The 1153433-nt window shown below is 37.9% G+C and overlaps 8 protein-coding genes and 2 long non-coding RNA genes across 26 annotated transcripts in view; 5 read left to right on the forward strand and 5 right to left on the reverse strand.

Moving 5' to 3' along the window:
- The first annotated feature begins 135820 nt into the window (after window positions 1–135820).
- LOC134541623 (inositol oxygenase) lies at window positions 135821–161998 on the forward strand. 5 transcript variants are annotated; one of them, XM_063385185.1, is made up of 8 exons: window positions 135821–135962; window positions 140809–141042; window positions 144315–144498; window positions 149244–149452; window positions 152771–152907; window positions 154592–154726; window positions 157964–158059; window positions 160533–161998. In XM_063385185.1, the coding sequence occupies exons 2-8, from the start codon at window positions 141031–141033 to the stop codon at window positions 160639–160641; spliced, it is 882 nt and encodes a 293-aa protein (XP_063241255.1). In that variant the 5' UTR covers window positions 135821–135962; window positions 140809–141030; the 3' UTR covers window positions 160642–161998. The 5 variants fall into 5 exon arrangements, with proteins under 5 accessions (XP_063241255.1, XP_063241256.1, XP_063241257.1 ...); XM_063385186.1 differs by having other exon boundaries at window positions 140835–141042; XM_063385182.1 differs by lacking the exon at window positions 135821–135962 and adding an exon at window positions 138296–138897 and having other exon boundaries at window positions 140835–141042.
- Window positions 161999–180442: 18444 nt separating this feature from the next.
- On the forward strand, window positions 180443–899720 carry LOC134541618 (somatostatin receptor type 5-like). 12 transcript variants are annotated; one of them, XM_063385165.1, is made up of 7 exons: window positions 180443–180528; window positions 416757–416901; window positions 520599–520635; window positions 650049–650086; window positions 814879–815005; window positions 833456–833569; window positions 895130–899720. In XM_063385165.1, exon 7 carries the CDS (start codon window positions 895883–895885, stop codon window positions 897185–897187), a length of 1305 nt encoding a protein of 434 aa, XP_063241235.1. In that variant the 5' UTR covers window positions 180443–180528; window positions 416757–416901; window positions 520599–520635; window positions 650049–650086; window positions 814879–815005; window positions 833456–833569; window positions 895130–895882; the 3' UTR covers window positions 897188–899720. The 12 variants fall into 12 exon arrangements, with proteins under 12 accessions (XP_063241235.1, XP_063241243.1, XP_063241236.1 ...); XM_063385173.1 differs by lacking the exon at window positions 833456–833569; XM_063385166.1 differs by lacking the exon at window positions 814879–815005.
- LOC134541565 (uncharacterized) lies at window positions 230646–246289 on the forward strand. Its single transcript, XR_010076657.1, has 3 exons — window positions 230646–231135; window positions 241549–241620; window positions 243936–246289. It is a non-coding gene; the product is annotated as an uncharacterized LOC134541565 (long non-coding RNA).
- Window positions 499415–501410, reverse strand: LOC134541710 (sperm acrosomal protein FSA-ACR.1-like). Its single transcript, XM_063385356.1, has 2 exons — window positions 501401–501410; window positions 499415–499926 (listed from the first exon to the last, which is right to left on the reverse strand). Exons 1-2 carry the CDS (start codon window positions 501408–501410, stop codon window positions 499415–499417), a joined length of 522 nt encoding a protein of 173 aa, XP_063241426.1.
- Window positions 899721–900660: 940 nt separating the features above from the next.
- LOC134541619 (protein G12-like) lies at window positions 900661–915252 on the reverse strand. The gene is made up of 5 exons (XM_063385178.1): window positions 915195–915252; window positions 912477–912537; window positions 910804–910994; window positions 907097–907342; window positions 900661–900920 (listed from the first exon to the last, which is right to left on the reverse strand). Exons 2-5 carry the CDS (start codon window positions 912535–912537, stop codon window positions 900792–900794), a joined length of 627 nt encoding a protein of 208 aa, XP_063241248.1. The 5' UTR covers window positions 915195–915252; the 3' UTR covers window positions 900661–900791.
- Window positions 915253–952897: 37645 nt separating this feature from the next.
- Window positions 952898–964605, reverse strand: LOC134541620 (protein G12-like). Its single transcript, XM_063385179.1, has 5 exons — window positions 964482–964605; window positions 961028–961088; window positions 960004–960194; window positions 955836–956081; window positions 952898–953059 (listed from the first exon to the last, which is right to left on the reverse strand). The coding sequence occupies exons 2-5, from the start codon at window positions 961086–961088 to the stop codon at window positions 952931–952933; spliced, it is 627 nt and encodes a 208-aa protein (XP_063241249.1). The 5' UTR covers window positions 964482–964605; the 3' UTR covers window positions 952898–952930.
- Window positions 964606–1014333: 49728 nt separating this feature from the next.
- LOC134541622 (protein G12-like) lies at window positions 1014334–1029019 on the forward strand. The gene is made up of 5 exons (XM_063385181.1): window positions 1014334–1014513; window positions 1017169–1017229; window positions 1018713–1018903; window positions 1022343–1022588; window positions 1028760–1029019. Exons 2-5 carry the CDS (start codon window positions 1017169–1017171, stop codon window positions 1028886–1028888), a joined length of 627 nt encoding a protein of 208 aa, XP_063241251.1. The 5' UTR covers window positions 1014334–1014513; the 3' UTR covers window positions 1028889–1029019.
- Window positions 1029020–1029968: 949 nt separating this feature from the next.
- Window positions 1029969–1114724, reverse strand: LOC134541621 (somatostatin receptor type 5-like). The gene is made up of 3 exons (XM_063385180.1): window positions 1114692–1114724; window positions 1096119–1096232; window positions 1029969–1034547 (listed from the first exon to the last, which is right to left on the reverse strand). Exon 3 carries the CDS (start codon window positions 1033793–1033795, stop codon window positions 1032491–1032493), a length of 1305 nt encoding a protein of 434 aa, XP_063241250.1. The 5' UTR covers window positions 1033796–1034547; window positions 1096119–1096232; window positions 1114692–1114724; the 3' UTR covers window positions 1029969–1032490.
- A 25003-nt stretch (window positions 1114725–1139727) lies between these two features.
- Window positions 1139728–1143323, reverse strand: LOC134541544 (uncharacterized). The gene is made up of 2 exons (XR_010076655.1): window positions 1142952–1143323; window positions 1139728–1142806 (listed from the first exon to the last, which is right to left on the reverse strand). It is a non-coding gene; the product is annotated as an uncharacterized LOC134541544 (long non-coding RNA).
- Window positions 1143324–1144573: 1250 nt separating this feature from the next.
- LOC134541632 (uncharacterized) overlaps window positions 1144574–1153433 on the forward strand; it is a 10634-nt gene continuing 1774 nt past the window's right edge. The window contains exons 1-5 of one of the 2 annotated variants that reach the window (XM_063385204.1): window positions 1144574–1144661; window positions 1144770–1144929; window positions 1148039–1148117; window positions 1148413–1148513; window positions 1150873–1153433. The exon at window positions 1150873–1153433 is cut by the window's right edge and continues 310 nt beyond it. In XM_063385204.1, the coding sequence (XP_063241274.1) occupies window positions 1144812–1144929; window positions 1148039–1148117; window positions 1148413–1148513; window positions 1150873–1153433 (2859 nt within the window). In that variant the 5' untranslated portion in view covers window positions 1144574–1144661; window positions 1144770–1144811. Of the gene's footprint in view, window positions 1144930–1148038; window positions 1148118–1148412; window positions 1148514–1150872 lie in introns of both variants that reach the window. The other variant, XM_063385203.1, reaches the window with a different exon arrangement.

The following is a 1153433-nucleotide window of genomic DNA, read 5'->3' on the forward strand; positions in this document are numbered from 1 at the left end:
GCGAAGTCCGGAGTTGAGCTCGTTCAGGATGTGGCCAACACTATCGCAGTTTGCCTCGCGAGTCAAGTTGGCCGAGCCGCACTCGCACACGTGAGGGGCCTGCCTCATGAGGCTGCTCGGTGCTGCTGGTTGGTGGAGAGGCACCCTCACCTCCCCAGTCCTCCAAGACCACAAGGATCGTGAAGAGGCCCGCATATACCTCTGCACACATACGATGTACAGTGCTTAAAAAAAATTCTTTATGAAATAATTGGTTGTCAGTAAAGTCGGTTTACGGACGATAGTTTAACGTGACGTCATAACAAAACATTGATGAAATGATTGCACACTTTTATGAATAAAATTGAATCATTTTTATTGAATTATCACTATTTTGTTTGGATACAAAGAAGGAGTAAAATGAAATCTACAATTAAATTGATAAATATAAATTTATTTTTACTCATTAATTCAAATATGTTTATTTCTTTAACGAAGAGATTATTTTAACTATAACTTTTATACATGTTTGCTATTTAACTTCTTCCAATCTGTGTTATTCTGTTAATAATAGGACGATGATAGGAAAAGTAGGAAACGAATGGGAGTGTTTCAAGGATGATGTGAAGGAAAATGGCTTACCCAACACCAAGATGCAGTCAAAAATAATATATTTGCGCCACGGACTCTGCAGCAATGCTAGGAGGAACGGGTTAGCAAAGAGCAATGAAAATGTTATATTGAAATGCATGAAAACAGAATTACGCCACGGACTCGGTCGCAATGCTAGGAGGTTCAGGTTAGCAAAGAGAAATATAAAATGAGCGTAACGAGACACAGAGAAACGGGACAATGTGCGTAACGGGACACTTTTCGCGCGTGCAGCCGGCGTTCATCGATTTATTAGACGTCACGTCAAAAACACGCGATTTTAAAACTTCTAAATGTACATTATTTATCTGTTTACGGAAGTCATTTATATACATACTCCGAGGTGGGATTAGTAGTTATATGTTCGTATTTAGTTTTTAAACTGTATTTTCGTGAGAGTTGCAATAGCCAAAACGTTTCTTTTCATAAAAATATTTATTTATGAATATTTCAGTTCGATTTCTTGAAAGTACTCAAAGGATTTGCAATATAGATATTTCTTCATTTATACACAGCAATAATTTATGGTTACAAATTAAATCTCACAGTTGTCCTATGCACAACGAGAAGACTGCGCGCCAGTTCAGATGCGACACCGCTTTGATGCACCATAGAGCGTTGCACTTTGGGAAGTGCCCCCCATTTTAGATGATGATTTTATATTTGCAGTAATCACAGATCAACTTATAGACTTTTAGCATGGTTTTACTTTCACGAAATTAAAAATATATACCACACATACGCAAAAGATGCCAAAGTTACATTTGTAACGGTTTTGGGTCGTAAAAATAAGAAGATGCAACTGGAAAACAGGACTAAAACTTTTAAGTTTTGGCTGCAACGCTACTGGCTATTTCATTATAAAAAAACTCATTTATGTTGCTTGACTCTCAAAATGCTCACAAATTCGAGAATTATAAAATGCCTCGTAAAGTTTTATGATATTTTCTGAAAGAAAATCTAACCGTTCCTTGAAGCAACCAGTAGTATTGCAGTTAAACCTAAAAAAAAAGTTTTATTCTTGTTTTCCAATTCGGTTATTCTTATTTGTACAGCTCAAAAATACGTTAAAAATATATATATATATATCAATTTTGCAGCTAATTATGAAAAAAAAGGTATGCGAGATATGTATTATTTATTTCGTGAAAGTTGAACCTTTTAAAAAGCGTACGATATAATGATATGCCACTCAAAAAGTCTTAAAAATGTATAGTATTTAACGTAGATATAAAATAACAACCTGAACCGAGACAAACACACATAAGCTTTTCAGCTTTTAAACAGATAAAATATGATTTTATTTGTTTTAATCGTAAGTTAAATTACTGCATTTCACATAGAGGGCTTTAATAAATTCAAATTTTACAACAAGATTTTATTAAAAATAATACACTAACTACTAATCTCTCATTTGAGGGTGAAATACAATAGTGATTTTTATCCACTTTTTAAGTTCCTCCGAAACATAATTTTGCCGACGTAAAAGGAAAAGAAACGATTGATTTCAGTTCAAAAAAATGTATAACATGATCTGTGATGACTGCAAATATGAAGATGACGAGCTGGAGTGGGAGGCACCGCATCCCGCCTCACTGACGCAGACACACCCCTAGTTACCGGAGATCAAAGAGCTCCCCCCCCCCCCCCCCCCCCCACCAAGGACTCGTGGTAGAAGCCGGCGCCGTGTCACGCGGCCGACAGTAGACGCCCCTTGCTGCGACGGGCGTCGATACGCGCGCTCGCAGCCGGCGTGCAGGGTGTTTACGACACGTGAGCCAACACAACAACCACTTTCATTAACCTGAATTATTAGTTCACTCATGCCACGCACGATGGCAACTGTGATGTCACTTCCCTCTTCACCCCAATCTATTAAAATATTCACATGGCACTACTGCCTATGATTATAGTTAAGAGGAATGAAAAAAAAAAGTTTAGTTGGGGGGGGGGGGGTGGAGGAGGTATGTTAAAAATTGTGGTCGGGAGTGGGGTGCTGGATGGCGATGATCGTAACAGAATGCCCAACGTTCAAGGGTGCTTGGACGAGTTGACCGAGAGACGTCATCCAAGATGGCCACCGAGGTCAAAATAATCTAAGATGGCGCCCGCAGCCGGTTTCACCATGCGAGACAAAACACAACCACTTCAGGGGACATTGTGTTTCGTTGCAGGAACATTTTTCCGTCCCACAGGAAAATGTGTGTCGACGGTAAAGGCAGCCAACCAAACAGAAGGGAATTTACCTCTCTCGCTATTGAATTCGAGTCGACATTGCGGGGTGCTCGGCGTATCACGATGTCCCGTCCCTCCTGGAAAACCACTATCTAAAACGACAGCACACTTCTATTGCGAGGTATTTGTTTGGCCGGGTCGGGGACCGACACAGGAGTGACAGGCGGGGGTTCCCTACACTGCATGAGGAAGGGAGGGGGGCTGTCTAGCTGTCAACTAGACGTCACTCGCGTGCGGTACAGGGTGTTTGTTGCATCAGCGATAACGGGCGGCAGGAAACTCACGAATTATGTGACGTCCCATTCTAGGAAGCGCACCTTCACAAATCTTGATGTGTTTAGTTAAATTATGACTTTGTTAAAAATGATAACACTTTTCGCAACATTGTATTTCCTGCAAAAATAAAATTTATTCCTCATGACATCGAGCATGGATGATGTATGATAGATGATGACTGATGGATGATGGATGAAAGGATGATTGGATAATATACATTTTTATAGTTGGTACAAACCAACTGTTTGCGTATGCCCCAGTGTTTCTTTTTTTCTTTCCGATATCGACATGGGATGAATTTTTCTCTTAAGTAACTGAGTGTGCGGGCGCAACGCATTATTGTTCCCAGTGTCGTAACTGCTTAAAAATTCACTGAGCCACACCCAGTTGGCCGGTAACGTCAACACTAAATTCTTATTGCACAGAAGAAACTTACATTTTAGTATTTTTTTTTTTGTTTCTCCTGCTATTTATCTGATTTTGTTTTGAGTCTGCATTTCTGGGTTATAAATGTATTTTCTTATACTGCTCATCTACTAATAAGTAATACAGGGATGACAAGAATAATTAATACCGTTTTTTACAGCAAGGGAAAAATTATCACTCATTTCAGCACATAAACTGTGGTTATTTAATTCGTGACAAATTATGTCAAACCCTTAGTGAGAGTGCCTTTTACGGAGAAAATCAATCCAATATTGCGTCAGCAGCCGTAGATGTCTAAGAACGACGTCTTCACAATGTGGAGCCAAATATACTCAATTATGAATTTTCAAGGTATAAAGTCGGTACATAGTCCATTTTGTTAAATATATTGTACACATATAAAATACTATACATATTTTGAACTGAAACCATTCGTTTCTTTTGCTTTTACGTCGGTAAAATTGTGTTTCGGAGGAACTTAAAAAGTGGATAAAAATCACTATTGAATTTCACCCTCAAAAGAGAGATTGGTAGTTAGTGTATTATTTTTAGTAAAATCTTGTAAAATTTGAATTTATTAAAGCTCTCTATGTGAAATGCAGTAATTTAACCTACGATTAAAATAAATAAAATCATATTTTATCTATTTAAAAGCTGAAAAGCTTATGGGTGTTCGTCTCGGTTCAGGTTATTATTTTATATCTACGTTAAATATTATACACATTTTAGACTTTTTGAGTGGCATATCATTAAATAATATATTTATTGCATACTTTTTACATAATTATCTGCGAAAGGTAGCCTTATTTGTTTACTTGATTTTTGCAGTAGGTCTATCGATACAGAACTATAACTTTTTATATTTAAAGGCAAAGCTCCTTGCTAATTAATGATAAGGTTCGAATGTATTATCAGGAAAATGTATAACAAATACCTTTTATTTTCTAAATTATGATTATTATGACAATTTAAAGGCCGCCAATTTTAGTTTTACCCCTAAAAGTTTGACCGGCATGCCAATTCGTAGTATAGTCATCACTGCCACGACAATAACAAACCCTGTCGCTCAAAATAGTTTATCACTGATTCTGAAAGAACGTATATTCTCTGAAGGCTTGGCTGTTAACATTTCAATATTTATAATGTGGTGTTAAAGAAAAATAAAAATATTTTTAAGCTCATGAGATTAACTAGACCAGTATATCTTCAATGCACCAATGAAAGATTCTTTTACCTTTAATTAACAAAGATGGGTAATTTAAGATCATTAAACATAAATAAAGGCTCTAATGTGCTATCTAAGATTAATAAATGATAGGGATAATACCATTGCGTCATCTGCAGTCAAGTGTTAATGAAGAAAAGGGGGGGGGGAAGTTGGGGGAGAAATCCTCCCATTGGAAATCCTAAGAAATTCTAAAAAAATCTCTATAAATCCCAGGACATTTCGAAAGCAAACAGTAGGCTAATTAGTTTCCCCACCCCCTAAATAAAGTCTATGTACGTTCCTGCCTGTAGTCGTCCAGTTAAATAATTAGAGGTTCCATGACAAAAACCGGTCACGTCAAATACTTGGGTAGCAATTAAGTATATTTTGAAATGTTAATAATTTCAAGAAATAATTAGAAATGTCAATTACAGCAAAAACATTATGTCAAGTGTGATAAAAATACGAAAACTATTTTTTTTTGCAACTAAATTTCTGGACGCGAATCACACGTAGTTTCCGCACCCGCCGCTAGAATTCGCTGCCGGAGCGGCTACGTCGCGTCTATCAAACCATTACATTTACAGAGCGAAATTGTTAAACTATAGGGCCTATAATAGAACGGCTCCGAAAAAGACTTGAAAAAACTAAAATCCAGTTTAGGACTGCCCATATCTTTAAAAAGTTCATCTAACAATCAATACTATGTTTCCAATTGGCTTTGCGATCTTCGGTTCGCACCAACCGCCGCAGATGGCAGCAGCGTGGTTACACATTTCCGTTCCATTAAACTTCCGTTCCATTCACGAAATGGCTCCTACCAAATGCAGATGTCAAACATAAAAAAAAAATACATTCAATATGACAGAAATCAGTCGTGTATCACTAAACTGAAAATTTGCCTTCATTTTCCCTCTTTTCTCGCAGTTAGAAAAGTGAAAGGTGTTAAAAAAAAGGATATGTTTGTGTATCTATATAAATGATTGTTCCAGGCAAAATACTCTGTTGTCCTTCTAAGACAGCCGGCGGCCAAATGGAGCTTGGCATGATGCGTGGCAGAGGCCCCGCAATACACTTCACGTCCCTCTCCCCTCTGTAACTGGGGAGTGTCTCGGTCTTCGCACCCCCCCCCCCTTCCCACTTCTCCAGCATCACTCGCTCCTTACTATCGGCCGTCGCAGGACGACGTCCCCGTCGTAAAATGGGGCCCCGAGATGTCGTAAAACCCCACCGAGTGCGCAAAGTGGCAGTTCAGCCAGCGTCTTGCAGCCGAGCTGTTTGCGTGACCCACCGCACCGCCTTCCGTCTTCCAACCGGCAATCGTTGTATTCTCTGCTCGCGTACGTTCCGGTGTTTCTCTATTTGACGTGACAACGTCTAATAAATCGATGAACGCCGGCTGCACGCACGAAAAAAAGTGTCCCGTTACGCACATTGTCCCGTTACGCTGCGTCCCGTCACGCTCATTGTACGCTTGCGCCGCATCTATCTCTCTTCCACTCGATTGGAACAACCATCGTTTTGACTTTTCCGAGGCACATTAAACTTGAAACACTCCCATTCGTTTCCTACTTTTCTTATCATCGTCCTATCCTTAACAGAATAACACAGATTGGAAGAAGTTAAATAGCGAACATGTATAAAAGTTATAGTTATAATAATCTGTTCGTTAAAGTAATAAACATATTTGAATTAATGAGTGCAAATAAAAGTAAATTTATCAATTAAATTGTAGATTTCATTTCACTCCTTCTTTGTATCCATACAAAATAGTGGTAATTCAATAAAAAAATTGGTTGTCTGTGAAGTCGGTTTACGGACGATAGTTTAACGTGACAATGTCATAACAAAACATTGATGAAATGATTGATCCAGAAGAAAAGGAAATATCATATTCGGCCTGAGACTGAGCCGTAATATGTTTTTGCAACCAAACCATTTAGGCATTAAAAATATTATTTTCTTTGGGGAAGAATTTTTTTTTTTTAATTTTTCAATCTTTTGCATGATAAAATCTACCTCTGCATAGTTTTATGAATAAAATTGAATCATTTTTATTGAATTATCACTATTTTGTATGGATGCAAAGGAGTGAAATGAAATGTGCAATTGAATTAATAAATTTACTTTTATTTGCATTCATTAATTCAAATATATTTATTACTTTTGAAATGTTGCGTGCGCCATATTTATTTTTACAAGTACAAAAAAAATTTCGCAGCTGCCGGCTTTAGAACCGACAACCTTTAGTTTAAAAGTTAGGTACGCTAACCACACGCCCACGAGGCCATACTAAGTTAATGTAGTTTCAAATGTTATATATATATTTATAAAAACTTTGTTCATGGTAGGGGTATAATATTAACACGATTTTATAACAAATACGCATCCCAAATACACCAAACTTATTTATAATGTGTTACAATATTTTTTAAAACATTGTGCAAAAGATCCCGGGTGTAATTTGTATTATTATGTGTAACTGTAAAATACCATTGTTGGTTCAAAACGTATTTGAATTTTCAACATTACTTTTAAATAACCATACCGATTGTGCTGAAAATCGGTGGACGATCGTTAAATTACATAATATTAATCATTCAAACGACGAAAATATGATTGAAAAGTCAAATCGATGGTTGTTCCAATCGAGTGGAAGAGAGATGCCACGCATGCGTACAATGAGCATGAAGAGAGATGCCACGCATGCGTACAATGAGCAAACAGAACACATCCGTAGTGGGACACTTTTTCGTGCGTGCAGCCGGCGTTCATCGATTTATTAGACGTTTTCACCTCAAAAATGATTCAATTGTATTCATAAAAGTATGCAATCATTTCTTCAATGTTTTGTTATGACGTTGTCACGTTAAACTATCGTCCGTAAACTGACTTTACAGAAAACCAATTTTTTTTCTTTCCGGTATTGAAATTACCTAGGCGTTCAGTGTTCGATCCCCAGCGGGGTCAAAACTAAGATTTTTGTAAGTGGGAAACGCGGCGGATGTTTTCGTCGGTCCGTGAGGTTTCCCCGAGATGCTCCCGTTCCACCTGTCAGTCCATTCCGCCAACGCTCCATCTTCATGAATGGTCTAGAATCGCCGGTCCTGTTTAAGAGTTAAGGGTGTGGAGCCATGAGCTGATGTCCTCCATCTTGGATTTTGATGTCACGGCGGCCTTCTTGGATGACCTTGACCTCAGTGGCCCTATTGGATGATGAAATGGCAGCTAACTTGGATTTCGCCATTTTTAATTATGACATCACATCCGCCATTTTGTTTTCTAGAACTTCCCACTGTTTTTAATTATGATGTTACATCGGCTATACTAGATTCTGACGTCACGTTTTCCATATTTCCATCTTTTTTGTCAACTGGAAGTCACCATTTGGGATTATGATATCACATCTGCCATCTTGTTTTTTTTTCTGCTGGAGGTTTTAATACTTTATAAATAAATTATGGGAAGCGAGGTGTGATTTAAACTATTACAGCTACCATTACGTAATATATATACATATATATATAGCTGACATACTTATATAGCTATACTACTCTCATGTCATTCCCGCTCTTCATTTCTAACGAGCCTGATGTTAATGACACATTATCGTGTACTTCTCATTAAAATATTTCCAGACATTCCTGCGTGTTAAATCTTTTAAGCCAGTGGTCTGTGTTTTGTGGGCAGCTGGGATGATCTGCGGTCCATGTCTACTGTCAACTCACCAATAGCAGCTATCGGGTGCGGGATCCAAATAGGGCAATGGCTCTTCTTAAACACGGCCGCCAACTACAAGGAAACAATCGCTGGCACGGGCATAAAATATTTTAGTCTAAAGAACTATCAAATTATTTTGCGAATATGTATTTTTATCATCACTTACGTCTCAGAAAGCGTCTAACGTGACACCGCCAGATATATAACAGAAATAAACTTTGGGGGGGTAGGCGAGTGATTTGATTTTCATGTTCAACCATCGTAGCCCTGTTTCAGTTGAATTTTAGAAATTTGAGCATTTTTTTTCCGATACGAACATTTTTGTATATGATTCCAAAGCCTTCAGATCGGATGGACTCCCAGAGGGCGGCCATGTCGGCATGATTACATCGTGTGTGAAGCCTTTTTTTCCTTCGGCATAATTTTAAGCCCTATCCGACTTGCATAGTATAGGAATCTCAGCTAATTGCTGAAAAATTACTTTATTTTGCACCCCATTTACCAAATTTTTTCCATACTCAAAGACCACACTTACACTGCTTCCTCTTTCCTAATTATCAGATATATTAATTAAGCTTTAAATTTTTGAAAAAAATCTTACCTGAAGTATCTATACTCTATTTATACTTGAAATCCACATGCGCTTCCCTTGAATTGGCAGCTGAATCCTTATTGTTCAAGCTGTAAAACCAGCTCACACAACTGAAGTGCAATATTAAGATTAACTGAAATTTTATCCAATGCCATTGTACTCCTAGCAAAGTGGCGCAGGTTTGTGACACCCCTGTCGGTCTATTAACCCTAGCAGCAAAGGTGTACAGCATTATCGCTCCCTGGTTGGAGTTACACGGGAAATAGATTCACTTTAAAATTACGCGAATCTATCAAATTAAACAATCTAACTCCTGAGAACGATGGTATATAGTAACTAAATCCAAAGGTAGAATACGAGTTAAACTTATGGGAGCTTGGAGTTGCAATAATAAATAAAAAACCATTGATAACAACTAAAGCTAAAATTTAGGAAAATGCTTGGAAATTTATTAGAACCATAAGTGGCAATAAAATATAATATTTAACATAATTTTTTCTTCACGCCTGTGAATTGGTTACCTATAGTTGATTTATTCATATTAAACGACATTGCTAAAAAATATACAAACATATAAGTTAAAATAATATTGTATTAAAACACAAGAAGTGCATTGCCTAAATATTAAAAAAGCCATCCAACTTTACGAGGAACTAAATTTATTTATAAAATTTGTTGTAACCCAGCACAAATACAAATATAAAACTTTAAAAAACATATGGCAAAAACCAAATACAATTTAAGTTAAAAATTCCTATCCAAATGGTCCGTTTCCTTTATTAACATCATCCCAGTTTATTTAACATAGGCCTAAAACTATCACAATAATGACAATAACGATGTAATACTATTGCGATATTATCCTAGTACTTGCAGAACTTAATGTATTATGAGCTCATTAACGTAATGTTTAAAGAGTTCCTAAATTTTTCAGTACACGATATCAAAATTAATAATTCTATTGAACGAAGAAATTTCATAACCACTTTCAATTAAAAATATGTTCCTTGACTTTCTTCACGTAACCTCATAGTACCGTAAGTAGTTGGTGTAAAGTTGCAAAAATAATGCGCCGCATGTAAAAAAAAATGCGTAATATAAAGTCTATATATTGCACTGACGATTTTACTCAAGTTTCCGTGCACTGGTACCAATTCTCAACTTTTTCACTCTAAAGACCAGTAACTTACTATTATGTCAGGGTTGTGTAACTTACAGTTTTCAGACACATTTTCAATGATATCTTACAAGCCAAATCACACCGTGGCTTAAGCACGAAACAACTTGTACAATAGATTTAATCATGGGGGAGAAATTCTAAATACCGAGACTGAGACCTAGTTTTTTGAAGTAGTTATGGGCCCGTCCGCTAGATAGTAGTTTTCATAATATATTGCTGACATAACTACATTAATTTATTAGGAGGAGTAATGTATAAGCTATTATCAGACAAACAAACCAGTGAAAATTCACTCTACTTAGGTAGCCACTAATTTTGTTGTGTGTAATACAATGAGTTTTTGCACCTCCTACTCATTTATTCATTACATGACGGTTTATTACAAAACAGCATGAAGTATTTTCGCATAGATTAAATTAGTTTTGCGCCACCAAGGAGATAACTTAATATAACAAAAATAACGTACTAATAAGTGTTGATGAGATGTCTCTGCGCTCGCCTCACGCGGGCTCGGCCGAGGTCAGCGCCTGACCTCGACATCGCCGCACGTCGGGGCGCACACAGGACGGCAGGACCTCCCCCCCCCCTCTGGGAGCCAATGGTCTGCTCGTCGAACCCTACTGCGCAATCAGTCGAGGCTCGATGGACGCCTCCGGAGATGGCATTCCGTCAGGCGGTCCCTGCGGTCAGATGAACCCCCAAATACCTCCGCGTCTCTCTGGCGGTTCCTGGCACTCAGACGAAACCTCACCTCTGCCGATTCAATCTTATTGCCTTGGCATCATGACTGTAAAGACAGGAAAAACTCGCGAATTCATTTCGCGAAAGGCTAAAATACAAATAGTTAAACTCTGAAGGTTGTGCAGACGAATAGTCACCGATTTTACGCCCTTCTTAAGAAAATTTGAATTCGTATAACGACCATGACTTTTATCCTAAATGATTCGGTTTCCCTTGTAAAAGCAAGATTTTTTTATTAACTGTGTTGCAGAAGGAAAAAATGGGTGCGTGGAGTTATACACGGCGTCAAAGTTATACTTACTTGGCGTGATAAAAAACTTCTTTTAATTTTGAATGAATATATTTAATTTAAATAAAATAATAAATAACTGGAATTATAAAATAAATGTGGTTGGTAAAGCATAAAATAAAACAAATTAAAATATAATTTTTTAAATTTATAATGAAGATCAATAAATACGCTCAATTTTTATTAATATTTATTAATTTTAATTTTATATAAAATTATAATTTAATTATTTCCATTACAAGTAAATTATATATATGGAAACACAAATTCACTTATATAAAACACTTTAAAATGTTAATAATCACAATTTATATATTTAACATTGAGCGTAAATAAATGGTTTTAATTATATTGACCAGTATTCCATATCAATCACTCAAGTATAAGCACACATATAATTATTATTTTCATCCTCTGAAAATTTAGTTGCATGGCGCGAAGCACATCGTACAAATCCACTCTTATAATTTTTTTTTCAAAACGCGCATAAAAAAGTATAATATCAAAATAAAAAAAAGCTCATATCAAACACAGCTTTTGTCACCCATAAAGGCGATATAGCCTATGCCCCGCGCGAGATCTTTTAATTTTCAATTTCCTGGTTTTTATAGTTTTCTGTAAATAATATGAAATAAAGAACTACATTGTTAATAGCATTTAACTCAAATTTAATTTTCATGATTTCGTATGAAAAAAAATGCGAGCGAGTCTTTCAGAATTCGCCAGAGATGTGTAAAATCTAACCCCTGTAGTAAGCAAATCCATGTATTGTCATGTTGAGAATACACTTATAATTAGAGACCGGAAAATTTCGCGATTTCAATGACCTGTAGGATAGACTCCATGATCCTCTATGCACGCGGGAAAATTATTTTTGCTCATTGGCTACTGACTCGCGACACATGTTAACTGGAACGCTCGTGATTCGATACTTCTTTTGCGGAAAGTTTTTCATTGGCCGAGTGTCATTCAGATAAACTTTGGCCCAATCACTGATGCAGTAAAAAGGCAAACGTATTTTGATTCTAGCCTATCACGAAAAGAATCCGCGAATTTTTCAGGTCTTTACTTATAATACGAAACTAGCACACGAAATTTAACATAGAAATTTTTGAAGTGAAACTTATTTGCTGAGGGGGCTCCAATTTTGGAGCGTTACGAAAATTCCGATCGTACAAGTGGAATAGTTAGGTACGTGGTGGGGGAACCGGTAGAGCAGGGGAATAGTTAGGTACTATAGGGATGAGATGGCAGGGTGGCAGCATACGTGCACACTTACAGGACTGCACACTTGCATACTCGCACTCTTTCATACTTCACTTTTGCATACTTGCACAATAGCATAATTTAACGCTCGCATACTTCCATATACATATTATTTGATATGCTACCTCCATCAGAAAGAAATTATGCTCCCTGCGCATAACATTATAATACCCAAGACGTCTCACTTCTGTTGCGAAAGGGTTCCACATTTTTTTTTGCTAATTTCCTCTCTGTTTTGCGGAAGTACATTTGGTCCGCTTCTCGGTTATATTTTCATCACTCTCCCGCCTGTGTTCCGAGAGCAAACAAGATGTATGAGATTCATAGTACTCTGGAAGGATCTTTTACAGCCCGCGCCAGACCACTCGGGGTACGGACTGTGCAGCAGCCATCCAAGAACCACTTACCCCCCCCCCCCCATGCGGGGGGCAGCCGATGATTCTCCTGTTTGTCGTTCCATTTCACTGCTCCCGTTTGCTCTTTTTTTTCCTTCTTTCGTTTTGTTTAAAGGAACCCGCTCAACGAGTTCGCGAATGTTTTCCATGCGACGGTAGAAAGGCTTAAACCAATTTCATTTCCCGCTGTTTGACTATCCATTAACTGGTCTTTTGGCTTTGAAAATTTTCGTTCCTTGCGCAGCGAGAACTTGTTGTTCGGAAAGAAATAATTTCAATTTGCTTTTTTTTTTTTTTTTTTTTTTTGCAGTGACGCGTTTGTTTGACTGAAAGCTTTTCACGTGTTTCCAATTATTTCAGATTTTATTTTGTTGGTATTTTTGAACAGAAAGGTTATTTCGATGATTGGACTTGAATGTATGCGTATGCGTGCGTTAAACGTGCTAGATCCAAATTGATGTTTTGAGCTTTCATTATAACCACATTATGTCGAGAGTGTTGTCATGTGTTCTCTTAATCAAGTATGCCACGATATTTGGGAACATCTTTAGTCATCAAATTGTTTTTTTTTTTGCTAAACAAATGCACAAATGTAAAACCGAACAGGTTAAAAGTTTGGGATCAAGAAAAGTGGGTTCCGTACTATGCCGAGGCGTGTGTACGTACATACGCGATCTGTTCGCTCGTAAAATTGTGGCCGTGAATATATATAAATAATATAACATATAAATATTAAATATATAAAATACTGAAAGCCAACTGTCGGAGAAAATGATATTGTAATTTTATCTCCACAGGAAAATCTTTGCCTCTTTATGTCAATGCTTCACTTTTCATTTACATAAATGAGACACAACACTGTCCCAAGAATATTGTACTGTGAAACTTCTATATTTATGTCCAGAGATATTAATATTTTATTATTTACATTTACTCTCCGCGACCTGCCATCAAAGTAACTTTGAATAATTGTATTTTAAATGGCACATATATTAAAAATTCACGCTCATTTTATAGGTTTGTTACAATAATTTGATATATTTGAGATAGTTCGTAGAGAAGCAGTTATACATTCTTACACGCTTTATACGTGAAATTTAGAGACCTGCCCCAAGAGATTCGGCAACTGTTCTGTACATTCACTGCTGGCCATCCCCAAATACTCTGGCACGGTCGATAAAGCCCGCAATTCCTGGAATTCAAGTAAGTTGGCCAGGGGAAAAAAGGTACCGGGGATATCTACGTCCCACGGGCCCTCGTGGTGGAGATAAAGTGTAACTTCAGTTCCCGGTCCTGATGTACGGTCAAACGGGCCAGCCAGAGTTTCGTCGGTATTTACACCTCGTACCTACACCCCCTTCCCCCTTGTAAGAGATTTATACGTCTGGCTCTCTCTCTCAGTTTCCTTGTAGCCCGTTTCTCGAGTTTCTAACGCTCCTCTTTCAATTCCCCCTTCCCCCGCTTTCCCAAGCTTCCTTCTCTCGCAGTTACCTGCCTGTTCCGGAAGACATCTAACAAACCATTTCTCCCGTTTTTCCATCCGGGGTGTCGCGCCACATACCCCCTCCCCCCGCCACAACTCAGGCCACTTCTTTCCGCGGCTGCGACGCCTTCGCCGTCGTGAGTCGAGGAAGGGTAGTAAACACGCGCGCAACCAGGTCAACCCGAACCGCGCGCCTGCGCAACACGCGGTCCGGGGACCTCTGCTCCTCGACCAGGGGGGGATGGCGAGGCACTGCGCCACCCACGTGAGTCAGGAACAGTCGGGGGACTGCACGCTCCGGCACTTTCTGACCTCGGCGTCGCCACGTTGTTCCGTCCAACACATTGATGAGACGGTGCTCGACAAGGTCTGGTGATGGTTGGTAAGCATGAACCAGAATCCTCATCGTTAAAAAAAAAATAAGTTACTCTCATGGAAAAAAAGGGTCACTAATACAGTTTCCTCAATGCATACCCAATGGTGCTTGACAAGGTCTGGTGATGGCGGGTAAGCATGAACTAGAATCCTCATCGTTAAAAAAAAAAAGTCACTGTCATGGGAAAAAAAGGGTCATTAAAACTGTTTCCTCAATGCATTCACAACACTTCAGAGACTAATCGAAATGGCGCAAAAATTAGTTGAAGAGAAATTAAAAAAAAAATGGCTTCACACACTAACCATGTGGCCACTCTGTGGTACCAACTGAGTTCCCCTGCATACCCAGTTCGCACAAGTCTTCCCGGTTGTGAGTAGACTCCTTGCAGTTATTCGAATTATTATTTGGGCTTAGCGTCACATCGACAGCGAGGTGATTATAAACGGTAAAACACAACGATGCACACCAGGGTTACTGAAGGAATGAATCGACCATCACCTGCAATTTGGTACCGTAGAGTGTTTCCTGGAGTGTCTTCAGGAAACCATAGAACACACAATTTAGGAAGCCTGGACCAACATTAAACCGAAATATCTCGAACACGATCACAGTGTCTTACCACTTGCTGTTGTTTTTAAAGCTTGTAACTTCCCCAAAAATTTTCTTTCCAATAACTGCTGGCCTTACGCCTTCCTCAAAGAACTATGGAACAGATGGTAATGTTTGGGTGATCCATTTGTATGTTTTTTTTTTTGGATCCCCAGCCATTTTACCCCTTGTCCTGGTCAGACCAAGCGAGGAGATTGAGAAGTGGTTTGCTGTTGCCTCCACGTAGTCCGGATGTAAAGTAAAAAACACGAGACCCAGTACTGAAACCGGGAAGTGAACTTTCAAAATGTGAAAAATCACTGACCCCGCCCGAAATCAAAACGGGGGACGTTTGGCTCAACATCCAAAAACCTCTAGTTGTTGAGCCGTCGGATCGTAACTAAGGTACTGAATATTATTGCTGTACAGCTAATTCTCTTATTCTGCCCTTGTTCAAAAGTAGTTCCATTGGTCACCAAGTTTTCAGATATTCTGCGCGAAGTATATTTCCAAAGTGCCTGTTAAATACAAGACGCCCGGGCAAGTCAATCCCTCGCCTTATTCCTCTTACATGGAACAAAATCCAAGAGACCACACAGTAGTAAAAGTCAGTCTGTCTAACACGTCTGAGGTAGGAAGCCTGTTTGTTATTTTCTGGCATGACGTGCTGGAGATCAGACAAATTCGTGTTAGCAAAAAAGGTTCACCAGTATGATTAAGCCATACGTTGAAATTTTTTTTTAACTTCTGTCGAATAATGATGAATAAATGCGTAATAAATGAAAAAAAACTAAATGCGGTTATTCAATAAATTATACAGTAATTGGGCAGAGCTGTAGTGTGACAAATCACAAGGCACGATATAATTTAATTATCTTCTCTAGGTATAAAATATAATACTGGTTTTTAAAGAATATAAATTACAATACATAATTTCGGACTACTTTCAAAAACAGGCCATGAATATTTATAGTAAAATGTTTTTTTTTTCTGGCAATGCTATACACAAAAAAAATTCAGCTGTGTAAGGCAGGCAAAGGTTTTATTTTATGTGCTTTATAGGCACAAACCAAAATGATGGCTAAAATTAATCACATTGCTTTTTGATTTTTTTTAATAGTTGCCTAAACTTTGCAGTAATGATTTTGATTAGTTCTGTATTGCTTGAAATGACTTAGTTCGTAAAGTAAACGAAGGCGATTCAATGTAAATAAGACTTACTGCTGTGTCACATATGTGTAGACACTTAGAACATTTTGTTTTATTAGCGCTAATTTAAAAGTACGCTGGTTAATCAAAACTAATTTTACGAGGTATCATTGAAATTTCTTGATTTATTTGGATTCTAAGTTGTTACAGATCTTCTTTGAAGTGAAGTTATACACTGCAGGTAGGTTTATTATTCTAAAGGAATGAAATACTGAAATAGTAACATCCAGAGCGCTGATTTTTGAATGATTCAAAACATTTATGAAGTGAGATTTGTATGAAAATAACGGGAGTGGCGATAGTATACAAAATTAATTGCCTCCACGAGCAAGCTGTAATGTGTCCATTCAGGAGATCACAGAACCTGTCATTTCAGCTAAATTTGCAAGCCAGCAAAGACGACATGAAAAGAATTCTTCCATCAAGAAAATTCAAAACGCAGCCGGTTGCGAAAGCATATGAGAAAATTACATGAAATTAGCCCACGTAAACAGACAAATATGCTTCGATGATACGCCAGGTACCGTATTAATGGTCATATTGTTTCCAGTGGGTTACCTTAAATCTAGGGAAGCCTTTGTTTCACAGACGAGAGAGCCAAACGTACGATCGTGCATCTTCGGTTTTTTTTGTTTGGTTCATTGTAACTCATGATAACTAATGGTCAATTAGGTTAGGTTAGCAACATTATAAATACTTTAAAACATTGTGGACGGTTGATTTGGTTAGGATAGCTTCATTAAAGATACTGTGAAATCATGCAAACGGTTTCCTAGCCCTGGATAGCTACATATTAAAAAGTTATTTGCTAAGCAACCATAAAATGATTTTACAGTATTTTTAATTCAGCTATTTTTGCCTAATATAACCAACCATCAACAATGTTTTAAAGTATTTATAATGTAGTTAACCTATCCTAATCGACCGGAAAATTAAATTCCACACCGGTTTATACAATGAGTTAGAACGGAAAAAAAAGCGAGCATGAACTTCGGGGAACTTCGGGTGTGGCTCTCTCGTCTGTGAAAAGTATGCTTCCCTTAAATCGAAGCCAGCCTCTTGCTGAGAGAGCTGTACATGTAGCTGAACAAAAACTACGTAGAAAACAAAGATTCCATGTTTGCCCGAGCTCTTGAAGCGGGCCTTACAAGAGTGGCGCTGAGTCTGCTTGTGACTCGCTGCCACCTCTCGGCGGAGTTCTTCATTGCCATCCCGGCCACTTGCGGATATACTTAAAATATTTTCAAGAAGAAGCATTTCTTAATACGTGGGCGCCTGTAGTAAGACTACCTAGAAAACATTGGATGTTCCCACAGCATTCCTTAATAGAGCTCTGGTCACTGATGTCTGCATAAATAATCCCAAAAAAAAGTTACAAAAGAGCCAGGAAACTGTTTAGTCTTGTAAAAAGCCTCTAAAGATTACAGCGTTCTCCGCTGAAAGATTTCACAGTTTCATGAATAGTAAGAATTGGCACAACATGATCCAACAGCAAATTTTGCTTTTTTATTGGCGAGAATGTTTGGCATATAATTTGGGTGTATTATATTTTGATTACAGGGAAACCAATAAGTGCAACATTTTTATTAAATCATTAAAAAATCACTATATTGCCAAAGAAATCGGTGAGCTGAAGAACGTTTTCGGAATAATTGTAACATAAAATTAATTAAATGTAAATTTTACAAAAAAAATTCATTCAAAAATAAATCAATACAATTTAAAACTACAAGATTGAAAATGTGATAAAATTTCAGTGGTGAACATTGTTCAAGTAAATATGAATGATCCAGAGATTTAAAAAAATGCCCTTCAGAGATCTCATAGGCTCACTCAACATGAATGTAGACATTGTTAGAAGACCAGCTATAGCCTTTGCAAATACATCCTTGAGCAAGATATTAAAAAATACAACCTACCAACTTTGGACTACTGGAAAAATAATTCTTATTTGTTTTAAAAAGACTCAAGACGAGAGTTTAACTTTCATAAAATGATTGAAGTCAAAATAGCGATTCGCTTCAAAGTTAAGGTTTAGCTTGGAAAGGCGTTCGCTTACGAAAACAAAACTCTGTATTGTAGCTTGGTGAGCGCTGGCACTAGTTTAGTTTTCCTTATTCGCAGGAACCTTTATAACTTTGCCACGAAAACGATGGTAAGCGCAAATCATAACATCCGCAGTTCCTCTTTATTATCAAGCCACTGATATACCCTGATTCACTACCGAAGTCTACAGATAGGACAATTTCCCACTGCTCATTACACACGTCCCTCCTCGTAAGTAAGTTAATGCCCTCTTATTTAATACGTATTGGATACATAATATGTTATTAATATAGGTGAAAAAGCCCAGGGGCGCAACAACTAAATTTCCAAAGTAGGGTAAATATATATTTTTATAAAGAATCATCGATCCCCACTATTGAATCGGGGGGGTCCGGGAAAATTTGTATTTCAAGGTGGAAAATGGTGCTATTTAAACAGATTTATTATCTAAAAATTGATTACAAAGCACTTTCTTTGCCCCCGTTTGCCCTCACTTCAAGGTTTCAAAATACCCTTGCCCCCCCCCCCCCCCCTGTTGTTGCGCCCCTAACCAAGCCTAAAGTATTCAACCGATAACACGTTGTTTACACTATCTTAAACGTAGCTTATCTAAACTGACCAAACATTTACATAAATCTCACTATTTTAAATGGCAATAACCTAACCAAATAATTAAACTTTTAATTATTGGTAAACTGCTTAAAATATTGCAATGCCATTATACACATTGATTATAAACAAGATTACACAGCGCGGGGGTTTTTGTATTTCAATTATTTTTCAAGTATTTAAGAAACCTAAACTTTTTTTATTAGAATTTTGATTAAAATAAATATAAATTAATAAACATAAATTAGCCATATTATTACTGACTTCAAAATATTACTTACTTTAAAGAACACTATTTTCTTGCGAAGATGGCCATTGGCGCGGTGCACAATAACCTCAAACTACTGGCAAAGTCAACGAAAATATTTTTAAGCATTAAACTCTATTATTAACATAGACAAAATGGATTTTCGATATAAATTTTGTTACAATTCTTAGTTGCACAGTTCTGAGTAATAAAGAAAATGCCCCATTGTTGTAACAAGCGAGAGTCATTACATCGTATTTCTTAAAATTACGTAGTTTCTAGCTTTGTAAGAGGTGAATGCACGTGGCTCAGTGTAACCATGACTCTTGAAGTTTTCCCCCGGAAATTAATCATGTATAACCTTCCGAAATTTAAAAAAAAAAAACTGTGCATTTCAGGACTCATTTATACGAGACTAACACCGCTTCAAAGCTTGAAGATTTTATTTGTACCAAGTCATGTTATTAATTGTGGATCGATCATATTGGACAGACATCGTACCATAAACAATTATTTACTCAAGAAGACATAGAACAATATTTTTAAAGACATTTATGTGTTTGTTCTCGTAGTGCAACGGTATCTGAGGTTACAAAATTTTTTTAAAAATTCTAGGTTTTTTAGAGGTAGGTTTTCATGAACAAAGTATGATTTGACTGGCCTTAAATGCCATAACATAAAAAAAGGTACCTCTTAAAGGATTTAAACATATATGCCTAATTTCTAACAATGTGGTACCAAGACTTTTCTAAATTTTAAGTTCAAAAAAATGTGCCATACTGTTTATATTGCCACATACTGTACATTAACAATGCTATTAGTGGACTCCTATTTACTCAGATCTTCAAAATATGTCATGTAAGTTAACTGTAAGCAAAAAACAATCAAAAGTTTGGATTTAATTCTTACTGAGCTACCTGACAACAATTCGTAATTAATATCCCACCCCTCAAAACAAATACTTTGTATCACTCTCTTTATATCTCATATTGTCTGTTTTTGGATATTTTTAATGCATACCCAAGCCTGGGGAGAGAGTATGCGAATCTGTCCGACTTTTCGGGGTTGCTACTATCCTCACTACACGCAAAGGTGATGGTAGTACAAATGAGAAAGAAATTCATACAAATTTTCAGTAAAGGAAAAATTTAATTCATTATTTGTCCCCGACACGTTCAACAGCAGTCTATTCATATTGTATCGCAGCGGCAAAAATATGTATACAGAACTGAGGATGAAACATTATCGCGATTCCAGCAGCAAAACGGTAGGTACTGTTGGCAGATATTTTTAAAACTAGTTTTATCTTAGTTTATATTAATTATTTTCTTTGGCAAAAAATAGTGTATTTTTCGTCTCACTAGGTTTAGTAGCAAATTTTATTTAATCGTATGACTATAATGGATGCCTGGATAAAAAGAAAATCTATATTTTTTTTGGAGCTTGGATTTTGCCGTCGTGGCTATGAAAAGACCCTGAACAGAAATACACGCAATCATTTATAGCTAGCAAAGTTCTGTACGGCGCCGCCGTCTGCAGGAAACTTTACCACTCGGTTAAACAAGACAAATCAGTGTAAGGGAAGTTGTGTTTGGGAAGCCCTCGAAATGCGAGCGATCGCGAGTTCTCCATATGATTGCTTGGCAACCGATAGCCAAAGGGAAATAACTGCCCCAGTCAGACAACTATTGATTCTCTACCGAGTTCCTTATGAGCAGATATAATATGTAATGAAAAAAAAAATGGTTGTCTGTAAAGTCGGTTTACGGACGATAGTTTAACGTGATAACGTCATAACAAATCATTGATGAAATGATTGCATACTTATATGAATAAAATTGAATCATTTTTATTGAATTATCATTATTTTGTATGGATACAAAGAAGGAGTGAAATGAAATCTACAATTTAATTGATAAATTTACTTTTATTTGCACTCATTAATTCAAATATGTTAATTTCTTTAACGAATAGATTATGTTAACTATAACTTTTATACATATTTGCTATTTAACTTCTTCCAATCTGTGTTATTCTGTTAAGGATATGACGATGATAGGAAAAGTTGGAAACGAATGGGCGTGTTTCAAGTTTAATGTGCATCGAAAAAGTAAAATCGATGGTTGTTCCAATCGAGTGAGAGAGAGATAGATGCGGCGCAAGCGTACAATGAGCGTAACGGGACACAGCGTAACGGGACACTTTTTCATGCGTGCAGCCGGCGTTCATCGATTTATTAGACGTTGTCACGTCAAAAAAAAACCCTAAATCACCCATTCCTTAAAATAATACAAACAGTTGTTTAACATCGTTCAAGCAGGCGCTCTTAGTGCTAGAGCTGCAGCAGGGCCAATGACCGACCGCTCTGACGCTACGGTGGCCATATTGGATGACCTTGACCTTTTAACTTGACATTGACCCTGGCGGCCATCTTGGATTCCATCAAATTGTCATCGAGCGCCCCGATCCCCGAACGATGCAATTTTCAACTGTCACGTGCAACTAGTCTGAAAAGACATCTCAAGATATATAAAGGACTTGTTTTGTTCTCCAAGAAGACTGTATAAATCGAGAAATGCTAGTGCTTTGTTTATTTTTATACTTGAATTAGAGTAGATATTCTGCAATAATTTTTTTTTTGTATTTTATTTTTCGAAACAGATTCTTTTTAGTAATTTTTACATAAATAATAATTTGTTTTACCTACAATTAACTTTTTTGAATCAGTCAAGAATCGAAACGAGGACGGATATAGAATGAATTAATTAATATTTTAACGAGTATTTTTTTTGATGATTTGTGGATTTATTTTCGAATATCTAGCTTATTTATTAAATAATTTCAAGATGGCGCCTATTATTCAAGATGGCGGACGCCACAGTAATAAAATATTCCTGCCCTCTAGCAGGTAAAAATTAAACTAATATGGTGGCAGTGCCTTCTAGCAGATGACATGTGTACTACGTTACACTACCGCACCTGGTCTCGACTACTGAGAACAAGATGGCGGGAGCACTCTCAAGCAGGTGATGTGTGTTAAATAGCGCTCCTGTTAGCAAGTATTGAAAATAAATAAGGCGGCTCTGTCTCGAACTGGTGATTCTATTAATCCTTTAGATTAAAAAAAATTACAAGTCCGAATACCTATAGTGCCATAAGAATGAATTAAATATTTAACACGAGGATGTTTTCTTACACTTCTGAAGAATTTGTTTTGAAGTTTTGTATACAAAAATTTGGGTGATTTATATAAATACTCGTTTCTTTTGCCAAACCTTTCGCAATGTTCGCTAGGCAAAGACTATTGCCACATTCTAAAAAAAGTTAGATCACGTTCTTAAACATCCAATGGAAGTTTTCAAACTTAGTCTGTAATATTTTTTAGGATATTTAATAAAGAAGGGATAATATTTCTCCTAAATTTAATTAGTAAATGTTAAATGCATAGTAAATGTACCGCATTGTTTTGTAAAGTACATTTTGCATAAAGCTTTACACTACAAAAACTTTAAAAGATTTGATACACTATAGTTTGTTTTTTTCCCAATATAATTATGATGCCTTGGCAAGTCCTGCATAGTGATAGCTTTTTAAGTCACAGCATAATTTCTTTGACGGGATACTGGAGGTACGAGTTTATTTTCCTGCCAATAAGTCCTGTTTCATTGGTTGCCTTAAACAAATTGAGGTTGTATTTTTTTTTTATCTCCCTTCCCCTCCAGTTAATAACAAGGTGAAAGAGCACTCACATATTATCTCACTCGTGTCGTAGATGTTTGCTACTTCGAACATTTAGGAAAACAAAATGAAACTTTGTGTCCTAACTTTTAATCAAAGAAAGCCTTTCCGAGCGAGTAAAATTAACTATTTATGTATCCAGATTATTCCTTCTACTAATAATTTTATTGCATGACAAATGATTAACTTGTTACTTACTTGATTCATTTTCATATAGGCAATAACAAAGGACGATTAATACATGTAACAAACTTTTTTTTTTTTTTTTTTACAAAGAACATGGTTGCTCGGTGATGAGTAAAATATGTATTCGTTTAACTACGGAAGCAAGCTATTCTTAAAACCTGCTTCCTGAGGGTAAAGTATAGACGTTGGTAAGTAAACTGCCTACCTTTATACCTGCATACAATTTGAATACATAAAAAAGTCCGAGAACATTCCAACCATAAATATGGTCAGAAGTCACATAGTTTGCATACAGCATAAGTGTAAGCAAATGAAGTGTATCACGCTATTTATGAACATCCTATATTTTATAAAGTAGTGCCAACACTATAAAACAAAATGAAGTCCGTATATTAATCAAAAATTTCCATTAAAATATTACATGTCTATACTAGCAATTGTTTATCCAACTTGGTACCTGTTTGCTGTTTATTGTGAAGCAGTGCACGGTAACTTGTTTCAAATACTGTGTTAAACGTGCACTATCGCATAAGTCCGTTTCTTCATTCCAAAAATGGCTTGCCTGGTAATTAAACGGTCTTGTAAAGAAAGTGCATGGTGCATTTATTGCGTGTTTCATGTACCAGTTTTTAATTATCTTCTCAGACATCTTAATATACACGTAGTGATTATTTTAATCAGTGAAGATATACGTGAGTGGTGAACCGATTGCAACTTTCACCTTAATCTGGTCGCGATGCCTCCACATAGTTATTTTTTTAGCTCTCCGAATCGACACAGCGAGTACTCACGCCCCGATTAGCGAGATTCACAGCGAAACAGTCCCCCTAGCGGGCGGGGCGCCGAAATGTACTCTAGCTCGGCGAACATAAACAAAGCCGTCAGCAAGAGCGCTCCCCACTGCTTTATTGGTCCGGGCCGGCGGGCGAGTCAACACCCCCTCCATTTCCCCCCCTCCCCCTCCCCCAGCGGACACTACCATTACGTATCCCGTCCAGCCTGATTGGCTGATTTATCCCCCGCCGGCATTTGTAACCGGGACCGCGTCACCCGAGCGATGAGTTAGTAGGGGGAGCAAGGGTGTTCTGGTGCACGCCGTAATGTTACCTAATGTGACGCGTGGCGTCTGCCGCAACACAATGCGGCGGGCTCCGCGGCTGCTGCGGGCGCGCAGGGCTGCCATTCGTCCTTTGAGGCGCAGGCTCTCGCCTCAGCGGTGCCGCAAACAACAACATTCCAGCCAATCCGAGCTGAGTTCTAACCCTCGCAAAGTGTACAGATGTTTTAAATATGCAACTGTATACTTATTATAGTATGGATCATGCGAGGACATGCGTAGGACCGGTTATATTTTTATATGAAATTTGTGCACCAGGTCGCATTGAGTGACTATCAGAAGTCAATTCAAAAATGTTAGAGTTTGTGGATTAAACAAAACACTGAACTCGGTTTTAATTTTACACTACATTATTGAAAATCGATTAGACAAGAATCAAATGAATTCTTATAAGTTAGTTAATTATGTATACGGGAAAAAGCACTGATATACTGCATAGTACATCAGATGAGAACGATCTTGAGCGTAACACACGTGTGTTAGAACGAAGTATTATAAAATATATGAAAATGAAAAGTATTGAAGGAATTAAAATAAAACTTGCTATGGCATGTTATTAAAATGTATTTACGTGTGAATTTGTAAAGTAACTGGGACGCATAATCCTAGCAACAACGTCTGACATTTAAATTTGACGTTGAATCTCTTGAGGATTATCAAAAAAAAATAATTATTTTGCAAACAATTTTGTTTTCTGGTGGAGAAACATTCAGCCTTTCTGGTAAAATTAATCGCAAAAAACAAGCCACTAATAAATATCTAAATATGTAAGAGAATAATAAACTTTCATTCTGTTTGTCAAACTCTGAATTTAACAAGTAATCTACAAAGTTAACAAGTAAATAAACAAATTTACAGTTCATGTAATGTGTCTCATTTATAGATTGTGGTACAGAATATGCTGTTGCCATATTTATAATGCAAAATGACATCAGGGAGTGGTGGTTATTTACTGAATGACAGAGCACATAAATACTATCCATACAAAATATAGGTTACAAATTTGTATGCTGGTTGAAGAAATAAGTTATACCAAAAGCCTACCCTTAATCACTAACCTGCTATCGCTGGCAATGTTATGGAGGTAGTATCCCGAATTGGGTTTATTATTTTTGTGCTGTCATAATTTGTGGTTTTTTTTCGTTCTGTTAGTCCATTTTCTTTGTTTTTCTTTGTTTGTTGACCATATTCCTGTTATGGAATATTATGTGTTGTTTATATCCTGTTGAAAACAGCAAATTTTTGCTTAATTTGTATTTTTGTCTTTTGTGTTCTCTGTAATTTTCTTCTACAGACATAAATGTGCTTTAGCAATGGCGTATGTCCAAAAGCTTACATCAATTCATGTACTCCCATTGCACAAATCTTTCAAATATAATATTTTCTTCTAAATATTTCGTGCTTTTGCGCATGATATAAAATAAGTTCGTAATATAACCAAATTTAATCGTTTACAAAATGAATTTTTTTTCAAAAAAGTTTTAAATTAATGGTTTTTATCAACTTCAATGCAAATTGAAGCATGTACTGAAAGCTGGAAATCATGTGGTATACAGTTTTGGGTTGACCGATTGTATGAAGCCTTCGTATTGAAACTCTTTATTTTTTAGAAGATAATTCATTAATGAATTTAAAAAAAAATTGTTTTAACCAAAACCATAGAAACCTGAGTTTTTAATTCTTTAAAAAGCTAGTTTTATTAATTTATTATTGTTATGCTAGTACTCAAAAGGGGGGGGGGGGAGGGAAGCCGCCCCCCTGGAATTAAGTAGCCCCTCACCGAGGAGTCCCTCTTGCGTTTGCAAAAGAATGACTAAAAAACGAGGTTGCTAAACATAAATGTAAAAAATATGTTTTATAGAAAACTTAATGTTAAGTAGTATAGGAATGGGGCTCCTGGGTGCATGATGATTGTCGGCTCCATCTTGGATTCTGTGGAGGAAGGATCCGTCGCCATTTTTAACCGATTGCCCTCAATGGGTTTGAACCGATGACTCCATGACATAAGAACTTTTTTTTCGAAATTGTACTTAAATGAATTTTAAACATTTTCCCGATTTTCTAACTTAAAAAATTACGAATTTTCAATATGGCGGACAAAATTTTCAAAATGGTGGAAGGTTCTAGATTCATAGAGGGCGGATGTTAGGTAAGCAAAATTTTTATTAAAATGTTATTTAAATTGTAATTAAGAATTTTTAAAATGTTTCTAATTAATAAATTACATGTTTTCTTTCGTCGGAAATCAAACTCAGGACTGAAATGGATAAGGTAATTAAAATTTTAAAGTAAGCTTTTTTTTTAATGTTTGGAATTTTTTTTGAATTTTTTTGGTCAAAAATGAAAGAAATTCGAATTTATGGTCAAGGTCATGACCCGGAGGCTTGGTTTTTTTTTTTTTTTTTTTTTTTTGCATTTTCAGGAATATTTAGCCTCCATGAGAAAAATTTAGACTCCAAATTTTTTTGAAGGAAAAAATGGGAAATTTTTCCTCAAAACGGGAATTTTTTCATTGAAATAGGAAACTTTTATAGAAATTTTGAGGAATTTTGAGGAATACTCAGAAAATTTGACACCAAAAATTGCCGCCGTGTTGTCAGAGTCCAAGATGGCGTCGACAATCATCAACCCGCACCCGGAACTCAGTTCCAAGAGCCCCATCTCTATACTACGAAACAGGAAGTTTTCTATAAAAGCATGTTTACCAATGTTATTTATATTTTGCATGGAAATGGAAGTTTACAATAGTTACATATTTAGTGTAAGCACATTTTGTACTTTTTTTAGTTACTTGTAATAAAAAAATTATCTTCTAATTCAGCTGTACATGTTTGTATGCACATACTAACGTAATAGTAGCACTTTCGAATAGAGATTTAATGTTTTTACTCATTGGAAGTTTCTTTTTTAGGGTGCAAATTCAGACTTATTTTTGAAATTTTCGAATAGTATATTAAGTAACTACACTACGCCTGAAAGTGCATTTATAATTTAAAATTTGGAATAAATTAAATAAATAAATATATCACAGTTCCCAAAAGGAAAAGGAGTTTAACTTACAACAAATTGTTGTTAAGATTTTTTGACTATGTTTTACCGAATTGTCAACGATTAAAAGAGCTTCAGGCAGATATACTTTTATTCATAACCCATCAGATATAAGTATAAAGTTAGAAAGTTATAAAATTTAAACATATAATTATTGTAATATTTTACATTATTAAAAATTCTTTTAAGTTAAGTGGCTAAATTGTCCCACTTATTTGAGACAGGGGAGACGGACAGATCATACACAAGTGCATGTGTGGAGATGAGCCTAGTCTTAACCCAACATGATATTTTTGTTATAAAAACAGGTTTTATTTGCAGGAATTTTTTAGCTGTAGAACTGTAAGAAATTGGTTTTAGTGAGTGACCATAATAATTTCAGCTGGGGAAAACCTTTAATTTTGAATATAATTACCTCAACGTTAAAAAAAAACAACAAATGACGTGCAGTATATATTGAGAATTCCTGCAAAATTGGTTATCGCATTTTCACGTCATTGTTTTTGTGTAGTAGAATTTCTTACGATGGTTTGAATTCATAAAAAGCGTTAATTTGTTTTGTAAATGTTTACGTTATATACGATCTTTCGGACGTCGGGCAAGACAAAAATGTATAACTAAAAGGTTTGACTACTAACAGTTCTTTATCTGTGTTTCTACAACTGGGTAACAAACAAAAATGTATTTAATTTATAGTACAATTTGTCGAAACGTTTTATAATAAAGCGAGGACACCTCTCACATTAGAAGTAAAACTTCACAAACAGAGTTATAAGAGTATACGCAGGTATGCGAGCGAGCAAATATGCGAGTGTGCAAGATGCAAGATGCAATACAGTTGTAATTCAAACATGCCATCGAGCGCCTCATTCCCAAGCCCCTTCCCCTGAAACTCGGAAATGAAATTTAACGTAGGATTCTTTAAAATAATGCCGACAGTGATAAATATATACGCAAATTGTGTTTTCAGCCATATTTCTTGAAGTTTACACACTAGCCGCTAGAATTCGCTGCCGGACTATTAAGTCATTCTATTTGTAGAGCGAAATTGTAAACTATATAATGATACGGCTCCCATAAAAGCGAAATTTTTTTTTAAAAGATACTAAACCCCTGATTTGCACCTGATTTGAGACAAGGAATTTTATTAAAATAATGCTCATTTTGTTAAAATGCAATAAACTGTTAATAATTGAAAGTTTACCTTTGGCTTTGTGATCTATGATTCGCGAAATCCCCCACAGAAGGCAGCACGACTTCCGTTCCTTTCACGAAATAACTCGTACCAAATGGCGTATAGAATAGTATTGTGCAACTAACATTATAAACCAATACATTTCAGATTATATGTCAGCTTTGCGTCATTTACTATTGGTAAAAATTAAATTTGATTTGATTGGCATCTTGGATACCAAAAAAATTGGTTGTCTGTAAAGTCGGTTAACGGACGATAGTTTAACGTGACAACGTCATAACAAATTATAGATGAAATGATTCCATACTTTTATGAATAGAATTGAATCATTTTTATTTTATTAATAAAAGAATAAATACTTGAAATTATACTAGTAATCAGATTTTTTAAATGCAAGAATAATTAACCTTTATTGCCGAAATTGTTATTGTAATAAGCAATGAAAACCACATTAACTTTTCACTTCACTTTATAAACAGTCGACGAAACAGTTCACGTGTAGATGACTTGTAATTAATTTTAAAAACTGGCGTTTAGCTATAAAGTTTAAATATAATTATGAACAAGTTTTCATATAAATAAACTGTAATCAAATATCTATCATCAATTATATAAATCACCACAATTTTTTAGTCAATTATAACATAACCTATTATTACTGCACTCGCCGACAGCGTAACGGAACACAGCGTAACGGAACAATGAGCGTAACGGGACACCGCGTAACGGAATAATGTGCGCAACGGGACACTTTTTCGTGCGTGTAGCTGGCGTTCATCGATTTATTAGACGTTGTCACGCCAAAAAAAAAGGTTTGTTACACTTCAAAATCAAAATTCACACGGTGGTTGAAGCAGGGCCTTAATAGCCGAGCTGCCGGGCGAAAGCGGGGAAAGTAGGCCAAACATATTCCCGGCCAGCGAGTCTCTCGCATCGCGGGCGTGGGGAAGGTCCGGGACCCCGCCCAGTGCTGGAGGGGGGGTGGGGGTGATGTGGGCGTGGCCGAGCTCATTTGTCGCGCCGGCACAGGTCGATGGGGACAGCTGGAATGCCCGGAGGGGGTGACGGGGGGTGTTCATCCCGTGAATAATTAGCCCTGGTAATGGACTCTCCTCGAAGCCCAGGTCCCCCCCTGCCGCGCGCGGATAGGCAACCCGGCGTCGCACCCGCGCTGCGCGGGTTGCCGCCCACGCGGCGAACAATCCCTCGCCCGTTGTTCCGCGAAACCAAGGGGGAAAAAACTCATCACGTCCCAGCTGTAATTACCGCCATGCAAGGTTCATTGCTGGTTGCATCTGGAATGTTATTGCGAAAGTATAAGCTCTGGCTGGTTTTATAAATTCAGAAACCATTGTTCTCCGCGCTTGCTAGGAACGTACGCAGGAATTTCAACTTTCCTATGCATGAGGAGTGGAAGAAGTTGGGATTGTGTTGTGCTCCAGACTTGATACTGAGCGTAGGGAATTTAAAATGGATTATAAAGGAACGCTAATTAATATCAAAGCAAATCAACATTTAGAAATACAGCAAAAAAAGCTCCGTAAATAATCAGACAAATTGGCCTGGAATAAGAAACAATAAATTAATAAATTAACTTTTTTCCTTATGAAAGAAAGTTGTCTGCACACCAAAAGCGAACGCTAGTACAATATCGACTAAAAATAATTTCTTAAATATTTGGCCTTGAATTAACTTGTTTAAGTTATCACGTATGGTTTACAAATGATTCCAGTTTATAAACCCGTATCAACGTGAAATTAAACGTAGTGAAATGAAATTTAGAGCAGAGACTAGGCAGGGTACTCTGAAATACTTTTGTAAACTTCAATCATTCTTATAACTGACTATCAGCCAGGAAGACGGTGAAATGCCAAATTTCAAACACATGCCTCGTTAGATCAAAACATAGGCATATGACATAATATGACATAACACGAAATAACATAAAATTATGACGGAACTGCCATGTATTGTGGCTTTCCAGTTATTGTTAATGACGTGAACATACAAATACGGAACTTCGAAGTGTTTCGTACTTGTTACGAAAACAGATAAATTTAGGGAAATTCAAAATCAGCGGTTTTTTTTCTCGATAAATATCGTTTAGGTCGTTATTTCGACCTGGTTGATATTACCCTGTATTCCTATTGTGGTATTGAAGGGGAATAAAAAAAGTGTTAAATAAAGGCTCGACATTAACTTTTACTGTCGGTTTTTTTCTTACATTTATCACACGAGCTGAAGTTGTCACCCGTCTGTTAACTGCCCGGCGCACGCACTCGTAAGAACATAAGCGCCTCGCTATCACACGTTACGTTCGCTGGTCTTCCGTCGCGGTCGCGGCTGTCTCTCGGCGAGGCAGCGTGCCCCAGCTCCATTGGGCGTGGCTGCCGCGGCAGTGTTGCCAACCCTCTCTGCTGCCCCGCCCCTCCCCGCTGACCCCTGAACTGAGGCCTGCTCTCCAGTGCGCTGCGAGCGCGCCGCGACTATTTAGTACAGTTCTTAACTTCAATATGAATTCCTGAAATTAATTTCGATTATTATTTTTAAGTGGTTTGTAAAACTGTGCAATTTTTAAATTTTTTTTATTGATTGATTATACCGCTTGTTGAATGTTATGCCTATGTGATTACCGATGGGTGTACTGATGGCAGATTTGTATTAATGACTCCTAAGGTTGGAAATAAAAATATTCAAAAAATTTATCTTCGGCTGTAACAATAAAGAAACGTGTCCTAACGATACATTTTTTTTTGTGGCGCCCCGCGAAATGGAGATATAAAAATCGGACGCACCCATTCAAGCTCTGGGCGAAATTTACATTTACGTTTATTGTGTTGGTGATCTAAAGCAAGAAAATAAGAGATTTCACTCAGCAATGTTGTTTGCAAAGACATTTCGGAAAGGTGAACACTGACTCTGAAAGAAAGGCTTATGGAGTATGTACTACGCTATTCCCAAGAACCATGTAAGGTTCGAAACAGCACTTCCAGACCAACCGATCAAATTCTACGGCTGCACACCTATACCTTTATCTGTTATCGTTTCAGCCCGTTACGGGGTGGCAGTGGAGGTCAAAGTTTCGGGGCAAGTATCAGAGTTTTCCAAAGGATGAAGGGGGGAGGAAGGGAATATAATTCAATTTTGCTTCCGAGCGCGGAAACTCTGGCGATTCAATTTTCACGGCGCGTTGAAATGTTCTCCAGGCGATTGTTACACTCGGGTGAAATAGTATTGGGCGCGTTAAGTCACAAACCCAAGCGAAAAACCTCATGGCGCTGGAAAGAAAGAGTAGGAGATACTTTATTTGGACTGGAAGACATCGGAATTTAGTTCAGCTAAGTTGACTAGTACCTATACAGCTAAATAATTTATGAATCATGGTCAAAAATTTCTTCGAACAACCAAATAAAACAGAAAAACCGAAACCTTTCTTAGTCATTGCGTTTTATTTTCACAGTTGCATTCCTGTAAGTTTTGCCAGTGCCATCAAAATGTTCACATTTTGAAGAGGAAAATTTTTTCCATTACTTTCAAATGGCTTCAATGTGGATTCAAAATGTGAGCGCGTTTTTTCAGTACTGTCCAGAGATGTGTAACATCTAACCTCGGTAACGCGCCAATTCTTGTGTTCTCATGTTGCAAAAAATACACGTATAATAGAGCGTGGAATTCTTTAAAATAATGCAGAGCGTGATAAATATACCCAAACTACATTTCTGGACGCGAATAACACGCAGTTTTTAAGCACGCGTCGCTAAAATTCTCTGCTGGAGCAGCTACGCCACATATCGAAAAAGTCGATTTGCACAGAAAATTTTTAAACGGCTTTGATTTAATCTAGAAAAACGTGACAAATATTTTAAAAACCTGCGTTGAGCCTATTTTTTAAATGAATTTTATTAAAATACTACCCATATTGATTAAACGGTTAGTACTATAAAATTTCTTTTTGACTTGTGAGCTTTGTTCGCCACATCCGCCACATATGGTAGCACTGGGGTTACACATTACCGTTGCATTCACGATGTTAGACCCACAATAAATATAGTTTAAAAAACTAAAGAAACATGCTTTTAAAGATTATCAAACTTAAAAGTAAACAATAATTTTAAAATTTAATTTATGACAATAGTATATAAGCAATACTAGTATAAATGAGAAAAAAGCTTGAGGTGCTTTGTTCCATATTTTTTGTATATTAAGCGCCCCATGCTTTTTTCTCATTTATACTAGTATTGCTTATATACTATTGTCATAAATTAAATTTTAAAATTATTTTTTACTTTTTAGTTTGATAATCTTTAAAAGCATGTTTCTTTAGTTTTTTAAACTATATTTATTTTTAACTTTTTAGTTTGGTATTCTTTAAAAGCATGTTTTTTTTTTAGTTTTTTAAACTATATTTATGTTTAATTATCATAGGGAAATGAGTTACCTACACTACCTATTACCATCTGAGATAACTATTTGGAGTTGCAACGTCACAAAGAAATGGTAAAGTCTCTCCGAATCATTTACAGTTAGATGTATGGATATAACCTTAGAATTTACCGGGGAAAAAAAAAAAAAATTTCGGCGTGGCCGGGAGTAGAAACCAGGATCGCTGAATCCGAAAGCTGACGTCACAGAAATGAAATTGGTGGGACAGTTTACAGTGATGAGTCACTCACTCTTAGTCGAAAGAGTTACAGACGGACAGACAGAGTTACAGACGGACAGACAAACATACAGGTGAAGCTAATATAAAGCATGTAAAATGCCGTATTCCGAGAGCTAATATGTTATTAATCAACTAGGGATAGTTTCCAGTGATGAAGGATCAGCTCAGAAGGTATACTTGGTCACAGGTGTAGTTTCAGAACGATCGTGAATGACAAAGTTTGATTAATTCTGCTTTAGTATTTGGAATTATTTTGATTGCAGCATTTAGAATTGAGCGGAGTTTTATTATTTACCTAGTTTTGTGTAGGTGTAGCAAACCAAGCGAAATTCACCTACTTGAATGATTTTAAGCACTTTGAACTAATTGGTCAAAATTCCTTATTCATGTTATAACCATACTGTGCTCGCGTGGGCAGTCTAAGACATTTGGACGATTCAAAATATTTTTTTGCAAGTGAAACAGAAATATTCATGTAAAATTACAGACACTTGTAAATTTGTACAATTACATGAAAAATACTGTACCACTACAACATAGTGTTAGCAATTATACTGCGTTCGGATTCTTACACGGGCATTTATGCTTTGTGTTGTTTCAGTACCTCCAATAGTTAAAGATAACTGCAAAACGTTCCCCGACTAGCTTTCCAGTACTAACTGCGCGCATTATTAAGCACAAATAAACAAATTAAAGTCAATTTATTGAATATTCAATAATTTTTTCCATGGTTTAAAATAAATATGTTTGAATGAAACAATAATTAAAAATAATTTTATATGCCAGTTTTCGTAAGAAATAGTATTATCTCGAAATAGTTTTTCATATATGTCATATGTTGTAGAACGATACAAAATCTTTCTTGTAGTATTACAAACTATTTTTTGACAACTGGTTTTCAAAGAATATTTTGTAAAAGTACATAAAATGTTTTTCTGTGCAACCTGCAGATGGTGTGATTTATTTGATTAACTAAGAAAGGTAAGGATGTTACCTGGCGTCACTGAAAGACTAATAAATGTAAATTATTTATATTTTTATCATTAGGGATTATTTTATTAAGTGGTTTATGATTATCGCTACTTAAATAATGTTTTATTGCCAATACTGGATGACTCCCGGGTAAATCATTTATAAATAAATTTTCTTGTGGGGTGATTAGAACACACAGTTTAAATTTTTTTTATATCAAAAGTAATCATTTTCGTTTTACTTACAACGCTAACACATGCCAAGAATATATTATATTAAATGAGAACGTTTGTCTGTCCATAGAAGAGTTAGAAAATAAGAAAAATAAATTTTTACATTTGTTTGAATTTGTTTATTAATCACCGCCTTTAAATTTATACATACACTCAACATAATAATTTATAGTAAGAAATTAAAAATCTTCCCGAAAATTATGTGTACATCAAATTGTTTTACGGAGTTAATTGTCTTATAAATATTTCGTATGCCAGCTTTAGGATGGTTTTACGACTTTCCAACATCATGATCATTAGTGAGGATGAGGACTGATGAGTTTATAATGGACCGTTGATGGAATGAATGGGCGGAGGGAAGTGGCAGACCACCAGAAACCCTTCGGGCGCATAGCAACGTTTGCCATGTTTCTCACATGCAAAAATTCCACCGGGAATTGGTGGGAGACAATTGATCTGACCACTCAATCATCGTGGTGCATCATACTATCTATAATTGGAATATTTGGTGACTCTTTTGATCTAATTTCATGTTACATTTTCCCTTAAGAAATACGATTTTGTTTACAAGAAGTTAAACAATTGTAAACATTCTATTGACTAATTTTTCTAGCCCTTCGTTGGGAAATAAAATTACATTTCCTACAAGTATAAACATAAAGACGAGTTCGTAAGTGGCGTGCATTTAATGACTTTAGATACCGCCATCACAATACAAAATTATAGTTATTAACGAACGCGTTTTTATGCCTTCTGTTTTTCGCCACATATAAACCTTCACGCGAATACGTGACATGTCAGTAAACTGCGTGATACAGTCGTCAGTGGGTTAAACAATTTTGGAGTGATTATTGTACGTCACTCTTTCATATTCTGAAAGTAAATGAGATAATGTGTTTATTAAGGTTCCCAATGATATGATTTTTGAAATCATTTGTAACATTAGTTATGCTTAACAATTAAAAAATAATTTTTGATCTTGTTACTGTTTTAATATAATTATGGAATTGGTATTAATAATAAAGTATATAACTCTGTCTACCATCATCATGGAAAATTCTCAGTAAAATGTTGAATGTGATGCTCGTGTTAATGGCATATTGTAGGTGGACTTATAACCTTTAAGTGCATGATCAGAAGTGGTTTACAAATTGTAATCGCAATATTATGTATGGTTATGGATCTTAAGTGTCGATTTCACTGGTACAGTTTGCTAGTTACACGTTGAAGTATCTACTCGTTGCAAAAAAAAAAGAAATAGCAAAATATAATCACATTCACTCACTTGCCTCTCGCCTTATTTAAAGGAGTTAAGTTGAAGACGAGTAAACTTTTATGGCAGCTCGCCATTCATTGCTGTGGTTTGATTGGTCGTTGAAATTTCAGTAAGGAGTCGACATACAAACTTATATAAAAATATTAAATTGATATCTTAAAATGAATTTTTAAATCATAAAATAAATTAAAACCGTCAACGTGTGATCGAAGAATAAAAATATAAACTCACGGTGAACTTTTCATGAGTGACAACACTTTGTAACAACACTTGCTGAGCATATCATATATCTCAAACGCGCTCGAAGCGGCAGTCCGTCCACCATTCTGCCATCCGAAGTAGGTACGTATCTAGTGAGCAAGGGCCAGAAATCATAGTTTATATAACTCGCTCTGTGCGTGTTATTTCAGATGCAACCCACAATTTTGTCAAAGTTCTTGGATCGAAGTGTGGCATGCCTGTTCCGTGGAATTATTGGGCACACAGGCTAAGTGTGCGCTTTAGTGTACAGTGTGTTGAAAGCCAAGCTTAAAATATTTATGTGATAGGCGGGGGAGAGAAGGCCCCCAACAGTATAACTGGCTAACTAACGTGATGTATATCGTGTTGGTAAGCATACATGCTTGTGAAAGTGCTGTAGAGCTAGCGCACTCTATTTATTTTTGTAAATGGAACAGATATATACATTAAAATTACAGATATTTGTACATTTGTACATTTAAATTAAAACAACTGCATCACTACAAAATATTGTTCAAATTAATACTGGGTCCATATTCATATTCGGGTATTTATGATTTGTGTTGTCCCATTACCTCCAATAGTTAGTTATTTCTAAACGGTTCCCTAAATAGATTTTATGGTATTAACTACGTACAGCAATTAATAAGCGTGATATAACAAAATAAATTCCAATCATCTATTATTCTATTAAAATTATGGTTAAATGAAACATCAATTGCAATATAAAATAATGTGGCATATTTCGTAAGAAATACTCAGAATTATCTTTAGAAACTTATTTCAAATATGCAAAAATAACCATAGCCATGTGCTGTACAAAGTTACAATGTCTCTCTTGTATATTTTATTGGCAACTGGTTTCCAAAGGAATCTTTTGTAAAAGTACAGAATTTTTTTTTGACGTGACGACTAATAAATCGATGAACGCCGGCTGCACGCACGAAAAAGAGTCACGTTACGCACATTGTCCCGTTACGCTCATTGTACGCTTGCGCCGCATCTATATCTCTTCCACTCGATTGGAACAACCATCGATTTGACTTTTTGAGGCACATTAAGCTTGAAACACTCCCATTTGTTTCCTACTTTTCCTATCATCGTCCTATCATTAACAGAATAACACAGATTGGAAGAAGTTAAATAGCAAACATGTATAAAAGTTATAGTTAAAATAATCTCTTCGTTAAAGTAATAAACATATTTGAATAAATAAGTGCAAATAAAAGTAAATTTATGAATTAAATTGTAGATTTCATTTCACTCCTTCTTTGTATCCATACAAAATAGTGATAATTCAATAAAAATGATTAAATTTTATTCATAAAAGTATGCAATCATTTCATCAATGTTTTTTTTATGACGTTGTCACGTTAAACTATCGTCCGTAAACTGAATTTAAAGACAACCAACTTTTTCCCTATGTGGATAGTTTATTTCGGACGAGCTGAATGACGAAGTGCCTGCGTCACTCCAGCAGAACACTGAAGTCCCGTGCCTGAGCAGTTGGGCCCGGCGCTCAGCGCACACATTTTTATTCGTGTGCGGTAATTTCTTCTGCCGTTAGATAGCGAGAGAGGGAGAGAGAGCGAGAGAGGGAGAGAGAGAGCGAGAGAGAGCGAGAGAGGGAGAGAGAGAGGCGAGGAACAGCAGTCGAGCGCGGCGCTGTCGGAGCCACCCGCGGCCAGTGCTGCCCTCCGGAGGCAGCGGGACGAACCTCCGCCCTTACCGTCGCTTCGTGGTGGTGCGCGGTGCAGAAACCTAACATGTCCATCAAGTTCTGTCCCTCCATGAACACGCCCGAATATCCACCTTCGGCCAACCTCGGGATTTGTTTCATTTTTGCGCAGGAAAAATGAATTCAAATATTAAAATTGGTCGGTTAGGTTAGCTGCATTAAAAACACTTTAAAACACCATGGATGGTTAGTTAGGTTAGTATAGCTACATTAAAATAAACAGAGACATATAAATATATATATATAAATAAACCCGAGGTTGGCCGAAGGTGAATATTCGGGCGTGTTCGGACAGGGACAGAACTTGATGTACATCTTAGGCTTCCCGTGCGCGGTGGTGCACTGGTGGTGCGCGGCACCAGATGCCTGTGCGCAGCTCGTGTCACACCTCTTAGGCTGGTGCTCCGCTCGAATCAGGCACTCTCTTCTGTCGTCGTCTTCGTTCACAGTGCGAGGGTCATGCTGAGTTGTGATAACATCCCTCTAGATTCTTCAGGATGCAACAGCCTTCGACTACCTGCAGAGTCTGAACACAGGATCCACTTTTTGTCCTAGTTCACACGTAGCGGTTTTAAACGCGTGTTATTTCTCAACGCTGGTACCAACGCACTTGTCGGGGTACCTGGTTTCCAACAGGACTGCGCAGTTTAACAGCTGGAAACTTGTCGTGCTGGCGTGGATTCAACGCGAGTTATGAACGCTTTCAACGCGAGTTGTGTGTCCAACTTCGACGCGCGCTCCAATGTCCTCACGAGCAGTCTCTCGCCATGACTCTCCGGAACCGGCGAACCGCATTGTGGCGCCTTCCGCCAGATGGCCAAAGAGCTGGTGGTGTGCATTCCCAGCACATTCTGTCGCTCTTCGCAGCCTGGACCATTGCCGTCGCTTGCACGAGGCCTCTGTGCACAAAGCCTTCCGCCCGACATCCGCGCCGTCAGAAAGCAGGCAGAGGGATTCCTAGCGGGGCGCACACCACGAGAAAGACAGAGACACAAAGCGATGCACAGCTGGTTAAACCCGCCCAATGCAGCGACACTTTAGATGCCTGTGCGTTGTCTGTAGTCCTCACTGTTGAAGGAGGGGGGGGGGGGGGGAGCATTCGCGCCATCGAGTTGAGGTCTGATTCAGCTGCTATACGGTCGCTTGACGATTGGTCCATCATATACTGTTTTAATTATGCCACAACTATGATAATTCTAGTAGGTTATTCTCTACGCTTATTGTTTGCTCATAAATTTTGTCATTAGATGTATTAAAACTTCATTTACGGGTTCTAAAGTGTCACCAAAGTGATCAAGAACCAATTCTATAAATCTGAATATTTCACAATAGTTTCCGTCACTATAGTAAAGTCAACGTTCTTGTAAATAATCAGGACATTGCCAATTATTAAAAGATTGGTGAAAATTGTACTATCTTGGTTGGTCGTGAATGGGTTACACTATTTTTGTACGTTTGATGCTAGCTTGTAATTCAAAAATATTACACGATCCATATATGAAGAACATTTAAATGCCCATCTGTTTGCAGTCTAGTCCGTTGATAAAATAACAACTCGAGTTTCGCAAGTCGCTGACAATTGTGTGACATTTTACTGGTTTAAGATAACTGGTGCGAAAATTTGTGATGAAACATAAACAGAAAAGAAGATTTTGCAATCAGTCAACCTTAAATACATTTAAATAACGTTAGGTCAGTAATTTGATTTGAGTCCGAGCTTCACCTGCCATATTAGACGTTTTGTTTTTTGTCTGATTGTGGGTGTTTATTGAAAAAATATTTCGAATCAGACTATAGAAGTAGTGTTAGCCTATATGAATAACCCAGCCACTGAGAAACAGAAAAACAATTCCAAGTTAATGGCCATGACAAAATTTAGTCTGGCAAAATTTATGAATTATCTCTTGTGCAAAAATTAACAAAATTAACATTATGTCTAAACTTGCGTAAAATTTTATAAAATAACATTTAATATTTAAAAGTGCAACAGACTAATATGGCGCATGAGAAAGATTATCAAGCCATTTAAATGGTCTCTGAAGGCGTGAAGGAATTGGCGGAGGAAGAAATACAGTATGCCAATAAAAGAATGCCCCAGTTATAATTTTTAATAATATCAACTGTAAGGAGTGTATGGTTTTAGTTCAAAGTCACAGTTAAAGAATAACTCAAAACAGTTTTATATATTGTTTTCTCGCTTGCAGCGCCACCTACGCTAAATGGCGACTCCTAAACACAAGGATATTGTATTCTTCAATTTGATGCTAGTAGTCTGTGAATGGGCATCCTGCGCCAGGATTCAGGATGTGGATTATGATTGTCTGTCCGCCATCTTGGATTGTGACGTCACGGCGGCCATCTTGGACTCAAAATTCCTCAAAATTCCTCAAAAATTGACTCAAAATGACTCAAAATTTCCCGTTTTAAGAAAAAAAATTCCGTTTTCGAGGGAAAAATTCCCATTTCGAGGGAAAATTAGGATTTCGAAAAACCACAAAAGTCGTTTTGCATTAAAAACCACGAAATTCCTGATATAGGCTTAAACATCCTTAACTACAGCCTCCGATAAGCCTCTTTTAGGATTATGACGTCACCGTTGCAATTTTCGTTACGCCCGCCATCTTGAAAATCTGCAATTTTATTGTTAGAAAATCGGGAAATTTTTTAAAAATCATTAAAAAATTAAATAATTGAATTAAATAAAAATCTTAAAAACCACTGTTGGACTTATCGTTACGGTCGCCATCTTGGATTATATAAATGTTGCATATTTCGTTAGACCCGCCATCTTGTTTGAGTACCATGTCATACTTACACTTTATGTTGCGTCCATCATATTGGATCCTATTAATGTTGCAATTACCGTTATGGTCGCCATCTTGAAATTTAGACGCCATCTTGGAAATCCGTATTTTTTATGTTAGAATAATCGGTAAAAATTCCAAAATTCATCAAAAAATTAACTTAATATAATTCTGATTATTCATATCGATTCCCGTCCTTGGTTCGAAACCGGTGAGGGCAAAAAAAAAATAAAAAAATAAAAACATCAGATCCTTCCTCCACAGAAGCCGCCTACAGACTGACCTACCACCAATATCAAGGTATATATCGTAAGCTGGTATGAAATCATGTCCGCCATCTTGTCTTTGTCTGCTGGAGACCGTCATCTTGTTTTCGTCTGCTAGAGTGTGCTAGCGACATGTTAGTATAATTTTCTGTTCACCATACCTTAAACCTCTACTGTTGGCATTAAACTTTGATGTTGACCTTGAACCATGACCTTGACCTTGAAAATTGACCTTGACCTTGATCTTTGACTTTGAACTTGATGTCCATCATGGATCCGTCATTTTTTGTTCAGTACATGCTACCAGGAGCTACCGCCTGCTAGTGGTCATTGCCACCATCATGTTTTCGTCTGCTGGAGGACACCATATTGTGTGTACTTGTCTTACCATCATGCTAGTTCTATTCTAACATGCTACAGTGCAGTAATCATTTATTATTACTGAAGTGACCACCGTCTTGAAATTTGGCCGCCATCTTGAAATCATGTAATTATTTAGCTAGAAATGCGGGAAAAATTCCAATAGTCTCCGAAAAAATCAATTATTAATTTGCAAATTGAATCGATGGATCCCTGTCCACGGTTAGATTCTTGACCAGTGACAGTTGTAACTATAAATTAAACAAATTTTAGATTCTGTTTTCTATTACCTTTCGCGGAGTTTATTAATCATTCACTCTACGAAAAACAACTCATGTCAATGTACCTGACCATCGAATTAATACAGTGCCGATTAGCCTATTATGAAAGTCTAATTTTTCAATAATCTGAATAACATATAAACCGTTCATGTACAAAGCTACACAAATAGATCAATTGTCTTCAGTCCATGAGACCGAGTCATGTCATTATCAGACGTATAGGCTAGTCAATTCAGGACCACATGACCTTCGTCGTTAGCTAATTATATTCAATTAATCCATCGTGACATTTTTTATACATACTAAAGGACCAAGTGACCTTGAAAAATATTTTAGTAACACCAAGAGATGATAAACTAGTAAATATTCAGTTACTACATTTTGTACTACGCGCAATCAACAAAAAGGAAGCACCAACAACGAAAAGACAACACCACCAACGAAAAGGCAGCTCCGCCAACGATAAGGCAGCACATTTGGAAGCATTGACAACGAAAAGGCAGCACCGCCAACGAAAATACAGCACATTTGGAAGCACCGACAACGAAAAGGCACCACATTTGGAAACACCGACATCGAAAAGTCAGCACCGCCAACGAAAAGGCAGCTCATTTGGAAGCACCGCCATCGAAAAGGCAGCACATTTGGAAGCACCTTCAACGAAAAGGTACGGACCGTAAGACCGGGTCATGTCAATATCAGACATATAGACCATGAACTCAGTACACACAGGAAAACGGAAGGTACACGCAGGAAAACGGAACGTACACGCAGGAAAACGAAACGTACACGCAGGAAAACGGAACGTACACGCAGGAAAACGTAACTTACACGCAGGAAAACGGAATGTTCACGCAGGAAAACGGAAAGTACACGCAGGAAAACGGAATGTACACGCAGGAAACGGAACGTACACGCAGGAAACGGAATATTGATAAGAATAATCAGAAGCACACGGAGAAAAACGACACATGTTTTCTTTAATATCATATAATTACAGGGGGAAAAAATATTTAAAAATAAAAATAAATTTATAAAAAAATAAAAAAAATAAAAATACATAAACTGTTTCTGCTAGCTTGTAAACTTATCATTGTTGAGCAAAGATAGAGATTTAGTACAAGCCAGAATTTTATGTATTTTTTAATTTTTTAATTTTTTTTAAATTTATTTTTATTTTTACATATTTTTTCCCCCTGTAATTATATGATATCAAAGAAAACATGTGTCGTTTTTCTCCGTGTGCTTCTGATTATTCTTATCAATATTGTGATGGTTTTATCCGTGTGCTCCTGATTATTCTTATCAATATTTTGATGATTAATCCGTGTGCTTGCGATCATTCCTGCGGTTTCGGTCAAAGGTCAAGGTCACACCCATCAAAGATGGTCGCCGTAACGTCGCAATCCAAGATGGCGGACCGTGAGAAATCTGAGAAGCACTAGCAGGAAAGACGAACTTCCTTCTCCTTGGAGACTAACGAAGCCATCCTTCTTATGCGATCGATAGTGAGCATCCCGCATATAAGAAATAAATATTATTTACCTGCAAGCAACACGTGACGTCATCTGATGTTGAAAAGCGGAACTACTTGTAGCAAGTACCTTTGCATGAGATAAATTAACTCTCACCACTGAATAGTGCTATTGAAGTCAGTTAGAGACATGAAGTTTCGTAGCCGCGCCGCCAATTAGTCATGCAGTCTCGTAACCATGCGTTCTGGAAGCTTGGTAGTCCTATAGCCTCGCGATCACGTAACCTTGAAGACATGTAATCGCATAGTCTCGTAACCTCATGGCACGTAGTCTCGTAGTCAAGATGCATTGGAGCCTCGTAGACTTGAAGCTACGTAAGCAAGTAGCCTTGTAATCTTATAACATAATGCTGATGGTGCAGATGTAGCAAAAGAGAAAATTCCGTCGAAGACAAATGTAGTAATTGGAGCCTTGTAGACGAGTAGCTTCGTAGTCAAGAACTCATGCAGACTTGTATTCCTGTATCCATGCAGACACATAAACTCGTTTTCTATAGGCTTCGTAGCTCTGTAGCCTCGTAGTCACGTAATCTCGTAACCTCATTGCTCGAAGTCGCGTATCCATAATGTATTAGAGCCTCGTAGACTTGAAGCTACGTAAGCAAGTAGCCATGTAATCTTATAACATAATGCTGGTGGTGCAGTTGGAGCAAAAGAGAAAATTCTGACGAAGACAGATGCTGCAATTGGAGCCTTGTAGATGAGTAGCTTCGTAGTCAAGTACTCATGTAGACTTGATGACCTCTATCCTCTCAGTCACGTAAACTCGTTTTCAAGAGGCTTCGTAGCTCTGTAGCCTCGCAGTCTCGTCAACTTGAAGATTCGTAGTCACGTAGTCTCGTAACCTCATGGCTCGTAGTCGCGTAGACATGATGTAATGGAGCCTCGTAGACTTGAAGCTACGTAAGCAAGTAGCCTTGTAATCTTATAACATAATGCTGATGAAGCAGTTGGAACAAAAGAGAAAATTCCGTCGAAGACAGATACGGCAACTGGAGCCTTGTAGACGAGTAGCTTCGTAGTCAAGTACTCATGCAGACTTGTAGTCCTGTATCCTCGCAGTCACGTAAACTTGTGAACTAGAAGCTTCGTAGCTCTAGCCTCGCAAGCCGTGTATAACTCTTAATCAGCTAGATCATTTTAGACTCGTAGCCATGTGGCCTCAAAGTCTCTTAGACTCGAAGAATTCTAGCCAAATATATTTAGAGCCAAAAGACATTTGGAACCAAAAGACTGTTGGTGTCAATGACTGATGGAGCCAATGAATATTGAAGCCAATGAATATTGGAGTAAATGAATATTGGAGTCAATGAATATTGGAGCCAATGAATATTGGAGCCAATGAATATTGGAGCCTGTGATCATTTCGTTTCCTGCGTGTACGTTCCGTTTCCTGTGTGTACGTTACGTTTTCCTGCGTGTACGTTCCGTTTTCCTGCGTGTAAATTCCGTTTTCCTGTGTGTATATTCCGTTGTCCTGCGTGTACATTCCGTTTTCCTGAGTGCACATTCCGTTTTCCTGCGTGTACGTTCCGTTTTCCTGCGTGTACATTTCGTTTTCCTGCGTGTACGTTCCGTTTTCCTGCGTGTACATTCCGTTTTCCTGCGTGTACGTTCCGTTTTCCTGCGTGTACATTCCGTTTTCCTGCGTGTCATTTCCGTTTTCCTGCGTGTACGTTCCGTTTTCCTGCGTGTACGTTTCGTTTTCCTGAGTGTAAATTCCGTTTTCCTGTGTGTATATTCCGTTGTCCTGCGTGTACATTCCGTTTTCCTGCGTGTACGTTCCGTTTTCCTGCGTGTACATTCCTTTTACCTGTGTGTACTGAGTTCATGGTCTATATGTCTGATATTGACATGACCCGGTCTTGCGGTCCGTACCTTTTCGTTGACGGTGCTTCCAAATGTGCTGCCTTTTCGATGGCGCTGCTTCCAAATGAGCTGCCTTTTCGTTGGCAGTGCTGACTTTTCGTTGTCGGTGCTTCCAAATGTAATGCCTTTTCGTTGTCAGTGCTTCCAAATATTCTGTTTTTTCGTTATCACTGCTGTCTTTTCGTTGTCGGTGCTTCCAAATGTGCTGTATTTTCGTTGGCGGTGCTGCCTTTTCGTTGTCGGTGCTTTCAAATGTGCTGCCTTTTCGTTGGCGGAGCTGCCTTTTCGTTGGTGGTGTTGTCTTTTCGTTGTTGGTGCTTCCTTTTTGTTGATTGCGCGTAGTACAAAATGTAGTAACTGAATATTTACTAGTTTATCATCTCTTGGTGTTACTAAAATATTTTTCAAGGTTACTTGGTCCTTTAGTATAAAAATGTCATGATGGATTAATTCAATATAAATAGCTAACGAAGAAGGTCATGTGGTCCTGAAATGACTAGCCTATACGTCTGATAATGACATGACTCGGTCTCATGGACTGAAGACAATTGATCTATATGTGTAGCTTTGTACATGAACGGTTTATATGTTATTCAGATTATTGAAAAATTAGACTTTCATAATAGGCTAATCAGCACTGTATTAATTTGATGGTCAGGTACATTGACATGAGTTGTTTTTCGTAGAGTGAATGATTAATAAACTCCGCGAAAGGTAATAGAAAACAGAATCTAAAATTTATTTAATAATTAATTACAACTGTCACTAGTCAAGAATCTAACCGTAGACAGGGATCAATCGATTCAATTTGCAAATTAATAATTGATTTTTTCGGAGACTATTGGAATTTTTCCCGCATTTCTAGCTAAATAATTACATGATTTCAAGATGGCGGCCAAATTTTAAGACGGTGGTCACTTCAGTAATAATAAATGATTACTGCACTGTAGCATGTTAGAATAGAACTAGCATGATGGTAAGACAAGTACACACAATATGGTGTCCTCCAGCAGACGAAAACATGATGGTGGCAATGACCACTAGCAGGCGGTAGCTCCTGGTAGCATGTACTGAACAAAAAATGACGGATCCATGATGGACATCAAGGTCAAAGACAAAGTTCAAGGTCAAGGTCAATTTTCAAGGTCAAGGTCTAATTTCAAGGTCAAGGTCCAAGGTCAAGATCAAGGGTTTAGGTCAAAGTACAAGGTCAAGGTCAAAGTTCAAGTTCAAGGTCAAAGTTAAAGGTCAAGGTCAAAGTTCAAGGTCAAGGTCAAAGTTCAAGGTCAACACCAAAGTTTAATGCCAACAGTAGAGGTTAAAGGTATGGTGAACAGAAAATTATACTAACATGTCGCTAACACACTCTAGCAGACGAAAACAAGATGACGGTCTCCAGCAGACAAAGACAAGATGGCGGACAAGACGTCATACCAGCTTACGATATATACCTTGATATTGGTGGTAGGTCAGTCTGTGGACGGCTTCTGTGGAGGAAGCATCTGATGTTTTTATTTTTTATTTTTTGCCCTCACCGGTTTAGAACCAAGGACGGGAATCGATATAATCAATCAGAATAATATTAAGTTAATTTTTTGATAAATTTTGGAATTTTTACCGATTATTCTAACATAAAAAATACTGATTTCCAAGAATGCGTCTAAATTTCAAGATGGCGACCATAACGGTAATTGCAACATTAATAGTATCCAATATGACGGACGCAACATAAAGTGTAAGTATGACATGGTACTCAAACAAGATGGCGGGTGTAACGAAATGTGCAACATTTATATAATCCAAGATGGCGACCGTAACGATAAGTCCAACAGTGGTTTTTAAAATTTTTATTTAATTCATTTATATAATTTTTTAATGATTTTTAAAAATTTTCCCGATTTTCTAACATAAAAATTGCAGATTTTCAAGATGGCGGGCGTAACGAAAATTGCAACGGTGACGTCATAATACTAAAAGAGGCTTATCGGAGGCTGTAGTTAAGGATGCTTAAGCCTATATCAGGAATTTCGTGGTTTTTAATGCAAAACGACTTTTGTGGTTTTTCGAAATCCTAATTTTCTCTCGATACTGGAATTTTTCCCTCGAAAACGGAAATTTTTTTCTTAAAACGGGAAATTTTGAGTCATTTTGAGTCAATTTTGAGGAATTTTGAGGAATTGAGTCCAAGATGGCCGCCGTGACGTCACAATCCAAGATGGCGGACAGACAATCACAATCCACATCCTGAATCCTGGCGCAGGATGCCCATTCACATACTACTGATGCTAAGAGTGAATCTGTAATTTCAAACGATTCCCATTGGAACATCTTTATACAAGCGAGGTCGAACGTCGAAGTCCCTGGCCGTCGGATTGGTCGTGATGGTCCAGAAGACAGAGCTCTTTTTATCCGGCCTCCACTTTCATCTGAAATAAAGCCACCTTGTCTACGTTCCGCTCAGAGTCAAGACACAGGCTTGAAGGCTATTACTTCCATTACTCCGGACGTGTTTAACCAAAGCGTGAGAATGAATTGAAAATTTTGTTTGGGTTTGTGCTGTATAACTAAACGTGTACATATTATACATTAGTAATAAAAAAAAATTGGTTGTCGCTAAAGTCGGTTTACGGACGATAGTTTAACGTGACGTCACAACAAAACATTGATGAAATGATTGCATACTTTTATGAAAAAAATTGAATCATTTTTATTGAATTATCACTATTTTGTATGGATACAAAGAAGGGGTGAAATGTAATCTACAATTTAATTGATAAATTTACTTTTATTTGCGCTCATTAATTAAAATATGTTTATTACTTTAACGAACAGATTATTATAACTATAACTTTTATACATGTTTGCTATTTAACATCTTCCAATCTGTGTTATTCTGTTAAGGATAGGACGATGATAGGAAAAGTATGAAACGAATGGGAGTGTTTCAAGTTGAATCTGCCTCGATAAAGTCAAATCGATGGTTGTTCCAATCGAGTGGAAGAGAGATAGATGCGGCGCAAGCGTACAATGAGCGTAACGGGACACAGCGTAACGGGACAACGTGCGTAACGGGACAATTTTTCGTGCGTGCAGCTGGCGTTCATCGTTTTTTTAGACGTTGTCACGTCAAAAAATAGGTTGAAAATTTGTTGTAAATAATCTAAATTAAACTGTTATAATATACCATTGAAACTGGGAAATTCTCTTATGCACAGCCTGTACTTCGCCTCGACTCCTCGCAGTCCGACGCCGCCGCCGCCGCAATATTCTCGGTGATCGGGGGGGGGGGGGGGGGGAGGGGTCAATATTGACGCGGACTGATTGACGTCGCCGGTCAGGCGTCGTCCCTCGTCCTTGGACGCGCGCGTCAGCCGTCGCATTCCAAATGACGCGCGCGTCCCTTCGCGGAAAATAAACGCAAACAGAAGTATTATTTATCTCTGACGGGTTCATATTGCCGAGCCGTCGCCTCGCGCGCACCTAGCCTCGGACCCATTGCGGTCACTTGCGTTGCGTCAACAGTGGAGTCGGCAACTGTCGTGGCATGGCGTGCTGCCACGTAGTGGAAGTTATTTTTTCTTACTTCACTGTCGCCAACTGCAAAACAAACAAAAATTCGTAAAATGTGCTCGACCATGCCTGATACTTAATGAAAAAAAAAAAAATGTTTTTTTTTGTAAAGTCGGTTTACGGACGATAGCTTAACGTGACAACGTCATAACAAAACATTGATGAAAAGATTGCATACTTTATGAATAAAATTGAATAATTTTTATTTTAATAATAAAAGAATAAATACTTGAAATTACACTAGTAATCAGATTTTTAAAATGAAAGAATAATTAACCTATATTTTCCGAAATAGTTGTTTTAATAAGCAATGAAAACCACATTATCTTTTCACTTCATTTTATAAACAGTCGAGTGGAAGAGAGATAAATGCGGCGCAAGCGTACAATGAGCGTAACGGGACACAGCGTAACGGGACACTTTTTAGTGCGTGCAGCCGGCGTTCATAAATTAATTAGACGTTGTCACGTCAAAAAATATTAGAATTATCGTCTTTAGACACAGTCACTTCCGTATTATAAACACCGCACTTCAGATAATGTTTAGGTTGTCTGGCAAACATGGGGACAGACATGGGAGAGAAAAAAAGCGGCTTCATAAAATATACATGTATTGATGAGCGAACGGCATGAATTCAGACTAACATATCATATATTACGATTATTAAAGCATAATGTCCTTATCCGAGATCAGGAAGTGCTTTCATCTTATTTGCGGCGTGTCAAGATAATGTCTATCTTAATAACTGGAAGACTTAAATGCAACGTAACTGATACAAATACCATATTGCCTATGGTCATGGATTAGTCAGCCTGGATTACCATTATGTAGTCACGGTGCGGCTGAAACGTAACAGGCAAGATGATACTACTATGGTTCAGCATTGCCATCCGCGGTATGCAGATTAAGGGTCAATGCAACACCTTGTTCTAAATCCACGAATAATATATTCAAATAGTGAAAATTCCCCAACCCAGCTGGGAATCAAACTCTTAATCCTTATGTCATTAGGCAGGATCTCTCACCACTGAGCAGGTAGGTCGGACAATTAACGTATTATTTACCGTTTCATAACATGAACTTCACAAAAGAAGGTGATGTTTATTCAATTGAATTTTTGTGTGTGAGTATCTTCTAATGGCAGGCACTTCAGGTACTAGTATGTGTCTATGTGTGCACGGTTGGAATATACATTTTATGTGATAGGGTTAAAAAATGAATAATATTTAGATTTTAATGTAATAATGCGTAGTTTACATACATTTTATTTTTATTGTTGATTTCAGTTTTTGTTCTCGTTTATCTATATATATTTTAAATTTATTGTTTTACTATGTACTATTTGTTCTGCAAGAAATATGACTACAATTTAAAATAACACTTTCAAGAAAGTAATTAATCATACAAATTTTGTTTCCGTAGTTTGAGTGTGAGCCATTTTATAAGCTTAGTAATTATTTTCAAGCAATCAATTTCTTCTTTCCTATTTAATGTTTATTTTTATTTGTCAAAGGTATATTTTTATTTTTTTTAAACTGTGGTTAACTTTAAGACATGACGGTTTCAAATGGTAAGCATAATAAATGGTAGGTACAACAGTTTGCAATAAATATTTTAATCCTCGTTCATATTGATCGTGGTCTGAGTGATGATGCTGATGAGGTGATATAGTGCGATGGAGTCCCAAAGCCATCTTCAAGGTGACGCGCCTGCAAGAAGGGGATATCTACTGAGATGCGGGAGCTTCAACCCGGGAGGTTAGACCACCCGCAGCATTAACATGTACTGTTGGTTGCAGCCGTCCTTGCCCAGGCTTTGTTAAGGCACGCGAGCTGGAACACACATGCCTTCAGATTTGACAGTATTTTAAAAACAATTCGTGCGTATAATTTTATTAATAAAATGGTAGTATAAAAATTCCTAGGCTGTAAACAGTTTATTTTTTGTCAGTCCTTCCTAAATTCACATCGAATAATATGAAAAGTACAGCTGACAATATTGATCAGCATGTGGCCACTGAAAGCAGTTAAAAGACAGCTTGTCGTTTCGCACGTTTCTGTGACGTTATACTGATAACACTAAGACCACTCTTTCACTTTAAATTGAATTGATATTGCGCAACTTCTGTCATGTTATAGGCCCAAGGCTGCATTAAAAATTCAACAAACCAATGAGTGGAAATCGGTTAATTTCAGAGTTTAAATATTTGAAGCGGTTGCACGTTTACGCAGTGCTTTGTGAAAAATTAGTCCACGTAAGGCCTTGAGATGTTTTTATTGTGAAGCAAAATTAATGGGGAGAAATGGGTATAAAATAGTATTATTTACGCTAATTTTGGTTAAAATGTTTGTAAAATATGTCATAGGAAATGTTTTTTCAAGGTAGATGTTGTTGCAGCTTACTAAATAAAACCCTGGAAGAAGAGATATTTTTAGAACTACCAGAATATACTCAGGAAGCGTTAAAAGAAATAAGGAAGATGGTACAGATAGTAAAACAGGTCAAGAAGCTTGCAAGATGTTCCAAGTGCTGACACATGGAAACAAGATTTTTTTATTTGATAAAGGTGTTATATGGTCCACGACAGGCAGGCTAACAGTGACACAAGAGAGTAAGTGAAGTGTTGCAAAGCCGTGGGCTTACTCCAGCTACAAATGTTACTTGTCTTTACTACAACATGAGTGAAGATAAGTACACAAAGATATTTTGTACATACCAAAAGACGAGCAGACGTTAAACAACATTAAGTCTTGTGTTGTAAAAGCATTGAATTCAAGGATCTAGGATCAGCACAGTATTGTTTAAGATTTGAAATACCGTAAGTCAAAAGGATGGTAAAATTTTACTGAATCAACTGATACATAAATTAACTCATGGAGAAATGCGACATTGAAGAATATAATCCAGTAAAAGCCCATTGTGCTTCCCAAGCAAAAGAACCAGAAGTAAGTTCAATACGAAGAGAAGGCGAAGAAAAACCACTCAGAAATTAATTGGGTCACTAATGTATTTAAAAAATTGCAACTATACCAGGTATCTCATTCACTGTAAACAGATTGTCACAGTTTAATTAAACTTATCAAGAAATTCATTGGTCAGCAGCAAAACGGGTATCATGCTACTTGCAAGGCACGCAACATTACAATATAGATTTCAGAAAGGACTCATTTGGGTTTCAAGGCTATTCTGATGCATACCATGCGTATGATGGATGCTGTTGACATACACAAGATAAATACTTATACTAAGTGGAGCTGCAATTCCATGGCGTTAAAATAAATAACAGTAGGTAGAAGTTTTATTTACCGAGGCAGAATATATAGCTCTGTCAGAAATATCTCGAGAAGCTATTTATTTTCAAAATTTGATGTTAGAATTGGATTTAATAATTTTATCAATTAAAAATGTTGGAAAATCCAATCAAGGAGCAAAATACATTGCAGAAAATGTTGGTTGTCATTCGCGCACGAAACTCATCGCAACTGGATACTACTTCTTACCCAAATTGGCAAAAAAATAAGAGACAAAGTTAAAATATGTCCCGACGGAAATAATGATTGCTGATATCCTTATGAAGCAAGATCTTCAAATCATTGACACTCAGAAAAAATGTGATTAAAAATCTGCCAAAGCACGAACTTGAGAAGGGTGTGTTGAACGAATGAAATAAACCTTGCGCTTATTTGCACCATATTTTCTTTGTTCTCTATGAATGTTCTAGTAATGATTAGTATTTTGTTTTTATTATTACACTTGTTAATGTGTTAAATAAAACTAGTCTCTTATTTGTTGTTTCTTAAACTTTTACTTCAAACTGAATTGCAATTACGTAACTTAATTCGGTTATATATATATATTCAGTTTTGAGAAAACCGAGGAAAGTAATAAAAAACAACACACAGCTAAGTTTATTTGCACACTGTTCACACTCGCCTTTAAAATGACACAGTTGGTCCAGGGGTTATGTTTTCAGAATCTATGTTCATTAGGAAGCCACTTAAAAGTTATACAATTTTTCAATGTATGTTATTGTACGATAACTGAATTGGCACATGCGAAAAGGGCCTCAGTAAAAAAAATGGCAAGGTGAGTTAAGCATGGAAATCGCATGTTATAGGATAGCTTCAACCATCTATGCTAAAAGTTATTAGTCACGCGCGCGGGTTAGCTAATATCAGCTAGGGAAATTCTTAACGTCCGTTAAAAGGGTTGCTTAGAGAGTTTTTCTCAAAAATGGGTTGCTTGGACTGAGACCCTTTTAGCCTGTGCCGATTCAACTAAGGCAAGGGTAAAAAAAATTTAATTCAAATAATGTATTCTCTGAAATGATTCAGCTATCGATACTTCTTACACAGTATTACAGTTGTTTTGGGAAAAATGTATATTTATAAATATAAATGTCCTCGAAGTATTTTAAGAAATCTCCTAGCGTTTTTTCAAGAGCGTAAACACAGCGATACATTCATAGCATACGCAGGAATCAACGGAAACTCATGGAAATAATTCACTACGTGCAAGCTATTTTTTTTAGGACAGAGCTATAATTTACCTATGCATTTTGTTTGGTTTGCAAGTCTCAAAAGGAACTTTACTTTCGGCTATGAATAAGTCATGAGATAAGAACATCGCATGGGGCGTTACCTCGTATTCGCGACAGTCACAAATCATGGCGCGAGCGATGGAGGCTGTCAAGCGTAATGGTTTCTGACTTAGCCGGTTAGGTTCATGGTTAGTTTATTGATAATTGAGAACATTCTACATTTATGCTGTTTTTAAGAAAAATCTGTAAATAACTATAAATAGATTACAAATAATTATAAAAATTAACTGCAATGCATATGTCAAGTTAAACTTTCCTTCAAAAAGGAATATCCTCATTAAAACCATAGCAGCACATGACTATATATATATGTCACCCTGTTTGGCATATTATTGCATGCAGTTTATGATCATATATGCTGTCGTAAACTTAATTTAATTTAAATTTAAAGTAAATTTTATTTTATTTTATTTGAAAACTTTCTCAAACAGTCAGCCGAATAAAATTACATTAAATAATTTTTATTACTTTATAGTTTATCCTTTTATACCTTTAAGACGAATCGAAATAAATCTCATTTTATAATAAACGAATTAATGAATTATTTGATAAAATAAATTTATAATAAAATCCAGAGTTTCATTATAGGCTACATAACTTTAATTGAAAAAAAAATTAACAACGTGAAAAAGTTGTAGGTACGTTTAACAAAATATATATTTTTTACTTGAAACTCTAAAAAAAAATGTGTATTGCGTCATACACATGATAATCTCAACTTAAGGTTTAAATTAGAAGAAAACGTGCCTATACATGTTTTACAAACTCCTAGAGTATATACTTTAACCACATCGAGAAACATAGGTGAATAATATTCGTGGAAGAATGTCAATAATTAGTAAATCATTTTTCCTGTTGACAGAATAAATAAGTGTATTTAATTTACAGCCTTAGTAAAAACAATATTAAACCATTTTTTAAAGTATTTAATGCATCCATTTGCTACAGTATTACAAAACCAATGACTTTGGCCTGTTATAAGTATGTCAATATTTTACATTTATTCTTTTCCTTCTTTTCCGTGAGGCAATTTTCAAACAACTTGAAATGTTTTATATTTTCCTTTATCACTTTAAATTTCACCATATAAGATAAAACGTTTTACGCAAAAAAAATTATCAGAAATTAAATGAGTGGTTTTAAATATACTTAATCATTTAAAACACAATATTGAGGACTTTTACGCACCGCTTTACGGCATGTTTATGGTCTGTTAATATGTGTGGTGTTTATTATGTTAGAACACTAAACATTATTATTCAGTCATTGTTTTGCCTTAATAACCCACCCCCTCACGTTTTGTATCACGTGCTACTCGAGGGTAACTTAAATTTAAAATATGATGTGTGTTAAATATTAAAGTAAATTATTTCCACGGTGTGACCCCTGTCTTCGCTAGCAGTACTAATCTGTTTTTGAATCTAGTACGAAAAATAAGACGACTCAAGTTGGACAGCTTAAACAGTCAATTACTCACGAAACGCAGTTTGATTTCAAGTTTTGTTTGAACTAAATTTGGGTGAATATTTTTACGGTTCAAACTGTATATAGGCTTTCAGGTAACTTGGGGAGTTAGTCAATGACATGCTTTCTACCTAAAACTTTGCCTATTGGAAAAAGTCAAGAAAAAACGTGTGCACAAAAAATTAAAATTTATTTGCTAATTCCTAGGCGAAACCCGTCAAAATCCTATAAAATACATTGGCAAGTTATGATTTCAAAAGTCAAAACACTGTTGTATTCAACTTTACCGCCTATCCACATACACAGTCATGCACCTATATAAAATATTCGCCTATACTTTCAAAACTGTGTTTAGATCATAGATTATATAGACCTTTTTACTTTCCATGGACCGTTTTTCACCCTTTTCGCCGCTTTTTCGCATAGAAACGTTACGTTCGTTTAATCAAATTAGAACTTTGATAGAAATTCTTTTTGTGAAATTATTAAATGCAAAGTTTTATTTTCCGCAGTACATACGTTATTACACTAGACACGAAAAACATTTTTTATATATCACTTATACATCACTTAAATTCGGAATTTCGAAGTACTAAAACATTTTATAAACGCAATAACATGCCAACTAAGCTCATTCGTACGAATGAAAATATACTGCGCTGTTGAAAATTTGTTATAGTTGATTGTACAGGGGCGGAAGAAAATGTTTGTCAGCAGATGATCAAGGTTCAAGATTAAAGAAAAAAAGGGGATTGTCTGTAAAGTCGTCTTACGGACGATAATTTTACGTAATAACGTTATAAGAAAACATTGATTAAACATTGCATACTTTTATGAATTGAATTGAATTATCACTGAATTATCATTATTTCGTATAATACAATGAAGGAGTTAATTGAAAAATACAATTTTTTTTTCATTGAATACTAAATAAAAGCATTTGACTTTTTATACCATCGTTTATATGAGATAATAATTTTTTAGTCAAAATTGTAACATAACATTTTATTACTGCACTCGCCGACCGATGCTAATTTTTTTAAAATAATCAAAGAAGAAATATATGAGATTATATCACTATTCAAATTCTTCAAATGCAAGAATTAATTACCTTTCTTGCCTCAATTGTTGTTGTAATAAACAACGGAAACCACATTAACTTTTCACTTCATTTTATAAACAGTTCACAAAACAGTTCACGTGTAGGTCGTGTGCTGCCGCAGTCTCTCTTCTACTCAGACGCATCGGCCGATGGAGTGGAAGAGAGACAGATGCGTCACAAGCCGATCGTGCTTCTCTATCGCTTGTTCCGCGCTCTCGCTTGCACGCTCGGCTCAGGCGGAACGTGACAATGAGTCATGCTTTTTCGTGCGTGCAGCCGGCGTTCATCGATTTATAAGACGTTATCACGTCAAAACGTTTTTATCTCGATTTATTCAGTACTTGTTCAGGTGTTTAGTAGCATACATTGCAGACAGACCAGCAAGAAAATACTTTTTTTTACAAACCTTGAATTTTAAAATTTGTTTTATCACAAAAACTACGCGTAGAATATTACGAGAAACATTGAAAATCACAGAATAAATTCCCATTATAAGTTCATTATTAAAAGTGAAACAGGAGGTAAGGTAAAGATAATGTAATTTTTGGTAGTGCCTCTCAAATTCTCTTTCTCGTTCTCTCTCTCTCTCTCTCTCTCTCTCTCTCTCTCTCTATGAGTGTGTGTGAGTATGCACGCGCCTATGTGTACTATTGTGTCCCCACCTATCTCACTCGCTCTCTGTCAATATTTGAAGGGTCAGCGAACAGATAATAGAGGCTAATGTTTTGTCATACTGTGCGATCGATCCATCTGTGATTAAACCTGTCCACTGAGAGGATATGGGTGCTGACGTATGATTAATTACGTGCTGCAGGAGCGACATGATATCAGTCGATGGTACTCGTGGAGATCCTAAAAAAAAAGTGCAGAAAGAAGAAAATGATTTGATCATGATCATGAGTTATAATATAGCGAAAATCAAATCTGTGTTCGATTCAAGCGATGCCCTAAATTAGTACACCTTCGGTTAAACATTTATCTAGATTTTGTGCTAAGATGTTAAAAATTAATTATTTTCTGCTTTTTAGCGCATTTAAGGCTTGAACTGAACCAGTACACAATATATTACACGAAAAAAAAAACCTTCATAATAATAATAATAATCAAACATAAAATTACATTCTTAAAACAATAATGAAATACTGCCAAATTAATAACGTATATTTAATAAAATACAGTTTCAACATTCACAGAAATCATAAGATATAATACAAATTATTTTAAAATAATATAATCAAAAAATATTATTTATGGTATTTTAATTCACACTATCACTAACAAAAACACGTTATTAGTCTCCTAAATTAGTCCTATATTTTCAATAGGTGCTTTTTAATTACTTGGGTAAACCATCGGTGTTCAGCATTTTGGTAGAGACTGTTCTAGACGAGAAATACATCGACGGTAAAGGATTTTGAAATGGTTTGGATTTTATGTGTGTGTATCAAAAGTTGACGAATTGATTTTGATCGTAGTTGTCAACATTTACTTTTTTTAATAAACAAATAGAAAGTTTAGCAAGTTTATTTCAATTTAGTAACAGTATTAATGCAACATAATACAATAACTAAAAGCTATTATCATAAAGAGGTAAAACATCACTGTTTAATGCGCGTTGTATTTAAATATTATAATAAAATTTAAGTATTCATTTTATAAGTTTTATGTCAAACATTTTTGTATAGAGGATTAAGTATACTGAACACCCACATGATTATAGTGGAGTTCACCCATACGTATTTAAAAAATACTTCTGCTAACAAACTTAACGAGACGTGGGAAAAATTAAAATGTGTCTTAAATTTTAATTTAACGAATATTTTGAAATAATTTAGCAACAAAACAAGTTAAAAACTTTATAAAATATTTCCATACTTAAACCGAGACGTATTCTTCACCGCTTGAACTTCAAATGAAAAGCTGTGAATGACTCCAGAACCGTAGTAATTAAGAGAAAATAAGTAAAAACGACACGATTTTTCACTGAAAATCAACAGAAGTCACGGTAAAATTTATCTATTTGGCTTACTAATTCAACAATTAGTATTTCATTGTCTCTAAAAGAGCTATATCCAATAGTTCAGCCAAATATATGATGCTTCATTTATTCTTAGCCATTCTTTATATCCTATTGGTAGATCTTCATTTCATTCTTAATTTCTTCTTGGCCATTCTTCATTTCATTTTTCATCTCCTCTTGGCCACTCTTCAGCTCGGCCAAGAAAGCCATTATGTTCTTAAGCTCGTAGGCAGCCATCTTCCTTGTTCACATACACTATGAATATGCCACTATCACTACTGTCCTGTTACTACACAATCATTTCACAAACGAGCTAACATAAAACTTCTACCCAGATCTAACACTCGCTTTACTACAACTACACTAAAAAGTAGCTTCAGTACCTAACAATAATTTTAATCTTGAAAATCTATATTCTATTTTTCTTTCTTTCATTTTTTTTAAATAGCTGTTAATTATTTGTAAATCATTTAATTAGAGCTATCCCACTGATGACAGCAAACTTTTCGAGTGAAGAAAATTGAGATCGTAAGGATAGCCCAATTATCTTTGTATAGTTGCTCCTAATATTTACATTAATAATTAAATAACCACACGGTTGTGATGTGTCGCGTCGTCCCGGGCCGACCCGACGCTCGAAGCATCCAGAATAGTGGCGCTTATTCACGCCACTCCACGCGGCGGCATCTGTAGACCCGCGGGATTGCCAGGCCACTCAGGAATATATGACAGCGACAAGGAAGGATCGTGTGTGGGCAAGGGGTGGTGAGGCCCGGCCATCCTAACTCCCCCCCCCCCCTCATGACGTCAGTGGCCAGACCACCCGCCCCTGGAAGGCCCGCTCAAGCACCGGGCAAGCGTATTGGCCCTGCTTCCCTGTTCGTGAAAATATGAAACTCTCGGAACGATATTTAACAAAAAAAAACTTTAAAATAATGCCGACGTGATAATTACAGGCAACCAAACTGTGTTTTCAACCACATTTCGGAACGCGAATCAAACCCACCGGTAGAATTCGCTGCCGGAACAACTGCGTCGACGATCTAGTCATTCAATTTGCAGAGCGAAAATTTAATGTTTTTAATAAAATTGCTCCGATAAAAGGGGAAAAAAAAAAAGAATTGATAAACAAATACTAAAACCTGGCTTTGGGTCTGATTTTAGACGATGAATTTTGTTAAAATACTGCCGATCTTGTTAAAATCAATTAAATAGTTTATACTTTAACGATTCCTTTTTTTTTTTTTTTATGTTTGGTTCACGTGATCCGCCTCTGCACTGGCGCGCAGTCTCACAGTCGTGCATAGGGCAGCTATGACTTCTGAGCGGCAACTGTGACGGGAAGCCTTCTTTTCACAGACGAGAGAGCCGAACTCCCGATCGTGCATCTTCGGGTTTTTGACGTGACGACATCTAATAAATCGATGAACGCCGGCTGCACGCACGAAAAAGTGTCCTGTTGCGCACATTGTCCCGTTACGCTGTGTCCCGTTACGCTCATTTTATATTGCTCTTTGCTAACCAGAACCTCCTAGCATTGCGACCGAGTCCGTGGCGTAATTCTGTTTTTTTTTGCATTTCAATGTAACATTTTCATTTCTCTTTGCTAACCCGTTCCTCCTAGCATTGCTGCAGAGTCCGTGGCGCAAATATATTATTTTTGACTGCATCTTGGTGTTGGGTTAGCCATTTTCCTTAACATCATCCTAGAAACACTCCAATTCGTTTCCTACTTTTCCTATCATCGTCCTATCCTAAACCGAATAACACAGATTGGAAGAAGTTAAATACCAAACATGTATAAAAGTTATAGTTAAAATAATCACTTCGTTAAAGTAATAAACAAATTTGAATTAATGAGTGCAAATAAAAGTAAATTTATCAATTAAAATGTAAATGTCATTTCAATCCTTCTTTGTATCCATACAAAATAGTGATAATTAAATTAAAATGATTCAATTTTATTCATAAAAGTATGCAATCATTTCATCAATGTTTTGTTATGACGTTGTCACGTTAAACTATCGTCCGTAAACCGACTTTACAGACAACAATTTTTTTAAAAAATAACTAAATTAATGAATTTTCTCATTTTCTCTGTTTAGTATATGATTACAATTAAAGTTATTTAATTTTTAATTTTAATTTAATTTTTTTTTTTAATTTGGACAACTCATGATAACTATGGTCAATAAGGTTAGGTTAGCTACATTATAAATACTTTAAAACATTGTGGATGGTTGATTTTGTTAGGATAGCTACATTAAAGATACTGTGAAATCATGTAAACGGTTTCCTAGCGCTGGATAGCTACATATTAAAAAGTTATTTGCTAAGCAGTCTTCGGGGAACTTCGGGTGTGGCTCTCTCGTCTGTGAAAAGAAGGCTTCCCCAACTGTGACATGATATGGCGCAGAGATGAAAAGCGTAAAAATTATCTGGAAAACAAGTGATTTAGCCATTTCTTCTTAAAAATAAAATCGTTTTAAAAGGAAACATGGAGGCAGGACAACTCATTTGCTCTCAGCGTATTATTAAATTCGTCTCGTAAACAGACACAACACGGATATCTTGGGCAGTTTTAAATTCGCTTGGTTTATTCTGAAGCTCTGCGCACCGCCCAGGTAGGGTCGGTGTCACACGCCATTTTGTTTTTTATTGCTTTTCTTTAAAGGTAATTTCTACAATTCTAACTCAATACCTCTCTTGCATTTTTTTGTTCTGCCAAATAATTTTTCAACAGATATTCATTTGGTGTAAAACAGTTCGTGTAAAAGTCGTCCAAAGATATGATGACACGCGCGCATTTTTACACTCGTGGTATTACCCTGAGTGAATGTCTGTTGAAAATATAAGTGGCATAACAAGGACTGCAAAGGAGGAACCGAGTAACGATTGTGTTAATGAAGCTCAAATAAAGGTAATGAGAAAATAAAAAAAAAGTGAACATGGCGGACGCGGGGGACGCACCACAACGCCGAAATACCACAACGCCGAACGTACAATAACGCCGAAAATCATAACGCCGAATGCCAAATTGACTACAACGCCGACAGCTAGAAAACTGCTGTGTACGACAACGCCTAATTACCACAACGCCGAAATACATTAACGCCGAAAAATGTCATTGCAGGACAACCACAAAGGTTATATTAGGTTAGGCTAGATTAGGCTAGCCTAGGTTAGGTTAGGTTGTGGTATTTCGGCGTTAAGATACATTTAAGAAACACACACATTCATTCAGTTGTTTTCCATTTTGCTCCTGTGGCCCCCCCACCCTCCCCGCAGCAACATTTTTCGGCGTTACTGTATTTCGGCGTTGTGGTACACAGCAGTTTTCTAGCTGTCGGCGTTGCGGTCAATTTGGCATTCGGCGTTATGGTATTCGGCGATATTGTACGTTCGGCGTTGTGGTATTTCGGCGTTGCGGTATCGACCCGCGGACGCGCACGGCGGCTGGCCGCATTCACCTGTTGTCTCTCGGCCCGCACAGGCAGAGGCCGCATGTCTGCAGGCGCCTCATGAATAACAAATGCCGCGGAAGCTACCGGAGGTTCATGCTCCTCCCTCGAGGGATAAGGGGATCGGAGAGAGAGAGAGAGAGAGAGAGAGAGAGAGAGAGAGAGAGAGAGAGAAGACGAGCCTGCGATTATCCCGACGACAAAAGCGAGCGGCTCTCGGACCGGAAACACTTGGGGAAGGATCCACGGCGCGTGTTTTCCGGCGGTAACGCTAGAATCGGAAACGACAGCTAAACATCACCTTATTATGAACACGTGATTTTTTTTTTTAACAGCGAGAAACTACCGAAACATACAACGAGATAACTGTAAAAAGTTTTTTACATTTAATTAATTAATCAATTTACCCACCTACCAGCTCGTACAAAGGACTGGTTTTTTTTTTAAAAAGATTGGTACGTCACTTTCAAACACTTACTTAACATTTCAAATAGCGTAAATTTTTTTTTGATATTGTTAGTGTTATTGAAAAACCAAAACAGAATATTTAAAATAACTATAATTACATTACAATGATTTACCTAGAATTAATTTAAATTGCAGTTCTTTAACAATACTATCAATGAAAGTTTTGGTTTAAATTAAATTTCAGGTACGTCATTCCACATTCCACGTCAGCTAGGTTTTTATTGTGAAATCTTTTTTTATATTAGAATGTATTGACGTTTGTTTAAGTGTTACGCTGCTTTCAAAATTATTTTTTAAACTTGCGTTGGAACCCTTTTCAAAAACTTCATTTGAATATATCCAATCAAAGTCACAGAATTGTATTAATTACGCATCGTATCTCTGAAAATGTGAAAATAAATACCAGAGTCAAAAAAAAATCTTATTGAGTTATAAGTCTTAGTTTACATTATGATTTAAGTAATATAATTACATAAGAGTATTTTTTTCCCCAAAAAATACAGTTTTCTCACCAGCCGTCAGCAATGAAATGTAAAAATATTATTACGGATGAACGGAGTGTGTTAAATCTCTCGGTGTTTGTGGGACGCACAGTACTCAATCTGTTGGCCAAAGTTGAAACCACTTGTTCCTGTCTGTATGCTTTCTTTCGCGACCTGTGCGCCATCTCTCGGACATTTCATCAAGTAAATCCGGGCCCCTATGCCTCCATCATGCACTGCACGCGCCATCGTCCGGATTTCTGGCCAAATCCTACCTACCCTTTCTCCTCAGAAATACTTTCTTCCACCCCTGCGGGGGACTTCGACCTCATGTTTTTACCACCCCTCCGAAACAACATTGAGTCGGCGGGCGTGCGTAACGGTATTACTGTATCTTCCCGTTGTTCTACAGCCGGTTATACATTTGCACGTGATTACAAGATGTCATCAATATCAGTTGGGAGTTCCATGCCATTCTTATATTTCAATTCTCTCACTTTTGGTCAATGATGTCGTAACGTAATGTTTTCTTCTGGAGTGTCCCCACCTTAATGGATTTCCGGACCACTTTCACAATGTTGCAGTCAACAGGAACCTTATTAAGACAACTGTAGTGCTGCAATGTTGTCCGACTACTGCTGGACCATAATAAGAGACATTCATGCGGCAATATCGCAGGATATGTGTAAGAATTTTTTTTTTAATTATTATGTTGTGTTTTTTGGTGTTCAGATTTGGAATTCTTGTTGCGAGAGCATGTCGTTATGCCAGATACATAAGCATTTACGTAAGCATTTACGAAAACGGTTATCACGTGAAAACTGAAGTCGATACGGAAGTTAAGAAAATAGATGTGGATTCAAGGACGAATCATCTACCAGAAAATTGTGTTTTGTTCTTGTGACAGAAGATATTTTTTTTTGTAGACCACTCTTATGAAGCGTTTTTCTTAATGGCGCTTAAGGCATTTACATTTCTGTGCAATATAAAAATTATAAAATGGTTTACTTTAATATTTACAGTGGGTTTTGGTAAAAAAACCTAATAATCATTAATTAATTAATGGGATAGGCCAATCATGTCCTCAAATACCATAACATTTTTAGTATTAGAAATATTTGGAATTCGAAAAAATAATATTTCAAGAAAATATTTGAGGAAGAGGAAACACTAGCACCTTCTTATCACTTATCTCTACAGAAGCTAGCAGATAAATGTTTTGTTTCAGATACAGTGTTCTGGTAATATTTTTTAAGCACATCTGGGAAAATTGTTATACCAAAATAAATATGATGTATCTTAAACATATAAGTATATAATTTTAATTTAATAATGAGTTGTGGTTTAAATTTATCTTTATTCATACATCTATTCCTGATTTTTCAGATCTAGACTCGAATTCGATACACTCAATTAGCCTCGAATTCGAGATGTAGGCCTACATTCGAGAAAAAAAACTGGATCACTAATTAAAACATATTCAGTGTCTTTCCTAATTATATGACTTGTTTTTGACGTGACGACGTCTAATAAATCGATGAACGCCGGCTGCACGCACGAAAAAGTGTCCCGTTACGCACATTGTTCCGTTACGCTGTGTCCCGTTTCGCTCATTGTTCCGTTACGCTGTGCGCCATTACGCTTATTGTTCCGTTACGCTGTCGTCGTGTGCAGTAATAATAGGTTATGTTACAATTGACTAAAAAATTATGGTGATTCATATAATTGATGATAGATATTTGATTACAGTTTATTTATATGAAATCTTGTTCATAATTTTATTTAAAATTTTTAGCTAAACGCCAGTTTTTAAAATTAATTACAAGTCATCTACACGTGAACTGTTTCGTCGACTGTTTATTAAGTGAAGTGAAAAGTTAATGTGGTTTTCATTGCTTATTACAACAACAATTTCGGTAATAAATTTTAATTATTCTTGAATTGAAAAATCTGATTACTGGTTTAATTTAAAGTATTTATTCTTTTATTGTTAAAATAAAAATGATTAAATTTTATTCATAAAAGTATGTAATAATTTCATCAATGTTTTGTTATGACGTTGTCACGTTAAACTATCGTCCGTAAACCGACTTTACAGACAACCAATTTTTTTTAACGACGATGTAAGTGACGTACGAGTTAGTTCAAGATGATACACCAACAAGAACTACAGAAGCAGACACGCAAGAGGGTGATGACTTGATCGAGTGTGACGCTGTCGGGAGCAGGAGATTGGACGTTGGTTCCGGGGATGTCCTGGGATCAGGGCGGTCGCAACCAATCAGAGAGGCGGGAGGATTAACTTCTGATGACTTCACCGCTGCTGTCCCGATAGCTCGGCGGTGCTATCCCCCATGGAGGCCGTGGAAGAGATGTTTCTGCGACCGCTGAAAAAAATAAAAAATATCCTCTGGCTGGTATTCACAATACTTTTACAGTTTCCTAACGGTACGTATGTGACTTTTATCGACACAGACCTAACCAAAGGGCCGTTCAACTTCAAAGCGGGTTTAAGTGAGAAAGTAGAGAAAGTAGACGTGAAACTACGTCCAGGCAAGCGTATCTGGTGCACTAACAATTAAACACTTATTGGCAATCATTTACTTGTGTCTACCAAATTTTTCACCTCAATTATCAGATATTTTAAATTTTTTACGTGTTAAATTTAGTCACGTGATAATAATACGTAAGCATAAAAGAGTAGACATAACAGTTCCCTGGTTAACTAACAGACACGTGTAAGAGTTTTACTAAAAATAGAGCGCTACAAAACCCTCAAAGGCCACAAGTATGCACAAATAAAGAATATACACGATTCAAAAAATACTCAACAAATCCTAGTGGTGTTTGTTAAAAAGGCATTTAAGAATGTGATGAGGATGGATCGGTAGTTCTGTTTCCGTATTTCGTTTTTAAACTATCATACTATTATTATAAATGCGGAAGTTTGTAAGTATGGATGGATGTTTCACGTAAAAACTACTGAATGGATTTGAATGAAATTTGGCCTACAGCTAGCTTATAACCTGGATTTACACATAGACTCCATATTAATATGAAATTCCATCCCTAAGGGAGTGAAAAAGTGATAATTTCATTTTATAACAGAAAAAATCATAGGTCATAGACATACATAAAGTGAGTGTCATTTTTCTATGTCTGACACACGATCATACACATAGTAAGGTCTGGAAAATTAATATTTTTCTCCTTGGTGACACCAGTCGGCTTTGTGGAGCTCGCAGCGGCTAGCAAAATAAAGGCGCTAATAAAATTTTTGTTCTTAACTTCGTCAATAGATAGAGTTGCCTTGAATTTTAAACGCACCATCGCTTGATGCGTTTGTCATGTCTTTAATTTTCGTTTGTTTGTGCCGTATGCGGTCCTATACCATTCATCCGATTGCGATGAAATATTGGTGATTTATTATGCGCATGCCCATGAAGGTTACTGAGACAGTATAACTATTTTTCAATAGTTGGAGCACGAATCGTATCAAAAATGTGTTTATTTCATTTTATATAGCGGCACTTCGTCTGTTTTTGTTGTATAAGTGCGCACGCATGACACAATTTATTTAAATATAAAAGAGAGACAGAGAAAGAGTGATATATATATATATATATATATATATATATATATATATAGTGAGATAGAGACGGAGAGATAAGTTGAGATAGAGCGAGGTATAGAGAATGAAATGGGTTAGATAAAGAGATATACCTATAGATGTATAGAGCTATATAATGACTTATATATAATATATAGAGATAAAGGGAAGTATATATGTAGATATAAAGAGATAAATAGATATAGAGAGATACATAGATGTATATATATGTAGATAGAGATAAATATATATAGAGAGATGGATAGATGATTTGTATATGTGGAACTACTTCAAACATATTACAAAACAAAACTTAATGAGGCATTGCAATGCAGGCCGAGCATTAGCTGGATAATGGAATCTTTTCAATATTAGTAATATCTTATTTTTTAGCTTTTTTCTATATTGCTTTATAAAGTCTAAATTACATACAGACCAGGTAAATAACTATAAACTGGCAGAACAACGTCTGTCGGGATCTGAAAGTGATATAAATTAATTTTCACACTTGACATTCAAATTAAGAGGAACATTACTAACTACACCCTGTGTTCAGCCCGCTACGCCGGGTATTGCAGCTAGTATATTTATAACGGTGAAAAGGGCTAAGAAGCGTGTTCTCAGAATAATCTTTAGGCATGAAATACCCGGTAAAGATTCTTGGAAGCACTCAAGGTCCTTGCGATACACCATTATTTTCACTTCTGAGCCATCTTATGTCACTTTTACTCCACAAATTTCATAGTTGCCTTGTGCACGAAGAGAAGACAGCGCGCTAGTTCAGAGTCTTCTGCTTAGAGGCGATACTGCTCCATAAACACCAGTGAGCGTCGCACTTATCATCCCGCCTCACCAAAACAGATACGTTAATGACTAGGCGGGCCCTTTTATGCAAAGTTTGCTATTTCCACATTAAACTCTGCACACAAAACTCAACGATAAAATTAGATACAACATTATCAGCAGCAGCTGTAACTCTGCGTCGTACGATTGCTAAAAAAAATAAGCATATAATCTCGTTCGATGTAAGTTCTGCCCTGAAAGAGAATGTAAAATTCCACTCAGCGATGACCTTCTCTTACGTAATGCTTGGACGGTTATAAATGTTTCACTGTAAAATTCCACACAAACATTTGTTGATCTCTCTCTACGAAAACTTCCATTTTAAAACATGAAGGAAAAAAATTTGGTTTTTGTACTAAAGAAACATTTGTTTAAAAATATCCACTTCTATTGTTGTATTATTTAACAAAAAATAACTATTAAGGTTTGATGGTAATATTTCATGAAACTAAATTTATTGGACTTGCTTATCGTCTGCGAAGGCCAGCATTAATGCTACAGGTAAATTAGAGAAATATTTATCTGTGCTCTACGTATTTGCGAAAAGTTTCATATTTGGGTTAATTTTTTTAGTTAGTGTTTTCATGTTACGTGTCACTGAATGTTAGCTCATATAATTTATTTATCATTTCTCTCGAATTAAACAGTTTACTTTGTATTATAAATGCCTCAAATATCCTAGTGGAATTTCTCTCTCTTTCGATCGCTTAAAGTGGTCGCAGGTGCGTGGTTTTCTGTTTAACCTCGGCAAACTTGAACAGTTTTGAAGTTTCCGCGCTCGCTCTTAGCGTGATGCCCGCGCTACGAACACCATCAGTAAATGAGCTCCCTCGACGCAGGATTTTTCTGGTGCCGCGCGGAAGTGACTGAGTCAGGACCGATGATGGATTGCGGGCAACGAGCGGCGCGGCTCACCTCGGATCGTTCTCCCCCTCTACCCCCTCTCCCAGAGCCCTTAGTTTTCCTAACGAAATCATCCCCCAACGCGACAACCCCTCGGTGGAGCCCCGGACGACTATGCGACGGGACCTTAGACGCGGGGAGTTTACAAAGTAAACTCCGGGAAAATTAAAGTTCAGTGGAAGCACTTCAAGCCTAAGTTGATGGGAGCGAACTTCTAAAATAAAATAAAGGGGGGGGGGATTAACTTGAACCGTCTGAAAGAATCCATTAACCCACCGACCTTTCCTCAGTATTTCTTTTTATCTTTTTATCGCAACCCACGCCAGCCTCAAGAAGAAAGATTGCGTCTTTAAGTTTGACTGCTTTGAGATTGCCTTTTATTTATGAAAGTCGAAAACAAAATTGGAAAATCTTTGAGCAGAACCTCTAGAATTTCTGTTTCTATAAGATAAATCAAATGATAAATTGCAAGTGATTTCAGAAAATACCCATAAATTGCTAACTTAATTTTGAATATTATAGTCAGTATTTTGAACTTACACTTTTCTCTATCTTGAACACGTTGGCATCGGTCCAATTTTTTTTGCTTTAAAAATAATTTCTTCAAACTCTGTATTAAAATGTAGTATATCCTTTTTGTCTATTATAAAAAACTGTTTTACGCCATATGCTATTATTTGTCCAGCTTCCAAAATAACCTTCAAAGCCTAGGGTAACAGCTCGAACAAATTTATGAACAAAACTCCAACATTTTATAACCTTAAGCTTCTTTAAATGAAGTAAAGAAGAAAAAAAATGTAATGCAATTAAATAGTCCAGTTCAAAATTATAGAGACAGCAGTTCATTAAAGTGCCGGAAAACTTTACGAAACACAACTTATAATGAATGATCTGATTTGATTTCTATTGTCAATGTATACAATAAACATTTTAATCGGCTTTATATTAAGTAGAATCTTGACAAATGTATTTTAAAATATTATTTCCGTGCCATGCTATCGAAATATAAACTAAAATCAAGAAACAACTGCGAATTAAAAAAATTCCAAAAAAGATATTAAAGCATTTTGGAAGTATCTGTAAGATATATTTATTTAAAAAAAAAAAAATTAATATTTTAACAACCCGGGAATACGTGCATATAATAAGGGAAGATAAATCGCCAAAAACATTTTTGCAGTAGTAACCAACAAAGAGAAATAAAAATAATAAGACCAATAATAAATCCCTTTCGAAGAACCTATTTTTCTTCTGGAATTGTTTTATAACTTCTATCAATTCGTGGAACAATTTAAGAAATTAATGTACATATGAACCTATATATTTGCCAATATTCAAATAAGATCGATTTAACATTTTCTCATATTCCAAGCAGAGAAAATACTTTGAATAATTTTAACTTAATGCATCCAGCATTGGATGTCTTAACGAATTTAATATTTTGCCTACTAAGGTAGTTATGCAATTATTTTTGTCATTAAAAAACTAGTACATGGTCGTATTAATTTTGTTTGGAATGAGGTTGAAGGGAATATCAAGATGGTAATTAATATATTCTGAAGAATTTGATACTAAGTAATTTACATACATATATATTTTTTTTATTTCAACCTTGGTTTTTACAGTAATAGTTCATCAAAAATTGTTTGAGACAAAAGATTCAGATAAAGTATAGGAGTTTTGCAACAAATTATAATTGATTTGATAGTACCTATATATATTAAAAAAGTTATGGCGTTTTTTATCTTTACATGCTTGTTATTTACACACCTTGCAATAATGGTTTTTTACATAAAATTTACTAAACATAAAAGTTTTCAACAACATTAAAAAAGTTAAACCAAAATAAAAATTAATTCGATAAAAGAACATGGTAGGGAAGTTTTATTTATTTTCTTCTTTCAAGTCCAGGTTTTTCAACCCCTTGCAGTAATGGTTCTTATATCTTAAGTTGTTTTAGACAAAATATTTTGAAAAAAATAATAAAATTTAATGAAAATTTTGAACGGATTTGATATTGTACCTACTGAGGGAGTTATTTTTTTTTTTTTAAACTCTACCCATTATATTTTCAACCCCTTGCAACCATGTCTCGTATATTCAAAACTTGTTTGTGACTAAAGCTTTAGATAAAAATTATAATATTGATACAAAATTTGTACGAATTCGATGTTGTGCCTACGGAGAGAGTTGCATTTTTTTTGTCCTCCAACCCCTTGCAGTTATGTTCGGTCGTATCAAAAAAATTTTCTGACAAAATATTTTGGTATTACTCCTACGAGTTAGAATACGTTCAAATGGATGTGAAATTTTCCATATTATAGGAGATACAGCGATTTTTCTGTTTTTCAAAAATCTTCCCCATGTGTACCACTTTGTCGAATATTGCCCATTAACGAAATTGACCGAAAATTTCCACTACTAGATAATATGTAACAGTTTGGAAGTGATTTGTGAAAAATTGTGACAGTTATTGGGTCCACATAAAACTGATATATATATATATTTATATCAAATTCTGAGTTGATGATGGTTTTGAGGTCTATGTACCATGAAACGAAAAACTGTATTACAATTTTCTAAAAGTCACAACATGGTCATGGCTACAATAGGTAGTATTTATTTGAAATATACCTTAAATAAATATGTGTGTGGGAAAAAGCGGAAATTAATAATCTAATAATAAAATAGTGCTAGAAAGGGATCAGTGGTATAAAAGGAAATACATTTATTTAGAATTGGATTACGACGTTATATATTTATGATCAATATTTAATATGTTCTGGCGTTATAAGGCGTACGAGGATTGATGGTAAAGTTATTTCCCAACACTCAATTGGGTATAAAATAATTTACTACGGGTATCAGAAAGTAAAGCTCCAAGATCAACTGTTTTTCAAATCTTAACACTCAAATTTCCCGTCCCATACAAAACCGTTTGTAAATTAACAGAACAGAAAAAATATTTATTTTTGATTTATGCTTGAAAAACATAAGATTTTGGCAGTTTCAGATATTTATTAAGTTTAACAAAAATCTTCTTGATTTCTAATTCTGTTCTGTCAACATTTACATATTAAATTATTTGGTAAGATTAGTATAATTTGGTATTTACTGGCCCTGGTTCCTGGTTTGAGGTGTGAAGTGTCTGCGGTTATCTTGAATTTAGACGCCACCGTTGCACTTTCTGTTACGTTTGCCATCTTATATTATGACATCGTGTAGTGTCACATTATCCAACTGCATGTACTGTGACAGCTTCAAAAACTTGAATATTCGTGATTATGTAATACGTAATTGTAATAATAACTCTGAACGCATTATATAGCAGTGAAACATTTATAAGCTATGGAAGATTAAAAAGATACAAGGAATGTGACGGACTGGTTGAACATTAATCGAGACCAAAATATTTTTTTGACGTGACAACGTCTAATAAATCGATGAACGTCGGCTGCACGCACGAATAAAGTGTCCCGTAACGCACATTGTCCCGTTACGCTGTGTCCCGTTACGCTCATTGTACGCTTGCGCCGAATATATCTCTCTTCCAGTCGATTGGAACAACCATCGATTTGACTTTTTCGAGGCACATTAAATTTGAAACACTCCCATTCGTTTCCTACTTTTCCTATCATCGTCCTATCCTTAACAGAATAACACAGATTGGAAGAAGTTAAATAGCAAACATGTATAAAAGTTATAGTTAAAATAATCTGTTCGTTAAAGTAATAAACATATTTGAATTAATGAGCGCAAATAAAAGTAAATTTATCAATTAAATTGTAGATTTAATTTCACTCCTTCTTTGTATCCATACAAAATAGTGATAATTCAATAAAAATGATTCAATTTTATTCATAAATGTATGCAATCATTTCATCAATGTTTTGTTATGACGTTGTCACGTTAAACTAACGTCCGTAAACCGACTTTACAGACAACCAATTTTTTTATTTAAATTCTAACTTATTGATTTTATCATACTTTAAAAGAAAAAACCAATTGGGATATATAAAGATATTTTTGTTTGTAGCAAGACATTTGCGCACATGTTCAGTGCAAAGCATCATGAAATACATCACCGTCCTTGTAACGAAACCGAAAACTGTGTGCTGTGTAAAAAAAGTAGAAATCAACTGTCATGTGGAGATGCCCTGCAATTACATGCCAAGGTATGCAAATGAATTGCTCCATACTCTAAGAAGGCTGCAGAAATCGGAAACGCTATTGATTTGTTTGTTCTTGTAGTAGAGTAGCAATTATTAATGAATCTTTTGTATGTAATTTTGTTGTTTGATTTCTCGAACCAATCTTTTTTGTAATTTTAATTAAATTATTATTTTTTACATCAAGGTTCGAACCGAGTACAGGAATCGACTGAATCAATAATTATTTTACGAAGTATTTATTTTATTTATTTTTTGTTTTTTTCCGAATTTAAAAGTTAATAATTACAAAATTTTAATATGGTGGCCAAGATTGCCGACAATATGGCGGAAGCCAAAGATGTAAATTATTTATGCACTCAAGCGGGTAAATATTAAACTAATATGGCATCAGTAGAGACCGGAAAAATTCGCGTGTTCAATGACCTCCAGGATAGACTCCAATATCCTCTTCACACTCGGGCAAATGCCAACTGTTCATTCGCTGCTGACTTATGAGTCGTCTCGACTGGGTGGCCTGTGATTCGACACTTCTATAAGTGAGGGTCTCTAACTGGCCCTCATTACTCCAGATTAACAGTGAACCAATGACAGAAGCAACACTAAGGTATAATTATTTGAATTTTAGCATAACACGAAATGAACCCGCGAATTTTTCAGGTCTCTAAGCATCAGTGACCTCTATCAGACAAAAAGAAAATGGCGAATCCAAGATGGTCGCCATATTATATTGGATGACGTAAAATATTTCTTAACATTAATGTTGGGATGTCAGTCTACCGGAGACTTCCGTATAGGAAGGATCTGTCGCCATTTTTAATATTATGAGCTCGCCGGGTTCGAACCCAATACTTTTATATATATATACTAGATAATGCCCGGCATGCGTTGCAATGCCTCAATCAATTTTTTTTTTGTAATTTTTAAACGTATACTAAGCATCTCTCTTTATCTCTCTAATTCTCTACCTCTCTATGTATATCTCTATAACTCTCTCTATCTTTCTATTTATATCTCTATCTCTCTATATATCTTTCTAGCGGACCCGACAGACATTGTCCTGCCCAAATGTACTTTTTGTGAGATATGGATATGGCGGTAAGTATTTCTACGCTGGACATTTTGTATCTTCTCATTATACATACCCCTCCTCTTGGGCACGCCACTGCCGTTACCAAAAACCTTTCCCATGGTTGCGCAGAAGGCAACAACAATGCAAAAGCCCGTTGCCATGGAGGCTAATTATCAACAATGCTTAGTTTTTTTGCTTTTAAAGCGTGTATTTTTAGTTTTTCTTAACTCAGAATCGAGATAAAATATCCAATTGTGAATCTAAACCATCCTCGAATCCCCTTGAACTCACACACAAAATTTCATCAAAATCGCGTACAAACAGACAGACAGAAAAAGTACTGTTTTATTATAGTAAGATAGATAGATTATTCTTACATGTTCGCATCCATGCAGTATATGAAAAATCAGCATGCATAGCCCCACACCTATAACTATACGTATCTGCTGCCCACGACTTTTTCCGCATGGAATTTTGTATTATCTTGCACCATTTAGAAATTTAAACATTATAACATAACAGTTGATACAGTTGTAGTAGTTTTCTTATGTTCACAAATGATAATTTTTCTCACCTCTATTTCAGTCTTTGCAATAAAAATATGTTACTACCTAAATTTTGAGTAAATATGTTTCTACTTTCAAATGTAATGACGGGAAGACACTTCATAAAATGTCTTTGTAAACCACATTTACTGTTTTTTCCGTCTCGAGCTAGAATGTAAAGATTGTCTGCATTACTGACCCACGAGCAAACTACATACATTTCAGAGTGAGAGAGAGAGAGAGAGAGAGAGAGAGAGAGAGAGTGAGAGAAAGACACCTATTGAATGTCTATCTAACTAATTTTTTTATGAGAGCATATTTTCATTAAATAAATCATGAAATCATTCAACGATAAAAGCTGTTTATTTAATTAAGCGGACGGGTTCGCTCCAAGGAGAAAATTGACGCGGCGAGACCTCGTGGACATAGAGAAATGACACACACTCACTATTTGTGTGGCTATGAAACATGATTTTTTTCTGCAATTTAAATTGTAATATACAAAAAGTGTATTGAAAATTGAAACAAATATGGCGACACTATAAACTGTCAGGATCTTTATTTTTTTCTTACTCTCTACTTAGTTCCTTACAATAGCAAAACTTAATGGCTTCTAATAATGCGTTGTAATTTTTGCTTTTAAAGCGTGTTTTTTTTAGTTTTTATTAACTCAGAATTGAGATAAAATATCCAATTGTGAATCTAAACCATCCTCACTATTTGTGTGGCTATGAAACATGATTTTTTTTTCTGCAATTTAAATTGTAATATACAAAAAGGGTATTGAAAATTGAAACAAATATGGCGACGCTATAAACTGTCAGGAGCTTAATTTTTTTCTTACTCTCTACTTAGTTCCTTACAATAGCAAAACTTAATGGCTTCTAATAATGCGTTGCAATTTTTGCTTTTAAAGCGTGTTTTTTTTTTAGTTTTTCTTAACTCAGAATCGAGATAAAATATCCAATTGTGAATCTAAACCATCCTCGAATCCCCGTGAACTCACACACAAAATTTCATCAAAATCGGTCCAGCCGTCTAGGAGGAGTTCAGTGACATACACACGCACACAAGAAATATATATATAAAGATTTTTTAAATTCGATGAAGAAATGTTTTTATGAATTAAAATTTTTGTCAAATTTTTCCGATGATAATTACGGATTTCCAAGATGATGGACAAATTTCAAATTGGCGGAAAGATATTTTAATAAAAATTGTATGAAATGTTTTTTATAAATATATAATTCCCCACATTTTTTAACTTAAAAATTTTGAAATTTCAATATACTTGAGTTTTCACACTACGTATATCTTTCAGTTGTGTAAGTAAATCCATATGCCGGAGAAAATTTTCCCACAACGCGTTGACAGCCTCGTGAAGGCATTATATTTGGTTGTAGATTTCTCTCTTTTTTTTCCTGTTCCGAGCATCACTAGAAGGGCCTGAGAAATCCGCGAGCTGTCCTCCTGTGCAGCTGCTGTACGATCGCTGCCGTCCTATTTTCGGGCGGGTTCCGGAGAGTAGTGCACGACCTGTGTGTACGGCCGGCGTGTTTTACAACGAGCCGCGAGTGGGCGGCAACAAGCGAGTGGGAGATATACGGCCGGCGCTAGTCTCCTCACCTGGACCCTCGGTGCGTGAAGGGTTGGCGAGAGGGGGGAAGTCGGAGGACCTCGTCGGCTTCCGTCCAAACTCCCGTCAACACAGCATCTATCTCTCTCTCTCGCACTTATTTACTCGGCCATCACGCCTGACACCGCCAAGTACAAACACGATGGGGGAGTGCTCCGAGCAAGTATGCGGCTCGGTCCGAAAACACGCGGGAAACTGCGCCAAACAGAATTGCTGAGTTCATGCCACCTTTGATTTCCTGCAAAAATAAATGTTCCAAAAATATATATATTTTTTCTCGCACTTAGAATGCCAAAAATATTGACATTCGCGAAGACGAAGTCATTAAATTGTTTTATTTTCGGATTGATTTACTTATACTTAATTTACCACGGCAGAAAGTACTAAGTCATATAAGCTTTGTAGTACAGCTGGACAGGAGACGGTATCTAGCATGAGACACTTAAGAAATAAATTTTATACTGCAGCCAAGAGTAAGCTAAAGAGGTTAAGAAAATAATATATTTACCAAATCAACCCAGAAATACATGTAAATGGTTCAAAATTAAACTTCAGAAATAAATTGAAGAAATCTAAGATGGCAAAAAAGGTCCCACTCCCAAAATAACTTAAATGAATGTCCGTATACGAACAGTTATACATATTGTTTCTACATTCGCGGTTAATATGTTACAGTATGAAAGCTTTAGTGCTTGGTTAAAAGAGCACAAGTCAACCTGATTGCTATAAGACTTGAGCCCTTTTAACCATGCGCTAAAGAACAACAGAACCAGATAAGAACAAGGCAGCATACTATGTATGCTAGGAATTTTAACGTTTAAGCTCTAAAAGATACTTTCCAAAGTACTTAACAATTATCTCATGTTTCAACTTTATCATCTGTGGAAATATGACGAGCCTCATCTACTATGGAAGTCTCGTCGATCAAGATGAAGAACTTTTTGCTCGTATTTACTGTACTGCCGACACCATACGAAGCATATTACCTGGTGTTTTAGGCATTTTACATCGACGGTAAGAAGCCTGGCTCATTTTTGCGGATGTATTTTTGAGCAGTTGTTGTGATGTGGGAATTGTGTAATAAGACGTTTTTGAATACAAATATATCTAAAACACAACAGTTACCAGTTATACCGTCTCTTTCTTTCATATTTATCATCGCTGCGTAATGCAGCACATATCGCCTTCTAGCGCTTCACCGGGCGAGTTACAATCATAAAGTGTATGGTGATTTGTGCTTGACTAATTGTGTTATATCATCCATAATGTATGTACTCAGAATTTTGAAACATACTTTATATAATACTCATTTGCAAATTTATATTCACAATACAAAGTATAAATTGATTTACTACACGAATTTTGGCTTAGTGATGAGGAACGAGAAAACATAATCTTATTTCGCGAATGCACTGACGCGTTTGCGATTCTGATGGTGGTTGTTTACTTCCACTGTATAAATCTTATCGCTTGGCTTGTTTTAGTAGGGATACACACCTATATTATCTCTCACATAATTGCTCGTGTTCAAGGGAAGTGCCCTTTGTTTGCTTATCCGAAACGCTCTTCTATTCGCTTACTTCAATATTAAACATATGTGGTCCACGTTTGAAAAGCTGACTCTTGCAAAGAGAGAACTTAATAATGAAAGTCAACTAATTTGGTCTAGCAGTGGCCTGGAGTGCAAACATTTTTTCGAACAAGCAGTGAGAAAGATAATTAGCTTTATGAACAAAGAGTCTGCTGGTATAGGGACAAAGTGAAGTCAAGTTGGAAGTATCGTACTTCAACTATTCCTGCATTACATGGAATTGCTATAAATATTGACCTGCCAAATTTACATTATTTCTGGTATCAGGATGATATCCACATGTTGGTTAACAAATGAGTCGGTGTCTTTCTGTTGTACATTTGCTGTTGTTATATTTTACAGTCCAGGTGGATTGCATATAATTGGGTCATTTAAATTTGTAATATTTTTTTTATCTTTCAAAGTGTTCAAAACTACCCATGGTTCGATAAGAACACAGAACACGTGTTTAGTGGTATGTATTCCGTTCTTTATCCAAATAGTACTGCGAAATTTGTAGGTCTTGTGTTACAAGTTCTGTATATAACAGTCTGTAAACGGATCATTCTTTAGCTGGTACCAACATCCATTTACTGTCTTATTGTAGATCTATTACATTAATGTTCTATTTACATTTATTTGCGCGTTTTTATCAGTGATAACATAAATTTAAGTAAATTTTTATAAGCGGTGGGTCCTTTGAGGGCCATAATCGCTAAATTAATGCTCATGCCGAGGGATACCTCCATGTGGTAAGTTATGGAAAAACTTAGTTTTTTTAGTGGCTGACAGGGCGAGAACGAAATTAAGTATAAGGGCCTATCTGTACATTTGCGAGGTCACATAGATGGTCAAGATGGCATCTAAGTCCATAGATATTGTTGTTGCTTGTAAGCATCTACTCCTTCCCAATCTGTAGTTGGTTGGATATGATATATATGGCTGGCAAAACTGCTTGGATGAAGGCTATTTGGTCTGAGCTGTGAAATAGAGATGGGTAGAGTCACCAGAAACTCAGGTGATCGGCACATATTTGGCCATCGCCGATGGTTGTGGTTGGTTTCGAGGGCGTAGATGGCATTTAATATGTTTGGGGCAAGCCTAGGAGGATCTCGGAACTGTTAAAACTGGACATAGTTCCTGCAAAACAAGGTTGTTGTTCGGTCTACAGGACATCGTTACAGTTGGGGGTGGACTATGGGCATACTCAATTGGCATCCACAGGTTGAACTATGTGGTTTAAAGCAGGAAGGTGAATAGGTTCTACGCAGAACACTGCGATCAGAAAGAGCGAAATGTTCTTCTGGTTAATTTATAGTGAAAAAACGTTAGGTCAATTAAAACGAATGTACTGGAAAGAGAAATCTAAATTTTAAAATGCTAATAACAAGAGAAATAAAGCGAACAATACTGTATTTAATCGGCTGTATGATATTCAGAAAAGTTTTGATTATATTTTTTTCACGTGATATGTACTTAATTTGTTTAAAATTTTATTTGATCATCCTGAAAAAAAAATTATTTGTAGTACCACTACACACAGATAATTCAACTTATAGACACTTTGTAGAAACTTTTCTTTTTTGTTCCGGGGAGGAATGTTTCCTTGTCGTCGGGGGGCGCTGAAGTCACCGGCTGATGGAGCGGCGAGATCTCGAGGGGACTCCCCCAGCTGTGATGGAGGTCGTGCCGGGACCCATCAGCCGCCTCGTCATCGCCAGCATCTCGCGTCTAGCTCGACCCTCCTCCTCCAGGAGTCGGCCGGGAGACGTTATCGCCGGCCGTAACGAGAACGATGGTAGGCGGCGTTGAGAGTTCCTCCCGCACTTCCCACCACGGCTCTCGTGAAGACGGTAATCTGGCGCCTTCCCGCGATGGGGTAACCGACGTCGACTGTATCCTCGGAGATCCACGGGAGACGTACATCCCCTGTCCTCCTCCGCCGCCCGGAGCCTTCCACCACACTGCGTCTTCCTTAACTCGGAACATCCCCGAAACTCACCGCCAAGTGAGAAGGCGGAGAGTGGGGGGGGGGGGGGAACGACGCGTCATCGTAAAGCACAATCTCCTGGTCGTTGTGGGAGTACACTCCCGCCTCCTCACCACCTTCCCCCCTGCCTTGCTCTGCGAGACGAGCAGATTGGTCACTGAGGTGGCTGACACTGCAGGACCAGACCTCTAGCGCGCCTCGACGGTACCTACCGCCTCGCCCCTTGACCACAATCAGCCCGTGACAGCAGTCAGGTCAGTGATGCTGGAGTGGTAGTATCGGCTGCCTGCTAGGCATACACCTAGAGAGCTCTTCTTCACTAGGGAAATGATTAGCTAGGTGTTAATTCTCACAACTGCGTGAGCAACATTCGATGAAAAGGAGTTAGACACTTTTCATAGCCTCTAATAGAGTTTAAAACTCTCCATCTCAATGTCGCAAGGAACCGAAACAATTGAAGTCAAGTATAAAACGGGGCTCTGTCTAACTGGCGTATGGGCCCTCAGTCTGCAGTCTAAATAACTGTGCTTCGAGGACGCAGGCTGTAGGTTATGGCCCCTTTGAGACGAGGCGTTTGAGGTTGATTCAACTAAGTTGCCCGGTTGACTCTCAACCATGATTATTTTCAAGATTCTTTTTTGGGATGGTTTCACACCAGATAACTAATAGAATAAACTTCTCTTTACAACGAGAGTTCAGTAATATGTTAGAACACTAGGAAGCAGGAGCACTTCTTGTGCTTGCAAAAAAGGATGCAACCCAGTCGAAGAAAAACGTGTGAGTTCTTCCATTGTTACAAAATTTGGAAGCGTGTGCTTTCCTTCTCCAAGCTCCACTCCTCTTGATTTTATCTCTGTATTCCTCGCGCATATCCCTTATCGCGGGATGAATAAGAATTTCTTCTATTCTGCCGCCCTCTTTACCTCAACCTGGCCAAACATCAAGGAGGTACAGAGGCCAACAGTGAAAGCATGGGGAATGGGCTCAATGGTGATTTGTAGGTGTGTAGTAAAATCATGAGACCTTGAGCCAACTGGGGAGGCCATATTACAGGATAAAATAGTTATATTAACTAGTCAAAATTAATACAGACAGTGGTTTTAGTTAAATGAATACAACAATATCGTTTCTCTGTTCCTTATATTTTCTTTTCTTTAAATTCTTTTACTTTAAATAATAACAATAACAAGGTTAATATCAAATGATGAGTATCCATTCATACTGATAGCAAAAGTAAATGTTAAGATAAGGGGCCCCTTTAGATACTTAAGTTAAACACATTGATTTTGATGTTAAGAATTACATAGGTTGAGTCAAAAAAATTAATTAATTATTAATCCAAAACAATGCCGAAAATGCTCGGTTAAAATTTTCTCTTTAGATATGTGGTGGCTCATGGTTGCTTTTCTGCATGCAGAACGTAACAAAGAAGACAATCTTTCCTGATTAGACGAGCTGCATCAGGCACTGAGGAGCACCATGACTCAGGTGACGAAGAAGTTGTGTGTCACGAAGTAATCGCGCCCATGGCCACCCACGCCTTCCGCACACACACACTTGCGGTGTACGGAGAATTAATTAAGACATTGATGTCAACAGATTAAGATACGGCCGAAGCTAGGAACAGTTACATCATGGCCGACATGCTTCAAAAAGAAAGACGTATTATTTTGTGCAACTGAAGAAGACCATAGAGTTGAGACATGAAAGACTGCACAAGTAAAACAAATAGAGTTACACTATAGTGCAGTTTCCCAAATCAACATTCATTATGGACAAAAGTAAAATAATTTTGTTGTAAAACTAATATAAGAATTTTAACACACAAACTTATCCTTTTATAAATATAAATTATGCTGAAATTGTTGGTTACAAAATGATTTACAAATTCAAGAATAAAAACAAATTATGGCTCCCAGTTTGCTATGCAAAATAAAGTGAAAACAATAACTATAAAATAGATAAAGTGAGCATGCGCATTACTAAAAATGTGCAATGGCACACTATGAACTGATCCACATTGAAACCGATAAGTGGAACGCCTTCAATTACGACCTCTGTAGTCTTAACTGGGCGACTGGTATGAAGGACGATTGCCAAGCAGTGTCTTTTGTGTTGTCTACTTGTAGAGCGGTGTCGAGGAGTAAACTAAAATAGCAGAGATTAATGTTAGGCTGCACTGTGTAAAGGAAATAATAATAAATATAGTTTAAAAAACTAAAGAAACATGCTTTTAAAGATTATCAAACTAAAAAGTTAAAAATAATTTTAAAATTTAATTTATGACAATAGTATATAAGCAATACTAGTATAAATGAGAAAAAAGCTTGAGGCGCTTTGTGTCATATTTTTTGTATATTAAGCGCCCCATGCTTTTTTCTCATTTATACTAGTATTGCTTATATACTATTGTCATAAATTAAATTTTAAAATTATTTTTAACTTTTTAGTTTGATAATCTTTAAAAGCATGTTTCTTTAGTTTTTTAAACTATATTTATTTTTAACTTTTTAGTTTGATATTCTTTAAAAGCATGTTTTTTTAGTTTTTTAAACTATATTTATGTATAATTATCATAGGGAAATGAGTTACCGACACTACCTATTACCATCTGAGATAACTATTTGGAGTTGCAACGTCACAAAGAAATGGTGAAGTCTCTCCGAATCATTTACAGTTAGATGTATGGATATAATCTTAGAATTTACCGGAAAAAAAAATTTATTGGGCGTGGCCGGGACAAGAACCCATGATCGCTGAATCCGAAAGTTGCCATCAGAGAAGTCGCGCGCCTTAGACCGCTCGGCTAACGAACATAATTAAATTGGTGGGACATTTTACAGTGATAAGCCACTCACTCTTAGTCCAAAAAGAGTTACAGACGGACAGACAAACAAACATACAAGTGAAGCTAATAAAAAGCATGTAAAAATCATAGGGTTATTACTTTTTTTTGTGTCCACAACATTTGAGCCCGTATAATAAATCTTCCTATAGCATAATAATACTTGATATTAGTGGTTTATATAATGTACAAGTAACCTTAATACAGCGGGTATTAAAACATTATATCTAAACTAGCTTCAGTACCCGGCTTTTCCCGGGTTGAACACCGGGTGATATATTGTCCGCGAGTTACGGCAAAATGGATAGCGATATGTCCAGTGTGGTGGACATTAAGAAATGACACACAATTACTGTTTGTGTATCTGTGACCTATGATTTTCTGTTTACCCATGGCGATCGGTTGAAAGGTTTAGAAGTTGATGCGCTACAGCGCCATCTAGCAGCGAGTTACAAAAAAAAATGGATAGCATAAAAACCTTCTTCATGATAAAAACACTTCGATGTGCCAACTTTCATGGCGATCGGTCAAACGGTGTAAGAGTTTATCGACGTCATACATGCCAACATCCAATTATATATATTCTTATATTTCGAAATTTTGGGGCTTTCACTTTTGTGGAAAGTGGATGTTCAGGACCTCGAATGGTTTGGAACAACTCCATCTCGAAAGAAATGATATTTGAAATACCAGAAATTTTTGAGATTTTGGAACTTTGTCCCCAGAGGGGGAGGGGTGATTTTGAGGACCCTGAATGGCAGGGAAACACTAAAAATCGAAAGAGAATGATTTCTGAAATTCTCAAAATTTTGGGGCTTTGACCCCTGAGAAGGGGGGGGGGGGTAATGTTGAGTACCCCGAATGGCACGTAAACAAAACACTCCAAATCGAAAGAGAATAGGTTTTCGAAATTTTGGGAAATTTTATTATTATTGGGTCTTTGACTCCTTGTGGGGGGAGGGTAGTTTGAGGACTCTAATGGCTCGGAAACACTCCAAATAGTAAAAAAGTATACTTAAATTTAAGAAATTTTTTGCAATTTTGGGGTTTTGCACCCTCAAAATTGGGTGGGAAGTCGACTTTGGGTAAAAGTTCCACCATGCCCCGGACACTTTAGTTCGTAATGACTTAATTTTAATACAATTTCCTCCAATTTTTCGAATTTTGTGGCTTTCACGTTGGGGGGGGGGGGGGGGGGTTGGGTGGAGGTAAAGGACCTGGAATGTTTCGGAACACTCCATCTCGAAACAAATGATATTTGAAATTCCTAAAATTATCGAAATTTTGGGGCTTTTTCCCAGAGGGTTGCGGGGGATTCGAGGACCCTGAATGGCTCGAAAACACTTAAAATCGAAAGAGAAAGATTTTTAAAAATTTTTAAACTTTCGAAATTTTGAAGCTTAAACACCTGGAGGGGGGGGGGGGTGATTTTGAGGACCCCGAATGGCACGGAAACACTCCAAATCGAAAGAGATATAAAGGAATATAAGAATGTAGGCATTTACTGTACTCCTATCTACCATAATAACAATATTGACAAATAGAAAAACTTATTACCTACCTAAGAATAATTTTCTAAATAAATTAATAAATCACTCTATGTTTAAGAATTTACGTACATACATAATATTAAACTTCAAACTATACACACCAAAAAAATTAAGGATGTTTGTGAAACTATTTTTTGTCATAATGTTTAAAACATTTGTAGGATTTGTTTATATGTAAAACTGTGGTGGCCATATTCCGCTTATCCAAAGGAGTATAGAAATTAATAGAGATATCACTCCCTGTACACACCACATATCTTTGAATTAATTAAAAAAAAAAAAACACAGTCCAAATTAAACAAAAAGTATAAATAACAACTAATTTGACAAAAAAAAATTTTTCAACTGGAATGACAATGTTAACATCCACCTGAAATTTAATAGAAGTAGGTAGGTAAGAATACATATTTATATAAAAAATTAATGAAATTAAAACATTCATAAATAAAATTTTCTGACACTCAACCAAACATAATGTTTAATATGAAATAAAGAAAGATGGCAATTACACGTAACTATTCTAATTAATAAAAAAATCAACCTACGTGAAATAGTAAAATTCAAATTTTTCAACAATATATTACATAATTGATAAATATTTCTGGTCTTCGGTCTCAGTAGCCCTAAGACTCTTGACGCTCAGCAGATAAATTATAAACCCTAAACCAAACTCCTTGCAAATAAGTAGGTACTGTAAAAAAAAAATAACAATATTGACAATAGAAAAAATAAGTATTCCATACCAACCTATGAATAAATTTCGAAGAAATTTATGTTTAATAATTTATATACCTACAATATATTAAACTTGAAACTATCCACACAATAAAACCTATGAATGTTAGTGAAACTAATTTTTTTATTTGTTATAATACCTAAAATACGTATGTTTCCAAAATAAAACAAAGTATAAATAACGACCAATTTGACAAAAAAAATTGTACAACTCGAATGACATTAAAAACATACACGTGAAATTTAAAAGAATTATGAGTGCCCTAGGTAGGGAGAAAAAAAATATATATAGAAGAAATTAAATTAAAAAATGGGTGCGTGTACTTAGGTACGCGCATGAGAAGTTATACTTATTTGGCATCATTAAAAAATAGTTTTTAATTGCATGCAAAAATATTGCGTGGAGTCCCTCCCTCTCTTTTCTATGGTGGAGTCCCTCCGCGCGGAAGAAGTGAAACTTCGTAATGTGAAAATGAAAATAGGAAGGGGTAGAAATTTGATTTTTAGTGAAATCATATTGTATCAAATCAAACTAAAAAATAAAGGAAATAAATTTGTAACGATTCATAGATTGATCTTCAGAGAGAGAGAGAGAGAGAGACCTATTGAATGTCTATAAAACTAACTTTTTTATGAGATCAGATTTTCATGAAATAAATCATGAAATCATTCAACAATAAAAGCTGTTTATTTAATCAAGCGGACGGGTTCGCCCCAAGGAGAAAATTGACGAGGCGAGACCTCGTGGACATAGAGAAATGACACACACTCACTATTTATGTGTTTATGAAACATGATATTTTTCTGCAATTTAAATTGTAATATACAAATACGGTATTGAAAATTGAAACAAATATGGCGACACTACAAACTGTCAAGATCTTTTTTTTTCTTACTCTCTACTTAGTTCCTTACAATAGCAAAACGTAACGTAATGGCTTGAAAGCTATTGCTCGACAGACATAGAGGAATGACACTAACAGTTTGTATATCTAAGACACATATTACATAAAATTAAGATATATATTTTTAACCCGTTTAAAATTTATTTTTTTAGACAAAGATAGCCTATGTCCATCCCCAGGATATAATCTATCTCCTTGCCAAATTTCATTACGATCCGTTCAGCCGTTTAGCCGGGAAAAGGTAACAAACAGACAGACAGACAGACAGACAGAGTTACTTTCGCATTTATAATATTAGTAAGGATAACAACAAACAATATTTTATAAAAAATTAACGGCCTTTCCTGACTATATAAAATCTTTGAAAAAAATGCTTAACCAACACTAAAATAACATAATAACAAAATAATAAATATTTAAAATAAATACTATAAATCATTTTGGATATGCCGTGTATTACTTAAATATCAGCGTGCAAAACCATTAATCAAATTCGGTGTCAGTGATGACGTCATTCAATTTTGGTACCTTAAACTGTGTGACGGTAATAAAAGCGTTATTTAAAATAAAAAAGGATCATGTTACGATTGCTATGTACCAAAAGAAGGTTCCACAAGCTGACGAAAACGCTCCTCAGCGCATGGTCTTGTAAATAGATAATTAAAAGTGCCTGGCATTGCGTGACGTAAGAAGACGGTTAAAATTGACACCACAGTTGCTTGTACAATGTTACTTGCATCCTACTAGAAGATTTTAAAAAAGGGTTGCAATTATTAAAACTTTTACTAAGCCAGTTCACACGTGGTAAATAAAATTTTAAAGAAACGTCTCGGTTCGTGGATAGTATAAATAGCACCGAAAGCAATCCCGTATTTTCTTCACTTTTTATACACTTGGCGGGACTTGTAGGCACAGCTATTAAATATTCAAACATCCAGTTCAAATTATTAAATAGTTCAACGATGCCTTCTGCAAACATGTTCTCCGCCGAGCAGGGGGGTGGGGGAGGGGGAGCCTTCATTTCACAGACGAGAGAGCCAAACTCCCGATCGTGCATCTTCGGTTTTTTTTTTTTTGTTCATTGTAAACAAATATACCACTCATGATAACTAATGGTCAATTAGGTTAGGTTAGCTACATTATAAATACTTTAAAACATTGTGGACGGTTGATTTGGTTAGGATAGCTACATTAAAGATACTGTGAAATCATGTAAACGGTTTTCCCACAAATGAATACACCTGTTATGGTACGAAAAAAAAAGCGAGCATGAACTTCGGGGAACTTCGGGTGTGGCTCTCTCGTCTGTGAAATGAAGGGTTCCCCGGTTGGGGGGGGAGGGAGGGAAACTAAGCTCTAAGGGCTGAAATTCACCTCGTGAAACGTAGCTTCTGCGAGGACCACCAATGCGTGGCTCCTCCAAAATTTGTAAGCATGACGGGCTTAAAACCCGCCCCGGGCGCCGATCCACACACGGTCCTAATCCCGGCAGCTATTTTAAAGCACCCCCTCCCTTCCCGGCACCACATATATTTTTCTCAGCACTCCCAGAGCACTCTGCTGTGCGTGACGTCACCCTCTTCACCCGCTCATTCACACTCTTAGGAATTTACAGTACATTCACGGACTTTCCAACCAAGTATTCACCTCAAATATACGAAAATTTCTTCGTAATTTTATATAACTGAATCTTCGTAGAAACTACACCGTATTTTAATTTCCGAGATCTGTTTTTTTTTAAGTAAAATAAACTCGTAGAAGAAATAATTCTTAACAAGTTTTTGATTGTTTTTGCTAGTATACTACGATTATCTGATTATTTTAGTGTATTCATGTTCAAAGCAAACAATTTTAGTAGTCGTAGACAAAATCTACGAATATCCCTGGATAATTTTTAACCAGCGTTCTTGGAAACTTTAGGTTGAAAATTTTTAACAGTGCAGCGGACATCCAATGCAACAACAGCATATTCACAACGGTAAAATAAAAATTTATACAAACCCTATAAAGGTTAAAAATAAAAGTATTTAGAGTAAAATGGAATAAAAGAACTATAGGAAACAAAACTATCACATAAAATACATTAAAAAAACTTGTCAGGTCAAAAATCGAAACCTTAAATATTTTATGTAGAATTGTAAACGCCCTCTCAAACTCTGAATTTGTAGAAATTGTTTTTTTTTTTCAATGCGCATCCAAGCTTTTAGATTCAATAGTAAAACAATTAATTATTCAAAGAGGGGCTGTTACAGGAGGTAAACTATGACGTATTGACATAAATAATTATGTGAAACTGTTCCTTTAACTAAGAAGGTAAATAGAACACGGTAGTAAGAACGTAACTGTTATGCACACCGACATCCATCAGCTATAATTACCTTGCCTTGGAAACTAGTTACACCTCAAAGCAGCTACCGCGTTGTGTAATCTCCTGGTAAATCATCGCATATGAAACTTCTACCCGTGCCCTCGGGGTAGGTTGTAGCGCTACTGAGATATGAGCTCTAGAAGCTACCATTTTCGTGATTATTTCGTCGTTACGTGTCATATACGTTTCGTCAATTATTTCTCCTTCAAATCCGCTGTATTTATCAGAACGCTTCCTCCAGAATCAGTATCAACTCGTCACTAACTACCTCTCTCTTTAAAAGTGTATAGCAAAAACTGAACAGTTGCAACCTGTTTTGAACAATCAAGTCATGATCAATTTATTTTCGTTTCACTAATATTAAGTTTAAATAATTTATAAGTAATCATAGTCTGAATTTTTCCACGGGACAAGTACAGGATTGAGATAATTTGACAAAATAAATATGTTTATGCATATGTTTTAACCTAAAAAAAAAATAAAATAAAAGATGTTCTAAAAACTATTGAGAGGGATACGACAAGAATTCTAGTCACTGTATTTGATAACATGGAAAAGTCAATATAAAATATAAAAACGTAAATAAGTTATATATTTGAGCGAGAAAAATCTAATTTTGTTTTGATATTTATAAGTATATTTATTTTTAATTTCAATTTTATTGACATTATAAATATCAATTTTTATTTAAAAGGTAGATGATTAAAATAAGTAAAACTATTTCATACTAAATTATGGTAAGTTATGAGATTTTAGGACTAATTAAGAATGACTTTTGAATTTTACTACTCACAAAATATTTTAAAACACTAATTTTTTTTTCTTATAATCTTATTTTCGTGAAAGGATTATGATTTTTTTTTTGTTTTGGAATGAAATTATTTAATTTTTCAAAAATAAAATTCTCAAAACTGTTTATGTATACTTTTCCTTAATCACCTATCGTCGTTTAAAGAGCGTAAAACGTAGTTTAGTTTTATGGAATCTTTCGATTCAGTACAAGGGCAACAGACATAAAGTAAAGATATCTGGTAAAACCCTGGACAGCTCGTGAGTGTTTGTCAGACGCACCACTATTCGGTGTTAGCAATACATATATACATGCTTCTTTGTTGACGTAACAGCCATTCTGTATTGACCACACACCGCGCGTGAACTGTTGGCTCGCCGCTTGATCGTGATTGGTCCAGTATCCCCCTGACTCTGCTGTGGTGACTGGCTCCTGGTGTGTGCTGAAAGTGTGTGCAGTCGTGGGCAAGACTAGCTCGCTTTAGTAACTCTTTACCATCTGCCACAACTTGGTTATGTTCCTACAGCATGAATTAACCATCCTCCATCCGTCCGTCATCATTCCGCCGGTCACGTGAATTGCAGCCAATAAGATGGCCAGAAAATATTCATTCGTCCGTTTTTTACTCTTACGGGAAATTCCCTTTCAAGGTTCAGTGCTGGTTGGTGTGTGTGTGTGTGTGTCTGTGTGTAGGTTTGTAGTCCCTTCCCCACGAACACTGCGGAATTCAATGACAAACCATCGTGGAATCACCCCTCAATTAGAACCCCCTCCCCCTAACGACGGCTTTGTCCGGGGTCACTACACACGGAAGTCAGCCAACATGGCCTCTCCAAAAAGGGAGAAAAAAGGGGCTGCTCTGATTTTCAAGCTGAGTCATAATCTATTTTACATAGCTGATAGTAATTTTAAATTTTTTATTACACTTTTAGTGACATAAATTCAAAATATATACAGACTGTATCTTAGAAAAATACTACGAATGTAAATTTAACAGTGTATTACTTGCGCTTTTTCCTTTATATATTTAAATTTTAACTCTAATAATTGTATTATGTGTCATGGCTAATAGCTTCAATATCCGTTTATGGCCTTCACACATGTTTTCTTTCTCTTTCTTTCTCATTTTCCGTCTATATTTATTTTGATTGTCTAAGTATCGGTTTTTATATTTTGTATAATACGTCTATTTTAGATTATGTCTATTGGCTGGCGATTAATAAATAAAACATCATTGAATAGAAATTTTATCGGTTTAACGGAAGAAAAATATTATAATTATGATCTCAACCCACCCTCCCAAACTGTCCGAATATTTTTTTGATAGGAGCGAAATTTTGTTTTTGTTTTTCAGCAGAGATTTTTTTTTGTAGATATTTTCAGCTCTATACAAAGCACAGTGACTTGTAAAGTAAATGCTTCGCCCAGGACTCTACCAGCACGGTGATCGTGGCAGTCCGTACCCTGACAGGCGCGAAACACGGTATTCGTGCTAATAAGTGGGAGCGTATTCAACCCCCTCCCCCCCTCCGCAAACAAACACACACCACCCGCACCCCTTGTGGGTCCGGCGGGCGGCTGTCCAAAGGCTTGAAGCATCGGCGGGTGACAGGCTTGATTGATGGCGGTAACGCGAGGCTGGGATCTATGGCGCTTGGCAGGGGATCCTGGAGTTCAAGGGGGTTGAACACGTGTTCAGTGAGCCCTTAAGGAGGATTAGGCACTGCAATTGGGATATTTTCCCCATATTTTTGATGAAATTTTAATTGTGAACTCTTTATCCCAATTTTTTTGCATGTCAAGGCATACATAATATTTCCCATGACTAGAGACCTGCAAAGTTCGTGGATTCATTCGGTGATAGGCTAGAATTCAAACACATATACCTCTTAGATAATTTTGCTATTGGCTTACTGTTCATCTGGACGAATCTCAACCAGTTATAAACCCTCAACCAAAGAAGGATCGAATCACAGACAAACCAGCTGAGACGACTTACAAATCGGCAACCAATGAACTGGCGTTTTTTCCCGAGTGTACAGGGGTATGTGCAGTCTATCCTGAAGGCCATCGAAACCACGAATTTTGCAGGTCTCTACTTGACTTCTATAGCTTGTTGCAACCACACGTGTACAAACAGGCTCTAGTCGGTCAGCGCCGCGAGGAAATGAGTTATTATTTAAAGCGGGCGACAACAAATATCATAATCATACCAATTTACAAGTATTAACTTCAACAAGTAGCCAAATGTAAGCTCTATGCCATGTTGAAATAAATACAAATACAACCTGGAAAGCAGTATAGCCTAGCCGGTTCTGGTACTGGTGTACTGGTGCCAGTGCGTGGTGCCAACAACACTGACGTCACAGGGGCCATCTTGGATGACCCTGACCTTTAAAATTCCTCAAAAATGACTCGAAATTCCTAAATCAACGAAACAAATTATAAAAAATAATTTTAAGTTGCTCTATAGGAAACAGAGTATTAAGTTAGCATACATTTAATAAACATAAACTCAGTGAAGTTACAATGATTTATCAGGCAGAAATAGCAAATAAACAGAATATTATGTTATTATAATTTAAATTATTCATATTTAAAGTGTAAAACCTAAAATAATAGGTAGTTACTTTTTTCATATTTGTGAAATTCTGTTAAGTATAATGGCGAGCTTCTTTAAAAAGTTGTGTTAATACGTGCTTTACTATTGGTTAACTGAGTTGGGTCGAAATTATTTCCCATTAAAATGCACATTGTTCATGTTTACGTTGAATGTTAAATAAGCTTTTCCACTCGCATAATGACGCATACTCATGATTATAATACATGACTGCGTTTTTATATCAACTGCAATATAACTATATCATAACGTAACCTTAATTTTTTGCTGCTTTAAATGTTTATTTTATAATGTATTTACATACATAAAAATTGTATAGGAAATTTTAAGCAATTCTGAAAATATATTTTACGTGTATTTCTTAAAAAGAATCCAAGTAAGAATATAGAAAATTTTGGGATAATTTGTACTTATATATCTATAACTTTTATCATAAAGGATCTTACCATCTGAAGTGATGGTACATAAGTTATCTGAGAGAATATTATACGGTCCAAACTTTGCTTTTATATATTCTCAATCCGTTATTTTTAAAGATATATATTTTTTAAATAAAGTAATGCACAAGGAAAATAAATGCAACATAAAACTTTGATTTTATAGTCATCCTATTGCAGTAGCATTGTGTTGTAATTATAAAGAAAGGTTGTTTGGAAACTCGCCCAAAACATACGTGGTCATATTGAAATGCTTCCTGTTTTCCAACTGACAATTCTTTTAAACAAATTTGTGGGTTAAAGTTGCGAGTTATCTTGAAAATCAATTATTAACCCAATGGAGAAATTTTTAAATTTTATCTAACCGGGAATTCGATCATGAATTCAGTATTTAACAACTTTCAAAATTTAATTTATCTTACATAAAATATACACTTATTGTATTATTTAACATCTTATTTGATTTTGTTCAAGATTAGCCATTGAAGTATTCTTTAAAATTTGTTGGGTTGATTGTTTTATTGATAGGATGATGTCATACTTTACATTAAAATTCATACTTTGTTTTAAAACAAGTTGCAACGTACACTATATCATAACATCACCGTGGGAGAACTATTTTCCCATGCCACAGTTCTTCAATAACTTGTCATCCTGACCACACGCTATTGATGAGAATTGTTTATGGTGAACGACTGTCACGTTGTGATAACAACCCGTGGAGTGAAGTCTGCAAGGATACTACTGAGAATCATATAAAGGCACTGTCGAAGATTCATTGACCCAGCCCGGCAAATAACACACAGGGACAGAGCTCGAGGTAAAATGAAACCCACTTCCAACGCAATAAAAGTAAGTTCAGGAACCAAGTTAAATTTTTTTTTTCACCCGCGTTGTGTATCAAGACAAGTTGTGTCATTATCTGAGAGAAAAGTTTCGGTTTGTTTTGCGGAGCGGGTCGGTCGAAGCTTCGAGGAATAAGTACTCCACGGAGGATGCACATGTGGGCTTTTCGAAGGGTTGGAAGAGAGAGAGAAGCGCCGGCGGAGGAACTGCGGAAGAGAATGAAGGAAATGAAGAAGAAGATACGATACGAAGAGAACGAGGAGGAAAAAAAAATATGTTCCTCTCCTGCTTCTCATTTCGTGCACCAAAGAAGTGATTTCTGGACTTCTTTTCTCTTTCTCTATCCCCCGCCCTTCAACTCCTCCTCCAAGCAACAAAGACCCACGCACAGTCTGGGCCCTCTTCTGGCAAGATTTAAGAAATAAACAGGAAGGAAATTATTTTTTTTGTTCTTCTTCTGCGTTACGTACAGCTGAGACGGGTCCAAAGTGAGATTCTGCGAGCTGTCCAAGAGCGTATTCCTTGTGGAAGGGTCAGTCACCACTCCCAGCAAAGACGACATTTGGCAGCGGTGGATGTTCAGTGTTTTGCGGATGCGTCGCATTCGGAAAGGATCCGGTTCCGGATTCCAGCCCATCCGTCTCGATTTAAGTGTTTCGTGATTTTCTTGTAATCCCTTATTCATTCTCGCTTTTATTTCTGACATACACATTGATGTGCACTTTCCGTTCGTCATTATAATTACACTCGAACACAGGTTCAGTCTGAACACGCCTCACATTTTGGTAAGACGTATCAGTTTTCACCACAAGATTTAATAGTTTTAACGGGTCACTGGGCATGAGTTGTTTCCAAGTGTGTTTTTATAAATAACATGTTAACTACCCACAATCCTTTTTAAAATTATTTGCAAAATAATCAATATTTAAATTTTCTTCTGAATAATTTAACTGATGAAGAGACTTCTGTAGTTTTTAAATAAGGTTTTATATCCCATATTAATTTTCATTAATTAATTTTAACTGTATTATTTTTCCTTTTTGTCTTTTATGTTTAGAATTTTTCGAAACAATAATATACTTTATTTTATTTTATTTTATTACTATTTTTACAATAAATTTTATATAAACTTATGTAAGATTTCTTAAGAAGTTTTTATATATTTATTTATTTTTAAATGGTTTCGGTTTTTCAAAATGTTTAAATTAGTTAAAATACCGCTAATAGCTCTGTCAAGTTAGACATGCAAGGTTACAAAAATTCGCATATACCTGAAAATTTGTACGAATGTTCGGAACACCATTATAAATGAAACGTAAAAAAAACCATATTTGCAAACTTTGACCTTGAATAATTTTTTTTTTCAAATTTCTGATCGATGGGGACTTTTCACATTTAATTTATAATGGTGTTACGAATATTCGTAAAATTTTCAGCTCTATGCGAATGTTTGTAACCTTACCCCTATTTTTTGGGCTAACTTGACCGGGCTGTAATTGTTTAAAGTGACTAGAGGCACTATTTCAAGCTTATTTTGTGAGTGCTACATTTCTCTGTTTAATTTATTGAATTGTAATCAATGGGCAAATAAAAGAGGAAAATATATCCTTCTCTCTCTCTCTCTCTCTCTCTCTCTCTATATATATATATATATATATATATATATATATATATATATATATATATCGTAAATTCGAAGGATTCCACAGCATTCATTACTTATTAAATATAACCTTTCAAAGCTTAGGCCATTATTATTAAGCAACGTTGTGAGTAGTTATATAAAAAACCTTTGTGTTGTATGAATCCAATTTAGTTTACTTTATAACCATAATTTTAAATATTCTTCAATAAAAATAAAATCTACACATAAACGCTTACTTCTGCATTATTAAGGTTTAGGTGGTTCTGTTTCATAACGAAGCATGAGACATAAAGATTATTGCAATTAAAACCAAGGAGTAGGTAATTAAAATTTTAGATGCAGGTGAATACTTCTAATTAAAATAAAATAAAACGTATTTTAGTTCTTTACATCACACACAAAATTGTTTATTTAATTTTTTTGTCCATAAAATTAATTGTGGCGTTTTCTGTAAATTAATTTTGATATCTATATTGCTTTGTTTTTTTCCTTCAAATAAAATTTTTTAGGAAATTATTTATTAATAAAATCTTAATGCGGTAAATCGTCACGCAAAGTGTTCTTGTTTAAGATAACTATCATGACCTTTTACAGTCAGACGTTTCTTTAATATGTTGAGGAAAAATTTGTAGCTCAACATCAAATGCAAGAGAACTAATGCAATTTATTTTTTGTTTAGCAGAGAAGGCACAGGAATTTTTTTAATAACTAACGGCAACAACACGAAAAATAAATAAACAAAATGGTGCTTGAGAACGAGCCTTAAGAATGAAGTCTCGATGGTAGTTTTTTTTTTCATTTTTTTTCTGGCTTCCCTTAACTTTCCATTTCATCCAGGCTTCAGGTGATTTTTGATTGGTCGGCAATACAATTTTCTTTCGCTCGCATCAGCCCTTGTTTCGTCGCAACTGCGTCGCCTCGCCGTCTTCCCGGCATCTCGTCCCATCGACTCCGGTTTAATTGAATCGCTCAGCTCTCGCCAATTAAAATCTCGATCGGTGCCTTGTGACGCAGTGAGGATGGTAGAGGGGAGGTGGGAGTGTTGGTTCCTAGAGGTGTTGGCGGGGGGAGGGGGGCCTTGAATGAAGGTAATTAAGACGGGGAGTCCCGGCGCCCAGGGACGCTGCGAAGGATTGCCAACACAAAAGGGTTCCTTCGGGGCGGGACTACGTGAGAAAGAAAGTAGACCGGAGAATAAGGGAGGAAAAAATATGACATCAGGAAGAGACCTACAGACACCGAAGACGGATTCTCACTGCTGTTTTTATTTGTCGTAACTTCCGGTACTTTCTAAAAGCTGGAAAATAAATGTTATTTTGACTGCAAATAAAAATCTGTACCATTTATTAATCACAGTGATAAAATAAAATAATATTTCTTGAAATATTTATAGTTAATAGTTTTTGTATTTTTTTGGCAGTATCTTTTATTCCCGATAAATAAATGTTTTTATTTTATTTTTAGATTTAGCGATAAACAATAACGCGTGACAAAGGAAAATAGCAGGACTACACATTATCGGTCTCAGATAACTCCAGGATATCTTGAGATTATGCGTACTGCGTTCTAGCTGAGGGAAATATTTTGTACCAGATATATTTTCATGAATAAAAAATCAGGAAACCTTGAAATTTATTTTATTTCACGCATTAAAATACACAGGTAATTAAATGCTGAAAATATTATATCTCCATATGCCGCACATACACTACGATAGGTGTGACCCTATAGCAGAACGGGAACAGTCTGCTCAATAATTAGTTTAAACTTTACGCTAAATACGTACTAATCGAACAAATGTACCTAATTGTGACTATGTGGTGTGTAACCTACGATAAAGCGTACAGGGTTGCAACACAGAGAGTGCAACTCATTATAATGTATAGTCTCTCTTAACTATGGTACATGCCACAGTTGACTCCTATGCTACGTGTAACAAGGGCACTCATCCGATAATACATAGGGTTGTTTTGGTTTGTATGCCATTATGTATTTTCCAGGTCAGTTAATTGTGAAATTTTTAAAATGATAATTCTGAATTATGAGAAAGAAGTAGTAGGCCTTGTTTACTTTAAACAAGGACCCAGAATTTTGTCTAGGGAAAACAATTTTTCAACGTTCATTGTCTGAAGACAAGGTTTGTGAACCATGCAGTGTGTTCTACTGAAAGAATTCTACGACAGAAAAGTCAAAGATTTCCAAAAACTGCGACAACTTTAAGTGATTTGTCAGATGAGGAATGTGCAAAAATAGATATGTTGTACACAAAATATTGTCAAATAGTAAACATTATTCTTAAAAAAAAGGCTGAAAACATGAACTGTAAGCGAATGTGGAAGAACTTAGCGGGCGTGGACCTCCCGGCTTACGCAGTTTTACGCAGATTGGATTAAGGCCCGAAAAAATTTCAGCTAGCGATATATATAAACATATATATATATATATAAATATATATTAATATATGGTATATAAGATAGCATTTTACGAACGCACGTGTGCTCCACGTGACGGTGCGACATGCTTATTTTGTTTTTTATATAACAGTTTAGTTCGTGAAGCCAAGAAAGCAGTCACTACATCATTTTTAAAAAAAAAAAAAATATTCCCTTATCTTACGGAAACATGATTTAAAAACAAAACACATTTTATGTCTTCAAGATTATTTTTAATTTATGACAGCAAAATATTTTTTAATCTGTCTAGTAGTCACTGAGTTTACTTTTTGAAAACGAACATACTTACATTCTATATTCATATTATTAGTAGGAGTAGTATACAAATGTTCCTCCTGCGGCTGGCGCTGGCGCGTGGTGTGTGTGTCCGATCCACCATCTTGGATTGTGACGTCACGGCGGCCATCTTGGACTCAAAAATTCCTCAAAATTCCTCAAAATTGACTCAAAATGACTCAAAAAATCCCTTTTTAAGAAAAAATTTCCCGTTTTCGAGGGAAAAATTCCCGTTTCGAGGGAAAATTAGGATTTCGAAAAACCACAAAAGTCGTTTTGCATTAAAAACCACGAAATTCCTGATAGAGGCTTAAGCATCCTTAACTCAAGCCTCAGTTAAGCCTCTATCAGGATGTGACATTGAACTTTGACCTTGACCCCGACGGCCATTTTGGATCCGCCATCTTGGATGACGTCATTTCGTTTTCTCGAACATTCCGGCATTGTGTTATCCGCCATTTTGAATTATGACGTCACCGTTGCAGTTTCCGTTACGCCCGCCATCTTGAAAATCCGCAATTTTTATGTTAGAAAATCGGGAACAATTTTAAAAATCATTAAAAAAATTATTTAATCGAATAAATAATAAAAATCATAAAAAACACTGTTGCAGTTATCGTTACGGTCGCCATCTTGGATTATATAAATGTTTCATATTTCGTTACACCCGCCATCTTGGTTGAGTACCATGTCATTCTTACACTTTACGTTACGACCACCAAATTGGATCCTATTAATGTTGCAATTATCGTTATGGTCGCCAACTTAAAATTTAGACGCCATCTTGGAAATCCGTAATTTTTATGTTATAAAATCGGGAAAAATTCCAAAATTCATCAAAAAATTAACTTAATAGAATTCTGGTTGATTATATCGATTCCCGTCCTTGGTTCAAAACCGGTGAGGGCAAAAAATCAAAAAAAAAATCAAATCCTTCCTCCACAGAAGCCACCTACAGACTGACCTACCACCACCAATAACAAGGTATTTACCATCAGCTGGTATGACGTCATGTACGCCATCTTGTCTTTGTCCGCTGGAGGCAACCATCTTGTTTTCGTCTGCCAGAGTGTGCTGGAGACATGTTAGTATAATGTTATGTTCACCATAACTTTGAACTTGACCTTGACCTTGTACTTTGACCTTGACCTTGAAATTTGACCTTGACCTTGAACTTTGACACTGACCTTGAAATTTGACCATGAACTTTGACCTTAAACTTTGACCTTGACCGTGAACTTTGACCTTGACCGTGAACTTTGACCTTGACCTTGAAATTTGACCTTGACCTCGATGTCCATCACGGATCCGTCATTTTATGTTCAGTTCATGCTAGTGGTCATTGCCACCATCATGTTTTCGTCTGCTGGAGAACACCATATTGTGTGTACTCGTCTTACCATCATGCTAGTTTTATTCTAACATGCTACAGTGCAGTAATCATTTATTATTACTGAGGTTCCCACCATCTTGAAATTTGACCGCCATCTTGAAAATCCGTAATTTTAATGCTAGAGATTCGGGAAAAATTCCAATAGTCTCCGAAAAAATAAATTATTAATTTACAAATTGAATCGATGGATCCCTGTCCACGGTTCGATTCTTGACCAGAGACAGTTGTAGCTAATTATTAAATAAATGTTAGGTTCTGTTTTCCATTACCTTTCGCGGAGTTTATTAATCATTCACTCTACGAAAATCAACTCAAGTCAATATACCGGACCAACGAATTAATACAGTGTCGAATAGCCTATTATGAAAGTCTAATTTTTCAATAATCTGAATAACATATAAGCCGTTCATGTACAAAGCCACACATATAGATCAATTGTCTTCAGTCCATGAGACCGAGTCATGTCATTATCAGACGTATAGGCTAGTCATTTCAGGACCACATGACCTTCGTAATCGATCGTGACATTTTTATACATTCTAAAGGACCAAGTAACCTTGTAAAATATTTTAGTAACACCAAGAGGTGATAAACTAGTAAATATTCAATCACTACATTTTGTACTACGCGCAATCAACAAAAAAGGAAGCACCAACAACGAAAAGACAGCACCACCAACCAAAAGACAGCTCATTTGGAAGCACCGACAACGAAAAGACAGCACCGCCAACGTAAATACAGCACATTTGGAAGCACCGACAACGAAAAGACAGCAGCGACAACGAAAAGACAGAACATTTGGAAGCACCGACAACGAAACGGCACCACATTTGGAAGCACCGACATCTAAAAGACAGCACCGCCATCGAAAAGGCAGCACATTTTGGAAGCACCGACAACGAAAAGGCAGCACCATCATCGTAAAGGCACGGACCGCAAGACCGGGTCATGTCAATATCAGACATATAGACCATGAACTCAGTACACACAGGAAAAAAGGAATGTATACGCCGCAGGAAAACGGAACGTACACGCAGGAAAACGGAACGTACACGCTGGAAAACGGAATTTACACTCAGGAAAACGGAATATACACGCAGGAAAACGGAACGTACACACAGGAAAACGGAATTTACACTCAGGAAAACGGAACGTACACGCAGGAAAAACGGAATGTACACGCAGGAAAACGGAAGGTAAACGCAGGAAAACGGAACGTACACGCAGGAAAAACGGAATGTACACGCAGGAAAACGGAATGTACACGAGGAAAACGGAAGGTATACGCAGGAAAACGGAACGTACACGCAGGAAAACGGAACGTACACGCAGGAAAACGGAATGTTCACGCAGGAAAACGGAATGTACATGCAGGAAAACGGAATTTACAAGCAGGAAAAACGGAACGTACACGCAGGAAAAACGGAACGTACACGCATGAAAACGGAAGGTACACGCAGGAAAACCGAACGTACACGCAGGAAAACGGAACGTACATGCAGGAAAACGGAATGTACACGCAGGAAAACGGAACATTCACGCAGGAAAACGGATCGTACACGCAGGAAAACGGAACGTACACGCAGGAAAACGGAATGTTCACGCAGGAAAACGGAACGTACACGCAGGAAAACGGAATTTACACACAGGAAAACAGAAAGTACACGCAGGAAAACGGAAATACACGCAGGAAAACGAAACGTACACGCAGGAAAACGGAACGTACACGCAGGAAAACGGAACGTACACACAGGAAACGGAATGATCACAGGCTCCAAAATTCATTGGCTCCAATATTAATTGACTCCAATATTCATTGGCTCCAATATTCATTTACTCCAATATACATTGACTCCAATATTCATTGGCTTCAATATTCATTGGCTTCATCAGTCATTGTCACCAACAGTCTTTTGGTTCCAAAAGTCTTTTGGCTCTAAATATATTTGGCTAGAATTCTTCGAGTCTAAGAGACTATGAGGCCACATGGCTACGAGTCTAAAATGATCTAGCTATTTACGAGTTATACACGGCTTGCGAGGCTAGAGCTACGAAGCTTCTAGTTCTCAAGTTTACGTGACTGCGAGGATACAGGACTACAAGTATACATGACTACTTGACTACGAAGCTACTCGTCTACAAGGCTCCAATTGCAGCATCTGTCTTCGTCAGAATTTTCTCTCTTGCTCCAACTGCACCACCAGCATTATGTTATAAGATTACATGGATACTTGCTTACGTAGCTTCAAGTCTACGAGGCTCCATTACATCATGTCTACGGAACTACGAGCCATGAGGTTACGAGACTTCGTGACTACGAATCTTCAAGTTGACGAGACTGCGAGGCTACAGAGCTACAAAGCCTCTAGAAAACGAGTTTACGTGTCTGCATGGATACAGGAATACAAGTCTGCATGAGTTCTTGACTACGAAGCTACTCGTCTACAAGGCTCCAATTACTACATTTGTCTTCGACGGAATTTTCTCTTTTGCTACATCTGCACCATCAGCATTATGTTATAAGATTACAAGGCTACTTGCTTACGTAGCTTCAAGTCTACGAGGCTCCAATGCATCATGACTACTAGACTACGTGCCATGAGGTTACGAGACTATGCGATTGCAAGTCTTCAAGGTTACGTGATCGCGAGGCTATAGGACTACCAAGCTTCCAGAACGTATGGTTCCGAGACTGCATGACTAATTGGCGGCGCGGCTACGAAACTTCATGTCTCTAACTGACTACATTCAGTGGTGAGAGTTAATTTATATCATGCAAAGGTACATGCTGCAAGTAGTCCGCTTTTCAACATCAGATGACGTCACGTGTTGCTTGCAGGTAAATAATATTTATTTCTTATATGCGGGATGCTCAGTATCGATCGCATAAGAAGGATGGCTTCGTTAGTCTCCAAGGAGAAGGAAGTTCGTCAAGGTCAAATTTCAAGGTCAAGGTCAAAGTTCACGGTCAAGGTCAAAGTTCACGGTCAAGGTCAAAGTTCAAGGTCAAAGTTCAAGGTCAAATTTCAAGGTCAGTGTCAAAGTTCAAGGTCAAGGTCAAATTTCAAGGTCAAGGTCAAAGTACAAGGTCAAGGTCAAGTTCAAAGTTATGGTGAACATAACATTATACTAACATGTCTCCAGCACACTCTAGCAGACGAAAACAAGATGGTTGCCTCCAGCGGACAAAGACAAGATGGCGTACATGACGTCATACCAGCTGATGGTAAATACCTTGTTATTGGTGGTGGTAGGTCAGTCTGTAGGTGGCTTCTGTGGAGGAAGGATTTGATTTTTTTTTGATTTTTTGCCCTCACCGGTTTCGAACCAAGGACGGGAATCGATATAATCAACCAGAATTCTATTAAGTTAATTTTTTGAAGAATTTTGGAATTTTTCCCGATTTTCTAACATAAAAATTACGGATTTCCAAGATGGCGTCTAAATTTTAAGATGGCGACCATAACGATAATTGCAACATTAATAGGATCCAATATGGTGGTCGTAACGTAAAGTGTAAGAATGACATGGTACTCAACCAAGATGGCGGGTGTAACGAAATATGCAACATTTATATAATCCAAGATGGCGACCGTAACGATAACTGCAACAGTGTTTTTTAAGATTTTTATTATTTATTCGATTAAATAATTTTTTTAATGATTTTTAAAATTTTTCCCGATTTTCTAACATAAAAATTGCGGATTTTCAAGATGGCGGGCGTAACGGAAACTGCAACGGTGACGTCATAATTCAAAATGGCGGATAACACAATGCCGGAATGTTTGAGAAAACGAAATGACGTCATCCAAGATGGCGGATCCAAAATGGCCGTCGGGGTCAAGGTCAAAGTTCAATGTCACATCCTGATAGAGGCTTAACTGAGGCTTGAGTTAAGGATGCTTAAGCCTCTATCAGGAATTTCGTGGTTTTTAATGCAAAACGACTTTTGTGGTTTTTCGAAATCCTAATTTTCCCTCGAAACGGGAATTTTTCCCTCGAAAACGGGAAATTTTTTCTTAAAAAGGGATTTTTTGAGTCATTTTGAGTCAATTTTGAGGAATTTTGAGGAATTTTTGAGTCCAAGATGGCCGCCGTGACGTCACAATCCAAGATGGTGGATCGGACACACACACCACGCGCCAGCGCCAGCCGCAGGAGGAACATTTTTATACTACTAGTAGGGTATAGACTATAGGTTAATACAAATTATATATCTTTATTAATTCTAGTATTTTTGTTAATAACATATATTTATAATATCACCAGCCAGTAATATATCTAGAACGTTAAGGCAAAAGAGTAAATCAAAAAGTGTGTTTTTCAGGAAAAAAAGTTTTTTTTTTTTTTAATTTCTAGCATTACACTGTAAACTTTTTTTTGTATACAGTCTAGTTCGAAACAAAATTTTTAAAAATATATTAATCAGGTGAACTTTAAGTTAATATGTATTAATATAAATTGAGGAGTTGCTTGGCTTCTGGGTTGAAGCCGCGTCAAAGGCGATGATATCAGAGACGTTTCGGTCATCGTTCCAGTCACCATAATCAGGGAGCAGAGTAAGTAACAGCTATACCCTGATGATGGCGACTGCAACGTCTGCCGAAACCGACGTCTTCGACGCGGCTACAACCCAGAAGCCGAAGGAACTCCAGACAATGGCCGCGAAAACCTGCTCTCTTTATTTAAAAAAAATTGGTTTTCTGTAAAGTCGGTCTACGGACGATAGTTTAACGTGACAACGTCATAACAAAACATTGATGAAATGATTGCATACTTTTATGAATAAAAATGAATCATTTTTATTGAATTATCACTATATTGTATGGATACAAAGAAGGAGTAAAATGAAATCTACAATTAAATTGATAAATTTACTTTTATTTGCATTCATTAATTCAAATATTTTTATTACTTTAACGAAGATATTATTTTGACAAACTTTGGTACATGTTTGCTATTTAACTTCTTCCAATCTGTGTTATTCTGTTAAGGATAGAACGATGATAGGAAAAGTAGGAAAAGAATGGGAGTGTTTCAAGTTTGATGTGCCTCGAAAAAGTCAAATCGATGGTTGTTCCAATCGAGTGGAAGAGAGATAGATGCGGCGCAAGCGTACAATGAGCGTAACGGGACACCGAGTAACGGGACAATGTGCGTTACGGGACATTTTTTCGTGCGTGCAGCCGGCGTTCATCGATTTAATAGACTTTGTCACGTCCAAAATAGAAAATATAATAAATTATGACATTATTGTGAATAGCTTTAGCAAAAGCAGTCTAAATGTACCTATGTTATTCCATGTTCATGTTGTTGCGTAACACACGGGGGAGTAGCGAGTGGCAGTTGACAGTTCCGTGCGTCGTCCCGATGAAGAAGCTGTGTATACTCGCCGTGAGGACTCGGGCTTTGCAGAAGCATCAGGAAACAAATATCCTGCTTTTCGCTGACGCGGGAATCTGCTCTCTTTACATGTTATTTTTTTTTCCTGCACCGAAGCTGTCAGGCCGGGTGCTGTCGACTCTCCCCCACCACCACCACCAACAACAACAACAACAACTCTTGCAGTCGCGAGGGGAAGCTGACAGGCGCGAAGTGACTGTACCCATTATCCCCCCCCCCCCTTCTCCCGTGCTGACGTGACGCTTCGGAGAAGTGGGAGCTCTATCGCGCCGAAGCGACGCGACGACTGCCCCTGACAGTCAGCCGGCACGAACTAGCTAAAAGCTTCAAGGCTTTGCACACTCTTATTATCTTTGAAAGATTTGTGCAATGGGAGTGTATGACTTGATGTAAGCTTTTGGACATACGCCATTGATATGCACATGTATGTACGCAGAAGAAAACTACAAAAAACACAAATGAAAAAACACAAATTAAGCAAAAAATTGCTGTTGTCAGGATATAAACACCACACAATACTCTACAGCAGGAATATGGTCAACAAACAAAGAAAAGCAAAGAAAAATGGACTAAATAAACGGGGAAAAAACCCACAAATGATGACAGCACAAAAATACCGAACCCAAAAAATTCAGCACAACATTTGAAACGAGACAAAAACACAACAAAACGAAAAGATGAAACAAACACAATTGTTTTACAAAAACAGAAGTGAACGAAAAAAAAAAAAAAACCACAAATGATGACAGCACAAAAATATTGAACGCAATAAAATTCAGCACAACAGTCATAACGAGACAAAAACACGACAAAACGAAAAGACGAAACAAACACAACAGTTTTCTAAAACAGAAATAAGCGACGTTTCGGGAACTGCTATCTGCTCCTGTCCTCAGGCAGAGACGCACATGGTACGAAAACCAGGTAATTTGTGTTTTTGTCATTTTTTTTTTTTTTTTTTTTTTTAGTTTTCTTCTACAGACATACATGTGCATAGCAATGGCGTATGTCCAAAAGCTAACATCAAGTTTTGCACACTCTGTTTGAAATTACAGTAAATTATTTTTTCGGATTTTTTCAACGAAGAATTTAACTCAAACGAAGAGTTCTTAGTAATTTAAAATAACTATCTTCATAGAAACTACGCCGTATTTAGACTTCCGAGTTGTATGTTTCTTTCTGAACAAAGGTAAACAAGACACACGTGAACAAAGAAAAAACGAGTGTCCTTGCTGTAGACTTAACAATTTTTCGAATGTTTTATTAATAAAACCAGAATATTGTTTTGCATTCATTTTAAAAGTAAGTGGACCCAGTGTACGTAAACTGACGAAGATCTCTGGATAATACAGTACCTAACAAAAGCTTAATACCACAGGTTTATTAAAAAAATTACGATTGTCATGAATTCATGAAATTATAACTAAAAAAAATTAAAAAAAATATATTTGTGAATAGTGCAGATCATGAGACAACTACTTACCTAAAAAAAAATTGAATCAACATTTCGTTTTCAAGATACATTTAAAAAAAATGTTTAATATTTATATAAAAACCCACAGTTTTAAGTATCAAAAATGTTGTAAATTCTAAGCCATTATATTTATTTCAATATCAATATTTATTCAGTATTTTAAGATGTGTAAAATCGTTTTAGAAAAATAAAAATGTTAAAAAAATTACATAATAATTCATTTTACACTTTGAAAACTATAAGGAAACACAATTAAGTGTATTAGCAGGTTTAAATATAAATATAAGTGTTGTATAGAAGCTATTGAGAGTTTGTGGACACCATTTCATAGCTTTTTGTAGAAGCTATAGATTGGTGCCTATACGTTCTCGCTAGCTCTACTGACAAAATTTATATTTCTATTTAAATACAATTTAATGTATAAACAATTTATATTTAAATTTAAATACTTTTAAATGTATAAATACCTAAACAAACACACTTAAATGGGTTTCCCTGTATTTTTCAAAATGTAAAGATAATTGTTATCTAAACAAATTTTTTGTAAGTTTTTATTTTCTCAAAATGATTTTACACATCTTAAAATACTGGGAAAAAAATGATACTCAAATAAACCAAATGGTTTAGTATTTGGCACATTTTTGATACTTGAAAATATAGGTTTTTAAAATAAGTATCGAAAATTAAAAAATGGTATCTTGGAAACTTAATGTCGTATCACAGTGTTTATTTTTTTTAATTGATATATATACATGTCACATTATCTGCACTAATCACAAAATATTCATGAAATATTAAGTTAAAATTAACAAACTAGGATAATTTTATTTTAAATAAGCCTGTTGTCTTAAACTTTTGCTACGCACTGTATGTGACCAGCGTTAGTGTAAATTGAAGATCAATAATAATTTAAGGTTTGATGCAGTAGCATGGTGTTTAGAACGTTTTTGTAAATACAACAAACAATATTACGTTTAGAAGAACAATTGCTAGTTTCATAGTCATTACTCTGGCTATTGCGATAGTAATGACAATCAAAGTGACACAATAACCAGAAGCAATTATTAAATAGATTAAATTAAAATGGAGGAGTCCACAGCAAAATTCCCCACACACGCGTGTCAGAGTCTGATCAAGCAGTGGCGTACGCAGGGCTGACATTGGAAAGGGGGTATATACATCCTACCCCCATTAAATCCTAAATAAATATATCATACCACCAACAATCGGAAATAATTTGAAAGCAAACAAAGAGTGGGAAAATATGACTCTACCTTCCCCTCCCCCCCCCCCTCCTTGTAACAAAAATTAAATTCTACGTACGTTCCTGCGAGCCAGATCTTATCGCAAAGCAGATGTGGCTATGGCGAAACTCAGCGCTGAGTTGCGATGGGGAGAGACTTTATCGCAGAAGAACGTCCTAAGGAGTCTGGTCCGTGACCCGGGGAGGGGGGGGTGGGGGTGGGGGGAAGGTTAATTACAAGACACCACACGACCTCACAAACAACGCCACATGTATTTTCTAGAATACATTTTACTCGTCTTGTCTACCAATACTTTAATTACAGCGTATAAACAAGAGCAATTTAAAAATATTGCACTGTAAAAATAAAATTAAAACGTTGAAAATGCTTGACAATATAGTTCACATATGAGTAAAATTGAAACTTTGATATAATATTTTTGGGGAGCGAAAGAAACCGTAAGACGCCATAATAATTTTAAAAAGATTTTTGACATAACTACATTTAACGTTTAATATTAAATATTTTCCTTTGATAAGGACAATACCACATTATTAATTGACACTATTATAACAGTTGTAATCATTCCCCAAAATTAATTAATTTCTTAAAGCAAATTATTTCACAGGGGAAAATATTCGTAGCAGACACTCGCTATAAACATAAGGCTTTTCACTAAATCGTATACCTACTCTTATTTAGCATCCAAGAAGCCAAATTTAAAAAATAAAAATTAAATGTAGAAAAATTTTATGTACTAAATTCTGTTGAAACTAAGATGGCTTCTTTTAGCTCCTATCTATTCCCCATTAAGTTATTATTCTCGAGATGAGAAAATGCTTGTGAACAATTGTTTGGGAGTTGTACTTCTGGTGGTAGCATTGTTCCTGTCGACAAACTAATTTCATTTCTACTGCTCTCACTGCGTGCATTTTGGTTTTGAAATCAGTATTATAGAGTATGTATGTGATGAACGTCAGTAGTATGTTTTAGGGGCTCCTGCGCCAGGAGTAGGAGTGTGGTGTGTGGCCGGCGGTGTCGTCCGCCATCTCGGATTGTGACGTCACGGCGGCCATCTTGGATGGTCGTTACCTTGACCTTTGATCTTGACCTTGACCCCGACGGCCATTTTGTATCCGCCATCTTGGATCAGCCATTTTGGATGACATCATTTCTTTTTCTCGAACATTCCGGCGTTGTGTTTTCCGCCATTTTGAATTATGAAGTCACCGTTGCAATTTACGTTACGGCCGCCATCTTTAACTTTTTATTTATTATCCGATTTTAATGAAAATTTTTTTAAAATTTATAAAAAATTTAATAATAAAATTTTAATAAAAATATTTTAAAAACAAACTTTTACGGCACGGAGCTCGGAGTCCTCGGTTCGAACCCGGTGAGGGCAAAAAAAAATTAAAAATGGCGACCGATCTTTCCCCCCGTGGTGGGTGCTGGCAGACTGACCTCCACCACTTATGTCATAACATATATATCGCCAGTTATTATTATTCATTACGAAACCATATAAATGTGTATTGTTCTAACAGTGGTAGAAATAATACAAAAGTTTAAACATCTAATTTTCCTAGTTGAATAGTGGAAATTAAATACAATTTTAACCGTTGAAATCTGCATTGCAATGAACACCATATCATATCAAACAGATAATGATTGGCTTTGTTTCAGAGTTAAAACCAAGTTGATCTCAAAAACTTTCTGTTTGGGACCGTAGACCTATGATGAAACAGACCTAGTCATTTCATCTCAGCAGGAGGTAAGCGTTGAACTTGTTAAAATATATCTCAAATTCAGCTGATATCAAGCACACACTGTATTGAGTCTCAGACATACTAAGTATTATGTATCATATTTATTATGAATTTCTAAATAACTTAACTCGTTGTTTTGAGTCGGAATAAGGACATTTTTCCTCCAGATTTAGGAACACTGAAAATTAAATTTTGTGTACACCGTTCCACATGTGGCAAATTATTACACACGTGACACTAACTCAAAATCTATAACTATTAAAAACTCCAGTCACTTTGACACTCTTATACAGGTCAATAAATAGCAAAATGATAGGATACTTCAAAAGAATTTCAAAATATTCCCATCTTAATTTTTTGTTTTGCTGACTTCACCCATTGAGTTGTGAGTGTGAATTAATTGTAGTCAAAAGATCACGTGACATCTATTATTTGATTTTGCCTTTTATTGTACGTAAGAAAATAATATTTACCTTGGATTAAATTAATCATGTTGTAATATGTTTTCATGGGAATTTATAAAATATTCTCATCGATATTCAATTCATCAGATAAAGTTTTACTGGAGAATGAGTTCAACTGTCCCAAAAATTATTATGTAATTTTTTTAACATTTTTATTTTTCTAAAATGATTTTACACATCTTAAAATACTGAATAAATATTGATATTGAATAAATATAATGGCTTAGAATTTACAACATTTTTGATACTTAAAACTGTGGGTTTTTATATAAATATTAAACATTTTTTTTAATGTATCTTGAAAACGAAATGTTGATTCAAATTTTTTTTAGGTAAGTAGTTGTCTCATGATCTGCACTATTCACAAATATATTTTTTTAAAGTTTTTTTAGTTATAATTTCATGAATTCATGACTATCGTAATTTTTTTTTAATAAACCTGTGGTATTAAGCTTTTGTTAGGTACTGTATTATCCAGAGATCTTCGGCAGAATCACCTTAATATACCGTTCAATGTTTGAGCCACATTTGTTTTACTGTGCAGCTTGCGTGCGCGGTGTACTTGCGTCATCAGTCCACGTCGGTTAAGGCCCGTCTAACACTGCAATGTCCCAAGTTGTGTCCGACGGACACCAATTGCTGATTGGTCCACGAGAACATCTGACGTCATGGGTGGTGTGGGTGATCGTCCGAATCCCTTCGACTGTAATGCATGGGCCAACTTTTAATTTTTTTTCTTTTTTTTCGCAATCTGTGCTACATTTTCCCCTTTGGTAGCCTTGACGAAGAAGAACACTCGTGATATTTGCTGTTTCCGGTTCACGTTTCAAAACTGCAAACAGAAAATAACGGACGGTGTGGTAGGAAGCTAAAATGTTGAACCGGACAGTCTATTTTTCCATCAGCGTTTTTCAAAGGACGAACACAAGGATTAATTTTTGTAGTGTGCTTGGAATATATTTGATTTCATTTACTTTTGCCTTACAGAATAAATATTATTAATCTCACAAAAATCTCACTAGTTAAATGGATATTCAATAACTTAGCTGCGTACTCATTTACAATGCATGGAAACAATATAAAAAAAATAATCGAAAAACATTTATTTCAGCTTTCTATATTTACTGGACACTGGTGACTACTTTATAAATCAGTAGATCCGGACAACGGATATTGCAATTGTAGACGTATGTAGACGCAAATTTTGACGTCATTCACATGAGGATAAGGACGTGGACTGCCCACATGTTAAGACTGACTATTGTAGCCCGGGAGAACATTGCTGGCTACAGGAACATCTCAACAAGACGTGACGGTTCGTGTACACATTCCTTGGGCGTGGACGAGTGTTGTTACGTTGTGCTGTACGAGGGCACTGCCATTTGTTTGGGGTAACAGGCGAGGTAGCACGATGTTACCGTTGATGTAGCACTCTGCTGCCGGTGAGCTTCGAATGACCACCAGAGGAGAACCTAAGTCGTAATATAAGGCTGTATAGCCATTGTATTTCTCCAAAACAATTACAGAAAGACCAATCTCCCCTCGGCACAGCAATTTTCTACCTGAGTGGCGACGTCATAAATCAAATTAAAGCACGCTTTTATTTATTATTAATGTCAACTGCAGATATTAAATGCCATAGTAAATAGATGCCAAAACTAAATATTTAACAATTAACACATCAAAATATTTACTTTTACGTAACCTTACGTTGTAGTTTTATAATTTCATGGCAAAAGTTACATTAAACACGCATTTTAGTATCCAAATATCAAGTTGCATTACTGATCCTGCGTTGTACATACTTTTTATGGAATCAGCCATTTATCTATACCACAAAAAACTCTTCTATGACTCTTCTATCAAGAAGTTGAAACTGCCAAACGGTTCAGACATTCATTAAATGACATTTGGAACAAAAAAAGTAGGCTCTACATTTAATGCTTATAGTATTTGGATAAAATTTTGCATAAGAACACTTTCAATTATTTTTAGGTCAAACCAGAATTTTTTTTTAAACCACAACAACTGGTACCATGAAAAAATGGCACGACGAAGAACATACGCGAAATAATTTCCAAAGTAAATAATCTTGTGGCACACTCCCAAAATAAAAAATAAATAAATTCGTTTCCAGAAAACTAGCATATGTGATGTGTACCACAATTTTTGTTAAGCCTGTGCATATATAGAAAGTTTTCTGCGCTGCTTCTCGTTAAAAAGTTAGGCCGGCGTTGTGGGACCGTTGGTTGCTCAGGAATAAATTTCCCACAGCGATTAAGCAGCAGTTTGCTGAGCCATGCAACGCTGCCTGCGAAGAGCGTCAAGTGGCTGTCTGTGCAATATTTCACCCCACACGTCTGTTGCGTGGGAATTGAATAAAAAGTACTTACAACCGGCGCATGCAAAACCTACTCCTACGAATAAAGTACTAGTGTTTTTCGATTCGGATTTTTGGGTATGGTCTACAAAAGCTCTTCGTGGGTGAAAACAAAAATTGAAACTTTAAAAGCCAAAAGTCAACGAAACTTAATATGGTGATCAGTCATTGACCCGAACAACAGCCAGAAGCCTGTACTCGGAGCACTTGTTTTATACTACTAACGACTATCAATGGCAATGGCCTTGAATTGCTTCAAACCTCAGAGGTTTTCATCTGGCGGCAGGAACAGCTAAGTGTCCAGGTGGGCAGACACAGTTAAGTCTCCTATGTGCGCTTACGTGACACCTTTTGTCTGAAGCGTGGCCCATTTGTGTAAACAAAAAAAATTCTGTACACAGAAAAAAATCTGTACTTTTAATAAAATATTCCTTTGGCAACCAGCTGTCAAGAAACAGTTTGTAATACTATATATATATCCTTACTAATATTATAAATGCGAAAGTAATTCTGTCCGTCTGTCTGTCTGTCTGTTTGTCTGTTAACTTTTCCCAGCTGAACGGCTGAACGGATCGTAATGAAATTTGGCAAGGAGATAGATTATATCCTGGGGATGGACATAGGCTATCTTTTGTCTAAAAAAATAAATTTTAAGTGTACAAAAAAAATATATCTTAATTTTATGTAATGTGTGTCATAGATATACAAACTGTTAGTGTCATTCCTCTATGTCTGCCGAGCAATAGCTTTCAAGCCATTACGTTACGTTTTGCTATTGTAAGGAACTAAGTAGAGAGTAAGAAAAAAATAAAGATCTTGTCAGTTTGTAGTGTCGCCATATTTGTTTCAATACGGTTTTTTAAATTGCAGAAAAAAATCATGTTTCATAGCCACACAAATAGTGAGTGTGTGTCATTTCTCTATGTCCACGAGGTCTCGCCACGTCAATTATCACCTTGGGGTGAACCCGTCCGCTTGATTAAATAAACAGCTTTTATCGTTGAATGATTTCATGATTTATTTCATGAAAATCTGCTCTCATAAGAAAGTTAGTTTTATAGACATTCAATAGGTCTCTCTCTCTCTCTCTCTCTGAAGATCAATCTATGAATCGTTACAAATTTATTTCATTTATTTTTTTAGTTTGATTTTATACAATATGATTTCACTAAAAATCAATTTCTACCCCTTCCTATTTTCATTTCCACATTACGAAGTTTCACTTCTTCCGCGCGGAGGGACTCCACGAAACATTTTTGCATGCAATTAAAAACTATTTTTTAATGATGCCAAAGAAGTATAACTTCTCATGCGCGTACCTAAGTACACGCACCCATTTTTTTATTTAATTTCTTCTATATATAATTTTTCTCCCTACCTAGGGCACTCATAATTCTTTTAAATTTCACGTGTATGTTTTCAATGTCATTCGAGTTGTAAAATTTTTTTTTGTCAAATTGGTCATTATTTATACTTTGTTTCATTTTGGAAACATACGTATTTTAGGCATTATGACAAATAAAAAAATTAGTTTCACTAACATTCTTAGGTTTTTATTGTGTGAATAGTTTCAAGTTTAATATTATGTAGGTACATAAATTCTTAAACTTATAAATTTCTTCGAAATTTATTCATAGGTAGGTAGGGCCTACTATTTTTTTCTATTTGTCAATATTGTTATTTTTTTTACATTACCTACTTATTTGCAAGGAGTTTGGTTTAGTGTTTATAATTTATCTGCTGAGCGTCAAGAGTCTTAGGGCTGCTGAGACCGAAGACCAGAAATATTTATCAATTATGTAATATATTGTTGAAAAATTTGAATTTAACTATTTCAGGAAAGTTGATTTTTTTTATTAATTAGAATAGTTACGTGTAATTGCCATCTTCCTTTATTTCATATTAAACATTATGTTTTGTTGAGTGTGAGATAATTTTATTTATGTATGTTTTAATTTCATTTAATTTCTTATATATATATTCTTACCTACCTACTTCTATTAAATTTCAGGCGGATGTTAACATTGTCATTCCAGTTGAATAAATTTTTTTGACAAATTAGTTGTTATTTATACTTTTTGTTTCATTTTGGACTTTTTTTTTTACTTAATTCAAATATTTGTAGTGTGTACAGGGAGTGATATCTATATTAATTTATATACTCCTTTGGATAAGTGGAATATTGCCACCACAGTTTTACATATAAACAAATCCTACAAATGTTTTAAACATTATGACAAATAAAAAATAGTTTCACAAACATTCTTAGTTTTTTTTGGTGTGTATAGTTTGAAGTTTAATATTATGTATGTACGTAAATTCTTAAACATACAATTATTTATTAATTTATTTATATAATTATTCATAGGTAGGTAATAAGCTTTCTATTTGTCAATATTGTTATTATGGTAGATATGAGTATACAGTAAATTCCTACATTCTTAAATTACTTTATATCTCTTTCGATTTGGAGTGTTTCCGAGCCATTCGGGGTCCTCAACATCACCCCCCCCTCCCCGCAGGTGCTTAAAGCCCCAAAATTTCGAAAGTTTAAAAAAATTTTAAAATCTATCTCTTTCGATTTTAAGTGTTTTCGAGCCATTCAGGGTCCTCGAACCCCCCGCTCTCCTCAGGAAACAAAGCCCCAAAATTTCGACAATTTCAGGAATTTAAAATATCTATTCTTTCGAGATGGAGTGTTCCAAACCATTCGAGGTCCTGAACATCCACTTTACGCAAAAGTGAAAGCCCTAAAATTTCGAAATATAAGAATATATATAATTGGATGTTGGCATGTATGACGTCGATACACTCTTACACCGTTTTACCGATCGCCATGAAAGTTGGCACATCGAAGTGTTTTTATCATGGAGAAGGTTTTTATGCTAACCATTTTTTTGTAACTCGCCGCTAGATGGCGCTGTAGCGCATCAACTTCTAAACCTTTCAACCGATCGCCATGGGTAAACAGAAAACCATAGGTTACAGATAGACAAACAGTAATTATGTGTCATTTCTTAATGTCCACCACACTTGACATATCGCTATCCATTGTGCTGTAACTCGCGGACAATATATCATCCGGTGTTCAGCCCGGGCAAAGCCGGGTACTGCAGCTAGTCTAATATATAAAATTCTCGTGTCACAGTTTTCGTTGCCATACTCCTCCGAAACGGCTTGACCGATTTTGATGAAATTTTTTGTGCTTATCCGGTATCTATGAGAATCGGCCAACATCTATTTTTCATCCCCCTAAATGTTAGGGGTAGTCCACCCCTAAATTTTTTTTTTAATTTTTGGAGAAAAATTTTTATTTTATTTTTTTTATAATGTGGCATTAAAAAATACACACAACCCTAAATTTTCACCCTTCTACCCCCAACCCCTAATTTTTAATAGAATTTTATATTTTTCAACCCCGGTCGATAGCTGATCAATTAACACTTGATCAACCTTCCCCGCCTACAGCGAGCTCATTACCTGGATTAACACATAGACCACATATTAATATGAAATTCCATCCCTAAGGGAGTGAAAAAGTGATAATTTCATTTTATAACAGAAAAAATCATAGGTCATAGACATACAAATAGTGAGGGAGTGTCATTTCTTTATGTCTGCCACACGATCATACACATAGTAAGGTCTGGCAAATTCATATTTTTCTCCTTGGTGAGACCAGCCCGCTTAGTGGAGCTCGCAGCGGCTAGCAAAATAAAGGCGCTCATAACCGTTTTGTTCTTAACTTCGTCAATAGATATAGTTAGTTGCCTTGAATTTTAAACACACCATCGTTTGATGCGTTTGTCATGTCTTTAATTTTCGTTTGTTTGTGCCGTATGCGTTACTATACCATTCATCCAATTGCGATGCAATTTTGGTGAGTTGTAATGCGCATGCCCGTGAAGGTTTCTGAGACGGTATAACTATTTTGCAATAGTTGGAGCACAAATCGTTTCAAAAATGTGTTTATTTCATATTATATAGCGGTAATTCGTCTGTTTTTGTTGTATAAGTGCACACTAATGACATAATTTATTTAAATATAAAAGAGAGTCAGAGATAGAGTGATATATATAGAGTGAGATAGAGAGAGACAGAGAGATAAGTTGAGATAGAGCGAGGTATAGAGAATGAAATGGGTTAGATAAAGAGATATATAGATGTATATAGCTATATAGAGATTTATATATAGAAGAGATAGAGATAGTGTGAGGTATATATGTAAATATGTAGATATAATGAGATAAATAGCGATAGAGAGATGCATAGATATATAAAGATGTAGATAGAGATAAATATATGTTTAGAGAGATGGATAGATGATTTGTATATGTGTAACTACTTCAAACATATTACAAAACATAGCTGAATGAGGCATTGCAATGCATGTCGAGCATTAGTTAGATAATTGAATTTTTTCTATATTTGTAATCTCTTATTTTTAAGCTTTTTTCTATATTACTTTATAGAGTGTAGATTACATACAGACCAGGTAAATAACTATAAACTGGCAGAGCAACGTCTGTCGGGATCTGAAAGTGATATAAATTATTTTGCACACTTGACATTCAAATTAAGAAGACAATTACTAACTACATCTGATTTCGAAAAAGGTACCCTTCATCATGTATTCAGCCCGGGCAACGCCGGGTACTGCAGCTATAAATTCCCTAGAAATAATTTATATGGCAAAACAACGTTTGCCGGGTCAGCTAGTATATATATATATATATTATTATATATTAGTATTATAGATGCGAAAGTTTGGATGGATGTATGTTTGTTACTCAATCAGGCCAGAACCACTGAACGGATCTGGATTAAATTTGGCACAGAGATAGATTAGTCTGGAATAGCACATAGGCTACTTGTTTATCCCGGAAAAATACGTACGGTTCCCGTGGGATGGATTTGTTTTTGTTTTTCACAGAGCAAGGGATAGACATGATTTTTTTAACATAGTGGTAGTTTAGGGATCAGATAATGACATAGGCTACTTTTTATCCTGGAAAAATGAACGGTTCCTATGGGTTAGCATGAAAATTGTATCCTACAGGGACCGTGTATTCAAAATAGTTTTTTAAAGTTCGTGAAATAGAGTTTTAAAACATTTTCGTCAAGAAGGCTTGACCAATTTACACAGTTACAAAAATATTCTCTAAACATTTTAAAATTAAAAAAATTAAAATTTTTGGAAAATCCACAACGTAATTGAAAAAGGATTAAATACATTTTTTTTTGAAAATCCCTCGACTTAAAGTAGACCTTATTTTCAGGATTCTTACAACGTTTGCCGTTCCTTCTGGTTAAGCAGTAAGGATTTGGTTCTCACGCTATGCCTTTAGATGGAACTTTATGGTGAGCATTAAGTTTTCGAAATCGCGCTATTAAGATTTTCTTGCGAAGAATGACCTTCCAAGCAATTTTTGTATGAAGTTTTCTCATTTTAGCTGCTACGGGAAACGGAAGACAAGCAATAAGGAAGTCTCTTTTTTTTTTTTAATTGAAGTGTTTGTTATTATTATTTTTTACCAGTTGAGTGCTTACGGCGTGAGATCGACAGCTCTTCTGCTTTCTAGTCGGTGTTCAAGGTGGAAATCAAAGCCACAGGCTGCTTGTTGTTCGCCTTTGAAGCGTCCCGTGTCACGTGCAGCACAAAGCGACAAAACAATGGAGGAACTTTCCTGGAAGCAAAAACCTGTAAATATGGCTTAGTTCCTTTGTTCTCGCCGACTTCGAGAGTAAACACGGGGGTAAAAAAAAGCAGTGTCGTTGCAGTAACGCACAAATATCGGCGAGAAATTAATTCGCGTCTTAGACGCTAGTAATTGTGTTTGGCCTAAACGTGTCATCGTAAACTCTAGCGACGAGCGTGCATGCTGCAGTTGAACCATCACTTGGAGATAAGGTTTGCACCTTACCTCAGGAATTAGAACCGAATATGTTAAATATAAATAAATAAATAAATAAATAAACCCCTGTCGATCATCATCTATCGTGGTCTGATTAAATTTAACATATGTTATACATTTGTTTTCATGTATTTTACTATGACAATCTATTGTATCCATGAAGCGTTGAGGTTTTTTTAGTTTTTAAAACATTCAAAAATACACAGGGTTTTGGCATTGATTTTTCTATAACAGATACACACCATTTTGATACACACGACTCTGTTATTACTCTCATTAAAAATATTCTATTTGATGTGGTTGAATAATGTAAACATGTACATATACATACACTGGTATATAGGTAATGCTAGCCAGTTTGCACATAAATAATATAATCTGTGCAATGTTAATCTCATCAGACAAGTATTAAAAACGTCATTGAAGTATGTCTCGGTGAGGGGAAGGACCTACGTGAATATTAACAAGAAATCCAATTCATAAAAATCATTGTTTGTTTGTTATTATTCTGTGCACTCACGCATCGTTTATCCGTTTGAGTTGAAATTTTGCACTTGACCAAGAAACAAGGGGAATGTCAGTGCTTAGCTGAGATTTCGATAAAACTTACCCTCATAGAAGAATTTAATTATTTTTGATGAGATTTAATAATTTTATTGGTGACGCTTTATTCTTCTACATGGCAATGGGCTTTTTCATTGTTGATGCCTTCTGCGTATACATGGAAATTTAATATGACACGTCAGTAGTGTTGGATAATTACCAGTGAGTATTTTATGACAGTTCCTCTTTTATATGATTCGAATACTCATGGTAACACGCGATTCATTCAAGAGAGAGATAAATATAGATAGAGTGGCATATAGTAAGATAGAGAAAAGTTGAGAGAGACAGAAAAACATACACAAATAGAGGTAGAGACGGAGAGATATAGAGGATAGATATAAAGGGGAGATGGAGAGATACAGGGGAGAGATGGATATAAGGGGAGATGGATAGATAGAGAATAGATATATAGTGATGTGGAGAGATATATAAATACATAGATAATGTTAGAGATATGGAGAGATATAAACAGAGTTAGAGTGATATAGGAAGATATATAAAGGCAGGTAAAAGAGAGATATATAGAGATGCGTTGTGTATGTGTACCTACTTAAAACTAATTACAAAAAAATTATGAATGAGACATTGCAACGCATGCCGGACATTAGCATGTCTTATATATAAAAATTAATGTTTGTGTGTTCGTCTTCTATGCGTTCACGCATCGTTTATCTGATCTCGATGAAAATTTGAACACTTGACCTTTGACACACCGATATATATCTATATGTAATATATAAATATAATATATATAGTATAAATCTTTAATACTGTAGTAAGTTTGCTTTAGTAGGGTATATATATATATATATATATATATATATATATATATATATATATATATATATATATATACACACATCAGTTGTGATCTGAAGTTGAACAATATTTCACCAGTGCCGAAAGAATTTTACACTTTATATACACTTCAATCGTGTGGTTTAAGGAGCTGCACTCAGTGAAGGTTTCAGGTTCGAACCCACTCTACTTCCACGAAATTGTTAAATTATTCAAATGTTTAAATGAACCTTCATTAGGACCACCTTAGACATATTTTTACAATAGTAGTTGCCACAACCAACACCGAAAAAAAAAATTACACGAAATATGACGACCGGCTACAGCAGAGTACCTCGCAGGCGACATTAGTACGTTATAGTTTACAACCTATGAAATATCGGGCAGGATTGTGGATGTGAAAGACGAAAGTGGCCGATCATGGTCGACGAACTCCCGATCAAAGGCATCGAGAATCGGACATGGCCGAATCATCACGATTGGCAAGTCGACAAGCCTTAAAGCCGTAGTCCCATAAGAAGTACATCGTGCCAGGATCGGCATTTACACTCTTCTTGCGCGACATTTTACAGAAGAACGATAATAATTATGTAGAATGTAGCTACCACAAAAACAACAACATTTATAAAATTTCAAATTTCGCTACTTATATAGTGTAAAATTAGTAAAAGTTTCCTTAACATAAAAATAGATACTAGAAAATATGATACATAACCTTTACACGAAGTTGAGATTCAAGATGGGTAAAGAGAAAACGATAGACGGTATCATGGATTCATCTGTTTTTAAGTAATTATACTTTTCTTACACTTCCTTATTTCTTAAATTACTTCTTTCTTAGTGCAAAACATGTAATTTAAATTAGTATCTAGCCTCGAAAGCGACCAGCTTCATCATATATACGCGTACTTATCTGCCTGTGAAATATGTGCCGTAAATTTTTTGTATTGTTTTGAATAATAACTACATGTCTAGATATACTATAAATAGTCAATATGTTTTACAGTAATATAAAGTATATTTAAATTTACTGTGTAAATGGAACAGGGTATAAAACTTCATAAATATTTAACAGTTTTCATTAAAAATATAATATTCTACAAAATATAAATGTTTTAGTTTATTTCCGAAAAGAAATGTTTTAGGGAACTTAATTTTAACACAGCTAGAGCAGCATTCAGACTGTGGAATCTATAGCGTCTGGAGACATCTGAACGCTCTTAAAATAGCTACTTATTTTCAATATCCCGGATTCGCATCATTCGGCCAAATGCACGAGCAATTTTTAATATCGCGTTTCTTCCCGGTCGAAAATATATAACCTTCCTTTCTTTGAAGAATTTTCATATCCTGGGACAGGAAAACAGCTTTCTTTTTCGTTGCATTTCACCCAGTTGGCGAGTTATTTTCCGTAAGAGTATTTCAAACACGAACGACAGTTGTTCGGTTGCTACTATATTTTACGTGTACACACTGCGCAAAGGCTTTACGCGAAATACATTAAGTAATTATATATATTTTTAATGGAACCAATTATTTCGAATAACATACTTGAGTTGATTTACAGAGTCACGTTCATAATATATTAGAAAACTTAGATATCACTTCTGTAACACACGTTCATAAGCGCATATGGAAAATTGCTTTACACTATCGTCAAACCGCACTTACGAGAAACGTTTCACGTCCACAAAATATTACTTATAATTTTTTTTTTGAAACATTTAGTTGCCTTCTGTTTTACAAATCAGTTTCTACTGAAAATAAGAATTATTAATGGAGTAGTATCAAAACGTACATTTTTGTATCTTGTTTGACGGGTATTCACAGCGAACATTTTTTTTGAGGATAAGTGTTGATATGTAGTTGCTATTTTAAAAATAAAACTGTTGAAAAAATAAAATATCTCAAGATTTTTTTTAACTATTTGGCTGACGAGTACCAAGCAGGAGAAATGTGAACTAAAGTAGTTGCAGACATAGTAGTGCAAAAAAGCCAGTTTAATAACAATTATTACTTATATAGAAAACAATACTTCCGCAGTTCTTAAATAAATGAATATTTTGAATTTATTCTGAGAGTAAATGTTATATGGTGTGCACCATTCTAGAGTAAAATACTAAAGTAGTAAGTGTGGGAGAAAACCAAGCTAAAATATACTCCTATCCACTACAAGGAGTATGTAAAGGAGTATTTAAAAAAAACTTTAGTGTCATGTATGTTCGCGCCTTCTTTACGGTTAAGTTGTTGGTTTAACATTTTCCAGCATTTAAAACTATTTATTTTAGAGATAAAAAATGATTAAAATATGGATTGTTTAAACTTAGTGGATTATATTGCAAATGAAGAAGATGATCCTGAACCTATTGGTCAAACTGTTTGAGATAAAAGAGATCCCTTTCAGCAGGCTTCCGAGAGCGGTTTGTTTTTAGTAAAGTCTTTGTATCTACTTTACTTGACATGGTATGACCATATAAAGAGATTGATAAAAACAGGAATTACGCTTTGTAGCCTTGGCTGTAGCTCGCGTGCGCACTACGAATGTTCCGTACAGGAAATTACCAAAAAGTAGCAGGAGATTTGATTAATGTTCACAGAACAACTGCAGGAATACCTTTTATTTAAGGTTGTAAATGCTTTAATAGTTATAATAGCATGTTTTATAAAAATTGCAACCACTTTAGAACAGTGTATAGCTAAGAAGAGAGCATTTTATATGCTTGGGGGAACCCCAAATGTAATAGGGGCTATTTGACTGTTCTAAAATAAATAATTCTCTGCCAACCAGGCCCTACCAATGATCTATTAAGAAACAGAAAAGTTTGGTTTTCAATAAAAACTGCGACGCAGACATGAAAAAAATAAATTTGGTGAGTAGTTATCCAGGCTCTAATCATGATGCTAGAGTTTGGGATAACAGCAATGTGAGTGCCAAGTTCGAAGCCGTAGCCTATGAAGGTCTCCTTATTGAAAATAGCGGCCATGCACATTCTACAAACTTAATGACTCCAGTATTAGCACCAAGAACTACGGGAGAGAGTGTTACAACCATGCTCATATTTCCACTAGAAAATTAGTGGATCGTTCCTTCGGTGTCTTAAAAAAATGATTCCAAAAACTCACCAAAGATATGAGATCTGTTCCAACTAAATGCTGAAATGTTATAATTTTATCTGCAATTTTCAAAAATTTTGGATTAGAAGTAGGAGATGTGTTTCTAGCTAATGAAGTGGATGTTGAGAATGAACCGTATCACGAAGAAGTAGCAGATGTTCTGGAGCTCAAGTGAAGAGAGCTAACTATTCGGGACTACTTCTCTAATTAAGGTAGCCTTAGTGGTGGTAATGTGTTTTTATTTCCCGTTCAAATTATTTGATTGTACCTTAAATTAAGTTAAATTTAAACAATTCACTTATTCGGTATTATTATATTAAATAATGTTATATAAAACTTGTTTAGCACAATTAATTAATTTAAACAAAAGACATAAAATATACAGATTAAACATATTAGACATATTAAAATAAAAGATAGAAATGTGTTTAGTATAGAGAATAGCTACTTATACTTATTATATTAGGAGTAAGATAACAAAGGATTTAAATTAAATATATTATCTTTACCTGTTACTAGTTGCCCTAAATTATGTAAATTACTTATGTTAAAAACTTTCTCCCCAGAACTATCAACAACAGTTTCCTCAACAGTTTGATTGAAATTATCACGTTGTTATAAAATTTACGAAGAATATTCATCTTTAAGATGTGTTCTTTTTCTGCCATTTCTCTTTGTCTTTCAATCAACATAATTTTAGCATGGTGTTCTTCTTTAAACAACCTAATTTTTAATGCATAGAATTCAGCAGCATTTTCAGATACAGTGAAGTTTGATGTTTTTTTTTTCCTCGGCTTTCTGTTTAGCCATTATGATTTTGCACCCATTCAACTAAAAAAAGTTCATTATTTGAGTGCTTAGTTTAACAATTCTTAGGCCTATAAATAAACCTAAATATAACAGATTTTAGTTATCTCTCGAAAGAAAAACATTGATTTTATGCTGAACAATTATTTTGCTGCAAAAAATCAACAAAAACCGTTGGCCTAGGTATTAGTATTACTTTAGCCCTCAGTGCATTCCATTACTTAGCTAGTGTGTACCCTGTAAAACATTAACAAAAAATATTGCATGTAAGACGATTTACCTTTATAAAATTTTAATGTGTTTTTCCTAGCTGTTTCAGTGACCCATGGGCTGACTTCTTAAGTTATTAAATCAAAGTTTTTATAGTTTATTTAATTACTTTCAGTTGGTTTGCTCGGTTCATCAGATCTCCGGACCGAATCATCATTAGTTTCATCTTATTGATCTTCTTCATTATCATCGTCCCCCACATTAGAAAGGCTTTCAAATATTTAAAGGAATCAAATCTGCTACTATTTTTGTATTTTCAGGTAGGTCAGGCTCTTTCTCCTCCGCCAGTGTTTATCATTACTCGTCTCTGCTTGGAAACAGATTTCTCAGCTTTTGCTTTTAAATCCTTCCAACAGGATTTTTAACTGGGCTTGAGATTTTTGTCCAGAAGTCTCGGCATTATATTCTGCCAAAGTTATATCCCAAGCCAGCCGCTTCTTCTTTACAGCATTATTGTCATGTTTTCACAATCCAATTTGTTGACATGTGTTTTCATTAATTACAAAAATCTTGTTTTATCACTTTCCTAAATGTACTTCTCTTTTTTTTTAAAAAATTTACTCATCCACAATGCCTATACACTCTTAAATTTAAACACTTTGTAATACCTCATAACTCACTTTTACCACCATTTTACATTATACTAAAGTTACTGTTCACTGAAAAGTTATATTAGCGTTTACATTAACAATTGAAGGCAGAAAAACTAAGTTTGTATTGACAGAAAACTATATTAGTTGAAACTACTGCACTCTACGAGGAAAACTAATGTAGTAAACTACTATATGAATGTAAAACATCTTTAGTTGTAACTAAAGTACTGGTAGTTTCAAAACTAAAGTAGTAAATTTATCTGATGATGCTCGTTTCCCTTAGAGTTAAATTATTTTAGAGTGTTTGGTCTGTTTTGTTTCAACAGAAACTGTCACGAGAAAGTGTATAATTTTTTCCAACCAAAGGAAGTTTTTTCGCTTTTAACAATAAGTTTTGTAATGCCAGCTCATATGTCTAAATATTTTATTAAAAATTACCTAACTCTTTATGGTTGATTTGATTGGTTTTGTTGAAAATACTTAAAGTCTATAGAAAATATGAAACATATCTATAAATTCGAATAAAAAACTTTTTTATTTTGACTTATGTGTTTCTACAATTTTAACCTAAGTTAAAAAAATGTGAAAAAAGTATTGTAATATTAGGCCTAAAACAAATATTTTAGACATAGTTATGTTTCTTTTTATATTAAACCAGGAAATATAACTTTAACGGAAATGCAAGCGTAGTTATACATAGTTTAATAAAGTTGTAAATTTAATTTGGTCGTTTTTACAAAAATCTCTCTTAAATACTTCAGAATAATATTTTATGACACAAACCAGTAGGAAACTATATTAATTAATTTGAAATATCTTTATTTTATTTTAATTATTATCGTAAATCTTCAGAAAAGTTTTTTCTCTATTAGATGGTGGAAAATAATATAAACTTGAAAATCGAAGATTATTATTAAAATATCACGCTGAGTTACAGTAAATGGTTGTATTGCAGGTATTAATCACTTCTCAAAGCAAAATCAATACTGAAAATTATTGCACACCTGTATATGTGCAACTTACCGCTTTTAAACGAAAGGGAAATTTATCCTGTACTAGCTGCAATACCCGGCGTTGCCCGGGCTGAACATAGGGTGTAGTTAGTAATTGTCTTCTTAATTTGAATGTCAATTGTGAAAATTAATTTATATCACTTTCAGATCCCGACAGACGTTGTTCTGCCAGTTTATAGTTATTTACCTGGTCTGTATGTAATTTAGACTTTATAAAGCAATATAGAAAAAAGCTGAAAAATAAGAGATTACTAATATTGAAAAGATTCCATTATCTAGCTAATGCTCGGCCTGCATTGCAATGCCTCATTCAGTTTTGTTTTGTAATATGTTTGAAGTAGTTCCACATATACAAATCATCTATCCATCTCTCTCTATATATAAAGGTATTTATCTCTATCTACATCTATATACATCTATGTATATCTCAATCTCTATTTATCTTTTTATATATACATATATACTCCCCAATATCTCTATATCTTCTATATATAAGTCTATATAGCTCTATACATCTATAGGTATAACTCTTTATCTAACCCATTTGATTCTCTATACCTCGCTCTATCTTAACTTATCTATCCGTCTCTTTCTCACACACACACACTCTCTCTCTCTCTCTATATATATATATATATATATCACTCTTTCTCTGTCTCTCTTTTATATTTAAATAAATTGTGTCATGCGTGCGCACTTATACAACAAAAACAGACGAAGTGCCGCTATATAAAATGTAATAAACACATTTTTTGACACGATTCGTGCTCCAACTATTGAAAAATAGTTATACCGTCTCAGTAACCTTCATGGGCATGCGTATAACAAATCAACAAAATTTCATCGCAATCGGATGAATGGTATAGGAACGTATACGGCACAAACAAACGAAAATTAAAGACATGACAAACGCATCAAACGATGGTGAGTTTAAAATTCAAGGCAACTCTATCTATTGACGAAGTTAAGAACAAAACTGTTATTAGTGCCTTTATTTTGCTAGCCGCTGCGAGCTCCACAAAGCGGGCTGGTCTTATCAAGGAGAAAAATATTAATTTGCCAGACCTTACTATGTGTATGATCGTGTGTCAGACATGGAGAAATGACACTCACTCACTATTTGTATGTCTATGACATATGATTTTTTCTGATATAAAATTAAATTATCACTTTTTTCACTCCATTAAAGATGGAATTTCATATTAATATTGGGTCTATGTGTTAATACAGGTTATAAGCTAGCTGCAGGCCAAATTTCATTCAAATCCATTCAGTAGTTTTAACGTGAAAGAGTAACAAACATCCATCCATCCATACTTACAAACTTTCACGTTTATAATATTAGTAGGATAGTTAAAGTACAGCTGCCAAAGCTGAATCATAATGACTTGTTGTCTAGAAAAATTCAATATCACCGATAATTATAAAAAAATATAGCTATATAATACGAACGGTCTTCAAAAGCATATTTGTTGCAAAAAAATAACTTTCTTATACCTCAGTGAAAAATTCCAATAATCTCACTATATATAGTGAAATAAATATCAAAAGTTCGCATGCACCGAATGATAGACTGTCGGGTTATCAACAAACAGTTAACTAAAGAGAATGATACAACATTCCTACTGCGCAAACAGTTCAGTGTCCTGAAAACATGCTTCTTATCAGTCTTGCAATCTGTTTATGTAATGAAACTATTTAACCTTACCCACGAGGATTATTGGCCAATTTTATTGCGCATATATCAAATAAGTATGGCATACTTGTTTCTCAATGATTTTTTTGGTGTGTTTGATGATATGTATTTTTAGCTTTTTTAAGGAAACATTTTTCACAACCGGAAGGGTAATGTCCAGGCGCTGTCTCGTCAGAGCGTAACGAAGAGTGCAACGCCAAGGAATGGAGCACTCGTTAACGTAGGGGGGGGGGGGGGGGGGTTGTGGTTATTGGAGAATAAATAATACAGTAGAGGGACAACAAACTGTAGACATATTTCCAGGTTTTTCTTAGCCATGTCTTTTAAAAATTACTGTGAACCTCCATTTAGTATTTTATTGTTTAGTTTCATTATTTAAGTGGATAACTGAACTATTAAACATTTTGTTTTATTGTTTGTGGGGGTTTCCCTTCTTACGCCGTCAGCCAACAATTTTTTTCAGCGCTAGCGTTATCTCGTTAGAAAATAAAAGTCCCACTTGCAGGAAAGATAATTACGTTGAAGCTATTTTTGAAGCGAGTGTGTTTCTGAGAGCTGTCACGGTCATTTGAAAAATGTGACGCTAGCATAAGTTTACCTGTTCACGGAGTATGTTTTCCTGCTACACGCTTCCGGGAAGTCTATGGTCTGTGAGGGGAGTTAGTCATGGCGCCAATCGCTGCCATGGTTGGCCAATCCCCCTCCTAGCACATGATGCATGCTACCCCTCCTGCATGGCTAATCCCCTGCATGATTAGAGCGTATGGGCTTCGGACTGAGACGCACTTAGTCTCCCTCCCTAACCCGGAACCTTCCCCAACACACTTAGTTTTTAGTTAGGTTAGGAAAAAAAATAATCGCTCGTGCGACTCTACTTCACGATTTAAAAAAAGGAGAGAGATAATGACCATTCCTAATGCTAATAATGTTTTAAGTAACGCTGACCTTACCACACACAACTTTAATATTAGTTATGATCAACTAAACTTAATAAAACGTACCCACACGGGAAATTATGTTAGAAATAGTTACTGCGAGGATTTGGCTATGCAGCAGACCTAACATGATTATGAGTTATTTAACATATTACTGGGTGGCACAGACAATATCACGGTGCTGACAGCAGTGACGTCCCTGTGCTTGCCGTGACAGGATGATTCTGCGATGGATTACCACTGCCTTCCGTGACATGAAGTAGAAACACCCAGTCCTGAACCCAGGTAAAAGTTTTTAAATATCCTCTCCCCAGCCGGGACTTGAACCCGGGCTCCTTGACCCACCTTCCAGATTCGCTAGCCACTAGACCGAGTGGGCGGACAGACCTGAACTATGTATTCTAACTTGCCATTTTCCTTACAGAAGCAAAATCAAAATAATGTGGTGCTTGGCCAGTACGCACGTTGGAAGTCAAAACTTCACACTTCAATAATTCAAATTATTAGTAAAATAAAAGATTAATTAATCCGTTTGAATCATAAAAATTGGTTGTCTGTAAAGTCGGTTTACGGACGATAGTTTAACGTGACAACGTCATATCAAAACATTGATGAAATGATTACATACTTTTATGAATAAAATTGTATCATTTTTATTGAATTATCTGCTGGCTCACACAGTAAGACGTTTTGCAGGTGTTTCTTCGAAATTTTTGTTACAATTGTTAACCTCCAGTGTGTACAATTATTTGTCGTGACAAAGTCTAATAAATCGATGAACGCCGGCTGCACGCACGAAAAAGTGTCCCGTTGCGCAAATTGTCCCGTTGCGCTGTGTCCCGTTACGCTCATTGTACGCTTGCGCCGCATCTATCTCTCTTCCACTCGATTGGAACAACCATCGATTTGACTTTTTCGAGGCACATTAAAATTGAAACACTCCCATTCGTTTCCTACTTTTCCTATCATCGACCCAATCTTAACAGAATAACACAGATTGGAAGAAGTTAAATAGCAAACATGTATAAAAGTTTGTCAAAATAATATCTTCGTTAAAGCAATAAACATATTTGAATTAATGAGTGCAAATAAAAGTAAATTTATCAATTCAATTTTAGATTCATTTCACTCCTTATTTGTATCCGTTGTCACGTTAAACTATCGTTCGTAAACCGACTTTACAGACAACTAATTTTTTTTTTCGGTGCAAATCCTTGACGCTGTTCGGACAATGAAACATGTCAAGTGTTTGTAGGCGCTCTACCTCTAATTCATTCGCTCTACGTGCCTAAAAAGCACTTTGCATAGCACGCACGTGACGAGTGGACACCTGTGGTCGCTGTTGAACTTGGCGAGTGTGTGTGTGTTCACGTACTTTGTTTATTGACGGGCGGTCGGGGGAGGTTGGTTTGCCAATGGCAGCGGCATGGCGTGACCTTCGCCCGCGCGATAGTCTTGCACGCGACTGGGCGAGTTTCCTGTCCAAGACTCATCCACATCGAAGAATTCACGTTCAGTGGCGTACAAAGGGAGGAGTGATGAGGGAGATATTTCTCCTCCTACCAAATTATATATATATATATATATATATATATATATATATATATATAGGGGCATGCAGATTTCGCGAAAAGATTTCTGGACTAGATGAAAGTTAAAACACTGTAGCATCGTCTGTGTTTCGTGAATGGGTGAGATTCTACCAGGTACATATCGATTGTAACAACACCAATCACAGTGATTCAGTGCGGTAGCAAACGCGTCCTGAGTGGCTCGGTCAAATAAGGCAACGACTTCTCTCGCTGAAGGCCGCCAATCAAAAGGAAGAAACCACAGGTATGCGGGTATACCTTTTTGCAGTCTAATAAGTGTTCAGATCTTTTCGCGAAAAATGCCTGCCCCTGTATATAAATAATTAATTCCCACCACCATCTAAAGGAAAGGATTTAAAAGCAAACATTGAAATTTTGACTCTATCGTTCCCCCACCCCAAATAAAATCCTGTGTCACTGTTTTCCACGTTTGGGCAATTTCGAATGGTTAGGTTATGTTCGGTTATGTCTATTGGATACATAATTCTTTTGCAATATTTCGTCTAGTATGAGTTTCTATATTGAAAGTTTCTTTAGTATAGGTAATTTACAATAATATATCGTGAATTAGTTGGTAAGTTATTATAGTCTCACAAAAATTTTCGTTTATGGTACTTACTTTTTTTTGGAAGGGTAGGTTTATACACGTCTAAATTGACTTAGTTGAAAGGGTGTCTGTCTGGGTTGGGTTAGTGACCTTTGAAATACTCCATAATCGGGAAGAGATATTAATCCTAGAACTATTTTTTTTTTCTCACTCCGATCGCAAAGTTTCACGAGCGAGAGGCGAACATCGGATATGCTGAGGTCTGATCAGGGATCAATGAATCTTAAGGCTTACCGGTCTCGGGACGGCACGTACAAGCCTCGCGTGCGGGACTTCCGCCTGACGAACCTCCTGAGCAACCGAAACTATTATTCACACACAGTGAGTCTGAATTTGACCGACAAACTCCAACTCAAGGTTCATTACAACAAAATAAGTAGAGACCTGAAAAATCCGCGGGTTCATTTCGTGTTATGCTAAAATTCAAATAATTATACCTTAGTGCTGCTTCTGCCATTGGTCCACTGTTAATCTGGAGGACTGAGGGCCAATTAGAGACCCTCACTCATAGAAGTGTCGAATCACAGGCCACCCAGTCGAGACGACTCACAAGTCAGCAGCCAATGAACAGTTGGCATTTGCCCGAGTGTGTAGAGGATATTGGAGTCTATCCTGGAGGTCATTGAAACCGCGAATTTTTCCGGTCTCTTAAAATAAGTTCAAAACCTCTGTACGAATTATGGTTAGGGGCCTGCAGATTCCGCGAAAAGATTTCGAGACTAGATGGACGTTAAAACACTATATCATCGTCTGTATTTTATGATTGGGTGAGTTTCTCCCAGGTACATATCGATTGTAACAACACCAATCACAGTGATTCAGTGAGGTAGCAAACGCGTCCTGAGTGGCTCGGTCAAATAAGGCAACGATTTCTCTTGTAGAAGGCCACCAATCACAATGAAGAAACCACAGGTGCGGGTATACCTTGTTGCAGTCTAATAAGTGTTGAGATATTTTCGCGAAAAATGCCTGTCTCTACTTATGGCTAGAGAACTGAAAAATTCGCGGATTATTTTCGTGATAGGCTAGAATCAAAATACGTTTGCCTTTTTACTGCATCAGTGATTGGGCCACAGTTTATCTGAATGACACTCAGCCAATGAAAAACTTTCAACAAAAGAAGTATCGAATCAGGAGCGTTCCAGTTAACATGTGTCGCGAGTCAGTAGCCAATGAGCAAAAATAATTTTCCCGCGTGCATAGAGGATCATGGAGTCTATCCTACAGGTCATTAAAATCGCGAATTTTTCCGGTCTTTACTTATGGCCTAAAGAGCTTCCCAAGGCTGATACATAGAGACCCGTGAATTTCGCGAATTCATTTCGTGTTATGCTAAAATTCAAATAAATAAACCTTAGTGCTGCTTCTGTCATTGGTTCTCTGTTAATCTGAAGGACTGAGGGGCAATTAGAGACCCTCACTCATAGAAATTTCGAATCACAGGCCACCCAGTCGAGATGACTCACAAGTCAACAGCCAATGAACAGTTGGCATTTGCCCCAGTTTGTAGAGGATATTGGAGTCTATCCTGGAGGTCATTGAATCCGCGAAATTCACGGGTCTCTACTGATATACATCTTTGAAGTTGGGTCTGGACAGCAGTTTTATTGTTAATAATAGATATCGTATTTCAAAAAGAACACTGGGCCACTGTGTTATGTTTAATTGGATGAATTTCTACAACCGCTATGAATTTCATCGCTGTAACAAAATAACTAGAGACCCGTGAATTTCGCGGATTCAATGACCTCCAGGATAGACTCCAATATCCTCTACACGCTCAGGCAAATGCCAACTGTTCATTGGCTGTTGACTTGTGAGTCGTCTCGACTGGGTGGCCTGTGATTCGACATTTCTATGGGTGAGGGTCTCTAATTGGCCCTCAGTCCTCCAGATTAACAGAGAACCAATGACAGAAGCAGCATTAAGGTATAATTATTTGAATTTTAGCATAACACGAAATGAATGCGCGAAATTCACGGGTCTCTAAAAATAACTTAATGGAAACAATTGGGGGTAGTAACTCGTCACTTTGTTACAGTGACAAAATTCGCTGTGATTGTAGAATTTCAATCAATTAATAGAGACCTGCAAAATTCGCGGTTTCGGTGGTCTTCAGGATAGACTGCACATACCCCTGTACACTCGAGAAAATAACGCGAGTTCATTGGCTGCCGACTTGTAAGTCGTCTCAGCTGGTTTGTCTGTGATTCGATCCTTCTTTGGTTGAGGGTTGTAGTGCAGTGGTCATCTTTTAATAGTGAGTGCATATTTAAACAAAATTCAGTTAACAAATTCGCAACTTGTGCGATTTTTACAGAGTCAACAAAACGCAAATTTATAAATCTTGTTTAATGATTTTTTTTGTAATGATAATAATTAATACCCTTTAGTTTTAATTTTATAATTTGTAGGACAACGAATACTCCACGGATTGCTTTCAATCCACTTCGACACAGCCACACTATATAAAAACGCGCTATTTTAGAGTGTTCATCGGTCAATTAGGCATGTTATGACGGACATTCAAATATAAAAAGGATTTTTTAATACAGATTTGTTGGTGATTTATGAAAGAACAAAAGTACTGCCTTATTTTTCAACATAGTTTCCTTTAACAGAAATACACTTTCTTCATCGGAGAGGAAGCTTTTTGATCCCTTCATGAAATAAAAATATGTTTGCCCCTATAGCCAATTGCCAGGGGACTGCATATTTCGCGAAAAATATTCCGAGAATAGCTGAAAGTTAAAACACGTAACATTATCTGTGTTTCGTGATTGAGTGAGTTTATTTCAGGAACATGTCGATTGTTTCAACACGAATCACAATAATTAAACGCTAAAGCAAACGCATCCTGGGTGGCTTGTTCAAATAAGGCAACGACTTCTCTCGCAGACGACTTCCAATCACAAGGAAGAAACCGCTGTTGCGGGTATACCTTGTTACAGTCTAATAGGCGTTCAAATCCTTTCGCAGAAATACAGCGCCCCCCTACGCAATCGCACACGGGCTGTTTGATCGCAGCGTCGAATTCAAATATGTCCACTCCTAATGCCGAGAGACATGCAAAATTCGCGGTTTCATTTCGTGATATGCTACAATTCAAATAATTATACCTTAGCGCTGCTTCTACCACTGGTTCACTGTTAATCTGGAGTTATGAGGGCCAGTTAGAGACCCTCGCTCAAACAAGTGTCGAATCACAGACGACTCACAAGTCAGCAGCCAATGAACAGGTGGCATTTGCCCGAGTGTGTAGAGTGTAGTAGAGTCTATCCTGGAAATCACTGAACCCGCGAATTTTTCCGGTCTCTACAATGCCTCTTTGAGTGGACCTTACAACAATCTCACGAACTGCCTGAATATTGCCTTCATTGACGCTGTCTATGGCTTTAATTTTCCACTTTATCGCGACCATTTAGAAATATCTGGGCCCAATCCAACACTTGGCATTTTGATCAGATGTTCTTCACTCGATTTCACGCCTTCGTCGGCGATAAAAGGAACAATAACTAGAGACCGGAATAATTCGCGGATTCTTTTCGAGACAGGCTGGATTCCAAACTCGTTTAGCTTAATGCTGCGTCAGTGATTGGACCGCAATTTACCTGAAGTACTCTGAGCCAATGGCAAACACTCAACAAAAGAAGTATCGAATCATAAGAATCGCAGTAAACAGGTGTCCCGAGTCGGTAGCCAATGACCAGGTGATAGTTGCCCGAGTACATAGAGAATCGTGGAGTCTATCCTAGTGGTCATTGAAACCGCGAATTTTTCCAGTCCCTAACAATAACTAGGGACAAAGTAAACTCTCACAGGGGTTTCCCCCCTTTTCTTTGGTGACCCAGTGCTCTAGCTGATTAGGCCTTACCGCCCTGGGGCCCCCATGCGCTTGGATGCGGAAACGCCGCATACGCAACCAGGAAGAGCGTTAGAGCTTTTGGCTATGCAAAGAGGCTGAGGCTACCCATCCCAGCTTATGCACCACCTCCGGCCCCCTACCCCACTCAGCTCACCAGCGAGTTGGATGCTCCCTAAGCCCTCTGGAGTCATCACTTCTGGCGCCTACCCCAGTCTCCCGCATCACACTGGGACTCCTCAATCACCCAGTGAACCCGCGGTCCGGTGGAGGCCTACCCAACCTCTCCCAGCTGACCAGGCTGGTAACCAGAGCAGTTCTCGCCGCTCAACACGCCGGCACATCAGCGGGTTGGGGAACCCTGATACCTGCCCCTAGAGCACTCGGGGCACCACTCCCAAGTACGAGTCCTTCCCAACAAGAATCCTGGGCCTATAAGGAAACCTCAGCGGGGCACCATTCAAACATGGTGGATTCTCCCCGTACTACGACCAACTTTTGGTCTCGTCGGCAGACTGTTCGCCGGTAGTTTGACCAGACCATCACGCTTCAGAGTGCAGCCACGAGGTGTCCTCGTCGCCTCGGAAAACCCTCCGACCTGCCGTACCTCGGCCCGGCGGGTTTACAGCCGGTTAAGGCCCGGATGCGACTGCACTCGTCGGGCGACGACCGCCGTCAGCCCCAGTTGAAAAATGGCAACTACGGTTCCTGGGCTGGATGCACCTGGTGGTTACCTCAGTACCTACACCGACTACAAGGCTAAAGAGGAAACCTCGCCGTGCAGTTTACAGCCCGTTTTTTGGCCCGGTCGCCCGACACCATACCCAGTCGATTCCTTTACCATAGCGCCTAATCCATTCACTATGGGGCCCTTTGGGACCAATGCACCGAGGCTCAGCCGTCGAACCCCCCAGAAAGGTTTCTATCGCATCTGCAGAAAAATTCGCGGGTTCAAAATGACCTGAAGGATGAACTCCATTGTTCTACGTACACTCGGTCAAATTCCACCCACTCATTGGCTGCTGTCTTGTGAGACGTCCCAACGTAGCAGCTTGTGATTCGATAAAGCTTTGGTCGGGTGTTTCCCATTGACCCAGAGTCATCCAGGTGAGTTGTCAGCCAATAGCAGAGGCAGCACTGAGGTGTAACTATTTGTATTTTAGCCTTTCGCGAAATGAATTCGCGAATTTTTCCGGTCTCTAACAATGACGCGTGGCGCAACTGACGCTGGTTCTGTCACAGCGACACCGACTTGACTGACGTGTGAGGGCCGTGCGCTTGCGTATCCCCTCCCCGTTCCCCCTGCGACCACTGCCAACCTCGCGTCACTACTTCAGTCGGACGAACGAAGTTCCGGTTAATTTTTGAATGATCCTCGTACATGCGAATCGGTAACCATTTTATTTTTAAAACGGGCTTAGAATTGTCGAATGAACTGTACAGTCCAATCATCACCGTGAAGCTGATTCAAGCGTGCTTCAAGTATACTTCACTACCCAATGAAAACGCGAAATAATTTTATAGGTTATCATAAATTTTATATATAAAAAACCAGTATAATGACATTAAGATTTTTAATACCCCCAAGCCACGCTGCTAGAAATTTCCGTAAATTTAAAGACTTTTTAACGAAAAGTTCAACCCAATAAACGAAGAGTGCTTCGTAACCTATTCTAATAATAAAACTGTTTGAGGCAAAAAGTCTATACATTGGATAAAATGATGAAAAAGCTATAGAAAATGACTAATTACATTATTGAGGACGCAAAAATATAGTTTTTAAATTTTTTGTCCGTTTGTATGTTTGTCTATTTGTTCCAGCATCAATCGAAAACTACTGGACGGATATTTATGAAGTATTTTTTTTAATGTAAAGCTCTTTTTCTAACTTATAAACTAGGCTATGTCTAAATGCAGAATTCTACCCATAAGGGGTGAAAAATAGGTACATATTTTTTAAGATGATTAATTATATCGCTGAAACTAATCAAAATAAAAACACGATAATAAGTACCAATAATGAACATTCGGTAACTACCTACAAAAATTTTTTATACTTTGTGAAATTCAACCCCTAAGGGGCAAGAAAGGGGTAAGTATGTTATAAAAACTAAGGATTATATTTCAGAACTTAACTAAGCGTAATTAATGATTTTGGGTACCAAAACTAAACATACGTAAACTTACCACAACCATTTTATGTTTTGCGAAATTCAACCACTAAGGGGTGAATATATATGACATACAGTTTAAACCAGCATGAGCGTATGTAAATAAAGTTTTAAGTCATGATTTATCCTTTGACTCTGAAGAAAATTTGCAGTGTAGTGTTTAGTTTATGTCATTAGGCTTACATTCTAAAAATAAAAATGAATTTTTTTTTTCGCTAATTAAATTGCTGACCATTTTGGTTTATATGACTTTTAGGACGCTTGCAAGTGTCATCGAAATAAAATAATTTAACGTATAATTAGAGTTAAGTGAGTCTTTTGAATTGCTCACACACAACCAAAAGGAAAAACTTTTTTCTAGCTGTCTGGTATGATATAAGACCTATATTGTATCATAATATCATTCATGCCATTATTATTTTGGAACGTTTGACTCTAGAATTTTTCTTCTTTTAAGCAGAGGTAGCAAATTAATTTTTTTTTACAAATAACGCAACAAGTATATATTAACAGGTTTATTGCAGTTGTAGCCATTTCGAAAAATAAATTCAATCCTAAATACCAATAACTTCACAAGAGAAGATTTTTGAGGCAGCCAGTCACTATTAACTTAAGGTATTTCACTGTATTATATACAATGCTTATACGATTTAAAATTAAAAAAAAAATGTGAGCTAGTATATGAGTACTCTTCAGAGAATTAAAGTAGAATTCTTTAAAATAATGCTGAGCGTGTTAAATATATTCGTAATTGGTAGGGACTGGAAAAATTCGCGGTTTCAATGACCACTAGGATAGACTCCACAATTCTCTATGTACTCGGGCAACTATCACCTGGTCATTGGCTACCGACTCGAGATACCTGTTTACTGCGATTCTTATGATTCGATAGTTCTTTTGTTGAGTTTTTGCCATTGGCTCAGAGTCCTTCAGGTAAATTGCGGTCCAATCACTGACGCATCATTAAGCTAAACGAGTTTGCATTCCAGCCTGTCTCGAAAGGAATCCACGAATTTTTCCGGTCTCTAGTAATTGGCCTTTTCAACTACATTTACGGACGCGAATCGCACGTAGTTTCCACACCCGCCGTTAGAATTCGCTGCCAGAGCAGCTGTGTCGACTATTTATTCACTTGATTAGCAGAACAAACTTTTAAACTTTACAATTAACGGCTCTGATAAAAGCGAATAAACTTGAAAAAAAAAATTACTAAACTCAGGCTTTGGACCTGATTTTCGTCTAGGAATTTTATTAAAATACTGCCTGTCTTGTTGGAAATTCATGAAACAGTTGACGTTATAAATTTTCCGTTTTTTTTTTTTTTTTTTAGTGAACTTTGGACTGCGCCATCTGCCACACTTCCGTCGCATTCACGGAATCACTACTATCAAATGCTGTGATATGAAGTTACACGTCAAAAAGTATAAACTATGGAAAATTTTGATGCCCGTAAAACTTTTTGAATCAAGATGGCGTATTCCGATTCATATATATGTGTATAAACACTAGTCGGAAATCGGAGACGCGATAGTTATAAAACTGCGACAGTAGCCTACGTGAAACTCGGAGAAATTCCTACCCCTTCCCCTTTCCTCTAAAAAAAAATAATAATAACCATAGAGAGTTGGAACGGAGGTCGCTGGTAAGACGAGTAAAGATAACCCTACAGCCACCGGAAAGGCAATGTTTCACGAAGTCGGCACTAGTACTCGCCGGGACACCGTACTGACCAGTCCTGGAGACACTGTATGGTCCCTCGAGACACGTCTTATTCATCGCTAGTTTCGTGCTGTCGTACTTGGGGGGCACGGAAGCTTCAAAACTAGTAGACTCGGTTCGGGATAAGGTGAGAATTTTGTTTTACGACACGTACAGCAAGAAACACGGACACTTCGACAGCTGCGTATTATTATGAAACTAAGCAAATAAATATTTATACACGATAAGACATGTCATGGGCTACATGACTCTGTGCTTGTTTTTCATTGTTACGTCATAAATTCTGGTCAAAAATTTTGTCTACTATAGAGAAACTGTCCCATTCCGACCTATAGATAACACGATAAATTAAAAGAAAGAAAAATTTAAAGAACAACTTCTGTGTATGTTATCTAGGCTTTCGGTTTTTGGCTGGATGATTGTGGTTATTATTCTTAAATTTAAAATACCGGTAGCTTCGTATCTTATTGACTGTTGCTTTATAATAAAAATAAGACCTTCTTTTTTACCTCGCGTTACTTCAAATTATTATAGTGTTTAGAAACATGTTGCCCTTTAAAATACTTTTACAGTTTTATTATGTTCTTTCGTTTAGTGACTAAAATTATATTAAATCTTTCTTTTATATTATTTTCATTTAAATTATCAGTAAAGAGCTTGAAGTTAATATTGACAAGTATTAGAAATTAAGATAGAAATTTCTATTCTAAACAACCACCGTATCTTTTGCCAGAATAGATGATGTAAGACCACTCAAGAAAAATAAACATACCTAGCTATGATACAGGGATCGAATCCACATATCTATCACGCCATATCTATTTAGCTTTTCATAGAAAACTGTAAAACAATTCACAGTAAATCCAAGTCTGCGATTCAGTCTACGTAAATACTTTTCTGAGTAATTTTTGAAGCTATGCACACTAGTAAGAATAACGTGTAAACTTCGGAATGAGTTTCTTACCATAAATATTTTTATCAGAACTGAATAAGCTAAAGCCATTGTTACGATACAGCCTTCAGTGGTTTAAATGTAACTTCATGATTACGACAGCAATAGGTCTTTGATTAGTGAGCAGTCAGTTAAAATAATGTTACGAATTTTTTTATTGTAGTGCTAAACTCCACCAATAATGTAGTCTATTTTTAGGTATTGCAGGAAACAAAATAATATTATGTTGTTGCATAAAATGAATAAAAAATGAAAAGGTATAAAGCAAAATTTAATTTATGAAGTTCATCTTTTAATGTATGATTTTATTATAAATTTATCACCTTAGCCTATTTCGACAGGATGTTGTCTATTTATATTATTCTCTTAAAAATATTTTTCATAAAATACATTTTTTAAATACAGGAAATGTAATGGTTTCTGACTCCTAGTGGGGTAATACACGTAATGGATTTTGGATTTTTCAGAAACTACATTTTTCTAAAAACATTTGACGGTAGGTCTAATTCAGTTTTTGTTCATTTAAAGAAACTGCCTAAAACATACGCATTTTCGACTTCATTCATCAATAAAACTCACCTCGTATAATTAACGAATTTCGTCTAGACCTATTCTGGGAAGCATTATTTTTATGAATAAATAATAGCGTTTCAACTAAAATAAGTAGATGTTAAAGGAATCTCGGTAGGTTGTCATTATAATAGCTTAATCATCACTATCCAGACAAAAAATAAAATCGTTTTACGTAGAATAACTTTAGATTTTCATTTAGTACTTCTGTCAGCATTTAGCTATTTCCACGAGAAAACATATAACTCTCAATATAAAAATATAGAATAAAATATTAATAGTTTATTTGTTTTATTTTTAAAAATTGTTATTTCAGAAATGTTTCTAGCGATAGTAAAATAGGTACAAGATATAAAATACAATTAATTATATTAAAGATTTATACCTTGACAACCAATATTTTGAACGGGAAACGAATACAAATTTTTGACGCGGTCAAGTTGGTCATCATTTGATATTTTATGACGGGTTAAAATTCAAAACGCAATACTAATAAACCATCAAAGAGAGAAAATTTGTAAGTTGTTCGTCATATGAATAAACTGTAAACATCCAACAAACGTAATTTCTTATCTGTTCACGTAACTGCCTTTTGCGTAACGTTTAATCAGCGTTCTTTCAATATTACAAGCTGGACGAAGCACATGATGAACTTCAAAACGTGACTTAATGATAGCAATGAAAATTTTTTCTAAGCCAAATTTTTCCTATCGTAACACAACAACCACGACCTTTGACAGATTTATCTTGGTACAAGAAAAACAGTGAGTTGTTCGGGCTGTATTGATAACTACTCTGATTTCCTGAGCTCGGAAGAAACCAGCCAGCACTGGATTCCCTGGTAGCAACAGTCGGATGATACAGACGTCACCGCACCTTGACCTAAGATAACGTGAAGTCAGATCTTGAAGATGGTCTCTGACCGATTTGCGCAGAGAGTACAGAGGCGGGAGCGCATTGCAGTCACGCAACCACCTTGTCTTCTTTTTAAACTCCTGAAATTATTGTCACGCGTCCACCCTGTCTTCTTTTTAAACTCCTGATATTCTTGTCACGCGACCACCCTGTCTTCTTTTTAAACTCCTGATATTCTTGTCACGCGACCACCCTGTCTTCTTTTTAAACTCCTGACATTCTTATCACGCGTCCACCCTGTCTTCTTTTTAAACTCCTGACATTCTTGTCACGCGACCACCCTGTCTTCTTTTTAAACTCCTGACATTCTTATCACGCGTCCACCCTGTCTTCTTTTTAAACTCCTGACATTCTTGTCACGCGACCATTCTGTCTTCTTTTTAAACTCGTGGCATTCTTGTCATGCGACCACTCTGTCTTCTTTTTAAACTCCTGACATTTTTTTCACGCGACCATTCTGTCTTCGCTTTGAACTCCTGACATTCAAAACGCCCCAAACTAAAACTAAAATTCATATGTCGATATTATGATTGCTACAATTTTTTAGTTTTAAATTTTGTTTTTATTAACTGAACACATGCTACTCTCACACAAACAAAAATTTCTTTAGCGTGCCATTATAAGCGTAAGTAGTAGTTAAATGACCACAATTTATGAGATCAGAGATTTTTTTATGGGATGGTATGCACCAGTAGAAATTTATTATTTTTTTTATTATAATCTTTCCTGTTAACCTTCTAGCGCTATAGCAACGCTTATCCAGGGGGCAAGAGTGCTATTATGTAATATAGTTAGGGAACTGAAAAAATCCCAAATTTATCTCTTGAGAGGATAGAATTTTAAAAAACACATGCCTTTGTGCTGTTTAAGCTAGTGGCTGATAGTTTGTATGGAGTATTCGGAGCCAATGAGAAACGTTTAACTGAGGAAGTGTTAAATTAGGGCTGCCCGGTTGAGACACCATAATTCGGCAACCATTGAACAGGTGACATTTGCCCGGATATGTAGAGAACTGTGAAGTATATCCTAGAGGTCATTCTAGTCCCTAAATAAATCACTGTTTTGTGTAACCAGTCATTAGCCTTATGTAAGACAATGTTCTTTTCGCGAAAAGAATTCCAGACTATCTATGGTTTAAACATTGTAACATTGTCTGTGTTTCGTGGTTGGATAGGTTAATTGTGCAAAAAAAAGTGAGTCTTTCAGTATTGGGCAGTGACATGTAACATCTAACCTCCGTAACGAGCAAATTCATGTGTTCTCATGTTACAAATACACTTATAATTTGAAACTCGGGCCTCGTACACGAAATTAAATGTAGAATTCTTTAAAATAACGCCGAGCGTGATAAATGTTCGCAAATTGTGTTTTAAATTACATTTATGGGTGCGAATCACACGTATTTTCTGCACATGACGCTAGAATTCACTGCCGGAGCAGCTACGTCGACTATTTAATCATTTGAATAGTGGACCGAAATGTTAAACTGTATAATGAAACGGCTCCGATAAAAGTGAAATGTCTTGAAAAAAAATACTAAACCCCGGCTTTGGATCAAATTTTTAACACGTAATTATATTTAAATAGTGCCAATCTTGCTAAAACTCATTAAACAGTTAATACCAAAAAGTTTTCCCTTGTCTTTGTCAACTTTCCTTTGCGTCATCCGTCCCAGATGGCAGCACCGTGTTTGTTAAATATTTCCGTTCCTGGAATTTTGTCGCATTTACGAAATTACTCGCAAGTGCCGTATACCGAGAGCTAAGATTTTACACATAAGAAAAAAAGAATACTATTTACATAGCATACATTTTGAAAGTTTAGCTGTGAGCATCGCATTTTGAGTACTAATTCGTGACGTAGAAACTATTCCCGAAAATGGATACATGCCATAAGTGGTGGCAAACTTGAACTATTTAATGAAAGAAAAAAATATGTTCTGTACGTTTAAAATAAGATTTCAGGTAGGAGAATTTTAAGTTTGAAATTTCAATGTGTGATGGCCAACACGACGGGGCATTCCCGAGAATCAGGAATTTAACGTTTTCCTACTCATCCTGAATTCCGCTTTCCTGTCTCGGCGCGTTGTCGCCTCGAAGCTTCATCTACGAAGGGTATAGATACGTGTGTCAAGTTGGCGACCACACATTGGAGTGGTCGCCAACTTGACACATGTACAAAACTAATTAAGGGCTATAACTTTTAGGTTTACTTTGCACAAATCTCGAAATTTTGGCGTCTGCCAGCACAAATTGAGCACTAATTCGTGACAAGAAATTCAAATCAAAAAATTGATGTTTTCCTTGGTTGGTAGCCAACTTGACGTCCAGTTAGCGACCAACTTACTATACACTATAACTTTTTACGTAATGCCGCACAAATTATGATTTCTAAGGCACAAATTAGCACAAATTGAGCACTAATTTTTGACAATTTTTGACCTTGAAATTCCAATGTGTGGTCGCCAACTTGACACACGTGAAGGGATATGGCTCGTGGCATGTTGTTGTGTTTCCCCCTCCCCTCCTCCGGCCAGCCTGTTCGCAAGGTCACGTGCGGCAGTGACGGTCGGCGGACACTCCGGCACCGTCGCCATCGGCGCGATAGCAACCCCCCTGCCCCCGCTCCCGCCCGCTGGTGACGCCCGCGACACCCGGAGGTCATCGGGCGCGGCGATATAACCCCGCGCGAGGGGCCCGCGCCTCAGCACTCCGCCGTCGCCAGCTCGTGTCGTCGCTGTCCGGTGCCAGCCCCCGCGATGCGTCTTCTGGTGAGTGGTCCTCCAGTCCGTCAGGACTCTCCCGGGACTTGGTCTGCGTGCAGAGACCCTGACGTGAACACGTCCTTAACCCTTTGAGGCACACAGAAATATATTAAAAATAAATTAGAATCTATTGTGTAACTTTTTAAGGAAAAATTAAAGCCATCAATGTTGCTTGTTCTTGTTAGGATCACCAGATAGCAGTACAAGGCTTACTCACGCGAGGTATTTCGGCAATAACACTGGAACATTGCAAATAGTAACATATTTATAAAGTGGTATCATGGAAATACCAGTATGAAACAAAGGGTTAAAACTGCTTCCATAGTGGGAGGCAATTAAAAAACGAACAACCAAATCGGGGATGATAAAGTTTGGTGTGACAGCTATGTACATATCTATCATCTCCATCCAAAATTTAATTACACCACTGGATAGCTAAACTATCAAATAATTCGTTATGCTAAGTGAATACGTCTTTAAAATTGCTTCCATAGTGGGAGGCAATTAAAAAAAACGAACAACCAAATCGGGGGGATAAAGTTTGGTGTGGCAGCTATGTACATATCTATCATCTCCATCCAAAATTTAATTACGCCACTGGATAGCTAAACTATCAAATAATTCGTTACGCTAAGTGAATACGTCATTAAAATTGCTTCCATAGTGGGAGGCAATTCAAAAAACCGAACAACAAAATCGGGGGATAAAGTTTGGTGTTGCGGCTATGTACATATCTATCATCTCCGTCCAAAATTTATTACACCACTGGATAGCTAAACTATCAAATAATTCGTTACGCTAAGTGAATACGTCTTTAAAATTGCTTCAATAGTGGGAGGCAATTCAAAAAACCGAACAACAAAATCGGGGGGATAAAGTTTGGTGTTGCAGCTATGTACATATCTATCATCTCCATCCAAAATTTAATTACGCCACTGGATAGCTAAACTATCAAATAATTCGTTACGCTAAGTGAATACGTCATTAAAATTGCTTCCATAGTGGGAGGCAATTCAAAAAACCGAACAACAAAATCGGGGGATAAAGTTTGGTGTTGCAGCTATGTACATATCTATCATCTCCGTCCAAAATTTATTACACCACTGGATAGCTAAACTATCAAATAATTCGTTACGCTAAGTGAATACGTCTTTAAAATTGCTTCAATAGTGGGAGGCAATTCAAAAAACCGAACAACAAAATCGGGGGGATAAAGTTTGGTGTTGCAGCTATGTACATATCTATCATCTCCATCCAAAATTTCATTACACCATTGGATATCTAAACTATCAAATAATTCGTTACGCTAAGTGAATACGTCTTTAAAATTGCTTCAATAGTGGGAGGCAATTCAAAAAACCGAACAACAAAATCGGGGGGATAAAGTTTGGTGTTGCAGCTATGTACATATCTATCATCTCCATCCAAAATTTAATTACACCACTGGATATCTAAACTATCAAATGATTCGTTACGCTAAGTGAATACGTCTTTAAAATTGCTTCAATAGTGGGAGGCAATTAAAAAACCGAACAACAAAATCGGGGGGATAAAGTTTGGTGTTGCAGCTATGTACATATCTATCATCTACATCCAAAATTAAATTACGCCACTGGATAGCTAAAGGATCAAAGAATTCGTTACGCTAAGTGAAAACTGTGACACATCGCGCGCGGTGGATGGGGAAGCGCACGCCATTTTGAGGTAATTTTACTGCGTTTCGATATTTCCATTTAGTATAACTTTTGACTCTGAGAAGCTACGACGTTCGTTTGGGTTTAAATCGTTAGCTTTCGTCAAAATCTATCGATTTAATGTACAATACATTCGTATAAAATAGTTACAGTGAATATATATGGTGTTAAAATAAATATATATATATATATTCAAAAATATATAATGGCCTATACGCGTCAAAAAGCGTATTCACGTACACCACACGGCCGTGTCCATGACACAGCCACGTACCATTTTTTTTTTTTTTGGAAATGAAGCAGTAAAACTGGGTTCAGATTCTTACTCGGATATTTATGTTCTAAGTTATTTCTAAAGCGTTCCCTGAATAGCTTTCCAGCGTTAAGGGCTCCGCCTATCAGGGCACACACACGGTGTGCAGAGCTTCAGGAAAAACAACCGATTTCAAAAACTATTCATTTTATCCGAGTGGGGTCTGTTAACGAAAGGTATTTAAGAGTTCGCTGAGGGCCAAAAAGTACGTTTGAATTCGTATTAAAATTTTAAACTGTAATTTGATAAGAGTTAAAATGGCTAAAATGCATTTTCCAGTGTAATTTTTAGGCGTAAAACAACCAGTGCAGATTCTTGAAAGCACTTAAGAGACTTGCATTACAACTTTATGTTCATTTCTAGGCCATATAATGTTACGGTCGCCGCTGAAATTTCACAGTTGTCCTGTGACAACGATAAGACTGCGCGCCAGTCCAGAGGCGACACCGCGCTAGAAGCACCAGCGAGCGTCGCGCTTATCATCCCGCCTCGCTGACACACATACACCCCTGTCGAGGCGGGCCCCTGTAACTGCGCACATTTGAATAAGCATAATAAAATTATATAAAGTCTAAATTAGTGAATATTCTATTATCTTTTAAGTGTTTTAAAATAATTATGCTTGAATAAAACATCAATTAGAATATAAAATTGTGCGCTAATTTTCGTAAGAAATGATCAGTATTATCTCGAAAAAAAACTTATTTCATATATGCATAAATAAAAAGTTGCAATGTCCTTCTTGTAGTAACGAACGGGTCGTTACCACAAAGCCGAAATACCACAACGCCGAACGTACAAGAAAGCCGAATACCATAACGCCGAATGCCAAATTGACCGCAACGCCGACAGCTAGAAAAAACTGCTGTGCACCACAACGCCGAAATACAGTAACGCCGAAAAATGTTGCAGTGGGGAGGGGAAGGGGGGGGGGGGTGCCACAGGAGCTTAATGAAAAAACAACTGAATGAATTTGTGTGCTAACCTTACCCAACCTAACCTTTGTGGCAGTCCTGCAATGACATTTTTTCGGGGTTAATTTTTTTTTTTGGCGTTGTGGTAATTCAGCGTTGTGGTGCACAGCAGTTTTCCAGCTGTCGGCGTTGTAGTCAATTTGGCATTTGGCGTTATTGTACGTTCGGCGTTGTGGTGCGTCACCGTAACGAACTATTTCTTGGCAAATGGTTTCCAAAGGAGTCTTGTACAGAAACAGTTAATTGTTCTGCGTGTACCGAACGGTGCAGTATCACGACCTGTGGCTCGGCTTGCAGGAGAAGGGAACGAAGGTGGGGGTGATCGACCCCTCGGAGCTGCTGCGGCCGGAGCCCGCCTTCGCGGCCAAGCCCGTCGGCGACTTCCGCGACTTCTCCATCGACGAGAACGATCCCATCAAGGAGCGCGTGCGCAAGCTGTACATCAAGATGCACACCGGCCAGACCGTCGACTTCGTCAAGAGTGAGCACACCTTCCGGTCCAAACTAGTACCGATTACAGTGATTGGTTGTCTGTAAAGTCGGTTTACGGACGATAGTTTAACGTGACAACGCCATAACAAAACATTGATGGAATGATTGCATACTTTTATGAATAAAATTGAATCATTTTTATTTTAATAATAAAATAATAAATACTTCAAATTATACTAGTAATCCGATTTTTAAAATGCAAGAATAATTAAACTTCATTGCCGAAATTGTTGTTGTAATAAGTAGGGACAGGAAAAATTCGCGGGTTCAATGATCTCCAGGAAGAACGCCATAGTTCTACGTACACTCGGTCAAATGCCACCCACTCGTTGGCTGCCGTCTTGTGAGGCGTCCCAACGTAGCAGCCTGTGATTCGATAAAGCTTTGGTCGGGTGTTTCCCATTGGCCCAGAGTCATCCAGGTGAGTTGTGAGCCAATAGCAGAGGCAGCACTGAGGTATAACTATTTGTATTTTAGCTTTTCGCAAAATGAATTAGCGAACTTTTCCTGTCTTTAGTAATAAGCAATGAAAACCACATTAACTTTTTACTTCACTTTAGAAACTGTCGACGAAACAGTTGACGTGTAGATCACTTGTAATTAATTTTAAAAACTGGCGTTTGGCTATAAAGTTTAAATATAATTATGAACAAGTTTTCATATAAGTAAACTGTAAAGAAATATCTATCATCAATTATATGAATCACCATAATTTTTTAGTCTATTGTAACAAACATATCATTACTGCACTCGCCGACAGCGTAACGGAACACAGCGTAACGGAACAATGAACGTAACGGGACTCAGCGTAACGGAACTATGAGCGTAACGGGACACTACGTAACGGAACAATTGGCGTAACGGGACACTTTTTCGTGCTTGCAGTCGGGGTTCATCGATTTATTAGACGTTGTCACGTCAAAAAAAAAATTTAAATGTTCGTTCGTTCAAGTCTTAAATCTCAGAAACTTCTTCACCGGTTGCTTTGAAATTTTGTCACATCGATGCATTCAAATACGCTCGTGTTTTTATGTACCTATGTCACACCCGTGACAAGTTTTTTATTTTTTTCATTGCTATATAAAGATATAAAGATAAAGAGAAGAAATTTAGAGGATATATAGATAGAGAGATTAAGAGAGATAGAGGGGTAGATAAATATATTTGTAGGTAGAGATATAGAGAGATAGAGAGAGGTATAGAGTTATACATAGATAGATGGATAGAAAGATAGAATTAGAGAGAAATAGAGATATACTTTGTATATGCGTTATTACTGCAAACAAATTTAAAAATAAATATTGAGGCATTGCAACTCATGCTGGGCATTAGCTAGTTTTGAATAAAAGTCTCGCTTGTGTTTGGTCGATTTGTAAGCTATATCCTGGTTATGGTGCCAAATGGGAAACAAAGAACTAATGGTTTTCATAGAGCTAGTGTGGCTTCATGCCACAATTAGGAAACATAAGGGTACATGCTACAACTCGGGAACATAATCTAGCTGTTATTGGTATTTTAGTGTTATGGAAAAAAATTTACACTTGTTTTTGCATCTGTTTAAAATACTTCATTAAAAAAATTTCCCAGTATTTCGAATTATTAATTAAGGACGATATAGCGCGTTAGTTAACATATCAGCTTTGGTAACAATAGGCAGTCTTAAGGTCTCCTGTGCAACATACAATGTAGCCTAATTCTCGTTTCTTTCTGAAATACAAATATAAGGCATCAACAATTCAAATAAAAATGAGTTTTTATGTTGTATACAATATGTATATTATGGAGAGATACATTTTTGAAGTTTTAATGTTTTTTGAGGTGAATGAAGTTGGTTATTGATAGGCATTCGTAGCCAATCTCATTTCCATGGAAACAAGGTAGTGCCACTGGGTTTCCTCACTGGGTTCCCCACTGGGTTCTTAGGGATGAAGGGTTGACGCGTGGGCAGAGTCACCGCGCGGTGCTGTTGATGGGAGAAGCGGCAGCTATGAGGACATTATTCCAGCCAGACCAGGCATGTTGTCTGAGTGCAGGGTTTCAGACGAAGGGATACACACATAACTTAGAAACACACATAAGAGCTGTCATAACTTAGACTTCTCAAAAAAAAATCCACGTAACTCAGAACTGTTATAAGTTAGAATGATCATACCTCATTTACACAAAACGCAGAAAACTTAGAAACACCTTAACTTAGAACTATCACAAATTATAAACACACAACTCATAACTGTAATAATTTAGAAACACGTCACACAATGCCAAACCACACAACTTAAAAGGGTAGGAACTTAGAAAATCATAACTTAGTAACACACGACTTAGAATTGCTATAACTTAGAAAAACGTAACTTAGAAACACACGACTTAGAATTGCAATAACTTAGAAACACGTAACTTAGAAACACACAAATTATAATCGTCATAATTTAGAACAGGTATAACTTAGAAAATTCTATATTGAGTGTTTCAAAGTTGTGTATTTATAAGTTATGACAGCAACACTCAGGCGGGTGTGAGTGCCAGGGTCACTTCAGTCCTGGTGCCGTAACATTAAGGCGTTAATCCAATCGGAGCTGGACAGGCTGTATCCTTCCTCCGTGCCTCATGGGAGGTCGCGCTAGGTGTACCCTCCAAATGGTACCGGGTAACGGCGCGTTTCAAGTATTCCTGCAGTTGGATGCTGGACACTGGTTTGGAAAATGACATGATATATCTTGGGTGATTAGCTCAACTTATAACGGCGAAATTCACCTGGTTCCTGGGCCTAACTCTGCCACTTGGTGACATCGAAATCTATTATATATATTAATATCACCTTATTTTTACTTTAATTTCTATCTAAGGAACAAGGTTCCTTCAGCAGAGTGGCGAATAAAATATGTAAAACTTTCTAAATTGAATAAATTTAATATCGGTGATCTAGTATTAAGACGAACCAATTCCAAGATAATTTGCGACGTAACGTTACAAAAATAATTTTTTCCACTGTTAATAAAATCATCAAAAATATCTGTAATCATCTGGTGTTTTTAGACACGGCGGAAGTAGTGGGCAACTACGAAATTACGCAGACGAGATATTATCGACCACATATTTATTTGAGTGAAGTCCTCAGAATGTTGGCCGGTGATAGCTTTCAGTGTGCTCATTCCCGCATGCAGGAAATGTTTTTTTTTTCTGCAAATGTAACATTTATGTCATAATTACAGGCATCTGTAAATTTGTACATTTACATGAAAATAACTGTATCACTACGAAATAGTGTTCGCAGTATTACTGGGTTTGGATTCTATGAGTTGGTTAAAAAAATAATGTTTGTATGAAAAATCAATTAAAATATACAATTATGCACTAACTAGCTGCAATACCCGGCGTTGCCCGGGCTGAACACAGGGTGAAGGGGACCTTTTTCGAAATCAGATGTAGTTAGTAATTGTCTTCTTAATTTGAAAATTTATTTATATCATTTTCAGATCCCGAAAGACGTTGTTCTGCCAGTTTATGGTTATTTACCTGGTCTGTATGTAATTTAGACTTTATAAAGCAATATAGAAAAAAAGCTGAAAAATAAGAGATTACTAATATTGAAAATTTAGCATTATCTAGCTAATGCTCGGCCTGCATAGCAATGCCTCATTCAGTTTTGTTTTGTAATATGTTTCAAGTAGTTCCACATATACAAATCCTCTATCCATCTCTCTATATATATTTATCTCTATCTACATCTATATAGATCTATGTATCTCTCTATCTCTATTTATCTCTTTATATCTACATATATACTTCCCACTATCTCTATTTATTATATATAAGTCTCTATATAGCTCTATACATCTATAGATATATCTCTTTATCTAACCCATTTCATTCTCTATACCTCGCTCTATCTCAACTTATCTCTCCGTCTCTATCTCACTATATATATATATATATATATATCACTCTATCTTTGTCTCTCTTTTATATTTAAATAAATTGTGTCATGCGTGCGCACTTATACAACAAAAACAGACGAAGTGCCGCTATATAAACTGAAATAAACACATTTTTTGACACGATTCGTGCTCCAACAATTGAAAAATAGTTATTCCGTCTCAGTAACCTTCATGGGCATGCGCATAACAAATCACCAAAAATTCATCGCAATCGTATAAATGGTATAGGAACGCATACGGCACAAACAAATGAAAATTAAAGACATGACAAACGCATCAAACGATGGTGCGTTTAAAATTCAAGGCAACCCTATTTATTGACGAAGTTAAGAACAAAACTGTTATTAGCGCCTTTATTTTGCTAGCCGCTGCGAGCTCCACTAAGCAGACTGGTCTCACCAAGGAGAAAAATATTAATTTGCCAGACCTTACTATGTGTATGATCGTGTGTCAGACATAGAGAAATTACACTAACTCACTATTTGTATGTCTATGACCTATGATTTTTTCCGTTATAAAATGAAATTATCACTTTTTCACTCCCTTAGGGATGGAATTTCATATTAATATGAGGCCTATGTGTTAATCCAGGTTATAAGCTAGCTGTAGGCCAAATTTCATTCAAATCCATTCAGTAGTTTTTACGTGAAAGAGTAACAAACATCCATCTATCCATACTCCTACAAACTTTCGCGTTTATAATATTAGTAGGATTTTCGTAAGGAATACTTGGTATGTTCTCAAGCAAGGTAATTGACGTGTGCGAGATGAGACTGGTGGCGGATGCTGCGCGCAGGCCGGCACGACAAGTGGCTCAAGTTCGACAAGTTCGAGGCGGGCGTGCTGGAGGTGCTGGAGAAGCTCAACGACCTGGTGGACGAGAGCGACCCGGACGTGGACCTGCCCAACATCTACCACGGCTTCCAGACGGCAGAGCGCATCCGCGCCGACCACCCGGACCTCGAGTGGTTCCAGCTCACCGGGCTCATCCACGACATCGGCAAGGTGGGTGGCTCCTGTCTCCGTTCTCTCTGCCTTGCGTGTTTATAAGCCATGATCATTCTAACTTATAACTAGAGACACGGAAATTTCGTGGATTCCTCTGGCCTCAGGATAGAATTAAAAGTTTTAGGTGTGCTCAACCCATGTTTACTTTCCCGTTGGTTAATTTCTTAGTGAGAACATTTTTATCCTTGTTATTTGGCACCACCTGATTCGCTTAATTTTCTCCTAGCTGGACATCGTTGGCTCAGGGTCGTAGACGGGCGTGTCCAAACAACTGCGTGTCAATCATGAACACAGTGCGAGAGTGTGAAGGTTTGCATCCTAGCTTGAGCCTAAATGAATCCGCGAAATTTCCGGGTGTCTACTTATAACCGTTCTAAGTTACGTGGATTTTTTTTTAGAAATCTTCAGTTATGACAGCCCTGATGTGTGTTTCTAAGTCATGTGTGTATATCATCGTCTGAAACCATGCATTCAGACAATATGCCTGGTCTGGCTGGAATGATGTCCTCATACCTGCCGCTTCTCCCAGCAACAGATGTTGCCATGTATCCGGAGGCTCCTCGGGAAACTGGCTCATGCCCAACTCTGGTCCGTCTGCAGCAGCAGTCGTGCTCTAGTCCGTGCACTGGGAGCAACTCAGCATGTCAGTTCCGATCGCTTGGAGCAGGCTCCGAGGGTTCTCTAGCCCGATGCGGAGTCGACGTGGTGAGCGACGACACAGCTCCGGTACTAGCCTGGACAGCTAGCAGGACTCCACCGGACCACGGGTTCACTGGGTGATTGAGGGGGTCCCAGTATGATGTAGGCGCCAGCAATGCTGAATTCGTCTAAGAGCTCAGGACACAGCCAAATGTCTGGTTAGTTGAGTGGTGCAGGGGGTGACGGTGGTGTCTATGCTGGGATGGGTAGCCTCAGCCTCTGGACATAGCCGGATCTCTAACACCTCACTTATATGGCGTATCCGTATACACGCCCGCGGGGGCCCCAGGCCGGCAGGGCATAACGGCTAAGAGGGCTGGGTCAACAAACAAAAGGGGGAGCAATCCTTCAGACAGTCATGTCTCGATGATGAACGAGTGAATGCGCTCGCTTCGGCCGGATCAAAGGTTCTCTGGGTGGCCCGAGGAGTCCCAGAAATAAGATAAACTTGGTAAAGTGCATTGTGATTGATTCTCGTAGGACGGCGATTCCTCTGACTCAACCACAGACTATCCGAATGGTCATGGAGGAATGAGGGATGGCAATGATGCTTGGGGAGGAGTTTCCCTAGCCACTCTCTGTAGCTCATTCTCAAACACCAGTTTGCGATGAAATGGCGTATCCATTTCCCTGCGGCTCTGGGGAGCTCCTGCCCTCGCCATATCCAGCAAGTTAAACACATTACGTAGCTTTAGCTGAACTATCTGTTTTCAGATTAACGGGCATACATACATACAGGGCGAGTCTCTATTCGTCAAACAAACTTCGGCTTCAGGTTCATCACGACAAAATTAGTTGAAAACATGTACGAATAATGGTCTAAAGTGCTCTTCCCATGGCTGGTATTCGTCTCTGAAGTTGGAGATTAACAACATTTATTATTGCAAATAACATAAAGAGTATTTACAATTGAACACTGACGGTATAGATTATGTTTCATTTCATGTAGTCCTAGTTCTATAAAAACCGCGAATCTTGAGGGTAACACTTTTCTTTGTGCTCACATACATTTTTGATGTGTTACTGCCCCCAATTATTTCAATGAAATGATTTTGCGACAGCAACAAAATATGATTTATAGTAAAAGTGTTGTTCAGCTCCATCTCCAAAGACATATTATACCAGCAATTTAGACCATTAGTCGTATGTATGGTTAAACAAAACTATACATTTTATTAAAAGAAATGTTTTGTTGTATAAAATATTGGTTTCGTCAACTCAGTTGTATATTTTATTAGGCCTTCGAAATCATTTTTGTTTCACGTAAAATTGGTTCGAGCAACAAAATATTTTATTAAAAGAAGTAAATATTTTGTCATACACGAGTACAAATAATAATAATATTGTGTTATAAAATAATTTTTCTCGGAGAAGTTGGAAGAGTCTTGGACTTGGGGTATTGCCGCGTCAAAAGTGAATAGCTAACCAACGTTTCGGTCGACATTTGAGTGTCCATCATCGAAATAGCAGTCTCCGTGTGAAGGTCTTTGATGACTTCTTGCCTTTAAATACCGTCGTCTGAGATGCGGGAGTTTCCCGTTTGGCTCATCTCTCAGGAGACAAGATGACTGCCAATACTGTCAGTAGAACACAGTATTTTAGATAATTTAAATTTGATGAACCATAATTTAATACTTACTGTGTTTTCTGTAAGAATTATTATTGAAAAGCGTATTCTAAACTGTGAATATGAAACTATTAAATAAATACAAAAACATGTTAAACTTATTGTATTTTTTCTAACCAGTAATACAGATTATTAGTAAAATTTTTTATCCTATGAGCATAATGAACAAGAACTAATCGCAGAAACCCAAAACATGATATGCTTTCAATTACGCTGAAAGAGCATTTTAAAAAAAGAAGGAAGTATTTCAATGTCGGTTTCTCATGCAGAATTATGAGGAATAGCGCAAAAACCTAGAAATGTGCAGGAAATGATTGCAACTTGGCGCAGCGGATCAGAGAATTCCAGTCGGTTGCGCTCGAAGATGTCTCACCGTGAGTCAGAAATAACACGCTAACGCCCTATTGATTCTTTATCTGCCAACGAGTGGAGGTCGAGAGTTTCCCCGGTGTGTTCTGCGGCAGGTCATGTTCTTCTACGACAGGTCGTGTTCTTTTACGGCAGGTCATGTTCTTCTACGGCGGGTCATTTTCTTCTACGACAGGTCATGTTCTTCTACTGCAAGTCTTGTTCTTCTACTGCAAGTCATGTTCTTCTGCGGTAGGTCATGTTCTTCTACGGTTGGTCATGTTCTTCTGCGGCAGGTCATGTTCTTCTACGGCAGGTCATGTTCTACGGTGGGTCATGTTCTTCTACGACAGGTCATGTTTTTCTACTGCAAGTCTTGTTCTTCTACTGCAAGTCATGTTCTTCTGCGGCAGGTCATGTTCTTCTACGGTGGGTCATGTTCTTCTACGACAGGTCATGTTTTTCTACTGCAAGTCTTGTTCTTATGCGGCAGGTCATGTTCTACGGTGGGTCTTGTTCTACGGTGGGTCATTTTCTACAGCAGGTCATGTTCTTCTACGGCAGGCCATGTTCTAATGCGGCAGGTCATGTTCTACGGCAGGCCATGTTCTTCTACGGCGGGTCATGTTCTTCTGCGGCAGGTCATGTTCTTCTACGGCGAGCCCCAGTGGGCCGTGCTGGGAGACACCTTCCCGGTCGGCTGCGAGTGGGGTCCGTCGATCGTGTACCGCGACACCAGCTTCCACGACAACCCTGACGGCAAGAACCCGCTCTACAAGTGAGTGCCCGTCTCCACGCTCACAGAACTGGACTACCCGTGCCGCGTTACTGTCTCTCCAACTCATCAAGTCTGTAAACTGGCACAACATTGAAAACAACAAATCAATTTTTTTTTGAAAATGGAACCAAAATATATTCATGCAAAATTGCAATTATTTGTTAATTTGCACATTTATAATATGACACATCGTGTTCGCAGTAATAATGGGTTCGGATTCTTACCCCGGGAATTTATGATTTGTTTTGTCCCAATACCTCCAAAAGTCAACATTATTTGTAAACCATTCCCTGAATAGCTTTCCAGTATTAACTGCGCACATTAATAAGCATTTACAGAAAAATAAAAGTAAAATCATTAAATGTTCGACAATGTTTTCCATGGTTTATAAAAATTTGGTGCTTGAATGAAATATAAATTTAAATATAAATTTATGCGCTAATATTCGTAAGAAATACTCTATATTATCTAAAAAAACATATTTCGTACATGCAAAGTACAAAGTTTTAAAATCTTTCTTGTAGTATAACAAATAATTTTTTGGCAATTGGATTACAAAGGAATCTTTTGTAAAAGTAAAGTGAGTGAATCCGTTAATTATATGTATTTGGCACTTGATTATATTAGTCAATTTGTAGACTTTTTAAGTAATGTAATTTTTATTAAATAAAAAATATCTGGTTAATTTTTGTGTAAGTGGCTGCCGAAGTCACATTATTTATAGTTGCTAGCCTATAAAAAAAATAACAATTTAGGTTGTTAAAATCAATATTTATAAGCTAAAAGTAAAACCTACAGGATACTTCATGATAATTATGGTTTATCCCGAAATAATTATAAAACTTTATTGAAGTTAGAAAATAAATAAAATATTTGAAGGCGGAATAAATCAACTATGGCCCAAATTTCACAATCTTTATTCATTGGCAGTGTGCCCGTCTCTTCCAACATTGCTGTGAAGGCGGCTTAAGGGTATTTCTGATAAGAATGTCATAAACTCCAGGTGCTGCACGGTTACTTTTTTGCGACAGTGTATTTCGTTCTTAATTGTGTGAATCCCATCTCGTGGAAGATAATTTTTCATACAATTGTTTGAAAAGTATTGTAGATATAACAAAATTGTTTACACACTTGTAAAACTAGTATTTATTTAACTAGAAATTAGTTGAAATAATGTAGTGAAACTATTTTTTTTTAACAACAGAACATAATTTTTAGTTAACTGGGAAAAAATTCATTAAAAAAAAACGGATACGGTCACAGCAGTGAACTTTGTTCAGTTTACAGAAAACTATTGCGGCTCAACCCTCCTTGAGCTTGAACCTTATATTGGCCTTCCGTCGTAAACGTTTTCTAGTTCGAACCAATATCCACGGTTTTTAATTTGTATTGCCTTTGTGTAAGGACTCCTGTATTTCGCGAATACATCTCGTGTCAGGCTATTTCACACATAACTGTAGCTTTTTTCTTAGAGGTTTGGCGAATTTCGGGCGTGCAGCTACGTCCTCATTGGCCCCGCCAAGTGTGGGAAAACAACCTTTACCGACCACGGCCAATAATTACAAGAAAAATCTACAGTGTTTTGTGAAATACCTTGACACGAAATGTATTCGCGAAATACAGGTGTCCCTACCCATGTGCATGTATGCTGACTGTGTGAGTGGTCGTTATGCCGTGTTTGCAGCACCAAGTACGGCATGTACTCGCCCAACTGCGGGCTGGACAACTTGATGATGTCGTGGGGCCACGACGAGTACCTGTACCAGGTGCTGAAGCACAACAAGACCACCCTCCCTGACGAGGCGCTCAGCATGATCAGGTGAGACACGCAGTCCATCAGGGTCGCGACCCCGGGGGACCTTCCTCGTCACGTCAACCCCCAGCAAGCGTGACATACCAACTGCAATTACAATTTATTCTTGATAGTTTGAAAGTTTACGCACATAACAAAAAAAAATCGGTTGTCTGTAAAGTCGGTTTACGGACGATAGTTTAACGTGACAACGTCATAACAAAACATTGATGAAATTATTGCGTACTTTTATGAATAAAATTTAATCATTTTTATTTTTATAATAAAATAATAAATACTTGAAATTATCCTAGTAATCAGATTTTTAAATTGCAAGAATAATTAACCTTTATTGCCGAAATTGTTGTTGTAATAAGCAATGAAAACCACATTAACTTTTCACTTCACTTTATAAACAGTCGACGAAACAGTTCACGTGTAGATGACTTTTAATTAATTTTAAAAACTGGCGTTTAGCTATAAAGTTTAAATATAATTATAAACAAGTTTTGAATCACCATAATTTTTTAGTCAATTGTAACATAACCTATTATTACTGCACTCTCCGACAGCGTAACGGAACACAGCGTAACGGAACAATGAGCGTAACGGGACACAGCGTAACGGAACAATGTGTGTAATGGGACACTTTTTCGTGCGTGCAGCCGGCGTTCATCGATTTATTGGACGTTGTCACGTCAAAAAAAAAGGGAAAAAATGACCAAAATAAGTAAATGTTGCAGGTGTGTAATTACATTTTATCCAAAAATTTGTATAATTTAAGTTAATATATTTTCGTGATATATGCAAGGGTCATTATAAAAGAAAATAACTTTTTGATCTCACGAGTACTACCAACCACCACCACAACCCCCCCCCCCCCCCCCACAGCACCGTGGACCATCCCATTAATTTTTTGCCAGTGCTAACAGTGATCCACAACGGTCGTTTACTGTTTTTAGCTTGACTTTTAAATGTGTGACAAGATTAAAGATCCCGCCAAGTTTGGGGATTGTAGTGTAATGCGCTTTTTGAATGTGATAAAAATTCCCCCCTATCGAAACCTACAGACGTAAAACCGAGGTTTATGATAATGTGAGGAATGAACTTCAGTTCAAATATTATGGTGCATCATGTTTAATGGTGGGCGAACGAATATTCACGAAGAAGATCGCTTGGGTGGACCTTCAGTTTCGACTGGCGAACTCAAATCAAGGATTGTGAGGAAAAAATTCAACAAGTAGACGTTCCGATATAGATGGACTCAGTTCTTTCTTTATTGAAATTTCAAAAATACATCATTTTGAAATTGCAAGTGGTGATTTGGGCTGCAAAAACGTGTGTGTCAAGTAGGCTCTTGGAGTTTTGACAGGTGGGCTCCTGAAGTTTTGACAGGTGAGCTCCTATGGTTTACACTGATGAACACAAACAATAACGGATGGGAGATGCTGCGACTTTTCTGTTGGTACAACAAGGATAGCGAGTAGTATTTAAACACTGAAAAATGGCGTTAATAACTGGTTCAACAACTTTGTGGTAACTAAGTGTGATGAGGGCATACAAAAGCTGGTGATACACTATAATTTTTTTTAAATTTTTTGGGGATGACCTAGTAAAATATCTAATTTATCAAGTGAGTCATAAAGTATGAATTGTTTCATTATCTTAAATAATAAATCTATAGAAACAAATATTTTTACTTCTAGAAATACCCTGGTATAAGAAGGAAAAATTTACTTTAAATAGATTAATTAAAATAACAACAAATGTATGAATACAATGCAAACACATATCCATCGATCGTGTTTTAAATACCCCAGTGGTGTTAATCATGATAGCAGAGATATCACCAGTGAGACGAGAGATATCGTCAGAGAGAGGAGATAACCCAATTCACACGCTATGTAAAGTCTTCTGCTATGGATCGATTAGCTACTTAATATCTGAGCAGGAAAAAATCGATACAAGAGCGAGTGATCTCCATCCAGCCTCACAAACCAGCACCAGATTGTGTGATGGTAAGGTCATCTAACATTCCTTGATTTATATTGTGACAAGCTCAGCTTGAAAAAACCCTAAGGCAGCCTACGTGTCTTAAGTTTATGTAAAACTCCTGTATCAGTTGATGAATGATTGCTGGTAAAGGTATCTGCCTTTTACGTAGCTTACTATGCTGTTAGTAGTCTAATTAAGTTCTAAATTTGAAATGGGGGGACAAATCATTTCCATTATGAACGTATACATTTATTTTACTAAAAATTATAAATTATTTTGAATGCATTATTTTTAGGGTTTTTCTCTCAAGTTACTCACCGTTTCGTTAAATCGAAATATAAATTTTATCCCAAAATATGAACATCAAATTTGTTTGTTTTAAAGATCAACTTACGATTTTTTTTAAAAAAATTTTACAGAAATTCTCACCGAAAAATACAGATATTTTTAGATTTTTACATTTTAATGTAGTATTCGCAGTAATAATGGGTTCAGATAGAATTAGTATGTACCTCAAATAGTTAAAGTTAATTGTAAGCCTTTCTCTGAATATCTTTCCAGTATTTAGTGCGCACATTAATAATAATAAATCAAAATGAAGTCCAGTAATTGATAATTCGATATCTTTTCCATGGTTAAAAAATTATACTTGAACAAGAAAAAGGTTGTCTGTGAAGTCGATTTACGGACGATAGTTTAACGTGACGTCATAACAAAACATTGATGAAATGATTGCATACTTTTATGAATAAAATTGAATAATTTTAATTGAATTATCACTATTTTGTATGGATACAAAGAACGAGTGAAATAAAATCTAAAATTTAATTGATAAATTTACTTTTATTTGCACTCATTAATTCAAATATGTTTATTACTTTAACGAACAGATTATTTTAACTATAACTTTTATAGATGTTTGCTATTTAACTTCTTCCAATCTGTGTTATCCTGCTAAGTATAGGACGATGATAGGAAGAGTAGGAAACGAATGGGAGTGTTTGAAGTTTAATGTGCCTCGAAAAAGTCAAATCGAAGAGAGATAGATGCGGCGCAAGCGTACAATGAGCGTAACGGAACAATATGCGTAACGGGACAATGAATCATCCTTTTTCGTGCGTGCAGCCGACGTTCATCGATTTATTAGAAGTTTGTAACGACAAAATAACCATGTCCATTTGTTTCACGAAGTTACAGTATCTTTCTTGTAGTGTTCTGTGTGGCAGATTTGCCAAACATTTGAGTATTGAAACGTCTCCTGTGCCGCAGGTTCCACTCGTTCTACCCGTGGCACGCGAGCGGCGACTACACGCACCTCTGCAACGAGTCGGACAACGAGAAGCTCAAGTGGGTGCTGGAGTTCAAGTGAGTAGCCGAGCAGCGCCGCGCACTTCCACTTCTGTGCACTTCCAGTCCAGCCGCATTCTCCTCCAACATCAAGCTTTGCTCTTGAATCGAAACTTTTTTACTGAGAGGGATACAATTTTTTTGGCGTTACAAAAATTCCGATCACTAGGGGCCTGCAGATTTCGCGAATTCGAGACTATATGAATGTTAAAACAGTATAGCTAGAGACCGGAAAAATTCGCGAATTAATTCCGCGATAGGCTAAAATACAAATAGTTATACCTCTGTGCTGCCTCTGTGATTGGCTCACAACTCACCTGGATGACTCTGGGCCAATGAGAAACACCCAACCGAAGCTTTATCGAATCACAGGCTGCTACGTTGAGACGTTTCACAAGACAGCAGCCAATGAGTGGGTGGCATTTGACCGAGTGTACGTAGAACTATGGCGTTCATCCTGGAAGTCATGGAACCCGTGAATTGTTCCGTTCCCTAACTATGGCATCGTCTGTATTTCGTGATTGGGAAAGTTCCTCTCAGGTACATATCGATTGTAACAACACCAATCGCAGTGAATCAGTGCGGAAGCAAACGCGTCCTGAGTGCCTCGGTCAAATAAGGCAACGACTTCTCTCACAGACGGCCGCCAATCACAAGGGAGATACCACAAGTGCGGGTATAACTTGTTGCAGTCTAATAAGTGTTCAGATCTTTTCGCGAAAAATCCCTGCCCCTAGCGATCACACGAGGGGAATAGTTATGTACGTGGTGGGGGTACCGGTAGAGGAGATTGCGTCTGCGTCTAAGCCACTCCAACGCATGCGGTCGAATAGGAAGATGGTAAAAGGGAGGGTTAGGTACGTAGCGGAGTATGCTATATGCTAGTTGTAAGGGCCGGAAGTGGAGACGGCAGGGGAGAGGTAGAAATGACGCAGCAGTGATGCTACGAAATTCTCGTAACGCTACTTGTGTTTGTCTGCTCCTCAGTTTTCATAACGTCTAAAGATTGACGCTACCATATTCCTTTCATTTAATTACAAGTATCAGCCATTTATTTATTCGTGTGAAAAATAACGAACTGATTTGTACAGTTACCTTTTTTGGTATCATTAATATTTACGCGAATACTGTGATTGAAAATGTCAATCATTTATCTCTATCCGTACATAATAAGCAAGAAGTTTTACTTCTGACACGCGTGGATTTCATACCACACACATTTTTACAATAGCACGGCCACCATTTTATGCAACGATACCATCGTTGATTTCTTTTTATTATCTGTTTACTAAGAGTTAGGTGTTTTTACGATGTATTAAAAAAATTTTTATAATCACGTTGTTAATCTTTGTTGTGAATCATAAATACACTGTAAAAACATTTTGTACATTTACAAGTAAAATCCTTGGAAACTCAGTTGCCAAAGGTATCAATTGTAATACTGCAAGGCAGAGCTTCGAAAAATTTAATAAAGTACCAAACTCTGCAATTTTACAAGTGATATCGTTTGAAACTCAGTTTCCAACGCTGTTTCAAACCATGGTTTAAGTATGATAAAGTTTAAAATCAGCACCAGTGCTGTCTATTTCCCGACTGTCACTGGCAGAGCAACACTCGATGTCAGTTCCGAACACTGAACAACACTGACACTGTCGGCAGATAAAAAGCAACATAAGGATATGTAGACCATCGGTACTACTTTTGTGACCTGTTAAACTTGAGCCAAGTTACATGCCATATACTTCTAACCTTACCTTTATTCTTGTATGTGCTACATCAGTGCTTTTTTAAACCAAAACTAAAAAAAAATCGCAATAATAGTTCGAGAATATTTTTGTATTTATTAATAGGGGCAAGTATTTTCGCGAAAAGATTTCTAGACCAGTTGGATGTTATAGTACTGTACGTGTTTCGTGATTGGTAAAGTTTCTTTCAGATACATGTATTCTGTCAGCACACCGATAACGATAATTCAGTTTCGAAGCAAACGCGCCCTGAATGGCCGTTTGGCTTGCAGACGGCCGCCGATTGCAAGAAAGAAACAGTTAAGCGTAAATATACCATCTAACGAGTGATTAGATTTCCTTCGCGGAAAATTCCTGCCCCTATTAATATGACATACGTAGAGACCTGCAAAATTCGCGGATTCATTATGTGATAGGCTAGAATTCAAACACATATACCTCTTAGATAATTTTGCTATTGGCTTACTGTTCATCTGGACGAATCTCAACCTGTTATAAACCCTCAACCAAAGAAGGATCGAATCACAGACAAACCAGCTGAGACAACTTACAAGTCGGCAGCCAATGAACTTGCGTTATTTGCCCGAGTGTACAGGGGTATGTGCAGTCTATCCTGAAGGCCGTCGAAACCACGAATTTTGCAGGTCTCTAGACATACGTTGTACTGTGTGATATTTGAATGACACATATGAAACACAAAAAATTAATAAATAATCCTACAATGCGTATGTGTCTTCACATTACAGCAAGTACGACCTGTACTCCAAGTCGGAGAAGGTACCAGACATCGAAGAACTGACGCCCTACTACCAGTCACTCATCGACAAGTACCTGCCCGGCAAGCTGAAGTGGTAGCGCTGCTCCCCAGCTGGCGTCGAAATTCCATCTCCGTCCCTGCCCATTCACCTGACGACTGAGATGGTGTTCTTTTGTTCGATTACGTTTTCTAATGAAAATATTATCTAATTTTGTATTTAATTATTCTTTCAACATAAATATTTTCAAAAGTGTGTATGGAATTTTTTTTTATGTGTAAACAACTCAGCTCTCGGTATACGGCATTCCGTAACAGTCATTTCCGAAAATGGAACGGAAATCGCATGGAACGGAAATGTGTAACCACGGTGCTGCCACCTGTGACAAATGGCGCAATCCAAAGTTCATAGAGACGGCAGGGAAACGTTGTATTATTAATTGTTTCATGAATTTTAACTATATGGGCATTATTTTATATAAAATTCCTCGTCGAAAGTCAGGTCAATAGAGGGGGTTTAATATATATATTTTTAAGTGTTTTTCGCCTTTATCGAAGTCGTTTCTTTATAAAGTTTAACAATTTATTTTTGGAAATTTAAATTTTGGTAGTTGGCGTAGCTGCTCTGGCAACGAAACCTAGCGGCGGGTGCAGAAACTGCATGTGATTCACGTCCAGAAATGTATTTGTTGAAAACACACGTTCCGCATTATGTTAGAGAATTCTGCGTTGAATTTTATGTTTGATTCGTAACATAAGAACACATAAATTTGCTCGTTACCGAGGTTAGATATTTACACATCACTGCCGAATACTGCTGAAATATTCGCTCGCATTTTTTTAAATTACTGTACATTATAAGTATGGACCTGCGGAATTTAGCATTATATTTGACGACAGTTAAGACTGAAAATGTTCGAACAGTTGAATGACACCTATGATAGGATCACTGGTTATTCGACACGCACTGAAGATTTAGTTACCAAAGATTGAAGATACTCTTAACGTAACATGACCGACCTCCAAAGAAGGTGTACCCAATGATCATGTGAATTTCCAGTTAACCACGACTTCAGAAAATGATGTGAATTTCGCAAGTCTGTCATCAATGACAGAATAGTATGGCGCCTATAAAAACTATGTTTTTATAGTCGAAATTGACAGTAGAATGATCTTGTAAATGTTTTCAGCTGCTGTTCTGATACGGATGGCAATGTTGATGTATTGTTTGGTGCAGATATTTTTGGTCTGCAGCAGAAATTATAAAATGTTGACAAATGAAATCTGGTGTGTAAGTACGCTGATCCGAAAATAAAATTAAAATATCTGTAACTTAACTACAGAAAAATAATTGTTTGTTAAATATAAATTTTATATAGGCCTACTTAATGTTAAACTTATATATTTTAAAGGTAACAAGATGAAAGTGTATAGTAAGTCAATAAAAGAATAATTTAGTTTCGTTTTTAATTTTTAGTTACATAGAAAATTACCTTTAGTTAACCCGATTTTTAATCCAACAAGGAGACGTGTTTCAAAGTAACAAATTTTATAATTTTATGTTGAATAGTTAATCACCAAATAAGTTTTTTGACAGCTATTAAGCACTGTGATGTGTGCAAGTCAAACTTTAAAACAATTAATTTCCTTTCAAATATATTACCTATTGGCGTTTGAATTCAGATGAAATTCATGTTAGACACTGTTTCCTCCGACTACAAATTTGGACTAAGAAAGTTTATTCAATAATTTATTATTTGACGCTGAAAACTAAAAATCTTCAGCGTCAGCAGAATATATCATTACACTTACTCGTACTGAAGGCAAAAAATTTTTATTGTAATAGTTTTAATTATTTAAGTTCCTATAATATTTTGAAAATAACTTTGCTACGTATACATAGTCGATCAGATATTCCACAGTTCAATAACGAAATCAAAAGAAGCTTCATGTATTTTTTTTATCTCTACGTGACGCTTCTAAAAATGTACAGCTTAAGTGGGAAACGAATTTGTGTTCGTGAAACGTTCAGATTTGTTATTTTTTATAGCAAATAATATATATGTTACGTAAGCGAGCTTCCGTTATTTGTGTTGCACATAGAAGAAAAAAAGGCTGGGTTAACAAATGCACACACATCTGAAGGCAAAGTCAGTTTTTCATGTAAAATTAAACTGTGATTTTCGTTGATAAATAAAATATATATTTTTTTTGTACAAATCATAGTGATATTTTAACAGAATGATTTCCTTTAAAGGTAATATTTGCACCGTACATAAATACCTTATACTTGTGAACTGAAATAAATATGTTGGGGTTTCATATATAACTTAAAAGAAAATATAAATATTGATTTTTTTAAAAGTAACAGTATATCATACCTAACAATTGCGACATTATGTTAACCCGTTGTAAATATTATTGGTTAATGTTGATTATACTCCACACTAAGCATTAAATTATTTCATAAACGCCTCTTTTATATCCGTTAATGCAGTCTTCTATAGTAAATAGTTTTAATATATGTATTCCACCTTCTCTTCTATTTAAGAAAAGATATAACTTATATGATAAAAACATGGTTTATGAAACCTTTGAAAGTTAACTTCAAAAGATAAATAATAAAATAAGTTACGGGAACTAGAAGTCACTGATTTAAAGATGTTACTGAAATTCTTAGCTTGTGTGTTTCGCCAACTCAGTACCCATTGCACTTGACAACGATTTGTGACTTTGTCTCACGGATATTCATACAGAGCTAAATAATTAAGTATTTTTGGCATTTCAAGTGTATTAGATTTTCGGGTGGGTAATGAAGTTTATTGCAGCTTCTGAACAGTTATACTTAGTGGGGTTGTGAAAATGACTGTTTCGAAGCCATCACTCAGACATGTGGAATAAAGAGCTTCAGTAGAAAACATTTTGCTATAAAAGACCAACAACTTTAAATCACTTCGTTTTCAAATATTTTTATTCTTGGTTTTTTTTAGGTAAATACGTTTCAGTAAAAACTGATACATTACAGAAAAAAAACATGAAACAAAATGTTATTTGGAATAGGGCGTGAAGGCCAGGTATAACAGTGTTTTTTTTTATGAAGCCCAATAATGATGGTATAATTTTTTACTGGAACACAACGGAAAATAAGATAAAAAAACTAAACAATTGCTTGCAAAATAAAATATGTGTAAACTACAGTGCACTGGCCACTAGTTTTAATTGAACTGTTAGTCCTAAACTGTTGAAAATCGACATGAAAATGTAGATAAAATAATTTCAGCAATTCGTTTTACGTCTAGAGACGACGTAGAAGCAAACGGTGATGGTGGTGGAGGAAGAATCAAAAGTTCATGGCCGAGGTGTACGACGACCATTCCGAAGATAGGCCCGGGGGGTAGGGGGGGGTTGAGGGGGTGGAATTGAATGCACAGGAACTCGGCACCATCACCGGAGTGTGGGCGTGTCCCTCACCTTGCTCCGAGCTGGGCAAACTTCACCCCCGACCCCCGCGTAATCGATGTCGACAACTTCGCTAATCACCGGAGTGTCGGCCGGAGAAGTGGAGGAGGAGGGAAATGTGCAAGTTGGAGGAACTGGAGCAGAGGGGCGCAGGCTACGGTCGCACGGGCGGCTAAGCACATTCACGCGAACATCAGGACTGAAGCAGTGGGAAGGAGTTCGGGGCAGTGGAGCCGACCCCCGTAATGCAGTCTGGAAGCACACCGGCCTCCAGCCCTGGGCGTTCTGGGCCCGATCCCCAGGCAAGGTACGCATGCCTGTGTGAGTTTTTGACGTGACAACGTCTAATAAATCGATGAACGCCGGTTGCACGCACGAAAAAGTGTCCCGTTACGAACATTGTTCCGTTACGACGTGTCCCGTTACGCTCATTGTTCCGTTACGCTCATTGTTCCGTTACGCTTGTCCTGTTACGCTGTGTCCCGATACGCTGTCAGATAGTGCAGTAATAATAGGTTATGTTACAATTGACAAAACAATTATGGTGATTCATATAATTGATGATAGATATTTAATTACAGTTTATTTATATGAAAACTTGTTCATAATTATATTTAAACTTTATAGCTAAACGCCAGTTTTTAAAATTAATTACAAGTCATCTACACGTGAACTGTTTCGTCGACTGTTTATAAAGTGAAGTGAAAAGTTAATGTGGTTTTCATTGCTTATTACAACAAAAATTTCGGCAATAAAGTTTAGTTATTCTTGCATTTTAAAAATCTGATTACTAGTACAATTTAAAATAAAATAAATTTATTAAAATAAAAATGATTCAATTTTGTTTATAAAAGTAAGCAATCATTTCATCAGTGTTTTGTTATGACGTTGTCACGTTAAACTATCGTCCGTAAACCGACTTTACAGACAACCAATTTTTTTTTGCGTTCGAATCGGTCACAAATTCACAGATATCAACGAAAATTTCAATATTTCACAATGTATTTTTTTTTTGTAAATGGAACAAAAATATACCCGTTAACTTACATATATTTGCAAATTTGTATACTTACATGAAAACAACTTGTGTCGCTACAAAATAGTGCTAGCAGTAAATACTGGTCTCGCATTATTACCCGGAAATTGAATTTCGTGTTTTCTCCAATAGTTAAAGTTACTTGTTAACAGTTCCCTAGATAGCCTTTCAATATTAACTGCACACATAATAATAATTAAAAACACAATTGTTGAATATTCTTTTATCTTTTAGGTAGTTAAAAAGAATATTTTTGAATGAAATCGCAGTTAAAATATAAATTATGTGCCAATTTTCGTAAGAATATATTATATTTCATAAAAGCAAAAATCACGATAGGCTTGTGTTGTACAAAGTTACAATATGTTTCTTGTAATATTACATTATATTTCTTGGCAACTGGTTTCCAAAAGAATCTTTTTTATAAGTACAGAAAATCCTTTAATAAGGTATAATGTAATGTAATGTAAAAGGTGTAATACTTAATAGAAATGGGATGGAGATATAAAATTATGAATAAAGGAGATTGGAATCGATTAAGGTTGAGAACAGAATTAGAATGGGAACTAAGAATATAAAAAGACGGCAAAGCATATAAAAATGGAACATATGACAATAACTTTATATGGAAGAAAGAATCAAGAAAGAAAAATGAACTAGACTAAGAAAGAGTAGAATCAATTGGAAAGAAAAAGGATTACTATTTAACTAGTTGGAGTAAAATATATCCAATGAGAATAAATGTAAAAAAATAATCATGCCGACATTGGTATGGACATGGACCTGATTAGGAAAGTAATATCTTAATATAGACATTGTGGAAAGTAACAATGAATGAAATTGAATGGAACTTCTGTGTGATAAGCATGAACTAACATCAAGAAGCAGAAACAAGGATATAAACTGTGATTAAAAAGGGAAAAGAGCCCATATGGAAATCCGGCCATCAAGGATGAATAAGTAAACAATAGAATCAGAAAATTTGAAGACTAGAACACATAACCTCTAGAATACTCTAAAAAGGATAGAGCTAGATGATGTATCAGGATATATATATATATATATTAAATATGGACTAATCTGTCAACATTAATTTAAATAAAAAAGGTAGGGGTGGCTTGTTAGTGATGGAAAATCACATAGTAAATCCTTAAAAAATGAAATTGATAAAAGTAGTAATACAGAGAATTTTAAATGCCAGAGAATCCATATTACAATCTTGGTCAAGCCAAACTAATTTTAGCAGAGCCCCATAGCTTCTCCGAAAATTCTCCAGACGAATTTTAGCATGGTCCCGTAATCATGGGCCATACTGATTCTTTCCCCAGTATATGAGCTTTTCGTCGTTTATTCCACATTTAAAGACATTGGTAACGAAACAAAAAGCCCAAATTAAAATATTTTTATAAAAGTACAGGTAAACAGCATGTACGCATAGCGGCGTACATGGCTTCCATCACATGTCATTTATTTGTGAATTAACCTGTTTATTTAAAACTTCATTATCCTGTGAAGAATAGTATTACTTTTTCGACTGCAATGTTTTGAACTCTTAATGATATCCCTGATGTTATATTCTCTATGCAAATTCAGATTTTTGTTTGAATCAGTAATGTTATGAATACTTTTGTATTGTAAGTAATTATTATATTTTTTATCATGAAATTTGACATTTTCAGTTTTAGGTTTTGACATGTGAATTGCTATCTAAACCTCCAGATGGCTATAGTCAGCTTTGTCTACAAGCCGTAATAAATAGTCTTACACGCCCAGAGAATATATTAGATTGTATGCATTTGCGTTTATGGCTCGGATGCAAGAATAAAAGATTTTCCTTTAAAAATGTCAAAACCTGTTTTGCATGACGTTCTATACTCAATTTAAAACGAGGATCTTGGCTGTTTTAATAGCAATTTTATATTTATACTCTTGAGTTTTGATATTAAATTATGTCTCCTACCATCATCGCTCCCATTATCTCTCAGTAAAAATAAAAAAACCATTTCCACTTCTTGATTAGGGGCGATAAAAAAAACTCTTTTGCACGAAAAAAATAAAAGGATGAGAGAATTGAGACAATGGCGAAAGAGCGTTCTGCATATTTCCCGTAGTGAAAAGATGTGTCACTAAACAGCAAGAAAGTATTCCGGGTGTTGTTTGGGAGCCGTAAATGACCTTGCTTAACCTAAAGGGCGTTCGCTCTGGTAAGGCACACTCCCCTCCCATTCCCAGCTGTTTAAAATTCTACTTTAGCAGGATCTCCTTCCTCTTTTTATTTTATCCGCAGAGACTATATTTTACCCGCTTTTTATTATCCCAGAGCGATGCTCTGCCATCATGAGGAAGGGATGAGGGGAGGGGAAGCTGAAAAAAAGGATAAGGGAAGGAACTGGAGGAAATGGGCACACGAGTTGCCTTACTGACGTCTGCAAGTTATTATAGTGACTTGGGACGATAACTATAAGATTATTCGTGGTCTTAAAGCCAAGTTTAAAATTTAATATATATATAACTTTTCTATTGAGTCTAGTATTTATAAATTAAGGTACGTATTTGTTCATCCCCAAATGTGTTTCATTTTAATTCACTCAATTCTATACACTAATAACTTAGATAACAAGTATATTTATGTTATAAGAAGAAACTGTAAGTTTTTTTGTACAAAGTAAAATCAAAAGCTACTAGAACGATTTCCATAGTCTTCCTCTGTTATGAAGCTACATTATTCCAGATGGACATGTGCTGACTAAAAGTATATATATATATATATATATATATATATATTCGCAATTTATAACAGTTATAACTAAATCGGGAAAAAAAATAAACAAAATTGACAGGTTTATTCGCTTAAGACGAGTAAATACCGTTACAAATATATAATGAACAATGTTTTTATGTCGTTAGAATATACGGTGAGTCTTGCCGTAAAGCTTTATGTGTTCCATATTTCACACGTAATATTATTTAGTTTAACTCAATAATAAAAAAGTAAATATAATGTATTTTATTTTGTGATAATTCTATGTGGTGATGATACCTACTGCGTATATAATTAAATGTACTTAGTATTGTGCGTTGGCAATGGTAAATGTGCGTCCATGATGAATGTGCATCCAAATGTGCAATTACTATGATAAATGTTCATGCAAAATGTGCGTCCATCATTATGAATGTGCGTCCAAATGTGCGTCAAATTGAGTGTCATTAATGGAGAATGAACGTCATATTGTGCGTCAAAATGTGCGTTGATTATAATGATAATTGTGAATTGTAGCCCCCTCAGCTAAAATGTTTCACTTCGAAAAAAAAAAAACAACTATACATAAAATGTTTCTGGCTATGACATATGCACTACGATGTTTACAAGTTCTGTATTAGTAATTTTTTTTTAGAGAAATTTGTTTAAACATAATTTATCTTTCATTAGGAAAAAATCACAGATCGATTGAGTAAAATATCACTTTCAATAAATTCAAAACTAAATATAATATTACCAATGCATCAGTATAAACTTCATTCGAAAACAAAATCCGGATACTGGTTTCAGTAACGTTGCCACTGCTACGCCATGCAATTTGAAAATCCTTCTAATCGGAAAATCCGTCGCTTCCACGAATTCTGTCACACTGTCGCTTGTCGTCACGAATGTATCGAAAATGATTGGCTAGAGAATTATTTTATTCTATTTCAGCCGTCAATCACGCTTTTCCAGCAGACATTTCACGAGAACTTGAAAGAGATCCGGCGGGGACGTGGCAGTAGGCCGAAAATCACTAGACCGAAAGGAACTTTAGCGAAAGCCATTTAGTCGAAAATCACTAGACCGAAAGGAACTTGAACGAAAGCCATTAAGCCGAAAATCACTATACCGAAAGGAATTTGACCTAAAGTCATTTAGTCGAAGGCACTAGACCAAGAGGCATTAGACCGAAAGTCATTTGACCCAAATTTCGGCCAAATGACTTTCGGTCTAGTGACTGCTACACGATCCGGCTTGTTTGCGTTTAGAAGTCACGCACGCACAACCTCCATGTGCTCTAGGGTTGAGGGTACGAGACCAAATGACCGAAGCTCTTTAGCAATATTTTCGCTCCCGGCAGTTGTAAAGGGATTATCCGGAAACGCAGGGGGGGTAGAGAAAGGGGTAAATTGGTAGCCCTGCCTCTGGTTTGTTGGATGGAGGGGAGGAATGGAAATGGATTGAAAAGGAGGGGGGGGGGGTGTAAATCTTTCCACCGACCAGCCATTGTGATTACACGCGTTATACGGTTCCGTGGAAAGGCTGCAAATGGGTCTTGTTCGGCGCGCCGCTGAAATCATTACAACAATGGCTCGGCGCACGAGTACACCACTTTGTTCAGGAGTGTCACCACGTCAATGTTTGCGAACCTTTTTTTTTTTTTTTTTAACGTTGCATAGCAATTTATTTATTTGTGATTGCAAACAAACTCACCGGGTAAACATTTTCCAAAAAAATAATCCTCTGCACCACTATAAGTTGAGCTGTGTAATGTTTTCTATACATTTTGCGTAATGTTCAGAATGTCCACAAAAGAATGTCCCAGTGTCGATGGTATATTACAACAATGTGATTTAGACTATTTAAAACAAAAAAATCATACATGAAATTGAAGGTAACCTTACCTAGTTTTTACCCGACTACGGCGAAGCAAAAAGGAAGAGTTATGATTTTAGCAGTCTATGTATGTATGAATGTATGTATGTATGTATGCATGCATGTGTGTTTGTATTTACGTATGTTTCTCCGTAGCGCCTTAACTATTCATCCGATTTTGATGAATACGGTGTCAATAGATTCGTTATTATGGCCCGGGTAACACAAGCTACATTTGAACCGACTTCAACAATAGGAAGAGTTGATTTAACCTTGTAAACCCCGATTATAACCGATTTCATTCCTTTCTTTTTTGACGTTGGAAAACGTATTTTTGCAAAGGGCCCAGTTTACGTTGCATAAAGTAGGGTAAGGACATTGGAGGGTTTATTTATCAGCGATCTGGACCCGCGGAAACTTTTATGCAACCCTCATGATTATGCGTCTTTGATGGAATTCGAAGGGCTGAGAAATATTGACTCGGCTCAATAATAAGTAAATACCCAGTTATCTTCTTGTATTTATTTTTGTTAATTATACTCATCTGTTAAAGTTTAAATGATTTGTTTTCTTTTTATTATTCCTACCCATTAGATGCTTTTCTATAATTTTTGGTGATGATAACGTGTTGGGTAATCTCACATTGCATGCTCAATGGGGCGGGGACTCAGGTTCCGAGGAAGCGAATGTATAGCCGACAGCTTGTTTCGGGCAGCTGTGTGATTGTTCCTCTTGGTAGCGTGCGTGTGTCGGCCTTGACCGTGGAAGTAGGTCAAGGACGTGGCAAATTGTAACAGGGTAATACGGTAAACTGGCAAGAAATACGCGAGAATAGTGATGCCAGTGAACCTGGCGGTGTGGAGTTTACCTACGTTTTTTGAGTTTTTGGGTAAAACTAGTTTAATTTAGTGGCACATAGCGGAGTGGCGTATAAAATCGTTTGAAAGCAATGCAGTAAATTATCCCGCGCTTCATCAATCATAACTGGTCAATATTTCTCGTATCGTTCTATTACGATATTAAAAAATAATAAACTCAGCGCATTCACTGTCAAGCTCCCGAATGGCCTTCCACACATGCGCACGCACCTCTGAGTGCAAGGCGCAACACACGTAATAAACGGGCATTAATATCACAAATGTGGTACACCTGCCCATAGTTATCGCACACAAAATTACTGTACCTGAAGCGATATAATGTTACACCTAACCACTATTAATACTATTAAAATGAGCATAAAATAAACTACTATGCTAAAAACTTTAACACCTTAAAATGTAATAAGTTTAAAAAAGAGGCAAAAATTAATTTAAGTTCTAAATTAGAATCGTTCAAAAATAAATTGTATTGAGTGCACTAATAATAAACCAAACTCAGTGCAAAAATAAATCATTTATTCAAAAACGCAAAGAGGCATGCCAGACACCTTAACATTACGCCAGCGGTGAAAGTATATGGGCCTTATTTAAACAAAACAAAGCTTATGCCTTAAAGCAGTTGCCATTAGCATTATTAATTGGTATTTTGTAAAGAATTATACATTAAAAATAGTGTAAACAGTTTGAACTTGTATTGTAATCAGCTAAAACCTTCTCATTATAACAAAAATATTAATTTCAAATATTAATTAGTCATCTCAAATGATTATTTTTTTAACTTTGCACTTAGTATCACCAGCAACTAATCATCAGTGAAGTTTCGAGTATTTTTTTGCCAGTCAGCTGAAAAAGCAAATAAACCAGCTGGAAACACACATATTTTCTATTTAAGAGTGTGTGATCCAACACTTTTACTACTAAAGTTTGATAACATTCTAATAATATTTTACTCATACGTGTTTGTAACGTATCATTAAAGAAAAAGAAAACTTTCTAGAAGGGAAGAACAATCAACGTTAGGAAATTACTAATGTATTAACAGTGTTACAATAGTGAAATAAAACATGGTTCAGTAATAAATTTAAAAAATAAATGTTATTCATATCAAGTTTCTGAAACTTTAATACCAACACCGCTGTGTCACTACAGAACTGTCAACTGTTTTTTTGCCCCTCTGTCATTTGAATTCGTAATCGTGAAAACCGCAAGCTTATAACAAATACACCCCGCACCGCGCCACTCGCTTCCTGGCGAGTTTCAGTCCCGTCTGCCCGCGGCGCGAGATAGTGTCCGCCCTTGTGGGTGCGGGGAGGGTTGAGGGGGGAGGGGAGTCTTTATTCTGCGCGAACCGCCGTGTTTCTGTGAGCGAGAGCGCAGCAAGAAGCCGAGTCCTCTCCTCGCTAGTTACGAGCGCCTGCAAATGTGTGATTTATGCAACCCGCAACGCATTACTCCTAGTCCCTTCCTTTTGTTCCTTCGCCGTAGGGTATGCTGCCCGCAGTACATCTACCGGCGCTTTTATTTCTACGAGAAAACGAGACAACGGCCACACCTCTTTTATTCCTAGAAGAAAAGCGTTAAAAATAAAATAGCTGCGGCAATACTCTCTATCAAGTGGCAAACGATAAAGTGGCTGTGATGTACTAAAGTAACGTTTCCTTAAAATGTAGATGAACTATATAACAATTCTCTAAATTAAACGTAAGACTTTACTATCTATGCTGGGTTATTGTATTTTCACGCCATAATTTAGTTTTACTGCAAATTCCTCCGGTTGTCTTCCTATATAATCATCACTAACTACCTTTGTTGTTAATTTTGGTACCATGATATATACTTCTCGTTATTTGCTTTTTGTTAAAAGAAACTAAAAATTCAAAAATTGTTGCCTGACCTATAGATTTAAATACATAGAAGATCTTTTTAAGTGTTTGCGCAGATTACAGTTAGTCCATAAAAGAATACCCCAGTTATAAATATAATAGGATCAACTGTAAGCGTCGTAGAATGTTGGTTCAAGGTCACAATTTAAAAGTAACTCAAAACTTTTTAGCTAAGTGAATGCGCGAGTACTATTTTGTGGTTTTCTCGCTTGCAGCGCCGCCTACGCGAAATGAGCGTAAAGCGTTTTGTGTTAGGCAATTTATCGTCACTATTACGTCACATACGTCGCTTACAGAGTAGCTTCTTCAAAATATAAAGTCTTGCAACAACCACACTTGTAAATATTTCTATCAAACAGTGTCTGTGAAATATTCTATCACCCGCACCTGGGGTTAGTGAAATAATTCTATCTCCAAAATATTAACAAGTGACGATTTCATACCATGTCCAGTCTTCATTAAGTGGTGCCTGGAGCTGCGTAACAGCGTGGATTGGCAACTGGCTGGAGCTTCGGCGTGGCTAGTAGTCTTCATCGAAAATAGAGCTCGACAGACAAGAGAGCTCGACAGACAAGAGAACTCGACAAACAAGAGAGCTCGACAGACAAGAGAACTCGACAGACAAGAGAACTCGACAGGCAAGCGAACTCGACAGGCAAGAGAGCTCGACAGACAAGAGAGCTCGACAGACAATAGAGATCGACAGACAACAGAGCTTGAATGACAGATATACTAACAGCTAGGAGGGGGGAGGAAACCATACAAAGTCATTCCCAGGGATTAATGGCAATATTTACACTTTAAGCAACAAAAATGTTTAAGATTGCCCTGATTTGAAGGCTGAGTAAAGCATGGATGTACGTTAAATTAAAAGGAAAGAACAGAGTTTCATAACAGACCGGACGTTTAAAATCAATATCATCGTAAAATATTACACCGACTCGTCAGACCATGCAGTAGAATTAAAAAACCAACGGAAGTCGGGAAATGTAGGAATAATTCAGTTTATCTTCGCTATAGGCAATTGTATGTAATAATGAATGCTGCATTAAAATTTATTCCAAACATTCCTTTTTTCAAATAATGCAGCGGGCTACTTAAACTAAAAAAAATAACTCTAAGCATTCTTATCTCTTTCTCACTCTTTGCAAGCCATATTCAATAATAACCCAGTTCGTTTTCGCCTCGTGCTGCGATGGTTTGATACACCCAAATTTACAGGGTTGAATAGTGCAGTAGGATAGTCAATTCGCTTCGCACAGTTTGTATTAAAAGATAATTAAGTACATATTAAGTTTTGACTACAGCTACACAGTAATGACAAAATGAGTATTGAGGAAAAGATTAAGGTTCGTCACGAATTATTTTTTAAAACGAAGCTCCCACCTGTAGAGGTGTGCAGCTGACCGCATTACTACCCTCCTGGTTATAGCCATATTTATACACTTGATTCCTTTCTGTAAATTTCGTCGTACTGTGTCCCACAGCATATGTATAAGGTTGTCCGTTAAGGGGCTAGAACCTTAAATTATTTTGTTTATCATATTTAACGTTTAGGCGCATTAAAAAAAAATTTTTTAAATATAACCATATTTAAATGTTTATAAGCCAAACAAAAAAAAGTCACAAATACGAAGAGAAACATTATAGTATTAACGGTTTAATTAATTTTTGCAAGATAACCTGTATTTCAAATAATATTATTTGTTGAAAATCAGGTCCAAAGCCGGGGTTTAATATTATTCTAATTTTTTTCCCCACTTTTATCGGATACGTTTTACTAAACAGTCAAAAAAATTTGGTATGCTAAAAAAATTATTCGATTGTTGAAGTAGCTGCTCCGGGAACGAACTCTAGCGGCAGGTGTGGAAACTACGTATGCTTCGCATACAATGTAGTTTAGAAAAACAGTTTGCTTATGTTTCTCACGCTCGGCATTGTTTTAAAGTATTCCACGTTAAATTTCCTATCTGAGTTTCGTTTTGTAAGTATATTTGCAAAAAAAAAATCACGTGAATTTGCTCGTTACAGAGGTTAGATGTTACACATTTCTGGCGAGTACTGGAAGATTTGCTCACTTTTTCTTTTACTAAATATTCTTTTGGCCGCTTTTCTTAGATAGAGTGCACAACGCAAGTCGCTAAAATATGTGCTAAGTAAATTTATCAAAACAAAAAAAAATTATCTAGGAGAAACCACCGAGCAACCACGCTCTGGTTTTGGTGGTCCGTCACCGACGATTAGAAAAAAAAAAATCAATTTCACGCAAGCAGCATCGAGACATGCGCTGCACAATCGAAGTCATAGATTCCACACCGTGAAGAAGATATCAACTAAGTAACTACGATAATTTACAGAACAGACACTCAACTTGTCGCTGGATTTATTATCATTACATAAATCTAGGCCTAGGGAGGCACCAGTCTTGCCTGACACGGATCGGTGATTCGATATTAACTCTGTTAATGAGCACAGTATTTGTTCTCGTGTAGTTAGGAGCATATATTCCCCCCCCCCCCCCCCGTTGCCCAAAATTTAATTTTATGTAAAAGAAATATCTATTTAATTAAATGTGGTGAAAAATCCAAAAAGAGGCTTAAATTTCTCATCTACCAGCCACCAGTAGGCCGATGATGACATACTGACCACCAACTTGAAATTCTGTAACTATTGACCTAAGAATTGTATTCCAAAATTCATAATAATATAAAATAACGTTTATTGATTGATTTGTTCGATTCCCGTTCTCGTTTCAATTTTTGCCGAGTGATAAGAGTAATTGAAGCTTTAAAACAAGTTTATTTAATTAATCGCCCTTATTCTACGAAAATAGACACTATAAAAAATTCCTGTCATGATGAACAAATATGTTTCTCCCTAGCATTATGCTTCTCTGCACACTACGAGGCGCCAAGCATCAATGCCCGCGAACTTTTACACGCCTGCGTATCCTCTTCAAGTCGATGATAGTTACTTTTTTTTAATCCAAGGTCAAAATCAAGATCAAAAGTCTTGCTAAAATGTTGTAGCCAAGTGTAAATAAATAACTGCTCCAGACTCCAGCTCCTGAAGCGTGTGCCAAGATTAACACGAGATTGTTTTTTCTCGTTGGCCCAGCACTTCACCAGCCTACCCAGGTACTGCTGTTAGCAGCACTTCGCGCCACATTGCAGTGTTGCCACTTTTGCTCTCCATCTACCGTTTAGATTCGTTCCGATATAAGCTTAATGTTTCCACGAATTAAAGATTAATGAGTACTGCATGTACAATAAAATTATCCCCATTATTTACAATTAAAAATTTAAGTCCCTCGTTGTATTGTAAAATTTTATTTGTAAATGGAAGTGAAATAATCACGCGAAATTACAGATATTTACAAATTTGTAAATTTAAGTGAATTACCTGTATTGCTTCACAGCATCCTTCGGTTTAACATGATTTAGATGCTTACCCGGTCATTTGTGGATTAGTTTAGTACCGGTACTTACATTAGTTAAATGAATTTGTAAACCGTTCCATGAATAGCTTTTCAGTATTAACTTTGCACATAAATAAGCATAATTAAAGAAAGTCTAAAATTAAAGATTCGATTATCTCTTCCACGGTTCAAAAAAATTTCTGTCCGTAAAACATCAATTCAAATTTAAAATAATGTGTCAATTTTCGTAAGCAGGACATGACATATTCATTATCGTTTCATAAATGCAAAAAAAAAAAATCCATAGCAATGTGTTGCACGAATTCAAAATATTTTTCTTGTAGTATTCTAAACTAATTCGAGGCAACTGGGTTTCTAACAACCCTGTTGGTACGGTACTAAAAATATTTTCGTGTGTACTTTATAGACCATAATGTCTTTTTAGAATAGCTGGTAAAAATACTTAAATACCAGAATTATTTTGGAAGGGCTAATTGAGTACTTTGAGAAATTATTTTAATTTATTAGAAGTAATGTATAAAAATGGCCAGTTAAAAATTATTCTAGGTTTTATAACACGTATCTAAGCATAATAGTCTAAAATTGTAAACTTTTCATAAAATACTTTTACAATATAACTTCATATATTTAGAACACTTGGAATCGGAGACGATACGATATGACGAAAAAGAGACATATTATTTATGGAAAACGAACTTATATAGGGAAATTTGTGAATCTACTGCCGACTTCATGCAGTCTGACTAGCTGTGTCATCGTGTACAGAGTCCCGGCAAACACTCGACACTGGCAGTGCTGTGTCTGATCCGAGGGTACCGTGGTCTCTAAAGGGTCGCTGTCGCGGGACGAGGATCGTGTGTTCGATCACAACACGACGGCATGACACGATTTATCGAGCCACCTAGTCGTATCTGAGAGTTTCCAAGTCCACATTAACCTTGCACTTGGCCTCAGCTCATACCAGAGTTGACGTAAAACTCGAATTGTAATCTGTATTGTTACGACTGTAAAAACAGGTTTTAGAAAGGATAGTCCGTTTATGAAGTACAGTTTTATTTACTAACTACTATCTACAATGCTAATTAAGTTATAACATTTAAAATATATGTCCGCGAGTTAGTCCAGAGTTAACTCCCCACTGGAGCTCGACTCGATAGTGGCTCTACCTGTCGCTAGTCTCTTACCTCGCACCTCTGACTCGACACACTGCCTCGCACGCACCACTCACTCGTCCGCCGCACACACAACACAGCCCCGATGCACCAGTCTCCGCACACGGATGCCTGTCGCTCGTCGTCCGATTTCGACCATCAAGGGGCCACACGCCCTCTTCACTTCCCTGCCGTCACCGTTTTTATACTCCTCAGCTACCTTCTGGAATGATCTCTCGCACAACACCCGAATCTCCCAGAACAATGGCATCCTATTTGCGCCACTTCACGCAGGTGGGTCTCTGGGAACCTACCGCACCCCTCCAGATCGCTGAGCATTCAATGAGTGAGCGCTGTGCAATGGTGTCTCTCGGTATGGGGGTTGTGGTAGCAGGACCGTAGATAATTGAATTCAGCGTGTAACGGTAATAGACCGCACCCCACACACAGGCAAGCAGGTCGGTTGACACAGTCTCTTCACATTATCGTGCACAGTAGAATTGCGGTTGTTTGCACCAATTAGTGTAATTAATGAGAGAATTTTTATATTTATTTATTTTACTTTCTGAAATGGTTCTTTGTACGTTTTAGTTACCTAGGATAGTCTTGCAGAGGATTAAAAGTGAAATTATTTTTTTATGTAAAAACTCTTTAACATACCGGGCTGTCCACTTATCCGAGTTTAAAAGTGTGCGACCTTTTTCAGGTACTAATTGTGTATTTATGTTAAACGCTGAGGTATGTAGACTCTTTGATTGTCCTCATTTTCACAAAGTTAAAATGTGTTTAGCACATATTTTACATAATAATTTGTTAAATAAATCATTTTTGATATATTTGGGGACGTGTAATTAAGAAGATTTAAAGGATCACAGAATTTGAACTTTTAGGCTACTTCATGACATGTTTTGAAATTATATCAGAAAAATTTTCAAAATCCTATGAATAATTGATATATAAAACTATCTGCCCCACCCGGCTTCGCACGGCTATACTAATGGGAAAAAAAATAACCCACATCTCCCATTTACAGTAATGGCAAATAAAAAAAAATTTAGTGAAAATTTATTACAATGCTGTATAATGTGCCGGAGAGAAAATTAATAGCACCGATGGTTTCCCGACTCGTGCACGCAACGTACAACTGATGTACCCGTACTTCGCTACGGCAGTCTACAGGCAGATCACTCTTGCGCCGCTCATTATACATGCCCCTCCTTGTGGGTACGCCACTGCCGCGCGATGCCCGTTGCCATGGAGACGCAGAAGGCATGAACAATGCAAAATCCTGTTCTCATGCAGACAAAGTACCCACTGTTGCCTGGTTTTAACCACCCATGGGATCTAATTTTCGGAAAATGTCATTTTACGTATCATAAGGAACATTACTGTGATGTTTCAAGTCTGTAAAATATATATACTTGAAAAAAAGGGCAATAAAAAACAAATTAAACACAGAGAGAGGAAAAAAAACAATAGTTTAGGTTTGCGATTTAAAGTGATAAAAAGTATTTAAATACTAATTGAACTCTTATGAGGGTACTGATTGCTTCGTTGTTAATATCACACGGGTGTTTTTTACTTGTATGGGAAAATTAAGAATGACAAGGCATCAAGTGCGTGGCAACAATGTAAATAGGCAATAGGAAATAAACTTCTAGCGCCTGCGGCATTGTCAACACACACTTCGTATGTGTACTGCATGTTGTATCTAACCCCCTCCAACGCATTTGATTCTAAATTGGACTTTTAGTAAGGATCCCTAATGTGATTGATAATATAATATAGCCTATAGCCTTCCTCGATAAATTTACTATCCAACATTGAAAGAATTTTTCAAATCGGACGAGTGGTTCCTGAGATTAGCACGTTCGAACAAACAAACAAACAAACTCTTCAGATTTATAATATTAGTATTCATAGGAAATTGTTTTATATTCATATATGACGTCGTTAAACTCCGACATCGTTTGACCGATCGCCATGAAAGTTAGCACATTTTTTTTTCATGGGGAAGATTTTTATGCTAGCCATTTTTTTTTTTTGAAAATTTCAGCTAGATGGCGCGGCAGCACATAGTGTTCAAAACCGTTTAACCGATTTCATGTGTAAACAGAAAATCATAGGTCATCGACATACAAACAGCAATTGTGTGTCATTTCTCTATGTCCAACACACTGTCATAGTGCTATCCATTGTTCTTTAACTTGTGGACAATATTTATCACTCTCTGTTCAGCCCAAGTAACGCTGGGTAATTCAGTTAAATTATTATAAAACATGTTAAACAATTCATTAAGGATAGTAAATAATAATTATATATACATATGTGTACTAAAGTATACATGTAGTTTTCATCTGCAAATTAGATCAAAATATTATTTTTATGTTAATTATTGAGTAAAATTTTCTCTCCCTTTGAACTAAAAACCAAATGAGACATATACCACCGATCCGCAAACTGATTGATTTGAACGATAAATTTTGGCTACCACCAACTAAATTTGTTATTTTATGGCAAATGTTGTTACGGGTTTCGTGACCTCTAAAATTTTTCAGTCAATGCGTGTGATTTAACGTCTTGTTGAATGTGTATGTCTAACGTTAGTGATCAATAAAATGGATTTTTTTTTGTTTTTTTGTTCAAGCTCTTTATGTCATACTTAGTCGATAACAGAATGCTGCATGGGGGAGAAACTATAAATTTACGAGAATGAGACCTGGTTTTTGAAGAGGTTTTGGACCCCCAGGCTAGATGGCATCATTAATAACATTAATAATATTAATAAAATAGCTATTTTGATAGTTAGAAGTAAAGCAACAGCTATTATCACGTAAAAAAACCCAGAAAAATGTTTTTTGATTTTATTTTTGTAGCCACTTATTTTGTGGTGTGGCATATCAGAAATACTTCTTCTCCTACTCATTTATGTAACACATAAAATTTTTATAATGAAACAATATTAAGTGGTTTTATTTTTCACTATAATTGTCTTCTACTAAGCAATTAGTCATCAAGTAGTTGAATTATCATTATGAACTTTGGACTGGAACCTCCGCCCAAGTTTTTTTTATTTTTTTCGTTGGTAGTTACGGGCCCACCCAAGAGATAGCGTCACGTGTCGCCCAGACGTGGTTGCAGTTTCCACTGTTAGAGTCTCCCTCCTTTGTTCTATGGCCTCTCCTCTTCGCGGGCTTGTTGACCGCGCGACCAGACCCACTCGGCGGCGCGTTGTCGCAGGTTGCCGCCAGGTGCGCTGGCGTCCTCACCTGTCTTCTTTGTTTTTTTTTTTTTTTTTGTGCGCGGGAAGTTGGTAGAGGGTTGCGGCCGTCAGGGGCGCCGCGGAGGGGAGGAAGCGCCGGCTGCGCACGCACCTCCCTCCCGGTGGAGGGGGAGGGGGAGAAAGGGTCGTCGCGACGCCTCGCACCGCGCAGTCCGCCCCCAGCAGCAGCGCGCGGCCCGCGACGCTAGTCGTCCCGACGCCACCGCCCGGCCGCCCCCACGTGCGCCGCCTCCCCTCCAAGGTAGGGAGCCTGTCGCCACCGCCGCCGCCTGCCTTCTGCCTGAGGGCGTAGTTGAAACATCACTCTGAACTACTTCAGGTGAACACGTTCAACTATCGCGTGCGTGCGCACGTAGTCTGAACATGTTTCATTCGATGCCGTTTCTCATTTAACCTGAACAGGTTGGTAAAGTAGTTCAGAACGGCATGTCTCCTACGTAAGCCTCGGATTTCCCATTCATTGAGCGTTAAGAGTATAATCAAACCTTTGAAAAAAAAAAACAACCTCTTTTTGTAGAATGTTCCTGGCACAAGTTCGTTGTAGTATTTTACTGACTGCAACAAAAAATAAATATTTTGCAAAGACCATAAACTCTATGCTTTACGAATAAATTTCCACAGAACTGTAACTAGAAAAGTTACAACCAACCTTTTCTGTTGTTGCTAATTATATCTGACACGAATCATTTTGTTTCAAAGCCTATTTTGCTTCCTTTTTTTAAATGTTTTGTCGGCTGTTTCTGCCTTGTAAATTGAATCATATAATTTAAAATTAAATGAGGATTCATTTTTACCTCTCTGCTTACATTACCGTAAAACCAATTGATGAAATCCCACGTTTTTCTAGATAAAAATAAATCGTTTCAACAACACATTCATTCGATGACAGTAGACAAACGGTTTTGAAGTTGAACACACTTTATACCAACTGCCGTGTAACTGTATACTTTTGCTATTGTAAACATGTTCGCATTAAACCTGTTCACCTGAAGTAGTTCAGCGTTCCGTGTATACGCGCCCAAAGACTAATTCTATACATCGTGTTGTAATTATCTTTAAAACAGCTCTATTGTTATAAAAGTGCATACATATGTCTAAAAGTAATCGCCTCTTTCGAAACTTGGACCAGTTTCCCGCCAACACATGACGCTCGCGTCTCCCTAGTTACGAGAAATTTAACTTAAAACGTCTCGGCACACAATCAGTTACACTCTAATAAATAATGGTACGGCTGCAATAAAGTGTCATTACGATAGAGGTAAGTAGAATTATTATCATGGCTATAACATTTACCCGCAAGTTGTTTGGTTTGATCGATACATTTTTGGCATTCACCAACAACAGTATTTGTTGTTTTATGTCAACAGTCAATTAACAAATTTAACATATGATACGTTTTTCGTGACCAATTCCTATGATTTATCGTATTATTAAATGATTGAAATGTGTGTATAACGTTAGTGATATTGAAAGACGAATGGGCTTAAAAATTTGGCAAACATTAACTTATATTTTTTTTTTAAAATTAGAGTTGAGTCTTGCTTAAAATATTTTCAGAGCTGTATTACAGGAAATTTAACTACAACGCGGCCGAATAAAAAAATATATATGTATTTGCTTTCGCTGTATACGACTAGTCGTCGAAGCTGTCGTTTATTTCAATAACGAAAAATTAAAGCTTAACTTAACGCATTAGCGTAAAGTGACATTTTACATACAGATCACCTTATTTTAAATTTACAAAAATACATGAACCCAATTCTTGCGTAAGTAATTTAAAAATAATAGAATGGCAAAAATACCGAAAAAAATATTCGGTCGAAGCCATCCTTCCATTCAACAGGAAACTATTTTTGTTAAAAATTAACCTGTATCTTGTTCAAATGTCTTAAAGCATTTAGCTGTTACATAGACTGGCGAATTAAATTTAATAGGTCTCAATTTATAGGTAAACAAAATACTTTAAAGACAAAAGTAAGTAATTGTTTTTACAATACTCATTTTTACAGTAATTCCAAAGAAATCAAAATGAAAAATGTCAAAACACAATTTTATTAGACGTCTAAATAAATTCTACATAATATGGATACCAAATAAAAATACTATTAACTGATAAAATTCCCAACTTTTATGTTCCGATGGTGTTGAGCATTAATTGTCTTTTGAGAGAACTAATATTTCGAAATATTACTAGCCAGAATAAAATACACATATACTTTGAAAACAAGTAGAGTAAATGAAACTGTACAATGCGAAATGCATGTCAGATCATGAAAGTCAAACTGTTATGCGCTAAGCGTTGTAGGGTGGAAGTTTAAAAACCGTCCTCTAACTTAAAATATTTGACGGAATACTATTTTTTTTTTTTAAATGTTTATACTTTTAAATTTCATGATGAATTTTTTAAACCGTTGTACTTTTTGTATCATTTAAAGACGTGCATTTAACTTATGTGATGTTAGTAACTGTTTTAAACTTAGTATGTGTCTTGTATGTATTCTAAATTATAGGGGATTTTCGTTTTAAATTTATGGGTTAAATTTTGCTTACTAAAAATGTTCATAGCGAAAAGTAGGAATTGATATTTGACACTATTATTCTTCGTGCTAAGGCCACCCAGTAATTATTCTGCTGGGCACTTGAAACCAGTTAAAATGCAATTTTAATACATCGATTTAAAGAAAACCTTCCAATAATTAGTTAATGCAAAAAATTATTTCACAGCTTTTATATTTATATATTTTAAGTATATTTCATCAAGTATTTAGATCATTTTCTTACCTACACTCTTAAATATTTAAAGTATATCTTGTACATAGTAATTTAAATACAATGTTATCCCTGGGATTACTAACAAAATTTGAATTTGAATTAACTAGGTTACAAACTTCAAGCGTCTTAGAGGCAATAATGTAGATCATTCATAGATTCTGCGTTTGAACGTATTTATGTTGTTTTTATCCCAGCCGGTTTAATAAAGATTTGCGATAACAGCAAAAATTTAAATTATTCGACGATAAAATTTGAATGGTTTAGTTTAATATAAGGTAGATTACGTCTACAGATTAGTCTATGTATACGTACCTATTTAGGAAAAGTTAAGAAGTGATTTATTGGATTCTGAATACAAATGGTTTTAATTTGTCATCAATTAAAAAACGTACCTATAGTTTATCATAGAAAGATTATTACTTCACACGTAAGGGTTTGCATCTCTATTTAACACCTCCAGGCGTATATTAAGATAATGATTGAAGCTGGTGGTAGTTATAATATCTTTATTACAGTTGTAACATGTTATAATAAATAATGTTTTTTCCGTATTAGTAACTACCTTTTAAAATAATACGCCTAACAAAACTGTAATAATGATGTAATTAAATTTTTGTGTTCTTGTTCTGAAATGCTATTTATACAGACTAGGTACACACACCATTGTTTGCTAATACCCCATAAAAAAATTGTACTTAATTCTATGAAACATCTATTTTTAGAATCATATTCGGATTTCCATGTTTTCGAGTCAAGCTTATAATAATTAATCCCTAACAAAAACTGATCACTACAATAAGCAATTTGTTAAAAGGTCTTAAGATGATGGAATAAATATGATTATAATTTGTTTTGAACATCTTGGATCCCCACTTTATCCTCAGCTGCTAGACCATTTAGTCTAACAAGGTAAATATTAATTTGTGGATCTTTATACACATTTCAAATAGAATATTTAATATAATTCTCTTTGTGTATAGGAAGTAGGAATATTGTCATGATAAGATTTTGCTGTTCTAGCAACTATGTTGAAAAGTTACATTTCACCAGTTAATCACGAGGCCAGATTGCAAGCTCGCCACTTGATGTTCCAAACGGCTGCTCTTACAGAATCAAGCGAAATAGCAACGGCGCGTGAATTCAGCTCGTTATAAACTTCGTCTCAGCGTGATGAATGTGGAACTTCAACAGCACACTTTTACGCTTCGATGAAAAGAGAAACTTTTTTTGAACGAGCGTCGTTTGGATACGCGGAACGATAACGACACTTTATGAAAGTGCAATTGTGTCCTCTCAAATACCAAACCAGATAACAAAATTTTGCTTTCTAAGGAATAAAAGTTATTTCTTATAAATCTAACAATTTGTAATCTTACTTACAACGTACTATTGTAGTATTAAAAAAATGTACTTTTTGTCATTTTTACTTTTGCAAAGATATAAAGAGCATTTACGAAATATGGCTCGCATTTGAATGTTAAACAGCTTACGGTAGTGATCTGGAACATGAAAAGTTTTGAAACAGTCAAATGTGTGAAATATGTAAAAATAATAAATCACGTCGTGATTACATATTTTTTGGTTACAAAGTTGGTTTTAAAACGTCAAACTGACTGTTCATAGATTCACAAGCACAGTTACTCAATAAAATCGTATATTTGGCAAGAACTTAAATGCAACGCAAGTAATGGGAAAAATAATTACCCATTACAATCGTAATTTGTGGGAATTTTTTTTCTGTCAACAGCTGTTTTACTTCAGACAAAAAAAATTGATATAGACTTGAAGAAGAACAACTCATCTACAGTTCATGTAATGTATCTTTCTTTACGTAATTCATTACCATACGTTTGAATCAGTCTTAGAAATGTGGTGGTGTTTTAAGTCAGTAGTGTGTAAACAAAAGACGTTAACATACGACACTTGGAACACGAATATGTAGCTTCATTTTTTCTCTGAATTCTCCATGCAAATACTTTAATACAATACTGAGGGTATGATAACTTACAAATAACATCATAATTCGTAAACGTAAACCAGTTACGTCAAATTTAAAGAGCAAGCTGAAATGACACGACGCGAACAGATAAGAAAATTAGCACAATCTAGTCATAATGAAGAATACACAACACTCGAATCCCCTCTTCAGTGCCGTAACACAGTACAAATAAAACAGAAGTGAATTGATTGTTCGGTTTACAGCGGGGCACACTTGGATGCTTGGATCCAAAGCGCAGTGATTAACGATCAACTCGCACCAAAAAAAGTTACAAGTGACTGAGTGAAACACACGCACACACCTACACACACACACACACACACATATTGTTACGAACGCGAGAGACCAGACCGCGATGCCAGGTTCGGAGCTGGCTGGCAGTCCTGCACAGCCACTGGCGTCACGCGCCGTATCTCGTGGCGTCCACTGACGTAAGGCATGCCACGCGCGCCTGGCTGTATTACAAGGGTCTTCGCTACCCCCCTCGCCCCAAGCAAGCTCCCGAGAATCGTCCTCCCTCTGCGCTGTTATCTATCGCAATCGCTAACGTTATCTAGCGGCCTTAGGAATTCTGCGAAGCTACCGCGCGAAGTGGCGTGAACACGCGACGTTGTTCTTGATGTTTCGGACGTCGGGTCGGCCCGGGATGACGCGACTCGTCACAGCCGCTCTCGTCGGTTCTAGAAAGACGACCCACTGGTACTCGAGCAGCGACGCCAGCCTCCGTGCCAGTGCCGCGTGAGTGCCGAGTTCCGAGCGAGTTCCGCGAGTGAAGGGATGTGCGACATCGGCGAAGAGGGTGAGAGACCCCCTCGAGAGTGGCGCGACGCGGAGCGACGGGACCTGAGAGTGCGACTGAGTGGCGCGAGACTGTGTGTGTGGACAGGCGCGAGTAATCACTGTTGATACTGGCTCCAGTGAGGAGTGCGAACTGTGGAACTGGACAGACATTGAGTGGCTTACGAATAAACATGTTTAAGTGTCAATGATTTGTGATCGGAAATTTTTTAAGTACAATTATTATTAAAGTAAATTTTAATCATTTATAAAACTGTAATAAAACTTTATTGGGCTATCCCTTACGAACTCACTTCTCTCCACATTATTCGTTCGTAACAATATTATGTTAAGTTTAAAGAAAATTATTAACTGCTCTATTTTCAAGAGAGTACAGGAGATTTTTAATTCCTTATTGGTAACGAATTGTATGTAAGCCTAATGCATAGATATCTGGTTCGTAATATTTACCACTACCTTTGGGTGGGTATTTTATATCGTTCTAGGTGTGTGTTTGCACGTAAACTGTAAACAGGTGTTGAGGTGTTGGATGAATCTATAGCTGTGCATTAACATTTATCCTCAACGAACAACTGTGCGTTAGTATCGCTAATAATACAGCTCTGTTTGTGCTGCACAAACACCACAGCACACAAGGTAGCAATAAAGCGATGCCTTGACTCAAGTACGAACGTTATCTTTAAAGTACTGTAATTGCAAGTACGTTCACACAAAGTCAACATGAGGGAAATAGCGCGGCGTTGCTGAATTCGTAAGTAAACCGAAGCTCGTACAAGCAGAAGCACTGAATGTGAGAGAACAATTAATATTTGATTTAAGTACTTAGTTATAATAAACTTACGGGTTATTTAAATTTGCATATTTCCTTCAAGAATACTCTTGAATTCAGTGGAATGTTTTATACAACCGAATAATTGCTGCGAGCTATAAGAAAAGACAAAAACAGGTTCTGTCTAAATTTTTATTTTGCAAATGTAGGCTTTATGTTTATTATATTAGGAATTTCATATATGAAAATGTGTTTTCTTTGCAAAAAACATTCGACAAGAGAAACAGAAGAAATTCCATTTAACTAATTGCCATTGTATGGACGCATCATTCAATATCTTGTAAAACTTAAATCACACTTATTTATGAATTTTTACGATTCGATATCGTGTTGCAGAAATGTTACAAACTTTTGAGCAAATTTAATACTAATCATGTATGATAAGAATTTTTTTTGTAATCTCCCCATTCTCAAAAAAAAAAAAAAATATTGCGGGTAGATCGAATTTGCCAAGAACCAGCCTAGCTTTGGAAATCTCTAACAAGCTTGTGTCATTTATAGTTGGCTTTAAAACTGTACGATGCTGACGTCCACCGCAGACAAAAAAATTTTCTTTGTAACTTTTAATACAGTGACTACTGATTTTTGTTATTAAAAATGTTTCATTGCAGTTAAAGTGGGGTTTGTATTTAAAATATTTTCTCCCGTACTTGATCGTAATAATTAGGAGCTGGAATATTTCGGGAGATGATCTTCACCCTGTAAAGTTGGCACTAGTTCCAAGACTTAACGGTCCTGTCTATCATCATTGTATATTTTTTTTTGTAAAGGCAACATAAATATTCATATATAATTTCTGAAATTTGTACATTTGTACATTTTCATAAAAACAACTGCAGCCTATCACTACAAATTAATATTCGAAGTAATACGGGGTTTTTCCCTGTACCTCAGATAGTTAAAGTTATTTGTAAACCGTTCCCTAAATAGCTTTCCATCATTAACTGCGCTCATAATAAGCATGATACAAACCGCACTTAACATTGAAATAATAATGACGTGGTTACAAAACTAAACAAATACGAAAAATTACGTTCATTTTACTAGTGAACAAATTATATTTCTGTTTATTTATGAACATCACTCTAATACTGGAGTAAAATGTTTTTCTCACATTTGTGATAACTATGTCCGTGACGATGTGTACTTGCAATCTGTCGAAGGAAAATTTAAAGTTTATTTTCAATCAAGTCTTCTTCAAATGTTTAATTAGAGGTAAACTAATTGTTTGAATGATTATTGGCGAACCAAATAGATAATAGTGACATATGTTAAAATCCTCTATAGGTGTTATAAAAATGTATAAACAGTAGCTACGAACGTTATGTTTTTGCAGATTGCGACTGGTACTCAGAGATAGTGCCTAGGAATGCGTATATGACTCTATATTGGACAAATTAACGACATCCGCTTGCCAACGGGCTAATCAGGAGGCAGCTTACAAACTTATCCTACATAAGTGATATCAACACAAGCTAACTACGCACACATCCAGGGCTCAACTGGGGTTCATTTGCGGAATGTTGTTTATCAATGCTGACGTCAGCACTAGGAAGACAATGTTATGGTTTGTTACAACTGGAGCCACGAATGCTTCGAATGTTCTTTTTTATACCTACAGCAAAGAATCAGCTGTTATTTGTGTGATTGAGCCTTTGATTTAATACTAGCTGTAGTACCCGGCGTTGCACTGGCTAAACACATCATAACATAAGGAACATCACTACCGAGTTTCAAGTCTGTAAGACATAACTTGAAAACGAGAAATTTTGATTTTAAAGTCCGATTGATGCACAATATCGGTGCATCAGGGCTACGCATCAGCAAAACTAAGACATCAATTCTCAGTTTCATTTTGTGAGAAGGCAGGTTACCCCTGTGCAAGACGTGACGGACGCACCAAACCAAAGCGCGTTACAAATTCTAGGCAACGCAATATACTGACGACGATTTAACTAAACTGTTATTAGCACTTTTAGTTAGCTAGCAGCCACGAGCTTCACTAAGCGAGTGAGTTTCGCCTAAGAGAAGGATAGGAAGTTTCCAGACCTTACTATATGACCGTGTGGCCAACATAGAGATATATTTTTTGTGTGTCTATGACTACCTACTATAATAGGTATTCTATTTTAAAACTTAATTTACCCCTTTTTCACTCCATTAGGGATGGAATTTTATAATTATTATATGTAGTCTATGTGACTCTCTGGCCCATAGACTAACTAAGAAGGCTGTTTTTTCAACCTATAGGCTATAAAAAACATATTTACATAAAAAATAGTAATTTTATTACCAAAAGTTCATCTGGATCTTACTTATTTTTTCTAAATAATCCAAATGAGTGGTGCATTTGTCATATCGTAACACAGACTTCTCGATGCATTCTTCGAAGAAGTTAGCCGCTAGTGAATATGGATACAGGGCCAGCGCCTAAATCTCCCTCTCCCTCACGACGCCGCTGTAAGGCGAGTAGACAAATTGTGTTGCGCGCTGTGCCTGACTATTCGCATCTCTTGCGTTAAGTCTTGACGCGGGAGACAGTGCGCCGCGCTATTAGTCTATCAGCCTTAACAGAAGCTTCGTGATGGAGAGGAATATCCAGGCCCCCTGTTATCTCTATTCTCTAACGGCTAACTTCTTCGAAGAAGGCATCGAGAAGCTTGTTTTACGATATGACAAATGCATCGATCGTTTTGGCGATTATGTAAAAAAATAAGCAAGACCCTGCTGAACTTTTGGTGGTAAAATTATGTTATATATATTTGTCTTTTTAATAGCCCATAGGAGGTTTAAAAAAATCCATCGTATATGCAAAATATCGTGTTGATCTGTTGCTTTGTTGCTGCTTGAAAGAATGACAAACACTCTTTCGCATTGATAATATTAAGTAGGGATGTTCATTGGCCGGTTTCATGGTCAGTGATTTTTCATCTTTTGAACTGGTTCGAGCGGTTGGTTCTCATTTATTTATTTTTTTGTTCCTTACTGTTTCAAAGTCGTCCTGGGCGCATCAGAAAAACTGCACACCGATATAATAGCCTGTGTCATACAACTTGTCTAAGATTTGACATTTCCCAAAAGTATTGCCAAGTTATGTCAACTGTGTTTGTAACAACAAAATGGGGTTGTAAGTGTTTGTAAACAAACACCATGCTTTGCTTTTCAAGTGACGTTTAGGAAATGGGTTGCACTTGGACTACTATCGATAGCCATCCATTTGAAACAATTACCTGACATGGACTATGAAGCATTACAGCTCCTCGTGTCTCAAGCTATGACAAATCATATGTGCTTTGTGTACCTGAGATGTTGTGACTTATTGGTTGGATGTAAATAAAGTTTCTGAGACGTGATCTTACCAAATTTTAGTTCAGTAGCAATGTCGGCGTCATTTTGTTTGTAAGGTTGCAAGTGTATTAAAATACTGTCCATCATCTTAAATAAACTGTTAGCCCTTTACAACGACTTCTAAGCATGCGTGCAGTGGTTTAAATTTTTTAAGCAAATTTCTCAATATTATCTGACCTTATTTACGGTTATATATGTTAGTAGCAATAAAATAAACAGAAAAATGATTGTGTGTGCTACAAAATAATTCTATCAATATACGTCATATCAGAAATATTTTTTGTGCCAAGAAACTAATCTAACAGTCTCAACAAAACCATATTTGAGACGTCATTTAGTTGTCACTCATAAGCCAGTTTTTTAAAACTACAAAATAATTTTTCTATGAGCACAAAATATATGGTGGGGGTCTATGTAGACATATTATTTCGTCGTAGCCAAAAACTCTGCCCCCCCCCCCCCTCTTTGTAGTGATATTCTGCGTCTATGTTTTCGCACACAACTAACTCTAAAATAAGGTCGTATTTAAGGCTCTAAATCTTTTATAATTTGACTTTGTGCCCATGAACAGAGCAGTGCTGAGAATTGCGTTTCGCCGAATGAGTGCGTGACGTTACCACCGCCCGCAGTAAACGTGCAAGCAACGATTTCACAATTTGTAACCACCGTCTGATACTTGCCCTCAATAATATAAATTGGTTGCATGCAAAATTTAAGTTATATTATATTACGTCAAGTAAGTATAACTTTTAATGAGCGTACATAAGTACACGCACCCTTAATTTTTCTCTCACTTTTCTTCTTAAAACTAATTGTGTGTGAAGTACACGTTAGTTGTTTATTTCTCGCTAAATCTACAACATGCACAAATCATATGTTTATTATGAACATTTTTTCATTAAAATTGAGGTGCGTCCCTTTCAAAAACGGATTATTCCGAAAGGAAAACAAGACGAGAATGTCAAGTTTACATTCAAACGAATGCAATTGTAGGAATAAAACAGAACTGGGAACTAAATTATTGCATGATGTGATTTTTTTGTAGTTTTAAACAAAAAGACAAAAGAGTATCATTATAAATGAAGGAATGAATAATTAGGTATCACATTTTCATTGATATTGCGGTCATTACAGATGAAGTAGCCATATGATTGAATTAAATAATTTCCTATGAATAATATCAGTTGAGGCTCTCATACATATACTAATTGATCTAAAATACTACCATAAATAGAGTAATTAAAATAGTAAGTTTGGGATTATTTTAAATAACTACTGCATCATTTTCCTGTCATGATTTCTGAAAACAATGGAATGTTGGATTCGCGTTCTCGCACAGAATATACTTCAGCGTTGAGTCCACGGACAGGTGAACCAAAACAGTGTCGACACTTTCACAAGAGCAAATTGATCGCTTCGCTGCTATTATGCACCCTCGCAAATAGGTCAACAGGAAATTAAGTTACGTCTTTCAACTCCCGTCACTGCTCGTTCTTTGCAAAACAGCGGGCCCTCGCGTCATCAATCTTAGTTCTGATGGGATTTGCTAAACCCTGCACGTGCTGCAGCAATTACAGGAGAGGAAACATTAATATAGTTGTAATGTAAAGAAGCAATACTCTTGAAACGTTTTTTAATTGTTACGTAAACTATTGGTATTAATATAATTTTATAATCATTACACCCAAGTGTGTGACAGCAAACCACATTTAATATTCTCAACAATACAATATATGCGACGTCATTTAGTAGTTAATCATAAACAAGTCTTTCGACAATATAAAATAATTTTTCTATCAACACAAAATATTTGGTGGGGTACTATATAGACATATTTCGTTGCATTCAAAAACTCTGGCTTTATATTTCACTGTAATATTATTTTGCATAATTGTTTTTTGCTCATAACGCAACACCAAGGTACGGTAGTAATTAAGGTTATGAATCTTTTGAGACTTGACTCTGTGCCCCTGCGCAAAACAGTTTCGAGAATTTTGAAATTTCTCCGAATGAGCGTGACGTCACTACCACCCTTGGGAATAGTGTGAGTAACGATTTAACAATACGGACAACCACCGTAAGGAACTTGCCTGCGATAAGCAAAGTCAGATATTGGATTTTCCTCCTTCAAATGATCACAGTGACGTTGCAAACAGGCGAGGGGATGTTCTTCAAGAATTTACACGGTATTGAAAGATGACTCGCCGACTTCATCAAGTTGGGGTCGGACTCCTAGTATCTGACCAGTGCCAAATGTGGCGCGCGTTGCCGTGAACATGCGAGTCTTCTCTGAGTGTTCCCTTTCCCACTTCAGCGTTCCTCACCAGTTCGGCTACGCACACTGAAATACTGGAAATTTTGCAAATCTATAAATATATATATAAAAACGGCTCGAACCCATGATATTATATTGCTTAATGTCTGATAGTATTCCACTGATTTATCGGTAGGGCCATGCATATTTCGCGAAACGATTCCGAGATTAGTTATAAGTCAAAACACTGTAGCATCGTCTGTGTTTCGTGATTGGGCAAGTTTCTTTCAAGCGCATGTCGATTGTTTCAACAACCAATCACAGTAATTCAGTGCGGAAGCAAACAAGTCCTGAGTGGCTCGTTCAAAAAAAAGGCAACTACTCTCGCAGAGGGCCGCCAATCACAAGGAAGAAACCTCTGGTGCGGGTATACCTTGTTGCAGTCTAATAGGCGTTAAGATTTATTCGCGAAAAATGCCTGCCCCTATTTATCGGTAATTTATATAATTTTCCCAGCGACTGCAAGTGATCTGCATCCCAAAACATCCTGGTTAACATTTTTTATATGATCTCTCATTTAATTGTTGATGAGTCCTGATGTTTTCATAGACGAACGTATTGGCCCCAGGCAACGCCGTGACGCATCCGCAGCAGGGTGCATATTGTATATGTATAGGTGTATTTGCAACATTATAACACACGAATTTTCTCGTTACCTAGGTTAAATGTTTACACAGCACTGGTGAAAGACTAGCTTACTTGATTTTTTTTTTTTTAATTTGTAAGAAAAACTTGCGGCTTAAAAGCACGACATGAATGTACCACGCGAAGTGACAATGATACTAAAGCCATTAAATATTAGAGAAAAAAACGTTGATTTAAAAATTGAAGCAATTGTCTTTTCTTTCGGCACTTGATACCTGTCTCTATGCGACAACATTTGCAAGCACAGTAGAGATAGCGCATGGCGACGCCCACCTTGCTACACAAGTGAACGCTAGAACTATTAATTACAAGCGAAGTTAAAAAAAATTGGTTGTCTGTAAAGTCGGTTTACGGACGATAGTTTAACGTGACAACGTCATAACAAAACATTCATGAAATTATTGCATACTTTTATGAATAAAATTGAATCATTTTTATTGAATTATCACTTTTTTGTATGGATACAAATAAGGAGTGAAATGAAATCTACAATTTAATTGATAAATTTACTTTTATTTGCACTCATTAATTCAAATATGTTTATTACTTTAACGAAGATATTATTTTAACTATAAATTTTATACATGTTTGCTATTTAACTTCTTCCAATCTGTGTTATTCTGTTTAGGATAGGACGATGATAGGAAAAGTAGGAAACGAATGGGAGTGTTTCAAGTTTAATGTGCCTCGAAAAAGTAAAATCGATGGTTGTTCCAATGGAGTGGAAGAGAGATAGATGCGGCGCCAGCGTACAATGAGCGTAACGGGACAAAGCGTAACGGGAAAATGTGCGTAACGGGACAATTAGTCTTCCTTTTTCGTGTATGCAGCCGGCGTTCATCGATTTATTAGACGTTGTTACGTCAAAAAATTAATAATAACCAGCGCGTAGTAGTCTCCTGTGTCGAAGAACAAGCTGAAAGGATGGGGCGTGTGCCAATTGGTTGTCGACACAACCGCGGGAACACGCTCCTCTCGCGAACCACGCTGCGCGAACGTCACGCTCGCCAGCAGATGCGAGCGTGGAACTACAGTATGTCCCCAAAAGAACGGCCCAGTTACCAGTTTTAATTGTATAACCTGCAAGCGTTGTAGAGTGTTGGTTCAAGGTCACAATTAAAGAGTAACTAACTCACGACAGTTTTGAGGTTTTTCTTACTTGCATCGCCACCTCCGCAAAATGGCGACCCCTGAGCGCAATTTCCCCAATTAGCAGAGGGTGAACCTGTAAACTATATTATGCAACAGGATGGAGTCCCTCTTCCATTGAAATTTCTTTGTACGAGAGTGATTGAACGTCCAAGTCCCTGACCGTTGGATTGGTCGTAATGGTCGAGAAGACAGAGCTCTTTTTTGCTGGCCTCCACGTTAATTTGACATAACGCCATTTTTTACTATGATGCTTTATAAACGATCATGTCTACGATCGGCCGTTACCTTATTATTTGCCAGAGTTGTGTCACATAATTCCTGAGGTTATTGCTTCCATTACTCCGGACTTTTTAACCAAAGTGTGGGAAGAAATTTACTTTAGGTTTGACGTGTGCCGTATAACTAAATGTACACATATTGAACTTTTGAAAGAAAACTATATTATTTCACCTTCATTTTGATGATATGTTTACTTTGTTGTAAATAGTTTAAATTAAACTGGTATAATGTACCTTTGAAACTGGAACATACTTGTATGGACATCCCATATTAGTAGAATTCCGCAAGAACATTTGCATTTTACCATTATCCTTCACCGGAAATTTACTAAAAGTACAAGATGCCATCCATCAAGAGATTTCGTAAATTTAAGAGTACTGCATATGTGACTCTTAGAATATTAATTCACAAAAATCCATATCGGTGTTTTGACAAAACCCCTTTAAAAATCTTATTAAGTACTCGTGAAACAAAATGTTCCTACGTTATTGTCTACCCTTTTTATAACAAGCATAACATGGAAACACAGAAGTGAGAATCTGAGGTATTTTATAAGTTAGTGAAACTACAAATAAATAGACAAATCAGTCTTCGTTTATTTAGGGCGTATTCTTAGTTGAAAACCCTGTTTATTAATTGTAGTTTCTGAAATTTTTTTTTTAGGATTTTATATTAAAATTGCATTTGTGTTACGGGGTACTAGACATGGAATAAAGTTATAGACTTGAAGCTAATGTCGAGGCCCTTTAAACACTCTGTATTTAACTAGGTTTGAAAAACATTTTGAAAATTAAGATTTCATTGACGTGTGTTACACTCATCACATATAAATTTTTTAGCGACTTGTAACTTAGTAATAAAGTGTAAATTATTAATAAAGTGTGTCATTGATAAATTTTGTTATTTTTCTTTATTTCAAATTAAAAAACTAAGGTGCAACAGCAAAGTTACGTAAAACTTTCATTAACTAGATGGTGTTGCAGTTTGACATTTTTTTTTGTATTCAGATCAAATAATAACATATAAAGTTGGCCTAATATTTTCCTACGTAGAAAATATACCCGTTACACTTAGGTGGTAAAAAATATAAAATAACAGAAATTATATGAAGGTCACCTATATTATTTTGTAGACAAGAGAGTACAATTGCGTGTAATTCCTACAAAAAATCAGATATACATAATTTGATAAAAAATTCATACAAAAATAACTTTCACCGTTTTTAAGTACCATGTTATATTTTTCAAAAATTAGTTCAAAGATAATATTTGGCAATCACTTGTTATTTCGGTTTACTTAGTCTTAAAATCTGAAATTTTTTAAACCATTTTGCTAAATTTCTGAGCGTCTGTTTCCTAAAATATAAAGGGTTCAAAAATTAAAAGATAACCAGGAAAGCTGGTAAATTAATTAAGCTGTATTAAAAAAATTTAAATGTCAGAAAAATAACATTTATTGATATAAAAACCCATTACATTTAGTTTGCAGTCTTGTGTTAAAACAATATGGTAAAATAAGTTACTTGGTAAAATAAATGATAAGCATTCGGAGAAATTACTTACGTGTGAAAGTCACGGCTTTTTTAAAAGTCATGTAAGTTAAAACAAGCGATAGCAAAACTTTGCTCCGCTTGTTCGGAAACTAAATTCATTAAAATCCACCCGTCCTTGTAAACATGGAAAAGTTAACCGGAATGTTTACTCGACTAACTTGCCGTATGCCCTGCCTAAACGCAAGGCGAGTTGGGCTGAATTTATTACACCGCACATGCATAATACTGGCTAACAGGACATTACATTCTTACTCAGAGTGTTTTGAAAGTTTTGGTGATATTAAGTGGAATGCGTGTACACCCTATTACCAGGTGTGCACTTATTTATTATTTTAAAGTTATGTAAAAATAAAACGTTTAAAAGGTGAGAGATAGGAACAAACAGTTTTTATTCAATAACAATTTAAATCGTTTTATTTTTAAAACTCGGCTTCATTAAATCATCGTTTTGCATTTAAAGAAATGCTGTAGTTAATAGTGAAGGCTGCTACAAACATTTTCCTCGTTAAGTCACTAGCATTTAATACCGAATATAAGATCATTTATTACCTCGGCTTTAATGAAGGCCTTTTATAGTAACAAACGGAAAGAATATATAAATGTTATGGCATAAAAACGTTTTCTAGTGCAAGTACCCTGAAACATTTTGATTCGTCTTCAGTGCTATTTTGTCGAACAAATTTCTGTTAACAATTATTGATTTATGTAACGGAAAAATTAGTAAGCTAAGTGATAAACAAGATAGACTCTAACTACGTATTGTATACAAAATTTATATTGGTACCATTTAGAATATTTTTAATAAAGCGTAATTAATTAATTGTTATTTAAATATTTTAAAAATCAGCCATTAAAAAAATATTGTTGATAAATTGTGCATGAGTGGACGTGTTCTTTGACTGCTTTACACTCATTTACTTTGGCAAGATTTTAGAAACTGTGGGTCTATGACCTGAGGTCTCATAAAATGTGATATATTATAAATTTATGCTCATCCAAATCAGTTTTGGCATTTAAAATAAGGACTGATGTGTGATAGCAACGTAATTCCTGTATTCTGCACAGCACAACAGTTTCACCTGCCCCATGCACCATGCTTGTCACTAGGTAGCTACTCACTTCCTGGCATTTAGTGGCTTGAAGTAGACCATAAGTAGGGCTTCAAATATTTGTACAACTCCAAACAACTACAGCACAATATATAACCTTAACTTTTCCGTAGTGTTCGTTTCTAAGCATAATACAGAACGTATAAAAAATTGGTCAAATTACTTAACCAAACGACTCGTGTTTCTGCATTGTATTTGTTCTTGTAAATGAAATAGAAATATTCATTTCAATTACAGATATTTGTTTATTTGCACATTTATATGAAAACAACTGTATCAATATAAAATAGCGTTAAAAATAATTCTGGGTTCAGCTTTTTACCGGAGCATTTATGCTTTGTGTTGATCCAGTATCTCCAATAGTTATAGTTATTTGTAAACCGTTTCTTGAACAGCTTTACATTGTTAACTGCACACATTAATTAGCTTAAAAAAACAAAATAAAGTTTAATGATTGAATATTAGATTATTTTTCCATATTGTAAAAATACATGCTTGATTGAAAAAACAATAAAATATTAAATTATGCGCCAATTTTCGTAAGAAATATTTAGTATTATCTCGAAAAATATATTTCATATATGCAATAATGAACATAGCCATGTGTTGTATAAAGTTAAAATATATTTCTTGTAAATTACAAACTATTTCTTGGCAACTGGTATCCAAAGGAAAATCTTGTAAAAGTGCAGAAATTTTTTTGCAGAGTTCTATTCCTGGCCAGTATGTGAATTATAAATAAAAAATAAAACAAAAAATTATTTCATTGATTTAGAGCTGGGTGAAGTTCAACTTTCAATCATGCATCTTTAAAGGCATTCGCTGCTGGAATTAGCACTAAAGATCTTATCCAAGTTTTAAAGTTTTAAAGTGGTACCATTACGTGAAATGCGCTGGCTTATGCTACGCTAACGTCATTCATACTGCATTCTTAAACCGGTATAATAAAATATCTGGTGACGAAATTTGGGCACGAAACTTAAAATGCAAGATAGCTTTAGTGATAAATTTACAGAATTAGCATTCAAATAGCGCTCTGGCGAATTTCTTTTTAATTTTACAATGTTTTTCACTTGCGTGGCTGACTTATTCATATAAATTACGCCTATAATTATTACAGAAACTTGGTTTACTGGCTATGTTTCAGCGTTGCACAGTGTGTCACACATAAAATTTATTTGGTATATCCTTTCCTTCGATTATGTACACTAGTTTCAGTTTTAGTTTTACAAGCTACGTATGTACACAAATATTAAATATACATGACAGCTATTATCTGGTTATAACGTATTTTCAAAGCAATTAATGCTCAGATTATGGAAATATTACTTATGTTCCTGGTACTGTTAATATAATTGCCGCAGAAACATTTCCGGTGTGACATAAGCAGTTGCAATTAGAGAAGCAGTTTTATTCACTATTGATACTTCCCAAACATACGAAATCAGATGTTCATTCTACTATCGAAAGGCACAAATGTAGCAAGAAGGTAAAGAATTCCATTAAAGGTTTGTGTATTATATTACGAATAATGCCGTAGCCAATATATATATATATATATATATATATATATATATATATAGTAAAACAGATAAATTTTTGAAATATTTTTCGATACTATGCACAAAAACATTTTATAAACCTAAGGTCGAAGTATGACTATCAATTTTAAGAACTAGGCGTGATTTTCTTCATTATTTAAAATATGAAGTAAAATATTTGCATCCGCCATATTTGATAAATGTTAACGAAATCATAGACTACCAATATATAAATATATGTGTGTGTGTGTGTGCGTGTATAAACAGTAACTGTTCCAAACGGGAATTATGTTTAAAAAAATTACTCTCCGCTGAAATGTATTTCAATTTAATTATTTTAAATTTATGTAATTCTTATTTTATTCGCTTCATACCACCAAATGTTGGCATGCAGGTGGGCCATAACGCAGCAACCATAAAATTAATATACTTTGTACTGAAAGGTCACCGTCATCACTAGTAAGAATTTATCCAAAAAATATTTACGTAGCCATTTTATTTGCGGTGATGATATTCACAGATTTCTGTGTTTATTCGTGTCGTATGTCGCAAAATTTAGTGTTCGTAATAAGACCGCAATCGACGGATACCGACACGGGTATAATTTTTCAACTTATCGCACTATACATATCATAATTTCCCACTGGTGCACTACTGCGTACGATATCTAAACGCCTTGCGTGTCATAAATAAGGTACGGCGTATCATAATCATGGCAAATACTACATGCGATAATTCCACCCCTTTCGTGCCGTAAGTACGATGTACCGTTATTATGGCACATACTATGTACGATAATTCCACCCCTATCGTGCAATAAGTACGGTGTACCGTTATTATGGCACATACTATGTACGATAATTCCACTCATGTCGTTCCTTAAGTACGGTGTACCGTTATTATGGCACATACTATGTAAGACAATTCAACCCCCGGGTGCCATAAATATAGTACGGTGTACCTTAATTATGGGGAGTACCGGAAGGTTAATTAGGAAGCTTCAGCTTACCCTTCAAAAGTTGGAGGGGGAGGAAGAACCAGAACAGTGATGAAGTAGTGTTCGCGCCGCTTGGAAGCCACGGTCGCTCTGTTGGGGGGGGGGGGGAACCCTCGGTGGGACGTCCCAAGACGCCAGGCGCGTCGCGGCGTGGTCACATTATCGCGGTTCGCGCTCCGCTTCACAGCGACCGGCTGGCGTGTCGTCGCCACTCAGTTGACACGACCTGTGGGGTGGTCCCGTGGGAGGGATACATAGCTGTACATCTATATATACACATATATAGATATCTGTAGCTCGGAGGCATGAGGCACAATGTCCCGAAAACAATATTTTTCACGAGAGCAGTTTAAAGATTTTTAAAGAGAACTTCACTTATCTACTAAACTATTTTCTACCAAAATACGTGAATTTTTTGTACATGTATATCTTAGTGTTGCATGCCACTAGAAAGAATGTAAAACGGTGGTCAAGTTTATGTTTAAAAAAAAATCAGTTTGCCCAAAAGTGTAAATACCGACTTCTGTCTCCAGGTGTGTTTGTGTTGTATGTATGTATATTTACATACATTTTAAGACGTCATAAATGAAGTTGTTAGCTTCAGGGGGGTAATTAATACGTTTCCAAAATTTCTGAGTACCCGCTAAACTGGGAAGTATTTAATACGTACCCCCATCCACACCCTCTTAAAAAAACACTTTGGTTGAATCAATCCCCCCCCCCCTTCTCTTATTCACACCGCCCCACAGAAATTCTGAATCTGGGTACACTCATGGAGACGAGCAATCACTGTGTGGATGGGGGTACGTATTAAATACTTCCCAGTTTAGCGGGTACTCAGAAATTTTGGAAACGTATTAATTACCCCCCTGAAGCTAACAACTTCATTTATGACGTCTTAAAATGTATGTAAATATACATACATACAACACAAACACACACCTGGAGACAGAAGTCGGTATTTACACTTTTGGGCAAACTGATTTTTTTTAAACATAAACTTGACCACCGTTTTACATTCTTTCTAGTGGCATGCAACACTAAGATATACATGTACAAAAAATTTACGTATTTACAAAGAAATTTGTTTGTCCGAGAAAATATAGGAAGATATTTTTATTGTTGTATCTTATTATTATCAAAATCTTTTTTGAAGTGAAACTTCTTTACAACTGGTAGGTGAATTCGAGGAGATGGCTTATCAGAGCGTAACTAAAAGTGCAACGCTCCGTGCTAGAGACAAGTTGGAGAAGGGAAATAACGAATTAAGTAGAGGGAACTGTAAGATATTTTGCAAGGATTTCATTGCCAAATCGTTAAAACTGCTAACCTCCTTTGTGTATGTAATTTTGGTTTTGTCGTTAAAATGAATGACTTAATATTTTGTTTTATCTTGAAATATATTATTAAAGTTAGGAGTTTCATTTCTAGTGCAGATGGCAGCCACGCATATTAATCTACACAAATTGCAACATTTTACAGGAAATAAATACTCTTATAAAACTCACTTAAGCTAGCTTGTGTGTGATATAAAATTTTGACTATATGTCTATGTGGTAGTATTCTTACAATATATAACATTATATAAAATTGAAACTACAATATAGCGATTTGTTTAAAAATATTACTTAACTATAAAATATGATAACTTTGGCAATACAAAGATAAAAATACGTACAAAAAATAATAATATTCGATTAAAAGAAGAAAACAAATTATCATAAAATACCAAAGGAAAGATTATATGTATGATGTATTTATTTATGGCGAAGGTTACGTATGTACACTTTACTTTTAACTAAACACTAGTACAAAAACCTTAGGAAAAAAGGCCATGTGTTACTTTAATCTATCAAAAGTAATAACGAAAAATGGGAAATACTAAAACTATAAAACTCTAAGTAGCACAAACGCGCTAAGATAATAGGCAACATTAGAAAATTGAAGAAGTAATTGGGGTAAAACAATAGAATATAAATGTACACTTATAATATAAATAAGCAATAATGCTGAGAAAAGATAACGCATGCTTAGGAAAGGTTAGGTAGACACAATACATGTATAAATTTCATTCTTGTACACATAAATGAAAATATATTCATCACAATTATGAACACACTAGCTTCAGTACTCTGCGTTACCCAGGCTGAACCAAGGGAGAAAAAAATAAAGAGCCAAAATATTAAAAAATATATATATATACACACACAAATATTTTTCTTCAAATGTTAAGTTACATTATCCATCTCGGTCCGCGGTTCGATTCCCAGCAAAAGTAAACATATAATTTATTAATCAAATTATTTTAAATAATTATTAATTACCATTTAATTAAAATTTTAATAAAATATTTACTTATTTCCCACCCGCCATCTCAGATGATGTAACGATCGCCATCTTGAAAATCCGTAATTATTATCAGAAATCGGGCAAAATTTTAAAATTATTAAAACAAAATAATTTAATTAAAATTTGATACAAATTTATACAAATGTACTGGGTTCGAACCTAGCGAGGTCAAAAGGTCAGGATAGATCCTTCCTCCACGGAAGCCTCCTGCAGACTGATCTCCCACCACTAACTCCTAGGACTGCATTACATCGGACAGTGTGACGTTGTGGTGACCATCTTGTTTTCGTTTGCTGGAGGCCACCATATTGTATCCGACATATTGTTTTCTTCTGTTAGAGTGCTCCACCACCATATTAGTTAATTTTTTTTCCCACTAGAGTGCTGTAATTGTTTATAAACAGGCAGTATACCTACGCGATATCCGCCATAAGTCAGCCATCTTAGTCACCTTGAAAATCTATAACGATTTAGCTAGAAATTCGGGAAAAATTTCTAAAAATCATTAAAAAAATTTATTGTTAAAATAATTATTGATTTAATGTATTTCTTTCCTTGGTTAGATTCTTGACTGATGCAGAAATGATAATTTAAGGTAAAAAACATTTATTTAATAAAACATTGTGAAAAATCTTAAAAGAGGAATACATTCATCATCTACCAGCCTCCAGTACGCTAATGATGACAATGGCCACCATTTTTAAATTCGTAGTTATTGAGCCTTTCAGATACTGTAAGTGACGTCAAGCCATTTGAGAGATTTTCGAAACAACAGACTTTCTTGCAGTGGTAGTGCCAGCGGGCCACAGTGTAAACAAGCAACACCCACAGGTACCTGATGTTGGAATTTCACCTAGCACATATTGTAGTCTACAATTACATGTCACTAGTTTTAAAACACTTAGTTTCACAGTCATACAAGAAAATATAACATATTATTTGCAGGTTAAGCACAGGCATAGTACCTGGATGATGTTGGTAAATTGTGCTTTTTAGAAATTATATTTAAACACGAATAACATACTGATGAAATGATGAAATATGAATAATATATTTTTCAGCGGCCACACGTTGTGACGCACGCTCTCATGAAACATCTAAATCACAAGACCTTTCTGCTCGTATGATGTTAGTCAAGTTTTGCAAGCATCTACTTTAGCAGCACGTGTGGGACGAGCGGAAACCTGATTATTTTCATGAAGGTTTTCTTGAAATGAGTCCTCACTGAGTGAAGTTTGAGAAACCTGACCAGTTTGATGACGATGTTTTTCAAGGTGTTCTTGAGACGAGTTGCGGCTTCGTGAAGTTAGATTGTTTATAAGCGTTTTTTTCAAAGATTGTTTAGGCATTTTTAAGTGAACACATGAGTTAAAAAGACACAAATAATATAAGTAAACAATTGATTTTCTTGGTCTAACCTCAAACCAAACACTCATTGGCTTAGTGTTGCATAACAACGCCATCTACTGGAGTAGCTTTAGTGTTGTTGTGTCGTTAAAGCAGTTAGTTGCTCCCAATAAAAAAAAATGGTATCATTACCCGCCAATAGATGTCAGGAAGAGTTATTTATGTTTAAGTTGATTATCGATAAAGTTGATTATTGAAAACACAGATAAAACGACACTTTCTAAAAATGAATCCTAGTTAGATCGATTTATCGCCCCCGAAACCCCCTGCATACTAAATTTCATGAAAATCGTTGGAGCCGTTTCCGAGATTCATATTATTTATATAAATTATATATATATATAAATATATAATAATTGTTCATTTAAAGATATAAGATACTTTTTTTGCATCAAGCCATGCCAATACAAGCAGGACTCAACATTTGTTTATGATCACTTACCGAGGTTTCCGGTAATTCATCTGAAAGGTGACGTAACAAAATAAAATAATTGCTGGGACAAGGTTTTCCTGTGAAATTAATAGTGTATGTACTTCATCAATAACAGCTATCAGGAAAAATTATTTTTATTTTCCAAGCAGTTATTTGCTCGAGCTGTAACAACAGTTGAGCTCACCTGCAAGCCACTTAACATGCGGATCAAACCATCAGATTGCATCGGTCCATAATTATTCAAATCGCGCACGTGACAAATGAGCGCGGTTTGTTGTGGGATGGAATGAGGTTTTGTTTGCGAGCGCGTTTTAATCCTGTTGCTGAGGAGGTTGAACCGGGGGGAGGGGGTTATCAATGAACGGGGTCGGATCAGTAGCAAATTGAGGACCTGTTTGTTTTGTAAACACACACTCGTCCCAGATAAAACAAATGACACGGCGATTTTACAAACATTTTTTATTGTTATTTTCGTATTTCATGACAGGGACGATATGCGGAAATGAAGCGGGCTTGTGAGATGAATCACCAGAGTAATATTGTAATTTTTGTAACAATGAAATTAAACGTTTTTTAATGTCCATTGCTGTTTTGGTTGAACGATTCTCTACAAAATAGCTTCCTAAATAGCGAGAAAAAAATGTTGTGCCTTATATTTATTCCTGCACACATTATTTGAGGCAACATAAATCAAATAAATTGAAAATCTGACAGTTTTACAATGATTCTACAATCGGGTTATATATAAATTTCTTAACGTTACACATAAAATAATTACATCAGTCCAAAATTTATGTTTCAGGTAAAAAAAAACATAGCGGAAGCATGTAAAAAACCCAGTTAAATGTAAAACTCACTTTACATGGATGAAACGTATCTCAACTGCTGGGAGGATAGAAATTATAATCTATTTCCTACGGGACTCCAATGAACACGCGAATGCATACTATTATTATTGACGTTTAAATAATTAATGGCTAATAATGATGAAAAGGAATTCAGATTCCAGTAAATTTACACACAAATACATTTTGGTTCAATTGTATTTATTTAATGAAGCGAAATAAATAGAGTACATACTTAAGTGGTGCATGAGTGTATGTCTATAAACTGAATCTGGGGTGTGAGGTCGGTCCGGCCGTGGTCAACTCGTGATTGGTTGAAATGCTGTTGCCATGCGTCAGTATTGGCTGATATTTTTCTGTGATTTTTTTTGTGATTGGTCAGAAATTACGTCTAATGAGCGTCATTTTTCCTCTTGGAGGACAAAGAGCTATCGTTCTGTACGAGGTACCAAGGTTGGGTGTCGAGTGATGGCTCACAGTTAATATATTAATGTAATATTGTATGATGTCACGGTCACTATCTTAATCAACGATTTATAACTTTGAGTTACAATTTTAGAACCATTTTTAAAAGTATTTATTTAAAAGTATTTAGTTAAAAGTATCATTTAAGTTACTAAAACATAAGTTCCCATTTAGAATCCTGCTGGATTCACTCGAAAACATTTTACACATTAAATTTCTAAACAAAATTAAATATTTTTTACTTATATTTTAAACCTACACCTCAAAGAATAAATTACTTGAAACGTTTATATACTCATAAATGAACATGAAGGGTTATTTTCAAAAATCTTTACCTTTTTTCAGTTCTAAATTGGTTGTTTAGTGCCTTTTACTGCATTAAAAAAAGTTTCTTGCGAAGGATATAATATATTATTTTGTCGTGCAAATGTAGATGTTAGACTCCACCGGGAAATCTTCTTTATCCTGACTTTCTCTCAACCTAAAATTAAAAGTACACGAATAAAGGAAAGGTTGTTCGTTTAATGAATACTAGGACTGCAATCCTACAGTAATAATGGTATAAAACAGCAACACATTTATATAGCCCTATTTTATTTTCACCAGTTTTATTGAAACATTTCACAAACTTGCACTGAAATGAAGCGAGAGCGATTAAAACCATTTACAGCTGTGATTGCAAAGACGTCATCGTTCTATGTAATTTGAATACCGTAGCTAAATCCAATTCAATGAGTTGAAATTTTCTATTACAATATTTTATACACAGACTCCTATGATCATATCGTTACTTTAAGTTCATGCCATCTTTTGTGCTAAAAAGAGTGACAAAAACGTAAAATTAATTTTCTTTTGAAAATAAAACTATCTAAAAAAACACTATAGAGAAACAGTTTTTATGACAGAGACTTTTGAACAAAATATATGTGTCATATTGTGTGAGGAGCACAATACGTTAGTATGTTATGTAGTATCAAATGTAACCTAAAACATTTAAAGTAACTGAATAATAATGCGATCCCTGCACTTTCCTTTTAACGAAACTGGACATTAGCGGGATCAGGCAAGTATGCAGAAAATAAGTTGTTGGGAGTTACATAGAACATTTTTCTTAGTCTTCTAGGATGTCTGATAGAACATTTAGAAAAAAATACTCAGTGGCCAAAAATTAACTTGATAGTACTTGCATACATATTTAAGAATATTCAGTAGCTGTAAATTAAGTTTTACGTAGAAACAGTATAGTATATTCTTGACGACAAATTTTCAGTTCCAAATGTAAATAATTGTGTAACTATTACAGGTTTTTTTTTAAATTTGAAGTAGTAACAATAATTTTTCCAGTTTAGTAATAACGTTAGGTGCCTCAAAAATAAAATAGTCCCCTACCTCTTTCCTTTTCAGTTTGGTGTAGAATGCACTGATGTTGTTATGCCTTCCCTAACGAGTATTTTAAAACTAAGATTAGTTAACGATTAATTACTTCTGATATAAAAGTAAGAGTTAGTGCTCTTCTTAAAATCTGTCTCTGTTTACACAACTGTGGTGGTTTACGATTATCAATCATAAATTTTACAGTCTTATACAGTCATATTTTTAAGGCTGTACTTATTATTACTGTTAATTCTTAAGTACTCAAAAGTATGCAAATATTTAGAGAATGGTGACACGCAGTTTTCCTCTATCACGAAAACGGTAAACGTGCAAGTACTTCTTAAGGGTTAGCCAATCTTAAAAAAATGAGTATCAGTTACAAAATATAAAAAAACGGGCGCCAACTACATACTATTTTAGTTTGTGACAGAACGAAATATCAAGCAACTGGCATTATTTCAGTCCAATCGCAGGTCTAATCAAAACAATTTTTAAAAATTTAAAAATTAAAACTTTTTATTTTTTTTTTTTGTGAACTTAGTTATCTGTTGAATTCTGATTTCCTATTTGTGTAATTGTCCGCTGTCCAAGCCTTGGTGGGCTAAAAGTGGCTAGCGGACCACATGTAGGACTCTTTATACACCCGAATTTGGTTAATGACAATTATTTGGACATACGACATTGCGGTTTTGCACTGATGGTCATGGGGAAAAAATTAAATAATAAAAAAATAAGAAATTAAAATCAAAAAATAAACTCACAAAGAACATGACTAAATCAGCTTATGTAGATCAGATGGACCAAACGATGAAACAAAATACGTATTTCGGCCAATACAATGACAAAAGCACATACGAACACGTTTAAATTAAACTTCCTTGGAAGGAATTTAGTTATTAAAAAAAAATAACAGCAAGAACGAAAACATTGTGCAAACAACGACCAGACAGTTTCGGCAAGAACAGTAAATGCAGACAGACAACAAACCTGAACAACGCAGCAAACATACAAACACAACGATGAAATAAACAGGTGTTATGTACAACACAATTACGACATCACCGACGAACTCATAAGGTTTCCTGTGACAAACTGATGCGACGTTTTGGGAACTGGCATCTGTTTCCCTCGTCAGGCCCAAACCGGCTGATGAATTTTTGATGTGACAATGTCTAATAAATCGATGAACGCCGACTGCACGCACGAAAAAGTGTCCCGTTACGCACATTGTCCCGTTACTCTGTGTCCCGGTACGCACATTGTACGCTTGCGCCGCATATATCTCTCTTCCACTCGATTGGAACAACCATCCATTGACTTTTTCGAGGCTCATTAAACTTGAAACACTCCCATTCGTTTCCTACTTTTTACATGCTTTATATTAGCTTCACCTGTATGTTTGTTTGTCTGTCCGTCTGTAACTCTTTCGACTAAGAGTGAGTAGCTCATCACTGTAAAATGTCCCACCAATTTCATTACGTTCGTTAGCCGAGCGGTCTAAGGCGCGCGACAGTGAGTTGTCTTCTGCGACGTCAGCTGTCGGATTCAGTGAACGTGGGTTCTACTCCCGGCCACGCCGAAAAAAAAAAAAAGTTTTTTTTTTCCCGGTAAATTCTAAGATTATATCCATACATTAACTGTAAATGATTCGGAGAGACTTTACCATTTCTTTGTGACGTTGCAACTCCAAATAGTTATCTCAGATGGTAATAGGTAGTGTCGGTAACTCATTTCCCTATGATAATTATACATAAATATAGTTTAAAAAACTAAAAAAAAACATGCTTTTAAAGAATATCAAACTAAAAAGTTAAAAATAAATATAGTTTAAAAAACTAAAAAAACATGCTTTTAAAGATTATCAAACTAAAAAGTTAAAAATAATTTTAAAATTTAATTTATGACAATAGTATATAAGCAATACTAGTATAAATGAGAAAAAAAAGCATGGGGCGCTTAATATACAAAAAATATGGCACAAAGTGCCTCAAGCTTTTTCTCATTTATACTAGTATTGCTTATATAGCCTACTATTGTCATAAATTAAATTTTAAAATTATTTTTAACTTTTTAGTTTGATAATCTTTAAAAGCATGTTTCTTTAGTTTTTTAAACTATATTTATTCTATCATCGTCCTATCCTTAATAGAATAACACAGGTTGGAATAAGTTAAATAGGAAACATGTATGAAAGTTATAGTTAAAATAATCTCTTCGTTAAAGTAATAAAAATATTTGAATTAACTAGTGCAAATAAAAGTAAATTTATCTATTAAATTGTAGATTTCATTTCATTCCATCTTTGTATCCATATAAAATAGTGATAATTCAATAAAAATGATTCAATTTTATTCATAAAAGTATGCAATCATTTCATCAATGTTTTGTTATGACGTTTTCACGTTAAAATATCGTCCGTAAACCGACTTTGCAGACAACCTATTTTTTTTTCAATATTAAACAGTGGAAAAATTCAACGGCTTATGTCTGTAAAATTGTGTTGGATGAAAGTTCCCCATTGCATGGATATTTCAAAGAACGTACCAGCACTTGGGCCCTGGGAGCTGGGAAGTATAATTCCTGAAGGGCGGGCATCTCTTGCCGGCGGTTTGACTCCGTAGCTGGAAGACACCCATCTATGGAACTTCACGGCTCACAGCTTGTTGTGAATGAAGCTAAGTTGTATTTCGAGTCATGTAGTGTCTCGTGGGGAAATCTTGCTAGCGTATTAAAACGACGCTGATGCTACAAAAAAGCTCGGGTAGGCCTACCTTTATTTGATCTGACTGGACCGCATCTTCCAGAGACTGTTTCCATAAGCGAGCAGGAGAATTATAAATTTCAACTTGATAACGCCCTTGATTTTTTTGTTCTGTCATAAATATTTTCAACATATATTCACTTAGTGTGATAAAGTAAGTCTAAACGTTCGTGCAAGTGATAATAATTACGAAGCCTTGCGCTCCATTTTACACCCACGATACAGAATGTCCATAAAAGAATGTTCCACATTTAATGGTATATTATAACAGTTTAATTTAGGCTATTGCCAACAATTCATAAATAAAATGTAAGGTAAACGATCCTGGTTTTTCTTACAAATGTTCTATATGTGCACATTTAACATCTAACTTAAAGTCCAATTCTTCCCACATTTTGGTTAACACGTTAGGAGTAATGGAAGCAAAAGCCTCTTCAATTCTGCGTCTCAACTCTGGAAAATCATTAGTAAGTGAAGGAACGTAGACACAATCATTTATAAAGTTCTACAGAAAAAAAAATCGTCTGTCGTTATGTCAGGTAAACGTCGAGGCCAGTCCAACGGTACGGGACTTCAACGTTCAAACACTCTTGTACAAGATTGATATTCCAATGGGGAGGAGCTCATTCCTGTTGTTAAATAAAGTTTACAGGTTCACCTTCCACTGATTGTGGAAAGAGCCGTTCTTTCAACATAGCTGGTGCTGCAAGCGAGTAAAGAACAAAGCAGTTCTAGCTTATGCGTTTATCTCAAAAATTTTTGAGATACTGTTTAATGGTGAACTTGAATCAAATCTCTACAATGCTTACAGTTGATACTATTAGAATTCATAACTGGGAAATTATTTTATGGACATACTGTATTACAATAGGTTTTTATCTGGGGAAGAATAACTAATGCAAGGAAGCCATCTAGTTACAATATAAACAAAGTTCTTAAAAAAAAAGTAATGCCAAAAAAATAAAAAACATAATATGGTATGAAAGGTCCAGCCATAAGAGAGTTATAATGGTCATCTAGGATGATATAAGCACAATGGAATGTTCCATGTAATTGCTTGAATACTATTGTAAATATAACGACCAAGATTATTTTCGAACAAGTAAACCATGCATATTTTTAACTTACAATATTTTATTTTACTACAGTGATGCCGAGTATTTAATTTTATAAATATTACACCAAATATTTTCCATGATTTACATTAAACTCTAAAATAAGAATTTTAAAATAAAGTACAGTTTTCCAAACCAAACCCGTAAAAACTTAATATGGTCAAAGTATTTAATTTTGTTCACATAAGAGAAAGCTGTTGGTTAGTTTTGAGTGTGATTCTGGCAAGCAGAGGTGTTATTTCGTCCATTTGGCTCTGAAACACGCTATCTTGCACCTTATAAAATACTCGCAACGCTAGCTCTCACACGCCACGTAAATTTTTTTATTTTCTGATCATTATATTATTTGAGGCCTTTTCCTGTAATTTCAGTACGTTAAACCTCTTGCATTTAGTTGTTTTATTTTAAATATAGACTTGTAGCGTTAAATCCTCAGGCAATAAATATAATCAATTCCAAAAACTTTTATGGCTTTAAAATAACTTATAAAAATTATTATTGTGTGGAAATGTTTGTAAAGCAACAACAAAGGTTTACAGAAAAATCCCTTAACTTATAGTATTGACATGAAAATGAAATAGCCACTCGTGTTGTGAGCTTGAGTCTTGGCAGGCTATTTTTATTCAAAGAACTGTATTTTCATCATCCTGTAATTTTTTTTGGTAAATGGAACATAAATTTTTATGTAAAATAAGAGATACAAGTAAACTTGTACATTTACATGAAAACAACTGTATCACTACAAAATTGTGTTCGCAGTAATACTGGCTTAGGGGCATTTATGCTTTCTGTTGTCCCAGTACACCCAATAGTTAGTTATTTTGTAAACCGTTTCCTGAATAGCTTTCCACTATTAATTGTGCCCTTTAATAAGCATAATAAAACTAAATAATGTCTAATCATTCAATATTCGATTATTTATTTTCCGTTGTTTAGAAATTATAGCTACATTAATGTAAAATCAATTTAAATGTAAAACTATGCACCAATTTTCGTAGGAAATATTCTGTATCATCTCAAATAACGTATTTAAAATATGCAAAAATAACGATAGGCTTGTGTTGTACAACGTTACAATATCATTCTTGTAGTATTACAAACAATTTCTTGAAAATATTTTTTTCTGTGCATGGAGCCTGTTAGTTCCAAGAGGTCCAATGGGCTACACGGTTTCGGTGAAGCGGTAGGTGGGTTTGGAAGGGGTTAATAGTTAAGTAACACAGCACATGCGCTTTGCCCCTCTACTTCAACAACCGCAAATCTTCCTCGGGCCTAAATCCGGTGCGCTCGCTGGCCCACCGGTGTTTACGAACTGCGCGGCCGTAATTCTTCCTCGGAGGTTGAGCGAGCCGCCAGCACCGGCATATGGTTCTTTGAACAATCCTCTCCCCCTCCCTGCCCCCCTTTTTCACCACAACTCCCCGTTACAGCTGATCTCTATGACGTTCCCAGTTTTATTTTTGGATCTCGGCTCACTACACGGCAAGTTTCAGAAAACACAATGTGAAACATGAAACTGTGTTTTATGGGGGTTGTAACATTAATTTTTTTTCTTCTAATATTTAATGCTTTGGCACATAATGTTTAATAATTTCATAATTTAACCCCTTTTTACTATAAAATGATTTTACTACAAAACAAGTCCTAATTAAATTTAATTTATGAAATTAAGACAAGTGTTCAAGTCAGTCTTAGCGTGTACGCTTGAATTGTGGAATACAACTCACAAATAAAAAGACAAGTCTTCCCGAAACCCTGAAATACTCAGGTTTTGTATGAATTAGGCGAAAACTAATTTTTACTGATTTAAAGAATGATACGCGGGACAGCCACTAAAAATATATATTTTTTGTTTTATTTTTATAATTTCCCAGAAATATAAATATTTATTGTTCCATGTTCAAAACGTTGAGTGTAAAATTTAACATAGTTTATTTATTTTTTTGTTCCTCAGAAGTAGTTCCTTGCTATGCCTATCAGATGGCGCTCCCAAATACGACTAGAAATCTTCATCCGCGGCAAAGGTGCGAGTTTCCTTATTGTCCTGCAAGGCAGTCTTCTAGAGTGGCTTGAATAATGGACCAAGTTTCGACGCCATATCTATCAACATATGTCAAATATGTTCCCTCTCTTTCTTCCCCGCAAGAAATAAAAGACCCATTTTTCATCCAGAGCTTTAAATCATGCAAGTTATTCACAAAACTATAAAACGCAATGCATCACCTTTCACGACGTGTGTTGTGAATGAAAAAAAAATAGACCAGCGAGCTTGTCCGAAATTAATTTATGAATATTCATTTTTAGTGAAATGCAGCTATTTTTTTTTTCATCACCCATTTACATTAGAAAAATTACGACCTGTAGTTTGGAAGGCAAAATATCTAAACCCCTTGCAACTAAATTCCAGTAGTGTGGTTTGAATTATATTGGTACGAAGTTCCTTTGAGCTAAGATATAATAATAAAGGATAAAATAAAGACTATTTTTTATGTTTAAGTGATTTAATGCTGATACCTTGAATCGCAAACGCTTAATACTGAAATAAATGCAAAGAAAGTTATTATGCCATTACTTATTTAGCCTTTAAATTGCATAATACTTCATGAACATTCTTGGATCATTATTTTATAAACATGCGTAAACATTTAAATCACACACAAAGTTACAAAGGTTAAAACATGTTTAAACATGTACATATATTTTGAGTAAGCTATTTACAATGAGCAAGCATGATGTAGTTTCCTATTTTCGCATGTGAAATAAAAATGAGAAGATTTGAAAATCACAAACGGTAAAATGCAGCCTTGATCTTTTGGCAAGTTAAAATAGATTTAATTTCATAAAGTGTCAAGTTAGTAACTGCCGTAAATAAACAAAACGAGACAGTGAATAATGGTTCAAAAACTGCTTGTTACAGAAACAGTACAAATGCATATAAATCTAAAACAGAAAATATGCTTGAGAAATTCAGTTTTTAAATATCATGTCAGGCTTACTGCAATTTTGTTTAGTTTTTATTGCAATATTATAAAAATATTTGTGTTATTTACAGTCCAGTGGCCGCATGATAAACGTACAGCTTTTATTCACAATAATCATTCCTAATACAAAATCTGTGTAAATTTAACATAGTAAAATTTAAAACAATCAAAATTTTAGTTTATTTTAAAGCTTACGAAGATTTCTATATAGTAAATAGTACCTCTAGAGTTTACCAAATGAATTTATCATTTTTATGATGTATTTTTTCTATAAATGTAATATTATAAATAACATCAATTATAGTTTTAAAAAATTGTATGCATGTATATTTATTATTTATATTTTCACTCTTTGAAAACTTTGGGTTATTACTTCAGACGAATGCTATATAATGCCGTTATAAATGTTTCCCTGATGTACACAGTTGTAGACTGCACTGCATTATAGTCCGGTCAATTTAGACATCCAAGGGTACACAAATTCGCACCCAGCTGAAAATTAGTTAGCTTGTTCCAAACACCATAATAAATGAAATCTAAAAAGTCCTCATCGATCCAGAACCCGGAAAAAATTTCCTCAGGGTCAAAGGTCACAAAAACGGGTTTTTCGCGATTTTCAGCAAAACGGTATGTTTTATCATAAAATTATCTCTGAAAAAAATCGTAGATCAGATAACTATCTATAAAAAATGTTCCTAAGAGCCACAGTTTTTGAGATATAACGATTCAAAAAGTTGAAAGAGTTGTAATCGTCATAATATGTAGGGTAGGGCGGGGCTAGTTGAGCACATTTTCACTTGAGCGGTTATAGCTCCTCAACGATAAGTATTAATGGCTTGTTATGCTTACTGAAGGATTACGAATTCATCCGTTTGCAAAAGTTTCCATAGTAATTTATTTCTTACAAGTGGAATTTAAGAGCTACAGCTGTTTAAATGCAGAAAGTCAAGTATGCCCAACGTACCCCATAGGTGAGGTAAGTTGAGCGAGGGTATGGGGCAAATTGAGCACTTAGAATGTCGAGCCAAATGATGGGTTGAATGTTAAATAGACATGAAATAAAATTTATGTTTGATAATCAACTTTTTATTTATAGTCTTTTAGTGACAAAACAACTAAATTAAAAGTAATTTTCTTTGAATAATAAACTGAAAATAGAATCAACAAAACATTAACGTATATTAAGCTTAACTTTGGAATTAGTTTCAGTCTTTCTGATCAAATTCAGACTTGAATATTTATATAATTATCAATAAAGCTTATCTTAATAAGAAAATATTAATATATAAAAGAAAATATTAATGAGATATCGGAAACTTAATCGTCATTGTTACTGTTGTAATTGTAACAAGTATTTCTTCAAAGAGCCCTCTTGCGTAGGAGAAAATACTTGTCTCGGTGTTGCATAACCCATGGATGAATTACACCACCTTCGTTTAATTTCTTCATAAATCTGGTCAAAGTCATCCGTTTGATACTGAATTCTTTTGCGGTGGCATTCACGCTTTTTCCCTCATCGTTGACCGCCTTTGCAGCATAATTTAAGTTTTGAGTAGAGTAAGAACATCTCGTAGTCTTTCTTTTATAAGTCCGCATCCTAAAAAAATAAAAAGCATATATTTCTTTAGTTCTAATCGTGGGGTTAGTTGAGACACTATAGCTCAACTAACCCCAATCCGAAATTTTAAAACAAAAGTGAGGTTATGAAAAACCGGTTAGAATTATATCCAAAATATTTATAGGTACATATCAAAAGTACTATAAATTTATGGAAGTTTAACACTTACCTGATTAAAATCGAATAACATTTAACTATTACAGATGAAATATTCCACTTTATAATTATTTTACTTTTTGGTTAGAAAATAAAGAATGCGCGCGTGTACTTCACTCGATAGACTAGTCGCTACTGGCGGTCTTGTGATGAGTTCCCCTCCCGCGACCCCTTCCTCCACGCTAATTGATGCCTTCGCGTGCGGTGAATAGTTTTAGAGATATTTCGATTTCCCAACTTGCCCCTATGCTCAACTAGCCCCGCCCTACCCTACACCACGTATATACATCACTGAAGCTGTAACAAAAGTAAAAATATCATTCTATCGGTCAGTGTAACTTACACATATAAAATATTATATATATGAGAATGTCAGGTAAAAAGAAACCCAGTTCCTCATTTTATACGCCAGTGTAACCTTGAGCAACATCTGTCTCATATTCAATTGTCTGCGTGGCTAGGGTCGTATACCTGCTTTATCTTAGAATGCCCAATACATTCAATACTATTAGTCTTGAGCACCACTCCGGAGTGAAAACACGTGTTTATTATAACATATGTTTTAACCTTTTTCGTGCTGTTTGGAGCTTTATAACAAAAATGTCAGAAGTAGTATAGGAAAGTATGTCCGGGCGCACGGGTTCTGGGTGTGGTGCCGGTGCCGGTGTCCGCCATATTGGATTGTGACGTCACGGCGGCCATCTTGGATGGTTGTGACCTTGACCTTTGACCTTGACCTTGACCCCGGCGGCCATTTTGGATCCGCCATTTTGGATGACGTCATTGTGTGTTCTCGAAAATTCCGGTGATGTGTTTTCCGCCATATTGGATGATGACGTCACCGTTGCATTTTCCGTTACGGCCGCCATCTTTAACTTTTTTATTTATTATCCGATTTTAATGAAATTTTTTTTAAAAAATATAAAAAAAATAATTTAATAAAATTTTAATAAAATATTTATAAAAATTATACTTTTACGACACGGAGTTTGGAGTCCTCGGTTCGAACCCGGTGAGGGCAAAAAAAAATTAAAAATGGCGACAGGCTCCTTCCTCAATGGTGGGTGCTAGCAGACTGACTCCCACCACTTTTTTTAAAGCATATATATCGTCACCTAGTATGACGTCATGTCCGCCATCTTGTCTTCGATGCTGGAGACCACCATCTTGTTTTCGGCCGCTAGAGTACGCTGAAGCCATGTTAGTTTAACTCTTACCCGCTAGAGTGCAGTAATCATTTATTACTAAGGTGCCCGCCATCTTGAAATTTGGCCGCCATCTTGAAAATCCGTAATTATTTAGCTAGAAATTCGGGAAAAGTTCCAAAATTCATTAAATAAATCACTCATTAACTTACATATTGATTCGATGGATTACTGTCCTCGGTTCGATACCCGATCGATGCAATAATGTTTAATTTTATGTAAAAAATAATAATTTCAATAAACCATGTTCAAAATTCATTAAATAAATTTGTAATCTATATACTGATTGATTAGATCGACTAAGGTCCTTGGTTTGATCCCAGGATGATACCAAACAACTTTAATACTTTAAAAAAGTACCACTAAAGTGACAGGTTTGAGAAAATAAAAACACCGCAAGTTCTATTAAAAAAAATTTTATTACATACATACTACACTACTACAAGTACAAAAAAAATACACAGACAAATTACTAAAGCCTTGTGGATTTCTCGACTGAAACAGTCTTCTTACTATACGGACTAAGTCCTTTACATGACTTTAAATGTCTATTCAGTTTATCAGGTCGACATATTGGTACACCACAATTTTCACACAAAGCAGTATTATCGACTTCATTAAAAGGACAGTGATATATTTCGTGTCGTTGTGCACTCTGAATATTTACCAATGTTTTGTTACATAATATACAGCTTGATTCCGATGAACGTACAGCCAGTCTATCACAATTCCTGAGGTGTCGTTTTAATCTTCCATATTGTACAAACTTGCTTAAACATCTGTTGCACTGATATTTAATGCGTTCAGAGTTATTACTACAATTGTGTATTACATAATCACGTAATTTCAAGTTTTTGATCTTCTCGCAGTACGTGCAGCCGGATGATGGAACACCGTTGGATGCACCTTTCTTCATCAATGCCACTGGAACTGTTGACAACCATTGTAACACTGCTGACATGTTAACTTCTGAAGCCGTTGAGGTCTGCTCTGCAGAAGATGTTGCACGCGTCGAAATCTCCCGCTGTGCTGAGAGAGCAGGTGTAGCTGTAGACATCGTTGTCATCGGGCTCTGCACTGATGATGGTAGACCTTCGATCCAGGTTGGTGTTGATACTGGTAATGATGCCATCGAGTTCTCAAGAATAGATAGATACTGGTCCATTATGTTATACAAGTCTAACTATCCGAGCCGTTCATCACCGCAGCCAGAGACGGACTGAAGTCCATATCACCTGGGGTCTCACTTATATAGTCTCATTAGCCGGTACAACACATGAGTCAAATCAATAACCATGTTCATTATACGTCTCGGAACATTTTTTATAATGACGATGTAAGCTATCGAGACGTGAAATTAGTTTATTGCACTTTTTGCACTGAAACAGTATTCTTTGAGCATTATTCTGACAGCTGCTTCTTTCATGTCTGCGCACATTTGAAGTTCTAGTAAATGATGCGTCACAGTATTTGCACTGACGCAATGTACGCTCTTCATGAATTGAAGTCTGTAATGCAGATGGTGAAACTTCAGCTGATGATGGAACAGCACGTATCGTTGTCTCCTCTGCAGCAGGTATCGGGATCTCCACCGCCGCCGTGGTCTCCTCTGCAGTCGGTATCGGGATCTCCGACTCCATCATCGATGCTGTCATCGAGGTCCCAGCTGCTGTCGGTAAACATTCTATTCCGGTCGACATAACTAAATCTCACGAAACTTAATGGAGAGAGCACGTCCGTACTGCACCGCGACCAGAGGTGAACTGCGGGTCCAGTCGTCTGAACCTCGCTTATATACCCGTGGTCTACTGGTATACCTCATGAGTCAAAATAATGTCTGTATTTAAAAATTTTTTATTAGGTACCTAAAAATTGTAGAAATAAAAAGCATACGAGTTCAAGTTTTACACATTTATTTATAAAAATTACACAAATACATATTAGGTTAAGGAATCAAGCATTTTCACAAGCAAAGTCTTTAATGCCGCACGAACTGACACGTCGACTCCGGTCCCAACTGGTTCGTTGACTCCGGTTCCAACTGGTTCGTTGACTCCGGTTCCAACTGGTTCGCAGGCCACAGGATCAGGAACACAGGTTTCCAGCTGGTCATCTTCTGTGACGTTGACAACTCCGACAAGACATGGTCGATGACGTCTGTGACCACGTCTACGCCTGGGCTTTGGCTCAGTGCTAGTTGGGACAGATTCACTGCATGAACTGCGACGACGAGACACACACCGTTTGGACGTCTGCGTAGAAGCATCACAGGTCGCAACAGGTTGCAACACACTCATGTTTGGTGTTGCACATGCAGACGAGGCGACTACCTCAGTGATGCTAGCAGGAAGGATTGTGTGTGGTCTCATGTGATAGACGGCACAGTTTCCAGGTTCGCAACAAGCTACCAGCTGCTGAGTCGGTTCGTAGGACACAGGAAAGTGCGCAAACCGCCAATGCTGAGCACCTCCATCACAGGTTTCTGTATATGTACGTAGATATCCGGAATCCCAGTAGCTGTACTCGACACTGCTGAAGCTAGGTCTTGCGCTCACGTACACGTTAGCAGGATGAAATGTAAACATCTTCTTGCAGGTCGAACGTCAACTGAAGGCACGTACGTATTTACGCCATTTATATATGAAGGCTCCTACTAACATTGTGTGTGCCATTTCTGCATTAGCTGCGAGTTTGTACAGGCAGAGACACGTTCAAACTTGTCACATGGCTGCATGTCGTATATTGCACTAAGCTTGCGCAGGGAAGGACAGCCGTAGTCGGTCTGTATATCTACGATTTCAGCTGCTCCGTCGTCACACATCCCTCGTAGCCATTTCTTCTGTTCAGGTCCGGCAACGTAGATTATTTCGTTTTGAACTAGTAAATCTTGAAGTGTGTTTTTCACTTGGTGGTACGTAATTTTTCCTTCGTCCCACTCTAGTCCGTGATAATATTTACATAGCCATTCGTTCGACCGTTTGCTTTTTTCGTCTAGTAGTTTCCACGGATACGGAGGTCGGAAGCTGCGGGTTCGAGTCTTGTCTCCAGAGTTGACGCTAATTTCCTTGAGCACGAATCCATTTTGACTCTGGAAACCTTGCAGGTTGCAGTACATCTTGTCGCTAGCAATGCTCGGTCGTAACTAAATTAACATCGAAAACGAAACAGTATTTATGTCAGAATTTTCACAAGTTTGTCTCGACAATTGTACGAAGCAAGCCGATCGTGAAGTATCAGACAAAAAGCATAGGTGTTTGGTGGAATATTTCCGCTAGTCGTTATCTCGATCCTACAGTCGATGATGTTTGAATTTATTCGATCATCCTGTTTGGAAACGTCAAACACCATTAACGGAGCCTTGTTCTTGAAACTGTCGGGACTCAGTATCGGTGACTGTCTCTGCCCATAGTAAGCTTGCTGAAACTTGGCATACATTTGATATGCTAGAAGGAATCTTCCACTTTCAAAGTCCATGTTCATGTCAACGTACGGATAACTTTCGCTGTTTAAAAATATTTTTACATTGCGTATTTTACAGTTATCGAATACGGAGCGACTTACTCCTGCATTGAGCTGTCTTCCGGTCTGAAGCCCGACGATGATGTATCTTGGTTTTTCCGTAGCGAAGCTGGACTTTACTATCCAATTGATACGCTGACTATGAGGCAAGCCAGGATAAGTTTCCAGGCTCCAGGATCGGAATGGCACATCGAAATTCTTGCCATTTTCTATGTTCTTCAACATCTTGACTCGTTCAACGGTGCTCACTTGGATGTGGGGCAGCATCCACTCGATAGACTGTAGTGTTAGCGAGACATCTTGAGGGTTTTCTGCAGCGGCGACAATTGCATTAATGTGCGTGTTGGCTAGAAGCAGTACGAGCTCTTGTTTCGAATTAATGATTATATGCTTGTAGTCCTCAGCGAATCCAAGAAGCATGGATAGAGGAACACAAACTTCGAACTTTCCTTCGGCATAAACCGGAAGCTTATATTCATCCTCGAGAGCCCAACCGGCCATCTTTGCAGCAGACAGTTCATTTGGCGTGAGCGAAAGGTAATTTTTCATAGCAGATGTTATGCCTACATCTCTCGTCTGGTCTACCACGACACCATTGAGTACATAAGTAATGCGCTCGATTAGGTGAAGAATACCATTGCAGGATATTGACGTCGTTGTCGGATGCGTACCATCCGCTTTTGTAAGCGTGCCTCTTATACGTAGAAATGACTGCGAAGGTAAAGTACAAATATCTTGGTGCTGTACTGCAATGCGTACTTCCGATGGTAGTGCGTACGGTCCGAGCAGGAAAGGCTGGTACTCGTGCAATTCCATTTTCGTAATGCTATCATCAAAAATGACCGGATCTTCCACGTTGAGGATTTCGTCTTCCATATTTATTCGGCACTTGTCCAATACTGAGAAGATACTTTATGTTGTCAGGTGTTAATGCACCGATGTCTGGTAGAGAATTGTTCTTGTTCACGCCAATACGATTTCTTTTATAACTGTTCGGTGTTACGAACTTTATGCCCATCGCTTCAAGTGCAGACGTAATGTAATTTCTTCGTCTTGAAAATTCACCAATCGTCCTCGCTGGTCAACGATTCGGACAACGACTTCGTGTGCGCACTTCACGACGACTGGAACGTAAATGATACTTTGCGGTACTTCGACCAGTTTATATCCTGGCGGGACCATCGGCGAAAACTCGTGCAGCATGTTGCTTAGTCTTCCGTTGAGATACGTTCCACTTGCCAAATTACAGTTTATTCTTATGACATTCACAGGTAAAATGTTTACTGCGCGCGTAGATTCGTACGTTCTTCCCGTATCATAAACCTTTGATTCGAATCCGAGCATCGTACCTATGGTGCCAGGTTTCGTAAAGTCGACATTTTCACTGCATGTTAGAATGCTTTTTTGAGTGTTTGGATTTCCACGCAGTTGAAAGTCTACATCCTGTGGTAACATATCCCTGATGTAATTTGCAATGTCGTCAATTTCGTAAGAGCCAACAGGTAACCGTATTTCATGAGCGGTCCCATCGCTTTTCAGGAAGCAGATCTTGCAGTTTTCCTCGTCAATGTTCGGTATGGCATTATACGTTTGAAAATCTACGAGTCCGATACACCATTCTCCGTCTAAATCCAGAGGCGGGAAATGAACCGCCCGCAGCTCAGATGCGTGACCTGTCAGGGTAAGTGTTATCGACATGACTAATAAATTATCGTCACTGCACAACCTTTAAGTAGCAATTTTTTTTATTTGTCAGCTAATTTTTGTTTGTTAAAAAGCGAAGACACAAGTGTCTGCAGTTTGTTTGATTAGGCTTCTGTTCCGTTTCGTAATTGTAAAACAACGTAGTGGACCGGCCCAGGTACCGCCTAAGTTCGGGCGGAGGGCGTAGATTACCGAAACTGTCGTAGTAAGTAGCTTTTTTTCCAGACTTTATGTACGCCACCCAGTGCGTGCCGCGACCTGCCGACGTGTCTAAATTAATTATGGCGCACTCACGTGTCTTTGGCTTGCTGGGCAAAGTGTCTCGCATAAACACGCCGCGGAAATTTGGTATTTTAAGTTTTCGAGCGTACTTTATTAAATCTACGTTGGTGAGCGGTCGTTTCGGTAGGGAACTTAGGATTTTCTCTTTACACGTTTCTTTCTCATGCCTCGTCCTGTCTTGTGAGGATGCAAGTACAGTCCTGCGCCGTTTTTTTTACCGATGGCAATGGCTTCCATGCTGGCATTGTGTCGCTGTGCTTCTTTTAACTGCTTGCGCTCATTCTTAGAAGTGTTGACTGCCCGCACTATACCGCTCGTTGCACCGATAAGGCCTCCGAGAGCACCCAATGCAGGCAAAAGCAAAGGAAGAAATCCTCCTATAATCTTCTTGTCGAGAGTCTGTAGTTTTTGCTTGGCTTTTTGCACGCCTGCACCGATCTTGCGCTTCTTGGTCTTGCGTGAGTTAGTCTTTGACTTGATGTAGCTGGTTCGACGAGCACCCATTCCTAATTTCGTCTTTGCCTTCATGATTTTAGATACGCCCCACGCTGCGATTTTCTCTCCTAGTCCCGCGTCCCGCGATTTGCTTATTACCTCGGCTTCCTGTGCCAATATCTGATCTGCTCTGTGCCTAGATTCCAGATCCTTGCTTAATGAATATGCGATATCGTGCTGCTTGCACTTTTCGTCGAGAGAATTAATGCCCACGTCACCTCGAGCTAACCTTTTCGCTAGTTTCGTGCCGGGGCCGCAGAATCTGTAGCCGGGAATGTGTAGCTCGAATGGCAGATTGTTTATCAGCGAGTTCACGAGTCCTGCACCGCTGTGTTTTTTGTTCTTACCTCTTCGAGTCATTACGCACAACTGACCAGAAAGTATAAATGTGTTTGATTTTATACAATTACTTTAGTACAATGCAGGTCGTCAAGCAAGACGTGTGTTTGCCCGTGCGCATTACGCAAGACGATGTATTTAGTGCGCGTGAATCACGACATGGCTTACTGTTGCCTTCTGCCGTACGTTGCATCATAGCGGGTCCGTCCAACTGTGGTAAAACGTGTGTTTTACTGAGTTTACTGGAGGAACCAAATGGTCTTCGGTTCGAGAACGTTTACTTGTATTCCAAGTCGTTGCAACAGCCAAAGTACCAGCGCCTAGCAACTGTTCTACGATCTGTGGATGGTCTGGAGTATTTTCCGTTTAGCGATAATACCGATGTTGTACCTCCAAGCGAAGCAAAAGCCAATTCCGTGTTTGTTTTCGACGATGTAATGTGCGAGAAACAAGGCATAATACAAGAGTACTTTTCCATGGGCAGACACGCCAAGGTAGACTGCGTTTACCTGTGTCAGACGTACAGTCGTATTCCAAAACATCTCCTACGAGACAACGCAAATGTCATAGTTTTGTTTCGCATGGACGAACTTAATTTACGCCACGCTTATGATGATCACGTAAACACCGACATGACATTCCAGGAATTCAAAGACATGTGCTCCTTGTGTTGGAAAGAAGAACACGGATTCCTAGTTATAGTCAAAGACTGGCCTCTATATAAGGGCAGGTACAGACGAGGTTTCGATCAGTTTATCACCAAACATGAGTCATAGCATTTCGAAATTCGGTCGTAGCAGTCGAGACTTACGTACTGCTCTCAAGTCTCATGACGACGTTATCCGCAAATACATTTCGCTACTAACTCAAAAAATAGACGGGGTGAAAAAGGAATTACTTGAGTACCTCGTAGCCATAGACCAGCGCGTGGAAGCTTCGGATTCTCGCATTTGCGACATGATCGAAGTTTCGAATGCACAAAGACGGGACGATCTGAGGACTTTTCAAAGTAGTCTGAAAGCATCACTATCTCATCCGTCAACAAATTCAGATTTGGCCAAACACAAGAAAGAAGTTTCTGCGAACGAATAAAAAAGTATAAAAGGAGGTCTTGCAATAAGTTTTCAGCCAGTACAATGTCGGACCTGGCCAGTGACCTTCATCGAGCTATTCAGTCTGTTCGTGAAAAATATTTACTTGCTAGACGAACCAGACTTGCACGTGAGATGGAAAATGAGGAGATATTTAAACCAATCACTAGTCGCCTCGACGAACATAAAAACAAGGAAGAACCAGCCTTCATTGTGAAGACAGAAGTTGAAGATGAAATGCCGACTGTAAAGAAGAGAAAGTATGAACCAGATAGAGAAGAAGAGGACTTAACAAGTACAGAGTCCATGCACAAGAAAAAAATACCGAAAAAGGGACATCAAGTTAATGCAATGGTCCGACCATACCTGATATCGTTTACGAGCCGGAATAATGACACGACCTACGGAGTGTACAGAAAACATAATAAATGGTTCCTTGGTGCTAAAGAAATAGACTTTCTACCAGGAAATATCGTGCGCGTAGCAGAGTTCAAAACGCGCGGGACTCCGGGTCTGTACGAATTGCTGTTTCGCAGGGAGCCTAAAGGATATTCTCACAACGACTTACAAGAGTACAAAAAACTGCTAGAGCTAACCAATGCACATTTTCGCGATAACGATCCAGATAGTGGTGTATATAAAGACGTAGATCATGAAAAAATCGACATTCTCGCTAATCTCTTCAGTGAACTAACAATACATGGCGAAGGTTTAAAAAAGCTAGAAAGTGGTCAGACATTTGACTATGTATATTGGGACGACCCTAATGAATTAGTTGATCGCCTTAGAATTCTACATGCATCGCTTAGTGTAGGAAACTATTCGCACATCAACGAGATAGTCTCCATACTTGAAGAACTGAAGGAAGCCGGCTACATACAATGAGTCGAACCGGAATCGCTCGCGAACTTCATGCTCCTGCTAGACGGAAATACCTTCGTCGCAAAGTCATAGTTCGTGGAATTGATGATTTATTCCAGGCGGACCTTGTTGAGATGATACCGTATTCCCGATTGAATAAAGGTTTCAAGTACATGTTGACAGTCATCGATGTTTATAGCAAGTTCGCTTGGGCTAGACCTGTCAAATCAAAGACTGCAACTGACGTAGCCAAGGCCATGAACAATATTTTGCGTGATGGACGTGTACCGTCGCACCTGCAAACGGACCTCGGGAAAGAATTCTACAATGCGACCTTCAAGGCTTTGATGAAGAAGTATGGCATCAAACACTACTCTACATTTAGTAACGTCAAAGCCTCCGTTGTCGAAAGGTTTAACAGAACTTTGCGTTCCAAGATGTGGCGGCAGTTCACGGCTAACGGAAATTACAAGTGGCTTGACATCTTGCCGAAACTAATAAGCGAGTATAATTCCACTGTGCATTCTACCACGAAAATGAAGCCAAAGGACGTAAAGGATAATCGCCTGCTTCAAACAGTTTTTCCCAACACGAAGAAGAAAGATCCACGAAAGCGTAAAGCTAACGTCGGCGACATTGTGCGAATCTCCAAGCAGAAAGGTATCTTCGAGAAAGGTTTCACTGCGAACTGGAGTCCCGAACTTTTCCGTGTGACACATGTTCGTGAATCAGAGCCTAGGACCTACTACCTCGAAGATTTGGACCACAAACCTATCCATGGCAGCTTCTATGCCGAAGAGATTCAGCCTACGTTGTATCCCGATACGTACTTGGTGGAGAAGATTATAAAACGAAGAAATGGACTGTCCTACGTCAAGTGGTGGGGCTTTCCACCTCGCTTCAATTCGTGGGTGGCAGATGCAGACGTCGAGAAATCCACAAGGCTTTAGTAATTTGTCTGTGTATTTTTTTTGTACTTGTAGTAGTGTAGTATGTATGTAATAAAATTTTTTTTAATAGAACTTGCGGTGTTTTTATTTTCTCAAACCTGTCACTTTAGTGGTACTTTTTTAAAGTATTAAAGTTGTTTGGTATCATCCTGGGATCAAACCAAGGACCTTAGTCGATCTAATCAATCAGTATATAGATTACAAATTTATTTAATGAATTTTGAACATGGTTTATTGAAATTATTATTTTTTACATAAAATTAAACATTATTGCATCGATCGGGTATCGAACCGAGGACAGGAATCCATCGAATCAATATGTAAGTTAATGAGTGATTTATTTAATGAATTTTGGAACTTTTCCCGAATTTCTAGCTAAATAATTACGGATTTTCAAGATGGCGGCCAAATTTCAAGATGGCGGGCACCTTAGTAATAAATGATTACTGCACTCTAGCGGGTAAGAGTTAAACTAACATGGCTTCAGCGTACTCTAGCGGCCGAAAACAAGATGGTGGTCTCCAGCATCGAAGACAAGATGGCGGACATGACGTCATACTAGGTGACGATATATATGCTTTAAAAAAAGTGGTGGGAGTCAGTCTGCTAGCACCCACCATTGAGGAAGGAGCCTGTCGCCATTTTTAATTTTTTTTTGCCCTCACCGGGTTCGAACCGAGGACTCCAAACTCCGTGTCGTAAAAGTATAATTTTTATAAATATTTTATTAAAATTTTATTAAATTATTTTTTTTATATTTTTTAAAAAAAATTTCATTAAAATCGGATAATAAATAAAAAAGTTAAAGATGGCGGCCGTAACGGAAAATGCAACGGTGACGTCATCATCCAATATGGCGGAAAACACATCACCGGAATTTTCGAGAACACACAATGACGTCATCCAAAATGGCGGATCCAAGATGGCGGATCCAAAATGGCCGCCGGGGTCAAGGTCAAGGTCAAAGGTCAAGGTCACAACCATCCAAGATGGCCGCCGTGACGTCACAATCCAATATGGCGGACACCGGCACCGGCACCACACCCAGAACCCGTGCGCCCGGACATACTTTCCTATACTACTGTCAGAATATTGTTTTATTTGTGCTAAACGTTTTGTTACAGTTGAACGTGGTATGAAGACATTAATCAATGCATGTACTGCACTAGTGTAATGCATTATTCGTTCAATATAAATATGGCATACAAATTTCTCTAGTACCAATATCAATAGTTCAAATTGATTGAACAATTTATTTAAGGATCATAACATGTAGCAAATGATATTTTTGAATTCGTCCTTTCGTCATAGTAATAGAGAATGGTGCAACTGAAATTTCGAGGTAACATAATGATGAAATTTTTATTAAGCGTTTGCATTTTTACTATCTTACCATGAAAAAATGTTCATTAAAACGGTATAATTTTGTTAGGTAACGTTTTTGCTTTCCAGTAAGTAAAAAAATAATTGAGGAATACCTACAAATGTTTGTCAAAATATATAATTTAGGTTTTAGATAAGTTATTAACAGTGCCGTTGTACTATCCACGGATAAATGGCTAACATTCATATGTATCTAAAATTAGACTTTCGAGCAAAGGATTTCAGGAACTACAGATTCTTCACTTCGTAATAATCATATAAAAGTTAAAAACTTGAGTTAGTTTAAATACTTTCAAAAGTTTATATGATTTCAGCTGTATGCTGTAGCAGCAATGAAAATTATTTAAGTATGTTTAAAATAAATAACAAAAACAATTTTTCAGCAAGTTTAGTATTTGATTTGCATCACCAAAAACGTTATGGATTTCTTTAAAATAAAATTAACAATTTAATATTACATTACTGAAAATCAACGGTGTCAAAATTTTTATCCCGCTGAGTTTATTTAATGTATTAAGAATTTTTTTTTATTAAATTAAGGCATTACGACTTTTCTCGAGAAAATAATGAACAATCTCACTTAAGTATTATTCATTACACATGTATTTATTTGTTAATTTTATATGATTACTTACAAATACTGCTTAACATTTGATTAAGGAATTAAATTCAAATAAATTTTAGGTTATTGAAAGCAATTTTATATAGTGAATATCACTTTAAAATATTTATTTAATTTACAATTTCTTACGTACATTACTTGTAGACATGCACAGATGTGAAAACTTAAGAAGATATGAAAAGTACATACATTATTATACTACTGACACAGTTGTTTTATCAACCCTGAAGATGTCTGCTGCAGTGCAGAGCGAAACGTCGTTGCACTCTACGACTGCCACACGGCTCAGCCTCTAAAGCCAAAACAGTTTCCTAGATGGGTTTATTATCTTTTGAGAAATCCCATTTTGAAAGCTTCGAAAGGCTTCTGAGTCTCGCATTTGTAAGTCACGAAGCAACAGTTCATGTTTGCGAAGGAGCTGCAAAGTTACGTAAGTGGGAAAGCTTTTCCTTCCTCCTACCACTGGTAGTCATATTGCCTGTTATGAAACTCTGCTTGTTATTCTGTGCGTGATCCGCACTAAGCTGTATTATGTCTCTCGCAGTGACTGACAATCTGTCATGTCGTAAGCCTTCCTGATGCGCGACAGCTCATTATTGACGACTTATTAGTTATTACATAATATACTGCCGAAAATCAGTATCAGTTTCATTGTCACGTTCGGTAGTCAGCTCTGGTGATGAATTGTCTTGTTTGTTTTTATTATTCTTATGATATGATTGGTACAGATATAACGCAAACTCTACATGGTTAAGTTCGCATTCAAATTATTCCAGGCTCTTATTATCTCTTTTAATTTTTCAGAAGTTTGGTCTATTTTAACTTTTTGTGTACATTGCTTTAAATAAATTTTATTTCCATTGCTATTTATAAGGAAAAACTGTGACACGAAACCATTAAATTTTAAGATTAGATATTGGAATTATTATTTGGTTTACCCTTGGTGTATTAAAATAAGCATTTTTTAGGATGTAACTTTTGAAGTTATACTTTCATTATTTTTTTTTGTCTTTCATTCACGATAATCATCAGGAGCACACAATCATCCTACCAGATCCTCGTGAAATACGTGACTTTCGAAATCAGTAACAGTCAGACTACATAATACTTTTTATATTTGTATGCATTTATATGTGACAGTAAATTTTGAATTTAGAAAGCATTTAATTTTATAGGTGGAATTGCTTTAAAATACTCCAGTGCGTTACAGTAATGTCATTTAAAATTAATCATAATAATTATTTTCGCAATGTTTGAAAAATATTGAAAATTTAAGTTACTAAATTTTTTTTTTGTAAATTAATCTTTAATTTTTCCATTTTAGATTTCGCTAACGCATCGCGTTCCTGAGCCAAGCCTGACACGTTAAACCATATACACAAATAAACAATTATAATGCGTCCATAAGGCTGATTTTAAACAGCAGATAGTCTTTCTGGTAGCGAACTCCAGTCCTTTCATACGTAACAGGAAAAGAAAGTTTTCAGGAAATTATGTAATCAAGGTTCGGTCCCAAATGCCATGTTGGTTACATTATTTTTTCGCAATGAAGGGGTTTTTTTTTTTTTTAGAAATATTCCTGTAAATTTGCTCTTTTAGTATTTATTCTTTTTTCATAAAACTTTATGCCAGATATTTTCTGGATTTTAATTTTTTTGTTAGTTTTAAAATGTCAAGAAAATGATCATGATTGTGAATACACGCGTGAATTTTTGTTGTGTTACATCTGAGCACTTGGGATACGGCATATGGTGGGAGTAATTTTGTGAACGGAACTGAAGTTAAGGAACGGAAATATGTAACAACCACGGCGCTGCCATCTGTGGTGGATGGCGTTAACCAAAGTTCACAAAGACAAAAAGGGAAACTTTATATTATTAATAAGATGGGCATTATTTTAATAAACTTACTTGTGAGAAATCAGGCCCAAAGTCTGGGTACGGTATTTTTTCAAGTTTTTATTCGCTTTTATCGAAGCTGTTTCATTATATGGCTTAAAATTTCGGTCTGCTATTCAATTGATTCAATAGTCGATGTAGATACTCCGGCAACCAAATATAATGCAGAACCTACTTGTGATTCGCATCAAGAAATGTAGCTGAAAACATAATTTGCCTATATATCGACACTATTTTTAAAGAATTCTAAGTTAAATTTGTTTCAGATTTTCGTATCATAATTATTACATGATTTGCTCGTTACTTTTATTTTATAATAATTATTAAATATATATGTCGATTAATAAGTGGAGCGATTCATGCGACGCAAGAGAGCTCTCGTGTTAGTTACACAGCAACGAGAAGAAAATAAACAAACAACGCGGTACGTGATCACGAGCCTTGTATTCGTGTTCCTTCTCTCACATTATTTCTCCCAGCTCGAGAATTATATTTTTGTCTCGTTATTTCGAGGTGTAGCCAATGAGCCGTGCGGTACATACCTATCTTGCGTTTTCGGCTTAAGGTACGAGGGGCAGATGCACGGATTCCCTAATGAATTTCCTCTGCCTCTCGTGACCGCTGGCCATTCGCTACCGCCCCCCCCCCCCCCCCAGCCAGGGGGATGTGCATATTTCGTCCGCGCGCTAAGGCCGAACGCATGTCTCCTCCTCGGCGGGGGCCAGAATAGACCGCGAGAGGTGACGCCCTTCGCAGCACACACACGGAACACGCGAGATTTACTAATGGCTCTCCCGCAGGTGCGAGGTACGTCACGTTCAATTAGAGCTAAAAGTGTTTGACGCAAAGAGCAAAAAAAAAAAAAAAAAAAAAATTGGTTTTAGCTGTAAAGTCGGTATACTGACTATAGTTTAACGTGACAACGTCATAACACAACATTGATGAAATGATTGCATACTTTTATGAATAAAATTGAATCATTTTTATTTTAATAATAAAAGAATATATACTTGAAATTATACTAGTAATCAGATTTTTAAAATGCAAGAATAATTAACCTTTATTGCCGAAATTGTTGTTGTAATAAGCAATGAAAACCACATTAACTTTTCACTTCACTTTATAAACAGTCGACGAAACAGTTCACGTGTACACTGTTAGAAATTACAGTAAATTTACGGACATTCCAACGAAGAAACACCCGTAAATAAACTGAACGCTCTTCGTATTTCTGTAAAACGGAATCTCCGTAAAATTACGGTGGTATTAGAGAGAGAGAGATAGCTGTGCTATCGCCCCCCTCTCTCATTCACCGTTTAGTACCCTCTACGCATGCGCGTAATTTACTTCGGCGTACTTCGGCCTACTTCGTGAACTATCATTTGTTTTTTTCCCCATGCATTCCGTGTTACCGTGTTTTGTTGCTGTTTCTTAATTCGCATATATATGGAATTGTTCAAGAGATATTCCTAGTGATTTTATATTAATTATTGTTGAAATTAAGTTTACTGCTTTTAAGATTGATAAAATACCTGCTACATGTAATGAAAAAATAGCTTAGTCTGGAAGTTGACCGTGGTCAGCCATGTGTGGAAGAAGAAAGCAAGCAATTTTTCGAAGTTTTATACAATCGGAAGAATTTTGTGAGTCCATGCGCAAGGTAAGTTCAATTAGAGTATCTGTTTTTATTTAAATAAATTATATTATATATATAAGTTTTTTATCCCACCAATAATATAACCAGGTTAAGACACGCAAGTTTCGGTAAATATGTAGTTTAGAAAAAAAATGTTAAAAATCCGAAAATACTTTTATTATTATGCATATTATGCTCTTTCACTTCCTCTTTTCATTAAACCCGGTGGATATAAATTATAAATACTTAAGGAGATATCGAATTTTTTAATTTTCATAGTTGGGCGATATTTGTTAAAAAAAATTAAAAATTCCGAAAATACTTTTATTCTATGCTCTTTAACCAAAAATGCAACTTTTATTCAACTTACAATCTTTATTTATTGTTCTACCTGAAGTTCAGGATCTAATGATGTACTTAATTGAAACAGTAAGCATTGTGTACCACAGGGTCAAAATGTACAGTTTAATGCCATCAAGATCAAGGGCTCAACTTAGATACGCGATACGGAACTTTTACCATTAAAATTGAACAACTTGAAGTATCAAATGTCAGCTTAGAAAATTATTTGAAAATAAGTCAGGAAGTAAAAAAAATAGCCATTTGAAAGTTTTTTATCTTAGGAAAGTATCCTTCAGTATTATCTTTGAATATATATATTCAAAGGTATTATCTAAGCATGTATTCTTTGCTTTAATTTATTATGCCTACACATATTCAAAACATAGTATGTAATGAACATTAACAACGTACTTTCTGATGAACAAAATTTGTTTCTAGATTTATTAATGTAATTTTTATGTACTAATGGATTTTATTTTGGGACTATGAATTTTTTTTATGCATGCACTTAAAAGCTTTTGTTTCGTACTAATTTACCCAAACAAAATTGACCAATGGGGTTAAAATAATGTTTATTGTTTCCTGGCCACCCGCTGTACTCGGTTGGCAATGTGCTAAAGCAGGAGCTCTTCAGAAAGTATAAAACTATAATTTTGAGATTTCTACTTTTGTATTCCTCTCATTATGTTTAGCATTATTAAAAATTTCAATTTAAAAAATGCTGTTGTAATTGGTATAGTGCATTCATAAGGAAAAAAGTTCATCATTCACTCATAAGAAAAATGTTCATCGTTCCATAATTCTGAAGGAGAGATGCTTTAATTCCTGAAAACAAAAGTTTTAGAACTGTTTTTTTTTTTAAATTATCTCGTGTTTTCGAAACAATTTCTACGAGGGTGAGGAATAGGTTATGTAATCTACAATAAAAATGGCTGCAAATTGGTGTGAATAGGGGTCACATTAGTTTGTGAAAAACATTAAAAATAATTAACTGTGTTTTTCTGCACCTTATTTCTGGTAACCCTGCTGAGATCTGATTGTAAGAGGAAAATGTTAATAATTCTCTTTAATAGATTTTTTTCTTTTAGGTCAGCTACATTATAAATGTAACCGAATGATTATAACCAACTTTTCATCTAAGTTAATTTTTGCCTGGTTTCCCAAAATTCACTACTCTCCATAATTACCTTGTTGTAAGAATTAATGTACAGCAATTTAAATATCTCAATCAATATTTGTTTCATGGTAATATATCAGAACTAGCCATTTCCCTCGACTTCAAAGGTCTTAAAATTTAACAAGTTTTCAGAAATCAGGGGATAAAAAGGAAGCTATTTTATGATAATGTTAATATTGACAATTTTACAGATTTAAAGTATGGCTGATTACATAAGAAACCTTTCACTTTTGATTTTGATTCCAAGACCTGTACACTGAGCATCTGTGCATCTAGTCCTCTCAAAAACACTTTACTTCCTCCAGAAAAACCTTACTTTTACTGGAAAAACCTTTACAATATTAAAACCACAACCAAATAGGACAGGGGTGCCAAACACCCGAAGAAAATTAAAATTAGGGGTAGACTGAAGGTCAAATTAATCTCACCGTGCCCCTGGGGCCGGTTCCCTACCTCAAAATGTGGGAGGTTAAAACTAAGTTTAAAGGGGACCTAGTCCCCACAAGTCACTAACTTAATACAGCTAAGTGAATTTAAGTGAGAAGTCAGATCTAGTCTGCCTGTACATAAAATTAATACAAAAAACTTGGATAGACTATGTTTTCAGGGAGCCTAGCTCCCTGCGGTCCTTAAATAAATTCAAACTTAACCTATGCACTTAAACTATAATTCGGTGAACCTGGGAAGTAGCCCCTTCCTAACTTTACTTAGATAGGTACATAATAATAATTTTTATAGGCAGGCTGCCTGTTCCGAAGATAACCCAGTCATAGCTGCTCTCCACCTGCTACTTTAAGTGCCTCAGAACTGCATTCCTAACAAAGCTATTATTATTAACTAGTAGTTAAGAACATGTTATTCTTATAAATTTAATACTTCACCATCTTCATAAAGTAACAGCTAATAACAATTAAACCAATTTTGAAATTGTAATATTGAAACAAGCATTATAAAAATTGTGGTCTAGGTGTATAGTAACTGTGTAAATTTCGCTGTGGGTATTTCAAGTAAAATAAGACCACACAATACAAAATTCTGCTTTCATAACACCAAAATTCTTCTTAAAATATCACCATGAAATCTTGATACAATTTGGGACGTGCCCCATTGCTGGTCATAAGAAACCTTAAATTTGGACAAAAACATTCATTTACAAAAAAAGATGAACATGCAAACACAGAAAACAAGCTAAAATGAGCCAATGTAAAAAAAAAAACAGAATTCTACTGTATTTTTTATGCTGTTGAAGTTTTAATTATTGGCACTACCTGCTTTTATTTTGTTTTCTGTGTGTTTGCACATGCATTTATTTTAATTTTTCTCAAATATTTTCAGGTTTCTTAAGACATACAGTCATACAGCTATGGTTTATGTCCATAAAACAATTTTTTTAATCAATCTTACCCAATGCAGTAACCATTCAAAGACTGAACCATGAAATCTTGTCTTCATGTATGCAGGGGCGTAGCCGGGGGGGGGGGGGGGGTTTAGGGGTTCAAACCCCCCCCCCTTATCACCAAATATTTAATTAATTTCTTATTCATCACTCAAACAAATGTCATATTAAAATTAATAAAAAAATTTACCATTACAATATTTAAATTTAAGTACCGAAAACTGCTAAAATAGCACTATTTTACACCTTCAAATCCAAATTTTCCCGGGGGAGGACCCCCGGACCCCCCGCTTTAATACAGGGGGGGAGGGGGCCATACTTCTTAACACCCCCCATACACAAATCCTGGCTACGCCACTGCATGTATGAGGTATATATAAATACATTAATTAGTGGTGAGTTGTGTATGTATGTAGGCTACTCACAAAAAAAACTACAAATGAAAAGATACATTGAAATTTTGGCATTACTTTATAAAAATGTAACTTACCTCCACAAACATTCTGATCCGTAAACATCATCTACTCAAAGTAACTTTATGTAACTATAATACATAACACTATACTTGGCATAACAACCAAGTTTAATTATATATAATAACACTGATTTACCTATCCCATTATTTGTTTATTTATTTTATAATTATAAAAAAAAATTTTTTTCTCTTCTTTTTACATTTTGTTGTATTTTTATTTCTTTTGTATTACTTATATTTATTCAAGCCCTTCCCATTTACTTTATTTTATAATAAATTTGCATCTAAACAACACTGCCCATGTTATTAAAAAAAATTGCCAGTTTCACCCATTGTAGCCATAACTTTACATCCCCCACCCATGATCCAGTTCTACCAACATAAAATACCTACCCCCTGGCTTAGAATAACTTTCCACTGATAGCCTTACTTTAAACTAAATTAACTTTACTGATTACTTGCCGCTTTATTAATTTCTGCCAACTAAAGAGGCCTGAACAACCTACATTTTTTTTTTTTTTTCCCAATATTTTATTTTCCCAATTATGTTGAATTTGCTTCTTGTTTCTGCTAAATTCTGTTTTTGCCTTCCCTGCTGCTCCCACTTATTATAATCTTCATAACCATAACAACCGAGTTAAATAATATACATCCCATAACTTTTTAATTTATTTTTAATTGTTTTCAACCTTATCATTGCTTTTTTTTTACAAGCAGACTTTTTTCACATACTTTATTTTATAGTAAATTTAATCTTTAACAACCCTGTCAATGTTATTAGAAAAAATTGCCAGTTTCATCCGTCGTAGCCATTACTTTACCTCTCCCCCACCCATGATTCAGTTCCACGTACATAAATATATATGATAAATGCTGTTCTGCTAAAGTCTGCCAACTAAACAGTCTGACCAATCAGCATTAATATTATTATTTACCTCAATTTGCTTTACTTTTGTTTTAACTCTTGTGCTGCTCTTATATTTTGTTTCTGTTAAATTCTAAAGTTTTTACACCCCATGCTACCTTCTGCTCATAAAAACTAGACAATAACTACATAAACATCAAAATTTTTATCCAACCACACTCCACCAAGTTAAAATAAAACCTACACAATTCCAACCAAACCTTTGTCGTGCCCCCCCCCCTCCCCCCACACATCTTAAAAATAATAATAATTGCAATCAACTTCACCTTTTTCATTGTTTTATTTTCTTTATTATTAAGTAGCTTGCCCCGCCATCTGAGGGTGAGCACATTTGACCAGCCTCGGAGAGACCAACCAAGCTTGGACACCAGGATGTATTGAAGTTCCTACAAGCCCCAGCCAGGGTACAGTCATGTACGCCGCGACCCCCTTCTCCCCAGCCAACTCCAGGAAGTGGTACGACAGGGGCGGGAGCCTATTAGTTAACCTGACTGTTAAATCTTTCTGAATGCTTGCCTACAGTTAATGCACAAGCCCTGTTGTATGCAGGGCTGAACTGGGTAGGGGTGTCTTTCCCACTCCTCATTAGGTTTTTAAATAATTAGGGGAGTGAGGTTAATTATTATGTTCAATTTTCCATTTTGGCCAGGCATTATTTCAAAAAGAAAACACTAGATAAAATTAAGATAAAAAAGGTGGCAGCCTTTGAGGGCACTAAAAGTCTGCTCATGGCAGACCCTACCACCCAGACACCTCAGGTCAGTCCTGTACACAAACCAAGTGATGCTAGATGTTAATTTGGCAGAGTAAACATGCCAAAGCAAGGAAAAATCTTGTGTGCAAGCATTCAGTTATTGCAATGGAGAAATTGGAGTTAAAAGTTGAGAGCAGACATTGGCACTGGCCTAATCTTTTTGCAAATATAAGCATGCCTTAAGTATCTCATGTTATACTTTGGAAAGAAAAATAAATACTAGTACATATAACACTTGCCAATATACATAAGGTCTAACCCTCACAAACTTAAGAAAATTCAGACCTGCAAAAGGAAAAACAAACAAAAACTGAGCAAATAAAAACTTTGAAAAAAGAAAAGTATTGGTTTGCTTGAAGAGCTTGCATGATGCTTAAAGAATGGTGTCTAATACCCTCAAAGCTTAAGATATTTCAAGTACAGATAGAAAATTTGGCCAATAGCTGATGGTTAAAAATATGAACAGCTAAACATTGTAAAACTAATTGATGGTAAACAAAGTGTCTAACACCCACAAGACTTTACCTCAGATGGTGGGGCAAGCTACTTAATAATAAAGAAAATAAAACAATGAAAAAGGTGAAGTTGATTGCAATATTATTTTTTTTTAAAAAAGATGTGGGGGGGGGGGGGGGGGGGAAACACAAGTTTGGTTGGAATTGTGTAGGTTTTATTTTAACTGGGTGGAGTGTGGTTGGATTAAAATTTTGTGGTCATGTAGTTATTGTCTAGTTTTTATGAGCAGAAGGTAGCATGGGGTGTAAAAACTTTAGAATTTAACAGAAACAAAACATTAGGGAAGCACAAGAGTGAAAACAAAAGTAAAGCAAATTTAGATAAATAATAATAATGCTGATTGGTCAGACTGTTTAGTTGGCAGACTTTAGCAGAACAGCATTTATCATATATATTTATGTACGTGGAACTGAATCATGGGTGGGGGAGAGGTAAAGTAATGGCTACGACGGGTGAAACTGGCAATGTTTTCTAATAACATTGACAGGGTTGTTAAGGATTAAATTTACTATAAAATAAAGTATGTGAAAAAAGTCTGCTTGTAAAAAAAAGCAATGATAAGGTTGAAAACTAAAATAAATTAAAAAGTTATGGGATGAACAAATCAGGTTGTTGTATATTATTTAACTTGGTTGTTATGGTTATGAAGATTATAATAAGTGGGAGGCAGCAGGGAAGGAAAAAACATTAGAATTTAGCAGAAACAAGAAGCAAATTCAACATAATTGGGAAAACAAAATATAGGAAAACAAAAAAAAAAATGTAAGTTGTTCAGGCCTCTTTAGTTGGCAGAAATTAACAAAGCGGCAGGTAATCAGTAAAGTTAATTTAGTTTAAAGTAAGGCTATCAGTGGAAAGTTATTCTAAGCCAGGGGTAGGTATTTTATGTTGGTAGAACTGGATCATGGGTGGGGGATGTTAAGTTATGGCTACAATGGGTGAAACTGGCAATTTTTTTAATAACATGGGCAGTGTTGTTCAGATGCAAATTTATTATAAAATAAAGTAAATGGGAAGGGCTCGAATGAATATAAGTAAAAAAAAAGAAATAAAAATACAACAAAATGTAAGAAGAAGAGAAAAAATATTTGTTTATAATTATAAAATAAATAAACAAATAATGGGATAGGTAAATCAGTGATATTATATATAATTAAACTTGGTTGGTATGGTCAATTATAGTGTTATTTAGGCCTATTATAGTTAAAGTTACTTTGAGTAGATGATGTTTAGGGATCAGAATGGTTGTGGAGGTAAGTTACATTTTTTTATAAAGTAATGCCAAAATTTTAATTTATCTTTTCATTTGTAGGTTTTTTTTTGTGTGTGTAGCCTACATACATACACAACTCACCACTTATTCATGTATTAATATATACCTCATGGCTGAAGACAAGATTTCATGGTTCAGTCTTTGAATGGTTACTGCATTGGGTAAGATTGACTAAAGATTTTTTTTGGACATAAACCATAGCTGTATGACTGTATGTCTTAATAAACCTGAAAATAACCGAGAAAAATTAAAATACAAAAAATTTGAATGTGCAAACACACAGAAAACAAAATAAAAGCAGGTAGTGCCAAGAAATATCAACAGCACAAATATACAGTAGAATTCTGTGCTTTTTTTTTATATTGGTTGATTTTAGCTTGTTTTCTGTGTTTGCATGTTTAGCTTTTATTGTAAATGAAGGTTTTTGTACAAATTTAAGGTTTCTTATGTACAGCAATGGGGCATGTCCCAAATTGTATCAAGATTTCATGGTGATATTTTAAAAAAAATTATAGTGTTAAGAAAGCAGAATTTTGTGGCCATATTTTACTTGAAATACCCATAGCGAAATTTGCACAGTTACTGTACACCTAGACAACATTTTTTATAATTTTTGTTTCAATATTACAATTTCAAAATTGGTTTAATTTTTATTAGCTGTTACTTTATGAAGATGGTGAAGTATTAAATTTATAAGAATAACATGTTCTTAACTACTAGTTACACTAAACTTGATATATGTAGTTAAAAATATATGTTGGTACAAATGAGACACACCATTTGACCGATCATCATGAAAGTTGGCATATCAGTGTTTTTTCATGGAGAGTGTTTTTTATGCTATTCATTTTAGTAACTCTTCACCAGACAGCGCTGTAGCACATAAACTTCTAGACTTTTCAACCATCACCATGGGTGAATTCCTTTTATAACAGAAAATCATAGATAATAGACATACAAACAGTAATTGTATGTCATTTCTCAGTGTCCACCACACTTGTCATATAGCGCTATCCATTTTCATGTAACTCATGGATACCTAGATAGTGCAGCTAATTAATTATATTATGGAAGTTGTATTTGTTTATTCAAAATAATAATATAGGTATATTGTGTGGAACAAATTTTAAAAATGGGGGTAACCATTGATCGTAGTATGTACCAGGATCAGTAATTTAACAATTTGATGATAAAAGCATGATCAATCAAATTAGGTAAATAATTTTTATAATCAAATTAGTACATTATTTGTTACCAACTACTCACAAAATCTCTGACCTACATTGTATAAAAATTAAGGAATTAAATTTCAATGTTATTGGTAAAGGGTTTTTAAAATATTATTTTATTTAAGTAATTGACTTGTATTATTAAATCAAATGATGTAATGGCTCCACGTGTTATGTTTTATTGCAATTCATCATATAACTTGTTCCTTTGCGTGCATTCTTTTTGTATTCTATTATTTCTATTTTGTTTCAATAGTACAGCTTGTGTTCGGTTTTAGTATATTTTGGGACATGAGGCGAAATGCTTATTTCTCAGGAATGTGTGCTTAGTTTATACTTATTGCTACTAATTCTCAGTAAAATATTAAACTAGGTTTACTTTTCATCTTATTCCAAGTCTCCTGCACAGATTTAGATAATAAATAGTCAGCTTTTGGGGGTTTTGACATTGCTAAAAAATTTTAAGACTGGCTGAAGTAAGATGGCTTGCAAAGTTACATAAAAACTAAGCACTAAGAATTTTTTAATTCTGCGTTTACCCATGTACACCTAGGTCAACCCAATGTTGACTGGGTTAGGGATCTTCCATTAATCACGTGAGGCTCGAAAGGAGGGGGGGGGGGGGTTCGGAAAAATCACGAAATATCACAAGGGGGGAGGAGGGGTGTAGAGAGATATCACGTGTATTAATTTTTTCACGCGATTTCTACTAAACCGAAAAGCGACGCGTGACCTTGACTCTCCGTAGCCAGGCAACAATATCCCCGCCTGGCTCGGCTTGCCAGTCGCCAGTAAGACTGTGATTTTGGTGCCGAATATACATGCTGTGCTTAATTTTCCAGAATTAAATTAGATTATACCTATATTTAAAGATAATATTCTGAAAATTTTAAAAATATTTTGTACCGAAAAAATACACGTGATTTTTTTTTTTTGGGGGGGGGGGGGGGTAGTCTAAAACCTCACCACAAATCACTAGGGGGGGGGGTTAAAAATTTGCTAAGAAAAACATCACGTGATTAATGGACGACCCCTTATGTAAAAAAAAATATTTGATATATCAGTTCATGATACCTTGACGAACTTAATCCATCCAACTAACCTAATTTAACCTAACGTAACAATACCTGACATAGGTACTCAAAATAATGATGCAGCATCTAACAAGTATATGTGCAGTATGCTTACACAGTTCTATAGGAATTCTGAGCCCACTGTTACAGTTAGAGGCAAACTGCAATGTTTTTTTTTACAAGTGATTGGTTTTTGTTCTATTAGTATTACCACTTAAAATTGAGGGTGAGATATACCTAACAATTTTTTTTTGTTGTGAGAAATGCTAAGCACAATATTTTAGATATTGCAGCCTGTTGCTTGTTGGCGTCTACCACATGGATACCTAGTGTAACTCATATAGCATTCACTGTGTATACGAAAAGGAAATTTAACAAACCATAAAATCATTTCAAGCCATTTAATTGTGGGAAAAGGCTTATTCATAAAATTGTTTTGTAGCAAACTTACATTTTTATTTTAAATCCAAGTTATTCATAAATTTTGGTTATTTATGTCAGCAGTTAAACTGAAATATTTACATATAATTTACAGCATATTCTTACAGAATATGGTTCTTTTATAAACTTTTTTTTCTTGTGGTCAAATTGTCTAAATTGGTGTAGATTAAAGTATGGTGGTAAATCAGTCATATCTATCAACTAATTTATCATTATTGTGTTCACACTATTTTATCTAGGTACATAAAGTTAGGAATGGGATTCAACAGTTATATGACAGTAAATATATTATGATACAAAATACTTTACACATTACTGGTATTAATTAATTATAAATTTACTTTTTATTTTTCTGAATGTTAAATGATTCATTGTGTCTGAATTTCAATATAGTTCTTTTGTCTTCCGGTTATCAAACTTACTTTCCTGTATGCGATGTCATTATGTTCATTTGTGATGGAATCCATGGTGACTGGTCATCACTGAGAAAATGTACTTATGTGGCGAGGGTTGGGACAGAAGTGGTACCTAGTAGTTTGACTTTCTTGATTGTTGTAGCTTCCCATCGGAGCCAAGTTTATTGTTACTGCTAGCCTTTTGAATTTTTGCTCCTAAATATATTTACAGTATTTATGTTCTTGTTTTCCTTGTGTGCCTTTAAGATTGCATAAATTTATAGTTGAAATAAGTTGCAATTTTTTTTTTAATTGAGAGTTAAAACATTTACAAGGATTGGTGGAAAACATGCATTAACTATTTGCTTAAAATGTGAACTTGCAGGGTTTTTTATAAGTTTTGTGGCTTTTAATGAGTTATATGGTATTATTGTTTTCCAGGGCCATCTCGCTAATTCTCGGAAGTTTATCTTGTTTGTGGACAAGAAAATGTCCCTAGAAACATCAGACGTAGTAAGTGCTGTCTGTAGTATTTGCATTTTTAATATTTAATGTCCTATTTCAGTGGCAAAAGCATTGGAATTCATTCAAAGGTAGCCTAGATTATAAAATCAGATTAGTATTATATTCAGGAGTTGTGTGTTAATGTGAAATATTATCACTGAAAATTTAAGAAATGATGTTACTGAGCATTAGGAAAACCAGGTGTAAATTATTTATAGTTCTTTAAATTTCAATTTGATTGTAGAAAGTATTGCAGATATTTCAATGAATTCATATTAAACCGTTTCATTTTATTATTATCATCATTATTATTATTCTTTACACTTGCAGTTGGGCTTTCACCCGGTGGCAAGGAACTCCCCTCGCTATCTCACTCTCCCAATTCCTGAAGTCTTCTGAAGTCCTTTCCTCCTCTCCCATCCAGTACCCCTCCCTCAAGCCCATTCCACTCTCGCCCCGTCCTCACCAGAAACACCTGCCTTCCTCGTTCAGTTTGTCTCCACTCCCTTGGAATCTTCCATTGGTGATCCCTTCTCCCTCTTTGTACTCCCCTCATTTCTGACATTAATTATTTCTTAACAACTTTTCCTAAAACTACAATAAATTTTTATTGAATTTAATCCCTTGAATTATATATCTTTGCTAGATACAATATTTTATGGTTTTATTTTTAAAGACGATTTAGATTATGAAACAGGAGACTTTGATGTCATTGTTAATTAATTTTATACATAGAGGTGGTATGTTTTACAACAATTAATACATAATAAATACATACTTCAATATTTATTAATCCTATTTTGACTAATATTGGATGCACTTTTACATTAAAATAATTATTTAATATTTATGCCTTAAACAGAACTATTCTGAATAAAAATAAATTTACAAGGGAATGTGTGACTTGGAAATGTACAAACATCAGGAGTTTAAAAATGAGTTACTAATAAGAGATGATAGCACAAATAAGGTAAAATTAAATTTTTGCGATGTATTTTGATGCTATATTTTGCAACAAGCTTTATGCTGACAAAATGATATTAATTGAATGAATATATTTACATTTTTGTGATTTACTAAAGTTTTGCTAACAAATTGATTGATTTCTAAATGAAATTTGGAGATTAATGACATTTCATGTTTTGATGTTTCATGGTGAATTGATATGCTTTCCGGTTTCATCCAAATTTACCATATACGTAATCTTGTCCGTAATCATTGCTAAAACACTAATTGTTAACAGTTTTGATTTTCAAGATTTTGAATACTTAATTTCCTTCAAAAAAGCTTGTTGAAACATATATATATATTTCTATTTTGAATTTATCTACCTCTTAAAATAGTATGAATATTTTTGTATCATCAAACTCATCCTGCGAGCAATGAATTGATTTTAAGCTTTCTTATCATAATAAAATAAATGGCAACCTAAATGAGTGTACCCCAAAAAAAATTGAAAGAAAGAAATGTTCTTGTATTTGTAACATTATCAAAAAGTGCTTGAGCATTATGCGAGATTGCATGTGATTTTGATTGAAATCATGAGCATTTAAGTCTGAAACATACTTTCTAACAGGTGTTATTTGCCTTACTTTATTAATTAGCAAAACTAATTATGAAGTGGGCTGTTATTTGTAATATTTACATAGGTACGTGCAGTCAGAAAACTTATTTGACTAAATTATATGTTTTTTGATAGAAATCTGACATTTAGAGGATGAGTCTGAATGTGACTGAAAACTTGGGCTTTATTTTCCACATACTTTTGTGATTTGTTGCTACCCCTAATTATTTCAGGAAATATTTACAACAGTGACACAATTCATGGTTGTTGTTTAACTCATACCCAGTGTTTCATCTTAAATACTTTCACTATTATTTACAATAAAAATATTGTTCAGCCCCAACCACAATGACGTATATACAAGCCTTGAAGCAAGTCAGAACATAAGTCGTACAAAGGTTATTTTGTCGTGATGAACCTGCAGCTGATATTTGTTGGTCAGATACAGACACATCCTGTACAAAAACTTGTTTTTATTTATGTATAATCATAGTACGTTATATGACAATCTGCCTTGTACATAAATACATATGACACTTTTAATCGCGTGCCAATGTGGTGAATAAACAGGTGTGTGCTTGCTCTGTCAGCTATGAAAACACATTTTTTGTCTTTCAGTATCATTAATTGCAAGTCTTATTTGACAAACACTTTTCTGTACAACCCACATTTTATTTGGATAGATAATTTTATATTTATTTTTATCAGTTTATACAACCTTCCACTGATAGTTATAAATTATGCTTTTATTATTTTTCAGGTCCATTATGAAGATTAATCCTACTGTATAAAAAAAGCATCAAGGAAACCCCAGAGTTGGAACTTTGAAGAAAGTGACAGATACAATTACTAAAATTGTTGAATTGTCAAAGCTGTTGGATGATTTGTACATGCAGATTTGTGTGGTGTTTCAAGATTTTTTTTTTTTAATTATTGTGATTAAACAATTCTAATATGAATATTTTACATTTATATTTATTTAAAATGTTGGCTTATATTAACAATGCATTTTGTAAATAAATATTTATAAAGGTATAGCTCATTTATTTATTTTAATTTTTGAAAATTTACCAGCACATAAACAAAGGAACTATGTGCTACGATTATGGTTCTTATGTCTTACAATGGCATATTCTGTACGTTAATCAACTAGCAGTGCTGCTAAATATTATGTTTTTTTGTTGTTTAATGTTTCAATTTTGTAACAGAAACTATGTCTCCTAAGCAAAACTTATTGTGGGAATTTTTAGCAAAAATTTTCGGGATTTACATATCATTATAAGCTCTATTGGTGTGTTTTTGCACTAAAATAATAATAAATACAGTAAATGGATATTTATTCAAAACTAGATGATTTAAGTACAATGTATCTATACTTTTTATTACTTCACAAGTTAACATACTTTTTCATTGTAGTATAAACACTGGTCCTACTTCCTACAAATATATAAACTTAAAAATTTTAAGGTTCATATGCTTTTCAATTGTGCTTTTTACACTTAACCAATTTGGTTACAGTTTGATACATAGGTAGCCCATATACTGGATTAACACAAATGCTATAGAGTAACTTATCATTAAAAGTATCCAAAAAACCCATACTTTGGTACTTTTTAATACTGTATGCCTCAAAGTGTGTTGCTTTGTAATGATTTTTCACTAATAAAAAATTCCACCCCTCAGGGAGGGGTGATAAGTATCATAAAAATACCTCACAATTAGGCTAAATGAAGCATAAGGCAAGGTTGAGTATCCTACTAATCTTTAAATTATGTAATTTTTTGAGTTTAAAAGTTTATAACGTAATGAAGTCTTTGCTACTTACCTGATTTTGATAAAATTTAAAACAGGATTCGTATCTTCTAGATTATAGTCTAACAAATAATGGAGTTAATGTAAGAATGTGAGTAAATATAATATTTTTAACTATGACATTTTATCATATTTAGATAAAGAATACCATTTTTTAATTGGGAAGAAGTCAGGGCTTAGTATATTCTAAATGGCTCCTTCTGACTTCTTATACATTCGACAAAATAAAGAGATTTTATGTAACTGGATTTTCCACACAAAACCCTCAATATACACTGTACATGATTAAAATTCCACCTCTAAATTGGGTTTATAATAGAAAATGGTAGAAAGTAATTTATTTGGTGTGAATTGTAAAATGGCCATTAAGTAAAACATGTAGAGGCTTAGAGTTATGTTTTTGCTCCAAAAGTAAGCTATATAGTTATTATAAGCACAAAAATTAAGAGTGCTATGTATTTAATTGCATTCTAAAATAGCATGACTTTACTGTAATTATACTGGTTACAAATTACCCAGAGAATTTCATAAATTAACATGTACTACACCATGGAAAATAACTTTATCTTTGTAAATTTTACAAGTGCTGTAAACATAATGGTAAAACAATATTTTTATGCTACGGAGTTTCAGTAATTTTTACAGAACTTTTGTAAATTTGAGGAACAATCTGTATTTGAATATTACGAAGTTATCGTATATTTACTGCATTGGTTTTGAAATTTACAAATAATCTTTATTTGAATTTCACAATGTACTTGTATATTTACAGTATTAATTGTAAAATTTACTAAGAATACATTTTTTAGTATTACGAAGTACCGGTATATTTACGGCATTGGTCGTGAAATTTACGAAGAATCCATATCTGAGAATTACAAAGTACTAGTATATCTACGGCATTGGTAGTGAAATTTACGAAGAATCCGTATCTGGGTTTTACGAAGTACTAATATATTTACGGCATTGGTCGTGAAATTTACGAAGAATCCGTATCTGGGTTTTACGAAGTACTAGTATATTTACGGCATTGGTCGTGAAATTTACGAAGAATCCGTATCTGAGTTTTACGAAGTACTGGTATATTTACGGCATTGGTCGTGAAATTTACGAAGAATCCGTAACTGAGTTTTACGAAGTACTAGTATATTTACGGCATTGGTTGTGAAATTTACGGAGATTTAGTTTTTTTCCCTAATGAAGTAACCGTAAATTTACGAAGACCACCGGAGAATTTTTTTCCGGTACTTTTCGTAAATTTACGGTAAAATTTTTTAACAGTGTAGATGACTTGTAATTAATTTTAAAAACTGGCATTTAGCTATAAAGTTTAAATGTAATTATGAACAAGTTTTCATAAAAATAAACTGTAATAAAATATATATCATCAATTATATGAATCACCATAATTTTTAGTCAATTGTAACATTACCTTTACTACTGCACTCGCCGACAGCTTAATGGAACACAGCGTAACGGAACAATAAACGTAACGGTACATAGCGTAACGGAACAATAAGCGTAACGGGACACAGCGTAACGGAACCATGTGCGTAATGGGACACTATTTCGTGCGTGCAGCCGGCGTTCATCGATTTATTAGACGTCACGTCAAAAAATGTCGTCTGTCCTGTAACAAAAAGCCACCCCAGACATTTCTTTCCTTGTCTATTGTTGATCGCTTTTATCATTTAATTTCACCTGCCCATTTCATGAATATTTAAATTATAAAGAATAGCTAAATGAATAATTCGTTTGATTTACCCAGAAGACACCCAGTGCGTTAAGAGTAATATTCTAAGAGCTAGTTGGTTAATTAATTGGTTTTAACTAAAAAAAATTGATATGATTTTTTTGTAATTGCTTTTTCTGGTTCAAAACTTAACGTAGAATTATAACATAGTTAATTTCAAACCCGTATTATTCCGTTTTAAAAGTGAAACTTCTTTGGGCACATTGGAAGTAAAATTTCAAGGCCGAATTTTAAGACAACGTTATCGTGAAACATTTTGTGAAACGTTTTTTTTTTTTTTTTTTCCTAACCTAACTAATAACTACGTGTATTTGGGAGGGGTCTGGGTAGGGAAGACTCTAAGTGCGTCTCAGGCCGAAGCCTATACGCTCTAAGCATGCAGGTTATGAACCATGCAGGAGAGGAAGCATGCATCATGTGCTAGGAGGGGATTGGCCAGCCATGGCAACGTTTTAGCCATGACTAACTCCCCTCACTGACTATTCTAAGTTAAAAACTAGATAAGTTGGGCCCAGGTAAAACCTGCATAGACACAGGGAAAACCCTGGGCACTGACATGCGGGATGCAAAATTTCATGCATTAATTACAAGCAGGTTGGTTACAGGAAACAGAAGGATGGTTCTGGAAGAAGAGTTGGACAGAGTAGAAAGACTACTAAGCAAATGGGCGGGAGCTTGGACATTTTGTCCGCATTTAGTTTGGTGGCACTGGTTGTTTCGGGGGCGACTTTAGTCGTTTCCCCCAGGCTGCCAGCCAGCCTGGTGTTTGAGAAGGGAAAAAAATTTGTGTTATGTATATATATATATATACACGCTCAGGCATATATACATATATATACACACGCATACATATCGTTTGGTATGCATGTTGTGTGTGTGCAATGTCACACTAGTTGCAATGGTAGCTGGTATTCAAAATCTCATGCCATCAGAAACACGACCGGCACTGGAGGTGAGGCCTGCCAGGCGAGCCATGCCCATCAGGCATAAAGAGTCAGCCCTAACAACACAGGCAGTGAACCCTGAGGCAGGTTAGAACATACACCTGCGTGCTTCGGACCATTTTGAATAAGCATCATGTTTGGTTATCACATGTATTACAGCCATCTGTGTGTTTATTTAGGTGTAATTCAAAATCTCATGCCATCAGAAACACGACCGGCGCTGGAGGTGAGGCCTGCCAGGCGGGCCATGCCCATCAGGCATAAAGAGTCAGCCCTAACAACACAGGCAGTGAACCCTGAGGCAGGTTAGTACATACACCTGCGTGCTTCGGACCATTTTGAATTATTATAATCATGTTTGGTTATTACATAATCACATAATTAATTGTCATGTATGATAATTAGGGCGCTTATGTTCTTAATTTATTAACTTATACTAAGGGGGTGAAACATTAAATTTATATGAAATAACATTTACCTATTATTTAATTATATAAGAGCTGCCAGCACACATGTGTATTGTGCGCGAGCTTTGTTTCATTTATCATGCACACACTGCCCTTAATTATGCGGAAGCATAGGCAGATTTGTTTTGCCGGCCTGCCACGAGTCCGTGGAAGGCCGGCGCGGGAGGTACTGAGCTGCTCCGAGCGCCGGCAACTAGTTTTGTTTGGAGGGGGTCGTGCGCTGATTGGCTGTCAGGCTCGGCCAATCAGAGGGCGCCTCGCCCTCAGCTACGGCGGGCGGTGCGCCAGGATTGATTTCGGAAGCTTATACTTCTGTGTATTATTTGGGTCGTAGTTTCCAAGGGAGGAAATATGTGGATTTAAATTATTCACGCATTTATCGTAAAAATTTTGGGTTGTACGGATATAAAAATCTTGCAAAGTTTCAGTGTTAGTTTCGCTGTGCAAGTTCTCTACTGGACAGTATATCGGGGCGTCTGCAGCGATTCGAATGCACCTATTCTGTACTCGCTGCAGTTTTATTAGATGGCAGTATGCAGCAGTAGCCCAGACTGGGGCTGCATACGTGATTATCGGGCGTATGAGAGCTTTGTAGAGCAGTAATCCGTTTTTGACTGTGCTGCCACATCGCCTGCTCATTACAGGATATAATGCGCGCATTCTAACCTGAGCTTGGGTTTGTTTAATGTCAATGTGCTGTCTCCACAGGAGTTTCCTATCCATGTGGACACCTAGGTATTTAACTACGTCCTTGTGAGGGATTGGCTCATCAAATAGGCGTAGTTGCGGCCTGTTGTCGGCTGGCGGGAGGTTTTTGCGTGTAAACACAATCGCCTCAGACTTGGTCGTGTTTACTTTTATGCGCCAGGCTGTACACCACTGTTCAACTTCAGTGAGCGCAGTCTGGAGCCTGGTAGTGGCCAGCTGTAGGTTATGAGATCTGCTATACAGTACAGTGTCGTCTGCATAGCAGCCTAGCTTGACTAGTCTATGTGCGGGGCGAGGCATGTCGCGTACATATATATTAAATAGTACTGGGCCTAGGATGCTGCCCTGCGGCACTCCGGCTTTAATTAATTTTAGGTCAGACGTTGCCCCTTCAGATGACACTCTAAAGGTTCTGCCTGCTAGGTAGGATGCAATGAGTTTAGTGTAGCAATCCGGGAAGTTTGCTTCATACATTTTATATATTAGCCCTGCATGAAAAACTCTATCAAAGGCCTTTTCTACATCGAGAAACGTAGCAACTACGTAGTCTTGGACGTTGAATGCGCTGGTTATCTCTTCGGTAAGACGGACCAGTTGATGGGTAGTCGAATGAGCACTGCGAAAGCCAAATTGCTCATTTGGCAGCAAGTTATGTTCGTGTATGTGTACTTTAAGTCTGTGTAAAATTATGCGCTCCGCAACTTTAGACACAGTACTTAATAGGCTTATTGGCCTGTAATTTTGGGGCAGTGTTTTGTCCTTGCCCGGCTTGTGGAAGACTATTACTTTTGCTTCCTTCCACTGGGAGGGAAAAATATTCAGTCTGAGCATTGCATTAATGCATTCAGCCAGATATTCAAAGGCTTCGTCTGGAAGCTGTTTGAGAACAACTGCTTGTATGCCGTCGTTCCCAGGGGCTTTTCGCGGCTTCATATTCTTGATAGCACGCTTAATTTCTTGGGCCTGGGTGGGGAGAGGCTCAGAGATAGTGGGCTGGTGCAGTTTAGCGCGGAGTTCGCGGTAAATTTGTGCAGTGAATGGCCTGTCACAAGGCTGCAAATTGGGCTGGAATGCTGTTTCTAAGGTGCTTGCGAAAGCTTGCGCCTTGTCCTGGGGAAGAAATGCGAGTCCATTATTTGTTTGGAGGGGTGGAATTTTATCAAATTTATTCAAAATTCGCTTAGTCATTGCCCAGGTACTCCCGTCCTGTACATTGAGCTTCGCGATTTTGGCTTCCCACTGGCTGCTACGCCACAACGAGAGTTCATCTGATATAGCAGTTTGAAGCTCGTTGATTCTGCGTTTAATAATGTGCGTGCGTCGCCGTGTGTATTCGCGGCGCAGTCTGTTCTTTTGCGATATCATATCGCAAATGTATGCTGGCAGCTCGTCATGCACTAACTTAACCTCCTTTTCTGGGATGCACTGGCTAATTCCGTCTTGAATTTTCGCGGTAAAAGTGGTTATAGCGTTTTCTAGATTATCACTATTATTTATTTCGTCGAGTTCTGAAAGATGTAATGACAAAAAATTTTTAAAGCTAACCCAATCTGCATTTTTGTAGTCCCTGACTTTACGAGGTGGGTTCGAGTCGACATTTGCGTCGTCAAAAATTAAGTGAACAGGGAAGTGGTCAGACGTTAAGTCGTGTACAACTTCGAGTTCGAATCCCGAGTTCACACGTTTATTAATAACGATGTCTAGAACATCTGGGAGAACCCCCACACGCCCAGTGTCGTGTGTGGGCTCCATGGGAGCATGAATTTGGTAGTTGTGATTTAATTGGTGGTTATAAAGAATTGTACCATTCTGTGTGGCTCGCCTGCTGTTCCACTCTCTATGTTTAGCATTTATGTCTCCTAGAGCGAGGAAGGTCGGGGCCGCCCCATACAGGGCGTCCAGATCAGCCACGCTCAGGGACCTACCTGGTCGCGCATACATAGAAATAATTTTTATGTTTTGCCTGTTAATAGTTAAGTTAATTGCTACTGCTTCGAGATTCTGAAAATCGGGGAGCTGCCATTCAGTGTTTTTTATGCTTTTATGGACAATAAGGGCTACTCCCCCTCCTCTTTGATTAACTCTGTCGCGCCTATAGATTGCATAATTTAGTATAGTAATTCTATCAGTCGGAATTAAGTGGGTTTCATTAATCGCAGCTATTTTTATTTTGTATTTTTCTAAGTGGTGAATTAATTCCGGTATTTTATTTTTAATGCCGCGTGCATTCCAGAATAGGAGGGACTTAAGACTATGGGCCGCGGTTGGTATGCAACACTGGGCCGGATTACGAGCTGCCATTGAGCTTGGCAGCCAGTGTCTGGACGAAGCCCATCATCGCATGGACTTTTTCTGTTAGGGAAACAGATGGGTCGCACCATATAACCATAAGCTGGCACATGGGGACGATTGTGGCCGCCAGATTTTCATCCGTGTTGAAAGTGCGCGACTGCTCGAGCACTTTCTGGAAGTCAGCCAGGCCCGGTTTCGAGGCTGGCTGCTGTTGGGGCGCGGGCGGTGCAGTTGGCAGCACTGGAGCTGCGTCTACCGCCATGCTCGTCTCAGGTGCCGGGGCTACCTGCGGCCGGGAGAGCGCGGTCGTGCGCCTCGCCGGGGCTGGCGCAGCCTTGGCTGCCACGAGCTTCTCCTGGGCAGGCTGCGGGGGCCTTTCCTGAGTGGGTCGCGGGGGTTTGCCTTGGCCATTTTTGTGGCCCGTCGGGTGTTTTTTGAACCCCTTCCGCTGCCAGGGGTTGTTCGCCAGCACTGGGTAGTCCAGCTCGTTGTAGCTGGGCTCGCAGTGCTGCTCCAGGGGCGCGAATCGGTTGCCACCTGCCTGCTGCAGGTAGTCGCCGAAGCTCTGGGGAGGAGGGTATCTCGGTGGACCCCAGGGGTTTTGCCTCGGGGGGCCAGAGAAGCCCGGAGGGGGCCGTGGCATCGGTTGCGGCTGGGGCTGCATTGCAGCGCGCCTGTTTTCGCGCAAGTCGCGGCGAGACTGTTGCTCGCGCTGCTTGCGTACCTGGGGCGGAAGGTGCCTGCGGGTCTCTTTTTTATAGACCTGGCAGCCCTTGTAGTTTGCGCAGTGTGCCTCCTTACAATGCGCGCACTTTTTGTGCTCCTGGTTGCCCCCATTGGGGCAGTCGGGAGCGCGGTGTGGCCCGCTGCACCACCGGCACACAGGGGCCGCGTGGCAGGCCTTGCCAACGTGGTTGTAGCGCTGGCAGACGCTACATTGGGAGGGGCCTGAGGGGCGACGGTAGTCGTCGACACGCACGAGCATGCCGGCGAACTCCTTGAGGCCGTAGATGCGCTCAGAGTCGCAGCTCTGAGGCACCTCTATCACTAGCGCATCGCACTTTTCGCGTCGCTGCCGGTTCTCCAGGAACCAGTGGTTCTGGACCGGCAGATTGAGTGAACTGAATTCCTCCTGGAGGAACTCAGATGGGGTGTGGCGGTGCACTCCGCGCAATACAAATTTCTTCGGCACTTCGTCCCGCTGAAGAAGGACGGAGTGCTGGGCGCCGATAGCCTGCAGTGCTTTGACTGCCCTGTGATAGTCGGGGACTGAGGCCACGTTGACCTGTATCTCGTCTCGGCCGCGGTTCTGGCAGGTGAATTTTTCCTGCACTGACTGTTTAAGGGCGGTGTACACCCTTGGGTACTGGTGCCCCTGGTCGAGGAAAACGAACAGGGGCTTGATTCGCGGCGCCCTCTTGGGGCTCTCGGTCGCGGTCGCGATTGGTTGCTGAGAGCGGGGGGTGGGGCCCGCCTCGTCGTCGCTGCTGCCCGCACCGGACACCTCCGTGTGCAGGCGCTTGTTGCGCTTACCAGTGGCAACACTCCAGCCACTGGATTGATCGGTGCTAGGCCCTGAGGGGGCCTCGCTTTCTGTCATCTCGACAGCGTCGCTCATGTCGTCGTGGTAGCCTACTCTCAGGTCCACCCACTGACCGTCCCCCGGGGCTAAGTTAGCCGGGTTCAGGCTAGGCTATAGGGGAGCTAGCTCCCCGGGTGTTGCCGAGTTGTTGGTTGCCAATAACTTACTTCACCGCAGCTCACTCTTACCGCCTGTGCGCATGTAGTACACAGGCACCTTTCAGTACACCGCTGGGTAGCACTAAGAAGTGCTAACCACAGCTTGGGCGTCGACGATCTATAAATTCACGGCGAGCAGCTCCGGGACACGTCCGTCCTCTACCGAAGCGCCATTTTTTTCTTGTGAAACGTTTATGACGTGAAACGGACGAATAATGGGTTGCGGACGGTGCAGAGAACTGGCGGGCCGCGGGCTCCACGTGGCTTAGTGCGGCTCAGGTTGAACCCCGCCATGCTGCAGGGATAGGCGGCTACCCGCCTGCGCCTGACTTGCTGGCATCTGGTAAGGGAGTATTTGGGCAGAGGGCAACACGACGGGGTTTAACCATATTGTTGTGCACCACGCCAAGGACTATATTCGCTAGAAAATGGTGTTTTTTTTAAAATACGTATTAGTTTAATTACTTGTGTGAATCAGTATTATTAATCAGTGTTATATGAGTATGGTTTTAGCTGCGTACCTAAATATTTATTTTCTGATGGTATAATGCTTTTCAAGTTTTAATTTGCCAGGGTTTTTATTTCTCACGAATTATTATTTGATTAAAAATATCAGACATCGTATTATAATTTTGAGGTCCTACGAACGTGTAAAAATGTTGTCTAACTAAGAATATGCTGGTTTAAACAATTTATAAGAAATCCCATGCATAGAATATTAATTGTTAAATTTTTTTTATTTTAGTCAAATTTCTAATTAGTAGAAAAAATAAGGATTCTTAAATAATTGAAAAAGAATTGAAAGCCGAGAAACCCCGCACTGCGTTATTTATCACTCTCTCTCTCTCCTTCTCTGCCGTGTGAAAATGCCAGCCATGTCTGATGACGCAGTGTCGATCTGCGACCATTGCTATGAACTGAACAAAGAGTCGGTTCACACTGAAGTTGCCAGTGATGTTCGTTGAGCGCTCACAACGCAATGGCGCAACAGTAAATGTGGTCGAACCGATGATAAAACCAGCTGAAGACCCGAGATTACGCCTGAACTCTGATGGAGCAAATGGCTACCACATGGCTACTACATTAAATGCTACCACATGGAGCTTGTTGCATGCACTCCACAACGCATCTGGATGTACGCCGACTAACATTTACGAGGTTTTCTGGGGGGCGAGTACAAGTTAAGTCGTGGGTGTAAATTTACACCACATAAATCACAAACACGTCAAAATTTCAAAATTCAAACAAATTAATGTCAAATAATATGTCTCAGACTTTCTATTTGGAGTCTCGTCGAAGTGTTTGATTTTACCGAGGTTTCGCTCTGCACTACAGCAAGCGTAATTGAGTTGATTTTGAAACTAATTCAAATGAAATTTCGTTGGTGATGAAAACCACCAACACACCAATCATTAAAGACAATTTACAGCATCGACATTTCATTAGACGCTTTTTCGATTCCCTGTCAGGCCAACCCAATTTTGGATTTTCCGTGGTTCCACAAAATAATTGTAGGAAAATGCTGCAATGATATAAAAGAGTATAACCAAATTTTAAAAAAATCAGGCTACAAAAGATTTTTAAAAAAATTTTGTGCTTAATAACTGATGAATTTGTCTAAATAAGTTTGTAAGTTAGGCTACTTGGATTAATAATTTATCTTTTTGTAAAACAGTTAAATAAGTATTTCAAAAAAGTTTCATTCAGACACAAATATCTCAAAATTATTTGAAGTGCATTATAAAAGTTGTAACATTCAAAAATTAATCATTTTTAGCCAATTTTATTATTTTCGAAACCGCTCAGATATTAATTTAAACTTTGTACTAGAAGCATTAATATAATTAATGGAATTTATTTAAAGTGCTAATATACGCAAATAACTAATTAAAAATATGTTTCAGTAGTCAAATTTATTAAATACAGAATAAATAGCTAAAATTATTGTAGAATTTTGTGGCCATTTTATTGGTTTTTTTTTTAGCTTACGAGTTCTGACAGCGTCAAAAAAGAAGTGTTCATCAACGTTTCGGTCACCACTGCAATCGTTATCTTCAGTCTGAGAGTCCGATACCGACAAGATGGCAGATTGAATGATAACCAAAAGTTCGGTGAACTACTCGCCTAAGACGCAGCTAGAACTCACAAGCCGAGCAAATCGAGTCCCACATTTTCTTCTGCTTGGAGGCAGACAGATTCACAAAGTACTAACTGGTGAGGATTAGCAAACCTAGAGGCCAAATAACTTTCTCTCTCTCGCTGTGTATCACTCTAAAGATTACGGATGTAAATGATTTCAGTGAAAATGTTCCCCTTTGATGCCGCCAGAACTCACGAGAAAGCTTGGAGGCAGGCAGGTAAGAACGATCCTGCTGGCCAAATATACTTTTCTCTCTCGTTGTGCGTGTAAAATCTCTCTGAAGATGGGGGGATGTAAAGCTAACCGAAACTTCAGCGAACTGTTCGCCCATGAGTGCAGCTGGAACCCGCGAGCCAAGCAAAACGTGCCGCACATTCCCTGCTGTCTGGAGACAGGCAGATGCACAAGGTAACTGGTGGGAGTTAACGATCCTGCCGACCAAGTATCTCTCTCTCTCTCTCTCTCTCTATGGGTGTGTGTGTGTGTCTCTCCAACTCTGCCGCGTGCAAAAAAAGAAAGAAAACTGAGCAACTCTCGAGCCGGCTGGAAACAAAGGACTGGCGGTATTTTTCACGGTGGCTGACTCTCGACGCGGGGGTGATAAGGGGATGAGGGATGCGACTACTGGTGTGCGCCTTCTCCCCGGACTAAGGCGCGTGACGTCATGTCGTATTAATCACGAGAATGCTTCCTTACCCCCCTTCCTTCTCCATCCAGAACCAGCTCCACACTGTTGAAATTGTTCACCTTAAATTTACGAAAAAAATTGGTTGTCTGTAAAGTCGGTTTACGGACGATAGTTTAACGTGACAACGTCATAAAAAACATTGATGAAATGATTGCATAGTTTTATGAATAAAATTGAATCATTTTTATTGAATTATCACTATTTAGTATGGATACAAAGAAGGAGTGAAATGAAATCTACAATTTAATTGATAAATTTTCTTTTATTTGCACTCATTAATTCAAATATGTTTATTAATTTAACGAAGAGATTATTTTAACTTAAACTTTTATACATGTTTGCTATTTAACTTCTTCCAATCTGTGTTTTTCTGTTAAGGATAGGATGATGATAGGAAAAGTAGGAAACGAATGGGAGTGTTTCAAGTTTAATGTGCCTCGAAAAAGTCAAACCGATGGTTGTTCCAATCGATTGGAAGATATATAGATGCGGCGCAAGCGTACAATGAGCGTAACGGCACAAAGCGCAACGGGACAATGTGCGCAACGGGACACTTTTTCGTGCGTGCAACCGGCTTTCATCGATTTATTAGACGTTGTCTCGTCAAAAAAAAAGCTGGTTACACATTATCCAGAGATCTTCGTAAGTTCACTGTTATCTCAGTGAATTTCCGGGTTCTTTATCTGAGCATGTATTCACAAGGATCATCTTGATGTATCAGCAAAACTTCAAAACTTGTAAAGACTACTTGCAAGAACGCTATATTGTATCTTCCCGTGTGCGTATTTACCCGGTTTACAACGAGAAACAGAGCTCTGAAGTTTAAGTACGGTGCAGTTCATGCGAATATCCTGTGTTCTGACATTTCGAAGAACTCTTCGTTTATTTTAGGACAATTATTCGTTGAAATGTCCGTAAATACACTGTCACTTCTAACAGTATATTGTGGCGTGTCTAACAGTGTTACGTGGGCGGTATGGTACCTCCAAACTGCCGGTCAACCTGCACAGAAACCTGCTCTTTTACAAAAGATTCCTTTGGAAACCAGTCCCCACGAAATAGTTGGTAAAACTACAAGGGAAATATTGTATTATTTATAAAACACGTGGATGTGCTTATTTAGGCATTTACATATTAACGTTTTTTTTTTTTTAGAAAATATTGATAATTTGGCGCATAATTTCTATAATTAAAATTAATTTACATTGAAGCACATATATTTTAAACCATAAATACGATTATCAAATATTCTAAAATTGGCCTTAATTTTGTTTTATCATACTTATTGTGTGCGCGGTTAATACTGGAAATGTTTACATTCACATGAAAACAACTGTTTCAATAAGTAATAGTGTTCGCAGTTATACTGGGTTTGAATTAATACCCGAACATTTATTCTTTGTGTTGTCTCAGTACAAATACTCTGTACGAACGGTTAATCGAAAACTACGATTGGCATTAAATTTTACTTTCATATTCATAATAAACATCACTACGGATTTTATTAGTAGAAAACACCTTTAATAAACAATTACTATGGTTATATAATGAATTTATTTGAAATCGCGTGTAACAACACAGAGGGTTCGAAAGTTTGGTTGCATTGTGATGCTTCCAATGCCTGGACATATTTTTAAAACTTTATACAGACTGTGTTTCACTGCGCAAAAACGACTACTTGCTTAGAAAAACATTGCAGTAGTATTCGCTGATATTTCCTGTAAGGCCCTTGAAATAATGCCAAATATGAATATCTTAAGAAAACTAGAAAGCTGCATGACGCCAAAGTATAGATAAAGTTGAGGAAAGATGGTGTCAGAAAGGACAAAGGAGATGTATTACGAAACCATGGACTGCATACGAAGTGACAAGAGGAAGATAGGAAAAGCAAGCGTCAACGAAAAATAGAAAAAAAAAATGTTTTACAAGGGAATATGAAAGTATTTGAATAACGCGAAACGTAGTGGTGGACTGTGAAAAGGGAATAAAAGAGTTACAAAATAAAATTTAGGATATAAAAGGCGTCCTTTAAAGCGAGGAGACTTACGATTTTGGGGTTTCCTATCACATTTTTGTATGGCCCGAAAATGTTTTGTTTTAATATTATTTTAATATAGGGCTGTAGTAAAAGAAACAAAACCTCGTGCATATATAGCATCAAGCGATAAAAGAACTTCGTAACTTACAGACATGTGACTGATTATCAAAAATGCACATGATATAAAATCCACCAACAGAAATTTAATATTAAAATATTTGAATGCCAAAATTCGTACGATATAAAAATTATAGTGCAACGCTAAAATGTTGGTTAAAAAATATATTTTATCATCGTTACAACAGGACTGTTTGTTGGTAGTTTGAAACACAATATTATTTCTAATTAAATACACACTAGTGAAATAGTTACTTGGATGGTAATATTAAATAATGACACAGAGGCAATATTTAATTGCGAGTTTCAATCGCTTTTAAGTACAAATGAATGTTTTCGATAGTAATAATATAAACACACGAATGAGTCTTTTCAAGGTTAAGCGAGATACGATTACGTTTAGTATAATACGTAGTTAAATAGCAAATAATTTGAAACATCATTGTTTTTAACGAAAATTATACCAGACATGTTTCAAGGGTCATGAGTTATTTTGTAATTTTCATGGTTTTAGAAGACTGGTAGCGATAAAGGTAACACAGTTGTCGCGTGATATGCCCAATCGATTCTACATGCGAATATTGAAATAAAACTTAAAAATATTTGTTTTAATATTCTTAAACATGAATTCGAGCTACTAACACATATATTTACCATACCAATATTTCCCATGCATTTGAAATTTTCTAAACAAGTCTCGTAGGGATGCAAATTTTTTATGGTTTGTTAAATTTTGTTTATTAATTCCAATGACAAGTTTATAAAAGTACCAAAACAATAGAGCGTAACAGGCAGTGTTTTCGTTGTCGCCTCTATTTGGATACGAGACGTCAGGAAATGATTTAATGACTTAGTGCATTTATAAATTTAATTTTAATTTTTCGACTTTAACATTCTGTCAAAGGCGAGGTTGTAAGATGCTAAAACCCAGATTACAAATTAGGGTTATTGTGAGAGGTATGATCTACGTCTTTGACAATAAACCAAGCAAACACCTGCAATGATTTAGAGGAGCAATTGAAAACTGAAATCAGGAAAACCTAACCGGGATAGAAACCCTAGTCCTCCTAAATGTGGGTTACCTTCATCTGTGATGCCTTATTCTTCAATAAGATTAAAATAGGTTGCATTTACTTATGCTGCTTCGGAAGCTCTATACAAAATATTAATTCCTACAAATTATTATGTAAATATTATTGCTTTTAACCTTTACATTGCAGGTATGCTACCCTAATGTAATGCAGTTGTGGACGAAACACTAGAAAATTACTACAATTTTGTTACAAAGTGTTTGCTAAATTTTACATGAAGCATATAATATTCCTGCAAATACATTAAAGGCTGTTATAGCTAGAATATTACAACCGCGTTGCAAAATAATCTGACCGAATTTTTTTAAGTGAAAATAGTTCTTCACAAATATTAAATATCAAAATATTAGGTTTCACTTAGTATAATTTTTTTTTAAAAAATGTGCACATGATATCGAATTACCTTTATTTTTAATAACACTATTATTTCACTAACAATTGTGGTTGATATGCAAGTGGCAAGAAAAAGTTTATATATTCAAGACATATGTTACAGAATTTTCTTGCCAATCATCGGAAATCCATCTGTTCCAAAAGTTTCCTGAAAGATAAGTTAATAGGTATTCACAACCCGTTAAGCGCAATTAAACTAGCTATTAAATATTTCTCGTTATTTAATATTATAAAATATTTTATTAAATTACATAAAAGATATACTACCCAAATGTAATGCAGTTGTAGACGGAACACTATAATATTACTACAATTTTGCAAAACGTTGTTTACTAAATTCTGTGTAAAACATATAACATTCTTGCAAAGAATATATAGTATTTTCAAGATATTGAGATATTAAGGCTCTAAGTTTGATGTATTTTGGACGCGTTAGTAAAATATTTAACTGTTTATTCATTCCAGCTTACTATAAACTCGTTTTCCAAGTTTTTACAGCTCATTTGCGCATAAAAATTATCTCGTTTTGCTAAATTTTGGTAATGTTTGTTCACAAAACAATTAGAATTATAAAAAATATATATATATATAATCAACATTGCGGATGATGTCAAACCAATGACTAGGGACAGGAAAAATTAGCGGGTTCAATGACCTCCAGGATGAACTCCATAGTTCTACGTACACTCGGTCAAATGCCACCCACTCATTGGCTGCTGTCTTGTGAAGGCGTCCCAACGTAGCAGCCTGTGATTCGATAAAAGCTTTGGTCGGGTGTTTCTCATTGGCCCAGAGTCATCCAGGTGAGTTGTGAGCCAACAGCAGAGGCAGCACTGAGGTATAACTATTTTGTATTTTAGCCTTTCGCGAAATGGATTCGCGAATTTTTCCTGTCTCTACCAATGACGTCTTTGCAAGCAGAAACGACGGTACGTCCAACGTCTGGAGCATTAAAGGAAGAGAATTTAAATGATTACTTTCGTGGAGGGAGAGTCGAGACAGAGCACAGGGTCGTTCCCTTTTGTGCCGGCGCTCCGCGGCTGTGCGCGCGAGCAGATAATAGGACGTCCTTCGGGAGGCGAAGAAAGGACGAGAGTCCTCGACAGGAGGGGGTCAGCGGGACAAGAGACGCCCCGCGCGATAGGCGCGTCGTTCGCAGGCGACAGCCGCCGGACCAACCAAAGAGAGGCAAGCTGTCCTGGTCGAGACAGCCTTGTAATGCGGCGTTTTTTCCGACAAGCCAACCGGCGACGAGGCTTGAGCAATGGCCCGTCACACCAAGAGCAAAACTACACCGTATTTTTTTTTGTAAATGGAACAAAAATATTCATGTAATAAAAAAATATTGTAAATTTGTACGTTTATATGGGATACAACTGTATTACTATAAAATCGTGTTATGAGAAATGCTAGGTTCCGATTCTTACCCGGGCATTATGTTAATTGTTAACCGTTCCCTGAATAGCTTTCCAATATTACCTGCGCACATTAGACAGCATAATAAAACAATATAAAGTCATATTATTGAAATTTCGAATATCATCCACATGTTTTTTTTTAAATTATGCTTTAATAAAAGATAAATTACAATTTAAAAAAAAAACAATATGTGCCAATTTTCGTAGGAAATAGTCAGTATTATCTCGAGAAACCTTTTCCATATATGTAATAATAACAATAGCCATGAGTTTTACAAAGGCACAATATATTTTTGTGGCATTACAAACTATTTCTCGGCAACTGGTTTCCAAAGGAATCTTTTTTGAAAGTACAGAAATAATTTTCTGTGTATGTTTTTTAAGGAGAGAGTTTGTTTTTCTGTCTGTTTTCAGCTCGTGTGACTCGGATACTGAAAGCCGTGAAATGGGGGGGGGGGGGGGGTGGTTCAGCCAGGCGGTGTTCGTTTGCACCTCGAACAGAAACAGATAACAGATTACTTCAAAATCATTCTTAGTTTTTTTATTTAAAATTTCTTAAGCGATTTTTGACCAAGATTTCCCGATGATCCCCATGGCAACGACCGTACATTGCGAATGATGCTCTCGACTCTGGGAGCTGCTACTGTGTCGTCAAAGTCTCTAGAACAGACTACAGTTTCCAGGGATGAAAGCCACAATCTCAACACGATCAGTTCCGAACTTTACGAAAGTAAACGGTTATGTTTTGTTAGGTCCGGTCAGTGTTAATACATTAAAATTAATTTTTTTTTCCGGGAGGGTAGTTATAGTTAGGTTAGGTTATCGTAATTGGAATCAAATGTTTGTTTAGTCTCTGTTATTTAAAATACTCTATGACCGTAAAATATATTAATCCTTTCAATTTGGTAATTTTTCATGAACGATCATTGAACTTCATAGAGCATACCTGTGAACTGTAGGCTTCCCATTCCTCATTCACTTTCGTATCTTAATCCAGTATTAGTGTTATTATTATCTTTGACATCATGCTTACAAAGTATTGCTTTTTAAATAAATAAGTATTTGAAAGCCTGTAAAAAACGGTAGAGTCCAAGATGGCGTCTTTGTGTCTATGTTATTTCTGAAGGTTGTTTTTTTTTCATTAGTCGATTTAGTTGTTTTATCGAGGCGTGGAAGTGGCGTACCATCCAGGAGGGGCATGTATGTATAAAGAATGAGCAGTGTGACAGTGTTCTGTCTGTCGACTGCCAACGAAACGCAGGTGTATCACTAGTGACTAATAAACTGCTAAATAAACTGAAAATGTAAAGGTGAAAAATTAAAAAAAAAAATGTGCACTCTTTTTCCTGCCGTTTTATGGTGAACTATTTGGTTTTACGAGGTCGAGTCTCGCCGAAGTGGTAGACTGTACCGAAGTTTCGCTCTGCACTTCAGCAGACATCATCAGTGAAGATTGAGAAACAAACTCCTTAAATCAGTTGATTTCTTAACCATGAAAATTCTTGCTGCATTATGAAGCGAAATGTTGGTACAGTGTACAAATTCGACGCGGATTAACTCCGAAAGCCAAGAAAGTGCATGAAAAAAAATACATTATTCAACATTTATAATTTTTAAATTTAACTTTAAAATTCATAATATATGAAAGTTAAAATTTTGCTGAAAAAAATTCTCAGTTGTACGATTTATTTTGGCAGTCAAGATTTATTTTTACTTATGCGACTGGCACTCATTGTTTAGTTGTTTGCTTCTCCTGCATGCATTGAATTAGTTTTCTCCATCTCAATGGATTCTGAGTGGACCAAATCATTTATTCTTTTGTTTAACCAATGTTTTTGAAAACTACGGCAGCAGCATATTATCATTTCGCAGAGTTGCAGTTTTCAAAATTAAGAATATATATTTTTATTAATAAGGAATTTTCATGAGAAGTGCGTGTTTACATCGAGCCCCCAGTTGGCATAATGTATGTAGCAATATAAAAATTCATCTTAACCAAAATGTTATGTACCTCGTATACTATTTAACAAGCACGTACGTTATGTATGAAATTTATACACTTATGTAAAAATGTTACGTACGTTATATATCATATATTATTCATACATATATCAGTGGCGGTTCTATAGAAGGAGCTTCGAAACAAAACAAACACTGGAGGGATATAAAAATATTTACTCCAGGCTGAACCAAATCTTTTAAATCAGTTTTTTTTTTCAATTTATTGATACTCCACGTGTTCATATTTTTGAAATTAAATACCGTATTATTGTAAAACCATAGTTTTGATAATACTTTTGAAGAAGTCAGAAATGCGTTAAAATAGAGGCTACTTTTCACCCACAATATCAGACTCAATTAACTGAGAGTTTTTTCTTTTTCATATAACCTTAAACCCGTGAGACGGTACGCTCTTGACGCGGCAAAAGCAGTAGAGTGCAGTATGTTTCCGCTGGTCTTGGCTGCTGATGTCTTAGTGCACCCGCAGGTTTCGTTCTCGCTTCCGTCTGGTGGACGTACATCCCTAGGATTTCCGGGATCGCATGTCCATTATTCCATAAGGTCAATCTTTTTCTTATCTAATGTAATGGTTTTGAAAATGCTTCCTTTCTTTTAACGACAGACCCCCCCGAGAAGTCTGGTCGGAGTCGCCCTTGAAAGTATCAGACAAGTTCTGCTAACGTATGGCAGGAATGACCGGGCCATATCCAGCCGTAGTGTAGACTTTCTTCGGTCCGTTTCCCAGGATGGACAATCTTGGAGGTGGTGGAGAGCACCAGGAGGAAAATCACCGGCTCACTTCCAACAAAGAGAAATGCGTGTGGTTCCAGCCAGTAGTCTAACCCGTGTCGCACTGTTGAAGATCTCCTCCGAGTATTTGCAAACAATACTGCTTACAAATTATGTAACTCTCCCGACTTTCCACAGACCGTCACAGAGTTCAATCTGCGAGTGCCTATCGCGCAGGGGCTCATTTGCAGCTCACCTTTCGCCCGTTACACAACGACCCGCAAACGGTGACGGATCACGTAAACGGAGGCGTATCTCATGGAACAGAGTTTCAACAATGGCACGCATACGGGTACGGACCCGTACGGATTATATCGTCAATGCTCATCCCTTCCCTTTACGTTGCTCCGTGCGACCAATAGAAGCAGAGGTACTTGCTTCGGTCGGATTCATCATGTGTTTTTAAGTTCTAAATACGTTCAAAATTATTTCAACTACGAGAACATCTAGTTTTATTTTATTACTTGGGCGTTTATTTTTTATTATGTATGTAAATTCAGCCAATTTTATGATCTCGGGCATAATTATTTTTATGTGTAATCATCTTAGCTCTTGGTATACGGCATTTGGTAGAAGTAATTTCGTAAAAATAGAACGGAAATGAAAAAAAAAAAAATAATAGTACTGCGTCTGCGCAGAAGTCTTGGAATCCTCGAAAATATGGTGGACTCACGTATGGCAACATAAACCCGTATATCGTCATTTTGGTAAATATTAGAGTACATACCAAACGTATTGGTGGGCCAAATGAAACTTTATGATAGTAAAAATTTCCTGGATTATAATTGGTAAACTATAATAGTTATAATAAAAAGTAATCCCAATTTTTAAATTATCTTAATATAACAGGCTTTACAATGATAACAGTATATACATTATTCTTATTGTTTACCAAAGGTTTTGGTAGCATGGTGCCAAGGGCTTCGTAAGCCCATCAATCTACCTTTTTTCGAGTTTTGCAAACACAAATATACAGTGGCTGAATTTATATATACATTTGGGTACTAGTAACTAGACCGAATGTCATTTGACCGATATTTCGGAGAAACTATTTTCGGTCTAGTGCCTTTCGGACTAGTACCTTTCGGTATAGTGCCTGTATGGTCGAGTGTATTTCGGTCTAGTGCCTTTCGGACTAGTACCTTTCGGTATAGTGCCTTTATGGTTGAGTGTATTTCGGTCTAGTGCCTTTCGGACTAGTACCTTTCGGTATAGTGCCTTTATGGTTGAGTGTATTTCGGTCTAGTGCCTTTCGGACTAGTACCTTTCGGTATAGTGCCTGTATGGTCCAGTGTCTTTCGGTCTAGTGCCTTTCAGCTAAATGACTTATGGTCTAGTGATTGTCGACCTACTACCGCGTCCCCATTTTTTTGCCGAATTCCCTCCGGAAAAAATTAAAATAAAACCAATTACCGGCAGCGACTCTCCGGTGCCACGCTGCGGCTGTGAGGAACGGCCTGCGGTTGCGCGGCTGTCAGGCGGCGACAGAGGCTCGCGCACACTTGGCGACCCGCCCGACACCAAGAGGCAGGAGCTCACCGAGTGGCGGCGAGGACGCAGCCAACTGCTGATTGGGGGAACCGCCACTTAGCTTCCAGCGATGCCCTGCGATGCTCGCTGGGTGGTGTCGCCTGTTGTAGGCGCGAGTGTGGCAGACCGGGGCGGGCGCCAGCAGGGCTGAGGACACAGCCAACTGTGAGGCAGGGGGCCGTGCTGCCTATGCTATTGGCTCACAACTCACCTGGATGACTCTGGGCCAATGGGAAACACCCGACCAAAGCTTTATCGAATCACAGGCTGCTACGTTGGGACGCCTCACAAGACAGCAACCAATGAGTGGGTGGCATTTGATCGAGTGTACGTAGAACTATGGAGTTCATCCTGGAGGTCATTGTACCTGCGAAGTTTTCCTGTCTTTACCTATTGTCATAGCTGAAGCTCTAACACCTTACCCGATCCGCGTACACGGCGTATTCCGTATCCACGCCCGCGGGGACCCAGGTCGGCAGGGCTGACGCTGAGAGGGCTGGGTTAACAAAACAAAAGAAAAAGGGGGAGCAATCCCTTGAAGGAACTTCACTTGTAGGTGCAAATAATTCTATTTAGGTACTATCTGATGACAGTACATGAAATCGAATACTTACTGAATAAATATAGATAGTATGTTTTTCTACAATAACTAAATACCTTAACAGTAAACTTATTCGTTTTAAGAAAGTGTAATATGATAGCTTCTCCTTGCTGTATAATTTCATGTGATATCCAGAAAATTATAAGCCGAAAAAAGGTTTTCCTGAATAAAAGCTTTGTTTAATTATTGTTCTCTTATTTTTTTCTTCTTTTCTGCCCTAAAGCGAGTCTTTGCACTCAAGAGAGAAAAAAAATGTTAGATATGAAAAACACAATTTTAAATTATTCCGAAACAATAACAAATGTTTAATTTCAACAAGTATGTTTGATTGCAGACATTTTACTTCAGAAATGATGTTTAATGCCTGTAAAAATATTAAGTTTTTAGATCAAATTAGGTTTAATTTTTCTTTAGATTTCATTCGGCAATCAATACATATTTGTTTGGCAACGTTTTTACGTTTTGTTTTGCCGATTTTAACTTGTGCCTTTATGTAGAGTTGAAATTTTTGTGCGCAAACACATTCACATTCCGAAATAACGCAATTGGGAACGTAACATACTCTCAATAACAAAGTTGGGTGTATTTTAAATGACGTCACTTGTAGAGGAACATGCACAGCTCTGGAGTATTCCGAATCTAGTGATCTGCTATGGCTGGTTTTCTATGTGGATCCCGCCTAACTGGCGTGCAGACCTCCAGAAAAAAAATCGGCATGATTTTATGAAAACTGCTACAGTTATGAGATTGGCATCTGTTTAAGAAAAAAAAAATTAGAATACGCGGAGGGCGGATTTTTAGAAGATGTGAAAATTTCTAAAAACGCTCGTTTTGAAATAATATTTAGTCGTAATAAACCCAGTACAGATTCTTGAAAGCGCTCAATGGACTTGGTTCACCCATTTATCTTCATTTCTTCGACATACAATGTTACGGTTACTGCTAAAATACCATGCACGACGAAAAAGACTGCGTGCCAGCCCGCAACCTTGCGCTTAGAGACCATACAGCGTTTGAAGCACAAGCGAGTGTCGCCTTTATCATCCCGTCTCACTAACACAAATACACCCCTGAAAAGACGCGCCCATTAGCCACCTCTTGCAAGAGGCGAGGAAAACATTCTGCACAGAAGCAGAGGTCTATTAACTCAGACAGCGCAGAAGTCCTTCATGCACTCCACAAAATTTCTCGTTATAAACGGCCGTGGCCATATGCTGCTGACCTTATGACATGACGACGTGACCCATTTTATTTCCTGGAAGGTACTTGTATATTATTTGGAACTTTTATATCCTGCTTGTATTAATATTGACGGATCTCAGTAAAAAAAAGGTATTTTGTATTTATACCAGATGTTTAAAAAAATCGTGGCGAATACTTTAGTACACACCTAGTCAAGCACAAGTTACCCTACAATGAACGCTCGAAAATACACCGGGAAAGCGCTAGATGAGGTACGTGCTGTGTTATTGAATGATGAAAAAAGACACAAATAGACGAACGACTATACATACTGTTTGCACGACCTACATTCCGCCTAAAAGCCAGCACAAATTATGCATGATTCGTGTACGCATACATCTCGTTGGAGATCTACAGCACAAATGAAGACGATTGCTGAGAATTGCGTGTTTATTTAGATTGCTGGGAAGCCTCCTTTAGAATTTAACCAGTTGATTTCCAAACATAAGTTATATATGGTGACTTGTGATTACCTATTTCGTTTTATAACCCCCTGATGTATGTGCCACGTCTCTTAATATTTTCAAACAAAATCGCTATCCGCGTCTGTTTGTTGGTTCACTTACTTCTCCTAAACCACACAATAAATTTGTATGCGGTTTTCACTTCATTGAAAGAATTTCTTCAGGAATATTTATGCCTACAATAAATTCATATAAAAATTAGTAAAAAATATCAATATTTTGTTATAATATCTTTTAAAGACTAATATAGGGAGCTTATATTACTTACGCTAACTTATACATGACTGATACATCAACTTAATGAACTTCAGAATTGTAGGTCTTAAAATGGCCTACAGAAAAGTCCACGATAACTTATTCCTATCGTCTAAGAATTATCCACAGCAAAGATTTTTACCTTCTAAAATTAGTTAAAAAATAATTATTAATTTGAAAAAAAATTTTTGGCCAACGTAGTATAAATCCTTATACAATTAAATATGCTAGTTATCTGAGTTATTTAATCTAGATAAAAATTAAATGTTACAACATTTGATTTCAATAAATATCTTAGAAGGTATCACATAAGTAGATAGTATCCGTACGAAGCAAGGGTGGGTCGCTATATATATATATATATATATATATATATATATATATATATATATATATATATATACGGGTATATGTATAAGACTAGCCGTTGAAATTTACTGAACAATTTCATGTCCATATCGCCGTAGTATTGTCTTTGATGAAGATTACTTATTATTGCAGGTAGTATCTGAATGATCAGAATAAAATAAGCCAGTTTGCAAAAAAATAATAATAATAGGGGCGTACAGCTCAGTCACTTGATAGAAGTGAAACTTCTTTGGCAATTAAAACCTCGACTCGTCAGTGATCTCTTTGTATCTGGTGGCAGGAAACAAAACAATGTTTTACGAAAATGTTACAATAAAATTCGGTCTTTACTCCGAACGCACCCTAAGAAGTTTCACTTCAAAAATTATGTTGTAGCAATCAAATAAATTACGATGTGTATGTACACCATATAATACGTAATAATGCCGAATTTCATTAGTAACTATTTAAAGGAAATGCTTAACAAATATTTATTTGTGTATTACTTTTCTTATGAGTGAGGATGCAAGGGCGTAGTCAGGGAAGGGGCAGGAAGGGGCCACTGCCCACACTAAAGTTTTCCTTTTTTCAAAAACAGTGCAACTCATTAACCAAATTAAAAAAAACTGATGTATGGTTCAGTATATGGCCAATGAATATGCAACATTAGAAAGAAGTCTTTTATTTAAACATGCATTATGTTACTCCATATTTATACTTAATATTCCTCAGATAGCTTGAAACCTGTTATAAAGCATATTTTAAAAAACATTTGCGGAGGACTTTCCTCTTATACATACCACCCCTTATAACCCCCCCCCCCCCTCCTTTTTTTCCCAAGACTCATGAAAATAGACCTATCAAAAATATATTCTTATGAATTCTTTCAGCCTATCTCTTCCACAAATCCTGGCTACGCCCATGTATGAATGTGGCTATCCACTTCGCCAAAAGCATCGATCCAGGCGAGCAGGGAAAGTGTATGTTTGGCCTCGATGAAATGAACGCCGGCTCTAATTACGGGGGTGAATGAAAGTGACACCCACGCAGTTGGTGACAAAGACGTGAGCAAATCAAATCAATCAGCGGCATTGCCACCGCGACGACGCTGATTGGCGGGGAATATGCTGACGCAATATCACTTTGATGGTTGGGGGGGTAGAGGAAGGTGGGCGATCGCTGCCGAATAAATGCGATGTAATGAAACGAATTACAGATGGGGTAATTTCATGCCTGACAGGAGGAACCACTCTTCCCAACCTCTCTCTGTTTTTTTAGTGAAGATTCATTTCTGGGCTTCACAACATCAAACTCGCGTTATTGTTTCTACCTGCCTTGATTAATGATTAAATAAATATAATTTAAAGGGATGATGAAGGATAATTTTCTAGATTTCACTTAAAAATAAAATGTGAAATTAAAAAACAAAAGTTTATTTCAAAAACATTTACCTTGATTCACAATATACTGAGCATGAGTTGGTTTTTGGTTCTAACACATCCCATAAAAAGTGGTCATAAAGTTTTGTGCATTATTTATTTTTTTCTGATTCTTTTTTTATAATTATTTTTTGTGGTATAATGCACAGAGTGGAAATCCATTTTTATGTATCAGCATTGGTGAAGGTTTCAAATTTTTTGACAATTTATCTATCCTTGCATTTTTATGATTATTTTTCTTCAGCAAGGTGACTAGGTAGTGATGTTGATATATGCTTCCTAAAAAAATCCATCATAATATGATAATATATAAATGTGATGGTAAAAAATGGGCAACATTTTCAAGAGAAATTATTGCTAAATAAAAACCCTAGCCTGATTTCAGCTTGCAAAGGATACAAAGGCTCAGTCATGCGTGGAAAAAGCCAGGGAGGAAAACAATCTGGTAAATCAGGTGACGTTACCAAAAAATAATTGGAAAACTACCTTCGTCCCAAAGAAACAACAGACAGCTTGATAGGCAAAATAAAACTTAAGGGGTCTGCATTGATTGAAGTTAGTGGAAAAGAAATTTTTCAACAACTTTGAACTATAATCATGTTTGATACCTCAAAATTAGTTTACACACACACATCCAGTAGCTGAGATATTGCCTTGTTCTTACATCCAAACAGAAGTACGTCTAACTATACAATTCGAGGCTTACGCGATAAACTACTCTTGTGAGTAAACATTGAATGTGATTTGCCATATTAGCTACTACATACACATAGTTCGCCGGCTGGCATGGCACGACATAATCGTGCTTTTCAGCAGCATTGAAATACATTTACAGTTTGCTCTCTTTTTCAGCGTGGAAACTACTGATCTTCAATAGCTTCAAGAAAATATGCAAAGTTTTCTCTCTTGCCCAAAAAAAAAACCTGCTTATGTTCATCAGCATCACGAAGTTATGCACAGATTGCTTTATTACATGCTTTATATTAGCTTCACCTGTATGTTTGTCTGTCCGTCTGTAACTCTTTCGACTAAGAGTGAGTGGCTCATCACAGTAAAATGTCCCACCAATTTATTGTGTTCGTTAGCCGAGCGGTCTAAGGCGCGCGACTTCTATGACGTTAGCTTTCGGATTCAGCGATCGTGAGTTCTACTCCCGGCCACGCCGAAAAAAAAAATATAGTTTCTATAATTATCATAGGGAAATGAGTTACCGACACTACCTATTACCATCTGAGATAACTATTTGGAGTTGCAACGTCACAAAGAAATGGTAAAGTCTTTCCGAATCTTTTACAGTTAGATGTAAGGATATAATCTTAAAATTTACCGGAAATTATTTTTTTTCCGGTAAATTCTAAGATTATACCCATACATCTAACTGTAAATGATTCGGAGAGACTTTACCATTTCTTTGTGACGTTGCAACTCCAAATATTTATCTCAGATGGTAATAGGTAGTGTCGGTAACTCATTTCCCTATGATAATTATACATAAATATAGTTTAAAAAACTAAAAAAACATGCTTTTAAAGAATATCAAACTAAAAAGTTAAAAATAAATATAGTTTAAAAAACTAAAAAAACATGCTTTTAAAGAATATCAAACTAAAAAGTTAAAAATAAATATAGTTTAAAACTAAAGAAACATGCTTTTAAAGATTATCACACTAAAAAGTAAAAAATAATTTTAAAATTTAATTTATGACAATAGTATATAAGCAATACTAGTATAAATGAGAAAAAAGCATGGGGCGCTTAATATACAAAAAATATGGCACAAAGCGCCTCAAGCATTTTTCTCATTTATACTAGTATTGCTTATATACTATTGTCATAAATTAAATTTTAAAATTATTTTTTACTTTTTAGTGTGATAATCTTTAAAAGCATGTTTCTTTAGTTTTTTAAACTATATTTATTTTCAAATAAGGACATTTCTTCTGTTCAGCAGTATCATGAAGTTATGCACTGTTTTATTTATTGTCAAACAAGGACACTGCTTCTATTAAATAGTTTCAAGCAGCATGTGCAGTTGTGGGAGAGCATTCGATCTGCGTTTGCGCATTTACCGACAAGCGATGTCCCCCCCCCCCCTGTAAGGAAGTCATTGTCCGACTCAGACATCTAAGTCGATGATTGCTACCTCGCCATCCCCGTAATGGCAATGCCGCGCTTCGCGCTTAGCCACTGCACCGGCGGTATTGTCGAAAGCACTCTCGCAGATTGGACGACTCTCTGTGGAAGAATAAACGCATGTAGCCTGCGTTGTTTCCGGTTATGACGACGTCACAAGATATGTCTCTCTCTCTCACTCTGTGTGTGCCAGGTAAAACTCAGAGCTGATTTCATTCATTTGAATGTAGGTACTTCTTGTTGAAATTTAGATGATGAGGGACCATAGGTTTAGAATTTACTATTGTAAATAGTACACACATTTAGTGAGAAAATGTCCTTCTAAGATACAGTAGTCGGTAGGCAAAGTTTAGTTTAATCTTGTGGAGCAGTGGGCATGTGCTGTAGTGTGTGTTCAGATATCTGGATGACTGGTCCCACAAATAATGTGCTTAAACAGGCCTGCGGTATGTTAATGAACACCCCAATGCCTAAGAAGGTAACTTTCCCAGTGATACACGAATTAATTCCTCACAGGGAGGAGTAGTCACTTTACTATTCTACAAACTAGCCTCATTCTAAAGCAACTCGACTACTTAGATGCTTGGTGTACCTCAAAAGGACATCAGGATGAATTCACTTTTGTTAGCCCCACATGTCCTTATCATGCTGTTATAGTGATAATGTTTAATGAAACAAATTTATTTCCCTATTGCTTCTGAATAAAAATTAAAACAATTTTTTCTGCGTCCAAGAATGAGGATAGGTAAAATAAGCATTGATGGTATTGTCATGACTGTAAATCATACAAAATGTTTCATATACCTAATGAATTTAATATTATTAAGATCCAAAGATTAGAGAATCCAGCTTCACATATTTGGCTTCCGTATGGTCCCGACATCGCTTGAAATATCTGAAACTATTCATTGCAGTTTATAAACGTATTTACTGGTTCACACCAATTGTATGTAAATCTAAACAAACAGAGTTCCACACCTTGCCTGACGACACGATTAACAAATACTGCTCTAGGCATTAAAATTTATTTTCACAGTGAAGATAGTTAAATTTTCAAAGAGGAATTGTTGACATTAATGGCTCAATTTCTGTTGACTGAGTAGAAACTAAAATGAGAAGTGGTTTGTGATAGCTGGCTGGTACGAGTGGACGATTTTCATACCGTTATAAATAAATGCATCAATATCACTCCGTGTGTTCAAATATTCTGGGTTATTGCAACAATACAAATGCAAATTTATTTAATAAAATAATAAAAATATTCCTTTTAAAGGACTAAACAAACTTTTAATAGGTGTTATTCGATACTGAAGTAACATACACTCACAAAGAAGTTAGATATTATTGATTATTGCTTTACTAATATTTAAATTCTATAATTAGATAAATGATTTTATGAATTTATATAATTATATATGTCTTATATGAACAACCCCAGGTATTACGAAAAATGTCACCTGAAGAACGGTTTTGTTGTGAAATAGATGGAATGTTTGTCGTCAGTTTAACAACACACTGAGAAGTAATTCGGTAGCTCAGAAACACCGTACAGATGAAATTCGGATGTTCGGACAACTTAGTCGTCCAGGAAAGTGGGACCACAGCCAAACAGGAAGCTACAACTGCAACTGGAGACCAAGAAACAGGAACTTGGCGGCTGTAACTCCTCCGGGTGGAAAGAGCTCACCATCGTCGCCAGTCTGGAACGGAGTAGCTGAACGACATCGGCGACTTCGCCGAACTCTTCACACGCTACAAATCGACATCACCCTGACGCGGTAGAATAAAGGCCCGTCTACAATAGCAATGTCCTAAACTGTGTCCGAAGGACGCTCATCGCTGATTGGTCCACGTGACCCTCTGACGTCATGCGTCAAGTGGGCGAAGGTCCGAACCTACCTGGTCCGAAGACATTCGTCAATTTGAACTTTTCGTCTCAACCTGTGTACTTTGGACACAGAAAAAGAACAGAACACTCGCGATATTTGAATTTCCGGTTCCCGTTTGAAAACGTGGTTTTTGTTTTTGTTATTGAAGGAAATGGAAGGTGTTGTAAGTCAAAAAGAGCCACTTTGCCTTATACTGAATAAATATATAATTTTGAACTCCCACAACTTTCATAAGTTCAATCTCAAACTACAAAGCATCAGAACAATAAACAAAAACATTTGGTTTGGCACATTTACTGCACTCTGGTGATAACTTTAGAAATCAATACATTCGGACATCGGACATCGCAATTGTGGAAGGGGCAGTTTTCGGTGAGACAATGTGACGTCACTCACATTCGGATAAGGACACGAACCACGCACAGATTCGGACTATTGTAGGCGGGCTCTAACACTCATTCGTCGTTACGCCCTGCATCCGAAGATAAATAAAACAGACTTCCTGGATCAGAAACTCTGTAGAAAATGCAACTAATGTCGCGCCTGTCGCGAAAGCTTCTTTGTCCCCAGTGCGGGGTCCTGTAGGAATCGGACCGGTCCACACACGGGAGACGTCTTGTCCGATGAATCGTCGGAACTCAACTCTTTTTCGTTATTGCGAGAAAAAAATTTTCTATTTTGGCTGCCCCACCAAGGAGCAACGGTGCTAAGAGAAAGATCTAATGATACTATAGTTACCTGTATAGCTTTGTAAAGGTGTACTTTTTAGAAGAACGTGTGTTAATGCAGATATATATATATATATCTATATCTATATCTATATATATATATATATATATATATAGATATATATCTATCTTCAGTACGTAACATATGCTAATGTTATAATATTTCCTGGTGATATATATATATATCACCAGGAAATATTATAACATTAACATATGTTACGTACTGAAGACAAACCTAAATTAAAAACAATGGAAAACAATGATGAAATTATATTGCTAGTGCTCTGTACCAATATTGCAATTTAAAATTACAATTGTTATAATTTAAACTTTAAATACATATTTTCAAAATAACAATACGATACATAATGTAAATATGCTGAATATTTACAACATATTCTGCATTAGATGAAGCTAGAAATACAAATATAGAATTAATTTTTATTTGAGTATTTTTATTAACTTGTATACACCAGATCAATATAAAAATTTAATTTAACACATTATTTCGTAAGCATTACAAAATTTATCGAGATATAATTTATTTCAGCACTCTAACATGCCACAACTGTTTCTTTATTTTTAAGTATTTTATAAATAACTAGCAGCAGTACCCGGTGTTGCTCGGGCTGAACTCAGGGTGATATATTGTCCGCGAGATAAAGCAAAATCGATAGCGCTATAGAACTGTGTGGTGGACATAGAGAAATGAAACACAATTAATCTTTGTATGTCTATGACCTATGATATTTTTGTTTACCCACGACGATCGGTTGAACAGTTTAGAAGTTGATGACCTGCAATATTATTTATGCAATTATTTATTATGATGCAATTATTGAATTAGAATGTTGTTAAAATTTTCATCAGTAAGAGTTATTTATCTCATACAAGAAACTCGCCACTCACAAAACGGTTTGATCACTTTTTTTTTGTTATGATGTGTTCGAACCAGAAACCTACAGCTCATGCTCAGTACATTGTGAATCGACGTGGATGTTTAGGAAATAAACTTTTGTTCTTTAATTTCACATTTTATTTTTTAGTGAAACCTATTATTCTCGCCATTCGAATATCATGTAGTTGGCTTGCATTGCGCGTACGCCGACCGATATTTCGATGCCTCATTGGTGGAATTTATATGAATTAACTTCGAACTGAAATCAACTGAATGTTCCAATTTGATACTTTTAACAGTTTTGTTATGTTATGAAAGTATTTTACGGTTTATAATATACAAATATATGATAACCATTGATTAAACAATAAAATATTTAATGCTGAATTAGTTGTTGTTATGACAACTTGTGGCAGCAGAACTCTCAAACTGAACGATTTTTTTTTTTTAAATTTTCCGGTGGATATTCCAAAAATTCTCTTTCATACATACTTTGAATTGACAGTTACGAACACAAAAAAAATTATAACCGTATCAGTCGAAGAGTTCTCAATTGATGATCATTCATACATGCAGAAATTGATTAGGTATGTATGGATATGATATAACTTTATTGATATTTTAAGATACCAATAAGTGAGCCTTTAAGAGGCCAATTTGGTGTTTATTGTAGAGTATTCAAAATTATTTTATTTATTATAGGTATATTTGAATGATTTTTTTTGTGGTGTTAATGACTGAATGTTATGTTTCTGTAAGATTTACTTAATCTTGTGTTTAGCAGCTAAAATATATATATTTTTTTCACTAGCTTTTAAAGTTGCAAGCATTTTCAGACATTGGCGATTTTCGCTTGAAAAACGAGGACGTGCTTATTGGCAAAGATAACATAATTGAAAATATGGTCAGATTTATAAAAAATGATACCGATTTTGATATGCATATTGAAAATAATTCCAGTAGGAATTCCAATTGGACATGACAGTAGACATTTGTTTATATTTTTGTGAATAGCCTATTCAGGATTCAATATCATATGTAACTATTATAAGTATTTTTTAGTTAGAGAATCACGAAGTAGGCCTACGACATAACTGTAAGTGATGTTGAGTTTGATATCAGCTGAACTATGAACCAAGGAAAAAAAACATTTATTTTATTTACATTGATTGAGTAAGGCAAATTATATTTTATTGGATTTAAAACTTATAGAATTGACTTGGAAAATTGACGTTAATGTTAAAAACCAAACTTATAAATAACGTTTATAACCAGAAACATGCTCCCGTCTGAGCAACTGATTATTTTACAAACCAAATTTATTGACTTTCTTGTACATAAAAATATGTAGTTATTTTTAACATTTTGATAACCATTTATCATCTTGGCCGAAAGTTAAAAACGGAAGTGCATAGCGCTTTTGTAGCATAATAGCGATGTATGTTTTAAACTGCATTTTTTTCTCGATTGCATGCACTTTATTAAAAATTTGTAAAAGTTGTGTATTTTTTATGTAACCGTTATTTATAAATCTAACTTAAAACTGAAATAATGAAACTTGTGAGAGATTTCATGATTCCGAATTACAGTAACCCCTCTACATCTGATGATTTTCATTCCAGCTCACAAATATATGAACGGTCTTCATTTAATATCACCAACTCATTCTTTCGGGATGTATGTCTGAGCGGGTAACACATATTTCACACAATTTCATACACTCAAATACTGGTATGTAAGATAAGGGAGCTGATGAATGAAGATATTTTTAAGTGGCTACCAGCCTTTACATTAGATGAAGTAGCTTGGATTCTGGGTAGTAGCCGTGTCCTTGGCGAATAATTCACCGACGTTTCGGTCGACATCGCAGTCGCCATCACCAGGAGCAGTTACCCTGATGATGGCGACTGCAATGTCGGCCGAAACGTCGGTGAATAATTCGCCAAGGACACGGATACAACCCAGAAGCCAAGCTACTTCATACAATGGTCGTGAAAGCCTGCAAACATCACTTTACATCAGATGTTGAAACAACTACTTTCGGTCGGCGACGCATGGGGCCGCACGCATGTGAACGGCGCGCGTCGCTCATCGCAGCATCTGGATCGTGGCGAGCCGCAAGTGAAAACCAATCGATCGTTGCGTGTATCGCCCGCACGTGCTCTGCGGCGATCATCGCCGGCAGATGCTGCGAGCGCGCGCGCTTCACATGGGTGCGTTTTCCACGCCATCATAGCGCCAACTGTGTTGAAGAATGATATTATTTCTTAACAACGCCAGTCATCAGCTCCTTCGTTTAGTCCACTTGATCAATAAAACAGTTTTGTATATACTAGTTTACAGCCCACAATGACAACGGAACTTTAAAAATCTACACGCGGATAATTCATTATACTGTGTTTAAAAGTTAGATGAAAATTTTGATACTATATTTTTAGTGTTGATTCTTTGTTGAATTTACATCCGGCTATAAATTTTGCCAAAATTACGATCAAAATTATTTTCGTCAATATGTATGCAGAAACCATCTGTGATCGTAGGCTGAAATACGTAGGCCTATCATTAATAGGATTAAATTATGCTAACAGAGAATCTACGTTATCTAGATGCACTTTAAGAGCTATTCTTTGGCAAACATATATGACATGTTTACTTCAGTTAAGAGTCATTTATGATTGACGTGATTAACAATCCATCAAGATTATCGGCTCGTCGATGGCTGTGGTTGCAAATGTGCCATCTCAAGTCGCGAGACCTGAGTCGATATTTCGATCCCTACCGCCAGCTTGACACATTTTCACGTTAAAGACATACTCGTGAGACAATTATTGCTACGCTCAAATTTTATTCATTTCCTCTGTCCCGGTTTTTATCTCAATAAGCATTACTAGGGACAAGAAAAAATTAGTGGTGTCAGTGAATTATAACATGTGCTCGGGAAAATTACACCTGCTCATTGGCTACTGACTCGTGACACCTATTCTACTGGGATGCTCGTGATTCGATAGATTTTTTTTGTTGAAGGTTTTTAATTGGCTCAGAGCCCTTCAGATAAACTGTAACCCAATCACTGAAGCAGCGAAAAGTCAAACGTATTTTGATTCCAGCCTATCGCGAAACGAATCCGCGAATTTATCAGGTGTCTAAGCAATACCAACCTTTAAGTTTAGACAAGGCTACAAAGTGCGACGAGCGTGTATTGCTTAACATATTTCTTGATTGAATAAAATATGTAAATTATTAATACCATTGAAGTTTATTTTGCACCTTAATTATCAGTTAGGAATAAAAACATAAACCAATTTATATTGAAATAGGATGGAATTAAATATATATTAATATTTACGTGCAATTAAACGAGCTTGGATGACCTGTTGAACCAGAAGGTAACAGCTTCTGGCTGGAAAGTTGGGTTCGATTCCCGGCCGAGTCAAGGATTTATTACTTGTGGAAAACTTCCGTACTGGATTCAGGAACGGATATCGCGTTACCCTTTTCACCTGCACTCTGATGAAGGTAAAGTCATGCCACTGCAGAATATCCATTCCACGACACATCTCGTCTTCGCCTGAGCTCGGTACGCTCAGAAACGGGCATATTTTGGAGGTTATTGGGAAAATAAATATTAAGTCCATTTTCTGAAATCTGGCGTTTTGTGAAAACCAAGACAAAGAGAAAAAACGGTTTCTGTGTTCAGAATAAGTTCGATTTCTTATGGATGATTCAGGTATTAAAAAAATCTGGAAAGTGACAGTGAAGCAACATTGGTTTGATGGATACAAACAAATGACTGTTAGAAAATAACGAAAAAATAATATATTTATTGCCGTATGAAAATATTTTGTTGGCCGAACCAAATTTTAAGTGTAGAAAATTTTATTTCGTTCACCTAAAAAAAATTACTCAGTTAATTTGACGAAAACATATTGTTAGTTCAAGTAATTTTTTTTACTAAACTCATTTTATTTGAATAAAATTTATATATTTGTTTGGTCATTAATAAAATATTTATTTTATGCGCAAACGAATATTTCCCTCGATGTAAAAAATAATCTTATCGTTGACAGAAAATGTTTCCAGTAACCTCACAATGTATTTGCAAAGATCACTGTCCTCTTAGAAACTATAGTTACTCAATGGATAGAGACACGGAGATTTCGCGCATTCAGTGAGTCGCAAGTTAGAATGCAAACCTTCACACCCTCGCACTCTGTTCATGATTGGACCGCAGTTATCTGGACACGCTCCTATAAGAATGAGAGCCAACAATATCCAGCTAGCAGAGAAGTAAGCGAATCAGGTGGACTGCCTAATGCCAGTTAAAAATTGGTTGTCTGTAAAGTCGGTTTACGGACGATAGTTTAACGTGACAACGTCATAACAAAACATTGATGAAATGATTGCATACTTTTATGAATAAAATTTAATCATTTTCATTGAATTATCACTATTTTGTATGGATACAAAGAAGGAGTGAAATTAAATCTACAATTTAATTGATAAATTTACTTTTATTTGCACTCATTAATTCAAATATGTTTATTACTTTAACGAAGAGATTATTTTTACTATAACTTTTATACATGTTTGCTATTTAACTTCTTCCAATCTGTGTTATTCTGTTAAGGATAGGACGATGATAGGAAAAATATGAAACGAATTGGAGTGTTTCAAGTTTAATGTGCCTCGAAAAAGTCAAATCGATGGTTGTTCCAATCGAGTGGAAGAGAGATAGATGCGGCGCAAGAGTACAATGAGCGTAACGGGACAAAGCGTAACGGGACAAAGAGCGTAACGGAACAATGAGTTATCCTTTTTCGTGCGTGCAGCCGGCGTTCATCGATTTATTAGACGTTGTCACGCCAAAAGGATAAAAAATTTCTCGCTACGAAATAAACCAATGGGAAAGCAAAGATAGGTTAAGCACACCTATAACTTTAAGGCCAGACGAATCCGCGAAATTTCCGGGTCTGCAGACTTTTCAATAAACAATGCACCTCAAGTAAACGAATTATTAAGATATCTGGAGCTTCGTAGAAACTTCGCCATACTTTTACTTCCGAGATTTGCTTTAAGGTTAAACAAATGTTACCAGAAAGAGAGTTTTTACAGGGGGTCTTAACACGTTTTTTGAATGTCTTGCCAATACGCCAATATCATGGTCGCGGATCCACGTTGAAAATAAGTAAACTCACAAAGTTAGCGGTCAATTCACAAAGATCCACGGCTAATTTGTAACCAGCGTTATTCGTAAGTTTAAGGTGAAAATGCTGAAGAGGAGTGGTCGGTGAACTTGCTCTGCCGTAGCGGGGCGTGGAGGCGGGTTTGTTTCGTCGCACGAGTGGCACTCCTGGAGATTAGACCTGTCGGAGCAGCACACCAGCACACCAGCACACCAGCACACTGCATGTGCAATATGGCTAAGTGTGCGTTATGACGGCACCCCATAAATCACCCGAGGAAGTGTGTATCCCCTTTTTTTCTCATCCTCTCTCTCTCTCTCTACCCCCACCTTCCTTCGCAGTCCCCCATGTAGATTGGGGGGGGGGGGGGGGATGGCAAAAAAAGGGTGGGTGGTTGAGTGGGCTTGTCGGAGAGCTACTTGCTTGGACCAAGGGTGTAGGGTACTCGGGTACCGGGAATTTCGGCACTAATCTGCAGCGGAACCGAGAATTCTCGGTACTTTCGGTATAGGAGTTTTTTTTTTAAATAACGGGGTAGCAGTCGGTGATTTCAGTAGTGATAGTATAGTTTTGAACGGTTAAACAAGTTTTAGTGACCAAATTTCAAGAGATAAACATTTTTGTTACAATATTTTACGGTAAAAATATCGACGGACGTGAACAAACCACTTTAATTCTCTGTCTTATACTCAATCTTTAACTTTGGGGGGGGGGGGAGGGACCCTTTAAAAAATAATCTTTTTAACGTATGCAAAATCACAGATTAATTAACTTAAAATTTACATGTATTCTTTTCATAACTAAATTAAAAGAAAAATAACTATCGTTATTTAAAAACACTGGCGCAAAACGAACACAGCAGTCCGCACACCGACTGAAGACTGGCGGTACGGCGCGACACCCCGCCAGCAAGGATCGCCACGCCAGAGAACAGCATCGAGTGAAAGTAACTTTTCCGCACAGTAGTATATAATAGCCGGTCCTGAAACTGGCTTCTGGCTGTGGATTGATGATTGTTTACATTGTGACGTCACGGCGGCCATCTTGGAGGAGTGTAACGGGACACATCGTAACGGGACAAGTTTGACCTGGAATTTGATCCTCAAAAATCGCCAAAAATGACCAAAATTGGGCAAAAATTGCCCAAAATTCCTCAAAAATCGTCCAAATTTCAATTTTTTTGAAAAAAATTTCCGCCAAAAAATCTCAAATAATTCCACAATTCAAAAATTCGGATTTCGAAAATCCTCAAAAGTCGTTTTGCCCTAGAAAGAACCCAAATTCCTAAAAGAGGCTTAAGCATCCTTGTCTACAGCCTCCGATAAGCCTCTGACGTCATCTAGGATTATGACCGCCATCTTGGATGGTTGTGACCTTGACCTTTGACCTTGACCTTGACCCCGACGACCATTTTGGATCAGCCATCTTGGATCCGCCATCTTGGATGACGTCATTGTGTTCTCGAAAATTCCGGCATTGTGTTTTCCGCCATATTGGACGATGACGTCACCGTTGCAATTTACGTTACGGCCGCCATCTTTAACTTTTTTATTTATTATCCGAATTTAATGAAATTTTTTTTTAAATTATAAAAAAATTTAAATAATAAAATTTAAAAAAAAAATTAAAAAATCATACATTAACGACACGGAGCTCGGAGTCCTCGGTTCGAACCCGTCGAGTACAAAAAAAAATTAAAAATGGCGACCGATCCTTCCCCCTAGGTGGGTGCTAGCAGACTGACTCCCACCACTTTTCTTAAAGCATATATATCGTCACCTAGTATGATGTCATGTCCGCCATCTTGTCTTCGTTGCTGGAGACCACCATCTTGTGTGAGAGTGCGCTGACGCCATGTTAGTTTAGTTCTTATCCGCTAGAGTGCAGTAATCATTTAGTACTGTGACACCCACCATCTTGAAATTTGGCCGCCATCTTAAAAATCCGTAATTATTTAGCTAGAAATTCGGGAAAAGTTCCAAAATTCATTAAATAAATCACTCATTAACTTACATATTGATTCGATCGATTCCTGTCCTCGGTACGATACCCGATCGATGCAATAATGTTTAATTTTATGTAAAAAATAATAATTTCAATAAACCATGTTCAACATTCGTAAAGAGACTTTAAATCATCTACTACCATCATCCTATCAGACAACAAGACCACCATATTGGAAATTCGTAATTGTAATGCTAGAGATTCGGGAAAAAATTCAAAATTCATTAAATAAATTTGTAATCCATATAATGATTGATTGGATCGACTTAGGTCCTTGGTTCAATCCCTGGCCGATACAAAACAACTTTAATTTAAAAAAAATACTAAAAAAGTGTTAGGTTTGAGAAAATAAAAACACCACAAGTTCTTTTAAAAAAATTTTATTACATAAATTCAATACACTACTACAAGTACAAAATAAATCACTGACAAATTACTAAAGCCTTTTGGATTCCTCGATTCAAACAGTCTTCTTATTGTACGGACTAAGCCTTTTACATGACTTTAAATGTCTATCCGATCCGGTCATCACCGCAGCCAGAGACGGACTGAAGTTCATATCACTTATATAGTCTCATTAGCCGGTACAACACATGAGTCAAATCAATAACCATGTTCATTATACGTCTCGGAGCATTTTTTATAATGACGATGTAAGCTATCGAGACGTGAAATTAGTTTATTGCACTTATTGCACTGAAATTGTATTCTTTGAACATTATAAGAACAACCGCTTCTTTCATGTCTGCGAGCATTTGAGGTGATAGTAAATGATACACCACAGTATTTGCACTGATGCGAAGTACGCTCTTCATTAATTGAAGTATTCAATGCTGATGAAACTTCAGCTAATGGTGGAACAGCACATATCGAAGTCTCCTCCAGTGTTGTCAGAGGCGTTGCCAACGGGATCTGCTCCAACATCGTCGGCGCCGACGTCATGGTTCCCGTAGTCGATGGTACATCCTCCATCGAGTACGACGTTAAAGTCGGCAAAGATGCCATCGAAGTCTCAAGAACAAGCAATTACACGTCTTATGCACCAGAAGAAACAAACTAGGTGATCCGTACACCGTCGACGTCAGTAACAAAACTGAGCGTCCTGCTGTCTAGGACTCGCTTATATACATGCACCGTATGGAATAATACGCTAGTCAAACCAAGAACATTTTACTAAAATACTAGAGTCAAAACAACATTAAAAAAATAGAAGCACCATCAAAAAAAAAGGAAGCACACTTGGAAGCACCTTCAAAAAAGGAAAAAAAAAATTGGAAGCACCATCAAAAAAAGGAAGCACACTTGGAAGCACCTTCAAAAAAGGAAAAAAAAATTGGAAGCACCGACTACGAAAAGGCAGCACATTTGGAAGCACCGACTACTTAAAGGCAGCACATTTGGCAGCACCGACAATGAAAAGACAGCACATTTGGCAGCACCGACAACGAAAAGGCAGCACATTTGGAAGCACCGACAACGCAAAGGCAGCACATTTGGAAGCACCGACTACGAAAAGGCAGCACATTTGGAAGCACCGCTCACGAAAAGGCAGCACATTTGGAAGCACCGACAACGAAAAGGCAGCACATTTGGAAGCACCGACAACGAAAAGGCAGCACATTTGGAAGCACCGACTACGAAAAGGCAGCACATTTGGAAGCACCGACAACGAAAAGGCAGCACATTTGGCAGCACCGACAACGAAAAGGCAGCACATTTGGCAGCACCGACAACGAAAAGGCAGCACATTTGGAAGCACCGACAACGCAAAGGCAGCACATTTGGAAGCACCGACTACGAAAAGGCAGCACATTTGGAAGCACCGCCTACGAAAAGGCAGCACATTTGGAAGCACCGACAACGAAAAGGCAGCACATTTGGAAGCACCGACAACGAAAAGGCAGCACATTTGGAAGCACCGACTACGAAAAGGCAGCACATTTGGAAGCACCGACAACGAAAAGGCAGCACATTTGGAAGCACCGACAACGAAAAGGCAGCACATTTGGAAGCACCATCATCGAAAAGGCAGCACATTTGGAAGCACCGACTACGAAAAGGCAGCACATTTGGAAGCACCGACTACGAAAAGACAGCAGATTTGGAAGCACCGACAACGAAAAGGCAGCACATTTGGAAGCACCGACAACGAAAAGGCAGCACATTTGGAAGCACCATCATCGAAAAGGCAGCACATTTGGAAGCTCCATCAACAAAAAAAAAAAAAAGGCAACAAGGAAGCACAAGTTACGAGATCTAAGTCTTAGAAATCAGAATACAAGAAATAAAAACATTAAATTCTTATAATTTAAATTGTTTATTTTATTGCTTTACATTATACAAATGCAAGTAAAACAAGCCATTATTGTATGTAGCCAGCATTCCTCAGTTCCTTGAGTATGAAGGATATTTCTTTGATGCACGAATAGTTTCCTGCACAAAGCGAACCATGTAGAAGTCTTAACCGGTCAACCAATATGTTTGGATCTTTCCATGATGTGTAATCAATCTCTTCTACCACCATCTTCCTTGCACCTTTATAAATATTATGATCTCTGGTGTCTTCCGTTTTACCACCAACCTCAGGGTAACTTTCATGTTTGAGACGGTGATCATCACATGCTTGATCAGATTTATTTAATATATCACGTCGTTTCCACCGTTTCGGTCTCAGGACACCGCCACATTCTTCGATCTTGGCAGCTTTAGGTGCTTCATCATAGTCTATGTCTTTGTCAACAGCCTCAGAGTCACTGTAACAATCACCGTAGAAGGAATCGTCTTCACCCAATTTTCCGTAATATTTCGATGTTGATGATGTTGAAGCGTCTTCATCGTCTTCATGCTTCCTTTTTAGGAGTCCATCATTTTTACAAAGTAGGAAAGATCTACTTGAATTCGGCTGGAATATATTCTCACTTTTCACGTTAAGGATTCTTCCATTGTCTTCATTCTTCCGTAAATCATCAACCTCCTTCAATTTAAGTTCTTTGTCGAGATCGGAAGAGCCAAGAAAATTATTGTGGTAATGCAGATCACTCTTCCTTAGGATGGTAGATTCATCGTTGTCCTCTAACTTGTACGCAGGCTTGGCGCTACAAGTTCTTCCATGTCTTTTTAGGCTCTCTCTCCGCGTAAACGACTTGCTACATCGAACACAACTTATCATATTGCGCAGTGGATTTTTAACACAGTCATTCTTCTCGTGTTGTCTTTTATTCTTTCTCAAGATAAAATCTTTACTGCAAAACTTACACCTATGTTCTTTCGATACAGCGTCAGATCCCAAATCAGAATTCATATTAGTTACTGAGACTAATACCAGATACCAATTGAGTGTTTTAAATTAGATTCAATACTTAAATAGAAATTTTTTCATATTTCATCAGCGAGAATTAATATATCTCCTGCAAAAGTACTTTATGCATGTAGTTCTGCTTTTCAACAACAGATGTCGCCACATGTTGCTTGCAGGTAAATAATATTTAGTTATTTTATGCGGGATGCGGGATGCTCACTAACGATCGCAAAAGAAGGATGGCTTCGCTAGACTCCAAGGAAAAGGAAGTTCGTCTTACATGTTGGTGCTCCACAGATGTCTCATGGCATAATATTAATTTGACTGAGTAATGATATGTGTTAATTCCACCTTATAAAAATTTGCAAGTTTTGATTTAGTAGCAGAAATTATCGAATTAAATGTAACTCCAAATAAAATGACATGTCTCATTAGACAAAAAACATCCATGCAGAGAGCGGTTTCTCAGAATAGTCAGAAACACTTGAAGAAACCACAGGAATGATTGCAAGAACACGAGAAAACCATCAAAATATTGACAAGAATATTCAGGAGCACACGGAGAAAACCACCATAATATTGACAAGAATAATCGGAAGCACACGGAGAAAACCGCCACAAGTTTTCTTTGTTATCATAAAATTACAGAAAAAAATCAAAAATAAAAAAACACAACAAATTCAAAAACTGATTCTGGCTTGGACTAGAACTCTATCTTTGCTCAACAATGAGAAGTTCACAAGCTAGCATAATCAGTTTTTGAATTTTTTGTGTTTTTTTATTTTTGATTTTTTCTGTAATTTTATGATAACAAAGAAAACTTGTGGCGGTTTTCTCCGTGTGCTTCCGATTATTCTTGTCAATATTATGGTGGTTTTCTCCGTGTGCTCCTGAATATTCTTGTCAATATTTTGATGGTTTTCTCGTGTTCTTGCAATCATTCCTGTGGTTTCTTCAAGTGTTTCTGACTATTCTGAGAAACCGCTCTCTGCATGGATGTTTTTTGTCTAATGAGACATGTCATTTTATTTGGAGTTACATTTCATTCGATAATTTCTGCTACTAAATCAAAACTTGCAAATTTTTATAAGGTGGAATTAACACATATCATTACTCAGTCAAATTAATATTATGCCATGAGACATCTGTGGAGCACCAACATGTAAGACGAACTTCCTTTTCCTTGGAGTCTAGCGAAGCCATCCTTCTTTTGCGATCGTTAGTGAGCATCCCGCATCCCGCATAAAATAACTAAATATTATTTACCTGCAAGCAACATGTGGCGACATCTGTTGTTGAAAAGCAGAACTACATGCATAAAGTACTTTTGCAGGAGATATATTAATTCTCGCTGATGAAATATGAAAAAATTTCTATTTAAGTATTGAATCTAATTTAAAACACTCAATTGGTATCTGGTATTAGTCTCAGTAACTAATATGAATTCTGATTTGGGATCTGACGCTGTATCGAAAGAACATAGGTGTAAGTTTTGCAGTAAAGATTTTATCTTGAGAAAGAATAAAAGACAACACGAGAAGAATGACTGTGTTAAAAATCCACTGCGCAATATGATAAGTTGTGTTCGATGTAGCAAGTCGTTTACGCGGAGAGAGAGCCTAAAAAGACATGGAAGAACTTGTAGCGCCAAGCCTGCGTACAAGCTAGAGGACAACGATGAATCTACCATCCTAAGGAAGAGTGATCTGCATTACCACAATAATTTTCTTGGCTCTTCCGATCTCGACAAAGAACTTAAATTGAAGGAGGTTGATGATTTACGGAAGAATGAAGACAATGGAAGAATCCTTAACGTGAAAAGTGAGAATATATTCCAGCCGAATTCAAGTAGATCTTTCCTACTTTGTAAAAATGATGGACTCCTAAAAAGGAAGCATGAAGACGATGAAGACGCTTCAACATCATCAACATCGAAATATTACGGAAAATTGGGTGAAGACGATTCCTTCTACGGTGATTGTTACAGTGACTCTGAGGCTGTTGACAAAGACATAGACTATGATGAAGCACCTAAAGCTGCCAAGATCGAAGAATGTGGCGGTGTCCTGAGACCGAAACGGTGGAAACGACGTGATATATTAAATAAATCTGATCAAGCATGTGATGATCACCGTCTCAAACATGAAAGTTACCCTGAGGTTGGTGGTAAAACGGAAGACACCAGAGATCATAATATTTATAAAGGTGCAAGGAAGATGGTGGTAGAAGAGATTGATTACACATCATGGAAAGATCCAAACATATTGGTTGACCGGTTAAGACTTCTACATGGTTCGCTTTGTGCAGGAAACTATTCGTGCATCAAAGAAATATCCTTCATACTCAAGGAACTGAGGAATGCTGGCTACATACAATAATGGCTTGTTTTACTTGCATTTGTATAATGTAAAGCAATAAAATAAACAATTTAAATTATAAGAATTTAATGTTTTTATTTCTTGTATTCTGATTTCTAAGACTTAGATCTCGTAACTTGTGCTTCCTTGTTGCCTTTTTTTTTTTTTGTTGATGGAGCTTCCAAATGTGCTGCCTTTTCGATGATGGTGCTTCCAAATGTGCTGCCTTTTCGTTGTCGGTGCTTCCAAATGTGCTGCCTTTTCGTTGTCGGTGCTTCCAAATCTGCTGTCTTTTCGTAGTCGGTGCTTCCAAATGTGCTGCCTTTTCGTAGTCGGTGCTTCCAAATGTGCTGCCTTTTCGATGATGGTGCTTCCAAATGTGCTGCCTTTTCGTTGTCGGTGCTTCCAAATGTGCTGCCTTTTCGTTGTCGGTGCTTCCAAATGTGCTGCCTTTTCGTGAGCGGTGCTTCCAAATGTGCTGCCTTTTCGTAGTCGGTGCTTCCAAATGTGCTGCCTTTGCGTTGTCGGTGCTTCCAAATGTGCTGCCTTTTCGTAGTCGGTGCTTCCAAATGTGCTGCCTTTGCGTTGTCGGTGCTTCCAAATGTGCTGCCTTTTCGTTGTCGGTGCTGCCAAATGTGCTGTCTTTTCGTTGTCGGTGCTGCCAAATGTGCTGCCTTTAAGTAGTCGGTGCTTCCAAATGTGCTGCCTTTTCGTAGTCGGTGCTTCCAATTTTTTTTTTTCCTTTTTTGAAGGTGCTTCCAAGTGTGCTTCCTTTTTTTGATGGTGCTTCCAATTTTTTTTTTCCTTTTTTGAAGGTGCTTCCAAGTGTGCTTCCTTTTTTTTTGATGGTGCTTCTATTTTTTTAATGTTGTTTTGACTCTAGTATTTTAGTAAAATGTTCTTGGTTTGACTAGCGTATTATTCCATACGGTGCATGTATATAAGCGAGTCCTAGACAGCAGGACGCTCAGTTTTGTTACTGACGTCGACGGTGTACGGATCACCTAGTTTGTTTCTTCTGGTGCATAAGACGTGTAATTGCTTGTTCTTGAGACTTCGATGGCATCTTTGCCGACTTTAACGTAGTACTCGATGGAGGATGTACCATCGACTACGGGAACCATGACGTCGGCGCCGACGATGTTGGAGCAGATCCCGTTGGCAACGCCTCTGACAACACTGGAGGAGACTTCGATATGTGCTGTTCCACCATTAGCTGAAGTTTCATCAGCATTGAATACTTCAATTAATGAAGAGCGTACTTCGCATCAGTGCAAATACTGTGGTGTATCATTTACTATCACCTCAAATGCTCGCAGACATGAAAGAAGCGGTTGTTCTTATAATGTTCAAAGAATACAATTTCAGTGCAATAAGTGCAATAAACTAATTTCACGTCTCGATAGCTTACATCGTCATTATAAAAAATGCTCCGAGACGTATAATGAACATGGTTATTGATTTGACTCATGTGTTGTACCGGCTAATGAGACTATATAAGTGATATGAACTTCAGTCCGTCTCTGGCTGCGGTGATGACCGGATCGGATAGACATTTAAAGTCATGTAAAAGGCTTAGTCCGTACAATAAGAAGACTGTTTGAATCGAGGAATCCAAAAGGCTTTAGTAATTTGTCAGTGATTTTTTTTTGTACTTGTAGTAGTGTATTGAATTTATGTAATACAATTTTTTTAAAAGAACTTGTGGTGTTTATATTTTCTCAAACCTAACACTTTTTTAGTATTTTTTTTAAATTAAAGTTGTTTTGTATCGGCCAGGGATTGAACCAAGGACCTAAGTCGATCCAATCAATCATTATATGGATTACAAATTTATTTAATGAATTTTGAATTTTTTCCCGAATCTCTAGCATTACAATTACGAATTTCCAATATGGTGGTCTTGTTGTCTGATAGGATGATGGTAGTAGATGATTTAAAGTCTCTTTACGAATGTTGAACATGGTTTATTGAAATTATTATTTTTACATAAAATTAAACATTATTGCATCGATCGGATATCGTACCGAGGACAGGAATCGATCGAATCAATATGTAAGTTAATGAGTGATTTATTTAATGAATTTTGGAACTTTTCCCGAATTTCTAGCTAAATAATTACGGATTTTTAAGATGGCGGCCAAATTTCAAGATGGTGGGTGTCACAGTACTAAATGATTACTGCACTCTAGCGGATAAGAACTAAACTAACATGGCGTCAGCGCACTCTCACACAAGATGGTGGTCTCCAGCAACGAAGACAAGATGGCGGACATGACGTCATACTAGGTGACGATATATATGCTTTAAGAAAAGTGGTGGGAGTCAGTCTGCTAGCACCCACCCAGGGGGAAGGATCGGTCGCCATTTTTAATTTTTTTTTGTACTCGACGGGTTCGAACCGAGGACTCCGAGCTCCGTGTCGTTAATGTATGATTTTTTAATTTTTTTATTAAAATTTTATTATTTAAATTTTTTTATAATTTAAAAAAAATTTCATTAAATTCGGATAATAAATAAAAAAGTTAAAGATGGCGGCCGTAACGTAAATTGCAACGGTGACGTCATCGTCCAATATGGCGGAAAACACAATGCCGGAATTTTCGAGAACACAATGACGTCATCCAAGATGGCGGATCCAAGATGGCTGATCCAAAATGGTCGTCGGGGTCAAGGTCAAGGTCAAAGGTCAAGGTCACAACCATCCAAGATTGCGGTCATAATCCTAGATGACGTCAGAGGCTTATCGGAGGCTGTAGACAAGGATGCTTAAGCCTCTTTTAGGAATTTGGGTTCTTTCTAGGGCAAAACGACTTTTGAGGATTTTCGAAATCCGAATTTTTGAATTGTGGAATTATTTGAGATTTTTTGGCGGAAATTTTTTTCAAAAAAATTGAAATTTGGACGATTTTTGAGGAATTTTGGGCAATTTTTGCCCAATTTTGGTCATTTTTGGCGATTTTTGAGGATCAAATTCCAGGTCAAACTTGTCCCGTTACGATGTGTCCCGTTACACTCCTCCAAGATGGCCGCCGTGACGTCACAATGTAAACAATCATCAATCCACAGCCAGAAGCCAGTTTCAGGACCGGCTATTATATACTACTCCGCACAATAAAAATAACTAAGTTTCATGCTGTCGATGTCGAGTCCTGAAAATACCGATAGAACCGGGAATCAATTTTCCTTTCCCCGGTTGTTTTACTATACCAAGAGTACCGAGAACTCCCGGTACTTTCGTGGCCGAGATTTCCCGGTTCTGAATCCTGCAAGGGCGCGAGGAGGGGAGGGAGATTGAACCAAGGAAGGGGAGGGAGCTTTGATAAAGGGAAGGGGAAGGAGCTGTGAGCAATGAAGGGGAGGGAGTTGGAATCAAGGAAAGGGGAAGTATCTGAGATATAGGGAAGGGGAAGGAGCTGGGATCAAGGAAAGGGAGGGAGCTAGGATCAAGGAAAGGGGAAGTATCTGAGATATAGGGAAGGGGAAGGAGCTGGGATCAAGGAAAGGGAGGGAGCTAGGATCAAGGAAAGGGGAAGTATCTGAGATACAGGGAAGGGGAAGGAGCTGGGATCAAGGAACGGGAGGGAGCTGGGATCAAGGAAAGGAGTAGTATCTGAGATATAGGGAAGGGGAAGGAGCTGGGATCAAGGAAAGGGAGGGAGCTAGGATCAAGGAAAGGGGAAGTATCTGAGATATAGGGAAGGGGAAGGAGCTGGGATCAAGGAAAGGGAGGGAGCTAGGATCAAGGAAAGGGGAAGTATCTGAGATACAGGGAAGGGGAAGGAGCTGGGATCAAGGAAAGGGGAAGTATCTGAGAAACAGGGAAGGGGAAGGACCTGGGATCAAGGAACGGGAGGGAGCCGGGATCAAGGAAAGGAGTAGTATCTGAGATGTAGGGAAGGGGAAGGAGCTGGGATGCCCGTGTTCTTAATTAAAACGGGCCGTCTCTCCCGGGAAACATCGAGCAGTGCTGGCGCCCGAGTGGAGAGGCGTTAGGCCGCTTTCTGCCCAGCTGATGGCCTGCATTACTTTGTACGTGTACTTATGTACGTGCCTTAAAATTTATACTTACTTCGTGTAGTAAAAATCTAACTTAATTTTGCATTCAAATAATTATCTGAAATAAAATATTTAAAGGTTCTTTGCGATGTTATGAATATGGTCGCTAAAGTATGAATTTAATCAAATCACAAAATTTGGATAATACTTAAAGTTGATACCACTGAAATTTATAACTGGAACATTCTTTTTATGGACACGCTGTATTTGCCTTACGAAATCAGTCACGGGAGTCGCCACTGCACGACGAATCAGCTAGGGACCGGAAAGATTCGCGGGTTCAATGACCTCCAGGGTGAACTCCATAGTTCTACGTACACTCGGTCAAATGCCACCCACTCATTGGCTGCTGTCTTGTGAGACGTCCCAGCGTAGCAGACCGTGATTCGATAAAGCTTTGGTCGGGCGTTTCCCATTGGCCCAGAGTCATCCAGGTGAGTTGTGAGCCAATAACAGAGGCAGCACTGAGGTATAACTTTTTGTATTTTAGCCTTTCGCGAAATGAATTCGCGAATTTTTCCGGTCTCTGCGAATCACCGCCACCCACCTCGGCGCGACGTGTCGACTGGCCTTAATCCGGCGGCAGGCGGCACCCGCGAAGAAGGAGAAGTGTAGTTGAGGCCAGGACGGGCGGGAACGAGGTGCGAATTCCGTCACAGCTCCGGCGCGGCTCCGAGTTTCATCTGGCGGGCCGACAGTCGCACGGGAACTGGGGGGATGGTAGGGGAGGGGGAATGTGTTCGTTCTCCAGACCAGACTCCCTCTTCCACGGACGAGACATCAGGTACAAGGAATATTATCCCCCCCTCCCCGGCTGAGGCCCGGAAACAGTATAATATTCCGCGGCGCCGGCGGGAACGACTTCTCCCGTGACTTCGACAGTTGGTGCAGATGGAGGATGTAGCGTCGTAAAAACAGCGATGCCGGCAGCCGGGAGTCTGTCGGGTAGGGGAGTTCCCTGTGGCATCCAGAGTAGGAAGGGGAAGCTCACGACATTCGTGCTCGAAATATCACGTTTCAGTGGCAGCTCCCTCCCACTTTACCCGACACAGCTGAAGTTCACGCAGACGAATTCGCGGGCAGATGCTAGTACTAAACCAGCGTGATACTTTTAACCTGCTGATGAGATGAATTACACAACATTTACAATAATAAGCTTCTTTATATTGTGTACTGGACGTTAACGCAATGAAATACTTCCCATTATAGAGTAAATGTTTTCAGCTAGGCAAATTGCCTTGTTTGACATAAAATAAAATTACATAAATATATGTAATGTTATGTAATGTCAACCTATGGGACAGACATAAGGTGTTCAGAAGAAACCATGCTGTTGTGTTTGGTTACAAAAGAATTTAAGGATACGCTGAGGGAGGATTTGTAGTTATGTTTGCATATTCCGTTTTTAGACTGTATTTTAATTTTTGGAGAGTGAAAATAACCAAAAAGCGTTCTTTCGGCATGACTTTTAGACTTTGAAAACGCCCGGCAAAGATTCTTGCAAGCACTCAGAAGTACTTGCTTTTTCATTTTGTATCCATTTCTTAGTCATCAGAGTTGTGGTTACCACTCATATCCCACAGTTGTCCTGTGACGACGAGAAGACTGCGCGCCAGTCCAGAGGAGACACCGCGCTAGAAGCACTAGCGAGCGTCGCGCTTATCATCCCGCCTCGCTGACACACACACACACACCCGCCTGACGAGGCGGGCCCCTTGATATGTTTACGCAAATGGCGAGTCTGAACACCAAAAAACATATTTAACCCACCGTCAAAAAAAAAAAAAGAGGGGGGGGGGGGTTATTCCTACATAGACTGCAGGAATCCCCGGAGCCACACGAAATCGTAAATTCTGAATCGTTCCTCATTCCCTTCTTCCTCTCTCTTCCCCCCTCTCCCACTTCCCGGGCGGTCAGGAAAGCCGAAGGCACTCGAATTCGCTCTCTTATTTACATCGCTGAATATTTATGGTGGGCTGCGAGGACGACTACTTGCCGTCTGATGGAGCGTGAGCGGTAAATGGAGATGAGCGCCGTTTTAGCATACTTCCCCCTCCAAGAGCCTCCACCACCCCAGTGAGTGCTGATGCACTGTCGAGGGCGGAGTCATAGGGCTGGCCGTGCAAGCCACTGTCGATCATCCAGGCAACCCTGAACACGCTTCCAACCCTCCGAGCGGGAGACTGGTTTGTTTCCGCTTTCCAGAAGTAATAACTAGAGACCGGAAAAATTCGCGGGTTCAATGACCTCTAGGATAGCCTCCACTATCCTCTGCATTTCTCAAGCAGACACGAATGTTAATTGGATGCTAACTTGTGAGGCGTCTCCACTTGGTAGCTTGTGATTCGATGCTTCTTTGGTCTATAGTCTCTCATTGGCCCAGAGAGCTTCAGTTAAACTGCGAGCCAATAGCAGGACCAGCAGAATTGTACACATGTTTGAATTTCAACTAGAGACCTGCAAAATTCGCGGATTCATTCCGTGATAGGCTAGAATTCATACACATATACCTCTTAGATATTTTTCTATTGGCTTACTGTTCATCTGGACGAATCTCAACCAGTTATAAACCATCAATCAAAGAAGGATCGAATCACAGACAAACCAGCTGAGACGACCTACAAGTCGGCAGCCAATGAACTTGCGTTATTTGCCCGAGTGTACAGGGGTGTGTGCAGTCTGTCCTGAAGGCCATAGAAACTGCGAATTTTGCAGGTCTCTAGTAATAAACTTCTGACTCAGACAAGTAATCCTGCAATATAATAGTTCCAAACACCAAGGCGTGCGAATACTTAAAACTTCCAGAAAAAATTGGCCGTCACGCACGTTACCCGTAAGTTAATTTCGCAGTTACAGATTTAAAAGTGTGGAAAAAAACTACAAAAATTTTTTTTTGTCTGATTCTCTACTTTATTTGTTATTCCTACCTTCCCATTCACCCACTTCTCCATTTTATCACACCCTTCTGCACCATATAGCAATTCATAGGGGCATGCATATTTCGCGAAAAGATTTCGATACTAACTGGAAATTAAAACAATGGACTATCTTCTGTGGGGGAGTTTTTTTCAGGTACATGTCTTTCGTTACACCGTCAAAAATAGTAAGTCAGTGTGGAAGTAAGCGCGTCCTAAGTGGCTCGGTCAAATAAGGCAAAGGATTTTCTCGAAGACGGCAATCACAAAGAATAAACCGTTGGTGCGGGTATAACTTAATGCAGTCTAATAGGCGTTCAGATTTCTTTTTGTTGCGAAAAATGCCTACCCCTAGAAATTCCCGTTCTCTGAACTTTTTATTTTATCTTGTTACTTCCCTCATTAATAATAATTAAGTTAACCCTGTTCGTCTCTGTTTGGCCGGGGGAATACAATAATAAAAAATATTTCAGGTTCCAAAATCAAATGTTACTTTCCTGTAGAACTGTCGAAAAGCAATTAATGTTTTTGGTGAACGGAGCTGGCGTATTTTTAACTTAATAAAATTTCGTAATACTAGGTTATCCCAGGTGTTCCAGTTTTAGCGCATTTAATACACAATATGTCCCGGAATTCCACGTCGAATCGAAAGCTGTGGATAGGCCAATTAAATACGGATCCGAATAAAAAAAGTCAGGTTGATTTAGTGTTATTGGGAATTTTTTTTCATAAGTTTTCAAATTTCCACACAGCACCAAATTATTACTACTGTGACTAAACTTTTTGGTTATGCATTCCTGAATGTTCTTACTAATGATAAAAATTAAAAATAGTCAAATTACTATACATTTGGGGAGGGGAAATATTACTCCCTATGTTTATGTAACATTTTTACACCAAATAACACCCGTCACCAGTTTCTTTGTTTATTCCAGTTCGTCACACCTCATAAGGGACTCGAAAAATTAGTGTATTCAATGACCTTAAGGATATACTCCATGATCCTCTGCACATCGGGCAAACGTCGCCTGTTCATTGGCTGCTTTATAGAGAGGCGTCTCGACTGGGTGACTTGTGATTCGATTCATCTTTGACTGGTTGTCTCTATTTGGCCTCAGTGCCCTTCAGAATAACAGGGAACCAATTGAATTGCTGAAGTAACACGAAGGTATAGTGATTTGCATTTTAGCATAATAATAAATGTATACCTAGGCGAGTTTTTTCGGTCTCTACCTTAAGGGGAAGAGAACTCGTATCTGGTTTAATTCAATTTCGTGGACATACACCGTTGCAGTTTTTGCACTGTTTGTCATGGGAAAAAATTCATGAATTCAAAATAAGAATTACAAAAAAAACTAGATAAATCCAATGATGAACCTAACCAGGTGTTATGGGCACCGACGAAAAATTTCAATCTCAGATAACAAACAGCCATGGAAGGAATTTAGTCATGAAAAAATAATAATAATAACAGCACAGACGAAAACAGTGGGCTAACAACGCCGAAACAATTATTTCAACAACAGTAAATGCAGGTAAACGACTAAAAACTGGACTACGCAGCAAATGTACGAACTTCACTGGCGTGCGTCCAAGAAATTGTGTTGAAACAGAATTCCCCGTCGCACGAATCCTTCGAAGAACGTAAAACGTGTCCGTCGGATATGCTCGGTGTGAACACCGAGTGGAAGAGGCGGTCACGGGTCAGTGGCGAGCACAGGAGTCTGTGAGACCGCTGGCCCGAGGTCGGGAGACGAGCACAGGAGTCTGTCTGTGAGACAGAGGTCGGGAGGCGAGCACAGGAGTCTGTCTGTGAGACAGAGGTCGGGAGGCGAGCACAGGAGTCTGCCTGTGAGACAGAGGTCGGGAGGCGAGCACAGGAGTCTGTCTGTGAGACAGAGGTCGGGAGGCGAGCACAGGAGTCTGTCTGTGAGACAGAGGTCGGGAGGCGAGCACAGGAGTCTGTCTGTGAGACAGAGGTCGGGAGGCGAGCACAGGAGTCTGCCTGTGAGACAGAGGTCGGGAGGCGAGCACAGGAGTCTGTCTGTGAGACAGAGGTCGGGAGGCGAGCACAGGAGTCTGTCTGTGAGACAGAGGTCGGGAGGCGAGCACAGGAGTCTGTCAGTGAGACAGAGGTCGGGAGGCGAGCACAGGAGTCTGTCTGTGAGACAGAGGTCGGGAGGCGAGCACAGGAGTCTGTCTGTGAGACAGAGGTCGGGAGGCGAGCACAGGAGTCTGTCTGTGAGACAGAGGTCGGGAGGCGAGCACAGGAGTCTGTCTGTGAGACAGAGGTCGGGAGGCGAGCACAGGAGTCTGTCTGTGAGACAGAGGTCGGGAGACGAGCACAGGAGTCTGTCTGTGAGACAGAGGTCGGGAGGCGAGCACAGGAGTCTGTCAGTGAGACAGAGGTCGGTAGACGAGCACAGGAGTCTGTCTGTGAGACAGAGGTCGGTAGACGAGCACAGTAGTCTGTCTGTGAGACAGAGGTCGGGAGGCGAGCACAGGAGTCTGTCAGTGAGACAGAGGTCGGGAGGCGAGCACAGGAGTCTGTCTGTGAGACAGAGGTCGGGAGGCGAGCACAGGAGTCTGTCTGTGAGACAGAGGTCGGGAGGCGAGCACAGGAGTCTGTCTGTGAGACAGAGGTCGGGAGGCGAGCACAGGAGTCTGTCAGTGAGACAGAGGTCGGGAGGCGAGCACAGGAGTCGGTCTGTGAGACAGAGGTCGGGAGGCGAGCACAGGAGTCTGTCTGTGAGACAGAGGTCGGGAGGCGAGCACAGGAGTCTGTCAGTGAGACAGAGGTCGGGAGGCGAGCACAGGAGTGTGTCTGTGAGACAGAGGTCGGGAGGCGAGCACAGGAGTCTGTCTGTGAGACAGAGGTCGGGAGGCGAGCACAGGAGTCTGTCAGTGAGACAGAGGTCGGGAGGCGAGCACAGGAGTCTGTCTGTGAGACAGAGGTCGGGAGGCGAGCACAGGAGTCTGTCAGTGAGACAGAGGTCGGGAGGCGAGCACAGGAGTCTGTCAGTGAGACAGAGGTCGGGAGGCGAGCACATGAGTCTGTCAGTGAGACAGAGGTCGGGAGGCGAAAACAGGAGTCTGTCAGTGAGACAGAGGTCGGGAGGCGAGCACAGGAGTCTGTCAGTGAGACAGAGGTCGGGAGGCGAGCACAGGAGTCTGTCAGTGAGACAGAGGTCGGGAGGCGAGCACAGGAGTCTGTCAGTGAGACAGAGGTCGGGAGGCGAGCACAGGAGTCTGTCAGTGAGACAGAGGTCGGGAGGCGAGCACAGGAGTCTGTCAGTGAGACAGAGGTCGGGAGGCGAGCACAGGAGTCTGTCTGTGAGACAGAGGTCGGGAGGCGAGCACAGGAGTCTGTCAGTGAGACAGAGGTCGGGAGGCGAGCACAGGAGTCTGTCAGTGAGACAGAGGTCGGGAGGCGAGCACAGGAGTCTGTCAGTGAGACAGAGGTCGGGAGGCGAGCACAGGAGTCTGTCAGTGAGACAGAGGTCGGGAGGCGAGCACAGGAGTCTGTCTGTGAGACAGAGGTCGGGAGACGAGCACAGTAGTCTGTCTGTGAGACAGAGGTCGGGAGGCGAGCACAGGAGTCTGTCTGTGAGACAGAGGTCGGGAGGCGAGCACAGGAGTCTGTCTGTGAGACAGAGGTCGGGAGGCGAGCACAGGAGTCTGTCTGTGAGACAGAGGTCGGGAGGCGAGCACAGGAGTTTGTCTGTGAGACAGAGGTCGGGAGGCGAGCACAGGAGTCTGTCTGTGAGACAGAGGTCGGGAGACGAGCACAGGAGTCTGTCTGTGAGACAGAGGTCGGGAGACGAGCACAGGAGTCTGTCTGTGAGACAGAGGTCGGGAGGCGAGCACAGGAGTTTGTCTGTGAGACAGAGGTCGGGAGACGAGCACAGGAGTCTGTCTGTGAGACAGAGGTCGGGAGGCGAGCACAGGAGTTTGTCTGTGAGACAGAGGTCGGGAGGCGAGCACAGGAGTTTGTCTGTGAGACAGAGGTCGGGAGGCGAGCACAGGAGTCTGTCTGTGAGACAGAGGTCGGGAGGCGAGCACAGGAGTCTGTCTGTGAGACAGAGGTCGGGAGACGAGCACAGGAGTCTGTCTGTGAGACAGAGGTCGGGAGACGAGCACAGGAGTCTGTAAGTTAGACAGAGGTCGGGAGGCGAGCACAGGAGTCTGTCTGTGAGACAGAGGTCGGGAGGCGAGCACAGGAGTCTGTCTGTGAGACAGAGGTCGGGAGGCGAGCACAGGAGTCTGTCTGTGAGACAGAGGTCGGGAGGCGAGCACAGGAGTCTGTCTGTGAGACAGAGGTCGGGAGGCGAGCACAGGAGTCTGTCTGTGAGACAGAGGTCGGGAGGCGAGCACAGGAGTCTGTCTGTGAGACAGAGGTCGGGAGACGAGCACAGGAGTCTGTCTGTGAGACAGAGGTCAAGAGGCGAGCACAGGAGTCTGTCAGTGAGACAGAGGTCGGGAGACGAGCACAGGAGTCTGTCAGTGAGACAGAGGTCGGGAGGCGAGCACAGGAGTCTTTCTGTGAGACAGAGGTCGGGAGGCGAGCACAGGAGTCTGTCTGTGAGAAAGAGGTCGGGAGGCGAGCACGGGAGTCTGTCTGTGATACAGAGGTCGGGAGGCGAGCACGGGAGTCTGTCTGTGAGACAGAGGTCGGGAGGCGAGCACGGGAGTCTGTCTGTGAGACAGAGGTCGGGAGGCGAGCACAGGAGTCTGTCAGTGAGACAGAGGTCGGGAGGCGAGCACAGGAGTCTGTCTGTGAGACAGAGGTCGGGAGGCGAGCACAGGAATCTGTCTGTGAGACAGAGGTCGGGAGGCGAGCACAGGAGTCTGTCTGTGAGACAGAGGTCGGGAGGCGAGCACAGGAATTTTTCTGTGAGACAGAGGTCGGGAGGCGAGCACAGGAGTCTGTCTGTGAGACAGAGGTCGGGAGGCGAGCACAGGAGTCTGACTGTGAGACAGTGGTCGGGAGTCGAGCACCGGAGTCTGTCTGTGAGACAGTGGTCGGGAGTCGAGCACCGGAGTCTGTCTGTGAGACAGAGGTCGGGAGACGAGCACAGGAGTCTGTCAGTGAGACAGAGGTCGGGAGGCGAGCACAGGTGTCTGTCAGTGAGACAGAGTTCGGGAGGCGAGCACAGGAGTCTGTCTGTGAGACAGAGGTCGGGAGACGAGCACAGGAGTCTGTCTGTGAGACAGAGGTCGGGAGACGAGCACAGGAGTCTGTCAGTGAGACAGAGGTCGGGAGGCGAGCACAGGAGTCTGTCTGTGAGACAGAGGTCGGGAGGCGAGCACAGGAGTCTGTCTGTGAGACAGAGGTCGGGAGGCGAGCACAGGAGTCTGTCAGTGAGACAGAGGTCGGGAGGCGAGCACAGGAGTCTGTCTGTGAGACAGAGGTCGGGAGACGAGCACAGGAGTCTGTCTGTGAGACAGAGGTCGGGAGACGAGCACAGGAGTCTGTCTGTGAGACAGAGGTCGGGAGACGAGCACAGGAGTCTGTCTGTGAGACAGAGGTCGGGAGGCGAGCACAGGAGTCTGTCTGTGAGACAGAGGTCGGGAGGCGAGCACAGGAGTCTGTCTGTTAGACAGAGGTCGGGAGGCGAGCACAGGAGTCTGTCTGTGAGACAGAGGTCGGGAGGCGAGCACAGGAGTCTGTCTGTGAGACAGAGGTCGGGAGGCGAGCACAGGAGTATGTCTGTGAGACAGAGGTCGGGAGGCGAGCACAGGAGTTTGTCTGTGAGACAGAGGTCGGGAGGCGAGCACAGGAGTCTGTCTGTGAGACAGAGGTCGGGAGGCGAGCACAGGAGTCTGTCTGTGAGACAGAGGTCGGGAGGCGAGCACCGGAGTCTGTCTGTGAGACAGAGGTCGGGAGACGAGCACCGGAGTCTGTCTGTGAGACAGAGGTCAGGAGGCGAGCACCGGAGTCTGTCAGTGAGACAGAGTTCGGGAGGCGAGCACAGGAGTCTGTCTGTGAGACAGAGGTCGGGAGGCGAGCACAGGAGTCTGTCTGTGAGACAGAGGTCGGGAGACGAGCACAGGAGTCTGTCTGTGAGACAGTGGTCGGGAGGCGAGCACAGGAGTCTGTCTGTGAGACAGAGGTCGGGAGGCGAGCACAGGAGTCTGTCTGTGAGACAGAGGTCGGGAGGCGAGCACAGGAGTCTGTCTGTGAGACAGAGGTCGGGAGGCGAGCACAGGAGTCTGTCTGTGAGACAGAGGTCGGGAGGCGAGCACAGGAGTCTGTCTGTGAGACAGAGGTCGGGAGGCGAGCACAGGAGTCTGTCTGTGAGACAGAGGTCGGGAGGCGAGCGCAGGAGTTTGTCTGTGAGACAGAGGTCGGGAGGCGAGCGCAGGAGTTTGTCTGTGAGACAGAGGTCGGGAGGCGAGCGCAGGAGTCTGTCTGTGAGACAGAGGTCGGGAGGCGAGCACAGGAGTTTGTCTGTGAGACAGAGGTCGGGAGGCGAGCACAGGAGTTTGTCTGTGAGACAGAGGTCGGGAGGCGAGCACAGGATTCTCTCTTTGAGACAGAGGTCGGGAGGCGAGCACAGGAGTCTGTCTGTGAGACAGAGGTCGGGAGGCGAGCACAGGAGTCTGTCTGTGAGACAGAGGTCGGGAGGCGAGCACAGGAGTCTGTCTGTGAGACAGAGGTCGGGAATCGAGCACAGGAGTCTGTCAGTGAGACAGAGGTCGGGTGGTGAGCACAGGAGTCTGTCTGTGAGACAGAGGTCGGGAGGCGAGCACAGGAGTCTGTCTGTGAGACAGAGGTCGGGAGGCGAGCACAGGAGTCTGTCTGTGAGACAGAGGTCGGGAGACGAGCACAGGAGTCTGTCAGTGAGACAGAGGTCGGGAGGCGAGCACAGGAGTCTGTCTGTGAGACAGAGGTCGGGAGGCGAGCACAGGAGTCTGTCTGTGAGACAGAGGTCGGGAGGCGAGCACAGGAGTCTGTCTGTGAGACAGAGGTCGGGAGGCGAGCACAGGAGTCTGTCTGTGAGACAGAGGTCGGGAGGCGAGCACAGGAGTCTGTCTGTGAGACAGAGGTCGGGAGGCGAGCACAGGAGTCTGTCTGTGAGACAGAGGTCGGGAGGCGAGCACAGGAGTCTGTCTGTGAGACAGAGGTCGGGATGCGAGCACAGGAGTCTGTCTGTGAGACAGAGGTCGGGAGGCGAGCACAGGAGTCTGTCTGTGAGACAGAGGTCGGGAGGCGAGCACAGGTGTCTGTCTGTGAGACAGAGGTCGGGAGGCGAGCACAGGAGTCTGTCTGTGAGACAGAGGTCGGGAGGCGAGCACAGGAGTCTGTCTGTGAGACAGAGGTCGGGAGGCGAGCACAGGAGTCTGTCTGTGAGACAGAGGTCGGGAGGCGAGCACCGGAGTCTGTCTGTGAGACAGAGGTCGGGAGGCGAGCACAGGAGTCTGTCAGTGAGACAGAGGTCGGGAGGCGAGCACAGGAGTCTGTCTGTGAGACAGAGGTCGGGAGGCGAGCACAGGAGTCTGTCTGTGAGACAGAGGTCGGGAGGCGAGCACAGGAGTCTGTCTGTGAGACAGAGGTCGGGAGGCGAGCACAGGAGTCTGTCTGTGAGACAGAGGTCGGGAGGCGAGCACAGGAGTCTGTCTGTGAGACAGAGGTCGGGAGGCGAGCACTCACGATCCGGGTCAGCAGGAGGGCGTGGCCTTCCAGCGTCGCGGGTCACGCCCCTCGCGTCGCGGCGCTGGCGCTGGTTGGTTCGCCGGCCGAGACGGCTTAACTAATCAGTAGGGGCATGCACATTTCGCGAAATGATTCCGAGACTAGTTTAAAGTTAAAACGCTATAGCAACGTCTGGGTTTCGTGACTGGTTGAGATTCTGTCGGGTACATATACCCTGTCAGAACACCAATCACAGTAATTCAGTGCGAAAGCAAAGGTGTCCTGAGTGGCTCCGTGAAATAAGGCGCCGACTTTTCTCGCAGACGACCGCCTATCAAAAGGAAGAAACCGCTGGTACGGGTATACCTTTTTGCAGTTCATTATGCGTTCAGATTTTCTTCTCGAAAAATGCCTGGCCTTACTAATCAGTAGAGACTGGAAAAAATTGCGGTTAAAATGACCGCCAGGATAAACTACACAATCCTCTACACACACGGGCAAATGCCACCTGTTCATTTGCTGCCGACTTGTGAGTCGTCTCGACTGAGTATCTGTGATTCGACACTTCTATGAGTGAGGGTTTATAAATGGCCCTCATTACTCCAGATTAACAGTGGACCAGTGGTAGAAGCAGCACTAAGGTATACTCATTTGAACTATAGCATATCACGAAATGAATCCGCGAATTTATCAGGTCTCTACTAATCAGTAGAGACCGGAAAAAATTCGCGAATTCATTTCTCGATAGGTTAAAATATAAATAGTTATACCTCAGTGCTACCTCTGCTATTGGCTCACAACTCACCTGGATGACTCTGGGCCAATGAGAAACACCCAACCAAAGCTTTATACGAATCACAGGCTACTACTTTGGGAACGTCTCACAAGACAGCAGCCAATGAGTGGGTGACATTTGACCGACTGTACGTAGAACTATGGAGTTCATCCTACAGGTCATTGAACCCACGAATTTGTTCGGTCCCTACCAATCAGAGGGAACCACTGGGTCCATCTGCCTGGACCGGGCGAAGGACGAAGCTCCGGGAGCGACTCTGGCGTGGCCTCAAGTGGGCAGAAATATATTTTCTCTACTTTTTCAAAAAAAAATCATTTGGAGACCATTTGCCTAAAATATAGTTTGTAATACTACAAGAAAGATATTGTAATTTTGTACAATACATGGATAGCTATGGTGATTTCCTCCCCCCCCCCCCCCGCACATATGGAAGGTAGTGGAGTCCATCCTGGAGGTTGAAACTGCGAATTTTTTTTTTCCATTCCTTGATTGTAACTGAAACTTGTCTCTTAACTATGACCAGGCGTGTCCAAAACAGCATTTCCGCAATGTTTTTTTGGGCGTTGCGATCTGTCGATGGTGGTTTAGAAAGTGCCTTCAAGTACGTATTATGAGTATTCATAACTCTATGCGTGGGACTGCCGTATTCGTAATGAAAACAGTTATGTTGTTTGGGGGCGGGGGGGGAGGGGATACATAGCGATGTCGCGCACGCGGTCCCGGAGCGAGCATGTTTGCGGGCGTGGTGTGCGTACGAAGACGGACCGCGGTCGAAGTGTGTATGGAATGGGAGGGGGAGGGTAGGTAGTGTTCGAGGCGATAGTGCGGCTCACGGGGAGGGGAGTGGGGGGAAGGGTGGGGGGAGCGGCTGAAATTTCCCACGCGCCCCGCCACCCGTAAATCACGCGGAAAGTAGGTTAAGAGATGTCCGGCCCGCAGCACGCCAAACAAAGAGCGCCTGTAATAAATGTTTCACCGCAACTGTAGTGGACATGTTCCAAAATAAACCAGCCCGTGGAGGGTTGGGAGAGGGGGGAAGAGCAGGGCGGAAGGGGGTTATCTGATATGTTTCCGGGACGCCCAGCCACACATGTCGAGCACACACTCCGGGGAGTGCTACCAGGCAGCACTATGCTGCTCGTGAACTTGAATCCGATATGGCGTCGTGGCGCAGTTTGTAAGACACTTGGACTCGCCGTTCCAGAAGGCGCTGGTTCGAATCCTCATCCGGCGATCCTTACAACGGTTTCCCCGTTTTTTTTCAAATCACTGAAAACAAATGTTGGGACGATTCTTTTTCTACACGATAACTGATTCCTTCTCCAATAGTGAGTTGCCGTTTCTAATGACATAATGGATCTACGGTACGTATAACATCTCGTTGACACCAATACCATAACCAACGTATGTTAAAAAGATTATAAGACGAAGCAAAGGTGGTATGAGTTGACTGAGAAAAAAAAACCGAAGCAACCTGAGAAAACCCTACAAAGTCAAAAATGTTTCCCACGTGTGAGGAAAAAAAAAATACTTGGATTCGAGCAAGCCGGTAATCGAACTCGGATCTAGTAAACAACCACTGTGCTTCCTCCTTCCATTTTACGTGCGAAATTATAAAAGCGTGTTTTGAAAACGCCAGGAACCTCCGTAACCGACATCGCTGGGGCGTGACGTTCATGGGTCGTTGCTTCGAGCCCACGCGGGTCGGTGCCGACTGGGATCGACCTGGACATTGTGGCGCAACACTCGTCTCTTACTTGCACAGGTAAGTGTTAACAGATTGTGTTCGTCTTGAACTAATAAGTCCTCGGGTCATTACCACAACGCCGAAATACCACAACGCCGAACGTACAATAACGCCGAATACCATAACGCCGAATGCCAAATTAACCGAAACACCAACATCTAGAAAACTGCTATGTACCACAACGCCGAAATACAGTAACTCCGAAAATGTTGCTGCGGGGAGGGGAGGCCACAGGAGAAAATGAAAATAATTGAAGGAATTTGTGTGCTAACCTTACCTAACCTAACCATTGTGGCAGTCCTGCAATGACATTTTTCGGCGTTAATGTATTTCGGCGTTGTGGTGCGTCCCCGAAGTCCTCTAGTAGGTGGTGTAGCAACTTAGTAACCAAGCATTCGTGTAAAGTAGCCTCTGCAATTCAACTCAAACATTGTCACTTGGTGGACACTTGACAGCAATGCAGGACTATAGCAATGGGCTCGGTTTTAATTACAGGATCTTTTTTTGGAGAAAGTAGAAACATTAAGTTATAAATGAAAACAAAACTAGAAAATATGTTTTGTAAAAAAAACATTCGTTAGGTTAGTTAGCATTTTTCAAACGAGAATTTGTAGGAAATGATAATGCCACATCTATGGAAAACTAACTGATCATGAGATAATACTTCACCACACTTACAGTTGAATAAATTCTACAATTTTCAGTTTGCGAATTTAATTTTTCACTTTCTAAAAATAACTGTGATTAAGTAACATGATGTTCAGTTTCTTGTTTTAATGCTGTGTCACAATCTCAAATGAAATTAAACCATGGCAAAAGTAAATAGATGTGTTTATTTACATTGTGTAAGGCATATTTAAGGTCTATTAAAATACAAAAAGATATTAAAATGTATGCAGCTTTGCACAAATATATGTAAAATGTTTATGCTGCAAGGTTTGTTTATGTATAGATGATCATGCCAGATACAGATTGTCCCATTATTCTCTTTAATTTGACTCTCGCTGTTTGAATGCTGGTCATAATAACACGGAAGAAGCAAGTGAAATGTGCTAAGGAGTACACTCCACTTGCCCTGAAGTCATTCGACCTAAAATGAATTTCGGCTGAATGTCTGTTAGATCGAATGACTTTTAGGGCAACTGACATTTAGGCCAATTGACTTTTAGGCAAAGTGACGTTTAGGAGATATGACTTTTAGGGAAACAGACGTTTAGGCGAAATGACTTTAATGGCAACTGACTTTTAGGCCAAGTGACTTTTAGGCCAAGTGACGTTTAGGAGATAAGTATGACTTTTAGGTCAAATGACTGAAGGATTATTTTAAATTTTAGGTCGAGTGACGTTTAGGAGATATGACTTTTAGGAGATATGACTTTTAGGTCAAATGACTGAAGGATTATTTTAAATTTTAGGTCGAGTGACGTTTAGGAGATATGACTTTTAGGTGAAATGACGCGCACCGGTGCTAAGTCCTCGGGCGAGGACCCTGAAGCTGCCGACGCGCGTGACGTCAGGAGGGTCGCAAATAACAGCTCGCCGGCTCTGCGGGAAGGTCCGGGCTGACAGACGCGCCCCATTCCGCGAGGAACACTCTGCATTTCTTCCCTGTGCTTGTGTACGTCAGTGCCTCCTTGGCTGCCCCGACCACTCATCTTGCGGGCACAACGTGACTGGAACCCACCGTCCAGACATTATTTTAGTGCCGTCCTTCAAGAATCGTCTGTTTGTCTCATTTATAGAGACCTGCAAAATTCGCGGATTCATTCGGTGATAAGCTAGAATTCAAACACATATACCTCTTAGATAATTTTTTTGATTGGTTTACTGTTCATCTGGACGAATCTCAACCAGTTATAAACTCTCAACCAAAGAAGGATTTTTCAAGGGATCCTCAACTTTGATTGTCTGACTTGTTGGTTCAGTGATAAGATCTTTTGGCCAGCTGTACCGGGGGACATTTCAGAAGTGTCCAGGTATGGTTGTCTTGTCGTCCTTTCGCCATACCGAGGAAAGCAACGACGGTCATCGCAGAAACACCTCGCCTTTTCTGCCAAAATAACGCCATGAGCAACTCCCCATGGCGAGGATCGCAAACCACGATCAACCTGTCGTAAACCTCCAAGAGAGAGGTGTGTGTTGACACGTTTGCAACACCGAGCTCCCTGTTGCACGCACATCAAGTGTTCAGTCGCATCTTCATCGTGCCGCGCGCGACTATGGTGACATCAAGAAGGGACCATAAAACGTCATCCTTTGGAAGTGTGTAAAAACTTTCAACGCATACTTCTCAGGTTGTTTTCACAGACATTAAGGGAGTGCCTACCATTTCAGGTCAAGATTTTATATTTACAGTAATTACAGGTAAACTTGTAGACTTTTTCAATTGTTTAACTTAACCCGAGATGAAATATATATACTTACAGCGCATACTTTTTGCATATTTAGCTGCCAAAGTTACATTTTTAACGTTTTTAGGTTGTACGAATAAGGAGAAATTAATTTATTGCAGAACTGAAACTTTTTAGGTTTAACTGAAATGCCACTGGCTACTTCAAGAAATGGTTTGAATTTCTTTTAGAAAATATTAATTAACTTTACCTGGCATTTCAAAATTCTCAAATTTGTTACCATTTTGACAGCCAAGTAACATGAAATGATTTTTTGTGACAAAAATAAAGCAATAAAGATAATTATTACGATGACCCTTCTATTGGCGTGGACATGATTCAAGTATTTTAAATTGCATATATATTTTTAGTATAATGTATAATTATAAATTGGAAAACGAAACTTAAATTTCAAGTGAATAGTCTGAGACACGAAAGAGAAATAATAATGCACGAGGACAGAGGCCCTGAGAAAAAAATAAAATAGAGAATAAATAAAGGGATGATATTTTTGAAGAACAATACATTTAGAAGATAATTTCAAAACTAAAACACCTTGTATATCCAATTAGGCTTTGGATATAGGTAGTGTATATATATTTATATATCTTAATTTGAATAGTATTACATATATACACACAAACCGAACACCCCTCCCACCGCCCATCCAGTGCAGTAAGTCATAGCAACCAACATAATCTGACGCGCGCCCTGGTATATAACTACCCCACGGGCTAGCCAGTGTTGCCTTGAAGAGGGGGGGGGGGGGAGAACGGAGGGAGAAAGTGGAAGGCGGTTTACTACCCCACGTCACGTAAGCCCGAGGGCTTAAGCGGCGGAGCCGGCGCCGGCCAATGGGAGATCCGGAAATGGGAACACCGCGGCGTCTGCATTGCAACCTTCCTGCCCCTTCCTTCCTCCGTCGGGGAAGTGTTTTCGCTCTCCGCGTTTCCCCCCAACAACTGGACCAGGCGCCATCCTTCGGGCCGCAGGCTTGCAACGAGCGTGCATCGAGCAGTATACTCGTGCTGGCGCGTCGCACGGTGGTTCGTTATTCTCCAGATGAACTACGTGAAATATGCTGGAATTATTTCAGGATTTTGTAGATATAGTACATATTGTACACATCGAAAATAAAACCCACGTGAGATATTATTTCATTACTCGCCAGTGATGTGAATCATTTAACATCGTAAGGAGCAAATTCTTTTGTTCTCATGTTGTAAATACACTCATATTTCTAAACTCGGACACGAAATTTAACGTAGAATTCTTTATAAATAATGCCGATCGTGATAAATGTATGAAATTTCTATCTTGAACTGAATGTCTGGACGTAAATCACACGTAGTTTCCACACCCGTCGCTAGAATTCGCTGCCGGAACAGCTACGTCGACTATCGAATCTGAACTATATATTGAAACTGCTCCGATAAAAGCGAAAAAACCCATTGACAAAAAAAAAACAACTAAAACTCTGCTTTGAACCTGTTTCTGAAACAGAATTAGCCTTTCTTAACAAGACGAGTCACTCGCATAGTTATACTGAAATTAATCTTGTATTCGATCTTGTTTTAAGCAAGCTGTCACATATTTCCTTACATTTTCTTGAAAGTATTATTATTTTTTTTCAAAATGCTTTTCCGGGCCACAAAAAGGCATTGTGGGTTGTCAGTAGGACACCCCTGGCTTAGATAGCTGCAGCAGAGGGAGAAAACAGGATTACTCCGGGAAAACTCACCGAATCACGGAAATTTTACCACATGCGAATCGAACCCAGATCTTATTAGCAGGAGGCAAATGATATATCCACATAATTAATGTGAATGAAGATTTACTTCTTTTGTAAATATACACTTAGTTATTTTACAGGAATATCATTAAATTTATTTCAAAAGTATGCTAACGTGTCATGGAACTTAAAAAAAAATTGACAGGTCTCGAAAGTAGTAGACTATTGGTACGAAATTAAATTAAAGGTCAAATTCGAGACAAGTTATGTGGCACAGGATTGTGACCCTCGATTTTCGCGGATTAATAGGGTGCTAAATTCTACTTGGAGCACATTGATGATTTTACTATAGTGATCTTTACATGCCCTTAAATAACCCTAGCCAGCTATAAGCAAGGATAAGTTGTTAAAGTGAATTTTATTGTTGTAAATGAAATATAAATATTCATGTTCAATTTTCAAATATTTGTACATTTGTACAATTACATGAAAAAAACCGTATCCCTACCAAATAGTGTCAGCAGTAACACTGGGTTCGGAATTCTTACCCGAGCATTTAGCTGTATGTTGTCCCAGTACCTACAATATTTAAAGTTGTTTGTAATCCGTTCTCTGGATTTTTTTTCCCAGTAATAACTGTTTAAACTAATTAAGAAAAACGAAACAAAATATAATTTCCGTGATTTAAAAAACAAATATGTTAGAATGATATATTAAATAAAATAAAAAATTTGTAACAAATTTCATTAAGAAAAACTTAGTACTATATCGAAAAACTTATTTCACCTATACGCAAATATAACCATAGCCGTGTGTCGTTTTAATACAAACTATTTCTTGGCAACTTGATTCCAAAGAAATCTTTTGTAAAGTACAAAAAACCTTTATTTTTAATGCGCACGCAATTACTTGTAACCTGCCAAAAATATGTGATATTGCTATTGATGAAATGATCATTTCAATAGGCTTGTCATTGTTGAGGCAAATAATTGAGCCTGGCCTGGAATGAAATAATTCCGTGAAATAATCGTGTCTCTAGCTACGGGACGCTTTGTTTTTTTTCGAAACTTCACTTCCCTAGTATTATCTTTGAAAGATTTGTGCAATGGGAGTGTATGACTTGATGTAAGCTTTTGCTTTATTTGTGTTTTTGTCTTTTGGGATTTTTTTTTTAGTTTTCTTCTACAGACATACATGTGCTTAGCAATGGCGTATGTCTAGGGGCAGGCATTTTTCGCGAAAAGATCTGAACACTTATTAGACTGCAACAAGGTATACCCGCACCTGTGGTTTCTTCCTTGTGATTGGCGGCCTTCTACGAGAGAAATCGTTGCCTTATTTGACCGAGCCACTCGGGACGCGTTTGCTACCGCACGGAATCACTGTGATCGGTGTTGTTACAATCGGTATGTACCTGGGAGAAACTCACCCAATCACGAAATACAGACGATGCTATAGTGTTTTAACTTTCATCTAGTCTCGAAATCTTTTCGCGAAATCTGCAGGCCCCTACGTATGTCCATAAGCTTACATAAAGTTTCACCTCCTGGTGATGTACATCTGGCGGAGGCTGGCGCGAGAACCCGCGAGCAGAAAGTTTGCGCTCGGACGTGGAGAGGCGACGCACGCCAGGCCAGGCGGTGTCTCGAGTGGCTGAGACAGGGAAGTTTCCGCCGTATTGACAGCTGGGCAGCGGCGCTGGAGAGACCGGAGGGAACTTCTCCTTTGAAGCCGGAGCTGGAGTTTCGGAACTTACTTCTGATCGAGTGTATGACGGGCCGGAACTTTTTATTCCACCCTCTCACCCACCCCCCCATCCCACCCCCCCTGATATCGAATCCAATCTCAACTCAAGTGACTCTCCTTCCGAGCTGCTCTTTTTTTGTTTTTGAAATCATCGTACAATACTACGAGCGACTGTTTTGTCGAACTATTTTCAATCAAATTTTTACCCCGTGAGAGAAAAAAAAAATACGATTTTAAATATTATGGTTTGTTTGATTAGAGAACCTGAAGCTCTCTTTTAAATTAAGTTAGTTTTCATACGCGCACACGTTTAACGTAATTTCCTCCCATAGTTTAAGTAAAATTTTCCTTTAAAAAAACTTGGTTATTTAGGCTTTATTTATAACCCAAAAATAAAACCACAGTACAACACTGAATGCAGCTGTATAACTGAAATAAGAATACGTTATTTGAAAAATGTTTTGCAATTGGAAAGATAGATTTAAATACTTATACGTCATTGATAATTTTCACTGTATATCGAAGAAGAAAATCCGAACGTGAATACATTAACATACAGAAAAAAAGCCAAATTCAGCTTATGCCAAATTTTAAATGTAAAGTTAGCACAACGAATTCCACGTAAGAAATTAGGACAATACCACAGCACATAAGAGCCATTTAGGCTGGAAACGACGAAATAGTTACAACAAAATCTGTAAATACAGACAAACGACAAACTTGTATAACACAGTGACAGGTAGAGGAAATCAACGATGATACTAAAAGATAATCTGACAAACACGATGACAATATGGCGACGCACAGAGAACTCAGCGATGAAATTAAACAAATATTTTGACAACACAACGACGACAGTATGCTTCTCAAGACAAAACAGTTTAATTTCATCACTGGTCGGTGAGTGTTATTATATCTTCAGTATCATTGCTGGGTTCCTCTTTCTGTCGTTGTGTTATCATAGGTTGTTTTGTCTATATATACTGCTTTTGTTTCAACTGTCTCACCGTTGTCAGCCTACTGTGGTCTCATCTATGCTGTGATAATGTTTGAATTCCTTCCAAGGAATTCACTGTACTGTCTATACATCTAACATTTAACATAGGCTGATATCGTCTGGTTTTCTGTGCGTGTTTGTATTCATTTTTTTGATCCTTTTTTTTTAGGGTTTTCTCTTAGATATGAAGTGAAAACAAGCAATGGCATGTGTTCAAAATTATGATTTAAATTACGAATATATTTTGCAATACCGATTCCTGAACAATAAAATTAGAAAAATATCTCAAGATACGTGGGAAGTAACTGAATAAATAAATAAATGACTGTGAAACCTATACAAAATATTTCTTTTTGTTGATATAAAATATAATAAAAATATAATTCAGGGTTTGCTAGCTTTTTCCTAACTTTTACAGAGATTTCAAGAATTTATCACTTGCATTATAAATTTTTATTTTCACTACAAAGAATTTTGAATGTTGGTTTAATCAGTCACGCTACAAACACTTAAAGTTTTCCTCGTATCCACCAATTAGAAGATTATAAAAATGTGATTGAATGTTATAGCATTTTAAATAATATGTTTAGAAATGTACGGCACTTTAATGCGTGCTCTGTAAAAGTGGTATGATTTATATCGAAAGATAATGTTGCTTTGATAAATTTAACTGTTATTTACTGATATTAGTAATGTATTGTTAATAAATCCATTAACAATACATATTTGCATTAGTCTTGTAAAACTATCTGCGTTGCTAAATTGGAGAAGAACGTTTTCATCGCGAAGATCCTTACTTAGAAAGTTTTGTCCGCACGGCTGGTATAATGCAAAACCTATTTCAAGCAGGTCTAGCATGCAATGTTCCGTTTAAAACATTTAAAGGATGCAATTCGACAACCGCACTCTGATAGCCGAGGCAATATCTGCAAATACCTATCTGCACACTTCTGCTTCAGCACTACTGCTGCGCGGGTTGCCATCTTTCCCGGCGCAGCGGCAGCTACAGGAAAATTCTGGTTGTATGCCCAAGCAACCGGATACTTAATAAGTTCCTATGATGAATTATTCAAACTATCCCGTTGGGTTTTTCTTCTATGCATTAAAGCTTTCAGTTCTGCCGAACCTGCTGCTAAAACTATTTGTTTTTTTAGTAAATCCACTTAAATGAGTTACGTATCTACATCATAGCATATAAATTCATCGTCCATAAAGTAAAAAAAAAAAAACCTAATTATCAAGTCTACGAGTTTTGTTAGAATAAATATTTTATCTAAATAACTTTTTATCAAGTTATTGGTGAAGCCTATTATATTAGTCACTGAAATATATGTGTATATATAAAACGATAGAATTAAAACTGAATAATTACGTTTATATAAGTACCCAACATTTTTATGCCGTGTTGAACATTTTAAAGCTAATTGCATGAGGTAAGCAATAAACACATACTACTTTTTCATTATTACACTGCTTGAATTGTCTGTATATAATTAGAAAATAATTTAGTCGTCGTATTTTTTTAAGACGTATCATTATTTTTTCTTGGACGTGCAGGTTTGCGCAATTGTTAACAATTTTTCTGAATACACGTAAATAAAACACTAAAAATTTAAACTTGAAAAACATTTGTAATATATCATATGATAATCCGTAAACTATTATCAAACATTGAAACAAAATCGGCAATGTTGTTGTACTGCCATGTATATCTTTATGCGGAACACGGAATGATTACTGAAATAATTTTTGATTTATTTTCCCCTTTCTTCTGTCCCGTATAAATAGCGTCAAATGTTCTCTTGTCGCGAAAATAACTTTGAAGGATATTAATATTTGGATAGAGACATTCGTATAAGTAAGCAACAATCATCAGATTTTTGCAGCGGCTCTGAAATGTGGTTGGTGCTCAAAGAAGTATTTTTTTTTTTTTGGTGTTGTGTTGACCGTTCCAAAGCGCTCATCTGTTCCTCGCACACACACACACACACGCACGGCGCTAGTCTCAGCGGAGAGAGAGACACCCAGTTTTCCGCAAAGCCGCGCGGCTTCAAAAGCCCTTCTGGTCGACCGGCCCGGGAGACCTCGCGGGTAGAAGACGGGGAAGCGAGAGAAGTAGAGGGAAAGGGGTGTTCCTGGTACACGCGGCACACAGACCAACCAGCACGGCAGGGAGGGGAGGAGGTGGTGAACTCCTCTCCCTTGTGGTTCATTTTTCAGTTCACGGGTTTCATTACCTTCATCAGCTGCAGGCAGCGCGACTCTTTATTGTAGCCCGCTCTCCCCCTCCCAAAAAAATATCGCTTCCATTATACCTCTACCAGTTCCCTCAATCAAACGATTCCCCACAAACACTCACGAACACGACCGCAAACAAACTCCTGGCCTTCCTTCCTTCCTATTTTTCTCTTTATATTCGATTCGCGATTTCGTCTCATATTCAGTTTTACGCAGTTCACGTAAAGAAAATGAGCTCTTGTTCTACTTTTACAGATATTTTCATGCAGTTGCTTGAAGTAAACGATGAACCTGAACTACAAAAAGGAAAAAATTATATATATTCCGTGGAAAAGTTGGACAGTCTCATTAAACTTGTTTTGGTCAAATACTATAAAATATGTAATAAAATTATTGGAAGACAATGTGACATTAAAAATAATTACTTACAAGGTGAATTTGTATTTCATTATATTATTGAGGCTAACAAATCTTGCCAGTAAACTGAAAATGACAGATTCAAATTAACTTTCAAATAATAATTGAGAAACAACAGTCTAAATTTGAATTGAAATCAAGTAGGTAAAACACCAATATTATAAATGGTGTGAAATAAGTGCATTAGGTGGAATAAAATTTAGGTATCGCGGGACGTTACTGCGTTCAAATAACAGTAAATTCGTGTTTATTTATCTTGGCACCCATGTAAATATTTATACATTTTGCGTAAATAATGAATTAAAATCATTACTCAACATAACGATTTTCAAGCAAGTTTAAGTTAAAAAATTTTTTCAGATATATTATTTATATTAATAAATGTGAGATTATAATTAAGAAGTACTTATTCTTCGTAATTGTGATACAATGTGCACCATAAATTGTAATATATTTTGCATATAGTAAAAACGATACTAATATATACTTATGACTGAAATGACCATTCTTAATACTTGATTGGTCACCGAAAAAAATAGTACATCATAATTCATTTTATAGTAAATTTAAGTAGAAAATTATTTTTTTAATACGGTGTAACTACATTTTAATTTATTTTACTTAAGGGTTATCGGTTATGCACTTGGCTAAGAGGGGTTCCTGTCAATTAAATATGTTAGTGAGACGAAAATTAAATTTCGTTCCGTTTTAACATTACTCTACTTTTACCATTTACAAGATACATGAAGGAAGCCAACAACGTGGAAAGTCTTATATGTTATTTGCATTGCCATCAACCAGCAAGATTCCTGTTAGCTTTCACAATACATCTATGATTTTTTTTCTCGCCATTCCAACGGGTAAATTGCACAGAAAGTGATAATCTTACAGAAACTCCAAGTATACAGCTTGGATAAAATTGACACCGAAAGTTAATATATGGCACCCAATAGCAATGTAATAAACATATCCACCAAAGAGACTAGAGTTTTCATAGATAAGTGCTTAAAGAAAACTGTAGAAAAAAATAATAATTTAACTGTCACCGAAATAACTTAGGTCAGTGTTGCAAACACGGGAGAAATCTGAAAGGGCTCTAAATATTAAAGTCATCTGCATTTTTTGAGGAAGATAGTGGGAATGCTGTGACAGAAACTGCCACGTCGCACACTGCCAGAGTAAGCATGAACATCGCGAATGCGTTATTGCCCGATCACGTTATTTCCCGAAATGGGAATATTGCATGTTCCCCCACGTTCACTGGCCTGTGGCTTCTTCCTGTGGGTCTGTTTGCAAAGCAAGGTGTATCCAGATAACCGACCAATGACTGCTGAAGAGTTGGAAGCTCGTATACGTCATGAAGTGGGTCGCATCACACCGACACTTCAGGACCCGACTTGAAAAATGCGTGCGGTTGGACGGATATCATCTTCTCGACGTTATTTTTAGGACATAACCAATGCGCAATTACGTTTCGTAAATGCTTTTGACGTGACAACGTCTAATATATCGATGAACGCCGGCTGCACGCACGAAAAAATGTCCCGTAACGCCCATTGTCCCGTTGCGCTGTGTCCCGTTACGCTCATTCTACGCTTGCGCCGCATCTATATCTCTTCCACTCGATTGGAACAACCATCGATTTGACTTTTTCGAGGCACATCAAACTTCAAACATTCCCATTTGTTTCCTACTTTTCCTATCATCGTCCTATCCTTAACAGAATAACACAGATTGGAAGAAGTTAAACAGCAAACATGTATAAAAGTTATAGTTAAAATAATATCTTCGTTAAAGTAATAAACATATTTGAATTAATGAGTGCAAATAAAAGTAAATTTATCAATTAAATTGTAGATTTCATTTCACTCCTTCTTTGTATCCATTGCAAAATAGTGATAATTCAATTAAAATTATTCAATTTTATTCATAAAAGTATGCAATCAATTAATCAATGTATTGTTATGACGTTGTCACGTTAAACTATAGTCCGTAAACCGACTTTACAGACAACCAATTTTTTAATTTACTTTATGATAGTGAAAATAAAATTTGGCAACTGTGATTAAGTTTTATTTTGCAGCCCTTTGTAAATCGCCCGTTCTTCTGCCGCACCTGTTAGAAATAAACCTGCAGGAATGTGAGTGAGTGTCCAAATCAAGCAGTTAGAAGATAAAGGGATCAGTGGTTCTTACTTGATTGGTTAAATGAATAGCTTGGTATAAATACAGGTTTATTCAACTCCAGGGTTGTTTGAGCTTGCCCCTGCACGGTCGACTGCTCTCACAGTTCGCTTCACCCTCGCCCGCGAGTTGGAGCGACAGACAGGGTGGGACGCCTCGACCCAAGCGCCGTCTCAAGGTCGCCCGCGAGTTGCGGTGCTAATCAACTTGGATCCCCGACTGCGCGCGAACTCCCTCTAGGTTAGCTGAGGGGGGCTCAGCTCAGTAAATAAGTTAGCTGTCCTTGTGTACACTCGGCCTTGCGTTTCAACGAAGTTAACGAACAGGAAAAGACCCCTCACCCTTCCCAAACAGTCCGTAAAAGCAGTGACCATTTCAAACTTTAAAATAAACTAAATCACCACAGTTCAATCTAGATTTCGCCTTCGTATTTATTCGACTGTAACAAACATAAGCGAGAAGACTTCGGTTCCCTTTTTTTTGTGTTTTTTGATTAAACCTCTTAAGTAGCTCGTGTGCAGCAAGTCAGAACGTACGAGAAGGTTTAACTCGTGTTGGTAAACTTAAAATATGAGCGTCGACGCTGGACCATCGCGTTTCAGAGTTTGTTACAAACACAATCACTCGGTAAAATTATTCTAGAGTATGTTTTATAGTTGTTAGCTGACTTTCTCATGAAATACATTCAACTGTGGAGAACTTGTCCTTACATTGTTGGCTCATGATAATTTGAACATGCCTCGCAAAGCTGCCCGAATTTAGAGAACATATTAGAGACTCTTAAATGATAAAATGTTACTAATTGAATACGATCTTATCTCACTTTATAACCGTAGCCATGTTTCCTCGTCTTGCACGTCTGTAGTGACACCGAGAAATTGGGTATGGCGAGGCTTTGTGGCTGCGGATACGTCAATTGCACATGGCACACATTATTTTGAAACCACTCAACTTTCAGGAAATTTAATTTTAAGGTTTTATAAATTTCGTTAACACTATAATTTTCATATAACCAGTAAACGGACTGCACTATCGTTTAAAATAAAGCCTCGTGAATTGCGATTACATGTAACGTATTGTGACGAGTGAGGAAAAATGGTTCGTTAGGATAGCCCAATTTATTTCATAAAGTTATATTTATTAATAATATTTGCATTTCTAATTAAATCGCAATACTTAATGTCTGTTCACATAACACTAAATATCTATCCAGTCGAAAGTTTATACTCCTCACTGGAGCCAGGCTCAACAGTGGTTCGCCCCTTACCACGCGCCAGTCCACACACACAGTCTCGCGCCACTCAGTCGCACTCTCTCGATCCCGTCACTCCGCGTCTGCACCTCTCACCGAACTCGCACTTCACTCAACTCGCCTGTTGGAACCCCGACGGAGGCCGGCGTCGCCGCTTTTATACTCTCAGGCCGTCTTTATGGAACCGACTGGAGTGGTTGTGACGTGTCGCGTCATCCCGGGCCTAACCGACGCTCGAAGCATCCAGAACAGAGGCGGATTGTTTCCGCCACTCCAAGTCGTGGAAATCCCGCGAAATTCCCGAGGCAGCTGAGGAATAGATGAGAGAACCGTGGAATGAGGGGTCAGGGGCAAGGGGGGATGGCGCAACGGTATGCTCGTGTGACGTCATTGGTTTAGCTGGCCCGCCAGGCCACCCGGGAGCTACTGGGTCGGTTGGCTGACCAGCTTGCGCCTGGCTAGCACCGCGGCATGCTTCGTAACTATGTATATACTATATATATATAATATATATCAAGTTACATGCCGAAAACACAGATGGAAAGCAGCAACAGGGGAAGCCTTAATTTCACAGACGAGAGAGCCACACCCGAAGTTTCCCGAAGTTCATGCTCGCTTTATTTTTACGTTCTATCTCATTGTATGAACCGGTGTGGCATTAAATTCTGCGGTCGATTAGGATAGGTTAGCTACATTATAAATACTTTAAAACATTGTGGATGGTTGGTTATATTAGGTAAGTATAGCTGCATTACAAATACTGTAAAATAATTTTATGGTTGCTTAGCAAATAACTTTTTAATATGTAGCTATCCAGGGCTAGGAAACCGTTTACATGATTTCACAGTATCTTTAATGTAGCTATCCTAACCAAATCAACCGTCCACAATGTTTTAAAGTATTTATAATTTAGCTAACTAACATAATTGACCAATAGTTATCATGAGTTACAATGAACAAAAAAAAAAAAAAACTGAAGATGCATGATCGGGCGTTTGGCTCTCTCGTCTGTGAAAAGTATATTCCCCACCAAGAGTGGCCTATAACACCGTTAGTGAGCTGACGTGGAACTACAACCAGTCTGTGACTTCTCACTGCTTGCGCACGTAAACATCTTAGCTCTCGTTATAGGGACGGTATTTGGTGAAAGTAATATCGTGAAAAATGGAACAGAAGTCGATAAAAGGAAATGGGACACACAAATGATGGACACACATGTAGCAACATAAACCCGTATATAGTCACTTTCGTAAACATTATGATATATTACAAACGCGTCGTTGTGCTAAATGAAACTTTATGGTAGTTAAAACTTCCCTGGAATATAGTTCGGAAACTAAAATAGTTATAATACTAATTAATTCCAAGTTTTTAAATATATATAAAAAACACTGTTGATAATACATAATCTCCTTCCCTAACACCAATTGTCCCAACAGCTTAGTAGTGGAACGCGCAGGTGATAAGCTCAATGCATATTTTTTTGCCGTAATTGAATCCTCGTCACTGGAACAACCTTTTAAAAAACATTTTTTAAATGTATACTTCTTTAGGTGCGTTATGAAAAAAATTATTAGGGTGAAAATTTACAATTCGCGCGCATCTTGCAACGAAATTTTCACAGGATGGTAAAAAGGCTACATGCAAATAAAAATTATATAGGTAGGTATATGTGATTTAAAACTTATGCTGGTGTGACTGATATTATAAGCTGGTCCATATAATTAAAAACATTTATTTACTGTGAACATAAGTGATAGAAATTGTGTTTATAAACTTTTTAAAGTGTATTTTCAAGTGTATTTATGTAATTGAGGTTATATTCTCGTATGTACAATTTATTTGCAATATAAATATAATTATTATTTAATTATTTAATAAATAACTAAAATTAATAAATTCGAATAAACTTTCAGAAGTTGATTGATTTTTATTATTAATTAAAAGTAATCTCGAAAATTTTACTAAATGAAATAATTAATTTTATACCTACACGTATTTATTTTAGTATTTAGTAACATTTATTTATCTTTCATATTTTACTTAATTTTTTACTTTACCAACCACATCTATTATATCACAAGTGTCCTCCTGTATTTTATTTTTATTAATAAATTGCATGAAAAATTAAGTTTAGTATTTTTTACTACGCCAAGAGAGTATAACTTGAAACGAATGTACATAAGTACACGCACCCATTTTTTTTAAAATCACCGATTACTGGATTGTACAATATGTGCTTGAAGAAAAATATACATACATAAATACATATTATTTGTTAATAATTGTGCTATAATATATGATAGTATTATCATGTGCGTGTTTTCCGGGAGGGACGAAGCCCGCTCGCCTCTTGGGTCGACCAGCGGAAAGCGTCATGGCGAGGCGAATGAGATGTTTACGGTGGAAGTGCGCTGGGGGAGGGGGCGGGGGGGTGGAACAACGATCGCGTGTTCGGGAAGCGGCCCGGCCTGCGATAGCGTTTATCTGCTGCGCTAAACGCGGCTGGGCCCGTATCCGAAGGGGCGGGGGATTGGAAGTAGTGATATCTGGCCTTCTTCCCCTCCCCTCTGTCACCCTCCCAAAACCCCCTCCCCCCTCCCAACATAGCCCGGACACACCCAACTCCCACTCCCGAAACTTATTCATGGCTTCCCCCCCTACAGGTATCTATACCGTCCCGGCAGTTCCGCAGGTACGAGTCCTCTGGGAACGTTGTCAACCATGGGGTTTGGAAAGCCCGTGGAGTAGTCCGTCTGCTTTAAAGTTGAAGTGTCTCTGGTTAGCGATTGGTTATCAAAACCAACCGCATCTGCATAAACACTATTTTAATAGTCTAGAAGTAAATCGCTCAGAAAAATCGCAAAGAATTGTTATCGTGTAGTGAGTATTTTTAAACAATGAGCGCATAGCTGAGCTTCAGAAGAAGTCACGGGGTTTAAAAACAGCTCAACATATCCGAGTGGCGTGTGTTTACAAAAAAAGCATTTAAAAAATACGTCAAGGACGGATGAGTAATTTTTTGTGTGTGTTTCCAAACTGTGTTTTTATAAGAGTTAGAATTCCTAAAATGCGTGTTTTCAAAATATTTTTTAGGTACGAAATATCCTGTAAATATTCTTGGAAAACACTCAAGGAACTTGCATTTTATCTTAATTTCTCCGCCATCTAAAGTAATGGTTACCGCTCAGATCCGTCAGTTGCCCTATGTACGACGGGAACCTTGCACTTAGAGGCGACATCGCGCTAGAAGCCCCAGCAAGCGTCGCACTTATCATCCCGGCTCACCGACACAAATGCATCCTGAAGGCACTGGCGCGCGCACCGGCCAGGCGTAGCCGCTAGTCTGGTTCCAGCGTCCTCGGTAGAGACCACGTTTCTGCCCCGCGATAAGGCACAACAAGCCTTTGTAAACACACAGGAAACTACATTACAGCAGACCAACCAGTCCCGTGATAGGCAATTAACTGCGCACGTTTACAGCTAATTGCGGTTTAAATTACACCAACCAGTCGTATCAGAGTCGTGCTGAAACCGAGGGAGGAAATTAAAAGAGTAATCAAACGCACGAAGCCCAGAAAGTTCCCAGGTAACAACGGTATTCAGTCTGTCGTTCTAAAAAAAAAACTTATAGACAAAGCAATGGAATGTTTAGCGACATGTATGAATGCCATAATAACATTACAATGCTTCTCGTCCCAATGGAAAGAAGCCAATGTCATCGTATTCCACAAACCAGTAAAAGATAAAACACTGCCGCAAAACACTAATTAAGTCTATCTGCCTTCTAAAAACACTTTTAAAAGTAGCCGAGGGTTCACTACTACACCGACACAACAGACTCATACGGGAACACAATATTCTGCCTAACGAGCAGTTCGGTTTCCATTGTGCACCCTTAACTGTACAACAGCTAGTTTTCCTCACTGAGGAAATAACGAGCGCGTTAAATCTCTTGGATTGTGTGGTCGCTACATTCCTAGACGTTGAAAATAACCTTTGACAGACTTTTTCATGCGGAGTTAAAATATAAAGTTTACAAAACAGGACGTCCTGACTGTTGAAGAAATCTTATTACCTCATATACTTAATTCACGGAACATTTAGTAACCATATATGGTTATAAATCCGACATAAAACCAATACATAAAAGCGTAATAATGTAGTATTTCTTTCTAATGTTCTATTTTGTAAGGGTGTAAACAATCTAATTTTTTTTTTCATTTGATTGCGGATGCAATTTGCTCTAAAACCAGGAGTTAAAAGGTCTTATTTGTCATTACTGCGAAGAACATAGCGCAAATTATGATTTTTTTGTTGCGGTATACTTTTAAGAAAAGTAATCCCTGTGTTATTGGGGGGAAAAAACATATTTGGTAACCCTGCAGTGTGCGACAGAGGCGCGTGACCCTGCATATACAGTACGTTCTCCACTGCAAGGTTGATGGACTGGAATTGCAATTTTATTTCCAGGCCCTGGATATCATGCTAAAAAAAATTTCTAAGCCTTGTGGTGAACTTCGTAAGTTGGTAACACTGCAGTTTCTTCCCGTAAAGTCAGGGGCGCGTGACCACGCATACTTATTGCACCCTTCCACGCACATGCGATCAATTGCAATTTGCCGTTTACAGAGCCTGGTGTCTGGTAGGGTGCAGAACCAAGAGTGAAATTATGAGGAGAAAAAAGGGGCAAAGCTAAAGGGCCCCACACACGCTCAGTTAACGCATACCAATTTTTCGTGTGTAACATCATGTGTGAACGATTAGCTGTATTCACTACGCAGTTATATCGGGCGAAACCTCCACGCTTTTTGTTGAGCCTCGGCTCCCTACGGCAACTGACAGTTCGTTCAGGTGATTTGTCAGTCCCGTCAGTTTATTTATTTATTTACTAGCTAATGCCTGGCATGTTGCTATACCTCTTTCAATTTTTTATTGTAATATACTTGAATTAGGGACACATATACAAAGCACCTATCTCACTTTATCTCTCCATCTCTCTATGTATGACCCTCTATAAATCTCACTATATTTCTCTACATATAAATCTCTATATCTATATACATCTATCCATATCACACCATATCACTCCATCTTCCTCCATATATTTCTATGCATCTGTGTATCTATATATATCTATATACCTACATCTATATATCTCTCGATCTATCTTTTTATATATGTATATCTCCCCATCTCTATCTCGCTATACATCTCTATACCTCTCGAACACACAAACATTAATTTATATTTATTTTTATTTATATATATTTTTATCTATCTTTTTACCTCTCAAAGCGTAACATGGGCATATAAAAACACGCGCGTATTCGAATGCAACGTTGTAACAAAATTTCAAAGCAATTGGTGAAGAACCTTTGGAGATTTGAGGTTTTGAACGAACGAACATTTGCATTTTTATTAATATAGATTATCGTCTTTATTATTGGCGAATTTAAGGCAATAACGCATTTTTCTTACACTCAACCACATTTTAACCTATTACATAAGACATTGAAATTAAATAAAATAATAAGCATAACATAACATAAAAGGTGATAAAAAGGTATTAAGATAGAAAGTAGAACTAAGCTTTGACTAAATGTTGAAATACACGAGAGTAAAAGTAGAATATTTAACCAAATAGATTATTTACAGATAACTAAAAACTAAGCATAGGCATACACATGTTGGAAATTAATTAACATTTAAAAAATCCCGCGTTGCCAAAACAAGATGATGATAATAATAAGCAGAATTACAGTAACACCAGTCACTCACACATTCAAACACGGATTCAAGAAGAAGCCGCGAGGTGATCATTGTAAGTGGGTGTCCAAAGATGTTTTTTTTACTCTGTGTTTGAAATTAGATAGAGTTTTTTATTGCCTTGCCGCCTGGTCTAGTTCGTTGAAGAGCCTGCTACTCGTGGCTGCAAAAGGTCCTGACAAACATTTGACTGAATGTACGGTGATTGCCAGCATATAGTTGCGTGAGGATCGTGTGCCATGGCTAATTGGCTATGGTAATTATGTAGTTAATTAATATTAGCTGACAGATAATGAGGTGATCCAGGCTGCACTGCTTTGTAAACAAGGATAAGTGTGTGCATATTACAACTTTGAGTGAGCTAGACCCATTTTAGCTGCTGATAGTACTGGGTTAGATGACCTCGGAATTTAAGGTTAAAAATATATCTTACACAGCAGTTTTTGAAGCTTCTGGTGTCACTTTGTCACCCATGCCACACACTTTCCCCGACACCAACAACAACAGTAGTAGTACTGTATAAGGGATTGCTCCCCTTTTTGGTTTTTTTAACCCAGCCCTCTGAGCATAATACCTACCAGCCTGGGGCCCCCGCGGTCGAGGATAAGGAATACAACGTATACGCTGATCGGGAAAGGTGTTAGAGCTTCAGCTATGATCAGTGGCTAGGACTATCCATCCCAGCATAGTCACCGCCTCGGCCCCCTGCGTCACTTAGCTAACCAGACAGTTGGCTGTGTCCTTAGCCATTAGACGTTATCAGTAGAGACCGAAAAAATTCGCGGGTTCATTTCACGATATGCTATAATCCGAACCACTGAACCTTTATATTGCTTCTGTGATTGACTCACAGTTTATCTGAAGGACTTTCAGCCAATGAAAAACCTTCAACCAAAAAAAAATATCGAATCGCAAGCGTCCCAGTTGACAGGTGTCACGATTCAATAGCCAATGAGCAGGTGGCATTTGCCCGAGTGTGAAGGGGATTGTGGATTCTATCCTAGAGGTCATCGAAATCGCGAATTTTTTCAGTATCTAGTTATCAGCACTGCTGGCGCTTACCTCGATCTACGACATCACACTGGAACCCCTCAAAACACCCAGTGAACCTGTGGTCCGGTGGAGGCCTATCCAACCTCTGATAGCTGTCCAGGCTAGCACCGCCGCTGTGTCGTCGCTCACCCCGTCGACTCTTCAAAAGGCTAGGAACCCTCAGAGCCTGCTCCAAGCTATCGGAGCACCACCACCAAGTACGAGTCCTGCCCAGTCAGATCCAGGGCCTCGGAGGAAACCTCAATGGGGATCCTTTCACATTCACGGATCGTTCCCGTACTACTACAAATTTCGGTGGTAGTACCGACACAACTGAAGGCGAAACTGAAGAAAGTGGACGAAAAACTTGATTCGCGGCCACAGACGCACAGTTCAGTTTGTCACTCAGTTTATTCTCCCAACCAGGAATCAGATAAACTGAAGGTGTGTGGCGCCCTTCACTGTCGCAATCTCTCCATGTAACATAGTCCAACGATCCATGCAGCTCGAACAAACACAAAATCGCTGTGAGTATAGTGCAATCCAGATAATCTGAACAATTTTATATCCTTGTGCAATGTTTATTTTTTTTAATTTGTAAAAACATTTATTTTCTTTTTATAACGAGTTTAATTTAAAAGTAATGTGAGAGCGAAATCTTAGATAATAATGCCTTGGCTGGAAGAAGTTTTGCCACAAACTTATGGATAGTTCTTTGTGAACTAAAAGAAAACTAAATGTAGTAAAACAAAAATTTTTGTTTAAAATAAAGGCCAAATTTGTGTTATTTTTTCAAATAATTATTTTCTAGTCAACTGAACTTCACGAGTTAAAGTTATGTGTTTTTATCAAACAAATTTTAAGCATCTACATATTTCATACGAAACCAAACGATAGTTCAAAAATTACTAGCTTTTATTTCCGATGAAAAAATTTCGTAAGTTACCATATCACAAGACAAAATAAAAGTTTTTTTTGGACTGGAAAATTCTCAAAAAAAAAAAAAAAGTAATATGATGTGGTGTCTGTTCGAACGTATTTTAGACAGGCTTTTCTTCCAGTTAAATTTTGTGGAGTTTTTGAAAGCAAATGATCGTCAGATGTTCAAATTAGCGAAAATGAGAAAAATAAAGTCCAATTCATCAATCCCAGCACAAACTAAGGACATGTAATCTGTAGTTTATCGATTTAAGTAAAACATTCGGATGTACTTTATGTCGTAAAATTCTTTATGTTCAAGACTTTTTCATAACAGTTTCATATTTTTTTCCTTCAGAATCCTTTAGTATAATTTTTTCCAGAGATTTCATAAAACCAAATTTTAATTTACTTTTAAATGAAACCCTTAAAATAAGATATTTTTACAACGCTTACGTACAGGCATACGGTTAATTCAAACTGCATACCTCAAGATTTTAAACTAAAATTTTATACTTGGCCTGAAAAAAATGTTTTTTAAGGTTAAAAAATATTTTTATTTATATTTACATTTACAAATTGACTGTACCGAAATAATTAGTTAATTTTAAATCACCTTCACACAACATTAATGATGCAGGAAACTAACTTCCCGATAGTAACAAACCATTCGTCGGCGGGAATTTTCTCTCTTCGTTAGTTCTCTCGGCACGCCTCCAGGCCGAGAATGTTGGTGCGCCTGTTTACACGACGCGCGATGCAGCCACACGCGACAGAGAAGAAGGAAAAGGGTTACCGTGTAGTGTGAAGTAGGAAAACGGGAGGTGGAGGAATTCTCAGTTTCTCTTTAGCCGAGATTATCCACCGCATCGCGCCAGCGAACAAACGTGCGGCTGTACGAAAAAAAAAAAAAAAAAAAAATTTTCCTCCTCCCCACTGTATTCTTGCAACTTGCCGAGAGTGTGTCAAAGAGACACACACACACACACACACACACACACACACACACGGAGAGAAAGAGAGACCACCAACATCACCATCCCACAACTTTTAGCACACGAAGATGGATTATCCAACTTCTTCTCCGCCTCCCTCTTGACCTTCATTCGTCGGCGAAGAGGTGAAAAAGGAGAGCGGAGGAAAAAAAAAAAAGGAGAGTTTCTCATAACTGAAAGTTCCGGACATAAACCGACAGGAATCGGAGTGTGTAACTTGTCCCGTATGATTTTGCTCTCCGTTGTACAAATATATATATCTTTTTTTTTGGTCCGTCCGTCCCTTCCCCAACGGAAAAGATACATGGGCCTTCGGCCACCAGCGCGAGGGATTCGGCGAGTTATTGGAAGAGACCTCACCTTGGAACTTCCTGCGGGGTCACGGCGACGGGAAGTTCAAGGCCATGTCCTTGAGGAGCCCAAGGGACTTCGGCCATGTTTCATCTTCTTCGTCCGAACTGGCAGCACTGGCAGCGGGGTAGCCAATTCACCGCCCGAAAGTTCACCGTTCGAGATGATTAGAGACACTTTATTTCCCTGGTCGATTTGACTGTCGAACGCCATACAGGAGTGATGGTTTTTTTTTTTTTAAGTTCGAGCCCTTTTTTTGTTGTTGATTATTTACCATTTTATTTCAGTCTTCGTATCGTTTTGGGAACACACATTGAATGTTTAATTTTTATTCTGTTAAATAATGACTATTGAATACGACTTTTTTTTTTCACTTTCGTCGATCAAGTAAATTATTAAAATTCTCAAACCCATGGAATTTACAGGGGATGTTATGTGTTTGAATTAAACTACTGTCAAATTCAGACAAGCTCCTAATTTATGTAGTATGGCTTAAAAAGGCCAAGCTTTTGAAATAACAAGCAATAGTTATTGGTTATGGCCAAGAAGTGGCGTCTTTCTTTTGGCTCTGATCGGGCGGGACGTGCTTTCCCAAAACTTAGCTAAGTAGTATATAAAAGTATGTTCCTGATTATTCTTCATTTCTTCCCTGTTACTCTTCATTTCATTCTTCATTTCTTCTGGTTCTGGAGCATGGAGAGGGTCAGTTACCGATTGAACTCTGACGTCAAGGAGCTAACATTTCATCAACATTTCTCCAAAATCCTCAAAATTCCTTAACATCTCTAAAAACTATATATTTCGAGGGGGAAAAATTTTCGTTTTGAAAGAAAATTTCCCGTTTTTACTCCAGAAATATTTGAAAATCCGAAAAAAAAAAAAAACTTAAAAATAAATTAAAAATTAAACAAAAAAATTAGTTGAGCTAGAACCATGAACTTGCTGAACAAAGGAGAAGTTCACAATCTGGCAGAATCTGTTTTGTAAATTTTTTTATTTCTATTTTTTTTTACTTTTTTATATATAGGTATTTTTTGTGATTCACTAATCTTGATTTAGGAAAACGAGCGTCAGTTTTTATCCGTGTGCTGCTGATTATTCCTGCTAATATTTTGATGTTTTCCTCCGTGTGCTCCTAATTATTCCTGTCAATATTTGGATGGTCTCTCCAAGTTCTTCTGGCCTTTAATTGGGACTCTTCCGTTGGTTTTCTCTGTGTGCTCTCGGTTATTCCTGGAGAGACGTCTGCTGATGTTCTCCGAGTGCTTCTGGTTATTTCTGAGAAATCAATCTCTGCATGAATTTTTTTTTTTTACTTAATGAGACATGAAATCTTATTGAGAGTTACATTTAATTAATTAATTTATGTTACTTAATCAGCACTTAAAATATTTTTATCAGGTGGAACTCAAACAAAAAATCTTTTCTTAGTCAAATAATATGCATCAGGACGGCAGAGAATCACTATAATGCAAGACAAACTTTCTTATGTTTGGTGTGTAGCGAAGCCCTCCGTAGTAGTTTACAATAGGGCATACTGGGACAGGCTTCAAGCTGGTGGTGCCAGTGCTGAGATTCAGTCTGTGGATCCCGACGTCACGGTGGCTATCTTGGATGACCTTGACCTTGACTTTTTACCTTGTCCTTTACCTCCAAAATTTGCCAATATTTGCCAAAAATGACCCAAAATGTGCCAAAAATTTCCATTTTTTTGAAGAAAAATGTCCTGCATAAATTTGAAAAATTTGAATAATGAATATTTCTCTATTTCGAGGGAAAAATACCCATTTCGAAAGAAAAATTCCCGTTTCATTAATCGAAAATTAAAAAATTCGGAATTCGAAAAACCTCAAAACACTTTTGCCTTAGAACATAAATTCCTAAAAATGGCTTAAGACTCCTAAAAGCAGCCCGCCATAAGCAGTTCATACAAGGACCTATACTTTGACCTTAACTATAAATTCTAATTTCTTTAATTTCCGACCAAAAAATTCCGAAAATTTCCGAAAAAAAAAAATTTTAAAAAATTGCTTACTTCAATCGCTTAGTTACTTAATATATTTAGTCCTTGGTTCGATTCCCTGCAAGAGTAAAGATGCAATTAATTAATAATAGGCGAAAAAAATTCTTAATAAAATTAAAAATAATAACATTTATTATGTCACACCCACCATCTTCAATTTTGACCTAAACCTGCAATCATCGTTACGGCCACCATCTTGAAAAAACATAATTTTTATCCAATAAATTGGTAAACAAATTTTAAATTTATAAAAAATAAAAATTTAAATAAAAACACTCCACCATCTTGTATTATGATTTCATTGTCGCCAGCTTGTTAATCCGTAATTGATTTAAAATTATAATGGGAACAAATTTAAAATTTATACAAAATTAATGGACAAAAATTCAATAAAATATAAACTAAAACACGTACTTATGTACGTCCTTGTTTCGAACCCGGTAAGGGGAAAAAAACAAAACAATTACGACAAATCCTGCTTCCACGGAAGCCGCCGGCAGACTGACCTCCTACCACTCATGCCAAGGAATATATCATCAGCTAGCATGACGTCCTGTCTGCCATATTGTTTTCAGTAATCGATACAAGGAGCGCTAGTGTCATGTATTACACATGCCATCTGCTAGAGTGCGTTACCATCTACCTAGTTTAATTTTTACCCAATAGAGTGCGGTAGTCATTTATTATTACTGTGGCACCCGCCATATTGACATTCGCAACCGGGCACCAGAAAACACAAGGACAATTGGAAACGTTAAAGTATTGACTGTTTAATGAACTTTAACAAGCTGGGCAGTGTTTTAATAAAATTACGTCAAAATTCAGGTCCTAACCAGGGTTTCAACCTTTTTCGGTTTTATCGGAATCGTTTTGTTATACAGTACAAAATTTCATTTTGAAAATCGTATTATTCGGTAGTCGACGTAGCTGCTTTGGCAGCGAATTCCAGTTTTGAATCGCGTGGAGATATGCATTTGAAAACACAATTAGCTTATATATTTATCTCGCTCGACATTATTTTTGACGTGACAACGTCTAATAAGTCATGAACGCCGGCTGCACGCACGAAAAAGTGTCCCGTAACGCACATTGTCCCGTTGCGATGTGTCCCGTTACGCTCATTGTAGGCTTTCACCGCATCTATCTCTCTTCCACTCGATTGGAACGACCATCGATTTGACTTTCTCAAGCCACATTAAGCTTAAAACACTCCCATTCGATTCCTTCTTTTCCTATCATCGTCCTATCCTTAGCAGATCAACACAGATTGGAAGAAGTTAAATAGCAAACATGTATAAAAGTTATAGTTAAAATAATCTCTTCGTTAAAGTAATTAACATATTTGAATTAATGAGTGCATATAAAAGTAAATTTATGAATTAAATTGTGGATTTCATTTCACTCCTTCTTTGTATCCATACAAAAAAAAGATAATTGAATAAAAATTATTCAATTTTATTAATAGCATTATGCAATCATTTCATCAATGTTTTGTTATGACGTTGTCACGTTAAACTATCGTCCGTAAACTGACTTTACAGACAACTTTTTTTTTTTTTTTTAATAATTTTAGGTTAAATTTCGTGTCAGAGTTTGGTGAGACGTGAGTTTGCTCGTTTCCTCGGTTATATGTAACACCTCACTGTCGAGTGCTGAAAGACTCGCTCACGTATTATTCCCCCCCCCCCCCCAAGTGTTCCACCTGCTTCTCGAACTCCCCGTCTGCACGGGAGCATTGTCCCGCCTGGAGGCAACACCGGCCACCTTCCTCCGTCAGGATTTCCTCTCAGCCGCCTGCACGAGCGGGCATTGTCGTGGGCGGGCTGGACGATGATGGATGGTCCACTCGTCTCCGGAGGCTGGAGTGCCCGGGTAGGGGGGGGGGAGGGTCTCTCTCTCGTCAGCGGTGCTCCCCCTTCGCTCTGCGCACCGCACGTGTTGTGCCGCAGATTGATTTTTAAAAGGCAAGCTTTCCATCTCGTCAAACAGCGACGTAATTATTGACCGCGAAACACAGGACAACGTGAGTCGTTTCAGAATTATCGGGAAAGGAAACAGTCCACAGAATCAGTATAATTTTTTGGACTTTAAAATAACCAGTTGCCAATAAACAGTTTGTAATGCCACAAGTAACATATTGTAACTTTGTACAACATGTCGCTATTATTATTTTCGCATATATGAAATACGTTTCTAAAAAAAAAAACTGGGAATATCTTACGAAAATTTGCGCATGATATTATATTTCAACTTAAGTAGTATGTAAATGGGGCTACTAGATCTGGGTTCTGGCTGCGGATTGTGATTGTCGGTCCGCCATCTTGGATTTGTGACGTCACGGCGGCAAAAATTCCTCAAAATTCCGCAAAAATGACTCAAAATGACTCAAAAATTCCCGTTTTGAGGAAAAATTTCCCGTTTTAGTCCGTAAAAATCCCAGCAGCTAGAAATGTCCTTAAAGAGGCTTAAGCATCCTTAACTCAAGCCTCAGTTAAGCCTCTATCAGGACTTGACCTTGACCTCGACGGCCATCTTTATCCGGGGACAGGCTTCAGGCTGTGGAGCCGAGAGCCGAGCCACATCTCTGACGTCACGCCCATCTGTAACGTCACGTCGGCCATCTGGGATAAGCGTAACGGGACACAGCGTAACGGGACATAACGTAACGGGAAAAGTAGATCACGGCGGCCATCTTGGATCCGCCATCTTTAAATCGAGCGCCCCACTCATTATGATGAAATTTTCGTCTCTGTCGTCATATTGATTTTTTTCTGTTCCGATGGAGGCTGCCATATTGGATACCGTCGACTTTGTTTCAGCTGTTTGTTCCTAGATAGAGCCAGCGTCGCTCTTGACTTTTTTCTGTTCCACTGGAGGCCACCATCTTGGATACCGTCGACTTTGTTTTCTCGAACATTCCGGCATTGTTTTATCCGCCATTTTGAATTATGACGTCACCGTTGCAATTTCCGTTACGGCCGCCATCTTTAAATTTATTATCCGATTTTAATGAAAAAAAATTAAAAATTATAAAAAAATTAAATAATAAAATTTTTAATAAAATATTTAAAAAACAAACATTTACGACACGGAGCTCGGAGTCCGCGGTTCGAACCCAATGAGTGCAAAAAAAATTAAAAATGGCGACCGATACTTCCCCCGCGGTGGCTGCAGGCATACTGACTCCCACCACTTTTTTTTCAAAGCATATATATCGTCAGGTAGTATGACGTCATATCCGCCATCTTGTCTTCGTCTGCTGGAAGCCATCATCAGTGTATCGTCGGCGAGAGTGCGCTGACGCCATGTTAGTTTAATTCTTATCCGCTAGAGTGCAGTAATCATTTATTATTGCTGTGACACCCACCATCTTGTCATTTGGCCGCCATCTTGAAAATCCGTAATTATTTAGCTAGAAATTCGGGAAAAATTCCAAAGTTCATTAAATAAATTTGTAATCTATATACTGATTGATTACGTCGACTAAGGTCCTTGGTACGATCTAGGACGATGCAAAAAAATTAAATATAACATCAATTTAACTTAATAGTAACAGGTTCGAGGAATTAAACACCACAAGTTCTTTTACAAACATAATATTTATTACATAATTTCTATTCTACTACAGGATCATTTGCGAAAGCCAGCAATCTTATAATCATTTAGTTCCGCAGCGGTGTGAAATGACTAATTCTTAGCTCCAATCGGTTTATACTAGACAGAGTCCAGCCAGAACCTTTACAGACATAGTCCACCTCTTCTTGACAGAGTTTCTGGATACCGTTTTTAACAGTTTGCTTCACATCGTTAGAACTGTAAATTACTGCAGCCGATGTCTTGAATGCACACTTCTTCACTTTGTCATCGAACGGATATGGCTTTCCATATATACAGTCCAACCACAAGTTATATTTCAAAGGTCCGTTTGTTGCTACCTCATCAGTAAGCTGATTGATTATGTCCTCTCTGATATCATCAAGAAAATTACAAATGTCTTTCGACTCACCTAACGTATTTAAATAATAGTAGTCCTTCAATGTTCCACGAAATGCAGACTGCGCTAAGTAGAAGCCATTATCGTTCACTTGTAATGCGCCGAACACAGTCATAGGTTTATTTTCCTGTTCAGACGTCATACCAATCGGTTGCTGCACATCGGTTTTCTTGCTTGTACGCTCACGAGCCTTCAACCTAAACCGAGGAGTCGAAATTTCTGCAGGTAGTTCAGCAGTAGGCACACGGACTTCACCTTTACAGTTTTTCGCATGCCGTCGCAAATTATCAATTCGAGTAAACCATTCATGACACTCATCACATCGAAACTTCATGCGAGATGGATTCTTCGTGCATTTGCTCCGCTCATGTCTTCGTGCATCATGAGCAAATGCGAACGACGTATCACAGTAGCTGCAAGGATACCGTAGTGATGAAGACGAACCTTTCAGACCCGATCCAGATACAGGCGTTGCAACAGTAGTACCATTTCCAGGCATTCTCTTATGCACATCGATGCATCGTTGTTGCGCCGAAACCTTTACTTTCTGCCGCACAGCAGGACCTTTGCATGCCTTCATGTGCGTTTTCATATTATCTTTTCTGACATACTGCTTATGACATTTCTCACAAACAAACATTTTACGATATAGGTTCTTGGCACATTCGCTCCTCTCGTGTCGCCGAGCATTGCTGTTGTTTGAGAAAATCTTGTCGCAGTAACAGCACCGATGTTCGCTAGTTGTCAAATCAGCATCCATTGAAGTCTCCATCGAGGTCGTATCATCGATCGTCGTGGTTTCCTGCACATCAAGCTCAGTAGTCATTAAGCTATCTTCTGCTGGTGGTATCACATCTGTTGAAATCTCCTCCAATGTTGACGTCGTCGTCGTTGCCAACGAGATCTGCTCCACCATTGTCGTCGCTGACGTCAAGGTTCCCGTAGACGATGGTACAACGTCCATCGAGTTCGGCGTTAAAGTCGGTAAAGATGCCATCGAGTTCTCAAGAACAGGTAATTACGCGACTTATGCACCAGATGAAATAATCTAGGTGATCCTTACACCGCCGACGTCAGTAACAAACTGAGCGACCTGCTGTCTAGGACTCGCTTATATACATGCACCGGATGGAATAATACGCTAGTCAAATCAAGAATCATTTACAATAATACTAGAGTCAAAACAACATTAAAAATAGAAGGACCATCAACGAAAAGGCAGCACATTTGGAAGCACCGACAACGAAAAGGCAGCACATTTGGAAGCACCGACAAAGAACAGGCAGCACCGCCAACGAAAATGAAGCACATTTGGAAGCACCGACAAAGAAAAGGCAGCACCGCCAACGAAAAGGAAGCACATTTGGAAGCACCGACAAAGAAAAGGCAGCACCGCCAAAGAAATGACAGCACATTTGGAAGCACCGACAACGAAAAGGAAGCACCATCAACGAAAAGGCCGCACCGCCAACGAAAAGGAAGCACATTTGGAAGCACCGACAACGAAAAGGCAGCACCGCCAACGAAAAGGAAGCACATTTAAAAACACCGACAAAGAAAAGGAAGCACCGCCAACGAAAATGAAGCACATTTGGAAGCACCGACAACGAAAAGGCAGCACCATCGACGAAAAGGAAGCACATTAATTTGTCATTGACTCCAATATTCATTGGCTCCAATATTCATTGGCTCCAAAATTCATTGGCTCCAATATTCATTGACTCCAATATCCATGAGCTCCAATATCAATTGGTTCGAATTGCTCCAAAAGGTTCCATCAGCCTTTTGGCTCCAACAGTCTTTTGGCTCCGATAGTCATTGGCTCCAATAATCATTGGCTACAATATTCATTGGCTCCAATAATCATTGACTGCAATATTCATTGGTTCCAATATTCATTGGCTCCAATATTCAATGGCTCCAATATTCATTGACTCCAATATTCATTGGCTCCATCAGTCATTGACAACTATAGTCTTTTGGTCCCAAAAGTCTTTTGGCTCCATATATATTAGGCTTCAATTCTACGAGGTCCTAAGACTTCATGACTACGCGACTTCGAGCCATGAGGTTACGAGATTACGTGACTACGAATCTTCATGTTTACGAGACTGCGAGGCTACAGAGCTACGAAGCCTCTAGAAAACAAGTTTACGTGACTGCGTGGATACAGGAATACAAGTCTGCATGAGTTCTTGACTACGAAGCTACTCGTCTACAAGACTCCAATTGACACATCTGTCTTCGATGGAATTTTCTCTTTTGCTACATCTACACCATCAGCATTATGTTATAAGATTACAAAGCTACTTGCTTACGTAGCTTCAAGTCTACGAGGCTCCAATATATCATGACTACGAGACTACGAGCCATGAGGTTACGAGACTATGCGATTGCAAGTCTTCAAGGTTACGTCATCGCGAGGCTATAGGACTACGAAGCTTCCAGAACGCATGGTTACGAGAATGCATGACTAATTGGCCGCATGGCTACGAAACTTTATGTCTCTAACTGACTACAATAGCACTATTCAGTGGTGAGAGTTAATTTATTTCATGCAAAGGTACTTGCTGCAAGCAGTTCTGCTTTTCAACATCAGATGACGTCACGTTTTGCTTGCAGGTAAAATAATATTCATTTATTTTATGCAGGATGCGGGTTGTTCACTATCGATCGCATAAGAAGAATGGCATCGATAGTCTTCAAGGAGTAGGAAGTTCGTCCTTCCTGCTAGTGCTTCTCAGATTTCTCACGGTCCGCCATCTTGGATTGCGACGTCACGGCTGCCATCTTGGATAGGTGTGACTTTGACCTTTGACCGAAACCGCAGGAATGATCGCAAGCACACGGATTAACCATCATAATATTGATAAGAATAATCAGGAGCACACGGAGAAAACCATCATAATATTGGCAAGAATAATCTGGAGCACACGGAGAAAAACGACACATGTTTTCTTTGATATCATAAAATTACAGAAAAAAATATTTAAAAATAAAAATAAATTAATAAAAAAATTTAAAATAAAAACAAAAAATACATAAACAGATTCTGCTAGCTTGTAAACTTATCATTGTTGAGCAAAGATAGAGTTCTAGTACAAGCCAGAATTTTATGTATTTTTTGTTTTTATTTTAAATTTTTTTATTAATTTATTTTTATTTTTAAATATTTTTTTCTGTAATTTTATGATATCAAAGAAAACATGTGTCGTTTTTCTCCGTGTGCTCCTGATTATTCTTGCCAATATTATGATGGTTTTCTCCGTGTGCTCCTGATTATTCTTATCAATATCATGATGGTTAATCCGTGTGCTTGCGATCATTCCTGCGGTTTCGGTCAAAGGTCAAAGTCACACCTATCCAAGATGGCAGCCGTGACGTCGCAATCCAAGATGGCGGACCGTGAGAAATCTGAGAAGTACTAGCAGGAAGGACGAACTTCCTACTCCTTGAAGACTATCGATGCCATTCTTCTTATGCGATCGATAGTGAACAACCCGCATCCTGCATAAAATAAATGAATATTATTTTACCTGCAAGCAAAACGTGACGTCATCTGATGTTGAAAAGCAGAACTGCTTGCAGCAAGTACCTTTGCATGAAATAAATTAACTCTCACCACTGAATAGTGCTATTGTAGTCAGTTAGAGACATAAAGTTTCGTAGCCATGCGGCCAATTAGTCATGCATTCTCGTAACCATGCGTTCTGGAAGCTTCGTAGTCCTATAGCCTCGCGATGACGTAACCTTGAAGACTTGCAATCGCATAGTCTCGTAACCTCATGGCTCGTAGTCTCTTAGTCATGATGTATTGGAGCCTTGTAGACTTGAAGCTACGTAAGCAAGTAGCTTTGTAATCTTATAACATAATGCTGATGGTGTAGATGTAGCAAAAGAGAAAATTCCATCGAAGACAGATGTGTCAATTGGAGTCTTGTAGACGAGTAGCTTCGTAGTCAAGAACTCATGCAGACTTGTATTCCTGTATCCACGCAGTCACGTAAACTTGTTTTCTAGAGGCTTCGTAGCTCTGTAGCCTCGCAAACACGTAAACATGAAGATTCGTAGTCACGTAATCTTGTAACCTCATGGCTCGAAGTCGCGTAATCATGAAGTCTTAGGACCTCGTAGAATTGAAGCCTAATATATTTGGAGCCAAAAGACTTTTGTGACCAAAAGACTGTAGTTGTCAATGACTGATGGAGCCAATGAATATTGGAGTCAATAAATATTGGAGCCATTGAATATTGGAGCCAATGATTATTGGAGCCAATGAATATTGTAGCCAATGACTATTGGAGCCAATGACTATCGGAGCCAAAAGACTGTTGGAGCCAAAAGGCTGATGGAACCTTTTGGAGCAATTCGAACCAATTGATATTGGAGCTCATGGATATTGGAGTCAATGAATATTGGAGCCAATGAATATTGGAGCCAATGAATATTGGAGTCAATGACAAATTAATGTGCTTCCTTTTCGTCGATGGTGCTGCCTTTTCGTTGTCGGTGCTTCCAAATGTGCTTCATTTTCGTTGGCGGTGCTTCCTTTTCTTTGTCGGTGCTTCCAAATGTGCTTCCTTTTCGTTGGCGGTGCGGCCTTTTCGTTGATGGTGCTTCCTTTTCGTTGTCGGTGTTCCAAATGTGCTGTCTTTTCTTTGGCGGTGCTGCCTTTTCTTTGTCGGTGCTTCCAAATGTGCTTTCTTTTCGTTGGCGGTGCTGCCTTTTCTTTGTCGGTGCTTCCAAATGTGCTTCATTTTTGTTGGCGGTGCTGCCTGTTCTTTGTCGGTGCTTCCAAATGTGCTGCCTTTTCGTTGTCGGTGCTTCCAAATGTGCTGCCTTTTCGTTGATGGTCCTTCTATTTTTAATGTTGTTTTGACTCTAGTATTATTGTAAATGATTCTTGATTTGACTAGCGTATTATTCCATCCGGTGCATGTTGTTATGACTCGCTCTGAGCACTCTGGCAAGCGGCTTCGAGGCTCGCCCTGAGTCAAACACGAGGTGTCAGCAGTTTCAACACCGCCAGCGAAACAGCGACGCGAGTCGCCGAAGGCCGACCGCCGCTGCGAGAGAAAAGAGGACAACACGGAACATCAACACGGACGCGGACGGAAGAATAAAAACGACAGCTACCGTCGAGAAGGGGCTTCTTCTGGTCACCGGCGACTGGACGGCTGAAGTCGTGACGCCGGAACCACGGAGCGCCGTGTCCTCGGCCGCCGCAGTCCGTCGTCGAATTCCTGCCGCGAGCGCGACCCAGCACAGCGTGGGTAAGGAACCTGCCGAGGTGTGGTAGCGAGGCTCCCCGATAATTGTCTAAATTGGTGACCGCTAACTCTATAATAGTACGTGACATTAAATCAAGTCTCTATATTGAACTGTCTTTCATTGTTAGTCTTGAGCCCCCTATCACCCTGTCTTAGAATAGTAAATAATTGAGATCATCTTAAGGTTGAATCATAACAATGGTGGAGGCGCCTTAAGTTTCCCACCTCTTGCTGCGAGCTACGAGTTTATCACCCCACCACCCACCCTTTTCTGTCATATTTTGTTTTTCGGGTGTAGCCAGACCTATCACACCTATTAAATAGACATAGTGCTTATATAAAATTTGCATGCAAACTAACCTCTTTTATGCTGCTTTGCTTATACTAACTCTAGTATTAAGAGTGTAATTTGTTAGTAATGTTAATATATGGCGAATGACGAGGGACCACGACCTATTAAAAGTGCAGCCAAGCGATTGTTTGAAACACTGTCAGCAAGCCCCGGCTCCAAGGCTAGCGCCTCGCAAGTACGGCTGAGTCAGGATACAAACACAAATGCCACACAGGATTTTAACTCGTTAGTCGCACGAGCACAGCAGCTTGTTACCACTAATCCAGAGGTGGTACAACAGTTGGATCACACAGGGAGACGTATTACTCGAGCATTCCTCAGTAAACTTGTTTCACAAGGAGTAGAACCAACACAAAACACTGACATAGAGTATGACGACGTTCTTAACCAGATAGATTCAGGAAAGTCAACTGGGGAAGACAACGGTAGGATCACTGTAGACATAAAGGACAAACACATGGAAACACACACATACGATAATAACATGGCACAGCAACCAATTAAAGTTTTCCTAGAGTCACAAATACCTATAGGTACATTCGAAGGCAAAGCGTTCGAAGATATAGAAGAGTTCCTACACAATTACAATACAATTGGAGAAATCAACGGATGGACAGACCAGGACCGACTACAGCGGTTAGGACTATATCTACGAGGTACAGCCAAGAGGGCGTATGAGAACTTACAGACAGTACAGGACTCAAACAGGACGTGGCAACAGACGGTCGAAAGATTAAAAGACTTGTTTACGCCGCCAGACAAAATTAATAGACGCAGACAAGAATTGCTCTCTCGAAGACAACAGACAGACGAAAGCAGTCTCTTGCATGTAGAAAATATAGTGTACCTAGCAAAACGCTATAAGGCAGATATGAAGGATGAAGAGATTTTGGACATTTTGTGGAAGTCACTTTTACCATCTGTTGTGGACAAGTTGCTTTTGCAAAACATTCATACGTTAGATGACATGAAATCATGCTTGAGAAAAATAGAAATAGGAAATAGTAGGTACAAAGCCAACATTGAAAACACAACACTTAATACAGAATCATTAGAAAAGGAAATAAGTTATTTAAAAGAAGAAATACGTAGTCTAACAGTCAACAACGCTAGCACGAAACACAACATACAGCAACAAGACACCCACGAAAAAACAAGAAAACCACAGTACGGGCCAAGGGAAGTAAGATACAGGGACAGAACATTTATAAACAATAGATCGGGATATAGAAGCAAACCTCCACAGTATGCTCTTAGTAATAGTTGCGCACAGTGTCAGCATGCTCAAAACTTTATGCGACAGACACATTACAGGCAGTCGCCGAGCCAAAATAACAGTCATAGAAGAGAGCAGCGTGCGAATTATGACAAAGCTGAGAATATACGAAGAACTGAAAAGAGACATGAAGGTTTGAATGGGAGAACGTTCAATGAACGAAGACAGTACGAAGACAGACAATGTAGGAATAACAATGAAGATGATAGGAGCAAGAGCAGAGACATAAACAGGGATAACTGGCAATACAGAAATAAGAACAGGTCGTATGAGCAACATTCAAAAAACGAATATTGCAGGGAGTGAAAACAGTGATTCCCGCGCTCCCAAAGCAGAAAAAAATAAACGGAAATCAATCAAGAATAAAAAGTAGTTACGCCGAAGTTAGCAAGCGAAATGCTATGCCTGATAATACATGCATTTCGCTGTATAGAAACCAATATAGAGCAATTATTAAAAAGATGCCTAAAAGAAAAGAACACGAAGAGCCAAGGTGTGAAATAAAAATTTCAAGAACGTCAATAGCACAAGAGAAACAACACTGTGAACGTGCAACAAGGAGAAAGTCAAAGGATAAGGAAGGTCAAGAAATTAATGGTCAAGCGCAAATAGGATCTTATAACCGAGACACAGAACAAGAAGTCGGAATAAATGTAACAGAGAACGACAGATTTAAGAAAGTAGCACAGGTAAGAGGACCAAACAAATTCCAGGATACATGCGCAATGTGTTTTTACACAGGACATCATTTAGATAAATGCCCATTATTTACCAATCAAGATTTTGAGTGGCACACAAATGTGTCAGAAAGGTTCAAGGAATTTCAACGTAAGTTTGGTTTGCAAAATAAACAACCCAACTTGCCGTGGAGAGAGAACAATACACACAGGAAGTATCGCAGCAAACTTGATGACGCGGCGACAGCAGGCGCGCGTGCACCGCTACAAATGCAGAGTAAGCAGGGTGGTGGCGTCGCTGACAAACAAGGTCGTGACGAGGAAGGAAGAGAATCAGCTGACCACATGCGGGAAAAAAATAACAAGACACGAAGAACGCCCAAGGTCGCTGTCAAGATAGGAGAGGCCACTAGAATTGCATTAATAGACACAGGAAGTACGCGCAGTTGCATTGCGTCTACTATCGTCACCAACCAACCACTAGAACCATTGAAGGAAAAAATCACACTTGTGGGAGCCACAGAATCACTCCCGACTCCGACACACCAGGTGAAATTAAAATTTAGTATACAAGGATATTCATACACACATACATTCCTGGTAATCGAACATTTAAGTTTAGATATAATACTTGGGTGTGACTTTCTACAAAATTACAACGTGGTCCCATTTATGAAAGAAGGTATAATTGTCATGGAAACAGCAAAATCCCAGAAAATGATTCAAATAGAAATGATAAATGAAAACTTCCAAACATATGCAGGTTCGATTCAAGAATGTACTCGTAAAGTAGAGGAAATGCAGGACGAACAAGCGAAGTCACCATATGAAGGAATAAATAAAAACTTATCTCAGCAGGAACAAGCAAAGTTACGACGACTTATTAAAGAAAACGAAGATCGCTTTGCATTTAAAATACAAGATATCACAGAAACTAAAAATTATCACATAAAAATCGAACTGACAACAGACAAACCGATCCACACAAGACCATACAGAATCGCGCCAAAAGTTAGAGAAGCTTTGATGGCACAGGTGCAGCAAATGGAGGCAGCCGGAATTATCGAGAGGTCGGACAGTGCGTACGCAGCACCATCACTGGTGATACAGAAGAAGAACGGAGGAATACGCTTCTTAACAGACTTTCGTCTCTTAAATAACTACGTCAAGAGAATTTCATATCCTTCACAACGAACGGACGATATATTACAGACGTTACAGAACTCGCGATACATAACATCACTGGACCTATTTTCAGGATTTTACGCTATACCCGTAAGGAAGGAAGACAGACATAAGTTAGCTTTCACTATTGACAAAATAGGGTTATACCACTACAATAGAATGCCAATGGGACTTTCAAACTCACCAGGTTATTTTCAAGAGTTTATTGATATTTTATTAGGACCACTGAGGTGGCACTCTGTGATAGCATACGCGGACGACATTTTTGTTATGGGAGACTCATTCGAGGAACATCTACAAAATTTACAGGATGTATTTAACAGGTTACGGCAGTTTCACGTAAAAGTCAACCCTGCAAAGTGCAAATTTGCACAGGATGAAATAAAAATATTGGGACATTGTATAACACCGAATGGAATAAAACCAGATACAGACAAGGTGGAAGCCATAAACCGTATGACACAACCAAAAAACATTAAGCAGTTACGGTCATTTCTGGGCATGACTTCATACTTAAGGAGATACATAAAAAACTACGCAACAGTGGCAGAACCATTAATAGAGCTTACAAAAAAACAAACGAACCTCCATTGGGGGGTAAAACAGCAAACTGCTTTCCAACAGTTAAAACAGGCAGTCTCGGAAGTACCACTACTAGAAAAATTTGTTGAAAACCGAGAAACAATTTTAGCATGTGACGCATCACAAACGGCAATAGGTGCAACCTTAATGCAAAAGGATGAACGCGGAAACCGTCACATTATAGCTTACGCATCAAGGAAACTGACATCCAATGAAACTCGTTGGTCAACAACAGAACGAGAATTAGGCGCCATAAAATATTTCTGCCATCTGTTTAAGCAATATTTATATGGCAGACATTTTATTATTGAGACAGACCATGCTAGCTTGAGATACTTAAGAAGCATGGCGGAACACAATACGCGAATACAAAAATTTGCCACATCAGTTGCTGAGTTCGACTTCGAAGCAAAAATAGTGAAAGGTGCGAACAATAAAATTCCAGACGCTCTATCACGTGTGCCGACGACAGATGAGCAATACATAAATAAGCGCGTAGGAAACAAGGAATATATAGTAAGAGCATGTCACGCTCGAGGTAATTCAATTTTTCACTCTCTTGCTGACGCAATATTTCCGGAAGAGAATAAGGAAAGTGAGATACAAACAACCATTGCTAAACATATCCACAAAAACTGGGGTGATTACAAAACATTTTATGAAAACCTGGGTAGCCCTATATTGAACAAAGAAAAAATTATACTAATAAACATGAGTAAGGACGAGGTATTAAGTGAGCCTATATTACACGCAGCCGTGGAAATTTATCAGATAAATATTAAGATAATTGATATAGAAACAGGTCAAGAAAAAACATTCGAAACTAAAATGCCTACTCACACAATAGTGCTGCTCAAACATAACAAACATAATAAACAAGTATTCGAAACAGTAGTGTTGAACTCCAGGTACGATATAGGTATTGAACGAGATGAAGATTTACTATTTTCAGTGAACGACATTGTAAACACATCACCCTTCCAAGGAGAATATAGTGAAGACCCTCATATTCAAAAATTAAAAGTAGCCCTTACAGACCCGGAACATGCGGAGGGAAAATACATCAAATTAGCTCGGCGTTATGGAATGAAAAATAATGGGGAAATATATTATAAATTAAATACACCGGGAGGAGAAATTCAACTGACATTAGTCCCTAAAAATTTTCAACGGGAAATTATACAAGCCCACCATGATGCACTTTTAGGAGGCAGCCATTTCGGCATATTTAAGACAATTGCAAAAATACGCCAGGCATATTATTGGGATACAATGAGTAAGGACGTACAAAATTATGTCAAATCATGTGAAATTTGTCAAAGAGCTAAACAAGGGCGTGAAAAACCATCGGGTCAATTGCAACCAATTGAACCGCTACCAATATTTAAACAGTGGGCACTGGATGCCAAAGGTCCACTTACTTGTACCAGGAATGGGAACAAGTATATTCTTGTTATGACAGAATATGCGTCAAGATTTGTAGTTGCTAAGGTAGTACCAAGAATCGACGCCGAGACTTGTGCAGAATTTATCAAGGACGTTATTCTACGTTTTGGATGTCCAGACAGGCTGCTGACGGACAGAGGAACGTCATTTAATAACGAGTTAGTAACAAAACTTTTACAAAAACTGCAGATCAAGAAGCTCCAGACAACAAGTTTCAATCCCTGTTGTAATGGATTGGTGGAATCTATTAACCGTGTAATTGGAGAACAGCTGACAATATGGGCAGCTGAAGACCCCCGCGGATGGGATGAATATCTCCAATACATAATTTTTAATTATAACACGACAGTAAATTCCAGCAGTAAATACACACCCTTTTTCCTTGTACACGGGGTTGAGGCCATGCAACCATCACACGCTGTGCTTGGGAAATTTCCACGTCGGCCGGTAGATTGGGAAAAACACTTGCGTAGTGATAGAGAGCAGGCAAAAATAAATATCATGCACAGTCAAAAAACACAGGAAACCAATTTTAATAAGAAATTTAAAGTCAATACATACAAGGAAGGTGATTCCGTTTGGCTTCGACGTAAAGCTCGGCATAAGTCGCTATCATTTAAATACATAGGTCCTTTCCAGGTTGTCAAGGTGTTGGGGCCAGCGACAGTAGTGTTGAGAATGAAGAAAGGTAATAAAATGATCAACGACACAGTGTCAACACGTCATTTAAAGCGAGCATACATAAACCGACAATTCGTACTGTTATCAGAGTGATAATGCTCGGCCTAGTATGAACCTTATGGCATGTGTTTTATTACAGGGGGAGGAGCCAATCATGGAGTTCTTTCAGGGAATTTGGCACCTATTCATACTCAGCATGTTTGCAGTCAGTGTCGTCAGTAACAATATGCCTAGCTTTTGTACTTAAGCGTGTGTGTATTCGGAAAAATATATATATATATAAGAGTAGGTAAGTATAATAATACAACAAGACGGCCGCAAACCCGTTCCAACCAGCAGCCAAGGTACAAGTATATATGAAGAAAAAAGCACCTATATAGGTGCAGGTAAAATAGTAAAATAGTTAATAAATCCTTATCCTATAAAATTCCCTCGCCATGGTACCAATTTTCACTCCCGGGAGTTCACGTTATGTAGCGCTACAGTGGACAAGAGTTAAGGGTCGACCCGTTTTTGTAAAATAAAATAATGGTATAAATATTGTAGATAAGTGTCCATGTCAATAACTTACTGAGATTTCGGATATGAGGAGTATTTTAATAAAATAAATTATGATATTAGTAATAGTTAATACAATAAATTATAACTTACAGCTTATAATATAGGAGGATGACATATGCTATAGATAGTAGGGTAATGTTATTAATTAGATATACGAAAGAAAAGGATATGTATGTATATATATAAAATAAGAACATAATTATATGGAAATTGTTTTTATGTCTCCATACAAAACTTAATTTTATATTCCATTTGTGTCAAAGATATGTTCCTTTTAGATGATATAATTATTATCATTCCTTTATCAATGTGTCTGTATATTTTGTTGTCCAAAGCGGTTTGTATTGTAATTTGTATATTTTGTTATAAGTTTGTCTTAATTTTGTTTTTGTATTTATAATTTATTTCACCTTATTTTATATATTTTGTATGTAGTAGTTGTCTTGTATGTCGTGCACAACGTTTAGACTCACTTTGAGTGTTGCTGTGAATGTAACATTGGATAAATAAATAAATCAATGATAGAGTAAAATTACGAAAAAAAAAAAAAAAAGAAAACAAAAATCTGGTTACCACACATATAGTCAGAGTATGTTCATATAAATTGTATTGATATATTTATAATACAACTCACATGTATCAAGTTGTTAACACGTTGATTATATTAATTTGTGTCTTGTTATGTTATATCGGTTGTATAAAAAAAAAATTCAATGTAATCACAAATCGGTACCCTCAGAATACTAAATAGAAATGTTATAACAACTATAGAAAGTCTCGCTGTCACACCACGTCAGGAAAGCGAATCGATCCGCGTAACCGACCGCGAGAGAAGAAAGGACACGCGGCGCTCCGAGCATGAAGGCACCTACAGGAAGATCGGGTCCGCGGCCGATGCATCAAGACACCTACGTTCCCGCTCCAAGATGCAGTTCCAGTGTCCTCTTGAACTAGGCTGAGGACAGCCTCTTAATCCAACCAGGGGGAGAGTGTTATGACTCGCTCTGAGCACTCTGGCAAGCGGCTTCGAGGCTCGCCCTGAGTCAAACACGAGGTGTCAGCAGTTTCAACACCGCCAGCGAAACAGCGACGCGAGTCGCCGAAGGCCGACCGCCGCTGCGAGAGAAAAGAGGACAACACGGAACATCAACACGGACGCGGACGGAAGAATAAAAACGACAGCCACCGTCGAGAAGGGGCTTCTTCTGGTCACCGGCGACTGGACGGCTGAAGTCGTGACGCCGGAACCACGGAGCGCCGTGTCCTCGGCCGCCGCAGTCCGTCGTCGAATTCCTGCCGCGAGCGCGACCCAGCACAGCGTGGGTAAGGAACCTGCCGAGGTGTGGTAGCGAGGCTCCCCGATAATTGTCTAAATTGGTGACCGCTAACTCTATAATAGTACGTGACATTAAATCAAGTCTCTATATTGAACTGTCTTTCATTGTTAGTCTTGAGCCCCCTATCACCCTGTCTTAGAATAGTAAATAATTGAGATCATCTTAAGGTTGAATCATAACAATGTATATAAGCGAGTCCTAGACAGCAGGTCGCTCAGTTTGTTACTGACGTCGGCGGTGTAAGGATCACCTAGATTATTTCATCTGGTGCATAAGTCGCGTAATTACCTGTTCTTGAGAACTCGATGGCATCTTTACCGACTTTAACGCCGAACTCGATGGACGTTGTACCATCGTCTACGGGAACCTTGACGACAGCGACGACAATGGTGGAGCAGATCTCGTTGGCAACGACGACGACGTCAACATTGGAGGAGATTTCAACAGATGTGATACCACCAGCAGAAGATAGCTTAATGACTACTGAGCTGGATGTGCAGGAAACCACGACGATCGATGATACGACCTCGATGGAGACTTCAATGGATGCTGATTTGACAACTAGCGAACATCGGTGCTGTTACTGCGACAAGATTTTCTCAAACAACAGCAATGCTCGGCGACACGAGAGGAGCGAATGTGCCAAGAACCTATATCGTAAAATGTTTGTTTGTGAGAAATGTCATAAGCAGTTTGCCAGAAAAGATAATATGAAAACGCACATGAAGGCATGCAAAGGTTCTGCTGTGCGGCAGAAAGTAAAGGTTTCGGCGCAACAACGATGCATCGATGTGCATAAGAGAATGCCTGGAAATGGTACTACTGTTGCAACGCCTGTATCTGGATCGGGTCTGAAAGGTTCGTCTTCATCACCACGGTATCCTTGCAGCTACTGTGATACGTCGTTCGCATTTGTTCATGATGCACGAAGACATGAGCGGAGCAAATGCACGAAGAATCCATCTCGCATGAAGTTTCGATGTGATGAGTGTCATGAATGGTTTACTCGAATTGATAATTTGCGACGGCATGCGAAAAACTGTAAAGGTGAAGTCCGTGTGCCTACTGCTGAACTACCTGCAGAAATTTCGACTCCTCGGTTTAGGTTGAAGGCTCGTGAGCGTACAAGCAAGAAAACCGATGTGCAGCAACCGATTGGTATGACGTCTGAACAGGAAAATAAACCTAAGACTGTGTTCGGCGCATTAAAAGTGAACGATAATGGCTTCTACTTAGCGCAGTCTGCATTTCGTGGAACATTGAAGGACTACTATTATTTAAATACGTTAGGTGAGTCGAAAGACATTTGTAATTTTCTTGATGATATCAGAGAGGACATAATCAATCAGCTTACTGATGAGGTAGCAACAAACGGACCTTTGAAATATAACTTGTGGTTGGACTGTATATATGGAAAGCCATATCCGTTCGATGACAAAGTGAAGAAGTGTGCATTCAAGACATCGGCTGCAGTAATTTACAGTTCTAACGATGTGAAGCAAACTGTTAAAAACGGTATCCAGAAACTCTGTCAAGAAGAGGTGGACTATGTCTGTAAAGGTTCTGGCTGGACTCTGTCTAGTATAAACCGATTGGAGCTAAGAATTAGTCATTTCACACCGCTGCGGAACTAAATGATTATAAGATTGCTGGCTTTCGCAAATGATCCTGTAGTAGAATAGAAATTATGTAATAAATATTATGTTTGTAAAAGAACTTGTGGTGTTTAATTCCTCGAACCTGTTACTATTATGTTAAATTGATGTTATATTTAATTTTTTTGCATCGTCCTAGATCGTACCAAGGACCTTAGTCGACGTAATCAATCAGTATATAGATTACAAATTTATTTAATGAACTTTGGAATTTTTCCCGAATTTCTAGCTAAATAATTACGGATTTTCAAGATGGCGGCCAAATGACAAGATGGCGGGTGTCACAGCAATAATAAATGATTACTGCACTCTAGCGGATAAGAATTAAACTAACATGGCGTCAGCGCACTCTCGCCGACGATACACTGATGATGGCTTCCAGCAGACGAAGACAAGATGGCGGACATGACGTCATACTACCTGACGATATATATGCTTTGAAAAAAAAGTGGTGGGAGTCAGTATGCCTACAGCCACCGCGGGGGAAGGATCGGTCGCCATTTTTAATTTTTTTTGCACTCATCGGGTTCGAACCGCGGACTCCGAGCTCCGTGTCGTAAATGTTTGTTTTTTAAATATTTTATTAAAAATTTTATTATTTATTTTTTTATAATTTTTAATTTTTTTTCATTAAAATCGGATAATAAATTTAAAGATGGCGGCCAAAACGGAAATTGCAACGGTGACGTCATAATTCAAAATGGCGGATAACACAATGCCGGAATGTTCGAGAAAACAAAGTCGACGGTATCCAAGATGGTGGCCTCCAGTGGAACAGAAAAAAGTCAAGAGCGACGCTGGCTCTATCTAGGAACAAACAGCTGAAACAAAGTCGACGGTATCCAATATGGCAGCCTCCATCGGAACAGAAAAAAATCAATATGACGACAGAGACGAAAATTTCATCATAATGAGTGGGGCGCTCGATTTAAAGATGGCGGATCCAAGATGGCCGCCGTGATCTACTTGTCCCGTTACGCTGTGTCCCGTTACGCTTATCCTAGATGGCCGACGTGACGTTACAGATGGGCGTGACGTCAGAGATGTGGCTCGGCTCTCGGCTCCACAGCCTGAAGCCTGTCCCCGGATAAAGATGGCCGTCGAGGTCAAGGTCAAGTCCTGATAGAGGCTTAACTGAGGCTTGAGTTAAGGATGCTTAAGCCTCTTTAAGGACATTTCTAGCTGCTGGGATTTTTACGGACTAAAACGGGAAATTTTTCCTCAAAACGGGAATTTTTGAGTCATTTTGAGTCATTTTTGAGGAATTTTGAGGAATTTTTGCCGCCGTGACGTCACAAATCCAAGATGGCGGACCGACAATCACAATCCGCACCCAGAACCCAGATCTAGTAGCCCCATTTACATACTACTAACTTATGTTACATTAAAGCTTCAGTTATTTTTTCAAAACATTACTTCAATGTGTTTGCAGTTGATAATTAATTAAAAGCTATTTAGGATAAGGAGGTACTGGGACCGCACAAAGCATAAAAATGCCCGGGTAATAATCCGAAACCAGTATTACTGCGAACACTATTTTTGTAGTGATAGAGTTGTTTTCATGACAATGGACAAATTTACAAATTTCTGTAATTTTAAGAGAATTTTCTGTTCCGTTCACAAAAAAAAAAAATGAAATTGTAAGTAAACATCTCGGCTTTTGGCAGTGAGTTGTTTCAGCAGTCCGAAGTCAGGATGCTCGGACCGAGACTCGAACCCTGGATATTCCAGGACGCGAGTCCAGTGTCTAGCCACTGCGGCGCCTCGCTCCGCCCATTCGGAGTAGACTAGACCGAGCGCAGTAGGTGTGGCTTCTACGAGAGGTGGCTTCGAGTTCTACCCGCCCAACTGGCCAGCACCGCGAGTAGCAGGGGGGACGCACCACAACGCCGAAATACCACAACGCCGAACGTACAATAACGCCGAATGCCAAATTGACTACAACGCCGAGAGCTAGAAAACTGCTGTGTACCACAACGCTGAAATACATTAACCCCGAAAAATGTCATTGCAGGACTGCCACAAAGGTTAGGTTAGGTGAGGTTAGCACACAAATTCATTCAGTTTTTTTTTCATTTTGCTCCTGTGCCCCCCCCCTCCCCCCAAACCCGCAGCAACATTTTTCGGCGTTACTTTATTTCGGCGTTGTGGTACACAGCAGTTTTCTAGCTGTCGGCGTTGCGGTCAATTTGGTATTCGACCTTATGGTAATCGGCGTTATTGTACGTTCGGCGTTGTGGTATTCGGCGTTATTGTACGTTCGGCGTTGTGGTATTCGGCGTTATTGTACGTTCGGCGTTGTGGTATTCGGCGTTATTGTACGTTCGGCGTTGTGGTATTTCGGCGTTATTTTACGTTCAGCGATGTGGTATTTCGGCGTTATTGTACGTTCGGCGATGTGGTATTCGGCGTCATTTTACGTTCGGCGTTGTGGTATTTCGGCGTTATGGTAACGACCCGTAGCAGGGGATGGTGAAGGGGTGCATTACGTATTTACTCCAGGATTCACAGACCGCATGAGTTGTGTTTAGTGGTCGACATAAAGGTCGAAAGTGACGGAAAGTGCTGTCGAGAAAGGAGTATTGACGGAGTTACTGGCTGTGTAAGAAAAAGAGGGGAGAAAGAGAGAGGATTTCGGAATTACTCCCAGTAAAAAAAATTCACCCTAGTTTCCCACTGGAGATAAAACCATCCCGAAGGGCAGACTTTCTGAGCCGAACGCACGCCCCCCTTAAAGCTGGTACGGTATGCAACCGTATAATCAAACTTTTTGGCTTAACGTTGAATTACTTATTCTAAGTAGATGTAAAAGTGGGGTTGTATTTATTATCACTCACTACACCAGAATAACAGTATTTCCTTATGATAAGAAACATACACATTCATTGCCCTTCTGTGAACTATTTTTGTTTGGTTTTATAGTTAACCACGTAGCCTGGACAGATAACAAATTGACTAAGTTACTAAAGTGAGTGAGTAAAGTAACTTTCAGATTAGACCTCTTTGTTTTCTATTAATTTAAGAAGTTAAAACGTTCTAAAAATGTAATAAACAAAATATATTTTTCCCCCGTCTATCAACATAATATTTTGATATCAACTATATTTGATCACTTAATTCCGTGAATGTTTTAGTTTTGAGAACATATTAAATATAAGTTCTGAAATTTGCGTTGAGTAGGTGTGTGTTTAAAGGCATATATTTTTATGTTGTTGATGCGGATACGAATAAAAACATTTCCTGTTGAAAAATATTTTTTTTATCCTTTAAATATATATGATGAATGTTTGTGCATTGTGATTTTTTTTATACTTTGTTATTTTAACTGATTTCCAGTTCAAGTAATGAGAGTATAAAATTTAGCTGGTTCGCAACTTTAACGCTTATAAACCATTTGAGACGATGATGATGAAGCATCGACAGAACGAATTGTGATGGAAGTAGGGGAGGGGGGATGGGTGAGGTGATAACGGGAGAACTCGAAGGAACTCCACCTGCTAACGGCGATGCTCGCCTCGTCTGCCAGGATTATCGACATGTATTCTATCCACGTAAATATTTATGTTCGCTTATTTGTCAGCTGTCCGCCCTCTCGGTACAGCGACTAGCGTGACAGGCTGGTGGGGCGAAGGCACCCGGGTTCGATTCCCAGCCGGGGAGGGGATATTGTCGAAACCTTCTCCCTGCGTCCAGGACTGGGTTCTTGTGAACCCGCCTTTACCTTCATCCCGCGGAAGGCAAGGACAAACCATGACAGAATCATCCTTCCTCGGCAAGCGGTCATCACCGTGACGTTGCCTGTGCTCACGACACACTGTCATGGGTGAAAAAAACTCATCACCATTTGTAAACTACTCTCATTTCGTGCATATTCACGGCTGATCCATCAGAATGAATCATACCGACTGCATTGCAGAGGAAGTGAATCTTTTGATCCGTACTGTTAAAAGCATGACGTAAAGAATGATGTTTTCTCAGTTCTGAACGTGGTGACTACAGAGTAAGCCACGGGCTTGCCCGAGATTCTCTTGGCGAAGGTGCCACTGCAATGGCTTGCCATTGCCATTCGCACCGTCACTGTGAAACAGCTCAATAAAACCCAGGCCTTCATGAGCCCAGGAGAAAACGTTTTTATTCAAACAATTCCGTGAAAAACCATCGAGACAAGCCTGGGATTTTTTTTTCCCTCGTCCACCAATTTTACTGACATTGAATCAACAAAGAGCCAACAAAAAGTTAGGTCTTTTAAATTGAAACCATTATTCAAAGTGTGAAATGATTGACGTACTTAAATTATAACGTTCTTAACCCTGTAGTTTATTTTTGTTTGAAATATAATACAAATGATATAACATGTATTTTACTTTAAAATGTCGTATGAATTAATTGTAAATCCCACACACGATTGTAAAAGTTAACGACTTTAATTTTTACGTTTAGGAATGTTAAACCAATTTTTTTTTACAGTGTAAGTACGTTGGAGTGGTTCTACACAGGTCTGTAAATGATTACTAAGGGGAATAGTGGCAGTTAAAGAAATTATTTTGGGAGTAAGGGATTTTCGAGGTAAAAAATTATATAATATAAACACATGTATACTATTTAAAAAAAACATACATTACTGCTTACACTAACAGAATACAGTGAACCGTCATAAGCCGCAGGTACACGGGATCCTAAACTACTTAAAATTAACAAGTTAAAAATCTCCGTGCGCTTACACACAGTCTTAACATGTTTCGTGCGAGGCTATTTCTCATTCAACATAAAAAGGTTGGTAAAGTAGTTTAGAACGACATCTGATTGGCTGTTGAGTATTGAGAGTATAAAAAGTCCTCTGCGGAAAAAAACGCATGATGGAGAATGTTCCTGGCACAAGTTCGTTTACCGACTCCAAACAAAAAAAAATTAACAGGTAAATATATTATTGTTTCAAAATTGAGGCTTACGGTTAGTCTCTTACAGAAGTTACATTTACTTGAACAAATATGATCTACAAAACATTCATTGATGAGGTTAGACCAGTGATTCCCAAACTTTTTCAGCTGGCCACCCACATTTCCTTATAGGAATACCTCTACGGTCTATCGGTCCATGGTGGAATAAAAAACCTTATGTGTATCGTATCCCTTCTTATGTATATATAATTTACCACGAAATATTGAAAAAATATATATATTTTTAAAGATACCCAGTGATTATTGATAAACAATTTGTGTTCTGATTTGAAAATGGTTGACAAAATATAAGTAATATGTAGCAAAAGAGTTATTTATTTAACAATAGATATGTGTTTACACACAGTTCGATTTGTTTCGATTTTCATTTTTTTTGATAGTTTATTCGATGGTTTCTGATAGTTTTGGGATCGAGTCGCGACCCACATGTAACCCTTCCGCGACCCACCGTTTGGGAACCGCTGGGTCAGACGATCGGTTTTTTTGAGTTGAACATATTTTGTACCATCCGTCGTGTTACCGTACGCTTTCGCGTTTTGCTAACATGCTCGCTTGGACCTGCTCGCGGGAAGCAGTTCGGGCGATCCCGCGTGGCCGCGCCGACGGACGTGGTTCGCCAGGGAGTGTTCGGAGAAGAGAGAAGGACCAGGGACTCGAGGAAGAACAGGCTCCTGAGTGATGATCCCCTCCCCTCCCCCAAGCGTCCCCCCGAGTGACAAACGACCGCAGGGGCAGAGAAGGTCACGGCGCCGGATAGATAATGGACCTTCCTGAGGTCGATTGTGATGCGCTTTGCGGATTACCTTGGCCGCTCACGGTCCAACCTCCAGCTTCTTCACGACCGGACAAGGTCCTGGGCAAGAAGCAGGGGCGACATTATCCTCACCTCCTTCTGTCGCACCCACGTGCACAGAGATGGTTTTTTTTTTTTGATGTGACAACGTCTAATAAATCGATGAACGCCGGTTGCACGCACGAAAAAGGATTATTCATTTTCCCGTTACGCACGTTGTCCCGTTTACGCTCATTGTACGCTTGCGCCACATCTATCTCTCTTCCACTCGATTGGAACAACCATCGATTTGACTTTTTTGAGGCACATTAAACTTGAAACACTCCCATTCGTTTCCTACTTTTCCTATCATCGACCTATCCTTAACAGAATAACACAGATTGGAAGAAGTTAAATAGCAAACATGTATACAAGTTATAGTTAAAATAATCTTTTCGTTAAAGTAATAAACATATTTGAATGTGCAAATAAAAGTAAGTTTATCAATTAAATATTAGATTTAATTTCACTCTTTTTATCCATACAAAATAGTGATAATTCAATAAAAATGATTCAATTTTATTCATAAAAGTATGCAATCATTTCATCAATGTTTTGTTATGACATTGTCACGTTAAACTATCGCCCGTAAACAGACTTTACAGACAACCAATTTTTTTTGTACTTTTACGAAAGATCTCTTTGGAAAACCATCTGCCAAGAAACAGTTTGTGACGCTGCAAGAAACATACGGTAAATTTGTACAAAACATTTTCATGGTCATATCTGTTTACATGAAATACGGTTTGGGAAAAAAATGTTCAATATTTATTTCTGCGCTTAAAAATTATGTATTTTTTAATTTGATTTTTTATACTAGATAATGAAATACTAAACAATTTACTTTATTTTGTATTCTCACGCTTGTTAATATGCACAGTTTATACTGGGCAGTTAATAAGGAAGCGTTTTCAAGCAACTTTAAATAATGGAGGAACTGAGACAATGCAAAGCATAAATCAATGCCCAGGCAAGAATCCAAACCCAGAATTACTGCAATTTTTTTTGTAGAAATACAAGTGACTTCGTATAAATGTACATTATGCATAAAAATACCCACAGAGGATATTAAACCTATAACATATTATTTTCTTTGATATTTCTGAATTTTCAGTGATTTTAAAGATATTTTTGCATTGGATTTATGTTGACTCTAGTTATAACATAGTCTTTCGCTTGACTAGTGTCCCACTCATAAATGAATTAAGGTAATCCATCTAAGGATTATTGATTAATTTGACGTTAGCGTTATCTAATGTGTTATTGAAAGTTTTAATAATTTCAATAATTTTGATTTTTCGCGCATGCGCGAAAGCATCGTTAAATGGGTATAAAAAAGGGTCGTAAAGAATGCTTTTGCCTGGCATTGCCAACATGAGCTGCATTTGAGTCATGGCAACCTGTAAATTGTATTTCTTCAAATAATGTGAGGTGACCTCGCTCTTAATGTAAAGTTATTTTAGCACGTTACGTGTCAGAATTACTGCTTCGTCATTCACCGCCTTTATTTGTTGTTTAACTTTCTGTTTGGCTGTGAGCCTTTCCTAGTTACTGCCATGACGATCTTCGAGGTTCGTACGGGACAGATTGTCTTGCAATTGTCGTTAGGTCTACTGACCTTGTTCGATTACAATTGGGTTGCCATCATAAATTAAGGCCTTTCTCGCTTCAGCTTAGCCCGAGCTAAATTATCCCTGAGTGGCGAGCAGCACTTTATAGCCTGTTAATTATTTACTGCGGTCGTTTGTAAAGTAAAGTTATGTTTTCCTATGATGATCAAGCTTGCAACCAATGCGTGTAGTGCGATAGCGCTTGTACTTGAGAACTTGTTTAGGGCTAAATTATTGTTTTTCACTTTTCAAATTGTATTTGATTACCGCTGTTGTGTACGTAGGCAGCTTCACGCGGTATGATTTTATTTTGCTTACGGCAGTGGGTACCTGAAGAACTACAGTCTTTCAACTGTAAAGTTTTTTCCGATAAGAATAAACTGCAATTTGGGATACTCTGGACAGAATCATAGCACAACAAGCCTTCAAAACCATGTGCCATTCCACAGATCGACACTGCAAAAAAGGTTGTCTGAGCTTCACAAAAAAAAGGCCACCTGTTTTGGACAAAAACCGAGTTGTTATCAACCTCTCAAACAAACAACTGGATGAAGCTTGTGTTACTCTCTTAGCTAAAGGCACGAACTTCGCAGTTGCACCAAAGATATTTTCCTACATAAGATATTGTCTGTGGAGTATAAGATGCCATCAGTCGCCTGCCTCCAACCACAGCAGACGAAATACCCTCGGAGACAACAAGAGTTCTTTGCAAGACTAAGCTTCCCCCACACATCAGCAGGGAAGAAGGAAGGGCGCTAAAAGAACTCCTCAGTGACAGAGATGTTTGATTCTGAAGGCAGCCAAAAAAAATGCGACAGTGGTCATGTATACTTCTGATTATGAAACTAATATCTACAAACTTCTTACCGAGCATAATATTCAGTCAAGAAAAATCCACTGAAACAAATAGAATCAGCCACAAAGAAATTGATCGCCAAGTCAGCCTTAGAGGAAGAGACAAAAAACCTCTAATTGTCAAAGTTTTCAGAACACCTACATTCTATGGGCTAACAGAGATACATAAGGAGGACATTCCTCTTCGTCTCATTATTAGTGCAATCAGCTCTCCTACCCACTAGCCAGATACTTGAATATAATAACCAAACCTTTAGTATCCACTCCAGCCTCTCCTGTCGGAAATGATGTACTTTTCATTTAAATCCTCAAGCAACTATCTCATTAACCAACAGATCTCCTGTTCAGCTTTGATGTGGTTTCGCTCTTCACCAAAGTGCCTGTCCCAGAAGCACTTCCAATTCTCTTCACACACTTCGGAGAAGACCAACTGAGTAGAGACATAGTGAAGTTCACAGAACACTGTGTTTATTCCACTTTATTCTCGTCCAAGAGGAAGATCTATAAGCAACAGGAAGGCACCGCCATGGGCTCACTTCTCTCTTCCCTCTTAGCCAACATTTTCATGGCAGAATTCGAAGAAAAGGCATTAAATACCATTCAGCTCAAATCCAAGTGATGGTACACATACATAGATGACACCTTGGTGATATGGGGAAATGGCAAAGAGAAGCTGCAAGACTTCTTAAACACCCAAACAGCGTCCATCCGAACAAACAATTAACCATAAAGATATAATAGAAGGAAAATTGCATTTTCTGAATGTATTGGTCGCAAGAGGAGAGGATAACCACATCGGCCACAGTGTTTACAAAAAATAAACCCACACAGACCGGTATGTACAGGCGAGTTCACACCATCCATCATCTGAAAAGAAAACTGTTTTTTCCACCTGGGTCAACAGAGCTAGCGCTATTTTCGAAGTAAACAATATTGAGGAAGAGCTGAAACATCTAACAACTGCTCTTCAAGCATATGGCTACTCAAAATCTGAAATTATGGAAGCCATTAAGTCACCTCAAAAAAAAAAAGAATGAGCATCTTCGTAACAAAGTTTTCATTTCTTACATCAAAGGAATTTCAAACCAAGTGGCCAGAATTCTCAGGAAGCACGAAGTACATGCAGTTCTCTAAACCTATAAACAATATTGAGCGGTCCTTGACATTAGTGAAAGATAAAACTCCAGCTGAAAATCTAGCCAGTGTACAATATTCAGTGTTCATGTGGAAAAGTATACATAGGACTGACTGGCAGGCGAATAATCACAAGAGTTTAAACACCGAAGTTATCTCCACCAAAATGTTTATACGCGATTTATAAGATTTAATTTAAATCTGTCCAACTGGAGCAACAAAACTAGTAGAACGTTGTCGATTATATAGGTACACAAATTCACTGGCAGAATGTTACGGATACTTCATATACTTTACCTTTTAAATGGGGAAAAAATAAAATGTATTTACCTTTATATATTTAATTATTTATCACAAAATCCCCCCCCCCCCCCCATATTCCCTTCTCAGTTTAGCTTCAGCAGTTTGTGATTGTTCTCCACTAAATATATTCCGATAAATTCACACAATTCACACTGACGTTTTTACCTCAAAAGTCTTTCTTATTAAATAGAATGTTCAGACGTTTTTCGAAGCAGTACTTATATATGAAAGTTAATAATATCATCAGCAGTGACCCGAAAATTTTTTTGAACTGGAAGCACTTTTCTGAGTTTTTGCAACGTCTTCAAATGAGTCAACTGCTTTAAAACATGCTCTAAATTATCCCCAAACCAATAACAAAACCAATAGTTATTCTGCGGTCAAATTACATTCAGTTCATTCAAGAGTACAATGTCTTGACAATTTTTATTAGGACCATATATTTTTAATGAAACGTTTCAAGACTAATTGTTTGTTTAAACAGTATAACCTGGATAGTATTTCGTGATTGGGTGAATTTCTTTTGGAAACGTGTTCTACTGTCAGCTCACGAATTACAGAAATTCAGTGCCGGAGAAAACGCGTCCTGAATGGCTTGGTCAAACAAGGCAAAGCCTCTTATAAGACATGAACCGCTAGCGCGCGTATGCCTTATAGCAGCGCCATCATGTCTAGCCTGAAGGTCAATGAACCCGCGAAATAATCTAGTCTCTAACCACCAGTTTAATATCCATGCCGCTAAAACTTCATCTCAGAGTTAATGTTACCAACAATTTATAATATTTTTTTTGAAAAATAAAACGAAAATTTCACAATAACTTTCACTAATGTTATGTTAATATTTAATTTGCAGATTCAAATAAATTAAGTGTATGACTTTAAGTCGTCCTTCATCATTTGAAAAACGTAATGTTTAATCAATTATAATTTTAAGTTGGTTTACGTTCACAAGTTTCCTCAATTACAATCAAATCAATGATACCGTTTAAAGGTCACCCTGAAAAAAATATGGCAGCGTAAGAGGCGTTACCCACGGTATTTATAGGTTACCGTACCGACGTAACCCCCCCCCCCTCCTTTATTAAATGAAGTATGGTCCAATAAAAGGAAGTAATATCACGCAGGTCTTTTAATACGTCTTCGCCTCGTCTACCTCCTCCTGTGCGAGATTGAAGGAATTAAAAGACCCGGGCTCTTTGGTCTTTTCCCACCATGGTTTCCTCCTGTGAAGAATTTCAGATAATTCGGAAAACGCAAGCCCTAAACTATAACTCTTGACATGTTAACGTAAGATGTGGGCATTAATACCCGACCAACTACTTGATCGCTTCTAAGAAAACATTAAAGGAACTGGAACCTTGAAGTTTTCTTGGAAGCGAGTGAAGAAAGGAAATTTTTTTTAGAGATTCCATCAAATAATGATTTAGAATTCGGTGCACTGCAGAATAACATTATTGCACACAATTCATTTTCATGTAATGGCATCAGAGAATACGTTCAAACATCAGTTTTGCTTTACGAAATATAGATTTTACGTCGCGCCCACAGTTAACAGCAAGCATGGAATAGATTATAGCGGAATTCTTACTACGTACTTGTCTGCAGATTTGCTGTTGAAGATTTTAGTCATCCCAAGGATGAGTGTGGCTTCATCATCGGATTATTTCTATTAGCACATCTCAAATGTAATGATCGGGTAGCATGCTACCTTGAAATTCTTTACATTAGATATCATTTAAATGTATATAGTGTTCACCTCCTGATTAATATTAGTTTTCATACACATAGCATTGAGGTTCAGTAAACCATTTCAGCTACACTTGTCAATTCCTAAGATACACATTTTATTTTAAAATTCAAACGGAACTATTTCTTGGAATTTTGTGTGGTAATAATCTCTTACGCTATAATTATAATATAATGAATAATAAATGTATAGTAAATAATAAAAGTAAATTAAAATTTACCCAAAATGTAGGTACACCTTAACCCACACAGTAAGGGTTCGGATAAACTCCATGTTATCACTTCCACTTTAGTGGACGAGTAGACTGAAAATATTAATAATTGGCTTTCATGTTCAGGCTGAAGTAACTAGTGTGTTACAAAATGTTCTTTCCAAATTTGATTGTGTATACGTCAGAAATGGGGATCGATAGAAAGTGAGGTTTGCGGTGATTACGTCAAATGATACCTCCATGAAAATTTCAATTCGTAGATATATTTTTAATTATCAAACCATAAAAGGTCATCTAAGCCATTTCAAGACTACATTATTTTAAAGATCGTAATAAAAGATTTTATATTAATGATAATGAATCCTTGAGACTTGTGTTTATTATATTCAAGATGTTGGCCTCCACTTGCAAATATAAATCTACCAACCACATTTGTGTCAATTTTCCAGAGATAGGGATAGGATTAAATATATCGCGAATAGATGTTGAGGCACATTTGAATTGCAGCATGCTAATGATGTTGTGAGCTAAATTCAATTGAGCACCTTCATACGAATCGCACTACAAAGATGGTTGTCATCCTTGTGTATATTGAATTGAATCCAACAGCAAGGTAGATTATTGAATTACCAGAGACAATGAACACGCAAGAGATTCTTCATTAAAAAAATTGTGAAATATTTTTATTTTATTTTATATTTGCACAATATTAAAATAAATTGATTTTTAAATATTAAATTGGTGTTTTATTATATTCATAAATTTTCAACGGGCGTCTTAGACAACTTACAACTAATTAGTAGAGACCGGAAAAATTCGCGGATTCATTTCGTGATAGGCTGAAATTCAAAAATGTGTACAATTCTGCTGGTTCTGCTATTGGCTCTGCAGTTTAACTGGAGCTCTCTGGGCCAATGAGAGACTACCGACCAAAGAAGCGTCGAATCACAAGCTACCCAGTGGAGACGCCTCACAACTTAGTACCCAATGAACACGCGTGTTTACTTGAGAAATGCAAAGGATAATGGAGGCTATCCTAGAGGTCAATGAATCCGCGAATTTTTCCGGTCCCTACTAATTAGTTTACTATAGCTAGAGACCCGGAAATTTCGCGGATTCTTCTGGCCTCAGGATAGAATTCAAAGTTATAGGTGTGCTCGATCCATGTTTACTTTCCCATTGGTTGATTTCTTAGCAAGAACATTTTTATCCTTGTTATTTGGCACTACCTGATTCGCTTACTTCTCTCCTAACTGGGCATCATTGGCTGACGGTCGTAGACGGGCGTGTCCAAACAACTGCGTGCCAATCATGAACACAGTGCGAGAGTGTGAAGGTTTGCATTCGCGAAATTTCCGGGTCTCTAACTATATCTTTTTTATTTCTCGGCAACTGGTTTCCAAAGGAATCTTTTGTACAAGTACAAGAAAAGTTTTGTTCTGTGCACAAGTTCAGTGGGAATGAGCCAGTTGCCGCAAGGAAGACATAAGAAGTTAAGGTCGCGATGCACCTCCCTCGTCCCAAACCCGAGCAGCGAATATTCCTCTTCCTTCCGGCACCGTCACGCGAGGCTGAACCTGGATGCCTGGCTCCAATCTCCTGACGGGGCCGCGGGGGGCGCAGCGCCGGGGAAGTTTGTCGCGCCCCCGGGGCACACGGTAATGAGAGGCAGGCTGGGGCGTCCCTGCAGTAGCTTTGACTGTCGCCGGACCACCCGCGGCGCAGACTGATCGTGTGCGCCGGGTCGCGCCGTCAGCTGTCGCCGCCACGCGCCTGTCTCCGCGGAACACGTGGAGCGCAGACAATGCATTACCGAGCGCCCCGTACTTGAAATGCACGATATCCACTACTCACGCTGTCTTTGTTTCAGCACGGTTTCTTTACAGATGTACTCAAAAGCATAAAAATTTTTATAAAAAAAAATAATAAATTAAGTAATGATTATAGACCGGAAAAATTCGCGAATTCCTTTCGCGATAGGCTAAAATACAAATCGTTATACCTCATTGATGCCTCTGCTATTGGTTCACATCTCACCTGGATGACTTTGGGCCAATGAGAAACACCCAACCAAAGTTTTTTAGAATCACAGGCTGCTACGCTGGAACTTCTCACAAGACAGCAGCCAATGAGTGGGTGGCATTTGACCGAGTGTACGTAGAACTATGGAGTTCATCCTACAGGCCATTGAACTCGCGAATTTTTCCGTTCCCTAGTAATGATATATATTTTTTAATCTACTAAACGTTATTTCATTTTTAAAATTACAATTTGGAACGAGAACCAAGATCAACATCTGATAATATTAAATGCCTACAGTAAACGCAACTGAAAGAAAGTGGGTTGGACAGCTTTTTGTCATAATTTATTTATATGTATAAAAAATTAAAAAAACATCAAGCTCTGTGTGGCCATATGACATAATAATGGAAAACCTTGTTATTAATAGTGACCAAACGCTGCCAACAGTAGCAAAATTGTGAAAAATAAATTGATAATTAGAAACGATATTATTTTCTTTCACAGTGTATACAACTGTACTAAAACTTATTAGAATAATCGACAGTAACAATTTTAATTGATTTTAAAAATAATTAGACGGCTGATATAAATCTGACAACAGTGGGCGCCATTTTTTCGGTACTGAAATCTAAGCGTAAGGTCGACTAAGGCAGCGCCCCTAGAGGGACTATAAGCAAAATATATTGACCGTATAAGAAATTCTTTCATCATTCATTCGCATAAGCATGACACAAAGTAGATAATTAGAATATTAATTGATTTCAAAGAAACCACTGCCCTCTAAATTAAAGATACAGTGTTAGGTGAAAGCTCTAAACAGTTGCATGCCGGATTACCTATTTTCCTGGAATATAGGTAGTCAATATAGTTTCAACGGGAAAAAATAAAAATGTATATACACACGCGTGAAATGTGAAGTGATAAAACAGAAAACACTGCACTGAAATGAAAGCTTAATGCATCGATAACCTCTGAGCAGTACCTAAAACTATGTACTTAGTAGAGCGAACATCTGCAAGATGGTGTTTGGCAATATACACTGAACTAATATTTATCACTAGAGACCTGAAAAATTCGCGGATTCATTTCGTGTTATGCTACAATTCAAATAATTTTACCTAAGTGCTGCTTCTGCCATTTGTTCACTTTTAATCTGGAAGACTGAGGGCCAATTAGAGACCCTCACTCAAAGAAGTGTCGAATCACAGACCACCCAGTCGAGACGACTCACAAGTCAGCAGCCAATGAACATTTGGCATTTGCCAGAGTGTGCAGAGGATATTGGAGTCCATCCTGAAGGTCAATGAACCCGCGAATTTTTCCGGTCTCTATTTATCACACATTTACGATCGATCATGAATTACGTCCATTACTCCCGACTAATTTTGGACACCGTCGAATGCTTCCGATTACAACTGTGCGTACTGTAAAAGAGTTTTGACATAACCTAAAGACTATAAGTTTTTTTTTAGCGTTAAGTACGTACGTTTCTCGCCGGTGCCGTTCCATCGGGGATTCCGGATCATTCAATGCCGAACTATCGGAAGTCTTTGTCACTGGAATACGCCGAATTAGACTTCTTAGTCTTGTATTACTTTGTAAACAGGTTGAACACGAAAGCGGAAGTGATAAAGAGTGCACATGCTGTAGACTTAACATATTAAAGAACTGAAATATTGGGTTTCCAAGTCCTGAGGTTTTGATATGAAGTTACGCCTCTCTGACTGAACTATGTTAGACAAATAAAATCACAATTTTTTCTCGTTTTTCCTGAAACTAAAGGAATATTTTAAACAGGTTTAAACAGGACCCTGAACACTCGTTGGGTTAGTGTTCAACGTATTGGCAAAGCTTTATTTAAAACAATATTTCGGAAGATCATTTTACTAAAGGATTATATTGGAAATTTTAAGGATAAAATATAATTATTTTGAACGTGTTAGTTATATTTCATTTTTGTTTATATTTTTGTGTAATTAATGTGTTTAGTGTATTTATGTTTTGATTACAATTAATTTAGAATAGTTGTATTATTGCTAGTCAAACATGTTTGGTTATTTCTTTGAACCAATTTCATCTAGTTAATTGCAGTGTGCAGGGATAACCAAGATACACAGCAGAAATATTACAAGTCAAATACATTTAATTTTTGATTGTGCAGTATTAATTGTAATGAATTTAAGTAAATATTGTGAATTTTACTATAAATACAAAGGTTTTACAAATACTGATAGTTGTCCATGTAACTGGTTAAATTTTAATAATTTTCACCACAACTTGGTGCTAGAATTTAACCATTACGCAATTCGAGAGAAGGGAAAATTTACATAGTTGATAATTTTACACCTATTCCTTGAAGATTAAGTGTGGAAATTTTCAACAGAGTAATCTAGTAAATTATTTATTTTTACAACATTTATATTACAACGTAAAAAGTGCGTAAACTTGATGAATTTCATGTAGACAATAGTGTTACCACGATTTAAATTGTACTAATAATTTCATTTTTCATAATAAAGAATATCATTTTCTGGGAAACTTATAATACGCTTGGAGTAATCTCATGCTATGATAATCTACCGGTAGGAATTGCACAGTCTAATCGTAACAACGGACGGGATCCATTAAAAGTCCTCAAATTGAAGAGGGATTGAAGAAAGGAAAAAACAACGTCTGAGAAGTGCCACTTTGTTACGAGATATCACAGCTAATGGATAATAAACACGAGCATATTAAGCAGATTCTTCAAGAAAAATAACGGAATATCGGATTATTCGAGAGAAAAGAAGGGATACTAAATAAGTGGTCTTTCTAAGAAACATTTACTTCTAGCATTCATTTTCATTGCAATTGCTGGTAATTATGTATTGTAAATTTAAGACCTTTTTGCTTTGCTTTAGAAATAACATGAGTCCAAAACACCACGAATAATTTCATTTTTGTTTTTAAAAATAATAAAGGGTTGAGGGTGGGTTAAATTATAACAAATCTTGTAATTTTTCAATTAAAAGTTATTTATTTCTAGCTTAAACAAAAATATTGTATCGCATAGGCCTATATACCTAAAAGTATGTCAGGTAGTTGCACTACTACTATGGGCTGCTATATCTCTTATGAGTAGGGGCATGCAGTTTTCGCGAAAATATTTCTGGACTAGCTGGAAGTTAAAACACTGTAGCATCGTCTGTGTTTCGTGATTGGGAGAGTTTCTCTCAGGTACATAGGTATCGATTGTAACAACACCAATCACAGTGATTCAGTGCGGAAGTAAACGCGTCCTGAGTGGCTCGGTCAAATAAGGCAACGACTTCTCTCACAGAAGGCCGCCAATCACAAGGAAGACACCACAGGTGCGGGTATACCTTTTTGCAGTCTAATAAGTGTTCAGATCTTTTTGCGAAAAATGCCTGCCCCTACTTATGAGTGTATGTTTCTATGGTACGGCAATTCCTATGCAGATTATATATAACAAGCTTAGCACAACGACATAACACGTGATATAATTCACTGTGCGTCAGTAGCTGATAAATAAAATTAGTAATCTACTCAATGGTAGGTTTTAAAAGAAATGATACCACAGTGCATTGAAATTAATTCTAAAATATTGTTATATGTTGTTTGTAAAAACTTTGTAAGAAACCAAATAAAACAACTTAGGTATTTATCCCCATTGATCCCCAGCGTGAGAACATATACTAAAACGAATATTACATAGGCAGTAACACATAAAGAATTACTTTAAACATTAGTTAACCTTTGCAGAACCCCAAGTAACATTTAATCTACAAAGTACTAGTTGGGATATGACTAATTTGCTGGAGTTAAGTTGGGCAAGGTACATACGAAAATATGTTTAATATTACGTAAAACACACAAATTTTATAGTTTCAGTCGGGATGCATAAAGAATTCGCACAAAATTTATAAAATTTATTGAGTTATTTACGTCCGGCTAGTTAGTTCAGTCCAGAGAAACTCATATTCTTAAAATTAGGACCTCCGAGGTCAAGAGTGATTTAACTTGCTATATTTCCGGCTGAATTATTGCAAAAAATAGACACGAAGCAGTATTACTTTACAGAGTTTGCAGGCACCAATTCAGTATCTTTAATATGACTTTCTAGTCTTTGAAGTCAGTTAAGTTCAAAACAATAAGACGTATAACATAGGAGCTGTTCCATTCTTACTGCGTACTTTCATTACTTAAGTAACACTCCTAACTTCAATTCTGTAAGAACTTGGTCATATTAAACAATGTAATTTTTTTTGTCATTGGTGAGACAGATGTTTAAAAATCGCTAGCTAACACCAGTGATTATCTGTAGACGAAACTTTTACATTGCTTCACGATGACATCTAGTCACAGAAGAAAGATACTTAACTTAAGAAATTCAAAATTTCAATTCTTTCAATAACTGTTCTCTAGTTGGTTTGTAACATTTGAACTTGGATTGTATTTAAGGTGTTTATTTGGCATGAACTCTTACTCAGGACTACTGGCTTTCCACGAACCGCAGGGACTGGTTACTTATCTCCGTGTAAAATTTTTATTTACATGCGAGTCTCAAAATATTTAAAGTAAATCAATGGATTACTGTTAACAGATTTTGATTTACAACATTTTATGTTCATTTTATTGCGTATTAACGTATAATACACTTGGAATTACTATGCCATAGGAGTTTTGCAGGGTTATCTTAATAGCTGCATTAACACACACAAATAAATTATACCTAGTTGAGATATCGTTTGATACCTTTATATCTATTTAATAATTATGCTTCCAGGCCGGTCATAATCCGTTTTAAATTATCTAAGTCCTAGTTATAAATATTTATAAGCTGGATTATTCCGTAGCGTCGCTTTGTAATTCCTAGTTATAAATATTTATGAGCCCTATTATTCCGTAGCGTCGCTTTGAATCACATAATAAGGACGCTGGCCTGGAAGGAACTTTTTGATTAACTACCGTTACATTCAAATTACAGGTAACAATACCAACACCAGTGACGTCATTATTGAATTATGGTTGTGACCATACCCATGACTGCATCTAAGCAAAACAACTGTAGCTCTGTCTATTGTTTATGAAGTAAATTGAAATTGATATAATTAAAAACTTTATGTATTCTGAATAAAAACATAAACGTAACAGTTGAGCCCTTTTTCCAGACGAAAAGCCCTTTGCTATACACATCGGAAATTAATTAAATAAATATATTTATTTATTTTATGATTTTTTTTTCTTATGAGTTATTTTCCTGAATATTACATCTCGTAACGAAAAGTAATATGTTAAAAATACTGACGTGGTATAAGGCATTTACTTTATACACAAAATATAAAAAAATACACACGGCTCGTCATAGCATAGAAAATTATTCAAACTACTAATTGATACTGGCGAATGTTGAGTAAAAATGATTTCGTGTGTGATTAAAAAAAATATATATTTTATGTAATAATATCATGACAACTGGTTGGATAAAACTTTTCTCAGGTAAATAAAATGAATACTAAAATAACATTTGCAATATCGTTGGAGTAGTAATAAATTTAGTAATATATATATATAAAAGGATAGAGTTTAGAGGTTAAGTTAAAGTGCAATGGTTTAGAGCCTAATTTAAGGACTAAGTTTCAAAGCTAAAGTTTAAGAGTTAAAGTTTAGAGTTAAAGTGAAAAATTAGAGCAAAAGTTTAAGCACAAATGTTTAGACCTCAGATTGAGGAGATTTGAAGTTACGCTATGAAAAAAAATATGTATATGAAAATTCAAGATTGAGGGAACCGACCCAGCTTGGGAAAAAAATATATGGGGCAAAGCTTTAAAGTTATTGGGCTTCTTCTCGCAACCCCCGAGAGGTTTCAAAGCGATGCCAATCCCGCTCAGAGGGTGTCCCCCCCTCTTCACTCCCCGCATCACCCGCCAGCCTGCTCGCGGGCGCCCGAGGACATCATTTGCATGATTAGTTGGAAGGAATTCCCCCCTCCTCCGCCACACAGACTACCGGCCTCGCTGTGCCGTTTCGCGCCCAGGCGTTAAGCCCGCCTCGTTGGCCGGTAATCAGGGCTGGCGCTCCTCCGTGCCTCTTGGAACAATCCGTCTCCGGCACACCCCCCCCCCCTCCCCCCCGGAAGAGATACGCCTTTTCTCAAGATTCCTTACACCTCAAATATGTGATGAAGGAATAAAGTACCAACGATGGGCATTTTCTTCGCGTGGAGGCAAGTAGTTGGAGTGCAATTTTTTTTTTACGTGACGTCTAATAAATCGATGAACGCCGGCTGCACGCACGAAAAAGTGTCCCGTTACGCTGTGTTCCGTTACGCTCATTGTTCCGTTACGCTGTGTCCCGTTACGCTGTCGGCTAGTGCAGTAATAATAGGATATGTTACAATTGACTAAAACGTTATGGTGATTCATATAATTGATAATAGATATTTGATTACACTTTATTTATATGAAAACTTGTTCATAATTATTAGATTTAAACTTTATAGCTAAACGCCAGTTTTTAAAATTAATTACAAGTCATCTACACGTGAACTGTTTCGTCGACTGTTTATATTATAGTGAAGTGAAAAGTTAATGTGGTTTTCATTGCTTATTACAACAACAATTTCGGCAATAAAGGTTAATTATTCTTGCATTTTAAAAATCTTATTACTAGTATAATTTCCAGTATTTATTCTTTTATTATTAAAATAAAAATGATTCAATTTTATTCATAAAAGTATGCAATCATTTCATCAATGTTTTGGTATGACGTTGTCAAGTTAAACTATCGTCTGTAAACCAACTTTACAGACAACCAATTTTTTTTGTACATGGGACACAATTATTCACGTAAAATCACAGATATTTGTAAATTTGTACATTCAATAAACTTTTATCAGTAAAAAAATAGCATTCGCGGTATTACTGGATTTGTGATTCTTAACCGGGCATTTGTGCTTTGTATATTCAAAAGTACCTACTTTCAATAGTTAAAGTTACTTGTAAACCGTTCCCTGTGAATGGCTTTCCATTATCAGCTGCGCACGAACTAAAAAAAGGAGGAACTAATTATTGAATATGCGATTATCTTTTCCATGCTCTAAAATTTATGCTTAATTGATACATCAATTAAAATATAAATTATGCGCTATTTTTTGTAAGAAATATCCAGTATTATCTTGAAAAACGTATTTCGTATACGCAACAAAAAAACCTAGCCACGAGTTCTACAAAGTTACAGCAAATTTCCTGGCAACTGGTTTCCAAAGGAATTTTTGTGGAAAAGTACAGAAAATGGATTTATTTTTTCTTTGAAGAAGCGGAGTGTGAAATATTTGACATGTTTATAAAATAATTAGTAATGACAACTCTTGATAAAAAAACATGTTTTGTAATAACAAATTGAATCTCTTAGTCTTTGCTGATGTGTTGTTACAATCTTTTGTTTAACAATACTCACTTCGTGATGATATTTCAACAGTATTTTTCTTTGAGCAGCTACGGATTGTTTTGCTTGCCACAGCGAAATCGCCATTTTTATCAGATTCTCAATCATTTAACTAATCGTCATTAATTTTTACGCCCACTTTAATTATTTTGTAAATAATGACGAGTTGAATTTGCGGTTTAAATAATTTAAATACCAGCTGTTGACATCAATAAACTATACACAAATGCGTTAACCCTTATTATACATATAAGATAGCATAAATAACCACAGGGCAATGCGTAAGGAAAATGCTTAAATAAATAAATTTTATGATTTTAGAGGTCATGCAAGTCTCCAATGCAAAATCATTAGATTTGAGATATTTTATTTGACTTATATAAATTAAAATATTCAAAGCTGTAATGAGTGTCAGTTAAATTCTGAAACAACATGTAATATTAAGTATTTGCATAGGCATGGTTACAGACCAATTTTTGACTCTTGATACCACAAAATTAATGACTAGTTCTCTACAATGGAAATTTTTTTCAGACTTTTCTTCCTTTAGCTTAAAAGTAGCCTCCCTCATTACTAAACAGATAAGTGTTTTTCATAAATTTCACTTACTTAAATCACAATCGCTTAATAATTTAAATAGCCATTGGATTTGTTTGGAAACACTATAATGCTTTTACATTAAAATTATAACTCTTTTTAAAATACTTGTGATATCACTATGAAACGGTCGTGCCACAATTTATTTTATTTTATAGGTTCATTTATAAGAGTGTATATGAATGAATGTGATGCTCATTTGGATTTCACAATTTTTTTTTTACTGGGGAGTCTGAACGTAAAAAAAATTGTAGTGGGATGCACTAAATTTGTGCTCCTGAAAACAAACCTCTTTTTAGGGAAACACCAATAGAATCGAAGTTCTTGGGAAATCAAATTGCAGTAAAACTATCAAACGTTTGCGTACGTATGCTAGATTAACCACCCTAAATTTTTCACGATTTTATTTTCACTTTTATATGTTAGCAAACTTTTGAGAAACTGCAGAACTTATATACTTAAAGATGCATCGACATCGCTTCTCATAAGGCAAACCTCAAACAAATTCTGGTGGCATTTCCCCCCTTTCCTGTTTTTCATGTTCCGAATGATAGAAAATATTTAGTGTCCACCAATTGTTTGTTACGTGACTGTCCATGACTTCGCCTCAAAACAAGAACATCAGAACTCACCTAGTATCTTGTTGTTTCAGAGATATTCCCAAGTTCCGCCCCAGTTCCGACCTTCAAGCTAGTCGAGGAAAGGGCAGCAGAAGAATGAGAGAACTCGTAAAGAGTTTTTGGAGCAGGAATCTCCAGACGATTACGTTTCAGTGTTTGTTGTCACAGCTCTTTCAAGAATTTTCACAGGATATCGGCGAATAAATTCGCCGATTGCAGCTGCCAAAGGAAAGGCGAATTGGTCAATTCACATAAAATAAAGTACCGTTGAATCGTGTAACCTCTAGACTTTGTTGTTATAGCTCCTGACAGGTGGGCCAGAAATCCCAGGATTGATTTCCGTTTTGGATCAGGGATTTTACCTTCCCGCATACAAGACTTCGGGTTGTGTGCGGAATGCAATGGAAAATTGTGCAGTAGTTAGTGGCCATTTTGGAAGGTCAAGGCCAAGAGACCTATTGGTAGGACCACTTATTTTTCGCGAAAAGATTGGGAGAATATTTACGTGTTAACATACTGTAGCATCATCTGTGTTTCGTGATTGGTTGATAATCTCTCAAACACATGTCTGCTGTCGGCTCACGAATCACAGGTCAGTTTGTGCGGAAGCAAAAGCGTTTTGATTGGCCCGCTCTCTTGCCATTACAAGGGAGGAACCACTGGCGCAGGCATTTCGTGTTGATTATTATGGGGGTTCAGATATTTTCGCAAAAATTACCAGCCCCTTCCTATTGCACAGCCGTACAGGCAGTCTTTGTACAGGTTTGACAGTGGATGCTACGTGAAAAGGAACTGATAGCTAGGGTTGTGTATTTTTCGCGAAATAATCTAATTGCTCACTAGACTGCAATAAGGTATATGCTCGTGGTAACGATTGCTTTCTTGTGCGTAGTAATTACGGAATAATTAACTATGTGATTACCAACACAAAATTTGTCGTTAAGGTGAAAAAATAGGAACTGAAATACGCCATCTTGGTTCCAACAGTTTTTTGGCCATAAATAGTGACCAGAAAGATTTGCGGGTACATTGACCGCTAGGATAGACTCCGCAGTCTTTTACATACTCGGGAAAATGACACATGTTCATAGGCTGCTGTCTCGCGAGACTTCTCAACTAGTTTGTCCCTAATTCGGCACTTTAAAAGTTTAGAGTTTCATATAGGCCCACAGTTACCCAGATAAAATGTAGGCCAATCGCAGAAGTGGTGCGAAGTATACCCTATCGCGAAAAATTCGCGAAATGTTCCGGTTTCCGGAATAACTAATTTTTATATTTTGATTTTTAAATTATGACTACGTTAGTAATAAAGGGCTGCTACGAATAATTTGTTCACTGTGTGAAGGCATTGACGATTAGTATTTAAATTATTTTCAGCAATGATTATATCTGTAATAATACTCCTAAAATAAAATATGTAATAATCATCTTAAATCTCTGAATGTGTAATGTATGCTTTTAAATATAAATTTTTATTATAAAAGTATAAAAACTAATTGTTATGTCAATAAACTGTTTAAAAAACATGATGACATTCGGATTCTCTCTCTCCCTCTTAAAATGCTTAATATTGATAACATGGTCGGAATTTACCGCAATTTCGATGACAAACACACACTAAGATGGTATTTATCGCACTAGTACATTGTGTGGAATGTGGGAATTCTAGCTTTAAACAAAACTCAACATTTTTATTTGATTAAAAGATTTTTGAAAACGTGTTTCTGAATGGACAGTGAACTTCGTAGTTCGGCAGAGAGTTTCTTGTGGGGCAGGACTGATAAGAAGCCAACACCACGCACAGCGTTAGTATGTAAAGATCTCTGGATAACATCTATCTAGTGTTTTTGTGGATTGAATGTATTTTTTTTTGTGACTGGAACAAAAGTATTTACCTATGTAATATTACAAATATTTGTAAATCTGTACACTTATATGAAAACAACTATATCACTACAATATAGTGTTCGCAGTAATACTGGGTTCGGATTCTTACCCGGGAATATAGCCTATGCTTTTGGTTGTCCCAGTACATCCAAAAGGTAAAGTTATTTGGAAACCGTTACCTGAATAGCTTTCCAGTATTTACTGCGCACGTTAATGAACATTCGATTATCCTTTCCATTGTTTAGAAAAAAAATTACTCTTGAATCTAACATCAAATAAAATATGAAAATAATCTGCCAATTTTTCTGTAAGATATACTCAGTATTATCTTGAAAAATTGGTTGTCTGTAAAGTCGGTTTACGGACGAAAGTTTAACGTGACAACGTCATAACAAAACATTGATGAAATGATTGCATACTTTTATGAATAAAATTGAATCATTTTTATTGAATTATCACAATTTTTATGGATACAAAGAAGGAGTGAAATGAAATCTACAATTTAATTGATAAATTTACTTTTATTTGCACTCATTAATTCAAATATGTTTATAACTGTAACGAACAGATTATTTCAACTATAACGTTTATACATGTTTGCTATTTAACTTCTTCCTATCTGTGTTATTCTGTTAAGGATAGGACGATGATATGAAAAGAAGGAAACGAATGGGAGTGTTTCAAGTTTAATGTGCCTCGAAAAAGTCAAATCGATGGTTGTTCCAATCGAGTGGAAGAGAGATAGATGCGGCGCAAGCGTACAATGAGCGTAACGGTACAATGTGAGTAACGGGACAATGAGTCATCCTTTTTCGTGCGTGCAGCCGGCGTTCATCTATTTATTAGACGTTGTAACGTCAAAACGTATTTCATTAATGCAAAAATAATAATATCCACATGTTGTGTAAAGATACGATGTGTTACTTGTAGTATTACAAGCTGTTCTTGGCATCTGGTTTCCACAGGAGTCTGTAGTCGCGTCTCTGTGCCACGGGAACAGGAATGCAGTGGATGGAGCGCGCGGGCGAGGTGGCGACCAGCGAACGGGCAGTTTCCGAAACAAGCGACTGCCGACGTGGCCTTTGGCAAAGGATCGGTAGCCGTGAAGAGGGGGGGGAGGGTTTAAAGCGAACATCGCCCGCGGCAAATGGGCGAGAAACGGCGAGATTAATAAGCGGAATTACGGGCGAATTGCTCCAGCGGCTTCCGCCGTCAAGTTCCAAACGGAGCAGGGGGAAGGGAAGCCAACGCGGGGTTGAAAAGCGGAAAGGAATGTCCAGGCGCACCTCGCTAGGCGCACCAGAACACGACGGCATCGTTCGCTTTCCTCCGCCTCCCTTCCTTTCCCTCCTTGACAGTCTAAAACAGCCCTTCTCCCCACGGAGCGCTTTGTACAGATTTATCACGTCGCGCGCAACCCCTAACACCATCCGCGCCACCCGCATAGGTACTTGGAGCGAGCTACCCTTAATGCAGGGACGTACAGTCGGGCGAAAGTACGTGTGGCCTGGACAATACCTGAAGTTTTATGCGATCAAAAATAAAAAAAAATCAATTGAATTTGTCATTTTTGAAATAAAATTTTTTTTTTCTTAATTTTAACTAAACGTTTTTATATATTTTATTTAGTTATAATCTCAATCTATATATATATATATACTTTCAAATTATGACATATACCTAAGTATAACATTTTATTTTTTTCTTAGCCCTAAATAATTATATCGACTAGACTCAAGCATTTTGCAAATCTGTGTAATAAGATGTATATTCATAACTATTTGGACACATACTAATATTTTAGGTAGTATTTTAGTCCATTTTAGTGGCTGGAAAATTTCTAATTTCATTTATGGAGCAGTATTTCTTTACGTACAAAAGAACGCTGGAGATTTTAAATTTTGAAATATTTGCTTTACGTGTGAAATTCGTTCCAAAATTATTAAAATAATAATTATCTTCTCAAAGATCTTGTACGAAAACTAGTGTTATTTCTCAATAAATTTATAAAATGAAAAATGGTGAGATAAAAATTTTGAAGTTATATAAAAAATAAACACAAACACACTGGACTAGCTGTCTAAAGGACTCGGGTTTAAATCCTGGCCAGGACATACAGATTTATGTTCTGTGTGGTGTTCCGAAATTACCCCTGCCAAATTATTTGGTGTTTCTTTGCCATAGGCCGTAGCTCTTCTTGTGGTCAATATTATTAAAAAAAAAAAGTTTGAAAGTGTCACACGTTAATGTACCGATGCGATGGTACGACACGCTACTTAAAGAATGATGCATAATTCAAAGTACGAAAAGATGATATTGTGGTGGTTCTTAGACGTCTGCATACACTTTTAATATTTTAGTGCATTTGAAATGAAACCTTACTTTTTTTTTTAGAGCGCAGAATCATTCTGACATGGGAATCGCGTCAGTAAAATAAAATGTTTTTTTTTTCTTCCTTGCCTTTGTTTTGCTTTCATCTTTATTTTACTTTCAGATAAATTTATCTGCCAACTTCGTCTGCAAGGAAATTTCTGGCGGATTAGTTTCCAAAATATACACATTTTAAAAAGGAAAGCCCTTATAATTTTCCTCAAGATGATAAACTACCAGAATGAGAACTCTTGTGTAAAATAAACCACTCTTTTTTAACAACAGCCTTTCTGCTAAGAAATTATAATCTGCATCAACCTAATACTACGTTCTTTGAATGTTCATCTTTTTGTTTATTTCTAAGTTTTTTTTCTTTCAACCAGTGTTTACCAGTAACAGCGTTTGTCTATGAAATTAATTTTAATCAACATCATATTGTTATGGCCGGTGCGAAAATTTGCATAACAAAATTAAACTGGGGCTAGTTTGCGACGTTGTTTATACCTTATATATTTATATTGGTATGTATGTATGCATGACGGCGATAAACCCCGACACCGTTTCACTGATCGCCATGAAAGTGGGTACAACGAAGTGTTTTATTTTCATGGCGAAGGTATTTATGGTATCCATTTTATTGTAACTCGCTGCTAGATGGCGCTGCAACGCATCAACTCTTAAACCGTTAAACCAATCACCATGGGTCATAGACATATTAACAGAAATTGTGTGTCATTCCTCTATGCCCACCAAACTCATATGGCGCTATTCATTTTGCAACATGCGGACAATATATCACCCTGTGTTCAACCTGGGCAACGCCGGGTACTGCAGCTAGTAGTATATATAATTATACAGGTAGTGATTTCTTGATATTAAAGTTAAATGGAATTCATATGTATCTTCAATACGGGAGGAATAAAGATTTCAAACTTTTAAAGAGAATTAATTTATTTTTGGTATTGTACATAAAAAACCTTTAAAAGTGATTTAAATGAATTTTTTACTTCCCTCGAGAAGTGGACTTGTAGCGGACTGTAAAATATGTTTTTTTTTGTAATGAAACAATCCACACAATTCTGTATGAAAATTTTTCCATAGATTATGGTCATTTAATTTTTAAATCTTTCCATTATGCAGTTCAACTACAGAAAATTTCCGAATTGTACAGCCTAAACAAGATCGTTTGCATGGGGACACGTTTTAGAATTAAAATATATATATATTTAAACAAATATTTTAACTTATATGTGAAATAAGTCCGTACGTTTGTGGATATCACAAATTCTACATTATTGTGTTTTTTAAAATCTTGACACCAGATAAACGTGACTGAGAGTTGAAGAAACACAAAACATCAACAATACGTGTCATAAATATAGGGCATCAACAAGAACGATAAAATGAAGCTTCAATAATGTTTGAGAAGAGTCACAATAAAAATCCAAGTTTCAATAATTTTTTTGACAGGAAAACGTCTATTCGCTCGTCACAGTGACAGTCAGTTGAACTTTCTTGTGACAAAATACCGTTAATTTTCAATCGCTCTATATTTCCGAGCAAAATAATGCGTCAGGAATGGTTGAGCTCACGACGGACAGATAATGTCTGAACGTGTTTGTCGCGCAGTTATTTGTTGCCTGTGACGTCATCGTACCAGCCAGGGGGGGGGGGGGGGGTGGCATGCGCGGGATTTTTACAAAATAATTAATTATGTCATGTCAAAAGACTCGTAAATATGCTCGGAATGATAAGAAAATGCAAGTTGAACTTAAGAGATTGATAACTAAATTACATTTCAGTACGAAACACTTGTAATTATTTTATTCCGAAGTTATCACGGAAAATCGACGGCGCGGATCTGAATTGCGCCTTTCTCTATCTTTTAAAAAAAAATAAAACCTTAAAGAAAATGGTTGCAGAAATTGTATAGGTAGTAGATCTGGAAAAGAGAAACTTAATTGATAGGGGCATGCAGATTTCGCGAAAAGATTTTGAGACTAGATGAAAGTTAAAACACTACAGCATCGTCTGTGTTTCGTGATTGGGTGAGTTTCTGTCAGGTACATGTCGATTATAATAACACCAATCACAATGATTCAGTGCGGTAGTAAACGCGTCCTGAGTGGCTCGGTCAAATAAGGACACGACGGCTCTCACAGACGGACGGCAATCACAAGGAAGAAACCACAGGTGCGGGCAAACCTTGTTGCAGTCTAATACGCATTCAAATCTTTTCGCGAAAAATGCCTGCCCCTATTAATTGATGTTCAGTGTTGTTGTGCAATGGGTGCAGAAAGGTTGCAAACCTATGTTTTGTCAGTTGGAAGGCATTAGGCCGTGTTCTATTCGCCCTCGGTCGGACAACGGGAACCGCACGTTAGTTACAGTGTTATCTGTCGGCCGCGGTTACCCGCAAGGGGGGGGGGGGGTCACTCGTGGCCGCAACTGTCTGTCTCACGCTTGGATTGCAGCACAAAGTAGATGGCGAACACTGTTGCCAGATTCATAATGCTCGGCTTGTTAAAATTATTAAAATCTTATTTTGTATACCATCGTCAATCAAAACGAGTTTTAATATGTTTCTAAATTATTCTGTTTCTCTATTTAAGACTATAAAACAGTGTCTGCTGACATTGTTATTTAAACGGTAGTCATTCTGACAGGAAAATAAAATAAAATGCTTAACACCATCTAATATACAACAGGAGAAACTATTTGTGACACTCGGTCACTAATTATACAAGGCATTACCACGAAAGTATGTTCCTTGCTGAAAAAAGCCAAACTTCTTAAAATTAAATTATGTAAACAAAAATGTTGACAAAAACCGTTGAAACACAAATGACGTCTTTCAATTAAATCTTCTCAGAAATTACAAACGGAAATTTAAAGTTGATTGTTCTTGATGAAATAGACGAAGAAAATGTTTCCCCAATTCTCATTCCAAATTTTAATCTTCAACAAAATTCCGTTTTTCCGATTCATTAAAAAATATTTCATTGCATTACAAAGTTATGTCTGAAAACTGTTGTGCTCTATTGGCGTGAATCTGGCAACAGAGCACACCGATACGAGGACAGCGCTAACAGCAGAAATCGTGCATTGGAAAGAGGAAGTAAATGCCCATTCATATGCACACTGCAATCTAATGATGAGATGCGCTATAGATAAGGACATTCCTGCCAGCGACCAGGATTCATTTACTTGTTTGGTGGGGGAGGGGGGGGGAGGAGATTCATCGTCCTACTCTCTCATCTCCCCCGAACGTATGGTATGGAGAGAAAAAGAACGGAGTCGAAATAGGATTTGGTGATGTTATTCCAGCGTGTCTGCCTCCAAAACAGGGAAATGCAGCGAGAAAAAAAAGAGCAGATAAAGGACAAACACCCAGTTCACCTCAAAGAAGCACCTCCCTTCCCACAAAACTTTATAACCAGCAACAGAATGATAAGTGTGCAGAACATGAAACTATATGGTAACAACTACACTTGTCTTACTAGGGGCATCTTGTTGCCGCCCTGACCTCCATGCCCAAGGTCAAGGAAGGCAATTCACACCCGATACTGAGAGGGAGAAAAACCAATAAAAAATTTAATAAAGAAAACTTGAATCTGCAAAAGTTATCTCTCAAGAAAATCCCTTCTTGATAGTGGTGTTTCAAACAGATGTTAAATACAAATGATGCAGAGTGAACCAAAATTAAGGAGACGAAAGGGAATAGTCGTAATAAAGATATTTAAATAATTAAATTTTTTTCAAAATGATGGGATGTATATTTACCCTTAAAAAAATTACTAACAAACGATGGCATTAGGCTGAAATGTAAATACAAAGCCGCTACTTAAAATTAAATGATATAAAATGCTTCCACGAAATTCTACCAAAATATATTGATACATCTAATAAAAATTAAAAGGTACACCAACGTACTAAAATAAAAATTAATGATTAAACCTGCAAACTAGCTAAAATAATTCACAATACTAAAACTAATTAAATAAAGTAAAATATTAAAAAAAGATCACGCACAATTTAGTACATGTCATAGAAGTAAAACCTCTTTGAAAATTCAAACCTCGTCTCTTATGTATATCGTAAGGAGCAAAACGGCAGAGAGAGACAAAGAGCGAAAGACGACAATTTTATAAATACCAGGATATGAATAATTATTGCTCAATCAATAATGATTAATTAAAATTAATATTATTCGCAATTGAAATACTCACATTATAATGAAAAAAATGTGCTTTACTGTTTCTTCAACAATTCCGCCAAATATCAGAACGAAATATGAACTTCATAACAGGTAGCGCTATCTATGTGGCAAATGCAGGAACTGTCTTAACAGCGCTCTCTATGCTGCTGGTTGAACAAGGATGAACGCGAGCGCGCTGGTAACAAATATAAAATTCAAGGCATTCCCATTTACTGAAAAAAGCACATGCGTACACTCTCTGTCTTATTCTTTCGTTTATCTATATCTCTCAGTTATTTTTTTGTGGGGAACGGGGAACGAATAACCGCACAAAGAGGAGAATGAATATGAGCCCAGCAACGTTTATATATCTTTGGACAAATACTATTCTCTGTCCTTTTGTGTCAAAGACGTTTCACAACAATGCTTCACGAAAACATTGTATTAAAATTTGCCTTTGAAATTTTACTCTCACTGCGCCCGAATAAGTTTCACTTCGAAAAGTTAAATCAAATGTTAAAAATTATTTGCACATATATTTCACCAAAAATTAAATATTACTAAGATAATTATTCATACCAATTAATGAGTATTTGTACAGTTTCTAAAATTTCACTTAGTATCCGAAACATGTTTCAAAATATTTCACTACTTTTTCAGAATCTTCCACAAGTTTACTTAAATTTATGATTCGCTCGCCTAACACTATAATTAGGGACACCTGTATTTCGCTAATACATTTCGTGTCTAGGTACATCACAAAACACCGTAGTTTTTTTTTCTTGTAGTTATTGGCTGTGGTCGGCGAGAGGTGTTTTCCCGCACTTGACGGGGCCAATGGGAATGTGGATACCGTTCTGCTGCACGCACACGATTCGCCATTACTAGGGACTGGAAAAATTCGCGGGTTCAATGACCTTTAGGATGGACTCCAATATCCTTTACACACTCGGGCAAATGCCAACTGTTCATTGGCTGCTGACTTGTGAGTCGTCACGACTGGGTGGCCTGTGATTCGACACTTCTATGGGTGAGGGTCTCTAATTGGCACTCAGTCCTCCAGATTAACAGTGGACCAATGGCAGAAGCAGCACTAATGTATAATTATTTGAATTTTAGCATAACACGAAATGAACCCGCGAATTTTTCAGGTCTCTAGCCAAAATCTAAGAAAAAGCTACAGTGTTTTGTGACATACCTTGACACGAAATGTATTCACGAAATACAGATGTCCCTAACTATAATTCTTCAAAAAATACGTTAGAGGCGCTAGGTTTATAGATTTCACAAACGTTGTCATATCGTCGACCAAGTTTATAACGTCTCATGACGTAGGCATAGGTACACAAGCATAAATCGTAGGGCTCTGCTTCGGTGTTAGCATTAAACTCGCATAACTGTAACGGGACGCTGACACCTATTCATTGGCTGCTGATTCGTGAGAAGTCTTAACCAATTTGTCCATGATTCGGCAGTTTCTTGGTTAAGGTTTTTCCATTGGCCCGAAGTACCGCAGATAACATGTGGGCCAATCGCAGAAGCTGTACGAAGGTAAACGTTTTTGGATGTCAGTCTATCGTGAAATGAACTCGCGAATTTTTCAGGTCTCTAGTTATCGGAACGGGGACCTCGTTGCAGGAAATGCCTTGCCCCGGAGGCAGCCATGTCGTCTTCAGGGCACAGAGGAGCGGCGCCCCGCGCATGCGCCCTGCAAGTCCGCGCGCGCCATTTTGTCCACACGCCTCGCTCCTCAGCTGTTCGTCTGACGTCACCGACAGCGCTCGTCATGCCTCGTTCCCGCTCAGAGCCCACATGTTGGCAAGCGTCCCAAATTAACCTTTTACCAATATTTACCTCATCAAAACAAATGATAAATTAAAAAAAAAATTGGTTGTCTGCAAAGTCGGTTTACGGATCCATAGTTCAACGTGACAACGTCAAAACAAAACATTGATCAAATAATTGCATACTTTTATGAATAAAATCGAATCATTTTTATTGAATTATCACTATTTCGTATGGATACAAAGAAGGAGTGAAATTAAATCTACAATTTAATTGATAAATTTACTTTTATTTCCACTCATTAATTCAAATATGTTTATTACTTTAACGAACAGATTATTTCAACTATAAAGTTTATACATGTTTGCTATTTAAATTCTTCCAATCTGTGTTATTCTCTTAAGGATAGGACGATGATAAGAAAAGTAGGAAACGAATGGGAGTGTTTCAATTTAAATGTGCCTCGAAAAAGTAAAATCGATGGTTGTTCCAGTAGAGTGGAAGAGAGATAGATGCGGCGCAAGCGTACAATGAGCGTAACGGGACACAGCGTAACGGGACAATGTGCGTTACGGGACACTTTTTCGTGCGTGCAGCCGGCGTTCATCGATTTATTAGATTTGTCACGTGAAAATATAAAATAATAAAATTTCAAATTCAAATCAGCTTATAAATTAATGGTATTTTTTTAGCTTAAGCAATTGTTACCAGCTTAGTTAGAAAAACTAAAGCTGGACTCCCAATCATCCGTTTCATCCGTCCGTCACCCGTCCGTCCGTCAATCACGTGACCTGTAGCCAATCAGATGGCCCGAAAAATTCCATCCGTCCGTCCGTCAAAACCTTGCCAAGCTTTAGCTTTTGACGGACCAACGGATGGTCCACCGCCTTGTTAAGTCGATCGTCTTCAATACGACTTTCCGAAAACAGTGTTCGATTTTTTTAATTTGCAATATATAGAAGGCTGTGTCGTATTGACCGATTGTTATTGTTATAATAACGGTAAAGATTGCTTATGAGAATGAGCTTTTCGGAAGAAATGCTGATAAATTACGTCCGGGAAAGGGAGCATTTGTATAATATATATAGCAAAGACTATCTGGATAAGCAACTGAGGGAAAAAGCCTGGATAGAAATAGCTTCTTTCTGTTTCCTTTGACGCAGTAATAAAATAAGCATAATTTTATTTATTGCTGGCATGACTAATATTATTTTTAAGACGGCACCCGTTTAATCCACTTTTCAAAGCACGGTTCCCGTCTGTCAACTTGTTATCACATTAATAAAAACAAAAGTTAATTATCCCAAGTAAATTATTTTCACCAAAAGTTTACTTACAATTGAGAAAGTATGTGGCGGAAAGTTGTAGCACTGATATTTTAGAATAGTGACGGACGGACGGATGGCGGATGGTTGAGAGTCGGTTATAATTGCCGAGAGAAATAACGGATCGAAATTGACGGACGGACGGGTGACGGACGGATGAAACGGATGATTGGGAGTCCAGCTTAACTCTAAAAATGGTTGCCAGGGAGGCTGGTAACAATGTAGGTTTTTGTTTTGTTTCGTAAAATAATCTGATCGCTCACCAGACTGCAATAAGGTATGCCCACGCTAACGATTATTGGGTCGTCAGTAGGAGTAGTCATCGCCCTGTTTGGCCGGGCCATTTAGGCACCAGATATGCCGTGATTGGTGCGTTGACAGAAGACATGTACCTGAAATAAACTTAGCACTCCACAAAAAAGAAGACAATGCTACAAGGTTTCAGCACACTGCTGGTCTGGAAATAAATTCGCGAATAGTGCATGGCCTTCATGGACAGTCTGAGATTTGTGGGTACCTGCTTCAGTTTACTAAATAAAATTTTACCAGTGTGACTCTGTCTGCCTGTCGGGTACGCAGCCTGGGAATTAAAAAAAAAAATTACATTCTTTTGGTTACAACTTTGCACTCATGTGCCTTTTTAAATTGCTGCAATTTTTTAAATCTAGAGCCACCTATAGTAAAGTCGATGGTTTTTATTATTGAAATAATAAGTTAACATGTGTTCCACTACCTCGGTTGCTAACAATAACTAATGGTGTACCATTTACACACACACAAATTCAGTAAAAGTAATTTACAAATTTACAACATGATATACATATTGGTAACACTGCTAGAAGCACAGATCAAGGATAAGGTCAAAATCATTCTGAGAACTTTTAATACCCAAAAGTAGAAGGAAAATATACAATATGTAATAATACATTTCAGAATAAAATATCAATACTTTCAATAAAATTAAATGGTTATATTGAAGAAAAAACTTTTTTTAAATATATAAAATATCAACATAGCGAGGCATAATCTCCCTTAACCACCACTTTAAATAGAGTGCAGTCTTACGTGAATGTTTTACATGTGCCACATGTGAACCTGGTATTCATAGCGGAAATATGTGGTAACAAGTAGACTGGTCCGTTATTTTCACTCCTTTTGTTTTATTTTGGGTCTGTTGTTTCTAATTTGGTTTATTGTGAAACGTATTTAATCCTTTCCTTTGTTATTTTAGTTCTTCGTGCATTCATGTGTACTCCGTGGAAGTTCTTTTTAACAATTTTTTGTACTCATAGTGTTTACGATACTTCCTTGTCATCTGTACACTTTATTATCTGTTTTGTTACTGATTCACTGGCCGTTATAATTCTTTGGTAGTGTTAGTTACTGATACCTATATCTTACTACCTACGTAAACTACGTTTTTTGGTTTGTCACTGAATTGAAGCCATATATAAACTATAATCAAATTTAGAATTTTTATAATTGCTAACTCATATAAAGTTTAAAACTACTCAATAGAATATATATATATTTTTTAAGTTTTGTCCTGCACTTTTCCTTGTACGTACGTTATACGAAAGCCACTGTAAAGACGTCGAAAACTAAATAGAAACTTGAGACGCCAGGACAGACGCAGTTATGCGAGAGAACAGAAGACGTATATCCAATATCTGCACGGCACGGCCTCCAGGGGAGATATCGGGGAGAAAAAAGTTGCAAACAGTTTCGGAACAGTAGGGCAGTTGCCTGGCTCGCTGTGTTGACAAGGGACTGGCGAATGAGGAGGGTATTCCTCCCTCCTCTTCCCCTCCTTCGAAACACCACCCCCCTACAAAGGTCTTGGCACGGGGTCGCAGCTGGAGGCAAACGAGCAAACAGTCGAGTTGCGATCAAGTTTTTTGTTGACCTTCGTTCACAAAGAAAAAAAACTTTTATATAAAACCAGTTGTCAAGAAAATTTTTGTAATACTTCAAGTAAACTATTATATATTTATATATATCAAATTACTTTGGTTTTACTATTTTTAAAATCAATACTACATATTTCTCGTTACGCTTACGAAAACAGCCGGATAGTTCTAAAAATTGGTTGGTGTTTTATATAAGCATAATATTTTTAAACCATAGAAACGATAATCGAGTATTCCGCAAATTGAATTTATTTTGTCAGATTAGACTGAATAATGCGCGTAGTTAGTACTGGAAGCTGTTCAGGGAATGGTTTTACATATATCATTTAACTGATGTAGGTGTTGGGACAACATAAAACAAAAATGCCCCGGTAAGAATCAGAACATAGTGTTACTACGAACATTTTTTTGAGACGATACAGTTTATTTTATGTAAGTGTACAAATTTAAAATATATCTGTATGTTTATATAATTATTTAATTTCCATTTACAAAAAGAAATGGTAGAGACAAACCCCCCCCCCCCCTTCTTTTGCATAGGAAAGGCGGAGAATCAGTAGTCGTCTTCTATCCAACTTTCAGGTTTCTGAATGTCCCGCACAGATATAACGTGTTTCCATGACGGTTGTTGCTTTTATTCTTTAACTACCTATTGGTGATTCCACATACTCAAAATTATTTAGGCTCCTCGTATATTTACAAATAAATAACTAACAAGTGGATCAAAACTAATAATAATAGAAAATACAATTTAATTTTTTTAAAACGGACTAAAAATATAAAATAATTTTTCCTAGACCCGTAAATATTTTTAACCCAATACAGATTTTCCTAAATATTTGTGTTTGTTGATTTATAGCACCTATGAATTAACTTGTAAGTTTCCAAATAAAAAAACGTGGAGCGGTATGCGATCGAGAACAGTCAGGATCGCAGGGAGCAGCTGTCGTTGAGAAAAACCACACAACAATCCGTATCATTTACAGTGAAACATAATACTGCTGCTGAACTGTTCGTGCATCATTTGTCAATTGCTTGCGACCCACTGCTTTTATTTTGTTTAACTTACAATTTAATATACAGGTGTTAAAATAAAAAAAAAACATCACAATTTTTATATGACGATCTGTATAGGTTTAGGAATCTGTACGGGATTATAAATCTCTACGGAACTCCAATAAATTATTTTTACTGTTTATTCCTTTTAAAAAGTTTTGAAAATATTTTTTTATTTATTATTTTCTGCTTTTTAGAATTGTTGTGTGAAATTTTTCAATTAATATGCTTAAATTTTAAGTACAGATTAATTATCTGATTTTTTTCCTAACGCCATATAAATTGTAAAAAATTTATGATTGTGAATTTTAAATTCTTATAAAATTACTTGTAAGGTATTAAACTAAAAGTAAGGGGCACTTGCTTTAGATAATAGTAAGGGGACAAGCACTGACGAACACACCAAACGACAGTGCGTGTCAAATACAATACAACGCCATGTATGGACGAAGTTCTAAACTAAACTTTTATCAGAGCCATTAGTCCGCTAGTCACCAGGAGCTTTGCTAACGGGTCTCTTTAAGGAGAAGGATAGGAAGTTGCCTGACCTTACTATACGACAGTGCGGTGGACATTTCTCCTAGCCCTGTATGCCTGATGTAGGCACCGCCTGCGAGCACTGCGTTATGCATCCTGCAATACTGTACTGTTCTGCGCGTAGGCTAATGCCATGAATCCGGGGGCTTTGCTAAACAAAATCAATTTTTTGTAATGAACAGACAAACCAATAAACTGAAAAGAAAGCGAGAATATTGCATTGTTATCCAGTCCTGAGTTATTATGTTCAAGGTTTCAAGAATCTAGCTCATCCGGAAGTTATTGTAAAATCGATTGCAAAATTTGTACCGAACAGAGAAACCGATAAACTAGAAAGCGAGATAATAAAACTTTTTATTTAATATTGACTTTAGTGCTATACTATTAATCGGGTATTTTATTTTATGCAATCCCTTTATATATTGTAGGAAATTACAGTAAATGTACGAATTTTTAAGTGTGGAGTTTACCTAAAATAAACGAACTTCGTAACTATACATAACTGAATGTTCGTAGAATATTATCCGTATTCTGAAATCCGAGTTATTTGTTTCGTTTTAAAAACAGACGCGGAAGTAAGATGAGTGTATTTATTGTAGATTTAAAAAAAAATAATTTTGATGGTTTTGTTGAAATACCTAAATAATTCTTGTGGATTCATGATCAAAATAATAGAACTCAATAACAGAAAATTTACGTACACAATAAATTTACAAAGATACATGAACAATTTTTAAACCGTGTTATTAGTAAATTTAAGTTGAAATTTTCAAATTTTAAACATTGTAGTTCTAAATTTATTTGAACAATATGTAACTAAGGTATGGATTGTATGTTCCGAATGCAGGCAGTGGGTAGGAAACCAGTGACCATTGGGAATTGGTGGACGGATGTGACCTCACATGCATTTTAAAATAAAGTTGTAGCGTCTCTGCCACAGTTTCTTTCCCTGGTGGTTTTTGTCTTTCAAACGTTCGTATTATATTTTTTTATTTATTAATTTGTTTGCTTATTTGTATAAGTTTTTTTAATAATTTTAAATCAATTATAAGTTTTCTAGTTTTTTGATCTTTTTTTAAAAAAAAAACTGTTGGCCGCTAGATGCAGGCAGAAGGCCATGGCTTCCAGAATGTTATATTTATTCCAAATATATGAGTCAAGTGTAAATCTGTTTTTGTATAAAATGTTGGGAACAATTTTTATAAAGTTTTTTTTATATATATTTAAGTCTAATTGTTGCTGGGTGTGTTTTAAATGGACTTTAAATGTCATTCTTCGTTTATTGGGAAGTTTGAGGAAAGAATTTTAGTTGAGGGCATGACGTATGCATGTTTCACGGCCTGCGCCAGTCGCGACGTTATTGGGGGAAACGGACGACATCGGAGCGCGCAACTCAGCACCGGGACGTATAATTTTGGTGTTTTAAACGAAAAAAAAATATTTACCCTACTTTGCGCCGAGATGCATAATCTTTACTCGTGAAAAAAAAAACTGTGATGCGTCGAGTGACTGCAAACTCCTACGCTCCACACAGTGGGAGTACTGTGCAGCTATGGGTACAATACGTTGTTGCGTTGATCAGCCTTACGACGGAGCACGTAAGAGTAAGAAAGCCGTAGACGTGCTCAGTTAAGATGCGGAACGATGATTTACAAGTAAGTGGTCGCGAACGTTCTTTATGTACGTCCCACAGTATCCTGGTGTCGGTTGGTATGTAGGAGACAGATAACCAGACAAATTGTAGTGTTGAGTTTTGCGTCCCGAATTACCTTTATAAACGTTGACGATTTTTAATACCGGCTCACACGTAAGAAGTTTAGCTGCCTATCGTAAAGACGCGTCATTAAAAATTACATGAGAATTACTTTTACATTGGAACTACTGCATTAAAGTGCCTTGAAAGCCACGTCACGCACTTTTAGATTTGTTGGTAGCGCGCAAAACGGACTTTTATATATTGCCCGGGCAAAGGACTCTGATGCATTTTTGTCTGATACTTATGTAATTTTTATTTTTAGAAATGTTTTACATGTAGTTTGTAACAAGATGTCTTGCCGTAGAATATACGGTAGCTCCCAGCTTTGTTTGATAAATTGTAATCATAACCGTTTCTTACGTATATAAATGACAATTGTATTTTATAGTGATTTATTGTATTTTATAATATTATATCTGAGCGTGTTAAAGAGTACAGTAGGAAGAAACGTTCTATTTTTTTTAGTTCGACATGGCACAGGACATAGATTTGCTACTTATTTAAGTAAAAAATTGTAACTGGTGTGATTACTATAGTTGTGGTCTCCTACGTGGAATGATATGTTATTTCCTCGCGGCGTTACATACTAGAGCCTGTTAGTAAATATGTGATTGCAGCAAGGTGCAGAAGGTCTGTGAGATATCATTTATACCTAACTTTCCAAAACAAATGGGATAAATAGTTGAAAATTATAATTATAGCAAAATCTGGAAAAATCCAAGATGGAGGAGGTTATCACACTTAAGCACGCTTTCGTAACGGTCCCAGAAACACATGGACACGCATTCCAATACAAGGAAACGGGATCGTGGAAGATTAGTGGAGCTTCAAGAGTGGCGGATGATAACTCTCTGCGGTGTGAATAACTGCGCAGTCATTGCTGTTTCATGTGCCGCGTGTGCAGTTATGTTCCCAGAGCTTGTGAACCGAGAGTGGAAAAAAATAAACACCCAGCAGCTCTGCGCACTGGCCGAACATGCGAAGAGTGGAAGGTAAGAAGATATTACGTCAGTCCAAAACCGAACATTCTAGCAATAAATCGATATGGACCCTGTAAATTCAATAAGGTACATTTTCTTTTTTTCTGTTCGCCTACTTCAATTGTATAAGTTAGATATGCAAAAGAACCTGCTTTTCAACTTTTCGTAAATTTTAATATTCTCTTAAGTTAAATGTTGAACTTTGCTATGAATAATTAGTTTGTTATTACTCGGCACAATGGTAAATGAAATCTTCCGAATAACATTAAAATTCTCTTTGAAGTACTACTCTTCCTATAAAACATTTGCTCGTAGTTTTAATCCCTACGACCCACGCTCGATCTCTCAAACGACTTTCTAAGTTGTTGGAACGGACATTCGAAACTTCACAGGGAAGAATTTGATCATTTCATTTCAGTTCCAAAACTGAGAGAAAGAGAGAGGAAAAAAAAACTTTACTCTTCCGCCAAGTCGCAATTTGTGTTTCTCTCTTTGCTCTTTGCGTTGTACATGACCGAGTTAGAAGTTAATTTCGTTGGGGAAGGTCCCCGGGGAAGTGTAACCTTTCTGAAAGAGATCTTCATTTAGCGGAGATCCTAGGCAGTAACAATCCGGGCGCCATCAGTCTTCGGCGCCGGAAGGAGAAAAATGACTAGAAAATCTCTCGAAAGTGAGGAGAGTGATTCAGGCCCACCCACGCGTCAGAAACTGCAGTAGATTACGACTTGCAGCGTTGCCAAATCAGATCTTTTTTCTTGCGTTTGTATACCAGTGAATTGTCAACTTCTCCAGCTACTCTCTTATAGCTGTACGTTTCTTTCTACGTTAGCTTTATTTTGTACACTTTACGAAATTGAAATCAATGACTTTATTAGAAATATTAAAAAAAATATATATATTCATAACAGTGTCAGTATATAACGTTTAAACTGATTCGAATGTTAAATGATCAGACGGAATAAAAACATTTTAATGCTAAGTACCAATTTCAGAACAGAAGATTTATTAAAGTGTTTTCGAAGAGTGACAAAAATAAGCTTATTCGTATTCAGTTAGATTTTAGTTATTGACGTGGTACGTGATTCACGTAATAATTAAACTAAACTACTAAGTATCCAGTAACATAATTGACACGCAGAACACATAAAATAAAGCTGTTATTTTCTCTGATATTTAAAAAAAATGTTTTGTATATTGAAACTTTGAATTAAAATCGAAATAAAAACATTGTTGGTATCACTATGCTATGCTTGCGTAGTGATAACTAAGATTTTTGTTCTTATTACGACAACAGGGCAGTCATTACCGTGTGTCATTCTGAAAATTATTTCAGTTTGGGCTTCGAACAAAATAAATACTTAACAGTAAGTATTCTTTGAATTTTTACAACTCTATTTAATGGCTTTCGACGTGGTGAGCGACGACACAGCTCCGGTACTAGCCTGGACAGCTATCAGGCCTCCACCGGACCACGGGTTCACTGGGTCCCAGTGTTATGTAGGCGCCAGCAGTGCTGATCAAGTCTCAGGGCTCAGGACACAGCCAACTGCCTGGTCAGCTGAGTGCGGTAGAGGGGCTGAGGCGGTGACTATGCTGGTTTGTGGCCCCAGCCTATGGTCGCCTCCGAAGCACTAATACCTTCCCGATAAAAAAGAGGGAGTTATCCCTAGCAGTTCTGTTTAAATGTATTGCTCTGGAATGTATAAACGAACTGGAAATTTCTTCCACCCTACCCTGTGAGGGCGCATATGTAAGAGGGGACAGTGAGAATGCCGGCCGTAGGTCGGAAAAATCTGTTTTTAATTAAATCAGAATGTTTTACGTTTGATGCAAAAAGCGTGATATGAACGGAATTAACATCGGTCAGTAGTATATAATAGTTCCTCCGGGCAATGGGTTCTGGGTGTGGTGTTGTGGTGTTGTCCGCCATCTTGGATTGTGACGTCACGGCGGCCATTTTGGATGACCTTGAACTTTGACCCTGACCTTTGACCTTAAAATTAGTCAACATTATTCAAAATTTAGCCAAAAATCACAAAAATTAGCCAAAAATCGACAAAATTAGCCCAAATTACCATTTTTTGGAAAACAAATTCCGCCAAAAATTCTAAAAAAAATTCCACAATGCAAAACTTAGGATTTCGAAAACCTCAAAAAATGTTTTGCCTTAGAACCCAAATTCCTAAAAACGGCTTAAGCATCCATGTCTAAAGCCTCCGATAAGCCATTCCTAGGAATTGTGATACCATGACCGCCATTTTGAATTATTTTGTCACCGTTTCAATTTTCATTACGGTCGCCATCTTGAAAATCCGTAGTTTTTATGTTAGAAAATCGGGAAAAAATTTAAAAATCATAAAAATATTTTGTCAATCGATTTGAATAATAGAAATTTAATAAAAAAATATATTAAAAAATTTATAAAAACTGTATACTTACGCCATGGAGCTCGGAGTCCTCGGTTAAAACCCGGTGAGGTCAAAAATAAAAAAAATGACGACCGATCCTTCCTCCACGGAAGCCGCCAGCAGACTGACCTCCCACCACTTATGTCAAGGTATATATATCGTCAGCAAGTATGACATCATGTCCGCCATCTCTGAAATCTTTAATTATTATCCGATTTAAATGAAAAAAATTTAAAATTTATAAAATAAATAATGTTTTAATAAAATTTCTTTTAAACAACCGTTGCATGTTTCGTTACTACCGACATCTTGAAAATCCGTAATTTCAATGCTAGGAATTCCAAAAAATTCCAAAAATTATTTTAAAAAATGTCTACTCCAAGTGTTTAGTTATTTAAACGATTTCGGTCCTTGGTTCGATTTACAGCGAGAGTAAACCAGTAATTAATTAATGTATTTAAAAAATTCTCAATAAATAGTAATAAAAAGTCTTACGGCACACCCGACATCTTGAATTATGTCACCACTGTATCATTATCGTTACGGACGCCAAATTGAAAATCTTTAATTATTATCCGATTTAAATGAAAAATGTTCAAAATTCATCAAAAATTAACTTATTAGAATACTGATTGATTAGATCGATTCCCGTCCTTGGTTCGAAACCGGAAAGAGCAAAAATTAAAAATAAACGACAGATCCATCCTTCACGGAAGCAACCTACAGACTGACCTACCACTACCTATAACAAGGTAGGGGAGGACGGGGCAAGTTGACGAGCGGGGCAAGATGACGAATTACTTATTTCCACGTCATGGCACTAGATAGCACCACCTAACAGACACTACTAGCGCTCCACACTGGTGGGCACTAAAGAATCGCACAGTGAAGCCGCTGCCACCATTTAGTTGTTTGTTAGATGATGTTCGTACATTTGGTCTGACGTATTGTAATTTTCAAGAACTTCGAAGTAATATCTCATGGACAAACAGGTAAGATATTTGGATATTCAATGCCACACATTATTACCTTAGACTATATACTTTTCTTAACCACTATATATTGTTAACCTTTAATTTTTTTTCCTAGCGAAAAAATCCAATACTAATAACATTGCTGATCGGGGCAAGTTGACTGGGGCAAGATGACGACTCGTCATCTTGCCCCAAGTGCTTTATACGGTTTTTGTGGTATCCACATACAACTCTTTTATAACTTTTGTTTGATTTTCTGAGCTTTATAATCTCATAAGCAAAATGCAAGTGTCATCACAAGCTCACCCATGAAAGCGATTCTGGTTCAGAGGAGAGCTCAGAGGATAGAACAAGAACGTTTGAAGCAACAAAGACAAGAGTCTAGAGAAGCCAAAAAAGGAACTGTTACTAAGAAACTGAAGCTCGATTCTCGAGAAAAATCCAAGAAGCTCCAACTTTCGACAGGCATGACTTCAGCTCAAATATCCGAAGTGCAGTGTCCAGTGTGTGATGAGATTTATGTCAATCCTCCATCAGAAGACTGGATCGAGTGTTGCAAATGCCACACATGGTGGCATGAGGACTGCTCGAACTTTGAAGGAGGAAAATTTGTGTGCGATTATTGTTTATAAAACACCAACTCTGAATTAGTTATGTAAGTTAACTATTAATTGTAATTTTCAACAAACCAAGCCTTTAATAACATGCCTTATATGTAAAAACGCATGTAACAATGTTAAATTAGTTAGTTTACAGTAGTTTGCATTCTAAGAATAAATATGTTTAAACTTGTGTCAAAAATGTCATCTTACCCCGTAGTCAAAATCATCTTGCCCCGGTAACGGGGCAAGATGGCACATTTGCATTATATTTTTAAAAGGGCAGAATTTTTGAGATAATATAGAAATATAGATTTTTTTCATGTAGTTACACCACGACAAAAGACTATTCTAATAGTGTCTGGAAAGAAGGAAATCGTATTTCCAAAATTAAAATTATAAAAAATGGTGAACTCTTAACATCGCCAACTTGCCCCGTCCTCCCCTATATATCATCAGCTGGTTTGTCATGTCCGCCATCTTGCCTTCGTCTGCTGGAGGCCACCATCTTGTTTTCGTGTCCTAGAGTGTGCTGATGCCATGTTAGTATGATTTTCTGTTCACCCTACCTTTGACTTCGAATGTTGGCATATAACTTTGACCTTGAACTTGGACCTTGACCTTGACCTTGAAATTCGAACTTGACTTTGAAATTTGACATTGACCTTGAAATTTTACCAAGGATCGAAATCGTTTAAATAACTAAACATTTGAAATAGACAATTTTTAAAATAACTTTTGGAAATTTTTCGGAATTCCTAGCATTGAAATTACGGATTTTCAAGATGTCGGTAGTAACGAAACATGCAACGGTTTTTAAAAAGAATTTTTATTAAAAAATTATTTATTTATTTTATAAATTTTAGTTTTTTTTCATTAAAATCGGATAATAATTAAAGATTTCAGAGATGGCGGACATGATGTCATACTCGCTGACGATATATATACGAGGGCTGTTTTTTTTTCAACCTCCGAAAGGCTATATAAAAAAAGGAAATTTACATAACATAGTAATTCTACCACCAAAAGTACAGTAGTATCTTACTTATTTTAATACATAAAAACCAAAACTATCGAGGCATTTTTCATATCGTAACACAAGCTTATCTATGCATGTTTCGAAGAAGTTAGCCGCCAGTGAATAGAGATAACAGGACAAGTGCCTTGATCTCCCGCTCCCTCACGACAACGCTGTAAGGCGGGTGGACTAATTGTGCGGAGTATTGTGCCTCATTATTGATATTCTTGCGATAATTCTTGACGCGGGAGCCAGTGCGCCACGTGATTAGTCCACCTGCCTCACAGTGGTGTCGTGAGGGAGCGGGAGATCAAGGCACTTGTCCTGTTATCTCTATTCACTGGCGGCTAACTTCTTCGAAACATGCATAGATAAGCTTGTTTTACGATATGACAAATGCCTGGATAGATTTGGCTTTTATGTATTAAAATAAGTAAGACCCAACTGTACTTTTGGTGGTAGAATTACTATGTTACGTAAATTTCTTTTTTTTATATAGCCTTTCGGAGGTTGAAAAAAAAAAACAGCCCTCGTATACCTTGACATAAGTGGTGGGAGTTCAGTCTGCTGGCGGCTTCCATGGAGGAAGGATCGGTCGTCATTTTTTTTATTTTTGACCTCACCGGGTTTTAACCGAGGACTCCGAGCTCCATGGCGTAAGTGTACATTTTTTATAAATTTTTTAAAATATTTTTTTATTAAATTTTTATTATTCAAATCGATGGACACCATTTTCGTACTGAAGCTCCATTCATCCCATAAGCTCGATTTAAATTTAGATAGGGCAGACTTTTATCGCATTCGAAAAGCGCAAAACACTAAAAACCGCACACTTGTCGGGATATTTAATTTTGTCACAAATTTCAAAGTCACACTTTAAACAGTAAACGGCCGTTGCGTCTCGCTGTTAGCGTCAGACTGGCACGAAGGAATTCGAAGTTTCATGACGTTTGTTTGGGGGGAGGAGGAAGTGAACTGCGCGGCTCGTCACATGACAGCGTAGTTTACTTTTAGAACGACCCTTGTAATTGCTTGGTGTTGTGCTGTTAACATCTTTTTTAAAAATACTCATATCACAACATCAGTTTCAAAATTCTTGAAATTGCTGTAAATTTACGGACATCCTAACCCAAATAAACGAAGATTTCATCATAATTTCAAATAACTGAATCTTCTTTTTAAAAAGCTACGCCGTTTATTGACTTCTCTGTAGTATATATTTTTTCTAAACAAAGGTTAACACACAAGTGGACAAAAGAAGAATGTCCTTGTTGTAGACTTAACCAGTTATTGAATGTTTTGCTAATTTACCAAGTATAATCTTTTGGATTCAAGTTCCATGTAAGTGAAGTCAGTGTCTCTGCTTTAACGACGATAACCCATGATTAATTTTAACCATAGTTCTTCGTAAATTGAAGGGGAAAATTGTCAACAATGTAGCAAATTATCTCCAAGCTATTTAGCAAACGTCTAGCATTGGACTTGATAGAGCTAAGTTTGTTTTGCTAGCCGGGGTGACTCAAGGCTCACGGACTTATGTGGGGTTCACAATCAAAAACAAAACAAAACAAAAAAAGTGAGTGCACAGCAGGCACGCGTCTTGTGCGAAGTCGGTTCACAATTGAAATCTTACTGTTAATTTCATTCAACGAAATTTCGCGATGTTTCCGACATCTGTTGGCAGTGTTAGTAAGTAACTATATCAACCACCAAATGATTATCCCGTGACATCTTGACCAGCAGTTTGCGAGCACAGTTTTTCAACGTATAAATAAATAAGGGTTTATTACAATTTTTAGTTAACCGTTCTAACCACGACACTGTTTTTGTTTAAAATTTTTGCTCGTGACTTATTATTAATAAATTTTTCAATGCAGGAATTACACCTGAGCATTGTTTTATATCGAAAATTTCTTGCCACAGTGTGATAGATGAATATAAACATTTCTCTAGTCCCGCCAAAATGGCTTCCTGCTGTACTCTCATTGGTTGTTGCGCCATGCGTCCGTTACAAAATAAGAATGTAGTAATTTACCTTCCATGCGCACGACATGTCTTCCCAATGGCGGCTTCAGGATGACTTTTCGGGAGGGGCTATCGCATAAAGAAAGGTCGTAGTTGCAAAAAATGAAAGTGGTCAAATATTGGCCTTGGAATATTATTTACAAATTACAGGTTTCAAATACAGAACCTTAGTAGCTCCATGCAACTTTTGATGAGATAAGAGTTTAACATATGAAATTAAATATTTAAGTAAACATAAATATACAGTAGTCAATAAAATTGGTCTCGGGAGGGGCTATCGCCCCCACCGCCCCCCTTCTGGAGCCGCGCTTGTAGTCTTCCATGCTCACGACCGTCCCGTCCGCTATTTTGGATCAGTAATGTTCGAAAACATGACGGCGGAATCTTGAGTGCACAACCCAATTACGCGGTTGCTGTTATTTTTTCCCGAATGTGCGCCCGGCTTGAATGCCGCCGCGCCGATAGTTCAGCGACCTCCCGCGCGGCGCGCCCCTGTCGCGGGAACGAAGACGAACGGCGAGTCCTCGAGTCGCTTATCATTGAGCGCGGCGCGGGAGTGGGTGAGCTGTGTCTGCCGAGAGGTGGCACTAATTGTGACGTCGTGGGATGGTGGCGTGGGATGAGGGTGTAGAGGAAGTTTCTTCGTTTCACCCCTCTTGTTATCCAGCCATCGGCTTCCCCCCCCTCCCGCGGGCGAAAACGGCTTTGCTTCCCTGGTTCGAACTACGACCCACGCTTCCAGCTCTTGCCTCGCTAAGTCCTTCGCATCGAAATTTATCGCTGAAATCTATGCGTGATTCATCCCTATCAGCCGTGACACGTGAATGAATCTCTTGAGGAGGGCCACACCCACCATTCTGAAGTCGGCAATATATATATATATATATTTTTTTTTCCTTCAAATGAATTCTCTTTACAGCCGGTAGGGCACGAACAGGCGATGACGTCATCAGAGCGTGAGGGAAGTGTAACGCTCGGAGCATAACGAAAAGTGCAACGATCGAGAGTGGGGGGCTCGATGGCGGAGATGGGGCGTATGCTCGGGATTAGGTTGCGCAACTTTTATACTTGCCCGCTATCACTCACTCACATACTCACTCACTGACATAGTTGTGAAGTTTTACTTCTTACACGCGTGGCGGTCACTAACCCGTGTGTATTTGCTATAAGTACTATTATAAGATATCTATCTTAAGTTAATAGCTAGATAATTAATGAATATTGAATCAATCAATCTTTTTTTTCACGTTGTAATAGTATTGAGCCTGTAACAGCCGGGAGAAAATCTAATGGTTTCACGTGATCGACTTCATTTAACATAATAGTTTCACTGTGCCATGAACGTCGACTTAAACATGGGCCTGTAGCTAATTTTTCTAGTTTCAATAGCATATAATTGAAAAAAGGCACTTTACTGATAAATTAAATATATTTATATATCAAAGGTTGTGAAAGGCACATGACCCTGGACAATATTTTTCTCGTTTTTATTCAAACACGAGCATTCTATTTGCGTTTCAGTCGATGACCCGATCGAGATTACTGTAGCTGTAGAATTACTGAATGTAAGTGACGGTAACCCTACTCATAATAAGCCAAAAACATAAACAGGAAAATATATGTTTGGGGAAAACTTGCGCAGGTTGGCTAAGTGGCAAGGCTGATGTCTAAGGTTCAATCTTAGACGTTGGCGTAGAGGTTTCTTGAGATTTCCAGCGCCATTTCTAACGCCAGGAAAAAAATATATATACTTGGAGTTAGTAAAATTCTGCGTTTTTTTTTTCCAACATGTTTAGGGCACATAGGATATTTTGCAGCAGCCAGCATACATTACCTTAAGCCTGTGTTCCAAGGCACAAAAATAATATGCTACTACTGTAGGTACCCTAACCTTATTGCACATAGTGCACCATAGGACACTGCCTTATTTTTAGGGAACGTATTGTAGTGTCTTATCTGTTGTGTTAACTGTTGTCCAAATTCCGCGCATGCGCAGAGCTCACTTTTTCGTTGATTTCGTCCAGAGGGTGGACCCTGTCTGGCGCCATTAGCTCGTATATAGTCATTTGTATGAACATCTGAAAAGGGGGGGGGGGGAGTTTGAACCAAGCTTAGTGGTTTGCAATATGAAACTTTACGATAGCGAAACTACCCTGGAATACATTTTGTACACTTTATTTCTCATCAAAAGAAAATATTCGCAACTTAAAAAGTACTTAAGAATATAATAAAAACGGTTCTATTTTTGTGCGATGGTGCTGCTATCTCTAGTATTTTAACCCCAACAATCGTATCGACGGTTGCTATAATAAGGTTTTAACATCACACAGGGCACTGTTCATTAAAGGCGTTGCCGATTAGTTTCCTTACTGGGATTCGGTTTGGATACGGCCAGCGAGCTAGGGTACGGTTATCACTAGGGACAGGAAAAATTCGCGGGTTCAGTGACCTCCAGGATGAACTCCATAGTTCTACGTACACTCGGTCAAATGCCACCCACTCATTGGCTGCTGTCTTGTGAGGCGTCCCAACGTAGCAGCCTGTGATCCGATAAAGCTTTGGTCGGGTGTTTCCCATTGGCCCAGAGTCATCCAGGTGAGTTGTGAGCCAATAGCAGAGGTAGCACTGAGGTATAACTGTTTGTATTTTAGCCTTTCGCGAAATGAATTCGCGAATTTTTCCTGTCTCTAGTTATCACCAACAAGGCAGTGCTTATTCGCTACCTTACCCGAACGTCTTGGAAAACTACCTTTACCAGCGTTATGTTTTCTGTGCCATTGTGTAATAATCATATTTGAATGCTCTTTCAATTTTTTCTAGACTTGATTTATTTTCTTGAAACTTAACTGATAAAATTTCAGTTATGTGCTTGAAGGTACTTCAAATATGCTTATTTCTTTAGTAAACTGACAATGTTAACAATACGTTAAAATATCTCTTTACCTCTTAGTTTAACTTCGTGTTTATGGTAAACAGCTTGAAATTTCGCGAAAAGACATACAATCAACAGAATATAATCAATTTATATTATTTATATTATATTTTTTTATGTGCCTTATATTTGGCAAAAACTGTTTATTCTTTTGAAATTTGGCGCAACGACAAAAACATTCCAGAAATCAGACTTTACCCGGTAGTCCCTGACAACCTTCATTTATTCTCGGTTTTCATAGTTTTTCACACTCACATCAACCCTGACGAGCAGAGACCTGACCAATTCGCGTGATTATCTGATGCCAGGATAAACGTTACGTGTTTGTGTGTGAATGAGTGGGTGTCGGTTTGTTGTCCTTGGCTGCTGACACAAATTTACCTTCCATCCGGACTGCATGTGATTGTGTCATTTGAAATTTACAATGCTGTAACTGGTTGGTTTCTTGGCCATCTGGGCGTGTCAAAACTGGTCGTTTTCCAAGAATATACCCCACGATCCTCTATGTACTCGAAAACATTTTACCTGCTCATCGGCTACTAACTCGTGATATCTGTTATGTTGAATGCTTGGGATTAACATTTTTTTTTGTTGAGGGTTTTTCACTGTCTCAGAGTCCTTCAGAGATAAATTGTAGCCCAATCAATGAAGCAGAAAAAAGGTAAACGCATTTTGATTCTAGCCTATCGTAAAATTAACCAGCGAACATGTACGTCTGATAATCGTATTTCACCCGTGCGCGTATCAGACCCCTCTCAGACGAGGCGACTAGTTGATTCCTCCAGTTGAAGTGATGGGCTTGAAGCAGTGTAGCGGTGTAGCCAATTAAGGGGGACCGCTATAAACCCTTCACACGCAGTCAACTCGTCCTATCTGGCGGCCGGTCAATAGGCACCTGTGTCGCTCTCGTTCTCACCCCCCAGCACAAGAAACACTGCTCGGCATTCGTCCTTCACGCCAGTCACCTGGTTGAGACTACTGAGAACGCGATGGAGGCCGTTCCACCTTTCGGTTTCAATGCGGAGAAGATTATAGAAGAAATTCGTAGCCGTCCCACCATATGGAATGTGAGGTGTGATGAATACAGCGATAAAAGCCAAATATGTGAAGCTTCGAGGTAAGTGGCCGAAAATGCCATGCTGATTTGGTTATGACGATCCTTTTTCGCTTCTCTTCTTGCAGGAAAGCAAGCATAAGAGAAATCTCTTGCTTTCTCGGGTTCTAACATCGGTCTGACCCATGGCGGTGAAACTCTAATTGCCAAGACTGAGACCTAGTTTTTTCAAGTAGTTTTGGGCACATCCGCTAGATTGTAGTTTTCATAATATATTGATTGTGAGAAGCACTGCTCTTAAGCTATTATAAGACAAACAAACCGTTGTAATTTTTACTTACTATATTTTGGTAGCCACATATATGTATGTATGGCGTGGCATTCCAGAAATGTATCTTCTCCTACCAATTTATATGGAACATGCTTTTTCTAATAAAAAAAAAACATTAAGTGCTTCTCGCGCAGTTTAACAACTGTTACTAAGCAATAAGTCGTCAAATAGTTAAATTAACATAAAATTAACACTTTGTATTTGAACCTCCCGTCCTAGTCTTTTTGGCTAGTAGTTACGGGCCCACCCAACAGATTGTGCTACATGACACGCAAAACGTGGTTTCAGTTTCTACTGCAAGAGTCTAACTTCTATATCACCCTCCTTTTTCTATGTTTGGACCTCCCGTTGCTACCACACGTTTCCTGTTTGAAAACCGCCCAGAAACAGTCTTCACACTGCAGTCAACCAATTGGGAGTCAACCAGGCCAGTTACCGTCGGACAAACGTCGATCTCTCTATTTGTGAAGAAGACCTCTCTTCGCTTGGTGGTAGAAAAGATCCAACTGTACGGCTAAAGCAGTGTGAGGCTACGCTCTATTTCGTTGCTGGATAAGTTACTCACACAGATCGGAGAGTCGAGCGAGTGATTGTGAAATACGAGAAATCCTGCGGCGCCCTTTGCTACTTTGAGAACCCCTGCGAGCTGATCAAGAACACGACATTCTTCCTTAATGTCCGACTATTGACGACGATGTGATGGTATGTGCCATGATCTTTGGGCATGGGCACACATTTCGGATGGTATTCATCGCACCGCTGCCACGTCAAGACCACGTGCTTATCATTTGATGGTGCGGAACGGAGAAGAGGTTACCGATGAAATTGAACTATAAGTAGGGGCAGGCATTTTTCGCGGAAATATCTGAACACTTATTAGACTGCAACAAGGTATACCCGCACATGTGGTGTCTTCCTTGTGATTAGCAGCCTTCTGCGAGAGAAGTCGTTGCCTTATTTGACCGAGCCACTCAGGACGCGTTTACTTCTTCACTGAATCACTGTGATTGGTGTTGTTACAATCGATATGTACCTGAGAGAAACTCTCCCAATCACGAAACACAGACGATGCTACAGTGTTTTAACTTCCATATAGTCCCGAAATCTTTTCGCGAAATCTGCATGCCCCTAACTATAAGAAGTTATTTTTAATAACGTGACATTTGAATGGCGCTGTTTTCGTTCAACGTAGCTGGGTGTGTTTGTAGCTGAACCTATTTGGAAGTTGCATCAGCGACCGAAGACCTCGTCCGAAACGGGCTTCAGCGTTCGAGCGGATCCTCCCAGGAATTTCCAAACGCTCTTCTCGCGGAGATGCGTCCCGACTCGACGTCACGTTTTTTTCTCCTGCCAGCGGTGACGTCACATGTCGAGGCCCGAGGGAGGGTTGTCGGCGCAGAGCCTCTCTCGGAATGACACGTCGGCCCGCCTCTCAGACGGAGCTGAAAGGGACCGTGATTAGAAAGCTGCGTGTCCACATTCCCGCTGGGGGGATCTGCCGCCGCTCTCTCGAGCATTCCCCGAGCCCATTTACAAATTATTACTATACGTGCAGGGGATAAAAATTCTGTACTTACACAAATGATTCCTTTGGAAAAAAGTGTTGCCAAGACATAGTTTGCAATACTACAAGAAAGATAATTTTAACTTCTTACGGTTATTTTTGCATGAAAAATATTTTTTTTTGAGGAATACGAAAGTTGGCCATAATTTTTATTTTTATTGATTTTTGGTTCAAGCATAATTTTTTTAAACTTTGAAAAATATAATTGAATATTCAATAATTGGACCTTATTTTTAGTGTGCTGATTAATGTGCGCACTTAATTTTTGGAAAAATATTCCGGGAACTGTTCCCAAATAAATTTAACTATTGGAGGTATTGTGACTACCCAAATCATAAATTCCGGGGTAAGTATCCCAAAAAAGTATTGATGTGAACACTATTTTGTAATGGTACAGAGTGTTTTCATGTTAATGTTTACAAATATCTGTAATTTAACATTAATATTTATGGTCCATTTACAAAAAAAAATTACAGTGTCGAGGGTTATAAAAAATTGATAAAGAAGAAAGGATGAGACAGAATGACCGTACACCAAGGAATTTAAATAATTTTTTCCCTTCAAAAACTTCCAATCACACAAATCCCACACCGCAACAACTGCATCAGTGAGGCCCGCTTTGACCACCGCGCATTGGGGGAAACACCTTGCGTGTCTCGTATTGTGTCAGCAGCAACGGGAATATAGGAAACGGGGACTTCATCTGAATCCACGGGAAATTCCATCGTATTGAAACTCTTCATGTGAGATAATGCCTAAGCGCTCTGGAAAGTATCTTCTTAAGCACTACTGGTTGAATTACGAGCACACATTGTATGAACATAACGTGCCACGAATCTTTAAACATCCTGAATTAAATGACGTTTTCAAAATCGATCTCTGATGTTCATACTGTGAAACAACTAAGTGAAATTCAATTTAAAAATAGCAATTATTACACATTCTCCAGCTGACGCCATATTAGGACAAGTAGAAAATATTTTAAATTGCTTTTAAATTACCATAAAAAATTAAAAATAATTTTAGTGTGTTAATATAATTTGAAATATACCACTAAAACAATTATAAATATTGTGATAAGTTGATGAATTGAAGCCAGCCTAAAAAATTTTGAAAACGTTTGCAGATTTTTCGTATTGTGCAGGGCTTATAGCGAATGTTTAGAATTGAAGGTAGAAAAATATTGGCATAAAGTATTTGATATAAGAATTTAAGAATTTGATTATTTTGTCAATAAATTAGTTTCAAATCATATACTTATAACATGAGAGATGTCACTTAAGAGGAAAATTGGCAATTATAGTATTGTAGTAAATGAGTATATTAGATTAGTAACAGCCAAGGTAATCTGCAAAAACCTATTTTACTCATTAATTATCTTTTGAAAAATAAATGTTTAATATGTTTTTATATAATTGCATATTGTACCTTGATTTAATAGATAAACTTTGAAATATGAACTAATTTATTTTTAAATATTAAAACTATATACTGGATGGGAATTCCTAAATTAAATTTAAAAAAGTGCAAGTAATCACTAGCCCGAGAACAACCTGGTTGTGATTATAAAGAAATATTGAAGCAACCCTGATGATAAACTATTTTGTGTTTACCTTCCCCAATCATTTTCATACATGTTTGGCGCATTTGAATTTTCTCGAACAATCGGTTAGTGACATGTCTTCGACCAGGGTTTATGCCCAGCAAACATATATTTTCCGATTGTTGATGTGTAACAACTTAGATCTCGGTAGTATTATATACGGCATTTGGTAGGAGTAATTTCTTGAATGAAATATAAGTCTAATGGAACGGAAATGTGTCAACACAGTGGAATGTGTCAACACAATGGAAGGCTCACAAATCTTGAAAAGATGGCGGACCCACGTGTTTAATCCGATTATATCTTCCGTGAGCATCGCAGAATTTACACTGCGCATAGGTATCAAAAATAAAACTTTACATAGAACAATGATATTTTAATAGAAACAGTAATTTATAATTTACAGTCATTAAAAGAAATAATTACAACTGAAAAAATACGCTTTACAATTTTCACAATCCTTTGTGACGAAACGGACACAGCGGTCAATTCAAAACTATTTATTTACATTTTAATAATCTTATGTTTGTCAACATTTTATTCTTTGTTATATAAGGACTTTGAAAGAGTACATATCTATGAACGCATTACTCTAACAAGCTAGTGATGCCGTTTGACAATAATAGACCATGCCCATCTAGTGATATTGAGATTGTTAATATTAACATAATAATTTATTTATATATTGTATGAAGTCCATAAGTTTAGGTTTTATTTAGAGGTTTGCTTAGGTTTTGTTGGCATTAATTTATGTATGTTCGAATGAACTCTAACGTTTGGCATCTGTTGGCTTGGGCCACAGACGGCCAAACAAAACATTTCTTTTAATGCAGCAGAAATTTTAAAACATTCGTAATAAAACGTTGTTTTGGAACTAAACTCCATAACCACAGACAAAGCAAAATATACCAGTGTAAATAAGCGTGTGTATCCGGTTCTAGTTAGCATTCCATACTTAAATTGTTGGATTTTAGTCATTTAAACTCAGTAAAGGGGATATAACTATGTCAACTCCACAAGGCGCTGGAAAATAGAAGTGTTAAATATTCGCAGATTCACAGTAAGTGTTCTTAAAACTTTCTGACATCGTTGACTGTGAAGTCTTAATATTTCAATACACCGAATGCAACAGAATGTAAACCTCCTGATTTTCATGATTGTTTTCGTGTTGACTGTGTAGAAAAATACTAAATCATATTGATTTAGCCACGTCGTTATATGTCACTGAAAAGACGTTATGTTACTAAAGCCCTATAATTTCAAGTCAATTTTATTTTCCTACCCCAGAATCCAGAGATTTTAAAAGTCGTGTCACGCTGAGACTATACTGGCCGGACAATAACAAGTAAATAACACATACTTGTCATTTAAATTAAGAGTTTGAAATACATATTGATACCATTTAAAAGACACGTACATTGTTAACATTTAGGGTATTTTCGTATGTGTGAAAGTGCAGAATTTGAAAACATAACTCTTGTGTTATATATGTGCCCTACCTACGTATAACTCCAGAACAGTAGCAAGAAAGGCCACTACAGTTATACCTACGAGGCTGTGTTTGTTTTTAAAAATTAAATATATTCTTTATTTTAACCAGTTATTATTTTAATATTTTACTGTACAATTTCTCCTTTTTAAAATTGATATATTAACTTGCCACAATTTCCTGTTGTTAAAGATTTATAATTCACATATTTTTGTTTGGTTATATTTGGTTATCAATACACGTGCTGAAGTATGTGTACACTTTAGTTAACATTTAAATATACAGATAGTGCAGCGTTCGTCATACTGTAGGAACATAACAAATTATTAGCCTACATATATTCGAAACCATGAAAAATAAATGAATTTCGTAATGATATTTTTATTGTTAACTCTTAAATGTTGAATAAATTCAATAAGGTTAAGGTTTGTTTGCAATATGTATATAGCCTACACTTATTTATGTCGTTCAAGCGAAAAAAAAATACACACACCTATATTTTAAGTTATGACATATGTTTTCAAATAATTCGGGTAAAAATTTTCATTTTTAAAAATTCTATGTTAAATTTCGTGTCCGAGTATTGTCTTATTAGTGTATTTGCAACACGCGAACTCATATATTTGCTCGTTATCGAGGTTAGATGTTACAAATATTTAGTGAGTACCAAAATACTAATTTTTTTAAATAACCATTCTTTAGTTGGCTTATCTAACGCAGACTCTGTATATTAATTCCAGTTATTTAGTGTTTAATTATATGGTAGTCTCTTAATATGAAACATACTACTTTATTATTTGATTTAGACTTTTAAAAGGATTTATTTTTAGCGGCAGTTAAGTTTAGACATGACTAATTTCTTGAAATCCGTCTCATTTGTATTTTTTACAAATCCAATCTTTGTCATAAAACTTTTCAAGGAGAGTAATTCAAATTGCAAAGTTTATTGAAGTACGCAGTTTAAAAAAAATTGTTAAGTTATAGTGCTGAAATAAAAAAAATGCTTCCTCTAAATTAAATACTCTTCCATAATGACACAAAAAGATATATAATTGTAATTTAAGGTTTAGAATGTAGGTGCTTAACTTAAGCCAACACCTTTACAATGGCTATGAAGGAGACACTTCTAGATAAGCGGGATTACCCAACAAATAACATAGCCCACTTGAGGAACCAATTCTGGAGGGACGTTAAAAGAATTTAAGAAGCACTAACCCTCGTCATACGATGTCTTTGAAAGAGTAAAGCCCTGAAGTGATTACCTCAGGTTCGTAGCCACTTTTATGACGAAGAAGATTTCTGGGAAGATTGTGTCTTAAGTTTTATTTGGGTTTCTTGTGCCACACTTGCGAAATCCCTTTTGGCTTATAGTTAAATCAAAATGAATTAGCCTTTTTTAAAAAAAATAACGGTATGAGAAATTTAATTTAAATGTGCTGCAAAAAGAAAAAGGATTTAATTTTTAAGTAACTTTTATCAGTTTATTTACGACCGACAATTAATTGGTTAAATTTTTAACTGAAAAATAATGCCACAACTAACCTAATTAATAGTCACATAACTAAGGAAACAATCAATTAAGATATCAAATCAGTCACATAAAATGGTAATTTTGGCCACTCAACGTTAAATGTGCATACAGTGAGTAATAATCATTTTAATTGCTAAAGCAAATTATTAACACTAATGAAATTCAAAATATACTTATTTAAAAACTTTACTACAAAGATTTACGTTTAAATGTTAATTTTCTCCTAGTTTTACATGTCAATGTCTGAATTAAAAATATTGCTAATTTCAAAATCTGGAAATAATTGCATATTTTCTTTGAAATGAATTGTGTTTATTAATGAAACATTTCTAAGACAAAAATGATAATTGGCGAGAAGTACGCATGCAATAAAATATATCCAACTTCTACTTCATAATCTACGTTTAAACGTGCACAAAAAGTAATTAACTACTTGATTTCCTTGTGGAATATTTATTTACATAAATTCTCGTTTAGATGAGAAAATAATAAACCATTTTTAGCGAGTCTTCCAGTACTCGCCAGTGATTTGTAAACACGTCACCTCGGTAACGAGCAAATTCCTGTTCTCGGTTGCAAATAAATTTATAATACTATAAAGGACACCAAATTTAACGGTTAATTCTTTAAAATAATGCAGAACTTGAAAAATACATGAAAAGCATTCATTTTTATGGAAAAACTGTAAAGTTTATATCCTTTTTAAAAACCTAACTAAAATTCTATTTAACAAGATGGTAATATAGTTTATGAGGTTGTACGTATTTTGCCTCGGTGAAATTTTAGTATGCACCAGAAATGCAATGAAATAAGAGCGCATTTCATAACGGGAATCTGACAGGTTGAAAATCTAACAGCCTGCATGCATGCAGAAACTGCTATAGCCACGAGCCGAAGTCGTCAAGATGGTGGATCCACGGGGGATGTACTAAGTATATAAGCGTATCTTATGGTTAGAGATACGAAAATTTTGCGCATTCAAGAATTTGCAAGCTATAATGCAAACCTTCACACTATCGCACTGTGTTCCTGATTGGACCGCAGTTATTTGTACAAGCCCCTCTATACGAACGTGAACCAACACTGTCCAGCTAGGATAGAAGTGAGCAAATCAGGTAGAACCAAACACATGTTAATAAACATTTTTATTGCTAAGAAATCAACCAATGAGAAAGCAAACTTGGGTTTAGCACACATATTACTTTTAATTCCACCCTGAGGCCAGAAGAATACGCGACATTTCCGGGTCTCTACTTATGGTAGTGAAACTATCCTGAAACACATCTTGTAAACTTGAACAGTCGTAACAAAAGTACGTAGCAATTTTAAAATCAACTATAATTTATTAGCCAGTAAAATATTTATGGGGCGTAATTGGTGTCAAAGAAATTTTATATTTTTTTGGTTCTCTAAATCATTACGAACGTGATGTTACCTTCGGAGTATTTTTCTAACTAAAAGTAGATACCAATATATCCCGGCAAGTACTTAATTTTCAAAAAGGAATTATATTAAAATACTGCCCAATTTTTTAAAAATAATTAAACAGCTAGTACTATAAAATTTTCAACCTAAAATATTAACCTGAAACATTTTAAAACAAATAACACCAACTAAGCCTATATGTTTTGGTATTATTTTCTTAGAGGACTGAAATCATTCTTTTAGTTCGGTAAATACTTCCTACAAACCAACTTTGACGTCATTGTGTTGATTTAACATTATTATAGAATGTTATTATAATATAATGTTATTAAAAAGTAAAAATCTAATATTTTTCCATTGGCGTGTATTGAACCTCGTACCTCGAGCTTTTGAAGAGCTCAATGACGTTGTGGCCACAGTAAGGATAATGTGTATTATAATCAATGTAAAGCCGGATTATTTTAGATAATTTAAAACCAGGGATTATTTTTTAATATGACTATTTAGTTTACCAAATGTATTCCAGGTTAGTTTTACTGTCATAAAGTTTCATTTGGCTCCCCAATACGTTTGGTATCAAACCTAACATTTACCAAAGTGACGATACACGAGTTTATGTTGCTACACATGCATCCGCCACATTTTCGAGATTTATGAGACTTCCGCGCAGACGTGAAATTACTCCCACCAAATGCGGTATATCGAGATTTAAGATGCTTTCACATAAAATAACCCATTACTTTAGCGATAGAATGACCATATTGTACATCAGAGGAAAAGTATTAAGAAATGAAGCGAGTCCATAAGAGTTATACAACTAAAGGCTTTTCGTATGGTTATTTGCACAGTTTATGGCTCAAAGAGTTTTCCCTTAAACATGAATGAAAAACAACACCATCATAAATTCCTTAGACAGTAATCGTAAAAAAAAACCTTCTGCATTGAAAAATTGTGTCTAGTAATTGACTCACACATATTTTCTTCTATAATTTGGCTTGGTTCGAGGGTAGTGATACACCCAATGTTTAACGTAAGTGTAGTGAATTCAAAGTTGGCATTCTGAAATAGTTTTTTTTGTTAATTTACTTTTTTACTGGTTTCAACAATTGACGCTTTTTAATTCGGTAATCTTTAGTTTGACAAATTCTGTAATCCGGCACTGATCAAGCCATTCGCGTTAAAAAAAAATTTTTGGGGAGGGGGGATTTATACGATTATTTGATCTTAGCAAAGTATGACATCATCGACTTTTCAAACAATAAAAATCACGTGTAATTTTTTTTCTTGGCATTGAGCAATTTATAAGTGCTTGTCGAGAATATAATTGTATGTATATGTATATTTAGTAATTAATTTATAACAGCAAACCGGATAAAACTTAATTGGCGTTTAACATATCCAGCACGGTCGTGGTCCTGAAATTGATGCATTAAATTTCTTGGCAATTAGTTTCCAAAGAAATATTTTGAAACGTACAAAAAATGTTTCTCTGTGGTCACGCACCTGTAGTCGGGGACGTGTGTTTTAATGGTTGTGTGTGTGTAGAGAGAGAGGTCTGACGCAGTAACGGACTCTCTCCCGACAGTGTATGTGAGGAGAGAGGTCTGACGCAGTAACGTGCTCTCTCCCGACATTGTGTGTGTAGAGAGAGAGGTCTGACGCAGTAACGTGCTCTCTCCCGACAGTGTGTGTGTAGAGAGAGAGGTCTGACGCAGTAACGTGCTCTCTCCCGACATTGTGTGTGTAGAGAGAGAGGTCTGACGCAGTAACGTGCTCTCTCCCGACAGTGTGTGTGTAGAGAGAGAGGTCTCACGCAGTAACAGGCTCTCTCCCGACATTGTGTAAGTAGAGATAGAGGTCTGACGCAGTAACGTGCTCTCTCCCGACAGTGTGTGTGTAGAGAGAGAGGTCTGACGCAGTAACGTGCTCTCTCCCGACAGTGTGTGTGTAGAGAGAGAGGTCTCACGCAGTAACAGGCTCTCTCCCGACATTGTGTAAGTAGAGATAGAGGTCTGACGCAGTAACATGCACTCTCCCGACATTGTGTAAGTAGAGAGAGAGGTCTGACGCAGTAACATGCACTCTCCCGACATTGTGTAAGTTGAGAGAGTGGTCTGACGTAGTAACGTGCTCTCTCCCGACAGTGTGTGTAGAGAGAGAGGTCTCACGCAGTAACGTGCTCTCTCCCGACATTGTGTAAGTAGAGAGAGAGGTCTGACGCAGTAACATGCACTCTCCCGACATTGTGTAAGTTGAGAGAGAGGTCTGACGCAGTAACGAGCTCTCTACCGACAGTGTGTGTAGAGATAGAGGTCTGACGCAGTAACATGCACTCTCCCGACATTGTGTAAGTAGAGAGAGAGGTCTGACGCAGTAACATGCACTCTCCCGACATTGTGTAAGTTGAGAGAGAGGTCTGACGCAGTAACGAGCTCTCTACCGACAGTGTGTGTGTAGAGAGAGAGGTCTAACGCAGTAAAAAAATATCTCCCGACAGTGTGTGTAGAGAGAGATGTCTGACGCAGTAAAGATCTCTCTCCCGACAGTGTGTGTAGAGAGAGATGTCTGACGCAGTAACGTGCTCTCTACCGACAGTGTGTGTGTAGAGAGAGATGTCTGACGCAGTAACATGCTCTCTACCGACAGTGTGTGTGTAGAGAGAGAGGTCTGACGCAGTAACGTGCTCTCTCCCGACAGTGTGTGTGTAGAGAGAGAGGTCTGACGCAGTAACGTGCTCTCTCCCGACAGTGTGTGTGTAGAGAGAGAGGTCTGACGCAGTAACGTGCTCTCTCCCGACAGTGTGTGTGTAGAGAGAGAGGTCTGACGCAGTAAAGAGCTCTCTCCCGACAGTGTGTGTAGAGAGAGATGTCTGACGCAGTAACGTGCTCTCTACCGACAGTGTGTGTGTAGAGAGAGATGTCTGACGCAGTAACATGCTCTCTACCGACAGTGTGTGTGTAGAGAGAGAGGTCTGACGCAGTAAAGAGCTCTCTCCCGACAGTGTGTGTAGAGAGAGATGTCTGACGCAGTAACGTGCTCTCTACCGACAGTGTGTGTGTAGAGAGAGAGGTCTGACGTAGTAACGTGCTCTCTCCCGACAGTGTGTGTGTAGAGAGAGAGGTCTCACGCAGTAACAGGCTCTCTCCCGACATTGTGTGTGTAGAGAGAGAGGTCTGACGCAGTAAAGAGCTCTCTCCCGACAGTGTGTGTAGAGAGAGATGTCTGACGCAGTAACGTGCTCTCTACCGACAGTGTGTGTATAGAAAGAGATGTCTGACGCAGTAACATGCTCTCTACCGACAGTGTGTGTGTAGAGAGAGAGGTCTGACGCAGTAACATGCTCTCTACCGACAGTGTGTGTGTAGAGAGAGAGGTCTGACGCAGTAACATGCTCTCTACCGACAGTGTGAGTGTAGAGAGAGAGGTCTGACGCAGTAACATGCTCTCTACCGACTGTGTGTGTGTAGAGAGAGAGGTCTGACGCAGTAAAGAGCTCTCTCCCGACAGTGTGTGTAGAGAGAGATGTCTGACGCAGTAACGTGTTCTCTACCGACAGTGTGTGTGTAGAGAGAGATGTCTGACGCAGTAACATGCTCTCTACCGACAGTGTGTGTGTAGAGAGAGAGGTCTGACGCAGTAAAGAGCTCTCTCCCGACAGTGTGTGTAGAGAGAGATGTCTGACGAAGTAACGTGCTCTCTACCGACAGTGTGTGTGTAGAGAGAGATGTCTGACGCAGTAACATGCTCTCTACCGACAGTGTGTGTGTAGAGAGAGAGGTCTGACGCAGTAACGTGCTCTCTCCCGACAGTGTGTGTAGAGAGAGAGGTCTGACGTAGTAATGTGCTCTCTCCCGACAGTGTGTGTGTAGAGAGAGAGGTCTCACGCAGTAACGTGCTCTCTCCCGACAGTGTGTGTAGAGAGAGAGGTCTGACGCAGTAAAGAGCTCTCTCCCGACAGTGTGTGTGTAGAGAGAGAGGTCTGACGCAGTAACGTGCTCTCTCCCGACAGTGTGTGTAGAGAGAGAGGTCTGACGCAATAAAGAGCTCTCTCCCGACAGTGTGTGTGTAGAGAGAGAGGTCTCACGCAGTAACGTGCTCTCTCCCGACAGTGTGTGTAGAGAGAGAGGTCTGACGCAGTAAAGAGCTCTCTCCCGACAGTGTGTGTGTAGAGAGAGAGGTCTCACGCAGTAACGTGCTCTCTCCCGACAGTGTGTGTAGAGAGAGAGGTCTGACGCAGTAAAGAGCTCTCTCCCGACAGTGTGTGTGTAGAGAGAGAGGTCTCACGCAGTAACGTGCTCTCTCCCGACAGTGTGTGTAGAGAGAGAGGTCTGACGCAGTAAAGAGCTCTCTCCCGACAGTGTGTGTGTAGAGAGAGAGGTCTCACGCAGTAACAGGCTCTCTCCCGACATTGTGTGTTTAGAGAGAGAGGTCTGACGCAGTAAAGAGCTCTCTCCCGACAGTGTGTGTAGAGAGAGATTTCTGACGCAGTAACGTGCTCTCTACCGACAGTGTGTGTGTAGAGAGAGATGTCTGACGCAGTAACGTGCTCTCTCCCGACAGTGTGTGTAGAGAGAGAGGTCTGACGCAGTAAAGAGCTCTCTCCCGACAGTGTGTGTGTAGAGAGAGAGGTCTCACGCAGTAACGTGCTCTCTCCCGACAGTGTGTGTAGAGAGAGAGGTCTGACGCAGTAAAGAGCTCTCTCCCGACAGTGTGTGTGTAGAGAGAGAGGTCTCACGCAGTAACAGGCTCTCTCCCGACATTGTGTGTTTAGAGAGAGAGGTCTGACGCAGTAAAGAGCTCTCTCCCGACAGTGTGTGTAGAGAGAGATTTCTGACGCAGTAACGTGCTCTCTACCGACAGTGTGTGTGTAGAGAGAGATGTCTGACGCAGTAACATGCTCTCTACCGACAGTGTGAGTGTAGAGAGAGATGTCTGACGCAGTAACGTGCTCTCTACCGACAGTGTGTGTAGAGAGAGATGTCTGACGCAGTAACATGCTCTCTACCGACAGTGTGTGTAGAGAGAGAGGTCTGACGCAGTAACGTGCTCTCTCCCGACAGTGTGTGTGTAGAGAGAGAGGTCTCACGCAGTAACGTGCTCTCTCCCGACAGTGTGTGTAGAGAGAGATGTCTGACGCAGTAACATGCTCTCTACCGACAGTGTGTGTGTAGAGAGAGAGGTCTGACGCAGTAAAGAGCTCTCTCCCGACAGTGTGTGTGTAGAGAGAGAGGTCTCACGCAGTAACAGGCTCTCTCCCGACATTGTGTGTTTAGAGAGAGAGGTCTGACGCAGTAAAGAGCTCTCTCCCGACAGTGTGTGTAGAGAGAGATTTCTGACGCAGTAACATGCTCTCAACCGACAGTGTGAGTGTAGAGAGAGATGTCTGACGCAGTAACGTGCTCTCTACCGACAGTGTGTGTAGAGAGAGATGTCTGACGCAGTAACATGCTCTCTACCGACAGTGTGTGTGTAGAAAGAGAGGTCTGACGCAGTAAAGTGCTCTCTACCGACAGTGTGTGTGTAGAGAGAGATGTCTGACGCAGTAACATGCTCTATACCGAGAGTGTGTGTGTAGAGAGAGAGGTCTGACTCATTTACGTGCTCTCTCCCGACAGTGTGTGTAGAGAGAGAGGTCTGACGTAGTAACGTGCTCTCTTCCGACAGTGTGTGTGTAGAGAGAGAGGTCTGACGCAGTAAAGAGCTCTCTCCCGACAGTGTGTGTAGAGAGAGAGGTCTGACGCAGTAACATGCTCTCTACCGACAGTGTGTGTGTATAGAGAGATGTCTGACGCAGTAACATGCTCTCTACCGACAGTGTGTGTGTAGAGAGAGAGGTCTGACGCAGAAAAGAGCTCTCTCCCGACAGTGTGTGTAGAGAGAGATGTCTGACGCAGTAACGTTTTCTCTACCGACAGTGTGTGTGTAGAGAGAGAGGTCTGACGCAGTAAAGAGCTCTCTCCCGACAGTGTGTGTAGAGAGAGATTTCTGACGCAGTAACGTGCTCTCTACCGTCAGTGTGTGTGTAGAGAGAGATGTCTGACGCAGTAACATGCTCTCTACCGACAGTGTGTGTGTAGAGAGAGAGGTCTGACGCAGTAAAGAGCTCTCTCCCGACAGTGTGTGTAGAGAGAGATGTCTGACGCAGTAACGTGCTCTCTACCGACAGTGTGTGTGTAGAGAGAGAGGTCTGACGCAGTAAAGAGCTATCTCCAGACAGTGTGTGTAGAGAGAGAGGTCTGACTCAGTTACGTGCTCTCTCCCGACAGTGTGTGTAGAGAGAGAGGTCTGACGTAGTAACGTGCTCTCTCCCGACAGTGTGTGTGTAGAGAGAGAGGTCTGACGCACTAAAGAGCTCTCTCTCGACAGTGTGTGTAGAGAGAGATGTCTGACGCAGTATTGTGCTCTCTACCGACAGTGTGTGTGTAGAGAGAGAGGTCTGACGCAGTAAAGAGCTCTCTCCCGACAGTGTGTGTAGAGAGAGATGTCTGACGCAGTAACGTGCTCTCTACCGACAGTGTGTGTGTAGAGAGAGAGGTCTGACGCAGTAAAGAGCTCTCTCCCGACAGTGTGTGTAGAGAGAGAGGTCTGACGCAGTAACGTGCTCTCTACCGACAGTGTGTGTGTAGAGAGAGATGTCTGACGCAGTAACATGCTCTCTACCGACAGTGTGTGTGTAGAGAGAGAGGTCTGACTCAGTTACGTGCTCTCTCCCGACAGTGTGTGTAGAGAGAGAGGTCTGACGTAGTAACGTGCTCTCTGTTATCTTTAAAAGATTTGTGCAATGGGAGTGCATGACTTGATGTAAGTTTTTGGACATACGCCATTGCTAAGAACTTTTTCTGTTAAAGAAAAACTAATAAATAAAATAAATAAATAAAAATAAAAATAAAAATACTCAAAAAAAAAAAGATACAAAAAACACACAAAATTAAGCAAACAATTGCTGTTGTCAACAAGGATATGAACACCACAAAATATTCCGAAACAGGAATATGGTCAGCAAACAAAGAAAAAACAAAGAAAAATGTACTAAGAGAACGAAAAAATCCCCACAAATGATGACAACACAAAAATATTGAAACCCAAAATAATTCAGCACAACAGTTGAAGCGAGACAAAAAACATGACAAAACGAAAAAACAAACAAATACAATAGTTTTACCTAAACAGAAACAAGCGACGTTTCGGGAACTGCTATCTGCTCCCGTCCTCAGGCAGAGACGCACATGGTACGGAAACACAGGTGCGACTGAGAAGGGGCTGGAAAATGAGGGTATTTATCAGAGAAAGGGCTACATCTTGCTCAGCCAATGACAGACGAGCTGTCTCCCCATTGGCTGTGCACCATGTAGTTAAAGCGGATTGGTTATGGTGGGTTGAGTATTGGCCAATCCGCTTTAACTACATGGTGCACAGCCAATGGGGAGACAGCTCGTCTGTCATTGGCTGAGCAAGATGTAGCCCTTTCTCTGATAAATACCCTCATTTTCCAGCCCCTTGGTTATGGTGGGTTGAGTATTGGCCAATCCGCTTTAACTACATGGTGCACAGCCAATGGGGAGACAGCTCGTCTGTCATTGGCTGAGCAAGATGTAGCCCTTTCTCTGATAAATACCCTCATTTTCCAGCCCCTTCTCAGTCGCACCTGTGTTTCCGTACCATGTGCGTCTCTGCCTGAGGACGGGAGCAGATAGCAGTTCCCGAAACGTCGCTTGTTTCTGTTTAGGTAAAACTATTGTATTTGTTTGTTTTTTCGTTTTGTCATGTTTTTTGTCTCGCTTCAACTGTTGTGCTGAATTATTTTGGGTTTCAATATGTTTGTGTTGTCATCATTTGTGGGGATTTTTTCGTTCTCTTAGTACAATTTTCTTTGTTTTTTCTTTGTTTGCTGACCATATTCCTGTTTCGGAATATTTTGTGGTGTTCATATCCTTGTTGACAACAGCAATTGTTTGCTTAATTTTGTGTGTTTTTTGTATCTTTTTTTTTTTTGAGTATTTTTATTTTTATTTTTATTAATTTATTTTATTTATTAGTTTTTCTTTAACAGAAAAAGTTCTTAGCAATGGCGTATGTCCAAAAACTTACATCAACTCAACGTGCTCTCTCCCGACAGTGTGTGTGTAGAGAGAGAGGTCTGACTCAGTTATGTGCTCTCTCCCGACAGTGTGTGTAGAGAGAGAGGTCTGACGTAGTAACGTGCTCTCTCCCGACAGTGTGTGTGTAGAGAGAGAGGTCTGACGCAGTAGAGAGCTCTCTCCCGACAGTGTGTGTAGAGAGAGAGGTCTGACGCAGTAACATGCTCTCTACCGACAGTGTGTGTGTAGAGAGAGAGGTCTGACTCAGTTACGTGCTCTCTCCCGACAGTGTGTGTAGAGAGAGAGGTCTGACGTAGTGACGTGCTCTCTCCCGACAGTGTGTGTGTAGAGAGAGAGGTCTGACGCAGTAAAGAGCTCTCTCCCGACAGTGTGTGTAGAGAGAGAGGTCTGACGCAGTAACATGCTCTCTACCGACAGTGTGTGTGTAGAGAGAGAGGTCTGACTCAGTTACGTGCTCTCTCCCGACAGTGTGTGTAGAGAGAGAGGTCTGACGTAGTGACGTGCTCTCTCCCGACAGTGTGTGTGTAGAGAGAGAGGTCTGACGCAGTAAAGAGCTCTCTCCCGACAGTGTGTGTAGAGAGAGAGGTCTGACGCAGTAACATGCTCTCTACCGACAGTGTGTGTGTAGAGAGAGAGGTCTGACTCAGTTACGTGCTCTCTCCCGACAGTGTGTGTAGAGAGAGAGGTCTGACGTAGTGACGTGCTCTCTCCCGACAGTGTGTGTGTAGAGAGAGAGGTCTGACGCAGTAAAGAGCTCTCTCCCGACAGTGTGTGTAGAGAGAGAGGTCTGACGCAGTAACATGCTCTCTACCGACAGTGTGTGTGTAGAGAGAGAGGTCTGACTCAGTTACGTGCTCTCTCCCGACAGTGTGTGTAGAGAGAGAGGTCTGACGCAGTAACATGCTCTCTACCGACAGTGTGTGTGTAGAGAGAGATGTCTGACGCAGTAACATGCTCTCTACCGACAGTGTGTGTGTAGAGAGAGAGGTCTGACGCAGTAAAGAGCTCTCTCCCGACAGTGTGTGTAGAGAGAGAGGTCTGACGCAGTAACATGCTCTCTACCGACAGTGTGTGTGTAGAGAGAGAGGTCTGACTCAGTTACGTGCTCTCTCCCGACAGTGTGTGTAGAGAGAGAGGTCTGACGTAGTGACGTGCTCTCTCCCGACAGTGTGTGTGTAGAGAGAGAGGTCTGACGCAGTAGAGAGCTCTCTCCCGACAGTGTGTGTAGAGAGAGATGTCTGACGAAGTAACGTGCTCTCTACCGACAGTGTGTGTGTAGAGAGAGAGGTCTGACGCAGTAACATGCTCTCTACCGACAGTGTGTGTGTAGAGAGAGAGGTCTGACGCAGAAAAAGCTCTCTCCCGACAGTGTGTGTAGAGAGAGATGTCTGACGCAGTAACGTGCTCTCTCCCGACAGGTCTCGACCTGGGAAGTCTCGCGGCGGACGCACGGCTGTGCGGGCTCCTCATTTGACCGCGCGGATCTCGGCGCTTGTGGGACGACGGGATGACGTTCCCCGCCCGTTGATGGCGGTCGTTCACCGCCTGCCGCCCCGTTAGCAAGTAAGTCGCTGTTCCTCCCCGCTCCCCCCTCTGGCAAACCCCCCTGTTTCTCGGGAGAACATCACCGCACCTCCTTACCCGACGACCACTGCGGGTTATTAGCCGGAGGTTACGGCGCGCCACCACCGCCTGTGGCTAGCCAGCTGCGGTGTTTTCTTCCGGATGTTTCATTCGCAACTCAAGACGTCCAACCGACTAGGAAGCATACGTTCTTACATGATGATTTATGCAACGAGGAATATTGTTTAATACAATTTTTTGGACATACGCCATCTTAGTTTTGAACGGTTCGTCACTGAGTTAATTCAAGTCAGCAAAATAAGAATTAAAAATTATAACATACACCCACAGAGAACAAGGCTTAATTATTCCCACGAATTTATTGTGCTTTCTAGTATTTACAGTTTTGATTTATTCGTCTGTGCTGTCCATAATACCAGTTTAGGGTCCATCTGTTTGACATCAGTTTTTTTTCAGGACTGTTATCTGTGGGTTTATATTTTCATGATTTATTTATTATTTTACATTCTTGAATTTTTTCCATGACAAACAGAAAAAACTGACATGGCATATTCCCGCAAAATTGTATCAACTCAATACATATTACAGTTGATATCATGGGCGGCTCTAGGAAGCTCCACATTCACAACAAGACATTGAATACGTCAGAGATTGGAATATTTATAAATTCGTGTATAAAATACTGAATATTCGATTTTTCATACATCTTTGATTAAATAATTGTTTAACGCATGATTTTAAGTATTCAAGAAAACCTTCTGAATTTAAGTTTAAAATAAATAAATACTCTTTAGCTAAAATATATATATCAACACAATTAACTGAGATTCTCTATAGAAATAATTTTTCAATCAAATCAAGATACAAGCTCAAACTTGCAAGATGCATATTCCGTAACTCTTTTTTAAAATTCATTTGTGATTAATTCTCACATGATCTTTGTAGTCTCCGAGTCACAAGGGAGTATTTAATGTACGTAGTTGGCACTTTTCCAATGTGACGTAGTTTTGAGCTTCTAAAACAGAGCGGTACAAAATTATAATCTAAGCGGCACGAATTTTATTCATGGCAGAATTCTAGTTTGAATATTTAAGAAAATATATGTTTAGTAAATAGTGATTCACGAAGATTAGCAAAACTGTAATATATACACCTGTCTTTACATCGTTATACAATACTTAAATAATTATTCGCCTTAAAATTAACTTGAATAAAATATTGTATAGTTTTGTGGGGAGTCGACTGAGTGCCTTGCAAGAAAATTCTTGCGTTGAGTTAATAATGCAAACTGTGAGCATGAATTGGTGTCGCGTGTGCTTTACTTGATATCAAAGAGTATTAAATAATACAACGTGTGTCGTATGAAATCAAAACGACTACATTTGTTACCTGCGCATGTGGTGGTAGACATACGCGAATGCAGCTCTGAGTAAAACTTGTACGGAGTAGCAACTACTTTGTTCGTTGCGTTTCCTGTAGGAATCACAATGGGGTACTTTCCGGTTGAACTTTCCGCAGTCGCGTGCCACCCTGAAGTTTCTAGGGACTACACTGTATATTTATTTTTTGTAAATGAACCCGAAATAGTCATGTAAAATTACAAAAAAAAATCCATCACTACAAAATAATGTTCGCAGTAATACTGGGTCTCCAATAGTTAAAGTTATTTATAAACCGTTCCTTGAATAGCTTTCCAGTATTAAGTGTGAACTTTAATATGCATAATGAAACAATATAAAATCTATTTACTGAATAAACTATTGTGTTTTAAATGGTTTTAAAACAGATTATGCTTGAAAGAAACATCAATTAAAATATAAAATTATACTCCAATTTTCGTAAGAAATATTCAGTATTATGTCGTAAAACGTATTTCATTTATGCAAAAAATAACCAAAGCCATGTGTTTTACACAGTTACAATATCTTTCTTGTGGTATTACAAACTATTTCTTAGCAACTGGTTGGTTTCCAAAGGAATCTTTTGTAAATGTACAGAAATTATTTTTCTTTGTGTGACAGGGTTTGTCCGTGACAAATTAGTGTTTGATGACCAGCTCCTCCCATTTTGCATAAAAAGTTTTGTTCCAAATTTACTTTAAGTTTTTGATTATTTCTCGAAAGTTATAATTTAAAGAGAAAAATTAGAACTATTATTGAAAAAAATCGAATATGGAATATTATCAAACCATTTAAAATACATCATACTATTATTTAAGTTTTTAAAATATACATTTTAGTTTATTTCGTGGGGTTAATTTCTCGTAATAAAGTTAAGTCCTTTAAGAGAGTAACAAACAATTAAGAAGAAAGGAATTCACGGAAAGGAATCTGTCATGGACTTTAGCTAAGAAACACTCCAGCATTTGCTTGAATTTATTTCGGGAAACTTGAAAAAAAAAAACGGTATCGGGTTGGCTGTACTGGTATTTTAATCCAGGTCCTTTGTAATAAGAGCACAGTGATATCGCCAATACTCAGCCTCGCTCCATCATAACCTTAAGGCCTGTGTTCCAAGACAAAGAAATAAGGGTTTAGGTGCTGAATATGCTACACCTGTACCCTGACCCTATTGCACGATAGGACAAGACTAAACCCTTAGTTTTACGGTACGGATTTTGGTGTCTTATCCGTTGTCAACCTGTTGACCAAATTCCGCGCATGCGCAGAGCTCACCTTTTTCTTGATTTCTTCAAGATGGCGGACCCGCGTCTGGCGCCATTTACTCGTATATATTCACTTTCGTGATCATCGGGGGACGAACCAAGCATGTAAGTGAGCCAGTACATCGGAAACACGATTATTCGATTTCTCCCGCCTCTCCTTCCAACAAGTCCTTACCAGTAATTACGGACGCAGGACGCAGTTAAAATTTTATAGGGATTAGGATTTCAAGCCGTGGCCAGAATATTTGACGAAGTTTGCCTGCGTCGACAGTAGGTTGGTTTGGTTTGTATGGAGACAGGTTTGTGTGTGTGGGGGGGGGAAGGGTATTCCAGGATTCGTAGCGACCATCTTGTATTACGTAATTTCTGGCGGCCATCTTGTATTTCGTATTTTCCGCGAATCCCGGATTCCCCTGTATTCCCATACACACCAAACCATCTTACTGTGGATCTTTGAGTTTCCCCCCCCCCCCCTCCAGGGTGCAATATTGTGAGAAAATATAGACTTTCGCTCGATTCACTGGCTATTAAAAGGTTATTGATATATAATTGCTCAATTTTGCGTTATTTCACTGCTCCACTAACTCGTGCACAATCAACTAGATGCCTCATTTCACCTTCTGTCCGGGTCGCACATTTATCCGTTTACATTTTTTTGAGGTGTTTGTAATTGGCATAAAGTAGTTCTCCACGGAGTATCAATGACAAGGGTAATGTAAGCAACTACATTAGATACTAAAATCGGACATCCCTATACTAACAACACAGGCAACAGAGTGAAAAAATAACATAGCGGTAAGACGTGTGACCACAGAAATATTTTGTACATAATTTGTAAACTTATGTATCATATTTTCTGGTGTCAACGATTAATTTCAGTTTAATAAATATGAAGCACTGGAGGGTTATTTCCGACCATTAATCTGTATAATTTTTAAATAAGTTTTCCCAAAAGGTAATAATGTTATTGACGTGACAAGGTCTAATAAATCGATGAACGCCGGCCACGAAAAAATGTCCCGTAACGCACATTGTCCCGTTATGCTGTGTCCCATTACGCTCATTGTACGCTTGCGCCGCATTTATCTCTCTTCCACTCGATAGGAACAACCATCGATTTGACTTTTTCGAGGCACATTAAACTTGAAACACTCCCATTCGTTTCCTACTTTTCCTATCATCGTTCTATCCTCAACAGAATAACACAGATTGGGAGAAGTTAAATAGCAAACTTGTATAAAAGTTATAGTTAAAATAATCTCTTCGTTAAAGTAATAAACATATTTGAATTAATGAGTGCAAATAAAAATAAATTTATCAATTAAATTGTAGATTTAATTTCACTCCTTCTTTGTATCCATACAAAATAGGGATAACTCAATAAAAATGATTCGATTTTATTCATAAAAGTATGCAATCATTTCATCAATGTTTTGTAATGACGTTGTCACGTTAAACTATCGTCCGTAAACCGACTTTACCGACAACCAATTTTTTTTTTTAGTTGTCGTAATGTTGGTACCATATGTACATGCCGAGCATACCGTCTGCCATATATCGGACTGACGTGAAAACAACTGCAGGTTTTCAGACAGAAATCTTAGAGCTGTCCGGTATTAGTCTCTAGTGTATGTTATGTGATTGAACCAAACTTAGCTGTGTATATTCTCACCGGAAAAAAAAAACATCGCAAAACTTGCAGGTCTCTGGTTGACGCGACACCGGGAAAGACGACCCGGTAGATCCCGGAAGGGAGCAGAGGGCTTCGCCTCCTGTATTCCTATCAGAAAGAAGAGCTGTAGACGTCCCGGCACGGCAGCTATCCCTGGGCGCACACCGCATGCATATATGCATGTCTGTGGGAGGGGACAGATGGGTAATACAAGGGGGGGAGGGAGTCCCTGTTCGCGCCGTGGCTTCGCGTCGCATCTGGGATTCACGGAGAGGAGGCTGCTAGGTTCCAGACGAAGAGGAGGGCGTGCCAGGTAGGGGAAGGGGGTTTACGGTCACCCCCCCCCCCCCACGGCTGTTTGCGAGTGTTCTCGCGAACTCGCGCCTCCCTCCCCTCTACAGAGAGCCGCAGACATCACCACTGAATGTACCCGTGCGAGTTTCATGCGCCTCCCCCTCCCCGCCTCCAACCACCCTGGCACACACACGGTGTGCGGAGCGTCAGAAGAAACCACTTTTTTTTTTTTTTTTTAAACTGCTCGAGGTATCCGAGTGGTGTCTTTTTACGAATATATATATATATATATATATATATATATATATATATATATATATATATATATATATATATCGTGTTCTCTTGTAGTATCGATGATGAAGTGTGCCCCACATTGGGCGCCAAATGTCGAGGCCTCGTCTCTGATGAAGATGTGGAGACGGGGTGGATATACATAATACAATGAGGGTGGACGAATAGTTCTGTTTCCGTATTTCGTTTTATAACTGTATTTTTTGAAAATATTTCATGATTTAAACTCCCGGCATAGATTCCCGAAAGCGCTCAAGGGATTTTGTATTACACCTTGATCTTCATTTCTCTGCTATATAATGTCTTAGTTAACCGCTGAAACCTCATAGTGTCCTTACGCACGGCGAGAATAATGCGCGATATCTCAGAGCTGTGCGCTTGCAAGCGACACGGCGCTAGAAGCACCAGCGAGCACCATACCAATTTATCTTGCCTCGCGTTGCCTTATTTCGTGATAAGTTATTTAGAATGTATTTTGCTGAATTTCTTGGGAGACTATATCAATTTATCAATTTTTTATATAAAGTTAATGCGATAGCCAGCACGTCTATGTTGTACTGGATCATTTCTATAACCTCATTGCAACAGAATAATTTTTTAAAATTAACATAGAAAATATGCCGTGATAGTGGTATCCCAAGTCCGTGATACACCGAACAAAAAAACCATCAAACACATACAATGAATGCAGTTCTGTTAAAATTGTGTGAATTGTAGTATTCCCACAAAACTAAAACTAAATTGTAGTACAAATGTCATGTTCTTTACAGGTCCACACTAATCTAAGTGCAGGCCTATAGGTAGCGCAACATCTATAATTCTACACACGCAGAACACATGTAAACATCGTTAGCATATTTATCATCAATATTTTTGAACTCATAGTGATACCACTGTATAAAAAACACCATAAATTTAATTTAGCACCTGAATTGTTTCGCATCATATGCATAATGATGCCCACCGATAGAACACAATTAATTTTTTTCGGTGCCCCCAGTTAACACAGTTAGATTGGCACTGCAAATCAACCAATAAAAGAGTGCTGTTACCGAAATGTGTTTTAACACAAACTGGTATTTAAGTTTTCGCCTTTTTCTTACAGATGAGTAATAATTGTGGCACATGTGCAGTGAAATTTAAAGACGCAAATAATGAGACGGCCTTAGCAAAGTTAAAGCAGGAACAGGATTATGTTACTAGCGAGCCCAGAATGCTTTTTAGCGAAAATTGATCACTGCAATTGATCACAAGACAGTATCATTATTTCAACCTTCAAAAACTTTCCCCACAGCCATACTAACTAGCTACAAGGTTTATTTCTTGCGAGTTATATGAACATGCACTCTTTGTGTTCACAAAATTTTGTGCTATAATGTTATGTGGGTAAAAATTGTGCTTTCAGAGGATCACATAAATTTGTGTCGTACTTAAAACATTTTATAAAGATTTTCCATATGTTAAACAAGTAATACTATAAAATGACTGTTGTTATAGTCAAATTCGCAAATAAACATTCAGAATAACTGGATGATTTTGGTAAAAAAAACTCCAATAGAAGTAATCGATCATACATTTTTCGAACTATTTATTATATACATGGAGTGTGATAAGGAATTGGGGCTATTAGCGAAAAGCAATAAATTCGTAAACAGTGTTTTTGTTTATTCTGACTGGATGGACACTAAAGCAAACACCAGAGAATTTTAAAGTTTTCGAATGACAAGGGAGAACTTTCTATCCATCGATGCTGCAAGCAAATATACAAACATATCAGCACTGAAAGATAAAGATGGTCAAGTAATAGCATAGAGTACAACTTCATGTTGAGAAAATAAAAACATTTGTTATGCTTATTAGGGAAAACATTAACAAAGAAATTTCATTTCGAAGAGTGACCTACTCAAAACGATCCATTGGACGACCAGTTCGTGGTTACGCTTAAGCAACTCTATCCAAAATGAGTGAAAATAAAAATATACAGAATTTAAAAATCTTCAAGAATGGAAATCTCTTACTCCTCCTCACTGTAAGATATTACAGTTAACTTAAGGACTTTTCAGCGAAGAATTTTACTTAAATAAATCAAGACTTCTTAATTTCAAATAACAGAATATTCGTAAGCACTACGCCGTGTTTAGACTTTCGGATAGTATGTTTCGTTCTGAATAAAGGTGGACAAAAGAAGAGTGTTCTTAGTGCACATAAAAATTTTGAGTGTTTAGTTAATATTCCAAGTACATTCTTTTGGATTCATTTTCGAATGAAGTTAACTCAGTATCGGTACATTTACGAAGATAGCAGTTTATTTATGAAGATCCCTGGATAGTTTATAATCAATTTTTTTTCTTTTCTTGAAAGTAAATTTTTTAACAAATCATTCCACTATGCATCATTTTTGACAGTGTAAACTTGAAATTCATTCCTTGTACATATTCACAAAAAATAAATTCCATACAAGAAAGTAGTGAATATGAAAATAGCGCATTGTCAAGTAATGGAGAGCTGTGAATATAAGAACATGCAGTAAATGTGTACGATAACGATAAGTGTATTTATATATGTTTTTGTACATCGATAGTGAATTGGTTTGGTTTCACAAGCATGTCAGAATGTCAGTTACTTAGTTTTTGCTCAAAATTGTATAATTCTTGCAAGCCAAAAATAATAGATAAACCTTAATGAAATAATTTTAATATGCTCAAATTCACCTCAAAAATCCTTTTCATATTGAAAATTTTATACTACATGATGTATATTTATAGTAGGAGAATTATTCATAAAGTAGGATACGTTTGGTTGTTAAAAAAATTCATGAAAAAAGGTTTTTTATTGAGAGTTTTTATTTACTATATATCTACTTCATTTTTTCAACTAATCAACATCCAGTTCTAAGAACTTTTCGAAACACGGCGCCAACTTCCTGAACCCTTCTGCACAGAAGTTCGCCGTCTGGGAATTAAACCAGTCGGGTTCCACGTCGTCAGCTTGACGACAGACCGCTCGCAGTCACCCGCAAAGCGGCCGCGTAAACGTCTTCAAAGACAGTCCAGCGAACAGCGAGCAGCAGCCAACAACAGTCCCTCGGATCGCCGAAGCGAGCACGGGGAGTCACGCGCCTGGAAGCGCGGCTACTCGCAGTGCAGACAAGTGAAGCGGGAAGCCCGCACACAGGGGCAAGTGAAGATCCTTTGGCAGAGACAAATCTAACCACAACGCGCGTCCCCTCACCCGTCTGATCAAGCAGCCATGCCTGCCAGGTGCGTGACTCGCGAAGATTCCATTAGCTTGATCGTCCTGGGGCGCGGGATACTACGATAAATTACCAAGCTCGTGAAAGGAAGAAGATTATTTTTCCATTATTTTTTGACGTGACAACGTCTAATAAATCGATGAACGCCGGCTGCACGCACGAAAAAGTGTCCCAATGCGCCCATTGTTCCGTTACGCTGTGTCCCGTTACGCTCATTGTTCCGTAACGCTGTGTCCCGTTACGCTGTGTTCCGTTACGCTGCCGGCGAGTGCAGTAATAATAGGTTATGTTACAATTGACTACAAATTTATGGTGATTTATATAATTGAAGATAGATATTTGATTACAGTTTATTTATATGAAAACTTGTTCATAATTATATTTAAACTTTATAGCTAAACGCCAGTTTTTAAAATTAATTACAAGTCATCTACACGTGAACTGTTTTGTCGACTGTTTATAAAGCGAAGTGAAAAGTTAATGTGGTTTTCATTGATTATTACAACAACAATTTCGGCAATAAAGTTTAATTATTCTTGCATTTTAAAATTCTGATTACTAGTATAGTTTCAAGTATTTATTCTTTTATTATTAAAATAACAATGATTCAATGTTATTCATAAAAGAATGCTATAATTTCATAAATATTTTGTTATAACGTTGTCACGTTAAACTATCGTCCGAAAACCGACTTTACAGACAACGAATTTTTTTATACTTTATTGAATTCAAGAAGTTAAATGAAAAAACCGTAACCAAAATTCTTCGTGAATTAAAGGCGACCATTTTATAACAGCGTATATGTATACTCCCTTATGTATGCGTGTAACTACTGTCACAGTTCTGAAAGAGAAGAAACTTTACGAACACAACCTTGCGCTCCGACGTACGTACGTCCGACCGCAGAAGACATCTCGGCGACAGCCTGTAACCCGCTCGTCATCTCGGAAGATAAAAAAAACCGTTCTGCTTTAGATACTCCGTAAAACAAATATCAAAACTTTTTGTATTCGTGGTCGACACTTCATATTATAGGTACTACTGCGTCTAGGGTTTCTTCAGTTTTTCCTCAGGTTCATGAAAACTTCCCTAAGTTAAAAAAAAAGTTTTTTTGACGTGTAGAAACTTCTACGTATATACAGTTAAAAAGAGAAGTTTAGGTCATCCTTCTACGTTGTTCGAGTGCAAATATTTTTCCTGCAACAGAAGTACCTAATATTTGTATTCATGCAATTGGTTTTGTGAGGCTCTGTTTGTATCGGTGCCACATGTTGGGAAGATGAATTACAAATAAACACAATTATTTCGTTTTATCACCGTGGAAATGCGGATACAGGCGATTGTAACACCGATCTTCGGAGTAGTAACTTATAAATGTGATTTTTAGTTAGAATACTTCTGAAGGGAATCAGTTTTCTCAGGTTCTAAATGTTATTGTGGCTTATCGACCGTTCTGCGTGGTGTGCGTCGCGAGCCGTACATAGTAGTCCGCCCCCTGGCCCACCGAAAATTCAACTCGGATTAACGCGACAGCTTAGGCTAACCCAAGTTGTGCGAATATATTATAAGTAGAGACCTGAAAAATTCGCGAGTTCATTTCGCGATAGACTGACATCAAAAAAAGTATACCTTAGTACAGCTTCTGCGATTGGCCTGCATTTCATCTGGGGAACTTCGGGCCAATGGAAAAACCTAAACCAAGAAAGTGCCGAATCATGGACAAATTGGTTAAGACTTCTCACGAATCAGCAGCCAATGAACATGTGTCATTCCTCCGAGTTTGCTAAGTACTGTGGAGTCTATCCTAGAGGTCAATGAACCCGCGAATTTTTCCGGTCCCCATATTATAAGTGATAAAAATATGAACGAGTCTTTCAATACTCGTGATGTGCAAACATCTAATCTCGGTAGCAAGCAAATTCATTTATTCTTATGTTGTTCATGTTGTAAAATAACTTTTCGGCAAGTAATTTATTAAAATAATGTCCATCTTGTTACTGTTTTCAAGTTTCCACACATTATTGAAGTTATACTTTAATGACATTACTAAAATGTCAATCTGAAATTTTTAAAACATATATTACAAAATAACGTAGGTATATGACTGCATATTATTTTTTTAAACGACAGAAATCAATCTGTAAATAATTACTACAAAAATATTAAACCTATTGAGCTGATTCAGAAGTATTATTATATACATATTAAAATGTTATCAAACAAAGTATCAAATCACAGGCAAGTCTTTGCAGTCACCAGTGTGCCAATCAGCTCCCCCCCCCCTTAACGTTGTATTGTTATGTCACCCCGAGTCATTGTGAGATTGTAGTTGTGATTGTTGGTGTATTCAGACAACACAAATTACATCCATGTCTTACCCGGGATTCGAACCTAGAGCCCCCGCACCGTAGCCCGGTGCGTTATCGACTGCGCCACGGAGGCCGACTGCCATCGGACCCTTTACATGGCAAGGAATACATGTATTATAATCATTGTGATTTTTTATTAAAAAAATATTTTATATATAAATTAATAAAATATGAAAATTTTCTGGAATGGCACACCACAAAATAAGTATTAAGTAACCAAAATAAAGAGAATTAATTTTCACTGGTTCGTTTAACTGATAATAGCTTACGCATTACTTCTCACAGTCAATATAGCTATGTTAGTGTTATATATTGTAAGCTACTATCTAGCGGGTGGGCACAGAACTTCTTCAAAAATAACCTACGTCTCAGTTTCGGCAATTGAAGTTTCTCTCCCATGAGTCCTACTGCTGCCGCGTCAGGGCTGCAGACCGTAGCCACCCGACGGCCAACCAATCACGGCCGTTGTTTTCTTACCCCTGGAAACAGCAAAGCGTCCACGAGATCGAGATCTCTAGTTCACTTGTTTTTTTTTTTTACGTCACTTGAACAATGAAAGTTGTAAATAAACATTTGAGCATAAATATTTAAAGATAATATTAAAATATAGACAGTTTAAATACTAAAACTTTTGGCACCTTAAATTTTTCATAGCAAGATAATTTTTTCTTTTATATTATCTTCCTGCGAAATATCTGAGTTTAATAGCATGTAGATATTTGCGCTGTTTGTTATTTTTATAATTTTCATATGTAATTTTGAAATCTAAGTGAAAGTTCTGGGTATCACCTGGCACAGTTTCTACCTGATGGTCTTGTTGTAGGCCAATGAAATACTTGCTATAATACATTTATTAAAACACCTTTAAAAACACGTTCCGAAATGAACTAAAAAAGCTTATTCGAATACTAAAATTTTTGTATGAATTCTAAACGGTGTAAAATACAAAAAAATGCAAATAAATTAAAAATATACTACGCATTTAATTTAAAAGAACAACTTCCATTGCTTGTAATTGATAGATAAAAGAAACCACAAAATTTATCCTTAGAATAAATAATAACAGTTCCCCACAAAATCACAGTTCTACGTTAACAAAAACGATTTCCTTCCTAAAATCCTGACCAAAATTATTGACTTGCGTTTCAAGGCAAATATAACTACTAATTGTGATGTCTAGATGACTCATAAAGTTAGGGTTAAATTTCGGTCCATGTAATTTAATTTAGATGTTGACATTGATCCTTTCGCATACAGGTAATAGGTCCTGACCCATTACTTCCTCAACGTTGTTGCAGTATATTAGCTGTGTCTGTCTGTCTAATGTTCTCGCTGAAAATCAGACACAAAGCCTTTGCTCGGGCAGTGCCTTATACAGGCCACTTGCCTATATCTTCCTCAGTGTTGTTGCAATGTGTTGATTGCGTGTGTCCGTCTCTAATGAATTCTCTGTCAACGAGATGTAAAGCCCGAGTGAAGTAAAAAAAAACATTTTGGGACTTATTTCCCTGGCATATTTTTTTTTTTACAATTCTCTTTCATCTCGTAGATTGTCCCTTTTGTTGGCTTGAAACGAGGTACCTAGTGCCGTTTTTTGTATATCATAGTACAAGTCAATAATTGTTGTTTTTTTAATCAATCCACCTCACGAGTTTCACCGAATGGACGTGAAAACTCGCGGTAGCGATCGACTCAGGGGTGTACAAACAGTGTGGAGCGCGAGCGGCATCTGAGCGGGGAGCTCTGCGGGTTTGACGGGAAGCCCGAGTGGTCCGGACATGTTTGGCGGAAGGGTTGGTTAGGAGATCAGGGGTGGGGGGCAGGTTCGGGAATGCAAATCGCCTAAGCGCGGCATTCACGTCAATCATGCTTGTCGAACAGGGCCGACGCCGCGGCACGCGGATCAATGCCGTGTGTGTGCGCCCGTCGTGGCCTGGTTCGCCAGTCGCGCGCGCCGAGGAACAGAGGAGGCCGCACTTGCTTGTCAGGTTCGATCCCTCATCGGGCTTCCGCAGGTATTTTGTTTTTGACGTGACAACGTCTAATAAATCGATGAACGCCGGCTGCACGCACGAAAAAGGATGACTCATTGTCCCGTTACGCACATTGACCCGTTACGCGCATTGTCCTGTTACGCTCATTGTACGCTTGCGCCGCATCTGTCTCTCTTCAACTCGATTGGAACAACCATCGATTTGACTTTTTCGAGGCACATTAAACTTGAAACACTCCCATTCGTTTCCTACTTTTCCTATCATCGTCCTATCCTTAACAGAATAACACAGATTGGAAGAAGTTAAATAGCAAACATGTACAAAAGTTATAGTTAAAATAATCTGTTCGTTAAAGTAATAAACATATATGAATTAATGAGTGAAAATAAAAGTTAATTCATCAATCAAATTGTAGATTTCATTTCACTCCTTCTTTGTGTCCATACAAAATAGTGATAATTCAATAAAAATGATGCAATGTTATTTATAAAAGTATGCAATCATTTCATCAATGTTTTGTTATGACGTTGTCACGTTAAACTATCGTCCGTAAACCGACTTTACAGACAACCAATTTTTTTTTGCTGTGGTAAACCTGGTCGATACGTTTTCTCGAGGTTCCCCTGTAAACCCGACCCAATTATTTCACCCGATTATTCAGAAGATTCTGTAAGAAGCAAAGTACACTCTAAGCACATACACGTGTGTCTCTTAAGTTCGCTAGCGGGTTAAAAATTTTATCTTGGTAAAACTTATTTAGGTAACTACATGTCTTTTTTCTGTCAGTTTTCAAGCTACAATTTTGCAAATCCCGTGTCATGCTTTAGAGGCGCATTATACACACGCTGACTATTGAACTACAGTGCTCGTGAAACGCCTCTAACGAACCTAAGCAACAAGAACTGTAAATCCAATCATGTGTAGCCTAGGAAAGGATAAGACTTTTTATAGTCCAATGAACACTCAAAAATGCTTGCTTATGAATAGGCAAGTTGAGTTAACATATATATTTAAAAGTTTTTTTCATACAACTATAACTCAATTAGTCTATAAATTACAGTATTCAAAAATACTTTAATGTAACTTATAAAATTGGTTTTATTTACATACGTTTTACAATCTATGCACTATAAAAACCAATAGAGGTAAAAAATATATATTTATTAATATAGACCATATAAAATATTTGTCTGTGAAGGCAAAATACTTTTTCGTTAGCAAAAACACTTATTTTTGAAATTTATTACTGGTTTTTTAGTCACTGCATAATTATGTTGTTTTCAACAGAAAATATTTCATAGGGTCTATATCAACCAAAATTCCTTTGATTCGACATTAAATATTGAATTATTTTCAGTTAACTGGTCACTTCACACACTCAAAAAAAGAAAGTAAATTTTCGGATTTTTTAACTAAGAAGGGTTATTCGTAGTTTCAGGTAGCTGGAATTTCATACAAACTGCGCTCCGATTTCTGAAACTTGTGTTTTGTTGTACTCAGGATAACCAGTCATGTAGAATGAAGTAGTTTTTTTTTTCTGTTGACTTGAAACTATTTATATTGTTAATACTCTAAAACGATTCTTGTGAGGTTAATGTTCCTTATAGCGTATCCAAGTTGTAGCAAAGTTTTAAAATTCATATGATAAAAATACAATACATTTTGAATGTGGTTTCGTTTCACATCACAAACACGTCCAACTGCTTACTTTATTTTAATATTTAAATACCAAATGATATGTTAAACAGAACTGCTCCTGGATACAATGTTCCTCAAAGTTTTAGACATATTTTCAAAATAAAATATTTATTTTGGTATTGCTACAGCTTTGCATAACAAACATAACTCATTCCTTTCTTTATTTAAATATTTTATTTTTTTAAAAAGAAGTAGATCCACAAGAAGGAACATTTGTGGTTTCATGTCATTAAATTTTTTCCAGTGAATGTATGAAGATCCATTGAATAAACGTAGCCAAGTGATCTTAGATAGTTTAAGGTGATCATATAGACAGTGTAAGCCACTGTTGGAGCCGTGTGCGGATAAAACAATATCGGTCTGTAGCAGTCGTTTAGTCCACGTCTCACGCCGCGACCACACACGTTGTTCGGGGTGACCGACCTCGGATGATATCCGGCGTGTGGAAGGGGAGGGGGAGCCCTTCCTCCACCCCCCAATCCGCCAACCCCTTCGCCGCGCTTCTTCCGGCTTCCGGGCCCACCCGTCTTGTCGGATCTCATGGCAAGAGCTCCGGATCAACATCGTGTCCGCACTGTCTGGCGGCCGATACGAGGGGGCGCTCCGCCGTGATCCATATTCATCGGGCGGAGGGCGGCGTACTGTCAGCCTGTGAGGATGACAGCCGAGCCCTCGACGTGAGGCCAGGCTTCCGTAGCCATGACTAACTGTAGACCTGGTTTGCTAATCACAGATATATTTATATTTTTATTATTATAAAGATATATTATATATATTGTTATATATTATATTTATTGCATATTTTTATTTTTATTATTATACATATATTTATAACGAAATATTCCGAGAACGGAACTACATAAGAAATTTCGTAAGCATCAGTTAGCAAAGCAGGAACAGAAAATGAAAATCCACTGATTTTCCGTAAATGTTCAAGATAGATATACAATAGGTAATATTTTCCTGACCTTTCAGAAATAACAAATAACTTGCGAAGAACTTGTCTACCGTAAAAATTAACAACTTTTACGTAATATGCTTTGGTATTACTCCAAATAGATTTAATATCTTCATATGAATGTGATATTGTTATATTAATGGATTTATAAAGATTAAAAAAAATTCCCATTTTCTACCCTTTGGGCCGGGTTTGCCCATTAATGAACTCGATCGAGATTTTTTATTACACTATTTTATGTATCATTTTGATAGTTATCGTGCAAAATAACGGCATATATTGAGTCCATAAAAATGTATATATGTACCTGTATGTGTAAATAGAGCCTTTTGATATGACAATGCTTCCGAGGTCAATGGACTAAGAATGTAAAAATTATGAAAAGGTATTTAAACTTCTAATTCTACCTAATTGTAAACTTTTATCCAAGGGTTCATTCTTGCGTAATTTCAACCGTAGTTATATTAAAAGTATTTTTATAGACATTTTTTAAATTCCATGCTTTGTTTCCGCAATTGTTTCTCTTGTCTTTAATTTTAAGTGTTCAAAGAAACACAATACTTAAATTATTAGGAATGCGCGAGAGAAAGAAAATATTTTGTATATATTCGTAAAGATTTGACTGAATTTTTACTGTCCTAATAAAGCCATGCGCCAACTACACTAGAGAACCTATCTAATGGATGACCGGTACATTATCAAGGAAGCCATGTATAGCCTAACTCTTTCAAGAGCAAAAGCTTTCCGTAGCGTGTTCAATGGCCTTTCGTTAAGAAACAGTTGTTAATCTTACCAGTGAATACAAAAATTCTTTATCTCATTGAATGTAAAAGTAGTTATGGATAATACTGGAACGACTTAAGTACGAAATTCTTGATCCTTTGCGATAAGCTAAAGGTAGAGATAGAGGATTACGTCTACCAGTAAAGAAGCTGCACCCTAAATATTACAGTGTTATTTATTCGATTTCAATGCTTATTCAGTGATTTTAAACTCAAGTCATTCCGGGGTTGAAGCTGAATCAGTGACCTTTCAAATTAGCGTGATGCGTAAGCTATGATAGACACTGAGGACTGGATTCCTTATGATATACTAATTAATTGCGATTCCATTATTTTTCTTGTGGCTGGGATACTAGCGTGACGAGAAGATGATACACGATTATATCGCTCGTCTTTGATTTAACTGACCGCCTGTTTGACCCAGGCTTACAGGCGCTCGACTTAGCGCTTTTCACCAAATGGCTCCAGCTAGATCCCGTTCGATTTTGTTCAAACCTTGAACGAATGATGTCATATGTCTTAAAGGAAGTCGTGAAATATTTTAAAGGCATAACTCAATTGGTTACGGTATCAGGGCCCACTGTGAGTATGATTGTAGTCAACACAGAAATTTATACACGTAACTTACGTCAAGTTTTATGATCTACAGCTGTGCAATTAAGCAAGACAATTGCTGAATTTTGGCGCGTTATAAATCTCTGCAGAAATACCTTTTTTTTCAAAAGTTAGCCCTAGCAGATCTTTTAGGAGTTGGCCTATGAATTTACTGAAAAATCTTTTTAACACCGAATTTTTGTCATAAATTAACTTATTATTTTTTTAATGAATTTTTTTCAAGAATTCATATTTTGGTATTTTATAATTAATCAACCTGTCCAAACCATGCTGTAGTAGAGAAACTAAGGAACGTATTATTTTTTTGCAAAATTCTGAAATCGTTACTACCCAACTTTATTTTTGTAAGCCTCATTGAAAAAATCTAAATTTTAACTTTGAGATTTGTTTTCATTCCATCGAGATTCCTGTACATAGAGGCCTGCAAAAGCACTTTTAAGATACTCTAGATAAATTCATTAATACAAAATATGTGTTTAATTTAATGTTCGTTCAGCTGCAGATTGACCCATGGTAGATGGTTCCGAAGCAGGAAGTTTCTAGATTGTCTGGCTTCCGTTAATCTGACCTGAATTCTTATCTGCCTGACTGGGCGTGGCCGACTAACTGGTGTGGGAGGGGCATAAAGACAAGTGAAGGACGCGCAGGGGACATTTGTCATTTGCAAGCTCTTCATTTTTCTTGCCGTTAAAGTTGCCGTCTCATGTCAGCAGGAAGGAACCGTGTTACTTTTCAAACCGTTCCGACATGTGGTAACTGCTATACACCTGTCAATCTGTACCGTTCTGCCACTGCGAGTAAAACTTCTGCAGATTTTCTGGCTGAAATTTCTTTCGACCGCTCTTCTTAGAGCGCACAATGCAGGTATCTTGAGAATTCACAAAGAAAAATGTATCAACTCGAGTAATCTTGAAGAAATGACCGAGTAGAATCTGGCAACCACTCTGGTTGAACTGCATAGTGGGACACCGGCGATTCCTACGCAGCGTCTGACGTAAGCGCCAGAAGTAGCGCGCCCGACGCAGCACGGCTGACGCACAGCTGGGGATTCCTATACAGCCTCAGTCGCCGTCCCGTCCTGGTACTGAAAAGATGAGTGAACGCGGTTTGTTTCATTATTTAATGTTAGAAGAAGTTTAAAATAAAATAAAATTGGGTGTCTGTAAAGTCTTTTTACGGACGATAGTTTAACGTAACAACGTCATAACAAAACATTGATGAAATGATTGCATACTTTTATGAATAAAATTGAATCTTTTTATTGAGTTATCACTATTTAGTATGGATACAAAGATGGAGTGAAATGAAATCTACAATGTAATTAATAAATTTCTTTTATTTGCACTCAGTAATTCAAATATGTTTATTCCTTTAATGAAGAGATTATTTAAACTATAACTTTTATAGATGTTTGCTATTTAACTGCTTCCAATCTGTGTTATTCTGTTAAGGATAGGACGATGATAGGAAAATTAGGAAACGAATGGGAGTGTTTCAAGTTTAATGTGCCTCGAAAAAGTCAAATCGATGGTTGTTCCAATCGAGTGGAAGAGAGATAGATGCGGCGCAAGCGTACAATGAGCGTAACGGGACAAAGCGCAACGGTACAATGTACGTAACGGGACAACGAGTCATCCTTTTCCGTGCGTGCAGCCGGCGTTCATCGATTTATTAGACGTTGTCACGTTAAAACGTCCAGAAATTTTAACTTCGATCCGATGAATGCCGCATGTAGCTAGCTCAATTATTTTTCAAGCTACAATTTTTCAAATCCCGTGTCGTGCTTTAGAGACGCATTATACACACGCTGACTATTGAACTACCGTGCTCGTGAAACGCCCTTAACGAACCTAAGCAACAAGTATTGTAAATCCAATCATGTGTGGCCTAGGAAAGGATAAGACTATTTTATAGTCCAATGAACACTCAAAAATGCTTGTTAATGAATAGGCAAGTTGAGTTGACATATATTTTTAAAAGTTTTTTTCATACAACTATAACTAAATTACAGTCTATAAATTACAGTATTCAAAAAGACTTTAATATAACATATTATTGTTCGTTTTATTTACATACGTTTTACAATCTATGCAATATAAAAGCCAATAGAGGTAAAACATATATATTTATTAATATAGACCATATGAAATATTTGTCGGTGAAGGCAAAATCATATTTTCGTTAGCAAAATCACCTAAATTTTAAATTTATTTAGGGTTTTAATAATCTACTTTATAGTCACAACATATTTATGTTGTCAAAAGAGGATATTAAATAGGGTCTATGTCGACCAAAATTCCTTTGATTCGGCATTTAATAGTTTATTTTTTTCAGTGCACTGGTCACTTCACACACTAAAAAAAACATAGTAATTTACGGACTTTTTAACAAGGAAGGGTTATTCGTAGTTTCAGGTAGCTGGAATTTCATTTAAACTGCGCCCCTATTTCCTAGACCTGTGTTTCATTGTTATCAGGATAACCAGTCTTGTGGAATGCAGTAGAGTTTTTTTCTGTTGAATTGTTACTATTTATATTGTTAATACTCTAAAACGATTCTTGTGAGGTTAATGTTCCTTGTAGCGTATCCAAGTTATAGCGAAGTTTTAAAATTCATATGATAAAAATCCAATATATTTTGAATTTGGTTTCATTTCGCATCACAAACACGTCCAACTGCTTACTTTATTTTAATATTTAAATACCAAATGATATGATGTACAGAAATTCTCCTGGATACAATGTTCCTCAAAATTTTAGACATATTTTAAAAATCAAATATATATTTTGGTTATTGCTACAGCTCTGCATAACAAACACAACTCATTCCTTTCTTTATTTAAATATTTTATTTAAAAAAAAAAAAAAACAAGTAGATACGCAAGAAGGAACATTTGTGGTTTCATGTAATTAAAGTTTAACCAGTAAATTTATGAAGATCCATTGAATAAACGTAGCCAAGTGATCTTAGATAGTTTAAGGTGATCATTTCGACGGTGTAAGCCACTGTTGGAGCCGTGTGCAGATAAAACAATATCGGTCTGTAGCAGTCGTTTACTCCACGTCTCACGCCGCGACCACACACGTTGTTCGGGGTGACCGACCTCGGATGATATCCGGCGTGTGTTGAAGGGGAGGGGGAGCCCTAATACAAATATGCAAGGGGTAGACTAAAAAAAACACTGTTTTTCAATATAAGGACTATGGATGGTTGTTTATGCATCTAAACAATCTAATCTTGTTAAAAGATGACAAGGCGACGAGGCAATTCGATTACATCCAAGCACGATGAAACAATTCTCTAGTAGAGTTGGAATTACTGACTTATGTTGCCCAACTGTGACAAGTGCCTTTCCTTCGGCCGTGTTGGAATGCGGCTGCGTCAAAACTGCTTTCCGAAAGTAGCGGCCGGGGGAATTCACTGCTATAGCAGCTGCTGCATGCAGCTAACACATCATGGGAAACACTTCCATTACATTCCCTTGCAGCAGTTCACTACGTCAGACGCTGCATAGGAATCCCACCTTTAGTGGTCTAGCAGCCAGCTGTGCTGCGCATGTTCTCTGTGAACTGTTCTTTAACCTTGGTGTTAAACATCTTACAAAATTGTATTTCAGAATCATGGTGCGTGTGTGAGAGAGAGACATCGATAGTGGGCAATTTCGTGTAAGTCACAGAACCTAATATAAATACTTGTGTTATTTACTAGCTTTCTGTGAGTTACTGTGAGAATTTTAATGCGTGCAGTTTAAAGTGTTCACTTTATGGTAAGTGTAATAGATTCGTATATTTTTTTATGGGAAAATCCTAGAAGTGTAACGATATACTTTAATAATGAACCGCAGACCTGTATTTTTCTGATGAAGACACTGGGTGTGGTGTGCTCAGTATACATGATTGTTCTGTTCTGGAAACTTCATTAATAAATGATCTCTCTCTACATATATGTGTGTGCTTAGAACATTTTTATGTATGCTTTCTGTTAACCCAGCTGTTCTGTGTCACGTGTGTTGTTTCTATTCTTTTTAAAGTGCATTTTTGCATTCGTTGTACTAATTTGCAACACTATATAAATGATTTGGTTTCTGAATAAATAATATACTTACATATAAATTAACATGGGAGATCCAGTGTAAAACTAAATTCAAGGCAGAGTAGGCAACTACAACTCCAATGACCATTTAACAGCTGCACTTAAAAAAAATTAATTGAAATTAAAAATATAATAATACAAATTTAAAACTCAACCGTTGGTCAAAGATGGCCATTTACCATTTATTAAACATCCAAACTATATCTAGACCGAATTTTTATTTCTTACAAAAATCTTAACCAAGAAGAAATTTCTGAGATTTAAGGTTTTGAACGAACGAACATTAAAATTTTTAGTTGTATATATAATGTGCAAAAACGCGATACATTAGCAGTAAAGTAATTCCGAACACAACCCCCAGGAACCATGCGGTCGGGGGCGCGAAGGTAGGGTCGCAGCGACTAGGGGGAGGTTCGATTCGCGGGGCGGAAGCCGAACATGATTAACGAGCTCGGGGTGTAATGAACAGCCGTCTGCGCGCCGGAGCGTTAACCAGGCCAGCGTCAGGGCTGACACCCCTTCTGCGCAACACTGCCACCCCCCTCCTGCGCCGCCGGCTGCGGTAGCCCTCTCTTCCTCGGGTTGCGATCACGTCTTCCTTTCTCTCTCTCTTCCTCTTTCTATCTCCTTCTCTTTGTCTTTCTTTTTGTTTCTCGCTCTCCTTGTATCTCATTCACATTGTCTCTCTTGCTTTTTGTCTCTTTTTCTCTTTGTCTCTTTGTCTCTTATTCTCTTTATATCTCGTTCTCATTGTCTCTCTTTGTCTTTCATTCTCATTGGCTCTCTTTCCCTTTTCTCATTGTCTCTCTTTGTCTTTCATTCTCATTGGCTCTCTTTCTCTTTGTCTCTCTTTCCCTTTTCTCATTGTCTCTCTTTGTCTTTCATTCTCTTTGTCTCTCTTTCGCTTTCTCTCTGTCTCTCTGGTTCCCTACCACCCCCTTCCTCTTGGACGTCGAGCCAACAGCTGACCTGACCCCGTGACGCAAAGCCGTCAGGGACCGGCCTGTCGACTCTCGAACGGCCTCACGTTCGAAGAGTGGTCGGGTGGCGCGAGCCCTGAGCGAGTGGTTTGTGCTAGCACCACTACTGGTCTTAACACATTGTCACCGTCTGCATCCATGAAGAACAACTTCCGTTTGTTTTCTTTCTTAAACTTATCTGCAGTTTCACGCCGAAAAAACAAGGACTCGTAATATTTCAATCAGTTTACAGCTAATGCGGAGTGAAATTATAAGTTTCTATAGAGCAGAAATGATATTAGATTCCGCAAATTGTGAAGTATTTTCGGACGGCATATCTCAAATTGAAGCATTGTTTACCTAACAATCTCTTTCATACCATAAAAAATTTACATATATCTTATTTTTCTGTTGTCACTCATTTTTCATACCCCTCATGAAACATTATAGCGAAGTGTAAACGGGTTATAACCTTAAAACAACACACGATACACAGAAATTAATTTATACCCACATGTGATTTTTTTGAGTCACTGTTCAATCATTGGCATTCAACTAAACAATGAGAAAAAATCTGTGAAGTTCAGTACGGTACAGTAACAGAAGATAAATATGAAAGTTACATTGGAGTGGAATGCAGGTAAGAAACATGCATAGCTCAAAGTGTTGAGAGAAAGAAAAAAAACCACGAGGCTAATAATTATAAACTTCGAGTGTTGGTGGTGTAATGGCTAGGCTTCTCACCTCCTATAACGTTGATCCGGGCATGGTTACTGACAGAGTTGAAATCCGGGATTTTGCTTTACGTGAAACTAGGTGGACATCGCCGTCAATCGGTAAGTTAACTCGGGGTACTTCCAGTCAATTTTACTTGTTCTGTCCACTGCCAAACTCATGTTGAACCATCACACGTCGTTATTAACGATTTTGGATTTGTGTTTACTGTTTATTCAACACAGAATTACATATATACCAGTTTCTTAACACAGTGCTAATAGGGTGTTTATAAATCTGTACCTCACTACTAAACGAGCCTTTGTCCAAATTTGGCAATTTAAGTTTTATAACAGAATACATTGTAAATTATATAAATCGTGTCACGTTAAAAAATTCTCAATTATTTAGCAAGAGTTATAAGTAGATACATGCAAAATTTGCGGTTTCGATGGCCTTCAGGATAGACAGCACTATCCCCTGTACACTCGGGCTAATAACGCAAGTTCATTGGCTGCCGACTTGTAAGTCGTCTCAGCTGGTTTGTCTGTGATTCGATCCTTCTTTGGTTGAGGGTATATAACTGGTTGAGATTCATCCGGATGAACAGTAAGTCAATAACAAAATTATCTAAGAGGTATATGTGTTTGAATTCTAGCCTATCACCGAATGAATCCGCGAATTTTGCAGGTCTCTAGTTATAAGAGCCTAAGTGTAAATACATATTTAGTCGAGCCAGGCAGACGTTAATTCGAGACATATTGATATGGTAAAAGTCCCCCATAAAAAAACTGATAATTTACTTCTAGCCAGCCAATCGTCTGGAGGTTGAGGAAAAACAAGCGGTTTTTTTTTACTCTTCTGTAAAGTTGACCTATTGTGGAACGCTCTTTTTGCTCTGAGATACTGAAATGTTGGGTTTGTAAACGTTATTATTACCGATATATAAATACCTTCATACATATCAACTAATGTATTACGTTTAAGGGGCATATCTCGTTGCAGGCCATTATTTTGTATTTACGTTCCACGCGGTCAAACTCTTTGAGTGGCTGAACTTTCACGAAATGAAAAATTAAGTATACACTATACTTTTTGCATAATTAGGTGGCAAATTTTCAATTTTTGACGTTTTTGTTCAGTATTGATAAGGAGAATTAAATTAAATTTAAAACTGTATCTTTTAAAGGTGAAAGTCAATTTTAATGGCTACAATTTTATTTGGTTTACTTTACTACCCCAAAAAAAAAATATTTACCTCGACTTTTAAAATCCTCATAATTTTTAAGATTCTAAAAAGTTTATAAAATTTAAAAAAAAAACCTGAATTTTTTTTAACCATATCACGCAGTAGCCACTAGCATTGCCTTTGAACAAAAAAAATATTCAGTTAATTTGGTTCTTTTTATTCATGCTTGCACAAAAAAAAATTTTAAATTTCTACTTTGTCAGTGTTACACGCCAGTGTCACTCCTGTGTGACCACGTCTGAACGCGGCATTGGGAAACAAGAGCACGAACCCAGTCACGCTATGGAAGACAGCTTCGCGCCGTCCAGTCGCGCAGATAAACAACGGTAAACACCGCAGTCGCTCCGTGTTACGGCAGGAGCTTCAGGCCCTGCCTGGATTTGTTTACAAGTGCGGCCGGTATTTCATCCCAGCGGCAACGAGCGATTGCCCGGAAGTCAGGCACCCCTTACACTCTTCCCCCTCTTTCTCTTCTTCTCTCCCAACGTTCTGCGCTCTACCAACGACCGCGAGCCGATTTTGTAACATTTTTTATGACTATTATCTTTTGTGCGCCGTTTTATCGTTTTTTTCGTTTGAGAAAGGAAATCATTCGAATGCCCGGTAAAACTTTCTTTTTTTTTTTTAATTTTACCTCCTGCTCGTTTCTATTGATTTGCAAGATATGAAAGGGCTTCCTGTCGTAAGGGACACCAAAACATATTACAAAATAACGGGGCGATATGCCAGAAGTTTTTTTTTAAGTTACGTGTGCAAATAAACTATAAGATATCCAGACCGACAGTGGAACAATGCTAGCCGCTGTTCAGAATTCCTGATTTTTGTTTCAAGCTGACAGAAACGCAGCTGTAACTGTGTAATTTACCATCGCATTAGGTGTATGGAAAATTTTATTTCGTAGCCTTAATTAAATCATAGGTAAAATAGCTACACTGGCTTGAAAATATTTAAGTATATCCAACGAAACAACAAAATAAATAACCCAGCGATTTAAGTCTGATGTTTAAAAAGACATGTTCATAGTTTAGAGTCCACAACATAATATGATAGCACTTTACTAAGTTTCATATTTTGTGTGTCAGTAGATATGAACTAAAGTTTTTGAACTGGAGCTAAACATCTGGAAAAATAAATACAAATGCAGTAATGTACCTGAATAAAGTTTTTAAAGGAGTTAAAAAACCAAAAATCTATTAAAAGTTACAGATTAATTCACGTGATGGTTGTGTTAAATATGTTTCGGTTTGATTATGTATTTGCACGCATACATAGCTGAACCTGAACTTTTTATTTATAAATTGAAATATTGCCCATACATCAACCAGTGTTCTATTTAAAGATCGTGACCACTACATCAAAACTCAGATTAGCTGCAATGTATATAGGCTTCAAAACTATCCTGAAATTCTGGTTTAAACTCAAACTGTTAATTAATAATTATTAAATTCGTAGCATAACATCAGACAAAGTACCTACAGTCAAAATGTCAATATTTTAAGAGGGACCTGACATTGAAAATCGAAATTTAATATAAATTATTATTAAAATGTATGAGTTATAAGTAAACTGCATCTAAATAAAGGACAGTGTTCACTTTAATACATACCTGCTTCTGACAAAAAATTTAATGTTTTCCTGCATTGTAAAAGAAAGTGAAAAATACACTCACCATATATTTATCAATTGTAAATCTTTATAATTTAACATTTTACTATAAAGTTTGTACAGTATTTCATTAAGTTAAAGGAAATACGAGTGTCGGTAATTTTTATTAATATAAATAATGTGAAACATCAAATTTACTGTCATAGATCATATTACGAACGGTACTGACATTAATCTGACCTTGTAAGTACAGTCTGCTTTAAGATATTCAATAAAAATAACCCAATCTAAATATTTGTAGAATTTTTATGAAAATAATGATGTGTTGCTACAAAATAATTTTAATGGTCGCCTTCTATTGCGTAATATCATTAAAACGAACCAAAGTTAGGCAAATAAAATTGACAATTTTAATTATGAGATTCGTATTTTCAGCAAAGTTATATTTAATATATAACACACATTACAGTCTGACAACAGACTATGATTTTGTAAAAATGATATATTTATGCCTGAACCACCCGTAAATTGATTTTTGGAATTTTAAATAATTGTAAAAATGTCCTGTTTCATCTTTATTATTCGTGTATATATTATATATACGTACTGCAGCACATATCCATGCCTATAATTTTAATGGATGAATGGAAAAATTTGTTGCTGAAATTTTATAAATATCTATGATTTAATAATGTTTCGATAATTGTGTTTTAGTTCTGTTAATACATTACATTCAACTGCAAAAAAATATAACTGAACATAAGTTTTAAAGATTACCAATTTTGAGTGAGAAAAACTTGAAGACACTAAGGTATGCGCGAAGCAAATTCTAGAGTTAATTTTGCTTTTACTACAAAACCATATAGGCTAATTTTTTAAATTATAAATTTATTTGTTTGCTTTTTTGAGACATATTGTTTTGGATTAAACATCGTTTTTTCTCATTTCATATTCCGGATTTCATTCCCGTTACCATATTTTACATAAAGTTTTCTCACTTTGTTGTTAGCCACTCTAACTTTATTTCGAACGGCCATCATCATTCAACACTTAGTGTTTTAATCCATTTACTTCACCTCTCTAACTTTTAGCTGTCAGTTAAAGTAATTTGTAAAGCATGGTTGAACTAACTTTCTAAACTTTAGTTGTTTCCGAAACTTGTTAATGAATAATTAAGAGCACGTGGAGGCATTAAGCTCTTAGTATTTAACTTCCGAGAAATTCTTCTTTGCTTTATCCTGTACGTCAGGTTTCACTCAGCGTTACGTGAAAATATCGTGTCTGACAAAGAAACATTTATTATTAAAATTAGTAAATACAACTCAATTCCTCCAAACACCGCCAACATATAATAGAGTGCCCTTTTACTTTTAAATCTCTTTACAACCACCTCCGCTGCATGAAACAAATTAAGTATTACATATGATGGTTATCTGTAAGAGCCACGCTTTCCATGGTTTGAATTTTTTTGGCAAAAATATTCGAAAAAGAGTAAATGTTTAACACTTTTGCTTAGGTAACATCTTGCTAATGATTCTGAATTTTGTCGACTTAGTATGCTTATCAGGTGTGATAAATTATGTTTTTGAACACAATTTAAATAATTATATCTTTAACTTTAACGTTTTTAGGAAATGTGTCGATTATGCCCACTTAATTTTTGAAATATCTGTGCTTTTTTATACTAGCAAAATTATTTCAAAAACTAACAATCCAATAATGTTAAAATAGAAAATCATAGTTTATTGAATTAGTCGCACAGAAAAAAATGGAGAAAATTACTATTTTTTTAAAATTCTTATATATTTATGCAATTTCGACTATAATTTTTGTCACAGGCACAAATTTGCATTATCAGTTTGAGAAAATATCGTGACAAGTAAAAAAAAATATTTTGTTATTTTCATACAATTGTTCTCCTTTTATATGACTACAGGCTAAATAGGTTCTTTTAAAAATAAAATGTTTTGAGTTTTCAAGCTCAACTTAGAAAATACTGTCACGAGAGGCCCGTTCATTGTGCACATGACTTCAAGTGGCAACCTTAACATTTTAAACCTTTAATACATTTTTTCTTTAGTCGACATGTAATAATGAAGCAATATTCACACACACTATATCTGGCTATTTAAAAAATATTACATTTACAATAATTTTAATTTTAATTACCATAATTTTAAAAGCAAAACACATTATCTTTTTAAATCAGTTTGTGCCTTTCCAATTAAAATACGTACATTATTCCGATTGATGATTATAGGTTCTCAAAGGCTAGGGTCATTAACACGATACTCTTAAAACACTAGTTTCGTAGGTCGTGTTCCAAACCATCCCACGATCCCAATTTATGAGCACTCAATTGGCTGTCAAGTAGTTCGGAGTCTTAGACATTTTCCACCTTTTTAATACGCTTTCATTTATAGAGTTTATGTTTGGAGTCTCAAATCTAAAACTACCAACAACAATTAAATTTTAACATATGTCTAAATGTTTGAAACTAATGTTTGTGATAATTTGAGAAAATAATAATCGTAATTAAAAATAGGTAAATAGATTATAAATATTTATATTTTGAGTTTTTTGTATTAAATCATATACTGTATTGCTTAAGTAACGAAATGTTTTCGGAAAAAAGAGAATGTACAAATTAGTTTAAAACTTTATTTATTGATTCTTAAAATTTTATATTTGTTTGACTGTAGAACCTTATATTATAATTTACATTATTTTCAACATTTTTCTATATTTAAAAATGTGATAATTATTTCGAATATTTGCTTTATTATTGCATGCAACTTTATAAATATCGTTTTGGTGAGTCATGCCAAAATATTTAGTTTGTGAGAACAAACGAAAGTGATGACGAAAAATTTCAGCTAGCATATATTTGTCACACCAACAAGAAGGTTAACTGTAATTGTCTGGCCGTTAAATTTGTCTGTATTCATACAGTCCCCTTGGCAAAAATGAAAAAAAAAAAAAAAAAACCTATATCAACACTGCTACCTACGTGATTCGAGACGCACACGCAAAATATATCTAGAGACCTGGAAAATTCGCGGGTTCATTTCGTGTTATGCTAAAATTCAAATAATTATACTTTAGTGCTGCTTCTGCCATTGGTCCACAGTTAATCTGGAGGACTGAGGGCCAATTAGAGACCCTCACTCATTGAAGTGTCGAATCACAGGTTACCCAGTCGAGACGACTCACAAGTCAGCAGCCAATGAACAGTTGGCATTTGCCTGAGCGTGTAGAGGATATTGGAGTCTATCCTGGAGGTCATTGAACCCGCGAATTTTTCCGGTCTCTAAATATACCTAATATCAGTTGTCTTAACCAGGGGGCTATTACTAGAAATGGCCTACGCTGCTCAAAGATTTCGTTCATGCTCACATTAAACTGTCACTTGTATTAAAATCTTATGTAAATTTTTTTTAGTGATCTGGCTTGTATGCAAACTGTATTGCTACTTTCTAAATCATAACCCATTTTTATTTTTTGAGGTCGGTCAGAAAAAATATGTAAAAAAGTGAATATCAGCTAATGTTACACCGTCAGATTGGTGTCCTTATTTATTTAAATCGCATCCGTTAAATATTGTGCTCCTGATTATTCATATCAGTATTTTGTTGGTTTTCTACATGAGTTTTTGATTATTTCTGCAAATATTTGGTTGCTGTCTGCAAGTTTTTCTGGTCATTCGTTAGTTTTCTCCGCGTGGTGCTCGTTATTCCTGAGAAAAAATACCTTCATGTATTTTTTCGTGCTTAGATAAGTAATTTCATAGAGAATTAAGTCTGAATAGTGAATTTCTCTTACCAAATCAGCACTTAATAATATTTTTTATCAAGCGGATTTCAGGCAAAAAAGATTCATTACTTAAGCTATTAATATGTCTTGAGATAGTTGAGAAACGCTATCGTGCAAGACGAATCCTTCTCCTTGATGGATAGAAAAGCCCTCCTTCTCTTGCGACCGTGAGTGAGCATCCCGTATCCCACATGAAAGAGCGAGTGCCTGTACAACATGTCAAACAAAAAAGATTCAATACTTAGACAATAACTATGAGTTGAGACAGATGAGAAACATTGACATGAGAGACATGCTAGGTGTCTAGCGAAGTCCTCCTCTTGCGATGGTGAGTGACTGCTAATGAAAGAGCGAATACTTGTACAATACAGCATGCGGCGCTAACTGTTGAACGATACAGGACTACTTGCAACAAGTTATTTGCATGAGATGAATTAACTCTTGCTGTTGAAGGTAGCTATTGTAGTCAGTTGCACCTTGCAGACTCGTATACTCGTATACTTGTAGCCTTGTAACAACGTAGCCAAGTAGCCTTGTAGCCTCGTAACCTTGTAATCTCATTGACAGTTGGAACCTTGTAGACTCGTAACCTTGTAGCTTTGTAGCCTTTAAGTCTTGGAGTGCTGTAGCCACGTGCTCTAAGTTGTGTGCTCCTAAGTTATGCGTGGATCCCAGATATAATGAAAGACAACGGGTATAAGAAGAATTTGGATGACTATGGATTTAAATATGTTAAATAAAGCGATTGTCGGGGAGCTCCGGTGGTCACGCTGGACTGTCGGGCAGCTCGCAAGGACTACAAAGGCGCTTCTTATGCTCCACGGGAGGGGAAGGTACATCAACAATAACCCTTATTAACACACGATATGCTGGATGCTGCTAGTATGTTTGTGGACGGCTGTAAAACAATACATACATTTCATTACGGTTTCCTGACGCCGTCCGTCTCGTTGTTTACAGTCAGAAACGATGTTACTAACACGCAACTGTGACGGCGGCCGGCCGTGACGTCACAGGGAGCGCTCCCACAGTGGCGGACGGTATTGGGACGCGGCGCAGAGCGGCTGCACGTCAAGGTCGTATTGTCAAGCTTGTAGATCTTGCTTGGTTTTGAACTTCTGGAGAACTCCACTTTCATATGTGTTACTAGCAGAACCCGGCATACATTCTCATGCCTGTGCATATTCATTTCATTTTTTTATATCTGAAAATGAATGCTTTGATTTTTACCTAGAATCTATAGTAATGCGTTATAAAAATTTGCAAAAATGAAAGATAACTTATAGGGATAAGATTTCATTATATTTATTGCTATAAACTATAAAATTGTACTAAAAAAATGCACTTCAATGAAAAATAATTTCAAGCTATACTATTTATTATGTAATTGAAATAATTTAAGCTAATATCAAAATGTAGCGTAACGCAAGTTGATAAACAATATTTCTTTGGATTTCTGATGTATAGAGTTTTTGGAGTTCCTACTCAGGAGCAAGCAACATGTAGTTGACCATGCGAAAAATATGGATTTGTGAAATTTAATCCAGTAACGCGCCGTGACTGTCCTTGAGCTTTATGTATTGTCATCGCGAACGCAAGATGCACAGAAAATTGCGAAAGTTTCAACGTGAAGGGCAAATCAGTGGGAATCATTGAAATGCGCGGAATGAGCACAGACGTTTATTCAGCTCTTAACGTAGAGTCTTTGTTCCGGTTAGTTTCCATGCGTGTCTCTTGCTCTTGAAATGTTTCAGAAGATCTACTGCCTGACAGTTGCCGCGCATTTCTGGTTGATCTTGCGATTTTCACTTGTTACGCGGCATTTCAAATAAATAAGATGTAATTTGCCTACGAATAAAATAATAATAGTTATTCATATATGCAGTACACGGCGTTTCCCGGGCTGAACACAGGGTGATAGTGCTATTATGACAGTGTGGTGGACATTAAGAAATGACACATAATTACTGTTTTTGTATCTGTGACGTATGGTTTTCTGTTTACCCATGGCGATCGGTTGAAAGGTTTAGAAGTTGATGCGCTGCAGCGCCATCTAGCGGCGAGTTACAAAAAAAAATGGATAGCATAAAAACCTTCTCCATGAAAAGAAAACACTTCGAAGTACCAACTTTCATGTCTATAGGTCAAACGGTGTCGGAGTTTATCGACGTCATACATACGTACATACTCACCAATATCCTAATATATAGACTATAGATTACTGTTTAGCCACAATGGACCTTCAAAATAAGTTCTGCACTTAACTTATCTAGCGTCCGCACGCATACATATTTTCAGGCCTTGTAAATAAAAGGTCTAACTTTTTAGAATTTTAGAATAATATGTTTTGAATAAATGAAAATAAATAACAACGGGCTATTCCTTATCTATAATATAAAAATGAATCGCAAAATGTGTTGGTAAGCGCATAACTCAACAACGCCTGGACCAATTTGGCCAATTTTTTTTTAAATGTTCGTTGAAGTTCAAAGATGGTTTTTACGGCGAAAAAAATTCAAATAATTGCCGGAAAAACACTAAAACCAGCCCTTTTCGTTTTCCCATTCAAACGTTTTCTAACTAAAACGAGCACTCATTGTTGTTTAAACAATGTAGGTATGTTCCTAACGTCAAAGAGTCAATTTGCACTTTATTACCTCTGTACAAAGTTCAATCATATCTATCAAAATAGTGTGCGTTGGAGCACAGATAAAAAAAAATAATAAACCGAAATCGAATAGTTCAATTTGGTCGGCTTCGCGATATTATTTCATTTGTTTTACTTTAAAATGCATCAGTTTTCAAGTCATTACATCAGTCAAACAAAACCAGCGTTACCAAAAGTATTTCATAAGTTTAAGTTTTTATTATTTCATTTCCCTATTTTAAAAACGGCTTGAAGGATTTGACTCCAAGTCATATCAAATTTTAAAAAAGTTGAAAGAACAACAAACTGTCAATGTCAGTGTATTTTTTTCTTGGATTTTAGGTTACCTGCCCTAATGAGTTTGCTTTTGTCAACTTATACACGAAACAAATTCTTACCTGTATAGTGTTTTGTGCAGTGTTTATTTACCTATGATCGCTAATTATTGCATGTGACAAAATAATCTATAATATAGATATGCCTCCTATTAGACGAATCAATTTAGGTAGAAGAACCCGAAATGCTACAAACCAACCTAATTACCGATCTAATCATGCACTACAATGAAAATAAAAATTACTATGTTTCACATGATTAACAATAAAGAGATTACTTATTTTTTTATTTATCTTTTTATTTATATGTTTTATTTAATTATATTTCTTATTCACAACACCCTATCACCAGGGTGACGGTTCTGTTAAGGAGAATTTTTTGCCCCGACTATAAAATATGTAGGAAAAAAAAATGTCACATTACAAATCATTTTGACAGGACTTTATTGCAATTTAATTAGGCAGTACGAAGTCTGCCGGGTCAGCTAGTATGAAATAACGAAATTGAAATAAATTTCATATTTTAAAAATCTTATTTGCAATAGGATTTTCATTTCAAGTATAAGAGAGTGAATGCTCGAAGTTGATTTGTCAAGAAAATCGATCAATAATATTGAATTATATTAATTGTTGGTCATTTAATTATTCGTAGTTAATTTTGAGGAAAGATGGGCTTGTAATGATCGATCTTTTCCCTCACAGCAGCCATAATCTGCGGTTACTCTTATTTATTCGGCATGGCTTTAACACCAAATAATGTTTCAGCAAAACGGGAATCTTACCTTTTAATGATGACCTGTTCTCAAAAGCTTATTAAGCTCCTTCAACTGTAACAAATCGTAATAAAGGATTTGGCACCCCGGCAGAATTTCTTGATCTTTCTTTAGTTTGTCATCCGTAAATAACTGAATACTTCTGACTAACTTTGTTTCTTATGCTTTTCCAAATAATGCTACACTCGCTGTAGAAACCATTTCTATGGATTACTTTCGATCTTCCACATCGAAGGAAGGGTAGAGAACTTGTGTTTACTCATCTGAACAGTTCGGAAATTTCCGCACACACACCATAACAAGTGAGATAATTTTTCCATTGCACCCGTCGAGTTATAAGAAATAGACGTGTGCAGTGGGACGTACTCACAAGCTCTGTTGTTGTGAAACAATGAATAAAAGAAAATAAACAAGGAGAAATAAAAAGAAACGAATGATAACAAAATTCTGGACCATACCTTTTCCAGAATACTCTGGCATGTACGAAGATCCTTCAAAAACGGCTGGATACAGATCAGCTCTTGCAAAATGTGAAATTACGAAGGTTGTGCGTGATAAAAGGAAGAAAAAAATTGGTTGTCTGTAAAGTCGGTTTACGTACGATAGTTTAACGTGACAACGTCATAACAAAACATTGATGAAATGATTACATACTTTTATGACTAAAATTGAATCATTTATATTGAATTATCACTATTTTGTATGGATACAAAAAAGGAGTGAAATGAAATCTACAATTTAATTGATAAATTTACTTTTATTTGTGCTCATTAATTCAAATATATTTATTACTTTAACGAAGAGATTATTTTAACTATAACTTTTACACATGTTTGCTATTTAACTTCCAGATCGTCGAGAATGTTTTACGTTTTTTCGCAATTACACATTTAACGACAAAGTTTATTCGTCGTGAAATTAAACGTAGAATTTAATAAAAATGCCCTTGCAGTTAATAAAATAAGTATTTGTAAGTTTAAGAAAGAATTTCTGCTTTAATCTCCAACCCAGACGCTCGTGGTGCGCTGGGGCCGAGATTAAAATTCGTCGAGAATATTTTACGTTTTTATATCTTCCAGTGCTCAAAATGATATGCAATTGTGGCCCCGGGCACGAAATTTTATTTATAATTCATTAATAATAACGCCCCTTGCGATAAACAAATAAAAATATGTATTAACGAGTGCCTGGTTGATGCGGAAGCGGCTAGATAGCGCGATTCGTTCGGTTCGCGTCCATCACCGTAGATGACAGCACCATAGGGGAATAATATTATTTCGTTTTTATAATAAGATTTTATAACAAATACGCATCCCAAACACACCAAACGTATTTATAATGTGTTACAATATTTTTTAAAACATTGTGCATAAGATCCCGGGTGTAATTTGAATTATTTTGTGTAACTGTAAAACACCATTGTTCGTACAAAAACTTATTTGAAAATTCAACATTACTTTTAAATAACCGTACCGATTGTGCTGAAAATCGGTGGACGATCGTCAAATTAAATAATATTAATAATTCAAACGACGAAAACCTGATTGAAAAGTCAAATCGATGGTTGTTCCAATCGAGTGGAAGAGATGCGGCGCAAGCGTACAATGAGTGTAACGGGACAAATCGTAGTGGGACAATGTGCGTTACGGGACACTTTTTCGTGCGTGCAGCCGGCGTTCATCGCATTATTAGACGTCACGTCAAAAAAATATTTTGAAATTTTCATCTATATAAATCTTATAATATTATTTTAAGGTATGTTTCTTATTAGTACAAATTCCTCCATATTCAGTTTCAAATTATCTTCACAATTGAAATATTTTTAATTGATATTCAAACACGTGCGATTATAAGAACATGTACTGATGGTATAAGAGATGATTTAAATACGTCAATTTTTCATCTTAACAACCAAAGTTTTCAAAGTTTTCCGTGGTTTCCCGAAATAACGCCAGGTTATTTGCAGGGATGGTTTACTATACGTGGAAGTATGCCAGATTACTTCTCCGAAACCCATGATTGTGCCGTTTAGCTTTACATGGCGATATACCAGACTCATTCTCTAAAAATCCCTGATTACCGTTCTGTCATGACGCAACTGTTGACGAGACGTAAACTAAAACAAACAAAAAAAAATGTAATAGTCACTTCACACTTTATTGCCAACGTGTGTTGGTCGTTCCCGTGGGATTTTGATCGCTGGTGAAGGGGGGAGGGAGGGAGGAGGTGGCTTTGTTACGTTGCTGCCGCGCTATCGGCGGCGCTGCGTTTTGTTGCCGGCTTAGCTTTTCGCCGGCCCGCCATATAAGCTTTTATGAATCGTCAATGCGCGGCTGCCCGCAGCCCTTCCACGACCCGGTCTTTAGCCACCACCGGGATCCCCTAGCGCGGTGTTCTCCTCGTGCGCTGGCCCATCGTATAGGGTGTGCCGGAACTTTAGTTGCTTTTTTGAAGCGAAACTTCTTTGGGTGCTATGAAAGTGAAATTTCCAGGCCGAATCATAATGCAACGTTTTCGTGAAGCATTGTCGTGAAACGTTTCTGACGCGGAAAGGACTTGTTTCTAATCATTGTGTCAAATGGCATTTTGATATTTCAGAAAGTTTACAAATAATTAGCAGTTTATTTATTTGGTTAGGGTAGGTGACATTTCAAATACTGTATATATATATGTGTGTGTGTGTGTTGGTGTGTATGTGTGTGTGTAAAAGATCCGTTAGGTTATGTTAAAAATATTGTAAACAACGTGTGAACAGTTGCTTATGTACGTTGCATATTTTAGTTACATTAGTATAAATAACGAGGAAAAAGAAACTCGGTGGTTATAATGTAGACATAATGTCTTTGTCGGCATTGCTGAAAATAATTTAAATTAGTTAGTTATGCATAATATGCATATATTATTATATTATTATTAATAATAATTATTCATATTATTCTAACCTCGTGTGTGAAAAAAGAGGTCAACACACTTTTAACCTAATTTAAAATTTATTTTTTATATTTTAACGATCTCATCCACGTAACTAATGATCGTTGACGTTTGCGCAACACGGACAGTCAAGCTGCCACGTGCCAGCCAGCAAGTCCACACACGACCGCTCGTTATCTTGCTTACAGTATCGATTACTACATTCGACATGACGTCACCGACTTTGCTAGAGATAATGCTCGATCCGGTATTTTCCAGCTGTCGCTGTGTCCTGCCCAAATACTGCCAACCTGGCGTTACTGGTAGGAAAACATTGACAAACACAATGAACTACGAACAAATAACGTTTGAGACTTTCAGCAGTCGCCAGTGATATGTAAACGTATAACCTCAGGAAAGACCAAAAGCACGTGTTCTCATTATGGTAACGTTGCAAATAAACATATAATACAAACCTCAGACACAAAATTTAACTTAAATATTTTTTAAATAATGTCTAGCGTAACAAATGAACTTTTAAATAAAATATTCGCTTTAGAAATACCAAAATATCTGAATGCGAATTACACACATACCCACCTCTCCCAACGCTAGAATTCGCTGCTTGAATCGTGAACGTTTCTTGCCACCATCAAACCCAGACAGCATTTATCAGCACGAATCAATTGTAAATAATTGTAAAACTTTTATAAGTGTGCATGATTGCCTCTTAACCGTGTCTACACACGCATCATATAACGCTCGAAAAGATTCCGAATTCGCGTGTTTTATCCCAGGTACCGACCTGAGTTGATTTTAAGATAACCCAGTCGGTACACAAGTGACTTTCAAAACAAATATCATGCTGAAGTTTCCATCGTCTTATGACTCTGTGCGTAACTTCGCGGCGTCACGACAGTATACCGAATACAGTTTGAGCATAAGGCCGTAAATCATCAGTCTTTTGGCAATTTCATCTGACCGATAGTCGTTTCAGCGAAAATCCGAAAGAAAAAAATATATCTCGCCGTTAAAAAAACCGTTAACTCTTGCGAAATGCAGGTGAAACATAATTTAATTGAAAATTAATTTTACCGACAATTATTCCTTCGACCAATGACGTCGGTCTACTGACTGCTGCCCGACAAATGGGCAGTCTTCCCCCGGCACTGACGCAGGTATGCAACCGGACGCGCGCTTGTGTACATATAGGATGCCTTCATCACGGGGCAGCGGGCAAGTGTTTGCCGACGGCTTCACAGTGAGCAACAGTTGCCCTCGCCATTACTCTCGCCCACGAGCTGCGACCCCTACCCACGACCCCCTACCATAGAAACCCCTACCCGGACCCCCTACCGACAACCCCCTTCCTCGCCTCGTCACAAGCTTTGGCCTGCCCGCGCGCCGACTCCGAGGAGGTCACAACTGAAGACTGTGTCACAGCCGAACTCGGACAGGACTCACGCATCCTGCTCACTTATCCGAACCTGTTCAAGGGCGTATGTACGGTCCCAGGTCACTATTTTGAATGCACGTTCCTCGCGGTCAAACTTCCCGACTCTTTTGAGTGACTGGAATTTCACCAAAAAAAAATACATATCGCATACTGTCTGCACACTTAGCTGGCAAAGTCGGAAGAACATGTGCAACCAGGAGAGCGAAATAATGTGAACCCTCGTGTCAGTAGCCAAGCCAAGCTGAATTCAAATGCAAGCAATCTTCGTTTAAAGATATGCACCTGATGTTCAAGAAAATTAAATAGTTACTTAAATCAACTCATAACTATAGGTGCGAAACCTCTAAATTGCTACACCAAAATTTAAAATGATTCTTAATTAATTTTCCACGTGGTTGTTGCTGAAACTCTTTATGACCGAATCTATATTACTTTAATTTTTTTAAGTGAATCTTCTTTGGGCCTAATGGGAGTAAAATTTCAAGGCCCAATTTGAATGAAACGTTGTCGTGAAACATAGTTTACAAAATTTCTGACGCCAAAGAAATATAAAGAGATATACTTACGAGTCGAGGTTTGTATTGCCAAAGAAATTTCACTTCTATTACGTGTACTGAATTACACGCGCTCTTTTTTTTTTTGCTTGACCAGTTGCCTTATTAGTCCCTTCTACGGGCGCTTGCAAAATAAACAATTATTTTGTAATGATGTTTCCACGGAGGATGATAAAACTATTGATAATACCGTGTATTAGCCTAGTTATGCAACCGGAGATGCTTGTAACTAAGTGATAATGTTTTTAAGAAACCGCCTGTCAAGGATGACATTCACATTTATTATCAAAATGTAAGAGGTACACTTTGAAAATATTACTTCAAGAACACTATACAATAAATTGAATAATTTTCTTAACATATGTCATTGCAGTTTTCAACTCTTTGTGGTGGAAAAATTCAAGAATAAAATATAAGAACTCTGGAAAACACAGCAAACAGATGGACCCAACGATTAAACTAAACAATGTCATGGACAACACAACGTAGACAGCACAGACGAAAACAGTCAAACTTTAAATATCAGACGTCACCAGAGTTCCGTAGAATGACAAAACAGTTACGACTTTTCGGCAACTGGCGTCTGTTCCCGTCATCAGGAAACTACACGTGATCGTCGGTGCTGTCGTTGTGTTATCCGTAATACCTGTTTATTTTTCCGTTGTGTTAGTATATTGCTGTGTTGACCAGGTTTCTTGTCTGTTTGCATCTGCTGTTCTTGTTGAAACTGTGTCCTCGATTTTAGCCCCCTGTGTTCGTCTCTGCTGTTACGTTTTCATGAATAAAGTCTTTCCATGGAATCCGTGTGTTTTCTTGTATTTAAAGTTGTAAGGTGTCCATTATATCTGTTTATTTTCATCGTTCGGTTCATTATTTGCTTAGTTGTCTAGAATTTCTTTTTTTCTTTTTTTCATTCATGAATTTTTGTCCTTTACCAAAAGTGCAAAATTGCAAAGGCTTTTATCCGAAAAATAGCATTAAATCAAAATTTATCATTGCATGACTAATTTAACGAACTTTCTTATATTTTGATTACTCAGATGTTTCTCAAATTATTATAAGAATTCCAAATGACAATTTAGAATTAGTGACACCTTTAAAATCATTCGTATACATAACAACATTTTTAATAGATGTGTAAAAAATTATCTCTCTTTTGGTATTTGGTAATAATCTATAACCATTTATTGGTATAACAACTATGTACACATATATTTGAAAACGTTTGTAATCTACATATTTGTTTGAAGTACACCATTTTTGTTTCCATAAACAGTTTTATGTAAACCAAAGTATCAATTAATTTCATATGAACTTATTAAATGTATATTTATCTGTGTGTTCTGTTGTTTAGTGTTTTTCGGTAACTAATTAATATATTTCAGCGTGTTTCTTGTGTAAATCTAGTTTACTGTTTTTTTAAGTATTAATATGTAACTATTTACATGCGTGTGTCATTCACTCTTCTGTGTGAAACAAAAAACTGCTAAAATAATTTCGTATATAAAGTTATTTACACTGCTCTGGTAGGTAATTATTTGTAGCGTTCACAACTTTCACCTAGCTCTTGGTCCATCGTTGATCTAATTACCGGCAGGAAAGAAAACAGTCTGGAACAAAATGTCTCCTCTTTCTACGTCACCACTCAGAACAAGGCAAAAAACTCTTGTTAGCTCGGTGAGCCCACGTAAGAAATTCCAGTACATAGAAACACGACCCGATACCGAGAAGTTATAAGAAAACTTACTTTGCAAAACTTTCCACCCGGGCATGCTATTTTATTTTAAAATTTTAGATGACAAGTGATTGGATTACTGTGCTGCTTTCTCAACTTTTAATTGAGTAAGTAACCTAAGTTAGTGAAAAGGTAGTTGTGGAAAACTCTTCTACGGAGCTTTTGCTTGTGTCACTGTAATTCAATGTGAAATGAGTATAAATTGCTAGAAAATCATTAAACACAGTAAATAAAATTAATAAAAAACATTATTTGGAGCAAATTTAAATATTAAAAAAAGCGATCACTGTATATGAGCAGCTTTCACTGTTTAAAATTTAAGAAGCATAATTATCTCTTTAAAATAAGCTGCAAAGAAAAATCATGATATTTTCCCACAGAAAATTCATAATTTCGTGGAATCATTAAAAATAAGGTATATAATAAAAAATTTCATGTATCTACAACTGTGTATGTCAACCTTGTGGCTATCTTTGCCGGTATAAGGTCATGCGGGACTTTACATCTTGGAGATCGGTCTCCCACCACATGTTGGTTAGTTTATTTTCTGGTCATTGCAATTAGTTAAGCGCTATCAGTTTTCAGGCGATATCTATCTTGCAAATCTATATTTCTTCAGAAGTGTTATCATCGTATATTTGATGAGTGTGTTGCCAAATAACAATAAAATTTACGCTTTAATATAATTTTTAAGTAAATATCTGGTGTTAAATTTGTGATTATACAACAAATGCAAAATGGCTACTATAATAAGTTATTTTTTAGGTGTAGCCCCTAAAAAGAAGTATGTATTGATAAAAATTAATAAAAAAAAGAGAGCTTGTAACTTTTTACATGTGATAGAAGTGAAACTTCTTTGGCAATTCAAACCTCGACTCGAAAGTATATCTTAGGTGTCCAACGGCAGGGAAAGAGAGAGAGAGAGAGAGAGAGAGAGAGAAGCCATAAAAACAGTTTCACCGTTCGCAAAATATTATCGGTCCTTTTCGCGTCAGAAACGTTTCAATAAATTAATTAACTTGTAGCTTTTGAAGCGCAGATACTGGAGCTAGTATTTTGCAGAGACAGACTGAAAAATTTCGCAAACATGCCGACAGCCTTTTACTGGCGACATGCGACCTGCCGCTCTGTACCTTCTGAAGAGAGATCCGACGCACCAGCTCGCGTTTTATTAACGTAATTAAACTAATACAAGTATTTTATATCCACTTAACACATTCTTCCTTTATAGCTATAAGCACAAGCCTGGAGGGCGACGAGTAGATACCGTTTACCGCCACCAGGGGCGTATGCGCAGTTGGTACCAGTCCAGACGCGCGCAAACAGCAACGCGGGCCGCAAGGTACTAGCTCCCGACCCCAGCATGGTTGGAACTATCTGTCCCTGACCAACTATTCTTCCTGGACCATCCTCCTTGTCCTGTACTGAACCTGCCTGGTTAGTGCTTGCACTGTTTAACTACGCATGGATGAGCCCAGGGTTTTCCCTGCGTCTATGCAGGTTTTACCTGGGTCCAACTTAACTAGTTATAGTTTAGAAATTAAGTTAGGGGAGCTTTCCGTGGCATCAATTCCCGCCATGGCTGGCCAATCCCCGAATAAAGCACACGATGCATGCTACCCTTTCTGCATGGCCGAAACCCAGCGAGATAAGGTGTGTAGGCTTCGGCCTGAGGCTCACTTTTAGTCTTCCCTAACCCAGACCCCTCTGAAACAAATACACTTAGTCTTAGTTAGGTTAGGGATGAAAACAGTTTCCCAACAATGCTTCACGAAACTTTTGCGTTAAAATTCGACCTTTAAATGTTACTCCCATCGTACCTAAAGAAGTTTATTTCATTTCAAAATCATGTCAAGCAAAAAACTGAGCCGTGATGTGAAGGCGACTCGAAGATTGAAGTGTGCTCCGCACCAAAAAGAATCCGACTGTTTGGTCATAAACTGAGTCACGTCATTGACTGTGATCGAACTCGCGACCCTCGCCGCATGAGCTCCACGCTTCGACGATAGAGGCCACCGTCGGGACTACAACGGAATGCGTTTTGTGTGGGACAGAGGAGCAGCTCGAGAGAAACTCGCGCTGACCCACGGCAGCATCTACCTTTCTTCGGCCTCAATGAAGCAAGTGTGTGGACAAACAGATGTGTCGTGACAGATCGCAAACCGTTATTCGGGGTATCGGGTGTTCGATTTTGAAGTTACTTTGTGTGTACATAAATCCAAACAACTACAAGCCTTGTCACGTTTTATATTATTACGTGTGTGACGACGACTACTCGTAGTATGGGTATTCCTTTGTGTCGACCACAGATTAGTCGAACGGTTGAGGGCGAGTAGGTAGGGATGGGGAGGTGTTGCAGTGATGCTGGCATGGGATTAACTAACCTCTCATTGTAGCTCCTCCTCAATCATCCATTCCCCTTTGTCTCTTGGGAGGTCGTGCTGGTGGGATTCAGCCCTCACTGGTGTATTGTATATGCCAGTAAATCCAGCATGTTAAACTATTGCAGCACTTCTTCTGCTGAAGAACCTATAATAATGTAGTCCATTGCTTTAAGCCACTGAGATTATTCGTGCGGCGCGGCGTAAGGATGGTGTCAAGTAACTTGCCTACAATTTGACAGTTCTCAAAATGGTAGACATTAGACTGCGAAAGATTTCCGTGCGAGTAATTTAGTCATGGAAAATATAATAAGAGCTCAGACGAACACAGTGGACTAAGAACGACGAGACAGTTTCAACAATAACAATTAAATGCAGACAGACAACGAAACACCTGGAAAACGCAGCAAATATACGAACACAACGATGAAGACAAACAGATATTTCGGACAAAATAATGACGACAACACCGACAAACACAGTTTCCTGTGGCAAAACATCTGTTCCCGTCATCAGGCATAACCAAACTGTTGCCTGTCTGCATTTACTGTTATTGTTGAAACTGTTCTGTCCTTGTCAGTCAGTTGTGTTCGTCCGTACTGTTATTATTATTTCTTTATGAGTAAATTATTTCCACAGCATTCTTGTGCTGTCTGTTTAAATGGGTTCGTTTGTGCCTTACATAATAACTGTTTAGGTTCATCGTTCAGTTTGTTTTGACATTCGCTGATTAAGGCTTTTTTTCTGCGAGTATATGTTTTCAATTATATATTTCTTATTTTGCATTTTTCGAATTTTTTTCCCCATTACATATAGTGCAAAATCTCTAATGTCGCGTGTCCGATAAATTGTATTTAGAAAAAATTGGTTGTCTGTAAAGTCGGTTTACGGACGATAGTTTAACGTGACGCCATAACATTTCATTGATGAAATGATTGCATACTTTTATGAATAAAAATGAATCATTTTTATTGAATTATCACTATTTTGTATGGATACAAAGAAGGAGTGAAATGAAATCTACAATTTAATTGATAAATTTACTTTTATTTGCACTCATTAATTCAAATATGTTTATTAATTTAACGAAGAGATTATTTTAACTATAACTTTTATACAGGTTTGCTATTTAACTTCTTCCAATCTGTGTTATTCTGTTAAGGATAGGACGATGATAGGAAAAGTAGGAAACGAATGGGAGTGTTTCAATTTTAATGTGCCTCGAAAAAGTCAAATCGACGGTTGTTCCAATCGAGTGGAAGAGAGATAGATGCGGCGCAAGCGTACAATGAGCGTAACGGGACATTGAATCATCCTTTTTCGTGCGTGCAGCCGGCGTTCATCGATTTATTAGACGTTGTCACGTAAAAATTCGTTATTAAGAACGCTTGGCTGTATGCACAGCGGTCGAGGTGGCCCATTGTTGTCCTCGCGCGCAGGCACGAGAGAGTGTCCACACAGTCGTTACTATGATCCGGGGGTCGGTGGGCGGCGGGGCGCTGCCTTCCCCTCCAGAGCTCCCCGGAGGAGGAGTTCCATTGGCTTCGTCCGCGCGGGCTGTGGCTCGCTGCATGGGCCGGTACTCTTGCGGGCGGGGGTAGCCAGGGGGGAGGGGGACCCCAGAGCGGAGGACGGCTGCGAAGTTAAATTGAACGGCGCGTGCTTGCTTCGTTCGGATTGACCGGCATTGCTAGAACCGTCACTGAAGGAAATTCGGTTTCAACAGAACACACAAGTCGGGGTGCCCAAAACTTGCGTTGTTTCAGCAAATATCCATCTGTCTCGAACTATGAAGAACTATTTCTGAAGTTATACTTCTAATGCGACTTCCAACAAGGATCCGTTAAACGTTTAACGTTCCTGGGGAGGGGGAATAGAAAGAGAGAGAGCGAGAGTGAATGCTATTGTAAGGAACTAAGTAGAGAGTATGAAAAAAATAAAGATCCTGACAGTTTGTAGTGTTGCGATATTTGTTTCAATTTTCAATACCCTGTTTGTGTATTACAATTTATATTGCAGAAAAAAAATCATGTTTCATAGACACATAAATAGTGAGTGTGTGTCATTTCTCTATGTCCACGAGGTCTCGCCGCGTCAATATTCTCCTTGGGGCGAACCCGTCCGCTTAATTAAATAAACAGCTTTTATCGTTGAATGATTTCATGATATCAATACTTATATTATAAATGCGAAAGTAACTCTGTCTGTCTGTCTGTCTGTCTGTCTGTTTGTTACCTTTTCCCGGCTGAACGGCTGAACGGATCGTAATGAAATTTGGCAAGGAGATAGATTATCCTGGGGATGGACATAGGCTATCTTTTGTCTAAAAAAATAATCTTTAAACGGGTTAAAAAAAAATATATCTTATTTTTATGTAATGTGTGTCATAGATATACAAACTGTTAGTGTCATTCCTCTATGCCTGCCGTGCAATAGCTTTCAAGCCATTACGTTACGTTTTTCTATTGTAAGGAACTAAGTAGAGAGTAAGAAAAAAATAAAGATCTTGACAGTTTGTAGTGTCGCCATATTTGTTTCAATTTTCAATACCGTTTTTGTATATAACAATTTAAATTGCAGAAAAAAAATCATGTTTCATAAACACATAAATAGTGAGTGTGTGTCGTTTCACTATGTCCACGAGGTCTTGCCGCGTCAATTTTCTCCTTCGGGCGAACCCGTCCGCTTCATTAAATAAACAGCTTTTATCGTTGAATGATTTCATGATTTATTTCATGAAAATCTACTCTCATAAAAAAGTTAGTTTTATAGACATTCAATAGATGTCTCTCTCTATCTCTCTGAAGATCAATCTATGAATCGTTACAAATTTATTTCCTTTATTTTTTAGTTTGATTTGATACAATATGATTTCACTAAAAATCAATTTCTACCCCTTCCTATTTTCATTTCCACATTACGAAGTTTCACTTCTTCCACGTGGAGGGACTCCACGCAATATTTTTGCATGCAATTAAAAACTATTTTTTAATGATGCCAAAGAAGTATAACTTCTCATGCGCGTACCTTAAGTACACGCACCAATTTTTTTAATTTAATTTCTTCTATATATTTTTTTTCTCTCTACCTAGGGCACTCATAATTCTTTTAAATTTCACGTATATGTTTTCAATGTCATTCGAGTTGTACAATTTTTTTTGTCAAATTGGTCATTATTTGTACTTTGTTTCATTTTGTAAACATACGTATTTTAGGTATTATGACAAACAAAAAAATAAGTTACACTAACATTCTTAGGTTTTTATTGTGTGGATAGTTTGAAGTTTAATATTATGTAGGTATATAAATTCTTAAACTTATAAATTTCTTCGAAATTTATTCATAGGTTGGCAGGGCCTACTAATATTTTCTATTTGTCAATATTGTAATTTTTTTACAGTACCTACCTACTTATTTGCAAGGAGTTTGGTTTAGTGTTTATAATTTATCTGCTGAGCGTCAAGAATCTTAGGGCTGCCGAGACCGAAGACCAGAAATATTTATCAATTATGTAATATATTGTTGAAAAATTTGAATTTTACTATTTCAGGAAAGTTGATTTTTTTTGTTATTTAGAATAGTTACTTTTAATTGCCATCTTGCTTTATTTCATATTAAACATTATGTTTGTTTGAGTGTGAGATAATTTTATTTATGTATGTTTTAATTTCATTTAATTTCTTATATATATTCTTACCTACCTACTTCTATTAAATTTCAGGCGGATGTTAACATTGTCATTCTAGTATTTGATGAAAATCTGCTCTCATAAAAAAGTTAGTTTTACAGACATTCAATAGGCCTCTCTCTCTCTCTCTCTGAAAATCAATCTATGAATCGTTACAAATTTATTTACTTTATTTTTTTAGTTTGATTTGATACAATATGATTTCACTAGAAATCAATTTCTACCACTTCCTATTTTCATTTCCACATTACGAAGTTTCACTTCTTCCGCGCGGAGGGACTCCACGCACTATTTTTGCATGCAATTAAAAACTATTTTTTAATGATGCCAAAGAAGTATAACTTCTCACGCGCGTACCTAAGTACCTACACGCACCCATTTTTATTATTTGAGATCCATTCATGGTGAAATGTCTGTACATCTATCTCTTTTATAAAAAAAAATGTACTAAATTTACTCCCGCTTTACCGATTTTCATAAATATTCTTAGCTAAAAATTTTTGGCTTTCAGATTTGACTATCGTTTGTTTAGTAATGCTATTAGTGTGCTAACAGTAGTAATTTTTACTTGGGCAAAAATTTACAAAGTTTGAAAAACCCACTAACTACTAACCGCATGATAAATAAATAAATATTAAAACTAATTCTAATTTTTAAACAATAATTAGTAAGAAACGCTCCATGTTTATAAAATGTTTGGACCCTATGTTCCCTAGTTTTCACAACAATTGGTAACAGATTAAAAAATAATCTTGGTAATCAAAAGTTTTTTTAATTTTTTTTTAGTAAAAACAAAATGAGGAAACCATGGTTCAGATGAAGTGGCGGTGAACTGAAATGAAAACGAATCAGAAAAAAAATTGCAGCTACAAAGTGAATATAATACTTTTATAACATTGAACTTAACACCTGTGAAAAATGGTTGATGGTATCACTGCTCTCCATTTATAAAAATTGGGATAGCCAAACATTTTTCTGCATGCTAACGTGTAGTAATAAATAATTCCGAAAAATTATTATGATTGATTGGAGGATGCAATTCCATATTACAAAAACATTCGAGACATTTTTGAGTGGTTTATTAAAAAAATAAAAATAAAAAATATATATCAGAAAATATTGAAAGTACATAGGTATTAAGACAGGTACTTCGTTATTCAAAATATCGAGATATCTGTCAATTTAACAGATCCAATGTAATTTTTCAAAATAAATTTACTCGGTGCCTTATAATTGACGAGGATTCAGTACATTTGTAAATCTGAGGTGAAAATTTTAAAGTAGGAAAGATAGCAACCGTAATACGGCAATTATCAGTAACAGTTTTTAGGCCATAAAATTTTTCTAGCGTTCAATTTTTAATTGTTTTAGTTAGATTGTAGTTTTTAATTTAATGGAATACCTGAAGTTATTCCTGACTAGGTGCTACAAATTTGTGTACCTGGAAAGTCATTGAACTTTAGTATTTAATTTCTTTGGAAATAACAACAATTGTACTAATACTTGAAATTTTAAAATTTTTAAACCAATATGATGTCTTTCGATTTATATTATGTTCCCAGCGGGTGGCCATGTCTGCATGGTTACATGGTGACCGGGTGAAGCCATTCTTTTCTCTTCAGCTGATGGTTGCGCCGTGTTGGTTAGGTGTCCAAAATGTTGGCTGAAGTGTAGTGTTTGCATTGTGTGAACTATTTTAAAATACTCTTTAAAAAAAATTTAAATCATCTGTGTTTAGCGACGAACATTTTAATTCATACCATGTAACAATCATCGGACGTTATCAAGCACCAATTTCCGCGATTATTTGGGCTGATGGCGAGGTACAAAAAATTGGTTCTCTGTAAAGTCGGTGTACGGACGATAGTTTATCGTGACAACGTCATAACAAAACATTTATGAAATGATTGGATACTGTTATGAATAAAATGGAATCTTTATTATTGAATTATCACTATTTTGTATGGATACAAAGAAGGAGTAAAATTAAATTCACAATTTAATTGATAAATTTACTTTTATTTGCACTCCTTAATTCAAATATGTTTATTACTTTAACGAAGAGATTATTTTAACTACAACTTTTATACATGTTTGCTATTTAACTTCTTCCAATCTGGGTTACCTATTCTGTTAAGGATAGGACGATGATAGGAAAAGTAGGAAACGAATGGGAGTGTTTAAAGTTTAATGTGCCTCGAAAAAGTCAAATCGATGGTTGTTCCAATCGAGTAGAAGAGAGATAGATGCGGCGCAAGCGTACAATGAGCGTAACGGGACGATGAGTCATCCTTTTTAGTGCGTGCAGCCGGCGTTCATCGATTTATTAGACGTTGTCACGTCAATAATGACTTCCACTTGGTCACAGCATGCCGTCTCGTGATAATCCTTTAACTTCGTGTCCCTTGCCCTTAACCGTGTGCTGAACGAATGGTCGCCCATCTCGGGAGGCAGGCAGCGGGTGACCTGCGCGACTCGCCGCTCGCCTGGCGGGTCGACCGCGGCGGCCTGTTTGCTCTGCTAATGGTCGCACGGCTCCCCGGGGACTGTTCGCGCCCCCACTTGGCGACCCCCTGCACCCCTGGGGTGCCCCGTGTCGCCACTGGTCTCCCCGCTACAGCGCCGTCGCCGTCGCCGCTGACTCTGTGAACGCCTCACCTCTCGCCGCGCGGCATTCGGCCAGAGTTACCTGCGTGGGACGGAAATCAACTGGGACGGAAAAGAGTGGAAAACGGTGCTGCCGTCGGCGTAAGTCTCGTAAATCTCGACAAGGTTAATTAAATTTAATTAATTTTTGGTACAAATATTTTCATTTGTATTGTATGAAGTGATTTTGTTTGTTTCATTAGGTTTCCGATTCATTTCGGTATATGTGGATGTATTTCATTTCCATTTGTATCGTTTATGATTATTTCAGTTATTTCACATTAATATGTACGGTTAGGTAACATGATTAGCGTGATTCATCCGTACATATTGATTTCGTGAACACAGCAAAATTTACATCGCACATAGGTATTAAAAAAAATTTACAATAGCACAACTATTCCTTTCATACTTTATGTCATCATTTATACTCATAAAATATATATTATAATCATGACAAGGCAATTTTGACAACCCTTAGTTATCACTGAAATGTGGTGATAGCACAGCGTTCATCATGTAGACATACAAAAAATTGTTAGCGTCCATTTATTCGACGCCTTAAAAAAATAAAAGAAATTCGTAATGAAATATTTTTTGTTAAAATTAAATGTTGAATCATCTCAATCAAGTAAATCTTTTTTTTTTGTAATTACAGACTGATTTCAGACTGATTACATACATATACCCAGTGTTATAAAATGTGTTTTTAAATGTTTCAGGTTAATATTTTTTTAATGCCACAGAAGTATAACTTCTATCGTGTGTATCTAAGTACACCATAACAGTAACTGTTTTCCAAATAATTATTATTTTTAAAATACTTCGGGTTTATGTTCTGTGCTCATAATCGTTTTCTATAACTTTTTTGTAAACATTCAACTGTTTTATTTTATTGAATTCTTTCAACAGAACGTAGTAATTAGTTTCATTCAAAATGGTTTTCCTATTGGGAATTAGTGTAGCATTCCAATTAGCTGTTGTGACCAGTGCCACTGATCACACGAATAAAACAACTGTTCAGGTTAATTTTTAAGTTAAGGCTTATAATAATTTATTTTATGTATTTGTCACGATTTAATTTATGCGTATTATTATTTGAGATTATCAGGTTGGTAACATGGTCGCCGTACTAACCAGAACATTCTATAGACTCGGAGATATTAATGTATTTTTTTTTGTATTAGTTTAAGTTATTTCTTATGGTACCAGTTTTATGTATTATTTTATATTTAATTTCCCATGGGCAGCATATTTATACCTAATTGGGCCTGCTTAAAGGAGTGTGAGCAATTGGAAGACTGGAACTATTTTCTTTGGCGCGCGACAGTGGCGCGCTAGGCGGGCAAGCCGCGGACAGGCGGAGAGAAGTCACTCTTGGCTCGGGCGGTCGCGAAACATGAGCTCGCTTAAAAAAAAACCTCATGCAAAATATTAACGACACGAAGTGTGTAAGTCCGGGTGTGCTGCACGTTTAACTGAGTGTTTAACGTAAGGCTGGTGGGAAGCACACAGACGAGAGAGCCACACCCGAAGTTCCCCGAAGGTTGCTTAGCAAATAACTTTTTAATATGTAGCTATCCAGGGCTAGGAAACAGTTTACATGGTTTCACAGTATCTTTAATGTAGCTATCCTAACCAAATCAACCGTCCACAATGTTTTAAAGTATTTATAATGTAGCTAACATAACCTAATTGACCATTAGTTACCATGAGTTGTCCAAAATAAAAAATAAAAAAACCAAAATGCACGATCGGACGTTTGGCTCTCTCGTCTGTGAAAATAAGGCTTCCCAAGGTTGGTGCTTACTGAAAAGTTTCGCCGTGAAACTTATGAAGACGTAATCTATTTTTCCGCAAAATGCACCGCGCGGCGATTGCGAGTCGTATACAAATTAACACTGAATTTGTCAGCGGGCTGCAGTTAGTAAATTGTAGCGCCGAGTTCTCGTTGCACAGCAAGCCAGGTGTTTCCACTGCTACGAGGAACTTCTGTGTGGCAGTCAGTCAACTGGGTGCTTGGAGCCTGCAGGAGTAACATTGCATGTCGCAATTCTACGTCCTCACGCATCACCAGCGCGCCATGTAAGTAACCAGCTGGTAGAACTTTAGTGACGGCGATTTACAGAAACAATATTTCGTGGTGCACGTGGTTAAACGATCACTGGTCTGTCAGTACATTCGGATACGTGAAGTCCGTGCCGCAAACTTTCGTAGAAAAAACTGTGGTTTTTATTTGCAAGTTACAATTTTTTAGTTGCGTTTAAATTTGTTTGTGTCTAGGCTGCCCCAACGAGACTTGGAACTTTGTAAAGGAATAGTAGGAAAAAGACGTTATATACAATTATTATAAATATATTTTTTTATAAAAAATTTAAATCAAAATTTACATGTATTTGGTAAAAGTACAAAAAAGTTTTAATTATTTTATATATATATTTTGTATTCTCAAATGTTGTAAACATTAATGCATGCAAGTTGAGAACTTGAATACGAATGTTCGGCGGTATTTTTTTTTTGTATGCCAAAGCGAACAAAACGTAAAAGCACAAATTTAACATTTTTATTTGTGTCATTTCAGCTATCACTATTGATAGGTCCTTCTTAAATTGGCTTCTGTGATTGTTTATGGCTCACGATCTTAAAATATGGGTAGCAGTCCAGATATGTGCGGAGTTGAGTTAAAAATATTTTTTAATGAATTTCTTTTACAGTGTTTGAGCCTCTGCGAATAAATAAGACTGCTTCTGGAAAGACATTGGGACTGTCACTGTCTGTTGATCCAACGAGGGACAGTGACACTATAACTTTTTAGTTCTAACTCATTAAAAAAATTTTTTTTGATAAAATGAACGCTTATTTTTGTGATCACATTAAACCCATTATCAGGAAAAGAAAATCAATAGGTACCAATTACCTGTAAAGCTCATTCAACACATGAATTTTAATACACATTTGCTATTATCAATTTATTTTTGCATAAATAAATGGTATTATTGTTATTTACAGTAGATTTTTGTACATTTCAGTGTCTAACAGCCAAAGAATAGTTGCGAAGCATATCGAAATCGAACGTTACATATCACCACGTACTGAATTCCACGAAAGTAAGGAAAGAAAGGCAAAGGTCTTGTGTAAAAGACGGCCAATTTCAATCGGAAGTGTCGCAGTGAAAGTTAAAGCTGTTTCGAGAAACCACTCCACCGATGCACAAGCATCTTTCAAACTTTACGGCATTTTTTCCCCCTTTTTTTCTTCCTGACGTTTGTCAGTTGCGTGTGAAGGGAAGAAAATTACTTTATATTATTTGTCAGGAGGCGAGGAAAAAAGTGAGTGAATTACATTTATAGGGGAGAAATAGGAAATAAAAATGCAATATTCTTTTCAACAGTTTTTATGTCTTAGCAAATTTACATCCAATGATATTTCAAAAAATCCTTTTCTGCTTAGCCTACAGGTGTAGGCTGATTTAGAAGTACCTATTTCTCTGGAAATATTTTTGAAACTTCTATAAACGTCTGGAACATTTTAAGGACTTAATCTACATAATATATTTATGTTCTTCAATATTAAAACATGACCGATTAAATATTTGCTCATTTTCTATGCAGCGAAAATATTACGACTATTTTAAACTTAATGTATCCACCATTGAATAACTTAAACGAATTTTATATGATATACCAAATAAGGTAATTAATTAATTAATTGTTTTAACTTTCAAACACAATTTTTCATCCCTTACTAGTAATGTGGTCTTATAAAAATTTTCTTTGCACCAGGGTTTAAGATAATGTTCAAATGGTTTAAAATATATTCAAATGAATTTGATTCTAAATATTTTTGAATTTTTTTAATTTCAACCTTATTTTACTGTAGTAATGTGTCTCATCAAAAACTGTTTCAGCCAAAGTTTTAGGTGCAGTTTAGGATTTATAGAATAAATTATAACGGATTTGATAATAATTCTATTAAAAAAATGTAATGATCTTTTTTTTTACTTTCAAAGCTTGTTATTTTAACCCCTTTCAGTAATGGTTGGTTAGATAAACATTTTTTAAACAATAATTTTAGTCAATATTTAGAATGTTAAACAAAAATAAGAATGGATTCGGTAGTGTACATGGTAAGGAAGTTTATTTTCTTATTTCTGACGCAGGTTTTTTCAATCCCTTGCAATAATGGTTTGTTGTATAAAAAATTGTTACCGTCAAAAGTTTTAGGAGAAAATTTAAAGATATAAAATAAAATAAAAATTCAAACGGATTTTATAGTGTGCCTAATAGGTAGTTATGCATTTTTTGTCTTCAAACCTTTGTTTTTTCCACTCCTTGCGGTTATGGTTGGTCGTATAAAATTTGTTTTCGACAACAGTTTTAGATAATATTCATACGCTTTACAAACAGTTATTCCGGATTTAATAGTGTACATATTAAGGGAGTTATGAGTTTTTTTTTGTCATAAATCCCTGTTATTTTCCATTCATATAAAAATAATTTTCGGAAGAAAGTTGTAGATAATATTTTTATATTTTATAATAAAATAAATATATTTAATTGTATACAAGGTACGGATTTTCTGAAGTTTTTGTTATTTCAAAATCCTTTTTTCCAACCCCTTGCAGCAATGTTTCGTCTTATGAAAAATAGTATAGTTTAGTAGTATAGTAGTTTTATTGTCCAAGTCGACTACAAAAATAATACAATTATATTGTACATGTAGTATAGGATTCTTCAAAAATATTAAACATTATGAATACACATTTAAGTACAATCCTATACACATAAACAAAAATAATAGTAAAAAACAAATAATGTACATCATATAATAATAGTAATACATTTTTAGCATATTTTTGCTTCCATAAAATCATTAATAGAATGAAAACTGAATTCCAACAGCAAATATTTCAGTTTTTAGAAAAAATATTTTGGCATTACTCATACGAGTTATAATACGTTCAAATGATTCTGATATTCATTATATAATACAAGTTATAGCGATTTTTCTGTTTTTCAAACAACCTTCCCCATTCTACCCGTTTAGTAGGATATTGCCCATTCAAGAACTCGACCGAGATTTTCACACAGATTTAATTTTTCAGTTTGGAAGAGATTTGTAAAAACACTGTGGCAGTTATCGTGTCCAAATTTCAGTTGACAATGGTTTTGGGGTATATGGACCATTAATTGAATAACTATAAAAAAAATTCCGGAGATCATAATGGCTACATTATGAAGTATTTATTCGGAATCTACCGAAAATTGGCCTTCGTTAAGCTAGAGATAAAAAGCTAACAGCTGTATTTTAACAGTATTATTACAGATGTAGTCTTCCCAAAAATTTTCACATGGAAAACTGTTTGTAGTAGTTAGTCACCATTAACCCCAGGATTGCAATAAATAATATGCTTTCATTGAATGAAAAAAAAATAATTAAATTTTAAAGATTAGATATTGCAATCGCCTCAAAATCATTCGAGAGGGAGTCATTCGGTTACTCTCACTCTTATACCGATGAATAAAAATTTAATCGAATAACAGGGAAAGGTTGAAAGGGCACTGCGATAAAGCTCTCGCCGATATTAAACGTGTTGACCGCTGGGTGGAAAACCGCATAAAAGTCTTTGAACAGTTCCCAGAAGTGCCTTTATTCCTAGTGGTTATTTATTTTGGCCGTACCTTGTCACAAACATTTTTATCGGTGATAGTTTTACCATTTGAAAATACGCGCAACCTGACAACCCGCTTTATATCGAACGTGTACAGCCCAACCTCGAAATATTTAATTCTGTAATGAAATGGATGAAAGTCATTTACCAGTATGACCTTAACCACGTGAACTTTTAATTTCGAGACTGCATTCAGGGAGAAATTCTCCATCATAGAATATACTAATTATTTCGCAGATTATACCACCTGGTGCATAAACAATCAATACTTTTTTGGATAAACATTTGTTTGCGTTTACGAATTTTCCATACACTTTTTTTAGTCTACCTTCAATTTAAATATGTCTATGATAATGATTTGACATTTAAAAATTAATATAAATTGTTTAAAATTTAGGTATTATCAAGGTTAAATACATAAAGCTTTTCTAGAATCAATGGGTGTTAACATATATCAAATGCTTATGTGAAATCGAAATATATAGCATCAGATTGCTTTCAGTATGTAACATAAAAATGAACTTCATTTATAAAATTGATGACGTTTGTGCTAGTATTTAGATTCGTTAAAATCTTATCATGCAAAGGTTTAAGCAGATGTTTTATGTTAAATGGTATATACTTCAATATAATTATCTCAAAAATTTTAGAAAAAGAGCATAAAAGATATTTGTTTATAATTAGAGATTATACATCTTTCTTTTTGTGATGAAGATAGCTGTTTTCCAGATTAGAATGGATTCAAGTTGAAAATTTAGTTTTTCAAATTTGAACTGGTACATAAGTTAACACTTTAGCGCACGCTTTAGTAATTCAAATAATCATACCGTAACAACCAGTAGATTTGTTAAATTTAAACTTTTTATCGTCCACAAAACCAAAACATTTGAAATAGTGGTGATAGATACCTATATAATGAGGTTTTACAAGAAATATCAATAGGTTTTATACTGACTTTAGTCTTAACAAAGATATTTGAAATTGATTTCCAAGTTGGTTAGTTTTGGATCAGAAATCTCGTTATTATATACCTCAATACAAAAAATTTCTTTGTAAGAATTCATCATAGTTTTAACATTAGTCCAAAAAAATTTTGAAATGCTTTGACTATATTAATGATATTAGCCTATCATAAAATTCAGTCTAATTTTAATTTATTTGTAGAAATCTTCCTTTTTTGTGGAAAATCTGTTGCATGCAATCGTTGTTTTATTTTTTCGTACATTTTATGTAGGCGAAATTTTTTTATTATATAATATTTAATGAACCATTTCATAACTAACTTTTATAGGAAGAAAGTGAAATCGCTCGTTCGATACAATTTTGTTTTTGTGATGTTGGATAAGTGACTACTTCATTAACATCCAGCATATTGTAAATTGGATCTCAGTCATCGATCACAGATAAAGGTGGGAAATTAACTAGAGGATCGTCAGTCTTAAGACTTCGAGAAAACATTTAACTTGTATGAGAAGTAGTAAAATTAAATTTATTTGGATGTAGGAAATTAGTAGTATTATTTATAGTCAATGGTACTTGAAAGGAATGAGCTTTGATTATTTCCCTAGTATTTAATGTTCTGAGAATGATATTAATCCAGTTTATACCCGAAACACTGAATTTGCCAACAATAATTATTTTATTTGAATTTAAAGATCATTTATTTTCAAGAAAGAGAAAATAGTTTTTAAAGGTCGTGGGGTTTATATTAAGTGGAACATATTAGTTGTGAATCCAAATATTACCATCAGAAGTTAAGATAATATCAAACCATACTGATTCAGTTTTATCAGAATTTAAATCACATATCTGTGTGATTTCGGAAGAAAAAAACTCTACAATCAATATTGCCATAAGGATTAAACCATCTTTGGCTAAACCAATGGTATCATTGCGATGAGCTGCAAAATTGTGTTGTAAATATTGTGAATTTAATAATTCATCATTTAACCAAGATTAGTCGAAACGGCGGGGGATTTTGTTTATAACCCACGAAAAATCCGATGTGACACACAAGTCCGTACAGATTCTGGTCATGTCTGCTTGTGTTACGTAGATCCGATGATCATTGTCAGGAGCCGACCAGCTCTGTCTGTTCACCCCGATCTCCGTTCAGCGCTCGAAACACAAAAGCGCCATTAGAAAATGTGGTCGATGTATGATTTACGGTGCACACTTGGGCCTGCACACGCGGAGCTCAACGCACTGTTCACAATTCGACCGCCACTTGTTGTAGAGCAGTATGCTGTAGCACTCTTGTAATCCCCGCGTATAAGCTTTGAGTAACCAACGGGAGTCGTTTCCTCATTATTCGCCGGCCTTTGCAAATAGTACGAAAAAAAAAAATTATTTCACGCTTGCAAAGCATGGGCTTAGTGTTGGGACGGGAAGATTATTTACAGCCGCTGGATATTTTTATTTAGCGCCGTTGTTGCTTCGCGGGAACAGCGGGAAATCCCGGACGCCTGAAATCCCCCAGCAGGTCTCCACGCACGAAGTGGCAAATCCCTCGCGGCGATGCGAGAGGCCGGCCACGCAGCCAGCGCGAACAAAAGAAATTAACATTTACCTTTCCTTTACTAAGCCACCGTCAACTACGAACAAAAAATTTAAAAAAACGAGTCTTTCATAACTCGCCAGAGATGTCTAACATCTAACCTCCGTAACGAGCAAATTAATGGGTTCTATTGTTGCAAGTGCACTTATAAAACTAAATTTGGTCACAAAATATTAATGTAGGATTTTTAAAATAATTCTGAGCGTGATATATTTATACGGAAAATGTTGTTTTTAATTACATTTCTGGACGTGAATCACACGTAGTTTCCGCACCCGCCGCTAGAATTCGCTGCCGGAGCAGCTACGTCGACTATGGAATCATTCGATATGCAGGGCGAAAGGGTATTATATCCAATGAAACTGTTCCCATAAAGGTGAAAAAGACTTTAAACAATACTAGACCCCGGCTTTTTGACCTTTAATCAAGGAATTTCCTTAAAATACTGCACACATCGTTAAAACACAATAAAAAGTTTGTACGAGAGATGAAGGCATAACATCCGCTATGAAAATTTACCTTTTGCTCATGCCGAACAAACTTTCTGCTGCAAATATGGCTGTCTGGGTACTTTATGATGAATTAAAGCTACATGTTTATGCCGAAGGAAAATTCGAAATTTGCATTACCCTGGCCATACTTCTTGGATTTGCTGAAGCTAAAAGAATATAATCATTAATTCGGGACAAGAGCTCTTACGGCTTAAAGCCAACACGCACATTAATAATATTGTCGTTTGCTGCAGAAAACCCACAGGATGCCTCGCTAATATTATTATCAAGTGGATGCTGCCAAACGTCCAAATTAGTTCGAATAACATAATAATGTTGAAAATGGCAAGAACACTGACCTGCCATTCCGATCCTGGATACTGGATACGTATCCTGGCTTTCCTCAAAGTCATAATATTAACTGAATAGTTATGTCCAGCTTCGCTACAGAAAAACCAAGATACATCATCGAGGTACTTCAGACCGGAAGACAGCTCAATGTAGGAGTGAACGCCACGTGTTCGATAACTACCAAATATGTAATTAAAAAATATTTTTAACCAGCGAAAACTACCCGCGCGTAGACATGTACATAGACTTTGAAAACAGATTTATCCTGGCATATTCAATGTATAAGTTTCAGCAAGCATACTATGGCCGTGGACAGTCACCGATACTGAGTCCCGACAGTTTCAGGAACAAGGCTCCGTTAATGGTGTTTGAGGTTTCTAAACAGGACGATCGAAAAAATAATTCAAACATAATCGATTGTGGAATCGAGATATCGACGAGCGGAAATATTGCAACAAACACTTATGCTTTTTGTCTGACATTTCACGATCGTCTTGCATCGTACAACTGCCAAGACTAGCTTGTGAAAAGCCTCTCATAAATGATTGTACATTTGGCGGTATTAATTTAGTTCCGGACGAGCATTAATAGCGTCAAGATGTACTGCAACCCGAAAGTTTTCCAGAGCCAAAACGGATTTGTGTATAATTATAAATTGGTGTAGCGTGGAAATGCATGTATCTACAACATTGTTTCGGGTGTCATGGTGAATAATTTGTGGAGCACTACAAGGGACTAAAGCGAAAGAAAAAATCGCCGGGATGTAAGTGAAAATGAATATTATTTTGAAAATTACAAAGTAATTAAATACGTCGTCTAATTTTGCTCGTGAATATGCCCGGAATTATATAAAACGCAAGTCAGACGTTTTTACGAAACATTTACGGTGTGGACTCATACTGCGCCTTTCTCTGGAATTATTATGTTTTGTATTACCTGGGCCCAAGTTGACTTATTTAGTCAATAATTAAGATAAGGGAACTTGTTATTGCATCAATCGTTGCCATGGCTAGCCAATCCTTAACAAGCACACGTTGAAACATGGCTGAAACCCCTCATTATAAGGCGTATAATGTCGACCTGCGTATATCTGATTTTTCTAGGATTTTCATGTATTTGATATCGTGAATAATTACCATTTTTGGTTTCCGAGACTCACTATCATTAAACTATAGCACTCCTTTCTCGTTTTCAAGACAGCTGTGGTGGCAGTTGATATGACGGCTTGAAGTTTTGGTGAGAAAGAGAGACCACGTGAGAAAGAGAGAGGATTGAGCAGAGCGTAAAACGTCTTTCTTTTCAAAGAAATGCAAAAGAGGACGAACAGAAACGCAGCTCTTCTATAAGACAGTTATATAATCCGCTTTTATTTGCATCTTTACGTTTTCTTTTATATGTTAACATGAACGTAAAATGTTCCCTATGTCGCTCTGCGAACCTCGCAGTGCTCGAATATAAACGGCGTTACTGGTCGTAAAGTTCTTATCACAGTGATTCGTCGGAGTTCTGCGAGAAAACATAATTTACGAAAGAACGGAATGTTAAATTATTTTTATGTACAGTGCAACATGTTCTTAAAAACCTTCCACTCTATTCTCTCAATTTTCATGGCCGCTCATAAATATTTTGTTGGATAACTTTTTTTTCCTCAGAAGATTTCTCGTTGAAAAGAGTCAGAACTACTGACGACTGAATACTTGCTAACAAGATTAGATCAAGGAAATAATCTCTTTAAAATCACAGAAAATATGTAAAATACCGATAAAGAATCGTTTTGCAAAATAACTGATGGACTTTTTCTCTCTTAATTGTAAAAACTACTTTAGTTTCAAATATTTTTTTAAGAAATAGCAGTTTATTTGTTTGTTATTTCTTTTGTTTGTGTTAATTAATAATTTGTATTTTTTGGCACTGTACTTTGCATTTTATATACATACCAGCTAATTCCCGGCATGTGATGCAAGGTCCCTTAAATTATTTTTGTAATTTGTTTGAAGAAGTATAAGCAAAGCATCTATCTCTCTATCTTGCTATCTCATTAAATATTTCTGACTATTTCTCCCTCTTAACTTCTATCTATTTATATATACATATATTTTTTATCTCTTTACACCTCCCTATATCTACACACTTTTCTTCATATCACAACCTAACTCTCTCTCTCTTCCTATGTCTCTATCTTTATCTCTACATAAAACATATCGGATTTTACAGTGTTCATTGTACGTAAATTATGATTATTTTTTACTTCTATTCCTTATTTTTTTCAACTTTTTGCAGGAATGGTTCGTCTAATCAAAAAATAGTTCACAAATTTTTAGTTTAAAATTATAAGAATAATACTAAATTCACACGAATTCGATTTTATTCCTATGAAGTGAGTTGTGAATTTTTTTGTCCCCAAATCTTTGTTTTTTCAACCCCTTGTAGTAATGGTTGTTCGTATCATAAACTTATTCGGCCAAATTTTTTGGTATTACTCCCACTAGTCAAAAAACGTTCGCACGTATATGATATTTTCCATATTATGGGAGTTACAGCGATATTTCAGTTTTTCAAAAAAAAAAAAAAAAATATTAGGTCGGATATTGCCCATCAATGAACTTGACCGAGATTTTCCACTACTAGATTATATGTGTCAGCTTGAAAGTGATTTGTAAAAAATTTAAACAGTGTTCGTGTCCACAAAATTTATAAATATGTATGTATATATATATATATATATTCGCACCTTGGTAACGGCTAGAATAGGTAGTATTTGAAATCTACCCAAAGTGGCTGCGTGTACTTTGCACACGTGTTAGAAGTTATACTTATTTGGCATATTAAAAAAATATATATTTTGCATTCAAATAATAAATAGAATTAAAATAATAAGAATGACTGGAGTGGTTGGTAAAGTTTAAATTCAATAAACTAAAATAAATGTAAATGAATCTCAGTATTCAATATTAATACAAATTCAATAATTCAATAATAATACAAATGTAATTTAATAATTCAAATTCAATAATAATACATATGTAAATAAATAAATTATTTAATTTAATAACCTAATTGAGCTAAATTTTTAATCAACATTGAAAATCAATAAATATGGAAAAAAAATTTCTAGAATATTAATTATAATTATTTATTACATAATTATGTTTAAAAGTTATAATGAAAATAAATTATAAAAATTGGAACATAGCCTCACTTGTATAAATACACTTAAGAATACATTTGATAAAGTTTATAAACACAGTTTCTATCACCAATGTTCACAATAAATAATTTTTTTTAGCGATATGGACCAGTATGTAATATCAATCAATAAAGTATGAGATTTAAAAGCTAACATATAATATTTATTTGTATGTAGACTTCTTTTTTATGCTGTGAAAATTTCGTTGCATGTTGCGTGGGCATCGTAAAAATGCACTCGCATCATTTTTTCCAAGACGCACCTAAATAAGTATAACTTGAAAAGCACTGGGCGGGGCCCTGCCTGGAACCGCCCCTCTTCCCGACAAACCAATATCGTTCTTTTCTTCCCTTTTGTTTCCTCGATAGTTGCTGGATGTGGAATTGGGAGGGGGGGGGGAGGGGTCCGGAGATGCGACATGGTGCTACGCCCGGCGAGTTCTAGCGGGCGAGAAGTATAAACCCATTTTCTTCCCCGCCACGCCGCGCAGTAAAATTGATCTTGGTGGCCGGCATGTCTTCCGCCTCGCTCGCCCCTTCCTAGACGACTTACAGATCTCGACCTGCCTCGCGATGGGCATTACATAAGGAGGAGAGTGGAGGGGGGGGAACCTCCCCCCTCCCCCCAAACCTTACGCCATCACACTTTATGACCAGCTTCAAACACACTGGAGTTCCCCATTTTCCAAAGTCACGACCTTTCTTGGCACTTAAACCTACCATCGCCTTTACCACGAATCCTTTACCGCTTTCCAGTCCTGTTTGATTTTTTTTTTTTTTTTTTGGCTGGGAGTTGATATATAAGGAAGAATGTCACTTAATGACTCCAAAGCCTCGTTCACGTTGGTTGATTAAAGTGATCGAATATGCTGGGCCGAGTGTGCTGGCCCCTTCACTCGAAAATGGTAAAAATGTAGGAGAGTAGTATTGCCAGCTTTCGTGCCAACCATCACAAGAGGGCAGTGAAATGAAGTTCTGCTGTCCACTCAACTGACCGTTTACAAACGTCGAGCGGTTGGTTCGCTGGGTGTCCGACTAAACCAGTCGACTCTACACTCTTAAATTATTTTTGAAGTGAAACTTCTTTGCGTGCGATGAAAGTGATATTTAAAGGATGAATTTTAATGCAATATTGTGGTGAAACATTTTGGTGAAACTTTTCTCAAGTGAAAAGGATATATAATATATACTCTGCCACAGAGACATAAAGAGAGCACTATGCTTTATACGTCGCTGGGCTCTTTTCTTTTTATTTTATTTTTGCGATGATTCGTCCCCCGCACAAAAAAAATAGAACCGAGAGAGATAAAAGAACGAAAGAATACGACAGAGTGTGCGTATGTGCTTGTTTCAGAAAAAAATATGTAGGTATCCTTTACAGGCACCTGTGAATACCTTGAATTTTATATTTCCTACCAGCACACTCGCGTTCCCCTTTGTTCGACTAGCAGTACAGGGAGTGCTGTCAAGACAGTCCCTGCATTGCCCGCATATATGACGTTATCTTTTATAAATTTCATATTTAGTTCAGAGATTTGGCATGTTCCAAATGGCAGAATTGTTTGAAGAATCAGTAACACGTAAGTATAGTAACAGTAATGGGATGTTAAATTATTTTTATGTACAGTGCAACATGTTCTTAAAAACCTTCCACTCTATTCTCTCAATTTTCATCGCCGCTCATAAATACATTACTACATTTCCCATAGTATGTGATATATTTTTCAATATTTTTTTTATTCCTGTTATTCTCGTGGTGTCTGATTCATGGCTTCTTGATAGCCTATCTACAAAATTAAGAATGAATATCTAATAAACAGCATGATAAAAGAACGTAAAATTAGCTCCGACGGTTTGCTTACTTTTAATGGACCTGCTCTCCATGCATGTTCATTTCGACATGGTTAATTGCCTGTGCGATGGCTGTTCCATTAAAACAATTTCACGGGTCGCAGGCGCATTGCAAAGCCCGGGCACACCGAAGTAATTGCTCCCCTCCACTCGCAACAGACGTCCACCTCAGACGACGCCTTTTATTCCTGTTTCGAGTCCTCGGGAATTACTTGCGCTTCTTGGAAAAGCAAAATTTATAGCCGAATAAAATAAAGCGAGGTGTCGGTAAGAGCAGATGCTCTTATGTTAACTTACAGCTTCGTTCGTTAAATACAGTTTTTATACTGTTAAAAAAATTTCACCTTAAATTTACGTAGAACGTTGAGTACAAATTATCCCGGCGTCTGCATAAATTGATCGTTACCTTCGTAAATTTATGGATACAAAAATTACTTACTTTGAATATTAACCCATAAATATAATCTTGGTATATAAAAAAAATAAAAACTGGTGTTACACTCATTAAAAATCATCTTATTTCTTCCCCGTGTGCCTTTATCGAAAATGCAGGATTCGAAAGTTGAAACACGGCGTAGTCCACACGAAGATCCATTTATCTGAAACTACGAAGATATCGTCGTTTGTTTGACGTGAATTCTTCATTTCAAATTACGTAAATTTACTGTAGCTTATTTTTAACACTGTATAAATCGTCATGCCATTTTGTGGTAATGTGAACGGAATAATTGTGACACAGGTGTAATATTTTATGTAACAAAAATTACAAAGTTCTTATCAAACACTACATAGGCTTGGACTTGAGCTATCAATGTGAGGAAAATACATTTATTTTTCTTCATAGCATAACAGAAACTCCCACAAAAACCTACCTTGCTTTCACGGTGCTACTTCCTTAAAAATGTAGTCACTAACGGAAAGTGATACCTTTTTTTTTGAACAAGCAGGCCTCTAAACTATTTTTTTATGGGGAAATACTAGCAGAGAATGAAAAACTTGAAATACTTTAACATATTTAAACATCAGCAGTAACCAAACTTTGTGACACTGAACAAAATGATTGGTAGGCAATTGATTGTTTTTTTTCTTCATTTATTTAACGTCTTTGAAGATGGCGGATACAAGATGACGCACATTCTCTTACACTCGACCATTTTAATTTGTATATTTGCTACAATTGCATTAGCTATTTAAAATAAAAACTTTTAACAAAGTAATGGTAGAGTTGCTAAAACAAACTAAAGCGCTAGGTTAATGTTCAAAAATAAGATTAAACACATTAAAAAAAGGGGGATTGTCTGTAAAGACTGTTTACGAACGATAACGTCATAACAAAACATTGATGAAAAATTGCACACTTTTTAATTTTCAAATATTATTTACAGTTTTTGCAAATTTAATTTAAATAATTTGTTTAAATATAATCACGAACAATTAGTTGAAAAGCCCGCCTTAACCTGTTTGATATTACAGAAGATTTTCTCGCACGGTTGTTGGCCGGTTCTGGCACGCTCGGCTCAGGCGAAACGACAATTTTTCGTGCGTGCAGCCGGCGTTCATCGATTTATTAGACGTTGTCACGTCAAAATCACACGCGGCGACCTGGAAATGCGACTTTCACGTCGCTGGTCGCCGGCTCGTCGCAGGGACAGAACTCCCGCCACCACTACCTCCCACAGCTACTCGTCCGGAAGACCGCCCCCCCCCCTCCCTGTGACCATCAATCAGCACACCGGCGCGCGTTATCACGCCCGCCATTGTCCGGGCCGGAGGACTTTATCCGCGCGCACGCCGTGCCGGAGCCTGTGCGACCCCCGTAGCGGTTGCGCGCGCATAACACGCTCGCAGCTCATCTGTGGAGCGGCGCTCGCAACCGCCGGCTCGTAACGGCGCGTGTCCTTATCCTAACGCAAATGACGTCGCATTGTCGCACGGGAACCAGCCCGGACTGCAATTGCCATGTCCGATGTTCGAATCTACCGATAGTCACCAGAGCGCAGTAAATATAAAGCGCCAAAATAATTGGTTTTTGCTTGTTTTTTTTTTTTTTGACCTGACAACGTCTAATAAATCGATGAACGCCGGCTGCACGCACGAAAAAGTATCCCGTTACGCACATTGTCCCGTTACGCTGTGCCCCGTTACGCTCATTGTACGCATGCGCCGCATCTATCTCTCTTCCACTCGATTGAAACAACCATCGATTTGACTTTTTCGAGGCACATTAAACTTTTCCTACTTTTCCTATCATCGTCCTATCCTTAACATAATTACACAGTTTGGAAGAAGTTAAATAGCAAACATATACCCATTAACGTTACAGTTAAAATAATTTCTTCGTTAAAGTAATAATCATGTTTGAATTAATGAGTGCAAATAAAAGTAAATTTATCAATTAAATTGTAGATTTCATTTTACTCCTTTGTATCCATACAAAATAGTGACAATTCAATAAAAATTATTCAATTTTAGTCATAAAAGTATGCAATAATTTCATCAATGTTTTGTTATGACGTTGTGACGTTAAACTATCGTCCATAAACCAACTTTACAGAAAATCAATTTTTTTTACTATTTTTATGCTGTGTTAATGTGTAATGTAACTAAGGTTTGAATATTTAGTTGACTTGTGAAATTTGTGGGAGTTCAGTAATATTCATTTATATCCTGTAGTGCAATGGTAAATGCTAATAAGTGTCCGTTATTTTATGTTTGCCTTTTCAAACGAGAGGGTGATGATAACCTTAACATAAATGTGAACTACCGAAGTTTTAATAATATTATATGCTAATATAAAATGTACGGTTTAATTCACTATTAAATGTTTAATTATTAAAACCCATGTGTTTGTTTTAATATCATCCCGTTCATACAACACAACTGTTTTTAGAAATATATTGTAAAAATAAATTTTGATTTGAAGATAATTAATAGCCACGCAATTATTAATTATAACTTTTCACAAAATAGACCTAAATATTGACAGAAAATTTTAATTGTTGTCCGAACAAAACTAATTGTAATTAATAATAAACAATTCAAGTTTTTAAGGTTCTTTTATTTTAAACAGAACTACATGATTATTAACCATAATTATCTATTCTTAATTAAAAATTAAATTTTGTAATAAATAATAAAGAACTTTTAAAAAATACATCATCAACGCGTATCATACAGAGTAAAAAAATCAACAGGAACATCGTAATTGTGTCGATTCGTGTGCGTGTGTGTGTTTGCAAAACAATGTGTAATTGTGTTTGTGTGTTTAAACTCTCCCAATATTAACCTATGGTAACGTATTTTAATATCATAAACGGCCTGTAAACCACCAGGAGTTAATATTCACTGTAATTATTTCAATTCGTATTTTTACTAATTATATTAATTAAAATACCTATATCCTCATACATATTATAAAAAAGAGCTCTGAAGTCCTTCGTTTTGCTTTTTTGCAATTATCGTGGTTAATGTTGACGATAATTGTGTGATTCAGGTCATTTAATTTCATTGTATAACAGTTTACTAACATTTGAAAATAGTGTCCAAAATAACCGCAATAATTCATCTAACACCTAACATTTCCATATTTATGCACAGCGTATGCTTTAGACGTTTCTTGCGCAGGGACACATAAAATTTTTGTCTCTCAGAGAATATACTAACAACATCATTAGAGTTGCCAAAACCAAAAAAAAAATATTTTGAGTACAAAAAAAGTGTTTCTGCAAATATTTTACTAGAAAGAACTTGTTTCAAACAAAATATATATTTTTAGAATGCATAATTTTCTAAGATATTTTTAATATGATTAAATTGATGTGATTTTTTAAGCGAAACTTATAACTTTCATAAATTTTTCCTCGTGAAACCGATAAAATGAAAGCTATTCAAAAATTTGAATAAAGCAAAATAATTTAACACTACTTATCATAATACGGGAATTATTTTAAAATTTGGATTGTTAACAGTGAAAAATTGTTAGAAAATTCTGCAGGAGGTTTTTTGGAATATTAAGGCAGCTTTTGTTCATTTTTTAAAGGAAGAGAAATATACAAAATTTTCATTATTCTTTGCCTGCTGCAGCGATTTTTCATAAAAGAAATAGAAGTTACAAACGTGACTTCTCAAGTCTCGACGTCTTTTAGCTCTTTTTTCTTTATTTATTTTGTTTTTGTTTAAGAAACTCTTTCCGAGATATCAATTAGTTTTCCTTCGGGAACAAAGTGAGGTAAACGGAAATAAAGCAAAGAGGTTAGGTTTTTTTGCTTCATAACAAACGATTTCGCATCATGAACGTGTGGAATTTTTTTTTTCTTTGGCGCTCTCTCAATCTTTCCCCTTCCTCTCTTCTTTCTTAAGCGTTACCTGGCAGTGAGAGTGTAGTTTCTTCAACCCTTAGCTCGCCCGTTTTCTTTCCACCATCATCAATTACTGGCCACTCGCCGATATTTGGCGTGGAACCACTTTTCTCTTCTCTCCGCTTTCGGCGGCGATACACTTTCTTGCGCGCTGTATTTCGCCTCCCTCTCTTTCTCTCTCTATATCTCTCTGTCCGGGTTTTTCTAGCATGCTCTTCTTCCCCGTTCTTTGTGCCAGGCGCCTTCATTCCATCCCCTCTCGACCATGCTTACATCCACCCCGACATTTCATCCCTTAGGTCGCCCATTGTTTTCCCTTGCCAAGGGGAGACAGTTCTGTGGTCCACCCCTTCCCCGCCCCCCGCCGGCCACTCACAAAGCCTCTGTCACTCGCTCCCGCTGCCCGCTATAAATTATTCCCCGGAGCAAAAATAACCAATCTCCCGAAATTTGTCTGGCTTCGCCGCCCCTGGCCGCCGGGCCTGTAATCACAGCAGCGCCGGGAAGCGCACAAATCTCCCCTCGTAATGAAAAGTCCTCGTGACAGCGGCGTAATGACACTTCCAATCGATAATTTGTCTTCGTTGCCCGGAACGGCACGTCGTCCATTTAAACTTAATTCGAGGCTTTTCTTTCCTTTCAAATGCCTAACCCCCGGACACAATTCATCTAGTTTAACAAAATATATTTTAACCCCTAAAAGTCTTTTAGACGTTTTTTGAAAGTTGCACAATTATTTTTAATACACGCTGACGTACTTTAAATACCTATAACTTAATAAAATTAAAATAAATAATTTTCCGTTACAAATATATTCATTAATATTTTGCTAGAAGTATAATTATTGCTTTGATAGGGGTTAATTACGTTCTCACCGTTCCATGATAGTGGTACCAGGCATATTCGCTTTCCATAAGTATGGATATGTTGACATGTAAACATTTTCAAAACAACCTTTATGTTGTAAAGTACTTTCTGGATTCTACCTTTGTAATAAATGTATTTTTTTTTTGCGTTTTTATGGGAAAAGTTGTTTTACATTCTGCAAACAAATATGCTTATGAGATTACCAAATATGACGTGAAATGAATAAACCCTAATGAAAAAAATTAATTTTAATATAAAAGCAAGCCAGTTTAATAATCTTTTGCAGCAGCCAACATAAAATTAGTTAAAAATGAAGTTTATTATTGAGGTCATTCAGAGAAATGTTTGAGAAGTCGATCAATCTGTTATCTAATTGGAAGACCATAAAATCCAAACCATAGAATCCGTTTTTTATGGCACAAAAAAAATCACTCTGCATAAAATCCAATTATTTTTTCTGTGCAAATGTTTGTTACTTATGCACAGAAATCTTTCTTTCTTGCAAGCAACCGAGATTTAGTGCTGTAAAAACCTCACAAGTAGTATATAATAGCCGGAACTGCGCCAGGCTTCAGGCTGTGGTGCCTGTGGTGCCGACCGCCATCTTGGATTGTGACGTCACGGCGGCCATTTTTGACTCAAAATTCCTCAAAATTCCTCAAAAATGACTCAAAATGACTCAAAATTTACCGTTTTAAGAAAAAAGTTCCCATTTTCGAGGGAAAAATTCCCGTTTCGAGGGAAAATTTCCCGTTTTATTCCTTAAAAATCCCAGCGGCTGAAAATTCCTAAAACTGGCTTAAGCATCCTTAACTCAAGCCAACGTTAAGCCATTTATAGGATTATGACGTCACCGTTGCAATTTCCGTTACGCCCGTCATCTTTAACTTTTTTATTTATTAGCCGATTTTAATGAAAAAAATTTTAAAATTTTTAAAAAAATTAAATTAATAAAATATTAATATATTTTTTATAAAAAATATACTTTTTAGACACGGAGTTCGGAGTCCTCGGTTCGAACCCGGTGAGGGCAAAAAAAAAACTAAAAATGGCGACAGGCTCCTTCCACCACGGAAGTCACCTACAGACTAACCTACCACCACCAATAACAAGGTCAACTAGTATGATGTCATGTCCGCCATCTTGTCTTCGTCTGCTGGTAGCCATCATCATCTTGTTATCGTCGGCGAAAGTGCGCTGACACCATGTTAGTTTAATTCTTATCCGCTAGAGTGCAGTAATCATTTATTATTGCTGTGTCACCCGCCATCTTGTCATTTTGCCGCCATCTTGGAATCGTGTAATTATTTAGCTAGAAATTCGGGAAAAATTCCAAAATTCATTAAATAAATCACTCATTAATTTACAGATTGATTCGATCAGTTTCAGTCCTTGGTTCGATACCCGATCGATGCAATAATGTTTAATTTGATGTAAAAAAATAATAATTTCAATAAACCATGTTCAACATTCTTAAAGAGACATTAAAACCTCTACTGTCATCATCATCCTATAAGCCATCAACACCAACATATTGGTAATTCATAATTTTAATGCTAGAGATTCGGGAAAAATTCCAAATTTCACCAAAAAAATTTCCAATCAATGTACTGATTAATTAGATCGACTTAGGTCCTTGGTACGATTCTGGACGATGAAAAAAAATAACAATTTAACATAATAGTAACAGGTTCGAGGAATTAAACACCGCAAGTTCTTTCACAAACATAATATTTATTACATAATTTCTATTCTACTACAGGATCACTTACGAAAGCCAGCAAATTTACAATCATTTAGTTCCGCAGCGGTGTGAAATGACTAATTCTTAGCTCCAATCGGTTTATACTAGACAGAGTCCAGCCAGAACCTTTACAGACATAGTTCTCCTCTTCTTGACAGAGTTTCTGGATACCGTTTTTAACAGTTTGCTTCACATCGTCAGAACTGTAAATTACTGCAGCCGATGTCTTGAATGCACACTTCTTCACTTTGTCATCTAACGGATACGGCTTTCCATATAGACAGTCCAACCACAAGTTATATTTCAAAGGTCCGTTTGTCGCTACGTCATCAGTAAGCTGATTGATTATGTTCTGTCTAATATCATCAAGAAAAGTACAAATGTCCTTCGACTCACCGAACGTATTTAGATAATAATAGTCTTTCAACGTTCCACTAAATGCAGACTGCGCCAAGTAGAATCCATTATCGTTTACTTGTAATGTACCGAACACAGTCTTAGGTTTAGTTCCATGTCCAGACGTCATAGCAATCGGTTTCTGCACATCTGTTTTTTTGCTTGTACGCTCACGAGTCTCCAATCTAAAGCGAGGAGTCGAAATGTTGACAGGTAGTTCAGCAGGAACACAGACTCCACCTTTACATTTTTTCGCATGATGTCGCAAACTGTCAATTCGAGTAAACCATTTAAGGCACTCATCACAACGAAACTTCATTCGAGAAGGATTCTTCGTGCATTTGCTCCGCTCATGTCTTCGTGCATCATGGGAAAATGCGAACGACGTATCACAGTAGCTGCAAGGATACCGTGGTGATGAAGACGAGCCTTTCAGACCTGATCCAGATACAGGCGTTGCAACAGTAGTACCATTTCCAGGCATACTCTTATGCACATCGATGCATCGTTGTTGCGCCGAAACCTTTACTTTCTGCCGCACAGCAGGACCTTTGCATGCCTTCATGTGCGTTTTCATATTATCTTTTCTGGCAAACTGCTTATGACATTTCTCACAAACAAACATTTTACGATATAGGTTCTTGGCACATTCGCTCCTCTCGTGTCGTCGAGCATTGCTGCTGTTTGAGAAAATCTTGTCACAGTAACAGCACCGATGTTCGTTAGTTGTTGTCGATTCGGCATCCATTGAAGCCTCCATCGAGGGCGAAACGAAGTTCGTCGAGTTTTCCTGCACAGCCAGCACTACCGGCATTAAAGTCTCTTCTGCTGGTGGTATCGCGTCTGATGAAGTCTCCTCCAGTGTTGTCGCCGTGGTTGTCAACGGAATCTGCTCCTTCTCCGTCGTAGCTGTCGTCAAGGTTCCCGTAGTCGACGGTACAACCTCCATCGAGTTCAACGTTAAAGACGGTAAAGATGCCATCGAGGTCTCAAGAACAGCTAATTGACACGACTTATGCACCAGAAGAAACAAACTAGACGATCCTTACACCGCCGACGTCAGTAACAAACTGAGCGACCTACTGTCTAGGACTCGCTTATATACATGCACCGTATGGAATAATACGCTAGTCAAATCAAGAACCATTTACAATAATACTAGAGTCAAATCTACAAATTAAAATAGAGGATCATTTGATCAAAAAAAAAATTCGATCTCTCCAATATACGCCAGGCTCCAAGAGCTACAATTCACGTCATCAGATCCATCTACATTTTGCTCCTATGCTTCAATTGACCATTAGCTGCAAGCGCTCCAACAGCTCCAACAGCTCCAACACGTAATTTACGCAATGTACGCACAATACATGCAATTTACATGCAATAAATGTAATGATCACACAGTACACACAGGAAACGGAACGTACACACAGTACACACAGGAAACGGAACGTACACACAGTACACACAGTAAACGGAACGTACACACAGTACACACAGGAAACGGAACGTACACACAGGAAACTGAATGTACACACAGTACACACAGGAAACGGAACGTACACACAGTACACACAGGAAACGGAACGTACACACAGTACACACACAGGAAATGGAACGTACACACAGTACACACACAGGAAACGGAAGGTACACACAGAAAACGGAACGTACACACAGTACACACAGGAAACGGAACGTACACACAGTACACACAGGAAACGGAACGTACACACAGTACACACAGGAAACAGAACGTACACACAGTACACACAGGAAACGAAACGTACACACAGGAAACGGAACGTACACACAGCACACACAGGAAACGAAACGTATACACACAGTACACACAGGAAACGGAATTATCACAAATACAGTAGCGGAAACACACAGGCTTAGTTGGAAATCAGAATACAAGAAATAAAAACACTAAATTTTTACTTTCAATATTTAATTACTTCTCAACATTACACAAATACAAGTAAAAGAAGCCATTATTGTATGTAGCCAGCTTTCCTCAGTTCTTTGAGTATGAAGGATATTTCTTTGATGCACGAATAGTTTCCTGCACAAAGCGAGCCATGTAGAAGTCTTAGCCGGTCAACCAATATGTTTGGATCTTTCCATGATGTGTAATCAATCTCTTCTACAACCATCTTACTTGCTTGTTTATTATAAATACTGTTAATATCACAATCGTCCCAGTGATCATAATAAGCATTATCAGATTTATTATAACACGACGTTTCTATAGTTTCGGTCTCAGGACATCGCCACATTCTTCGATATTGTCATCTCTAGGTGCTTCATCACAGTCTATGCCTTTGTCAACAGTCTCAGAGTCACTGTAACAATCACTGTAGAAGACATCCTCTTCACCCAGATTACCGTATGAATTCGCTATCGATGATGTCGAAGTGTCTTCATCGTCTTCATGCTTCCTTTTTAGGGGTCCATCATATTTACAAAGAATGGAGGATCTACTGAATATAGGCTTGAATGTATTCTCACTTTTCACGGTGTTGATACTTACATTAGTTTCAGTCTTCCCGAAGCCATTAGCTTCCTTCAATTTATGTTCTTCCTCACGATCGGGTGAGCTAATACCATCACGCTCAGGACAAGGAAAATTATTGTCGTAATGCAGATCACTCTTCTTTAGTCTAGTGGATCCATCGGTGTCCTCTATGCCGTAAGTAGTCTTGACTTTACATGTTCTTCCATGTCTTTTTAAGCTGTCAATTCGTGTTAACAACCTGCTACAACGATTACAGCTTAACATGTTGCGTAGTGGGTTTCTAGCACAATCATTCTTCTCATGACGTCTAGCATGCCTTCTCATGGCAAAATCCTTGCCACAGTATCTACAGCGGCTTCCTTCCGATTCAGCTGCAGATAACAAACCACGATCCATGGTAGCTTCTGTGACTAATGTTAGATACAAACTGTCAGTTTTCTCCAATTGGAACCATTTCTTAAATAAAGTTTTTGAAATATTTCATCAACGAGAGTTAAGTTATCTAATGCAAAGCAAATTGATGCAAGTAGTTCTGGCTGTCGTCAACAGATGTCGCCACGTGTTGCTTGCAGGTAAATAATATCTATTTCATTAATGTGGGATGCGGAACGCGCACTATCGATCGCAAAGGGAGGTTGGCTTCGATAGTATCCAAGGAGAAAAAAAGTTCGTCCTTCCTGCTAGTACTTCTCAGATTTCTCACGGTCTGCCATTTTGGATTGTGACGTCACGGCGGCCATCTTGGATGGGTGTGACCTTGACCTTTGACTGAAACCGCAGGTATGATCGCAAGCACACGGATTTACCATCAAAATATTGATAAGAATAATCAGGAGCACACGGAGAAAACCATCATAATATTGGCAAGAATAATCAGGAGCACACGGAGAAAACCACCATAAGTTTTCTTTAAATACAAAAAAAAATAAAAAAAATAAATAAAAAATTAAAAATAAAAACGAAAAAAAAAAAATTCAAACATTCTGCTAGCTTGTGAACTTCTCATTGTTGAGCAAAGATAGAGCTCGCTTTGTGCAGGAAACTATTCGTGCATCAAAGAAATATCCTTCATACTCAAAGAACTGAGGAAAGCTGGCTACATACAATAATGGCTTCTTTTACTTGTATTTGTGTAATGTTGAGAAGTAATTAAATATTGAAAGTAAAAATTTAGTGTTTTTATTTCTTGTATTCTGATTTCCAACTAAGCCTGTGTGTTTCCGCTACTGTATTTGTGATAATTCCGTTTCCTGTGTGTACTGTGTGTATACGTTTCGTTTCCTGTGTGTGCTGTGTGTACGTTCCGTTTCCTGTGTGTACGTTTCGTTTCCTGTGTGTACTGTGTGTACGTTTTGTTTCCTGTGTGTACTGTGTGTACGTTCCGTTTCCTGTGTGTACTGTGTGTACGTTCCGTTTCCTGTGTGTACTGTGTGTACGTTCCGTTTTCTGTGTGTACCTTCCGTTTCCTGTGTGTGTACTGTGTGTACGTTCCATTTCCTGTGTGTGTACTGTGTGTACGTTCCGTTTCCTGTGTGTACTGTGTGTACGTTCCGTTTCCTGTGTGTACTGTGTGTACATTCAGTTTCCTGTGTGTACGTTCCGTTTCCTGTGTGTACTGTGTGTACGTTCCGTTTACTGTGTGTACTGTGTGTACGTTCCGTTTCCTGTGTGTACTGTGTGTACGTTCCGTTTCCTGTGTGTACTGTGTGATCATTACATTTATTGCATGTAAATTGCATGTATTGTGCGTACATTGCGTAAATTACGTGTTGGAGCTGATGGAGCTGTTGGAGCGCTTGCAGCTAATGGTCAATTGAAGCATAGGAGCAAAATGTAGATGGATCTGATGACGTGAATTGTAGCTCTTGGAGCCTGGCGTATATTGGAGAGATCGAATTTTTTTTTTGATCAAATGATCCTCTATTTTAATTTGTAGATTTGACTCTAGTATTATTGTAAATGGTTCTTGATTTGACTAGCGTATTATTCCATACGGTGCATGTATATAAGCGAGTCCTAGACAGTAGGTCGCTCAGTTTGTTACTGACGTCGGCGGTGTAAGGATCGTCTAGTTTGTTTCTTCTGGTGCATAAGTCGTGTCAAATAGCTGTTCTTGAGACCTCGATGGCATCTTTACCGTCTTTAACGTTGAACTCGATGGAGGTTGTACCGTCGACTACGGGAACCTTGACGACAGCTACGACGGAGAAGGAGCAGATTCCGTTGACAACCACGGCGACAACACTGGAGGAGACTTCATCAGACGCGATACCACCAGCAGAAGAGACTTTAATGCCGGTAGTGCTGGCTGTGCAGGAAAACTCGACGAACTTCGTTTCGCCCTCGATGGAGGCTTCAATTGATGCCGAATCGACAACAACTAACGAACATCGGTGCTGTTACTGTGACAAGATTTTCTCAAACAGCAGCAATGCTCGACGACACGAGAGGAGCGAATGTGCCAAGAACCTATATCGTAAAATGTTTGTTTGTGAGAAATGTCATAAGCAGTTTGCCAGAAAAGATAATATGAAAACGCACATGAAGGCATGCAAAGGTCCTGCTGTGCGGCAGAAAGTAAAGGTTTCGGCGCAACAACGATGCATCGATGTGCATAAGAGTATGCCTGGAAATGGTACTACTGTTGCAACGCCTGTATCTGGATCAGGTCTGAAAGGCTCGTCTTCATCACCACGGTATCCTTGCAGCTACTGTGATACGTCGTTCGCATTTTCCCATGATGCACGAAGACATGAGCGGAGCAAATGCACGAAGAATCCTTCTCGAATGAAGTTTCGTTGTGATGAGTGCCTTAAATGGTTTACTCGAATTGACAGTTTGCGACATCATGCGAAAAAATGTAAAGGTGGAGTCTGTGTTCCTGCTGAACTACCTGTCAACATTTCGACTCCTCGCTTTAGATTGGAGACTCGTGAGCGTACAAGCAAAAAAACAGATGTGCAGAAACCGATTGCTATGACGTCTGGACATGGAACTAAACCTAAGACTGTGTTCGGTACATTACAAGTAAACGATAATGGATTCTACTTGGCGCAGTCTGCATTTCGTGGAACGTTGAAAGACTATTATTATCTAAATACGTTCGGTGAGTCGAAGGACATTTGTACTTTTCTTGATGATATTAGACAGAACATAATCAATCAGCTTACTGATGACGTAGCGACAAACGGACCTTTGAAATATAACTTGTGGTTGGACTGTCTATATGGAAAGCCGTATCCGTTAGATGACAAAGTGAAGAAGTGTGCATTCAAGACATCGGCTGCAGTAATTTACAGTTCTGACGATGTGAAGCAAACTGTTAAAAACGGTATCCAGAAACTCTGTCAAGAAGAGGAGAACTATGTCTGTAAAGGTTCTGGCTGGACTCTGTCTAGTATAAACCGATTGGAGCTAAGAATTAGTCATTTCACACCGCTGCGGAACTAAATGATTGTAAATTTGCTGGCTTTCGTAAGTGATCCTGTAGTAGAATAGAAATTATGTAATAAATATTATGTTTGTGAAAGAACTTGCGGTGTTTAATTCCTCGAACCTGTTACTATTATGTTAAATTGTTATTTTTTTTTCATCGTCCAGAATCGTACCAAGGACCTAAGTCGATCTAATTAATCAGTACATTGATTGGAAATTTTTTTGGTGAAATTTGGAATTTTTCCCGAATCTCTAGCATTAAAATTATGAATTACCAATATGTTGGTGTTGATGGCTTATAGGATGATGATGACAGTAGAGGTTTTAATGTCTCTTTAAGAATGTTGAACATGGTTTATTGAAATTATTATTTTTTTACATCAAATTAAACATTATTGCATCGATCGGGTATCGAACCAAGGACTGAAACTGATCGAATCAATCTGTAAATTAATGAGTGATTTATTTAATGAATTTTGGAATTTTTCCCGAATTTCTAGCTAAATAATTACACGATTCCAAGATGGCGGCAAAATGACAAGATGGCGGGTGACACAGCAATAATAAATGATTACTGCACTCTAGCGGATAAGAATTAAACTAACATGGTGTCAGCGCACTCTCGCCGACGATAACAAGATGATGATGGCTACCAGCAGACGAAGACAAGATGGCGGACATGACATCATACTAGTTGACCTTGTTATTGGTGGTGGTAGGTTAGTCTGTAGGTGACTTCCGTGGTGGAAGGAGCCTGTCGCCATTTTTAGTTTTTTTTTTGCCCTCACCGGGTTCGAACCGAGGACTCCGAACTCCGTGTCTAAAAAGTATATTTTTTATAAAAAATATATTAAAATTTTATTAATTTAATTTTTTTAAAAATTTAAAAATTTTTTTCATTAAAATCGGCTAATAAATAAAAAAGTTAAAGATGACGGGCGTAACGGAAATTGCAACGGTGACGTCATAATCCTATAAATGGCTTAACGTTGGCTTGAGTTAAGGATGCTTAAGCCAGTTTTAGGAATTTTCAGCCGCTGGGATTTTTAAGGAATAAAACGGGAAATTTTCCCTCGAAACGGGAATTTTTCCCTCGAAAATGGGAAAAATTTTTTTAAAACGGGAAATTTTGAGTCATTTTGAGTCATTTTTGAGGAATTTTGAGTCAAAAATGGCCGCCGTGACGTCACAATCCAAGATGGCGGTCGGCACCACAGGCACCACAGCCTGAAGCCTGGCGCAGTTCCGGCTATTATATACTACCCTCACAGATGCGCCTGAAAGAAATGAAGTTTCTTGGCTTAAGTAGACTGAGTGGTATAAATCCATATCATTAAAAAATTTATTTTTTTGTTTACATAAGTGATTGAAATTTGTATTTATAAACTTTTTCAAGTGTATTTATTTCAGTAATTTTAGGTTGTACTGATATCGATTAGTATTAAATATCAATCACTAATGTATAATATTTAAAACAACATATTAATGATTATTTATATGTAGCTATTTTTATCCCGTGAAAACTTCGTTCCATGCACGTTCCGAAAGAAAGAAAACTTCAAAAATCGTAAAAAAATTGGTCTTGATTCTTGCCAAATTGTGATTTTTTTTCTAACCTAGCTAAAACTAAGTGTATTTTAGAGGGGTCCGGGTTAGGGAGGGACCTAGGTGCGTCTCAGGCCGAAGCCTATACGCCTAGTCATGCTGGGATTAGCCTTGCAGGGAGAAATTGTCGCATGCATCATGTGCTAGGAGGGGATTGGCCAGCCATGGCAGCGATTGGCGCCATGACTAACTCCCCTCACTCATAAATCTAGACTATAACTAGAGATAGGTTGGGCCCAGGAAAAAACCTGCATAGACACAGGGAAAACCCTGGGCACATTCATGCGGGATGCAAATTGGCATGCATTACGTGTAGGAATTTACAGGAGACAGAGGATGGTCTGGATGAAGTGTTGGACAGAGTAGAAAAGAGTCTGCCATGTGGGGGTTGGGAACTTGGACTCGTGGTCCGCTTTGAATTTTATTTTTATCTGGAATATTTGACCAGGGACACAAGCGCCCCTGGTGGTGAGAAGTTACACTGACCACTCACTCCGCCGCCAGTCAGCAACTAAATGCCAAATGGTGTTTCTGTGTTTCTACCGCGAAGTTGCACGAGCGAGCGGAGAACTTCGGGTGCGTTCTTCTAGACTGATCGTGCGTCAATGAATCTTCCGCTACCCACAGCCTCGAAGAGGGTGATTGGGGGTGTAGAGGGTGAGATGGATGTTAGTATGCGGTTTTGTTTGGGGAGAGGGGAGGGGGTTGAATTAGCGTTTCCAATCCGTGGCCGCAGACGTCCCAGGGTGCCCGTCACTGCCGGCCGCACCTCCGCGGTGACGCGCGCGCCATGATTCAGTCCTTGGGGGGGGGGGGGGGGGGGCAGTTTGCAATTTACGTGGCATGGTGGGGGGCAACCTCCCTTCCTCCTCGTCCTCCAGGGCGAGGGGATCTTGATTGCGACCGCAGGCATTTAAACATTGAAATAGAGACCTGAAAAATTCTAGGGTTCATTTTGTGCTATGCTAAAATTCAAATAATTATACCTTAGTACTGCTTCTGCCATTGGTCCACTATTAATCTGGAGGACTGAGGGCCAATTAGAAACCCTCACTCATTGAAGTGTCGAATCACAGGCCACCCAGTCGAGACGACTCACAAGTCAGCAGCCAATGAACAGTTGGCATTTGCCCGAGTGTTATGAGGATATTGGAGTCTATCTTGGAGGTCATTGAACCCGCGAATTTTTCCTGTCTCTACATTGAAATTCGATTCTATTAAAGTACACTTATTTCGTAATAAATGTGTTCTTTTGATGCTTTTTCATGTAATTTTACTTCAATTTTATTTATTTAATTACATTTGGGTACAAACAATTTCATTTGTTCTTTATTAAGTGATTTTGTTTGTTATATTAGGTTTCTGATTCATTTCGGTAATATGTGAATGTATTTTATTTCCATTTGTATCGTTTAAGATTGTTTCGGTTATTTCACATTAAAAAGTTCAATATTAATGTTTCATGCCTTCGTGACGCCGTTGTCTAACGGAAGGATGTTAGATCTTGTGTGTCTTCACATAGTGGCACACTATCACTAAGTTCAAATGTACATAACATATTCATGTTCTTTAATATTAGAAAATTATCGATTCAATCTTTGCTCTTTTTCCATGCAGTGAAAATATTACGAATATTTTTAAGTCAATGTATCCAGAATTCAATAGTTTACTACGCAGAATTTAATATCTTAGAACGAATTTAATATTATATGCCAAAGAAGGTAATTTTTTATTTTTTTGACCTTAATTTTTTTCATCTCTTTGCTCTAATAACGTAATCGTATAAATATTTTCTTTGCACTAAGGTTTAAGATAATACTAAAAGTGTTTAAAATAAATTCAAACAAAATTTATACTAATAAAGTTTTGAATTGTTTTAATTTTAACCAATGTTTTTTACTGTATTAATTCGTTTTATCAAAAACTGTTGCAGCCAAAGCTTTAGATGAAGTTTAGGATTTAAACAATAAATTATAACGGATATGATAGTATATAAATTTTAAAAAAAATAATGATTAAACTTTTTTCTTTCAAATTTTGTTAATTCACCCTATGGTGGGGTAAACAAACATTATTTTAAGAATAGTTTTAATCAATATTTACACAGTTAAACAAAAATTTAAAAAAATGGATTCGATAGTGTACCAGATAGGCAAGTTTTATTTATTTTCTCATTTCAACCCCGGGTTTTTTCAACCCCTTGCAATAATGGTTAGTATAATCAAAAATTGTTTCAAAGAAAAGCTATAGATAAAAATTATAAGATTTACAAACAATTTTTACGGATTTGATAGTGTACCTACTAAGGGAGTTGTGAATTTTTTTTGTTATTCAACCCTTGTTTATCCCACTCCTTACAGTCAGGGTAGGTAGTAAAAAAAATTATTTCAGACAAAATTTGTAACTAATACCTAATGAAGGTTTTACAATAAATTAGAACGAATTTGATAGTGTACATGGCAAGTAAATAATTAATTTGTAAAAATTCTGCCCTTATTTTTTTTTCAACCTCCTGTAGCAATGGCTCATATTATCAAACATTTTTCAGACTAAAGTTTTATTTAAAAATTATAAGATTTAAAATAAATTCGAACGTATTCGATTGTGTCCTTACTAAGGAAGTTATTTTTTTTACTTCCAAATCCTTGTTTTTTCCACCACATTCAATTATGGTTGGTCGTAAAGACAATTATTTCAGCAGAAAGTTTTAGATAATATTCATTCGCTTTACCAACAATTCGAACGGATATAATAGTGTGCATATTAAAGGAATAATAATATTTTTGTCTTCAAACCCTGTTGTTTTCCACCCCTTACAGTAATAGTTGGTCAGATAAAACATAATTTCTAACGAAAGTGGTAGATAAGTTTTACGATAAAAAGGAATGGATTTCAGTGTTAAAGGAACGGAATTTATGATTTTTTTTCTAATTACCACCCGTTTTTTCAAAACCGTTGCAGAAAATGGTTTGTCTTATCAAAAATTGTTTAACTGAAAAGTTTCATATTAAAGTTATAAAATTTACAAACAATTCGAACCTACTAAGAGAGTTATAACTTTTTTTTAAATTTTACCTTTCATTTTTTCAACCTCTTGCAGCAAGGGTTGGTCGTATAAAAACTTATATCAGACGAAAGTTGCAGATAATAATTTAAGGTTTTGTAATAAAAACAGGACCTAATTAAAAATGTAAATTGTAAGTAAATAATTTTTTTTTTTTAACTTTACCTCTCTGTTTATTCAACCCCCTGCAAGAATGGTTCGTCTTATTAAAAACGGTTTCAGACAAAAGTTTTAGATAAAAATTATAAGATTAATTCACACGAATACTATGTTGTTTATATGAAGGGAGATGTGTTTTTTTGTCCTCCAACCCTTGTTTTATCAACTCCTTCCAGTACCGTTTGGTCATATCTAAAACTTGTTCAGCCAAAAAAATATGGTATTACTCCTATGAGTTATAATACCTCGAAACGGATGTGATATTTTCTATACTATGTGAGTTACAGCGATTTTTCTGTTTTTCAAAAAACCTTCCCATTTCTACCCCTTTGGTCGGATATTGCCCATTAACGAACTCAACTGAGATTTTCCACTAATAGATTTCGTGCATCAATTTGTAAGTGATTTGGAAAAAAATATGAAAGTTATCGTGTCCACAAAAAGTAATATATATATAATTATATGTAAACTTTTAAGTTGAGGTGGTTTTGAGTTTACGGACCATGAAACGTAATAAACAATATAAAAATTTTCCGAAAGTTGCACCATGGTAACTGCATATTGATTTAAGAACGATTTAATTAAATTTAAAGTTTTAACTCAGGTTACATACGAACAGTTATTTAAAAATTGTATACCACATTATTTCGCTGCCTCAATTTGTATTAATATCGAAATAAAGATTGGTTTTTAATGTTTTTCATAAAAAATTTAATGATCACTGTTAGAATATTGTTTATCAATACTAAATGGTAGTTTTACTGTGAATTAATAAAAATCCAGAGAGGAAACAATAAAATAAGGAATCAAAATTACTTAGGACACAACTCCTTGAAGTTTTGTAAAGTATCTCAACATTAAAAATATGTTCGCGATGATTCATCAGAATATGTTTATCTTTTGAGTGGTAATTCCTTTTATTGATGCCTATAAACTCTCTAGTGTTTCAATGATATTTTTTTTGATAACAGTGCAGTGTAGTTTAAAAAAAATCAAACCAATGTCGAGTTTTTTTATTACCATTTTTTTTTCAAAGTTATTTTTTTATATTTATTAAAAGTTAATTTCTTGCTATGACCATTACTATGATTCATTTACGCTGGTTTGGTTTCGTCGGTGATCTCCGCGGTGAAGCAGCTCCGCTCTGATTGGCCCGGCGGAGCGCGGGGCGGAGCAGGGCACACGCGCGTGGAACTGCCCTGGAAGGTATTATGTTTGAAAGATTTGTGCAATGGGAGTGCATGACTTGATGTAAGCTCTCGGACATTTGCCATTGCTAAGCACATGTATGTCTGTAGAAGAAAACTACAAAAAAAAAACCAAAAGACAAAAACACAAATTAAGCAAAAAAAAAATTGCTGTTGTCAACATCGCTTGTTTCTGTTTTGGAAAACTATTGTGTTTGTTTCGTTTTTTCGTTTTGTCGTGTTTTTTGTCTCGTTTCAACTGTTGTGCTGAATTTTTTTGGGTTCAATATTTTTGTGCTGTCATCATTTGTGTTTTTTTTTCGTTCTATTAGTCCATTTTTCTTTGTTTTTCTTTGTTTTTTGACCATATTCCTGCTATGGAATAGTATGTGGTGCTCATATCCTGTTGAAAACAGCAATTATTTGCTTAGTTTGTGTTTTTTGTCTTTTGGGTTTTTTGTAGTTTTCATCTACAGACATACATGTGCTTAGCAATGGCTAGAGACCTGCAAATTTCGCGGATTCAATGACCTCCAGGATAGACTCTACTACACTCTACACACTCGGGCGGAAAATGCCACCTGTTCATTGGCTGCTGACTTGTGAATCGTCTCGACTGAGTGTCTGTGATTCGACACTTCTTTGAGCGAGGGTCTCTAATTGGCCATCATTACTCCAGATTAACATTGTACCAATTGCAGAAGCAGCGCTAAGGTATAATTATTTGAATTGTAGCATATCACGAAATGAATCCGCGAATTTTGCAGGTCTCTAGCCATGGCGTATGTCCAAAAGCTTACATCATGCCCTGGAAGGGTCCCCGGAGACAGAGTCCCCCCCCCCCCCCCACCCACTGCTGGCCGCTGGTCGAGTCCTGGATGGGCAGCGAGCCACACCTTCAGCGGCCCACCGCGTGCTCCTGATGGCTCCCAGAGGCGGCCGCCTGCTCCTGATGGCTCCCAGAGGCGGCCGCCTGCTCCTGATGGCTCCCAGAGGCGGCCGCCTGCTCCTGATGGCTCCCAGAGGCGGCCGCCTGCTCCTGATGGCTCCCAGAGGCGGCCGCCTGCTCCTGATGGCTCCCAGAGGCGGCCGCCTGCTCCTGATGGCTCCCAGAGGCGGCCGCCTGCTCCTGATGGCTCCCAGAGGCGGCCGCCTGCTCCTGATGGCTCCCAGAGGCGGCCGCCTGCTCCTGATGGCTCCCAGAGGCGGCCGCCTGCTCCTGATGGCTCCCAGAGGCGGCCGCCTGCTCCTGATGGCTCCCAGAGGCGGCCGCCTGCTCCTGATGGCTCCCAGAGGCGGCCGCCTGCTCCTGATGGCTCCCAGAGGCGGCCGCCTGCTCCTGATGGCTCCCAGAGGCGGCCGCCTGCTCCTGATGGCTCCCAGAGGCGGCCGCCTGCTCCTGATGGCCCGCTGCGGGCGTCACGTGACCCGCGCGGACCCACAATCTTAGCGTCGTCAGTTTGGAGGGATGCCACGGACCGTCCCGTACTCAGTCTGCAGCCAGAACTGAAATTCGAATTAACTCTCTCTCTCTCTTTTACATATGCACGATTTCCACCATAGAGCTGTCCTCGTAAGTGAAACACGCAATTTCAATTTGAACTGTTTTCGTCAAACAATTTAAAAAAAAATTTAATGTTAGCAATTAACTAACAATGTAAATTGTAAATAAATATTTTTTTTTAACTTTACTTCTCTATTTTTTCAACCACTTGCAAGAATGGTTCGTCTTATCAAAACCTGTTTTAGACAAAAATTAAATAAAAATAGATATAAATAGATAAATATTATAAGATTAATACAGAAGTTCACACGAATTCGATTTTTTTTAAAGGGAGATGTTATTTTTTTGTCCTCCAACCCTTGCTTTTTCAATCCCTTGCAGTTTTTTGCTCGTTTTAGCACAGTACATCATTTTATGTCCTGCCTTGTTCTTAATAGTGACAGACTGCTAAAACTAGTTTCTCCTGTGAAATAATAATTGATATTTAGGATTGTATTTTTTTTGTCAGAATGATTACAATAGACGCTAATTTAATGTCTTAGAAACACCAACAAATATTAAAATTAACAAAAAAACTATTTAAGCTTATTATAATTAAAGATAGTATAGAAGTAAGATTTTTTATGTTAACGAGCTGGGTAGTAATGCAATCTCTGTAATGTAATGCAAGCGTGAGACAGACTGTAGAATGCATACCGTCTGGCATTTTAAATATGTTCCCGTTGGATCGCGGGCAGTTTCCACACACCTAGAACGACGATAAACCAGCAAGAACATTACCAATTTCAAATCACACAATCGCATGCAATCCGGAAGGAAGGTAAAACTGTGTCAGAAGCCAGCGGACAATAACTGATACCGACTTATTTACTTACAAGGGTGTGGCATTCAAAAAATAAAATTATGATGACATGCTGATATGATAATGGAGACGATATGATATAATAATATGATAATAGTATATGATGATATAATAACATGATATGATATGATTATGATGATTTGATAATGGTATCATATGATTATGATGATGTGATAATGATATGATGACATGATAATGATATAATGATGATGATATGATTATGATATGATGATGATGATGATGATGATGATGATGATGATGATGATGATGAGCCAAAGCTGACCTTCGTAGCGCAATTGGCTGCAAATCTGGTTTTCGGTGAGCGGTTTCTGGGTTATAGTCCAGGCTAAGGCATGGTTGTAATTTTGTAATCGTCTAAATATGTCACAACCCTTGTCACAGTGAAATGAAATCGTAAAAATTGGGATCAAAACTGTAGAAAAATATTCAATGCAGGTAAAGAGCCAAACATTAAAATTGATTATAAAAAACCTTGGTAGAGTGGTCAGACCACTCACCTCCCTCCATGGTTTTTTGGGTTCGATTCCCGGCGGTGTCAGCCCCAGGAATTTTTTACAAGTGGGAAACTTGGTGGACGTTTCCGCTGGTGGGTTCTCTTGGGGTGTTGGCGTTTTTTGTCGATACTCCATTTTCATCGCATCGCACCCCAATCGCACCTAATGACCCCGACGTAATATGTTCGTTCATTCATCTCTTGTACGAGGTACAACACTCCATATTTGTCTTCTTTTCCTTGCGTTGGACGCTGATTTCGGGAAAGTGGACGCACAGTGGAGCTGACAGGAGCGTATTCAAGTTTAAAAAAAAGAGTGTGAAAAGGGGCTGGAAGGGGTTGTTGTGAGGTTGAAACTATATGAAATGACGTTTTCGGGTATGAAAAATATCAAGCAAAAAAAAATATTAGTTCGTGAACACAATCCGTCACTGACTGACGATAATGGAAGTTGAAAATTGTTAACGTGTAAAAGAGAATTTTTTTTAGGGGAGCGGGGGTGTAGAACATTCAAGCGCTTTTTTGCAGTGGCGGAGTTTCCCCAGAATGTCGCTTTGCAATATTGTGTGAGGGTTGGGGGTGGGGGTGGTACAGGTGAGAGGAATTGGCGAGAGGCGAGGCAAGTGAAGGGAGGGGGTGTCTCGAAGCAAGAGACAGGCGGCGGGGAAGTTGGGGGACGATGGACTTGCACTGAGCGCGCAGAAACAAGCGCCAAGTTCCTGATAGGGGGAACTTCTGTATGCGCGAAACTGTCGGGAATTAGGCAGGAGAAAAAAGGGTTTGGGGGGGGGGGGGGGGGAGAGAACGCGTGGGCTGGTGGACGAAGGAGTCGCTCCCTTTCGGCCGACAAGGATCGGAAAGGCGGGACAGAGAACTTGGTACAGAAGTTGGTTCGCGATGGAAGGATTACCGGCTCTTTGCTGACGGGTGAAAAGTTTCGCCTACCCCTTTCAATTCCGAGAGGGAATGATGCCTCACGGGGCATTTTATCACCCTCGGAGCTTACAAATACGTACCGCTCCCATTGAGAAGTACAGCGTGTCGTTTATATTTGATCTGCTGTGTTATACATAGTAGCTCTGCGGTTGTTCATGAGTAGAGAGCTGTAAAATTCGCGGATTCATTTCGCGATAGGATAGAGTTCAAATACTTTTGACACTATTTTGCTTCAGTGGTTGGGCCACAGTTTATCTGAAGGACCCTTGGGCCAATGAAAAATCTTTAACAGAAGAATTAGCGAATCACGATCATTCAAGTGAACAGCACATGTAATTTGCACGAGTGCATAGAGGATCATGGAGTCTATCCTTTAGGGACTTGAAATCGCGAATTATACAGGTCTCTATTCATGAGAAATAAAATAATGTTTTCTCTCAAAACGCTTTTTATTCCTACACTCGTGATCTAATTAACGGTAATGCCTGGTCAACTGTAATTTTCAAAAATATTTTAAATAGTTTGCCGAATAATTTAATTTTATTCTTCATAGTTTCCCAACTTATTCTAATACCTAGAAAGCTTAACATAGGTTTGTGAATAAAAAATGAAATTTTTTTTTTCTTATTTAATTATAGATAATAAACGAAACTATTATCAATGAATGTTTTTTGTAGATAAGAAATGCTAAAAATTACTATTCTAGGAGGGGCTTATAAGTATTAAATTTTTAGACTGCTACTAGATAAGAATAAATTAGTTTAAACATCGCATACCTTCCGATTTCGGTTACAAGGTTACACTAAAACAGTTTTTACGTATAAACGGCAAAAGCATAATAATATTTATCAGGAGGTATACAAGGGAGAATAGGACGTAATGTTGTAGAAGAGGTTAGAAGTAAGAATTGTAGTGATTTGAATCGATGGATTATACTAAATTCACAAAAGCATGACGAAGGTCACGTGAACAAAATAATTTCCAGAAGTTGCTTGACTTGTGGGTTCTAGTCGCCGTCAAAGGCGGAGATTTTGCAGGCGTTTCGATCAACATAGCAATCACCATTTTCAGGTTAGCAATTACCTACTGAGGTTCTTGTAAATACTCATTCCTTTTAAATTCTAAGAGAGGAGCGTTTCCTTATTGGGTGCAGCTGCAGGCCAATCAGAGACTTCATTTGTTCCGGTTGGCTGGTTGGTTTGGCCAATCGGGGCTGGGCCGTTGTGATTGGTTGGGGCTGCTGGCCAATCAATGGCTTCAGTGTTTGACTTGAATGTCTGGCCAATCAGAGGTGATCTATCTTTTTTTTTGGTTGCAGAGCTTAGTTATTATGTTTCAAAATAGTAGTTCAGATGTTCTTTTAAGGCAAAATAATTTGCCAAGAACCTCAGTAGGTAACTGCTGACCTGAAGATGGCGACTGCTATGTTGACCGAAACGTTGATGAAATAGCTATTCGACGCGGCTGGAGCCCACAAGCAAGCAACTTCATAAATGACCGCTATAGCCTCCGATCTTTATTTAAATTATTTCTAGTCAATTACGTTTGACACACCTGTGACGTCAGTACAACGAAATTCACAAGCGTGGCAAATTTTCCTATTAGAAAAACAAAATGTTATTTCCAATCACATCGCGGGAAATACTTTACTGCAATGTGTTATAGTGATTTTTAAATGATGGCGTACTGGTGAATTCGAAATATTATAGTTCGTACCATATAATTTTTGAAAGGCTCTGTTTACTAAATTTATCTGAAAGATCTTCGAAATGTATTCACGCGCAGTAAAATTTAAAAAAAAATTACGTTAAATTTTGATTAAGCATATTTCTCTCGAACATTTTGTTTAAAAAACTGGTAAGAATTCATGGCTGTGGTTTGAGGTTTTGTTTGAAAGTTTTAAATGACCAGAAACGTTTTATGTATGATCGTTTATTGTTTGTCGCACGGGTAACGAAATAATTTTCTGTCGCGTCTGCCACGCTCTTCTGACGCTCTTAACGGCTAAGAGGACGTGTGCATTAAGTGCCAGCAAGGATATACCGACGTCACAGGTCGCATGCTGAAATGGTAGGAGTCGGGATGCAAGGCACGCGAAGTCGTAGAGAAGTATAAATGGTTCAGAGAAGAAAATCCCAAAGTTTTGTAATGGCTGAAAAAACGAGCGCTTCGTACGAAACGCCTTGTACTCGTCGAAAGTATTCAAATAAAATCACGGACACTTTCGTCATCTTTAAAAAAAAAAAAAAAAACTCAGTATTTTTTCAGCCGCAAATGCTTGAGTTTTATTCCCGGTGAATCAAAACTTTTTTTTTGGAAATAGGAAACAAATTCTGGAAATTAATTTATAAGTTTAGCCTATTTTGTAATTTCCCGTTTAAATTTTTCTATACGCTGTAACGCCATGATAAATCAGTCCATCAAATAAAAAGTTGTACGATTGGTTTATTTTTGTAAATTTTCTTTTAGGTGAAAAGATTGTGACGAGTTTGGCCGTCACCTGTTTGTTTATATTCTTCGTCCGGGTGATGTTGTGCCCGTTTAACCGTAAGGCGTCACTGCTAGCTGTGTGCTGGCAGCGCCCCCTTTTTTTTTTTTTTTGCGTTGAGTGCGACGCGGGAAATTTTGGTTTGTGAGGTTGGTGGTTGCGTTGTTATTTTGTTGTCGTTGTTTTGAGCTGCTTGAAACATAGGAAGGGAGAAATTAGTGAGGTGGAGTGGGACGAGGTGGGTCAAGCTGGAGAGAAACAGGCGAGCTGTGATGAAGTTGTTTTCGGGGAGTCTTGGAGACGAGACTATAACGGGTAGCGTCTAGGAAGAGTGTTGGGCTTGACGAGGGAAATGGGGAGTGACGAGAGTTGTACGACTCACATGAGAGTTTGTGAACTCGCGGTGCGCGAATAGTACAGCAGTGAGCTATAACATGCTTTGTGTCGTGTTGGTCTACAATGGCATAAATTCCTGAGGTGGAATTGCCCCGTTTCTCCGGTAGCAGCCAATTACTGTGGTGAAATTGTCCCGTTTCTCCGATGGCAGCAAATTTCTGTGGTGGAATTGTCCCGTTTCTCCGATGGCAGCAAGTTCCTGTGGTGGAATTGTCACGTTCCTCCGATAGCTGAAATTCCTGAGATGTGATTATACCATTTCTCCGCGCCGCAAGCAGCCATTTTCCAGGATTTTGTCTGTTTTTCGAGGAAGGTCAGAAATCATCGGTGACCCAGGTTGGAATAGATTTTAGTTTATATTGGATAAAGGCCTGATTACTGCACAATCAAAATTTAAGTGCGGCGTGACTTTTGAAGAATTATTGTGGCTATTGTGAATCTGTATTGTCCGCGTTTGATATATATATATATATATATATATATATATATATATATATATGTAAAGTCATAAATTATTTATGTGAACTTGATTGATGATAATATACAATTTTATAGAATTAATTAGACATTTATGTAAATGTATTAGCCACCAGCATGTTTTTAATCTGCAAAGCCGTTACTTTTAGTGGCAAATGTGACATGAGGTGATCTTAGGAGATTTATGTAAATGTATTAGCCACCAGCATTTTTGTAATCTGCAAAAATTATTTAAATCCAAAAGGATGTTAAATAAATGAGAATAGAACGAAATCATGATGCAAGTATTAGACTGTTTGCTTATCAAGGGACTTCATTTAACATCATACAAACTTTTTTTGTGAAGTATCGTTGCTAATTTCCCAAATTTGGTTTGAAAACCCTCCAAAATAAGACGTGAAGTTCTGGGTTCGAAACTATATTAAAGAAAATATTAATGCCACGTCTCATATTGTAAATTGAATAGATTATATTAGAATATGTAAACACTTTATCGGGTTTTTATGAATAAAATGGAAATTTTTTAAATTCACACAGATTGAATTTTTTACACAATCATGCTTATACAATTGATGCAAAACTTTTTCTTAATAAGTCATCAGGTACAAAAATAATATTGTTTACGTGGTAGATATAATAATCATTTTCAATTTACACCTATTTTGTAATAATATTTTTTTCTTCGGTGAATCTATTATTGAATCCCGTCCCTTGTTACAGTAACATTAAAGTTATTTTTAATAAATAAGTGGTGTATCTACAATTATATCTCAGAGTTGTTTAATAAAATAAGACATTCATTATCAATTTTAGTTTATGTGTTACTACTTCTCAGAGTCAAATGTTTAGTAATGAACAGTACTTATAGTGTCTGTGGCTTAAAAATAACGTAAATCAGGAACACTTCACCTATTACGCCCATTAATACTGTAATATCAACACTTTTGTAGTAAGAGTTATCAGTAAACAGAACCTTTTGACTCAATATGAATAAGTTTTTTTTTCGCTCTTTCATTAAAACTTTTGGGTGGCGGCTATTTATAAAATTCTGGAATAAATAATAATGTACGTTTGATTGCTGACAGAGCCAGAGAAACCACCTCTAAATGGAAAGTACAGTTATGCGTGGGAAAAACTGAAATCCACGTGCTTTGTGCCTTGTGACGTCAACAAACTTGTTTATACGAAAGTCTAGAATAATTGAAGTAGCTAGTTGCTGGTGCAGTAAATATTTTCTGTTTAGTCATTTTGATTACTTTATCACTTGGAAACTGAACACACAAAATCAGATCAATACTATTTCATTCCCAAAAATTCTTTAAATAAAAACAAAAACTAACGTAAAGTTTCAACTCTTCGAATAAAGAGGCTAAGTGCTTGACAATGAGCTGCAACACACTTAAGTTAGCGATGGTAATGTAATAGACTAGAATACCAAACGAAATTTAAAATAATTATTTCATCTACAATCAAGCCTAAAACAATAATGCGTTAGTTCTGTTATTCTCAGTATAATTTACGTACTACCCGACGTCTTTCAAAGAAGAAAAAAATTGCTAAAGTGTACTCTTCGCTTACATCTTGACGAAGTGCAGACATAAAATACTCGCCATAAATTTACGAAGAACATTGGTTACATATTATCTAAGGATCATATTAATTTTCGTTATTGTGTTAATATAAGAATTTTGAATTTTAACGGGTGAGAATTAACTTGAAATATTTACAAAACATTCAAAAAAATGTTTAAGTCTATAGCAATAATATTATTTTTTTCCTTCTACGAGCATTTTTCAACCTGCTTACAAGGAAGACAGGATTTGTTTGTTGGATACCGGCGTAGTATACACGAAGATATAGTTACATGTAACCACGAATAACATTCCCGCATTTTTCGTTTAACTTTCCGAAAATTTACTGTAATTTCTACCAGTGTACATGTTTTTATTAAATAACAATTTGCCTTCGAAGGTCCTATATTATTCGTAAAATGAAGCCACGAAAAAAAAAATGGTACCCCTCTATATCATACATTTCAAGAAACTGTCTAGAATTTTCCGCACGTATAAGTTTTATTGCGCGTTTGAAACACGACCACCTTAATGCTCTTTACTTTTGGATGGTCCATTACGACCTGTGCTTTACGGCCTCATGAATAACTTAGGCGCGCGTCTTGCAGCTATCGGGGATGCGGTAAATTCCTGTCAGCAGGCCAGGGCGCGACGGAATCAAGAAGCAGAATCACGGTGGCGTTGCAGGCGGATTTCTGTGTCCGCCAGAAATACCAGCTTAAACTCTGCCGGCTCGCGGGGGAGAGAATTATTCCTTCCGCGACCACTCAGTGACACTTAAAGTTTATTATATACATATTATGTCATGAATATAAAATATAAATACGCTCACCACTGACTCGCTGACTGACTGTGTAACGATTTATGAATTCTGTTTTCATGCGCTTACAGTGCAACATTTTCTATTCTCTTTGCTAACCTATTCCTCCTATAGAGTTTCTGCCGTGTCCGTGGCGAAAAGGTAATGTGCATTGGGGAATAGCGTAATATTTTGACGAAATAATTTTTCAGTGATAAAGTAGAGAGCCGTTGCTTGGTTTGCCACTTTTTGTCCGCGTGTATCTGTTTGATATAATTGAAGTTGTTGGCCTCCATTTGCAAATATGAATCTATCAACCACTGTTGTGTCAATTTTTACCAGCGCTACGGATGGGATAAAATATAGAGGGAATAGATGTTGAGGCACATTTGAATTGTAGCATGCTAATGGTGTTGCGAACTCTGTTCAATTGAGCACCTTCATACTAATAGCACTGTCGATATGGTTGCCATCCTGGTGATTATTGAATCGAATCCACAGCAAGTGTTATTATTGAATGACCAGAGACAATTAACATGCAATGTAGTTTTTCAAGTTGTTCTTCAGTAAAAGAAAAATTTAATCAATTATTTGTCGTCATTTCATATACATATATTGGAAATAATTTTCATTTGCACAATATCATAAGCAAAATAAATTTTAATAAATATTTCGTGTATATTAAATAAAATATTTTGTTTTATTCACCATTTTTCAACGGACGCCTAAGGTGATTTACAACTAACTAGAGGTATAATTATATATATATAATATCTGTACCTTGAAAGTATTTTTTATGACATATAGAGTCGGCATCACGGCTATGATGTACCTTCTTCGCTCTAGGTATGTATTGACATTATATCACTCAATTACTTATGTCTGAAGTGCCTTTTTTTTATATACGAAAGCCTTCTGTACTATTCTCAATTTTTTAGAAATAAAAATATGAACTTTTTCTTGAAAAAATTATTTTTGTCAAATAAATAAGTTCACAAATAATGTGTTTCAATTTCAAAAAATAATTACTTGTATTAGCAAAGCAACCTGAAATAAATAAAGTTGAAACAAATAAACCACATGCTTTCCTAAAAAAAGTTGCAAATTCTTGACATGATTTCTTATAAATCCTGGGAACAGATGTAAAAATTTAATGATGTAATAACTTTATATAAAATATATTTATTTTAAAAAGTACATAATAATTTACAAATAAAAAATATTACATCAAATCCCTATAACAAAGGTGTATTTCCCGAAATAAAGGAAATATTATTTATAGAATGATCTCGATGGTTGTGGGATCTCGTATAAAAGTCGGTGCCGAATCGAATGCGATAACGCATTGCTGTGACGTAGGTTTATCTTCCGGCGAGTATTTTATGGCCAATAACGCTTACAGGCCGATCGCGTGGGAAATATGCTACGAGAAAAATGCATGTTCGAGGTTGGCTTCTATTGACACACCAATTCACGCGAACAGGTTTTTTTTATATCCTTTTGCTAGAAAACAATGTACGGATTACGTCCATCATAAGTTAAGACGTAAAGGAAAATCACATAAAAAATTATCACCCACTTAAAATGCATTCATACATTTTTGACTAGAAATTTGTAGTGCTAAAAATGTAGGTCTTCGCACAAATGATATCTTCTCAGTTCAATAATTTACAACGGTAATCATCGAGAACTCTGTTTTTGGGACGACTGTGACTACATTAATTTTGTTTAATTCTTAAAATAATAATTCAATTTATTTCAACGAAAAAGAAACAGAACGTTCGTTTTGTTGTGAAACTTATTTGGGCGCGATGAGAGTAAAATTTCAAGGACGAATTTTAATGCCACATTTTTAAGAAATATGGTTGTGAAACGTTTCTGACGTGAAAAGGATATTTAATAGAAACTTGAAAGAGGTATAAAGATATCACTATGCTATATACATAGATGGGCTTGCTTATTTTACTCTTCTTTGTGCGATGATTCGTCCCCGGCCAAATAAATAGAACAGAGAGAGATAGATGAACGAAAGTATAAGACAGAGAGTGTGCGTATGCGCTTGTTTCAGAAAATATATAGGTATCCTATACAGTCAGCTGTAAATGCCTTGAATTTAATATTTTCCACCAGCGTGCTCGCTTTACTCTTTGTTTAACCAACAGCGTAGAGAGCACGGTTTAGACAATCCTTGCATTTACTGCATAGATAGAGCTACCTGTTCTGAATTTCATGTTTCGTTCAGAGATTTGGCGTGTTCAAAATGAGAGAATTGTTTAAAGAAACAGTAACACCCACAGTTTTTCTTTATGGCGTGAGTATTTCAACACTGATTAATATTTATTGTTAACTAGTAATCATAAATTGATCAATAATTATTGATATCCTGAGCAGTTATTTTGAAGTGAGTAATAATTTTGTAAAATTCTTGTTTTTAAATTTTATTTCTGTTTTAATAAAATTTATAATAAATACAAAAAAGACTAGGATTCTTAAATACTAGAAAAAGAACTGAAAGCACAAAAAACAGCGTTGTGTTATTTTTATAAAGTTGTCTTCTTTCTCTCTTTCTCTATTTCTCTCTTTCTCTATTTCTCTCTCTCTCTCTATCCCTCTCCCCCACCACTTAGCCGTTTTACTCCTTACGATATACTCAGGAGTCAAGGTAAATTGCCAAAAATGTTTCACTTCTATTACGTGCGGTTTTTACCCGAGCAGGAAACAAAATTAAACGATCAGTATCAACATTTTTTTTCTCGCAACTTCATACAAACAAAACATACTAAATCCATCAATTTTTTCGACTTTTAAATTGTTTATTTTTGAGAGGTATACATTTAAGTTTAATATAGTAACTAATACGGAAAATATCATTGTATGCTGTTAGAAATGAGAGTAAACTTACGGACCTTTTAACGGAGAATTTAAATCAAATAAGCAAAGAATTCTTTGTGATTTAAAACAGAATTTACGTATAAACTACTGCGTATTTAGACTTCTCGAGTTTTATGTTTCGTTCTAAACAAAGGTAACATACACGCGTGAACAAATAAGTGTGTTCTTGCTGAAGACTTAACAAGTTTTTGAATGTTTCGTTAATAAAACCAAATTATGAAGCTCATTTCGGTAATTTCGCCACCAAAACGTGATGGAAATAAAATATCTCTCTTATTGGTAGGTCTGTCGCACCAGATAATTTGGCGTTGGCGTCACATATGTGCTGAGAGTTATTAGAAAAAATATTACTTTATTCACGTCGCGACCATCGATTTTACAATAGTGATTCCAGCATCACAGTTCACATCAGGGAATTTCCCCGACGATAGATTTGAAAAGGGTGCCTGGGTGGAATGTAGTCTTATTCACAACGTTGGAAACAATTTTTATTTTTAACGTTTTAGGTCTCTTTATACGGCGTTTTTTAGTAGTAATTTCGTGAATGAAACGAAAGTCGAATGGAACGGAAATGTGTAACCACGGTGCTGGCATCCGTGGCGGATGGCGCGAACCAAAGTTCACAAAGACAAAGAGAAACTTTATAGTATTAACTGTTTAGTGAATTTGTTGGAAATTAGATCCAAAGCTGCAGTTTATTATTTTTTCTCGAATCATTTTCGCTTTTATCGGAGCCGTTTCATCAATGATTTAGATAGTCTGCGAATCAATGATTTAGATAGTCGAAGTAGCTGCTCTGACAACGAAATAAAGCGTCGTAAGCTGTAACTACGTGTGATTCACGTTCAGAAACGTACTTGAAAACACAATTGGCGTATAAATTTTTTTTCACGCTTGGCATAATTTTTAAAGATATCTACGTTAAATTTCGTAACAGGAGTTTCGTAGTATGAGTGTACGTTACTTTGCAAACAAACGAACACCTGAATTTTGCTCGTTACCGAAATTAGATGTTATACATCTCTGGCGAGTACTGGAAAAACTCGTTCACTTTTTTTCATATATTTTTTTTTTTTAATCCTTCGTGCTCGTGCGACGTTGGGTCGCCTCCAAGGTATCTCGCGCCGGTATCTGCCCCGTCACGCCGGCTCCTGTGACGGTATCGCGCGGGTTCCGGCAATTAAGCTCTTGGGACGTCTCCAACTCGCCGTCCAGCGGGTGATAACCGCGCGGACATGATAATTTCCTGCGGAGCTTCCCTGCACGTAGCCACGGGCCCCGGACCGCTCCCTTCCAGGATTCACAGCGAATTAACTACTTATACATAGAGACCTGAAAAAATTCGCGGGTTCATTTCGTGTTATGCTAAAATTCTAATAATTATACCTTAGTGCTGCTTCTGTCATTGGTTCTCTGTTAATCTGGAGGACAGAGGGCCAATTAGAGACCCTCACTCATAGAAGTGTCGAATCACAGGCCACCCAGTCGAGACGACTCACAAGTCAGCAGCCAATGAACAGGTGGCATTTGCCCGAGTGTGTAGAGGATATTGTAGTCTATCCTGGAGGTCATTGAACCCGCGAATTTTCCCTGTCTCTACTTATAGATTATTTTATAAGGATTATGTTAATAAATAATTAGCGGGCTAGAGTAACCTATTACCTCTAAATTTTAGCCTAACTTTCCTTGTACACAGAAGCAACAGAAATTGCGTTTCCAAATAGTCCATCTATATTCAATGCCAGTTTGCGCACTGTTACTGTAAGCATGTCTTTCATTCTTTATGACTTGTTTAAAAGAAATCATTGATAATTGACTTAATAACAAAGTAATTAAACCAATAAAATTACTAAAAACAATTAATTAAAAACCAAAATTTTTACATCTTAAGTTTCTTCAAGCAAAATAATTTTTCAAATGTCTAATTTTGAAGGTTGGAGTAATAAAAGTTTGCTATTTCCTTGGACATTATTTAAGTGTGACAGTAATTATTTAAATTTAATTATAGAGAAAAATTATAATAAAAATGATATAATGATTGTATTGGTCCCTCTTATACGGCACTGCGAGGCGGTCGGCTCAACCCGAGTGCATGCAGTCATCAAAGTTTCAGGCAGATCTCGGAAACGTGAAGTTGTGTTACTGAAACCCTCTGATGTTTCTGCAATGTTGCAGTTGACAATGTTTCCGGTAGATTTCAGAAACGTAAAAATGCCCTTCTGAAGCATTGTGAAGTTCCTGCAATTTTGCAGATAGCTGCTTGAAATGTTTGTGCTATATCAGAGCTAATCCTAGTTTTTTTAAGGTTTGGTGTATACCTAACATATTGGATTCATCCAACGATTTTTCATTTTATATTTAGTACTATGAAGACTGTTTTATTGATAATCTGAGGTATAAATTCTTTCGAAGTAATTTTTCTGGTTGGATTAAAATGTTATTTTTTAACATGGGTAAATGCAGGCAACGTAATTGAGACACTTCATTACAAATTTCGACTTAAACAAGTTCTTTGTAAAGCTGGAAAAAATCAAATAAAAATTTGCTTAGCAAACTGCGTAATGTATTTAAATGTTTATATGGTTGAATAATATTAGCCATTGTGTTTCACTACCCCATACATGAACGATATTTCTCCACCTGAGGGTCTATTGGCCCACTCACTATTTTTTTTCTTTTGGCTTAAAAATTCTCGCAATACGTTAGTAGGTATTAAAACATTTAATAAAAAAAATTCCGTTCCATAAATTTACAACACTAAATATTTTCTACATATTGTTTGCCTACTATCAAAATAAAATTGATTGAATTATGTTTAATTTTTTTTATTATTTCAAAGATTTCAGTAATTAACGAACTATGATTGTTAATAATTACTAAGCCATGTGGCAAATTTTAAAACAGTTGTGAGAGATATTTTGGTGCATAGCTGAAATCGCAGTAGGTAATTTTATTTGAAAACTAGCTGATGCGACCTCGCTTTGTTACGGTAGTCTACAGCCAGAAAACTCACGCACTGCTCATTACGCATGGCCCTTCTTGGTACGACACTACCGCGCATCAAACAAAAAAAAACTTTAAATCCAATACTGAAGATCAACTCAGGAAACAAAATAAAAAAATTGGTTGTCTGTAAAGTCGGTTAACGGACGATAGTTTAACGTGACAACGTCATAACAAAACATTGATGAAATGATTGCATACTTTTATGAATAAAATTGAATCATTTTTATTGAATTATCACTATTTTGTATGGATACAAAGAAGGAGTGAAATGAAATCTACAATATAATTGATAAATTTACTTTTATTTGCACTCATTAATTCAAATATGTTTATTACTTTAACGAACAGATTATTTTAACAATAACTTGTATACATGTTTGCTATTTAACTTCTTCCAACCTGTGTTATTCTGTTATGGATAGGACGATGATAGGAAAAGTAGGAAACGAATGGGAGTGTTTGAAGTTTGATGTGCCTCGAAAAATTCAAATCGATGGTTGTTCCAATCGAGTGGAAGAGAGATAGATGCGGTGCAAGCGTACAATGAGCGTAACGGGACACAACGTAACGGAAAAATGTGTGTAACGGGACACTTTTTCTTGCGTGCAGCCAGCGTTCATCGATTTATAAGACGTTGTCACGTCATAATCTTTACAACTAATATAACCGAATGAAATATGGAATTCAACAGTTTTCCGAGGGCCTTCATATTCGACAGTTCCCAGGTGTAATACCAGCGTTGGCCGGATCAGAATACATTATGATATAAGACTTACTGTATAGTGGATGGTTGATTGTTGATAGTCACACTTTACTAGAACCAACATCACTGGAGATTGCTATCGTTTGAAATTTAAGGTCATTTAAGTTGAAATTGAAGGTACTCGCGGTGTAAACATTTTCCCAATTTCTTTGCTGGGTTATTGTGCTCGCTTTGATTATTTTATTCTGCAGTCGTTCAACAAGGAGTATTCTGCCATTACACAATTGCGGTGAATTGCGACACCGCAAAAGAAAAAAAATTGATCGGCGAGCCAACCATGAGCTAGAGGGAGTGCAACGTCATTCCAAGCACATTTATGAAAGAAAAAAAAAAGCTACGAGGCATCAACAAAGAAATAGCCGTTGCCAGGAGACAAATAGTGCATCAACAATGCAATAACCGTTGCCATGAAGATCGTCGGGGAAACGTGGTCAAAAATTAAATGAAAAAAAAAATTGGTTGTCTGTAAAGTCGGTTTACGGACGATAGTTTAACGTGACAACGTCATAACAAAACTTTGATGAAATGATTGCATACTCTATGAATAAAATGGAATCATTTTTATTTTAATAACTAGCTAAACCCGGCCACGCTTTGCTGTGGCACAGTTTAATATTAATTCATTGTTTAATTTAATATTTTACTGTGCATGGCTGTGGAATGTAATAGAAGAAATAAAAATGTGTTTAGCTTAAATATTTTTATTGTAAAGCTAATGGAAGGACTACATTCCTTGTTTTCCCATTTTTTGCATAAACATATAGATCAGATGGTTTACCGACTCTGGAGCACCCGACATATAACTTTCCATGAGAGAAGCATTCATTTTCTAAATTCAAACCGCACACTTGCAAAGATTGTCCTTGTGCTTTATTGATGGTCATAGCGAACGCAAGGCGTATTGGAAATTGAAGTCGTTTGAACTCGAACGCCATATCTGTCGGAATAAGTGGCATTCGTGGAAGTAATACGTCTTCACCTTTATGAAGTCCAATCAAAATTGTTGCTTCAATAAGATTATCCATTAATTTTTTAACTACTAATCGTGTACCATTACATAATTTAGGCTGACAGATATTTCGAAGCAATATAATTGGCACACCAATTTTCAAATTCAAAATATGTGGTGGTAATCCTGGAAAATCGAGTGAATTGAGAAATTCCGTTGGAAAGTTCACTGCTTCATTTTGGTGCACTACTGAATCAATAGATTTGTATGTCATTGTTTCACCTTCGATTCTGTTTATAATACTATTATTCATATCGTGTACGTCATTCATTAGATATTCATAATTTTTAACGCTAATAAATAAACTCTAATTTTTTGGCATTTCTTAAGTAAAAATATACAATTTTTATCCCATTTTTACGTTAATATTTTTAATATTGTAATTAAAATTAATATTTTTATGTACAAAATGAGGAGTGGACGTAGTTATAAAATAATATTCATGGATTTTATTTTTTAAATCTTAAATTTTTTCTCAATACAATGAAATATTAGTTCTGTAATTATTGTTCCGTTCATAATTGTTTACACAGAATGTATTGAAAAAAAATTAAGTCAATTTATATAAAACCTTCTATGAAAGTTATACTGACTGTTTCATTAATAAAATTACTAAGAAATATATAAAAAAATATAAGTTTTAAAAGCGAATAAAAATTTATAATTAACCAAAATAAACTCAAAATAAACAAATGTATACTTTTAAAACATGTAATTAAATTAATTAAAATGTGAAGTTTTTATTGTAAACAAATAAATATGAAAACACATTTCCAGTGTCACATGCTGTGCGATGCCCAGAAACATAAAACTTCTGCAATATTTTATGAGAAAAAGCAGCTAATAATAGGGTAGCTCAACTCACAACGATAGAATGTGGTTAAGTGTCGAAAAACGTGTCTTAGTTAATATATATACTTTAAAAGGATTTTTCGGCCTTGACAATTTTCGCAAAACACAGAAAACACGATTTTTCAATCTTTGGCACCATAAGGTTTAATGATAGTAGCCTACATAATTCATATTTCCAGTGAAAAAATAAAGTTAAATTATTTCCAAGATAAAAAAACTATATGAATACAAAATTATGAAAATAGTGTTTCATTAAATCGCAATTTTTTTATAAAACATAAGTTTACTCACTTTACAGATGAAATCCAACCAATTCCATTCTTTAATTAAACATTTATAAATGATACCATACACATAAACTGGTCACAGTGACACATTTTGTGCTTAATCAATATTTGGCTTATTAGAAAACAAAACAAAAGTGTTAAAAGATTATTGTTGGAAAAATGAACAAACACATTTTGCTATGACAACAGGGTTGATATGACAACCGGTTTGATATATCAACAATTATCATAACAACGTACGTGATTATAACAAATTATAATAGCAATATATAAGATATAAGCTATAAGATAAGAATTATTTAATTTTCAAATGTATTGTACGAAATGTATTTTTTAATTTAAACGTATTTTTATCAATAGAGTCGAAAGAATATACTTTCAAATTAAATAAAGTTTTTATTCTTTCTTGAAATATATATATATATATATATATATATATATACATACATATTTGTGTAAAATATAGTCGTCAAGGCACAATGGTCGAGTAGCCTGATGTGCTTGAACTGTGACCATGATATTTAGTTATAGAAACTTTTTTTTCCGACTTTTCCGGTGGATTTTCCCAAACTTTTATTTCATATAAACACTCTTCTGTTAAGATGCAATGTTCTGTAAAAATTTCAATCCAAACCATCGTATACTTTCCGAGTTTTGCGGCCAAATACATACGGAAGCTAAATTTTTATATATATAGATAAAATAATATATACTTGAAATTATACTAGTAATCAGATTTTTAAAATGCAAGAATAATTAACCTTTACTGCCGAAATTGTTTGTATTAAGCAATGAAAACCACATTAACTTTTCACTTCACTTTATAAACAGTCGAGTGGAAGAGAGATAGATGCGGTGCAAGCGTATAATGAGCGTAACGGGATACAGCGTAACGGAAAAATGTGCGTAACGGGGCACATTTTGTGCGTGCAGCCGGCGTTCATCGATTTATTAGACGTTGTCACGTCAATAAAAAAATATAGGAATCACAGCAAATTTGAACAAACACTCTTTAGAATCGATGGGAGACCAATGACTATTTATCTCCACCACAACCGTTAGTGGAAGTCAGTGAGAAGCTGAGGAGAAAACTGAGAAATCACAAAAATACCCCTTTTTTTACTTATATTTATATTAAAAGGGAATGACTGGAAATTAAGCATTACCTATGCAATATCTGTAAAATATTTGAATAAATATAATAAAATTAAGTATCAAATAATTTTATTTGTTAAGAATATTATTGATACAAATAAATAAATATATATAATTTTTTAAATGTTAAAAAGACTATAACTGCATCAGTGGAAGTTTTTAGGTCAAATGATTAATATTTTGGAACAAGACATCACTTTAAAACAATTTTTTTTCTATATATTTGCACGAGTGATTTATGATGACATTTAAAATATTATTCTTTCAGCCCTTAAGAATGTGTGGGTTTTACATCACACGTTTTCTCACAGAGTATAAAGAAGGCGTGGTTTCCATATTTACAGCCGGCTTTGAACCATTCGAATGCCGAATTGGTGCTGATATACTGTGGTCCTGTCGTGTGCTCGAATAGAAACTTATTGACCGTCAAATGAGCAGTAGGTTTCATGGCTACCCAGGACCGTACTTTAGTTGTTACTGCTTGCCTGATTTTGTATTCATTCCACATAATTAATTAAAAAATGTTAAAAGCATCCTTACCATAATGTGTTTTGAACCATGGAATCACTATTTGGTGCTAAAATTTTGTAGTATTATTCTATTTATTGGTTTGGAATCAGCCTTTATATTCATATTCGTTATGCGGAAATGCCGGCTAATTGACGTTATATGAACAGTAATAAAGTTTTATATTCTCACCTTTGTTAACAATACCGCTCAGTTACAAGTTACGAATGACATTAAGTGTGAACCTTTATCTAAATAGGCAGTATGTAAAGTAGGTAGAAACAAATTCCTGCGAAGAGTGTTATGCTTTGATTTGTTTAAAACGATTTTTAGCACATTAAAAGTACCTCAATTCGAAGTAAAGAATTTGCACTCTGTAAATCATTAAATTAGTGTTTCTGTAGTACATCGATGCCAATTATCAATGCCTGAGTACGTACTCAGATTACATCAATCATGTAAATGTTATGAGTAAAATTCCGTGATATTTTCTTAATTTATTATTTCATTTTTAATTACGCGCGATAGCCTGACAGTACTTATTGTGGTCGCGTGCTTCTAATCAGTTTCGTTAGCATTCAAATTAAAAAAATATATATAGGGACACGAAATAATACCAGTTATTTATTGAACACCATGCATGCGATAATAAATTAACATAGTGAAAGTTTCAAGCAGAATAATACTGAGATTTTTTTTATGCAAGCGTTCGCGCAAAGATTAATAGAAAATCATAACACATTAGCTTAGTGACAAAACCTGTAATCTTCGTTATTTATCATATTTAGAGATACCATTGTCCATTTATCCTGGGTTGGAGGGGGTGGGGGAGGTTTGTAGGATGGCGATTAGCTTTTATTTGGAAGAGCTATTTAGACAGCGACCCATTTAACGTTTATATGGTCAAAGTGTAGTTTATATTGTTTCTGGTATGTTCGTTAATTTATACGTAGTTAGTTATTAGAATAGAATAAACTCTTTATAATGTTTTGCCAATTGAGGAATCATTGAGCTTCCTTGATTAAAACGAATGCTATGCCGATTATGAGGCTTTTAATACCATAAATTATAATGTTTAATAAGAAACTTTACTACCAGAAATAAATGTTAATATCCCTTTTGTTCAGACATTTTTCTTTATGTATGTTTACTCTTTAATCATGTGATTTATATTAGAAAACCTAAAACAAATATATTATTTTTACTTTTAATAATAAAAAAACTATTTCAACTTCTAATTTTCTTTTGTATTTTATTGTATTTTCGTCAGCAAGCTAGCACAGTAATTGTAATTTATATTACAAGTAAAAATAAATACTTCCAACAGCCAAACATGGTTTTAAAAACCCTGATTTGAAAGGCAGCTGTTGTAAATGTCTTTATGCCTCCTGCAGTTCCATATCATGTCCTATACAACCCACATGTAAGACCTACCAATTTGATTTTCCCGTGGATTTATTTTTACTGGTTGCTCAATAATGTTTTCGAGAAAGAAGCTCTGTACAATGGTTCTTGAAAGAAGATTAAACTCACTCAATTATGACTCGATGGAAATACAATATTGCAATCTGTTTTTGCATATTTATACTCCTTATAAACAATAACTTCTATATAAAAGGAAATAATTTTTAGCTAACATGGCTGCAGCAATTAAAGCAAAGAATACAATTTATTGTAAATTTTCTCATATTTAAATTTGTGATAGTTATTTTAGGGAAAGGGTGCTTCAAAAACAACATATTTCAGAACAGGACTCTTATTATATTACTATCGCTGTTACACGGTAGAGCTCAGTGGTTCATAAACTACAACCTTCTACATTATTACATCCTGTTTACCAAAAATAGTTAAATTTGTCTTATGGAGTGAATACAAAAAAATCCAAAAAATATATAACATATTTTAATTTAAATAAATCTAGTTAATACATTATTGTTTAAATTTGAAAATTATTCATTATATTCTATAGAACAACATTGTCAAGTAAAATTGCCTATAATAATGATTACATAATTGTTACATGTTATGCGATTTTATGTGATTTTTTCTTCTTCTCTGTTTCAGAGTGCTCTTAGCCGATTCGCTGCCATACCCAAACTTGGTATGTAGGGTATATATGATATTTTTATAATTACTTTATTATTAAATAATTTTATTTTTTAGTATGCCAATTTTTCACGTCATAAATAGTATGAAGTAAACATTTTTTGAATATACGTAAATGCGAATTACCGATTCGCATAATAACAAATAATTATTTTTCCAAACTTTTTTTGGTGCGTATTAACTGTCCATTAATTTAAGGAACTTCTCGAAGATTTTGGTACTTGACATATAGGTGCTTTTTCTGTGTACAGGTGTAAAATTAACAGTGCTCTCTGTGTGCAAAATGATTTATATTTGACGTAAACAATTTTATCCTAACGAGTATTAAAAATCAAAAGGAAAAGTTTCATGGTTTAGAAGTATTACTAATCTCCAACACCGATCCAGGGCCGTCTGAGGAAACCTCAGCGGGGATCAGTCCCGTGGCACCCTCCACATGCAGGCAGAGAGCTGATGGCGCCGAGCCAGGGATGTCCTCAGACTCTCCCCCGCCTGAGGGTTACAGCCAGTGAGGGCCCGGACTGTCCCTCAGGCCTCTCAGCAGCCCTTCCCTTGGTTCTGCACAGCGAGCCAGGTGTCTTGAGACACCACCATGAGTGTAGCCGCCCGTCCACAGCCCACTGGTCTACCAGGACACTCGTGCCGACACACCGAGGCAGTCAGAGGAGTGAGCACCCCGGCAGTATGTCAGCACTGGCTCCACGAGAAGGCTAGGAGAGGCTGTATGCTCGCATCCTGGCGGGAGCTTCACTCAGACACCAGAGCAGGCTACAGCTCCGACACATGGGCACCCAGGCTCCTGGGCCAGTGGAGCTGGACACAGTGACGGGGCGCTGTCAGGTGCCCTGGCCCGATGCTGACCCGACCTGTCCTCAGGGAGTGTTGGGCCCCGCCAGCTCAGCTTCTTCCATCCCTTGTTTATTATAGATGTTACCCAACCTTATGTTGGCAATATTTAATTAAGCACTTATTGCCTCTTTAAGATCCCTTGCGGGTATACTTGAAGAATAAAATTCTGTAATTTATTTCTTTATACATACAATTCTTTCCTGTATTCTAAAATTATTGTCCGGCGTTATTGCCAGGTCTTCTTAATTCCCATTTTTTATTAAGAATATTTCATATTAAATTATATATATAAATAAATATTCTTAGGAGTGGAATATACAGCTTCCTAGAATTAATACATGATATATATAGATTAAAATTAAATGATTATACAATATAAAATGATAGAGAAATTCCACAATAAATGATATATACAGAGTCAATATTCCTCCTCTTCCTCATTATCCTCAACTTCATCTTCTGTATCTTCACTGTCTTCTTCTTCGTTGCTATGTCCATCTTGTGGGTCATCTTCACCATTTCTATTTTGTTGTTTTTGGAAGTTTCCCTCATTTAGTATAGTCAACTTCAATATTGTATGGCATTTCTATATTACAATGTTTAAAAAATGGGTGTTTGTGCTTATGTACGCACATACTGTTGCCGCCACCCTCCCCCAGTAAGTTTTCTAGGGCTCCACCTGCCAATCCTACAGATTTGCGTCCGTGAAGCACCCCATTACCAATTTTATGTTCATTATTGTTATTAAGTTCATATATTCACTTTCAGAATGACTATATCCTAAAATGTTTAAACTGATTTCATCCTAAAACTTTCGTATTAAATACATCCTAAAATTAGTGACAGAAAATCTACTACAAATAATATTGTTGTTACTGATGTAAACTTTAAGACAAATGACATCAAGCGCCCCACGTTTTTAGCTATACAGAGGTGTGTATTATTTGGCTGTTGGACAAAAACTTAGAATAAAATTTTATTTTTTAAAGTTTTAGTTCATTGAACGATAAAAGGAAGGTTTTTTTAGTTATTTATTAAATTATAGGTTTATTTTTATGTCTACAACATTTACTGTTATTATTCGAATTGTCTCGTCGTTGTTAGTACACTGTGTTCGTCTGTGATATTATATTTTTTTTCATGACTGACAACAGCTGATTCAGGCTTGATTTCTGTGGGTTTACGTTTTCATTTTTTATTTCTTATTTTACATTTATGAAGTTTTTCCATTACTGCAATGGCGTTTGTCCAAGGAATTGTATTAAACTCATTGTTCTAAGTAAAAAAAAAATGTTAGTGGCGAGCGTGCATTTAACTCTGAACACAATTAGGTATTTGTCTTTTGTAGTCTTGAGTTATTCTGTGTTGTTAGGCCAACAAATAATATGCCTCTTGTCTTCCCCTTGCCCAGCCTTTTCCCCCCAAACCCAACTTGTCCGTTAAATTGGTCCGGGCAGGGACGGACTTTGATCAATGTTTACGGTTTGCTCAGTGGCTTTTATTTGCCCCTCGCGCGACTGTCCTGATGAAGAATGAAGGGTGGGAGTAGAGCGGACAAAGAGGAAAGAAATACGAGGAGAGGAAATGACGGACAGAGCCAAATGATTTATTCCCTGGACGAAGAGCCGGAAGTGCCAGCATAAAAAAATTTGAGGGGGGTGGGGGTGGCGGAGCGACTTCAGTCAGCAAACAATCTTTAATTGAGCATGGGTTATTACGGCAGATATTTTTATTTCGTATTTACTATTGATTCGAGTTGGACATCGACACTTTGCGATTGTTTTCGAAACTTTTGCGAAAAGTGTTTTCAGCAATATAACCCTTGGGGTGCCTATACATAAACTTGGGGGAAAAATAACTCTTCAAGCGAATTTGATACGTTACGGTCTCTCTTGAACGTAAACACTGCAGTAGTTGCTATATTACGTCTGGTGGATCGTAAATATATGCTGAATATCGTACCAAAGAATAATAAAAAATATTAGAAAAGTTAGTTCTTCACTATATTCTATAGAAACTCCCGCACTTAACTTACTTTAGCAAGAATTTAATTACTTTTGTTTCAGTAAACTGGTTTTATAAGATTTTATATGTTTTAAGTTTTTAATCAATAGATTTGATCTATACAGGAATCACAATTAATCCAATCTTTCCATGCTTGGGTACCGCTAGTTATGTAGAAAATTAGCCAAAGTAAACGACTACTTCTTACGAGGCGAGACCTTTAAATCGTTACAGTACTAAGTGTTTAGTAACTTGCGCTTCCGAACTAATATTTTTTTAACTGTGGCTAGTATTTTGTAGTATTAGCTTCTGTTTCTGATCGAGAGTGCGTTTAAGTGGCACCTATTCTCCGCAGACTAAAACATCTTGATCGTAACGGACCATTACGTCTTGGATGCCTCGAATGTTCTCGTTAACGGTTTCACAGCCTCAGCACTATAACGACTATTCGTGCACATGGTTTGATTAATAGTTGTAAGGCAGTGCGTACCACCAATACGGCTGTTAATCCCCTCCCTGCCAGTGCAAAAAAAAATTGGTTGTCTGTAAAGTCGGTTTACGGACGATAGTTTAACGTGACATCATCACAAAACATTGATGAAATGACTGCATACATTTATGAATAAAATTTCATCATTTTTATTGAATTATCACTATTTTGTATGGATACAAAGAAGAAATGAAATGAAATCTACAATTTAATTGATAAATTTACTTTTATTTGCACTTATTAATTCAAATATGTTTATTACTTAAACAAAGAGATTATTTTAACTAAACTTTTATACATGTTTGCTATTTAACTTCTTCCAATCTGTGTTATTCTGTTAAGGATAGGACGATGATAGGAAAAGTAGGAAACCAATGGGAGTGTTTCAAGTTTAATGTGCCTCGAAAAAGTCAAATCGATGGTTGTTTCAATCGAGTGAAAGAGAGATAGATGCGGCGCAAGCATACAATGAGCGTAACGGGACACTTTTTCGTGCGTGCAGCCGGCGTTCATCTATTTATTAGTCGTTGTCACGTCAAAAAATACTGTATGGTATTCTTCGTTACTAAAGATGGGGGAAAAATAAAGTATATTCCTCCAATGACAGGGCATAGGCGAGACGTGTCCCGTAAGGTGCTAGATACTGTACACACATCACCGTTTTTGCCATATAGATGATTCAGGCGTTCTTAAACAATAGAGAGCCAGGCTTGCATAGAAGAGTCATTTATCCAATGGAACTTGAGTTAGCAAACCCAGAGGGAGGGGTATGTCCTTGTGGGATCAAACGATGCAGGACAGAAGAGCTACAGTCAAAGTCTTGCCAAAGTGCATTTAATTAAGGTGCCTACCTAGTCAGCGGTTTATTTTTGTTAAGGCCCCAACACCGGACCAACAGTTCGGTCCTATCAGTAGGGACTGGATAGTTGCAACTGCCGTGTGTGAGCAAGGACGGTGGACTGATGAGTAAGAACTGACGGACTGACTAACTGAGGTATTCTCTATCAAATCAGACTGTGGGCTCGAGAGCACTCAGTTTGAACTGCCGAGTGTGGGAACAGCGACTCGCCAGTCCAAACTGTCAGTCCATACAATCAGTCCATCAGCCTAGTGGCGTGGCAAACATAGTTGTTTATACTCTTTGTTTTTTTTCCTCCCTTTATTCTGGCTGCAAGTGAAACTGCAACTGCAGCATGCAAAATTTATTCCATATTCCACGATGAAACGATACATCCAACTGAAATAGCAACAACAAGACTGATCGTATATGAGGAGGAGACTTCTGTTCAATCCAATATGTAGGGACCGGAAAAATTCGCGGGTTCATTGACCTCTAGGATAGACTCCACAGTACTTAACAAACTCGGGGAAATGACACCTGTTCATTGGCTGCTGATTCGTGAGAAGTCTCAAACAATTTGTCCATGATTCGGCACTTTCTTGGTTTATGTTTTTCCATTGGCCCGAAGTTCCCCAGATATCATGTGGGCCAATCGCAGAAGCTGTACGAAGTTAAACGTTTTTGGATGTCAGTCTATCGCGAAATGAACTCGCGAATTTTTCGGGTCTCTACCAATATGCCAGTTCGGATTGTTCGTTCCAAACTGAACCCTGGACTTATCGTGTGTGCAGAGGGCCTCCATGTCGACACTATCTGGTGCTTCCAGTTCCAGCCCGGTATCGCCTCCAAGCGAAAGTTATCGTCGTGCATAGAGCAACTATGTTATTTCAACGGTAACCATAACATTATATGGTGAATCGTTATCAAGCGCGGCTCCAGAAGGGGGGCGGTGGGGTCGATAGCCCCTCCCAAGACCAATTTTATTGATTAGTGTATATTTATGTTTACTTAAATATTTAATTTCATATGTTAAACTTTGATCTCATCAAAAGTTGCATGGAGCTACTAAGGTTCTGTATTTGAAACCTGTAATTTACAAATATTCCAAGGCCAATATCTGACAACTTCAATTTTTTGCAACTACGACCTTTCTTTGTGCGATAGCCCCTCCTGAAAAGTCATCCTGAAGCTGCCATTGATCGTTATCGTGTCTAATTTTCATTAAATTACAATGTAATGTCAACGGTTTAGATCTGGCAACAAGGCACACCGAAACTTGGACAGCGCTAATAGTAGAAATCGTGCATTTGAAAATAACGTAAATGCCCATTTGAATGCACACCGAAAGCTAAGGATGAGATGCGCTATACCTTACAGCTCTCATTTGATTCTCAACCCTGAAGATGCCTGCTGCAATGCAGAGCAAAACGTTAGTACACACTATCGCTGCGATTCGGATCAATCTCAAAAGCAAAGAAATTTAAACAATAAATGTGGTTGTGCGTTATACATTAAATGTAAGTATATGAGAAATCTGTGTCGGATGTTTCATTCTTATAAGTAGAGAACGGAAAAATTCTCGGATTCCTTTCGAGACATGCTGGAATCCAAACTCGTTTAGCTTAATGCTGCGTCAGTGATTGGACCGCAATTTACCTGAAGGACTCTGAGCCAATGGCAAACACTCAACAAAAGAAGTATCGAATCATAAGAATCGCAGTAAACAGGTGTCCCGAGTCGGTAGCCAATGACCAGGTGATAGTTGCCCGAGTACATAGAGAATCGTGGAGTCTATCCTAGTGGTCATTGAAACCGCGAATTTCTCCAGTCCCTACTTATAAGTATAAGTTATTCTAAAAAACACGCGTTCACAGTATGAAAACGAAATACGGAAACAGAACTCTTCATCTGCCCTAAGTTATTCTTAAAAGCCAACCGTAAACAAAGCCCAATGGTATGTCTTGAGAAAATATCTGAATCTCCGCACACCGCGTGTGCGCCCAGGTAGGCGGGGCTCCTTATGGGGAAGCGACGGGAAACTTCCCTTGCTGCAGAGCGTCTGTATCGACGACGCTATCGACATAGGCAGCTGCCCCATCATCAGACGTTTGCATTGCTACCCAAAGTTATATTGAGTAAATGACTTCTTTCTGCATGCCTGACCTACACTTAAAGTTATTCTCAGAACTTTCTAATAATCCTGTATGGAAACATTGCACGTTTTTGACGAAACGTCTAATAAATCGATGAACGCCGGCTGCACGCAAGAAAAAGTGTCCCTTTACGGTGTGTCCCTTTACGCTGTGTCCCGTTACGCTCACTGTACGCTTGCGCCGAATATATCTCTCTTCCACTCGATTAGAACAACCATCGATTTGACTTTTTCGAGGCACATTATACTTGAAACACTCCCATTCGTTTCCTACTTTTCCTATCATCGTCTTATCCTTAACAGAATAACACAGATTGGAAGAAGTTAAATCGCAAACATGTATAAAAATTATAGTTAAAATAATCTCTTCGTTAAAGTAATAAACATATTTGAATTAATGAGTGCAAATAAAAGTAAATTCATCAATCAAATTGTAGATTTCATTTAACTCCTTCTTTGTATCCATACAAAATAGTGATAATTCAATAAAAATGATTCAATTTTATTCATAAAAGTATGCAATAATTTCATCAATGTTTTGTTATGACGTTGTCACGTTAAACTATCGTCCGTGAACTAACTTTACAGACAACCAATTTTTTATGTTCAGCGTATTAGCTCTCATTACACGGCATTTCGTGAGAGTAATCTCGTCAATGGAACAGAAGACGCATGGAACGGAAGTGACATGGAACCGGAAAGGTGAAACCACGGTCCGGCCATCTGTGGTGGATGGCATGAAACAAAGTTCACAAAGCCAAAGGAAAACACATCGTTAACTGTTTAGTGAATTTTTAACAAGACAGGCAGTGTTTTAATAAAATTCCTTGTCGAAAGTCTGGCCCAAAAGCAGGGGTCTAGTTATATAGTTTAAAAATCCAGTCTAAAGATCAAATGATTCGATAGTCGACGTTGCCTGCTCCGGCAGCGAATTCTAGCGGCGGGCGTGGAAACTACGTGTGATTCGCGTCCAGAAATGCAGTTGAAAACACTATTTGCTTACAACGGTCGGCACTATTTAAAAAAAAAATTCGTTAAATTTCGCGTCCAATGTCCGATTTTAATGTTTAAGTGTATTTTGCAACACGAGAACAAATGGATTTGCTCGTTACCGAGGTTACATGTTACACGTTTCCGGCGAACACTGAAAGACTCGCCCACGGGTCGTTAACAAAACGCCGAAATACCACAACGCCGAACGTACAATAACGCCGAATACCATTGAGGCGTTTGCCACGCCTTCTTTTAATTTGGTAATTAATTATATCATATGTTATGATAGATTGTTTGGCACTTGGTTCATTTTCGTCCTGAAGATTGATTAAAACAAAAGCATTACGGACATTCACGGCGCTGCGCTTGTGTGTGTTTCCGCGAGCCAACACCGCGCGGCGCGCGAAGCCTTATGACGTCATGGTGACGCGTTAACCTGCGACGGTCTGCGGCTGGCGAGAAAAAAAACGGTGCTGGCGGCTTGTGGAGTCAACTTCGGCTCGTCGGGTGCAGGCGTGTTGCGCCGCTGCTAAAATGGAAAGGCTGTTCCATTCACCTACGCATCGACCAGTGCCCAGCCCGGGTTATCGTCCACCATGCTGCGCAACTACAAGTAAGCCTCGACGCAACCGCTATTAACAACCGGGCACCGGGTTGGTTTTTTAAGGAAAAACTATGAGCAGAGAGACTTGACTGATCATAAACTCAAATTCATTATCTTGCTAGTTTCTTGAATCGTAATGTGGCGAAATAAACTCTACTTCTCCTTTTTACGCTACGTGAGAATTTACGTAAACTGCAAGCCAGACTTATCACGTTGCTGTGGTGCGGGATGTGAGACTCGCATAATTACGTCGAAACGAGAGTCCGGTTAGACCAGAATATTCGGAATTGTGCCTAAACAACCTTTATAGACAATTACGTCATCCAGGAGTGTAATCAACGGACCTGTTAGGGAAAAACTTATCCTTTCTAAATGTTTGTAAAATTACCCGTAATATAGTGTTTATAATATGTGATTACATTAGATGTCCTTTTCTTTAATGCGAGATCTAGATCTTCTGTAGATTTGTGTACATGGTTCTGTATTTTAATGTACCAAGCCGGTGCCAAGCAGGAATATTAAATAGTAAACAGGCAGTGATGTTTTCAATTATTATCCAGGTCATTCTTTTTTGCCTAGGGACCGTACTTCTCACTGCATTTAGTTGGTACACCCTTCTGCGGCTCCCGACTTTAAACTCGAGCGCCTTAAGTAAGGCCTCACCATAACGCCAAATGCCAAATTGACCGCAACGCCGACAGCTAGAAAACTGCTGTGTACCACAACGCCGACAGCTAGAAAACTGCTGTGTACCACAACGCCGACAGCTAGAAAACTGCTGTGTACCACAACGCCGACAGCTTGAAAACTGCTGTGTACCACAACGCCTACAGCTAGAAAACTGCTGTGTACCACAACGCCTACAGCTAGAAAACTGCTGTGTACCACAACGCCGACAGCTAGAAAACTGCTGTGTACCACAACGCCAACAGCTAGAAAACTGCTGTGTACCACAACGCCGACAGCTAGAAAACTGCTGTGTACCACAACGCCGACAGCTAGAAAACTGCTGTGTACCACAACGCCGACAGCTAGAAAACTGCTGTGTACCACAACGCCTACAGCTAGAAAACTGCTGTGTACCACAACGCCGACAGCTTGAAAACTGCTGTGTACCACAACGCCTACAGCTAGAAAACTGCTGTGTACCACAACGCCTACAGCTAGAAAACTGCTGTGTACCACAACGCCGACAGCTAGAAAACTGCTGTGTACCACAACGCCGACAGCTTGAAAACTGCTGTGTACCACAACGCCGACAGCTAGAAAACTGCTGTGTACCACAACGCCTACAGCTAGAAAACTGCTGTGTACCACAACGCCGACAGCTTGAAAACTGCTGTGTACCACAACGCCTACAGCTAGAAAACTGCTGTGTACCACAACGCCTACAGCTAGAAAACTGCTGTGTACCACAACGCCGACAGCTAGAAAACTGCTGTGTACCACAACGCCGACAGCTAGAAAACTGCTGTGTACCACAACGCCTACAGCTAGAAAACTGCTGTGTACCACAACGCCTACAGCTAGAAAACTGCTGTGTACCACAACGCCGACAGCTAGAAAACTGCTGTGTACCACAACGCCGACAGCTAGAAAACTGCTGTGTACCACAACGCCGACAGCTAGAAAACTGCTGTGTACCACAACGCCAACAGCTATAAAACTGCTGTGTACCACAACGCCGAAATACAGTAACGCCGAAAAATGTTGCTGTGGGGATGGGGGAGGGCGGGCACAGGAGCAAAATGAAAAACTACTGAATGAATTTGTGTGCTAACATTGCCTAACCTAACCTATGTCGCAGTCCTGCAATGACATTTTTCGGCGTTAATGTATTTCGGCGTTGTGGTAATTCGGCGTTGTGGTATTTCGGCGTTATGGTGCGTCCCCCTCGCCCACTTGTTTGTTTGTTTCTTCGCGCCGTCTGTCCGGCCAGAGCCCGTGTAGCGGCTCGGGGATCGATGACGCCACGCAGCGCATGGTAAATATTTTCGTTGGGAGGGCGCAGCGCACGAGGCAGCACTCCGGAAAATGCCGTTGTTTCGCATTAAAACTGACATGCCCCCGGGCATGCGGGCTCCGCGCGCCTCGCGAACATTTCAGCGGCGTCACTTCTGTTTGCCACGGGTCCGTCAGATTGTCCACCAAACCAATTTATTGTTGGTGGCCCGTTCCACTGGACAAGTATGTTCTCCAAAGCTGTTAAAAAAAAAATTGTCACATTAAATGAAAAAAATATACATATTTTTTAATATTTCATTTTGCGTGTGTTGCTTTATTGTAAGTGCCCGTCCTTTGAAGAACATCTCTGTAGGTACCTCGAAAATAAAGTTATATCAAATATATTTTATTCAAAATCTTCAAAAACCAGCTATTATTCTAATTGATAGTGTTTCTAGACAGTAATTAAAAATATTTGGAAAACACTTTGTTAAAATACGTTTAGAAACAATGAACTAATCAAACTCCATTTTAGCAGGATTATTTCAAATAAGTAGTACCTATCTAAATTAATTAATTTTTTACTAATTTATAAATTCGTGAGTGATCCGTGAACAGAAATAAAATGGCGAATCTCATTAAAAATTATATCTAAATATGTTTTTAATTTTTTTGACTGTTTATTGAGAAACAAGGAAATGTTTGTTTATTAATATCGATTTTTACGTCAGTTAGCTAATGTGAATCATATAAAACCAATTGTAACTTAATTAACTTAGGCTATTTTTTAAATTAAAAGCATAACAATTATTATCAAGTAAATCTCATGCGTACACAACCTCTTTCAAAACTTTGTTATATTAAAAATTAAACCACCTTTTATAGACCTGGCGTCTTATTCAAAGATGTGTTGACTTGATTACATACTTATCTTATCTTGCCACAATATATATAAACATTGTGGCTATCCTGAAAACCGAGCGTGAAAAACGAACGTGCAAACCCACGGATGGATAGCTAATGCTCTGTATTGATTGTCTTAGCGTATGATTGTCAATGCTCCGTCAGCATACGTGTTCATAACGTATTCCGCCAAGATTGATACATCTTAACTGTACACTGTTAAAACCATTGTACAATTTTATACATATGCATGTGGTAGCAGAGATTCCACTATAGTTTTTGTGTTTCTAAACCTACACATATTGGTGTTTTTTTTTTAACTCCGTGCTTTAAGGTGACCGCCTGGTTGAGCCCATGAGATCGGGCGCTAAGGGTGACATTCGCTCGATAAACTGGCGTGTAACACGCCCTTATGTAACCTTTAGCGGTGACCCTACCATTTTATGCAGGAATATTATAAATAAAGGCTCCCTGTATTTCTCTATAACTTTTACAATACGGAGGTTAGAATTTTTCATACCTAAAAACATTCGAGAAAACACCATTTTTAGCCTTTTTTGCTGCCGAAAGAACAAGTTATTTTAAAGACTAAACCATGAAACTAAACTTGTATAGACAAGTGCAGTGGCTCTTAAATGATATTTTCGTTATCACACACCATCAATAATTCTTGAGCGGTTTGTAAATGGCGCGTCAACATGCCAGGCGACCTCCTTAAGTAAAAATATTCTCAAAATTGTAATTTAGTCAATATTTCATACATGTTGGTGTATTAATTTATTTGTGCATGCAAGTGTATATTTGCTAAAACTGCAAGTTAACTTTGTACAGCTCCTTCCAAAAAATGTTTTAATTCTTGTTGTTAATTTTAGGTAATGAGCGACGTATACTTTAAAAGATATTTTATTTTCAAAGTTGTAATGATAAAAAATACTTATAATTAACCGAGTTAACATAAGAGTGTATCAAACCCGCGACTAATGTTCGTCAGTCAATTTTTTTAAAATTATTTTAAGATACCATAGCCTAAGTTTTATATTTTCACGAAGGTATACAATAAAATATGTTTGTTAATAAATATTTGTGTACAAATACACAAAATGTAGCTAAGTATATATTCTTTTTTTTTTTAAATCTCAGACATAAATATAGTGCTTTAGCATTCGTATCAGAAATTTTGCGAACATTTTTACAGTCATACTTACTGCCAAAATGAAATAAATTTTAGGTTGCACATAGCTGAGTCTTAAATTTGTATGAAAATAAATTCCCCGTAGCTATATCAATTACCGCAACTAATCCCTTATATTAAATAACACTGTTTGCCCTGTAAGCTGTGGCACGCTCTTATGAAATAATTTTTCCACATTAATAATAATAATAGAAATAGTAAGTAATAATAATGAATTGATCCTCTCTCCCCGAAGTCTAACTTTTCTCGGTACGATCATGTCTATACAATTCGTTAGTTTGCTTCAGGGAACTACAGGTATTAGCTCCATTACTGGTTTTATTCAGTTTACAGAGTATTTACTGAATTAGTTCTGGTAATTCGTCACAATGAAACTTTCTTGGGTTTAATATTTCATGAGACTAGTAAGTTTTATTTAAAAGGTTTAGAAGAATCGTTGAAAACATTATTTGACAGCCGCGTGTTAAACAGATATTTATCGTCTGGCATCGACAGGCAGTTAAATAATCCTTTCATTCAATGAGCGTCAGCATTGTATGGAAAATTTCAATTTTTGATTGATTTACCGTTCATAAAAAATACAAGTGATGTATTACGTACCGAAGGCGTAAATACTTATGTACTAATCTTGATTGTTTCCGATACAATAACCGAACCATGCTGATGAATTCACACAAAAAAAATTGCCTCATTTTCTTTGGGTGTTGAATTAATGGCGTACTAAAGCAACAGTCATTAATAAAACGCTACCCACTCAGTTCCGCGTGGACCCATTTGTAAATGCGGGACATGAAAAGAAATCCATACAGCAGACACTGTAATAAATTTCCCTGTCTGCACGTAGACAATGCGTTCAGAATTCATACAAAACTAATTTTGTTTTGTCACGTGACATCTTAAAAAAGGTTTAAAAAATAAAGATAGGCCTATGTTTGTATATAAATTTAAATATATGATTTTCTTAGTTTAGTTTTTTTTATTTCCTATTAATCATTTGTGTACGATATAAATGAAAATAATTAGGACATCATTATTCGATGAAATGAAAATTTCAGCTCCCTATGCATTTGTTTTTTTTTTCTGAATAATAAATTTATTTGCAAGGTAAGTATGTTTATTTACTAGTTCTGTCCAGTAACAAAAAAAATAAATAGTGGAGCAGTAAAAGTTTGTTCGATTCCCAGCTGGTCTCAAGATTTTTCATAAGAAAATATTTTGTTCCCAAGGTTACGGCTTGTCTGCTGCGCGTTCTTCATTTGTCTCCAGTATTTGAATGTTGGCGGAAAACGACACTGGAATCACCTTTTAGAGATGTCAGGCGCGTCACGTTTTATATAACACAAGGGTGGTACCTTGATCCAATGCACTCAGAATTATTTAATACGTCAACTTCCTAATAATTTAAATCATAAATTTTGCATGTTGGTACATAAATGGAACAATTTAAAAACTGAAGATGACACCAGTACACCCAACCCTGTATCTTGTGTAAATTTCGGATCCTACGAGAACATTGAACATAAAACCCGTATTAAAAGTATAATAAACTTCAAAGAAGTAGGGTACCTACTTTAAAAAAAGACATCATTATACACTTTCATAAATGTCAGCTTACAATTTTCGCTACAAGTTTTAAGTAGTTTCATTGCAGCGTAAGTTCAAAACTTTTTTTGAAGTAAAACATATTTACAGCTGGTAGAGAAATTAAGCGATGAAATCATTAGACAAGAACGGATGTTGATTTTGGTAACGGAAGTAACTGGTATTGCACCATAGCGTGAGAGTGAGGCACACACAAAACTCTCGGGGTTTTTCGTCACCAAATTTGTCGCGATTGTGAACATTATTTTGCGTACTTCGTGGACTAATTTCACCATTCAAGTGAATTATTGAAAATGTTTATGTAACACTTTTTTTTTGTAGCCGGTAACGCAGATGGCATTGTGTTAAAGTTAATGTGTGTCATGCAGTTGCCGGTACCTAATCACGGAGGTTGCTGTTAGCAACGAGCACAGACAGGAAGAATATTAAAGTGTTCCAGTGTAAATGTTTTATATGTTTGAAACATTTTAAAAATTCAATCGCCCGCGCCCAGAGCTGTGGGTCCGGATAAATGGCGTGTACGTTTGGTTAAGCAGCGTTACCTTCAACAAAAATTGTGTAATATTTTGTGAGCGTCTGCTTAGTTTAAGTTATGTTAGGTTAGCAACATTAAAAAAACTTAATAGTATTTTTCATGACAAATAATTTTCAAAAATAGCATTTTCAGAATTATTTTTTTCACGGAAGAGCTTCCAATTTATAAAATTACCAAATTTTTTCTATTCAGGCCAAAATTATACTTACCTAAATTTTGCAAGATAAACGTGATGGGAGTATTAGTTTAGCTATCATAAATTCACTAAGTATTCTTAGATTCTACTGAAGTCATGGATACTAATAAATAAAGATAAAAATTTTCAACACACAAATTTACTTATGTGTTTCAAATATTTGTGTACCCTAAAAATTTCCTAGCCGTGCTTTCCTGTGCATGCTTTTTTTTTGTTTTGCTCACGTAATTAGTAACACTAAATGTCAAAGGAAAAAGCGCACTGCTACTTTTTTTTTTTTTCAAATCAGGACAGTTTTGTTCCCCCCCTCCCCCCACAACCCCACCAAAAAATGTAACTTTTGCCACGTAACTCTCTAAAAAAAATTCTTAACAAAAAGCTTTATTTCTTTAAGTTGTAAATTTTTGATAAATTGTATCCTTCTTTTTATGTGTTTCCTTCTCTGTTCACACGGAGACTGGCGGCAGTTGGAGCGGTACTGCAAACACGCCGCAAGGGAAAAGGAAGGAAGGAGTTGGGGGAGAGGAGTAAAGGAAGGTTGTGACTTCCCACCAGAGGGAGGGGTTGTGGGAGGGGGGAAGGGGAAGCGGGTTGTAATTTACTGAATCACTTATCGCCGCTCCCGGTGATGCACGGGCGACGTGGAAACACCGACGGGCCGATAACTTCGCAAGGTCGCCAAACGCTGTATTTCACTTTGTTTCGCTTCCCCCTCATCCCCTCCACCAAACCCTCAAGGGACTGCTATGCGTCAGGGTGGGGTCCTCAGAGGTGGGGAGGAACTAGCGATCGTAACCCACCTACCACCCCCTTCTTTTTTTTTTTTTGCGCGCGCCTTTATAGCTCGACTATTCACACGGGCCTCGCTTGAGAAATGTTCTCGAACGATCTTTTATTCCCTACCAACCGCCAGAAGCGATCCTTCAGAAAGAATCGTGTGTGCCGTATGTTGTTTACGCTTGCATTATAACGTTTACTGCATCCCCCCCTTCCCTCTTTTATTTATCGCTTCGTAGTCGTAAAGCTCCGTGGCTGGAAGGTGAGCCATTCGCGGTCGCCAGACACCAGACATGTCCGCGGGCCCTGTTCGTCGAGACCGCTCTTTCAATGTCGAGGGTCACACTTTTTTAAACTTAAGCACCAAATAAAACTGACCCGTTTTTTTCAGTAACTATATTAAAATTTGCTCGTGTCTTAATTTTTTTTACATTAAACCAAATATCACTATTTATTTTTTACTTTACCCACAATTACATTCGTCTTTGCATTTAATATTAATCAAAAGTTCAGGGCGAAAACTAAAATTGAATAAGACATTTAAATTTGCTTACTTTATTTGAAATTTCTATGTTATTTATGTGACTTATTTTTCCAGAGTTCAGGTAATAGTTTTTAACTTATTTTGTTACCAACACTGGTTCTTTGAGTCACTGAAAAGCCTTTTTTTTACTATTGCCACGTAAATTAAAATTTTGGGAACTATATATATATATTTAACTTAAATAAATTTAATAAAAATATTTTTTTTACAACATAAAATAAACCTATGTGATTATATAATTTTTGTTCACCAATAAGTTCTGAGTTATATTTAATTGAGAAAAAAACAATAATTTTTTCACTATTTCATGAAATGATAATTAGGTTAACTATTTCTTTCATTAGTTATTGCATGCTGTTTAATTGCGTTCATCGTAAGTGTTGAGTTTCCAGCATAATTGACAACATGAAACCTGTTTCTACAAAAGTATTTATGGCTTGTATGTATGCAATGTCTATTAGTTTTTAAATATAAATTTATGATTTGTATGTTTTTGAATATCTTAGTTTTTAAATATCAGGATTTTCGTTTATTATTTTTCCGTCTTAAAGTATTCATTGATAAAATGTTTGAACAATAAAACAATGCAGAGTCACGCGATCATAGAGGTATTATTAAATGGCGAGGTTGTCTGTTCTAAATTTGATTTCAGTCTGGTTTGCAATTGGTAATCAAAACAAGCCGCAGCTGTATGAAGGTCAATGCTATAATTTATTTTAAAAGCTTTCAAGAAACTGGCTATGAAAAATCGTAAAAATACCATAATTGTGTGTGTATTGTTAAACGAAGATGTTCACAACATACCAGCAAGGAATAAGCGTTTTAATAACGATACAATATGTTGCTATCCATATGTAAAAAGATCCGGGGGGGGGGGAGAAATTTGACAAGTTCACTCTCATTATATAAATTAAATTATTAACATGCCAATAATTTGACACACAACTCTCTTACTTCTTACTTTCGTGCTTTAAGGTTAGTTTTTAATGAATTAGCAAAACCCTGACAATGGAAACATGACGTGTTTTACTTTGAAAAAAAAAAAGAAAAAAAGAAAAAAGCTGAGAACTACTTGGTTTCGTTGATAAATTATTATTTCTTTTTCCTTTCCGCGCAAGACCAGGCATGTCCTTCTGGTGTTTTTCACAGCTGCGAATATGGTAATGTTTTATTTTCTCCTTGTTTTCTCCTTGGGAGAGAAAACCATTAGTCCGGTAATTGCTTGACTTCAGTGCTTCATATTTATGTGCCCTCCCCACTGACTCTTAGCCAAAGTGTAGAGGTTAAAAAATAAATAAAAGAAATAGTGGTCTGGAAAGCAGCCACCTTCCTACTACTAAGGGAGCCGGAGATAAATTATTTCCCCGAAACTTACTCTCCAAGATTTTGGAAGAAAAAAAAAGTGTGAACTTGATTTTCAAGGAAATTACACCTCCTATAGAAAAAATACAGTAAATCAATAGCGCATTTAGGACTTGACGTACTGGTTTCAAAGAAATAATAAAATGTCGCGAAATGAGTTTAAAAGTTAACAATGTTTCACGCAAAAACATAATATATACTAGCTGTTACTCGCCTGATTCTATGGCGTAAATCAGACTTTAGTAATCATTTCTCTTATCTTTTCTGAACTTTAAATATCTTTATGATGTTATTACGAGGGATACAAAACTATAAAAATTAAATAAATACAAAAGAAAGTCTGGTTGGCCATAGCTGTGGACGTACGCAAATGCATCTTGTGTGTATTCATGTAGGTATCTCGGACTATTAACATATGAAGATGGAAGAATTATCAACTGCCCTTAATTATTAAATTCTACTTCCACTTCATTCCTCACAGCATACTGTAAGTGGACGTAGGAATTTCCTTTCAACGAAATAAATCTTAAACTTTCACTTTCCATATTAACGTACATGTTCACTAAAAATTTTATTTAGAAATTGCTTATTACGCAGTAGCAAATTGAAGCCAAACCATCTCACCATGATTTGAAATGCATAATATTCCATGCATTTCACTTTATTATTTGGAATAGGAAGTCTAGCAATCGGATTAATTTTGGGAATGTTGAAGTGATATCCTTCTTAGCATTTCCAAAAAAAATAATAATTGGGTAGTAAGGGTCGTCGTAATATCTATACGTATCGGCGACTCCGTCGTGCACACATAATACGATATTTATCTTATAGTGGTGACCTGAACGCCTGCTACCACGGCTGCCACTTCATTGGTAGTTGAAGCGTTGTATCATCCCTCGTGCTGCCTGCGTGGTACACGATCTGACAGTTTCTCAAGAGACGATTTTAACTTCATTAGCCAAAGCCATGATGTACTTGCAGTATTTTTTTCACTGTCTCTCTATTGACTCCTATAATGATCTCCTTGCATTCTGAGCTTCATCATCGCCCATGAAATAAATCTGCAAAATCTGAGGCTTCATGTTAGGTCCAGGAATTAAAGAATTATTCCTTTGCTAGACTTGGCCCTTAATAGTGAATGTTATTAGAAATCCTGGTGTTGCAACGAATTTTTCTGCACCTAAGAAAGCCATATGGAAACACGAATTATATTTTCTAGTATTTTTCATAAATTTAATTGATTTATTTGTTTTGTGTGAAAAAAAAAACCTGCATTAACGTTTCTACTGGTTCCTCTAACCTAGGTATTTCCACTTTACCTCCAGAACAACACATTTCATTGTGTACACCCTTCCAGAAGCAACACTATTTATTCATTCTATCAAGTTTTATTAGATTGGGACTACTGCAGTTCAGCGCTGGATCGTAATAGAAAGCAATTTTTTTTTTAAAAATTCCCCAAGTATCGTTAAAGAATGCTTGACACCACCACAGCCAGGGCACGCCTGTGGTTTTCAGCTTCAGCAGAAGTCTCATTAGCACGTGGTGATGCCACACAGTTGGCTTTATGTTGACGTTTGTTTCCTAACTGCTCTGGCGTTTCAGCACTTCTCGATTCTGCTAGTCGCTCAGCTCGCTCCTGAGGCCGAGTTTGTGACTGCTCAGACGTCTCAGCAGCTCGTCTAGCCACCGAGTACCGATCAATCTGCTGGCTCCGATTTACCGAGTGTTCCGGCGTTTCATTAGCCCTGCTAACTCTTCGACGATTGACCTGCCCAATTCTTCTGAGATATGTTTCACTTGATGTCTCTTCACGCCTTGCTACTTTTTTTTCGTTCGAAGATTTATTTGAGCATCGAGAAAGATTCAATTTACGTTTGCCGGGTGTAAATTAAATTAAGTAAACGTATCTAAAATAATACATTAGAAGTTATGTAAGACCAAACGATTTGAATTTAGAAAAAAAAATAAGTAAGGTATTACCTAGTTAGTGTACGAAGTCAATTCCAAATTAATTTGTAATACGTTAAAATAAACGTAAATAATCGAAATAAAACACTTGAGGGTATTCAAAATAAGTTAATATAGGGTAAATCATGGAGAGATGGACCACCGGGTGAGATGGACCGGTGGCATAGTTCACGAACCTGCTAACAGAAAGCGCCATGGTTGGTAGGAATGTGTCGTGGCAACTGTATTGCGCTTGCTGTGTTGTTTTAGTTCCTTCGTATGCGTAAATTGAGAAGATATTAAAGAAAATAGAAAACAGGTAGGTCAAAAATTTTGTTAATGTAAACGCAGTTGTGTCGTAGAGACAGTAAATTTGCAATATTTTTGAACCAACATTCCTTACAATATGTAATCAATCTAAACGTATCTTTGTAGTGTTCTGTAGCTACGCTGGGCACAACAGGGACGTAATGGCGGCCTGGTCCATTTCTCCCTAACGATTGGGATAGATGGACCAAAATAAAGTGGGAGAGATGGACCATCGTGGGAGAGATGGACAATCGTTTTAAATGGGCCTACGTATTATTAATGAGTAGGCTGTAGATTTGTAATGTCGTTTCTACAAAAAAATATGTCACAAAACATACTGTTAAGTAATTGTAGGTTAATTTCCAAACTTTTAACGTAAATTCTTCTCTCCGTTAGGCCTACTTAAAAAACAAAAATACAATATAGGCTGTATGCGTTAAAGTGAGCACTTTTGAGGCCATTGTTACTTTTATCATTCTATCAAATTATTATCTTTCGGCCACTTTTAAATAGGATATAAATAATTGCTTATGAGCCTATTACATGAAGTTTTCTCATTAGTCGCGTGTTCTTGTTCGTATTTAAAAGTTGCGAAGTGCTCACTTTACCTCGTAGAGCCTTTAATAATTTTTTACAACTTTTTGTAGTCATTTGAAATATAATTCAGTCAATTTGTGTACAAAAATTAATTTTATATTCGAATGTAAATTTGATTTTGAAGATCAATACGCCTATTATGTTGACCTTTGTTTAGTACAGATATAAATTTGTTTAAAAGTACGTATGCAATAATTGACTTATTGGTCTAGTGGGTAGCACGTCCACATTGCTTGTATGTTGTTTCAATGGCGAGGGCAACTACATTCCTCCCTATTGCATTTTTAAAGGGAAGAATAAGAAACAGGAGTTCAGTGATGGCATGCCTCCGGGTTCCATGATTGCAATGAACGTGAAATCTGCTTACATAACCTCTGAATTATTTTTCTACTGGTTGAAACATCACTTTTTGCAAAGAAAGCCTGCTGGAAAAGTACTGTTGATTCTTGACGGACACTCCTCACATTGCAGCAGTGTGGAAATGCTTGAATTCGCTGATGAAAATGATATAATTTTGCTTAGCCTAGTCACACGACCCATTTCTCCCAGCCACTTGACAGAAGCTTTTATAAATCTTTGAAGTCTAACTACAACAAATAATGTAATGTGTTCATGAGGAACAACTCATTGCGGCAGATTTCGAGACTGCAATTTGGCAAGTTGCTAGGATGTGCTTGGTCCAGATCAGCGACTGTAGAAAATGCAGTTTCCGGCTTCAATGCATGTGGTGTTATTCCGCTAAAAATGTCTGTAATACCAGACTACGTTTACCTGACACCTAGCGAAGATTCAACAATCATCACCCCTGACACAAGAGGTTCTAGTGAAACGTCACTTTCTGAAGCTACTGAAACGAACTTAGTTCAACTACACTCTCCAGACATTGGTTTGACATTAAAACAAGAAGCAACCATAGTCACCGATAGGTCTACCCCTCCAATCGAATCTGCTCTGCCTATAAGACATTTCGAACAGCCTATCAGTAATGAATGCCTGGCGACTCCTGGAACTTAGTCAGGGCCCACCACTGTCTCCGGAGTCAAAGAGGTCGACAACCCCACGCCAACAAAAATTTTGAACATCTCACCTATTCCAATCTTAACAAAAAAAAACTACAGCCCGTGGTAAGAGTTCAAGTGTTTCGAAAGTACTAAATTTTTAAGGATAATGTACAACGTATTACCCAAGGAAAACATGACAAACTGAAGAAAATAAAAGAACAAGAAGAAAGAAAAGGACGGAGAGAAGAATCTATCCTAACTAGGACTGTTAGGCCTACCAAACATAAAAAACCAAACACCAAAGTATTTTCTCAGCCAATTTTGTATGATGACAGTGATGATGGTGACTGGGACGAAGATGAATGTGTTGGGTTTAATGAGGACTACAATACTACAAAAATTACAGAAGACTGGATTAAATGCACAGTGTGTTCCCGTTGGTTGCATGAGAACTGCATAAAGTACGAAAATAAGTGCGATGTATGTGGTAAAAAAGAACTAAAATCTTTACGGTTTTGAAAAACTACATCTGAAAGAAGAAAGACCTTGTAAAACATGTTAATGTATAGGCACTGTAGACTTTTTGTACGTCAGAAACGATTTTTGTTTAATTGAGTGCTTAAATCGGAATTTTAAGTTAGTCATAAATGATTAAATAGCTTTCTCAATGATGGTCCATCTCTCCCATATAGCCTGGTCCATCTAACCCTAGGTATATGGTATAGATGGACCAGTACTGCAAAATTTTTCAACATTTTTCTTCACTTTGTTAACGTAAATTTTCTACATATACCTTTGCTTTTCATATACATAGATCACCAGAATATCATAGCAAAATTTACTTCACCAATATCTTGACAAATAACAAAATTATAAGAGTTTCAAAAAAGGTGGTCCATCTCTCCTGGATTTACCCTATATATAAAATAAAATTGTTATAATTATATTTTATTTTGTCAAAAATAATTTAACAAATTCAAACTTGAAGTTTAAAAATTGAGTGATTAAAGATAAACATATTCACTTAATAAAAAAAAGGGTACGTGTAACTCAGTACACATGATAAGTGAAACCTCTTTGGCAATTCAAACCTCGACCTGGAAGTGTATCTCTTTGGCCAAATACCTAAAAAAAAATTCTTTGGAATACGTGCATCCTGTTCAGCCTCATTGAGTGACAAACATTCAAATAAATATAGGTTAGCAAGTCGCATTTGGATTAGGATAAGGATTATAAAAACTATCCTATGTTCTATTCCACGAAGTAGCCTAATTATAATCAGTGCAGCCGTTTGAGTCTGTTTGAGGGACAAACATTCTGACAAACATATTTTCGCATTTTACATTAGTATTAGCATTAGGATTATAAAAAGTATCATATGTCCTATTAAACAACTTAATTGACTTCTATACCAAATTTAATTTGAATACGTGCAGCCGATTTAGCGTGATTAACGAACAAAAATTAAAACTAACATACTGTTACGAACGTGAGCAAGGCCGCGACACGTGCAGGTGCAGAGCTGGCTGACATCATGTGGCCGTGCAACATGAGACGTTCCGCGCGCACCTGGGTCGCCACTTCCCCTCCCTCCAGCCCTCAGCACCCCGCGCGGCGCTGTTAGCTTGGCATCCGAAACCTGACAGCTGTGGAGTTACGTGAGCCACCGACACGTGTTTCGAGAGATTTCTGTCGTCGGGTCGGCACGGAATGACGCGACTGGCCCCAGCCGCGCTTGTGATTTCTGGAAAGCGCCTGGGATGATATATACGACGAGGACGCCGGCCTCAGGAGTCGGAGTTCAGCTGGGAGCTGGGAGTGTTCCCGCGGCGGAGTTCCCGGGGCGATAGTGCCGCGGGTGCGGCAGAGTGGCGAAGTCCTGGGACGAAGGTTCCAGGGCAGGGAGTGAGTCAGTCCCGCGGCGGAGTTTCCAGGCGATAGAGCGGTGAAGTCCCTATAAAAAGGTTCCAGGGCGGAGAGTTCAGTTCCGGGCGATAGTGTCGCGGGCGCGGCGGAGTCCCTAGCGAAGTTCCGAGCGAGGCGTCGAGCGGACCCTCGGCGAAGGCAAGTGCGACGGCGGCGGCGGAGTGTGGCGACGGAGTCCTGCGACGGAGACCCACGAGGGGTGCTGCGGCGAGAGTTGCGCCAGAGGTGCGGCCCAGCGAGGTGTGTGGATTGTAAGAAACGAGTGACTGGGAAAGCAACATTTTTAAGTACAATTCATTAATTTGCCATTTTTAGATTATTTGCTAGTAATGTAAAAAGTGGCAATAAATAAAAATTTTGTGTAATAAAATCTTTAGTTCGGCTATCCTTTACGAACCCGGTAAATCGTAACAATACTTTAGTATTAATAATAATATTAGTATTAAGATATTGTACACACATTAGTTACATTTTATTGGTTTTATATCATAAAAGTTGTAGAAGAAAACAACAAAAAATGTACTTTGAGATATAGCTATGATTGTTATTTATCATTACAATGACCATACTTAATACAATGCAATAAAATTCAATCCATTGGTACAACCGGAATTGTGTCTGTTATTATTTTATTTATGTCCTCAGCGTGTTTTAACCGAGGACTCTATGATGTAAGTGTGTTTTTTAAATAGTATTTTATTAAAATTTGTTTAATTAATTTTTTTATAAATTTAAAATTATTCCTCATTAAAATCTGATAACAATTACAGATTTTAAAGATGGTGACCGTGACGTCATAACCCAATGACGGAATTTTTTTATTTACATTTTTATAATTTTTTATAAATTTTAAAAATTTTCTCAATTTTATAGAATAAAACTTAGGCCTACATATTTTTAAGATGGCAGCCGTAACGAAAATTGCAACGAGCTAGGATCCATGATGGCGACCGTAAATAAACGTGAAACGATGACGTGATACACATCCCTGATGGTGGGCGTAATGATAAGTGCAACGTTTTTAGAATCAAAGATGGTGACCGTAACGAAATGTGCAACTGTGTTTTAAATAATATTTTATTACCATTTGACTACTTAAATTTTTTTTATAAATTTTAATTTTTTTCTAGCATATAGGCCTAATAATTATGGATTTTCAAGATGGCAGCCATAACGAAAATTGTAATTTTAGGGAGTGTGTCATTCGATACCTTGATCGCAGAAAGTTCTAGAAAACAAATTGGCGTAATTAAAAAATGGCGACAAGTTCTAGAAAACAAAATATCGGATCAATGATGGCTGTTTGGGTAAAAGGTAAAAGGTCAAAGGTCAAAGTCATTCAATATGGCCGCTGTGACGTCACAATCCAAGATGCCGGACATCGGCTCCTGCTCCTCACGCGGAAGCCAGGGCTACTACTGTATGAATCCAGCCAACCTCTAGCAGAGACTAGAGCTGCAACTTCTAACATGCGAGTGACCATACCATCACGGGACACATCTGTTTTTGACAAAGCTGTTCCCTCCACTTCTAAGACCTCATGCAATGCCATTGAGAAGATCTCCCCGGTTGCTTGTGATACGAAGAGGGAGAACATTTCAAGAAAAAAGAGGGAAGAAAATGTAAGATTTTTACGTCTACGCCAGATAAAAACCTGCTAGAAGACAAAGAAATTAAGCGAAGGAAAAAAACTCAAAGAATAACAAAGCAGAAAAAAGTGAAAGATGGAGAAGGACAAATATTCAAACAAAAGAAAAGAAAAATGAGGACAAAAGTAAGTCTAAAAACAAGTCCAGCTCAGAAAATACTTTCCCAAAACGCAGACTTGAATTCAACAGTGAAGATAAGGAAAAGAAAGCAAGCGAAGATGAGTACGAAAAGACTGTGTGTGTTCTTTGTGAATATTATTTTGAAGAGGACTGGGTTCAGTGTTGCAACTGCGGTGGTTGTGCTCATGTTTCATGTGCTGACAGTGACCAAATATCATACTTTCTGTGTGAACACTGCCAACAATCTAAAAAATAATTACTTTGAAATAACACAATTACTCAAAGTGATGTATTGATATCAATGAGTGCTGTATGTTGAATTTTGATACTGTTTTTGTATTCTGAATAACATGTTCGGTCCTTGGAACAGTTTTCTTTAAATTTCTTGATTAGCATGGCATATGTAATCTTAAGATTACATTATTAAAAATAAATGTGATGGGGTTATTTTGGTAGAACATTATATTAATGTAACCATCTGATGCCTACAATATAATTATTTTATACGTTTACAGGTTTTCAAGATATCACTTTTTAGACTTACGTTTTTAACACTGGGGGAAGTGTTCGAAATTACTTCCAAAATAACTACATAACTTTAAATAACAAAATGTTGAAGGTTTTACGCAAGGTTTTTTAGCATGCAATGTAGCCTATAGCTAGAAAGATAAAAATATAGGAAACTTACCAAACAAAACTCAATCGTGCTAAGAATACAACTTATTTTCTCATATACTATCTCAAATTTAAAACTTATCTACTATGTAAAAATAAGTCGGGTTTTCCTTCCTGACGCTATAACTCCAGAACGCACGAACCGATTTCCACGGTTTTGCAGTCGTTGGAAAGGTATCGGGCTCCGAGAAGTTTATAGCAAAGAAAATTCAGGAAAAATTCAGGACAAACCAACATTTTAAGTAGATGGCGCCGGTGCGTGATACATTGTTTGACAGCTACTCATTGTTCTCTGCTCAGTTAATTTCATGTGACAAACCGGTATTGTGTTCACTGTGAAATTGTGAAAAAAAAAGAAAAAAATAAGTTATTCGTTTCCTAACATTTCAATTGGAAACCATCAAATCAACTACTCATTGTTCTCTGCTCAGTTAATTTCATGTGACAAACCGGTATTGTGTTTACTGTGAAATTGTGAAAAAAAAGTAAAAAAAACATATAACGTATATTGTGCAAATTTTTATTCAATTTCAACAGCAGGCATTTGTCTTTAAGGTCGTAAGTTGAACTGTGTAAATTATGTGGATCGTGCATTTGAGGTTAAATTCACCACTCTGTCCATAGCCCAAAATGCCTAGAGGACGACGTGCCAACATCGGCCGCCGCACAAGACATGCAAGCCAGCAACAAGTGTATTCACAGAACTTAAGCGAGGAAAGACAAAATATAATAAGAGAAAATGCCCGATTGAGACAACGCGTGAGCACACGAAGATCATTGGCATCATACAATCGCTTGGCATTCCAATATGATCCCACTGCGAACTACAGTGATGATGAAAATTTAGATATTGGACCAATGACGACTATATGCCGATATTGCAATGCGTTAAATTCAAAAGAATAATGATGTACACGCACTGAATTTCACCATTCAATCAAAAATTTCTGGCGATTTGGTGACATACAAATCCGTTGATTCTATAACAAATCCCGATGATGTAGTAAATTATCCAACGGAGTTTTTGAACTCTCTGGAGTTACCAGGATTTCCACCACATAACTTGCTACTCAAAGTTGGTACAGTTATTATGATATTGCGTAATTTGAATCCACCGCGACTTTGCAACGGTACTCGACTTTCGGTAAAAAGACTTATGCCGAATTTGATTGAGGCAACAATTATTAACGGAAAGTACGCAGGTGAAAATGTATGTATTCCTCGAATACCAATGATTCCGACTGATCTTCCGTTTGACTTTAAACGATTGCAATTTCCAGTTCGCCTTGCGTTCGCAATGACAATTAACAAGTCGCAAGGCCAATCGCTTAGTGTTTGCGGAATAAATTTAGAAAATCATTGTTTTTCACATGGGCAGTTATACGTTGCGTGTTCACGAGTTGGGAAACCATCCGCTTTGTTTGTGTTAACGTCAGACCAAAAAACAGAAAATGTGGTTTACCAAAGAGCACTTCAATGAAACGGATAATTTGCGGACACGTATAACGCTTCCATTCAGTATTTACTTTGGATTCACTTTCATTTACTTAGAGAAGTTCAACTAAATAACACTTCATTTTTGTAATCGAAATGAATTCATTACTGTTGTGAAATGAAATAAAATTTTTCCTTTTCAAATATAAAACAAACAAAAATTTACTTCATCTTTTAATCACCAAACGAAATGTTACATAAAACGAAGCCATTTGGTGGCGAAACGGAGTTCGCCGGGTTTGCTAGTATTTTTATAGATTGCTTTGGTAATTTCATAAAATGTACTATCTGAAATAAAAAAAAAACCTTTGTTCGAACAAATCGAAAACAAGTAGGCCCTACTTTAATGTGAAATATTAATGCGTCTCATCCTTAGATTTTAGTATTCACGGAAATGGGCATATCATATTGTAGTTTGTTTATAAGTTTGAGGGGTCTCTGACATCTATGAAAGATAAAACTCCAGCCGAAAACATATCTGGTGTGTACAAGATTCCATGCTCTTGTGGCAAGGTATATATAGGACAAACTGGCAGATAAATAAGTTAAAGCACATATCAGCGACTATAAACATGAAAACCCATGATTAGCTGTAGCATAACACTCCTTGGAAACCAGTCACAGCATTGATTTCGACCAATTCCACGCCATAGTCAACATCCGACAAAACAAGAAAAGATACATTCAAGAATCAGTAGAAATATTAAAACACCCAGAAAACATGAATAGAGAAGATGGCTACAAATTAAGGAAAATATGGGATCCACTTCTCAGAAAACCTCAAAACCTAGCTCTGAATCTAACAAAAGACCAGTCGCCTCTGGTTGGCCAAACAGCACAGCCAATCAGAAGAGGAGAAGCCACTCATTTGCTAGAACCCTCAGCCAATTATAGAAGCCCAGCTCCGATTAGCCAAACCAACAGGCCGACCAGAAGAAAGGAAGGCTGTGATTGGCCACAGCTGTAGCCAATCGGGAAAAACTCCCCTCTCAGGCTAGAGTATTAAAAAGGCAGGAAACCTTGCAATAACTTATGTAGGTAACTCTACTCTGATGATGGCGACTGTAACGTCGACCGAAACGTCGGTGATATATTCGCCTTGGACGAGGCTACAACCCAGAAGCCAATAAACTTTATTATTATCGACATATGTACCTTTTGTTTTAAGTTTTTTTAATGACTGTTTTAACAATGCATCGGGAGTCCATATGCTTCTTTACATTCGGGATAGTGATATATTAAACATTATTTTTTCAATTATATTTCAATGTGACAACTAATTCAAGCAAACTGAAAAAGAATATAATCCAACTCATATGTCTGTGGAAATGATAAAAATCTCCTGCGTGATTTTCTTGTTCAAGTAAAGCTTAATTTTCATTAAGTGAATTTCCTTCAAAGTACTAATTTATTTTTAAATCAATTCATTTTAATGTAGTTTTTAGCTGCGCACTATCACCATTTTAAGTATTGCGTAATGTTATATAAAATAAACTGGAAAATTAACATATAATCACAATGAGAAAATACTTCATGTGAAAAATATGACGTCTTAAATCATAATAAAACTAAGGCTATGGTGTGTACTAATCAAAAGTCGTCAACTAAAAACTGATTGAATCTCATAAGTATTGAAATTGAACATGATTAAAAATGCTTATTGAATAAATATATTTATAGGAATTGAGAGGTAAATACATTTATCTCTCCATGGCCATCACTCCTGGTAACGATAGTTCGCTCATACTAGAAACAAATGTGTATTACAATATTAGTCTGGCTCCAAATATTAACTAATTGTAGATCAATCTATATGAATGAAATTTAGCTTCCCATTCTTAGTTTGATTATTTAAACTGTTTTATTTATCCAGCTCGAGATAGATTTTATTCATTCTTGTAAGATTGTAGCGCATTCCGTACACCGAATTTCCCTCTCTTTTTTTCCTTTGGAAATTTACGAATATCCTGAATTCCTGGAAAATTCATGGATCCATACGTATATTTACTTCTGGTGCGGATGTGCGTGCAAGAAAATGTAGTACATTAAGTTTTCGACTACAGCGCCGAGAAGCAAGAATTAACATATCTGTGTCGTAAAATGATGGACGCCTGGCATTAACTCTCGGAGTTTACGAGATGAAATGATGGCTCTCGAGTGAATGGCGAACAACTGGCTCACTTGAAACCATGAATTAAAAAGAAAATGTTATCTCCAGACGAACATAAGTAATTTCACAACGTATCAACGCACGCGATGTCGAAAATAGTATTGCCCAGCTTGAATAGCTTTCCTCTCAGGGTTTCGCTTGCGCCACTATTGAGATTGTGCTTATTTTGATTTAATTTAAGAGTAAAAAACTTTGATAATTTCCAAATATCCTTAAGTTAAGCAATAGGTGCCAAAAAATGAGGTAAATATCTATATAATTATTCATTCACTACAAACCATTTATAGTTGTAATTTATAGAACTGTAATATATGTAATCTTGCATTTTTACTATACATATTACTTTTTTCCGATAAGTTTATTTAATAATAGTTTAACCTTGATACAAATATTTTTTATAAATTAACTACATAACCGTTCATTGTTTGAACTTAGAGAGTGGTAGTTTATAATAAGCCTGCACATTAACAATGTTGTTAGCGCGTGCCAATTACTTTTATCAGACTTTAATGTGTATTAAAAATATTTTTAAAACTTCGTAAGTTCTCACGCAACTTTTCTCCACTCCAGTAGGGGTCGAATATTAAAATTGGTAAAACTCTCACCTATTTGTTTCTAATTTTTGTAGATTGTGTGAGCTTCAACATTTCGAGTTTTATTATATTTGGTGATAATCATGAATTCGGAGTCGTGATTTTGTATTTTCAGTGCAAACCTACCTCTAAGCTGTGTTTTTTGCATAATGTTAAAATTAGGTAGGACTTGTTAGATTTATCTTATATCTTTAAACGAGCAATTCTTGTATGTATATATATATATATATATATATTATATATATATATATATAATTTGAATCTCGGAAACGGCTCCAACGATTTTCATGAAATTTAGTATGCAGGGGGTTTCGGGGGCGAGAAAATGTATTTTTATCCGTGTTTTCAATAATCAACTTTATCGATAACGCTTCCTGACATCTATTGGCGAGTAATAATACAATTTTTTGCGGACAAGTATATTATAAAATGAATATGACAGCTCACCCGACGCAAAATGATGTTGGTTTCTTTGAACGGCCACTGTACGGGCAACTATACTTTTAACACCCTGATGAAGCCGTTAAAGAAAGAGTTAACCATCCACTTAATTCTGGAATTACTACCTCAATGATGAAGTTATTGGAGTTCATCATTCGAGCGCAAAATCGTTATGTACAGGTATATATAATGATGCGAGAAGTAGAGGACAAAATGAATAGGTTAACTTCTGCCCAAGGGTTACCCCCACCATACGTAAAGCTTTTTTTTAGACTTCCAGATCAAGCTGATCGCAGAAGGTTTAATATACCGGCGTGTAATGAGGTTTGTGCAGTTTTTACACTGAATGCGGATCAAAGCTTTCCAGAAAATGAAAATGATTGTTCACCAGCGCAATAAAAACATTGTCTCTTTAAATAATGTTGATAAGCGATTCGAGCCATTTACTTACCCATTATTTTACCCAGCCGGCACGGATGGTTTTAGCCCCAAAAAAAAAAATACCCAGCAAAGCTCGGTCATCCAGGTACTTATTTATTAATTGTACCCAATGCCTTAATTTCAACTTTCTTAACCATCGGTAAATTAAAAAATTTGTTTAACAATGACTCAATTTATACATTTATATACACAGTTTCTTCATTCCTCTCTAAGACGTTCTGAGTTCTGAAATTCACTTCTTAGATTAGAACTTACCCTTTCTGGAGTCCTAGAGGGTGGAATGTCACAAAATAGTGATAAAGTAGTTGATATTGTATTTGTGGTTAGTACGCTTACGTAGGGGCATGTATTTTTCGCGATATAATCTGTTCGGTCATTAGACTGCAATAAGGCATGCCCTTGCTAGGAATTGTTCCTTTGTAATTGGCGGCCGACTGCAAGAAAAGCCATTGCCCTATTTGGCCGGGCCCATTCAGGACGCGTTTGCTTCTGCACTGGATGGCTGTGATTGGTGAGCTGACAGTGGACATGTACCTAGAATAAACCAAGCCAATTTGAAATCTTCCGTCAACCATTCATACTGAAGTTGGCTTAGTCGTGAAGATAATTCCTTGGATATGCTCGCTAAAGCTTCTCTGTTACGAGACAAGGGAACCGCAGAAAAAAGTGGTGAATTATGACCACCCAAACCGTAACTAAATTACATTGACTCATTTGTAATCTTCTAAGTTTTTTAAATTAGCCTCATTTGTGCAACCATGCAATTAAAACACTCGTGAGCTTTATTGTAGCAAAAAAAAATCCAAAACTGCGTGAAATGAATTTATTGCTTGTACGGTTGATCAATCTGTACGCATTAGAAAAACCGAATTTAAAAAGACGACCATGAATCACAAAAACAGTAACCAAATTTTTGCTCTGTAAAAATTTTTTAATACTGATGAAATTATAAAATAAAGGTGGCAATAATATTTGAAATATTACAGTACTGAAAAATAAGTTAATTTGCTAACTGACAAAAACACTTGGTTTATTGAAAAATTTTTAATATGAATAACGATCACGTTCTAAAAATATTCCAATTATTAAAAACCACTATGATTCACCATTTTTTCGGTCAATTAGAATCACATGACAATCCTTTTTTGAATACCAAACCAAAAACCAAAAACCTATGAAGCTTTGCCTTGAAGAGACAGTCCCTGCATTTCCCGCAAAGATAGCGGTACCTGTTATGAACTTTCTATTTTGTTCAGAGATTTTGCTTGTTCCAAATGGCAGAAATTGTTTGAAGAAACAGTAACACGCCCAGTTTGAATTGCCAAATAAGTTTCACTTCTATCATGTGTGCTATATGGTACACGCACTCTTTTTTTGGTTGAGAACGAATCACTGCACAAAGAGAAGAACGAAATTGATGTATACAGCAAGGTACATAGCAAAGTGCTTTCTTTATATCCCTTCTTTCCAAGTACCTAGTCTCATCTTTTTTTTTCTAACGAAACTATTTACACCAATGTTTCACAAAATCCTGGCATTAAAATTCAACTTTGATAATTTTACTCTCAATGCACTCAAACAAGTTTCACTTAAAAAAAATTAATTGTCTGTAAAGTCGGTTCACGGACGACAGTTTAACGTGAAAACGTCATAACAAAACATTGATAAAATGATTGCATAATTTTAGGAATAAAAATGAATCATTTTTATTGAATTATCACTATTTTGTATGGATACAAAGGAGTGAAATGAAATCTACAATTTAATTGATAAATGTGCTTTTATTTGCACTCATTAATTCCAATATGTTTATTACTTTAACGAAGAGATTATTTTAACTAAAATTTTATACGTGAAAAATTCAAATTGATGGTTGTTCCAATCGAGTGGAAGAGATAGATGCGGCGCAAGCGTACAATGAGCGTAACGGAACACAGCGTAACGGGACAATGTGCGTAACGGGACACTTTTTGTGCGTGCAGCCGCCGTTCATAGATTTATTAGACGTTGTCACGTCAATAATCAACAGTTATTAAGTTCCAAGACGTGCTTGGTACTGCTACGGAAGGGAATTGAAACGGAATGCTGTAACGAGAGACGTATGCCTGCGTCGTATTCTCTCTCTCTCTCTTGTTTTGGGAAGCCATCCGAGTCTGTCCGGTCTCGCATCCGGTGTGATCCGTTCTGGGCCTCGCCTATGCGAGAGTTAACAACTTGGCCCGGGCACACAGAGGCCCGACCGGCCTATTATTAAATAGACCGAGCTGGGCTGTCGCCTGAAGTTACCCCTCTTTTCAGACTCGCGGAATGGCGTGTTTATTCTTCCTCGCCTAATTCACCGTTATTAATGGCGAGCTGTGGGCGCGCGGTCGTTCCACCAAGCGATAGCCGAATATTCTGACAACTATTCACACCGCTTCGGCCAAACGAATAGTTATAAGTGAATCTGGCACGTGACGCTTTTAACTTAATTGAAATTCTGACATTTACGGCGGCATTCCCTGGATTCTTTCTGACCTGTTGCATTTCAATCTTTTGATGATGTAACTGTGTCAGGAATAATTTTACTAGGCATTCCAACCTTCGTTTACGTTTAGTAATCCTAAAATTATTTTTGTTATTTTTATTTCTATTTCCCTTGAAGTACATTAGTACACAAAATTTCTTACAATACATAGGCTAAACCAGAAAATAATTTGTTACATCAGTTCTATGGCTAGACTATGAATGTTTTTTTATTGATATCTCCTATATATGTGCTATCATTCTTGCACTAATTTAATATTTCATTGGTACTGGTATTGTTTTTTTTAAATATTATTTTTTCAACCAAACTTCATGTATGTTCATGCAAAGGGCGTTAGTAAAGAATATAACTTAAAATGGAAATGTATAGTACTTTCAACAGCGATCTTCGTATTTTCTCTTTCTATGCGGACAGTTTTTTTTTTTTTTTTTTTTTTTAGGGTTTCATTAAACTTTTAAGTTGATTGCTATTTACTGTTGTTAGAAGTTATTTTATGTTTGTTTAAGCATATGTATATTTCAGTCAGTCTAAGGCAGAATGAGACGGGCGAGGCCTAACTAAAAAACAATCCTTATTTAATCTCTTTAGATGTTACACTTAAAAGTATGCCTAATTAAAATTATAAATCCATTCACACAAGTCCCTATTTTTTAAAGAAAACTTTATATGGGTTTTAATTATGTCTAGAAAAAGTTTATAAATATATATCAAAGCCAACTCGAATAAATTTTTTGTTTAATTAATTTTTGGGTTCTTTGGCTCAATGTACCGGACAGTGAATCAGTTCCGTGAATCTTATCCTTCTACCCTTATTGTGTTGGCGCATTTAGGTATAATTAATTATATCTGAGGGTGCTCCACGATCTGTGGGAATCCGTCCATCGCCTTGTGTGCGCTGCTCGTAACAAGGAGAATAAATCCCCTCCCACTCCCTATCACCCCTCACAAAAAGAAAACATTTGTCGGGTTTAAACCCAACCACCCCCTCCCACGCGCTCCCGATGAAATCGGATGCGGCATTTCGGAGCACTTGGAGGTCTGCAATTAAGCCCCCTCCGTGTTTCGGGAGCGTCTCGCCTCAGTCAGACCCCGGCAGGATTTCCTCCTCGTCGTGGGCGGAGCGCGGCTTCAAAGGCGAGCTCCCGACCGCCGAGTGTGTGGGGAACTGGCGCGGTATCGTCGCAACCCCCGCGCCGAGGAGTTGTCCGCCGAGTTCGAGTGGAAGAACTCTCTCGCGTGCCAGGGCTCAACTTTCCTCATTCCGAAATCGGCTTCCGTTGTGACGGTTTCCCAACACTGAACTTTGTTTTTGTAAACGGAACTCAGTTATGGATTATCAATCGTAAGGAATCGGAAACGTTCGGACGTGTTCGACGCTCGTGGATTGTGATCAAGACCTCGGTGGTCATTTTTGACACAGCCACATACGCCATCTTGGAATCCACAATTTTTGAATAACTGTAATTATTTAGTTAGAAAATCGGAAAAAACATTCCAAATTTTTTTTAATTGGCTTATTGAAAAAATTGTTGATTCGATTAAATTATGTCCTTGCATCTATCCTCGAATGATGCTAAAAAGTTAATTTTAGGTAAAAAATATTTATTCAATAAACTATGGTGAAAAATCCTAAAAAAACTACATAAATTCCTCATCCACCAGCCATCAATAAGCTACCGATACCATCTTGATCGCCATCTTGGAAATTATCATAATTAAGCTAGAAATTCGGGAAAAATTCCAATAATTTATTTTTTATTAATTATTATAAATATTTGAGTGCCTACCAACAGTCAGAGCCTATAAAAGGTGGGCACTTAACAATTATTACAAAAAAATAACAATAACATAGACAACACACAATAATAAAACAATAAAATAGGACAACACAAACATAAACACACGAAAAAAGACACAAAAAATTATAATAACTAAATTTAACAATCTTAAATTAATTCATTATCAATGAAATAACAATAATACATTATTTACAGCAGAAATTATCTTAACTGCAAGAAAATTAAGAATTCAAAATGTCTTTCATTGAGGTTTTTGCCCTTTTCAAAGGGTCTAAATCTTTCAAAATATCATTACAATTATCATTACACCGTATTGATAGCTCATTTTTTATGTGATACGTTCGAAAAGGTTGCATTGTTATGTGATTGAATGATTGAATTGAATTGAATCATAATAAACATTAGATTTAATAATGATTGGTTTTATTTATATGCGTCCTTGTTTATATCCTTACCCGAAGCAAATAAAAATAATTAAACATTATCATTATAAAGTGACAGGTTCGAGAATTGAAGATTTATGAAGTATTTTCTGAAAAAGAACAAGCAAACGTTTTGGGTTTCTCGATTTACGTAATCATTTTTGAAGGCGAAGCAAGTCCTTTGCATGACTTGACATGTGTTTTCAGGGCAGATGCACATGACAGATGATAACCAGGCACGTCCAATCAGTGGCCAGGCACATAGTCCGTGGCCAGGAACATACATGTACATTAGGTTCACACCTCATAAAATTCATCAATACTCCCCCAGGCAAATGATCCCGTTAGGGTGTGGTCCTGGTTAGGAGAAAGATGGGTCATTTACATGCCTGACACTGTTACCAGTGCCCAACATGGGTTCCGAATACCGGGAAATAGATTTGCCATTTCCAATCGCGGCATGTTACTGGTGAGCGCCCGGCTAGGTAGAGAGGTTGAGGAGACCCATCCCAACTTCGCCCCACCGAACCGCCCCCAGCTCCGCCGTTCACCCCCAGACCACCTGCAGAGCCAGCCCCCTCTGTGGGATCTGAGAAGCTACGACACGGAACCACACCTCTCACATCCCTGGGACCCCTCGGTCACCCAGGCACATACAGTTGATTGTCTAGGAACGTTGTAACCCTTCTTCCTCCTTAATTGGAAGAGGGGTTGCGTCCCCGACTCACTCTGGGCGCGAAGGGAAAAAATAAATATTAAAACCAGGCATAAAAAGCTAAACAATATAAATTCCCCACACCACTGCCCAGGGGTCAGGCCAAAAAATTTAAAGGATATAATAGCAGAGTAACCATTAAACAAACAAGAGGCAAGACTTTGGACGTATGTTATTAAAAAATAGAAATTTGCAAAAATAATTTTTTACTATACATAACCATACAAGCTTAGTTACAAAAGCTGACAATAATGGCAGCATCTTATCCCCATTTGCGATACTAACAATAACCTTTAAAAAATCGTAAAAATATAAATACTGATAACAACAAGTATAAAAATATATAAGGGCGTGAGGCGTGGCCACTATAAAATATCAAAATTTACTGACTGCCCTAATACCAAAAATCAAACAAGACAATCAATACAAATATATAAAAAATCTACAAAAATAATACTGAAGTACAAACAAATTATTTAAATAAAGTTCTTAAACTCTCAATCAACGGTTTAGTCTTTCTTCAGATGTTCGTTGCTAAAGACTTGCCAAAAAAACAAAGTTAATATCCTAGGCGTGCGCTGGTTTTCCTGACCTTCCTCACCAACTCCAGAGTCTAATGCCACGCCGGGCCATAGGTACGAATTCACAAAGGCGTGAACGATGACCAAAAAAAAATTATCTTATTTTTAAGGGAAATGTAGCAAAAACTCTTCACGTAACATAACTATGTTACCACCGAAGTTTTTATCATATACTTCAAACAAAGTCTTACTTCTTTATTAACTTGCCAATGATTTCATAAAAACGTAGAATGGCCGCACCAACCAACATCAGGCTGCGCATGTAGTCCAATACCGATCGCATACTTTTAATAATACTGCACAAGCTGATATATTAGCTAAATGCAACTTTAAGTATGCCAATTCCGAAGACAAAGTCTCAAAAACAAATTGCAAAATGTTCGTTTCTTCCAAACTTATACTTTTATTACAACTACAGGCAAACGGGCGACCTTATTAAAAAATCCCACACTGGAACAACGTGTGAAACAAATGGGCCTCTTCACCAAACAGGCTAATAAAAGTTCCGTCCAAATAAAATTTAGTATGGGAAAATACACAGTTCACTAGGTTTGCCAAAAACCAGTGCAGCACCACGAGGGTAAAAATCAAAATCGCGGCCTCTCTTTACCTTGATTTCTTCTGTACCACAGGGCAATCCATTTGCCCTGTCACCCATCGTGGAGCCTCCAACCCAATACTCTTCGTCGCCCGTTGCCGTCCGGCATACCAGTCCGCGCCGTCACATGGCTCTGTCCTCGACGGTCGCTCGGCACCAACTCACTCGCCGGCCCAGCTGATTTTTTCTTCCCGGCAAGCCGAATGTCTGACGTCATCAGCCAACCGCCGGGCGCTCACCAAGTGGTATTTACGTGAAACACAATCGATATTCTTAAACTCATAATCGATAGCTACCAAACGGCGTATAACTAATTAACAGAAACAAATATAATTAAAAAAAATTTACAGATAAATTAACATTAATTAAAAAAGGCGTAAAAATACGTGAAATAAAAAACCATATAAAACTAGAGACCAGCAACAAAAATAAATTACAAGTAAAAATGTGGCCCTGCCGGCCACAACCTCCGCCTTGAACAAAAAAAAAATTTAAACAGCAAAGAAAATTTTAAAAATAACCACAACTACAAATTATATAAAAAAAAAACATACCAGAGTAAGTTCCAAATAAAATAAAAAAAAAAATATTTAGCCATATTCACCCTAAAAGGGGTCATCCACATTCATTTTAGGAACTCCGCCTTACAAACATTTTCAAATGACTAACATGGGCCTTTTTTACCTTATTATTTCTTTCAACTTCTTCCAACAAGACAGTAACCGGCCCTAAAATCTTTACAATCTTATACGGTCCATCATACTTATTCTCTAACTTAGAGCTCTGATACCCTACTTTGTCACTCAAAACAAATTGTCTGCATAGCACTTCATCACCAATTTTAAATACATTATCCACTCGCCCCTTATTATAAAACTTACTCATTTTCTTTCTAACCTTTTGCAGATTTTCGGCTGCTTCTTCCCACATTTTTTCCAACAAACGGGGGCTTCGGGTTTCCAAAAGGGCTGGACGCAAACCCCAACAATTTAGTAAAGGATGGGGTACATTTCTTCCCAAAAAAATTTCCGATGGTGTGAATTTAGTACCACTGTGTATGGTCATGTTAAAAGCTAAATTTAATACGTGGATAACACTGTCCCACTTCCGTTGGTTACGTTGATGAAAAATCGTGAGGGCCACTTTGACATTTTTATTCACCCTTTCAACCAAATTAGGGTTGGGATAATAGGGGCTGGTAGTAATATGTTTTATACCCCAATCTAAACACATCACTTCAAAACACTTACTCTTAAAATATGTAGCATTATCTGATACTACTTGCTCCGGGCTACCAAACAAACCCCACACTTTAGTTTCTAAAGCCTTAATAATATTCTCGCTTTTCATATTACGCAAAGGCAAAAAAAAACAAAATTTAGAAAAACCATCTACCGCTATAAGTAAGCAATTATTCCCCCCTAATGATCTAGGTAGGGGCCCAAAAATGTCCAAATAAACCCTTTCCCAAGGTCTAGTCAGAGCTTCAACAGAGTATTTACCTATCTTACTATGTCTAGATTGCTTAGCGCGCTGGCAATCTTCACAGCTTAAAACATGATCTTTTACGTCTTTTTTCAAACCTGGCCAAAAAAATTCTTTAGAGATTTTATCTATAGTTTTTTCGATTCCGCCATGCGCGCCTATATTAGAATCATGGTAATACCGCATTATCATTTTCCTTACCCCCTTAGGAACAAAAACTTTATGTTCTCCATCTTTCATCCAACACAAAAGCCCGTCTTTCATTCCTAAGTCTATAGTAGTATCCTGTCCCAAACGCGTTATTAAATCTTTAGTCTCAGGATCCTCTTTTTGTATTTCGCGCAAATCAATAAATCCTTGAGGGAATTCCCTCAGGATGTTACATTCTTCCTTGTCTTCAGTTCTCATTTCGTCTTTACACTGAAACTCATGTTCATCAAACATGCGCGATAAGGCATCGGCCACTACATTATCCTGTCCTTTCATATGTTTGAGGTCAAAACGAAAACGCGTCAACCGCATGATCCACCGCCCTATTTTCCCTAGTTGCCGCGGGTGGGAAAAAAGCCATGTCAAAGCCTGGTTGTCAGTCCATAATTCAAATTTCTCATGTTCAAGAAAACTCTCAAATCTCTCCAACGCAAATATGCACGCTAATGCTTCCTTCTCATATACACTGTATTTTAACTCGTGCTTATTTAGGGATTTACTAGCATACATAACCGGTTTTAAACCTCCCTCACGTTCTTGCAACAAAACCGCCCCCAGACCTACTCCCGAAGCGTCCACTTGCACAATAAATTTTTGCTCAAAATCCGGAAGTATTAAAATGGGGGGTTGAGCTATGGCTTTCTTTAAATTCCTAAAGGCCTGTTCTTCCTCTTCCCCCCATACAAACTTAACATCTTTCCTTTTCAAATTATTTAAAGGCGCGCATAGGTTAGCGTAATTCGGTATAAAACGGGAAAAATAACCAAGCATTCCTATAAAGCGCATCACTCCCTTAACATTACGGGGGGCCGGGAAATTAACTATGGGGTTTATCTTATCTTGGTCCATGACCAATTCACCTTCTCGGATTATGTATCCTAAAAATTTTATCTCGCTACGGGCCCAAACTATTTTTTCCGGATTTACGGTAAAGCCGGCTCCCTTTAGTTTCTCAAGTACTTTTCTTATATGTTCTATATGTTCTTCAAAACTATTTGAAAAAACACAAATATCATCCAAGAAACTTATTACAAATTTATACTGATATTCTTGTAATATGTGCCCTAAAATTCGTGACAAACATTGGGCCCCAAAATTCACCCCAAAAGGCACTCTAGTCCATTCAAAGTGCCCCCAAGGAGTGACAAACCCGGTAAATTTCTGACTACTTGCTTCTAATTCACATTGATGAAACGCCGAGTTCAAATCAAGCACCGTAAAAAACTTGGCTTTTCCCAAATATTGCAAAACAATTTCAACTTTAGGCATGGGAAACGGATCTAGTTTTACCCTGTCATTAAGGAGGCGATAGTCAAGGACCAAACGATATTTGCCCTTATTTTTCTTATCTACTAAAAAGGCAGGTGAGGCAAAATTGGATTTAGAAGGGACTATTACCTTATTATCAAGTAAATCATTAATAATTTCTCGAAAGGCTTTCATTTTAGGCGGGGCACATTGATACGGCACACATTTAATAGGGGTTTCATCTACCAGCACGATCTTGTATGGCATTAGCGTACATTTGCCAATTTTAGTAGTGATAACATCCTTATATTCCTCGTTTAATTGCTGTATCTGCAATTTTTCCTTCTCACCCAACCTTTGCTCTAACCCTTCGATACCACCACAAACCACCTTTCTTTTTTTTTTATTCTCCCACAATTTTATCTTAATTTTATCATTAAAATCGAACCTCATTACTTTCTCGCCGCACACTATTATAGCCTTACTATCATTTAAAAAATCCATTCCCAAAACTACTTCATGGATCAAATCGGGCATTACCCAGAATTCACGTGTCCAAGATAAATGTTCCAATTTAAAATGTAAAAATACTTTTACCTTTACCTGAACCTTTTGCCCGTCCGCCATGGCCACATTAATGCCTTGACTACTTACGATCTTAGTTTTCAAAAATTTATGATCGCGCACCAAATTACTCAAAAATTTCTGCTGGATGAAACTACAACTAGCCCCCGTATCAAGTAAAGCTTCTATCTCACGATCATACAACCAAACTTTGACACATAAACCTCTTTTTGCCTGAATGACCGCCAAACTATGCTTATTGTTAAATCGATATTTCTTAACTTCCTTACGGAAATTACATTTCCCGCTATTATGACCATCTTTATTACAAAAACCACAAACTAATTTTTTCTTGCGATTACATTTTTTTATCAAATGGTCCATGCTGCCACACCTAAAACATGTCTTGTGTCTTTCCTGCTCCGGTTTCTTTTTAAAGCAAAATTTTTCTAAATGACCATATTTGCCACAAAAACCACAAACAAATTTATTAACCTCCGAAACCGAGCAATCCTTAGCAAAATGCCCTACCTTATTACACTTAAAACAAGTCTTATCAATTTTTTCATTACCCGGCGTTTTAAAACAAACCGGTTTAAAATTGATTTTGCCTTTACACTTATCGAATTCACATTTAGCGTAAAAAATATTATCAACCTGGATAGCCCAAGTGTTGAGTTCCTCCACACTATTAGGTCTGCCAATAAATGCGCATTCGTGTCTGATGGCAGGATTTAGATTTTCCAAAATAATAGCTACAAAACGGTGATCATCTAACTGCAGACCAAATACATTAACGTGATTTCTAATATCCTGTATAAATTCTAAGGTGCTTTCATTTTCCCGTTGAAAACGGAAAATCAATTCCTTAATTAGATCGTCCTTCACCCTCTTAGGGCACAAATATTCCCACAAATTCTCTTTCACTACCGACCATCCAACAGACTTATTTATACCTGACGTAATCACGTCTCTAGCGATCCCGCTACATTTAGTCGAAATACACCTTAACAATTCTTGCTCATTTTGTAAACAACAATTAGTTTTCAAACTATCTACCCCCAAGCAAAACTTTATTAAATCTCTTGGCCCACCGGAGCATAAAGATGGCAACCTATCCAGTTCCTTAAAAAGCAATTTACTTTGCATAGCAGTATTCAATGAATTTACTTGGCTGATCTCCGAATTCTCCACATTTTCCTCAACAGGTTTTTTCCTCCCTTCTTTAATGTGGGTACTTAATTTCCTGCGTAAGGTATCAATGTCATCCTCCAGACCACTCTCTACTCCCGCTGCTTGCAAATTAGCGTAAACCTGTTCTTTGGGAAGTTTATAAATCCAAGAAACTGCCATTATTAAAAAAATCAAAAAAGTCAGCAAAATCGCAAAAGTCCAAAGTCTCTGCCTAGCAGAGTAGCGCAGGTTGTAACCCTTCTTCCTCCTTAATTGGAAGAGGGGTTGCGTCCCCGACTCACTCTGGGCGCGAAGGGAAAAAATAAATATTAAAACCAGGCATAAAAAGCTAAACAATATAAATTCCCCACACCACTGCCCAGGGGTCAGGCCAAAAAATTTAAAGGATATAATAGCAGAGTAACCATTAAACAAACAAGAGGCAAGACTTTGGACGTATGTTATTAAAAAATAGAAATTTGCAAAAATAATTTTTTACTATACATAACCATACAAGCTTAGTTACAAAAGCTGACAATAATGGCAGCATCTTATCCCCATTTGCGATACTAACAATAACCTTTAAAAAATCGTAAAAATATAAATACTGATAACAACAAGTATAAAAATATATAAGGGCGTGAGGCGTGGCCACTATAAAATATCAAAATTTACTGACTGCCCTAATACCAAAAATCAAACAAGACAATCAATACAAATATATAAAAAATCTACAAAAATAATACTGAAGTACAAACAAATTATTTAAATAAAGTTCTTAAACTCTCAATCAACGGTTTAGTCTTTCTTCAGATGTTCGTTGCTAAAGACTTGCCAAAAAAACAAAGTTAATATCCTAGGCGTGCGCTGGTTTTCCTGACCTTCCTCACCAACTCCAGAGTCTAATGCCACGCCGGGCCATAGGTACGAATTCACAAAGGCGTGAACGATGACCAAAAAAAAATTATCTTATTTTTAAGGGAAATGTAGCAAAAACTCTTCACGTAACATAACTATGTTACCACCGAAGTTTTTATCATATACTTCAAACAAAGTCTTACTTCTTTATTAACTTGCCAATGATTTCATAAAAACGTAGAATGGCCGCACCAACCAACATCAGGCTGCGCATGTAGTCCAATACCGATCGCATACTTTTAATAATACTGCACAAGCTGATATATTAGCTAAATGCAACTTTAAGTATGCCAATTCCGAAGACAAAGTCTCAAAAACAAATTGCAAAATGTTCGTTTCTTCCAAACTTATACTTTTATTACAACTACAGGCAAACGGGCGACCTTATTAAAAAATCCCACACTGGAACAACGTGTGAAACAAATGGGCCTCTTCACCAAACAGGCTAATAAAAGTTCCGTCCAAATAAAATTTAGTATGGGAAAATACACAGTTCACTAGGTTTGCCAAAAACCAGTGCAGCACCACGAGGGTAAAAATCAAAATCGCGGCCTCTCTTTACCTTGATTTCTTCTGTACCACAGGGCAATCCATTTGCCCTGTCACCCATCGTGGAGCCTCCAACCCAATACTCTTCGTCGCCCGTTGCCGTCCGGCATACCAGTCCGCGCCGTCACATGGCTCTGTCCTCGACGGTCGCTCGGCACCAACTCACTCGCCGGCCCAGCTGATTTTTTCTTCCCGGCAAGCCGAATGTCTGACGTCATCAGCCAACCGCCGGGCGCTCACCAAGTGGTATTTACGTGAAACACAATCGATATTCTTAAACTCATAATCGATAGCTACCAAACGGCGTATAACTAATTAACAGAAACAAATATAATTAAAAAAAATTTACAGATAAATTAACATTAATTAAAAAAGGCGTAAAAATACGTGAAATAAAAAACCATATAAAACTAGAGACCAGCAACAAAAATAAATTACAAGTAAAAATGTGGCCCTGCCGGCCACAACGTCTGATAGGCTGGGCAGACACATCAGTCAGTTGGTCAGGTTAACACGTCAAGTTGGTAGCCAGGAAGGCACGTCCAGTAGGTGGCAAAACAAATCCAGTTCGTAGCTATAAGAATGTCTATTAGTGGCGAGGCACGTAATAAGTGGCCAAGTGCATTCAGTTTGTGGCCGAACTGTCCATTTATCAGCTCGGCCTGTCCAGTCAGCGAACCGGCTTGAATAGTTTTCGGCTGAACACATGAAGTTGGTGGCAAGGTTCGTCCAGTCGCCGGCCGGGCACGTCCAGATAATTCACCGAGTTGAAATTATTTTGTAGCAGAGCAGCAGATTCAAGGGAGGCATACAGTTTAACTTTTATAAATAGTTATTTTTTTTAAGTATTAACGAAATAAATAAAAAAAAACGGTTGTCTGAAAAATCGGTTTACGGACTATAGTTTAACGTGGCAACGTCATAACAAAACATTGATGAAATGATTGCATACTTTTATGAATAAAATTGAATCATTTTTATTGAATTATCACTATTTTGTATGGATACAAAGAAGGAGTGATATGAAATCTACAATTTAATTGATAATTTTACTGTTATTTGCACTCATTAATTCAAATGTGTTTATTACTTTAACTAACAGATTATTTTAACTATAACTTTTTTACATGTTTGCTATTTAAATTCTTCCAATCTGTGTTATTCTGTTAAGGATATGACGATGATAGGAAAAGTAGGAAATGAATGGGAGAGTTTCAAGTTGAATGTGCCTCGAAAAAGTCAAATCGATTGTTGTTCCAATCGAGTGGAAAAGAGATAGATGCGGCGCAAGCGTACAATGAGCGTAACGGGACACAGCGTAACGGGACAATGTGTGTAACGGGACACTTTTTCGTGCGTGAAGCCGGTGTTCATTGATTTATTAGACGTTGTCACGTCAAAAAAATCAACATAGATTGTGATACCGAGTTCTAAATGTTACTACTCCGCTATCCCCAAATGCGACTCTCAGACTTCGTTGTTATTGTTTTTTCACGCAGCTATCCAGAGGATAAAAGCGAGGGAACCTCTATTACAGTGACCGTGAACGCGCTTGAAGAACTGACCTGGTGCTCTGTCTGTTGAGTCGACCTGGGGAGGTTTTGGGTGTTTCGGGTATCGAACCCGCGACCCTCACTACACGAGCGTGATATGCCAGCGATCTCGGTCAACGAGGTCCCGTCGACTGCGAAGGGCCTAAGGCTGCGTTCACAAACCACACAAGCAACGCAAGAACGCAAGAAACACAATACGCAAAAATACTTCAACAACGAAAAGTTTTTTGAATGGTTCTTGCAACTTGGGAGATTGACTTAAAAAGTATTTTTTTTTTTACATACGCCATTACTTGTTGCACTTTATGTAATAATAAACCTCAATAAAGAACAAATAATATGAATATAAAAACACACAAGAAACGAGCCAATATCAGACGACGTAAAAAAAAAAAATTGACAGCACAGAAAATGCCTCTGATGGAATTGGTTAGAAAAATATTACAACACAGACTGACACAGTAGGCTAACAACTACGAGACAGTTGCAACAAGAACAGTACATAAAGTCCAAAAATGGCCTTGCATAATACAGCGACAAACAGACGAATCAAACAGATAATGTGGACGACACAACGACAACATAGAGTGTCACAGGTGAACCCAGAGATTTGACAAAACAGATATCTGGACACCACAAACATTGTAGACTTCCTAGGGGGCGTTTCAGGAACTGAGATGTATTCCCATCCTCAGGAACAAACAGACAACTCTCTCGTTGTGAACCCACCCCACTGTGTCTGCGTCTGTATTTACTGTAGTATTTTTCTGATCATTTCCTTCCACGAAATTTTTTGTGCTGTTTGTTTTTTTTTTTTTTTAATTTTGGACATTTTTGATGTTGCATAGGCTACTCATATTTTTGTCCGTTACTGAAGTTTATTAGGACATACAGCGCATATGGCAATGGCGTCTGTCCAAAAAAAAAATCTTAAATTTCTCATCCATGTTTTCAAACTAAGTATAACGCAAAAACGCAACCCAAGCATCGGCCAACTTTCAGCTCCTTGCGTTTCTGCCTTCCATGTTTGAAGTGACATGAACCGAAAACTTTTAAAGACGTTATGTTCATAGAAGGCTACGATGTGGTTTTTATTATACCTATACATCAAGTTTGCACTTGTTAAACTGTCACACAGTGAAAGAAAATGTAGAACCTTTAATAAAATTATCGGCAATTTTATAAGTTAAAAATACATAAATTATCAAAAGTAGCACGGGGAATAATTGTTTTACAAATTTAATTTATAGGGTTGGATATGTCTTACGTTTTCGTGCTTTATAAACAAACGTGATTTTTTTCATTGGTTGCGTATTGCGTTGCTGCTACGTCGCATACCTTACGTAGCTTATAAAGCTAAGCCTAACGACGATTTTCATAACTGCATTTCAACCAAAAGTGTTTTGCCTAACGTTTAGGCGAATAGTCGTTGTGGAAAACGCAACCGCAAATACTTCCCAAGCTTTACAGTGACGAAAAAGTGAATGTTTGAAATTATATTAGATATGTGAAATATTGGCTCTCGGTATACGGCATTTGGTATTAGTAATTTCGTTAATGAAAGGGACGTCGCATGGAACGGAAAAGTGTAACAATGGAGCTACCGTCTGTGTCGGATGGCGCGATCCAAAGTTCACAAAGCTAAACAAACGGAAACTTTATTGTATTAGCTGTTTAATGGATTTTAACAATATATGTACCTAGTATTTAAGTAAAATAACTTTTTGAAAATAAGGTTTTAAAACCGATTTTCAGTATTTTTCAAGTTTTTTTTCCTTTTTTTCTTTTATCAGAGCCGTTTCATTACATAGTTTAAAATTTCGATTTGCTAATCAAATGAGTCAACAATTATCGGTGTAGTTGCTCCGGCAGCGAATTATAACGGCGTGTGTTCTGAAGCTACGTGTGTGATACGCGTCAAGAAATGTAGTTGAAAACCAAATTAGCCAATGTTTATCACGCTCGCCATTAATTTAAAAGAATTTTACGTTGAAATTTCTTGTCCGAGTTTTGCACAGGACCACGTTGAGGTTTGATGTCAGACATCTGGCGAGTACTAAAAGACTCGCTCAAAATTTTGATTTTTTTTCTTTTTATCCATTTCAACGAGAAGAGGTCATCTTTCTGATTCAGAGATGCCGGCGTACCTCCTCTCTGCCGCTTCCAAGTCTCGAATCAGTCGCGGGTCGCGCGTCGCGAATTTATTCCCGGCGACTTTCCCCCGCGGCAGTTAGTTCCGCCTCCAACTGCCAACTCCCCGGCTCTTCCCGCTCGCTCAGGCCTCTCCCCCCCCCCCCCCCCCCCTTCTCCACGTCTAGGAACGCCCCTGCGCGCGTGAATGCTGAGTGCTGGTCAGCTAGAGGGGGGGGGGGGGGGGGGGAGCTACCGTCTCGCCGCCGGAAGTACGAAATGGCGCCCGCGTTGCGCTCTGGGCTGGAGCTCTTCCGGATGGTACTTCCGGGGACTCCACGTATTCATGAACCTTTTTTTTGTACGTGAATACGTCTTTAAAATTGCTTCCATAGCGGGAGGCAATAAAAAAAAATAATGATAACAAAATCGGGGGATACAGTTTGGGTGTCGCAGCCACATATATATCATCTTCCTTCCAAACTTTAATAACACCACTGGATAGCTAAAGGATCAAAGAATCCGTTACGCTGAGTGGGGACTGTGACGCATCGCGCGGGGTGGAGGGGGAAGCGCCGCCATTTCGAGATTTCCATTTAGTATAACTTTCGACTCAGAGAAGCTACGACGTTCGTTTGAGTTTCAATCGTCAGCTCTCGTCAAAATCTATCGATTGCATATAGGCATATAAAGTATTAGTGTAAAATAATTATAGTGAATATGGTATTAAATAAAAAAATTTCGTATTTTATATTTTGTATAGAAAAAATTACCTGTTACGTTCAAGTATTCTATGATACAGCCAAGCCCCTATTTTCATTTCTCTTCACGTGATACACTGTCAAAAATCTTGCCCTCAACTGACGAGGAACGTTGGTTACGAATTATCCAGGGATCTTCGTAAGTTTACTGACACTGAGTTCACTTAATCTGTGATGTGAACCCGAAACAATATTCTTGGTGTATAAAGAAAAAAAATTGGTTGTCTGTAAAGAAGGTTTACGGACGATAGTTTAACGTGACAACGTCATAACAAAACATTGATGAAATGATTGCATACTTTTATGAATAAAATTGAATCAAGTTTATTGAATTAACACTATTTTGTATGGATACAAAGGAGGAGTGAAATGAAATATACAATTTAATTGATAAATTTACTTTTATTTGCACTCATTAATTCAAATATGTTTATTACTTTAACGAAGAGATTATTTTAACTATAACTTTTATACATGTTTGCTATTTAACTTCTTCCAATCTGTGTTATTCTGTTAAGGATATGACGATGATAGGAAAAGTAGGAAACGAATAGGAGTGTTTCAAGTTTAATGTGCCTCGAAAAAGTCAAATCGATGGTTGTTCCAATCGAGTGGAAGAGAGATGTGGCGCAAGCGTACAATGAGCGTAACGGGACACAGTGTAACGGGACACTTTTTCGTGCGTGCATCGATTTATTAGACGTTGTCACGTCAAAAAAATTTAAAAATTGGTTAAGTCTAGGGGAATAACACTCTTATTTAGTCCACGTGTCTGTTTACCTTTGTTTAGAACGAAATAGTCTGTACAACGGGGAAGTCGAAACGTCGTAGTTTCTACGAAGAGTCAGTTATTTTTAAATAACAAAGAACTCTTCGGTTAGTTCAGTAAAAGTCTTCCTTGAACAGTCCGTAAATTTACTGTTATTTCTGACAGTGTGTACGCAATCGATGCATGATCAGACATATGTTATTCTTCTTGCACGTGCTGATAATTATGCACGGTTGTGCACACCAAACTTTGGCACTCACCATCCATGGACAGTTATTATATGGGCAGCTATCTTATGAGTGTTTGGACCATAGACTGAGTATGAATACTCAGTATACAACCTCTATTAACCGAAATAGCGTTTAACAAAAAAAATTACCGAAGACGACAAAAAAATTATACCGCGATATTCAATGCCTTAGAGTTAAGTTTATGAGTGGTATATTTTTGTTAAGTTGCTGTTGGATAAAGCAGGGTTTACTGTGTTAGGTTCTGATATTTTTAGGTTATCTTGTAGTTCGTTAAACCTTAAGATCTTATAATGAGCAGAATACTAGTATTTTAAGGTGAAAATTTAGTAAGTTTTAAAATATTTTTAACTTTCTTTACATTTCGTGGAGCTATTAGAGGAGGCTATGCCAGCTGACGTTCTACTAATGAAAAGTTAGCCTGACATTACTGTTCGAAAACGCTGCGAGAATAAAAATCAGCGGAAGATAGACCATTTTGTTACAGTAAAATAAATTTAGCTACTGTATTTAAATGTATTTTTTCCACTACAATGCGTGTTTCGTTAATAAATATTGGTAAAAATGAAAATTTCTTTTATATTTGACCTTGATCTTTAAAAAGTGATGTTTTAATAATCATACATTTGGCTATCCAAATACACCTACGCCCTTCGCTTCTGTTAGGAGAGGTTCTATCTTAGATGTATAGGAGTAGAATGTTGTTGAGACACATTAATATGGCTTATTTCCCAACAGGATTTTTAAAATAGTGTGTCACTGCGAACGCACCTCGCGGTGTTGAGTTTGTAAAATCTCGTAGCACTGCCTGCGTACAATGCATAAAGTGTCTGATATTTCATTGCTACAAAATTTAAATATGTTAGACGTTAAATAGCTGCTTAGCACTGGATGAATGAATCAAAAAATAAAGATGTCTCTTAAACAACCATTTGTAAAAAAAAAAAAAAAAAACAATTGTAAGCAGTCGTATATACATCTACCGAACAGCACATTTCTGTTGTCAATTCATACGACAATGTTGGCGTAATACACAGAAGTCAAGAATCGGTCTCTATCCATTATTACACTATGACTTGTACCACACAATTGTTTCTATACATACCATGGGGCTGTTTTAAACTGTTGTTCACAATTCATGAGTAAAGATCATTTTGTTAAGTTGTTTTGTCTATTCTCGTTATTCTCAGGGCAACTTCTAGCTACAGAAGTGTCTGTTCGGAACATAAGTCTCACCAACTTATTTTGTCACATAGCATTATCTAGGTAATATTTGTTTCATTCATCTCTCTTCTCGACACTCCTTTCCACCATCTACCCTCGGTTTTTCTGTCTTTGTTTTACTTTCCACTTTATTCTCTTGTCGGGATAGCATCTTTCTTCTCCATTGTCATGACATTGCTGTACTACTGAAGCCATGATTTCTCAGTCCCATTTTCTCTCTCGCTAGTTCTCTAGCACTCTTTTTTTTAATCTTGTCCAATTTTGTTACTCCAATTATGCTTCTCAGGAATCTCATCACGCACGCATTCTCTGTAAATAAGCGATTCACTGAAAATAAATTTTAGTTGTGGAAAATATCAATAACAAAGATTGTTCCTGTGTGATACTACATCATATCACAGAACACTGAAACTTTCATTTAAATAATTTATATATGTTTTTCCGTATTTCTTTGCCAAATTTATATATCTTTCCTGTTAATTGACCTCTATATTTGTTTTGGATATTGCTTTCAGCTTTGAAACCTTTCTCTATGTTAATAATGTTAAATGTAATATCTTTGAAATACTTAATTCAAGGCCAGTGATTGGCCGATAGATCGGCGGATCTTTTAAAGACATTCTAGTAATTTAGAGATAGAGAATCCATCTTGTGGTTTGTGTGTGTGCTATCGCGTCAGGCCTTGCTCACGCGACATTTTTAATTAGTCCATAGCATCACTACGTCTCCCAAATTGGCGAGAAAGTACGCCCCGAGCTTCGGAGAAGCTTTGATAATATTGGTTTTATTGGGGTTTCATCTGAAAACCAGATTTCAGCAAATCATCAGGTATGACTATATGCTATGGTAATTACTGAACTGTCGCAGGATCGTGTCATAGCACGAATTGTGTTTGTGACCAATTGCTGCCTGATAACTCTAATTATTTTGAATACTCGTAAAGCCTCTAGTCTCTTGAAATTATGGCACCTTTAATGTTTAATACTACACTCAGAGGTCTTGAAGGATTTTGAATCTGATGCGAACCGACGAATTTCTGAACTAGCAAAATTTATTTTTATCTCCAAACAAATGAACTTTTGTATCTTCGGTGTCCAACGTAATTTAAATAGCTAAATAATATGTTGTTTTACTTTTATTCGTAGGTGTAAGCAATCTTGTTTGTTATTTAAATTTTCTAAGGTTAAATAATAAATGTATTATATTTAGTATTCAATTTGTTTTTATATTTAATAAATAGTTAAGTTGGGCACTTTAGGATACTGGCGCCCATTAACGATTCAGACGTACATGACAAGGAAATTTTTATTTTTACTCTGTAACTGTGAAGGGTCTTACACCTCATAGTGGGGCATTACACCTGCGAGTTTAACCGATTATTTCCGCAGGATATTTTTTGTGGTTATGGTTGTGGAACCCACTGCGAAAAAAATATATATATATAAAAACAAGTGGTGTTCCGTCACCAAAATAAGCCAAATAAATTTTCACAATCAATTCAAGCAGTTTTGCATAGATTTGCAATTACACCCTCTACTTATTTGGATCATTAAAATAAATTTCGAATTTATACTGCGTATAAACAAGTGCATACAAGCCAATCTAATCACCCACAGTTGGAGTGACTTTGTTGTTGTGGCAGTATTAGCTCGCAGGCTGCCTCAAATACGAGCTGTGGTTTCAGTCACTCCAAGAAAACGCTTGTAAGGTTGGAACCAGTTCAGTGAACTCTAGAATAGACTCCACTGTCCTCTAAATACTCGAGTAAAAATCGCCTGATTATTTGATGCTGATTAGTGAGTCATCCCAACTGGATATGCTATGATTGGGAACTTCCTTTGTTCAGAGCTTCTCATTGGCCTAGAACCACAAAAATAAACTAAGTCAGTGTAAATTTTTAAGAATTCTACGTTAAATTTCGTTTCCGAGTTTCATATTATAAGTAATTTTGCAACGTGAGATCACACAAAATTTTCTCGTCTTCCGGAGTTAGCTGTTGCACATCCTTGGCGAGTACTGAATGACTTGAGCACGTGATATTTTATTTTATTTTTAAACTGGCCGAGGCCGTGACCTTCGACTCGCAGACTTCACGGTTCACTATGAATAGCCGTCTTGATAGCCGCGAGGGAATCAAGTTGAGGTAAACAAGGACGAGCGAGAGAGAAAGGTAGTAAATTACCCTCCTTTATTTTGCAGCTCAACTCAACACCCCTCCTCATCCTTCTCGAAAAAAAAGGGTCCAGCGTGAAGCTCTCCTTTGTGACTGGCGCTGGAAGTGGCCAAAAGTTGTTTATGTGAAACACGTGTGTCTCCCTAAACCCCCTCCCCCCCCCCCCCCCTTCTTTCTTGTTCCATGAACGATGATGTCTACCGCACTGCTGTGGCGTACAAGCCTCCCTTGTGTGAACTACTAAACAGAGCGCTGAAGAATGTTACCGCAACGCCCAAGTTTAGGAACCAGAAAAACTTCACTGCTTCTTTCATTCGTGTACAGGATATATTTCAAATTCATTTTAATTCCAGTTAGGATGGAAGAACAGCGGGGTCAGATTGGGTGATTTCCCTCGCATTGATCCCATGTACGGTGGCAGGAGCTACATTTAACTTCCAGTGACCCTTTTCCTCAAAAACTCGCATGAAAATTGTTCTGGTGAAAAAATTAAAAGTGGGTTTAAGATCTTAACACAAGATGTTAACTTTAGATTCCACAAATATAAAATAGATAATTTTAATAACCACTTAATATTTAAAATTTTAAACCATCTTGTCTATCGAGGTTTAACCGCATCGCGATGTTAGTTTACACCGACTTTTCGCTTTACATTGCAGCAGGCATCTTTAGGGTCAAAAATCAACCGAAAGCTGCTAAGTAGTAGGACTTTTAGACACCTATTCAAGGGCCTTAAGTATGTAACCAATCACGAGAAGACCACTGGCAGAAGACTTCGGACATGTAGACTATATAAGCGCCAATTAGAAAGTGTTGAGACTTACCAGAGTACACTATATTGACTCGTGGTACTGATTACATGCATGGAATAATTGAATGAAAAGTCAATTTTTTTACTTAAATTTTTTTTATTTGCACAAACGTTTTACGAATATATAAATTCGACAGGAGTCTAGCTTCAAATTACTTGATGTATGTTCACAGTTCAATGATATGCGTTATATTTATTACTGAGTGATGATACAGAACTCTGTTAGAATACAGATAGAGTACTTGATATCCAACCTGGCACTAAATTAAGTGTGAATTTCAAAGCAATACTTATTATGTATCCGCAAACTTATAAATATATAATGTAAATACTTTATGGCTGCATGATATTTCGTATTTCAGTTGAATTTCTTTGAATATTTTTCCTATTGGGTAACAGATTTGCGTCAACTACTTGCCAGAATCTTAATATCTGCGGTATTTTGTTAGGACACCAATAAAATGAAATGAAATTTCTTAAATTGTGGATGCAATTTTAGTTGAGTAACCTACTTACGCCGTGAGAAAAAATTTGGTAAAGTTCATAAACATATAAATGATTATAAATATGTAAAATATTTTTCACGAAGCCATTGTAACTCCCTTACATTTGTTTCGAAAAAGAGTTAAATGCGTAGGAAATGTACCGTAATCGTAAGATAAAGTTCCTAACAATGTATAGTTTAGTAACTTCCATTTCACGTTTAAAAAAAGTTTCGTATACACATATACATACATATATAGTGCACCTTGTGCAATTTACAAGAAAAAAATTTTAAGCAAAAAAAATTATTAATATATCAAAATGTTTTAACTGTGCAGACTTTTTTTTTAAATTTCGTTTCGTAAATATTATATAATATTGTTTCAGTATCACATTCTAATAATTCTGGATTTTTCGTTACCTGTTTGACATTTGTTTTATCCTCGGTTGTAGCCACTCAGTTGTTCCAAAATCTAACACCGTCAGCTTAATGCCATCCACGTAGTAAAATAATATTTCCTCGGGTGCATTTTCCAGAACGAGTTTTCACTCGCCCGCGGTGGTCGGGGGGAGGGAGGGGGGGGGGACCTTTCAATTGAATTTCCACCGCAGAGAAGATTCCTCCGTCGGGAAACCGAGTTACGGCTCGGATCTGGTGTGTTATTCCCCGCGAATCAATCCGCCCTGGGGACTTGTACTCTGTTGAGTAAACTTGTCTTTTTTTGACCTTCCTGTCGCGCCCGCGGGCAATTCGCTGGCTTGTGCTGCGGCAGCGTTGGCCATCGACCAGCGCCGAGATGTAATAAAGGGCCGCCATTCAACAAAGAAATATAAACAAGCTGTCTCTTTCGAAGATGATCAGAAGTTTGTGTGTCCATTGCGTGATGTTTATGTTTAGTTGCGTCGCAGTGGTTGAGTTTACCGCCGTTTCGTTCTTCTTTGCATTAGTCATCCTCAGGTTTCGCAATAAACTCAGAGCTATGAGGTGGTACAAGTTCTATATGTACTTTCAGGGAGTTTTCTGCAGGCAGCCAATCCTCATCCTGCATGCAGAAAACTCCCTGAAAGTACATATAGAAATGTGTATTTCGATATTCGATGATGCATTAACGGCCCCGCCTACCTGGCACACATACGGTGTGCAGAACTTCACAGAAGAAACCAAGAGATTTAAAATCTCAAGTTTTCAGAATAAGGCGTGTTTACAAAACACGCAGAGGGGTATGAGTATAGTTTAATTTCCTATTTGGTTTATGTACAGCTTTTTATAACGACGAATATGTCTCTAACAAGTTTTAATTTTTAGGCATAAAAAATCCGGAAGAGATTCATGAAAGGATTCAACGGACGTGCATTTACACCTAAATATTCTTTTCTCCGCCATATATAATTATGGTTACTGCTATATCATCATAGTTTCCCTAAGCATGATGAAAAGACTGCATATCAGTCCACGCCTTGCACAAGCAAGAGTCTCACTTGTTATTCATGCCTCAATCACACAATTACACCCCTGACTAAACGGGACCCTTAATTGTCTCTCTCCTTAAATAACCATAAGACAGTCATACAAATCAAAGTTAAATTTCTGGATATTTAAATATGCCTAGTTTGCTTTCAAACATCTTCTGTTATTACACTCTAGAGTTTCTAATTTACTTGTATAATTACAACTGAGGTCTTTCAATCGGAACCCCATTAAAGGCCACAAGTACGCACGACTTGTTCCATAGGAACTTTTCCGGCAGTCATTACGTAATTACTCACTAAGCCGATAAAAACGTTAATAACCCTGTAGCGAGCGGTGATTACTATTTGATGAAAGATCGTGGTGACTATCGTATTCCGATCATTAAAATGCCCACAAAACGAGGTGGGTAATTTGATTGGCTGTAATTTTCCTTGTTGCTAAGTCACGAATTTGTCTAAAGACTGCTTGTTAGTTTGACATATTTTTCGTTGGTTCTTTCTTCTGGCATCAGCTCTTGGAAAACCTCGGTATGAGGTAAAACATATTTCATTCCTTATCAATAGGATAGGCGTTTTCACGTATACACAATATACTTCGCTCACTCAGTGTTATCTCCAAGAAGCCGTCTATATCTAAAAATCAAACGATATTACAACTCACTTTCAGTTAAATATACTGACTTGAAAATCGGTAGTGATGTTCCTTATATGTATTATGATGTGTTTAGCCCAGGCAACGCTGGTTACTTCAGCCAGTAATATACATTTACAAGATAAATTCTGAATTTTTAGAAATTTCTTCGAAACAGTTGAATTTACCTTAAAAATTTTTAATCACACTATTGAATTAGTGACTTCCTAAAGGTTATTTAATTATATATTTGATAAAAGAGTGTTTTTCACTCAAAATCAAATAAAATCCGCTCTTTATGCAGAGATTTTTAGCGAAACCCATTGATTTTCAGTGACGACACAGAAAGTAAAGTTTACAGTAATCATAATTTTACTTAATCAAATCATTGGTTCAAATATAGAGAGCAGAAGTTCTTTTGGTTTGGACGCGTTGATGCCGTTTAGGGCGCCGGAGAACACAAAATCTTTAGCAATCATTTAAAAATACTTTAAACAACTTTATAATTTGTATGTAGTAAGAGCAGCTATATTTGCTCATAAAATAAATCGGCCATGAGCCTCTAAGACGCACCGAGGATTAAAATAAGCGAAAACTTAAATATTTAAGCACTTTATGGTAATTTACCTGTGCATTGTGCAAGTTATAGGCCCGTATTATGTAATCTGGCATTTGTACCTTGTTTAATAAGTAGAGTTCATGGATTTTCATTAAAAAGTTTGTAAATAGTTTTCTTACAAACATTTTTATTTATTTATTATAATAGTTGAGATTTCATATGGATGCAAATTATTTTTAATTAGTTTATTTTTTTTCTAAAGATGGTTCCTATTTGCGGCTGGCAGAGACTATCTTTCATATGAATCAACTTTATCTTAATATAAGAGATGTTCATGTATCGATAGCAAATTTGCCTGTTTGATAGACTTCCAAACACTTTGTCAAAATTTGGAATCAGACATTTTTTGGCTCTTATTGGCTGAAGAACCTCGTTCTGCATTTAACTCAGCCAATGAGGAAACATGTACTACAATTAAGGACGTCCTGGATACGCCATAAAACCACTACGGTACATAAAAGATTATTCTTATAATGGTAGTAGTGAAATGAGGTTACAGTGAATTGCACACTGTATCGGCGCGAAACATCGTTGCTGTAAATTACCATCTTCACAAACAACAACACACAATTGGGAAGTCGTAGAGCAAGTTTTACCTGAATTCCACACTTTAGAGTTGCGAAACATAAAAATCCATCTCTACGATTCCTAATTACTACTGATTACGGAATGTTTTGAGAAGTTTCCTTGAGAACTCATATATAGCAGATTTTGAATCCATTAATTACAATGTTTATAAATTTTCCATCCAAATTCATTATAACCGCTTAGCTAGAACTCTGTAACGGAAAATTTTAAATATTTTACTAAATTTACTTAAAGTTTGAGGTGCATGAACTCTTATGGCATAAAATTACTTCATTAATGTAATTATATTTTTCTCAGCTTGTTAGTGCATTGTTTTATGAGAGCCTTTAACATTTCCTTATTTTTTTCTTGGATTAGTATAGGCTACTCAAGCATGGCCGTAAGGACATTCATGGTCACATTATGACCTTTGATAAGTTGAACTTTATGTATAGCCTAAATGAAGGAACCATTTACTAACAAACTAAATTATCCTAAATTTTAATTTAGGGGAAATTATAGATACTTGTATGTAATCTCGGTTGCTAGTGTCGAACAATAATATTTTAGCATGTTCCATTTATTGGTAGTATTTTTTTCAATATCCAAGTACGACAGTCAAAAATTCAACTTGTGATTTAAAGGAACGTTTATTTTCTTTAAATGCCATGGTTTACAAAGAATATGTTTTCAAACGGCATCTGCATTCTGAGAAATTGCAGATCCCACAGCTAAACTAGAAGCAAACGTTTCTAAAATAATTCACACTTGGATTATTACATCATACGCAGTATATATACTATATGTTGAAATTGTACGTTTTTAATGTTTAAAAATAATTTTATTGATATTTGCGCCTTTACAATTTAATGAATTTTCCTCATATTTTAAAAAGTGTGAGTACTTATTCTCAACAGTAAAAAAAAATTACAAAATAAATGAAGAATTATAGTGAATTGGATATCTTATAGGGAAATTAATTGTTATGATTGATATAGTTTCCTCATATTCTACTGAAATATCAATGGAGTAGATACCTGTGATGTATTGGTAAAGTAAACACAAATTCACAACAGTTTAGCAGTCGAAATTATATTACCAAATAAAAACTTTAAAAATATATGTCGTGCAAGTTGTAAAATAATGCACCCCGCCCACCTTGTTTCACGAGAAAACCTTCTCCCCTGGCGAGACGGGAATAATCCAGGCATTAACGTTAGGGAGTAACGGCCCCATGAATCTTCATATGCCGCAATGCAAGCACTGCGGATGCAGATCCTTAAAACCCTCTCGCATGGAGTAGCCGGTGCAATAACGCGGTCGTGCGTCTCCATTCCAGGCGAGCCGGGCTGCGGTCAGAGAGCGCCTAGCAGACACGGGCGGTCGCGAGTCGCGAGATTAGTGGCTCGTGGGAGACATATACAGCCACGATCATGCTTCCCCCGTGAGACATAAACCCTCCGTAGATTCCAATACGTTCCGAATAAAGGAAATTATTTTTAACTTCTCTCAAAATGAAAAATTAAGTTACCTCCATTAATTTCGGATACACCAAGGCTCCGATTTCCAAACGGGCCAACCGGGAATCAGCTCAAAGAGCCTGTTTTCGAGAAGCTGGAGAATTTGATATGCGAAAAAAAAAAACTAAAATTTGAAATATGGGAAAAGTAAGTTTTTTTAACGTACGGTAATCATTTGAATTTCAAAAATGCGTGTCCAGATGAATTATTTTAGTTTTTTACTAACTATTTCAGTACGCTTAAAATATTTATGTCTTTAACCAAATACTTTAGAAAAAAAATTATTTTTCGTTAACAATACAAGGTGTACTAAAACTCATGTTTTATTATGGTAGTTATAACAGACGTAAAAAAATTCAACAACAATTTATTAAATTAAATTAATAAATAAGACAAAATACCCATGCTTTTAAATTTTTTTTAGTATTTTTGTTGCATAATGTGTTGTTTTAAAACTGATATTAAAGAAGCTGAGATTGAAAAATGTGATGATATTTGGAGGAAATAACTAGAGAATTTCTGCCCAGAGCGCTAGCTTCCTGAAATTGGGACCTGGATACACCAACATTCCACAAAAAAATACGTAGACACACTGTTAAAACCTTTTCACCTTGTAATCTAGAAAGATACTGGTTACAAATCACCTAGTGATCTTCTTGCATTTTTATATATCTTCGTAAATTATCTGAGTACTAAGTTTAATTACTTTGGACAAGAAATAACAAAAATCCTACTGTGGATTAAAAAAATATATATTTCACAACGGGTTTAAGGGTGTATGCTCCATCCCAGGTCATTTTTTATATATAGGCCTATTTACGTTCTACGCTGTTAAACTTACTTACGGTTTAAGTGGCTGATCTTTCGCACAATTAAAAAGTTTAGATTTTTCTGATTTTACTTATTCCTTTAAATTAAACTACAAAAAAATTGCCTAAAGTTACTTAAACAAACTTTATGTATTTTGGTTCCTATTTCTCACCACTTCATTCTTTACCTAAGAAAAAATTCATAAAATGTTCCTGACACTCCTTTTAAATATATCGTTAGTGTAAAAATTTAATTTAATTTTGATTAAGTCCTAGTTTTAACGTAGGTCTTCCTGCACCAACATATATCCAAACCTATAAATAATGTATGGTTGAAAACAGATTAGAAATCATTCTACGGGCCAAAAGTTGTTTCGGATATCTTATTGCGATGGACGAAGGTTCTAGATAATTAAAGGCGTATATTTTTTACAAAACTAATTTTTATTGCTTGGTAGATATTTTGCGATGTCAGCAGGAATTTCTCCTCTTGGTTTATACTATATAAATCTAAATGACGTTTATATTGAGGGGCCGATTTTAGGGGTTCCTTCAAGACAGGAGAAAAAGTGCACGAGCTCTTCTCCTAAGTTGATTGAAAGTGGCTTCGTTGAAGGATAGCGTTCAGTTGAATGGAATGACAGAAGTTTAGATCGACTGGACGCTATAAATGGTTTTCTCCTCTAAAGTTCTTGGCGTTTAGTATGAAATTCATTTCTGGAAATGACTACAACTGTATTAATGCTTTAAACTGACATTGTGTGGTGTTCTTCCTAAAAACTCTCTATGTGTTAATTTTGCTTTAACGAAGGCAAACGTTCAATAATAAACATGAAAAATTATTAAGACTTAATGCCTTTTTCAGACAAATATGACGTTTTTTGTATCCTATCTCCCGCACCAAAGGCTGGGCCTCACACACTAATTTGATTTTTTTTTCTCACCATTACTTTTATTTGAGGGACATTTTTAATATTCTAACTCAGTACCTGGGTTTGTTGTTGTGCCGCAAACATTTTCAACAGGCAATATCATGGGTGTAAGAAAAGGCGAAAGTTATGATAATCATAAAAGCTTGCGTGCCTTTTTACATCATTGATATGACATTAAGCGAATGTCTGTTGAAAAACTTTGAAGCAGAACAACAAATTCAAGGGAGGTATCGAGTTAAAATTTAAGAAATAGCCCTTAAATAAGTTTAATGATGGAAAAATGAAAAAAAAAAAATTCAGGTTTACGTGTAAAACCGAGCGTTAAGGGCCTAAAAGTGGCGTTTTTTCATATTTTCCCAAACAAATTAAACTTTTTTTTACGCTGAAGAAAAGAAAAACTAGTTTTCCTGTAACAAAAGAAAGCCAGGACCGTGTTTGTGCCAGTGATGGATGTCTCTCCGTCGACTCACCTTTTTAATGTCTCGCGGAACATTTTTCACTTTCCCCGGGAGCTGGAAATTTACTTCTGAGTCACTTTTTTTCCGTCCACGGTTCCCCCCCCCCCCCCCCCCCCCCCATCACCAAGGTTGGGTTTGGGCGGGCCAAAGAACATTGTTTGTGTCGTGGTTGGTGGTGTTTCAGGAGAAGAATAAAAAAAGAGGAGGGTTCGAAATCATTCCTTTCCTTTTCGGAGGTGTTTCCTTCCTTTCGCTTCCTGCATTCTTCGCATGATCACCAAGGATGGCTTCAGGCGCTTCCTTCGTCTTCCTGCGGTCGAGTGACAGATGACGAGACGTCTTTCAAGAAGAAGAGACACAAGTCAACGCCGGAGTCACACGGGTTGTCATCCGAGTCACACATTACTCAGCCAGAGAGGGATGGAGAGAGACGACGGAGGAATAAAAAAAAAAAAAATCTTGACATATATGTGTGTGGGAAAGGAATGATAAAATTGGTTTTGTGGGAAAGGAACGGAGATTCCCTGGAGATGAAGAAACATTTAGAAACAGTTGCAGCGCCTCCTGTTAGCCAGGCGCAAAGTTCATCCTTTACACTTCTCTCTCTATCTCCCTCTCTCTATCTCCCTCTCTCTATCTCCCTCTCTCTATCTCCCTCTCTCTATCTCCCTCTCTCTCTCTCCCTCTCTCTCTCCCTCTCTCTCTCCCTCTCTCTCTATCCCTCTCTCTCTCTCCATCTCTCTCTCCCTCTCTCTCTCTCTCTATCTCCCTCTCTCTCTATCTCCCTCTCTCTCTCTCCATCTCTCTCTCCCTCTCTCTCTCTCTCTATCTCCCTCTCTCTCTATCTCCCTCTCTCTCTCTCCCTCTCTCTCTATCTCCCTCTCTCTCTCTCCCTCTCTCTCTCTCCCTCTCTCTCTCTCCATCTCTCTCTCTCCCTCTCTCTCTCTCCATCTCTCTCTCTCCCTCTCTCTCTCTCTCCCTCTCTCTCTCTCTCCCTCTCTCTCTCTCTATCTATCTATCTCTCTCCTGTTAGTTTGTGACAAGTGGAGTTTGCTTAAAGGCTACGAAGCAATTTTCCACAGTTTGAACCTCTCGCCCTAATTTATTCGCAAACATCGGGTTGAGTTTTTCTTTTTATTCGCTTAATTTTTTTGTGTCCGATACAATATTGGAGGTTCTCCCGTCTAAATATTCATATTCTAAGCTGCTTGAAATGCCATGTTTTCTAAATAAATCGAAATATAGAAAACATTTCCAGGATCACTACGATTTATGTCGAAAGAATAAAATATTATTTTTTTTAAATATATTTTTCGTCCTTCCTTCCAACTATTAGTGCTATTGATAAAATTTTAACTAGATACCTCCCTGGCATTTTTTTGTTCTGTCACAAATATATTTTCAACACATATTCGCTTGCTTTACAATCATGGGTGTAAAAGGTTGCGTAAGCCTTCGTAATTATTATCTCTCGCCCGATTTTGTTTGCAACCATTATGATACACTCATTAATATCCGTTGAATTTTTTTTGACAAAAAAATAAATGCAAGGGAGGTTACGAGTTAAAAATTTAAAATAGCTATTAAATAATACGAGGCTGACCTCTTCACTGTCTGTCCATGATCGTTCTGTTCCGCGCGGCCAGCCACCAGTTAGGAGGCGGGAGTCGCGGCGGGGAAGCCTTCTGTCCACAGACGAGAGAGCCAAACGCCCTATCGTGCATCTTCGGTTTCTTTTCTTTTTTTTCTTTTTTTGTTCATTGTAAAAGGTTAGGTTAGCTACATTATAAATACTTTAAAACATTGTGGACGGTTGATTTGGTTAGGATAGCTACATTAAATATAAGGTACCTTGACCAAATAAGGCCCGGGTCCAAATAAGGCCCGTCATTGAGTTTACTAGGATAGCAAAAAGGTTTTCACCGGACGAGACATGCTGCGGACAGCCTCTGGCATCTATTGTTCAATGCAGGTATTACTTGTTGGGACGCGAACTGTTCGCCATTTTACACGCATTAGAGACCAGCAAGAAATTCGTAGTGGCTGTGGTTACTAATTTAGACGAATCGTGAAAAAAGACTTAACATTAAGGTAATGTAACTGACACAAATTATCTATATACCATTTTAAAGCCCGTAGTTTACAGAATATGTTAGTATGGTTATATATTCTGAACCCTTTTTGTGTATTAAACTGTGAGTAAAACACTTAAAGAAAGTGTGTGTTTGCGACAAACTCCAAATAAGGCCCGCGAGCCTTATTTGGAACGTATGTTTTCTGAAATTTTTGTGAGCAATGTAATATCGCCAACCCATTCGATAAAGCACGTGGACTGGCTGGAAGAAAATGGTTGAAACTGTTCCTACAGTGTCACTCAGAAATATTCAAGCGAAAAGCTCAAAACATGAATCCTGGTAGGGCTGCAAAGTTAAATAAGGTTATCGTGGATGATTATTTTGATAAACTGAAGGCAGTTTTATGACCCGTTTAGATATTTTTGACAAGCCCCAGCTAATCTACAACATTGACGAGAAAGGCTGTAGACTTACCCTCCACAAACAACAAAATGTGTATGCCAGAAAAGGAGAAAAAAGAGTCAATCTTGTAGCACGTGAAAATAGTGAAAATGTGTCTGTTGTATCGCGTGGGAATTCACTGGGTCAGGTCATACCACCAATGATTCTTTTTAAGGGAAAGCGATTAAATCCTGAATGGAAAGATAACCTTCCGCCTGGAACAGAGGTTGAGATTACTGAGAAAGGGTCGATGACAACAGCAACTTTCATTTCATGGATTCACCATTTTGCGAAATTCAAACCACAAGGTAACATTTTGCTTATCTTTGATGGTGCATCATCACACTTGGACATAGGCATTGTGGAAGCTGCTGAAGCCTACGGAATCACACTATTCTGCTTACCAAGCAACACAACACATGAGCTGCAGCCTTTTGATAAATCGGTTTTTGGTCCTTATGAAGCATTTTGGGATGATGAAGTGTTACTACATTGGTCAAAGCAGACAAACATTCAAGACCGCACAATAACCAAAAAGATTTTTGGGAAAATATTTAGTAGGGTTTGGACCAAAGCTGCTATGCCTAGTAATGTAGCAAGTGGGTTTTCTGCAACTGGCATTTACCCATTTTACCCTACTGTTATCCACAAATGTGCTTACGCTCCTTCAGAACTTCCAGAATAGAAAACCCAGATGAAACAGTACAATAATCACAGTCTGCAGCCCCAGTTCACCCACAAGAGAGCAAGCATGGGCAGGTAAAAGAGAAAACTCGAAAAATAGCTGACAAACTAAGGTATGCAGAAGACTCATCGTCGGGAACAAGTGATTCAAGTGACTTTTCTCTTGTATCCTGTGATGGCACAGAACCCAGTCTAAACATTTTATTCAAAGATATCCTACAGACACCTGAGGTGATAAAAAAGAATAATGTAAATAGAAAAAAAATCGCTTAATTACAAAGATGTTGAGGTAACGAAGACTTTATTTGAAGACAAAATGAAGACTCAGAATGATGAAATTCAAGACAACAAGCCAGGCAATGCTGCCCCAAGAAGTTCCAATGTTAAAAGCAATAAAAAAACACTCTGAACCTGCCTCACAAAATCATCTTGCTATTGGATCGAGTGACACGAAGAAGAAAGGAAAAGAAGCCTGGTATTGTTTCATTTGCATAGAGGACAGGATTGCTGACATGAGACTGTTTGTAAAGTGTAGCCACTATGTTCATGAAGAATGTGTGGGGCTTACTGTTAAGGACAAAATACCAAATTTCATTTGCCCAGTTTTTGCTTGTAGGCTACTTAGTTTCACAGACATATTGTGTACCTACAAGTTCATTTTCAGCTGTGACTTTTCTTTAAAATTTCTGGTTTGTGATTCGAGTGAGAACTTTTAGTATTTACATGTTAAGCTGTAAATTTTAATATTTATCGATATAGGTTATAAAATGTTACAATGTAATTCAAATTATCTGAATATGGACTACCACCATTGCACCTTGTAATGTATAGATAATTTCATTACATTTTATTGTTATTTGACTTCAATTGGCAGTTATTTAAACATGGGCCTTATTTGGTACTGCTGCTGGGCCTTATTTGAAACAGGTGTTCCTAATATGGCCCTTTGCATCATTTTTGGATAATGTCTTTTGGTACATACAACTAGCTTACTTTTGGTACTTATGATCATGTATTATCGAAGTACACATGTTTAAGAAGGCTGCTGTCCAACATTCAGAATTTTTACTATCTTCATACAATTTTTTTTTAATTTTATAATTAAGGAGGGCCTTATTTGGCTAACTTACCTTACTGTGAAATCATGTAAACGGTTTCCTAGCCCTGGATAGCTACATATTAAAAAGTTATTTGCTGAGCAACCATAAAATGATTTTACAGTATTTTTAATGTAGCTATACTTACCTAATATAACCAACCATCCAAAATGTTTTAAAGTATTTATAATGTAGCTAACCTATCCTAATCGACCGCAAAATTTTATGCCACACCGGTTTATACAATGAGATAGAACGGGAAAAAAAGCGAGCATGAACTTCGGGGAACTTCGGGTGTGGCTCTCTCGTCTGTGAAATGAAGGCTTCCCGTCTCAGAGGTGTGGGACGGAACCACGTGACGCAGTTTGCTAATACCCTGGAATTGCTTTCCAGAGGACCTAAATTCATTGCATGCAAATATCTGGGACGTTTCCTTATTTAAGTCCATGGGCGTCACCTTATAAGTTATTTATCTATTTATTTTTTGTCTATTGTTTCAATTTTTGAAATGTTAATATTAGGCAAAATACCGCAAGTAGATTAAAGTGACTAAATGCACTAACACATAAGCTTTGCTTTTGTAAGTGCTAAATTGTCGTGTTTGATTTAGTGAATTGTAGTCAAAGTGTAAAAAAAAATAGAAAATAAAATTTATTATTATGTATGCAAGATACTGTTGTCTCCGACTACTCCAATGGCTTCGCTTTCAACGAGACTTTAAAAAATTAATGAGAATAAAATAAAATAACTCAAGATACCCTCCTCATTTGTTATGCTAGTTCAATCTCAGCTAGAAAAAAAATCCAATGTTCCAGTACCATATTATTTGTCACTAAAATTAATAGTTAATGAAACTTTTGAACAGTAAAGAGTAGGAAAAAATTTACTTCGTAAATAATAAAAAAGTATTGATACTGTAATTTTTCAAGTAAAAGGGAATAGTTTTTATTCATAAAGAGTGTGTTCTTGCTCTGATGCAGCTCAGTCTGAGTGTATCGTGACGTTGCACGCTCAGACTAAAAGAAACCGAGCGAGATGGATCTCTAGTGGAGAGTGAACGAGTGAACTTTGCGAGACGCGCGGATCTTTTTTTTTTTACCCAGTCAACGCTTTTCGATATGTATAAAAAAAGGTTCGTCGTTGTGCAGCTGCTGTCGCGTCGCATGGGAACCGTTTCTCTTCGCTGGTGGGTCGCAAAGGGTCACGATGCGTTCTGTCGTAGAGAGTGGATCTATGCTCGTCCATGGGGCTACGCTGCACTTATTGTTAGGGACAGGAAAAATTCACGGGTTCAATGACCTCCAGGATGAACTCCGTAGTTCTACGTACACTCGGTAAAATTACACCCACTCATTGGCTGCTGTCTTGTGAGGCGTCCCAACGTAGCAGCCTGTGATTCGATAAAGCTTTAGTAGGGTGTTTCCCATTGGCCCAGAGTCATCCAGGTGAGTTGTGAGCCAATAGCAGAGGCAGCACTGAGGTGTAACTATTTGTATTTTAGCCTTTCGCGAAATGAATTCGCGAATTTTTCCTGTCTCTACTTAATATGAACTAATAATTCAATTTATACCAACATTAGAAAGTAGTTCACATTCAAAGCTGATGTATGCATTTCTTTTTAATAATGTGACCTGCAAGCAAACTTCGAAGTTACTTTCTAAGTCTGATTGATTCGACTCGAAAAAAAAGTTTGAGTTCCTAGATAAACCATATTAAATTTATTTTTAAATAAATTAAATCTAGCAAACATTACATCCCAAGATTGGTGTCCGCGTATATTCAAATTACTTTTGTCAGAGATATTTGGGGTTTGTACGTTTCAATCTAGTTTATTTAAAATTATAATTAGCATGCACAAACCGTTTTAATAATGTGTAGCGCCTCAAAAGTTATCCCTTCTCTTTACTTACATTGTGACGCTTATGTTCAAATACAATCCTTTATCTTTATGTGTGTTTTAATGTAACAGTTGTTTCTTTAAAGATACTAGTTAACAAAAAAATGTGTGCTGTATTAATAGTCACCACTTAAAAATAAGACAATTAGAGTGAATAAAGGCATTTAAATAAATATATATAAATATAAATATATAAATACATATCGCACTTTTTATTTCAAAGATGTTATTGTGGAACAAATAACCTTTCATCCGTAGTTTTACGTTACAATTGGTGTCTAATAAATCTTTATAGATAATCTTAAATAATTTTTTTATGATTTCGCTCTGATTACGCAGTATTTAAGTAAAAAGTATAAACTTATTGTGTTAGACCATAAAACTGAACTAACGGAATTCTGTACAACGTAGATCCTGATATATCCCGGGATAAAACAAAAATATTTTGTTTGTTTTATGCTTTGCTTTTGGTAGTGTCAGAATCGTTAGTGGCCGATTTCAAAGAGAGAGAAAAAAGAGGAATTTTTTTAACCTCAGGGTAAAATCTATGTTTACTTTTATGCTCCTTTGGCCTATGTTCACTAGCGCTCTTTGTATCCATTACTGAAAACAAGATGGTAGCAGCGCTCTCTAGCAGGCGATGCACCAAGTCTTATAATAGGGATAGCGGCAAAGTCCTCTAGCGGGTGATGCTATTATTCCTTCAAATTAAAAAAAAATTCTGATATGTGCGTTATTTTTTATATTCCTTATTTAAATTTCGGTCGGTTAAATGTCTCGATGACCATGCGATCAAAGGCGTCCGAGCTACCATGGTTTGAATCACCTCGGTTCCAATGTAAGTTCTATAAAAATATTAATATGTCTTTAAGTACCACAACAACATTGGCTGGTAATTGAACTTCAACCTTACGTGCATGAGACAGAGCGATGATGGTGCGCTCTAAGAACAAACAGCAGAAACAAAGATGGGGGTATACTAAATGGTGGGTCCACAGCAAAACACAAATAAACAAGATGGTAGTCGTAATGTAACCCAAGATGGCGACCTCCAGCAGACATTTTTGTGAACTTTTATTCGCGCCAACCGCCACAGATAACAGCACCGTGGTTGTTAAACCTTCACGACAGGTGAATTAGTTCCACTTTTTCTTTCGAGTCTGCTTGGCACCTTAAAAGTTATGGTATTGCTTATGTTAAAAGTTTTTGAACTGTAGATTGGTTAGAAATAAGTGAACCAACTAGCATTAGATTCGAACTCATTTATGTGTGTTCACATATAAAAATTTAAAAATAATATATCTTACATTATTTAAAATTACAAAACCTACATAGTGTTACATTTTGAATAATAATTTAATAAAAAAATATGGTAACAATTTCAACACGATAAAAAGTGCCTCTATAAACTAGAATGAATTAATTTAAACATTATTAACATTATTTACGAATCAATATCAAAATATTTCTGGTACTACCCTATTGTAAAAAGTAATGGCATTGTTTCAAATAAATAGCTGCGAGCTATATGTTTTATTGGCAGGCCTGGTGGCAATTTTGTGTCGCTTCAAATTGTTTTAACTTGCCGACCGAGTTTTGTTTCCTACGCGATTGGTCACCGTGAAGTATGACAAAGGGACTTGCTTCAGATGGTGCGTTTGATTTATTATTCACCACCGAAACGAACTTGAAAAAAAAAAAAGATGCCGGAAATACAAAACGCGAACAGTGATTGTGGCTTGCAAAGGTTCGTTTGATGCCCACGAAGTCCACACCATCTCTCTCTATCTGGCTCTCGCTCGTTGTGGTCACGAGGATGCGGTAGAGACAGAAATTCAGGGAAGAGAGATAGAAAGAGAAGAAAAATAGAAAGTGACAAGATTCACGCAGCGAAGCGTTCCGCGGGCCGCGTCCTTTGATCGCGAACGTCCGCCATATTGAATTACGACCCCTCCTCCTCACCGCCCGCGGCTGGTTATGATACACTGCTCTTTGTTCGCGCCGACACCTGCTCCGAGGGTCGATACGCCCTGTTGGCCCGACGCCGGGAGGGAGGGGATGTGAGGTCACGTGTGCAGGGCTTCCCTCGCCTCCTTCCCCTCCTCCCAGATCACTTGAAACAATACATCACGGTTTCTTTCACTGCCGGGGTCCGGGGGAACATGCACCAGAACCGTCGCGATTTTCCTACTCGTAATTCAACTCCTTCGGTGACGTCGCGGTGAGATCAAAGACACACGGTTCAGCTCAGTAACTTGTTAAATTGAAATAACATGTATTGATCGGGGTTATTTCTTTATTCAAACCAAAAAATATTTTGCAAGTAATGCTTCAGAACGATCTAACACATTTGATTTATTACAAACAAAAACATACCTTATATTTCTCGAAACGTATGTTGTATGGGTAAACATACCTTCAAGTTAAAAAACAGTTATTACGTTTTTTCATACACATTGTTCTCGAATTTTGACATTTTCATAGTTAAAACATGCATTTATTTTCTTTTTTTATTTAATATAGGGCTACCTCAGTATCATTTAGTTAAATTACAAGTTATATAATAAAATTCGTATCAACATTATTTTAAATGAATTAATTACTTGAGAAAATAGGGATTATCTTGAATTTTAAAATAATATTTGAAAGATTAGTAGAAAAATAAACTATGTAATGAAAACTATACCAGAAGATCAAAGTCGTTAAATGAAAGTTTTTTTTAATAATAAAGGTGAGTTCAGAACACCTTATAAAATAATATTTTGTTTTAATAAATAATTACTCACGCTTAATACAGTGTTAAAAGAGCAGTTTTGGATTCGAAATTTGAAATGGTTTGACTAAGGCTTCATGAAAAATTGGGTGGTAATTAAAAGTGTTTAATTTTTTTTCTAAAAATAATCTACAAAATAATTTGTTTTTATGGGGTTATTGAGTAGCAAACGAATTAACTATCACTCTGTAGTTTGAGTAAGAGTTTCCATGAGCTGCATATATGTTTTCTTATATATATCGAAGAAATACTATCTATAGTAATCGTGACAATGGTGAGACCTTCGGAAAATTTTTATATAGAATTTAGTTTCATGGTCTATAGTCCCTAAAACCCTCTTTGACTTAAAAATATATCATTTTCATAGTTATGAGATATGCCATAATTTGGCACAAATCACTTCCAAGCTGATACATAAAATACATTAATTGAAAATCTTGGACGTGATCAATAATGGACAAAATCAAAACAAAGGGGTAGAAAAAGGGAAGTTTATTTGAAAAAAAAACTTACTATAAGCCCATAATATTAAAACTATCACGCCCGTATGAATGTATCATTACTCCTAAACGTTTGTCAAAATATGATTTTGATATGACCAACCATAACTGCAAGGGGTGTAAAAAACAGAGTTTGGAGGACAAAAAAAATTATAATTCACTTAGTACGCATAACATCGAATTCATGAGAATTGTGTATTGATCTAATAATTTTTATCGAAAACTTTATTCTGAAAAATGGTTGAAAAAAACAGGGGTAGAATAAAAAAAATCATAATTTTTATACCATGTAAACTATTCAATTCATTCTTATTCATACAAATTTTGTGCGAAATAATTTTAATACGACCTACCACTACTGCAAGGAGTGGAACATACAGGGGCTGAAGGACATAAAATTCATATCACCCTTAATAGGCACACTATCATATCCGCCCAAATTGTTTGTAATCATTACAAATATTAACTAAAACATTCCTCAAAATCAGTTTTTGATACAACCAACAATTGCTGCAAAATGGGGGAGGGATGGGAACCACAAAAGGTTAAAGGACAAAAATTCATAACACCTTTATTAGGTAAACTATAAAATATAAAAATAAATTAAATGTAATTGATCTAAAATTTATCCATATATTTGTGCTGTAACAATTTTTGATAAGACGAACCATTACTACTTGGGTTTGAAAATTAGGCGTTGTAATAAAAAAAATAACTTCCTTACCATGTACACTATTAAATTCGTTGTTATTTATTTTTTATTTTTTTTTTAAATTGTATACAATTTTTGATTAAATTTTTATGTAACTTACAATTAGTGTAAGGGGTAGAAAGAACAACTTTTTAGTAGGTATCCTATCAAATCCGTTATAATTTATGTAAAAATTTTAAAAAACTATCTAATACTTTAGCTTAAATAATTTTCGAGGATATAATTTATTACCGTAAAAAAATTTTCATATCAAATTCGTTTTTAATTTATTTTAAACTATCTTAACATTGTCTTAAACATTTCTGAAAAGCAAATTTTTATACGACCACGTATTAATTTATGGAATAAAAATAGTGTTCAAAGATAAAACAATTCATAACTACCTTAGTAGGCACAGTATAAAAATCGTTCTAAGTTATTCATTTCTGTATGCATTAAGTTAAAAACATTCGAACATTTTCAATGTTTAATCGATCATTTTGGACTATTGAAGAATATATAGAATATAACGTGTGCCGGAAATTAGGAATTTCGACACTTTTTTTTTTTAATTTTATATCATTTTAAATTATTTTTGGAAATTTTATTTTTATTTATAATTTGGTTACTTTGGGTAATTTACTCTTTGTTAGGCTGGTGTACTCCCCTTAGTTAAACTTTGTGCCAGTAGACCGAGGCACCCTTTCCCAGAGATCTATAGGATCTTTTGCAGATCTAAGACTTTGTTGGCTGCCCGTTTAAAATTTCCCTCGCTTACAGGCACGTCCCAGGCCTGTAACGTTACTTCACTTCATGACTAAAACTGCATACAGCAGCTCTGGACGAGCTGTTACCATTTCTCAGAGGCGAGCTGACCATAGCCTTTACCGTCACGAATACGTATTAGGTTCTCTTCTCGAAAAGCACATCATGGAAGTGCGTTCCCAGCGTAGTTGCGTTTTATGCCCCCACTTACTCCACTCCCCCCCCCCTTCAGTTCTAAGAATTCGCCCAAGACCAATGACCGGTCATAAACCCCAGCAGACAGCGACCGTCTCCAAGGACGACTTGCATAAAATATGTGTGTGCCAAGATGGACCGCCCACGATATCTAGCGGCAAATTTGCTAACCTCCCAGCCAACTTCCCCTGTAGGCCGCCAGAGAGCTGCACCTGACTGCCCCTTTATTCCCTTGTTAGAGCAGACGCCTTGGGCGAGTCGATTCTTTTTTATTTCAGACACCCCTCAACAGGTAGCGCTAAAGTCGGCCAGTGCTACCAACTTCGAGACATCAAAGTCAGAGTTTTTTATGACGCCCACTCGGGGAACTTCGGAACCATTCGGTCCGGACGTCCCATTCCCCCCTCCACTTTTGATAGAACATTTGCTTTTAATTACGAGACGCGGTTCTTCGCGAGACACTTCGCGTCGCGACTGCAGATGGACCGTTTGATTATCGGCGAGTCGACGAGACACTGCAAGACTTCCATCCGGCCGCAACCGACTATGTAGTCGCTTAAATAAGGGATGCTATCCCTGTATTTTTTTTAAGTAGTTTGGTCCGTCTGCGTAGTACAACGAATAGTAGTTATTTTTCTTTTAAATTATTTCTTTTGAAATGATGAAAACGACCGCGCCCAGCCACGTATTCGCGGGATCCAGTTCCTGGCTGGCGACACATCGGTAAATAGAAGCCAACTTCCCTGTCTGGTGAGTGACGATCCGCGACTTTCCCCAACCTCCCCTTAGCCTTTGTGGGCATTTTCTGCCCCATATACTGTCTGTGTACAAGTTCTGATCAGTTTAGATTTGGACTGTTCGCAGACAGGGTCTGAGAGCCGGACGCCGAATAGGCATTTTCATCTCCCTTCCTCAACAGCACACAGGCGCCCTGGCATCATGTTCCCACGTGATCTCCGGGAAACGAAGCCACAACCTCCGGTGCTACTGTACCTTTCTACCTTTTTTGAACTTTCCTAAATTACGCCGTCAGACGAAGTTCATCAGATAAATGTCACATCTGGACTTTGAGAATACTGGGATTATTTAAATATATTTGTGTTTTTTTATTGGTTTAAGTATTTTTAGTAAATTAAACTTTTTATAATTGAATTCAGGGTCGACCCTTATATATTTTTTTGAATATACCTGAGATCTGTTTAAGTACTTAATTGATATTGTATGTTTATATTTTTTGATAACTGTTATAAAATTTCTTTTAATTAATTTGACGTAATTATATTCAGACGGAATCACACCTTGTTTCTGTTCATTTCTAATAACACTGTGAACCCATAAAGTTCCCCAGCACAAACGTACATTAATTTTTAAAAAAAATTAAGATCTTTAAAAAAGTGTTTAGAGCATTTTGAAAAGAAATAGTGCTTTAAATTCTTCATGCGACTCTAGGCTGCGCCCAAAGAGATTTATTTTTTATTTTTGACCATATAAAAAATATCTGCGCTTACGCCTAGTGAATAGAATATGGCTACCCCATTGGCATGATTAAATATCAGACTACATTAGAAGAAAGGTCACACTTTTGATCCTGAACTCGTTCTTGAATACAAATTAGAGGCACGGAAATGCTTTAATCTAACTTCTTAATATGTCTGAATAAACATAAGCGAGGGGCACCATTCCGTTCATTGAGAATTTCGCTGTCGACCTTCTAAAAATACCGCGACAAAATTGCTCTTTCATAACTTCCTAGGTTGTAAAGCGAACGAAAATTATGTCTCCCCCGCTCCACACCTCTTTCGCCAAAACCATCAACAGAAGCGTAACGTTTGCTAAATGCCCCCACGGTATTCATTTATAAGGGGTATTTTTTTTTCCCCTACGGTTTCATAATGGCCTCATTAGTCGTCAGCGGCGCTTCAGCGTATCTTTCCTAACGAGCAATTTGTTTCGGATTAAAAACTCGGCCCTGCGAAAGTAATTTTGTCCGGGGGGGGGGGGGGGGGGGAGTTAAAGGAGTTTATTTCAGCCTGGTAGGGATCGGCCTAGCTATTAATTATGAGCTCAATGAGGTGGAAGAGATTTCAGGGTGTCGCTCCCTTTCTCACTCGGGGATGTTTTCACAATGAATGTCTTTTTTTTTTTTTTTTCCCCATTTGTCCACCAGCTTTGGCAGGTCGTGGGCTTTGGTGATACATACATACATACGTAAGTCGTTACAATGCGCGCACTATAAATTTCACATCGCAGCTTCGGACGTTGCCTTCGTGCAGTTCAATACGTAGCAGAAATATAGGAAACCTTTTTTTTTAATTAGCTATAAAAAGCTAAGTATGTTGAATGTATCGGATGATTCACAAAACCAAACATTGGTTACCCAGAGCACTTTAAACAACATTTTTGTATCAGCGGCTCGTTTAATAAAACAGGCGTCAGTAAAGCAGCATAAAACATTTATAGAAAACCAGATATTGGTTTTCCATGTCGTGGTACATCAAAGTGTAGTAAGAAATATTTTAAAGTATTAAATGCATCCAAAAACCCTTGTCAAACAGAATCAATGCTAATCAATTTTTTAAGCTGTGTGTAGGCATATTAAACTTTTTGCTGGTGTTCGCCGACTTGTCTGTATGGCAAATTGTCTAGTGTAACTTTCAAACATATTTTCAGTTATTTAATGTACCTATATACATTTTGACGTGACAACGTCTAATAAATCGATGAACGCCGGCTGCACGCACGAAAAAGTGTCCCCTAACGCACATTGTCCCACTACGATGTGTCTCGTTACGCTCATTGCCTTCCGCGGCAACCAGGCACTCGTTAATACACTAAATATTTTCCTTTGCTTATCGCGAGGGGCGTTATTATTAATGAATTATAAATAAAATTTCGTGCCCGGAGCCACAATTGCATATCATTTTGAGTACTGGAAGACCTAAAAACGTAAAAATATACTCGATGAATTTTAATCTCGGCCCCAGCGCACCACGAGCGTCTGGGTTGTACATTAAAGTCGAAATTTTTTTTTTAAACTTACTAATACTTATTTTATTAACTGCAAGGGCATTTTTATTAAATTCTTCGTTTAATTTCACGACGAACAAACTTCGTAGTTAAATGTGTAATTGCGATAAAGCGTAAAACATTCTCGACGATCTTGAAACATGGCGGCCGACTAGCAGAGGCCGAATTGGATATTTCATTTTCTTTTGGATCAATCATTTCATCAATGTTCTGTTATGACGTTGTCACGTTAAACTATCGTCCGTAAACCGACTTTACAGACAACCAATTTTTTTTTTTTTACTTCTGAAGTAAAATATGGTCGTCATAGACAGAGGAGCGCAACTCGATTCAGAGAAACCGTTGGTAAGCAATCGGCCGTGGTTTATGTTGAAGAACTAGTGGTGTAACGGAAAGTCATAGCAAACGGAGATCACAACTCTAACCCAGGTCCTCTCATAACATCTTATCTCTCTGTATACGGCATTTGTTGGGAGTATTTTCGTGAATAGAGCGGAAATCGCATGAAACGAAAATGTGTAACAACCACAGTGCTGCCCATCTGTGGCGGTTGGCGCAAATAAAAGTTCACAAAAACAAAGGGAAAAGTTATAGAATCAACTGCTTGGTGAATTTTAAATAATTATGTACAGAATTTTACCATAACTCCTTGTCGAAAGTCAGGTTCATAGCCGGGGTTTAGTATTTTCTCAAGTCTTTTTATCTTTAATTGGAGCAGTTTCATTACATTGTTTAAATCTTCGGTCTATATAAATAAATTAATTATTTTATAGTCTATGTACCTGCTCCGGCGGCAGTTATAGTGTTGGGTTCGCAAACTACGTGTGATTCGCATCCAGTAATGAAGTTAAAAATCACAATTTGCGTAGCCTATATATAATACGCTGGGCATTATTAGCAAGAATTCTAAGTTCAATTTCGTGTCCGAGTTTCGTCTTATAAGTGAATTTGAAACATGAGAACACACCAATTTCATTGATTTATATATTTGTATTGATGCTCGAACATACAGACAAACAGGCAAAAGCACACAAATTTTAAAAGTTATATTTTGGATTTCTCAATAATATAAATAGTCATTTCCAATATTTTTGTTCATAATTTCATCCAATGTACAGAACTTTTTTTGCCTCTTACTGTTTTATTATTAGTATATACAGTTTATCTGCATGTAAATACTTTGTGTCTTTATTGCAATACTTTTGATTAACTATTTAATATCAGGCATACACACAACAAGCGAGGACGAACCGCTGGGCGGCGGGACAGAGTGCCCGCGAGCTGGCGCGACACCTGGGATTGATTCGTACCCACCCCTCGCCGATATTTACCCGTCACCCCCTTTCCACCAGGAGGGGCTGGTCATCTCCCAGAACCCCGGGTCAACCTCCACCCTCCCCCCTCTCCCCCCCCCGCCTCTTTCCCGACGGCCACGAGTTGCCTCTGGCGCCAGCCGGCGATTAATCAGGTGGACGCTGGCCGGGGTATGGGTCCGGTACGTTTCACTCACCCCCGATCAGTCCCCGACCTTGACCGAATGTCACTCCTCACTCGTGCAACTTCGCTGTTCGAATTTTAGATGTGGAGCCACTCCCCAACTGGGGTGAGCGCCACTGGCCATAAATGCAACAATAGATAAAAAATTGGTAGTCTGTAAAGTCGGTTTACGGACGATAGTTTAACGTGACAACGTCATAACAAAACATTGATGAAATGATTGCATACTTTTATGAATAAAATTGAATCATTTTTATTTTAATAATAAAAGAATAAATACTTGAAATTATACTAGTAATCATATTTTTCAAATGCAAGAATATTTAACCTTCATTGCCGAAATTGTTGTTGTAATAAGCAACGAAAACCACATTAACTTTTCACTTTACTTTATAAACAGTCGACGAAACAGTTCACGTGTATATGACTTGTAATTAATTTTAAAAACTGGCTTTTAGCTATAAAGTTTAAATATAATTATGAACAAGTTTTCGTTTAAATAAACTTTCATCTAATATCTATCATCAATTATATGAATCGCCATAATTTTTTAGTCAATTTATTAGCGTAACGGGACACAGCGTAATGGAACATTGTGCGTAACGGGACACTTTTTCGTGCGTGAAGCCGGCGTTCATCGATTTATTAGACGTTATCACGTCAAAAATATATTAAAGCGGAATATGCGTCCAAGTTCCTAACCCCCCACAGGGTGGACTCTCTTCTACTCTGTCCAACTATTCGTCCACACCATCCTTTGTTTCAGATATGCCCTTGCATCCCGCATGTCTGTACCCAGGGTTTCCCCTGTGTCCATGCAGGTTTCACCTGGGCTCAACATAGCATAGTTTAATACTGGTTTTAACATAGGGGAGTTTGTTATAACCTCAATCGCTGCCATGTCTGACCACTACCCACACAAAGCACACGATGCATGCGACCTTCTCCCTGAAAGGCTAATCCCAACATGACTTAGGCGTGTAGACTTCGGCCTGAGACACACCAGGTGCCTCCAAAACTCGGACCCCTCTCACATAATACCGTTAGTTTTAATATGGTTAGGAAAAAAAACAGTTTGCGAAGTTTCTTTTAAATGTGTCATTCATTTAACGTAACCAGGCCAAACATTCATTTTAGTTACCATTACGTAGGAGTGCAAAATCCTACTCTCCAGAGAAAAAAAAAGATAATTTTTGCTTCATTTTTAATTGTTCAACAATAATTTTACATACAAATTATGTAAATTACGTTACGTAGCTAGACTTTTAGGTTAGTTACAATCGCCTAAATTAATAAGAACCCACGATCTCGAAAGAAAAATAATTAAATCGTGTTTTTAGAGAGAACTGTATTTATGTAGCAGACCTGAAGTAATCTACTTTGACTTTTAGGACCAGAAAAAAAAACGGAGGTGCACGAACGTTGTTTATACAGGTGTCTGACTCGGTTTCAATGAACAGTAGTTTTGCCATCCGTGTGGGCTGAGGATAGAAGAGGCACACAGGCCTTAATTGGTAGCGTCACTCTGGGTCCAGTCTGCGAATCAGGCAGATGTTCCTTCTACACGGGTCATTTCAACCTTCTTCCTCTTGCCCTTCCCCTTTCCTCGTAGACCTTAACGCATCTCACACCAAGACCAACTGACATAGTCTGTGTCATGAAACATGTCTCTACAGTTCTTGAAATTGGTTCATGCCAGTCGTTAGTGTTTATAAGCAAACAGCGTGCGATTCTCTGCAGGAGACAGTTGGGAACGGGTACCACTGGAACTACAGATATTTTTTAACCTGTTTAATTTAAGATAAAATAATGTACAGAAACTTTAGCCTTGTGTTAAGTGGAGTTAGGGCGTTTTTTGCTGAGCCGTAATATTTATTAATATAACTATACCGACAGAATGTTCGGAAAATCACCGGAATACATCAAAGATTTTATTTTATGAATATTGAGCTTGAGTTTTTTATGCCACTTATCGAGTAGCACAGTTCCTAAGGGTGGTATTTAACCTTGAATAAGTAAAAGTTAATTCATTTTTAGATTATTTGTGCATTTTTAATTACTTTTGAACTTTTGTTCTAAGTTGTCCAATGTTTTTTTATAACACAAAATACTACATATTATTTTCGAATTTTTTATGGTATAATTGTAAGCATGCATTACTTGATTAGAAGACGCCAATTATTCTCAAATGGCATTCAAGCATGAATAACCATATATATTCTTAGAGTAACTGAGATTTTAGATTAATGTTGGTTTCTGTTTTAGAACTGGAGTTGGACTGATTATTAAACAAATAACGATTTTAAAATAACATCTTCCATTGACCATCAAGAAATTAAAATTTTTTTAAAATAATGTTTTGAACTTATATTATGCCCCAAGTAAAACATTATTTGAAACTGTGATGAAATGCAATTTTAATGAAATTTTGTCCAAACAATTAAGGAGCTCACGACAGGACTATCATTATTTTTATTGGGTTTTTTAAAATAATTTCGCTTGTATGCCAGTAGATTGATTGTGGGTTGGCTTCAAAGTTCAAGTACACCTAACTGTACATTAAAAACACCTCACAAAACCCCTTCTTACACCGAAATGAGAGGTTAATCAACTGCCCAAAATAGTAGACTGAAAGGAATTCCAAACTTATAAGATCATAATACTGTAGTTTCAATTTATTTCCTGCTCAGTAAAAATTTCAAAGTATTTAACATTTCTTAATTAATAAATTTTTTATCATGCGATACAATGCCTTTGTCGTAAATGTTACGCTGACTTTGAACAGTGCATCGAAACTTCGTAATGAAACAAAAAAATATGTATGGGTGCGTAGCCACCCCGCACGTTCGAACTGAAACTTCACAGATAAAAGGTAAAGGAAATTTCAGTGGTACTCTAATATTTGAAACGCCTGTAATCATTCGTTGAAAATAGACATTTGCTTGCTAGTGTCTGTCCATGTCTTTACTGGGTAAAATAATAAAGAATTAATGAGTTTATGATAGTTGAAAATATTATACATAACACTACTGGAAATGTCTGTGCAAATGGTCACAATTATAATGCTAGAGCCGGATTTAACCTTAAAGTTGAGAGTTTGAAGTTGAGAATTACGAGTTGCGAAAGTATGATAAAATAGGTAAAAGTATGCGAAAGTATGCCAACGTATGCAAAATTATGCGGAAGTGTGCGAAGGTATGTAAAATAAGCGAAGGTATGTAAAAATATGCAAAGGTATGCAAAGGTTTCCACAGCTATTGAAAAGCATACTCAATCATGAGTTGCTGCTGTTATCTGTAACCGGCTGTAAAGATATTTCAATTAAAGATTTATTTTAAGCGGAACTTTTTTTTCAGCTGGTTGAATAAGATCAGAATCACGAGGTAAAGGGAGTGAATAAGTAAAGGAATTAACGTGTGTAACGAACGTAATTAACGTATGTAACGAATATCGCTCGCTGGTGTGGGGTAAAAAAAAAAGAGCCTTGGGAGTAGAATAACGAACCCAGTAGAGAAAATAAAAATCTTTGCAACATTTCATCGCCATGTTTGTTCCAGTTGTGAAAATTGTGTACTTTATTGTTTAATTTAATAGTAAAGTGAACTATTTAATGTTTTAATATGAAACTTCTAAATGGGTGGTAGCATAGAGGTTTTTGACCCTTTTTTTAAGGGAAGCCAATGATGTACATTCTGTATTCCACAGACCCGAACAAGCCCGAATATCTACCTTCGGCCAACTTCGTCAGTTTTTTTGTTAATTACTTTAAAAAAATTGTGGATGGTTGGTTATGTTAGGTTAGTATAGCTACATTAAAAATACTGTCAAATCATTTGAATGGTTGATTAAGAATTTCTAATTTAATATGTAGCTATCGTGACCTAACAAACCATTCACACAATCTCCCAATTTTTTTTAATGTAGCTATACTAACCTTATTAAACTATTATGTCCACAAAATGTGTTAAATAGAGGAAAATTTGTAGAACGAAATAAAAGTATTTCCGATTTTTTTTTTTTCATTTTATTTATGGAAGTGGGACTGTCGAGATAATTACCCCTTCAACACCAATAATCAGTTAGTTTTAACCTCTTAGCAACCTCTTAGCAACCTCTTTGCATGAACATTGTTTAACCTTCAATATTACCTCTTATTCAAATCTATGTATTAATTCATGTAACAATCTAAGTCATGTTTTGTGCTTAATAAAGCCTTAGTTTCTGTTGATAAGGTTTATTATGTCAATTTATTAAGCACATTTTACCAAGAAACATTTAATACAAACAATGGACAAGTATTTCAAGCCCGAGAGATTTGAAGCAGATCACACAACTGGGAAAAGCTCCTCACAATGGAATCACTGGAAGAAAACATTCGAAGTCTTCACAGCTTCAATCAAGGCTTCTGAATCTGATAAGCTGTTACTACTCTACAATCACGTGAGTCACAGTATATACGAACTTATTAGCGAATGTACTTCTTATGCGTCTGCAATCGAAAAGCTAGATTCACTCTTTATTAAACCTAAGAATGAAATATTTTCAAGGCATAAACTAATGAGCCGACACCAGCAACCTGATGAAAGTGTAAATCAATTCTTACAATCTTTGCGTCTCCTTAGCTCTGACTGCGAGTTCAAAGATGTTAAAGCAGCAGCTTATAGGGATGAATACATTAGAGATGCATTTATAAAAGGTCTCTCATCGAACAGTATCCGACAACGTTTGTTAGAAAACGCAACTCTTAGCCTGGATGAAGCATTTGCAAAAGCACGATCATTAGAATCAGCTCATATAATTTCTGAATCCTATATTCCTAGCCAGACACCTTTAGCCTCAACTGAGCCGGTTCAGCAACCAAATTCTCCTGTAACCGCAGCCAGCAGTAGTCAGAAATGTTTCTTCTGTGGGTTCCCTCGTCATCCTCGTTCTTCCTGTCCAGCGCGAGAAGCTACATGCAAACTCTGTGGTAAGAAAGGCCATTATGCAAAAGTCTGTAGGTCAATTAAGCCCAAAGATCGTACTGCCGCCTTACCTGACTCTCCTCAAGACACAGATGACTTCTCAACTGTTGCTTGCCTTCCTGCTAAGTCTCTGGTTTTCCCAACTAACCAATCTAATCGTAATCGTAAGACCAAACCAACATCTTCCAAAACATCAGCTGCTTCTCCAACTAGCCTTTCCAAAACCATTGTCAAACTGAAAGTAAATGGTTTTCCAGCTGAAGGGCTAATAGACACGGGGAGTTCGGAGAGTTACATAAATGATGGTTTTGTCTCCAAACATAAATTAAAACAATATCCTACGTCATCTGAAGTAGCTATGGCATCGTCCTCTTTGGCCATGCCTATAAAAGCTTATTGTTCCGTAGATTTACAAATCTCGGACAATATATACAGAAAAACAAAGCTTAACGTTCTAAACAACTGTTGCGCAGATGTTATATTAGGGCACGATATCTTTAAGCAGCATTCCACTCTGTCGATAGTTTTTGGTGGTAATAAACCTGAACTGCAAATCAGTAGCTTAGCATGTGCCAAAGTCGGTCCGGCCACCCTCTTCGAACACTTAACACCAAATTGTAGACCTATCGCGATCAAGTTCAGACGACACTCAAACGAAGACGAAAAATACATTCAATCCCACATAGAAAAACTTCTCTCTGACGGTGTCATTGAAGAAAGCAACTCACTCTGGAGGGCGCAGGTACTAGTCGTGAGTGGAACACATCGAAAACGTATGGTCGTCGACTATTCTCAGACTATAAACCGATACACGATGTTAGACGCTTACCCAATCCCTTCCATAGAGAAAATAGTTTCCGATGTAGCTAAATATAATATCCACAGCACAATAGATCTCAAGAGCGCATATTATCAAATACCAATAAGGGTTGAAGACAGGCCGTACACCGCCTTCGAGGCAGCAGGAAAACTCTGGCAATTCAAACGTATACCAATGGGCGTCACCAATGGAGTGTCTGCGTTCCAGAGGAAGATGGACGAGATCAAGACCAAAGAAAGACTACAAGGAGTTGGCATCTACTTGGACGATGTGACGGTGAGCGGAAAAGACCAATCTGAACACGACTCCAATCTACGAAAATTTTTAGACGTCTGCAAGAAATATAATTTAACCATTAATCAAGAAAAATCCCATTTCAATTTGAAGTCTCTTAAGCTCCTCGGTTATCTCATCGAAAACAATATACTCAAACCAGATCCCGACAGACTTAAGCCACTGATTGATTTCCCTATCCCTAGAAACAAAGCATCCTTGCAACGAGCACTAGGGATGTTCGCTTATTATTCTAAATGGATTCCAAATTTTCAGATAAAATACGTAGATTAGTGAACTGTAAAGTATTTCCTATGGCCCCTGAACTAATCCAAGACTTCAACAATTTACGGAACTTCATAGTTAAATCCTTCGTCGTTAACGTAGAGGAAGACATCCCATTCTGCGTCGAAACAGATGCCTCTGACGTCGCCATCGCCGCCACTCTGACTCAAAACAAGAGACCAGTAGCCTTCTTCTCGAGAACCCTCACTAAGAGCGAACAACACCATTCAGCTGTCGAGAAGGAAGCTTATGCGATCATTGAAGCCCTTCGGAAGTGGAGGCATTACTTGATAGGAAGAAAGTTTCAACTTATAACCGACCAGAAGTCTATTTCTTACATGTTTAACATTCGGCATCCTGGGAAAATCAAGAACGAAAAATTTACAAGATGGCGGTTAGAACTTGCTCCTTACAACTATGACATCATCTACAGACCGGGGAAGGAGAACGTGGCGGCTGACGCTCTCTCTAGGACTTGCGGCTCGCTCCATACCTTCGACAGACTTGTCCACTACCACAAGGCTTTGTGTCACCCAGGGATCACCCGGATGGCTCACTGGGTGAAGAATCAGAACCTTCCCTACTCCATCGACGAGATACGCCGAGTCACGTCTTCCTGCAGAACATGCTCCGAAATCAAACCTCGCTTTCACAACAAGCGGAGCACCCTCATCAAGGCCACCGCACCCTTCGAACGGCTCAGCGTTGATTTTAAGGGACCATTACCATCCAACACTCCTCGGAAATATCTGTTAACGGTAGTCGACGAGTACTCCAGGTTCCCTTTTGCCATCCCTTGCAACGACCTATCCTCCACAACCGTCATTCAAGCACTAAATCAGATCTTTACACTCTTCGGATATCCTTCATACATTCACACAGACAGAGGCACATCCTTTATATCCAGAGAACTTCAATCATTCCTACATTCCAATGGAGTTGCTACTAGTCGTACTACACCATACAATCCGTGTGGAAATGGCCAAGTAGAACGTTACAATGGGATAATATGGAGAACTGTATCGCTGGCGCTGAAAACGAAGGGACTCGTGATAACGCAGTGGGAGAAGGTGTTACCTGAAGCGTTGCACTCCATCCGCACACTGCTCTGTACTGCTACTAAAGCTACACCCCACGAACGTATGTTCTACCATAAGAGAAGGGCCAGTTCTGGAGTTACTCTTCCTTCGTGGCTTACTACACCAGGGAAAATTCTAATGAAGAATCACGTCCGTCAGAGTAAATATGACCCCCTGGTGCAAGAAGTAACTCTGCTTGAGGCGAACCCTGACTATGCTCTGGTTCAACTTCCAGATGGTAAGGAGACAACAGTCAACCTCAGGCATCTCGCTCCTGCAGGGGATATTGTCAACAATGAATCTAACTTAGAAGACGTGAATTTTCCAAACCTCGCTGATGATCCTAATCAACACACTGAAGCATCTGAAGACACCCAGCTGAACCTCACTCCAGAAGATTCACCTGCGAAGAACATGAATGATCAAGACCTACCTCAAGTGAACCCAATTCGGACTCCACCCAGATCTCCTCCCAGACCTCAACCTCCACTCCGGAGATCTTCCCGCACCACTAGACCTTCTGAATATCTCAAGGACTATGTCCTTAAATGAAGAGGGGGCGAATGTGGTGATATTGGTTTTAACCTCTTAGCAACCTCTTAGCAACCTCTTTGCATGAACATTGTTTAACCTTCAATATTACCTCTTATTCAAATCTATGTATTAATTCATGTAACAATCTAAGTCATGTTTTGTGCTTAATAAAGCCTTAGTTTCTGATGATAAGGTTTATTATGTCACTATGCCTTCAACCTTGAATCCTCCTCGTGTTAATATTTTGAGTCTACGGAAAAAAATTATCCCGACGTTGGCCGAAGGTAGATATTCGAGCTTGTTCGCGTCTGTGCAATACAGAATGTACATCGTAGGCTTCCCTTTTTTTAACAGTTGTGAACTTCTATTGCGTACAATATCCCAGACTAAAGGCTATATTATAACATCACAATTTAGACTATTCAAAACAAATCATACACAAAATTTTTGGTTAACAAACCTAGTTTTTATTACAAATATTCAATATGTGCACCTTTAGATGTTCGGCACACATACAATTCTTCCCACACTTTGGTTAACAATTCCGGAGTAATGGAAGCAAAAGCCTCCCCAATTCTGTGTATCGACTCTGGCAAATAATTAGGTAGCGACGGAACGTAGGCACAAACTTTTATAAAGCCCCAAAGGAAAAAAAACCGCATGGCATTATGTCAGGTGAACGTGGATGTCAGCTAAAAAGAGTTCTGTCGCCTTGACCATTGCGACCTATCCAACGGTCAGGGACTTTGACGTTCAACAACTCTCGTACAAATAGATCATAAAGGGGAGATTAAAGATTCACACTCAGAAAATTGCAGAACACAAAAAGCTTTACGCTCAGGAGTCGCCATTTTGCGTAGGTGGCGCTGCCAGCGAGAAAACAACAAAGCAGTTCTCGCGCACGCGCTTATCTAAAATTGTTTGAGTTATTATTTAATGATGACTCTGAACCAAACTTCTACGACGATTACAGTTGAAACTATTAAAATTTGTAACTGGGACAATATTTTATGGACGTACTGTATTAAGTTGGCAGCTTGGCTGAGTCACCAGGGCACAGGGTGTTGACTCGCCGTTTACAAACCGCTCAAGATTTATTGATAGTGTCTGATCACGAACCATTTCACTTGCCTGCACAAGTTTCGTTTCATGGTTACTTCTAAAATGTATAATTTTTGGACAATGGAAAAGTATAAAGAGGATTATTTCATGGACATTTAGGGCATATAGAAATTATAAACCTAGGGTTGCAAGTGGTGTATGAAAATTCAGGGAGAATTTATTTGTAATATCCAAGCATAAAATTGTAGGTTCACCGCTTCAAGTCCCATAGAGGATCATTTCCGACGCTTAAGGCCTGGCCAGACAGAGCGCGTCCTATCGCGGCGTCCTGCGATCTCTGACCGCCGCGATCTTGTATTGCACAAGATTGCATCAGCCATGTCAGACAGCGCGCGTCCTACCGCTGCGTGCCAGTCAAGATCGCGGCGACCTGCGATCCAGTTGTAATATTTTACAAGAACGCGAGCGGTCGCCATGTCTTTTGAAGCGGTTGAGGCATTGATTGAAAAAGTGCGTAACTATCCTTTGTTGTATGACACAGGTCATAGTGATTACAAGAACGTACTGAAGAAATTTGAGGCATGGAATCAGATTGCAGATGAGTTAGGACAAACTAGTAAGTACTTTTTAACTTCTTCACTATTTAACTTATTTAGTTTTACTAATTTATGGCGTAGAATGTTTTTAAAATTAATGTGTAGGAATTTATTTGTTGAAAAATCTAGTACATAGTTTTATAAATAGTTTCGATTTTTTTTCTTCAATGGTTTGCAACTGCGGTATCTGTTGTGCATTTTGTTTAAATTAAGTGTCTCTAAACAAACAACATCTTTATTTCGTATAACATTTTAATAATAATATGTACACTTGCACATTGTAACATACAAAACATGAAAACATAAATATATGTTTTCTCATATCTACCTAATTATTGGTTAAATAGTCGGCAAATCTTTCGCGCACTTGGAATGCTGCACTATGTGATCTTCTGTTAGTTGGTGTTATGTCTGACAATCCGCGAATAGGTTGCTGGTTCTCATAGTTATTAATGTCGGGAGTTACAATTTCCGAACTGTTCCTCAGAATGTAATTATGCAAGCAGCAAGTGGCTTTGACAATGTGCACAGCAGTGTTTACGTCTGTTTCAATAGGCCTAAAAAATAAACTCCACTTCTGAGCTAGTATGCCGAAGGCATTTTCGGCAATACGCCGTGCTCTGCTAAGACGTTGATTGAATATTTTTTTGGCATGCCAGCAATTGTAGCTCTTGGAAAAGGACACATTAAATATGTTTGCAAAGCAAAACATTCGTAACCTATGAAAACATGGGGAATAGATGGACTGATAGTTCCTGGAAGTGGGTTTGGTGGCAGAATAGTTTTTCCATGAACGAATTCTCTATAGAAAGTTGAACATTCAAAAATACCACTGTCACTATGCCTTCCGTAACTGCCAATATCTACAACGATAAACTGGTAATATGGATCAACTATAGCTAGCAGGACAATAGAAAAAAAAATGTTTGTAGTTGAAAACATTTCAGCCTGACGTGCTTCCCATCAATGCTACCCAAACAATTAGGAAATTCCCAAATTGTTCGAATCTTGTAACAGCAAGCTTCCAAATTTCCTCTGAAGGTGTGGGCAAATATAATGGTTGTAAAACCACCTACAGTGGTTGGTAGACCTCTTTCACAATTTCCGAGACAGTTGACCGTCCAACACGAAAAGAAAAAGCGATGGTCTGATGCGTGTCACCAGTACTCAAATATCTGAAACAGAAATATCATGAGTGCTTAATTTAATGTTTGAAAGTTGTCCACACTCTTTATTACTGGAAAATTTTCGTGCAAAATTGGATTACTGCACTAGGCAAAACCAGCACAAGTGTGCCACATGTTGAACAATTTTATTCAGATATTCATCATGTGACTGAAGACTATTTACAAGATAGTAATTTTCTTGTTGTGGAGTTTTCAAAACTTCATTAACTGTTTTCTAGAACATTATATTTGAAACTTTACTGTACGCTACGCAGTGTTACTGATTGTTGCGTTCCTTTCTGTTTCAGGTGAAGCACTAAACCAGAAGTGGAAAAACCTGAGAGACTGCTACATTAAACACAAGAACAGCATTGCTGGTAATACAGGGCAAGCAGCCAAGAAATATAAAAAATGGCAATGGAGTGCTCATATGGAGTTCCTAGATGATATTATTGCACCACGCCAAACCACCTCTAATATTTCTTCAGACGTCTCTCAAATATCAGACACCTCGTCTCTGGAGGGAAATCATGTTGAACTGCAAGAGGAGAGCAACAACCCATCAGCATCTGGCCTTTCACTAATGCCAAAAGGAAAGTGAATGAACCGACAGATGATGTTAACAACATTATTGCCTACTTCGACCGTAGAAATAAAATTAAAAATAATTTGGACTCTGTGGATCATTTGTTTATGAGTTATGCGAAAACATTTAAAGAGTTTCCACGAGCAACTCAAGCCAAACTGAAAATTGAGATGGCAACACTATTCGCAGAGGCTGAGATGAACTTGGCATATACTCAGGCCCCAGACAGCGTGGTGAGTTTACCACAAGAAACAGACTCCGGCTCCGAGACACATATTTCGCAAGACCAGTCACAGTCGACAGATTTCTTCGCCGGGCAAATCGCACAACAAACCAGCGGCCACAGCACGCTCGTACAGCTTAGGAGCGCATACGAAAATGCATTCGATGTATTATCATAATTGTGAAATGTATTTATTATGTTTGTATTGTAAACAAATAGTTGGAGGCAAAAGATTTTGTACGTCATTTTTTTTTCAAAAATATTACTAATAAAATTTAATCTTTAAAATGCTGGTTTTTCTTACCTTAGACAAATGGATAATCTTTCCCTTGAATGAATAGGTCTTCTACAGTTTGTGGTGGATTTCATGATTGTTGGCTCAATCAATTCATGAATTTCTTCGGAGCATGCTCTTGACATTCTAAAATATTTGAAGAACCGATCTTCATGGTCTTGCAGTTCTATACATAGACGATGAAATTCACCTAACTGTTCCCTTTTTCGGTTTATTTCGTGCACCCAAAATCACCTACTTTTTTTCTGTTGCGAACTAACGCTAAAAGGAGAAGTTATTCTTCATCCGAGCTTGACATTTTCGAACGAACTATGCTGAAGGAATTCTGAAATTGAACTGAATATAGCGAAGCGTCCTATCGCTGTCTGTCTGGCCAAGCTGATCGCAGATCGCCGCGATTGCTCGCTCTCGGTCAAAGATCGTAGGACGCCGCGGTAGGACGCGCTCTGTCTGGCCAGGCCTTTAGACTTCACGCCAGTTTTGTGCCCGGCGCTTAGAGGCGAAGACACGTGCGATGCCCGAGCCGTTGTCGCCCTTAACGCCCTCGCGCCTTTAGAGCTTGTGCACCCTGTCGGACGGTCCCTTTAACGCCAAGGGCAACAATGTACATTAATATTTTGACGTGACAACGTCTAATAAATCGATGAACGCCGGCTGAACGTACGAAAAAGTGTCCCATTACGCACATTGTTCCGTTACGCTGTGTCCCGTTACGCACATTTTTCCATTACTCTGTGTCCCGTTACGCTCATTGTACGCTTGCGCCACATCTATCTCTCTTCCACTCGATTGGCCTATGCGTCCGAGGAGAAGAAAGACAGCGGCAGCACACAACTTACATCTACACGTGAACTGTTTCGTCGACTGGTTATAAAGTGAAGTGAAAAGTTAATGTGGTTTTCATTGCTTATTACAACAACAATTTCGACAGTAAAGGTTACTTATTCTTGTATTTTAAAAATCTGATTACTAGTATAATTTCAAGTATTTATTCTTTTATTACTAAAATAAAAATGATTCATTTTATTCATAAAGTATGCAATCATTTCATCAATGTTTTGTTATGACGTTGCACGTTTAAACTATCGTCCGTAAACTGACTTTACAGACAACCAATTTTTTTTGTACACCTACCGCTATGAATTGTTTCTAAGTAATATCATTGCACTTTCGAATCTTTCTATGCACTAAAGTATTTTTCACCATCTTGTATCTTCAGGTGTCGTGTGGCTGAGATTTCTGTTGTCTCCTTCGCTGCTTCGGCCGTTATCACGCCCGCGGGTGTAACCAACCGCAGTCAGGACAAATTGGACATCGTGTAAGGTGGGGTGAAACATATCATCGGTCTCCTGGGAGCAAGTTGTAATCACTATTACGAATGTGCAATAGTGGTTTTGGTGGCGCATTTCCTCCTCGCGTTTACTGCGAGATAACAACGCATATATAGGATGTTCCATAACTCATCGTCAAGCTGACAACGGTTGATAGGCCGTTAAATTAAGCGGCTAAGGCAACAACCCAGAATTCAAAACGTGTCGTTATTTTCAGTTGTAGGCATTTTCTTTTATTCAAAAAATTTTTCAATCCCTATCCTACACCAAATTATTAGATACTATGAATAAAACTTTTTTTTTTATTTTGCAAAGGCAATAATAAATAACCATGCTATTGATATCAATTCCAAACGAAATCAAATATTTTATATTTTATACTTTTAGAGAAAAAATTATCCGAATGACTTACACGACAAATAAAAATTAATCACGTAACTTTGACTATCCACACATTAAAAAATATATATACTTTGCTAACTTAGCAAGTTATTTCAAAATATGCCTAATTAAAACAAGTAATCTGCTAAGTAAGCAACGTATTTTTTTACAGTGTAAATGTAGTCAAATTTATCCGATTAAAAATTATTGTCGCAAAGAATTTTTTTCCTCCGAAAGGGGAACATGTTTAGTTTTATTTTCAATTGCTATCAATAGTAGGTTTTTTTTTGTGACTGCGGTTCAAACTATTTTTTTTTTTACACGATCTAATAGTCTGGTGCCGGGTGGGAATTTAAAAACTTTTTAATAAATATCTATAACTCTATAACTTAGACACTATTTGAATTTTGGATTTTTGAATCAGAACCGTGATTTATTGGCCCCTCAACTGTTCACGGCTTGTCGTTGAGTGATGAAACACTCTGTATAAGCGGAGCTTTCATGTTCGTTATGCTTTAAAACAAACTCGTTTTAGAGCGATATGGTGTGGCTTAATTCGCCTATTATTTATTTAGTCTCTTTGGGGGGGGGGGGGGGATATGGTAGATGGGAACCAAAAATGCTAAATTGTACTCAGCCGTTTTTATGCCCTTAAAAATATTATCTTGTTTAGTATTTATAACTTACCTTCGTAAATACAGCTATCCCACGTTAGGAGACTTTAAAATGCAATAAAATAGGTCCTATTGACTATTAACACATTTTTGTCATTCACAAAATAATAAATTCAATACAAAACACCAATTACAACAGAAAGTAAAATTGGTTGTGGTCGTGTTTCGTATTTTAAATATTTTTTTGGAGTATGTAAGTGGTTAAAAAGTGTAAATTTATCTATGTCAACATTTGCAATTTTCTTACATACTGCTTTAATTGCTTACGATAGAAAAATTATAATAAAACCAAACAATTACATAGTAAAATATTTAAAAAAAAAAACAGATTTTGTATATTTGTATGTATCTAAATCATGTTCAGTTTATTACCTCTCGCTGTAGTAGATTAGAAGACATGATTTTTTCTTCATAAAACTGTTCTTAACCATTTTACACCACTTATGGGTGTGTACCATAAAGGCTAAAAAAAATTCCGTTCTGAATAATTATAATTCCCACCAAACATCTTACATTCGGCTTAACCATTTTAGAATTATGTATTTTTTATCATAAATCATTTTGACCCTCTTTTAGTCTTTAATGCTGATATGTTTTTGAGATACATATTGTATAAATTAGTTTAAAAAATCTTGCTAAACAAAACAGTTTAATAAAATACGTTGTGTTATTTTCACATAATACCGAAACAAACAGACGAATAGACAAATAGGAATGCACACAAAGATATAAAAATATTACAACTATTGTATTAGTCGTTCACAATGCAGAACTCATAAATTTACAATTTTCATTAACTTTTTTTCCCCTAAATATTGCATGAGTAAGCTTTAAGCTTCATTTGAGAAACAAAAAAAATTTCGTGCGATACATGAGTAACGTATTGAATAAATAGTAGAAATTCCATGTCTTGTTTTTAAAAATACTTATCCGTCCGTATTTGAAGACATTACTAAAAAATACTCTTTACGTTTTACTGGTTCGGCCAGTAATGTTTGCCCTCCCTCGGCCGTGCTTGAGTTGGTGTTCCTGGCTGGTGTTCTTTTAGTTTGCTTTCTCCGCCGCAGGGTGCAGCATGGCAACACCGCCGCGAGCTCCGGCAATAATTAAAGCCGTTAATTTACGCCGGCCGACCAGACAGCCACCTCACAGCTGCCCAGGCTACACCCCCCGTCTTCCCCACGGCCTTCTGCACACCCTTAAGCCAACACGAGCACGCAGGAGTTACCCTCCTTTATTGCCCGCACGTACACTGCTAGGAGATGCCGTAAACTTACGAACCATCCAACGAAGAATCGATCCGAAATAAACCAACTGTTGTTCACAACACACTGTTGACAGTGACCAGAATCACACCCATGCCACTAGTACTTCTACTGCAAAAACTCGAGATAAGATATACGTGCAACAGGATTTGTGGAAGAGGTGGGCCGAATAAACCTATAAGAATATATTTTTGATAGGACTGTCTTGGAGAGGGGAGTATCTATGGATAAGCAGGGATCCTCCACAAGTAATGTTTTAAAAATTATAATTCTTTAAATAAAATTTTGAATTTTCTGATAAAATTTATGTGTTTTTTTAACATTAAAATCACACACACACACACATATATACTGTTTGATATATATATATGTATATATATCAAAGAGTTTTAGATAAGTGCATGAGCGAATACTGCTTTGATTTTTTCTCGCTTGCAGCGCAAAGAAAATAGCTCTTTCCCCAATAAGTAGAGGTTGAAACTGCAAACTTTATTTGGCAATAGGATGGAGCCCCTCCCTATTGGAATCTCCTTGTACGAGAGTGGTTGAACGTCGAAGTCCCTGACCGTTGAATTGGTCGTAATATTGAGACGACAGACCTATTTTTCGCTGGCCTCCACGTTCACCTGATGTAAAGCCATGCGATAATTTGTTTTTCTTTTGGGACTTTATAAAAGATCGTGTCTGCGTTCTACCGCTACCTAATTATTTGCCAGAGTTGACACACAGAATTGAAGAGGCTTCAATTACTTCGGAAATGTTAAACAAAGTGTGGGAAGAATTGGACTTTAAGTTGGGTGTGTGCCCTATAACTAAAGGTGCACATATTAAAAATTTGTTTATTCGTAAGAAAAAACTATGTAAGTTTACCTTCAATTCGATATATGATTTGTTGTAAATATTTTAAATTAAGATATATATATATATAAAGTGTAACTTAACTTAATGCATTTTTTATCAGAAGGCTATGCGCTAATTTTGCCTATTCATTGGCAATGAACAATACATCAGTCATTTTAATCTTGTTAATGAGTTGCATTATTATTTTTTTTAAAAAAGAAATCTTTTGAAGGGGCTGTGTCACCTCTCTGCTCTTCCCTGATTATAACCTCAGCAGGGACCTTGAACAGTCATTTGAATATCCTGATCCTGATCCTTGACACGTAGCGATCGAGTGGGGAGAGTCGCTTGTTCGATGCCGCCACCACAACACGACTCAAATTCTTCAACACCGAGTTTGTAGGCAAGTACAGGGTGGCCGTGAAAAACGCCCTAGTTTCAATGGTAGGTATATTATAACACCTTAATTTAAAATATTTACAACAAATCATACATAAAATTTAAGGTAAACTAACATAGTTTTTCTTACAAATAAACAAATTTTTCATATGTGCACCTTTAGTTATAGGGCACACACCCTTCTTCCTACACTTTGTTTAACATTTCCGAAGTAATGGAAGCCTCCACAATTCTGTGTCTCAACTCTGACAAATCATTAGGTAGCGGTAGAACGTAGACACGATCTTTAATAAAGCCCCAAAAGAAAAAAAAATTATCGCATGGCGTTACGTCAGGTGAACATGGAGGCCAGCGAAAAATAGATCTTTCGTCTTATTATTAAGACCAATCCAACGGACAGTGACTTAGACGTTCAACCACCCTCGTACAAAGAGATTCCAATGGGGAGGGGCTCCATCCTGTTGCCAAATAAAGTTTGCCGTTTCAACCTCTACTTATTGGGGAAAGAGCAATTTTTTCGCGCTGTAAACGTGAAAAAATCAATTCAGTATTCGCGCATGCACTTATCTAAAACTGTTTGAGGTACTATACTCTTTAACTATGACCTTAAACCAACACAATTCAACGCTTACCGTTGATACTATTAAAGTTTAAAACTGGGACTTTTTTGACGTGACAACGTCTAAATAAATCGATGAACGCCGGCTGCACGCACGAAAAAGTGTCCCGTTATGCACATTGACTCGTTACCCTTTGTCCCGTTACACTCATTGTACGCTTGCGCCGCTTCTATCTCTCTTCCACTCGATTGGAACAACCATCGATTTGACTTTTTCGAGGTACATTAAACTTGAAACACTCCCATTCGTTTCCTACTTTTCCTATCATCGTCCTATCCTTAACATAATAACACAGATTGGAAGAAGTTAAATAAAAAACATGTATAAAAGTTTTAGGTAAAATAATCTATTCGTTAAAGTAATAAACATACTTGAATTAAGAATTGCAAATAAAAGTAAATTTGTCAATTAAATTGTAGATTTAATTTCACTCCTTTGTATCCATACAAAATAATGATAATTAAATAAAAATTATTCTATTTTATTCATAAAAGTATGCAATCATATCATCAATGTTTTGTTATGACGTTGTCACGTTAAACTATCGTCCGGAAATCGACTTTACAGACAACCAATTTTTTTAATTGATAGAGTGATTCAAGAGGAAGGTTTATATAGTATACAAATGTTCCTCCGGAAACTGCATCCAGGGTCCGGTGCCGAGTGCCGAGCCACATCTCTGATTAAGACGTCACGGCGGCCATCTTGGATGAGCGTAACAGGACACAGCGTAACGGGACAAGTAGTACCGTAACCTTGACCTTGACCCCACCGGCCATTTTGGATCTGTCACTTTGTATCCGCCATTTTGGATCCGCTATCTTGGATCCGCCATCTGGAAATCTAACGCCCCACTCATTATGATGAAATTTTCGTCTCTGACGCCGTATTGATTTTTTCTGTTCTGCTGGAGGCTGCCATCTTGGATACCATCTACTTGGTTTCTGCTGTTTGTTCATAGATAGCACCAGCGTTGCTCTTGATTTTTTTTCTATTCTACCGGAGGCCGCCATCTTGGATACCGTCGAGTTTGTTTCTGCTGTTTGTTCATAGAGAGCGCCAGCGTCGGTCTGTCTCATCACATAAGGTCGATGTTCCATTACCTACCATAGCTATTATTTCCTTATCGATATATTAAATTTAAATTTTTATACAAAAAAATTGGAAGTGCAATGATTCGATCCATCGCAGCTCTGATATTTAGGTTGGAAAACATACGCCTTTAACCGCTTGGCCATCGAGACATTTACCAGACTGAAAATTAATTAAGGTATATATAAAAATAACATGCATATTCGGACTTGTAATTATTTTAAATTTAAAGTAATAATATCATAATCTGTTCGAGACAGAACCACCATCAAGTATTAAGACTTAACTGTTGCAATTATCGTTACGGCCGCCATCTTGAAAATCCGTAATTTTTATGTAAGAAAATCGGGAAAAATTAAAAAATCATTAAAAATATTAATCAACCGAATTAAATAATAAAATTCCTTGACCCACCGTTGAACTTTTCGTGACGGCAGCCATCTTGAAAATCCGTTATTTTAATGCTAGAGATGCGGGAAAAAGTTCAAAATTCATTAAATAAATTCGCAATAAATATAATGATTGATTAGATCGACTAAGGTCCTTGGTTCAAAACCGCTAAGAGCAAAAAACAAAACATCCTTCCTCCACAGAAGCCACCAACAGACTGATCTTGACCATGAAATTTGACCTTGACCTTGAAATTTGACCTTGACCTTGAATTTTTACTTTGTCTTTGTCGACCATCATGGATCCAACATTTTATGTTCAGTACATGCTACCAGGAGCTACCACCTGCCGGAGTACACCATCTTGTGTGTATACTCGTCTTATAGAGTACATTTCCATCTGGATAATTTTATTCCCACCCACTACAGTGCAGTAATCATTTATTACCGAGGTGACCCCGCCATATTGAAAATTGGGCTCCATCTTGAAATCGTGTAATTATTTAGCTAGAAATTCGGGAATAAATCCAAAATTCATAAAAAATCACTTATTAATTTACATATTGAATCGCTGGATTCCTGCCTCGATTCAATACTTCAACAGTGACAAGTGTAACAAAAAATTAAATAAATTTAATATTCTGTTTTTCCATTAACTTTCGCGGAGTTTATACATCATTTTCTCTTCAAAAATAAAACACTAGTCAATGTACGACAATTTTTAACGAATTAAATACGTTGCCAATAAGCCTAACATGAAAGTCTAGTTTTTCGATAATCTGAATAACCTCTAAACCTCTCATGTACATAGCCATACATACATATAGACAAAGCGTCTTCGGACCGAGAGACCGGGTCATAATCAATGTCAGACGTATAGACCAGTTATTTCCAAACATCACGACCTTCCTCATCGTCAGCTATTTATATTCACTTGAACCAACGGATCATGTTTTTAACGCTTACAAGAGGACCAAGAATCCAATCAAAAAGGAAGCACGTTTGGAAGCACCATCAACAAAGAAGGCAGCACGTTTGGAAGCACCATCAACAAAGAAGGCAGCACATTTGGAAACATCATAATCTCAAAGGCAGCACATTTGAAAGCACCATCAATAAGGCATCACATTTTGGAAGCACCATAAAAAAGGAAGAACATTTGGGAGCACCACCAAAAAAGGAAGCACATTTCGGAAGCACCATCAACAAAAAGGCAGCACATTTGGAAGCACCATTAACAAAAAGGCAGCACATTTGGAAGCACCACCAACAAAAGGAAGCACAATTTGGAAGCACATTCAACAAAAAAAGCACATTTGGAAGCACCTTCAAAAAAGGAAGCACAATTGGAAGCAACATCAACAAAAAAGGCAGAACATTTGGAAGCACCATAATCAAAAAGGCAGCACATTTTGGAAGCACCATCATAAAGTCAGCATATTTAGGAAGCACCATGAAAAAGTAAGCACATTTGTGAGTACCACCAAAAAAGGAAGCACATTTCGGAAGCACCATCAACAAAATGGAAGCACATTTCGGACGCACCATCAACAAAGAGGCAGCACATTTGCAAGCACCATCAATAAGGTAGCACATTTTGGAAGCACCATAAAAAAGAAAGAACATTTTGGAGCGCCACCAAAAAAGGAAGCACATTTTGGAAGCACCATCAACAAAAAGGATGCACATTTCGGAAGCACCAACAACAAAAAGGCAGCACATTTGGAAGCACCATCAACAAAAAGGTAGCACATTTGGAAGCACCATCAACAAAAAGGCAGCACATTTGGAAGCACCATCAAAAAAGGAAGCACATTTGGAAGCACCATCAACAAAAGGAAGCACCATCAACAAAAAGGCAGCACATTTGGAAGCATTTTCAAAAAAGGAAGCACAATTGGAAGCAACATCAACAAAAAATGGCAGCACATTTGGAAGCACCATAATCAAAAAGGCAGCACATTTAAGATGCACCATCATTAAGGCACCACATTTTGGAAGCACCATCACAACGGCAGCAATTTTGGAAGCACCAACAAAAAAGGAAGCACGTTTGGAAGCTCCATCAACAAAAAGGCCAAAATGAAGTGCAAGTTACGAGAACTAAGTCTTAGTTAGAAATCAGAATACAAGAAATAAATACATTAAATTTTTATAATTTAAATTATTTCTTTTATTTCTTTAAATTATACAAATGCAAGTAAAAAAAAGCCATTATTGTATGTAGCCAGCTGTCCTCAGTTCTTTGAGTATGATGGATATTTCTTTAATGCACGAATAGTTTCCTGCACAAAGCGAGCCATGTAGATGTCTTAGCCGGTCAACCAATATGTTTGGACCTTTCCATGATGTGTAAGTATTCTCTTCTACCACCATCGTCCTTGCACGTTTATAATAAATATTATGATCTCTGGTGTCTTCCGTTTTACCACCAACCTCAGGGTAACTTTCATTTTTGAGACAGTGATCATCACAATCTTGTTCAGATTTATTTAATATATCACGACGTTTCCATCGTTTCGGTCTCAGGACACCGCCACATTCTTCGATCTTGTCAGCTTTAGGTGCTTCATCACAGTCTGTCTTTGTCAACAGCCTCAGAGTCACTGTAACAATCACCGTAGAAGGCATCGTCTTCACCCAGATTACCGTAAGAATACGATGTTGATGATGTCGAAGTGTCTTCATCGTCTTCATGCTTCCTTTTTAGGAGTCCATTTTTTTTTCACAAAGTAGGAAAGATCTACTTGAATTCGGCTGGAATACATTCTCACTTTTCACGTTAAGGATTCTTTCATTGTCTTCAATCTTCCATAAATCATCAACCTCCTTCAATTTAAGTTCTTTGTTGAGATCGGAAGAGCCAGGAAAACTATTGTCGTAATGCAGATCACTCTTACTTAGTCTAGTAGATACATTGTTGTCCTCTAGCTTGTACGCAGGCTTGGCGTTACAAAATCTGCCATGTATTTTTAAGCTCTCTCTCCGCGTAAACGACTTGCTACATCGAACACAACTTATCATATTGCGTAGTGGATTTTTAACACAGTCATTCTTCTCGTGTTGTCTTTTATTCTTTCTCAAGTTAAACTCTATGCTGCAAAACTTACACCTATGTTATTTCGATACAGCGTCAGACCCCAAATCAGAATTCATATTAGTTACTGAGACTAATGCCAGATACCAATTGAGTGTTTTAAATTAGGTCCATTACTTAAATAGAATTTTTTTCATATTTCATCAGCGAGATTTAATATATCTCATGCAAAGGTACTTGATGCATGTAGTTCTGCTTTTCAACAACAGATGTCGCCACATGTTGCTTGCAGGTAAATAATATTTAGTTCTTTTAGGCGGGATGCGGGATGTTCACTAACGAACTCAAAAGAAGGATGGCTTCGCTAGACTCCAATAGTCCATTGAAATGTTACATGAGCTTTGCATTTTTTAGAGGACGCAATTTTATTTTTGGGACATGTTTGGGGGGTCAATAGAAGCTTAACCTCAAGTTTGTGGGGTCGCCACCCTTGTCCCCCGGCCGCCATCTTGGAAAAAGGGGTGCAAACACCTTTTTCGCGATATCTCGGAAACCATGCGTCCTACAAAACATTTGTTAAGACATAATGTGTAGCAAATTGCTTTGCCTACAAATATGTTTATATAACATTTTGCCTTTAATTTAAAATTAAAGAAGTTACAAGCAAAACATTATGAACATTTCTATAAAAAATTTCTTTTTTTCTCTATAACTTTTTTTCATACATTTTATAAAAAAAAATACCTGAGACCAATCTTGAAGATCGTCTTTTGAGGAAAATTTTTCTCTATATTTTGTTTTAATTTCATTAATTTAAAACGCTGTTACAGCGCTCCAAAGTTCATCGGGTTCGTCAATGCTCATGAGAATCCGGTCAAAACGAAATGTTTAACTTAGATTTATGATCTTTTTTTATTATAAATATATTCTTAATAAATTTTTGTTAAATCCCTACCTACAACTTTACTTATTTATTGCTAACTCTTTTTTCCCGCCACCTATGAGACAGAGTCTGTAGGCGCGTTTTTTAACTTTCCGCTAAGAAAATTGAAAATTTTCAAAAATCGGGAAGTTATTGGTTTTACCCAGTTTTTCGAAAATCGAGTTGTTATCAGATATCGACGTTTTGGGGCCCTACGAAACTTCCCTGAATGTTTTCCCTCATTTCCCTGTATGTAACCCTCTTATAACTTTTGAACGGCTTGACCAATTGGAATGAACTTAGTGGGGTTCCAAATAATTCTACTAAAGTTAGATTTCCTAAAAATTTGAACCGATTCGGACCAGTAGATTTTGAGAAATCTCAAAATTAAAAAAGCTGAAAAACTGTTTTTGGAATAACTTTTTAACTACTTAGCTAATCCGCTCTAAAGCTGAAAAAACTACGTCGATCGCTGCAAACCGGGTCAAAATCGGTTAATTCGTTTGCGAGTTATCGTCGTTAAAAGGATTTGAAAAAACTGATTTTTTGGATTAACTTTTAAACAGCTTTACCGATCGACTCAAAAAACTAATAAACTCTTAACTTTAAAAAACGCTAATAGACGTTAATCCGGTCGAAATTGGTTCATTCGTTCGAGAGATATCGTTGTCGGAAGAAAATTAAAAAAGTGTTTTTTTCGGAATTGCTTTTTTCGGAAAGTTGTACAGATTTAACAAAAAATTTAAAAAAATGTATTGACAATAAAAAAAAGATCATCAAACTAAGTTAAACATTTCGATTTGACCGGATTCTCATGAGCATTGACGAACCTGATCAACTTTGGAGCGCTGTAACAGCGTTTTAAATTAATGAAATTAAAACAAATTATAGAGAAAAATTTTCCTCAAAAGACGATCTACAAGATTGGTCTGAGGTAATTGTTTTGTAAAATGTATTAAAAAACAGTTATAGAGCAAAAAAGAAATTTTTATAAATATTTTCTTACTTGTTTGCTTATAACTTCTTTTATTTTAAATGTAGGGCAACATGTTATATAAACATATTTGTAGGCAAAGCAATTTGCTACAATTATGTCTTTACAAATGTTTTGTAGGACGCATGGTTTCCGAGATATCGCGAAAAAGGTGTTTGCACCCCTTTTTCCAAGATGGCGGCCGGGGGACAAGGGTGGTGACCCCACAAACTTGAGGTTAATCTTCTATTGACCCCCCAAACATGTCCCAAAAATAAAATTGCGTCCTCTAAAAAATGCAATATTCGGTTCTTAAATTCTAACATTTCAATGGACTACAAGGAGATGGAAGTTCGTCCTTCCTGTTAGTGCTTCTTAGATTTCTCAGAGATTATTATTATTTGACTGAGTAATGAAATTTTTTTAATTTCCACCTGATAAAAATATTACAAGTGTTGATTAAGTAGCAGAAATTCACTAATTAAACGCAACCTTGAATAAAATGACATGCCTCATTAAGTAAAAAAATCCCTTCATGCAGAGATCAATTCCTCATCTGTAACCAAAAGCACTCGGAGAAAACCATAAGATGTCTAGTCAGGAATAATCAGAAGCACTGGGAGAAAACCATCAAATGTCTAGTCAGGAATAATCAGAAGCACTCGGAGAAAACCATCAGAAGTGTAGTAAGGAATAATCAGAAGCAATCGGAGAAAACCATCGAAATATTGTCAAGAATAATCAGGAGCACACGGAGAAAACCACCATAACATTGACAAGAATAATCGGAAGCACACGGAGAAACCACCAAAAGTTTTCTTTGATATAAAAATACAAAAAAATAATAAAAAATTTAAAATAAAAAAAATAGAAAAACAAAATCTGGGTTGTACTGGAACTCTAACATTGCACTACAATGAGATGTTTACAAGCTAGCAGAATTTGATTTACTTCAATTTTTTTTTATTATTTTTTTTTTTTGTATTTTTATGATATCAAAGAAAACTTTTGGTGGTTTCTCCGTGTGCTTCCGATTATTCTTGTCAATGTTATGGTGGTTTTCTCCGTGTGCTCCTGATTATTCTTGACAATATTTTGATGGTTTTCTCCGATTGCTTCTGATTATTCCTGACTACACTTCTGATGGTTTTCTCCGAGTGCTTCTGATTATTCCTAACTAGAGATCTGATGGTTTTCTCCCAGTGCTTCTGATTATTCCTGACTAGACATCTTATGGTTTTCTCGGAGTGCTTTTGGTTACAGATGAGGAATTGATCTCTGCATGAAAGGATTTTTTTACTTAATGAGGCATGTCATTTTATTCAAGGTTGTATTTAATTAGTGAATTTCGGCTACTTAATCAACACTTTTAATATTTTTATCAGGTGGAAATTAAAAAAATTTCATTACTCAGTCAAATAATAATAATCTCTGAGAAATCTAAGAAGCACTAACAGGAAGGACGAACTTCCTTCTCCTTGGAGTATAGCGAAGCCATCCTTCTTTTGCGATCGTTAGTGAGCATCCCGCATCCCGCCTAAAAGAACTAAATATTATTTACCTGCAAGCAACATGTGGCGACATCTGTTGTTGAAAAGCAGAACTACATGCATCAAGTACCTTTGCATGAGATAAATTAATTCTCGCTGATGAAATATGAAAAAAATTCTATTTAAGTAATGGACCTAATTTAAAACACTCAATTGGTATCTGGCATTAGTCTCAGTAACTAATATAAATTTCGATTTGGGGTCTGACGCTGTATCGAAATAACGTAGGTGTAAGTTTTGTTGCATAGAGTTTATCTTAAGAAAGAATAAAAGACAACACGAGAAGAATGACTGTGTTAAAAATCCACTACGCAATATGATAAGTTGTGTTCGATGTAGCAAGTCGTTTACGCGGAGAGAGAGCTTAAAAAGACATGGCAGAACTTGTAACGCAAAGCATGCGTACAAGCTAGAGGACAACAATGTATCTACTGGACTAAGTAAGAGTGATCTGCATTACGACAATAATTTTCCTGGCTCTTCCGATCTCAACAAAGAACTTAAATTGAAGGAGGTTGATGATTTATGGAAGATTGATGACAATGAAAGAATCCTTAACGTGAAAAGTGAGAATGTATTCCAGCCAAATTCAAGTAGATCTTTCCTACTTTGTAAAAAAAAATGATGGACTCCTAAAAAGGAAGCATGAAGACGATGAAGACACTTCGACATCATCAACATCGAATTCTTACGGTAATCTGGGTGAAGACGATGCCTTCTACGGTGATTGTTAGAGTGAATCTGAGGCTGTTGACAAAGACAGACTGTGATGAAGCACCTTAAGCTGACAAGATCGAAGAATGAGGTGGTGTCCTGAGACCGAAACGATGGAAACGTCGTGATATATTAAATAAATCTGATCAAGATTGTGATGATCACTGTATCAAAAATGAAAAGTTACCCTGAGGTTGGTGGTAAAACGGAAGACACCAGTGATCACAATATTTATTATAAACGTGCAGGTAAGATGGTGGTAGAAGAGAATAATTACACATCATGGAAAGATCCATACATATTGGTTGACTGGCTAAGACTTCTACATGGCTCGCTTTGTGCAGGAAACTAATCGTGCATCAAAGAAATATCCTTCATACTCAAAGAACTGAGGAAAGCTGGCTACATACATTAATGGCTTGTTTTACTTGCATTTGTATAATTTAAAGAAATAAAATAAATAATTTAAATTATAAAAATTTAATGTGTTTATATCTTGTATTCTGATTTCTAACTAATACTTAGTTCTCGTAACATGCGCTTCATATTTGCGTTTTTGTTGATGGAGCTTCCAAATGTGCTTCCTTTTTTGATGGTGATTCCAAATGTGCTTCCATTTTTGATGGTGCTTCCAAATGTGCTGCCTTTTTGTTGATGGTGCTTCCAAATGTGCTGCCTTTATGTTGATGGTGCTTCCGAAATGTGCTTCCTTTTTTGGTGGTGCTCCCAAATGTTTATCCTTTTTTATGGTGCTCCCAAATGTTCTTCCATTTTTAAGTTGCTTCCAAAATGTGCTGACTTATTGATGGTGCTTCCAAATGTGCTGACTTATTGATGGTGCTTCCAAATGTGCTGATTTTTTGATTATGACGCTTCCAAAAGTGCTGCCTTCTTTGTTGATGGTGCTTCCAAATGTGCTTCCTTTTTTTTTTAATGGTGCTGCGTTTTTGATTGGATTCTTGGTCCTCTTGTAAGCGTAAAAAACATGATCCGTTGGTTCAATTGAATTTAATTAGCTGACGATGAGGAAGGTCGTGAGGTTTGGAAATAACTGGTCTATACGTCTGACATTGATTATGACCCGGTCTCTCGGTCCGAAGACGTTTATTCAATATGTATGTATGGCTTTGTACATGAACGGTTTAGAGGTTATTCAGATTATTGAAAAACTAGACTTTAATGTTAGGCACATCGGCAACGTATTTAATTCGTTGAACATTGTCGTACGTTTACTTATATTTTATTTTTGAAGAGAGAATGATTTATAAACTCCACGAAAGGTAATGGAAAAACAGAATATTAAATTTATTTAATATTTAGTTACTCTTGTCACTGTTCAAGTATCTAATCGAGGGCAGGAATCCAGTGATTCAATATGTAAATTAATGAGTGATTTGTTTGATGAATTTTGATTCTATTCCCGAATTTCTAGCTAAATAATTACACGATTTCAAGATGGCGCCCAAATTTCAAGATGGCGGGGGCACCTCGGTAATAAATGATTACTGCACTGTAATGGGTAGAATAAAATTATCCAGATGGAAATGTACTCTATAAGACGAGTACACACACAAGATGGTGTACTCCAGCAGGTGGTAGCTCCTGGCAGCATGCACTGAACATAAAATGTTGTATCCATGATGGTCGACAAGGACAAAGTCAAAATTCAAGGTCAAGGTCAAATTTAAAGGTCAAGGTTAAATTTCAAGGTCAAGGTCAAATTTCAAGGTTCAGGCCAAATTTAAAGGTTAAGGTCAAATGTCAAGGTCAAGGTAAAGTTCAATGTCAACAGTTGAGGAAAAAGGTATGGTGACATGATAATTATTCTAACATGGTATCAGCACACTCTAGCGGACGAAAACAATATGGTGGTCTACAGTGTGTGAAGTTAATATGGTGGACATGTCGTCATACCAGCTGATGATATATGAACCTTGGTATTGATGGTGGTAGATCAGTCTGTAGGTGGCTTCTGTGGAGGAAGGATGTTTTGTTTTTTTGCTCCTAGCGGTTTAGAACCAAGGACCTTAGTCGATCTAATCAATCATTATATTTATTGCGAATTTATTTAATGAATTTTGAACTTTTTCCCGCATCTCTAGCATTAAAATTACGGATTTTTAAGATGGCTGCCGTCACGAAAAGTGCAACGGTGGTTTTAAGGATTTTTATTATTTAATTCGGTTGATTAATTTTTTTAAAATGATTTTTAAATTTTTTCCGATTTTCTAACATAAAAATTACGGATTTTCAAGATGGCGGCCGTAACGATAATTGCAACAGTTACGTCTTAATACAAGATGGTGGTTCTGTCTCGAACAGATGATGATATTATTACTTTAAATTTTAAAAAAAATACAAGTCCGAATATGCATGTTATTTTTATATATACCTTATTTAATTTTTAGTCTGGTAAATGTCTCGATGGCTGAGCGGTTAAAGGCGTATATTCCAACCTAGAGATCAGAGCTGCGATGGTTCGAATCACAGCGCTTCCAATGTATTTTGTATAAAAATTTAAATTTAATATGTCGATAAGGACCATAATAGCTATGGTAGGTACTGGAACATCGACCTTATGTGATGAGAATGACCGACGCTGGCGCTCTCTATGAACAAACAGCAGAAACAAACTCGACGGTATCCAAGATGGCGGCCTCCAGTAGAACAGAAAAAATTCAAGAGTGACGCTGGCGCTCTCTATGAACAAACAGCAGAAACCAAGTAGATGGTATCCAAGATGGCAGCCGCCAGCAGAACAGAAAAAATCAATACGGCGTCAGAGACGAAAATTTCATCATAATGAGTGGGGCGTTCGATTTCCATATGGCGGATCCAAGATGGCGGATCCAAGTTGGCGGATCCAAAATGGCCGCCGGGGTTAAGGTCAAGGTCGCGGTACTACTTTTCCCGTTATTCTGTGTCCCGTTACGCTCATCCAAGATGGCCGCCGTGACGTCAACCCTGTTTCCGGAGGAGCATTTGTTTACTACTCATAATATAGTAGAAACACTTATAATTTTAGAGGCTTCTAATGTGATATCGTAAATAAAAAAATTTTTGCGCATAGATTGCAAATGCTGGCTGAACCCTACGAGATGGATCATGTTGTTGATAATTGTAGATTATCTTTTGTTTTTAGTCGAACGAATAGTAAGTAAAATATTTTTTATTTAATCATCGAAAAACTTAGATTAAGGTAAGGTATTTAAGTTCAAAAAAGAACTGAATAGAATAGGAATCTTTTGTTGTTGATATTTGTTGATTCTTTTGTTTTTATTCTATATTTATATTTATAATTAGTATATTTATTATCAGCATTGCACCCGTGCGAAGCCGGGGCGGGTCGCTAGTTTATAATATTACAGAATTTTTTTTCTTTGCAGATTGAACCCCACAAAAGTATGCTATGAATAATTGCATAACATAATGTAATCTTCTCGTTATTCCCTACATTTATTTTGCGCGTTTTTCGGTGAGATAATTTCAATGTGTCTGTCATTCATGGGCTTCTTTATCTTAAGAGAGTGTTGAATAACCCGTATTGAAATTAAAATGGTCATTAAAAAGCACAAAAATTTGTTATCTAGACTGTCGTCAGATATTAATAACGCAAATTTTGTAGCACTTTATTAATTGTTATGCAATTTAAATTCGTGTAATTAGAGAATGATAAAATTCACAGATTTATTTACTAATAAGTTATAATACAAACACTTTTACCTTTTGCTGCTTCTCTGATTGGGTCACAGTTAATCTGGAGAACTCTGAGCCAATTAATAACTATCAACAAAAGAAGTATCTAATTGCAAGTATTCCAGTAAAAATTTCTCACGAGTCAATAGTCAATGATCAGATGTAATTTCCCCGAGTTCATAGAGTATTGTGGAGTCTATCAGAGAGATTGAAACCGCGAAATTTTCCAGTACCTAGTAACGATTTTTCGCAAAAAACAAATAGTGTAGTAACATAAATATTTACTTCAGAAACTATTTGCGTTGTTTAGTTCTTTTAAAATATAAAATCATAAATATCTATAAATGCCATACAATATATGCTTGTATAATATACTTAAAAACTAATTGTTTGATTCTGAAGAAGTAAGTACTGTATTCTGGTATCACTAGTTCTAATAACCATGTAGTTACAGCAAACATTTGGTTAGTTTCACAGGATTGTATTGGAAAATGTACAATGTCTTATGCTTCTTAAAACGTGCAAAATGTTTTCATAATGTGTGCTCACTTACTGGCGCGTACGTAAATTCATTTTTTTAGCTTGCAAATTATTATTTTTTGTTCGTTAATTATGTTGCTTACTGATCGCACGAGTTAGAGAGCTGTGAAAATAAACATAAGTCAAAGTGCAAACGTGTAATACCATAAGATTAATGTATTTAATTTATTGTTTATACATTTTATAAATGGAACTGTCCGCCTCTTTATCCAGAAATAAATTGTTTTATTACAGTTTTTGACTGACATTATCCCTTAAATATTACAAAATAAATTAAACTATTAGTAACAAAAAAATTTGAAATACCGTTCTAGGAAGAATAAAATATTTTAAGTTACACAATAACTTCAAGCTCTCATTACAAATATTTGTAAAAACCGTTCAGGGATACTGCATCTACAGAACAATAAAACACTCAAAGATTTTAAAACTGCATTAAGTTTTTTTTTGTTTTTTTTTTTTTTTGGGAAAGGCTATGTTTAGTTTTATTCTGGCCTTTTTTTGGCAACACCTGGCCATGTTATTTTTTGTTACTCTGAAAACTTGTATTTTGGCCACCCATTATTTAGCAGACTTGAAATTTGACAGAAAATAATTTTCAGGAGTCATTTATTTTTCACACGTTGGTTTGCATGGCAGCAAAGACTTTCGGGTTTAGTTGTGAACAGGGCCAGCCATCAGCAGTGTGTTTTAATAACGAGCTTCATCCACTTTCATCCAGATTGATGCTGGCGATTTCCTTCGTGATTAATGTTTGCCTTTTTTCCGAAAATTTTACTTGGTAACGAGTTTTAAGTTTCCCTTTTTTTAAAAGCAGTTCGGGCACATGCCACAAGCTTTAGTCATGCTTTAGTTGCGTGCAGAAACCGTTATGTACTTTAGAAAACGTTTTCTTTTACTATCGCAGATACGCCATGGCTTCTGACTTTTCGATTAAAGTTTTTATGCCCAACCGAGAGTTTTTTTGCCCTTTTAAAACTCTAACTGTTTGAACTCGCAAAGCAGTACTATAAAGTTAGGCCGCGGAGAAAAAGGATTTAAAGCTGACCAAGCATTCTGAATGAGACAAGATTTGAAAATATACCTTCACAACGTACACTTCTGGCACAATGATGGTTTGTCTAATTCACTTCGACGACGGAGCCACACTTATACTCAAAGATTATTATTTATTGCTACGCTGGGATTACAGTGGTGCTATAGACGCTAAGCTAAGGACATTTAACGTTTGCAAAATGTCACATGAATATAAATACGGCGTATTTAACCGCGTGACAAAACGAAACGAGCCACTAAGTATGCCACTACACTCACACGACATTAACGAAGGCCATTAATGTATACAAGTTGGTTTTTACTGACCTAATAGAGAAAATGTGGTTAAGTCCTAAATAAATATAATTTTGGAAAATACGTTTTAAGGTCTTAAAATTTTTACAAACTGACTGTCTAAAAAATACCTAAAATAATACACAAAATATTATTGTACTACTGGTGCATCAATTTAACCATCGCCTGAAAAAAATAATAACTCCTATGCTCATTTAAGTAAAAATCGCACTTGCAATGCGAAGATATAGAAAAACTTTCTTATCGAGAAGTCTGCCGCGTCCACAAATTTTGTCGCACTGAAGTCATAGATCGGTTTACCGTTATTGATAATATAAAATTACCTTCGTGTCGCGTCCATTGCGTTGGAGTCCGTCGCTTCGCGTGCGTCTCGCTATTTTTATATGAGAATTACTTTCAGTCATTGCGTTCGTCGTGGAGTCACAAGTCCTCGAATCGTGAATGATCGAACAGACTACGTGATGCACCCTTTGCTAATTACAGCCACTTTCTTCTGCTATTAACAGCTAAACCACTAATCACGGACACCTCTGTTAGCTAATAACGCTACTCCATCAAACATGGTCACCCTTGTGGGCCAGTAACAGCTACACCACCAATAACGGTAACCACTGTGGGCCAGTAACAGCTACACCACCAATAACGGTAACCCCTGTGGGCCAGTAACAGCTACACCACCAATAACGGTCACTCATGTGGGCCAGTAACAGCTACACCACCAATAACGGTCACCCCTGTGGGACAGTAACAGCTACACCACCAATAACGGTAACCACTGTGGGACATTAACAGCTACACCACCAATAACGGTCACTCATGTGGGCTAGTAACAGCTACACCACCAATAACGGTCACTCATGTGGGCTAGTAACAGCTACACCACCAATAACGGTCACTCATGTGGGCTAGTAACAGCTACACCACCAATAACGGTCACCCCTGTGGTACAGTAACAGCTACACTACCAATAACGGTCACCCCTGTGGGACAGTAACAGCTACACCACCAATAACGGTCACTCATGTGGGCTAGTAACAGCTACACCACCAATAACGGTCACTCATGTGGGCTAGTAACAGCTACACCACCAATAACGGTCACTCATGTGGGCTAGTAACAGCTACACCACCAATAACGGTCACTCATGTGGGCTAGTAATATCTCGTCAGCGATTAGTCGACCGAGGAACCAGTCACCAGTTTTTGAGGCCTACGAGTGAAGGTTCATCTCTTGAAGCTTGGAAGTGGCCCAGAAAATGCGTGATAAAACGTCTAGCACTAAAATCTGAACAAAGACGCTGCCTGTAAATGTACTATAGGTAGCCGCAGTGTGTTGTATTGAAATATAATACAAAGGACAGTATTAGGTATATTCCTAAATTATTTACGAAAAAATAATATTGTGATTTTATACTTTTTCGTTACTTTCAAAGTGATAATTCTTTGAATAACAAACTGAACAAAAAATTTCTCCTCTATCGAAAAACAAATCTCAAATATATCACTATAGTTTTGCTAGGATAAAATTAATACGTGGTTTTAGATTGATTTTTGTTCAATAATTCTTCTACATAGGCGTGAGAACATTAGTGTGCCCTATTCAAAAAGAAAGTTGTACAGAAAATATTATTTTACGCTATAGGCCAAAAAATATATTTTCCACTTAAAAATTTGTTTTTGTTTTTTAATATCATAATATATTGGGCATTTCAGCAAATTGACTTTTTAATCGTTCAAAGAAATAAGAAGAACCTAAATTTGACATTTAACTTTTCCAATGGTCCATGAAACTTCCTTATATTGACCTGAAACTTCCCCGAATGGTATTTCTGCAGCTGATAATTAACAACAAAAAGAAATTTATTTTACTAAGAGTTTCTTTTATTGAGAAACGGCCCCTGTGCTGCATCCCTCCTCAACAAAAAAAAATTAAAGCTTTCTTTGCAACATTGCCTTCTTTTTTTTCGAACCTCTTGTGCCCTTCCCTCTACTTCCACTTAAAGGACTCCTCAAGCGAATGTAATTAGTTGCCCAGTTTCAGCAGTTCGCCCGGGACTTACAGCCTCCACGCCCTTCTTTTGAAGCCATTTTATTACCGGGCGTGGAAATGAGGCTTCTTGCTTAATTAGTTCTCCCGCCGGAAGTGGCCACGATAAACGTGAAATATTTTTAGATTTCTTCGCACGTTTCCTTGGCTGTTACGAGCGGGAAATAAAATATAAAAAAGATCGAAAACGCAAAGATAATGTAGCATGGCCCTTAGTGAAAAATGTTACAGCGTGCCCTGGTATGCATATTATATATATATATGCGTCAGAATGGAAACTGATGTGTGTAAATATAGTGAATTAAAGAAAGCAACGCTCACAACGCTGAGTAGGTAGTGCGAGACGGGAATATGGTCGATTTCAAAAGAGGACCCATGTTCAAAAATTAATTTTTTTTTTTGTGTGCTGTGGGGCATATAATTTTATTCTGTCTAAGGTTTTCCATGAGATGTTTGCCTACGCTGTCGGCTGTGGAGGCACTATAAGATTTTCAGTAAATGTGGATGCAACACTACACATTTTTTTTTGTACTTTAAAAAAACATTCCTTTAGAAAAGAGCTGCCAAGAAATAGTTTTTAACAAAACAAGTACGATACTGTAACATTATACAACACATAGCTATATGTATTTATTTTGTATTTGAAATACGTTTTTTGAGATAATATTGAGTATTTCTTACGCAAATTGGCGCATAATTTTATATTTTATTGATGTATCAATCAAGCATATATTTTTTTCAAACAGTGGTTAAGATAAACGAATATTCCGTAATAAGACTCTATTATGTTTAACTATGCTTATTAATATGCGTAGTTAGTATTGGAAAGCTATTAAGGGAACGGTAAACGAATAATTTTAACTATTGGAGGTACTGGGACAACAAAGCATAAATGCCCGGATGATTAGAACCCATTATATATTTTTTTTTGTTGTGATGCAATTGTTTTCATGTAAACGTAAAAATTTACAAATATATCAAATTTCTCATGAATATTTCTACTCCATTTACAAGCCAAATTTACAGTGTACAGTAAGTACAGTTCGACGCAAATATGTGACACCATCTGGAAGCCACATATTCACTTCGATAGACTTCCAGAGGAGTTCCTGTTCCATAGCTACTATTCACCAGATCTTTCACTCGTCAGCTATTTTCTGCGTGGTAATAAGCTCTCTTTCATGTAACTTATCTCACACTGGACCGTTCTCAAAAGTATTTCCAGTAGCAACTCATTTCCTAACTGTCACTTGCAGAGCAACCACGTTTTAGTTTTTATTTCATACAGTTTTTGGACATTCAAAATTGCAGTTTTGCACTGGTTGTCATAAAAAATAAGAATAAAAATGAGAAATTAAAAAAAAATTGTGGTCTGTTAAGTCGGTTTACGGACGATAGTTTAACGTGACAACGTCATAACAAAACATTGATGAAATGATTGCATACTTTTATAAATAAAATGGAATCATTTTTATTTTAATAATAAAAGAATAAATACTTGAAATTATACCAGTAGGCCTAATCGGATTTTTAAAATGAAAGAATAATTAGCCTTTATTGCCGAAATTGTTGTTGTAATAAGCAATGAAAACCACATTAACTTTTCACTTAACTTTATAAACAGTCGACAAAACAGGTCACGTGTAGATGACTTGTAATTAATTTTAAAAACTAGCGTTTAGCTATAAAGTTTAAATATATTTATGAACAAGTTTTAATATAAATAATCTGTAATCAAATATATATCATCAATTATATGAATCACCGTAATTTTTTAGTCAATTGTAGCATAACCTATTATTACTGCACTCGCCGACAGCGTAACGGAACAGAGCGTAACGGAACAATGAGCGTAACGGGACACAGCGTAAAAGAACAATGTGCGTAACGGGACACTTTTTCGTGCGTGCAGCCGGCGTTCATCGATTTATTAGACGTCACGTAAATAAACACATAAACCCACAGAGAACAAGCCTAACTCAGCTGATCCCAAACAGATAAACCCCAAGATGAAACTAAACACAGCTATTATGGGCAACATAACGACGACAACACAGCCGAACACATTCAAGCTTATAATTTCCAACAGCTTATATTTTGTTCTATCTGATATTTTAATTTATATGGTGTTTTATCTGTGCGGTCGGTTTGTGTTGTCCATAATACCTGTTTAAGTTCGTCATTGGTTTTATCTGTTTGACATAAGCTGAATTGAGCTTGTTGCCTGTGGGATATGTTTTCATTTTTATTTCTTAATTTGCAGTCTTCAATATTTTTTTCATGAAAAACAGTGCAAAACTGCAATGGAGTATGTCCAAAAAATTGTATTAAAACGAAATTCCCCATTCCATGAATAATTTAAAGTTCGCACGTGAAGTTCTGTTTACAAACACGGATGATGGAAATACAGTGCTTGAAGATGTGTCGACTACATATTATGAGCGTGATGCATTACACCCCTGTAACATAAGAAAACAACCTCATCGCATTAATTCATACACCAAATGGAATGATTGACACAATAACAGATATATGCTTGAATCTCCGAACCACCGATGTGGGATAAGTAACCAAGTCGGTGGTCAGAATGTTAAGACCATTTTGTGGTTTGTGGAACTATGCGATGCTCTTGCTGTGTTTCTCGACGAAATGTGGAACGCAACACGTAAGAATCGTCCTCAATCTTCGACGCCACAAAGTGCCCAAACCACTATTTTTTGGGGAAAGAAGTCTCTTCTTGGAAAGAATTAATTTTTACCGTCTCGTAAAACATAATAAGAATTTTCGGTGTGATTTTTAACATGGTATACATACAATAATGTTTATAGAATGAAACACTGGCTAAGTTCATGAAAACAGAAGAAAAAATGTTTTTTTTTAGTAGGCTATGCCACATTTCTCAATGAGATCGGGTATGCATCGTATGGAAGAGGAGTGTGGCCCGGGTGGTGGGAGATGACCAATGATGCACTGCTCTTATGCTGCATCAATGCACACCTTGGCCGCTGTGATCTGTGCTCTGTGATCCATCCTCTTGAAAGTTCTCGTGATCCTTTCACACGTCTGACACATGTGGCAAAGAGCGGTGGTTATACGTCATGTTGAAACGGCATGTGTCAAATTATAGCAAGATTTTGGTATACGAGTATTTTTATGCCTACACTCTTATCTTCATGGTCGCATAAATATTATGAATGCACATATAATTTTTTTAATACAATTTCTCTTACAGTTTTTCATCGTAACATCGAGTTAGCTAGCTAACAGCAAGTATTTATAGATATTATGTTTATAAATTTTTGAGCTTAGAATAAAATTCTTAAGTTATTTAGATTATCGTTTAAAATAATTTCATAGCCATCAACTATATTCGTCCCATGTGCAAAAGGGAACCAGGAAACATTTTTACTTTATAATTATTTAATTTTTTTTAATATTTCAATGCAATATATAAATAAAATTTATTTTAAATGGAATTCAATGATATTGTGATACTACATCGATCACAGAACACTGAAACTTTAATTTAAATAATTTATTTATGTTTTCAGTATTTGTTTACTTTTTTATTTGTGCCAAATTTATATATCTTTCATGTTAATTAACTTCTATATTTGTTTTGGATATTGCTTTGAGCTTTGAAACCTTTCTCTATGTTAATAATGTTAAATGTAATATCTTTTAAATGATTAATTCAAGGCCGGTGATTGGCCGATAGATCGGCGGATCTTTTTAAGACATTGTTGTTAGAGACGCTATTAATTTTTGTAAGAGAAAAAAAACTTCGGGGTGCCATATTGTGGCTTGTGTGTGTTGTCGCGTCGGGCCTTGCCGACGCTTTTAAGTCAATCGTCTATGAATAATATTAAACCCTCTAGTTTTCTTGGAATTATAGCACAATTAATGTTTTGTATGACTTCACTCAGAAGTCTTGAAAGATTTTGAATTTCATGCGAACCGACGAATACTGAACTAGCTAAAAAAAAAATTTTTATCTCCAAACTAATGAACTTTTGTATCTGTTGTGCCCAACGTAATTTTATTAGCTACTTATTATGTTATTTTCTTTTTATTCGAATGTGTAAGCAGCCGTCTTGGTCATGTTATTTTTTTTACCATAAATAATAAAAGTATTATAATTATTATTACATTTATTTTCTATCTAGTAAATAATTAAGTTGGGTACCTTCGGGTACTGGCACCCATTAAAGATTCAGAAGCGCATGACAGAGAATTATTAATCTGTAACTGTGAAGGGGCTCATTTATTGTCATAGTAAAGTGGGTACACTTCATGGTGGGGCATTACAATATGTAGATTTATATAAATATGTTATTTTAATGTTTCAGCAAATATGTGCTATTTATGGTATATTTTATCATCACCATAGAGTATTTAAAAAAATTGGTTGTCTGTAAAGTCGGTTAACGGACGATAGTTTAACGTGACAACGTCATAACAAAACATTGATGAAATGATTGCATTCCTTTATGAATGAAATTGAATCATTTTTATTGAATTATCACTGTTTCGTATGGATGCAAAGAAGGAGTGAAATGAAATCTACAATTTAATTGATAAATTTACTTTTATTTGCACTCATTAATTCAAATATGTTTATTACTTTAACAAAGAGATTACTTTAACTATAAATTTTATACATGTTTGCTATTTAACTCCTTCCAATCTGTGTTGTTATTTTAAGGATAGGACGATGATAGGTAAATTAGGAAACGAATGGGAGTGTTTCAAGTTTAATGTGCCTCGAAAAAGTCAAATCGACGGTTGTTCCAATCGAGTGGAAGAGAGATAGATGCGGCGCGAGCGTACAATGAGCGTAACGGGACATTTTTTTCGTGCGTGCAGCCGGCGTTCATCGATTTATTAGACGTTTTCGCGTCAAAAAAAAAAACATTCCTAGGAGCTAGGTCAGCGAACAGAAACTAAAATCTAGCCGGAATCGAAGACTTGCTGTCCTTGTGCTCGATTCTCGGAATTCCTGACTGAGTGCCGTCCGTTCAAGATTCTTTACAATGAGTTAAGGCGAGGTTTGAACCGACTGGAGAGCACCAGCCGTCTCGCCGCTGGGTCGCTGACGAGTAGACCGCCGCCCGCGCCGGAGCGACTGTTCCGGACGACGGAGGACGCCGAGTCGACCGGCGGCAGACGAGCTGGTTCGCGCTCCTCCGCGGAGATTGCGTGCTGCGGGGGTCGCGACGACGATGGACCTTCTGAACCACGTCCAGCGACCGCCCGAGAGATTGGGTCCTGAAGGGCTCCGAGCATCGGGTGTCGGGGGAAGAAAAGGGGATGCGCGAAGAGGAATATTACGACTGACGACCGGAGGAACAAGCGACTCAAAGAGGGGGTGAGGAGGGGGAAAGGGGGTAGTTTTCCTTGAGGGCCTATAGCGACGAAGACACGCCAAGGAGGGAAGTGAAAGCAGGGAAAGAGGTTTGGTGACCTGCATCCGCGTGCTGAGGATGGATCATAAAACGAGACGGTGTACGTTCCTTTCCCGTCAGTTGCCGCCTCCTTTTAGGTGATTTCCTTTCCTATCGCCTCCTCAGAGGATGCTTCTTCGGTATTACGAAAAACTTTATTTTACTCATCTACTTTTTCCTACCAGATAGCTACCGTGGTCCTCCAAAGTAAACATTGTTTCGTTTCCTTATTTCCCTTGTAATTAATCAATTTTCTGTGAGAAATACGTACATAATTCATTCCGTAACACATTTGTATCGTGGGGTTCATTCAAAAAAAATATTGTGTTTTGGGACAAGAAGCCCCAGTATTCACTTAGTTTTCAGATTTATTGGATATCATGGACTTATATCATTTATTAACATAATTTTCTAGGCAGATTTAAATGTTATGGTCAGTAATGATTTTACAGTCTGCTGGGCCCTGGGCCAATTACTATTGCGGTGCTCTAATTTTATTTATAGGGGTTTTATCGAGGGCTTGGGAGGTATGGAATAGCCCCCGGGGATAAAGAATAGTTCGAGAAGCCCTTACCTCGGAAAATTGAAAAAAAAATTGTACATTCAACAATTTTTTTTTTTTCATTTAACCAGTAACGTAAATCTAATGTTTTCTCACAATTATGTGAAAGATTTGTGATATTCTTAGCTAATAAATTATATGTGGGATTGTTTTATAAATGCGAATGTTAAAATTCCAGTGAAAACGAGATTTTATAAGAGGAGTTAAAATATTTTAAAAACAGTTTCTGATACAAAACCATGGAATCTCATTTTAAATCGAAATTTACTGACCAGATCTAAGAATTACACGCTTGTAACATTTAGATTATTGGTTTTTCCCATTACATACTACGTTTTTTATCAGAAAAATAAAAAAGGATAAAACTGGAAAAAGTGTGGCATGGGGCCCAGGATGATTCCCGGCTTGCCTGGACCTGGAACCTCACCTTGTTAGGGCATCTCGATCACGTGGCTTTGCACAAGGTTCAAAGCGATGGGAACTCCTAGATTACAGTGGGCTCCAAACCACTCGGTCATCAGAAAATATGAGTCATTAGATGATGAACCTGGTGTTGCTCGAGATAAACACATCATTATATAAGGAACATCCCTACCAAGACCCAAGTCTCTAGGACATACACATGAAAAAAAAATCGATTTTAAAGTCCCAACTCAAGGGATGTATCCACTCCCTCTGAGCGACCCAACTCAAGGGATGTATCCACTCCCTCTGAGCGACCCAACTCAAGGGATGTATCCACTCCCTCTGAGCGACCCAACTCAAGGGATGTATCCACTCCCTCTGAGCGACCCAACTCAAGGGATGTATCCACTCCCTCTGAGCGACCCAACTCAAGGGATGTATCCACTCCCTCTGAGCGACCCAACTCAAGGGATGTATCCACTCCCTCTGAGCGACCCAACTCAAGGGATGTATCCACTCCCTCTGAGCGACCCAACTCAAGGGATGTATCCACTCCCTCTGAGCGACCCAACTCAAGGGATGTATCCACTCCCTCTGAGCGACCCAACTCAAGGGATGTATCCACTCCCTCTGAGCGACCCAACTCAAGGGATGTATCCACTCCCTCTGAGCGACCCAACTCAAGGGATGTATCCACTCCCTCTGAGCGACCCAACTCAAGGGATGTATCCACTCCCTCTGAGCGACCCAACTCAAGGGATGTATCCACTCCCTCTGAGCGACCCATCTCAAGGGATGTATCCACTCCCTCTGAGCGACCCATCTCAAGGGATGTATCCACTCCCTCTGAGCGACCAAACTCAAGGGATGTATCCACTCCCTCTGAGCGACCCAACTCAAGGGAAGTCTGTCGGACGCTGGGTTAAAGGCGGCCAGATACAGCCCCGGGCTAGGATGACGTCAAGACGATGGCGGAAGTCTCGCCCTATTCAGTTATTGTTATTTAACAGCTCGGGGAGGCGGATGAGCCTCTGCATTGACTTGCAAATAAGAGGCGCCCGCCGTCCTCCCAGTGATGCGCGCCACCTCGTCCTGGCGAAGCGACGGCCCTTGGACTTGCACTGTCGGGATCACCACCTTCGTCTCCCGTCCTCGGGAGTCTGTGAACTCCATCTCACCGACTCATCGTGCGTTTTCCTCTCTTTTATGTTTAAATTAAGTGTGTGCCTGTTCCAAAGCTGAAGTCACTCCGAGTAGCAGTAGGTTAACAAAACAAACTGTACCTACCTAGGCTCTCACTATAAACTTGTTAAATATCGTGGAAGGGAAACGCTAAATAGGTTAATAAAAACTTGTATCAAGAAGAGAGATTATTGTCCACAAATATGTTTAATCCGGAAGGACTTAGCGTTAAAACTGCATTATAAGCAAAATAAGAGAGACGCAATTCGGATCAGAACTTTACGGATTATATGTCAACAAGTGTTTCGCCTTTATATATATAATTTAATTATCACTCGTAACCATCACGCATGCGCCTACATTGGTACGATGACGCCACAGGAAAACAAATACTGCGTGATAAACATGTACAGACATGACCTATCCTTTGTGGGCTCAACCGTTGATGACGCATTATTAGTCTCGTAGTTATTAGCCATTTAAATATTACGATATTTTGTCACACAACGAGCGAATAGACATGCCGTTTATACGTCAAAAAATGTTTTGCTAAACATGTGTAGAAGGGGATTTGATTTTCCACTTGACTTTTATCTTCATAGCAAAGTTTGCACTTGTCAATTCCTTAAGTTCTCAACGCAATGGTTTAGAATCTGTAAACCCGAATCAGTAATTGAAATAAGTAAAATTGCTAAGAAGTGAAACTTCTGTTTAGAAACTAGTGATAACTTGAAAATTAATGGAGTTCACTGGAAATCATGTTTTCTATTGTGTGATGTGTTTTTATGTCACATGGTTTCAGAATTGCAGATGTTTGAAAGAAAGTAATTTTCACATTTATTTAATTCATTGATATTTTATTACTTTCTAAGATTTATTGAAACAATACATTATTCAAACAGTCGCTATAACTATAAACAAACGCTTGGTTAAGTGTGCACAGATTAATTAAAATACTGTCTCTTGTAATGCCTTTATAGAGTAGGGTATGGTTTGGCATGCAAATTCCACAATGACAACAAATATGAAAAGGAAAAGAAATAGATAATATATTTATTCTTAATAAAGGAAAATATTATTTAGACAGATAAGAGGCCACTCCAACCCAATGCCAATATAAAAGAATGTTGAGAAAATATAATAATATTTAAAGTTGCCAGTATGTTGGACACAATTCCTACAAATGTCACTGTTGTTTTCAGTAATATTGTAACCGTTTCTTAAATTTTGAAATTGTTATTTCTCAGAGTAAATTTAAAAATTATATATTCTGCCAACACAGAGTGATAAAACAATAAAATTCAGTTACTTAATACCTCTGAACTTAGTTGTCTTAGTCTGACTGTTTAGGTTCATGTCGTTTCAAATTAGGCGGTGGAAAACAATGGAAAAGTGTGTAATTAAACAATTTCATGTCTAGGCCTCAAAACAATATAGTTTTCACACACTTCTTTGAAAAGTGCCGTAAAACTGCGTGGCGTCGGTCAAATGTATCATAACGACTTTTCACTGTGGCCTACCAGGATACACCGTTCAGCCGGATCACACGCAATCTGTTCATTTGGGCGAATCAAGCGAAACTTTTACCTGCACTCTGCTACACACACTGTTCCGCGCAGACACAATGATTTTCACCCGCACACGCAAAATTACTTATATTTATAATACTTCCGACAGGAGAAGCTGTATTCCACAAGCCGGACCAAAAAACGTTCCATTTCCCAGCATCCCTGGCGCCAGGCGCTCAGTTTGAGGCGCCGCTAAAGCCTCGGCCAATCACAGGGTGTTGTTCAGGAAATCGAAGAAAACGAGATTCAACGATCTCAATAAATAAATAAATAAATAAACAAATAACTAAACAATCTGTCACTTGGCAACGTATGTTAATGTGCCTGAAATAATGTTCAAAACATAAAGCAGTTTAATTAAAATTGTTTTCATATCTGTTAACAAATCAAATATTTACGTCAGGTACCAAAGAAACGGTAGTCCAAACGTAAACAAAAGTTTAAATGCATAGTTTCAGCGCTCTGTACTACTGTTGCGGCACACTTGTGTTTCTCAGCCAGCGTCAGCAATCACAGTTAATGAGGAACCTGCCTGACATTGTGAAATTGACTACGATATCACAGGAAAAAAAGAGAAATTTAAGCCACTAAAATAAGCTATAAAAGACCAATGAAGGAATTTTAACATGCCTGTGATTTCGAGCAGGTTTCAGACTTTTCACATTTATAAACAAACCTACACACGAAACCAAAGGAAAAAACGATTTATAAACATCCGCAATAATAAATTAATTTGAAGTCGATGAGTTGTTTTGTGCTAATCTTAGATCTCTCTTAATAGTTTAGTTAGAAAATAAATTGTTGCAAGTAGGGAAAGAGCTCTTCGTATTGCGTTTTCACATTGTGAGCCGAGTGGCCGCCGGCCAATCAGCAGTGCGCGTGGTGCTGGGTGAAGGAGGGGGGGGGGGGGGGGAGGTTTGCACGGCGCCATTTGTAGCGGACGGTCTCCTGGGCTCGTTAGGGAGGCTGTTCGTTAGCTCGCGCGCACGGAGAAAACAGCCTTCTTCCCTCGCAGATGACCGCAGCATCTGGTGCGGTGCTCCAAGTTAGCTGCGCGGGGCGCCGGTTGGCCCACCAGACCCTCCTCACCCCCCTCCCCTCCCCCTCGCCCAGGAGGTAACCAGTCCACGGGCTTAACTGACGAGAAGAACGGGCCGTGTTCACTCCAGAGGCTGGCGCGTGAAGGAAGCATGAGAAAGTGGAAATGTCACATCCTAGAATCATGCTGCGTTTTGCTCCAATACCACCAAAAACAAATTCTTCACAAAGCAAAAGTCTTGTTTCGTAATTAAATTATTAAAGAATTGCGGTTTCACTTCTCGTAGAAATCATACCGAGGTGAAAAGTTAGTTTGCCTGAACAATATATTGTCCGTACACTGTTAGTTTTTAAATTAAAATAACTAGTATAATATACAATATGATGTCGAAAGTAAAGTAATTTATCAGTAAAAAAACAAATGATGTTTCTTTAAATTTAAAATGTCAGAGAAAACGTATACAGTTATGCTACAATCATCAACGTGAACTAAATATTACATAAATTTTAAAAGTTAATTAATTATTCACAAAAATAAATAAAATTATACGAGACTTTGTATTAGCCAGTGATGTGTAGGTATACATCTAACCTCGGTAACGCCTAAACTCATGTGTTTTCATGTTGCAAATTAACTTATGTATATTACGAAACTCCGCAACGAAATTTAACGAAGAATTTTTTTAATATCTCCAAGCGTGATAAATACTCTAAAAGTATTAATTTTTAAGGAAAATGCCTCCCCTTTTTAAAACATAACTATAATTATGTTTAGCAAGACGGTATTATTGATTTCTCAGGGATAGCCAAACAAGAGTACCGAACGCATCGCCTGTAAATACCTCATCGCTGACTAAGCGACATTTCTCCCTAGACAGGAATTATCATCGCCTGCGAGTCGAGTGTAAAATTTTGGTATGTAATGCAATGAATAAGCCCGCATCACACAACGTAAACCTGATAGGTTGTGTGGTGTTTGTTATGAAACGCCAATGTTATATAAAAAAAGAAGTTATTTTTAAAATCAGTGTTGACGTTGAGGTTGAATGGTTTATGGTTGCGTTTACGTGGAAACAAATGTTCGTTTTCAGCCGTTTTCTTCTTCGGCACCTAACTTTGCTGCTGATTAGTCAATGGCTGTGTCACGTTTGTTGCACGGTAGATATTGATTCGCTCTCTACTTAAATACATTATGACTACAGGATTTGAAAACCGCGCTCAAAGATATTATTGTCATTTGTCAAACATAATGACTGGCCCAGAAATAAAATTTCTGGTACATTTACAAAATATTCCTTCTAAAACTAGCTGCCAAAAAAATAGTTCGTAATACTAGAAGAAATATATAGTAAATTTTACACAGACCATAAATTCCCGGGTAAGAATCCAAACCCAGTATTACTGCTAACTCTATTTTTTAGTGACACAGTTATTTTCATAAAAATGTAGAAAAATTTACAAATTTATTTAATTTTGCGTAAATATTACAGTTCAGTTTACAAAAAAATAATTATAATTACAGTGTACTGGACACACCTCGACCACCCCGCGGCGCACCTTTGTAATGGTCGTTACAACTCCGCTATCAAGGACAACTCTCCGGAAGAATGAGAATTTCAAAACAGGAGTTTAAAAAAATGCAGTGACGTTCAAACGACCACAAATGGGTCAGCCAGTTATCACCGCTGCGTGCAACGGAAATGCCAGGGTCGTTGCGTTTTCACAAAGGACGTATTGTAATCCGGTAGGGGGAACGCGCTTCACGTTGTTTTTTTTTTTTTTTTTTTTTCTGTAGCTCGCTAGGGACCATCGAAACACTGCATCCAATTTGAATATGCAATTATCAGACTCGCGACATTATATTCCCCCCTTCCCTCCCTTTGCACCCACCATTCCATGCTTCCATTCCTTCCGTAAATTATCTACGTGCCCCCGGCACCGTTTCCTGTTCATTCCTCCTTCCCCCAAATCCGGAGCACCAAAAATAAACTCTCCTTTTTGCCATTCGCTGTTTACCATATTCCCGCCAAAAACTGTCGTGCGCCGAGAGAAAATAAACATGCCCCCTCCCCCCCCCCTGAATTTTGTCTCCTCCTCGGTCTAAGTCGCGAAGCTAGCAACTCACGTCAAGTAACACCTTCCCCCCCCCCCCCTCCTTCACCCACGGCGACTATCCTTCGTGCTAGCGCAAACATAAATCAGCCGGGCTGTTGCCTAGAGACAAGTCCGAGTCTGCGATGGGGTAGAAAGGGGTGTAGGGGGTGGTCGGGGGGAATTTTCAAGCGCATATTTTAACTCCTCCCTCCCTCTGCGAAATAATTCATGAAGCATCAACCCGGGTTTGCTTCGTCTGGCCGTGCCTCTCATCTTCTGCTGCGTTCTTCCCATCTAGTATCGCTTGTTTCTCTCTGTCTCTCTTCTTCGTTCTTTTCATCTTTCTTTCAGAATATACGGTCACACGCGGTGCTTCCACGAGTGTTGGAATCTTCGCGGACTATTTATTCGGATGCATATTTTTGCGTGTGTACGGATGTGTGTGATGCACGCAGATCTTCAGTCGGCCTTTCATAGGTAGCGTCCGGATTTTGCGAAAGGGCTAATTCTTCCCGCGTTGAGAAACGACGATCGTAAAACAGAGAAATAGCGGCGGAAGGATGAAAAAGGGGGTGGAAAAAGGGCGGAGAAGAAATATTATGTAAAGCCTCCTTGTGTTTCCAAAACGTCGGATTTTCCGCCTTTTCACGATGCCAACTTTTTTTATCTCTTCCCAAAGCGTTTCTTCTCCAAACTCTCGCTCTCTGTTTCTCTCTCTCTCTCTCTCTCTCTGTTTCTCTCTCTTCCTCTCCTCTCCCCCCATCTTTTCAGAGCGTCGTGGTGATTATCTTCCCCCGCGACAGTTTGCGTTATTTAGGACGCCAGGGATAATCCTGCAGGAGGGAGTGGAGTCGAAATTGCTGTGGCATAGAAGCCTTCTTACTTGGCAACGCCCAGCTAACACCCGGGTGCGGAAGGTATTTTCCCTTTCTCTCTTTTTTTTTTTAACTTAAATATCACATTTCTTGGGAAACGATACGCATGCCCTACGCGTATAAATTTTCCGGAAAGTTTATACACCCCGTTTTCTGTGCCGTAAAGTCGCGCTAACAGCTGTGTAAGGAATCTGCGTGTTCTTGGTGTCAGGAAAACGAATATACGTTTAAGGTTTTGTCCAAGCTTTTCGTTACACACGGGCGCTGCATGAAACACCGTGTAACACACGTTGTTAGTTAAATGTTTGAGTAAAGTCCTATGTTAAGGTCGGCGTCTTTTTTTACCTGTCTCGTAATTCTACAAATATAAACATGTGAAAGTCTGACTTTTACTACTGAACCTTCTTTGTTTATTTGGAGGCAGCAGATGTAATTGATTAAAAACACTTTTTTTTTATTTATAGTTACGGTACATTACATCAAATTGCACAACAGAGACATAAAATTGGAACTTTTCACGAAAACAATTTACGCGAAATATTTCAAGCATTGGACGGTTTACAATCAGCGACTTCAAACCTTTTTGCAAGCGTCATGTGCAAGGGGATGAATTATGCTACAAGAGTCTGGTGGCTGGTGTTATGACATTTACAAACCTGGTGCTTGAAAAATGCTACAGTTTTTTTGTTGTAAAACGTCCACTTCAAATACTTTTAAAAACCTACTACACCTCTTAGCAAATTTTTTTATAAAAGAACATGTCATTTAGTTCCATGACTAAACCAGGAGCACATGACCAAAACTTAATTTTATACCCTTAAAATGTCACTTTCAGGTAGTCATACTTGAATATGGGCACAAATAAACCTGATACATAGTTTTACATGTCTGCGTTCAACGTAGACTCGTTTCGTATATTATCTGTGTACGGCTCAATGCAAATAATTGCACGAATAAAAGAATAATTGTTTTAACGTACCTACAACGTTACTGAGGTCATAAGAGACGGATGACAGGTTGAACGGTGATTGGTGGAGAGGCTACAGAATGCATTCGGTATGGGAAACGGAAGCATTTCGAGAAAAATACACCAGCCCATGGTAACGTCCGACACGTTTCCCACTCGCAAGTAAACCCCAGGTTTTATCCCGCCGGTAGTCGAACACCGTTAGCCTTCGCGGGAGGAGAATGATCTTCCTACTCAACCTCTGTGCACTCGCAAGTGGTTATTACATTTATATACATATAATACTATTTTTAATTTTTTTGACGTGACAACGTCTAATAAATCGATGAACGCCGGCTGCACGCACGAAAAAGTGTCCCGTTACGCACATTGACCCGTTTCCCTGTGTCCCGTTACGCTCATTGTAAGCTTTCGCCGCATCTATCTCTCTTCCACTCGATTGGAACAACCATCGATTTGACTTTTTCGAGGCACATTAAACTTGAAACACTCCCATTCGTTTCCTACTTTTCCTACCATCGTCCTATCCTTAACAGAATAACACAGATTGGAAGAAGTTAAATAGCAAACGTATAAATGTTATAGTTAAAATAATCTGTTCGTTAAAGTAATAAACATATTTGAATTAATGAGTGCAAATAAAAGTAAATTTCTCAATTAAATTGTAGATTTAATTTCACTCCTTCTTTGTATCCATACAAAATAGTGATAATTCAATAAAAATGATTCAATTTTATTCATAAAAGTATGCAATCATTTCATCAATGTTTTGTTATGACGTTGTTAAACTATCGTCCGTAAACCGACTTTACAGACAACCAATTTTTTTTTCAAAATTTTGGATAGTAATTAAGGATTTTCAAAATAAAATATAATATTATGTGGCGGAAAGTCATAGAAAGAAAATAGGAGACTATGTCGTCATAATTCATTTTGTGTAATCTAAGAAGGCGGACGGGGTAAAAGGTCATCCAAGATGGCGGCCAAAACGTTACAAACCAAGATGTCGGACGCTGACAATCCCAATTCTCACCCTGGAAATATAATTTACCATTTAGAATACGTTGGCAGCAAAACGGTTACGGTCCGAGTGGAGGATGGATGAAGATACGTAGGGATGAGGTCTAAAGTATTTAAACGCACTGTTTTTCAGTGTCCGAAGTCAATTTGTTTGTGCCTAACGACGAGAACAGAGGCCAATTCCCGATACGTTGCAACTGTTTTATCATAGGAAATCTACTGTTTTCGTCGGTGTTGCCTTAGTTGTGTTGTCCACAATATCTGTTGATCTCCATCGCTGTGTTCGTATATTTGCTGCGTTACCCGGGTTTTGTTGTATGTCTGCATTTACTTTTATTGTTGAAACTGTCCCGTCGTTGTTATTATTTATCACGTGACTAAATTCCTTCCGTGAAACTCTTGTGCTGTCTGATATTTCAAGTTTTAATGTGTTCGTCTGTGCTTTCGTCGTTGTGTCAACAATTCCTGTTTACGTCCATCGTTGTGTTTACCTTTTCGACGTCAGCTGATTTAAGCTTGTTTTCTGTGGGTATATGTTTTCATTTTTATTTTTTTATTTTTGCATTTATGAATATTTTTTCTCCCATGACAGAGTGCAATACTGCAATGGCGTATGTCAAAGAAATTAATTGTATTAAATCAATTAATGAAGATTCTAGCTTTTGGTTTTCTTCCCACCTTTATCGCTTTTTAGTTTTTTTTTCTCTCTTACGTCCTCTTCCCTCCTCGCTTGACGCAAGGTTTGTTATTTGTGCGCCCCCCCCCCCCTCCCCCTTTATCGTAGTGCCGAGCCCTGCGTGCAACACTTCCCGTGATTGGACAACTGAAACGCCGAAACGCAGCTGAAATGTAATATCGCCGTCTTATTGCCCCGGCTGCTCTTTTCAAACCCCCCTCCCCCCGCCGTCATCCCTCCCGCTGCCGTCCTAATAGAATTTTTCGTCAAAGGAAACACGATGAGTGGTTTGTCGAACATCCTCTTCGCTTCCTCGACGCAAGGAGCGGAGGATATATATTGAATCACCGGGTTTGAATCACTGGGTCGCTCTAGCTCCAAGATTTTTTACGTGCTATTTGACCACAAGTATCCTGGAACATGAAAGAATTTAAAGTTTCTATATTACAGAAATTTTATACCACAATATACATTTTAATTTTTTTTCATAAGTATGTAAGACTCAATTTGCATTTTAAATGCCTTAGCCATGATAGTCAGTAAAATTATTAACATGTTACACTGTATGTTGAAAGTGTAAATATACCACTAATGTAACTTTAATAAGACATCAATTTTTAGTAAACTTTACGCATTTTGCAATAGAAATTTAACCAAAGTGTAATTTTCGTGTATATCATAAAAATATCATCACAGATTAAAGTGTTTTTAAAATTTTACTGTATTTGGTTTGGCAAAAATTTCACGCATTTTTGACGCGACGTCTAATAAATCGATGAACGCCTGCTGCACGCACGAAAAAGTGTCCCGTTACGCACATTATCCCGTTACGCTGTGTCCCGTTACGCTCATTGTACGCTTGCGCAGCATCTATCTCTCTTCCACTCGATTGGAACAACCATCGATTTGACTTTTTCGAGGCACATTAAACTTGAAACACTCCCATTCGTTTCCTACTTTTCCTATCATCGTCCTATCCTAAACATAATAACACAGATTGGAAGAAGTTAAATAGCAAACATGTATAAAAGTTATAGTTAAAATAATCTCTTTGTTAAAGTAATAAACATATTTGAATTATTGAGTGCAAATAAAATTAAATTTATCAATTAAATGTAGATTTCATTTCACTCCTTTGTATCCATACAAAATAGTGATAATTCAATAAAAATGATTCAATTTTATTCATAAAAGTATGCAATCATTTCATCAATGTTTAGTTATGACGTTGTCACGTTAAACTATCGTCCGTAAACCGACTTTACAGAAAACCAATTTTTTTTATTAAATCTTTAGCTTTCAATGAGAAAAATGTATTATTTTTTTTTAAATTTATTTTCATATTTGTATAGCAGTTTATTTTCTACGCGTAAATAATTTTCAACCTAGTGGATATTAAAACCTTGGATTTCTGTCACTCTTTACCAGTAGTGTTGTATTACAAGTGAAAGTGAATTTTAATGAAAACAAAGATATTTTATCTTTTTTATTAATGTTCTACCACCCTTCGAAGTTTTGGACTGAGGTTATTTTCCTTCTGTTTTGGTGTGGGCAAGAAAATTTTACCGTAAGTGTTGGAACTTTGGGAAATAGTTTTTCTTGCAGTGAGTGCAGGGTTTAGGCGGGACAGGCCTCGCACTACAATAGCGAAATTTAACATTCTTGACTTCGAATCATAGATTTTTCTCGTGGTTTATTTGGCTTCGATCATAATGAGAAATATTTTACCTCAGGAATGCTGTATATGCCAAGGTGCTGTATAAACAATAATGTGATCCACAAACAACTTTATATCCTTGGCAAACATACAGATGTAGTTTCATCTTCCAGTTTCCAGTCGCACGGTGTCCAGTAGAAATTCTACACTGTAAAAATTATTTGTACTTGTTACAAGGATTATCCTTGGAAACCCAGTTGCCAACGATATTGCTTGTAAAACTGCAAGGAACAGGGTTTTGTAAAACTGCTAATAGTACAAAGTTTTGCCTTTCAATTGTACAAGTGATATCATCGGCAAATGAGTTCCGAAGTACAAACTATTTTTTTTTTACAGTTTAACACATGTGCTGAGTTTGTGTAACAAAGCCCAAATCAATCAGTCATTAAGATTTCAGGCCTCATTAACTAAAATTACAGAGCTGCCCTTACGAAAAAATCAATACCATTATCCAAGTCTCTCCACGAACAGGGTCTTACTCATCCAATATTGTAGCAGCTGTAGTAAACTATTGTTTCGTTATTGAACCACGCACGCAAGACCACCGCAATAAGGTCACATGTTTCATGATTTTTAACGGCATGTTTAATGTTCTAGCAGCAGACCCAATAATGTATTTAGTTGGTACTCTGCCGCCAAAAGAGACCAAGACAAAAATTATTGGGAAAATTAAATATGTTTATTCCTCCAATTTTTGTACAAACCATATTTTAGTTATTGATATTTGGTCAGATTTAGATACTAACTTCGGCTTTTTTCCGAGTTATACTTCTGCCATTTATTAAGAAAAAGAATATATTATACTATTTTTGCCACTTTTTGTCTCGGTAACTTTTGGCAGCTAACCGACGTTTATGAGCAGCCATCTCGTTAGGTCGTTTATCAATCGGTCAGTTTAAAAAAAAAGTATTTGAAAAGTGTCTACTGTAATTAGCATTGCAAGTTATTTTATCACACTTATGATATTGTGCCTTAATTTTTTTAAATGACGTGGTTTTTATTTGTTATAATAATTCATTGTTTGGTTTTATATGAGTGTGTGTTAATATTAGGCCCGGATAAAATACAGGTTTCTATGGAACCCAGTTAATTTCCACGGGCTAACACATATATTTGTGATAAACCTTAAATATTAACTCAGACGTTAAGGTACTATTTTAACTATAATTTTAATGTCGTTTGACAATACTTAATATAATCCGGGATTTATATTTATGCAGTTATTTATTTTTACTTGATATTAATTGAAGAAGGGACTGTTTAATGATTTCAATATGCATACAAAAATTTAGACCTAAAATGAAAAGCGAAATGTATGAAAAAATGTAATTTCTAATTATTTGTAAACTTAAACGACATATGTTTACAGTATTTATTAAATTTTATATCTAGTAACATACTGCGCAAAACAGCTGAATTGACAGCTGAAATTTCAGAAGTAAATATAGGCTAGTGTTTTGATTCAGATATGTGTATTTCTTTCAGTAAGACATTAATATTCTCCAGGAAAATTCCTTCATAAAACGTTGATTTTATGAAATTCGTATCTTTAATAATTTTTTTCATGTTGCACAGTGATTTGTATGATTTGCCTAACATAATATTTTTCAAAACGATTTTATAAAATAAATATGTCATTATTTCTTCGCTTTCCTAACAAATGCATAAACAAAAAGTATCATTTATGATTATACCTTACGTGATCTGCTGTGTTTTGAGGCTTGTAATATGTATTTATTTTTCGTCAGTCAAACCGATAGAGGTAATGAAACTAGAACAAATACCAAGAAGAACAATGTTTCTGTGTCAAGTGCTTTTCACGTATTAAGAATGCCTGCACAATAGGGGAACTCATTATTATGATGTCAAAATTATGTCTTCAAAAATTCATGTAAAATCGAAAATGAATAAGGTAGAAACATTTTCTCTTTTATTCTTTGTACTACGTCAGTTATCATTTATTTACTGATGTTTCGAGGAGCCTCCTGAGAGATATTACGATCAAGTCTTAAAAGTAACTATTGAAAATAATTTCGTAATCACTTCCAACACAAATTTTTAGTCCAGTAAAAATAATATGTTGATTCCAAAAGATTAATTGAAACTCAAATTACATAAATTACTTTGTGATGGACGTATTAATTTTTTTTAATAAACTGACTGATAGTGGAAATATATCGTTCATTGTGCTGACAAATTTTTATTCTTCCTACAGGTGCACAGTAGTCACAACAACCTGGCAACCAGCAAATAGTAAGTACCAACCATAATCTTTAAAAAAACGTATGCTTGGATGTTTAATAATATTAACTCCCATTTGTATTTCTGACCTTTACTGTCATGTTCAAGCAAAGATTATTTATTTCCATATTAATGGTAAATATTGTATCGTTATTACCAACTAAATAATAATTTCGGCACTAACCACTCTTATTTTTATGTAATATCTCGTATTATTACTGTCAAGAAGTTACTGTGTTACCCTAATAACTTTAAGTTGGTGTTCTTACAGTTTCCTCCTGTAATTTAACCATCCTGAAAAATAAAGAAGAAATAAAAACTTAATAATTAAAAACGTGTTCTACATGTTCTCATTACTAAGTCAATGCGTTTTTTTTATCATGAATAAAATAATACTTAAAGGATATGCCAAAATCACAAATAACTATTTAGACAGAGTGAGCGCATGGATTTTCGGATACCATTTAATTACAATAATCTCACATTTAAATTTATGTATTTTGCCATTATCTGCCTTTAATTTGCTTAGGAAGTACAACACCATTCTCAAACACTGAAACAATTGTTATGAGAAGTATTGAAATTTTGTCATACTTCATCTCAAACGTGACCGGCGATGACAAATGGTGTACGACATTGCCACCCGTATCGGACAAATCCCACCCTTAACGCCGTGACTGGAGCGGGTGAGACAGGTAACATGATTGCGATTAGAAAGATGCTCAAATTATAAATCCAAAGCTCAATAAATGCAATGTGTGTTCTCATTGAAAGAGTATAACAAGCTTTCCGCAAAAACCTACACCTTGTGTTATTATACACACCTGTTACCTCGTAAGAATTAAGATCTTCTGCTAAACAAAGCTCACATAAATCTGTACGAACATATATGACTCAAACTGGAAAGGGAGGATAGTGAGCCTAAAGACTAGACTTACAATGAAATGAATGTTCGTGAAAATAATGATTTTCAAGGCAGTTTCAACTGTACTGGATTAGACAGAGATTTATTCGGGCTTAGTGGTTGCTCTAACGTATTTATCATGTGGCTACGATGTTGGAACAACTATTCCGAATTATTACGAATCCACTTTGTTATTTGACACTGAAACAGTTAATTAATTTATTTTAATTAGTCTGACAGCCTTTATTTTCTCAATGCATAATTGGTTACATAAACCCATAAGTTTTTAATACTTGTAAATTAGCCCGTCAGAGATCTCCTTGAATTTCATAACTTTTAACTTGCTCTCACAACACAATTATATAAAAAAAATGAATTGTTATAAAAAATCGAAAACCTCCTTTCTTAAATGTATTTTAGAATGTATGATACAAAAATTAAATTTAGGATAGATTTTAAAAATATCTTCAGTTAAAAACGTAGTTATTTCTTTTGTAGATTAGTTCTTTGTAGTTTGGTAGAATAAAAGATACTTCTTGTCTTACAAAATATCTTTCTTTAAAATATTAAAACATTGATATACCTAGAAAAGTATAACCTGTGCAGTAGAGACAATTCCTTTGTGGTTGTTGTTCAATGATCAAGTTATCGACGATCACGTCGTAAGTTATTATTATTAGGTACTAGCTGATGTATCCGTGCATCGCCACGGAAGTCTGTTGCACTGCTCACTATACCTGTCACTCCGCGTTTGACAATGCCGAGCATCCAATGAAAGAAAAATCTTCATCGTATTTTGAAAATTAACTTATAAAACAAAACAAAATGTTTACACTTATGAAACAAATTTTTTTATCTTGGAATCAACGGTATTTTAAATATTTAAGAATATTTAGCCTTTTTTTAACAGGAAGACCTTAATAGTTAACAGGAAAATAACACGCGAAAGTTTATAAAATGCAATTCATTTTATTCCGAACTTGAATCGAAACTGCCATTTACATGTAATATGTAATAAAAGTAATAGTGTAAATTGCTGCAAATTTAATTCCACAATTGTAAAAAAAATCTGCAAAGAGTTTAAACTGTCAGACTCTCTACTTAAGTAATTAATTAATCTGTATACATGTTATTTACGGTATAGCGAAGTGCGAATACCGCTGCAAATATTAATGAAAAAAAAACGAATATTTTAAAATATCGTGTCTAGGTGTACACGTATTCCGCCTGGAAGATATATGACCCGTATTTCACTGCTCGACGCCTTACTGTCCTCACACTAGGCGAACGACAGCAAATACGAACTCATTTATTATAATAGTACTAACAACATTGCCCATGTTGAGAGTTTCTGAAGAGTTACATTCTTGTCATGGTGAGAGTAGTGTATAATTGGACATACGGGCACAATGCACTTCTTATGAGAATATGGGTTGGTGGCTTACTCAGTCGTGGCTTACCAATCGTGACGATTCGTCTATGTTTGGGCTTGTCCGCCACTCGATGCCTATTATCGGGAGGTTGACGCTCATTTTAGATGAATCAACATCGGCCATCTTGGATTCAGGTATTTGGAATAACAGTAATTATTAAGCTTATAAATACAGAAAAAGTCCTAAATTCATTTTAAAAAATCACATTTTAATTTACTGATTGAGTAAATTGTTTTCCGTCCTTGGTTCGATACTTTCTCGATGCTAAACAAAAAGTTTATTTTTTGCCAAAATACTTATTTAATAAAATATGGTGAACAATCCTAAGAGACGCAAGAGGCATTCGATCGATTACTGTCCTTGGTTCTATCCTTGGTAAATGCTAAATATTTACTATATAAAAAAACTTATTTACTAAAACTTGGTGAAAAATCCTAAAAACTGTTTAAATTCGTCATCCACCAGCCACCAATAAGCTTCCGATACCGTCTTGGCTACCATCTTGAAATTCTGTAATTTTTTAGCTCGAAATAAGGAGTGAATTCCAAAAATAAAAAATAAACAATAACTGGTTAGAATGATTATCAATTTGATCGATTCCTGTCCGCGATTTTTAAAAACAGACAGTACAGAGATAATTAAATTTATGAATTTCGTATTAAACAATCTAATGTACAGGATACAATAACTAAAAAAACTTGACCATCACATGAAACAGCAAGACAGAAAGGGAGTTAGCACACACACACACGTGGTAACGACCACGATCCCTCACGCCTGGCAACACACCACAAGTATCCACCACAAACAACATAGTCCCATAAGAAGTACACTGCGCCAGAATCGGCTGTTACACACTACCGGTGAGTCATAACTATGATTATAAAATAAAACACTGTAATGATTAAAATAAAAAATTCAAAATGATTAATCAAAAATATTTCAGTAAAAGTAAACACATTTTAAACACAGTTAAATATAATTCAAATCGTTGCAATCGGTTCGTAGCGCATACCAGCTAAACAAGTCTGCTCCCAGTCATTCCATACTTCCCAAGTGCACTTGCGTCTGGCGCAGCAACTGGTCCCCGGTTGCGCGGGGTCAGGACGAGAGGGGGAGGGGGAAGGATGTAAATGCGGGGGAGGGGAAGGGGGAACGCCGCTAATAAATCTGTAGCGGCAACGCGGCGGCGACGAGACTCGCGAAGTGGGTTTTCCCGTCTAACGGTGATTGATAACTGCGCGCCCGCCCCGCCGAGCAGTTAGTTATTTGTTATTCCCTGTTCGGGGGGGTGGTTGGTGCGGGAGGGGGTTTAGGGGCTTGTCTCTCGACAAGCGAGCGTCGCGCGAGCGAGGGAGTGAGAGACACAGGAACAGGAGAGGGGAGAGGGAGGGTTGGAACCGGGGGAGGGAGGATTTGCGATAAACGCAGCAAGCAGCATCCGTCTTGATCCTCTCCGACGACGGAAGATTTCTCTGCTGCCACCCCCCCTCCTCCTCCTACCACCTCCAACCTCCTTCAGACCCTTCCCGAGTCCTTGACGACGAACAACTCACTTAGCAAGGCATTAGCGACAGCCGTCCCTGCCCGCCTTCCAGCCATCCGAGTCACGCGACGAGACAACAGACTTCAAAACGGAAGCACTCTGTAGTAGGATCGTCGTCTGAAAACTCCCACGGGTAGCACAGACTTCCAACGTTTGCCTTCCGCCGTGACGTCACTCGGTTAGGAGCCAAAGCTGTCCCAAGATCCCGCTGAAACAAATAAAAATACAACTGTGATGGTCTCCAACGATTAAGGCGTGCTGCCGTTTAGAACATCCCTAAATAACCTGAGATCATCTCACGGCCTGAGTAAAAAAAATACGGGCACGTTTCCCCAGAGACATGGGCTGGACAAAAATTAGAAAGACTTAGTAAGAATTTTTTTTTTTTCAAATTTCACATAATATTACTAGCCTGTGAGACAGTTGAAATAGTAACTAAATGTACAAAAATCGACGACAAACCACTAATAAATTACGACGAGTATTGCTGGTCAAATAACTGAAAATTCAGCGACCATCTTAATTACAGTTCTTTAGAATAGTAAAATTAATGTATTAAGGTAAGTAAAGCTTTGGTTAATGTTGAAATGTCTAAAAATTTCAAAAATAAATTATATTAGGTACAATTTAATTTTTTAACATGTTGTGCTTTAGCCACCATACAAAAAAAAATCTGTCTCGAAATTATTCTTCAAATTTAACAAAAGCAATAAAATGATGAGTAACTAGTTTGCTGAAAGTCTTGTGAATTAGCAAGACACTACTAAAATTTCAGAAATCTCCTTTGACTAAAATCAACTCTATTGTCTTACAATTGATTTTGAATAATATCGTATTAAAAGTTTTCTTTGATTTTACGAAACTTTTTCAACATACCCGTGCATTTTCAGACCTGACTGACTACGGCTACCAAGGAGAAACAAACACAGGTTGTCCATAAATAATTTTCCAGTTTTAGCGGTAATATTATGGCAGTTTAATTTAGAATATTAACAACAAATCTTACATCAAATTAAGGGTAAGCTAACCTTATTTTACTTAAAAAAAATTTAATATGTGCACCTTTAGTTATAAGTAGAGACCTGCAAAATTCGCGGATTCATTCGGTGATAGACTAGAATTCAAACACATATACCTCTTAGATAATTTTGCTATTGGCTTACTGTTCATCTGGACTAAACTCAACCAGTTATAAACCCTCAACCAAAGAAGGATCGAATGATAGACAAACCAGCTGAGACGACTTACAAGTCGGCAGCCAATGAACTTGCGTTATTTGACCGAGTGTACAGGGGTATGTGCAGTCTATCCTGAAGGCCATCTAAACCACAAATTTTGCAGGTCTCTAGTTATAAGGCATACATACAACCTGAAGTCCAATACTTCCCTCACTTTGGTTAACAAGTCCGGAGTAATGGAAGGAAAAACCTCTTCAATTCTGTGTCTCAACTCTGGCGGATCATTAAGTACCGACGGAACGTCGACACGATCTCTCATAAAGCCCCAAAGGAAAAAATCTAATGGCGTTATGTGAGTTGAACGTGGAGGCCAGCGAAAAAGAGCTCTGTCGTTTCAACCATTACGAACAATCCAGCGGTCAGGAACTTCGACGTTCAACCACTCTCGTATAACCAATATGACGTAGACCATTATCTGTGGGGGGGGGGGATATTTTTATTTGTTACAAATTTATTTATATTTAAAACAACTTCATACTATCCAGCAAAACTAAAAAATTAAGACATATATTTTAAAAAAAAACATAACCATATTGTGCTGATTAAACATTTAATATTTAACAGTACAAATTTAACCACGAAATTATTTTAGTCAACATGAGTTCGTATATTTTTAGGCTAACAATTTCTTGTCTCTATAGCGTGACGAACGCTGCGGTATCTCAATGTTAACTAAGGATTTTTGAAATTGTATTGCGTATTTCTTTTAATTTGACGTTGTTTCCTTTTATGGCCATAAATTATAACATTAAGTGTTAAAGCATAGTTTTACCATCGTAGAGTTTCATTTGGAACACCAATACGTTTGGTATGTCCCCTTATGTTTAGGAAAGTGTCTATAAATGGGTTAATGTTTGCTGCGCCATCTTGATGTCAGATTTCCGTTCATCGATTTCCGTTCCATTTTCTCGAAACTACCCCCACCAAGTGCTGCATGCAAAGATCGAGACTGAACCGACCTCAAAGGCCAGGTGAAGTCTGTACATGGGAGAAGTCAGGGTAGGGACTAATAATGTCACTCATTAACCGGCTTAAAATAACACAAGTATATCCAAATTTTTGGCCATTGACTATGCAAAATAAGAGTAGTCGTGTCTTGAAACACGCATTAGTACATAAAATGACAAGCAGTGGTACAAATTGTAAGAATGTAACTTTCATAAGTGGAAATATTTATATAATAATTTCGGGTTATGTAAAGTACTGAAGCGTCATCAGCCTAAATATGTGTTTCCAAGCAAAAACGTTTTAAAAGATTGCTGGGGGAGGTATTCAATATCCTTCAGACCCCCAGAAACAGGTCTTTCCAAAATTTCTATGCTTATAATAAATTTTTTCAAGGAAAAATATTATAAAACAAATAAAATGATGGAAAAATTATTGTAAATGGCAAGTTACGTTATCGAGAATTCAAAAATTATAGTTTTTAAAATTTTTATCTCTTTGTTTGTCTGTTCGAGTATCAATAAAAAGCTACTTGACGAATATCTATGAATAAAATTTTAACAGAAAAATCTTTAGCTAATTTAAAAACTAGGCTTTATAAATTCGAAGAATTCCACCAAAAAAATTATATGGCCACGTGTTAGTGCAAGGGATGAAAAATTATGTTTCAAGTTAAAAAATAATTTCATAACTACCTTGGTAGGCATAATATTAAATTCGTTAAGACATTCAATGCTGGATGCATTGAGTTTTGTTTTATAAAAACTAATCAATTTATATATAAAAAAATACTAATATTCATGAGCATTTCACGCGAATTAATGCAGATTTTCATCTGCAAAGGGTTCATAAGAGAAAAACTTTACAGTCAGTTAGAAATGTTGGTATTAGATTATTTAATAAATTACCATCAGCTCTAAAAAATATGGAGCAATATAATTTATTAAAAAAAATAATTATTTATTTATTTATCACATAATAAAGATGATTATGAACAGAAGGTAGCTTCGTAACATTTTTACTGGTTTTTTTTTGTGAGTTTTATATATGATTATGATGAACTGTACTATGTGATATAGGTTAGATTGTGTTCTAATTGTTGATATCTTAATTTTGTTTACTGTAATAATGTATTACTTTTCTTTTATATATAATATTATCTAAATTGGTGCTTATTCATGGAAGTGCAGCTGTTATATATATTTTTTTTTAATTTTGTATGTTTTTAATACTGTTTTTGTACCTGTTTATGTGTTTGTATTTATGTTTATTTGTATTTTTATAACATATTCTATACCATTATGTATGTTCTATTGAATGCAATAAAAATCAAATCAATTAATCAAATCAAATCAGTTAAAAACATTCAAAATATAATCGTTGCATGGCATATGTGAAAATGTTTAATCGATATTTTTTTTTATATTGGCGAAGATATAGGATGTTATGTACATTAATTTCTTAAAATGTTCCAAAGTTTATAGAAGTTTCCAAAACATTTCCAGAAGAAATAGGTATTTCTAAATTTACTTATTCCTGTAGGCTGTGCCGAAAGGAATATTTAACTATAAATGTAGTATATCTGAAGCTAATCAAGCGGAATAAAATTTGTGGCATGATTTATAAAGATGAAAAGTTATCAACTCGTTTCTACAACTTGCTTAAGTTATACTTTTTCTGGGTGAAATTTTGTAAATATGGTTTTAACATTTAAAAAAATACATTCTGATCAAATCAAACTTAATTTTAGATATAACAAATGTTAAATAAACATACATTGCTCTAGCTTTTCTTATTAAACATTCTCCGAAGTATCATTTCTTAAGTTGTAATTGCGGTTAAAATTATTTAAAAATAAAAACATTATGTAAGCCATTGAATCAGTATTGACAAATAAATTGTAAATCAATAAAGATATGCATTTGTAATAAATATTTTAGAGATCGTATCTGCGGTGAAATAAAATAAAACGGGTTGTGCTTGGTTTTTGTTCGATGAACAGATGTTTCAAAATTTACTTATTTATCAAATTATTCATTGGCATCCTTATGAGAAAAAGAAAGAGGGGTAAAAATTATAGGTGTTTTGTTTAAGTAATACTTAGCAAATTTAAAAATCAACAAATACTTTTGATAAGAAATGTGATATCTTTACTCTACATTTCAAATAAAGGCGTGATTGTAAAATAATATCATTAAACGACGGGAGATATTTCTATCATTCTAAGCATAGTTTTAACCTTATTAAATGAAAGTGTAAGATTAAACAATGGCATTAACTTAATTAAAATGAAACTGGTGCGTGTTGAACAATTTTTTTTTAATTGTCTACCGGATGAAAAGAAAAGGATTCTAGTGTGATTTCATCAAGGCCCAATATATCCTCGAACACTCTAAAACATAATTTATAAAATCAGATACTTAATCAAGACCAAAATTTAAAAATGTCTTCGCGTAACCACTTACAAAAATATCTTTCTTAAACGGTTTTTTTTTTAAATAAATCTTTTATTTTATTCACCTGGCAGGCTATTGTGTCTATTTATTTACTAAACATGTTTGGATTTAATCACACACTTTTTTTCTTTCAATGGTAAGATTTTAGCAATACTCTGAAATTGCGCAAGCAATTGTTGGTTAGGCCCATGTGCCTGGATACTATATATATTTTTTACATGTTAACATTTTTTTTAATCTAGGGATTTTATTGTGGTCAGGGGATGGTTTCCCTAGCACCGCTCCCATAGGACCGCTACTGTCGGTTCCTTTACAGGTACTTCTGGGCGTGGGTAGTTAAAACACGGCAGAGCGCTGCAGAAGAGTAAATATTTCCGCTCGCCGCGCGAACTACCTAGGCTTGGGAAGGAGAGGGGGGGAAGGTTATCATTACCCGCGCGATTCCTTTTTCTCCCTTCCCTGCGCAGTTCATATTTCCCTTGGCAGGAAGGTGTTAGAGGGGGGAGGGGGATGTTCCGGCGGCGAACAAAACACGGGACAGTTATTAAAACATTCTTTCCCCCCTCCCCCGCGGGGCTCTTCTTCACTTCCTTCCGTTCCTCGTTCGTGACCGGGCCCAGCACCCAGCGAGCGGGCAAAGGAATGTTAGGCCAACAGCGTTAGCCGCGAGTTATCTAATTATCTCTCTCTTCTCGTTGCCCCGCTCTTCGCTTTCCCCGGAGATAACTCGCAACAGCGAAGACGCCTACCTTCCCCCAGTTATCATCAAGAGCCTTTTTTTTCTTTCGATCCGGCAAAACCTCGTTCTGCACCTTGTTAGTTCATTCCGGAACGCTAATGTCTCGAAGCTCTGTCTTGGTTGTGCTTTTTTTCCTCTGCCCGAATTAAATCATTACATTGTTTGTTTCTTTTTGTTGTGACTGTACGCCTAGTCTACGAGGCCAATGGAGACTATGGCACCAGGCGCGCCCAGGGTCCCACGCCGTTCCTTTTATTACCGACGCCACGCTTACGAAAAATTTCATTACGAAAGATAAAGAGAACCATGGTAATATTTAATAATCGTGTGGGCTTAATACAAGGGTTTTTAAGAGTATATTTTTTCATATTTTCTCTGGGAGGGCTTCCGAAACCCTTTATTCTCTCTGGGGCCATTCGATCCCCCAAAGGCCTTTCCCCCTACAGGTAGGGCCCTTTCCCTTCTCCACAATTATAGTACCACGAAAAAGTAAATTCCCAAAGCCCTAAAAGTCTAGAGCCACCACTAGATGTACCATCTCAGCATTCACCTGGAGGAACCATGGAAACCCGTGAAGGTTGTGTGATTGAGTATTGAATTATGTAGTGTAATTTATTGTAGTTATGTCAAATACTATCCACTCTTAGAAACTCTGGATGTTATTGCAGTAAGTAACTATCGATATATGTATATCTATTTTCATTAATAACATATAAACACACGCACTTAACAACGAACCATCAATATGTATTTTAATACATGATTGTCTTGAATAGAATTACGAGTATTAACAATAATATGATATACATTCTTGTAATTGAGAAAAACAATACTTTCAACATTAATATAATCAAGAAAATATTTTTTCTCTAGTTATTAAATTACACTGGTGCTTGGTATTTCAAAAGATCAGAATTTAGTAAAAAAATGTTCATTAATTAATTAAAATAAATTTGGGAGCTTCATATTAGTTCTTATTTCTCTGTATTCCGGCAAAAATAATCATGAAATGTTAAATAGCTCACTTGGTTCCAGACAGTTCTTTACCTCTGGATTTAGCTATTAAACTATTGCAGACTAAATTTCTGAACAAAGCTTGCTGATTAAGATTCAGGCAGTCAATGATAGTTATGTAAGGTCGATTGCTGAACAGTTTAACTCACCCAGAAGACACCAAAATTGCTATGGCCATTTACCAAAAGAATCACTGATTTTTATATAATCTAATATCTTCGTACTAATACTTCTATCGCACAGACTAAATGTCAAAAATAGTTTCAGGCTCGTTCGAATTTAAACTTAAACCGTATTTTATTCGTATATATTCCTGGAATATCCATTTGGCCATAAAATGGGCCAAAAAAATTAATATTACTCATTCCTCCATAATGGTAGAAATGCCCTTTTTTGAATCTGTACCTCCTGGTTCACTATCACATAATGTTAAAATGATTCCAGCCAATAACAGGAGTTAACATAACATTTGAATAGTGCGCCAACCAATCCGGTTGCTTTACTTCACTGGTGGCTAGATGGGTTTTACACATCACAGCTAGCACAATATCATCTCTAGCATACAAAGTACTGCAAATTTGATACCAATAATGAACAAATAGCTGTTAAAATACACAGATAAAATATCGTAAAACATGACACTGAAGAAAATACATAGATATACAGTTCCAAAGAGCTAAGTATTACGAGTCTGTGGTGTAGAAATGTGTTCCTTTTCTATATTCAGTTGAAATAAAAAATTAAAATTAAAGTTGAAATAAGCATCTGTACCTATGTAATAGCACACCCGAAAGAATAATGACTGTACTGGGATACGAACCATGATGCCATGCGCCGCCTTGATCCGTGTCTCATAGTAAACTGTCGCTAGAATCGTGTTATACACACTTTTAAGTACATATTCATGCCTGTCTCATGGTTATCTATGTTGTGTGTCACAATAAATGTGCAGTATTTTCATGTACGAGAAATTCTGTTTTGCGCACTCACTAGTTAATTGATCTTGGCCTTGTTTCTCCATGAGAGCGAGGGAATCACGGGTTGGCTGTGGTTTAAAAATGCAAGACAAAGTTTCATAACGACATCAATGGCTGTTTTCTAAAATACCTCTTAAAGTGACCTTTTAGCCAAAAGCATACTTTAAGACTGTCAGTTTATATTTACCTTCCTAATAGTTGCAAGGATCTGTACAGAATAACTGATGTCCTTCGTGAAAGAACAAGTCGCTCAGCAGTGTGGCCTTTGAGGTGGTTTCAATAGTCTGTTTATTAATCAGAAAACTACTGTTTACGCCCTTTTATATTTATTTATTACTTTAAAATGATAAACTTGAACTAAAATAAATATTTACCGTGATTAACAGTAAAATGTTTTAACGTAAACAAATTATTGCCGAAAGAGATTTTTTTTGGTTCATGACACCATGTTGTGTTAGCGTTAAAAGAGTTATGATATAATTTCAGGGCTTGTTTCTCGCTGAATGCAGACTTGAGATTAAATAACACTTTACATTTTTAAGGGGTGATTAGGCCCCTTCATTTTGCAGTTAAAAATTATTAATACCGCTTGCAATAAAGCGTCGGGGATAATTTATTTTTGGTTTCTTTGGCTACTTGTTGAAGTCTATACTTGTGATCTGGTGTGATTATCATGACAGTTGTAGTTGCTCATGTGAAAACTGTTAAAAATATTCACAGTAAATTTACGAAGAATACTGATTACAAATTATACAGGGATCATCGTAAATGTACGGATATCTTCGTAAATTTACAATTAATATGTTTGCTTACTTTTAACAGGAATCACAAAGGTAAATTTTAGTAAACTAATCAAACATTCAGAAACATATTAAGTTTACAGCTTAAAATATTATTATCGTTTTATATTTACTTTGATTATATTTTTACGTAAGTTAACATGCATTGTATTTTATACGAAGATCCAGTTATTTTAAATTACGGAGTAGGCTACACTTCGTTTATTCCAGGTCCATTCTTCGTTGAAAAATCTGTAAATTTACTATAATTTATGACAGTGTATAGATTAAAGCATATTAGTAAATATGTGGTTGCAACAAAGTATAAAAGTTCTGGGAAGAATTATTTATGCCTTGACATGCCGTAAATTGAGATAAATATAGAAAAATTAGAATTTTAAAACGAAAATATGGAAAAATCCAAATAGTGGGGCCTAAAACACTTTAAGGAGCATCAGTAAACTATGCATTCACTTTTCAGAAACAGCTAAATGTCATTGTGAAGGTAATCTGCAGAAGCTTGCAATGTTCCCGAAGATGCATCCTCAACAAAAAACCTCTAAAACAACAATTGTGTTCGTGAATAAGAAAAAGGACTTTGCGCTCGCTCTGGCTCTCGTTGCTGATGGGGAGACTCTTCAATACATAATGGGTAGGGACCGGAAAAATTCGCGGGTACAATGACCTGTAGGATTAACTCCATAGTTCTACGTACACTCGGCCAAATGTCACCCACTCATTGGATGCTGTCTTGTGAGACGTCCCAACGTAGCAGCCTGTGATTCATATAAAGCTTTGGTTGGGTGTTTCTCATTGGCCCTTAGTCATCCAGGTGTGTTGTGAGCCAATAGCAGAGGCAGCACCCAGGTATAACTATTTATATTTTAGCCTATCGCGAAATGAATTCACGAATTTTTCCGGTCTCTAATAATGGGGCTTTGTACCACATGACGGTGAATCGGTGTTCACGGATGACTGAGTCACTTTAAAAGATTTTTTCTTGTTATGACCATTCAAGTCTACAAAATGTATTCCAGAATAGTTTCGCTATCAGAAAGTTTCATTTGGCCCACCAACACGCTTGGTGCGTTCCCCGATTATCATAAAAATGGCTATACCTATACGAGTTAATGGCGTAAGATGCGATTCAGACATCTGGACGAAATCAACGAAAACGCTCTGCGCATGCGCGTTATTTTGGCAACAGAACCGGACGGCATCACATAGGGCACCAGAATCCGTTGCCTAAAAACGAGGGACTGGCCGTGTCCTATCGTGCACTAGGATACGGTTAGGGTACAGATGTAGCATATCCAACACCTAAACTCTTGTTTCTGTCTCTTGGAATACAAGACCTTAGAGACTTCCCTAACCCAGAACTCTCCCAAACAAACACACTTAGTTTTTTATTTAGGTTATGATAAAAAAAAACAGGCACGGAAGTTGGCAAGAAGCGGATCCAAAGATCTCGTGGTCGTGACGAGTGGCTCATGCGAGCGGGGTCGAGGGGAGGCAAGGAAGCGCTTAACGCTAACGATCCCGAACGGAGAAGAGAGAGTATTTCCGTCGCACAGGTGGTAGCTCTGACCGCGAGCGAGGGGCGACGTTATTTTCAAACCGAGAGAACAGGACGGGCTGGTGGGAGGGGGAAGGGGCACACAAGACCTCCCTTGTGCGGAGCCCGGTACAGGTGCCGGATTTCTGGCTCCCGGACGCGACGTCCAAGTCTTCGCGTGTGCATTCTTTGGCGACGGCCACGTGACGCGCCGCCTGCCTGGCCGCGGGAAGTCTTCTTCTCACAGACGAGAGAGCCAAAACCCGAAGTTCCCCGAAGTTCATGCTCGCTTTCCGTATCTTTAATGTAGCTATCCTTACCAAATCAACCGTCCACAATGTTTTAAAGTATTTATAATGTAGCTAACCTAACCTAATTGACCATTAGTATCCTTTTATCAACACCACCATATTTATTTACAATGAACAAAAAAAAAAACCGAAGATGCACGATCGGGCGTTTGGCTCTCTCGTCTGTGAAAAGGCTTTCCCCCGGCCGCGCATACGGCGTGCAGAACCTCAGAAGAAGAAAAAAGATATTTGACAACTGCTCAAAATATCCAAGAGGTGTCTGTTATCGAAAAGCAATATCTGAGGTCCGATTATCAGTTCTGTTTACTTATTTCGATTTTTCAATACAAAAAAAAAACGCGGGTTTTTAGAAAAAAATATAAAGGCACGAAAAACGTCCTCTGGGTTCTGGTCTCTGAAGGCGCCGGGCCGCTCCACCGTCGTCGGAAAAAAAAATCTCATCGAAAACAAACGGTAGTTCCACTTCTCTTTTTATATGTGAAGCATCCAATCTCTCGGTACACGGCGTTCGGTAGGGGTAATTTTTTTGTGAACGCAACGGAAATGTGTAACAACAATGCTGCAAACTGCAGCGGATGGCGCAAACCAAAGTTCACAGTGGCAAAGGGAAACGTTTTAGTATTGACTGCCTAATGGATTTTAAAAAGATGGACAGTATTTTAATAAAAATTCCCTGTAGAAAATCAGTCGGGGTTTAGTATTTTTTTCAAGTCTTTTTTTTTTTTTCACTTTTATCGGAGCCGTTTTATTATTCAGTCTAAACGGTCGGTCTGCGAATGGAATGATTCGATAGTAGACGTAACTGCTCCGGCAGCGATCTCCAGAGGCGGATGCGAAAACTACGTGTGATTAACGACGATAAATGTAGTTTAAAACACATTTTTCGTGTATTTATCACACTCGGCATTATTTTATAGAATTATAAGTTAAATTTTATCTCCGAGTGTCCCAATATGAATTTTTTTATGCAACATTATAACACATGAATTTGTTTTTAACTTTAGGTTATATGTTTACACATCACTGGCCGGTACTGAAAAACTCGTTCTCATTGTTTTCTTCTTGAAGAGGTGGTTTTTCTTTTGATTGAGTTTGGGGTATCGTGGTCATTCAATAAAGCGAACCTCCTCTACAGTATAAGTAGCTTGTTTTTTTTTTTTTTTTTTTTTTGTTTGGTGTTTGTTTGTTTCCATCGAAATTTCTACTCGTCTTTTTTTTTTTCTCCCTTGTACGTTGACCTTATTTCACAGCAGGATCGAATACGTGTGTGTTATCACATGTAAATGCTATTGGTTCTAAACGTAAATTAAACTTTTACGATATTTGAGCTTAGTTAAGTCCTAGAAACTCTTCATGGATACATATATTCTTTAAAAATAACTAGTGATTTGTTGTAGTAACCATAAATTGTTATCAGCATTTCGAGGCAACTGTAGTATTGAATTAATCATAAGGTACATTCATACTAATTTTCTCTCAGCTATCTAATCAATACGCAATGAATATTGACACACTATAAAATTTATTTGAATGGTATTTACACTAGTTACCAAACCAATGAAACACGAAATTGTAATAGCTGAATAGGGATTTCAAGCCAGTGCCGTCCGGCAAAATTGTTAATGTCTAATGAAAATTATTTAAATTTATACTATTAAATTGTTCATATCTTAACTAACTGCCTGCGACATTGACTGAGAAAACTAACATACATTGACATTAAATCAGACACCTAAATAATCAGCATTTGAGCATAATCGTTTTTTTCTGTTGTAAATATTTATTAAATTAGGTAAGTTATGTTACATAAATAAAATTCTGAAACAGACTACACCATTAATATTTTTTTTTAGAATGTTTGGTTTTCCACATCTGGGTGATCGCTACGAAATTAAAAATATTGGCTGTATTTCGTCAGTGACAGTGTTGATACTTTCACCCAAAAAAAAAAGTGTACTTATTGACGCGCGTTACAATTTATACTTATTTTTTTATTTAAAACAATGAACTTTTTTTAAAAATTTATTGAAACAAAAATTAAATAAATACTTAGTATTTAATATTAATGTAAATCTGTGTATAAAATTTATTTTTAATGTAGTAAAATAATGAGATAAAATTTAATTAATAATGAAAGTCGTTAAATATGGTGAATGTTTGTTCTAATTTATTAGTTATAGTTATTAAAAATTAATATAATATTTTTAATGTAAATAAAATATACATACCAGAACAAACATAACCTCTCGTTTCATAAAACTTAGGATGACTTTTTACTGACACCATTTTAGTTCATCAAATATATTTTAGGGTAGTTTCACCATCAGAAAGTTTAATTTGACACAACGATACGTTTGGTATGTTCCTTAATTTTAAAGACAGTGACATTATATGGATTTATGTTCATACACATGCGTCCGCCATCTTCCTGTGAAAATTTCGTTGCGTGCGCACCATAAAAATTCCCTCTCGTTTTTTTTCCATAACGAAGTGTAACTTTAAAAAATTGGTTGTCTGTAAAGTCGGTTTACGGACGATAGTTTAACGTGACAACGTCACAACAAAACATTGATGAAATGATTGCATACTTTTATGAATAAAACTGAATCATTTTTATTGAATTATCACTATTTTGTATGGATACAAAGAAGGAGTGAATGGAAATCTACAATTTAATTGATAATTTTACTTTTATTTGCACTCATTAATTAAAATATGTTTATTACTTTAACGAAGAGAATATTTTAACTATAACTTTTATACATGTTTGCTATTTAACTTCTTCCAATCTGTGTTATTCTGTTAAGGATAGGACGATGATAGAAAAAAAGGAAACGAATGGGTGTGTTTCAGGTTTAATGTACCTCGAAAAAGTCAAATAGATGGTTGTTCCAATCGAGTGGAAGAGAGATAGATGCGGCGCAAGCGTACAATGAGCGTAACGGCACAAAGAGTAACGGCACAATGTGCGTTACGGGACACTTTTTCGTGCGTGCAGCCGGCGTTCATCGATTTATTAGACGTTGTCACGTCAAAAAAAAAAAGTGACCGAATTGCAGGAGCGAGCGGCGAACTTGAGGTGTTGCTCGGAACTGTTCGGGCGCCTGTGAATCCCGAGCTGCCCCTGTTGACTTAGTGGCGATAACGTCAGGCAGAGGTCGCTGCTGCTCGCGGAGAACAAGGAGCAGGGCGGGGGGGGGGGGAGGGGGAGCTGTGGTCTCCCTGCCGAGGCACCGCCGTCTCTGCTAAATCAGTGCTTTGTCAGTCGCAGGCCGGTCCCGCTGCCACCTCTACATCACGGACACCTAGAGGGAACCAGTCGACGAGGGAGTGAGAGTGTTGTTGGGTGGGTAGGGGAGAGGGGAGAGGAGTTAGGATCAACCAACGACCAGCCCCGCGCGCCGACCGATCCACGCGAGGACCAAAAAATAGTCGAGATGTCCCCGGGGAAGTTCGTTCGCCGAGAAGTAGGGTTGACGAGGCCACCTCTCCGGTGACGCCGGACGAATCCCCGCCCACAAGATGGCATCCCACGTCATCTCCATCACTCTCTCTACTCTCGCCTTCAATCTCTCTCTCTCTCTCTCTTTGCTTCGGCCGCGCCTGAAACACCCCCCTCAAAAAGGGGTGAAGCGGTCCGTTAAATCACGCTTGAGGAAATACGCAAATATACGCACACGAACCTTTTTCAACCCACGGACGTGGTACACTCTTCTGCTTTCTTGCCTCACTTCGCAGGAAAAACCAAGGGGGAGACACCAAGTAAATATACGAGGAATGTGCGGATGAAACAACTTCTGGCATCAGGCATGAAGCGCTGAACATCCATCAATCCTGAAATGGATACATAAACATAATTGGACTGTTAAAAACGCATATGGTTCTTGAATACGCAAACAGCCTACTTAAAAACTGAAGATTTTAATGATAACTAAGTAAGCAACCTCGGAAAGAGTCAGCGCCCTAATGTTGTGCGGAAGGGCATAGGAGCGAATGTCCATACCTACGACTGCCACATAACGCTGGCAATACCTACAGTGATGCATAAGTTTATGCATGCTGAAAAACCACATTGGTGGAAAAAGTATGAAACCTTGATTATGGTTAAATATATGAAATCACGTAAACCGAACGCTTATGGAAAGACATGTATACTGGAAAATTAATCACCCAGAAAGAAGCATTGAAATCACTTAAAGAATAGCCTTAAAAAACTTATCAATTTTATGTTCTGAAGGGACAGCAAAACCACCCTAACCCACTCACTCCCCCCCAACCCCCCCCCCCCCCTGGACCAAATATTTGGGTGTTCCCAATTACCTATGTTAAAATCATTTCCTGTTTTCAAGATATATATAAAATTTCCTTTTTAAATAAATATTGGTTTCGGTCACTTTTGACATCATTCATCAATATATTTTGTTATCTTCGTTTTCTATCGTCAAAAAAAAAGTGCTTTTTCGAAGAACCGACCTCAGTTTCCAAAGGCCGAGGACCCTTCTTCCCAACAACACGCGCTGGGAAATATATTCCGGACACGTCCATCCTTGCTTCGGAACGTGAGACATGAAGGAAGTGCCGCCCCAGTGGTCCTCGCAGTATAGCGAAAAATTCTGAAAATTTTCGCAGAGACGTCAAAAAAGGTTTTCAGCTGACGGTCGCGACTGCTTCGGGATCACACGTAGCCGGAGAGTCGTAAACCTTCGGGACCGGCGCGCGGCCGGAGTACCACTCACGTGCCTGCCTTCACGGGCAGAAGGCGTGGCGATTACTCCGGATCACCTTTTTCTTTTTTTCCTTTCTGTGTTTTATTGAATACCTCTCGTATTCCCGGGTGATGCCCTTCCGACGAGCGGGGAATTACCTCGGCGGGGGGAAAAGATGTATCGCTCAGGTACACAGGGCATCTTCTGCTGAAGAAACTAGATCGCCGTGAAGTTTTAAAGGGGTTTTTGGGTGGATGATTCAATTAAAGTCTGTGTGTGTGTGTGTGTGTGTGTGTGTCTTTGTGGATTGAAGCTGAGAAGGAGTTCGGGAACCTTCTTTCGCACCGCGAATACAAATGAAACCGCGACGATCTTCTTTTTGTTGGGTGGGGGGGGGGGAGGAGGAGGATGAAGTCTTCCAACCGCAGGCTGTCACGGTGTGGAAAGAACGTCAGCTAGGAACAAATAAAAAATAATCTAAAAAGACGTGGAAAGAATTATATCCCCAGCGTCAGGAGGCGAGACGCTTCATCAAGTGGAGGGGGGGGGGGGGTGCGGGGTTGGGAACTTCCCGGCGATTGTCATTCTCGCGCGGTTTCTCGCGTCTCCACCGAATCCCGGCCGAAGACGTCGTACACCAGAATCACGAGAGGACAAGGGAGAGAGAAAATAATCTGGTGGCCGTGAGAGTGAAGACCACGCCGCTGGAAAGAATTTAGTAGTACAGTAAACTCCCTATTATCCGCGCATGCTACGAAAAAACACAGCACATCTGTAAATCTGTATTTTATAACAAGTTAACAAGTTTTAACTCTACTGACGAGTGTATTGTGTGCAGTATACAGTAAAACGTCACAGGCCTTCTCGGAACTCACGCAGTTAGGCTGGCATGCGTAGCTATTTTTGTTTCTGTCGCGCTTTGTTTCTAGTCGTATGGTTGAGCACTTTTATGTTTACATTACTGAAATGTATAGTATGTTAATTATTCAGTAAAATACTAACATTTTAGCATCATTAAAAAAAATACTGTTAATTATAACTTTTACTGTACATAAATGTTTACATTTTTAAGTAAAAATTAATGTTTCCGTTTTTGTTTGCCATTTTCTGCTCTTTTGCTGATTATCCGTGATTTTCACTATCCGCGGTGGCCCTGCCACTTAATTTCGCGGATAATCGGGAGTGTACTGTACTGTGAATGTGTCGAACAAAAACCTGAATCTTCTTCCTGCAATAAGTGCTCGGTACCTGTAAGGGCTCTACGCAAATCATGCATATAATTCGATAAAATGTATAAAGAAAACTTATTTGACCAATTGATCTTCCTCGCTTTGATACATCTGTGCCTCGGAGATGTAACACACTTGGACATGTCCTCAAAATGCACTTTTTACAGTATAAGGCACCAAGTCCAGTGACCTAATATAAATTTAAGGTTTTATATAGATACATAGGACACAAGGCTCATTTCTTATATAAATAATGAATGACTTCAAAAAACCACTTTGAGTAGTTACTATTTAGTTCTAACTAAACTAAGTTTTCAGTGCGAAATGATAGTAATGTTAATAATCAATAGCAGAGTATTCAAGAAGGGTGAGTTCTCCTGAAAAGTATATTTAGTTTTGTACCTTAATTACTTCTGTACGCCTCCAGCGTACATATCTATACATATAATTTGTAGATAACTAAAAAAAACTATTTTCTAATAAAATTGTTTCTTTCCAATGAATACTGTAAATTATACTTTTATTTTTTTGCATATAATTAATGTTACGAAAGAGAAGAACCCATATACATTTTTTTTGCTTTACTATAAATTTAAAACCATAAAATAAATTGATGGTAGAAATACAGCTATGTATGTGGCATGTACTGAATCACATTTAAATAACAAAATCGAATAGTCTTCAAACTGCAGTTGAAAGAGAAAAAACTAATCACCTTCTGAATGAAACATTTGGTCCTTTTATCCCTCAATTAAACGTATATAAATAATGACAGATAATTAATTAATATCTACCTGCAATAAAATTTCGAAAATAAGCTAGTTAATAATGAAATCTAGAACTTAGTTCCTAACACAGTTATTTTTTATAAAAGTTATCTTCAAGTTATTTTAAATGACACTAGGTATGCCTAGATTTTACTGTTATTTGACTTCAACGAGACACTTTGAGTTTTCTGAAGGTAAGATATTGCTACAAAGTGGGTGTAAGACGTTTTCAATAAACCAATGATTTTAATTAATTTTGATGTATATAAAAGATCTTCTTAATATAATAAAAATAAACCATGTTTATTTCAAAAGTGTGGTTACAAACTGTCTTGTCTCTCGAGGTTGAGTAGCGTCGAAGATAGATTGCAAGGACGAAATCCCAAAAGAGCCAAAGACTTCCCTCATCACCCCCCCCTCCCCCAAAAGTGGGTTCAGTGGCGTTTCCAAAATCGTAACCGTAAAACAGAATGTTAAAAGTAAACATGCGGTCCCTCCTGGGTGACCTTTAGATTTTCGCTCCAGGTAGATTTTACTGACGTTTCGCTCTTCATGGCAGCAGGCATCTTTAGAGCTTAGTAGCTAAACGATGGAAATCTAAATACTTTATTATAAAATGGCTGCGAAAGCCCGCAATATGCTTTTAGTATGAATCAAGCTAACGTAATATTCCACGTAAAATCACTATAACAGTTACCTACTACCAGTTGCAGTTTCGGTAAAAACACAATTGACCTGAATAGTCTGTTTTCAAGTAAAATGTTTGGTTTAAAAAGTTCCTTGGGTCACGTTAATTTTTTTCCACTTTGCAAACACCTTGCGAACTGTGTTCCTGAACTGTAAAGGAGCAAGTGCCAAATAACGTAAGCAAGTGCCAAATAACGTTACTCGCCGTTCTAACGGAGCTTGCGCGGAAAACATTAATAGATAACGGTTTTTAAAAGATGTATATTTTTTTACGTGACAACGTCTAATAAATCGATGAACGCCGGCTGCACGCACGAAAAAAGGATGACCCATTGTCCCGTTACGCACATCGTCCCGTTACGCGTTGTCCCGTTACGCTTATTGTATGCTTGGGCCGCATCTATCTCTCTTCCAATCGATTGGAACAACCATCGATTTGACTTTTTCGAGGCACATTCAACTTGAAACACTCCCATTCGTTTCCTCCTTTTCCTATAATCGTCCTATCCTTAACAGAATAACATAGATTGGAAGAAGTTAAATAGCAAACATGTATAAAAGTTATAGTTAAAATAATCTGTTCGTTAAAGTAATAAACATATTTAATATAATGAGTGCGAATAAAAGTAAATTTTTCAATTAAATTGTAGATTTCATTTCACTCCGTCTTTGTGTCCATACAAAATAGTGATAATTCAATAAAAATGATTCAATTTTATTCATAAAAGTATGCAATCATTTGATCAATGTTTTGTTATGACGTTGTCACGTTAAACTATCGTCCGTAAACCGACTTTACAGACAACCAATTTTTTTCTTATTTTTTGATACGTAACATTTTAACTCTCGGTATACGGCCTTTTTGTAGCATTTATTTCGTGAATGGAACGGAAGTCGCATGGAACGGAAATGTGTAGCCACGGTGCTGCCATCTGTGGCGGATGGCGCGAACTCAAGTTCACAAAGCCAAAGGGAAACTTAATAGTATAAACTGTTTCTTAAATTTCGACAAGATGGGCAGTACTTAAATAAAATTCCCTGTCTAAAATCAGGTCCGGAGCCGGAACGCAAAAATTTATCCAAGTCTGTTTCGCTTGTATCGCTTTTCGTTATATCTAAATGTGATTCGCTTCAAAAACAAAATGTAGTTCAAGAAGCGTTTTGAGCATATTTATCACGCTCGGCATCATTTAAAAATATTCTACGTTAAATTTTGTGTCCGAGTTTCGTATTATAAGCGTGTTTGCAACATGAGAACACTGGGAGTACTGAAAGACTGTCTCTTATATATATATATATATATATATATATATATATATATTCATCGCGAGACCCCGAAAAACGGGCTAATTTATGGAAGCAGAGGGCCATGGCGTTGACATCGTCGCGAAAGGCAAAAGTAACAGAAATGTGTATAATGAGTTGGCGTGGGCTGGCCGGAGGAAAGGGCCGTGTGCCCTTGGCAACAGCTGATGACGGGAGTCTGAGGAAGGTCATTACGGGGGTGTCTCCGCAGCAGTTGAACCACCCCCTGGCCCTTGAAGCCACCCCCGAGGTCGCTAGCCAAAGAACCCCCCCCCCCCCCCCCCCCACCGCCAGGCGGAAGTCTCGCGGCTCTCCGGCCGAGCGCACGAAGAAGGAGCGAAAGGGCGAAGCAGAAAGACCGTGGAGGGAAAGCGAACTCTCTTAAAAATAAAGAAAGTAAAGGAGAAGAGGGCAAAAAAGGGGTTTCCCTTTTCGCGCATGCCCGAGTATTTACGCCCGCGAGTGAGATTTCGAAACTGCGAAAAAGGGCAAAGAACGTCCAAGGAGGGCATATCGACTTTTTTTTTTTTTTTTTTGGCTGGGAAACCTCTCTGGCGGACTGCCCCAACATGTCGCCGCCTGCCCCAGTAGTTAAAATTTTCAGACACTTTGCACTCTCTCCCAGCCATTCACCCTTCATCACTCTTCGCCCACACCGGCGTAACACTTCTCCCCCCCCCCCCCCCCAACGTTCTGCAATTCTAATATTCTCCCCTCTTCCGCACTCTCTCAATTTGGTGCTTCTTTGTTCCCGCTTCTCGACCCAGATTAAACTTTAAAGGAGATCTTGCAAAGGAAATTGCAAGTCTTCCAGTAAGAAGCCCAAGCAACTAGTTTGTGGGTTCTTCCCACGCAGAGTCCACGAGTACGACTTCTACTATTATTTTTCAGAATTAAGATGTATTAAATTAGACAAACTGATTTTAAATGTTTTCCTAGTGCCATATTTGTGTGTCTTTTAAAATAACAATTTGTATATGTATTTATTTCGAAACTAAACACTATTTATAAATTAGATCTGGGTTGTTTGACATAACGGTAGAACAGATATAGCATTATAGAGGCTTCAGTCTATATTGCATTACATAAATAATCCATAAACGTATTTAATTAAACACGTAAAAAAATTAACACATATGTTTTCAAGTTAAAATATGTTTTATATAGAACGTGAATTTGTACTTATAATAAAATCGTTTGGAAAAAGGGGAGGAAGTTTTTACACTGAACCATATTGTTACGACCTATATGGGAAGAACTGGGTTCGTAAGGAATAGTCCACTTAAGTTTTCTTATTAAGTTTTTATTAATGACTGATATTAATATTACTAATAAATAAACGTACTTAAAAATACCCGATCACCGATCACTGGCACTTAAAACTGTTTATCTGCAAGTCATTCAGTTTCTGTCAAGTTCCACAGTTCGCACTCCTCACTGGAGCCAGGCTCGACAGTGGTTCGCCCCTCACCTCGCGCCTGTCCACACACACAGTCTCGCGCCACTCTGTCGCACTCTCAGGTCCCGTCCGCTCCTCGTCGCGTCACCCTTGAGGGGGTCTCTCGCCCTCTTCGCCACTGTCGCACTTCCCTTCACTCGCGGAACTCTCCGGACTCTCGGAACTCGCTCGCAACTATCGCGGAGGCCGGCGTCGCTGCTTAAGTACCTGTGGCACCCTTCTCGAACCAACCAGAGCGGCTGTGAAGAGTCGCGTCATCCCGGGCCGACCCGACGCCCGAAATCTCAAGAAAGGCGGTGTCCATTCACGCCACTCCACGCGGCGGCACGCGGAATTCCCAAGGCCGCTCAGCGATAGACAACAGCTCCAGGGCAGGACTGTGTGCGGGGAGAGGAGGAGGAAGGGGGTAGCGACGACCCTTGTAATCCGGTCATGCGCGCGGGGCATGCCTCACGTCAGTGGAGGCCACGTGACACGGCGCGTGACGCCAGTGGCCTTCAGTGGCATCGCGGTCTGGTCTCTCGCGTTCGTAACAATATTTCTAGAAAAAATGCATAGGGAACTGTAATTTAAACTAAATAAAACTCAACTAAGCTTCTGTCTGTCAATCGGTCTGTTGATACCTAATCTATATCTTTTTTGTTATTTTTGTAGATAAAAATTTTTGATTTACCTATTCAAATGTTACTGAACAAGTTTTTCTCAGTCAAAAGTGGTTCATCTTCATATAACGTACTACTCCGAACAATTGGATACAGTTTTACGGAAACATACGAGTGGCTAAAAGGTACTAACATGAACATTTATTACAAAAAAATATTCAATTACCCTATTTAAAAAAATCTATTGTACAAGATTGAGAGAAATGCTTTTAAAAGATTAGTACCGTCACACGTGTCCATAAAATGTTTTGTACAGGTAATCAGTACTTCACTCTACTATATTTGAACATACTTATTTCATGTAATCTTTAGAACAGATTGAGCGATATGCTTGGGTACAACCAGAAAAAAGGGCAGCAGTTATATAACTTAAGTTATTTTGTTACAAAATGTTTTCGCCAGCGTTATGATTCTTAAAAAATTTTATCTCTAAATAAATAAACTAAATCGATCTTAAGAACATAAATTATAGTTCGTCATTTCAAGAGCTCAGTGAGGTGCACACAACGAGCTTTTTTATACTTTTTTTTAATAATTATATCTTTAGTATGAAGTGTTCACTCATTTGTTTTACTCTCTTCAGAGGCTTCTGGGCGCCTGAGTTGGTAATGCAGTACCCTCTAGAAGTACCCAAAGAGCTATACCCCGCCCTTCCTCAAGAAACAAAACACAATTCTCAACGCGGTCTCATTATTAAGCAGTCCGCAGTTGGCAGCGCTTCTTCGCTGCCTTTTATCGCCGCCGGAGGGGTTGGTCGGCCTGGCTCCGCGCCAGGGAGGTTTGCTTCATCGGGAACTGGAGTGTGTGTGTGTGTGTGTGTGTGTGTGTGTGCGAGGGTAGGCCCTACAAGGCTCCAATAAAGGCCACAGAGGCCCGGGTCGTGTGGTCGGCTGAAGGGCGCCCTGCCCTTTCGGCCCACTCCGGGCAAGACGGTGGGGCGACTGAACATCAACTCCCAGAAGGGCTTCTGTAATGTCACCACGTGGAAACAGCTGGTTGTTTACAGAAACACGCTGTAAATAACATTTCCTCTCAATAAAATATTTAATTACACGCACATAAAAAAAATGTGTGTGCGTGGAAGTCCACGTGCGACATAAGGGAAATTTTTTGCTCATTAGTCATATATAGAGATAAATAAGTAAGTAGTATTTTTTTTATTGAACAAGAGATAAAACAGTAAAGATGCGCGTATAATCTCAAATAAAAAAAATTCAAAATTAAATTTTTCAAATAAGTTTTAGAAAGAACTCGTAATTTAATACGACAAAAACATGATAAAATATGTTAATTAGTTTTTTTTAATTTTTGATTAATCACTATCCGCAGATTTATCAGTGTCTATAACATATTCAAAGTTGCCTTATGATAGTTAAAATACGACACAAACGTTTGGGATTTACGTTCTAAATTCGTAGATAATACAGCATGAATTGTTGTTCCTTGACCTGGTAGTTGGGGTATTAAGTTAGTTGCACAAATCAACAAGTCCTTTCCACACAAATAAATAAATTGTATTAACTTTAAAGAAAAGAAAAATGGTAGCGTCAATGGTTATCTGTTACGAAAACTGAGGAGTAGATAAACACAAGCAGCGTTATGAGAGTTTGGTAGCATCACTGCTGCACATTTCTACCTCTCCCCTGCCGACTCCCCCTCCGGCCGCTACAACTAGCATACAGCATGCTACGCTACGTACCTATTCCTCTCCCCTCTGCCATCTTCCCGCTGGAGCATGCGTTGGAGTGGCGTCGCAGCTGACGCACTCTCCTCCTCTCCCAGTTCCCCCCACCAGGCACCTAACTGTTACCCTAATACGATCGGAATTTTCGTAATGCTCGAAAATTCTGGCCAGAAGTTTCACTTCAAAAAAAAATTGGTTGTCTGTAAAGTCGGTTTAACGTGACGTCATAACAAAACATTGATGAAATGATTGCATACTTTTATGAATAAAATTGAATCATTTTTATTGAATTATCACTATTTTGTATGGATGAAAAGAAGGAGTGAAATGATTTCTACAATTTTATTGATAAATTTAATTTTATTTGCACTCATTATTTCAAATATGTTTATTACTTTAACGAAGAGATTATTTTAACTATAACTTTTATACGTTTGTTATTTAACTTCTTTCAATCTGTGTTATTCTGTTAAGTATAGGACGATGATAGGAAAAGTAGGAAACGAATGGGAGTGTTTGAAATTTGATGTGCCTCGAAAAAGTCAAATCGATGGCTGTTCCAATCGAGTGGATGAGAGATAGATGCGGCGCAAGCGTACAATGAGCGTAACGGGACAATGTGCGTAACGGGACAATGAGTCATCCTTTTTCGTGCGTGAAGCCGGCGTCCATCGATTTATTAGACGTTGTCACGTCAAAATCATTTTCAACCGCCTAAAACATGAGCTGGGTATCACGTTCACCCTATACCCTGGTGAAAAGATTCATTTCGATGTACAAAGAATGCTGGTTACAAATTATTCACGGATAGCCGTTAATTCACTGTTTTCAGTGGCGTACACAAGGGGGAGGGGGTGTATCCTTCCCTCCTGCCGCAATCCCGAGAGACCACGTAAACTCTATCGTTCTCACCAACAAAACAAAACAATGTGAAAGCAAAAATTTAATTATAAGTACGCTTTTGACTGTTTTCGTCGTAAATTTGCTAGTACGGTATTTCCCTGACTTCAAAAATTAACTTTAAAGAATTTTACTTTTGGTGTCATAAAAAATCCATAAATTTGTTAAGTAAAATAATAATTCTCTCTTCATTCCACGTGCATGACCACTGTGATTTGTAACATTGTATCAACTACCATCACTGGCTACTGATAACTCTTATCACATCACTACTGTCTGGATTGTCTGCTTGCGTTGGATAAAAAAACCATCGGTAAAGTGCAAATTATTTCTCTAGTTTAGTAGTGGATAAAAAAAATTAACATCAACGGTTAATTTTTTACAAGCAGTTGACTATTTTGAGGCAAATGTCAGTGATGACCAAGTTAACAGTTCTTGGTAGATCCAGTGATCAATTAACTTGCTTTTATCGCGTCGGCATTGTTTGTCATGTAGTGATAGTGAGAAGTCAGTAGAGCTGGATTGGAAATAATTTGAAACTGATTTTTTTTTTTACTGATTCTTTGTTCAATTACAATTTTATGGAAAGGGAGAAACCAATAATTTTCATACAATAACTTATTCTTGTACATTAGCAAATCTTTTTTGAAGTTCATATTTCCAACAGCTTAGTGATCTATGTAATGAAATGCAGAGAAATTTTAAAATCCAATCTAAAACAATAGCCTCAGAAAAAATTGTCCATTAATGAAAGTTTATAGAGAATTCTTAACTTGGGTAACTTTTACTTATTCCATTGACAATAAACTGACATTTAGGACTAGTTATTTCGTCTGTTAATAATTAATTATTTGTTGGTGTTTATTCTTTTAGCAATTAAACTGTAAAAACAAATTTATCGGAAAAATATGACAACCACAATCAGTCGTTCGCGTGTTCTTTGTTTATATTCGGAATTTCATGTTACGTGAAACAAATTCATCTCATGAAGCGTGTTTCATGCACATATGTACATTTGTTGAAGCGAGAATCGATATGATTTGTACTCGAAAAGAGAGCGATGTTCATGGCGATTTATTTTGTAAATTTGAGACTATTCTGGCCGGAAGTGCAAGTGCATCATCTCCGCCACGGATTGCAGTTTCGTGTTCGCTGCAACGCGGCGTTTCGGGACCGGAGCGACAGCTACTTCCGCCCCGTAATGACCAACGCGGCGAAGCAAAGCTGTTCATCACTGCCGAGGTTCGCATAAACGCCCTGCACGTGATTTGTGATGTTGGCGAGGTTGAAACTTACGTCATTCTCCCCCCTTCCTCTACCAGGGCAGTCGAAAAACCTCTGCGGCGACAACACATGCTCGAACTACTGACGAAAAACATAACACACTGAAAAAAAAATTTTTGAGTTTTTGCATTTATAAGGAAAATACTTGGGAACTCAGTTGCCACCGGTATCACTTGTGAAACTACAAGGCAGAGCTCTGTATAAAATACAAATCATACCCTTGTATTTTGATGTTATTCTGGCGGGTGTCGGTGGTCATCTTGGATTTAAGACGTCTGCTGTCGGCCGCCATCATGTTGTAAATGTATTTCATATTAACGTTTTAAAAAATATTCATAAAAATTCAAAATCGTATCGGGTTGTTTTCGAACCGAGGGAATGTGTTTCACATTTTAAGGTTGTGAAGAGTGGAGAGAGACCTTAGCCACTAGGCTAAACATTAGTTAATAAGATTTTAAAACAATAAGAAATATATGCACTGTAAAATAGTATGTAAATTTTTAAATGAAAATCCTTGGGAACTAAGTTGCCAACGATATCACTTGTAAAACTGCAAGGCAGAAATTGTGAAGATTTGCAAATGGTAGAATGATATGCCTTGCAATTTTACAAGTGATATCGTTGCCAACGGAGTTTCCAAGGACTATCAATGGTAGAATACAAAACAATTTGTACAGTGTGGTTTTCAAAGCATGTTTAAGCCTCTGGGAAGCTATAGTACTATTTTAGTGCGAAAATCAGGTTCGTCTCGTTTGTGTTTTAGCACGAGATGCTACTGCCGCGATATGTTGCAACTGTCGGCAACTACGCGTTTATAAAAGTGTTTATTTTGTGGCATTACAAGCATTGCTCTTGTAATTTTACAAGGGATGGTGAAAGTATAAACAACTTCCTTGTAAATTTCACAACATTTTCTATAGAGTGTACACAGCAGGTTTTGCTTGCTTGTTTTACAGATTACGTCCTAAGCCGCGTCAACACCGACTAAACATTGTTGTTAACAAAACCGCGAAACGGCAACTATAAATGTTTACAACATTCATGTGGGTATTCTCAAATTCATCCTCCAATCGGTGAGTGGTACACATGAAAGAAAATGTTAAAATAAACGTTGACAACATTATTACCCACGTGCAACCTTGCCAACATAATGATCAATCAGCATTTAGTTGTTCTTGAGTCTTTACTTGGTAAGGATGTTGTTGCAGTTCAGCCATACTGACCTGCCACTTATTCGTCAATTTGGAGTGCAGTCGTGAAAGTGTGTTCTTTTCTTTAAAAGAGATGTATAGGAATCGACCAATTATATACGTTTTATCTCTTTAGTTTATCTCGTACATTTGCTCCCGGTTATAACTTGTACAAGATGATTGTTACAGGAAAGGTTTTATAAAGTGTGCTCGATCTTTCTCTTAGTATGGCTATGACGATACTAGTCTTGTTTTTGGAATTAGGCTTTGCAGGCAGTAAATATTTAAATTAATTTAAAAATTTTGCTGTCTTGGCAGAAAACGTTTTTATAAGTGGCTTTACTAAACTAAGACGACACATATTTTCTGTTGTAATCTTGAGTGTTTTCGTCCTTACCGTTTAAATTTCTTACAAATATGCGCGAATGTTGTAAGGAAACGTTACTGTTTGACCGCAAGAAAGATAGATGCAGACGAAAATTGTCAACGTGGTCCAAGCATAACTTTAACATATCCAATATTTATTGCCGGTGCAGGAAACTTATCAACTGCAACAGTGATTTTGAAAACAAAGAATGATAGAGAAACACATGCATGCTTGGAACATTGTATACTGATGCAAGGCTCTGAGCTGGCGCGTAGTCTTCTCGTCGTGCATAGAAGAACCATAAGATTTAAGTGGTCACCATAACATTCTGCGGCGTTTTAAAGAACATAAAGGTTTCATGCGAGTCTCTTGGGTGCTTTAAATTATTTGTACCGGGGGAGAGAGAGAGAGAGAGAGAGAGAGAGAGAGAAAAGAGGGAACTAGAACATTGTAGCCGGGCATATAACAGACTTTGCTGGCAGATAATAACGGCCTTACATCTCGTGTTTTCTGAGTTTCGTGTCACAAGAGTGTATTCGAGAACGTACGAATTTTTTCTCGTTACCGATGTTTAGATGTTGCACAGCGAGCACTGAAAGACTTGGCTCACAATCTATTGTTTAGAAAATGGGGCCGGACAGTGTACATTTAGAGCGTGCAAGCTTCCTGATGGTCGGTGACCATTGCGAATTTGAATTGTCCGCTGAAACAATGCGACCGTGGCTAGGGGGGAAAGGGAGGGTTTCCCTTGTTTGAAAAAAAGCGGGTATTTCAGTGACGTCTCGAGAGATTACGCGTCCCCCCCACTCACCACTCTGTCTCTTTCCCGCTCGGACAGGGTGGAGGGTACCATTGAGCGACCGCTGCCCACGCGCCACAACCAACTTCCTCCGCGTTATCTCCACCTGGATTCACTGTGCCCGCTCCGCCAGGCCGCCGGCAGAAGAGGGCAGAGGAGGCCCCATTGTGCTGCGAGAGGGCGCCAGGCCGCGTCACTGACAATAGCAGTCCCCGCGGCAGGCGTTTCAGCGGGGAGACGAGCCTGAAGTTGCGCCATTGCCGGGTAGGGTGGGGATTCCAAACGGGGACGCACCACAACGCCGGAATGCCAAATTGACCACAACGCCGACAGCTATAAAACTGCTGTGTACCACAACGCCGAATTACCACAACGCCGAAATACACTAACGCCGAAAAATGTCATTGCAGGACTGCCACAAAGGTTAGGTTAGACTCGGTTAGGTTAGACTAGGTTAGGTTAGACTAGGTTAGGTTAGACTAGGTTAGGTTAGACTAGGTTAGGTTAAACTAGGTTAGGTTTGACTAGGTTAGGTTTGACTAGGTTAGGTTTGACTAGGTTAGGTTTGACTAGGTTAGGTTTGACTAGGTTAGGTTTGACTAGGTTAGGTTTGGTTAGGCTAGGCTAGGATAGGCTAGGTTAAGTTAGGTTATTACGCTAGGTTAGGTTAGTTTAGGTAAGGTTATGTTAGTTTAGGTAAGGTTAGGTTTGATTGTGGTATTTCAGCGTTAAGGTACATTTAAGAAACACACACAAATCCATTCAGTTGTTATTTCGGCGTTGTGGTACACAGCAGTTTTCTAGCTGTCGGCGTTGTGGTCAATTTTGACATTCGGCGTTATGGTATTTCGGCGTTGTGGTAACGACCCATTTCAAACATATTCGAGGAATAAGAAAATTAACGGGGTTGTCTGTAAAGTCGGTTCACGGACGATAATTTTACGTGATAACGTCATAAGAAAACATTGATGAAAAAATATTGCATACTTTTTATTTAATTTTCAAATATTATTTATAGTTTTTTTTTGCAAATTTAATTTAAATAATTTGTTTAAATATAATCACGAGCAATTAGTTAAAGAAATAAACTGAAATCGTATCAATGTCAATACCTAAATTGTTAATTTGAAATGACCAAACAGGACAAATAAATTAATATTTTTAAAATGCTGCTTTTAAAAAGCCCGCCTTAACCTGTTTGATATTAAGTAAAGAAGCTTTTCTCGCACGGTGGTTGGCCGGTTCTTGCACGCTCGGTTCAGGCAGAACGTGACAATGAGTCATGCTTTTTCGTGCGTGCAGCCGGCGTTCATCAATTTATATGACGTTATCACGTCAAAAAATCATTTTTTTCATTAAATTCCCATAAATAGCAATACTCAGCTTAGTAATTTAGTTCTAGCAAATATCTGTTCCACATACTACAGATAAAAAAAATATTTAACTAATCTTTATATATATATAATTGTATGTTGGTATGTATGACGTTCATAAAATCCGAAACCGTTTGACCTATCGACATGAATGTTGGCACGTCGAAGTGTTTTTTTTTTTTTTTCATGGAGGTTTCTTATTTTTTTTGTAACTCGCCGCTAGATGGCGCTGCTTCGCGTCAACTTCTACTCCAAACCGTTCAACTGATCGCCCTGGGTAAACAGATAATCATAGGTCATAGACATGCAAACAGTAATTGTGTGACATTTCTCTGTGTCCACCTCACTGTGATGTAGCGCTATCCATTTTGCTTCAACTCGCGGACAATATATCACCTTGTGTTCAGCCCGGGCGACGCCAGGTACTGCAGCTAGTTAGGTCTAAATTTACAAAATGTATTTTTACCTTTTGTTTCCAAAGAATATCTGTTAGCTACATTCAGTTTTTCTTTTCGGATAAGCGTCCTAATGACAGTGCAAAATGGGAAATGTAACCCTATTAATTCCTTTAGTCCTCTTGTTGTAAATTTTAATGAGAATACATTGAGCAATGCAGTTTTGTGGTTTTTAAGCTTGCTACATGTTTCCTTGTTCTGTAAACTCATATTCCAGTCTTCACATTGTCAAATGGCTGGCTGAGGCACGACATTCACAGAATTAATTTTAAGGTTGAAGAGACTTCAGATTGTCCTGCCGGTCGGTTGAAGGGCAGTAGGTGCGCCGCCCGACGGCTACGACACTTCTTGTTGAAAGAAACCACGAAGTTCACTACAGTCGCGCCAACCACACGCGACCCCCGGCTGACGCGGGATGTTGGTAGCTCTGGAGGAGGAGGTGGTTCTCGGACGGAAGGGCTGTCGCCGGCACACGTCTGCTCCTGGACTTATCTCCGCAGCAGCGGTTACGTCAACCGCAGACGTCCGAGCCGGGCGCCCGCTATAGCGCATTGTCCTCGGGCGCAGTCTCTCTTCCTTCCCAGCTCCCCTCCTCCCCCCACCAAGCTAGCAGTGCACCGGGAATAGTGTAGGCCCCAACGACCTAGAGATTTATAGACTGCTTATCACCCTGCTTTCAGCGCCAATTGCTGCTGTCGACGGCATACTGGGGAACTACAATCCGAGCGAGAGAGACAGAGAGCTGATTTTACAGAATGGTGGGCAAAACATAGCTGTAAAAGCATTGGTTCTTGTGGTAGAAAGATGCAAGTTGCTAGTGAATTCCCCAAAAATGTAGGTTTTTCGCAATTTTACAGTTTTTGCGGGTAATAAGTACTTAAAGATGGAACGAGTGAAATATAATTTTAAATACAGTTTCATCGTAGTGCGATGTGTAAGTACGACATTAAATGCGCTAGAAAATAGCTAATCCTTCTTCGACCCAACGTTTGTGATCAATATGTAGATCAGTTATTGAACCTATTATATATGTATTTCGTGTAGGTAATTTGATACAGTACATGGAATTTATCTCATCACTAAGTACTATTAATTTAGAATAATCGACTGCAATTGAATAATGACCACTTTAAGATGTCTGATAACAACCAATTCAACACATCATCTGTTCATTCATCACGTAATTTTACGTAATCAACATAATTCATCCCGTAATATTACATAATTAACTTAGTACACTGCCACTTTTCTGCTGTCAACGTACGTCGTCTGCTAACAAAGCACTGTTTGCCCACCATTCTGTCAAATTCAATTGGAATCATAGATGGCCTCCCACTAGCAGTCTATATATCTCTAGATCGTTGGTAGGCCCTAAACCATACGTCCACACCCACACACGTGTCCTGCAGGAACTCACCCTAAACATTTCGGAGGTGACTCCATATTGAAACTGAGGTACGTCACTTTCAGCCAAGCTCTATTCACTCTTGAAAAACAGTTTTGAATTTTTTTGGATGTATAATGAAATGCTCGGTATTGTTTTCTTTGATTTTTCTATCCCAGGAAGTTCTTTCTCTAAGTGACAAACGTTTAATGACACCCCCTCCCATTCTACCTCTAAATAAGTGACATGGAATCCTCTTATTGTTCAAAAAAATGTGTTTCCTCCGATGTTCCGGATATTTGATGCTTTTTTTTTTTTTAGAATATTGCCCATTGGATAGTAAAAATTGTAAAGTTTAACAAAATATAGATATTTTTGAGTAAAAGCATTTTGAAACTCATTATTATTAGGAGTTTAATTCAAGTACTGAATTTTTGAAATGATAAACACTGACAAACTTTCAAGTACTGACACGCTTTTAAATTCTGTCCCAAGAATAATGATACGTCATGAATAAAAACTTTCTTTTGGACACTTGAGTTTGCCTTCAGACAAGACGGTCCTTGTAAACTTAATATCCGAGTTGTCGAAGTTACATGGCGAGGGCAGTGGTTCGATTCCAACTCCCCAAAACAAATAAATTTCAATTGTATATGATGTGTACGCCTACTCTTCTTACAGCAATTAATGTTTGTAGGGAAAAATTTTCATCAATTTACTCTTCTCGCAAAGTACATTCCGTTCGTGAAAGAATTGCCCAGTTAAACAAACAAAAATTGGTTGTGTGTAGAGTCGGTTTACGGACGATAGTTTAACGTGACCACGTCATAACAAAACATTGATGAAATGATTGCATACTTTATGAATAAAATTGAATAATTTTTATTTTAATAATAAAAAAATAAATACTTGAAATAATACTAGTAATCAGATTTTTAAAATGCAAGAATAATTAACCTTTATTGCCGAAATTGTTGTTGTAATAAGCAATGTAAACCACATTAACTTTTCATTTTCACTTTTTAAACAGTCGAGTGGAAGAGAGATAGATGCGGCGCAAGCGTACAATGAGCGTAACGGGACACAGCGTAACGGAACAATGTGCGTTTCGGGACACTTTTTCGTGCGTGCAGCCGGCATTCATCGATTTATTAGACGCTGTCACGTCAAAAATATATAAAAACACCTGTTCAGTGACATCTGAAGCGGGCTAGTGGCTGACGTTTAGCACAGATGTCACTTCCTCGGTTCACGTGGAATTGCGTCGCCACGAACCTGGGACTATAAACGGGTGGATTGCTGGAGTGCATTGCGCAAGGGACGTTAGCGGCTCCGCAGAGACGACCGCAGTGCTTCAAGGGACGCGATGCCGTCTCTGCGGTGTTCCGTCGCGTGACTGCTGAGCGACCGCCTGCCATGACGCAACTAGTTAATACTATCTCGGTCGTACAATATAGCCACGCGCAAAGGAACTCTTTCTCTTGTAAATTAGTTTTCTGCTCAGTTATTAAAAAAATTTAAACAATTGCAAATATATTTTTGTAGTACCAAACAAGATCTGGACCAACCATTTGTTTCTGAATGTTGTAAAAATTATAACTTTTTTCCTTATAATTTTGTGTAGGAAAATGATGTCACGTACCATCACAGGCCATTTCTAAAAACGCCACTTGCTCATTTAAAAGCGATGAAAGCATCGTTCGTGGTGAGAGAAATCTATTTTAAGTCACAAATAGTTTTTGATAAAAGCTGAGCAAATAGCTGCACAACACCAGATTAAAATTACATAACTTGAAGGCGTAGTATGATTTAACTGCTTAATGGAATATTTTTCAACGTTAATACTTACATTTTGCTGTATCTAAATATAACACCTAAGAAATACTTATGAATTACAATAAATAAATAATTGATACTTCTATTTTTTTTAGTGACAAAGAACACAGAATTTAAATTATTTTAACTAACATTATACAGTATGAGTCAGTATCCAACGTACCAACTTCAACTGCCGGGATGGATATCACAGCCTCAAGACTCAAATTTGAATACACTTTGACATTTTTTTCATTTTTTTGAGGAAAATATTTGACAGTTACTTTCATATATTTATAACAGTTCTAGGACTTATCAGACACAAATGTGATTAACATTTAGACATTATTAATTTAATAAACTAGCCTCACTCGGAATTCAATTCCAAAACCCTATTTGCACAGACAGCTGGCATGCGTTGAACTGCACTGCGGGGTTCGTCTTTGACCAATAGAAATCGGTCTATTGTAGTGCCACACATTCTCAGCGTAGCTTCGTGTTACTTACGTAACGCTTCTTTGATTTTTTTCATTGCCATAGCTTTGAGGAGAGATTTGATGATAAATTATTTTACAAAATATATCTCTAAATAACTAGCTCACCATGAACCCAGATTCTTCAGCCCTTTCCAGCTCGTTGTAAGTCTGTAATGCCTTAGAGATTGTAGTCAAAAGACGATCGAAAATCATAAAGTAGATATCAATACGACAAAGTTATAATTGTATGAAATCCATTGGGACAATAAACAACATAGGTATAAACAGAATCTTGTCATAGGAAGAAATACTTCTTATGCACAAATTATTTAGTACGTTGGCTGTTGTTTAAGAAGTGTCATTAAATATTTTATTTTTGATGGTAATAGTGGTGGCCCTTAAAGATACTTTAATAAATCATAAGATAAACCGTTGGTGTTATATAAGTTGCGTAATCATAAATAATGTATATATAACACACAAGGAATTATAAATGGTGATTTTCATCCATTATAGCAGCGATTAGGAATACTAGACTATTTTTTATCGCAGCAACATAACCATAAATTTCTGCAATGGGTGGCATACTATAAATATGTCTAAGCAATTTTTTTTAATGTAAATTTTTTTAGATGTATTCGTCTGTGTTTCCAAAAAAAAATTGATTTTTTTTAAATAAAATGAAGCATAAACATTTTAGTAGTCAATATATACATATGTGTTCAAAATATTTTTACATACTCACAGATCTTAATATATAAATAAAAATATAAATGTTCGTTTAAAATCTTAAATCTCCGAAGATTCTAAACAATTTTCTTTGAAATTTTGACACAACGTTGCATTTGAATACGTACATATTTTTATGTACGTATGTACCGCCTGTGACATAGATAAAAATATACATAGGTAAAAGCATAGATTTTTAATATTTTCATTGGTATAGAATGACATTTATAGATGTATAAATATAAGTATATAGAGAAGAGAGATAAAGATATCTAAAGTGAGATATATATAGGGATAAATATAGATATATATATATATGTAGATAGAAATATAGAGATGTATAGAAATATGTATAAATAGAGAGAGAGAGATAAAGAAATGATTTATTTATGTGTACCTACTTAAAACAAATTTCAAAATAAATGTATTGATGCATTGCAATGCATGCCGGGAATTAGCTAGTATATATATTTTTTTTTTCATTGTTATCTTACCAACATGTTATGGCACATCTGCAGAGACTTGCCGAAACACTAGCGAGCTTCGACATAGAACTGTAACTTTCACTAGCAACTTGTTCAGCAGTTTGGTTCTGTTGCCACTCCACTGTGTGGCAGCTGCTTAATGGATTCACGAGTGGTTAGTAAGAGGGAGAGAATGACGTGACGTGTGGCGGCACCTTTGTGGTTGTCCGGTGAAAATGTTTCGCAGACGTTTCATCGCACGCGTCGTGGTGAGATTCGTAAGAGTGGATGATGGTTTTTTTTTTATCTCGCATCTCCTCTCAAAGTGTCAGTCAAGTCGGTGCAAAGCATCTTCCTGTGGTTTTCATACGAGGCCAGAGTGTAGTTCTCACGATGCGAGATGCAACTTGTATAGGTACTGGTCGTTCAAGATAAATTAGGCGTCGCTGAAAAAAAAAAACTGCTCCGTTTGATCTTTCTAATACCATTTTACTCTTGATGTTTACTAAATATGCTAGTTAATGTTTTTAAAACTGGTAAATACGTGTTTACCTTAATTATTATGTTGTGTTTTGATGTATGCATAAGTCGTTGCTCTGAAGCGCCAGAAAACATATAAACATCAAGATCAACTAAGTGCCGACTTAAAGCACAAATGTCCACTGTTCTTGGATTCGAGATAGCATGAAGTTCATGTTTGCGAATACTTTAGTTTTTGTTTTTAAAATGCTGCAACAACACCTAGAAGTTAGGTGTTTTGGTTTATTTTGACTTTTAATGGTTTGCACACAAGCAGAATATGTCTCTGAAGAAACTAATTATGTGTCATAGATACAACTTTCTCTACGCTGCCAACAGAGTCGTTTGAGGTCAAGATCGAATACCTGAGAGAGGTTCGTTTAGAAAATGTCTATCTTTTGCTGTATATCTCTTGAAATATTGTTAATTGCTGGATTTTTTTTGCGAGTGACTGAAAATATTTAGCAGTAAAATAAATATTTATACTTATTATGCAAGCAAGATAATTATTTAACACGTTTTGACCATTATTTCCCCATTTCCGAGTAGAACAGATGTTTGAGAGAATTTTTTGTATATTCGTTCATTGTGGTCTCACGCATTTGCTTTAAAAGAAGTGCCTTCAAAGAAACATAATTTAATTTCAACAGAAAGATTATTTACCTATTTCACTGTAGATATTTTTTTAATATGCAAGTAAATGTGATTGAAAAGGATAAAAAATGTTGGCCTTAATTTTGTTTTGCCCATTTTGTTTATATGTTTTCATAAAACATATAAACATTACAATCAACTAAATTTCGACTTAAATATTCCTGTTCGAAGTCATAATTTTTTTTCCGCTAGTATAACATGAAAATGTAAGTTAATGTTTTTAAACCTAGGCTAAAATTATGCCTATATTATATAATTTGCATTTTTTATAAGCCTTAAACGTACATATAAAAAATTCCCAATTTTATGAAAACAATTTGAGACGTGCATTAGGCAAAGTTTTTAGCTATATTGTTTTACGTTCTTGGAAACTTAGAAAAAAGTTTAATGTAATTAAAATTTAAAAACACTATTTTTAAATATAGCTCTCACGTTCCAACTTTAAACTTTTCACAAACACACGGCTGCCGAAAATCATAAAAAATGTATAGTGTATATCGTTCACACCAATCAATCCGTTGAGTAGAATAAAAAACGTAGACACGGATTTTGTTAACTATACAGAAGTACGGGGAATTTGAATACTGCGTATTGTTTTACGAAGATGCAGTATCTAGAAACGCGTAATTAATTTTTTTTTTGAGGGTCAATTCATCCTTGAAAATTTCTTAAATTTACTGTTTTTCTAACATCCCGGTCTCATTTCTGGTGATAAAGCTAAATAATTTCTTTGTGGAAATTTTTTAGGGTAACGTCCTTTATTTCCCATCAAATTTCGGAGACGGGGAGGAATAATGTGGTTTTTAAAAGGCTGGCTGTTAATCTGCGTCGTCTTGTTTATTCCTAATGTGCAGTTGAATGTTTTCTAAAAGTCGCTTGTGAGTGCGAGAGGCAGTTCTGGCAGGGTTCTCGTCAGAGTGAGAACAGAACGAGGCTGTCGACGGAGACTGTTGTTGCCTCTGCCTATCGCGAGGAAGCATCACCCGTGGCCTCTCTCTCTCTCTCTCTCTCTCTCTCTCTCTCTCTCTCTCTCTCTCTCTCTCTCTCTCTCTCTCTCTCTCTCTCTATCTCTCTGAGCGCGGCGAGTGCCAGAGGTGAGATGAAGTCGCTGATGGAATGAACAACCAGCACGGGACTGAAAGAAGCTTCCCAACGAAGCCTACATTTTCTGCCTCCCGTCGACTTAAGCTGGGTGCACAATAAAAAAAAAACATGAGCGAGTGCACAGCAGGCCATGCACACAACAAACTGTGAACATGACCTGTGCGAGATCGGTTCACAGAAGAAATCTTACTGTTCATTTTACTTAATTAAATTTCACGACATATCCCACATTTGATGGTAGGGTCAGTAAATAACTTTGTTAACTACCAAATTATTACCCAGTGACATCTGACCTGTAACGGTGTAACACAGTTTATTTTAAAATATAAATTAATTTTCGTTACCTATGTACGATTTTAAGTAACAATTCTAACCACGTATTGTTTTAAAATTTAAATGAACTGTCAATTTGTATAAATAACAGAATTTATTTAATTTTTTAAAGCAGGAATGACACCTCAACATTGTAATATATCCACGGAAACTTGCCACAATGTGATTCCTAATTTAAAAAAAAAACAATTTCATAGTCCTGCAATAATGACATCCTCATATACTCTTATTGGTTGTTGCGCCATGAATCAGTAACAGAAATGCAATACATTCATTTCCCTCCTATACGCATGACCTTCTTTTACCACTCACACGGCCGTCGCGTCGTATGCGCTATTGTGAATCAAGTGGTCAGGAAACATGGCTATCAAGTCTTGCGCACACGACCTACTGTTACTGTGACTGTTTTTTTTTTTTTTTTTTTCGTTGCAATTGTGCGCCCACAGTCGCATCCGTCCGACAACCCGCCCGTCCTTCAATCACGAGACATACAGCCGAGGACGCACCACAACCCCGATATACACTAATGCCGAAATGCCAAATTGACCACAACGCCGACAGCTATAAAACTGCTCTGTACCACAACGCCGAATTACCACAACGCCGAAATACACTAACGCCGAAAAATGTCATTGCAGGACTGCCACAAAGGTTAGGTTAGGTTAGACTAGGTTAGGTTAGACTAGGTTAGGTTAGACTAGGTTAGGTTAGACTAGGTTAGTTTAGACAAGGTTAGGTTAGACAAGGTTAGGTTAGACTAGGTTAGGTTAGGATAGGCTAGGTTAAGTTAGGTTAAGTTATATTACGCTAGGTTAGGTTAGGTTAGGTTTCATTGTGGTATTTCGGCGTTAGTGTACATTTAAGAAACACACACAAATTCATTCAGTTGTTATTTCGGCGTTGTGGTACACAGCAATTTTCTAGCTGTCGGCGTTGTGGTCAATTTTGACATTCAACGTTATGATATTTCTGCGTTGTGGTAACGTTCCCATACAGCCAATCAGGTGTCCAGAAAAATTCCATCCGTCCGTCCGTCCAAACCTTGCCACGCTTTGACTTCCGGCGGACGATCGGATGAAATTGTGCCGTTAATTAGTAAATTCGACACGATATATTTTAAATTTTTATTATGATTTTAAATTTTTGTGTGGAAATTTTATTTTCTCTACTATACTGTGATTTTATTTTGTTAGTCTGGTGTACTCCTCTGAGTTAAACTTTGTCTCAGTGCTCTGAAGCCCCTTTCCCATCGGCGTATCGGATATTTTGCTGGCCTAATCCCTGACTGGCAGACTGCTTACCATTTCCCCCGCCTTCAGTCACGCCTCAAGCCTGTAATATCATTTCTCTTCGTGACCCTAGCTGCATAGACAAGCCTGTAGCCTGCAGGCGACCAGTTCTCAGAGACGAGCTGAGATTGGCCTTTTTCATCACGTATTAGTGTTATGTTCGCTCCTCTGCAGCCACGACGGGGCGGAGATTCCCAGCAGCGTTGCATGTTACCCCCCCCCCCCCCCCCTTCTCAGTTCCAAGTAAGACCAATGACCGGTCGTAACCCCCTGGGCCACAGTGACCATCCCCAAGGTCTCTTCGCAAAAACGTGTGCGCTAAAACTGAGCACAAGCGCTACCTAGCGACCAAGTCGCGAACTTCTCTACTGTCGCCCAGTGATGCCAACTTCAAAACTACTGCCAGAGTTTTTTTTCCGCCCGCATTCGGGCAAGTTCGGAATCTTTCGGCGGCCCAGACCTCCCTCCACCTGTAAGAGCCGGCGGCCACTTTTAATTACGAGACGCGGTTTGCCGCGAGACAGATCAACTCGCGTCGCGTCCGCAGACAGATCTCCAGCGAGTATCGGCGAATCGGCAAACTCTGCAAGACTTCATCCGACCGCTAACGACTATGTAGTCGCTTTGTATAAGGGATGCTATCCCTCAAGTCATTCCTAGTAGATTAGTCTGTCTGCATAGTTTAATTATTTGCCTTCAAAATTTTTCTCTTTTAAATGTTCTCATGAAGAAATCATCCGCGTCCTGCCGCGCAATTCGCGAGCTCCAGACTCTGGCTGACTCCACGACTGCGGCGTGCTGGGCAACTCCCCTCTTTTGGTGAGTGATAATTCGCGACCCCCCCTTTTTTTCCCCTTAAATTTTTTGGGCATTTTCTGCCCCTTAGACTGCCTGTATACAAGTTCTAATCAGTTTTGATTTGGTCTTTTGCAGACAGGGTCGATGACGGGGAGAGACTGATTGCTCCCATCTCGTGGCCACCCCCCCCCCCCCTCCTGTTCCGTGGGTCACATTAGAAGAAACGTTTCTACTACCCGACGTGATCGTTTGAAGACCCCGGGTGGTAATGTAAATTCAACATTTCCCCCTTACCTAGCTACGAACTATCTTAAGCGGATGTCCAACCCACCAGCGACCAGTGTTTTCCTCAAGAACATCTAGAACGAATAGAACTAATTATCAATGTAATCATCGCATCCATCCAATTTTGGGTGTGAAACTCATAATGCAAATGTTTATATTTCAAACTAAGAATGTAAATTGTTTTAAATAATCGCGGGCCGGCCCCCTTTTCGTTTTCTTTTTTTTTTAAATCTTTGAAACTTGTTAAAACCTTTTGTATGTAATGTATGTAAAGAAATGGAAACAAGATAATTCATCAGGGCAAATAAAACAGGGAAACTATAGATCAAGTTAATCGTGTAGTTTTTATTTATTGATTTTAACGTTCCACCAACTTCCTCCTTGCTTGTTACAGGAAGCTCCTAAATTTTGTTTGTTCCCCACCTCGTGCCGCCTCTGGTAAATCAATTTATTTAACTCGTTTTTCTTACCCAGCAGTTTCCAAGGCTCCTTTTAATTAATTTAAAATAAATTCAATTTTGAGGCACGAGGGGTGTTACAAAATCATAACCTCAAAAAGGTCTTATAGGCATTCTTTATTTTAAAAGGTTTCTTCAGTTTGTTTAATTGTTTCAGCTGCTTGAGTATTACTTTTTAACTTGCTTATGAACACGTTTCAAGAATGATATTTGAAACAAAAAATTGTTTGAGATTCAAAAGTAATTAATAATGCAGGGTATCATAAAAACATATTTTCCAAAAAAATTGTATAGTATGTTTTATCATTTATATGTGCTTGGCGTACATGATAGTCAACTTCGTAAATCTTTACAAGATAAATTTCCTCGAAAATAAAAGTCTTAATAGTTGTTGGCAGCATCCATGTATAAAAATATAATGACGAACATGCGGATCATTGTCGAGTTCAGCCTTCCTGTCGTAGTTAGTGCGCAAATGAATAGTTTTGTATGGCAAAGAATATACTCACGGGGACAGAATCAATTACACAGGTTTATTTACACACAGAAATGGAAAAAATAAGGGTATTATTAACGGGTACATTACAGTGTAAATGGTTATACATTTATGGTTTTACGTTCAGGAGCAAGAACAACCAATTTCATGGAATCACCAACTCGAGAACATTCTTCGTATAGCTGAAACAACTTTTAGTCAATTATATGCCTAATTTGGTAAACGTCTGTCCTTGGGCTTTAATGATTGTTATTGGGAAACATAAATAGGTAACGGGTGATTGTAATAACGTGTAGTTTTTGGATATAATTGGAATACTTGGGATGACTTTTACTACCTTTTTGTAATGTTACATCGAAACAAATTTTTGGTAATCACTGTCATATAGTCCGAACCGTTTGAAATATAAAAATAGGAAAAAATCATTCGTCCTTAAATTACTTTCTAAAATATGTTTAAATTGCAAATGAATAGCATCGGCAGTTTTTATTTTGAATAGCTTCGAACAGGTAGTGAAAACAGTAGGGAAAGTGGTTTGAATCCCTCCCCCCTGAATAATTAAAAAATAAAAACGAAAAATAAAATGGTCCGCTGGAGGCATTCGCTACTGTGCCCTTTTGTAGGAAGAACCAAAGGGTATTTATATATTCGGCCTCTTATATACATGGCATCATACAAAAAAAATAAAGTGAAAAATGAAAACGAAAAATAAAGTGGAAACCTGGAGGCATTCGCTACTGTGATCACTTTTAGGAAGAACCAAAAGGTATTTATATTCTGCAGCTTAGATACATGACATCATACAAAACTTCAGTACGTACACGCGCCAAAAGTAGCAAATTGCTTTCTTAGTAGTTGAACTAAGCATAACTAGAACTGATATGCTCTACGAAGGTTAAGAGATCGGCTTAAGCAAAACCGTCGCGTGGAAATTTGGAAGCATGTTAGCGCAACGGCGCGGGTCGAACAGGCACATGCAAACGCGAGTAGACGTAACCTCTTAACAAACAACAACTTCACAAGAGCGTGCCAGGCAGAACAACCTATGACGGTAGATCGCGCTGCTCACGTGAGAGATCAAAGACCTGTATTATGCTCGTGAGCCTACATACAATTAAGGTAATTCATAGGGACTGGAAGAATTCGCGGGTTCAATGACCGCCAGAAAAGACTCCACTATCATCTGCACACTCGGGCAAACCTCGCCTGTTCATTGGCTGCTGACTTGTGGGGCGTCTCAATTGGGAGACTCGTGATTCGATACTGCTTTGACTGGGGGTCTATGATTGTCCCACAGTCCCCCAGGTTAACAGTGAACCAATAGCAGATGTTGCGTAAAGGTACAATTATTTGCATTTTAGCATAACAATCCGCGAATTTTACCGGTCTCTAGAATTCAGGATAACTGGAGAATGCTAAACGAACATTAAAAAAAACTGCCACAGAGGCGACGCAACCGAAAGGCATTTGTCCTCGCTAAGGCAAAGTCTACACGCGTGGTGTCCACACATGAATTAGACAAAACGTTTTACGGAGGTCAGCAACGCACCCTAAACTTAAGCCCTTTGGCGTGCTGTCAAAATGCAGGCAAAAGCCAACACGCCTAATACGAAATACTGCAGCAGGGCGCAAACAGTGAACCATGGCTGAGGCCGAACAATTACTGCCAAGCTTCCGCGGGAGCAAAGAAATGTATTTATCGAAGTTAAAGACAAGACTAAATTAATCCGATGCGATTATTTCTATGGAGGCCTTCCAGATGCATGTAGAAGAGGATTAGCCTGACGTTACTGTGGACCGTCCATCCGTGACGGAATAAAACCCAACTAAACGATAGCCTCTGATGTGACATGTTTGCTTCTCGGTCGCGATCAGCATGCAGAAGCACGAGCCAGTAGCCTGCGGGCATGAGCGAGCACGGCCTGACCAAAACTGCGCAGGTGCGTAAGGGAGGGGGAAACACCAGTGGAGGGGGAAACGCCGGTCAAGGCGGTCACGTGACCGGGCGGAAGTCGACGAGAAACAGCGCGTAGTTCAAACGCGAGGCGGGGACGCACCACAACGCCGAAATACCACAACGCCAAAATACATTAACCCCGAAAAATGTCATTGCAGGACTGCCACAAAGGTTAAGTTAGGTAAGGTTAGCACACAAATTCATTCAGTTGTTTTTCATTTTGCTCCTGTGGCACCCCCTCCACGCAGAAACATTTTTCGGCGTTACTGTATTTCGGCGTTGTGGTACACAGCAGTTTTCTAGCTGTCGGCGTTGCGGTCAATTTGGCATTCGGCGTTATGGTATTCGGCGTTATTGTACGTTTGGCGTTGTGGTATTTCGGCGTTGTGGTACCGACCCACGCGAGGCTATCGCTTGCTCGTTGCTAGCTAAACACAGAACAGTTAGGTTTTGTTAATTCGTCGGTTGAAAATAATTTATTTTCATTGAGTTTGTCCTTAAAAAGATATTTCATAACTGAAATGCATTTTTTAATTTTTTTTTATTCATTTTTGATCCTGTTATAAGTGTATATATTTATTCGAATATTCCACTTTTAGCTGAGTCAGATTTCGTTGAATAAAATCAGTGCGCATTTTAAAATGTTCTTCATTGTGTATCAACAACCGCTAGTGTTATTTAACCATCCTGTAAAAGCGGAGTTACTATTATTTGGACTGCAACAAGAAGGCGCTAAGAGCCACTTAGGCACGCGCACAAACTGACCTGTCGCCTGAATGCGCTTGGTGAAGAGCTGCTAGCAAACACACAATTTACAATTTATTTTTCCGAGCAAATACCTAATGCAGTTAATTTCAACGCAAGGCACTTAGATTGATTCAGAGATATTCAAAAGTAAACTTTTGACGGAAAACATTGTGAAACACTCCTTTTTGACGTGATAACGTCTTTTAAATCGATGAACGCCGGCTGCACGCGCGAAAAAGCATGACTCATTGTCACGTTCCGCCTGAGCCGAGCGTGCAAGAACCGGCCAACCACCGTGCGAGAAAATCTTCTATAATATCAAAAAGGTTAAGGCGGAATTTTTAACTAATTGTTCGTGATTATATTTAAACAAATTATTTAAATTAAATTTGAAAAAAAAACTTTAATTAATATTTGAAAATTAAAAAGTATACAATTTTTCATCAATATTTTCTTATGACTTTTCACGTAAAATTATCGTCCGTAAACCGACTTTACAAACAACCTCCTTTTTTTGTATGTGCAAAGGACACAAAATTTTGTTGAAATGTCTCAGCGGACTTCTTTCACACTACGAACGTATATATTATGTTATTATTCGGGGAAATGCGTATTTCAATCACTAAGTGTAACAATTTCAAAATAAGTGGCAGGTCTTTAAAAGCTTATTCAGAAGGCACTAAAGTTATTTCTGTAAATAGTTTTTCCTCAAATAATACAGTTTTTATTCTCTTGCATTTATTTTCAGCATTCAAAAACTCAACAAAGTTTTCAGTTAGTTCATTTAGCAGCTGGTTATTTAGTTGTTCAATAACGAATAAATACTAAAAAAAAAAAAAAAGTACACCTAGTTATTGGTCTATGGATAAAGCTGCTGCACAATTGGAAGCCTTACAGTTCACTGAGATGAGCGCCACACCCGAACAGTTCCGAAATTCCCCGAAATTTGTATATTGTTCACGGATCGATTCCGGTATTCAATTGTTTCTCGATGTCTTTACAGCTAATGCTGGAATCACAAAATCTTGACGGCGGCGAGGCGAAGATTTCTAACCGATCACTAGAGTCCTGCGAAATTCGCGGATTCATTTCGTGATATGCTACAATTCAAATAATTATACCTTAGTGCTGCTTCTGACATTGGTTCACTGTTAATCTGGAGGACTGAGGGCCAATTAGAGACCCTCACTCATAGAAGTGTCGAATCACAGACACTCAGTCGAGACGACTCACAAGCCAGCAGCCAATGAACAGTTGGCATTTGCCCGAATGTGTAGAGTGTAGTAGAGTCTATCCTTGAGGTCATTGAATCCGCGAATTTTGCAGGTCTCTACCGATCACGTTCGACACATCTATGACGTCATTGCTACAAAAAGTGGTGAACGCGACACAATTCCCGATTAAAAATACTTTCTATTTCTATCGCGTCGCTAGTGAGGTGTTTCTAAAATGCGTGTAAGAATTAGGTTTTCGAAAGACAGTTAAACAGGTGAAATGTTAAATACATTATTATTGTATATGAAGTTTTTGTATACTAAATTTAACTGAGAAATCTCTGAAATTTGTGAACGAACAATAATTTTTTTTAATTGAATACAATTTTTTAAATAAACAAACTTCTCTCACCTCATACCTGCAAGCATTAATAGCTGTAGTATGTTTGATGCGTCTGTAACAGCAAGAAACATTTAATAAAAAAAATCGTTTAGCTTTAGTTGACCCGCGGGTAAAAACCGTGCGTTATGGCTAGAGACCTGCAAAATTCGCGAATTCATTGACCTCTAGTATAGACTCCACAGTCCTTTAAATACTCGCGGAAATGTCACCTGTTCATTGGCTACTGACGCGTGAGACGTCTCAACTAGGCTGTCCGTAATTCGGCACTTTCTTGGTTTAGTTTTTTCCCATTGGCTCACAGTTCCCCGGATAAAATGTGGGCCAATCGCATAAGCGGTACGAAGGTATAGTTGTTTTGATGCTAGCCTATCGCGAAATGAATCCGCGAATTTTGCATGTCTCTACATGGGCCCTGCTTACCTGGGCATTCATACAACATGCAGAGCTTCAGAAGAAACTACGCTATTTGAAAACTGCTAACATATCTGAAAGGTGTCTGTTTAGGAAAATAACTTAAGAGTAACCTGAGGGTGGATGGGTTCTATTTCCCTTTACGTGTTTCATTTTTAAACTGTATTGTTAGAAGAGAGAAAAATATGCTGAAACGCATGTTATCAGAATAATTGTTAGACGTTCAACGCCCGTTAAAGATTATTGGAAGCACCCAAAGGCCTTGCAAGACAGCCTGGCCATATAATGTCACGGTCACCGCTCATATGCACGACGAGAAGACTGCGCGCCCGTTCAGAGGCGACACCGCGCTAGAAGCACCAGCGAACTTCCTGCTGATCAGGCTGGGCCTCTTAAAATAGTCGCATCGCCAGCTTCAGCCCATTGTCGATTCCTCCCTCCATATCCCTGCGATCTTTATTGACCTCGATTGTCGCAGCGCCCCGAGTTTGAAAACTCCACAGGCAAACGGGGACGCACCACAACGCCGAACGTACAATAACGCCGGAAACCATAACGCCGAATGCCAAATTGACTACAACGCCGACAGCTAGAAAACTGCTATGTAGCACAACGCCGAATTACCACAACGCCGAAATACATTAACCCCGAAAAATGTCATTGCAGGACTGCCACAAAGGTTAGGTTAGGTAAGGTTAGCACACAAATTCATCCAGTTGTTTTTCATTTTGCTCCTGTGCCCCCCCCCCCCCCCCCTCCGCAGCAACATTTTTCTGCGTTAATGTATTTCGGCGTTGTGGTACACAGTAGTTTTCTAGCTGTCGGCGTTGCGGTCAATTTGGCATTCGGCGTTATGGTGTTCGGCGTTATTGTACGTTCGGCGTTTTGGTATTTCGGCGTTGTGGTAACGACCCCATGCAAACTAGCCGGCGGCGCTCGCTGCACCCTCGACTGTTGACTGAGTCGCCGATGCTCGACCATCGAGAAGGGGGGGAAGGGGGAGGGGCGAAGACGGCCACGTGACCTGGCTTCGGGCGTCTCGGCGACTTCACTACTTCAGTTCCCGCGCGGCAGCCTCGCAGCGCGCCACGCCGATGCGCTCCTGGCGGCGGCATCGCGAACTACTCGGGACCATCGCGGATGTCGGCAGGCGCGGGCGGGTTCGGCGTGCATTAAGGTCCACCTCCTGCTAGCGGGCCAGATGCGCGTTCGTCCTCATGACTCCTCGAACGCAAACGTCCAGGACATGGGCCAACCCTTTTCCCTCCATTTCATAAACCAGCAAATTTTTTTAATCATAAATAATTAAATATAACTAACGCTGTTATCTCCGCAGTGAAAAAATTTAAGAAATAAATATTTTAAAAAATTGCATTATACTGTTTCAAAAAAAAATATATTGAACGTACTTTTAATATGAATTCCGTGTGTAGTATGTCGAGAAAGCTAATATTTTAATTTATTCATGTTTCACCGACATACACGCAAATATCCATACTTGAATATCAACGCTTGATAAAAGCTACCCAGGTTATGTTGTTTTTCATGTGGATATGAAAAGGTGAGTAGGCATCAGCTGTTTATTTATTTTTTTAATTGTGTATCTTTTTTAGCTTTCATACTTACACACTTCATAAATACCTACATGTAGCTGCAGTGGTATTATATTTTAAGGGTTATCGTGCTAAATTAATTTTTTTATGCAATTGTACAATTAAAATATTAAGTTTCTACGATTAGGGCTAGTTATGTTATATTATATTGATTTTCAAAAGAGGTTAACGTTTAAAAATAATAATAATGAAAGTACTTGTTAATTAGCTGTTATAAATATTTGTTTATTTAAATACACTTACTTAAATTTATAAAATTGTTGCAAGTACTCGATCTTATTCGTAAAATATCTTGGGTGGTGTGCCGCTTCCTTTGGTGTTTAATTATTTAAATAAATACATATACGATATCATTTTTCTAAGTATTAATAAATAAATAAAAAAGGGGGTGTCTTTAAAGTCGGTTTACGGACGATAATTTTACGTTATAACGTTCTTTATAAACAGTTGACAAAACAGTTCACGTGCAGGTTGTGTGCTGCCGCTGTCTCTCTTCTACTCGGACGCATCGGCCGATGGAGTGGAAGAGAGACAGATGCGTCACAAGCCGATCGTGCCTCTCTATCGCTTGTTCTGCGCTCTCGCTTGCACGCCAGGCTCAGGCGGAACGTGACAATGAGTCATGCTTTTTCGTGCGTGCAGCCGGCGTTCGTCGATTTATAAGACGTTATCGGTCTAGTGCACCATGGTCATCCCGGCGAGAAAGGCACAAGTGCAACATTCACCATACAACACTCTTGAATAAGACGTGCCCTGTGGAGTGGATAGCACTATCCAACCAAGCAAATCTGAAGCCTTGAATGCAGTCCTGCTCTAGTTAAGACAGAACCACGGTCTTCGCGCATGGCAGCCACGTATTGAGAGTAAATCACCATCAAAAGCTAGATATTGTTTTTGAAACATTCGTTGTAATTAGATAATTCTGCTACATTAAAAAAAAGTAGGAGATTTGGTATTACTTCCAGTACTTGATTGTTCGCATTGAACATTCTGGTGTTTATTTCCGTCACCAACGATATTCGTCGATCTGAAGGTAAAGTTAATTACCGTAAATAAAAAGTAACACAACTTCATAGTCTGTTAGGCGTAAAGCAAAGTAAATGAATTTTTTTTGAAAAGCTTATTTTATTCGGTGTAAACTAAGCTTAATGACGCCAACAAATTACAATAGACCTGTTTACATGATAATGTACCATGCATTGGGTGTGAGCTTGATGGCTAGTCTCGAAACACCTTACTCTGTAGTTTTTTTTTTGTACTTTTATAGTCCTTAGTTGCCAACGAAATCACTTGCAACATTGCAAGGCCGAGTTTTGTACCTTTTGCAATTTTACAAAACTTTGCCTTGCAGTTTTGCAAGTGATGACGTTGGCAACTTAGTTTCCAAGGATTTTCCTTGTAAAAAGTACAGAATTTTCTAAGTTATACTTTTTAGGCGCGTTCTGACAAAAAAAAAACAATGATGAGAGTGAATTTTTACGATCCGCGCGTAACATGGAACGAAATTTTCACAAAACCAAAAAAAATCTACTTACAAATATAAATTATGTATGTTTAAATCTTTCATTTAGGGACTGATATTGAATACTAATCCATAAATTTAAAAACATTTATTTTGAATATTAGTAGGGACCGGAAAAATTCGCGGGTTCAATGCCCTGTAGGATGAACTCCATAGTTATACGTACACTCGGTCAAATGTCACCCACTCATTGGCTGCTCTCTTGTGAGACGTCCCAACACAGCAGCCTGTGATTCGATAAAGCTTTGGTTTGGTGTTTCTCACTGGCCCAGAGTCATCCAGGTGAGTTGCGAGCCAATAGCAGAGGCTGCACTGAGGTACAACTATTTGTATTTTAGCCTATCGCGAAATTAATTCGCGAATTTTTCCGGTCTCTAAATATTAGTGTTAGTAATTGTGTTTATAAATATTTTCAAGTGTATTTTTATATGTGTGATTCTATATAACGATGTCATATGCATATAAGCTTCCATTGTCGCTGGCCCTTTCAGCTTCTATTTTCTTTGTCTTTACAGAAACACGCTGCAGCATTTCTGTAAAATTGTCTTACAATTCACAACGGTAGCGTTAGAGTGGAAACGCCTATGTCCAATTCCTTCGTCACTTGAACATGTGTTTTCTGTTGGTTCCTATCCATTAATAAAATAAATCAAACTCTATAAGCATTGTAAAGGGCTTTATGATTTATTTTGTGCCATCGTATATTATTGAAAAACTAAAACATTGTAGTACAACGTCTGTACAACTGAAAACACACCAGAATGGCAAGTAATGAAAGGGTTTGTTATTTGGTTTTCCAAGCCGAATGTACCAACATACACGTAGCTGCGAACATTAACACCGTTGCTTTATAGAATACAGAGATGTTTCCAATCTTTTTGTTTTGCATTTCTTTAATTTTATTAAACACACATTATGGGCTGGAAATGCTTACTTCGTGAAACTTTGTACACAGGAAATAAATAAAATGTCTTTATGGGAAAAATGTTGGGACTTTGAAAATATGACGTTATAAGCATAAAAATATTAATACAGTAACATTATAATAGGGTTATACTGTATTGTTTTACCACAGCACAATGTTTAATCGAAGTGGGTATGTTGCTTTACATTTTTCATCCCAGCAAAAGACTAGGGCATTAGTTATCTAAAACAAAAATAATCAATGGATAGTCGGTATTCCTTTCTAACAGCCAATCACGGTTACGAATACTTAACCTCATTTCCTCAAAAGTCTTCCAAATTGCACACAGCGATCAGTTTAATTTATTATTAAATTTTTAAGTTTTTTTAAAATGTTGCTTCCTAATGGCCAGGAAAAACGTTGCAAAATATGCAAATAAGCTATTATAAACACCTTTATTAATACAAATTATGTCTTTAATATTCTCCCGTGGTAAATTGATATATGCCAAACTTCTTTTTTAGTAAACTCGTTTACATTGAAACCGGTATAGTCCATTCGTGCAAACATGTTTGATAATTTACTTGGAATCCATGAGGCGATATTTCGTTGCCGTTTTGTTCGAAATAACTCTTGCCCTGTGGTGGACAAATATCATTATAGCTGAAAGGCAAACCAAAACACACACAAAAAAAAAGATTCTGCTCGTTATTGAATTTTATTTTACTCTTTTCAGCATACACGTGTTGTGTGAATGGTTACTAGTAAACTATTTTAATGATAAGATTCCTCGGCTTAAACGTTCTAGCCGCGTCAGATGCAGAGTTCACCGCGTTTTGGTTTATATTGCAGTCACCAACCATCTTCAGGTCTACTACTGTAAGAGACCGCTACCCTGAAGATAGGGATTACGTTGGTGAACTCTTCTCTTTCGACTTGACTGGAACCCAAAAGCCAGACAACCTCAGCCAATGGCTTCGGAAACCTGCGATTCTTCTATTCATTGCGTTGTTTCGCTCACGGCTTGGTATTCGTGACCGCTAACCACATCGCAGATTTGGGAAATCACATCACAGCTCTCTCGAGGTTCAAAATAAAAGGCCCGCCTAGTCAGGGGTGTAATTAAATAAGTGAGACGAGATGATAAGTGCATTGCTCGCTGGTGCTTCTAGCGAGGTATCGCCTCTAAGCGCAAGGCTCTGAGCTGGTGCGCAGTCTTCTCGTCGTGCATAGAACAACTATAAGATTTAAGTGGTAACCATAACATTCTGTGGCGTTTTAAAGAAGATAAAGGTTTCATGCATTCTATAGGATCCTATAGGATGTCAATAGGAAGCTACTGGAATACTTGTTAATTTTTGTTTGGTTTTATAGGTTCAAGTAATAGACGCTTGAATGCGAGTAGTTGGGTACGAAAACAAATTTATCATTCAAATGGATTCAAAGAAAAAACTGTCGGCACTTTAAAATATTATTCCTTTGTAAACCAGTTGCCAAGAAATAGCTAGTAATACTACAATATCTATGTTGTAACTTTGTACAACACATGGCTATGGTTATTCTTGCGTATATGAAATAGGTTATTTTCGAGATAACATTGAGTATTTATTACGAAAATTAGCACAAAATGATACATTTAAATTGATGCTTCACTCAAGCATATTTTTAAAAACTATAGTAATAGATAATCTAACAATTAATAACTGATCTTCATTTGGTTTTATTGTGCTTGTTAATGAGCGCAGTTAACACTGGAAAGCTATTCAGGGAACGGTTTACAAAAAACATTAACTAGTGGAGGTACTGGGACAACAAAAATCATAAATTCCCGGGTAAGATTCAGAACCCAGTGTTACTGCGAACTCTTGTTTTGTAGCGATAAAAAATATTTTATGTAAATATACAAATATTTGTAATCATATATAAATGTTTCTGTTCCGTTTGCGAAAAAAAAATCAATTGTGCAGTAAAGGCGAGTTTTGCTCGGCTGTAACCAGTCCAGATGCCGACCGTCGTCGATGTCCGCTGTGTGGGGTGTTTGGTCCACCCTCGGTCTGCGCAACACACGCTTGACCGAGGCACCGGTGCCGCCTCGAATGTGTAATTACTGATTATCGACTAATTACTTACAGGAACAGGCGGGCTGGACCCTAGCGGGTCGGCGTCAGTACACACACACACACACACACACACACTCTCCCTCTCTCTTGCTGTCCTGCTCTTCCAAGACTAATCTCCACTCTTGGATGCAAAGCTTGCTCCGGAAAAAAAAAATAACGCTATCGAAGTCGATGCATGTCGAACGTAGTACAATAGTTTCAATTTGTAAAAAATTTCTCACGGGAAATTATTTTGCTTTATACGTCAGGGGAATCAGGGGAATCTCAAAATCAATATCCAGGGGTATAATCTTTTGGAATTCAGTCAGATCATAGCTAAAAGAGTGTAGCTCAATTAACCTTAGTTTTTCAATTACTTTAGTTTAACTGATTTGAAGACGTTTACTCTCATATTTTTGAATGTATCTAAATACGCAATTTTTTTTTGTTTCAGAGTTTTCTGAACAGATAAATATTACAGTGCCTATCAAATGAAGTAAATTGGTTTAGGAAAATATTTTAATTATTTTATTTCACATCTTCCGTCGTCAGTCCTTTTTCGTGTATTTATTTTGAGGTTCTCATTATTACTTTGTACTTTGAATAAAAAAATATTTACCGTGCGATTACATGAAATTGAACATGCAATTAGCTTATAAACATAGTTGAAGCGCACAATTTTCGTTCAAGCCTTACATATATCCAATATTATGAGGATCTGTTTAAATAATGAGGTTAAAAAATGTCGTGGAGCACAAATTTTTTTTTTTAGATTGCTTCGCTTATCGTCAACAGCGTGTTCATAAGAAATGAATATGTTAAATCAAACCGTCAAGGGAATCGAGGAAGGAACAGGCAATGCGTTCAGTGAGTAACCATGTCAGTTGTCTGTCTCAAATAATTTGGGGCAGGAATTTGCTTGCTTCCGAGGTTAGATGCCACTCATCTCCGGCGAGTACTTAAAAACTCGCTCGCTCGCTTGTTCATTTCTGCCGAAGCTGTTATTCTTCATCAAGGGCTGGACTACGTGGGGTCGTTACCACAAAGTCGAAATACCACAACGCCGAACGTACAATAACGCCGAATACCATAACGCCGAATGCCAAATTGACAGCAACGCCGACAGCTGGAAAACTGCTGTGTAGCACAACGCCGAAATACAGTAACGCCGAAACATTTTGCTGCGTGGAAGGGGGGGGGGGGTATGCCACAGGAGAAAAATGGAAAACAACTGAATGAATTTGTGTGTGTTTCTTAAATGTATCTTAACGCCGAAATATCACAACCTAACCTAACCTACGCTAGCCTAACCTAGCCTAGCCTAACCTAACCTAACCTAACCTTACCTAACCTTTGTGGCAGTCCTGCAATGACATTTTTCGGTGATAATGGTATTTCGGCGTTGTGGTAATTCGGCGTTGTGGTACACAGCAGTTTTCTAGCTGTCGGCGTTGTAGTAAATTTGGCATTCGGCGTTATTGTACGTTCGGCGTTGTGGTGCGTCCCCGACTACATGTATGCAAGTTAACGGCTGTCGAGCGGAACCAACGGTCCGAGGGCAAAATGTTTTGTTCTGCTGTTCAGTGTAGTAGGTACTGGAAACTTATCTGTGGCCACAGATGTGATATGTTGCGTACCGGATAACATGTAAGGATTCCTATTAACTTTATTAACAACAGACTTGAAATATTTTTCCTATCAGGATAGACCGAAGCATTATAAAAATCGGAATTTATTTGAGCACAGGAGATTTTGCCACTCCCCCTTTTTTTTCTCTTAAAACCCTTATAATTTCCCTGTGCCAAATATGGCCCATTTGGCAGCTAAATTAAAAACGACCACATCCACATAAAAGCGCTTGATAATTGCTCAATAGTTCAGTTGTAAGCATGCTAACATCAACCACATGGTAATAAATCGTATTAGTTGAGATACACGTATCCTACTATTTTGAATGAATTCAATTTCTTTATGTAAAAATAACAGAAAACTTACGCTTTTTTGCCATTATATTATAAAGTGGTTTATGATTACAGTATATTCCAGCGAATAAAATGTACTTAACGAAAATTATTTAGGCTTTCGAGGCGGAAAAAGTCTGAGATTAATCTTGGCAATAAATGTTTTTACCATAATTTTTAATCTAGCACCTTCAGTCTGATAACATTGAGGTCTTCTTTGATAATGCTAGCTTGCTTGCTGTCAAAATTTTATATCAATCTTATACATAGAATGGGATAGATTATTTTAAAAAAAAAAAAATTGTCAGTTGCCTGAATGACAAACATATGTATGATTCAGATTTACTGATTCTAAGTATAAATACATCATTCTTGACGTATTTATTATTTTACATCTACATTCGGTGCCCATTGGTATATTTCAATAAAAGCATTGTATATTAAATTATTCTAGTGTGAACAAATTAACAGAATGTATTTATCACTTTAAATCTTAGTATTATTGTTATTTCATTGAAAATAATTAATTTAAAATTGACAAATTTAGCTATTATAATCTTTTAAGTGTCTTTTGTTATGTGTTTATGTTTGTGTTGTCCCATTTATATTGTTGTGTTTATCATTGTGTTTTGTGTATGTTATTGTTATTTCTTTATGTAATATTTGTTAAGTGCCCACCTGTTAAAAGCTTTGACTGTTGGTAGGCACTCAAATAATAATAAATAAAAATAAATAATATATATAAACCTATCAGAGGAATGCCTGTTCAGAGGAAGATAAAAAAAATTACGATTTTTCACTCACAATTAAACACTTGCGTGTATTAAAACATCTTAGTTGATCACCACGTGGCCTGGAAAATGAATTTAACGAAGGCTTCTCTAAAATTTACGACCGCGTGGGGGGTGAAATTTGGTTTGTTAGTGTCGTCGAGGGAAGTAATTACAAAGAACTGTTCGGAGCGCATTTTTATTACTTACTCCTTTTCTTAATTCACCCCCCTCCCCTCCCGGGCAGGACTATTGGGGAATCCCCAAGCTGGCCGTAACTTTCAAACAGTGGGGGGGGGGGTGGGGGGGGGGCGCTGACACAGGGCTTTGCACGTCCTGGCGCCCGAGGGAAGGAGGTTAGCAGTTACTTCGGCGGACCCAACCAGCCAGACGAGTTCCGCTGCGAGAAAACCTTACGAGAAATTCGCCTTTTCAAGTAATGAGACATCAAGGAGAAATTAATATTTCACACTAAAAATTTACAACAACAAAAAAAAAGATTACCACTCGCAACAAAAAAAAAATGACTGAAAATCTCTGGTACGAAAAGTTTTATCTTTAGAACTAGCCATGTGCCTGATGGGATATCCCATACTCATTTTTAATGATTTAACAAAATTGCTGGTACAACTGACTTTAATTTATAAACAGAAACCTAAACACAAATTTCCATATTTCTAACTAAAAATTTTTAGTAAAGTCAATTCCATGCATAAAATCAATTAAAATAATTAAATATTAAAACCTATAAAAATAAGATATTTTAAAAAAACTACTAAAGATCAAACCAATAAAAGGAATAAAATGTTATTTCATTCATTTAATATTTAAAGCTTACTATTAGAAATCCCTGCAGATTTCGTAGATATTAGTTTAAAGTTATCAATTAAGCTAATTAGAAATATTATATATCTTTATTTGGTTATATTAGAGAAAGTGATAGGAAAAAAATATCGTCATCTTTTTTTAACAAGCATTTCAGGCAAAAACAATATTTTTATTTTAAAAATATAGTTTCGTTAAATCATAGAATATATAGAAATGTAATGATTGAAGATAATAATGACTTAATGATAAAAATAGTGTTTTTTTCCTGTGAAGTCATTGTCGTTTGGTATTTCATTTTTTTAATAGTTACAACTACAGAACTTATGTCAGTATGAACTTTGTTATAATCTTTATATCGTAGTGTGTAATCTCTGTCTTAAAAATATTTAAAAAAAAAACTGTCTTAAATTTGCAAAAATATCTGTTGAAACAAAATATGCCGCCTTTTAGTTCCTATCTCTTCGTTTTCATGCAAAAATTCTTAGTTTTTTTATTTTACAGATCATAAAAAAAATTTCAACTAAAACAAAAATAGCATTAAAAAATCATTCTAAAGATGCATTAAAGTAAAATTTTACGACACGTTTTATACTGCATTTAGAAGCAACACAATTCTGTTCATTGATGAGCAGTGATGTAAACGTTTTAAAACATCGCAATATACCACTTTATTTTCTCATATCAGAAAGTTCGCGAGGCATCAAGTCTCGTAAATCAAATAGAGCCACGCACATACTCACACGCAATTTACGAGCTCACGAGGAAGTGAAATGCGAGCGCCGTTAAACAATAAAACCCAAGATTATTATTAAAAATAAATCCAGAAATTCATGTTAGTGCAAAAAGATTTTGGTATAAAAAACCACTAAAAAATTTAAGTATTTTAATTAACGACTTACTTACTATTTTCAAACATTTTATATTGATATTTCAAAAGAATACATCTTGTGTGAGATGATTTAGATGTAACTTAAGACGAAAGTGTTTTGTTAGGTTCAAAATATCTTAAAGTCGCTTAAAATTCTTCAGTTTCTAAGACAATACAGTAAATAATTTTTTCGCAGCAGCTTTCAGGAAAGTAACTGTCTACAAATACATAATGTAAAAAATTTCGTTAACATGCCTTTAATTATATTGTTGACAACTTGTGAAACAATTAATACATGTATTTCATTAAACTGCAATCAACGCCTGTAATTTTATTTTGCAAGTACATAGGTCCAGTATTTAATGTTATTTGTAAACCATCACCTGAATAACTTTACAGTATTAACATCCCACATTAATAAGCACAACAGAACAAAATATAGTGTTTTCTAAATTTAAAAAAAATAATGCCTCATCGCCATATGTTGAACAAAGTAACATATTTCTTGTAGTACCTATTACAAATTATTTCTTGGGAGCCGGTTTCCAAAGGAATTTTTTTTTTGTAGAAGTAGAGAATATTTATTTCTGTGTAAAGATTGAAGTTGTTTGACGGCAGCCGCGCGTGCGGGAGATAACGGAACGGCACCACGCGAGTTACGGCGTCGTCGGTGTCGTGCAGCGAATGGAACCTCGGGTGACCGGATCGCCGGGCCCCGAGGGGGGAAGGGGGGGCGGGTTAAATCGGGCGGGGCTCGTCGCGGCCCATTCGACGGCTTCGTGGTCGGGCTCGCGCGAGGCAGGCGTCCAGGACATCAGCTCCACTCGTCTGTCACTGGCTGTGTGCGAAGTTTAGGCCATCCGGCCTTCTCTTGCGAAAACCGTTTGGCTCAAAGACCGCGCACACTTGTACGGGAAGCCTTCTTTTCACAGACGAGAGAGCCAAACGCCCGATCGTGCATCTTCGTTTTTTTTTGTTCATTGTAAATAAATATGGCGATGTTGATAAAAGTATACTAATGGTCAATTAGGTTAGGTTAGCTACATTATAAATACTTTAAAACATTGTGGACGGTTGATTTGGTTAGGATAGCTACATTAAAAATACGGAAAAAAATGCATGAACTTCGGGTTTCGGCTCTCTCGTCTGTGAAAAGAAGGCTTCCCGAAACAGGGCTGTGTATTTTTCGCGAGAAGAAAGTGTCCCAGTTCGGAAGTGGTGTGTGACGTAGACAGGGAGTATCAAGATGAATAATTCCATAAAATGGAAGCAGGTATCAATCCAGTTTTTTTGCCACTGTGGTAGTAAGTATATTTTTTCCTTTTAATCTCATTTATGTCATTTCTGGAAAAAAAATACCACGGTAACAGTTGCCATTTTATAATCCGAAAATAAGTTAACATTTACAATTGCTATTTTTGATGGAACTAGAGAAAACTCATTTGGTTAAAATAATAACACCTACTGTTTTCAGCGATTGGTTTTTCGGACGCGTGTTTTCTGTCAGCACACCAATCACAGTAATTCACTGCGGGAGCAAATACGTTCTGAATGGCCAGGTCAAACAAGGTGATTGATATCTTATCTTGCAGACGGATGCTTATTACAAGACATATACCGCTTGCGGGGGCAAATACAAATGAAAAACTACAGTATTAACTGTTTGATAAATTTTAACATGGGCAGTATTTTGATAAAAAATTATCCTGGTCGAATATCAGGTCCAAGGACGGGGTTAAGTAGATTAAAATTTTTCAAGGTATTTTTTGACAACGTCTAATAAATCAATGAACGCCGGCTGCACGCACGAAAAAGGATTATTCATTGTTAGGGACTGGAAAAATTCGCCGTTTCAATGACCACTAGGATAGACTCCACGATTCTCCATGTACTCGGGCAACTATCACCTGGTCATTGGCTACCGACTCGGGACACCTGCTTACTGCGATTCTTCTTTTGTTGAGTGTTTGCCATTGGCTCAGAGTCCTTCAGGTAAATTGCGGTCCAATCACTAACGCAGCATTAAGCTAAACGAGTTTGGGTTCCAGCCTGTTTCGAAAGGAATCCGCGAATTTTTCCGGTCTCTACACATCACTGGCGAGTATTGAAATATTCGCTCACATTTCCCGCTCTCTACCCAATATTTTTTGTGAGAACATCATGGCTAGGGACCGGAAAAATTCGTGGGTTCAATGACCTTTAGGATGAACTTCATAGTTCTACGTCAGATCTCACCCTATCATTGGCTGCTGTCTTGTGAAAGTGTCCCAACGTAGCGGCCTGTAATTCGATACAGCTTCGGTTGAGTGTTTCTCACTGGCCCAGAGTCGTCCAGGTGAGTTGTAAGCCAATAGCAGAGGTAGCATTGAGGTATAACTATTTGAATTTCAGGCTTTTGTGAAATGAATCCGCGAATTTGTCCGGTCTCTAATCATGGCTTTGTAACTATGTCTGCTGACAGGTCATTTAACTTTTGTTTCTAACGGTGTACGCACACCCACTCCGTGAGATCACGCGTCAGTTTGTGACGGGGTTATCGTTCGTTGGTGGTTGCGATGCAAGGTAGTGCGGATTTATAGGAGGGTTGACTTCGGTATGGGGGAGGGGAGGAAATCCTAGCACGCCATCACATGAAAACACACAGCTGTAAAACTTCGCACGTTCGCGCGTTGCAAACACGCCTCGGCAAACACTCGTGCCTTGTCAGCTCGCGAGCTTTAAGACGTAGGGACGTACACGAGAACAACCCAATGTACTGCTACGCCCTTCCCTTTTAAACAGCGCATCAAGTTGTACAAAAATGTATTATATGTATAACATAATAGTTTGACTTTACCAATTTAATTAATTACGATTTCTAACAGCATATACAAAGCATATATATATATAAATTGATAACGAAATTCATACTCGTATTCATACATACCATATGACATGAAATAAATGATAATTTGAATGTATTACCAAATATCGTAATACGAAAAAAATGGGAAACTCTGGTCAATTATTATTGGCGAAGCGCGAGATTATATACTGCATTGCTTTCAAGCTATTTTCACTCCACGCCGCTAGATGCCATTACTCTCAATCACTTAAAACACAATGTAAAATAAAAAGTAGTTACACTCCACGCCGCCAGGTTCACTGACTTCACTTGTCGGGCGTCTTTCTTACCAGTTTCCTATATTGTCCCTATTACAATATTTGGTATTGCACAAAATTATGACCTTTAAAAAAAATTTATTTAGACATAAAACAATCAGATTGCATCAACTCTATAGACTATGTTTAATACCATAGAGTAAAGTTGGACACATCGATAACAACAATTCTTATGTACTTGTATAGGGGTTTCGATTAAGTTATACCTTTAGTAATACCTGCAAAAGAATTCCAAGTTTTAATAATCCGGCACCTAACTCATCAATAGGGCTTTAGTTCTTAATTCAAGGAAGCTAAGGTTTAGCGAAAAAATTTTATTAGTGTCAGTTTTCATGAAAAATGGCCATTGCTAAATCCAAATGTCCAGCAATGAATAACGAAATTTCTGTAGTTTGTTAATACCTTTGATGTAAATCAGTAATTTATATAACATCGAAGTTAAACACTTAACTTCTCTTACGTAGTGTGCTACGTTTAGCAGTTATAATTATATGCAGATACTTACTGCACTAACACTTCTTTGATAATTTGTTCAAATTTGTGACATGTGTTGTGGTTAAACGCATCGTCTGGAAATCTGCCGGTTGGGGTTTGATGCCAACGAGAACTAAATATTTTTTTTTTACATTTTCATTTTCTCTTATTTCTCGTAATATTAAAAAATTAAATGCTGAAATTAAATATATTTAAACAGTTTAATTACATTATTTGTTGAGGTTTTGATCAAAAGGAAATTTCTTGAAGTAATAAGTTTTTTTTTATTTTATCGACTAATTTTAAGAGGCTCTGACTTTTAATTATTATCAAAATAAACTTTTTTTTTGTTTTCCAAAAAAAATAATACATTTTTATGACATCGCTGCAAATACGTGGCCAGACGCAGTTTCCAACTGTACAGATTGTAATATACTGTAGGAAAAAATGTATATTAATGACGACTATAGATTATTTTAAACAGCTGCCAGAGCTATGTATTCTGAAGGCACGAAAGAGATTAAGAAAAAGGATCAAATGGGGATATAACGACACCCAAACGTTGCTATTGAAGAATAAACGATAAAATCACTAACCACGCTCGACAGTAATCACAATTCCAAAATAGTTCATTAAAAAAAATTCCTATTTCAATAGATTAATTAAAAAAATTAAAGAAAACTTTACTAAATTGAATATCTTCATTTTAAATTTCTGCATTAAACTGTTTAAATATATTTAATTTCTGTAATTAATTGTTAAATATTGCGAGAAATAAAAATATTATCAAATGTTGTTCCAGTGGGCATCGAACACGAGCCTGCAGAGTGTCAGACCATGCGTATATCCGCTCCACCACGCCTCTGACTTATTAAAGTGTGAAATTATACTGCACTTTTAAAACGTTAAAGATTTTTTTCTCGCTTCATAGGGCTCATTCAGACGAGATATTGAGGACTTTGAAAGGAGAACCTACCTGCTTCTATTCACATAGTTTAAGACAAATCTGTGACCCCCAAATCCGACGCTCCACTCCTTTGATTAAAAAAAATTACTGGATTAAAAATCATATTTGAAAAATTACACTTTCTTGAAGATTAAAATGTATATCAAAGAATTTTAGTTTTAATTAAGTTTTAACATTTAAAATATGCTTTCTAATGGGAGATTCCAGTTTGTTTGGGATCCCCATTCTCAACACTCGAACATTTAACTGACAATTGCGGCAAAATTACACGTTATTGCTACGCATTAAACCCCTAAAAATCTCTCCAATAAATTTAAAAACCAAAACTTTACCCGACGTTTAAAAAAAACAGAGTTATAAAAAATATATCCACTCTTTTATACTAAACTCCCATTTAACACAGTGTTAATGATGGGCTTAATTACTACTAGCGCCGTTAGTTCGCAGGCGGCCGCGAGCTTTATTAAGCCGGCGGAGAATGAAGGTAATTTGCTTAACCGTGGCCACGAATAACGCTAAAAAAACATATCAATGTTAATAAAATGACCATACACTTGAAGTAAAAAATCGAAAATCATACGCAACGCAGTAGCGGTACGCCATCTTGGTGTCAACAGATTTTAAGTCATAAAATATTTTCACTTTAATTTTTAAAATACGGCTTCTCAAAGGGATAGTGTATAATTTAGTGAAAACTTTGAAGTTACAATCACTGGTTGTTAAAAAAATTGATTATCGTGTAATCTGGCTGTCTTTTTTATTTCCTTTTCCCATGTTACTCGGTATAAGATTAATATATTTTTTTGCTTGTTAAAGTTTCCGTTTTTATGCTGCTAGGTGAAGGCTGTATAAATTCACGGGTACAATAGCATCACGTTGTCTGCTCTTTTCTGACACTTTACAACTGGGTTTCCTTCGATCAGAGACTTCTTTGGTTGAGTATTCTTCATTCATAAAATATGCACCATCAGATAAATTGTCAGCCAAAAGCAGAAGCAACAGATATGGATAAGTATTTGAATTTTAGTCCATCTATATGAATCAGTTAATTTTTACGGTCTCTTTTGATAGGTTAATCTGGAGGGAACTTGCAAACTAAAAAAAATTTTTATTTTACTACTAGCTAATGCTCGGCAGGCGTTGCAATGCCTCAATCATTTTTTAATAAATTATTTTAAATACAAAGCATCTCTCTATCCCTATCTCTATATGTATATTTCTATATCTCTATCTAGATACACCTACCTATCTATATCTCTTTATCTCTCTTTTTCTCTTTATATATCTCTATATATAACTATTTTGAATCTCTATATCTCTCTCATCTATATAGCTATATATCACTATATCTCTGCATCTATTTATGCCACTATATAGCAATGGAAATACTAAAAATCTATATTTTTTACCTTTATATATTTTATCTATATTTTTACTTGCCACAGATGTGACAAAGGTTTATAAATACACGCGCGTATTCGAATGCAACTTGGTGTCGAAATTTCAAAGCAATCGGCGAAGAACTTTCTGAGGTTTAAAATTTTGAAATATGCATGGCCCTACAGATGCGTTGTAAATAGAAACTGGAAAAATTCGCTGGTCCAGTGACCTCCAGGATAGACTCCACGATCCTATGCATACTCGGGCAAACTTCGCCTGTTTATTGGCTGCTGACTTGTGAGGCGTCTCAATTGGGAGACTCGTGATTCGATACTGCTTTGACTGAGGGTTTATGATTGGCCCACAGTCCTCCAGGTTAGCAGTGAACCAATAGCAGATGTTGCGTAAAGGTACAATTATTTGCATTTTAGCATATAGCGAAACGAATCCGCGAATTTATCCGGACTCTAGCCAACTGTGAACCAATAGCAGAAGCTGCACAAATGTATGATAATTAATTTCGGCACGTCACGAGAGGAATCCCCGAATTGTTCAGGTAGGCCTATCTGGAGACGAGTCAGTGTGTTCCCCATGGACGGAGCCGCATCTGGTCCAGGGTTAGAGTCCCGGTGCGCGAGGGGAGTGAGTTGAGACGAGGGTCAGTCCGCCAGCTGGCCACTCTTCACCCGAGCCGCGCCGCCTGGACGGCTAGACGTCAACTCGTGCGGTTGGGAGGGCGTCGAGAGATGTGCCGGTCTCCACCCGTGCAGTCGGCGTCGCGACGCTTGTGCGCCGGACGTCCGGGGTTCTCATCTTCACCCAACCTGCTCTGTTACCGCATCCGCGCAGTGCCAGTGTCTGCCAGCTTGTGAGCTTATCCTTTGTTCGACAAGGATAGATTTCTAACACAAGCCAGATTTTTTTTGTATTTTCTAATTTAAATTTTTTGACGTGACAACGTCTAATAAATCGATGAACGCCGAATGCACGCACGAAAAAGTGTCCCGTTACGCACATTGTCCCAATTACGCTGTATCCCGTTACCCTCATTGTACGCTTGCGCCGCATCTATCTCTCTTCCACTCGATTGGAACAACCATCGATTTGACTTTTTTGAGGCACATTAAACTAGAAACACTCCCATTCGTTTTGTTACTTTTCCTATCATCGTCCTATCCTCAACAGAATAACACAGATTGGAAGAAGTTAAATAGCAAACATGTATAAAAGATATAGTTAAAATAATCTGTTCGTTAAAATAATAAACATATTTGAATTAATGAGTGGAAATAAAAGTAAATTTATCAATTAAATTGTAGTTTTCATTTCACTCCTTCTTTGTATCCATTACATAATAGTGATAATTCAATAAAAATGTTTCAATTTTATTCATAAAAGTATACAATCATTCCATCAATGTTTTGTTATGACCTTGTCACGTTAAACTATCGTCCGTAAACCAACTTTACAGACAACCAATTTTTTTTTTTTGTAATTCATTGATCTTGATTTAGTAAAACGTGCGTTAGTTTTTAATCATGAGCTCCTGATTATTCCTTCCAATATTTTTGTTTGCTTTAAGTTCTTCTGGTCATTCGATGCGACGCATCTGTTGGTTTTCTCCGTGTGCTCCTAGTTTTTCCTGGCGATACTTCTGCCGATGTCCTCCGAGTGCTATTGTATATTTATCTTAAAACTATCTCTGCATTAAAAATTTATGCTTAATGAGACATGCAATTTTATTCAGAGTTACATTTAATTAGTGAATTAATTTTACCAAATCAGCACTTAAAATAATTTTATCCGTTGGAATTCAAACAAAAAATCATTACTCAGTCAAATAATATGCCTTAAGATGGCTGAGAGTTAATGTCATGCTAGACGAACGTTCTTTTCCTTGGTGTCTAGCAAAGCCATTACATGTTAAAAGAAAAAATTAATTACTTAGACGATTACTATGACTTGAGACAGCTGAGAAAAATTGATATGCGAGACGAATTTCCTTCTCACTGATGTCTAGCAAAGCTCCCCCTCCTTCTCTTGCGATCGTGAGTGAACATCCCGACATCCCACATAAAAACAGTGACTGTCTGTACAACACAGCATGTGGCGCCAACTGTTGCAATAATCGGGACTACTGGCAACTAGTAATTTTCATGAGATACATTACTGTCGTTGCTGAATGGAGCTATTGTAGCCAGTTGCAGCCTTGTAGATTCCTAGTCTCGAAGCCTTTGTTGCCATGTGGCCTCGTAATCTTGTAACCTCGTAACCATGTAGCCTTTTAGACTCTTAAACTTGCAACCTTGCAACCTAGTAGCCAGTTGGGACCTAGTAGACGCGTTGCTTCGTAGCCTCGTAGTCTCGTAGCTATTTGGAGCCTAGAGTCGTAGATTAATAGTCCTGTGTCTTTGTAGTCTTGTAGCTTCGTAGTCAAGTTGCCTTGTAGCCAAATGTTGCTTGAGCGATTACGCCTAAGACAGCTCTGGAGCCGATGACTTTTAGAGCCAATGACGTTTGACTGTTGAAGGCATTGTATAATAGCGCATCCTGAGACAGATTGTATCCCTGTGGCGAGAACGTATTCCTGCTGATTTGAATGTTTGTGTACATGTATGTATTTTTCTTTAAAAGTGTGAAACCCTTCTTCCTCCTTAATTGGAAGAGGGGTTGCGTCCCCGACTCACTCTGGGCGCGAAGGGAAAAAATAAATATTAAAACCAGGCATAAAAAAGCTAAACAATATAAATTCCCCACACCACTGCCCAGGGGTCAGGCCAAAAAATTTAAAGGATATAATAGCAGAGTAACCATTAAACAAACAAGAGGCAAGACTTTGGACGTATGTTATTAAAAAATAGAAATTTGCAAAAATAATTTTTACTATACATAACCATACAAGCTTAGTTACAAAAGCTGACGTTAATAATGGCAGCATCTTATCCCCATTTGCGATACTAACAATAACCTTTAAAAAATCGTAAAAATATAAATACTGATAACAACAAGTATAAAAATATATAAGGGCGTGAGGCGTGGCCACTATAAAATATCAAAATTTACTGACTGCCCTAATACCAAAAATCAAACAAGACAATCAATACAAATATATAAAAAATCTACAAAAATAATACTGAAGTACAAACAAATTATTTAAATAAAGTTCTTAAACTCTCAATCAACGGTTTAGTCTTTCTTCAGATGTTCGTTGCTAAAGACTTGCCAAAAAAACAAAGTTAATATCCTAGGCGTGCGCTGGCTTCCTGACCTTCCTCACCAACTCCAGAGTCTAATGCCACGCCGGGCCATAGGTACGAATTCACAAAGGCGTGAACGATGACCAAAAAAAAATTATCTTATTTTTAAGGGAAATGTAGCAAAAACTCTTCACGTAACATAACCATGTTACCACAGAAGTATTTATCATCAGCTTCAAACAAAGTCTTACTTCTTTATTAACTTGCCAATGATTTTATAAAAACGTAGAATGGCCGCACCAACCAACATCAGGCTGCGCATGTAGTCCAATACCGATCGCATACATTTAATAATACTGCACAAGCTGATATATTAGCTAAATGCCAACTTTACGTATGCAAATTCCGATGACAAAGTCTCAAAAACAAATTGCAAAATGTTCGTTTCTTCCAAACTTATACTTTTATTGCAACTACAGGCAAACGGGCGACCTTTTTTAAGAAAATCCCACACTGGAACAACGTGTGAAAACAAATGGGCCTCTTCACCAAACTGGCTAATAAATGTTCCGTCCAAATAAAATTTAGTATGGGAAAATACACAGTTCACTAGGTTTGCCAAAAACCACTGCAGTACCACGAGGGTAAAAATCAAAATTGCGGCCTCTCTTTACCTTGATAAGTTCAGTATCACAGGGCAATCCATTGCCCTGTCACCCAGCGTGGAGCCTCCATCCCAATACTCTTCGTGGCCCGTTGCCGTCCGGCACACCAGTCCGCGCCGTCACATGGCTCTGTCCTCGACGGTCGCTCGGCACACTCTCGCGCCGGCCCAGCTGATTTTTTCTTCCCGGCAAGCCGAATGTCTGACGTCATCAGCCAGCCGCCGGGCGCTCGCCAAGTGGTATTTACGTGAAACACAATCGATGTTCTTAAACTCATAATCGATAGCTACCAAACGGCGTATAACTAATTAACAGAAACAAATATAATTAAAAGAATTTACAGATAAATTAACATTAATTAAAAAAGGCGTAAAAATACGTGAAATAAAAACCATATAAAACTAGAGACCAGCAACAAAAATAAATTACAAGTAAAAATGTGGCCCTGCCGGCCACAAGTGCTTTTCTTTTTTCAGATTTTTGGCCAAATGTGCGTTTTTTTTCTAGTTTAATGTTCTTCCTATTTTTATAATGAGCTTCTAAATGTGCTTCCTTTTTAAATAATGTTTTGATTCGCGTAGTCCTTGACCCGAGGACTCTACGACCAAGTATGTTTTTTATTAGAATTTAATCAAATAATTTTTTTAAAAAAATTCCGATGAAATAAGATAATAATTACGGATTTTCAAGATGGTGTTTAGTTTTCGAAATGTTGCAGGTTATTTTTATTAAAATTTAATAATTTTTTTAATTTTTAGATTTTTTTTTTCTTTATTTTCTAGCATAAATAAACGGATTTTCAAGATGGTGGCCGTAAGGAAAATTGCAACGTTCCATAACCTAAGATGACTACTGTGCCGTGTATTAAGTATTTAGGCACGTTTTATTTAAAAATTTTGTAATCTGAAATATTTTGGAAATATTATTATTTATTTTTTTCTCTCATCTTATTTTCTTTACGGCCAGGCCCTCAGCCTCTGTTCTCAGAGGCGAGCTGATTTTCTTTCCCAGCCTCATGCTAGGCTAGCATTCTGGCTAATATTTCCCCCGCCTTCAGTCACGCCTCAAGCCTGTAATATCATTTCTCTTCGTGACCCTAACTGCAAAGGCAAGCCTGTAGCTTGCAGGCGACCAGTTCGCAGAGACGAGCTGAGATTCGCCTTTTTCATCACGTCGTAGTGTTATATTCGCCCCTCTGTAGCCACGACGGGGCGTAGTTTCCCATCAGCGTTGCATCTTACCCCACCTCCCCCCCTTCTCTGTTCCAAGTAAGACCAATGACCGGTCGTAACCCCCTGGACACCGGTGACCGTTTCCAAGGTCTCTTCGCAAAACGAGTGCGCCAAAACTGATCACAAGCGCTTCCTAGCGGCCAAGTCGCGAACTTCTCCGCTTGCCTACCCTCTAGGGCGCCAGAGAGCAGCACCTGCTTTGCCTTGAGTTATATGGACGCCGTGGTCGAGTCGATTGTTTTCAACTCAGACCTGCTTCGACAGAGTTCGCTACGGTCGCCCAGTGTGGCCAACTTCAAGACTCCTGCTAGAGTTTTTTTTTCCGCCCGCGTTCGAGCAAGTTCGGTATTTTTCGGCGGGCCAGACACCCCCCCCTTCCACCTGTTAGATCCGGGGGGCACTTTTTAATTACGAGACGCCTTTTCCCGCGAGACAGATCAACTCGCGTCGCGGCTGCAGACAGTCCTCCATCGAGTATCGGCGAATCGGGTAGATTTCATCCGACCGTTAACGAATATGTAGTCGCCTTGTATAAGGGATGCTATCCCTCAAGTCCATTTTAGTAGATTAGTCTGTCTGCATAGTTTAGTTATTTGCCTTAGAAATTTTTATCTTTGAAATTTATTACTATGAAGAAATCATCCGCGTCCTGCCGCGCAATTCGCGAGCTCCCGAGCCTGGCTGACTCCACGACTGCAGCGTGCTGGGCAACTCCCCTGTTTTGGTGAGTGATAATTCGCGAACCCTCCTTTTTCCCTTTAAATTTTTTTCCGGGCATTTTCTGCCCCATAGACTGTCTGTATACCAGTTCTAATCAGTTTTGATTTGGACTGTTGCAGACAGGGTTCGATGACCGGGAGAGATTGATGCTCTCATCTCGTGGCCTCCCCCCCTTCCCTTTTCCGTGGGAAGAAACATTAGAAGAAACTTTTCTACCACCCGAAGTGATTGTTTGAAGACCCCGGGTGGTAATGTAATTTCAACATTTCCCCTTTACCTAGCGACGAACTATCTCAGCCGGATGACCAACCCACCAGCGACCAGTGTTTTTCTCAAGAAAATGTAAAACGAATAGAACTAATTATCAATGTGTAATCATCGGATCCATCCACTCATAATGCAAATGTTTATATTTCAAACTAAGAATGTAAATTAGTTTAAGTAAGCGCTGGCCAGCCCCAATTTCGTGTTCCTTTTGTTAATCTTGGAAAATTGCTAAATCTTTTGTATGTATGTTAAAATAATTGAAAAATGATATTCATCAGGGCAAATAAAACAGGGAAACTATAGATCAAGTTAATCGTTTAGTTTTTATTTTATTGATTATAACGATCCCCCAACTTCCCCTTTGCTTGTTACAGGAAGTTCCTAAATTGTGTTTGTTCCCACCTCGTGTCGCCTCTGGTAAATCATTTCATTAAACGTATTTTTTTTCCCAGCTTGTTTCCAAGGCTCTTTTAATTAATTCCAAATAATTCTATTTTGAGGCACGAGGGGTGTTACACTACCGTAGTGAAAAGTGCAATAATGTCATACACAATCAATATGGTGTTGAAAAGTGCAGCGTTTTAAAATCCAATATGGCGGGCATTACGAAAAGTGTTACGTCTTAGAATCAAAAATTGCGGGCGGAACGAAAATTTCAATGTTAAAAGCAAACCGTTTTTTTATATTTTCTGGAATTTTTTCGGACTTTTATATGTTAAAACAGTAAATAATTTAAATTTCAGGTCAATTACATGACCTTAGAGGCTTAGGGCAATTGCTTTTAGGAGTTTTAAGCCACTTATAGGTTATTTTCAATTTTTCTAAGGCAAAAGTCTATTGAGGCACCCCGAATTTCGAATTTTTGAATTTTTTAAAACTGAAATGGGGAATTTTCCCTCAAGACTGAAAATTTGCCCTGTAAATTGGGAAATTTGAGGAAATGTGAGGAAATGTGACTCTAAAAACGGCCGATGTGACGTCAGAATCCAAAATGGTAGAACTTACACTCAATCCTCGACAAAGTCCTAGTCCCCGAATCGATATTGACATACTACTCCTGTCGAATTATTGCATGTGTTGACAACGACAATTTTTTGTAGTCCCAACAAAACCTTTATTAATTTACAATAAAATTTAATTGTCACATACAAACTACTTCGTTGTCGCTACAAAATATCCCATGTTAGTAAAATATGTGTAAGTGTCCATGAACTATTTTTATTCAGTGTGTTGTCCGTTCTCTGCTAATTTTTATCAGTGTGTTGTTTAATGTCGAAGTATGCATGAAATGTTTTGAGATGAAGACAAACAAGGTTCTTTATTTCGACGCAGTGCGTCCAGGAAAGAAGAAAGCGAAGCTCCCGAAATAGAGCACCCACCCGCAGCGCCAGTAAACAAGACAGCCATAAATAGCCATCCTTTTTTTTTCTTTTAATTGGCCGCGTTTACGGGCCGCTCGTGACACGCTAATCTGTTTCGCAGCCCGACAGAAGCGGCCTGCAGTCGTATTTTATGGTCGCCGTTCACCAAACTGGGCGCGCGTTTCCAAACCACTCCGGGCGCGTGCGAGCCACTGCAACGAGTTCAGCACGATCAACTGTGCGGCGGAGTTTCACTCCAGCGTCGATCCTCGAGCGCGTCGAACACACAGCGACTCTGCCGCCTTTGACTGGACATTTTGACGTGACAACGTCTAATAAATCGATGAACGCCGGCTGCACGCACGAAAAAGGATGACTCATTGTCCCGTTACGCACATTTTCCCGTTACGCTTTGTCCAGTTACGCTCATTGTACGCTTGCGCCTCATCTATCTCTCTTCCACTCGATTGGAACAATAATCGATTTGACTTTTTCGAGGCACATTAAACTTGAAACACTCCCATTCGTTTCCTACGTTTCCTATCATCGTCCTATCCTTATCAGAATAACACAGATTGGAACAAGTTAACTAGCAAACATGTATAGAAGTTATAGTCAAAATAATCTCTTCGTTAAAGTAATAAACATATTTGAATTAATGAGTGCAAATAAAAGTAAATTTATCAATTAAATTGTAGATTGCATTTCACTCCTTCTTTGTATCCATACAAAATAGTTATAAATCAATAAAAAATGATTCAATTTTATTCATAAAAGTATGCAATCATTTCATCAATGTTTTGTTATGACGTTGTCACGTTAAACAATCGTCCGTAAACAGACTTTACAGACAACCAATTTTCTTTGGAAGGGGAGTGGTCGGTAGACCGAAGGTCATTTGTACGAAAAGTCGGAGAAATGATTTCATGTCGAGTGACTTTCGGTCAAATATCGTTTAGGTCATGTGACTTAAATAAAAAATTACTTTTCCTGTCGGTCAAACTACTTTGTCTACTGCCCCTCGGTCAAAAGATTTTTGGGACTACTGCCGTACCACCTTTTTGATGCCTTGATTCATAAATAGACTTTCAGTGGCCCTCAAAATACTTTATTGTTATTTACCTCGTGTTCTATGCCTGCGTGAATAATACAAAACTGCCAGGCTTTCACAAATATAATAATTTAATACTTTCATAACAAATATTAATTACTCCAAAGTTCGTAAAAATACGCAAAAATAATTATTATTTTGTGGTGACGTCGAACTAAACGTTTCTTTATTTTCTCCAAAACTGACATATTGTAAGTCTGGTTATGTTTGCATTGATTAATATGCATTTAGGGTACGTAACTGTCGTTAAGGTCGGTTTTGTAAGTGTTAATATGATAGTGAATGCACTTTACGTCGTCCTCGGCCGGCCTGGCTCCCGAAAAATCGAGAAAAGTGACGCTTATTCACGCCACTCCACGCGGCAGCCTCTGTAAGCCCGGAATTCCCAGACCGCTTAAGGTAAATTAGCCCGAGGCGTGATGTTGAGCGGGGAGCGGAGGGGGTGGGGAGCGACGACCCTTGTGATCCGGCCAGGCACGTGTGGCATGCCTTACGTCAATGGACGGCGCGTGACGTCAGTTGCCGTGCGGGGCTGCCGGCCAGCTCCGACCTGGCACGCGTATCGGTCCTGTCTTCGTTCGTAACAATATGTTATTCAATTCTGGTTGCATTGACTTATAAACATTCCAAACATTTTTGCTGCATGAACCATGTTCATACTGAAATATTGAAAACATGTGCAATTTTATATAATCTAAAAATGTTACAGACGATTCTAGAAGTTTCCAGAACATTCCAGAAATAATAGTTACTTTAAAATCTACCTGTACCTGTAGTATGCAGTTTTTTTTTTAGTAGAAAAGTTGCATTATACTGGTGTTACGTTGCTAAAGGGAAATTACGATAAATACGTTTGTCTGAAAAAATTATTGGTAGTTGTCATGAGTTGCCATAGATTCCAGTTAAGATTTTTTCTCTTACCTTACTAAAGCTAAGGCCAGCTTGCACATCCGTGACTTGAGGCAAAGTCTTTCTCCATTTGATTAACCTGCAAAGACGTTACTTCGATATTTCTTACCTGACCCTACAAGCGCTCCTAAGTGTATTTTAAGGAGGTATCAATGTTAGGGAGGAACCTAGGTGCGTCTCAGGCCGAAGCCTATACGCCTGGTAATGCTGGGGAATAGCCATGCAGGGAGAAGGTTGCATGCATCGCGTGCTTTGTGCGGGGATTTGCCAACCTTAGCAGTGATTGTAGCCACTACTAACTCCCCTGTATTAAATCTACACTAACAACTAGTTAATTGGGCCCACGTAAAACCTGCACAGGCACAGGGAAAACCCTGGGCGCAGACATGCGGGATGCAAGGGCATGCATTAATATCGCAGGAGAACACAGGAGACAGAGGATGGCATGGATGAAGAGTAGAAAGGTGTCTTAAATGTGGGGGAGGGGAGAGAAATTGAGCACTTGGAAGTGTAGTCCGCTCGATTTTGTGGCCAGGAACGCAAGCGCCCCTGGTGGTGAATGGCTACACTGACAACTCCCCTGCGAGTCAGAAACTAAACTCTAGAGACGCAGAAAGATAAGAACAACTTAAAACTAGGGACTTATGTAATTATTAGATTCTAAAGTGCACAGTGCGCCCTGCGGATTATTATTGCATAAGTGCACATTGCTTAGGTTGTAACTAAGATAACTTTTTTTAGTATTTGTTTTTTAAAGTTTTTGTTTTATTTTTTTTATTTTTTGTAATGATAGAGATATTTCTAAGTAATAAGGACTTAATATTATTATTGTATGTACCTACCTTATAACATGCTTATGTTTACTAAGTTATACCTGTCAGCGTATGACAATTAAAGGCGAATCTTCGTGCAAGCATTCGTATTTCTAGTATAAGATTTTAGTTAGGAAATATATATTTATATACTCAACTTAATTTTTTAACCTACCTTCAGAGTTATTTTTCTCACAAGTGTTTAATTTCAATTATTGTTACATAGCCAAAAAAAAATGTAAGTTAACATATTCAGGTTCAGTGTATTTGACATTTGTCGACATGAAATTCAGGATAAACAAACAGTTATTTTTTTTACACGTTCCTTGTGTAAAACTATCACTATGTCGGGTAATTTTTTTACAACAAATGTTGGTTTATATTCTAAAAATTCAACATTGGTGGAAAAATGACATAGTTTCTGTGTAATTTAATTATACCTCTAATTGTTTTACACCCACAGTGTCTTTGTAAAAATAAATTACCATGAAGTAAAATGACTCAATGTGTTGTGATAATAATACACTAACATGATTTCAAAAGTTTTACATTAACAGTGCGTATTTAAAAACTATTAACAAGTGTAAATTTATTCATTTATATTCGTGTGTACCTGTCAGGCAACATTCCATGTGTAATTTTCCCACTACATCATATAATTTTATTTTTATGTAGGTAATATTCTTCAAATTAAACATTAATAACAACAATTAAAATGTTTTTTAAATCAACGGTTTTTACGTGACAACGTTTAATAAATCGATGAACGCCGGCTGAACTCACGAAAAAGTGTCCCGTTACGCTCATTGTACACTTCCACTAGATTGGAACAACCATCTATTTGACTTTTTCGAGGCACATTAAAATTGAAACTACTTTTCCTATCATCGTCCTATCCTTAATAGAATAACACATATTGGAAGAAGTTAAACAGCAAACATGTATAAAAGTTATAGTTAAAATAATCTCTTCGTTAAAGTAATAAACATATTTGTATTAATGAGCGCAAATAAAAGTAAATTTATCAGTTAAATTGTAGATTTCATTTCACTCCTTCTTTGTATCCATACAAAATAGTGATAATTCAATAAAAATGATTCAATTTTATTAATAAAAGTATGCAATCATTTCATCAATGTTTTGTTATGACGTTTTCACGTTAAACTATCGTCCGTAAACCGACTTTATAGACAACCAATTTTTTTTTAATTCCATTATTTTCAACTGATTATGTAAACGTATATGGTAAACGTCGTTGCTTTCGGAGCACAAGGTGAACGTCTGCGATCATGTCTAGATATGCGCCACTGCACTCGGGAGTTTAATAAGGTATCCGCAAAAGCTACACTAGCGACACCTAGCAGCGAACCACAGAGCCTTCCATTATGACATACGAAGTGCAAAACTGATTTGTAATATTATTGGATGGATTTTGGAATAACATATATAGCAGCATAATTTTTGAAAGACAAAAAGGATATTATATTACACTATGTTACACATACATAATTACACAGAAAACTTTGTGTACATTTACGTTTAATTTAGTAAAATTACTATTCCAAAATGTGTAAAACTAAGCATAGAGTGTAAATGTAATATACATGCTGAAAAGTTAAATTACCTGCCTGTGATTTGTAAATTACACATTATTTGTTGGTGTGATTTTACAATGAAGCTGTGTATTTATGCATACATGTTTAGGTTAAAATACACTCACACAAAATGGGGTAAATACACACCATATATGATGTATATACATAAACAAATAAATGTAAAATTACTCTTTTTTACAGTTTAGCTAACGTGTTTGATTTAAACTACACGCATCTGACCTGAATCATTTAGACTCATAACTAGTTCAAACAGAATTATATCTGTATTAGCTTTGATTCGTGTAAGCACGCACCCGACCTACGACATAACTTTTCTCACGACTCTTTCCAAGAGAATCCGTGCGAATTTTCGATCGAGGACAAAAGTTCATTCACATTCCATTTTGCGCAGATATTTTTTTTTTCATCTTATAACCCTTTTGAAGTCTGCCAGAAAACCCGCGTATCATTTCTCAAGCCCATAATCATGAACCTGCATCTCCACTTTCGAATAATGCAGTTTTTATCCTGTATTGAGTGCGGACAGCAATTTGCAACGATATCATTACCACCGTGATTGGCGCGGGGAACTATCTGGGCTGTAAGATACGACACGGATAGAAATCACGTACTGGTGTCTATGATGGCTCGTAATTGAAGCTTCGGCTTTTTATTTTCTTTTTTCTTTACGTTACGAAACACCCGTTCAGCATTCACTCACAGAACCCGTGCGTATTCAGGTCGTTATCGTAGACACACCTCAAAGAAGGCTAGGTGTACAAAGATGGTATGTCCAATTTAATTTTGCGTTTTTTTTTTTAGGTTTTGAATTTTTCTTAGGCATCGGAAGCATAACTTGCTTTTGAGTACGTTCAAATAAACCAGAAGTCTGAAATTCAATGTTTCAATTTGAACTACACATAGGTAATACGTTAGTAACCATTCTCGCATCGATATTTTCAGAACTATAAAAAAAAATTTTTACTTATATATTTTTTGTGGACTAAGACATTAGAATTTGAGTTTGAGAAATGTTTGGAAAAAAAATTAAACTTGCACTTTCTTAGTTATAAATTAGTAAAAAAAAAAGTCTGCATCCGCACACTCTTCAAACGTAAACGAAGATGGTGATATGTCAGCATGTACAGTTTCGATAGGTATATATATATATTTTTTTAACTATTTTGGAGACTGAACCCTCTAATAGAGAAACTTTCGTATTCGTTAATGTACACTTATAGTTAGGGCAGTGGCGTAGCGTGGGTGGGGCGGAGGGGGCGGCCCGCCCCGGGCGGCAGCCCGCGGGGGCGGGTCGCCGGTGAAGCGGGTTGAGATCTGATCTATGATTCATTCATTACATGTGTCAGACACACTATAATGTTCCATTTTTATCTAGAATTTTGCGCACCAACTATTTTTTAATATTTATTTAAAAGAAAAACTGCGAAATCACTGACAGAGCTCTTTATAACGTTTGTTTGTTTACATACGAACAGCAACATCGCATCACACCGCGCCGCCCGGCGCGCGCGAGCCGAGTTGAGCGGCACTCCTTATTGTGTTAATTACTCATACAAAATCTTTTGTTTCACGCGTCGGCCCGTGTCGATGCCTCCCTTTCGCACTCATTGAATTCAGTACTACGCATTGTACTGTAAAGTTTGACCTTAACCCAGGGCAAACCAAACAACTTCCGCAAACCGGGACACAGTAAAACTCATATATTGCCCCGTACCGCGAGCGCAGGTAAACCCAAAAAAATATTAAAACCCAAACTAATAGCAGGCTTAAAAAATACTAATAAGGTTGCGAACAGTGAGAGGAGGCAGAAAGTTAAAAAGACACAAAATTTATATGACAACATTTTATATATATATATATCATAAAATCGTTTCATCACAAATCGGTGCATCCATCATAAAATACATACCCTATTTACTACTTATAAAAAATAGCTATATAATAATACTAAAAAAAATACTTTAACAATTCCCCCGAAAAATTATAATTTGATCATATACTTCGGAGCTCCGAAAATTAAATATAATTACCAAAAAGGCGTTAAAAATATATAAGAACATAACTCCAATAGACTATCAAACTTGACTATATTGTCGATTGAACAAGAATTGGCTGCTAATATTGATTTTGACAAAGTTATTTCTGACTTCGCTGCTCATAAGGCCCGTAGAATCCGCTTGTAAAACCGCTCATCCTATTTTAACTTCAATAAAAGGTACCTCATTGCATGTGAAATTTAATTTTAATGAAGCACCTATAGAATGGGGGCGGCAAAATGGGTTTCCCGCCCCAGGCGCCGAGATGGCACGCCACGCCACTGAGTTAGGGCCATGAACATTTAGCGAACAGATCCCGAGAGTAGCTGGAAGTTAAAACACTGTAGCATCGCCTGTGTTTCGTGATTGGGTGAGTTACTTTGAGGTGCATGTGGATTGTTACAACAACCAATCACACTAATTCAGTGTGGAAGCAAACTCGTCCTTAGTGGCTCGTGCAAACAAGGCAACGACTTCTCTCGCAGACGGCCGCCAATCACAAGGAAGAAACCGCTGGTGTGGGTATACCTTGTTGCAGTCTAGTAGGCGTTCAGTTTTTTTTTCGCGAAAATTTCCTGCCCCTACTTAGATATAGGCCTTATTGAAACTTGGTTATACAGTGAATTGCAGTATTTACCTTTTTGGGAAATAAGTATAAGAATGATAATAAAAAATCTAGGGAAAATCGTAATCTTGTATGTATATTATTGTGGATTTATATTGGAAAATAAGTAAGGTAATTGATTATTCTGCAAACCTATAACTATAGGGTAGTTTCCAATTACTTTTATTTGCTTGCCGACAGGCAATATGTTTTCACACATTTGTCTTCATAAAGCCTTAAATAATGGGAAATATTCAGATTGGCTGGAAATTTTATGCATTTACTCACATGTAGCTATAACATTAATTTATAACCATTTTGGAATCATTGCATGCACAAATTATTTTAAGTAAATGGGGTAACCCAGAACTCAACGTCAACCTGGGAACAGTTATAGGCTAATTAATAACTGTTCTGAATCACGAAAAAAAATACAGGGTCGAAGTTTTTTTAGCTAACGGAATTTTTCCCAAGAATTTAAAATCTACATCTTTCATCAAATTATTAATAAATGTGACTATAATGTCCATATTTTCTTATTATAATTTTTGTTATTCAATTCTTAAAAACCATAGTGTTTATAACAATCAAAAATAGAATCATACATGCTATAGTTTTGGAGAAAAAAATACTTTCACGATTTATGCTGCAAAATTTTTTAATAAAGTGACTTGACAATTTATGCTGTAAAATAATTATCTATCCTAACTTATTATTTAAAACGATGGCTCACTAAGCAAGATTTCAGAATGGTTCAACACTAACCATTAAATTACAAAAATAAATGTGTATTTTAGGTACAATAATGAATTTTAAAAATTTCCGCACTGTTATAGATAGATACCACAATAAATAAACAAGCATACAGTGCATCTTTCGAATTGAATTAGACTGTGTGAGAAACAACATTGAATTCGTGAATTAGAGTGTAATAGATAATGTAATTCGAAATGAAACCAAGCATTTATTTAAATTAGTTTATTAAATTAAATAAAATGTTAAAACGTTTTGTCATCGGCCTCACTGCTAACTGAATTGAGTTTTGAGCTTTTAAATACTAGTTAAATAATTTTCCCAGCACAGAGATTAATTTTAAATTAGATATTTTGCAAATAGACACCATTATTAATGTTTTTAAGAAAAGGACAATATTTTGCTGCTTTGAAATATTGCTTAAATGTACCATCTTTTAAAATAACTTGCCAAGTTAGCTCACTAAAGATTTTAGAGAATTATTTTGTTAAATTTAATAGAATCAAAAAAACCTTCCGCATGAATCGGGCAAAGAAATTTTTCTTGTCAGAAGTAACTATAGCCTGTTTAATTTAATTTTGGATTGTTATCAATATCAGAGCTATTCAGGATTGTGTAGGAAAAAATAAGAATACCATAATATGTAAATTTGTAGTCACGGTAGCTAAATGTTTGGTGGTGATTGGAGATTTTAAAACTTTTGAAAAATCTTTTATCTCGTAAACCACAACACATTATTATTATTGTTATATATTTTACTTCACAGCCGTTATTAATTTACCTCTATATTGTTTTCAATAACAACCTGTATATTGGCTTCTCACTAAAGCAAGTTTTTCCTCCAAAACGTTGTCAAAAAACGGTCGGTATGCAACGGGTAAATGATAAGAAAGGCAGTAGTTGTGTAGCTGCATTTGTTGCAAAAATAAATCCAAAATTTTGAGAAGAAAAATTTAACTCTGCGCGTAGTCTGTACCAATGGCCTAGCGCACGCAGGATGCGAGGTCTGAACCCCCCCCCCCCCCCCCGGGCACCCACCAATGTGATCGAGCTGGACTCCCGAGCGGGAGAAACGTGGCGGACGTTGCCGAGTCCAGGTGCTCCTGTCCGTGCTCAAGGCACGTAGTCGCTGCTCCGTCTCAGTCGGTCTCTTGTTTCGACGAGAGGCTGAACAGTAATCATGTAATTCCATTCACACGCGCGCTACTGCTTCACGGACAGACTTGGAATCCTTTATGAGACTATTGAAGCGAACCGCGACTATTTCGCGTATTCATTTTGCTCCAAGCTTTAATCAGCTGTTATATACACAGAAAAAAAATTATGTTTTTTTTTATAAAAGATTACTTTGGAAACTAGTTGCCAAGAGATAGGTTTTTAATACTAAAAGAAAGATATTGTTACTTTGTACAACACACGGCTATGACTTGATGTAAGTTTTTGGACATACGCCATTGCTAAGAACTTTTTCTGTTGAAGAAAAACTAAAAACTGACACGGCTATGGTTGTTTTTGCGTATATGAAATACATTTTTCAAAGATAATTCTGAGAATTTCTAACAAAAATTGGCGCATAACTTTATATTTCAATAAAGGTTTCTTTCAAGGATATTTTTTTTCTAAACCATGGATAAGATATTCGAGTATTCAACAATCTGACTTAATTTTGTTGTAACGTGTTTATTATGCGCGCAGTTAGTACCGGAATGCTATTTAGGGAATGGTATGGAAATAACTTTAATAATTAGAGGTACTGGGACAACAGAAGTCATAAATGCCCGGGTAAGAATCCAAACCCAGTGTTAGTGCACAGACGATTTTGTAGTGATACGGTTGTTTTTAAAGTAAATATTTAAAATTCCACTTGAATAATTCTGTTCCATTTTCAAAATTTATTTAAAGTGCATATAACCATTGAATATATATACATATATATTCAATGATATAACTAAGCCACCTTAGAGCGTTCACACTGGCCGATACGCAGGTTAGAGACTTTTCACTCTTTGGACTAGGGTGCACATGATTGTATTATCACTTATTCCCCTATTATTACAAGCTCAGGGTAGTTCATAGTGGGTCCTGGAATCTTTACAGTACAGATACTAGGGACTGGTAGTAAAAATTGGCCAGTTCAATGACCTCAAGGACGGACTACTTACTACCCACCGAGTGGCTGGCTACCGACTGGTGAGACTTGAAGGCCACGCGATTCAACAACTGCTCAAGATATCCGAGTGGGTTTTGTTTACGAAAAGCATTTAAGAATGCGCTGAGGGCGGATATGTATTTCTGTTTCCCGGCTGAGTTTTTTACGGTATTTTTTAGAAAACTGAAAACGGCTAATACGTGTGTTTCAAGAATAATATTTACGCACGGAACACCTGGTAAAGGTAGTACAGATTTTTGAAAACTTTAATTACTCATTAATCTTCATTTCTCCGCCATAAAATGATGTTGTTACCACTGAAATGGCATAGTTGTTACATGCACTGGGAGAAGACTGCGCGCCGGTTCAGAGGCGACACCGCGCTAGAAGCACCATTGGGCGTCGCACCCAAAAACACGTCTCACTAAAACACACACACCCCTGAGATGCCTGTGATCAGATACTTCTATTGATGTGGATTTTTGACGTGACAACATCTAATAAAACGATGAACACCGGCTGCACGCACGAAAACGTGTCCCGTTATGCTCATTGTTCCGTTACGCTGTGTCCAGTTACGTTCATTGTTCCGTTAGGCTGTGTCCCGTTACGCTCATTGTTCCGTTACGCTGTCGGCGAGTGCAGTAATAAAAGGTTATGTTACAATTGACTAAAAAATTATGGTTAATTATATATGTAATGATAGATATTTGATTTCAGTTTATTTATATGAAAACTTGTTCATATTTATATTTAAACTTTATAGCTAAACGCCAGTTTTTTAAAATTAATTACAAGTCATCTACACGTGAACAGTTTCGTCGACTGTTTATAAAGTGAAGTGAAAAGTTAATGTGGTTTTCATTGCTTATTACAACAACAATTTCGGCAATAAAGGTTAATTATTCTTGCATTTTAAAAATCTGATTACTAGTATAATTTCAAGTATTTATTCTTTTATTATTAAAATAATAATGATTTAATTTTATTCATAAAAGTATGCAATAATTTCATCGATGTTTTGTTATGACGTTGTCACGTTAAACTATCGTCCGTAAAACGACTTTACAGACAACCAATTTTTTTTTAACGTCTCATAATCATTTAGGTATATCGTGATGCAATCTCAGGACCAACCCAGAGGCAAGCGTGTTTTTCAGTCCGTCCCTAATCGCAAAAATAAATGGTGGAATTTTTTTTTGCCCCCTTGCCTAAGCCAAAAAAAAAACCACCAACGTGAAGCGAACGAGCGTGTGTGCTGGCGTACGAGTCCTGCTAGATCCTTCTTGGCCTTGTGAGCTGTGACTCCCTGGCGCCTGGCGACTCTAGTCCCAGGCAACCCGCAGTGCAGGGTCTGCACGATAACACCCGAGTGTCTGGGGGACACCAGATATGGACCTTCACGGGGGGGTGGGACCCCGGGATTAAACCGCTGCCGTCTCATTATCGCCAGGTCAATGAGGATTAGACCTGAGCCTGGGGGGTCTACCCCTTCCTCCTGCCTCTTCTACCCACTCACTCCCTTCACCCCCCAACGACAGCCCACGGGATATTCCACTGCTCAGAGAGGAGTTCGCTTCTCGGATCAAGGGCTCCTTGTTCAAACCGTCCGTCCCTTACCCTGGCTTTTCCCTTCCCGATACCGCGTGTGTGCGAGTATGCGAGACCAAGTATATTTACTGGCATATTGCATGCACACTCCACCTTATGCCTCAAATGAATCAAATGGCTTTTTATTTTTAATAATGGTGGCGACCACTGAAATCTAATCATTCGTATGAAAATTTATTTTATGTGTAAATTAATGTTTGAAATAATAGGTTATACCTTTTTTTTACTTAAAATTTAAGGACGTTTTAACCTGATTTTTTTTTTAATGGCTAGTAGTTATGAACATAAAATGAAGGGACCTCAAACAGAAATAATTAGCTGTTTTAAATAGCGTATCTCTACCAAATCGCTGGAATTTCTTGTAGTATAGATGGTCTCTAAAAAAACAAATATAGTAGCTGGTATTTTAATTAAAAAATTTGAAATAAATTTTATTATGAATTTAAAAATTAAAAAAATTCTAAACATTATTTTCGAATTATTTTCCGCAGTATTCTTTTGACATTGTCGTCGTATAAAATTGCAATATAGCTATGAATTAAGCGCATTTTGTATGGCATTATTAGAAACGTACAAATCAAAAACTATGTTCATTTTCCATCGATAAAAATAGTACATTTTTAAATAAATTCTTTTTATGGCACCTATTTTTCTTAGTTTTCAAGTGAAATTATAATTTAAAAAAAAAATAGTGCGTGCACACTAGATTGCTTTTTGTTGTCTGTTCATGTGCTCTTCATTCACTTATGACTTAACAACGGAACATTCAGAAACATAAGACGTAAAACAGCAAAATCGTGCTTTAATTGAAAATATTTTATTTTATTTTATAGCTTGGCGCATTGCTTATTATAAGCGAGAACCGAAAATTAAAATACAACTAAATGTTTTTTTTGTGTGATAATCGATAAACAAACACTTAGAATAAGCCCATTGTTAAAAGTTAAAAAAATTAATGTGGCTTAACGTAGTAGATATTAATTCTATATATATATATATATATATATATATATATATATATATATGTGTGTGTGTGTGTGTGTGTGTGTGTGTGTGTGTGTGTGTGTGTGTCATAACTTTTTTTCCGGAAGTTAGGCTTTCTCTCGGGTATGCAATTGGAAATGTTAGTAAGGTTAGTTTGGCTACATTTAAAAAAAAAAAATTAAATTTTGTATATTTATGAAATCTGGCAAATATTGTGTAATGTTTTTTTTTACCAATCTAACTAAAACTAAGTGTATTTTGGAGGGGTCCGGGTTAGGGAGGGACCTAGGTGCGTCTCAGGCCGAAGCCTATACGCCTAGTCATGCTGGGATTAGCCATGCAGGGAGAGGGTCGCATGCATCGTGTGCTAGGAGGGGATTGGCCAGCCATGGCAACGATTGGCGCCATGACTAACTCCCCTCGCTCATAAATCTAGACTATAACTATAGATAGGTTGGGCCCAGGCAAAACCTGCATAGACACAGGGAAAACCCTGGGCACATTCATGCGTGATGCAAATTGGCATGCATTACGTGTAGGAATTTACAGGAGATAGAGGATGGTCTGGATGAAGAGTTGGACAGAGTAGAAAAGAGTCTACCATGCGGGGGTTGGGCACTTGGACTCGTGGTCCGCTTTGAATTTTATTTGTATCTGGGATATTTGACCAGGGACGCAAGCGCCCCTGGTGGTGAGTGGTTACACTGACCACTCACTCCACCGCCAGTGTGTTGTTTTTTTTTTTTTTTTTTTTTCCTAACCTAACTAAAACTAAGTGTATTTTGGAGGGGTCCGGGTTAGGGAGGGACCTAGGTGCGTCTCAGGCCGAAGCCTATACGCCTAGTCATGCTGGGATTAGCCATGCAAGGAGAGGGTCGCATGCATCATGTGCTAGGAGGGGATTGGCCAGCCATGGCAGCGATTGGCGCCATGACTAACTCCCCTCACTCTTAAATCTAGACTATAACTAGAGATAGGTTGGGCCCAGGTAAAACCTGCATAGACACAGGGAAAACCCTGGGCACATTCATGCGGGATGCAAATTGGCATGCATTACGTGTAGGAGTTTACAGGAGACAGAGGATGGTCTGGATGAAGTGTTGGACAGAGTAGAAAAGAGTCTACCATGCGGGGGTTGGGCACTTGGACTAGTAGTCCGCTTTGCTTTTTATCCAGGACTGGATTTAGTGACCAGGGACGCAAGCGCCCCTGGTGGTGAGTGGTTGCACTGACCACTCACTCCGCCGCCAGTCAGCACCTAAAAAAACTAAGAAACTAAAACAGAAAAAAGATAAATGACTTACAAACTAGGCATTTCGTTAAGAAATATGCAAACACCCAAATCAGGGATGGACGTGCAGTGCTTAAGATAAAACTAAAATAAGAACTAAAAATATATATATTTTTTTTAAATTTTTTTTTTATTTTTTTTATAGATTTTTTATTATTATTTTAGAAATATATATATTTTTGATGGCTATTACTTACTATCTAGGACTTATTACTAATTTACAAATCTCTAATATCTACTACTATAATACTAGTTAAATATAGAGGAACTGTCGGTGTACCTATAAAGTTACAGGTGAATTAAGTCAAGACCTATTCGCATTCTGGCATTTGTTGCAAGCTTGTAATTCAAAATCCCATGTCTTTCAGAAACACAACCGGCACTGGAGGTGAAGCCTGCCAGGCGGGCCATGCCCATCGGACATAGGGAGTCAGCCCTAACACAACAGGCAGTGAACTCCCGGGAGCCGAACCTACACCTGCGTGCTTCGGACCATTTTGAATAAGCAAATTATTCGTTATCACCGAAGTGTGTTGTTTTTATTTTTATTCGGGCCACGAATCTGCACCAAGAATAGATGAACTTCGGACATGATCGGAACTGATCGGGCGCCAGTTTCAACTCCAGCTTCCCCTGAGAGGTTTTCTCGTCGGACGGAACCGGAAGCGGCGGGTCAGTAATCACGCGGGTTTCGCTGCTCGCTTGTTCCGTCCCGTCGCGGCGCCGTTGTCGCTCGGCGAGACTGGCTCCGTTGTCTGAAGTGAGAGTTGTCGGGTCGTGCCGCTAGTTTCCACGTGTGCCGGACCTGGTCCTGCCAGGCAGGAAGGCTTGTAGCATTGACACCGTTCGCGTCAATGTCTGATTGCCACATTTTTACTGCGAGCGCGGGCTTTCTCGTGTACGCCAGTAAATAATATTTCAGTATTGATACAAACAATGAAAAAAAAAATTATCGCGAGTGCAGCACTGTAAATTTTTGTAAACCGAACATAAATATTCATGTGAAATGAAATATACTGATATATTTTTACATTTACATGGAAACAACAGTATAACTGGCGAACATATAGGTTTTTATGTACATTAAAATCTTAAAATGTTCCAGGAGTTTATAGAAGTTTCCAAAACATTTCCCCAGGAAAAATAAATACTTCAAATGTACCTACGCATTTTGGCTGTGCGGAAAGGATTTTTTTTTCTTCAATTGTGTATATAATATTTCTTCACATCCATGTTCCCAGTTAATAATTTAGGAGTTAAAGATTACGTAACGAACATTAATCTCTTAAAAAATTAAATGCTGTAAAAATTAAGCTGATATCACTCGTGCGAATACTTTATAGTTTCAAAGAATTTTGCTCGGAGGGTGATTAACTTGGCCCATAAATAGCGCCGAAGGGCGAATTATCCCGACTCGCAGTTTTAAGCTGCCCGCAAATTAGTCCACCGCGGAGTGATATAAGGACCGACGAGAACCAGCAGCTGCTGTTAAGGAAGAGGTTGGTAGGAATTCCTCCCCTCCTCCTGCTTCGAGGGGGCGACTTATAAAAATGTAAGTGGGGGGGGGGGGAAAGGAGGGAGGGTGGGTCCGTGTTATTTTAACGTGCGGGCGGGAGGTGGCGCCGTGGGTACGGGGGGGAGGGAGGCAGATAGCGGGTGAGTTACTGGCGGGTAGGTGGCCGGAGTGGGTGCCGCGCGCACCAGCCGCAGATAAGCCTCATTAGTCGTGGCGGACCCGGCTGGATTGTGTTCGCGGAGCGGGTGGAGGGGGGGGGGGGGTCGCTAACTCCCCCACCACCACCTCTCTCTCTCCCTCTCTCGCAGATAAAGTACCAGCAGCGAGCCGCGCGCGGTCTTTGCTGAGAACTATATCCGTGGTCAGTGCGCGCGACTCTGCCTGCGCTCGGTGGCACGAACCCAACGATCCCGAGTGCGGAATGTCGCCCGGAGATAGGATTTCTTGAGTCGCACATGCGCAGCAATCGAATATATATATATATATATATATATCCTGTAATGGTACCAGAAATTCTGCTGAGACACATTTTGACGTCACAACGTCTAATAAATCGATGAACGCCGACTGCACGCAAGAAAAAGTGTCTCGTTACGCACCTTGTTCCGTTACGCTGTGTCCCGTTACGCTAATAAATTGACTAAAAAAAGATGATAGATATTTGATTACAATTATTTATATGAAAACTTGCTCATAATTATATTTAAACTTTAAAGCTGAACGCCAGTCTTTAAAATTAATTACAAGTAATTTACACGTGAACTGTTTCGTCGACTGTTTATAAATTGAGGTGAAAAGTTAATGTGGTTTTCATTGCTTATTACAACAACAATTTCGGCAATAAAGGTTAATTATTCTTGCATTTTAAAAATCTGATTACTAGTATATTTTCAAGTATTTATTCTTTTATTATTAAAATAAAAATGATTCAATTTTATTCATAAAAGTATGCAATCATTTCATCAATGTTTTGTTATGACGTTGTCACGTTAAACTATCGTCCATAAACCAACTTTACAGACAACCAATTTTTTTTCTAAATATGGAACATGTTTAAATATGCTAAACCCCTGGAACGAAAGGAAAAATAAAACGTTCGTAAGAGTTTGGAATGTTGCTCAAATATAGGCTTTCTGAGCGGAAAATGAATACTCATGCACTACCATGAACATCAAATAATGATGGGAGGAATTCGGCTTGAAATTTTTTTTTTCTGAGTAGGGTATATGCCTAAATACGTACAACCCTGGACACGAGAATCTTTCGTGAGAGTCATAGGAAGTTGACTTGGAGATAAATTGTCTGACCAGATGATGAGGGATTTGTTCAAGATTGCTCAAGCATGGTTTTTGTCGACAGTTAAACGATAGCTGATCTAGGAATTGTTTGATAATAATTATACGTAAGATTATTGGCCCCTGGTTTGCCATTTACCAATGTTTGGTGAAGTATAATGCATGTTTATTAATAAATATATCTTTCTTCTGGAATTTATAAAACATACAGAAATATGGTACTATATGTTATTGCTAGAGTCCTGCAAAATTTGCGGATTCATTCGGTGATAGACTAGAATTCAAACACATATACCTCTTAGATAATTTTGCTATTGGTTTACTGTTCATCTGGACGAATCTCAACCAGTTATAAACCCTCAACCAAAGAAGGATTGAATCACAGACAAACCAGCTGAGACGACTTACAAGTCGGCAGCCAATGAACTTGCGTTATTTGCCCGAGTGTACAGGGGTATGTGCAGTCTATCCTGAAGGCCATCGAAACCGCGAATTTTGCAGGTCTCTAGTTATTGCATATGTATATTTAACTTTGCACGATTGAAAGTATAATATTTAACACAGGTATTATGAAATCTATTAGCATATTGGCTATCGTGAAAAATTAAATGAAAATCTCTCTTAGGTCTCACCATTTTTAAGTAAACGTGGACAGATTTCCCGACAAATTATGGCCAATTCAATGCATACAAAATAAATCATGCATAATTTACGAATTGTTTAGATTAAAATGTATTGCTACTAAGCTGAGTGTTGCTTATATAAGTTTAATCGGGAGGGAAATTATATATTGCTAGAGACCGGAAAAATTCGAGGGGATTCATTTCGCGACAGGCTAGAATTAAAATACTTACATCTTTGAGATGATTTTGCGATTAACTTAGTGTTTATCTGGAGGGCTCTGGGCCAATGAGAAATCCTCAGTCAAGAAGTATCCAATTACAAACAACGCAGTTAGGGCTGCTCACAAGTCAGCAACGAACTGGCGTTATTTGCGCGAGTATACAGAGGAATGTGTCGTCTACCCTGAAGGTAAATGAATGTCCAAATTTTTTCAGTCCCTTTATACTCCATATTACATTAACAATTTTCTTTCTTGGTCTTTGTAGTATTCGAGCAAAAAAAAAGTATTGAAAGTTTAAAAGCGGTTCTTATAGTTCTTATACACAACTATTCAGTTCCTTCAATTATTTTATCATAAAATTTTTATAAAATATTCAATACAAAAACTTTTAAATCAATCTATACTTTTAATTTTCTGTGTCTAATGTAATTAAACGAATTCCAAAGTAAAGTTGAATAGTTTTTCATAGAACTTTCCAGAAAAAATTTTAAGATTTAAAGGTACCTTTATAATAACTATCTAAATTTTTATTTATGTAGGAAACGTTGTGTAAACCTCTAGTATGAGGCAATTTACTTGACAAGCAATAATTCTGCACCCAAAAGCATTCTTTCAGAATTAATAATCGTGAAACGTTAGTCAAAGGTACCGTTATTTTCATTTTTTGTGTGCAGCACATTATAAATAAATTTTTTAAAGAATTGTGTTCACTATAGAACCATTTAATATTAACGAATTACATTTTGTGTGATATTCGCCAGTCAAAATAATTAACTAGTTTTTATGACGTCCATAAAGAAGATGTAAGTAAGATGAATCTTTTCAGAACCAAACCAAAAATATCGACATTAAAAATTGTTTTTGAAGAATTCATGAGATTTAAGAAGTGACTTCAATTTTATTTTTTCCCTATTCGTGAATTTTGTTAAGTAACCTAACATATAACCAACTAAAGAATACAAGCGAATAATCTTAAATTAGAAGAAAAATATTTTTTCCATCTTTCTGCGGTCATTATTACGTCGTCACTTACTAAGAGTCTACGATTCAATTTTTTTTTTCACTTTGGTCGAAAAATGTATCTCAAAATTCACAGCGTTCTTAAATCTGTCGAGAGCTAACTGCCTAGTGATATATTACATTCTAGCTTCCAAACATCCTAAGGTAATTTATATGCTGTTAAGTAGCTACCGTGCAGGAAAGTTCATACTTCAGAATGTAATTTACAATTTTCACTTCCAGGTAGTGAACCTACAACACGTATTATATATTTCAAGCTGTTTCAAATGCTGTGCAGTTGCAGTGACTCATACGTATTGTTTTATTTCCTAAATAGTTTTAACTCGCAGTTTTATTACTACAACATAAATCATTTGGATGATCTCGGGGTAAAAGATAATGAGTCAGTTTTTATTGTTTTTAATATGTTATTTGTGTTGTTCCGTTTTGAATAGACTTATTATTGTCGACTATATATATATATATATATTTACGACTCTATTACTGAAATATTGTGTAACTAGGTGTTCTTGGAATTTCAGTATTGACACTATTGTAATTAAATAATTAACAATGTTAAAAGCCATTGATTTTAATAATGAAAGTCAAAATCACAATAAGAGTAAGTACTATTGATTTTATTCAATATATAGTACAAATAAGCCTTCCCATGTTAAAACTTTGTGAGTGAGCGGTTAAATAATTAGGCTAATCAAATGTTGACAAGCATTTGCATCTAAACATACATTTATGATTTATCTTTACCTCAATAAAGTGCAATCGGCAAGATTCTGTTAACGTTTTGAAAAATAGGTGCAATATAAGACAGCATTGTCACGATAATTTTTTTATCTTTATAAATTGTGACTTGGCTGTTGTACCTGTCTGGACTGTTGGTGACGTGAGATGCCCATGATAGAGAATTATTCTTTAATTATAATTAGGGACCGGAATAATTCGCGAATTCAATGACCTCTAGGATAGCCTCCATTATCCTTTGCCTTTCTCAAGCAGACACGCGTGTTCATTGGGTACTAAGTTATGAGGCGTTTCCACTGGGTAGCTTGTGATTCGACGCTTCTTTGGTCGATAGTCTCTCATTGGCCCAGAGAGCTCCAGTTAAACTGCGAGCCAATAGCAGAACCAGCAGAATTGTACACATGTTTGAATTTCAGCCTATCACGAAATGAATCCGCGAATTTTTCCGGTCTTTAATTATAAGGTATGTTTTGTGCAACACATTTGTTAGTTGATTCTCTTTGAAATCCCTTTACTTAGTAGGTACTATGAAAACCTTTCCCCTTCTGCAGCCGATATTTAATCTTTCTGCACTGTAAATTGTTTTGTTAGTGGAACAGAAAATGTTATGTAAAATTACAGGTATTTGTAAATTTGTACGTTTCTACGATAGCAACAGTATCCCTACAAAATAGTGTTCGCAGTAACACTGGGTTCGGATTCTTACCGGGGAATTTATGCTATATGTGGTCCCAGTACCTCCAATATTAAATTTTTTTGTAAACCGTCCCCTGAATAGCTTTACAGTATTAATTGCACACCATAATAAGCATAATAAAACAAATTTAAAGTATAATTATTGCATACTCGATTATCTTTCCCGTGGTTTAAAAAAATGTTTTTGAATGAACCACAGTTTAATATATATATAATTATACACCAATTTTCGTAAGAAATACTCAATATTGTGTGGAATAACGTATTATATATATGGAAAAATTACCATAGTCATATGTTGTACAAATTTACAGTATCTTTATTGTGGTATTACAAACTATTTCTTGGCAACTGGTTTCCAACGGAATCTTTTGTAAAATCACAGGCAATTTTTTCTGTTCGTAGCGTGTGAGACCGAGTCTTAAACTCCAAACACTTTCGACGCTCCTTGAGGTAGTCTGGTTCTGAAACAAACCAGCAGCAACTGAACGTTGGAAACACATTAGATCATTCAAGACCAAAATGCCTTCTATATGGAACAGAAGACAATGAACAGGTTTTTAAGGCTCGAGAAATCATAGTACAAGGTGTCCATAAAAGAATATCCAGGTTTCAATGATATATTATAACAGTTTAATTTAGACTATTTTCAACAAATAGAAGGTAAACCAACAGAAGTTTCTCTTACAAATGTTCAATTTGTGCACCTTTAGCTATACGGCACAAATCCAACCTAAAATATAATTCTTCCCATTCTTTGGTTAACAAGTCCGTAGTAATGGAAGCAATAGTCCCTTCAATTCTGTGTCTCAACAATGGCAATTTATTTGGTAACGGCGGTTCGTAGACAAGATAATTAATGAAGCCCCAAAGGAAAAAAAAATCAAATGCGTCCTGTCAGGCGAACGTGGATACCAGCGAAAACAAGCTCTGTCGTTTCAACCATTACGACCAATCCAACGGCCAAGGACTTCGACGTTCAACCACCTTCGCTGTACGAGATTACAGTGGGGAAGGGCCCCATCCTGTTGCCAAATAAAGTTTACATGTTCACCCTCTACCAATCGCAATTTTGCAAAGGTGGCGCTGCAAGCGAGAAAACAACGAAGCAGTACTCGCATGCGCTTATCTAAAACTGATTGAGTTACTCTTTAATTGTGGCCTTCAACCAAAACTTATTAGGGTAGGGTGGGGCTATTTGAATCATTTCAACTTTTGACTCAAATTGCAAGACTTCTATTTAATTATTTTTAGCTAGGCACTGAAATTACAGTGCTTCTATGTGTTCTTAACAATAAAATATAATATAAGAATTGAAAAATACCATATAACTTTAAACACACCACAAAACAGATTGCCACGTAAATAATGCACTTTTCTGAAAAGGAGGGGTAAATCGGATCAGGAAGTGGGGCTAATTGGATCAGAATTTTCCCCCTTAAAACTTTTATAATATTAAAATATAAATGGTTACAGAAATTTAAAATGAAATTTAAATATTTACACAACTGTAAAAATGGATTTAAACACTCATGATCATACAATTATGAATTTTTTATGTGTACTTTAATCACATTTTCCACACTTAAATTGTTTTTGTCCACTAGCTTCTACGCAGTGTTCATGATACCAAATGTTGCACTCTTGACATCGTACCCACTCTACCTTCTTCTGAGATTTGGTGTCATAATACCGGACTCCACAGAAACGTCTTCTGAAAATGGGACATCATTTGAGTCACTGGAATCATTACAGATTTTCCTCACATATTTTTTAACTTTTTCTTGGCATGTTGCTGGTGCTTCTGATGTTCGTGATTTTCTTTTATTTATTTTTTCTTCCAACAACAGTTTTCTCTTTGCTCCTTCCTTCCTTTCCTTCATATTTTTGGGTCATGTTAGATGAAGGAAGTATTATTTTTGTTGTTAATTTTTCTCTTCTTTGGCGCCATTTTAACTGGAGATGGTAAAACTTCCGAAAATTTGATTTCAGAGCAAGTCAATTGGTGAGATTGTACGTTTGTACTGGAATGAATGGGTGTTTAATTTGAAGGGCCTGCTTTTGTGTGGAATGGTCCTGGATTGGAGGATGAAGGAGTTTCATTTTGTTCAGGGCCAAAAGTTTCTGAAGGTAGGAACTTGTGGTCGGGTATTCGGTTAGGATTGTAATGATACAGTCCAGTGCACTCAAATCCTTTAACTGCATAGCCTACAGTGGCAACCTTCCTCCAGGAATTATTAAAAATACCACCAAAAACAAATTTGGTAATCGATGCTGTGGGATTGGTGTGAATGAAGGAAGTAGCTTCTTGGTGATAAAATGTCTTCAAAAGCTTGAAGAAAGTTCTGTCGAGTGGTTGTAGTATATGAGTGGTGTGAGGTGGTTGGCAAAGAAACTCAATTTGATGTTCTGTGCAAAAATTTAGACACCCGATCTAATGGTGGGAGATGTGGCCATCTAGAATAAGGAAACATTTTCCTTTGACACGATTGTTTTCAAAATGTTCAAGCCAGGCGATGAACAGATCTTCATTGATGTACCCTTATTCAGACTTAGTAACCTGGGTACCTGGTTGAAAGCCTTGTTTGTATTCTTCACGCATCCTTTGTTCTGTAAAACTTTACAAACGGAGGAATGAAAGCCCCGCTGGCACTACAGCATGCAACCACAGTAACATTCTCGCATCTTTCCAAACTTGTCAGTGAAGTTACTTCTCTTTTGCCCTTTTCACTGATTATTTTAGCTGGTTTGTTGTTCATAGGGAAACCACTTTCATCAATATTATAAATTGATTGAGGCTCGGCCTGAAACCCATTACTGGTTTGAACTTCTTTCAACAATTCATAAAAATTGATAACTGCCTGCTTATTCATTCCCATTGCTCGTGCTTTTGATAGACCTTCAGGTTTTCTTAGGGCAATGCTATCTTTGTGGCGACTCATGAATCCCATAAACCAGTCTTTACCGGCCATTTTCACTTCGTCACTCCAAGGAACAGTAATGTTATTAATTTTTGAAAATTGGAAAACTGCTTTGCACACATAGATTGGGGTGAGGCCAAAACCACGATTACTCAAAGATTTCAATCTCTCTACAAGATCCCTTTCTTGTGCATCTGAAAGAATTGTTGGATGTACAATAGCCTTGGGTCTGATGTGGGTAATTTCTTCGCCCCTGGCAGCTTTGTCCTTACCTTGTGAAACTCGTCGCTGAAGTGTGGTGAATGGAACATTGAAATGATCAGATGCTGCACGTAAACTCAGATGTCCTTGTAGTGTGCTTGCTACGACCTGATTCATATCTTCTTCTTTCCACTTCAAATACACATCCTTCGATTTATATTTTATCACCATCTGAAAAAAATTGGAAAACAAACAATTTTTTCCAGCTTTTGGTAATATTATGTTATAGGTCAGCATACAGTCTTAGAAAAGCAGGTCTGGACACTATTGGCACTTAGGGTTATTACCAGAAACTAAATCATTTAATAAGGAGGCAAATTCGACAGCGTTTGTAAGTAGGGTCAATGCGAGTATCGATACCAGTCCTAGTAAAGCCATGCTTGCAAGTTAAAACTGGAAGAACAAATTTGCATTTTTTAAAAGAGTTTTTAATTAATTACTTTAATCTTTGATAAAAGGTCTGAATATTGTTTTTCAAATGCTATTAAGAGTCCAGAAGTATCGCACATTAAATAATAGCATGGTAAAAGCAAACAAAACTAATTTAATGACTTGCACGCACGTATAAACTATACCAATTTAAAAATTAGAAACCTTTTTCCCCCCACCTTTATTTTTTACAAATAGCTCTGAATTTTGTTGGAATTATTTTAACCTAAATGTGTGTATTGGGACATTACAAACATACAAAAATTTATTCACGTAATCCTAGGTCAAAACAGCATCATTAAAAACACACAAAACACTGATAGACACACTTCACTCAGCGCAGTTGGCGATGTAGGTAATGTTTTCGAAGAAATGTATAAAATTTGTAGAGGCACAGTGGCTATCTGTAAACTTATTAAACTCATTCTTCCACGAAAGATAACAAACTGCAGCGCAAACACGATAAAGATGTCGTGCCACGTCCGAACAACGCTGATCCAAATAGCCCCTCTAAAAATGATTCAAATAGCCCCTTGTGATTACTCTTCGAAAAGGGCCAGTAGTTCTTCCAAAAATCAACAGATCGCGCAAGTTGTATCATAAGCATGCGTACAAAGGATGGCGCTGTAACCACTGAAGAGAGAAACTTTGAGGAAATAATTGTTTTTACGTCAGACCTTATATTCTGCATAGAGAAAATTACATGAGTATAAAACAAGGGAAAGTACCACTTACCTGTACAGATTCAAATGCAGTTTAGAAGGTTTCTAAATAGCGCAACCAAAATAATTCCTCAGAACATATTTCAACATATTCCTTCTGAAACGCAAGCTCGAATGTGACGTTGCTGGTGCATCAGGATCCAGGCCCAGCAGGCCATAAGCTTATTTTGATCCGAATAGCCTCTTGATTCAAATAACCCCACCCTACCCTAATGCTTACAGTTAGAACTATTAAAATTTGTAACTGGTACATTATTTTACGTACATACTGTACTTTCACGCCATTAAACTCGTGAGATTTCCGGGTTTCTATTCAATGAGCCATAACCACAATCTGTAAGTACCGTGTATTTTTCGCGAAAAGAATTTCAGACCAGCTGTGTAACATTATCTGTGTTTCTTCGTTGGCTGGGTTTCTTTCAAGTACTGTCGGCACACCAATAACGGCCATCCAATGCGGAAGCAAACGCGTTCCCGGCCAAATATGGCAATGGCTTCCCTTGCTGACCACCGCCCATAACAACGGAAAAATCGCTAGCGTAGGCATACTTTATTGCAGTCTAATGAGTGGTCAGATTTTTTTGCGAAAAAATACATACCTCTCTCAATATGTTCGTTTACTGTGTTTTCCCGGGTTGGGAAATACACACAGTTCAACTTATATTCTCACATTTAGAAAAAGTACCTTCAATACGCAAAAGTTTATAAATCAAACATGACGGGTAAAGGCGATGCTAAAGACGTAGAGGGCCAGGAACACAAAAGTATTTTCTGTACTTTTGCAAAAGATTCCTTGGGAAACCAGTTGGCAATATAGTTTGTAATACTACAAAGCAAGATATCACACCTTTTTACAACACATGGCTACGGTTCTTTCTGCGTAGATTAAGTACTTTTTCAAGATAATACTGGCTACTTCTTAAGACAATGGGCACAAAATTTATGTTTCATTGAATCCTATTTTTTAAAAAAAAATGATTAAGATAATCGAATTTTAAACAATTTAACTTTATTTTGTTTCATCGTGCCTATTAATGCGCACAGTTATTACTGGAAAGTTATTCAGGGAACGGTTTACGAGTAACTTTAACTATTGGAGGTTCTGTGACAACACAAAGCGTAAGTTCCCGAGTAAGAATCCGAACCCATCATTACTGCGAACACTGTTGTGTAGTTGATACAGTTGTTTTCATGTAAATGTTCAATGTAATTTTACAAGAATATTATCTGTTGCAGTTACATTTGGTGCGGACGTGTGGCGGTAAACTTGTTCCCGCCACTTGGGCGCCGACGGGAGTCAAACAACTGTTCGGCCCGGGGCGTTGCGCTCCCTAGCGAAGCCTACGATGCACATTCTCTATTGCACAGACCCGAATACTCACGTTGGCAAGCCTTCTTTCAACAGACGAGAGAGCCACACCCGAAGTTCCCCGAAGTTCATGCTCGCTTTTTTGTTTACATGATTTCACAGTATCTTTAATGTAGCTATCCGAACCAAATCAACCTGTATACAATGTTTTAAAGTATTTATAATGTAGCTAACCTAACCTAATTGACCATTAGTTATCATGAATTGTATATTTATTCATTTACAATGAACCAAAAAATTAAAACCGAAGATGCACGATCGGACGTTTGGCTCTCTCGTCTGTTGAAAGAAGGCTTGCCAACGTGAGCATTCGGGTCTGTGCAATACAGAATGTACATCGTAGGCTTCCCGGCTCCCTCGCCGAAGGAAGCCTAAGATGCACATAAAGTTGTGCCATTCCCGAATACACCCGAACAATTCACCTTCGGCCAACCTCGGGGTTTATTTATATATATTTATATTTCTCTGTTTATTTTAATGTAGCTTAACCAACCTAACTAACCGTCCATAGTGTTTTAAAGTGTTTTAATGTAGCTAACCTAAACGACCACCTTTAATAATTGAATTCATTTTTCCTGCGCAAAAAATAAAACAAATCCCGAAGTTGGCCGAAGGTGAATTGATCGGGTGTATCCGGGAATGGCCAGGGGTGCAACAACAGGGGGAGGCAAGGGTATTTTGCCCCCCCCCCCTTCTGAAACCTTGAATTGGGGGCAAACGGGGGCAAATAAAGTGCTGTGTAATCAATTTTTAGATAATAAAACTGCTTAAATAGCACCATTTTCCACCTTGAAATACAAATTTTCCCGGGGGAGGACCCCCGAACACCCCCTCCCTTTGATAGGGGGGATCGATGATTCTTTATAAAAAGGTGTATTGCCCCCCCTTTGGAAATGTACTTGTTGCGCCCCTGGGAATGGCAGAACTCTGTGTGCATCTGAGGTCTCCCGCCTCGCCGACGGACAGACGTGCGCGCGCAGGCTCGGCGTGCCCCGTCCACGTGTGCTTGTGTCGCCTCCGGGGCCAGAATATTCTCGTCCCGCAGACGTAAACAAGTCCACCGTGTTCCGGCGACCACGCGAAAAATTTCAAACACCAGACGAGCAGCCCCGACACGCCCCCACCAGGCCTCGGACACAGAACAGCTGATGCACTGTTCATAAAAATAATTTGGTTGTCTGTAAAGTCGGTTTACGGACGATAGTTTAACGTGACAACGTCGTAACAAAACATTGATGAAATTATTTAATACTTATATGAATTAAATTGAATCATTTTTATTGAATTATCACTATTTTGTATGGATACAAAGGTGGAGTGAAATTAAATATACAATTTAATTGATAAATTTACTTTTATTTGCACTCATTAATTCAAATATTTTTATTACTTTAACGAAGAGATTATTTTAACTATAATTTTTATACATGTTTGCTATTTAACTTCTTCCAATCTGTGTTATTCTGTAACGAATAGGACGATGATAGGAAAAGTAGGAAACGAATGGGAGTGTTTCAAGTTTAATGTGCCTCGAAAAAGTCAAATCGATGGTTGTTCTAATCGAGTGGAAGAGAGATAGATGTGGCGCAAGCGTACAATGAGCGTAACGGGACACATCGTAACGGGACAATGTGCGTTACGGGACACTTTTTCGTGCGTGCAGCCGGCGTTCATCGATTTATTAGACGTTGTCACGTCAAAAAAAATTATCTTCAATTTTCGAAGAACACTGGTTACAAATTATCCAGGGCACTTCGTAAACACGGCCATCTTAGTGCATTTACGGACACTTAACTTTCCACACGAGTCCAAAAGAAATACTCTTGGTATATTTAAATAATAACATTCGAAAACTGGTTAATAAGTCTAAAGCGAGCGAAAAATATTATTTTGTCCACGAGTGCGTTCGCTTGTGTTTTCAACGAAACGTACATCTCGGAAGTCGATATGCGTCGTAGTTTCCACGCAAATATTTGTCATTTAAATTTACAAAGAACCCTTCGTTTATTTGAGTTAAATATTTCGTTGAAATGTCCCGTATTTGTGACAGAAAAATCCAATGGTGGTTTGTTATCGTGTTAAATTTTTATAAATAGCCCTTAAAATAATAATCATGACAAGAAAATAAGCGAAGTACCTCCATCGCAACCACTCGATCACCATTTTGGATCCGCCATTTTGTATCCGCCAGTTTGGATGACGTCATTTTGTTTTCTTGAACGTTCCGGCATTTTATTTTCCGCCATTTTGAATTATGACGTCATCTTTGCAATTTCCTTTACGTCCGCCATCTTGAAAATCTTTATTTATTATCCGATTTTAATGAAAAAAAAATTTAAATTTATAAAAAAATTAATTAAATTTTAATAAATAATATTTTTAAAAACATACATTTACGGCATGGAGCTCGGAGTCCTCGGTTCGTACCCGACGAGAGCATAAAAAAAATGGCTGTAGGCTCCTTCCTCAATGGTGGCTGCAGGCGGACTGACGGGTTCTTCGTGGGTCTCGCCGTCCGGAAAGCTGGTCACGTGTCGCGAGTGACATCGACAGCTCGCGGCACGCTGGTAGCACGATCTGCACTTGTCTCGTGCCCCAGTAGCGCAGCCTCGCGTTACCTCGGCACGTGACGCCTCAGCACGTCAGCACGTGACGCCCCTACCGTCTCCCTGACCGCGATCCGCATGCCCTTTCTTCCCTCGTCCGCGACGTCAGCGGACCTCTTTCCTTCGCGAGAACGCTATTGGCCGCTGCGGAGGCCGCATCCCAAGCACGTGGCCTCAGTTTCATGAAGTTGTTCAAGAAGTCGCGTGTTGACGTGATACATCTCAGCCCTCGATATACGGCAGCCTTCTTTTCGCAGACGAGAGAGCCAAAACCCGAAGTTCCCCGAAGTTCATGGTTTTTTTTACTGCATCTTGGTGATGGGTAAGCCATTTTCCTTCAAATCAACCTTGAAACGCTCCCATTCGTTTCCTACTTTTCCTATCATCGTCCTATCCTTAACAGAATAACACAGATTGGAAGAAGTTAAATAGCAAACAGGTATAAAAGTTATAGTTAAAATAATCTCTTCGTTAAAGTAATAAACATATTTGATTTAAGAGTGCAAAAAAAAGTAAATATATCAATTAAATTGTAGATTTCATTTCACTCCTTCTTTGTATCCAAAAAAAAGTGATAATTCAATAAAAATGATTCAATTTTATTCATAAAAGTATGCAGTCATTTCATCAATGTTTTGTTATGACGTTGTCACGTTAAACTATCGTCCGTAAACCGACTTTTACAGGCAACCAATTTTTTCCGTATCTTTAATGTAGCTATCCTAACCAAATAAACCGTCCACAATGTTTTAAAGTATTTATAATGTATCTAACCTAACCTAATTGACCATTTAGTAACCTTTTATCAACACCGCCATATTTATTTACATTGAACAAAAAAAAACCGAAGATGCACGATCGGGCGTTTGGCTCTCTCGTCTGTGAAAAAAAGGCCGCCCCTCGATATACGGTATTTGGTGTAAGTTATTTCGTGAATGGAACGAGTCACATGGAATGGAAACGTGTTTACAAAAAAAGCTCACAAAGTACAGTAAAAACTGTTTGATGAATTTCAACAAGGTGTGCATTATTTTAATAAAATTTCCTTGTCGGAAATCAGGTACACAGCCGGTTTTTTTTAGAATTTTCTCTAGTCTTCTTTAAATTATACCGGAGAAGTTTCTTCGCATAATTTTGAAATTCCGTCCTGCAAATCGAATGATTCGATAGTCGACGTAAGTGCTCCGGCAGCGAATTCTAGTGGCGGGTGCGGAAACTACGGGTGATTCACGTCCAGAACTGTAACTGAAAACAAATGTGGATGTATTTATTACACTCGGCATTATTTTAAAGAATTATACGTTAAATTTCGTGTGCGAGTATTTGCAACATGAAAACACGTGAATTTGCTCGTTATCGAGGTCAGATGTCACACAGGTCTGGCGAGAATTTAAATACTCACTCAGATATTATTTTTGCACCGACTTCCTTCATAGTAAAAGTCCACGCCAAACAACTATCGGTGACTTGAAGCATGGAGTTAGAAATTGTCAGGAGACGTCATGCTATGACGTAATTGAAGTAAATATATTTCTAACTGGCCATCGCCGTATTGCAACAACCAAAACAATGCAAAAATGGTGCTGGACCATGTCTGATGATTAATTAGAATCACCTTCGTTAAACATAAAATACAGTGATTTGAAACTGTTTCCACAATGCAACACTGCACTTTAGCCCATGTGTTGGAAATCCAACCAATGCGGCGCATACGATTAGCTGGAAAATAAAGGCTTCACCAGGTCATCACGTGATCATGCACACGAGGCCGACCCTCTCTTGGGGAGAGAGTGACAGAGTTGGTGACCCTGCGTGTGCACGGCGGATTGCAGCGCTGTGAACGAAATGTAACACACAATACAGTGCTTTAAGGAAACGCTCAAAGGATGAACATCAAACCAAAGAGCCTTTCGGTTTTAAAAAATCCATAGCCTTTGGAACTACGCTTCAAACAAAAATATTTTTTTTGTATTTTTTTTTTTCAAAAGATACATTTGGAAACCAGTTTCCTAGAAATAGTTTGTAATACTACAAGAAAGATTTTTTTACGAACACAGACAGGACCGCGACACGCGCCAGGTTGGGAGCTGGCTGGCGGCCCTGCACGGCCACTGACGTCATGCGTGTGTCACGTGGCGTTAACTGACGTGAAGCATGCCACGCGCGCCTGGCTGGATTACAAGGGTCCTCGCTACTCTCCTCCTCCCCCCTCCCGGCTCCCCGCGCGTTGTCCTGCCTCGGCGCTGTTGTCGGTCGCTGAGCGGCCTGGGAAATTCCGTGGGTCACCGCGTGGAGTGTCGCGAATTGACGCTGCTTTTCTGGACTGTTCGGGCGTCGGGTCGGCCCAGCATGACGCGACTCATCACAGCTGCTCTCGTCGGTTCTGGAAAGACGACCCGCGAGTACTTAAGCAGCGACGCCGGCCTCCGCCGGAGATCCGAGTGGATCCCGAGTGAAGGGAAGTGCGACATCGGCGAAGAGGGCGAGAGACCACCCCCTAAGAGTGGCGCGACGCGGAGTTCCTTGGATCGTGAGAGTGCGGCGACTGAGTGGCGCGAGACAGTGTGTGTGGACATATATCCGTGTATATCCAAGTCGTACTAAGTATAATCATATTACGGTAGGAAAAAAAGACAGAAACGATTAGTAATTTCACTTTCCGACGAAATTTTTAAAAACCAGTCAAATATCAAAAAATTGTTATTTGTATTTGTAATATGTTCTGAAATTGTTAGAAGAATTGTTGCCACATTTTCGCAAACAAGACAAAAAATATTCTTTTTTAAATTTTTTTGTTGATTGACCATAAAGCTCAGTTTTACTTCAAAACTTTTACGAAATAAAGTGCACTTGAAAGAGGTTGTTTTTTATAATATTTAAAAAATTTAAATCTCGGGACTCGTACCTAAATGTGTTCAAGTTTGGTAGGCAGTGCTGGTAACCGGTGACCTTTTATTTTCACGTCACAGTTACGTTTTATTTTCAGTTGTGCACATCCGACGCTTTTGTTTTAAGAATAACGAAAACAAACGTGTTGGTGTCGTGGCCAACTTTTATTCGGTGATGTGATGCGGGTGACGTGTAAGTAGGTCACGCCCGTGACGCTAGTCCTTTGTTTCTCCGCTGAGGTGTGACTAATGCGGTTTGTCCGGGCGGTGTCCAGTTTGAAATATGCGGTCGGGAAGACGCGGCAGGAAAAGCTGGCGGGAAGGAGATAAGTGTTGGCGCCGCGGGGCGGTACAATGTGTTTCCCCCGCCCCCCTTCCTTTTCCCCGAAGACGCGGACACGGGTAACGTGACTTACGGCACCTCGCGTTGCCATAATTTTTTTTTTTTTTTTTTTGCGAGCGCAAGATAAACGAAGCACGAGAAAGGGGGGGGGGGGGGAAGAGAAGAAGAAGAAGAAGAAGAACTCTTTGTGCGGACATTGGGTCGCGGTAATTAATGCGCCGTCCAATGACACGCGCCTCGGATGAGTCATGGCCGCGCGCGCACGGCGGGAAGCCTGGCCTGGTAGGGGCGCGCCATTAAGGGGGTGCCTACCATTTCAGGTCAAGATTTTATATTTACAGTAATTTCAAATAAGCTTGTAGACTTTTTCAATGGTTTAACTTTCACGAAATGAAAAATATATACAGTGCATACTTTTTGCATAGTTAGCTGCCAAAGTTACATTTTTAACGTTTTTGGGTTGTACAAATAAGGAGAATTTAATTTATTGCAGAAATGAAACTTTTTAGGTTTAACTGAAATGCCACTGGCTACTTCAAGAAATGGTTTGAATTTCTTTCAGAATATTTTAATTAATGTTACCTGGCATTTCAAAATTCTCAAATTTGTTACGATTTTGGCAGCCAAGGAACATGAGATGAGGTTTTGTGAGAGAAATTCAAACCATATCATTAAGTAGCCAGTGGCATTTCAGTTAAACCTAAAAAGTTAAAGTTCTGTACTAAATTAAATAGGTTCTTCTTATTTGTACAACCCAAAAACGTTATAAATGTAACTTTGGCAGCTAATTAGCAAAAAGTATGTGCTGTATATATTTTTCATTCCGTGAAAGTTAAACAATTGAAAAAGTCTAAAAGCTTATTTGAAATTACTGTAAATATAAATTCATGACCTGAAATGGGAGGCACCCCCTTAACAATAGTGCCATCCGCAGTGCAAGCTGCAGAATAAAAAAAATGATTACATTCATCTCAGAGCACTAAAACCCGCTATGTAATTATTCATGCATTTTTTTATCCGGAGAATAAATGAACAAAACTTGGCACAAAAAAAAAATTAACCAGTTGCCAAGAAATAGTTTGTGATGCAACAAGAAAGATGTTGTACATTTGTACAACACATGACTATGGTTATTTTTGCACATATGAAATAAGTTTTTTCGAGATATTACTGAGTATATCTAACGAAAGTAGGCGTATTTTTTATCATTTAATTGATGTTCCACCCAAGTATGAGATATTTAAACCATGGAAAGGATTAATTAATATTAAATAATTTGACATTATTTTGTTTTTATTATGCTTATTAATATACGCAGTTAATACTGGAAAGCTGTTCGGGGAACGTTTTACAAATAACTTTAACTAATGTAGGAACTGGGACAATGCAGAGCATAAATTCCCGGACAATAATCCGAACCCAGTAAAAATGCAATTATTTTTGTAGTTATACAGTTGATTTTATGTAAAATGTACAAATCTATAAATTTCTGTAATTTAACGAGAAAATTTCAGGTCCCTTCCCAAAAAGGAAAAAATTACAGAAAACGTATACATTTATGAATTGACACATTGTAAATACCTGTAAAATTCGCGGATTCATTTCGTGATAGGATAGTGTCCAAATACTTTTGACATTATTTTGCTTCAGTGATTGGGCCACGGTTTATCTGAAGGACTCTGGGCCAATGAAAAATCTTTAACAGAAGAATTAGCGAATCACGATCATTCCAGTCAACAGGTGTTACGAGTCGGTTACCAATCAGCAGATGTAATTTGGACGAGTGCGTAGAGGATCATGGAGTCTATCCTTTAGGGATTTGAAATCGCGAATTTTACAGGTCTCTACACATTGGCTGCTTTTGGCTTGTTTTGTGTGTTTTTGTTTAACTGTCTTTCCTTGTCTGTTCTTAGGATTTTCTGACATTCAGTGCAAACTATCAGTAGCCTATGTTCAAAATAATGATTTAAATCAATGTTCACCATTGCAAGATTCAATCAAGGAACCTATAATGATGAATTGTTTTACGACATATGTCACTTTCTAGCGTTTCATTAAAAACTTTAAACCTCTTGATAATTTTCTAAGATCCATGCTAGGGTTGGGATGTATGTTTTCATTTAAGTTTATGGAAAAACTTTTAAATAAAGCTTATTTAAATTTTCAAATTTTTATAAAAAAAATATTTATTGTAATATAATTATTTTTTTATCGTGAGAAAATTCACGAAACTATAGAAACAGTTAAGTGTGCTACCACGTTGACTTGTCCGGGATTCTTACACCTCACCCTCCACCCCTCCCCCTCCGGCCACGCCCGTGGAGTGAGGAGTAGCGCCGTTACGTCTGGGAGCTGCCGACTGGCGGCCGTCTTCGCGCGCCGGCGGGTTGGCTCGCGCGGTGCGCGTCATTTGACCTAAAATTCATATCTCCTAACCGTCACTTGACCTAAAATTTAAAATAATCCTTCAGTCATTTGACCTAAAACTCGTATCTCATAACCGCTACTTGACCTAAAATTTAAAATAATCCTTCAGTCATTTGAACTAAAAGTCATTTCTCCTAACCGTCACTTGACCTAAAATTTAAAATAATCCTTCAGTCATTTGACCTAAAAGTCATTTGACCTAAAAATCATTTGCCCTAAAAGTCATATCTCCTAAACGTCACTTGACCTAAAAGTCAGTTGCCCTAAAAGTCATATCTCCTAAACGTCACTTGCCCTAAATGTCAATTCGCCTAAAAGTGATTTGCCCTACTAGTCATTCGACCTAACAGGCATTCAGCCGAAATTCATTTTAGGTGGAATGACTTTAGGGCAAGTGGAGTGTACTCGGCTCGCGAGTCGAAGTCACGTGGGCGAAGCCTGTCTGTTGCTGTTACCCCCTTCCCTCTCAGGTAGTGATCTTTGCTTCGCCAACCATCTTGGATTTTTTTAAATTTAAAATACGTATTTAAAATCAGGTAATGGAAGTAATTACATTATGTAAATCCTGCTGTGGGAATCCTGGAGATCAATTTCTTTCGAGATACCACAACAGTCACGTAAAATGCTTGACTATGAATATTTTCCAGAATGTTTATAAATATCAGATAACACGTAGTACGCATAGGATGTATATGTATGCTGAAGTGTATGTATATATATAAATTTATTAATAAAATCAAATTCAAAACTTATTTACTAAAACATCTGTAGAAATTAACCTAAATAAAAATATGTAACACCGTGGAAATGCCCGATATCTTAAATATGTATTCCCGGTGGTAGAACAGGAGTACAATCTAATGTTTTTGCTCAACAGATCTCATGTGATTCGACTGAGTTACATAAAACTAAAATAAAATATGTTTCAGTCTACGACCTCAATGTGGAGTCCCTCACTATAGCAACATCTAACATTTTCAGACGATTATGTCTGGAAATATTCATTCAACACGTAAAAGGCCTCGGACTCGGCTAGAAACTTTCTACTAACGAACGATGGGTTTTTTGTTCGAGTCCAGAAGAGACTCGCCATGCTCACTGGATGACTACGCGCTAGTGAAGAACTGGGCACGTTTAGCAGACACTGCAATGCGATTAAACGCACGAGCTTTTGTAGCATTTACTTTTAACCTCATTCTCAAATAACTCCCTGAAGTTCTTTCTTGGTAAATGATTCCCAAAGAAATCTTTTGTAAAAGTACAGAAAACGTTTTTTTTTTCTGGGTAGTCCCCTTAGTCATTGTATCACATTTCTTTTTTTCTTAAAAAAGAGTGACGTGGCACATTGGTGAGACAATGAGCTTGAATACCAGAGGACACGGGTTCGGATACCAGACCAAGCATCCTGATTTCGGTTTCCCACTGATCCTTTGATATTTACCAAGGCAACTGCTGGGATGATACCTTACAACAGGTTCATGAATGACCTATTCCTCATGGTTAGTTGTGTGTTTCCGTCTCTTGCAAAGTAAAATAAATTAATGTTATCTTAAGGTTATATGTGGACCATCCATTGGGGTTTCACTCCTCCCCCCCCCCCCCCACGTTTTTTATTTTTGTTAACCCCACACTCCTAGCCATGAGGTATTACCGCTTTGGGGCCCCCACTGGCGTGGGTTGATACGGAATACGTCGCATACGCGAATCGGGAAAGATGTTGTAGAGTTTGGCTGTGACGAGAGGCTGAGGCTACCCATCCCAGCAATATCACCACCACGACCCCCTGTCCCACTCAGCTGACCAGACAGTCGGCTGTGTCCTTGGCCCTTAGACGTCGTCAGCTCTGCTGGTGCCCGCCCCGATGCACCACTTCACGCTGGGAACCCGTGGTTCCTCCAGCGAACTCAGCAGGACACAAGTTCTCGCACAGTTTGACGGGCCTAGCCCGATGCATCGTGTGGTGGAAGGCAACAACGTGCCGTGCCACGATCAGTACGCACTGGCTTGGTCCGTCCTGCGTAATGTGCACAGAGGCTCACGCACCTCCTGTCTGTCATGGCTGGTAACCGGAGCTGTGTCACCGATCACTGCGTCAGCTCCACGCAGGGTGGGGAACCCTCTAAGCTTGCCCTTAGCGATAGTAGCACCACCACCGAGTGCGACACCTATCCAAGCTGATCCTGGGCCTACAAATGAAACCTTAGCGGGGATCCATTCAATGGCGGCTTCAGGATGACTTTTCGGGAGGGGCTATCGCACAAAGAAAGGTCGTAGTTGCACAAAAATGAATGTGGTCAGATATTGGCCTTGGAATATTATTTACAAATTACAGGTTTCAAATACAGAACCTTAGTAGCTCCATGCAACTTTTGGTTAGATAAAAGTTTAACATATGAAATTAAATATTTTAATAAACATAAATATACACTAATCAATAAAATTGGTCTCGGGAGGGGCTATCGCCCCCACCGCCCCCCTTCTGGAGCCACGCTTAGATCCATTTGCAACAAGGATCATTCCGCGTTACTACCAACTTAGGTGGAGCCTTAGCTCAACATAAGTGCCGTTGCTTTACACGCGCTGGAAAAAATTGCTTTGGTCACACACACACACACACACACTCTCTCTCTCTCTCTCTCATAGCAAAAACAACATGAAGTACAGTAAAAAACAGTTGCCCCTCCCCCCCCCCCCCCCCCCGGATCCATTTTTATCACTTTTTGCTGCGCCCAGGCTTGTATGTACATATCTAGAGAATTATTAAAGGATTGGGTTGTACTTGCAGTATATGGAAAGGGAATAAGGGAATCCTCATCATTTGACATGAAAATTATAAACAGTGTAGGCAAGAAGGAGTGCGTGAACCTGAATGTGTTTAGAATTCTTTAACAGTTAGCCACATTTGTAAGAATTGAGAAACGACTATTGGGACATATTGGATAAATTTAGTAGCGGTTAGCAGTCAGTAGACCAAAATTAATTTTTCCGAAATTTGGGAGAAACGACTGTTGGTCAAACGACTGTCAGTTAAAAAAACTTCCGGTATACTGTAAGTCGGTCAACTGCATGTTGCCAGAGTTAAGATTTTTTTTTCTGAAATTAGTGTCTTCAGTCAAACAATATTGTCTATCCAACAATTGTTGGTCAAATTACTTTTTAGTTAAATGACTTTCGGTCTGTCGGTTAGCTGCGTTTTTCCAGAGTTTTTGGTCAAAATACTATCGATCCAATAACTGTTAGTCAAATGACATTCCTTTTTATTGCCTGTTGGTCAACGAATTTTTGGTTTACTGCCGTGTCCGTATAGTTACACGATTTGCAAGAATTCATCAGCCGGTAGAAGAAATGGTTCTTACCCCACTTTAATCTTAGCGGCTCCTTTTCATCAGCTTTCTTTTCTCGTATCCGCTTGACGCAACGCCCTGCGGGAAACCGTGTGATTACGGACTAGGGCACTTTTGCAAACACCTTCCTGCATCGCATGCTCGGAACGGAGATAATCCTGAGATTGTAGAAGGAAGAGGGGGGGTGGAGGGGGGGGGGGGAAGGAAAGTAAACCAACTTGTTATCACGCTGTGAATTGTTCTTTCGGCCGGAGAGGTGGGGAGGGGGTGTGTTTTTCCCCCCCCCACCTCGGCCAATAACCGTTCTCGCGTCGTCGCCTTACCCTCCAATTAACGGCAGTCTCTCTTTCTCCCTCTGTTTGCAGGCGGTCGTCACCGCAGGGTAGCATTACCTGCCACCGCTCGCCCACGGGAGAACAAAGGCAATCCTCTAAGGTTCGCCGAAGAACATCGCGCGCAGCGAGCTCCTCATTGTTTGTTCAGCGAGTTGAACATCCGGCCCGCGAGCGAGCTTTAGCGACCTGCTCATTTGGGCCGCTGTTGGTGTTAAACTGGTGAATGCTAGAAGCCTAGAGCTGAGCGTCTCTGCGACACCGAGATCTGGAGACAGTTGCATAGTACGCACAATATAAATTTTTTTTTGATGACAACGTCTAATAAATCGATGAACGCCCACTGCACACTCGAAAAAGTGTCCCGTAACGCACATTGTCCCGTTATGCTGTGTCCTGTTACGCTCATTGTACGCTTGCGCCGCATATATCTCTCTGCCACTCGATTGGAACAACCATCGATTTGACTTTTTCGAGGCACATTAAACTTGAAACACTCCCATTCGTTTCCTACTTTTCCTATCATCGTCCTATCCTTAACAGAATAACACAGATTGGAAGAAGTTAAAAGTTATAGTTAAAATAATAAACATATTTGAATTAATGAGTGCAAATAATAGTAAATTTATCAATTAAATTGTAGATTTCATTTCACTCCTTCTTTGTATCCATACAAAATAGTTATAATTCAATAAAATGATTCATTTTTATTTATAAAAGTATGCAATCATTTCATCAATGTTTTGTTATGACGTTGTCACGTTAAACTTTCGTCCGTAAACCGACTTTACAGACGACCAATTTTTTTTTAATGGAACATAAATATTAATGCAAAATTATACATATTTTTGTATATATGTACGTTTACATGAAAACAACTATGTCACTACAAAACAACTGTTCACAGTAATACTGGGTTTGGATTCTTTCCCGGGCATTTATGCTTTGTTTTTTTCCCAGTACCTCCAATAGTTAAATTTATTTGTCAACCGTTCCCTGAATAGCTCCCCAGTATTTTCTGCTCACATAATAAGCATGATACAACAAAATATTCAATTATCTTTTCCATTGTTTAAAAAAAAATATGATTGAATGTAACATCAAGTAAAATATAAAATAATATGTTAATTTTGGTAAGAAATTACTACGTATTATTTCGAAAAATGTATATTATATGTGCAAAAATAACCATAGCCATGAGTTGTACACACTTACAATATCTTTCTTGTAGTATTACTAGTGACCGGAAAAAATCGCGCTTTCGATGACCTCTAGGTTATAGTCCACAACCATCTACACACTCAGACAAATGCCACCTGCTCATTGGCTATTGACTCGTGACACCTGTCAACTGGGACGCTTGCGATTCGATACTTTTTTGGTTGAAGGTTTTCCATTGGCTCAAAGTCCTTCAGATAAACTGTAAGCCAATCGCAGAAGCAATATAAAGGTACAGTTGTTTTTGATTCTAGCATATCGTGTAATGAATACGCGAATTTTTCCTGTCTCTAAGTATTACCAACTATCTCTTGTCAACTGGTTTTCAAATAAATCCTTTAAATAATATCCTTGATCGTCACCAACAGCAGGAAAGAACTTGAAAGTAAATGTTGGGCAAATTATTCATATTTTCCTCGCCCCCTCACTCTGAAAAGGAATTTTGCGCACGCTCCTGTTAGAAAACGATGTGGGGTCACGAGATAAGACTGGAACATCGGCGCAATTAACGAGTGTTTGGAGAGGGGGGGAATCGGGAGCAGTCCGAGAAAACCCACACGTTTGCCAAATTTCCCTCTTGCTAATTGTTTTGGTTTGACATGGCATAGGACTTAGCTTTGGCTACTTTTTGAAGTGAAGACTTGTGAAGTGGATTCTGTTAGAAACATATGTCGTTGCAAAATGGTAAATAAGTTTTGGAAGATTTTATTGATGCCTTGACATGCCGACGATTGGAATGAATATTTAAAAATAGGAAATATAGGAACAATATGGATAAAAATCCAAGTTGCTGGAGCCTAATGTCCTTTAAAATACAAAATAAATTTAGCTGTATTATGTGTAGCTAGTGGGGCCAGTATATTTTTTTTACATGTCGTAAACATTTAAAATGAAACAATGCAAGTTTTACAGGAATCCTTCATGCAGAGGACTGACGTGCCTTAGTGGTCAGGCGCAGGAAGGGACAATAATCGACCTGGCTCGCGGGAGAACATAAACCGCGGACTGTTTTGAAGAGTCAAAAGGGGGAGGGGTGGAGGTAGTTTCCTCGAGTGGGTCGACGGGAAGTTCCCCAGGGAAGTGCGTCGGTTTTCACAGGGAGGGGGGGAGGGGGTGTTGGTCTGAGGGGAGAGACCTGAAGTTGGTCTCGGACGAACTCTACCTTGCCCCCTCTTCGTGCTGCCCCCCGCTCGGCCAAACCCCCCACCCTTCTCGACCTGTGTCGCGGTGATGAAGCGATTGTCTGTCGCCAGGAGACGGGTGCGACCTCGCAATATTGATGACCTCCCCACCCCTCAACCCCTCCACCCCCTGACCCGCCGGGCAGGCGTGGCTTGTGCCCGGGAACCGCATTTTGCGGCGGGGCGTTTGGGGGGGGGGCGGTAGGGGGCCACTAGACTGGCAGAGTAATTTATTATATAGTCAGGTCTAATTACTTGAATATCCTGGTGTTAGAAAACAGAAAAAAATTAGAGGGCACATGAATGACATTATTTTTATTGAAAGATATATATATATATTTCTTATGTACTATCCATTTATTATGTACTATCCAACTTGCGATGTATATAAAATGAAATTACTGCAAATATCAAAATGACTTTTAAAATTTATTAAATTAAAAATTTATTGAATAAATAAATCATTTATTTATTATTATCATGCGTAGTTTTAATTTTTTTATCAAACTTAAGAGCCCCGCCTACCCCGGCACACATAAGGAGTGCAGAGCTTCAGGAAAAACAAAGCTATTTGAAAACCACTCAAGATATCCGAGTAGGGTGTGTTTACGAAAAGCTTTCAATAGTTCACTGAGGGCCAATAAGTAGTTTGAATTTCGGATTAAGTTTTAAAACTGTATTTTAGAAGAGTTAAAATGGCTAAAAGGTGTGTTTTCAGAGTCACTTTTAGGCATAGAACAACAAGTACAGATTCTTGAAAGCACTTAAGGTACTCGAATAACCCCTTTAACTTCATTTCTCCGCCATAAAAATATCATGGTCACCACTCAAATTTCACAGTTGTCCTATGCACGATAAGAAGACTGCGCGCCAGTTCAGAGCCTTGCGCTTAGTGGCGATCCCGCACTAGAAGCACCAGCGAGCATCGCGCTTATCGTCCCGCCTCAATAACACGAATTAACCTCTGACGAGGCAAACCCCTTAAGTCTCACAGTCACACTCAAAAAAACTACAAAACTAAAGACGCGAAATAACTTGGGAAGCCTCTAGGGAGATGGTGTTCTAAACCTGGTCCAGTGTGTGATGTCCCAGGTCTCAGGGCTATCTCGACAGTCCGACAAAGGGCAGGGTGATCCATGATATGCATGCCTTCGCTCCGACATGCGCACTGTCTGGAGCTAGACACCCTGATAGTCTGCACACAAAAAAAATTGGTTGTCTGTAAAGTCGGTTTACGGACGATAGTTTAACATGACGTCATAACAAAACATTGATGAAATTATTGCATACTTTTATGAATAAAATTGAATCATTTTTATTTTAATAATGAAAGAATAAAACTTGAAATTATACTAGTAATCCGATTTTTAAAATGCAAGAATAATTAACCTTTATTGCCGAAATTGTTGTTGTAAGAAGCAATGAAAAACACATTAACTTTTTTCACTTCACTTTATAAACAGTCAACGAAACAGTTCACGTGTAGATGACTTGTAATTAATTTTTAAAACTGGCGTTTAGCTATTAAGTTGAAATATAATTATGAACAAGTTTTTATATAAATAATCTGTAATCAAATATCTAACGTAACCTATTATTACTGCACTCGCCGACAGATGCTACTTTTTTTAATAATAAAAGAATAAATACTTGAAATTACACTAGTAATTAGATTCATTTTCTTACGTACATTTGACGTAGATATTATTTCATATTACACATTTATAGACAAAGTTTTAAGTTTTCACCTCTGTCGGTGCGGTGCAAGCGTACAATGAGCGTAACGGGACACTTTTTCGTGCATGCAGCCGGCATTCATCGATTTTTTAGACGTTGTCTCGTCAAAGATTGGTCAATACTTTTACAAATGATTCCTTTAGAAACCAGTTGCCGAGAAATAGTTTGTAATACTACAAGAAAGATATTGTAGCTTTGTAGAACACATGGCTATGGTTATTTTTTCATGTATATAATACATTTTTCGAGATAATACTCAGTATTACTTATGAAAATTGGCGCATAATAATTTTGTATCGTGCTTATTATGCCCGCAGTTAATTTTGGAAATCTATTCAGGGAATGGTTTACAAATTACTAACTTTGGAGGTACTGGGGCAATACAAAGCATAAATGTGCTATCGTGTATCCAAGCCCATTATTATTGCGAACGCTATTTTGTAGCGATACAGTTATAAACATGTAAATTTACAAATTTACAAATATCTGTAAATTTACATGAATATCTATCTCTGTTTCTTTTGCAAAAAAAAATTAACATTTTACTGGCGGCCCGCAAAATTATTTCTCACTGCCCGTTTTAGGAATCTCAGTCGTCTTTGTTTGTATACATGTAGACTAAGTTGTTAGCAAATATGTTTGGATTTCATAGTATTCTCAGAAAAGAAAAAATTGCAATTTGTCGTATATTTAAAGTTTTTTGTAAACATATTTTTTTAAGTATTTATATATACCTATTTGGTTCTAGCAGTACGCGAGTTACTGCTTTGTTGGTTTCTATACAAAATAATATGAAATTTAAAAAGAATTATTGTATTAAATTAAACATAAATTCATTTGTGCCTGGCCATCGGAAAGAGTTAATTTAGCCCTCACTGTAGATAGTTATCGTTTCTTATAGGTGGGCGAAAGGAAGCTGATAACAAAGGGAATAGGGTTAACTAACATCTGGTTCGTGGACCTTCCAGATGAATGGACTTCAGTGCCAAATACGTAATTGGAGCATGAAAAGCCGTAGCTTTGAGGTTGCGCAAGTTGGCATGCGTTTCTAATGTACTTTAGACTGTCTAATATAGGCACTCCACTGCGTACTTATTTATTCAACCAATCGGTTTTGCTTTCGAAAATATTGATTATTTTTCTTTTTTAAATTGTGTATTTCCTCACGGAATAATCATAGCCTAATATTCTACTAACTTTATGATGGCATTACAAATAAATATGTTACAGAGATTTTTCTCTTGAAAATCTGTTCTCACTATAAAACCATTCAGGGTGTTTAGTTCTAAAACTCAGATTTTTAAAAAAAAATATATATATATAACCCACCGACTGTTGTGCTACCTTCCTTCCAACTTCTCAACTAACTGTAACAGCATTCAAGATGGCCGACACTCAAGATGGAAATGATGGCGACACCTACCTCCCAAATTCTCCTCTAAGTTCAACAGGAGAGGTGGAAATGGGGAGAAGGGGGAGAGGATGGTGGGGTGAAAGGGTTACGCCTGTCACACCAATAAATCAACAGAAAAATCAATAAATAATTATTAATGGGCTTAGCCCCACTGGGGTGGTGGGGGAGGGGGACAATAGAACATATTATTGATAATTATCAAGGGGAGGGGGAAAAGTGGGGGGTAGGGGTGACAATGATTAATTACCTGATGTGCTTATCCTTTGTGTGTTCCAGAATCGACTTCCTCCCCCTACTTTAATCAATAATCAAAACTATCGTCGATACAAAAGTTACTGGTTGGCTTTAACAACGCAGTTTTAAAGAGTTTATTTGGTGTAGGGGACTGACCCATTCCCCCAGACCCCATCGGTGGGGCTCATACACAAATATTATGGCCTCTAAAAAAAAGTAAACGAAACGTACCAAGACCCCGGAAAGTCCATCTACTGCTCCATGTGCGGGAAAATAGACGTCTATAAGAAAAGGGAGTGGGAGTGGTTCAGAAGGGGAATGTTGCCCGCAGCCAAGAGAAAAGTACGCTTTCATTCTTGACGCGGCGCGGCAGCTGGCGCGCGACAATTTGCTTCCTTCCGTCACCGCGCCCATTCTTTGTGAATACGCGTTGTAGTGACTTCAGAACCCCGCCCGCAACTGCGCTGTCTGGCGGCGAGAAGCGGAACTCATAAAACGTCTCTGCGGGTCAGTTTCCCTCCCTCCGTGCTACAGCTCGCTAGCACTTTCCATGGAAATGAAGGCAGCCCGTGTGTCAGAAACTCCCCCCCCCCCCCCCCCATCCATGGGTTTCCTCCACCCCTACCTTTTCACACCGGAACCACAAGCCGAACGACGGGGGGAGGGTAAACAAAAAAAACGACAGTACCGCCAACTGCCACATATTACCCGCCGACCTTTTTTTTGTTTCCCGCACGCGCTACTTGAATCATGGTCGGAGCCACGGCACATTTTTTTTTTTTTTTTTAGTCGGTTACTACAGGAAACAAAAGCCCTCGTCGCGCAATAAAAAAAATGGTTCGGTGACAATGAGGAATATGGCAACACTTTAACTGACACATATCTTTATTAAAAATTTAGAAATTATTTTCTTTTTCAAACGGAATTGCATACCTGAATGGCGTTATAGAATCTGAGGTATTAATAATTTTGGTGTTAATGGGGAGAGAGACTACAGCTTGGTTTCAACAGTTTTTAGGGCAAAACAATTTTTTATGGTTAAGTTTTCAGAATTTAGCTTCGTTAAAGCATGGTGTATTATTTAGTGGAAGGCTTGATGTTAATTGTGACTGGCTGCTATTAGTAGGTGTCCCTGTGAATTCATTGGCGTTTTGTATTGAATTCTGTTTTGGGAATGACTACAACTGTAATTGTACTGTCGTTAGACACTTTTTTTCCCCCAGTATTTATAAACATCCAGGGTGGTATTCCAAGACGTTCGAATAAGGTGGCAAACAAGCACTACCTTGTTGGGATACGACAGTAACCTAACTCCCGGGCCGTATTACAGAAAATGTCCAAACCGAATACCAGTAAGGAAACAAATCGGCAACCAATTTTATAAGTGGTGCCCTGATCGAGGCTAGAAACTGGTTTCAACGCCTTTCTAGCGGACGTTTCTCAACCATCGATACAGATGATACGGCATAAATACTGTAGATAGAAGCACCGTCGCACAAAAAGAGAAATATACTTCTATTTTCTTGAGTACTTTTTTAATTTGAGATTATTTCTTTTTATGAGCATTAAAGTTTACAACATTTATTCCAGGATAGATTCGTTATAATGAAGTTTTATTTGGCTCACCAACCCGCTTGGTACATCCCCCGATGTTCACAAAAATGACTACATTCGAGTTAATGGCGCCGGGTCCGCCATTTGAACGAAATCAACGAAAAAGTAAGCGCTACGCATGCGCGGGATCTGGGCAACCGATCGGCAACGGTTAGGACACAAAAACCCGTTCCCTAAAAACAAGGGACTGGCCGTGTCCTACCGTGCACTAGAAATACCTTCAGGGTACAGGTGTAGCAAATTCAAAACATAAAACCCTTATTTTTGTGTTTTGGAATACTGTGGGATCTCTGGCTTGACGAAGGCCAGTTTCCAATATTGAAAGCTACAAAATTGCTATGACATTAAAACTTTTAAAATCCAATATTGAGTCTTTCTGTTCCTATAGATCAACGTAAGTACACTGCCTTTATCCAAAACACACAGGCAACTCCAAACATTCCGCCCGAGAAGGATCCGCACGTGTACAGTGGGCTCTGTTGGGGTAAACACCTGACTTAACTGAATTTGTGGCCATGAGATAATCCCATGCTAGGCATGCCTGTTTTTGTATATATCCTACTAACGAACCTTCGTTCAATATAATTTATTGGTATGAGTTAAAAAAAACAAGCTCCACCGTCCCAACGATCGGACGTACAGACAGACTTGACTAGTTGTCATCGTACACTTTTTATGCCAAAAAAGGTCGGTTTACGGACTATAGTTTAACGTGACAACGTCATAACAAAACATTGATGAAATGATTGCATACTTTTATGAATAAAATTGAATCATTTTTATTTAATTATCACTATTTTGTATGGTTACAAAGAAGGAGTGAAATGAAATCTACAAATTAATTGATAAATTTACTTTTATTTGCACTCATTAATTCAAATATGTTTATTACTTTAATGAAGAGATTATTTTAACTATAACTTTTATGCATGTTTGCTATTTAACTTCTTCCAATCTGTGTTATTCTGTTAAGGATAGGACGATGATAGGAAAAGCAGGAAATGAATGGGAGTGTTACAAGTTTAATGTGCCTCGAAAAAGTCAAATCGATGGTTGTTCCAATCGAGTGGAAGAGAGGTAGATGCGGCGCAAGCGTACAATGAGCGTAACGGGACACAGCGTAACGGAACAATGAGCGTAACGGGACACTTTTTCATGCGTGCAGCCGGTGTTCATCGATTTATTAAACGTCGTCACGTCAAAAACGCCTTCGAAGACCCCGGGTCCGTGACGCTGCGCCGGACGAGGCAACAGGGTGCGGAGTATTTTTTTCTGTGCCTTCCTGTCCCGCTCCCGGCGCCACACACGTAATTAAATTGGGACGAATGAAGTCCCTGCTGCCCTGCTCGCGGGGGAAGGGTGCACTCGTGCCGTGCCCTCGAGCCGGGTCAAGGGTCACGCGCCTCTTCGTCCCTCTCGGGAGGTCAACGAGTCACGTCCACGTCCTCGCGCGGTCAAGGAGGGGTGAGGAGGGCAGAAGTGGAGGAGGGATCCTCCATCGTGCGTCGCCACGTCGTCTGGGGCAGCGCCGCCTGACTGCCCTCTTGAGTAACCACCTGCACTGTCTGTTTCCTTCATTGACGTGACAACGTCTAATAAATCGATTAACGCCGGCTGCGCGAACGAGAAAAAGTGTCCCGTTACGCACATTGTCCCGTTACGCTCATTGTTCGCTTGCGCTGCATCTATCTCTCTTCCACTCGACTGTTTATAAAGTGAAGTGAAAAGTAAATGTTGGTTTTCATTGCTTATTACAACAACAATTTCGGCAATAAAGGTTAATTATTCTTGCATTTTAAAAATCTGATTACTAGTATAATTTCAAGTATTTAGCCTTTTATTATTAAAATAAAAATGATTCAATTTTATTCATAAAAGTATGCAATCATATCATCAATGTTTTGTTATGAAGTCACGTTAAACTATCGTCCGTAAACCGACTTTACAGACAACCAATTTTTAAGTGAAACTTCTTTGGGCGCGACGAGAGTAAATAGTTCAAGGCCGAAAATTTAATGAAACATTTTCGTGTAAAGTTGCTGTTAAACGTTTTCCGAAGCGAAAATGACAAAGAATAGGTACTTGGCCAAAGAAATGTAAACAGAGCGTTATGTTATATACGTTGCTGGGCTCGTTTTCGTTCTCCTCTTTGTGCGATGGTTCGTCCCCCACCTAAATATAGACGGGAGAGATATGGATGTGCGAAAAGAGAGTGTGATTGCCCATTAGCTCGTTTGAGAAAATATATATAAGTATCCCATACAGGCAGCTGTGAATGCCTAAAAAATGTAATATTTACTACCGGCGCGCTAGCGTTCCTCCTTGTTCAACCAGCAGCGTAGAGAGCGGTGACGTCACTTCAGCTCATGCACTAGCGGTCGACGTGATGATGGCAAGAGGGGAAGGGTAATAGGTACGTAGCATAGCATGCTGTATGCTAGTTGTAACGGCCGGAAGGGGAGACGGCAGGGGAGAGGTAGAAATGACGCATCTGTAGGGGCCTGCAGATTTCGCGAAAAGATTTCGAGACTAGATGAAAGTTAAAACACTATAGCATCGTCTGTGTTTCGTGATTGGGTGTGTTTCTCCCAGGTACATATCGATTGTAACAACACCAATCACAGTGATTCAGTGCGGAAGTAAACGCGTCCTGAGTGGCTCGGTCAGATAAGGCAACGACTTCTCTCGCAGAAGGCCGCCAATCACAAGGAAGAAACCACAGGTGCGGGTATGACTTGTTGCAGTCTAATAAGTGTTCAGATCTTTTCGCGAAAAATACCTGCCCCTACGCATCAGCGATGCTACGGAATTATCGTAAAGCTGCTTGTGTTTGTCTTCTCAGTTTTTTTTTCCCTTTGGAGATCATTACCGCTTCCTTATTATTCTCAATTATTTTCTCTTGTTCAATAAAAAAAAAGTAGCAATGATTTATCTCTAACAGCAATAATCAGGAAGTTTCACTTCTGTCGCGCTTTTTTTTTTCTCATCTAAACGTCGTTATCGAGTCTCTTGTCCCGGGGATTCGCCCCAAGTGTAGGAGGCAGAGAGGACCCGTCCACGCGTAGAGGGGAAAAGGGAAATGGGTGAAAAGGGGGGGAAAGGGGATGGAGGTAATCTTCGACGAGAGGTGTGCCGTCCTTCGTTATCGACGGCAGCTAATTTCAACCTTCGTTAATCCTCGACGGCGGAAGTCCTCATCACGGGCCTGAGCGAGCGGCGAGGATTGGCGCGGCGGCCAGGGGGAAGGAGGGGGAAGGAGGGGGAAGGAGGGGGAAGGAGGGGGAAGGAGGGGGAAGGAGGGGGAAGGAGGGGGAAGGAGGGGGAAGGAGGGGGAAGGAGGGGGAAGGAGGGGGAAGGAGGGTGAAGTCCAGCAGCGCGGAACGACGGAGTCGCCGTCGTCGACGAAGAGGCCGACGCTTGACACCGCGGTCTACACGCCGATTCCAGCGAAACTAAATTTGTCGCGTCCTTTAAATGATTATTGCAATGGGGAAGATTGATTTAAAGGATTATTTTGTACGTACGCCATTGCTAGAAGTACTAAATGACTAGGGGGAAATGACACCTATTCATTGGCTGCTGATTCGTGAGTATTCTTAACCAATTTGTCCATGATTCGGCACTTTCTTGGTTTAGGTTTTTCCATTGGCCCGAAGTTCCCCAGATAAAACGTGGACCAATCGCAGAAGCTGTACGAAGGTAAACGTTTTTGGATGTCAGTCCATCGCGAAATGAACTCGCGAATTTTTCAGGTCTCTATAAATGACACATAGAAAACCCGAAGAAAGCACAATAAAAAATGAATACACACACTCAGAAATTAAATCAAATTCATCCGATGTCAAATGTTAAATTAATAGATCGTACAGAGAATTCTGTGGAAGGAATCATTTGGAACAATCTCGCAGCACAGTCTAACACATTGCGCTGACGACGACGATACAATTGCAACAAAAAGAGGTAAATACAGACAAACAACATTCTTTGACACCACGGCGACAGACAGATAAACCCAGCGATGAAATTAAACAGGTATCCTGACAACACAACAACGATAGCACAGACAAACAATATTAGGCTTCCTGAGATAAAACAGCGGCAACGTTTCAGTAGCTGAGATCTTTTCCCGTCACCCAGGCACAAACGAACTGACATCAGACTCTGGAATTCTCTGAGTAGTCTTTACAATCAAAGAGAGAGAGACATTTTCTCTTCATTTCTGAGAGTTTTCACTAGATACATTTAAGGATTATTTCAAATTTAAACTGAGTAGAACCGTCGTAATCTGGATACAGTTTGGTACTTTGATGTAATTATTCTTCTTGATTTACCCTATACATCGTTACATTGGATGTAATAACAATACACATATTTACAGTGGCTGAATTCGCAGAAACTATGAAGCTCTATCTGTGGCGACTTTACTTTCCCATGCCCATTGCACATATTTGTAGGTCATTTGTAGGTATTTCTCTTCAATGTGTTTGATATTTTTCAGCTCATGAACTAACTTGTATAACTAACTTGCAGTGCTAACTTGTAGAAATTTTCAGTATCGTAATTTTTGTAAGACTATAAACAAAAATATGCATACCAATTTTTCATAAAAAAGAACCTTCTTTTTATTTCAAATTTTTTTAACGTTAGAAAGACTTATCAATAGAGTCATGCACTTTTCGCGAAAATATTTCCAGACCATATGTGCGTTAAAACTTAGTACTATTTCTGTGTTGCGTGGTTGGCCGGGGTTATTTCAGGTACGTACATGTCTACTGCCAACTCACCAATCACAGCAATCCAGTCCGGAAGCGAACGCGTCCTGAATGGCCTGGTATAATAGGCTACTCTTGCAGAAGGCCGCCAATTACAAGGAAACAACAGGTATGCAGGCATGCTTTATTGCAGTCTAATGAGTTAGCAGAGTTTTTCGCGGAAAATACATACCTATACCTATCCATACTTATACGTAGAGTAATTGCAGGAATGAAACTTTTCAGCAAGAAGGTCGATGCTGCTGGTTGTTCTTTCAAAAAGATAAAATAATTAACTTCACGAGGTGTGAAAATTTTCAAAATATTTAATTTATTTGATATTAAATAGGCTACATAAAAGTTGTCAAGCTGTTTATATAGTTAATTCAATAAATGAGTATATATCAGAACTTTGAGGAAAACATTGTAGCACATAGCTTTAGATCATACAATTTTTCCATGTATAGAGTGAGTTACAATTCTATCAACAAACTTCAGTTACAGGCTCAATACGAAAACGTAAATTCGAACACACATTTATATGACATAGATTCTAAATTGCTTCACAAGGCTGGTAAATACACTTTTGAAGTTGAAACTGAACAAATTGTGTTCCACCATATATACATTTTTTATTATTTGCAACAAACAAGTTTTTAAGCTTCAACGTCAAACCTTAGAGACGTTTGTCGGTCGAATTGTGATTCAACGTCAGAGACCGGAAAAATTCGTGGATTGATTTCGTGACAGGTTATAATCTAATTACGTTTACCTTCATTTCGCTTCGGTGATTGGATCACAGTTACCTGAAGGACTGTGAGATAGTGAAAAACCTTCAACTCGAGAATTATCGAATCACACTCATCCCAATAAACATGTCTCACAGAACATTAGCCAATGAGCGATCGGCATTAACCCGAGTACGAAAAGGATTTTGGAGACTATCCTACATAGAGGTCATTGCAACAGCGAATTTTTTTTCAGTCCTTGCTCATCTTGTGTAAACCTTATTTTCACAATTTGACTGCAGTGCAGTCGTTAGCGCGACTACAGTGGGTTTGCTAGTGGGGCGAATGATTCCAGTCCGTAGAAGTCATATCCGTATTGCGCCCGGTCTCGCGTTTCAAATGTTTTACGCTCGCAGAGTTTTTCAGCTGCAACTGTTTATTAACCTAGAGACCGGAAAAATCGCGCTTTCGATGACCTCTAGGATAGACTCCACAACCCCCTACATACTCAGGCAAATGCCAACTGCTCATTGGCTATTGACTTGTGACACCTGTCGACTGGGACGCTTGCGATTCGATACTTTTTCGGTTGAAGGTTTTCCATTGGCTCAAAGTCCTTCAGATAAATTTTAAGCCAATCACAGAAGCAATATAAAGGTACAGTTGTTTGGATTCTAGCATATGGTGAAATGAATCCGCGAATTTTTCAGGTCTCTAGTTATACCCGGTGGCGGAGTGCGTGTAGTTTCTTTGCTCTTCGCGGATACCCTTTATCAAGAAACACGACGGTTCTGCGATGCTGCGCTCCTAGCAGGGGTACCAACACACACACACTCTCTCTCGGATCACCCCTGACTACATGCAACAGCTATAACTCATACACAGAGACCCTTCTGCACCTCGCAGCTAAAAGCGCTCCCGGTACGCGAATAGCTTTCGTCCTCGTGATTAGGAGTTACGGCAACTGCCCCTGCGTTGCTGCGGGAGCGCACGGGGTCGTCGGCATGACGACAGTTGAAACTCAGCGCGATAGTCGTCCTCTCGCCAGCGTCACTCTGTTGTCACGGGGACGAGATAAGCTTCATGGCCGAGAGCGATATCTTGAAAGTAACTGCGCCATTCTGTTTGCTCGCTTCGTGCTAACGGGCCTTCCTTAAGACAATTCTGCTAATTAAAACACCGTGATTGAGGCGAAAAACTTTCAGATCCAGATAGCTCATGTTTTGTGATACTATCAAAATATAAACTTAACTGGTTCGGTCGAACTATTCTAAAAGTATTTCATAAATTTTACATGGTACTCATGTTGAACTTTTTTTATTTTTATGTAAATACTGACTTTATTTTCCCCGCACAATATTTAAAATGTTAAAGAACCAGCATGCGCAAATTTTAAGTTTAAGGTTATTTGCGAATTTTTTTTTTTAATTTTTGCAGGTACGAGGGTTATTCACGAAGTAGATTCCGTTTGGTCATTTGAAGAAAAAAAATAGTAAGAAAAACATTTATTGGTAGTTTTAGTTTACTACATATCTGCCTTACATTTTCACATAGTTTACATTCAGTTCCAAGCATTTTTCGTAACGCTACACTGGTTTCTTTAACTCCTCTGCACAGAAGTTCGCCGCCTGGGAATAAAACGTACCCCTTGATGACAGGCATCGTGGACTGCAAAACAGCAATGCGTGTAGCCTAAGTACAGGCGCTTAGTAAATATCTGCGGAAAACGTTTACGCAATCTCTGTACTTGAGTCGAAAATGATTGCTACATTTCTTTGAACCAAAAGGTCTTCATTTTAATTCATTTAATTAAACTTGGATCAACAGTTATAGTAAAAATTACAAAATTATGATTATCAACTGTTTAATTTCCAGGCGGCGAACGTCTATATGCCGAGGCGTTAAATAAACTGATGCAGCGTTGCGAAAAGTGTTTGGAACTGAATGGCGATTACGTGAAAATGTAAAGTATATTTGGAGTAAACTGAAACTGTCAATAGAAACTCTTTTTTTCAAAAGTGTATCATTTTTAATGATGAAAAGGAATATCCCTCGTATTTAGCTGATAGTATGTTGTTTGCCTAGTTCCAGACATATGCTTCGACTATTTATTTATTTTTTTGTTTTCCACAATACCTAAGCGCCTAACATATTGACTTCCGGGACTGTCTTATTATTTATGTATTGTAACTACGGGATGATTTAATGATTTTCCCGAAGTTTGACTTCATTCAATTTCAATAGTTGATAATTTACTTGAGTTTAGTTTTAGTTTGTTTTCGCTGCTCCGAATTGTTTTTCTCAATCGAATATGTAAATTCGTTTGTGGCACACGAGACAAAAAATTGTGTATTTTCCACATATTGATGAAATTTGAGGTAAATTAGTTGCAGAGGAATGCCCCGCATGTAAATCGCAAATGAAAAAGATGCTGACATTGATATTTGCGAAATTCCTTTGTTCTGTTATTTTTACAAATTGAGAACGGTTATTTAGGAAGTTTATTAACCATGTACCAGCGCATTTGCATAAGCCAGTATTGGTTAACCTATCCAATAACTTACTATGACTGAAGACCTGATAAATTCGAGGATTTATTTCGCGATAGGCTATAATCCCAATACTTGGCCTTTTCGTTGTTTCAGTATCTGGGTTACAGTTTAACTGAAGTACTCTGAGCCAATGAAAAACCTTCAACAAAATAAGTATCGAAACTCAAGCATCCCAGTTAACAGGTGTCACAAGTCAGTAGACAATTTTCCTGAGCAAATAGAGGATCATGGAGTCTATCCTATAGGTCACTGACACCGAAAATCTTTCATGTCTCTACTTATGACTAATTGCTAGCTTAGGTTTTAAATATTTCAAAATTAATTACAATATTTTATTTGAAAAATATTGCATCCCTTAGGGCAGGGATTTTTCGCGAGAAAAAAATCTGAACGTCCACTAGACTGCAATAAGGTATGCCCGTGCTAGCAATTGTCCCCTTGTAACTGGCGGCCGTCTTCGAGAGAAGCCATTGCCCTATTTCACCGGGCCATTCAAAACGCGTTTGCTTCCGCACTGAAATTATTGTGATTGGTTCGCTGAAAGAAGACACGTACCTGAAAGAAAATCGATCATTCACGAAATACAGAACGGCGAGTTTTCTTATTTTATAAATTCAGTTTATGTTATCAAAGATCTTCAAAAGTGTCCTCTCGCAGTGACTATGTCGCCACGAGAGAAACTTTATTTTGTAATGAAGGACTTTTCTGGTCCCCAAACAGTAAGAGATCAATCCTGTCACGCGTCCCACCCTCTTCCTTACGCAGAACCAAATTAACAATTTTTTTTTTCGCGTGACGCTATTTCCAAGAAGCGAGCCAGCTGCCAATTCGCGGTCGTTCACAGAAAACTTTTCCAATTACGAGGGAGGGTGCGGGGACGCTACACCGTGCTAGTTGTTCGGGCGCGGCGGGGAAGTTCTGTCCCATTAACACACGTAATTTCACGCCAGGGCGAGCGCCGCTCCTTTGTCCTTGGAGCCGCTCCGGCTGCGTGAGCGGGGATCCGCGCTGATGAAGACGAGGCGCCGGACACGGGGAGGTCGAGGGGTACCGCGCCCGACGTCCCTGCCTGGAAGCCACGACGAGTTCGACCAACTAATGGGTCGCATGCATCATGTGCTAGCAGGGGCTTGGCCAGTCATGGCAGCGATTGGCGCCATGACTAACTCCCCTCACTCTTATCTCTAGAGACCGGAAAAATTCGCGGATTCATTTAGCGATACGCTAAAATTCAAATACATATACCTTAAAGCTGCTTTTGTTATTGGTTCACTGTTCATCCGGACGACTCTGGACCAATGGGAAATGCTCAACCAAAGAAGTATCGTATCACAAGCAAACTAGTTGAGACGACTCACAAGTCAGCAGCCAATGAACAGGCGTTATTTTCCCGAGTATACTGAGGACTGTGTAGTCTATCCTGAAGGTCATCAAAACCGCTAATTTTTCCAGTCCCTACTTATCTCTACTAGTTAAGTTGGGCCCAGGTAAAACCTGCATAGACACAGGGAAAACCCTGGGCACTTTCATGCGGGATGCAAGTTATTGGCATGCATTAATGTAGGAAAGTACAGGAGACAGAGAATGGTCTGGATGAAGAGTTGATCTGAGTAGAAAGAGTCTACCATGCGGGGGGTTGGGCACTTGGACTCAAGGTCCGCTTTTTTGTCTAATGGGTTGGACCTGCCTGTATGCAGTCCGTGCCACGAACTTTTCTCAAATTTTGACGTGGTCTACAAAGCATTGCCAGTGGTGCCAATTTCACGTCTTTCCTTTGCAAAGCATCAGCACGATGTTCGAGATCACTGTTAACCGAACAACGGTTCCAGATAGATACGTATGCCATCGGTACTACCTTTCGATAAATGCCAACTCTTGAGACAAGTCACGTGAGACAGACTATACGTGGCGACCAAACCGTGCAACCAGACAGGGTTTTGAATGTCAAATTGTATTTGGAGCAATTTATCCCATTCTCACAATATCGCTTTCCAACAAGAAACTTTACAGCGTCTTATAAAGATAAGAACAAGGCTTTAAAATAATACGAAAGATTAATTGATTAGGCCTATGTTTCCGACTGTTTTCACAGTTTTGATATTATTTAAAAGCTAGAAATACATATCTACAATAATTTTTAACGTACCTATGTTTTTTTTGTAGACACGCTATTCTATTTGTAAAACACAATACAGTTATATTGTAAAGAAATACTGAACTAGTACACTTATAATAAAATCACGTAATTTATTTTTATAAGGTTTTTTTTCTTTTCTAAAATATATATTTTTATAATGTTGTTAGAAAGCTTAGCTAATGATGGTATTTAGAAATTCCGCTATGCAGAACATGCAAACTTATTGAGGTCAATATATTAAAGCTTGTTCTTCCCTGACCTCTACATGACAGATTTATTTTATTTTATAAGAAATCTGTCACTTCGCTTGAATTCTAGACCCTATCTTTTTTCAATAGAAAGTAATAATATTGAATCTCCAGATATGAGTTATGCGTAGAGACCGGAAAAATTCGCGATTTCAATGGCCTGTAGTATATACTCCATGATCCTCTATGCACTCGGGAAAATTACATTTGTTCATTGGCTACTGACACGTGACACCTGTTAACTGGGACGCTAGTGATTCGATACTTCTTTTGTTTAAGGTTTTTCATTGGCCGAGTATCATTCAGATAAACTGTGGCCCAATCACTGATGCAGTAAAAAGGCAAACGTTTTTGGATTCTAGACTATCACGAAATGAATCCACGAATTTTTCCGATCTCTAGTTATGCGTCACGGGTTCATTTCAGTAGTTAGTTCATTTTTAGCAGCCGTTATCAAAAACATCAACGCGACAAAATACAAGTCCATGACTTGAATGAATGAATCTAGGGGCATTACAAATTTACCTGCGGTCCATTGGTTTCATTTTTTTCCCTAATCCTTGTCAATTTTTTTTTTGTGTGTGTAACAACGGTGAATACGTGATACTGTTTATTTTTTTCTTTTCCCTCGTCCGCTGTCGTAATCATCTCTTCTCGCTCGCTGGCGGTGCCGGTGTATCCATCGTCTCCCGTGCATTGTCGCAGCTCGCAGAGAGGACGCACACGAGCGGAAGGGAGCTTGTGCTGATCCCCGCCAAACGACGTGTCAGCCGGAAGAAAAATTGTCCCGCGAGGGGGACTGATGAGAATCAAAAAGGGGGGGGGGAGGAGGGACCAGGAGTCGAATGTATCGCCGAAATGATGTATCGATAAAGAAGTCCACTCCGTCTCTCTCTCCCTCTCGCTGTCTCTAGCCATCTTGCTTGTTCCTCCTCCCCCATTCTCCCCGTCTCGCCAACCCGTCCGGACGTGCTGACAACAAGAGGACCTGCTTCTTCTTCTTCATCTTCTTCCTCCTCCGCCCTTATCTCGCCCCGGGCAAGAAGCGTCGCAACGCGCCTGTTCCGGCAAGAAGCAAGCAGGCAAGCAGGCAAGCAGGCAAGCGTCTGGCGGGCGCTTGTTTTTGCCGGGCAACGTCTGTCCGGCTTGAAACGGAAACCCAGACCTTCCGTGTTTTTGTGTGACGGTCGATTTGCATTCCAACACATTCGAATTGTTTATCAGAAATTCCTCTTTTTTTTATTAATTTTACTAAAGATTCCTTCGGAAACTAGTTGTCAAGAAATAGCTTGTAATACTACATATAATTGTGTTGTTAACTTTGTACAACACATGGCTATGGTTATAGGTATTTGCAGTTATGATATACGTTTTCCAGATAATACTGGGTATTTCTTATGAAAATTGGCTCATAATTTTATATTTTAAATGATGTTTCATTCCAGCAAATATATTTTTTTTAATGGACAAGATTTGCGAATATTTAATAATTAAACTTTTTTTGTTTTATTGTGCTTGTTAATGTGCGCAGTTAATACTGTGAATGTTGTTCAGGAAACGGTATTGCTGCTAACATCTTTTTAGCGATAGAGTTGCTTTCGTGTAAATTTACAAACTTACAAATATGTGTTAATTTTAACATGATTATTTAAGTTCCATTTATAAGCATTTTTACAGTGTAGAGATTTCGCATTTCGAATAGCTATTTCAGTCGGAGATCCTTTGGAACAACTTGATAAGGTATCAATGTGGTTATATGAAAAGCTTATCGCACAATATAAAACAACTTTTAACTGCGTTAATAAACGAGCCGTAAATGTCTATAAATTGCCGCAAATTTACGAACTTATCAAAGAAGAATTAACCTCAAATAAATGAAGAGTTCTTCGTATTCTTAGATGATTGGATCTTCGTAAATATACACTGAGTTCCGATTCCCAAGTTATGTGTCTCATTATAAACATAGTAAACATATACGGGAGAGGGTAAAAAGGTTTAAATGAAGTCTCAGCAAGTTTTTAATGTTTTGCTAATACAATAATATTACTTTTGTTGATTTGTTTGCAAAGTTAACTCAACAACCGTAAACTTACGAAGATAAAAAATAAATTTACGAAGACCCCAAGGTAATTGGTAGTCAGCGTGCTTCTTAAATTTAAGGCGAAAAATTTTAGCTGTGCACTTTTTTAGCGAATAATAAAAATTCAATGTGTACGCAAGTCATAAGCATCCAGCAATGCCAACGAAACGAAAAGGCAGATTGCTTCGACAAATTGTTAATTGAAAGAATAATAAAGGGTTGATCTGCAGATGTAAGTAGTGTTGTTAGTGTTACAAACCAGACACTTAAAAGATCATGTATGTGCTGGTTATTGGGATAATAAAACAACAACGTAGAATATCATGGCATGTAGCTGGAGAAATACGTTAAACCGGCGATGAAGTGTAACGAAGGTGATGTTGAGGATTTCAGATTGTTTAGTAGCCGCCTTCGTGATGGAAGTCACGTCAAAACAAAGGTTTTTTTTTTAATAAAGCTAATTTACGGAATTCCACGGCTGCTTTGCGCAGTTTGGAGGCGAAAGAAACTATCTAAATAATATTATCTTTCAAAGTTAAACTTTTATTTTGTATATCTTGTTGTTGTTCCAAGAAATAAATTGCATAAAAACCGCTGGCCAAAGTCGCCATAAAACTCTCTTCCATTTCTCAATAAATAGATAAAAAGCACTTCGGCAAAACAGTTCGATTGGTTTTCCGGCTACAATCGTTCTCCACGGAGGCACTACAGACAACTGATTGGCGGATGGAAAATTGAATTCGGGGAAATATGGCACATGTATAAAATTAAAAATTAAAATTTAAAAAAACAAACACACAATTCATTGAACATCAAAGTGGTTGCGAATATGAAGGAACGTTGATAATAAATATCAAAGAGCGGGCGAAATATAATTTAAAAAATGTCTATACCTAGCTGCCGCTTCAAATCCAACGTGATTTATTTTTCGAGGGATGTATATTTGAGAGTGTTTTGTAAGATCTAAAGTCAAAGTGTTTCGAGAGCGAAACGTATCAAATGACGCCTCAGATGGACGTTGTCTTTCGAAAAACTTAAAAATAGTTTTCTGTAAGCTGTTTCCGTAATCGTACCTACACGGGTTTAATTTAGCAAACTATCGTTGAATCAGATATGATTTTATTTTCAAAAACGTTATTGTCTAGTTATTGAAAAACATGCATTACTTTTTTTGAAATTTTTTATATTTATAAATTTTGTAATAAAATTTTTAATTAGTAGCTGTTGCGTAACTTTGATGTATCAGAAGGTCTATGTAATGGTGTAAGACTCATTGTGACAAGTCTGTGAAATATCAAAATAAAGGCCAAAATCGTTCGTGGTGACCCATCCGGCAAAGAAGTACAATCACTCTTGACTAATCAAAAGGTCAATTGGGATGTATCATGAATCGACACCGATTTCCAGTAAGATATACATTTTCCAAGGCCAAACTTTTAAATTTGTTGGAATGGACTTAGATCATTAGGTTGCATGTGGCATTTTCCTGAGTAAAGCAACCAAGTACATTAAAAGTACTCCTCCCAAATGAAAATCCCCGACATACCCGCAACATAGAAAATAAGTATTAGGTTAAGTTGAAGAACTTATAATTTATTATGAATGCGAAGTGAAACTAAATAAAAACCATTATATAGCTAATTATTTAAAATAAAGTGTTGAACTATGAACTTTGGTGATATTTTTATTTAACCGACTTTAGTTCCTATGTATGAAGTATAGTGAGGATTGCATAATATCTATATATATAAATTTAGTTAACGTTTTGCTTTTCAAGTTTATCTAAATATGTTTCGTCCCTGAAAAATAAAGATTTTTCAAAAAAAAATAATATTATCTTTCGGCACTGACTACAGGCGTAGCTAGATTTCAAAGTACCTATTTATTCTGAAAATATTTGTAAACTTCTATAAATTTCTGGAAAATTTTAAGAATTTGTTACGCAGTTACGCACTGCGTAACTATACGACTACCAGACAGCGCCCCTGGCTATCTGATGGATACCACCCGCAGCACAGGGGCGCGCAATGTTCGATTTCTGCGCGCCGGACGCCAATGCATCGGGGCCGCTCGGGCCGCTTCGACTCCGCCCGGCTTCGCGGGCTTCGTCCGGAACAACCAACGATGACGTACTTCCGCCGGCGGGTATCCAGACTGTTCCTCGGTCGGGCCCCGGCGGACTATATAAACCGGCCCAGCCAACGCTTCTGCAGGCAGTCTCCGACTGGCCCAGCAGCATGAACCTGCAGTGACTACCATCTACACCACCGGCCTCCTCCGTCACGCTGCCCGACGACGTGGCGACCGCTTCAGGAAGAAAACGGTAAGAGCCGTCGTCAGAATCTAAGTCCGTAAGGGACTCTGAAAAATTTTCAACCCAGTAGAAATATTACAAGGCCATGAGGGACTAGAATAAATTCAAGTCGCATTAGTTTGGACTTATAATTTTCGCAGAGTGAGGAAATAGAAAATTTGCCTCGTCTGTAGAATGAAGGGAACTGTCTCGTGAAGGTCACGGGATAAGTAAAGTAAATGTTTGACTGGTGTTGAAAGTAATACGGCAATGGGGCAGCGTGGCAAGAGACGGAGGAGAGGTCGAATACCGCATAACGTAAAGTGTACCAACTTGAAATACGTTGAGGTTTACCATAACGTAACCAACGTAGTTTTACGTAACGGATTCGACTAAACTGTTATAAGTTCCCGGACTACACGATCAATATAACGAGCACTCCTGATAGAACGCAGCTACATCGTTAAACGACTGACAAGCCGAGTAATGATAAAGACTGTTCGCCGAAATATTGGCGGGGCGTCATGGCATACCGCTGTCAGTAACCAGGAGACTGTTGAATACAACTCGCTGAGTGTAAGAACGTGTGTGTAAGAACGTGAACAGTTTAAGTGTCATAAATTAGATATTGATACTTACACCAGAAACACAGTTGAACTTTAAAGAATCAGACCACGATGAATGAGAATGTAAACTAGTTACGTATAATATAAATTGTACTATAAGAGATATCATGGCAGTTCTCCTTAATTATTTTCTTTCATATTTTCTTATTCTCTAATCGTAATTTGATTTCTTTGGCAATGTTAAATTCATGTTAGTACAGTTATTTTACGTAATATGGAATATGCGAAAAACCAATTGATGTGATGTTCATATTTTCTGCTAACGTAAATTGCTGTTTGCCTTATAACAAGGCGTTAATTTAATGTGTGTGAAATATATTTGTGATCCAATATTGTTAATTATATTTTTTCTGTTCACAGACATCGTGGGCACTTGCTGTAATCGTCAAAATAAGAAACCATATCTGAATCTCATATCATATCTGAAAATGCGTGTATTGAAGGATGTGATGTTATTACAAGTTTTGTTAATAAAAGCACTGTTGTTTCTCGAACTTGAGAACCTCTTTCTGAGATTTCACCCCTTGTCCTCCCGCCCTTCCGGACTGGAGGTTACAAATTTAATGAACTTAACATATTTATGTTCTCCCATATTACGAAATGATTGATTTAATATTTGCTAATTTTCCATGAGCGTAAATATCATGACTATTTTTAACTTGGAATGATTTTCCTATTCTATTGCAAATAAGGTGATTACTTAATTGTTTTACACTTCAAACACTATTTTTCATCCCTTGCACTAATAACACGATCGTATGAAATATTTTGCACCAGGTTTAAGATAATATTAAGATGTTTTAAAATAAATTATAATAAATTTGATGGTAAGAAATTTTGAAATTTTTTAATTTCATCCCCTATTTTAACAGTAATAATTCGTTTCATGAAAAATGGTTTTATTCCAAGTTTTAGATGAAGTTAAAGATTTAAACAATATATTATAATAGATTTGATAATATATCTATTTAAAAAAAAATTTAATTTCAAACTTTATTTTCACCCCTTGTAGTAATAGTTGGTTGGATGAAAAATTATTTTAAGAAATAGCTTTAGTTAATATTGATAAATTAAAAAAAAACTAAGATAGGATTCGGTAGTTTACATGTAAGGGAATTTTTGTTATATTCTTATACCAGCCCAGGTTGTTTCTACCCCTTGCAAAAATGATTTTTTTTTAAATTGTTAGGGACAAAAGTTTTAGATAAAAATTAAAGTTTTTACAATAAATTAGAACGAATTTGATAGTGTACATTGTACATAAATTATGATTTTTTTATTTCTACCTTTTTTTTCCTTAAACCCTTTACATCAATGGCTCATCCGATCAAAATTTGTTTCAGACAAAAGTTTTCGATAAAAATTATAAGATTTACAAACTATTTGCAAGGATTTGATTGTGTCGTTACTAAGGGAGTTATGAATTTTTTTTGTCTTCCAACCCTTGTTTATTCCATCCCTTGCAGTTATGATTGGTCGTAGTATAAAAATTGTTTCAGACAAAAGTTTTAGATTGAAATTATAAGATTTACTATAGCCCGTCCTACTCTTAGATTGCAGTACACGGCTTATGGCGCGCGCTGTTGCCAAATCTCTAACACATTACGAATTTCAGGAGATGTGTGTCTTTGTAATTCGGATCGAACAAGAAGCATTTTAAGAAATCATATCGTAATTTATAATATTTTATACTATTACACAAATAAATTGGTAATAATGCTACTTTTAGGTATGTAAATTTCAAATAAAAACTACCTATAGTAGATGAAAATTTCTTATAGATTTCTTTTATGTTCTAAAAATCCCATATATATATATCACATTTTCATGGGCCCGATAAATGCCGTATTTTTGGACAAGTCATGTCCAAAAAGATAAATAAAATACAGTAATTGAAATTCTCGGTCGAGTAAGTTATGGGAAAATCCGAACATTTTGGGTCGAAATGGGGAAGAGTTTATGAAAAACAGAAAAATCGCAACTCCCATAATATGAATAATATCGCATCCGTTTTAACGTACGATAACTCGGAGTACCTAATGCCAAGTAATGTTTTCTAAATAATTTTTTGATACGACCAGCCATAACTGCATGGGTTCGAAAAAAATTTTCACTGGACAAAAAAAACGTAACTGCCTTAGTAGACACCTTTTCAAATCTGTTTAAATTGTTTGTAAATATCATAATTATTTTCCAAAACTATGTCTAAAACAATGTTTGATAAGATGCTTGGTCTTGAGAAGGATAGAAAAATAATTCAAAATTTTGTACCATGATCGCAATTAAATTCATTCGTATTTATTTAATACATTTTACATATTATGTTCAAGATTCGATTAAAATATTTTTGTAGCAACCATTACTGCAAGGGGAAGAAAAAAATATGGTATTAAGGATATAAAAATCCCCTTTTGTTCTAATGTAAAGAAATATAATCATCAAAATCTTCCTGCGCCTTTAGGCTGTGCCGATAAGGAATTTTTTTTTAACTTTAACTTACAACAAGAATCTGTTCACACACATTTCATTCATAGGAATTTATACGATAAATGTAACGTTAACTTGATTAAGAAATTAATAACATAACATACCTTTTAATCACTATCGCTACTGCTGACCAATGTTGATACCCCTTCCATAAGAGTAGCACAGAGATGACCAGAAGAATGGGTTTGGGGCGATGGAGATGACTGGGATGAATTGGACGAGGCTAAACTTATCAAAAATCTTTCCTCGTCATCTTGAAGTTCGTCAGCTCTCCACAGCTCTTCTTCCATGTTTTTCACAGTTTGTACATAATTTTTCCAGTTTTCTTTTGATACGTGGTCATAACCCTTTGTTATTAAGGACTCCATATCATGTGCCTTGAAAGTTGTGTTATGCACTCTTACGAACGATTTCACTTGTGCCCATACCATTTCAATAGGGTTTAGCTCGCAATGATACGGGGGCAAGCGAAGTACAGTTCGACCTACGCATTTGGCTATTTCTTCAAGTTTGTATTTCTTGTACTTGTGCCTTTCTCGTCCTACTATGTGTAGCAATTCCCGCTTAATCATACTGGCATCATAAGGAATGCTTTTCTCCGTGAGCCACTGTCTTATATCCCCCACACAGCAACGTTGCACGGGAATCGGTTCACACATCCTGCTATTGTATGACGCATTATCCAAAACAATAACAGATCCCTCTGGAGTGTTTGGCAAAAGTTGTTCGGCAAACCACTTTTCATACCCATTGCAGTCATTCATCATGAGCGTCTGCTGTGTTCTTTTTGCACAAGAAAGTAAGGGCAGCATTTTGAACAAAACCGTCCTCATTACCTGCATGCACTAACGCAACACGTGCACCTCGTCCTGTAGGAGGTTTAAGGCCTGAACTTAGGCCTTCAATGGCTGCCTGCCGAGCGCTCTTTACTGTTGTATCTTTCCATACCTTTTCCACACTGAGCCCCACATTTACCCAAGATTAATCTGTATAGATAACTGGTTTTCCTAAATCCCTAAATATTTTTACTTCTCTCAAGTAGGTATGCCGCCACCGAATTATGTCGCCACGTTCTATAAATGCTGCCTTGTTTCCTCTTCTTAAATACTCAAACCCAATGTCGTGAAGGAACCTATGCAGGGTGGTACGAGAGAAATCTGGCAGTGATTCGTCACTATTCACTTTTGCTAAAATAACATTTAAAGTGGGAGGAATGTTAGCAAACAAAAAAGTGTGAACGATCCGCCGTAGCCCACTCTGCACAATGCCATCGTAAGTTTGTTTTCGGCAATTTTTCTGTTTGTCTTTCCTTTTTGATTTTACCTTACCAGGTGTACTTAGGGCACCATGTCGCTGCAGTTCCGTCCTTATGTTGTAAATGGTTCGTTCGGAACAGCTGGTTGCTTTGGAAGCTTCCTTAATTGCATTGCACACACTCATATTTTTTTGAAAAATACTCAAATACATTCAACACAATCTTGCGCTCCCTTCCGCGTAGCCTACCGATATAGTTTCTTTTCGATGTTTTATCTTTCATATTTTATATGTACGTAATAAAAATAAATGTAGAAAATAAAATCAGGTATGTTAATATATAATTTGTCAAAATTATAACTGTAACGAGTCACCGGACACAACGCGTTGCTTCGTCGCGAGACGCGATACTAACTGGCAGGCTGGTTTTCAGAAATGCATGTCTAAGGAAATACATGATTGACTAAGGAAGCCATGTATTTGAAATTGCTTGCAGGACAGAACCCCACTTATCTAAACACACGACCCTGTTTCCTCTTACGACGGCAGCTTGTGAGAGAAACCTCTATTGCAACGCGCTCTTATACTGATAAGACACATCTTTAACAGCTATTTCCACGGAAACTGTAGAAGCAATTGAGATGGAGCTGCTTTTAAAAAATAATTCAATTCATTGTGAACATTTTTCACTCTTTCGTCCCCCATTTATCTTTAATAGAAAAAAGTTTTCCGCTGGTCAACTTTTTGATGTGTCAGTTTGTGAGAAAATGCATTTCAATATATTAAAAAAATTATTTAAGTGAAACCTGTACAGTTTTTGTCTTAACATTTGTTCGGTGGCGTCCTAACGCATTAATTTATTATTTAAAAAAATCTGAATGAAATACACATGTAGGTTTTTTTTATGGGAAACATCTCGGAATACTTCAAAACAGTTCGCAGTGAATAATTTATGTTTATTATTTTTTTCGGACACTTAAAATATTGTTAAGTATTCAAAATAAGCATTGTCTGGTGCGTATTTCGATGCTATACAATATGAAAAAAAGCTTGGTTCAAAAATTAAAATTTTAGTTTCGTTTGATGTTTGGCAACAACGCACGAAGAAACAAGGACAGCGCTAACGGCAATCGGCGTGTGTTAGAGAGAGAGAGAATACGCCCATTTACTTCCACACTGCAATCTAAGAGTGGGATGCTCTATAACACTCGAAACGATTCGATTGTGTGCCTACGAACAGACTTATGAATATTTTTTGTCCTCCAACCCTTGTTTTTTCCACCCCTTGCAGTAATGGTTGGTCGTATCAAAAATGTTTTTAGACAAAAGGTTTTGGTATTACTCCTACGAGTAATGATACTTTAAAACATCATGTGATATTTTCCATATTACGGGAGTTGCAGTGATTTTTTTCTGTTTTTAAATAAACCTTCTCCATTTCTATACACTCTTGAGTTAGCGGCACTAAGTTCATACGAGGGACGTTCCGAAAATAAGTTTCGTCTTTTATTTTTTCACAGGCAAGTTGAATGGCAATGCCCCAATAACACAGTGTCTCGTGTATTCACGGCGGTAAGGGCGATAGTTGAGGACTGGCCCGAACCAAGACCAGTGTGCACCAGTGCGGTAGAGAGACGTGTGCTGGAACCATGGAGGTGTGAGCCGCCGGCTGGTGTTTTAGAAGAAGATGTGCAAGAGGCTCTTGAAAACTTCCCGAAACCACTGCGTAAAGATTTTTTTTTATCAGGGGTTTTTCTTGAAATTGATTTCCCGGTATGACGAATGTATCCATATCGGCGGTAACTACATATATAAAGGGGGGAAAAAACTAAATGATTTTATTTTGTTTTGTAGATATTTTTTTTCAATAAATCTTCCTTATTCGACAAAAATTACGACCGGAACAACAAAAGTAATGAACGACACAAAAATAGCGAAAACAAAATCGTTATTTGGACAAATTGTTCTTGAGAGACAATCACCCGACACGGTCTACACCCAGAAGCCAAGAAAATGCAGACAGTGGCCGTGAAAGCCTTGCGATCTCTATTAAATCGTTCCAGCTTCGCAAAAAACACATTTGGCAAACAGGGAGGGAAAAAAAATTGGTTGTCTGTAAAGTCGGCTTACAGACGATAGTTTTACGTGACGTCATAAAAAACATTGATGAAATGATTGCATACTTTTATGAATAAAATTGAATCATTTTTATTGAATTATCACTATTTTGTATGGATACAAAGAAGTGAAATGAAATCTACAATTTAATTGATAAATTTACTTTTATTTGCATTCTTTAATTCAAATATGTTTACTTTAACGAACAGATTATTTTAACTATAACCTTTCTACATGTTTGCTATTTAACTTCTTCCAATCTGTGTTATTCTGTTAAGGATAGGACGATGATAGGAAAAGTAGGAAAAGAATGGGAGTGTTTTAAGTTTAATGTGCCTCGAAAAAGTCAAATCGATGGTTGTTCCAATCGAGTGGAAGAGAGATAGATGCGGCGCAAGCGTACAATGAGCGTAACGGGACAAAGTGTAACGGGACATTGAGCGTAACGATACAATGTGTCATCCTTTTTCGTGCGTGCAGCCGGCGTTGATCGATTTATTAGACGTTGTCACGTCAAAATGAAAAACAAGCATTTCGCTCGTTTACCGCCAGACGCCAACAGAAACTCACTCGCAGTTCCGGGACGAATGCTCCGCGGCGTAATTGCGCGCGGTTAGCGAGTAATTGGATTGGGCGCGCCCTGACTTGGAGGACGTTCATCGAGATCGCGGGGGGAGGGAATTTTTTTTCCGGCCACTTTACACCGGCGAGGGTGCGTGGATGCGTGGTTGATGAGGGTGAGGCGGGTAGAGGCAGGCAAACACGAAGGGCCCGACCCGGGTGGTGGGTGATGACGTACGGGGGTTAGGCGAGGGGAGAAGTGGGAGGGTGCTCGTGGAAATTGGAAGTCTCCCTGTGTGGGGCCGCGAGACGTGTGCTTATCGGAAACTCAGCCGAAACCCTGCGGTCCTCGTAACAGATGGACTTTGAGAACCGCGCCTCGTGTAATTAACGCCCTTCGCGCCTGCGCGGGTGGACACGACGTGAAAAGGACGGCCGTCGGGTGCGAGGGAGCCCAGGATGCGAAAAAGGGGTTGTCTCTTTTCATTGAAACAAACACAAAAAAAATTTTCCCCACCCGGGAGTTTTCCTCTCTAGGTCCACCTTTTTCCGGTAGCGGTCGGGGAGCTGTTCATTGGCGTTTCTCCCGCGAGCCTTCCGGTATTTGGGGGGGGGGGGGGGGGGTTGACTGGAACCGCGCGTGCAGAGAAGGAAGCTTACAACCCCTGCTCTCTCTCTCTCTCTCTCTCTCTCTCTCTCTCTATGGTCCCAGGCGATTCGCCCGCGGCGCGGAAGGTTACAAACGACGATACTTAGTGATTTCCCCTCTTCCACGAAGACTCCGTAATATCCAGACCCCCCGCCACGTACGCAAATAACAGCGCCGGGGGATCGTTTGGCTCCGCGTGTGGGCAAACAGCGTCATGTCCTCTGTTAGCTTCCCTTTATTTTTTACGTCGTTTTGTCGTATCAGCCATCGCGGAACGACAAGCTTGATTATTTCGAGTTTTTTTTTACGTCCGAACATTAAATGTATGGAAGATTGTGGAACGTGCGTTCAAACAAAAATGGGGTACAATTGAAAGATAGCATAAAAAAAAAGGATGTAAAATACTGGTCTAGATCAAAACTCAAAAAAAAAATAATTATTTTGTATTTTTGTTTTTACCAGCGAAATTTTTAAATTCAATCCAATATAAATTCTGGTTTGTATTTATTGCCACCTAAGATTTCCAAATAACAAATAAAATTAAATCATATGAATTGGTACTTATATTTTTATTTAGCCTACGTAGACTATAGTACTATAGAGCATTAGTCAGAAATCAGTTGGCAAACTTTGACACAAAAAGAAATAGTTTAAATCATAATAAGACTCACATATGGTCTAAAGTGTTTCCTAAGACTGGTGTCTATACGTCTTTCATATTGGAGCTGTACAAATGCATTGCAGCAAATATGGAGAACGTAATTAAGATTTAACAGTATTCCAAGCGTCTGCTTGATTTCTAATTGAAAAAGTTATACAGCCAGCGCAAAACTGTTCAATGTCTTAAAATTATTTCAGTGACATAATTGATTTCCAAACATTATTTTCTTCACGTGCGCTCTGAAACTTACGGCAAAGTCCAGCTCGTATACGGGCTTAAACCCACCAGGGGAAAGAAAACCCATGGCGATCGGTTGAATGGCTCCGAAGTTGATGCGCTGCAGTGCCATCTAGCGGCGGGTTACAAAAAATGGATAGCATAAAAACCTTCTCCGTGAAAAAACACTTGATACGCCAACTTTTATGGCGATCGGTTCAAACGGTGTCAGAGTTTATCGACGTCATTCATACATAAACACCAGCATCCAATTTTGTATATCTAAATTATAATGTTAGCAGTAAAGGCAATCGTCTGTGTGCTCTTAAACCAAACATATTTAAAGATATTACTATTTCACATTTTGGCGTACCTTCTTGACGTAGGCTAAACTTAGTATGTAAAATGTTAAAAGCTAGAAGAATATCAAATACAGTTTTTTTTATTCAATTATGCAATGCAAAGTTTATGCACTATTTTGAGCTGCAGTGTGATAAAAAAAAAGCGCATGAAAATAAGTTCGGCTAATTATTAATTATTAATTGTGGAATCTCGTGGCGTGGCCGTGCGCGCAGGACGAGCGAGTGCCGCGCGCTGTAATTAAAAGCGCGCCGGGAAGTTACGCGCAGCGAGCTGGTAATCACCAATTAAAAGTTTCCCCCGAGCCGGCAGCGGGAACTAGTCCCTGCGCGCCGGCGGACGGATACCTCAGTCAGCGGGACGGAACGAAGCGCAGCGAACTCGATCGACGCGCGCGCCGGCCAGTCTTTCCAACGCAGCGGGGTGTCGTTTGCGAGGCGCATTTTCCCGCTGATCCGAGCGGGGTTTGGAAATTTAAAAAAAAACCTGCCTTCGAAAACGGCATTCCACCTCTGTGCGTGCATGTTGACTTTTAACGAACCTGTGCCGAGTGAGTGAGTGACCTCTGTCCACCAGCTTTGCGGACTGCGCTGTCGTTCGCTCTGGGCTTCATTGACCCCCGGTCAGTCCCCGAACACACCCGAAGATCGCCGCTCCGCTCGGCAAGCTTCGTCGGCCCGTTACTTAAATGTGTCATGCAATTACAGGTTAACACTGTCCAATGTTAAATACCTAGACATGTACATGGATGGGAAACTATTAAGGCGTCATCACATAGACGCGAAAAGGAAAAGCATCTTTAACTAGAGGCTCATGACCCTTTACCCATTCACGAGTAGGCGATTAGGTAGCTCTGTTAAAAACGGTATAGTAATCTATGACGCTGCAATGAAACCAATAATAACGTACGCGCTGCCAGTGTGGGCAACAGCAGCTGAAACGCACTTAATAAATCTGCAGAGAATTCAGAACAAGAGCATTAGTATCGCGGCAGATGCGCCTGTGTGTTGCCCCGAGAGAGCTTAACTGGAACTCCTGAAGGATCATGACATCAGAACTGCTCAGAAATTTCACGATAAATGTGCAATAAGTAGAAACCTTCTTGTTTCTTCTCTTGGAGAACGTGATCCAGACTTGCGCCGTCAATGTGAAGTGCCTATTGCGATCCTTCCACAGAGACCTCCGTAGTCGCGCTGCGGTTGGTCGGCTTGTCTGACCACTCAGAGCGCGGCGTAATATCTAAGAGTAGAAGCCAGTTCGGCCGTTGCTGAGTGGTGAGAAACCTGACAATGTATTGTACACTGCGTAGTACAGCAAGCACCTTTAACTTACCAAACTGCTAGTTCAAAATGGGCCGAAGCACGCAGGTGTATGGTCGGCTCTTAGGGTTCTCTCTATGGGCTGACACTCTATGTCCTATGGGCATGACCCATCTGGGAGGCTTCACCTCCAGTGCCGGTTGTGTTTATGAAAGGCTTGGGATTTCGAATTGCACATAAAAAACACTTTTAAATCAAATATGAATGCTTATCACGTCTGCTTGTGACTTATAAACGCCGACAGTTTCTCCATATCTTGTATCACTATAGTATCTATTTAATTAGTGTATTTTAATATCTAAATACTATTTACTAAGTAATAGCTAGAGACCTGAAAAATTCGCGTGTTCATTTCGTGTTTTGCTAAAATTCAAATAATTATACCTTAGTGCTGCTTCTGCAATTGGTTTACTGTTAATCTGGAGGACAGAGGGCCAATTAGAGACCCTCACTCATAGAAGTGTCGAATCACAGGCCACCCAGTCGAGACGTCTCACAAGTCAGCAGCCAATGAACAGTTGGCATTTGCCCTAGTATCTAGAGGATATTGGAGTCTATCCTGAAGGTCATTAAACCCGCGAATTTTTACGGTCTTTAGTAATAGCCTTAAGGAAAAGTTATAACAATTTTAAAAAACCAAACAAATTACAAAAATAAAAGTTTTATTTTAAGTATATTATTTTACGTCTAATTTTAAGCAGTGTACATGCATGCCTTGGCTGTAAGATGTGCATATCATAGACACTGACTAATCAAGTTTCTAGTATATAGGTTCGTCTCCTTTCCTTTCTTAACTCTTTCTATGTTGTGACTGGCGGCGGAGTGAGTGGTCAGTGTAGCCACTCACCGCCAGGGCTGCGAGTGCCCCTGGTCATAAATCCAGCAATGGACACAAATATGAAAGGAGACTATGCGTCTAAGTTCCCAGCCCCCTTAATGGTGGGCTATTTTCTCCTCTGTCCAACTATTTATCCACACCATCCTCAGTATCCTGTATACCCATACGCAATTTATGCATCCCCATTGCATCCCGCATGTCTGTTCACTATCTACTATTTGGTTTATTATTTTTAAACAGTTTACGGGTTTTTAGGTCATAATTATACGTTTCAATGTAAAATGCAACTGTTCATGATCATTTTAGTACCCCTCCTTCCATACCGAAAGTGATGTAGCAACATTTTCTCCCAACCTAGGGTACTCTCAAAATCAAATCAAATGTTAGCATGTGCGAAAAAAAATATTACTAAAGACAACAAAATCTCTCCGAAACAACTGTCAAAAATCTTAAATGTTTCAAACACTTAATGAAATTAATTACAACTGGGCAATATAAAGAAAAATTAAAATTATTTTAAATATTTAAAAAAAAATTAATTAATAGCATTGTTTATAGGGATGATATGGTTATACGACAATTAACATACTAACGAGAGAAAAAATAGGCCTACCAAAATATTCAACAACCACAAAAAAATATTTATATAAAAATATTGAAGTTACGCTAAATAAGTAATAGTGTCAATATTTATCTTCTACTAATAATTCTTCAAATTTACGCTTCCTGTAATTCTTGCAAGTAAGGCGTAACTTCCAACACTTGGAAAATATTCAACATAATTAATGCTAAATATTAGAAAATATTTGATTATATATATATTATAAAAATACTAAAATAGTGACAAGGTAGTACTGTTTACTCTTGCTGCTTTAACAGCATTGCAAAATGTCTACTATGGTCGTAATAAAAATTAATGCACAAAAATCTTTCTTCATTGTCGGAACATATAAAAGCACAAGGAAATTCACTATATAATTCGTCTACGTTAACAGCTGTGGAAATCGAAAACAACACCAACGGAAATGTTAACCCTCTGGTTACTGACACGACAGGTAGTAAATTCTGGGTGAAACTCGCACCGCAATTTCATAAAATTGAGCTGCTAAAATCTAGCGAGACTAAACCTAATAAAGATAAAGTTTATCAGAGTCTAAACTCTTCCAGCTTATAAATTTCATAAAATAATTCGTCTGAAGCAGAAATGTTAATTTCATAACAGCACAGGGTCACAGCTGTTTAATACGGGAAATTGCTGTGTTTTGCCGACTCCGAAACGCGTAAAAGTTAATGGCAAGTCTTCCCTAAAATGGCTGGTATCATTTTAAACTGGACCCGATGTGACTTACTAAACGCGCCGTCGTTCTTGTAAACATGCCGTTAAAAATTACAATAATTTTGCTGAAATTTGCAAAAAAACACAGCTAAATCCAACTATGAACCTTAAGGCAATTGGTGCATGGAAAATATTACGACAAAACTAATTTAACTGTACATATTTATTTTTGATGCTTCTTTTTAAGACATAATATACCTAGGATATTTTTAATAAACTTTTTTTTACTGAGTTATGTCATTTTAAATGCATTTATTTTTATTCCAAGCCAGAATTATTTAGAAAACACATAATTATGTTAAACTTAAGTATAGTTCAAGAAACGAGTGTACGAATAGGTTTCTGCGCATATAAAAGTAAGAAGAAAAAATTTTCATCGTCAAAATTACAGTTTAATATTGACAATTTCCATTGATCACTGCTGGACTACTTCAGGAGCGATTTAAAGAATAAATTTAAATGAAAATGAAAACATAATTGGCAGAACACTATTGAGTTATGTATATATTTTCATATCCTTTTGTTTTTGATACGATCCGACTCAAAACATGCCCTCTGGAGTGACAGTTCTAGTGCTGCGTATAAAACTCTCGCCGCCGGGAAGAATGTCCCCGCGACGTGGCGCTGAGGGCGGCGCTTGTCGCAACCAGGTAGTCCGGCGGAGCTCCGGCCGGCGGGCCGCAGCCTGCGGGTGGGGAGGGGGAAGAATGGGGTGTAGAGGGAAGACGGAGAGGAGACCGAAGAAACGAAGGGACTTCAAGGTCGCGCTCATGGAGCTATCGGCTTCCTACGCTGGAAATAAATGAAAAAGAGCCAAACTCGCCTCGCGCGGCCGAGAATCCTCCAAACTAAACTCGCAACAGCTCCAAAACTATCAAAACAATCAAACTGAAAATTTTACTGGAGTATCTATAAACATTTTTCCCCACATCGCTTTAACATTTTTTTCGAAACATGAATGCTTTCATTTTTAAAAATTAAATACTTATTTACTGCCAAAATGTTTTCTGATTACGCAGAGTAAATTACAACATCGAGGAAAAATTTTTGTTTGCAATTGTAAGTGGGGGACACTAGCGTATGAAATAAGGAAGAAGCCTCAAATTTTATTTATATACCCCTTTTGACGCATTCAACCCCATACTTTTATTTTTACAGAGAGTTGAAGTGGGAATAATGTTTCAGTGGGTAACACTACCGACATATGTCTTCGGAACGCACTTCTTTTTGTTATTATACATCTCAAAATTTATAATTTCATACACAACGTTTATAAAAACGAATTCTTACTTACCTCATTTAATCTATTACAAACCTCTTGTAATATACGTGTATTAGTAGAAGAACCAACGTAACATGCAAACCTTGGGTAAACACTGGTAGAGAATTGTTTGGAATAACTGTAATGCTATGCATATACTGACAATGTAAGAAACTTCCAATTTTATTAATTGTTTGCATAAGAGTTAATATTTTAAATAATCATTGAATAGGCCTTTATAGACTGAAAACCTTTCACGTAGTTTCAAGTCGCGTACATAAAAGTTTTTTAATATATATAATTACCAAATATTGCTGAATATATTTAACATTTTTATACATGTTACAACACACATATAATAACAAACCTATATAGTATATAAAAAGACAAACGCCAAATTTAAGCATTTTGTATTTCTTTTCTCTGTGTGAATAAAATAACAGTTCTTAACGTAGTTGCTAATACTGTACTATATTTCTAAAAAAAAATTACGAAAACCCCTGACATCGTCACCATAACAATGATAAATTTGCAAAATAATTAAGGCACATTTTTTAATGCTACGAAGCGCACTCTTAAGAGAAATGTTTTAAACTTATGTTGGGATGTAAATAATATCTTAAAAGCATTCTGAAACCGTTACTTTGAGGGAAACCTTAATATACCGAACACCATACCATCCTTTAATCGAGTACGATTTTCGCTTCTTAAGACCCATTTGTCTTCAAAATGCACTGTACTGTGTAAGCAATAAATCAGTCTTAAAATCAGTTAATTATTTTATCTTCCTATTTCGTATTCTAATTGAGATAAATATCAGATAAGCATGTGTTACTTGTATCACGACATCAAGGTATTATTTATCAGTAATTAATATTTCATTTTATATTTTTTGTTAACTAATGTGCATAGGGCAGTGCACTAGACATCACTACCTGTGTGTAGTGTTGCGTTACACTTTTTAACGCATTAGAGTTTACATAAAATGATAAATTCAAAATTTCGTTTGAAAGTATAAATATCAGCGATCAATTTAATTAATGTCCAGTATAACTCAGTCAGTAAAACATTCGGAAATATGTATAGGACCTGTTAACCTAAATATTTGTTAACAGTTAAACTGAACTAAGATGTGTTAGAGTGGTTTTTTCTCTGTCCGTATATTAGAGGTATGGAACATCAATAAATATAGTTTAAAAAACTAAAGAAACATGCTTTTAAAGATTATCAAACTAAAAAGTTAAAAATAATTTTAAAATTTAATTTATGACAATAGTATATAAGCAATACTAGTATAAATGAGAAAAAAAGCTTGAGGCGCTTTGTGCCATATTTTTTGTATATTAAGCGCCCCATGCTTTTTTCTCATTTATACTAGTATTGCTTATATACTATTGTCATAAATTAAATTTTAAAATTATTTTTAACTGTTTAGTTTGATAATCTTTAAAAGCATGTTTCTTTAGTTTTTTAAACTATATTTATTTTTAACTTTTTAGTTTGATATTCTTTAAAAGCATGTTTTTTTTAGTTTTTTAAACTATATTTATGTATAATTATCATAGGGAAATGAGTTACCGACACTACCTATTACCATCTGAGATAACTATTTGGAGTTGAAACGTCACAAAGAAATGGTAAAGTCTCTCCGAATCATTTACAGTTAGATGTATGGATATAATCTTAGAATTTACCAGGAAAAAAAAAAACATTCTTTTTTACCGGCGTGGACGGGAGTAGAACCCACGATCGCTGAATCCGTAAACTGATGTCCCAGAAGTCGCGCGCCTTAGACCACTCGGCTAACGAACGTAATGAAATTATTGGGACATTTTACAGTGATGAGCCACTCACTCTTAGTCGAAAGAGTTACAGACGGACAGACAAACAAACATACAGGTGAAGCTAATATAAAGCATGTAATAAAATACGCATCTGTCGCCCATTTACTTTAAATACAGAATTATAAAACTACATATTGTGAAAACATTCTGCAGCAGTTTTTGCTGAACGGAAAAACACGGATGAGAAGACAGACGAAATGTGTTTGGTAAGTGATTTTTCGTCAAATTAAATGGAACAGGACAGTGCTTATCAGAATGAAATTACAGAACTACTTTTGTGCAAGGAAATGTATTTTACAAAGACATTTCAAGAGAAATCACCTTTAAATGAAATAGATCTTGCTGACATGGAAGAAATAGACTTAGATTTAGAGGCCAGGCCCCTTTCAAGTAACGAAATTTCTCTTGAAGGGCTGAAATATGTTTCTGGCTATATAGCTCACCGTTTCAGAAATAAATATCCTGACCTTGGCACTACGGATTTCAATTCGGAGGACGATAGCTGGATACATGTACAATCAAAGGGTAACTTAAAATGTCCCACTAATGAATTTTTTGAATTAATAAAGGTCACTGAAAAGTGTTTTGATAATATTCATGGCAACAATTTGTGCAAAAAAGAGCGGATTTTTGAATCACTGACTAAAATTATTTGCGGAACTACTGAAAATAAATATCCAGAAGAAGTTATATACTGTTTTGTCAGGACAAGAACGTATATGCGTATCAAGTATTTGAACATGAAATATTTTAACGAACAAGACCAAAAACGCAAAGAAAGAAATAAGATGAGGAAAACTACCCTCTAAGATTTTTCAGTGTGATAGTGTCCACTTTCCTTCACCATAATATGTATGTTCATAATTTATTTACGATGTTTTTTAATTACTATATTTAAGAAAAGCATTTATTGTGAATATCGCAGCAATTATGTAGGGCTTAAGGTATTTATTGTATTCCAAATATTGAGTATGTCATTTTTATTGCCTTTATTAAAAATAATATATATATTAACAATGTAACAAAATTGCGATATTTTTGTATTGCTATTGCAATTTCGTTTCTTGTAAACATTATTGTAGTCTTTTTCATATTGAAATTAAATTTGCTATAGGGTTGTTTGTATTTTAATTTTACAGTTATAAGATTTTTTATATGTTGTTTACTGTTTACAAACATTTGAAAAATATTTCCTTAAACATATTTCCATTTCCATGGCAATAGTCTTGTTAGCTTTTCGGGTAACTCTTCTACATGGATGATAAGATGGTGCGACATCTAAAACATATCACACCACCTTTACATAACTATAAAACTAAGAGGTGTTTTCTTTACATAATATTAAAGCACAATGTTTCCTTGTGGCGTAGGTGATTTAGAATTTCCATTTATCTAGAAAAATGGGCTTTCAGAATTTTTTTTTAACACACAGTGTTTGGGAAGGTTTTTGAAGAAAAAAATTGACTACGCGTTTTATTTTTTTGCAGCTGAATTCGGGCACTTGCATGAAATATAATTAATCCGTAGGAAGCGCAATGGTTTAAAGTATTGATGTTGAAGATTTGAAAAGATTTATTGAAATAGTGTGAGAGAATGAGCGAGTTGAGTGAGAAGAGTGCGGGAGTGGCCACATGACGTCTGCGCAGTTGCGGACAAAAAATAATCCATTCTGCCTCCCCATGGCGAAGAATGAGTGAAGAGAAACCTGATAAACATTCCCCTCCTCCGGGCACGATAGAACCTTATCGGCTGTGTGTTAGAGGGAGAGCGAGATACAACCTTCGAGGTTTTGTTAGTTCCCGCTAGATGGCAGGCCGCAGAGCGACCACCAGCGACAGCCTTCCCGTATGAAGGCCATCTCGCCACTGACGAGCTGGAACTAAGCTCCTGACCTCCCTACATAGTAACGGTCACCCACATAGGCATCTAGACTCTTTAGTGGTCATATGATACAAAATTCATTGTTTTCGGGCCTGTGACCGTTTTTTACCGTGCACCAATCGCCTTAACAGGTATTATAGACAACACAACGACGACAGCACAGAAAAACACATTCAAACTTAAATACCAGACAACACAAGAATTACGTGGAACGAATTTAGTCATAAAAACAGCACAGACGAACACATCAGTAGGCTAACAACGACGTATATCCTAAAGGTCGCTGAAATCGCTAATTATCCCGGTTTCTGCATGTCGCACATTTATAAATGCAGTTTTTATTTACCGCAAAATTTGACAGTGTATAAGGTTGCGAAACACTTAACAGATGTTTACCGCTCTTCTGCCATTGTCGGCTACATTTGTTGAGAGAAGCTTTCGTCACTTTTGGATGAGACAAGGAGATACGTCTTCTGTTGTTTCATGGAACTGCCAAGATTCGCCTGAACATAATCACGTCATTTAAAAATTAACAATACCAATCACAGGAAATGAAAGAAACTACAAGTTGTTTTGAGAGAATCTTTCATAGAAAAAGAATCCACGAAATTTAACTGTCGCTACTGTTTCGTTTCTGAGTTTACGCAGGGGATTGAAAGTTCTCGAACTGTTGAGTCAAGGGAAATGTTTTTTAAAATAAAATGTGTTGTGTGTTTTTATATGTGATTTATGAAATTAAAATTCGCACCAGAAAATATCGGAATACTAAAGTATATATATTTGCTAACTTTTTAAAGCTTACTCAAAGCTTACATAACATTTATTTGTAGAGTATTTTTCTTTTATTCTTTTGTAGTTATGACTGATGCAGTTTATAAACGGACTGCGGTTTTAATATTTTGTTCTGAGAATCTCACCCTTGCTCACCCTTGCATGAAGTCACCCCTCCTCTCCTAAACACAACCAACCCTACCGACCTAACGTTAAACCCAATATTTTCTGGTTGGGATCTAAACATAAAAGGGACCAGAGTAACTATTAGTTTACGATATTTAAAAAAATGTTTTCACGGGACCTCAGGCCTCTCGTAGCGCCATAAAGCTAAAGAACACCAATACTAGTCCGAGTACTATTAGATGAAATTTTGGCTGGTCGTGAGAATAGTTAATACTTTATTATGGTACGTAATTAATAAAATGATTGACATGCACCACAAATGGACACTGGCAAACATGAATGTTTTAAATAACACACTATATATCACAGCTTTTCAAGACAAATATTTATTTTAAAAGATATTATTCACTAAAAAACATTATATGGACTGATAGGACACTATTGGCTCTTCCCATGTTCTTCATTAAAACCATTTTCCGTGCCACAAAAAACATTTGTTTGGATACGAATTACGTGTGACTGATAAATCTCGTTGCTGCCAGTGAAATTTTCGTTTGTCATGTACAATTTTTTTAAGTTAAAACCAGTTTTCATTATCATTAAAATAGTGGAACAACTCCCTTGAAAACGAATTTAGCTTATATTTCTATAAATAATAATTTGTGATACAAGCCAAATGATAGTGAACCTCAAACAAATGTTAAGTGTCCAAATAAACCAAATTGGCTTTAAAAAAATCTGAATTATTACAAAATATTACTTTTGAAACCAGTTGTTTAGAAATATTTTGTAATACTACAATAAAGATATTGTAACTTTGTACAACACATGTGAAATAGTATGAACTGTCGGTTAAGTAAGGTTAAGTTAGCTACATTACAATTTCTATAAAATAATAAAGATTTTTATTACGTTAATTTTGCTACATTTAAAATGGGCAATTCCTAACCACAATATTTTTTATGTAACTAACCTAACCAACCAAACGCCCACTCTTTTAAATTGTAAAATAGGTACTCACTTTGAAAGGAAAACAAAATAGTGTGGAAAATAGTCTTGACCTGGCCGTAACGTACTGATGTTAAACAATCTGTCTTTTTGAAAACCACCGCGGCTAAGCTACATTCCTAAGGATCTCCGGGGAACGAAAATAGTATCAAGTAAACAGTGAGTAGCGACAACAGGATCAGGGATATCTCTCGTCGTAAACATTCTCGGCTACGCTGTTAAAGCGCCAAATAAATTTACGTCTTTATATTTAAATTACAGGTAATATTTACAATAATTTTACACCATTCCTGCACTAAAAAACCATTAAACGTACACCCGGACTATAGTATGGCGGCTGCTGAGTTACTGCACAGGCGAAATAAAATAGTTACATGAGAAGTTCTCGAAAATAACTTAATGCGTCTCGACAGAATCATTATAAATTAAACACGAAATTCAATAAATTCATTTTAGGTTTTTTTTAGTGGTGTCAATACAATACGACCAGTATTTCCAATTTAGCACCCTTACATAACCAAAAGTCCAGAATATTAAAAGTAATCTTGGTGTGTGACATCTTAGCTTTCGGTAAAGGGCATTTGTTGGGAGTGGTTTCGTGAATGCGACGGAAGTCGAGGAACGGAAATGAGTAACAACTGCAGTGCTGCCATCTGTGCCGGATGACGCGAACCAAAAGTTCACAAATACAAAGGGAAACATTATAGTAATAATTATTGTTTAGTGAATTTAACAATATGGGCCATATTTTAATAAAATTCCTTGTATTAAAATTCAAATACTACTCGTTTTTTTCTAGATAAACAGAGGGAGAAAAAAAAGGAAAGTTTCTGATTTTAAGGCCCCCGTCATTATTGTAGCAAGCTTGTTTGCAAGCACAGCAGGGACGCATATAAAAAAAAGCCCTAGCTTCACGAAGGTAAGTATACGAACGTGACTAATAGCTAGAGACCTTCAAAATTCGCGGATTCATTCGGTGATAGGCTAGAATTGAAACACATATTCCTCTTAGATAATTTTGCTATTGGCTTACTGTTCATCTGGACGAATCTCAACCAGTTATAAACCCTCAACCAAAGAAGGATCGAATCACAGACAAACCAGCTGAGACGACTTACAAGTCGGCAGCCAATGAACTTGCGTTATTTGCCCGAGTGCACAGGGGTATGTGCAGTCTATCCTGTAGGTCATTGCGAAACCGCGAATTTTGCAGGTCTCCACTAATAGCGTTTGTGAAATGTAGGTTTCCCGCGGAGCCACAACAGCAGGTCGTTAGCCATCGAGTAGCCCGCACTGGCTTGGATGTCTACTCCGCGCTCCTTCGCTCGTCAGGTGGCCGAGATGAAACTCCCCTCCCTTCCCCTCCCCAACACCCCCTCAACCTATCACCATTCTGCCCCTTTTTACTCTCGACTCGCGCGTGGCGTAGAGACGCGCTTCCGGGGTATCGGAAATGGTTCTGCCGCCTCGCGCCTCTCCCGCCGCGGGCGATAGAGCGAGCCGCCGCCAGTGCCCACCTGAGCACCGCCTCCAGCAGGATTCTCTCCCGCCTCCGGGAGGCTCCGGTAGCGAAGTGTGTGTGGGGCACGTTCAGACATTCAGTACCTAACTGATACTCAGGGCGGTCTGTGCACTGCCTTGTTGGGCACCTGCCATACCCTAACTCTCGGGTCATATTCCAAAACGTGTCCTAACTGAACCCCTGTGAGGTATCAGATCGGCAGCCGTTTTAATGAACGAGGACTTGTGCGAGGCTATAAACAGTTGTACTTCGTGGAATCCATCGTAATTTTAGCTTATTTTTTAAAACTATGGAATTATAATGTGAAATAAAATATTTAATTTTGGTCGCACAAGAATAAACTATGAATTTTTGGCCGTATTTATGTTTGCTGTTTTTTAAGATATTATTAGGGGGGGGGGGAATTGTAATCGTAAAAGTTCCGTTAAAGTTCATTAAAAAGTAAAAAATATATATACAGTTATGGATCAAATCGGCAACAGATAGGACACCAAAAATCAGTGCCCTAAAAATAAGGGACTGGCCGTGTCCTATCGTGCACTTGGAATATGGTTAGGGTACAGGTATTGCATATTCAACACCTAAACCCTTATTTTTGTGTCTTGGAATACGGCCCTTAGAGACCTGAAAAATTCGCGAGTTCATTTCGCGATAGACTGACATCCAAAACCGTTTACCTTCGTACAGCTTCTGCGATTGGCCCACATGTTATCTGGGGTACTTCGGGACAATGGAAAAACCTAAACCAAGAAAGTGCCGAATTATGGACAGATTGGTTAAGACTTCTCACGAATCAGCAGCCAATGAACAGGTGTCATTTCCCCGAGTTTGTTAAGTACTGTGGAGTCTATCCTAGAGGTCAATGAATCCGCGAATTTGTCCGGTCCCTACTGATACTGAATGTTGGTCCTTATAGTTAAAAATAAATTTATTTATTTACTGTGAATATTAGTGATATAAATTATGTTTTCAAACTTTTTTTTAAGTGTAAATAAATTTATATAAGTAAGGTTATGTTTCCATATGTATTATTATTTGCATTAATTTTAAATATTTACATTATTATTTCATTAATAATGAAAAATTAATAAATTACAATAAATATTCAGTTTATTTATTTTTAATAATTAAAATTTATCTCGATTATTTTACTTAATTAAATATTTAATTTTATTCACATGTTTATATTGATATTGAATATTAAGTATTTATTTAATTAATTTTTGATACAATAAATTTCTAAATATTTCAGTGCCTTAACTAAAAAAGAAGTATGTATAACTTCTAACGCGCTTACATAAGAACACACAGTGATTTTTTTTTGTTATAATGAAGATTATCGCTGATACGTAGCTGATGTGTTGTCAACATATTTAGGATTTTTCGTAGCGAGTTCTTTCAACCTTTTGAATAAACTTAGTCATAGTTTTTATACAGCTGCAGTTTGTTTTGCTAGCCGATTTCTAACATAGAGACTTTCAACTTTAGTACAGACAAAAACTCCATATACTAATATTTCCATGGATGAAACATTGATCAACTTGTTTAATTTAAAGTAACATAATTATGAAATCGAAACATTCTTTGCATTTTTTTATCATAATTTCCTTTAAGAGCTAGTTTAAAAATTAATTTAAGACCAAATTTTAAAATTTCGATGACATGCCCAAAACGAGAAATGGATCCATCACAGTTATGGAACTTTCCTGGTAAAATGTCAGTGTTGTTGGCTACTTCAAGGCACCGCTATGCTTTCTCTGAGATAACTGGTTGTACGTTAAGTTTTTGGTGTCAATATTCTTTTAAAAAAAAGTCAGTGTTTCGATTCTTTGGAGAAAATAAATAACAATTTTTATTTAATACAAAATATTAATTGAACCAATTATAATTGAAATCATCTTTAGCCATTGAACAACAAGTCTACAGATGATACTCAAAAGGCCAAATACAAATGCACGTTATGTTTACAGAACCTGTAAACATTGGCAGACTAGCAACCATAATATTAAGCATATGTATAAATAACTGAAATACACGAAATTCTCAATTATTTAAATATATATACATAAGTGTGTTTTATTGAGAATAAATGAAAATTGTGTACCATTGTATAAATTGTTGATGTAAAATACGTTTATATCCCTAACTTAAGTGGAATAAGTAATAATAAAATCAGAGGTAATTTATGCCAGCCACAGGATTATTGTGGACTTCAAACATCTTAGAAAAGCCGACTCGGGTCATACCAATTAGCGTCAGTGATATTAGTTGCGATCAGAACATCGATCGAAACGATTTGTCGTCACTTATGTTCGACCAATCGGCAATCACAACCGAAAGCGCGTAAACTACAGAATACGACTTCCATCTCGTGCAGGAGTTGTTTTCAATTGGCTTTGAATTTTATTTTGAAGGAACCGATGAAACAAGAAATAAATGGATGCGTGTACTTATTTACGCGCCTTAGAAGTTATACTTAATTGGCGTAATGAAAAACTTAGTTGCATAAAATAGTATAAGGACAGGAGTGACAAATACGGCTGGTAAAGTATAATTTTAATAAAATTTAAAAAATTAAATAATAATTCATTATTCGATTTTAATGTAAACACGTAGTAAAATTATCGAGATGAATTTTAATAAATAATTACAATAAATCAATATTAAGAATATTTATTCCAATATATTAATTTTAGTTATTTATTAAATAATAATGTTACAATTATTAATAATGCAAAGAAAGTACACATACGGGAACATATCCTCACTTATAATATATACACTTATATATATTTATACTTGAGAAAGTTTAAATTCACAATTTCTATCACTAATATTCACAATAAAATAAATAAATAATTTTTAGTTATATGAACCTGTACTCAATAATTATCACAAAGGTATATGATTTAAAGGACGTGTGTGTGTGTGTGTGTATATATATATATATATATATATATATATATATATATATATATATATATATATATATATTGTAGGTAGTCTTTTTTTTTCCATCGTGTGAAAATTTTGTTGCGGGGTGCGCGTGCATCGTAAAATTTCACTTTCATAATTTTTTTTTTTATGAAAACGCCTCTATAGAAAATATTAACTTAAAAAAATCAGGTAATTTTTTTTGTTAATAAAATGGAATGGCGAGGAAGCTGGAGGCACGAATGGGAGCCGCTGGGGTCGGGAACAGGAGTCGCAGACCGCCGGCGACTCGGGGACCAATCCGGAGCGAACAATGGAGCGGCGCGCGTGACGTCAGGACCAGCTGTTCCGGGCGAACCCGAGCGCACTCATTGGCCCGGCTCCCCCCCCCCCCCCCCCCACCACTATAGCACAGGTAGCTCGCGTGTCCGCCGTTGTTCCGACGACCCACCTCCCTTCCAGCAGAGGAAATCCCGGTCGCCGATTGAAATTCCACTTCAGTTTGTCGTCGTGTCGTTCAATTTTTTTTTTTTTTTTGGAGTGGCACATTGTCCCAGCCGCTGGAGTAATATCAGAATCACAGGGTGACGGAAGTGAGTGAGAAATGGATTTAACGCGTGTACCGCATGCAACGAGTATTCCTCGACGGTGCGGGTTATATTAAATAAAAAATAATAATAAAAAATTTCAATTGAAATGTCTTTCCAGCCGGTTCGCAGGTGACGAGCAGCAGAAATTTTTTTGCATTCTTTCGCAACTCGTTATTTCGCTAGTCTGAAACTCTAAAGCTCTGAAGTAGGATCCAGTGTAAGCATCAGAATTGTGACGATTTTTATAGTCATTTCCAATAGGGTCACGCACCATATTTCGGCTATCATAAACCCATTAATTCATTCCTATATTCCATTGAAGACTATGGATGGACACTATTAAATAAAGTTGTATTTTCAACGCATGGTCACGCGTGTTTCAAATGTGAGAGAACCATATATATATATATATATATATATATATATATATATATATATATATATATATATTTCTTACCACGGGATGGGTTTAAATATTGTCATCTACACGTTCTGAAGCGACCCACAGTGTACACTACAATTTCTAAAATCTTTGTCGTGAAGAAGGAAACTGTTATGATGCTAGCCTAACGCGACGCTTTGAATTTTTCTTGTAAACCTAAGAGCTACGGTTCAAATAGTGATGAAAAACATTCTTGAACATTCTTTGCTCCAGGAATTATGACTACTGAGTACCTCTTGAGAAGTAAACGTACTAAATAATCTCTGCACGAGCATTTTTGGCAAACTAGACGCACCTTTCTAAGACACCTGTCAAATATTACTAACCGCTTATTTAACGATCGTGCCTATATCTGGAGCCCCATCCAAGCACTAGGATATGGTTTTAAATGATAATAAACGACTGTTTTTTCACAATTCAATAATGTTTTACAGTAAACGCCTGCAAGCAGAAATCGTGTCTGTAAAATAAAAAAGGTATGAACATATTTTTTGTATGTTTGTGTTTATGAGAGTTTTTTTTTTTTTTAGTTTTAAATGTTTGAAACTCTGAAATAGAAACATAAGATATTTATTTCATAATTTAGTTTTCTTAAAGAAACTATTTTTGTCTATATGCAACGCACAATGCAGTTTTTGTTTGAAAGTGATTCGTGAATAAATGGCGGACTAGTTTCAATTAGAGGTTAAGATGTAAAAACCTATCGTGGCACGCGTCAGGGTCTCCAAGTATAGACAGGAAACTTAGCCCACATATTTTCCCGTTGTGTACTTATCTTTGAATATATATACTGTATAGAAGTCGCCAGCCCAGGATAAAATTTCTAATACGGTTTTGAGGTAGTTGGTTAATTCACCGCCGCAATCGCCACCATCTCTAGGGCATCGACTTGTGGTGGTCCCTAGCGGACAAGTCTCGAACTCTTCAAACACCCCTTCCCCCTCCCGTTGAACGACGTTGAGCTGCAGTGAATGATGGATGAGGGGAGCGGGGAATGACAGCGGGCGACAGCGCTGCGCTCTAACGTGTAAATAACAACTAAGACGATACAGGGCGTTACGGCAGCGCACTGCAGCGGTGAAGTTCCCAAGCTGCTCATCATAAGCTTCTGAAAAACGTAGAGTAAATCCTATCCACTCGCGACTTCTATACAGTATATATATTCAAAGGTACTTATAAGCTGTGTTGGTTGTTAGGTCTAGCTGTTTCACGCAAGTAGGCCTAACAGGCGTTTAACCACCGGGCAAGATGACAGCAAATGAAGGACATTCAGGTCCAGTCACACTGTTGCCAGCCGTGAACGACCGGGATAATTTCGCGCTATATAGGGCATTAATTTAAGAAAGTTCTTTTGCCCAACTTGCTTGAATCTAGTCGATCTACACGTACCATGTACGGTCGAAGACTATAAGTTTTTTTTTTTCGCTGGTGCAGGAACCGAAAGATACCATATTAGTAGAGACCTGAAAAATTCGCGGATTCAATTCGTGAAATGCTACAATTCAAATAATTATACCTTAGTGCTGCTTCTGCCATTGGAGTATTGAGGGCCAATTAGAGACCCTCACTCATAGAAGTGTCGAATCACAGGCTGCCCAGTCGAGACGACTCACAAGTCAACAGCCAATGAACAGTTGGCATTTGCCCGAGTGTGTAGAGGATAGTGGAGTCTATCCTGGAAGTCATTGAGCCCGCGAATTTTTCCGGTCTCTACATATTACATAGTTACAGCAGTTTCTATTCCATAACAATTTTCATCGTTGAACATCGAAGATGTTTCATTGTTAAGGCAGTGATCACACACTAAGATATTAAAAGAAGCATCACATAGGGCATGATTCCAAAACGTTCGGGCAAGATAGAGAATAGGCACTGCTTTGTTCGGATACAACAATAACCTACCTTGCGGGCTGTATTCCAGGACGTGTCCAAACCGAATCCCAGTAAGGTAACAAATCGGCAACCATTTAAAAAACTGTACCTTGCGCGAGGCTATAAACTAGTTTTAACGCCATTCATGCGGACGTTTCGTAACCTTCGATACAATTGCTACGGAAAGAAAAAAACTAGAGATAGCAGCACCAACGAACAAAAATGCAACCACTTTACTCATTTTCTCAAATACTATAGAGACAGAGAATTAGAGAGAGAGATAGAGAGATAATTTGTATAAATGTACCTTCTTCACAAAAAATTACAAATATATATATATATATATATATATATATATATATATACTGATTGAGGCAGTGCGAAGCATGCCGGTATTTAGATAGTAAAAATATAAAAGGAAAGTTTATTGTGCGTAAAACGATGAGTTGGGGGGGGGGGGGGGGGGGAGGAGACGCTTCGTGAAACAGCGTGAAGGCGTTGCCATGCAGCCCACCCACACACTTAACTGCTTCCACGGGTCGGAAATAGACGTCAAACACTGGGGCCACAAAGTCTCTGATGTCTTGTGCCAAGTCGTCGAACAAGTGTGCGCGAGTGCGGGGGGGGGGGGGGGGCAGAGGTGGGTACTATTTCAGGCCTGGACACTACCGCAAAGGCCCGCCCACAAACCACTCACATCCGAGCGAGTTCAGTTGGGCCGCGATCAATTGAACACTTCTGGATGCATTGCGTCAGGAACCCGTCTAGACGAACACCAACGCAAGAGCAGAGACCCAGCAGATGAAAAATATATATATATATATATTATTTTTTCCAAAATATTTTTACATTATGCACTGTAAATGGAATACTGTAAAATTACATATATTTGTACATTGCTGTATCACAACAAAATAGTATTCGCAGTACTATTAGATTATGATTCTTATCCAGAAATTTACGCTTTGAGTTGTCCCGGAATCTCTAAGAGTTAAAGTTATTTGCAAGCCGGTCTCTGAATTGCTTCCCATTATGGTCATTATTCATTGCTCACATTAATAAGCATAATTCAACAAAATAAAAGTCCAACAGTTTAATAATCGATAACATTTCCATGCTTTAAACAAATATATTTTTGATTGAAACATCAATAAATATGTAAGATTATCCCCCCATTTTCGTAATAAATACTACTCATTATCATCTCGAAAAGACTTTTTCATACATTAAAAAATAACCATATCCATGTATTGTAAAACATTTACAATATCGTTCCTGTAGTGTTAAAAAATATATTTTAGCAAACTGGTTTCCAAAGAATTTTTTGTCCAAGTACAGAAAATATTTTTCCTATGGGTCATGTGATAACCAAACGTAATAATGTCCATGCTACTTTATTTTCTTACATTAAAATATCTCAATTGCCTTTTAATTAATTGAAAAAAACTAATTATGTTTTATCTCTCACGGTTATTCTTTGTTCTTACATATTTGTCTTGCTGAGAAACTGAAATTTAACCTGCGACCCTCGCTTCTATCTTTCTTGGGCCTTGTTTCCAATAGAACAGTATTCTTGAAATATATCATGTTCCGCATTATTTTGAGATTCGAGTTACACAATTCTTACTCCCTTGCGCTCTCTGGTTCATTGTTTCTTTCCAAAAGAAAACAAAAATTCTAAATAAATAAATCTTGCGGATTTAAGACGCCAAATATCTACTTTCAAATTTTCAGTTTTTTCCCCTTCTACATTGATATTTATTGCGTGCTCAAAAACTCTTGAAATGGCAAAAAAGATGCAACATCTTAACAAAATATACGACGAATCAAATTAATTATTTTTTTAACGCATACCTTGTATTGTTTTTACGTAAGTGACCTGTAATTACCTCAACTTAACGTTTGTAGAATTAAAGCGTGAGATATTTTTCTGTTTTGTATTCTCACCGTGTCCTCTTTTTTTTCCCCCCCATTAGTATCACAAACAAACAAATTTAAAAGTAAAAAAATGAATGTGGGTATTTTTGGCATAGCAATCAGTCTATTAAAATTACGAAACATTCGTAATTTAACATACGCAAGATTATAATAGTGAATCATAATGTTTTTCTATTGAAAAAGAATGAGAGTGACAATTATATTTTTAGAAGTCGATGATTATTATGTCCGTTTTGTTTTGTTTCATCTGCAGTATATTCTGATTTTTTTATCAAAAATTATTGGGTTTTGTCTATTCCCGAAGATGCTTTCCTGAAATACCAATTATACTTTAAAGTCAATAGCCGTATAAATTTTACACTTGACTTATTTTATAGGAGCATTACCTCTAAAAATGTTTCATTCTTGTACACACACACACACACGCACAATTATATATACATGCAACAGCTGCTTAGTTGTAAATTTACATATGAACATAAAAACAGCACGCGTATAGCGCACATAAAGTTGGCGAACTTGTATGTACTGTGTTGTGTACCATCTTTGCTGTGCACCGATGTCTGTTCGCAGCCAATCAGCAAACATATTTTTTACTTTGGAATCATCCGGCATATATGAAAGTATCATTAAATTACTTTTTTTTCAATTAGGGGCCTAGCTAACTATGAGTTTCATATGTAACTTTTAAAGATAATGGATGAAAATATTATATGAATGGTTTGTAGGTAATCATTCCGAACTACCCTAAATGTCAGCGGGGTGCTCATGAACAGAGTCACACCGGTGGGTGATCTAAAAAAACTATTTAAAAGAAAATATTTGATTAATGCATTGAAATATTTTTTAGTTTACAGAAACCACTGGTGTGTTTCAAGCAATACCCCGCCTAGCAAAGTCGTTATATTGTACATTTCGCGCTCAAAACACCTTCGCCTTGAAGCCTACAGTTCCAACTCTTGCAAGCGGCTTGACTTGTCTGTGTTATTGAGTTTGTATGATACAAGCGACGCTCGCTGGTGCTTCAAGCACGTTATCGCCTCTAAGCGCAAGGCTGTGCTTCTCGTCGGGCATTGGTCAACTGTCAAACATGAGCGGTAACCATAACTTTAGTTTGCGGAGAAATAAGGGTAGAGATGTAACGCAAGGCCCTTGAGTGTTTTTTCAGGTGTCTGTACCGGGCGTACCATGTCTAAATAGCTATTATTCAAAAATTTTACCTTTTGGCTCCTTTTAATATCCTAAAAAACATAAACGCCCTCAGCTTATCCTCTAATGCTTTTCGTAAACAGACACTACGTGGATGTTGTGAGTGGTTTCTTCTGAAGGTCGGTGTGTGGGTCCGGGTAGGCTGGGTCGTTGCATTGCGTGACATGCACACCTCCAGGTGTTACCGCGCTGTTTACAAAAGCTCAAGATTTATTGATAGTGTTTGATTACTGGTGTCATTTAAGAGGCATTGCACTTGCCTGCGCGAGTTTCGTTCCGTCGTTTCTTCTACAACGTGTGCTTTTAAAGACAGTGAAAAATGCTTTCAAGGACCTGTTTAGGTAAGAAAGAATTCTACACAAAGTGTTGTAAATAGTACAGGGAAGTGTTTTCCTTGATATTTCACCGTTAAATTGTAGGATCGCCGCTTGACGTCCAATAGAGACGTGTTACCGACGCGAAGACGGCACGTCAGTTCTGCGCCCGGAGCGTTAAGGCTGTGAGGTGTGTGTTGCGAGGGCCAATATCGCCCTTATCGCTCGACCAGCCAGGCGGCCACCTGGAGCCGGACTCACTTTCATACGTCTCCTCCGGCCGTCAATAAGGTCACCTGCAGCCAATCAGACGGCCCGTCCGCCAAAATCCTTTACGAAGATTTAACTTTCGATGGACGGGCGGATGATGATAACCGCCAAAATGTTAGGAAGATACATATTTTGCCGGCCACCTTCAACATCTTTTAAGGTTTTTTTAAGTTTGTTCATTTGTTTAGCTGCTTCCATTAAATGTTATTCACTTAAGTTTTGATCTGTTTTTTTTAACAACTTAAAATAGTTTAATAACTATCGGAGCGAAAGAAAAATTGAGTTTAATGGTTTATTAAGTGCTAAACTATCATGTTCGTCATACAAAATAAATTTCCACCAGTATTGAAGATTTATAGTTAGAGACCTGCAAAATTCGCGGATTCATTCGGTGATAGGCTAGAATTCAAGCACATATACCTCTTAGATAATTTTGCTATTGGCTTGCTGTTCATCTGGACGAATCTCAACCAGTTATAAACCCTCAACCAAAGAAGGATCGAATCACAGACAAACCAGCTGAGACGACTTACAAGTCGACAGCCAATGAACATGCGTTATTTGCCCGAGTGTGCAGTCTATCCTGAAGGACATCGAAAACGCGAATTTCGCAGGTCTCTATTTATATTCTATTAGCAGCGTTAAAATGGAAGAATGTATTGTAAGTATAGTAGCTAGTATTATTCGCATTATTTATAGGTACTATGGCGTGTTGTGTACTACTTTTTTGTAATAATACTACTGTTGTGGTAGTTGTAGTAGTGTAACACTGTTCACTTTGAGTATTCTTTTCCTCTATAATTTTATTCTCCTTGGGAAATTACTGTAATTATTTTTATTGGGCTCCTCGGTTTTATAATTATTTATCAATACTGACTTGCTAGTGATGTAGTTTTGCAAGACCCAGGAGATAAATTCTAGATGAGTGAGACAACTAACATAAATTTAACATAAACAAAATAAAACTGAGGATAAATGATCATAGTATGTAGTGTATAAATGTTGGGGAAAATGTATCAAGTAAATATGTAGAACTGTAATAACAAACTATTATGATTATGGAGCACAAAACACAAAACACATTTAATATCACAAGAACACTAAAATGACACATACATATACCCTTACACTATAATAAGATTAAATATACACACAAAAACACACTAATAAAGGCAGTTAGCTTGATATGGAAAGAAGTTAAGATAATACATAAAAAATAATATTTATTTAATTTGGGTGTTATTAAGGCAGACCTGGTGATGTTTATCTGGATCAAACGTCTGGATTTATGGTGGGATAGATTATTCAACAGTTCATTAACTGAATGTAAAGAAAAATAGTCCAAAAACGATTTCCTCAAATTTAAATGTTAAATGTTTTATTTTATGTCGTTGTATCTCAAGTGAACTTTAAATATTTACCGCGGCTAGTTGATTCATCGGGAGCATGATCCCTAGACACGCAGACCACTGGTCTATTATTCCAGCTAAATTACGTAATTAACTCAAATATTAAATAGTCAGTGCTATTATAGACGAAATTATCATTATTCTGACACGTCGCACAGCTCGTGTTGCAAAGAAAATCTCCAACAAAGTTATTAAATATTATGTGGCCTTAGGAATCTGATCGTAGATAAAATGTCGATGGTGTAAGCGTCATTCTAATTATGGTAATAACTAATTACCAACAATATATTTCCTGCCACATTTACTCACAGCACGCCCCGGCAACATGTAGAATTGGATGCACTAGTATTAATTACCACCAGTAATAAATTAATTAAAATATATATAAAAATTGCTACACGTCGGCATCGGGCTAAGCCTTACGTCGGATGCCTCAGACATTTTTTTTTCTATTCTCCAATTTCTCCCTGTTGTACAAAAGTCTCATTGTTAACTTCAAAAATCAGATTAATGATTGGCTGATGTAACAACATAACATTAGGCCTTCGTACACAAGTACGCAGCAAGATACAGGTAATTGAGAAAATTATAATGAATTAATAATAAATAACAATCAAATATTAAAATATCATAAACAATTTCAAACAAATTCAGTTCAGGATAGATTTTAAATGATGTGCTGTAAGAGGTGTAATGTCTATTGTTGATGAAATTGGAAATTAGAGTTTATATTGTTCGTGGCTGTAGATTATTGACACTTATTAAACAATATTATATAACTATGCCATTACAATAATAAAATATTACAATACAATAATTAATTAAACAATAATAATAAACAAAAATCTGAACGACAACTGTTGTTATCGTACAGTATTTGACAGGTGTGCGGATGATTGTGGATCGCTCGGATTGTTGGCGGACGGACGCCGAAGGAACTGCCAGGAGTGACGCCGCTGTCCGGGTGTTTGCGGTGGAGCGACGCCTGCGCCTGCGCGGTGGGGGAAGGGGGTGAGTCGTCCCGACGCCCGGCAGGTTCGCTCGCGCGCCAATCACGCGCGGCGTCCGGGCTCCAGTCGAAGGCCATTATCTGGCGGCGCCAGACTGCCTCCCCCCTGCCCACTCCATGTACCTGCTGACTGCTCTACACAAACCCAGCCTCGCCCGTCGTGCTGGGACATTGCAATGTTCAGCCATTGTTAGAGACCGGAAAAATTCGCGAATCCATTTCGCGATAGGCTAAAATACAAATATAAATACCTCAGTGCTGCCTCTGCTATTGGCTCACAACTCACCTGGATGACTCTGAGCCAATGAGAAACACTCAACCAAAGCTGTGTCGAATCATAGACTGCTACGTTGGGACGTCTCACAAGACAGCAGCCAAAGAGTGGGTGAGATTTGACCGAGTGTACGTAGAACTATAAAGTTCATCCTAAAGATCATTGAACCCGCGAATTTTTCCGATCCCTATTTATAGTTCTACGTACACTCAGTCAAATGCCACCCTCTCATTGGCTGCTGTCTTGTGAAGGTGTCCCAACGTAGCGGCCTGTGATTCGATACAGCTACGATTGAGTGTTTCTCATTGGCCCAGAGTCATCCAGGTGAGTTGTGAGCCAATAGCAGAGGCAGCACTAAGGTATAACTTATTTGAATTTCAGGCTGTCGTGAAATGAATCCGCGAATTTTTCCGGTCTCTAGCCATTGTTGTGGACCTGGGACAGGGGTAGTAGACTTTCGAGTGGGATGGGCCGAATGCTGGGTAAACAGCTTCTCCTATGTATAAGAGCCGCCACGTGTAGTTTCTCTGTATCTACACGGAATTTTAAGATGATAAAAATAGAGTTAAATTAAAAATATTTTATTCACAAATTTAACATTAAGTCTTAAAAATAAAGGCTGCTGAAGGGGAAAAAAACACGTGAATGTAAAAAAAATTCTAGTCATTAGTAGAGCTCAGCTGATAAAACAATTGAAAACCTAAATTATTTCAATTAATTAGTTATTACAATAAAAAAGTCCCTGGGTGAGTGAGATGGCGGCGGTGCGATGGTAGGCGCGAGTGTAGGTTGAGACATGCCTTGTGATTGGGCCGCTTCATTTTGTTTGTGTTTTTGTTTGTGCTGCGTCAGCGCAGTGGGTTGCAGAGCCGTGACACCCTAGCCGTCGTCTGCCGACCCCTGACCTAGGACAACTCCTACGTATGTTGCACTACATAAGCATTGCGTTTTACGTTTTTTTTTTAGCTAATTTCGTATCAACGGTTTTTTTTCGAGTCAGTGACCACGGAATAATTAGCCTGGAAAAAGTTTTAATTGTTAATATTTGACGGATTTGTTACATACAAAACCTGTCTCATGTAACTCTTCTCAAATTTTATTAGTTATCATAAGTTGCACCAATGGTACACGCATCTTTCCATGACTGTTGTTCTGTCTACAGTGATTTTAAACAACTTTGTGTGGCTGACAGTGTTCGTAAAAAAAAACTTTTTGTGTTCTTTCGCGAGCGATGATTGGGAAATGGTTACCTCTGACTCTACTTTTAAAGACCAGTCAAATGCAACATCACGTTACATGAAATGGCTTATATATCCGGCTAATATTAAAAACTAAAACTTTTGCCAGACTAATTGTTTATTTCCTGATTATTCACAGCTGGGTAACGCATATAAGATATCATCTTTAACCTCAATTTTGAAGAACGTCTTTAAAAACAATTTGAATTAATTAACAAATCATTTAACTGTGCATTTTACCTGTCAATCTCTTGGCAGCCGCTGAATCTCATTCTAATACAGAACAAATTTATATACTAATTGCGTTTCCCACATTTATAAATAAATCACTTACTAGTATTTTTTTTGTTTTGCCACGTCGTGTAAATAAAATTTTTACAAAACAAAATACATATAAAATTTGTTTGCATGAGTAAGTCCTTTCCATGTTTTTTTTTTATGTTTTAAATTAAACACAGTTAAATTTGTAGAATTTTCGATTGGATTGATTTCTCCAAATATATATTTTACATAATTTGCCTGGGTGCGATTTTTAACATTTTTGTAAACTACTGAAAAGGAGACTGAAATATATTAAAATACTGAGATCTATGTGAGATTTTTTTTTTTAATTTCTTTCAAAATAATATTTATTTTATGGAGCTGCCAAGATCCTTTTATTTGTGAGAGTTTTGAGAGGCACTAAGTTAAGAGATGAATTTTTTTTTCAAAGGATTTATATTTACAAAATATTTAGTGTAATATTACGTGATAAATTTTGATATTATTTGTACGTATGAGTTAAATACATTGTTAGTATTTCCGTATAAAGTTAATTTCAATGTGAACTTACCGCTCCACACAAGACTCCAGCGTCTACGTATTTGCGTCCGCGTCCATCAGAGAGTGCCGCATAGAAAGCAGTTGTCAGGAGATAGCTTGCTGTGACATAGTTAGTCACTTCTTTACCTCATTTTCGCCATACTTCAACGTTCTGAATATTGCATGAATACCATTTAGTATAAATTTAAATGTGTCTTATACATCCAGTCAGTTCACTGTAATTTATTTTTGTAAATGGGAAAAAATTATTTTTGTAAATTTACAGGCATTTGTAAATTTGTACAGTTACATGAAAACAAGCATTTCATTTAAAAAAAATAGTGTTTACAGTAATAAATTAATAAGGAATGAGAGTAGAAACAAAATTAAGTCCTATTATTGAATATTCTATAATCTCTTCCGTGGTTCAAGAAAATTATGCTTGAATGAAACAAGATAAAAAACATTTCCGATTGCAATTAATGAAATATAAAGTGTTCAATGAAATCCTCAACTAAATAAAAGCTACTTTAAGTGTTTGTTTCAGTCATCACACTAAAATATCAGATGTCTCTATAATGTTTCGGTGGTACATTACACTATTTATTCTTCATGCCTCTAACCCCACTGTTTCTCTAGACATTTTAAAACTGTTGTTAAGTATAATTTTATTTCTTTTTTCCAATAAAATTAAAACTATATCTGTATTCTGGTCATAAATTTATGTAAGCTGTAAAAACAATTCAGAAATTCAAACCCTCAAAATATAATTTTGCTTCATTTTGTAAAAAAAATTTTAAATATCATAATTTAGATAGGATGTAAAATATTTATAAAAAAACCTGCTGCAAGAACTGTTTGACATCTGTGTGCCAGTCTGTGCATTGTGTTGTCACGTCTATTGTCACTTTATGCATATCTTAAATTGTATGTTATTTTTAACTTTTTTGTGCAATTTTTGTATTTTTGCTTGTTAATGTATGTTTTCGTGGTTTTTTTTTTCGTGTTATTCTGTAAATGGCCTTCAGCTGTAGGATGACACACAAAACCAAACCAAGTAAATAAATAAATAAAATATCAGTGCACGTGAGTATAAGATTCAGGCGAATCCTGACACGACCTAGGCTAGCCTTATCAGGATCACTTGTCACATGTCGCGAGGAAGCTGTGCTTCTCGAATCTGAACCTACCAATAGGTAGGGGCAGGCATTTTCCGCGAAAAGATCTAAACACTTATTAGACTGCAACAAGGTATACTCGCACATGTGGTTTCTTCCTTGTGATTGGCGGCCTTCTACGAGAGAAATCGTTGCCTTATTTGACCCAGCCACTCAGGACGCGTTTGCTACCGCACTGAATCACTGTAATTGGTGTTGTTACAATCGATATGTACCTGGGAGAAACTCACCCAATCACGAAATACAGACGATGCTATAGTGTTTTAACTTTGATCTAGTCTCGAAATCTTTTCGCGAAATCTGCAGGCTACCAATAGGCAATGGCTCAATTCCCTCGTATGATATCGTGCATTGTAACACTATTCTCATTACAAGAAAATAAGTATGAGATTAAAATGGGTAGCTATTTTATAATGTAAAGTTTAATTTTTTTCCCTAAAGCCAAGTCATTAACTTACCTTTAACGTGACCGCCCAAATAATGAAAAGATCCACCCCAAAAAGGAAGCCAGTTTTGCTCTTCTGAAAGGATGCAGAATTATGAGTTTACGTTTCTCCATATGTTTTGAGAAAATGGTGATTGTGCAGAGAATGGTTTTAAAAGTAACTCGTAAAATTTAAGGGTACATCCTCTCTTTCCTTTAGTATATATTTATTGAATAATTACCCCATCCAAGCTATTATTTATTCTTATAATAAATTTATTTTATTTTTAAACCCTACTTTACAATTATTGGTAAAAGTTAAGGCAGTAAAATTCATAACCGTAGAAAGCCGGACGGTTTACAACAATGATGTTTGATTATCATCAAACAAAATTAGTAGTCCTTATAAACCCTGATAGCTACTTGTTTTTTGCGAGGACTAATCGATTTTTTTACACAAGTTACAAATCTTTTTTGCCGTAAAAAGCAAGTTCTACAAGTTTTCTCAATCCTACGTCCACAGTACAAAAATACGCCTTGTCAGATGTTTGTATATTAGTAACTTATCTTCAAGAGTTACAGTAAAAAGTAAAAAAGCGTTTCTAAAATATTTACGCCTGTTTGTTTTTTGCAAAGTTAATAGTTATAATTTTTGCACGCGCCGGGAAACTTGGCAACAGCGTGGCCGTGTGGGGGAAGTATGGCAACATTGCCGCGGAGCTGTCGACCAAGGCACATATTAACCCCGACGGGAAACGAGTTTGACCCTTCACAGGAAAAGAAACGGGAAAAAAAGGGGAGGGGTGTGGAGGTGGGTAGGGAAACGACGTGGTGTGAGGGGTCCGAAGCCCGTAATGGACGTGTTATTTCAGGCGGGGGCGCAAATAATAATAAAAAAAATATAGCGGAGGGCAGACGTAATTGCGGCCTGGCTGTCCGCACAACGGCCCCTCCTTGGCCCCTCATTTCGCGCAGCGCGATGACGGGGCGAGGTCAATATTTGAGCCCCGGGTCGATGGACTCCCATAAACCGCGCCTCGCGCCGTAACCCGGGCCTCATTTCGCAGCACCGGAGAACAGATAACCACGTCCTCCGTGGTGGCATCACCTTCGCCCCTGGAACGAGGCCGCGTGTTTTCATCAACGAAAAATCTAATCCGACGAGGAAAAACAACAACTTTTAACTATAGTCCCGACGATAAAACTTGCCACCTTGGACTACGTTACACAGAATAATAATTTGAAAAAAAAAAGTCTTGAGCATGTTTTACCTTACCTTTAGAAATTCTCAAAATTGTGAGAATTTTGGTCAGGTAAGAAAAATAAATTAAAATTTGTTTGCTCGTGCAGGATTAAACAGCTAATGACTTGTATTTTGATGAAAATGTTAGTATAGACGGTTTCTTGTAATTTTGCTTCCAGTTACCTCAAAACGCCACGCTAATATTTGAACGAGTGTCAATCAAACCGAGAGGATCTGCTCCTTACTGATGTCACTTTCACGTCAGTAAAATTTAAAATAGGCTTTTTATTTTTCAAAATAATGATTTTTATACTGCCAAAACACCAGAATGGTTAAATTGTCATTTTGAGTACAGCCCAGTACAAGATTTTACACAATTGTTATAAAAAAACTAATAAACTTGCCATGATAATGCGTATAAATTAATAAAATTTAAAAAATTCTTAAAAACTATTTTTTTTATTCTTGTATTCCTCTGTTGGTCTCTAAGTTGTCCAAGTTTTGCTTGACTTGTTGCAACAGTCAGTGTATTCGTCTGTACTGTGATAAGAACTGTTCTGTTGAATTCCTCACGCGAGATTCTCTATGCTGTATGTACAATTAACATTTGACATCGGATGATTTGGGCTTGTTTTATTTTTCTTTGTTAGTTCTTAAGTTCTCTCTATGACATACTCAGGAAAAAAAATGTTTTGTTTTTTATACAAAAGATACCCTTTGAAACCAGTTGCCAAGAAATATTTTGTAATACTACAAGAAATATATTTAGTTTGGCACAACACATGGCTACGGTTTTTTGTATATATTTTATATTATTTTTGAGATAAAACTGAGTATTTCTTACGAAAATTAGCGCTTAATTTTATTTTTCAATTGATTTTTCATTGAAGCATAATTTTTTTAAACCATGGAATGTATATTCAAAATTCAACAATTAGCCTCTATTTTTTATCATTCTTATTAAAGTGCGCAGTTAATACTGGAAAGCTATTCAGGGAACTGTTTACAAATAACTTTTAACTATTGGAGGTAATGTGACTACACAAGGCATAAAATGCGCGGGCAAGAATCCGAACCCAGTGTTACTGCTTACAGTATTTTGTAGTGATAAAGTTTTTTTCCCTTGTAAATTTAACAAATTTACTAATATTTGTAGTTTTAAATGAATATGTATGTTTCATGTACAAAAAAACATTTACATTGTAGCTAATGTAGCCTCGGATACGTTGCGGTCCCTACACTGAGAGAAGGGTTTGTTTGCCTCAACAAAATATTTGTTTCTATATGGCGAAATAAATATATTTTGTTAATTCAAAAGAATATTTTGTAGTGGGAAATATTATGTTGATCCAACAAAATGATTTTGTCAAGTCAGATGTACCTATATTTGGTTAGGTGTAACAAATCATTTTTTGTTACTTAACGAGTTTGGTTAAACTAACAAAATATTTTGCTCCTCCAAGTAAATATTTGTTTCGCCATATATAAACAAACTAGCCGAACCCGCCCGCTTCGCTGGACGTGAAATAAGGTAACTACATTGAAGGCAAATAATTAAGTAATGACTGTTATACGCAAGACACCCATTAAAATTCGTATATTAGTTGTGTAGAACACCGCGTACAAACAGACAGACAGAAAAAGAACTAGGTACTGTTTTATTATAGTAAGATAGATAGATTTTTCTTACATGTTCGCATCCATGCAGTATATGAAAAATCAGCATGCAAAGCCCTATACCTATAACTAAACGTAGCTGCTGCCCACAACTTTTTCCGCATAGAATTTTGTATTATCTTGCACCATTTAGAAATTTAAACATTATAACATAACAGTTGATACAGTTGTAGTGTAGTTTTCTTATGTTCACATATTTCAGTCTTTGCAATAAAAATATGTTACAACCTAATTTTTGGGTAAATATGTTTCTACTTTCAAATGTAATGTCAGGAAGACACTTCATAAAATTTATTTGTAAACTACATTTACTGTTTTCCCGTCTTGAGCTAGAATGTAAAGATTGTCTGCATTACTGACCCGCTAGCAAGCCACATACATCTGGCCGTGGGAAAAACAATCAGACCTTCAAGTCAACACCAGCTGCCTTAAGTCTCTGACCCTGAGACGTATTTACTGTCATCGCTAAACAAACTGCTATTGGAAACTGTGTGCGCTTTAACACGAACGGGAAGTTATTCGGGATAATCGGTATGCGTGGTATGAAAACAGTTTCACCTGAGCCACATCCAGTAAGAATCTCAGCTTCGATTATATTTCGTTGTAGAGCAGTTACTTTAAGTCGGGTTTCATTGCGCAATTTTGGGGGAGTAAGGTTCCTATGAAGCATTATTGGAACACCGACTTTGAGAACAATTTTGTGAACAGGAAGACCACTTGCAGCGAGAGAACTCAAAAACTCAACTGGATAATTAGGGGCGTCGTCCTGATTAAGAACGCTGTTAAACGATGTGTAAGCCACTTCAGCCCCATTAAATTCGTTTAAAAAATTTTCATTGATTGCAGCAGCTTGGTCATTTCTTGGAGTGAGTATGGCACGTTCACATAACCACGTATGTTCCTGATGTCGGTAAGTTTGACAGATCCCCGAATACCGAACGTATGAGTTCGTCTTCCGAAGATACGACTCTGCCAAGTATTTCTGGAAGCGTCTCCTGACCGTGTTGCTCAGGGAGGGCACCTTCTCCAACTTTTAATAGAACGGAAAATTCTTGCACATGAGAATAACCACCCAGCTGTGCTCTCATGTTAATTGTTAATTGCAGTTTTTTTATTTGAGGCCAGAGGTAAGAATTCTTCAGTGAAGCTTTGATTTCATCGGCTCTAGTCCCTCGACTTACAACTGGTAGAGTTTGCCAAAAATCTCCTGAAAAGTGTAGTGTGACATTCCCCATTGGCCTTTCATCGCGCCTAATGTCCCGTAGTGTCCTGTCCACAGCTTCAACTGCTTTTTTATTCGCCATCATGCATTCATCCAAAACTATTAGAGAGCAATCTTGTAAACTTTTGCCATATCACAATTTCTTGTTATCGAACATGTTGGTGATTCATTAGTGTCTTTATGAGAGCAGATTTAGATGAAATAAATCATTCAACGATAAAAGATGTTTATTTAATTTAATTAAGCGGACGGGTTCGCTCCAAGGAGAAAATTGACGCGGCGAGACCTCGTGGACATAGAGAAATGACACACACACTATTTATGTGTCTATGAAACATGATTTTTTTTCTGCAATTTAAATTGTAATAATACAAAAAGGGTATTGAAAATTGAAACAAATATGGCGACACAACAAACTGTCAGGATATTTATTTTTTTCTTACTCTCTACTTAGTTCCTTACAATAGCAAAACTTCATGTCACATGAAATTAACTGAGCAGAGAACAATGAGTAGTTGATTTGATGGTTTCCAATTGAAATGTTAGGAAACGAATAACTTATTTTTTTTTTCTTTTTTTTTTCACAATTTCACAGTGAACACAATACCGGTTTGTCACATGAAATTAACTGAGCAGAGAACAATGAGTAGCTGTCAAACAATGTATCACGCACCGGCGCCATCTACTTAAAATGTTGGTTTGTCCTGAATTTTTCCTGAATTTTCTTTGCTGTAAACCTCACGGAGCCTGAGACCTTTCCAACGACTGCAAAACCGTGGAAATCGGTTCGTGCGTTCTGGAGTTATAGCGTCAGGAAGGAAAACCCGACTTATTTTTATATAGTAGATATTTGTTTGATTCAAACAAACCTTTTTCTCTGTGTATGACTCGCTCTGCGGATATTATTTCTGACTGCGCGTCTGCCGGACGGGAGAGGGTAGGGTCATCTGGGATGGACTGAACAAGCGAGTGAAGTGCAGGCAAGTGACTCGCAAATCACTGTGATGACGGCGTGTGTGTGCAAAGCGAAGCTTGTTCGCGTGTTGATGTGCCTGTAGGCGATGAAAGCTACAGTCATGTCTCATGTAACTTGTCTCAAAATTTGCAGTCCTAAAAAGTAGTAGGTACCAACGGTTTATGTATCCTTCTGGAATTTTTTGACGAGAAACTTCTTTGCTGAGGGGGGCTATAATATCCGAGCGTTACGAAAATTCCGATCGCATGAGGGGAATAGTCAGGCACGTGGTGGGGGAACCAGTAGAGGAGAGTGCGTCAGCGGCGACGCCACTCCAACGCAAGCTCTAGCGGTCGAATGGTGGGAAGACAGCAAAAAAGGGGGGGAGAGAGGTACGTAGCGTAGCATGCTGTATGCTTGTTGTATCGGCCGGAAGAGGATACGACAGGGGAGAGGTAGAAATGACGCAGCAGTGATGCTACGGAATTCTCTTAACACTGCTTATGTTTGTCTACTCCTCAGTTTTCATAACGGTTAACGATTGGTACAATCATATTTTTTATATTTTATTTAAAGTATCTACAATTTATTTATTTTTGTTGAAAAGATTTATTGATTTTTGCATTTAATTTTATTTTTTATGTTAATAGTGTGATTGAAAATGTAAAAAAAAAAAAACAATATTTATAGATTTGAGAGGTTAGTTTAATAAGAGTAAAATTTATTTTTGGTATGTGAACACTGTGATTTGAAATGTCAAAAGGCTGGAGAGATTAACTTTATTAGTGTAATTTAGGTTCAATTGGAGTGTTTTTTTCTTTGAAATCAAATCCATATCCTTACTATTATCAATTATTCTTTTGTTCAATAAAAAATGCTAATAATAATATCTCTAACCATATCTAAAGAGCAAGAAGTTTCACTTCTGCCGCACAAGCACTCCACGCACAAACATATTTTTTCTGTCAATTATGTTTGTAAACAACTTCATATGAGTGTCAATGTACATAAAAACACCATGTATTGCTTTGCAAGTAACATTTTGGAAACTGTTACCACTGGTACTACTTTTGAGAACTGTCAAATTTGAGACGTTAAATTACTAAGATTTTTTTGTGATATTTGCGTCGTAATGGTTGGACACAGAATTATGTAAGTGTATTTGGTTCAAATTGTTGGTTATATTTTTTTATAACGTACGGTGTTAAGTTTGTGCGAACCGATAAAAGCCAAGACCCAGTGGACACATGCATAGATTATTAGTAGGGACATGTATATTTTCGCGAAACGTTTTCAAGAGTAGTTGGGTGTTAAAACAGTACAGCATCGTCCGTGTCTCGTCATTGGTTGAGTTTTCACATGTCTCCTGTGGGCACACGAATCACATCAATCTGTGCGGAAGCAAACGCGTCCTGATTTTCCAGGTCAAATACGGCAATATTTTCTCTTGCAAAAGGTCACCAATAACAAAGAATAAACCACTGGTGCAAGCATGTCTTATTGCATTCTGATGGGTGTTAAGATATTTTCCTAATTACTAGCATATATACGTGCATGACCCAATTGAAGTGTTTTTTATGGTGTGGGAATATGTGTACTTGGATATTAAGTTCCCAAAATAGGGTAAACGTTCGTGTGGAAAGAGAGCACCAAATTTACTTGAGCTAAAGATATTTTAAGCTTTAAGCAATTATCGTGGACTGCTGTACTAAATCAAACTATTATGTCAACTTACGCAATCATAGCTTGAGGCAAAGGAAAGTATTACTCAATTTGAATAACCTGCAATGTTTAGTTTCGATTTTTCTTACTAGGCTGTGAAGGCAGGCAACCAGTATTACTCAATAATGACGTTGTGAAGTCGACAGTCATTGCTTGATTACTACTTAAGTTGGGAAAAATCTTGGAATTTGATGATACCAGAGCTATTAGCGAATTAAATTCTTGATATGCTCCTCATTGGTCCTCGAAACCTATCATTGCTCATGCCTTGCTGTAGCCTACTATCACACTGATTAGAAATAGCTTCCATCATTCTGGGTGACGCGTGAAATAACAATTAAGAGTTATTTGCGAATATACTTACATCCATGCAAACCATAGTGAACATATGTGTTATGTATTTTAAAAAAATGTTTTTGATGGAAGTAATTCCTAGAGCATTAACGATGTAAAGCTTTAAAAAGCACTTTACTTTATTGAAGCGTATTTACAAGTTATTAAGCTAATCGGCGAGACTTTGCAGATGTGAAATCCTTCTTTTAATGGTTTTACTCGGAGAAGTGTGAGCTGTGTGGCTGTAAATGGGGAAATGCTTTTTCACTTATTGGATGCTGCTCTGATCCGTTTCACATTTAAAATTTACAGAATCATTTCATCAGCTAAGAGAATACGTCTTTGTAATTTTTATGTAAGACATGTTAATGATTTAATAATAATATTTCATGGGGAATTTACTTTCCGAGGACTAAGTCTATATTTACTTGGAGTGAAACTGAGACTGGATTCGTATTTCGGAGGACTCGGGGTAGGGCCCGGAAAAATTCGCGGGTTCAATGACCTTTAGGATGAACTTTATAGTTGTACGTACACTTGGTCAAATCTCACCCTCTCATTGGCTGCTGTCTTGTGAAGGTGTCCCAACGTAGCGGCCTGTGATTCGATACAGCTTCGGTTGAGTGTTTCTCACTGGCCCAGAGTCGTCCAGGTGAGTTGTGAGCCAATAGCAGAGGCAGCACTGAAGTATAACTATTTGAATTTCAGGCTGTCATGAAATGAATCTGCGAATTTTTCCGGTCTCTAACTCGGGGTTATAAATCTCGGTCCATATGTCATGGTTTCAGTTTCCCATCATGTCCCAACATCACCTTCCCGACAGCCTTGAATTGTGTCGTAGTTGTCATTCCGTTACCGATGACTTTGTTATCTGCGGTTCTCCGTGGCCTTGACCGTTAACGGGGTCAAGGGTCACTTGTCGAGGGTTGCGGGCTTTAACGTGAAAACGTCCTTTCGCTAGTTACAGTGATGTTCCCGAGCGGTCACCCACCACGCTCGATGATGCTTAACTTCGGTGATCGGACAATTAATTCTGTTCAATAGGGTTTTATTTTTATTTTGCACATATATCACTTTACAGCTCTGGTGTTTACATCAAGACACTCCAGCACTCATTGCTCTTTTGCCTAATAGATGTTGACAAATATTTACATTTCTAATTTGGTAATCGTAAAAAAACATGAGTTCAATTAAAGGAAAATTAAAAAAAACCTTTAGTACTGATTTTGGGGCCTCCTTGGCTCAATGTCTTTGCTTTGAGGATATGTCTAAATTATATTTACTCTTGATATTATTTACATAAACCCAGATCTATTTTCTTTCACTGGTTGTTAAAATATAATTATAATTATTACACTGGCTCTAATATTAAACTATATACATTCGTGGCACTGCGGGGGGTGAGAACCGCTGTATTCATCGTGATATAGTCGGTCGAACTTCCGTGTGCTATCAGATTTCAATCGCTAATAACTACGAGTATAATAATGCGTCAATAATGGTTGAGCCCACAACAATGTTTGTGGCGCAGTATTTGTTTTGCTGTGACATTGTATCAGTGTAGGCGCATGCGCGTGATTGCTATGAATTAGCTTTGAGTATAATTATAAATTGGCGTAGCGTGGAAAAGCGATATGCTAGGACATTGGTTCGGGTGTCATTTATAAGGATTTGTGGAGACTTACCAGGACACAAAGTAAGATAATAGAAATATTCGCCGGAATATAAATGAAAAAAACTTCATTAATTTAAAAATTACAAAATAATTTAAGGTGTCTCATATACTCGTAAATATGCTCGAAATTATAGAAAACGCAATTCGGAAGAGTGATCGCGTCGAAAGGAATCTAAAAGAGCCTAAAAATTCCAGTACCGAGCGAATCCGAGAACTACGGCAGCGTCGAAAAGGAAATGAAAGAAAGGTGCAAAGCGATTACATTACGTAGCTGGCCCATCGGCATACAGCGGCCAGCGACAGTCCAGACGACTACGGATCACATAACAATTGTATTAAAGAGATTGATAATATTAAAATACACATTAATACGAAACATTAGTTATGATTTTATTTTTCCCGACGTTTTTGCGAAAATTCTACGACGCGAACCAGAACTGCGCCTTTCTCTCTTTTTTTTAAATTAATTCTTAAAAGAAAACTTGCTTTTTTTTATAAATCTTTATTAAACGTTTCGAAGCTGGATTCCACCGCTATATCAAAGATAAAAATATAAATTATTTTCAACAAAGCTAAACAATAATCACATAACTGCCCGGTAAGAAAGTTATAGAAATGTTATTTTTTTCCAAGCATTGTTTTTTTTTTTTGTCATTTCTTCTTTCTTTCGGACTGAAATGCTTTATACTCCCATAAGCCTTTTATATACGTGGGTAGAATTTCTGTCCGGCTTCCGTCTCTTCTCTAATTGCTTTCGCTGGTGCTTTATTTTATTGTTTGTAGTTCTGGCGCGGGTTTCGAGAGGGCGGGGCAGAAACGAACCTCCCCCCCCCCCCCCCCCCCCGGCGTCATGGCAACGCTCGCGCGTCTCGACTGACCAATAGGAGTGGGGGGGGGGGGGAGGGTGATAGTCAGTCATTCTCCCGTCAGCTGGCATCGCGTGCAGCGGTCACAAGGCCGACCTCCAGTCCCGTGTTCGCTGCTCGCTCGAGCAACTGCGTGGTCGGAACGTTAAAAAAAAAAAAATTGGTTGTCTGTAAAGTCGGTTTACGGACGATAGTTTAACATGACAACGTCATAACTATAGACCCGCAAAATTCGCGGATTCATTTCGTGATATGCTACAATTCAAATAATTATACTTTAGTGCTGCTTCTGTCATTGGTTCACTGTTAATCTGGAGGAATGAGGGCCAATTAGAGACCCTCACTCAAAGAAGTGTCGAATCACAGACGACTCACAAGTCAGCAGCCAATGAACAGGTGGCATTTGCCTGAGTGTGTAGAGTGTAGTACAGTCTATCCTGGAGGTCATTGAACCCGCGAATTATGCACGTCTCTAGTCATAACAAAACATTGATGAAATGATTGCATACTTTTATGAATAAAATTGAATCATTTTTACTGAATTATCACTATTGTGTATGGATACAAAGAAGGAGTGAAATGAAATCTACAATTTAATTGATAAATTTACTTTTATTTGCACTCATTAATTCAAATATGTTTATTACTTAAACGAAGAGATTATTTTAACTATAACTTTTATACATGTTTGCTATTTAACTTCTTCCAATCTGTGTTATTCTGTTAAGGATAGGACGATGATAGGAAAGGTAGGAAACGAATGGGAGTCTTTCAAGTTCAATGTGCCTCGAAAAAGTCAAATCAATGGTTGTTCCAATCGAGTGGAAGAGAGATAGATGCGGCGCAAGCGTACAATGAGTGTAACGGGACACAGCGTAACGGGACAATGAGCGTAACGGGACACTTTTTCGTACGTGCAGCCGGCGTTCATTGATTTATTAGACGTTGTCACGTCAAAAATGGACAATCTTGCGAGAATGCATACGTGTTGTGCTGTTACATGACTGTCCCACGCACAGAAAGTGTATTATTTTTATTATAAATAACATTTTTTAATTATTACTATTATTTTTTTATATTTATGTTAGGCTTTATTGTTATGTATTTGGACATATCTACGACTACCATACTCTATGGCGTATCCCAAGTGACTTTGAACCTCAATTAGCAAGACCCCTGTAGGGAGCAATTGACTGAAACGGCAAATTGAACTTTTTATACGTAATTTGCATAACAAAACTTTCATTGTTGAAAAATAAAGTTTTAAATTTAAGACATTTTAGCATATTAAGTTGTATTGTTAAGTGTCTGTATTTTGTTTTGATGTGATAATTAAGTCAACGATCTTTGTGTCTCGGCCAATGAGAGGCCATGTTACTTAAGATAAGCGTCATTACTGTAATTAAGAACAAAGTCTTGGAATAACGACGGCATTGGCTAGATAGCCTGGGTTTCAATCCCCTTAAAAATCAGAAATATCTACGAGCTAATTAGATCATCCTATTACTAGGATGTTTTCAATCGTCGTTTGAATATAAATTACATGTTATTTAAATAGGGCACGTCCTATATGACGTGTAATTAGGAGTGAATTACCGTGAGTAAAATACTGACTCATGATGCGATCCTGAATGAACTGTGTTTCTGCATACACGTATTTTAATATTGCCCACGGACATATAAACATTGAGTTTTGTGCTGAACACATTTAAGCCCTACTGAGATAAACGTTTTTGTTAAGCCAATTACCATTCTGATCTACACTTTAATTAGTTCTAACCCAGAGGTGAAATGAGCTCTCATGATGCTCTACCACATCTATACACTGAATTCAGCCGAGGTACACTAAATTAAATTAAATTACGAAGATAAAAAAGGTTATTTTTTTACACTAAATTCGATTCTGGATTGAGAGTAACAGGCACAATTAATTTGAACTTATGAACTTTTGTTGTTTTTTATCATGTGTGCAACATACTTCCTGTTATTTAAGAAAACATATTAGTATACCACTGGTCCAACCATTAATTATCTATATTTTATCTGATTAAAGATTATTTGTTTAATCCTATGTTACCCTGTTATTATTTTACAGTGTATATGTTTGTTTTCTTAATGACCTTAATTTGCGTGTTGTCAATCTCATGCCAATTCTAGATTTGGAGTGTGAAATTATTTCCTTTTTCTCTTATGTACCACACTACACTAAGCCTATCCTAGTAACTAAGTTAAGTTGTACATAAGAGTGGCGCCCAGATACAAATTCAAAATAACCAAAGAGTCTATACTCGACAGTGTATTAATATTCAAAGTAATAACTATCCAGAGAGAACTATTAGTATCACTATTAATATTATATATTTATTTATTATTAAATCTGACTACACCTGAGTTCAGATAATAGTTCATACACTACACTATTTACAGTGTTTACGATTTTATATTATTATGATCAATACCCCCGACCGTAATTATTTAAACTACATACATTTACGTTACCTCATCAGCGAATAACGAGATGCGTTTTTTCGTGGTTCGCTGTGGCGGTATATCTGGATGCACCGTGCTGGAGTCAAACTATCTCGATGGACCATATTTTTTTTTCTAAACAATAACTTTTTAATAAATGGTGTATGTGACAGGATTCCCGATCGGAAATATTTTATATTTCCAACGCGTCGCACCTTATTTAACATTTCATTGTGGTTACAGCCACTTAGATGTGCGAAAACGTATCCTTTCTGACGGTGGTGAGTCTGAACGGGGATCCTAATACTTTAACAACGATTTAATGAATTATTATGTAACCAATCTTTAAGTTTTAGTAATGGTAAGAAAAAAATACCGATAGACGCCTTTTACCTTTCAAAACATTTTCAGGTCATTCAATTTTATACTGTTTTATTTCAAAAAATTTGGCTTCGTTAAAGCCAAGCAAACAAATTAATGGCTGCTACAAATAGTTTCCCTGTGAAGTCACTGCATTAACTATTGAATTCAATTTAGGTTATGACTTCAACTGCAATTTACTGTTAAAAAATTGTATTATCTTTAGACATCTTTAATCGCGTGATCTTAGCGGCAAATTTTCTATATCAACCGATAAATAAATTCTGGGGCATAAAAACTATCGTTAACAAATATATCGTCTTTGGTTAAATACATAATACCGCAAATAATGATCAGATTGTAATTTCAGTCTGATTTCTGCATCCATGACTTCGTTAAATGAGTGGCATGTTATGTTGTTTCAGCTGTTGATAGTAGTATCTGACATAAGTAAAACTCTAAAATGTCTTGATTAGATAGAATGTCCTCGCTACACATATCTTTAGACACTTATTGAAGGCGGCATTTTTTTGAATTGGAGTGATTGTTATGATAGTTGTCACCCGTTTGAAATAATCAAGTATTTTATCCCAAGGTTTAATGACTGGAGATTTTTATAAAATATCTGATGATAACAAGGCATTTAAACCTTGGGAAGATATGATTTATGCCTTGTCATGCCAAACATGTGCATCACAAAGCAGTTCAAAATTGAAATGATATCCAATAACGCAATACACTAGAAACCAATACCAGACATATATATGCTATCAACAATAGCGTGCGTGGGATAAATAACTTAGTGGCGTAGAGTGGCACCACGATAATTTTCTCCTAGTTAATTTTTAAATAATGTATTTTATTATCTGATGACACATATTTATCACTTGTATTAGGAATTTTGAAACACTCTAGGTTTACTTTTACAATAAATTTGTATGTAACAATAAAACAATTCTAAATTAAAGAGTTTTTCTTAATTACCATAATGTTATTATAAGATTAAAGTAAATGCACTGTTTATACTGCACATTTATGTTGTTATTTTTTTGACTGGTGTAACGACAACGGTATGTTTACCGCACAAAATTATGAAGCTGTCCTGTATTGATTTATAGTGTATTTAATTATAGAAAAAAATTGTGAAATACAATATGAGGGTACATACAAATAGGAAGTTGAAATACGGCATAGTTCCTACAAATATTCAGCTATTTGAAATTATGCAGAAATCTTCGTTTATTTGAGTTAAATTCTTAGTTGAAAACTTCGTAAATAATACTGTAATTTCTAACAGAGTAAAACCGCAACAATGCCATCAAAATAAACTACGTTATGGTCTTTAAATATTTATTAAAGTAAGATACCTATCTTAACTACGGAACATTTTAAATATTTGTTCTTAGAAATATTTTTATGGCATAAAATGTGTTCAAACCATTATGGCGTCTTTCTTACCTATCTCTTCCCATTTAACGTGTACTCATACTTTACATTATAGCGAGCTTCTGCTCTCTAACACTGGTGCTTCTCATTGGATGCGTGAAAAAATGAGTTTCAGTGGTTTCAGAAATATTTCCATTAAATTTATTGATGTACATAACATGGATGCAAGAAGTTAGAGATTTATTTACCATGTTAATATTTGAAGTCAAAATGAGAACGATCACCCACTCCCCTTTTCCCAACTGGCCAGAATTTTTTTTTTTTTTGCTTTGTAAAGTTAAAAAGCTCTTTTTTTTTTTTGTTGATGTTTGTTAACTTTACTCTTAACAAAACTCACTACATGATGTAGTTTTAACGATTCTTCCCAACGAGTTTCTTTCAAGCTAATACGCAAACTACCAGCACCAGCTTTTACACAACTATGGTTTGTTCTGCCAAACAACTAGTGGGCCAATCACCCACTCCGCAGACTTGTCACTTCGCGGTGCTGTGATGTACCGAGAATTGGCTATTTTTCAATCAAATTAAACGATAAAATTAATGTTTTTCGTTTTATTTTTATTCCTCAGATCCTTCAACTGAAAGAAGCGAGAGGAATAAGAAATGAGGTGGATAGAAGAATGTCTATGAACCACCACGTTCCAGTCGTGAGCTGCGCGTGAGGTCCTCATATTAACATAAACGTGAGTTTAAAACTACCTAACAATAATTGCATATTTGTTATCGTGTAATGGTACTAATTGCATTTTTAAAACTTTATACAAATTTAAAATTTACCTTTTTAATTTTCTATGATAATAGGTCACGCAACCATATCACGCAAAGTTTTCAGAAATATGTTACGTAAAAAATTAATTAATCAAAATGAAAGCTTTAGATATTTTATGCACACAAATTTATTAATGATATATTTCAAAATTCTATAATAAGCTTTGTTAACTTTAACGATTACTTTGCTGATTTGTCGTAATTTTTTAGCCGAATTAAACTAGCTTCATATAAAACTATTACACAAATACTTGATATAAGTGGAGCTACAGTGAATGCAAAGCACTGAGTTTACATTATTAAATTAGTTTTACTTACATAGATACCAAACTAAACATTTTTTTTAATTAAGAAGGATTATTTTTACAATAGAGTGATGTCAACATGGTCATTTGTTTCATGCACTTGGTTATAACAATATTTTTCCCAACTAATTTTAAGTACCAAGACAATAACGTTGCAAAATATCTTCGCTTAGAAAAGTTACAGTACATATTCTCCGAAATCATAATTAGTTTACATTTCTTTCAAATAAAAAATAATATTTCGTTTTAAATCAAATCTTGAAACATGCCTAAATTGTTTGGAGTAAGTATCTATTTGATGATTTTTATTTGATATATAATAATAATAAGCAAAACAATTTCATTCACAGAACACGCGCAACAAAATTAGATCTGATAAAAAAATTACCTTGTAGAAGATAACTTAATTTACATAGGACGTGCCTTGGATTAAGTGCCGATCATTTGAGTCAGAGAAGGTTTTAAAAGTGTCCATTGTTTGCATCCAAGCAGGCCGTTTCCTTCTGTTGCAAGTTCACGGGTACAACAGGATTAACGATAATATTGGTTTTGCAGTTTCACCTGAATAATAGCATTCGGGTGGCAGATAAACACCAAATGAACACAAATGGTCACAACAAATCATTAGTTTAAATATGAATGCGGTCCGCTGCAAATCTTCCTCTTCAGAATCCTACAGAAACTCTCTTTTTAATACCTCTGACAATGACGTCAGCAAAGTCGACCACCGATTTCGAAGAGCCAAGAGGATAGTAAGCCTGAAGTTCGTCGTTACGAACACTTCTCAACTTAACTCATGTCGCGTCGCTACGATCACTTCTCAACTTAACTCATGTCGGTTTAGTTTAAACTGTTTTACGAGGAGCGAATTGTGTACTCCGTTAACGTGAAAAGTTTTACTATGTGGGTGATTATATTTTAACACCTTTTATCTGTTTTTTTCAAACATAAACATATAATCGGGAGTGAATCATGCATGAAGAAAATGTTCTTACCTCTCAAGATGGTTTTTAAATAGAATATGTTTCTTTTTGTGTAACATATAACACACTGTTAGTTGAAGTTGTCATTGAGTTGTTATTTACCATGTGATAAACAGTAGCGACGCCTCAAGAATCGGCACTTGTTTTTTAATATCGGCTTCACAGACAAATAAATATAACATTATAAATCATCGAGGTTTTTTTTATCTGGCTCACTATTCTGTAACAGGCAATGTTTATCTACCTCTCGCTTGAAGTTATATGCGTAGCTAAGAAGTCTAATTTTAAGTTAACGTCTATTTGTGTTTTTTTGTTTGTTTTGCAACTGTTTCGTAATACGAATCCCTATCGCTATAAAGTTAATAAATTTATATATTTATATATTTTTTGACTAAACACATCTTATAACAGAAGTTGAACGCAAAATAAAATATTATTTTTATTACTTTATTTTTCTAATAAATGTATTTTTGTTCCTTAACATGTTCTTCGTTGTGTCGTCCAAGTTTTATTCTCTTATTTGTCTTCACTGTCTTCGTTATTTCGTCCACTTTTGTGTAATAGTTTATATAAACTGCCCTCGTTAATTATTCACCTTTTTCTTGTTAGTTTATTTTGGCCAACCACGTTTAATCTGTGAACTCCAAAGACATATTATTTTGCTATAATATAAATATTATAACTTTTCTAAAACTCGAGTATTGTTTTTATAACTCACTTAAGTCATAGAGATGTTGGTTTCACCCATTAATATAAACATATAAATATGTCTCCAGGCATTTGCAATTTATGTTAGTGTTCTGGTAACGTGGTGGTAATGGATCACAACTGTCGTAATTTGCAAGGCCTGCGGCAGATACCCAACGTACTGTCTAAAACATTGGTGTTTCTTGAAAGCAAGGTAGTTCTTTAAATGCAAGGCTCAGCGCGTGTTTCCTTGTTTTATTAAGTAATTTCTACCAAATCAAGAAGCTCTCGAAATACGTTGTAGAGACACTGCTCCTTCCAGTACGCTCAGCTCAGCCCAGGACCTGGTATGATGTATATTTATAACAAACAAAACGTAATTAAAACGTGCATATGTTTAGAAGTCGGTTGATTCGTTGGTTTATTCGACGGAGTCTGGAGTATTTGCTTAAACGACGTGAAATTTATGTTGTTTTGAAAAAAAGCTGCCAGGTTTTCTTGTAACAAAAAACAAGCTCAGTTTGATATTATATTAAACATTTACTTTTTTAATGTTAAAAACATTATTGCGACGATGTTTGACGCATAAGGAGTGAGTGTTGATGGTTTGTGAACGGATAATTAGAGACAAGAACCGACGAGACGTGATGCTGCAAAACTTCAGACGTGAGCTAAGATTTCTTAACGATGGGATCCGCATAGGTTTGTATCGCCGTGGTTTATGGTACCTATTGGTATTGTGTTGGTAAATGTGTGCTCCTTTGTGAGATACGTCAAGCCGCCCGGGCACACGCAACCGAGCGAGCACTTGTGTACGGCGGGCGGACTACATATCAGGCGCTCCTGTTCGACCATAAGTTTAGACAGACAAGTTTGCGTTAAATAAATTTTGATAATTCTGCAATAGAGAATATATTTAATACAAGTATCAATTTTACTACAGCATGGGTTATACATAAGAGCACTTTTTTTTCTCTCTTTATCTCATCCCACGACTAGTTTCAACTTTCTCGTAAAGTTTCCAAAATGATTTTTAATTATTTGTGTAAAATTTTTGAGAATTTTTTATAGTAAAATGGGTTTTTTAGGCGTGGACTAGTGGTTATGCTGTGTTTATTGTTTAGCAACAATTTGATTTGCAGTAAATATTTCAGACCTGAAATTGTTAAACACCGCACTATTATAATATAATAATCTAGTCATAATTGTGGCAATATTAGGCTATAATAGTAGTCACAATACGTAACATTAATACTTGTTCAAACGTTTTATAATTTTATTGAGCAACAGCATTATGATTTTGCAGGCTTGTCTAAGTTTTTGTTTACTTTAAATAATATTTTTTTTAGTTTTGGTTTTTAAGTTTTAGTTGTGTTTAGATATTGATTTTAGTATGTATTTTGCTACTTATGACTCGTATAAATAATTTTACTTATTAGATTTATCTTTATCACTTTATCAATAATTGCTGAAAATACTATTTATCGGGAGGATATTTAATTATTTTAGAACAATTTACCTCCTATAAATCTTAACAAGTATTTGAGCTCCGTGTTATTTATTTTCGCGAATTTTATTTCCTTGGGAAATATCTTTAAGTTTGTAGCAAACATTCCGATGTCCTCGTTTTATGACGCGAGATGGTTCTGAATTTACCACTCCGTTGTTGTTAAAGAGGTTTCGCGCCACAAAAAAAAAATGGATTGGTTAATCTGCCTAATGTTATCGTATGTAATGAGCTATTACCCGGTTTTCATCGAAAGATGTTCGACATCTCCACTCGCACGTGCGCACACGCCGTTGCTTCAATGTGGGGCGTCGAGAAAAGAGATGGAGGCGGTGGCTTCGGAGAGAAATTTGTTCAATCAGAGGAGGCGCAAGGAACAGGAATTTCCCAGAAATTGTTTTGGAAAATCTCGTACATGCGACCAGCAATCCAGAGTGAATAAGAGGTGGGTCCCACCACATTTCCCCCGTAATTTCGTATGAGCTGCACAAACAACACTTCCTTCGAGATTTATTTCAATTTGATTTTCTCTCTCTCTCTCAACGCGTCCTCGTCAGCCTTGATTCAGGGGGAAAAAAACTCGTTTGACGGCGACCGCGCTATCATGTCGACATGGTCGCGGTGAACTCCGGGAGTCGCCGCAGACCCGGTGGATTGAGTGGCACTCCCGCACTCCGGGGCCTGGCTCTCGAACCGTAGGGCGGGAGAATGAGAGAAGTGAAGGAAGGAGACGCAATTCTCCCCGGGGCCATCGGCCATCTTCCTCGAATAAGGACTCGTCCCTCGCGCTTGGTTCTAGGAGTGGATTGTGGGTGTAGGGTGTAGGGGGGAGGGGATAAATAAATTGGAAGAGAACGTCACCGAGGTCGTGGTGGATTGGGGGGGGGGGGGGGGGGCGAGCCCGTATCCCGGTCTATCGCCTTCCAGACAGCAGCTCCGCTGGAGATATTTTTCTTACCGGCGCGCGGGGCGTTCCGACCGCTCTTGTTCCACGCAAGCAGCCGCGACGCCGGGGGTTATCAGGCGGGCGAGGTCCCTCGGCACTTTCGGCGATGCTCTCTTCGCCGGCGGCAGACACGCCTAGGAAGTTCCCTCCCAGGCGGGGAGAAGGGAGAGGGAAAGGTTTTTTTTTTCTTGGAGGAATGGGGAAGGGAATTTTTTTTTACGGGCTAGACGCCACTGACCTTTCCCTCGCCGTGCCGGGAGAGTCAGCCCCGCGGCGGTCCCGGGGGTTTGGAAGGATCGTCCTTCCTTCTCGCTCCTCCTTCCTATCCGCTTCCTGATAAGGCGGGCCCTCGCCTCACCCCTCCCCACGCTATCTCTCTCTCTCTCTCCACCACGCCGCGCCGCCCGGAATAAGCTATTCCGCTCGCCCCGCCCGCGTTCCTGTTTTATGGCCTCCTCGCTCCTGCAAGGCCGCGGGACGGCAACCCGCAACGCATGTGGGGTTGAGGCGGGGTCGGGACGAACACTCGATGCGTTCCCGCGCGCTGCTTCCGGGAGAAAACAACAGCGGGTGCGTCTAATCGTGCGGGCGTCAGAAGCCATACTCACCGCACTAACTTCAATACTGCGTGCAAATAAATAACAGAAATAAAATAATAAAAGGACAACACTAGTGTTATTATAAGTAAAATTATATACACAGTTAATATTCTATATTAATATAAACTTGTGTATAAAATTATTTACTTTGGTAAAAATAATCGTGCACAGTTTTAATAAATAACACTAACCAATAAGTTTTCATGAATTTTTATTCTAATTTATTAATTTAAACTATTTATTATACAAGAATGTAATAATTTGTAATGCGAAAAATTAAACATACGGGAACATAACCTCACGTATAATAATAAACTTGAAATAGTATTTGGAAAAAATTACAAACACAATTTATATCACCTGTATTTATAATAAATAAAGATTTTTAGTCATATATACTACCATTCAATATCAATCTCTTAAGTATACTATTTGAAAGCACTCATTTAGTTATTTTATGTATGTAACATTTTTTTTGTATGTAGCATTTTTTCTGGTGAAAATTTCGTTGCATGGTGCCCGCGTATCGTATTAATTCACTCTCATCGTTTTTTCATAACGTGCTTAAAGAAGTATAACTGCAATAAACTTATAGTTTTAAAAACAAAAATAAAACGCTTTTATCGTTGAATAAACTAAAAATTTAAAAAATAAAATTAAAATTTAAAGTTTTTTGTTCAACAGCCAAATATTGCACCACAACTCTGTATAGCTCAAAAAGTGGGATGTTTGATTTCATTAGTCTTAAATTTTCTATCAGAAATAACAATATGATTTGTAATAGATTTTCTATCACTAATTTTAGGACATAGTCATTACGAAAATGAAAGAAGATAACACCCCACGCTTTTAGTTATAGAGTTTAGGTGCATTATTTGGCTGTTGGACAAAAAAAACTTTATTTTAAATGTAATTACCACGCTTTCATTAACTTCACCTGTATATTTTTTGCAGCGAACTCTATCGGAAGATCTTTATACCAGACGGTAGCCAAGCGTCCATCAAGACGTGGACAGGGCGCGAACCCGTGTGTTGTCCTTGATGGTCAGCGTCGTGTTGACTGGAAGCACATCGCATTGCTTCAACTGTGGTGTTTGCCTTGTGAAAACAGCTGCATAGAACTCAATTTTATGGAAAGGATGGCGTTTAACAATCAGAACTCTGGTTCATTTCTACAAACCAACTTCAGGCGCGATCAATCTTCATTTGCGCAATGTTTTGGGCGTTGGAATACGGCAATGGTCACGGCATGCCACATCTTAAAAATCCCTAACTTTATGATTTACACTGCCAGTGAAGGTTTTTTTAAAAAGTCTTGCCAAGCGGGGAATATTTTACAGCCACGTTTTACTACATTCTCAAGTGGTTCTTGGCAGTTTCCGCCTTCAGCTGGGTGTTTTTTCCCGGTGCGGAGCAGACCGAGACCATTCGATGTATCGATACGTGGCTACCGAAAGGCGATACGAGTCATCAATAGATCGACTATCAATCCGGTAAAAAGCCCCGGGAGAGAGATTGGGGGTTGGTTGCGGGAATGGCGGCTATTTTTTTACGATGCACGAGACCCGCCCCTCCCCTGGAACAAAAACACTTTTATTTTTATTCTCCCTCCTTCCTTCTTCGGTAACCCGTTTCGAGTGCGGCCGGCCTCGCTCTGGTATCGTGTGGTCAGCTCAGCCCTTCCCTACTGCCCGCCTTGGAAACGGACCACGGGAGTGGCGTGCTGAAGAAAACATTGCAAACATTCGAGTCTCATTGGAGTTGTAGCAACATATTTAACATTTTTTTCTGCAGAAAATTCCAATGTGTATTATAGAATGTATTTTTTTTTATTAAAGTTGCGAATCATTTGTAAAAAAATTTACGACGTATGCTCAAAGTGTTTCCTGACAAGTTTTCTGTCTAAATACCCGAACGTCACTATTATAAAAATCATAAAATAAATCTGGACTTTCATCAATTTGCTTGAAAAAATTTTTTTACGTTTTACATTGGGATATAACATAACTCTGGTGATAAGATTACCAGTAAAAAAAAACAACAAAAATCAAAAACAGAATATTATTGTATGATTTAAAATTAATTCATGAACTTGTTTTGGTTCTTAAAAAATCAAAACTCACTTACATCCCCAGTTCAATTATTTTAACAATTTGTGGCTAATGCTCATGGTTTTGGTTTAACTGTTTTTTTTTTCACCTTTCTGATATTTTAGAAATTACTTTTTACAACCAACAATTTAACTTAAATAAACGAGGAATTCTTCGTAGACACCACGCCATTTTTCGACTTTGTGTGTTTCGTTATAAACATAGGCGGACAAAAGCAGAGTGCTCTTACTGAAGACGTAACCAGTTTTCAATGTTTTGTAAATATAACAAGAATATTCTTTTGGATTCATGTTCAAAGTAAGTTAACTCATTTTCCATCAATTTACGAAGATAGCCATAAATTTACGAAGATATCCGTTAATTTACGAATATAGTCGTAAGTTTACAAAGATCCCTGAACAATTTGTAACCAGCTTTCTTCGTAAATTGAAGGTGAAAAATTTTAACGTTTTTTTTAGATGCCTAAATCAAATGCACTATGTATATGAATGATTTTTCCGTTGACAAGACGCACTGTTGTTGGAGCATAAAATCGACGAATATGATGTACTATACTTAGCTTTCAGCACAAAATATGTTCCACTACTAGCTCCTCCTGTCACGAATAATTTTAAAGGAACATTTGTGTTAGGTTTATTTGTCACCTCATGTCGAATTCGTTTTGTTACTTCATCAAAACAAAAAATTTGTTCTGTATTTATGCTGCTGACCATGGCATGAAATTCTTCATCTGTGATGGTGAAATACATTGCTAGTACACGGGCAAACAAGATAGCTATAAACTTGCCTTCTCTCTCCCATTTGCGTGTGATAGCGAGTCCTCAGAATCGCCGGCTTCCTTCGCTTTTTCATGATGATTCCATTTAGAAGTCTGATGGTCGTTTTTCCGGTTTCAGTGCAATCTTATAGTTCTTCATAAGCTTCTAATTCACAGTCTTCTTCATCGCTAATAGGTCAAGTTGTGTGTTCATAATTAATGGAAAATTCTGCCAAACTGAGCTGCTCTAGATTATTTGGCCTCTGACCTTACCTGTCAAATAGGTTTTCATAAGTTTGGCCTTGGTCACTGTCATCCCGTGGAATTTAATGTCGCTCATGAGGTCGGCATGTGTTGACAAAAACTACTTTTCGTGAACTGTCTCTTAATAACATTAGCATCCCTGTGGAAAAAGGGGAGATGTGTAAAAAATTTGGGTATTATGTTAAGTAATACTAAGCATAACTAGGATTAAACTAATACTTTCTATAAGAAATTGCATATCCAAATAAAAATGCAATTGTATCAGATATACTTAAAAAATTTAGGTCTTTGTAAATGAAAGGGTAAGTGTAAACGAAGGCATAAACTTAATTAAAATGAAATGGTTAAATGGTTTTAAAAAAAATTTAATTGCCTACCTCATGAAATGAAAAGGAGGTATGTGTGAATTCATGGAGGTAAAGAATATCTTCGAACACACTAATATAGGTGTTATAAAATCAGGTACTTAATTTACACTAAAAATAAAAAAGGCCTACGCATAGCCACTTAAAAAATATAAATGTTAATCTGTTTTGTTAGTAATTAAATATGTTAGGTACCTGGTGATTTATTGTGTCTATTCCTTTAATAAAAACGTTTGAAATTAATCATATACATTTCTTTCAATGACAAAATATCAGAATACCCAGAATTTGCGCGATAAAAGCCGCGGATTATTAGCAGTTAAACACAAAGGAGTTCGCCGACAATTACATGAAAACGTCTTCTAATTTATGCTTTTGTAAAAACTGCTTGTGCTGCAAAAAAAAGAAGCCTACTGCCGGTGCTATTCATAAAACCTTAGCTTTCAAATATGTAACTTAAAATGGTATGAAACTTTACAAGTTTTACTTAAAAGTACTTTATAATACACCTTTTTCATCAAAGTTTTCTTGTACACAAAATTAGCAAAAAAATGCTAAAGACAATTTTCTATTTAAAAAATTCTTTCTCCTCAAGTTTGGGGAATGAGTAAAGGATATTAACGTTGAGTGACTGGAAAAAATATATCTAGTATCTCCTCCCACTGTTTTTCTCTGGGTTTGAAATTTTTAATTGAAGTTCGTCTGCAATTAATATTTTCCGCACAACTGAACACGCTTTCCGTTCGTTCGTCGCAGCTTTGATGAATTCACAGCATGGCTTTGCTTTGTCGCTTGTTTTGTGAAACGAGTAAGAAAAAAATATATTTCAGATCGCTAGAACTCAACGGCGTTGAAACAAAACATTTTTTCTCCGAAATTGTTACTATTTCATGCGCATCGCCAACTCAAAAACTCAGCTTATTGAAAAATATATTGTGCGCGTGGAATCCACATACAACACAAGTGAAACTTCTAGCTTTTTAAGGTATAGATAGAGAGAAATGATTTTCATTTTCGATCAAACTATCCACATAAAAATGAATGATAATTATTAGAGACCTGAAAAATTCGTGAGTTCATTTCGCGATAGACTGACATCCAAAAACGTTTACCTTCGTGCAGCTTCTGCGATTGGCCCACATATCTGGGGAACTTCGGGCCAATGGAAAAACCTAAACCAAGAAAGTGCCGAATCATGGACAAATTGGTTAAGACTTCTCACGAATCAGCAGCCAATGAACAGGTGTCATTTTTGTTTTGTTTGTTAAGTACTGTGGAGTCTATCCTAGAGGTCAATGAACCCGCGAATTTTTCCGGTCCCTAATAATTATAAATCAATTGCACAAAACAATAACTATTTTACACACGAATACATAAATTGTAGATTCTTTGAATAAAATATAAAAAATTATGGCAGCGTCAATTGTCAGCCGTTACGAAAACTGAGAAGTAGACAAACACCGCAAGCGTTACGATAACTCGGTAGCATCACTGCTACGTCATTTCTACCTCTCCCCTGCCGGCTCCCCTTCCGGTCGTTACAACCAGCATGTAGCATGCTTCGCTACGTACCTATCCCCCCCCCCCCCCGAGCCGTATTCCCATTCGACCGCTAGTGCATGCGTGTAGTGACGTCACCCCTGAAGCACTCTCCTCCTCTACCGGTTCCCCCACCACGTACCTAACTGTTCCCCTCATGCGATCGAAATTTTCGTAACGCTTGAAAATTGTTGCCCCCTCAGTAAAGAAGTTTCACTTCAAAAAATTATTATTTTTTTCTTTTGTTTACATTAGCAAACTGTCTGACTTGTTTTCTCAGTGCTTAGAGTAGCTGGTTGAGTCACGGGTTTGATTCCCGGCTAGGTTGGGGGGGGGGGGTGTTTCGCCGCGAAAGGTAATGGTAAACCTCTGCAGGATCATTTAGCCTGGTACTCCCTATTCATGCCATGGTTATCCCTCCGTGGCGATAGCTGGCGATCAACTTTACGAACATAATAGAAACCTATTTTCTAAGTGGTGGTTTTTTTTCCGCTTATCAATTGTAATTCATAGTTGAGTTATATATATTGGAATTATATAAGCATAAACACCGTGTGTTTGATATGAACTTGAAAATATATACTGTCGATTGTTTGCAGCATTGCTCAACTAAGTAACTTAGTATTACACCTTTGAACACCTTACAAATTATGTCTTATCCGAATTTCAGGCTCAAGATCCCTCGCAATGCGATTCAGAATCGAAAAAACATCACCACAGAGTTTAGTCGAATTTAATTCATTTGTGGAGTACAAATTTAGATACAATAACAATTATAACGGCTTAAATTTTAAAAAAAAAGTACGCAATAAGGTGTGATGTTGGGATCATGTGATGGGTGACGCGTCAGCAATCCTGGCCAGTGAGGACTCTGACTTGCCCGAAAACTCTTCTTTGCTAGATTCTCTTTACCAGCATGCTTAAGTATCGCAGAAATCCGCTGCTTTTGTCTGAGGTTGCTTGGTTTGTGGCTTCCAGCCGCTTCGAAAGTAAACAGCCCACCAACGTTCCGGTTGACATTGCAGTCATCATCTTGAGGACAGCAGGGTAGCCCTGAAGATGGCGACTGAAATGACAATCGAAACGATGGGGAATTCCTCAACTTTTGCACGCGGATGAACCCCACAAACCAAGCAACCTGGTTTTATTTATTTTTGAAGTGACAATTTCTAATAAATCGATGAACGCCGGCTGCACGAACGAAAAAGGATGACTCATTGTCCCGTTACGATCCTTGTCCCGTTACGCTTTGTTCCTTTACGCTCATTGTACGCTTTAGTCGCATCTATCTCTCTTCCACTCCATTGGAACAACCATCGATTTGACTTTTTCGAGGCACATTAAACTTGAAACACTCCCAATCGTTTCCTACTTTTCCTATCATCCTCCTATCCGTAACAGAATAACACAGATTGGAAGAAATTAAATACCAAATATGTATAAAAGTTATAGTTAAAATAATCTGTTCGTTAAAGTAATAAACATATTTGAATTAATGAGTGCAAATAAAAGTAAATTTATAAATGAAATTGTAGTTTCATTTCACTCCTTCTTTGTTTTCATACAAAATAGTGATAATTCAATAAAAATGATTCAATTTTGTTCATAAAAGTATGCAATCATTTCATCAATGTTTTGTTATGACGTTGTCACGTTAAACTATCGTCCGTAAACCGACTTTACAGACAACCAATTTTTTTTTCTGGGGCTTTGGGATGAAAAACGAAGTTTCGCCGCTGCGTGCTCGGTTAGCGCGCGATAAGTTCTTGGCCGAGCGGTTCGGCGGCCCGGGTGGCAAGGCTGCGGTTCAAGCAGAGAAGCCAGTGAATAATTTAAAAGTCCTTTCATGGCGAAGCGGCAGTCCCACGTGGGACGTCGAAGTCACTTGTCACTCCAATTTCATTCCTCTCCCCCCCCCCTCCCTCTATAAAACACCAATTTACCCTCGCCCAATTCCTTCCGAGGGGTTGGCATCAAACGAGCGGTAAAGTACTTGGTTCAAACAGCAAGAGTAGCGGAAGCTTCTCCCAACCCCACATGACCTCCCCAGCAATATCGTCGTTGAAAGGAGTTCTCGGTGTCTCTGTAGTCATACAACACTTAAAGTGGATCGGTTCCACCCCTCCCTCCGTTTTTTGACGTGACAACGTCTAATAAATCGATGAACGCCGGCTGCACGCACGAAAAAGTGTCCCACTACGAATGTCCCACTACGGATGTGTTCTGTTTGCTCATTGTACGCATGCGTGGCATCTCTCTTCCACTCGATTGGAACAACCATCGATTTGACTTTTCAATCATATTTTCGTCGTTTGAATTATTAATATTATGTAATTTAACGATCGTCCACCGATTTTCAGCACAATCGGTACGGTTATTTAAAAGTAATGTTGAAAATTCAAATACGTTTTGAACCAACAATGGTGTTTTGCAGTTACACATAATTCAAATTACACCCGGGATCTATTGCACAATGTTTTAAAACATATTGTAACACATTATAAATAAGTTTGGTGTATTTGGGATGCGTATTTGTTATAAAATCGTGTTAATATTATACCCCTACCGTGAACAAAGTTTATATATATATATAACATTCGAAACTACAATATTTTAGTATGGCCTCATGGGCGTGTGGTTAGCGTATCTAATTCTTAATCTGAAGGTTGTCGGTTGGAAACCCAGCAGCTGCGAAATTTTTTTTTTGTACTTGTAAAAATAAATATGGCCCACGCAACATTTCAAAAGTAATAAATATATTTGAATTAATGAATGCAAATAAAAGTAAATTTATTAATTCAATTGCACATTTCATTTCACTCCTTTGTATCAATACAAAATAGTGATAATTCAATAAAAATGATTCAATTTTATTCGTAAAAGTATGCAGAGGTAGATTTTATCATGCAAAAGATTGAAAAATTAAAAAAAAAAAAATCTTCCTCAAAGAATATAATATTTTTAATGCCTAAATGGTTTGGTTGCAAAAACCTATTACGGCTCAGTCTCAGGCCGAATATGATATTTCCTTTTCTTCTGGATCAATCATTTCATCAATGTTTTGTTATGACGTTGTCACGTTAAACTATCGTCCGGAAACCGACTTTACAGACAACCAATTTTTTTTGGATGATCCATATTTTAACTTTAAATGTTTTGTTTATAAAACGGACACTTATCAGGACATGAATTAAATCGTAACAGTTATTTTAAAAACTCCATTTTAATTTAGTAAGAGTTGAAGTTGCCATTTATGTAAACCAATTTATACGTTGTTAAATTTTTTATTTCACACAAAAAAATTGCAAGTCACTCAACGCCAGTTCCCAAAAAAAAAATAACCTTCAAAAATATTCTGTACACAAAGGTGAAGTAATTTACAAAAAAAATTGCATAATGTTAAACGTGTCTGGACTATCTTTCGGCGAGATTCTCAAAGCTAAAATGGCAAAGAGTCTCAACAATTTTTAAGTCTTTTTAAGACAAAGAGTTTTAAAATCCTACTAATCAGGGGCGTGGCTCATTTGCCTAACCACTAGTGTTACGTAGAGAAAAAAATGCATATAATTATTTACTTGTGAAACACATATATTTCGTTAGTACGAGATTTCAAGACAAGTCACTTCCTGAATAAGTCAAGAAGAAGTTTGTAAAGAAACGATTGCAATACAGTGTCCTTGATCAAAGATAGTAGATAATGATTATTCACTGAAACAAGATAAATGGAACAAATAGGTGAGAATAAATAAAGTGCACATCGTACAATACGATAACAACGATAACTTGAAATCACGTTTTATTTTTAAAGTCCCTACCAATCAATCATCTTCAATATCTGGGTGATATCTAGTAATGATATTCTCATGAAGAAGTTGAATTCCCGCTTGCCCAAGTGGTTAAAGTTTTAAACTTTTGCTGTAGGAAAATATCTCCAGATGAAACCTACCGCAATCTTATTTTTTTATTATTGTTATTGAAAGTTCAGATTCCATTCTGTGCAAAAATATTTTACAAAATTTTCCAGTGTGTGGTGGTTACTTACGATGTTGTGGCAAACAATTTCTCGAAAAATAAAATGTTGAAATAAATAGCTTACTTAATACTGTCACATATACATTGTTTGCCTTTATTTTTAACCAGCTAAAGTACCGGGCGTTTCCCGAGATGAACACAGGGGGATGGGGACTTTTATTCTATATCGGATTTAGACAGTAATATGAATGTCTATTGTGAAAAATTTCATTAAAATTGCCCAAATTCTGATTTAAGGAGTAGAAAAGTGTTATGTAGTAAGGAAGTTTTTTTAGGGGGGGGGGATTAGCAGAAAAGTAGTGTTTTAATATTTCATATATTCAATTAACTTTTTGTTAAAATCAGATGTAGTTAGTAGTGTTCTCATTTGCAACGTCAAGTGTGCAGAATTTCATCTAGGAGGGCCAAAATACTGCTTCAAGTGGTAGGAGAGGGAAATAGGTGTTGTGTTTCGTAATCTCATTGTTTCAGAGAACTCCTTATTTGTAAGTGAACTGTTCAAAATTTCATCAAGGAGAGACAAGAATCTGCGTTAAGAGGTAGTAAAGTGGAATGGGGGTAGTCATTTCTAAATTCATGTAGCCAGGAAAAAAAGTCTGTTTAACAGCAAGTTTATTTTTATTTTTAACATGAAGTGTGAAAAATTTCATCAAGGAGTGAAAAATTCTTCTTAAAGAGGTGGGAAAGAGGAATGGGGTAATTTTTAGAAATATCGTTTATTGAATAAACAATATTTTATGATAATAATTATTTAGACAGTAATTTTCCTCCTCTTTTGAACGTCAAGTGTGCAAGATGTTATCAAGTTGAACCAGTACTATACTTTAAGTGGTTGGAATGTTAGACGGAAGTGGTTTTTTGAAGTCTCAAATAGATAATTTGATAGGGGTACATTTTAATTAAATGTAGACAGATTTTTTTTTCTTTACTTGAACGTAGAGTTAGCAATATTTCGTCAATATGTACCAAAATACTGCTTTGTATGTAGTAAAGGGACTTAGGGGTGCTTTTTAGAAATCTCATGTAGACAAGGGTATGGGATATATTTCTTTTAATCGGACATAGATCGTTTTATTCCTCTTAAATTTAACGCCAAGTGTACAAAATTTCGTAAATAAATACCAATATCCTGTTTTAAGGGGTGGGAAAGAGTAAGAGATGGTTTCTGAAACTTGAAGATGGGGTGGCTATTTTGAAATCAGATAAAGCAGTAAATTTCCCTCTTGTTTTTAACATTAATTGTGCTTAATTTTATTTATAATTTCCGACATTATGTTTTAAGGGATGAAAAATGAGGATGGGGTAGGTTTTCAAAATCTCATGTAGGCAGTGGCATAACACTTTTTTCCTAAATTACGTGTTGAACAGTAATTTTATTCTTATTTTGTATGTCATATGTGCAAATTCTTACCAAGTACCCAATTTCTGCTTCAAAAAGTTAAAAACGTAAAATTTTATTGCAAAATGGAAAAACACGTTTTTTTTATAATATATAAAAACCAGAGTAGGTAATTACTTGCTGTAATTTTTGTGGATGTTTATTTTATTCAGAATATCACCTCATTATATGTAACTAAACTATTTAAACACATTTAATTTCTGTAATTAATAGTTTAATTTTGCGAGAAATATTAAAATGAAAATGTAAAAATACAGGAACCTAGCGGTTACCGATCCCAGGTCCTCAGATTATCAGCACATGCATGTTACCACTACACCTCACCGCCGATTTAATAAGTAAAGAAAAAAAATACCGTTTAAATATTTCTTTGTTATATTAAAACATTAACTGGCAATTGTGCAATGTTACAAGTTGTTGATGTGTATTGAAACCCTACAAAGCTTCCAAATAAATTAAAAACCCTAAACTTCACCCGACGTTTAAAACTAAACAATATTTTTTTTATATACCTACTTTTATATGAAACTCACATTTAATCCAATGTTAAGGGCTTCGGCTACCCGGGCACACATACGGTGTGCAGAGCTTCAGGAAAAACAACGCAATTTCAAAACTACTCAAGATATCCCAATGGCGTCTGTTTACGAAAAGCATTTAAGAGTTCGCTGAGGGCCGAAAAGTACTTTTGGTTTCGGATTAAGTTTTTAAACTGTATTTTTAGAAGAGTTAAAATGGCTAAAACGCATGTTTTCAGAGTAATGAATAGGCGTAAAACAACCGGTACATATTCTTGAAAGCACTTAAGGGCCTTGCATTACACCTTCATCTTCATTTCTCCGCCATATAATGTTACGGTCACCGCTCAAATTTCACAGTTATCCTGTGACGAGAAGACTTCGCGTCAGTCAGAGCCTTGCGCTTAGAGGCGATGCAGCGCTAGAAGCACCAGCGAGAGTCGCGCTTATCATCCCGTCTCACTAACACGCATAAACCCCTGACGAGGCGGGACCCTAAATGAATGGGACACCTACTACTAGCGCCGTTAGTTCGCAGGCCGCCGCGAACTTCACTAAGCGGACGGAGAATGAAGGTAGTTGCCTGACCTGTCTATATGACCGTGACACAAGCGCTACCTGCCAGCGACAATGGAAGCTAACAAGCAACCTGACAACGTTATACATAACCTCACTTATATAAATACAACTGAAAATACACATGAAAAATTTTATATACACAATTCATATCACTAATATTAGCTGTAAATAAATATTTAAATGATATGGACCAGTATTCAATATCAGTCACTAAAGTATAAGATTTAAAAGCACATGTAGGTATAATTTTTATTTGCATGTAGCCTTTATTTTTATCCTGTGAAAATTTGCATCGTAAAAATCCAGTCTCATCATTTTTTTCCCATAACGCGCCTAAAGAAGTATAACTTCAAAAACTCTAAATAGCTTCAGGTGTGTACATGCGGCGCGCTTTAACGTTGTAAAGTTTTTTTTTCTTTACTTTTGTGTGTTCGCAGGTTTATCTCACCTCGCCATTTTCACGAATTCTGTTGTTGGAGGCTGGGAAGGAACGGAAACACAAGGCAAGCGCATAAAGCTGCAATCTTTTCGCGTTGGCGCGGCCGTGGCATACTAAGAGGCGAAAATATATATATATATATATATATATATATATATATATATACATACATATATATATATATATATATATATATGCGCGGGAAAACTCGGGGGACCTTTTTTTTATTCATGATCCAGAGAACAGGAGCTGCCTCTGCCGCGTAGGAACTGCGCGAGGGGAAGCAGCATGGGAGGGGAAGGGGAGGGGTGTCGCAAAGAAAGGAAGTAACGAATAAATTATTTAGGCAGTAAATCGTGCGAACTCAAACGGACAGCGCTGGTCTTATTCGCGCAAAAAAGAAAAAAAATCTGGTTTCCTCGTGCCTTAAAACTACCTTTATATGCACGATACAATGTGTTCAGAGACTCCTGAGAATTGCTAAACACGAGCTTTTTTTTTTTTTTTTCGTCATGGAAAAATTTTCCGGGAACGCAACCCTGTGAAGTTACACGTGCGAACATTAAAGCGCATATTATAAATTCGCGCTCATCTGGACGCCGTTCCGGTGGCTGGGTGTCCTGCATGTTGCTGTTGCTAGCACGCATGTCTCTCGCTGTGAACCGGGTCGTTACCACAACGCCGAAACACCACAACGCCGAACGTACAATAGCGCCGAATACCATAACGCCGAATGCCAAATTGACCGCAACGTCGACAGCTAGAAAACTGCTGTGTACCACAACGCCGAAATACAGTAACGCCGAAAATTGTACCACAACCTAACTTAACCTAGGCTAGCCTAACCTAACCTAACCTTACCTTACCTAACCTAACCTTTGTGGCAGTCCTGCAATTACATTTTTCGGCGTTAATGTATTTCGGCGTTGTGGTAATTCGCCGTTGCGGTACACAGCAGTTATCTACCTGTCGGCGTTGTAGTCAATTTGGCATTCGGCGTTATGGTTTTCGGCGTTATTGTACGTTCGGCGTTGTGGTGCGTCCCCCTGTGAACTGAGTGCTAGCGGACAGCTTTTCGGCCACTGGCTCCATGACATCTTCCTCGAAACGTGGCGTTCTAACAGTTCTACCAGAACCGGCGTCAAGTCTTAGTTGTACGAAACTCCCGGTTTCGCGCAGTTGCTGGTCAAGACGTACGAAGGTTTTTTTTACATATTCGGTGCATTTCTGTTGTGGAAGCGCCCTTGGTAAATGCGCACTGATCCTCCTCCCCGTACACTATGTGCACTCTAGCCTTCTCTGCGAATGCTAAAGTTCTGCTGTCACGTCGCTGTTCGTCAGATCTGTAATCTCAGCCACGTCATCAAACCACCGACACTTCGCTGTCCCGCTCGAAACGCAGACATGTGAACGCACCACTTACCATCATCCATGGGCAGCCTTCTTTTCACAGTCGAGAGAGCCAAACGCCCGATCGTACATCTTCGGTTATTTTTGTTCATTGTAAATAAATATAGCGGTGTTGATAAAAGGATACTAATGGTCAATTAGGTTAGGTTAGCTACATTATAAATACTTTAAAACATTGTGGATGGTTATTTGGTTAGGATAGCTACATTAAAGATACGGAAAAAAACATGAACTTCAGGGAACTTCAGGTTTTGGCTCTCTCGTCTGTGAAAAGAAGGCTGCCCATCATCCATTGCGCAGTTTGCCAAACAGCTGGTTGCGAGTGCGCCTGACTAACTCTTATTGGTGACATCTAGATGAGCGCGAAATTTAAATTTGCACGCTATTTCACGCTATTTTCCTGAAATTGTTGAGGATTGCGTACCCAGACTTTCCACCCCCCCCCCCCTTAAAAACTTCTTGTTTTGGCATTCTCAGCCACCCGTTAAATTCACGCGCAGAAGTTCCGAACATCCTGTACAGCACACGGTTTTGCTGGAAAATTTTTCGGAATACATTCATCTTGTTTGTGAAATGATGTCTAATTTATTTCAGAAGCCAAATGTGTTTTTGTTTTTTTTTTTCGGCTGGAGTTAATATGATTTTGTATAGCAACACGAATGGGGAGGGGATTGGGGAAGAGAATGGAGAGGGTTGGGGGGGGGGGCAGGTAATAGTAAGGTACTGTATCTTCTTAAATAATTTTATTTTAAAATTATTCATTTATAAAAAAATGAAGTGTTTACTTCAATTATATTAATTTTACGAAATGTAAAAAACTTAAAATCGATATATATATTGTATTAAATTCTTCTTACATAACATAGATAAATATTTAAGTGTTTACCGAAATTGATGGTTATGAAATAAGGGAAGTGATAATTTAAGTGTTATTTTTCAGACAACGTTTTCTACGGTGTTTAGGCAGCCGTCACACGGTGGTGACGTCAGTGGACTGTGAGGCAACATAAGGACTGTATACTAGGCCTTCGCCTGTTTCAAGTATACTCAGCCATATACTTAAGACCCCACATTACTTTCTTGCCCTCTCATTGTACTCAATTACATAGGCCTACACATTATTATATGCTGATCTATTTAAGTTTCTCCCTCTGTTTAGTTAACTGCAATCGTTCTATGTGCATGAATTTGTTCAAACTCTCTTATAAACCTGTAAAAATATTTACCCTTTTTTCATATACTATGTGAGGTAATCCTTGAAAATAATAAAGTTAAAATTATTTTGCGAGTCATTTAATTCTCATACTGTTTTCATGTAATAAACAACCTACAAAACGGGTTCCAAAACCACAGCTTTTCTTTACCTGGAAGTCCGCAGATACTTTTACGTGCACACTTGCATACTTCAGTTCAGGACTTCCGGGAGCAAGTACATACGAGTACTTACTTTAGGCAAACGGCGTAAACATACAACGCAAAAATTTAGGGTTCGTTCCTCAAAATAGACACAACCTCCAATATCTTAACGTTTCTTGGAATAACACGAAGGTGAAAAACGTATATATACCACTTTTTTTTTTTTTTTTTAAGTTCTTGCGAATTAAGTTGTTTGTTTTTTTTTTTTTTTTTTGGCATCCAGTGTTTTTTTCTTTGGGTACAGTAGGCAAATACTTTCCGTAAGTATCCATAAATAACAGGTAAAATTTCTTCAAAATTGAGTGTAGGGTTTTTGAACAAATAGAAGTTTGATGATAAAATTATTTTCTCGTCACTCTTGCTTGTTATTTCAAGAAAAGTAATAAGTACGGGTTTGTTAAACATCCTTGATTGTATATTGTGTTATTCTAGTAGCTAGAGTGATAATGTTCTTCATATTTCCGTACAAAAGACATAATTGCAGGTTCCTGCTTTTGTTTGGATTTATTGCTGAGTGAAAAATTATTTTTGGTTACGAATTTGCAGGCGTAATATATGAAAGTAAATTGTTATTAAGTAATTGCAGAACTCTCAATGATATTTTAATATGCTTCTGTAACTTACTCCAGTGTACAGTTGTACGACAACTAAATTTTAATCATGATTTGCATCATTTCAATTCTATATATTTAACAGAACTAGTAATAATACTGCTACACAGTAACCTAGGAAAGCTTGTATCTGCAGTATATGTTTAGTATTATTCCTAAATCTAATCATATGCACAGTGGCTCATATGTTCTTCTCAACTATTTATAGTAAAATCGCAATTGAAACAACCATGACCAATATGCAATATTGCAGTTTGTAAATCCATTTCAATGACACATGTGTTAAGAGTGCGCTGTATTTGGAAAAACAAAGTAAATAACACAGTTATATATTATCACTCATTGAACTTAAATTTAACATATTATTCATCGTTTACTTTATCTACAAATTTCAGATGGTAAATTAAAAATTTAAAATATTTTTAAAACAAGACAAACCATAAAACATTTTTTCTTACCACCTTATTTCAATGAATTATGTAACTGACGAGATCTTATATAAAAGTTATGGCTACATGGTTAATTGGTCATCTGACATTAAGGAGTTAGTTTTACCGCTGCGTACGCTGGCCTGAAGCTTTCCAGAAGTGGTATACAATGATATCTGGTGTTTACAAAAGCCCTTGGCCAGGAAAGCTGCCAATCCAAGGCCAGCTGGCCATATCTGTTGTCCCTCCAAGGCCTCGACCAGGGAGCTGTCACTAGATAAGGCCTACGCAGCGCTCATTGTACACTATAACTAGTTCGTATATACCAACATCAGAATGTCATACACATTCAAAGTTGATTTATAATTATTTGTATTATGTAACTTGTAGAAAAAAAACTGATTTAACACTTTATAAATCTCAGTTCAAATCGTAGGCACAAATAAAAAAATTGTACACGTCAGGGTTGTGTCCCTGTTCATTCAAATGACGTTTGTCACACATCGTTGGGGTTTTCCACGTGTGTGTTTGAAGTATTTAAAATCATAACTAGGGTTCACAAGGTTTAATCGCCTCAAATGTGAAGGTATCGGGTGACCTCGGTAAACTTTATTGATTAAATACCAGTATTAATATTGGTTTTGTGTTTCCATGTGTTTAAATGTAACAGTTAAATTATTTTAAGATGCAAGTTATTAAAATTTATGAATATAATTTTTTTTTGTATTTAAAGTCATCATTTTAAATTAAATCAATTTTTGTGGAATTTATTGGATCGGCATTTATGTAAATTATCATGATTTTAGAAGCCAAAGATCGTCATAGTGAAGTTTAACATCATCCGAACCCAAACTTTAATACATAACTAAAAAGGTTTAAGACACGTGAGTACAATGAACATGATAATTTATTAAATGTATAAATGTATTACTTGCGCCCAGAGATCATGAGCCAAAATAATTATCCAACTTAATCTAGCTCCTGATATCTTTCGGTGCAAAACTAGATTTCCTTTGGTTTTATTCTGTGTGGTTGGTAATGTCAGAATCGTTTGTGGCAGACTTTAGAGAAAAAAATCTGTAATCAAGTTTAACCTGAGAGTGAGACTCTGTTTACTTCAGTGTTCCTTAGCCTGGGTCGTGACTCGCTACACAATAGGGAAAATGCTACTCGACTATTAACTGAGTTAAAATCACAACACATAGAACCTAAAAAAAAAATTAGTGTAATTTCATTTTAAAAAACTTTAGATACTTTTCAGTTGCAATGGATGAAATCTTTATTTTGCTGATATAAATCTTAGTTTCATGCACTTCAGTTCTGTCCAGAACAAAAAAAAAGCAGAGTTTTTTTGTTTACAAAATCCTACAGACACAGATTGTACCGTTATATTGTTAAGTTTTTGTAAATAGCCTTAGTGTTTAAAAGGGAGGGGATGGAAACTGAGCGACGCCATTTTAGTTCAAATTGGTTGTTTTTTTATATCGTTTAGTAACAGAAACTTACTATCGTGAAGACAGATCTCATATCAAGGGATTTATAAAGACCATAACACAGGGTCTGTTGACAGTATCATCGTTGTTGTAGTCGTGCCCGAAAACTAATTCAATACCAAACGCCAATGACTTCGCAGAGGATGCTATTTGTAGCAGCCAGCCACTATGAACTTCTTTAAATTATATACTGCCAGCTGTAACACCCGGTACGGCCCGGGCTAAACACAACATAATAAAAGGAATATCACTACCGAATTTAAATTCTGTAGGACATACACTTGATAGACTTTAAATTTTGAAGTCTCATTGATTGCACAATCTCGGTGCATCATGGCTACGCATCAGCGAAACCGGGACACCAATCTTCAGCTTCATTTTGTGGGAAGGCAGGTAAACCCTAGGCAAGATGTGACGGACGCACCAAAAGATAGCGCGTTACTAACTAAAGGCAACGGCATCTATTGGCGAAGTTCTAAACTAAACAGTTATTGGCGCCTTTAGTTCCCTAGCAGCCGCGATCTTCACTAAGCGTATGGTTTTCACCGAGCAGAAGGATAGGAATTTGCCAGACCTTAATGAATGACCGCGTGGTGGACGTAGAAAAATGACGCAAATTCACTGTTTGTGTGTCTATGACCTACCTTCTATGTTTTTTTTTCCTATTGTAAAACTGAATTTAGCAATTTTTTACTCCATTAGAGATGGAATTTCATAATTATATGTAGTCTAAGTCATTTTCCGACCCATAAACTAACTATATGCAAAAAAAAAATACTGTCGATCCGTTGCTCCGTTGCAGCGTGAAAGAAGGAAAAAGACAAACACGCTTTCGCATTTTTAATGTTATAAAGGATGATTTTACTAAGCAAAAATTGTTAATATCAAGCGATGAAACATTGATAACTCCCAATAACTGTGAACCAAGTAGAGTATTTCGGTTACAATTTATCCCCTTCAAAAGTTGATCATGTCTGTCCTTGGAGTGTGCATACTCGATACGTAAAAAATAAAATCATCGTGTATGCTAATCTATATTAAAGGTTAGTTTCTACTGTGAGACCTATCCCATTTGTACTGTTGGCCCACATTGTATATGTTATACTCATGTGTAATGCTATAATATCTGGATCCGACCTGTTGTACCTTACACCACACGTGAACATAACGATTTACATTTGGCATTGAACTCATCAATTGTATCTGATATAGATTAAATATGTGTAGTTATCAAACGTACGTTAAGTTGAACAAAACTAAAAATCTGATGATTTATTTTTGTAATACGTATTATTCTGCGCGAGATTATTTTTGTGCAAACACAGTATGTTCTTAAAATGATAAAGTTACGTAGTGGCAAATCATTAGTGAGGTTGTCGAGAAACATGAATCGAAATATCTGGATGTAGCCACCATTACTGTCAGTGCTAGGTCATGCTTGTTTGGTTAGTCGGCACAATGCAAGAATTTAATTTATACAATCTAAAGGCCGACCGTAGTAACCAAAAGTTAAAAAAAAAAAATCTTGCCGTACTAATACACCTCGAATTCGAGGCTAGGTTACATGCTATATCAACCCTTATCTTGAAAAAAAATATTACTGTTTAATTAACACATAATATTCGCACCACTTTGTCTCATAAATAAGCCAGGGATTTCGTAATGTTAACATCTAAACCCTCTACAATTTGAGTTACCTTGATTTCCTCTGCAAAGGTGTAGGCCTATGTTAATATTTTAAGTTATACTGTACAGAAGTTTTCAGCTATACTTCAATTTTATGCCTGATTATAGAGCGTGAAAAATCCTGCGAGTATGGTTAGTTTCCTTTTCAAGTATGTGTATGTATGAATTTATGTAAATTTTTATTTTATTCGGGCTTGAAACCTCGTCATCAGAGATGGTAAACGGACAACCCCACAGGCTGAGAATACTGGGAAACGCCTTGAAAGTCCTTTATTTGTCTGGTATGACTTAGGAAAATCGTGGAAATCTAAGTCTGTATGGCCCGACTCCGTGTTTTCTTGTTTTTTGTTGAGTTATAATGATTCAGGATTAGAAACCTGTAACATTTCGTGGACTCCTTTGGAGCTACAAACACTTAAATGTTATTTCTTCTCAATCGACAATGTAGTTTCCACATTTTATGACTTATTTGAAAGTATCTCCAAAACATGAATTTTTAGAATTGGTTAAGTTTTTTTAACATCTCATACCACTTTGTAGGCTCAAGTTTCAGTCTAAAAAGTGTTAAGACAGTTCGTGACTAGTATATACTCGTAAAAATGTACTCTCCGCCAAATTAACTTACTGTAATTTTTAACAAACACGTAGTTTTATTAAACTACCAAACGTAAAAAATCACAAATGTTCTACTGTCGGGGCCACAGTGAATGTATGTTGGATCGCAAAACTCTCGCAGGCGCTCCTAGTCACATTCCCTGAGGGTCTATTCCAGGATTTCGGACGATGCCGTAAGGCGATGTTTTTTTTGTTGGGTACTTCCCTGGGTACTCGCAGGGTACTTCCATGGGTAATGTCTGAGTACTCCCATGGGTACTAGATGGGTACTTCTCCGGTAAATGGTGGGTACGTCTCTGGATATTTGCTGGGTACTTCCCTGTGTACTCGCAGGGTACTTACTCTCTTGGGTACTGGCTGCGTATTTCCCTAGGTAGTCGCTGGGTACTCGCTGGGTACACACTCCATTGCTTCTCCGTCTCATAGCTTCATCCCTTATATGTCTCTAATGTCCTTTGTATCGACCAGAATTTATAAATTTATTCCTTATATCACTCACTTATATCCACGTGTACCTTTAATTATCTTGAAATTTATTTTGGTAATTCGTAAGACAATCATGGGCACACGCACAAAATGTTAAAAAAATTTTCAGTCTAGTAGGTACACACTTAAATGGAATACTTGAAATTGTTAGTATTAGCGGCTTGTTTGCTCTGTAAAGTCATTGGCTTTTAGTATCTAATTTATTATTGCAACAATTACAACTGTCAAAACTTAATGGTTTTTGCTAATCTTTCATTATGCTATTTATGATTGAACGTATGCACCAAACGATGCTAAGCTATAAAATTTGTTTTGGCTAGGGGAAAAAACTGTTGGAATAAATATGGAGTCTGTAGGTTCACATTTATATCCCTTAATATACGCAGCCAAAGAAACGTATCGCTGATTGTGCAAGAATTAAATTTCTCTAATTTTTCGCAGACTTTGCTTGATGCTGAGTATTATTTAACTGGTGTGTTTCGTACGACGCGGCGGGGCTGGCGTCGCTGATGCTTCATTCTGCTCGAGCTGCAGCGACGAGTCCAAACCGCAGCCCGCGGCTAACTCAGTTTTGAATATCTGCTTTCTTCAGGCAAGAAATATTATGCCCTCCCTGATTGTACTTGTGGGACAGTCTCTATCTCAGCAGTTTTATAATTTAATTTCAAGTGCTGGGAGGTAAGTCATTATTAAATACTCCTGGGGGAGTTTTTAACAACTTTGATGTTATTACATTGTTTTAAATTTAAATAATGATGTTAATGCATGAATGTATGCGTTCCCTGTTTTGCGCTATGAATGTTCATTAGAGTTTTTTTTACCTTTGTGCTTTTTAATGTAAGATTTATTCTTATTTCCTAAAAAAACTTTAAATTTACACAAACAAATTTTACACACAAGTTAAATTGAAACCCACAATATTATACAGGTGTGCCAATAAAAATGTAGTTTTAAGTAGTGTCTCTCACAAACTTAGATTATAAAGGATGTCGTGTTTGAAGTAAACTGAGCCATATTAAGAAACTAAGTTTATCCTTTTTTTAATCCAACTCTGAAAGCCATTCTCTACTTTATTATAATGTAGCCAGCCTTGTTCAATAAATCTTGTCTCATATTAAGCTTGTACTGTAATTATGTTTTTACTACAGCGCACAGATATTGCGTGAAAAACGTTTTGCGCCTTTTATCTTATCGGCAGCATATACGTTAAGATTGTTTACTTAACTCTTACATTATTTTTAACAAATCCGTTCAATCAACTCACCTGTTTACACGGAAGATAACCACAAACAATACGGTATCCAAGTAGTGTTGAATTGTTTACTTCTGACTTTTCGAGGAAAAATAAGGCCAAGAAGTCAAACTATGACACCGCAACGTATGAAGTATCGAAATGCACGAAGAATTGTACATACTTAAATGGAATGCCTGAAGTTGTTAATACTAGCGGCTACAAGTAGTTTATTCTGTAGAGTCATTGGCTGTTAGTATATAATTTATTATTGCAATTATTACATCTGTAATAATACTATCAATATACTCTATGTTATTGTCTTTGTAAATCTCTTATGTTATCCATGCTCTAACGTATGCACTAAACGCTACTAAACGATAAAAATGGTTTTGGCTGGGAAAAAATCTGTTGAAATAAACATGGAGTCTGAAGATCACGTTTTTATATTTTAAACTACGGAGCCAATGAACTGGTTGTCGAAACCAGAGATTAGGAAAGGATACATTTTAAACATTAGCCGGCAAACGCGTAAAGCCTTTTTTTTTTTTTTCATTTTTCTGTTTTCACATACAAATATGGCCGATGTTTGTTTATATTTATTGTATCAGTATTTCTAGCCTGATTTTATTATCGTCTGTAGTTAAGTTGCTCGGAAGAAAATTAGATCAAAGTATTACGTTTGATATGATTATATATATAAAGTCCAAAACCAATCTTCATAATACAAATGAAATTGAGTTGACATTTCTCTCCAAATTAACCTACAATACAGGCACAGCTTGTATGTTTGTAAAAAAAACGGCCGCCATATTGGTACGTGTAAATCACTGAAATTACATTCCCTTCGTCTTGAACCGGACCTTATGCTTGGCCTCGCCGGGAATTGAACCCCGATCTCTTGGCCACTCAACCACCGGAAATACCCTATTCGCGCGAGAGGCGAGCCACCCCAATCACAAATTACTATTTCCAAGGAGCGCACTTATAATTCTACTTTAGTAGTTGCAGACTTACAAGTCCCGCCAAAAGTTTGAGACCATTAGAAAAAATTAATATAACAATACTAGGCTTTAACGTTCTGGTATACATTGCGTATTAACCACCATTATTTTTTTAAACCCTAATGTTTTGTGGATTTTTACGCTTGGTAAGGAAATTTTATGAAAAGAAAAATAACGACAAAAAGACCTTTTTATCTCTGAACTGCTATTTATGAGCCTAAACTTCTCTAATAATCACAAATTTAAAAATAAATCATTGTTTCCTTGCGAGATGTATAATTTTTTTTACCCTATATCCAGGTTTGTAAAAATATACGAAAATTCAAACACACTCCATTATTTCTAAAACCTTTAAATTTCTTAACTTTAACTGCAGTAAAGATTTTATAAACCACAATTTTTTTTGTTTGACATATTGTAACGTAAATTATGAATGATCAATTAGTTATTTGATAATGTTTCGATTGAGATTTTGAGCGTTATTAAAATTAATAAGTAATAATCTACCATAATTTTATAACCAAAATATTATTATCTTAAATCTCCTAAGAGTCTTAAACATTTAGTAGGACTTATGCAGAAAACATTTTACATACCAACTTACTTTCTAAGCAGGTAATGAACGTTTCTGCTCCCACGGGTGATCTAACTCATAACTAGAGACATGCAAAATTCGCGGATTCATTTCGCGATAGGCTAGCATTAAAACAACTATACCTTCGTACCGCTTCTGCGATTGGCCCACATTTTATCCGGGGAACTGTGAGCCAATGGGAAACACTAAACCAAGAAAGTGCCTAATTACGAACAGCCTAGTTGAGACGTCTCACGCGTCAGTAGCCAATGAACAGGTGTCATTTCCGCGAGTATTTAAAGGACTGTGGAGTCTATCCTAGAGGTCAATGAATCCAATAATTTTGCAGGTCTCTACTCATAACCATTCTGATCCACATGTGGAAACAAGAGTCGCATGATATGACGTCAGATGCGGAAGAGCGATTTACTTTTGCGTGTCTCGCCCAGGAGACAAGCGACAGTCCATTCAGGCTTAAGTTAGATCTCTTGAAATCAGTTGTTGAAAAAAAATCACTGCTCGTAAACTGGAAATGAAATAACGTGTTCGCGTTTTGGTTAACATTTAGTTAGGTTGGCAGTATATTAAGTAGGTCTAAAGACGTTTCTTGACTTAGCGTCTTTAAATAATTATACTTTTTAATTGATGGCTGATAAAATATTATCTGATTAAAATAATATATTTTTAATAATAATTTTGAAAACACATGAAACACTAACATTATAATTTCTAAGATTCATACATACCAAAAAAGGAAATTTTAAAAATTAGGATGGTTCGAATACATTTTTCCTCACATTCGAATTTGTAATTCGATTTCAGATCTAGATATCAACAGGCTGGAATAAAATAATATATCGGTATGAACACAAATATTCAAGTTTAAAAAATCATTAAACCCATTACATTTTTATTTTCAAAATATAAAAAGCCTTATTTACATTTTTGAGATAAAAAAGGTTTTGTTTTTCTTAAAAAGATTTTAACTAAAGAACTAAACAAACAGTCGCAGGGAATTGTAGCTGGTGGCAGCTTCTGTAGGGATAAATAATGTAGTTCTAAATTTCCTTTCCTCAGATGTTTTCCTTTGAATTCTTCTTTTATTAATAATAAAATCTTTTAAGTATCCAACATTTGATGGTATTATAAAAATTCAGGATTTCATTGGCTTGCCCTAATTTATTGTTAAAGTCAGGGAGTTGCCACGTCTACATGATAACATATTAAGTGAGTAAAGCCGTTTTTTTTTTCACCTAAGTGTTGTGCCATGTTGGTAAGAGGCTCAAAAATTGCTTGAAGTGTAGTTTCCATTGCAAAAACAGTTCTAAATTAAGTTTTTTTAAAATTAAAATGACTGTTTTTAACGTTGGAGACACTAATTCATATCTACTAACCTTCATCAGACGTTATCAAGCACCATTATTGCAATATTTTGGGCGGAACAGTATTGCGATGGCGAGGTTAAAAAATGACTTCAACTGCGTCACAGAATGCCGTATCCTGACGATTCCTAACTCCATGATTATAGCAACGTTTTTATATTTAAAATAATGCATCATTTTTGCCTTTCTGGTACACACCAGGCTAATAATAACGCTATTTAGGAGTGTTTTGCGGAATGATACTAAAAGTATATTTTAAAAATGGTTTCCAAAACATTTTTTTTTCCAACGTGAACCAGCTGTAGTACTCTTCTTTTCGCAAGTTAACAGTCATTTATCCGACTAACAAAAAATTATACATAAAAAATTAACCAACACAGATGACAACTGTATGATTAAACGGTGCTGTCGTCAACTCCAAGGAAGTATTAATCTATGGAGTCTGTGTCTGTTCTAAAGCTTAAGTCATGCTGGTTAGCAGATGGTTAGCAAAACAAACAGTAGCTGTAAGGATAATATCGTACTATAAGTTTGTGTGGTAGCTTGAAAGTAAATCACTAGTAAGAATCGTAAAAAAACCTTCATAATCGATTATCCTTTAACAAGTATGTTAGCAGCACATCAGCAAGGAATTATCGTAAAAGCTTTTGTTTAACGCCGAAATTCTGTTTTGCTAACCAGATGGTAAACGTGGGTGGGTCGATTCTGACTTTGATTTCAACTATCTGCGCGGTGTATGCTGCACACATCCCCTCCCTAACTTGTCACCTCCATGATCAGAACACTGTTTTCTCGGACGGTGTCGGCTTCGCATTTTCTCTAAACGGAACCAGCTGCAAAGGAAGCGGTGGTTACGTCCTCGAGCTAACTCCCTCACGCTCTGACTACCGAGAAGATCGAAGGTCCAATAAAAATCCTTCTCGTTTTTCCCGTGGCATCTGGATAGTTAATCTCCTAAGGGAGCGGGGGAAATGGAAGAAGTTGACTGTCGAAAGTAAGGTGGCACGAACGAAAAAAAGGGTTCAGAATGTTTCTTTCTGCCGTTATAATCGCGCTAAAGGTTCAGGTGAAAACCAGTAAAAACATTCTGACAAGCATTATTCCACACGAGGCGATACTAAGAGTTTATCGAATAACCAAATCATTCTACTAAATGTAGTAGTTGAAAAATTTCTCTCGCAAAGGGCGGTTAACATTCAACTGCTTGTCCGCTGGTTATTATTTTTTTATTTTTTTAATAAGCCTTTTCTTAGATAACACACATACCTAGCTTTGAAACTCTTTCAAGCGGATTTGATACAGTCAAATCTGAAATAGCAGAATAAAATGGTTTTAAAATGACAATATTGTCTGCCCCATTGTAATGTCTCTCTGTTATTGATAATGAGTTAATAGTATCTTGGATGCGTGCTGAGTTCTAAGACAGAGGTTGAAGGACCAGTTTCAAATGTAATTTAGTTAAGTGGATCGGAGTCTTTATAATGACCAGGAATAAAAGCTAGAAAAAATAAAAACAAAAACGACTTTAACCTTTATGAACTATACTTTACTATTCTTTTACACAGAAATTCCTCTTTCTTTTCTTCTGCTTATATAGGTATAACGAAAAACATAGATCAGACAAGATTATTCAACACTGTCGTGAAACATAAAAATGGTAACTTGTACATTAGTTGTTTATGGTAAGGAATTAGTGGCTAGATCGTCGACTTTGAAAGATATCCGATCAGAGTTTTTCAGTGCAGTTAATATTATTATCTAGTTAATTTAGAAGCGTCACTTCAAACCAGCAGCTGGGAAGATGTTCTGGAAACAGTGTGACGGAGACACATCCTCTGCACCGACGATGGGAAGGTACAGTTAATCATCAGGAGCAAACAGACCGGAGAGTGCGTGGAACTATGTGGAAACTGGGACGCACTGCACAAATTAATGCAGTGTAATTAACATCAAAACTTTCGATACAAAAGCGATGCAGGGTATTTACTTAAAACAAGGAGGGGGGGATAAGACAAAATTGTGTTCTACTTACCAATTATGTGGGTAAAAAAATTTCCTTAGGACATCCGAGGAGGAGACGGAGAGCCGCAGAATCCATAATCCAGTTGCGTGGCACACACTCAAGACGGAAAAGAAAGAGGAGAAAGATCACAGCAAACGTTACATAATGTGGAGAGAATCTTTGGGAAAGTCTCCCAAACGCAGGCAACTGCATGCTGGTGAAGAGGTCGGTACTTAAAAACTCTGACCAAAAAAACGAACCGGACGGAAACAAGGAGCTCGTGTCTGGAGACGCCATGATGGCCCGTGCATCCTCGCGCCACGACGTCTCTTCTAGGGTCTTCTTAGTTGTATCCGTCCGCAGGAAGGCGAAAGTAGTGCCGGAGGGCGGATGGTTCATTCTAGCGGTATAAGGGCCAGCAGGGAGGGGAAGACAGGCTTCGGAAGAAGTAGTTCGCGGAGGGATACGAGTGGTGGTCCTGCGGTGCTGCCTGAGTACTGGTAAGTGGAGGGGGGTAGTTGGGAATGCTACCCGGCGTGTTACCGTCAGTGCTGCCACGTGCAGAAGACACGGTGCACTGCAGACTAAGGCCATGCCACCGGTATCTGCGACTGTGTGCAGCAGACGATAACCGGCGTGGGCTAGCTGAAGGGAAGTCTGGACATGCGTGTGATAGGAAATGAAGTGGGCTTAAGCCCAGTGTGGCTTCTGGGGACTAATACAGTTTTTAGGGCCCACAGACACCTATAGTAGGTATAAACCCCAAAGATTACTAAAACCAAATAAAAATTTCAAATCATGGATGTGGGTTCATTTTACTACAACATTACCAAGCCGTCATAGGCATATGTAGTGCCTCAAAACTAATTAGTGGCACACTATGAACAAGTGAACTTTTTTTTATTTTGGCATGATTACGTGATGCATTGAGCTTCAATTCAAAACAAATTATTGTTCAATAAAATAAATTTGTATTGTTTTCCAAATAACTAAACCAGCCAAATATTTACTAGTATAAAGATCGTAGGGTCGTAGGGTCTGAAATTGCTTGGCTTCTGGGTTGTAGCCGCGTCCAAGTCGAATATATCACCGACGTTTGGGGCGACGTTGCAGGGTTGCCATCATCAGGGTAGGTAACTGTACCCTACAGCCCAGAAGCCTAGCAACTTCATTCACTAGCATCAAGATTTCCTCAGAAATTATGGAAGAACCTAATTATCTGTCAAACTGAAAACGTTGATAAAGCTGAAAGTCATAAAAGTGCACTCGTTCAGACTATTACTGCAGCTGTAGAAAGCTACATCAAATATTACGTTCCTAAGGGCCCCGACTACCTGAGTGCACATACGGTGTGCACAGAGTTCAGGAAAAAAAACAGTTGATTTGTAAACTGCAGAAGATATCAGAGAAGTGTCTGTTTACGAAAAGCTCTGAAGGGATATGCTGAGTTCTTTCTCCGTATTTCAATTTCAAAATATATTTTTAGGATGGTGAAAAGGTTGGTGAAAACTGCGAGGGATGGGAAAATAAAATTGGAGGACAAAAAAAATCATAACTATCTTAGTAAGAACTCCATCAAATCAGTTCAGACTGATTGTAAATATTATATCTTTTATCTAAAATATTATTCCAACACATTTTTTTTTACAAACCAAACCATTCCTGCAAGGATTAGAAGGAAACAAGGGTATAAAAAATTCATAATTTCTTTACCTTGTACGCTATTAAATCCGTTATTATTTATAGTGAAACATTAAAATATTATCTACAACTTTCTTTTGAATTATTTGTCATTAAACCAACCATTACTACAATGGGTAAAAATACCAGGGGTATGAAAAATTGTATATGAATCTAATAAATTTAAACTAAAATCTTTGTCAGAAACAATGATTGACACAACCAACTATTTCTTCTAAGAGTGAAATAAACAGGGGTTAAAGGACAAACAATTCATAACGCCCTTATCCGAAACTTTGGTCCGAAACACCTTTAATATCAGATAAACCATTATTGCAAGGGGTTTAAAAAACAAAGGGCTGGAAAAAAAATAAAACTTCCGTACCATATACACTATCGAATACGTTCTTATATATTTTAAACTTTCTAAATATTGTCTAAAAGATTCTTCTGGAGTAAATTGTTATGCAACTAACCATTATTGCAAGGGGCGGAAAAAACAAGGGTTTAAAGACAGAAAAATTAGTAGGTATAATATATTTTTTAGTTCGTATGATTATAAAAATCCTAAACATTATTTGAAACGTTTGGCTGAAATAAGTGTTGATAAAACGAACTATTACTTTAAGAACATGGAGTAAAATAAAAAAATTCACAACTTCCTTTTTATCAAATTTATACGAATTTATTCAAAACCATGAAAATATTATTCTTATCCTTGGCTCAAAGCAAATTTTTATGCGACCACGCATTGATGCAAGGGATGGAAAACAGTGTTTGAAGGTCAAGAAAATTCATAACTACCTTAGCAGGCATAACATGAAATTTGATCTAAACTATTCAATGCTGGACGCATTGAGTTAAAAACATTCGAAACATTTTCGCTGCAAGGAATATGGTAAAAAAATTAATCTATTTTTTTTTTGAATGTTGGAGAACATATAGGATCATAAAAGTCCCGAAAGTTTATTTTTAGAATATTTACAGCAGAAATGGGTACTTCGAAATCTACTACGTTTGTAGGCTGTACAAAAAAAGATTTTTTTGTAACGATACAGTTTGCTTTGGGGATGGATGAAGGACATAGTTCACCAAAGTACTGCACGAACACGTGAGGAACTACTTGCCGTATCAAGCAAGGCGTGCGGTACACGATCCTGCGAACAAAGTAGTATTAACATGTATTTACTGGCCATTGTGCTGGTAGGAGGTGTTGGTGTCGGTGCCCACCATTTTGGATTCTCACCTTACGGTGGCCATCTTGTATTACCGTCACCTTGACCTTTGACCTATAAAATTGGCCAAAAAATTGCCAAATATGACTCAAAATTTGCCGAAAAAAAGAGCCAACATTTTTAGTTTTCAGGGGAAAAATTCTACCAAAAATTCTAAAAAAAAATCTGAATTATAAAGTTTTCAATTTTCAAGGGAAATACCGTAAAAAAATTAATTTTTTAATTCACAATGCCTCAAAATATATTTGCCTTTAAAAGAACGAAAATTTCCCAAGGAAGCGTAAATTTCCCGTCAACAAGCCTACAAAAAGCCGTTGAGGTTCTTTGACCCCGGCCGCCATTTTGGATGACGTTACACCCACCATCTTTGGTTATGAAGTCACGTCCACCATATCGAATTATTATCATAAAAAAATTGTAAAAAAGTTTGCGGAAGAAGTCGGAAACATTTTTGACAACATATTGTATGCTTGTTTTCCGCAATTTGGATGCTCAATTGTAAACAATGTGGTCTGATAATAGATAACTTAGTCATAGAGACCGGAAAAATTTGCGAATTCATTTCGCGATAGGCTAAAATCCAAATCGTTATACCTCAGTGCTGCCTCTGCTATTGATTCACAACTCACCTGGATGACTTTAGGCCAATGAGAAACACCCAACCAAAGCTTTATCGAATCACAGGCTGCTACGCGCTCGAACGTCTCACAAGACAGCAGTCAATGAGTGGGTGGCATTTGACCGAGTGTACGTAGAACTATGGAGTTCATCCTACAGGTCTTTGAACTCGCGAATTTTTCCGGTCCGTACTTAGTCATAAACGCGTGTGTAAAGTTAAAGCACTGCGTGCCGAAAAACCCACCCTGACGCGTGCACGTGGGATAAAAGGGAACGGCTCCTGTCAAGAACACGTTGGTTTCCATGCTGACGAAGCATCAGGTCGTGATCACATTTCCTCTGGAGTGTCACGTTCACGTGTAAGTAATTCAGATCCGCCCCGTTATATTCTCGAGTTTCTTCGCGCGGTGCGAATGTGTGTGAAGTAAACCTAACGAGGTTCGCCGTCTTGCAGCCTCGAGAGAAAGCAGTTGCACCCCCCAGTTCCCTGATCACGCCTGGTTAATTGGGTTCCGCGCCGAGTGGGTGCAGCGCGCCGCGCGGCGCCTCTTGTAATTAACAAAATGGCCGTCGCTTTGAGGAAGAGCTCGTTGCGCGTGTCGTGACGCGATAACCGCCACGTCGTTATTTATGAAAATTCAATTCGCCGATGCTGACGGGAGAGTCGCGTTGAGGGGAATATTAGATCGAGCACGCCACTACTAGCAAGTAATCTAATCTTTGGCATTTCACTGGAGAGATACTTCCCAACCCCACGTGTAGAACAGCTGCATGACAGAGCAGGAATTTCCAACCAAACGAAACAAGAAAAGTAAATGGAATTTTTAGGCACTCATCTAAAATTGCTTTTGCTTTATTTTTCATATTTTTATTTGAACGAAATTCTTACTCGTCAACTCTACGTCATTTTTAGAAGCCAAACTTACTTAGAAGCCAAACTTTGTTGTTAGTTTCCCAATGCGTAGAATCATTTTTGTAACTCTATTACGAAATTCAGTTATAATATGCAATTTTTTCTAAACTATTGCGACTATCAAAAGTAAATAATTCATCATATATCAAAATTATAACTTTAAAACGGTTGTTTTTTTTTCGCTCAAACATGTCAACGTGTATTATTAATCATATTTATTTTAAAAAACTAATTTTAAGTACTTAAGCCTGCTTGAAGCAAAGCTTTTCGTTTTGGTCCTGAGAATGATTCCGCGTCTCTACTCACAGAAAGAATCCTTCCAGCGAGATGGAAATGATAGTCGGATCGCCGCTTCGCGCCAGATGATCCCCTGGTGAAACCGCAGAGCTTCCTGGGAGCCGCTGCCTCGTTTCCTCCGCGCCGAGCGTTGCTGCTGCGATCCAAATTGAAAAATCGATAAGAGATAAACGAGCGTGCCATTCCCGAACGAAGGGAGAAAAAGAAAGGGGGAAGGGGGGGCATTATAAAAAAAAAGAAGGAAAAGGATTTCTCACAGCTGGAGTCTATTATAACGTCCTTCTGTCCTCTTTCCCCCCCCCCCCCCCATTTCTCACACCATTCCTTGCAGCCCCGACATACCTTAGCAGCGTGCCGTACTTCGCAGATATATCCATTAAAGATAGCGACGAGTTCGCGCGAGTCGGAAGACGTATGGAGACATTGCACACTTGGAGACGCATCCATTAAAGCCCCTCCCATAAAACAGGCCAAAGTGAAAAAAAAGGGGGGGTTAAAAAAAAAGAGGACGAGGAATGACTTTTATGTCGCCCTGAATAGGGTGTTGACGGCCCGTACTCAACAGGTTTCCTGCCGTAAAGCTCTCTTCTCCCCCCCCCCCCTTCTCTAGGACCTTCCCCAACGTAGTGCCGCGGCCATTTGTGACGCGAGGCGTTTTACGTCGGTTCTCCCGTCAGGGCGCAACCACCGACCACCGACGTTTTGTGCTCACGTGACGTTCATGAGATGTTCTGTGCGAACAAACAACACAGGAGCCGCTGATGCATTACATTCTTTCACGCGTAAAAGACCGAATTAAAAAATAATCCGTTTTTCTGTAAAGTCGGTTTACGGACGATAGTTTAACGTGACAACGTCTTAACAAAACATTGATTAAATGATTGCATATTTTTATGAATAAAATTGAATCATTTTTATTTTAATAATAAAAGAATAAATACTTGAAATTATACTAGTAATCAGATTTTCAAAATGCAAGAATAATTAACCTTTATTGCCGAAATTGTTGTTGTAATAAGCAATGAAAACCACATTAACTTTTCACTTCACTTTATAAACAGTCGACGAAACAGTTCACGTGTCGCGGATAAATAGCGCGATTCGTTCGGTTCGCGTCCGTCACCGTAGATGACAGCACCGTAGGGGCATAATATTATTTCGTTTTTATAATACGATTTTATAACAAATACGCATCCTAAATACACCAAACTTATTTATAATGTGCTACAATATTTTTTAAAACATTGTGCAAAATATCCCGGGTGTAATTTGAATTATTATGTGTAACTGTAAATCACCATTATTTGTACAAAAACGTATTTGAAAATTCAACATTACTTTTAAATAGCCATACCGATTGTGCTGAAAATCGGTGGACGTTCGTTAAATTACACAATATTAATAATTCAAACGACGAAAACATGATTGAAACGTCTAATCGATGGTTGTTCCAATCGAGTGGAAGAGAGATAGATGCGGTGCAAGCGTACAATGAGCGTAATGGGACAATGTGCGTAATGGGACAATGTGCGTAACGGGACGCTTTTTCGTGCGTGCAGCCGGCGTTCATCGATTTATTAGACGTTGTCACGTCAAAAAATCTATGCAATTAACGCAAAACGCTTTCAAATACCCGATCTGCAAATTTTATACAGGACGCATAGACGCAACGGAATTGTCTGTTAACTTTCAATTTCTTGCGTTTCGGCTTGTGTTTCCGCCTTCTGTATTGTAAAGGAACTTTTCCTTAAAGACTTACGCGTCATATCTGTAGAAAAGGCTGCCTCTTTATTTTCATCACGCGCATGACTTTTCCATTTATAAAACTTTCGCACAGTGAGAGCAAATAATGATTTTTTTAAATGTCAAATGAGTAATAATTCCACACGTTTATGTGACAATTGTTGTTTATAAAGAGAAGCTCGAAAAATATTTTTTTTTTATAAACCACCGTAGTTTTCCTATGTTTGTTGCGTGTTGCGTCCTCGTGCTCTTGCGTTTCTTGTGAAGTTTCAAACCCAGACTCAATACTAACATCACCGGCAAAAAAAATGTGTTTTAGGTTATATTAATAATTTACCAGCTCTTGAGCTCACATATTTGTCCAGGACTATATATATATATATATATATATATATATATATATATATATATATATTCCGTATCCTTGAATATGTTAATTCCTTTATATCCAATATGTGACCTCTAGAATAGACTCCATTATCTCTTTGTATTCTTGCGATAGCGTCACTTGCCCATTGATTGCTAACTTTTGAAAATTATAAAAATGGTAATCTCTGGCCCACATACGTCCAGATAAATTGTGCGCCAGTAGCAGAAGCGATGAGCTTGAATATCAACACAAGCGCTAAACGAATGTGCGGTTTTATTTTTTTCCTGCCTCCACCAATATAACACCGTGCAGTCAACGCAGAAATTATACATCGTGCAGTCAACGCAGAAATTTTTGATGTGGTAAAAGTTTTTTTTTTTTTTTTTTTTTCGCTCTCACGCTGGCGTAACGACCTTGGCGTACTCAATATGCAGAGCGCCTCACGCCCCGCTAGGTTGGGCGATGAATCAGCCAGGCGTGAGTTGATGCGCGCTTTATACCATGCGTCCGAGGCATGAATTAGCTGACGCGCCGCAGCTGTGAAGCGAGTTCGAGAAATCCTCTTAGCAGTTTATAAATTTAAAAAAAGATAAAATCGTGTCAATTTAAATGAGGGCGTTATTTTTGCATGTTCGAACATAGTGTCCATAAAAGAATGTCACAGATTCAATGGTATATTATAAAAGTTTAACTTAGACTATTTAAAATAAATTATACATCAAATAGAACGCAAACTAACTTAGTTTTTTTTTCCTTGCAAATGTTCAATATGACTGTGTACCTTTATTTATACGGCACACGCCCAAACTTAACTGCATTTCTTCCCGCACTTTGGTTAACAGGTCCGGAGTAATGGAAGCAATAAATAGTCTTTACAGATCTGTGTCTCAAACTCTGGCAGATCATTAGGTATAGTTGCAGAACGTAGACACGATATTTTAAAATGCCCCAAAGGAAAAAAATCGCATGGCGTTATGTCAGGTGAACGTGGAGGCCAGTGAAAATGAGTTCTGTCGTCTCGACCATTACGACCAATCCAACGGCCAGGGACTTAGATGTTCAACCACTCTCGAACAAACAGATTCCAATAGGGGAGGGGCTCGATATCTGTTGCCAAATAAAGTTCACAAGTTCACCCCTACTAATTGGGGAAACAGCCATTCTTTCGCGCTGCATGGGAGAAAACAATAAAGCAGCTTTCGCGCATTCGCTTATCTAAAACTGTTAAGAGTTACTCTTTAATTATGACCTTGAACCAACAATCGACAACGCTTACATTTGATACTATTATTATTTTATAATAGGGACATCATTCTATGGAAATACTGTATTTGTGTAAATCTTAATAAGTCTGTAACCAGGAATGCGTTTACTTAAATAATTAATTTTAAAATATAAAAAACAACCATAACAGCCACAACCAACAATTAAATGTGTTCACAAAAACAATAATTGTCATATGCAATTTAGAAAAAAATTATCTTATAATTGAGAACATGTTTAGAAAATACTCAAATGTATTTTCTTACAGTGAAACGTAGCAAGTGTTTAATTTTATAAAGTTATTTTAAAAAATAATAATTTATTAAATAAATATGCTAGTTCCTTCTGAAGATTATATGTTCGGGATATATTATAATCTAACAAAGCATTCGAAAACTTAAAATTATATATATATTAATATTTAACTCGTTTAGCAAGTAGTATGATGTTGCGTCTGCAAATTAAAACACACATCGTAAGGGTGGGAGCGGCGGAGTGTAAAATGCCCATGACTCTAGCTGAGTCTGCGGTGATTGGCCATTGCCTTCGCGATGTGATTACTAAAGGATGATGCGGCAATCAGTCCTGATCCAGGATAGGATATTTTTCACAACCCCGACCCGGTCAGGAATTGAACCCGGAACTCTTAGCATCAGCCATTTACGCTTCCTGTAAACATATCGAGTGTATTGTGAGTTTTAAAGCTCGTATTTTAGTTTTTTTAAAAACCTAAGCAATGCTCACAATAAGCTCAGGTAGTTTGCAGTTATCGCTATAAGTGGTTCAAAGTTAAATGTTCCCCAATGAAACATTTTATTTCCAACTACATGTAAAGATATTCCAATGTAATGCCAACTTCACAAGCCATTTACCGAGGTTAAATTTCAAAAAACAAATGTTATGCATTTACGGCTGTGTGTTTTCCGAGGAAAGTTATTATTAAAATGGGTTCAGTTACCGGCAGCGCACATGCCGTACAGTGATTGTACCACCTCCGTCGCTATCGACATGCGTATGTGTGTGCGCGCGCTGCACCAGGTGGCGATGCATATAGAGAGGTTATTGCATCGTCCGTGGCGTGTCGCCGGCGGTGTTTGTTCAGCTCTTCTGGCTGTTATCAGTTTGCTCGCAACACATCTCCGCTGTTTGCGATGCTTTTACCTCGCCAATTCTTTTTTAACCTCTTGAAAATTCACAATTATTTTTCTAACACTTCTTTTTTTTTTAAAATCTAACCAAATAATTTCATCATCGAATGACCCGATACACTGCTGGAAATTTAAAGTAAATATTTAAAGAATTTATAATCAAGAATGCACCTCGAAAAAAAAGATCTTCGCAGTTATTTTTCTTCTTATTTCTATGTTCCGATGTAAGCGAGTTTAACTTGGAAGGATAAAGAGTACTGTTTTTCTTGGACTTAAAAATCTTTCAGATAGTTTTGTGACTACTTCGAGATGATTCTTCTACCTTCATATTTGCAGTTATTTTCCTAAGCACCCGTCAATTTACGAATATACCTACCAGTGGATTCACGGAGGTTCAGGAAAAATTTATAAATATTATTATTCGTAAAGATGAAAATGATTAACACTGTATGGTTAAGTTAACCATAGCGAATCTATACATTCAAGTAGAATATTGTAATGTTTAAATTTGTACCCTAAAATAATATAATATAATTCTCGAAAATCTGAAAGATGTCTGTTAACGAGAAACACAGGAAAATGTATTGTGTCATGTCTTTCAGTATGTAGGTCGCATTTTAAAAATAAATTATTATCTCTACAACATTCACAATTATAAGTTGCTAGAAAAAAAATGTGTTGAATGTTGAATCGCGCTGATGAAAACGCACGCCGAAGTTGCTATAACATCGTAACATTTTGCACAACTATTCACATTTCGTATTATTTTGTCAGTATGTAGTCGATTGCATTTTAAATATTAGTTATTATATTGGTATTATTCTACTTCAAACTGTTATTCCTTGGTTTGTTTATTGGGTTTATTTTAACTTATATGCCCCGGCTAGACGAAATAGTCGTCAGGTCGTGCCGAAGGCATGAGGGTGGCCTGAAAACTTCTAAACCAGAGTTGGCCACTAGCTCGTACGACAAGAAGGCAGTCGGTACCTCACCTACGTGTTAAGGTCTATTCTTCGAACAGTTTGGCGGAATTAGCCTACGTGTGGCAGACGGTTTCACGGACAAACACAAACAGGAGTTTTGATTATAAATAATTAAGGTACTTAAATTGGTCATTACTTAACCACGCTTTAAACGGAACATGCGATGTCTCAGTTCGGGGAGAACTACTAGTTATCTGCAGCAGTAGCTCTGCGATTCGTTAAGTATCTCACCGCGGACGTGCGCCAGCACACTCGCTGTAGCGTGCAAGCGCGTTGGCAACAGCACAGAATCCGTTTGTTTAACTTGATGTAAGCTTTTGGACAGACGCCATTGCTAAGCACATGTATGTCTGTAGAAGAAAACTACAAAAAACCCAAAAGACAAAAACACAAATAAAGTAAAAATTGCTGTTGTTAACAGGATATAAACACCACAAAATTTTCCATAACAGGAATATGGTCAACAAACAAAGAAAACCAAAAAAAATGAACTAAGAGAACGAAAAAAAAAAACACAAATGATGACAGCACAAAAATATTGAACCCAAAAAAATTTGTTTAACTGTTTGTTTATCTTCATCGTTGCGTTCGTATGTTTGCTGCGTTGTCCAGGTTTTGTTTGTCCGTCTGCATTTACTGTTGTTGTTGAGACTGTCTCATAGTTATTAGCCCACTGTGTTCGTCTGAGCTGTTTTTTTTTTTTTCGTGACTAAATTCCTTCCACGGAATTCTTTTACTGTTTCATGTTTAAGTTCGAATGTGTTCGCCTGTGCTGTCGTCGTTGTGTTGTCCGTAATACCTGTTTAGGTGCATCGTTGGGTTTATCTGTTTGATAACAGCTTATTCAGCCTTGTTTTCTGTGGGTTTATGTCTTTAATTTTCTATTTCTTAATTTGCATTTATGATTTTTTCTCATGACAAACGGTGCAAAAATTCAATGGCGTATGCCCAAGAAATTGTATTAAACAAATACGTGAATCATTTAAATAACGTATCATTTAAAGAAACCAGAGTAGCAGCGGGTAGCATCAGGGCAGCGCAAACAGAAAAATCGCTCAGGTCCCGCGGCGGTTTTTTTTTCTTTTTTATTTTTATTTATTTTTATTTGTGCGGTGTTCTGTTAAAAATACGGACATTAATGGGAAAAGTAAGATTAGATATTTATTATCTTTTAACTTAGAGTGCTGGTCAACACCTATTTCAAGTCATGATTTCGTATTGGAAAAACTTGCAAAGATTTTTATCGTCACGTATAATTGTGGGATTGTGCGGGGAATTTAATCTTAAGCATTTATAAAACTGACCCGAGGATATTTTATCAAGAAATACAGTAATATGAAAATTTTCCTAATATAAACTAACAAAACAATCGTTGAAATTTAAGTTCCAGGTTTGGTTGAACAATTTTTTTTTAAAAAAAGAGGGAATTTTTGATATTTCCCGGTGAAAGACCCCTAAAAAAGTAAATAGCCCAAGGCCCCGCAGGATATAAAGCCACTATTGGTTTGCGTCGTCCTTTCGCAGTGGGGTCCTTGCGCCTTGACTTGGCTGTGTTGCCACAGACGAACCAGGCCCCTGCTGCGCGGATCGCACGACCGGGAAACTGCTGGCTGGCAGTTCTGCCTCGAGCGCCAGACGAAGCTGGTTACCACCTCTTGTTCCCAGCCGTCTGGCCAGTCTGCGCTCTCCTCCAGGCGCAAAGAGGAGGTAGGGTTTCCGGCCACGTGAACCTTATTGCTTTCGCACTTTATGTACATCCACGTACACATATATACAGCATGCGTCCGATTCTAGCTGCTTTGAGTCACTGCACTTTGAAGTTCTTGATCTAATAAAAAACCCTGCGGAAAGGTAAAGACGAGAAGTTTTCGTACGTAAAATAATTAAATGATTCACATACCTAGAGGTAAATGATGACTGCGGGTTTTTTTTTTAATTTTATATTTTTTTTCTTCAGCTTAAAATGACTAGGCTGCTTTAATTGAGCAGAATATTTGAAGGGTTCCACTTAAACTTCAAAGAGTTCTTATGAAACGCTTGTAGATACAGGTAATTGAAATATAAGAAAAACTTTGCAGTTAAATTACACGTAGAAAAACCCTTTGCTTTGCCTCGAGTCGCGACTGTGCAAGTCGGCCTAAATCTTTGGTAATTTGCATTTGCTTTCAAAGCAGTAGTATTTCCATCGCTCTGGGCCAGGGGTCGGCAGAACGCGGCCCGCGAGCCACATACGGCTCTTTTGGTAGTGTCACGGCTCTGCAACCCACTGCGCTGACGCACACAAAAATAAAATAAAAATTCGGGCCTCCTCCCCATTACTTGCTGTAAAATTTCTCAAAACCCACAGTTAAAAAAAAATTGGTTGTCTGTAAAGTCGTTTTACGGACGATAGTTTAACGTGACGTCATAACAAAACATTTATGAGATGATTGCATACTTTTATGAATAAAATTGAATCATTTTTATTGAATTATCACTATTTTGTATGGATACAAAGAAGGAGTGAAATGAAATGTACAATTTAATTGATAAATTTACTTTTATTTGCACTCATTAATTCAAATATGTTTATTACTTTAACGAAGAGATTATTTCAACTATAACTTTTATACATGTTTCCTGTGCAATGCATTCTTTGAATTATTCTTGCAATGGGTGATATTGATTTTAAATAGTTTCATGGACACACGCCATTACTGGTGTACGCTGTTTGTTATACAAAAATATCGCTTGGTTCGTCATGCTTCGCTGTGTTGTCGCAGGTTGATATGTTTCTCTCTCTCTCTCTCTCTCTCTCTCTCTCTCTCTCTCTCTCTCTCTCTCTCTCTCTCTCTATTTACTGCTCTCTTCGCAACTGTCTCATGGTTGTCAGCCCACTGTATTCATATGTTCTATAATTTTTTTCTGGTTAAATGTTTCCCACGGAATTGTCTGAGCTATCTTTCGTATATCATAAATAAATCAACAATAATTAGGATTTCCCGAACCTATTTGAAACTTATTTTTGTAGGATTCGCGTCCATCCATTCTGAGACCGCGTCTTGCATGTTCGGGTGTTATTTTTCACCTCTATTTATTTTATTTCCCTGTTTATGTACAATCAACATGTCGAGCTTCGAAATTTGAATTCCGTTTGTAACTTATGTGCCATATTTGGTTAGAAGTTTTATACTGATTGGTTAAAACTTTGTGACATGTTTTTTTCAATCATTTCCTAAGAGAGCGTTGTGATACTTCAAGCAGTTTAACAGTACATAGTTCACCATTTTAACGAGTGGTTAGGTTAGTTGTACATCTTTAAAAAAAACGAGATATTGTGAGAATGGTCGGCTGGGCTGGATTAGCTTCGTTTGAATATACTTTTTAAATGATGTGGACGATTGGTTCATTTAAAGTGGTTTAAAACTCGCGGTGAGATTCGGGACTGATGCGAACCTCCCGTCCCGTGCGCGGGAGACCCACGGGAGTTCGCGAAACGGGGGAGTTTGGCCGGACGAGCCACAGAGCTGAGAGTCGCCAGGATGTGGCTGCTGTGGCTCTGGGTGATCAAGGCCCCCACATGGCCGGTGCTACCGTTGCTATGGCAACGGGGCCCATGGGTCTAGGGGGCCTGCGAAGGAAAGAAAAAAACTTAAAACAAAAAGTAGACAATTTTAAATAAATCATATAAAACAATTAAACAGTAAAGCCTAAAGTTAGTTACCGATGAAATATACACCGGAGTAATATTATTCGGAAATATTCTGTGCGTATAGAACGTGTCTGAATCTACAACTGTGAGTAACAAAACCACCACCAATTGACGTGACACCATGTTGACAGTGCAGAACACTTACACTCATTTATTTTCCATTATTCAAAATAAATTTACGTTGACAATCTAAACACTGACTTAAAACTAGTTTTAATGTGTTTTAAAAATAATTGTGAAAAGGTTAAAAAAAACTAAAACAATGTACATAAAAAAACATTTTTTATCTCTGTTAGAAAAAAAAGGGGGGGGGCATCATGACTTCTAGCAACGGGGCCCACAGAATGATGTAGGGGGTCGGGTGATGTCACCACATCGCCGTGTTGCAACGCCCCGAGCGTCGCGGTGATGTCACTCGACCACGCCCGATGATGGTCTGCGAGTACGAATCAGGGTTTCCGCGCGTTTGCAACAACCACACTTCACTCAGATGATGTTGTTGTTGTTGGTGTGCGGCAATTGTCTGCTGGACGAGAAGTGGCTTCACGCGGTATGCGTGCAGCAGCCTCATGCACGGCCAGTCCCTGGAACAAACCATCAGTTGTCAACTTTTTTTGATAAGGATGGAGGGGGGAGGGTTGTGGGATTCTAGCGGGCTCCAATGGGAGGCGTCACATCGTGTCAGTTTTGTCGATACGCCGTTGACGGAAGCGAAGAGGCATTTCTGCTCTCGTGCAAATGTTCGGGACACCACGTCACTGTGAGGGGGTGGGGGGGGGGGGGGGGGAACTGTGTTCGTTTTCATTGTGTCCGCCGAGCGCATAGGCATAGGCGGGGGGCGCTAGGCGGCGAGGCGGAAACAGTAATCCAATCGGTCGCGGAGCGGAAACGCCCGCTTTCCCATTGTGCGGACTCGTACAATATGTACCGCAGCGAGCATTTCAGGTCAAAATTTTTGCTCCCGGCTTGTAAAACGGAAGTGTACCAGAAACGGATTACTGAATCTTTGTATGTGTTTGTGTGTGAGTTGATAGAACTATTTGGGGGGCGGGGGGGGGGGGGGGGGGGGAAGTTATTACGAATGACGGGGGGAAAAAATCAGAACTATATTACGATTACATTTTGAAGTCATTTTTGAAACGTTTGTTGTGTTTCGAAATATTTTGAGTGCAATATCAAAGTAGGTTTGTCTGTGTAGTACGATACCTTGTCGGCCGGTTGACAGTTCATGAAGCGTCCAGATCAGGTTATATTTCAGGTATCTCTTTGTTATAAAACGGTTAGGCATCGGAGCCGTCAAGTCATTGTGATTATTGAGTTTTATAAGTACGAATCAGTATAAACCATTGGAAAAATTACGGTACATAGAAATCAAAAATTGTTACAAACAATTTTGTTACATTTCATTTATTTAGATGTGGTCTTTACAGATACACATTATGAAATACTTGATGCACGATTTTGACACTTAAATGTAAATCTTCATTCTTATTTCTTTAAGTGTTGCCTTGTAAACCCGCTTCACCAAACGCGATTCGGTGAATTCGTAACCCTCACAGACTCTCGCGCGAACGGGAACAATACGATCGACGGATTACGACAAAACAAAAGTGCGAGTTTCGTTCGAAACGAGTGAAAAAAAAAAGATTGGTTTCGTTGCTGGCGTGAAAGGGCTATCAGTTTCCGCGCCGGGACAGGAGACATAAATAAATGAAAGAGGAAGAGACCAAAGGACGAGTAACAAATGGCGTTAGGGAAAAAGCTGTGAAGGGGGAGGGTGAGAGAGTTTGGCGTGGGAAGGTTGGCAAACACGGAAGCTAAAACGCAGTTTCGAACCATTGGATGAGCTGCGTGGCTCGCTTACCTCACTCTTGTGGTGCGCCTGGGCAGCCATTTCTCCCGGTAAGGGGGGGGGGGGGGGGTCAGTGGCCCACGGTCTAGCTTAACACGTTAAAATAGTCCAGCCTTTGCCCACAAGCAAAATAATTCAAAATACCAAAGAAAATAAATAAAGCCTTAGATGCTCAGGTAAAGCTAAATTCAACCTCCCCCCGCCCCCCCCCTCCCACAACTCATTTTTATTTAAAGGGAGGGCTGTAAAACACCACGATATTAAAGTAAAAATAAATTCTTACCGACGAAATCAAATTTAAATATAATTATATCGGCCATTTGAAATCCCCATTGCTTCGCAGGAATATTTTCAGGAACACTGTAAACAAAAACGCCCGGTAACCAAACCAGGAGGTTAGGGGTCGCAGTAGGCTCCTGCACGGGCCTCGGCCTCTGGGCGCGCACTGGCGACAGTCGTGACTGCTTGGGGCTGCTTCATTAAGGCCCTAGGGTTGCTTCATTAAGGCCCTTGTGTTGCTTCGGGCTCGGGTCGTGCTTGTCCGAGTCGACGCCAGGAACGCCAATCCGAGCCTTCCCTTGCACCCGTCCTTTGGAGCTGGTCGTCCAAATGTTTGATTGTAAATATGCAAATAGAAAATTATTGTTTTTATTTTTTGTATTTCTGTATGGGTTTATAATTTTTTTATGTGGGTTTTGGCATCGTCAAAAAAATAAATAAAGAGTTCTTCACCCGCGCTTCGTTAGACAGTACAGTCTCCTGCTGATGGTGGCGAACGCAACGTTGATCATAACGTTGGTAAACTCTAATTTCGAGACGGAAAAACATAAATCTCAGACCATGAACACGGAAGCCTTATATTATTATTATTATTATTATAACAACGAGGCTATTATACAACAAGACTATTATGATGTAGATACTGCATTTGCGATAGAGTTTTTCAAGTGTTTGTTACAATGGAGAACTTTTGATCTAAATCGGACTTGAAAGAGTTCCTGGTTTTTTTATGAGGACACCTCTTTTATTACAAAAAACTTACAAACACCATGTACAGATAATTTAAATCCATTCTTAGACAGTCACCCTCCATACGCTTACGTAACACTTCAGTGCTTTTTTTTGGACGGTGGAACTGTTCCAAAGACCAGCTTTCCCCGTTCCATCAACTACTTGTCTCTTTTTTGTTTGTACTAAACCGTTGTTATTCTGTTACTATTTGTAAGCTTATTCACTAAGATATGGGTGAAGGTTAAATTGTTGTAACTTCAACCGGAAGGAAGAAAGCTAGAGATGCGACAGCAACGCTCCTGAACTTGCCCCAGCACCCACACACACACACACACACACACACACACACGAACTCACTCGCCTACGTTTTGCAGTATCCGCTAAATGGATCTTCCCACGTTCTTGGTCTGGGTCTCTCCTTTGTGTTCCTTCCCCCCACACCTTCATCAGGCTCTTCTCTTTGAACCTCGTTCCTTTCCTCCGGGGAATAGTTCACAATTTCACTTTCTTTCCTCCCCCCCCCCCCCCCCCATAATTTTTCCAAAAGAAAATGGTTTGGTAAGAATGAGTGCCTGTCATGGATACCAGCTTGCAGGGGAACAAATTCCAACTCGATGTGCGGGTTAGAGAGTACCAAGTGTGAGTAGAAGCAGTTTTTGATTAGTTGTGGCCGCTTCTCTTATTGATAAAGCAACAATAAAAATGAAACCGAAGACGTTAAAATCCTTATTGGCATAATAAATTCCGTGAAAAATAGGTACATGTAATTTTATTTAACAACTGCATAAGGTCATAACTGTTTATTTTTGATCAATAACAAGAACGGCTAAACTAATTTCATTCTGAAATATCTTTAGTACAATTATTGTTACGGTAAAAGCAACACCACTTACGCCAAATAATAACTAGTTAGATTTGCATTATCTTTCTTTCAGTGAAACAAGTATTTCGCTCATCACAAACCACGCAACTTTCGTGCCTAGGACACGTGCCTGCTTGATATGTATGATGGCGTGTCGACATTTTATGTCCATTTTACGACTTTTTTCAACGGTTGGATGTTGGTGCGTGGCTTTGGAGCTGCCAAGAGAGAGCGACATTGTGTTCTCGTGCTAAATAACTAATGCGAAGTCCGCAGCAACAGTGTTACTAATTCAAAAGTTCTGCAAGCTTTCCTCTTGTGAAAAAAAAAAAAAAAAAAAACTTTAATTTGGCTCGTACAGAATGTATAAAATATGTAACTTTTTTTACACTGTGTGTGCGCGTGCGTGCGCGCGACAAGGGGCAAAGTTTTTTTTTATCCTTGAACATGTCCTCGCAATCAACTTTAAAAAATTTCCTTTAAAAAAGTTATAAAATCGTTGTAACCACAGACCTGGTGGTGAATCAAAGCTGGTGAAGTTCAAAACTCCATTAATGACGCGATTTACATGCATGCATGCATGCGAATTTTTCCGGATGAAGAAAACAAAAGAGGCAAAAAGTAGATGGTAGAATAAAGTGAGAATTTTTTTGTACGAAACTAATATTTTTAAAGTTGAGCTTAGTATTGCTCGAAAACCGTGTCAACTCATCGATTAGCTTCGAAAATTCGTTATGCGTGCCATTTGTGTATGAACCGTTGTTTCCGATTTTTATATCACATAATACTTAATAACAAAAAAAATAGCGAGTCTTTTAGTACTCGCCAGAGAGGTTTAACATATAAACTCGGTAACGAGCAAATGCATGTGTTTTCATGTTGCAAGCAAATAATCTTATAGTACAAAACTCAGACACGAAAGTCAACGTAGAGTTCTTGGAAATAATGCCGAGTGTGATAGATGTACGAAAATTCAGTTTCAACCACATTTTTATTGACGCGAATCACACGTAGTTTCCGCATCCGCAGCTAGAATTCGCTACAGGAGCAGATACGTTGACTATTGAATCATTCTATTTGCACACCGAAATTTTAAACTATATTATGAAACAACTCCAATAAAAAAAAACTTAAAAAAATACTAAACATCGGCTTTGTACCTGATTTTGGTTTTCGACAAAGGAATTTCATTAAACAATAAATACTGTAAAGTTTCCTTTTGGCTTTGTGAACTTTTGTTGGCGCCATCCGCCACAGTTGGCAGCACCGTTGTTACACATTTCCGTTCCGTGCGATTTCCGTTCCATTCACTAAATTACTCATACAAAATGCTACATGTCGAGAGCTACGACGTTACACATCAAAATCCAGGACACGACGTGAGGGTCCCGTGAAAAAGTTCATGGTAACAGTCAACTTCAACCAACGTGTGATATTGTTCATTTCAGTGATAAATTGTCGCTGATGTATAAGCAATTTTCACCCGGATACCAGAACACAACAAAGCTTTTCAGCTTGCTGCACGTTTTCTATGGCGTTTTTTTTTCGGAGTTCATCTGATCGTCAAATACCTACAAGTTTGAAAAGAGGCGTCAGTGGAAAGTTTGAATGTGCGAACCTTATTCAACATGTTGCAAGCATGCGAATACAAGTCTGTTTCTCCTGTCTAAACTGAGATTGAAACGTGGTTGATTTGTTCGCCATATGTATTCCCAGTCGTGTTGTAACGTTTCGCGTCTGGCAGTCCACTGCGTTCGCACGTGTTCCTTTGGTTGTGGTGTCACATATCTGTCTCTAAAGGGATCGTTTCCTTAGTTTCTTTTTCCCATTAAAGTTTTTGAACTTTTCCCCCTTGATTCGTAATGCATCTATGGTCGTTTGTTTTTAAATAGTTTCTATGTACATCTAGTATGAACGAAATGAATTTGGTATACCCAGAAAATTGGAAATATTTTCTGAAAAATATTTTGCTATAGATTTAGGAATTACATTCTACATCGTAACAGTTTTATAAACAAGGTTTCATAAAATAAAAAAATTTATTTTAAACTGTAAACCACATGAAAACAAACTTTCCGTTCATCCTAGGGGTTGAAATATAAGTTGAACCTTAAAGCTTTTTTAAATCTTAAAATAATATTTATAAAATACTGACCGCCATAATATTCACTCAGTTTTAAAAATTGGCAAGTAACAAAACTAAACCAGCGCAAAAAATTAAGAAACTTTCTCGTTAATTATTTACAGCCTTTACCTGCGCGTTATACAGTTGATGGTGAGTTTTAACATTTGCCATCCTCGTTCATCTATTTGATTTATCGTTCTACTATTTTTTTCTCCCTTTCATATTGATTACTGACAAAATTCCTTTTGCTGGTTTTTCTAAGTTTTGTTTGCCTTTAGATACTCTCAGCTTGTTTATGTGCTGGCACGAATAACATACTAACGCATTTCTTAAATCATGTTTTTTTTTCTGAGGCTTACAAAAAAGTTCTGCAGTAGCAAATTAAACTAGGTAGATATAAGTTTATTCTGTTTACGGGTTATTTACATTATTTAAGTTACGTTTTACCACATCATTCTTAAATAATTTTTTGCTGATTTTAGGTTTTTATGAAGAAATATTTTGAAAATTAAAGTAAAGATATACATTTGTACAAGTTACGCAGCTTTAAAAAAAAACGAAAATTAACTTCTAGTAAGTGACCATAGCTAAATTAGTCAATCGAAGTGTTCATATACATAGGTATCTGGTGACCAAATTCGCAATAAAACGTCAAACACGATACTTATCTTTCTTAATGAGTTTCAGTAGATCGAAAATAATAGGTTTGAAATGCAATAACTCGACATTCATAGAGAGGCCAAGCCGTATCTGTGTTTGATAATATTTATTTGTATTTAAATTTTATTTATTACGTTTTTATTCTCCTTTGTTTCGTTGCTTTCCGGGGGTTGGTATCTGTTTATACTTGCCAGTGGGTCTTGATAGAGGAAGCCAGTAACGATAAGACTCGTTCTATTGGGTGCAGTGCCAGCCAATCAGATGAGGGCTTATATTGATGCTTATAGAAGAAAAAGTAGGGTTTGATATAGGCTAGATGCAGACAGTCAGTTAGGCAGCGAAGTAGCAATTTTTTTGTGGGAAACGTCTATAGTACCTTACCAACAACGAACGACTCGTTTCACCAATCAGCTTCAACATGTGGTGAAAATATAAAGTCATATTTACAAACCAAAAACTAAAAATAACTTTTATTTTACATATGTGGGCTAATTACAGAAAAACTTACGATACAGCTCAGCTCTTTAGGCTTAAGTGCGTTACCTAATAGAATAAATTGTTCGCTAGCTGCCTATTTTGCGGTACGTAACATTGGCGTATTCGGGCGCGCTGAGCTCCCGACGTTGAAACAATCCTGTCGGGCGCTGCGACGGGGGGTGGATAAGTGGGTGGAGCTCATCCGAGGGGCGGGGGCTCCTTTTGTTCCCGTCTTGAGCGTTATGACCTTTTACGACGCGGTCGTAAACACCGCCGATGAAGTCAGGGGTGGCCAAATCGCGATCTCCCGCCGGAGAGAGAGTTTTGGTCCGCATTCGTTTCTTATTCTTCTAATATTTTTGACGTGACGTCAAATAAATCGATGAACGCCGGCTGCACGCACGAAAAAGTGTCCCGTTACGCACATTTTCCCGTTACGCTGTGTCCCGTTACGCTATTTGTACGCTTGCGCCGCATCTATCTCTCTTCCACTCGATTGGAACAACCATCGATTTGACTTTTTCGAGGCACATCAAACTTGAAACACTCCCATTCGTTTCCTACTTTTTCCTATCATCGTCCTATCCTTACCAGAATAACAGAGATTGGAAGAAGTTAAATAGAAAACATGTATAAAAGTTATATTTAAAATAATCTTTTCGTTAAGGTAATAAACATATTTGAATTAATGAGTTCAAATAAAAGTAATTTTATCAATTAAATTGTAGATTTCATTTCACTCCTTTTTTGTATCCATACAAAATTGTGATAATTCAATAAAAATGATTCAATTTTATTCATGAAAGTGTGCAATCATTTGATCAATGTTTTGTTTTGACGTTGTCACGTTAAACTATCGTCCGTAAACCGACTTTACAGAAAACCAATTTTTTTTTTTGTTTTATATATAACATCTCATCCCTCGGTATGAGGCATTTTGGTAGGAGTGATTTCGTGAATGGCACGGAAGTTGCATGAAACGGAAAAGTGTAACCACGGTGCTGCCATCTATGGCGGACGGCGCGGACCAAAGTTCACAAAGCCAAAGGGAAACTTTGTAGTACATATTAACTGTTTGGTGTATTTTAACAAGATGGTCAGTGTTTTAATAAATTCCTTTTCGAAAATCAGTTCTCTTTTTTTTTCGCTTTATCGGAGCCGTTTCATATTATAGTTTAAAATTTCGCTGTGAAAAATATAATTATTTTATAGTCGACGTAGATGTTCGGTCAGCGAATTATAGAAGCGGGTGAGGAAACTTAATTCGTGACCATAAATGTAGTTGAAAACACAATTGGCGTACATCTATCAAGTTTGGCGTTATTTTAAAGAATTTTACTTTAAATGTCGTGTTCGATTTTTTTTTTTTTTTTGTAGTCTATTATAAGTGCATTTGCAACATGAAAACACGTGATTTGTTTTATTTTCTGCCAGCACGACTGGTGATCGGTGACAGCTGGAGCCCGCGGTGGCGAGGCGCGCCTGTGTTCTAGCTCGCGACTGCTCTGATTGTGTTCCAAGACGTCAGCCAATGAAATCGCTCGCCCGCAGTTGGCATCGCTTCCTCCGATAATCGGGTGATTCGCCTCAGCACGCCTGCCGATGGCGATGCAGAATATCTGTTGGTATTCGAGGTTCTGGTATCGAAATTATCGACACGAATATTTCCCGATATTACTCTGCCTATGTTTTTGTATAATTGGTTTCCTCTTTGTAAATGTTCCGAAATAACGCATACGAGCCGTGTCCGGAAAGTAAGTACCATTTTTTCATTAAAAAAAATAAAGTCGTAACAAATGTTTTATTGAAAGTTTTAGTTTACTACATATCTGCGTCACATTTTCACATAGTCGCCATTCAGTTCCAAGCACTTTTCGCAACGCTCTACCAGTTTATTTTACCTCTCTTACATAGATTTTCGCCGCTTGGGTAGGTCCACTTGCTATGGTTTGTTCGATTGATTCCAGTAATATTTACTAGACACAAAAAAGACAGTCATCGATGTGGTTTTTGGGTGCTCTCCAAAACATCGGTACGCCGAATTTCAAACTTTTTGTTTTCCCGCTAGTCCACTGGCGTAGATGTTCTGTACAAGTTCTACAAACCTGATGCGGTGCCCAGGGTTTATCCTGATCACCGAGCTTAACAAAAAAGTATCCATGATAACCACTCTTTACATAGTCACTAACAGTCTTTCTGTTATCTTTTAATGTGTATTCTCCGCATATGTAGCAAAACACATCAGGATGATTTACACAACTTCTTATACTGGAACTCATTTTTTTTATTAACTTTGATCGATCCTGCGCGGCTAAAACTCACAAACTGACCTCAAATTTAGTTGAAGCGTTGAAATGAATGATGGGGTTCCCATCCTGGGGTATCCCTGTGAAGAAGTGAAGAAGTGACGAGTTAAGCAGGCGATTTTAATTATTTCTTCACTCTTATCTCAAGACGTAGAGCTGATAAAAAATAATTTCATATTTATATCCAGCGCCCCAAATATAGCTAAAATCAGTTCCAAAATCCTAGGCACCAAAAAAATAATTATTGTTCGCCTGTGTTATCTTTTCAATGGTTAAAAAAAGATGCATGAAAGAAACATTAATTAAAATATAAAATAAAGTGCCAATTTGCGTAAGAATTACCCAGTATTACTAGAAAAAAGGTATTTCATATATGCAAAAATAATCATAGCTATGTGTTGTGCAAAGATACTATGTCTTTCTTGAAAAATTATGTACAAACTATTTCTTGGCAACTGGTTTCCAAAGTGATCTTTTGTAAAAGTACGTTACATTTTTTGAAGTTATACTTCTTTAGGCGCGTCATGAAATATGATGATAGTGCATTTTTACGATGCGCTTGCAGTTTGCAACAAAAAAGAGAGAATATAAAAAGGGTACATACAAATAAAAATTTAACATGTGTTTTTAAATAATATACTTTAGTAATTGATTTTGAATGTTAATCCATATAATTAAAAAATATATATTTATTGTGAATATTAGTGGTATAAATTGTGTTTATAAACTTTTTCAAATGTATTTATATAAATGAGGTTATGTTCCCGAATGTATAATTGATTTTCATTATATATATTTACATTATTATTTGATAAATAATTATAATTAATAAATTAGGATAAACATTTAGTTTATTATTCGGTTTACATAATAAATTAAAGTAAATACTTTGATTTATTAAATCAAATTACTAATTGAATAGCCTACACATGTTTATATTAATATGTATTGAATATTGTGTATTTATTTGAGAATCTTAAATGATTTAATTTATACTTCATCAACCATATTTATATTATCACTGCAGTATTTTTATTATTTTATTTCTATTTATTATTTGCAACAAAATTAGTTTTTTTTTTTTACGACGCCAAGTAAATATCATTTCAAATGCGTGTACATAACTACACGCACCCATATTTTTAAATTTCTATTGAATCGCACTGTGTTCTTATGTCGTAGGCTATAAGTCCTACAAGGAGCAGGTTTATTTAGCCTTAGCTAGGGTGGATAATTTAGAATACTTACCGTACAAAACATATAATTTTTTCTCTAATGTTCCTAAAGTATCGATCAAACACTATCCGCATACTCCACTCCTGTTACAGGACAGTGCAAAAAATAATTGGGTAAAAGTAGGGTTTTTCGTCTAATGCATGTTAAGTCGAATGGTGACTCAACCTCTAACATTGTAGTAATGTGCGATGTTAGTCATGCGAGAGGTTAGGTTAGATAATTTACTATTGCCTGGTCACGTGAATACGTGGTTACATAGTATCCTTATATATATGTAGACTCTCACACACCCTAAAAATTAAATAAAGTGCAACTCATCCTGGATTTATATGAGCGCAGCAAACATTCCATGAAGGGTGAGACATGACGTAATTTGTTGCTATTAATATTGATGGAGATTAAGCCTCAAAATCTTTGGAATACTACGCATTAAGTATCCGCCTACAGCATAGCTTTCATACATCATTTTATTGCTCGACAGAGCATATGCTATAGCTTTGCCACTTGTTAGTGTCAACCTTCGTAATTTCATGTTTTTAATTTAATACTTCCAGTAGTCCGCTTGAAATGATAAGTTATTTATGAAGATGTGTGTGTCCTGTAATTCCAAACTTTTGATAGATAATACAAAATCGAACTTGTAGCTAGATGACGTGAAATACGCGAAGCCAAACAACTAAATATTTCTGCAGTTCAAGGCTGAAACGAATTATGTGTTTTAGAACACACCTTCATGCACACGCATGCTTTTTTTGTTGTTTTTTTTTTTTTGTTGTTAAAAGCCATGTTTTGTGTTTGTTTATGGATACAAGAAGATGTCGACACAAAAATTTAATCACCCGTTATTACGAAACATTTTGGAAAAATCAACAGAATTTCATTTATTTATTTATTTATTTACATATCTCTGTTGACCCTTATACATGTATGTAATACAATAATTGGGGTATAGAGAACGTCAATAATTGCACATATAAATTATAACAAAGATTACAAATTGATAAAAACAAATACGACATATTAACAAATCATAATCACGATACAAACATGATACAAAAAAGACAACATACCACAAAATATTGAATAACAACTACCTATAGCCTATAAATTATAAATGATTTTTAAAATAACAATATAAGTCAAAATATTCATTGATATTATAAAAACAATTCTTATGTAATAATTTCTTTACATTAACCTTAAATTTCTTTTTATCTTGGCAGCTTAATACTTTATATTGGTTAGGTAAAGAGTTAAAAAATTTTGCCAGAGGGTCAAAGGGACCTTTCTGAACAACTGATAATGATACAGAAGGTAAATGAATGTTATCATTAAATCTTGTATTATATTTGTGCACTTCATGATTCTTTATAAAGAACCCTATGTTATCAATTATGTATGACTAGCTGCCCGACCCGGCTTCGCACGGCTATACTAATGGAACAAAATTAAGCCACATCTCCCATTTACAGTAATGGTAAATAAAAAATATTCAGTGAAAATTTATTACAATGCTGTATAATGTACCGGAGAGAAAATGAATAGCACCGATGGTTTCCCGACTCGTGCACGCAACGTACAACTGATGTACCCGTACTTCGCTACGGCAGTCTACAGGCAGATCACTCTTGCGCCGCTCATTATACATGCCCCTCCTTGTGGGTACGCCACTGCCGCGTGATGCCCGTTGCCATGGAGACGCAGAAGGCATGAACAATGCAAAATTATGTTCTCATGCAGACAAAGTACCCACTTTTGCCTGGTTTTAACCACCCGTGGGATCTAATTTTCGGAAAATGTCATCCTGCGTAACATAAGGAACATTGCTGTGAAGTTTCAAGTCTGTAATATATATATATATACTTGAAAAAAAGGGCAATAAAAAAACAAATTAAACACAGAGACAGAAAAAAAACAATAGTTTAGGTTTGCGATTTAAAGTGATGAAAAGTATTTAAATACTAATTGAACTCTTATGAGGGTACTGATTACTTCGTTGTTAATATCACACGGGTGTATTTTACTTGTATGGGAAAATTAAGAATGATAAGGCATCTAGTGCGTGGCAACAATGTTAATAGGCAATAGGAAATAAACTTCTAGCGCCTGCGGCATTGTCAACACACACTTCGTACGAGTACTGCATGTTGTATCTAACCCCCTCCAACGCATTTGATTCTAAATTGGACTTTTAGTAAGGATCCCTAATGTTATTGATAATATAATATAATATAACCTATAGCCTTCCTCGATAAATTTACTATCCAACACTGAAAGAATTTTTCAAATCGGACGAGTGCTTCTTGAGATTAGCGCGTTCAAACAAACAAACAAACAAACTCTTCAGCTTTATAATATTAGTATAGATAAGTCATTGTAAATGTATTGATTAGTCAGAGAGAAAATTCTTTCACTCTCAAATAAACCTCTACAAGAGTCTCTTCACTTATAAAATAGTGAAACAGTTAATAAAAATTATTGTTTTAATATACAGTTATTCTGAATGTGTGAAATCCAAAAGAAATAAACGCATTTATTGAAGTGACAGCAACTGAAAACTTCAGTATTGCAACAGAAGAAAAATAAGTACCCATTTATCAACGAATGTGGCGTCCGATACTTGACCATATTGGATATTAATTACCATCTGAAATTTTGTTGCGCCTGAGATTTTGGTATTACTGCTAATTTATGATTTGTTTGCAAACAATTTTTCGTCGTGAAGCGGCAGTCGTGCCACAGTCAAAGCCCGGAATTAGTGATGCGCTATTTTGTGACGTTCTATTATTGCTGGTGTGACACATCAACAGCGCTAACGATGTAACAAAACATTCATCAGTGACTTATCATGAGAGAGATATCGTAACAGTGTAGAGATATCTGAAAGCTTCGAACGTTACAGTGGCCAATAGTTTTGAACTATGCGTAATGTGTTTACCAGGCTAGTTGCTATTGAATTCAAAAGTCTACTATCTCAAGAACTGATATATGTACTCTTACTATCTACAGCCACCTGGTGTTCAAAATACTGATTCTCTATGATCATGCTCTAAAAATGGAAATCACTTTACCATTTCGCACCTCTGAGGTTTAATTTATTTTGTGTATCTGGATTGAAGATACAGAACAAATAAGCTAATGTGTGATTTGGGAAATTACGCCATGATGTAAAATTACTTTAAAATTGAAAATAGTGAATGTTATAGATATTAAAATAACACTTAGCAACTAGCTTTTGAAAATTCATAAGTTTGTATTTTTAAATATATTAAGAACATTTAACCCCCACCTAATGAAAGTCAATTGAAACAACTTATAGGGAAATGTTACATACCGTTGTTTGACTGGAAAATATTTATGTAACATTTTTCTTTTTTTTTAAATCTACACTTATTTCTACTTGAATTCCATATCGTTGGATATCAGGCAGTACCTAGAGAAGAATGATTATTATTTTCACAGGATTTTTAATGGATCTATCGCTAATTGACACTTTATGGCTAAATAAGTTCGTTATATTTATATATCTATATGAAGACATTTTATATTTATTCTCTAGTTTCTTTGTGTGAAAAATAACCTTGAATAAATTTTATGAGATGTGAATACACGATAGGCCTAGGTTTCTATAAAACCGATGTCAAAATTAAAACTTTACTCTAGCAACAACTTTCTTTTATGATATGATGATTTGTCATGATTTAATTATGTTAGTTGTGTTTCGTTGGTTGGGCTGCATGCCGTTTGTGTTTCCAATTGTAATCGTGTCCACAAGTTATTAGGAATAACAAAATTTTAGATCATTTTTTAATACGAAGTTAATATATATAATTTCATATTACTGCCCAGTAGTCAATAAATTAACTATGACGAACATTCAGCTGGACATAAGCTCTTATTTATTTCCATAAGATAGGCATTGCATTACAAAACCTTGTTGTAAAAATTTTTTTTGTGTAAAATAAGTATTTAGGCAAGTTGTTTTCTCAATTAAAATAACTCAAGTTATTTTATTTTTTCTATTGTTTACTTTAAACTTTTTTTTAAATTTTGCATTGAAGTATTTATCGACACTTAAAAAGGTATTTAAAATGAAAGCAGTTTTTTTTGCATGGCATATTTTGAGAGACTTTGAAAAGTAACTCAAGAAAAGTAACATTCATACTCGGTAATTTTTTTACCTCCTAATTTTTCAAATAAACTTTTCCTGAATATCTAATATCTGATATATTTGACAAGTTTTTCTTAACTATTGGCCACATATTACCAAATATAGTGGGTAGACTACGTCTTGTACTTGTACTATGTGTTGATTGTATAAAATAGTGTAATTTAGTTTATTCTCTGAAACGTATAATATAAGCTAACTTTATTACAGTGAATTGATTGTACAAGAAAGGAATGGATGTAAAATAAAAAAAATAAAATGAATACAAATTGAATAAAGAGATGAGATTTATTTGTGCTAGCAGTTACAAGTTCCTTCACAAATGTTGGGTTCTGAATGGCTTCATTATTCTTGGTGGCGTATTTGGACGGTAGCTTAAGAAATTTTATTCGTGTTTTGTTGCTTTATGCATTTCTTGGCACTTGCATGTGTAAATGGTTTCAAAACCCAAATAGTATAAAAATTATAAAAACCCCTGGTAGAATATTGTAATTAAGGTTAACTCTACGTTAATATCAACTGCATTAAAAGCTTTCTACCAGCATAGACAAAACGTTAACGCTGTAAAATATAATGCTGTAATAAATTTGATAAGCTTTTATGTGTTAAACGTCGTATAAATAATTGATAGAAATTATGATTTATCACGCGAATATTTTACAGTTTTATAGGCTTCGATACGCTTTGTCAATGACTGCAACATGTCGTTTATTATTGGCTGTTATGGGCAAAGTAGGCTTTTTCCGCACATAATTCAGCCAATGGGGCAGCACGTTAAATGTATACATTTTTGTGATAACCGTTCGTATGCAACTTTCGTCTTCAAATATTTTATTTTTAGTACATCATGCATTAAATCAATAAATTTAGTTTTTTTTTTTTTCAAGAATCATAGAAACCTGATAATTTCAGAGTTTTGGGAAAACCCTAATTTTTAATTTATTTACGAATGCAATACTAAAAACCTATTTGAAGACGAAGACTACATATGAACGGTTAATTCTTTCAGCATATGCTAGGATTGACTTAAAATAGTTTGCCTTTTAACTTCATAAAAAACATTAAAGACTTGTTTAGTAGAAAACAAATTTTACAAACCGTTAAATATGGTTATACTACGAATTCATTTAAAATCATGTGTAAAAACAGGAAATATTAGAAGCCAAATTATTTAGGATAGTACTGCCTCAAATAATTATGCCTTGTAAAAAAAAATATTATTTCTACTAATCGTTGAAGTAAAAATAAACTGTATTGGATTGAGATTTTCTTGACCCAAAATATTTTCGCTAATAATCATATTTTCATTGATTAGATAGCATGTAAACTGATTGTTTACTATAGTTTGATGAGAGTATTAATCATATTTTTTGTGCTTAGTAATCTGTGTTCCGTGAGTTACGTTGTGTTCTTGAAATGCCCAAACGACGAGAGACACGTTATTATCATATTTATGTTTGTGCTTGCAGGTCCGGAAGAACGGACTCGTACTCCGAGGAAGTCTGCCTTGGCACCGAGTGTACTTATTCGCTGTGAGAAAACATCCAGCACTTTAACACGACACCAAACAAGCCCAGAATAAAATAAATAAAATGTTGTCTCCCGAGCTTCGGTGCTTTTGCGCTCGCTCTGAAAAGACTTGAGGTGTAAAAAAAAAAAAAGTTCAACACACTAGGACAATGTATTACCTAAAGAGGAAGCATTCAGCGACTATCTTATTTGAACATCGTTCACGCTAACTAGACAAAACATCTGTGTTTCTTTAATGCCTTAATTTCTTACTGCCACAAATTTAATACCAAATAATATAAATTTTTTGTGGTTACAAAAACCTTCGGTTTTTCAATAAACTTTTTTTTGTGATGTGACGGTCACAGTTGACCTACGAATAACTGCACATGTTTAAAGGAGCAACTGATGAGCGTATTGAATAGGATAATTATTTACATTCTTGAAATAATAATAAATATAATTTCCCACAGATATTTAACTGAAATATATTTTTGTTGCAAAGACGTTTCTAATAACTTCAGGACGGCTTCTACTACACATCATTACACTCTCACCTTCCAACGGACCAATTTTTAACCACGATCACTCCCATGTTGGCTTTTTTTTAACAATGAACGCGCGTGGGTGTCGCAGAGTTGATCAGTGCATAGGAGAAGTCAGTGGAGATCATTTGGCGGCGCTGGCCTCCAGGTCCTAGACTGCAGCGCGCGATGGCCGCGATGGTGACGGCGTGGTCGCCCGCCGACTACAACGCCTCCTCCACCACGGACAGCTTCCTGGACGACGCGAACACGTCGGCGCGCGCCAACGCGTCGGCGATGGACCGCGAGTGCGACACGGACCAGCCCACGCTGCTGCTCATCACCCAGGTGCTGTACGCGGCCGTCTGCATCGTGGGGCTGCTCGGCAACAGCCTCGTCATCTACGTGGTGCTGCGCTTCTCCAAGATGCAGACAGTCACCAACATGTACATAGTGAACCTCGCCGTGGCGGACGAGTGCTTCCTCATCGGCGTGCCCTTCCTGCTGGCCACCATGAACCTGCGCTTCTGGCCCTTCGGCAACATCATGTGCAAGGCGTACATGACGACGACGAGCGTGAACCAGTTCACCAGCAGCATCTTCCTCACCATCATGAGCGCCGACCGCTACATCGCCGTCTGCCACCCCATCTCCGCGCCCAAGATCCGCACGCCCTTCATCTCCAAGGTGGTGTCCGCCTCGGCGTGGACCGCCAGCGCGCTGCTCATGATCCCCATCTTCATGTACGCCAACATCATGGAGAGCGAGAACAACATCAGCTGCAACATCCTGTGGCCCGAGAGCGAGAACATCAGCAGCCAGACCGCCTTCACGCTCTACACCTTCATCCTGGGCTTCTCCATCCCGCTCATGCTCATCTCCGTGTTCTACATCCTGGTGATCAGGAAGCTGAAGACGGTCGGGCCCAAGAACAAGTCCAAGGAGAAGAAGAAGTCGCACCGCAAGGTGACCAAGCTGGTGCTGACGGTGATCACGGTGTACGTGTTCTGCTGGCTGCCGTACTGGCTGACGCAGGTGGCGCTGATCTTCACGCCGCCAAAGCAGTGCCAGTCGCGGGTGTCCATCACCATCTTCCTGCTGGCGGGCTGCCTGAGCTACTCCAACTCGGCCATGAACCCCATCCTGTACGCCTTCCTCAGCGACAACTTCAAGAAGAGCTTCCTGAAGGCGTGCACGTGCGCCACGGGGCAGGACGTGAACAACGTGCTGCACATGGAGAACAGCGTGTTCCCGCGGCGGCAGCACCGGCAGGGCGGGTCGGAGCGCCAGCGGCCCGCCAGGACGGCGGCGCTGGAGGCGGGCGGGGGCGGCGAGACGGGCCCGCTGGTCAGCAAGGCGGACAGCTCCGTCACCACCATGACCATGACCTCGCGCTCCAACATCACCGCCAGCACGGACGCCAAGGACACGGCCGGCAAGGACCCGGCCGCCGACACGGTGCTCAAGAACGGCCAGCAGCCCACCCGGGTGTAGACTTGTGCTCTGCAGTGTCGCCGGCAGCTGGCGCGCGAACACTTCAGCCCGTGATGCCCCTGCGCTAACAGTGCCGGAATATTCCACTGTTCCCTTACTTCAACCACTGCATACTTAAAGCATAGTTTAATTATTTTTTAAAAACTGATACCAAATCACAACATAAATTATTTTCTTTGCTTATTTTTTTTCTTCCGGTCTTACTGTCAACGCTACGGAATCCGAGATTATATTTTGGAAAGTGAAACAAACCGTTTGACTGTATCGCGAGGAAATGTGATGATCTCAGGGAAGATAAACATTGTAAACAGGGTATCCGACAGATTGCAGTCAACTTGTTCGTCAGATTTTTGAGGCTTGAAACGAATTAAAAATAATAAACTTGTGGAATTTGTACTGAGTTTATGAGGCTTAATTTATGTGAGATAGCTTTACGAACAAAATTGATAAATTTTGGCTCGTTTGTTATATGATTGCATATTTTTAAAAGTGATATTTGGTTATATATTTATTTTAAATGTGTGTCCCATTTCCCAGGTGGAAAATAGAATTTATGCGAACACACTTTGTTGTAATTACTTAACTATAGTGGTGTGAAATCAGTTTTTTCTGAACGAAAACATTTCTAGTGTTGCTACTGCAAATCAAATAAACATATACTGAAACTTAGCTAACAGTTACTAAGGCGTTCACTTATTCATATCAAAAACTCTATCAAAGTTTCCCTTTTAAAGTGTATTATTTTGTAACTATTTTGTAAACTTGTGTAAGTAGTAAACACTCAAGGTAACAAGCAAAAAACAATTTTTTTTGGAGATTGAACTTTTGGTACATTTATAATTCAGTAATTGGGTATTTGAAAAATGTGCATCAGCTATTTCAAATATAAATCATCTAAGAAAGCATTGAATTCGTGTTTGCTGTGGTAAACTATTAAAAATAGAACAATGATTATTTGTTGCAGCTCATTTTACGTCTAAAATGTTTATATATTTATTAGTAAGTGAGAATATTTTCAAATATATATATTCTTTTGTGATTCAGAACATCTGAATAATTAATCTGAAAGCTTACACAGTAGAATACATCAGCAGTTATTGAACATGTATTATTAAATTTATTGCATAAAAATGCAATAGTCTAAAGTTTTTTAGTTAATATTGTCAAACGTATTTTTTTAAGGAATTTCTGAAACAGTTCTTCGTATTTAATTCCAAAAAAATCCTTTTAATTTTTTAGTAATATCTTGGGTTAGTTAGTACTCCTGCCGTCTTCATAATGTGGCTTTCTTTAAATATTCCATCTGAAATTTTAGAAATATTTATGTGTTAAAACAAACATTGATAAGATGTTATGGCGACAACAGAAAGTTTAGCCAACGGAGCCGCGAACCATCTCCATTGCCATGAAATATGATAAGTAAGATTTTTTTACTTGAGCCCGTAAAATCTTGCTACCATATTTCACATTTTCATAGGCCTAAATAACATGTAATCGTTAGATTAACAGACTCATGAAATATTATAAAACCATTCAACTTGGTTGTATTTTAGGGTCAATTTCGTTGTAAAGCGTGATTCAAATAGAAACTTAAACGTATTTGTTTTTACATTATTTTGAATTTTAACTGCATGTTCTGTCGGAGTTTAAAAAAATGTCTCATTGGGGTATAAAAAAAGGGTACGTAAGTGTTCTGGTAACCATTTTTAGTTTGTATCATACAAGTAATGTTGTCACATTTATAGTCAATATCTATAACTAAAGCATGCTTACGTGAAAAGTTTGTGTTGTATGTGAAAGATTTCCTTACGTAAATAGGCACTTCCTTGGTCACATTTTGCACGAACGTATTTTTCAAATTAATTTTGCACGTGAACACTTTTTGTTTACTTCCTGACAACAAAAATATGTACGAATCGTCAAAATGCAAATACACTCATATCTACTACCTGTACGAAAATTGTAAAGTAGAAAATTAATATTTTACTTTAGGTTAAAGGAAACTTCTTACATTTTAAAAATACTTTCCTGTCAAATGTAGATATTTTAGTAAGCGTTATTTTTTTTATGATATGTCACATACATGCAATTTAATCATTTTTGCCACCTACAGTTGTCTGTACTGTGTATTCATGTAAACGTTAAAAAAAAATTAAGAACACGTTTACAGTACCTGTTCTGTAGAGAATATTGATGTAACAATTTCACTTAATTTTGGAGGAAGGATAATATTTTTAATTTAGTTTATCAGTGTTTAAATGTAATTATTTTGCTATACAAATTTTTTCTTTGTATAAATAGTAGCAAGCCAGTATATTGACGTAGTTTTCATGTTTGAATAATAGAGATTAAATTTTTCTTTGTTTTATTATTTTGTATGAAGTACCTATGGAAAGAAAACTTGTAACGAAAATGAAATGTTATTACAATTCACTCTTCTTTTCAAGAAGTGTCGTCCAGTTCGATGTAAAAAGTGTCATGTCCTGACGTTATATCTATTTAAATAATAAACGTTACACAAAGTGGTTGTTAACAATGTGTTATTTCTTTATTTACAACTGCAATCAAAAAGTAAAAAAAAAAAAAAAATTTACAGTTCAAAAAGTTGGTGAAATGTCTCCTAAGATGTACATCTGTGAAAAACTCAAGATCTTGATAGTATAAATATTCCTAATTTATTGTTTGGTTTAATGATACCCCTTCTTTATGCCCGTGTTCTAATCTAGCAGTGTTTTAGATAATTAAGAAACTAAACCTAAGCTTTGATTAAAACTTCACCCACAACCATGCCTCAATGTAACATGTATCTAGCAATCTAAAAGCCTTTTGACTTTCGTTAGTTATTTTTTATCAAGTAATTTATTTTTTTTCAAAACAGGTTTCTATTTTGGTATATTTTTCTTCATCAGGAAATAACCTTGTTTTGAAATGTTACAGTAAATTTACAAACATTTTGAATACCCCTTGACTAAATTATGAAATAGAAATGGTAAGTACATACTTTATTTATTAAAGTATACCTTTATTTTCGTTACCGAGAGATAAAATTTAATTTATTTGTGTTAAATCATTGACTTATTTAAATGCATTTTATAATTTTAAGAGAAAGAGGGTGGGTGCATAAGTTTCTTAATTTCAGGCTTTTGTAAGATTTTAATTCGTAATTTTAACTCTGATAAGGCCAATAATATGTATAATTCCCTTGATTTTACACTAATGACCTACTTTTATATTTTGATTTCGTTCATTACTATCCGTTTTGTTTGAAAATTATGAAATACTTTAATGAAAGTAACAGGAGATATGATGAAATGTATTAAATGCAATACGAGATTTACATTTGAAGACTACATTGTTGTCTAGTAATCAAATGTACTTATTATTCAAACACCTTAGTTTTCCATTGCATTCTTATTGAAGTCACTTAATCAACCAAACTTCATTGAGGTCTATGTGGTAAAAAATAAAAATAATTTTGTTTGCGGGATTATTTTATTCCCTCCATTTTTTATGCTGACACAAAATCACGGTAAATTTTGTTTGACAAGTTTCACAAACACAAGTAAAATGATTTAAGCGCTGTTTAGTTTTGACGTCTTTCATTTCAGAGGTTTTTCCATCCCAAAACATTTGCGATTTCGGTGACGATCTTTTCCACAGGGACGTTTCGTATTTTCAGCACCGTTAATTGGTCTTGAAGCTCCTTCATCCTGTAGATCTTGTGAACAAATGCCTGAAAAAAAAAATTAGAAAACAATCCTGATTTTGAACAGACAAAAAAAAATCATCCACGTAAGACATAAGAATTACAGGACCATATTTTCCAAGTTTCGTTTTGTTTCGCCCAATTTACAAAGAAGTTTTCCCAAATGTCCACGCACAGATAAAATAAATACACGGCAGTAGATACAAAAGTTGATACCCATAATCCATACTGACTGTGAGACTATTCATATAGGGACAGTTATCTGATGGCGCAATATAAATGTTCTTGGAACACGGAACTGTTATAAACAGTGGTTTAGGATGTTCTGTGTACCATGCGTTTTGCGGACAGATCATCCTACAAACATAACTGTTCCGCTGTCCTTTCTCTGCTCAATTTTCTTCATACACAAGGAATCTGCGTCTGTTTGTGCCACATGATATACAAAACTAAAATTGAGGTTAATTAGGATTAGTTATTTGGTAACGTATCCTGTATAGATTAATATTAATTTATGTTTATTTAAATAATTGAGGTGTGCGTTTATCCCTTTACACACGGAAACTTCCATAAGTGTATTGTGTCTTATTTTTTTTCGCAAGAACTAACTTTGATATGCATGTTTATTTATTCTAACTATGGTTCATCAGTACTTGAACGTAAGACACTGCATTTTTTATCTGGTTCCTACTGACCAAGCTGTGCCGATGAGCAGCAAAATGTATCCCCCCCCCCCCCCCAAAAAAAAAAAAATCCCTTCATCGTAATGGAAATAAACAAATTATTCTGCCGTTCAATTGTATTCTTTGTTGATGTGGTAGCTGGTAGCCTTAAAAGTCTGGGTGTTTTTTTTTTCAATTCTGGATCGTAATGAATAAATATTTCTCATAAGACACTATGTACGTAATTTTGTGTGCACTATGCAGCTGTAGAACCATAGAAAATTATCTCCTAGTTGATTATCATGAAGCGATTAGTCAGAGAAAAGTTTTGGTTATGATCCCTTGCCACGCGTTTTATAAACAGCAGATAAAGTTCGGCATATCTATCGATAAAAAATTTTTTAAGAAAGAAGTTAATTTTAAATTCTTTATGCGTGCATAGCTTCGCTTGTTCTGGGTTGTTAAATTTTCATGCCATTAGTTTCCATTTGTGACAGCATTTTTCAACCTGTTCTTCGGAGCCTTTAGAACTCCGCGCTTGATTCTAAGGGGCTCCTACTGCGACAGTTATGTCAAGCACATTTTTTAAGGAATTTCTGAATCATTTTAAGTTATTAAATTCAAATAATTTCCCTTGATATTGAAACGCCCCTCGTGCCTTAATATTAGATTATTTTAACTTAATTAAAAAAAACCTTGGAAACTGCTGGGTTCAAAAATATTAAGAATATTAAAGTATTTACTAGAGGGGGCACGAGGTGGTGAACAAGACAAATTTATACTCCCTTCACGCAGTCAACCTGGGATCTAGTGGATCGTTTAAATAGGAAATAGGTGAATATGAAACAAATAAATCACAAAATAGGTAGGTTGGTCTATAGGTTTCCCGGGTTATTCAGCATAATTAAGTTCAATGTGTTTGTCAATAGTTTTGGATTAATTAAGTTTCACAAAGAAAGGTATAGACAAGATTTCAAACTTACTTAACGGTGGGCCGGCCCGATATTATTAAAACAATTTATATTATATTAACTACACATCATCACAAAACAAAAAAATTGAAATACTCCACCATATTAGATTCTTTCACTGATTACATTATTTATCGTTTCTGCTTATTTTACATATTCTCGGGGATTGAGTTATTAAGTCACTGTTCGCTGGTTTGTATTTTAATAAATTTAGTTCCTTTTAAGGGAGATATATATTTCTAATATCACCCGGATCTTAAGAGTATGACTTTGGGCCGGGAAAAATTCTCTTAAGGGGACTCGGAGCTCGAGGTCCAGGGCAACAAGCTGGGAGCAAATTCGTCTCCCAGCACTTGGACCCTGTCTGAAACACAAGTGAAATTCCAAACGAATTAGACCTGCTTCCAGACAGTCAAACACAGTAGGCGCGAAAAGGCCAACAAACGGGAATTCGGGGAGAAAAAGAATACCGGAGTAACCATGGGCGTAGATCCCGGGGGGGCCAGGGGGCCCGGGCCCCCCCTGGAATTAATGGGCCCCTCCTTGGGGGGGCCCACTTCGTGATTTTAAAGTTAATGGTGTACACAATATATATATATATCATATTATTATTTACAACGACGACAGACACTTTGACATGCTTTATATTCCTACCTTTGAGTTCCGTAGTTATTTTCCCCTACCCCTTCTGCGAAAACCATGGTATGGAGTTTTCCAGTGAGAACTTTGAAACCCTTATTTCCTAGAAACCGTTCATTCCAAAGGACGAAGCTAGGGTAGGGTTCCGTTAGCATTTCCTCCCCATTGATACCCACACTACCTTGTCCTCTGAAACGACAGTATTATAGGTTTCAGGTAGTCTGTTTTTAAAGTGGTTTTGCTCTCGTGTGCGCCAGTCTTCTGCTTTCTTGGCAAACATCAACATGGATAATTTCGTGACGCGAAAGAAACGGAAAACAGAATCTGATTCTCACCTGGTAAGCTTGATTGTTTTATAAGTAGTGACTATTATTTAGGTAATATATTTTATTTAAGTGATTATGTAACGTTATTTTTCCAGTAAATAAACAACTTAATACTTTAACAGTAATTATAGCAGAATTTAGTTTATTTACGAACTGAAACTTATATATCATTACTGGAATTTTTTTTAGCTCATCTCCATTCTGTAAGGCTAGCTGCTCTGTACGTTACATGTGAATATACAGGGAATAATTTTTTTCCTCGTCAATATGGAATTTAAAATCACTCCCCTTTTATTATCAAACGATAATTTTCACAATTCATGGCCGATAATCACTTTATAACATTTGTTATTTGATAACTGCAACACTGCACGAGTAAACAAAAGTAATATTGAGAAAGAAGTATTTAAACGTTACACATCCGTATTTAAGTTAATAAGGAAGCAAACGCGTCTCTTTAATAACTAATGAAGCGGTATATTTTAACTAAATAATATTCACTGCCAAAATACTGATTATACTAAAAATAAGCCGAGAAATGTATGTGGTTCAATTAGCTGTAGGATAAATTTCATAGTTCTATCTACGAGATTTTTCATTTGTGTCATTAAGTTTTTTTTTCTTTTTTACCTGGTTGATGCCTTTACTAAATAAAAGAGTCTTTAAGGGTTTAAATATGATTCGATCGTTCATTTGATGTTGATCCGTTTATTAGCTTTGGAGCTTTGGGTTTTTAGGGCGCATCAAAAACTGTGAACAAAGAATTTCACGAACAGCATTTGAATCGCAGTAATAATGTGATGTGGCATAAAAAAACCCGACAAAGTGCGAGTCGAACTCGCGCACGAAGGGTTCCGTACCATTATCTATAAAAACGGCAAAAAAAATCATGTCTGTTGTATGGGATTGGGAGCCCCTCTTAAATATTTTTTTTATTCTGTTTTAGAATTTCTTGTTATAGCGGCAACAGAAATACATCATTTGTGAAATTTTATTCTGTTTTCACGTTTGTTGTATGGGAGCCCCCTTAAAAAAGTGTTATATTTTAATTTAATCATTTATTTTAAAGTGAATATATAACTAAATATTCTGTGGATATTTCAAGCGTCTACCTGTTGCCGTTTTCAATATCAAGCAAAAACGAACAAAAAAATCACGTTGGTTGCATGGGAGCCTCCTTAAATATTTATTTTACTATGTTTTTAGTATTTGTGTCTAACTATCACGGTTCATGAGATACAGCCTGGTGGCAGACGGACAGACAGACGGACGGACAGCGTTATATTCACGTATATTATTTTAATAGATTTTTTCATGGATATTTTATGTATTTAGGTTAGCAAATTATTCAAACATGTTTGAGAGATCATTTCTTATAGTCATTAATTAATAATTACTAAAACATATGTTGCTCTGCTTTATTGTTAATATCACTTACGTAAAAATAAAGTGTATAACATACGAGCTTATCATCCAGAGAAGACTTGTTTCGGTTGACCTCTAGCGCAAAATTCTTAAACCACAGAATTCACGGGCCCCCCCTGGAAATCCTACAGATTTGCGCCCATGGGAGTAACTCACCAAACAGGGTGTGGCTCCAGGGCTCAGGAGATGTCTCGCGCCGACATCAGAATGGCGCGGACCGAGAAATGCGCGGATGATGCGGCATAAATCGAAATTTAGTAAAATAAAAAAAATTAATAAAATTTAACTAAAACATAACTATTTTTCTAATCCCTACTTCTGACTGGCTACTGTTCAACTGGGATCACATCCCCCAAGACAGCTGACTTCATCCTTAATTGAAGGCGATTCCTTCGTAGCCGCGACAAGAGACAGCGAGAAGTTCTGCCCGACCTGCAGCGCGGTTAGTAGCCAGTGGCAAAGTCCTGAGTGCCGCGATGGCGGACAAAGCTCCTAATTAAAACGCGCGGTAGGCCCTAGGGAAAAAGAGGGGGAAGGTTCGGCTCTGGACCGAACATATCCGGAGGTTCCCGAAGTGGTCGTAGCCACGACTTCAGTCGTTTGCGCCAAAGAGCGACTGCCGCTCTCTCTACCGGCGGGCACAGAAAGCAACAATCAATCGACTTCTACGGGTCGCGATTTGAAAGCATAGGGGCATATGGCGCCGCGGAGCTGCTCTCTAGTGGCGTAAAGGGGAACTAACGGGGGCGGTGAGCTGACTCACCACCAGGTGTCACGAGCGTGGGCTCTGCACGCTGGCGACCAGGGCCGAAGTTACTTTTTCCGTCACTAGGTGTCGTGGGCTCTGTAGGGCAAGGGAGAATGCCCTTGGAGTAGGCCACCGCCTTGGTGGGGTTCACCACAGGGCAGTGATCTTGGGTTAAATTTTGCGAACCAGGGGTGTGGAGAGAGAGGGGAGGGTGAACAGAAAAGCGCAGAGATGGCTGGGAACGAGTGTCCACTGGATACTCAGTCGTGCCTGAGGCTCGCTGATCTAGGCAGTCCTCTAAGAACTACAGCTTGCACGCCAGAAGCTGCGCTCTGCAGATCTAGTCATATAGCGAACTAAAATTACGGACCCCGGGCGTGCCTGTAGGCGGGAGAAATTTCAACCGGGCTGCTAACGACTACATTAGACTAGCAAAAGCTCAGATAGATCCTTGAAAAAAAGGTGCCTCGGTCCACTGACACAAAGTTAACTACATAGAGTACACCAGCCTAACAAAGTGTAAATCATCCTTTTAGTAACAAGATTACAAGAAAAATAAAATTTACAAAAATAATTTAAAATTATAATAACAAATTTAAAAAAACGTGTCGAAATTCCTAATTTCCAGCACAATATTGTCAACACATGAGAGCTGGTGTGGTTACCATAATGGTTGTTTTTCCTCGTAGCGCTTGCGAGTTTGTGAGTAAAGGTATAGAAGGTCTGTGAGATATGATTTATGCCTTGACATGCCACAAAATTGGCATAAAAAGTTCAAAAATACAATTATAGCAAAAAGATGGGAAAATCTTTAATCCAACGCGAAGACGCGAAACTAAAACTGAAGTAATACAATTTCTTTATACATACAGTATGCCATTGCAGTTTTTCACTGTTTGCTGTGGGAAAATTTCAGAAATTATAAATGAGAAATAAAAAATTAAAACACAAACCCACAGAAAATAAGCCTAAATCATCTAATGTCGAACAGTTAAAACAAACGATGAACCTAAACATGTATAATGGAAATTACAATGACGACAGCACATGCGAACACAAACGAACTTAAAAATCAGACAACACAACAAATTCTGTGGAAGGAATTTAGTAATGAAAAAAATAATAACAGCACAGATGAACACAATGTATTTGCTGCGTTGTTCAGGTTTTGTTGTCTGTATGCATTTACTGTTCTTGATGAAACTGTATCATCGTTGTTAGCCCACTGTGTTTCTTCTGTTTGACGTCAGCTGATTTATAGATTGCTTTCTGTCATTTATTGTTTTCTTTTTTATTTCTTTTTTTTGTATTTATGAAATTTTTCCCACGACAAACAGTGCAAAACTGCAATGGCGTATGTCCATGAAACTGTATCAAATCAAAAAAAAAATTCCCACTGCGTGAGTCGTTCCAGGAAGGAACGGAGACTCACGTGGAACTGCTCGCTGCTGAGGCGGTCGTAGAACTCCTTGAAGTCGGCGCTGGCGGCCACCTGCTTCTTGATGTTGGCGATCAGCTGCTGCGGGTTGACCATGGCGAAGAGCTCGTCCAGGAAGCTGGCCACGCCCCCGAGGGTGGACCCCGCGCGCGGCGACACGTGATCCATGCTTATCAGGTCGGCGAACTTGTTGATGTCCTTGTAGATCGGCACGCCGTGCGCGTAAGCCCAGGCCATCAGCTATGGGGCACGTGTGCAATTTCACTGCTCATTGAAGTTGCACTTCTGTAGGCGCGTTACGAAGAAAAATTATGACAGTGAATTTTTTACGATGTGCGGGCAGCATGAAAACAAAAAAATCTTACAGGATAAAAAAAAGACTACCCACAAATAAAAATATATAAATGTGATTAACAATCATATACTTTAGTGATTGATATTGAACACAGGTCTGTAGTATATAAATGGGCATAGCGCTGCTGGAACTGACCTACCACCCTCAAGTCACGGCGGCCATATTGTATGCCATTGACCTCTGAACTTTACCTTGACCCCGGCAGCCATTATGGATCCGCCATTTTTTTTAGATCCGCCATTTTGAATTTCGCCATCCATCTCCCAAATCCCTAGCCTTGCATTTTCGATATGGCCGCTCATAAAGGCACATAGATGAGTATAAAATAATTTTGTTCTACCAAGTTTTGTTTGCATATACGGCCTAGAAAAAGGTTTCTTCATTTTAATGAAAGTTTAGCGGCAAGCTTTTTTTTCCGTTAACAAATTAATATCTTCATTCACAGACCTATTTGTAACAAAAAATTTTGTGTAAGATAAAAAGTACTTAATTAAAAGTCAATTGTCTGAGTCTCTCACTCTTTGTATACACATATATATATACAGAGTGTATCAAAATTCATGTTACAATGCTTGAGGGTAGAAAGCTCTTATTATTTGCAACCATTTTTGCCAATAAACATGTTGCCAGAAATGCATATTTAAGCCCCTGTAGCCCCAGAAAGAGTCAGCGTAGGCAACCCGTTGGGCTTTGTGCAAGACAGACGATGCTGTGGTGAATTACGTGTGTACGACGCCGGGCAGCGCTCGAGATGACTGTGCGATGTTGAATGCTGACCCCCGCCCCTTTTTACTTCCGTTGGTGGTGCCCTCACCTCTTTTCTTCCGTTCGTGCCGTGCCATAGCACTGCGCAGCGTGACATCGCAGTGTCGCAGTGTGTTTTGATATCACTGGTGGTCTGTCGTTGACTGTTCTGTCGTACAAGCAAACTCGTGGTGTCATTTTTTTCGTTGCGGTTCTGAAAAGGGCGACGTTTTAGTGGAGCTCAATGGAGTACACATTTAGTGAGTACACGGACATGCTGCTTGTTTACGGAGAAGCTAGACAAAATGGACGAGCCGCCCGTCGTCTGTACTAAGAACGATATCCGGGTCGTAGGATTCCAGCTCACACCATGTTTGCAAGACTTACTCAGCGAATGAGTGATACTGGTACATGTGCCGTCACAAGACCAAATGCTGGTGCTCCACGCAGGGTTCGTACTCCCAGTTTTGAAGAAGATGTACTTCAGAGATTTGAGGAGAGTGCAGATACAAGCACAAGGGCAGAAGGTTCCGATATGGACGCTGACAAAATGGCTGTTTGGCGAGTTCTTCATGAGCAACTCTTGTACCCGTACCACCTTCAAAAAGTGCAACACATGGGTCCGGTGGACTATCCTCTTCGCATGACCTTTTCTCGTTGGTACATTCGAAGATTATTGAGGAACTCCGAGTTAGCGGTTTTATTCAGCGATGAAGCCAAGTTCACTCAAGATGCTATTCTCAATTCGCACAACAGTCATGTTTGGAATGATGTCAATCCGCATGCAACGTGTGTTACAGCTCGCCAGGAACGTTTTTCAATTAATGTGTGGGCCGGTATTATTGATGGCGTACTCATCGGGACTTATTTTTCCGCCACGACTTATTGGCGCTGGATACCTCCACTTCCTTCAGAACGAACTACCAGGTCTTCTTGAAGAGGTTACATTGCATGTCCTACAAGTGATGTGGTACCAACATGATGAGGCACCACCTCATTTTTCCATGCAAGTGCGAGAGTATTTAAACCAAACATTTCCAAACAGATGGATTGAACAAGTGGGCCCTGTCGCATGGCCGCCAAGGTCACCGGACCTAACCCCGTTAGAATTCTTTCTGTGGGGTTACGTAAAAGGGCTTATCTACGCTACGCCAGTAGAAATGGTAGAAGAGCTTACACAGCGAATCATTGAAGCGTTCGAAATCATAAGGTCGACTCCACACATGCTCCAGCATATCCGTGAAAACATGATTCGCCGTTGCCACCTCTGTGTCGCTCAAGGTGGACGTTTTTTTGAGTCGTTGCTTTAGGCTGTCACGTTGTTAAAACGTTTGCAAAATTTTCAATGTTGTAAACAAAGCCGAAGCTGTGATTGATTTCAGAGTGTAATTAAAATATGTGCCACGATTAAAAAGGTTATTTCTCTACTCAAACGCCCGCACATCCACAACATAACATTCTACAACGGGTTTCCTATGCTCACTCTTTCTGGGGCTACAGGGGCTTAACTACGTGTTTCCGGCAACATGTTTATTGGCAAAAATGGTTGCAAATAATAAGAGCTTTCTACCCTCAAGCATTGTAACATGAATTTTGATAAACCCTGTATAGCAGGTTGTATATTATGTTTATAACGACAAACCTCGACTGCCGGTTCGTCAAGAAAAAGTAATATTAAACATATATAACACTTGTGGACCTCACTTCAAGTTTAAGATGAACAACTGGTTTATAGGAAACAATAAAGTATTTGATATGTATCACTAAGCGTCTGGATAGTGTTTAACTTAACAAAGCTAAAATACTTAAAACCAACATTGTCGACTAATGCTAATATTAAAATTCAAACGAAAACCTACTTTAAGCGGCATTAAATCAAGGGTTCTGGTTGTTAAGTGAGGTACATGCTTAAGAAATTTTTTGTAAAAAATTAATTAATAATTTAAGATAGTTTAAAGTGTGGCTTTAAATTTTTTTTTCAAAATCACGTAGTACTTTCGAGTCACAACACTCTATGGGAAATTATTTAAATGAAATAATTTTACGACAGCGACGTGTGTTACGGTCTTCGTAAAACCTTTTACAACTAAACATGCTGTCTTTCTCCCGCCATTGGAGAAACGATAGTCACACACTCCTCTCCCTCCGCCCCCTTTATTTATTTTGATACCTCTTGGTGGTAAGTTATTCCAGTTTCTTGTTCTTTCTTAAAACTATATTTCCATTCTTAATATATATATTTTTATTTTCAATATTCCAATTTCAAAAGTATATACCAGCCTTGGCAAGCAATTTAAGCCATAAGTTGCAGCTACATGTTTTAAACCTATTTTTTCGTGATGAACTTGCAGCCAAAGTGTACACCCTTATATATATATATATATATATATATATATATATATATATATATATATATATATATATATATAACAGATTCGAAGCCAGTAACTCCAAAATCCACGAAGAGTGCAAGTTTTCATTGAATATTTTTTTAATAAATTTTAATTCTATCCACCAGATTTGAACTGGAAACTCTGAACTAAACAGCTTACGAAATACCTTTTTTTAAATAGGTACATCGATGACGCGACGGCTGGCTCACCTCTTTGACCTCGGACGAGTTGAAGATGGCCTTCCAGATGACGGCGAACTTGGCGCCGGAAATCCAGCTGATGAAATCCTGCGCCTCCTTGTCGTTGGCCACATAGTTGAGGACCAGATTCGTCACGTTCTTGATCGGGATGGTGGAGATGATTGCGTCGAAGTCGGCCTGCAGTGTGCTGTTGGTGTCGCCTGCGCATACGGCCCGGGGTAGTCGCGTGGCTATCGTCGTGGCCACCGCAATGCCGCCGTCACCAGGTCATCATTTTGACGTGACAACGTCTAATAAATCGATGAAAGCCGGCTACACGAACGAAAAAGTGTCCCGTTATGCACATTGTCCCATTACACTGTGTCCCATTACGCTCATAGTACGCTTGCGCCGCATCTATCTCTCTTCCACTCGATTGGAACAACCATCGATTTGACTTTTTTGAGGCACATTAAACTTGAAACACTCCCATTCGTTTCCTAATTTTCCTATCATCGTCCTAACCTTAACAGAATAACACAGATTGGAAGAAGTTAAATAGCAAACATGTAAACAAGTGATAGTTAAAATAATCTCTTCGTTAAAGTTATAAACATATTTGAATTAATGAGTGCAAATAAAAGTAAATTTATCAATTAAATTGTAGATTTCATTTCACTCCTTCTTTGTATCCATACAAAATAGAGATAATTCAATAAAAATGATTCAATTTTATTCATAACAGTATGCAATCATTTCATCAATGTTTTGTTATGACGTTGTCACATTAAACTATCGTCGGTAAACCGACTTTACAAACAACCAATTTTTTTTAAGAGCACCAGGAACCATGGACGTTTTTTGAAAATAATGTTTTTTTTTCTTTTTTGTCCATAAATCCAAGTTTAAAGGGTTTGAAAAGTTCGGGAGTTAAAATTAAGTTCGGAAGAGTGTACACTTGGCAAATAGTGGCGCGAGGGTTATCAAATATCCATCTGAACAGTTGTCCGCAGCTGCACAGTTCTTAAAACATTTATTTAGTTTGAAGTTGAATGTATGAAAAGTTGTGTGGTTTGTTAATTGGCGATGTTAAAAAAAAAAAGACGCAATTCGGTTCCGCACTGTAGATTTTTCGTGAAGACGTCGGGATTTCGTTTTCTTTTTGAGGCTGCCGTAATCCTCTTTTTTAATCATTATTCCTTTCGATGCAAGCTTTCCTCTGACTTGCTTTTTCTGTCATTCTGACCATATTTACGAGTCTTGTGAGCCTGCATCATTAATTATTTAGTAATTCTCTTATATCCTGTCGAATATTTTTATTGTCTCACTTTGTGTTCTAGAAGTTATCCGCAAGCTCTTCACAGTGACACCCGAACCAATGTCGTAGCAAAAAGCGTCTACACTGGATTTTTTTAATATATGCAAACCAATATATAATGCAGTCTAAAATTCCAAACGTGATAAACTTAACTCAAAATTTGAATGCAATTAAACAATAAACAAATATTTTTAAAACAAAATATGTAACTGTCTTATTTGCTTGCTGCTACCATTTTGTTGTGTCGATGATTCTCTCTCTCTCTCTCTCTCTGTGACTTCGCGGTAATATATTTTAGTGTGAAGCTATCACGAGTGTGTGTTATGAGTAGTGTCACATTTACGTGGGAGATGAAGACTTTTAGTAGTGTGTGACTGATACTCACTTGCGACGGAGGCTCCATACGTGAAGCCCAGAACGGCTACCAGCACCACGAGGACCTTCATCTGGAAAATAACAATCAAGAGCATCGCGTCAGCTATCTGCGAAGATAAATTACCTTTATATCTCATAATACTATAGCTTTGATACTTTTCATTGCAAGGTCGGTTTTCAGTTTAGTTAAAATTTTGTACACTGTTAGAAATTACAATCAATCTACAGACATTTAAAAAAAAAAAAAAATTAACTGAAATAAACGAAGAGATCTTCGTAATTTCAAATAACTGAGTCTCCGAAACAAAACTATGCTGTATTTCGATTTCATAGTTGTGTGATTCTTTATTAACAAAGGTAAACACACAATTGGACAAAAAAAGAGTGTTCTTGCTGTAACCTAACCATTATTCGAGTGATTGGTTAATATACCAAGATTATTCTTTTGTATTCATGTTCCAAGTACGTGAGCTCAATGTAAGTAAATTTGCGAACATCCCCGAATAAGTGTAACCAGCGCTCGACGTAAATTGAAGGTAAAAATTTTTAACAGTGCATTGCGTGAACCTGTGTTTATTTGTATTATTTTAGTATGTAACTCGTAATTTCACTTATTGATTGTATTTAGTTTAGATAGTAATTTCTAAATCTTTAAATTAATACATTGCATCATTTTTGCACCAACATTAAGATTTCCTGCAAATCTAGTTATTTTTATCTAACCTTAAAGATATAACTTAATTGTGTTAATAGTGTCACCTGTCTAAACATTAACACTCACTATTTTACAGTGAACCTCTTGTAAAAGTGTGATACAAAATTTATTTGTAACTTATTTGGATACAATTTTTTTGCTAGCAATTTTTAATTTGCTTAAATTTATTCGTATCAGTAAAATAATTATAAATGAAATATTTCAAAAATAAAAAGAAATTTTGTTAATTTTATTATTAGATACAAACTATCGTAGGGTAATAAAATTCACATGCGAAGATTAAGATTGGAAAAAATATGTGTTACAAAATGTGTTTGCATCAGAAACTATTGTTTTATATTGCACTATCAACCGTCATCCATTCCGACTCTACTGAGCACAAAGAATGCCGCTCAGTTGCGAGAACACCTTACTTTTTCTTGATTTGCTTCCGGTTCAAATTGGTTCCAGTCGGGTCGTATTTAATTATAAATGTTATCATACTGAATGTGGTAAATCAATGAATCAGTGTCCGAGTTAAAGAGATGCAGAGACTGGGGAGGGAATTTTTTTTGCATATAGTTATAATGAAAATCGTATAAAACCAATTTTGACAAATCTAAAATGGCAACACTCGTGTACAAAGGTTTATCGAAGGTTAACGAACCTTTCTGCAACACTATGAGAACAAAATTTTTATTGATGATTTGCCGAGCCTTGAATGTCGGACGTCCAATCAGCTCAGCTGCCCCATAAACAGAATCGTAACGTGAAGCGATGCGAATATCTCTGTGTTTTCGAGAATTTTCTAAAGTTTTACCATACACAGACTTATAAAGTAACTTTCCAAAAAAAAAAACATTTTTCGAGGGATTCGCAGCCTGGGCACGACGCTCAGCATTAAAGGATATGTATTCATTCAACCAGGCCGCCTGCTCAAACCGCAGCACACAGTGAACCTGGCCGATGATCGCCCCATACTGCTCTCTGTCTAGTACAAGGTGTGTGTGTGTGTGTGTGTGTAAGCACTATAATGATACTTGCGAAACAAAGTACATTCTTCAAATAAACTACTGCCAGATTCAGCTGTTATACCTTTAAAGTCAAATACTTTAGCTGTTCCTCCTTCTTATTGCTTAATGAATAAAAATCTATACCTCAGATATCATAATATGTGAAAATAACATAAATTAAAAAATTGTTTCGGCAATTACACCAGTTATATATTGTGCAAGTCTTAGTAGTGTATACACAGAATCCAATGAAATTTGAGTTATGGGATGAGATATGGATGTTTTTAATATTATTTGGTACTAGTGGTAATATGCATGTGCTTGTACGCTTTCAGTTTTTTATAGTATGCATAAAATTTAAATAATAATTCCAAAGTTCAAGAAGTTATTTTTACAGGGTATCATACATAGCACCAGGGTCCAGGGTGTCAAATTTACTGCACCTAGACGCTTTTAGACGTTACCCCAAGTACGCATCGTTTTCGCTGTGTTAGTGATGCTTTCAGTGTCATCACAAACTGCCAACTTTATTTAACCAATTTCATTGGAAGATGTTAGTGGCGAACAAATAGTTATATGGCACTAAATAAATGTGCAATTTTGGTGCATGACCATACCTAATCGATATTGCCAAAGCATCTGTTTTATTTTGTATCACTTAATTAATAAATGTTTCGTGAAAAGAAAACATAATAGAACTTCGAAGAAAACATTCTCAATTGGATTATATAAATACATATAATATTTTTAGTTTTGAATTTATTTCTCTAGGACATAATACAAAAAAAAATGTTTCATCAGTTTTGTAATTTATTTTACGAAATACCCATAGAAGCCAAGTTCAGACCTTTTTTACCATCCTGTACAGTGGTATATAGTTTTTGCAAGTAACGAAGTAAAAAATGCAAAATTGTTTCATAAGGCTGTCTGTAATTTGAAGAGAGAATTTATGCTTTTTATTTTAAACTTTTTTTTAATAAAAAAACTTAACACTTTACTGAAAACCATTAGGATGGCTCACCTTTTGATGTGGTTCGTAACACCTTTTCTCAGCAAGACACAAATACGAATTCAATGCGATGTTTTAAGGACTTATATACCATAGTATTACCTGATACTTACTGGTGTCCTTGAAATCAGAAAATAGAGAAATCTTTAAATAATTTATTTTCTTTGCACTTGACTCTCTGATAACCTGTATCTAAGACGATTGTTGTACAGTATCTTTCACGTTGGCATGATGTCATTTCTTATCAGTCACATTGTCATTGTGGAGGTCATTATTATCTCCCCAAAATAGGTACTGGATTCTCTGTGACCTTTCCCCCCCCCCCCCCCCTTTTTTCACCTCTTACTTTCGTTTAGTCTCTGTTTTTATACATTCTAAATCTGAATCCATAATTATCGCCAGAAGTTGTTTATGAACAGTTTGGGACAAAACCAACAGTGGCAGAAGGATGCACAGAGCACTGGTATAGCATTTTTGAGAACTGCCAAATTTGAGACAGTTTACATGAAACAGTAAATAGCATATCACGTATCCGGAAAACTATGGTCTAAGTGAGTGAGCTGGTCCTTTACGTTTGTGTTCCGGATGGGTGTGTGCTGGTCGGAGGTCTCCTTTATTGCACGGCTAACACTCGATGCTGGGATCAATACTAAGGGCGGTATTCCAAGACTTTCGGATAAGGTAGCGAATAAGGACTACCTTGTTGGGATACAACCGTAACCTTAATTGCAGACCGTATTCCGGAACATATCCAAACCCAATTCCTTTTAGGTAACGGAAAATCAACCGTTTTAGTAAACTGTGCCCTGCACGAGACTAGAAACTTATTTCACTGCATTCTAGCGGATATTTGGCAACAATCCATACATTTAAAGTGCTACAAATAGCAACACTATTGCGCGAAATAAATAGTGTAATTTTAATTTTCTCAAATACTTTTAAAGTTGCAATAATGTGTTGTTATGACTATTAAAGTGTACAAAAAGAATTCAAGGATAGTTTCACTATCAAAAAAGTTTCATTTTACACACCAAAATGCTTGGTACGTATAGAAGTGACTACGTACGAGTTAATGGCGCAAGACACGGGTCCGCCATCTGAACGAAATGAACCAAAAAAGAGAGCTCTGCGCATGCGCGGAATTCGGGCAACAGATCTGCAACGGATAAGACACCAAAACCCTTTCCCTAAAAATAAGGAACTGGCCACGTTCTATGGTGCACTAGGAATACGGTTAGGAAACAGGTGTAGCATATTCAACACCTAAACCCTTATTGTGTTTCTTGGAATATCGGCCTAAGTAGACCCGCAGAAGGATCATTTGGGCCACCAAAGAGCTCTTCCTGGTGACGATCATTCGAGGTTTGACTCGTACAGCACAGGTGTTCAGACACATTTCCGCATTGTTTCTGTGTCATTACAAATTTTCAGTTGGGTGTGTACGAAACAATCCGTGTTGTGTGGGATCGCAATTCGCGCGTGTGGGCAGGTCCTAGTGATGTTTCCGCTTCCTGCTCAGAGCAGTTGCTTATTCACACACGACCTCAGCAGTGTGCCATGAGCTGTATTCAGGGAAGTAACTGCGGATAAGGCGCTAAACTGGCAGAGTAATTTTTTCTATAGATATTTACTTTAATATCGTAGTGTTAGAACACAAAATAAATTTTTGGAAGGCATCAGATAAACTGAATTATTTATATTGAATGATACCTACATGTACATCGTCATAACATTTTTAAACTTTTATTTTTCGCGTAATTTCCAACTTGCTGTGTATTAAAAATGAAATTACTGCAAATAATTATATTAATTTACCATCTAAGTTGAATATAAATTATATTTGGAATATTGTGGTGGCGATATGAGGTGTTGTCGAGAAAGGTTTTGGTTTGGTTGATTTGAGAAGAAGGGGGGAAAAAAAGGGATTTCTCTCCCCGTGTGGAAACTAGTTTAGTTATTTCCCTGATTGTATTGTAATAGTAGCAGGCAAAGGCTTTTCCGAAGATCTATTCAGCTCGGGAATTGGCACGCATTCTGGTCAATATGCCAGCCTATCATGCAAGCTGCAAGCTTTCTTCACAGCAATTTAAAGTTTAAAAAAATATATGTTCATCTCTCCACGATTGAACGTATACATCTTCATGGCTTGGCCATTTTCACATGCGAGCAGGTAGGAAACCAGTACCGTCGCCTGTGCTCCAAGTCATACAACACCTTGACAGTATTAGTAACAGTAGTATCCAGTCTAATTAAAATAATTCCATGCTCGTTTTTTGACGTGACAACCTCTAATAAATCCAGTGGCGTAGGCACGGGGGGGGGGGGGGGGACACACGTGACATGTCCCCCTCCCCCTCGAGACACAAAAGGTCGTCCTAAAACTTACCCGCCTGGAGCCTGGTTAACGGTAGACGATGTGGCCGTGACGTCACTGGATAAGTATGCACATCCACTACCTGACGGGCGGTGGACAGAGCGTACCTGCTCCTTTCCTCGTTTCACACAGCACACAGTTGTTTTGAAGGACTTGAGGGAACAGTACAGTGCCAGTGCGTGTTGTCTGCTGCAGTAGTAACCTGTATGGTGCCTTCTATAACTGTCCGAAGATTTTTCAGCCACAATGATTTGTGAATGACTCAGGTATAGTTCCTTTGCTGTTACAAAAATATAATTAAGATATTTCTTTGTAAAGTAGTCTTCTCTGCTTGTACAGTCACATTTGTTCGTACTTTACCATTTTAGTTAAAACAGCTTGCACTAGAGCCCTGATTACGGACTTTCACAATATTCCCATTCTGAATGTAAATTTTGCAGTAATTAAAAATAATTTTATCTGTTTGGTGTTCGTGCCACCATTTAATGATGATGAAAGTATTGCATCTTGCATGCAGTATGCCACTCGAATAAATGTTATTTGTAGAGGTGGTGATTTATCGCGTATAAATTGGCTGTTTGCTGGACTGCAATATGCTGTGCAAACTGCAAATACACGACTTATTGAAGGTTTTATTTCGCTATTGGCCAGCGTGTGTATAGCGAGAATTCCACTTCTACAATGCAATACATCTGTAATTGGCCTTCAAAGAATTATGTCGTGACAAAATGCCCATTTCCAGTTAAATCATTCATAGTAAGCTATATTATTTTGAAAACTATGTTGGCTGGAAACATTTTTTGTGATAAATCACCATATCTAATTATGAACTTATCATTTAATTAATATATATTTTTTTCCATTCTGTACATTTCATCCTTTGACAATATCTGCCTAGGTTAGTTATAGTTAGGAAAAAAACTAGCATTTGAATTGAGTTCGAGGAATGATTTTGTTTTAAAAAAGTAAAACAAAATCTAACATTGCAGTAATGCAATGCTTACAATTACATTCTTATAAATACTATGCTTTAAATTATTTTCTCTGGTTTAACATAAGACATATAACATGCTACAGTAGAATTATATTGTTTATTTTAATGTTTTATTTGAATATATAATCTCAATGGGTTTTAAACTTCTACAAATTTCATTTTTCTTTATCTTTTCAGAAATGAATTTTGGACATTTCATTATGGATAAACAAAAGCGTAAGTGCCAGGTTTTTATTTCAAAATTCTTTGCCAAAAGACAATGCCCATCTACATCTCACGATACCGAACACCATACGAATGCAATAGCTTCAGATACAGATGTTATGCATGATAAAAATGTGAATGTTAATGCAACTCAGAGCGTAGATGCAAAAGATATTTCACATTACCTGAACAGACCGTTGAATGATCACGAGCGAGAGGAAGTTTTGAAAAGTATTTGGGTGCCTCCACAAACCTACAAATTTCCTGCAACGGAACGTAGAAAAGGAAGCTGTACAGATAAAAAGCATTTTCTGAAATTCCAGCATAGATGGTTAACTCGGTGGCCATGGCTATGTTATTCAGGTAAAGAAAATGGGGCATTTTGTAAGTTTTGTGTCCTTTTTTCAAAATCAGGGGCTGGAATAAACTCACAAGAACTTGGGATTTTGGCAAAAAAAAATTTATTGTTGGAGGAAAGCTACTGAATCCTTCTCAAAACATGAATCTCTCCAGTATCACATTGGCTGTGTTGCTGATGCGGAGCACTTTCTGGCTGTTTCAACCAGTCCTACAGAATTTTCGGTACAAAACCAAATTGACAAACAGCGTACTAAGCAGATTGAGGCAAACAGGAAAGTTATTGTCCCGATAATTGAAGCAGTCACATTTGCGGAAGACAAGAAATAGTTCTCCGTGGTCACAGAGATTCGGGGAAAATCGTTCTTGGAGAAGAACCCGAAAGTAATGAGGGCAATTTTCGTGCACTTCTTCGATTTAGAGCCCCAGGAGACGACATCTTAAGAAGTGTTCTTAGCAATCCTGGAGAAAACAACAAATACATCAGTCCAACAATTCATAACGAGATAATTGATTCGTGTAATTCTGTGCTTCTTGCAAAGATAGTTAACTTGGTCAATGAAGCAAAATGCTTTGCTGTATTGGCTGATGAGACAGCTGATATTTCTGGTGTGGAGTAAGTGTCCCTCTGTGTTATATATGTAGACCTAAAAGAAATGATGTTGAAAGAGGACTTCCTGCAATTTGTCAGTACATCAGATTTCACAGGTAAAGGAATTTCAGAACTGATTTGATCAAGTCTTACATCATTTGGAGTTCATTTACAATATCTTCGAGGACAAGGATATGATGGAGCAGCTGCAATGTCAGGACAGTTTAATGGAGTTCAAGCACATGTGAAGACCAATCACCCTACAGCTATTTATATTCATTGTGCAGCTCACTCCTTCAATCTTGTAATTTATAAATGTTGCGAAGTCCGGGATATTCGAAATTGTATCGGAATTATTGGAAAGACACATGACTTTTTTATTCATCCAAAGAGGAAAGCTGTTCTCACTAATGCCATACAAGAAATGGATTCTGACCATCATGCTCGAACACTTAAGAGAAATTGTGCCACACGTTGGATTGAACGTTATCATGCTGTAAGTGATTTCTGTGAGCTCCTGAAACCAGTAGTAGAATCACTTGAACAAATTACTCACTTGCTTCTTAGTTTTTATCACTGGGATTTGAATGCCCCAATTTCCACCATCATGGCAGTAATCAGACTCTGGTATAGAAAGTGGCAACATATCGAGAAGAAGCCTCAGAATGCCATGGATGCATTAGTACAGTGCAATCGTGACATGTTTCCGAATGTGTTTCGCCTACTTCAGATATTAGCCACACTGCCTATATCAACAGCTTCTGTGGAGAGGTCCTTCTCTTCCCTTAAAAGGATCAAGACCTATCTCCGAAACACAGTATCTCAGGTAAGAGTTGTATTTTAACTGTGTTTTTTATAACATGGTGTAGTAAACATTGCTGTGAAACTCAAACAATTCAGTTAAAAAACTTTTGTGTGTGTATTTTTTAACTCGTTCTGCCATTCAAGTCAATAATATATAGGAGGACATTAATACAGGGCAGTTGGTTTTCTTGGGAATTTCCCATTTCCCCCAACCCCAGCATTCCATCTTTGCTTCATATCGACCTCATCAGTTCATGTCATCATCATCACCTTAAAAAATCAGATGTTTAGAGACACCCAAATATCTGAACTCTCAACTCAAGTATAGAATAACTATGCAAATATACTGTGTTTATAGTTTGATTTTCATATGTAACTTTTACAAAGTTAATCACTTTTCTGATTTCTCATTTCAGGGCAGATTGAATGGGCTGGCAATGCTTTCAATTCACCGCAGTGTACAAATATCTACGGATGAAATTTTGAAAGAACTAATGAAAAAACCTAGGCGACTTCAATTTGTACTTCAGTAAATGTGCAGACAACGAACAAAAAATGGACATTTATGGTGTAATTCCTATACAATGTAGTGTATTAAGACTGTAAGATAGGTATATGGATTTAGGTTGATATTATATTAGCTGCAAAATCATGTAGATTCTGTCATGTCAATATTATTTTGCTTATAAAATAACATTTTAAAACCTCTGCAAAACTACCGAAAATGGCCTTAAATAGCACCATTTAGCACCTAAATATCAAAATTTTCCCGGGGGAGGACCCCCGGACCCCCCGCTCACAAAGTGGGGATGGATGCAAGTTGAGGATGAGTAAATGCTGACACCCCCCCCCCCCCCCAACAAATTGAAATCCTCGCTACGCCACAGAATAAATCGATGAATGCCGGCTGCACGCACGAAAAAGTGTCCCGTTATGCAATTTGTCCCACTATGATGTGTCCCGTTACACTCATTGTCTTCCGCGGAAAACATACACTTTTTAATACATATTTTCCTTTTTTATCGCGAGGGGCGTTGTTATTAATGAATTGTAGTAGTATAGGAAAGTATGTCCGGGGACTGGGTTCTGGGTGTGGATTGTGATTGTCGGTCCGCCATATTGGATTGTGACGTCACGGCGGCCATCTTGGATGGATGTGACCTTGACCTTTGACCTTGACCTTGACCCCGGCGGCCATTTTGGATCCGCCATCTTGGATCCGCCATCTTGGATCCGCCATTTTGGATGACGTCATTGTGTTCTCGAAAATTCCGGCATTGTGTTTTCCGCCATTTTGAATGATGACGTCACCATTGCAATTTGAACGCCATCTTTAACTTTTTTATTTATTATCCGATTTCAACGAAATTTTTTTAAAAAATTATAAAAAAAATTAAATAATAAAATATTAATAAAATTTTTTTAAAAATCATACATTAACGACACGGAGTTTGGAGTCCTCGGTTCAAACCCGACAGAGGCAAAAAAATTAAAAAAGGCGACCGATCCTTCCCCCTAGGTGACTGCAAGCAGACTGACCCCCACCACTTATGTCAATGCACATATACCATCAGGGAGTATGACGTCATGTCCGCCATCTTGAAATTTGGACGCCATCTTGAAAATCTTTATTTATTATCCGAATTTAATGAAAAAAATTCCAAAATTCATCAAAAAATTAACGTATTTGAATTCTGTTTGATTATATAGATGTACGTCCTTGGTTCGATTCCCGAAGAGAGTAAACAGTCGATCCTTCCTCCATGAAAGTTACCTAGACTGATCTATCACCACCAATACCAAGGTATATATATCGTCAACTGGTATGACATCATTTCCGCCATCTTGTCTTCATCCACTGGAGACCACCATCTTGTTTTCGTCTGATAGAGTGTGCCGATATCATGTAGTATAATTACCACACCTTTGACCTTGACCTTGAAATTTGACCTTGACCTTGAAATTTGACCTTGACCTTGAACTTTGACCTTGACCTTGAACTTTGACCTTGACCTTGAAATTTGACCTTGACCTTGAAATTTGACCTTGAACTTTGACCTTGACCTTGAACTTTGACTTTGACCTTGAAATTTGACCTTGACCTTGAAATTTGACTTTGACCTTGAAATTTGACTTTGTCCTAGTCGACCATCATGGATCCGACATTTTATGTTCAGTACATGCTACCAGGAGCGACCACCTGCTGGAGTACACCATCTTGTGCGTGTACTCGTATTATAGAGTACATTTCCATCTGGTTAATTTTATTCTAACCTGCTACATTGCAGTAATAATTTATTACCGAGGTGCCCCCCGCCATCTTGAAATTCGGACGCCATCTTGAAATCATGTAATAATGTAGCTAGAAAAGCGGAAAAAAATCCAAAATTCATCAAAAAAATCACTCATTAACTTACATATCGATTTGATCCGCTCCAGTCCTTGGTTCGACCCTCGATCGTTACAATAATGTATAATTTTATGAAAAAAATAATAACTTCAATAAACCATGTTCAACATTCTTAAAGAGACTTTAAATCCTCTACTACCATCATCCTATAAGCCATCAAGACCACCATATTGGAAATTCGTAATTGTAATGCTAGAGATACGGGAAAAAGTTCAATATTCATTAAATAAATTCGTAATCTATATACTGATTCATTAGATCGACTAAGGTCCTTGGTTCGATCCCTGGCCGATACAAAACAACTTTAATTTCAAAAAAGTACCAGAAAAGTGTAAGGTTCGAGAAATAAAACACCACAAAGTCTTTTACAAACATAATATTTACTACACAATTTCTATCCTACTACAGGATCACTTGCGAAAGACAGCAATCTTATAAACATTTAGCTTTGCATAGACGTGCAACGACTACTTCTTAGCTCCAACAGCTCCAAATGCTTCAACTACCTTTTCTTTCAACAGCTCCAATGATATTGGGCTACAATGCTACGAGTCTAAGAGACAACGAGGCTACAAGGCTACGAGTCTAAAAGGATCTAGCTGGTTCCGAGTTATACATGGCTGAGAGACTGCATGACTAAAAGACCGCATGGCTACGAAACTACATGTCTATGAAGCTACATGGATACAAGTCTACTCGGCTCCAACACGCAATGTACACACAGTACACATAGGAAAACGAAAAGTACACACAGTAAAACGAAACGTACACACAGGAAAGCGGAACGTACACACAGTACACACAGGAAACGGAACATACACACAGGAAAACGGAATGTACACACAGGAAAACGAAATGTACAAACAGGAAAACGAAAGTACACACAGGAAAACGAAAAGTACACACAGGAAAACGAAATGTACACACGGGAAATCGGAACGTACACACAGTACACACAGGAAACGGAATGTACACACAGGAAAACCGAACGTACACACAGTACACACAGGAAACGGGACGTACACACACGAAAACGAAATGTACAAACAGGAAAACGAAATGTACACACAGGAAAACGAAATGTACACACAGGAAAACGAAATGTACAAACAGGAAAACGAAATGTACAAACAGGAAAACGAAATGTACAAACAGGAAAACGAAATGTACACACAGGAAAACGAAATGTACAAACAGGAAAACGAAATGTACAAACAGGAATACGAAATGTACAAACAGGAAAACGAAATGTACACACAGGAAAACGAAATGTACACACAGGAAAACGAAATGTACAAACAGGAAAACGAAAGTACACACAGGAAATCGGAACGTACACACAGTACACACAGGAAACGGAATGATCACACATACAGTAGCGGAAACACAGACTTATTTGGAAATCAGGATACAAGAAATAAAACATACTTTTTTAAAATATAAATAATTCATTTTATTTTTCATTAGTACACACATGACAGTTAATCAAATGATTAATGTATGGAGCCAGCGTTCCGAAGTTCTTTAAGTATGGTCGATACTTCCACGATATACGAGTAGTTTCCTCTACGAACAGATGCCACCATCAGTCTTAGCCGGTCAACCAATATGTTTGGATATTTCCATGATGTGGAATCAATCTCTTCTGCCACCATCATCCTTGCACGTTTATTATAAATATTCTGATCTCTGCTGTCCTACGTTTTAACACCAACCTCAGGGTTACTTTCATCATCGAGCCAGTGATCATCACAAGCTTGATCAGATTTATTTATTATATCACGACGTTTCCATCGCTTCGGTCTCAGGACACCACCACATTCTTCGGTCTTGTCAGCTTTAGGTTCTGCATCACAGTCTTCGATCACGTCGCCAGCTTCAGAGTCACTGTAGCAATCACCGTAGAAGGCATCGTCTTCACCCAGATTACCGTATAAGAACTCGTTATCGTCGATGTCGAAGTGTCTGCATCGCCTTCATGCTTCCTTTTTAGGAGTCCATTATTTTTACAAAGTATGGAGTATCTGCTAAATATAGGCTTGAGTGTATTTTCACTTTTCAAGGTGTTGATACTTCCAATAGTTTCAGTCTTCCCGAAACCATCAGCATCCTTCAATATTTGTTTCTCGTCACGATCGGCGTGCTACGGCTTACACCATTTCTATATTAATAATATTATTTGTCTTAAAATCTCCGCGTCCGTGTCACTATCACAGACGTAAAGACACCATCTTCGTAGCTGTCATCAATATTACCATGAGCTGCATCAATATCACTCATTTTATGATATCGTTTCCACATTTCAGTTGTCAGTGATTTACCCGCAATCTATGATCTTGTGAGCTCCATTCTCATTTTCTGTAAAAGCTAGTGTGTACAGTTATATTATTTAATCCTTCAACCCATCATCCCAAACCCAATTAAATCATCTTAGTATATAGAAAAAAATCATCAAAGTTCCTTTCATTTAATCATAGGAACCGCTTCATCCCTTTCACCTTCAGTAGGTATAGTTTCTTGAGCCCAAGAGTCTTTCATTATATACCATGCAGTGTTCTTCAAGAGATGTGGTATACCACCATTTCTACATACATATCCATACTATCATTAATTTGTTTACACAAAAAAAAACTTCACGTTATTTTTACATGTCTTATTAAATTATTACTTCGACTAAAATAATTACCACACATAGTAATTTCTACAAAGGACACTTTGTCCAAGGCATTTTAACCAGCATCTGTCTGAAAACAACCATGTCCCATCTATATCACAAAGTAAACGAGGGTTAGTGGAGATAGGTCAAACAAGTGCTAGTCACTCATAGGGTAAGAACCATGTGTTCGATACCTATCTCAGTCATTGAAGCATCTATGTATTTTTCTTACCTCATGTAGAAAATATGTTCCAATACATACGAATTTAAACTTATTCACGTGCAACTAGTCAAAAGTACATAAATTCAAGCACGTCAACCGCAAAAAAAAAATTATCAAGGATAGAGGCAGAGACTTCTCGATCGAGACACGCCTACCATCACCTGCAAATGAACATTGACCCCTCGCGCGGGAATTGCAAGCTTGCAGAATGCTGCGACACTCATATGTTTTGCTCAAGACATGCATACATCTCATCACTAGCCTTCCAACTCAGTACACGTAAAACTCCAGTGAAATCATAATCCAGCATACGTAAAGTACTTGCTGGAACCACTTCAAAGTATACATCACCGAACCAGAGCAGAAAATCAGCCTACGAATGTATATCTTGCTACCTACAAAAATAAATGTGTAGCACATATACGAGAGGTCGAACTTTACATACCATACTCAATACTCTGATAATTATAAGCGGCAAAATATTTTAAATCATGACCCTGGCTAGTATACATTTTTTTCGTGAACCCTAAATTCATGTTAGTAATCAGTACGAATGTGCGAGTAATTCGGACGAATAATCGCTTACCAAGTATCCAGAATCTTACTGTTACAGCCCAGCCAGTGCACCAGATTACTTCGAAGTGTCAACAATTGATTAACATTATTCAATTTTTTAATATCACCTCCGTAGTGTACACCAATATATGACAGGTTACGATTTAAGACCATAGATTTCCCACAAGTATGTTATGTTTATTTCGGGAGAGTAATAAATTATTATTTTAGAAATAATAAATCAAGTTCCTATCAGATTTGCTCTAATGTTACGGCATTACCTGTACCTGCACTTTACCAAAACATCTCCCATAAAAATCTTAAGAATGCAGATGGCATACTCAGACTGAAATAATTTTAGCAAAAAAAAAACTGTCTTCAGCATTATTGGTAAACAAAATAATACTCCTTCCTTCTTCGACACTCATTTTCCAACATCTACATACAGTAAAATGGAAACTCTCCACACACACACACACACACACACACACACACACACACACACACACACACACGCACACACAGAGATATATATTAATATATTCATACTCAACTCAATTCTTTAAAGTAGCAAACACATGAACTTTATTAGGGCATGAATAACGACACATTTTGATAACAATTTTTAAAATTATATTTATATCAAAAAATACAAAAGTATAAAAATTCGTCAGTCAATAAACATTACTAACTTATTATATATACCCTGAAATTCTAAGTTCATCAATAAGAGCCCACGTTTCTTTGATAACTGATAAAATTTCATCATCTTGCGAAACAAGTAAAAGTCGCAACCTGTTCACCAACACGTTCCGGTCTTTCCACGATATATAATCAATTTCACTTGATGACACCATCTTCTTCGATTGTTTGCTGAACATATTCTGAAAATCGTTGTAATAATGATTATGATAATTTGTATCATCATCATCGCTGCTGTCCACATCTTTATCAAACACACTGACATGTTCATCTTGCATATCCCAGTATTTCTAATTTTTTGACATTGGAGTACCGTCATTGGCATCAAGCTTACTTGCTAATTTTCCAAAAAAAAATATTCCAAAGTCCGTAGAAGTCTACGATAAGACGTCTTGTCACTTTTTCTGGAGATGTTACTTTCATTATCTTCTACCTTACTTATATCTCCAACACCATTTAAGCTATATCCTTTCTCAAGACCTGGAGAGATTTTAACACAATCGCTTTTAAGACTAGGTCGATCAATTTCATTGTAAGACATACTGTCCCCCGAGCATATCGTCTCCATCTATGTACTTTATCTCCTGGACGAGCTTGGCTTTACAAGTTTTATAGTGTCTTTTTAAATTCTCTCCTCGTGTCATCCGCCTACCACACTTGCCACAACTTAGTATTTGTCGGAATGGACTTTTAACACAATCGTTCTTTTCATGTCTACGAGCATTATAGCTTTTATCAAAGTATTTGCTACAGTATGTACAATGTCCTTCAGATCGAGATCGATATTTGAGTATCGTACCTTCACTAGACTGTACGTACTCCATTATGGTTGAATAGCCACTAAAAGTATTATTTAGGTACTTATTATTTTTATGTATGAACATTCATCAATTATTTACGAAAAAAGATTTTTTTTTCTCATTTTGACTAAAAAACTCATGTTCCACATAGTTTTACTACCCACCTTCATATTTCCTCATATGTTATGTTGTAAAAGCAGCCAAAGTTGGTTGTAGGTTACGGAATGCTCACTCACGATCTGTTGAAAAAGGTGTGCTTCCCTAGATCTCAAGAGGAAGAACATTGACCTTATTTAAAAAATAGTGAATAATATCATGGCCTAGCAAGAATCACAAGATAATCTATTCACATATTAGCAATCATCATGTATCAGTTGTCTGTATATGCAGTCTCTGTTGTCTGTATAAGTAGACAATGTTTTGTGTGGGATGCGGGATGCTCCCTAACGATCGCAACAGAAGGAGGGCTTCGCTAGAACTCAAGGGGAAGGGAAATCTTCGTGTGTGATAGCTTTTCCCATTTGTTTCAAGACATAGTAATCGTCTGATTAATGAACTTTGGTTTTTATGTGATTTCCACCTGTTAAAATTATTTTTTAAGTGTTGATTTGATAATATGACTTCGGAAATTTATACGAAACTCTGAATAAAATTACCTGTCTTAGACACCAAGGACAATACAGTTTGTCTTTCATGTTAATGCTTCTCAGCTGTCTCAAAGCATATTATTTGTTTGAGTAAAGTTATAATTTTTTAAATCCACTTTCATAAAAATATTGTAAGTGCTGATTTATTGACAGAATTTCACTGATTAAATGTAACTCTGAATAGAAATGACATGACTCAGTAAGTAAAAAATTCTTCATGCAGAGATAGATCTCTCACAAATAATCTGAAGCACTCGGTGAAAACCATCAGATGTCTAGTTAGGTATAATCAGAAACACTTGGAGAAAGCCATCAATATAATAACAAGAATAATCTGAAGCACTCGGAGAAATCCATCAGATGTCTAGTTAGGTATAATCAGAAGCACCCGGAGAAAACCATCATAATATTGTCAAGAATAATCAGGAACACACGGAGAAAACCATCATAATATTGACAAGAATAATCAGGAGCACACGGAGAAAACCACCATAATATCGACAAGAATAATCAGGAGCACACGGAGAAAACCACCATAATATTGACAAGAATAATCAGGAGCACACGGAGAAAACCACCATAATATCGACAAGAATAATCAGGAGCACACGGAGAAAACCACCATAATATTAACAATAATAATCGGAAGCACACGGAGAAAACCACCATAATATCGACAAGAATAATCGGAAGCACACAGAGAAAACCACCACAAGTTTTCTTTGATATCATAAAAATACAGAAAAAAAATATTTAAAAATAAAAATAAATTAATAAAAAATTTTAAATGACAAAAATAAATAAATAAATAAATAAATTTCTGGCTTGTACTAGAACTATATCTTTGCTCAATAATGAGAAGTTCACAAGCTAGCAGAATCTGTTTATTTATTTATTTATTTATTTTTGTCATTTAAAATTTTTTATTAATTTATTTTTATTTTTAAATATTTTTTTTCTGTATTTTTATGATATCAAAGAAAACTTGTGGTGGTTTTCTCTGTGTGCTTCCGATTATTCTTGTCGATATTATGGTGGTTTTCTCCGTGTGCTTCCGATTATTATTGTTAATATTATGGTGGTTTTCTCCGTGTGCTCCTGATTATTCTTGTCGATATTATGGTGGTTTTCTCCGTGTGCTCCTGATTATTCTTGTCAATATTATGGTGGTTTTCTCCGTGTGCTCCTGATTATTCTTGTCGATATTATGGTGGTTTTCTCCGTGTGCTCCTGATTATTCTTGTCAATATTATGATGGTTTTCTCCGTGTGTTCCTGATTATTCTTGACAATATTATGATGGTTTTCTCCGGGTGCTTCTGATTATACCTAACTAGACATCTGATGGATTTCTCCGAGTGCTTCAGATTATTCTTGTTATTATATTGATGGCTTTCTCCAAGTGTTTCTGATTATACCTAACTAGACATCTGATGGTTTTCACCGAGTGCTTCAGATTATTTGTGAGAGATCTATCTCTGCATGAAGAATTTTTTACTTACTGAGTCATGTCATTTCTATTCAGAGTTACATTTAATCAGTGAAATTCTGTCAATAAATCAGCACTTACAATATTTTTATGAAGGTGGATTTAAAAAATAATAACTTTACTCAAACAAATAATATGCTTTGAGACAGCTGAGAAGCATTAACATGAAAGACAAACTGTATTGTCCTTGGTGTCTAAGACAGGTAATTTTATTCAGAGTTTCGTATAAATTTCCGAAGTCATATTATCAAATCAACACTTAAAAAATAATTTTAACAGGTGGAAATCACATAAAAACCAAAGTTCATTAATCAGACGATTACTATGTCTTGAAACAAATGGGAAAAGCTATCACACACGAAGATTTCCCTTCCCCTTGAGTTCTAGCGAAGCCCTCCTTCTGTTGCGATCGTTAGGGAGCATCCCGCATCCCACACAAAACATTGTCTACTTATACAGACAACAGAGACTGCATATACAGACAACTGATACATGATGATTGCTAATATGTGAATAGATTATCTTGTGATTCTTGCTAGGCCATGATATTATTCACTATTTTTTAAATAAGGTCAATGTTCTTCCTCTTGAGATCTAGGGAAGCACACCTTTTTCAACAGATCGTGAGTGAGCATTCCGTAACCTACAACCAACTTTGGCTGCTTTTACAACATAACATATGAGGAAATATGAAGGTGGGTAGTAAAACTATGTGGAACATGAGTTTTTTAGTCAAAATGAGAAAAAAAATCTTTTTTCGTAAATAATTGATGAATGTTCATACATAAAAATAATAAGTACCTAAATAATACTTTTAGTGGCTATTCAACCATAATGGAGTACGTACAGTCTAGTGAAGGTACGATACTCAAATATCGATCTCGATCTGAAGGACATTGTACATACTGTAGCAAATACTTTGATAAAAGCTATAATGCTCGTAGACATGAAAAGAACGATTGTGTTAAAAGTCCATTCCGACAAATACTAAGTTGTGGCAAGTGTGGTAGGCGGATGACACGAGGAGAGAATTTAAAAAGACACTATAAAACTTGTAAAGCCAAGCTCGTCCAGGAGATAAAGTACATAGATGGAGACGATATGCTCGGGGGACAGTATGTCTTACAATGAAATTGATCGACCTAGTCTTAAAAGCGATTGTGTTAAAATCTCTCCAGGTCTTGAGAAAGGATATAGCTTAAATGGTGTTGGAGATATAAGTAAGGTAGAAGATAATGAAAGTAACATCTCCAGAAAAAGTGACAAGACGTCTTATCGTAGACTTCTACGGACTTTGGAATATTTTTTTTTGGAAAATTAGCAAGTAAGCTTGATGCCAATGACGGTACTCCAATGTCAAAAAATTAGAAATACTGGGATATGCAAGATGAACATGTCAGTGTGTTTGATAAAGATGTGGACAGCAGCGATGATGATGATACAAATTATCATAATCATTATTACAACGATTTTCAGAATATGTTCAGCAAACAATCGAAGAAGATGGTGTCATCAAGTGAAATTGATTATATATCGTGGAAAGACCGGAACGTGTTGGTGAACAGGTTGCGACTTTTACTTGTTTCGCAAGATGATGAAATTTTATCAGTTATCAAAGAAACGTGGGCTCTTATTGATGAACTTAGAATTTCAGGGTATATATAATAAGTTAGTAATGTTTATTGACTGACGAATTTTTATACTTTTGTATTTTTTGATATAAATATAATTTTAAAAATTGTTATCAAAATGTGTCGTTATTCATGCCCTAATAAAGTTCATGTGTTTGCTACTTTAAAGAATTGAGTTGAGTATGAATATATTAATATATATCTCTGTGTGTGTGTGTGTGTGTGTGTGTGTGTGTGTGTGTGGAGAGTTTCCATTTTACTGTATGTAGATGTTGGAAAATGAGTGTCGAAGAAGGAAGGAGTATGTAGAATTAAGTAACGATGACGGAAAATGAGTGTTGAATTGAGTGTCATCGATGGAAAATGAGTGTCGATGATGGAAATTGAGTGTCGAATTGAGTGTCGATTATGGAAATTGAGTGTCGATTATGGAAAATGAGTGTCGAATTGAGTGTCGATGATGGAAATTGGGTGTCGAATTGAATGTCGATTATGGAAATTGAGTGTCGATGATGGAAAATGAGTGTCGAATTGGGTGTCGATTATGGAAACTGGGTGTCGAATTGGGTGTAGATTATGGAAATTGAGTGTCGATTATGGAAAATGAGTGTCGAATTGAGTGTCGATGATGGAAATTGGGTGTCGAATTGAATGTCGATTATGGAAATTGAGTGTCGATGATGGAAAATGAGTGTTGAATTGAGTGTCGACTATGGAAAATGAGTGCCGAATTGAGTTTAGATTATGGAAAGTGAGTGTTGAATTGAGTGTCGATGGTGGTTAATTTGCATTTGTGTGAATGTTAATGATGGAAAATGAGTGTTGACTCAAGTGCCTATGATGTAATATGAGTGTCAGTGATGACAACTGAGTGTAGAATTCCTTGCATCCAGCACTGTGTATGTGTAGCTAGGTTCTGAAGGTTCAATGGATTCCTGGTCCTATATAAAAGTAAACTTTGCTAACATGTTCACTGTCAGGCTTATTTAATTAGCAGTCGGCATGCTGTTAAATATTCGAATGTAAATAAATAATAGGATGTTATTTGACTTCTTTTAGTTTATGTGTGCTGAGTGTAGTCGATTAGGCTGATATAAGTAAGTGAGGAGCTTAATGTAGAATGGTCATGTGTTGACGAATATGTTGGTGACCAACTGTATGTGCATAAATCGAATGTTAGTGGTCTGATAATATTTTGGGTTATTTACGAAGATTTTTATCGATGTGTGCTATGACAAGCTTAAAATGTCTAGTAAACTTGTAGAGTAGGTCTCTTGTTTCGGAGACTTTTGTCGTAAGGCTTAACAAGGATCGACTTTAAGGCTTTGAAGATGTATGGTACTGGACATGTCTTGGCTGTAGCTATATCAACACTGAAGGTCCTCTGAACTGTAGATGAGAGGTACAAAAATAATTGACTTTGGACCTAGCCCGGTATCGTATAAATTATTTTAGACATGTGTTGTAGACATTTGGAGTCAGTTGGAGGTTATGTGTAGCTGTACATAATAAAATTTAAATTTGAGTAGTTGAAACTATGTTTGGTTTCTGAAAGTTCCATTGATCAGAGACTCTTAATCCTTCTAGTAAATCTAAATGAACCGTGTATGTAGGATGAGAGATTAGTTGTTTCAATATATAATTTAAACTTTTATTTCTTGAAATTCCTAATTTTTTTTAGTAATAACATTGGATGATGTATTGACTCGAGTATTATAGTAAATGGTTCTTGATTTGACTAGCGTATTATTCCAACCGGTGAATGTATATAAGCGAGTCCTAGACAGCAGGTCGCTCAGTTTGTTACTGGCGACGACGACGGTGTAAGGATCACCTAGTTTGATTCTTCTGATGCATAAGACGCGTAATTACCTGTTCTTGTGAACTCGATGGCATCTTTACCATCTAAAACGACGAACTTGATGGATGTTGTACCATCGACTACGGGAACCCTGACGTCAGCTATGGCGAAGAAGGTGCAGATCCCGTCGGCAACGACGACGACGTCATCACAAGAGGAGACTTCAACAGTCGTGATACCGTCAGCAGGAGAGACTTTAATGCCGGTGGTGCTGGCTACACAGGAAAACTCTACGAACTTCGTTTCGTCCTCGGTGGAAACTTCAATGACTGGTGATTCAAGAACGACTAACGAACATCGGTGCTGTTACTGTGACAAAAGTTTTAAATACCGTCAACATGCAAGAAGACATGAAAATCATGTCTGTAGAAGAAACGCTAATCGTGTGACATTTCCGTGTGACCCATGTGGTGTACATTTCACAAACAAAAGTAATTTTATTAGGCATTGTAAAAGCAAAGTTCATTTGCAAGTTGAACATCGAGGAAGCGATGATAATTGCGATGAATATCTGTATCAGTGCCGCTACTGTGGTAAACGATTTGAGCGACTACGAAGTACACGCATCCATGAAAAGCATGGATGCAGAAGAAATATTGACCGTGTAAAATTTCTGTGTGAGAAGTGCGGTGTACAGGTTACACGAAAATTTTACTTGAAAAAACATTATAAATTTTGTAAAGATGGGTTTCTAGCATCATCTCTGGTCCTCTAAGGTGTTACACTCCTGATCTGATGTATCGTGATCTGTATGAATTAGTTGCATTTTGTCACTCTTAAAACGAAATATAATAATTTATTTTAATAGAAATGAATGTTGCAAGGACTGAGAAAATGTATGCGATATATATACATACAGTGTCAGATTTTATTGTGTATGCATGTACAATTTAAAATAAATTATTGAATTAAAGAATTTTTTTATTAATTTTTCTTAACCTACATCGTTTATCTTAATGTAATAAACTACATGTGGCACGTAATTTAGGTCGGATTTGTAATGTCCGTTTTGTCTTGTTTGTGAGTATTATTTTGTTTACCAATAATGCTGAAGACAGTTTTTTTTTTGCTAAAATTATTTCAGTCTGAGTATGCCATCTGCATTCTTAAGATTTTTATGGGAGATGTTTTGGTAAAGTGCAGGTACAGGTAATGCCGTAACATTAGAGCAAATCTGATAGGAACTTGATTTATTATTTCTAAAATAATAATTTATTACTCTCCCGAAATAAACATAACATACTTGTGGGAAATCTATGGTCTTAAATCGTAACCTGTCATATATTGGTGTACACTACGGAGGTGATATTAAAAAATTGAATAATGTTAATCAATTGTGTACACTTCGAAGTAATCTGGTGCACTGGCTGGGCTGTAACAGTAAGATTCTGGATACTTGGTAAGCGATTATTCGTCCGAATTACTCGCACATTCGTACTGATTACTAACATGAATTTAGGGTTCACGAAAAAAATGTATACTAGCCGGGGTCATGATTTAAAATATTTTGCCGCTTATAATTATCAGAGTATTGAGTATGGTATGTAAAGTTCGACCTCTCGTATATGTGCTACACATTTATTTTTGTAGGTAGCAAGATATACATTCGTAGGCTGATTTTCTGCTCTGGTTCGGTGATGTATACTTTGAAGTGGTTCCAGCAAGTACTTTACATATGCTTGATTATGATTTCACTGGAGTTTTACGTGCACTGAGTTGGAAGGCTAGTGATGAGATGTATGCATGTCTTGAGCAAAACATATGAGTGTCGCAGCATTCTGCAAGCTTGCAACTCCCGCGCGAGGGGTCAATGTTCATTTGCAGGTGATGGTAGGCGTGTCTCGATCGAGAAGTCTCTGCCTCTATCCTTGAGAATTTTTTTTTGCGGTTGGCGTGCTTGAATTTATGTACTTTTGACTAGTTGCACGTGAATAAGTTTAAATTCGTATGTATTGGAACATATTTTCTACATGAGGTAAGAAAAATACATAGATGCTTCAATGACTGAGATAGGTATCGAACACATGGTTCTTACCCTATGAGTGACTAGCACTTGTTTGACCTATCTCCACTAACCCTCGTTTACTTTGTGATATAGATGGGACATGGTTGTTTTCAGACAGATGCTGGTTAAAATGCCTTGGACAAAGTGTCCTTTGTAGAAATTACTATGTGTGGTAATTATTTTAGTCGAAGTAATAATTTAATAAGACATGTAAAAATAACGTGAAGTTTTTTTTTTGTGTAAACAAATTAATGATAGTATGGATATGTATGTAGAAATGGTGGTATACCACATCTCTTGAAGAACACTGCATGGTATATAATGAAAGACTCTTGGGCTCAAGAAACTATACCTACTGAAGGTGAAAGGGATGAAGCGGTTCCTATGATTAAATGAAAGGAACTTTGATGATTTTTTTCTATATACTAAGATGATTTAATTGGGTTTGGGATGATGGGTTGAAGGATTAAATAATATAACTGTACACACTAGCTTTTACAGAAAATGAGAATGGAGCTCACAAGATCATAGATTGCGGGTAAATCACTGACAACTGAAATGTGGAAACGATATCATAAAATGAGTGATATTGATGCAGCTCATGGTAATATTGATGACAGCTACGAAGATGGTGTCTTTACGTCTGTGATAGTGACACGGACGCGGAGATTTTAAGACAAATAATATTATTAATATAGAAATGGTGTAAGCCGTAGCACGCCGATCGTGACGAGAAACAAATATTGAAGGATGCTGATGGTTTCGGGAAGACTGAAACTATTGGAAGTATCAACACCTTGAAAAGTGAAAATACACTCAAGCCTATATTTAGCAGATACTCCATACTTTGTAAAAATAATGGACTCCTAAAAAGGAAGCATGAAGGCGATGCAGACACTTCGACATCGACGATAACGAGTTCTTATACGGTAATCTGGGTGAAGACGATGCCTTCTACGGTGATTGCTACAGTGACTCTGAAGCTGGCGACGTGATCGAAGACTGTGATGCAGAACCTAAAGCTGACAAGACCGAAGAATGTGGTGGTGTCCTGAGACCGAAGCGATGGAAACGTCGTGATATAATAAATAAATCTGATCAAGCTTGTGATGATCACTGGCTCGATGATGAAAGTAACCCTGAGGTTGGTGTTAAAACGTAGGACAGCAGAGATCAGAATATTTATAATAAACGTGCAAGGATGATGGTGGCAGAAGAGATTGATTCCACATCATGGAAATATCCAAACATATTGGTTGACCGGCTAAGACTGATGGTGGCATCTGTTCGTAGAGGAAACTACTCGTATATCGTGGAAGTATCGACCATACTTAAAGAACTTCGGAACGCTGGCTCCATACATTAATCATTTGATTAACTGTCATGTGTGTACTAATGAAAAATAAAATGAATTATTTATATTTTAAAAAAGTATGTTTTATTTCTTGTATCCTGATTTCCAAATAAGTCTGTGTTTCCGCTACTGTATGTGTGATCATTCCGTTTCCTGTGTGTACTGTGTGTACGTTCCGATTTCCTGTGTGTACTTTCGTTTTCCTGTTTGTACATTTCGTTTTCCTGTGTGTACATTTCGTTTTCCTGTGTGTACATTTCGTTTTCCTGTTTGTACATTTCGTATTCCTGTTTGTACATTTCGTTTTCCTGTTTGTACATTTCGTTTTCCTGTGTGTACATTTCGTTTTCCTGTTTGTACATTTCGTTTTCCTGTTTGTACATTTCGTTTTCCTGTTTGTACATTTCGTTTTCCTGTGTGTACATTTCGTTTTCCTGTGTGTACATTTCGTTTTCCTGTTTGTACATTTCGTTTTCCTGTTTGTACATTTCGTTTTCCTGGGTGTACATTTCGTTTTCGTGTGTGTACGTCCCGTTTCCTGTGTGTACTGTGTGTACGTTCCGTTTTCCTGTGTGTACATTCCGTTTCCTGTGTGTACTGTGTGTACGTTCCGATTTCCCGTGTGTACATTTCGTTTTCCTGTGTGTACTTTTCGTTTTCCTGTGTGTACTTTCGTTTTCCTGTTTGTACATTTCGTTTTCCTGTGTGTACATTCCGTTTTCCTGTGTGTATGTTCCGTTTCCTGTGTGTACTGTGTGTACGTTCCGCTTTCCTGTGTGTACGTTTCGTTTTACTGTGTGTACTTTTCGTTTTCCTATGTGTACTGTGTGTACATTGCGTGTTGGAGCCGAGTAGACTTGTATCCATGTAGCTTCATAGACATGTAGTTTCGTAGCCATGCGGTCTTTTAGTCATGCAGTCTCTCAGCCATGTATAACTCGGAACCAGCTAGATCCTTTTAGACTCGTAGCCTTGTAGCCTCGTTGTCTCTTAGACTCGTAGCATTGTAGCCCAATATCATTGGAGCTGTTGAAAGAAAAGGTAGTTGAAGCATTTGGAGCTGTTGGAGCTAAGAAGTAGTCGTTGCACGTCTATGCAAAGCTAAATGTTTATAAGATTGCTGTCTTTCGCAAGTGATCCTGTAGTAGGATAGAAATTGTGTAGTAAATATTATGTTTGTAAAAGACTTTGTGGTGTTTTATTTCTCGAACCTTACACTTTTCTGGTACTTTTTTGAAATTAAAGTTGTTTTGTATCGGCCAGGGATCGAACCAAGGACCTTAGTCGATCTAATGAATCAGTATATAGATTACGAATTTATTTAATGAATATTGAACTTTTTCCCGTATCTCTAGCATTACAATTACGAATTTCCAATATGGTGGTCTTGATGGCTTATAGGATGATGGTAGTAGAGGATTTAAAGTCTCTTTAAGAATGTTGAACATGGTTTATTGAAGTTATTATTTTTTTCATAAAATTATACATTATTGTAACGATCGAGGGTCGAACCAAGGACTGGAGCGGATCAAATCGATATGTAAGTTAATGAGTGATTTTTTTGATGAATTTTGGATTTTTTTCCGCTTTTCTAGCTACATTATTACATGATTTCAAGATGGCGTCCGAATTTCAAGATGGCGGGGGGCACCTCGGTAATAAATTATTACTGCAATGTAGCAGGTTAGAATAAAATTAACCAGATGGAAATGTACTCTATAATACGAGTACACGCACAAGATGGTGTACTCCAGCAGGTGGTCGCTCCTGGTAGCATGTACTGAACATAAAATGTCGGATCCATGATGGTCGACTAGGACAAAGTCAAATTTCAAGGTCAAAGTCAAATTTCAAGGTCAAGGTCAAATTTCAAGGTCAAAGTCAAAGTTCAAGGTCAAGGTCAAAGTTCAAGGTCAAATTTCAAGGTCAAGGTCAAATTTCAAGGTCAAGGTCAAAGTTCAAGGTCAAGGTCAAAGTTCAAGGTCAAGGTCAAATTTCAAGGTCAAGGTCAAATTTCAAGGTCAAGGTCAAAGGTGTGGTAATTATACTACATGATATCGGCACACTCTATCAGACGAAAACAAGATGGTGGTCTCCAGTGGATGAAGACAAGATGGCGGAAATGATGTCATACCAGTTGACGATATATATACCTTGGTATTGGTGGTGATAGATCAGTCTAGGTAACTTTCATGGAGGAAGGATCGACTGTTTACTCTCTTCGGGAATCGAACCAAGGACGTACATCTATATAATCAAACAGAATTCAAATACGTTAATTTTTTGATGAATTTTGGAATTTTTTTCATTAAATTCGGATAATAAATAAAGATTTTCAAGATGGCGTCCAAATTTCAAGATGGCGGACATGACGTCATACTCCCTGATGGTATATGTGTATTGACATAAGTGGTGGGGGTCAGTCTGCTTGCAGTCACCTAGGGGGAAGGATCGGTCGCCTTTTTTAATTTTTTTGCCTCTGTCGGGTTTGAACCGAGGACTCCAAACTCCGTGTCGTTAATGTATGATTTTTAAAAAAATTGTATTAATATTTTATTATTTAATTTTTTTTATAATTTTTTAAAAAAATTTCGTTGAAATCGGATAATAAATAAAAAAGTTAAAGATGGCGTTCAAATTGCAATGGTGACGTCATCATTCAAAATGGCGGAAAACACAATGCCGGAATTTTCGAGAACACAATGACGTCATCCAAAATGGCGGATCCAAGATGGCGGATCCAAAATGGCCGCCGGGGTCAAGGTCAAGGTCAAAGGTCAAGGTCACATCCATCCAAGATGGCCGCCGTGACGTCACAATCCAATATGGCGGACCGACAATCACAATCCACACCCAGAACCCAGTCCCCGGACATACTTTCCTATACTACTAATTATAAATAAAATTTCGTGTACGGGGCCACAACAGCATATCATTTTGAGCACTGGAAGACATAAAAACATAAATTATTCTCGACGAATTTTAATCTCGACCCCAATGCACCACGAGTGTCTGGGTTGGAGATTAAAGCCGAAATTCTTTTTGAAACTTACTAATACTTTTTTATTAACTGCAAGGGCATTTTTATTAAACCCTGCGTTTAATTTCACGACGAACAAACATCGTCGTTAAATGAGTAATTGCATTAAAGCGTAAAACATTCTCGACGATCTTGAAGTTAGTATAAACATGGCGGCCGACTAGCAGCTGACAATATGTTTATATTTCCAGCCTACCACTATAAGAAATAAACATGGCAGACTACATACGTTTTTAAAACTTCCACAACACAAAACAAAAATTTTATAAGCATATAGGCCTATTCAACATCTGAAATTATTAATTCCTAGATGGCCAAGTGGCCGTGCGGTTAGCATCGCTGACTATCAATCCAAACGTTGACGGATCAATACCCCGCCGCCGCGATACCTCCCAGTTTTGTACTTGTAAAATAAATACGGCGCGCGCGACACTACAAAGGTAATAAACATATTTGAATTAATGAGTGCAAATAAAAGTAAATTTATCAATTCAATTGTAGATTTCTTTTCACTCCTTCTTTGTATCCATACAAAATAATGATAATTCAATAAAAATGATTCAATTTTATTCATAAAAGTATGCAGAGGTAGATTTTATCATACAAAAATAAAAAAAATTACTTCCTCAAAGAATAACATATTTGTAATGTCTAAATGGTTTGGTTGCAAAAACCTATTACGGATCAGTCTCAGGCCGAATTGGATATTTCATTTTCTTCTGGATCAATAATTTCATCAATGTTTTGTTATGACGTCACGTAAACTATCGTCCATTAACCGACTTTACAGACAACCAATTTTTTTTATGTTAAAATTACTATTTTTGGGGTCTGTTTTTTTCTAGTGTTTTTCTGTTGTATTTTGTTGGTTTTTGTTGTACGGCATCCTAAAGGTTGGTTACTATTGTTTCTTTAGTTTTACATTTTGTTTTGTTTTTCTATTGCAAGGAAGTGATTTATGATGTGTTATGTTTTTGTTTTTGATTGTATTTTTTTTGTAATTAGGTCCCTAATTTTTAAAAGTGTATTGAGATTGTTTTTGTTTGTGTCTGTTGTAAATCACTCTGTGCTTTTCTAATGCTTACTATTGAATTCTGTTTTTATTTTTTTTCTTAATTTATGTTGACCTGTTCTTTATTTAGTTCTTAATTTTTTTTATTGTTACTATCTACAAGACAACAGTATTCTTTTCAGCAGAAACAAGATAACAATATAATACAATAAAAAATAATTGATTTCTTATTTATGCCATGCAACAGAAACCAACAAAATTCAATGGAATACACTGGAAAACAACAGCATGAAAAAAAACAGAAACCATTACAAACCAACAAAATGAAACGAAAAACACTTAAAAAAAACACACACAACACAGTGTTTTTTAACAGAAACCAACATTACAGCTGAAAAGAATGGTTTACAATAACAATCAACAAAACACAAAAGAAAAGTTACACAATACAACATAAAACAACAGATATCTTTACAACAGAAACCAATAAAATACACTAGGATACAATTGGAAACACCAGAAAACAACAGACACGATAGAATGACTTACAGCAAAAACGAACAGAATACAATCAAAACACTATCAATCCACAGAAACCAATAGAATACCTTACTACAGAAAACAACATTAACGAACAAAATGCAACACTAGAAAACAAAATACCTAAAAGTAGTATGTAAATGGGTGTCCGGACACAGGGTTCAGGGTGTTTTGTATGGTGTTTTCCGCCATATTGGATTTGTGACGTCAAGGCGGCCATTTTGGACTCCAAAATTCCTCAAAATTCCTCAAAAATGACTCAAAATGACTCAAAAATTCCCATTCTGTGGAAAAATTTCTCGTTTTCTTCCACAAAAAATCAAAAATTAGTATTTCGACAAACCTCAAAATACTAAACTTTTGCCTTAGAAAGAACACAAATTCCTAAAAACGACTTAAAAGTCCTAAGAGCTAGCCGCTCTAAGCCCCAGACGTCATCCAGGACTATGTCGTGACCGTTGCAATTTCTGTTTCGACCGCCATATTGAAAATCATTATTTATTATCCGATTTTAATGAAAAATAATAAAATTTATAAAAAAATTAAATTAATAAAATTTTAATAAAAATAGTTTAAAAATTTCTTTTACGAGTCCTCAGTTGGAACCCGACGAGTGCAAATAAATGGCGACTGATCCTTCCTCAAAGGAAGCCGCTGGCAGACTGACTCCCCCCCACCTCTTATGTCAAAGTATATATATTGTTACGAGCGCGCTTGGCTGCAGTTCTTGGCGTCGCCGCGCTCGTTCGACCTGTCTGCGCCCCCTTCCACCCGCATCCTCTCCCTGGTATCTCGTGTCATACTGTCTCGCGACATCCTGACCTTCGCAGCTCACACCTGCCTCAGATCGAGTTATGTAAAAGAGGCCGCACTGCGGCATAAAAGGACTCAGACATGTTTATCGGCGCGTTTTGTGGGAACCCGATGCTTGTTGCGTTTATCGGCGTTCTTTGAGCAGCCGCAGCGTCCTTCGACAGAACTCACGACGCGTTTCTGGACATTTCGACGGCGAAGGTCGCGCGATATCTTGGAGAAATGCCCGATTGTTCTGGACGGGAACCCAAGGGCTATATAAGGAGGTTGGGCCGACCTTCGAGTCAGTTCAGTCGGGAGTTCTCCCGCGGCGGAGTTTTCGGGCGATAGTGCCGCGGGTGCTGCAGAGTGGCGAAGTCCTTGCACGAAGGTTCCAGGGCAGGGAGAGAGAGATTTCAGTGGAGTTGGGAGTTTTCCCGCGGTGGAATTTCTGGGCGATAGAGTCGCGGGCGCGGCGGAGTCCCGAGTGAAGTTGCGAGCGAGGAGTCGAGCGGATCCTCGGCGAAGGGGAAGTGCGTCGGCGACGGCGGAGTGGGGCGACGGAGTCCTGCGGCGGTGACCCACAAGGGGTGCTGCGGCGAGAGTTGCGCCAAGGTGCGGCCCTGCGAGGTGTGCGGAACGAGTAACTGGGGAATTGACATCTCTTTAAGTGTAATTAATTATTTGCCAGTTTAGAAGATTATTTGTATGTGACAGGTAGTGGTAATAAATAAAACTGTGTGTGAATTAAAATCTTTAATTGGGCTATCCTTTACGAATCCCCGCGGTAAATCGTAACAATATCGTCATCATATCCGCCATCTTGAAAATACGTAATTTTAAAGCTAGAAAATCGGGAACACACTTTGTTACAAATACTTAACTATAGTGGTGTAAAATTAAGTCAGTTTTTCTGAACGAAAACTTTTCTAGTGTTGCTACTGCAAATCAAATAAACATATAGGTACTGAAACTTAATTAACAGTTACTAAGACGTACACTTATTCATATCAAAAACTCTATCAAAGTTTCCCTTGAAAAGTGTATTATTTTGTAACCATTTTGTAAATTTTTTTGGAAGTAACAAACACTCGAGATGACAAGTAATTTTTTTTTTTTTGATAATTGAACTTTTGGTACATTTATAATTCAGTAACTGGGTATTTAAAAAATGTGCATCAGCTATTTCAAATATAAATCATCTAAGAAAGCATTGAATTCGTGTTTGCTGTGGTAAACTATTAAAAATAGAACAATGATTATTTGTTGCAGCTCATTTTACGTCTAAAATGTTTATATATTTATTAGTAAGTGAGAATATTTTCAAATATATATATTCTTTTGTGATTCAGAACATCTGAATAATTAATCTGAAAGCTTACACAGTAGAATACATCAGCAGTTATTGAACATGTATTATTAAATTTATTGCATAAAAATGCAATAGTCTAAAGTTTTTTAGTTAATATTGTCAAACGTATTTTTTTAAGGAATTTCTGAAACAGTTCTTCGTATTTAATTCCAAAAAAATCCTTTTAATTTTTTAGTAATATCTTGGGTTAGTTAGTACTCCTGCCGTCTTCATAATGTGGCTTTCTTTAAATATTCCATCTGAAATTTTAGAAATATTTATGTGTTAAAACAAACATTGATAAGATGTTATGGCGACAACAGAAAGTTTAGCCAACGGAGCCGCGAACCATCTCCATTGCCATGAAATATGATAAGTAAGATTTTTTTACTTGAGCCCGTCAAATCTTGCTACCATATTTCACATTTTCATAGGCCTAAATAACATGTAATCGTTAGATTAACAGACTCATGAAATATTATAAAACCATTCAACTTGGTTGTATTTTAGGGTCAATTTCGTTGTAAAGCGTGATTCAAATAGAAACTTAAACGTATTTGTTTTTACATTATTTTGAATTTTAACTGCATGTTCTGTCGGAGTTTAAAAAAATGTCTCATTGGGGTATAAAAAAAGGGTACGTAAGTGTTCTGGTAACCAGTTTGGGTTTGTATCATACAAGTAATGTTGTCACATTTATACTCAATATCTATTACTAAAGCATGCTTACCTGAAAAGTTTGTGTTGTATGTGAAAGATTTCCTAACGTAAATAGGCACTTCATTGGTCATTTTATGCACGAACGTATTTTTCAAATTAATTTTGCACGTGAACACTTTTTGTTTACTTTCTGACAACAAAAATATAAACGAATCGTCAAAATGCAAATATACTCATATCTACTACCTGTACGAAAATTGTAAAATAGAAAATTAATATTGTACCTACTTTAGGTTAATGGAAACTTTTTAATTTTAAAAATACTTTCCTGTCAAATGTAGATATTTAAGTAAGCGTTATTTTTTTTATGAAATGTCACATTAAATCATTTTTGCCACCTACAGTTGTCTGTACTGTGTATTCATGTAAACGTTAAAAACAACAGATTACGAACACATTTATAGTACCTGTTCTGTAGAGAATATTGATGTAACTATTTCACTTAATTTTGTAGGAAGGATAATATTTTTAATTTAGTTTATCAGTGTTTAAATGTAATTATTTTGCTATACAAATGTTTTCTTTGTATAAATAGTAGCAAGCCAGTATATTGACGTAGTTTTCTTGTTTAAATAATACATACTAAATTTTTCTTTGTTTTATTATTTTGTATGAAGTTGCCGTCACCTGACCTATGTGAAAGGCCCGGGGGGTACCTGACGGGCGCTACGGGCGTCGCGGTGCTCTTGTTGTGCGGAGGGGCGCCAGGCTAGCGGGCTGCTAGGCCGTTGGTGTTGGGTCGTGGGTACTCTGCCCCCGCGTGCCCCGCCAGGTACACGGCTTGAATCTACCCTGAATGGCTCTCCCTTGATTGTGAAGGCCGCTCGGCCGTGTGGAGGACGGCAGACTCCGGAAAATTAGTATACACGAGTTGGTGAGAATTACCTTTAATCTAGTCACGCTACAAAACACTCTAACCAACACTTGGCGACGTCAAGCCGTTACACAATTAACACAGAAAAAACATAACACTACGCGACACTAATGGTTACCGCGGCAGTCTCGCGGGACGCGGGTCGATGCTCGCTGCAGACGGCCAGCGCCGAACATTAACGGGTGCAGGGGAGGCTCTATGAGCGGGCTCCTAAATTAGGCGAAACACTTACGTGAGTGATACGATCTGCAGCACGGTATCACTGTGAAGACGGTCGGGATAGGCCCGGTTCCGTAAAATACGCGCCGAGTCGACGTGGGCAGCTATGAATTAATGAGGTTTAAATTTAAAGATTTAGTATAGAATAAAAATTAATCAATGAAAGAAACTTGGATGCTGCCCACGGACACACGTCTGTTCCCGGCGCGGAGTGGTTCGAGACTGCCGGACATGGCCGCCTCGCAAGGAAGTTAAACTTTCTCTTCTTTGTGAGTCGGCGTCAAAAAACTTATATTAACTTAATTTGCTCTATTATAAGCTAAAAACACGTTCCAGGTGCTCAATTAAAAGGTATCACCGGGTAATTGTGTGCTTAAGGCTTAACAACTGTTTTATAGTAGTATTTAATTATTTGAATTGTGGCATCAAGTAGGCGACTGTAAATTTATCAACATATTGTCTCACTGTTAGCCGTTTTAGTTGGATTTCTTCTAATCTGACACAATCATAGTCACGAGCATTTTAATTAAGGCCAGTGGCCGCGGTGACTTTTAATGAGGTTTGTTGTCTATTGGGGTCCCGCCCGGGACGCTCGCCTCACTAAATCCGGCTGGGCAAGGGGCGCGCTCCGAAAACGGGATACGATACTGGCGGTGCGGAGCACGGGCTTAAAGGCCATGGTCGGTACGACTTCAAATGCCCCCCCCCCCCCCCCCAGTGGAAGCCCGTCTCCGCCCCGTGTTCCCGCTCCCGCGGTAAGACGACCCTCTAGCTCAGCCGGCACACTTCGACACGCGATCTCATAGCGCGTGGCGCCTTAGCGCCGGCGGTGCATGACGTGTCGGTGCAGGCGGACGCTGCCTTGGTCGCTGCGTGGGCAGCTGGGCCGGGAGGCGGCGCCGTGGCGCATGAGGTGTCGGCGCAGGCGGACGCCACCTCGGTCGCTGCGTGGGCAGCTGGGCCGGGAGGCGGCGCCGCGGCGCATGAGGTGTCGGCGCAGGCGGATGCCGCCTTGGTCGCTGCGTGGGCAGCTGGGCCGGGAGGCGGCGCCGCGGCGCATGAGGTGCTGGCGCAGGCGGATGCCGCCTCTGTCGCTGCTTGGGCAGCTGGGCCGGGAGGTGGCGCCGCGGCGCATGAGGTGTCGGCGCAGGCGGACGCCGCCTCGGTCGCTGCGTGGGCAGCTGGGCCGGGAGGCGGTGCCGCGGAGCATGAGGTGCTGGCGCAGGCGGACGCCGCCTCGGTCGCTGCATGGGCAGCTGGGCCGGGAGGCGGCGCCGCGGCACGTGATGTGTGGGGCGGCGTGACGAGACTGCCCAGGACGTACTCGGCCAGGTGGGCCGGGGGCCGGCGCTCCCGTCGGGGGCGCACTCGCGGGCTACTCCCCTCGGGGCTCGTCGGGTCTTGCCGTCCGTAGGGCTGGCATTCCCGCTCGGGTATCAGCGCTGGGCTGGGTGAGCTCTGCCCGGGGGTAGTGTTCAGGACGAACTCCCGCAGTCCTCGCTGGTCTGCGTCGTGTCCGACGGGGACGTCCAGCCCCCTCCTCGTGTGGTTGTGAGACGGTGACGTGGAAAGTTGCGTCGGCAAGGGAGGCCGCGTGCCCCCACCCACCTTTGGTCGGGCTCGGGGGCGATTCCTCTTCGTCTTCGTCTGGGTCGGATATGATGGGTTCGGGGTCAGGGGTCGCTCCGGCGGGGTCTGCGCAGTCGTCCCCCGCGACTTCTGTCACCCGGCACCTGGCGTGGCGGGGCCGGCCCCTTCTCCGCCGGCGCGGCGTGGTGTGAGTCTCCGTAGGTGCCTCATGCCGCGGGGGCGGCTCGCTCTCGGGGGCCTCCCCTCGTGGTGCGGTTTCTGCGGGACAGGGTGCCTCGCCGGGGTTGTGGGGTGCGTCCGCGTCCAGTTCCCCGTCGGTGAGGTACTCGGGCTCGTCTGGAGCGGTGTCCTCGGCTTCCTCTCGCTGTTGCTCCAGTCCTCCAGGAGGGAGTGCATCAAGGGGGATGTCTGGTGCGTCTGCCGTGTCCCCATGTTCGGGTTCGGTCGGGAGTGGTTCCCAGGGGGTCGCCGCCACTCGCAGGTGGTCCCGGTGGATCTTCTGCACGCGGCGGCCGCCCAAGTCCACCATGTAGGACGTCGCTCCCAGGCGCCGCGTCACGGTGTAGAGCCCGTCCCAGCGGGGAGCGAGTCTGGCGCAGTAATTGCGTGGCGCTGCCAACAGGGGGTACGCTCGGGCGTACACCCGATCACTGGCCCGCAGTTGTGCCGGGGGTCGCGCTGTCTGGGGCGTGATTCCCTGACTTTAGCGGGCTTGCTTTGCGCGTACCGCGTCGTTCTCCTGGGTTCGTCGCTCGTCGCGCTCCTCTGGTTGCTCTCCTGGGTGCGGTACGCCGTGTGTTGACAGCTCGCCAGGCAGCGGCAGGTTACGCCCCTGGATCATCTCGGTGGGGGTCATCCCAGTGGCCGCGTTCACGCGCCGCCGGACGCATAACAGTGCGTCGGCGACGTGGCGGTCCCACTGGGTGTGGTCCTCCCCTAGGCGCAGCCGCAGTTGAGTTTTCAAATCCTGATTCCTGCGCTCAGTCGGATTGGCCCTGGGGTGGTATGAGGGTGTGGTGTGGTGGATGATGTGTGCCTCTTGGCACCACCCTCTCCACCGGGCCCCCAGGAACTGGCTGCCGTTTTCCGTCAAGACGGACTCCGGGTAGCCGAACCGAGTGAGGAACTCGCGCGTCAGGACTTCGATGATGGTGGCCGCCCGTGCATTGCCGCAGGGGTAGGCTTCTGTCCAACGGGTGAACATGTCGGTCACGACCACTAGGAAGCGCTTACCCCGCGGCGAGCAGGGGTTCGGTGACGGTGGTCCGCCTCAAGGTTCCGTCCACGGCAAACACTTCGGGTCGGGCGGCGAGGACCTTGTTTACCTCAGCCTGGTAGGAGGGGGGACGTCGTGGCGCACGTCCGCCAGGGTCAGCACCGCGTCATGTCGGGGGGGCATCTGTCCTAGCGCGTACACCACGTACCTCTCGGCTCTTCCCAGGTTGAGGCGGGGGGGTCCTAGCTCCAAGACCGCATCTTGCTGGACCAACCAGGGGAGTCCTAGCACCACCTCCTCACACAAGTCTTGCACGACTACTGCGGACACACTACTGTTCAATTCCTGCATACTCACCACGATCTCAGCATGCCCCAGCATCCGCCCGGTGTGTGTGGTGGCAGCCAGGCGCAGCTCGCCGCTGCCCGGACGAAACGGCCTGCGGGCACGAAAGCGGGGCGTACGAACACGTCGCTCGCTCCGGTGTCGACGAGCGCGGCAGCTGGCCAGCCGTTCACCTCCACGGGGATGCAGAACAGATTGTCCCGCGGGCGGCCCAGCTGTCCCAAGGTCGGGAGGGCGTGCACCCCGCCAGGCGCGGGGTTGATGGTCTGTGCGGGGGAGCGGGTTCTAATCCCGGTCCCCCCGGGGGTCGTTTCCCTACTGGGCCGGGCTGGTGCGCTGTGGCAGAGGTGGTACCACGTGTGTCTCCTGGCGAGGCGGTATGGCGGGTCGCGCCGCCCGGAATCCCCGCGGGCACTCGTTGTGCCAGTGACGTTCGCCACGCGGGCATCCCAAGCGACACAGGGGGACTTGCTCCCGTGCTCCGGTGTCCCGCGGTCGCTCCGCTCGCCAAGTTGGCGGCGCCTCGATGGCTCGTAGTCCTCGGTGTTGGTGTGAGGGTGAGTCCCGTAGTGCGGTGTTCCGCCGGGCTTCTGGTGGGCTGTCACCCCCTCGGGTGCTCGTGGTCGGGCCGCGCTTGCAGGCTCTCTGGAAGTTACATTCCGTCTCGCGTGCTTCCTGCAAGTACTCCGCTACACCGCCGGTGTGGCAGCGACGCAGGAAGGGCTGCAGCTCGTCCCTCACTAAGCCCGTGATGACGGGCAGTGCCCCGGACAGGAGGGTGCCGGGCGAGATGCGGCGAAACAATTTGAGTTTAGTGGCGATGAACGCCTCCACTGCCTCGCTGTCCTTCTGCCGAGTCCCATAGAATGAGGCGGAACACTCGACGAGGGGCGATCCTGTGTCGAACCGGTGTCGGAACGTGTCCGTGAACTCGCCCCATGGCATGGCAAACCGGCCCCACATGCTCCACCAGCTCCGAGCGGTCCCTCGCAGCTGCTCGCTGACCTGCTCTGTCCACTCCGATTGGTGCGTCCGGCACCCGGTCAGGCGCGCCTCGCACTGCGTCAGGAATTCCCCTGGGTCCTCGTGCGGGGCGCCGGCGAACTCTGGCAGAGTCGCTCTGCGGGGCGGCAGGGCTCGTGCCAGGTCTTCCAGGCCGGGCCACACGCACTTGGCCTCGGTGATGTCCAGCGCGTGCGTCGCGCGGCCAGGGTGCGGGCTCCAGTCGCCGGCGTGGGTGGTTGGGGGGGCGGTGATGGCCGGGGTGGTACGGCTCGGTAGGGATGTGTGGTCCACCGGTGGTGTTCGCGCCTGCAATTCCGTCTCCGTGCTATCGTGCCACGGTTCTATGAGCGCTTCGACCTTGATTGCCGGCAAGTTGTAATCCGGTGCGCATTTACATGTCTGTAGAGGGTTCGCTTTCCCCGTTACCAGGTCCCTGCCCTGCGGCCAGTAGCAGACTCGACAGGTGTTCATCTTGAGTCTGTCTGCCATTGCGTCGCACGGCGCGTCGGTGTTGACAGTCGCTTCGTGCGCGCACGTGGCAGTGTTTACAAACAGACTCCCGATGAATGAAGAATGGTGAGGGGGGTTGGCGCGCGCGCTGATTCGGGCCGCTGGCCGAGAGGCGCCCGGACAGCCGCACAAAAGGGAGAGCCGAGACTGACCACTGCGAAGGAGGGATGCGGATAGCCGTGTGTAGCGGTGGCCGAGAGCGCCCGGACAGCTGCACAAAGCGGAGAGCGCGAAAATGTGAAGGTGGATGGGGGGGGGGTGCGGGCGAGGATGTTCGCTGAAGGCCCAAAGGGGAGGGGTGGGGGTGAAAGTGAAAGTTGGCGAGGGTCGGCGCGGGCAGTGACGCAAGCTTCCGGGTGGTCCCTTTGTCGCTGCCCTTCTGTGTGCCAAATTCCACTGCGCGCATCCAAAATGGCTGTCTTTTGTCTCCCTTTGTCTGATTTTCGGCTGTAGTTATGCCCAATGCAAGGGCGCGTTTTGCCGTCACGCGACCTATGTGAAAGGCCCGGGGGGTACCTGACGAGCGCTACGGGTGTCGCAGTGCTCTTGTTGTCCGGAGGGGCGCCAGGCTAGCGGGCTGCTAGGCCGTTGGTGTTGGGTCATGGGTACTCTGCCCCCGCGTGCCCCGCCAGGTACACGGCTTGAATCTACCCTGAATGGCTCTCCCTTGATTGTGAAGGCCGCTCGGCCGTGTGGAGGATGGCAGACTCCGGAAAATTAGTATACACGAGTTGGTGAGAATCACCTTTAATCTAGTCCCGCTACAAAACACTCTCACCAACACTTGGCGACATCTAGCCATTACACAATTAACACAGAAAAAACATAACACTACGCGACACTAATGGTTACCGCGGCAGTCTCGCGGGACGCGGGTCGATGCACGCTGGAGACGGCCAGCGCCGAACATTAACGGGTGCAGGGGGGGCTCTATGAGCGGGCTCCTAAATTAGGCGAAACACTTACGTGAGTGATACGATCTGCAGCACGGTATCACGGTGAAGACGGTCGGGATAAGCCCGGTTCCTTAAAATACGCGCCGAGTCGACGTGGGCAGCTATGAATTAATGAGGTTTAAATTTAAAGATTTAGTATAGAATAAAAATTAATCAATGAAAGAAACTTGGATCCTGCCCACGGACACACATCTGTTCCCGGCACGGAGTGGTTCGAGACTGCCGGACATGGCCGCCTCGCAAGGAAGTTAAACTTTCTCTTCTTTGTGAGTCGGCGTCAAAAAACTTATATTAACTTAATGTGCTCTATTATAAGCTAAAAACACGTTCCAGGTGCTCAATTAAAAGGTACCACCTGGTAATTGTGTGCTCAAGGCTTAACAACTGTTTTATAGTAGTATTTAATTATTTGAATTGTGGCGTCAAGTTGGCGACTGTAAATTTATCAACATATTGTCTCACTGTGAGCCGTTTTAGTTGGATTTCTTCTAATCTGACACGATCATAGTCACGAGCATTTTAATTAAGGCCAGTGGCCGCGGTGACTTTTAATGAGGTTTGTTGTCTATTGGGGTCACGCCCGGGACGCTCGCCTGACTCAATCCGGCTGGGCAAGGGGCGCGCTCCGAATACGGGATACGGTACTGGCGGTGCGGAGCACGGGCTTAAAGGCCATGGTCAGTACGACGTCAAAGTACCTTTGGAAAGAAAACTTGTAACGAAAATGAAATGTTATTATAATTCACTCTTCTTTTCAAGAAGTGTCATCCAGTTCGATGTAAAAAGTGTCATGTCCTGACGTTATATCTATTTAAATAATAAACGTTTCACAAAGTGGTTGTTAACAATGTGTTTTTTCTTGATTTACAGGTGCAAACAAAAAGTAATAAAATTAATTTTAAAGTTCAAAAAGTTGGTGAAATGTCTCCTAAAGATTTACTTCTGTGAAAAACTGAAGATAATGATAAGTACCCTAAATAGTATAAATGTTGTTAATTTATTGTTTGGTTTATTGACACCCCTGCTTTATGCCCGTGTTCTAATCTCGCAGTGTTTTAGATAATTAACAAACTAAACCTAAGCTTTGATTAAAACTTCACCCACAGCCATGCCTCAATGTAACACGTATCTAGCAATCTAAAAGCCTTTTGACTTCTGTTAGTTATTTTTATCAAGTAATTTATTTTTTCCAAAACTGATTCCTATTTTGGTATATTTTTCTTCATCAAAGAAATAACCTTGTTCAGAAATGTTACAGTAAATTTACAAACATTTTGAATACCCCTTGACTAAATTATGAATATAAATGGTACATACTGTGTTTACTAAAGCACAGCTTTATTTTTCGTTACCGAGAGATGAAATTTAACTTATTTGTGTTAAATAATTAACTTATATAAATGCGTTTTATAATTTTAAGAGAAAGAGGGTGGGTGCATAAGTTTCTGAATTTCAGACTTTTGTAAGATTTAAATTCGTAATTTTAACTCTGATAAGGCCAATAATACATCTAATTCCCTTGCTTTTACACTAATGACCTACTTTTATATTTTGATTTCGTTTATAACTATCCGTTCTGTTTGAAAATTATGAAATACTTTAATGAAAGTAACAGTAGATATTATGAAATGTATTAAATGCAATACCAGATTTACATTTGAAGACTACAGTGTTGTCTAGTAATCAAATGTACTTATTATTCAAACACCTTAGTTTTCCATTGAATGCTTATTGACGTCACTTCATCAACCAAACTTCATTGAGGACTGGGTGGTAAAAAATAAAAATAATTTTGTTTGCGGGATTATTTTATTCCCTCCATTTTTTATGCTGACACAAAATCACGGTAAATTTTGTTTGATAAGTTGCACAAACACAAGTAAAATAATTTAAGCGCTGTTAAGTTTTAATGTCTTTCATTTCAGAGTTCTTTCCATCCCAAAACATTTGCGATATCGGTGACGATCTTATCCACGTCGACTTTCAGGTTTTTCAGCACCGTCAATTCGTCTTGCAGCTCCTTCATCATGTAGATCTTGTGAACAAATGCCTATAAAACAATTAGAAAACAATCATGATTTTGTACAGCCAAAAAAAAATATATATGTATCATCCACGTAAGACAAAAGAATTACAGGACCATATTTTCCAAGTTTTGTTTTGTCTCGCCTAATTCACAAAGAAGTTTTCCCAAATGTCCACGCACAGATTAAATAAATACATGTCAGTAGTTACAAAAGTTGATACCCATAATCCATATTGACTGTAAGACTATTCATATAGGAACAGTTATCTGTTGGCGCAATATAAATGTTCTTGGAACACATGGAACTGTTATAAACAGTGGTTTAGGATGTTCTGTGTACCACGCGTTTTGCGGAAAGATCATCCTACAAACATAACTGTTTGGCTGTCCTTTCTCTGCTCAATTTTTTTCATACACAAGGGATCTGCATCTGGTTGTGCCACATGATATCCAAAACTAAAATTTAGGTTATTAGGATTGGATATTTGGTAACATAGCCTGTAAAGATTAATATGAGTCTATGTTTATTTAAGTAATAGAGGTGTGCGTTTATCCCTAAACACACACGGAAACTTCCATACGTGTTTCGTGTCTTTTTTTTCGCAAGAACTAATTTTGATATGCAGGTTTATTTATTCTAATTATGGTTCATAAGTACTTGAACGTAAGACCCTGCATTTTTAATCTGGTTTCTTCTGACCAATCTGTGCCGATGACCAGCAAAATTTATCTCCCCCTTGGGAGATATGATTTATGCCTTGACATGCGACAAAATTGGCATAAAAAGTTAAAAATTACAATTGTAGCATAAGATGGGAAAATCCGTAATCCAACTTGAAGACGCGAAACGAAAACTGGGAAAATTACAGAAATTATAAATAAGAAATAAAAATTCAAACATGAACCCACAGAAAATAAGCCTAAATCAGCTGATGTCGAACAGGTAAACCCAACGATGAACCTAAACATGTATAATGGAAATTACAATGGCTACAGCACAGACGAACACAAACGAACTTAAAAATCAGACAACACAACAAATTCTGTGGAAGGAATTAAGTCATGAAAAAAAAAAAATAACAGCACATACGAACACAATATATTTGCTGCATTGTTCAGGTTTTGTTGTCTGTATGCATTTACTGTTTTTGATGAAACTGTATCGTCGTTGTTAGCCCACTGTGTTTCATCTGTTTGACCTCAGCTGATTTATAGATTGTTTTCTGTCATTTATTGTTTTCATTTTTATTTCTTTTTTTGGATTTATGAAATTTTTTCCACGATAAACAGTGCAGAACTCCAATGGTGTATGTCCATGAAACTGTATCAAATCAACAATTTTTCCCAGTGCGTGAGTCGTTCCAAAGGGCCTATTCTTGACGCTACCGGAATAATTCCGCTAGCGGAATGACTAATTTCCGACTATGATTTGCTAAACTCTATTCTTGAACACTCGCTACCGGAATCATGTATTGGAATTGCGTCACAAATTTGCGGAATAATTCCGCCACCCCTTTGCTGGCGGAATCACAATTCCGGTAGACCATTTTTTGAAATAATCTTATTGTGGACGAAAATGAAAATGAGGGCGAAGCGGAAAATGTCCAAGTTGGAAGAGTCTTTGTTGACAGGAGAAATCCATGGGAACTAAGTGATGTAAAATTTGAAAAATTATTTCGCTTAAGTAAACCATTGACACGTGAATTCATTCGTATCTTGGCACCTAACTTGGTGGCAAGGCGACGTGTTTCAGAGATTTCTCCCGATACGAAAGTAAGTTGTATATTATAACTAGTCAAAATCATTTATTTGAAGTATTGTTAATTGTTCCTTCTGTTAAATCACCACATAACCTACTACTCAGTTTATTATAGCTTCCTCTCCACTCTTCCCACTTTCCCTATAACTTTTTTTTAATGGTAATTTGAAAGTTAGCTCATTTTTGTTTAAAATCTAAAGGACATTTCCCAAAATACATCTTACATCTTCACAATAATCTAAAAGGGTGTTTAATTAAGCACCTAACTGACAATTTTAAAGAGTTGTTATATTAGGTTAGCAACATTAATGACAGTGAAGAAACATGAGAATAATTGGGTATGGTGGGTTAGCTACATTAACAATACCTAAATTGTGTGAACACTGGTTTGGTTATCTACGTCCGATATACGTTATAAGTGCATTAAAATTACTACATAATTGTAACGCTGGTTTGTTGAGATATGTTATACTTCATCTTATGTTAATTGGTAACCAATTGTTTGAATGCTGTAACAGTATATTAAATGTAGCTTATCTAATGTCACACTGTGCACACTATATTAAAGTACGTATTTTAATGTTACTAACCTATAATAGCGTCCACACGTGAATTTTTAATTAATAGAACCTTACCTATCTTTCCCACAATATAGTATTTGTAATATGTAACCTAATCACTTTTTAAAATAGTGAACTGCTTCAACTTTTACAACTTCTTAGAGAAACATTTCAGGAAGTGAATAAAAGCATGCTAGTTTGTTTTTCCAGTAAAGTTTCACTCCTTCGCAATGATCAGGTTCTCTGTTGTGAGAAAAACATGATTGGCCTTGTACCGGTGACTTCGGCAGTAAAAGCAACGTTGGCACACTTCTTAAAAAGACTTTTCGGTAACACGACAATGTTGATTCTGGTAGCCACTACAGCAGTTTCGAGAATAGGCTTGTAACTCTCTACCGGAATGAAACTTGCGGATTAATCCGGTAGCGGAATTATTCCGGTAGCGTCGAGAATAGGCCCCCGGGAAGGAACGGAGACTCACGTGGAACTTCTCGCTGCTGAGGCGGTCGAAGAACTCCTTGAAGTCGGCGCTGGCGGCCACCTGCTTCTTGATGTTGGCGATCAGCTGCTGCGGGTTGACCATGGCGAAAAGCTCCTCCAGGAAGGAGGCCACGCCCCTGGGGGCGGGCCCCGCGCGCGGCGACACGTGATCCATGCTTATCAGGTCGGCGAACTTGTTGATGTCCTTGTAGATCGGCACGCCGTGAGCGTATGCCCAGGCCATCAGCTGTGGGTCACGTGAGCACGTTTCACCGCTCATTGGCGGGTTGTATATGTTTATAACGACAAACCTCGACTGCCGGTTCGTCAAGAAAAATGGTAATATTAAACATATATAACACTTGGGGACCTCACTTCAAGTTTAAGATGAACAACTGGTTTATAGGAAACAATAAAGTATTTGATATGTATCACTAAGCATCTGGATAGTGTTTAACTTAACAGAGCTAAAATCCTTAAAACCACCGTTGTCGACTAATGCTAATACCAAAATTCAAACGAAAACCTACTTCAAACTGCTTTAAATCAAGGGTACTGGTTGTTAAGTTAGGTACATGCTTAAGAAAGTATTTAAAAAAAATTATATTAAAGATAGTTTTACAGTGCGGCTTTAATTTTTTTTCAAAATCACGTAATACTTTCGAGTCACAAAACTCTAGGGGAAATTATTTAAATAAAATAATTTTACGACAGCGACGTGTGTTACGGTCTTCGTAAAACCTTTTTCAACTAAACATGCTGTCTTTATCCCTCCGTTGGAGAAACGGTAGTCACCCACTCCTCTCCCTCCGTCCCCTGTATTTATTTTTGATACCCCTTGGCGGCAGGTTATTCCAGTTTCTTGTCCTTTCTTAAAACTAGGTTTCCATTATTAATATATATTTTTATTTTCAATATATAAGTGGTTCAGATCCATTTTCAAAGTGTATACTAGCCTTGGAAAGCACTTTAAGCCAAAAGTTGCAGCTATATGTTTTAAATTTTTTTTTTGTCGTTATGAACATGCAGTCGAAGTATACACTCATATATACATATACATATATATGACAGTTACTTGGAAATTATTTTGGAGAAAATGTGGAAGTTTTTTGAAGAATATATGAGTCGTGTATTTTCAAACCCGGCCATCTCCACAAAAAAAAATGGTTTTGTTCTAGAAAATCAAATTCCATGGTAACCCACTGTGAATAAGAAGCAGTTAATTACAAAAGCGGCCATATTCATTTAATAAACCGTCTTACAATCCCTGGTTTAGTTCCACAACCGGCCATGTTTTACAATATATTAGTTTCAAAACCGACCCTGTGATATTTTCGCCAATTAGTTACAAAACCGCCCGAGTGATTTGCGCCACTGTCGTATTGTCTCAGCAAAGTCGCAGTTGCATACCAGTAAGTTATAGCTATATTATCTATGGAGTGATTGTTTTGTTTGTTTGTTTGTATAGGTTGTGGTGGTTGCAAGATTTAGATTTTGTTCTTAAAATGTATAAATTTCCACAGAAATGTGAAGAAGGGTAGAGGAAGAAAACGAACAAGAAATCCGGACAGATGGAAGAAAAATAAAGAGAAAAGGGAAAAGTGAGTGTTTTACAGTTGCATTTGTTTATGTTGTTGTACAGTTTTTCTCTTTTATGTTACCGGTAGTTGCTAACTCCATGATGTTACTAACTAGCAGATACAAAAGCTGAATTTTACGACAATGTATTGTAAAATAAAAATGTGTTGTGGTTTCAGGTATTCTGCCCAAGGCTTTCCAACAATGCCGAAGTGTCGTCACAAGAATTCAACATTCCAGTGTGCAACACTTAACCAGAATGATGTCAAGTACTGTTATGAATGTTTCTGCGGCCACCATGATAAACGACAGGATGCATTCTTAGTGAAGCACACAAATGCAAAGGAACCAAAAATGCATCACTCAGATGGTAAACGGGAGCCTAAACAGGTAACCATAAAATATTTTATACCAAAGAAACTATCAGGCAGGATGGTCCGTGTGTGCAGAGAAACATTTTTAAAAATTCTGCAAATTTCTAAACACAGAGTGCAATGAGTCGTTTCCAGGTACAGGAAAAGAGGCAAAATTCCTCATGAAGGACGGGGAGGGGACCATAGATCGAAATCGTTTGTTCCAAAGCTCAAAGCAGTTAATGAATTCATTGAGAGATTCAAAGCTACTGAAGTGCATTATTGTAGAAGAAAAACTCAGGAGCGTGTCTACCTAAGCAGTGATCTCGATATTAAAAAAATGTGGTGTATGTATCAGAGAGAGAACAGGAGCCCTGATTTATCAGTAAAACAAAGTTATTTTCGTTCTGTTTTTAAAAAATTTTACAACAAAGGGTTTGGAACACCTAGGACAGATGCATGTTCGTCATGCATTGAACAAACATACAGAATTAAACATGAAACCAGTTTAAGAAATAAAAATGAGCTGATGACACAACAAAGGGTACTCAGGTTAAATGCAAAAGCATTTTATTCAATTCTTAGATGTACCGCTGATGGTTTACTGACGATGTCTTTTGATTGCCAGAAAAACCAAGTTATGCCACGAGTGCCAGATCAGGCCACCTACTATAGCCGCCAGTTGTATGAGTATAACTTTACTGTTGTAAAAGGTCATTCAAGAGCTCCACTTAATGTACACACAGTCACTATTTATCACTGGAATAAGTCAGAATTTGCAAAAGGCTCGAACCAAATTTCGTCTGCTGTGTACCATACTTTGTGTAATATTGATTGTACGAATATCATTACTTTGAGACTGGTGGCTGATGGATGCGGCGACCAAAACAAGAACTCTATAATGGTTACCATGCTTTCCCACTGGTTTGTCAATATGGCCCCAAAGAGTGTTGAAAAAAAAAGAAATAAATTTTCCTATCGTTGGACATTCTTTCCTCCCACCAGACAGAGTGTTTGGTAAAATAGAGAGACAAATTCATTCTCACAAGGTGATTTGTGATCTAAAGGAATATGTTAAAATATTAGCTGGACATGGGTCTACCATTCATGTAGGGACGCAATGTGTAGTTTATTATTGGAAAGCCTTAACTAAAGAACTCGCTAAACCAACAGGACAGTGGCACTTCCAGTTTGCTGCCTCTAAACGGCTGTCCCTCATCAAGAACAAGGCCGGAAACTGCATTTTAGTATCAGGAGAGATGCATTATCGCACTGACCTCTGTGGCTACAAAACAACAATGAAGAGAGCCAAAACTTTGAAAAGTGTCTTTCCTAGTGTTGTCAAACCTGGTGTTCAAGTCAACCCACTTAAAATAAGGGATGTTAACAACTTACTGACAAAACATTTTGGTGATAAATGGCAGGAGCTCAAGTACTTAGAATTTTATAAAAATGTCCTGCAACTGCATGATCTACATGAAGAAGAGGCGCCAGAGGAAGCATCTAATGATGGCTGTGAGCTAATGACAGAGGATGCGGCATCATTTGTGTAGTGTAAAGTACTGTAAAACTCAAAGGTGAAACAGTGCTGAAGTGGTATGTCCTGGTGTCATAGTTTTAATTAAACGTATTTCAACTGTCAGTAACAATACTTTTATGTATAAAATGCTTTTAAACAAGTATGTACTTAACAATGTATTGTTAACATGTCAGTCAAGTACTAGGCATATTATATACACAATGTAACCATGTACAATGTATCACAATAAACATTTATGTTCTATACACCCTTGGTATTTTCAACAGGTTTGGTTCCAAAAGTGGCCAAGTGACATGGATAGTTCCAAAACCAGCCAAGTTCAATTTTTTAACTTTAATAACTGGCAAAGTTATTAATTGTGATTAGTAGGACTTTTACTAAATATTGTTTGCATTTTTATAACACACTTCTACATTAACATATTGAATGCCACATCATGGAACTGAGTAAACAGTTTTCCTCGATTTCTCGTAAAACTGTTCTGAGGGAGATGGCCAGTTTTGGAAATACACGACTCATATGGGAATATTGGTTTTTTATCCCTCGGGAATCCATGTCATGAGTGCAATTTTTATTTGAATTTTTTTAAATAATTTTGACTAAATTCTATCCACCGGCTTTGAACTGGTAACTCTGGACTAGACTTTTATGTAAGTAAGTTGGTATTAGGCACGTTGATGACGCGATGGCTGGCTCACCTCTTTGACCTCGGATGAGGTGAAGATGGCCTTCCAGATGACGGCGAACTTGTCGCCGGACATCCAGCTGATGAACTCCTGCGCCTCCTCGTCATTGGCCACGTAGTTGAGGACCAGCTTCGTCACGTTCTTGATCGGGATGGTGGAGATGATTGCGTCGAAGTCGGCCTGCAGCGTGCTGTTGGCGTCGCCTGCGCACACGGCCCGGGGTAGTCGTAGCCACCGCGCGCAACCAAGCCCGGGGGCCGCTCGCAATACCACCGTCACGGGTTCATCATTTTTAAGGGGCACCAGTGGACGTTTAGTAGCAAGTGTATATATATATATTTGTATTTATAGCCAAAAATGTATGTGTGTATATATATATATTCATTTTTGGCTATAAATCCAAATTTAAAGTGTTTGAAAAGGTTGGGAGTTAAAATTAAGTTCGTAGGAGTGTATACTTGGCATATAGAGGCGCGAGAGTTTTCATATATCCATCTGAGCAGTTGTCCGCAGCTGCACAGTTCTTAAAACATTTATTTAGTTTTAAGTTGAAGCATGAAAAGTTATGTGATTTGTTACTAGGTTAGTTAAAAAATAATAATAATATTAATAATAAAGGCGCAGTTCGGGTCCGCGCCGTTGATTTTTCGTGAAACTTCGTGATTTCGTTTTCGACACTGCCGTGAATCAAGTTTTAATTATTATTATTCCTTTCGATGCAAGCTTTCCTCTGATTTGCGTTTTCTAACATACCTAGCATATTTACGAATCCTATGAGATGGCAGCTTTAATTATTTTGTAATTTTCAATTTAATACCGATTTTCACTTATAATCACGGTACTGGTAGTTCTCCGTAAGCTCTTCACAGTGACACCTGAACCTATGTCCCAGCTTAACACGTCTACACTAGTTTTATTAATATATTCAAACCAATATATAATGCAGTCTTAAATGCCAAATGTGATAAACTTAACTGAGTAGTGGCACATTTACATGGGAGATGAAGACTTTTAGTAGTGCGTGACTGATACTCACTTGCGACGGAGGCTCCGTACGTGAAGCCCAGAACGGCTACCAGCACCACGAGGACCTTCATCTAGAAAACAACAATCAAGAGCATTGTGTCAGCTATCTGTGAAAATAAATTACCTTGTCGTGTCCTGCATTTGGCCTCGGCCCCCTTTTGCGAGTGCTACATGCTAATCCCTGAAACAAACATGGCTGCCCCGACACCGCAGGGTATTTTTTACCTAATCTCTATGCCTAAGCTAGTTATCCTGTAACATGGTGATGCACCCGGCGCCAATAGATGGCGACTGCTCCAGAATGTAAATAAGTGGGATTCATTTAGAAGTGTAAAAGTAACGAAAAAAAGCGTACCCGTATGTATTCGTTTCTATAACAATCAGTACTCGTTACTATAGTATCGTTACTCGTTACTTCTGATACCGCATAACATGCAACGAATCGAGTCGTATTGCGTACGCGTACAGTTTTACGTCGCGTAAATAATAATAAATAGAATATATACAATAATCAATAATTGATAATTAGCAGATTTTGTTAACCAAGAAACAATTAAATCTCATTAGAGCGGGTTTATTATATTATCTCTTTTAAGATAATAAACAAATTCGTAAATATTTCTAAATTGTGAAAAATACTTACTTTTGTTGTTTCTGTTCCAATCTCAAACTTTGAATACACACACAATACCTTTAATCAACAGTAAAAAACTTGGACGACGAATTTACAAATTATGCTTTACTTACTAAACAAACATAGTTCTTTGTAACGTAAATTCATCGAATATGCGCGCGTATGCTTGAAACATACGAAACATGCGAGTAACGAAATGCAGCCGTGTGTAACGTTTCGTTACTCGTATATAGACGGCGCACCCGTTACTCAGTAACGAATACATACGGTTTGCTACAGCTCTAGATTCATTGTGTCATTACTCAGGGAAGGAGCAGGCTTCCGCTCGTGTTGGGAGCATCCCAAGAGTCAGAAATTAGCATATGATCAGGACAGTCAGTGACATCTTATAGAACATGCTGCAAAGGCTAAATCTGTAAATATGGACCGTAATGATAATGTAACCGACTTGTATATAAGCTTTGCTTGTACTGTAAGCAAGATGGAAAACTGCAGCCCTGCTCTGCCTGGCAGACTGCCCGCCTTCCAGAGCTGTTCGACAGTGACGACTGATGACATCACACCCCAGGAGGGTGTTCACCCCACTTCAAGCCACTCCAGCACTGGACTCTGTTGCCGGGACACGTCAACCTTTATTTCTCATAATACTGTAGCTTTGACACTGTTCATTGCAAGGTCGGTTTTCAGTTCAGTTAAAATTTTTTACACTGTTAGAAATTACAATCAATCTACAGACATTTTAACGAAGAATTTTACTGAAATAAACGAAGAGTTCTTCGTAATTTCAAATAACTGAGTCTCCCAAAAAAAAAAAAAACTATTTATGTGTTTTATCTTCATAGCTGTGTGATTCTTTCTTAACAAAGGTAAACACACAATTGGACAAAAGAAGTGTGTTCTTGCTGTAACCTAACCAGTATTCGAGTGATTGGTTAATATACCAAGAATATTATTTTGGATTCATGTTCCAAGTACGTGAGCTCAATGTAAGTAAATTTGCCAACGTCCCTTAAAAATTTGTAACCAGCGCTCGTCGTAAATTGAAGGTGAAAATATTTAACAGTGCATTGCGTGAAACCGTGTTTATTTGTACGATTTTAATATATAACTCGTCATTTCGCTTAATTATTTTATTATTTACGTTAGATAGTAATTTTCAAATCTTTTAAGTAAAACATTGCATCATTTTTGCACCAAAATTGAGATTTCCTGTGAATCTGGTTATTTTGATCTAACCTTAAAGAAATGACTGAATTGTGTTAATAGTGTCACCTGTCTAAACAATAACACTCACTGGTTAACAGTGAAACTCTTGTAAAAGTGTGAAACAAAATTTATTTGTAACTTATTTGGATACAATTTTTTTTGCTAGTAAGTTTTAATTTACTTACATTTCTTTTTATCGGTAAAATATTTCTATATAACATATTTCAAAAATAAAAATAAATGGTTAATTTTATTATTAGATACAAACTATCGTGGAGTAAGAAAATTCACATGCGAAGATTAAGATAGGAACAAATATGTGTTACAAAATGTGTTTGCATCAGAAACTATTGTTTTATATTTCACTATCAAACGTTATCCATTCCGACTCGACTGAGCACAAAGAACGCCACTCAGTTGTGACAACACCTCACAGTTTCTTGATTTGCTGCCGGTTCAAGCTCTCTGTCTAGTACGAGGTGTGTGTGTGTGCGTGTGTGTGTGTGTAAGCACTATAATGCTACTTGCGAAACAAAGTACATTCTTCAAATAAACTACTGCCAGCTTCAGCGGTTATACCTTAAAAGTCAAATACTTTAGCTGTTCCTCCTTCTTATTGCTTAATGAATAAAAATCTATACCACAGATATCATAATGTGTGAAAATATCGTAAACTAAAAGATTGTTTCAGCAAATAAACTAGTTATATATTGTGCAAGTCTTAGTAGTGTATACAGGTAAACCAATGAAATTTGAGTTATGGGATGAGATATGGATGTTTTGAATATTATTTGGTACTAGTGGTAATATGCATGTGCTTGTACGCTTTCAGTTTTTTATAGTATGCATAAAATTTAAATAATAACTCCAAAGTTTAAGAAGTTATTTTTACAGGGTATCATACATAGCACCAGGGTGTTAAATTTACTGCACCTAGACGCTTTTAGACATTACCCCAAGTACGCATCGTTTTCACTGAGTTAGTGATGCTTTCAGTGTCATCACAAACTGCCAACTTTATTTAACCAATTTCATTGGAAGATGTTAGCGGCGAACAAATAGATCTATGGCACTAAAGAAAACATGCAATGATGGTGTTTGTCCATACCTAATCGATATTGCCAAAGCATCCGCTTTATTTTTTGTTACACTTAATGATTAATAAACCTTTCGTGAAACGAAAAGTAATAGAACTTCGAAGAAAACATTCTCAGTTGTATCATATAAATACATATAATATTTTTAGTTTTGAATTTATTTCTCTAAGACATAATTCACAAAACAAATGTTTCATCAGTATTGTAATTTATTTTACCAAATACCCATAGAAACCAAGTTCAGACATTTTTTTTTTTTTTACCAGCCTGTACAGTGGAACGGCTTTATACTCTTTCGTTTGAGGTTGGATGGTTGCTCTAATGAAGTTTAAGACGTTGTTTATAATAAAACTTGATATACAAATTTTAATAAAAGGTAAAATAAAGCATAGGTATATATCGTTTTTGCAAGTAACGAAGTAAAAAATGAAAACTTGTTTCATAGGGTTTTCTGTAATTTGAGGAGAGAAATGTATACCTTTATTTTAAACTTTTTTTTAAATAAAAGTAATTTAACACTGGCTCACCTTTTGATGTGGTATGTAACACCTTTTCTCAGCAAGACACAAATACGAATTCAACACGATGTTTTAGGGACTTATATACCATAGTGTTACGTGATACTTTCTGGTAACCTTGAGATCAGAAAAATGAGAATTTTTTAAATAATTTATTTTCTTTGCACTTGACTCTCTGATAACCCGTATCTAAGACGATTGTTGCACGATATCTTTCATGTTGGCGTGATGTGATTTCTTATCAGTCACCTGGTCACTGTAGAGGCGTATAAAATCCTAATAATCACTCAAAAGTGGGTACCAGATTCCGTGAGTTATTACGCCCCTTCCCCTTTTTTTCCCTTCTTTCTCTCTCTTAGTATCTGTATGTGTACATTCTAAATCTGAATCAATAATTAAACTAAGTGAAATGACAAAAATTTAACATTTGGTTAATTTTTTATAATTGTTAGATCAGTTGAATTCACAGGGAATCTCTTTTGAATGTAGTGAAACTAACTGCTAAATGATAGGGAATTATTTTTTAATGAGGTAAATTCAGTATCTAAAATATACAAAATGAATTCACAGATTCTAGCTGAGCGTTTTAACCAAATTGCAAACAAAAGTAAATGATTTGGAGCAGTTTCAACTACTTCAAATTCCAAGTGTGGGACGCTGATTATAACGGCTGGGCACGTTTGTCCCACTTTGGCATGCTTGCGAAGGTTGAGTGGTGTCCTTCGTGAAGGTGGAGGACCATGTTTTCCAAGATAGAATCCTCTTGGTGTGATGGCTGCGTGGTTCCGGGTCCGTTGTTCCCCGGTTCTACCTTTAAGAAGCGCTGACACGGGAGGGAATGTGGTACAGGAAAAGTCTGAGTTGTGGAACTTGTTTCAAATTCGATAGTTCTCAAAAATATTACCAATGGTAAAATTTCCTTAATGTCAACTGCAACGTAACGCATGATGTTTATTTACGAACACCGACGATCACCAGAAGTTGTTTACGAACAGTTTTGGCAAAACGAACAGTGGCAGAAGGATGCACAGAGCAATCGTACAGCATTTTTGAGAACTGCCAAATTTGAGACAGTTTAAATTAAACAGAAAATAGCATGTCACGTATCCGGAAAACTATGGTCTGAGTGTGTGAGCTGGTCCTTTACGTTTGTGTTACGGATGGGTGTATGTTGGTCGGAGATCTCCTTTATTGCACGGCTAACACTCGATGCTGGGATCAACACTAAGGGCGGTATTCCAAGACTTTCGGGTAAGGTAGTGAACAAGCACTACCTTGTTGGGATACAAACCTAACCTTAATTGCAGGCCGTATTCCGGGACGTATCCAAACCCAATCCCTATTATGTAACGGAAAATCAACCGTTTTAGTAAATTGTGCCCTGCACGAGACAAGAAACTGATTTCAATGCATTCTAGCGGATGTTTAGCAACCATCGATACATTTATTGCGCTATAAAGCCACGTCCAGACGATGCGATTTTTCGTGCAACTTGCGCTGTGCCCTGCGCGCATGCAATAGCGCATGACAAGCGCAAGCAGCCTGTGCGTCGAGCGCATGCGCGTTTACCTGGAAATCAGTAGCGCGTCTGGTAGCACACGTGTTCCCATTGTCAGTGGGTATCATCGGCCATTTCCGTGCGCTACGCCGTTTTTGTCTACACAAGTGTGCATGTTTTTGTAGTTGAGAGTTGTCAGAGTTCAGTTAATTGATACTGTGATTGTACATAGTGATAACCAGGAAAGCACATTGCAGTTCATAGAAGACTACCGTAAACATGAACTCCTGTGGAACACTAGCTTAAAAGAATACAAAAACAAACAACTTTGAAGGGATGCCATCATTGAACTAGGACAAAAGTATGGACTAAATGAAAAAGCTGTGAAAAATAAGAACAAAAACTTATGTTGTTATTTTAGCAAGGAGCATGATAAAGTCCGTAGTGCAAAAAGTGGCATGTCAGCGAATGCAAAGGAAGTTTGCATACAAGGCACTGTTGTTTTTGAAAGACACGGCCGTACCATTTCAGACTGTGGACAGCATTGATGACAGCACCAACAATGATGACAACAATGAGATGAATGTAAGTATAATGTAATGTATTTGTGTTATGATACATGATATTATATTTGTGATTGCTGATAAATATGTATCTGCACAAATATACACTGTTACATTGCATCTACCGCATGATGTGCGAATGTTTGTATGTTAAGGACTCTGTCTACTGAGCTTGCAGCCACAGAGTGTAATAGGGGACTCAAAGTTGCAATTAATTATTTCTCAATGTATCTAATTTAAAGATAACTATCAAACAAAAAGTATTCCACTTTTACTGTCCTGTCTGTAAACATATTGCCGTACAATAGATATTTAAATTCTCAATAATCATACTTCATTTGAAAATGTCCCTTACCGATTGGTATTTCACAAAACAAAAAGAGCAACATCGTGAATCATTGTATCGCAAAATTGTTATATGAAATGTTATACATAATTCGCTTCGGGGATGATAAAAGACATTGTCAATAACTGTCCATCCAGAATTTATCTACTGTAGCTAAGTATGATTTCTAATTTAAATACAGAAAGTGGTTATCAGAGCCCTTAATATTCAATTCTGATATATCATTAACTTCTAGTCTCATTTCTGTTCTTTGTTGAAAGAATGTTTATACGTATATCACTATGGATGAAAACATGAATCCAAGACAATCTGCTGAAACATTACACATCATGACTGGAAACGACACAATTACTTTGGAACGATTACAAATACTGGTGTTGCCAAGGAACAGACCCCACTCTTGACATAAAGTATTCACGAAATTCGTTCCTGATGTCATGAGCCCTCGAAGAAGGCTTACGTGCCCAAGCCTGCAGGGGCAAAATACCGGCATCAGATGCCACTGTTTGCCTCCACAAACCATCAACAACATTGCTGGTACTAGCATCCTCACTATCCAGGGATCCGAATCGCACATACAACGTCCGGGAAGACTTCTGTTTTCGCAGAAAATTATGCAGAAACACACAGCAAAGTACAACGTCTGCAACATTTGAAATAATTTTCATTTCTATTGGTTTCCTAAAAATTCTGAAAACTGGTGGCAGCAAACCGAAAGCATTCTCAACAGTACGGCGTGCCCTAGACAGTCGGTAATTAATTTGTGAATTCCGAATGCTTGAACACGCCATCGTCTGAAATTTTCCCTTGGCATCCTACATTACAATATATAAAGTTGTAGTCTGCATCCACAACTCCTAACAGTACTATACTATAACATCCTTTGTAGTTGTAGTAGTCGGTTGCACTACCTTCTGGACACTGTATCACAACGTGTTTTCCGTCAACAGCACCACAGCAGTTAGGATGGTTCCATTTTGCTTCCAAGGTACTCGCAATTTCATTCCACTCTTCTTCACTTGATGGCATCTGAAATAAATTTATACTATTTATGCTATAAACGTACACATATTGCGTATCTGTTAGTAATACTAGTTAACACTATACACAGTAGCAAATTTCTGCATGAATGTGTTGTGTTTATACTAGGTTTCGGAAGTAAACGAAGAAACGAATGCAGAGGACGATGTGCTTCTTACTTCTCATCTAAAATCTCCGATAGAAGGAACGTGTAAAGTTGTCAACACTATGAGTTCCAAATGAACAAACGAAAGAGTACGGTGACCATAGAGGAAGAAGCATTCAAGATCATGAAAAGTGTGTGTACAAACATGAAAATAAACTATGTGCATGCTTCCTTTGCAGAATTTGTTGCTCACAATATACGGAACCTACCATCTACTCGATTACAAAACATTGCTCACAACCGTATCACTAACATTCTCTTTGAGATCGAGTCACAGGATGTTGTTCAATCAGTCGTCTCTCCATTCCAACCACTAAATTACCTGCCAAGCACAAGTTCCACGGGTTCTTCATCGTCAGAGCAATATATAAAGCTGCGTGTGCCTAATCATGATGAAGCAGTTTATGGTTTCGGCAACAGCAGTGGTAGCAATGTGTTTGTGTCTGAGTAATATGTTCATAAATGTATTGAATGCATCCCGGTATTCTTATATTTTGTATCTCTACTTCCTTTTCATATATAGTGTATTGTATTTAACATCATTACATCAAACATCGTTATGTCAAAATCCTGTCGCGACATTCGCGTAAAGTTACTAAACAGCACTTCTCCGTCCCATTGAAGCTCTCGCAACATGTTATTTTGTCTGCTTTTAAAGAACTCTGTTTGCCATAGTCTTCTTCTTCTTGAACGAGACACAAACTGCAGCAGAAACTGCAGCAACCACCGCACTATCGATGGACATTATTTCAACTGCGCACCTTGCATCCAGCGCAGCGTGTAGACAGGAGCGAGCATTGCGTCTTTACTCATGCGCATCTTGCATTTTCATCGTGCAATATTGCATGCGCTAGAGGCAATAGCGCACAGCGCAAGTTGCATGAAAAATCGCAAGGTCTGGACGTGGCTTAAGTCCTACAAATAGCAGCACTATCGCGCGAAATAAATAGTGTAATTTTAATTTTCTCAAATACTTTTAAAGTTGCAATAATTTGTCGTTATGACTATTAAATTGTACAAAAAGAATTCAAGGATAGTTTTGTATAGTACGTATAGAAGTGACTATATAAGAAACCCTTTCCCTAAAAATAAGGAACTGGCCACGTTGTATGGTGCACTAGGAATACGGGTAGGAAACAGGTGTAGCATATTCAACCCTTATTGTGTGTCTTGGAATATCGGCCTAAGTAGACCCCCAGAATGATCATTTGGGCCCACCAAAGAGCTCTTCCTGGTGACAATCATTCGAGGTTCGACTCGTACAGCGCAGGTGTTTAGACACATTTCCGCATTGTTTCTGTGTCGTTACAAATATTCAGTTGTGTGTGTACGAAACAATCCGTGTTGTGTGGGATCGCAATTCGCGCGTTGGGGCAGGTCCTGCTTCCTGCTCAGAGCAGTTGCTTATTCACACACGACCTCAGCAGTGTTCCATGAGCTGTATTCAGTGAAGTAACTGCGGAGAAGGCGCTAAACTGGCAGAGTCATTTTTTCTATAGATATTTACTTTAATATCGTAGTGTTAGAACTCAAAATAGATGTTGGAAGTCATCAGATGAACTGAATTATTTATATTGAATGATACCTACGTGTATATCGTCAAAAAAAATTTAAACTTTTATTTTTCGCGTAATTTCCAACTTGTGGTGTATAAAAAATGAAATTACTGCCAATAATAATAATTATTTACCATCTAAGTTGAATATAAATTATATTTGGAATATTGTGGTGGCGATATGGGGTGTTGTCGAGAAAGGTTTTGGTTTGGTTGATTTGAGAAGAAGAAGAAAAAAGGATTTACACGCCCCGTGTGGAAACTAGTTTAGTTACTTTCCTGATTGTATTGTAATAGTAGCAGGCAAAGGCTTTTGCAAAGATCTAATCAACTCGGGAATTGGCACGCATTCTGGACAATATGCCAGCCGATCATGCTAGCTTTCTTTACAACAATTTAAAAGAAAAAAATTAGTTCATCTCTCCACGATTGAACGTATACATCTTCATGGCTTGGCCATTTTCACATGCGAGCAGGTAGGCATCCAGTACCGTCGACTGCGCTCCAAGTCATACAACACCTTGACAGTATTAGTAACAGTAGTATCCAGTGTGCCATTCTAAAATTAAAATAATTCCATGCTCGTTTTTTTTTTTTCAATAGTACTTGTGAATTTGCGTAGATATACTGGTTAAAACTCAATTAAAATCTCATCTCTAGCCCCAATGCAAAAAAAGTAATGAATTAATTTGGTAATACCTAACTAGTAATAAATGTTAATTTAAAAAAATTGCGCTTGCATTAACAGTATTTCAAAGGGAAACAATTTTGATATATTTGTTTGATACATTAGTTTAAGAGAGCCGTAACTTGTATAAATCGTACAATTGTTGCAAGTGAGCACGACTAATTATACTACTCCCACCAGCTTAATTTAAATCGTGACATGTTCATCTTCCCACTGATTACCCAAGGAGTTTCCTAAAACTGTCTTACATCAGTAACAGCTGTAAATCATCCTTATTAGTGGCTCTTTCACTTCTCAACTTTTTCAACGTTTTTGTTGGAGCATAAATCTAAATTCATTAACACTCTTTTGAATAATATATACTTAAATTTGAAAGGATGGATGTTTGTTACTCAATCACATATTTACTTCTAGATTTATTTAAATAAAATTTGAAATATAAGTAGCACATGTACTGGCAATCTTACCTCTAGTGGGGGTGAACACGAGCTATGCTTTAATACAGGGGTGCAACAACAGGGGGGCAAGGGTATTTTGCCCCCCCCCTCTGAAACCTTGAAGTGGGGGCAAACGGGGGCAAAGAAAGTGCTGTGTAATCAATTTTTAGATAATAAAACTGCTTAAATAGCACCATTTTCCACCTTGAAATACAAATTTTCCCGGGGGAAGACCCCCGGGCCCCCCGCTTCAATAGGGGGGATCGATGATTCTTCATAAACAGGTATATTTCCCCCCCCCCCCCTCTTTTTGTAAATTTAGTTGTTGCACCCCTGCTTTAATATACAGTGAAATTTACGATATTGGTCATTATATACATAAAGAGTTACGGTATATATCACTTCCATATTTTGAATACGGCCGTAGATGAGGTAAAAATGTTTAAGTTGGTTTTTATAATAATGAATCATATATTTGAAGCTAAACAAGCTGGAAATAACATATTGGTTATGAATAGTAAACATACAAAACCTATCAAAACCTTTATACCACTTTTTGTAAACCCGCATCTAAGAGGATGAAAGAGGGTTAAGTCTGTTATTATAACAAATAACTGTGTATCCGAGGGTAATTGAGTTGGGATTTAAACTTTGTATATGAATAATAACAATATTATAACGATTAACGACGTTTTATAATTTTCCCATATGAACCCAAATTCGTGAAAATGGAATAAGGTTGGTGTTATAAACAATAATATTCATACCACCGAAAATTATAAAAAAAAAGGTTCGAAAGCTAGCATTAGTTAACTGCTTAATAGAGCTACATTGTGTTTATTATTTTTATATTTGACAGAGCAGGTGGTAGAAAGTGGTTAAATTAGTTTTTATAAGATATATATTGACGTCGGCCGGGGCTACGCCCTCCCTAAGCCCGATGTGCCTCACGCCGTCACCACCCCTCTCCTCCCACAACCACCCTCTATTCAAACCTCCCGCCTACCCGTGCGTACGTGTGCGTGCGTGTGTGCTCGCCCGGCAAGAGGGCGCTGTCGAGCCAGTGCGCCGCACCCCTAAAAACATAAATATATATAATTGTGTTGTTTGTTTTTATATTCCCTAAGTGCAACGTGACGGCAGATCGGCCGGGAGGGTTTTATGTACTTTTATTTTTTAACTAATGTATTAAAATATCATAGTGTTTCCGGACATTCCCAAGGAAACCCGAAGCCAGACAATATTTAAATTTAAATCTTAGTAATAATAATTTGTACAATCTTTTCAATTTATTCAAAAATTGTTACATAATTTTCAATGCTTTCTTGTCATGTTAATTTAGTTTCCCGTGGCACGAATTCGCTAATATCTTTTAATGGCAATTGTTTGGGCGGTAGGACGCCATGTTAGTCGAGCGAGCCATGATCTCACCCTAGTCTTCCGCCATCAACGACCGAGAGCAGACGCGTCAGCACTCCGGGGACCTCACCGCTTGTATTCTCTGTTAAGTAATTATGTTAACTTTAATTTCATCTCAATCACTTTCTTTTAGTCCTCGGAGCAGCTCTCGGTCGGGGGACTGTTTTATTAATTAATTTACGACCAGTCTCGGTCTTTTATCTTGTACAACGTAATTCAATGTGTGACCACGTGGTGGCGCATCACCTATAGACCGATTCGTGCCGCGGGTATTTTTGTACTGTTTCAACCGTGTACGTGTGTGAGCGGAATTAGCGGAATAAATCAGGCGTGCGAATTTAATGTATTATTCTTTTATTTTCTATCTGTGTGACCACGTGGAGAGTGACGGCGTGTGGGACGCCTGAGAGCCCACTTCGTAGGGGAAAGCGTGCCCGACGCTGAGAGCGGGCTGGAATTAGTGCTAGACGTTTTCAAGGGGGAATATCACGTCTCACATGGGCGACGTCACGCCCTGAGTTAGGAGTCTCACCGGGTCCACGTGCCGTACCACGTGGTGGCGCCCTCTAACAATCCACCGTAAAGCCAACCGATTCCCCCCCCCCCCCCCGAACAATATAATAATAATAGGGATGAGAAATTATTACGCACGAAAATAATGCACACAGCTTCTTCCAAATCTTTTTCACCATCAAGAGGGTAAAATTGGGGTTAATTTAGGTTTCATAATTAAAACCATGCATCCGAATCTAAATTAGAGAATGTTAAATGTCGTGGCATTAATAGTGATCATTCTAAAACTACAACTTATCTTTACCATGTTCCATAGTTACAACCCTAATGGTGGAAAAATTGGGTGAGTTTGTTTTATACATAAATATTCACATCACAGAAACTATTAAAGGGAAGGTAAGAAACGGAGAATAAATTACATAGAGGAAGAGTTATGGAATGTGTATTTTTCAATTAGGGGTAGTTTTTTCTTATAATAAAAAAATTATATTACTTGACATAATCGAGCGGCAATAATATATTGAATACAGTGGATTAAAACATCCTACTATAATGTGAAAGTTTTGGCTCTCTGGATGTTTGGTACTCATTTACATCTTTACTATTAAACCGATTTTGATTAATTTATAGAAATGTATCTTATGAACGCATAAGCATTCCACTTTATTCTATCATCTATAGTAGGTTATGAAATGCCCTGATGTAAGTGCAATTTTACTTATTCAGCTCAAGGTGTATTTAAATGCGAATCATGAAACTATTTATTGTTTTATTAGTATCCATAAATTATGTGATTTCACTAATGCAGTATTAAAGGTAGTTTTTTCTACTATATATGTATGTAGTTTTGAATAGCAACAACAGCAAATAATAATGTACAACAAAAAAAATTAGTGGAATTGAGAAATAAATTGGGATTGCCTGTTTTACATAACTATTCCACAATTCGAATCCGGGTCCTCCATTATTTTTCAAAAGTTAAAAATTATTTTATGACTAGCGTAAAAACTGATAATTGAAATCCATCGCTAGTAAGATGTATTTTGCGCCGAATAAATGAGTTTTTAGTTTTACACAGTGGAAAAATACTTTCATCAATCTTAGTTGGAATCTTATTAAGTGGCTAAAAAACAAGTTGAAGTGTTTTCTAATCTTTAAGTTTTTTTACAGCACAAGTTTTATCGTTTTCACTTATCGCCTTGTATCAGTCGTGGTCCAGTCCTTCAAATTTTTTGGCAGCTTTAGGCTGGGTTCACAATTAAAAAAATTAAGCGAGTGCATAGCAAGCCATGCACACGACCTGTGCAAACGACCTGTGCGAACTGCGAAATCGGTTCACAATTGAATTCTTACTGTTAATTTCAGCCAATGAAATTTCGCGAACTATGCGACATCTGTTAGCAGTGTTAGTAAATAAACATATTAACTTTCAAAATAACGATAATACTATTATTATCTCGTAATTTTCTTACCACAATATGGTTAATAAATATAAAAATATTTCTAGTCCCGCCAAAAAAGCACCCTGCTCTTCTCCCATTGGCTGTTGTGCCATGCGTACGCGACCGAAATAAAATATATTCATTTCACTCCTATGCGCACGACCTCGCTCCCATGCACACGACCAACTTTCTGCTATTGTGAATCGTTAGGTTAGGAAACATGGCGTTCATATCCTATGCACACGACCTACTCTTACTGTTACTGTTATTTTTTCAATTGTGAACCCAGCATTATAATTTTTGTGCGTTTAAGACCCATTCCAAAAATACACATTTTTTTTACTGGTGAAATACTTAAATAATAATGGTATAGGTTAAGTTGAACCTAAAACCAAGGTAAACTGGTTTTGAATATTCTGTCACACTGCAATCCCAAAACCAAGTTATACATATTCTACAGCAATTCCTTATACCTATTTTTCCCATTGGATGCAAAGCACAAATTTCGAGTCCAAAACTTCGCTTCTCCAGTTGTATTATTAACTAGCCGAACCTGCCCGCTTCGCTGGACGTGAAATAAGGTAACTGCATTGAAGGCAAATAATTAAGTAATGACTGTTATACGCAAGACCCCATTAAAATTCGTATAGTAGTTGTGTAGAACACCGCGTACAAACAGACAGAAACAGAACTACTATTTTACTATAGTAGGATAGGTAGATTATTCTTACATGTTCGCATCAATGCAGCATATGAAAAATCAGTATGCATAGCCCTATACCTATCTATAACCATACGTAGCTGCTGCCCACGACTTTTTCCGCATGGAATTTTGTATTATCTTGCACCATTTAGAAATTTAAACATTATAACATAACAGTTGATACAGTTGTAGTAGTTTTCTTATGTTCACAAATGATAATTTTTCTCACCTCTATTTTAGTCTTTGCAATAAAAATATGTTACTACCTAAATTTTTGGGTAAATATGTTTCTACTTTCAAATGTAATGTCGGGAAGACACTTCATAAAATTTCTTTGTAAACCACATTTACTGTTTTCCCGTCTTGAGCTAGAATGTAAAGATTGTCTGCATTACTGACCCGCTAGCAAGCCACATACATCTGAGAAAAACAATCAGATATTAAGTCTACACCAGCTGCCTTAAGGCTCTGACCCTGAGACTTTTTTATTGTCATCGCGAAACAAACTGCTATTGGAAACTTTGTGTGCTTGAACCCGAAAGGGAAGTTATTCGGGATGATCGGTATGCGTGGTATGAAAACAGTTTCACCTGAGCCACATCCAGTAAGAATCTCAGCTTCGATTATATTTCGTTGTAGAGCAGTTACTTTAAGTCGGGTTCCATTGCACAATTTTGGGGGAGTAAGGTTCCTCAGAAGCATTATTGGAACACCGACTTTGAGAACAATTTTGTGATCAGGAAGACCACTTGCAGTGAGAGAACTCAAAAACTCAACTGGATAATTACTGGCATCGTCCTGATTAAGGACGATGTTAAACGATGTGTAAACCAAATCAGCCCCATTCAATTCGTTTAAAATTTTTTCATTGATTGCAGCAGCTTGGTCATTTCTTGGAATGAGTATGGCACGTTCACATAACCACGTATGTTCCTGATGTTGTATGTTTGACAGATCCCCGAATACCGAACGTATGAGTTCGTCTTCTGAAGATACGACTCTGCCAAGTATTTCTGGAAGCGTCACCTGACCGTGTTGCTAAGGGAGGGCACCTGAACCAACTTTTAATAGAATACCGGAAAATTCTTGCACATGAAAATTACCACCCAGCTGTGCTCTCATGTTAATTGTTAATTGCAGTTTTTTTATTCGAGGCCAGAGGTAAGAATTCTTCAGTGATGCTTTGATTTCATCGGCTCTAGTCCCTCGACTTACAACTGGTAGAGTTAGTGGAAAATCTCCAGAAGAGAGTAGTGTGACATTCCCCATTGGCATTTCATCGCGCCTAATGTCCCGTAGTGTCCTGTCCGCAGCTTCAACTGCTTTTTTTCGCCATCGTGCATTCATCCCAAACAATTAGCGAGCAATCTTGTAACACTTTTGCCATATCACAATTTCTTGTTATCGAACATGTTGGTGATTCATTAGTGTCTAAATCGATTGGAATTTTTAACATAGCATGAACTGTTTTTCCACCAGGGAGTAAAGTAGCTGCAAATCCTGATTAAGCCACTGCCAGAGCAATCTTACCTTGTCGCCTGATCTCAGCGAGAATTGCTGTTGTCACGAAGGTTTTTCCAGTACCACCGGGGGCGTCCAAGAAAAATAGCTTCCCTTCATTATGAAGTACATTTCGTATGACTGTTTGAAATATATCAATTTGTTCTAGATTGAAACGACCACACTGGTCATTTACTGTGGTGGTCAATGCTGCAGTATTGTAGATAGTCTCAGCAACATATTCGCGATTGAGGCGTGGTTGATCGGGTAGAATTTAGGGAACAGGAAGGCCATATTCACTACGGAGTTGTCCCCAATCGAAAACACAATATCTTGAATGGAACAAAGGCAACTATTGATTGCTCTTTCGTCATTCGTATCAATTTCCTTGTCTGAATTGTGTTGTAGGAGGCGTATGAAGTTATTCTCAACATGTACTCGGCAGCTATGCAGATTTCAAGTTTTAAAACAAAAGATAAAACACTTAAACATAATGTTTTGGTTGTATCCAATTGGAAAATAGATAATGTGTAACATTGGTGAATATTAAACAATGAAACCTACTTCACATACTCATACCTTTCAGCTATTATTTGTTATCTTTGCTGGCAGCTTGAAGAGATGGAAACCAACCCGAAAACTCACACAATAATAAAACACAAACTTGCAACCAAACACTCTCGCCGAGCGGGCTGATCCCCTTCGTGGTTGTGTAGGTTTTTGGGCTAGCTCAGGTGGCGGTGGGTTTCGGGCCGCGTGGCAGTTAAGAGGATCTAGCCTGCTAATAATGAAACTACATAGGGTTTCGTGACACTCACTCTTTTTATTGGCCACTATTTGCACCGGCACGGGGCTATCGCAGTTCCCGCCTACGACCGTTCTTAGGTGAGGCCTGACTACACGAGAATTTCCCCTTACACGGCCGCCTATGGGAAGTAGTAGGCGCCGGCGTCGCGGCGCTAACCGATGGCGTTTGTCCCCAAACCGGCAGGGCTTTGATTTCCTGTCCTATAGCGACTTCAGGCAAGCACTATCTGCGAACACAGCTTCTGAATTGTCCCATTAATATGGCGAGGTCTCGTCCATGACACAATAGTACTATTTTATCCTAGGCAATGCACGACTATACAAGCGAATAAAGATATATATATATATATATATATATATATATATATATATATATATATATATATATATATATATACATACGAGAGGAAAGGAAAAGATTATTAAACGCTAATAAAAAGAAAACTAAACTATCTACAATAAGGAGACCCCTTGGCAATAGTTGACATACTAATCTCCATAGTTCCGAACTGCCTGACACGACTCGAAGACTGTTGCCGATCTATTCCCCGCGTCACTGTCGTTAAGCCCGGAGGCCTCTATGCTCACCCGTTTCACTCGTCTTGGCGAGAGCTCGCGGCCGACACGTCTCTGCACCGCGGTTCTCCAGACGCGACTGCCTCCTCTGCTCGCGCCGACCCCCTCCTCGCGCGCGTCTCGTGCAGCACCTGACGTCCTCGTGGACGGGAACCCGCGACTTGTTCACCCCGTGCATATTAAAATACATGTTATTTACCCTTCTAATTTAAATTATACATGATGGATGATATTATAGTTTTTACAATAAAAATTATGTCCTGCTGAAAGAAAAGAAAATATACATAAAAAACTACGTCGGAGGGACACTGGTTTATTGAAGGTGGCACCACTGGCTCCCGCACACGCCCGCGCACAGAAGAAGGCGGTGACGCGCCATAATGGCCTGTAGGAGCTAGGGTGGCCTCTGGGTCGACGTCAAATGCCCCCCCCCCCTCCCACAAGGCCATTATGCGCGTCAACGTCTCTTAGTCGCATCTGCCGTTGCACTCGTTGATCGTGGAAACGGGAGGGTAGGAAGTGTCTTGGCCTCTGGTGTGTATCGTGTGCGGGTGTCTCGCGAAGGGTGGCAGTAAACTCATGACACTGAGTCGGGATCCTGTGTTCGTGTGGTGGCTTGCCTTTGGTAGGTTATTGCTGAAATTCCCGTAAGTAGGTGGGTACCCGCCGTATCCTCCTAGGTTGGGAGTTTTCCCCAGATTCGCTTCTGGAAAGTGAGGGGCTGAGTGAACGGTTGGGGCCTAATGTCCTGCCCTTTCCCCCCATCTTTGTGGTTGGGATGGCAGACCACCCCGAAGATCCTGGTTCACCTGTCAGGACCCCCATCAGTTTTTCCTCCATCCCCTCTGTGTCCCCCCGTTCTGTCTCTGAGTCTGGTTCGGTGACGGTCATAATGAACGACGAGTCCGCCAGACTAATATTGAGGGGCCAGAGAGGGTAGTCTGGGTCTTCCCCCTCCTCGTGCTCCCCGTCCGTGTCCGGTTCCGTGATGAACTGGATCACGTTTGTGTCGGCGGTCGTTTCGTCTGGTTCCCCAAATGTCCTGGCTGGTTCCATTACGCTCTCTTCTGTCCCTCCCGTCTCCGTTCCTTTCATGGCTGCCCCTGTGTCGGCTGCCGGTCGCGTCTCTGTCACGTCTCCTCGTTCTTTCTGTCCCGCCATGTCCTCGTCCCACCTTCCGTCCATGTCACGGCTGGCTTGGTTTGCGTCGGTGACTGGTGTAGAGGCAGGTCCCTCTCCCCTGTCCGTGTCCCTTGGAGCTTGTCTCTCTCCCGCGGCTAGGCGCAGTTGGTCTCTGTGAATTTTTGCGGGCCTCCCGCTTGGTGTACGTATTAAGTACGATGTGGCCCCCGCCCGTCGCAGAACAGTCCTGGGGCCCGCCCATTTCGGGGCTAGACCTGCACAAAAGTTCTTTGCCCTTGACGACAGAGGATGCTGTCGGACGTACACTTGGTCCCCGGGGTTCAGAGTCGGGGGAGGTCTAGTGGACTGTGGTGTCGTCTGCTGTAGATATGCCTCCTGTCTCCGCCTAGCCCTCTCCTGCATTCTGGTCAGCTCGGTATTGAGACATTCGCCCCACCCGGCTTCTGTGGCTGCCGCCTCTACCCGGCATTCTCCTGGCAGCGCCAGGTTCCGCCCCATGACCAGCTCCGCCGGCGAGTAGCCCGTGGCGGCACTCGTACGACGCCTCAGACAGTATAAGAGGTTCGGCAAATGGGTATCCCATTTTGAATGGTCCTCTCCCAACCGGAGACGGAGCTGAGTCTTTATCTCTTGGTTCCGTCTCTCGGTTGGGTTGGCCCTCGGGTGATACGTCGGCGTCGTGTGGTGGCTCACCCCCCACCTTCTGCAGGCCTGTTTCCAGCGGGCTTCCGTGAACTGACATCCGTTGTCCGATAGGAGTACCGCTGGGTACCCGAAACGAGGGGCTACCTCTCCGTCGATCAGCGCTATCAACGTTCCCGACCGGACGTTGGAGACCGGATAGGCCTCGACCCATCTGGTGAACAGGTCTGTTAGTACTACAAGGAAGCGCTTGCCTTTACTGCTGTGGGGATAGGGCCCCATGATATCTAGAGCTAGTGTGTGGAATGGGTGCTGCGGGCGGCGAGGTCGCTGTTGCTCCTCGCCGTCTGTCCTCCAGGCCTTGCGCTGCTGGCAAGTGTGGCAGCATCGGACGTATTCCCGGACATCGTGTCCCATGCCGGGCCAGTGGAAGGAGACCCTGATTGCCTCCGCGGTTTGTTCGGCCCCGGGGTGGCCTGCTAGCTGGTGGTCATGGAAATAACCCAGTATGGCCGCGCGGGCCCCCTTCGGGGCGTGAGTCCGCCAAGCGTCCCCACCTCCCGGCACCCGCTTCTGCAGGACCCCGTCCACGCAGCGCTGGTCCGGTACCACCTGGTTCCCGCACGCCTCCACGGCGGCCTTCGAGACGTCGTCCCCCCGCTGAACCCGCTGCACGGCGCTAATCAGCTGGGAGAGAGTGTCCACTGCCTCGGGTTCAGTGACTGGTTCCTCCTGTGTTACCGCGTACAATGCCGCGGGCCCCACATGGTCTCCCGTGACGGGTGCCCGCCCTGACGGAGGAAGCAGATCGTCCCACGTGCCCTCGTCCTCAAAGACGTTCTCTGGGTTAGGATGTCGTGACAGTTCATCGGCAAGTTGGTTAGTCCTCCCTGGCACGTGTTCCACTGTGAATGCAAAGTTATGAAGGGTCACAGCCCACCGGGTAAATTTACTCTTCCTCCCTTGCATCGAGTTCAACCATTTTAAGCACTGATTGTCCGTCCTAAGAGTAAACTCCCGCCCTTCCAGATGGTGTTGGTATCGCTTGACAGCCCACACCACTGCCACGCACTCCTGTTCATTCACATCGTAGTTCTGGGCAGCCGGCCCGAATTTGGTGCTGGAATACTCCATCACGCGTCGCTCGCCATTGGGTCCGACCTGGTACAACATGGCCCCCATACCTACTTGACTCGCGTCCATTTGAAGGTACAGGGGTTCGCCCGGCACCAGCCGTGCGAGGGTGTGACTGTCCTTGAACAAGCGCTTGACAGCAGCCAGGGCGCGGTCAGCCTCCGCGGTCCACCTGTATTTTGTTTTGGGGGATAGCAAGTCCGTCATGGGGGCCGTCACCGCTGCGAAGTCCGGTATGAAGGACCGCAGCCAGTTCAGGAGCCCCATGAGTCTTTGCAGCTGTTTTCTCGTCCGTGGAGCCGCCTTGGACGCGATCAGGTCCAGGTGCTCCGGGAGAGGGCGGCACCCCTTCTCACTGATGACATGTCCCAGGAATCTGATCTCCGTTGCCCCGATATGGCACTTGTGCGGGGCGCAGGTCAGCACGTGTCTGGCCAGCCGTTCGAGGACCAATGCCAGGTGATTCGCATGGTCCTCCCACGTCCGTGACCAGACGATCACGTCGTCCAGATAGGCCGTGATGAAGTCGCCCACGAACCCATCCAGGACGCGGACCATCATGGCCTGGAACGTCGAGGGGGCGTCCATCAGCCCGAACGGCATGGCTCGGAACTGAAACCTGCGTCCGTCCGGGGCCGTGAACGCGGTCTTAGGACGGTCTTCCTGCCTGACGGGGACTTGCCAATACCCGGACCTTAGATCAAGTGACGTAAATATACGGGCGTCTCCCAAGCCTGCCAACGCGTCTGCAATGTTTATCAGTGGTGGTGGGGCGGGTATGGTGACAGAGTTTACGGGTTTGAAGTTCACACAGAACCTCAAGGTCCCGTCCTTCTTCTTAGCCATGACGATTTGGCTATTGTACGGAGATTCACTAGCTTCTATTACTCCGTTCCGGAGCATTTCGGTTATCTGTTCCTGCACTACCTGACGGTCTTTGAGTCCAAACTCACGCGGCTTTACGTATTTGGGACTGTGTGGCTTTGTAGGGATGGCATGTTCCGTCACCGTTGTCCGCCGCAGCATGTCTGTGGCCGCGAACACTAACGGCTGCTGTGACAACACGCCCTCGAACAACCCTGTGTAATTTGGTGGCACGTCGTGAGTGAGGTCTGCCAGCTGGACCAGTGGTGAGGGAGGAACAGGGCCCGCCCGGCCCACCCCGTACAGCGTTCGGCGCCCCTGACGGCCCACGTGCAACTTACTGTCCTTGATGTCAATGGCGGCGTCCTCCTGGACCAGCCAAGGCAGGCCCAGGATCAACTCCTCCCGCAGTCCACGCATCACCAGGGCGCTAGTCCGACTGGATAATTCACGAACACCGATGGTTACCTGTGCGCGTCCAGACGTGGACGCGCTTGTCCCCTCCGTTGCCAGTTGCACCTCATCCTCGTGTGGCTCCAAGTCCTCGTCCGGCACCAGGTGGGCGGCGACAAAGAAGTGGGTCGCCGCCGTGTCCACCAGGAGCACTGGCACCCGGAGCAGCGCTGCCTGGTCCGCGCCCAGCTGTCCCAGCTGTGCCGGAGGAGCCCCCTGCTCCTCTGGTGGTGACCTGTCCCCGACTGTTGGACTGCTACTGGCTCCCCCATCTGCTGTGGCGTCCGTGCTGCGGTTCCCGTGGTCCCTCGTGTCTCTTCCGAGCTGCCCAGTGGGGCTGTCACTTTTGGCGGGCGACGTCCCTGTGTTCCTCTCGTCCATGTGGCTGGTGTCATGGCGGGCGTCGTTGGGCTGACTCGTCCTCGGGCTCGGTGAGGTCTTTTCTGTCATGTTGTCCGGGTTTGTATCTAGGAGGCAGTGGCCGACTCTGTCCCTGCCCCCTATTGTCCGTTTACCGGATGGCGTCCTTCCCTTTCCATCTTCCTCCACAACTCCGCCTTGGTTGGACACTCCGCGTGCCAGTGATACTCCGGGCTGCGGCAATACTGACACCTGGGTGGATGGTTGTCACTCGTCCGCTGATTCGTACTCCGCTCCTCTGAACGTGTTTTGGTCTCCCGCATGGGTCCCCCTGTCGTCCTCTGCCCTTGAGGTGTGGCCCCGCCCCTGTATCGGACCAATGTCATTGCGTCCTCGGGTGCCACAGTCTCTTGTGACATCACTGGTGTCATCCTCGGCTCCCGTCGTGACTCTCTTGCCCAGAGTTCCCTCCTACTTGCTGCCAAGTCCATTTCAGTCTCCCGGGCCAGCTCCACGAACTCGGATACCTCTAGGTCCACTGCCCGTCGCAGAAAAGGGCGTAGCGACGGCAACAACTGTTCGCATATTACGGGCATGACCTCGCTCACTGTTCTCTCCGGCCCCACTCGCCGGTGCAACCGCACCTTCCTATAGATAAATGATTCGGCGCTCTCCCCTGCGGCCTGTGGTACACTGTAAAGTTGTCGCTGACACTCGGCTCGTGCCAGTGGTCCGTTGAACCGCCTCTCTAGTGCTCGCTCGAATTCTCCCCACTCGGATAGATAGTCCCCCGTGTCCGTCCACCATTTCGCCGCCCGGCCCCGGCCCCGTAACTGGCCACACACTCTCGTCACCCAGTCCCTTTGTGGCACTCCCCTAAGCCTGTCCACACACGCGGCTACAAACGCACTCGGATCTTCGTGCGGTTCTCCCGCAAACTCCGGTAATGGGCTAGCCACCTCGACCACTCGCATCACTGTACTCGGATGACCATGACCTATGGGCTATCTAACGCCCTCGTCCCGGTGACCCGGTAAATGACTCCCCGATTGTCTGTCATTACTCTCCCCGCTACTATTCACGTCCGCTAGTCCCCATGGGCATTCGCATGAAAGGTCCTGTCCGTGTCTCCCCCTGAACAAAAGTCCACACCCCACGCACGTGTCCATCACCCTCGCCTTTGTCTCATCTGGTCCCTCCATTTTTCCGGTCGTCACACGGCTTCACTTGGTTATCCGATCCTAATCGGCTCGGTCGGCGAACTCGCCTCTCGGCGCGCGATAAGCCGCAGCGCGATACCGCGCGAATTCGAGCCCGGCGTGGGTCGCGCCACCTTATCTCTCTCCTGCGTGAACCTGATCCCGGCGTGGATGTGTCTCCTTATCTCTTTCCCGCGCCGCTCCTTCCGCCTGCTTTCGCCGCTCCGCCGCGTCAGGCAGCTCCCGCGCCGTTCGCGTGACGCAACTCGCGCTACGTCGCACGCTACTCCAGTCCGTATAATGTCCGTGATGTCCTTTCCGCCCACTTTGTCCGTGTTCTTGGCAACCCGCACTTTGCCAAATTACGTCCTTTGAGACAAAATGTCGAAAGTTTGAAAGTTTTGAAAAATTTGAAAGTTTTGAAAATTTGAAAGTTTGAGAATGCGTTGCCACCTAGTTGGGGGCCACTTCTCGCCGAGCGGGCTGATCCACTTCATGGTTGTGTAGGTTTTTGGGCTAGCTCAGGTGGCGGTGGGTTTCGGGCCGCGTGGCAGTTAAGAGGATCTAGCCTGCTAATAATGAAACTACATAGGGTTTCGTGACACTCACTCTTTTTATTGGCCACTATTTGCACCGGCACGGGGCTATCGCAGTTCCCGCCTACAACCGTTCTTAGGTGAGGCCTGACTACACGAGAATTTCCCCTTACACGGCCGCCTATGGGAAGTAGTAGGCGCCGGCGTCGCGGCGCTAACCGATGGCGTTTGTCCCCAAACCGGCAGGGCTTTGATTTCCTGTCCTATAGCGACTTCAGGCAAGCACTATCTGCGAACACAGCTTCTGAATTGTCCCATTAATATGGCGAGGTCTCGTCCATGACACAATAGTACTATTTTATCCTAGGCAATGCACGACTATACAAGCGAATAAAGATATATATATATACATACATACGAGAGGTAAGGAAAAAATTATGAAACGCTAATAAAAAGAAAACTAAACTATCTACAATAAGGAGACCCCTTGGCAATAGTTGACATACTAATCTCCATAGTTCCGAACTGCCTGACACGACTCGAAGACTGTTGCCGATCTATTCCCCGCGTCACTGTCGTTAAGCCCGGAGGCCTCTATGCTCACCCGTTTCACTCGTCTTGGCGAGAGCTCGCGGCCGACACGTCTCTGCACCGCGGTTCTCCAGACGCGACTGCCTCCTCTGCTCGCGCCGACCCCCTCCCCGCGCGCGTCTCGTGCAGCACCTGACATCCTCGTGGACGGGAACCCGCGACTTGTTCACCCCGTGCATATTAAAATACATGTTATTTACCCTTCTAATTTAAATTATACATGATGGATGATATTATAGTTTTTACAATAAAAATTATGTCCTGCTGAAAGAAAAGAAAATATACATAAAAAACTACGTCGGAGGGACACTGGTTTATTGAAGGTGGCACCACTGGCTCCCGCACACGCCCGCGCACAGAAGAAGGCGGTGACGCGCCATAATGGCCTGTAGGAGCTAGGGTGGCCTCTGTGTCGACGTCAAATGCCCCCCCCCTCCCACAAGGCCATTATGCGCGTCAATGTCTCTTAGTCGCATCTGCCGTTGCACTCGTTGATCGTGGAAACGGGAGGGTAGGAAGTGTCTTGGCCTCTGGTGTGTATCGTGTGCGGGTGTCTCGCGAAGGGTGGCAGTAAACTCATGACACTGAGTCGGGATCCTGTGTTCGTGTGGTGGCTTGCCTTTGGTAGGTTATTGCACTGAAATTCCCGTAAGTAGGTGGGTACCCGCCGTATCCTCCTAGGTTGGGAGTTTTCCCCAGATTCGCTTCTGGAAAGTGAGGGGCTGAGTGAACGGTTGGGGCCTAATGTCCTGCCCTTTCCTCCCATCTTCGTGGTTGGGATGGCAGACCACCCCGAAGATCCTGGTTCACCTGTCAGGACCCCCATCAGTTTTTCCTCCATCCCCTCTGTCTCTGAGTCTGGTTCGGTGACGGTCATAATGAACGACGAGTCCGCCAGACTCATATTGAGGGGCCTGAGAGGGGTGTCTGGGTCTTCCCCTAAGGGCCCTAAGGGCCGATATTATGACCTCCGGCTAAATCCTCAGGTTAGCTAACCACCAGGTAAGGCTAGCCTCCGGTTAACGAACGAGGGGTGTATTATGACCCATACTTAGCCTGCGGTTGGCTAACCGGAACCTGACGAAGCGTGTGGTGTAATAATGGGTGTGTTGGTAATGAAATAAAACAGAATTTGGTAACTTTTGTTGCAAGACAGTTATTTTTTTTGGTAGAATGTTAGTCAGCTGTTTGTTTGTATTGTGATTCGGAATATTTACAGCTGCAATAAAGAAATATGCCGCGATCTTTATCTTGCAACAGATATAATTAAATTAACCAAAAACTACTTTGACGTCAAACCTGCTTTGTATTAAACCATAAAATTACAATTTACGATTCAAAACCGTGTGTTTTCAACTTTACTCTTGTATTGGAACTCATGATTTTGTTAGGTTATATAAGCCAAAACTAACGAAGTAATTCTATACCAAAAAATAAACAGGGATGATATTTTTGCTAGAGAACACTTATTTCTTTCATAAATTTATTTCATAATCAAATAATATAGACCCCGTTTCGGGAAAATACTTGTCGATTTACATTTCACTGGTGTAGGTTTCATTTTTGTACTAATAGTTTCGTATCACGTATCCAAACTAATCCGATCCTGATGGAATTAGTTTGTGGTAAGGATGCTTGCTGTTTTAATTTAGTAGGTCGAGAGATCCTAGATATATTCACTGGGGAAATAATTATAATTGTAAAATGTATACGAAAGAAATATATTTTTACAAGACCTGACATAATTTGTTTGCATCGTGATATGTTAGGTATTTTGTGTTGTGTACAGGATTTTTCAACATTCTAAATTAAAACAGCAAGTATAATGTAAAACAAGACCAACATATAAAGGGTCATGCCGTGGGATGAACTTGGATACGGTAAACAGAATAATTCCAGTGCTGTTTTCGTTTTGCACTTGCGTGGCAGGTAGATAATAAGTACCTAATGGTTTGTAAGATAGGGAAGGGATAATTGGGTAACATTTATTTTCACATTCAATTGTATTCATTGAATTATAACCACGTCTGAAGTCGTATGAAGTGCATTTCATTCCCGGCATATGTCCACTGTATTACGAATAAAAATTCACAGATAAAACTTCCACGAAAACACGCATTTTATAGGTACCTACCGGTAATAATAACCCTCGTTTTGCAATTTTAAAATTCACATATTTACACATATTCTTAAGCAGGAACATTTAAGTTTATATACATAGCATACGTTTATGTACTTCGTGATCAATTAAAGTCAAATAATAATACACGACTCGACGAGAATAGAAAAGCGTGACTACACTTTCATGCCATGCAATTTTTAATAAAACTTTGACGAAAGCGAAGCATTTTACATTTAGTAATAAATTATTCCATCGCATCCTGCAAATATTCAATAGAATTCCTCAAATAGTCATCATCACTAACAACAACTAACCTCGCCTGATACATCGCCATTTTATTTTCTGTTGCTTTGCCTCCGGTTAAGCAGCTAGTGGCCGGTTCATCCACCCACTAGGTTAGCCTGAAATTTAACTGGAAGGTAGACGTTAACAGGGAGTCATAAAACCGAAATAACAGCTAGCCTGCGGTTAAATTCTAGCCGGAACTTTAGCCGGAGGTCATAAAACCGGCCCTAACCTTGCCCTACCAAAAATTTACAACGGAAAACAAAGGAAAATACAACAAAATATAACAACATACACAACAGAAATACAATAGGAAACAACAATATTTTCTGTTGTATTCAATGAGGGAATTGGCTACTTTCTGTTGGTTTATGTTTGTAATTCTCAGTGTATTTCAGTGGTGTCTGTTGGTTTCTATTGTAAGGCATTCAAAGGGTTTCTGTGGTTTTTCGGTGGGTTTTATTGTTTTCAGTTGTTTTTTTTTTTATTTCTGGTGTAAAGCATTATTTTGGTTTCTGTTGTTTTCTTTTGATTTTTGGTGGTTTCTGTTGTAAGGCATTAGATAAGTTTTTGTTGTATTTTAGTGTTTTTTTAATGTAATTTGTTGGATTTTGTTGCTTTATTTTGCAAGTTACTATTTGTGGTCTGTTGTTTTCTATGGTTTTTCATTGTATTCTGTTGTAATTTTTTTGTTTTCTGTTGTAATGCACTCTGTTGTTTTCTAGTGTTTTCTGTTGGTTTTGTTGTGGTTTCTTTTGTAATGTATTCATGTTAAGTTTTTTTATGTTAAAATTACTATTTTGGGGGTCTGTTGTTTTGTTGTTTTCTAGTGTTTTTCTGTTGTATTTTGTTGGGTTTTGTTGTTCTGTATTCTATAGGTTGTTTACTATTGTTTCAACAGTTTTCCATATTGTTTTTTTTTTCTAGTGCAAGGAAGTGTTTTATGGTGTGTTATGTTCCAGTGTTGTAACACCCCTCGTGCCTCAAAATTGAATTATTTTGAATTAATTAAAAGGAGCCTTGGAAACTTGCTGGATAAAAAAAATAAGTTAAATAAATTGATTTACCAGAGGCGACACGAGGTGGGGAACAAACAAAATTTAGGAACTTCCTGTAACAAGCAAGGAGGAAGTTGGTGGATCGTTAAAATCAATAAATAAAAACTACACGATTAACTTGATCTATAGTTTCCCTGTTTTATTTGCCCTGATGAATTATCTTGTTTCCATTACTTTACATACAAAAGGTTTTAACAAGTTTCAAAGATAAAAAAAAAAGGGGGCCGGCCCGCGATTATTTAAAACAATTTACATTCTTAGTTTGAAATATAAACATTTGCATTATGAGTTTCACCCCCAAAATTGGATGGATCCGATGATTACATTGATAATTAGTTCGATTCGTTCTACATGTTCTTGAGGAAAACACTGGTCGCTGGTGGGTTGGTCATCCGCTTAAGATAGTTCGTAGCTAGGTAAGGGGGAAATGTTGAATTTACATTACCACCCGGGGTCTTCAAACGATCACGTCGGGTAGTAGAAACGTTTCTTCTAATGTGACCCACGGAACAGGAGGGGGGGTAGGGCCACGAGATGGGAGCAATCAGTCTCTCCCTGTCATCGACCCTGTCTGCAAAAGTCCAAATCAAAACTGATTAAAACTTGTATACAGGCAGTCTATGGGGCAGAAAATGCCCAAAAAAAATTTAAGGGGAAAAAAAAGGGGGGGTCGCGAATTATCACTCACCAAAACAGGGGAGTTGCCCAGCACGCTGCAGTCGTGGAGTCAGCCAGGGTCTGGAGCTCGCGAATTGCGCGGCAGGACGCGGATGACTTCTTCATGATAACAATTAAAAGAGAAAAATTTCGAAGGCAAATAATTAAACTATGCAGACAGACTAATTTACTAGGATAGACTTGAGGGATAGCATCCCTTATACAAAGCGACTACATAGTCGTTAGCGGTCGGATGAAGTCTTGCAGAGTCTGCCGATTCGCCGATACTCGCCGTAGATCTGTCTGCAGACGCGACGCGAGTTGATCTGTGTCGCGGCAAACCGCGTCTCGTAATTAAAAGTGGCCGCCGGCTCTTACAGGTGGAGGGGGGTCTGGGCCGCCGAAAGATTCCGAACTTGCCCGAATGCGGGCGGAAAAAAAACTCTGGCAGGAGTTTTGAAGTTGGCATCACTGGGCGACAGTAGAGAACTCTGTCGGAGGGGTCTGAGTTGAAAACAATCGACTCGCCCAGGGCGTCCATATAACTCAAGGGAAAGCAGGTGCTGCTCTCTGGCGCCCTAGAGGGTAGGCTAGCGGAGAAGTTCGCGACTTGGTCGCTAGGTAGCGCTTGCTATCAGTTCTGGCGCACTCGTTTTTGCGCGGAGACCTTGAGGAGGGTCACTGTTGCCCAGGGGGTTACGACCGGTCATTGGTCTTACTTGGAACTGAGAAGGGGGGGGGGGGTAAAATGCAACGCTGCTGGGAATCTACGTCCCATCGTGGCTGCAGAGGAGCGAACATAACACTAACACGTGATGAAAAAGGCCAATCTCAGCTCGTCTCTGAGAACTGGTCGCCTGCAAGCTACAGGCTTGTCTATGCAGTTAGGGTCACGAAGAGAAATAATATTACAGGCTTGAGGCGTGACTGAAGGCGGGGGAAATGGTAAGCTGTCTGCCAGTCAGGGATTATGCCAGCAAAATATCCGATACGCCGATGGGAAAGGGGCTTCAGAGCACTGAGACAAAGTTTAACTCAGAGGAGTACACCAGACTAACAAAGTTAAATCACACTATAGTAGAGCAAATAAAATTTCCACACAAAAAAAATTTAAAATCATAATAAAAATTTAAAATATATCGTGTCGAAATTACTAATTAACGGCACATACTTCCCCCCTGAAAGACGGAGTCAGGGTGGCCCACTTGAGCCACCAAAAACCTGGGTTCCAGAAACTTACCCTGTACCAGGATCTACTGTAGTAAACTACTTACAATGGCTAACAATTCTTACGTGTTTAAATAAAGGCTAAAACTTACAGATAACTTATTGAATTAGGGGCGCCCCTTTAAACTAGACAACTTAGTGTAACACTTCTTAACCTAAATTTCTTATAAACTAGTACCATGGATTTTTTTATTTTACTTATGATTATGACCTAGGTTTTTTTTTTTATATCAACACGTTGGTTGAGTATGGCATGCCGTAGTAGGAACGCTGTTCCTTGTATAAAGAAACACAGTGAAGAGTGCCCTCATTTTAGGTTGGGGTGTACTTTCTTCAACTGAGAAATGTGTGCGCGCGCGCGATATTCGCCGGAGCTGGGGTCGGCTAACGCGACCGTGCCTGGCGTGAGGTATCGCTGGATCTGCCAGGGGCCATTCCAACGATATGAAAGCTTGGCTGACCTCTTGTCGATCGCCTTGCTGAGTGTGTGTGCTCTGCACAACACTAAATCTCCTACTCTGTAGGGATTGGGATAGCGTTTTTTGTTATATTTTTGCCTGCTTCCCTCGTGGGCCAAGTTCAGGTTTTTACGAGCTCTACTCCAGACTTCCTTAATGTTCCTGGGGTTGTCTGGTAGTAACTCTTTTAACGTCCATTGATTAGAGAGTGGGGTGTTGGGCTGGTATGTAAACATGAGTTCAAACGGTGTTGTTTTGTGACTTTCATGTCTGGCGGAATTAAAAGCCATTTGCAACCACACGAGATTGGAATCCCACCTATCCTGCGAGTTCGCATGGAATGCTATTAAGGCAGACCGGAGGTTTCGGTTGAAACGCTCCGCATGTGAAGGCTGGGGGTAGTAGGGAGTCGTGGTCACATGCTGAATCCCGTGTGAAAAACACATGTTTTTGAACTGAGTCGATTTAAAGTTTGTGGCATTATCGGAAACAATAATGGAAGGTACCCCGGATATTTTGAAAATATAATTTTGGAGGGCTCGAATGGTGATTTCGGCCATGGCTCTTCTAACAGGGGTTAGCCACACAAATTTTGAGAATGCATCTACGCATACTAGAAGCATCGAATTTCCGTCTTTTGACCTTGGGAAGGGTCCCACAAAATCAATGAAAAGTTTTTGCATGGGCCTTTCGGCCACATCGGAACTCAAAAATCCGAATTGTGTTTTCTGGGCAGGTTTGCTCAAATTGCACAACTTGCATAATTTGACCCTCTGGGTTATGTCTTTATGCATTCCGTCCCAGATGAAATGCTTGCGGATGTTTTCAATAGTTTTGAAAATGCCTAAATGTGCGCCTAAAGGTGATGAGTGATAATATTGAAAAATCATGTCCCTGAGATTTTGAGGTAAGGCTATTTTAAAATTCTTACATTGCTGAGTTCTTCGATAAAGAATTCCCTTAGATAGTTTGTGGTATTTTGGGGGTGAACCTGAGTTTATTTGCGCAATTATGTCAGACAGTTGCGGGTCCGAATTTTGGTGGGATCGTAAATCCGAAAAGGCTAGCGGAAAATCTGTGAGCAATGCGTGGCAGGCCATAGGATTGTTTTAATGAATCTCGGAGTTGGAAGGATTCTCGAACATTCGAGAAAGAGTATCTGCAGCGATGTTCTGTGAACCACGAATATGTTGGATGCTGAATTTGAGAGAAGCAATTTTTACAATCCACCGACCTAATTTACCTAGTTGCTTCGGATGGGCTAGAAGCCAAGCAAGGGCCTGGTTGTCGGTTTCTAGTAGGAATTCTTTGTGTTCCAAATAGGGCCGGAACTTATCTATGCCGAAAACTACGGCAAGGCACTCAAGTTCGTATACCGAGGAGGCTTTCCTCTCCTGGTGTGTTAGGGTGCGGGAGGCGAAAGCTATAGGTTGCCTGCAGCCATCGAATTCTTGTGACAACACGGCCCCAATGGCCACACTGTATGCATCGGTTTGCAAAATGAAAGGTTTACTGAAATCAGCCATTCTAAGTACTGGAGGGCTAGCTATTGCATGTTTTAGAAAATCAAAAGCTTTGTCCTGTTCTGGACCCCAATTGAAAACGGAATTTTTTTTACGTAGAGCATTCAGTGGTGCTGCATGCTCAGCAAAATTAGGTATGAATTTGGCGTAAAAGTTTGCCATGCCAATAAACCTGGAAATGCCCTTAGCATCTTTAGGGGGTTGGAAATCCTTTATCGCTTGTGTGCGATTAGGGTCAATGGTCACTCCTCGACTTGAAATCAGGTGTCCGAGGAAAGAAATTTCCTGCACTGCAAATTTCACCTTCTTTGTATTAACAGTGAGGCCGGATTTACGTAGTCGCTTAAGGACTTCTTGCAAATGAGCCATATGCTCTTCAAAAGATTCTGAATAAACAACGACATCATCAAGATAATTAAAAACAAATTTGAATTTCAGGTCGCCGAAAATTTGGTCTAGAAGGCGTGTTAACACTTGGGCGCCTGTGGCTAGGCCAAAGGGTACTACCTTGTATTGATACAGATTCCACGGAACGCAGAAACTTGTGACGTGTTTTGACTCTGGTGTTAGTGGTATTTGATGATAGGCCGAATTTAGGTCAAACACACTGAAAAATTTGGCTTTACTAAACCAGTGACATGCCGAATTTAGGTCTGGTAATGGCGTCATCTCTACTTCAATTTGCCGATTTACGCGGCGGAAATCGACCACCATGCGGTGACCTTGGCCTTGGTCCTTGGGTACTAAAAATGCCGGGGAGGCGAAACTGGAAGTGGAAGGTTCGATAACATCTTTGTCCAATAAATTTTGTATGTGATCCCGCATTATCTGCATTTTAGGTCCTAATAATTGGTAAGGGTGACACCTAACTGGGGTTTTGTCCAAAAGCTTAATTTCATATTGGGTGAGATGGGTGCGCCCTAATTTTTCACTCAAAACGTCGGGAAAGTTACTGCATAACTTCTCTATTTCTTGTTTCTGTTCAAAGTTAAGATGGGTTAGTGAAATGTTATTATCACCTTTAGCCTCTGTGTGAATGGCATTTACTTTGCTCTGACATTTTGCGTCAGGTGACACAAAAGAAACAAAAACTTGGTTGTTAAATTTAAAGTGAACTCTTCGTGCTTTCAAATCAATTATCATGCCTGTTTTTGCAATAAAATCGGAACCAAAAATTAAATCTGTGGCCAAATCATCTGCTACTAAGAATGGGAAAGACCAAGAAAACAAATCGATTTTTACTTTAACAAAAACAATACGATTTACCTTCAAAGGCTGTTCAGCAGCTGTAAAACACTTTATTTTTATTGGCTCTACCTTCTGAGTCAAACTGTCTTGTTGTAATTTCCTGAATAGCTGGCCTGACACGAATGATCGCACGGATCCAGTATCTATTAGGCCTGGAACTTCTTGTTTTCCAATTATTGTGTTGGCGTAGGGCAAAACTGTGGGTATATTAGCTAGAATATTATGACATGTTCTTTTGTCCGTGCTTCGCGGACAATTACATTGTCTGCACATAGGCCTAGACGTGTTACAGTTTTCCGTTTGCTTGTCTTGGCGAGCTTTGTCTTTCTTAGCTCGCCTTTGTTTTTGTTTTCTTAGTTTATTTTTTCTGTGTGGGGAAGCTGTGTTTTGTTGAAGTTTTTGGTCGAATTTGGCATTAGGGTCGGTGTGAAGGGAAAAATTTCTAACTGTTGTTTGGGCGGCTGGCTCAGAAAGAATTTTATCTGGCCAGCGATTTACACGTTTTTTGAGTCACGCGAATTTTGATAGTTTGGGCGATAGTTTTTTGCGCGACACTGTTCAATGTAGTGCCCGGGTTTTTTGCAGTACCTGCAGACAGGTATCCGTTCATCTTTATTTTGAGGCTTAGCGACTTGTTCATTGCTGTTTTTGTGTTGCGAATTTTTGTTATAATACTGCTGTTTATTTTCTGTTATTCTGGTATTTTTGTGGGCGTAGACATTAGCTTCTCGATTTCGCTGGTGGTCTGCGTATTCTACATTTGTGTTGGAGATGCACAAGCGATCAAGCTCGGCAAAATTTCGTGGTCGGGCCTGAAAAACTGCCCGCGATCTTTCTTGAGGGTTAATTCCATCAAGTATGTTAGAGACTATCTCACTCTCAGACATTCGCAACCGAAGAATTTGAGCGGCTAGTTTGATGTCTGCTATGTAATTAGGTAAGGCTTCATTTCTTTGTTGTAGCCTGTTGTACCATTCCAACCTGATGTTGGTCATCAAACGGGCTGGAATAAAATAATTTAGAACGTCCTCATGAAATTGGTCAAAAGAATAATTTTGCTCAATGGCGAGCGTCACTCGCTCGCTCAAGGGTGGTTGTGTAAAGGGGAAAATAACTTCTAGGAGTTCCCTGTCTGGAAGGTTTGCCTTTTGTTTGATTTTGAACAAATTCTTTAGGAAGTCGATTAGGCTCCTGGGCTCCAACCCTGTGGTTTCCTTAAAATTAGCCAGCAGTCTTTCAACGGGATTTGGTATCTTAGCGTAAAAACTACCTCCAGTTGTCTGATTGAAGGTAGGAACCACAGGTACTGGGTTCGGTGCTAGATTAGAGGCGTGAGGTGTGACTGGTGGGGGTTGAGTTTGGTTTTGAAGTTGGTATACCTGCGGGCCCAATGGCAGGTATGTGGTGGCGGGGCTGGGGTAAGGAAGTTGTGATTCTATCCTGCCACCAGGGTGCACAGGGGCTGGTTGTGGTAGCGTAGCTGCCAGGGTGGAAGGAAAGGCTATCAGTGGTGAAACTGACCTTCCACTGGGTACGACGTCAGACGCGCCCCCCCCCCTGGAAAAGCCCGGGTCTAGGCCGTCCGTGCGCCCTCCAGCAGGCACATGATGCCTTCTCTCCTGGTAGTTGCGAGCGTCAGGGCGGGCCCGCCGGTTCCGGACTCCCTGGGTTGCCATTCACCAGTGTGGCCAGTTCGCGGCCAGTGACATAATCTGCCAGGTACAGTGGGGGCCGGCGTCGTCGTCGGCGGTGTCTCTGGTTGTCCTCAGCTGGTTCCTCCACGTTGACCCGGAATTCGGCATCGGCGAGGGAGGCTCCATGCCCCCACCCACCTCGGGTAGGGGAGGGTGGTTCTGTTGTCTCAATGTCTTCCGGTTCTGTCACCAGGGGCTGCTCCTCTGTGGTGTTTACGCCCGCCTCTGGTGTCCCCGTGACATCAAGGATCTGCGTTCGTGGGTGCCTCTGGTGCTGTCGCCTCGGGGTCGTGGCAGGGACTTCTGCTGGCCTCTCCATTCTTGTCCTTGGGCTCGGTGATCCCTCAAACAAATGCTGTATTCCTTGGGGTGTGACAGATTGGTGGTTGTCCGGCAGTGTTCCTGCCACATCTGGCGTAGGATCCTCCACGGCATTGCCCCCTTTTGGGAGTGCTGTTTTCCGGATGTGGTCCCGGTGTACTTTTCGCCTTTCCTACCCCGGCGCACCAAATACGTACTTTGACTTAGCTGCTTCAGGATGTGGTGTGGTCCCGACCACCTGGGGCTCAGTCCAGCACAGTAGTTCCTAATTGCATTGGACAGGGGATGTGTGCGGACATACACGTGGTCACCGGGCTGTAGCTCCGGTGGTTGTCGTGTGGTCTGCGGGGTTATCTGCTGAGTGTAGGCCCTCTGGGGTTCTCGCGCTGTTGTCAGCTCAATCGCTTGCCGCCAACAGCGATCCTCGGGGTCTTCAACTTCATCTGTCACTCCGTGGGCCGTCCATTCGCCGGACATGGTCCGTATCTCATCCAGTCCTTCTGCATGCTTTGCTCGTCGATGCTCAGCATCTGAGGAGGTACGTTGGGCGTCGAGAACTCGTTGTTTGAGTTCGATCAGGTCCACTGGGGGTGGGTCATCATTTTCCACAGTGAGAAGGCGACAGGTCATGTCTCTTGGCCTGTGGTCGTGTGCTCTGTGAGAAGGTGGTATGCTTCCTAGTGTATATACTGCCAGGCGCTCACATTTACCTAAATTTACCACGCCTGATGCTGGTGAAACCAAGGCCCCCTGCTCTACCAACCATGGCTGTCCGAGTACCAAATCTTCTCTGAGTCCTTCTACCACGACTGCTGAAGTTTGGGTCACCATCTCCCGTATACCCACAGTGATGATGGCATCTCCAATGGCTGTTCCGGTTCCAGTGTTCGTAGCAAGGCGCAGGGCACAGCTTCTGGGTGTGATATCTGCAGGTGGTACACAGTGCTGGGCGACGAATACATGGCTCGCCCCTGTGTCTATAAGTGCGGCAGTCTGTCTCCCGTTCAGGGTGATGGGGATCCGCATCAGTTGGTTTTCTAGAGTGGTGAGCTGCCCCAGTTGTTCAATGTTGTTCTCTGTGGCTTGCGGCAGGGGATTGGCTGGTACGGGGGTTAAGTCTGTAGGTCCTACATCCCTTACTGCCCGTTTTCCTTTCGGTTTTTGTTGCTGTTGGTGTGTCTGGCAGTCCTGATGCCAGTGATACGTGCCCTGTCGGCCTCCATCGAGCCGATTGCCTGTATTCCGCCATCCTGGAGATGTGTTTTGGTCTGTCCCACCAGGTGGGCCCTCGATCGCCTGTGTTGCTGTCCGCCATGGACGTTCCTGCGGTATGGCCCTGCTTGTCCCTGCAGGTGCTCCAACCTGATGTCTAGGTCCTCGTTCGGGGATAGTTGTCCCGGTCCGACGTCTCAGGAGGTGTCGTAGGTTGCCTTCTGTAGCTGTTGCCTGTCGTACATAGTCCTCTACTGTTCCATTGCAGTATGGCCTGAGGAATGGTTGCAATTCCTCTCGCATTAATGCAGTAACTTCTGGCAAAGCTTGCTCAGGGTCTTTTCCTGGGGCTATGCGCCGGTACAGCTTCAGCTTGTTTGCGACGAACTGCTCTACTGACTCTGAGTCCCTTTGGGACTCGCCGTAGAAGCGAGCCTTACAGCTCATGACTGCCATGCGGTCGTCGAAGCGCCGTGTTAAGCGGGTAGCGAACTCCTGCCACTTCATGTCATAGCATCCCCACAGGTTCCACCACTCACGAGCTTGCCCGCGTAATTGCTCACTCGTGTGTTGTGTCCATTCTTCAATCTGCACCCCGCATTGTGTCAACCGTCCCTGACACCACTGCACAAACTCGCATGGGTCCTCATGCGCTAGCCCACTGAACTCTGGTAGCACTATGCGTCCTGTTGCGGTAGCTGTCCGCCCCATATGCACGTTTGGTTGCACTGCTGGGCTTACAAGTACCTCCCAGTCTATGAGGTTTGCCCCTGCCTTCTGTGTTGGTGCCTGTGTGGGCCTTGGTGTTGCTATTGTATCCCAAACCAATGTACCAGTTGGTAACTCTGATCTCACTGGTTTGCCCTCAGATGTGTTGTGCCACGGTCCCTCTCCTGTCATTAGGTCAAAGTCCTTTGGTGGTTGACCTGTTTCGCATGTGGTTGTCAGTCTGTGTGGTAGCATTGTGTCACGAATTTCTACACGTTCTGTCCTGCACCCATTCTTCTACACTTGTTTAGAAAATATACAGTTCGAGTCGCCGAATGCTGCTGGCTGTTCGTGAACTCTGGTAGTCTCGATGATGAAGTGCCACACGTTCGGGCGCCAAATGTCGCGGCCTCGTCTCTGGTGAAGATGTGGAGACGGGGTGGACGTCGCTCGGTCGTTCAATTGTGTTGTTTGCCCGGCACCAGCTCTTGGGTAGAGCAGCCTCACACTCTGAGGCGGGAGTGGACCGTTCGGCCCAGTGCAGCTGACCGAGGACGTGCTGACAAGGAGTAGCTAGCAGGAAGATTGGGTGTAGAAGAGAGGGATGCCCGCAGTCTCACGAAGAGTCGCTAGCGGAAAGGTTGGAGGTTGGAGAGAGGGATGCCCGCGGTCTCACGAAGAGTCGCTAGCGGATGGGTGGATAGAGAGAGGTACAATGAGAGAGAGGAGTCGCTAGCTGAGGAGAATGGGAGAGAGGTAGAATGAGAGAGAACGAAGGAAGCCCGCGGTCTCACTAAAAGCCGCTAGCTGAGGAAGGGAAAAAGGAGGAAGGCAAGCCAATAATACCACTTTTGCCTGTGTCAGTATTTATTCTCCCAGATTGGCTGGGAGAGGAGAGCTCTCTAGGTTTGTTAGCCCGCACAATTTATACACGTTTCGTCTACAATCATTTGTGTTAAAGTTTTACATATTTCTATCTCTTTTGATCTTTTGCATTTTACAATATTATTTCCACATCTACAAAACATACTTACAATATACACTTAATAATCTACCTAAATATTTACAATAATAACATATATAAAATAACTATAATACATTGTCTCTTTATAATTACAACTGCCATCTGGTGGCGAGTGGTGGCACTACCAGGGCCATGGCTGGAGTGTTGCGCCGCGGACCGGACTGTGACCCGGGTTTTTTATTTAATAAAGAGGAGGTACGACGTCAAGGTTAGGATGCCGTCGTCCGGGTTCTCGTGTTCGAGACCGGGCGTGGTTCCTAGCGGGGAGGCTGGTTTTTAATGAAAGTGTATCCAGGAGGGCGCCAGGCTAGCCCTGTGTCTAACCAAAAGTTGGGTAGTTGGGTGCGAATGCCCCTGCATGGCCCGCTAGGACCGTCGGCGGTGGTTGCGGTTGGAGGGATCCCTGGCTATTAACACGTTACAGGTCCTGTGCAGCATAACACGCTGATTCCTGGCTGGGTTAGGGAGACTCAGACAATAACACACGGGTTCGGTTTTGTACTGTCGGTAACACGTCGCGCACGAAGTGTGCGGAGTGGGCGTTTAATTGGTTCGAGCAGTTACAATTGCAGTTTACATTTACACGATGCACATTGAATTACCCTACGAAATTACATTAACTTGACATTGGGCGCTCTGATGTGCCATCACTAATCTTAAACCCTCACGCCAGTCGAGGTTAAGGGGGAGGTCGATTGTAGGCGGCCAATCCCGAAAATTGCAAAAGCGGCGGTACCAGGGTCCACCTGTGGGGACCGCGGCTCGCAGTTAAATTAGTTACAAGTCCTATGCGTCGTTGCCGGTGCCTGTGCACTCGACAATTATCAAAAATTCATTGGTGGCAGGAGTCGGCCCGTGCCGTATGCTGAAAATGCCCTGCGTAATACTTTATAGTTTATATTTAAGCGGCTGGGTTAGGCCCTACGCCGTAATAAGGACCGGGTGCGCACGGGGAGTTTAAGCAACGAAAAGGATTTGAATTAATGACTACCATTACCAGTAGTGAATTTCAATGGAGACAAAGGATGATGACTCCCCGTGGGACGCACGTCCGCCCCGGTCCGCGAGTCGCTCGGTACTGGTGTTTGCCCTTGGCGCGAGGGGAGGCCTCAGCATTCTCTCGCGCCAAAGTTTCTAATGTTCCGTTATTCGGAAATTATTACAATAACAAGAGATTGAAAGTGGCTCTAAATTCGTACATTAGATAATAAGGATTAACCCAATTTGCAGATACTCTCTGACAATTAGATTTAACATGTTTACATAAATTTATTAAGTTTAAATGATAAGAGTCACACCAGAGACTGTTCGTCACTTGTTGACTGCTCTGGTGGCAAGTGATACACAAAAACGAGGAGGTCATTATTACGTTACACAATTCTCTAATTAATTTAGGCTGAAGGCCGCAAGGGGGACACACACAAATGTATTATCGTAATTTCACACATGAGTGACCTGGGCACTCCTACGTTGCACTTTCCTTGGACGGGGTTTTGAATAAAAAGTGACGTTACTATTAATTTGTGTCTGATTTCTATTGAACTGGGGTCAAGGTGGCTAATTAATTAGGGCATGGTCCAAGGACCTGTTTCTCCGGTGTTCACCTGACTCGGGTGGGCCATGGCTAGGGGTGCGTTCTGTTAGCGGGGTCGGATACTGGCGGTTGCAGGTCGGGCTTTGGGGTGGCCTTCGTTCGGACGACGTCAAGGATACCAATCACATTTTGAACTATTTTACCTTCTTAAAACGAACATTGCATAACATTAGCTTTTTTACTATTTAAGTTCATAAGATTCATAGAAAAAATGAAATGTCCCTTTAATAGACAGGTTGATGTTACCTGCTGTGCTGCCCCTTGTCGCATAGACTGATATGCTCTGTCAATGCCCCTTAAGTGTGGATGTTAACGAGCATGCTACCCATATGCTGCCCATATAGCCTACAGCAGTGTAGCTCTTGTGGTTAACCACTAATGTTTCGTGGGTCGTCAGCCCCAGTGTGGCCCACTAGGCTCAGAGGCTGAGGTTAAATTAGCAGTCAAAAAACACGCTAGGCACTCTGCATCGCAAGTTAAGCTGAAAAAGGTCTCTGAATGATAAAAGCATTTGAAACAAACATGGTTTTATTTCTGTTTTGGCGGTCAGCGGTACACGGTGAAGGCTATTTGCCAACAGGACACCAGTGCACATACAAATTAATTGGTCACATTACGTGAATGAAATCATATAAAATAATACACAAATAGAATACACTACAGTTCAAGTTATGCCTTTGCCTTGCACAGTAAAAGTTGTGGGTGGCATAGTTACCAATACACAGAACAGGGCAAAATATTATACATTAATTGTTATGTGATGTTACTGAGAGTTAAAATATACACATTGCACTTTAAATTGCTTGAGATGATACCTGGCGACAGTCTTGCTCGGGTGTTTACTGGAGTCGGCCAGTACTATTGAATTTATGAAATAACTATAGACTATGTTAGCTATGGTGAGCCATGAATTTACATTAGTACCGTCGGATGGGGTGACTTAGGTCAAAAAAGTACCTTTCTCTATTACCTACAATTTGTTATCGATCAGAATAATGTTAAATTTCGTCGATGTGTTCCTGTAACTTTTGTCCACATACTGAATGAAGAAAAAAAATGTAGCATTAATATTTTTTTGTTAAAGTTTTGTTAACTAAGTGACCGATGTCACCCCAGTACTGGGGTGACTCCGGTCACCTGCACTTTACCTTCGAATATCAGTTATTTCGGTCAGAGGTGTATTCAGTCATTAACTCTTATCTATTACAATTAAGTCTGGTAATGTTTTGTGTTTCCATTTTCATTTATTTGTCATTATATTACATGATAATAGTGTTTTATCTCATTTAAATGTATTGTAACTTTCCACTTATTACAAATGATTCATGTAAGTTGTATAAGTTACCCAGATAACATCATAGCAAAGTAAAATCAAACATCACAAAACAGAAACATTAGTTACAACGAAAAGTTAGCAATTTCATCCTCCACAAACTGGAATCTTCCTCTTCGAAGCTGTTTTGGTGATGACAGCACCCTCACAATGTCTGTAGTTGCAACTAAGGATGGTTCCTTGCCATCCACCACAAACACTTCATGTATTCACTTGAAAAACTAGACGTTGTGCTCACCAGCCATTGTTTCAAATCCAGTATCTTCAACTATTTCCCCAATAAAATGTTTTTCGGAACGCTTTCCTCTGCAGAGCACAATGACATATTTACCAATACCAGGCTTCTCACTCTTTCCTCGGGGTGCCACAACTTTATCCATTCCACCATCATTGTTACTTACCAGTAACAAATCTTCGAAATCCATGTCAGTTTCTGAATCATGAAGCGACATTTCTTGTCCACTATCCTCACTGTCTGAAGTGTAGCCATGCCCCTTTTGTCTTTTTCTTTTGCTTGTGGTGCCATTCTTAGAGACAGTGGCGTAGCGTGCCATCTCGGCACCTGGGGCGGGAGACCCATTTTGCCGCCCCCATTCTATAGGTGCTTAATTAAAATTAAATTTCACATGCAATGAGGTACCTTTTATTGAAGTTAAAATAGGATGAGCGGTTTTACAAGCGGATTCTACGGGCCTTATGAGCAGGAAGTCAGAAATAACTTTGTCAAAATCAATATTAGCAGCCAATTCTTGTTCAATCGACAATATAGCCAAGTTTGATAGTCTAGCGGAGTTCATAGTAGATCTGAGGTAATTTTTTATTAGCTTCAACCTCGAAAAACTTCTCTCACACTTGCAACACTAATCGCCAAAGTCAAATAATATATACGAATCAAGATGACTATATTTGGAACCGAAATTCCGAGATTCAGTTTTTGAATGAACTGGAGGAGCTCCAGTGGTCCTTTACCACTTATATCTTCCTCTGATTCAGAACAGGCAACAACAACAAACTGCTGAGTGCGAAAGAGAGGCATCGACACGGGCCGACGCATGAAACAAAAGATTTTGTATGAGTAATTAACATAATAAGGAGTGCCGCTCAACTTGGCTCGCGCGCGCCGGGCGGCGCGGCGTGATGCGATGTTGCCGTTCGTATGTAAACAAACAAACGTTATAAAGAGCTCTGTCAGTGATTTCGCAGTTTTTCTTGTGCCGTTAATTAGTAAATTCGACACGAGATATTTTAAATTTTTATTATGATTTTAAATTTTTGTGTAGAAATTTTATTTGCCCTACTATAGTGTAATTTTAATTTGTTAGTCCGGTGTACTCCTCTGAGTTAAACTTTGTCTCAGTGCTCTGGAGCCCCTTTCCCATCGGCGTATCGGATATTCTGCTGGTCTAATCACTGACTGGCAGCCCGCTTACCATTTCCCCCGCCTTCAGTCACGCCTCAAGCCAGTTATATTATTTCCCTTCGTGACTCTAACTGCATAGGCAAGGCTGTAGCTTGCAGGCGACCAGTTCGCAGAGACGAGCTGAGATCCGCCTTTTTCATCACGTCGTAGTGTTATATTCGCCCCTCGGTAGCCACGACGGGACGTAGTTTCCCACCAACGTTGCATTTTACCCCCCCCCCCCCCCCTCTCAGTACCAAGTAAGACCAATGACCGGTCGTAACCTCCTGGACAACAGCGACCGTCTCCCAGGATGCCTTGCATAAAAAAAATGTGTGTGCCATGATGGACCACCCCGCGACACCTAGCGGCAAACTCGCTAACCACCCAGCCAACTTGCCCTGTAGGCCGCCAGGGAGCAGCACCTGCTTTGCCTTGTGTTATATGGATGCCGTGGTCGAGTCGATTGTTTTCAACTCAGACACCCTCCGACAGAGATCGCTACGGTCGCCCAGTGTGGCCAACTTCAAGACTCCTGCTAGAGTTTTTTTTTTCCGCCCGCATTCGGGCAACTTCGGTATTTTTCGGCGGCCCAGACACCCCCCCTCTTCCACCTGTTAGAGCCGGTGGGCATTTTTAATTACGGGACGCAACTTCCAGCGACACAGACCACCTCGCGTCGCGACTGCAGACGGATCGTTTGATTATCGGCGAGTCGACGAGACTTTGCAAAACTTCCATCCGGCCGCAACCGACTATGTAGTCGCCTAATTGAGGGATGCTATCCCTAAAATCTTTTCAAGTAGTTTAGTCCGTCTGCAATGTAATAGTTATTTTTTTTAGCTTTTAATTTTCTCTTTGAAATTTTATTATTATGAAGAAATCATCCGCGTCCTGCCGCGCAATTCGCGAGCTCCCGAGCCTGACTGACTCCACGACTGCAGCGTGCTGGGCAACTCCCCTGTTTTGACAGGGTTCGATGACCGGGAGAGATTGATACTCTCATCTCGTGGCCTCCCCCCTTCCCTGTTCCGTGGGAAAAAACATTAGAAGAAACTTTCTACCACCCGCCGTGATCGTTTGAAGACCCCGGGTGGTAATGTAATTTCAACATTTCCCCTTTACCTAGCGACGTACTATCTCAGCCGGATGACCAACTCACCAGCGACCAGTGTTTTTCTCAAGAAATTGTAAAACTAATAGAACTAATTATCAATGTAATAATCGAATCCATCCAACTTTGGGTGTGAAAGTCATAATGCAAATGTTTATATGTCAAACTACGAATGTAAATTGCTCTCAGTAAGCACAGGCCGGCCTATTTTCGGTTTCCTTTTGTTAATCGTTGAAAATTGTTAAAACCTTTTGTGTGTATGTTAAAATAATGGAAACATGATAATGAATCAGGGCAAATAAAACAGGGAAACTATAGATCAAGTTAATCGTGTAGTTTTTATTTTATTGATTATAACGATCCTACAACTTCCCCTTCGCTTGTTACTGGAAGTTCCTAAATTGTGTTTGTTCCCACCTCGTGTCGCCTCTGGTAAATCATTTCATTTAACGTATTTTTTTTTTCCAGCTTGCTTCCAAGGCTCTTTTAATTAATTCCAAATAATTCTATTTTGAGGAACGAGGGGTGTTACAACTTGGTAGCAGAGCATGGTTACCTTGGTCTATAGGCATACCTGAAAAATATAAGCATACCTAAACTAAAATTAAAAGTACAAAAAAAATTTTTTCATTAATTTTTTATAATAACAATTTTGTAATGATATTGTAAACTGATCGCTGGTACACCCCCTAGTTATAATGAGTTAAATTTTTAAAATTTATATTGAGTTTTAAATTCCCGTGTGGACTTAGGCTAGCGAATAGCGCGCGAGACGTCCGGCAGCCAGCCAGCTGTCCCCCCCACCGCGCGCCCCCGAACGTGCTGTTGACAAGGTCGTAGACACCCCTCCCCGGTCTCTACATGCCGCTTATCTCTCACGGCGCACGTCCGTGGCGTCGAGTTCAGTTCACCGCCCTGTACGACCTTCGTAGGGGTGTCCAAACCTTACTTTCCTAGTAGCGCGAGACGAATGTCCGCGACGTATATTTTTTTTTTGTTTTTGTCCAATTAATCCTGGACCATAGCAAATTTTTACGTGAGCAACTGTTCCGCTCACATCCTTTTCCCGACAGCCACATGGGAGCTGTCATGTTTGTTTTCCTCCTCCCCCCTCCCCCCCTTTTCTTCTTCGAGCGGCCTCTGCCGCCCGCTTATCTTCAAGGGGTGACCACAGCTGACGTCTTTGTCGTGACGCCGGGCTCTGTTTATCTCCGCCCGCCGTAGTTACTTTATGACTGAGAGTCAAATAAGTTTATAGTTTTCCACTGTTGTCCCGCAGTAGTCAGCTAAATGTGTTTAAATTTAATTATTAAGTTTACATATGAACAAATAACTATAAGTTAAGAGTACTTTTTTAGGCTACTAACGCCATTACTAATAAACACGCACATAATATTTAAAGATAGATTTTAATTTACATATCAAGGCCTCCCCCCCATCATAATAATGATTTCAAACTATACTGAAAGACTTTTGCCTTATAAGAATTTCACGTCTTACATTATTAAAGTAATAATACTTGAAAACATAATATAGTGAAAATAATAATAATAATATAATCAAGCATATTAAAATACGTATTTACCGAAATTAAGTACCTACGAAGTGACTAGCCTCATTGTAATGTTTATAGTAATCACCGAGAGTGGTGAAATCCTTTCAACTGACGTGTCCCGGCAGCAGCGTCGGGTGATGGAGTGGCATGAGGTGGGGCGACAGGCCCCAATGGTAGGTTGGCAGCTGCTCCTTGACGCACAGATATTGGTCTAACCTGCCCTCTTGCTTGGCATGAGCGAAGATAAGGAAAAGGGGGGGGGGAAACAGGAGCCTAGAGCGAAATCCCCGAAGGGCCGCTCCAAGGGGGGGAAGGGAGTCTAGAGCGCAATCCCGAAGGCTGCTCCAGGGGAGGAAGGATGCTAGAGCATAATCCCAAAGGCCGCTCCAGCAAAGGATTTCAGAGCGTAATCCCGAAGGCCGCTCCAGAGGAAGGAAGAGAATAAGAGAGAGAGAGGGAGAGGAGAGCAGTAAGTAAAAACACCAATTCAATATTACTGCTATATTTCCCCAGATTTCTCTGGGGTAAGGATTTCTGGCTAGGCACATTTCGACCTAGCTTAAATACAGCTCCTTCAGACATTGGTCACTGACAAAGCGACAATCTTTCCCCAATACAGGAAAACAGGCCATCCTGTGCCCTCCCCAGTAATTCACACACTAGGATATTATTTACTTATAACATATATAGCACTGACACACATTTTATATTATACAGTCATTAATAAATCCATATGCACTGCTATAACCGTTCAAAAGATGCGTGCTGCCATCTATGATATGTAAACGGCACCACTCGTAGCCTATATCCCACGGCTGGTGTAGAGAAGCCTGTTGGGATACGGCTTTCTTAGCGAAGCGGCCATGTTGGTTGCAGAGAGAGGCCGAGGACAAATATAGGACACAACAATTCGCCCCCTCCCTCTGTGGCCTCGGCCTGGATCGTTGCACCTGCCAGAGGTCAGTAACCTGGGCTTCAGTCCCAGGGCTGACCTCCCTACACTGGCCACTGCACTATGCGGAGGCTAGTCGGGAGCGGGCCGGTCTGACCAGCCGGTCCCGTGGTCTGAGGATTCTGGAGGCACAATCTTGTCCCGGTGAGGAGGGACTAGCAGGTTCCTGGGGTTGCGGGGTATTGTTGACAGATCTGTTTTCTGTCTCCATGGCTGCAGGTGAATCTTGTTCTGGGGAATCCATAATCCTCGGTCTTGTAAGGACTCCCTATTCCAGTTGCACCCTGCTTTTAAGGAGGCATCGCTCAACGGCTGTCTCCACGACTGCATGGTTAATTTCCCCTTTGGGGTTCCTCCTTTCTGACGCCATTGAAAACCACTGCCTGAGTTATTTTGGCTCAGCTTGGTTGTGGCCGAGCGTGGGGAAGGAGTTTCTTGGGGTTGCTGGTCTCCTTGCGTCAACACAACCATAGGTTGGTCTCTGTGTTGTTCAGTGCAGATTCCAGGATTAGGGTTAACACCACTTTGATTAGGGGCGTTCGGATCACCCATTCCTTTGGTGCCCCAGTTAAGAGTTCGGCGGGACGTTCGTCCGAAGTGTATAGTTTTATCTTCGAAGTCCAATGTCGCCTGCTGCTAGGTGAGCCAATCTTGGCCCAACACGAGTTCTTCTCGAAGGTCCTTCGCGACCAGACATGGGATCTCCATCTCCACATCGGCTATGCAGCATTGTACCACAGCATTGCCCAGTAAGGTCATGGTGGATCCCTGGGTGGCAAGCTGGGCCATTTGGGGTTGGGACTTAATAGGGGTCCCTGTTCTCTGCACAATACTCTCGTGCACAAAATTAGTGGTGGCGGCTGAGTCGATAAGAGCCTGAATGGGCTGTGAGTCCACTTGCACCTTGACTCTTGGCAGTTCTTGTTGTGGGTGGTGCTGTACGCACATAAGGCTCGGGGTCGGTCTACTTTCGAGCCGAGCTTGGGAGTTGAGGTTTTCTACCTTCGGTGTAGGGGTAGGGCTCGTTGGCACCACTCTTTCCCTCCAGGGGTCTACTGTGTTGAGGCTGTTCCTTTCAGACTGTTGGCAGCGTAGCACCGGGCAGTCTTGATGAAAGTGCTGTTCAGGACAGTGCCAACACTTAGGCAATCTTTTGTTGGGGGTAGCATATTCCTGTACCGGGGTTGGTGGTGACCACGGTTTGCTGGTTACAGTGCCCCTAGTTTCGAGACAGTCTCGCTGCAAGACAAGATGGCGGAAATGATGTCATACCAGTTGACGATATATATACCTTGGTATTGGTGGTGATAGATCAGTCTAGGTAACTTTCATGGAGGAAGGATCGACTGTTTACTCTCTTCGGGAATCGAACCAAGGACGTACATCTATATAATCAAACAGAATTCAAATACGTTAATTTTTTGATGAATTTTGGAATTTTTTTCATTAAATTCGGATAATAAATAAAGATTTTCAAGATGGCGTCCAAATTTCAAGATGGCGGACATGACGTCATACTCCCTGATGGTATATGTGCATTGACATAAGTGGTGGGGGTCAGTCTGCTTGCAGTCACCTAGGGGGAAGGATCGGTCGCCTTTTTTAATTTTTTTGCCTCTGTCGGGTTTGAACCGAGGACTCCAAACTCCGTGTCGTTAATGTATGATTTTTAAAAAAATTTTATTAATATTTTATTATTTAATTTTTTTTATAATTTTTTAAAAAAATTTCGTTGAAATCGGATAATAAATAAAAAAGTTAAAGATGGCGTTCAAATTGCAATGGTGACGTCATCATTCAAAATGGCGGAAAACACAATGCCGGAATTTTCGAGAACACAATGACGTCATCCAAAATGGCGGATCCAAGATGGCGGATCCAAGATGGCGGATCCAAAATGGCCGCCGGGGTCAAGGTCAAGGTCAAAGGTCAAGGTCACATCCATCCAAGATGGCCGCCGTGACGTCACAATCCAATATGGCGGACCGACAATCACAATCCACACCCAGAACCCAGTCCCCGGACATACTTTCCTATACTACTACAATTCATTAATAACAACGCCCCTCGCGATAAAAAAGGAAAATATGTATTAAAAAGTGTATGTTTTCCGCGGAAGACAATGAGTGTAACGGGACACATCATAGTGGGACAAATTGCATAACGGGACACTTTTTCGTGCGTGCAGCCGGCATTCATCGATTTATTCTGTGGCGTAGCGAGGATTTCAATTTGGGGGGGGGGGGGGTGTCAGCATTTACTCATCCTCAACTTGCATCCATCCCCACTTTGTGAGCGGGGGGTCCGGGGGTCCTCCCCCGGGAAAATTTTGATATTTAGGTGCTAAATGGTGCTATTTAAGGCCATTTTCGGTAGTTTTGCAGAGGTTTTAAAATGTTATTTTATAAGCAAAATAATATTGACATGACAGAATCTACATGATTTTGCAGCTAATATAATATCAACCTAAATCCATATACCTATCTTACAGTCTTAATACACTACATTGTATAGGAATTACACCATAAATGTCCATTTTTTGTTCGTTGTCTGCACATTTACTGAAGTACAAATTGAAGTCGCCTAGGTTTTTTCATTAGTTCTTTCAAAATTTCATCCGTAGATATTTGTACACTGCGGTGAATTGAAAGCATTGCCAGCCCATTCAATCTGCCCTGAAATGAGAAATCAGAAAAGTGATTAACTTTGTAAAAGTTACATATGAAAATCAAACTATAAACACAGTATATTTGCATAGTTATTCTATACTTGAGTTGAGAGTTCAGATATTTGGGTGTCTCTTAACATCTGATTTTTTAAGGTGATGATGATGACATGAACTGATGAGGTCGATATGAAGCAAAGATGGAATGCTGGGGTTGGGGGAAATGGGAAATTCCCAAGAAAACCCACTGCCCTGTATTAATGTCCTCCTATATATTATTGACTTGAATGGCAGAACGAGTTAAAAAATACACACACAAAAGTTTTTTAACTGAATTGTTTGAGTTTCACAGCAATGTTTACTACACCATGTTATAAAAAACACAGTTAAAATACAACTCTTACCTGAGATACTGTGTTTCGGAGATAGGTCTTGATCCTTTTAAGGGAAGAGAAGGACCTCTCCACAGAAGCTGTTGATATAGGCAGTGTGGCTAATATCTGAAGTAGGCGAAACACATTCGGAAACATGTCACGATTGCACTGTACTAATGCATCCATGGCATTCTGAGGCTTCTTCTCGATATGTTGCCACTTTCTATACCAGAGTCTGATTACTGCCATGATGGTGGAAATTGGGGCATTCAAATCCCAGTGATAAAAACTAAGAAGCAAGTGAGTAATTTGTTCAAGTGATTCTACTACTGGTTTCAGGAGCTCACAGAAATCACTTACAGCATGATAACATTCAATCCAACGTGTGGCACAATTTCTCTTAAGTGTTCGAGCATGATGGTCAGAATCCATTTCTTGTATGGCATTAGTGAGAACAGCTTTCCTCTTTGGATGAATAAAAAAGTCATGTGTCTTTCCAATAATTCCGATACAATTTCGAATATCCCGGACTTCGCAACATTTATAAATTACAAGATTGAAGGAGTGAGCTGCACAATGAATATAAATAGCTGTAGGGTGATTGGTCTTCACATGTGCTTGAACTCCATTAAACTGTCCTGACATTGCAGCTGCTCCATCATATCCTTGTCCTCGAAGATATTGTAAATGAACTCCAAATGATGTAAGACTTGATCAAATCAGTTCTGAAATTCCTTTACCTGTGAAATCTGATGTACTGACAAATTGCAGGAAGTCCTCTTTCAACATCATTTCTTTTAGGTCTACATATATAACACAGAGGGACACTTACTCCACACCAGAAATATCAGCTGTCTCATCAGCCAATACAGCAAAGCATTTTGCTTCATTGACCAAGTTAACTATCTTTGCAAGAAGCACAGAATTACACGAATCAATTATCTCGTTATGAATTGTTGGACTGATGTATTTGTTGTTTTCTCCAGGATTGCTAAGAACACTTCTTAAGATGTCGTCTCCTGGGGCTCTAAATCGAAGAAGTGCACGAAAATTGCCCTCATTACTTTCGGGTTCTTCTCCAAGAACGATTTTCCCCGAATCTCTGTGACCACGGAGAACTATTTCTTGTCTTCCGCAAATGTGACTGCTTCAATTATCGGGACAATAACTTTCCTGTTTGCCTCAATCTGCTTAGTACGCTGTTTGTCAATTTGGTTTTGTACCGAAAATTCTGTAGGACTGGTTGAAACAGCCAGAAAGTGCTCCGCATCAGCAACACAGCCAATGTGATACTGGAGAGATTCATGTTTTGAGAAGGATTCAGTAGCTTTCCTCCAACAATAAATTTTTTTTTTGCCAAAATCCCAAGTTCTTGTGAGTTTATTCCAGCCCCTGATTTTGAAAAAAGGACACAAAACTTACAAAATGCCCCATTTTCTTTACCTGAATAACATAGCCATGGCCACCGAGTTAACCATCTATGCTGGAATTTCAGAAAATGCTTTTTATCTGTACAGCTTCCTTTTCTACGTTCCGTTGCAGGAAATTTGTAGGTTTGTGGAGGCACCCAAATACTTTTCAAAACTTCCTCTCGCTCGTGATCATTCAACGGTCTGTTCAGGTAATGTGAAATATCTTTTGCATCTACGCTCTGAGTTGCATTAACATTCACATTTTTATCATGCATAACATCTGTATCTGAAGCTATTGCATTCGTATGGTGTTCGGTATCGTGAGATGTAGATGGGCATTGTCTTTTGGCAAAGAATTTTGAAATAAAAACCTGGCACTTACGCTTTTGTTTATCCATAATGAAATGTCCAAAATTCATTTCTGAAAAGATAAAGAAAAATGAAATTTGTAGAAGTTTAAAACCCATTGAGATTATATATTCAAATAAAACATTAAAATAAACAATATAATTCTACTGTAGCATGTTATATGTCTTATGTTAAACCAGAGAAAATAATTTAAAGCATAGTATTTATAAGAATGTAATTGTAAGCATTGCATTACTGCAATGTTAGATTTTGTTTTACTTTTTTAAAACAAAATCATTCCTCGAACTCAATTCAAATGCTAGTTTTTTTCCTAACTATAACTAACCTAGGCAGATATTGTCAAAGGATGAAATGTACAGAATGGAAAAAAATATATATTAATTAAATGATAAGTTCATAATTAGATATGGTGATTTATCACAAAAAATGTTTCCAGCCAACATAGTTTTCAAAATAATATAGCTTACTATGAATGATTTAACTGGAAATGGGCATTTTGTCACGACATAATTCTTTGAAGGCCAATTACAGATGTATTGCATTGTAGAAGTGGAATTCTCGCTATACACACGCTGGCCAATAGCGAAATAAAACCTTCAATAAGTCGTGTATTTGCAGTTTGCACAGCATATTGCAGTCCAGCAAACGGCCAATTTATACGCGATAAATCACCACCTCTACAAATAACATTTATTCGAGTGGCATACTGCATGCAAGATGCAATACTTTCATCATCATTAAATGGTGGCACGAACACCAAACAGATAAAATTATTTTTAATTACTGCAAAATTTACATTCAGAATGGGAATATTGTGAAAGTCCGTAATCAGGGCTCTAGTGCAAGCTGTTTTAACTAAAATGGTAAAGTACGAACGAATGTGACTGTACAAGCAGAGAAGACTACTTTACAAAGAAATATCTTAATTATATTTTTGTAACAGCAAAGGAACTATACCTGAGTCATTCACAAATCATTGTGGCTGAAAAATCTTCGGACAGTTATAGAAGGCACCATACAGGTTACTACTGCAGCAGACAACACGCACTGGCACTGTACTGTTCCCTCAAGTCCTTCAAAACAACTGTGTGCTGTGTGAAACGAGGAAAGGAGCAGGTACGCTCTGTCCACCGCCCGTCAGGTAGTGGATGTGCATACTTATCCAGTGACGTCACGGCCACATCGTCTACCGTTAACCAGGCTCCAGGCGGGTAAGTTTTAGGACGACCTTTTGTGTCTCGAGGGGGAGGGGGACATGTCACGTGTGTCCCCCCCCCCCCCCCCCCGTGCCTACGCCACTGGATTTATTAGAGGTTGTCACGTCAAAAAACGAGCATGGATTTATTTTAATTAGACTGGATACTACTGTTACTAATACTGTCAAGGTGTTGTATGACTTGGAGCACAGGCGACGGTACTGGTTTCCTACCTGCTCGCATGTGAAAATGGCCAAGCCATGAAGATGTATACGTTCAATCGTGGAGAGATGAACATATATTTTTTTAAACTTTAAATTGCTGTGAAGAAAGCTTGCAGCTTGCATGATAGGCTGGCATATTGACCAGAATGCGTGCCAATTCCCGAGCTGAATAGATCTTCGGAAAAGCCTTTGCCTGCTACTATTACAATACAATCAGGGAAATAACTAAACTAGTTTCCACACGGGGAGAGAAATCCCTTTTTTTCCCCCCTTCTTCTCAAATCAACCAAACCAAAACCTTTCTCGACAACACCTCATATCGCCACCACAATATTCCAAATATAATTTATATTCAACTTAGATGGTAAATTAATATAATTATTTGCAGTAATTTCATTTTTAATACACAGCAAGTTGTAAATTACGCGAAAAATAAAAGTTTAAAAATGTTATGACGATGTACATGTAGGTATCATTCAATATAAATAATTCAGTTTATCTGATGCCTTCCAAAAATTTATTTTGTGTTCTAACACTACGATATTAAAGTAAATATCTATAGAAAAAATTACTCTGCCAGTTTAGCGCCTTATCCGCAGTTACTTCCCTGAATACAGCTCATGGCACACTGCTGAGGTCGTGTGTGAATAAGCAACTGCTCTGAGCAGGAAGCGGAAACATCACTAGGACCTGCCCACACGCGCGAATTGCGATCCCACACAACACGGATTGTTTCGTACACACCCAACTGAAAATTTGTAATGACACAGAAACAATGCGGAAATGTGTCTGAACACCTGTGCTGTACGAGTCAAACCTCGAATGATCGTCACCAGGAAGAGCTCTTTGGTGGCCCAAATGATCCTTCTGCGGGTCTACTTAGGCCGATATTCCAAGAAACACAATAAGGGTTTAGGTGTTGAATATGCTACACCTGTTTCCTAACCGTATTCCTAGTGCACCATAGAACGTGGCCAGTTCCTTATTTTTAGGGAAAGGGTTTTGGTGTCTTATCCGTTGCAGATCTGTTGCCCGAATTCCGCGCATGCGCAGAGCTCTCTTTTTTGGTTCATTTCGTTCAGATGGCGGACCCGTGTCTTGCGCCATTAACTCGTACGTAGTCACTTCTATACGTACCAAGCATTTTGGTGTGTAAAATGAAACTTTTTTGATAGTGAAACTATCCTTGAATTCTTTTTGTACACTTTAATAGTCATAACAACACATTATTGCAACTTTAAAAGTATTTGAGAAAATTAAAATTACACTATTTATTTCGCGCAATAGTGTTGCTATTTGTAGCACTTTAAATGTATGGATTGTTGCCAAATATCCGCTAGAATGCAGTGAAATAAGTTTCTAGTCTCGTGCAGGGCACAGTTTACTAAAACGGTTGATTTTCCGTTACCTAAAAGGAATTGGGTTTGGATATGTTCCGGAATACGGTCTGCAATTAAGGTTACGGTTGTATCCCAACAAGGTAGTCCTTATTCGCTACCTTATCCGAAAGTCTTGGAATACCGCCCTTAGTATTGATCCCAGCATCGAGTGTTAGCCGTGCAATAAAGGAGACCTCCGACCAGCACACACCCATCCGGAACACAAACGTAAAGGACCAGCTCACTCACTTAGACCATAGTTTTCCGGATACGTGATATGCTATTTACTGTTTCATGTAAACTGTCTCAAATTTGGCAGTTCTCAAAAATGCTATACCAGTGCTCTGTGCATCCTTCTGCCACTGTTGGTTTTGTCCCAAACTGTTCATAAACAACTTCTGGCGATAATTATGGATTCAGATTTAGAATGTATAAAAACAGAGACTAAACGAAAGTAAGAGGTGAAAAAGGGGGGGGGGGGAAAGGTCACAGAGAATCCAGTACCTATTTTGGGGAGATAATAATGACCTCCACAATGACAATGTGACTGATAAGAAATGACATCATGCCAACGTGAAAGATACTGTACAACAATCGTCTTAGATACAGGTTATCAGAGAGTCAAGTGCAAAGAAAATAAATTATTTAAAGATTTCTCTATTTTCTGATTTCAAGGACACCAGTAAGTATCAGGTAATACTATGGTATATAAGTCCTTAAAACATCGCATTGAATTCGTATTTGTGTCTTGCTGAGAAAAGGTGTTACGAACCACATCAAAAGGTGAGCCATCCTAATGGTTTTCAGTAAAGTGTTAAGTTTTTTTATTAAAAAAAAGTTTAAAATAAAAAGCATAAATTCTCTCTTCAAATTACAGACAGCCTTATGAAACAATTTTGCATTTTTTACTTCGTTACTTGCAAAAACTATATACCACTGTACAGGATGGTAAAAAAGGTCTGAACTTGGCTTCTATGGGTATTTCGTAAAATAAAATACAAAACTGATGAAACATTTTTTTTTGTATTATGTCCTAGAGAAATAAATTCAAAACTAAAAATATTATATGTATTTATATAATCCAATTGAGAATGTTTTCTTCGAAGTTCTATTATGTTTTCTTTTCACGAAACATTTATTAATTAAGTGATACAAAATAAAACAGATGCTTTGGCAATATCGATTAGGTATGGTCATGCACCAAAATTGCACATTTATTTAGTGCCATATAACTATTTGTTCGCCACTAACATCTTCCAATGAAATTGGTTAAATAAAGTTGGCAGTTTGTGATGACACTGAAAGCATCACTAACACAGCGAAAACGATGCGTACTTGGGGTAACGTCTAAAAGCGTCTAGGTGCAGTAAATTTGACACCCTGGACCCTGGTGCTATGTATGATACCCTGTAAAAATAACTTCTTGAACTTTGGAATTATTATTTAAATTTTATGCATACTATAAAAAACTGAAAGCGTACAAGCACATGCATATTACCACTAGTACCAAATAATATTAAAAACATCCATATCTCATCCCATAACTCAAATTTCATTGGATTCTGTGTATACACTACTAAGACTTGCACAATATATAACTGGTGTAATTGCCGAAACAATTTTTTAATTTATGTTATTTTCACATATTATGATATCTGAGGTATAGATTTTTATTCATTAAGCAATAAGAAGGAGGAACAGCTAAAGTATTTGACTTTAAAGGTATAACAGCTGAATCTGGCAGTAGTTTATTTGAAGAATGTACTTTGTTTCGCAAGTATCATTATAGTGCTTACACACACACACACACACACCTTGTACTAGACAGAGAGCAGTATGGGGCGATCATCGGCCAGGTTCACTGTGTGCTGCGGTTTGAGCAGGCGGCCTGGTTGAATGAATACATATCCTTTAATGCTGAGCGTCGTGCCCAGGCTGCGAATCCCTCGAAAAATGTTTTTTTTTTTTGGAAAGTTACTTTATAAGTCTGTGTATGGTAAAACTTTAGAAAATTCTCGAAAACACAGAGATATTCGCATCGCTTCACGTTACGATTCTGTTTATGGGGCAGCTGAGCTGATTGGACGTCCGACATTCAAGGCTCGGCAAATCATCAATAAAAATTTTGTTCTCATAGTGTTGCAGAAAGGTTCGTTAACCTTCGATAAACCTTTGTACACGAGTGTTGCCATTTTAGATTTGTCAAAATTGGTTTTATACGATTTTCATTATAACTATATGCAAAAAAAATTCCCTCCCCAGTCTCTGCATCTCTTTAACTCGGACACTGATTCATTGATTTACCACATTCAGTATGATAACATTTATAATTAAATACGACCCGACTGGAACCAATTTGAACCGGAAGCAAATCAAGAAAAAGTAAGGTGTTCTCACAACTGAGCGGCATTCTTTGTGCTCAGTAGAGTCGGAATGGATGACGGTTGATAGTGCAATATAAAACAATAGTTTCTGATGCAAACACATTTTGTAACACATATTTTTTCCAATCTTAATCTTCGCATGTGAATTTTATTACCCTACGATAGTTTGTATCTAATAATAAAATTAACAAAATTTCTTTTTATTTTTGAAATATTTCATTTATAATTATTTTACTGATACGAATAAATTTAAGCAAATTAAAAATTGCTAGCAAAAAAATTGTATCCAAATAAGTTACAAATAAATTTTGTATCACACTTTTACAAGAGGTTCACTGTAAAATAGTGAGTGTTAATGTTTAGACAGGTGACACTATTAACACAATTAAGTTATATCTTTAAGGTTAGATAAAAATAACTAGATTTGCAGGAAATCTTAATGTTGGTGCAAAAATGATGCAATGTATTAATTTAAAGATTTAGAAATTACTATCTAAACTAAATACAATCAATAAGTGAAATTACGAGTTACATACTAAAATAATACAAATAAACACAGGTTCACGCAATGCACTGTTAAAAATTTTTACCTTCAATTTACGTCGAGCGCTGGTTACACTTATTCGGGGATGTTCGCAAATTTACTTACATTGAGCTCACGTACTTGGAACATGAATACAAAAGAATAATCTTGGTATATTAACCAATCACTCGAATAATGGTTAGGTTACAGCAAGAACACTCTTTTTTTGTCCAATTGTGTGTTTACCTTTGTTAATAAAGAATCACACAACTATGAAATCGAAATACAGCATAGTTTTGTTTCGGAGACTCAGTTATTTGAAATTACGAAGATCTCTTCGTTTATTTCAGTTAATTTTTTTTTTTTTAAAATGTCTGTAGATTGATTGTAATTTCTAACAGTGTACAAAATTTTAACTAAACTGAAAACCGACCTTGCAATGAAAAGTATCAAAGCTATAGTATTATGAGATATAAAGGTAATTTATCTTCGCAGATAGCTGACGCGATGCTCTTGATTGTTATTTTCCAGATGAAGGTCCTCGTGGTGCTGGTAGCCGTTCTGGGCTTCACGTATGGAGCCTCCGTCGCAAGTGAGTATCAGTCACACACTACTAAAAGTCTTCATCTCCCACGTAAATGTGACACTACTCATAACACACACTCGTGATAGCTTCACACTAAAAAAATATTACCGCGAAGTCACAGAGAGAGAGAGAGAGAGAGAATCATCGACACAACAAAATGGTAGCAGCAAGCAAATAAGACAGTTACATATTTTGTTTTAAAAATATTTGTTTATTGTTTAATTGCATTCAAATTTTGAGTTAAGTTTATCACGTTTGGAATTTTAGACTGCATTATATATTGGTTTGCATATATTAAAAAAATCCAGTGTAGACGCTTTTTGCTACGACATTGGTTCGGGTGTCACTGTGAAGAGCTTGCGGATAACTTCTAGAACACAAAGTGAGACAATAAAAATATTCGACAGGATATAAGAGAATTACTAAATAATTAATGATGCAGGCTCACAAGACTCGTAAATATGGTCAGAATGACAGAAAAAGCAAGTCAGAGGAAAGCTTGCATCGAAAGGAATAATGATTAAAAAAGAGGATTACGGCAGCCTCAAAAAGAAAACGAAATCCCGACGTCTTCACGAAAAATCTACAGTGCGGAACCGAATTGCGTCTTTTTTTTTTTAACATCGCCAATTAACAAACCACACAACTTTTCATACATTCAACTTCAAACTAAATAAATGTTTTAAGAACTGTGCAGCTGCGGACAACTGTTCAGATGGATATTTGATAACCCTCGCGCCACTATTTGCCAAGTGTACACTCTTCCGAACTTAATTTTAACTCCCGAACTTTTCAAACCCTTTAAACTTGGATTTATGGACAAAAAAGAAAAAAAAACATTATTTTCAAAAAACGTCCATGGTTCCTGGTGCTCTTAAAAAAAATTGGTTGTTTGTAAAGTCGGTTTACCGACGATAGTTTAATGTGACAACGTCATAACAAAACATTGATGAAATGATTGCATACTGTTATGAATAAAATTGAATCATTTTTATTGAATTATCTCTATTTTGTATGGATACAAAGAAGGAGTGAAATGAAATCTACAATTTAATTGATAAATTTACTTTTATTTGCACTCATTAATTCAAATATGTTTATAACTTTAACGAAGAGATTATTTTAACTATCACTTGTTTACATGTTTGCTATTTAACTTCTTCCAATCTGTGTTATTCTGTTAAGGTTAGGACGATGATAGGAAAATTAGGAAACGAATGGGAGTGTTTCAAGTTTAATGTGCCTCAAAAAAGTCAAATCGATGGTTGTTCCAATCGAGTGGAAGAGAGATAGATGCGGCGCAAGCGTACTATGAGCGTAATGGGACACAGTGTAATGGGACAATGTGCATAACGGGACACTTTTTCGTTCGTGTAGCCGGCTTTCATCGATTTATTAGACGTTGTCACGTCAAAATGATGACCTGGTGACGGCGGCATTGCGGTGGCCACGACGATAGCCACGCGACTACCCCGGGCCGTATGCGCAGGCGACACCAACAGCACACTGCAGGCCGACTTCGACGCAATCATCTCCACCATCCCGATCAAGAACGTGACGAATCTGGTCCTCAACTATGTGGCCAACGACAAGGAGGCGCAGGATTTCATCAGCTGGATTTCCGGCGCCAAGTTCGCCGTCATCTGGAAGGCCATCTTCAACTCGTCCGAGGTCAAAGAGGTGAGCCAGCCGTCGCGTCATCGATGTACCTATTTAAAAAAAGGTATTTCGTAAGCTGTTTAGTTCAGAGTTTCCAGTTCAAATCTGGTGGATAGAATTAAAATTTATTAAAAAAATATTCAATGAAAACTTGCACTCTTCGTGGATTTTGGAGTTACTGGCTTCGAATCTGTTATATATATATATATATATATATATATATATATATATATAAGGGTGTACACTTTGGCTGCAAGTTCATCACGAAAAAATAGGTTTAAAACATGTAGCTGCAACTTATGGCTTAAATTGCTTGCCAAGGCTGGTATATACTTTTGAAATTGGAATATTGAAAATAAAAATATATATATTAAGAATGGAAATATAGTTTTAAGAAAGAACAAGAAACTGGAATAACTTACCACCAAGAGGTATCAAAATAAATAAAGGGGGCGGAGGGAGAGGAGTGTGTGACTATCGTTTCTCCAATGGCGGGAGAAAGACAGCATGTTTAGTTGTAAAAGGTTTTACGAAGACCGTAACACACGTCGCTGTCGTAAAATTATTTCATTTAAATAATTTCCCATAGAGTGTTGTGACTCGAAAGTACTACGTGATTTTGAAAAAAAAATTTAAAGCCACACTTTAAACTATCTTAAATTATTAATTAATTTTTTACAAAAAATTTCTTAAGCATGTACCTCACTTAACAACCAGAACCCTTGATTTAATGCCGCTTAAAGTAGGTTTTCGTTTGAATTTTAATATTAGCATTAGTCGACAATGTTGGTTTTAAGTATTTTAGCTTTGTTAAGTTAAACACTATCCAGACGCTTAGTGATACATATCAAATACTTTATTGTTTCCTATAAACCAGTTGTTCATCTTAAACTTGAAGTGAGGTCCACAAGTGTTATATATGTTTAATATTACTTTTTCTTGACGAACCGGCAGTCGAGGTTTGTCGTTATAAACATAATATACAACCTGCTATACAGGGTTTATCAAAATTCATGTTACAATGCTTGAGGGTAGAAAGCTCTTATTATTTGCAACCATTTTTGCCAATAAACATGTTGCCGGAAACACGTAGTTAAGCCCCTGTAGCCCCAGAAAGAGTGAGCATAGGAAACCCGTTGTAGAATGTTATGTTGTGGATGTGCGGGCGTTTGAGTAGAGAAATAACCTTTTTAATCGTGGCACATATTTTAATTACACTCTGAAATCAATCACAGCTTCGGCTTTGTTTACAACATTGAAAATTTTGCAAACGTTTTAACAACGTGACAGCCTAAAGCAACGACTCAAAAAAACGTCCACCTTGAGCGACACAGAGGTGGCAACGGCGAATCATGTTTTCACGGATATGCTGGAGCATGTGTGGAGTCGACCTTATGATTTCGAACGCTTCAATGATTCGCTGTGTAAGCTCTTCTACCATTTCTACTGGCGTAGCGTAGATAAGCCCTTTTACGTAACCCCACAGAAAGAATTCTAACGGGGTTAGGTCCGGTGACCTTGGCGGCCATGCGACAGGGCCCACTTGTTCAATCCATCTGTTTGGAAATGTTTGGTTTAAATACTCTCGCACTTGCATGGAAAAATGAGGTGGTGCCTCATCATGTTGGTACCACATCACTTGTAGGACATGCAATGTAACCTCTTCAAGAAGACCTGGTAGTTCGTTCTGAAGGAAGTGGAGGTATCCAGCGCCAATAAGTCGTGGCGGAAAAATAAGTCCCGATGAGTACGCCATCAATAATACCGGCCCACACATTAATTGAAAAACGTTCCTGGCGAGCTGTAACACACGTTGCATGCGGATTGACATCATTCCAAACATGACTGTTGTGCGAATTGAGAATAGCATCTTGAGTGAACTTGGCTTCATCGCTGAATAAAACCGCTAACTCGGAGTTCCTCAATAATCTTCGAATGTACCAACGAGAAAAGGTCATGCGAAGAGGATAGTCCACCGGACCCATGTGTTGCACTTTTTGAAGGTGGTACGGGTACAAGAGTTGCTCATGAAGAACTCGCCAAACAGCCATTTTGTCAGCGTCCATATCGGAACCTTCTGCCCTTGTGCTTGTATCTGCACTCTCCTCAAATCTCTGAAGTACATCTTCTTCAAAACTGGGAGTACGAACCCTGCGTGGAGCACCAGCATTTGGTCTTGTGACGGCACATGTACCAGTATCACTCATTCGCTGAGTAAGTCTTGCAAACATGGTGTGAGCTGGAATCCTACGACCCGGATATCGTTCTTAGTACAGACGACGGGCGGCTCGTCCATTTTGTCTAGCTTCTCCGTAAACAAGCAGCATGTCCGTGTACTCACTAAATGTGTACTCCATTGAGCTCCACTAAAACGTCGCCCTTTTCAGAACCGCAACGAAAAAAATGACACCACGAGTTTGCTTGTACGACAGAACAGTCAACGACAGACCACCAGTGATATCAAAACACACTGCGACACTGCGATGTCACGCTGCGCAGTGCTATGGCACGGCACGAACGGAAGAAAAGAGGTGAGGGCACCACCAACGGAAGTAAAAAGGGGCGGGGGTCAGCATTCAACATCGCACAGTCATCTCGAGCGCTGCCCGGCGTCGTACACACGTAATTCACCACAGCATCGTCTGTCTTGCACAAAGCCCAACGGGTTGCCTACGCTGACTCTTTCTGGGGCTACAGGGGCTTAAATATGCATTTCTGGCAACATGTTTATTGGCAAAAATGGTTGCAAATAATAAGAGCTTTCTACCCTCAAGCATTGTAACATGAATTTTGATACACTCTGTATATATATATGTGTATACAAAGAGTGAGAGACTCAGACAATTGACTTTTAATTAAGTACTTTTTATCTTACACAAAATTTTTTGTTACAAATAGGTCTGTGAATGAAGATATTAATTTGTTAACGGAAAAAAAAGCTTGCCGCTAAACTTTCATTAAAATGAAGAAACCTTTTTCTAGGCCGTATATGCAAACAAAACTTGGTAGAACAAAATTATTTTATACTCATCTATGTGCCTTTATGAGCGGCCATATCGAAAATGCAAGGCTAGGGATTTGGGAGATGGATGGCGAAATTCAAAATGGCGGAGCTAAAAAAAATGGCGGATCCATAATGGCTGCCGGGGTCAAGGTAAAGTTCAGAGGTCAATGACATACAATATGGCCGCCGTGACTTGAGGGTGGTAGGTCAGTTCCAGCAGCGCTATGCCCATTTATATACTACAGACCTGTGTTCAATATCAATCACTAAAGTATATGATTGTTAATCACATTTATATATTTTTATTTGTGGGTAGTCTTTTTTTTATCCTGTAAGATTTTTTTGTTTTCATGCTGCCCGCACATCGTAAAAAATTCACTGTCATAATTTTTCTTCGTAACGCGCCTACAGAAGTGCAACTTCAATGAGCAGTGAAATTGCACACGTGCCCCATAGCTGATGGCCTGGGCTTACGCGCACGGCGTGCCGATCTACAAGGACATCAACAAGTTCGCCGACCTGATAAGCATGGATCACGTGTCGCCGCGCGCGGGGTCCACCCTCGGGGGCGTGGCCAGCTTCCTGGACGAGCTCTTCGCCATGGTCAACCCGCAGCAGCTGATCGCCAACATCAAGAAGCAGGTGGCCGCCAGCGCCGACTTCAAGGAGTTCTACGACCGCCTCAGCAGCGAGCAGTTCCACGTGAGTCTCCGTTCCTTCCTGGAACGACTCACGCAGTGGGAATTTTTTTTTTGATTTGATACAGTTTCATGGACATACGCCATTGCAGTTTTGCACTGTTTGTCGTGGGAAAAATTTCATAAATACAAAAAAAAGAAATAAAAAAGAAAACAATAAATGACAGAAAGCAATCTATAAATCAGCTGACGTCAAACAGAAGAAACACAGTGGGCTAACAACGATGATACAGTTTCATCAAGAACAGTAAATGCATACAGACAACAAAACCTGAACAACGCAGCAAATACATTGTGTTCATCTGTGCTGTTATTATTTTTTTCATTACTAAATTCCTTCCACAGAATTTGTTGTGTTGTCTGATTTTTAAGTTCGTTTGTATTCGCATGTGCTGTCGTCATTGTAATTTCCATTATACATGTTTAGGTTCATCGTTTGTTTTAACTGTTCGACATTAGATGATTTAGGCTTATTTTCTGTGGGTTTGTGTTTTAATTTTTTATTTCTCATTTATAATTTCTGAAATTTTCCCACAGCAAACAGTGAAAAACTGCAATGGCATACTGTATGTATAAAGAAATTGTATTACTTCAGTTTTAGTTTCGCGTCTTCGCGTTGGATTAAAGATTTTCCCATCTTTTTGCTATAATTGTATTTTTGAACTTTTTATGCCAATTTTGTGGCATGTCAAGGCATAAATCATATCTCACAGACCTTCTATACCTTTACTCACAAACTCGCAAGCGCTACGAGGAAAAACAACCATTATGGTAACCACACCAGCTCTCATGTGTTGACAATATTGTGCTGGAAATTAGGAATTTCGACACGTTTTTTTAAATTTGTTATTATAATTTTAAATTATTTTTGTAAATTTTATTTTTCTTGTAATCTTGTTACTAAAAGGATGATTTACACTTTGTTAGGCTGGTGTACTCTATGTAGTTAACTTTGTGTCAGTGGACCGAGGCACCTTTTTTTCAAGGATCTATCTGAGCTTTTGCTAGTCTAATGTAGTCGTTAGCAGCCCGGTTGAAATTTCTCCCGCCTACAGGCACGCCCGGGGTCCGTAATTTTAGTTCGCTATATGACTAGATCTGCAGAGCGCAGCTTCTGGCGTGCAAGCTGTAGTTCTTAGAGGACTGCCTAGATCAGCGAGCCTCAGGCACGACTGAGTATCCAGTGGACACTCGTTCCCAGCCATCTCTGCGCTTTTCTGTTCACCCTCCCCTCTCTCTCCACACCCCTGGTTCGCAAAATTTAACCCAAGATCACTGCCCTGTGGTGAACCCCACCAAGACGGTGGCCTACTCCAAGGGCATTCTCCCTTGCCCTACAGAGCCCACGACACCTAGTGACGGAAAAAGTAACTTCGGCCCTGGTCGCCAGCGTGCAGAGCCCACGCTCGTGACACCTGGTGGTGAGTCAGCTCACCGCCCCCGTTAGTTCCCCTTTACGCCACTAGAGAGCAGCTCCGCGGCGCCATATGCCCCTATGCTTTCAAATTGCGACCCGTAGAAGTCGATTGATTGTTGCTTTCTGTGCCCGCCGGTAGAGAGAGCGGCAGTCGCTCTTTGGCGCAAACGACTGAAGTCGTGGCTACGACCACTTCGGGAACCTCCGGATATGTTCGGTCCAGAGCCGAACCTTCCCCCTCTTTTTCCCTAGGGCCTACCGCGCGTTTTAATTAGGAGCTTTGTCCGCCATCGCGGCACTCAGGACTTTGCCACTGGCTACTAACCGCGCTGCAGGTCGGGCAGAACTTCTCGCTGTCTCTTGTCGCGGCTACGAAGGAATCGCCTTCAATTAAGGATGAAGTCAGCTGTCTTGGGGGATGTGATCCCAGTTGAACAGTAGCCAGTCAGAAGTAGGGATTAGAAAAATAGTTATGTTTTAGTTAAATTTTATTAATTTTTTTTATTTTACTAAATTTCGATTTATGCCGCATCATCCGCGCATTTCTCGGTCCGCGCCATTCTGATGTCGGCGCGAGACATCTCCTGAGCCCTGGAGCCACACCCTGTTTGGTGAGTTACTCCCATGGGCGCAAATCTGTAGGATTTCCAGGGGGGGCCCGTGAATTCTGTGGTTTAAGAATTTTGCGCTAGAGGTCAACCGAAACAAGTCTTCTCTGGATGATAAGCTCGTATGTTATACACTTTATTTTTACGTAAGTGATATTAACAATAAAGCAGAGCAACATATGTTTTAGTAATTATTAATTAATGACTATAAGAAATGATCTCTCAAACATGTTTGAATAATTTGCTAACCTAAATACATAAAATATCCATGAAAAAATCTATTAAAATAATATACGTGAATATAACGCTGTCCGTCCGTCTGTCTGTCCATCTGCCACCAGGCTGTATCTCATGAACCGTGATAGTTAGACACAAATACTAAAAACATAGTAAAATAAATATTTAAGGAGGCTCCCATGCAACCAACGTGATTTTTTTGTTCGTTTTTGCTTGATATTGAAAACAGCAACAGGTAGACGCTTGAAATATCCACAGAATATTTAGTTATATATTCACTTTAAAATAAATGATTAAATTAAAATATAACACTTTTTTAAGGGGGCTCCCATACAACAAACGTGAAAACAGAATAAAATTTCACAAATGATGTATTTCTGTTGCCGCTATAACAAGAAATTCTAAAACAGAATAAAAAAAATATTTAAGAGGGGCTCCCAATCCCATACAACAGACATGATTTTTTTTGCCGTTTTTAAAGATAATGGTACGGAACCCTTCGTGCGCGAGTTCGACTCGCACTTTGTCGGGTTTTTTATGCCACATCACATTATTACTGCGATTCAAATGCTGTTCGTGAAATTCTTTGTTCACAGTTTTTTATGCGCCCTAAAAACCCAAAGCTCCAAAGCTAATAAACGGATCAACATAAAATGAACGATCGAATCATATTTAAACCCTTAAAGACTCTTTTATTTAGTAAAGGCATCAACCAGGTAAAAAAGAAAAAAAAACTTAACGACACAAATGAAAAATCTCGTAGATAGAACTATGAAATTTATCCTACAGCTAATTGAACCACATACATTTCTCGGCTTATTTTTAGTATAATCAGTATTTTGGCAGTGAATATTATTTAGTTAAAATATACCGCTTCATTAGTTATTAAAGAGACGCGTTTGCTTCCTTATTAACTTAAATACGGATGTGTAACGTTTAAATACTTCTTTCTCAATCTTACTTTTGTTTACTCGTGCAGTGTTGCAGTTATCAAATAACAAATGTTATAAAGTGATTATCGGCCATGAATTGTGAAAATTATCGTTTGATAATAAAAGGGGAGTGATTTTAAATTCCATATTGACGAGGAAAAAAATTATTCCCTGTATATTCACATGTAACGTACAGAGCAGCTAGCCTTACAGAATGGAGATGAGCTAAAAAAAATTCCAGTAATGATATATAAGTTTCAGTTCGTAAATAAACTAAATTCTGCTATAATTACTGTTAAAGTATTAAGTTGTTTATTTACTGGAAAAATAACGTTACATAATCACTTAAATAAAATATATTACCTAAATAATAGTCACTACTTATAAAACAATCAAGCTTACCAGGTGAGAATCAGATTCTGTTTTCCGTTTCTTTCGCGTCACGAAATTATCCATGTTGATGTTTGCCAAGAAAGCAGAAGACTGGCGCACACGAGAGCAAAACCACTTTAAAAACAGACTACCTGAAACCTATAATACTGTCGTTTCAGAGGACAAGGTAGTGTGGGTATCAATGGGGAGGAAATGCTAACGGAACCCTACCCTAGCTTCGTCCTTTGGAATGAACGGTTTCTAGGAAATAAGGGTTTCAAAGTTCTCACTGGAAAACTCCATACCATGGTTTTCGCAGAAGGGGTAGGGGAAAATAACTACGGAACTCAAAGGTAGGAATATAAAGCATGTCAAAGTGTCTGTCGTCGTTGTAAATAATAATATGATATATATATATATTGTGTACACCATTAACTTTAAAATCACGAAGTGGGCCCCCCCAAGGAGGGGCCCATTAATTCCAGGGGGGGCCCGGGCCCCCTGGCCCCCCCGGGATCTACGCCCATGGTTACTCCGGTATTCTTTTTCTCCCCGAATTCCCGTTTGTTGGCCTTTTCGCGCCTACTGTGTTTGACTGTCTGGAAGCAGGTCTAATTCGTTTGGAATTTCACTTGTGTTTCAGACAGGGTCCAAGTGCTGGGAGACGAATTTGCTCCCAGCTTGTTGCCCTGGACCTCGAGCTCCGAGTCCCCTTAAGAGAATTTTTCCCGGCCCAAAGTCATACTCTTAAGATCCGGGTGATATTAGAAATATATATCTCCCTTAAAAGGAACTAAATTTATTAAAATACAAACCAGCGAACAGTGACTTAATAACTCAATCCCCGAGAATATGTAAAATAAGCAGAAACGATAAATAATGTAATCAGTGAAAGAATCTAATATGGTGGAGTATTTCAATTTTTTTGTTTTGTGATGATGTGTAGTTAATATAATATAAATTGTTTTAATAATATCGGGCCGGCCCACCGTTAAGTAAGTTTGAAATCTTGTCTATACCTTTCTTTGTGAAACTTAATTAATCCAAAACTATTGACAAACACATTGAACTTAATTATGCTGAATAACCCGGGAAACCTATAGACCAACCTACCTATTTTGTGATTTATTTGTTTCATATTCACCTATTTCCTATTTAAACGATCCACTAGATCCCAGGTTGACTGCGTGAAGGGAGTATAAATTTGTCTTGTTCACCACCTCGTGCCCCCTCTAGTAAATACTTTAATATTCTTAATATTTTTGAACCCAGCAGTTTCCAAGGTTTTTTTTAATTAAGTTAAAATAATCTAATATTAAGGCACGAGGGGCGTTTCAATATCAAGGGAAATTATTTGAATTTAATAACTTAAAATGATTCAGAAATTCCTTAAAAAATGTGCTTGACATAACTGTCGCAGTAGGAGCCCCTTAGAATCAAGCGCGGAGTTCTAAAGGCTCCGAAGAACAGGTTGAAAAATGCTGTCACAAATGGAAACTAATGGCATGAAAATTTAACAACCCAGAACAAGCGAAGCTATGCACGCATAAAGAATTTAAAATTAACTTCTTTCTTAAAAAATTTTTTATCGATAGATATGCCGAACTTTATCTGCTGTTTATAAAACGCGTGGCAAGGGATCATAACCAAAACTTTTCTCTGACTAATCGCTTCATGATAATCAACTAGGAGATAATTTTCTATGGTTCTACAGCTGCATAGTGCACACAAAATTACGTACATAGTGTCTTATGAGAAATATTTATTCATTACGATCCAGAATTGAAAAAAAAAACACCCAGACTTTTAAGGCTACCAGCTACCACATCAACAAAGAATACAATTGAACGGCAGAATAATTTGTTTATTTCCATTACGATGAAGGGATTTTTTTTTTTTGGGGGGGGGGGGATACATTTTGCTGGTCATCGGCACAGCTTGGTCAGTAGGAACCAGATTAAAAATGCAGTGTCTTACGTTCAAGTACTGATGAACCATAGTTAGAATAAATAAACATGCATATCAAAGTTAGTTCTTGCGAAAAAAAATAAGACACAATACACTTATGGAAGTTTCCGTGTGTAAAGGGATAAACGCACACCTCAATTATTTAAATAAACATAAATTAATATTAATCTATACAGGATACGTTACCAAATAACTAATCCTAATTAACCTCAATTTTAGTTTTGTATATCATGTGGCACAAACAGACGCAGATTCCTTGTGTATGAAGAAAATTGAGCAGAGAAAGGACAGCGGAACAGTTATGTTTGTAGGATGATCTGTCCGCAAAACGCATGGTACACAGAACATCCTAAACCACTGTTTATAACAGTTCCGTGTTCCAAGAACATTTATATTGCGCCATCAGATAACTGTCCCTATATGAATAGTCTCACAGTCAGTATGGATTATGGGTATCAACTTTTGTATCTACTGCCGTGTATTTATTTTATCTGTGCGTGGACATTTGGGAAAACTTCTTTGTAAATTGGGCGAAACAAAACGAAACTTGGAAAATATGGTCCTGTAATTCTTATGTCTTACGTGGATGATTTTTTTTTGTCTGTTCAAAATCAGGATTGTTTTCTAATTTTTTTTTTCAGGCATTTGTTCACAAGATCTACAGGATGAAGGAGCTTCAAGACCAATTAACGGTGCTGAAAATACGAAACGTCCCTGTGGAAAAGATCGTCACCGAAATCGCAAATGTTTTGGGATGGAAAAACCTCTGAAATGAAAGACGTCAAAACTAAACAGCGCTTAAATCATTTTACTTGTGTTTGTGAAACTTGTCAAACAAAATTTACCGTGATTTTGTGTCAGCATAAAAAATGGAGGGAATAAAATAATCCCGCAAACAAAATTATTTTTATTTTTTACCACATAGACCTCAATGAAGTTTGGTTGATTAAGTGACTTCAATAAGAATGCAATGGAAAACTAAGGTGTTTGAATAATAAGTACATTTGATTACTAGACAACAATGTAGTCTTCAAATGTAAATCTCGTATTGCATTTAATACATTTCATCATATCTCCTGTTACTTTCATTAAAGTATTTCATAATTTTCAAACAAAACGGATAGTAATGAACGAAATCAAAATATAAAAGTAGGTCATTAGTGTAAAATCAAGGGAATTATACATATTATTGGCCTTATCAGAGTTAAAATTACGAATTAAAATCTTACAAAAGCCTGAAATTAAGAAACTTATGCACCCACCCTCTTTCTCTTAAAATTATAAAATGCATTTAAATAAGTCAATGATTTAACACAAATAAATTAAATTTTATCTCTCGGTAACGAAAATAAAGGTATACTTTAATAAATAAAGTATGTACTTACCATTTCTATTTCATAATTTAGTCAAGGGGTATTCAAAATGTTTGTAAATTTACTGTAACATTTCAAAACAAGGTTATTTCCTGATGAAGAAAAATATACCAAAATAGAAACCTGTTTTGAAAAAAAATAAATTACTTGATAAAAAATAACTAACGAAAGTCAAAAGGCTTTTAGATTGCTAGATACATATTACATTGAGGCATGGTTGTGGGTGAAGTTTTAATCAAAGCTTAGGTTTAGTTTCTTAATTATCTAAAACACTGCTAGATTAGAACACGGGCATAAAGAAGGGGTATCATTAAACCAAACAATAAATTAGGAATATTTATACTATCAAGATCTTGAGTTTTTCACAGATGTACATCTTAGGAGACATTTCACCAACTTTTTGAACTGTAAATTTTTTTTTTTTTTACTTTTTGATTGCAGTTGTAAATAAAGAAATAACACATTGTTAACAACCACTTTGTGTAACGTTTATTATTTAAATAGATATAACGTCAGGACATGACACTTTTTACATCGAACTGGACGACACTTCTTGAAAAGAAGAGTGAATTGTAATAACATTTCATTTTCGTTACAAGTTTTCTTTCCATAGGTACTTCATACAAAATAATAAAACAAAGAAAAATTTAATCTGTATTATTCAAACATGAAAACTACGTCAATATACTGGCTTGCTACTATTTATACAAAGAAAAAATTTGTATAGCAAAATAATTACATTTAAACACTGATAAACTAAATTAAAAATATTATCCTTCCTCCAAAATTAAGTGAAATTGTTACATCAATATTCTCTACAGAACAGGTACTGTAAACGTGTTCTTAATTTTTTTTTAACGTTTACATGAATACACAGTACAGACAACTGTAGGTGGCAAAAATGATTAAATTGCATGTATGTGACATATCATAAAAAAAATAACGCTTACTAAAATATCTACATTTGACAGGAAAGTATTTTTAAAATGTAAGAAGTTTCCTTTAACCTAAAGTAAAATATTAATTTTCTACTTTACAATTTTCGTACAGGTAGTAGATATGAGTGTATTTGCATTTTGACGATTCGTACATATTTTTGTTGTCAGGAAGTAAACAAAAAGTGTTCACGTGCAAAATTAATTTGAAAAATACGTTCGTGCAAAATGTGACCAAGGAAGTGCCTATTTACGTAAGGAAATCTTTCACATACAACACAAACTTTTCACGTAAGCATGCTTTAGTTATAGATATTGACTATAAATGTGACAACATTACTTGTATGATACAAACTAAAAATGGTTACCAGAACACTTACGTACCCTTTTTTTATACCCCAATGAGACATTTTTTTAAACTCCGACAGAACATGCAGTTAAAATTCAAAATAATGTAAAAACAAATACGTTTAAGTTTCTATTTGAATCACGCTTTACAACGAAATTGACCCTAAAATACAACCAAGTTGAATGGTTTTATAATATTTCATGAGTCTGTTAATCTAACGATTACATGTTATTTAGGCCTATGAAAATGTGAAATATGGTAGCAAGATTTTACGGGCTCAAGTAAAAAAATCTTACTTATCATATTTCATGGCAATGGAGATGGTTCGCGGCTCCGTTGGCTAAACTTTCTGTTGTCGCCATAACATCTTATCAATGTTTGTTTTAACACATAAATATTTCTAAAATTTCAGATGGAATATTTAAAGAAAGCCACATTATGAAGACGGCAGGAGTACTAACTAACCCAAGATATTACTAAAAAATTAAAAGGATTTTTTTGGAATTAAATACGAAGAACTGTTTCAGAAATTCCTTAAAAAAATACGTTTGACAATATTAACTAAAAAACTTTAGACTATTGCATTTTTATGCAATAAATTTAATAATACATGTTCAATAACTGCTGATGTATTCTACTGTGTAAGCTTTCAGATTAATTATTCAGATGTTCTGAATCACAAAAGAATATATATATTTGAAAATATTCTCACTTACTAATAAATATATAAACATTTTAGACGTAAAATGAGCTGCAACAAATAATCATTGTTCTATTTTTAATAGTTTACCACAGCAAACACGAATTCAATGCTTTCTTAGATGATTTATATTTGAAATAGCTGATGCACATTTTTCAAATACCCAATTACTGAATTATAAATGTACCAAAAGTTCAATCTCCAAAAAAAATTGTTTTTTGCTTGTTACCTTGAGTGTTTACTACTTACACAAGTTTACAAAATAGTTACAAAATAATACACTTTAAAAGGGAAACTTTGATAGAGTTTTTGATATGAATAAGTGAACGCCTTAGTAACTGTTAGCTAAGTTTCAGTATATGTTTATTTGATTTGCAGTAGCAACACTAGAAATGTTTTCGTTCAGAAAAAACTGATTTCACACCACTATAGTTAAGTAATTACAACAAAGTGTGTTCGCATAAATTCTATTTTCCACCTGGGAAATGGGACACACATTTAAAATAAATATATAACCAAATATCACTTTTAAAAATATGCAATCATATAACAAACGAGCCAAAATTTATCAATTTTGTTCGTAAAGCTATCTCACATAAATTAAGCCTCATAAACTCAGTACAAATTCCACAAGTTTATTATTTTTAATTCGTTTCAAGCCTCAAAAATCTGACGAACAAGTTGACTGCAATCTGTCGGATACCCTGTTTACAATGTTTATCTTCCCTGAGATCATCACATTTCCTCGCGATACAGTCAAACGGTTTGTTTCACTTTCCAAAATATAATCTCGGATTCCGTAGCGTTGACAGTAAGACCGGAAGAAAAAAAATAAGCAAAGAAAATAATTTATGTTGTGATTTGGTATCAGTTTTTAAAAAATAATTAAACTATGCTTTAAGTATGCAGTGGTTGAAGTAAGGGAACAGTGGAATATTCCGGCACTGTTAGCGCAGGGGCATCACGGGCTGAAGTGTTCGCGCGCCAGCTGCCGGCGACACTGCAGAGCACAAGTCTACACCCGGGTGGGCTGCTGGCCGTTCTTGAGCACCGTGTCGGCGGCCGGGTCCTTGCCGGCCGTGTCCTTGGCGTCCGTGCTGGCGGTGATGTTGGAGCGCGAGGTCATGGTCATGGTGGTGACGGAGCTGTCCGCCTTGCTGACCAGCGGGCCCGTCTCGCCGCCCCCGCCCGCCTCCAGCGCCGCCGTCCTGGCGGGCCGCTGGCGCTCCGACCCGCCCTGCCGGTGCTGCCGCCGCGGGAACACGCTGTTCTCCATGTGCAGCACGTTGTTCACGTCCTGCCCCGTGGCGCACGTGCACGCCTTCAGGAAGCTCTTCTTGAAGTTGTCGCTGAGGAAGGCGTACAGGATGGGGTTCATGGCCGAGTTGGAGTAGCTCAGGCAGCCCGCCAGCAGGAAGATGGTGATGGACACCCGCGACTGGCACTGCTTTGGCGGCGTGAAGATCAGCGCCACCTGCGTCAGCCAGTACGGCAGCCAGCAGAACACGTACACCGTGATCACCGTCAGCACCAGCTTGGTCACCTTGCGGTGCGACTTCTTCTTCTCCTTGGACTTGTTCTTGGGCCCGACCGTCTTCAGCTTCCTGATCACCAGGATGTAGAACACGGAGATGAGCATGAGCGGGATGGAGAAGCCCAGGATGAAGGTGTAGAGCGTGAAGGCGGTCTGGCTGCTGATGTTCTCGCTCTCGGGCCACAGGATGTTGCAGCTGATGTTGTTCTCGCTCTCCATGATGTTGGCGTACATGAAGATGGGGATCATGAGCAGCGCGCTGGCGGTCCACGCCGAGGCGGACACCACCTTGGAGATGAAGGGCGTGCGGATCTTGGGCGCGGAGATGGGGTGGCAGACGGCGATGTAGCGGTCGGCGCTCATGATGGTGAGGAAGATGCTGCTGGTGAACTGGTTCACGCTCGTCGTCGTCATGTACGCCTTGCACATGATGTTGCCGAAGGGCCAGAAGCGCAGGTTCATGGTGGCCAGCAGGAAGGGCACGCCGATGAGGAAGCACTCGTCCGCCACGGCGAGGTTCACTATGTACATGTTGGTGACTGTCTGCATCTTGGAGAAGCGCAGCACCACGTAGATGACGAGGCTGTTGCCGAGCAGCCCCACGATGCAGACGGCCGCGTACAGCACCTGGGTGATGAGCAGCAGCGTGGGCTGGTCCGTGTCGCACTCGCGGTCCATCGCCGACGCGTTGGCGCGCGCCGACGTGTTCGCGTCGTCCAGGAAGCTGTCCGTGGTGGAGGAGGCGTTGTAGTCGGCGGGCGACCACGCCGTCACCATCGCGGCCATCGCGCGCTGCAGTCTAGGACCTGGAGGCCAGCGCCGCCAAATGATCTCCACTGACTTCTCCTATGCACTGATCAACTCTGCGACACCCACGCGCGTTCATTGTTAAAAAAAAGCCAACATGGGAGTGATCGTGGTTAAAAATTGGTCCGTTGGAAGGTGAGAGTGTAATGATGTGTAGTAGAAGCCGTCCTGAAGTTATTAGAAACGTCTTTGCAACAAAAATATATTTCAGTTAAATATCTGTGGGAAATTATATTTATTATTATTTCAAGAATGTAAATAATTATCCTATTCAATACGCTCATCAGTTGCTCCTTTAAACATGTGCAGTTATTCGTAGGTCAACTGTGACCGTCACATCACAAAAAAAAGTTTATTGAAAAACCGAAGGTTTTTGTAACCACAAAAAATTTATATTATTTGGTATTAAATTTGTGGCAGTAAGAAATTAAGGCATTAAAGAAACACAGATGTTTTGTCTAGTTAGCGTGAACGATGTTCAAATAAGATAGTCGCTGAATGCTTCCTCTTTAGGTAATACATTGTCCTAGTGTGTTGAACTTTTTTTTTTTTACACCTCAAGTCTTTTCAGAGCGAGCGCAAAAGCACCGAAGCTCGGGAGACAACATTTTATTTATTTTATTCTGGGCTTGTTTGGTGTCGTGTTAAAGTGCTGGATGTTTTCTCACAGCGAATAAGTACACTCGGTGCCAAGGCAGACTTCCTCGGAGTACGAGTCCGTTCTTCCGGACCTGCAAGCACAAACATAAATATGATAATAACGTGTCTCTCGTCGTTTGGGCATTTCAAGAACACAACGTAACTCACGGAACACAGATTACTAAGCACAAAAAATATGATTAATACTCTCATCAAACTATAGTAAACAATCAGTTTACATGCTATCTAATCAATGAAAATATGATTATTAGCGAAAATATTTTGGGTCAAGAAAATCTCAATCCAATACAGTTTATTTTTACTTCAACGATTAGTAGAAATAATATTTTTTTTTACAAGGCATAATTATTTGAGGCAGTACTATCCTAAATAATTTGGCTTCTAATATTTCCTGTTTTTACACATGATTTTAAATGAATTCGTAGTATAACCATATTTAACGGTTTGTAAAATTTGTTTTCTACTAAACAAGTCTTTAATGTTTTTTATGAAGTTAAAAGGCAAACTATTTTAAGTCAATCCTAGCATATGCTGAAAGAATTAACCGTTCATATGTAGTCTTCGTCTTCAAATAGGTTTTTAGTATTGCATTCGTAAATAAATTAAAAATTAGGGTTTTCCCAAAACTCTGAAATATTCAGGTTTCTATGATTCTTGAAAAAAAAAAAAACTAAATTTATTGATTTAATGCATGATGTACTAAAAATAAAATATTTGAAGACGAAAGTTGCATACGAACGGTTATCACAAAAATGTATACATTTAACGTGCTGCCCCATTGGCTGAATTATGTGCGGAAAAAGCCTACTTTGCCCATAACAGCCAATAATAAACGACATGTTGCAGTCATTGACAAAGCGTATCGAAGCCTATAAAACTGTAAAATATTCGCGTGATAAATCATAATTTCTATCAATTATTTATACGACGTTTAACACATAAAAGCTTATCAAATTTATTACAGCATTATATTTTACAGCGTTAACGTTTTGTCTATGCTGGTAGAAAGCTTTTAATGCAGTTGATATTAACGTAGAGTTAACCTTAATTACAATATTCTACCAGGGGTTTTTATAATTTTTATACTATTTGGGTTTTGAAACCATTTACACATGCAAGTGCCAAGAAATGCATAAAGCAACAAAACACGAATAAAATTTCTTAAGCTACCGTCCAAATACGCCACCAAGAATAATGAAGCCATTCAGAACCCAACATTTGTGAAGGAACTTGTAACTGCTAGCACAAATAAATCTCATCTCTTTATTCAATTTGTATTCATTTTATTTTTTTTATTTTACATCCATTCCTTTCTTGTACAATCAATTCACTGTAATAAAGTTAGCTTATATTATACGTTTCAGAGAATAAACTAAATTACACTATTTTATACAATCAACACATAGTACAAGTACAAGACGTAGTCTACCCACTATATTTGGTAATATGTGGCCAATAGTTAAGAAAAACTTGTCAAATATATCAGATATTAGATATTCAGGAAAAGTTTATTTGAAAAATTAGGAGGTAAAAAAATTACCGAGTATGAATGTTACTTTTCTTGAGTTACTTTTCAAAGTCTCTCAAAATATGCCATGCAAAAAAAACTGCTTTCATTTTAAATACCTTTTTAAGTGTCGATAAATACTTCAATGCAAAATTTAAAAAAAAGTTTAAAGTAAACAATAGAAAAAATAAAATAACTTGAGTTATTTTAATTGAGAAAACAACTTGCCTAAATACTTATTTTACACAAAAAAAATTTTTACAACAAGGTTTTGTAATGCAATGCCTATCTTATGGAAATAAATAAGAGCTTATGTCCAGCTGAATGTTCGTCATAGTTAATTTATTGACTACTGGGCAGTAATATGAAATTATATATATTAACTTCGTATTAAAAAATGATCTAAAATTTTGTTATTCCTAATAACTTGTGGACACGATTACAATTGGAAACACAAACGGCATGCAGCCCAACCAACGAAACACAACTAACATAATTAAATCATGACAAATCATCATATCATAAAAGAAAGTTGTTGCTAGAGTAAAGTTTTAATTTTGACATCGGTTTTATAGAAACCTAGGCCTATCGTGTATTCACATCTCATAAAATTTATTCAAGGTTATTTTTCACACAAAGAAACTAGAGAATAAATATAAAATGTCTTCATATAGATATATAAATATAACGAACTTATTTAGCCATAAAGTGTCAATTAGCGATAGATCCATTAAAAATCCTGTGAAAATAATAATCATTCTTCTCTAGGTACTGCCTGATATCCAACGATATGGAATTCAAGTAGAAATAAGTGTAGATTTAAAAAAAAAGAAAAATGTTACATAAATATTTTCCAGTCAAACAACGGTATGTAACATTTCCCTATAAGTTGTTTCAATTGACTTTCATTAGGTGGGGGTTAAATGTTCTTAATATATTTAAAAATACAAACTTATGAATTTTCAAAAGCTAGTTGCTAAGTGTTATTTTAATATCTATAACATTCACTATTTTCAATTTTAAAGTAATTTTACATCATGGCGTAATTTCCCAAATCACACATTAGCTTATTTGTTCTGTATCTTCAATCCAGATACACAAAATAAATTAAACCTCAGAGGTGCGAAATGGTAAAGTGATTTCCATTTTTAGAGCATGATCATAGAGAATCAGTATTTTGAACACCAGGTGGCTGTAGATAGTAAGAGTACATATATCAGTTCTTGAGATAGTAGACTTTTGAATTCAATAGCAACTAGCCTGGTAAACACATTACGCATAGTTCAAAAATATTGGCCACTGTAACGTTCGAAGCTTTCAGATATCTCTACACTGTTACGATATCTCTCTCATGATAAGTCACTGATGAATGTTTTGTTACATCGTTAGCGCTGTTGATGTGTCACACCAGCAATAATAGAACGTCACAAAATAGCGCATCACTAATTCCGGGCTTTGACTGTGGCACGACTGCCGCTTCACGACGAAAAATTGTTTGCAAACAAATCATAAATTAGCAGTAATACCAAAATCTCAGGCGCAACAAAATTTCAGATGGTAATTAATATCCAATATGGTCAAGTATCGGACGCCACATTCGTTGATAAATGGGTACTTATTTTTCTTCTGTTGCAATACTGAAGTTTTCAGTTGCTGTCACTTCAATAAATGCGTTTATTTCTTTTGGATTTCACACATTCAGAATAACTGTATATTAAAACAATAATTTTTATTAACTGTTTCACTATTTTATAAGTGAAGAGACTCTTGTAGAGGTTTATTTGAGAGTGAAAGAATTTTCTCTCTGACTAATCAATACATTTACAATGACTTATCTATACTAATATTATAAAGCTGAAGAGTTTGTTTGTTTGTTTGTTTGAACGCGCTAATCTCAAGAAGCACTCGTCCGATTTGAAAAATTCTTTCAGTGTTGGATAGTAAATTTATCGAGGAAGGCTATAGGTTATATTATATTATATTATCAATAACATTAGGGATCCTTACTAAAAGTCCAATTTAGAATCAAATGCGTTGGAGGGGGTTAGATACAACATGCAGTACTCGTACGAAGTGTGTGTTGACAATGCCGCAGGCGCTAGAAGTTTATTTCCTATTGCCTATTAACATTGTTGCCACGCACTAGATGCCTTATCATTCTTAATTTTCCCATACAAGTAAAATACACCCGTGTGATATTAACAACGAAGTAATCAGTACCCTCATAAGAGTTCAATTAGTATTTAAATACTTTTCATCACTTTAAATCGCAAACCTAAACTATTGTTTTTTTTCTGTCTCTGTGTTTAATTTGTTTTTTTATTGCCCTTTTTTTCAAGTATATATATATATATTACAGACTTGAAACTTCACAGCAATGTTCCTTATGTTACGCAGGATGACATTTTCCGAAAATTAGATCCCACGGGTGGTTAAAACCAGGCAAAAGTGGGTACTTTGTCTGCATGAGAACATAATTTTGCATTGTTCATGCCTTCTGCGTCTCCATGGCAACGGGCATCACGCGGCAGTGGCGTACCCACAAGGAGGGGCATGTATAATGAGCGGCGCAAGAGTGATCTGCCTGTAGACTGCCGTAGCGAAGTACGGGTACATCAGTTGTACGTTGCGTGCACGAGTCGGGAAACCATCGGTGCTATTCATTTTCTCTCCGGTACATTATACAGCATTGTAATAAATTTTCACTGAATATTTTTTATTTACCATTACTGTAAATGGGAGATGTGGCTTAATTTTGTTCCATTAGTATAGCCGTGCGAAGCCGGGTCGGGCAGCTAGTCATACATAATTGATAACATAGGGTTCTTTATAAAGAATCATGAAGTGCACAAATATAATACAAGATTTAATGATAACATTCATTTACCTTCTGTATCATTATCAGTTGTTCAGAAAGGTCCCTTTGACCCTCTGGCAAAATTTTTTAACTCTTTACCTAACCAATATAAAGTATTAAGCTGCCAAGATAAAAAGAAATTTAAGGTTAATGTAAAGAAATTATTACATAAGAATTGTTTTTATAATATCAATGAATATTTTGACTTATATTGTTATTTTAAAAATCATTTATAATTTATAGGCTATAGGTAGTTGTTATTCAATATTTTGTGGTATGTTGTCTTTTTTGTATCATGTTTGTATCGTGATTATGATTTGTTAATATGTCGTATTTGTTTTTATCAATTTGTAATCTTTGTTATAATTTATATGTGCAATTATTGACGTTCTCTATACCCCAATTATTGTATTACATACATGTATAAGGGTCAACAGAGATATGTAAATAAATAAATAAATAAATGAAATTCTGTTGATTTTTCCAAAATGTTTCGTAATAACGGGTGATTAAATTTTTGTGTCGACATCTTCTTGTATCCATAAACAAACACAAAACATGGCTTTTAACAACAAAAAAAAAAAAAACAACAAAAAAAGCATGCGTGTGCATGAAGGTGTGTTCTAAAACACATAATTCGTTTCAGCCTTGAACTGCAGAAATATTTAGTTGTTTGGCTTCGCGTATTTCACGTCATCTAGCTACAAGTTCGATTTTGTATTATCTATCAAAAGTTTGGAATTACAGGACACACACATCTTCATAAATAACTTATCATTTCAAGCGGACTACTGGAAGTATTAAATTAAAAACATGAAATTACGAAGGTTGACACTAACAAGTGGCAAAGCTATAGCATATGCTCTGTCGAGCAATAAAATGATGTATGAAAGCTATGCTGTAGGCGGATACTTAATGCGTAGTATTCCAAAGATTTTGAGGCTTAATCTCCATCAATATTAATAGCAACAAATTACGTCATGTCTCACCCTTCATGGAATGTTTGCTGCGCTCATATAAATCCAGGATGAGTTGCACTTTATTTAATTTTTAGGGTGTGTGAGAGTCTACATATATATAAGGATACTATGTAACCACGTATTCACGTGACCAGGCAATAGTAAATTATCTAACCTAACCTCTCGCATGACTAACATCGCACATTACTACAATGTTAGAGGTTGAGTCACCATTCGACTTAACATGCATTAGACGAAAAACCCTACTTTTACCCAATTATTTTTTGCACTGTCCTGTAACAGGAGTGGAGTATGCGGATAGTGTTTGATCGATACTTTAGGAACATTAGAGAAAAAATTATATGTTTTGTACGGTAAGTATTCTAAATTATCCACCCTAGCTAAGGCTAAATAAACCTGCTCCTTGTAGGACTTATAGCCTACGACATAAGAACACAGTGCGATTCAATAGAAATTTAAAAATATGGGTGCGTGTAGTTATGTACACGCATTTGAAATGATATTTACTTGGCGTCGTAAAAAAAAAAAAACTAATTTTGTTGCAAATAATAAATAGAAATAAAATAATAAAAATACTGCAGTGATAATATAAATATGGTTGATGAAGTATAAATTAAATCATTTAAGATTCTCAAATAAATACACAATATTCAATACATATTAATATAAACATGTGTAGGCTATTCAATTAGTAATTTGATTTAATAAATCAAAGTATTTACTTTAATTTATTATGTAAACCGAATAATAAACTAAATGTTTATCCTAATTTATTAATTATAATTATTTATCAAATAATAATGTAAATATATATAATGAAAATCAATTATACATTCGGGAACATAACCTCATTTATATAAATACATTTGAAAAAGTTTATAAACACAATTTATACCACTAATATTCACAATAAATATATATTTTTTAATTATATGGATTAACATTCAAAATCAATTACTAAAGTATATTATTTAAAAACACATGTTAAATTTTTATTTGTATGTACCCTTTTTATATTCTCTCTTTTTTGTTGCAAACTGCAAGCGCATCGTAAAAATGCACTATCATCATATTTCATGACGCGCCTAAAGAAGTATAACTTCAAAAAATGTAACGTACTTTTACAAAAGATCACTTTGGAAACCAGTTGCCAAGAAATAGTTTGTACATAATTTTTCAAGAAAGACATAGTATCTTTGCACAACACATAGCTATGATTATTTTTGCATATATGAAATACCTTTTTTCTAGTAATACTGGGTAATTCTTACGCAAATTGGCACTTTATTTTATATTTTAATTAATGTTTCTTTCATGCATCTTTTTTTAACCATTGAAAAGATAACACAGGCGAACAATAATTATTTTTTTGGTGCCTAGGATTTTGGAACTGATTTTAGCTATATTTGGGGCGCTGGATATAAATATGAAATTATTTTTTATCAGCTCTACGTCTTGAGATAAGAGTGAAGAAATAATTAAAATCGCCTGCTTAACTCGTCACTTCTTCACTTCTTCACAGGGATACCCCAGGATGGGAACCCCATCATTCATTTCAACGCTTCAACTAAATTTGAGGTCAGTTTGTGAGTTTTAGCCGCGCAGGATCGATCAAAGTTAATAAAAAAAATGAGTTCCAGTATAAGAAGTTGTGTAAATCATCCTGATGTGTTTTGCTACATATGCGGAGAATACACATTAAAAGATAACAGAAAGACTGTTAGTGACTATGTAAAGAGTGGTTATCATGGATACTTTTTTGTTAAGCTCGGTGATCAGGATAAACCCTGGGCACCGCATCAGGTTTGTAGAACTTGTACAGAACATCTACGCCAGTGGACTAGCGGGAAAACAAAAAGTTTGAAATTCGGCGTACCGATGTTTTGGAGAGCACCCAAAAACCACATCGATGACTGTCTTTTTTGTGTCTAGTAAATATTACTGGAATCAATCGAACAAACCATAGCAAGTGGACCTACCCAAGCGGCGAAAATCTATGTAAGAGAGGTAAAATAAACTGGTAGAGCGTTGCGAAAAGTGCTTGGAACTGAATGGCGACTATGTGAAAATGTGACGCAGATATGTAGTAAACTAAAACTTTCAATAAAACATTTGTTACGACTTTATTTTTTTTAATGAAAAAATGGTACTTACTTTCCGGACACGGCTCGTATGCGTTATTTCGGAACATTTACAAAGAGGAAACCAATTATACAAAAACATAGGCAGAGTAATATCGGGAAATATTCGTGTCGATAATTTCGATACCAGAACCTCGAATACCAACAGATATTCTGCATCGCCATCGGCAGGCGTGCTGAGGCGAATCACCCGATTATCGGAGGAAGCGATGCCAACTGCGGGCGAGCGATTTCATTGGCTGACGTCTTGGAACACAATCAGAGCAGTCGCGAGCTAGAACACAGGCGCGCCTCGCCACCGCGGGCTCCAGCTGTCACCGATCACCAGTCGTGCTGGCAGAAAATAAAACAAATCACGTGTTTTCATGTTGCAAATGCACTTATAATAGACTACAAAAAAAAAAAAATCGAACACGACATTTAAAGTAAAATTCTTTAAAATAACGCCAAACTTGATAGATGTACGCCAATTGTGTTTTCAACTACATTTATGGTCACGAATTAAGTTTCCGCACCCGCTTCTATAATTCGCTGACCGAACATCTACGTCGACTATAAAATAATTATATTTTTCACAGCGAAATTTTAAACTATAATATGAAACGGCTCCGATAAAGCGAAAAAAAAAGAGAACTGATTTTCGAAAAGGAATTTATTAAAACACTGACCATCTTGTTAAAATACACCAAACAGTTAATATGTACTACAAAGTTTCCCTTTGGCTTTGTGAACTTTGGTCCGCGCCGTCCGCCATAGATGGCAGCACCGTGGTTACACTTTTCCGTTTCATGCAACTTCCGTGCCATTCACGAAATCACTCCTACCAAAATGCCTCATACCGAGGGATGAGATGTTATATATAAAACAAAAAAAAAAATTGGTTTTCTGTAAAGTCGGTTTACGGACGATAGTTTAACGTGACAACGTCAAAACAAAACATTGATCAAATGATTGCACACTTTCATGAATAAAATTGAATCATTTTTATTGAATTATCACAATTTTGTATGGATACAAAAAAGGAGTGAAATGAAATCTACAATTTAATTGATAAAATTACTTTTATTTGAACTCATTAATTCAAATATGTTTATTACCTTAACGAAAAGATTATTTTAAATATAACTTTTATACATGTTTTCTATTTAACTTCTTCCAATCTCTGTTATTCTGGTAAGGATAGGACGATGATAGGAAAAAGTAGGAAACGAATGGGAGTGTTTCAAGTTTGATGTGCCTCGAAAAAGTCAAATCGATGGTTGTTCCAATCGAGTGGAAGAGAGATAGATGCGGCGCAAGCGTACAAATAGCGTAACGGGACACAGCGTAACGGGAAAATGTGCGTAACGGGACACTTTTTCGTGCGTGCAGCCGGCGTTCATCGATTTATTTGACGTCACGTCAAAAATATTAGAAGAATAAGAAACGAATGCGGACCAAAACTCTCTCTCCGGCGGGAGATCGCGATTTGGCCACCCCTGACTTCATCGGCGGTGTTTACGACCGCGTCGTAAAAGGTCATAACGCTCAAGACGGGAACAAAAGGAGCCCCCGCCCCTCGGATGAGCTCCACCCACTTATCCACCCCCCGTCGCAGCGCCCGACAGGATTGTTTCAACGTCGGGAGCTCAGCGCGCCCGAATACGCCAATGTTACGTACCGCAAAATAGGCAGCTAGCGAACAATTTATTCTATTAGGTAACGCACTTAAGCCTAAAGAGCTGAGCTGTATCGTAAGTTTTTCTGTAATTAGCCCACATATGTAAAATAAAAGTTATTTTTAGTTTTTGGTTTGTAAATATGACTTTATATTTTCACCACATGTTGAAGCTGATTGGTGAAACGAGTCGTTCGTTGTTGGTAAGGTACTATAGACGTTTCCCACAAAAAAATTGCTACTTCGCTGCCTAACTGACTGTCTGCATCTAGCCTATATCAAACCCTACTTTTTCTTCTATAAGCATCAATATAAGCCCTCATCTGATTGGCTGGCACTGCACCCAATAGAACGAGTCTTATCGTTACTGGCTTCCTCTATCAAGACCCACTGGCAAGTATAAACAGATACCAACCCCCGGAAAGCAACGAAACAAAGGAGAATAAAAACGTAATAAATAAAATTTAAATACAAATAAATATTATCAAACACAGATACGGCTTGGCCTCTCTATGAATGTCGAGTTATTGCATTTCAAACCTATTATTTTCGATCTACTGAAACTCATTAAGAAAGATAAGTATCGTGTTTGACGTTTTATTGCGAATTTGGTCACCAGATACCTATGTATATGAACACTTCGATTGACTAATTTAGCTATGGTCACTTACTAGAAGTTAATTTTCGTTTTTTTTTAAAGCTGCGTAACTTGTACAAATGTATATCTTTACTTTAATTTTCAAAATATTTCTTCATAAAAACCTAAAATCAGCAAAAAATTATTTAAGAATGATGTGGTAAAACGTAACTTAAATAATGTAAATAACCCGTAAACAGAATAAACTTATATCTACCTAGTTTAATTTGCTACTGCAGAACTTTTTTGTAAGCCTCAGAAAAAAAAACATGATTTAAGAAATGCGTTAGTATGTTATTCGTGCCAGCACATAAACAAGCTGAGAGTATCTAAAGGCAAACAAAACTTAGAAAAACCAGCAAAAGGAATTTTGTCAGTAATCAATATGAAAGGGAGAAAAAAATAGTAGAACGATAAATCAAATAGATGAACGAGGATGGCAAATGTTAAAACTCACCATCAACTGTATAACGCGCAGGTAAAGGCTGTAAATAATTAACGAGAAAGTTTCTTAATTTTTTGCGCTGGTTTAGTTTTGTTACTTGCCAATTTTTAAAACTGAGTGAATATTATGGCGGTCAGTATTTTATAAATATTATTTTAAGATTTAAAAAAGCTTTAAGGTTCAACTTATATTTCAACCCCTAGGATGAACGGAAAGTTTGTTTTCATGTGGTTTACAGTTTAAAATAAATTTTTTTATTTTATGAAACCTTGTTTATAAAACTGTTACGATGTAGAATGTAATTCCTAAATCTATAGCAAAATATTTTTCAGAAAATATTTCCAATTTTCTGGGTATACCAAATTCATTTCGTTCATACTAGATGTACATAGAAACTATTTAAAAACAAACGACCATAGATGCATTACGAATCAAGGGGGAAAAGTTCAAAAACTTTAATGGGAAAAAGAAACTAAGGAAACGATCCCTTTAGAGACAGATATGTGACACCACAACCAAAGGAACACGTGCGAACGCAGTGGACTGCCAGACGCGAAACGTTACAACACGACTGGGAATACATATGGCGAACAAATCAACCACGTTTCAATCTCAGTTTAGACAGGAGAAACAGACTTGTATTCGCATGCTTGCAACATGTTGAATAAGGTTCGCACATTCAAACTTTCCACTGACGCCTCTTTTCAAACTTGTAGGTATTTGACGATCAGATGAACTCCGAAAAAAAAACGCCATAGAAAACGTGCAGCAAGCTGAAAAGCTTTGTTGTGTTCTGGTATCCGGGTGAAAATTGCTTATACATCAGCGACAATTTATCACTGAAATGAACAATATCACACGTTGGTTGAAGTTGACTGTTACCATGAACTTTTTCACGGGACCCTCACGTCGTGTCCTGGATTTTGATGTGTAACGTCGTAGCTCTCGACATGTAGCATTTTGTATGAGTAATTTAGTGAATGGAACGGAAATCGCACGGAACGGAAATGTGTAACAACGGTGCTGCCAACTGTGGCGGATGGCGCCAACAAAAGTTCACAAAGCCAAAAGGAAACTTTACAGTATTTATTGTTTAATGAAATTCCTTTGTCGAAAACCAAAATCAGGTACAAAGCCGATGTTTAGTATTTTTTTAAGTTTTTTTTTATTGGAGTTGTTTCATAATATAGTTTAAAATTTCGGTGTGCAAATAGAATGATTCAATAGTCAACGTATCTGCTCCTGTAGCGAATTCTAGCTGCGGATGCGGAAACTACGTGTGATTCGCGTCAATAAAAATGTGGTTGAAACTGAATTTTCGTACATCTATCACACTCGGCATTATTTCCAAGAACTCTACGTTGACTTTCGTGTCTGAGTTTTGTACTATAAGATTATTTGCTTGCAACATGAAAACACATGCATTTGCTCGTTACCGAGTTTATATGTTAAACCTCTCTGGCGAGTACTAAAAGACTCGCTATTTTTTTTGTTATTAAGTATTATGTGATATAAAAATCGGAAACAACGGTTCATACACAAATGGCACGCATAACGAATTTTCGAAGCTAATCGATGAGTTGACACGGTTTTCGAGCAATACTAAGCTCAACTTTAAAAATATTAGTTTCGTACAAAAAAATTCTCACTTTATTCTACCATCTACTTTTTGCCTCTTTTGTTTTCTTCATCCGGAAAAATTCGCATGCATGCATGCATGTAAATCGCGTCATTAATGGAGTTTTGAACTTCACCAGCTTTGATTCACCACCAGGTCTGTGGTTACAACGATTTTATAACTTTTTTAAAGGAAATTTTTTAAAGTTGATTGCGAGGACATGTTCAAGGATAAAAAAAAACTTTGCCCCTTGTCGCGCGCACGCACGCGCACACACAGTGTAAAAAAAGTTACATATTTTATACATTCTGTACGAGCCAAATTAAAGTTTTTTTTTTTTTTTTCACAAGAGGAAAGCTTGCAGAACTTTTGAATTAGTAACACTGTTGCTGCGGACTTCGCATTAGTTATTTAGCACGAGAACACAATGTCGCTCTCTCTTGGCAGCTCCAAAGCCACGCACCAACATCCAACCGTTGAAAAAAGTCGTAAAATGGACATAAAATGTCGACACGCCATCATACATATCAAGCAGGCACGTGTCCTAGGCACGAAAGTTGCGTGGTTTGTGATGAGCGAAATACTTGTTTCACTGAAAGAAAGATAATGCAAATCTAACTAGTTATTATTTGGCGTAAGTGGTGTTGCTTTTACCGTAACAATAATTGTACTAAAGATATTTCAGAATGAAATTAGTTTAGCCGTTCTTGTTATTGATCAAAAATAAACAGTTATGACCTTATGCAGTTGTTAAATAAAATTACATGTACCTATTTTTCACGGAATTTATTATGCCAATAAGGATTTTAACGTCTTCGGTTTCATTTTTATTGTTGCTTTATCAATAAGAGAAGCGGCCACAACTAATCAAAAACTGCTTCTACTCACACTTGGTACTCTCTAACCCGCACATCGAGTTGGAATTTGTTCCCCTGCAAGCTGGTATCCATGACAGGCACTCATTCTTACCAAACCATTTTCTTTTGGAAAAATTATGGGGGGGGGGGAGGAAAGAAAGTGAAATTGTGAACTATTCCCCGGAGGAAAGGAACGAGGTTCAAAGAGAAGAGCCTGATGAAGGTGTGGGGGGAAGGAACACAAAGGAGAGACCCAGACCAAGAACGTGGGAAGATCCATTTAGCGGATACTGCAAAACGTAGGCGAGTGAGTTCGTGTGTGTGTGTGTGTGTGTGTGTGTGTGTGGGTGCTGGGGCAAGTTCAGGAGCGTTGCTGTCGCATCTCTAGCTTTCTTCCTTCCGGTTGAAGTTACAACAATTTAACCTTCACCCATATCTTAGTGAATAAGCTTACAAATAGTAACAGAATAACAACGGTTTAGTACAAACAAAAAAGAGACAAGTAGTTGATGGAACGGGGAAAGCTGGTCTTTGGAACAGTTCCACCGTCCAAAAAAAAGCACTGAAGTGTTACGTAAGCGTATGGAGGGTGACTGTCTAAGAATGGATTTAAATTATCTGTACATGGTGTTTGTAAGTTTTTTGTAATAAAAGAGGTGTCCTCATAAAAAAACCAGGAACTCTTTCAAGTCCGATTTAGATCAAAAGTTCTCCATTGTAACAAACACTTGAAAAACTCTATCGCAAATGCAGTATCTACATCATAATAGTCTTGTTGTATAATAGCCTCGTTGTTATAATAATAATAATAATAATAATATAAGGCTTCCGTGTTCATGGTCTGAGATTTATGTTTTTCCGTCTCGAAATTAGAGTTTACCAACGTTATGATCAACGTTGCGTTCGCCACCATCAGCAGGAGACTGTACTGTCTAACGAAGCGCGGGTGAAGAACTCTTTATTTATTTTTTTGACGATGCCAAAACCCACATAAAAAAATTATAAACCCATACAGAAATACAAAAAATAAAAACAATAATTTTCTATTTGCATATTTACAATCAAACATTTGGACGACCAGCTCCAAAGGACGGGTGCAAGGGAAGGCTCGGATTGGCGTTCCTGGCGTCGACTCGGACAAGCACGACCCGAGCCCGAAGCAACACAAGGGCCTTAATGAAGCAACCCTAGGGCCTTAATGAAGCAGCCCCAAGCAGTCACGACTGTCGCCAGTGCGCGCCCAGAGGCCGAGGCCCGTGCAGGAGCCTACTGCGACCCCTAACCTCCTGGTTTGGTTACCGGGCGTTTTTGTTTACAGTGTTCCTGAAAATATTCCTGCGAAGCAATGGGGATTTCAAATGGCCGATATAATTATATTTAAATTTGATTTCGTCGGTAAGAATTTATTTTTACTTTAATATCGTGGTGTTTTACAGCCCTCCCTTTAAATAAAAATGAGTTGGGGGGGGGGCGGGGGGAGGTTGAATTTAGCTTTACCTGAGCATCTGGCCTTAGATGCTCAGGTATTCTTGGTGACTTTATTTATTTTCTTTGGTATTTTGAATTATTTTGCTTGTGGGCAAAGGCTGGACTATTTTAACGTGTTAAGCTAGACTGTGGGCCACTGACCCCCCCCCCCCCCCCTTACCGGGAGAAATGGCTGCCAAGGCGCACCACAAGAGTGAGGTAAGCGAGCCACGCAGCTCATCCAATGGTTCGAAACTGCGTTTTAGCTTCCGTGTTTGCCAACCTTCCCACGCCAAACTCTCTCACCCTCCCCCTTCACAGCTTTTTCCCTAACGCCATTTGTTACTCGTCCTTTGGTCTCTTCCTCTTTCATTTATTTATGTCTCCTGTCCCGGCGCGGAAACTGATAGCCCTTTCACGCCAGCAACGAAACCAATCTTTTTTTTTTTTTTTTTTCACTCGTTTCGAACGAAACTCGCACTTTTGTTTTGTCGTAATCCGTCGATCGTATTGTTCCCGTTCGCGCGAGAGTCTGTGAGGGTTACGAATTCACCGAATCGCGTTTGGTGAAGCGGGTTTACAAGGCAACACTTAAAGAAATAAGAATGAAGATTTACATTTAAGTGTCAAAATCGTGCATCAAGTATTTCATAATGTGTATCTGTAAAGACCACATCTAAATAAATGAAATGTAACAAAATTGTTTGTAACAATTTTTGATTTCTATGTACCGTAATTTTTCCAATGGTTTATACTGATTCGTACTTATAAAACTCAATAATCACAATGACTTGACGGCTCCGATGCCTAACCGTTTTATAACAAAGAGATACCTGAAATATAACCTGATCTGGACGCTTCATGAACTGTCAACCGGCCGACAAGGTATCGTACTACACAGACAAACCTACTTTGATATTGCACTCAAAATATTTCGAAACACAACAAACGTTTCAAAAATGACTTCAAAATGTAATCGTAATATAGTTCTGATTTTTTCCCCCCGTCATTCGTAATAACTTCCCCCCCCCCCCCCCGCCCCCCAAATAGTTCTATCAACTCACACACAAACACATACAAAGATTCAGTAATCCGTTTCTGGTACACTTCCGTTTTACAAGCCGGGAGCAAAAATTTTGACCTGAAATGCTCGCTGCGGTACATATTGTACGAGTCCGCACAATGGGAAAGCGGGCGTTTCCGCTCCGCGACCGATTGGATTACTGTTTCCGCCTCGCCGCCTAGCGCCCCCCGCCTATGCCTATGCGCTCGGCGGACACAATGAAAACGAACACAGTTCCCCCCCCCCCCACCCTCCCCCTCACAATGACGTGGTGTCCCGAACATTTGCACGAGAGCAGAAATGCCTCTTCGCTTCCGTCAACGGCGTATCGACAAAACTGACACGATGTGACGCCTCCCATTGGAGCCCGCTAGAATCCCACAACCCTCCCCCCTCCATCCTTATCAAAAAAAGTTGACAACTGATGGTTTGTTCCAGGGACTGGCCGTGCATGAGGCTGCTGCACGCATACCGCGTGAAGCCACTTCTCGTCCAGCAGACAATTGCCGCACACCAACAACAACAACATCATCTGAGTGAAGTGTGGTTGTTGCAAACGCGCGGAAACCCTGATTCGTACTCGCAGACCATCATCGGGCGTGGTCGAGTGACATCACCGCGACGCTCGGGGCGTTGCAACACGGCGATGTGGTGACATCACCCGACCCCCTACATCATTCTGTGGGCCCCGTTGCTAGAAGTCATGATGCCCCCCCCCCCCTTTTTTTTTCTAACAGAGATAAAAAATGTTTTTTTATGTACATTGTTTTAGTTTTTTTTAACCTTTTCACAATTATTTTTAAAACACATTAAAACTAGTTTTAAGTCAGTGTTTAGATTGTCAACGTAAATTTATTTTGAATAATGGAAAATAAATGAGTGTAAGTGTTCTGCACTGTCAACATGGTGTCACGTCAATTGGTGGTGGTTTTGTTACTCACAGTTGTAGATTCAGACACATTCTATACGCACAGCATATTTCCGAATAATATTACTCCGGTGTATATTTCATCGGTAACTAACTTTAGGCCTTACTGTTTAATTGTTTTATATGATTTATTTAAAATTGTCTACTTTTTTGTTTTAAGTTTTTTTCTTTCCTTCGCAGGCCCCCTAGACCCATGGGCCCCGTTGCCATAGCAACGGTAGCACCGGCCATGTGGGGGCCTTGATCACCCAGAGCCACAGCAGCCACATCCTGGCGACTCTCAGCTCTGTGGCTTGTTCGGCCAAACTCCCCCGTTTCGCGAACTCCCGTGGGTCTCCCGCGCACGGGACGGGAGGTTCGCATCAGTCCCGAATCTCACCGCGAGTTTTAAACCACTTTAAATGAACCAATCGTCCACATCATTTAAAAAGTATATTCAAACGAAGCTAATCCAGCCCAGCCGACCATTCTCACAATATCTCGTTTTTTTTAAAGATGTACAACTAACCTAACCACTCGTTAAAATGGTGAACTATGTACTGTTAAACTGCTTGAAGTATCACAACGCTCTCTTAGGAAATGATTGAAAAAAACATGTCACAAAGTTTTAACCAATCAGTATAAAACTTCTAACCAAATATGGCACATAAGTTACAAACGGAATTCAAATTTCGAAGCTCGACATGTTGATTGTACATAAACAGGGAAATAAAATAAATAGAGGTGAAAAATAACACCCGAACATGCAAGACGCGGTCTCAGAATGGATGGACGCGAATCCTACAAAAATAAGTTTCAAATAGGTTCGGGAAATCCTAATTATTGTTGATTTATTTATGATATACGAAAGATAGCTCAGACAATTCCGTGGGAAACATTTAACCAGAAAAAAATTATAGAACATATGAATACAGTGGGCTGACAACCATGAGACAGTTGCGAAGAGAGCAGTAAATAGAGAGAGAGAGAGAGAGAGAGAGAGAGAGAGAGAGAGAGAGAGAGAGAGAGAGAGAACATATCAACCTGCGACAACACAGCGAAGCATGACGAACCAAGCGATATTTTTGTATAACAAACAGCGTACACCAGTAATGGCGTGTGTCCATGAAACTATTTAAAATCAATATCACCCATTGCAAGAATAATTCAAAGAATGCATTGCACAGGAAACATGTATAAAAGTTATAGTTGAAATAATCTCTTCGTTAAAGTAATAAACATATTTGAATTAATGAGTGCAAATAAAAGTAAATTTATCAATTAAATTGTACATTTCATTTCACTCCTTCTTTGTATCCATACAAAATAGTGATAATTCAATAAAAATGATTCAATTTTATTCATAAAAGTATGCAATCATCTCATAAATGTTTTGTTATGACGTCACGTTAAACTATCGTCCGTAAAACGACTTTACAGACAACCAATTTTTTTTTAACTGTGGGTTTTGAGAAATTTTACAGCAAGTAATGGGGAGGAGGCCCGAATTTTTATTTTATTTTTGTGTGCGTCAGCGCAGTGGGTTGCAGAGCCGTGACACTACCAAAAGAGCCGTATGTGGCTCGCGGGCCGCGTTCTGCCGACCCCTGGCCCAGAGCGATGGAAATACTACTGCTTTGAAAGCAAATGCAAATTACCAAAGATTTAGGCCGACTTGCACAGTCGCGACTCGAGGCAAAGCAAAGGGTTTTTCTACGTGTAATTTAACTGCAAAGTTTTTCTTATATTTCAATTACCTGTATCTACAAGCGTTTCATAAGAACTCTTTGAAGTTTAAGTGGAACCCTTCAAATATTCTGCTCAATTAAAGCAGCCTAGTCATTTTAAGCTGAAGAAAAAAAATATAAAATTAAAAAAAAAACCCGCAGTCATCATTTACCTCTAGGTATGTGAATCATTTAATTATTTTACGTACGAAAACTTCTCGTCTTTACCTTTCCGCAGGGTTTTTTTATTAGATCAAGAACTTCAAAGTGCAGTGACTCAAAGCAGCTAGAATCGGACGCATGCTGTATATATGTGTACGTGGATGTACATAAAGTGCGAAAGCAATAAGGTTCACGTGGCCGGAAACCTTACCTCCTCTTTGCGCCTGGAGGAGAGCGCAGACTGGCCAGACGGCTGGGAACAAGAGGTGGTAACCAGCTTCGTCTGGCGCTCGAGGCAGAACTGCCAGCCAGCAGTTTCCCGGTCGTGCGATCCGCGCAGCAGGGGCCTGGTTCGTCTGTGGCAACACAGCCAAGTCAAGGCGCAAGGACCCCACTGCGAAAGGACGGCGCAAACCAATAGTAGCCTTATACCCTGCGGGGCCTTGGGCTATTTACTTTTTTAGGGGTCTTTCACCGGGAAATATCAAAAAAATCCTCTTTTTTTAAATTTTTTTTAAACCCAACCTGGAACTTAAATTTCAACGATTGTTTTGTTTGTTTATAATAGGAAAATTTTCATATTACCGTATTTCTTGAAAAAAATATCCTCGGGTCAGTTTTATAAATGCTTAAGAGCAAATTCCCCCTAAGACACACTTAGGTCCTCCCCTAACCTGGACCCTCCCCTACACACTTAGAATTAACTTAGGCTAGGAAAAAAAATCCCACAATTATACGTGACGATAAAAATCTTTGCAAGTTTTTCCAATACGAAATCATGACTTGAAATAGGTGTTGACCAGCACTCTAAGTTAAAAGATAATAAATATCTAATCTTACTTTTCCCATTAATGTCCGTATTTTTAACAGAACACCGCACAAATAAAAATAAATAAAAAAAAAAACAAAAAAAACGCCGCGGGACCTGAGCGATTTTTCTGTTTGCGCTGCCCTGATGCTACCCGCTGCTACTGTGCTTTCTTTAAATGATACGTTATTTAAATGATTCGTGCATTTGTTTAATACAATTTCTTGGGCATACACCATTGAATTTTTGCACCGTTTGTCATGAGAAAAAATCATAAATGCAAATTAAGAAATAGAAAATTAAAGACATAAACCCACAGAAAACAAGGCTGAATAAGCTGATGTCAAACAGATAAACCCAACGATGAACCTAAACAGGTATTACGGACAACACAACGGCGACAGCACAGGCGAACACATTCGAACTTAAACATGAAACAGTAAAAGAATTCCGTGGAAGGAATTTAGTCACGAAAAAAAAAAAACAGCTCAGACGAACACAGTGGGCGAACAACGAGACAGTTTCAACAACAACAGTAAATGCAGACGGACAAACAAAACCTGGACAACGCAGCAAACATACGAACGCAACGATGAAGATAAACAAACAGTTAAACAAATTTTTTTGGGTTCAATATTTTTGTGCTGTCATCATTTGTGTTTTTTTTTTTCGTTCTCTTAGTTCATTTTTTTTGGTTTTCTTTGTTTGTTGACCATATTCCTGTTATGGAAAATTTTGTGGTGTTTATATCCTGTTAACAACAGCAATTTTTACTTTATTTGTGTTTTTGTCTTTTGGGTTTTTTGTAGTTTTCTTCTACAGACATACATGTGCTTAGCAATGGCGTCTGTCCAAAAGCTTACATCAAGTTAAACAAACGGATTCTGTGCTGTTGCCAACGCGCTTGCACGCTACAGCGAGTGTGCTGGCGCACGTCCGCGGTGAGATACTTAACGAATCGCAGAGCTACTGCTGCAGATAACTAGTAGTTCTCCCCGAACTGAGACATCGCATGTTCCGTTTAAAGCGTGGTTAAGTAATGACCAATTTAAGTACCTTAATTATTTATAATCAGAACTCCTGTTTGTGTTTGTCCGTGAAACCGTCTGCCACACGTAGGCTAATTCCGCCAAACTGTTCGAAGAATAGACCTTAACACGTAGGTGAGGTACCGACTGCCTTCTTGTCGTACGAGCTAGTGGCCAACTCTGGTTTAGAAGTTTTCAGGCCACCCTCATGCCTTCGGCACGACCTGACGACTATTTCGTCTAGCCGGGGCATATAAGTTAAAATAAACCCAATAAACAAACCAAGGAATAACAGTTTGAAGTAGAATAATACCAATATAATAACTAATATTTAAAATGCAATCGACTACATACTGACAAAATAATACGAAATGTGAATAGTTGTGCAAAATGTTACGATGTTATAGCAACTTCGGCGTGCGTTTTCATCAGCGCGATTCAACATTCAACACATTTTTTTTCTAGCAACTTATAATTGTGAATGTTGTAGAGATAATAATTTATTTTCAAAATGCGACCTACATACTGAAAGACATGACACAATACATTTTCCTGTGTTTCTCGTTAACAGACATCTTTCAGATTTTACAGGAATTATATTATATTATTTTAGGGTACAAATTTAAACATTACAATATTCTACTTGAATGTATAGATTCGCTATGGTTAACTTAACCATACAGTGTTAATCATTTTCATCTTTACGAATAATAATATTTATAAATTTTTCCTGAACCTCCGTGAATCCACTGGTAGGTATATTCGTAAATTGACGGGTGCTTAGGAAAATAACTGCAAATATGAAGGTAGAAGAATCATCTCGAAGTAGTCACAAAAATATCTGAAAGATTTTTAAGTCCAAGAAAAACAGTACTCTTTATCCTTCCAAGTTAAACTCGCTTACATCGGAACATAGAAATAAGAAGAAAAATAACTGCGAATATCTTTTTTTTCGAGGTGCATTCTTGATTATAAATTCTTTAAATATTTACTTTAAATTTCCAGCAGTGTATCGGGTCATTCGATGATGAAATTATTTGGTTAGATTTAAAAAAAAAAAAAAAGTGTTAGAAAAATAATTGTGAATTTTCAAGAGGTTAAAAAAGAATTGGCGAGGTAAAAGCATCGCAAACAGCGGAGATGTGTTGCGAGCAAACTGATAACAGCCAGAAGAGCTGAACAAACACCGCCGGCGACACGCCACGGACGATGCAATAACCTCTCTATATGCATCGCCACCTGGTGCAGCGCGCGCGCACACACACACGCATGTCTATAGCGACGGAGATTGTACAATCACTGTACGGCATGTGCGCTGCCGGTAACTGAACCCATTTTAATAATAACTTTCCTCGGAAAACACACAGCCGTAAATGCATAACATTTGTTTTTTGAAATTTAACCTCGGTAAATGGCTTGTGAAGTTGGCATTACATTGGAATATATTTACATGTAGTTGGAAATAAAATGTTTCATTGGGGAACATTTAACTTTGAACCACTTATAGCGATAACTGCAAACTACCTGAGCTTATTGTGAGCATTGCTTAGGTTTTTAAAAAAAACTAAAATACGAGCTTTAAAACTCACAATACACTCGATATGTTTACAGGAAGCGTAAATGGCTGATGCTAAGAGTTCCGGGTTCGATTCCTGACCGGGTCGGGGTTGTGAAAAATATCCTATCCTGGATCAGGACTGATTGCCGCATCATCCTTTAGTAATCACATCGCGAAGGCAATGGCCAATCACCGCACACTCAGCTAGCGTCATGGGCATTTTACACTCCGCCGCTCCCACCCTTACGATGTGTGTTTTAATTTGCAGACGCAACATCATACTACTTGCTAAACGAGTTAAATATTAATATATATATAATTTTAAGTTTTCGAATGCTTTGTTAAATTATAATATATCCCGAACATATAATCTTCAGAAGGAACTAGCATATTTATTTAATCAATTATTATTTTTTAAAATAACTTTATAAAATTAAACACTTGCTACGTTTCACTGTAAGAAAATACATTTGAGTATTTTCTAAACATGTTCTCAATTATAAGATAATTTTTTTCTTAATTGCATATGACAATTATTGTTTTTGTGAACACATTTAATTGTTGGTTGTGGCTGTTATGGTTGTTTTTTATATTTTTAAATTAATTATTTAAGTAAACGCATTCCTGGTTACAGACTTATTAAGATTTACACAAATACAGTTTTTCCATAGAATGATGTCCCTATTATAAAAAAATAATAGTATCAAATGTAAGCGTTGTCGATTGTTGGTTCAAGGTCATAATTAAAGAGTAACTCTTAACAGTTTTAGATAAGCGAATGCGCGAAAGCTGCTTTATTGTTTTCTCCCATGCAGCGCGAAAGAATGGCTGTTTCCTCAATTAGTAGGGGTGAACTTGTGAACTTTATTTGGCAACAGATATCGAGCCCCTCCCCTATTGGAATCTGTTTGTTCGAGAGTGGTTGAACATCTAAGTCCCTGGCCGTTGGATTGGTCGTAATGGTCGAGACGACAGAACTCATTTTCACTGGCCTCCACGTTCACCTGACATAACGCCATGCGATTTTTTTCCTTTGGGGCATTTTAAAATATCGTGTCTACGTTCTGCAACTATACCTAATGATCTGCCAGAGTTTGAGACACAGATCTGTAAAGACTATTTATTGCTTCCATTACTCCGGACCTGTTAACCAAAGTGCGGGAAGAAATGCAGTTAAGTTTGGGCGTGTGCCGTATAAATAAAGGTACACAGTCATATTGAACATTTGCAAGGAAAAAAAAACTAAGTTAGTTTGCGTTCTATTTGATGTATAATTTATTTTAAATAGTCTAAGTTAAACTTTTATAATATACCATTGAATCTGTGACATTCTTTTATGGACACTATGTTCGAACATGCAAAAATAACGCCCTCATTTAAATTGACACGATTTTATCTTTTTTTAAATTTATAAACTGCTAAGAGGATTTCTCGAACTCGCTTCACAGCTGCGGCGCGTCAGCTAATTCATGCCTCGGACGCATGGTATAAAGCGCGCATCAACTCACGCCTGGCTGATTCATCGCCCAACCTAGCGGGGCGTGAGGCGCTCTGCATATTGAGTACGCCAAGGTCGTTACGCCAGCGTGAGAGCGAAAAAAAAAAAACTTTTACCACATCAAAAATTTCTGCGTTGACTGCACGATGTATAATTTCTGCGTTGACTGCACGGTGTTATATTGGTGGAGGCAGGAAAAAAATAAAACCGCACATTCGTTTAGCGCTTGTGTTGATATTCAAGCTCATCGCTTCTGCTACTGGCGCACAATTTATCTGGACGTATGTGGGCCAGAGATTACCATTTTTATAATTTTCAAAAGTTAGCAATCAATGGGCAAGTGACGCTATCGCAAGAATACAAAGAGATAATGGAGTCTATTCTAGAGGTCACATATTGGATATAAAGGAATTAACATATTCAAGTATACGGAATATATATATATATATATATATATATAGTCCTGGACAAATATGTGAGCTCAAGAGCTGGTAAATTATTAATATAACCTAAAACACATTTTTTTTTGCCGGTGATGTTAGTATTGAGTCTGGGTTTGAAACTTCACAAGAAACGCAAGAGCACGAGGACGCAACACGCAACAAACATAGGAAAACTACGGTGGTTTATAAAAAAAAACATTTTTCGAGCTTCTCTTTATAAACAACAATTGTCACATAAACGTGTGGAATTATTACTCATTTGACATTTAAAAAAATCATTATTTGCTCTCACTGTGCGAAAGTTTTATAAATGGAAAAGTCATGCGCGTGATGAAAATAAAGAGGCAGCCTTTTCTACAGATATGACGTGTAAGTCTTTAAGGAAAAGTTCCTTTACAATACAGAAGGCGGAAACACAAGCCGAAACGCAAGAAATTGAAAGTTAACAGACATTTCCGTTGCGTCTATGCGTCCTGTATAAAATTTGCAGATCGGGTATTTGAAAGCGTTTTGCGTTAATTGCATAGATTTTTTGACGTGACAACGTCTAATAAATCGATGAACGCCGGCTGCACGCACGAAAAAGCGTCCCGTTACGCACATTGTCCCATTACGCTCATTGTACGCTTGCACCGCATCTATCTCTCTTCCACTCGATTGGAACAACCATCGATTAGACGTTTCAATCATGTTTTCGTCGTTTGAATTATTAATATTGTGTAATTTAACGAACGTCCACCGATTTTCAGCACAATCGGTATGGCTATTTAAAAGTAATGTTGAATTTTCAAATACGTTTTTGTACAAATAATGGTGTTTTACAGTTACACATAATAATTCAAATTACACCCGGGATATTTTGCACAATGTTTTAAAAAATATTGTAGCACATTATAAATAAGTTTGGTGTATTTAGGATGCGTATTTGTTATAAAATCGTATTATAAAAACGAAATAATATTATGCCCCTACGGTGCTGTCATCTACGGTGACGGACGCGAACCGAACGAATCGCGCTATTTATCCGCGACACGTGAACTGTTTCGTCGACTGTTTATAAAGTGAAGTGAAAAGTTAATGTGGTTTTCATTGCTTATTACAACAACAATTTCGGCAATAAAGGTTAATTATTCTTGCATTTTGAAAATCTGATTACTAGTATAATTTCAAGTATTTATTCTTTTATTATTAAAATAAAAATGATTCAATTTTATTCATAAAAATATGCAATCATTTAATCAATGTTTTGTTAAGACGTTGTCACGTTAAACTATCGTCCGTAAACCGACTTTACAGAAAAACGGATTATTTTTTAATTCGGTCTTTTACGCGTGAAAGAATGTAATGCATCAGCGGCTCCTGTGTTGTTTGTTCGCACAGAACATCTCATGAACGTCACGTGAGCACAAAACGTCGGTGGTCGGTGGTTGCGCCCTGACGGGAGAACCGACGTAAAACGCCTCGCGTCACAAATGGCCGCGGCATTACGTTGGGGAAGGTCCTTGAGAAGGGGGGGGGGGGGGAGAAGAGAGCTTTACGGCAGGAAACCTGTTGAGTACGGGCCGTCAACACCCTATTCAGGGCGACATAAAAGTCATTCCTCGTCCTCTTTTTTTTTAACGCCCCCTTTTTTTTCACTTTGGCCTGTTTTATGGGAGGGGCTTTAATGGATGCGTCTCCAAGTGTGCAATGTCTCCATACGTCTTCCGACTCGCGCGAACCCGTCGCTATCTTTAATGGATATATCTGCGAAGTACGGCACGCTGCTAAGGTATGTCGGGGCTGCAAGGAATGGTGTGAGAATTGGGGGGGGGGGGGGGGAAAGAGGACAGAAGGACGTTATAATAGACTCCAGCTGTGAGAAATCCTTTTCCTTCTTTTTTTTTATAATGCCCCCCCTTCCCCCTTTTTTTTCTCCCTTCGTTCGGGAATGGCACGCTCGTTTATCTCTTATCGATTTTTCAATTTGGATCGCAGGAGCAACGCTCGGCGCGCAGGAAACGAGGCAGCGGCTCCCAGGAAGCTCTGCTGTTTCACCAGCGGATCATCTGGCGCGAAGCGGCGATCCGACTATCATTTCCATCTCGCTGGAAGGATTCTTTCTGTGAGTAGAGACGCGGAATCATTCTCAGGACCAAAACGAAAAGCTTTGCTTCAAGCAGGCTTAAGTACTTAAAATTAGTTTTTTAAAATAAATATGATTAATAATACACGTTGACATGTTTGAGCGAAAAAAAACAACCGTTTTAAAGTTATAATTTTGATATATGATGAATTATTTACTTTTGATAGTCGCAATAGTTTAGAAAAAATTGCATATTATAACTGAATTTCGTAATAGAGTTACAAAAATGATTCTACGCATTGGGAAACTAACAACAAAGTTTGGCTTCTAAGTAAGTTTGGCTTCTAAAAATGACGTAGAGTTGACGAGTAAGAATTTCGTTCAAATAAAAATATGAAAAATAAAGCAAAAGCAATTTTAGATGAGTGCCTAAAAATTCCATTTACTTTTCTTGTTTCGTTTGGTTGGAAATTCCTGCTCTGTCATGCAGCTGTTCTACACGTGGGGTTGGGAAGTATCTCTCCAGTGAAATGCCAAAGATTAGATTACTTGCTAGTAGTGGCGTGCTCGATCTAATATTCCCCTCAACGCGACTCTCCCGTCAGCATCGGCGAATTGAATTTTCATAAATAACGACGTGGCGGTTATCGCGTCACGACACGCGCAACGAGCTCTTCCTCAAAGCGACGACCATTTTGTTAATTACAAGAGGCGCCGCGCGGCGCGCTGCACCCACTCGGCGCGGAACCCAATTAACCAGGCGTGATCAGGGAACTGGCGGCTGCAACTGCTTTCTCTCGAGGCTGCAAGACGGCGAACCTCGTTAGGTTTACTTCACACACGCACATTCGCACCGCGCGAAGAAACTCGAGAATATAACGGGGCAGATCTGAATTACTTACACGTGAACGTGACACTCCAGAGGAAATGTGATCACGACCTGATGCTTCGTCAGCGTAGAGACCAACGTGTTCTTGAGTGGAGCCGTTCCCTTTTATCCCACGTGCACGCGTCAGGGTGGGTTTTTCGGCACGCAGTGCTTTAACTTTACACACGCGTTTATGACTAAGTACGGACCGGAAAAATTCGCGAGTTCAAAGACCTGTAGGATGAACTCCATAGTTCTACGTACACTCGGTCAAATGCCACCCACTCATTGACTGCTGTCTTGTGAGACGTTCGAGCGCGTAGCAGCCTGTGATTCGATAAAGCTTTGGTTGGGTGTTTCTCATTGGCCTAAAGTCATCCAGGTGAGTTGTGAATCAATAGCAGAGGCAGCACTGAGGTATAACGATTTGGATTTTAGCCTATCGCGAAATGAATTCGCAAATTTTTCCGGTCTCTATGACTAAGTTATCTATTATCAGACCACATTGTTTACAATTGAGCATCCAAATTGCGGAAAACAAGCATACAACATGTTGTCAAAAATGTTTCCGACTTCTTCCGCAAACTTTTTTACAATTTTTTAATGATAATAATTCGATATGGTGGACGTGACTTCATAACCAAAGATGGTGGGTGTAACGTCATCCAAAATGGCGGCCGGGGTCAAAGAACCTCAACGGCTTTTTGTAGGCTTGTTGACGGGAAATTTACGCTTCCTTGGGAAATTTTCGTTCTTTTAAAGGCAAATATATTTTGAGGCATTGTGAATTAAAAAATTAATTTTTTTACGGTATTTCCCTTGAAAATTGAAAACTTTATAATTCAGATTTTTTTTTAGAATTTTTGGTAGAATTTTTTCCCTGAAAACTAAAAATGTTGGCTCTTTTTTTTTGGCAAATTTTGAGTCATATTTGGCAATTTTTTGGCCAATTTTATAGGTCAAAGGTCAAGGTGACGGTAATACAAGATGGCCACCGTAAGGTGAGAATCCAAAATGGTGGGCACCGACACCAACACCTCCTACCAGCACAATGGCCAGTAAATACATGTTAATACTACTTTGTTCGCAGGATCGTGTACCGCACGCCTTGCTTGATACGGCAAGTAGTTCCTCACGTGTTCGTGCAGTCCTTTGGTGAACTATGTCCTTCATCCATCCCCAAAGCAAACTGTATCGTTACAAAAAAATCTTTTTTTGTACAGCCTACAAACGTAGTAGATTTCGAAGTACCCATTTCTGCTGTAAATATTCTAAAAATAAACTTTCGGGACTTTTATGATCCTATATGTTCTCCAACATTCAAAAAAAAAATAGATTAATTTTTTTACCATATTCCTTGCAGCGAAAATGTTTCGAATGTTTTTAACTCAATGCGTCCTGCATTGAATAGCTTAGATCAAATTTCATGTTATGCCTGCTGAGGTAGTTATGAATTTTCTTGACCTTCAAACACTGTTTTCCATCCCTTGCATCAATGCGTGGTCGCATAAAAATTTGCTTTGAGCCAAGGATAAGAATAATATTTTCATGGTTTTGAATAAATTCGTATAAATTTGATAAAAAGGAAGTTGTGAATTTTTTTATTTTACTCCATGTTCTTAAAGTAATAGTACGTTTTATCAACACTTATTTCAGCCAAACGTTTCAAATAATGTTTAGGATTTTTATAATCATACGAACTAAAAAATATATTATACCTACTAATTTTTCTGTCTTTAAACCCTTGTTTTTTCCGCCCCTTGCAATAATGGTTAGTTGCATAACAATTTACTCCAGAAGAATCTTTTAGACAATATTTAGAAAGTTTAAAATATATAAGAACGTATTCGATAGTGTATATGGTACGGAAGTTTTATTTTTTTTTCCAGCCCTTTGTTTTTTAAACCCCTTGCAATAATGGTTTATCTGATATTAAAGGTGTTTCGGACCAAAGTTTCGGATAAGGGCGTTATGAATTGTTTGTCCTTTAACCCCTGTTTATTTCACTCTTAGAAGAAATAGTTGGTTGTGTCAATCATTGTTTCTGACAAAGATTTTAGTTTAAATTTATTAGATTCATATACAATTTTTCATACCCCTGGTATTTTTACCCATTGTAGTAATGGTTGGTTTAATGACAAATAATTCAAAAGAAAGTTGTAGATAATATTTTAATGTTTCACTATAAATAATAACGGATTTAATAGCGTACAAGGTAAAGAAATTATGAATTTTTTATACCCTTGTTTCCTTCTAATCCTTGCAGGAATGGTTTGGTTTGTAAAAAAAAATGTGTTGGAATAATATTTTAGATAAAAGATATAATATTTACAATCAGTCTGAACTGATTTGATGGAGTTCTTACTAAGATAGTTATGATTTTTTTTGTCCTCCAATTTTATTTTCCCATCCCTCGCAGTTTTCACCAACCTTTTCACCATCCTAAAAATATATTTTGAAATTGAAATACGGAGAAAGAACTCAGCATATCCCTTCAGAGCTTTTCGTAAACAGACACTTCTCTGATATCTTCTGCAGTTTACAAATCAACTGTTTTTTTTCCTGAACTCTGTGCACACCGTATGTGCACTCAGGTAGTCGGGGCCCTTAGGAACGTAATATTTGATGTAGCTTTCTACAGCTGCAGTAATAGTCTGAACGAGTGCACTTTTATGACTTTCAGCTTTATCAACGTTTTCAGTTTGACAGATAATTAGGTTCTTCCATAATTTCTGAGGAAATCTTGATGCTAGTGAATGAAGTTGCTAGGCTTCTGGGCTGTAGGGTACAGTTACCTACCCTGATGATGGCAACCCTGCAACGTCGCCCCAAACGTCGGTGATATATTCGACTTGGACGCGGCTACAACCCAGAAGCCAAGCAATTTCAGACCCTACGACCCTACGATCTTTATACTAGTAAATATTTGGCTGGTTTAGTTATTTGGAAAACAACACAAATTTATTTTATTGAACAATAATTTGTTTTGAATTGAAGCTCAATGCATCACGTAATCATGCCAAAATAAAAAAAAGTTCACTTGTTCATAGTGTGCCACTAATTAGTTTTGAGGCACTACATATGCCTATGACGGCTTGGTAATGTTGTAGTAAAATGAACCCACATCCATGATTTGAAATTTTTATTTGGTTTTAGTAATCTTTGGGGTTTCTACCTACTATAGGTGTCTGTGGGCCCTAAAAACTGTATTAGTCCCCAGCAGCCACACCGGGCTTAAGCCCACTTCATTTCCTATCACACGCATGTCCAGACTTCCCTTCAGCTAGCCCACGCCGGTTATCGTCTGCTGCACACAGTCGCAGATACCGGTGGCATGGCCTTAGTCTGCAGTGCACCGTGTCTTCTGCACGTGGCAGCACTGACGGTAACACGCCGGGTAGCATTCCCAACTACCCCCCTCCACTTACCAGTACTCAGGCAGCACCGCAGGACCACCACTCGTATCCCTCCGCGAACTACTTCTTCCGAAGCCTGTCTTCCCCTCCCTGCTGGCCCTTATACCGCTAGAATGAACCATCCGCCCTCCGGCACTACTTTCGCCTTCCTGCGGACGGATACAACTAAGAAGACCCTAGAAGAGACGTCGTGGCGCGAGGATGCACGGGCCATCATGGCGTCTCCAGACACGAGCTCCTTGTTTCCGTCCGGTTCGTTTTTTTGGTCAGAGTTTTTAAGTACCGACCTCTTCACCAGCATGCAGTTGCCTGCGTTTGGGAGACTTTCCCAAAGATTCTCTCCACATTATGTAAAGTTTGCTGTGATCTTTCTCCTCTTTCTTTTCCGTCTTGAGTGTGTGCCACGCAACTGGATTATGGATTCTGCGGCTCTCCGTCTCCTCCTCGGATGTCCTAAGGAAATTTTTTTACCCACATAATTGGTAAGTAGAACACAATTTTGTCTTATCCCCCCCTCCTTGTTTTAAGTAAATACCCTGCATCGCTTTTGTATCGAAAGTTTTGATGTTAATTACACTGCATTAATTTGTGCAGTGCGTCCCAGTTTCCACATAGTTCCACGCACTCTCCGGTCTGTTTGCTCCTGATGATTAACTGTACCTTCCCATCGTCGGTGCAGAGGATGTGTCTCCGTCACACTGTTTCCAGAACATCTTCCCAGCTGCTGGTTTGAAGTGACGCTTCTAAATTAACTAGATAATAATATTAACTGCACTGAAAAACTCTGATCGGATATCTTTCAAAGTCGACGATCTAGCCACTAATTCCTTACCATAAACAACTAATGTACAAGTTACCATTTTTATGTTTCACGACAGTGTTGAATAATCTTGTCTGATCTATGTTTTTCGTTATACCTATATAAGCAGAAGAAAAGAAAGAGGAATTTCTGTGTAAAAGAATAGTAAAGTATAGTTCATAAAGGTTAAAGTCGTTTTTGTTTTTATTTTTTCTAGCTTTTATTCCTGGTCATTATAAAGACTCCGATCCACTTAACTAAATTACATTTGAAACTGGTCCTTCAACCTCTGTCTTAGAACTCAGCACGCATCCAAGATACTATTAACTCATTATCAATAACAGAGAGACATTACAATGGGGCAGACAATATTGTCATTTTAAAACCATTTTATTCTGCTATTTCAGATTTGACTGTATCAAATCCGCTTGAAAGAGTTTCAAAGCTAGGTATGTGTGTTATCTAAGAAAAGGCTTATTAAAAAAATAAAAAAATAATAACCAGCGGACAAGCAGTTGAATGTTAACCGCCCTTTGCGAGAGAAATTTTTCAACTACTACATTTAGTAGAATGATTTGGTTATTCGATAAACTCTTAGTATCGCCTCGTGTGGAATAATGCTTGTCAGAATGTTTTTACTGGTTTTCACCTGAACCTTTAGCGCGATTATAACGGCAGAAAGAAACATTCTGAACCCTTTTTTTCGTTCGTGCCACCTTACTTTCGACAGTCAACTTCTTCCATTTCCCCCGCTCCCTTAGGAGATTAACTATCCAGATGCCACGGGAAAAACGAGAAGGATTTTTATTGGACCTTCGATCTTCTCGGTAGTCAGAGCGTGAGGGAGTTAGCTCGAGGACGTAACCACCGCTTCCTTTGCAGCTGGTTCCGTTTAGAGAAAATGCGAAGCCGACACCGTCCGAGAAAACAGTGTTCTGATCATGGAGGTGACAAGTTAGGGAGGGGATGTGTGCAGCATACACCGCGCAGATAGTTGAAATCAAAGTCAGAATCGACCCACCCACGTTTACCATCTGGTTAGCAAAACAGAATTTCGGCGTTAAACAAAAGCTTTTACGATAATTCCTTGCTGATGTGCTGCTAACATACTTGTTAAAGGATAATCGATTATGAAGGTTTTTTTACGATTCTTACTAGTGATTTACTTTCAAGCTACCACACAAACTTATAGTACGATATTATCCTTACAGCTACTGTTTGTTTTGCTAACCATCTGCTAACCAGCATGACTTAAGCTTTAGAACAGACACAGACTCCATAGATTAATACTTCCTTGGAGTTGACGACAGCACCGTTTAATCATACAGTTGTCATCTGTGTTGGTTAATTTTTTATGTATAATTTTTTGTTAGTCGGATAAATGACTGTTAACTTGCGAAAAGAAGAGTACTACAGCTGGTTCACGTTGGAAAAAAAAATGTTTTGGAAACCATTTTTAAAATATACTTTTAGTATCATTCCGCAAAACACTCCTAAATAGCGTTATTATTAGCCTGGTGTGTACCAGAAAGGCAAAAATGATGCATTATTTTAAATATAAAAACGTTGCTATAATCATGGAGTTAGGAATCGTCAGGATACGGCATTCTGTGACGCAGTTGAAGTCATTTTTTAACCTCGCCATCGCAATACTGTTCCGCCCAAAATATTGCAATAATGGTGCTTGATAACGTCTGATGAAGGTTAGTAGATATGAATTAGTGTCTCCAACGTTAAAAACAGTCATTTTAATTTTAAAAAAACTTAATTTAGAACTGTTTTTGCAATGGAAACTACACTTCAAGCAATTTTTGAGCCTCTTACCAACATGGCACAACACTTAGGTGAAAAAAAAAACGGCTTTACTCACTTAATATGTTATCATGTAGACGTGGCAACTCCCTGACTTTAACAATAAATTAGGGCAAGCCAATGAAATCCTGAATTTTTATAATACCATCAAATGTTGGATACTTAAAAGATTTTATTATTAATAAAAGAAGAATTCAAAGGAAAACATTTGAGGAAAGGAAATTTAGAACTACATTATTTATCCCTACAGAAGCTGCCACCAGCTACAATTCCCTGCGACTGTTTGTTTAGTTCTTTAGTTAAAATCTTTTTAAGAAAAACAAAACCTTTTTTATCTCAAAAATGTAAATAAGGCTTTTTATATTTTGAAAATAAAAATGTAATGGGTTTAATGATTTTTTAAACTTGAATATTTGTGTTCATACCGATATATTATTTTATTCCAGCCTGTTGATATCTAGATCTGAAATCGAATTACAAATTCGAATGTGAGGAAAAATGTATTCGAACCATCCTAATTTTTAAAATTTCCTTTTTTGGTATGTATGAATCTTAGAAATTATAATGTTAGTGTTTCATGTGTTTTCAAAATTATTATTAAAAATATATTATTTTAATCAGATAATATTTTATCAGCCATCAATTAAAAAGTATAATTATTTAAAGACGCTAAGTCAAGAAACGTCTTTAGACCTACTTAATATACTGCCAACCTAACTAAATGTTAACCAAAACGCGAACACGTTATTTCATTTCCAGTTTACGAGCAGTGATTTTTTTTCAACAACTGATTTCAAGAGATCTAACTTAAGCCTGAATGGACTGTCGCTTGTCTCCTGGGCGAGACACGCAAAAGTAAATCGCTCTTCCGCATCTGACGTCATATCATGCGACTCTTGTTTCCACATGTGGATCAGAATGGTTATGAGTAGAGACCTGCAAAATTATTGGATTCATTGACCTCTAGGATAGACTCCACAGTCCTTTAAATACTCGCGGAAATGGCACCTGTTCATTGGCTACTGACGCGTGAGACGTCTCAACTAGGCTGTTCGTAATTAGGCACTTTCTTGGTTTAGTGTTTCCCATTGGCTCACAGTTCCCCGGATAAAATGTGGGCCAATCGCAGAAGCGGTACGAAGGTATAGTTGTTTTAATGCTAGCCTATCGCGAAATGAATCCGCGAATTTTGCATGTCTCTAGTTATGAGTTAGATCACCCGTGGGAGCAGAAACGTTCATTACCTGCTTAGAAAGTAAGTTGGTATGTAAAATGTTTTCTGCATAAGTCCTACTAAATGTTTAAGACTCTTAGGAGATTTAAGATAATAATATTTTGGTTATAAAATTATGGTAGATTATTACTTATTAATTTTAATAACGCTCAAAATCTCAATCGAAACATTATCAAATAACTAATTGATCATTCATAATTTACGTTACAATATGTCAAACAAAAAAAATTGTGGTTTATAAAATCTTTACTGCAGTTAAAGTTAAGAAATTTAAAGGTTTTAGAAATAATGGAGTGTGTTTGAATTTTCGTATATTTTTACAAACCTGGATATAGGGTAAAAAAAATTATACATCTCGCAAGGAAACAATGATTTATTTTTAAATTTGTGATTATTAGAGAAGTTTAGGCTCATAAATAGCAGTTCAGAGATAAAAAGGTCTTTTTGTCGTTATTTTTCTTTTCATAAAATTTCCTTACCAAGCGTAAAAATCCACAAAACATTAGGGTTTAAAAAAATAATGGTGGTTAATACGCAATGTATACCAGAACGTTAAAGCCTAGTATTGTTATATTAATTTTTTCTAATGGTCTCAAACTTTTGGCGGGACTTGTAAGTCTGCAACTACTAAAGTAGAATTATAAGTGCGCTCCTTGGAAATAGTAATTTGTGATTGGGGTGGCTCGCCTCTCGCGTGAATAGGGGATTTCCGGTGGTTGAGTGGCCAAGAGATCGGGGTTCAATTCCCGGCGAGGCCAAGCATAAGGTCCGGTTCAAGACGAAGGGAATGTAATTTCAGTGATTTACACGTACCAATATGGCGGCCGTTTTTTTTACAAACATACAAGCTGTGCCTGTATTGTAGGTTAATTTGGAGAGAAATGTCAACTCAATTTCATTTGTATTATGAAGATTGGTTTTGGACTTTATATATATAATCATATCAAACGTAATACTTTGATCTAATTTTCTTCCGAGCAACTTAACTACAGACGATAATAAAATCAGGCTAGAAATACTGATACAATAAATATAAACAAACATCGGCCATATTTGTATGTGAAAACAGAAAAATGAAAAAAAAAAAAAAGGCTTTACGCGTTTGCCGGCTAATGTTTAAAATGTATCCTTTCCTAATCTCTGGTTTCGACAACCAGTTCATTGGCTCCGTAGTTTAAAATATAAAAACGTGATCTTCAGACTCCATGTTTATTTCAACAGATTTTTTCCCAGCCAAAACCATTTTTATCGTTTAGTAGCGTTTAGTGCATACGTTAGAGCATGGATAACATAAGAGATTTACAAAGACAATAACATAGAGTATATTGATAGTATTATTACAGATGTAATAATTGCAATAATAAATTATATACTAACAGCCAATGACTCTACAGAATAAACTACTTGTAGCCGCTAGTATTAACAACTTCAGGCATTCCATTTAAGTATGTACAATTCTTCGTGCATTTCGATACTTCATACGTTGCGGTGTCATAGTTTGACTTCTTGGCCTTATTTTTCCTCGAAAAGTCAGAAGTAAACAATTCAACACTACTTGGATACCGTATTGTTTGTGGTTATCTTCCGTGTAAACAGGTGAGTTGATTGAACGGATTTGTTAAAAATAATGTAAGAGTTAAGTAAACAATCTTAACGTATATGCTGCCGATAAGATAAAAGGCGCAAAACGTTTTTCACGCAATATCTGTGCGCTGTAGTAAAAACATAATTACAGTACAAGCTTAATATGAGACAAGATTTATTGAACAAGGCTGGCTACATTATAATAAAGTAGAGAATGGCTTTCAGAGTTGGATTAAAAAAAGGATAAACTTAGTTTCTTAATATGGCTCAGTTTACTTCAAACACGACATCCTTTATAATCTAAGTTTGTGAGAGACACTACTTAAAACTACATTTTTATTGGCACACCTGTATAATATTGTGGGTTTCAATTTAACTTGTGTGTAAAATTTGTTTGTGTAAATTTAAAGTTTTTTTAGGAAATAAGAATAAATCTTACATTAAAAAGCACAAAGGTAAAAAAAACTCTAATGAACATTCATAGCGCAAAACAGGGAACGCATACATTCATGCATTAACATCATTATTTAAATTTAAAACAATGTAATAACATCAAAGTTGTTAAAAACTCCCCCAGGAGTATTTAATAATGACTTACCTCCCAGCACTTGAAATTAAATTATAAAACTGCTGAGATAGAGACTGTCCCACAAGTACAATCAGGGAGGGCATAATATTTCTTGCCTGAAGAAAGCAGATATTCAAAACTGAGTTAGCCGCGGGCTGCGGTTTGGACTCGTCGCTGCAGCTCGAGCAGAATGAAGCATCAGCGACGCCAGCCCCGCCGCGTCGTACGAAACACACCAGTTAAATAATACTCAGCATCAAGCAAAGTCTGCGAAAAATTAGAGAAATTTAATTCTTGCACAATCAGCGATACGTTTCTTTGGCTGCGTATATTAAGGGATATAAATGTGAACCTACAGACTCCATATTTATTCCAACAGTTTTTTCCCCTAGCCAAAACAAATTTTATAGCTTAGCATCGTTTGGTGCATACGTTCAATCATAAATAGCATAATGAAAGATTAGCAAAAACCATTAAGTTTTGACAGTTGTAATTGTTGCAATAATAAATTAGATACTAAAAGCCAATGACTTTACAGAGCAAACAAGCCGCTAATACTAACAATTTCAAGTATTCCATTTAAGTGTGTACCTACTAGACTGAAAATTTTTTTAACATTTTGTGCGTGTGCCCATGATTGTCTTACGAATTACCAAAATAAATTTCAAGATAATTAAAGGTACACGTGGATATAAGTGAGTGATATAAGGAATAAATTTATAAATTCTGGTCGATACAAAGGACATTAGAGACATATAAGGGATGAAGCTATGAGACGGAGAAGCAATGGAGTGTGTACCCAGCGAGTACCCAGCGACTACCTAGGGAAATACGCAGCCAGTACCCAAGAGAGTAAGTACCCTGCGAGTACACAGGGAAGTACCCAGCAAATATCCAGAGACGTACCCACCATTTACCGGAGAAGTACCCATCTAGTACCCATGGGAGTACTCAGACATTACCCATGGAAGTACCCTGCGAGTACCCAGGGAAGTACCCAACAAAAAAAACATCGCCTTACGGCATCGTCCGAAATCCTGGAATAGACCCTCAGGGAATGTGACTAGGAGCGCCTGCGAGAGTTTTGCGATCCAACATACATTCACTGTGGCCCCGACAGTAGAACATTTGTGATTTTTTACGTTTGGTAGTTTAATAAAACTACGTGTTTGTTAAAAATTACAGTAAGTTAATTTGGCGGAGAGTACATTTTTACGAGTATATACTAGTCACGAACTGTCTTAACACTTTTTAGACTGAAACTTGAGCCTACAAAGTGGTATGAGATGTTAAAAAAACTTAACCAATTCTAAAAATTCATGTTTTGGAGATACTTTCAAATAAGTCATAAAATGTGGAAACTACATTGTCGATTGAGAAGAAATAACATTTAAGTGTTTGTAGCTCCAAAGGAGTCCACGAAATGTTACAGGTTTCTAATCCTGAATCATTATAACTCAACAAAAAACAAGAAAACACGGAGTCGGGCCATACAGACTTAGATTTCCACGATTTTCCTAAGTCATACCAGACAAATAAAGGACTTTCAAGGCGTTTCCCAGTATTCTCAGCCTGTGGGGTTGTCCGTTTACCATCTCTGATGACGAGGTTTCAAGCCCGAATAAAATAAAAATTTACATAAATTCATACATACACATACTTGAAAAGGAAACTAACCATACTCGCAGGATTTTTCACGCTCTATAATCAGGCATAAAATTGAAGTATAGCTGAAAACTTCTGTACAGTATAACTTAAAATATTAACATAGGCCTACACCTTTGCAGAGGAAATCAAGGTAACTCAAATTGTAGAGGGTTTAGATGTTAACATTACGAAATCCCTGGCTTATTTATGAGACAAAGTGGTGCGAATATTATGTGTTAATTAAACAGTAATATTTTTTTTTCAAGATAAGGGTTGATATAGCATGTAACCTAGCCTCGAATTCGAGGTGTATTAGTACGGCAAGATTTTTTTTTTTTAACTTTTGGTTACTACGGTCGGCCTTTAGATTGTATAAATTAAATTCTTGCATTGTGCCGACTAACCAAACAAGCATGACCTAGCACTGACAGTAATGGTGGCTACATCCAGATATTTCGATTCATGTTTCTCGACAACCTCACTAATGATTTGCCACTACGTAACTTTATCATTTTAAGAACATACTGTGTTTGCACAAAAATAATCTCGCGCAGAATAATACGTATTACAAAAATAAATCATCAGATTTTTAGTTTTGTTCAACTTAACGTACGTTTGATAACTACACATATTTAATCTATATCAGATACAATTGATGAGTTCAATGCCAAATGTAAATCGTTATGTTCACGTGTGGTGTAAGGTACAACAGGTCGGATCCAGATATTATAGCATTACACATGAGTATAACATATACAATGTGGGCCAACAGTACAAATGGGATAGGTCTCACAGTAGAAACTAACCTTTAATATAGATTAGCATACACGATGATTTTATTTTTTACGTATCGAGTATGCACACTCCAAGGACAGACATGATCAACTTTTGAAGGGGATAAATTGTAACCGAAATACTCTACTTGGTTCACAGTTATTGGGAGTTATCAGTGTTTCATCGCTTGATATTAACAATTTTTGCTTAGTAAAATCATCCTTTATAACATTAAAAATGCGAAAGCGTGTTTGTCTTTTTCCTTCTTTCACGCTGCAACGGAGCAACGGATCGACAGTATTTTTTTTTGCATATAGTTAGTTTATGGGTCGGAAAATGACTTAGACTACATATAATTATGAAATTCCATCTCTAATGGAGTAAAAAATTGCTAAATTCAGTTTTACAATAGGAAAAAAAAACATAGAAGGTAGGTCATAGACACACAAACAGTGAATTTGCGTCATTTTTCTACGTCCACCACGCGGTCATTCATTAAGGTCTGGCAAATTCCTATCCTTCTGCTCGGTGAAAACCATACGCTTAGTGAAGATCGCGGCTGCTAGGGAACTAAAGGCGCCAATAACTGTTTAGTTTAGAACTTCGCCAATAGATGCCGTTGCCTTTAGTTAGTAACGCGCTATCTTTTGGTGCGTCCGTCACATCTTGCCTAGGGTTTACCTGCCTTCCCACAAAATGAAGCTGAAGATTGGTGTCCCGGTTTCGCTGATGCGTAGCCATGATGCACCGAGATTGTGCAATCAATGAGACTTCAAAATTTAAAGTCTATCAAGTGTATGTCCTACAGAATTTAAATTCGGTAGTGATATTCCTTTTATTATGTTGTGTTTAGCCCGGGCCGTACCGGGTGTTACAGCTGGCAGTATATAATTTAAAGAAGTTCATAGTGGCTGGCTGCTACAAATAGCATCCTCTGCGAAGTCATTGGCGTTTGGTATTGAATTAGTTTTCGGGCACGACTACAACAACGATGATACTGTCAACAGACCCTGTGTTATGGTCTTTATAAATCCCTTGATATGAGATCTGTCTTCACGATAGTAAGTTTCTGTTATTAAACGATATAAAAAAACAACCAATTTGAACTAAAATGGCGTCGCTCAGTTTCCATCCCCTCCCTTTTAAACACTAAGGCTATTTACAAAAACTTAACAATATAACGGTACAATGTGTCTGTAGGATTTTGTAAACAAAAAAACTCTGCTTTTTTTTTGTTCTGGACAGAACTGAAGTGCATGAAACTAAGATTTATATCAGCAAAATAAAGATTTCATCCATTGCAACTGAAAAGTATCTAAAGTTTTTTAAAATGAAATTACACTAATTTTTTTTTAGGTTCTATGTGTTGTGATTTTAACTCAGTTAATAGTCGAGTAGCATTTTCCCTATTGTGTAGCGAGCCACGACCCAGGCTAAGGAACACTGAAGTAAACAGAGTCTCACTCTCAGGTTAAACTTGATTACAGATTTTTTTCTCTAAAGTCTGCCACAAACGATTCTGACATTACCAACCACACAGAATAAAACCAAAGGAAATCTAGTTTTGCACCGAAAGATATCAGGAGCTAGATTAAGTTGGATAATTATTTTGGCTCATGATCTCTGGGCGCAAGTAATACATTTATACATTTAATAAATTATCATGTTCATTGTACTCACGTGTCTTAAACCTTTTTAGTTATGTATTAAAGTTTGGGTTCGGATGATGTTAAACTTCACTATGACGATCTTTGGCTTCTAAAATCATGATAATTTACATAAATGCCGATCCAATAAATTCCACAAAAATTGATTTAATTTAAAATGATGACTTTAAATACAAAAAAAAATTATATTCATAAATTTTAATAACTTGCATCTTAAAATAATTTAACTGTTACATTTAAACACATGGAAACACAAAACCAATATTAATACTGGTATTTAATCAATAAAGTTTACCGAGGTCACCCGATACCTTCACATTTGAGGCGATTAAACCTTGTGAACCCTAGTTATGATTTTAAATACTTCAAACACACACGTGGAAAACCCCAACGATGTGTGACAAACGTCATTTGAATGAACAGGGACACAACCCTGACGTGTACAATTTTTTTATTTGTGCCTACGATTTGAACTGAGATTTATAAAGTGTTAAATCAGTTTTTTTTCTACAAGTTACATAATACAAATAATTATAAATCAACTTTGAATGTGTATGACATTCTGATGTTGGTATATACGAACTAGTTATAGTGTACAATGAGCGCTGCGTAGGCCTTATCTAGTGACAGCTCCCTGGTCGAGGCCTTGGAGGGACAACAGATATGGCCAGCTGGCCTTGGATTGGCAGCTTTCCTGGCCAAGGGCTTTTGTAAACACCAGATATCATTGTATACCACTTCTGGAAAGCTTCAGGCCAGCGTACGCAGCGGTAAAACTAACTCCTTAATGTCAGATGACCAATTAACCATGTAGCCATAACTTTTATATAAGATCTCGTCAGTTACATAATTCATTGAAATAAGGTGGTAAGAAAAAATGTTTTATGGTTTGTCTTGTTTTAAAAATATTTTAAATTTTTAATTTACCATCTGAAATTTGTAGATAAAGTAAACGATGAATAATATGTTAAATTTAAGTTCAATGAGTGATAATATATAACTGTGTTATTTACTTTGTTTTTCCAAATACAGCGCACTCTTAACACATGTGTCATTGAAATGGATTTACAAACTGCAATATTGCATATTGGTCATGGTTGTTTCAATTGCGATTTTACTATAAATAGTTGAGAAGAACATATGAGCCACTGTGCATATGATTAGATTTAGGAATAATACTAAACATATACTGCAGATACAAGCTTTCCTAGGTTACTGTGTAGCAGTATTATTACTAGTTCTGTTAAATATATAGAATTGAAATGATGCGAATCATGATTAAAATTTAGTTGTCGTACAACTGTACACTGGAGTAAGTTACAGAAGCATATTACAATATCATTGAGAGTTCTGCAATTACTTAATAACAATTTACTTTCATATATTACGCCTGCAAATTCGTAACCAAAAATAATTTTTCACTCAGCAATAAATCCAAACAAAAGCAGGAACCTGCAATTATGTCTTTTGTACGGAAATATGAAGAACATTATCACTCTAGCTACTAGAATAACACAATATACAATCAAGGATGTTTAACAAACCCGTACTTATTACTTTTCTTGAAATAACAAGCAAGAGTGACGAGAAAATAATTTTATCATCAAACTTCTATTTGTTCAAAAACCCTACACTCAATTTTGAAGAAATTTTACCTGTTATTTATGGATACTTACGGAAAGTATTTGCCTACTGTACCCAAAGAAAAAAACACTGGATGCCAAAAAAAAAAAAAAAACAAACAAACAACTTAATTCGCAAGAACTTAAAAAAAAAAAAAAAAAAGTGGTATATATACGTTTTTCACCTTCGTGTTATTCCAAGAAACGTTAAGATATTGGAGGTTGTGTCTATTTTGAGGAACGAACCCTAAATTTTTGCGTTGTATGTTTACGCCGTTTGCCTGAAGTAAGTACTCGTATGTACTTGCTCCCGGAAGTCCTGAACTGAAGTATGCAAGTGTGCACGTAAAAGTATCTGCGGACTTCCAGGTAAAGAAAAGCTGTGGTTTTGGAACCCGTTTTGTAGGTTGTTTATTACATGAAAACAGTATGAGAATTAAATGACTCGCAAAATAATTTTAACTTTATTATTTTCAAGGATTACCTCACATAGTATATGAAAAAAGGGTAAATATTTTTACAGGTTTATAAGAGAGTTTGAACAAATTCATGCACATAGAACGATTGCAGTTAACTAAACAGAGGGAGAAACTTAAATAGATCAGCATATAATAATGTGTAGGCCTATGTAATTGAGTACAATGAGAGGGCAAGAAAGTAATGTGGGGTCTTAAGTATATGGCTGAGTATACTTGAAACAGGCGAAGGCCTAGTATACAGTCCTTATGTTGCCTCACAGTCCACTGACGTCACCACCGTGTGACGGCTGCCTAAACACCGTAGAAAACGTTGTCTGAAAAATAACACTTAAATTATCACTTCCCTTATTTCATAACCATCAATTTCGGTAAACACTTAAATATTTATCTATGTTATGTAAGAAGAATTTAATACAATATATATATCGATTTTAAGTTTTTTACATTTCGTAAAATTAATATAATTGAAGTAAACACTTCATTTTTTTATAAATGAATAATTTTAAAATAAAATTATTTAAGAAGATACAGTACCTTACTATTACCTGCCCCCCCCAACCCTCTCCATTCTCTTCCCCAATCCCCTCCCCATTCGTGTTGCTATACAAAATCATATTAACTCCAGCCGAAAAAAAAAAAAAACAAAAACACATTTGGCTTCTGAAATAAATTAGACATCATTTCACAAACAAGATGAATGTATTCCGAAAAATTTTCCAGCAAAACCGTGTGCTGTACAGGATGTTCGGAACTTCTGCGCGTGAATTTAACGGGTGGCTGAGAATGCCAAAACAAGAAGTTTTTAAGGGGGGGGGGGGGGTGGAAAGTCTGGGTACGCAATCCTCAACAATTTCAGGAAAATAGCGTGAAATAGCGTGCAAATTTAAATTTCGCGCTCATCTAGATGTCACCAATAAGAGTTAGTCAGGCGCACTCGCAACCAGCTGTTTGGCAAACTGCGCAATGGATGATGGGCAGCCTTCTTTTCACAGACGAGAGAGCCAAAACCTGAAGTTCCCTGAAGTTCATGTTTTTTTCCGTATCTTTAATGTAGCTATCCTAACCAAATAACCATCCACAATGTTTTAAAGTATTTATAATGTAGCTAACCTAACCTAATTGACCATTAGTATCCTTTTATCAACACCGCTATATTTATTTACAATGAACAAAAATAACCGAAGATGTACGATCGGGCGTTTGGCTCTCTCGACTGTGAAAAGAAGGCTGCCCATGGATGATGGTAAGTGGTGCGTTCACATGTCTGCGTTTCGAGCGGGACAGCGAAGTGTCGGTGGTTTGATGACGTGGCTGAGATTACAGATCTGACGAACAGCGACGTGACAGCAGAACTTTAGCATTCGCAGAGAAGGCTAGAGTGCACATAGTGTACGGGGAGGAGGATCAGTGCGCATTTACCAAGGGCGCTTCCACAACAGAAATGCACCGAATATGTAAAAAAAACCTTCGTACGTCTTGACCAGCAACTGCGCGAAACCGGGAGTTTCGTACAACTTAGACTTGACGCCGGTTCTGGTAGAACTGTTAGAACGCCACGTTTCGAGGAAGATGTCATGGAGCCAGTGGCCGAAAAGCTGTCCGCTAGCACTCAGTTCACAGGGGGACGCACCACAACGCCGAACGTACAATAACGCCGAAAACCATAACGCCGAATGCCAAATTGACTACAACGCCGACAGGTAGATAACTGCTGTGTACCACAACGGCGAATTACCACAACGCCGAAATACATTAACGCCGAAAAATGTAATTGCAGGACTGCCACAAAGGTTAGGTTAGGTAAGGTAAGGTTAGGTTAGGTTAGGCTAGCCTAGGTTAAGTTAGGTTGTGGTACAATTTTCGGCGTTACTGTATTTCGGCGTTGTGGTACACAGCAGTTTTCTAGCTGTCGACGTTGCGGTCAATTTGGCATTCGGCGTTATGGTATTCGGCGCTATTGTACGTTCGGCGTTGTGGTGTTTCGGCGTTGTGGTAACGACCCGGTTCACAGCGAGAGACATGCGTGCTAGCAACAGCAACATGCAGGACACCCAGCCACCGGAACGGCGTCCAGATGAGCGCGAATTTATAATATGCGCTTTAATGTTCGCACGTGTAACTTCACAGGGTTGCGTTCCCGGAAAATTTTTCCATGACGAAAAAAAAAAAAAAGCTCGTGTTTAGCAATTCTCAGGAGTCTCTGAACACATTGTATCGTGCATATAAAGGTAGTTTTAAGGCACGAGGAAACCAGATTTTTTTTCTTTTTTGCGCGAATAAGACCAGCGCTGTCCGTTTGAGTTCGCACGATTTACTGCCTAAATAATTTATTCGTTACTTCCTTTCTTTGCGACACCCCTCCCCTTCCCCTCCCATGCTGCTTCCCCTCGCGCAGTTCCTACGCGGCAGAGGCAGCTCCTGTTCTCTGGATCATGAATAAAAAAAAGGTCCCCCGAGTTTTCCCGCGCATATATATATATATATATATATATATATATATATATATTTTCGCCTCTTAGTATGCCACGGCCGCGCCAACGCGAAAAGATTGCAGCTTTATGCGCTTGCCTTGTGTTTCCGTTCCTTCCCAGCCTCCAACAACAGAATTCGTGAAAATGGCGAGGTGAGATAAACCTGCGAACACACAAAAGTAAAGAAAAAAAAACTTTACAACGTTAAAGCGCGCCGCATGTACACACCTGAAGCTATTTAGAGTTTTTGAAGTTATACTTCTTTAGGCGCGTTATGGGAAAAAAATGATGAGACTGGATTTTTACGATGCAAATTTTCACAGGATAAAAATAAAGGCTACATGCAAATAAAAATTATACCTACATGTGCTTTTAAATCTTATACTTTAGTGACTGATATTGAATACTGGTCCATATCATTTAAATATTTATTTACAGCTAATATTAGTGATATGAATTGTGTATATAAAATTTTTCATGTGTATTTTCAGTTGTATTTATATAAGTGAGGTTATGTATAACGTTGTCAGGTTGCTTGTTAGCTTCCATTGTCGCTGGCAGGTAGCGCTTGTGTCACGGTCATATAGACAGGTCAGGCAACTACCTTCATTCTCCGTCCGCTTAGTGAAGTTCGCGGCGGCCTGCGAACTAACGGCGCTAGTAGTAGGTGTCCCATTCATTTAGGGTCCCGCCTCGTCAGGGGTTTATGCGTGTTAGTGAGACGGGATGATAAGCGCGACTCTCGCTGGTGCTTCTAGCGCTGCATCGCCTCTAAGCGCAAGGCTCTGACTGACGCGAAGTCTTCTCGTCACAGGATAACTGTGAAATTTGAGCGGTGACCGTAACATTATATGGCGGAGAAATGAAGATGAAGGTGTAATGCAAGGCCCTTAAGTGCTTTCAAGAATATGTACCGGTTGTTTTACGCCTATTCATTACTCTGAAAACATGCGTTTTAGCCATTTTAACTCTTCTAAAAATACAGTTTAAAAACTTAATCCGAAACCAAAAGTACTTTTCGGCCCTCAGCGAACTCTTAAATGCTTTTCGTAAACAGACGCCATTGGGATATCTTGAGTAGTTTTGAAATTGCGTTGTTTTTCCTGAAGCTCTGCACACCGTATGTGTGCCCGGGTAGCCGAAGCCCTTAACATTGGATTAAATGTGAGTTTCATATAAAAGTAGGTATATAAAAAAAAATATTGTTTAGTTTTAAACGTCGGGTGAAGTTTAGGGTTTTTAATTTATTTGGAAGCTTTGTAGGGTTTCAATACACATCAACAACTTGTAACATTGCACAATTGCCAGTTAATGTTTTAATATAACAAAGAAATATTTAAACGGTATTTTTTTTCTTTACTTATTAAATCGGCGGTGAGGTGTAGTGGTAACATGCATGTGCTGATAATCTGAGGGCCTGGGATCGGTAACCGCTAGGTTCCTGTATTTTTACATTTTCATTTTAATATTTCTCGCAAAATTAAACTATTAATTACAGAAATTAAATGTGTTTAAATAGTTTAGTTACATATAATGAGGTGATATTCTGAATAAAATAAACATCCACAAAAATTACAGCAAGTAATTACCTACTCTGGTTTTTATATATTATAAAAAAAACGTGTTTTTCCATTTTGCAATAAAATTTTACGTTTTTAACTTTTTGAAGCAGAAATTGGGTACTTGGTAAGAATTTGCACATATGACATACAAAATAAGAATAAAATTACTGTTCAACACGTAATTTAGGAAAAAAGTGTTATGCCACTGCCTACATGAGATTTTGAAAACCTACCCCATCCTCATTTTTCATCCCTTAGAACATAATGTCGGAAATTATAAATAAAATTAAGCACAATTAATGTTAAAAACAAGAGGGAAATTTACTGCTTTATCTGATTTCAAAATAGCCACCGCATCTTCAAGTTTCAGAAACCATCTCTTACTCTTTCCCACCCCTTAAAACAGGATATTGGTATTTATTTACGAAATTTTGTACACTTGGCGTTAAATTTAAGAGGAATAAAACGATCTATGTCCGATTAAAAGAAATATATCCCATACCCTTGTCTACATGAGATTTCTAAAAAGCACCCCTAAGTCCCTTTACTACATACAAAGCAGTATTTTGGTACATATTGACGAAATATTGCTAACTCTACGTTCAAGTAAAGAAAAAAAAATCTGTCTACATTTAATTAAAATGTACCCCTATCAAATTATCTATTTGAGACTTCAAAAAACCACTTCCGTCTAACATTCCAACCACTTAAAGTATAGTACTGGTTCAACTTGATAACATCTTGCACACTTGACGTTCAAAAGAGGAGGAAAATTACTGTCTAAATAATTATTATCATAAAATATTGTTTATTCAATAAACGATATTTCTAAAAATTACCCCATTCCTCTTTCCCACCTCTTTAAGAAGAATTTTTCACTCCTTGATGAAATTTTTCACACTTCATGTTAAAAATAAAAATAAACTTGCTGTTAAACAGACTTTTTTTCCTGGCTACATGAATTTAGAAATGACTACCCCCATTCCACTTTACTACCTCTTAACGCAGATTCTTGTCTCTCCTTGATGAAATTTTGAACAGTTCACTTACAAATAAGGAGTTCTCTGAAACAATGAGATTACGAAACACAACACCTATTTCCCTCTCCTACCACTTGAAGCAGTATTTTGGCCCTCCTAGATGAAATTCTGCACACTTGACGTTGCAAATGAGAACACTACTAACTACATCTGATTTTAACAAAAAGTTAATTGAATATATGAAATATTAAAACACTACTTTTCTGCTAATCCCCCCCCCCTAAAAAAACTTCCTTACTACATAACACTTTTCTACTCCTTAAATCAGAATTTGGGCAATTTTAATGAAATTTTTCACAATAGACATTCATATTACTGTCTAAATCCGATATAGAATAAAAGTCCCCATCCCCCTGTGTTCATCTCGGGAAACGCCCGGTACTTTAGCTGGTTAAAAATAAAGGCAAACAATGTATATGTGACAGTATTAAGTAAGCTATTTATTTCAACATTTTATTTTTCGAGAAATTGTTTGCCACAACATCGTAAGTAACCACCACACACTGGAAAATTTTGTAAAATATTTTTGCACAGAATGGAATCTGAACTTTCAATAACAATAATAAAAAAAATAAGATTGCGGTAGGTTTCATCTGGAGATATTTTCCTACAGCAAAAGTTTAAAACTTTAACCACTTGGGCAAGCGGGAATTCAACTTCTTCATGAGAATATCATTACTAGATATCACCCAGATATTGAAGATGATTGATTGGTAGGGACTTTAAAAATAAAACGTGATTTCAAGTTATCGTTGTTATCGTATTGTACGATGTGCACTTTATTTATTCTCACCTATTTGTTCCATTTATCTTGTTTCAGTGAATAATCATTATCTACTATCTTTGATCAAGGACACTGTATTGCAATCGTTTCTTTACAAACTTCTTCTTGACTTATTCAGGAAGTGACTTGTCTTGAAATCTCGTACTAACGAAATATATGTGTTTCACAAGTAAATAATTATATGCATTTTTTTCTCTACGTAACACTAGTGGTTAGGCAAATGAGCCACGCCCCTGATTAGTAGGATTTTAAAACTCTTTGTCTTAAAAAGACTTAAAAATTGTTGAGACTCTTTGCCATTTTAGCTTTGAGAATCTCGCCGAAAGATAGTCCAGACACGTTTAACATTATGCAATTTTTTTTGTAAATTACTTCACCTTTGTGTACAGAATATTTTTGAAGGTTATTTTTTTTTTGGGAACTGGCGTTGAGTGACTTGCAATTTTTTTGTGTGAAATAAAAAATTTAACAACGTATAAATTGGTTTACATAAATGGCAACTTCAACTCTTACTAAATTAAAATGGAGTTTTTAAAATAACTGTTACGATTTAATTCATGTCCTGATAAGTGTCCGTTTTATAAACAAAACATTTAAAGTTAAAATATGGATCATCCAAAAAAAATTGGTTGTCTGTAAAGTCGGTTTCCGGACGATAGTTTAACGTGACAACGTCATAACAAAACATTGATGAAATGATTGATCCAGAAGAAAAGGAAATATCATATTCGGCCTGAGACTGAGCCGTAATAGGTTTTTGCAACCAAACCATTTAGGCATTAAAAATATTATATTCTTTGAGGAAGATTTTTTTTTTTTAATTTTTCAATCTTTTGCATGATAAAATCTACCTCTGCATACTTTTATGAATAAAATTGAATCATTTTTATTGAATTATCACTATTTTGTATTGATACAAAGGAGTGAAATGAAATGTGCAATTGAATTAATAAATTTACTTTTATTTGCATTCATTAATTCAAATATATTTATTACTTTTGAAATGTTGCGTGGGCCATATTTATTTTTACAAGTACAAAAAAAAATTTCGCAGCTGCTGGGTTTCCAACCGACAACCTTCAGATTAAGAATTAGATACGCTAACCACACGCCCATGAGGCCATACTAAAATATTGTAGTTTCGAATGTTATATATATATAAACTTTGTTCACGGTAGGGGTATAATATTAACACGATTTTATAACAAATACGCATCCCAAATACACCAAACTTATTTATAATGTGTTACAATATGTTTTAAAACATTGTGCAATAGATCCCGGGTGTAATTTGAATTATGTGTAACTGCAAAACACCATTGTTGGTTCAAAACGTATTTGAATTTTCAACATTACTTTTAAATAACCGTACCTATTGTGCTGAAAATCGGTGGACGATCGTTAAATTACATAATATTAATAATTCAAACGACGAAAATATGATTGAAAAGTCAAATCGATGGTTGTTCCAATCGAGTGGAAGAGAGATGCCACGCATGCGTAGAATGAGCAAACAGAACACATCCGTAGTGGGACATTCGTAGTGGGACACTTTTTCGTGCGTGCAGCCGGCGTTCATCGATTTATTAGACGTTGTCACGTCAAAAAACGGAGGGAGGGGTGGAACCGATCCACTTTAAGTGTTGTATGACTACAGAGACACCGAGAACTCCTTTCAACGACGATATTGCTGGGGAGGTCATGTGGGGTTGGGAGAAGCTTCCGCTACTCTTGCTGTTTGAACCAAGTACTTTACCGCTCGTTTGATGCCAACCCCTCGGAAGGAATTGGGCGAGGGTAAATTGGTGTTTTATAGAGGGAGGGGGGGGGGGGAGAGGAATGAAATTGGAGTGACAAGTGACTTCGACGTCCCACGTGGGACTGCCGCTTCGCCATGAAAGGACTTTTAAATTATTCACTGGCTTCTCTGCTTGAACCGCAGCCTTGCCACCCGGGCCGCCGAACCGCTCGGCCAAGAACTTATCGCGCGCTAACCGAGCACGCAGCGGCGAAACTTCGTTTTTCATCCCAAAGCCCCAGAAAAAAAAATTGGTTGTCTGTAAAGTCGGTTTACGGACGATAGTTTAACGTGACAACGTCATAACAAAACATTGATGAAATGATTGCATACTTTTATGAACAAAATTGAATCATTTTTATTGAATTATCACTATTTTGTATGAAAACAAAGAAGGAGTGAAATGAAACTACAATTTCATTTATAAATTTACTTTTATTTGCACTCATTAATTCAAATATGTTTATTACTTTAACGAACAGATTATTTTAACTATAACTTTTATACATATTTGGTATTTAATTTCTTCCAATCTGTGTTATTCTGTTACGGATAGGAGGATGATAGGAAAAGTAGGAAACGATTGGGAGTGTTTCAAGTTTAATGTGCCTCGAAAAAGTCAAATCGATGGTTGTTCCAATGGAGTGGAAGAGAGATAGATGCGACTAAAGCGTACAATGAGCGTAAAGGAACAAAGCGTAACGGGACAAGGATCGTAACGGGACAATGAGTCATCCTTTTTCGTTCGTGCAGCCGGCGTTCATCGATTTATTAGAAATTGTCACTTCAAAAATAAATAAAACCAGGTTGCTTGGTTTGTGGGGTTCATCCGCGTGCAAAAGTTGAGGAATTCCCCATCGTTTCGATTGTCATTTCAGTCGCCATCTTCAGGGCTACCCTGCTGTCCTCAAGATGATGACTGCAATGTCAACCGGAACGTTGGTGGGCTGTTTACTTTCGAAGCGGCTGGAAGCCACAAACCAAGCAACCTCAGACAAAAGCAGCGGATTTCTGCGATACTTAAGCATGCTGGTAAAGAGAATCTAGCAAAGAAGAGTTTTCGGGCAAGTCAGAGTCCTCACTGGCCAGGATTGCTGACGCGTCACCCATCACATGATCCCAACATCACACCTTATTGCGTACTTTTTTTTTAAAATTTAAGCCGTTATAATTGTTATTGTATCTAAATTTGTACTCCACAAATGAATTAAATTCGACTAAACTCTGTGGTGTTGTTTTTTCGATTCTGAATCGCATTGCGAGGGATCTTGAGCCTGAAATTCGGATAAGACATAATTTGTAAGGTGTTCAAAGGTGTAATACTAAGTTACTTAGTTGAGCAATGCTGCAAACAATCGACAGTATATATTTTCAAGTTCATATCAAACACACGGTGTTTATGCTTATATAATTCCAATATATATAACTCAACTATGAATTACAATTGATAAGCGGAAAAAAAACCACCACTTAGAAAATAGGTTTCTATTATGTTCGTAAAGTTGATCGCCAGCTATCGCCACGGAGGGATAACCATGGCATGAATAGGGAGTACCAGGCTAAATGATCCTGCAAAGGTTTACCATTACCTTTCGCGGCGAAACACCCCCCCCCCCCCCAACCTAGCCGGGAATCAAACCCGTGACTCAACCAGCTACTCTAAGCACTGAGAAAACAAGTCAGACAGTTTGCTAATGTAAACAAAAGAAAAAAATAATAATTTTTTGAAGTGAAACTTCTTTACTGAGGGGGCAACAATTTTCAAGCGTTACGAAAATTTCGATCGCATGAGGGGAACAGTTAGGTACGTGGTGGGGGAACCGGTAGAGGAGGAGAGTGCTTCAGGGGTGACGTCACTACACGCATGCACTAGCGGTCGAATGGGAATACGGCTCGGGGGGGGGGGGGGGGATAGGTACGTAGCGAAGCATGCTATATGCTGGTTGTAACGACCGGAAGGGGAGCCGGCAGGGGAGAGGTAGAAATGACGTAGCAGTGATGCTACCGAGTTATCGTAACGCTTGCGGTGTTTGTCTACATCTCAGTTTTCGTAACGGCTGACAATTGACGCTGCCATAATTTTTTATATTTTATTCAAAGAATCTACAATTTATGTATTCGTGTGTAAAATAGCTATTGTTTTGTGCAATTGATTTATAATTATTAGGGACCGGAAAAATTCGCGGGTTCATTGACCTCTAGGATAGACTCCACAGTACTTAACAAACAAAACAAAAATGACACCTGTTCATTGGCTGCTGATTCGTGAGAAGTCTTAACCAATTTGTCCATGATTCGGCACTTTCTTGGTTTAGGTTTTTCCATTGGCCCGAAGTTCCCCAGATATGTGGGCCAATCGCAGAAGCTGCACGAAGGTAAACGTTTTTGGATGTCAGTCTATCGCGAAATGAACTCACGAATTTTTCAGGTCTCTAATAATTATCATTCATTTTTATGTGGATAGTTTGATCGAAAATGAAAATCATTTCTCTCTATCTATACCTTAAAAAGCTAGAAGTTTCACTTGTGTTGTATGTGGATTCCACGCGCACAATATATTTTTCAATAAGCTGAGTTTTTGAGTTGGCGATGCGCATGAAATAGTAACAATTTCGGAGAAAAAATGTTTTGTTTCAACGCCGTTGAGTTCTAGCGATCTGAAATATATTTTTTTCTTACTCGTTTCACAAAACAAGCGACAAAGCAAAGCCATGCTGTGAATTCATCAAAGCTGCGACGAACGAACGGAAAGCGTGTTCAGTTGTGCGGAAAATATTAATTGCAGACGAACTTCAATTAAAAATTTCAAACCCAGAGAAAAACAGTGGGAGGAGATACTAGATATATTTTTTCCAGTCACTCAACGTTAATATCCTTTACTCATTCCCCAAACTTGAGGAGAAAGAATTTTTTAAATAGAAAATTGTCTTTAGCATTTTTTTGCTAATTTTGTGTACAAGAAAACTTTGATGAAAAAGGTGTATTATAAAGTACTTTTAAGTAAAACTTGTAAAGTTTCATACCATTTTAAGTTACATATTTGAAAGCTAAGGTTTTATGAATAGCACCGGCAGTAGGCTTCTTTTTTTTGCAGCACAAGCAGTTTTTACAAAAGCATAAATTAGAAGACGTTTTCATGTAATTGTCGGCGAACTCCTTTGTGTTTAACTGCTAATAATCCGCGGCTTTTATCGCGCAAATTCTGGGTATTCTGATATTTTGTCATTGAAAGAAATGTATATGATTAATTTCAAACGTTTTTATTAAAGGAATAGACACAATAAATCACCAGGTACCTAACATATTTAATTACTAACAAAACAGATTAACATTTATATTTTTTAAGTGGCTATGCGTAGGCCTTTTTTATTTTTAGTGTAAATTAAGTACCTGATTTTATAACACCTATATTAGTGTGTTCGAAGATATTCTTTACCTCCATGAATTCACACTTACCTCCTTTTCATTTCATGAGGTAGGCAATTAAATTTTTTTTAAAACCATTTAACCATTTCATTTTAATTAAGTTTATGCCTTCGTTTACACTTACCCTTTCATTTACAAAGACCTAAATTTTTTAAGTATATCTGATACAATTGCATTTTTATTTGGATATGCAATTTCTTATAGAAAGTATTAGTTTAATCCTAGTTATGCTTAGTATTACTTAACATAATACCCAAATTTTTTACACATCTCCCCTTTTTCCACAGGGATGCTAATGTTATTAAGAGACAGTTCACGAAAAGTAGTTTTTGTCAACACATGCCGACCTCATGAGCGACATTAAATTCCACGGGATGACAGTGACCAAGGCCAAACTTATCAAAACCTATTTGACAGGTAAGGTCAGAGGCCAAATAATCTAGAGCAGCTCAGTTTGGCAGAATTTTCCATTAATTATGAACACACAACTTGACCTATTAGCGATGAAGAAGACTGTGAATTAGAAGCTTATGAAGAACTATAAGATTGCACTGAAACCGGAAAAACGACCATCAGACTTCTAAATGGAATCATCATGAAAAAGCGAAGGAAGCCGGCGATTCTGAGGACTCGCTATCACACGCAAATGGGAGAGAGAAGGCAAGTTTATAGCTATCTTGTTTGCCCGTGTACTAGCAATGTATTTCACCATCACAGATGAAGAATTTCATGCCATGGTCAGCAGCATAAATACAGAACAAATTTTTTGTTTTGATGAAGTAACAAAACGAATTCGACATGAGGTGACAAATAAACCTAACACAAATGTTCCTTTAAAATTATTCGTGACAGGAGGAGCTAGTAGTGGAACATATTTTGTGCTGAAAGCTAAGTATAGTACATCATATTCGTCGATTTTATGCTCCAACAACAGTGCGTCTTGTCAACGGAAAAATCATTCATATACATAGTGCATTTGATTTAGGCATCTAAAAAAAACGTTAAAATTTTTCACCTTCAATTTACGAAGAAAGCTGGTTACAAATTGTTCAGGGATCTTTGTAAACTTACGACTATATTCGTAAATTAACGGATATCTTCGTAAATTTATGGCTATCTTCGTAAATTGATGGAAAATGAGTTAACTTACTTTGAACATGAATCCAAAAGAATATTCTTGTTATATTTACAAAACATTGAAAACTGGTTACGTCTTCAGTAAGAGCACTCTGCTTTTGTCCGCCTATGTTTATAACGAAACACACAAAGTCGAAAAATGGCGTGGTGTCTACGAAGAATTCCTCGTTTATTTAAGTTAAATTGTTGGTTGTAAAAAGTAATTTCTAAAATATCAGAAAGGTGAAAAAAAAACAGTTAAACCAAAACCATGAGCATTAGCCACAAATTGTTAAAATAATTGAACTGGGGATGTAAGTGAGTTTTGATTTTTTAAGAACCAAAACAAGTTCATGAATTAATTTTAAATCATACAATAATATTCTGTTTTTGATTTTTGTTGTTTTTTTTTACTGGTAATCTTATCACCAGAGTTATGTTATATCCCAATGTAAAACGTAAAAAAATTTTTTCAAGCAAATTGATGAAAGTCCAGATTTATTTTATGATTTTTATAATAGTGACGTTCGGGTATTTAGACAGAAAACTTGTCAGGAAACACTTTGAGCATACGTCGTAAATTTTTTTACAAATGATTCGCAACTTTAATAAAAAAAAAATACATTCTATAATACACATTGGAATTTTCTGCAGAAAAAAATGTTAAATATGTTGCTACAACTCCAATGAGACTCGAATGTTTGCAATGTTTTCTTCAGCACGCCACTCCCGTGGTCCGTTTCCAAGGCGGGCAGTAGGGAAGGGCTGAGCTGACCACACGATACCAGAGCGAGGCCGGCCGCACTCGAAACGGGTTACCGAAGAAGGAAGGAGGGAGAATAAAAATAAAAGTGTTTTTGTTCCAGGGGAGGGGCGGGTCTCGTGCATCGTAAAAAAATAGCCGCCATTCCCGCAACCAACCCCCAATCTCTCTCCCGGGGCTTTTTACCGGATTGATAGTCGATCTATTGATGACTCGTATCGCCTTTCGGTAGCCACGTATCGATACATCGAATGGTCTCGGTCTGCTCCGCACCGGGAAAAAACACCCAGCTGAAGGCGGAAACTGCCAAGAACCACTTGAGAATGTAGCAAAACGTGGCTGTAAAATATTCCCCGCTTGGCAAGACTTTTTAAAAAAACCTTCACTGGCAGTGTAAATCATAAAGTTAGGGATTTTTAAGATGTGGCATGCCGTGACCATTGCCGTATTCCAACGCCCAAAACATTGCGCAAATGAAGATTGATCGCGCCTGAAGTTGGTTTGTAGAAATGAACCAGAGTTCTGATTGTTAAACGCCATCCTTTCCATAAAATTGAGTTCTATGCAGCTGTTTTCACAAGGCAAACACCACAGTTGAAGCAATGCGATGTGCTTCCAGTCAACACGACGCTGACCATCAAGGACAACACACGGGTTCGCGCCCTGTCCACGTCTTGATGGACGCTTGGCTACCGTCTGGTATAAAGATCTTCCGATAGAGTTCGCTGCAAAAAATATACAGGTGAAGTTAATGAAAGCGTGGTAATTACATTTAAAATAAAGTTTTTTTTGTCCAACAGCCAAATAATGCACCTAAACTCTATAACTAAAAGCGTGGGGTGTTATCTTCTTTCATTTTCGTAATGACTATGTCCTAAAATTAGTGATAGAAAATCTATTACAAATCATATTGTTATTTCTGATAGAAAATTTAAGACTAATGAAATCAAACATCCCACTTTTTGAGCTATACAGAGTTGTGGTGCAATATTTGGCTGTTGAACAAAAAACTTTAAATTTTAATTTTATTTTTTAAATTTTTAGTTTATTCAACGATAAAAGCGTTTTATTTTTGTTTTTAAAACTATAAGTTTATTGCAGTTATACTTCTTTAAGCACGTTATGAAAAAACGATGAGAGTGAATTAATACGATACGCGGGCACCATGCAACGAAATTTTCACCAGAAAAAATGCTACATACAAAAAAAATGTTACATACATAAAATAACTAAATGAGTGCGTTCAAATAGTATACTTAAGAGATTGATATTGAATGGTAGTATATATGACTAAAAATCTTTATTTATTATAAATATAGGTGATATAAATTGTGTTTGTAATTTTTTCCAAATACTATTTCAAGTTTATTATTATACGTGAGGTTATGTTCCCGTATGTTTAATTTTTCGCATTACAAATTATTACATTCTTGTATAATAAATAGTTTAAATTAATAAATTAGAATAAAAATTCATGAAAACTTATTGGTTAGTGTTATTTATTAAAACTGTGCACGATTATTTTTACCAAAGTAAATAATTTTATACACAAGTTTATATTAATATAGAATATTAACTGTGTATATAATTTTACTTATAATAACACTAGTGTTGTCCTTTTATTATTTTATTTCTGTTATTTATTTGCACGCAGTATTGAAGTTAGTGCGGTGAGTATGGCTTCTGACGCCCGCACGATTAGACGCACCCGCTGTTGTTTTCTCCCGGAAGCAGCGCGCGGGAACGCATCGAGTGTTCGTCCCGACCCCGCCTCAACCCCACATGCGTTGCGGGTTGCCGTCCCGCGGCCTTGCAGGAGCGAGGAGGCCATAAAACAGGAACGCGGGCGGGGCGAGCGGAATAGCTTATTCCGGGCGGCGCGGCGTGGTGGAGAGAGAGAGAGAGATAGCGTGGGGAGGGGTGAGGCGAGGGCCCGCCTTATCAGGAAGCGGATAGGAAGGAGGAGCGAGAAGGAAGGACGATCCTTCCAAACCCCCGGGACCGCCGCGGGGCTGACTCTCCCGGCACGGCGAGGGAAAGGTCAGTGGCGTCTAGCCCGTAAAAAAAAATTCCCTTCCCCATTCCTCCAAGAAAAAAAAAACCTTTCCCTCTCCCTTCTCCCCGCCTGGGAGGGAACTTCCTAGGCGTGTCTGCCGCCGGCGAAGAGAGCATCGCCGAAAGTGCCGAGGGACCTCGCCCGCCTGATAACCCCCGGCGTCGCGGCTGCTTGCGTGGAACAAGAGCGGTCGGAACGCCCCGCGCGCCGGTAAGAAAAATATCTCCAGCGGAGCTGCTGTCTGGAAGGCGATAGACCGGGATACGGGCTCGCCCCCCCCCCCCCCCAATCCACCACGACCTCGGTGACGTTCTCTTCCAATTTATTTATCCCCTCCCCCCTACACCCTACACCCACAATCCACTCCTAGAACCAAGCGCGAGGGACGAGTCCTTATTCGAGGAAGATGGCCGATGGCCCCGGGGAGAATTGCGTCTCCTTCCTTCACTTCTCTCATTCTCCCGCCCTACGGTTCGAAAGCCAGGCCCCGGAGTGCGGGAGTGCCACTCAATCCACCGGGTCTGCGGCGACTCCCGGAGTTCACCGCGACCATGTCGACATGATAGCGCGGTCGCCGTCAAACGAGTTTTTTTCCCCCTGAATCAAGGCTGACGAGGACGCGTTGAGAGAGAGAGAGAAAATCAAATTGAAATAAATCTCGAAGGAAGTGTTGTTTGTGCAGCTCATACGAAATTACGGGGGAAATGTGGTGGGACCCACCTCTTATTCACTCTGGATTGCTGGTCGCATGTACGAGATTTTCCAAAACAATTTCTGGGAAATTCCTGTTCCTTGCGCCTCCTCTGATTGAACAAATTTCTCTCCGAAGCCACCGCCTCCATCTCTTTTCTCGACGCCCCACATTGAAGCAACGGCGTGTGCGCACGTGCGAGTGGAGATGTCGAACATCTTTCGATGAAAACCGGGTAATAGCTCATTACATACGATAACATTAGGCAGATTAACCAATCCATTTTTTTTTGTGGCGCGAAACCTCTTTAACAACAACGGAGTGGTAAATTCAGAACCATCTCGCGTCATAAAACGAGGACATCGGAATGTTTGCTACAAACTTAAAGATATTTCCCAAGGAAATAAAATTCGCGAAAATAAATAACACGGAGCTCAAATACTTGTTAAGATTTATAGGAGGTAAATTGTTCTAAAATAATTAAATATCCTCCCGATAAATAGTATTTTCAGCAATTATTGATAAAGTGATAAAGATAAATCTAATAAGTAAAATTATTTATACGAGTCATAAGTAGCAAAATACATACTAAAATCAATATCTAAACACAACTAAAACTTAAAAACCAAAACTAAAAAAAATATTATTTAAAGTAAACAAAAACTTAGACAAGCCTGCAAAATCATAATGCTGTTGCTCAATAAAATTATAAAACGTTTGAACAAGTATTAATGTTACGTATTGTGACTACTATTATAGCTTAATATTGCCACAATTATGACTAGATTATTATATTATAATAGTGCGGTGTTTAACAATTTCAGGTCTGAAATATTTACTGCAAATCAAATTGTTGCTAAACAATAAACACAGCATAACCACTAGTCCACGCCTAAAAAACCCATTTTACTATAAAAAATTCTCAAAAATTTTACACAAATAATTAAAAATCATTTTGGAAACTTTACGAGAAAGTTGAAACTAGTCGTGGGATGAGATAAAGAGAGAAAAAAAAGTGCTCTTATGTATAACACATGCTGTAGTAAAATTGATACTTGTATTAAATATATTCTCTATTGCAGAATTATCAAAATTTATTTAACGCAAACTTGTCTGTCTAAACTTATGGTCGAACAGGAGCGCCTGATATGTAGTCCGCCCGCCGTACACAAGTGCTCGCTCGGTTGCGTGTGCCCGGGCGGCTTGACGTATCTCACAAAGGAGCACACATTTACCAACACAATACCAATAGGTACCATAAACCACGGCGATACAAACCTATGCGGATCCCATCGTTAAGAAATCTTAGCTCACGTCTGAAGTTTTGCAGCATCACGTCTCGTCGGTTCTTGTCTCTAATTATCCGTTCACAAACCATCAACACTCACTCCTTATGCGTCAAACATCGTCGCAATAATGTTTTTAACATTAAAAAAGTAAATGTTTAATATAATATCAAACTGAGCTTGTTTTTTGTTACAAGAAAACCTGGCAGCTTTTTTTCAAAACAACATAAATTTCACGTCGTTTAAGCAAATACTCCAGACTCCGTCGAATAAACCAACGAATCAACCGACTTCTAAACATATGCACGTTTTAATTACGTTTTGTTTGTTATAAATATACATCATACCAGGTCCTGGGCTGAGCTGAGCGTACTGGAAGGAGCAGTGTCTCTACAACGTATTTCGAGAGCTTCTTGATTTGGTAGAAATTACTTAATAAAACAAGGAAACACGCGCTGAGCCTTGCATTTAAAGAACTACCTTGCTTTCAAGAAACACCAATGTTTTAGACAGTACGTTGGGTATCTGCCGCAGGCCTTGCAAATTACGACAGTTGTGATCCATTACCACCACGTTACCAGAACACTAACATAAATTGCAAATGCCTGGAGACATATTTATATGTTTATATTAATGGGTGAAACCAACATCTCTATGACTTAAGTGAGTTATAAAAACAATACTCGAGTTTTAGAAAAGTTATAATATTTATATTATAGCAAAATAATATGTCTTTGGAGTTCACAGATTAAACGTGGTTGGCCAAAATAAACTAACAAGAAAAAGGTGAATAATTAACGAGGGCAGTTTATATAAACTATTACACAAAAGTGGACGAAATAACGAAGACAGTGAAGACAAATAAGAGAATAAAACTTGGACGACACAACGAAGAACATGTTAAGGAACAAAAATACATTTATTAGAAAAATAAAGTAATAAAAATAATATTTTATTTTGCGTTCAACTTCTGTTATAAGATGTGTTTAGTCAAAGAATATATAAATATATAAATTTATTAACTTTATAGCGATAGGGATTCGTATTACGAAACAGTTGCAAAACAAACAAAAAAACACAAATAGACGTTAACTTAAAATTAGACTTCTTAGCTACGCATATAACTTCAAGCGAGAGGTAGATAAACATTGCCTGTTACAGAATAGTGAGCCAGATAAAAAAAACCTCGATGATTTATAATGTTATATTTATTTGTCTGTGAAGCCGATATTAAAAAACAAGTGCCGATTCTTGAGGCGTCGCTACTGTTTATCACATGGTAAATAACAACTCAATGACAACTTCAACTAACAGTGTGTTATATGTTACACAAAAAGAAACATATTCTATTTAAAAACCATCTTGAGAGGTAAGAACATTTTCTTCGTGCATGATTCACTCCCGATTATATGTTTATGTTTGAAAAAAACAGATAAAAGGTGTTAAAATATAATCACCCACATAGTAAAACTTTTCACGTTAACGGAGTACACAATTCGCTCCTCGTAAAACAGTTTAAACTAAACCGACATGAGTTAAGTTGAGAAGTGATCGTAGCGACGCGACATGAGTTAAGTTGAGAAGTGTTCGTAACGACGAACTTCAGGCTTACTATCCTCTTGGCTCTTCGAAATCGGTGGTCGACTTTGCTGACGTCATTGTCAGAGGTATTAAAAAGAGAGTTTCTGTAGGATTCTGAAGAGGAAGATTTGCAGCGGACCGCATTCATATTTAAACTAATGATTTGTTGTGACCATTTGTGTTCATTTGGTGTTTATCTGCCACCCGAATGCTATTATTCAGGTGAAACTGCAAAACCAATATTATCGTTAATCCTGTTGTACCCGTGAACTTGCAACAGAAGGAAACGGCCTGCTTGGATGCAAACAATGGACACTTTTAAAACCTTCTCTGACTCAAATGATCGGCACTTAATCCAAGGCACGTCCTATGTAAATTAAGTTATCTTCTACAAGGTAATTTTTTTATCAGATCTAATTTTGTTGCGCGTGTTCTGTGAATGAAATTGTTTTGCTTATTATTATTATATATCAAATAAAAATCATCAAATAGATACTTACTCCAAACAATTTAGGCATGTTTCAAGATTTGATTTAAAACGAAATATTATTTTTTATTTGAAAGAAATGTAAACTAATTATGATTTCGGAGAATATGTACTGTAACTTTTCTAAGCGAAGATATTTTGCAACGTTATTGTCTTGGTACTTAAAATTAGTTGGGAAAAATATTGTTATAACCAAGTGCATGAAACAAATGACCATGTTGACATCACTCTATTGTAAAAATAATCCTTCTTAATTAAAAAAAATGTTTAGTTTGGTATCTATGTAAGTAAAACTAATTTAATAATGTAAACTCAGTGCTTTGCATTCACTGTAGCTCCACTTATATCAAGTATTTGTGTAATAGTTTTATATGAAGCTAGTTTAATTCGGCTAAAAAATTACGACAAATCAGCAAAGTAATCGTTAAAGTTAACAAAGCTTATTATAGAATTTTGAAATATATCATTAATAAATTTGTGTGCATAAAATATCTAAAGCTTTCATTTTGATTAATTAATTTTTTACGTAACATATTTCTGAAAACTTTGCGTGATATGGTTGCGTGACCTATTATCATAGAAAATTAAAAAGGTAAATTTTAAATTTGTATAAAGTTTTAAAAATGCAATTAGTACCATTACACGATAACAAATATGCAATTATTGTTAGGTAGTTTTAAACTCACGTTTATGTTAATATGAGGACCTCACGCGCAGCTCACGACTGGAACGTGGTGGTTCATAGACATTCTTCTATCCACCTCATTTCTTATTCCTCTCGCTTCTTTCAGTTGAAGGATCTGAGGAATAAAAATAAAACGAAAAACATTAATTTTATCGTTTAATTTGATTGCAAAATAGCCAATTCTCGGTACATCACAGCACCGCGAAGTGACAAGTCTGCGGAGTGGGTGATTGGCCCACTAGTTGTTTGGCAGAACAAACCATAGTTGTGTAAAAGCTGGTGCTGGTAGTTTGCGTATTAGCTTGAAAGAAACTCGTTGGGAAGAATCGTTAAAACTACATCATGTAGTGAGTTTTGTTAAGAGTAAAGTTAACAAACATCAACAAAAAAAAAAAAGAGCTTTTTAACTTTACAAAGCAAAAAAAAAAAAATTCTGGCCAGTTGGGAAAAGGGGAGTGGGTGATCGTTCTCATTTTGACTTCAAATATTAACATGGTAAATAAATCTCTAACTTCTTGCATCCATGTTATGTACATCAATAAATTTAATGGAAATATTTCTGAAACCACTGAAACTCATTTTTTCACGCATCCAATGAGAAGCACCAGTGTTAGAGAGCAGAAGCTCGCTATAATGTAAAGTATGAGTACACGTTAAATGGGAAGAGATAGGTAAGAAAGACGCCATAATGGTTTGAACACATTTTATGCCATAAAAATATTTCTAAGAACAAATATTTAAAATGTTCCGTAGTTAAGATAGGTATCTTACTTTAATAAATATTTAAAGACCATAACGTAGTTTATTTTGATGGCATTGTTGCGGTTTTACTCTGTTAGAAATTACAGTATTATTTACGAAGTTTTCAACTAAGAATTTAACTCAAATAAACGAAGATTTCTGCATAATTTCAAATAGCTGAATATTTGTAGGAACTATGCCGTATTTCAACTTCCTATTTGTATGTACCCTCATATTGTATTTCACAATTTTTTTTCTATAATTAAATACACTATAAATCAATACAGGACAGCTTCATAATTTTGTGCGGTAAACATACCGTTGTCGTTACACCAGTCAAAAAAATAACAACATAAATGTGCAGTATAAACAGTGCATTTACTTTAATCTTATAATAACATTATGGTAATTAAGAAAAACTCTTTAATTTAGAATTGTTTTATTGTTACATACAAATTTATTGTAAAAGTAAACCTAGTGTGTTTCAAAATTCCTAATACAAGTGATAAATATGTGTCATCAGATAATAAAATACATTATTTAAAAATTAACTAGGAGAAAATTATCGTGGTGCCACTCTACGCCACTAAGTTATTTATCCCACGCACGCTATTGTTGATAGCATATATATGTCTGGTATTGGTTTCTAGTGTATTGCGTTATTGGATATCATTTCAATTTTGAACTGCTTTGTGATGCACATGTTTGGCATGACAAGGCATAAATCATATCTTCCCAAGGTTTAAATGCCTTGTTATCATCAGATATTTTATAAAAATCTCCAGTCATTAAACCTTGGGATAAAATACTTGATTATTTCAAACGGGTGACAACTATCATAACAATCACTCCAATTCAAAAAAATGCCGCCTTCAATAAGTGTCTAAAGATATGTGTAGCGAGGACATTCTATCTAATCAAGACATTTTAGAGTTTTACTTATGTCAGATACTACTATCAACAGCTGAAACAACATAACATGCCACTCATTTAACGAAGTCATGGATGCAGAAATCAGACTGAAATTACAATCTGATCATTATTTGCGGTATTATGTATTTAACCAAAGACGATATATTTGTTAACGATAGTTTTTATGCCCCAGAATTTATTTATCGGTTGATATAGAAAATTTGCCGCTAAGATCACGCGATTAAAGATGTCTAAAGATAATACAATTTTTTAACAGTAAATTGCAGTTGAAGTCATAACCTAAATTGAATTCAATAGTTAATGCAGTGACTTCACAGGGAAACTATTTGTAGCAGCCATTAATTTGTTTGCTTGGCTTTAACGAAGCCAAATTTTTTGAAATAAAACAGTATAAAATTGAATGACCTGAAAATGTTTTGAAAGGTAAAAGGCGTCTATCGGTATTTTTTTCTTACCATTACTAAAACTTAAAGATTGGTTACATAATAATTCATTAAATCGTTGTTAAAGTATTAGGATCCCCGTTCAGACTCACCACCGTCAGAAAGGATACGTTTTCGCACATCTAAGTGGCTGTAACCACAATGAAATGTTAAATAAGGTGCGACGCGTTGGAAATATAAAATATTTCCGATCGGGAATCCTGTCACATACACCATTTATTAAAAAGTTATTGTTTAGAAAAAAAAATCGGGTCCATCGAGATAGTTTGACTCCAGCACGGTGCATCCAGATATACCGCCACAGCGAACCACGAAAAAACGCATCTCGTTATTCGCTGATGAGGTAACGTAAATGTATGTAGTTTAAATAATTACGGTCGGGGGTATTGATCATAATAATATAAAATCGTAAACACTGTAAATAGTGTAGTGTATGAACTATTATCTGAACTCAGGTGTAGTCAGATTTAATAATAAATAAATATATAATATTAATAGTGATACTAATAGTTCTCTCTGGATAGTTATTACTTTGAATATTAATACACTGTCGAGTATAGACTCTTTGGTTATTTTGAATTTGTATCTGGGCGCCACTCTTATGTACAACTTAACTTAGTTACTAGGATAGGCTTAGTGTAGTGTGGTACATAAGAGAAAAAGGAAATAATTTCACACTCCAAATCTAGAATTGGCATGAGATTGACAACACGCAAATTAAGGTCATTAAGAAAACAAACATATACACTGTAAAATAATAACAGGGTAACATAGGATTAAACAAATAATCTTTAATCAGATAAAATATAGATAATTAATGGTTGGACCAGTGGTATACTAATATGTTTTCTTAAATAACAGGAAGTATGTTGCACACATGATAAAAAACAACAAAAGTTCATAAGTTCAAATTAATTGTGCCTGTTACTCTCAATCCAGAATCGAATTTAGTGTAAAAAAATAACCTTTTTTATCTTCGTAATTTAATTTAATTTAGTGTACCTCGGCTGAATTCAGTGTATAGATGTGGTAGAGCATCATGAGAGCTCATTTCACCTCTGGGTTAGAACTAATTAAAGTGTAGATCAGAATGGTAATTGGCTTAACAAAAACGTTTATCTCAGTAGGGCTTAAATGTGTTCAGCACAAAACTCAATGTTTATATGTCCGTGGGCAATATTAAAATACGTGTATGCAGAAACACAGTTCATTCAGGATCGCATCATGAGTCAGTATTTTACTCACGGTAATTCACTCCTAATTACACGTCATATAGGACGTGCCCTATTTAAATAACATGTAATTTATATTCAAACGACGATTGAAAACATCCTAGTAATAGGATGATCTAATTAGCTCGTAGATATTTCTGATTTTTAAGGGGATTGAAACCCAGGCTATCTAGCCAATGCCGTCGTTATTCCAAGACTTTGTTCTTAATTACAGTAATGACGCTTATCTTAAGTAACATGGCCTCTCATTGGCCGAGACACAAAGATCGTTGACTTAATTATCACATCAAAACAAAATACAGACACTTAACAATACAACTTAATATGCTAAAATGTCTTAAATTTAAAACTTTATTTTTCAACAATGAAAGTTTTGTTATGCAAATTACGTATAAAAAGTTCAATTTGCCGTTTCAGTCAATTGCTCCCTACAGGGGTCTTGCTAATTGAGGTTCAAAGTCACTTGGGATACGCCATAGAGTATGGTAGTCGTAGATATGTCCAAATACATAACAATAGAGCCTAACATAAATATAAAAAAATAATAGTAATAATTAAAAAATGTTATTTATAATAAAAATAATACACTTTCTGTGCGTGGGACAGTCATGTAACAGCACAACACGTATGCATTCTCGCAAGATTGTCCATTTTTGACGTGACAACGTCTAATAAATCAATGAACGCCGGCTGCACGTACGAAAAAGTGTCCCGTTACGCTCATTGTCCCGTTACGCTGTGTCCCGTTACACTCATTGTACGCTTGCGCCGCATCTATCTCTCTTCCACTCGATTGGAACAACCATTGATTTGACTTTTTCGAGGCACATTGAACTTGAAAGACTCCCATTCGTTTCCTACCTTTCCTATCATCGTCCTATCCTTAACAGAATAACACAGATTGGAAGAAGTTAAATAGCAAACATGTATAAAAGTTATAGTTAAAATAATCTCTTCGTTTAAGTAATAAACATATTTGAATTAATGAGTGCAAATAAAAGTAAATTTATCAATTAAATTGTAGATTTCATTTCACTCCTTCTTTGTATCCATACACAATAGTGATAATTCAGTAAAAATGATTCAATTTTATTCATAAAAGTATGCAATCATTTCATCAATGTTTTGTTATGACTAGAGACGTGCATAATTCGCGGGTTCAATGACCTCCAGGATAGACTGTACTACACTCTACACACTCAGGCAAATGCCACCTGTTCATTGGCTGCTGACTTGTGAGTCGTCTGTGATTCGACACTTCTTTGAGTGAGGGTCTCTAATTGGCCCTCATTCCTCCAGATTAACAGTGAACCAATGACAGAAGCAGCACTAAAGTATAATTATTTGAATTGTAGCATATCACGAAATGAATCCGCGAATTTTGCGGGTCTATAGTTATGACGTTGTCATGTTAAACTATCGTCCGTAAACCGACTTTACAGACAACCAATTTTTTTTTTTTAACGTTCCGACCACGCAGTTGCTCGAGCGAGCAGCGAACACGGGACTGGAGGTCGGCCTTGTGACCGCTGCACGCGATGCCAGCTGACGGGAGAATGACTGACTATCACCCTCCCCCCCCCCACTCCTATTGGTCAGTCGAGACGCGCGAGCGTTGCCATGACGCCGGGGGGGGGGGGAGGTTCGTTTCTGCCCCGCCCTCTCGAAACCCGCGCCAGAACTACAAACAATAAAATAAAGCACCAGCGAAAGCAATTAGAGAAGAGACGGAAGCCGGACAGAAATTCTACCCACGTATATAAAAGGCTTATGGGAGTATAAAGCATTTCAGTCCGAAAGAAAGAAGAAATGACAAAAAAAAAAAACAATGCTTGGAAAAAAATAACATTTCTATAACTTTCTTACCGGGCAGTTATGTGATTATTGTTTAGCTTTGTTCAAAATAATTTATATTTTTATCTTTGATATAGCGGTGGAATCCAGCTTCGAAACGTTTAATAAAGATTTATAAAAAAAAGCAAGTTTTCTTTTAAGAATTAATTTAAAAAAAAGAGAGAAAGGCGCAGTTCTGGTTCGCGTCGTAGAATTTTCGCAAAAACGTCGGGAAAAATAAAATCATAACTAATGTTTCGTATTAATGTGTATTTTAATATTATCAATCTCTTTAATACAATTGTTATGTGATCCGTAGTCGTCTGGACTGTCGCTGGCCGCTGTATGCCGATGGGCCAGCTACGTAATGTAATCGCTTTGCACCTTTCTTTCATTTCCTTTTCGACGCTGCCGTAGTTCTCGGATTCGCTCGGTACTGGAATTTTTAGGCTCTTTTAGATTCCTTTCGACGCGATCACTCTTCCGAATTGCGTTTTCTATAATTTCGAGCATATTTACGAGTATATGAGACACCTTAAATTATTTTGTAATTTTTAAATTAATGAAGTTTTTTTCATTTATATTCCGGCGAATATTTCTATTATCTTACTTTGTGTCCTGGTAAGTCTCCACAAATCCTTATAAATGACACCCGAACCAATGTCCTAGCATATCGCTTTTCCACGCTACGCCAATTTATAATTATACTCAAAGCTAATTCATAGCAATCACGCGCATGCGCCTACACTGATACAATGTCACAGCAAAACAAATACTGCGCCACAAACATTGTTGTGGGCTCAACCATTATTGACGCATTATTATACTCGTAGTTATTAGCGATTGAAATCTGATAGCACACGGAAGTTCGACCGACTATATCACGATGAATACAGCGGTTCTCACCCCCCGCAGTGCCACGAATGTATATAGTTTAATATTAGAGCCAGTGTAATAATTATAATTATATTTTAACAACCAGTGAAAGAAAATAGATCTGGGTTTATGTAAATAATATCAAGAGTAAATATAATTTAGACATATCCTCAAAGCAAAGACATTGAGCCAAGGAGGCCCCAAAATCAGTACTAAAGGTTTTTTTTAATTTTCCTTTAATTGAACTCATGTTTTTTTACGATTACCAAATTAGAAATGTAAATATTTGTCAACATCTATTAGGCAAAAGAGCAATGAGTGCTGGAGTGTCTTGATGTAAACACCAGAGCTGTAAAGTGATATATGTGCAAAATAAAAATAAAACCCTATTGAACAGAATTAATTGTCCGATCACCGAAGTTAAGCATCATCGAGCGTGGTGGGTGACCGCTCGGGAACATCACTGTAACTAGCGAAAGGACGTTTTCACGTTAAAGCCCGCAACCCTCGACAAGTGACCCTTGACCCCGTTAACGGTCAAGGCCACGGAGAACCGCAGATAACAAAGTCATCGGTAACGGAATGACAACTACGACACAATTCAAGGCTGTCGGGAAGGTGATGTTGGGACATGATGGGAAACTGAAACCATGACATATGGACCGAGATTTATAACCCCGAGTTAGAGACCGGAAAAATTCGCAGATTCATTTCATGACAGCCTGAAATTCAAATAGTTATACTTCAGTGCTGCCTCTGCTATTGGCTCACAACTCACCTGGACGACTCTGGGCCAGTGAGAAACACTCAACCGAAGCTGTATCGAATCACAGGCCGCTACGTTGGGACACCTTCACAAGACAGCAGCCAATGAGAGGGTGAGATTTGACCAAGTGTACGTACAACTATAAAGTTCATCCTAAAGGTCATTGAACCCGCGAATTTTTCCGGGCCCTACCCCGAGTCCTCCGAAATACGAATCCAGTCTCAGTTTCACTCCAAGTAAATATAGACTTAGTCCTCGGAAAGTAAATTCCCCATGAAATATTATTATTAAATCATTAACATGTCTTACATAAAAATTACAAAGACGTATTCTCTTAGCTGATGAAATGATTCTGTAAATTTTAAATGTGAAACGGATCAGAGCAGCATCCAATAAGTGAAAAAGCATTTCCCCATTTACAGCCACACAGCTCACACTTCTCCGAGTAAAACCATTAAAAGAAGGATTTCACATCTGCAAAGTCTCGCCGATTAGCTTAATAACTTGTAAATACGCTTCAATAAAGTAAAGTGCTTTTTAAAGCTTTACATCGTTAATGCTCTAGGAATTACTTCCATCAAAAACATTTTTTTAAAATACATAACACATATGTTCACTATGGTTTGCATGGATGTAAGTATATTCGCAAATAACTGTTAATTGTTATTTCACGCGTCACCCAGAATGATGGAAGCTATTTCTAATCAGTGTGATAGTAGGCTACAGCAAGGCATGAGCAATGATAGGTTTCGAGGACCAATGAGGAGCATATCAAGAATTTAATTCGCTAATAGCTCTGGTATCATCAAATTCCAAGATTTTTCCCAACTTAAGTAGTAATCAAGCAATGACTGTCGACTTCACAACGTCATTATTGAGTAATACTGGTTGCCTGCCTTCACAGCCTAGTAAGAAAAATCGAAACTAAACATTGCAGGTTATTCAAATTGAGTAATACTTTCCTTTGCCTCAAGCTATGATTGCGTAAGTTGACATAATAGTTTGATTTAGTACAGCAGTCCACGATAATTGCTTAAAGCTTAAAATATCTTTAGCTCAAGTAAATTTGGTGCTCTCTTTCCACACGAACGTTTACCCTATTTTGGGAACTTAATATCCAAGTACACATATTCCCACACCATAAAAAACACTTCAATTGGGTCATGCACGTATATATGCTAGTAATTAGGAAAATATCTTAACACCCATCAGAATGCAATAAGACATGCTTGCACCAGTGGTTTATTCTTTGTTATTGGTGACCTTTTGCAAGAGAAAATATTGCCGTATTTGACCTGGAAAATCAGGACGCGTTTGCTTCCGCACAGATTGATGTGATTCGTGTGCCCACAGGAGACATGTGAAAACTCAACCAATGACGAGACACGGACGATGCTGTACTGTTTTAACACCCAACTACTCTTGAAAACGTTTCGCGAAAATATACATGTCCCTACTAATAATCTATGCATGTGTCCACTGGGTCTTGGCTTTTATCGGTTCGCACAAACTTAACACCGTACGTTATAAAAAAATATAACCAACAATTTGAACCAAATACACTTACATAATTCTGTGTCCAACCATTACGACGCAAATATCACAAAAAAATCTTAGTAATTTAACGTCTCAAATTTGACAGTTCTCAAAAGTAGTACCAGTGGTAACAGTTTCCAAAATGTTACTTGCAAAGCAATACATGGTGTTTTTATGTACATTGACACTCATATGAAGTTGTTTACAAACATAATTGACAGAAAAAATATGTTTGTGCGTGGAGTGCTTGTGCGGCAGAAGTGAAACTTCTTGCTCTTTAGATATGGTTAGAGATATTATTATTAGCATTTTTTATTGAACAAAAGAATAATTGATAATAGTAAGGATATGGATTTGATTTCAAAGAAAAAAACACTCCAATTGAACCTAAATTACACTAATAAAGTTAATCTCTCCAGCCTTTTGACATTTCAAATCACAGTGTTCACATACCAAAAATAAATTTTACTCTTATTAAACTAACCTCTCAAATCTATAAATATTGTTTTTTTTTTTTTTTACATTTTCAATCACACTATTAACATAAAAAATAAAATTAAATGCAAAAATCAATAAATCTTTTCAACAAAAATAAATAAATTGTAGATACTTTAAATAAAATATAAAAAATATGATTGTACCAATCGTTAACCGTTATGAAAACTGAGGAGTAGACAAACATAAGCAGTGTTAAGAGAATTCCGTAGCATCACTGCTGCGTCATTTCTACCTCTCCCCTGTCGTATCCTCTTCCGGCCGATACAACAAGCATACAGCATGCTACGCTACGTACCTCTCTCCCCCCCTTTTTTGCTGTCTTCCCACCATTCGACCGCTAGAGCTTGCGTTGGAGTGGCGTCGCCGCTGACGCACTCTCCTCTACTGGTTCCCCCACCACGTGCCTGACTATTCCCCTCATGCGATCGGAATTTTCGTAACGCTCGGATATTATAGCCCCCCTCAGCAAAGAAGTTTCTCGTCAAAAAATTCCAGAAGGATACATAAACCGTTGGTACCTACTACTTTTTAGGACTGCAAATTTTGAGACAAGTTACATGAGACATGACTGTAGCTTTCATCGCCTACAGGCACATCAACACGCGAACAAGCTTCGCTTTGCACACACACGCCGTCATCACAGTGATTTGCGAGTCACTTGCCTGCACTTCACTCGCTTGTTCAGTCCATCCCAGATGACCCTACCCTCTCCCGTCCGGCAGACGCGCAGTGCATCAGAAATAATATCCGCAGAGCGAGTCATACACAGAGAAAAAGGTTTGTTTGAATCAAACAAATATCTACTATATAAAAATAAGTCGGGTTTTCCTTCCTGACGCTATAACTCCAGAACGCACGAACCGATTTCCACGGTTTTGCAGTCGTTGGAAAGGTCTCAGGCTCCGTGAGGTTTACAGCAAAGAAAATTCAGGAAAAATTCAGGACAAACCAACATTTTAAGTAGATGGCGCCGGTGCGTGATACATTGTTTGACAGCTACTCATTGTTCTCTGCTCAGTTAATTTCATGTGACAAACCGGTATTGTGTTCACTGTGAAATTGTGAAAAAAAAAAAAAGAAAAAAAAATAAGTTATTCGTTTCCTAACATTTCAATTGGAAACCATCAAATCAACTACTCATTGTTCTCTGCTCAGTTAATTTCATGTGACATGAAGTTTTGCTATTGTAAGGAACTAAGTAGAGAGTAAGAAAAAAATAAAGATCCTGACAGTTTGTTGTGTCGCCATATTTGTTTCAATTTTCAATACCCTTTTTGTATTATTACAATTTAAATTGCAGAAAAAAAATCATGTTTCATAGACACATAAATAGTGAGTGTGTGTCATTTCTCTATGTCCACGAGGTCTCGCCGCGTCAATTTTCTCCTTGGAGCGAACCCGTCCGCTTAATTAAATTAAATAAACATATTTTATCGTTGAATGATTTATTTCATCTAAATCTGCTCTCATAAAGACACTAATGAATCACCAACATGTTCGATAACAAGAAATTGTGATATGGCAAAAGTGTTACAAGATTGCTCTCTAATAGTTTGGGATGAATGCACGATGGCGAATAAAAAAGCAGTTGAAGCTGTGGACAGGACACTACGGGACATTAGGCGCGATGAAAGGCCAATGGGGAATGTCACACTACTCTTTTCAGGAGATTTTTGGCAAACTCTACCAGTTGTAAGTCGAGGGACTAGAGCCGATGAAATCAAAGCTTCACTGAAGAATTCTTACCTCTGGCCTCAAATAAAAAAACTGCAATTAACAATTAACATGAGAGCACAGCTGGGTGGTTATTCTCATGTGCAAGAATTTTCCGTTCTATTAAAAGTTGGAGAAGGTGCCCTCCCTGAGCAACACGGTCAGGAGACGCTTCCAGAAATACTTGGCAGAGTCGTATCTTCGGAAGACGAACTCATACGTTCGGTATTCGGGGATCTGTCAAACTTACCGACATCAGGAACATACGTGGTTATGTGAACGTGCCATACTCACTCCAAGAAATGACCAAGCTGCTGCAATCAATGAAAATTTTTTAAACGAATTTAATGGGGCTGAAGTGGCTTACACATCGTTTAACAGCGTTCTTAATCAGGACGACGCCCCTAATTATCCAGTTGAGTTTTTGAGTTCTCTCGCTGCAAGTGGTCTTCCTGTTCACAAAATTGTTCTCAAAGTCGGTGTTCCAATAATGCTTCATAGGAACCTTACTCCCCCAAAATTGCGCAATGAAACCCGACTTAAAGTAACTGCTCTACAACGAAATATAATCGAAGCTGAGATTCTTACTGGATGTGGCTCAGGTGAAACTGTTTTCATACCACGCATACCGATTATCCCGAATAACTTCCCGTTCGTGTTAAAGCGCACACAGTTTCCAATAGCAGTTTGTTTAGCGATGACAGTAAATACGTCTCAGGGTCAGAGACTTAAGGCAGCTGGTGTTGACTTGAAGGTCTGATTGTTTTTCCCACGGCCAGATGTATGTGGCTTGCTAGCGGGTCAGTAATGCAGACAATCTTTACATTCTAGCTCAAGACGGGAAAACAGTAAATGTAGTTTACAAATAAATTTTATGAAGTGTCTTCCTGACATTACATTTGAAAGTAGAAACATATTTACCCAAAAATTAGGTTGTAACATATTTTTATTGCAAAGACTGAAATATGTGAACATAAGAAAACTACACTACAACTGTATCAACTGTTATGTTATAATGTTTAAATTTCTAAATGGTGCAAGATAATACAAAATTCTATGCGGAAAAAGTTGTGGGCAGCAGCTACGTTTAGTTATAGGTATAGGGCTTTGCATGCTGATTTTTCATATACTGCATGGATGCGAACATGTAAGAAAAATCTATCTATCTTACTATAATAAAACAGTACCTAGTTCTTTTTCTGTCTGTCTGTTTGTACGCGGTGTTCTACACAACTAATATACGAATTTTAATGGGTGTCTTGCGTATAACAGTCATTACTTAATTATTTGCCTTCAATGTAGTTACCTTATTTCACGTCCAGCGAAGCGGGCGGGTTCGGCTAGTTTGTTTATATATGGCGAAACAAATATTTACTTGGAGGAGCAAAATATTTTGTTAGTTTAACCAAACTCGTTAAGTAACAAAAAATGATTTGTTACACCTAACCAAATATAGGTACATCTGACTTGACAAAATCATTTTGTTGGATCAACATAATATTTCCCACTACAAAATATTCTTTTGAATTAACAAAATATATTTATTTCGCCATATAGAAACAAATATTTTGTTGAGGCAAACAAACCCTTCTCTCAGTGTAGGGACCGCAACGTATCCGAGGCTACATTAGCTACAATGTAAATGTTTTTTGTACATGAAACATACATATTCATTTAAAACTACAAATATTAGTAAATTTGTTAAATTTACAAGGGAAAAAAAACTTTATCACTACAAAATACTGTAAGCAGTAACACTGGGTTCGGATTCTTGCCCGCGCATTTTATGCCTTGTGTAGTCACATTACCTCCAATAGTTAAAAGTTATTTGTAAACAGTTCCCTGAATAGCTTTCCAGTATTAACTGCGCACTTTAATAAGAATGATAAAAAATAGAGGCTAATTGTTGAATTTTGAATATACATTCCATGGTTTAAAAAAATTATGCTTCAATGAAAAATCAATTGAAAAATAAAATTAAGCGCTAATTTTCGTAAGAAATACTCAGTTTTATCTCAAAAATAATATAAAATATATACAAAAAACCGTAGCCATGTGTTGTGCCAAACTAAATATATTTCTTGTAGTATTACAAAATATTTCTTGGCAACTGGTTTCAAAGGGTATCTTTTGTATAAAAAACAAAACATTTTTTTTCCTGAGTATGTCATAGAGAGAACTTAAGAACTAACAAAGAAAAATAAAACAAGCCCAAATCATCCGATGTCAAATGTTAATTGTACATACAGCATAGAGAATCTCGCGTGAGGAATTCAACAGAACAGTTCTTATCACAGTACAGACGAATACACTGACTGTTGCAACAAGTCAAGCAAAACTTGGACAACTTAGAGACCAACAGAGGAATACAAGAATAAAAAAAATAGTTTTTAAGAATTTTTTAAATTTTATTAATTTATACGCATTATCATGGCAAGTTTATTAGTTTTTTTATAACAATTGTGTAAAATCTTGTACTGGGCTGTACTCAAAATGACAATTTAACCATTCTGGTGTTTTGGCAGTATAAAAATCATTATTTTGAAAAATAAAAAGCCTATTTTAAATTTTACTGACGTGAAAGTGACATCAGTAAGGAGCAGATCCTCTCGGTTTGATTGACACTCGTTCAAATATTAGCGTGGCGTTTTGAGGTAACTGGAAGCAAAATTACAAGAAACCGTCTATACTAACATTTTCATCAAAATACAAGTCATTAGCTGTTTAATCCTGCACGAGCAAACAAATTTTAATTTATTTTTCTTACCTGACCAAAATTCTCACAATTTTGAGAATTTCTAAAGGTAAGGTAAAACATGCTCAAGACTTTTTTTTTTCAAATTATTATTCTGTGTAACGTAGTCCAAGGTGGCAAGTTTTATCGTCGGGACTATAGTTAAAAGTTGTTTTTTTTCCTCGTCGGATTAGATTTTTCGTTGATGAAAACACGCGGCCTCGTTCCAGGGGCGAAGGTGATGCCACCACGGAGGACGTGGTTATCTGTTCTCCGGTGCTGCGAAATGAGGCCCGGGTTACGGCGCGAGGCGCAGTTTATAGGAGTCCATCGACCCGGGGCTCAAATATTGACCTCGCCCCGTCATCGCGCCGCGCGAAATGAGGGGCCAAGGAGGGGCCGTTGTGCGGACAGCCAGGCCGCAATTACGTCTGCCCTCCGCTATCTTTTTTTTATTATTATTTGCGCCCCCGCCTGAAATAACACGTCCATTACGGGCTTCGGACCCCTCACACCACGTCGTTTCCCTACCCACCTCCTCCCCCTTTTTTTCCCGTTTCTTTTCCTGTGAAGGGTCAAACTCGTTTACCGTCGGGGTTAATATGTGCCTTGGTCGACAGCCCCGCGGCAATGTTGCCATGCTCCCTACGGCCACGCTGTTGCCAAGTTACCCGGCGCGTGAACAAAGTGCAAAAATAATTATAACTATTAACTTTGCAAAAAACAAACAGGCGTAAATATCTTAGAAACGCTTTTTTACTATTTACTATAACTCTTGAAGATAAATTACTAATATACAAACATCTGACAAGGCGTATTTTTGTACTGTGGACGTAGAATTGAGAAAACTTGTAGAACTTGCTTTTTACGGCAAAAAAGATTTGTAAATTGTGTAAAAAAAATCGATTAGTCCTCGCAATAAACAAGTAACTATCAGGGTTTATAAGGACTACTAATTTTGTTTGATGATAATCAAACATCATTGTTGTAAACCGTCCGGCTTTCTACGGTTATGAATTTTACTGCCTTAACTTTTACCAATAATTGTAAAGTAGGGTTTAAAAATAAAATAAATTTATTATAAGAATAAATAATAGCTTGGATGGGGTAATTATTCAATAAATATATACTAAAGGAAAGAGAGGATGTACCCTTAAATTTTACGAGTTACTTTTAAAACCATTCTCTGCACAATCACCATTTTCTCAAAACATATGGAGAAACGTAAACTCATAATTCTGCATCCTTTCAGAAGAGCAAAACTGGCTTCCTTTTTGGGGTGGATCTTTTCATTATTTGGGCGGTCACGTTAAAGGTAAGTTAATGACTTGGCTTTAGGGAAAAAAATTAAACTTTACATTATAAAATAGCTACCCATTTTAATCTCATACTTATTTTCTTGTAATGAGAATATTGTTACAATGCACGATATCATACGAGGGAATTGAGCCATTGCCTATTGGTAGCCTGCAGATTTCGCGAAAAGATTTCGAGACTAGATCAAAGTTAAAACAGTATGGCATCGTCTGTATTTCGTGATTGGGTGAGTTTCTCCCAGGTACATATCGATTGTATCTAACAACACCAATCACAGTGATTCAGTGCGGAAGCAAACGCGTCCTGAGTGGCTGGGTCAAATAAGGCAACGATTTCTCTCGTAGAAGGCCGCCAATCACAAGGAAGAAACCACATGTGCGAGTATACCTTGTTGCAGTCTAATAAGTGTTTAAATCTTTTCGCGAAAAATGCCTGCCCCTACCTATTGGTAGGTTCAGATTCGAGAAGCACAGCTTCCTCGCGACATGTGACAAGTGATCCTGACAAGGCTAGCCTAGGTCGTGTCAGGATTCGCCTGAATCTTATTTATACTCACGTGCACTTATATTTTATTTATTTATTTACTTGGTTTGGTTTTGTGTGTCATCCTACAGCTGAAGGCCATTTACAGAATAACACGAAAAAAAAAAACCACGAAAACATACATTAACAAGCAAAAATACAAAAATTGCACAAAAAAGTTAAAAATAACATACAATTTAAGATATGCATAAAGTGACAATAGACGTGACAACACAATGCACAGACTGGCACACAGATGTCAAACAGTTCTTGCAGCAGGTTTTTTTATAAATATTTTACATCCTATCTAAATTATGATATTTAAAATTTTTTTTACAAAATGAAGCAAAATTATATTTTGAGGGTTTGAATTTCTGAATTGTTTTTACAGCTTACATAAATTTATGACCAGAATACAGATATAGTTTTAATTTTATTGGAAAAAAGAAATAAAATTATACTTAACAACAGTTTTAAAATGTCTAGAGAAACAGTGGGGTTAGAGGCATGAAGAATAAATAGTGTAATGTACCACCGAAACATTATAGAGACATCTGATATTTTAGTGTGATGACTGAAACAAACACTTAAAGTAGCTTTTATTTAGTTGAGGATTTCATTGAACACTTTATATTTCATTAATTGCAATCGGAAATGTTTTTTATCTTGTTTCATTCAAGCATAATTTTCTTGAACCACGGAAGAGATTATAGAATATTCAATAATAGGACTTAATTTTGTTTCTACTCTCATTCCTTATTAATTTATTACTGTAAACACTATTTTTTTTAAATGAAATGCTTGTTTTCATGTAACTGTACAAATTTACAAATGCCTGTAAATTTACAAAAATAATTTTTTCCAATTTACAAAAATAAATTACAGTGAACTGACTGGATGTATAAGACACATTTAAATTTATACTAAATGGTATTCATGCAATATTCAGAACGTTGAAGTATGGCGAAAATGAGGTAAAGAAGTGACTAACTATGTCACAGCAAGCTATCTCCTGACAACTGCTTTCTATGCGGCACTCTCTGATGGACGCGGACGCAAATACGTAGACGCTGGAGTCTTGTGTGGAGCGGTAAGTTCACATTGAAAATAACTTTATACGGAAATACTAACAATGTATTTAACTCATACGTACAAATCATATCAAAATTTATCACGTAATATTACACTAAATATTTTGTAAATATAAATCCTTTGAAAAAAAAATTCATCTCTTAACTTAGTGCCTCTCAAAACTCTCACAAATAAAAGGATCTTGGCAGCTCCATAAAATAAATATTATTTTGAAAGAAATTAAAAAAAAAATCTCACATAGATCTCAGTATTTTAATATATTTCAGTCTCCTTTTCAGTAGTTTACAAAAATGTTAAAAATCGCACCCAGGCAAATTATGTAAAATATATATTTGGAGAAATCAATCCAATCGAAAATTCTACAAATTTAACTGTGTTTAATTTAAAACATAAAAAAAAACATGGAAAGGACTTACTCATGCAAACAAATTTTATATGTATTTTGTTTTGTAAAAATTTTATTTACACGACGTGGCAAAACAAAAAAAATACTAGTAAGTGATTTATTTATAAATGTGGGAAACGCAATTAGTATATCAATTTGTTCTGTATTAGAATGAGATTCAGCGGCTGCCAAGAGATTGACAGGTAAAATGCACAGTTAAATGATTTGTTAATTAATTCAAATTGTTTTTAAAGACGTTCTTCAAAATTGAGGTTAAAGATGATATCTTATATGCGTTACCCAGCTGTGAATAATCAGGAAATAAACAATTAGTCTGGCAAAAGTTTTAGTTTTTAATATTAGCCGGATATATAAGCCATTTCATGTAACGTGATGTTGCATTTGACTGGTCTTTAAAAGTAGAGTCAGAGGTAACCATTTCCCAATCATCGCTCGCGAAAGAACACAAAAAGTTTTTTTTTACGAACACTGTCAGCCACACAAAGTTGTTTAAAATCACTGTAGACAGAACAACAGTCATGGAAAGATGCGTGTACCATTGGTGCAACTTATGATAACTAATAAAATTTGAGAAGAGTTACATGAGACAGGTTTTGTATGTAACAAATCCGTCAAATATTAACAATTAAAACTTTTTCCAGGCTAATTATTCCGTGGTCACTGACTCGAAAAAAAACCGTTGATACGAAATTAGCTAAAAAAAAAACGTAAAACGCAATGCTTATGTAGTGCAACATACGTAGGAGTTGTCCTAGGTCAGGGGTCGGCAGACGACGGCTAGGGTGTCACGGCTCTGCAACCCACTGCGCTGACGCAGCACAAACAAAAACACAAACAAAATGAAGCGGCCCAATCACAAGGCATGTCTCAACCTACACTCGCGCCTACCATCGCACCGCCGCCATCTCACTCACCCAGGGACTTTTTTATTGTAATAACTAATTAATTGAAATAATTTAGGTTTTCAATTGTTTTATCAGCTGAGCTCTACTAATGACTAGAATTTTTTTTACATTCACGTGTTTTTTTCCCCTTCAGCAGCCTTTATTTTTAAGACTTAATGTTAAATTTGTGAATAAAATATTTTTAATTTAACTCTATTTTTATCATCTTAAAATTCCGTTTAGATACAGAGAAACTACACGTGGCGGCTCTTATACATAGGAGAAGCTGTTTACCCAGCATTCGGCCCATCCCACTCGAAAGTCTACTACCCCTGTCCCAGGTCCACAACAATGGCTAGAGACCGGAAAAATTCGCGGATTCATTTCACGACAGCCTGAAATTCAAATAAGTTATACCTTAGTGCTGCCTCTGCTATTGGCTCACAACTCACCTGGATGACTCTGGGCCAATGAGAAACACTCAATCGTAGCTGTATCGAATCACAGGCCGCTACGTTGGGACACCTTCACAAGACAGCAGCCAATGAGAGGGTGGCATTTGACTGAGTGTACGTAGAACTATAAATAGGGATCGGAAAAATTCGCGGGTTCAATGATCTTTAGGATGAACTTTATAGTTCTACGTACACTCGGTCAAATCTCACCCACTCTTTGGCTGCTGTCTTGTGAGACGTCCCAACGTAGCAGTCTATGATTCGACACAGCTTTGGTTGAGTGTTTCTCATTGGCTCAGAGTCATCCAGGTGAGTTGTGAGCCAATAGCAGAGGCAGCACTGAGGTATTTATATTTGTATTTTAGCCTATCGCGAAATGGATTCGCGAATTTTTCCGGTCTCTAACAATGGCTGAACATTGCGATGTCCCAGCACGACGGGCGAGGCTGGGTTTGTGTAGAGCAGTCAGCAGGTACATGGAGTGGGCAGGGGGGAGGCAGCCTGGCGCCGCCAGATAATGGCCTTCGACTGGAGCCCGGACGCCGCGCGTGATTGGCGCGCGAGCGAACCTGCCGGGCGTCCGGACGCCTCACCCCCTTCCCCCACCGCGCAGGCGCAGGCGTCGCTCCGCCGCAAACACCCGGACAGCGGCGTCACTCCTGGCAGTTCCTTCGGCGTCCGTCCGCCAACAATCCGAGCGATCCACAATCATCCGCACACCTGTCAAATACTGTACGATAACAACAGTTGTCGTTCAGATTTTTGTTTATTATTATTGTTTAATTAATTGTTGTATTGTAATATTTTATTATTGTAATGGCATAGTTATATAATATTGTTTAATAAGTGTCAATAATCTACAGCCACGAACAATATAAACTCTAATTTCCAATTTCATCAACAATAGACATTACACCTCTTACAGCACATCATTTAAAATCTATCCTGAACTGAATTTGTTTGAAATTGTTTATGATATTTTAATATTTGATTGTTATTTATTATTAATTCATTATAATTTTCTCAATTACCTGTATCTTGCTGCGTACTTGTGTACGAAGGCCTAATGTTATGTTGTTACATCAGCCAATCATTAATCTGATTTTTGAAGTTAACAATGAGACTTTTGTACAACAGGGAGAAATTGGAGAATAGAAAAAAAAATGTCTGAAGCATCCGACGTAAGGCTTAGCCCGATGCCGACGTGTAGCAATTTTTATATATATTTTAATTAATTTATTACTGGTGGTAATAAATACTAGTGCATCCAATTCTACATGTTGCCGGGGCGTGCTGTGAGTAAATGTGGCAGGAAATATATTGTTGGTAATTAGTTATTAACATAATTAGAATGACGCTTACACCATCGACATTTTATCTACGATCAGATTCCTAAGGCCACATAATATTTAATAACTTTGTTGGAGATTTTCTTTGCAACACGAGCTGTGCGACGTGTCAGAATAATGATAATTTCGTCTATAATAGCACTGACTATTTAATATTTGAGTTAATTACGTAATTTAGCTGGAATAATAGACCAGTGGTCTGCGTGTCTAGGGATCATGCTCCCGATGAATCAACTAGCCGCGGTAAATATTTAAAGTTCACTTGAGATACAACGACATAAAATAAAACATTTAACATTTAAATTTGAGGAAATCGTTTTTGGACTATTTTTCTTTACATTCAGTTAATGAACTGTTGAATAATCTATCCCACCATAAATCCAGACGTTTGATCCAGATAAACATCACCAGGTCTGCCTTAATAACACCCAAATTAAATAAATATTATTTTTTATGTATTATCTTAACTTCTTTCCATATCAAGCTAACTGCCTTTATTAGTGTGTTTTTGTGTGTATATTTAATCTTATTATAGTGTAAGGGTATATGTATGTGTCATTTTAGTGTTCTTGTGATATTAAATGTGTTTTGTGTTTTGTGCTCCATAACCATAATAGTTTGTTATTACAGTTCTACATATTTACTTGATACATTTTCCCCAACATTTATACACTACATACTATGATCATTTATCCTCAGTTTTATTTTGTTTATGTTAAATTTATGTTAGTTGTCTCACTCATCTAGAATTTATCTCCTGGGTCTTGCAAAACTACATCACTAGCAAGTCAGTATTGATAAATAATTATAAAACCGAGGAGCCCAATAAAAATAATTACAGTAATTTCCCAAGGAGAATAAAATTATAGAGGAAAAGAATACTCAAAGTGAACAGTGTTACACTACTACAACTACCACAACAGTAGTATTATTACAAAAAAGTAGTACACAACACGCCATAGTACCTATAAATAATGCGAATAATACTAGCTACTATACTTACAATACATTCTTCCATTTTAACGCTGCTAATAGAATATAAATAGAGACCTGCGAAATTCGCGTTTTCGATGTCCTTCAGGATAGACTGCACACTCGGGCAAATAACGCATGTTCATTGGCTGTCGACTTGTAAGTCGTCTCAGCTGGTTTGTCTGTGATTCGATCCTTCTTTGGTTGAGGGTTTATAACTGGTTGAGATTCGTCCAGATGAACAGCAAGCCAATAGCAAAATTATCTAAGAGGTATATGTGCTTGAATTCTAGCCTATCACCGAATGAATCCGCGAATTTTGCAGGTCTCTAACTATAAATCTTCAATACTGGTGTAAATTTATTTTGTATGACGAACATGATAGTTTAGCACTTAATAAACCATTAAACTCAATTTTTCTTTCGCTCCAATAGTTATTAAACTATTTTAAGTTGTTAAAAAAAACAGATCAAAACTTAAGTGAATAACATTTAATGGAAGCAGCTAAACAAATGAACAAACTTAAAAAAACCTTAAAAGATGTTGAAGGTGGCCGGCAAAATATGTATCTTCCTAACATTTTGGCGGTTATCATCATCCGCCCGTCCATCGAAAGTTAAATCTTCGTAAAGGATTTTGGCGGACGGGCCGTCTGATTGGCTGCAGGTGACCTTATTGACGGCCGGAGGAGACGTATGAAAGTGAGTCCGGCTCCAGGTGGCCGCCTGGCTGGTCGAGCGATAAGGGCGATATTGGCCCTCGCAACACACACCTCACAGCCTTAACGCTCCGGGCGCAGAACTGACGTGCCGTCTTCGCGTCGGTAACACGTCTCTATTGGACGTCAAGCGGCGATCCTACAATTTAACGGTGAAATATCAAGGAAAACACTTCCCTGTACTATTTACAACACTTTGTGTAGAATTTTTTCTTACCTAAACAGGTCCTTGAAAGCATTTTTCACTGTCTTTAAAAGCACACGTTGTAGAAGAAACGACGGAACGAAACTCGCGCAGGCAAGTGCAATGCCTCTTAAATGACACCAGTAATCAAACACTATCAATAAATCTTGAGCTTTTGTAAACAGCGCGGTAACACCTGGAGGTGTGCATGTCACGCAATGCGACGACCCAGCCTACCCGGACCCACACACCGACCTTCAGAAGAAACCACTCACAACATCCACGTAGTGTCTGTTTACGAAAAGCATTAGAGGATAAGCTGAGGGCGTTTATGTTTTTTAGGATATTAAAAGGAGCCAAAAGGTAAAATTTTTGAATAATAGCTATTTAGACATGGTACGCCCGGTACAGACACCTGAAAAAACACTCAAGGGCCTTGCGTTACATCTCTACCCTTATTTCTCCGCAAACTAAAGTTATGGTTACCGCTCATGTTTGACAGTTGACCAATGCCCGACGAGAAGCACAGCCTTGCGCTTAGAGGCGATAACGTGCTTGAAGCACCAGCGAGCGTCGCTTGTATCATACAAACTCAATAACACAGACAAGTCAAGCCGCTTGCAAGAGTTGGATCTGTAGGCTTCAAGGCGAAGGTGTTTTGAGCGCGAAATGTACAATATAACGACTTTGCTAGGCGGGGTATTGCTTGAAACACACCAGTGGTTTCTGTAAACTAAAAAATATTTCAATGCATTAATCAAATATTTTCTTTTAAATAGTTTTTTTAGATCACCCACCGGTGTGACTCTGTTCATGAGCACCCCGCTGACATTTAGGGTAGTTCGGAATGATTACCTACAAACCATTCATATAATATTTTCATCCATTATCTTTAAAAGTTACATATGAAACTCATAGTTAGCTAGGCCCCTAATTGAAAAAAAAGTAATTTAATGATACTTTCATATATGCCGGATGATTCCAAAGTAAAAAATATGTTTGCTGATTGGCTGCGAACAGACATCGGTGCACAGCAAAGATGGTACACAACACAGTACATACAAGTTCGCCAACTTTATGTGCGCTATACGCGTGCTGTTTTTATGTTCATATGTAAATTTACAACTAAGCAGCTGTTGCATGTATATATAATTGTGCGTGTGTGTGTGTGTGTGTGTACAAGAATGAAACATTTTTAGAGGTAATGCTCCTATAAAATAAGTCAAGTGTAAAATTTATACGGCTATTGACTTTAAAGTATAATTGGTATTTCAGGAAAGCATCTTCGGGAATAGACAAAACCCAATAATTTTTGATAAAAAAATCAGAATATACTGCAGATGAAACAAAACAAAACGGACATAATAATCATCGACTTCTAAAAATATAATTGTCACTCTCATTCTTTTTCAATAGAAAAACATTATGATTCACTATTATAATCTTGCGTATGTTAGATTACGAATGTTTCGTAATTTTAATAGACTGATTGCTATGCCAAAAATACCCACATTCATTTTTTTACTTTTAAATTTGTTTGTTTGTGATACTAATGGGGGGGAAAAAAAGAGGACACGGTGAGAATACAAAACAGAAAAATATCTCACGCTTTAATTCTACAAACGTTAAGTTGAGGTAATTACAGGTCACTTACGTACAAACAATACAAGGTATGCGTTAAAAAAATAATTAATTTGATTCGTCGTATATTTTGTTAAGATGTTGCATCTTTTTTGCCATTTCAAGAGTTTTTGAGCACGCAATAAATATCAATGTAGAAGGGGAAAAAACTGAAAATTTGAAAGTAGATATTTGGCGTCTTAAATCCGCAAGATTTATTTATTTAGAATTTTTGTTTTCTTTTGGAAAGAAACAATGAACCAGAGAGCGCAAGGGAGTAAGAATTGTGTAACTCGAATCTCAAAATAATGCGGAACATGATATATTTCAAGAATACTGTTCTATTGGAAACACGGCCCAAGAAAGATAGAAGCGAGGGTCGCAGGTTAAATTTCAGTTTCTCAGCAAGACAAATATGTAAGAACAAAGAATAACCGTGAGAGATAAAACATAATTAGTTTTTTTCAATTAATTATAAGGCAATTGAGATATTTTAATGTAAGAAAATAAAGTAGCATGGACATTATTACGTTTGGTTATCTTAAGTATTTTAAATTTGAGTGCGAAGAGTCGTTAATTTATTGTTTTGTTTGCAGACAACTTTTAAATAATAAATATTAGTTAGTTATATTGAACATCAGAGTTGTATGCGCTAAAATTTCTAAATTTGTCGAATATTTAATTTTTTTAAATTCATTCATTCATACGGATTGTTGATCTTTTAGGGTTCCAACACCGATAATTTAAAAACCCGCCAAGGGAATCTTACCCTTAGGCCCTGTGTCACTCTGGGACTGAGGATCTGTTTTACCTTCGGGGAAGCAGCAAATTTGTCCGTCTTCTCCATGGCCTGATTGTGCAGGGCTAAGTCCCAATGCCTTCGGCCTTTTATGGAAAGACAATTGTACAGGGGTTCTATTCCCAAATATATTTTGTAAGTTACGGGTTACCATACCCATATACAGGGGTTCCAATCCCCATATATCACTGAGTGCTCAAGGACGCATTTCCCTTGTTTTGGCCTCAGTGCTTTTCGGCCCGCCTCACAGTGCCCATCTTTAGAGTTTTGTCACGTGACACCATTCCCAACATCTGAGATCAACTTTCCTCATTACTTCATTCATCGTTAAGTGTTAATTAATTAATTATAATATACCTTCGATTTGATCAAGATATTTTTTTTATATGTAAGTAGTTTACTACAGTAGATCCTGGTACAGGGTAAGTTTCTGGAACCCAGGTTTTTGGTGGCTCAAGTGGGCCACCCTGACTCCGTCTTTCAGGGGGGAAGTATGTGCCGTTAATTAGTAAATTCAACACGAGATATTTTAAATTTTTATTATGATTTTAAATTTTTGTGTAGAAATTTTATTTGCCCTACTATAGTGAAATTTTAATTTGTTAGTCCGGTGTACTCCTCTGAGTTAAACTTTGTCTCAGTGCTCTGGAGCCCCTTTCGCATCGGCGTATCGGATATTCTGCTGGTCTAATCACTGACTGGCAGCCCGCTTACCATTTCCCCCGCCTTCAGTCACGCCTCAAGCCAGTTATATTATTTCCCTTCGTGACTCTAACTGCATAGGCAAGGCTGTAGCTTGCAGGCGACCAGTTCGCAGAGACGAGCTGAGATCCGCCTTTTTCATCACGTCGTAGTGTTATATTCGCCCCTCGGTAGCCACGACGGGGCGTAGTTTCCCACCAACGTTGCATTTTACCCCCCCCCCCTCTCAGTACCAAGTAAGACCAATGACCGGTCGTAACCCCCTGGACAACAGCGACCGTCTCCCAGGATGCCTTGCATAAAAAAAATGTGTGTGCCAGGATGGACCACCCCGCGACACCTAGCGGCAAACTCGCTAACCACCCAGCCAACTTGCCCTGTAGGCCGCCAGGGAGCAGCACCTGCTTTGCCTTGTGTTATATGGACGCCGTGGTCGAGTCGATTGTTTTCAACTCAGACCCCCTCCGACAGAGATCGCTACGGTCGCCCAGTGTGGCCAACTTCAAGACTCCTGCTAGAGTTTTTTTTTCCGCCCGCATTCGGGCAACTTCGGTATTTTTCGGCGGCCCAGACACCCCCCCTCTTCCACCTGTTAGAGCCGGTGGGCATTTTTAATTACGGGACGCAACTTCCAGCGACACAGACCACCTCGCGTCGCGACTGCAGACGGATCGTTTGATTATCGGCGAGTTGACGAGACTTTGCAAAACTTCCATCCGGCCGCAACCGACTATGTAGTCGCCTAATTGAGGGATGCTATCCCTAAAATCTTTTCAAGTAGTTTAGTCCGTCTGCAATGTAATAGTTATTTTTTTTTAGCTTTTAATTTTCTCTTTGAAATTTTATTATTATGAAGAAATCATCCGCGTCCTGCCGCGCAATTCGCGAGCTCCCGAGCCTGGCTGACTCCACGACTGCAGCGTGCTGGGCAACTCCCCTGTTTTGACAGGGTTCGATGACCGGGAGAGATTGATACTCTCATCTCGTGGCCTCCCCCCTTCCCTGTTCCGTGGGAAAAAACATTAGAAGAAACTTTCTACCACCCGCCGTGATCGTTTGAAGACCCCGGGTGGTAATGTAATTTCAACATTTCCCCTTTACCTAGCGACGTACTATCTCAGCCGGATGACCAACTCACCAGCGACCAGTGTTTTACTCAAGAAATTGTAAAACTAATAGAACTAATTATCAATGTAATAATCGAATCCATCCAACTTTGGGTGTGAAAGTCATAATGCAAATGTTTATATGTCAAACTACGAATGTAAATTGCTCTCAGTAAGCACAGGCCGGCCTATTTTCGTTTTCCTTTTGTTAATCGTTGAATATTGTTAAAACCTTTTGTGTGTATGTTAAAATAATGGAAACATGATAATGAATCAGGGCAAATAAAACAGGGAAACTATAGATCAAGTTAATCGTGTAGTTTTTATTTTATTGATTATAACGATCCTACAACTTCCCCTTCGCTTGTTACTGGAAGTTCCTAAATTGTGTTTGTTCCCACCTCGTGTCGCCTCTGGTAAATCATTTCATTTAACGTATTTTTTTTTCCAGCTTGCTTCCAAGGCTCTTTTAATTAATTCCAAATAATTCTATTTTGAGGCACGAGGGGTGTAACATTCTTTTAAATAAATATTATAAAATAGTTGGTGCGCAAAATTTTAGATAAAAATGGAACATTATAGTGTGTCTGACACATGTAATGAATGAATCATAGATCAGATCTCAACCCGCTTCACCGGCGACCCGCCCCCGCGGGCTGCCGCCCGGGGCGGGCCGCCCCCTTCGCCCCACCCACGCTACGCCACTGCTTAGAGACACCTGAATTTGATGTCATATTATTTGCTGTTGCACTCATTGATGGGCCTGGAGTTGAGGTTAAATCATCAGCTGTGATACTTCTTCCAGCTTGAACATTTATTTTCTTATTCCTGCATATAGCAATTCTGTTAAGTTTTTGATTGTTGTGATTTTGGCATTTGTGAAATATTATCTTTTGCAAATTTAATAGGAAATAACCTTTTTTGTTAATATGACATATATATATATATATATATATATATATATATATATATATAAATTAATTTAACAAGTAATTGACTACTATCATGCAAGATAATGAATGGATTGGATTAAGAAAGCAAGACAAAGCAACATGAGGTGACATCGGTCATTTCAACTTTGTGACCGATGTCACCCCAAAAATTACTTGACAATAACCAAATTTTATAAAATAAATTTTAGTTTCTCTAAAATGTAATACTTTTTAACGAAAACTTACCAACATGTGCAGCATGCTGTTGCTAACACAGCTAAAATACCATCAACCAGCGTCCTTATTGTTTCATAAATTATACAAGAGCAGTTTATCCAACATAGCAAAAACCATAAAAAAATTGTACAATCATGGGTAATTTTTTTTACGGAAAATATTATTCAGTATTTGCAGAACCATTATTTTTTATACTAATGAATCATAGTCACACATGATTATTGAAAAAAATTACATAAAATAAATTTTGTATTGCGAAAAATTCATATTATTAGTTTTTTCAGATTATGTGATCATAGTCACCCCTGTGACCGAAGTCACCCCTTCTGACGGTAACTACAAAATCTGTTGCTATCGGTAGATGTATGCTCGACCACTAAATAAAACTATGGGCTAGAGTCTGCCAGTGCTGTAAGTTCTGGACCACGTGGCAGAAGGATCGCATGGCGGGTGAAGCTAATGATGGCTGGGTTAAGCCCTGCACCAAAAATGGTCCGGGGACATACGGAGGGGAAAAGCGAAAAATGTTTAGGATAAAAAAAACTATCATTACCAGAAGTACTGTAGCTAATATGAACAACGATGATGGCCCTCCACGGGACGTTGCATCCACCCTGGACCGCGATCTGTTGAAGACTGAAGATTGCCACGAGGTGGCAGTGGCGAGAGAAGGGGGACTTAGCCACCTCCTGCCAAACCCATAAAAGGAACTTAAACTAATTTTATGTAAATCTTTATAACTAGACATTCACAAATCCCCTGGATAGAAAGTTCCAATGACCAATTAAGTGGCTGAAGGCCTAAAAATGTTGTATTAAATCTGACGTTAAGATTAAACTTACATAAATAATAATTAACAACAAATGGCCGCTTACCACAACACTGGTTACTTCCTTTCCATGTCGGCATAGTTTTGTCTTTGACTCGGGGCAAGGGCTATGGTTGTGTTTCATAAGCGGGGTCTGGTACTGGTGGGGTGGGGAATGGGCTTTTCTGCCGCAGGAGGTATGACATCAAATTATAGGCATTTATAGGTTATATGATAAATGAATCGCTTATTTATGAAAAGGCATAAGTCAATTCACTAAAAGTTGTGGGAATATGCAAAAAACTATATCATATCTGTTATAAGTTTCATACATCAAAATTAATATTTTTTTACTACTCTGTACCTAAATGTCACTACATTGACAAGTGCATGCTTTGCAAGTGTTTCATTACCTGCGAGAAAAAAATTGTTAAATATCACAGACTTAGGCCCTTTTATAACTTAACCTTGCAAGTCAACAAAACTTATGTAATAAAATATTCCAATCGAAATACAATGATGTAATTCAACCTAGATATAGTTCAGTAAACGTGTACACCATATTATTGAACACTTTACGCCATTTTCACTGACCTTATAATGCATAACATCACAGGCATACCCTCTTTAAACCACACCACAAAAGTTATGTACTAAAGCATCATTTCACTTTAAACAACAGTGATGTAAGACTACACATTGTTTTGAAAACATGTACAAAAGGTGTTAATATAACTTCACACTTTGTATGTTATTATGTAACAATGCCTGTTACAATGGCATGGTAGCTCAGTCTGTTTGCTTGGTAGGCCACTGGATAATCTCATCGTAGAAGTCTCTGTGTTCACCTGGAACATAACGGAGAACCTTCTTTAAGTCAATAATCTTCTTTGCATTAATTGGCACATTTTTCGCAGGATACGCCTTTTTAACAGGAATAGTAGGATTCAAACTTTTGTCGGATGATTGACGAAGCACAAAAGTATGTGACAAAAGGCCGCCAATGAATTCGGAAGCAACTACAGTACCTTTATGGCGACTGTTGTACTGGAACTCTACAAACCTTGATACAGCAAGTCTTGCTTCTGGCTTCGCGGAACTGCTTTACTCTGGCTTTCCAATGATAAGCATGTCTTTTTGTAATGGCTGGGCCACCAATTCTTGAAGTCCAACACGTCATCAGATGTTACCATGTTGACTGTGAATTTTCCAGGAACTCCTGCAGATGTAATAAGTTGGCAGACCTCCATGGGTACATAGTATCTATCAGTCTTTTTAAGAACACGTTTCACCAGTGCAAAATCACGATCGCAAGCAAGATATGAATGACCACGTATCGGAAACCGATGGATAATAATGTCAAATCTGTTGGTGTCAGTAAGTGATAACAAGAATCTTACCATGCAATTGTTCTTATTCTGCCCTCCGCAAGCATCACTGTAAAGGTGCAGTTCTTTAACACATGGAGGCACGTTGTCACTTATGTATTTGTGGAGAAAAGAGCATGTTTCATTTGGCCCTTTATTTGCCTGCCCTTCGTGATATAAAAATAAACTCGCCTCATCTGTTTTCAGGTTATGTATGGCAAAGGGAAACACCGAAAGCTGGTGATAGTAAAAAATCTCTTGTACTGGAATGCAGGGCAGTGAAATGTTCTGCATATAATCAAACGTTAACCCTAACACACTATCATTGTTTTTGCAAATGTGTTTTTCCTGTCTTTCATGCTTGTGTAAAACTTGTTACTCCTTCTTTCATGAATGGCCAGCTCGGCCATGGCAACTCGCTTAGCACATTCATTAAGATTAGGATTTTTTATCTTGACCTTCAGTTGTTCACATTCTCCACAGGTGTCTATCTGTGGTCTCCCAAAGTGGAGATTGAAATTTTCCCTGAAAATCTTGTAATAGAAAGAATACTTAACTTTACAATCAGGAAATTTCTCTTTGAACAGTGTAGGTATGCATCTTATTTATATCCAACTGCGCATCAAGATATTTATATTCTTTGGATGCATGGTGGCTTATCTTGACAGGAAATGAAGATATGTGGTCTTTGATGGCCTGAACATCACCAACAGGCACCGACTTCCTATTGTTTTGTTGGCCTCGCATGTCTTTTGGAGTTTATCCACATAGTAACAATGTTTGCAGTCTCCTTACCCTCTTGGCAGATACTCCATATAACTGAATGAATGCTTTCTTGCACACTTTCACTCTTCGTTCTTGAATAACTACATGGAAAGTGAAGGAGGATGACCTTTTTCCAGACTTGTCACCATTCCTTGGTCGGCGATGTTTAATTGGCACAGCGTCAAGCAAACCTTGAAGATAGATGTCTTGCTCATTCTTGCATGAAAAGGAATGTATAGCATCAAGTAATTTCCCTCTCTGTGCAATGTCAATCTTGTCATAGCATTTTCTTGCACATCTAAAACAATAAAAATAATTTTTTTATGAGTCGTGCGAGCTATTTTAAATATTTCCAAATTATCAATAATAGGTAGTTAACTAATACATTTCTACAAACTGAATTATGTTTACGTGAGTGAAATCTGAAAGATGAATGAATATAAATCTTAAAAGAAAATAATATGAAGAATTAGGTTACCTGCACGACTCGGTAGTACTTTTAGTTTTCACAACATTCCCTCTGTAGTTTGCATACTCCTTTCCTTGCAGACGAGCTCGTTTAATTCTTTGACATTTGTATTCTTCCACATTTCGCACACCTTTTTTACGTTTCATGGAATGGTTACAATCATTTTCCACACAAGTCTTATTAGACTCCATTTCACTCATTTTCTACTAGTAAACAAACCAAAAGTAACTGAAAGTACACAACAAAACAAATGATAGCAGAATATACCAGCATGCAACACTGCATGATACTGCCAAAGAGGTCGGAAGAGTATACTGCTATTTGTTTTCTCTTTGTAACTAGCTGCAATTATATGGTTATGAAAGGACATAAGTCCACTGATTAATAGCTGTAATCATTTGGTTATGAAAGGACATAAGTCCACTGACTAATTCCTTTTCATAACTAAACTAAATTTTCTGGCGGTCGGTAAATCCACTTCCATGCATCAGACTAGTGCCTTTTAGTAACTAAACGATGCGTATACACCCACAGATTGGCATCCTGTATGTAACTCATTTCTTCAAAAAAGTTGACTTATGCCCTTTCATAAATAAGCGATTCAAATGTCTATTAGTATTACAAAATACAAAAAGTATTTAGTTTAGCTTTAAAGCAGATGTTACGATTTCGTTTCAGTCTTAGTTGGCCATCGTCTCTCGGAGTGTAAGCATTACTCTCGCAGGCTGTGGACCGGGGTGTGCCCTACAACATTTTGGGTTACCGAAGGCTGGCAGTGCATGGGTGCTTTGTGAGCTAACCGAGGGCGACTTAGCAGTGCCATCTTCTACAACCACATCCTGCGTGTGGCAGATACAGGATCTCAGTGAGCTGTGACCTCACTAAGGTGACTATGAATAATCAATAGCAGTTTGCAGACCCCTGGTCCACTCGGTGGCGTCGTTATTTTGGCCTGGATGGAGATCAGCGAGCAGCAGGAATCAATTTCGTCGGTGAAGTCACTGCAGAGGATGTCCATGTGTCCTGAATGCGAAGTGTAGCGAACTAAGGGCTGGAACTTGCAGAGCTATGGAATGTTGTGCGTGCAACAGAACCGAACAGCACCAGACATCGGAAGAAAGACAGCTGGGACCTTCGGCTGGGGCAACGGTGGGGCAACCAGTGGTAGCCTCAAGCAGTGTGCAATCAACCTACTCGCGAAATCTGGGGACCCATGGAGTCGCTTTGCTGCCCCACCCTGGCCATCAGCCCCTTTCAGGACCGCACCAGGCACTTATACCGGTGAATCAGTGGGTTTACCCGTTTGAGTGGCTTGCCTTACCACCTTCTGCCCCTGTAAATATTGCCAGAACCATTGCTGTCCCACAGGCACCGCAGGCTTTGGTGCTAGGCGAAAAGAATATTTTCAGTAGCTCATTCATTTTTACAGGTAGCTGACTGACAGCTGAGCGGATTAAAGATAGTAGTCGGCCACCCCTACCTTGTTTGCTTTAATGCATATTAATTAATCCCCGCATGACCTGATCCAGGGTTTTCCCATGTCCAGGAAGGTTTGAGTTGGGTTACATTAGCCTGACTCAAAACTAGGGTGACCAAAAGGGCATCAGTCATGGCGCAAATCGCTGCCATGACTGGTCAATAAACATGACATTTTCCCGCATGGTTTAAACCCAGCATGTTTAAGGTGTATAGGCTTTAAGTTTGAAACACACTTGGGTCCTCACCTAACTTGAACCCTTTTTGCACACATTTAGATCAACTTTAACAAGGAAATAATCGTTTCTGCCTTACGAAACAATAGTACATTTGAATTTTCACCAAGTAACACAAACATTTCTCTTATAGTAGCGCCAGTGCTTCTGTTTGTATATTATATAATTATATAAGTTTATTTGACTTACACAGCTTGACGCCGACCGCCAATGCTCCTCTGTCGCATAGACCGCTATGCCTCATCAACGTCTCGCAAAAGCGTGTGCACCGAACGCGCCCGTGCGCGCAGCAAAGTGCAGTTCGTGCGACGAGGCGAACACCATACAACGAGTGCTACACCGGCGCAAGGATCCGGCCGGGTGTGGCATATCCTTCCGCCGCACTACAACAAATTGTTATAATTATGTTTTTCCACAGGATTTTATTAAACATTATTTTGTATTAATTAATAATTCAGTCTTTGCAAAACCATGTTTCACTGTGCGATTTGTCCCGAACCTGGCCGGTTCAGTTTCCCGCGAAATTCACACGTTTCCGCGGGAGGGCTGGCGGGGGAGGGGGGTCGCGCGCGGCGACACAGGCAGTGTCCTTCGAGAGCTCACCCAGGCCGGCAGCCTGCGCGCAACGCGGAACCTTCAACCTTTGCATTCACCGACATGTAGTATTCCATAGTGTAATTTCTTTTCAACCTTTTACGTACAGTTCCGCGGTCGGCCTAAATTTACCATGAGGTACTTAACTTAATTCAATCAGTGCTCAAGATGAGTGTTCCACGTCATATGTAAGTACTGTGGGGAGGTTATGTGGTTTTACGTCGGCGCTTCACGCCCAACCTAGCCTACCGGCTATTTAGTTTTGGCCCGCACGGGGCAGCCAGCAGGCGACACGTGCTATCAGACTTAATAACGATTCAGTCCCTGGGACACACCTAGACATCACGTAGAGTCGCCGGAGACACGGGCCTACGTGTTGCTAGCCCAGTTTATCAAGTGTAATGTATTAGTGGAATAGTTGTTCGCCTAAGTGTAATTCGTCATGTCAGGGCTTATGTATCACCGTCGTACGGCAGTGCGCCACCAAACTTAATCCAGAGCTAGGTATTAGTGTAGTGTATTGTGCTTCAAAATATCGTGTGCCATGTCAGAGTGTCTTTTGTAACTTTCGCATCACGTAAACGAGTCTGCCCCTCACGCGCATAAGAATCGTGAGCCGCCACTGAGGAAGTGAGCTGCGCGTGTGACTAGTCGCGTCGGGCAAACCGTTACGGCCAGAACGGGCAGCACCATGTATTGGGCTGTGCTGTATTAAATTCACCAACTATCTGAAGAAGTTTTGTGTTATTATTCAGGCGTCCCGAGTGGCCTCAACAGCTCGGGGGGCCCTACTGCGTTGACCCCTACCTCTAGCCACAAGGCCGAACCTTCCCTGAGATCACGAACTGAACAAAATCACGTCTAAGTAATCAGGGGTAGTGGGGACGGCGTCAAATTGGCGCCCGACTAGTGTGGCTTTCATTTTCTAAAAATTAATTTCCAAATTTTGTTTCAAATTTTTCAAATTTTTTCTCAAATTTTTCAAATTTTATACTTCAAATTAGTGTACCAGTAAGGGCTCGCGTAGGAAGTCGGGAATCGCGCGGAAACGGACGCGACGCGCAGACAGCCAAAGGAGCGGGCACCTGGCGATAGGCGCGCGTCAAGTTACACGCCAGACGCGCATCAAGTTACGCGCCAGGCGAGATAACGGCTGTGGGAGCGGAAGTCCGCGCGCCTCGCACACGGATCAGGTGGCACAGCTGCGCAGCTGCTACGCGCCGAACATGAGCACGAACATGAGCCGTGACGGAGCGATAAGCATAGACATGGAAGGGGTATGCCACGCATGCCTCCTGCCAGGGTTGCCAATAAATCATGCCGCGGCAGGGATTTTCGCCACCTGTACCTGCGACACGGAGTTCGGAGGGCAGGAGCACGAAGACCCCGTAAAATTCCTACAGCGATACCGGGACAGGCTGGCTCGATATGCGGTCCCCACGTACGCACCAGCGCGCCCCGTCTGGACGGACGGGCGCGGCACACACAGCCTGTCAGCGGCCCGCACCGGGTCGTCGGCGAGCCGTACCGTACACCAGGTGGCCCCGGCGACACCGGCAGCACCTGCGGTGTCCGCTGACACACCGGCACGCCCCGTCAGGACGGACGGGCGCCGCTCACCCGACTCGTTAGCGGCCCGCACCGGGTCGTCGGCGAGCCACACCGTACCCCAGGTGGCCCCGGCTACACCGGCAGCACCTGCGGTACCCACGAACGCACCAGCACGCCCCGTCAGGACGGACGGGCGCCGCTCACCCGACTCGTCAGCGGCCCGCACCGGGTCGTCGGCGAGCCACACCGTACACCAGGTGGCCCCGGCTACACCGGCAGCTCCTGCGGTACCCACGAACGCACCAGCACGCCCCGTCAGGACGGACGGGCGCCGCTCACCCGACTCGTCAGCGGCCCGCACCGGGTCGTCGGCGAGCCGCACCGTACACCAGGTGGCCCCGGCTACACCGGCAGCACCTGCGGTACCCACGAACGCACCAGCACGCCCCGTCAGGACGGACGGGCGCCGCTCACCTGACTCGTCAGCGGCCCACACCGGGTCGTCTGCGAGCCACACCGTACACCAGGTGGCCCCGGCTACACCGGCAGCACCTGCGGTACCCACGAACGCACCAGCACGCCCCGTCAGGACGGACGGGCGCAGCTCACCCGACTCGTCAGCGGCCCGCACCGGGTCGTCGGCGAGCCACACCGTACACTAGGTGGCCCCGGCTACACCGGAAGCACCTGCGGTACCCACGTACGCACCGGCACGCCCCGTCAGGACGGACGGGCGCCGCTCACCCGACTCGTCAGCGGCCCGCACCGGGTCGTCGGCGAGCCGCACCGGACACCAGGTGGCCCCGGCTACACCGGCAGCACCTGCGGTACCCACGTACGCACCGGCACGCCCCGTCAGGACGGACGGGCGCGGCTCACCCGACTCGTCAGCGGCCCGCACCGGGTCGTCGGCGAGCCACACCGTACACCAGGTGGCCCCGGCTACACCGGCAGCACCTGCGGTACCCACGTACGCACCAGCACGCCCCGTCAGGACGGACGGGCGCCGCTCACCCGACTCGTCAACGGCCCGCACCGGGTCGTCGGCGAGCCACACCGTACACCAGGTGGCCCCGGCTACACCGGCAGCACCTGCGGTACCCACGTACGTACCAGCACGCCCCGTCAGGACGGCTCACCCGTCAGCGGCCTGCACCGGGTCGTCGGCGAGCAGTACCGGACACCATGTGGCCCCGGCGACACCGGCAGCACCTGCGGTGTCCGCTGACACACCGGCACGCCCCGTCAGGACGGACGGGCGCGGCTCACCCGACTCGTCAGCGGCCCGCACCGGGTCGTCGGCGAGCAGCACCGGACACCAGGTGGCCCTGGCGATACCGGCAGCACCTGCGGACCGCCTGACGGCAGCGGCAGTGCCCTGGGAACAGTGCGGTGAGTCGTTCCAATTAGGGCAGTTGGGACCTGGGGCGGGGCATTTACTCCGGATTCCCGTCCGGATGGATGGACAGCCAGTGCATGCCCTTGTCGACACGGCCGCCAGCCACACGTATGTGTCGGCTCAGTGCTCGAGCGTACGGGACATTGACTCAGGTGCGGAGGAGGTACAATTAGCGATGCAGGGGGCGACAGCGCGTATTGTCGGTCGCGCGAACATCACCATCTCTATCAGGGACCATGTTAGTCACACAACAGCACTAGTAGTAGAGGGACTACGGAATCGCTGATCCTAGGACTGCCTTGGCTGGCGCAGGAGGACGCCACTGTGGAGGTCAGGGAGGGGAGATTGCACGTTGGCCACCATGAGCGGCGCACAGTCTACAGCCTGGGCTATCGGCCACCCGCCGAGCAGGGGACACCCATCACGCTCGCGGACTTGAGGAATGGTGTGCCCGCTGCCCATGTAGAGCTCATAAACAATGTCTTGTCTCAACAGCCACAGGTGTTTGCGGCCACAGATATGCTCCGCCGTACCACAACCACGGAACACACCATCCCCACCCGACCTCACCAACCCCAGTTCGTAAAACCATACGGGTTCGGCCCCACTGAAAGGCATGTCATCCAGACCCAGATCACGGAAATGTTACGCGATGGAGTCATCGAACCCAGTGAGTCGCCATACAACTGCCAGATTGTCATGGCGAACAAGAAAGATGGCTCCATGCGTTTTTGTGTGAATTTCAAACCAGTCAATTCAGTAACCATACCCACCCCACCACCGCTCATCAACATAACAGACGCTTTGGCAGGGCTGGGCGACGCCCGCATCTTCACGTCCCTGGACCTCAAGTCCGGGTACTGGCAGGTGCCCGTACGTCCAGAGGACCGCCCGAAGACCGCGTTCACTGCCCCTGACGGCCGGCGTTTCCAGTTCTGTGCCATGCCGTTCGGGCTGATGGACGCCCCCGCGACCTTCCAGGCCATGATGGTGCGTGTGTTAGACGGGTACGCGGGCGAGTTCGCCGCCGCGTACCTGGATGACGTCATCATCTGGTCACGGTCGTGGGAGGACCACGCCCGGCACCTCGGACTGGTTCTTGAGCGGCTGACCAGACACGGCCTCACGTGCGCCCCCCAGAAATGCCACGTGGGGGCGGCTGAACTGGAGTACCTAGGGCACATGGTGGACGCGGAGGGTAGCCGCCCTCTGCCAAAGCATCTGAACCTTATTGAGTCCAAACCCGCCCCACGAACCCGCAAGCAGCTGCAGAAGTTGATGGGCCTTCTCAACTGGCTGCGCTCGTTCATTCCGCATTTTGCCAGCGTCACAGCCCCAATGACGGACTTGCTGTCACCCAAGCTCCGGTTTCAGTGGACCAGCGAAGCGGACGCCGCCCTGGATGCGGTGAAACGGCAGTTCCGCGAGTGCCACCAGCTCGCCCGTCTGCAGCCTGACCTTCCCCTGTTCCTTCAGACAGACGCCAGTCAGGAGGGGATGGGGGCCGTCCTATACCAGGTGGGGGACAAAGGCGTGCGCCGGGTGGTGGAGTACGCCAGCGCCAAGTTCGGCCAGCCCGAACGGCGGTACCATGTGAACGAGCAGGAGTGCATGGCCGTCGTTTGGGCTATGCGCCGCTACCGCCACCACCTGGAGGGCCGCCGGTTCACGCTGCGGACGGACAGCCAGTGTCTCCGCTGGCTGGACTCCGCCCAGGGCCGCAAGTCGAAGTTCACGAGGTGGGCGCTGATGCTCCAGAACTTCGACTTCGCGGTCGAGCACGTCCCTGGACGGGACAACCAGTTCGCCGACGAGTTGTCGCGCCATCCCGACCCACACAACACGTTTCAGGATGACCAGGACTGGGAGGGGCTGTTGCCGCCAGAGGGAGCCGCGCCGCCGGTCACTCCGGGGAAGGCGCCCGCAACTTTATTTCACATCCCAAGGGCCCCCGATCATCCCGCCGTCTTGCCTGTGGAGACCCTGAGTGAATTAGTGGAATTCGTGAAACAGGCTCAGCGGACAGACGACCCCACACAGGCCGAGGCCGAGGTGCGGTCATGTGGGGAGCAGGCTCACCCCTACCACAGGTGCGTGGACGGGGTGTTGGAGACCCGAATACCAGGGGACATGGACGCCTGGTGCCTTCATGTGCCGCTCGGTGCCCGCGAGCAGGTCATGGGCTTCCACCACACGCACGAGCTGGCGGGACACCCGGGTGCGCACCAAACACAGTTAGACATCCGTAAGACCTTCCATTGGCCGGGGGTGACGCGGGACGTACGGGACCTGGTGCGGCGCTGCCAGCAGTGCCAGCAGAGGAAGACGAGGCGGTCTGACGGGGTGGAGCAGCAGCGTCCCCGCCGGCCCCGCGACCCGTTTCACACCCTGGCCCTGGACATAATGAAGCCCTACCCGCGGACCACCCGGGGAAGGAGGTTCTTGGTCGTCATCACAGACATTTTCACCCGGTGGGTCGAGGCCTTCCCGGTGTCCAACGTGCACGCCGGAACCATAGCCGCCCTGCTGGACCACGAGATATTCCCGCGGTATGGTTTCGCGCGCGTGCTGTTGACGGACAACGGCTGTCAGTTCAGCGGGAGGCACTGGAGAGCTGACTGTCGCCGTTGGGGTCTCGACCACCACACCACCCCCATTTACCATCCCCAGGCCAACCCCACTGAGAGGCGGAACCAGGAGGTCAAGGCGCAGCTGTGGCTGAGGTTGGGGGACGACCACTCCAAATGGGACGTCCACCTGCCGAAGCTGTTGTATTGCCTCCGGCGCCGCACCAACGCTGTCACCGGTCATTCCCCTGCCGAGCTCCTGTACGGGAAGAACTTGGCGTTGCCCGGGGAAAGCAGGGTGGCCGATGTCGCCATGGGCACGGTGGCGCGCCCCAATCATGAGGAGGGGAGGGAGCACGCCAGACAACGGCAGGCCCAATTCCTGGCGGCCCACACGCCCATGAGTAGTCACCCCCCACCCCCCATCCAGCCAGGTCAGCTGGTATATGTCAGGCAGCACCACTTGTCTTCCGGGGCGCGTAACTTTTGTGCGGGGTTGGCGCCCCAATGGTCGGAGCCGCGGGAGGTCCTGTGGAGGACGGGCCCCTCATCCTATGCGGTCCGGACGCCAAGGGGGCGGCCCGCTAAAGTGCACCGGGATGACCTGCGCTTAGTCGCGCACGGGGTCAGAGTTGGCCCAACGACCCCCTCTTCACCATCCCCCACACTCCAGGAAGCTACAGATACGCCGCGGGAAGGAGCAGCACCTGAACCCACCACCCGGGGGGACATGCACACGGGCGACACAGACGTGGGTAGCCCCGATCAGGCACATGAGTGCACCCAACCCGACCTCCGGGACACCCCGAGCAGGTCCCCGGTGCCGCTGGCCACAGTTCCGCACATCCCCGAGGAGGTGGGGAATCCGTTGGTCTGGTTTCCTGACGAGGAGGGGGAGGAGGTCTGTGAGGAGGAGGACGACGAGCCACTGTGGCCGCTGGACCTCAGCCTGGCGGACGCCATGTTCCGGGTGTCCATGGACGAGCCCGAGGATGGGGAGGAGCCGGACAGTAGGGATAGGCGCCCCACCCGCAGACGTCGGGCCCCGGTCAGGACGTGCTGCGCGGACGACAGCGAGCCGGTAGAGTTCGCACCTGTCCCCGCCGTGGAGGCGAGCTGCCCGACCACCCGACCGGACACGAGGGAACCTACCACACTCTGCCCAGTGGAGACCCCTACCAGCACAGTCCCCACCACACGACCACAGAGGGCCCGCCGACCCCCGGCCTACCTGGCGGATTATGAGTGGTCCAGGTCCCCGTCGAGCTACTCCACCCGGGCGCGGCCCGTAAGGGGCGATCCAGGGGTGCCAACACTCGTGGCCGGACCCCTATCATTCCCCCCGCCCACGTCATCCATTCCACCACCCTGCCACACCCCGACCACGCTGACCCCCCCACCCACTTGTCACCATATTGAGCTAGAAGAGGCGCACGTCGCTGCCCAGTCCCAGGGGGGGAAAGGACACGGGTCAGGGCATAACCCCTTAGCATTCATTGAGTGGGAGAGGTATTCAGGGCAGAATGTTTACATCACAACACACCATCCACTCCGCCGCGTAGTGTAGGGCTCGCAGTGCGGCGAACGTCAGTGAAGTGCTCAGCGTGTAAAGCGAGGCGTTGATGCACATAGCAGTCTCAGAGAAGGGGGGGGCATTTGACGCCGACCGCCAATGCTCCTCTGTCGCATAGACCGCTATGCCTCATCAACGTCTCGCAAAAGCGTGTGCACCGAACGCGCCCGTGCGCGCAGCAAAGTGCAGTTCGTGCGACGAGGCGAACGCCATACAACAAGTGCTACACCGGCGCAAGGATCCGGCCGGGTGTGGCATATCCTTCCGCCGCACTACAACAAATTGTTATAATTATGTTTTTCCACAGGATTTTATTAAACATTATTTTGTATTAATTAATAATTCAGTCTTTGCAAAACCATGTTTCACTGTGCGATTTGTCCCGAACCTGGCCGGTTCAGTTTCCCGCGAAATTCACACGTTTCCGCGGGAGGGCTGGCGGGGGAGGGGGGTCGCGCGCGGCGACTCAGGCAGTGTCCTTCGAGAGCTCACCCAGGCCGGCAGCCTGCGCGCAACGCGGAACCTTCAACCTTTGCATTCACCGACATGTAGTATTCCATAGTGTAATTTCTTTTCAACCTTTTACGTACAGTTCCGCGGTCGGCCTAAATTTACCATGAGGTACTTAACTTAATTCAATCAGTGCTCAAGATGAGTGTTCCACGTCATACGTAAGTACTGTGGGGAGGTTATGTGGTTTTACGTCGGCGCTTCACACCCAACCTAGCCTACCGGCTATTTAGTTTTGGCCCGCACGGGGCAGCCAGCAGGCGACACGTGCTATCAGACTTAATAATGATTCAGTCCCTAGGACACACCTAGACACCACGTAGAGTCGCCGGAGACACGGGCCTACGTGTTGCTAGCCCAGTTTATCAAGTGTAATGTATTAGTGTAATAGTTGTTCGCCTAAGTGTAATTCGTCATGTCAGGGCTTATGTATCACCGTCGTACGGCAGTGCGCCACCAAACTTAATCCAGAGCTAGGTATTAGTGTAGTGTATTGTGCTTTAAAATATCGTGTGCCATGTCAGAGTGTCTTTTGTAACTTTCGCATCACCTAAACGAGTCTGCCCCTCACGCGCATAAGAATCGTGAGCCGCCACTGAGGAAGTGAGCTGCGCGTGTGACTAGTCGCGTCGGGCAAACCGTTACGGCCAGAACGGGCAGCACCATGTATTGGGCTGTGCTGTATTAAATTCACCAACTATCTGAAGAAGTTTTGTGTTATTATTCAGGCGTCCCGAGTGGCCTCAACAGCTCGGGGGGCCCTACTGCGTTGACCCCTACCTCTAGCCACAAGGCCGAACCTTCCCTGAGATCACGAACTGAACAAAATCACGTCTAAGTAATCAGGGGTAGTGGGGACGGCGTCAAGCTGTTAAATTGATGTGTCTTACATACACATAATGCTGGACTCAAATCATCTATCTCATCCATCCGTCCTTTGAACGGATGGACGGATGAAATAACTGTTAAAATGTTAGCAATATTCTTATTGTTGGAGACCATTACTGTCTTATGAGGTTTTTAAGTATACTTATTTTATTAGCTGCAACTATTAAATATTAACATTCGTTTGAGCATATTTTAAACAACTGAAAATATTTTTAAGGGTTATCCTAAGATGTACATCAAGTTCTATTCCTGCCCGAACACGCCCGAATATTCATCATAGGCCAACCTCGGGTTTATTTATATATATTTATATTTATCTGTTTATTTTAATGTAGCTATACTAACCTAACTAACCGTAACCTAACCGACCACTTTTAACGGACAGCCTAAGTTTCACCCCCATAGATCGACATGCACGAACAGTTTCGAAGTACGTCGCTCGATCGGGTAACTTCGGTAGTAGAAAAGCGCGGGCTATAGCTACAGCTTTTGAACGTGAACAATGATATCGTTTTTTTGATCTAGCAAGAGATAAATTGCAAAATTGTACCAAAAGTGATAAAGATAACACTATTCCGGGATATGTAGACAGTGAAATCGGTTATAACAATTTCTTTGATGCCTTAAAAAGTGCAGGTTACTCGTTCTCAGTCAGAAGTAGTGCAGCACAGGAGCAATTCAAAATATTAGATTCAATTTTCTGTAGAAGACGAAGCAAGCAACATTAAAATGTTTATCTTGCTTGCTTCAAATCCTCAACCCTTATATCTGTCAATGAAGGAAATTAATTTAGCTTTCAGCTTGGTGACCTCTAGATCATTACAAAAAAATGAAGGGCTATAAAATGCTAATGATATGACAGAATGGGTGGGTGAAGTAACGTAAGAACTCTGAGAAAACCAACTAACCACTGCAATGTTTGCTATGTTCCCCACTATCAAAAGATCCATTAATGACCCTGCTGAGAATCAAACCCAGAGCACTTAAACACAGAGACCTAATGTTTGCCTCTAATGAACACATTTATAAGACCACAAACCTAATGCTTATTACCTTTTCCACCATTAATTTAATTACCTTACCTTTACAGATCGTGAGCAGCAGGTAATGACCAGTGTACTGAATGAAGTCTGAGATTAAGGGCTTCTTATGTGTAGGAATGTTTGCAATTTTTGAAACAGCCCTTTTCGAAATTTTATTATTCTACTACTGTTAAAAGTCTCTTCTCTACAAATTTGCTTTGTTCTCTGTTACTAATTATTATTAATGTAGGGCATCCTCCATCCATTGCATACCTTTAGTGAACATAATAACATATTATATTTTATTATATTTTTATTCTCCTCGCTGGTTCTGTATGTTCAACTACAGCTGATTCAGTTGTGTCTTTATATTTTTAATTATTTATTTGTTTATTTATTTCCATTGTTTTCCATGGCAAACAATACAAAACTTTAATGCCGTTAATCCAAAAATTGGAAGTAAATCATATTTTAAAGGTTTGCTATCTAACAAATCATTAGGTATTTAAAAATTTATTGTAATTTTTAAATTCAAGAAAAGTTTTCTGATGTATGTTCTGAGAAAAAGAAACATTACTGTAACACCAAAAATGAAGTATGATGTTACTGATATCATTTGTGTTTGATATAATTAATTATTAGTGTTAAAAGTGCATTTGCAGTGCTAATTTCTGATCCCGTTCACATACAGGCATAAGTGTGATAACTAAAATGAAGTATGACGATTTAAGAGTTAAATGTTATGTTTAATCTCTTTCCCTAACTGTTTGATGAATATTGTAAGTGCAAATGTGCAGTTTGTAGTTCTTATGTTAGATCTAATTCATATTATACAGGCTAACGTGCATTGTTTTATGAAGAATAGTGTTGTAACAAACTGTCAGATTAAATTGTTTTGTTCCAAAATAGAGCAATGCTCTTTGGAACATTGCAGAAAATTAAATTTCAAGAATTACAAAGTCTAGCACAAATATTAATGTAAACCAGCTCCAAGACTTAAGTTGTAAATGTGAAATTAGGCCTATGTGATTACAATCTTATGGCATTAAAGGTCTAGTAAGCCTACCTACATTTGTATTTTAAATAATCCAAGTTCATAAACATTTAAAGAAATTGCTGCAAATATTTCAGTTCAATGAACTGATTCAAATAAAAAATTATAGGTTGAAAGATAATCTAGTAATGAAGCCAATAGTATTATTAATTAAAATCTTGTCTGTAATCTCAGAAGTCAGAGAAGTTGAACCTTCATGCAAAACCCAGAGCTGGTAGGCAATAATTTTTTTAATTTATTAATCATTTTCGGATTTTTTTTTATCAAAGATTGATTAATTTACATTGATTGATACCAAACATATACAAGAACTTCAGAATACAGATTTTCCTTCATATTGAAATATTGTTATTTAAAAAAAATTATTTTCTTTTATTGATAATACACTTATTGGAATTGTCTCTAGAATATAATAATGAATACGTAATCTGTACTTGTCTATGATTTGTTTGTTTTTTATGTAAGTGTATATAGTAGTGTTTTTTTTTAATGGTTGTTGGCTAGTGTTATGTATGTATGTGCACTATATGCAAATGGTAGTTCTGATAGTATATGTTCATAATAACTAATATACTGATATCAGACTAGCTCAAAATTGGTCTGTATTGTACATATATGAATACTTTATAAGATATGTATTGAAATATTATTTGAGTTAAGGAAAATTGTTACTGTAGAGTGTAGATGTTTGATTGATTATTGAAAAAAAAATTCCTTCTGACAACCATTAATAATTTTTACTGCTTTTTATTAATCTTCATAAAAATTCACAAGTCACCATGGTTACCATCTTCCAGCCACAAAACAAATATTATCAGTGATTTTAAAATACATCAATAAATATTATCAGTGATTTTAAAATACATCAAATAAACTCTCTCACTGCATTCACGAAATCATTGCTTATTTACATTGGCCAGCCAAAGAGTAGATAAAAAAAAGCTGTTCTCCACAAGCCTGAAACAAAAAAGAAATCAAAGTTAAATGATTTATATTGTACTAAAGAGAAATGAAACTGATAAATAAATGTATCAAAGAAAAAAGTTATGCATACCAGAATGATAAATTAATTTCAAAACCATTTTAGTTAGAAATTTGATACATTAAATATTTTGGTAAATTCTCATTTATGTACTACAATTAACATTTTTCTTTGTCCTTTCAAATAGATATTTTTTCCAAATACTTTTTGACAAAAACTCATTTATGTGAAAAAAAATTATATGAAAAACATAATTCTATTGCTCTTGTGCCCATTATTGCAGAAAAACTAGGTATTTAACAATCCAAGTAACTACACAATTTTAGAAGTTTGTTTCTCAGGGCCTCAAGTGATGTAATTGCTTGTTATTAGCTTAAGCAAATCTAGGCTTTGACTCAAGCAAAATGTTTACAAGTTGAATTAATTTCACGTAATGCATGTCACATAAGCAGTTAATTTTTTTTTTTTTTAAAGTATCTAACCAAAGTCTTCGGGGAGAGTATTAGTAGGTAGGTTACCAAAATTTGTAAGATTCTATATATATCCTATATGTTCATATTTTAGTCGTATCAACAAAATGCCTACACAAGAATAGATGTCAGCATGTTATTTTGCAGCAGTCGATGGCATTACTTCATAGTACAGTTGTGAAATCACTACAAAATGTGTCGGATGTATATTGCAATGATTTACAATTATTATCGGTAATCGCATAACTGCAGAGTTCAGAGGGTGTTAGAAAATTAAAATATACCACACATTGTTCTTTTTTTGTTTCTAATAATATTAGTTTATATTCCTACAAAGATGGATTCAGAAATTTCCTAGAGTAACAACTTTTCCACACAAACCAAATTTGATAAATAGTAATTCTTAGTACTATGTACTTCGCCAAATAAATTATTTTTAAAGTCGAGGTAAACTTACCTAATTGCTTACACCATTTTACAGTAGTTATGAAGAAGTTACCTTTCCCTAACCATTTTCATGATTTAACAGCACTTATGTAACTAACCTAACCAAGTATTGCAACTGTGAACTACAGTATAACCCTGTAATTGTTTTCAAGTGAGCATGCGGAAAAAAACATAAGCAGTCGATGGAAATTTAGCCATTCCAGTGTTTTAACGTTTTACCAATGGATTCATTAAGAAAATATAATGTTAAAAACCATTGATCAGTACCCTTGATGCTTGAATTTGCTTAACCAATCCAACAATTATACAACTTCGTTGTGCATCAATAAAGTAAATCAATCATCAATACAGTAAACGTCTTCGATTATACTGCGCTAATTCCCAAATATATTTTTAAAAAATTGAAATAAATTGTTTAACAGTAGTTTAATGTTAAAGTAGGTAGGTAAGTATAAACAATACAAAATTTGTAAAATCATGTGAATGGTTGGTTAGCTAAACTTAAAAAAAGTAGTTTTCTTTTGTTGCTGCTTATCCATAAATTAAATTATAAAATTTTGAAAATACCGTTTCAGACACTAAAAACCTTCCTCTATTAAAACTGTAAACAGCTTTTCTTAATTCCTACTGGTTTTCAAGAAATCACATTTTGCAGGTCACGCTAGATAGCTTATGCAGTGAAGCAGCTGTTACCATTTTCCCCTCTAATTGCATAGCAGATCCTGTGGTTTTCCATATATATAAGAATGTATATATTTTTTATTTGAATATTATAACCTAATGAAACGTAAATAATAGTTTTAAAAAAGTTACGAGTCTCTAATGTGTATCCAAACCAAAACGCCAACCCTTGACAGGGATTTTTTATAGCAGTATGGAGGCGCAAAGCGCAGATTTGTTACCTGCAATAGCACGTAACCTGACGTATAAAAGGAATCATTTGTTACAAAATGAAAATTTATTTTATATGTCAGGTTATGTGTTGTCTCACGTAAAAAATCAGAATTTTGCACCTATAAACTGCTAAAAAATATTGCTCTCAAGGACTGATGCTTTGGGTTTGGAATGCACAATAAGGAGTCACATAACTTTTTTAATGTGTTAATTTACGTTACTGCATTGCAATATCCAAATAAAAAATAGACAATTTGTGTATGAAAAACAACAAGATCTGCAACTCAATTAAAGAACAACATGGTGACAGGCCCTTTACTGCACAGGTAATGTAATGTAACCTATTAAAAGTGATTTCTCAAAAACCAGTCTGAATTTAGAAAAAACTTTTTTCAGAGTAAATAGAGGTACATATTTAAAGTTAAAAAAAAAAGTGTCCAAAGTTTATTTTGCATACAAAAAGCAGCAACGTGAGATAATAACCTAAAAAATCACTGTAAAATGTATATTGGTTGGTTAGATTAGGTTAGTAACATCCAACCGTTCAATTGATTTTACAGAATTTTTAATTGGTGCTATCCCAAGCTAACCAAATGTAAATTCCACTGTACTTAGAATCACTGTACGTATAATGTTACTAACCTAACAAATTTCACTGTATTTTTAATCCAACTAACCCAAGGGCAGTATCTCAATATTACAGATTTGTAATAAATAATCCTAACCTATCCACATGTTAAACATGATAAACTACTTGCGGTATCAAACAACCCTCATAGAGAATAATAATTTTAAACATGTCAGGAAGTAAAAAACACTTTAGGAATTTATAATTTTTCCTGCAATACCCCAAATTATATTAAGTGCACTCACCTCAATGTAATTCAGCTCTGGTAACAATTATTTTAAAATATTTTTACTTAAATGCGGTTAACTGCTACACACCACCGGAAAACATTTCTTATGATTTTATACGTTGTGCACTCATGAACATAAGATGAAATCTCCACACGCTACCTAAAATTTAAAAAGATAAGCCTATAGTGTACAAAAATTTATATAAGAAATGATTACTTGCCAAGAATAACACAAGCAATGTTAACTTGTAAACGGACAAAACTAATCTCCTAACAAATCAAACAGAAATAGCTCAATAACTTACCTGAAAATCTCATAATTAGTAACAAGGAAATATTTGTGTACATGTGTTTTACTCTTAAAAAAATATAAAATAACATTAGTCAACAATTTTTTGATCAATATTGCAATGTTTGTTTTGAACGTACAGATAAAAAAAAAACAAAAAAAAACCGAACATGTACGAACCAGCCCGAAGGGCATGTCGATCTATGGGGGTGAAACTTAGGGCGCGGTTACACGGGACCCTGAACTACTTCAGGTGAACATGTTTAAGTAAACACGTTTACAAACGCGAAAGTGTGCGGTTACACGGTAGTTGCTGAAAAGTGTGTTTAGCTCTAAAACCGATTGTCTACTGTCAACGAATGACTGTGTTGTTGATCTCTATTTTTTAATTGCATTCAGAAAACGCGGGATTTTCTCACTTGTTTATACAGCAGTATCAGCAGAAATGAAATGTGTTTACATATTGCTCAATATTTTTTTACAAATCGGGAATTCAAACATGCACAGTAAAATTTTTAAACTAATTTATTATTATATTTTGAGCGAGAGTACCTATCTCAGTTTTAAGAAAATTAAGGTTAGGATAAATTAAAAAATATATGTAATTATCTGTTGGTTTTTTCTTGTTGCATTCTGTAAAATATTACTCGAACTTGTGCCAGAAACACTTTCCATCTAGAATTTCTGCAAAAGACTGTTTATATTCTAACCAGCCAATCAGAGGCTAATGTAGAAGATATGTCGATCTGAACTACTTTGCCAACCTGTTTAAGTTAAATGAGAAATGGCCTCGAACGAAACATGTTCAGACTGTGTGTAACCGCACTCAACAGCTGAACATGTTCACCTGAAGTAGTTCAGACTCCCGTGTAACCGCGCCCTTAGGCTGTCCACTTTTAACATTTGAATTCATTTTTCCTGCGCAAAAATAAAACAAATCTCGAGGTTGGCCGAAGGTGCATATTCGAGCAGGGTCAGAGCTTGATGTACATCTTAGGTTTCCCATTTATTAAGAGCTTAACTTTTATTATAGTCAATAACATATATCAATATTAAGTAGGTAATTAAGATTTTTGGTCTATTGGCAGCATTAAAATGAAAAAGTATTTGACACACGTGCTGATGATTGTTAATCGCTCGGCTTGACGAACGGACGAATAGCTGATGGAGGGGTGACAAACGGACGCGACCAAGGACGATATAGAGTGACGCGACGTATCAATCACTAATATTCAATCAAAACAGGAACCAAAAGACCTCATCTTAGATTCAACAGTTGATAGGTTAAAAAATATATAATTTAGCTATCTTTATAATTTATAATTTTAACCTTCGTAAAGGCACATAAAAACACATTATTGATAATTGACCTTAATAACATTATGTAGTTTCTATAATGTATAACAAATCGCTATCACCCAAGAAATGTTGAATCTAAAAGGCGTCATTCTGTTTATATTTAAAGTTTTTTTATTAACATTGCTCTTAAAGTATTTATTTTTTGTAAAGAAAATTAACTTATTTTATTGTAAAAAAAAACTAATTTTAAAAAATTCGAAAAGTTCATTTTTTTTTATGTGTTGATATTTAGAGTAATCAGTGTGCCAACACTGATGACTAATTGGGCATTTTTTATACGGTTATTTCAAATTTTAAAATGTTCGTGGGTTGTTGGTGATACTTGGTGGTGATTATCTTTCATTCTCTATATGTATTTTATGAATGCGTACGTTATTTATTGTTACCCGACTACAGAGAAGTGAATAACTTTGTTATTAACACGTCTACTAGTATGTACCTATTTTAATTTTAATCAACCCATTCTAATTTACAGCCTTCTATATAATTGAAAAGTTTGATATAAAACAATGTTATAATGATGAACTACGGCGGACTAATAAATGCTTTGCTGGATCCACCTATTTGTAAAATAATAAAGAAGAAGTGCCCCAAAGAATCCATTTCTCAACCTCATAATTATATTCATGAAGAAGGTAAGATGTTCTGACTTTTATTTTATAAAAAAATATCAATATTTAAGAACCATTAGGACCTAATGTGATATACTTTAAAAGGTTTTTCTGTTGTGAAATCACGTGTAACTATTTTTTTAATGTACAGAGAAAAGCACATGTGTATGTTAAAGATTCCTTTAAATAAATTAACACCTGGAAATAATGATTTAGGGTGATGCTGATCTAAATTACCTCTAGCAGAAGCCCTTTTTTGTATTCCAACTAATTGTTTTCCACCTTTTTTTAAATTGGAAATTAGTGCCACTGTGCTTCCCCCAGGAAAATGAAAAAGGCACACCAGGCTGTGTGCAGCATTTTTTGTTGCTATTTTCTAAAATAACAAAGGGGAAACAACGTGACTAGTCAACCACCGTGCCGTAGTATAATGCGCACCAACCATGTTTTTAGTCCAGGGTAAGGTATGGGTGTAAATTTGAAATAAGATATTAATATAAATATAAGCTTAAAGTGAGTCAATTAAGGATTGAGTCACTGGTCATTGGCATAAAGATGTTGACCATATAAAAAATTTTAAAAATTGGTGGTCAGGTGTCCACCCTACACTTGCTCACACTGTAGGAAGTAGATTTTCAGTTAAAGAATTAAGGGGTTAGTTGGAACTAATATTTTCCTAAACATGTAGGCAATTTCATGTTGTACTTCGGTTAGAAAAGTAACAGTCATCTGCGCTTTTGATTGATTTGCCACACTTGCAATTGGACTTCCGCCTGGTGGCAAGAAGTCCACACCCCCCCCCCCCCCTCCCTCTCTCTCCTCACTCTCCCAATACCTGAAGCTGCCTCAAGTCCTACCCTCCTCTCTCATCCAGTATCTTGCCCTCAAGCCCATTTGTTTTCACTCTCTCTGGATCTTCCACTTATTATCCCTCCTCCCTCTGTATATTATGTACATTATCCTTGTTCAACTTATCTCCCAGTTTTCCCCAGCCCCCCCTCCCCTCCTATCATCCTAAAAGACTTAACCAATCTTTCTGCTTTCCTCCTTCTTTTAAGTGTGTCCCACCCCAGCTCCTTCATCATCACAGATGGTCTGTGCATCTTCCCCATTGCCCCTTGCCTTCTCCACATACCCATCACCCATCTAACTGCTCTGCATTGTACCTTTTCCAGTTATTTAATTTCCCTCCCTAGGTACAGGTCCCAAATAGCCGCATCGGTCTCACCAACATTGAATGCACCTTCTCTTGTACTCTCCATCCTGTCCCCTTCAGTGCCTTAGTAATCAGCCCAAGCCCCCCTCCCCTTCTTTACTTCCTGCTGTACCTGCTTTCTGCCTACCTAGGTCACCTTGTAGGGTTACTCCCAGGTACTTGTATTCCTCTACCTCCTGAATCTCGTTGCCCCTTCCAACAATATACTTTCTTAACTACGCTTCTGCTCCTTGTGAATCTGACCACCGTTTTGTTAATATTTATTCCCATTACATTGGCCTCGACCAATCCTTCAACTTCTCCAAGTCTTCTTTCAGGTATGCCGCTTCCCCCCCACACTTCAATAGATCAGGCAGTCATCCGCGAATAATCTCAGTTTACTTTCTAATTCCTCCCCAACATTGTTCATCATTAATATAAGACTAGGCCAGATTGTGCACCTGTACGCATATTTAGGCTTTGTTCATGTTCATCAACTATGGCTTCTGACCCAAACAGTAACTTGGCATTCTTGTTAATGAAAATAGAATTTAAGTTATTGCAAAAAACTTTTTCATATTAGGTACACCCTTTTTATTTACTTCTTGTAAACCCAAGTCTTTTTCCTTTACAACCACTATACTGTTGGGTCCAGAAGTTGCAAAGTGTACTGCTCACATAAACAAAGCTTTAGTTTTCTGTAATTTCATGGATGAGTAACAAAAAAAAGAATATGTAGGTACAGCTAAGTAATAACAAAAAAGTCAAAACATTTCACAATGATTTAATTATGTTAAATTAAATTCATTATCAGGGTGTCTACCTACTGGTCATGAAAAAGAAACAAAACTGAAGGAAAATGTAAACAAAATAAACAGCAATGGTGTTGGAAATCCCTAAACTTTCATTTCCATCAAACTTGCATTTCGTTTTTTTCAGTTTGTAGTCGCACATTATACATGAATATTTTTAAACTGTCACTAAAATCATGGGAAAATTATCACTGAAAAGATTTTAGCTTTATAACCTAAATATTGACATGTGCCTATGAATTGCAGGAAATTTTACACTGACTTGTTGGAAAATTTCATTCAAAGGCCCTGAAAAAGCCCTTAAATGGTTCGCCAAGAATATGTAGATACGCCGGTTACTAAAATACCTATACACCCGTATATATGTGTCTATATATATACATACAACTCTCTTCATTTATACTATGAACCCCTTCCAAAAAATTTAAATTCAGTTTCCGGTTTTGGATTCAATTTATACAAAATCACTAATAAAAATTTTAATTTTTACTTATCCTATGTATTAGCTAAGAGTCTGTGACAGATTAGTGACCACAATAGGTAACATTTTTTGATACACAACTCTAATCTATCAAGGCAAACCTGAGCTAATCCAGCTCTTGTCTCAATGTAACTTCAAGTCCTTCAAGCGACATCTAAAACAGGTAGCCTACATATAAAATTCTTTAAGAAAAATTGAAAATATTTAAAATATTTACCAATAATAATTTAATATAATCATCAGTACTTAATAAAAATTGTCAGGGTGATTTAATTATTTAATTTTAGCCAATATAGTAGGTACTGACCATGTAGTAGGTATCAAGTTATCTAGATCCAAAAAAGTAATTAAAGACATTGATGATGGTGTTCAAACCTAAATTTTGCCTTACATACTGCTCACCTAAAATTTTGTATTCCTAGAAATCACTAAGAATATGACTAATATGAGTCATATCATGGGAATAACTAGTGCATTCACCCAGTAATTGTTTAGTCTGGAGTTAAAGGTAAAATGGCAAATGGGTGTTGTAATATTGAATGGTTGGACCTCCATTAAGATTGAACCTTTGAGGTTTAGTTAGATTACAATGGATGCATGCTATTGTTATGGTACAATAAACCAAAGAACTTATTTTTTTCTTAGACACTGCAGAGCCTACAGAACCAGAATCAGAGCACTTGGTGCCAGATTACCTGAAACTTACAAAAAATAACCCTTATCGGTGAGTTCATAAAAGTTTTCATTATTTGTTCATTATTTCAATATCCTTCATGATCTGGAAAGAGCAGCAAATGGTAGTGTCAGAGTCACTGTAAAACAATATTATGATGTGGTTTATGTATGTTTCAGAAATAGAAACACCATTTAGGCTACCAGCTTACAATGCCATATTGGTAATGGCTGGACCAGAGTTTTAATTAGATCACTCCTGATTGCGAGTTCAGCCTTTAACTTGTATGCTGTGCCGTATTGCTAAATGTTACAGTATAGTATTCATTGTATTTTCTCCCTTACAGAAAACTACCTGCTTATGAAAGTTCTGCACATGTGTCAAATGAAAGGGATCATTTTGACTTGCAAAATGATGAATCATTTTTGATGCCAGCTGACTTTAAAGGTACCCTTGTAAAAGTTACAGAAAATTTTTGTCTTTCGTGTGCTTTCTTATGTTGTCTTACTAAAATTATATTTCAGATATAATTTTTGTATTTTTTAATAGGTATTTAATGTGCATAAAAATTTAATATTTTGCTTGTTTACTTTGCAGGAGAGATTAAACAATTAGAGAATATAAAATAATGTACATTATAGGCATTGCTAGCACTTACATATTACATATTTTTTTGACGTGACAACGTCTAATAAATCGATGAACTCCGGCTGCACACACGAAAAAGTTTCCCGTAACGCACATTGTCCCACTACGGATGTGTCCTGTTATGCTCATTGTACGCATGCGCGGCATCTATCTTCCATTCGATTGGAACAACCATCGATTTGTTTTTTCAATCATGTTTTTGTTTGAATTATTAATATTATGTAATTTAACGATCGTCCACCGATATTCAGCACAATCAGTACGGTTATTTAAAAGTAATGTTGAATTTTCAAATACTTTTTTTTGTACGAACAATGGTGTTTTATAGTTACACATAATAATTCAAATTACACCCGGGATCTTTTGCACAATGTTTTAAAAAATATTGTAACACATTATAAATAAGTTTGGTGTATTTGTGATGCGTATTTGTTATAAAATCATATTATAAAAACGAAATAATATTATTCCCTATGGTGCTGCCATCTACCGTGACGGATGTGAACAGAACGAATCGCGCTATCCAGCAGCTTCCACGGCAACCAGGCACTCGTTAATACATATTTTCCTTTGTTTATCGCGAGGGGCGTTATTATTAATGAATTATAAAGAAAATTTCGTGCCCGGGGCCACAATTGCATATCATTTTGAGCACTGGAAGACATACAAACGTAAAATATTCTCGACGAATTTTAATCTGTGGTTTTGATTGCTTATTACAACAACAATTTCAGCAATAAAGGTTAATTATTCTTGTATTTTAAAAATCTGATCACTAGTATAATTTCAAGTATTTATTCTTTTATTATTAAAAAAAGTAGCATCTGTCTGCGAGTGCAGTAATAATAGGTTATGTTAGATATTTGATTACAGTTTATTTAAATGAAAACTTGTTCATAATTATATTTAAACAAAAAGTTAATGTGGTTTTCATTGCTTATTATAACAACAATTTCGGCAATAAAGGTTAATTATTCTTGCATTTTAAAAATCTGATTACTAGTGTAATTTCAAGTATTTATTCTTTTATTATTAAAATAAAAATGATTCCATTTTAGTCATAAAAGCATGCAATTATTTCATCAATGTTTTGTTATTGCGTCACGTTAAACTATTGTCCGTAAACCGACTTTACAGACAACCAATTTTTTTTATATATAAATAATTGCATGAAAATTTATCATCATTAGTATTCCTATTCACTGCTAATATGTTTGAATGAATGCTTAGAACTACAGTTTATTCACTTTTGCAATCTCTAGCTTAAAATGAGGTATATACTTTTAATTTGTTTAGATTTAAAGTACTATATCTTTATAATCATTGAATTAATTTATATTAAATGTGAGAAGAGGAAAGAACTTGAGGAAGAGGATCCAGAAATTGGGTGAGTAGAGGAGGGGGGGGGGGGGGACTCCTTGCCACCGGGCGGAAGCCCAAGTCTAACAATCAAATTAATTAAATCAAATGTGTTTAATATAAGCTGGAAGCTACCACATTCTTCTTTGGTATACTTGTTTTGTGTCTTCAACATCCTCATCACCCCAAGAAGGATGTCATAAGCTAGAAAAATATGACTGTTGCATGATAATTGATGATGATGAGGAAGGGTGAAAGGGGAGAACTCCTTACCACTGGGTGAAAGCCCAATTGCGAGCGAAACTATTCAATTCACCAGGTTCTTCATATATGCTTTTCACATAGTCTCTTCCCAGCTTTTACAGCCGGGGCATATGCAAAGGATTGTGCGTGTGTCTATGTGTGTGTGTGTGTATCCCTTTTTCCATAATCCTTAAAAATCTATCATTCCCACCAACAAATGGCAAGAATTTGAAAGCAAGGAGTGTGCTAAATTATTTTATTCCCCCCCCCCCCCTCCCCAAACCATCTCCAACACCTTTCCAAATTTAATTCTGCGTATGTTCCTGAGCTTTCGTTTTTCTCTCCAGAGTGGCAACCATTTTCACCAACCAACATAACAGTTTTATCAGGAACCATAACAGTAATAATACAATAGTTCTTGCAGCAATTTGTACTGAGAATGCATGTAAATTTAAAACTGAATTCTGTTTGCATTAGTTTCATTGCCTCTGATTATTTACTTCATTTTTCTCTTGCAAAATTAAATGTAAAACTAATATGTACTTTTAAATTTTAGATGAAGTCGTGGCAGACAAAAATGATGAAGTCTGTTTAGCCTGCAATGGAGAATTTGTGTTTGGAAGTGAAGAAGTTATACTCTCTCAAATTCATAGTGAAGGAGGAAATGAAATCTTCCATGGAGAATTAAAAATAATGCATGCATCAGCCAAGACAGAAATGCATGTGTGCAAAGAAAAAATTGAAGTATCAACTTACAATAACCAACTGGAGGAAAGTAGGATATCAGAAAACAACCTGCACAAAATTCTTACACCTGAAAATTTGGAATTGTCTTCACAAATACCCTGCATTCAAGACATTCATGAGATAACTTGCCAGTTGTTGGAAGAGATTATTTCAGTCGTGTTGCAGGAACAACCTAATGTAGGTTTGTTGCAAAAAAGTTTAAATATTGGTGAAAGCCGCATAAATAATATCAGTGCAGTAAAATTAATATCAACTCACAAAAATTCAAGCTATTGTGCTGTTAAAGAAAGTCACAACCTAACAGATGAAGAAAATGAATTCTTTACTAACAATTCTCAAGGTAAAGATGTTTCGCCCAAGAATAATAGTTTTGTATGCTGCCCGAGAAATGTTGGTAACTATTCTAATCTGCCAGAAGAGACTGTTCCTGCCAAAACAAAAGAAGAAAGTTCTCTACAAACAAGTTTGAATGAAAACCCTCCATTAAAATCTGATGGTACTAATAGTTTTCAAACTGTTGACTTGACAACTGAACCATTAAGTATAGATATCACTCCTGAAATAATAAGACTCTTAAATGACCTTGTTAATAATGTTCCCACAACACCACCTGAAATGTATCATAGCACAAGTACATTAATTTCTGATAATTTTTCTTCTCATGCAGTGGAAGAGATAAAACATAGTGATAAAAATTTTACAAGCACTGGTGTGATATCTGACTTTGCGGCTGAAATAAACACTCCAAAACACTGTCGGGAAGAAAATGAGTTATGTATGTTACCTACAAACAAACGCCCAAAAATACATGTTTTTAGCAGTTTGGGTGATCCAAACAAGGACTCTATCAATTTTGCATCAAACTTCAACAACTCTGAAGAGACCAAACACCAGTTGCTTTCTTCAGCTGTTTACAGTGACATAGCAGTAAACCTTTCTTCAGAGTCTGAACACATGGAAAACAGTGCAAGTAATAATTGCGTAACATTAACTGATAAAGCACTACATTTTGATGATCAGAAACCTTCTACTCCTATAACTCAGGAAAAAATAAATGAAATACAATCACAAGAATTACAAACAAATATGTGTGAAGTATGTACAGCAAGAAGTAACAGTTTCAGTAACTACGGCAACAAATGTACATCAGAGAAAGAAAATTTGCTTTGTCAAACAAGTGATCTAAATTTGTATAACTCTTCAGCAAACAATTTGGAAAGTTATACATCAGATTGCTTAGGCACAAAATTTTCCATTTCACAGCCATCAGTGCTAAATGTGGATGACCTTAATGCCTATTTCATTGAAGCTAACAGACTCAGTGAAGAGTGTATGGATATTGTTGAAAAGGGTACTACCGGTACTAATGATATAAAGTGTTTGGATTCTGTAGGTAGAGTTTGCACCAATTTTCTTGCCACAGAGGAATTTAATGAAATGAATAACCAGACAGCAACAGAACTTATACTAAAGGACATCAAAATGAGCAGCATAAAACTAAGTTCTCCTAAGGAAACACTCCAAAAAAATATTGTATTAAGCAGTGTTGCTCTTATGGTTACTGATGATTGTGTGTCTCTTAAATCATCAAAAGACAGTTCTCTGTTATCATCTCCATCAGTGATGGAAAAACCACATGGAGGAAGTTCCATTATTTCCTTTTTATATCCATCACCTGAAATTGTTTCAAGTCCTTCCATTCCTAGCAGTACTGAGGAAAATGTAAGGAAAAAAGAAAAACTCACAATACATACACTGGTGAACTATTCTTTAACCTCAAGCTTATGTTGCAGTGATATAGATAGTGATGATTGTTATGATTATGATGGTGATTTATCAGATTATTCTGTAGATGGAACATGCTTTGTGGGAAGTATTAACTCCAGCCAAGACTCCCTTGATGTATATATTGACAAAGCAGTAAATAAATATAGTGAAAGGTTTCAAAAGTGCAGTAAAATTGCTGATGAACAAATTCTTTTGAAATCACACCAGTGTCATGATTCGCTTGTACAAACAATCGAAAACTGTAAAAGAAGCATGCAGCCGGGGTCTCCTGATGCTTCGTCAGCAAAAAGAGCAAAGCTCCAAATTGAGAACATAAAACACAATGTAATGTCTTCAAGCATTAAAGAAACAGATATAAATTATTATGTTAGAGATGAATTTAGTATCCATGAATTGCAGAAATGTAAGCAGAATGCAGCTGATTCGGTTGAAAAAGAAGTTCCAAATCTTGCGATTGGTTTTTCTTGTAGAGAACCTCAAAACAAGAAAGCAAAATTTGAATGTGAAAAAAATTATAGCAATGGTGTTTCAGAAAATTTGATTCATCAAAAACCAGAGGCTTGTAGGGACTGTTCTATATAT

The sequence above is a fragment of the Bacillus rossius genome (genome assembly GCF_032445375.1).
Source record: "Bacillus rossius redtenbacheri isolate Brsri chromosome 4 unlocalized genomic scaffold, Brsri_v3 Brsri_v3_scf4_1, whole genome shotgun sequence".
NCBI classification, from domain to species: Eukaryota; Metazoa; Arthropoda; class Insecta; order Phasmatodea; family Bacillidae; genus Bacillus; species Bacillus rossius.

Excerpts from the sequence above, each read along its gene's own strand:
- LOC134541623 (XM_063385185.1), top strand. Across the intron at positions 144,499-149,243 it reads GACCGTCGACTTCGTCAAGA|GCCGGCACGACAAGTGGCTC; the intron begins GTGAGCACACCT and ends TGCTGCGCGCAG. Across the intron at positions 152,908-154,591 it reads GGCAAGAACCCGCTCTACAA|CACCAAGTACGGCATGTACT; the intron begins GTGAGTGCCCGT and ends CCGTGTTTGCAG.
- LOC134541618 (XM_063385165.1), top strand. The coding sequence starts at position 895,883 with ATGGCCGCGATGGTGACGGCGTGGTCGCCCGCCGACTACAACGCCTCC.
- LOC134541619 (XM_063385178.1), bottom strand. The coding sequence starts at position 912,537 with ATGAAGGTCCTCGTGGTGCTGGTAGCCGTTCTGGGCTTCACGTATGGA. Across the intron at positions 910,995-912,476 it reads GTATGGAGCCTCCGTCGCAA|GCGACACCAACAGCACACTG; the intron begins GTGAGTATCAGT and ends CCGTATGCGCAG. Across the intron at positions 907,343-910,803 it reads ACTCGTCCGAGGTCAAAGAG|CTGATGGCCTGGGCTTACGC; the intron begins GTGAGCCAGCCG and ends CGTGCCCCATAG.
- LOC134541620 (XM_063385179.1), bottom strand. The coding sequence starts at position 961,088 with ATGAAGGTCCTCGTGGTGCTGGTAGCCGTTCTGGGCTTCACGTACGGA. Across the intron at positions 956,082-960,003 it reads CCTCATCCGAGGTCAAAGAG|CTGATGGCCTGGGCATACGC; the intron begins GTGAGCCAGCCA and ends CGTGACCCACAG. Across the intron at positions 953,060-955,835 it reads TCAGCAGCGAGAAGTTCCAC|GCATTTGTTCACAAGATCTA; the intron begins GTGAGTCTCCGT and ends ATTGTTTTATAG.
- LOC134541622 (XM_063385181.1), top strand. The coding sequence starts at position 1,017,169 with ATGAAGGTCCTCGTGGTGCTGGTAGCCGTTCTGGGCTTCACGTATGGA. Across the intron at positions 1,018,904-1,022,342 it reads ACTCGTCCGAGGTCAAAGAG|CTGATGGCCTGGGCTTACGC; the intron begins GTGAGCCAGCCG and ends CGTGCCCCATAG. Across the intron at positions 1,022,589-1,028,759 it reads TCAGCAGCGAGCAGTTCCAC|GCATTTGTTCACAAGATCTA; the intron begins GTGAGTCTCCGT and ends TTTTTTTTTCAG.
- LOC134541621 (XM_063385180.1), bottom strand. The coding sequence starts at position 1,033,795 with ATGGCCGCGATGGTGACGGCGTGGTCGCCCGCCGACTACAACGCCTCC.